Source organism: Mesoplodon bidens (genome assembly GCF_964165515.1).
Source record: "Mesoplodon bidens genome assembly, chromosome: 2".
Taxonomy (NCBI): Eukaryota; Metazoa; Chordata; class Mammalia; order Artiodactyla; family Ziphiidae; genus Mesoplodon; species Mesoplodon bidens.
Window position 1 is genome coordinate 110391975 of NC_138177.1, and position 1094835 is coordinate 111486809.

At 38.2% G+C, this 1094835-nt stretch overlaps 9 protein-coding genes, 2 long non-coding RNA genes and 1 pseudogene across 18 annotated transcripts; 8 read left to right on the forward strand and 4 right to left on the reverse strand.

Moving 5' to 3' along the window:
• Positions 1-17749: 17749 nt before the first annotated feature.
• LOC308612367 (large ribosomal subunit protein eL6-like) lies at positions 17750-18310 on the forward strand (the record flags this gene model as incomplete). Its single annotated transcript, XM_081224835.1, has 1 exon — positions 17750-18310. One exon carries the CDS (start codon positions 17750-17752, stop codon positions 18281-18283), a length of 534 nt encoding a protein of 177 aa, XP_081080961.1. The 3' UTR covers positions 18284-18310.
• Positions 18311-102946: 84636 nt separating this feature from the next.
• Positions 102947-503309, forward strand: COL24A1 (collagen type XXIV alpha 1 chain). Its single transcript, XM_081222837.1, has 60 exons — positions 102947-103347; positions 112915-112979; positions 130158-131506; positions 138836-138889; positions 141470-141523; positions 158866-158919; positions 162023-162076; positions 176115-176159; positions 180717-180770; positions 181809-181853; positions 184715-184768; positions 188948-188992; positions 205153-205206; positions 207254-207298; positions 232742-232795; positions 232872-232916; positions 233165-233218; positions 233493-233546; positions 237856-237909; positions 268568-268621; positions 288451-288504; positions 289750-289794; positions 293883-293936; positions 297182-297226; positions 342993-343046; positions 346657-346710; positions 353584-353637; positions 355970-356023; positions 363010-363063; positions 363350-363394; positions 363513-363557; positions 371250-371303; positions 382416-382469; positions 386786-386839; positions 387249-387302; positions 388856-388909; positions 389066-389173; positions 411095-411148; positions 412794-412901; positions 419174-419227; positions 419482-419535; positions 420184-420240; positions 423755-423808; positions 429984-430037; positions 430148-430201; positions 439267-439320; positions 440455-440562; positions 463874-463981; positions 465643-465750; positions 465843-465896; positions 466490-466552; positions 469351-469404; positions 473980-474015; positions 478702-478737; positions 478842-478868; positions 490155-490220; positions 490853-491021; positions 496654-496763; positions 499118-499333; positions 502604-503309. Exons 1-60 carry the CDS (start codon positions 103289-103291, stop codon positions 502748-502750), a joined length of 5127 nt encoding a protein of 1708 aa, XP_081078963.1. The 5' UTR covers positions 102947-103288; the 3' UTR covers positions 502751-503309.
• Positions 438114-552513, reverse strand: LOC308609221. 2 transcript variants are annotated; one of them, XR_014014288.1, is made up of 7 exons: positions 552313-552513; positions 496003-496089; positions 495289-495362; positions 490919-490998; positions 447053-447141; positions 439790-439893; positions 438114-439717 (listed from the first exon to the last, which is right to left on the reverse strand). It is a non-coding gene; the product is annotated as an uncharacterized lncRNA (long non-coding RNA). The 2 variants fall into 2 exon arrangements; XR_014014289.1 differs by lacking the exons at positions 438114-439717; positions 439790-439893; positions 447053-447141 and adding an exon at positions 481780-487300.
• Positions 552514-552783: 270 nt separating this feature from the next.
• On the forward strand, positions 552784-608607 carry ZNHIT6 (zinc finger HIT-type containing 6). The gene is made up of 10 exons (XM_081222821.1): positions 552784-553503; positions 554651-554716; positions 554804-554910; positions 554996-555081; positions 562813-562916; positions 584348-584416; positions 585837-585917; positions 587314-587391; positions 603252-603376; positions 607734-608607. The coding sequence occupies exons 1-10, from the start codon at positions 552833-552835 to the stop codon at positions 607766-607768; spliced, it is 1422 nt and encodes a 473-aa protein (XP_081078947.1). The 5' UTR covers positions 552784-552832; the 3' UTR covers positions 607769-608607.
• Positions 608608-629820: 21213 nt separating this feature from the next.
• On the reverse strand, positions 629821-633916 carry LOC308612741. Its single transcript, XR_014015137.1, has 3 exons — positions 633394-633916; positions 633051-633121; positions 629821-632531 (listed from the first exon to the last, which is right to left on the reverse strand). It is a non-coding gene; the product is annotated as an uncharacterized lncRNA (long non-coding RNA).
• Positions 633917-658678: 24762 nt separating this feature from the next.
• On the reverse strand, positions 658679-661597 carry CCN1 (cellular communication network factor 1). Its single transcript, XM_081225763.1, has 5 exons — positions 661294-661597; positions 660779-660992; positions 660073-660429; positions 659736-659947; positions 658679-659632 (listed from the first exon to the last, which is right to left on the reverse strand). The coding sequence occupies exons 1-5, from the start codon at positions 661354-661356 to the stop codon at positions 659330-659332; spliced, it is 1149 nt and encodes a 382-aa protein (XP_081081889.1). The 5' UTR covers positions 661357-661597; the 3' UTR covers positions 658679-659329.
• A 2251-nt stretch (positions 661598-663848) lies between these two features.
• Positions 663849-774840, forward strand: LOC308612927 (uncharacterized protein). 5 transcript variants are annotated; one of them, XM_081225764.1, is made up of 4 exons: positions 663868-664298; positions 743416-743533; positions 756895-757611; positions 774323-774840. In XM_081225764.1, the coding sequence occupies exons 1-3, from the start codon at positions 664210-664212 to the stop codon at positions 757078-757080; spliced, it is 393 nt and encodes a 130-aa protein (XP_081081890.1). In that variant the 5' UTR covers positions 663868-664209; the 3' UTR covers positions 757081-757611; positions 774323-774840. The 5 variants fall into 5 exon arrangements, 1 of the variants encoding a protein (XP_081081890.1); XR_014015176.1 differs by lacking the exon at positions 774323-774840 and adding an exon at positions 743823-744000 and having other exon boundaries at positions 663869-664298; positions 756895-757607; XR_014015177.1 differs by lacking the exon at positions 756895-757611 and having other exon boundaries at positions 663873-664298.
• LOC308612742 (DDB1- and CUL4-associated factor 16-like) lies at positions 735240-741251 on the reverse strand (annotated as a pseudogene). Its single transcript has 2 exons — positions 740894-741251; positions 735240-735548 (listed from the first exon to the last, which is right to left on the reverse strand). The product of its transcript is annotated as a DDB1- and CUL4-associated factor 16-like (transcript).
• A 2775-nt stretch (positions 774841-777615) lies between the features above and the next one.
• DDAH1 (dimethylarginine dimethylaminohydrolase 1) lies at positions 777616-944541 on the forward strand. The gene is made up of 6 exons (XM_081225762.1): positions 777616-778046; positions 902108-902207; positions 907918-907991; positions 908796-908915; positions 938628-938771; positions 941489-944541. Exons 1-6 carry the CDS (start codon positions 777744-777746, stop codon positions 941603-941605), a joined length of 858 nt encoding a protein of 285 aa, XP_081081888.1. The 5' UTR covers positions 777616-777743; the 3' UTR covers positions 941606-944541.
• A 34888-nt stretch (positions 944542-979429) lies between these two features.
• BCL10 (BCL10 immune signaling adaptor) lies at positions 979430-990151 on the forward strand. Its single transcript, XM_081225078.1, has 3 exons — positions 979430-979745; positions 986739-987027; positions 988769-990151. Exons 1-3 carry the CDS (start codon positions 979689-979691, stop codon positions 989122-989124), a joined length of 702 nt encoding a protein of 233 aa, XP_081081204.1. The 5' UTR covers positions 979430-979688; the 3' UTR covers positions 989125-990151.
• A 4918-nt stretch (positions 990152-995069) lies between these two features.
• LOC308611932 (UPF0690 protein C1orf52) lies at positions 995070-1006676 on the forward strand. Its single transcript, XM_081224110.1, has 3 exons — positions 995070-995406; positions 996048-996246; positions 1002394-1006676. Exons 1-3 carry the CDS (start codon positions 995131-995133, stop codon positions 1002465-1002467), a joined length of 549 nt encoding a protein of 182 aa, XP_081080236.1. The 5' UTR covers positions 995070-995130; the 3' UTR covers positions 1002468-1006676.
• Positions 1006677-1041596: 34920 nt separating this feature from the next.
• On the forward strand, positions 1041597-1079988 carry SYDE2 (synapse defective Rho GTPase homolog 2). 2 transcript variants are annotated; one of them, XM_081255415.1, is made up of 8 exons: positions 1041597-1042748; positions 1052412-1053107; positions 1058108-1059210; positions 1062866-1062992; positions 1069733-1069914; positions 1072866-1073097; positions 1077247-1077295; positions 1077861-1077909. In XM_081255415.1, the coding sequence occupies exons 1-7, from the start codon at positions 1042037-1042039 to the stop codon at positions 1077255-1077257; spliced, it is 3063 nt and encodes a 1020-aa protein (XP_081111541.1). In that variant the 5' UTR covers positions 1041597-1042036; the 3' UTR covers positions 1077258-1077295; positions 1077861-1077909. The 2 variants fall into 2 exon arrangements, with proteins under 2 accessions (XP_081111541.1, XP_081111540.1); XM_081255414.1 differs by lacking the exon at positions 1077247-1077295 and having other exon boundaries at positions 1041598-1042748; positions 1077861-1079988.
• Positions 1079989-1094835: the final 14847 nt, after the last annotated feature.

The window sequence follows — 1094835 nt, forward strand, 5'->3', positions numbered from 1 at the left end:
TGCATTGGGTCTTCGTTGCTGCGTGCGGGTTTTCTCTGGTTGCAGTGAGCGGGGGCTACTCTTCGTTGCGGTGCACGGGCTTCTCACTGCAGTGGCTTCTCTTGTTGCAGAGCACGAACTCTAGGCTCGCAGGCTTCAGTAGTTGTGGTTCGTGGGCTCTAGAGCGCAGACTCAGTAGTTGCGGTGCATGGGCTAGTTGCTCCGCGGCATGTGGGATCTTCCCGGACCAGAGCTCGAACCCGAGTCCCCTGCATTGGCAGGCGGATTCTTAACCACTGTGCCACCAGGGAAGTCTCAACATATATTTTCTTTGGGTAGATTCTTAGGTATGGAATTTCTGGGTAGTATGAAAAGTTTATATTTAACAATTTAGTAAATTACCAAACTGTTCTCCAAGTTTCTGAACTGTTTTACATTCACACCAGCCATGTAAGAAGGTTCTATTTTCTCTACATCATCACCAATGCTTGGAATTGTCTGTCTTTTTTACTAGTCATTCTAGTAGGTATGCAGTAGTATCTCATTATAGTTTTAATTTGCATTTCCCTAATGAGTAACGACATAGAGCATCTTTTAATGTACTTATTAGCAGTCTATATATCTTTGCTGGTAAAATATATTTTTAAGTCTTTTGTCCATTTCTTAATTGGGTGGTTTGTATTACTGAGTTGTAAGGGTTCTCTGTATATACTGAATATATATCCTTTATCAGATAAAAATATTTGCAAATATTTGCTCCTGGTCTGTGGCTTATTTTTTGAACTTAAAAAGGTACCATGAAGGAAATGAAAAGTTTTAAATTTTGAAATGAAAAATTAAAATTTGTCTAATTTTATCAATTTTAATGGATTTAATGGATCATGCTTTTGGTGTCAGATCTAAGAACTCTTTGTGTAGTCCAAGCCCACAAAGATCTTCTGCTACTATTTTTCCCAGAAGTTTTTTTAGTTCTAGTTCTTAAATTTAGTTGTATGATATGTTTTGAGTTAATTTTTGTATAAGGAGTGAGTATCTATAATATTTTTTCATCTGGAAGATAATATTTTTGTATGTGGTATCCAATTGTTCTTATACTATTTGTTGAAAAGACTAGCCTTTCCCACATTGGATTATCATGGCACATTTGCTAAAAACCAAATGAGCATACATGTAAGAGTATTTTTTAGACTTTCAATTCTGTTCCATTGATCTAAATGCATATCCTTGCAAGTGTCCTGATTATTGTGCAGAGTCTCCTCTTATATCAGTACCACAGTGTCTTGATTACCAAGTGTTGAGATCAAGTAGTAAGGCAGTACAAGTCTTCCAACTTTGGTTTTTTCCTATTGTTTTGATCAGCGTAGGTCTTCTGTACTTCCATAAAAGTTTTAGGATCAACTAATCAAATTCAGTTAAAATGTCAAGTAAGATTTTGATAGGAATTACTTTGAATCTATAGATCAATTTGGAGATAATTGTCATCCTGAGAATGTAGAGTCTCACAATTTATGAACAAGAGGTATCTCTCCATTTATTTACATTTTCTTTAACTTCTCTCAGCACTGTTTTTTAGTTTTGGTGTACAAATTCTTCATTTATTTTGTCAAATTTAGCTCTAAAGTCTTTCTTTTCTCTATTTTCTGAGAGTTTATGAATGATTGGTCTTATATCTTCTTTAAATATTTGATAGAATTCACCAGTGAAGACACAGGGACCAGGCTTTTATTTGTGGGAAGATTATTAATTGCTAATCCAACTTATTTACATGTCAGAGGTCTACTCATATTTTCTATTTTATATTTTTCTTGAGTCAGTTTGGTAATTTGTGTCTTTCTGTAAATTTTTCTACTTCATATAAGTTATCTAACTTGTTGGCATGAAGTTATTCCTTTTAATTTCTGTAGGGTCAGTAGTGGTGTCCCTCTTTCATCTTTGATTTGGTTAATTTCTGTCTTCTCTTTCTTTTACTGGGTCAGTCTAGCTAAGGGTTTGTAAATTTTGTTGATCTTTTTAAAGAACCAACTGCTAGTTTTATTGTCACTCTTGTTTTTCTGTTTCCTGTTTCATTTATTTATGCTCAAATCCCTCAGAAATAAACACAGTATTCCAAAGTTTCACCTTTGTTCCATGCAGATCATTTTTTAACCTATAAATAGTTACTGAAATTGAACCAAAGAGGATCCTGGAATATAGTGTTAGTCTTTGAGGGTATAAAGGTGTCTTCAGGGCTTCTCCAAAGGGCTTTTAAAATCCCTAAATCTCCAAATTATTCTCCTGCCATGTGCAAAGCTTTCACATCATTTAACCTCTATACTTAATCCTTTGCTCCTACAACTTCCCCCAAACATATTTCCATAAATAGCCCAGACATGACTCCTCTTACAATTCTGTTTGGGGGAAGTCCTCTCCTTAGGAAGAGAGTGTGTGAAAAAAAAAATTTGGCAAAGGTAAACATGATTATAATTGACAAAAAAAGATTTTTATCTTCAGCTCCTTCTTCTGCCATGTCATAAATCCACTCAAAACAGAAAAAGAATAAGTGAAACTGATCTTATCCCTCAGTATACAAACTTCTGAAGGAAACATATGTTTTATGCTTTTTTTCTGCTGTTTTGAGGGTCTTTTGAGAGATGCTAGTGAAGTCAGTTTCCATCAAGGGCTTCTGCTTGAGGTTGAAGAAGGTAGAAAGGGACTGGCACTTTTCAAAGCATAATAACTTGACAACTGGTACCAGAAATGTGGCAAGATAAACAGGATGATTACATGTCTGCAGGATGTGAATATAGTTTTTTTCAGGAAGCCTTCCAAATGGTCGAGTTTTTCCAAGGAAAACATCAGAGAAAGAAAGCAAACTACTTAGGAAAGTTTCAAAATCATAGACTTAGACTGCCCTCTGAAAACATGGCTCCTTGTAAACTGAAAAATTTTAGTCTAGCCAGTTAAATGCTTCATGATCACCTGGCCAATTTCTCCTCCCTTCTTTAGCCTCAAAAAGAATTTTTTTCTTTCTCTTCTTTTTAAAATTAATTAATTAATTAATTTTATTTTTGGCTGTGTTGGGTCTTTGTTGCAGTGCACGGGCTTCTCACTGTGGTGGCTTCTCTTATTGTGGAGCACAGGCTCTAGGCATGCGGACTTCAGTAGTTGTGGCACATGGGCTCAGTAGTTGTGGCACACGGGCTTAGTTGCTCTGTGGCATGTGGGATATTCCTGGACCAGGGCTCGAACCTGTGTCCCCTGCGTTGGCACATGGATTCTTAACCACTGTGCCACCAGGGAAGCCCCCAAAATAATTTCTTAGTGATCTTGATGTATTTACAATTTGATCAATGATGCAAAAATAGCTGCCAGATCCTGCCTGCCCAAATCCTATCCTGTGTTGGTGATGAAAGATCTGCATGCTGTGAACCAAGTCTGGCAGGTTATAAGGAGCAACTTCTGGACCTGAAAAAGGGTTCTAGAATTAGGGTAATATGAATCCATGGGTGCCTGGGAGCCTGCTGAGCTGTCCTCCATAGTCATCTGTTACTGGGTTTCTACTCAGCCTTCTGCTTTGTCTTCTCTGTCATACCTATCTCACTCCTTCCAGTCTCCCTTTCCTAGGGGCTGGGTCAAGCTTCCTGCTTCAACATGGACACATTGCTTGGTGCTAAGGCCCTGTCACTCACATGAAGATGAATCCCACCTCTGCCCAGAGAGTCCTGGAATTTCACCACCAGCCTGAATCAGACTGGTGAACTTGCTTGTGGTATGGCTTGCGAGTGTGCCAACTCTCTCCCCTAACTATTATATCAGTGGTTACTCCTGTCTCCCTAGCAGCCCACAGTTCAGTGTGGAACTCATTGCTGAGGCCACACAGAACACGACTACATCCAGAGAGAGTTTTAAGAAGCCATAAAGCAGAGGTTTGCTGACTCTATGACAGAGAATGAGCTGGTTTTGGGGAAAGTCAGTGGGCTTAGCAGTCTCTGCTTTCTTCCTTCAGGTTTTAGGAGCAAAGCAGAGAAGCCCTTCAAGCTGTAATAGAATAAAAGATTTTAGTTGAGAGGTAGTCATCTCCTTCTCTGCCTAGTCAGCCCACAGAATAGAAAGCCAATTCAGCATCCAGCATTCTACTGTACAGTATTAGGTTTCAGTAGTAGCTGCACATATGTAACCAAGCTAGGCACTGGCCCAGCAAACGCATCCCAGAATATAATCAGGGCGGTAGGATTTGCTTGGAGAAGAAGCTGGAAGGAATTAATGACAACTCATGGTAAAGGGGGTAATGCCAAAATGACTGGAATATAGTGTAGGAACAGGGCATTAGGCACAAGAATGCCTACCCCCTTTGCTGCTTCTCAATTCTGCCCTACCTGATGCTTTACTTGTGGAAGCCTGGCATATGATGGAGTCCCTCAGTGCTTTCAAAAAGAAAGAGGCATGGCTGCAATCTGAACTGAAGTGTCCATGACAGCAATCATAAAAGACAACCACTTAAGAAAAATTTGTGGTGAATTTTCCGAAGAGAAGAGGAATCTGTGAGTCTGCCTGTCTCTTAGTGAATCTGTCTGCTTCTTTCCTGAATGCGAACCAAGTGAACATCTGCATGACAGAAGACCGAACACGATCCTCAGTAGAAGTTCTCAAGGGATTGCTGTTAAATGGAAATGTTTTTGCCCCTTTAAAAAGTAAGTCCGAGTTAACAAAGAGTTTGTTTTGGTGGCAGTAGGAGACTCAGCTCTATGGCCAACAGCTCTCTTCCATTAAAGATAACCTGAGAGGGCTTCCCTGGTGGTGCAATGGTTCTGAGTCCGCCTGCCGATGCAGGGTACATGGGTTCGTGCCCCGGTCCGGGATGATCCCACATGCCATGGAGCGGCTGGGCCCGTGAGCCATGGCCGCTGAGCCTGCGTGTCTGGAGCCTGTGCTCCGCAGCGGGAGAGGCCACAACAGTGAGAGGCCTGCGTACCACAAAAAAAATAAAAATAAAAATAAATAAATAAATAAATAAATAAATAAATAAAGATAACCTGAGAACTTTCTTGGTGTGGAATTCCAAAAGCCATTTCCTTCCAGTTCCTATTACAGTATTGCGAGTGATGCCATGTCCTGCCTGCCACAGGGGCTGTCCCTCTGCTCATTCCTCCATGAGCTGTTGGGCATTTTGCCATTGTTTACATTCACCTGCAGGTGTGTGAGACTGGTATATTACCTCTCAGAGTTTATACTACTTAGTGAAGGTCTCATTTGAAATTAAACAGATGAGTAACAAATTCTACCCCGTTTCACAAGATAAGCATTAGGCAAATGCATGTTACAAATTTCCACCACATAGTAGACAGAGATGAGCAGTTTTATGTCATTGTAGAACCATAGCTTGTTAAGAGTTGAAAGGGACCTAGTAGGCCATATAATCCATCCCTCACCATGGCCTCTGCTTTATACCTGGGAAGAATACCTCCAGCTCAAGTCCATAAGGAAAATGTGCTTTGCAGGATTTGGGGTGTTTCAGATCAACTCTGCATATTTAAGGAAGGAAAATGAAAGTTTCTCCCCTTCTTTTCAATGGGAGATTACCAATCTGCAAGTTTCCATTCCAGCTGGAAGTGCATGTGCTCTCTCTCTCTCTATCTCTCATTCCCTCTCTCTCTTGCTGTCTGCACTGTATGCCTGCTATTCTCATGTGTTTAATACTTATCTGGCATTCATTTTATATGGTATTGATTGTAGCATCTTACATGTACATATATGATCCTCCTAATTAATTTGAAAATATAACTACATGAACTCTGGATGCATTGGTGCCTCCCACTTCATTTGGCCAGCTGGTTTTTAGAAAGTTTTTAAATCTAATTTTTGACTCCTTGAACAGATCATAATTTTTTCAGATACTTCTGAAAAAGTAGGCCTTAGGAAACCTCATGAAGAGTTATCCACTATCTCACTCTGACCTCAGATAAACCTTAGGAAGAATCAGGGGATGAGTTTCTTTATCTGCAATGTGAAGATGCATTTAGATTCATTTCGTGCTTCTCGAACCTCTTCACTTTGGAACCCCTGATGACAGGAAAATAAGTACCTACTCCCTGAGTTTGAGGCTACCGGCTGCAAGTGAGATTCTTTTGAATCTCACTTTATTTTTTATTAGAAATACAGGTAATTTTGCATTGTATTTTGCAACTATCTACTAGTACAGCAAAATAACTTTTGCTTCAATCTTCAAGTCAAATTAAAACACAGGAAAATTTCACAGTGTTTATTCAATTGCTTTATGCACCACTGGTGCTGAGAAATGTCCTTCAGTTTGAGATGCATGAGTCTTCACTCTGTGATCGTATACTTTGTATAGCCATTCATTAGTAGAATGCCTACTATATGCAAGGCACATGGCCAGGCTCTAGTCTTGGACTAGGGCATTATATTCCACTACCGCCCTGAGGCTGATTGTTGGCCATGTTCATGATACAACTGCCATGCAGAGTGGGGTCTCAATAACTATTTATCGATGACTTGGTTCCATGGTTCCCAACGGCCTACAGGGATAATTTTCAAATCATGGCCCCTGGACACTCAGAGTTTAGGGGCAGTTCTCTTGGCTCTGCATGATGGGAGGCTGGGGGTGGGAAGTTGAACTTTTCCCTAGTCAAAACAGCTTTGCTTTTGTCTGTTTGCTGTAGTAGGTTTTTACTTACAGCTTTGTTTTTTGTAGATGTCCTTTATCCAGTTAAGAAGTAACCTATATTCCTAGATTTCTGAGAGTTTTGGCCAATAATTGATGTTTGATTTCGTAAAATGCTTTTTAACCAACGATGGAGATTATTACATAGTTTTTCCTTTTTACTTGGTTAATGTGATAATCTACATTGCTTTTAATGTTAAACCAGACTTGTATTCCTAGGAAATTTGTGTTTTCCTTTTTATGTATTATTGGATTCAGTTTGCTACATTTTTTTGTTGTTCATTTAGTTTTCTTATAATGTCTTTGTCTCCTTTTTGTATCAGGGTAATGCTATGACAATTTTCTGGAAGACTTTGTGAAGAATTGGTATTATTTCTTCCCTAAATGTTTGGCAGAATTTACTAGTGAAGTCATCTGGGCTTGGTGATTATTTTTGGGGAAGGTTTTTAACAAAGTCAACTTATTAAGTAAGTATAGGGCTAATCAAGTTATCTGTTTCTTCTTGAATAAGTTTTGGTAGTTTCATGTCTTTGAAGAAACGTATCCATTTCACTTAAGTTGGCAGATTTATTGGCATAAAGTTGTCATAACGTTCCCTTATTATACTCTTTTAGCATCTGTTGAGTCTATAGTGATGGTACCTCTCTACTCCTTGAGGTTGGTAATTGTGTCTTTCTTTTTTTCCTGATCAGTCTAGCTATATAGGTTTATACATTTTATAGTTCTTCTCAAAGAACCAATGCTTTGTTTAATTGATTTTTCTCTATTCTCTGTTCTATATTTTATTGATTTCTGTACTGCTCTTTATTAGTTTCTTTCCTCTACAATTATCTTAGGTTTAATTTGTGCTGCTTTTTCTAGTTACTTAGGTAGAAGCTGAGGTCATTGATTTGAGACTTTTCTTCTTTTATAATATAAACATTTAATACTGTAAATTTCTCCCTTAGTACTGCTTTAACAGCATCCTACAAATCCTATGTTGTGTTTCCATTTTCATTCAGTTCAGAATACTTTCTAATATCTTTTTTGAGTTATTTAACCCCTACATTATTTTGAAGTATGTTATTTAGTTTCCAGATATTTGGGGATTTTCCGGTTATCTTTCTGTTATTGATTTCTTTACACACATGCACTGATAAGTATTCCACTGAATACTCAAGGGGAAACCTCTGCAGATTTCCAGTTTCTTTCTGTACAGCTGTCTCCTCTATAGTACTTTGTCCCATGAATTCTCACTGCCTTGATCGCCCCTGGCTCTTAGCTACATCTCCTTAACTCAGGATGTCCTTTGGGTGCCTCCTGGGTTTCCCTCCCTGTATCCACCCTGGTAACTCTCAGAGTTTAAAGCTGGAATAGTTGTAGGCTCACCTTCTTTTTCTTCCCATCTGTCAGAGACCACTGTTCTTCATTGCTGATACCTGCGTCTTGAAATCTTTGTTCTATGCATTCTGTTGGATTTCTGATTGTTTCAGACAGGTGAGTAAATCTAATACCTGTGACTTCATCTTGCCTTGAAGTAGAAGTCTGGACTGTGTTTTTTAGCATATGTATTCATCTCTTGCTATATATAATATAGTACCATTTGCATGGAGAAAAAAATCCATGTGCACAGATGAAGTATACAGGGATAGGAGGCAGAAAGCCTAGGGTCTAGTCCCCGGTGCTTGGAACAACTGATTATGTGCCCTTGGGCATTCATTTAACCTTCCAAATGTAGTCATCTACCCTACCCAGTCTAATAATAAGAAGAATTACCATTTAATGAGCATGTGCCATATGACAGGCACTGTGCTAAGAGCTTTATGTAATTATCTTATTTAATACTCACAAGGTAGCTTAGCAAAGATTATCTCATTGAATCCTCACAGCATTCCTATGAGGTAAATTTTATTAACCCACATGTCATGATAAAGATAAAGATAAAGCCTTTGGCCCAATTAAGTGTCTTGCCCCAGGTCACTCATCTGGTCAGTTCCGTAGCAGAGTTCAAACAAATCCATTACCTACGTCCCACTGCCACAGGCTTGACAAGTTTGTGAAAATTAAAAGAGAGTTAATGGATGCAAGCATGCCTTGCAGAATGTAAAACTTAGTAAAAAAATAGTAACAGTTTGGTAATAATAATTCACTATCAGTGAATTAATCTCATTTCTGACTGTTTCTGTATATACCTCTAAGGAAAAAAAAAATCAGTGTTCTCAATTTCGAGATGAAAGCTTCAAGCACTTTGAGATACTTTATTATTCAACATGTCTATAACTCATCGTGGTTTTAAGCAAAAAGAATTAGAAGTTTACATCACAGATTTGCTAAAAGTGAAGAATATTTCTCCTTATTGCCTTTTATCAAGATTGCACAGATACAGAGCCCAGTTTGATGGGGCCTTTGGTTTTCTACCCTGTGCTAGTTAGTGAAGGACTCTAGTGAAAGGAATGTTTTATCTTGTCATCTGCTTGTCAGACAGCTGGAGTCTACAACAAGTCCACTCTGCTTGCCAAGCCAGACTTCAGGCCAATTAGGGCCTCTGCTCCAAGGGGAGAAGAATATGACTTGACATTATTCAGGCGAGGTACATGTGGACTGGCTCACAGACAGTTTCACATTTTGTTGCCAACAGCTTAGGAATCTACAGTCTTTTTTCATATGAGGTTACATATGAAAAAAATGTGTGTTTTTCTTTTGTTGTTACTGAATTGTGCAAATACGAAGAGGGAGCTAGTTGGCCCACTCATTTTTGTCTTCCTAAGAATGCTGACTTTCCAATTTTTTTTTTTTTTTTTTTTTTGTGGTACGCAGGCCTCTCACTGTTGTGGCCTCTCCCGTTGTGGAGCACAGGCTCCGGACGCGCAGGCCCAGCGGCCATGGCTCACGGGCCCAGCCACTCCGCGGCATGTGGGATCTTCCCGGACCGGGGCACGAACCCGTGTGCCCTGCATCGGCAGGTGAACTCTCAACCACTGTGCCACCAGGGAAGCCCCTGACTTTCCAATTTTTAACAAAGGGATCTCAGACTTTAACTTCTTAAATGACCCAAGAAACATGGTTGAGGTCACTAGAGGGAGAAAACAATTATGGACTTTATAGAGAGTAAACAAATAGAAAACTCTTAGAGGACTGATGTCTTTTTATCTTTTATAAGGGCATGTTCTCAAGTCAAATAGCTGATGGCACAGATCAATGCAGCATTTGCAATGTGTTCATGTAGAAAGCTGCTGACTGCTAAATGCTGCTCATCTGATAGGACTACAATGACAAACTAGAATGCTACTTATTTTTTCATGCTGGAAATAAGAACCTGCTTGTTTGCTGGTTGGTTTACTCTTTTGCCTCCAATCCTGTCTGGTAGAAGAACTTGCACATAGAACTTGCACATATGGATTCCTGTCCATCACATACCTCTGGTCGTCCTGTAAGCTGTTTCATGCTAAGAAAAATTTCTCAGGATAAAAAAAGTCAGGCAAGTGAAATTATATTTTCCGATCAGAAAATGCCAACATACAGATTAAGAGGTCAGTAGTGCCACACTTGGCCAACCAATTAAAAATGCTTCTCTTGAAATAGTCCAGAGTCATTATATCTTCATTTATTCATTCATTCCACTTTGTTGAAAATAATTTTTTTCTTCTAACATGATACAATTCTTTAACTAAGCAGCCACTAGAAATTCTGGTCCAATCACACAGTCTTTTCCCGGTAAGAAATAGTTTCAGATTTCTGATTCTGTTTTGAGAGTTTTGGTGGGCCTACTAAGGCAGTTCAGGAAGTAGATGGTTGCAGCAGTATGTTCTTAAATCATCCATGAACAGTAAAAGTGAGACATATCTCATTCATCTTTGGATTCCACATATCCAGTTCGGTGCCTGCACATAGCATGTCCTCAATAAAGGTTTGTTGTGTGAATAAATGATGAAGACTTTCCTGTCTGGCATCCTGTGAAAGATGACAAAAGAATCAGGAAATTATTTGCGTGTTCCTTGAGGAAAATCTTTTGGTGATTCAGTGATGACTCAGGTTGGAATTCTAAGGTCTTTCCCAGACTTATGATTCTATCATTCTTTTTAACATTGAGTTTTCAACATTTCGTTGGATATAAGTTGAAGCATTTCTGAACCTTTTCACTGAAGAAAACCTTCTTGATCTTGATACTAAACTGCTTATGAGCAAGACCCAGAAAGTTACAGTGAGGTCTTCTGTCATGTTAGGCTTTCATTAATTCAACATTAGCAGAGCCCAACTGTCTGAAACCAAATAAGAAATATTGATTGAGTGTGAAATGATACTTGCTAAAAACATCTGAGCTCTAGAACCTATGTGAAGACAATGTGAAGTCATTATTCATCACCAGCACACCTAGCCTTATCCTTGAAGCTTTATCTATTAGGACTTCAGTCCTATCAGATTTTATGAGCTTAGTAGGAATGCTTTAAAAAGGTGCTGCTATGAAATATATTGTAGTACTGGTTAATTAAGCTACATATTTTTCTTTTGCCTCTTTTCACAGTTCTTCAAAGATGATGACTGACAAAGAATATTGTAAAAAGTCACATGAGTGGTACACTTGTAGATAATAAGAAAAGAGAAATAAAACATAGGATCTCAGCCCAGCCTTGCAGATAGTTGCCAAATACATCTTTTCTGTGGGCTGGCTGTGCCTCTTTGTACTCACCAGTGTGCCTTTCTCTCCTTCTTGCTACACTCTACTTCTCTCTTTTCAATTTTGTATGATTAGGTCAGTGGACCATAAGCACCTGCCTGTTACAAATGTTTTAGACCAGTGCTTCTCATACTCTTAATATTCATATGCTGTTAAAGTACAGATTCTGATTTAATAGTCCAGGGGTGGTAGGGTGGGAGAGATTCTGCATTTCTAACAAGTTCCCAGATGATGCCTGCACTGAAATCTGTACTTTGAGTACTGGGCTTTAGGCTAGAGCAGTTGTACTTAGTTGTATGTTTGTACATAGTTTTAGTTTTTAAAATCCTGATGCCCAGACTGTACCCCAGGCCAATTAAATCAGAATCTTTGAGGGTAGATCCAGGCAATGGCTGCTGGTAAGTGCTAGCAAACTGCTCTCCCTGATTTGTAGTATTTGCCAGTTTCCACGGTGTAAATACTCCCATCATTTCAAGCCACAAACATAATGCCATGGAACATGGAGTTGGAAAGAAGTGCTAACATTCGGCCTGTAAGCCAGCACACACTGTCTTCAGCACACCACTGGATCCAGGCGTCTTCATTTTTATAGCTCCCCAAGTGGGTGAGCTGTAACTGATTCCCTTTTGAGGCCAAAATGGAGAACTGCTGTTTTAAAGTTAAACTGTCTCTATTACTTAAAGATATGTTTCTTCATTCAGCGTTGGTGCCCTGGACTTTTGTAGCTGCCCTCTACTCTCCTACCTCATTAGCCCACTTTCATTCTCAAAACCATGTTAGGATCTGACCAGTGTCACACCCCTCTCTTGTGCAGTATACAGTTAAATGCTTAGAAATTCCAGTATGATACTAATTCTGGAGGCTACTTCTACCCAGTCTCACCCCACCTGCATGAGTGTTACTCCATTCAACGATACCTGTTTTTGTGTAAGACAGTAGAATGGCAGCAGGCGTGTTGTTTTGAAATCCAAACTGAGAATTCTTCCAAAGTTAGAGTCAAGTCCTCAGGAACAGTGGCAACTTCTTCCAAGTTTAACTTTCAGCAAGTCCACTCACTTTATTCAAGTGACATGTGGAGCAGGGAATGGATATCCTGAAGATTCAACTTCTGGCTCTGCTACTGACTGTTCAGTGACCCTGGGCAAGTAACTTATCCTTTCTGAGCTTCAGTTTTCTCACAGCAAAATGCAGATAATAATTGTACTTACTTCATAGGATTATCATGCCTGGCACAGAGTGGGCACTCGGTAAATGTTAATTGTTACTACAGCTCTTACTACTAGTATAATTCTACTGATGGTGATAACTTTGTGTTCTGAGTGCACAGGGACCCCAGATATATATCAGTATAGAGACATTCAGAAAGAAGGAGATAACCTAGCTCGGGTTCAAGCCTGGCTAACAGCTCACAGCTCAGGGACACGCCCAAGCCCTAGGAATACCCATACCCTCCACAGCACAGCACCACATATTTTTGTCTTTTATCCAACCCTGGCTCATAACCTCAACACTCCTTTCTTAACTTCCTCACTCTCCTTTTATGAATTGAAACAAAGACATACTTCTTTTAGCCTCCCAGATACAGAAGCCTTTTTATGATAAATTTTTGGTGGGAAGGTGAATGAGAATGAGGGAGAAAGAACTAATTATTATTTCATTTGTTATAATTAGAAAGATGTCTTGGTTTCAGTGTCCATCTGTGGCTCCCAGGCTTACTGAGAACACCATGAGGACTATTTTAAAGGATGGACAGAATATTTGTACTCAGGAAGAATTGATGTTTCACAGGAAAGAAGTGTGGACAAGTGGCAATCTCCCACATGGAAACTTTTCCCCTAACTGTTCACTTCCTTAAACAGAAGCCACTTCCTTTGAATTGTGGGGTGTCACTTTTCTTTTGAAATACACCCTTGCTTCATGGTTTATGACTGTTACGCATGAGAAAAAGTTTGTTTCAGAGAAAAATACAGCATACTTGTTTTATGTGATGCAGTGTATTGGTCATGGCAGTTTAATTTGGTGAGGGGTTACAGATTTCATTTTGCAAAGAAGCAAAATTTAACCTTTGGTAAATGGCACCTGTTTTATCACAGCATATAAAATAAATCTAAGCAAAGGAATTTTTTCTTTCAAGGGCTGCTTAATATTCACCTCCTCCAGACTAACTCCTTGATCCAACCGCCAACAAAACAAACAAACAAACAAACAAACATCATCAAATATGTTTTGGGAATCATTATGTGCCACATACTATGCTGGGTTCTCTCACATGAGTCACCTCTAGTCAGAACTAAGTGCTCTCCTTCCGTCTCCCGTTACGCTTTTCCCTCATTTAGAGTGGGGATAACTTGGGGAAAGGGAGATTGAATAAAGACACAGCATTGATCCCAGAGAAATATGCGTGTCTAAGCTAAGGCTGAGGGAATGGAGAGAAGGGAAGGTTAAAGAAGTGGAATTAGTAAGCTTTCAAGCTTGAATAGATGTGGAGAGAAAGGGAAGGGTGGGAGCAAGACTGCACTCCAGCTTTTAGCTTGGGTGATTCAAAATTGAGAAGGTAGAGCAGATTGGGAGGTCTATGAAACTACTGACTTCAGGCAAAAATGAAAGAAGCTGATTACTATGCACTAAAATTATAAAATGACTACTTCAGAGAAAAGATTTATAAACATTGATTTTGATTAATAATGCCCCTCTAATGCTTTCTAATTAAACCATCAATCATCAGGACTTACTAAGGATGGGGAATTAGATACAGCCAAGTTTGTCCAGAAAGAACATGAAATACTCTTAATGTCTTAGCCTGAAACTAACAGGTTTGTTCACTACACATTTCTTGAGCATTGACTCTATGGCAGGTGCTGAGCCTGCACAGATGGGTGGGACTCACTACCTGTCGTGGTGAAGCTCTTCAGTCTGGAGAGACAGATGTGCAAATGATTAACTGTGATAGATGTGATAAATCCTGTTGTAGAGCTACACAAGAGGTAAGGGCAAGGCACCCTTACCATCTACCCACAAGCCTAGGCCAGATGGTGCCACACCCCCCACTGGACATATTTGCAATGTTAAGGACCTGATCCTTGATTGTTACCACCTCCATCATGCCCCCTTATAGTCATGTAAGGAAGAGAAGCTGAGAGGACTTAAACTTTGGAGTCAGGCAAATCTGAGTTCCAAGCCCAGATCCAAACCTGTTACCTGTGTGACCTTGAGCAAGGTAGTCTATCCTTAAGCCTCAGTTGCCTCATTTGTAAAATGGGGATGACTACCACTTCATCAGATTATTGTGAAAATAAAACTGGGTAAGGTATGTTAAGTGGATGTCATATAGTAGGTATTCAAGAAATATTAATTCTGAGACTGTATTCCCATTTTCACTAATGTTTATATAGTGTCATCAAGAAGGATTAAAATTCTACAGATGAATATTTAATCATACTCTGAAAACTTTAGTGTAAACTAAAGTGGGCTAGAGGCAGCACATTGGGTCTGAGCAGTGTGTGTGTCTCTAGTAAATAGTTTAACCTTGAGAAAAGCCTCTTACACTGCCTGCTGATCTTATCTCCAAGCCTGGACTTTTCTCTTTCCAGGCCCCAGAAACTCCCCTGTTAAAAGGAGATATCTCATACTGGTGATAACATAATATTTCTTTTATTTTACTTGTTTATATATTGAATAATTTAATTTTTATTTTTATCTAAGATGAACATGTACGTTTAAAAAACTAGTAACTATGAATCATAAAATGGAAATGTTCATCCCCTCTGCATCCTCCACTCTGAATTTCAGTCAGCCACTTTTACCATTCTTAACTGTTTATCTGGGAATTTACCTCTACGTATCTAAATAACATCCTTACACTACAATTCTTGGTTATTTGTATAATTTTAATCATTATTCATTGATTTCCCACTGTGGGAAAAAAGGATTTAACACTCCTTTCATAGATACACACACACACACACACACACACCACTCCTCTTCCATCCTTCTTATATAGATCATAAATGTTGGTTAGATATTCAAATTTTACATTGTTATTCACAGTTAAGTCAGATAATGAATATGATTACATACAATTGCATTTCCTTCCTTACACAAATTTTTTGTTTCCCTAAAGGTAATAATTTCATTGCTTTCCTGTTTGCTTAGTTTTCCTCCTAGTAGCGCTAGTTCATCCCAAAATGCTTATAAAAAGTATGTGTCCTTTCACTACATTTGGACACATCTGGCAATCTCTCAGTTTGTGGAAGACATTTCTCTTGAAGTCCTGCATCCTCTTGTTCCAAATTTGGCTAGTTGCTCTCCAGACCTGCTACGTAACCAAATTCCTGGGATCTTAATCTCCTTTCACTGTCTTCCTGGGATACTCTTACCCTCACTATGGTGATGGGTTCTCTATTTCCTGGATTCCATGTGTTCTTCCTACTTGTTTTACTCCCTCATTTTGTAGAAGCACATTGTCCAGTAATGTTTTCTAAAAGGGGAAGAATGGCTTTTGTTTTTGGATATTGCATACCTGAAAATGTCTTTATTCCACCCTTACATTTGATTGATAGTTTGATTTGGTATAGAATTACCAATACAGGTCAGAAATATTTTTTTCTCCCAATTTTAAAACATCACTCCATTTCTTTTATAATTGGGTATTTTTCTGATTGTCAGTACTTTCTAGGTGAACTGAGTTTTTTTTGTTTTATGTATTTATTTTTTAATCACTGTAAACTTTAAACATGTTCTGTTTAACTCTAGTGTCTTAAAATTTCACAGTTACGTGTTTTAATGTAGGTCTGTTTTCATTTATTGTTAGCGGGGCCTTTCAAACTGGAAAGTCATCTTTCTATTATTAGTTAAGATAATTTTCTTTAAATAATACTAATATGTTCTGAAGTCATGAGTTCAAAAGTCACTTTCAGATTTGTTTTAATCCTTTTTTATTGAAGTAGAGTTGGTTTACAATATTAGTTTCATGTATAAAATATAGCAATTTGATATTTTCATAGATTATACTCCATTTAAATTTATAAAATATTGGTTATATTCTCTGTACTATATATTACATCCTAGTATATTATTTATCAGATTAAAAAAATTTCTTATTAAAATTATTGCTTGACCTTTTTTGTTTTTTTTTTAATTTTTAATTTTTTTAAAAGATTTTTATTGGAATTGTTGAAAATCAGAATTACCAAAAATGTAATTTGGGTATTACTTCACAAATTACTTATTAATGCCAATTTTCATCATTTTTTCTGTCCAGAACTCTAAAAGAGAAAAGTCTTTCTAATGTAATGAAAAAGACACGTTAAAGATTAGTATATTTAGCATGTATTATACTTTAGCTTATTATGCTTATGAGGTCAATTGTTGTATGGAAACTCAACCTCATTTATTGGACATCTTTAGGAAATGATCAATTCCACAGAGAAATTTATGTACACACCCTTATTTTCATTTTACCTATATTTAATTAAAATATTCCTCAAAGATGTTATTTATTTCCCTAACTTAAACCAGGACCGCCCTTTTAACAGACCCTACTGAGTATTTATTTATTATTTCATTTACTTAGTCAACAAGTGTTGTGTAAATTTTTCTTGGTGAGTCAGGATCATCATTATACATTATTGGTAGTGTTAAACTTTAAGACAGTTTTGCCCTTAGGGGCCGTGAAGTTGTGTAGTGCAATTGGCCTCAAATACAATGCTTTGAGAAAATTAACGCTTTTTGAGAAAAAGCTCATATGACTCAGTAAGGAAAAGAAAAACAACCCAATAGGAAAAAAAAATGAACAGGTATTTCACAGAAAATGGATAACACATGGCTCATAAACATATGAAAAGATTGTCAACTTCTTAGGGACCAGAGAAATACAAATTAAAACCACAATGAGTTACCATTGTACACCACCACTAGCTAAGCCTGACAAATCCAGGTATTACTGAGGATGTGGAGCTATAGAACTCTTTCATACTGCTAGTAGAAGTATAAATTTTTGTAATTCTGTGGAAAACAATTTGGCATTAGCCAGTAAAGTTGAACATGCACATCCCTGCTACCCAGTGATTCCATTCCTAAGTGTGAACCCTACGAGAAATCTTACATCTGTGTAGAAGATGTATATAAGAATGTTCTGCCAGTGTAGTTTATGGGGGAAAACTGAATCAACCTAAATATACATGTGCTGTAGAAAAGATGGATGAATTGGAGTGTACTCATACACTGGGATACCATCCAGCAGTGAAAATTAGTGCATTATAACTATTTGCATCAATATGGATGAATGTTATAAATAATGTTGAGGGGAAAAAAAGGAAGTCTCAGAAGGAGACATACAAGTATTATTCAATTTATATAAAGTTAAAAAGCTGACCTTACAGAATATATTTTGTAGGGATATATAAAACTCGATCCAACTATAAAGAAAAGCAAAAAAAGAAAAAGATTAAGAAATAATGCCTAGGTATTATCCTACTGAAGATGTGCCTCGAAAGCTTTTGAGTCACTGCAGAAAACCCTTCAGTAAGCATGTGAGAAAACTGCGCACTAGCATCACTCCTGGGACCGTTCTGATCATCCTCACTGGGTGCCACAGAGGCAAGAGGGTCATTTTCCTGAAGCAGCTGAGCAGTGACTTGCTACTTGTGACTGGGCCTCTGTCCCTTAATCGAGTTCCTCTGCGGAGAACACACCAGAAATTTGTCATTGCCACCTCCACCAAAATTGATACCAGTGGTGTGAAAATCCCAGAACATCTCACTGACACTTATTTCAAGAAGAAGAAGCTGCGTAAGCCCAGGCACCAGGGAGGTGAGATCTTCGACACAGAGAGAGAGAAATACAAGATTACAGAGCAGCGCAAGGTTGATCAGAAAGCTGTGGACTCACAAATTCTGCGAAGAATCAAAGCTGTTGCTCAGCCCCAGGGCTACCTCCACTCTGTGTTTGCTCTCACAAATGAAATTTATCCTCACAAAGTAATGTTCTAAACTTCTTACAAGGAACCTTAGTAAATAACTCGGTCCATTAAAAAAAAAGAAATTATCCAGGGAGTATTTACATGGGAGGAGGGTGGGTAAGGGGTATGATTATAGAAGGACACAAAGAGGGATTCAAAGACATGGTAATGTTCTATATTACTTCAGTATCATTTCATTAAACCAATATTTCCTAAATGCCTGCTCTGTGCTAGGTACTGCTATAAGCACATAGAAGTGCAAGAGCCCTTTATGGAGCACATATTCTGTAAGAAAAGACAAAAAAATGAATGAAATATTAAATTATTGTTTTAGAAGGTGATAAGTTCTATGGAAAAAAATAAGAAGGTGAGGGAGTTAAGACAGAGCAGAGTGAGTGTATGGTTTGCAGAATTAAATGAGATGAGGCTTCATTGAGGTGATCTTTGAGCCAGGATTTGAAGGGCATGAGAGAGTAAGCCACATGGCTTTCTGGGTGAGTAACATTTTAGGCAGAGGGACTAGCCAGTGCGATGGACTTATTATGACAATATGTCTGATGTCTTCAGGAAGACATGGGGGGGGCACTTCGGCTGAAACAGAATAAGCAATATGGTCAGAGGGGTGTCAGAAGGACTTTATAGGGCTTTATTAGATGCTAGGTCAGAGGTTGGCAAACTTCTTCTGTAAAGGACCAGATAGTAAATATTTTAAGCTTTATGGGCCATAGGGTCTCAGTTGCAAACACTCAACTCTGCTGTTGTAACATGAAAGTAGCATAGACAATACGTAATGAGTGGACATGGTTGTTTTTGTATTCCAGTAAAACTTTACAAAAATAGATGGTGACTGGATTTGATTTATAGGCTGTGGTTTGCTAACTCCTGTGCTAGGTCTCATGGGAGGCCATTGCACGTTTTTGAACTGAAGAGCAGCAGGCTCTGACTTAGTCATTTAAAAGAATCATTCTGGCTGTAGTGCTAAGAGTAGATTGTAGAGAGTGCCAAGGGTGAAGCAAGGAGATCTTCTCTTGGAATAATCAGGCGAGAGGTGATAGTGGCTTGAATCTTGATGGCACAGCTGAGGTAGAGAAAAGGGGTCCGTTTCTCTGCTTTTGAAAGTAGAGTTAACTGGATTTGCTGATTGATTGGATGTGGGTGTGAGAAAAGAGTCAAGGATGACTGTAAAGTTTTCAGCCTGAGCATCATTTAAGGAGAGAAATACGCTTTGTGGTTGCACATTATTTTTTAAATTATATATTATGTTTTATAAACTTTATGTCTGGTATATTTAACAATATTTTTTTTAAAGGAGAACATGTTCCATCCAAGATCTGGTGTTTTATTCAGCAGCTTAACTAACCAGATTTTGCCTCCTTATCCTATTTCACAAACAGAAAATTCTGTTTTCCCTCCTTCCTATTGCATTTTTTTCCCCAAGCATATGAGCTGCCAGAAATAGCACAAAATGACCAGACTGACTTGGGAGAGGAAGAAGCAAAATGTCTAGAAGAAATGGAAACTTAAGATTCAAGATTCTCATGAGCATTGCAGTTTTTTCACCATTCTCCTGAAACCAATCCCCTATAAGGAACATCTGCAGCACTACAGGAGAAGTAGGAAGGGAAAGAAAGATGAAGGAAGAGTAGGCATGGGAAGAGAAAGGGAAGGAGAGAAGGAATGAAGGAAAACCCAAAGGACTGCTGGCTCTGTTGAGATGACACCAAAGCAATAGCTATAATTGATGAGAAGAATTGTTGTTAGATAAATTTCAGTTCTCCCAGCATTTACTAAAAGGACAAGAGAGAAGCTTAGGAAGGGGAAGGAAAACAAGATCCATCCCTGGGACCCTATGCTGAAGTTGCTGTAGTATATTCAATAGTGCTTTTTTTTTTAAATTTATTTATTTTTGCAGTGTTGGGTCTTTGTTTCTGTGCGGGGGCTTTCTCTAGTTGTGGCAAGCAGGGGCCACTCTTCATTGCGGTGCACGGGCTTCTCACTATTGCAGCCTCTCTTGTTGCGGAGCACAGGCTCCAGAGGGCAGGCTCAGTAGTTGTGGCTCACGGGCCTAGATGCTCCGCGGCATGTGGGATCCTCCCAGACCAGGGCTCGAACCCGTGTCCTCTGCATTGGCAGACAGATTCTCAACCACTGCGCCACCAGGGAAGCCCTCAATAGTGCTTTTGACGATGGTGGCGAATCCATTTACAGTGAAGTGATGTCACTGTAGAGGCAAAGAATTGGGGTTTTTCAATATCATTCAAAAGAAGCAGACGAGAACAATGAGCCTTATAGAAGCTTAACATTTATACAGATCTTGTAATTTTAAGAAAAGAAAATATTTTAAGAAAAAACTTTATGGTAGGATTGAAAATGATTCTTACTCCCATGGGAAAAATTCTTACTCCCAGAAAAAATTTTAAGAAAAGGTTTTATGGTAGGATTGAAAATGATTCTTACTCCCATGGGAATTTATAATTTAGAGGGAGAAGAAAAATACATACAAAAACAAAGAAGTGAATGAGGTGGGTGGGAATATGGGACTGCCCTGGCAGGTTGTTCACATTGGAGCTTTGGTGCTCTGGTGTGAGCTGTTTCTAAATTCCAGCATCTCCTCAGGCTCCTGAGGCTGAGGGCAGAAAGAATGTTTACGAACTATTTCTGGTCTAGAGCCTCCATCCACACTTCATCTAAGTCAGCTCCATCCAACCTTAACATCCATAACATTCTGAGCATCAAAGCTTGCCCTGGACTGGGATTCCAGACCAGATTTAGGTCTGAGAGGAAGTAAAGGTGTCTTTCCCTGACACATCCGAGACAAGGAGAGATACCAAGGTAGAAGATTCAGATTAAGCCAGAAAACGCCAGGGAACCAGAGGAGAAAGCCACCATGGAAATGCCAGTAACAGCCCTAATCTGGGGTGCAGGGCAAGTACAGAGAGAGCCAAGCGTTCAGAATTGGACTGAGGAGAGTGAGCTCAATTAGGCAGCATCAAAAGGGAGGTGAGAGTGGGAGCCAAGAGACTGTTGAACATCTGCTAGCATTTGCAACTTGATTTTACGGATTGTGTGGGTGTGTTAGCCTGGCTTAAAAGTATCGGGGTGGAGTAGCCACTTGGCACAGACTGGAACCATGTGGACCTCCAGTGGTGGAGTTGAGATTTGAGGCTGGAAAAGGACTTGTGGGACTACTCACTCCTTGAGACTGTACATCAGAAGCAGGGGAAGACATTTTAAAACAGGAAATGTGGAAAAAAAAAAAAGAGGGGAAAAGAGTATTTGTTGTAATTATAGGAATATGGGCCCTGAATATGGGAGAAGTTTTGTTCCAACTTCTCCACTTACCAGGCTATGTGACTTTGTGCAAATAATGTAAAATTCCTGAGCCTAAATTTTCTCATTTTTAAAACTGAGATTATAATACCCAACTCACAGTTATTGACATGGTTCTATATAATAATATTACATATAGATACATACGAGTTTTATATACCTATATGGACTTGCATAGTGCTTGGTATCGAATAGGTGCTCAATAATTGATAGTTCCCTTCTTCCTCTTTTTTTATTGTCATGTTCCTTGACAAATGATTAGATTAGTCAGTAACTGATTATTTATTGAGAAGTATTATTTGTATAAAAAATGTAATACAACTATGGACTTTAGTTAATAATAATGTGGTAATATTACTTCATCAGTTGTAACAAATGTATCACTAATGCAAGATGTTAATAACAAGAGAAACTATGTGCAGGGAAGAGGAGGTATATGGGAACTCTGTACTTTCACTCAATTTTTCTGTAATCATAAAACTGCTCTAAAAAACAAAGCCTATTTAATTCTTTTTTGATGTATGAGGTACAGCAGGTGAAGATAAAAATGTAAAAGATATGGTCTCTGCTCTCTAGAATTTTACAGTTAGTTGAAAACACAGACACACAAAAGGGAAGAGCTAGTTTATGAGGGCAAGGCATACCTTTTTAAGAAGTTAAACCAGGGTTTCTCCACAGCAGCCCTGTTGACATTTTGGATTTATGTTGTCAGGGCTGTCTGATGCACTGTAGAGCTTTATCAACAAGTTTACAGATTTTGCCCTGTGTCCCTGCGAGGCAAAATTGCCCCTGGATGAGAATCACTTAGTTTTATAAGTTGTCTTCTTCTTTCATCCCCACCTTCCATTGATCCATCAGGATGTCCTATATTATGTTGCTCTTGTTTACCTTGGATCTTATTTTGTACCATGAAGTATGCCCTGAGATATGCCCTCTACCACTAGAAAGCTGCTACATCAGTTGAGGGCGAAATCACCTTACGTGATGTCCCTGCTTCTGCACTATCTCCTTCAATTCATTTTCCTCACGGGATCTGTGGTCATTTAAAAACATAAGTCCAAGGCATATCACCCCTCCTGTTTAAGCTCTTGTGCAGGGATTCTCAACAGGCTGCACAATGGATTCACAATTGAGGCCTGAAAGTACATAGTGATGCCTGTGTCCCACTCCCAAAAATGTTGATGTCATTCAGCATCAGGTTGTTTTTCTGAATTTTAGTCTTGATGTTTTATACTGCTCCATCTTTCAGTTCATTAATACTCTGTTCACTTGTGTCTAACTGGCATTAAATCCATGTTCTTAATTTTTAATTTCACTTAGAGTAGCTTTCAGTTCTAGAATTTCTATTTGATTCTTCTGTATCTTTTATTTCTTGAACACATTAATCATAGATGTTAGAGATATTAGATAGGTACTTTAAAATAACTGAACCACCTGTAGGTATTTTTAATTTTTTCTTTTTTTTTAAATTTTGAATTTTTTTAATTGAGACTTTATTTTTATAAAGCAGTTTAAGGATCACAGCAAAATCGAAGGGAAGGTGCAGAGATTTTCCATATATGCCCTGCCCCACCCAACATGCACAGCCATCTCATCATCAACATCCCCCACCAGAACGGTACGCTCATTACAGTTGATGAACGTACATTGACAGGTCATAATCACCCAAAGTCCATAGTTGACATTACTGTTCACTCTTGGTGTTGTACATTTAATGAGTTTGGACAAATGTGGGCTACATATTGTATGACTCCAAGTATATATGCCATTCTGGAAAAGGCAAAACTATGGAGACAGTAAAAAATCAGTGATTGACAGGGGTTTCAGAGGAGAGAGGAAGTGATGAATAGGCAGAGCACAGAGGATTTTTAGGTCAGTGAAAATACTCAGTATGTTTTTATTTTCTTTTGATTTTTAATAATTTGCTTTTCTTTATTAAGTGCCAGACATTCTGTATTAAAAATTATAGTCTCTGGATGGTGTCATCTTCCTCCAGAGAGGGTTAACATATCTTCTGCCCAACATATACAGAGCCAGACGATCAGAGCAATCCTGTCAAAGGCTGGTTTTAGACTTTGTTAGGACTGGTCTATTTCAGTTTAGCCCTCACCTCTGTTTATACCCCTTACTCCTAGGGTAGCTCTTCTGTGGTTTATGAAACTCTAAGGTATTTACCTAGGGCTCAGCACCTTGGCGAGGAGCTCCAACATCCATCTGTCCAGCACCATGTGGCTGCTCAAGCCTCTGTCAGCAATTTAACCTTCATCTGTTGCTTTTTGCTGAGTTTCTTGGACTCTTGCCCCATACATACACAGCTTAGCAGTTATCCAATACTATGAGGGGAAATTGCACAAGACTTTTAGGTTTGCTTCTGTAGTTCTCACCACTCTGAGATTGCCTTTCAAGGGAAAAAAGCCAGTGTGACTATGAAACTGTGCTTCCCTTCTCTCAGGAATCATAGTCCCTTAAGTCCTACCAGAGTTGGTTGCTCTCCAATGACTTCACATAATTGTTTTGTGTACTTTGTTTAGCTTTTAAAGTTATTTTTTTATGGAAGGATTACTCTAATTTAAGCTACTGTATTATATCTGGTACCAGAAGTCCTGGCATTGGAATTTTTTAACACTTTCCAGGGGATTCTAAAGTATAGCCAAGATGGTGGTTTACCATTGTATTAGATTTAACAATTTATAACAATTTGTCTTGGCTTATAAATTCTGTAAACCCCAGGGACTTCTCTGCTTTATTCACTACTATATCCATATCATCTAGAACAGTATCTGGCACATAGTTGAATAGATTAATCAATAGTGTAAACACTAATATAAAAGCTATCATAAAAAATGCCCCATTTTAAGGACAAATGAGGGGCCTTAAGGAATGCAAACACTAACAGTTTAGGGAAACAAAAAGAGGTCTGTGTCCTATTAATAAAAAGCTTTCCAAATAAAAAATAACTTAATTTCTCATCTCTCTATATGAGTCTAAGCTTTGGAATATTTATCTAACTGAACTCACTTTAAATGAAAGCTGAGGTCAATGGAGTATGAAGGATGGCTTTGATGATGCCATAAAATGTGTGGGTCAGTGTTAAACACTTCACTTCTGGGGTGAATGATCTCAGGGAGACCTTGCCAAGAAATGACTTTAGCTAATGTGAGATAATAGAAAATATATTGGTCCCTGTCTCTGGTTCCTGGCACAGAACTCCTGAAACACTTGTAATTGCCTAAGTGATAAGAACACTGGGAGCGGGCTTCCCTGGTGGCGCAGTGGTTGAGAGTCCACCTGCCGATGCAGGGGACACGGGTTCATGCCCCGGTCCGGGAAGATCCCACATGCTGCGAAGCGGCTGGGCCCGTGAGCCATGGCCGCTGAGCCTGCGCGTCCGGAGCCTGTGCTCCACAACGGGAGAGGCCACAACAGTGAGAGGCCCGCGTACCACAAAAAAAAAAAAAAAAAAAAAAAAGAACACTGGGAGGATCTTTCATTCTAATATTTGGTCTTTGACCCCAGTTCCTGACCTAGGGCTCCTGAAACCTTTGTAATTTCTTGGGTGATAGGAGTGTCTTTTGTTCTAATGAGGTGACTCCTGTTGGGCTCCTGGATGAAGGCTGGTTACCAGAAAAACAAAGCTATGATTGGAAGCTTGGAATTTTCAGCCCTACCCCCCATTCTCTTGAGAAGGGAGAAAGCCTGAAAATGGAGTTAATGATGGACCGTGCCTCTGTGACAAAGCCTCCATAAAAATCCCCAAAGTGTGGAGTTTGGAGAGCTTCCAGGGTGGCAAATACATCCCCAACTCCACGGAGACAGAAGCTGCTGTGCGCAGGACTGTCCCAGACCTTTCCCTGTGCACCTCTTCATCTGACTGTTCATCTGTATTCTTTATCATATTCCTTAACAAACTGATAAACTTAAGTGTTTCCCTGATTTCTGTGAGCCACTGTAGCAAATTAATCAATCCCAAGAAGGGGGTTATGGGAACCTCTGATTTGTAGCCAAGTTGGACAGAAGTTGTGGGCAACCTGGAAATCTGTCACTTGTGATTGGCATCTCAAGTGAAGAGCAGTCTTGTGGGACTGAGCCCTTAACCTGTGGAATCTTACAGTATCTCCAGGTAGGTAGTGTTAGAATTGAGTTAAATTGTAGGACACCTAGCTGGTGTCATGAAGAATGTCTGGTGTGGGGAAAACCTCCACATATTTGGTGACCAGAGGTGTCAGAAGTGAAGTGTTTTGTGTGCAAGTGAAAGAGAAAGACATGGGAGGTAGACTGGACTGAGGTTTTTCCTTTACAGCTGAAAAGAACAAGAAAACTCCAAAGAATGTGGTTGGTAGTTTAGAGTTAGAAAAATTGCAGATTAGAGGGACCAGCTGGCCCAGCATTTGAATTTGCTAAAATGTGAATTCCAATCAAAGCCAGTTGAAACAGTCAAAACAAAACAAAACAAAACAGAAGCAAAACAAAACAGAAGCAAAACAAAACAAAATTTGCTCTTAGGATCTCAGAGTTTAAAGAGATTTACAGAAGACCAGGGCAACATTCATCTCTCTTGTGAGTCCCATAACTTGTGACATTGACCTAATAAAACGAGGACAGCATATCCGGATATCTGAGGACTGTGTTGGCCCCATATGCTTTACATCTCTTCTGGGATCCTTGCTACTTGTCAACTGGCGGGTTTTTCATGTTGCTTCAGAATCTCAGAGGGACTAGTAACAGGTGAGGTCAGTGAAATGACTTGGTGGCATTTACTATTGCAGTTAGGATTCTTTACATTTCTTTTTTTTTTTTAATTTTATTTATTTATTTTTGGCTGCGTTGGGTCTTCGTTGCCATGCGCGGGCTTCCTTTAGTTGCAGAGAGCGGGGGCTACTCTTCGCTGCAGTGCGCAGGCTTCTTATTGCGGTGGCTTCTCTTGTTGTGGAGCACAGGCTCTAGGCATGCGGTCTTCAGTAGTTGTGGCACGTGGGCTCAGTAATTGTGGCTCGTGGGCTCTAGAGCGCAGACTCAGTAGTTGTGGCACATGGGCTTAGTTGCACCTCGGCATGTGGGATCTTCCCGGACCAGGGCTCGAACACGTGTCCCCTGCATTGGCAGGCGGATTCTCAACCACTGCGCCACCAGGGAAGCCCTTCATTTCTACAGTATAAATCTCTCCTCCTTCTTCCTCCTTGAAATTTCTAGTAAAGCCTGGTATGATCACTAACAGACACATGCAAAATTATCTTAAAAGCCAGGATGGGGCTGCCTAGCCCTTTGTAGAGCTTGTTACCGACAGCTCAAAGGTTAAACATTATGAACAGGAGTAAAGACATCTGGTAGGTAGCCTAGAACTGATAGTTTTAGAATTTCAACTGGGATATATGGTGATTTAGTAAAATAAATAGAGGGACTAACTCATGTGGAACTGTGTTTTCCTGTGGTTCTTGGAGGGAGACAAGGTTGAGGTAAGGAGAGAGGGTATTTCTGGTTGAAGCTCGGAGATGACCCAGCTCTGTATTAACCCTCCTCTTTTACAATGCTGATGTTACCAAGTCCAAGCTCGCTCTGCTCACCGCACGACAGGCCAATAAATCGGAGACGAGGTGTTGAGGCAAGGAATATGACTTTATTTGGTAAGCCGGCAGACCGGGAAGATGGCAGACTGAAGTCTCAAAATAACCATCTTATCGGGCTTTGGATGCCAGTTTCTTTTATAGCACAGAGGGGGAGGAGATGAGGAAGTAAAGTAAAAAGGCCAGAAGTTTTGTAAATATCCCCTGGAATGGCCAGCCTCAGGGAGGGGATATGTTAATTTCTTCTTTCTTGCAGCCATCCACGGGGTGAACAGGGTCCTGATGTTTCCCTGATCAAAGGCACTTGGGTTTAACATTCAGGCAGAGAGACAGGGTTCCCCATGGCAGGCCGTTACGTATAGACAGTATCCTTTTAGTGAACAAAAGCAGTGGGAAGCAAAGGTTAAAGTAAAAGAAACAGTTCCAACAAGTAGTCAGATTTGGCTCTTCCCTGTTACACTGCTTCAAGGCTTCCATTGTGGCTATAATATATATTGGGCATTTGTCATTAAAATGAGAGCTATAGCCTCTAGAAACCACAGTACTGTTGGCCTAAATTCATTGCCTCTGACTGAACCCAAAGACCCTTGTATTAGTTTCCTAGAGCTACTATAACGAAGTACCATGAACTGGGCGGCTTAAAACAGAAATGTATAGTCTCACAGTTCTGGAGGCTAGGATTCTGAAATCAAATTGTGGGTAAGTTCATGTTCCCTCTGAAACCTGTAGGAGAATCCTTTCTTGTCTCTTCCTAGCTTCTGGTCCTTGGCTGGCATCTTTTGCATTTTGGGGCTTGCAGCTGCCTGATTCCAATACCTGCCATTACCATCACATGACATTCTCCCTGTGTGTCTCTTCATCTCTTTGTATAAGGACACCAGTCATATTGAAATAAGGGCCCACCCTAGCCAAGTATAACCTTATCTTGACTATTTACACCTGCAATGACTCTATTTCCAAATAGGGCACATTCTGAGGTACTTCAAAGATGTGTTAGGACTTGAACATATCTTTTTCGGAGGGACATAATTCAGCCCATAACAGCCCTCATGTGGGCAGCCACGTTCATCACACCGGAGATGAGAAGAAACTATCTCCGTCATGATGGAACCTAGTTCTATGTTAACAATATTTTACTGGGATGGAGACATATAGCTACATGAAACATATCTCGTTTTCTCTGCAGGGCTCCCTCCTCCTCTTTTCCTCACAATTAACTCCTTTCTGCTTAAATGATGTACGGAGGAGATATACTACCCAATGGTGATAGTGCAAAATTTTTCTTGACTGAAGGAATGCCTCTATTGATATTTATAGGGCGTTATTGACCCAGACTTAATGTTTGCTACCACTTCCAAGGACTATGGCTTCGGGGTGAAAATCTACTATTTGGAGTGAGCTCAGTGGTGGAAATGAGAAAGTATCTGCCTTTTTTTTTTTTATCTGCCTTTCCAATTTGTTTGCCAAGGTCATGTCTCCCTGTGATAGAAGCCATTCACTCTTCACATACCAGCCAGCTTACGATGGCTCTGAAGTTATTAGAAAGAGAGATGGGAGAGAAACTGCCAGATAATTTTTTTTTTTTTCTGACCGTCTGGAAAAAAAGACCACTAAGGTCTGTCTTAGGAAAGAGCGTTAATCCCCAGAACCTGCACACACGCCCTTGTCGTGGGTGAATATTTGAAATTTGTGGAGATGAGAACAAGCATTCAGTTTATATAGCACTGCTCTTAACCAGGATTTCCTCAAGGGCAACAGCCAGCTGTGTTTGAAACTGTTAAGAAAAGCAAAGGAGGGTATTTACATAACAGGAGTGCTTAATTTTCATATGCCTATTCAAATTATATTGGCTGCTCTAAGGGTAAGCTGGTACAAAGTAAGAGAGTGGCATGGACATATACACACTACCAAATGTAAGATAGATAGCTAGTGGGAAGCAGCCGCATAGCACAGAGAGATCAGCTCAGTGCTTTGTGACCACCTAGAGGGGTGGGATAGGGAGGGTGGGAGGGAGACGCAAGAGGGAGGGGATATGGGGATATATGTATATGTATAGCTGATTCACTTTGTTATAAAGCAGAAACTAACACACCATTTGTAAAGCAATTATACTCCAATAAAGATGTTAAAAAAAAATAAGGCAGCTTTAGAAGTCCTTGTTTCTATCTTGAAGCTTGGTAATGCAGCCGCTTGCCATGGAAAGAGTATAGGTTCAGGAGTGAGGAAGATATGGTTGAATGCATGTACCTCAGTTGTCAACTTGGGCAATCCCTGAGTCTCAGTTTCCACATTCGGAAAATGTGTAAGTCAAGTTTCTCAGGCTTCAACAGCTGTGCTGTAGAGTTCTTAGGAGAGTGTGCTCCTGAATCCCATGGTTCCTAATTCAAATCCGCTAGTCATATTACTTAATCTCACTAAACCTCAGTTCATTAAAATGAGGGAGGATAATAGGACCTGTCTCGTAGGGTGAAAGAGGTTGGTAGAAGAAGGTGTTTTAGGCTCTCTGTGAGTAAGAAAGGATAAATCATCCTCTTGATGATACTTGTGCACTGACCAAATGAATTTATTGAAATGATTTCAAGCTGAGTGATAGCTTTGCTCTAAATATGAATCTAGATTACATTCATACGTGAAGCATATGGTGTACTCAATAGAGAGCTGTCCACCCCTAGGCTACAAATGCTGTAGAATCATTACATTCCAGGGAAAGAATAGGAGTTTGTTTTCTCTCTGCTTCTCTGCTTTTTGTTTCAATTTTCCTGTGTCTCAGAGATGCTGAACATGGGGCATGGCCTTGGCAGAGACTCTCCATCCTGGGTAGCATTTTCTGGAGTCTAACCAAGTGCTGAACAAGAGATAAATGCTTTATCAGACCTGAATAGCCATTTCACCTCTCCTCCCACCCACCCCCCCACCTCATCTCACGCCATGACTAACCCAAGTTCAGTTTGGAAAGAGAACATGAGTTGGATAAAGGCTGATCTTGTTCTGGGGGTCCAGAGGACTGTTCTAGGATCAACTCATCTGAAACACTTCCTGGTCCACTCAGAGGGTACTTTAGGGGTGACATGAAGTTTTCAAACCCCAGGGTGTCTTTGTGAGGTAGAGATGAACCCCTTCAATAAACTGGTTGGTTGGACACAACCCTACCCTGAATCATTCTAAGAAGCTACACCCCAGAGCCCTCTTGCTTCTGGACTCTGCCTCCAGGCTGGCCTTCCATGACATCCTAACCTGCCTTCCTTGGCACTGCCAGCTCTATGTTTCCAACCTTTGTGCTCAGAGGTACAAATGCCTTTTGTATAGAAAGCCATAAAAAGGCAGCTCGGGTGTCACTTGTGATTATTTTCACAAGGAGGACTCTGGTGCCTGTAGAAACTGTGGGTTTGACACTTTCCCAGGATTTCTCACAATCACTTTTTCTTTTTCTTCCACAGCTTAAGGCCACTCTGCTCCCCTTTCTGCCTCACTGTTACATCTATTAGGAACTGTGTTGTCACAGTTGCTTTCTCTATTTCGTTATTTGCTTAGGCTTAAATATCAGACTTGTTCTGGCATGGAGCTGGCCCAAATTGGAGAGGAAGGCAACAGAGTGGTCAGGAATAAAATCCCAAATCTTTGAGACTCTGTTGAGCTGCCAAGTTAACATTTCTATGGGAGTTGAATGAGCAGGCTCCCCACTCGTGAGTCTGGGAAGAAAGTTAATTTTCACCTCTGGATCTTTGATCAGATTTCATTTGTCTAGTTTGTTTAATTTAACTGCGCCTGCTGAGTACCTACTGTGTGTCAAGCGCCGTGCTAGGTGCTGGGGATACAAGCTGGAAGAGGCATCATTCCTATCCCCAGGGCTCATTATGACAATGCCGCCTCAGTGAGTTGACAGTATGCCACTTCAACCATGGGAAATCACAGTCCCCATGCCGTGCTCACACTGTTTGATAGGCTGATTCCTGAGCATGCCTAACTTAGAATATGCCCCATTTTCAATCTGCCACAATGAACTGCTAACCCTTCCAAGGTAGGAGCAAGAGCGCCTGCAATTTCCCAGCATCTAGGACTGTACATGTAGTGATAAGTCTACCTGACACCTGTGTGGCACTTTAGAGTCTGTAATATATTCTACTTACCCCTATAATGTAGTCAGGATAGATGCTATTTCCATTTTACTGATAACAAAATTGAGGCTCAGATAGGTCACATGGCTCTCCCAAGGTCAGGCAATGAGGAAAGAAGTGACAGAGCTAAGACTAGAGCTCAGGTCTAATAGTCACCACCCCCCGCCCCACTGTTTTTCTTGCTACAATTTATTCAAACCCAACAATCTGATAATGATCGTTTAAAACTATTAATAATATTCTTTTATGTGTTTATGATGAATAGACAGGGAAAATAGTACTTCAATCAATAATTTGCTACTGGTACACTGTAAATAACATCTCTACTTCAAACTCTCTTTTTAGAATAAGGCAAGAAATAAAATTAAAAGGACAGAAGAAAAAAAGAAAATGTGAGATGATATAACTTGATGGTTAAGAATTCACTTTGGGCAGGTTGATGAATTTACTAATCTTCTATTTCTTCACCTGTCAAATAGTAATAACGTTAGTACTGATTTCATACGTAGTAAGCAACAAATTGTAGCTATAATGATTACTATTATCATTGTAATTGCAATTATACTAAACAAACAAAATAAAATCTTAAGCAACTCTGGCTACTTTGGTAGGTCTCCTGAGTCTCTTTGGAGAACACTGAACTTGAAGCCTGGAGTTTCTCAATCAGGGCCTTTCCTTGTTTTTTTTTTTTTTGCTTTGTAGATGCTTTTGCCCAGAAAGGTATTGCTTTTGAGGAATTAGGAAAAAAGAGGATGGTGGAGGTGAGAAAAGAAAAAGAAAATTAGCAACAGCTTTGCCGGATCAGGCTATTTCCTTTTAAAGACACTATTGTTTCTAATGATGTGTCAGCGCAATGGCATGTTTGGATGTTTTCTTTAGGAAAGAAAATGAGTACATTTCTACAGATGTGGATTCTGAGGTAGACAGAGGCTTCGAGCTGGCTGAGCTGGGAACTGTGATTTGATGAGAGTGTCAGAAGCTGGGTCTGGTTCAGGGTCTCCCAGAACATGTGCTGTGAGTGCCTCAGTACCTTAAATACAGACACTAAACAGTAGTACCAGTGACTGACACTAACACAACTCATGGACTTCCATGGAACCTATAGCTTAATAAGCTTCATGCTTATACCCTAAAGGAAGGTAAAGTAAGAGAAAGCTAAATGGAAAAGTGTCCAACTTAGGTGTCCTCTGAAATCACTTGGGATTGTATAACTGAAATGTCAAAACGCTGCAAGCCTTTTTTTTTTTTTTTTTTTTTTTTGCAGTACGCGGGCCTTTCACTGTTGTGGCCTCTCCCGTTGCGGAGCACAGGCTCCAGACGTGCAAGCCCAGCCACTCCGAGGCATGTGGGATCTTCCCAGACCGGGGCACGAACCCGTGTCCCCTGCATTGGCAGGCGGACTCTCAACCACTGGGCCACCAGGGAAGCCCACTGCAGGCCTTTTAAAAGAGCAATTACTAATTGTTTGTGAATAGAGTCTGTATAAGTTATTTTGTTTACTTTTTCCTAATTAAGTGATCCAAACAAAGTGGAAGGATTTTGAGTCTTCTGATAGGTATTTTTGACCTGCACTGTGCAGAAGGGGTAAGGATACTGTGGTTTTCAAAGGGCGTGACCACGAGCATTCATTTACACGCCACAGGTATGTTCTGGTTTGGTCCAACAGTCCTTCCCCTAGGAGCCACCTACAGTGTCAGAGGGTCAGAGTTTATTTTGGATTGAATAAAAATGAGACATGTGAAAAGCTTACACATACAACCTTTTTTTTTACACGGGAACCACAGTCTTTTCCATTTCCTCTTTAAAACTGAGGACTGGGAAACTCATCAAGGAGACAAATTCATTCATTTTAAACATGTTATATAACACAGGATTGTGAGATCAGGAAATGAAATGGAAAAGCCATTTCTGCCATCAGGCTTGTAGCGGTGTGTGGTGGGGTTTTACTCTTCATACTGTAGTGTTGTGGATCTTTAGCCTCATGTGACTTTACATTCAAAAACTTTAATCTGACCACTTGTACTTGCCATCTCGTATCTGGATATTTGCAAGGTTGTCTCATAGTTAGTTGTAGAATTCATAGACTTTATCAAGTTATAAAAATGGTGTGATCACTGACATACATTACTCAGTGCTTGAGAAGTTATACACTTTCAATTATGCTAAAATGTTTTCCGAAGGAATCAAACATATCTGTTTTCCTGTTTTCTTTTTACATCCATTACTTACAGAATCTAGAAACTTCCAGAAGTATTTTCATATCATGAAAGATTATTTATGTGAGAAGTATCCAGTCCAATTAACCCTAATCCCTTTAAATTAGGCAGCTATATCTTTTGTTCTATATTATGCATATACTATAGTGTAATAACATATGCCTCGTTTGTATAACTTGACGTATTCATTATTTTGGTTTCAGTTACGCTTTCCTGACTAAACTGTTAAAAAGTCATGATCTGTCCACTTTTGTTTCTCATGTTTCCTATTGACCCTGCTCCTCCAACCCCCTTTGTGAGAGATGAAAGTCAAAATGCATACATGTAGAATACAACATTGTTCCCATTTGTTTGAATTCTTAAGTGAAAACATTCACTCTAGAGTTCACCATAAAGTGAAGCAAAATCCCAAAGTAAGTTTTGGCAATATAATCATCAGGAAATTCCTATGGAAGAAAGTCTAATATCTGTGCCTGTGAATGGGACACAGACCTTCTCCGAGAGGGTGAAGCAAGATTCCTGGAATAAAATGAGTGGTCAACATATGTTTTTTATATTTAAAAAAATTAATTGTGGCAAGAACACTTGACATGAGATCTACCCTCTTAACAAATTTTTAAGTGTGTAACTCAATATTGTTAATTATGCACACAGTGTTATACAGCAGATCTCTAGAATTTAACTGAGACTTTTGTTGAACTGAACCCTTGGTGTCACCTGGGAGATCTAATTGGTACCAACAGCGAAAGCAGGTTTGGGGAAGTGAAGTGCCTAAAAAAGAAATGTAGGACATTAGAGAATGTGGATGTTGACATCATCCCATGGGTTCACTTTGAAGAAAGGAAAGAAGATAATTGGAAGAAAGAGAATTTCAGAATGCTCTTCATTTGATAGTGAATGTGGACAAAACATGAACAGAGATTTGGGTTGTATCTTTATCATCTTTTGTTTTTTTTAAAAAGTACATTCTTTCAGGAGTTAGCACTTACTACTTCACTCTGAAGAAGATAAATATTATTCTCAGCTCCAACAAAATGTGTTATTACCCAAAGTCAAACAGGAACGGAGTGATCAGTATGATAATAGAAAGCAAGTTTTACTGCTCCATTTCCCTTGCCTTCCTCCAGGAAGCTTGTATTTGGATTGATTAGTTTTCAGATTTCTCAAAGTCTCTACCTATTATGTTCTGCTTATGAAGAATTAGACTGTGCTAATTAGGAAGAAGGTCATCACATCCAAAAATATAAAAGTTAGATAGTGGTGGTAGAAGCAGTATTGGTATTAATTAACCAGATTCTTCCTGAGTCTCAGTCCTTCCCTTGACACAAATGAAGAAAATGTCTAGAAGCTGAACAATATATGTCCTTATGGCATAATTTGACACGTTACTTAGAATTAAACTTTGGAAGGGTCTACCTCTGTTGCTAATGTTTTTGTTTTTAATTGAAGTATAATTTACTATGGTAAAGTGAGCAAGTATAAATGTAGAGTTCAAAGCATCATCACAAAACAATAACCATGTAATTAACATTCCATTCAAGAAACAGAATATCTCAGCTTCCCAGAAACCCATCTTGTGCTCTATCCCAATCACTAACTCTTCATTCCTCCCCTAAGGTAACCACTATCCCAAATGTTAGCACTACGGTTTAGTTTTTCCTGTTTTTAACCTTTCTGTAAGTGGAAACCCAAGAGTCTATACTATTTTGTGACAGGGTTTTTCACTCAATATTATGGATGTAAGATTCATCCATGCTGTTTCACCATAGCAGCTATTTGTTCATTTTTATTGCTTTGTTGTATTCTACTGTGTGAATATAGCAAATTTATTTATTTATTCTTTCTACTAATGATGGACATTTGGATTGTTTCCAATTTTTGGCTGTTATGAAGAGTGCTGCTAATGAACATTCATAAAAATGTTTCATGGTGCACATGTGCATGCGTTTCTATTTAGTACATACCTAGGGGTGGAATTGCGAAGTCACCAGGTATGCCTGCATTCAGCTTTAGTAGATAATGTTAAAAAGGTTTCTAAAGTGGTTGTACCAATTTAGAGTTCCATAGTAGTGGTGAGCAATCCCATTGTTCCACATCCTTGCCAAAACTTTGTATAATCAATCTTTTACATTTTACTTATTCTTCTGGGTATTTAGAGATATTTCACACTGGTTTTAATTTCATTTTCCTGATGAATAATGAAATTCAGTACTTTTTCATTTGTTTATTGTCCATTTGGATGTCCTCCTTTGTGAGGTGCCTATTCAAGTCTCTTACCTATTTTTCTATTGGATATTTCCTTTTTTCTTACTGATTTATAGGAATCCCTTATATATTCTGAATATGAACCCTTTGCTGGTTATATCTGATATATAACTGATATATATATATATATATATATATATATATATATATATATATACACATTTTTTTCACTACATGACTTGCCTTTTATTTTCTTAATGGTGACTTTGATGAATGAAAGTTTTTATTCTCGGGGTAGTCTATATCAGTCTCTCCCTTTATAGATAGTCCTTTTATATCCTGATTAAGAAATCTTACCCTACCCCAAGGTCATGAAGATATCCTCCTATGTCATCTTCTAGAAGCTTTACTGTTTTGCCTCTTGCACTAAATTAGCAATCCATCTGGGATTTATTTTTGTGTGTATGGTGTGAGGCCTTAAGTTTCATTGTTTTTCCATATTAATATCAGTGGGCTCAGCATCCTTTATTGAAAAGATCATCGCTTAACCACTGCTCCATAGTGTTGCTTCATCACAATCAAATGCCCATATATGTGTGGGTTTGTTTCTCCATTCTCCATCCTGTTCCCTTGGTCACTTTGTCTGTCCTTGAGCTATTGCTGTTACTACATTGTCTAAATTTCTGTAGCTTTATAATAACTGGGAGAGTAAGTCTCCTTCACACCTTGTTGTCTTCTCAGAGCATATTAACCATTCTTAGTCACTTGCATCTCCATATACATTTTAGAATTAGCTTGTTTATTTCTACAACAAACCAAAAGCCCTGAGCTTTTATAAGAGGTTACATTGATTCTTTAGTTCCATGTGGGAAAAAGTACTGTCTTTGGAATAGTTAGTCTTCTAATTCATGAACATGGTAAATACCTCCACTTATTTAGGTCTTCTGCTTTTTTTTTTTAACATCTTTATTGGAGTATAATTGCTTTACAATGGTGTGTTAGTTTCTGCTTTATAACAAAGTGAATCAGCTATACATTTACATATATCCCCATATCTCCTCCCTCTTGCATCTCCCTCCCACCCTCCCTATCCCACCCCTCTAGGTGGTCACAGAGCACCGAGCTGATCTCCCTGTGCTGTGCAGCTGCTTCCCACTAGCTATCTATTTTACATTTGGTAGTACATATAAGTCCATGCCACTCTCTCACTTCGTCCCAGCTTACCTTTTCCCCTCCCGGTGTCCTCACATCCATTCTCTACGTCTGCGTCTTTATTCCTGTCCTGCCACTAGGTTCTTTAGAAGCATTTTTTTTTTTTTTTGGATTCTGTATATACATCTTAGCATATATGATAGTGTATATGTCAGTGCTACTCTCTGAATTCGTCCCACCCTCCCCTTTCCCCCACTGTGTCCACAAGGCCGTCCTCTAGTCTCTGTCTCTTTTCCTACCCTGCAAATAGGTTCATCAGTACCATTTTTCTAGATTCCATATATACGTGTTAATATACAATGTTTGTTTTTCTCTTTCTGACTTACTTCACTCTGTATGACAGGCTCTAGATCCATCCACATGACTACAAATGACCCAATTTCATTCCTTTTATGGCTGAATAATATTCCACTGTATGTATGTACCACATCTTCTTTATCCATTCATCTATCAATGGACATTTAGGTTGCTTCCATGTCCTGGCTATTGTAAATAGTGCTGCAAAAAACACTGGGATACATGTATCTTTTCGAATTATGGTGTTCTCAGGGCATATACCCAGTAGTGGGATTGCTGGGTCGTATGGTAGTTCTATTTTTAGCTTTTTAAGGAACCTTCATACTGTTCTCCATAGTGGCTGTATCAATTTACATTCCCACCAACAGTGCAAGAGGGTTCCCTTTTCTCCACACCCTCTCCAGCATTTACTGTTTGTAAATTTTTTGATGATGGCCATTCTGACGGTGTGAGGTGATACCTCATTGTAGTTTTGATTTTCATTTCTTTAATGATAGTGATGTTGAGCATCCTTGCATGTGTTTGACAGCAATCTGTATATCTTCTTTGTAGAAATGTCTATTTAGGTCTTCTGCCCATTTTTGGATTGGGTTGTTTGTTTTTTTGAGATTGAGCTGCATGAGCCACTTTTAAATTTTGGAGTTTAATCCTTTGCCAGTTTCTTCATTTGCAAATATTGTCTCCCATTCTGAGGGTTGTCTTTTCGTCTTGTTTATGGTTTCCTTTGCTGTGCAAAAGCTTTGAAGTTTCATCAGGTCCCATTTGTTTATTTTTGCTTTTATTTCCATTTCTCTAGGAGGTGGGTCAGTAAGGATCTTGCTGTGATTTATGTAATAGAGTGTTCTGCCTGTGTTTTCCTCTAAGAGTTTTATAGTGTCTGGCCTTACATTTAGGTCTTTAATCTATTTGGACTTTATCTTTGTGTATGGTGTTAGGGAGTGTTCTAATGTCATTCTTTTACATGTAGCTGTCCAGTTTTCCCAGCACCACTTATTGAAGAGGCTGTCTTTTCTCCATTGTATCTTCTTGCCTCCTTTATCAAAAATATGGTGATAAATGTGCACGGGTTTATCTCTAGGCTTTCTATCCTGTTCCATTTATCTATATTTCTGTTTTTGTGCCAGTACCATTGTGTCATGATTACTGTAGCTTTGTAGTATAGTCTGAAGTCTGGGAGCCTGATTCCTCCAGCTCCATTTTTCTTTCTCAAATTGCTTTGGCCGTTCGTGCTCTTTTGTATTTCCATACAAACTGTGAAATTTTTTGTTCTAGTTCTGTGAAAAATGCCATTGGTAGTTTGATAGGGATTGCATTGAATCTGTAGATTGCTTTGGGTAGTATAGTCATTTTCACAATGCTGATTCTTCCAACCCAAGAACATGGTATATCTCTCCATCTGTTTGTATCATCTTTAATTTCTTTCATCAGTGTCTTATAGTTTTCTGCATATAGGTCTTTTGTCTCCTTAGGTAGGTTTATTCCTAGGTATTTTATTCCTTTTGTTGCAATGGTAAATGGGAGTGTTTCCTTAATTTCTCATGATTAGTGTATAGGAATGCCAGAGATTTCTGTGCATTAATTTTGTATCCTGATACTTTACCAAATTCATTGATTATCTCTAGCAGTTTTCTGGTAGCATCATTAGGATTCTTTATGTATAGTATCATGTCATCTGCAAGCAGTGACAGCTTTACTTCTTCTTTTCCAATTTGGATTCCTTTTATTTCTTTTTCTTCTCTGATTACTGTGTCCACAACTTCCCAAACTGTGTTGAATAACAGTGGTGAGAGTGGGCAACCTTGTCTTGTTCCTGATCTTAGTGGAAATGGTTTCAGTTTTTCACCACTGAGAATGATGTTGGCTGTGGGTTTTTCATATATGGCCTTTATTATGTTGAGGAAAATTCCCTCTCTGCCGACTTTCTGGAAGGTTTTTATCATAAATGGGTGTTGAATTTTGTCAAAAGCTTTTTCTGCATCTGTTGAGATGATCATGTGGTTTTTCTCCTTCAATTTGTTAATATGGTCTATCACATTGATTGATTTGTCTATATTGAAGAATCCTTGCATTCCTGGAATAAACCCCACTTGATCATGGTGTATGATCCTTTTCATGTGCTGTTGGATTCTGTTTGCTAGTATTTTGTTCAGGATTTTTGCATCTGTTTTCATCAGTGATATTGGCCTGTAGTTTTCTTTCTTTGTGACATCTTTGACTGGTTGTGGTATCAGGGTGTTGCTGGCCTCATAGAATGAGTTTGGGAGTGTTCCTCCCTCTGCTATATTTTGGAAGACTTTGAGAAGGATAGGTGTTAGCTCCTCTCTAAATGTTTGATAGAATTCACCTGTGAAACCATCTGGTCTTTTTGTTTGTTGGAAGATTTTTAATCACAGTCTCAATTTCAGTGCTTGTGATTGGTCTGTTTATATTTTCTATTTGTTTCTGGTTCAGTCTCGGAAGGTTGTTCTTTTCTAAAAGTTTGTGCATTTCTTCCAGGTTGTCCACTTTATTGACATATATTTACTTGTAGTAATCTCTCATGATCCTTTGTATTTCTGCAGTGTCTGTTGTTACTTCTCCTTTTTCATTTCTAATTCTATTGATTTGAGTCTTCTCCCTTTTCTTCTTCATGAGTCTGGCTAATGGTTTATCAATTTTGTTTATTTTCTCTAAGAACAAGCTTTTAGTTCTATTGATCTTTGCTATCGTTTCCTTTGTTTCTTTTTCATTTGTTTCTGATCTGATCTTTTTGATTTCTTTCCTTACACTAACTTTGGAGTTTTTTTTGTTCTTCTTTCTCTAATTGCTTTAGGTGTAAGGTTAGGTTGTTTGTTTGGGATGTTTCTTGTTTCTTGAGGTAGGATTGTATTGCTATAAACTTCCCTTTTAGAACTGCTTTTGCTGCATCCCACAGGTTTCGGGTTATCATGTTTTCATTGCCATTTGTTTCTAGGTATTTTTTGATTTCCTCTTTGATTTCTTCAGTGATTTATTGGTTATTAAGTAGTGTATTGTTTAGCTTCCATGTGTTTGTATTTTTTACAGATTTTTTTCCTGTAATTGATATCTAGTCTCATAGCACTGTGGTCAGAAAAGATACTTGATACGGTTTCAATTTTCTTCAATTTACGAAGGCTTGATTTGTAACCCAATGATCTATCCTGGAGAATGTTCCATGAGCACTTGAGAAGAAAGTGCATTCTGTTGGTTTTGAATGGAATGTCCTATAAATATCAATTAACTGTATCCTGTTTAATGTATCAGTTAAAGCTTGTATTTCTTTATTTATTTTCATTTTGGATGATCTGTCCATTGGTGAAAGTGGGGTGTTAAAGTCCCCTACTATGATTGTGTTACGGTCGACTTCCCCTTTTATGGCTGTTAGCATTTGCCTTTTGTATTGAGATGCTCCTATGTTTGGTGCATAAATATTTACAATTGTTATATCTTCTTGGATTGATCCCTTGATCATTATGTGGTGTCCTTCTTTGTCTCTTGTAATAGTCTTTATTTTAAGGTCTATTTTGTCTGATATGAGAATTGCTACTCCAGCTTTATTTTGATTTCCATTTGCACGGAATATCTTTTTCCATCCGCTCACTTTCAGTCTGTATGTGTCCCTAGGTCTCAAGTGGGTCTCCTGTAGACAGGATATATATGGGTCTTGTTTTTGTATCCATTCCGCCAGTCTATGTCTTTTGGTTGGAACACATAATCCATTTACATTTAAGGTAGTTATTGATATGTATGTTCCTATTACCATTTTCTTAATTGTTTTGGGTTTCTTATTGTAGGTCTTTTCCTTCTCTTGTGTTTCCTGCCTAGAGAAGTTCCTTTAGAATTTGTTGTAAAGCTGTCTTGGTGGTGCTGAATTCTCTTAGCTTTTTCTTGTCTGTAAAGTTTTTAATTTATCCATCAAATCTGAATGAGATCCTTGCTGGGTAGAGTAATCTTGGTTGTAGGTTTTTCCCTTTCACCACTTTAAATGTGTCCTGCCAGTCCCTTCTGGCTTGCAGAGTTTCTGCTGAAAGATCAGCCGATAATCTTATGGGATTCCCTTGTATGTTATTTATTGTTTTTCCCTTGCTGCTGTTAATATTTTTTCTTTGTATTTAATTTTTGATACTTTGATTAATATGTGTCTTGGCATGTTTCTCCTTGGATTTATTCTATATGGGACTGTCTGTGCTTCCTGGACTTGATTAACTATTTCCTCTCCCTTATTAGGGAAGTTTTGAACTATAATATCCTCAAATATTTTCTCAGTCCCTTTCTTTTTCTCTTCTTCTTCTTCGACCCCTATAATTCAAATGTCGGTGCATTTAATGTTGTCCCAAAGGTCTCTGAGACTGTCCTCAATTCTTTTCATTCTTTTTTCTTTATTCTGCTCTTCAGTAGTTATTTCCACTATTTTATCTTCCAGGTCACTTATCCGTTCTTCTGTCTCAGTTATTCTGCTGTTGATTCCTTCTAGAGAATGTTTAATTTCATTTATTGTTTTGTTCATCATTGTTTTTTGCTCCTTAGTTCTTCTAGGTCCTTGCTAAACGTTTCTTGTATTTTCTCCATTTTATTTCCAGGATTTTGGATCATCTTTACTATCATTACTCTGAATTCTTTTTCAGGTAGACTGCCTGTTTCCTCTCCATTTGTTTGGTCTGGTGTGTTTTTACTTTACTCCTTCATCTGCTGTGTGTTTTTCTGTCTTCTCATTTTGCTTAACTTACTGTGTTTGGGGTCTCCTTTTCACTGGCTGCTTGTTCGTACTTCCTGTTGTTTCTGGTGTTTGCCCCCAGTGGCTAAGGTTGGTTCAGTGGGTTGTGTAGGCTTCCTGGCGGAGGGGACTAGTGCGTGTGTTGTGGTGGATGTGACTGGATCTTGTCTTTCTGGTGTGCAGGTCAGCATCCAGTGGTGTGTTTTGAGTTGTCTGTGACCTTATTATGATTTTAGGCAGCCTCTCTGCTAATGGGTAGGGTTGTTTTCCCGTCTTGCTGGTTGTTTGGCATAGGATGTCCAGCACTATAGCTTGCTGGCCGTTGAGTAGAGCTGAGTCTTAGAGTTGTGATGGAGATCTCTGGGGGAGCTTTCTCTGTTTGATATTACATGGAGCCAAGAGGTCTCTGGTAGACCAATGTTCTTAACTTGTCTCTCCAGCTCAGAGGCACAGACCTGACACCCGGCCAGAGCACCAAGACCATCAGCCACATGTCTCAGAAGAAAAGGGAGAAAAATAGAAAGAAAGAAAGAAAAAAAGAAAAGAAAGTTATTAAAATAAAAAATATTATTAAAAAATTTTTAAGTAATAAAAAAAAGAAAAAAAAAGAAAAAAAAAACAAGAGAGAGCAGCCAAACCAAAAACCAAATCCGTGAATGATAACAAGCACTAAAAACTATACTAAAAAAAAAAAAAAAAAAACTAAAAAACGGATAGCACCCTAGGAAACATGATAAAAGCAAAACTATACAGACAAAATCACACAAAGAAGTATGCACACTCAGAAAAAGAGAAAGGGGAAAAATATATATATATATCGTTGCTCCCAAAGTCAACCACCTCAATTTGGGATGATTCATTGTCTATTCAGTTATTCCAGAGATGCAGGGTACATCACGTTGATTGTGGAGATTTAATCCGCTGCTGCTGAGGCTGCTGGGAGAGATTTCCCCTTCTCTTCTTTGTTCGCACAGCTCCCGGGGTTCAGCTTTGGATTTGGCCCCACCTCTGGGTGTAGGTTGCCTGAGGGCGTCTGTTCTTCGCTCAGACAGGACGGGGTTAAAGAGCAGCTGATTCGGGGTCTCTGGCTCACTCAGGCCGGGGAGGAGGGAGGGGTACAGATGCAGGGCGAGCCTGTCGCAGCAGAGGGTGGCATGACGTTGCACCAGCCTGTGGCGTGCCATGTGTTTTCCCGGGTAAGTTGTCCCTGGATCACGGGACCCTGGCAGTGGCGGGCTGCACAGGCTTCCAGGAGGGGAGGTGTGGAGAGTGACCTGTGCTTGTACACAGGATTCTTGGTGGCGACAGCAGCAGCCATAGCATCCCATGCCCATCTCTGGTGTCTGCGCTGGTAGCCGCAGCTTGGGCCCATCTCTGGAGCTCGTTTAGGTGGTGCTCTTAATCCCCTCTCCTCGTTCACCCCGAAACAATGGTCTCTTGCCTCTTAGGCAGTTCCAGACTTTTTCCCAGACTCCTTCCTGGCTAGCTGTGGCGCACTAGCTCCCTTAAGGCTGTGTTCACACAGCCAACCCCAGTCCTCTCCCTGGGATCCGACCTCCGAAGCCCGAGCCTCAGCTCCCAGCCCCCACCCGCCCCAGTGGGTGAGCAGACAAGCCTCTCGGGCTGGTGAGTGCTGGTCGGCACCGATCCTCCGTGCGGGAATCTCTCTGCTTTGCCCTCTGCACCCCTGTTGCTGCGCTCTCCTCCGCGTCTCCGGAGCTTCCCCGCTCCGCCCCCCACAGTCTTCGCCCGCGAAGGACCTTCCTAGTGTGTGGAAACCTTTCCTCCTTCACAGCTCCCTCCCACTGGTGCAGGTCCCGTTCCTATTCTTTTGCCTCTGTTTTTTCTTTTTTCTTTTGCCCTACCCAGGTACGTGGGGAGTTTCTTGCCTTTTGGGAATTCTGAGGTCTGCTGCCAACATTCAGTAGGTGTTCTGTAGGAGTTGTTCCACATGTAGATGCATTTCTGATATATTTGTGGGGAGGAAGGTGATCTCCACGTCTTACTCTTCCACCATCTTAAAGGTCTCCTCTATTTGGGTCTTCTTAAATTTATTCTAGTAATGTGTGTGTTTGTGTGTGTGTGTATGTATAGAAGTCATGCACAACTTTTGTTAGATTAATTCCCAGATATTTGATTTTTCATATTTGCTACTGTGTATAGAAATTTTAAATTTTCTATTTTCCATTTGTTGCCAGAATGTAAAGATGAATTAATTTTTAAAATTTTACTTTGTATCCAGCAAGTTTGCTAAGCTCATTTATTTTTTCTAATAATTTATCTGTAGATTTTTTTGGATTTTCTATATAAACAATCATATTGTCTATGAATAGCAGGTTTTGTTTCTTCCTTTTCAATTGCATATTTTTTATTTGTTTTTCCTACTTTATTAAACTGGTTTGGAACATCATGTGTTTGATAGCAGTAGAGAGAATAATTGTCTCCTCAATCTCAGAGAAAATACTTTCAGTATTTCACCGTTAAGTGTGATGTTTGTAATAGGTTTTTTTTTGTAGATAGCCTTTTATCAAATTAAGACCGTTTCTATTTCTAGCTTGCTACGAGTATTTTTCATGAATGGATGTTCAATATCATCTAAAGATTTTCTACACATTCTAGAGATAATCATATGGGGAGTTTTTTGCCTTTTATTCTATCAATATGATAAATTACATCAATCAGTTTTTGAATGTTAAATCAATCTTGCAATTTTGTAAATCTAATTTTGTCATGATGTATTGTCCTTTTTATAGACTGTTGGAGTCTGTTTACTAGTACTATTTTGTTTAGGATTCTTATCTCCAAATCATGCGTGAGGTTAGCCTGTTGTTTTTCTTTCTTGAAATGTTACTGCCAGGTTCTTTTGGTGGCAAGTTTTTGTTGGCTTCCTAGCAGGCTGCTCTCATGCTCCTTCTGGCTTGAAGAAGTGAGCTACCATGAAGGAAGTAGTTCACATACCAAGGAATGACAGGGATCCTCTAGGAACTGATGTTGGTCACAAGCAGGAAACTTAAATTTCAGTCTAGTAGCTGCAAAGAAATTAATTCTTCCAACAACCTGTGGCAGCTTAGAAGTAGGTCCTTCCCTAGTCAAACCTCCAGATGAGAACACAGGCCAGATGACACCTTAATTGCAGCCTTGGAAGACCCTGAGCAGGGAATTCAGATAATTGGTCCCTGGACTCCTGTCCCATAGAAACTATGAGATAATAAACATGTATTATTTTAAGCTTCTAAGTTTGTTGTAAATTCTTATGTAGCAATAGAAAACTGATACATTTTCTGTCTTTTGACATGTTCCCTCATTATTTGAGCACTTCTATACTTTATGACCCAACAAGATAATCTGGACTCAGCTTGTCCTTTCTCTGAGTAAACTTGGAATTAACCATTTTTCCAAGGAACGCTGGTTCCTTCAGTGGACACTGGAATTTAGAAAATAAGACCTGGGTGCCAGGTGTACTCAATAATATTGGGTGTCTCGTTCCTAGGCCTTCTCATTGGACAGAACTAAAGAATGTGTGTGTGGGCGTGTGTGGATGTTCACATTTATATTCATACTTATTTCTGTATCAATCTATATATATTGAAAAACATGAGTTCACACTGAGCCCTCCCCCCCTCTTCTAATTTGTCACCAGAGGACTTACTCTAGTTTTCTTTCTTTTTATATTTATAATTCTCTTCTCTGACAGGAGAAACTTGGTTCCTACCATCTTCATTATGTTAATATATTGGGTAATTTCCTTCTTCATGTAACCTGTCTCCCATCATCTTCATCATTCTTCCTACTTCATAGGTGCCTTCTTCACCCTGCTTAGTCTCCATCACCCAGTGCTAGTGCCCCATCACCCTCAAACACACCTATTTTGCTAGGCCCTACCTAATGGATTATGAACTGAATTATCCAAGAAGGAGGTGAGGTCTAGTTATTTTTGATTGAGCACCAGACATGATATATGAAAAATCATAGAAATGATGTGAAGTCCAGAATGATTTTCTATTCCCCCAGGGAGTATTTATATTATTGCAGGCAGGTAGGGACCCTATCAATGCCAGATCATTGCAATAAATACTTGTGATTGGGATAATTTGAAACTAGGCCTCTATCACTACAAGGACCTGTTTCAAGTTGGCCATTATTCCTAGTTTCCAACCAAAGCCTCTCCCTTTGGAAGTTCTTGAACTCCAGTTTTTGTCCCCCTAACTCCATGAGGCTGACAAAAGCTCTGCTTGGCTTCTGCGGTTCTCAGCTACCACTTCCAGAATTAGAAGAAATCCCTTGGGGAAAAAGGCCCCCCAAAACTAGGCTCTCTGAATTTGCTTTTTCCAGGTGTTACCCCCATAGCTTTCTGATGTGTTCAAGCAACTTTTTTAAAGTATATTTTGTCCAGTCTCCCAGTTATTATCAAGTTATCTAGTCTGCCTTTATTGAGAGAAAAGTCCCCCATTAGCAGCTTCTTATTTTTAAACTAGCATATAATCAGTAATTTATTGTGTTCTTAGGATCATTTAAGCACTTCATATGATTTCTCTCATTTAATTTTTACAACCACCTTATGAGATAGGTACTATTATTTATCCCATTTTACAAAGTTTAGTAAGATTTGGTAGCTTGCCCAAGGTCATACCGCAGTAAGCAGAGGTCAGCTCAGGTCTGTCTGACTTCAAAGCCTAGGATTTAAAACAATCAGTTGTGATCTTTCCCACCATTAACCTTCATAGCCTAGAAACAAAACACTCTGTAGGGACAGTGTGATATTAGCCTATTGAAACATGTTTGAAAGGGAAGAATAGAGCAGAGACATTTTCTTTATTTGCTTAAATGACTGTGAGACAGGGCTCAAAATACTCACTCAAGTTTGGGCTCGAAGTGCCACATTTATCTCTTCTTGTTATCCAAACAAGAACTATGATGGATTTAACATCAAATTAAAAGACTTAAATGGGGAAAAATATCATCCTAAACTACCTTTATACACTTTGTGGCATCAATTAACTCCCTATTCAGGAGCTTGAGTTCCTTCCTCCTGTGGTAGGAATCTGTCGGTTCACATAAAATTGTGCACCGTGACCAGATGTTATAGAGGCAGACAAGCAAGATGTGTCTCACTGATGCATCTGGACAGGAAACCTTAAATATGGTTTTCTTTTCTTAAAAAAAGAAATCCCAGCCACATATGTTTTTATTTTTCTTCTCAGTATTTGCTGTATGAACATAGGGCATGTTACTGCAGGCACACGTCTCAGGAGAGCGGTAGACTTATCAAAAGATTTGAGGGGCCCTAAAATTCTTTTAGGGATGAAGATTCAGGTATTTTCATCCCAGATACTTTTCTAAATACATTTATTTTTACTCCTTTATGTGCAAACTAGGACCAGTTGGCAAAATTTTCTTGAAAAATTTGGGAAGTTATTCTTCTTCCAGAAGGAGTTCATATTTTCCTATTGGCAGACTTTTATTAGTGAGATCATGAAGCTAGTCTTCTGGACTCTCAGTTTCTCTGTGGATTATTACTTTTATTGTACCCCCTTGAATTTTTAAATATAACTAGTCTTCAAAGAAATCAGAACTCTTTCTAAGATGATAACTATCCTTCCTTACAAGGTGTTTGTGAAGTTTGTAAAGGATAAAGGGATGATTAGTGTTGATTACTTCTTCCCTGAAGACGGAGGCATTAAATACTGACCCCAATTACACAGCCAAATGTGGAATTGTAAAAACTGTCTCTTGATATTCCAGGCTCTCTTTGCATTGTTTTTTTTGTCCATTTGGTCTGCTTTTTGGTTTGTTTGTGCATTTTTTTTTGGGGGGGGGTTGGGGATCCAACCAGCTGGTAATGATTTTCTGAAGTAGATTCCCACTTGGTTAGTAATATATGATCATGCAAGTTATATCCTATCTAGACTTGAGCACTAGTAAATAAATGGATACAGAGGCACTTACACAATAGGAATCTCTTTTCTTTCTGCTGATCGAGATTCTTCTGGGAGAGGAAGCACATTAAGTCATCAGTACTCTTGTAGACCTTCTTTAAATTTTTTAATTTTAAAAAATTTATTTTATTTATTTTTGGCTGCATTGGGTCTTCATTGCTGCAGGCAGGCTTTGTCTAGTTGTGCCCAGCGGGGTCTACTCTTTGTTGCAGTGCGTGGCTTCTCATTGAGGCATCTTATCTTGTTGCAGAACACAGGCTATAGGCGCGTGGGCTTCAGTAGTTGTGGCGAGTGGGCTCAGTAGTTGTGGCTCGCGGGCTCTAGAACGCAGGCTCAGTAGTTGTGGCACACGGGCTTAGTTGCTCCGTGGCATGTGGGATCTTCCTGGACCAGGGCTTGAACCCATGTCCCCTGCATTGGCAGATGGATTCTTAACCACTGAACCACCAGGGAAGCCCAAGCTTCTTTTACTGAATTTAGCATTGATATAATCAGGTCTAGACTGAGACAGGTGTGAACCCTAGGTAAGACAGTCATGGGACATTCCATCAAACCAATATTTTAAAAGTATTTTTTAATACTTAGTGGAGATGGTAAAAAATGATTCCTAATAATGGAAATAAAATAGAAATGACTTCCTGTTTAAAATAAGGAATTTATAAAATGTACTTATTACATGCAATTTTTGGAATTAGCTTCTTGGGAGGTATGTTAAATTATTTAACATGTGAATAAAATAAATCACTCCTTCCCAGTATATGTACCAAGTCCATGAATTATTCAGATTCAGAATTTCAGCTTCAAGTTTCTGAGAGATGGCTGGTCTCAACTGTAAGTGTACTAAAGCAAAGGTCCCCAACCTTTTTGGCAGCAGGGAGTGGTTTCATGGAAGACAGTTTTTCCACGGATGGGGTAGGGGATGCTTCAGGCAGTAGTATGAGCGATGGGGAGCGATTGGGAGTGATGGGGAGCAGCAGGAGAAGCTCCCCTCACTCTCCCGCTGCTCACCTCCTGCTGGACGGCCTGGTTCCTAAAAGGCCACGGACCACTACCGGTCCGTGGCCTGGGGGTTGGGAACCCCTGTACTAAAGAACTTACTCATAGATACCACAACAGACTAAACTGAATTAGAGATAAGGTGTGGTTTTGACCCAAGGGCAGTTTTCTTCAGCAGATTCGCATTTGGTAAGTTCAACTTGTGTTTTACCAGATACACATGAAGTCATGGGTAAAAATCTGAGTTGACTGGCACTGAGTTTCCAATTTGTTGAAGATGGTGTTTTAATGATTCTTGTAAAGTAGCAACCTTGGTAAATGCCTAGCAGGCTTGGCCCTTTACCTCAGCCCTGGCTGTGATATTATCAGCTATACTGAGGCCTGAATAAACTTATCTTTATGAGGGCATTTTTTAATGGTAGTAAACTTTGTAGGATCATAAGAGCAATTCTATTTTAGTCTTAATTCTAAGAATTACTTTCGAGCAATTGGTCTGTTTATACCATTCAAACAGTATGAATTGGGCAATTAATTAGATTTCTCTTTTAGTTCTTGTTACTTAGATGTTGAGCCAAATTAATAACCTATTCACAGAAAACTCATAGGACTTTATGGGTAGAAAGAAACCTTTTTAAAATTAGCCTTATCCCTGGCTTCATTTTATGTTCCTACCATTGTTTTTCTTTCCTACTTTCACTTAAGCTATCTTCCTTTATTTTAGGTATCTTCATAAGCTGCCCTTAATCCTTTCAGGAAGGAGAAGAGGTATATGTAAATAAGTCACTGCAGTTTCTAACTTAGTAAAGACCTTGTGTATTAAATTTGCAGAGAGAGAACAGAGTTCTGAGGGAACAGAATATTATTTCGTGAGAGTTGGAGGCAGGCTTCCAGGGGAAGGGGGCTAGTGGTTTGGGCTTGTGCTTGGCAGGGAGAAAGGGGGCTAACTGAGCAGAGGGAGAAGGACTCTGAAATAGAAGTTGGCACAGCACGGATGACTAACTTGACTTGTTTCACGTTTCTGCAGAGGTCGGGCCCTTGGAGACACAAAGCCATCAGATACGTTATTACTGGAAATGCTTGTGGAAAATTGTTGTATGCCTCAATTCTAGTAGCATCTACTCTCCTATTCATTTCTGCTGCTCTCCAAGACATACACCTGGGGTTAATTATATTGAATTATTTCTAACATAAGTGACTCATGATCCTCCTTCTCTGATATGTCCCTTCTCAATGACATATTTCCCTTCCCTTCTGTTTTGTCTCCCTGCTAAGAGAAGACTGAACCCAGTATGGACCCCGATCCAGTTTCTCTCTCCTATAATGGTGAAGATGGGACTCAGAGATGCTAGCTGTACTCCGTTCATTGCTTGAACAAAAATATATAAGCTGAGAGTCTAGTTCTGTCACAGATTTGCTTATCCACAGAGCAGAGAAAACTGATCTGTATTGAGAGACCAGAATAAAGCTGGGCACATAGAGGGGCAGGCAAGGATTCCAGTGGAGTTTCAGAGTTGGGGCTTCCTGATTTCCATCCTGCAGGAGGTCCAGCTATGGCTCCCGACTCTTGTTTCTTTGTCAGTATTTTTCACCTTCTGTAGTTGAGGTAGCTCAGGTAGCTGTCTACCACTCAAAGGTGAATGAGCCCCTAGTGAGACATTAGGCCTGAAAAAAAATGTATGCAGTGAAAATCACCAAGGATATGGTTAGAGATTTAAATATAACACTCATCCATTCGACAGGTATTTGTTGAGGCCTGCTGTGTTTATCCTCACTTGGAATAAACCATTGGACCAGATATATCAAGTTGATTACTGTCTAGTAGGGGATAAATCCATAAAGTTGGTTAAATGGCAATGCGGAAAAATGTTTACTGGCACGGAAACATGTTCATAATAAATTGTTAAGTGAATTAAGGAATTTATAAAAATGTGTGTATAATACATTTGCAAAACCATATATATGTGTATATGTGTGTACATTTAAATACATGTATATATACATGTATGTAAATATATGTATTTTCTCTTTGAATCTGTACATATATATTTGATATATATAACACACATATCATGCATATATCATGTATGTGTACAGATTGAGAGAAAAAAATGAAAATAATGTGAGGACTTGAAGGTTACCAAAACATTAAAAGTGATTGTCACTCTGGTGAGATGATCATGGGTATTTTTTTTATTGCCCCACTTTTTGCTATCTGTATGTATTATTTTGAATTAAAATTATGAATAATTTAGAATGTACTTTTGGAAGTTCTCCAGACATGTAAAATAGTATGTATTTATCAAAATCTGTCTGCATACATGCGTCTTTGTAAACCACAGTAAAAAATAAAATCAATAATTAATTAATTCATATCTGTATCCAATAAGAGGATGAGTATTGGGAAACTCTAGATAAACACTAATGTAAAAATGCTTTTCATCATAACATTTTTCCAACTAAATGACATTGTTAACAAATATAGATGAGTTTTATTTTGTTGTGTCATTCAACAAGCATTTATTGAGTTTTTCCAAGGTGCCAGGCCCTTTTCTAGGCTCTAGTGGTACATCAGAGAATAACACTGACAAATGTCCCTGTTCTTGTGAAACATATATTCTTTCAGTGGCAACCTTTTTAGAAAAATAGAAACTTCCCTGGAGTATGGGAGACATCCCTTTTAAGTGTCAGGTCTCCTGATCCATCCCTGTATACATTCCCATGTGTAAGCCACAATGCTGCCATCATGACAGAATTCTTGCACTCAAGCATCTTTCTCTCCCAGAGAACATACAAATAAGTAAAGGATAGGGGATTCAGATATCTGGAAGTATAGGGTCAATGGAAGTGCATAAATGACAGACCCATCCTGGACTTTATGTTGGAGGTAGGTGACAGCAAGGAAGACTTGTTGCTGGTTGCAGAAGCTATCTGAGCAAGATCTGAAAAATAAGTGGAAGTTATCCAGGTGAAGAGGCTGCAAGGAGGGCATTTCAAGAAAAGGAGGCAGGGGAAAACAGGACATGTGTCAGGGAATGCAAGTGGTTCATTGTTACTGGAGCTTAGTTTGCAGAGCTGGCAGTGGCAAGAAGTAAAGGGGTCAGCAGAGGCCATATGTTGTTCAAGAGGCAAAGCTGTGTAGTCAAGGGTGTGGCCTTTGAAGCCAGACTCGGCCACCTTTTAGCTGGATGACTCAGGGAAAGTTACCTAACAGCTCTGTGGGTCAATTTTCTCACCTGTAAAATCGGTTAATGGTATGTAACTCATGGGACTATTGTAAGGATCCCATGAAATGATCTGTGTAAAGTGCTTAGAATAGGAAGAGTTCAATAGATGTTAAGTATTGATGATGTCACAGGGCCTTAGTGTGCAGTGATAGAAAACTTGATGTTCCTGTGGCATTTATTCAGTTTCTCATTCAAGTTGATAGTTAAATAGTTCTGTGTAAACAGAAGCAACTCTGGGGCTAGCAAAGCGCTAAGAGAAGGTTATATATGTGGCCACATTGTGTTTGTCCAAAGTTACTGAATTTAAGTTTTTATATAGATAGAGTCAAATGTTCTTGTCTCTCCAGTAGGAGATAATTTTGTAAAGGTCATACCTTTTTTCATTAATTGAAAATTGGCTAATTTCTTGTATCTATGAATATATATGTTGCTCACATAAAATGCTACAACATCTATTACTATGGTTTTTGTTCTGAGAGATAAAGTAAACTAACAAGTCTGTTAGTGACTGAGATCTGACTGGTGGAAATTACTCATGGTCCAGTAGGTCTAGGAATTAATCAGTCACGCTCCTTGAGAAGAGTACAGGTTGCAGTAATTCTCTTTGCAGTAAGTCATGCATTTTAGATTTGATGTGGCTGTAACAGCTTTTTTTTGTTCTAAAAAAGTATCTGGCAACAGCCAGTTCAATGTTACTACTGAGACATCCTCAAAACATAAATAACTCTTCTTTTAACAAAAACTGAAAATACCCTATTACATGGTTTATGCAAAGAGCATGTGTATGAATGATGCAGGAACATGTTCCTATGTAACAGTGGAGTCATTGTCATTCATGGTCTAGCGAGGCTCCTGTATCTGTGAGGTTCTAGCTGGTTGGCTAGTTTCCTTCACGGGAGAGCCTCCTCTCTGTTTGCAACAGGTACCAAGAGTTGACCTCCAATATCCACTTGTCTTTGAGTTTTAGCTGGGCCTGTGGTTACGCAGTTAGAGACTACATTTTCCAGCTCCCCTTGGAGCTAAGAGTGACCATATGATTGAGAAGTCCATGTCTCATCCCATGGACTTCTCATCCCAGAAGTCCATGGGATGAGAGTGGAAGGCATGTGTGCAGTTCCCAAGTTATGCCCTTAAAAAGACACTGCCCTCGAGCTCCTCTGGGAATGGATGTGGTTGTAAGAGCCAACTTTGACCAGTGGATGAAGGCTACACCCTAGGAGATGTGGAAGCAGTAAAACAGAAAATCTTGGTCCCTAGACAACCCAAGTAGCAAAGTCATGACCCCATCCCAGCCCCTAACCACCTAACAGCTTAGACTTCCACATAAGAAAGAAATACATTTTTGCTTTGCTTAAGATAATCATTTTTATTTTGTTAAAGCAGCCCTAATTAATACCCCAAATAATAGCATCCAAAATACCTTTTTTTTTTTTGGTGGTGAGATGTGGACATGAAGTAGATGTCACACCTGCTATGTTAAAAGCGTAATGTCAGAGCAAAGTGACCAGAGAGCCCCCATCAGTGAGCACAGTCACCTGGAAGAAGACTTTAGAGCAAAGAGCTGTGTCTGCCTTTTTATTGCATCCCCATTATTAGGAGCAGTGCCTGGCACATAGTAGCCCTTCATAGATTATTGCTGAAAAAATGAATGACAGGTCCAAAGCAAACCAAGCAAGACACACCAAACATGGGTGGAAACTGAGTACCTAATATAAAAGAAATAAAATAAGGAAACTTTAAGCAATGTAAGCAAAAGAAAGGGCATGCAAATAATAACATTAACATTAATGAGAATTAATGCCTGGCACTGTACTAAAAGTTTTCTGTTCATTTTAGATTGAATCTCCACAAAAATTCCATAAGGTAAATATTATTGTCCTCATTTTACAGTAGGCAAAATCAAGACTCAGCGAAGCTGCTGCTACAACAGAGCCTCGCCAGGACTGGAACTCAGGTCGCCAAATTATCCTGCACGTGAATGCACTGAAACATATTCTCAAACCCATCATGAAGCCAGTAGATTCAACCAGCAAAATATCTTCCTTAGGGTGTTTAAAGATGAGGTGGTCTGTTCAGGGCAAAGGGTGGTTATGACCTAGGAAGGTATGTTCAGGAGTTGAGAGGAGGAATATTATGCTTGAAAATATGGTGCTTTATTAAATAATTTTTAGTATAAACTTCTTAGTATTTTTCAAATATTGAGACAGTATAGGGCATAGGAAGTCCAGAATGAGATTACGGGTTTCAGTGTGACCTTGAGTAAATTCTTGAAGTTCTTTAAGACTTGGCTTTCTTTGCTTTCCCCGAGGGCTGGGCCAGCTGGCAGCTCAGGTCACAGGCAGTTCTAACTCGCTGTGGTGCTGGGATCCCTGAGGAGCTTCAGGAGGAAGAACATAAGGGACCCTTAGATGAGAGTGGGCTCGTTCAGGCTTTTATAAGTCACATACCTGCTTCTCTGACTTGTGATGAGCAGTTTAGGGGCTTAGACTTGTGGTTAGCAAGGCTGCTTCTAGAGAAAATTTGAGAAGTCAAGTAGAGTTGATTTAGGTGCTTTCTCAATTTTCAGTTTTTATCTTTTGTCTGGCCACCTTCCTAATCACCTCCAGACTCCCAATATCTTTCTCCCACTTGTCTACACTGCAGAATTATTCTTATTTGAGTTTCTCAGAACATTTTTCCAGGATGTCTTCCTTCCCCAGGCAGTACCTGAGCTTTCGGGCATTTTCAGATCTATTCCCCAAGCATCTGAATTTCACTTTCATCATTCCCCACCTGCTGGCTAACTAACTACTCAGCTGCAGAAACTAATTAGGGCCATGGGGATAATTCTTGGAAATCACCTGATTCCTTCTCATATAACAGGGACCCTTTCAGAGACTTTGCCCCCGGAGTCTAATGGGACATGGGTAGAGGAGCTTTTGGGGTTTGCATAAGAAAGTTTTACTTAAGACCAAATCTGTATGAAAAATTTACATACTGTCAAGAGAGTTTTCTTCAGTTCAAGCCAATGTAACAAATATTAATTAAATGTGACCGTGTGGCAGCCGTTGAAGTTTTTTCACTCTCATGTAAGCTCCAGTTCAAGTCTCAGGATAGTTAAAAAAAAAAATGTAGGATTCATTTCTAGAAAGGGTTTCTGCACTCAACTGCTGCCTCTTTTCCAAGTCTGGTAACCTGGGGAGTATAATCTAGGTAGAAACCCAGAGTCTCCTTTACTTATCTCTGTCTTAAACCCAAAGCAAGTCCCAAGAGATTAGCTTCCTGCTTCCCATTCTTCATGACTCTTAGAGCTCCAGAATCACAAGCACTTCCTAAGGGAAAGTGCCTGTGCTGTCAAGTGACAGAGAAAGGAATAGAGCATAGAGATGAGAAAGCGGCACAGTTGCTTACAATCAGTGTATGTAATAAAGATATGCATTTCTTTGGAAGTAGGGAATTATAATATGATAAATGCCACACTACATTTATACATTAATTGCCACTGACCACAGGGTTTGGAAGTTTTTACAGAGATGACTATTTTGAGCTGGGTTTTGAAGGGTGAATAGGAGTTGCCAGTTTAAGCAGTGGGGAAATTCCAGGCCCTGGAAAGTGCATGAGCAAAAGTCTGTAGGCGTGGGCATGCATGGAGTGTTCAGGAAACAGCATGGAGTGGTGTGGGGCTGGATCATAGGATATATGGGACTAAAGCTGGGAATTTAAGTGGAAAGATAGGATGACTGACAGTAGAGCTTATGTATTTGATCTGAAGAAATTGAATAAATGGGAGTGAGTCCTGACATTTTCTGGGACCGGGGAAGTACTAATACTGTATGGGAGCCTAAAGGGATAATCTTAGAGTAGTTGGGAAATATAGACTCTAATCCTGGTTTTGTCTAAACCAAGATCATTTGATGGCAGATTGCTCATGAATGCTGTAGAAACTGGACCAGGTGATCCCAGTTTCCTTTCTGCCGGTCCTTTCCGATCTGCTTTTCCTGTTTTTAGGAATATCAGGCCTAAGCTAATATTATTTTGTTATGGTGCTACATGTGGCTCCAGGATGTGATGAGGGGGATTGTTATTGATTTACCGTTATTGGACTCTACCTGAAGCACCTTTATAGTAGTGACTATTTCATTTCATTTTCTTCTCTAACTCTCCAGGAAACATTTACCAAGTCAGGGTCTTATGCTTCTTTACTGGAAAGCACTGACTGTTTTATTGAAGTATATGACCTCGATCCAAAAGCTTTGAGAGGGGTGTGTTTTTGTGTGTAGAAACCACCATTATGTCTTGGAGTCACTGAGAGAGTTCAATTGAAAGTCCTTCTATAGCCTGGCAATAAGTGTGACATCTATTTTGGGTAGGAAGGAATAAAGAGAGGTGCAATTGGTGCTGCCATAAGCAGTAACAAGGCAACTAGAGGCTGTATCAGATGTTTATACAGACCACCTCCTACCCTTCTGGGATTGTAACCAAATCCATCTGTGAATAAGATACTTTACAGAGCAGTAAAGTAGGGAAAGGCTGTGGCAGTCAAGCTGACTTGAAAGAAAGTCCCAACTTTGTCCATATTAGCTGTGTGATTTGAATAAATTGCTTAACTTTTGAGAGCTTCAGTTTCTTCATCCATTAGGTGATTCTTCTTAGGGTAAGTATTAAGATAAAATGGTGATCAAGTATGTGAAAATGCCTGGCTCATTGCGTAAGTGTTCAGTCAACCGTAGAATTATTTCCTCCTACTGAGTCATGCATAGCCTCCAATACATCTTGCTCAGCATCTCTTTTTAGAATAAATCATCCCAGTCCTTAAACCTTTTGACCAAGTCTTGTTTCCCAGCCTCTTGTTATGTCTGTGGTTGTTCACAGACTTTACCTTTGGTTCTCCTTTGGTGACACTTGAGAACAGCCCAACCTTTTAGGAGCTGATAGCCACAGCTACATGCAGTTTCTTTCTCACCCATCATACTCCTTCCACTTTCAGTATCCTCCCTCCTTCTGGAACAGAGGCTAAGCTGAGAAGCTCTTAGCCACCATCCTCACCCCCCTCCAAATGAGGGTGATGACTCATCCTCACAGCAGCCATTCCTGAGAAAGGCTCTTGGCAAGACTTCAGCTGCTACCGAGATGCAAATAGTGCCCCTGCAGTTCCCTCCTTTCTGTGGTTGGTGCAGTCGTAAAAAAAGACGGAGGGTCTCTCAGTTGCAAATCCACCTATAGCATTGGTGATTCAGCAATGGATAGAATGACCGTATAAATTATTTGAGGGTCCAGAATTGACAGCACTGCCAAACAATCCTTCATTAATGTGTAGCTAATGCAGAACCAATGCATGGCTGGACCTCCAATAGTGGATGGTTATTTCAACTGGAACTGAGCTGAAATACCAATTTTTGTGCTAAATGTGACCAACAACTGCCAAATAATGAAAGAATCTGAGAAAGTTTTCCCCATTACATAAAAGCAATCCCATGCTTGTTTAATTAATATTTTTAGCAGACATTCAAATGCTTGTTGTATGTCAGTATGCTATTGTCAATATGTCAAGATGCTGTTCTTAAGGACTTAATATCCCATTAAATGAGAATATTTGTGATATTTACAGTATAATCAAGCCTGTGTCATTGCATTTAAATCTCTTACAATATTATTTGATTTCCACAAATGTCAGAACTGAGGCAACATCATTTATGCCTTTGTGTGGAGTAGATTGAGATTCCATGAGTGGAGTTTTGAGATAAGCCTTTTATTTATATGTAGCACCATAGCCTTCATGGATTCCAGGTTAGTGTAATGACCTAACTTCCCTATCAAAAATGTTTTAGAATTACCACCACCACCCAAATTTCATTAATTTTTATCCTTTCAACTTAAAAATATGTTTGAGTGCTAAGAAAATGCTCTACACCTTATTTTGCTAACTCCTTTTGCCTTTCCAGAATGTTTATAGCATTAAAATGGTGGTGAGATAGTTGTAATGGTAAGATGAGACTCAGAAATGGAACTTTCCACAATAGACCATTGACGTTTGTCATAAGACTAGCAGAGGATCTACAAACTTGGTTGCTTGGCAAACTTCAATCTTTAAGAAAAAGGTCAAATCAAATTTTACTTGAAAACTTCAGATAAGAAAACTGAATTTGGAAGGTCCTTTCTGAGACAGAGTTATTAATGTGTTTAAATCCTACCCTAAATTTTCAGTTCTCCATTGTTATACTATTATTATGGTTTTCTTGAGCTTTCTAATGTAATTCAGTTGATAATTGGATTACATGTCAGGTAATGCATTCCATAAGTATTTTAATGCACATTCTAAGTGCAAGGAACTGTTAAGAAGCTAAAAAATCTAAGTCATACAATATTAGACTCGAAGTTTTTAGTCTACTTGTTTAATTTAAAGTTGGCATGTCTCTACTCAAAACTATAAATCTTTGAAAAGAATTCCTGTGCTTTTCTTCCTTGCCTCTACCCTGAAAGTGGAGCAACCCCCCCCCCAAACAAACAAAAAGTTTCTAAAATATATGTTTGACTAATGAACAAAGGAATGAATCCTCTGAGCTCTGTGTACCATATCTGGGGGTCAGTGGTTCTGCCTTTTTTTTCTTGAGTAAAGAGCATGTGCTTGGGGATAATTCCCTCAGTATAGATTATAATGTAACATTTCAAGTTGGGGAGTTGTTATAAAGCAGACTTCTTTGCATTTGCAAAAATGTGGATGACCACTGAACTAGTCCAGATCATCTCTGGAGGGTAATTTCATTCAAATATGTCCTCTTCAAATCACTAGATAGTTGGACAGTATTAATGGGTTCTCCTGCCTGCTACAGATGCTAACTTGACAAGACCTTTTCTTTCTACTATTTCTCAACCCCAGAAATTCAATGAAATGTTCCAGTAGGAAGATGCTTCTCACTGCCTCCTTGCTCCCACAGCTTCTCTGTTTAAAAAAAGTGGGGGTGGATATTAAGACAGTAGCCAAAAGTAGAATTTAGCCTTGACTTCTTCCCATCTGTGTGTTGAACTAGTTAATTTTTCTTTTTCTCCACAAAGGAGAAATTAATTACCAGTCTCTGCTGAAACTGCCAGGCCAATTTATTGACTGATAACCAAACTGGTTTTCTCTTGACATATTTTGTTTTTTCTCTTTCTCATAACCAAACATTTCAACAAAGTATTTCTCCAACTGTTAAAAAGTACAGTTCTTATCACAAATGCCACATGACTTCATACATAGACTATGAAAAACATGATCTTTGGTCTTCATATCTTGTGATTTAGCTGAACATGGGTGAATTTAAATGGCAGAGTCTGAAACTCTGAGATAGGTCTGTCCATTGGCTTGGCCATCAAGTATTCAAGTAGGCCAAGTGAAGGAATTTTACAGATGTATCAGGGTTCTCCAGGGAAATGATAGATAGATAGGGTCTTTTATATATATCACATATAAATATATATATATATATATATATATATATATATATTTTTTTTTTTTAAAGAAATTGACTGGTGCAGTTGTTGGGACTGGCACGCTTGACGTTTGTAGAGCAGGCCTGCAGGCTGGAAACTCAAAAAGGAGTTAATGTTGTAGTCTTGAGGCAGAATATCTTTTTTTCCAGGAAAACTCATTTTTTACTTTTTTAGTTTTCAACTGATTGGGTGAGGCCCACCTATATTATTGAAGACAATCTCCTTTTACTTAAAGTTCACTAATTATAGATGTTAACCACATCTACAAAATATCTTCATAGCAACGCCTAGATTAGTGTTTTATTAAATAACTGGGTACTATAGCCTAGCTAAGTTGATGCATAAAACTAACCATATGGCAGGTATGGTAAAGAAAACATGGACCCAGATTGCACTGCTTCATGCCTCTGTGCTCTTGCAGAAGCTGTAACCACCATCTGGAAGGCACCCTCTCGTGCTGTCTACTTATTTTCTGAACAAGTTTCCTACTTACTCATTCAGATTTCACCCCCTTACTAAAATATGGGTCATAGAGATGAAAAGAAGTTGGAAGATTCAAGAGCTATTCAGGAGGGAGAATCAATAGGACTTTGTGACTGATGGATTTTGAAAGTGAGAGAGGGAAGGAAAATGTGAGATAACAGCCAGGTGCCTGCCTTGGGCAAGGTGACTGGTGGTATTATCCACTGATGCAGAAAATGGAGGAGGAAAATAGATCTGGCAGAGAATAGGATCATTTAAGTTTGGGAATGGTGAGTTTGAATTGCCTGTGAGTCATGGTGAAAATGTGTAGAGGAAAGATAGTGCTCAGATCGGAGATCTAAGTGAAGCATACAGATCTGGACTGTGTCTTATGTAAACGAGAGTTGAAACCACCAGAAGAGAAGAAGTCATACAAGAAATTACAGGGAGTGAGAGGAAGAGCAAGTGCAGAATCCTGGAAAAACATCAACATTGAAGAAACAGGCAGAGAGAAGTACCAGTGAAGGAGACTGAGATAGAATTGTCAAAGAAGTAGGAGGAAACCAGGAAATGTTGTGTCACAAAATGAAGGCAACCAGTCAGTATCAGATTGAGCAGACCCATCAAATCAGATGAGGTCCAACATGCCGTCCATTAGAGTTAGCAACAAGGTCACTGGTGATCCCGGAGACAATATTTTCAGTGAAGTGGTGGGGGGTGGAAGTAGACAGCAGTAGGAGGAAGACTAGGTAGGTTGTCAAGACATGGAAGCAGACAAACCTTCCACTGACCAGTTCCATCCTGTCTGTATAAATAAAGTGACTGGGGCTTCCCTGGTGGTGCAGTGGTTGAGAGTCCGCCTGCCGGTGCAGGGGACACAGGTTCATGCCCCGGTCCGGGAGGATCCCGCATGCCGCCGAGCGGCTGGGCCCGTGAGCCATGACCACTGAGCCTGAGCGTCTGGAGCCCGTGCTCCGTAACGGGAGAGGCCACGGCAGTGAGAGGCCCGCGTACCGCAAAAAAATAAAAAAATAAAAAATAAAAATAAAGTGACTGGTTCTTGGATTCTAGCAGTTTGGATTCATTTGGGAGATTGAAACCACATGGTGATTTAAACAGGGGTAGTTTAATATAAAGAATTATTAAACTGTGATAATAGAGTAACTTTAGTATTTAAGAATACTTGTTATAGTACCCTAGGGCAGAAGGAGATGGGCAAACTTGGAAGGGGGCCCTCTCCCTAACTGTGCAGTCCATATCTCATTGGACAAATGTGTGTTTGAACCCACTGGATGGCAGAGAAGTTTGCTGATTTGCTGGCCAGAGCTGGTCTGCAGTCAGAGACGAGCAGTAATGAGCCCTCTGCAGTGCCGGAAGGGCTGGCGAGCCACAGCTGGTGGCCACTGCGTGGGTGTGCAGTGCAGTAGGAGTGGGACACCAGGCCTCCTGCAGCCCGGGTGGACACCTGGTGTCCCTATGGGGAGGAATGTGAGGTTGGGAGGAGCACAGCATCGAGAGGACTATGGAAAACACCCCTGGGGAGGGGAGTGAGTTCAATCAGGGAGTCAGTGCCAACAGGAGGCCTGAGGTCTGTATGGAGAGGGCAGCAAAGAGATGATTTGTCTGGTGGGGATAAAGAGGGAGAGAGTGAGCCATGTGCCAAAGTCTTCAGTGAAAGTGAGGAAGCCTTCTGGAGACAGTAAATGACATTACCAGGAAAGGATGGAAGTGGGACAGCGGAGTGACAGCCTCAAGAAGGAGAAGCTTTTACCAGAGTGGGGAGGATTAGAGAGGTTTGGAAGCAACTGAGGGAAGCCAGGAGAAGGGCAAGTCCTTCTCTAGGCCCAAGGGTTTGAAGAGACTTAAGATGTAAGGAAGTGAGTTAACAATGGAACAAAGGTCCAGAGACCATAGTAAGGGAAGGGAATGATCCACAGCAGACTGTCCCTGAGCTGAGGCATTCCATAGCAGTGAGAGTGTGACAGGGAAGGGTGCCTGACCTTTCAGTAGGGAGTTGAGAAAAAACCTAAATGACAACGACTCACTTCAAATGTCCTCACTTTGCTCCAAGTCTTTTTGGTATTTGAAGTGTATTTCTGGTTTCAGTGATGTGATAAAGGCTGCCACAAGGCTTGCAAGAACACAGAGAGGGTCCCATTCAGGGCAGGGCTTTCTCGGTGTTCAGAGGAGTGGTCAGGGTCCTGGTTAGGGATCCAGGATGCTTGTGAAATATTTATTTATTTATTTGTTTTTACCTTAGACATTTTTCTGGTATAAGAATAACATAACTATGTTGTAGAAAATTTGGAAAGTGAGAAAAAAGGAAAAAATACTATGACAATTTAAAATGTCTCCTTCTAGGGCTTTTTTCCTATGTACATTTAAAAATATTTTTATACTCTTAATGATACACAATTTTATGACTTTTTACCTTACAAATCATAAACATTCTTCATGTGACTACATGATCTTCACAACTATAATTTTAAAGGTTTTCATAATAGCTCATTTGTCAGATGCATTCTCATTAATTTATTTCTCTGCTGTTGGGTTGATTTTTTCAGAATTGTTAGCAAGTTGCTCAGTGAACTATGATTGGTGATTGTGAGTGAATATGACTGTTCATTCATTTTTGTGCCAGAGTCAGTACTTTTTAAATTCTGGTTTCAAAATCATAGCTATTCATGAAGAGTTTCCTAGGCTACATTTTGAATTCAGTATATCTTTGATGACATCATAGTGGAATGTGTTTTGTTCAAGAGGGAGGTACATAACTCTGATGTTTCTTTGACTCAGCATCAAAGGCTTTTGTGCATTTTTGGTCTTTTATAAATCAGAAGTAAAAGAAGATAAAGGAGCTCAATGTCTTTAGAAACAACACATTTCTATAGCAGCTATAGATCTGGAAGCTTATTCATTATGAGCATTTCTCACACTACCCCCATGCCTGCTTTCCCTGGTTCAACTGCAGCTGCCTCTCTCAGTGTTTCAGTTCTCACCTGTGCAACTGGATAAAATGTTAGACTAAAATAAATTCCTAAGTGTGTTTTGGGATGGATTTTAGTTACCAGAAAGCCAGTCCCTGAGGAGCCTGGCTATTCTAACAGCAGAACGAAAGAGCGAGGCAGGGAACAGTGGTTCGAGGAAGCCTGAAGAAATCGGTGCTCAGTCAGTGAACCTTAAGGCCTTTGCTCCCTGGGTCTAGGGACAGGATTAATCTCAGAACCTGGAATGGTGTCATATTCTCAGGTTGGGGTTAAGTGGTCTTACCTGTAAAGGTTAGAGAAACGCAGGGAAATAGAACCAAGTAAGTGGTCCTTCCATTATCACTATAAAACCAGAGCTTTGTTGGAGGTGTGCTGGAGCTGACTGGTACCACATCCCAAGAGCTGAATGTTAAATTTTAAGGAATTTTGCAGCTGGTTGATTCATGTTGGTAGTTTGAAATCAGCTATCATAGGAGTATTTACACCTTAGAAAAGACCATCACAGAATTAAATCACAGAAATGCTGTAAATCAGGACTTTTTTCTCCATCCCCGCTCCACCCCCCGACTCCAGAGATCTGTGTTAAACATTTACCAGCACATCTCTGATGGTACCTCCATCTTTGTCACTGGGCAACTTCACATTTGCTCTTTTTGTTGAAGAGTCTACCTCTCTGAGCTTCAGTTTTCTCATCTGTAAAATGTGAAACCCTGAATTTAGATCTGACAGAGATTTTAGAAATTATTTAGTCCAACCTTTTTATTTCACTAATGCTATTAACATGTGGTATATTTTTTCCTCAGAGATAGAAGCCATGGATCTTGGTAGGATAATCAGCATGACCCACTCAGTCTGAAGCAGGATTCTTGGCGGTTGAAGCCTGAAGTGTTGCAGACCTTGTCATGGTGATGAGCTAAGCAGTAATAGGAATTCCAAAACTCAGAGCAAAGGCCTGGACTGGGAGCCCAGGTAAGCCAGTGGGATCAGAGGCGGGGTCAGTTGGTTATTCCAGGAAGAAGCAGGTGAGTTCTTGTGGTTTGATGAGTTAAGGTGATGGTTTGAGGTGGGAAAAGATAAGGTCCAAACCCGGGCTAAAATCAGGGTTTCATTTAAACAGGTGAGACAATCATTTGACAAAGTCCAGGTGGTAGGACAGTAGATACCAGAAAAAAAAAAAAAGTCTGTTTTTCAGAAGTGGATGCTTAGGTTCAGGGAAAAAAAATGTCTAATCATTGATAGCCCTGGAGAATCCAGGGTGTTTTTCAAATTGCTCAGCATGCACACTACACACACAATATCAAAGCACAGCATTTGCCAATAAAATCTTCTAGAGTGGAAATTCCACAGTGAACTTTGCCTTAATGATATAGAGGCTTTGTAACCAGGGAAATGGTCTTGATTCCTCATCCAAAAAGGTTCTTGAAAGACATAATAGGAAAAAAAAGGTGGGGAGACCTACTTTTTCCCTTAGCTTCTTCTATTCTTTTTATGATGTTAACCTCTACTTCCACATTTTTTTCTTTATTCCAGTAACTATCGCAGTTAATTTTGATTGCAGAAACCTATCTCGGAATTGGCTTGCTGCCTGACGTTCAGACTGTATAGCTGAGTTCACTAGCCTTTCTTTACACGCTAGCAATCATGAGGAGCAATTAAATCATGTTTAGACTGAACAATTCAAAACAATAAATCTTTTCATTTAAGCACAGTGTGCAGGTGAAGGAATAGAACACCATGATCAGATAAGGACTGGCATCAAGACAGAAATCTGGGGCTTCCCTGGTGGCGCAGTGGTTGAGAGTCTGCCTGCCGATGCAGGGGACATGGGTTCATGCCCCAGTCCGGGAAGATCCCACATGCCGCGGAGCGACTGGGCCCATGAGCCATGGCCGCTGAGCCTGCGCGTCCGGAGCCTGTGCTCCACAACGGGAGAGGCCACAACAGTGAGAGGCCCGCGTACCGCAAAAAAAAAGATAGAAATCTGGTCTCTGAGGAACAGGTACTGAGGGGGAGACAGTTCACATGAACTTGATTAGGAGTTAATCAAGTTAATCAAACCCCTTAGGGGCCAACATCGGAGCCCCATTAATGGGAACTGGAGTTTTTAATTCAGAGGAAGATTCTCAGGTCACCTTGATCAGAGGCAGCATTACTCTTAAGAACATAGGGTGAAAGTGAATCTTCAGGTAGTGTGGATTTAGGGAAACACCATGAACTATGTTACTGCAGAGGAATTGGTTTAGAATAGTCTCATTTTTCTAGTAACTAAGTGATGGAAGGAAGGTGTTATGTTCACAGGTATCACTAATAATAGCCAATGAATATTATTCTCCCATGAAACAGGAGTCATTTGCCATAGTTTAGTCATTGGAAGTTCTCTAGTACCGATGTCAGAATTCTCCACCTTACAATTCTGACACAAGGAGGCACCCTTAAGTTTATTTGCCATAAAGCTTGCATGTGATTTCTTCAGTGTTGGAAGATTGCATCATCTCTGTTTCCCCATGTGTTTTAATTTATCCTAATTTTTGCCAGTGTCACTTTTATTCCCTCTCTGTTGCCAAATTTATAGATCATACATTTATTTGAAATTCCATTAATTGGTTTACAGGGTTAAATTATCTACATCATGCCAAATTAAGCAGTATTTGCTAAAATTTAATACCTAAAATACTTTATTAGGTTTTTTTCTTGTTTAGTTTTAGCTTGTATTAGAGGGTGTTTGACTTGCTGTAATTTAAATGGTATTTGATGAAAATTCATTGGACATTTTACAAGCTAAACCAATTTTAGCTTGTAAACCGATTTATTGGACATTTTACAAGCTAAATCAACTGCAGTAGTTTTTTTTAGAAAACCAATAAAAGTTTCTCACAATGTTTAACCTTTCCGCCTTATGAGATACATATTGCATATTGATGAGATGCAAAATGCATCATGAGAATATTGTTATCGTGGATTTCTATGGTCAGCTTTTCCCCGCAGGATTATCTACTCAAATGTATGCACGATGAACATATTTTTCAGCCTGTTCAACAATAGAAACATAAAATTTTGATCAGTGAGGGCCCAGAGTAGATGGGAGAGAAGGGGGTAGACTTGGGGCACTGGACACAAATTCTATCCTACTGTCCATTACACAATTCTAAATCGATATGACCAACGTGCTAATTTATAAAAGATGCCATGTGTGATGTTCACTCAGGGAAACAGGATTTGGGTGAACTAATAAAGTTGAGATGAGAACAGCACACAGCCTGAAATTAGGCACTAGGTATTATTAGTCATGGGTGCTAAAGGCAACGGAAGAAAATATATTAGTGGGGAAGAGGAATGTACATGGCTAGTGTAAAATCACTGCTGGTTACAGAGTGAAACATTTCTGTCTTAAGAAAGCATGTCTTATCAGGCCCTGTGGTTGTTGAAAAATTGGGGAATTGATTGATTGACCTTCACAATTGATGGACTGCGTGCAATGTACCAAATGAACACTGATGGAAAACAGCTGTTTGTATATTCCAACGCCAGCCATCAAGGAGGCCAAATACAATTAAGATGTTCTGCCATAAAACAAAGACATCGTTGTAATCATCAGGCTGCTTTTTACACATTGTCCTAAGATCATTATGTAATTGACCCTCTTGATAAAATACTTTCTGCCACTGAGCCAGTTCTTTTGAGAAGTTAAACATGAGTTGATCTTGAAAGACTGAATGACTTACACGTTAATAGCCATGCAAGGCAGGCATCAGTGGTGGAAGAAAGGGTACTGCTTCAGCACTTCTGCTCAGTAGTGTCTTAGGGCTTTCTTCTCTCATTCAGTGGTTTCACAACACCCATACCCGTTGTCCCCCGCCCGCCCCCCCGACAACACAGTTCAAATCCTGAGGATATTAGATCAATTCTGTTTGTTGTTGTCATTGTTTATGTTTCATAGATGTTTCTAATATGTTTCTACAACATCTACACAGCAAATAAGCTAACTTATAATCAGCCCCATTATAGTCCACAGACAATTGAACATAAAACCTTTTCAGGAAGAAAGATTCTGCAATAAATTAGGAATAATTGGGTTTAAAAAAAATCTTGGTCAGACCACTCTTGGTTAAACCAACCTAGTCAAATTTTCCTTGCCTTTTGAATTCTTCATTAATTAGAGTTAGAGTGGAAATTTAAACTCCAAACCAGAGGAATGTCTAAGTACCACATTCTCTAGCAGGCAAAGCTTATTTCAACCTTTTGTCCTTAATTCAGCTCTCCAGCACCTTAAGAGGTTCTGGTTGTTCCTTTGAAGGTTATAGGAAACTTTCCAAGATATTATCTATAAAACCACTTGAAAAATCTGCTATAAAGTTAATATTTAATTCAAAGTGTTTCTGCCCTCAGATTTTAAAACTTTTCTATTTAGGAGAAAAATGGGTTACTTTATGCTTTAATCATTTTAATTTAATTTTTAAATCAACGTGTGTTTATGAAGTTCCAGCACGTGCTAATGAGGTGTTACTGAGACCAGATTGTCGAGTAAAAGGTGACACATCTTTGTATGAGTTTAAGACGTTTGCAGGTCACCTCTCAATCATCTATCGTGACGTATAAGAACACTGAAACTCAAGGTAATTTCTGCTGTTCTCTAGACATGTCAGGGAAGGGGTTGCAGTGTTTGAGATGGACAGATGAAGCCAATTTCTGTAACCAGGAACCAAGAAATAGAAGGTCACCGGGGAATGGAAAAAAAAGTTATATCTAGTTGAGAGCAGAGAAATAAAGGGGAATGAAGGTTGAGCTGTAGAGCTTTATCTTTAAAGCTAAAGGTTCAGAGTTTGGTTTTGACTTGAGAAAAAGGTGCAGATCGTGGTTTTCTTCTGCAACTTCAGATCCACTGCAGCGATGGACAGGCCTGTGGAGATTTCACCAGCAATTCCTAGGCCGACATTGGGAAACACAGAATTGGGGAAATACCGGTAAGATAGTTTGACTTGCTTTTAGAGTGGAGCAGTACTGTAAAGATGTAGGAATAAGTATCCACCCACCCATGTTTTTTAATCTAAGTAAATTCTTTAATACTATGTGTTGCATTCTTTTACCTATGCAATACCATGCTTAGAGGGCTTTTTTTTAGAATAGATCTTTATTGGAGTATAATTGCTTCACAATACTGTGTTAATTTTCTTGTACAACAAACTGAATCAACCATATGCATACATATGTCCCCACATCCCCTCCCTCTTGAGCCTCCCTCCCACCCTCCCTATCCCACCCCTCTAGGTCATCGCAAAGCACCGAGATGATCTCCCTGTGCAATGCTGCTGCTTCCCACTAGCTAACTATTTTACATTTGGTAGTGTGTATATGTCGATGTTACTCTCAGTCTGCCCCAGATTCTCCCTTACACCCCATATCCTCAAGTCCATTCTCTATGTCTATATCTATTCCTGCCCTGCAACTAGGTTCATCAGTACCATTTTCTTTTTTTTTTTTGATTCCATATATATGCATTAGCATACGGTGCTTGTTTTTCTCTTTCTGACTTACTTCACTCTGTATGACAGACTCTAGGTCCATCCACCTCACTACAAATAACTCAATTTCGATTCTTTTTATGGCTGAGTAATATTCCATTGTACATATGTGCCACATCTTCTTTATCCATTCAACTGTCTGTGGACATCTAGGTTGCTTCCATGTCCTGGCTATTGTAAATAGTGCTGCAATGAACATTGTGGTACATGTCTCTTTTTGAATTATGGTTTTCTCAGGGTATATGCCCAGTAATGGGATTGCTGGCTCATATGGTAGTTCTATTTTTAGTTTTTTAAGGAGCCTCCATACTGTTTTCCATAGTGGTTGTATCAATTTACATTCCCACCAACAGTGCAGGGGGGTTCTCTTTTCACCACACCCTTTCCAACATTTATTGTTTCTAGATTTTTTGATAATGTCCATTCTGACCGGCGTGCGGTGATACCTCCTTGTGTTTTGATTTGCATTTCTCTAATAATTAGTGATGTTGAGCATCTTTTCATGTGCTTCTTGGCCAACTGTATGTCTTCCTTGATGAAATGTCTGTTTAGGTCTTCCACCCATTTTTTAACTGGATTATTTGTTTTTTTCATATTGAGCTCCATGAACTGTTTTTATATTTTGGAGATTAATCCTTTGTCTGTTGTTTCATTTGCAAATATTTTCTCCCATGCTGAGGGTTGTCTTTTTGTCTTGTTTATGGTTTCCTTTGCTGTGCAAAAGCTTTTAAGTTTAAGTCCCATTTGTCTATTTTTGTGGGTTTTTTTTTCCGTTACTCTAGGAGGTGGGTCAAAAAAGATCTTGCTGTGGTTTATGTCAAAGAGTGTTTTTCCTATGTTTTCCTCTAAGAGATTTATAGTGTCTGGACTTATATTTAAGTCTTTAATCCATTGGGAGTTTATTTCTGTGTATGGTGTTAGGGAGTGTTCTAATTTCATTCTTTTATATGTAGCTGTCCAGTTTTCCCAGCAGCACTTATTGAAGAGGCTGTCTTTTCTCCACTGTATGTTCTTGCTTCCTTTTTCGTAAATTAGGTGCCCATATGTGCGTGGGTTTATCTCTGGGCATTCTATCCTGTACCACTGATCTATATTTCTCTTTTTGTGCCAGCACCATACTGTCTTGATTGCTTTAACTTTGTAGTATAGTTTGAAGTCAGGGAACCTGATTCCTCCAACTCCATTTTTCTTTCTCAAGATTGCTTTGGCTATTCGCGGTCTTTTGTGTTTCCATACAAATTGTAAAGTTTCTTGTTCTAATTCTGTGAAGAATGCCATTGATAGTTTGATAGGGATTGCATTGAATCTGTAGATTGCTTTGGGTAGTATAGTCATTTTCACAATATTGATTCTTCCAATCCAAGAACATGGTATATTTCTCCATCTGTTTATGTCATCTTCGATTTCTTTCATCACTTTTTTATAGTTTTCTAAGTACAAGTCTTTCACCTCCTTAGGCAGGTTTATTCCTAGGTATTTTGTTCTCTTTGTTGCAGTGGTGAATGGCAGTGTTTCCTTAATTTCTCTTTCTGATTTTTCGTTGTTGGTGTATAGGAATGCTAGAGATTTCTGTGCATTAATTTTGTATCCTGCAACCTTACCAAATTCATTGATTAGTTCTAGTAGTTTTCGGGTGGCATCTTTAGGATTTTCTATGTATAGTATCATGTCATCTGCAAACAGTGAGAGTTTTATGTCTTCTTTTCCAATCTGTATTCCTTTTATTTCTTTTTCTTCTCTGACTTCCGTGGCTACGACTTCCAAAGCTATGTTGAATAAGAGTGGCGAGAGTGGACATCCTTGTCTTGTTCCTGATCTTAGTGGAAATGCTTTAAGTCTTTCACCACTGAGTATGATGCTTGCTGTGGGTTTGTCATATATAATCTTTTATTATGTTGAGGTAGGTTCCCTCTATGCCCATTTTCTGGAGAGTTTTTATCATAAACAGGTGTTGAATTTTGTCACAAACCATTTCTGCATCTGTTGAGATGATCATACGGTTTTTATTACTTAATTTGTTAACGTGGTATATCACACTGATTGATTTGCATATATTGAAGAATCCTTGCATCCCTGGGATAAATCCCACTTGATCATGGTGTATGATCCTTTTAATGTGCTGTTGGATTCTGTTTGCTTGTATTTTGTTCAGAATTTTTGCATCTATGTTATCAGTGATAGTGGTCTATAATTTTTTTTTTGTGATGTCTTTTTCTGGTTTTGGTATCAGGGTGATGGTGGCTTCGTAGAATGAATTTGGGAGTGTTTCTCCCTCTGCAATTTTTTTGAAGAGTTTGAGAAAGATAGGTGTTAGCTCTTCTCTAAATGTTTGATAGAATTTGCCTATGAAGCCATCTGCTCCTGGACTTCTGTTTGTTGGAAGATTTTAAATTACAGTTACAGTTACATTACTTGTGATAGGTCTGTTTATATTTTCTAATTCTTCCTGGTTCTCTCTTGGAAAATTGTACCTTTCCAAATATTTGTCCATTTCTTCATGGTTGTCCATTTTATTGGCATAGAGTTGTTTGTAGTAGTCTCTTATCATCCTTTGTACTTCTGTGGTGTCACTTGTGATTTCTCCTTTTTCATGTCTAATTTTATTGATTTGTGTCCTCTCCCTTTTTTTCTTGATGAGTCTGGTAGTGGTTTATCAATTTGTTTATCTTCTCAAAGAACCAGCTTTTAGTTTTATTGATCTTTGCTATTGTTTTCTTCATTTCTATTTCATTTATTTCTGCTCTGATCTTTATGATTTGTTTCCTTCTACTGACTTTGGGTTTTCTTTGTTCTTCTTCCTCTACTTGTTTTAAGTGTAGGGTTAGATTGTTTATTTGAGATTTTTCTTGTTTTTTGAGGTGAGATTGAATTGGTATAAACTGCCCTCTTAGAGCTGCTTTTGCTGCATCCTGTAGGTTTTGGGTCATTTTGTTTTCTTTGTTATTTGTTTCTATGTATTTTTTAATTTCTTCTTTGATTTCTTCAGTGATCTCCTGGTTATTTAGTAGCACATTGTTTAGCCTCCATGTATTTGTGTTTTTTACAGTTTTTTCCTGTAACTGATTTCTAATCTCATAGCATTGTGGTCAGAAAAGATGCTTGATACGATTTCAATTTTCTTAAATTTTCCGAACCTTGATTTGTGACCCAAGGTGTGATCTGTCCTGGAGAATGTTCCGTGTGCACTTGAGAAGAAAGTGTATTCTGCCACTTTGGGGTGGCATGTTCTATAAATATCAATTAAATCTATCTGGTCTGTTGTGTCATTTAAAGCTTGTCTTTCCTTATTTATTTTCTGTTTGTATGATCTATCCATTGATGTAAGTGGGGTGTTTTTAAAGTCCCCTACCATTTTTGTGTTACTGTAGATTTCTCCTTTCCTGGTTGTTAGCATTTGCCTTATGTATTGAGGTGCTCCTGTGTTGGGTGCATAAACATTTATAATTGTTATATCTTCTTCTTGGATTGATGCTTTGATCATTATGTAGTATCTCTCATCACTTGTAACAGTCTTTATTTTAAAGTCTATTTTATCTGATACAAGTATTGCTACTCCAGCTTTCTTTTGATTTCCATTTACATGGAATATCTTTTTCCATGCCCTCACTTTCAGTCTGTATGTGTCCCTAGGTCTGAAGTGGGTCTCTTGTAGACAACATATATATAGGTCTTATTTTTGTATTCGCTCAGCCAGTCTGTGTCTTTTGGTTGGGGCATTTAATCCATTTACATTCAAGGTTATTATCGATACGTGTGTTCCTATTACCATTTTCTTAATTGTTTTGGGTTTGTTTTTGGACGTCTTTTTCTTCTCTTGTGTTTCCCGCCTAGAGAAGTTTCCTTAACATTTGTTATAAAGCTGGCTTGGTGGTGCTGAATTCTCTTAGCTTTTGCTTGTCTGAAAACCTTTTGATTTCTCCATCAAATCTGAATGAGATCCTTGCTGGGTAGAGTAATCTTAATTGTAGGTTTTTCTCTTTCATCACTTTAAGTATATTCTGCCACTCCCTTCTAGCCTGCAGAGTTTCTGCTGAAAAATCAGCTGATAACCTTGTGGGGATTCCTTTGTATGTTATTTTTTGTTTTTCCCTTGATGCTTTTAATATTTTTTCTTTGAATTTAATTTTTGTTAGTTTGACTGATATGTGTCTTGGAGTATTTCTTCTTGGATTTATCTTGTATGGGACTCTCTGCACTTCCTGGACTTGATTGACTATTTCCTTACCCATGTCAGGGAAGTTTTCAACTATACTCTCTTCAAGTATTTTCTCAGACCCTTTCTTTTTCTTTTCTTCTTCTGGGACCTCTGTAATTCGAATGTTGGTGCATTTAGTGTTGTCCCAGAGGTCTCCTAGATTGTCTTCAATTCTTTTCATTCTTTTTTCTTTATGCTGTTCCTCGGCAGTTATTTCCACCATTTTGTCTTCCAGCTCACTTATTCGTTCTTCTGCCTCAGGTATTTTGTTATTGATTCCTTCTAGTGTTTTTTTCATTTCAGTTATTGTGTTGTTCATCTCTGTTTGTTTCTTCTTTAGTTCTTCTAGATCTTTGTTAAACATTTCTTGTATTTTCTCAATCTGTGCCTCCATTCTATTTCCAAGATTCTGGATCATCTTTACTATCATTACTCTGAATTCTTTCTCAGGTAGATTGCCTATTTCCTCCTCATTTATTTGGTCTTGTAGGTTTTTACCTTGCTCTTTCATCTGTGACATATTTTTTTGTCGTCTCTCTTTTTTTTTTTTAATGAGTGGGATTGTGTTCCTGTCTTACTGGTTGTTTGGCCTGAGGCTTCCAACACTGGAGTTTGTAGGCTGTTGGGTAGAGCTGGGTCTTGGTGCTGAGATGAGGACCTCCATGAGAGTTCACTCTGATGAGTATTCCCTGGGGCCTGAGGTTCTCTGTTAGTCCAGTGGTTCGAACTCAGAGTATCCAGCGCAGGAGCTTCGGCCCGACCCCTGGCTCATGAACCAAAATCCTGCAAGACGTGTGGGATGGCATAAAAAAAGAAAAGAAAAAGAAAGAAAAACAAGAGAACAATAATAAAGTAAAAAATAAAATTAGACTAGGAAACTAACAGATATGTTAGAAAGAATATAAAAATAAAAATATAGATGAATCAACAACAGGAAAGTACATCAGTACTACAATAGTAAAAAAGAGGAGGATGGAAAAGAAAAAAGAAGAGGGAAAAGGCCTTGGCTGTGTAGGGTGGGGCCTAAGCAAGGGTAAGGTTTGGGTGGTGGACCTATGATTAGGACCCACAGGGCTGGAAAAGGCCCTGGGGGCTGTGGGGGGTGGTGCTTAGGCTCAAGGAACAGAAGGGTCCCAGGCATGCCCTCCACCCTTGGTCTCAGAGGGCAGGGGACCTCACCTGGGAGCCCAGCAGGACCCACAGGGGTCCTTCTATGCCCCCAGGACCCACGTGGCCTGGAGGGGACTTTGAAGAGGGGGATACCAGCCTGGGGGCTCAGCAGGCTCCCTGGGCCCAAGTGGGTGGGGCAATTGCCCCTGCTCCTCTCCTGCTCTTCCCAGAGGGTCCCTCCCACCTGCCTCTCCTGATCTCCCCGGCCTCAGGGGTGCCGATCCTGTCTGGCCTCCCCTTCTCCTCCCCGCCCAGTCCCCCCATGTCCTACCGGTTCACTTGGGGGCTCCTCCCATCTCCTTGGGTGTCAGGGTCCCCCACCAGTGGCCAGCAGGCATCCTAGTTGCAGGGAGACGCTAACCCAGCATCTTCTCACACTGCCAGCTTGACTCCAACCCCACCCCTCGATGGCTTGTTTTTAAAAATCTTTTATGTACCCTTACTAATTTAGCAGTTCAGTTTCCTAAAATATGTGTGTGTGTTCACCTTATTTGCACCTTTAATTGCCTCAGGGCATTTTCACTGCTTTCTTCCCCATCTGTTTCAACTTGAATTTAGCTACTATTTTTAACTCAAGTGTTAATTGCCTTATTAACACCAGATGGCTTCTCTCACAGCAGTTCATTGCTCCCAAGCAGCATTTAATTTATCCTGACCTAAAAGATTCCTCTGGCCCTCTTGCCTCTCCAGCTCTCTCTGAACTACCTTTTTAAAGGAATGGCTGCACCTAGCCCCTGCTGCTTTTAATTCTTTCACTGTTGGCTGTTCCCCTTGAGTGAGGGATACACTCAAACTTAAAGGACCCAGATTCTTATTATTTAGGAAACCATTTTTAAAGGACTAAGACACATTACAAGGTCTCATTACACAGTTTCAAAAAATGGCGAGTGTGGTGAGGGTGGAAGACAAACCTGTAACATTTGTGGAGCCCTTATACACATGAGGAATTCTGCGGAGCACTTGTCATATGCTTTAGTATTTAATATTTACAATACCTACATTATCCCATTTTAGAAAAGAGGAAATATAGGTGCAGGCTCACAGCTTCTAAGAGGAAAAACTAGGAACTGAGTGTAGATCTGCTCAACGCTAAGACTGTTGCACTGTTAAGAGGTAAAAGAAAGAGTGGGGATGTGACGTTGAGTGAGGGCCAGACAACAGTTTGGACAGGATGGGAAAGAGAGTGAACTGGTGCTGTGTTCATGTCATGGAGTGAGCCTCTGTATTTCATCATTTGTGTGCTCAGTGCTTCAAGTTCAAATATTATTGGAAGGCAGAGGTCTACAAGCAAAACAACCCTATGAAAGAACCCAAAGAACACTTATTTCCCAAGACTTTTCTGGAGAACCTCAGGCTCAGAACAAACCACTCAGGACAGAAATTTAAGCTTGAACACAGAGATTTCTTAGAATGATATGCTGGATTTTTTGATTTAAAGGACCTTTGATCTCCTTCCCACTTCAGAAAGGCCTTTAAGGCTCCACAAAGGACTGCTGGAAAAGCAAGGATTTGGGTAAGGTCCATCTTATTTATTTTGTCATTAATTCTAATGAATCACCCCTGTAAAAATGCAGTTCTGTCTCTTTGCTTTTGATAATTATTAGAGATAACAAAATTTGTGATCAAATATTTTAGAGTAAGTGGCTGCATTGCTGTGATAGACACACAATGAATACACTTAGTAATCTCATGTACTAATTAAAAAGCTTGAAACACCTGGAAAGGAAAATATGGTTCAGTGAACAAAACACCCTGAAGGTTATTTTAATAATAATAATAATAACAACAACAGCAACAACGGCAGCTAACACTTATTGAGGGTTTTCTACATGCCAGGGACTTTTCAAAGTGCTGCAAGTGTGTAACTCTCCTTAATCCTTATAATACCATACATGATATACCTGATAAGTGCTAGTATCCCATTTAACATATAATAAGTAAAATAAGTTATCCAAAGCTGGGGTTCAAATCCAGGAGGCCTCTTAACAACTATGCTATGCAAGAACACCATTATATTTTTGTGGGTTCAGTTAATTAAGTCTTCAGTCTTCCAAAGGTCATGTTTTCTGTTATTTGGGAAGACATCTAAGCCTCCTGGCAGAAAAGAAATTTTAAACAAATTTTCAGAGCCCTAAAACTCCCTGGAAAGAATACCACATGCTAGTCTAAAGCAGGTCTGCCAACCTTTCTGTAAAGGGCCAGATAGAAAATATCTAGGCTTTGTGGGTTACACAGTCTCTGTTGCAATCACTTGGCCATTGTAGTACAAAAGCAGCTCTAGACAATATGTAAAACACTGGGCATGTATGTTCCAGTAAAACTTTTACAAAGGCAAGCAGTGGGCCAAATTGGGCCCAAGTGCCATAGTTTGCCAACTCCTGATCCAGAGCATTGGTTTTCAAGACATGATCAGGAACATCACATGGGCACTTGTTAGAAATGCAAATTTTCGGACCTCTACTCTAGAGTTACTGAATCAGATATTATGGGGCATCACTTCTGTGTTTTAACAAGCCCTCCAGGTGATTCTGATTCATGCTACAGTTTAAGAACCACTGATCTAATGAAAGCGAACTAATGTTTATTGAGTGCGTGCTTTGTGCCAGGTGCTTCCAATATTTTATTCTCATTGAGTCCTTACAACGATCCTTTCAATTAGGTATTACTCCCTGTTTTACAGTTGATGCAGCTAAGGCTCCAAGAGGAGGTTAAAGGACTTGGCAAAGATTGAAATGTAATTAAGGAGTACAGCTGAGATTCAAAGCAATGGCGGCTGCTCAACTACAAAGCATACCTTAGCCAACATACCTCCAAAATAATCTTGAAGATCAATCTATTCTCACCTGCTGAATTTACAGTTGAAGGAATTAGGGACCAAATAGATTAGAAAGATTTACCCCAGCCTATTTCTCATTGCTCCCAATTCAGTATTCTTTCCTTGTACCATGCTGAAATTGCAAGGCGAGCAGAAATCTCTTTTAAGTGCTGGGACAGAATGTGGTTACACCTGAACAGGCAATTCCAGGCACTGCCTGAAATGATAGAAAGCCTCTGCTTCTTCCAAGGAAAACCTAACAGATTCCATGCTGCTAAGGCCTCTCCTCAGTTGCTACATGTAAAGGTAGAGAGATGATCTCAAACGTGTGTTAAAGATTCAGCAGAGAAGGAGGGAAAGATATTTATTGAGCTTCTGTGAACTTTAGAAATTATTCTATTCACTTTGTGTATTTTAGGTCAAATAATTCTTTCAAGAACCAATGGAGGTAAGAATTATCCCATTACAGAGGTGAGGAAACTAAAAGGTAAAATAAATGAAACTGAATTGGCCAATGTCCTTTAACTGTCTGGACTTTATATAACTTCAGAGCTCTTTCTTCTTCCTCATGCTGCCTGCTTACCCACATTTTGGATACTCCTACTTAATGACCTCAGTTGTGTGTTCATAATTTAGGGAGGTGGTCATGTGTCACCTATCCTAACTAGAACTGTGATACCTTAGAAAGTACTGTGTGCTTTTGGTTGAAAGGCTTTGTGTTGAAATTTTGATTTTTATTTCCAAAGGAGATTTTTTTTTAACACAAGTAAAAACAACTCCGGAAATGTGAACAAAAAGAATTGAATAAGAATGCATTTGAAGAATGTTTATTAACACTCCCTAGAATTTGGCATTTTGGAACTTAATACAAGATCACTTTGTTATAACATCTTTCCCTTCCCCCAGTTTTAATGTTTTCTCATACTTAACACTTAAAAGTCTCAGCCAAAGACCCATAAAGCAATATTTTCCCCCATGTAATGGTTTCCTGCACATAGAGTTCAAAAACCTTGTCTTCTGGAAAACATTATACAGAACTTCCACAGTATTAGAATGTAACTCACACTCCTAAAAGATCAGTAACATTACTTAAACATATCCCCATGTTTAAAACACCTCTTCTTGTAGTTGTCTTTCCATAGTTTATAGTATTATTCCCCTCCAAAAAATTTAAAAAGGAAAATGAAGTGTGACGTTCCTGCCTACAAACCATATATTTTGAACAAAATCCAACTAAGGATATTGTTTTAAGCTTTGTTTCACAATGAACTTAAAAAATGAAGAAAAAATGGCCCCCCTTTTCTGTAAGTTACTGTATTAGTTTCCAAAGGTGGCCATAACAAAGTACCAAAAATTCTGTGGCATAAAATGAGAAAAATGTCATAAACAAAACAAAAAGACAACCTACAGACTGGGAGAAAATATTCACAAATGATTCTACTGACAAGGGATTAATTTCCAAAATATACAAACAGCTCATACAACTTAATAGCTAAAAAACAAACAACCCTAATAAAAAATGGGCAGAAGACATAAATTGACATTTCTCCAAAGAAGACATACATATGGCCAATGAGCACATGAAAAGATACTCAACATCGCTAATTATTAGAGAAATGCAAATCAAAGCTGCAATGACGTATCACCTCACACCAGTCAGAATGGCCATTATTTAAAAACCTACAAATAACGCTGGAGAGGATGTGGAGAAAAAGAAACCCTCCTACAGTCTTGGTGGGAATGTAAATTGGTGCAGCCACTATGGAGAAGAGTATGGAGGTTCCTTAAAAAACTAAAAGTAGAGTTGCCATATGATCCAGCAATCCCACTCCTGGGCATATATCCAGAGAAAACTATAATTCAAAAAAATACATGCAGCCCAATGTTCTTAGCAGCACTATTCACAATAGCCAAGACATGGAAGCAACCTAAGTGTCCATCGATAGATGAATGGATAAAGAAGATGTGGTACATATATACCATGGAATATTACTCAGCCATAAATGAATGAAATAATGCCATTTGCAGCAACATGGATGGACCTATAGATTATCATACTAAGTGAAGTAAGTCAGCTAGAGAAAGACAAACATTATATGATATCACTTATATGTGGCATCTAAAAAATGATACAAATGGCCTTATTTACAAAAGAGAAATAGACCCACAGACATAGAAAACAAACATATGGTTACCAAAGGGGTTAGCAGGGAGGAGGAGGTAGATAAATTAGGAGTTTGGGGTTAACATATACACACTACTATATATAAAATAGGTAAACAACAAGGACCTACTGTACAGCACAAGGAACTATACTCAATATCTTGTAATAACCTATAATGGAAAATAATCTGAAAAAGAATATATATATATATATATATATATATATATATAACTGAATCACTTAAAACTAACATAACATTGTAAATTAACTATACTTCAATTAAAAAAATGACAGAAATGTATTCTCTTGCAGTTCTGGAGCCTTAAAGTCTGAAGTCAAGGTGTTGGCAGGCTCATGCTCTCCATGTGAACTACTAGGGAAGGATCCTTCCTTAGCTGTTCCTAGCTTCTAGGGGTTTTGGTTCTCCTTGCTTTCAGCTGCAGCACTCCAGTCTCCACCCCCATCATCACATGGCCTTCTTCCCTGTGTATCTGTGTCTCTGTGTCTGACTATTTCTCTTTCCTTTCTCATATGGACACCAGTCATTCTATTTAGGGCCCACCCTAATCCAATATGCTTCATCATAACTTGGTTATATTTGTGAAGACCCTATTTCCAAAAAAGGGCACATTCACAGGTAATGGGTGTTAGGAATTCAACCTAGCCTTTTGGAGAGACACAATTCAGACAACCATAGTTATCAAGTAAGTAAATATACATTACTTCAGCCATGAGAATACCTCCAAGTACTTCACAGTCACTGCTTACACAAGAACTAATTTATTAGTTTCTAGAAGAAAAACTTGGTCAATAGTCAAATTTTTGGTTAATAACCAACTTATGTGTACTTATTGCTTCTGGTTGGCATTTATGAAGCTACTGGTTGGCATTTTACAGCACTATCATTCTTATTAATATATCTCCTTAAAATTATTCAATAACAACAATAATAATTGTAATATCTATGAATTGAAATCTTCTTGTGCCCAGCATGTGTGTAATGCTATTATTCTTTTAATCCTTGTGATAATCCTATGAAGTCAGTATAATTATTACCCATATTTTACAAATGAGAAAACTGAGGCCTAGGACATTAAGTAGCTTGTCCATTGTCACACAGCTAAGTAGTAACTGATGAGGCCAGGATTCAAGTTTCAAAGTTGGCAAACATCTGTTTCTCTAGTAAAGAGTACCTACTTCCTTCCAGTAGTCAGGAAAGCACATGAGGGCAGTTTGGACTGAAGTTGATGGAATGCCAACAGGTTACCTTTCTTTAGAGTCCCCTTGCCAAAGTAACTGGAACAGGTATGTTTTCCTGGTGTTCACTCAATAGCAAAGATTTGTGAAGCACATTCTCCATGGGTTAGGCACCAGAAATTTATATCAATCAGTCAGTCCATCAGTCAATAAGCAAACAAGTAAATAAAATGCAGACTTTAAAGCAGCCTACTATCTCATGGTTACCACGCCAGCTAAATGAATTATGAATTATCTCACCTTCTGCTATAACCTTCAAAGCACACAACAACACTTTTTGGAGCATATTCTGCAACAAAAAGAAAATTTAATGTACAACAACGTGGATGAGTCTCAAAAACAACTGAGCAGAAGAAGGCAGAGAAGAGAATACATACTATATGGTTCCATTTATACGAAGTTCTAGAAAAGGTAAAGCTATAGAAATAAATTCAGTGGCTGCCTGGGGCAGTGATGGGGGAGGAAATTAACTGCAATGGGGCATGAGAGAATTTTCTAGGGTGATGAAAATATGCCATATCTTGTTTGGGGTGATGATTTCACAGGAATATACATTTGTCAAAAATATCAAGTGAGGGGCTTCCCTGGTGGCGCAGTGGTTGAGAGTCCGCCTGCTGATGCAGGGGACACGGGTTCGTGCCCCGGTCCGGGAAGATCCCACATGCTGCGGAGTGGCTGGGCCCGTGAGCCATGGCTGCTGAGCCTGCACGTCTGGAGCCTGTGCTCCTCAATGGGAGAGGCCACAACAGTGAGAGGCCCGCGTACGGCAAAAAAAAAAAAAAAAAAAAAAAAAAAAAAAAATATATATATATATCAAGTGGTATACTTAAAGTGAAGCATTTAAAGAACATATCTGTGGAATCCATTCTCTTCTGCTTGGTAAGTGGCAAATCCAGGTAACTTGATCCCAGTCCAGGTTCTTTCTAGAATATCGTACTAATTCTATATAACCACTTGCCGATGCTTTCCAGGTTGTTTAGTTTTTTAGTAGACATTGGTTACTATTTGCTCATCTTTCATCAAGAAAAAAACTTCTAGGAGTCACACAGTGATAGTATCAAAGAGTTACTAAAGTTTCCCTGTATTTCTGAATTTTTCCCAAGTAAAATTCCATGTGTTGGAACCATCTGGCTTATTTCTTAGCAAGGGGAATACTAGAGTGGTTTTCTAAAGTGAAGTTTCCTTCCTGGGAAAGTAACTTTTTCCCCAAATAATGTAGAGAATTGGAGAAATTTATAAATTTATAGAAATATGATTTCAAAGAGTTGTTTTGGCACTTTATTTTTTAATTTCAATTGCTTTGGCCATTCTTAACAAACTTTTGAGGATTCCTAAGAAATGTAACATGCCGTAGCTATTGAAAAGTTGATTTTATTACATCATTTTTCTCCTAATCATCTTGGATTAATGATTTCATATTTGATTTGGAAAAAATCCCGGTTTATCCAAGTTTAGATAATAATGTCTAGGCATTTTGATATTAATGTTTTCTTATTATTCACTTACTCGGTAGACTTTAATACTTATTTTCAAATTCACATACACATTCACACATATATGGTTGGAAAATATTTAATAGTAACATTGTGACAATTCTGTTTGAAAAACTTTTTACTTAAAAGTCACATGTTGAATTATGTTTGGAAAATGTCAAAGTTTAATATGAAAAATACCGTCTATTTTGAAATATTTCTTAAGAGACTAGATTAGGAAAAGGACTTGTTGAGGGAAAGCTTGAGTGGATACTGAGAAGGGAATGAGTGATTAATCTGTAAAATACCTTTGAATATAAAAGGAATCCTAAAGAAGATAAACTAAGAAGCACAGAGAAAACAAGACATGTGGCAGAGAAAGGGGTGCTTCAAGTACATCACATTTAAGCTCTTCCTTGTAAATTCTGAAGACTGTCATGAGAACAGCTATCCTGTTTGGGGAAGGAAACAGATTTGACATAGGAAGTGTCACATTTCTGCCATCATGCACTAAATTCTGAGCACAGCATGACCAGTTCTGATTGTTATTTTTTTCCAACATCCAATGTCATGTTCATCTCCCCCAGTGGTCCCATCCCTTGGTAAGCTCTCTGTCTTCTAAATTCCCTTAGCCTGTGCTCTCTGCAACACTCATATTACATGGAATGTGATACTTTGTACTGTATTTGTGATAAGCTTCATCACAAAGCTTTTGGAGGGCAGCGCTTGTGCTTTTTCACATTTGCATCCCTAGAGCCTAAGACAGCATTGATGTAGAGCAGGTCCTCCTCAGTCATGATGAGATGTTAACAGTAGACTATAACAACTATAGCCCCTCTACACTTTCCACCCAACATTACAGCACTTCGTATTTACCACACTGTAGGATAATGGTCCATTTACTTTGTAGAATTCTCCTCTAGGCTATAAGATTCTTGAGGGCTGAGATATTTTACTCACTTCCTTACTCTCAATATCTTGCACATCATAAGAATCTAAGAAGTATTTGTTGTATAAAAGTATGAATGAGGGAACTGAATCAGGAGGGATGGATTTTAGTCCTCTACCACAATTTGTTCAGAAATATTGAGCAAATGACCTAGCATCTCTGTGTCTCAGTTTCTTTATATACATATAAAATGAAGGTGTAGGATTTGATAAGAATCAAAGTCCCCTCCCAGCTCTAAAAATCCATGATTTAATGATCATGGTGATAACTTAAAATAGAAAGATGCTTTAGTTCAAATACTGAGTCAGTAAGCTAGATGATATCAGCTCTTAGCAATTGGTTTTCTCCTGCCTCCAAACCTCTCATCACCTGGAACTCTAAGGACCCCAGACAGATCATCTTGCTGAAGATTTTGGGGATGTCATTATATCATAAATAGCTCCTCATCAGAAAAAAACTGGAGACCCCAGACCCTGGAGAGCAAGTGTGAAAAGGTGATTCACACCAGTAGTTCAGCAAATGAGGCAACCTATTTACACTTTTAACCAAAGGCTAATTTTCTAAGCACCTTGGTCTTCTTCCATTGCCTGCTCAGGAAGAGCATCAGTTGGTTTGAGAAATTCTTTAAATTGATAGGTACAGAAACCTTTATATATCCTGCATACATTTGTTGAGCTCTGTGTACCCACACTATTGTAAGCTCTTTATGTATTTTAACTCATTTAATTCTCATAACAGTCCCATTTGACTGAGGCAAAAGTAACCAAGGCAAAAATAGCCAGCTAATAAATCATAGAGGCAGGGTTCAAATCCTCACTGACCCCCAAAGAATATTAAAATGTGCAGTTTTAATAGAAACCTCACTTTCGCAGGCAGGGGTACATATGGGGGTGTCAAAAAATGAATAATTTAGACTTTAAGACAAGAAGGATTTATTGCCTTCATACCCAAACAGCTTTGCCTATGTGTAGACTACAGAGATGATTCCCAGACTCTGCATGTGTTTGGAAAGCCAGTTACCATTCTTCAGAAACCAACAATGGGATTACAGTAACGGGTGATCTGAACTTCATCCAGGTCTGGTGGGTCCCGGGAGCAGACCTTGTCTGACAGAATGCAGCTGTGCTGTCAGTCAGCCTGTTGAGGCAGGTGGGCCTTGTTATGAATTACAAAACCAAATAAAGGACTTACAGGCAAAGGTTGCTCTTCCCTTCTAGAAAGAAGATGGGATATTTATTGGGTGTCTCTTTGGAGAGGTTTTACTCTGTTGCTTTCCATTTTCTCATGATTCTGTAAACTTTATGATTTGGGACAGAGAACAAGGGTAATTCTGGTTTATACTCTTATTCATATTTCCTTTATTCATTATGTTCCCATATTCATATTTAATAACTAAATAAAACTGTAACACACTGAGCCCCTTTCTTTGACACAGGGGGAGTTGTCTTCCAAAATGCTGGCAAGTTTTCTTACTCCTCTTACTGGAACCAAAGTGTTTTGGCCAGTATGTCTGAGTCTTTCAGCAAGCATTATTTATAAGAGAATCACAGTTATTGTTTTGGCTTATATTCCCAAAATATTTGCAGCAATTTCTGAGTGGGATATGCCTAGCCCTTGACTTGGAAGACTAAAAAAGGCTCATGTATTTCTCCTTAATGAATTCAGTCAGTCCTGGAAACCTTAAATATTAAACAAGTAAAGATCTCCCAGGGTTTTTTTAATTCACATTGTTTTCTGATGAAGCAGTAGGTTTTTCTAGTCACTAAAAAGTGTACTCTTAGCATGGAAACCAAATTCTCACGAGGGAATGAATCCCTCCGGTGACATCCAGGGACGTCGTTGTCCTGCTTCTGACAACAGCCACAGGGGCTGGGAACTCACTTTCAAAAAAAAGGAGTTTTCCACATTTTTTGGACAACTCTAATTTATAGAACATTCTTTTTATATTGACCTGAAATTGTATCCCTGTATATTTTACCTTCATGGATATTCTTTCTTGCTCTTCTTTGTGGGCTCCTCTTCTTTTACCAAGCCCATAAAATTTGGTGTTTCTCAGAAATCAATATACTTTTCTTATATCACACACTGTCCTTGGACAACCTGTGGTTTCAGGGTTCACCTATATAGTGATGAGTATATCTCAAGCCCAGCCTTTTATGCTGAGCTCCAGGTCATGTCTACCTGGCTACCTCACAGTCACCTCATATTCAGTTTATTCCAAATTTATTTTACTCTTCCTTGGACTTTTGAATTTGGTGAGTGATGTTACTACCATCCACTCAGTATTCCTAAGAAGCCAGGAAGTTGTCTTGGGTTTCCTCCCACTCACAGTCCATTAATCATGCAGCCCTTTGACTATGCCATATTAAAATCTCACGTATTTCTCTACCTCCCCAACTCCACAACCAAAGGTCTTCACTGTTTGTTGACAGATAATTATAAAAGCTTATAATCATATGGTCTCTTTGCTTCAGCATTCACCCCCTTCAGTCTTTCTCCTTAACTTCTCCAGAGTGAACCACCTAATATTTAAATTTCATGACACCATCTGCTCAAAATTCCTAATGGTTTCATCTTGTGAGAGGATAATCCTAACTTGATGGCATTTATAATCCTATAGACACACCCATTGGGATGGCTATTTATAATATACAAAGAACTACAGCTCAACAAACAAGCAGTCCAATTTAAAAAACGGGCAAAGACTTGAATAGACATTTTCCCAGAGAAGATATAAAAGTGGCAAATAAGCAAATGAAAAGGTGAAGAACGTCATTAATCATTAGAGAAATGAAAATCAAACCACAATGAGGTACCTCTTCACATCCATTAAGATGGCTACTGTTTAGAAAAGCCAGAAAATAATGAATATTGGCAATGATGTGGCGATATTGGAACTCTTGTTCACTGCTGGTGGAAATGTAAAATGGTGCTGCCACTATGGAAAATTGTATGGTGCTTCCTCGAAAAATTAAAAGTGGAATTACCATATGATCCGGCAGTCCCACTTCTGGGAATATACCCAAAAGAACTGAAAGCAGGGACTCAAACAGATGTATTTGTATAACCATTTTATAGTGGCATTATTCACAACAGCCAAAAGGTGGAAGCAACCCAAGTGTCCATCAGTGAATGGGTGTGATGAATGGATAAATAAAATGTGGTATATACATACAATTAGTTAAAAAGGAAGGAAATTCTGACACATGCTACAGCATTGATGAACCTTGAAGATATTACACTAAGTGAAATAAGTCAGTCACAAAAAAACAAATGCTGTATGATTTGACTTACAAGAGGTACTTAGAGTAGGTAAATTCATAGACACAAAAAGTAGAATAGTGGTTGCTAGGGCCTGGTTGATGGAGAAATTGGAGAAGTAATGTTTAATGAGTAAAGAATTTCAGCTTGGGAAGATGAAAAAAGTTCGAGATTTGGATGGTGGTGATTGTTGTACAACAATGTGAATGTATTTAAAGCCACTGTACACTTAAAAATAGTTAAGATGGTCATTTTACTATATATTTTACTATAATTAAAAAAAAGAAAGATCCTTTAGAGCCTGATTCTTAGCTATCTGTTCTTGTTTATCAACACTTGCTCTGGCGTACCTGAGCCACTTGTAGCTCCTCAAACACACTCAGCTCTCTCATGAGTCAGTGCCTCCCTGTGTGCTGCCTGGTGGTTTCTTACACCTTCTAGTCACTGCTCAAATACAGGCTGACTCTCACCCTGGTTTGCCTGGGACCGAGGGGTGTATCAGAATTCAGGATTTTCAGTGCTCAAACTAGGAAAGTCTCGGGCAAATTGGGACAAGTTGGTCACCCCAACTTTATATCCCAACATTACATCATTTCCAAATTTGCTCAGCATCCTCAAATGTCCTCAGTGTCTTCACTTAAGAACCTGAAAACGTTGACTTGGGAAGAGCCAAAATCAGAGCTCTATGATGTGCTAGAAGATATTTATGAAGATATCTATTTTTTAATTAACATCCCTTGAGTTCTTTGGCTTGTGTCATCGTAGAAAACATAGTTGTCTTTTTTTCCATTAGATTATCATAAAAATCTGGTCAAATGCCTTACTAAGATCCAGATATACTGAACCAAAATGCACTCCTTTTATCCACCAATTTTGCCAACCTCTCCAAAAATGAAATTAGTCTGTCAGATCTTGTTCTTTTGTGAACTCATCCTGGCTTCACATTAGTCACAGCTTGTGTATGTGTGTGTACGTGTGTATCTGAACAATTCTTTCCACTAATCCCTCTAGAACCTTACCTTGGGTCAATATTGATTCACTTATAAAGGAATATCATACTCTGCCCTGTACCCCCATTCCCACGTATTTCATACCTTTTCAAAAATTTTGAAGCCAACAAAGGAAATGAGAGATTTTCTTCTCCTGACTATATTAGATTCTGAAGCCAGTATTAAGTAGTGTCTATGTTACTGAAATATGTCTCTCATAGCACAGACTTGGGCTCTGCCTGCTAATACCTGCTGAACTGGCTGCGTCCAAAGCAAACACAAAATCTAGGATTAATAGGAATGTTTGTTTTGCATGTAAGCTAGCTATGTGAATATGCATTCATTTATAGGGATATAAATACAGGTCTGATTAGTGGCAAGTCACCAACATTAAAACAGTAATTGTTACCATTTGGGGAGGTTTGGAGGCAGATGGGTCCCAGTTTAAACTGATAGCTTAAGTAATTGCAGCACTTTGTTTTGTTTTGTTTCCAAGTAAAAACAGGGCTTGCACCAAGCATCTGGGGAAGAGAGCTTTTCCCTCTGTGACAGGACAGTTTATTTGCTGCCTTCATTGTAAGCTTCATAGGGTTGCAGATAAGAAGCAAATTTCCAACATGAGGAAGAAAAAGGGTTTATATTTAATGTACAAATTAAATTCCTGGAATTGAAATCTTTAGCTGCTCAATATGTTCAATTCCAGAAACGTCTGCCCTGGTTCTTTATTGTGGCACAATGAATGAATTCAATTTCCTAATCATGGACACCATTTAAGTATGTTTTAAGTCTTAGACTAAAATGTCAACCAATAAGCATGAGAGTAATTATCTAATGATAGTAATAATAATAATAATGTTACTACTGTTGTTATTATTATCATCATCAAAAGACCTGCAATCCTAATATGACTCTGCCAGTCATTGGCTCTGTGACTTTAGCTTTGTCTTCAAGTTTGTTTCATAATTTGTGAAGTTGGGATAAACAGTACCTGGATTGCAGACCTCATAGGATGGTTAGGAGGCAGTAACATTTATTGAGCATGTGCTATGTGCCAGAGATTATTTGACACCTTTCATGGATTATTTCATTTAATCTTCATAGCACCCACATGAACGTGAATAGTAGTATTACCCTTATTTTGCGAACGGGAAAACTGAAGCTGAGAGAGATTAAATAATGTACCTGAGATCCCATGCCTTCTAAGTGGCAAAGCTAGGATTTGATTCCGTACTGGGCTAAGGCCACTGTACCTATAGCAAACACATGGACTTTTTCAGCTATAAGCTATAGACCTACCTATAGAAATATAGGTACACGAAAAGAAAATTGATTCATCCAGAGCGGGCAGGGGATTTTACGCATTCCTATGGATTTCCTAAAAAACCTATGTGATTTCACAAGCCAAAAGTAACAGAGCTGGCAGAAGCTTTCAGAAGTATCATGTAACAAAGGTGATGTCTATATAATACTGAAACCATCATCCATTATTTCCATAAATGTGCTTAATATCACAATGTATTTAAAAGAAGCATTCCACCCAAAGAAGATATTCATTCATGATATTCAAGTGCTACTCAACTTTCACATAATGGAAACAGTCCTTTATACAATCTGGACCATGTGCTTAAAAATCCTGCCTTTCATATGCCTTCATTTATAAAATGCTGATGGGGGAGAAATTCATCTACTGCCATCCAACACTGTTTCTTTTGCATTTTATTCAAACCAAAGATTTTTAAGAAGAACATCCATCTCTCCTAGAATTAGCTGGTTATCCTTGAAGACACACTCTAATTCTTTCCATTTCTTGTATTTCCTAAATATTTTCTAGCCACACATAGTATTTCTTTAACCAAAGTTATGCTCCATACTTTTTGGGTTGGCACTAAGGGAATTCTAAATACTTTCCTCTTGATTATATATTCCAAAATATATTGTTCTGGCCCTAGGCTACAGATATTTTGTTTTACACACTGGAAATAGTGGTAATGAGAGTGGGGAAATTAAAAAATACTAATCTCTGAGAAGAAAACGGTCAGTGATAACAGTGGGCACATACTATCCTAAATCCCTAATTTTGAGACAGTTTAAACATCAAAGTGTGTTTACATTTCATTTAGTTTTATTCAGTATTGATACAAACTATTCCATTAATTTAAAGAGCCGTTAGAACTCTTAAAGGGGTTTTAAACACGACTAAAATTTTCTCTGAGAAGAGAAATGATTTATATGTGATCCAACTAATGCCTTCCAGTCAGCTTACTTCCTAAATTTAAAATGTGGAAACAAGTGCTGAATAAATAGACTTAAATAAAGAGCAGCAATGAAAGAGAAATTTGTTCTTGAGTCCTGTCTCTCTCTCTACACACACACACACACACACACACACACACACACTCTACAGGTGCACGGAAAAAGAATTTTGATTTAATAATCTGTGCAAACATGACAAAAAATAGAAGGGAAATAACTCTACATGATTAGTTCATATGATTAGTATAAGCTTTCATGTTTTCTTGAACAAAATAGGAGATGTATTATATCACAGTAAATATTAAAGCCTAAGAATTTTATGTCAGGAAAAATAATTTTAGAATGCAATTCAAAGGGTAAATTTAGAAAATTTCATCTTGGAATTCTTGCCAATCTGAAACCTCTGAGATCTTTGAATAGATAGAAGTGTGACTATGTTGGAAATCTTATTTTAGAGCACAAGAGGGTCAAATATAATCATTTGGTTTCAGTTTCCCTATTGGATGAGAGCCAATGGAATCAAATGTAGTTATATTGAGTACTGCTATTAATCACACGCTCCTCTTATTTTCGGGTCTGTCTGGAAACAACTGTGGCAGACAGATAGGCCTGGCACAGAGAGATCAGAAATGAGAGAGCCGTTTACAAGCAAAGACCTAGATGGGCCTCAGAGGAGGAGCCATGGACAGACTGCAGAAGTGATTGAAACTAAAAAAACAAAGCATTTATTTCTAGTGGGGAAGGAAATAATCTCTCACAAAACTTCCCACCGTAAGCGTTTGAGTAAATAGTAATCCTTCGTATACTTGCCAACAATTTTTTTTCAGCCTGAATCTTAAAACTTTTAAAAAATATTAGAAATGTGACTGGGGTAGGGGGAATGGCAATGGAGGGGAGGGGGACACACGGAGGCTTAAAGGTACTAATAATGTCATATTTCTTACATGGTACTGTTATTTTTTTAAAACTTACATATACACATGGTGTACTCGCTTTCAAGGATATATTTCTTGATAAAATTTTTTCACATTAGGAGATGCCATTTAGTGTGCTAATATGACTCTAAGCACCTCGATTATCTGTTAACATACCTTAAAACTTTTATTTGAAAATTATTTTATTTATGTACATCTAGAGCAGTATCACACTCTTCTTAAACGATGTAACATTAAGCTGCTTTTTTTTCCCCCCAACAACTTTTAGACTAGAATTTTGTCCTGTGAAAAATGAAGGAAATTGCCAGAGGAGAGTAAGGAAAAGTAAATCTGAATAGAAATTTTCCTTTCACTCCTGAAATATCTGTCACTCCCATAAAATGGCTCCACAATAATAGGTCTGTAAAGAAATTTATGTGGAGATAACATTAAGAGGGTTAGAAAATATATATCTCTTTACAGAATTCTCCCCCAATCATTCTTCCTTCTATCTCCAGCATGCTACCACATCTGGTATCAGAGCACATTGTTTGCAGCAATTTTTTTTTTTAATGGAAAGAGGGAGGGGTCGGGAGAGAAATCCCTAAAGTTTCAAAGGCAAACTCCAAAGTTCCAGTTTTAATTTAACTTTTTATATATATGTTTGAAAATGAATGGCTCTCTGCTAATGCTGTATAGCTTTTGGAGTTCATTCAGAAAGGGTTTAAAAATGGAAATATTGACAGATTGTGAACTTCAGTGCTATAGGTGGTGCCACTGTAACACTTGACTACATAAGGCATGTTGCCCATTGTAACAAACATCCCGATGGCCATATTTTAAATTTTTTTAAACTTTATATATGCACACACACACACATACATATTTGTTTGAAGGGTAGACCAAAATAAAATATCAGAGTGCTTAGTGGGACACTCTGCTGTACATATGTGTCCCTTTTGTCCGGTGTTTGGACTCAGATTATCCTAGTCTCTTGGCTATGACCCTAGAACTGATTAAGGTTCCCTGCCAGAGAAAAGTGAGCTACCTTTTAATTGGTAGCCTCCATTTAGTTCACTTCACAAATGAACAACATAGAATCTGTGCTAAATGGCTAGAATAATGGGCCATTACATGGGAGGGATGAGAAACAGGTAACTGGGATAGCAAAGATAATTCATTAACAGACCGTGGGCTCATCTTAGTTTTTGGTACTTCCAGGGTTTTTTTTTTTTTTTTGAACAGGAAGCTAGGCTACAGTAGGTGTGAAACGATCAAATTGGATAACCTTGAGATTCTGCTCAAAGGGAATGGGATCGTATAGGATTAGAATGGTGGACTCAGTATTATGCAAAATGTGTCAAGAGTGTTAAGTGTTTCTATCTAGTTTTAGGCCTAGTCCCAATAAGTATGTTACACTTCCCACCAAAAGTCAGAATAAAACACTCTTCCTGCACCGCATGGCTCAAAGCACCTTGAAGAACCTGGGCATCCACGTGGAAGAACATATTATGTAGAGCTCACTAGCTTCTGGACCAGCAAACCAAGAAAGGAAGATTATATTCTGCCAACTGTTTTAGATGCACATTTGAGTAAATTCATGAGACTGAGAATAAAGGACCAGAACAAAAGGAGAAAGATCCTAGCATAAACAGACTTGAGAAGGAAATAGTGACAGCAAAGAAGATCAACAAAGCTTGCGTGATAAGAGACAGGAAATATATATTGTATCAGAACTGAAACATTTTCTCACCATCCAAGCTAAGGGTTTTTCATCAGTTTCCCTAGTGAGGAGGGCTTGAGGATTTTGTCATTCATAATCTATTATACATAAACATGCTTTAGTTAGCTATGTGACAAGCGTATATAGTTATCATCCCAAAGTGCTTCTTGAGCCATTTTTATGAATCTTTTTGTCACCTTCTTAAAGCCCGCAGTTAAAGAACCCTTCCAACTATTAGCCTGGGGCTCCTGCCTGGTTATTGCAGCCAGAGTAGGCATCCCTTATTACCTTAACAAAGTCTGTGTCTCTAACTAAGGTGCATCATGTTCTAAACACAAAAAGAAATCAACTTCTAGGACCCATCTTTTAAAACAGGGGTCCCCAACCCCCTGTTAGGAACCGGGCTGCATAGCAGGAGGTGAGCAGCGGGCAAGCGAAGGAAGCTTCATCTGCCGCTCCCCATCGTCCCACCGTCGCTCGCATCACCGCCTGAACCATCCCCTCCCCCCACCCCCACAATCCGTGGAAAAATTGTGTTCCACGAAACCGGTCCCTGGTGCCAAAAAGGTTGGGGACCGCTGTTTTAAAATGAGCCAAGTTTAAGCATTTATCTCTCAAATATTTTCTCAGTTTCAAAAGAATGATGGCCATTTGCACTAGTATAAAAGGCTCTTCTAGACTAGTGGATAGAGAAGAAAATTAGGCTAAGTCCAAATTCCTGAAAGATACTCTGTGATCTTTCCAGCCTCATCACTATATTGTAGCCATTCCAACTGCAGTTCCCTGATCATGTGCCAGAGCCTTTTGTACCTCAATGCTGTTGCCTGCACTGCCACTTCCACGTGGCAGTCCAAGATTGGCTTGAACTTTCCTGTCTATTTGGCAAATACTCATTCTTAAATACCTGAGCTTTACCTGTTCCCACTCACTCTCAACAGAACTGTGTACTGTCTCCTTTGTGCCTCAGCTGCCCTCCTATATCACCAGTTGATTTTTCTTTCTTTCTTTCTATCATATATATCAGTTTGTTTTTTGTACTAGATTCTTTCCCTAGCAGGTTATAAGCTCCTTAAGAGTAGTAATTATGCCATATATCTTCATGACCCCAGGTCTTAGAACATTGCCAGGAACATAGTAGGCACACCACTCTTTATTCGTTCATTCAGTAAATATCTAAGCATGGAATTTTAATTAAGCCATAGGTATTCTGTCCAGGTACATGTGAATAAGAGTGTTTACTCATTAAAAGATTTTACAGGCAATCAATAAGTATTGTGTTCAATAACTAAGTCAAGAATGGTTGGACATATCATTAGCCTATCTGCATCACAGTTTTTTGTAATACTTGTTAAAAATTCATATTCCTGAACTCCACCTCAAACTTAGAGGCTCTAGACATAAAATTCAGAAATTTGTAAAAAGCAACTCATGTGACTTATATACACAATAAAATTTGAGAATCATTGGATTCCAAAGAGCACAGACTTCAGAATTTGATGGATCTGAGCCAGGGTTCCGGCTCTACTATTTATTAACTGTATGCCCTTGGAAAATAAACTCTCAGGGCCTCAGTTTTCTTACTTAGAAAATGAATTTAATAATATCTCCTCATTGGGTGGTTGAGATAGTTGTAACATTAGATATGTTAAAGCACCTAGAACTGTGCCCATTACATAGAGGTGCTTGGGAATATCGGTTCCTTTCTTGTCGTCCTACCCCAGCTTCACTTTGCTCCTCCAGGTCTCTTCACCAATCAGAATACCTGAAAGTAAGCACCACACATGGCCCTTAGTCAGCCTCTGTGCAGAATCCAAATAATCTTGGCACCATCACAACAATTTTTTTTTTTTTTTTTTTTTTTTTGCGGTACGCGGGCCTCTCACTGTTGTGGCCTCTCCCGTTGCGGAACACAGGCTCCGGACGCGCAGGCTCAGCGGCCATGGCTCACGGGCCCAGCCGCTCTGCGGCATGTGGGATCCTCCCGGACCGGGGCACAAACCCGAGTCCCCTGCATCGGCAGGCGGACTCTCAACCACTGCGCCACCAGGGAAGCCCCATCACAACAATTTTGAATATGATTGCTTGAACTCTATACACATGCTAAAATATTTATTTTGCTTTTTCATCTCATGGAACTCATCAGACTTCGATATGGGTTATATTAAATTTTTACTTTGGCAAAAATGGATATCCCCTTACTAAAGTATGCCAAGACTTTCAATCATGTGCCAGAAGCTGTAGGCATTTGTTACTTCCCTATTAATTTGGGGGACTGGACTGGCAAATTAACTTTTCCTCCTCTTCCATGGAATAGCAAATATTTTTATGATCTTTCCTAAATATTGCCATTATTGTTGCAAGAACCTTATTACAAAGTATGGAAAAGTTTCTTCCATTTCTATACCTCAAAAAATACTCTTACCATTAGTTTGTTTTGCCTTCTTTGAAAAATTGTGGGAGCTCTATTCACTTTGAAATTGTTGAAAAAGATCAAATAGATACGATTCAAAATTCCATATTGAATTTTCTCATGTTCTTAGTAAGCTGAGAGGAATTGAAACTGAAAGTGCTGATACAGAATCATGAGTAGGAGTTGGAGTTCTAATGAGCCGCTGCAGGCAGATAACTATCCACAATCAGTTCTCATCTGACTTTTGATGACGTTATTGCATCACTGGTTTCTATAAATTAGGTTCTCTGTTAAAGTCTGTAGCATTTTGTATGAGTGTTCATGTCAAATACAGTAAAGATATGACATGAATTGCTGGAAAATTGTAGCGCTGATTTCAGATGGGGAACATAAACCTTATTATAAAAGAACCAAAAATATAACGAAACCCGAGAGCAGCAAGACATTCTATTTGGCCCTTTAATGCTTCCAAGTGTTAACTATTATTCAAATGGTTCTAAAGGAAAAGTGTATATCATGTCCTGCCTTACGTTTGAAATTCAAAAACTTGATTTTTTCTCTACTGTGTTCTTTCCTCAGCCTCTTCACTCCTAAGTTACCTTCTAAATCAGATTCCACAGATACTCAAGCAAACATTTGCCAGTTGCCGTGCAACTATTTCACCTAATTGTGGATTCTCTGTAGTCCACTTACATTCAGCCTATCCCTTTCATCAGTAAAATAACCTTTCCGCTTACACTACATAATTTTGAGAAAAGTAATATCCAGTTAGTAGAAAATTAGCCTTAGAAGTACTGAATATGAAAAAACACTAAGTTTATTTCTGGATAGAGGCATGTAAACAAAATTTCAAATGTAAATTCTACCTGTCCTAGAAGACCATTCCAGTAGAGGGCTCCAGCTTGCTTTTACACATTATGGAGGAAAAATTACCAGAGGTTTTTGAAGATAAATTTGGCAACATGACATTTAAAATGCAGAGTTTTCTCCTGGCATGACTATTCAAGTCTGTATCTGACTACCTGTTTGGTTGTCCTAGAGTCCAGCTCAACTTATGGATCTGCCTTTCTCTGGCTACACAAACTCATTTTAATCCATGTATTATATCTTTTAGCTTCTTCCCTAGTATATTCTCCAATGTTAGTTATTTTAAACCATCCGCATACTCCTCAGGAGTCCAGTCAGTCCAACTATCTCCATCAATCCTGAAACTTTTATTAGTTTTTTTCTGATTTATGTAAATAATACATGCTTATTGTAAAAAATAAAAATAGAAAAATAAAAAAGAAGAAAGGATAAAATTTAATCCATCATCACTAATTTCACCACCCAGAAATTATTTATGCTACTATTAATACTTTGGTATATTTCGCTTAAGTCTGTATTCTAGGATAAATAATATACACTGTATACACCCATATATTTTGTATTGTATATATTTTCTCATCCTGTCTTGAAATATTTTAAGAATTTCGTGTTAGGAAATATCTTTCAAAACATTATTTTTTCATTGTTGCATAATGTTACATTATATGAATGTACCATAATTTGTTTATGTAGAAATAGAATCATACTGTGATGATCATCCTTATGCATATGTTCTCTTGGCGAATCTGATTATTATTTCTTCAGGATATATTTCTAGAATCAAAATCACTGATCAAAAAATATAGATTTTAGGGCTTCCCTGTTGGCGCAGTGGTTGGGAGTCCGTCTGCCGATGCAGGGGACACGGGTTTGTGCCCCGGTCCGGGAAGATCCCACATGCCACGGAGCGGCTGGGCCCGTGAGCCATGGCCGCTGAGCCTGCACGTCCGGAGCCTGTGCTCCGCAATGGGAGAGGCCACAACAGTGAGGGGCCCGCGTACCACCCCCCCCCAAAAAATATATATACATATATATATATTTTATATATATGTATATATGTATATATATATATATATATATATATATATATATATATATATATAGCTTTTAAAGTTTCTTAATCCATATTGGCAAATTTCCTCTAGTTTTACCTAATTTACCCTCCTCCAGCTGGTATAAAAGTACCAGCTTCAATCTACCTTTATCAATGTTGGATGTTATACTTTCTTTAAAAAGCCTTGTCATTTGCTTTTTTTTTTTTTTAATGGGAGCTTAATTATTTTAACTTACACTTCTTGAATTGAGTTCATTAAATATTTTACTATGTTTTGGGCCAACTTTATTGCATATTCCTTTTGCCCATTTTTCTACATTGCTATATTCATCTCTTTTCTTATTGATTATAATAAATTTTCATGTATTAAAGGTCTTGATATTCTATTTAAAAAATGACCTAAACTATTTGAAAGTATCAAGGTCATGAAGTGACCAACCATTCCAGATTTCCTCTGTCTGAGTGGCACTCCCAGGACATGGCACTTTCAGTGATGAAAACAGGAAAGTTGGGTAAATAGAGATGAGTTGTTTCCATCTCCTGGCTATTGTAAATAGAGCTGCAATGAACATTTTGGTACATGACTCTTTTTGAGTTATGGTTTTCTCAGGGTATATGCCCAGTAGTGGGATTGCTGGGTCACATAGTAGCTCTATTTGTAGTTTTTTAAGGAACCTCCATACTGTTCTCCATAGTGGCTGTACCAATTCACATTCCCACCAGCAGTGCAAGAGTGTTCCCTTTTCTCCACACCCTCTCCAGCATTTATTGTTTGTAGATTTTTTGATGATGGCCATTCTGACTGGTGTGAGATGATATCTCATTGTAGTTTTTTTTTTTTTTTTTTTTTTTCTTTTTGCGGTACACGGGCCTCTCACTGTTGTGGCCTCTCCCGTTGCAGAGCACAGGCTCCGGATGCGCAGGCCCAGCGGCCATGGCTCACGGGCCCAGCCGCTCCGCGGCATATGGGATCCTCCCAGACCGGGGCACGAACCCGTATCCCCTGCATCGGCAGGCGGACTCTCAACCACTGCGCCACCAGGGAGGCCCTCATTGTAGTTTTGATTTGCATTTCTCTAATGAGTAATGATGTTGAGCATTCTTTCATGTGTTTGTTGGCAATCTGTATATCTTCTTTGGAGAAACGTCTATTTAGGTCTTCTGTCCATTTTTGGATTGGGTTGTTTGTTTTTTGGATGAATGGATAAAGAAGATGTGGCACATATATACAATGGAATATTACTCAGCCATAAAAAGAAACGAAATTGAGCTATTTGTAATGAGGTGGATGGACCTAGAGTCTGTCATAAAGAGTGAAGTAGATCAGAAAGAGAAAGTCAAATACTGTATGCTAACACATATATATGGAATTTAAGGAAAAAAAAATGTCATGAAGAACCTAGGGGTAAGACAGGAATAAAGACACAGAACTACTAGAGAATGGACTTGAGGATATGGGGAGGGGGAAAAGTAAGCTATGACAAAGTGAGAGAGCGGCATGGACATATATACACTACCAAATGTAAAATAGATAGCTAGTGGGAAGCAGCCACATAGCACAGGGAGATCAGCTCGGTGCTTTGTGACCACCTAGAGGGGTGGGATAGGGAGGGTGGGAGAGAGGGAGATGCAAGAGGGAAGAGATATGGGAACATATGTATATGTATAACTGATTCACTTTGTTATAAAGCAGAAACTAACACACCATTGTAAAGCAAGTATACTCCAATAAAGATGTAAAAAAAGAAAAATAGAGATGAGTTGGTCACCCTAACTGAGGAACTGTTCCAGATTAAAGGCGACTAAATGCAATTAAATGCAACATGCGATCTTGAAGCAGGGAAAATGAAGGTTTACTACAATGTAGGGAGAAAACTGGTGAAACTTGAATGGGTATGTAGATTAAAGAATAATACTGTATGAATATTAATTTCCTGATTTTGATAATTTAACTGTGGCTGTGGGAGAGAATAACCTTGTTTTTAGGAAATACATATTTAAGTGCTTAGGGGTGAAGTGGCATAATGTCTGAAAATTACTCTCAAACAATTGGGAGAGAAAAAGAGACAAAAAGGGACAAAATAATAAAGTCAACATGGTAAAATGTTAGCATTTGGGTAACATAGAAGGAAGGGTATTTGGAAAGTTTTCATTCTATGTTTAGTAACTTTTTATAAGTCTATAATTTTTTCAACATAAAATGCTTTATAAAAAGAGATTAATTGCTATGCACTACAAATATTTTCCCCAGTTTTCCATTTGTTTCTTCATTTGTTTATATTGGGTGACATTTGTATTTTTTTTTTTATTTTACCACTTGAAAATTTTAAATCATCCTTCTGTTTTTCTGAAAACCTACAAGTCCCAGAGAACAGGCATGTCTGTCTGATGACTTTTCTCCCTAGTTCTTAGAACAGTGTTTGAAACCTATTGCTGCCCAATAAATATTTGATAGATAAATTAATAAATGTAATCTTTCCCACTCTGAAGAAGATATATTTTTACATATAATTACTTCTAAATCTTCACAGAGTTAAATACTTTTATAAACCCATTAATGCATTGGAATTTACTTTGGTTGTACACCATGAGGTGGAGATAAATTTATTTTCCCCTAGTAGTTTCAGCATTATTTGTAAAACAGATTTTATTTATGGAGTTTTGAAATGCCACCTTCATCATATACTGAATTTTATATCCTTATGAGGATCTGTAGCAGAAGGTTATATTCTATTTCAGTTGCCCCTTGTCCTGAAATGGTTATATCTTGAAAAAAAGGGAGGGAGGGAGGAAGGCAGAGAGAGAGAGAGAAAGAGCCAGACAGAGAGCGGGAGAGAAAAAGACGGAGGGAGGAAGAAAAAATGGAAGAAAGAGGAATTATTGAGAACATCAAATTTATCCAGAGTCAGTCTGCATGAGTTTACATATTCATTACCAGTTTTGTGACCTCAGGCAATTTAACTAAACTTTTTCTTCTCCTCTGTATAAAATGGATAATAAGTAGTACCTACTTAACAGGATTGGTAGAAAATAAAATGAATTAATATATATAAAATAATTAGAGCAATACTCATGCATAGTAAGCATTATGAAGGATTTGCTATATTATTATTTTTTGAGTTCCTGTACTCTTATTTAATAATGCTGTATACTTTTTGTTCTTGCTCCTTTAGTTCTATATTGTTTCCTCCCACTTTCTGTAGTCCATGTCCTTGACTCTCTATTCTCCACTAAAATATTCACATCTTTGAAAACAGACTCTACTGTCAAGGCCTCAAATACCATTTTAGGCAGATAAGGAAGAAGTCTAAAACTCTAGCTCTGGCCCTTCTCCTGAAGTCTAGCTTCTAACTCCAACAGATCTTTGGGTAGTTCCAAAACAGTGTCCTACCAAGATCTCAACATAGTATGTCTCAAACTGAGTTGTCTTCCTTTTGCCATTGGCCAATGGCATAATTTCTTAATCATTCAGACTTGAAATTTCATCCATATCTCTTCCCTTCCCAATCTAACCAGTTATCAGATCTTCCTGATTCCTTTTAATAACAATTCTCTCATTTAGCTTTTCTATTGTTCCTACCATAGTTCACAGTACAAACATATTTCAACACCTACACCGAACTTTTCCTCCAGCCTTCTCTCTTTCCAATCTTAGCATCTGATGTTAAGATCAGTCTTCTTAAAATGGGAATTTGGAACATAATCATTTATGTTTAAAATTCTTTAATTATGTTTCCTATTGCCCATAGATTAAATTTAAACAATAGAATGTAATCTCCATGAGGGAAGAATTTTCAAGCATTTTGTTCACTGATGTAATTGAGTGCCTAGAAGAGTTCCTGGCACATAGTAGGTGACACAATAAGTGTTTATTGAATGACTGAATGAACCCTTATCCTGGCATTCAGGGACTTCCATGGTTTTCCCTCGACCTCTCTTCTAATGCGCAAACCTGTAACCCAAGCTGATGAATCTACTCCTTTCCCTTGAATATAATTCAGATATCTTCCTCTTGTTCAATTGCTATTAGTCTTCTACTCAACATTTCTAAGCATACTGTCTTCTTTTAAAATATTTATTTATTTGTTTTTATTTTTGGCTGCATCGGGTCCTAATTGCAGGATCTTCATTGTGGTATGTGGGATCTTTCGTTGCGGCGTGCGGGCTTCTCTCTAGTTGTGGTGTGCAGCGTTTTCTCTCTCCAGTTGTGGCATGAGGGCTCCAGAGCATGTGAGCTCCGTAGCTGAGGCCCGCAGGCTAAGTAGTTGTGGCCTGCGGGCTTGGTTGCCCCACAGCATGTGGATCCCAGTTCCCCAACCAGGGATCGTCCCCTGCACTGGAAGGCAGACTCTTCACCACTGGACCACCAGGGAAGTCCCTCTAAGCATACTGTCTTTCTCTTCTCCACCTATGTAAATCCTCTTCACTTTTCAAGGCCCAGCTAAATCCCATGGTCTTTGGTTAAGCTATATTAACTAATTTTATCTATGCTGAACTCTACCATCCTAAAAAGTCTATATCATTTAAACCTTACATTGTTTATTTTTTACTGGGCAAATGCCTCCTCTCCCACAATCAAATGTACTGTATTTGTGGGTATGCATACCCTTTGGATGCTTCTGCATGAAAAGGGCTCTAGTAACTCTAACTAGCAAATATTCTCTTCTTATATTCAAAGAACCTGAGATACATTTTAATGATAATTCCATTTCATACAGCTTTCAAATATTGACTCAACATTGTGAACAGAAAAAAAATATTTTTAATCCTTAAGTAATTGAAGGGGAAATGGAGACAGAAATTGGGTTACTTGAGATCTGCTTAATTCTTATTCTATTCTTTCCACCAAACCAAATTACTTGTCTTTTTTTAGTTGACCAGTAGTCAAAAATAGATATACTGTAGGAATAGAATACTGTAGAAATTCTTCAGGTTAAGAATGAATATCTTCCCTTGATACTGGGTTTCTAGGAGGATTCCAGAAAGCCGTGGCTATTTGTTACAAAAGTTGGGGGGGTTAGTTACAGTGGCTGTTTGGCATGTGACACCTTAACTAAGCGATCACAGTTAGCATCACTAGTCATAAAATACATCAACATTATGTATACTCAATACGATGCCCTGAGAAAGGCACAACATCACTTCAGTGGTATTTTAGCTGAAAATACAAAACCTGAATCATGGGACTACATCACACAAATCCAAATTTAGGGACCTTTTACAAAATGACTGACCTGTGCTCTTCAAAACTGTCAAAATGATGAAAGATGAAAGAAGACAGGGAATTCCACAGAGGGCAGGAGACTAAAGAGATATGGCAATTTATTTAATATCTTTGTTAGCTAATTGATTAACTATCTAAATAACAGTGCAGGATCCTAGATGAGATCCTGGACAAGACAATGGACATTTGGGAAAACTGACAAAATTTAAATAAGATCTATAGATGAGTTAATGGTATTGTATAAGTGTTAATTTCCTGGTTTTGATAATTGTACCATGGTTATGTAAGATATTAACATTAGAGGAAGTCAGATGAAGGCTATACAGGAATTCTCTTTACTTTTTAAGCAACTTTTATGTAAATCTAAAATCATTTCAAGATGGAAAGTTGAAAAATTGAGGAAGAGGAAGATGGATTAAACTGTGTTCTTAGAGGAAAAAATCCTCCAGATTCCAAGGGCCACACCAATCATTTCCATTCATTAATATGGTCACCTTAACTTTTATAGTGTGTATGTAATGCGGCATGCCTTTCAGCCTGTGGAAGGGTCATTAGCTGTGGATGGTGCACAGTACAGACAAGAAAAACTTGGAGAAATGATATTCACTGGTATACAGCAGTCATTCATTAAACAGACATACCAAATACTATTTTAGGTGCTGAAAATACAATGATGAGCAAGATAATAGGTCCCTGGCCTTCTGGAATTTCCAGGCTTATTAATGAGAAGATAAAAGCAGAATTAAATTTTTTTTTCTTCAGAGTAGACTTCTCAGTATGAAAAGGCTGTGGAGAGAATGGAGACTTATATAGAAAAAAGAAATTTATTACAAAAATTGGAGAAGGTATTCAAATTGGTAAGGCCGAGGTGTGTTCCTATGCTTTTATCGCATAACTGCAGACCATTAGTCCACGCTTGTAAGCAGGAGAAAGGCAGAGGGCAGAAAAGTGGATTACAGGAGAGAAAAATCAGTAGAAAGCAGTACAGGGGACAGACTGAAAGGAAGGAATGAAGGGGAGGAAAGGAATTAATGAGAACTTTTTGCAGTCAATTAATCATACGACGTAGGCCACAAGCATAGCTGCAAAAAAAAGCAAGAGAGTCGGAGGACAGTGAAGGACTCCGCTGAGCTAAATGTGGTTTCAGAAGGCGTGTGTGAAGAGGATAGAGAAAAGGGGGAATGGGAGACACTCACTCAAGAGAGAAAACATCAAATTAGGGACTGCTGAAAAAGGAAACGGTACATGGACACTTGGAGGAAGGATACTAGTCACCTACAAGCTTCGGGAATGTCGAGGGAGTACAGTGTGGGAAGCGAGAGGGTCGGAGCTGTTCCTGGGCGGCTGCGAGCGCGCCCCAGGCGCGGCGGGCCCAGGGGCTTGCGGACAGGGGCGCCCCAGCCGGGCGCGGGGTGGGGGAAAGGTTGCGGGGCGGAGGGGGAGGTGTGCACTACGTTTGGTGACGTCATTGCAAGTCAGTGAGCGGTGAAATTTAACACCGGCCGGATTTGCTTGGCTCCTCTTCTTCCAGGGGAAGCAGCCGGCGTCAGTCAACGCCGAGCGCCTGCAGTTGCCACCGGTCCCCTCGCACGGACTAGATTTCCGAAGTGGGTGTGTGTACTTGTATGACAAATGTTCCAGCGCGGGTTGTTTCCAAGGACTTCCTCCCCCACTTCATCTCCTTCCCTCCCCCCACCCCTTTCTCCTCCCAGGCCCAAAGCAGAGGACTCCACTGGAGTCACGGAGTCGTCTTTGAACCGCAAGTGAACTCGAGGGCTGCACTCGCAGCCGAGCTCCCGCTGTTGCCGGCGCCCCGCCGCCTGCCCGTGAGGTCTCCTCGCCCGCCCTCCCAGGGCAGCACTCCCCCCGGACTTGTCTGTTACCGAGCTAGGGAGCCTAGCTGCCTACCCTCCGGGTGCTATTTCTTTCCTCCTTCCCATCTCCCCCCTCCCCTTGTGGTTATTGTTGAGGTTTTGGAGCATCGTTTTCATGTGATTTTTCCCCCCCTTTTTCATGGACAGTACCTGCACCCTTAGCAGTTCGGAGCTGGCTTCTGTTTTCCGTTAGCGCTTCGCTGTACGGACAAATGCATACAAATGCATTTAGGAGCCCGCAGGACAAGGCGTGGTGGACAGGTCTCCCACACGGCAAAAACGTAAGTAGCCCACCCGCCAGGGCAGGGGTTAGAGCACCCCCTCTCCCCACCCCCTGGATCCGCTGAGCACGTTGGAGATCTGTGCACCAGCTCCCTGGCACTTTTTTGAAGTTGGGAGTCGGTGAACAGCCGTGACATCCTCCTGTTGTCTCCTCAATTTGTAAAATACTGTGTTTGAAAGGAAGCCTCCTGCCAGTGGGTCTCTCAGACAGTTTATGCTAAAGAGATCCTGCGGCTCGGGAGGAGAAGCCCGCTGGCTCGCGGCCCGACGCGGGCGGCCGTGGCTCCCGCAGCTCCGGAGCTGGACTCGGACGCCAACCCCGGGCTCCAGCTCCCGTCGCCCTCGCGCTCTCCTTCCCTTCTCCTCCCTCAGAGCCCTGGCTGAGGTCCTGTTTCCCCGCGGTGCTCCTCGGGGCGTGCACTCTGGGTACTGCTGGGGCGCTTAGGTGTCCCCTGGGCTCTGTGCGCGAAGCCTGGACCGTGGGGCACAGGCGTGAGGGCAGGGTTGCCGGGTAGGGGGAGAGGGTGCCCACAGAACCTCGGGCATCAGGGCGCTCCTGGACTCATGGGACTCAGCGGCAGTCTCCTGTAGTCTTAAGGCCAACAAGCGTGCTGTCCATCTGGGGCCCAGGCTGCGCCCTGGTCACTGGAGTGTCACTGCGGAAGGGGCTGGACGCGGGGAGGGGGGCGGGGCTGCTGCTCCCGGGGAGTGTTCGCGCCGACCCTGGCTGCCACCCCACCTTCTCTTTGGGCGCTGTACCTGCTCCCACTGCCTCACTCGGAAAAGAGCGTAGATTGGGGGTCGGGGGGGGCGCATGGCCTTGGCTGGCTGCCCTGGTCCCCCTGGAAGAGGTCAGTGGGTTACGCAAGTTTAATTCTGGCCCCGGGGGCGGGAGGGACGAAAGCGACTATAGTCGTTCTCTGCCACTAGGCTGCCCCTCGGGAGAGTAGGTAGGAGGAGGGCCGGGGGCAGAACTGACCGCGCAGCCAAGGGGAGGCGGGGTGCGGAGAAAGACCGCCTTGTGGCAGTGTTTGTGTGAACATGTGCTTCCCAGCCGCTTGCAGCCGAGCCTGGCTGGGGCTCGCGCCCTCTCTCCTCCGACTTCTGGAAGCCAGGGCAGGCAGCCGGCTTCCCCAGTGACAAGGATGCACATCCCCACGCGCCCGCAGCGCGTGACTCAGTGAGCGGGAAAGCTCGTAACCTCAGCAACCGCGTGCGTGCGGCGAGGTGCCCAGGGCCCGGGAGGCCTGACACTTCTCCGCCAGGGTCCGCGAAGAGGCCAGACTCTGCCAGCCGCCTGACCCAGGGCGGCTCACGCCGGTCTCATTAGTTTCCCAAGCAGGTTTCTCGCCACTTCTCTCCGGTGAAGTCCCTTGCATGGACCCTCCCGGAAAGAGGGGTGGGGAGCGCAACGGATCCTGACGGACATGGCGCATCTTCCCGACGGTCTAGGGCGGGTGGAACGGTGGAATGAGGCTTGGGTACCCGCGGATCCAGAGCCACCGGGAGCGGCTGGGTGAGGTCCTCCGCGTCCTGTCCAGCCTCCGCCTCCAGCCATGTGCCCTTCTTGCTCTCCCTGCCAGCTCCGGCCCTAGGGCTTTACCTTGGCCACTCGAAGCCCACGTTGCTAACATTCCCCATGGTAGTTGTAACCAACCTCTCAGATTAAAGCAGATCTTCAGCTCCTAGCCCCTGTCTTGTCTGGTTTACACTTCCCTTCCAGACGCTCCTAGAAAAGGCCCTGCATAAATTCTTGGGCAGTTTGGAGTTTGTAAATTGGGTCCAGATGACTGGGGGGAGGGAGGCAGAGAAACCAAACAGAATGGATTACATCGAGGAACTTCTGAGGAAAAATTAGACTATGTGGAATGGGGAAAATAAAATCCTTGTGGAGAGACATCAGGGTGGGTAGGGGGATCCTGCGTGAAGGCCCTGGTCTCTCCAGCACTCCTAGATGGCCTCCCAGCCAGGGGCCTTGCAGCTTCCTGCAATATCCAGTTTGTTCCATGATAGTTCCCAGTGGGGGTGGGCTGCAGAAAATTAACAGTAATTCAAGATTACATCAGATTGCAGCCCCTCACAGCTCTAATCACACATGCAAAGTAGGGAAAGGTAGTTACTGACTGAGCTGAGAAAATTGTTTCTTGAAAAAATCAAGTTTCTGGGCTTCCCTGGTGGCGCAGTGGTTGAGAGTCCGCCTGCTGATGCAGAGTACATGGGTTCGTGCCCCGGTCCGGGAAGATCCCACATGCCACGGAGCAGCTGGGCCCGTGAGCCATGGCCGCTGGGCCTGCGCGTCCGGAGCCTGTGCTCCTCAATGGGAGAGGCCACAACAGTGAGAGGCCCGCATACCGCAAAAAAAAAAAAAAAAAAAAAAAAAAATCCAGTTTCTGTAAAGAATTAAGATTCTTCAGTTTGAAATTAATGCTATCAGCCTCATAGGGAAAGGGACTTAGGAGAAGCAGCTGATTAGCTGATGATGTCAGGCCACTGAATTAAACCTTAGAGTGCCCCATGAAATCCCTGAGATTTTAACTTTCCACCATCCTTTTGTAACTTTCCACCATCCTTTTGTGGTGATGTTTTTTTGTGAGAGCAGGAGCAGTTTTTTTAAAATCACACTTCTGATTGGTCACCCAGAAACATGTACAGTTTTAAAACTAGATCCTTAAAGACATTTTATTTCAAAGGGCTGCTTTTAGTTGGATTACCTAATGTGAATTTGTGGAATTAATAAAAAACAAAAATTAAAACCAAGAGTCAGTGTTAGATACATTGATTTAACATGTTGCCAGAAAGTCTCCCAGGCAGGCTATTATGGTCATTAAAGGGTTTCTGTAACCAAAGGGGGAAACAAAGTTTGGTATATAAACATCTATTTCCTAGCTAGCACGAAATTCTATTTTTAAAGTTGCTTAGTTATCTTTGCATTCAAATAAACGTTTAAAATAAACTGATGTCTCAGGGAGAGGAATTGTAATTTATAGAAAGTAATTTTGAGTGTTATTTATACATTCTGCTTGGTAATCGGTGAAGCTGCAGGAGAATAATAAATTTTATTATGGGAATTTGAATAGCTGTACTAGTTTCCTTGCCATGCTTTGTAGCTGTGACTTGTTTTAGAATTTGTAATTCTGAGTAAGAAGTGAAGTAAAGACGCTTTCATTTTCATTCTCATAAAAGGCTAGCATTCTGCCATTCATTCACTCATCATTTACTCATTTATTCAGCAAATGTTTACTGAGCTCCAGCTAAGTGTCTAGCATGGTTCTAGGCAGAAGTGATACAATGATTGAGCAAGACAGAAGCCTAATTGCTACCCTCCCAATGTGCCCAGGTTAGTATAGGAAACAGAAAATGAAACAACCAAGAATAACAAAATGAGATAAGGGTATACACAGAGGACATCTAACAGTCTTGGTAGTTGGGGAAGGTCGGGAGGAGTAATAATGGAAGGAAAGGCTGACCAAAGGCAATGAAATCTAGACTCAGACCTAAGTGGAAAATGCATGGAGCTTTACAGACAGAGAGAACAGTAAAAGGCTTAGAGGTGAGACAGCACAGTGCATTTGAGGGCCTGAAAGAAATGAAGTTGGTTGGAGCACACATTCTAGGGGAGAAGTGACTGGAGCTGGATCTGGAGAGAGAAACAAAGACTAGATCATGCAAAGCCTTTACTTTCTTAGCTAAATAAATGGAGGTTAGGATCACCTGGCTTCTTGATCTTGGGGTCAGTGCGCAGGTGGAAAATGTTAGAGAAGTTATATATTTGTTTAAACTCAAGACCACCTGATAGTCTCATTGACTGAAGATTGATACATTCATTCATTTAAAAATCTTTATTTAACAGTAGTGTGTGCCAGAAACTTTGCTAGGCTAGGCAGTACTCAGTTTAACAATCTCTGTGGTACTGCAAGGAGAGACTATTTTAAGTGTATATTTCTTCCCTGCTACTGACTGGACTCTAGGCATTTTGATCACTTGAAGTCCTCAAGCATATTTATCTCCTTTGCATTTCATGAGTTGCCTGTATGCTTGGAATTTAACCAAAAGCTCTAGTATGTTTCACACTAGATTAGTTATACAAGTACCTATTGAGTTGAATTCATTTTGTATAAGTTTTTGACACTTTACTCCCTACTGCTGGGATAAGAACTGCTTTTCAGTTATTTTGGGAACAAAGTACAGAAATTTTACTATTACTGGATCTTAGCAGCTAGTAAAGAGCAAAATCTGTAAAGCTGTCATGACTTACAGAATTTTTTGGCTTGTAAACCCAGTGTGATGGAAATTGTTGAAATTCTTGATGTATATTACATGTATGTTTTTCAGATTAGTCTACTTTTTCCAATTGGTTTAAATGAAAATCGCCAATTCAATAAAAAAAAAGTTTCTTATTCACAAATTGAACCTGTGTAGGAATGAGCATCAGTAACTTGAGGACATATATCATAAAACCTGAAAGTCTCATGGATGCCCTAAACAAAAAGATGCCTGAAATTCCCCTGAAGTAACTTAAACCCTTCAGATAAAGAGAAAGTTGAATAGCTCTAAGAATTATTTAGGGAAGATGCCTGGGATGGATATTAGTTCCTTAAATATTCTGAGTATGCTCTTTAGATATCTATTTCCTGCTTGATCCCCTCTAGGCCTTCACCCTTCACATGTCTGGTCATGTTTTGACTGTGGCTTATGTCAAACTGAAAATGTGGCTAGCAGACCAGACACACAGAGTATTTCACATTTTGTTATATATCCTCAGTAATATTATGGGTTATATTTGCTGAACATTTATTGAATGTTTCTTACCATATTGTTAACTTCTTTCAGACCTGGTCTGATTTTGTTAAATGTCTGAGTATATGTACTTCTGTTACTTTATATTAATGACACATGGTCCAGACATACAAAAAAATGAACAAAAACAGGCATGGTTTGAATATTTGAAAAATATTCATATTTAATACAGTAACTAGACTTTTTATTAGGGTACACTAAATGTATGAACAAATTAGCAAAGTAGACTATTTTAGGTTACTTAATTAAAAAAGAATTGGCCAGAACTGTAAAAGGACCTTTCCCCAGCTGTGGTTAAACAACATGCCCTTTATATATGGTGATTTATACAACATCTTGCTTTATACAACGTAGCTTGATCTTTGTCCTCTAATGCCAGTATGTTAATAGGATTCTGCCATACACACAAATTTGGGGGTTTTATATTTGGAATTTAAAATATAAAATTTATATTATGTCATCACATAATAGATGAGTCAGCTAAGACTCAGAAACTTGAAATAACCCACCCAAGGTCACAGAATGAGTTTGAAATAGAACCAGGATTAGCCTTTTGACTCCTAGTCTAGTGTTATTTTCTTATTAACCATGTTGTTTTCTCTGCAACAACTTAATAGTTTTAATTTTAACTTATTTAAGGACTCCAGCATGTCTAGTATGATATGTACAGCACAACAGCAGAGAAGCCCAAAGCACAGCTGCTACCCTTGAGAACTCTATCATCTGCTAATGTGGAAATGTGATATTATTTTCTTAATTAAGTAAATGTATCATAAATGTAATATCATGGGGAGGGGGGAGCAAAAGCAAAGAAATAAACAAGCCCAGCTCAACTAGACATTTCCCAGAAAGCTTGGATTCATTAGACATCCATTTTATTCAGTGATAGAGTTGGGCTCTTTATCAAACTGATTATGTCAATTAAGCTTGATCTCTTTGTGTTCCAACTTCAGAGATGAGAAAAAACAGTTAAAATGAAAAAGAAGACTTCCACTTACCCTACCACAGCAGATTTTTTTAAAAGAAATTCTTCTTTCCCTCTTTGGACATCCAACTAAAAGTACCCATATTTTACTTTACTTTTCCTAAGTGTTGAAAGAATTAGGTTCATAGGGAAGAATTGAATTCCTCAGTCATTGAGAGATCTTACTATTATTCCATTCCTGTTTAAAAATATTCATTGTGTCAATTTTATGTGAGAAATTGATAAAAGATGAAGACCTGTTACTTGCTCAGATATTTACTTACTAATTAATCGTAAAAGGTACAACATATATGGGTTATAATACAGTTAAAATTAAAGCATCAAGAGTACAGAGGTGAGGAAAAGATCCAGTCCTCTTTAGGGATGATGGGAAAATTCATGGAGCAGGTATTCAAATTAGGCTTTGATGATACTGAACATTCTGACAGGTGGAGACTGAGAGCTTTTCAGGCACTTACAAGGTCTGTCCATGGAGTAGAGAATAACATGATATGGCTGGAGCTTTGGGATATCAGATGTAATTGGTCCATAATGCTAAAAAAAGAAAGGAGGTTGAAGCTGAATGATAAGGGCCTTGAACACCTGGTGAGGAACTTGACTTTTCCTGCTCTTCCTTAGTTGTACGCTCAGGCCATTCAAGATGGCTGTTCTCTTGCTCTCTGTAAATCCCCTGCTCGACCAGGCCCTGCTTCACTCACATGACTATCCAATCTTCTTAATTATAGGACTTAATTAGTAACTGCCCCCAGCCGCTGGTTTCCCTGGTAACTGATGAGCCAACCTGATGTCAATTCTCCCTATAAATGGTAGCCTCCTTCTCCCTCTGGAAGGTTGCTGTTACGTCCTGTTTGCTGTCTGCTAGGTAGGTACGGTGCCGGTGTTGCTCCAGGACCGTTTGCTTCAGACTTGTAAGATCCCCTATCCAATAAACCGTTGATGTCTCCTCTGTCGCTGTTTTGGGGCTCTTTTTTCAGTTTAGAGGTTGGGCAACTCTGAGGCTTGCCGGCCTGTGGGGTACAGCCCGACAGTTGGCCAGAAGTTTGGGGTAGAATTAGAAAAAGAGAAAGAAAATCACTATTTCATATCATTGATCTCTCTTAGTCATCAAATTAGTACATAGGTACGCTTACCTAAGGTGTGGCTCCACTGATTTGTCATAATCTCCTAAAATCACCTGGCTAAGGGATGATGTTTGATGTGTTCAGGTTTTCACGCCAGGAATAGACTTGTTAACATATCTAGAAAGTACTTTATTTGCCATTTTTCTCCCCTGAGGTCATTGGGGAAGTCTGTGAGTTGGCTGAATTGTCAAGTGAATAGTGCTCGTTATTGTACTCTTCACTAGTTAGCTTTATTCTGGATGGAACAGTGCCTGTGGGTTATTTCTAAGCTCTCAGTGAGCCAGATTACTTTGGCCAGGTGAGAAGTGCATCCTTTCATGTTGCATTTTCTGTTAAAACAGCATAATTCTGATATACTGTCCTTCAGTGACCAGAATCTTGAACTATTTTCTAGTCTTACCGACGTACATCCTGCCAGTTGAAAATAGAAATTTGAAAGGAAAAGAGCCTCCTTTTACTCAAACTCTAGATCCCATTGGGATCCATCCTGGAGCACCCAAAGAAATTATTTTAATTTCACACTGGGGTCCTCAACGTTGCACATTGGAATCACCTGAGAAGTGTTTAAGAATCCCTGTAGGACAAATTAAAATCAGAATCTCTGAGGGTGGGGGTGGGGAGGGAAGAACCCAAGTATTAGTAGTTTTTAAAAATCACCAGGTGATTCCACTATGCAGCTCCAGTAAAAAGATGCAAAACAAGTAGGCCTCACATCATCTCTTGAGCATCATCTATTCCAGAACAGTAGTCCTCGGTGTGTGACTCTCCAGATCTGCATCATCAGCATTGCCTGAGAACTTGTTATAATTGCAAATTTTTGAGTCCCACCCCAGACCTACTGAGTCAGAAACTTTCAGGGTGGAGCCTAGAAATCTTTAACAAGCCCTCCAGGTGATTCTGATACCCACTCATGTTTGAAAACCATGATCTAGGGCAGTAGAAAAGGATTTTTTTAAAAAGGGTCAAATAGTCTTATTTGTGTCATGTCATAAAATTAGATATATGTGATTTAAGCAAAATATTAGGTTATTTTAAGTACAATGTAACTATCAATAGTAAATATTCTAAATTGTTTTTTCCTCAGAGTTTGGTACATACGCAATCAATATTAGAATCACCTAGTTAAAAATGTATACATGCTGAGGATCCACTTCAAATTTATGAATCATAGTCACTATGGGAAGGCCTGGAATCTGGATTTTTCAAAAAAGCCTCAGGTGGTTCTTTGGCAAACTAACATTTGAGAACCATCTCATGGATGACACCATATATGGGAATCTTTTATAGGCTTCATTAAAATATATGGTCTAACTATTTGCCCATATCAGTTGAAATTTCTATAATGATTCAGTTGATTAGTTTGTAGGGTTAATGATTGTTAAGTATTCTATCAAGGTCTTATAAAAGCTGTGCTCTGTGCTAAGCATGACCATAGAATGTACATTTTTCACATACTGAAAAAATGCTTAATACTATTCTAATACAAATAATATGTCCATTATAGCAAAGAGAATTGTATAATTTTATATTGTATATAAACATACAATTATAATAGTATAATTTTATATTAGCTTACTTTATTACATTAATATGCTCCTTATTCTTGTTGATAAAGGTGAAAACATAGTGATAAATTAAAAATGTACCAACTTAGTGATAAATGTATCTATTTAGTGATAAATAGAAAATGTACCAATTACTACTAGCACACCAGGAACTTAATAAAAATGATTTCCAGAGGGCTCTGTAATCATTCCTTGCAGAGCTGTATTTTCAGAAATGTCATTTGGGGAGTCTCTGAGTTAGACTAAACAGAATCAGAATCTATATTGGCAAGAAAAACTAGGTAATAAAATAGTTTTCAGTATGTTCATCATTACTTTTTGAAACTATCTCTATGATTTTCAGTTGGGAGGTGAAGCCAATTATGAAGACTAATCAACAAAATCTATCAAAAGTTTGGTTAAACTAAAAAATCACAAAATATTTTTATCTTGTTCATCAATGTGAATGAATATTTTGATTTGTAGTGGTTAAGTACTGTGTTCACAATTACTGTTCATCACAATGGTCAATGTTGACAGCTACAGGTCGTTAGTATTTTCAGAACCAAAGAGTCATGAATCTAGTGCGAGTGATTTGAATATGATCTGCAAATAGATTTTATATAAAAACATTTAAGCAAGTAACTGGTTCCATCAATTTATAATCACTGTGGTTAAGTGACTATAAGTTGTATTTTTTGCCAATCTGTAGTAGTTTGTGTAAAATTACATGTATGGTGATTTGACATAATATATACTACTAATAATTTCACCTATACTAGTTCACATTTATTGAGTTTTTCCTGTGTGCCAGGTACTGTTTGGGGTGCTTTACATGAAGTATTTTAGTTAATATTCAAAAACCTTTGTGAGATAGACTTAATAGATGGAGACACTAGGGCACAGAGTAATAAAAAGGGTGCCCAAGACACACAGTAAGTGGCAAAGCTGGAACTTGAATTCAGAGCCCTTGCTTTTAACCAATATGAGTATTAAAATACTGTGTTAATTAAAATAATAGCTTAATTCTTAATCTTGCACTAGAGTTCATTTTGAATTTTATGATTTATAGGTCATAAATGTCCAACTAAGTTTTTTCCAATTGTTTTTTTTTTTTAGGAAACTGCTTCTTCATTTGATTGTACTATGTGTGTCAGGGGGTGCTGTTCATGCACAAGATCAAGGTAAGAATGTTACCTTGTTACTTATTTACTTATATAAAAAGTCAGCTTCCAGATAGCAAAAGTACATGACTTTTCAAGTTGTCATGACCTTAAATTCAACATTAAACAGTAAAAAAATTCTACCGAGTACAATGAGAATGTAAGGGTGAAGAAACCAATTTGGGGGGAAATATGACCTTTAAGGAATTATTCATATCTTCTGTCTGTGAAATTGCTTACCTTTTTAAGCATACTCTCTGTAAAAGAAGTTTTGTACAGTAAAAGGCTTTGCTTGTGACTTCATTTTAAGTGGGAGTTCTTGGGGGTGGCAAACTGTGACTGAATTACCTTTGCACTTCTTGAAACAACACAGGCATATACTAAATGTTCCGTCTAGATTTACATCATTAAGAAAATTAAGAAACAAAATAAAATGTGAATACCAGTGGGCTTGGGATTTCATTTAATTCAAATGGAGAGGTTTAGAAAGTAGTTGAAGGTTTTGTTTTGTTTTTGCTTGCTATCTAGTTGCTCTGGTGGTATGGTGATAGAGTTTTGGGAATCTATATATACCTTAATTTATTCATTTATTAAACAACATTTAAATAATATTTTCTGTTTGCCACCATAATATCCTAATTGCCAGTGATTGAAATGTGAATAAGATAATGCCTCTGGCCCCAAAGTGAAAAAACAAGTGCCTTTGTCAAAGGTTAAAGAAAAAAAAAAAAGCCAAAGTCAAAGAGAAAAACCCTGGAACTGTGCTGGATCTACAGAAAATATCACCGTGGTCCTGATTTTTCTTTTTCCTCCTCTGCTTTGTATCAGCAGGGCTGCCAAATTATTCACTTGACAGAACCAACTTTTCAATTCAATGACCAATTCAAGGAGTCACTTGTCAATTTAGTCAATTAATCAAATAAAAGTAGAAAAAGACAAGTAAACAAAATACATGTAGGTAGAGAGAAGGCACAAAGGAGGGGGTGGTACTCTATTTATTGACCAAATTGACCAATGGACATAACATTAAGTATTCTGTCAAATACCACATGTATGAATTAAAAGCCATCACGGAAGGCATTTTCTAACTGTCTTTTATGGGGAGATCATTAAATCAGGTCACATGTAACTTCATGAAATGCTATTTTTGACCAAGTCATTTCTGTTACTTTAGTTTGCTTTAAGTAGCCAAGAAGAGGATAGAAACTCTCTCTCTTAATTTCTTGCTATCATGACTGTTACAGTGTCAGAGAACTTATGTTACCAGTCACTGTGCTAGTAGAATATATATTTTCTTCATCACTACCTCATTGCAGGGTTTTTATAATTATGCCTATGAATTGCTGAAACCAAGATTAAGAAGAATAAATAACTACCCCAAGGGTTGCAGGCTAATAAATGGAAGAACCAAGATTTGAACTCAGGTATTTAGACTATAAAGTCTACCAATTCTTTAAAATTAAGCCTTTTGGACAAGAGAGAAGATAAGAAAGAGGAGAATTGCTATTATTAAATATCTATTTTCTGTCTTGTCCTTTGCTGGAATTTTACATATGTGATTCTAATCCTCATAATGAACCTGTAGGGTAGGTATCATAGATGAAGAAACTGAGGCCCAAGGAAGGGGCTTGCCCAGGCTTATATAGCTAAGAGCTGAATTTGGGCCTGTCAAGTCTGACCCAAAAAAAAACAGCAAAAACCCCCCACTTCTTTCCATTACACATACCCTTGCTTTACAGTTGTCATCTGTTAGTGTTATGAGTTTAATAATTTACAAAATGTGTCATTATCCAGATATCAAAAACCCAGACAAAGATATAAGGAAAACTGAATATTTATGAATAGATTTTTTTAAAAAGTCAGAAGTAATGAAAGGAGTAAATGAAAGAGATAATATTTCTTTCAACCTTAAGATTTCATTTACAGAATACAAAATGTGCTTTTTTATTTCAGGGTGAACATCTTACTTTTCAGACTTCATAAAATTTTATTTTGAGTTCTTAACAAAAAGAAAAATATTTTAAAAACCTCTTTGACTTTATAAAATTTAGTACTTTTGAGCACAAAAATGAAAGTAGTGGTATGTTATTAGAAACTTAGAAGTACTGTTTTCCTAAAATAGTTTGTTGTTGTTGAATTGGCATGATACGATAATATAATATCTAATCAGGAGGTTAGAAAAACATTTTCAGAGAAATTGTGATTTGTTAGTGATTACAAATATCATTAGTAACCTTAGTACTGCTGAATATGTCTACTTGAGCTAGAGATGATCCCAAATTAGACTTCTCAGAAATAAATATAAATATTTATTGGTGCTTATGATAGTTGCCAAAACTTAAAAAAAGTAATACAAGTATATAGTTTAAAAAGTCAAGTTGTGCTACAAAATATATAACAGAAAATAATATCCCTTGACCTTACCTAGTCTTGCAATCCTTTACCCAAATTTTCTTTTGGTTTTACTCTCCATAGTTCTTAATAATATGCTTATATATTGTATTGACTTCCTAATTTTGATGAAGAGGGTTTAACATTTTTACACCATTCTATGCCCTCTCTTCACCCTCTTCTTCTATCCTCTCTGTATAGTTTTCCTCCTTTTTTTTGGTTGTTGTTTGTTTTGTTTTCTATGGTACTGTGACTAATTCTTCTCAGATACTCCAAAAGAATTTTAAAACTTTTTAAAAAAATACACCAAACGGGGCTTCCCTGGTGGCGCAGTGGTTGAGAGTCTGCCTGCCGATGCAGGGGACACGGGTTTGTGCCCTGGTCCGGGAGGATCCCACATGCCGTGGAATGGCTGGGCCCGTCAGCCATGGCCGCTGAGCCCGGGCGTCCGGAGCCTGTGCTCCGCAATGGGAGAGGCCACAACAGTAAGAGGCCTGTGTACCGCAAAAAAAAAAAAAAAAAAAAAAAAAAAAAAAACACCAAATACTCTAACCATTTGAGTTTTTTTTTCTTGGAGATATTTCTTCTGGAAGCTAAGATTCTGTTCTACCATGGATTGGTAGCTGTCTAAGCTTCTTGTAAAGGTGATGTCTCTCATCTGTGTTAGATCCAGTATCTTGGAACTCATATTTTCCTTTTGCATTGTCCATTTCCTAATTTGAGTGGAGTGTATCATCCAGTAGCATCCTGAGAATGTGTACTTAGGTGGTATACTTCTTGCAGCATTGCATTTCTGAGAATGTGTTTATTTCACCCATATGCTTGAGAGTAGTTTGGGTGGGTATAGAATTTTTTGTAAATAGTTGTCTCTCAGAATTTTGAAGACTTCCATCTATTGTCTTCTGGCTTGCACTTAAAGAATCTGATGTTATACTAATTCTTGATTCTTTATGTATGACCTTTTAATTTTCCACTTTAAACCTTAAGATCAGCTGTTTATCCTTGATATTTTGAAATTTTGTAAGAACGTGTTTTTTCAAGTTATTCTGATGGGTAGTTATTAGGCCTCTTCAATGGGGAAATATCTTTCATTTTTCTGGGAATTTTCCTGTGTTTTTTCTCTCTGACATATTTATTTCTTCTTTCTGTAAGTTCTGTTGGTCAGATATTGGATCTGGATTGGACTCTGTATTTTCTTATTTTTAGCTCCGATTTGCCATCTTTGTTTTCTTTACATTTTACATCAGATTTTCATGAGTCACTATTCCCAAATATTTAAATTATTTACTTGCAGTGCATTTAAATTTTTAAGAGATTTCTCACTCAGATTGTGTCTTAAAAAATAACATTTTGTTCTTGTTTCTTTGATGTAATATCTACTCAGTTTTCCAAAGATAAAAATAATTTTTTTGAACTTTTATTCTGTTCCCTGTATTGTCTTTGTTTCCCACAAATTTTGGTTTGCTTTGGTCTATCTTTTATGTTGCAAAAAATTCTTCATAAGTCTATATTACCTGTGTTATCATTTAAAAGCAAGGCAATAAAAATATGCTTGGAAACTCTTTTTGCATGGGTGGCCTTGTTAACTGGTATATTCTACATAGAGCGTGATAAATGAGGAGCATTGCTGACCATCTCGTTGTTGGACCGCAAATGTCTAAGGCTGTCCAGTTTCTTTAGAGTAGAATCCTTCAATTTCTTACTTGTAGAATATAATCCTGGTTGCCACTGTTATTGGAGTTAAATGATATAAAGAGGTTCTTGGAGCGGGGGAGTTGCTGTCCCACCATTTAGTATGTAGATTTTTACTGAATTCCCTTGTTCTCATTATGGCGCTTCTTTTCCCTCTTCTGCTAGGATTGATTCAGTGTTTCTACATAAGAAAGCTCTAATCTTCAGTTTTGCTCTCAAAGCTTCTTATACAGATTTTCAGACCCTCCCCTCTCTCCCATATGATGCCTCATGCTTCTCTCCTGAATTCAGTGATTTGGAGCCTTCAGTTGTTGAGCCTTTTCAGGACTTTGAAGTGTGAGCTGGCCTGCCCGTCATTAGCACTTCCTTCTGAAAGCCCTTAGTGTTTGTCAGCTCTGCTAATTCCTTCATGTGTTTTTCATCTTTCAAAAATTCGTTGATATTTCTTATCTGTTGTTGTCTCTTCTACCCTTTCACTTTGCCTAAGTAGTTTTAAACCACATTTCCTTATTCTCATTTTAGTGAGACTTTAAGACTATGCAGAGATAAACATCTGTTATTTGCCATGTTTTCAGTTCTTCCTTTAACTTTTAGCACAGCTAAGAAAACCATTAAAATATCCTGTTCATAAATATAAATCTTTGTTTTATAACCGAGGTTTAGGTATAACCAAATGAATAGATGATTCTATTATAAGAAAAAATTATTTAAAGCTGAGTTTTCCAAGGATTTGACAGAAAGTTCCCTTTTCTTATATGATACAGTCTCCTTATAACTCTGTTGGTGGGCTGGCTGCCAGTGAGGTAGGAGTAGTTGCAACACCTCTATGTGATACCTTACACCATATGAGATGTAAGCTAATTGTCAACATACACAGCACTCCTCAGGTTCATGATCCCTAGGTGTGCAAACCACAGCTGTAGAAATTTCTCTGTGTAAAATGTGTGTCTCCAAGAAGAGTATTTTCTGTGGAAATTAACCCAAAAATGTGTTTGTTGTAAGAAGCAGCTCATTCTAGTTGCAGTAACTCCAAGCATTTTCTGCCAAAACCCGTCATGGACACTTAACCAAAAATTTTACACATAAGTTAAAGCTTCATTTCTCATTTTATAAATAAGTTGCTTTTATTTCTTTATCCAAAATAGATGTACTTACATTAAGAATACTGTTTTTTTGTTTGTTTTTGCGGTACGCGGGCCTCTCACTGTTGTGGCCTCTCCCATTGAGGAGCACAGGCCCCGGACGCACAGGCTCAGCGGCCATGGCTCACGGGCCCAGCCGCTCCGTGGCATGTGGGATCTTCCCGGACCGGGGCACCAACCCGTGTCCCCTGCATCGGCAGGCGGACTCTCAACCACTGCGCCACCAGGGAAGCCCAAGAATACTTTAAAGTCACAATTTCTTCTTCTAACATACCCAGTGACCGTGGTGCACAGGTGTTCTGGAGCCAGAATCCTGGGTTTATGCCCAGGTTCCAGTGCCTACCAGTTATGTGACCTTGAGCAAGTTCCTTACATACTTTGAGCCTCAATTTCAGAAACTTAAAAGTGAGGATAATAATTCTTACCACATAGGTTGTTGTGGGTGAAATGAGAACACATGTAAAGTACTTAGTGCATGGCTATTACATACATGATGAGCTATATGATAAAGTTTAGTAGAAAAAAATACTCTGGATCCTTTCCTTTTTCTATATACTGATGATATTGAAAAAATAAAGTAAAATATTTGGTTTTAAACAACTTTCTTTAGTTCTTAACTCAGTGAGCTGGAATTCAAGAAGCCTATATTTGAGTCTTAATTCTGGCACAGACGATTTGGCTGAGGCTATATAAAATAATGGAAAGTGGATATTGGGCACTTACCTAGTTATTTAGTCAATTTGGGTAAATTGACAAGGAAAAGAAAAGTATATTGAGACCTGTATGGTCTTCCTCATGTACAAGTCTGATTTTATTTAAACAATCATTTTATTTTTTTTCATTCCTACAAACTAGAAAGAATACAGCTTTGGTGACTTAACTGACCCAGATACATGAAAATTTTAAACAGTAAGAATTTGTTAAAATTAAGTGCTTTTTATATTAATTTAGTTAATAATGCACTAATACTGTAATTTATTACACTCTTAACTGATATTACTCTATTTTTATCTAAAAATTGATAACTTAAAAAATTTTTAAGCTACTAATTTCTAAGAAATGTAAGAATCCTTACATTTTGAAAGGTAAGCATAATACTACCCTTGTTCCTCCAGTTTGTGATAGAATATTGTTGAATGTTGACAGGTAAAATGGTTCTTTGGCTCTCTGTACTTGTAAAAACAAGTAACCATTGGCTCTCCCATGTCTGTTTCTTTAGGCATATACTCTACTCCACCACAGAGTCAATTATATAGCCACTGGAGTGAGTCAAATGCTTGGGTATGAGTCATAGTTTTAGCACCTACGGAGATGCAATTTCTACTTTTTGTCTCCCTTTCTACCCCCACTTCCTGTCTCTCTTTTCACTTCCCTCTTGTCTTCCCTCTGCCTGTCTCTCCTTTTTCCTAGTTAGTAATAATATCAATACTGCTTATTATATAGGTTTCAAATGAAAGGCAAGTCAGGTTGGTGTCTGTGCCTATATCTGAGCATTAGACTTGCAGGCTTAGAAGAATGATATTTTTTTTTTTTGGTAGATAGCTTTTGCTTTTATTTGAATGATATTATACTTATCATATTGCTTTTCACCTAACAATATAATTTGGAGATCAGTGTATTGCTTTTCACCTAACAGTATAATTTGGAGATCAGTATAAGATAGGTGCTTGAGGGTGAGCAACTGAAATTGATTCTGGTTTATTAAAAAGCAAAAAGGTTTTTCTTGAAAGCTATTCTGTGGTTCACAGAATTACCAGGAAGTCTAGAGAATCAGGTCACTTAAGAACAGAAACCAGGGAAATTACGGACCAAGACAAAAGGTAGAGCTACTCCCCAGGAGGAGTATGGGCCACTGTGGCCACCACTGGATGGTGGACACATTCTCCTCCGTCTGTTTCTTTGTATCACTTGTTTCAAATCCAAAGCCCAAAATGGAGATGTCTGTCCATATCGCCAGCTGCTAAGGTGTGGCAAAGGTGTGTAAATGGCCTTTTCATGGTATATAAAGAGATGTGACAGCCAGTGTCTGTCTCCTAGAAGTTCCTTTTCCTGCTTCCATCCTGTCTGTTAGAGGTTGTCCTCACATGCTTGGTGATCCCTGGCTTGCTGTTAATATTGAAGAGTGGGGCACCAAAGGGATGACTGAAAACTGTGTGTGTGTGTGAGTGAGGCTGGTGAAATAATTGGTTTCATTGAGGGATCTCTGTACTTCACCTTCTCTAGGTCTTTCCTCTTGGGAAGTGTTGTTTTTTGGCAGAAGAATCTACCAGGTTTCTACCTGGGCATGCATGAGTCTGGTTTCCAGAACTCTGGGACTTGGCTGGGAGGTTTCTGCAGAACAAAGTTTAATAATGGTCATCCTTGCCTCTGGCTGTACTGGAACTATTTGTTTCCATTTTAAGATGTTTCTAGAAGACTGATTTTTATTAGCATACTGAGAAAGGGTCTATTTGTCATTAGTATGTAACAAAACAACAAACCAAAAATTGAACTGAAGGCTTAAAGAGGAGGTAACACTTGAACTGAGTCTTGTAAGATGCGTAAACTTGGCACGGAGGGACATACTTACCAGGACTCTGAAAGAATGAGTTTTTGTAAGCTTTGATATGGCAAGAAATTCAAGGAAAATTTAAGTATCAAGAATAGGAAATACCATGGAGTGAGAAGATAAATCATTGAGAAGAAACATGTAAACCAGTGTAAATTAGGGGACAGTCCCAAAGACCACACTTACTTCTGACACCAACTGCAAGTTTGAGGGTCCCCAAGACCAATTTCAGGCTCAATGTTCTAGAAGAACTCACAGAACTCATGAAATCTGTTATACTCTGTTATGGTAGATTACAGCAAAAGGATACAGACTAAAATCAGTCTAGGGAGGAGACTCAGGGAGAAGGGTCTAGGAAAGTCCTTATGTGGAGTGTCCAGTTGTCCTTTCCCAGTGGAATCATGGTCAGTGCCAACCTTCCCAGCAATAATATGTGATAATATGCACAGGATATTGCCAAGCAGTGAAGTTTATTAGGAAGGTATGGAATGTGAGACTAGAAATATAGACAGGAGGTTATATCATTAAGGGCCTGAGGGCAGAAATAAGATGATTGAGTTTAGTACTAAAAGCTATAAGAAATACTGATGTGGTGTTATAGGAAGGAGTGTCATGAACTAATATTCATTTTGTTCTGTGCTTTAGGAAGCTTTCTCTAGCAGCAGTGTGGTGATGGATGGGACAAGGATGTCTCATAAGAGACAGAGAAATCTATTAGGAGGCTAATATTGAAATCTGACTAAACAGAGCCTAACTAAGGCTTGTGTTGGACTTGGTGACTGAATAGATATGGAGAATGGGTGGGAAGGGAAGTATCAAAGATAATTACCAGGTTTCTGGGTTAGATGACTAGATCGATTAATTCATTCAAGCAGTACTGTGGACCTACTTTGTTTTTAGTCATTGTCCTAGTTGTTGGAATATTACTGTAAAACAAGATGAAGGTCTACTCTGAAGGACTTACATTTCAACTAGACAGCCAAGTAATAAAGTTTATATATACATACATTTTTCCCCTAAATTTTCAGTGTTATGAAGAAATTATAAAGCTCAGTAAGACATTAGAGTTAGAGAGTTATTGGGGCAAGGAGGATAACTATTTTATAGTTTAGGTAATGTGGCCAGGGAGAGCCTCTCTGAGGAGGTCACATTTGAGCCTAGATCAGAATGAACTAAGGCTTTAGAGCATTCTAAGCCAAGAGAAAGATAAGTTCAAATGCTGTGAGTTAAAAATGAGTTTAGTGGTTTCAAGGAATAAGAAAAGACCAGTTTGGATGGAGCAGAGGTGGGAAGAAATGAAAGGAGAGATGAGATAGGTAAGAAGGGAGCTGGTGACATAGGTTTCATGCACCCCGTAAAACTCTGGATTGCACTTTTAGTGTAATGGGAAGCCATTGAAGAATTTTGTTCAGGAGAATGCCATGATATAATTTACACTATAAAAATATTACTCAGACTCCTGGTGTGGTAGTGGGGATCTTCACTGAGAAACACACTAAAGGAAGAGGAACGAATCTGGGGAAAAATGTATTGAGTTAGAAGTGCTCGTGGGATAACTAACCTCTACTGGATAAATTCAGTGGGCAATTGGTTATTCAAACCCAGCAGAGAGGTTTGTGAGTCAGCATATGTGGTTACTGAAACCATGGTTTGGATGAAGTCATTAGGCTTGATGTTTACAGTTAAAAGAGCAAGGCGTTGTCTTGGCAACACCATGATGTATTCTGTTTAAGAAGCAAATAGGTGGAGATACAGTCAGTTCTGTCATCAGGCTACATATGCATTCCGAAAAGTTGCCATGCTAATAGACTGGCTCTAGAGAACTGCCTACATTCAAATTCTGCCTCTGAACTTCCTAGTTGGGTGACCTTGGGAAAATCATTGAAATTCTCTGTGACTTGTTTTTGTAACTGTCAGATGGATTAACAATAGCACATACTTCATTATGTTATGAGAATTATGTGGCTTAATACAGTAAAATTCTTAGCATAGTTCTTGGTACATAGAAACAGTTTAATAAATGCTATTATTCTTATTCTTTAAACAATGTAAGCCATCTAATAAAGTGCCTGGTTGATAATGAGTATTCTTTAAATACTAATTTCCTAAGGGACACAAACTAGATTGATTTCCTGGTTAGAGCCACTCATGAAACAAGTAACTTACTATAGACAACTAAGATTTTTCTTGCTATGTTCATCAGTACCAGATATCTAAATTTAAATTTGCAATTTGGTGGTATCCAGGGCTAGGCTTAAATTAATGTAAAAAATCTGTATTCTGATAGAAGCCTTTTTCTTTTTTCTCCTGTTCTCTCCACCCCTCTTGTCTGTGCGTTTTTATCCTTAACAGTTCTCTACAGGCATACCTCATTTTATTGCACTTGACTTTATTGCATTTCTCAGATATTGCATATTTTACAAATTGAAGGTTTGTGGCAACCCTGTTTCAGTCAAGTCTACTGGTGCTATTTTTCCAACAGCATTTGCTCACTTCATGTCTCTGTGTCACATTTTGGTAATTCTCACAATATTTAAAACTTTTTCATTCTATGTATTATGGCCTGCGATCAGTGTTTTTTTTTTTTTTTTTTGCGCGATACGCGGGCCTCTCACTGCTGTGGCCTCTCCCATTGCGGAGCACAGGCTCCAGACGCGCTGGCTCAGTGGCCATGGCTCACGGGCCCAGCCGCTCCACGGCATGTGGGATCTTCCCAGACTGGGACACTAACCTGTGTCCCCTGCATTGGCAGGCGGACTCTCAACCACCGTGCCACCAGGGAAGCCCGCGATCAGTGTTTTTGATACTGTTTTGCAAAATGATTACAACTCGCTGACGGCTCAGATGATGGTTAGCATTTTTTAGCAATAAAGTAGTTTTTAATTAAAGTATGTACATTGTTTTTTAGACATAATGCTATTGCAGACTTAATAGATGACAGTATAGTATAAACATAAATTATTATGCACTGGGAAACAAACAATTTGTGTAACTCACTTTATTCTGATATTGACTTTACTGTGGTGGTCTGGAATAGAACCTGCAGTATCTCTGAGGTATGCCTGTGTTCTCTTCAGTCAACATCTACTCAAAGGCTTTGCTAAACATATTCACAGTGAGACGTGAAAGGGTAAAACTAGAGTAACAATTAAATTTCACATCAGATACGAACTCTGGTGGCTACCTAGAGAATATTTTCCACTGTGAGATTTCTGTTGGGAGAAATAACCCTGCCATGATCAATTAGGCTTGCCAAGGGAAATGAGGTGGTATGGAGAATACAGTGGCTGTGAGACAATGTGGCAGGTAGACTTTGAATATGGTAGACTTTGAAGTCAGTCTGATTGTGCTGAAATCCATTTCTACCGTTCATCAGCTGTGTGTCCTTGACCAAGTTACTTAATCTCTCTGGACCTCAGATTCTTCATCTGTGGAATGAGTATAGACTTTCAGTATAAACTTGAAACGATGAGATACTTTCTTTCCATTTCTTTCTGGATATCATGCTAATGATACAAGGTGAATGAAATAATAAATGAACCTGAAAACTGCATTTTTACCAAAACTAGGGGACTGGTATAATCTGCAGACTCCCAAAATCTGCTGGGAAAAGCAGATGCCCTATGGAGTAAAATCAATAGTAAGATTTCAGAAAGCACCAGCAAAAGCCAACTTCCTGAAGGTGAGGAGCACACCTTGAAGTACTTAACCTTTAGCCTTTGTACAAAACAAGTGTCACAGGATCTGGGGAGGACTGAAGCTGCCCAGAAGGAAGTATAAGAAAGAATCACAGATAATAGCTAAATGGCTCAGTGGGGACAGAGTTCAGAAAATGTAAAAATCTGCTTCCTAAAGTGAAGGATTCATTCTGAAGTATATGCCAGTGTAAAGGAATACAGGGGAAGGAGAGAGGAGTTGTGAGTGTGGCTGGCTGTGGAAGTCCTCCTGGACTGGGTTTGGTTCAGAGAAGAAGGTAGGGCTGTATCAAGGAGCCATTTGAGAAGGAAACTCCGGTAATGCTGAAATGGAACCTTTGGGTTTTGAGATTTGGCAGGCATGGCCCTCCATCTTCTCTCCCAGCATCCTTCTGTAAATTGCTGGACTATGAAACCATAAGTAACTAACATAGAAAGACACACCAAGGTAAAATGTAGGGGAAAAACAGCAAAAATGAGAATGCATACATAAAAAAAAAATCACCTCTGTGAAGGAAGATCATAAAGCAGAAATATAAGAACTCAGGAAAAGAAAGAGATGGTAAGATATTAAAAGGAAATGAACTGTGAGCTTGTAAAACTCAAAAGAAGTGGTAGGGAAAAAAACCCTTTTACAAATGAAAATGAAATTGGAACATGAAGAGAAGACATAGGAAACACAAAGATATGAGAATCAAACAAATGGAATTGAAGATAAGGAACATTTACAGAGAAATGATATAGAGGACAGCAGTGGAGATTCAACATACTTATAATAGGAATTTTTGAAGGAGAAAATAGAAACTATAAAATAAATATTCAAGGGTGTAATTCATGAAGTTAAAAAAATCCCAAAAAACAAAAAAAATAAATGAGACTTGAATTTATACAACAAATGGGCATATTGTGTGCCTGGAAACATTTATCCAGAATGGTCAATATGAATCCATATCATAATAAAAAATCGCTGTACTTCGAAGATAAAGAACAGATCTTTTGGGTATGCTGTTAAAAAATCGAGTCACTTAGAAGGAGAAAAAAATTGTCTGACTTCAGATTTTTCTGTCCTAACATTCAACACCTAAAGACAGTGGAACCATAACCGCAAGATATCCAAGGAAAGAAAATACCAACAAAGAATGTTATATTCGGTGAAAATTAAGGTACAAAGCTACTAACAATTAAGTCAGGAAAAGTTCTCATGAACCCTTCTTGAATGAAGCTAATAGAACAAACTTCAGCAAAAAGTAAATGAGAAAACAGCTACAAAAGACTGGCTCTATTTAACAAAAGAAAATATGGGAATGAAACAAAATCTAAATACCATATTAACTAACAATGTAGGAATGGTACAACCACTAAAAAAATGGGTGGAAAGGGGAAAAAAAACCCAGGAAGTAGATTAAGTTTGCTGATTGGCTCATCAGAAGCTGGGAATTAAAAATTATCCAAAGCTTATAAATCAAATAAAAAATACTATAAGGATAGTATTTAATAATGAAAAGGTAAATATAAAGAAAAATAATCCTAATATTATTTGATTAATATAATATGACTAATATTAGGTGGTAAAGGGGGAAAAAGGAGAAAAAAGAAAAGGAAACATCGTTCACTGAAAAATATATGTCTAAAGAGGACTAGGGACATTGTATACATTTATAATTTTAAAGGTCAACTTTAGATAAAAATACAAACCTTTCTAATTTCAAAAGAACTACATACAAAAGCAAAGTAAACAAAGCACAAAAACAAAGCAAAGGAAACAAAGCACATAGTGACTTTAAAAATTAAAATGGGAAAACAAAATATGACATTAAACAAACCATCACATCAATAATTGTAAATAGATTTAATTTTATATTCAAAAAAATTTCAGATTAGATCACAAAACAAATCAAACTCCTTCCTCTTTACCTAAAGCAGTGTTTCAATGTAGGTGAAAATAAAAGCATGGGCAAAGGTATATCAGACCAATGCAAACAAAAAGTGGGGCAAGGGGTCTTAATCCCAGATAAGGTGCAGTACCCAATATATGAATTTTATGACTATCTCTGCATAGAAATCATAACATTAATATTCATAAAGTTAAGACCACATGAGATAAAAGGCCAAAAAGACATAATAGTGATTGAGACTTTCTTTACCTCTTAGTCCATGAAAGATTAATTGTATAAAAATAAGGGTATAGAGGATATAAAATAAACGAGCTTCAGCCAACTGGTATTAAATTCTATACCCTGAGACACCTTTGTAAGTGCTTATCAAACTCTATTGAAAATTGACCATTTATTAGGCTGTTTCAAAAACAAAGTGCAAATTAGTCTTCTGACTACAATTCTGTTAAGTTAGATTTTACTAACAAAATTAGAAAACAAAAACCCTTCTAACTGGAAGATTTTGCATTTCCTCTTAAATCATTTGGTTCAATGGAAAAATACAAGTAAATACAAGTAAAAATTCCATAGTTTCTAGAAAACTACAAAAATGAAAATATCACACAAAATGAAAATATCACATATCAAAATCTGTGGGATATAGCAAAAGCAGTATTGAGGAAATTTATTGCTTAAGTGCTATAAATAACTAAGTGCTCATTGCTAGAAACTAGAAAAAGGATCCAATAAACCAAATGAAAATAGGAAAAGATAATAAAGATAAATGCAGAAATTAATGATACAGAAAGCAGACAAAAATAGTAGAAGGGATAAACAAATCCAAAGGCTATACTTTTGAAATAAGCAATAGTTACACTAAAGAACAAATAGAGGACTTCCCTGGTGAAGCAGTGGTTAAGAATCCTCCTGCCAATGCAGGGGACATGGGTTTGATCCCTGGTTCAGGTAGATCCCACATGCCACAGGGCAGCTAAGCCTGTGAGCCACGACTACGGAACCTGCGCTCTAGAACCTGCGAGCCACAAATACTGAGCCTGTGTGCCACAACTACTAAAGCCCGCACGCCTAGGGCCTGTGCTCCGCAGCAAGAGAAGCAACTGCTATGAGAAGCCTGTGCACCGCAAGGAAGAGTAGCCCCCACTCGCCGCAGCTAGAGAGAGCCTGCATGCAGCAATGAAGATGCAAGGCAGCCAAAAATAAATTAATTAATTAATTAAAAGAAAGAGTTCTAGAGCCAGAGTGGGTTTGAATGCCACTCTGCCACTTATTTAAAAAAAAAAAAAAAGAATAGAGCAAAATATTCAAAATTGGAAAATTATATAGAGAACCACAGAAATAGGGAAACAAAAATAATTGTAAGGGAATATTACATGAAGATCTCTGAGTAATACATTTGAAAGCCTAGAAGGAAGTTATTTCATATAAAAATATAAATTTAAAAAATAGATTCAAAATGTAGTTGAAAATCAGAATAAATCAATGTAGAATAAATTAGGAAGGGGAATGAAGAGCTATCAATGAAAAAGCCAACATAAGTTTGGTTTACAACTGAATTTTATCTAACTTCTGAGAAAAATAATTTTAAAGGTATTTAAACTGTTCTGGGCCATAAAAAATAATGAAGTTCAACATTATAGTCAGATAAAGATAAGGAAAATAAGGGGAAAACCACAGGCCAGTCTTAATTCATAATTATCTTTGCAGAGAGTCTACATAGGATATTCTTGAAGAATCCAGTAAGGTATTAAAAGAATAAAATATAACTGTCAAGTAGATTTTATTTTAGAAATGCAAGGAAGGTTCAGTCAAGAAGTTTTTTATGTAGTTAATGTTTTAAAACATTTGATTTTTTTAAAATCCTAGCTATTTGTCATTAAAATTCAGAAATAGGATTGAAGGAAATATGTATACATATATATTAGAATTAAAGGAAACATATATATGTACATGTATATATATATAAATATCAAAAATGTATGTATACTAAAGTTTTAAAATAATACTCTTTCTAATAGAATTTCATTCTAATAGAATCAGAAATTTGAGACAGTACATAGTATGGGTTAAATACAAAGACTGGTTTTCTTTGGGCAAGTAGCAGCCCTAGATATCATACCACATAATTTTGACTCTTCCTTTATGTAAGAATAGCTGATCTGGCATCATAGATGCCAGATCATATTTCCTCTACTTTATTATTATATATATTTTAAGCATTGTGATTTTCACATTAGCAGTGTTTCTTCCATAGTTTATTTCTTGGATTGAGAATATCCTTACAAGCAATAGCATTGGTCAAGAGTACCCAAAGTCACAGTTTAAGCATGTTATGTTCCAGAAGTGTACATTTTCATTGAAGATTAGGAATGATTTAGCTGGTAATTCATGTTTTATGTTAAAACAAACAGCCATATTATGGAGTAAAATTAAAGTTTTTTAAAAATTATAATTTTAAAACATGAGAAGTCAAAGATTTTTTTTGTGTGTTTTTATGGGGCCTCTTTAAAGTATTTCCCCAAATTCCTGGAGATGCAAATAATTTATAACTGCTGTTAGGAATATTTTGGTGGACATTTGCCACTATATTTGCAATTTCTAATAAAAGTGAGTTATCAAATATCTACTAATTTCCTATAAAAGTAAAGTTAAGATGATGTGTAATCTTGCTGGCTAATCTTCAGAAATCTTTGTTTTTCCTCACTTATCATAGTGATGAATGAATAGTTCTTTAACATTTCTTGTTGGAAATGATTATGTACATACAATGATACAAATGGGAGATTTATAACCCAAAGAATAATAAAGATCACATGGCTGACTAAGCTGTTCTGTATCCTTGAGAAGTTTATTATTTTACAAGTCCTAGAGTTATAGAACTCTAGAAGTAAATGTCACATTTGATTAGATTCTGGTGGGGCAGATTCATTCATTCAGAAATTATAGAACTATTTGAAGGCAGGTATAGTAGATATCCAATAAGGAAGCAGACATAGAATCTGAATTCAAGAGTTTATAATTGGGTAAGAGAGATAAGCAGTATACTATCAATAACATTACAATGAAAACCAGAAAAATCATAATTATAATGTATATAAAACCTATATTTTATAACATATTGAGAAACTCTGCAAACTGTTTGGATTAACAATTACTCTGGAGGACTGAGAAAAAAATGGAAGAGAGAGAAATTTGGAAGGGAGAGAAAAAAATACAATGATCAGCAACAGTAAGAATTTAAGTTCTCTTGTCTAGGAGTTTTCAGGGTGACTGGGTACTTTATGTATAGCACACACTTAAGGTATTAGGCATAGGGAGAGCTCTTATGTGACCTGTAAATTCTCGGAAGGTAAAATGGAAAATAGCCTGAAAAATTATAGTTTAAACGGTTGTGTGAACTTAATTTATAAAATGGTTTCCAAATTAAAAATTTCTTTTTGTAAGTATGTCCCTAGTTTCTCTTTAACACAGAAGTCATAAAATTTTAAGTTCTAAATTAAAGATATAAATGACTATCTGGGAATCTTTGAACAGGTAATTCATTGGAGTAAAAAGTTTCCTAATTGGGAAGAGTAAGAGAACATTTATTAAATTTTGGGTTTAGGGATATTGGGGTGTATGTATGTGTGTGTTTCAGATTATGAGTGTAACATTTTATTTTCCCTTTCCATACCTCTCATTACCTAGAAATTAGTTAATGATAGAGCATGTTTATTTTAGGGATTACTGTTGATACCTACAAGGAAGATTGTAGGTATACTCAAACATTTATATGAACACATGAATGCATAAGAGTAAGATTCTTTCTTTCTCTTTCTCTCTCTCTTTTTAATTTCCAGGCATAGATATTCTTCATCAACTAGGCCTTGGAGGCAAAGATGTAAGACATTCATCATCAGTGACTGCTGTACCATCATCATCTACACCATTACCTCAGGGGGTCCATTTAAGAGAATCGGGTGTCCTTTTAACAAATGATTCTTACATTGAGTCACCTCTCGTGAAAATTTTACCAGTCAACTTAGAACAGCCATTTACAATATTAATTGGTTTACAGTCACATAGAGTAAACAATGCATTTCTCTTCAGCATTAGAAGTAAAAATAGACTGCAATTAGGAGTACAGTTATTACCTAAAAAATTAGTGGTATACCTTGGAGGAAAGCAGTCTGTATTTTTCAACTACAGTGTACACGATGAGCAATGGCACACATTTGCCATTGCTGTTAGCTATCAAGTTGTCGCAATGTTTGCTGAATGTGGAAGGAAATATTTTAGCAGAGAGACTCTTTCAGAAGTTCAGACCTTTGATTCTAACAGTGTGTTTACCTTGGGAAGTATGAATAATAATTCTGTCCATTTTGAAGGAATAGTATGTCAGTTGGATATTATTCCTTCTGCAGAAGCATCTGCAAACTATTGCAGATATGTGAAACAGCAGTGTCTCCCTGAGACAAGCCTTCTTCATACAACTATTGTACCAGCTAAGATACCAGAAAACTCTCTCTTGCCCAAAAGATTTGGTGAAAAAGTACTGTCGGAGGACACAATTACCAAAGGCAGAAGCATTCTAGATTCCAGAAATGATTCTACGGCAGAGCATAAAGAACAAGAACACCAGATATCAAGATCTCAGTTAACTTCTCTTCAGTCAGGGAATGTCTCTGCTGTGGATCTTGTGAACCATGTGATTCAGGCCAAAGAAATGATCACTGAGCAACTTACTCAGGCAAATCTAAGCCTGCCAATGACACATCATAGCCTCGATGAGCCAAGGAAAAATAGCAAGGAGAAATTTAGTTCTCTTCTAAACGTGTTGGACAATACCACACAACATGATGATAAAGTAACTGGCCTGTCACCATTTAAGAAGATATCATCTATTCTTCCACATATAAAACAAGATACAATTAAGAATCTCAAGAAAGCTATCCCAGAAAATCTACACACTAATGAACTTATGGAACTGCAACAGATTTTAAACACAACCTTATACAGAGTGACAGATGAGCCATCTGTGGATAATCACCTTGATCTAAGGAAGGAAGGTGAATTTGATCCTGATGCTACTTATCCCTTCGAAAATAGCTATGAAACTGAGCTTTATGATTATTATTATTATGAGGATCTTAATACAATGCTCGAAATGGAGAATCTAAGAGGGCCTAAAGGGGACACTGGACCTCCCGTAAGTTACTGTTTTTAAAATGTGTCTTAATGCACTAATTTACCAAACATTTTGAAAGGAATTCTCTAGGCTGAAAAGTACATAACAGATCTGTCTTAGAGATGTACCCTGGCTTACAATGAGTACATTATGCTTGCTATAATATATACAACCAGAATGCGACCCTGGGTCAAATATTGTACCTTTTTTTTTTTTTTTTGGTTTTTATTGGAAGGCTGAAAAGTTTACTTAATTCTGGTAAAGTGGTGAGTAAGCTATATGTTTTTCTTGTTCAGGTGAAATTCAATCAGGAATTCAACTGCTAAATAATAGATCAGCATTCCTTTTTTATGAAAAAAACCCATAGGCTTAAGGCATAGTCATGTTAAGAGAAGGATATAAAAGTTATAGTAGACTAAATAAAAATATTTTAAATACCTTATTAAATATACTTTCAACAAAATCATATCAAAAATGAATTAAAATAGAGTGTAAAATTTTAGATAGAGATAATTTTGTACTGAGTCACTGGGGAAAAGCAAACCCTTACATTATAGAAATTAAAATATTTCACTTAGAATTGTAAACAGTAACATTTCATTATATCTTTCATGATATAGCCAATTTATATTTATGGATTAATAAAAGTTCCATCTGCCTCATACAAAAATAGCCAGTCAGCCCATCAGTCCATCAGTAGAAAAAAAGCCAAGTCACTTACTTAATAATGCCTAAGTAAAACTATGAGATAATAGACTGATTTTTTTTTAGCTCTGAAATTATTTTGTCATGTAGGTGCAATTACAGATGGACATTTGAAAATTTTTTAATCACTTAAAATTCACTTAAAGCTATTTAAAATCACATTAGGAACATTGTTTTTGCCTTTCATGTTTTTGAATACCTTAAACAATCAACTTATATGTTTTTAGAAATTGTTTTTTTCAGTTGCAAGCAGACTAAAATATATCTTAAGGCATTTCCTTTATTTGATGAAAATAAAGTTTGAATCATTTGTTTAGTTCCAGAAATCATAGAATAGGAGACGACGCCACTTGCTGAGCTTGTGTTTCTTTTGTGATTATTACTCAGTGATTTGATAAGTATTGAGCAACTCTTATTAGTGTGAATGTTTAAAGGGCTTAATAAAATCTGAATAATATAGAGAAATAAACTTTTCAGCTATGACAATTATCAACATATTAGTAATAAAATTGAGCCATTAGGCAGGTCATATTAAACAAACAGTTATGTAAGCTATTTACTTTCTTCAAAAAAAGTCAGAGATGAGTGTTAATCTCTTCTCTAAATTCAAGAATAGTTGTTTCAGCATTGGTATATTCAACAGATACTAACTTAGTCTCTGCTTGGGCACAGCAGAAACAAGGTATGTATAACAGAGTTACTGCTCAGAAGGAGCTTACATTGTGGTAACGGGGACACAGGAAGTACATTTATAATTATATCTCAGGGTCAATTAAGATTAAATGTTACTGAGAGATACAAACTAAGTATATGGAGTACACATTTTCAAAGGTAAGAAAAATAGTTTTTGAGGCGATCCCTATGAAAGATCACTTAAGGCTGAATGTGTTCAAGATAGATTCTTGTGGACAAAGTTTTCAGAACGTCAGCCTCAAAGAATAGATACGATTTTGATAGGTGAAAGGAACTGGCATATCTTTTATGTAGGAGAAACAGCAAAATAGTTATAATTTGAGTTCTTATTAATTTTTGGTTACCTATAACCAAAATAGTTATAATTTATTGAGTTTTACCATGGTAGCAGGCACTCTACCATGCCCTTTACATTTGTTATCTTAAAAGAACTTTGTAAGTTTGGTATTATTATCCTCATTTTTCAGGTGAAGAAACTGAGGCCCAGAGGAATTAGTTTACTTGTCCATAACCACATTGCTAATTAATGATAGAGCCAGGATTTTGACCAGGTTTTCTGCCTCTAAAACTCAAACTCTTTCATGATATTAGGCTGAATAATGTTAGACAAATATAAGACCCAAGGTAGATATGGACAGGTTGTAGAGGTCTTAATTTTCAAACTGATAGTTCTAACTTTATCTTGTTCTCAGTGGGGAATTCTATAGGTTTCTAAGCAGAGGCATGAATAAAGAAGTCAATCTGGTGGCAGTGCTCAGAGCAGACAGGAAATTCCTGTTATCATCTGTATGTTACACAACTAGGACATTATATAGGATGCCAGTGGTGAAAATGCAAAGGAAAGGTAGGATTCAAGAGGTATTTTGGGGCTTCCCTGGTGGCGCAGTGGTTGAGAGTCCGCCTGCCGATGCAGGGGACACGGGTTCGTGCCCCGGTCCAGGAAGATCCCACATGCCGCAGAGCGGCTGGGCCCATGAGCCATGGTTGCTGAGCCTGCGCGTCCAGAGCCTGTGCTCTGCAACGAGAGAGGCCACAACAGTGAGAGGCCTGTGTACCAGAAACAAAAAAAAAAGGTATTTTGAAGGAAAGTTTGGTAGAACTAGGAAATTAATTGGACCTAGGGACTAAGTAAAAAGGTAGAGGATCCAAGATGGCTCCTAAGGTTTTAAACCTGTGGATTGAGAGAATGGTGATACCATTACTAAAACCAATAATTAAGAGAGGAAGTTGATTTTAGGAGAAGAAATCAGGTTAAAACATCTAAGGTGCTGTTGGCAAATCAATAAGCTGTTGGAAGAGTTGAAGAAGCTGAAGTAAAAAAGGTCAAAGTAGGGGGTATAGATATGGGAGTTTTCCCATCAATATTTTATCAATAGTTGAAGCTATAGAGTCAATAATTTTCAAGGAAAGGAGTTCGGCATAGAGTCGAGAGCCAAATCATGAGCCATGTTTGCTTTGTGGTTATAGAAGAAAGAAAAAAAGAAAGCAGAAATGTGACAGAATAGTTAGAGAGATGGGAGAGAATACAGTATACTATCACAAAAGCCAGAGATGAGAGTTCTGAGAAGAAATTGATCAGCAGTGCTGAAAGCTACAGCTGAGGACTGAGAAAAAGTGGAGGAAATCCTTTGGATCTTCTGATGGGAAAGTCATTATTGAACTTTGAGAATCTGACTTCAGCATAGTATAGAAGTCTAAAGGTAGTTTTTAGAAAGCTAATGAGAGAGTGAATGGTGATGAAATGCTGAACTTTGTAGAGACTGTTGCACTGCTTCTTGAAGTGGATGTTACTGTGTGAAGTCTGAGGCCAGCCTGATTTTTCCCGCTTGTAGGTGACTGTTGTTCCTCTGTATGCCCATGCAGTTCTTTTGTTATCTTTGAAGTTCATTTCATTAAACCTGTTAGGTTCTGTATCAGTTTTTTCTGGTACTCTTTTGATCTGAAGATTATTTTTACTTATTATAGAAAAGTCTCTCCTTATATTCTCAGGTATTTTTCTTTTCCATTTTTCTATATTCTTCTTCAGGCATACCAGTATATGTTAAATGTCCTTTGTGATGATAGTATTTGTTATCTTCCCTACAATCATGTCCATGTGATTGCTTTTTTCTATTTTGTTTTATGTGAATTCAGTTAAACTACATCCATATCCCTTAATTGATTTTTTCAGTTGTAGTCAGTTTTTATTGCTTCTGACCTGGCTTTCATCTTTAATTGTTTCTTTTTTGCTCTTTCAATCTTTAAGCTCTCTGACTCACCTTTTATTACCTTGGTTGTTATTTTTAATGTCTTATAACTCTTCTTTGAGCTCTCATTTTGTAGAAAAATAGCATCTTGAAATTTTTTGAATCTATAGTGAACTATATGAACTTTTTCTCTGTTGCATGGAGTGATTCATCTTCTGGTAAACAATTTTCATCTACTTTTAATTTATGTTTCTGTCCTCACACTTTCCCCTCCCCTCAATATGCATAGGTCCCTTGCTGGTTTCTTTCTGGTTATTACTCATTTTTAAAATAAAGACAACTCTATCTGGGTCACTATTTGTTTTAGAATTGTATAGGGAGAAGCAAAGGGAAGTAGTGGTACACAACATCAAATTTAAGTTGCTGTCTTCAACACCGTCTTTCCATATTTATTTTGTCCTCTATCCAGAAACATATCTCCTCTCATTTTCATGTACATGAAGCCCTCTATATCGCTCTGAGAAGTGATATGATGATTTACGCTCTTGTCTTCTACCCCCTCTCACAACCAGAAATCTCCTGAAGTTAGGAGATTTGTTGCAGATCATGAAAATGATGGGTTCTTCCTCTTCAGCTCTATTTTCCTTACTCCTGGTTGTTTGAACTGGGTCTTTACAGGGTCATGAATTATATGTCCTGTGGCTTTCCCATTCCCTTAAACTTCACTACTGTTATTAAAGGATTGTTGGTATGAACTTTCTGGACTGATATACTTTTAGATATCTGTAGCCTGTCCAAGCTTTGACATCTGAAGAGGTTTTTTGTTTGTTTTTGTTTTTGGTCATCTCTCAGCATCTTTCCTTACTCCAAAGTGTCTCAATATTTGGAAGATAATTTTCATATTTTTGGTTTGTGGTTGTGGTCTTTTCCTTGTTTCATCAGATGTTTTCTTCTTCTGGTGTTTTTTGTTGTTTTCAGTGGTTTTGAGGGAAGGAGGGTTCTCATTCTGCTATGTTTTATATAAATTCTCTAGTGATCGATTTAAAATATAAATTAGATCATGTCATTTATCTGCTTAAACTCTTCAGTGACTGAAGAGTGAAGCAGTTAGAATAAAATAAAAACTCTTTATCATGACCCATGCAGTCGTATATCATCTGGCCCTTGCTTTCATCTACAACCTCATTTTGTTCCACTTTTGCTTAATCTCACTGTTGGGTTTCTTTTATCTCCTTGATAAGACTGTAATTTTTCTTTGTTTTGTTTTACTCCTGCCCTAATTCATTTTATTCCTATTTTCTGGAATTTTATTTTCTCCTCTTTCGTTGCTCCTCTTCATTTTTTGGATATAACTTAGCACTTCCTCAGAGAAGCCTTCTCTGATACCACAATATAAATTATGTACACTGTTGATCTCTCTCGGTTGCTTGTTCTTTTCTTCATATCACTAAATAAAATGTATATTATGTGTTTATTTGTTAATGGGTGTCTTTTTATCTCACTGTCACCTCCAGGAGGGTTTGATGTTTACTAATGTTTATTGAGTGAGTGAATGAATGAAAGAGTGAATGAATTATAGAGGGAACTTTAGATGTAGGACTTCCAAGATTAATTGACCAGATATTACTGTCTCTTAGAAGGACTGAATACATTTGCCTTAGTGTATATATTACCCTAGTAATAATAGTATTATAACTAACATTAATTGAGTACTGCCTGTGTCCCAGGCATACCTTTTCAAAAATTGCTCTATAGTTTATTGGTTAAGTACTGTATATCAGACATAGTTACAGGTATTTTATGTAGTACAATATCTTTAATGCTTATAATAACACTGAAAAGTAAATTTTTTATCATCAGTATTATAAAGCTGAGAAAACTAAGGCTTAGAAAGAGTAACTGACTTGTCTAGGGTCATTCAGCAAGTAAATGATTGAAGCATGATTTGAATCTAGATTGGATGATTGCCATACCATTGCTCTTTTAATTGAATTATACTTTCTCTTAATAACCAATAACCTTGAAAGTTAAAGTGCCTTTTTTAGTACTTTATTTATTGAAAATAATTCATTAAAAAAGTCATCATATAAAATTACTTTCCTTCTCTGGTTTCTAGAAAATGCCTATTAATAACCTGTTCTCAAAGATACGGAAATGCAAAATTGTGAAGACAAATTAAAATTGAGTTTTATTTATTGCTTGTTAAACAATTCAAATATTTCAGTCACAACATAAAATATAGTCTTTTTTCCCTAGTATCTAACATTAACATTAACATTTCCCTAGTATCTAATATTAACTGCTTTTTCAGTGTGAATGTAGTAGTGTTTTCTTATGTCACAAAGTAGCATGACAGGGCAATAAACCAAACTAGATATTTTGTTTTAATTTTGCATTTAGTTTTTATTTTTAGTTCTTATTTTGGGGGACTTCAAATCATCAGCTGGTAAGGTCTGATGATAACAGCAGAACCAGAAATAATTTGAAAAGAATTTTAATTTTTTTTGAAAATAAGTGAAAGTCAGTTTTTGATGGAAGCTAGTGATATAATAATGATGCAGAATATTTGAATGGCTCAGGAGGGAGAAGAGAAATATTACTCTTCTGTGGTTGAAGAGGAACATTCCTTTTCTCTTAATATTAGAGAATACATGAACAGTTTTTATTAAGTTAAGGAGTAAGAGAAGGAAAAAATTAAAAGGAAAATGGACAGTTTGAAATATATAAAGAGAATTAGAAAACTGCAAAATGACTGTAGCATTAATAAAGGAGAAAGTTTCAAAGAGAAAAATGTTACATAAAAATGAGGATCAGTAGACCATGCTACTTGTTAATGGTAGGGCTAATATCTTAACCTTGATATGTCTCATTTCAAAACTTGTAGTATTTTTACTGCAATAATGAATGTTTGTAAAATGGAATGTGCGTATGCTCTGTAGACATCAAGAATAATGCCATGCCAGCAGAGTGCACAGTAACAATGAAATTAATGGACAGATGAATGAATGAATATGTATTAACCGTATCCCAAATGAGCACTTATTCTTCTACAGTTGATTGTTAAAGCAAAAAAGACAACATAAGGTATAATATGAGGAAGCAAATTAGTAGTTTCCTGTTTCTTATTTGATATATTTAATAAGTGACATTTAAAGAACTCAGAATACTTTAAAAATTTACCTGTTTTCGCTTTCATATTTTGTTTTTACAAACCATTTACCTCTTATTAGTGACCTCCTGGTATGCTGCATTTTGTGTAAGGCAGATTTATTACTGAATATACTGGAAGGATCTCACTGTAACAGTTTAACACATTACACAGATCCTTGGTATAAGCCTTTTAAAAGAACATAAAATGGTTAGTGCTTTAATTTTTCAAGGCAAGTCTTCTTTTGAAATGTGTTTGAAAAAACCTGTAGTTGTTGGTTTCTAAACCCTAAATTGAATTCCTCCTTCAGTAGTAAAAGTAAATTTAGGTAAAAAACTACCCACGAAACTACTAGTTATGGTCCCTGTGAAAACCAGATACAGTGGCTGTAACCATAAGTCATAGACTTCCTGCTGCCATATCTAGCCAGATTAAAGAGGACGTCTTGAGTTTCAACTCTCACCCCTGCTGATTACGGTGAGGAGTTTCATGTTGTTTGAAAATCATCAGCTGGTAACTAGGGATGGAAAAGGAGCCCTGGAGTGAGACTCTTAGCAAGACTTGTGAGAGAGGATACATCTGTTATCATGCCTAATATCTCGGCATTTGTTTTCCAAGGGTCCTTCTGGCCCAGCAGGTATCCCAGGTCCATCAGGAAAGAGAGGTCCACGGGTAAGTAGATGGCCTCCGTTTCTCACTTGCTGTAGAACTGGTAGCTTTCCAGTATGTTTTTTCCTAGTATTGTACAATATGTACTTCCCTTGGAAATCTGCCCCGGATTGGCAAAGGTAGGAAATTAGCCCTACCTTTGCCAATTCAAGAGAAGCCTGGGAATACGTGCCAGCTGTTTATTTGAGTGTGAACACCCAGCCCCAAAGCATTCTCAGTGAGCATGCTCAAGAAAGATAATCAAATTTGTAGATTAGTGACTGTTTGGGTGCTACTTGTAACATTATTCTTAGTTATAAAGTGATCTCATCTGCAGTTGATAGTCCAAGGTGGGGTTCATTAACTTTGGGAAATGAAAAAGAGTGGGCGGCCTTAAAATAGTACATTCCTGGATTACATAATGGAAAATATTGAAGCTATAAAGTAAAAAAGTAATTATCCTGAGGAAAAAAGCTGCCTTAAGGATAAGCAGTAGTTTCTCACATTACACAGGTCCAACAAAAGATTTATTGCTGTGTTAGAATTAGTTTCTCTCCAACCTCAAAAAAAAAAAAAAAAAAAGAATGGACTTCTACTAGCAGAAATTCTTCAAAGAGCTAGAAAAAGAATTGTGATGGTGTGTTATAAAGACAAATACAAATGCCATATATGATCCACTTTCTTTACTGATATTTATTTATCATATAAACAATATAACAAAAAGTCACCCTAAAATGTTACTTTAAATGGTCCTATTCACATCAAGATCTTGTCCATATGAGGCTGAAGATGATTGCTCACTCTGTTCTAGCTGTTTAACATTTCTCTCTCTATACTTGAAGACTTACCACATTCCTCCCAGAGTGTCTTCTAAACTTGCCCCCTCTCTTCCAGCCAGCAGACAATTTCTGTCCTCCTACTTTTCTGTCAGGAGACCCTGGATCCTACTTCCCTGAGGGACTGTGTTCACCTTTGCACTAATTGCACTCCCTCTCCACCATTAAGGCTGTTCTTCTCCCACAGCATGACCTTTTTCTCTCCTTAGATTTTATCTTATTTAGCAACAACCAGCAAGTTATCTTTTTTAAAAACCCCAAACTTTCATTGATGCTAATTTTTCCTAAAGTTATTATCCTTGCTCACTCTTGCACTACTGAGCTTTGTGAAATAATCCTTTATACCCATTGCACCCACATCTACATCAAAAACTCATTTGTTAATCCTTATAAATTTTTCCATCTGCTTTATTGAAATTTGTTTTTGAAGATTACACAAATGAGATGTCATGAAATCTAATTTTTGCCCTTAGTTTTCATCTTGCTAGATATACCTTCAGTGTTTGCATTGCTAGCACCCCTCTCCTTTCTGAAACATAATGCTCTATTAGTTCAGAAGTGAAAAGACAGATAAATAGATAATAACTATTTATGTGTCAAGATGGAGGTGTAGCTGAAGAGCGCAGGGGTGCGGTACTAAGCCCAAATGAGTATAGGAGGCCTGGAAACCTGGGAGGCTTTCTGGAGATGAATCTTAGTCTTCTACTTGCTGGTTGTGTGAACCTAAGGTTCCCCATTTATAAATGGGAGTAAATAAGCACCTTGCAGGATTGTTATAAGGATTAGTAATTAAAAAGTAAAGCATTAACACGGTTACTTGCACAATAGTAGGTATTTAGTTAATAAAAGCAGTTATTGAATTCAAATTGACAAATATTCCTTTTTTTTTTTTTTTGCCTCCCTTGTGTGGCTTTTGGGATCTTTATTCCCTGACCAAGGATTGAACCCAGGCCATGGCAGTGAAAGCACCCAGTCCTAACCACTGAACCACCAGGGAACTCCCCAAATTGACAAATATTCATTGAGAGGTTGCTATGTGCTAAGTACTACACTGGTAATATTAAAAACAGCCTCCTTTCAAATAATTTATAATTCTGAAACTAAACATAAGTCATAAGGAAGTTAAAATAGCAATAAAATATTTAAATGACAGAAATATCCCAAGGCAATATACAACTAATTGCAAATAAATTTTACATGCCCCAATTTCTGTGAAAGTGAGTAGGAAAGAGAAATCCCCTCATGCTGGTGTAGCCAGGATTTAAAAATGAGGTGGTATCTCAGTTGATGCTTGAACGTGATTTGGGCAGGTGTAGGGGGGCAAGGTTAAATGAGGTAAGTCTTTAAGGTACGCATGATAGCATAAACAAAAACCCAAGTGCAGAAAGGGTTACCACATTTTGAGAGGAGAGTAACTAAACAATTGCACTTTGTTATTTTTAGGCTTCTTACTCTGCACAACTTTTAGAAGTAGCACTAAGCAATGTGGCTGGAGATAGAGGTGGTAAATAAGGGACGTAAACACCTCAAGGACAGTGTTTTGAAGCAAAAACAAAAACCACAGTTCTGCTCTATAATTAGTCTTCTTCAAGACTGAAATATCCAAGATCTCAGAAGAGATAAAGAACTTCGTAAAATAAGATATCCATTTTAATGAATTACATAATATTTATTTGAATGTTATAATAACCACTTTCTGTTATTTGTATCTAGATCTGTGCTAAGAATGATCTGACTTTCTTTTTTCTTTTTTTTTCACTATTTGCAGGGCATACCAGGGCCACATGGAAATCCTGGGTTACCTGGATTACCAGGTCCAAAGGTGAGTGATTATTAGTGAGTATCGTAAAGAAGATCTTTAACTTTTAAAGCCAACCTTGGGATATTGAGGATCTCTGTCATTTCCAGAGCATGATTCTTCAGCAAGATGGCCTTAGCCTGGCAGAGAGCCAGGCTCCTCTGATAGCCCACCACACTTGGATTTATATATAGCTAGTGATAAAGGCAAGCACAGCCCTGCTTTGGTATTCCAAAGTCTTTATTGTCAAAATATGATGGCAATATATGGAAACCTCTGAAATATACAGATTATGATTTGAGTAATTTACCTTAAATCAAGGCTAATTTAATGTATAGATAAGTACTGAGAAAATAAAATATCATTTACTGCCTTGTTCCACACTTACCTAATATTTTTACCTGAAAAAGATCTGTGAGGATAATGCTTATAGGATACTCATATTTTTATGAGAACAACTAACCTGAAAGCCTGTATATATATATGAGCATACATTGTTGTGTAGTGGTAGCATGGTAGATAATAGTGTGATGGATAGTAGTATGAGTATAGTAAAAACGGATGGAAGAATATATACCAGGCTGGTTACCTTGAGAGCAGGTATGGAATTGGAAAGCTAATTAAATTTATATATATGCGTTAAGCATTAGGGTTTTGGTTTCCAGCAACATCATGAATATTTTAGGGTCATTAATAACCACTCTGCTTATTAATTATCTCACTCAAAAGTAACCATATAGATGTTACCATATAGATATAGGTTAAGATAGGATAGAGCTTAAGAACACAGGTTTTGGAGTCTTAACTGATTGGGGTTCAAGTTTTAGCCCTCTTGATTTGTATGACTAGAAGAAAATTACTTGCTTAGCGGCTTTAAGCTTCACTTTCTCCAAAGAAGGAAAAATCATAGTATGTCCTCAGAGGGCTGGAGTGAAGGCTAAATAAATTGTGAGTAAAGCCCTTAACAGTGTTAACATGTCATAAGTAGTATCATTATTATTAATACGTAATAATGATAACAGATATTTTAAATCTAAATTTTCCAAAGTTTCTTATCACTGTCAGCAATTTTTTGAGTTTTATAAAATATCTCAGAGAGAAAAAAGACTTAACTAAAGTCTGGATGAGTAACAGTGAGAAAAAAGACAAATGCCTTCTAAAGAAATTAGAAGTTTGTTCTTAAATTTGTGATTCCCTAGCCTTCATGCTTTTTTGGGGACTTTCAGGATATTTAGTGAAAGGCTAATGTAGTTGTAAAGACCCAGCTCGTGTTTTTCCACAGAGCTGAAGTTCTAGGGGGCTTGCAGGATAACACCCTGATCTCCACAACAAGAAGGAAGACAGAATGGGGGAGGGGTGGGTTTCCACATGGTTTGTGTTGTCCTCCCCTTCCCCTACCTTAGCCAGTAGCAAACAGATACTTGAAACAAAAAAGGTAGAAAATAGGGTGAGGAGAGATGAAGGTAGAGATAGTGGAAAGCCTTTGATTTAATTGACTTCTTAAATGTGTGTACTTATTCAGGAGAAAATACTTGAGAAAAGGATGAACTTTGTAACAAAAAATTACCATTGTCCAAAGATTAAAAACAGGATATTTTTCAGTGTTGACTGGTATGAATATGTGTCTTTGGTAAAATGAACTAGGAGAGATGAAATCTTAATCTCAAGATTTCTCTTTAATATTATATTTAGTAGTGTGAGTATAATTTTGACTATAACTATTTACCAATAACATATTTTTATGAACCCCTATATTAGAGATTTTAAAACCTCCACTTTTAATTTGCAAGCAACTAACTGAACCTCTTGGGAACTTAGTTGTATAGACCTGAATATTAGTCTTTAATTCATATGTAATTTGATAATTTGATAACCATGTTCAAAATAGCCAAGACTGACCATGATTTGTTTTAACTGCACATATTTGTGGAGGACATTAGATTGTGACAGGTGTTAAATATCACCACTGTGTCTTAAATGAGTTAAGTAAAGCTTGTAGCATGTGGTTTGTGAAACCAATTTTCCTAGATATTTAACATGCACTTTAAAGTAATCAGGATTAATAGAACATTCAAGGCTTATACTTTATAATCCTCTTATAGTATTTATTCAAGACAGTGCAATAAAAATGCAAATTTCATGCTCTCAACAATAAATTTTGACATGTAATCACAGGATTTATTTTCCTTCAGAGCACAAAAATCCCTTTTAGATTAAGGGATTTTAGAGTATAAAGACATTTTCAGCATTTTTTTCTTTTCAGTTATTGTTTAGCAAGAATAACATAGAATTATTGGCCTCTAAGGAAATTGTATAAAACTTCATCTTGTCGCTTGCACAAGAAATGATCTGTCCATTTCAAAAGGGGTTACCTGAACCTATGAAAAGACCAAATTAAGGCAATTGCAAGTTTAGAAAGGTTTAACTGAAATGGAAAATACAATGCATTATGGAACCTTTATACAGTCATATTTGGATTAATGTGCTTTATAACAATTGTTAGAACTGATACCAGGGTTCTTGGCCTTCCCTAATCAATAGAAATTGCTAGTTCCTTATATGGGGTGAGGGTAGGGATGTGTCCAAGGGTCGGGCCAGAGGGGTGGCTTAGGTGTTTTGCCCACCCCTTTGGTTGTGTTGAGTTCAGGGGGCATGCGCAGTACCGGGATTTTGCTCCCAGCTCTTCAAAAGTGGCAGTTGGGTTTTTTTTTGGTCTTTTTGTATCTTTTATCCATAATTTGTCCCAATTGCACATGCACACAGTTATTTTTAGTCCCTGATAGTGTCTTTGTGTTTTGTTGCTTGAGGAGAGGTTTGTCCAGGTGCAGGCTTGGCAGCACTGCAGCAAAGAGTCCCTGGTCCCAGCCTGTCTCAGAACCACAAGATATACCTTATATAAGTTAATGGCATGAAGCACGTGAAACACCTGGTAGAATACTTGTGTGTAGTTGACACTTAAGAAAACATTATTTCCCTTTTCTGGAGGAGCTACTTATAAGGTAACTAGGCTATTTAGAAATGCAACTTTTACTGAAAGTATCACATTTATTATTTGTTAAGTAAAAAAAAAGTCTTGTGGCTCTTATGAATGAAAATACCTTAATACAGTAAAGAAATATGTTCTATTTATAAGACTATTTAAAAGTTTATAAGAATAAAGCTTATTTTGCTAACATACTCTAGATTGATGCAAAACTTAATTTATTTTCTGTTAAACTTTTACAATTAAGTTAGTATTTATCATAAAGGACAAAAAGTGTAAACTGATCTTTGGTAGTTCTCAACTCTGTTCAAGCAAAATGAGTTTTCACATATCTGTTTGTCTTCCTTAGTAGATTCTGAGTTACTTGACTGCAGTGGCCAGATCTTACTCACCTTTGCCTTTGTGTCCAGCCCAGTGCCCAGCATGTGTTGGGCACTCAATAAATGTTAAACTGAAACAATAAGCAGACTTAACATTAGAAACAAGGCACTGGCATCATAAGGGAATGAGAACTAGCACTTATTAAGCATCTAATTATTTTATGTATGCCATCTCATTCAGTTCCACTTCAGTTAAGCGTACTGTTCAGAGCAGGCTTTATTACCTTCTACTTTCCACAGAAGAAAACATATTCAGAGAGGTAAGTACTTAACCAAGGTAACACAGTTGTAACTGTCATCAGAATTAGATCTTTTACTCTTTCCCTTACACCAATTTGTCTCTACTAACTAGTGAGGAGTTCATTTATGAAACAGTATCTTAAAGAGGAAGGGTTTGGGTAGGGTAATAACCTAATGTAATTAAAGACTTTCTGAATTCATTTAGTAATAGTAACAAAATATGTCCATTCCAAGGTTCCAGCTTATCCTTTGGATACTATTAATAACATATAAAGTCCATAAAGAGTGAAATTGAACTCTAGCCTCTCAGAACTGTGTTGTTAAATTGTTAAATAGTAGAAGAATAAAATGCCACACAAAAATTTAGTGGATAATATAGCATTTTTTCCGCATTTTAAGACTAATTGATTTAAAACAGAAAGACTTGAGTTCTTTAGCTGAAATCAGTAGACTAAGGGTAGAAATATTGTCTTCATAAAAAACAAAAACAACACAAGGAAGTGAATTCTGTTTCTCTACTTGCTAGAAAGAATGACTTTCTTCTTGCCACCAAATGCTTTCTGGGTCCACAGTTCATCATATTTACTTATTTAATATGAACTTAATTCACAGGGTACTGGACATTTTTATTACTATTAATTAACACATGATCAATTATGCAGTAGGTCTTTGGACATGAGTCCAAATTCAGAATCTAGATCTTTGGCCTACCCTAGACTACACTTAAAATTCTAGTCCAGGCAATCTATTTGCATCCAGATAGTTCGTTTCCTAAAAATGCTTCTTAAAGGCAGCTTAAAACCTTCCCATGGACATTCATAGTTCATATTACTTTAGTCAGGTTCAATAGCTCCATCAAATTTAATCCAGTTAAATGAAAACATCTAACCTTAATAAGCTGCAATAACAATGTCCCATTAATAATATTAAATGAGATGTTATCAATAATGTTAAATATTGAATTTCCAAGGAATATATCTTTGTGCTGTTTTATTCCTGGTTTTGACCCTCTGCTACCATGTCTCCATTATTTCTCTAAACTGAAAGTCCCATTTTCCTTGTGTGTGAATTAAATAAATGTGTTGGGTATAGATGCTGACCCATTCTAAGAATTTTTTACTGAGTCAGATTGCTATGAAAAATTTTCAGTCCAACATTCTGAAAATGTAAAGTATGATAAAATGGTGAAGACTGAGGTGCTCCTATTAGTCTACACAATGTAGGGACGTTTTTATAAAGGGCCAGACAAATATGACAAATATATTAAAAATTTTTCCTTCTAGCTATCAAAGTCTATTGGGTTCATGTTAGAAGGATTCAGGAGCCAATTTGAAAAGGCTTCCACTAGCCAAAGATTGGTATAATTTGAGCATCATTAAGGATAATAACTGTAGTGGATTGAATCATAACAAATATCTGTAAATCCATGAGTTATAATGTAGTTAAAAACTAGTTAAAGGTGACCTCATTGGTCACCTTTAGAGGATGCTGGGGAATTACATCTATGAGATTGTCAAATTCTCTGACACCAATTGACTATTCAACAATTTAATTCTGACACTACCTCAATTTAGTGTCAGACTCCACAGATTTAAGGGCTCAGTCTCACAAGACTCCCCACACTTGAGATGCCAGCAACAGATGGGTTGCCCAGGCTACTCACACTTTTGCCTGGCTGACTACATGTTCAGGGATTCCCATAATCTCTTCCTCTCTCCCAGGTTTGATATTTTGCTAGAACAGCTCACAGAACTCAGGAAAACACTTTAATTAGGTTTACCAATTTATTATTAAAAAAATACTACTCAAGTAGCTAAATGGTAGAGATGCATAGGGCAAAATGTGGAGGGTGGGAACCTGGAGTTTCCATGCCCTCCCCAGGTGTGTCATCTTCCCAGCACATCAGTGTGTTCACCTACTGGAACTCTTGGAATGTCTTTGTTCAAGAGGTTTTTTTTGTTTGTTTGTTTGTTTTGTTTTGTTTTACATCTTTATTGGAGTATAATTGCTTTACAGTGGTGTGTTAGATTCTGCTTTATAACAAAGTGAATCAGTTATACCTATACATATGTTCCCATATCTCTTCCCTCTTGCATCTCCCTCCCTCCCACCCTCCCCATCCCACCCCTCTAGGTGGTCACAAAGCACCGAGCTGATCTCCCTGTGCTATGCAGCTGCTTCCCACTAGCTATCTATTTTACGTTTGGTAGTGTATACATGTCCAAGCCACTCTCTCACCCCGTCACAGCTCACCCCTCCCGCTCCCCATATCCCCAAGTCCATTCTCTAGTAGGTCTGTGTCTTTATTCCCATCTTACCCCTAGGTTCTTCATGACATTTTTTTCCCTAGATTCCATATATATGTGTTAGCATACGGTATTTGTCTTTCTCTTTCTGACTTACTTTACTCTGTATGACAGACTCTAGGTCCATCCACCTCACTACAAATAACTCAATTTCATTTCTTTTTATGGCTGAGTAATATTCCATTGTATATATGTGCCACATCTTCTTTATCCATTCATCCGATGATGGACACTTAGGTTGTTTCCACGTCCTGGCTATTGTAAATAGAGCTGCAATGAACATTTTGGTACATGACTCTTTTTGAATTATGATTTTCTCAGGGTATATGCCCAGTAGTGGGATTGCTGGGTCATATGGTAGTTCTATTTGTAGTTTTTTAAGGAACCTCCATACTGTTCTCCATAGTGGCTGTACCAATTCACATTCCCACCAGCAGTGCAAGAGTGTTCCCTTTTTTCCACACCCTCTCCAGCATTTATTGTTTCTAGATTTTTTGACGATGGCCATTCTGACTGGTGTGAGATGATATCTCATTGTAGTTTTGATTTGCATTTCTCTAATGATTAATGATGTTAAGCATTCTTTCATGTGTTTGTTGGCAATCTGTATATCATCTTTGGAGAAATGTCCACCCCCTCCTCTTCCTGGAGGTGGGGGAGGGAATGGGGCTAAATTCCTATGCTCCAATCACTTGTTTGCCTTTCCAGTGACTGGTTCCCATCCTGAAGCTCTCTAGCTCCCCATCTCCAGTCACTTCATTAACATAAGCTCAGATGTTGTGGAAAAGGACTTGTTGTGAATAACAAAAGACACTCCTGTGACTCAGGAAATTCCAAGGGTTTTAGGAGCTCTGTGCTAGGAACCAGGGACAAAGACCAAATGTATATTTTTATTATACCACAATGTCATTATTTTGAAAAATGGTAAATAGAAGAAAAATAAAGGGAAAGAATAAATTTTTTCTTAAGAAATTGCCTTGCTTTTCTTATAGAATTGAACCTTAGTGCAACCAAATAGTTGACAAAGGGAAGTTTCTGTTTACAGAAAAAGCTAGCAAATGAAGAAAGAATACTAGAATTAAAAATCACCATTTTTGCAATCCTGATGAAGAAAAGGTTGAAAACAATAGAAATGACTCAGGAAGACCAAAGGCCCTGAGGCAGGAGACTGCTTGGCAGTCTTTGAGGAATATCTGAATGAGATAAGTGATAGGAGATAGATCAGAGACATAGCAGGAGCCAGATTATGTTGACTCTTGTAGGTAAGAATTTTGGTTTGGATTTTACTCTGTGTTAGATATTTATTGGAGAGTTCTAAGTAGAAAGATGACACCATGCAATTTATGTTGTAGGAGGATGGTTCTGGCTATCACAGAGAATAGATTGGGGTAGGGGAAGGGTAGAAATAGGGGCACCAGTTTGGAGGCTGCTTCACTGGTCTACCCAAGCTCACGCCATGGGTGAGGATGGCATGGACTAGAGTGTTAACAATGGAGATGGTGTAAAGTGGTCAAAATCTAGATGTATTTTGAGGTACAGTTAACATAATTGCTGATGAGTCACTTATATGGTGTGAGAGAGGAGTCAAAGGTAATCTAAGGCTTAAGCAGTTGAACAGCTGGTATTGTGGGAGCTGCCACCTACTGGAATGAGGAGGAACATGATTTCAGGTTTTTACTTGTTTTGTTTTTGCCTGGGAGGAAATCAAGAGTTCATTTCCATTAATGTTTTAAAAGAACCAACTTTTGGCTTTGTTAAGTTTTTCTATGGACCATATAATATTTCATTGATTTTTAGCTGTATTCTAACACAAGCATTTAGAGCTATGAATTTCTCTCTAAGGACTGATTTAACTGCATCCCACAAAATTTGATGTGTTTTGTTTTCATTATCATTCAAGTTGAAATATATGCTTTCTTCGTTACTCATCGGTTATTTAGAAGTATGTTGTTTTTTTTTTAATGTCCATCAATTAGAAGCTTTTCTAGTGATCTTATTGTTGCTGGTTTCTAATTTAGTTCCATTGTGTTCAGAAAGCACACAATGGAAGAGTTTAATCTTTTAAAATTTATTGAGGCATTTTATGGCCCAGCATGTGATTATCTTGATGAATAGTTCACGTGAATTTCAAAAGATTCTGTATAGTGTTCTATAAATGTCAGTTTGATTATGGTGGCTAATGGTGGTGGTCAAATTTTCTCTGTCCTTACTAGGTTTTCTCTTGCCTAGTTGCTCCATTAATTACTGAGAGAGGTGTGTTGAAATATCCAACTCTGATTTTGGATTTTATTTCTTTAGTGTCTAGGAAGTGTTTAGTTAGTGTTTGCTTCATGTATTTTGCAGCTCTTGTGTGATGCATGCATATTTAAGGACTGTTATGTCTTCCTGATGAACAGACCTTTTTATCATTATCAAATATCTCTGTTTATCTTTAGTAATACTCCTCTTCTTGAAGTCTACTTTGATAGTAATAGAGCCACACCAACTTTTTAATGCTTATTGTCTGTCTGGTATATATATTTCCTTTCCTTTACCTTTCTATATTTAAAGTGCATCTCTTATAGATACTGTATAGTTGGGTCTTTTATATTTATCTTGGCCTGATAGTCTCTGATTTTTAATTAGAATGTTAAGTTCATTTACATTTGTGTAATTTTGGTATGATTGGGTCTTGGCCTTCTGCATTGTCATTTCCTTTCCATTTATCCCAGGTGTTCTTTGTTCCTTTATTCCTTTTTTCTACCTTCTTTTAGGTTAATCAAATATATTTTAGTATTCTGTTTAATTTTTCTTGGCATTTCAGCTGCATCTCTGATTGATTTTTAGTGGTTGCTTTAGGGATTACAGTATACCTTATTAACTTATTGTAGTTTACTTAGAGTTATTATGGCAATATTTCATGTAAAATATAAGACTCTTGTAACATTACAATGACATTTACCTACTATCCCCCCATCCTTTGTGTTCTGTTGTCATTTATTTTACATCTATGTCATTATAAACCCAACAGTACAATGCAATAATTTCTGTATTAAGTAATCAGTCTTTTAAGGAAATTAAAAGAAGAAACAAACAAGGGAGTCATTCATATTTCCTCATTTATTGTCATTTCCAAAGCTCTTAATTCCTTCCTATAGATCTGAGTTTCTATCTGGTGCCACTCCCCTTTAGCTAGCAGAAATTCCTTCAATAATTCTTCGAGTACAGTTCTACTGGTGATGGTTTCTCTTGGTTTTTGTTTACCTGAAATTTATTTTGTCCACAGCTTTTTGAAGGATAGTAAAAAAATTTTTGTAGAGCAAAAAAATCTTGGTTAGGAATGTTTTTCTTCCAGCACTTTAAACATGTCTGATGTTCTCATATTTTGGGCTTTACTGTTTCTGATGAGGATTTAGCCAACGTTTTTATTCCCCTCAATATAATGTGAAATTTTTCACCAGATGTCTTAATATTTTTCTCTTTCTCTGGCTTTTAGCAGCTTTACTATGATGTCTGTAGGGGTGGTTTCCCCTAGATATTTCTTTGGGCTTCACTGAATATCTTTTTATCCATAACAATTTTTTTAAACAAATTTGGGACATTTTTGGCCATTATTTCTTCAAATAATCTTTCTGTCCCATTATTTCTCTCCTTTCCTTCTGGGACTCCATGTATGTTATACTATTAATATTGCCCCACAGGTCACTAGATCTCTGTTCATTTTTGCCATGCATTTTTTTTCTCTTCTTCAGATTAGATAACTTCTATAGATCTGCCTTTAATTTCATTAAAATTTACTTCTGCCTTCTCCAATATGATGTTAATCTCATCCAGTAAATTTTTATATTTAGATACTGTATTATCAGTTCTAGGTTTTTAGTTGACTCTTTATATATAGTTTTCATCTGTCTGCTGATATTTGTCTGTTCACTCATTATGATCATCTTTTCCTTTAAGCCCTTGAACATATTTATAATAGTTAATAAAATCTTCAACTGCTAATTCTAACTTCTAGGTCCTCCTGTGGTCTGTTTGTATTGACTGCCTTTTTTCTTTACCTCAAGTCCAATTTTCCCTTTTGCATGTCTAGAAAAATTTGATTACATACTGAACGTTGTGGATGATATGTGGATCTTTAGATGCTGTTACCTTTCTTTTTAATCCTTTGGAGACTTGATTTTTGTTCTGTAGGTGCTTAAATAACTGGCTCATCACCTTAAACTTGTACAGGTTCGGAAACTTTTATTTTTTTTATTATTTTTTTAATTGGAGTATAATTGCTTTACAATGTTGTATTAGTTTCTCCTGTAGAACAAAGTGAATCAGCTATATGTATACATATATCCCCTCCCTCTTGAGCCTCCCTCCCACCCCTAGGTCATCGCAGAGCACTGAGCACTGAGCTGAGCTCCCTGTGCTATACAGCAGCTTCCCACCAGCTATCTGTTTTACACATGGTAGTGTATATAAGTCAATGTTACTCTCTCAATTCGTCCCACCCTCCCCTTCCTGCCCCCTGTGTCCACAAGTCCATTCTCTATGTCTGCATCTCTTTTCCTTCCCTGCAAATAGGTTCATCTGTACCATTTTTCTATATTCCATATATGTGCATTAATATACAATATTTGTTTTTCTCTTTCTGACTTACTTCACTCTGTATGACAGAGGTTCATCCACATCAAGGTTTGGAAACTTTTTTAAAGGGCAGATCTGTTTCAGTTTTGCTTATAGTATTAGTGTGAGTCCATTTGTCCAAGAATATAGTATTTGCTTCTAAAGTATAACTCTCCCTCAATTTCAATGGAAAGGTATTTATCAAACTGTTTAGCATGTTCTTCTAAAATGATGTGGCTCAAACCCCAAACTTTCTCCTTTAGTGACCAGCAGCTGAAATTTGTTAATTCTTTCAGCCTTTTAGTTGATTTCTGCTGAGTTCTTTAGAATCTATCTCATGAAAACACATGTCAGGATCAGCCAAGAATTGAAGAAAGTCTATATTCAAGCTTTGGGGGAAGCTGACTTTCTTTTATTCTAGGATTTTCTCCCTCAGTTTGCAGTCATTTTGGTACTCCTACACTCGGTCCTCTGATACCATTAGCCAAAAGGTTTATGTTTTTCTGCTTGAATTCCAGCCACTCTGTGCAGACTGGGAAGTGTCTTTAGGAGAAAGACTGTATAAACTTGTATTAAACCAAGTGTGGTTTCTTCTTTCAAGAGTTGAATCTCCTCCAGCCCTGTTTTTTATTGTTCTCCTGTGCATTCAAATAGTTGTTTTACATATCTTGTCCTGACTTTACAATTGTAATCTTCAGGAGGATTAGTTGCATATATGCTACTCTGCCACTGTCTGAACCAGAATTCCCAAGAGTTCCTTTTTGGTTGTATTCAATTTGAGAGGACTATTTAACATCCAAGTGGAGGTATAAAAAGGGTATATGAATCTGGAGTTCAGGGAAGATATCATAGCTAAAAATATACATTTCAGAGTCATCAATGTATATATGGAATTTAAAGCTATGGAACTGATGAGGTCACCTAGGGATGAATGTAGACAAAGAAGAGAAGTGTCCAAGGACTGAGTCTAGGGGGTACTTCAGAGTTCAGTGTATTAGGAAGATGAAGAGGAACTAGCAAAGGAGACTGAGAAAGAATGACCTGTGAGGTTAGGATAGTGGTAGGGACAAAAGCCTGAGTAGAGTAGGTCTAAGAGAGAATGGATGGAGAGGAAGTCTTTTAGTTAACATAGACAACTTTCTAGGAGTTTTTTTCTAAAAGGGGACAGTATAATGGAGCAGAGAAGGGAGATGTGGGCTCAAGGAAAGTTATTTTTTAAGATTGGAGAAATTACAGTGTTTTCACTTGATGATGGCAGTTATCTTAGAAGTAAAAAGTAAAATAATGTAGGGAAGACAGTTCACCAATAATGTCTTGGTGAGAGACAATGTGGGGGTTTGGTTATGAAGGCAGAGTGTTTTGGAACAGGTTAAGGTGAGGTGTAGTGGATTTGGTCATGAGAGCTTGTGAAAGGTGAAAGCAGGATAACCAGCTGAGAGTAAAGAGAGGGAAGTTATGAAATAATCATCTATGAAAATGGGAAAGTGAATTGACTGAGGCAGTTACTGGACACACCAAAAGACAGCAAAACAAAATCAATGTAAGAAGTCATGAATTTCAAGTGAGATTTGTCAACATTAATTGTTTTCTCTTAATCACATTCAGCTGCTAGGGATAGGGTCAAAGTAGGTAGAGAGTTTATATTTAAGATTTTCCAGGTAAGCTTATAAGACAGAGGGAGAAACAGGCAATGGTGTCATTTATGTATGCAAGGAAGTGATTAGAATATAAGACACTAGTATTTAGGCTGGCTAGGGATGGGAAGTGAGACCATGTGGGGGATGAAAGAGTGAAAACGTGATGGGATCACCTATTAGCAGTTCCAGTGGGTCAAATAATTGTCAAAGTTATAAAGGCTTAGAGTGAGCTAAAAAGATAAGAAGTGTTGGTTAGAGAGTATAGTGCTTAACATTGAGATTATGGAGCTTGTGCAGTTACTGCTAATATTAAAGCCAAGAATATTCAAGTGGTGCTACCTCAAGATTATGTCATTTAATGTTTCCTTTATGATACTCTACCAATTTAGCTCATTCATACTCTGAACTTTTTAATTACAAATTCTTTCCATTAAAATTTTGCTACACTGTCAGTCATTCACTCAAGAGTTGTGTTCTCTGCTTTTCAAGATGGCCATAATTGTAAAATTTATTTTAATGATTGTATTTAGTACTGTTATTTTTAATACTAACTACTAACATCTATGTAATCTATAGGGGATTTGATCCTAAATCTTTCATGCTAATCTAAGTAGGTATTATTATTATTATTCCCATTTTACAGAGGAGGAAATTCAGGTTCAGAGAGATTAAATGACTTGTTCAGTCTTTTCACTCTAAGTCCCAATGCTCTTTCCATTATATTGTGTGGACTCCAATATGATAAATTTGTTTGAACATCTTAATGGGTCTAATACCTTAGGGAGTTTCCCTCCTTATACAGAGAGCCATCTGGAGATCCATAACAGTCTAAAAGAGCTACACTGATAATGAGGATTTTAGACTATAGCAGATCAGTAAGATAGGTGGGACTTTTGGAATCCTTGAGTAATAAAATGTAGGCAACTTCCTTTCCTTCTTATTCATACTCAAAAGGATATATAGCTCCTTCAACAAAAGTCGTGTGGGAGTAAGTAAAAGTCAGTATTGAAGGTCAATTATGATTAATTTATAAACATTATTTTTAATTCCAAGGAGTTTTTGAAAAGCCAATCAAGTGTGGCTAAAAGTGTGTCAGGAATCATAAAATAAATAAATAAATAAATAACAAATAAGTAAATATGATTTCCCTCATAAAAAGGAGGGAAAATGACAGAAATTTTGGAGTATTTTCGTTAAATGCAGAAAAGTATGCCCTACTTCCTTGACATTTCAGGCAAACTTGGCATGTTCAGTAATCTCTTCCTCATGCATTTTATACTAGGATCAGTACACAACTGGCCAGGTTAAAAGCATTTTCTTCATACTGACTTCAATTTCTGGTTCTAGAATATGAGATGATCAATTAACTCAAGCATATTTGTGTGGCAATAAAAGATTTGACATATATCTCTTTACATATGTTGCCAAGATGTATAAAGGTTATGAATAAGAAAAAGGTCTGTCTTTACATCTGATTTTTATTGCTTAATTGATTACTTTCTCCCACTCTTTCAATTTTTTTAAAGTGGAACATGAAATGTCATATTAGATGATGATGTCAAGAAAGCTGAAAGATAATTATATTGAGGAAGTTGGTATATAATAGAAAATTCAGATAGGACCGAAAAATAAGTTTTTAGTGTGAGAATTCTAAGTAAAAACATTGGCTGTAAAAAAGTTTTATTATATTCAAATTTCTCAAGGGTTATCATTTCTTAAGTTCCTTTTAAATTTGTTGTAAATATTGCCTCAAATCAATTAGTTAGGCTTTATAATAGATTAAAATATATAAATATCAATAAGATCTTAATTTAACAGATGTTGTGATATGAGAAAGAAAATTGACCTGATTTACCAGTACTTTTCTAGGCAGTCTTAACCAATTCTGTTAACTTTTCTGGACTTTATTGCTTCTTTCTCAATAAAGGGATTCGTTCTATAAAGGGATAAGCTCTAATCTCTCATAAATTCTAAATAGATTATCTTTTTTTTAGATGAAGAGTTGAGTTCTTAAATACTAAGATATCACTAAAGCTATTTGTCAGGTCCCGTAATTTTGTTACCAGTGATCTAAAATTGTATTAGTGGTAGAAGTGGTGATAGCTATGGAAGGGAAGAGGTCAGACTGGAAAACAACCTTTTCCTTAAAACATTTTTTTTTTGATGCTTGGATATAGGACTCTGCCAATGAAGACTCATTTCTAATTTGTAAAATGAAAAGACTTACTGGGGAACATGAAGGACTTTTTGTCTTTCTTTCATCAGTCAGTTTGAGACCTATTTCAGGAGTATCCCTCCCATACCAGTCCCCACCTCTAACTTTGAACTGTAAGCCTAATGTTTTATGTCACCGAGAAACTAGAAGCAGTCAGATGAGAATTAGCTCTCATTTTTTTCCCCATTACCAAGGCTAATGACCTAATATCTGTACCCATATATTCTACCTTTGCAATTGTTGTACCAGATTAATTGTTCCTACTGAAATGTCTCTGCTTGGACCCTGGATCCCCATCTCCTATGGCATGCTCAAGAGAAATATGCATTTCTCCCAACTTATGCTCAATATATATATATATATGTCAGAAGTTTCCATCTTGACAAAAAATTTTAAAAGCCTAAGCCCTCTCTTAGAGCTCACATCTTCTTTCTCTTGAGATGTGGTATACTCCTCTTATTTCTGTACTTGCCTTGCTAATCAAAGCTCCTGTCTTACCACCCATGACCTTCATGTGTTCTTCTTAACCACTCCACTGATACGGCACCTATCAAGGTCACCAACCACCTCCATCTCTCCCAGCAGCCTCTCCTCACATGACTCATTTTTTTCAGCAGTAGTGGACACACACAGTTGGCCATGGCTTCATTCTGAAAATGTCTTCTCTACACTTGGAGGCTCCACAATCACCTTGTTTGCCTTTCAATTTACATGGTGTGTCACCTCATTCTCTCTTGCTGTCTTTCCTCCTCCAATTTCTAAATATTAGAACATACTTAGTGAACCATCCTCCTTCCTCTTCTTTTCTCTATATTTACACTTTTTCTCAGTAGTCTCACCCTTTACCATGGTTTCAGATACAATTTATATTCTGGTGACTTTTGATATCCAGCCTTAGCATCCAACAGCACACACAGTATCTCCACTTAGAAATCTAAGAGACACCTTGCCTTTAACATGTCTGAGAGAGAACTACAGCTGTCATCCAGTCCTACTGTTCTCCCCAATCTTTTCCATCTTTGTTGTTTTCCCATTGTACGTGGACTTGATGCCAATCTGTCTCTCTCACTTCTCGTCCTGGAAATTATGTTGGCTCTGCCTTCAATATGTATTCTGAGTTTGGAACCCCCATAATGTCTGTTCAACACTACAGCCAGTGGTATCTTGTTAAAAGTGAAGACAGATCTGAGTAAAAGCCAAACCACAAATAAGGCCCTATAATTCTTTTTGTGTTCTGGCCGCTTTTGTCTCTCTGAAGTGCTCGCCTGCTTCTCTCCACTTAGCACCTGTTACTTCGGGCAACCTGCTGTTTCTTAGACAAACCTCAGGCCCTTTGCACTTACTCTTTTCTCTGCTGGGGATGCTCTTAGTGATCTCCCTTCAGATATATTTACAACTCCCTCCCTTACCTCTTTCAATTCTCTGGTCAGATCACCTTCTCAGGGACGGTTCCTCCCACTGCACCCAAGAAAAGAGCCCTCTGTGTCCCAGCTGGTCACAGTTCCCTTCCCCAGCTGCTGCTTTCTTCCTGATACTTATCTATACAAGAAATTGTATTTTAAAAATTTCCATTTATTCTTTTTTTTTTCTCTCACACTGGAATGTTAGCCTAAAGAGAACAGATAAATTACCTGTTTTGTTCATCTCTATGTGTTCAGGAAGTTGTTCAATAAATATCTGTGGAATGAAAGAAAAAAAAAAAGTATCCCTGAATATGTGAAGGAAGACATGACTGTTTCCTTACTTCACATAGGGTGAAAATAACATTTAGAAATGGAAAATTATTATTAGCTCAGAATGGTAATGAAGTCAGAATTTGAATGATAAAGAATCTCAATTCTGTATTTCATGAAGCATGAAATATAAAAGATATTTTGCTAGTATGCATAATAAGAAAGAAAGAATACTTTACTATTGTACCTAAAAATTTTGGTTGAAACCTAATGTCATATTTCTCTTGATATATAAAAGATAAAGATTCCCAAAGTATGAAAAAAATCTTTTTATAACAGAATAAAAAGAATTTTGGCAGTTAGAGGGTTTTTTATTTTTGTTTTATTATAAAAGTAATGCATGTACATTGCAAGATTTTGGAAAATATTTAAACTTGGAATGATGTTTTAAAATTTTGAGAATTATTATAAGTGGTTTTCTTTTACTAAAAATAACTAGTTTTCCCATGCTAAAATAGGAATTATAACTCAATCTGTCACAAAAATGGAAAAGTTAATAGAGCCTTTATGTAGTTCCCTTGAAGAAGGATATTTCATTTGTTCTCTACGTCTGCATCTCTATTTCTGCTTTGCAAATAAGGTCATCTATACCATTTTCCTAGATTCCACATATATGCGTTAATATACGATATTTGCTTTTCTTTTTCTGACTTACTTCACTCTGTATGACACTCTCTAGGCCCATCCACGTCTCTACAAATGTATGGATATGTATGGATATGAAGGGGGAAAGGGGTGGGGTAGGAGGAATTGGGAGATTGGGATTGACACATATACACTATTGATACTATGTATAAAATAGACAACTGAGGTGAACATACTGTATAGCACAGGGAACTCTACTTAATGCACTGTGGTGTCCTAAATGGGAGAGAAATCCAAAAGGGAGGGGGATATGTGTATATATATGGCTGATTCATTTTGCTGTTCAGTAGAAGCTAACACAACATTGTAAAGCAACTATACTCCAATAAAAATTAATTAAAAAAGTAAAAGTGACAAGAGTTACCTATAAAAAAAAAGATGTTTCAATCATAGTATAACTTTATTGATTAGAAAAATCAGGTATGTCTGGGGAATTTCTAGGAATCTTCTCAACATTTAAAATTAAGAATAAGTGAAATATACACTAAAAAGTTAAATAAGCCTTGTACATCTCAAATACGTAATTTTATTCAATACCATATAATGTGTGTAGCATCTGACAATGCATACAACCAAAGAAGTATGATACATGTAGTTTATGTTTCATCAAGTGTTTTATAACTGTTTTATTTAGGGCCCCAAAGGAGATCCAGGTTTTTCCCCAGGTCATGCTGTTTCTGGAGAAAAGGTAATTATTCGTCCATGAAATACAATCATGGTGATATATTTCAAGCTTTTAAAAATCATTTTTATCTTTTTTAAATGTAGATTTTACTTGATTTCAGACAGAATATATAGATAACTTGGATTTTAATGAAGGAAGAAATATTTGAAGAATCAAGTAAACAGTATTATCAGCTCAGCTTTTCACTTTAAATCATACCATTAATTTTTTTGAGTGTCTACTTTGTCATGCCCTTGTGCTACCTGTGAACGAGGAACAGATGGGGCAAAAAATTAGAACAAGATACTTTTGGTCCTAACCTCAAAAATGTTGCTGTTAGTATGGATGCCATTGTAAATTCTAATGCCATTTTACACCTTTATTTCTATAATAGTTCTACATACTTATCTTGTTTAAGTCCCACAGTAACAGTGAGGGAGGCGGTCATCATTATCTTTTTTCCAATTGAGAAAACAAGATTCATAGAATTTAAGTGGATAGCAAGTAGATGAATTAATGATGTATCTAAGTTTTCTGACTTTCAGTACAGTATGCTTTTTATTTTATCATAATGTGCTCAAAGGCACATACGCATTTAGATAAAAAGAAACTAATGTTTCAAAGTAAAGATAGCAGCGAAAATCTTTATTAAGAGGAAGGTATTGTTTTCCAGTGAGGATGAATACAAGTCAAGTATTTAGGTATATATCTGGGAAGCTTTATTTAGACATGCACTTGATGAATGTGATACAATTATAGGATGTTTTTGTTTATGTAGTAGACATTCACAAACTTTTAAAATCCCTGAATAATTTTTGTGGTTACTGGGTTGAAATCTTATCCTTTAATTGGTTTACAGAAACTCTTGTAAACATAAGAAAAATTACATCACATTAATGGATATTATACTAGCAATTAAATCCTCAAATTTAATCTAGTACTGTAAGAATTTCATTGCTGTGTTGGAACTGAGTTCACTGAATCTAAATAATTTAGAAAAGGAATGGAAGTTTATTATTAGAAACAGTATTTTCATTGGTCCCTTAATTATTAACAAGGAAAAAATTCTGCAATCTGAGAAACATAAATGCCATCTTTAGAAATCTCTAAATATAAAACATTTGATTTCTAAAAATTGAGAAATTAGACATCCACTCTCTTTTGGTGACTGCTTTAAATAAACTCCCCAAATTATGCATTCAGATTTTATCGGATGCTTATTTTTATCTTCCGTTGTGGCTTCTCTGTACAAAATATAGGGTGGATCAGTATGTGTACAGTATCTGTATAAAATACAGGGTGATTCAGCCTGTGAGTTGTGACTTGGAAGTATGTCAGTGGGTTTTGTTTTTCTTTTTAACTTTTTGAGTTACTCATATACTAACTGTGGTCAATACTATATAGGAGAAATGGTAAGATATAGGATTTAATAGAATGTTTTCATTGAGCTTTAAGTGAAATCCAACTTTCAAAATGAGATATTTTTAAAATGGTAACATTTAAAAACAATTTCTCAGAAATTATATTTACATACAATTAGGTTCAGTTTTACTGAGGAGGCAGGATATTTATACATATACAATATAAATACAAATAAATAGAATACAAACATTAAATTGGTGTGAGTATTGGGGGATTGGGAAACAATTGAATTTTATTTTTAAACATTTAGCGATTTTTACAATAAATATATAGTCAGTGATGAAACAATAAAAGCAATGCATATTCTAGTCCTGCATGTAATATCCAGTAAGTAACATCTCTCATAGAGCACACCTCAGTGTTTAATTTCTTGTGGGACCTCAATGGCAAATGAAGATAACTTTTAAATAGTGGTAATTTTTCCTTTCCCACAAGACAAGTGTGATATTATTCTCACTTTTCAGATGGAGAAACTTTGAAGGGAAATCAAGTGATCTACCCTTGATTAGAGCTAGTAGGAGATGAGCCTCCAGTCTCCTGTTTCCTAGTGCAGTTTTCTTTTCCTTCTATCAGAGAAATAAGTGTAAAAAATATATATATATGTATAAACCCATCATCCCATAACAAATGGAAGCCATCCTAATAAAACACTGAGCAAAAAAACATTAAAATACTAAACATATGGAAAAGCACTTTATAGTTAATCAGAAACATCCTTTTTCCTTCTGATTGTTTAATTTGATGACTTATTAAAGTAGATAATACACTGAAAATTAAATAGTGCCTAAACAGTCATTAACAAATTTATTTAGGGTTATTAGCTAAGTACTCTTTTTTTCTTTCAAAGAACATACTTTTTTTCATGCACAGTAACTTTGTCACAGCAGGAAGAGGGAAAGGAACAGAGGCAAAGGAGAAGTGTACCACGAGTAAACTGGTTTAAGATTATACCCCCATTCCACTTTGACATGTTTCATCCTTGTCAATTCACACAGCCTCCTCTATGTCGTTGTCCTTTCTACCCACCACAGACACTCCTTCCCCCTCACTGGTATAATTTCTCCTTCCTACCCTGTTCACAGGCCTTCATCACATTTGGGGGAAGGGGTTGGGGTGTGGGGACAGAAGGCCCTAATTTGCGAAGTTGGGTCTGTGAAGTCAAACACATGGTCCTCCCAATAAGTTTTCACTGCAGCCCCAGAAACGGAAGTACCCCTTTCCCTGGTGCATGACGAGAGCCCAGTCCTGTCTCCCACCCCCCAGCCGTGCCTTGAGGTTCCACGTGGGAGTCCCATTGGGCTGCAGGGCCTCACCTAGAAGGGCAGGCCTGAGCTGTCCACAGCTGCCTCACAAAGCACTGGTAGAATTTTTAAGTAGACTCCTTTACATTTTTAAAGCACGGTAAACTTTGGGAAAGATGAGAATTTGGGAAGTAAGAACATTCCTAGAGAAAAGGACATCAGAGAAAAAGAAGCAGGGCCTTAGAGGTGGGGAAGTACCATCCAGGTAATCAGCACTAGAAGAGATAAGGGCTGGGGGCCTCAGAAAAGGTCTCAAACAGTCCCAGAAACGAGGTGGACCTTGAGCCAGATAGAGGAGATCAGAAATGAATGCAGTAAGATCTGGACGTCCAGATGAAGCAAGGGTATCATAATTTTCAATTCTCTTTCATAATATTAAACCTCTGTTTGTGTTTTGTTCTTAGGGTGATCAAGGTCTTTCTGGATTAATGGGGCCCCCTGGTATGCAAGGTGTTAAGGTAAGATGTAGTTTTACTTTGATGTATTTGGGTGCCATGTGGATCTGGGTGCTCTTCAGCTCCTAAGACCTCATTCTGAAGTTGAGCCCAAAGTCAATGTTTTAAATTCCTTTCCTCAGTGATAGGAATTAGGGTGCTGTCCTAAGCCAGGAAAGTGGTGCCCACCAAAGACAGGGTCTTAAGAAAAATAAAAGAAAACCCTTCAGATAATGATGGGGACAAAATTCACATGTAGGAGAAAGTCACTGATAGAATTTTGGAGTTCTCTTTTTTTATTAGGGCAATAACTTCTAAAACTTTGAAGTCACGTTGTAACTTTTATATATCCAAAGTGAGGTACACTTGGATGTAAGTAAAATACTTGGCTTTTTTTTTAAAGAGTTTCTAATTTTATTAGGAAATAATAAGCTCTGCCATGATATATACATGAAGGTGAGGCCTGAAGCGTAAATAGAGTAGAAGTGAGGGTTGGGGATAGGTAGTAAAAAAATAGTAGTCATATGCATATGAGTTGGCTTTTTCTCAGGTAAAAAGGAATAGTAACCCAGCTGCTATAATTATTTCATAAAATATGCTGTGCAGTTTCCTGAATTAACACAAGTGTAAATTCTTCTCAATATATTCAGCTTGTCTTTTTCTCAAACGCTGAGTTGTTGATTTTCTACAGGGGATGAAGAAGATACAAAATTTCTGTCTAAGGTATTAAAGGCCCCAAAATATTGGAGGGCAGTATTTGACTTGATATGGGTGCCTAAATACACTTAATAATGAGCTATGTTGATGTCTTAATGTGTCATATTCTTTTCCTCTTGGGAGATTTAGATTGGAGATGGTTTTCTGGCTCTGGTTAATTTGTTCAAATTCCATCTGCCATTTTCTAGATCCTGTCGACCTTGGGCAGGTTGCTTAACCTAAGCTTTAGTTCCCTCATGTGTAAAATGTGAAGATAATACTACCCACTTCACAAGGAGCTGTTGGGAACATGGAATGGGATAATCCATGCAATAGAGTGTCAGAAAAATAGCAAGCCATTAATAACTGTTAACCGTCAGCTATTTATCTGGTTTTGGAAAGAATCCTGACCTTGTTTGCTTCCCTTCATAATCCCTTCTACAGGACACAACTGTAAATTGATTAAAAAGGTTTTTATCTCATGGAGTATTTTTCCTCCCATGACCATACCACACCATTATTCTTATGGCATTTAGACTAGTCTTCATCCTAGATAGTACTTAGAATCTGACAACTCCTTTGAGGTTGTTGGTTGCTTCCATGAAACTGCAGAGTGATCGTTTCTGCCAGAATTGGTCTTGACATACAGTCATGAATCTGTCTGATTAATGCTACTTAGTATACCTCTGACTGCTAAGTGTACCTCTGAGGAAACTGTACTGATGAATAGCATCGAACAAAGAAAATCTCATATGAAAATTACCTTAATAAATTGTATTTGATATCAAATATACAGCTATTGCATCCTGAAGAATGCCACTGTGTATGAGAGAAAAGCAAACTAATCATTACTTTCCAAGGTTAATAATGCCCATGGTTCATGAAATTAGCATTCCAGAAAGGGAAAAATTATTGATAAATAAAGCTTGAGTCGTGATTATATAGAGGAATATATAAAGAAATACTATAGAGAAAACTTTAAAAGACTGATTTTAACTATTAGAGCAGATTATCATTTTTAACTTTGAAGTTTTACTTACTTAAAGCAGAAGATATTATCTTCCAAGGACTTAAGCACATATTATATGAGTCTTGGCCCATTGGTATTTTAAAATATTGAGAATATATTATTTTTGGTCTGTATAAGTCTAGTAAAGTGAAATAGCATTAAGTTAAACAAACTGGGTCATGGATGCATATCTTTCACAGACTTCTTTTCTCTTACACAGTTTTTTAAACTTTTAAAATCTGGCTTGTGTTGTTAACAAGTAGAAACAGACATTGTAGAAGTCAGGGATCTTGCTATGTTATCAGTTAGCAACTATAGCTGAATTTTCTCTAGAGAAGGTTTAGTTGAAAGTATTTAGAAACCAAATTACTTTCTGATAAATGAAGCATCCATGGTTCACTATGCTTTGATAGTAGTTCAAAACAGTGTTGAAATATTTGAGATGATTTTGTAGTTTTTCTGAGAATGCTTTCCCTCTTTTCAGAGTGTGTCTAATAATGGAAACTGTATATAGATTTTTTTAAAAACAAGTATTGCAGGAAACAGACATAGGGGCTCAATCTAAACCTAAACTAATTCTCCACATAGCAGGCTTGGAACAAGTTTCCATCACACTATCTACATGCATGTCTTACTTTAATATGAATGTGCAGTAGAAGTACTCTCACAATGAGCTTGGTAGACTCTTTCTGTTCCTATGGTTTGTATGAAAGGCAGAAGGACCAGACTGATTATTTATGGAATTTACTAATTTTGATTCATTTTTTGAACCACCTAGGTCATTCTCAGAGTTACTTCCTGCAAACAGGATCCATTCTAGGAGTACCTAGAATAAAAGTTCATATTAGTTATAACCTAGGGACTCTTATTCCTTCATCCTTTCAGTTCTACCCCTAAAATGCTACATGAATTCTTAAAGTCAAGACAAGAACTTAAGGTATTCATTCTGTAAGTGATAACTCTAAGATAAGCCCAGAGAGGTTAAGAGAATTGCTCAGGGTCACTCAGAGTTACAACAGGATCAAGAGATAATACTTGCTGATATTGAATCCACTGTGCTTTTAACAGTCTGGGCTTATTATAAAAGATGAATAAGGTAGTTGGGATTTGATTAATATGAAGTTTATTACATATTTTATCTATCAAACTATTTTTGAATTATTATAACTATTATGGTAAATATTAACAGCTCCTTTCTTATGTGTAATATTATAGTCTATCTGCTGAACCCTGTATCTTTCTATCTTAAAAACAACCCATTGAGACAGATAGTATGTTCATTGTGTCATAGATAAGTTAATTGAGGTATAAAATGGTTAAGTCATTTACCCAAGGCCACATGACTATTAATTGACAGAGTTAGGGCTCAAATCCAGGCATCTTTGACATGACTGTGCTCTTAATAACTTCAAATACTGTTTCCCCATGTATTAGTTTATTATGCCAATATTTGTTATATGTGAGTTTGATTACTTCTGACTACCTCAAACATGAATGCAAGGGGAAGTAAAATTTTGTTTTTTCCTGAAAGCCCAAGGGAACAAATGTAGTTTTGGATGACAGGTAATAATGACATCATTATTCCTTTTCTCTAGAAGTATTTGGAAATATTACAATTCTTTAAGTAATCTTTGAAGTGGCTGCAAGAAAGTTGTGTGTAGAAATATAGACAACTCATGGAAACTGTTGAGATAAACAGAAGATTAATATAAAATGTTCTGAAAACTAGAAGTAATATTGAGATAGAAATAACAAAGCAAGTAAATCAGCAGCAATATTTTTATTCACTCTTCAGTAGATTTTTTGGTCCGCTTCTGCCTTTTTCCCTTTTATCTCTCACCCCTTGACTTTTTTTTTTTAAGATGAATAAATTTACTATCTTAAAAATAAGGCTTTTTTTTTTCACAACAAGGTACAACACAAATAGTGAAAATACAAGCCACAGACTGGGAAAAAATATTTGTAACACATGTAGCTAACAAAGAACTAGCATCCAGAACATGTAAAGAATACACAGAAATCAATAACCCAATAGAAAAATGGGCAGTTCACAAAACAGCAAATCCATTGGTCACTTAATATGTGAAAAGATATTTAACCTTACTAGGAATAAGGGAAATGAAATTAAAACAATGAGGTATCATTTCACAATTGTCAAATATTTAAAGTCTGAAAATACCTACTTTTGGCCAGATGAGGTACAACAGTAATTCTCATTTACTGCTGATGGACCTGGAACAACCAATTTGGAGCACGATTTGGCATGTCTAGGAAAGGTAAAGATGCACACTACCTAACACTTAGTAATTCTGCTCATATGTATATATCTTAGAGAAACTCTCTAACACACATACACAAGAAGAAATTTTAAAATGTTACTTGCAACATTGTTTATGAAAACAAAACAGTAGAAACCCCAATATATTTAAATTTTAAAGGATATATTTTGATAGATTCATAAAATGTAACGCTATGCAGCAGCTAAAATGAACAAACTAAATCTACCTATTTATGGCAACATGTATAAATCTCAAAAATATAACATTGACAAAAGAAATAGCCTCAAAGCATTTGTATAGTATAATACATATAAAGTTCAAAAACATGAAAAAATACAACATTATCAAAACAACTTACAGAAATTTATGCTTTACTGAACAGTGAAACATTGTATTTATATAAAAGTATAAAATCATGAATATTAAAAAAAAAAGATAGTGCTTCTCTCTGAAGAGGGACAGATAAGAATGAAATCAGGGGGTTTCATAAGGAAAGGCCCTTGAATTTTTTCTTTTAAAAAAATCTGAAATCAATATTCACACCTTGACTTTTTAAAAACAAAAAGCAGTATTACCACTTTAACAAGCTGTGTATTTCCCCAGATTGATTGGTTACATTGCCTCAACTTAGCCACCTTAATATAACTCTTATTTACCAGGAACTGAAGTATGTTTTCACTTCCCACTAAATGTTTAAATTTGTGCCAAAAATCAGATAAGTTAGATCCAGAGTGCATGCTGGGTTGGTTGGAACACAGGAGTCATAATTCTGAGCTTGGACTCCAGATGAATTTTTAAATTGGTTTTTAAATATAGCTGATCAGTTGCTACGTTACTATTGGAAGTCTGCTTTTTAAAATTGTAAGAACATTAACAGCGATTTCAATTGAAGAAATTTTTCTGGGATCGAGAGGATAAGCCAGATGAGAGCAGTTAAGCACATCTTAGAATGAAGGCATAACTCAGAACAATTGTGAAATATGAGGCGCACATTTTAAAATAGATTATTATGAATAATGTATGCCAATATTTTTCTTAATGTCAAAAAATTCAGCTACTATACTTTTAGTAATAATTATAAATCAGTGTGAATTCTTATTCTAGTTTGATGGAATTATTTCAGTTAAAAAAATCTTTCCATTACATAGGAGGTACACAGTTAACATCTTTATAAAGTTGGAAGGGAAAGAAGAGCTGAAAAAATCAAGTGGAATGCATTATGATTTATCAGTCACTCAAAACCTATACAGCTTTTCATAATCTATTTAAAGCAAGGACAGTACTAAGGAAGTACAGCAATACTGAATGTTGATGAGAACAACAATATAAATAAAATCCGTGCCTGGAGAAAGAAATAAGGGGAATTCTTATGTTCCGTAGTTAACACTATAGATCATCTTCTCACCTGCCCAATATTCCTGTAAAAATCTGTTTTACTTTGCTTGGTTCACAGTTCAGGCTTAGTACTGAAAGTCTAACATAAAAGCTGCTGCTTAGGGGCTGTGCTGTCACCACTGTGACCATCTACTCTGCACTCTGCCATTTCCACTAATGGAAGGGGAAGCTAAGAACAAGGCAACACATACTGAACTCCCTCACAGGCAAGCCCGTGGCTACCAAAGTGGTGTACTCTGTGGGACTTGGAAAGCGTTCCTTCATCCAAAGATATTTTCCTCTTGTGATTGACATCCTAACATTAATGATAAATTCATTTGGCTGAAAGTATTTCAGCTCCCAGAAGGTTTAAAAAAAAAATGTGCTCTCAGAAAAAGCTGTTATCGGTCATTTAGCACCATTTTGAGAATAGTTTGTCATACTTTTTCTCCACAAGAACTAGTTGAGAAGGACTACAACTAGAGTTGATGGGGCCAAGGTAAAAACTGAGTACTAATTAATGTAGGTTAATGGGTCAATATTGTGAGGAGTTTGGGACAGAGGTGGGTAGGAGTCTGTTGTGTGCATGAGGGTTCCAAGAGGAAGGGGAGGTGGGTAGAATAGAGAGGTCTGTGTGGTATTTATTCTCTAATTCTCTTCAATCTCTCCAGTTACCTGGGATCATTCTTCTATTTAATTTTTTGAAAACAGTTAAACTCCCTATTCTTAAAACTTCAGGAACTTTATTGCCTTTATTGTCTTACCTCAAGTAGTACTTACATGGTCATGGTTGTTGATTTTTTTTTATCTCATTCTGAATTCTCGCTTAAGTCTTCTTTTTCAATCAGCTATGGGTGTCTTACCACTATTTCTCTAGTTTGCCATAGGTTTCCCTGGTTATTTTGACCAAAACATGGCTACAAACCTTTGTTTGTTTTCCTCAAGGCATTGCTGACATATGAGTCCTGTAGTGTTTGACAGATTTTATTAGATACTTGGAATCACCTGATCTGTAAAGGAATGCTATTATTACATTATGGAAAAGGACAATTTAATACTGGCTTTCAGATAACAGTGCAGTAGCAGTGGGCTAAAGGGAAATATATGAGTGATTTAGGAGTCCTTAAGTGCAAGGTCTATATTTTTTCACTGTGGTATTTCAGCCCATAGCAAGCACATATTATTAGTCAGTGAATGAACATTGATGCTCGTAAGTTTAATTGACTGTGCCCTTTCACCTGGTGCTAGTGGTTATCTTCCTCCTCAAGGGCTGCTTCTCAAGTCAGTGACCCTTCTCACCTGTCTTATTTTGCCTCGGTCCTCTGGCTCCAAACACCCTTCATCCCATTTAGGTAGGGGAGTAGAACTAGTTAATCTGCTACTAATGTCTCAGTGATGTTGCCTTTCACATGATCATGTATAAGGTTAGCCCACCTTTGCCTCAGCTTCCTGAGACTAGACAGAAGCAAAAGATACAAGGAAGTTGCTTCAAACAAAAGAGCAGTTTTGAGATAAAATTTGTCACTACCTCTGGAATGCTGCAGTTGTTTTAATCACATCCTTTTGTCCTACAGTTCATTCAGGAAACCAGTATTGGTAAACAAGGTGTATAGTTCCTGCCTTCAGGTAGCCTACTGTCTAAAAAAAGAAATAGATACTAAAGTAAATCACAAAAGTATATTATGCTATAACAAGTGCAATGATTAAGATGTGAAAATTTTTATAGCAATGGCTGAGGGATCCCTAAACTTCTTGGCACTGGAGGTGGGGGAGTTTTTAGAGAACAGGGAAAGAGGCAACATCTGAGCTGCATCTTGAGGATGCAAGTTATCCTAATGATACTATAGTTAGTAGACATGTATGCTGTTTACACACAGGTGATGACATAAACCAAGGCTTGGAGGCAAGAGCAGTTCCTTGTTTTGGGGTTATGGAGTGTTAGGCAGGAGGTGTCAGGAGATAAAGTTTGAGGGACATTCAGGGGTCAAATTATAAAGGAACTTGTATGCCATGGTAAAGCATTTATCATATGGTAGAGAGCTACTGAAGGATTTTAAGAAGGAGAATTCCAGAGGCAAATCATTTAGTCTCCAGAATTTCTTTGGCATTTTTGTGGATTCTAGAGGCAAATGCTCCTACCTTTCTGAAACCTAAAGTTTATGTAAGGAGGCCCAAGATAGAAAAGCAGAGTGATAATAGAGAAGTTGTCTTATGCCATAGGGGATACTTTCTCATATGTAGAAAAAGATCTTTTTTTTTTTTTTTTTAAATCTCAGAATTCTTTTTTTTTTTTTTAATTTTTTAAATTTATTTTTGGCTGTGTTGGGTCTTCATTTCTGTGTGTGGGCTTTCTTCTAGTTGCGGCAAGCAGGGGCCACTCTTCATCACGGTGCACGGGCCTCTCACTATCATGGCCTCTCTTGTTGCGGAGCACAGGCTCCAGACGCGCAGGCTCAGTAGTTGTGGTTCACAGGCCTAGTTGCTCCGCGGCATGTGGGATCTTCCCAGACCTGGGCTCGAGCCCGTGTCCCCTGCATTGGCAGGCAGATTCTCAACCACTGAGCCACCAGGGAAGCCCTGTAGGAAAAATCTTTATCTCAGTGAATATAAGTCCTTCGCATTTAGTGGGGGAAGGAACTGTTAAAAGAAGAAAATCATTTATATATGAAGTTGACAACATAGAGATTATATCATCGAGAATCTTTTCAATACATGTATACAAGCATTCCTCACTTTGCATGGTTCCAATATGCACAAATTTCACTTAACACGGTTTAATAACACCAGTCTCCCAACAACATGGTTCAGATTAATCACGCTGTGATTAGCTGTGTAAAGTATAAACTTTGCTACTGGCTCTTCAGCTTACAAGTCACTAGATAAATAGTAAATATGCATCAAGATCAGTGATCGGTCACATCATTTCATTCAGAATCTGTTGGTGATTGTACACGAAACATCTGTTAGTTCATGCACAGACAGCAGAGTGGTAGCTCTCTTGCTTCCTTCTCTCTGATAAACTCATGTGGCATTTTACACAAATGGATAATCAAAAAAAGTAACTGGTCAACAAAGATGAAAAGTACGATGAAATAAATAGGGATAACACAGAAATTGAAATTAGAATCAAATATAAATGGAGTTATAGAAGAAAGAGCTGATCCTGGGGACACTGCTGCCATTTGAGAGACTCTACATATGCAGACAGAGGAACTTGGTAAAGGCAAACTTTTTTTTTTTTTTTTTTTTCCCCCGGTACGCGATCCTCTCCCGTCGTGGAGCACAGGCTCCAGACGCGCAAGCCCAGCGGCCACGGCTCACAGGCCCAGCCGCTCTGCGGCATGTGGGATCTTCCCGGACCGGGGCACAAACCCGTGTCCCCTGCACCGGCAGGCGGACTCTCAACCACTGCGCCACCAGGGAAGCCCAAGGCGAACTTTTTATTATTTTTGTTTAAGGCAAATTTTTTGACATAAGAGGAAAGGGTTGTGATGAATAGGATAGGCATGTCCCAGAGGAGGTTACAACAGCAAAAAAAACTTCACGTTAGAAGAACTCTTGGAGCTATTTCATAACATTGAAAGTGCAAAGGATGAAATGATGGGAGCTGACCCACACTTAGAAAGGAGTATGATAGTTTGACAAAACATAGAATATATGCTTGCTCTGTATGGTTATTTATACAAGAAAAGCACTGTTCAAACTACTCTTCATAAATTTTTTCTAAGAGATGGAACTTTAATTTCTCACTGTTTCTAATGTTTTAAATTACACTGTACTAAATTAATATTTAACATATTTTTCATTTCCCTATACAAAGGTAACTGACAGTGAGACTTCTAAACATTTTGACAAAAATTTGTAAAGGTCACAGAACAATTGCAATTTTTCCCATTATTAAGATTGCTTGGCATGGTTTCAGCTTATATGGTCAGTTTCATGGTCCTCTAGTACCCTGCAAAGCAAGGATGGCCCTGTGTGTAAATGGTACCACTATTTTCCTTATGGATAAACATTTTACTTATGTATCCAAATTTTAATTACTTGGGGGTAGTTCAGGTATATATTTGAAGTTTGTTTCTTTTCCATCCCTTAATATTTCTGATTTTGATTCAATTGTATCTTTTTTTTTTTTTGGTCCTGTGTGGTCACCTGTTGATAACATATTTGTTAGGGTTTAAATTGTTGTTAAAATAAGTATTAAAATTAAAATCTCTATATTAAAATTAGATTCTAAACCCCTTTTATTACTGGAATTATTGGCAAGGCAAATTTACATCACAACAAAAATTGAAACAACCCTGTAACTCATTATAATGAGTTTTTAATCTGTTCTAAAACAGAACTTGTACATTTTTCTATTGGCATTCCTTAAGAAATGTGTTTACATCAGTTTCAGTATATTTATCAGAGAAAAATCATACATTGTTAGTAACTCGGCCTTTTTTGTTATTTTTCCTGTGTGAGTATAGGAAGAACAATGACTGAAATAGTATTTTCAAAAGACTACAATATAAACAAATTTTTAAAAGTAAAGTGTCAGGGAGACTTTCCTGGTGGTCCAGTGGTTAAGACTCCGTGCTTCCAATTCAGGGGGCGTAGGTTTGATCCCTGGTTGGGGCACTAAGATTCCACATGCTGCGCGGCATGGCCAAAAAATTTTTTAAAAATTAAAAATAAAGTGTCCGGTCCTTAGATTGGAGTTATGCCAAAGCTTGAATGTAGGCATTCTTCCCAGGAACTTATTCCCTTTGTTTCTTAAAATATTACAGACGAGTATTTAAGTAGAAAATAAATGAGACCTGTAGTCACAAATTAGGGAATAAATGGAGGCTTTTATACAATAGTGGTGCTAACTCCATTATATTACAGTAAAATATTATTACATTGAAAAAATAACAGAAGATATTTTTTCTCCCACTTATTAGCCTTCATTTGAATATTAAGAGAATTGAGATATCATATTGAATACTTAGAATCTATTTTCCCCCAAGTAACCCTCAAATTCCTCTAAGTCTTTACATCAATTCATTTATTCATCCAAATCTTTCCATCAATTAATTAACAAGCCCTTACTATGTTCTAGACACTAGGGATACCACATTGAATAAAATAGTTCAGGAGCTTAAGTTTAAACTCTTTAAGGGGCATATATATCATCTCTAACTCTTCCCTCAAATCTAATTTATAATCATCTTTCTCCTAGACTCTCATAATAGCCTCCTACCTGACCCATTCTCTTTCCATTCTGCTCATCCCAGAGTCCCCATCTTTGTTTCAGGTCATATGTGCATGGGAGCCTGAATCTGTTTTTTCTCTGATAGGTACATCAGTGTTACCTGAATTCTTCCAATGCCTCAAAGCCTGAATTGACTCTTATAAATGCCTTTGTTTTTCATTCAATGAAAGGTGAAAAAAAAAGTGACTTTAACAGATCCAACTAATTGCAGAATGCTGGCAATTAAAAGGAGAATTAGCAGTAGTTTAATTCATTGCTGTCATTTTACAGATGAAGACTTTGAAACTCATGATATAGCTATTTAGTGGCAAAACTGGATCTAGAGCTCAGTGTGCTTGGTCTTTTCATTATTAGTAGTAGTAAACCAAACCAAACCAAAACCATTTTGTTTCACTTTAGCTCTTTTGATTGCAAAAAATGGAGACTTAGGCTATCCCAAGGAAGAGAGAAATATTTCAATCCTCTCTACAGCATTAAGGGAAATCAGGGACCCATTGAATCTAAAAATGGTACTGTAATATGACTTAGCCTCGCGGGGATGGGCACTGATACAAAGCAGCACTGAGTATCTAGCAACATTAGTTTGTGGATCTTTTACTGTACTTTTCTATTAGCACTGCTACTCATCTCCTCTCTCTGCTTCTGCCCTTTTGTGTTATCTGGCTTTTCCTCTGACAAAAACTTTCTTTCTCAGCATAGTTTCTGCTTACTCTAAATTTTTTACTCATACTTTGGCTTTCTTCTCTTCCTCTTATCCTTTCTTTGTCAGTCTTTCTAGCTTCCGCTAAGTACCTGAATCAATTCTCCCTCCCTCCCTCCCTCGCTCCCTTCTTCCTTCCTTCCTTCCTTCCTTCCTGTTGAACTTAATTTAAAAAAGAATTTGATTGGCCTGGCTTCACCCTGTTAGGCAAAACTCTCCATTCCAAGTGGCCTCATAGGCTACTGGCCAGACTTCATATTGGCTTCCCTTAGATAGAATGCCATCTCCTGGGGCTGAGGTGGAGTAGGAGGGAGCTCATGACTATTTGGTGCTGCCTTTATATTAGAGTCTGTGGATGAGGAAGAATCTCTTCAGAGGGAGTTGTACATTCAGAGGACATTATGATCAACATGTCTAGTTCACTGTTATAAACTGCTTCGGGGAAAGTAAGCTAAAGAAGTTGTAGCACCACTGCATTCTGTTTCACCGGGGCTGGGGAGGGAAGAAACTCTGGTCAGAGAAACAGATAGTGGCCAAAGAAAGGGAAGCATGTAGCTAGCTAGACTCAACACTACACGGAAATAAAAACAAGTAAGTAAATATATAAGCACAGTTTTTAATAAAAAAAAAGAAAAGGAACTAGGCCCATGGCAGAGAGTTTCTCTACCTGGGTACCTCTCGCCCTGGTTCCTCATTTCTCATCTTCCTGACACTCCCTTAGGAACTCCATCCTTCTAGAGCTGCTGCCTCATCCGAGGGAACCACCACCACTATCTTAGTGCTGAGGACATTTCTTATTTCCTGTTATTAAAAGTGAATAAACTTAGCTTTGTGGATATTTTATTTGGAGAATCTTGTGTAACATTTGGACAACTGAGAACAATGTACATCTTCTATTTTGTAATTATGCTGGTCTTTAGCTATCTTAAAAATGTATAAACTCAGTGAAATTGTGGGTATATAAGATGCTAGTGGTAAATGTGTAACTTTAATAATACCATGATTTATGATATAAAATTCCTTTTGTTGATTTGTCTTGGTTGTCTAAAATTAATGTTTGAACATTTGATGAGAATGAGGACAGCCTGCATTTGAGTCTGAGACAAATATAGCCATATTAAGTAAATAGAAGTGCAGGTTACTCAATTCTTGATAAATCTAACTGTCAAACTGACATGATTCCACCTTACTACCTACATGACTTTGGTCATATCATTTAATTTCTCAGAACTCTCATCTGTAAAAATGAGGAAGATACCTACTTCATAGGATTGCCATAGAATTAGGTGAGGTATTTGGAAGTGGCTGGTGCAATGTCTGGTACATAGTGGCTCAGTGAAATTTCTTTGTGCCTTCGTTCCTTTTTCCCCCTCTTTTTCCCCCCTTCTTTCTCGTGGCCACTTTTCTGATCTCTAATAGCCTAATCATGAAAGAACAGAGCTCCCAGAGGACAGGGCATTTCCTCTGCCCTCTTGCTTTTTCCTTCTGTTATTCCCTTGTTACAAATATGCTTACATATACAGATAACACACAAATTTTTGTCTCCAACTTTCCTTCTTACATTTCTGGTCTTTCTCTGATTCCCAAGAGACCTCTCTACTTAAACATTGACTTTTGTTTTAAGTTTATCACCTCAAAACCTGCTTAAATCATTTCCTTATTTTTCAAATAGGTACCTCTTCTAATTTCCCCATTGTCCCAGAGTATCATTTCCTTCTCTAATTCATTAATCCAAGTTCATAAACCCTCCATGATAGGGTTTAATCCTGAATGACTCTTTTCACTCTGTTACTCTATATCTTAAAACCCCAAAAACTTATCTTCAGTTTGCAGTACATTAATTTGAAGTTTCTGATATTTGTAAACTAACTATAATTTATTTCAGGTTTTTGAGGTTTGCTTAAAATCCTAAAAGGTTCTTTTTAAAAGGAACTTTTTCTTGTTCTTTTATATACACCAAAATCTAGTAAACAGCAGGTTGATTTACTGATTGTTGATTAGAGCTGTACAAATATGCTCCAAAGTGTCCTTTATTTCTTTCTTCCTTTCCTTTCTTTTAGCTTCCTTTCTTTCACTCATAAAATATCTTTCTAGAGGATAAAAGTTATTATCTCTTTTATATCTTTGGGTGTTAATGATAGAAATTAAGATTTGATTTTGGTTCTTATTTGGAGAATTTTTTGTTACTAATTTTTTTATTGAGGTATGATTGATATATAACATTTGTTACTGATTTCTTAGACAGCTTTATAAATCCCTTTTGATGGACCTGTGAGCAGCCTCTTTTTATTCACTCATTCATAGAATGTTATGACAGTGTTTTAGATTAGAGAAACTGCCTGAAACTGCCAGTTTTTCAATAATTACAAACAGATTTGCCTGAGGGCATTCTGTTTCAGCATTAATGAACTAAAACCAACTTTTAAAAAGCTTAAGCAAAATATAGCAGATCCATTGCTAGATGCCAGCTTTTTATAAAAGATGCTGTTTTTTTTAAATTCAATACTACGTAACCATTTTAGTTGATAACAAGTCATTCAAATTATACTCCAAATTAATTAAGAATTACTAATACAAATTTATTATTTAATAAAAATTAAATTTTTATTAAATTTAAAAGATTACATTTAATAAGAAATAGATTAGTAAGAATTACATTTGTATTAATGGGAAAACCAAAAGTTGGGATGAAAGACAACTGTGGTTAGTTATTTGGCTCAAATGGGTTTACTTTTCATAGTATGTCTTCACCTTTACCCTTGCAGGGTCTCAAAGGACATCCAGGGCTCCCAGGACTCCGAGGTGAACAAGTAAGTATTCTTCCTTTATAAGACTTGCATCTTCTCCAGTGAAAAAGACACACAGTAGGGAACTCCATTGAGAGATTATTTTCCCCCATGTAACTCTTTCAATTTTTCTTAATGCTTTTTACTCTGTTTAGTACAGGAAAAACTTCTAATTTATTATCTATTAAATCTTGTGGGTTTTTTTCATATCTTAGACTGACTTTCACTGTCTGCATAACATGCTCCAGAACAGGAGTCTTAAACTTCCGTTGTTCATAAGCCACTGTGAGAATCTCATAAATGCTGTGTACCCTGTCCCTGGATTATCCATGCATGCACACACACTCATATGCACTGATTTTTTTGTATGTTTCAGGGGCTTTCCTGTTTTCCAGAGTCTATCCACAGCTGTTAGTTCCCTACCCTTGCATGAAGGAATGCAAATAAATTTTAATAACAATCCAAATTAGAATGGCACATCTGCTGTTTGTTGTCCATTCTACACATACACATATATGTAAAAGTCAAAATAGTTTGGGAACTATTTAGTTTTTGATCATGTTATTCCTTCTCTCTCCCACCATAAAATAATGTATCATTATGTCATAGGAAGAAATAAAGTCATATCTCTTGTTTTCAATCGAATATATACTAGGTCAGTATGAATAAATCAGTGAAAAGGGTAGGAGATTAGATACTAACTAAGGTGACAAATCGTTATTGGAGATTTAGCAAAGAGCCTCAGGAAACCCTAAAGGGAGCTCCAGAAAGAAAATTGATGGATTATCCCTGAGGGAGAGCTAATGAAGAAATAAAGCCAGTTTTCTCTTTTATTCATGTAAGAGGGACAATACACTCTATTCAGTCCCTGAGGCACAATTTTTCAAGATTGCTAATTACTAGACATGGCAAGTGATATACGTATCTGTAGCAAGTAAAATCTCAGTTTCCTGAAGATCAAATGAGTGCTGAAAAGCATTTGAGCATTTGTGGGAAAAAAAATCAGTAGGGCAGGAGGGATTAGTTCCCGGGGAAGAAAAAAAAATCCCTAGAATACTGCTTTGGTAGAAATTCTGTGTAGATTTCAATGAAGAAAACCTGACACATCACAAGTAAGTGAAAAATTGACCATTTGTCAGTACTACCCAGTTTACTCGCAACTGTTCTATAACCTAGTTCTGTTAGTATACGTGTCATTGTTCTGAGGGTGGTATGCCTTTGAGAAGAGTCTGAAATCAGTTTTAAAGGTTGGAAAATGTATTATTGGAATCAGTTCTTTCTATTTTATTTATTTCCAGAAGAAAAAAAGACAAAATTGGTGATAACTGTGAGGAACAACTAAAATCATTTTGCATTTTCACTGTGGAAACACTGTGGACATTAAGAGGAGTGTAACTAATTAGCTAGGAGACATTCCCTTCTGGAAAATTTGTAGATATCTATAAACTGGCCAGCAAACACTTAAGAAAGTAATTATATCATCTGGGCAAGCTCTAGTAATAAGAGCTTTCATTTACAGAGTCTTTATTAGTTGCCAAACTGTACTACTGTTAACTGGAACTTCAAGTAGTATAATTATTTATTTAATATTTCCATATGTTAACTCATTTAATACTCCACAACACTAAGAATTATTGCAGTTACCCCTGCTTTTAAATATATTTTTACACATTGTTCTCTTTTCTCTACACAATAATCCTGTGACCTAGATATTATTATTGTATTTTACTAATGAAAAAAACTAAGAGATAGGGAGGACCCATGCTGGCAGTGCTGGGACTCTCAGTGAAGTCTGACTGACTCAGAGCGTGTGCTTTAATTCTTAGAGTGAGAAGTGGGATTGGGGCAGGTTTACTATTCCTGATTTTTCCAGGGGTAGAGATATAACTTTGTGTCTGAATTCCTCCATTCGATCTACAGATTTAAGTGAGCCATTTTTTAAATGCAGAGTGAATTGAGGTATAGTGCTTTGTTTTGAGTTTCTTTTGAGCTGCTCTGGTTGTCCAAGTGATTTTAGGGTGTGGTTGGCTTAGAATATGTTTGTGCCACATAAGAGTGCTGAAAGCTTACCCATTGACTTTGTTTACTGTTATTCCAGTAGGGCAGGATTTAGTCATCCAGTGGTGTCCTTTTGTGTATTTCTCTGTGCAGCTGGAATGTGTTATATCTCTACATGTTGTCTTAACACCCTCTATGAAAATCCATTCAAAATCAGATTTCATTTATGTCTTATAACAGATTGCTTTTTAATTGAGGTCAGTTAACCTAAGTTGGCTAGGAACCTAATGAAAGGGATGGTGATTGGCATTAGCCAGAACCTACAGAACAGAAGCAGCCTTTTAAATTTATTTCAGTCTTTTCTATTGGCATACCCAAGTATAAGGTTTTGTGGATGTCTGCATATAGGCCTGTGTGTTTTAGAATTGGATGGGGAATAAAGGAAGCAGTTGTAAATAGACTGAAGGCAAGTCTCATAATTAGAGGGCTTTCCCTAGAGTACTACTTTAAGTTATTTGCACTTCAAACCTATACTAGGGAGGCAGCCTTGAATGGTGGTCTCTGGAGTTAGACTTGCTGATTTAAATTCTGGCTTTCTACTTACTAGCTGAGTGACTTCCCACTGGTGACAGACACTTCATGTCTTATTTTTCACATCTGTAAAATAGGGATAATGGTATCTACCTTATAGGGTTTGAGCAGATTAAATAAGATAATACATATAAAATTCTTGAATTTTGGCACATGATAGGTGCTCAATAAATGCTGTTATAGGAATAAAATATGTATTATATATAATATTAATAAGGTAATATCTAGTACATAAATATGGTTTCTGAAATTTATAGGATATAATCTCTCTACATGTAGATGAAAATTTTTGGTTACTTCTCAGAAGGCAACTGTTTATTCACATTGTGTTAAGTTGTTCATTGCCATATATATGTATAGGTGTCTGTATGTATATGTATATATGTATGTATGTGTGCACATGTATATATATGTGTGTTTGTGCATACACACACGTGACAACTTTTGTCAGATTGTCTGAGTTCACATCTAGGCTCTGCTACTTACTCACTGTGCCATCTTGGACAGGTTTCAAAACTTCTCTGTATCTTAGATTCTTCAAATGTATAATGGAGAAAATAGTATCTATCTCATAGATGTAAAGTAGATGTAAAGTGGTGGCATGGGATTAACACATAAAAAAGTGCTAAGTAAATGATAATTGTTGGAGCAAGGGAAGGAAGTGGGAGAGAAGAGGGAGAAATGAGAGAAAACAAAACTGAGAGATGGATTCTGAGAAAAGTGGAGAGAAGGACAAATTAGGAGCCTACAAGTCTAATGGAATGGGAGGGCACAAACTTTCCACTATGATGCTCCATTTGCCTTTTTCTTGGTCTGTTTTTTCTCTAGATTTTCCAAATTTTAGGAATTTCAAAGTATTTCTATTATTAAACCAGAGGTAACACTCTTCTGTATACTTCAGATCAGAGGGGCAAAAGAGCTAGTGTCTTTTATTATCTCTTTTCCAAACAACAAACCGGAAATGAATTTTACATAATAAAGAATCTATGAAATTTATCACTGCTGTCACCATTTGTGGTTAAGACAGCTCAACACATATTCTTCTGGTATTTCCTTGGTTCACAAATTATTTAACAGACCTAAACTTTGAATAAACTGAATGAATGAATGAATGAATCATATATCAATGGGAGAAAGTAACAGCGAGTGGAGGTATTTCTTCTCACTTTTCCACACAGTTTTGCAGCAAGTTTCCTTTCTTATGCCTTTGAGTCTCCATATATCAGCCTTCCTTGAGCAATCCTTGTTTTAAATCAGGCATACAAAGTTGTCAGTGCAAAATGAATTTCCCATCCAAAGTTGCTATGTGAATTTTTAGATAGACCTATGTCATGATACAGATGTTTACCACTTAATATCCATTTACTTATCTTCTGGAGCTCATGCTCCGATAGTTAAGGAGAGTTGCAGGATGACTGAGACAAGAAGGAGTTCAATCCATAAACATACTGGTTATTACGAAACGTACCAACTCTTTCTCTAATATGTTTTTTAAAAGTTATGTATCACTGGATTTTTCCACCCTAGATTTATCATTACTAATAATCAATGTCTCATTTAGGTCCCTAATCTAATGTGTTTATTTTTATTTAGCAATTTTATCTCATTTTCATTTTAAATAGATGACTTCAATCAGATAAGCAATGTGCAGGACCCTTAGTATTTTTTTTTTTTTTTTTCGGTACGCGGGCCTCTCACTGCTGTGGCCTCTCCCGTTGCGGAGCACAGGCTCCAGACGTGCAGGCTCAGCGGCCATGGCTCACGGGCCCAGCCGCTCCACGGCATGTGGGATCTTCCCGGACCGGGGCAGGAACCCGCGTCCCCTGCATCGGCAGGCGGACTCTCAACCACTGCGCCACCAGGGAAGCCCCCCCTTAGTATTTTTATATGGAAAAAATATTCTTTCCAAACTTGGGTATTATGAATGCACCAATTTTGTTTCCTTGGGTTTCTTTTGACTTTGTTGTATTGTTTTATTATTTTTCATTTTAGGGGATTCCAGGATTCACTGGTAATATTGGTTCACGTGGTTACCCTGGCAGGCAGGTGAGGTAACTATATTTAAACTTCTCTTTTTATGTTCCTCTTGGTTAATACATTGTATGTTCTGATTTCAAGAGTTAATGTTCAAATGATAATTGGCTTACTTTTATGAAATAATGAATTACTCATAGCAAAATAATTCCAAAAATTCTAATACCAAAATTGTAAAAATCCTTCAAAAATTTTACTGCAGAAAATTTTGCTTAAAATGGGAGTAGGATTTTTAAACAGGTTTGATGTGAATAACATACAGTGGAACCTTCTAAGTTAAAATGCCCAGTGGGCTAATAAAATGTTAAAACAGCCCTGCTACTGATTTTACAGTACTGCCACTTACTAAAACAAAGTAATGGTATGAGTTAAGACTCTATATGATAAGCAACATTTTTTAATAATACAACTATAAACACTTGGGACACAGTTGGCAGCGCTACACATACCACTATCTGAATACTTTCATCTGAACTGGATTCAAGTCTTTGTATACTGTTGTGAAAATTCATTCTAATCATTTCATATTTATTTCCCTCTAATTTCTCACTTTCTCTAGCTACTTCATATAGATTAATAAGAGAACAAATTTTCTCTCTTAGGCTTTCATGAATTGATTACTTACTCTTGAAATTAATTATTCATTTAGCATACTAGAAAACTGCATTTATATAAAATATATTTTTATATTTTATATACTTTTTATACTTTTTATATATCTAAAATGTATTTTAGATAAGTTAATTAGAAGTGTTTTAAAAGAACACAGTTTTCCAATAAGAAATAACTTAAAAATAATTTTTTTACTGACAATGTGTTAATCTACTTTATTTAGATATCTAAAATATATTCGTGTATAGATTATACACCTCTTTTGGTTCTGAAATTCTAAAATTCCTTGAATATATATAGTCTTCATTAAGTATACAGAGTTCTGAAGTTTATACTTGTGAAAATGAGACCTTTTATATGCCCTTTTTATTAATCTATTTATCTACAACTCTTTAAAAAGTACTGTAGGATAATGATGATGCCTTTTTTTCACACTAGGGTTTAGCTGGACCAGAAGGTAATCCAGGACCTAAAGGTGTACGAGTAAGTAAGCATTTTCATCATTTTGTTAAGTATGCTTGCATATGAGTAGAATGAAGTGTACAAAATACTTATTTTCACACTTCCATAGAAACTTTGAATGTAATGCAGGTTTAGCCTGGAAAGAAACACACTTATTAAAGATATTTTTAATGTTAAGGCCATAGAGAGCAGTCTTATGGTGATAGGTTTTACATCATTCTTTGATAGCTCCTACATCTACATCATTTATTTTGCTAGCTCCTAGCAAAATGTCTGGTATGTTGAAAATATGCTCTTTAAGCATTTGTAGTATTATTTATGTGTGGACGTATATAGACCTAAGAAATAATGATGAAAGAAATATGAAGAGGCAAAAAATTTGCACTCAAGGCTGAGATAATAATACAAAAACTATCTGGAGTAAAGAAATATCTGCAGAGAAAGAAATAGGCTTATCACATTCAAGCATATACCATTGCACTTCCAACCGTTAAAGAAGTTGTTAGCCACTTTTAATCATTAAGGAGTAAAACAAAAAAAATTACTGTGATGTGTTATGTTGTGTGCCACAAATTAAAATCAAAACTGGTTCTAGGAAAAATTAGTAAACTAAAATTTTTTTTAATTCTCTATTTTTAATAGCCAGTTATTTTCCAGAATCTACATCTGCCTTATATTATCTTAAATACCTTTCTGAAATAAGGAAAACAAAAAGTATTTAAACAGTATGTAGTATAATGATGCCTTAATTTTTAAAAAATTCTTAAACATTTTCAAATACTTCATATTTCTTTTGCTATCAACCCTATGAAGTAGCAGAACACGTGTATTGTCTCCATCTTACAGATGAGAAAACAGTAAGCTATGGAACCGACATGGTTTGACAAAGTCATAGCAGAACCCAAACCAGCGTTTTCTCACTTTCAGCTCTGTACTGTTTTACTATCCCATGCTGTCTCCACCCTTGCATTAAGTGAAAATATAATGGGGAAAAGTCATGTATTCTGTATTTTTCTTCTCCCATCTCCATCCATTTCAACCTCTCAGTGGTTCAGGGAAATTTCTCTTTGTTTCCTCCTAAGAGCTCTATTCTACCCTTAAGTCTTCGGACCCATCTGCCCTTCAAATCTTATATCACTCTATGAGCTCTTTCTATGAGTCCCACGTCTCCACTTCCTTGCCAAGATAATTAAATTTGAATCCTCCTCATTACCACAATCTCAAAATGACTAACAGAACACATCCTCTTTCTACTAAACTATTAGCTTTCCTATTTGTTTTCCATATTTCTATCAGTGGTTACCATTTGCTTATCAGTCCAGTGTAAACCTTAGAATCATCTTTGCCTCAATCCTAGAGAGAGATACAAAGACCAGTTGAACCACTGTAATCCAAATGAATTCTATAAACCGCACATTTGATTATATCAAAACTCTGTCTAAATTTTTTTTGATGACTCTGTGTAAGTCCCAAACTTTCCATCATCACATAAAAGACTTTTTATGATGTAGCCACTGTTGCCTTTCCAACCCCCACTCTTGCCTACCAATCACACAGAACTATTTGCAATTCTATGAAAATGCCATGTCATTTTATTTTGATTGATTGATTGATGACACATTGTTAGCCCTGCATAAAATGCCTTTCCTTTCCTTCAAGACTCAGCTTAAATGTTACCTCCTCTGTAAAACTTTCCTAAATCTTCCCTCTAGGCAAAGTTGGTCATTCTGCCTTCAAAGCTTCTATATCTTGTATTTATCACATCACATAATCATGTCACAATTATCTTATGATATTACAATTATTTGTATGACTCTTTTTCCTAATAAACTATGAACTTATTGAGGGCACTGATTTTCATATTCATTTTTATAATTCCAATTCTTAGCACACAGTGGGCACTAAAATGATGTTTTGTGAATGAGTGACCCAGACTCATATTCCTTCAAATTTGGACCATTGAAACAGCATTCTAACACATTTTCCTACATTCAGTGTTTCCTGTCTTGGGTGTATTCTGTATCCTGTGCACAGATTAACATTTTAGAAAAACAGCTTAACATCAGGGCACTACCACACTCCCCCAAAGTCCAGTAGCTTCTTACCTATAAAGTCTAAAATTCTTAGTCTGAAATTTAATGCTCTCCTTAATCTATTCTCTAAACTACTATACACTTTATTTATTAAATTGATGAAACAGGTTATTATTTGCCACAGGTGAGATCTAACTAAAGTATGGTAGTATAAAGTAGCTTGCATTGTTATTTTACTCCTTGTTTCTCAGACCTATTGGAATCTCCCTGAGGGCCCAATGGGTCTGCTTCTCTCCAAAGCATCTTACACATAAGAAACTGTCAGTTAACCATTTACAAACGCTCCCGGAGTCCTCTCTATCTTGTCTCTGCTTACTGTAGTGCTGGTTGGAGTGTTCTTTCTCCATCCTCTGCTTATCAAGACTTTATCTACTCCACAGGCCTATCTCAAGTGCCATTCTCCTTTGAAACCTCCTCTGACTGCTTTTACCTCCTGCCACATTGGAATGAATCTCTTCCTCCTCCATACTTTTCTTGGATACCTCCATTCTGCCTTACAATTTAGTTAATTGTATATCTGTGTCTTCTGCCCTTTGTAATATTCAATGTAGAAAAGAATTTGGGCTTGTTGATTTTTATTAGCCACGATGCCTTAAGTTACATTTCCTACTTTTTTTTTTAATGAAAAGATTGAACTGTAATTTCTAGGAGAAAAGACACAAGATTATTCAAACTGTTTGCCTTATAATTTCATATTACTAGGAATAAATTTTAAGTATCTCTATTTAGAATTATTTACAGGGTGAATATTTAAATGAGATAATACAAAGATTATTTGCTTACTTTAAGGGTTTCATTGGCTCTCCTGGAGAAGTAGGACAACTGGGACCTGAAGGAGAAAGAGTAAGTCTATTTCCTTCAAATATTATTTCTAACGTGATATACTTAGGATAAAGTATAACAGGGCTCATAAACCCAGATGTCAGGCAGTGAAACAAGCCAGCTTTAAGAAAAGTCACCTACCAGAAATGTAATTAAACTCTCTTAAATTTTACTGAATTGTGTTTTAGGTAAGTGAGGTGATATAAATATTTATGGTAGGCAACTTTAAATTTAACTTTTAAAAAACACAAATTGATATTATCTAATTATGAAAATTTTATTTTGTAATTGATCTTTAATTTGAGTATAAACTTTTGGCAGGGTTTGTATTTTACAATGCAATGTGTAATAAATCAACTTCAAAAGATATATTTTTTTGTTTAATAGTGGAAGATAGCTGTTCATAAATGTAGGTACTTGTGAATAAAGTAGAATGTTTGCCAAATGGTTTGTTATACTTATAAAAATTAACAAAGATACATACAGAGTTCTGGCATTCCAACTTCGTCATATTTAGTTTTCAGTGCCGTATGCAGTTCAGTGATTTCTAGCTGCATTTCTTCATCTACACTGTCAATATTAATTTTAAAAAAAGTAGAATCAAACAATATTAGCATATTCTCAGGTTTGAAAACAATCGTATTCCAAATTTAGCATTTAACTCTATTATTATACAAGTGCTGTTCAGGCAAAATTTTTTTCATATCTGGAAACTGATTTTTGCAAATGAAAATAAATCAGATCATTCTTTGCTAGATGAATATTTCAAATGTATAGTTTTTTGAGTGAGTGAATTAAATCACATTTTCTTGTTGTTACTTGTGAATGCCTCCACAGAGAAGAAACATTCAGAGTTTACATGTGCTGTAATGACAATCAAAATGTTTAGTTGTCTTTGGTGAGAAGAGGTGAAGATATTCCTGTGATGAGCGCACAGGTCATTTCTTTCACTTGCAAACAGTATCTTCAGTGTGATCCTACAACTAAGCCACTTAACTACTATGTAATACAGCAGACTTACAGATGATGTTTCCAATCTATCATGCAAAGAATTGAACTGCGTCTTATAGACCCAAAGGAGTATATATAGTTTACATTGTTAATTACTGTGCTGCTTATGATACAATCCTTCCCTCACCTGTTGGAATGAAGTTATTTCTAGTAATTGATGTAATAAATAAACGAAAGTTATATGTCCTTGCAAAATGTCATCATCTTGAATTCAAGGATCCCTGTGACACTATCAATAGGCACAATGCTTATAATCATACTCAGTAATTTCGACTAGTTTATATGAATATAACAAGATTGTCTCAAATCATAAATATAAGACCCTTTTGTGATATTCTACCTATTATAGGTACCATGTCCTAATATTATTAGGCTACTTCAAAGTTCTCACTAAAACCATGAATGGTATAGCTAACTGGGTGGTGTTATTATGTTAGGAAATATTTAAGTAGAGAAAAGCCAAAGAAAATAATGTTCTAATCACTCCTGAGAACAAATGGGAAGAAAAAGTTCTTTCTGGAAGTCAATAATATACACATGCATGTATACATGAAAAAGTTCTTATATAATTCTATCTTCACTATCCTTAGGTTTTCTGCTGAGATTTACTGAAGCTACTAAAGTTTTAGAAAATAATTATTTTTCTTAAATGCTTGGCTATATTATGTAAAGATGCATGAAATCCTCATGAAATGAGTCATATTGCTCATCTTTGAACTCTTTTTTCAATAGAGAATATTAGATGAATATTTATTAAGCACTGTTGAATTAAACTAAATGGATTACTTCAACCATTGATATCTGCTAACTTGTCTGTATAGATAAAAATCCCAAGCTACATGGTTCTGACATATTTCTTAGTCCCTAAGGCTTATAAAAGTGATTATAAGTCTCAAGGGATTTTATCAGTTAGTACGCTTTGGACTGCAAGTGACAGAAGATCCCATTTCAAACTGGCTTCAAAATAAGGAAATTTAAAATAAATGATGATAATGATAACAGCAAATGATTTATCGAATGGTTACATCTATATGCAAGGTGCTATGCAAATACTACATACGAATTAGCTCCTTTAATCTCACAACACCCAGTGAGATAGGTAGTATTATTTTTCTCACTATAGATGAAGAAAATGAGGCATACAGAGAGACACACTTACCTAAGACTATATATAGGTAATAAGAGCAGAGCCAGGATTTGAACATAGATATTCTGGCTCCAAAGACTGAGTACTTAAGTACTATGCCCTACGGCTGCTTCTTATGACCAGAAACCCATAGGTTAGGTGGGATCTAGGCACAATATGATCCAGAGCACAGTGATATTATTACCTTTCTCTCTGCTTGCCTTGACTAATGCTGGCTTTATCCTAAGGCTGGCTTCTCATATGATTGCAAGATTCCCAGTGCAAGGGCTAAATATGCCTTTGTTTATGTCCAGCCAGAGGGACAGGGAGACAGAGAGGAGGTAATTGTCTGTTGGGTACAGAAAATAAGACTTCCTGTTTGTCTGGTTGTACCAACTTTGGTTGCATGCCACCTCTGGACAAATAACTATCACCAGAGGAATGGCAGGATCCCATTTGGAAATACAGGTGGGATGGATTTCTGAATAAAATCAGGATTTTTGTTATGAAGAAGAAAAGGGGCCACTTGAGTTAATACATTGAAGCTTTTCTGAATATCACACCAGTTTAAAGGATAACTTATTTTTCTCTTTGGCATACTTCATAAATTGATGGTTGAGAAAAAATAACTCATTAATTGATTCACCAAATACTTACTTTTTTGAAGTATAGTTGATTTACAATATTATATTAATTTTATGTATACAGCATCTTGATTCATTATTTTAATAGATTATACTCCATTAAAGGTTATTAAAAAATAATGGCTATAATTCCCTGTGCTGTTGAATATATATCCCTGTTGCTTATCTATTTTAAACATAGTAATTTGTATCTCTTAATCCCATACCCCTATCTTGCCCCTCAATCCTTCCCTCTCCCCACTGATAACCACTAGTTTGTTTTCTGTATCTGTGAGTCTGTTTCTGTTTTGCTATAAACATTTGTGTGTTTCATTTTTTAGATTCCACGTATAAGTGGAATTATCACACAGTATTTGTCTTTCTCTGACTTACTTCACTAAGCATAATTTTCTCTAGATCCATCCACATTGCTGCAATTGTCAGAATTTCATTTTTATGGGAATGTAATACTCCATTGTGTGTATGTGTATATGCGTGTGTGTGTATACACAAGCACATATATACATGTGTGTGTATATATATATATATACACACGTATGGATATATTTATCCATTCGTCTGTTGATGGACACTAGGGTGGCTTTCCATATCTTGACTATTGTAAATAGTGCTGCTATGAACATCAGGGTGCCTGAGTCTTTTCGAATTAGTGTTTTCATTTTTCCCAGATATTTACCCAGGTGTGAAGTTGCTGAATCATATGGTAGTTCTATTTTGAGTTTTTTGAGGAACACCAGTACTGTTTTCCATAGTAGCTGCACTAGTTTACATTCCCACCAACAATGTAGGAGGGTTCCATTTTCTCTACATCCTCACCAACGTTTGTTATTTGTGTTCTTTTTGATGATAGCCATTCTGACAGGTGTGAAGTGATATCTCATGTGGTTTTGATTTGCATTTCTCTAATAATTAGCAGTGTAAAGCATCTTTTCATGTGCCTGGTAGCCAACTGTATGTCTTCTTTGGATGCTGGGAAAACTGGACAGCTACATGTGAAAGACATTAGAACATTTCCTCACACCATATACAAAAATAAACTCAAAATGGGTTAAAGACCTAAAAGTAAGATCTGAAACTATAAAACTCTTAGAAGAGAACATAAGCAGAACACTCTTTGGCATAAATCACAGATCCAAAAATAATTTTTTTTTATATCTGTCTCCTAAGGCAAAAGAAATAAAAGCCAAAATAAATAAATGGGAGCTAATTAAACTTAAAAACTTTTGCACAGCAAAGGAAACCATCAACAAAACAAAAAAAACAACCTACTGAATGGGAGAAAATATTTGCAAATAATATGACTGACAGGGAGTTAATATCCAAAATATATAAATAGCTTATACAACTCAATATCAAAAAACCAAGCAACCCAATCAAAGAAGGGAACAAATATTTACTTTTGACTTTTTCACATTCTAGGGTGCTCCTGGGATCCGTGGAAAGAGAGGTCTTAAGGGAAGACAGGTAATTTGATTCTTGTTTTATGAGGTACGGTTTAGAGGAGTATAATCTAATTATATGCATATTTCTCACCTGTTAGACTACAAATGTAGTTGTTGTTCTTGTTATCCACAATCCATCTCATTCAACAGAGTTTAAAATTTGCCACTTTAACAGCCTATCCAGTAATACCTGAGAATGTGAAGGAGTATTTAGATTAAAAAATAACTCAAAATGTAACACTTCTAATCCATTTAATATACCAGTGGGAGAGACCTTTATCCCCATGACAAGGTGCTAAAATTAAAATGTCACAGGAAATACATGAACAATTTAAAACACTAATGATAGCACTATTCACCCTCATGTTTTAGAGGTTTTTAAAATGCCTGCTTCAGATGTTAGCTCAGAAACTAGTTTCTTATATTTTCGTGTTAAAAAAAATCAAGTAAAGTGAATTCTGCAAGATAATATAATAATTTCAGATATGGGAGGAAATTTTGACATTATCTAATACCCCATTATTTAACAAATGAGAAAACTGTAGTTCAGAAAAAGCATCCTCGGGTTATCCTGGCTGTGTTAGTATAGCTAATTAGCCACCTGCTTTTCACTTGTGCTGCTTTTTTATTACAAGTCAAAGATATTTATTAGGGTAAGACATTCTGTGCTATACTCTGCTCTCTACTCTGTGAGGAAGAAAATTGTCTTTAATAACAGCTTTTCTAAAATTTTGGTGTGTATCTTTAAAATCCTGATTATAACACTAAAGGATTACAAATATCACCAGAATATTCATATCCTTTTAAAGCATTTTATTCTTTGAGCTTTGCGATATTTCTTGAAGATAGAATAGGACAATGGCACTATTATATGGGTGAGGAGAACGAGGCTCAGTGACGCTAAAATACTTGCTCAGAATCCCATAGTTAAAAGTGGTAAAATAAAGAATTGAGCCCAGCTCCTTTGAATGTAAATCCAAGATCCTTTTCCTTACTACGTAGATATTTCTGCTGTCTGTCTTCTACCTCACACTACTTAGAAGAACATGATTTATTTTTTCATGACATATGGCCAAAATGTGATAAACTTATTTTATTTTTTATTGGAGTATAATTGCTTTACAATGTTGTGTTAGTTTCTGCTTTACAATGAAGTGAATCAGCTATATGTATACCTGTATCCCCTCCCTCCTGGACCTCCCTCCCACCCCCCACCCCCAATCCCACCCATCCAGGTCATCACAGAGCACCGAGCAGAGCTTCTTGTGCTTTATAGCATGTTCCCACTAGCTATTTTACCCATGGTAGTGTATATATGTCAATCCTAATTTCCCAATTTGTCCCACCCTCTCCATTCCCCCCTGTGTCCACATGTTCATTCTCTATGTCTACACCTCTATTACTGCCCTGCAAATCGGTTCATCTATACCATTTTTCTAGATTCCACATATATGTGTTAATATACAGTATTTGTTTTTCTCTTTCTGGCTTACTTCACTCTGTATGACAGATTCTAGGTCCATCCACATCTCTACAGATGACCTAATTTTGTTCCTTTTTATGGCTGAGTAATATTCCATTGTATGCACATACCACATCTTCTTTATCCATTCATCTGTCATTGAACATTTAGGTTGTTTCCATGTCCTGGCTATTGTAATTAGTGATGCAGTGAACATTGGGGTGCATGTGTCCTTTTGAATTATGTTTTTTTTCAGGATATAGGCCCAGTAGTGGGATTGCTGGGTCATGTGGTAGCTCTAGTTTTAGTTTTTTAAGGAACCTCCATACTGTTCTCCATAGAGGCTGTATCAATTTACATTCCCACCAACAGTGCAAGAGGGTTCCCTTTTCTCCACACCCTCTCCAGCATTTACTGTTTGTAGATTTTTTTTTTTTTTTTTTCAGTACGCGGGCCTCTCAGTGTTGTTGCCTCTCCTGTGGTGGAGCACAGGCTCCGGATGAACAGGCTCAGCGGCCATGGCTCATGGGCCCAGCCGCTCTGCAGCATGTGGGATCTTCCCGAATCGGGGCACGAACCTGTGTCCCCTGCATTGGCAGGCGGACTCTCAACCACTGCGCCACCAGGGAAGCTCTGTTTGTAGATTTTTTGATGATGACCATTCTGACTGGTGTGAGGTGATACCTCATTGTAGTTTTGATTTGCATTTCTCTAATAATCAGTGATGTTGAACATCTTTTCATGTGCCTCTTGGCCATCTGTATGTCTTCTTTGGTTAAATATCTATTTAGGTTTTCTGCCAATTTTTTGATTGAGTTGTTTGTTTTTTTGATATTGACCTCCATGAGCTGTGTGTATATTTTGGAGATTAAACCTTTGTTACTTTGGTTGCAAATATTTTCTCCCATTCTGAGGGTTGTCTTTTCATCTTGTTTATGGTTTCCTTTGCTATACAAAAGCTTTTAAGTTTCATTAGGTCATTTGTTTATTTTTGGTTTTATTTTCATTACTGTAGGAGGTGGGTCAAAAAAGATCTTGCTGTGGTTCACATCAAAGAATGTTTTTCCTACATTTTCCTCTAAGTGTTTTGTAGTGTCTGGTCTTATACTTAGTTCTTTAATCCATTTGGAGTTTATTTTTGTGTATGGTCTTAGGTAGTGTTCTAATTTCATTCTTTTACATGTAGCTGCCCAGTTTTCTCAGCACAACTTATAGAAGAGACTGTCTTTTGTCCATTGTATGTTCTTACCTCCTTTGTCATAAATTAGGTGACCATATGTGCATGGGTTTATCTCTGGGCTTTCTATCCTGTTCCATTGATCTATATTTCTGTTTTTGTGCCAGTACCATACTATCTCGATTACTGTAGCTTTGTAGTATAGTCTGAAGTCTGGGAGCCTGATTCCTCCAGCTCCATTTTTCTTTCTCAAGATTGCTTTGGCTATCAGGGTCTTTTGTGTTTCCATACAAATTGTAAAATTTTTTGTTCTAATTCTATGAGGAATGCCATTGGTAATTTGATAGGGATTGCATTGAATCTCTAGATTGCTTTGGGTAGTACAGTCATTTTCACAATATTGATTCTTCCAATCCAAGGACATGGTATATTTTTTCATCTGTTTATGTTATCTTTGATTTCTTTCATCAGTGTTGTGTAATTTTCTGAGTACAGGTCTTTTGCCTCCTTCAGTATGTTTATTTTGAGGTATTTTAATCTTTTTGTTGCGATGGTAAATGGGATTGTTTCCTTAATTTCTCTTTCTGATCTTTCATTGTTAGTGTGCATAGGAATGCAAGAGATTTCTGTGCTTTAATTTTGTATCCTGCAACCTTACCAAATTCATTGATTAGTTCTAGTAATTTTCTGGTGACATCTTTAGGATTTTCTATGTATAGTATCATGTCATCTGCAAACAGTGACAGTTTTACTTCTTCTTTTCCAATCTGTATTTCTTTTTCTTCTCTGATTGCCTTGGCTAAGACTTCCAAAAGTGTGTTGAATAGGAGTGGTTTCACTTTAAAGATTTTAACATATTAAGATAAACTTACAAAACTGTCAAGAAATGAAAAGTAAGCCAAACATTTTGTTTTCTTGCAATTACATTCAACATTAAAGTTAATCTTGTAAGAATTATAACAGCAGAAACTGTACCATCATCATTACCATCATCACCAATTTTTAGTCTCAAGCACTTTGTTAAGTATTTTGTATGCCATCTCATTTGATTGCACTCTATTATACTTCTGAATGTTAGTATATTATTTCTTTACACTTTATCCCTCTTACACATATCCCAACAGAAGTATCTCTATTATGTGTCAAATATCTAATCTAAATATGCAGATTGGGCTGTCTCAAAATTGATAGTAGGTGAAGTTCATCTTCTTTATTCTTCTCCATTCTATGTCTTGATTTTTTTTATCCATCTCCTACCAAAGTATGCTGTTAGTAAAAGAACTAATTAATTTATTTATGCTACTATATTACTTCCAGTGCTTAAAGTGTTACCTTACCCATTAGTAATTATATTTTAAGTATAGTTTAAGACAGAATAAGTAATCTTTAATGGTGGAATTTTAGGCATTGCTGAGGAAACATTTTCACAGAGACTCTGTGATATATCACTTAAGTAGCTACCATCTTTATTTATTAATATAGCTGGTCTTATATAGATATTAACTTTATCTTTCCTTGGGGGGTGCTGCGTTGGGTTTTTGTTGCTTCATGCGGACTTTCTCTAGTTGCAGTGAGTGGGGGCTACTCTTGGTTGCGGTGCAGGTGGTCTCTCATTGCGGTGGCTTCTCTCTTGTTGCGGAGCATGGGCTCTAGGTTCGTGGACTTCAGTAGTTGCAGCATGTGGGCTCAGTACTTGCAGCACACAGGACCTAGAGCACACGGGCTTCAGTAGTTTTGGCACACAGGCTCAGTAGTTGTGGCTTGCAGGCTGTAGAGCACAGGCTCAGTAGTTGTGGCGCATGGGCTTAGTTGCTCCACGGCATGTGGGATCTTCCTGGAGCAGGGCTCGAACCCATGTCCCCTGCATTGTCAGGTGGACTCTTATCCACTGTGCCACCACGGAAGTCACTTAACTGTATCTTGACAATGTATAGGTATTATCTACTTTCCTACTCCATAATGAACTGTAAAATCGTCCATGGAAGTTTATAGATAACTTTTGGTTTCTTACTCCGTAGGGAATTATAATATTATCCAACAGATGCTATTGAGTTCAGAAGAGGAGTTCAAGAAAACTGTGGAAAGATAGTGAATGGAATGATCACTGGGTTCTTTTTTTTTTTTTTTTTTTTGCGGTACGCGGGCCTCTCACTGTTGTGGCCTCTCTTGTTGCGGAGCACTGACTCCGGACGCACAGGCTCAGCAGCCATGGCTCACGGGCCTAGCCGCTCCGCGGCATGTGGGATCTTCCCGGACTGGGGCACGAACCCGTGTCCCCTGCATCGGCAGGTGGACTCTCAACCACTGCGCCACCAGGGAAGCCCTGGGTTCTTTTTTTTTTGAGTGCACTGTTCTTTATGTTAAAAAAATTGTAAAGTTTTATTTCTTTAAAGATATATGCCTTTGTAATAGATTTAGATCTTAGAAAAATTATATTTGAAAAACACATGCATTCCATATTTCCTAAATAGTGTTTATTATAAAAAATCTGTCTAGTGCTGTACTGTGTCATGTATACTATATGTACTTTCTCTTCTTTTTACCACAAAATGATTTGACCATGTTTATGAGGAAATCACTGTACTTAGAATAACATACAGTTACAACCACAAGTCAAATTATGACCTCAGAGACTGTTCCAGAATATTATCCTATGCATAAATGCTCCACCATGTTCTGTTTATTATAAGTAAAATCATCTTTAGATATCTTTGACATTAAGTAAAGGCAAACATATTAGTATGGGATATTATGTGGAATGAGACACTCATATTTCAATTTAGATGATTCAAATTCCATGAGAAGAATGGTCACTTATTACTGTTTTAATAATAGTAAAAGGAAAATATCTTTTGATAACATTTCTACTCTCTTTGATTTGGAAAGATATTAGGTGTGTGAATACAAATATGGCCATTTTCTCTTGGTCATTTATTAAATTATGTATACTATTTGTTGTTATATATGAAGTAGATATTCATATACAGAAGCAGAATTAAATGATCCAGGCCAACGTAAAGAGCTGACAGAAACCATACATGTGAAAGAAAATACAGAAACCTGGAAATGCTGAAATCTAAAAAGAACCCATATTTAAGAAATTTTTGGTTAAGCATATGTCAAAGACTGTTACGTCCAATCTTCTGCTGGTTTCATAGCTATTTAGAAGTGTAGGTTGGTGCTTCATTAAGGTATAGCTATGTGGATCCCATCCACGTTATTTCATTTACTGTCCTTAGAATAAGATGTACTTTATTATAATCACCACTCCCCTTTAATTAATTTGATTAGTCTTACATTGTAAATGAGCTTGTTTCCTCAAATTTTAGGTAGATACAATTATTCAGCCTTTGAGCATAGCATATGTTCAGTTTTTTAAAAATTGAAGTATAGTTGATTTACAATGTTGTGTTAGTTTCAGGTGTACAGCAAAGTGATTCAGTTATACATGTATGCTTTTTCAGATTCTTTTCCATTATAGGTTATTATAAGATATTCACTATAGTTCCCTATCCTATACAGTAAGTCCTTGTTGTTTATCTATTTTATATATAGTAGTGTTTATCTGTTAATCCCAAACTCCTAATTTATCCCTCCCTTCTCCCCCTTCCCCTTTGGTAACCATAAGTTTGTTTTCTATGTCTGTGAGTCTGTTTCTGTTTTGGAAATAAGTTCATTTGTATCACTTTTTTAGATTCCACATATAAGTGATATCATATATTTGCCTTTGATTACTTCACTTCATATGATAATCTCTATATCTATCCATATTGCTGCAAATGACATTATTTCATTCATTTTTATGGCTAAGTAATATTCCATTATATATAATTAATATGTCTATTAATATATTCCATATAAAATGGAATATATGTGTGTATATATATATACACACCACATCTTCTCTATCCATTCCTCTATCAGTGGACACAGGTTACTTCCATATTTTGGCTATTGTAAATAGTGCTGATATGAACATTGGGGTACATGACCTTTTCGAACTACAGTTTTCATCTTTTCTAGATACATGCCCAGGAATGGGATTGCTGGATCATATGATAACTGTATTTTTACTCTTTAAGGAACCTCCATACTGTTATCCATAGTGGCGGCACCAATTTACACTCCCATCAACAGTGTAGGAAGGTTCTCTTTTCTCCATACCCTCTCCAGTGTTTATTGTTTGTAGACTTTTTGATGATGGCCATTCTGACTGGTGTGAGGTGATACCTCATTGTAGTTTTGATTTGCATATCTCTAATAATTAGCCATATTGAGCATCTTTTCCTGTGCCTGTTGGACATGATTCAGTTTTAAATAATTATTGTAACATGTAATTTGTAGAATAATAGTAACTCCTTTTAGATAACTCCTTAAATTTTATGTAACATATTACACTTATATTTTTAGAGTCTCTGAAATTAAAGCCAGAAAGTGGTAAAATAAATTACTTCACTTTCTGTATTATAAAATATGAAACACTCTGATAGTCAAAATAGTGAAGGTAGTAGGCATAGAAAACTTCAAAATCCAAGTTTAGGTCACTATAAATATAAGCTTTTTTGGATTACTGTATTGGTTTCTAACCTGAGTACTAAAGTTCTATGTTTGGTGTGAATAGTTTACAAAAATATGAAAGTGTGTATGTATTGACATGACATCATATACCTGTGCAGCATAGAAATATATAGGGGAGTAGTCAAAGTCCTGTCCAAAATTGTTAGTAATATTGCTAAGCTTAAGTTTGGGAAAACATTGCTATAAATCATATGCTCATACTGGTTGCCAAAGAATCACTTATTTCCCTGAGTAAACACTAAGCATGGAATTAAGTTGTTGTGAGCCAGCTTCCTTTGTGATGTCTGTATTGTTTTAATGAAATTATAGACTTACAGGTAAGAGATGTCCTCTCCTAGACAGTATAAATATTATGTGAATGTTATTGAAAATGGATATATTTTAAAATAACATATTATTTTGGTTGTTTGAGTTATTTATTATTTAGCCTTGTACTGGTATTTTTTACATTAATGTTTGTGTTAAGTTATTTCATTATAAATCTTCCCAGAAAACTCTTTCTTCCCTCAAATAAAACATTGTATTTATTCAGAGTTTTCAGATAGAGTTAATATTTGTCACATAATGTGTTTTTGCTTTTTCAATCAGGAAAAGTAAAAAACTGGTTTTGTTAGGAATTTGGTATATTTTAGGATCAGACTATGTAAAAGTAGTTTTATTAACAAATTCATTTGTTCCTTAGTCTTGGGTTGTTGACATTTGAGAAGTGGTTTTCTTCCTTGTAAACTATTTTTGATTTTAGGATCTTAGTATTAGGTACTTACTAACCACAATTATTTTTAAATGCCTTATGTAATCAGTTACATATTAGTCAGTGTTTGTACTCATGCTTTTTGATATTGAGATACTATAGTTCTTACCTCTTCCTCTTCTTCCCTTCTATGCTCCCTATAATGTCACAATTGGATCAAAATCCTTGTTGTCAGTTAATATTAGAGATATTAAAATCAAGGTAGTAGACGATCTTTATTGGTCAGGACTCTTAAAAACACCAAAGAACTCCTGTTCTATTTTACATGTTTTACTGTCTTTGAGAAGCTTCTTGGAGCATATGATATGAACCAAATTATTTAAAAGCATAAAACCATCTGCTGATTTATAATAGAAAAGAAGAATGCTGTTTAAAAAAATGGGAGACACAGGGAAAGAGGATATATATGTATTTGTTAACTTCATGTTTTATATATATTACTAATTCCAAGTAGCTCTCTTTTTAGTACAAAGTTTCCAAACTTCATTCTGTAGTGTGCAGTCAGGAAATTCTATAGCTGCTATTAATAAAGCATTTTACAGGGCTCCCAGATTGATTTAATCAGTAGTCTCTTGTAGGAAGTTGAAGCAAATTTATGTAGCTCCACGACCTAAAATATCTATGCCAGTACTGATTTTTCCAGGATTGAAGGTAACGTAATATTGGAGATTTGGATTGACTCTCAACAGTACCTAGAAAACTGTTGTCAAAATACACAGGTTTTCTAAGGACTTTTTCAGATCTGATAATAATAGATTATAAATAATCAAATCATATTATATTTGAAGTTTGACAAAGAGCAAAAGAGTACTCAGTTTTCTTCCTATGAATATCAAAGTATCGCAGCCTTAGAATAGTGGACAAAATAACACCCTTAAGGCACCGGGACTTCAGAGATGTTTACTTTTCCAACTATAGAAAGGAGTGTCTCCTTTTCTCTTACAGCTTTCTGTTACAAGAGTCTATTTAAAGTAAACTGTATTTTGGCTTCTAACTCCAGTGTTACAATTTCAGAATATAAAATCCTGCTGTTAGACATCTGTTATTAGTTCTATCTTTAGCCCCAAACAATCTTAAATACGTATTGCTCAGCCATGTTTCAAATACATACATTTTATGGAGAATTTGGAGACAGTGTTTTCTTTGTCCCAGGAAAAGTTTAAAGTTAATTCATGAAGAAAGAACTACTGTTGCTAGAGCATTACAAAATATTGTCATTAATTTTTTAGTGATTCTGCCTCTTTCAGGAAAAATGTATTTTCTGGATTCTACTTTACTGGGGTGATCTGTAGTAACTATGTTTGGCTAACTATAGCTTGACAAGATATATGAAGAGACCAGGACTTTGAATTAAACCCATCTTCAAGGTCGGGTCAGTTACTGAGAAGAGGGATGCCCAATGAACTATGGTTGGTAACTTTGGGGGAGTCCAGGAAGAGCATGATTTCATAGAGGTATGACACCAACAAATGGGAATTCAGGCAGGAATTTATTTTCAGGGTGGATAATGTAAGGGAAAACTCAAGAGAGTCTCGTAGGTTATCAAAATCAGGAATGTGGAAATGTGAGTGCAAATATGGAAGTGAGGTTTGTCTTGGCTTGTATTCTCAGTGTGGGAAAATGGCAAGAATGAGGCGTGGCCCTTATGATTGACGGATAATGTGTGGCAAAACTGGTTCTTGAACACAAGAAAAAGGCAGAGTCCAATTCCCAGAACTAGAGTACAAGCTGGTAACCAGTCTTTAAGAGCAAGGCAGGAACTTGAGCCTAAGAACTGAGGCCCAGATCATAGCTAGGTTAACAGTAAGACTGACTTGATGCTAAATATCCAAGAATTTGTCTAAAACCCATTAAATTCCTACCTAAGTTTAAAATTAGTCTCAACTGTTAGGACATGGTAGACCTTGAAATGTGGATCAAATTGTCTTACATATAAGGAAAAGAAAGAGGCAAAGTCTGGGTTATCACAGAGCACTTTACACTCTAGCCTTTACCTACAATAATTGTGTTTCCCTTTGAAGGATTTTAAAATATCAGGATTTTCTAGTAGTATGTATTCATGTGTAGAATGTGTAAAATTAACCTCTGGGTTTTATGTTAGTTTGTCTAGTCCTAGACAATTTAGTGCAGTCTTCTGCTTTCATTGCTTTGTCTTGGAAAAAGTTGAATTTCTGTTTTTATTGGTAATGCCTGTTTACTTTATCACTAATGCCTGTTTAGTATATATGTCTTTTATGATAATTTTAATTTATCTCTACTTTAGATTGAATATATTGTTTCTAAACATTTGTTCTTTAGAAAGAGCAAAATGTGTTCATAGTTAGTTGTAGTCTTTTACAGGAAAATTTTGCAATGCTTTTATTTTTTAATTCCATAAATATAGTCACCAGTATTTTATGGTTATTTTAGTCCTCATGTTTCTCTAGTTATTTTATATTCAGTGTTTTTCTAATGTCTTTGTAGAAGTAGTAAAATAATTCTTTTACTAGACTCCCTAAGCAATAAGTTTTCCACTGTTTCCTGATATTTAGCTATACCAACAAGTATAGTATCTGTGTGTAGTCAACAATATTAACAACACATATATATTCAGGCATACCAAGTCTAGAATGCTTCTTTTGTTCTTAATGTTTGATAACAGTACCATCAGACCCAGGCAAGAGAGAAACTTGATCTGGGCTCTGCACTTTAGAGGACCCTGTACATCACAAACAAATAAAATAAAATGTATTTAAAAAACACTTGATTTTCTCGTCACTCAGGATTTAGCACTTAGCATTGGCATTGTATGACCTGTAATCCTAAACATCCATTCTTGTTATTACGTATTAGTTACCTATTGCTATGTAACAGATTGCTCCATGTTAGCAGTTTAAAACAATAATAATAAATATATATTTCGTATAGTTTCTGTGGGTCAGGAATTTGGGAGCGGCTTATTTGGGTGGGTCTAGCTTAGGGTTTAATATGAGGTTACAGTCAAGATTTGGGCAGGACTGCAGTCATCTGAAGGCTTGACTGGGGCTGATCTGCTGTTAAGGTGGCTCACTTACTGGCTGGTGGGAAGTCTCATTTCCTCCCCATGGGGAACTCTCCACATGGCAACTTGAGTGTCTTCACAGCATGGCTGTTGGCTTCCACCAGAGCAAGTGGTCCATGGGAGCAAAGTGAAAGGTATAGTGCCTTTTATGACCTAGCCTAAGAATTCACATTTGGTTACTTCTATATTCTGTTAGTCACATAGGCCAGCCAGGAGTCAAAATGGGGGGACACTACACAAGGGCATTAATACCAGGTAGTGAGAATCATGAGGGTCCATATTTGAGGCTGGCTACGGAAGTATTTTAATAATGTTCAAGGCTCAGAGAAATTCTTCTCCACGTCTCTTGCTTATAACCTCACATCTGAATACCATAACGTTTTGTAGCTGGTACCACCGCCAACACTAGAGACGGAAACTGCTTGAGATTGCGATGAGGACTGAGCAGGCAGTAGAAGCACTTCGGTTTAGGAAAGATGAATTTACTTATCTAATTCTCCTTTTAGTATGAATGCAATAGGCTCTTGTATAATGAAGTACTGCTTCAAGTAATGCAAACCTTCTATTTTCTTGCTTCTCTTTGTGTTCTCTGTGTTTGGCTTCAGAGGTAGTAGAACTAGTGCAGTATTTGCAATAGCTGAGACTGAGAAATTCCCAGAGACTGAGAAACATTTTGTATTATTAAACAATTCATATTACTCTTAAATTTTGTATATCATAGGTATAGAAACAAATTCATGAAGCATGATAAAAATTGTTTATGTAGGCAGCTAGATGGATAGGAAATGGTAGAATTATGCAGTTTTAAAAAGATATTTAATTAGATTACAGTAAAAATGTTAAAGTAAATATAAAATTTTTAATTTATTTAACTAATATTGATTATTCATTGATTATAATTTTCAATAGAGAATTAAAAGCAGTAGAAAATCTTCAAAAAGATTATTTACTTAAATTTTTAAAATCTAGAAACAGTGGGAGAACTCTTACATTGAGCATTACTACATAGTAAATTGTGCAAATAGGACTTTATTTAAAGTAGATTTAATTACCAATTATATTAGTTTTCTATCTGTTGCTACATAACAAATACCACAAACTTAAAAGCTTAAAATACACCCATTAATAAATCTCATAGTTTTCATCAGTCAGCAGTCCAGATACTACTTAACTAGGTCTTCTGCAGTCAAAGTGTCAGCTGCTGAATTATCATCTGGACGCTTGACTGGGGAAGAGTTCACTTCCAAGCTCATTCAGGTTGTGAGAAGAATTCATTTCCTTGAGGTTGTAGAACTAAGAGGCCCTGGCTCTTTGCTGGCTTTTGGCTCTTGCCCAACTTCAGGTCCTATGGACTGTCCACAGTTCTAGAGGTCATTCACAGTTCCCTGCTGTGTGGGCCTCTCCATTGCTTATTTCATCAAACTCAGGAAGACTCTAGCTCCAGGCTGCTAAGATGGACTCTTATATAGTATAACATAATCACATCATTGGCATCCCATTACCTTTGTTCTACTCTATTTGTTAGAAGAAGCAAGTCATAGTCCCACCACACACAAAGGGAGGGTATCATACAAAGATGTGGGCAACAGGAGGTAGGAATCATTAGGAGTCACCTCAAAATCTGTCCACTACATTGATCAAACAGTGGAAATGAGCAAGAAAATTATTCATAACTTGAAGAGATCAAGTGAAATCCCTGAAATGTCATATTCTTTACAAAATAAAATTTTACAACTGATCAAAACAATGAAAATGTAAAAAAGAGAATTATGTTCACAGAAGTAACAGTGCAACTCTGGCATGCCATTCATTTACTTGTTTATTTGTTTGTTATTGAAATATAGTTGACACAACATACAGTGTTGCGTTAGTTTCAGGTTTATAGCAAAGTGAATCAGTTATACGTACACATATATCCACTCTTTTTTAGATGTAATGGCCCATATAGGCCATTACATAGTATTGAGTAGAGTTCCCTTTGCTATACAGTAGGTCTTTATTAATGATCTGTTTTATATATAGTAGTGTGTATATGTCAGTCCCAGTTTCCCAGTTTATCCCTCCCCTCTTTCCACTGGTAACCATAGTTTATTTTCTATATCTGTAACTTGATTTCTGTTTTGTAAATAAGTTCATTTGTACCATTTTCTTAGATTTCACATATAAGTGATATCATATGATATTTGTCTTTCTCTGTCTGACTTACTTCACTCAGTATGACAGAGAAGATGATTATTACATTCAAGAAATTGGCAAGTTGGGCAAAAAGGGCAAAACCTCAAGCTTTCCTATGGATGATTATCCTGGAAAATGGCCATTATATCCTTTGGTAGTAGGAGGATATTTCTAAGAGAACACAGTTTGATTAAATTATGGGTTATAATTTTCCACTAAGTAAATATGAGAGAAAATTTAATATTTCATTTTGCAACAAATTCTTTCAGGTGGAGAAAGAAATTGTAGAAACTGTGTCTTTTGTATTCCAAGTTCAAAGGCAGAGTGTTTTGTCACTACTCTTCCATATTTCACAACCAACCTTTAAGATCATATTTTTTACAATGAAGATAAATGGTTGCAAATACTTAGGTTTATTTTATTAAAGGAATTCAGAGCTTTACCTGCAGTAAAAAAAAAAATGCATATAGTTGCCAAAATTGAACTAACAACTGAATAACATTGTACAAGCAGTGACATATTTAACAATATAAAACATTGGCATGATTTTCTTCAAAAGAAAATATATGTCCAATATGTAGCCAAATATAATGATGCTTTTTATGGCATTAACTGTACTATATTTCATGAAACAAGAAAATGTAGGAATTATTTCAAATATTGATGACACAATGGTCAACATGTAAGATGGGTTAAAACAAAAAGATATCTCTATCTAGAACAGAGAGTTAAAAATGAACTGCTTAATGCATAGTAAAGTGAGAGGAGAAATAATACATAAAAATTTTTAAAGTAGGTGTATTCTCAGTTCAACTAAATTGTTTCGGGGGCAAAGTGAAGTTGAACAGCTAATATTTATTATAGGTATTATTGAACTACCAAAAGAATAGGAAGTTGAAATCAGTAAGTACTTATTTCATTGTTTTTATGCTGGTTGTAGAAAATACAGGCTTTGTGATAAGTGGAGAACTAATCACAGTTCTCTCCCTTTTCCTAGCAGGGAGAAATCACTAGTTCTGTGGGATGCTGAACTGGAGAGCAGCTCCTCCCACTGGATGAGGGTGGGGGGCCAGTCGGTCCCAAAGAGCACATTCTCTAGGCAATCCTGAGTGAGTCCCCAAAGATGTTTTCAGCAACCCACTCCTTGTTCAGACCAATTGTTTCCTTGTTTTTTGAGAAAAACTTTATTAAGATGTAATGTACATACCATAAAACTCACCCCTTTAAAGTGTACAATTCAGTGGTTATTAGTATATTCATAGACTTTTACAGCCATTGCACTAATTTTAGAACATTTTCATCACCTCAGAAAGAAACCCATTATTGTAAGCAGTCACTCTCTGATTCTTCACCACATCACCAGGCCTCGACAACCACTAATCTACTTTCTATCTCCATAGATTGGCCTATTTTGAACATTTCACATTAATGGAATCATGCAGTATGTCCCCCATTCTTTATTATTTCACTGGGGTTTCTGGAAAACCTACTTATGATCCATCTAAAACATCAATCATCTCTTATGTTTCAGATTTATTACAGTATTTTTCTTCTACTTTTTCCATTACTTGTGTATCACAAATACTTTCAAATACCCATAATAATTCATACTGAATGGAATGATGTATTGCAGATTTGTGAGCTTATGGTCAACAGGATTTGACTTCCAAGGACAATGAGAGCAAAATGCCTGCCTGAATTTCAACTGACTTTGAAGGGGGTATGGCTGCAATATGTTTGACTATACAGATGGTTTTTGCATTTTCCTCTGATTACAAAATAAGAGAAACCACTCCTAGTACGAGTTAACTATGTCTTAGAAACATCTTATCTTTTTTTCCATTGTTAAACCATCTTTTCAACTTAGCCCATTCGTGTTTATACTAGTGAACGAGTGATTTTTGGCAATCTGTTGAACACATAATATTTAATACTGGCTTGCCTAAGTAAAAGATTATAAGAATCTAATAATGTACTTTATTTTGTTAGCCTTATAAGTTTTTAAAACTGAGTGTTGTCAAAGTGTTCATAATAAGTATTATAAAGAATTTTGTAAAGTAGCCTTTTAAAAAGGGAGCTTTGAATTTGATAAACTCAATGGTAAATCTCTCGAGAAAAAACTTTGAGTATATAAAGCAAGAGTAACTGAGTAATTGAGTTATTTTACAATAGAATTTATAATGAGGAAGTGTGTTAATTTACTGTCCTTCACAGTTTTACTGTAGAATTCTCAATAGACCTTTGGGAAGCTTATATTTCAATGGCACTGCATTTTGTATTTGCAATATTTATGTGCATTTTCCCTTTCTTAAATGATGTTTTTACATGTTGTATTGTATCTTGGAATGATGAGTTAAAGTATTTAATATAGCATAGTAGAACGAGCACTGACTCTGCAATCAGACTGCCTGCATTCAAAGCTCAGTCCCACCCAACACTAGTGGGTGCGAGTGACTTAACCTCTCTGTGCTTTAACTTCCTCAACTATGAAGTGAGGATATTAGTACTCATTGATTTGACCTACTGTGAAGATGAAATGAAGTAGTGTATATATAATGATGTGTATAAAGCCTTTAGCCAAGGTAAGTATGCTAAGCACATGCTAAATATTAATAGTCATTTCATTCTCTGTGGTGTGTGTATAGGAACAGCATAAAATAGTGCACAAAACTAATGGATTGGTCAGCTGGAAATCTTGGTTCTGTTTCCTCTCATTCAGTGATTCTTTACGTAATGGATAACAAATTTCTATTTTCTCCAGCTTAGCTTTCTGTATATATTGAGTGGCATGTAAAATAATTTTATAAACTATAGAAATAGTGTACTTAAAATCAATTAAGTGTTATGTAAAACAAATACACATTTTTCTTGCACTATAATTTATAGGTTAGGAAATAAATATTTCCTATTACTAAGTTCCTTATCAGAAAACACAGCAAAAATGAATTTTTTATCTATTTTGGCTTTAATAGCATTTCTTTCTTTTTTGGGGGGGCCAGGGTTTTCCAGGTGACTTGGGAGACAGAGGCCCTGCAGGTCCTGATGGCAGTCCTGTGAGTAAATTGTGATGGTCCACCCCTTGCAGTCTAACATCACTCAAGACTTCATAGAAACTGTACTTGCCATTCTCATTACCACATTCCTGACAAGCACTCTTGGCCAGAGAGTTTTGATACCACTGAGCACATTCCACTTTGTGGTTTTACAGCATGGGAAATAAGACAAAAGTGTTATAAATTCTGTCTTGAGAGATAATCATTAAAATTAGTTATTTTGACCATGTTAAACATGACTGATTATTTAAAATATTAGAAGTATGCAATCACGATACTGACTTGTATATTTGTAGGGAGGAGCATGGGGAAAAAAGCCTTTCATGTACATCAAGGTACTAACAAGCCTCATGTAAAAATTGTGCATTTGGTGATGGCTCTTTTGGACTCAAATCTGTCATTGATCTACCTTACTTTTCAGTATTTTATAGAGAAGTCTTTGGGGGGGATTGTTTAGATATCTATGTTCAGATTAGGGAGTTAAAATTCTAAAATTAGTTTAATTATATTATCAAAGGATGATGATGGAATGCTGTTTTTTGACACTAGGCAGAAATGTCTTTACTTTTTGCCCTCAAAAAATGGCTATCCCCCAGTATTGTTATGTACACATTCTTTTCATAAGATTTTTAAGGTGAATTAGAATCAACTACTAAATCCTTGGGTCATAAATTAGGAATAGTTCATTTATTTAGACTATATAAATTATTAGCATTTATGCTTAAAGTGTTTGAAAATAGTTTCCTTTTTTATTTTTTTCTAAATTATAACTGTATTAGCTTATTCAGTGAATCTAGCAAAAGTTTTATTTGTTATAAGGCTTGGAAAATAAAATAAGAGTAGAACTGATTTCCAAACAGATTGTTAAAAAGTTGAATCATGTCTTAAGTAGAATGTTTACCATCTTATTCTTGCCCATGATTCTGGAGAGCTTCCCATTTCAAGCATAATAAAGTTAAGCATTATTTACATTTTTTCTTTAAGACCATTTATGTCCTTGCATACCTAGTGTGAAGCCATCTTATTTAATGTTTTGTCAGTTAAATATACATGAAGTTTGTTAGGGTTGGACTCCTAACAATATTTAAAAATTTTATCTTTGAAGTCTGCTGCTTATATTTAAAATATAATACTTCTGGAAGAGCATTTGGAGTCTTCTTTAGAATGCAAGAATAAATTGGATATTTTCAGTTTATTGGTTTATTATTCTCTATATTTTATACTGTACCTTTGTTTCAAAACAGAATTTGAAATGCAAAAATAAAGGGAGGGTGTATTTTTATACTTTGTACCCTGTAAATGATGTAACTCTGACATGGAATAGATTAGGAATTATCACAAAGACCGTAATGATGAATTTAAGACTGTCACAAAGACCCATCATGAATCAACTGGAAAAATTAATATAGATAATTTTAAATCTCATACAAATAATTGAACAAGGTTGGTAATTTCTTATATTTGTATAGTACTTTAAGAAAATTTTCAAATGCTCATATATATATATATATATATTAGAGTTTTATTATTAACTGTAATAATATATATATTACAGTTTTAATTCTTTAAAAAATGAAAAATATTACTGTTTCAGTTTCATAAATGAGAAATTTAGAGAATTTAAATAATGTACTTCAAAAGAGCTGATAGTGTTTTAAATCAACTGAAAATGTTCTTCTCACCTGACATGCTGACCACTTTTCATACTACATATAGGCTAATTATGTTTATAATGCTGATTATTAATGGGCTTTACTTCCCTTAATAGATACATAGGAGAGACAGAGAAATCTATATCCTAGGCTAGGTGGTAGTCCTAGTATCTAAAAGCATGAAGCCATGCTTTCTTATATTAAAGAATATAAGCTGCCACCAGAGGTTTGCAATTCTTAGGAGGATGCATAAGAGTAGGGAAGTTGCAGAAGTTAGCTAAAAGAAGGTAAATTTTGATATATTTTTTCCTAGAAATTTTTGTCTTCATCTTTAGAAAATACCCTTAGTAGTTTGGAATCATATTTAACCAATTTTGCACATTTCTCTTACTTAGGGACTTGTAGGTAGCATCGGTCCTCTGGGATTTCCTGGGCTTAGAGTGAGTATCAGATATCATCCTTCTTATCAAATATTTTTGTGTGTATTTATATTTGTTAGATGTGTTTTTAAAACTTTACAAAAATGAAAAGTTTTAGTGTCATTGTTGAATATCAACCTTGCTCACATGTATTTCTCCACCAGATTTGCAAATTAGACCAGTAGTATGAATTTAAAAATTAATTATACTTTAAGATACACTGAAGTAACAAATGCCTACAGGTTGATGTGTATGTGTATTTGTCTTAAAGATACTTAATCAAGACTCAGTTTCTCCAGAAGTGTAAGACATGGAATAGCCACTTCTTTCCTTTGAGACAGTCTTTCATACCATCTGGTCTAGAGCGGCAGATAGGTCTAAACAAAAGCACATGATAACAGTAGGCTTTATGAAATAAAATTGAATAAATGGTTAGGAAAACCATCCTGGACAAAAGGTCGGAGCTGGACTTCACCAGTGCCATTAAACATTTTAATACCTAACTTATTTATTGTACTTTAAAAAAGTGACTATATTATTTGTTCACTTAATCAGTTTTTATACAGTGAATTCAACTCTTGAGTTTCACTGAAGTTTCTGATGTCAGCAAAGTACAGTTTAAAAGCAATTCTATGGAGGCCAAAATAATGTAGTCCAGATATGTAGCTCTCTGATAAATTTTTGATTATTCATTGGAGTGAACAGACTATTACTTTTGATACATCTTCATAAATATATTTCTCTCATCCAAGCTTCTGGTTCATGACAGGAAATAAATTACAGATATTTTAGGTAAATTAAGAGCCATATGCTTTAACATTGAGCTAGCTAAAGATAAGATTGACATACTTTTATGACATGTAAGGAGCCTAATGAAAATAGAATCTTTAAACTATTTCTATTCATCTAAAATAGGGCATGACCATTGGCAGAGGTAGGGTTTTCTTTAAAAATCAATTTAGGGCTTCCCTGGTGGTGCAGTGGTTAAGAACCCGCCTGCCAATGCAGGGGACATGGGTTCGAGCCCTGGTCCAGGAAGATTCCACATGCCACGGAGCAACTAAGCCCATGCACCACAACTACTGAGCCTGCGCTCTAGAGCCCACGAGCCACAACTACTGATCCCGCATGCCACAACTACAGAAGCCCACGCACCTAGAGCCTGTGCTCCACAACAAGAGAAGCCACCACAATGAGAAGCCCACGCACCGCAACGAAGAGTAGCCCCCGCTCACTGCAACTAGGGAAAGCCCACGCACAACAACAAAGACCCAATGCAGCCAAAAATAAATAATAAATAAATTAATTAATTTAAAAAAATAGATTTAGAGCATGCTCTATTATGTGAAGTAGGTAATTAAGACTCTAGAGTTTTGTGCCATAAATTATAGCTATGGTATTTTTAGCTTGAACTTGAACACAGGTCTTCTGACTCCAAATTTAATGTTGTTTCCCCACCTTAACTGCCCCAAGTCAGAAGGTGGCAGCTTGGCCAAAGGAATAAGTCAGGAGTTCAGTTATTGGAACAATGGTAAAAAATCAGCATAACACGTTTTAACTTGCCCATTTGAGATGGCAACAGTATAGAATTAAGAGTTAAGGAACCTGAGTAAGTCTAGGACATTTAAAGTTTTCTCTTTCATAATAATATTAGTGTAGTAATTATAATAAAATCAGCAATAACAGCTCACTTTCATATAGTATTTTCTATGTGCTAGTCATATGGGTTAGGTCATTTAATTCTCAGAACAACCTAAGACCACTTAGCTTATAAACGTTGAGCCTGGATTTGAAGCCAGATGACGTACATCCAGAGTCCAAAATTCTCTCTATTGTGCTATACCACCTCCTTAAAACTTACAATACCTTAAAATATATACTATCTCTCTTAAGAGATTTCTTTAGACATCATGAGAAGCTCTATGTGAAGGTGGAACCCAAAGAACCAACTTTTTTTTTCTGTGAACTTAGAATAGGGCTAAACCTGTAAGTGGTGGTCACTGGTCCTATCAGTGGGGAGAGACAGGAAGTAGGGGAAGGGAATTGGACTCCAAAGATACTCTCTGTGCATTCTTTTTTTTTTTTTTTTTCTTTTTCTTTTTGCGGTATGCGGGCCTCTCACTGTTGTGGCCTCTCCCGTTGCGGAGCACAGGCTCCGGATGCGCAGGCCCAGCGGCCATGGCTCACGGGCCCAGCCGCTCTGCGGCATATGGGATCCTCCCAGACCGGGGCACGAACCCGTATCCCCTGCATCGGCAGGCGGACTCTCAACCACTGCGCCACCAGGGAGGCCCACTCTCTGTGCATTCTTGATTTAACCTATTAGCATTAAATCGGTTAGCTCTAAAGTTCTGTTATTATGCTTAAGATCAAGACCAAAATTCCTAACATGGTGGTTCTTATCTGCATCTTGAGAACATACTCTGTGCACTAGCAAAGCTGTTTGTTCTCAGATGTCATGCAGCCTCCCTACTACATGGCCTTTGCACTTGTTTGTCTACCTGAAATACTTTACCTTTACTTTTCTGCCTAATATTTAACTCTTACTCATCTTTCAGTGACAGGACTTAAAACAGTGCCTGACACATAATAATCCTCAGTAAAAATGGGCTTTCTGTCCTTTCCCTTTCTCCACTCACTCTTTGGTAGGTGCGCAGAGATTCTACAGAAATGAAAATGGCTAATGACGCTAACAGTCATTTTTGTAGTCATCATCTCTTCTGCAGTGATATAGGTGGTACTTTATACTTTTCAAAGTACTTTCACATATGTGTCTCATTTGTAAAGTAGGTAGAGCAGATATTATTACTTCCTCTATTCTACATTTATTAAAAATTTTAATCAAAATAATGTGAGCACCTACTGTGTATCAAATGCTGAATTAGATGCTAGACCTAAAATTACAAACAAATTAAGATTCCTGTTTTTGGCAGCTTTATAATCTAATGGCAATATCATACAATATGATTACTGCTATAATGGACTAAATTAAAGCCACTGAGAATGGAGCAATTTGTGTTATAGCAGAGAGTCAGAATAGGCTTCACAAAGGAGATGTCTTTTAAGCTGTTCTGAAGATTATATATGAGTGGTGGTGGACTGGAAAAGGGAAAAGGGCTCTTAGGCAGAAGAATGCTGTATACAAATGCACAGAAGAGGGGGAAACTGGAATGTTTGGGAAATGAAAAGAGGAGTAACAGGATGGCAGCCTAGGAAGTATGGGGTGATGGGAGCAGAATGGAAGGAGGTGAGGTTTTGTAGACAATTGAGAAAGATTATGTGAACTTTTGTGTTTCCTAGTAAACAGTTTATCTGTTTGCCCAGAACTACAGCCTCTGCTTTATCTCTCAGGTGTTCCCTTCCAGCAGGTATAGTTTCTGACGAGATGATACTGCTTTCTTTAAATTGTTTTTTTCCATGGAGTTGATTCTTATTGTCATTTGGTTTCTTAATTAGTGACAGTGATTATCGCCTGTGAGTGGATGGGAATGGTTGAAAAGCCCAATATGGAATTCAGTCTTTTCCACTATGTGTTCACTCATGAACTGTGATTGGCCAGTGACTGCTGTTTTGCACAAAGAACCTCTCCTTGGGTCTCTCTGTTTCTTTGACTGACTTTGACTCAAAAGTTCTCTGTTAGTTGTCACTGTGTGGGAGGCTTTTTTGCCTCTGTTGCTATATCCCTGACACCCTCAGCTAAACTCTTATGCATGAAATTATTCCTTCTGTCTATTCCATCTTCTTATGGAAGAGAAGTGTGGTAGGTAGGTAGTGCTGAATGACTTTCAGTTTATCCTTGTGGAACTGAAAACAGCTATTAACTGATGATGGATCACTTTCAGAGGGCTATAGTTTTTTAGGAGTAGGATTTTCCAAGCAACTTGTGACATGCCACACATAATGTCTTATGTTGCTTGGAAGTTTCTATACCCATACCATTTTACTTTCTAATTCTTCATTTTTCTAAGTCTTTTATAATGAATAATTTTTTATTTAATAGATCTTTCCTGGAGTATAATTGCTTCACAGTACTGTGTTAGTTCTGTTGCACAACAAAGTGAATCAGCCATATGCATACTTATATCCTCATATCCCCTCCCTCTTGAGTCTCCCTCCCACCCTCCCTATCCCACCCCTCTAGGTGGTCACAAAGCACCGAGCTGATCTCCCTGTGCAATGCTGCTGCTTCCAACTAGCTAACTATTTCACTTTTGGGAGTGTGTATATGTTGATGCTACACTCACTTAGCCCCAGCTTCTCCCTCCCGCTCCATGTCCTCAAGTCCATTCTCTATCTCTACATCTTGATTCCTGCCCTGCCACTATGTTCATGAGTACCATTTTTTAATTTTTAGATTCCATATATATGCATTAGCATACGGTATTTGTTTTTCTCTTTCTGACTTACTTCACTCTGTATGACAGACTCTAGGTCCACCTACCTCACTACAAGTAACTCAATTTTGTTTCTTTTTATGGCTGAATGATATTCCATTGTATATATGTACCACATCTTTATCCATTCATCTGTTGATAGACATTTAGGTTGATTCCATGTCCTGGCTATTGTAAATAGTGCTGCAGTGAACATTGTGGTACATGTCTCTTTTTGACTTATGGTTTTCTCAGGGTATATGCCCAGTAGTGGGATTGCTGGATCATATGATAGTTCTATTTTCTGTTTTCTTGGGTTTTTGTTTTTATTTTTTAACATCTTTATTAGAGTATAATTGCTTTACAATGGTGTGTCAGTTTCTGCTTTATAACAAAGTGCATCAGTTATACATATACATATGTCCCCATATCTCTTCCTTCTTGCATCTCCCTCCCTCCTACCCTCCCTATCCCACCACTCTAGGTGGCCACAAAACACCGAGCTGATCTCCCTATGCTATGCAGCTGCTTCCCACTAGCTATCTATTTTATGTTTGGTAGTGTATATATGTCCATGCCACTCTCTCACCTTGTCCCAGCTTACCCTTCCCCCTCCCCATATCCTCAAGTCCATTCTCTAGTAGGTCTGCATCTTTATTCCCGTCTTGCCCCTAGGCTCTTGTGACCATTTTCTTTTTTTCTTTTTAGATTCCACATATATGTGTTAGCATACGGTATTTGTTTTTCTCTTTCTGACTTACTTCACTCTGTATGAGAGACTCTAGGTCTATCCACCTCATTACAAATAGCTCAGTTTCGTTTCTTTTTATGGCTGAGTAATATTCCATTGTATATATGTGCCACATCTTCTTTATCCATTCATCTGTTGATGGACACTTAAGTTGCTTCCATGTCCTGGCTATTGTAAATAGAGCTGCAATGAACATTTTGGTATATGACTCTTTTTTTTTTTTTTTTTTTTTTGCGGTACGCGGGCCTCTCACTGCTGTGGCCTCTCCCGCTGCGGAGCATAGGCTCCAGACACACAGGCCCAGCAGCCATGGCTCATGGACCCAGCCGCTCCACGGCATGTGGGATCCTCCCGGACCAGGGCATGAACCCGTGTCCCCTGCATCGGCAGGTGGACTCTCAACCACTGCGCCACCAGGGAAACCCCATGACTCTTTTTGAATTATGGTTTTCTCAGGGTATATGCCCAGTAGTGGGATTGCTGGGTCATATGGTAGTTCTATTTTTTGTTTTTTAAGGAACCTCCATACTGTTCTCCATAGTGGTTGTATCAATTTACATTCCCACCAACAGTGCAGGAGGGTTCCCTTTTCACCACATCCTCTCTAGCATTTACTGTTTCTAGATTTTTTAATAATGGCCATTCTGACCTGTATGAGGTCATACTTCATTGTAGTTTTTATTTGCATTTTTCTAATAATTAGGGATGCTGAGCATCTTTTCATGTGCCTCTCAGCCATCTGTATGTCTTCTTTGGTGAAATGTCTACGTAGGTCTTCTGCCCTTTTTTTACTTGGATTGTTTGTTTTTTTGATATTGAGCTCCATGAGCTGTTTGTATATTTTGCAGGTTAATCCTTTGTCCATTTTTTCATTTGAAAATATTTTCTCCCATTCTGAGGGTTGTCTTTTTCATCTTGTTTATGGTTTCCTTTGCTGTGCAAAAGCTTTTAAGTTTCATTAGGTCCCATTTGTTTATTTTTGTTTTTATTTCCATTAGTCTAGGAGGTGGGTCAAAAAAGATCTTGCTGTGTGGTTTATGTCAAAGAGTGTTTTCCTATGTTTTCCTCTAAGAGTTTTATAGTGTCTGGTCTTACATTTAGGTCTTTAATCCATTTGGAGTTTATTTTTGTGTATGGTCTTAGGGAGTGTTCTAATTTCATTCTTTTACATGTAGCTGTCCAGTTTTCCACTAATTCCACTGTCCAGCACCACTAATTGAAGTGGCTGTCTTTTCTCTATTGTATATTCTTGCCTCCTTTATCAAAAATAAGGTGACCATATGTGCGTGGATTTATCTCTGGGCTTTCTGTCCTGTAACATTGATCTATATTTCTGATTTTGTGCCAGTACCATACTGTCTTGATTACTGTAGCTTTTTAGTATAGTTTGCAGTTGGGTAGCCTGATTCCTCCAGCTCTGTTTTTCTTTCTCAAGATTATTTTGGCTATTTGGGATCTTTTGTGTTTTCATAAGAATTGTAAACTTTTTTGTTCTAGTTCTGTGAAGAATGCCACTGGTAGTTTGATAGGGATTGCATTGAATCTGTAGATTGCTTTGGGTGGAATAGTCATTTTCACAATATTGATTCTTCCAGTCTAAGAATGTGGTATATTTCTCCACCTGTTTATGTCATCTTTGATTTCTTTCATCAGTGTTTTATAGTTTTCTGAGTACAAGTCTTTCACCTCCTTAGGTAGGTTTATTCCTAGGTATCTTATTCTTTTTGTTGTGATGGTAAATGGGATTGTTTCCTTAATTTCTCTTTCTGATTTTTTTGTTGTTCGTGTATAGGAATGCCAGAGATTTCTGTGCATTAATTTTGTGTCCTGCAACCTTACCAAATTCGTTGATTAGTTCTAGTAGTTTTCTGGTGGCATCTTTAGGATTTTCTCTGTATAGTATCATGTCATTTGCAAACAGTGACAGTTTTGCTTCTTCTTTTCCAATTTGTATTCCTTTTATTTCTTTTTCTTCTCTGATTGCCATGGCTACGGCTTCCAAAACTATGTTGAATAAGAGTGGTGAGAGTGGACATCCTTGTCTTGTTCCTTACCTTAGTGGAAATAGTTTCAGTTTTTCACCATTGAGTATGATGCTTGCTGTGGGTTTGTCATATATGGCCGTTATTATGTTGAGGTAGGTTCCCTCTATGTGCATTTTCTGGAGAGTTTTTATCATAAGTGGGTGTTGAATTTTGTCAGAAGCTTTTTATGCATCTATTGAGATGATCATATTGTTTTTATCCTTCAGTTTCTTAATATGGTGTATCACATTGTTTGATTTGCATATACTAAAGAATCCTTGCATCCCTGGGATAAATCCCACTTGATCATGGTATATGATCCTTTTAATATGTTGTAGTATTTGATTTGCTAGTATTTTGTTGAGGATTTTTGCATCTATGTTCATCAGTCATATTGGTCTATAATTTTCCTTTTTTGTGATACCTTTTTCTGGTTTTGGTATCAGAAAATACCAAATATTGGTCATGGTGGCTCCATAGAATGAACTTGGGAGTGTTTCTCCCTCTGCAATTTTTTTGGAAAAGGCTGAGAAGGATTGGTGTTAGCTCTTCTCTAAATGTTTGATAGAATTTGCCTGTGAAGCCATCTGGTCCTGGACCTTTGTTTGTTGGAAGATTTTTAATTACAGTTTTAATTTCATTACTTGTGATAGGTCTGTTTGTATTTTCTAATTCTTCGTGGTTCTGTCTTGGAAAATTATACCTTTCCAAGTATTTGTCCATTTCTTCGTGGTTGTCCATTTTATTGGCATATAGTTGTTTGTAGTAGTTTCTTATCATCCTTTGTATTTCTGTGGTGTCACTTATGATTTCTCCTTTTTCATTTATAATTTTATTGATTTCCATCCTCTCTATTTTTCTTGATGAGTCTGGCTAGTAGTTTATCAATTTTGTTTATCTTCTCAAAGAACCAGCTTTTAGTTTTATTGATTGTTGCTGTTGTTTTCTTCATTTCTATTTCATTTATTTCTGCTCTGAAGTTTATGATTTCTTTCCTTCTACTGACTTTGGGTTTTCCTTGTTCATTCTCTAGTTGTTTTAAGTGTAGGGTTAGATTGTTTATTTGAGATTTTTCTTGTTTCTTGGTGAGATTGAATTGCTATAAACTTCCCTCTTAGAGCTGCTTTTGCTGCATCCCATAGGTTTTGGGTCATTGTGTTTTAGTTATCATTTGTTTCTATGTATTTTTTTATTTCTTCTTTGTTTTCTTCAGTGTTCTCTTGGTTATTTAGTAGCACACTGTTTAGCCTCCATGTATTTGTGTGCTTTACAGCTTTTTTTTTTCCTGTAATTGATTTCCAGTCTCATAGCATTGTGGTCAGAAAAAATGCTTGATATGATTTCACTTTTCTTAAATTTTCAGAGGCTTGATTTGTGACCAGGGTGTGGCCTATCCTGGAGAATGTTCCTTGTGCACTTGAGAAGAAAGTGTATTCTGCCACTTTTGGGTGGATGTTCTATAAATATCAATTAAATCTATCTGGTCTATTGTGTCATTTAAAGCTTGTGTTTCCTTATTTATCTTCTGTTTGGATGATCTGTCCATTGGTGAAAGTGGGGTGTTGTTAAAGCCCCCTACCATTATTGTGTTACTGTCAATTTCTCCTTTCATGGTTGTTAACATTTGCCTTATGTATTGAGGTGCTCCTATGCTGGGTGCATAAACATTTATAATTGTTACATCTTCTTGGATTGATGCTTTGATCATTATGTAGTATCCCTCATCTCTTGTAACAGTCTTTATTTTAAAGTCTGTTTTATCTGATAGGATTATCGCTATTCCAGCTTTCTTTTGATTTCCATTTGCATGGAATATCTTTTTCCATCCCCTCACTTTCATTCTGTATGTGTCCCTAGGTCTGAAGTGGGTCTCTCGTAGACAGCATATATATGGGCCTTGTTTTTGTATCTGTTCAGCATGTCTGTGTCTTTTGGTTGGAGCATTTAATCCATTTACATTCAAGGTTATTATCAATATGTATGTTCCTATTACCATTTTCTTAATTGTTTTGGGTTTGTTTTTATGGGTCTTTTTCTTCTGTTGTGTTTCCTCCTAGAGAAGTTTCTTTAGCATTTATTGTAAAGCTGGTTTGATGGTGCTGAATTCTCTTAGCTTTTGCTTGTTTGAAAAGCTTTTGATTTCTCTGTCAAATCTGAATGAGATCCTTGCTGGGTAGTGTAATCTTGGTTGTAGGTTTTTCTCTTTCATCATTTCAAGTATATCCTGCCACTCCCTTCTGGCCTGCAGAGTTTCTGCTGAAAAATCAGCTGATAACCTTATGGGGTTTCCTTTGTATGTTATTTTTTGTTTTCCCCTTTCTGCTTTTAATATTTTTTCTTTGAATTTAATTTTTGGTAGTTTGATTAATATGTGTCTTGGTGTGTTTCTCCTAGGGTTTATACTGTATGGGACTCTCTGCACTTCCTGGACTTGGCTGACTGTTTCCTTTCCCATGTTAAGGAAGTTTTCGACTATACTCTCTTCAAATATTTTCTCAGACCCTTTCTTTTTCTCTTCTTCTTCTGTGACCCCTATAATTCGAATGTTTATGCATTTAGTGTTGTTCCAAAGGTCTCTGAGATTGTCTTCAATTCTTTTCATTCTTTTTTCTTTTGTTCTGCTCCTAGGCAGTTATTTCCACCATTTCATCTTCTAGCTCAGTTATTCCTTCTTCTGCCTCAGTTATACTGTTATTGATTCCTTCTGGTGTATTTTTCATTTCACTTATCGTTATTCATCTCAGTTTGTTCTTTTAGGTCTTCTGGTCTTTGCTAAACATTTCTTGTATTTTCTCGGTCCATGCCTCCATTCTATTTCTGAGAGTCTGGATCATCTTTACTATCATTACTCTAAATTCCTTTTTAGTTAGATTGCTATTTCCTCTTCATTTATTTGGTCTTTGCTCCTTCATCTGTGACATATTTTTTTGCCGTCTCATTTTTTTTTTTTTGGTGAGTTGTATTGTTTTCCTGTCTTACTGGTTGTTTGCCCTGAGTCTTCCAACACTGGTGTTTTTGAGCTGTTGGGTAAAACTGGGTATTAGTGCTGAGATAAGGACCTCTGGCAGACCTCACTCCAATGAATATTCCCTGGGGTCTGAGGTTCTCTGTTAGTCCAGTGGTTCACACTCGGAGCTCCCATCCCAGGAGCTTCGGCCCAAACCCCAGCTCATGAACCAAGGTCCCGCAAGCTGCGAAGGGCAGAAAAAACAAAGGGGGGAAACAATAACAAAGTAAAAAATAAAATTAGAGGAGGATACTAACAGATATGTTAGAAAGAATATAAAAATAAAATTATACTTGAAACAACAACCGGAAGGTAAAACAGAACCAGAATAGTAAAAAAAAAAAAAAGAGGAAAAACAAGGAAAAAAAGAAAAAGGTGGAAAAGACCTTGGCTATCGATGTTGGAGAGCGGGGCCCATGCTTAGGATCCACAGGGTTTGAAAAGGCCCTGTGGGGGGTGGGGGTGGGGCTTAGGCTCTACAGAACAGAAGGGGCCCAGATGTGCCTCCTGCCTCTGGTGTCACAGGGTGGGGGACCCCACCTGCTATCCCAGCCGGCTTCCTGGGTTCCAGTGGGCAGGGTGGTCGCCCTCCGCTCCTCTCCTGCTCTTCTGGTCCTGGAGGGTGCCTCCTGCTTGTTCTTCCTGCTCTCCCTCCTATACCCCGAGGACCCATGTGGCCTGGACCTCCTGTTCTCCCTGGCCTCCCTCCTATGCCCCCAGGAGCAATGAGGCCCACAGGGGGCCTCTGAAGGCATAAGACCTGGCCTTTGAGAGCTGGGCAGTCTTCCCCAGCCGATTGGGAAGGGGATACACTGTGCATGCTCCCCCATGATCTGAGCCCCCAAGGGTCCCTCCAGCATGGGAACCCCTCCCCCCTCTCAGCCAACCGTAGGGGCACTGGTCCTTTCCGGCCTCCACTTCTACTGCCCCCTCAGTCCCACCACATCCTACTGGTTCGCTTGGGGGTTCCACCAATCTCCTTGGACGTCAGGGTCCACCACCAGCATCTGGCAGGTGGCCTACTTGTGGGGAGACACGATCTCTCTGACTTCCCACACCACCATCTTGACTCCGCCCTGAATATGTTTTTTGATACCTTCTGAAACTTACTATTTTGTGATTTTTCAGAGTCACTAAAAAGTAAAATAGCATATTGTGCATACAAAGTACATTCATCTGTACATGCCAGACTATGCACAGTAATATATTTACTGAAACAAAAATTTAGGATATTGTGTATAGAAAAAATAACAGGACAATAAAGAAATATTTGTTTGTTTGTTTTTAAGATATTCCTTTCCATTCCTTACATGAATTTTTGCTGTATAATTTCCACACAGAGACGTTTATTGTATTTTTTTAACATCTTTACTGGGGTATAATTGGTTTACAATGTTGTGTTAGTTTCTGCTGTATAACAAAATGAATCAGCTATATGTATACATATATCCATGTATATCCCCTCCCTCTTGCGCCTCCCTCCCACCCTCCCTATGCAACCTCTCTAGGTGGTCAGAGAGCCCCGAGCTGATCTCCCTGTGCTATGCGGCTGCTTCCCACTAGCTATCTGTTTTACATTTGGTAATGTATATATGTCAGTGCTACTCTCTCACTTTGTCACAGCTTACCCTTCCCCCTCCCTGTGTCCTCAAGTCCATTCGCTACATCTGCATCTTTATTTATGTCCTGCCCCGAGGTCCATCAGAACGATTTTTTTTTTAGATTCCATATATATGTGTTAGCATACTGTATTTGCTTTTCCCTTTCTGACTTACTTCACTCTGTATGACAGATTCTAGGTCCATCCACATCTCTACAGATGACCTAATTTAGTTCCTTTTTATGGCTGAGTAATATTCCATTGTGCTCACATACCACATCTTTATCCATTCATCTGTCGTTGGACATTTAGGTTGTTTCCATGTCCTGGCTATTGTAAATAGTGCTGCAATGAACACTGTGGTGCATGTGTCCTTTTGAATTATGTTTTTTTCAGGGTATAGACCCAGTAGTGGGATTGCTGGGTCATATGTTAGTTCTAGTTTTAGTTTTTTAAGGAACCTCCATACTGTTCTCCATAGAGGCTGTATCAATTTACATTCCCACCAACAGTGCAAGAGTTCCCTTTTCTCCACACCCTCTCCAGCATTTACTGTTTGTAGATTTTTTGATAATGGCCATTCTGACCGGTGTGAGGTGATACCTCATTGTGGTTTTGATTTGCATTTCTCTAATGATTAGTGATGTTGAGCATCCTTCATGTGTTTGCTGGCCATCTCTATGTCTTCTTTGGAGAAATGTCTATTTAGGTCTTACGCCCATATTTGGATTGGGTTGTTTGTTTTTCGATATTGGTCTGTATGAGCTGCTTGTATATTTTAGAGATTAATCCTTTGTCAGTTGCTTCATTTGCAAATATTTTTCCCATTCTGAGGGTTGTCTTTTCATCTTGTTTATGGTTTCCTTTGCTGGCAAAAGCTTTTAAGTTTCATTAGGTACCATTTGTTTCTTTGTATTTTTATTTCCATATCTCTAGCAGGTGGGTCAGAAAGGATCTTGTTGTGATTTATGTCATAGAGTGCTCTGCCTATGTTTTCCTCTAAGAGTTTTATAGTGTCTGGCCTTAAATTTAGGTCTTTAATCCATTTTGAGTTTATTTTTGTGTATGGTGATAGGAAGTGTTCTAATTCCATTCTTTTGCATGTAGCTGTGCAGTTTTCCCAGCACCACTTATTGAAGAGGCTATCTTTTCTCCATTGTATATTCTTGCCTCCTTTATCAAAGATAAGGTGACAGTATGTGCGTGGGTTTATTTCTGGGCTTTCTATCCTGTTCCATTGATCTATCTTTCTGTTTTTGTGCCAATACCATACTGTCTTGATTACTGTAACTTTGTAGTATAGTCTGAAATCTGGGAGCCTGATTCCTCCAGCTCCATTTTTCTTTCTCAAGGTTACTTTGGCTCTTCAGGGTCTTTTGTGTTTCCATACAAATTGTGAAATTTTTTGTTCTACTTCTGTGAAATGCCATTGGCAGTTTGATAGGGATTGCATTGAATCTGTAGGTTGCTTTAGATAGTATAGTCATTTTTACAGTATAGATTCTTCCAATCCAAGAACATGGTATATCTCTCAATCTGTTTGTCTCATCTTTAATTTCTTTCATCAGCGTTTTATAGTGCTCTGCATACAGGTCTTCTGTCTCCTTATGTACGTTTATTCCTAGGTATTTTATTCTTTTTCTTGCAATGGTAAATGGGAGTGTTTCCTTACTTTCTTTTTCAGATTTTTTATCGTTACTGTATAGGGATGCAAGGGATTTCTGTGCATTAATTTTGTACCCTGCTACTTTACCAAATTCATTGATTAGCTCTAGTAGTCTTCTGGTAGCATGTTTAGGATTTTCTATACAAAATATCATGTCATCTGCAAAAAAGTGACAGTTTTACTTCTTGTTTTCCATTTTGGATTCTTTTTATTTCATTTTCTTCTCTGATCGCTGTGGCTAAAACTTCCGAAACTATATTGAATAATAGTGGTGAGAGTGGGCAACCTTGTCTTGTTCCTGATTTTAGAGGAAATGGTTTCAGTTTTTCACCATTGAGAATGATGTTGGCCATGGGTTTGTCATATATGGCCTTTATTATGTTGAGCTAGCTTCCCTCTGTGCCTACTTTCTGGAGAATTTTTATCATAAATGGGTGTTGAATTTTGTCAAAAGCTTTTTCTGCATCTATTGAGATGATCATATGGTTTTTCTCCTTCAATTTGTTAATATGGTGTATCACATTGATTGATTACCATATACTGAAGAATCCTTGCATTCCTGGGATAAACCCCACTTGATCATGGTGTATGATCCTTTTTTTTTTTTTTTTTTTTTTTGCTTTATAACAAATTTAATCAGTTATACATATACATGTTTCCATATCCCCTCCCTTTTGCGTCTCCCTCCCACCCTCCCTATCCCACCCCTCCAGGCGGTCACAAAGCACTGAGCTGATCTCCCTGTGCTATGCGGCTGCTTCCCACTAGCTATCTACCTTACATTTGGTAGTGTATATATGTCCATGCCGCTCTTTCACTTTGTCACAGCTTACCCTTCCCCCTCCCCATATCCTCAAGTCCATTCTCTAGTAGGTCTGTGTCTTTATTCCTGTCTTACCCCTATGTTCTTCATGACATTTTTTTTCTTAAATTCCATATATATGTGTTAGCATACAGTATTTGTCTTTCTCTTTCTGACTTACTTCACTCTGTATGACAGACTCTAGCTCTATCCACCTCATTACAAATAGCTCAATTTCATTTCTTTTTATGGCTGAGTAATATTCCATGGTATATATGTGCCATATCTTCTTTACCCATTCATCTGATGATGGACACTTAGGTTGTTTCCATCTCCGGGCTATTGTAAATAGGGCTGCTATGAACATTTTGGTACATGTCTCTTTTTGAATTATGGTTTTCTCAGGGTATATGCCCAGTAGTGGGATGGCTGGGTCATATGGTAGTTCTATTTGTAGTTTTTTAAGGAACCTCCATACCGTTCTCCCTAGCGGCTGTACCAATTCACATTCCCACCAGCAGTGCAAGAGTGTTCCCTTTTTTCCACACCCTCTCCAGCATTTATTGTTTCTAGATTTTTTGATGATGGCCATTCTGACTGGTGTGAGATGATATCTCATTGTAGTTTTGATTTGCATTTCTCTAATGAGTAAAGATGTTGAGCATCCTTTCATGTGTTTGTTGGCACTCTGTATATCTTCTGTGGAGAAATGTCTGTTTAGGTCTTCTGCCCATTTTTGGATTGGGTTGTTTGTTTTTTTGTTATTGAGCTGCATGAGCTGCTTATAAATTTTGGAGATTAATCCTTTGTCAGTTGCTTCATTTGCAAATATTTTCTCCCATTCTGAGGGTTCTCTTTTCGTCTTGTTTATGGTTTCCTTTGCTGTGCAAAAGCTTTTAAGTTTCATTAGGTCCCATGTGTTTATTTTTGTCTTTATTTCCATTTCTCTAGGAGGTGGGTCAAAAAGGATCTTGCTGTGATTGATGTCATAGAGTGTTCTGCCTATGTTTTCCTCTAAGAGTTTGATAGTGTCTGGCCTTACATTTAGGTCTTTAATCCATTTTGAGCTTATTTTTGTGTATGGTGTTAGGGAGTGATCTAATCTCATACTTTTACATGTCCCTATCCAGTTTTCCCAGCACCACTTATTGAAGAGACTGTCCTTTCTCCGTTTTTCGTTCTCAAGATTGCTTTGGCTATTTGGTGCTTTTGTGTTTCCATACAAATTGTGAAATTTTTTGTTCTAGTTCTGTGAAAAATGCCAGTGGTAGTTTGATAGGGATTGCATTGAATCTATAGATTGCTTTGGGTAGTAGAGTCATTTTCACAATGTTGATTCTTCCAATCCAAGAACATGGTATATCTCTCCATCTATTTGTATCATCTTTAATATCTTTCATTTCTTTCATCAGTGTCTTATAGTTTTCTGCATACAGGTCTTTTGTCTCCTTAGGTAGGTTTATTCCTAGATATTTTATTCTTTTTGTTGCAATGGTAAATGGGAATGTTTTCTTGATTTCACTTTCAGATTTTTCATCATTAGTGTATAGGAATGCCAGAGATTTCTGTGCGTTAATTTTGTATCCTGCTACTTTACCAAATTCATTGATTAGCTCTAGTAGTTTTTCGGTAGCATCTTTAGGATTCTCTATGTATAGTATCATGTCATCTGCAAACAGTGACAGCTTTACTTCTTCTTTTCCGATTTGGATTCCTTTTATTTCCTTTCCTTCTCTGATTGCTGTGGCTAAAACTTCCAAAATTATGTTGAATAATAGTGGTGAGAGTGGGCAACCATGTCTTGTTCCTGATCTTAGTGGAAATAGTTTCAGTTTTTCACCATTGAGGACAATGTTGGCTGTGGGTTTGTCATATATGGCCTTTATTATGTTGAGGAAAGTTCCCTCTATGCCTACTTTCTGCAGGGTTTTTATCATAAATGGGTGTTGAATTTTGTCGAAAGCTTTCTCTGCATCTATTGAGATGATCATATGGTTTTTCTCCTTCAATTTGTTAATATGGTGTATCACGTTGACTGATTTGCGTATATTGAAGAATCCTTGCATTCCTGGAATAAACCCCACTTGATCATGGTGTATGATCCTTTTAATGTGCTGTTGGATTCTGTTTGCTAGTATTTTGTTGAGGATTTTTGCATCTATGTTCATCAGTGATATTGGCCTGTAGTTTTCTTTCTTTGTGACATCCTTGTCTGGTTTTGGTATCAAGGTGATGGTGGCCTCGTAGAATGAGTTTGGGAGTGTTCCTCCCTCTGCTATATTTTGGAAGAGTTTCAGAAGGATAGGTGTTAGCTCTTCTCTAAATGCTTGATAGAATTCGCCTGTGAAGCCATCTGGTCCTGGGCTTTTGTTTGTTGGAAGATTTTTTATCACAGTTTCAATTTCAGTGCTTGTGATTGGTCTGTTCATATTTTCTATTTCTTCCTGATTCAGTCTTGGCAGGTTGTGCATTTCTAAGAATTTGTCCATTTCTTCCAGGTTGTCCATTTTATTGGCATAGAGTTGCTTATAGTAATCTCTCATGATCTTTTGTATTTCTGCAGTGTCAGTTGTTACTTCTCCTTTTTCATTTCTAATTCTATTGATTTGAGTCTTCTCCCTTTTTTTCTTGATGAGTCTGGCTAATGGTTTATCAATTTTGTTTATCTTCTCAAAGAACCAGCTTTTAGTTTTATTGATCTTTGCTCTCGTTTCCTTCATTTCTTTTTCATTTATTTCTGATCTGATTTTTATGATTTCTTTCCTTCTGCTAACTTTGGGATGTTTTTGTTCTTCTTTCTCTAATTGCTTTAGGTGCAAGGTTAGGTTGTTTATTCGAGATGTTTCCTGTTTCTTAAGGTGGGATTGTATTGCTATAAACTTCCCTCTTAGAACTGCTTTTTCTGCATCCCATAGGTTTTGGGTCGTCGTGTCTCCATTGTCCTTTGTTTCTAGGTATTTTTTAATTTCCTCTTTGATTTCTTCAGTGATCACTTCGTTATTAAGTAGTGTATTGTTTAGCCTCCATGTGTTTGTATTTTTTACAGCTCTTTTCCTGTAATTGATATCTAGTCTCATAGCATTGTGGTCGGAAAAGATACTTGATACAATTTCAATTTTCTTAAATTTACCAAGGCTTGATTTGTGACCCAAGATATGATCTATCGTGGAGAATGTTCCATGAGCACTTGAGAAAAATGTGTATTCTGTTGTTTTTGGATGGAATGTCCTATAAATATCAATTAAGTCCATCTTGTTTAATGTATCATTTAAAGCTTGTGTTTCCTTATTTATTTTCATTTTGAATGATCTGTCCATTGGTGAAAGTGGGGTGTTAAAGTCCCCTACTATGAGTGTGTTACTGTCGATTTCCCCTTTTATGGCTGTTAGTATTTGCCTTATGTATTGAGGTGCTCCTATGTTGGGTGCATAAATATTTACAATTGTTATATCTTCTTCTTGGATCGATCCCTTGATCATTATGTAGTGTCCTTCTTTGTCTCTTCTAGTAGTCTTTATTTTAAAGTCTATTTTGTCTGATATGAGAATTGCTACTCCAGCTTTCTTTTGGTTTCCATTTGCATGGAATATCTTTTTCCATCCCCTTACTTTCAGTCTGTATGTGTCTCTAGGTCTGAAGTGGGTCTCTTGTAGACAGCATATATATGGGTCTTGTTTTTGTATCCATTCAGCCACTCTGTGTCTTTTGGTGGGAGCATTTAGTCCATTTACATTTAAGGTAATTATCGATATGTATGTTCCTATTCCCATTTTCTTAATTGTTTTGGGTTCGTTATTGTAGGTCTTTTCCTTCTGTTGTGTTTCTTGCCTAGAGAAGTTCCTTTAGCATTTGTTGTAAAGCTGGTTTGGTGGTGCTGAATTCTCTCAGCTTTTGCTTGTCTGTAAACGTTTTAATTTCTCCATCAAATCTGAATGAGATCCTTGCTGGGTAGAGTAATCTTGGTTGCAGGTTTTTCTCCTTCATCACTTTAATTATGTCCTGCCACTCCCTTCTGGCTTGTAGTGTTTCTGCTGATAGATCAGCTATTAACCTTATGGGGATTCCCTTGTGTGTTATTTGTTGTTTTTGCCTTGCTGCTTTTAATATGATTTCTTTGTGTTTAATTTTTGACAGTTTGATTAATATGTGTCTTGGCGTATTTCTCCTTGGATTTATTCTGTATGGGACTTTCTGTGCTTCCTGGACTTGATTAACTATTTCCTTTCCCATATTAGGGAAGTTTTCAACTATAATCTCTTCAAATATTTTCTCAGTCCCTTTCTTTTTCTCTTCTTCTTCGGAACCCCTATAATTCGAATGTTGGTGCGTTTAATGTTGTCCCAGAGGTCTCTGAGACTGTCCTCTGTTCTTTTCATTCTTTTTTCTTTATTTTGCTCTGCATCAGTTATTTCCACTATTTTATCTTCCACCTCACTTATCCGTTCTTCTGCCTCAGTTATTCTACTATTGATCCCATCTAGAGTATTTTTTATTTCATGTATTGTGTTTTTAATCGATGCTTGATTCATCTTTAGTTCTTCTAGGTCCTTGTTAACTGTTTCTTGCATTTTGTCTATTCTATTTCCAAGATTTTGGATCTGGGAAATAGAATCTTGGATCATCTTTACCATCATTATTCTGAATTCCTTTTCAGGTAGACTGCCTATTACCTCTTCATTTGTTAGATCTGGTGGGTTTTTATCTTGCTCCTTCTCCTGCTGTGTGTTTTTCTGTCTTCTCATTTTGCTTATGTTACTGTGTTTGGGGTCTCCTTTTTGCAGGCTGCAGGTTCGTAGTTCCCGTTGTTTTTGGTGTCTGTCCCCAGTGGCTAAGGTTGGTTTAGTGGGTTGTGTAGGCTTCCTGGTGGAAGGGACTAGTGCCTGTGTTCTGGTGGATGAGGCTGGATCTTGTCTTTCTGGTGGGCAGGTCCACGTCTGATGGTGTGTTTTGGGGTGTCTGCGGACTTTTAATGATTTTAGGCAGCCTCTCTGCTAATGGGTGGCGTTGTGTTCCTGTCTTGCTAGTTGTTTGGCTTAGGGTGTCCAGCACTGTAGCTTGCTGGTCGTTGAGTGAAGCTGGGTGCTGCTGTTGAGATGGAGATCTCTGGAAGATTTTTGCCGTTTGATATTATGTGGAGCTGGGAGGTCTCTTGTGGACCAGTGTCCTGAAGTTGGCTCTCCCACCTCAGAGGCACAGCACTGACTCCGGGCTCCTCAATTTGGGATGATGTGTTGTCTATTCATGTATTCCACAGATGCAGGGTACATCAAGTTGATTGTGGAGCTTTAATCCGCTGCTTCTGAGGCTGCTGGGAGAGGTTTCCCTTTCTCTTCTTTGTTCTCACAGCTCCTGGGTCTCAGCTTTGGATTTGGCCCTGCCTCTGCGTGTAGGTCCCTGGAGGGCGTCTGTTCTTCACTCAGACAGGACAGGGTTAAAGGAGCAGCCTCTTCGGGGACTCTGGCTCACTCAGGCCGGGCGGGAGGGAGGGGCAAAGAGTGCGGGACAAGCCTTTTGGGAGGTCTGGGGCCTTCTGCCAGCGTTCAGTATGTGTTCTGTAGGAGTTGTTCCACGTGTAGCTGTATTTCTGGTGTATCCGTGGGGAGGAAGGTGATCTCCGCCTGTATGATCCTTTTAATATGCTGTTGGATTATGTTTGCTAGTATTTTGTTGAGGATTTTTGCATCTATGTTCATCAGTGGAATTAGCCTGTAGTTTTCTTTTTTTGTGACATCTTTATCTGATTTTGGTATCAGCGTGCTGGTGGCCTCATAGAAATAGTTTGGGAGTGTTCCTTCCTCTGCTGTATTTTAGAATACTTTGAGAAGGATAGGTGATAGCTCTTTTCTGAATGTTTGATAGAATTCCCCTGTGAATCTATCTTGTCCTGGGCTTTTGTTTGTTGGAAGATTTTTAGTCATAGTCTCAATTACAGTGCTTGAGATTGGTCTGTTTATATTTTCTATTTCTTCCTGGTTCAGTCTTGGAAGGGTGTGCTTTTCTAAGAATTTGTGCATTCCTTCCAGGTTGTCCATTTTATTGGCATAGAGTTGATTGTAGTAATCTTTCATGATCCTTTGTATTTCTGCAGAATCAGTTCTTACTTCTTCTTTTTCATTTCTAATTCTATTGATTTGAGTGTTCTCCCTTTTCTGGCTAGTGGTTTATCAGTTTTGTTTATCTTCCCAAATATCCAGCTTTTAGTTTTATTCACTTTGCTATTGTTTCCTTCATTTCTTTCTCATTTATTTCTGATCTTTATGATTTCCTTCCTTCTATTGACTTTGGGTTTTCTTTGTTCTTCTTTCTCTAATTGCTTTAGGTGTACGGTGAGGTTGTTTATTTGAGATGTTTCTTGTTTCCTGAGGTAGGATTGTATAGCTCTAAACTTCTCTCTTAGAACTGCTTTTGCTGCATCCCATAGGTTTTGGGTCATCATGTTTTCATTGTCATTTGTTTCTACGTATTTTTTGATATCCTCTTTGATTTCTTCAGTGATCTCTTGGCTATTTAGTATTGTATTGTTTAGCTTTGATGGGTTTGTATTATTTACAGTTTTTTTCCTGTAATTGTGTTGTTGTAGGAAAAGATACTTGATACAATTTCAATTTTCTTATATGTACCAAGGCTTATTTTGTGACCCAAGATATGATCTATCCTGGAGAATGTTCCTTGAGCACTTGAGAAGAAAGTGTATTCTGTTGTTTTTGGTGGAATGTCCTGCAAATATCAGTTAAGTCCATCTGGTCTAATGTATAATTTAAAGCTTGTTTTTCCTTATTTATTTTCATTTTGGATGATCTGTCCATTTCTGGAACTGGGGTGTTAAAGTCCCTTTCTATTACAGTGTTACTGTCGATTTCCCCTTTTATGGCTGTTAGCATTTGCCTTATGTATTGAGGTGCTCCTATGTTGGGTGCATAAATATTCATAATTGATTTATCTTCTTCTTGGACTGATTCCTTGATAACTATGTCATATCCTTCTTTGTTCTTTATAACAGTCTTTATTTTAAAGTCTATTTTGTCTGATATGGGTATTGCTACTCCAGTTTCTTTTGACTGCCATTTGCATGGAATATCTTTTTCCATCCCCTCACTTTCAGTCTGTATGTGTCCCTAGTTCTCAAGTCGGTCTCTTGTAGACAGCATATATACATGTCTTGTTTTTGTATCCATTCAGCCAGTCAGTATGTTTTGGTTGGAGCAATTAAACCATTTACATTTAAGGTAATTATCGATATGTATGTTCCTATTACCATTTCCTTAATTGTTTTGGGTTTGTTTTTGTTTGTCTTTTCCTTCTCTTGTGTTTACCACCTAGAGAAGTTCCTTTAGCATTTGTTGTAAAACTGGTTTGGTGGTGCTCTTAACTTTTGCTTGTTTGTAAATGTTTTAATTTCTCCATGGAATCTGAATGAGATCCTTGCTGGGTAGAGTAATCTTGGTTGTAGGTTTTTCCCTTTTGTCACTTTAAATATGTCCTGCCACTCCCTGCTGGCTTGCGGAGTCTCTGCTGAAAGTTCGTCTGTTAACCTTATGGGAAGTCCCTTCTATATATATATTTTTTGCTTGTCCCTTGTTGCTTTTAATATCTTTTCTTTGTATTTAATTTTTGATAGTTTGATTAATATGTGTGTTGGCATGTTTCTCCTTGGATTTCTCCTGTATGGGACTCTCTGCACTTCCTGGAGTTGATCGACTATTGCCTTTCCCCTGTTAAGGAGGTTTGCAAGTATACTCTCCTCAAATATTTTCTCAGACCCTTTCTTTTTCTCTTCTTCTTCTTCTGTGACCCCTATAATTCGAATGTTGGTGCATATAATGTTGTCCCAGAGGTCTCTGAGACTGTCCTCAATTCTTTTCATTCTTTTTTCTTTACTCTGCTCTGTGGTAGTTATGTCACAATTTTATCTTCCAGGTCACTTATCTGGTCTTCTGCTTCAGTTATTCTGCTATTGATTCCTTCTGGAGAATTTTTAATTTCATTTATTTTGTTGTTCAACATTGTTTGTTTGCTCTTTAATTCTTCTAGGTCCTTGTTAAATGCTTTTTGTATTTTCTCCATTCTACTTCCAAGATTTTGGATCATCTTTATTTTCATTATTCTGAATTCTTTTTCTGGTAGACTGCCTATTTCCTCTTCATTTGTTAGGTCTGGTGGGTTTTTACCTTGCTCCTTCATCTGCTGCGTATGTCTCTTTCTTCTCATTTTGTTTAACTTACTGTATTGGGCATCTCCTTTTCGCAGGCTGCAGGTTCTAGTTCCTGTCGTTTTTGGTATCTGCCCCCTAGTTGTGAGGTTGGTTCAGTGGTTTGTGTAGGCTTCCTGGCAGAGGGGACTGGTCCCTGTTTTCTTGTGGGTGGGGCTGGATCTTGTTCTTCTGGTGGGCAGGGCCGCATCCAGTGGTGAATTTTGGGGTATCTGTGGACTCAGTATGACTTTAGGTGGCCTCTCTGCTAGTAGGTGGGGTTGTGTTCCAGTCTTGCTGGTTGTTTGGTGTAGCACATCCAGCACTGGAGCTTGCTGGCCGTTGGTTGGAGCTAGGTCTTAGTGTTTACACAGAGATCTCTGAGAGAGCTCTCACCGAGTGATATTACTTGGGGCTAGGAGGTCTCTGGTGGTCCAGTGTCCTGGACTTGGTTCTCCCACCTTGGAGGCTCAGACCTGACACCTGGCTGGAGCACCAAGACCCTGCCACCCACATGGGTCAGATGAAAAGGAAGAAAAAAGAAGGGGAAAAAAAAGAAAAATGCACAAACAATAGAACCCCAAACCAAATGGTGAAAGTAAAACTAAACAGACAAAATCACACAAATAAACATATACACACACTCATAAGAAGAAAACAAACAACAGCAACAACAAAAAACGAACAGTCAGAACCCTAGGACAAATGGTAAAAGCAAACCTAAATAGACAAAACCATACAAAGAAACATACACATACACACTATAGACCAGGGCTTCAGAATATTTCGTCCTTTTCCAAACTTCTCTCTGGTCCTCTGTGAAAGGACTTCAAGGTCATTGTGCTTAGACTTTGATTCTCAGCCTGCAGTGGAATCATGTGGGAATCTTTTTTTTTTTTTTTTTTTTTTTTTTTTTGCGGTACGAGGGCCTCGCACTGCTCTGGCCTCTCCCGTTGCAGAGCACAGGCTCCGGACGTGCAGGCTCTGGACACGCAGGCTCAGTGGCCATGGCTCACGGGCCATGTGGGATCTTCCCAGACCGGGGCACGAACCCGCATCCCCTGCATCGGCAGGCGGACTCTCAACCACTGCACCACCAGGGAAGCCCCATGTGGGAATCTTGAACCGATGCTGGGCCTCACTGGGGAGGAATCAAATCAGAAAATCTGGGGTGAGGTCCAGCATGAAACTGTTTAAAGCTTCCCACCCGACTCCACCAGTCTCCGGAGGCAAGAGCCCTGTATTTTTTAAACTATCATAAGTTTTAAAGCTATGAACTTTGAATAAACTAGACATTGTAATTATAAGAATAATTATTTCTTATTGATAGAATTTGTCAATGATGTATTAATACTGCATATCTGTTCATTAAGTTGGAAAGTATTACTCTGCCTCTTGCAGTCTCATGTATTTCAGGCTTACACATGTTGGAAATATATAGTAGTTATATTTCACAGACTTTAAGACTCACCCCAAAGTAAAGATGTCATATTTTCCATTCTGAAATTTGTAGTTATATAAATGTGGACTATTAGAAATGTGCCATTATGTCAGGACGTAGACCTCTGGAAATCAGTTTTAAATTTATTTTTGAAGTTGATCACTTCCTCCAGTGTTCATTCCATAGTTTATTTAAAAACTATTATGTGCCAGTTATTATGTTGGGTCAGAGATATAAAAGAAATGAATAAAACACGCTTCTGCTCTCACGTAATGCACAGATTAGGAAAACAGAAAAAAGAAAACAAAAAACCAAAAACAGGGCAGTATACTCAGTACTGTAAGAAGAAGGACGTTCCAGTAGTGGTAACTGTATCTTCAAAGGGTTGGAGCACGTGGTAAGGGAGAGCATGTTCAGAGGCTAGAACACAGACCATTGTGTCTAGAATGTTGTGTTTGGAGGAGGAAGAAGTCAAAGGAGAGTAGGGACGAATGGAAGGACATGAGACTGAAAGAGTTGATGGAAAACTAGTAGTAAGGGCTTGGGATGCTCTCCTAAGAAATTTGGATTACAACTAAAAAGGGCAACATTTTCATCATTGTGCAAATACACCTTAAAAAGTTCCTTAACACTTGGAAAGCATGAAATGGAGGTTTAAAGCAACTCGGTATTTGAAGATGAAGGATGATATGTTAGCCAGGCACAGAGAGGTTGCAAGAGAAAGAAGGAAAATGAAGGCATCAATAACACAAAAATTTAGTGGGCTCCAAACAATCAACAGATTTCCACTATTTTTTAAAATTTTACTTTCGAAAACCCTTATAAGTTGTCCTTTACATTCTAAGATGACATATTAAAGAAGTTTTTCTAGGTCTGTTGCTTGCAGGAGATGATAGTGGTAGTTAATGTTTTTGAGTAGTCTTGCTTTGGAGCATTAAATTGAAAACCTTGACATTGGTGTCTATGTCCCTTTCATGTTTGTTTCCTCAGCACTACTATACAACACTACAATGTTTGTTACATATTATGCTCAATAAATATTAAATGATGAATGAATGAGAGAAACCCAGAAGAGCAGAGCCTTTTGTTTACTACTCAGTTCCCTAAAATTATAGTAAATTTTATTGTCTGCAAGTTGTAAGTCATGAAATAAAATCATTGGAATTCCTGGCACATAGTAACTTCCCAATAAATGTTTGCTGAATAAATGGGTGAAAGAAAAATCTAAGACAATCAAATGAAGTGTTTATTGAATACTTCCTGGGAACATGGCACTAAAGTATTTCCCCTATCATCAAGATATTATCTCTCTGGAGAAATACTTCAAAATGAATGGTGTGGGTAGTAAGTATTATAGGAGCTCAAGGAAGGGAAGGAGGCTCGTGGACAAGATCCGTATGAGTAGGCTTCAGGAAACAGGATAGACCTCATTAAAATTTGAATGATTGCTATGATTTATAAATGTGAAAAGGAAAAGAAGTTGTTGAAGAATAAGGCATGTGTGGGAGCTTAGTGAGATGGACCACCATCTGGGTTAATTAAGTTTACCATGTTCTCTTTTTAATTCTAGTTGAGTTCTCAAGGATGCCTTTCTTTTCTTATTGCTTTTCAGGGCAGTGTTGGCCCTCTGGGACCAGTTGGACCTTCTGGAATCCCTGGCCCAATGGTATGTTTCTGTTTTTATAATGGATATTTCACTTTGATTTTTCTATGATGTCACAAAGTATCACTTTCTTTTTTAGGGTCTTTTGGGGAATAAGGGCCTACCTGGAATCAAAGGTGATAAGGTGATTTAAATATTTACATTGTCATAGAGATGATTTCTTATCACATTTACTTTTCTTTTGAATCCACACAACTTATAAAATACTTGTTTTAAAATATATGGGATCTAATCTGTACTATCAATTATGTAATTTTTCTCAGAAGTAGGAAAAATAGAGAAATTAACTCTTGTATAACTAGTATTTGCCTTCTTATAACATTGCCACATTTGCATTGCTTAAGTGTCTTCACGTGAAATTGTGCTCTCCAGGGTGAACAAGGCATTGTGGGAGAGCCAGGAGAACCAGGGTATCCTGGAGACAAGGTAATGTTTTTACTGTTAATTTTATATAAATACAACAAACGCCATTGAAAATGTATAAATTCTTTAAAAAGAAAGGAGTACTGATATTTTAATCATTGATTCTATTTTTTTTAGGATATGGTATCAATATGGTTTTACAAGTCTTGTTTAAAGCAGTTTTCTCAATTATTTTAGAATAATTCCATGAATTTTTTTAGTAATTTGTAAATAGAGGCATATCTGCCTTCTGTCGTATAATAGTTTTTGTCTTCACTGTACTGTTCTTTTCTTTTAGGGCACTAGGGGTTTTCCTGGACCACCAGGGATGAGAGGAAAGCCAGGACCTTCAGTAGGTTTGAACTTTTGGTTTGCTCTTTCTGATTCATAGAGTACACACTATGGCATGAGTCTGGAAACCTGTTGTTGTTTGTGGAATGTAAGAAGTAGGATGTAAGACTACCAGTGTGGTGTTTATCTCTCCACTTTTAGAATGTAGCTAATCCTTGAAGTTTTTAGCTAACATTCCATAGATTATTGAATCTCACCCTCCTCACCCCACCCCATCCCAGGCCAAAGACAAAATTTCTGTGAGCCTTAAAGATCTTGGTTGATCTATTATAGACAGTATTTAAACTAAGCAGTAGATTTTAAGTCAGAAAATATAAGGCACCTTAAATAATATTTTAATTTATCCAGATATGTTTCATTAAGGAAACATTCGGAAGAAAAAATAGCATGTCACACTCTCTTATGGGCCCAAATATTCTAGTCCCTTGTCTTTTTTTAACCTTTGACCATCAATTAATTGAAATAAAAGGATACCGTGTATTGTAGTTAACTTGAAGCCCAAGAAACTATAAAACTAAAGTTACTGAATAATTAAAAACATTTAAATGAAAAATGGTTAAAACATGAGTTAAAGGTATTTATCTGCATATTAAAAATCATAATAATTATTATAGCTAACATTTACTGAGTGCTTACGAAGTGCCAGGTGCTCTTCTAAGGTCTATACATCTAATTTAATCCTTAAAACAATCATATGAAGTTGGGACTATTATTATTCCTATTTTACCAATTATGGAAACTGAGACACAGAGAGTTAAATAACTTGCCCAAGGTCCCATAGTTAGTTAGTAGCCACCTGGGCAAACCTAGGAAATCACATATGTCAGAACCCATGCACTTAGCCACTGTGCCATAGTGTTCTGGGCTTTAATGTTTTAAGATTGTTTTAGGGTTTTACTATTGATTATAACTCTGTGAAGGTGATTGTAGATACAAAAACTTAGATACAAAATCATAATTTATTAATATAACATAAAAGAGTGTTGTTTTCCCAAGCAATTCATCATGTTCCCTCTAACTCCACCGTCTCATCTTTGGATTGTTTATTTTTGCATCAAAGGAAGCAGCATTAAGTTACATAACTTTACATACACCATTCTTTATGACTTCTAACATTGACAGCATTTCATATACATTTCCCAGGAATTATTTAATCCAAAGAACAATTGTTGGCATCTATTTATCTAATGACATGTTGGTGGTGCGTTTTGCCTTAACTAGTTTTCACTCAGTCAGCCATCCACCCAGACCTGTGCCGTGGTGTTGAATCTCAGAAGGGGCACGAGTATAGGTCAAGCTAACAAAAAGCTTCTATTTCTCGAGGATGATTCTAAACCACGTAAAAGGAACTTTCAATATCTGCAGTGATTGACCCTTCTTATAACTTCATTTTTTTCTAATGTGAGGGTTTTCTAACTTTTGATAACAGCAAAAGGAAGTGGTATGACACATTTTCTAAGGTCAGTACTCAGTAATAAATAATTTATATTATTCTCTTACACTTTGTAATTAATTACTTGAGAAAACCAGAGTCAAATATCATGCTTATATAAGGTAAACCTTTTTACTGTCTTCCTTACTCTTTGATTCAATTTATATTGATAACATGTTTATTAGGGTGGGAGAGGGGGAATTGCTGGTCTGAATAACATGTAGATTTTAGTTCCAGCCCTGACACTGACCTGCTGTGACCTTGGACATTTAAACACCATGGTATCCAGTTTCTCGGGTTTAAAATGAAAGTCAGTCTATATCATATGTAAGGTTCCTTGCAGCTCTGTGACTCTTTAATCCTCTCTTAGTAATAATGCTTACCAACGTTGCTCTAGTCTAAACTAAAGCAAAGACAGCCTGTTTTACCTTTAGCACATTGTCTTAAAACCTTACTTTTTTTTTTTCCTGGAATCACCAGAAACTCTAATGTGGTTCTTTAAGGCAGTGATGCAGGGAACATGAAATGGTGAGCGTGAGGCTTTTGCTTGCTCGTGTTATACCTTCTTTGTACTATTATAATAAAAATATTTTAATGTCAGCAGGGATTAGTTTGGTAGGAAACAGTTGGCTATTTTTTGTTTTTTTTAATCAGATCTTCAAAATATACATACTTTGGACTGAAGATAGGATAGAGACTTATGAATTAATATTTATGAGATGGCCTTGCCTTTAGACTTTTACTTTATTTATCACTTGTTTCTATCTATTTTTAGAAAAAAATTGTAGTTGTTTGACTTTCCTCATTATGGAAGGAGACACCTGTTTAATGAAAAATTACGTACACAATATCAGTAATCATATTAAAAATAAATCATACAAGTTAGTGCCTATCTAAATCATTTGTTTACTATCATGCAAAGAAAGCCAAAGTCATAAGAATGTCTTTCTTATTTTATATCTCCTACTTTTGGTTTTCTGTTATATAAAATGTTGGTATCACTGATACTGTTTCCAAATGGATCTAAGTTATAACATAAAAGAATGTTTTCAAGATAAAAGAATGTCCTGATCCAGAAGGATTTTAACATTCTGGAATAGGGAAGCTTTTAATCTGCAAGTATTTAAGAGGAAACTACCAATCTGAAGTTGTTAAGAAATATTATTTTTTAAAAAGAGAAAATAAATACAATTATGTCCTTTCCATTTTTTTTTAGCTAGAAGTTGCTGTCATTTGTAGAAGTTTACTTTTAATCATTATTCAATTCTCTAAAAGTTACTTGAAAACTCAGTTTTTATAAAGGAGAATTGACATTCAAGGAAACTTGCCATTGAAGTTTTTCAAAATGAAAATTTTTTCTGAAGGATGAATAAAATTATTCCACAATTTATATTATTAAATATCGGGTTGTCAATCAACTTTTCTGAAAACAAAGGCCTAGTGTATGCTGATTTTTCCTCAAGCTTGTAAATTTAGTGTCTTGTTTAGATGTTGCCACTAGAGGGCCTCAGTGAGAACTTCATCTCTATCTCTTGGAGGTAATATTCATTTTAAGAATTTGACTCCCTTAGATACTGATTATGATGGAGTATGATGGATTATAATTTTGTTTATTTAGGGGAACTTCAGTGAACTTCTGCATAATACTTTATTACTTTTCTCTAGATTTGATTGCAGTAGTTGTATTGTGTACTGTTTAACTCCAGATAACTCTAGCACTCTACAAGGCTGAATTTAGTACATATGGAAAACTGTGCTTTACTTCTTGGAAAGTGGATAAACCCATATTATATATAAAATTTTATGTATAAAAAATGCAAGCAATTTTATGTATTCTGAGACCTATTTAAGTCATATTTAAAGCTCACATAGAAATTTAATATGACAAGTAATGAATTCAATATTTTTTATGAAAACAAGGGTATCAGACTACCGGCCTTTCCTGTTCTGTAGTTTCCTCTCTTGAGAGCATCACCAGCCCTCTCTAGTAGCAGGCTTTTACCCACTTCTCTTTCCACGGACCTTCTTCTCCAGCCCTGATTTCACACTGTTAGCCTGAATGTCAGAAAATGGCTGCAGAGTTATTGAAACTGAATCCTCAGAAGTTTAGTTAAAGGATTAAAGCAATCTAGGAATTCTAGGTATCATCCAGGAGAGGAGAGAGGACGTGAAGGGAAGGATTAATGGTTATAAAATTGATTAACATTTAATGAGTACTTTCTATGTGCTAGGCACTGTGCTTAACACTTATACATTTATTGTCTCATTTAATCCTTATAATGACTCTGTAAGAATGTTACTACTGTTGTTATTATTCCTGTTTTATTGGTGAGAAAACTGAGGCTGAGAGAGATTAAGCAACAAGGATTTAAATCCAGGTGATTCTTAATTACAAAATCAGGCCCCTTATAGTTATCAAAGGAGAAAGGAATTTTCAGAGACAATCAGAGGACCCTGGCTCTTTATGGAAACAGTTCTTCATCTAGAGTTCCCTACTTTAAGTCAAAGTTTACTGTCTTATCTCTGGGTAACACATACCCACACACACAATTTTTTTCCTTGATTTGATTTCCATTAATTTGTTTGTAGCCCTAACATTTAGGAGTATATATATATATATATATATATATATATGGACACATATCTCTATATAATAAGTTTTCTACAATGATGATGGTTATAAATTAAGTCTTTCTGAATAGTCATTAAAACGTTGGCATATTATTATATATTGAGTGTTGTTTGCCAGAAAGTCATTACAACTTTGTGTGGCATAATATATTTAGTGCTTTTTGCTTACCATATGTTTCCTTTTTAAATCATATTTATTAAATTAATGTTTATACTTTGATTTCTCCCACCCACCCCCACGTTTTAGGGCCAAACAGGTAACCCAGGACCCCAAGGACCATCTGGCTCTCGAGGACCAGAGGTAAAATGTTGGTGGGGATATAATTAATTTAAATAAATATAGAAATTAAACTTGATTAGTAAAACATGCTTTTAGGTAATAGGTTTAAGAAAGATTCTCTTTAAAGTTTATATCTAATCGGACTAAATTTTTTCTGTTATGTCAGAAGGTATGCAACAGTGATCTCTAGAAAATAGAAAAGGTATTAGCTACATTATAGTCCTGGTTAGGTCACAGCTGATTTATTTGTTCTGCACAACGACTACTAATAACACATGCTTGGAGCAATCAAATTTCAGGGCCTAAACGCCATTGAATTTTTAATGCAGAATGCTTCCAATTTTTAAATATGCATATATCATTTGGATCTCATATTCTAGAATAAATGCAATTAAGTCTGTAGCAGATATATCAGATTTGCTTGTATATTTGAAATTCTTACTTTGGCTTAATGCTTGATGTAGAGGGGCTTTTTCTTAAGACTACATAGGACATGAGCTTCTGAGATGAAACATTTAAGTTCTTTAAAAAAAATCATTTTATGAGTCAAAGATATACGACATAGAGATAAAGCTTCTGGAGCTCACCCTAGTTCAAAAATATAAACCAAAACATATGCATACATAAACATATAAATAGACATTCACATCTGATCCAGAGTCATAGATGCAGCATTAACAGTGAGAAAGTGAATTTGGCTTCACAATAAATAAATCAGAGCAATAAAGTCCCCATAGTGTCAAAGCAGTAGGCATAGTTTCTAGGAATAGTACCATCCTGGTGTTTTCTCCCTCTCTTTGTAAACTGTAAGGTCTATTTCTTATTCCACAGCTGTCTTTCGGGTTGGCTGATTTCTTTAGCAAATATCTATTCTTATTGTCTAATTTAAAAACGTATTGGATGTTGATAGTTCAAAAATCTAAAAAACTACATTGTATCTACTTTTAATAATAGAGAGGTAATAGGAGGTAAAATACAGCAATGTATTGATGTCATCATTCTGGGAAGAAGGAAATTGTTTTGAGTAATAAAAATGATAATTAACAAAGTAGTAATTAACAGATTAATATAACTTTATCTTTTATGAGCCTGCATTCATTTAATCATTTGTCATGAAAACCTTCCTGGAATGAATCATATTTACCTGTGTTCTCATACTGAGGATGCAGAACCTAATTTATCTTTTATTATCTTTAAAAGTTAATTTTATGAACATGGATTATTCTGTTGTAATTTTAGTTATAGATGGTACGTGTCCTAGGAAGGACTGTGTCATCTCCTTGTTATCAGTATGGTTTTGGATCATTTTCTTTTTTTATATAAAGCCAGGTTAAAGGATGCATGGGCCATGTTTTTGCTTATTACTTAATTTTCCATAAATTTTTTTTCCTCTGTTGTCTTTGAGATTTTATGATTTGCAGTCATGCTTCAAAACATTGCCTCATTGTCTTTGACTCCTGCAAGGTAGTAAGCCCTAACCTATGCCCATTCTTCCTCCTTACCTATTTTAAATTTTTTGATGGGGCTAAAGATTTAACCTGTATTCTCTCAATAATTGGTGCCAGGCTGTTTTGGGAAATGGGGCCTAATCCAAAGATCATAACTTCTTCTTGATCATAAGAATGTAAGATGTAGGATATCATATATGAGGCAACAGCTCTATTTAAATACTTCTTGACATTAGGCTTTTAATAGAATTGTATGTCTAAGAATTTAAAATAGCATGTTTAACAGTATATCAAGCCTAAAAAGTTTCTACTTGCACAGTAGATGAATTTTCTCAGGTAAAGGATCTTATATGTTGTACTGTATTTTGACTTTATCCTGTAGACAGTGATCAAAGCTTTTTAATCAAAGGAATGAACTTATCAGACATGCATTTCAACATATAAGTGGTAGAAAGAGTAAAGATAAAAGAGAAGGAGAGAGGGAGAGATGACAGGACTAAGGCTGCTTAGGAGTATAATGCAAGGCCAAGGGATTAATGATGAGGGCCTGTAATAATAGAGAGGAAAAGGTGGCTTCAAGAAATAATTAGGAAATATAATTCACAGCAGTTGAATCACTCAGTTCAGTTCATTCAGCTTGTGTGAGAGAGGAATAAAAGACAAATTTAATAATTTTTGCTTGAACAGTTATGTAGAATGTAGATCACCATTCTAAAAATAGAGAATAAAAAAGAAGGAGGAGGATACTCAGGGTAGGTGGAGATAATGTTTTGGTTTTGATTTTGTTAGGGCTGAAGTGCCTATAGGACATACAGGAAATTAGTCTCATAAGTGTATAGAAAATTGTATACCTGATACTCAAAAGAGTGAACTAGAGATACATGTTTGTATAGTCATCCCCATAAAGCTATTAGATGACTCAATTGTAATAGATAAAATAATTTAGGCTTTATAAAACAAGGTTTGAAAATACTACACCTGGACCCTCAACTCCAGAAGGCTATATTCTCTGTTTACAGTGCAATTAAGTTTTAAATTGACAGTATTAAGAGCAGTAAAATAAACTTTGGTAACTTAAAAACATCATGAGAAGAAAAAAATCACAATGGAAATTAGAAAATATTTAGAATTAAGTAACAAATCACTATAAAATCTAGTGTTGTACCTAAAGCAGCACCTAGAGGGAAATTCACAGACGTCAGTGCATTTCTCTAAAAAGCAAGGAAGATCAAGAATAAATAAGTTATGCATAGCACAAGTGTAGGGATTTGTTTTAAAAGGAAAAAGATGTTGAAAGAGGTCAAATAGGATAGAGTCTGTGTTCTCTGTAAGTAGGATACTAAATCCCAAGAGTGGGAGAAAGGTGTGCATGCAGAAGGAGGGCGCTCAAAGAGTTCTCTGAGGACTAAGCAGGGAAGGGAACCAGGGACTAGTAACAATTTCTGACTTGCGTTAAAAACTCAGCTGAGGCTGAAAAACCTTTTCCCCAAAATACAGCCAGAAAGTTCAGTACCGTTCATTAGAACCGAATTGCAAACTTGAGTCTCAACTTTCTACTGGGCAAAACAATGAAACATGGTCAGTTATATGCTTTTCTTCTCCCTTGGATAAAAACATATCACTTGTACAAAAGAAGGGCAACAATTCATGGTATTGTGTGATTTCCATATTTGAGTATAGATTGCTATTATAATGTCAAAGTACAATCCAGTAAAAGTAATCCTATTAGAGACCAAAATGATGGTCCTAGGTATATACTTCTGTGATAGCTTTTGTTAGTTATTGGGTGATGAAAGGCTTAAGTTAATATCTGGAAAGTACAGTGCTTTTGAGATATCTTCTGAATGAGAATTGAGGAGTTAGTCTGAGTACCTTGAGCAAATTACTTGGAGTTTTTTTATTGTGAATATTGTAATATATATGTTTAATTTTATATTTTCCTGAATGGCTTATCAATTGTCCCAGAACCACTTGTTAAGCAATTTGTCTTTGCTTCAGTGATTTTAAGATGCCACCCCTATCATATAGTACATTTCCATGGTTATTGGGTCTGTGTCTGGACTTTGTTTTCTATTTCACTTGAATGGTTGTCTATTCCTGTGCAATTGTCACATTATTTTAATGAGAGAAGCTTTATGGTATTTTTTAACTTTATTGAGAAGTAACTTGGAATAATCAACCAATATAATTGCATATATAAAAGTGTACAATGTGATGATTTGATATATATTGTGGAATTATTACCAAGATCAAGATAACACATCCATCACCTCACATAGTTAATTCTTTTAAATTTTTTAAAAAAATCTTATAGGGGTATAGTTGATTTACAATGTTCCGTTAGTTTCAGGTGTACAACAAAGTGAATCAGTTATATATATATGTGTGTGTGTGTGTGTGTGTGTGTGTGTGTGTGTGTGTGTGTGTGTGTATATATATATATGTATATCTCCACTGTTTTTCCCTGTGCTATACAGTAGGTCCTTATTAGTTATCTGTTTTACATATAGTAATGTGTATATGTCAATCCCAACCTCCCAGTTTTATGCCTCCCCACTTTTCCCCCAGGTAACCATAAGATTGTTTTCTACACCTGTTACTCTATTTCTGTTTTGTAAATAAGTTCATTTGTACCATTTTTTTAGATTCCACATATAAGCGATATCATACGATATTTGTCCTCCTCTGACTTATTGCCCTCAGTATGACAGTCTCTAGGTCCATCCCTGTCACTGCAACTGGAATTATTTTGCTCTTTTTAATGACTGAGTAATATTCCATTGTATATTTGTACCACATCTTTATCTATTCATCCATATGTAGATGGACATTTAGGTTGCTTCCATGTCCTGGCTATTGTAAATAGTGCTGCACCGAACATTGGGGTGCATGTATGTTTTCGAATTATGGTTTTCTCCAGGTATATGCCCAGAAGTGGGATTGCTGGATCATATGGTAGCTCTATTTGTAGTTTTTTAAGGAACCTTCATACTGTTCTCCATAGTGGTTGTATCAATTTACATTCCAGCCAACAGTGTAGAAGGGTTCCCTTTTCTCTACACCTTCTGCAGCATTTATTCTTTATAGATTTTTTGATAATGGCCATTCTGACTGGTGTGAGGTGATACCTCATTGTAGTTTTGATTTGCATTTCTCTAATAACTAGTTATATTGAGCATCTTATCATGTGCTTTTTGGCCATCTGTATGTCTTCTTTGGAGAAATGTCTATTTAGATCTTCCATCCATTTTTTGATTGGGCTGGGGTTTCTTTGTTTTTATTGAGCTGCATGAGATGTTTGTATATTTTGGAGATTAATCCCTTCTCAGTTGCTTCATATGCAAATATGTTCTCCCATTCTGAGCGTTGTCTTTTTGTTTTGTTTATGGTTTCCTTTGCTGTGCAATAAATTTTTTGTGGTGAGAATGCTTAAGATCTACTCTTAGCAACCTTCAAGTATATAATACATTTTTTTTTTTTTTTTTTTGGCGGTACGTGGGCCTCTCACTGTTGTGGCCTCTCCCATTGTGGAGCACAGGCTCCGGACGTGCAGGCTCAGGGGCCATGGCTCACGGGCCCAGCCGCTCCGCGGCATGTGGGATCTTCCCGGACTGGGGCATGAACCCGTGTCCCCTGCATCGGCAGGCGGACTCCCAACCACTGCGCCACCAGGGAAGCCCTTACATATTTTTTTTAACTATAGTAATAATGCTGTACATTAGATCCTCAGAACTTACTCTTCTTATAGCTGAACATTTGTATCCTTTGACCTCCATCACCCCATTTCCTCACCCCACAGCCTCTGGCAACAACCATTCTATTATCTGTTTCTATAAAATTGACTTTTTTTAGATTCCATATATAAGTGATAACATACAATATTTGTCTTTCTCTGGCTTATTTCACTTAGCTTAATGCCCTCCGGATTTGTTCACGTTGTTGGAAATGACAAGATTTCATTCTTTTTTATAGCTGAATAATATTTCGCTGTGTTTGTGTGTATTTATCACATTTTTGAGATACATATATGATATATACATTTTACAATGTATATAATGATATAATGATATTTACATTTTCTTTATACATTCATCTGTTGAAGAACATTTAAATTTCCATACCTTGGCTCTTGTGAATAATGCTGCAATGAACATGGGGGTGCATATATCTTATAGACTTAGTGTTTTCATTTTCATTGGGTAAATACCAAGAAGTGGAATTTCTGGATCATATGGTAGTTCTATTCTTAAGTTTGGGGGGAACTTTCTTACTGTTTTCCTTAGTGGCTGTAACAATTTATATTACCACCAACAGTGCACACAACTGTTCTCTTTTCCACATTCTTGCCAACACTTGCTATTTCTTGTATTTTTGATAATAGCTATTTTAACAGATATAAGGTGATATCTCATTGTAGTTTATTGTTTCTTTGTTTGTTGTTTTTTGTTTGTTTTTTATTAGTTTCTGCTTTATAACAAAGTGAATCAGTCATACATATACATCTGTTCCCACATCCCTTCCCTCATGCATCTCCCTCCCTCCCACCCTCCCCATCCCACCCCTCCAGGCAGTCACAAAGCACTGAGCTGATCTCCCTGTGCTCTGCGGCTGCTTCCCACTATCTATCTCTTTCACGTTTGGTAGTGTATATATGTCCGTGCCTCTCTTTCGCTTTGTCACAGCTTACCCTTCCCCCTCCCCATATCCTCAAGTCCATTCTCAAGTAGGTCTGTGTCTTTATTCCCGTTTTACCCCTAGGTTTTTCATGACATTTTTTTTTAATTCCATATATATGTGTCAGCATACGGTATTTGTCTTTCTCTTTCTGACTTACTTCACTCTGTATGACAGACTCTAGGTCTATCCACCTCATTACAAATAGCTCAGTTTCGTTTCTTTTTATGGCTGAGTAATATTCCATTGTATATATGTGCCACATCTTCTTTATCCATTCATCCGATGATGGACACTTAGGTTGTTTCCAGCTCCGGGCTATTGTGAATAGAGCTGCAATGAACATTTTGGTACATGTCTCTTTTTGAATTATGGTTTTCTCAGGGTATATGCCTAGAAGTGGGATTGCTGGGTCATATGGTAGTTCTATTTTTAGTTTTTTAAGGAACCTCCATACTGTTCTCCATAGTGGCTGTACCAATTCACATTCCCACCAGCAGTGCAAGAGTGTTCCCTTTTCTCCACACCCTCTCCAGCATTTATTGTTTCTAGATTTCTTGATGATGGCCATTCTGACTGGTGTGAGATGATATCTCATTGTAGTTTTGATTTGCATTTCTCTAATGATTAATGATGTTGAGCATTCTTTCATGTGTTTGTTGGCAGTCTGTATATCTTCTTTGTAGAAATGCCTATTTAAGTCTTCTGCCCATTTTTGGATTGGGTTGTTTGTTTTTTTGCTACTGAGCTGCATGAGCTGTTTATAAATTTTGGAGATTAATCCTTTGTCAGTTGCTTCATTTGCAAATATTTTCTCCCATTCTGAGGGTTCTCTTTTGGTCCTGTTTATGGTTTCCTTTGCTGTGCAAAACCTTTGAAGTTTCATAAGGTCCCATTTGTTTATCTTTGTTTTTATTTCCATTTCTCTAGGAGGTGGGTCGAAAAGGATCTTGCTGTGATTTATGTCATAGAGTGTTCTGCCTATGTTTTCCTCTAAGAGTTTGATAGTTTCTGGCCTTACATTTAGGTCTTTAATCCATTTTGAGCTTATTTTTGAGTATGGTGTTAGGGAATGATCTAATTTCATACTTTTACATGTCCCTGTCCAGTTTTCCCAGCACCACTTATTGAAGAGGCTGTCCTTTCTCCACTGTACATTCCTGCCTCCTTTATCAAAGATAAGTTGACCATATGTACGTGGGTTTATCTCTGGGCTTTCTATCCTGTTCCATTGATCTATCTTTCTGTTTTTATGCCAGTACCACACTGTCTTGATTACTGTAGCTTTGTAGTATAGTCTGAAGTCAGGGAGCCTGATTCCTCCAGCTCCGTTTTTCGTTCTCAAGATTGCTTTGGCTATTTGGGGTCTTTTGTTTTTCCAAACAAATTTTGAAATTTTTTGTTCTAGTTCTGTGAAAAATGCCAGTGGTAGTTTGATAGGGATTGCATTGAATCTGTAGATTGCTTTGAGTAGTAGAGTCATTTTCACAATATTGATTCTTCCAATCCAGGAGCATGGTATATCTCTCCATCTATTTGTATCATCTTTAATTTCTTTCATCAGTGTCTTATAATTTTCTGCATACAGGTCTTTTGTCTCCTTAGGTAGGTTTATTCCTAGATATTTTATTCTTTTTGTTGCAATGGTAAAGGGGAGTCTTTTCTTGATTTCATTTTCAGATTTTTCATCATTAGTGTACAGGAATGCCAGAGATTTCTGTGCATTAATTTTGTATCCTGCTACTTTACCAAATTCATTGATTAGCTCTAGTAGTTTTCTGGTAGCATCTTTAGGATTCTCTATGTATAGTATCATGTCATCTGCAAACAGTGACAGCTTTACTTCTTCTTTTCCAATTTGGATTCCTTTTATTTCCTTTTCTTCTCTGATTGCTGTGGCTAAAACTTCCAAAACTAGGTTGAATAAGAGTGGTGAGAGTGGGCAGCCTTGTCTTGTTCCTGATCTTAGTGGAAATGGTTTCAGTTTTTCACCATTGAGGACAATGTTGGCTGTGGGTTTGTCATATATGGCCTTTATTATGTTGAGGAAATTTCCCTCTATGCCTACTTTCTGCAGGGTTTTTATCATAAATGGGTGTTGAATTTTGTCGAAAGCTTTCTCTGCATCTATTGAGATGATCATATGGTTTTTCTCCTTCAACTTGTTAATATGGTGTATCACATTGATTGATTTGCATATATTGAAGAATCCTTGCATTCCTGGAATAAACCCCACTTGATCATGGTGTATGATCCTTTTAATGTGCTGTTGGATTCTGTTTGCTAGTATTTTGTTGAGGAGTTTTGCATCTATGTTCATCAGTGATATTGGCCTGTAGTTTTCTTTCTTTGTGACATCCTTGTCTGGTTTTGGTATCAAGGTGATGGTGGCCTCATAGAATGAGTTTGGGAGTGTTCCTTCCTCTGATATTGTTTGGAAGAGTTTGAGAAGGATGGGTATTAGCTCTTCTCTAAATGTTTGATAGAATCCACCTGTGAAGCCGTCTGGTCCTGGGCTTTTGTTTGTTGGAAGATTTTTTATCACAGTTTCAATTTCAGTGCTTGTGATTGGTCTATTCATATTTTCTATTTCTTCCTGATTCAGTCTTGGCAGGTTGTGCATTTCTAAGAATTTGTCCATTTCTTCCAGGTTGTCCATTTTATTGGCATAGAGTTGCTTGTAGTAATCTCTCATGATCTTTTGTATTTCTGCAGTGTCAGTTGTTACTTCTCCTTTTTCATTTCTAATTCTATTGATTTGAGTCTTTTCCCTTTTTTTCTTGATGAGTCTGGCTAATGGTTTGTCAATTTTGTTTATCTTCTCAAAGAACCAGCTTTTAGTTTGGTTGATCTTTGCTATCGTTTCCTTCATTTCTTTTTCATTTATTTCTGATCTGATCTTTAGGATTTCTTTCCTTCTGCTAACTTTGGGGGTTTTTTGTTCTTCTTTCTCTAATTGCTTTAGGTGCACGGTTAAGTTGTTTACTCAAGATGTTTCCTGTTTCTTAAGGTGGGATTGTATTGCTATAAACTTCCCCCTTAGAACTGCCTTAGCTGCGTCCCATAGGTTTTCGGTCGTCGTGTCTCCATTGTCCTTTGTTTCTAGGTATTTTTTAATTTCCTCTTTGATTTCTTCAGTGATCACTTCGTTATTGAGTAGTGTATTGTTTAGCCTCCATGTGTTTGTATTGTTTACAGATCTTTTCCTGTAATTGATGTCTAGTCTCATAGCATTGTGGTCGGAAAAGATACTTGATACAATTTCAATTTTCTTAAATTTACCAAGGCTTGATTTGTGACCCAAGATATGATCTATCCTGGAGAATGTTCCATGAGCACTTGAGAAAAATGTGTATTCTGTTGTTTTTGGATGGAATGTCCTATAAATATCAACTAAGTCCATCTTCTTTAATGTATCATTTAAAGCTTGTGTTTCCTTATTTATTTTCATTTTGGATGATCTGTCCATTGGTGAAAGTGGGGTGTTAAAGTCCCCTACTATGATTGTGTTACTGTCAATTTCCCCTTTTATGGCTGTTAGTATTTGCCTTATGTATTGAGGTGCCCCTATGTTGTGTGCATAAATATTTACAATTGTTATATCTTCTTCTTGGATCGATCCCTTGATCATTATGTAGTGTCCTTCTTTGTCTCTTCTAATAGTCTTTATTTTAATGTCTATTTTGTCTGATATAAGAATTGCTACTCCAGCTTTCTTTTGATTTCCATTTGCATGGAATATCTTTTTCCATCCCCTTACTTTCAATCTGTATGTGTCTCTAGGTCTGAAGTGGGTCTCTTGTAGACAGCATATATATGGGTCTTGTTTTTGTATCCATTCAGCCACTCTGTGTCTTTTGGTGGGAGCATTTAGTCCATTTACATTTAAGGTAATTATTGATATGTATGTTCCTATTCCCATTTCCTTAATTGCTTTGGGTTCGTTATTGTAGGTATATTCCTTCTGCTGTGTTTCTTGCCTAGAGAAGTTCCTTTAGCATTTGTTGTAAAGCTGGTTTGGTGGTGCTGAATTCTCTCAGCTTTTGCTTGTCTGTAAACATTTTAATTTCTCCATCAAATCTGAATGAGATCCTTGCTGGGTAGAGTAATCTTGGTTGCAGTTTTCTCTCCTTCATCACTTTAATTATGTCCTGCCACTCCCTTCTGGCTTGTAGAGTTTCTGCTGAGAGATCAGCTGTTAACCTGATGGGGATTCCCTTGTGTGTTATTTGTTGTTTTTGCCTTGCTGCTTTTAATATGATTTCTTTGTGTTTAATTTTTGACAGTTTGATTAATATGTGTCTTGGCGTATTTCTCCTTCGATTTATTCTGTATGGGACTCTCTGTGCCTCCTGGACTTGATTAACTATTTCCTTTCCCATATTAGGGAAGCTTTCAACTATAATCTCTTCAAATATTTTCTCAGTCCCTTTCTTTTTCTCTTCTTCTTCTGGAACCCCTATAATTTGAATGTTGGTGCGTTTAATGTTGTCCCAGAGGTCTCTGAGACTGTCCTCTGTTCTTTTCATTCTTTTTTCTTTATTTTGCTCTGCAGCAGTTATTTCCACTATTTTATCTTCCACCTCACTTATCCGTTCTTCTGCCTCAGTTATTCTGCTATTGATCCCATCTAGAGTATTTTTCATTTCATTTATTGTGTTTTTAATTGATGCTTGATTCATCTTTAGTTCTTCTAGGTCCTTGTTAACTGTTTCTTGCATTTTGTCTATTCTATTTCCAAGATTTTGGACCTTGGAAATAGAATCTTGGATCAGCTTTACTATCATTATTCTGAATTCTTTTTTAGGTAGACTGCCTATTTCCTCTTCATTTGTTAGGTCTGGTGGGTTTTTATCTTGCTCCTTCACCTGCTGTGTATTTTTCTGCCTTCTCATTTTGCTTATGTTACTGTGTTTGGCTTCTCCTTTTTGCAGGCTGCAGATTCGTAGTTCCCGTTGTTTTTGGTGTCTGTCCCCCGTGGCTAAGGTTGTTTCAGTAGGTTGTGTAGGCTTCCTGGTGGGGGGGACTAATGCCTGTGTTCTGGTGGTTGAGGCTCGATCTTGTCTTTCTGGTGGACAGGTCCACGTCTGGTGGTGTGTTTTGGGGTGTCTGTGGCCTTATTATGTTTTTAGGTAGCCTCTCTGCTAATGGGTGGTGTTGTGTTCCTGTCTTGCTAGTTGCTTGGCATAGGGTGACCAGCACTGTAGCTTGCTGGTCGTTGACTGAAGCTGGGTGCTGGTGTTGAGATGGAGATCTCTGGGAGATTTTCGCTGCTTGATATTATGTGGAGCTGGGAGGTCTCTTGTGGACCCGTGTCCTAAAGTTGGCTCTCCCACTTCAAAGGCACAGCACTGACTCCTGGCTGCAGCACCAAGAGCCTTTCATCCACCCGGCTCAGAATAACAGGGAGAAAAAGTAGAAAGAAAGAATTAGTAGAAGAAAGAAAGAGAGAGGGAAAGAAAGGAAGAAGGGAAGGAAGGAAGGAAGAAAGAAAGGAGGGAGGGAGGAAGGATGGAAAGAAAGAAAGAAAGGAGGGAGGGAGGGAGGAATGAAAGCAAAAGGAAGAGTGAATGGAAGAAGGGAGGGAGGGAGGAAGGAAAGAAAGAAAGAACGACAGGAGGGAGGGAGGGAGGAAGGAAAGAAAAAGTGGAAAAAAGAAGGGTGGGAGGGAGGGAGGGAGGAAAGAAAAAAGGAAAGGAGGAGCGGAGGGAGGGAGGAAGGGAAGGTAGGAAAAAAAGAAAGAGCAGGTAAAGTAAAATAGAATAAAGTATGAAATATAGTAGCGTTATTAAAATTAAAAAGTAATTATTGAAAAAAAACGGACCGATAGAACCCTGGGACATATGGTGGAAGCAAAGCTATACAGAGAGAATCTTACACAGAAGATTACACATACACATTCACAAAAAGAGAGCAGGGGGAAAAATCAAAAATCTTGCTCTCCAAGTCCACCTCCTCAATTTGGGATAATTCGTTGTAAAAAGAGGAAAAGGGCGAGAAGTCTGAAATCTTGCTCTCTAAGTCCACCTCCTCAATTTGGGATAATTCGTTGTAAAAAGAGGAAAAGGGGGGAAAGTCTTAAATCTTGTCCTCAAAGTCCACTTCCTCAATTTGGGATGATTCGCTGTCCATTTATGCACTCCACAGACGCAGGGCACATCAAATGGACCGTGGAGCTTTAATCCGCTGCCTCCGAGGCTGCACAGAGAGATTTCCCTGTCTCTGCTCTCACAGCTCCTGGGTCTCAGCCTTGGACCTGGCCCCGCCTCTGCGCGTAGGTCGCCGGAGGGCGTCCGTTCTTCGCTCAGACAGGACGGGTTTAAAGGAGCCGCTGATTCGGGGGCTCTGGCTCACTCAGGCAGAGGGGAGGGAGGGGCGCGCAGTGTGGGGCGGGCCTGCGGCGGCAGAGGCCGGCGTGACGTTGCAGCAGCCCGAGGCGCTCCGTGCGCTTTCCCGGGAAAGCCGTCCCCGGGTCCCGGGACCCCGGCAGTGGCGGGGTGCACAGGCCCCCCCGGAAGGCGGGGCGGACAGTGACCCGCGCTCGCACACAGGCCCCGCGGCGGCAGCGGCAGCAGCAGCCCCAGCGTCCCACGCCCGTCTCCGAGGTCCGCGCCTTTAGCCGCGGCTTGCGCCTGTCTCCGGCGCTTCCCCTATCAGCCCTCTTAATGTCCTCTCCTCACGCACCAGGAAACAAAAGGGAAAAAAGTCTCTTGCCTCTTCGGCAGCTCCAGACCCTTTCCCCGGACTCCCTCCGGCTAGCCGTGGTGCACTAACCCCTTCAGGCTCTCTTCCCGCGCCAGCCCCAGTCCTCTCCCTGCGCTCCGACTGAAAGCTGATACGGAGCCTCAGCTCCCAGCCTCGCCCGCCCCAGCGGCCGAGCAGACAAGCCTCTCGGGCTGGTGTGTGCCTGAGGGCACCGATCCTCTGCCGGAATCTCTCCGCTTTGCCTTCCACACCCCTGTTGCTGTGCTCTCCTCCGCTACTCCGAAGCTTTCCCCCTCCGCCACCTGCAGTCTCCGCCCGCGAAGAGGCTTGTAGTGTGTGGAAACCTTTCCTCCTTCACGGCTCCCTCCCACTAGTGCAGGTTCCGTCCCTATCCTATTGTCTCTGTTTATTGTTTTTTTCTTTTGCCCTACCCAGGTATGTGGGGAGTTTCTTGCCTTTTGGTGGGTCTGAGGTCTTCTGTCAGCGTTCTGTAGGTGTTCTGTAGGAGTTGTTCCACGTGTAGATGAATTTCTGATGTATCTGTGGGGAGGAAGGTGATCTCCGCGTCTTCCTCTTCCGCCATCTTCCTAAATGCATCTCATTGTAGTTTTGATTTGCATTTCCCTGATGATTAGGGATGCTTAGCATCTTTTCATATACCTATTGGCCATCTGTATGTCTTCTTTGGAAATATGTCTATTCAGATCCTGCCCAATTTTTAACCAGATTGAATTTTTCGATGTTGAGTTGTACAAGTTCTTTATATATTTTGGATATTAACCCTTTATTAGATATATGGTTTGCAAGTATTTTATTAGGTTTGACTTACATTTATAAATTAATTTAGAGAGCAGTGACATTTTTATGATATTGAGTCATCCTCTTAAAGAACAATGGATGTCTTTCATTTGTTCAAGTATGCTTTTGTGTTTTTCAGGAATGTTTTAAAGTTTTCCTCATATAGGTTTTTGTACATGTCTAATTAAATTTGTTCCTAACTATTTTTTGTTGCTATTATAAATGGGATTTTTCTCTACCACTGTATTCTCTAACAGGTTTTTGTATGTATATGAAGATTATTGGCTTCTGAATGTTAATTTTACATCCTGCTGCTTTAATGGTTAATTGTCTTTGAGTTATTTTTACCATTGATTTTCTAAAGTTTTCTAGATGTACTCTCATGTAATTTTCAAACTTTTTAAATCAGTTCCCATACCTCTAATTCAGTTCTCTTGTCTAGTGGCATTGTAATACCTCTAGTACAATGCTGAAGAGTTGGAAGTAGTGTGCATCCTTGTCTTGTTCCTCATTTCAGTGGAAATGCTATAATGATTTCTCATGAAGTAAATGCTAAATTAAAATTAAAATATGCACATGTTTTATCATGTTAAGAAATATCAGTTCCTATTTCCTGAGTGTTTTTTAAATCAGGAATCATTTTTATAGTTTGTCAAATATATATAGAGAGTCAGATATTTGCTATATTTTCAATATGTATAGAGATAATTATATATCTCTTTTTAGATATATTTATTGATATATTATAGCAATGGATTTTCTATTATCTATTTTGTATATAATAACTATTTCTATATAATTTTTGTACATTGACTATTTCTATATGACTTTTCTATTGCATTCTTGAAAAAATTCTACTTTATCATGGCACATTATTTTCCTAACATAATATTAATTATACTAATATTCATTAGTACTTCTGCATCAATATTTCTAAGTGATATTGGCCTGTAATATTCTTTCTTTTTTTGGTACTTCATCAGGTTTTAGATATCAGTGTTATATTTATTTCATCAAAATATATAGAAAGTCTTCTTAGTTTTTAGTGCTCTGGAATAATTTATGGAATACTGGGATTATCTTACCTGTGAGGCTTTGGTGGAATTTTCCTGTGAAACCATCTGGAATGGATGCTTTTTTGTGGAGTAGTTTCTTGGTACCTTTCTGTGTTGCTTCTGTGAAAATTAGCCTGCTTAGAATTAAGCTTTTTATCTCTAAAGGGGTTAGCTTTGTTAAATTGTTGTTTTCTTAGGAAATTAGCTGTTTCACCTAGGTTTTAAAATTTACTTCCATATAAATCTGCAAAATAGTCTCATGATTTTTAAACTTTGTTTTAAGAATTTTCTCTTGTGTGCTATTTAAAATTTGTTAAATTTTTTATATTTGTGTTTTCTCTTTTTTTCTCTTGATTAGGCTCAATTCAGTTTGTCTAATCTGTTAATTTTTTTCTCAAAAAAACCCTGAAATTTTTATTTATTGTCTTCTCTTTTTCTTTTCTTTAGATAATTAGTTTCTCTTTGTATTTCCATTATTTTCTTGAGATTCTTTTGGTTTACGTTCTTCTTCTTTTTGAGTTGGGAATTTTATTTAATTTATTTTTGTTCTTTTATTTTTATTCCTAAAACTATTAAGGGCCATGCCTTTCCTCCTGATCATTGCTTTAAATGTATCCCATGTATTCTGGTATTGAGTATTTTTATTGCCATTATTTTTTAGATATTTTGTAATTTCAGCTTGTATCTCCCTCTTAACCCAAGAGTTATTTAAGAAGGCGTTTTAAAATTTCCAAGTGGGAGAGCCTGTTGGTTTTGATTTTGTTAATAATTCCTGGTTTCATTACACTGTTATCATAAACTGTTGTTCTGTTTTATGGAACTTAGCGGTCTGATTTTTTCTTTGTGACCTAATATATGATCCCTTTTTGTGACTGTTCAGTATGAACTTGACAAAAAGGTATATTTTTATTATCAGATGTGAAGTTCAGTATATAGTGACTTGCTCTTCCTTATTGATTACGTTCTTTACTTTTCTGATGTATCTTCACTTATTTTTGGTCTGATTGATCTGTCTGTTTTAATGGGATGGACTGTGGCTGTTGTCTACCCAGCTGCTTTGGGGCCACAAATGGTACTTATTTCTCCCTCCTTCACTATCCATTTTAAATTCCCCTCACCCTCAGCTGCCTCCTCAGTAGGTCTTGGTGACTTATCTGGTAGTATAACCTAAACCTTCATGACTGTTAGGGCAGTTCCAAGATATGTTGATTGTATCATCTGTGTTTCATGTATATTCCTTCCTGCCTTTTTTGTATAAAGCAGTCTTTCTTCCTTTTGTTTTTCAGAGTCAGTTAACCATGCCAGTTTGGTGACTTCTCTTTTTGTTTGCTCATATCTTGTCATAAAATGTCTAAAGGTCCTGGTAGCAGCTGTAACTTTTAGTTTGTTAGGACCTTTGATGTGCCTTCTGTCAAGAGAGAGCCCCTTTGGGTATCAGGATCCCAACCCTGAAGAGTCCTAGGTTGTGGAGACAGAACACACAAAATGTACTGTTATTGGAAGTGATGGCAGATAGGACCACACCTGCTTCTACTTCTTGGTTTGGGACTCATATATCCTTCCTATTAGGGACAAAGTATCATATGGAGGTGGCTGACTTAATAAATACACTGTATCCCAAAGAGTGGCACTCCATTCTTTCATATTGTTTCCTCTGAGCTGGTTCTTCAGTTATAACTTTAGAAGGCAGTTCCAGTGTTCTGTGAGACTGACTACCTCTAGATGTTGCAAGGTGGATTAAGACCAGTGGATCATATCATGGGGTCACTCTTATACCTCCTTCAATGTACGGATACTATGCTTTATGAGGTTCCATGCCTGTGGATCATGCATTCTGTAATTCCCTAGATAGTGGTGCTAGTTAAACCTCTAAAGAGAGGAAAGGCACACTTTTAACTAAAATATGTATCTAACTCTGTAAAAATGAACTGCTGATACTGCCAGACTGAAAGGGGCCCACATGAATGTAAAATTTTTAAATCTCTTTTTTAAAACATAAATTAAAAGGATGCATTTGCCAGCTCAGTGACTACACACCATGTAAGGGAAGGCCTTAGTCATCTGCTTTGGTGATAATACTACATCTGACACAGCAGCTGCATTTGGGGCTGTGGTAGTCTACAGTTATCTCCAGAATAAAACTGATTTCTGTATTGGCCAATCTGACAAATTACACAGTGCTATGATAGAGACGGCCACCCGTACATATTTTAGATCTTAAATGGTGGCACTAATCTCTGATATGCTCTCCACACACAATGTGATTGGCCGTCATGTAGTTGTGAGTGATTGGCTGATCCTTAGAACCAAAGGTCCACCTAACGATAGGAGTATCCCTGCCTTTTTGGCTCCTTTTTAGAAAATCCAGTTCTAATTATTCATTTTCAGGAGGTCTTTTAGAGATACCTATTTTATGTTAATCACCAAAAACACAAAATGATGGTAAGTTAGATTAAGTCCTGACTTTAAGGAGCTTATATTCAAGAAATTAATACTAAATTCAGACTATGTCAAAGCATCCACTGTCTGTCTTTCCCCCAGACATCAAGATTAATTAGGTTTGATAAAATTCAAAATAAAAAATCAGGTCATTCTTTAATAGTCTAGAATCAGTGTAGTTCTCAGAGAAAATTATAAAACAGCCAAAGAATTTCTTTCCTGAGGTCTCTGGTCTCTCCTTTCTATATTCTCTCCCTGTTGGGTATGAGTTCTTGTCTATTTCAAGCAACCAGTGTCTCTTTTTCTTTCCATAATTTACCCTTCTTATCGAAGCCTGTTTTTAGAGAAAGACCTGATAAATATTTATTTCACTCCCATCAGTAACTGGTTAACAGCTAACTGCAATATAATTCCCTCTCAAGGATATTTACATTTCAACACTAAACAGAAACCTGAAAGTAATGCAAGGAGTTTTGAGTGTCATTTAGTGAGCAGGAAAAATTTGTGGTTGATTAGAAATTTTGATACTCCTCAAATTAATCATATCATACAAGTGGTCACCTACACTACCAATAAGACAGGACAAGACTGGCCAGTATTTCTTGCTAGTGCTTTCTAGTTTGGAAATTCAAATCTTCATAAGAGTTAGTAAAAGCAAAGCACTCTGAAGTTTTTGTTGTAAATGCTAAGTTGTTTGCCATTGGCATTGAACAGAATTGTTCATCATTAAAGACCATCTGAACAAATGTCACTTCAAAGTTATTTTCATGCTTATTCTAGGTGAATTGTTAAATTGCTGTAACAAAGAAGTAAATATACCTGTGCATTTAGCTCTTCACAGAACTGTAAATATTAGAGGTGTCTCAAGGTAAAACATTATGTACTTTAAAACATAAGATTAAAATTTTTTCCATAATCGTTCTTTGTTTTTAAGAAAAACATATGGAGAATGCTGTACAGGACTCTTTTCTATTTCTTTAAGCATAGTAGTATCAATTTTAGCACTAACCCCATGCTTCCTCCCAGTTCTGGCAGCAAACCACCTTCAAATGTGGTAGCAGGATAGTTAGAATGTTTGTTGATTCAGCCGTTAACCTCCCTGGGCTACAGAGATTGCCAAATAGTTGAATTTTGGATGATATTCTTAGTAAATGGGACCAGTTGTTTACTGTAAAAATGAGCTGAGACCACTGATCACAGAGATACCAGAAATGGCCAAGCAGTGGGTCCTCTTTTTCCACCATGGTGGTCTTCATTAGAGACAAAGACCAAAGTTTATTTGGAGAGTCTGCTCATAAGTGAAGGCGTGCTTCTAAATGTCCATTTTAGCTCTTAAGTGAATGTAACCGGAATGAGGTTGCCTGTGGCCAGCTATGTTAGTTGAGTAGATCTTAGTGCTAATGGATTCCCTTCACTTAAACCAGTTACGTCTTTCGTATCTGTTATCAACTGAGTTTGGTTGAGTAATTTGGTGTTTTTAGTTGTTACCCAAAAAGTAGTGTTGAAAGAAAACATGTGATTAAATCAGTCAATAAAAAATTGTTTCTTGAATTCCTACGGTGTGCAAGGCTGTGCCTAGTGAACACTGTGGGATATGTACAAAAAGAATGTGTTATCCATAATTGGGGGAAATTTACAGCCTGCTTGAGAAAGGCAAGATATGTACATATACTGTTAATAATGGTAATGGCATCATGTGAGAATTAAATAAATAGTTATCATAGTTCAATGTTAGTACAGAGAGTTAACATAAGGTAGAAGGATTAGGGAAAGGGTCTTGGAAAAGATGGATCTTGAATTAGATTGTTGATGAATAAAGGGCAAGAAAAGGGGAGAGCAATCCAAGCAGAGTAAATCACATGAGCAGAGCTAGACATCTAGGTAATATGCTTGGTGGATTTACAAACAGTGAATAAAACTGGCTAGCTGATGCAGATTTCTTGTGTTGGTTTAGAGTGACAAATAAGGTGATAAAAGTAGATTGGTGCCAAATTGCATAAGGCCTTTGATTCTAAGCTATATCAGACGCACAGTATTCAGTAGCTAGGTAGTCAGGCCTAATACCACAGTTGTATTGTGGAAAAAAATATGGAATATTCCCCTTCATCTCCCAAGTAAACCAGCCAAAGTTTTATTGATTTGCCTGGTTTCTGTCCATAACAGTCACAAATTTCTATCCTTTCATACTCAGTATAAGTGGCAGTCTCTATAACTGTTATCTGAAAGGGGATGGAATCTTCTGCCAACCTAGGATGAATCTTAGTACTATTAGTTACTGTTAATAATAGTACTTAGTAGTTTTGTTACAGTGAGGTAGACCTGAGGCTGCTCACCAGATTGAGGAGGAAATCTTTCCATTCAGAGGAGAGTTAGCAACAACTAGGGCAACTGTCTTTGAAGATGCTTTCCGTTCCCAGTATTTGGTCTACAGCCATCTTTCCCAGTTCCTCCTTTTAGCAGGCAATAAAGTGGGGGACGATTTATTGCCTGGTTGTCTGCACAATTTGGTCAAATTCACTGCCAATTCCCATTAACTCTCCTCATATCCTGTTATCATCGGTGAAGCCCTCATACTTCCTCTTACAGAAAGCTATGTCTCCATCAGTATCCCGTCCTCAGGACCTGAACCGTCAGGGACTGTGCAGGATCTGAGATTTTATCCTGTTTGCAAGCCAACAAGTTAGCCTGACAGTTTCAAAGATTCTGGTAGAAGACACAAGACTCCTGGGATAGAGACAAACGATAGTTTATTACTTTCAGCAATAGTAGTTTCTGGAGTATCAACATTTCTGCACTGACTCACTGAGCTTCAGTTTTCAGAGGGTGATATGAAGAGAGCTGGATGACCTTTGCATATACAGTGGGTTGCATTTCATAAGAACTTGGAGCTTAGGGAAGCTGAGTCTTTTATAATGGACAGCTATAAAAAATAATGGGTTCCAGAAAAAGACATTATTATATGGACAGTAAGTGTTCCTGCCTTTTGCTATAGGGGGAGACACTATCTCTATTTTTACTATACAAAATTCCCTGAAAAGAGACTGGTATGAGAAATGGTAAGTTCCTCATTTGCATAATGTGCAGAAATTCAAGAGACTATGGAGAATTGTCTCCAGCAACATGTTAAGGTAAATGTTGGAAGTATAAAGATGAGTAAGATACATTCATTTTCATCCATGAGCTCACATTATATTGGAATAAACACATCCATAATTATAATACAGTGCAATAAGTACTAAACAGCCATGTTAACAGAGTTCTGTAGGAATATAAAGGAACAGCTACTGATTTTGCCTAAGAAGAACTATGAAAGGCTTCACAGATCATGATACATTTGAGTTAGTAACAAATTGTATGATGAAGCAACCTCAGGGGTGGAGGGAGTTAAGAAAGACTTCTGAGAAGCATAGTTGCTTGATCAAAGATGAAGACGTAGTAGGGACTTACCAAATGCAAGCAGAGGGCAAGGGCATTCCAGAACAGATATATGAGGAAGCTGGGTGTATTTAGAGAACTGCAGACAGTTCAGTGTTTTAGTCAAGTTTGTTTCCATTAAAAATGACAGAAACCTAACTCAAACAGTTTTCAGCCAAAAAATCAGGACTGGCTAATGTAGTCAGGAAGTCCAGCAGTGCATGTGCTGAGAGGTTTGGCTAGATACAGGAGCTGGATGAATATAATCAAATTACTCTCATCTTCTAGCCTTATCTCTGTTGGCTTCATTCACAAACATTGTGGAACAGGTGGCTCTTGGCAACTCTAGACTTATATTGCTCTAAGATTTAGCAATCTTGGCAAAAAGAAAGCACTCTTCTTTCTGTGTAGCTCCAGCAGAAATTCTAAGGTAGGCTCCAGCCAATCTGACTGGGATTACATGGTCATCTTTAAGTCAATCACAACAGCCATGAGACAGGAATACTGTAATTGTCAGGATTTGGATCACCTGGGGGTATAGGTGATCCTATACCCCTAAAAACTGGGATGGGGACCAGAAGCACATGCACTGCAAACTGGGGAAGAGAGTAGTTCCCCAAAGAGATGGTGAGCAGATAAAAAGAAATGCCCTCTACATTTCACATCTTTGGTGCCCAATATCTGTATATACCCTTCTTCCCACTTACACAGGTTTTAAAATGCTTTTGGTAGCATAGTGCATGTGGCTACCCACACAGCTGAAAATACACTCTCCCTTCTCCAAAGAAAGATAACCCAATGTATTGGTCAATTATTGCTTACAGCTCCAAGGCCAGGTTCTTTGGGTAAGGTGCATTCTCAGTGAGGCCCAGATACAGGTCTACATCTCAACTAATCAGTATATGATTTTAGCAAGAAAACAAGATAGCCACACTATTCATTCCATTTGGAAAACGAGAGAATGAGAAACAACATAGAGTGGCCCAGGCCCATAGTTGTGTATTTAAATCAAACGTAGGCGGTTGATACATGACAGTTCCTCATAACAATATAAATCAGCTTTTTAAATCACCCAACTTCCCACTCCCTGCCACAAACTTACACACACCGAAATGAGAATCTGAGGTAAAGAGTCTCTGGAATATATCATACATTCTATGAAACCAGGGAATATCTTCATTCTCTAGTATATGTTCAGTACAAAGAACAATGCCTGACACATGGTAACTATGTGTTGAAGGAATGACTAGATATTCTTAAAGATGCTCATAAGAATTCTAAATGAGTCACGTATATAGACAATGAGTACCTAAAATGATATTTATCTAAAGGTAAGTATCAAATCACAGTTATGTTATTATCTCCAAAACATTTTGAAATATGAGTTTCACTGATTTTTATCTGGGGACAAGTTTTCTAAGGTTCTTTACATGGTTGCAAGCTGTTGTCTCCCAAAAAGTAAGTGGTTATCTAAAACATCCAATACCAATTACCTTTTTGCTTTACAGTTTTATTGAAGTATAATTTACATATAACAAAACTGCCTATATTTAAATTGTACAATTTGATAATTTTAGACATATGTTTAACTTGTGAAACAATCACTGAAATCAAAATAGTGAACTCATCCATCAAACCCCAAAATTTCTTTGTTTACCTTTGTAACCTTTCCTTTCTGTCCTTCATGTTCCTCCCTTCCTCAGTCTACTACTGATCTGCTTTTTGTCACTATAGGTTATCCAAACGTAAGTATCAAATAATGGTCAAAATAAATTATTTTACAATTATAAGTTTAGTAATAGTTTTCTGTAGATTTCAGTAGAATGAAAGTAGGCTTTGCAATTGACTTTGTAGGTTTTTTTGAGTGACTTCAAATATACTGTGAATACTATTTAAGCAAAGTTTTATTTAGAAGAGAGAGTAAGCTATGTCATAAAGGATTTTATTGTCTTTGTGAATTTTCTCTGTTTTTAGAATGTTACATGTAAATGGAATTTAGAGTTCAGCTGTGCTATATTTACTGCTTAAATATATAGAATTACAAAAGGGAAAATATATAAATAGCAATAATCATTTGCAAAGATTTTTAACAGTATCATAATGAAAAAAAATCTGGTTTTGATGGCTTTTTAGACCTAAAACAGCAAAAGAGAATGAAAGTGAGCCAGATACTTAGATGAATTCTTTATTCTGAATTTATTTTTCCAGAAGCTCATATTTTCTATTGTGGTTTTTTCAGAAGACAGAACAGTTCCTTAATTTGCAGTTGCACACTGCCCTGTGCTAAAGTTTAGTTTCTATAGTTTACTGGGAAAGTGAATTTATTATTTTTGTCCTTTCAAATATTTTTTTGGCATTAACTTTTGGATAGATTATTCTCACTCAGAAAAGGTCATTTAAATCTTTTTTTATTACTTTCCTACTTGGACTCAGTATATTCCCGACATGGCATGTACTTCCACAAATGCTAAAGAACAAAATCTTATGATTGTTTTTTGGATCCATGTCTCAAACTAAATTATCTCCTTACAGAACCTCTCTCCCTCTGGATGTATTCATTCTTGTTTGCATATGAAAAATTTCAATCCTATCTATAGAAGCTATACTAGTTGGTTATTTTTTGTTGGGGTGGAGTTGTTTGCTTTTTCAGACAAAGGGTAACTTTTGAAATTGCATAATTGAAAATATAATTATTCAAATAGAATTTGTTTTTAATTTGTTCATCAATTCAGGCCATCAAATGTTTTTTGAATGTGCTTTGAATGTACTGTATGCCCAGCACCAGACAAGGCTTTGCATAACTTTGCCCTTTAGGAATTCATAATTTTTATGTTGCCCTATCTTAAATGGTTTCTTAATTTTATCTTTTCTCAATATGACTATTTTTCAAAGGAATATATTCATCTCTACTTTGTTCAGACTTATAAACTACTCAGAAGATAAATTTAAGCCAAACCATATTGTGTTCTTGTGTATTTAATGCACAGTGTATACAAAAATCAATGAAAAAACTTGAAATTTTTCATGATAGTTAAATGACCTAAATGTCACTCTTATCTATAATAACAGAGTATTTAAAACTATATTATAAAATATCAGAAAAATTTAAATTTCCCCAAATATGTACTTTATTTTTAACCTATTATAATTGAACGTGCTATTACCTCCAAAATAATACAAATTCTGAACTTCACTGATTTCATCTGGGGCCAAGTTCAATGAATAAATTCTACTTTCTCTCTAATGGTCTTCAAATCATTACAAACTGCTGCCTACCAAAAAACAAATGACTATCTAAAACACCCAATACCAATTAACTTATTTTTGTATAGTTTTGTACAGGTATAATTGAGGTATATTATAATATAATGAGCTGTATATTTTAAATTGTATAATTTCATAATTTTTCATGTATGTATAACCTGTGAAACCATCACCAAGATCAAGATATAAAAGGTATTTGTCAAACTCAACACTTGTTCATTTTTTGTAATCCCTCATTTTATTTTTCTGCCCCCACCCTTCCCAGGTTACCACCAATCTGCTTTTTGTCACTTTAGATTAATTTGCATTTTTCTAAAGTTTTACGTAAATGAACTCATATAGTATATACTCTTTTTTGGTCTGGCTTCTTTTACTTAGCATAATGCATTTGAGATTCATCCAGGTTGCCACATCCAGGTTGTTTCATCTTACCAATATACCATAATTAGTTTATTCATTGGATTTATTTATTTGTGGATTATTTATCAGTTTACCATTTTTAACTATTTTTTTAACTGAAAGGACTATATATTTCAAAATAAAACAGACTTACCATTCCTATTAAAGAAGTACTAATGTGCTCAATGTATACCATACAGCATCACATATTTATTCTGTTAGGAGCCTCTAGCTTCCAGACTTCTGACAGCTGCCAGAATAAAAATGACAATATTTTAGTTTTATGATTTCTTAGGAAACTAATGGAATCTGCTAGTGCTTTTGTTCCCAGGTTTTGCTTTAAAAATGCATGTGAACTAGACTCAGCCTTTAGTGATTAGAGAATAATAAAACGTTTTTACTGGAAAGGATACTGAATCACTCTTCTCAGTGCAGTAAACAAATGTTAGCAGTCCAAAAACAGAAGACACATTTTTACTTATTATTTTTAAAGCTACTTGAGTTTCCTCCTTCTTGATAAAAAATTGGTGATTAAACTATTTCTATTAAGAAGGCACCACATGCAAGATACAAAATCAATATACAAAAAATATCAGTTGTTTCTATACACTAATAATGAACTATCAGAGAGGGAACTTAAGAAAGCAACCCCATTTATAATTGCATCAAAAAAAACCCCTAGGAATAAATTTAATCAAGGGGGTGAAAAACCTGTATGTTGAGAACTGTAAGACATTGATGAAAGCAATTGAAGGAGACAAAAATAAATGGAAAGATATTCCATGTTTGTGGATTGGAAGAATTAATATTGTTAAAATGTCCATACTACCCAAAGCAACCTACAGATTCAGTTCAATCCCTACCACAACTCCAATGGCATTTTTCACAAAAATGGAACAAACGATCCTAAAATTCATATGGAACCACAAATGACCCCAAATAGCTGAAGCAACCATGAGAAAGAAGAACAAAGCTGGAGGCATTGCACTTCCTAGTTTCAAACTATATTACAAAGTTATAGTAATCAAAACAGTATGATATTGCCATAAAAACAGACACATAGATTACTGGAAAAGAAGAGAAAGGAAAAAATGACCAGAAATAAACCCATTCACGTGTGGTCAGTTGATCTATGGCAGAGGAGCCAAGAATATACAGTGATGGAAAGGTCAGTCTCTTTAATAATGGTTTGGGAATATTGGACAGCCACATGCAAAAAAATGAAACTTGACCCCCCTATCTTACACTATACACAAAAAATAACTCAAAATGGATTAAAAACTTGAATGTAATACCTGAAACCATAAAACTCATAGAAGACAACATAGGCCGAAAGCTCCTTGACATCAGTCTTTGTGATGATTTTTTTGGATTTGACACCAAAAACACAGGCAACAAAAGCTAAAATAAGCAAGTAGGACTACATCAAACTAAAAAGGTCCTGCATAGCAAAGGAAACCATCAACAAAGTGAAAAAGCAGGCTATCAAATGGGAGGAAATATTTGCAAGTTACATATCTGATAAGGGGTTAATATACAGAATATATAAAGAACTCATATAACTCAATAGCAAAAAAAAATCTGATTAAGTATTATTCAGCCTTAAAGAAAGGAAATCCTACCATTTGTAATAACCTGGATGCACCATGAAGGCATTATGCTAAGTGATATAAGTCACACAGAGAAAGACAAATGCTACGTGATCTCACTTTTATGTAGAATCTAAACGAAAACAAACACAAAAAACCTCATAGATACAGAGAACAGATTGGTGGTTGCAGGAGGCAGGGGTCAGGTGGGGAAGGTGGGTGAAGTGGGTAAAAGGGGTCAGAGGTGCAGACTTCCAGTTACAAACCATGGGGAGGTAATGCACAGCATGGTGACATAGTTAATAACACTGGTTGTACATTTGAAAGTTTCTAAGAGAGCAGATCTTAAAAGTTATCATCACACACGCAAAATTACAACTAAGCATGGTGATGGATGTTAACTAGATTTATTGTGATGATCATTTCTTTCTCTATATATACAGGTGTTTTACACCTGAAACTAATATGTTTTATGTCAATTATATCTCAATTTTTAAAACAAACACCGCAAGTCAGACTGCTCATCCTTTTCCTCGCTAAGGTGTTATATTTTCAATTGTGATGTGACAACTTAGATAGTGAAGCACATTGTGGGAGAAACCATTTTGACTTTTCAGTGTTTACTGAAGTATTTTAGATGAAAAAATATAATTAAGCATTTTATCAGTGTTTTGTTTTTAATTTTTTTCTGTATAGTTTCATGCCAATGTAGTTTTCTAATGAAAGTTATAGACTCTGAATGGTGTATTTTTAAATCTTTCAATCTCTGAGCTCTCTGAAATTTTGCTACTTGGCAAGGATGGCCACGTCCTGTCATTTGATTTACATTTTCAACAATGAATTAGAGAGTTAAAATAACTTTACTTTATAGTCATAGGTTATCATTAAAATTCAGTTGACCCAGTTAACTCTGATTTTTATATTTTAAATTTATTATTTAAAAGGTAAGATCTTTACTTGGTGGTAACCCAGGTACGGAATTTTTTTTTTTAAGGGCTTCAAATGCTTGGCTTATTTATTTGTTTGTTTGTTTGTTTGTTTGTTTATGGCTGTGTTGGGTCTTCATTTCTGTGCGAGGGCTTTCTCTAGTTGTGGCAAGTGGGGGCCACTCACTATCGCGGCCTCTCTTGTTGCGGAGCACAGGCTCCAGACACGCAGGCTCAGTAGTTGTGGCTCATGGGCCTAGTTGCTCCACAGCATGTGGGATCTTCCCAGACCAGGGCTTGAACCCCTGTCCCCTCATTAGCAGGCAGATTTTCAACCACTGCGCCACCAGGGAAGCCCCGGAATTTTTTAAATAATAAAAATATTCCCATTAGCTATCTGTTTTATACATGGCAGTGCACATATGTCAATCCCAGTCTCCCAATTCATCCCACCCCCCACTGTGTCCACACGTCCGTCCTCTACATCTGGGTCTCTATTCCTGCCCTGCAAATAGGTTCATCTGTACCATTTTTCTAAATTCCACATATCTGTGTTAATACACGTATTTGTTTTTCTCTTTCTGACTTACTTCACCCTTTATGACAGACTCTAGGTCCACTGCCATGTGTAAAACGGATAGCTAGTGGGAACCTGCTGTATAGCGCAGGGAGCTCAGCTTGGTGCTCTGTGGTGACCTAGAAGGGTGGGATTGTGGGTGGGGGGGTGGGAGGGAGGTCCAAGAGGGAGGGGATATATGTATACATGTAGCTGATGCACTTCGTTGTGAAGCAGAAACTAACAACATTGTAAAGCAACTATACCCCAATTTTAAAAAAAAACAGTTTATTTAAAAAAATATATTCTCTGGCCAAGTTTCAAAGGTATCCTATTTGAGGAGATTTTTTTTCTCCTTTTAATAACTATACTGATGTTCTTCTGAACTTTTAAATAAAATTTTAATTTTAAAATATTCAACTTACATGGCTATAATATAAGAACAGATTTGCTGACATCTTTTGTCTCTTATTCCCTGGTCTTTGGTACTTTTTGTCTTTTAAATATTCCTCTACTGTAATTTAATGATTAAGAAGGAGCAGATATTCATGCATATATACTCAATAGTTCATATTTATCCAGAAGTCACTTCATAACGTTTTTCTTACTAGCACAGACACTAAAAACTATATAAAACAAATGTATATCACAAACAGTTATAAGACAAACACTCTTATAACTACCACACAAGTCAGGAATAGAACTGCCAGTTATCCCCAGAAACTTTTATGGATCCCAACGCAGCCACAAGCCTATCTCTCCTCCAGAAAGTAAGCAGTTCCTCTTTTTTCTTTTATGGTTTATCACTCGGGTGTACATCTTTTAAAACTGTAGCTTAGTCTTGTTTGTTTTACTCTTGTGTCTTTCAGTGTACAAGTTCTCCTTCCATTGCCTTTTCCCCACTTTATAATTTAATTGTTGAAGATCCCCAGCCATTTAACCTGTAGAGATTCCAAAAGCCTGGATTTTGCTGATCATAGTCTCATGGTGTAGTTAAGCATGTTTCTCCCTCCTCTGTATTTCCCGCAAATTGGTAGCCACATATAGAGGCCTAGCCAAGGTCAGTTTCGCTTGTTTGTTTTTGACAAGACTATGGGTGATATTGTGTTCTTTCATTAGGAAGCACAAAATGTCTATCATCATTCTGTGATGTTAACAGTTGTGATTCCTCAACTCCCTACATATATTAGATCATTTAGGGGATTGCAAAATGGAGATATTCTTGTTCTTTCACTTCTTTTCATTTATTGGCTGGAATACATCCCTTAATCTACTATTTGGTTAGTTGTGTTATTGTATGTATAGAAAAGGTGGAATAAATGCTTGATTCTTCACCTTTGTTTACCAGTTTTGGAAATAATGAGTTGGCTTTCTTTCATCCGCTAAATGTGAATAATGTTTTGTTGTTGTATCATTTTGAACTTCTGAATTTAATCATATTTGACCTGTTGCAATCCATTGCAATTTTTGTCCTTACTGAAGTTCATGTTGTCCCATTTCTGGCTGGTGAGATCTTCTTCAAGCTCCCAGAGTTCTTTTAATGTGACTCCAGGTTTGATACCTTTTACAGCTTGCTTTCTAGTATGACAAGGTGTTCCAGGCTCAGCTGGAGAACGGACAGGAATTATGAATTTATCTATGAGGATGCTGTGAACCAGTGGTTGTAAACTGGTATTGAGGGGCCAAAATTAGCCACCAGCCATGTTGTCCCTTTTTATTGTCAAAAGAAATAAATCATTATTCAAGAGCAAAAAAAATCAATTTTTTTTAGCATTTACTATATGCCAGGTGTTGTACTAGTTTCTGGGAATATGGTGGTTAATAAGAGATAAAGCTGCCCTCAGGGAATTTACAATCTGATGAGGAAAACAATACAAGCCAAAACACTATCAAGTAAACTTGTAGGACCCTAGGATGGTGTGAGTCTTAGAAGGGTCCTAATTCAGGGTATTGGAGGTCAAAGAAAGATTTTCAAGTAATATGTTATTTAATCTCCTATTTAAAACTTAAGTGTTCCAGGTGAAGAAAGATAAGGGGAAATTACTCAAGGCAGAGAAAGTATAGATGAACCTGATTTCCTTTAGTTAGAAAAGCCATCAGCATGACTGTATAAAACATATTCTGTTCCAAAACTTCCAGAAATCTGATCCTGTGTCCAGTCTTTCTGTTACCACTGCCTTTTCTCTTGCCAGAAACGACCACAAGTAATATTTTTCTCCACAGAATCCAAGTTTTAAATTGGAGTCATTTCTGTCCTAATCCAGACTGGATAAGTTGGTATCACTTACTGTTGATTTTTTCTTTTTTTCCAAGATGAGTTTTCCAGAATCAACCTTGCTATTCCATCTTACGTGTTGGCATTTTAATTACCATAATATTTACCCCTCCAATGAACTGTCTTTTCTAGCTGACATTCATACTTAATTGCAGCCTTCTTTACTTTTAAAGATATGATTCTTGTACTTATTCTACTATTTATTCCTTTATCCATGTCAGAAGGAATCACTGAAACAGCTTATCTGTGACAAAATACAAGGAAAACTATAATTATTAGCTTATTATCTATATTGAAATTGATCATGATGAATTTCATTCTAATGTATTATTTCAGTAAGAATATTGATCTGACCATTTTGGAGCAACACTGTTGGCCTTCTCTCAGCACAGATTTTTCTGACACTTTGGTCCATTTCTATTTCTTGAGAAAACTGTTTTAAACTGCTAAAGTATAATTTCCGAAAAGGTAAAATTATGATTTTCAGGCAAATATGAAGTAAACATGGGTCAAAGATTTTATTCAATTTGTTAATTAGTGATGGAACCAGTAAGATGTTAATACAAATTCAAAGAACATTGAGCTATTTATAGACAACTGAATATGGGAATGTTAGAATAAGATAGCTGAGTTCGATACAAAACTGATTAGTATCCTGTATGTTAAGCTATATAACCTTTGGGGTTATTGTTTTTTTCACCAAACAGAAGAATTAGCATATAGTTAGTTAGTAAACAATGAGTGTAACAAAGTACATTCCCCTAATCCTTGGGTGGCTCTGTGTCCCATATGACACTGAAAAGACCTGTTACATTTTTTTTTTTTGCCTTTTATTCAAGTTGTGAATGATTTTGAATAAGATTTCAAAAATCTCTTAGACTGGATTAGAGAATTTTCTTTGGGTCTGAGGATTGTTCATGAATAACTGATGAAGTAAGCTCTGTTTTAGTATACTTAATAAGTTTTGTATTCCAATGTCAGACAACTGCCTAACGATTAATCTTTAATATTGAAGTTTTGAGGAGAATAAATCATTTTTATTGGACATCAAAGAAAGGCAAAGGGAATTTCTATATGCTTAATAGATTTAAAGTAATTTGCTATAGAATAAACTCTCTATATTTTTATGTTCCCTAGGGTTTTCCTGGAGATATTGGGATTCCTGGACAAAATGGCCCTGAAGGATCAAAGGTAAGGGAAAAAAAAGAAAAAGAAAAACAGAAGAAGAAAAAAGTATGGTATCTATAGTTTTCTAATGTCAAATCTCAATGAATGGGTAAAAAAATATTTTAGAAATATCAGAACATTTCTAGATATTTTTGAGCTGACTCAGTGCATTTAAAAAACCTTGTACAGCTTGTTTTGAGATAATCAGGAAGTAGTTTGCGTGTCTGGTTGTTCTTTTGGTATCATTTGTTTAGTAGGAGTTTGTTTATACAGCCTCTTGGGTTCAGGTCATTGAAAATGATTTTTCTGGTTTGGTCTAGACTTAGATTAAGGTGACAGTATTTGCAAAGCACATAAATAACTGAAAAAATGATTTCTTATAAGAGGTGAAAAAAATTTAAAACCCCAAAAACCTATAGCCTACACTAAATGGATGAGAGTTTTCTGACCACTAAAACCCTTTAGGGCCTATTAAATATCCACTGATTAAAATAAAAGAAAGCCTATGGTGTTCTGGAATTTATACATAGCACAAACTACCTGCAGAAACCTAATCATTTCTAACTTCCTTTACTGTTGTTGTGTATGTATACTAGAAGTTATCCATGGAAAACCTTTAAATACCAAGCTTTGCCAAGCAGGCTGACATAGAATGAGCATTGTAAACAAATAAAGTATTGTGAATAGACACAGAACGATGAAATAGCCTGAAGTTTGGAGAACTGGCAGGTTATGAAGTGTAGCTGCTGTGGAAGATTATTAGTGTGAGTAGAGAGGAAGTTTTAGGGGATGAAGCTGGAAAGGATATTAATATAGCTATATTTGTTAGTGTACTATACTGTCAAGTACTACAGTACTGTAGTAAATGTTTTACAGATATCTCATTTAATCTTCACAACAGCTTTATGAGGTAGATTTTATCCCCATTTTATAGATAGTTAAGTTATTCCCTCAGTCACATAACTATCAGGTGACTTAGTCAGGATTCTAACCCAGACATGATTTCAAAGTCTGAGCTCTTAACCACTGAGTTTGGGGATTAAATTGTGGGGAAGGTTTAAGACCTTGTTGAAGAGTTTCTACTTCTACCATGGGTGTCATGGAGTAATCAAAGATTTTTAAGTAGTAAAGTATCCTAAGTGATTTATGTTTTAAAAAAGATACCTCTTATGTCAGCATGGAGGATGGTTTAACAAGAGAAAAAATGAAGGCAAAGAGATGAGCTAGAAAAAGCTAGAAAAGAAGTTATAAAGATCTGAAGTGAAACAGAACATTCATTCAATCAACAAATATTTACTGGCTGCCTCATATGTGACAGCCATTGTGCTAGACCCTAGGGCTACAAAGATGAAAAGTCCTGCTCCCTACTTTCAAGAAACTTACAATCTAGAGAAATATATACAGGAAATTCTTTATAATAACCATGTGAATAACATATAATATGTGATACTGTGTGAGTATATGGTTAGGGGATTCAGATTACTCTTTGTAGAGAAGGTAGCACTTGAGCTGACATGATGAATGAGTCAGAATTTGCAGACAGACAAGTAAGATATATGGCATTCAGGAAAAGGAAACTTGTAAGAGGATGAAGGTGCAGTATTTGGAACACATTTGTACTAAAAGTTATTCATTCTTTATGTGAAATTCAAATCTAACTGGGCATCCTGTATGTTATCTGAAAACACTACTGTCCACCTAACAACTCTCCCTGTACATATTCAGCCGTATTTCCCCCTTCCTTTCTGTCTCCACAGAAAAGTTATTCCTCCCCCTCCCCAGTATTCAAATTTCACATATGTTTTGTATCAAACCCTCCCCTGACTCCTGAATGACCTCATGCCATCAATTATCACCTTTATCCTGATCTCTCCTTTGACTCAAAATTTCCTATCTTTGCCCTTGAAAGCATTTTCACTGCCAATGTTTTAGTTTAGGCCCTATTTATTCTTCACCAGGATTAGTGTAATAGCCCTCTAATTGTTCTTCTTACCACCATTCTGGCATTTCTTCAAATCTACATCCAAACTACTGATGTAATAATGTTTGTAAAGTATAGATTTTATCATGTCATTTTTGTACTTAAATTCTTCAGTATCTCCATAGCTTCCAGGTTAAGGATGATAATTCTTTACTTTTTACACAAGGTTCTTTATGACCTACTCTCTCTCTCTAACTCTGTTGTCATCTAGTCACATCTCCCATTGCTCTTTCAAAAGCGTTACTCCAGGTAGACTATTTAGAGTACCAAACCATGCCATACTTGTTCAAATCTCACAGCTTCCTGCATGCTGGTTTTTTTTTTTAATCTGGATCTGTGCCCTACTTATCTAGCTAACACCTACACATCACATGCCACATTATCCAGGAAGCTTTTACTGTTCCTCTCAAATCTAATTGAGATGTTTCTTCTCTGTATTCCTAAAAAAATCTATCAAGCACGTATCTTCATATAACTGCTGATTTTCTTATCTCTATATTAGACTATAAGCTTTTTGAGAAAGACACTAATTGGTTTTATACATATCACAATAACCATGATAATATCCATAGCACATAATAGGAACATAATAGATATTGGCTGAGTGGATGATTGATTGAATGACTATTTAAAAGCTAATTCAGAAATAGAAACAATACAACTTGGTAACTGATTAAATGAAGGTGATGGGAGAAAGAGAAGTCAAAGATAAAACTGGGACTATGACTTGGGTTACTGATGTCATTGACTTAACTAAGGAACTCAGAAGGGGGAATAGGTTTGGAAGATGGGGAAGACAAGAAATTTGATTCTGGGTATATTTAGCTTGTGGTATCTGGTTGACGTCGAGACAGAAATAATCAATATCTAGTAGTAAACCAAATCCCAAAGTAGAAATAGTAGCATGAACGGACATTGAGAGAGAGAGGTAGTATAGAGAACTGAGTTGAGAATTTCTCATATGTAATTTAGCCCCTTACCTGCTGTATACTTAGGAACTTGAACTTGATGCATATATAAACACATTCATTTTTCCATTCATTCAGTAATTCATTCATTTAACATTTATTGAGTTTCTTTTATGTTTTAAGCCAAGTACTAAATGTGGGATGATAAAGATTTCTGAACTATGGTCCCTCCCCTTGATGAGATTACAGTTAAGAGAGGTTGGAAAAAAAGAAAAACCACAAAATATTGTAAGACATGCTATATAAAAGAGTTGGTGAAGGGCTATGAGATAATTGACAACAGATTCTGCCTTAGGAAATTGGGAATTACTTCAAGAGAAAGTGATAATTGAACTTAATGTTTTTTTCTTCTGTAGGGTTTCCTAACTTTAAAAAAAGTTTATTGATGTATAGCTAATATACAATATTATATGTTACAGGTGTACAACATGGTGATTCACAATTTTCTAAAAATTAAAAAACTTTTAAATTTTATATTGGAGTATAGATGATTAATCATGTTGTGTTAGTTTCAGGTGTACAGCAAAGTGATTCAGTTATACATATACATGTGTCTATTCTTTTTCAAATTCTTTTCCCATTTAGGTTGTTACAGAGTATTGATCAGCATTCCCTGTGCTATAAAGTATGTCCTTGTTAGTTATCTATTTTAAATATAGCAGTGTGTACATGTCAATCCCAAACTCCCAATCTATCCCTCCCCACAACTTTTCCCCCCTGGTAACCATAAGTTCATTCTCTAAGTCTGTGAGTCTGTTTCTGTTTTGTAAATAAGTGCATTTGTATCCTTCTTTTAAAGATTCCACATATAAGTGATATCATATGATATTATTCTTTCTCTGTCTGACTTACTTCACTTAGTATGATAATCTCCAGGTCCATCCATGTTGCTGCAAATGGCGTTATTTCATTCTTTTTTAATGGCTGAGTAATATTCCATTGTATATATGTACGACATCTTCTTTATCCATTCATCTTTTGATGGACATTTAGGATGCTTCCATGTCATGGCTATTGTGAACAGCACTGTAGTGAACACTGGGGTGCGTGTATCCTTTCTAACCATGTTTTTCTCCGGATATATGCCCAAGGGTGGGATTGCTGGATCATATGGTAACTCTATTTTTAAGTTCTTAAGGAACCTCCATACTGTTCTCCAGAGTGGCTGTACCAATGTACATTCCCACCAGCAGTGTAGGACGGTTCCCTTTTCTCCACACCCTCTCCAGCATTTATTGTTTGTAGACTTTTTGATGATGGCCATTCTGACTGATATGAGGTAATATCTCATGGTAGTTTTGATTTGCATTTCTCTAATAATTAGTGATGTTGAGCATCTTTTCATGAACTTCTTGGCCATCTGTATGTCTTCTTTGGAGAAATTTCTATTTAGATTTTTTGCGCATTTTTTGATTCAGTTGTTTGCTTTTTTGGTATTGTGCTTCATGAGCTGTTTGTAAATTTTGGAGATTAATCTCATGTCAGTCACATCATTTGCAAATATTTTCTCCCTTCTATGGGTTGTCTTTGATTTTGTTTATGGTTTCCTTTGCTGTGCAAAAGCTTTTGAGTTTAATTATGTCCCATTTGTTTATTTTTGTTTTTATTTCCATTACTCTAGGATATGGATCAAAAGATATTGCTGTGATTAATGTCAAAGAGTATTATGCCCATATTTTCCTCTAAGAGTTTTATAGCATCCGATCTTACATTTAGGTCTTTAATCCATTTTGAGTTTATTTTTTGTGTATAGTGTTAGAGAATGTTCTAATTTCATTTTTTTACATGTATCTGTCCATTTTTTCCAGCACCACTTATTGAAGAGACTGTCTTTCCCCCATTGTGTAGTCTTCCTTCCTTTGTCATAGATTAATTTACCATAGGTGCATGGGTTTATTTCTAGGCTTCCTATCCTGTTCCATTGGTCTATATTTCTGTTTTTGTGCCAGTGCCACACTGTTTTGGTGATTGTGTCTTTTTTTTAATTTTTTTTTTAAAGAAGATGTTGGGGGTAGGAGTTTATTAATTAATTTATTTATTTTTGCTGTTTTGGGTCTTCGTTTTTGTGCAAGGGCTTTCTCTAGTTGTGGCAAGCGGGGGCCACTCTTCATCACAGTGCGGGGGCCTCTCACTATCGCAGCCTCTCTTGTTGTGGAGCACAGGCTCCAGACGTGCAGGCTCAGTACTTGTGGCTCACAGACCTAGTTGCTCTGCGGCATGTGGGATCCTCCCAGACCAGAGCTCGAACCCGTGTCCCCTGCATTAGCAGGCAGATTCTCAACCACTGCACCACCAAGGAAACCCTGGTGATTGTATCTTTGTAGTATAGTCTGAAGTCAAGGAGTGTGATACCTCCGTTTTTCTTTCTCAAGATTGCTTTGGCTATTCAGTGTCTTTTGTGTCTCCCTGTAAATTTTAAGATATTTACTCTAGTTCTGTGAAAACTGCCATGTGTAATTTGATAGGGATTGCACTAAATCTGTATATTGCCTTGGGTAGTTTAGTCATTTTGACAATGTCGATTCTTCCAATCCAAGAACAGGGTATATCTTTCCAAATGTTTGTGTCATCTTCGATTTCTTTCATCAGTGTCTTATAGTTTTCAGAGTACAGGTCTTTTGCCTCCTTAAGTAGGTATATTCCTAGGTATTTTATTCTTTTTCATGCATTGGTAAATGGGATTGTTTCTTTCATTTCTCCTTCTGATCTTGCATTGTTACTGTACAGAAATGCAACAGATTGCTGTGTATTAATTTTGTGTCCTGCAACTTTACCAAATTCATTGATGAGCTCTAGTAGTTTTCTGGTAGCATCTTTAGGATTTTCTATGTGTTTTTTTTAATGTGTTTTCTATGTGTTTCTATCATGCCATCTACAAACACTGACAGTTTTACTTCTTTTCCAATTTGGATTCCCTTTATTTCTTCTTCTTCTCTGATTTCCATGGCTATAACTTCCAAAACTATGTTGAATAAAAGTGGCGAGAATGGATATCCTTGTCTTGTTCCTGATCTTAGAGGAAATGCTTTCAGTTTTTCATCATTGAGTGTGATGTTAGCTGTAGGTTTGTCATATATGGCCTTTATTATGTTGTTGGTATGTTCCCTCTATGCCCAATTTCTGGAGAGTTTTTATCATAAATGGATGTTGAATTTTGTCAAAAGCTTTTTCTGCATCTATTGAGATGATCATTTGGGTTTTCAGTTTGTTGATGTGTTGTATCACACTGATTCATTTGCAGATATGGACAAATCCTTGCATCCCTGGGACAAATCCCCCTTGATCATGGTGTATGATCCTTTTAATGTAGCTCTTTTTAATTTTATACATAATAGTTTGTACCTCTTAATCCCTACCCCATCTTGCGCTCCACCCCCTAGCTTTATGTTTTAAAGTATGCATATCATACTAGGTGAAGAACACAAGATAGCTTTGTAAATCCTCTTCAGTTTGTAAATTTTGTTTCTATTAAATTTTTGTTAAGAACAATGTCAGAGAACTTAAGAAAGGCAGTTGACCTTTTGAATAGTATTATAATAGTAATCTTTAATACTTCCTTCTCATTACTTCCTTTGGTCTTAAAATTACAGTATAAAAGTGGGACAAAAGATCTGAAAGCCAGATATTTTAATGAATATTAATGGTTGAATTTCCAGTGGATAGTAGTTACTTTTTAGATTGCTTTATCTGAATTTTTTCAGTAAACATGAGCTTGTAGCCTCATCAGCACCAACATTATGAGACTAATTGTTTTTCTACACATGACTGAATTTTAATATAATATCCTAGATGATTTAATCAAAAGAACCAGAAAATTTTAAAGGAAGAGGAATATTATTTTACGTTTTATAGGTTGGGAAGGGTCTGTTTTTGTCTCTCTTTTTCGTCCTTCCTATTTGCCTCAAAATTGTTTCTAGAAACAGAAGGGAAAAGTAGAGCCAAACATACTGACCCTATTTGCATGATGTGTTTCTTTAGTTGTATACACTATGTCATGGAAGCATCTTAAAACTTCCTTTATTTTCGTATATATGTCTTCTTTAGAAAGTGGGGACAATAGGGCTTCCCTGGTGGCGCAGTGGTTGAGAGTCTGCCTGCCGATGCAGGGGACGCGGGTTCGTGCCCCGTCCGGGAAAATCCCACATGTCACGGAGTGGCTGGGCCCGTGAGCCATGGCCTCTGAGCCTGCGCGTCCGGAGCCTGTGCTCCGCAACAGGAGAGGCCGCAAAAGTGAGAGGCCTGCGTACCGCAAAAAAAAAAAAAAAAAAGTGGGGACAATATAAATTATTCAAGTTCTGTTTCGGTTATACAAGATGGTCATCAAAAATATCATGAGCACTCTGTTTGAAATATGTGGTTACACTATTTGCAAACCCTTCCAGAGCAATTTGGCACAGCTCTAAAGAAGCCTTTTATTTTCTCCTCATCTTCTTCCAGTTGACTAAAAACCTCAAACTAACATTGGAAACTTGTGTTAACTATGGTTCTGTTGATTGTGGGATTTTGTGTGTATGTATATGTGTATATAGATACAAAGCATAGTTCAACAAGACTTCTTGAGAGCTACCCAGTTTGGCAGTCTGTTTTCAAGCATCCCATAACATTAGCAAAACCACATCCCTTGCTGCTTACTGCAGAACGTGAGCACCCAATAAATATTCTCTGTTCTCCAGTAAACAGAGGAATAACTTATTTGTTGCCATAATGGTTTATGTTGTTCCTTTGGTTATGGAATTAAGGATGGTAAAGCAGGCTGTTCTTGTTTGTTGTATAACATCCCTGGTAAGTTATTAGAAAAAGCCTATTCGTGAGGTTATGTTACAGAAATATGGAAATAGTTTTTACACTGAGTTATTAAAATATGTTATGTGTTTATCTGTATAACTAACAGATTAGTTATATTAGTTATAATAGGTCTGGTGAACTAACTTAATAAGAGGAAAATGCATTCCTAAATACTTCTCTGAGATCACCTCAAGCCAGCCCTGAAGATTCACATTCCAAAATCAAGATTTTGTTCACAGATTTCTTATTTTAACCATTTTATTTTCCAGGCAGCATTTAGTTAGCTGAGAAGTATTTATTGAGTTTATACAATGGGCAATGGACTTTGTTAAGCAATTACTTGGAAATAAGATTAAAACATGCTCTTCTGTCTACTAGGAACTTGTAATCCACTGGAAACATGAGATTTCCACAGTGAAAAGTTAAAAAGTAAACTAGGCAGCACATAATAAATGGATAAGGAGCTCAGAGAAGACAATAATTTGTGTGGCCATTTTTCTGAGACACTTCATAGAGAGATCACGATTTGAGTTGGATGAGTTGGATTTGGCCAAGTAGAATGAAGGAATGAGAGATTTTATGCAACAGGTACAAAACCAACACAATGATGGAGGTGTGGAAATAAACCTACCTGACTTAAAAAAAAGAGTTAATAGGTAGATTGTGACTGATCTTAAATATAAAGTTGAGGAGCTTGAATGCTAATAAGCCCATGGAAGTTTTTTTTTTAATTGTGGTAAAAAGCATATAACATAAAATCTACTCTCAACAAATTTTTAAGTGTACAGTACAGTACTGTTAACTATATGCATAGTTTTGCACAGCAGATCTCTAGAATGTTTTCATCTTGCATGACTCAAACTCTATACCCATTTAACAGCAACTCCAATTTCTACCTCCCCCAACCACTGGCAACCATCACTCTCTTTCTGCTTCTATGAGTCTGACTACTTTAGATACCTCATATAAGTAGAATCATGCAATATTTTTGTGTGTGTGTGGGGTACGTGGGCCTCTCATTGCCGCGGCCTCTCCCGTTGCGGAGCACAGGCTCCGGAAGCGCAGGCCCAGTGGCCATGGCTCACGGGCCTAGCCACTCCGCAGCATGTGGGATCCTCCTGGACCGGAGCATGAACCTGTGTCCCCTGCATCGGCAGGTGGATTCTCAACCACTGCACCACCAGGGAAGTCCTAATCATGCAATATTTGTGTTTCTGGGACTGGCTTATTTCACTTAGTATAAGGACTTCATGGTTCGTCCATATTATAGCCTATGTCAAATTTTTGTTCTTTTTATTTATTTATTTTTTTTAAAAACACAACATGTTTATATTTTAAAACACAACCAAAATACAAAACAGTATAGTAAATTGATGGCAGTAAAATATGGTATTTCATTTGCATTGCATGACGTATGGTTAACATCCTTAGTCATAAATGAGTTCTTAGAAACCAGTAATGAAGATGTTGATATATCAATAGAATGAGGGAAAAAAAAACAGAAGAAAATGAAATAACACAAGTAACTAGGAAGGATTAAGCATATATGAAGATGACTGAGCTGAACAATAACAGAAGAAAAGCAATTTTTTGTAAAATCATATTACCAAAGATTAGAAATTTAACATTTGTACAGTTTTAGGAAACATACCCATGTAAACACTGGGGGACAAGGTTGACGAGGTCCTGTCTATGTAGTAAGGGGAAATCTAGTTTGGACTCAAAACTATAAATTTGGGATATACTTAGTCCTAACAGTTCCAATTCACTGGAATTATTTCAACAAATTAGTTGGATAAATTTACAGTTTATATATAAACCATGTTTACTGCATAGAAAATTTGTAGCTAGTATTTGGACCCCCCAAAAATGACTTGCATATTAATTTGTTTATCAATACACCCAAAAGGATGTGCACAAAGTTTACACAGTGAAGCGAAATAGAATTTTGTTCTTTTTAAAGGCTGCATAATAATAGTCCATTTTCCAATAGTCCAAAAACCCACATTTTCTTTATTCACTCATCTGTCAATGAACATTAAGGTTGTTTCCACCTATGGGCATACCTTGGAGATTTTGCAGTTTCAGTTCCAGACCACTGCAACAAAGCAAATATCACAACAAATCCAGTCACACAAATTTTTTGGTTTCCCCTGCATACAGAAGTTATGTTTATACTATACTGTAGTCTATTAAGTATGCAATAGCATTATGTCTAAAAAATGTACATACCTCAATTAAAAAATACTTTATTAGTAAAAAATGCTAACCATCATCTGACAATGCAGGGTCGCCAGAAAGTTTCAATTTGTAAAAAATGCAGTATCTGTGAAGTGCAATAAGGTGAAGCTTAATAAAATAAGGAATGCCTGTGTGAACATGGTAGTGCAGATATCTCTTGAAATCCTGTTTTTTATTCTTCTGTATAATATCCAGAAGTGGGATGGCTGGATCATATGGTAGTTCTATTTTAATTTTTGGAGGAACTGCCATACTGTTTTCATAGTGGCTGTACCATTTTACATTCTCGCCAACAGTGCACAAGGTTTCAAATTTCTCTACATCTTTGCCAATACTTGTTATTTTCTGTTTGTTTGTTTTATAATGGCCATCCTAACAGGTGTGAGGTGGTCTCTCATTATGGCTTTGATTTTCATTTCCCTGACGATTAGTGACATTGAACAATTTTTCTTGTGCCTCTTGGCCATTTGTACATCTTATTTCCAGAAATATGTGTTCAAGTCCTTTGCCCATTAGTTTAATTGTGTTATTTGATTTTTGCTATTGGGTGGTAGGAGTTCCTTACATATTTCAGATATTAAACCCTGTCAGGTATTTGGTTTGCAAATATTTTCTCCCATTCTTTAGGTTGTCTTTTCACTTGGTTGATTGTTTTCTCTACTGTGCAGAAGTATTTAGTTTGATGTAGTCCCAGTAGTCTCTTTTTGCTTTTGTTGCCTTTGCATTTGGTGCCGAATCCAAAAAATCATCACCAAGACTGATGTCAAGGAGGTTTCTGCCTATATTTTCTTCTAGGAGTTTTATGGTTCAGGGATTACTAGTCTTTAATCCATTTGCTCATTGATGTAAGCGTATTTTAAGTTGATTTATGTGTATCATGTAAGATGAGGTTCAATTTCATTCTTCTGCATGTGGATATCCAGTTTTCCTAACACCATTTGTTGAAGAAACTACCTTTTCTCCATTGTTTAGTTTTGGCACCCTTATCAAAGACCATTTGATGGTATAAGCATCAGTTTATTTCTGGGCTCTCTATTGTGTTCCATTGGTCTATATCTCTGTCTTTTTGCTGGTAAAAAACTGTTTTGATGATTGTAGCTTTGTAATATGTTTCGAAGTCAAGAAGTGTTATTCTTTCTCAAAGTTGTTTTGGTCAGGGTCCTTTTTGGTTCCATATGAATTGTAGAATTCTTTTTTTATCTCTATCTGCAAAAAATTCCATTGGAATCTTGCTAAGGATTGCATTGAATCTGTAGATTGCTTTGGGCAGTATGGACATTTTAAGAATATTAAGTCTTCCAGTCCATGAATATGGGATGTCTTTCCATTGTTTGTGTCTTCTTTAATTTCTGTCAGTAATGTTTTGTAGTGCAGGAGTCCCCAACCCCCAGGCTGTGGACGGGTACCCTGTGGGGCCTGTTAGGAACTGGGCCCCACAGCAGGAGGTGAGGGGCGGGCAAGTGAGCGAAGGTTCATCTGCTGCTCCCCATCACTCCCCATCGCTTGCATTACTGCCTGAACCATACCACTCCCACTATCCGTGGAAAAATTGTCTTCCACGAAACTGGTCCCTGGTGCCAAAAAGGTTGGGGACCACTGTTGTAGTGGACTATCTTTCCATTTATTTGTGTACTTTTTAATTTCTTGCATCAAATCTCATAGTTTTCAGTGTACAGGTCTTTCACCTCCTTGGTTACATTTATTCTCATGTGCTTTATTCTTTTGGGTGCAATTGTAAATGGGATTGTTTTCTTAATTTCACTTTTTGATGGTTATTAGTGCATAGAAATGCAACAGTGTATTGATTTTGTATCCTGCAACTCTACTCAATTCATCTATTACTTCTAACAGTTTTTTGGTGAACTCCTTATGGTTTTATATATATGGTGTTGTGTCATCTGCAAATAGTGACTGTTTTACTTCCTCTCTAATTTGGATACTTTTTCTTTCTTTCTTTCTTTCTTTCTTTCTTTCTTTCTTTCTTTCTTTCTTTCTTTCTTTCTTTCTTTTCTTTTCTTTCCTTTCTTTCTTTCTTTCTTTCTTTCTTTCTTTCTTTCTTTCTTTCTTTCTTTCTTTCTTTCTTTCTCTCTCCCTCTCTCCCTCTCTCCCTCTCTCCCTCTCTCCCTCTCTCCCTCTCCCTCTTTCCCTCTCCCTCCCTCCCTCCCTCCCTCCTTCCTTCCTTCCTTTCTTTCCCTAATTGCCGTGGTTCAGACTTTCAATTCTATGTTGATTAAAAGTGGCAAAAGTGAGCATCTTTTTATTGTTTCTGATCTCAGAAAAAAAGCTTTCAGGTTTTCATTGTTGAATATGATATAAGCTGTGGATTTGTCATATATGGACTTTATTATGTGGAGGTACATTCCCTCTATACCCACTTTGTTGAGGGGTTCTTTTTTAATCATAAGTGGATATTTTGTCAAATGCTTTTTTTTACATCTATTGAGATGGTCATATGATTTTTATCTTTTATTTTGTTAGTGTGTTGTATCACCTTTTTTTGATGCAGAGATTTTGAATCATCCTTGCATCCCTGGGATAAATCCCATTTGATTTTGGTGTATGATACTTTTAACGTACTCTTTTTTATTGAAGTATAGTTGACTTACAGTACTGTGCTTTATGGAGGCTGTGTCTCTGTGCACCCACTTGTGCTAGCAAGGTATAGGGAGAGTGCAAAAATGGTGTTCACCAGAACCTCCATCCACAAAGTCCCAACTCATACCTGCCCCTTCAGCAGTCACTTTAAGATTAACAAATGAATCTCCTTCACATATAGTCCAGGCACTTCTCTAACTACTGCCTTTACACTAAGTCTCAGGAAGTGTGAGACCATGTGTGAGTCACTCAAAAGGAGTATCTCAGATTTCACAGCCCCCCAGTTCCCCTGGATTGATTCCCATTGGGTTTCCAAAGCCAGATGTTTTGGGGGCCTCATTTTTTCAGTGTAGGTATCAAGGTTTGACACAAACCCCTTGCATCTCAGGAAGTAGCTCCATACCCATGAGAGCCCTCCCTATTGTGGGTTGCTTAATGGAGGTGGGTTTTTTGGTGAAACCACATGTCTACCTCTCCTACCTATTTAAATGTGCCTCTTTTATCCTTTGTCTTGGAGGAGCTATTTAGCTAGTTCTTTTTCAGTGGTAATTGTTTTGTATGTAGCAGTAGAAGCAGTTGATTTGGTGTGTCCATGGGAGGAGATGCCATCTTAGACTGCCCCCAATTGCTAGTTTTTCCAAGGACTTTTGTATATATTCATCAGAGATATTGGCCAGTGATTTTATTTTCTTGTAGTGTCTTTATTTGACTTTGATATCAGGGTAATGCCTCGTAAAATGAGTTTGGAAGTATTACCTTCTCTTCAGTTTTTTGGAAGAGTTTCAGAAGGATTTATGTTAATTCTTTTTGTAATGTTTGGTAGACTTATCCAGTGAAGTCATCTGGTCCTAGACTTTTATTTACTAGGAGTTTTTTGATTACTGATTTAATCTCCTTGTTAGTTATAGATCTGCTCAGATTTTCTATTTCTTCATGATTCAGTTTTGGTAGGTTGTATGTTTCTAGGAATTTTATCTATTTCTTCTAGGTTATCCAGTTTGTTGCTGATATTAGTCTCTTGTGATCCTTTTTATTTCTGTGGCATTAGTTCTAATTTGCCTTGTTTCATTCTGATTTTATTTGAACCTTATCTTATTTTTCCTTAGTCTAGCTAAAGACATCAATTTTATTGATCTTTTCAAAGAATCAGCTTCTAGTTTTGTTGATTTTTTCTATTGTTTTTCTACTCTTAATTCATTTATTTCTCTTCTAATCTTCATTATTTTATTTCTTCTGTTAACCTCGGACTTAATTTGTTCTCCCTTCTCTAGTTCCTTGAGGTGTAAGGTTAGGTAATTTATTTGAGATCTTTCTCCTTTTATAATGTAGATGTTTACCACCATAAAATTCCCTGTTAGTATTGCTTTTGCTGTATCCCATAAATTTTGGTATGTTGTGTTTTCATTTTTATTTGTCTCAAGATATTTTCTAATTTCCATTTTGATTTTGTCTTTGGTTCTTCAGAAGTGTGTTGTTTAATTTTCACCTAGTTGTGAATTTTTCACTTTTCCTTCTACTATTGATTCTAGTTTGATTCCATTGTGGTTAGAAAAGATAGTTGGTATGATTTCAATCTTATTATATTTGTTAAAAACTCGCTTTGTGACCTAATATGTGAGCTATGCTGGAGAATGTTTTGTGTGTGCTTGAAAAGAATGTGTATTCTGCTACTTTGTTCTGTATATGTCTGTTAGGTCCATTTGGTCAATGCCATTGTTCAGATCCTCTGTTCCCTTATTGATCTTCTATCTGGTTGTTGTATCAATTATTGAAAGTAAGGTATTGAAATCTCTTGCATTTATTGTGTTGCTCTCTCTTCTATTCTGTCAGTTTTTGCTTAACATATTTGTGTACTCTGATATTGTGTGCATATTTATGAATAATAGTTATATTTTCTGGCGAATTAATGAAGAAAGTTATCATTGGTCAATGTCCTTATTTGTTTCTTGAGATAGTTTTGACTTAGTCTGTTTTATCTGATGTAAGTATGACACCCCTGCTCTCTTTTGGTTATCATTTGCATGGAGTATCTTTTCCATCCTTTCACTTTCATCCTATGTGTGTCCTTAAATCTAAATTTAGTCTCTCATAGATACAACTATGGATTTTTTTATTCAGCCACTTTAAATCTTGATTGAAGACTTTAGTCCATTTACATTTAAAGTAATTACTGATCAGGAAGGACGTACTATAGTCATTTTGTTAATTGTTATTGCTTTCTGTCTTGTAACTTCTTTGTCCCTCTTACATTTCTTGCTATTTTCCTTTACGTTTCATTGATTTTTTTTTTCTGTAGTGACATGCTTTGATTCCTTCCTGATTTCCTTTTGTGTATCTCTTATAGGTATTTTCTTTGTGATTATGATGGAGCTTACATAAAACATCCTATGGTTATAATGCTCTATTTTAAGCTGATAACAACTTAACTTCAAATGCATACAAGAGCTCTACTCTTTTTCTCTGTGGAAGATATTGAGAGGAGTGAGATGATGAAAGAGATGTTTTAGGAAGAATAATAATAGTAAATTATTGTTATGAATTTGGTGAATACATAGGGAAGAAAAGCAAAATACCGGTTCAGAAACTGTTGCAAACACTAATCAATGTGAAGTGAATAAGAAGAAGGAAATAATACTTATTGAGTCTCTGTTATATTCCAGGTACCATTTTATTTGTTGTAACAAATAAAATTTATTACCTTATAATGCTTATGATAACATGATTCTACAGATAAGGATACTAAGGTCATGTCCCTAGTAAGCTTCAGAGCTGGAATTCAAACTCAATTTCAGATTTTATACATTTTACATTAAAAATTTTTATGTGTTTCCATTGTATATATCATACAGTGTGAAGTAAGGGAAAAACAAATACCATATATTAACACATATATGTGGAATCTAGAAAAATGGTAGAGATGAACCTGTTTGCAAGGCAGAAATAAAGACACGGATGGATGTAGAGAACAAACATATGGACACTAAATGGGGAAAGAAGGGGTGGGATGAATTGGGAGTTTGGGATTGATATATCCACACTAATACATATAAAATAGATAACTATTGAGAACCTGCTGTATAGCACAGGGAACTTTACTTAATGTTCTGTGGTGACGTAAATGGGAAGGAAATCCAAAAACGAAGGGATATATGTATACATATAGCTGGTTCACTTCGCTGTACAGCAGAAACTAACACAACATTGTAAAGCAACTATACCCCAATAAAAAAATGTAAACATTTAAAAACTCCAAAAAATTTTTTTTGTGTTTAACATGATAAATATGAAACATGTACACAGTTTTAAAAATAATAATAAAACAAACCCTATTATTGGTAAGAAAAGATCATTGGAATCCCATGTGCATCCCTCACTAATCATATCTGTCTCTTCCCTTCTGGCATTAACAGTTAACCATTCTCTTGTTTTCATCATAGTTTTACCATGTATATACTGATAATATTTGTTAGTTTGCTTGTTTTTGAAATTCATATAAATAACATCATACTACAGTAAGTCCCCTACATATGAACCTTCAAGTTGCAAACTTTCAAAGATGAGAAATGTGCATTTGCATGTCCAATCACATAAGTTAGTTCATGTGTCTGGTGTACATTGTCACGTGTGTGTGTCCTCTACAAGTGGTTGTGCTTTTGTATACTGTACAGTACTGTATAGAGTACAGTAGTCCAGTATCTTTATATCAAGCCCAGGATGTCCGGAAGCAAGTATAAAAACAGCAGTGATATATATAGCCGATTGTGTTAGTTGGGTATCTAGGCTAACTTCGTTGGACTTAGGAACAAATTGGACTCACGAACATGCTCTCGGAACAGAACTCATTCGTATATAGGGGACTTACTGTATATACATTCTTCAGTTACTTTCTTCTTTCACTCAATCTTATCTTTTCAGCTCATTCTAGGTTGATCCATATTATTACAGCATGTTCATTTTCACTATATAGTAACACATTGTATAGATATACTACACTTTTTAAATTGATAGAACTGTTGATAGATATCCTTTCTTGTGAGTATCTTTTAGTTTTCATAAATCTTTCATGTATGCTTGTAAAGACTGTGTAAACTACAATTTGGGGATTCAGTTTTCAATATATGGCTATTAGATCAAGTTTATTAATTTTGCTATTTAAGATTTTTCTGTTCCTACTGATTTTTATCTGCTTGACCTACTAATTTCTGGCAGAGATGTGTTAAAATTTCCTCTCTAATAGTGGATTTATCAATTTATCCTTATCAGTTTTTAATGTATATATTTATAAGTTGTGTTACTAAATGCATAAAAAATGTCTTTTCTCTTCCTAGTGAACATAGACTTTTATTATTATTGAGTGACCCTCTTAATGCTAATAATCTGTTTTACTTTAAAGTCTATTAGATCTAACGTTAATATAATTACTCCAGCTATTTGGGGGCTGGTAAATCATTTGCATATCTCTTCCCATTCTTTGAAATTTAATTTTCCTCATTTTTATGTTTTGGATGTGTTTCATGTAAACAGCATATAACTAGTTTTTTTCCCCCTTAATACAGCTTTTATTCTTTTAAGATTATAAGGTAGTCTTGGAAGAGAAAGGAAAAAGGAACCTGGGCTTATTTGCCTCCCTGAAAGGGTTATTTTTGGTTGTTAGTCAGGGTGCCACTTCCCTAGGGTAAATAGCTGCAGTGAGGGAATAGCAGAATCTCGTTCTCTTAGATAACTCACCCCTCTTCTGGTTGCACCCTGGGTATGGAGCTAAGCAGTTTCTTAAACGAATGCTCCAACCTAAAACTGTACCTTTATCAATGCCTTTTGAGACCTTGCAATTGTTGATAAGTTTTTGGTGTGTGCTTATTTTTAGCTACATGTTTTATTAACCTATCATAATTCAATACAAAATTATTTTCACATGTTACAAAATTTTTGATCCTCCCAGAAAAGATTTTGCTTCTTCATCTAAGTCCCCTTTTTCACTTTGCTTATACTTCTATTTGTTACAACTCATATTCTGATTTTTATTTTAAATTGCCTTCTCCCATAATAAATTATGAATTCATTGAGAACAGGGACTGTGTCTTATTTATATTTGTATACTCCAGGCCTCATGTTGTACTTTTTACTGGACCTTACACATAGTAGAAAATTAATAAAATGTCAGATGAAAAAAATGAATGAACACATGAATTAAATAACTAAACATTAGCTATCCTGTGTTGGAATTTAAATATCACAGCATTCTTATTCTGACCTTCAGTCTAAACATTTAAAAACCTATTACTTAGAGTAAGAGCATTTTGGATATTAAGATTTAGAAGTCATTGTATCCATTAGGATTCTTTCAGTTGTAAGTAATTGAAACTCAACTAAAATATGATTGTATAAATACGTAAGAAGTTTAGGAATTCAAACACAACTATACCCAGGACCCCCCAAAATATTGTAAGAACCAAATCACTCCATTTGTTAATTCATTGATTTCATTCTCAGGTTCTCTCCCCTTCATAGTTTCCTTCTGTTTAGGTTTACATCAGCCTTAATGCTATTCTGTCCTTCCAGTTTTTCCACTGTAGTCCAAAATTCTCTTTAGTTGGACTAACTTGGGTTTCTGGCTCATTACTGAACCAACCACTGTTTCTAGTGATATAGAATATGCTGACTTAGGTCCCTGTCACATGTCCACCCTTAAATTTAGTCAGGGGTAGAGTCACCTCCCCTCAAACCACATGGGGAAAGACTGTTTCCTTAAGGAAAATTAGGATGCTTTTGCCTGAAAAAAGATGAATATATGTTGGACTTACATAGAACAGTATATGCTCATTTCAATAATCCATCTCTTCCTATTAAAAGTAAGAAAGCTGTACAAAACATCTAGGTTATTGCCTAAACTGATGCAGTTTCTTGAATGGTGCTTATGTACAGAATAAGCCTGTGATAATATATTACAGACTTTTAAACCGATGAAGAGTTTTTCATTTTTTGATTGTGTTAGAACATAGCAATGATAGACCAAGATATATCATGAAGGAAAGATTCTCATGCAGTTTTGTCACTCTGCTCCATTCCAAACTAAAGATCAGTCACATGGGTAGATCTGCTATTTGGCATAGTTATTTGTTACAGTTAAAAATTAGATAAAACCATTTAATGGTTATAGACTTACTAAAAGCAATAATGCAAAGGTAGTTTTTAAAAGAGATTTACTTAAAACTTTGACACATTGCATAGTTAGGGGAACAGAACAAAACGAAAAATGTTGCCATGTTGAAGAGATGATATACAGTGTTTTCTGAAATAGGAAGATTTTTGTTTTAGTTACTTGGATGAATTGTTATTCAAAGAGCATTTGAGGACTTCCCTGGTGGTCTAGTGGTTAGGACACTGCACTTCCACTGTAGGGGGTGCAGGTTCGATCCCTAGTTGGGGAACTAAGGTCCCACATGCTGCATGGCACAGCCAAAAAAAAGTAAATTTAAAAAAAAAAAAGAGTATTTGATTTTTAACAACATGCATTTAGATTAACAAAAGTTTTATTTTAATCTTGAAATTCCTAATCATATTCAGATTGTTACTTTCTTCTGCAAATTTTCCTCTCTTTTCACTAGCCTGCATCAAGAAAGGAAGTAAGTTGAACATTTCATATGAATAATGTGTTCCAGACTTTGCTAGTCCCTTAACAGATATTAAAACACTATATATCTTCTCCATCTGTTTTCAGACTTTGTGAACACTCTATTATCTTTTTATTGTACTAGTATCAGATTAACAGTTGGGCCTATTGCTTTAAATTTAGGAGTTTTTTGTTTGTTTGTTTGTTTGTTTTTGCGGTACGCGGGCCTCTCACTGCTGTGGCCTCCCCCGTTGCGGAGCACAGGCTCCGGACGCGCAGGCTCAACGGCCATGGCTCACGGGCCCAGCCGCTCCGCAGCATGTGAGATCTTCCCGGACCGGGGCACGAACCCATGTCCCCTGCATCAGCAGGTGGACTCTCAACCACTGGGCCACCAGGGAAGCCCCAGGAGTACTTTATATGAAAAGGTGTCTCCATACAGAGCAGATTATGTGAACATTAACATACTGTTTAAAAGTAAGTTTATCATATGTTTTCCAACTTTTTGGATGGCAGGCAGTTTTCTGCTTATCTATCCTCCCATCCCATTTTGATAACTTCCTAATGGGAAATGAGTGGTACCAAATAGTATTGCACATCTGAGATTAATGCCTATTGAAACTGTTTTAATTGAGCTTAAAATTTTATTGTGTGTCCTTATATTGCTTTACAGGGGCTCATTGGAAATAGAGGGCCTCCTGGACCTCCTGGTCTCAAAGGAACTCAGGTATGAAGAAACTAAATATCCAGTAAGCAATTTTTTAATTCAGATTTTCCTTTTTTATTTTTTGTGGGACTTTAGTTTTTGCTCAAAGAAAAGTTTGCATTAGTATGGACAATTTTTGCCATCGAGGATTTCAAGTTACCATTTTATATTCACAGTTATGGAATGGAATTTGGAATCGTTTTAATGTTCTGAATTCATTAAGTGATTTATGTAGTGGTGTCCATGGAATGTCCGAAGAATCTGAGCCTAGAATCTCACTTATATGTACCAGAATTTATATTTACCATTTGTGTCTATTTTATATTTCTAACCCATATGTTATATTTTAATTGAATTATGAACTGAGCAAAATGTTTTTAAATAAGTAAAATAGAATATATGATTTATAAAGAGGTCTGTAAATGTTCAGATGTGGTAAATATGAACTATTTATTTAAAGGTAAAAAATCAGTATGTTTAGAAAATATGTCAATAAATAGAATAAACACATTTATTACTTTTTAATTCTCTTAGAGAAAAAGTATAAAAATTATTTGTTTTAAGTTTCTCCATTCTCTATCCACCCATACAGTGTTTAATCCTTAGAAGAATGCACAAAATTTTATATTTTATGACATTCTAACTGATTTGATCCCAAAAATATTGGATCTGTAAATTAGACAAAAAGAAACTCTAGACATTAAGCTCCATTTGGGTAAGATCTGATATACCTTTATCTCTAAGGCTTAAGACAGAACTGAGACTCAAAAACATTTGCTGAATGAATTAAGTATCAGAATGTGCCAAGAACAAACATGTTCTGTACCAATAATTTTTTAATATACCAATGTGTATTGATTTCCATCTATTAAGAACTTGAGTTTCTCTCTATGTCAGAGATATTGAGCCCAAGAAGGTAAAGGCTGTCCATAATTCACAGTCTAAGTGATTCCTAATCCTGATTTTTGTGATGCCCTAATCACTTTCACTCTTAGCTGCCCTCAATTTTCTATATTTAACTTATATCATCTACCAATTGAAAAATAACACAGTAGTACAATACATATCCCCCTTAATGTAGATATGAGGTTGTCACACAAAAAATTTAAACATTATAGGGTGATATAGTTCTAAAATACAAGAAAATCACAGTATTATTTTTATTACATCTCAGAAAGTGCTTCAGATTTCAGAATAAATGGAATAAGGTTTACATTTTTAAATACTTATATCAGGCCATGACATGTTCTGATCTTCTTTTTTAAGGGAGAAGAAGGACTAATTGGATCCTTTGGAGAACTGGGGCCAAGAGTAGGTATCATATAAATAATGTTCAAAGCGTGCTTCTCTTAAAGCAACTGTTTTGTAAATGTTTTTTAATGGTACCAAATTTTAAGTTATAGCAAAGAGCCAAGATTATAACAAACTATAGCCATACAATCTCCCCAAATAAAATAGACCTATAACTAAAATTTTCCAGGGATATTTTAAATGATATTATGCCTGTTACATATTTACTTATTCCTTCACTTCCTTCAGTCTTACAGTTTTAGTAATTTGTACAATTTATTTATAAAGTTTCTCAAAATGTAATATGAAGCTAAATACATTAACCATTTTAGTAATATTTTGGAAATTTCTGTTTTCTGAGTTTGTCAGTAAAATTATGGAAAGCAAATAAGACGTAGTTTCTGTCCAACTTTTTTTTCCGATAATATTCTGTGGTAATACATGAATTTCTTATTTTCAAGTTCTGAAGATGAATTTTTAAAGAATTTGGGGATGCATGACAAAAGTTTACAATATCATGAAGTAATTAAGATGTGTGCAACACATTTTAAGAGGCATTATTAGACTCACATGAAATACATCTCATTCTTTACTTGAGAACATCATATTTTACAGTTTCTTACAGTATTTTTACATTTAAAGAGACAGTAATTCTTTCTTTTGCACCTTTACCTAACTAGCACATATACTGCCACTCTCTTATTGAAAGAAAAAGAAGAGTTGTTTTTGTTGTTTTTTTCATTTTTTGTGAAGTGAGTTATATAACGGAAAGACCATTGTTATTTGTGCTCCAGTATAATTGGTCTTATTTAAAATTTACTTCTCTAGAAAACAGGAAAACCATGTTCTCCTCTTGTCTACTCAGTCATAATATTTGTTATTAATTGTTGCTACTATTAGTTGAATACTAATTTAGGCCTAGTGTTGCTCTAAGTTTGTCACAGGAATCATCCCTAATCTGAAACCAACCCTGCAAGATATTGACTGCATTTTTAGATTAAAAAAAATAAGGCTTTAATATTATATGCTTAAGCATAACATGCTCAAATAACCATAATATGACAGAACTTAAACAGGACCAAAAGCGATGGCTCCAATACTGATGCTCTGAATCGCTTGATTTCAAAAAGACTATAGATATGCCAATGCCTGATACCAGTGAGATTCTTTCCATAATGTAGATAATGATGTATAACTATTTCTTAATATACTGCAGTGCCTGAGTATTACATTATTAAAGATGAAAGAAATATTCCTGCTAAGGCTTTTTCCAGACAGTGTGAATAAAATGTATTATTAATTATTTTGTAAATATCAAAGTCCTGTAATGATTTAGACTCTTAACTACATTTCTTCTTTTATATGTGCAAATTGATTAGAGAGCAATTGATATTTAACAATAATAGGATAATTTTTTAATTCTTTGCTCTATTTTGTGCTTGGTAGGGAACGACTAGATAATTTCAAGCAAGGCAGAGACCAAAATTAGAACAACTTTTTGAGTGGAAGTCCTAAATATAATTTTAAGTTGCTAAAGTTTTGGTATGTAGTCAAAACAGAATGAGAGCCAGAGGGTTGTTTTGTTTTGCTTTATTTTATTTTAAGAAAGAAAAATATGTGAGTACTTGTTAATGAATAGGAGTAATAAAATCCAAATATATAATGCCTAGTAGATATTATAAATTAGTATTCTTTTTAGCAATCTCCCCACACACTTTTTCTACTCCTAGAACACATTGGTTGAGGCACAGTGATCTCCTTAATCAAATCTTGTGTAATCAGACATCAGTTGTTTGATATTAGAAACCACATACTGTAGATTACTCCAGGATATTGACTTTCTCTCCTCAGGGATCTTATCCTCTACTCTGTTCAGCTACTTACTGCTATGGTGAAACCCTTGACCTTGTCATTACCAGTAAGAGCAACCTCTTCATTTTCAGTTTTAAACTTCTCATTCCCCAACCATCATCCCCTTTCTTTCTGGTGCATTCTTTCTTGTAACCCAATCCAACAGTCCCAAGAGAAATTTCAATTCATTGATTCTAATGCCATTCCATTACTCCTTATCTGTCTCATCACCACATATCCCTACTCATCATGCTTAAAACATTGTAATTATTCCTTTGATAACATTCTGAATTCTATTTCCATACCCATTTACTTTCACATTTTTAAATCATTATTTTATACTTTCTCCTCAACTCCATTTACTTCTGTTAGCCCTTTACCTCGCATCTTAGTTCCCTGAGAAGGTTGAAGTAATCAGAAGAGAACTTTCACAAGTTTCTACTGTCAATGCTATCCCACTCCCTGTATCTATGCCATTTACTGTGCCTTCTCTCTTGTTATTGTGGATGAACAGGCCAGTTTTCTAGGTAAGGTCAAAATTTCCATTCATTCACTACATACTACATCGTCTTGCCTACTGAAGAACATTGATCCAGCAATTTTCCCCACTCTCTCCTGCATCTTAATTTTGTTCTCTTTAATGGATCAATCCTATCAGCATATAAACATACTATTATTTCTTCTGGCTTAAAAACAAAAACAAAATTTGTATTGACTCCAGTTTTCCTTCCAGGTTTTACTTTTCTCTCCTTCCCTTTTCGGGAAAACGTCTCAAAAGTATTGGATTAACATGCTTTTTCCAATTTTTCTCCTCACCCCGTCTGCTGAAACCATTCTTGTCCCCACCACTCTGAAACAGTTGATTTTATGAAGGTCATTAATGACCTCCATGTTGCTGAATTTAGTGATCATTTTTCAGTCTTCATATTACTCAATATTTTTATCCCTCAGATTTGACAAGATCACTCTCCTCCTGGAAAGACTTTCTTCATTTGTATTATCTTCCTCCTAGTTCTCTGGCAGCAGATTTGCATATTTTCCTCATTTCTTCAAATTCTAAATTTTAGAGTACCCCAGGGCTTGGTTTGTGGACTGCTCTTTGCTATCTACACTCACTGCATAGATGAGCTGGTCCATTCTTTTGGCTTTAAATGTCATCAAAATGCTGGTGATTTCCAACACTATGTGTTCAGTTCAGAACCTTCTACCCCTAAACTCTGCTCTTGTATTAACTACCACAAGATCTCTCCACTTAGATGTCTAACAAGATTATCAAACTGAAATGTCCAAAGCTAAACTTTCAATTTACCCTTGAAACCTGTTCTCCCACAGTCTACCTCATTTCATTTGGCCCTTTAGTCAGGTTAAAGCTGAATGAACTCATTCTTGAGTTCATTCTTGACTCTTCTCTTTCTTTCACATTCCACACATGACCCATCAGCAATTCCTGGAAGCTCTGCTTTCAAACTATATACAGAATCTTACCACTTCTCACAGCTTCCTCTGTTCCCACTGTCGTCTCTCACTTGGATTATTGCAGTAGGCTCCTCTTTGGACTCCCTGCTTCTGCTCTTACATCACAGTGATCCTGTTAAAACATAGATCCTGGCGCTTCTCTTCTCAAAGCCTGCTAGGAGTTAAAGCCACTCAGAGTTAAAACCAAAGCCCTTACTGTAACCTGCCAGGCCTTTCATGACCTGGCTTCATATCCCCCATTCCCTTCTTATCCCTCATCTTCTTACTCATCTCCTCTCTTACTCTCTCCAGCTGCATTGACTCTTCATCGTTTCTCCAACACACAGGCACATTCTTGCCTCAGGGCCTTTACACATGCTCTTCGCTTCTCCTTGGAATGCTCTTCCTTCAAATATCCATGTAACTTGTGCCTTTTTAAAAGTCTTTACTCAGTTGCCACCCTCTCAGTGAGGTCTTTTTGGCAGTCTTACCAAAAATTTTAACAAAACTACCACAATAGTTTATATCTCCCTTCCTGCTTAATTTGATGTTCTTCAAATTTACCACTACCTAAGATACTAAGTATTTTACTTATTTTTTTAATTATCTTATCCTAGAGCTGTGCATGGCAAGTAGACAGTCAAACATGGTAGAATGAATGGCTAATGAGTTTGATGAAATGCATTTATCTAATAATTTTGAAGTGTTTCATCTCATAAGATAGTCTGAATTTCATAAATTAGGAACTTTTCAAAAATAAGAATGATTAAACATATCCTTTTTTTTTTCCTGTTCTCTTCTAGGGAAAACCAGGTCCAAAGGGGTATGCAGGTGAATCAGGACCAGAAGGCTTGAAGGTAAAGCAACTGACTTTATTACCAGTTACAAAGTATAATTTTCAAAAAGATAAAGTTAGGACTTTCATAACAATATAAAATAAACACATGTCAAAGATTTTATTCAACTCGTTAATTGAAGGAACCAGTCATATGTTAAAACTTGTTCAAATATTGAATAGCATTTGAAATGCTATATGTCTTTATATCTATATCTGTATCTGTATACACGCCTATAAATATCTATGACTATAACTATGTCTATGTAATTGGATATGCATTTTAGTAAAGGAATGTTCAGATGTGTAGTTAGATACAGGACAATAAACCATAACTTTGAAAGCTGTCTATTCCACTGGACAGAAATCTACAAGTTACTATAACTTCACTTAAAAAATTTATGTGTGTGTATGTGTGTGTGTGTGTGTGTATTTTCACTAAGTCTGGGTCCTTTCATCAATAATATACAGTAAGTCTAAGTAAGCACATACCCTGCATAATCATTGGGTGTTCTTCATACTTTTATGACATTGAAAAAATGTGTTACCTACTCTCTTGCTTTGTTTTCAAGTACTATATGATTTTTTTATAGCACTAACAAATATAAAGTAAGGCAGTGGTTTTATATGTACAGCATTAAGGTCTGAAAGAAGCTAACTTATAAGAATTGGTGACTTGCACAAATTTAAAATTCAATGAAAAATTGAATTGCATCACAGATTTATTGCTAAATTTCCTAAAGCTAGAGTTCATTATTTATTTTAAACTCTTCATTTTTGTGATATAGGCACTAAGGAAAAAACCAAACAACACTTTTTGAGGTCAATTAATAAAGAAATATGAGCTAAAATATTTTTTATTGTGTCAGCATGTTTGTTGCTGAAATTATCTTGGGAGAGTATGTGTACCTGACTCTCAAGTTACATAGAAAAACTCCCAGAAAATAGAAGCATATTTATAACTAGAAGACTTAATTCTCCTTTACTGTATTTAATCCCTGTACTGCCAAATAGCTCTAAAAAATCCACCTGTGAGCTACCACCCAGTCAAACTGGCAAGAGACCAATCTCAGTCATTATTGACATCCTGCCTTCTCCATAGAATTACACCAGCATCTAGGTTGCATCTGTGTTACCTAGGAAGTGAAGGAAGTTCTTTAATGTTCAGTCCTCATACTTGTCTCTGAAATTTCTTCCTTGGTATATTACATAGCTATTCACTAGGACCTGGCACTCCCTTAGGGGAACCTGGCACTCTGGGGAGCACTTGGGGGTTGGTTAAGGGTCACTGCCTTTCACAGAACTCTAGGATCTCTATTCTCTCCCTAGGCCTGGGGAATTATTCCTCTCTGTCTCTTTTTGCCCTCAAAGACAACTCACCTCCTATATTCAGGCTCTTTGAAAACTAAAACATGAATGTAGGTAATCTGCAAGCAACTTTTGCTTTCTGCCTGTTAACACAGACCTCCCTTAAGACTATGTATCACAAAGGGTGCATCTCCCTAGTTGGAATTTGACAGGGGTGTTGGGTAAGGAGGAGAAAATAAAAGAAAATTAATTATATATATGTATATATACACATACATATTATGTATATATTTGTATATATATGCATAAAATCCTGCCACATTATTTTCTACAAAAGCTGTCTAATGAACTATCAGTCAAAAACTAGGATTTCCAACCTACTACTACAATGTTTTATTCTTTACTATTTATCTAAATGTGTACAGAAATAGAAAAGAAAATTTTTATAGTCTTTGAAAGTTTATTTCAAACTGATTACCTATATGAATATTAGGTTTCAGTGCTTAAAATCAGCACCATCCAATAGAGTATGTAATACGAATCACAGATGTGAGCCACAGTAAAAAAAAAAAAAAAAAAAAAAAAGAAAAGAAATAGGAGTGATTAATTTCAGTAATATATTTTATGTAACCCAAGATATAAGAGTATTATCATTTCAACATGTAATCAATATTAAAATTATTAATGATATTTTTTTGAAGTCTTTGAAATATAGTGTGTGTATTATTCTTACATCACATTTCAGTTCAGACCAGTTAATTTCAAATGCTGAGTAGCTACATATCATGAATGGCTACAGTACTGTTCAGTGAGTTTAACTACCCCACACTGCAATATAATTATTAATTTTTAGACAGCAGTTGATGGTTTAATTTCCTATCTCTGGTATAGATAAAATGTACATTCCTGTCAGATTAACTATATGTGGTACCCTGAACTTAATCTTCTACATTCATTAATCTGTGCTTTTGTTCAGCCTTTGCTCATGCCATTCCTCACCACTAAAAATGGCTCTTTCTCCTCACCAGTGTAAAAATCACCTATTCTTCAGGGCCCAACTCAAATACAGTTTCATAATTTATTATTTGAAACCATTAATATTTGGATTTTAAAAGGTTATATATATATATATATATATATATATACACATACATACACACACACTGTATTTTACTTAACACTGCCAGCTATGGGACAGCACAACCGTAATCAGACACATTGATATTTCTATGGTGAAATGTAAGGAGGTTCAGATTAATCAATCTATATCAAGACTATAAGTAACCTCACTCAGATCAGGTAAAAGCATTACTATCAAATAAACACAGGTTACGTTAAGTTAAGTTTGCCACTAAATGTGTTGTGGAGAACTTTGGGTTTTCAGAGCTTTAGGGACGGCAGAACTGCAGTTAAGATTATGAACACGCATTGCTTCTCCAGTGAAGCCAGCTCTAGCTGCATGCACACACAGGGTGCCTGTGCCTAGGAACTCCTTTACTACTTAACTGTAGCGTGAGTTCTGTTCTGCTTGTTCTGCTCAGCATTGTGAGATACCTTATCTACTGAAGCAAAGAGAGTGTTCCTGCGTGCAAGGCCTTTATTTTCATTCTTCTTAGTATCTTCTACAGTGGCAGCCTACTACTCTGCCATTTTTAGAGTATACCTCAGTAGATACTGTATTTTTAAAATTTTATTTGTAAAAGTGTTTTAAAAGTGATTAAAAGTCATAAATAGAAGAATGTAATTTAAGAAAACAAGTTAATAGTATTTGAATGAAAATACAGGAAAGACTACATTCCATACAAATACTGTAACAAGAGTTTTGAATAACTGAAAATTTCTTTGTGATTTTCTAGGTTATAACTAGATAATTACATTAAAATGAAAACAGGAGCAATATTGAGAGTAATCTTGTTTGAGAAATAATCATTTTTGCAACTTTATATTCTTTATTAACAGGGAGAAGTAGGAGATCAAGGAAACATTGGGAAGATTGGTGAAACAGTAAGCTTATTTTATGCTCTTATTTTCAACTTTTAAATCATCTTGTGAGCATTTTTAGGAATCATGTTAGCATGATCTATGCTTATAAAATTCAGAATACAAAATACTTATCCACTACAAATTTAAATTCATTGGTGATGTGACAAAACCTACTCTACAAAAGAGAAATGAGGGAAAACACAGATACTGATAGTTTTATCCAATATAAATTACATTTGTGATCTCAGGAACATTCTTGTATCTAATATTTGGTCTTTCCATTTAGTTCTGATCATTTCAAACTAAATTTGACCATAACATTTTTCATGATTAAAAAGCTACAAATCATCAAACCATAAAATATTATAATAGGTGGAAGATATTTTTTTTTTGTATTTGAAAGATTGGAGTAAACCATGAGGTAATTCATTGGGAAACATAATTTCTTTCCTCAAAAATTTGGCTTGTTTAAATTTACATTATTGAGGAAGTAGGAGGCTTCATGTTGTATTTGAATCAGGTATGTTAGGGGTAATTTTCTTTTTTTCTATGGGACAAGTCAGCTACAATATTCTCTAACAAATGAACCTACATAACATACAAAGTGGTGAATTAAATTAATGAAAGACAAGTGACTTTATCTACAGAGTGTGCTGGGTTGTCACAAAGAAAGTGATACTGTTTAATAACAATATTTATTTAATAGGTTAAATGAGCAAATATAATTTTCTATAACCTATCTTACAACTTAAATAAAAATAAATTTTCTTAAAAATTGTTTTGTGAGCTTAAATAATTAAATATATTTTCTAGCCTGGTAGTAAAACAGCAATACATTTCTGATACTTTTAATTTTTGTCACTAATTCTTAATAAAAATAGGGAGATGATCCATTTAGTCTTAAAAGATCATTGCCATACCATTTAATCCTGAGTCACTAGAAGGTGAATATTTTTTTCCTTTTTTTTTAACCAAAAGGGAAATTTCAATGGAGTATTTATATAAATTCAATTATTCAAGGCTTCTCATCAAATATGAATGTAATCTGTATTTCTCTGTCATTCAAATTTTTTAAAATTTAATTTAAAGAAATGAAATTCTGCCATTTCTGAGTGACAAATTGCTTAAAAATATATATAAACTAAAATTTATAGCCAAACTTAAAGTAACAATGAAGAACATTTTTCTTAAAATAACACATATCAAACTTCTAAGTTTTATTTGCTTAATAATGTTGGACTGGTTCCACATAGTATAGGAACCCATCACCAGTGCTGTCCAAAGAGGAAATGGACTATTTTGGCAGGTAGCAGATTTCTGTTATTGGAGGGAAATTAACAATTATGGATCATTCTCTATGTGCCAGGCATAATGCTATGTGATATTCTACATTGTGGAATTTCATTTAATTCTCAAACAATTTTAAAAGACACATTTTGTTGTTCCAGTCTTTGAAATGAGGAAACTGAAACACAGTAAGTAACCTGTTCAGAGTTACATAGCTGATCAACAGCTGAACTAAGATTTAAACCCATAGCTCCAAACTCAGAATCCAGATCTCAAAATCCAAAGCATTATACCATGCTGGGGATTTTTTTTCCAGCTTTATTGAGGTATAATTGACAAATAAAATTTAAGATATTTAAAATGTATGTGATGATTTGATATGCATATATATATATTGATACATTGTGAAAGGATCCCCCCACTTCCATCAAGTTAATTAGCATAGCTGGGGATATTTTAATATTAGCTGAAAGCCACTTGGCCTAGATTTTATAGAGAGGTTTTAGGCATCAGATAAGTTATGAAACAAAAGGACCTTTCCAACTTTGAGGTTCCATCTTCCTCATTAAGGATGGGAGATAAAGGCTTTTTAAAAACTTTAGTGGTTATATTGAATTAATTAAGATATATAAAACACCTGAGAATATTTTTGACTCTTGATAATTCCCAACTTCTAGTTTATCGTATTAATTTCAAAATCTTAGAAATATAGTTCATCTAATCCAGAGTTCTGTTAAAACTCTCAAGAGATATGGGAAAATATGATTGCACTTCATGATGTCAGTCTTGTAATTTGGGGATATCTAAGGTTAGTTGTAATTGCATAGCTAGTTTTTATTTTTCCCAAACTTTTTGTATGGTCATTTAATTCCCTTTTAATAACCTCCTCAAGTTTTGTTTCTTTCTAGATTCATACAAATTAGAACCCAATTTGTGATAGAGAGTGCCAAACACAGTGGTCCCATCTCATGTCTATATACCTCTTGCATTTACTTACTATAGGCAAAGAATTAATTTCTATAAATGTGCCCTAAATAAGTCTCTAATTTCAAAGAAATTATCCTCTATGTTCTAGCATTCTTTTATGAATAAACCTGGAATTATCCCACCTTAATTGCCAGTCCTCTCTGTCTTTAATTCTCTAGGCTGAAAGTATTTGAAGAGCTGTAAAAGGGAAGAGAATATACTTTTTCAGTATTGGTCAAGAGACCAGAATTAAAATCAGTATATAAGCCTCATAAGGGAACAGACATTATAATGGATAGACATTATAAGGGAACAGCTTTTTTTGTAGGCAAAAATATTTTAATAGAATTCCTAACACTCAGACTCTTCCACAGAGTGATTCAACACCTCATCCTTAGATTTGGATGACTTTCTGCAATCATTTGTTCAGCAGATATTTATATTTATATTCAGGCAGATTCATTGAACATTTGATCCCTGCTTTCATGAAATTTATAGTCTATCAGAGGTTTGACAAACATTAAATAAATAATCACATAAAAGATATAATTATAAACTGTAATACATTCTCTAGATGAAAATTTTAACAGACTGTGACAAAGTTGCCAAATTTAGATCAGGAGATGAGGGAAGACTGTTTTGAAATGCTGTATGAGCTGTGACTGTAAAGAATTGTATGAGTTAGCTTGGGAAGAGTGGGGGGGAAAACTACTCCTGGAATATGCAATATAACATACTTCCCACCTGTGCCCCTTGCCTTGCTTTAGACAAGTCACTTAATTTCTCTAAATATTTGTTTTCTCAACAGTAAAAGTATGAAAATAATAACTACCTCATAGAGTTTCTTATGAGGATTAAACATGATAATGCACTTAAAGCGCTTATCACAGAGCTGGTCACATAGTGAAAACTTGATAAACGTTAGCTGTAATGGCCGTGGTGGTGGTTATTCTTATATGTGATGGTTCTAAATAGGAAAGCATTTAACTGTTTTGAGGAACTGAAAGAAAGCCAGTGTGGATAGACCTTGGTGAACCAAGGGAAAAGCAGTATTAGGTGGTATTAGTGAAGGAGGCAGGAGCCAAATCATTCAGGACCATGTTTATTATTTTGGACTTGGTCCTAAAGTAGATGGAGAATCATTGAAGTATTCTAAGTAAGCCAATGACATGATTTAATTGGTGTTTTAAGATCACTCTGTAGCAGTGGATTGGGAACTTAGAACACGGTTGTGAGCAGCAGAAGTAGAAGTGGGTAACCAGTTAGGATGCTATTGCAGTAGACTAAACGAGGAAGAAAAATGACGGGCCAGATGATGGCAGTGGAGATAAGTGGATGTATTTGAGATCTGTTTAAGGTGACAGTTTGGACAAAGGCTGCAATAAAAGGGAATGATTCTAATCAGTCCCCAGCATACAATAGACCTTTGATTACTATTTATGATTATCAGGAGAATTCTGGAAGTGTAAGGAATTGGTATTTATGATGTTTAAGGATAATTCCAATTCTAAGAATCTATGACTCTCTTCTAAGAATTGTAATGTTTTCTAGTCTTCCTCTCCTCTGCCAATTTGGCTTCTTTTCTCTGGCTGTCTTTCTGCAGTTGGAACAAACAGAGCTAGAATAAATATTTTAGGGGCAGTGGATCCACAGCCTTCTCCATGAGTGGGATAACTTTATGTTTTCTTTATTTTTGATGATACTCAAAACTATGCAAGCTTTTTTCAATAGAAGGAAACTGGGGTGTCTTTGGAAAATGATCAGCAGTCACTCCCAGGATCCTTTTCTAGTCTGTTATTTTAAAGATAAAATTTGGAATTTTTTTTCATTAAGTGACCTTGATTACATTAAATTCAGATGCCGTTTTTCTGCCCACTTGAAGAGCTCCTCATGATTGTCCTATACTCTGACCAGACTCTCTTTATATCTCTTAAAATATAATCCAACTATTTGATTTCACCTCATTTACTCCTTAATTTATCCATTTAGCAGATTTCATAAGTGATCTACCATGTCCTCTCTGTTATTCTGCCTGCCCCCTGGTGTGCTAGTGTATAGTAAATGACTGATGAACAGAAAGGAAGAGGAAGAGGAAAGGCCATGCATAATCCTCAAAATCAGGTAATCCAGTTCTCATTATAAAACCTTTAGAATCAGAGAACTTCTGTTGGCTGATTCTAAGCTGGATTATAGCCAATTCATTCAAGACCAAGTAGAGGTGGAGTCAGAGGAGGAAATTAAAAGAAGTCTATTTTCTGAAGACCTATTATCTCATTTAATCTTGAAACAACCCTTGTAAGATAAATCTTACTGCCATTCTATAAGTGAGGAAACAGATTTATTGAAGTTATGTGATATGTTCAAATTCACAGCTAGTAAGCAAATGTGAATTCTCTAATTCCAGTTCTAAGGTTCTTTTCTCTGCATCAGGAAATCATCAGTTTGTCCTGTTTTTAATTGCATCCTTGAAGTGCATTTTTGTGAATCAATGGTTAGAAAGATTTAAAAGATTTTGAAGGATCTGGAAGAAAATATTTTAGAAGTGCTCAACACAAAATCTCATTTGATACAGTGGTTAGTTTTGCTGCTTTCTCGTAGCATTACTGTGAAATTATTATCAAACTTGATACAAGCTGATTTTATTTAACAAGTTCCATTCTTTCTTTCATTAAGAGGAGAATGGTGGCTTTATGTGGACATACCTAAATCATAAAAAGTGACTCATATTTTCTTGAGGAAAAGTCCCAGACTTGGTGGCACCATTTAGCCAAACAGAAAGAACAAAGTAAAATTCTATCAATTGCCCCTCTGTAGGGCCTCTGTAGTGCCTTTATCTTAAAAAATGTCATCGGGCTTCCCTGGTGGCGCAGTGGTTGAGAGTACGCCTGCCAATGCGGGGGACATCCTCCTGGTCCGGGAGGATCCCACATGCCGCAGAGCGGCTGGGCCCGTGAGCCATGGCCGCTGGGCCTGCGCGTCCGGAGCCTGTGCTCCTCTCCCCAACGGGAGAGGCCACAACAGTGAGAGGCCCGCATACTGCAAAAAAAAAAAAAAAAAGTCATCTACTCGCTTCTGTTTTCAAGCTGCACATACCTGTAGCACACTGCAAAGCTGTGTATATCTCCTACCTGGCAGGGTGTGGTAATTTTTCTCAGAGAATGGAAAACTATATGAAATGTATATCCACAATGCATTCCATCACAAGAAGGATGTATACCTGAATATGATAAAAAAGAAAAGCTACAATTTATTGAAAATCTGTGATCTGCCAGATACTTTGCATATATTGTATCTTTTAATCCTTACAAAAGACATTGGGAAATATTCCTTTTTTATACAAAAGAAAACATGTTTCAGAGAAGTTAAACTTGTCTGAGGTCAGATAGTAAAGTAGCAGAGCTGGGATTGAAAAGGAGTTATGACTAACTTCTCCATGTCCCCATGCTTCCTCTTAACAGTGAAGTGAAGATTTCTAATTGTCTTTCTAATGACTACATATTGTCCCGTTATTACTGTATGAAGCTGAAAATTATGGGACCCCAATTACCACATGGTGGTTTGACAAGTGTCTCAAAAACATGTATGTGTTAAATTGTTATGTTTTAGGATCATGTATTTGACATTTATCATCTTTGAAATGTTTTAATAGCATCACTTAGTCAATTAAATGAATTAATTTCACTATACTATTAAGTCTGTGAAAATGTAGAACATTAAAAAAAAGTATCAATCAGTGAAATCAAAAGGGAAGATACAGAAAGTGTGTGGACATATTAGTGGATATGAACAGAGAAGATATATAATGTTATAATTCCAGGTAAATTGAAGGAAAGTGAAGTAAACAATTCTAAAAACACTACCATTCTCTAAAACCAGGTCCAAGGTGAACTATTACTTTAGAAATGAGATGCCAGTCGTTTTTAAATCTCAAACACAAGAGATTTATCCAAGAAAATGGAGTCAGCAAATTTCTAGGAACAGTTGAGGTGCTTACAAAGGTAGAAGGATTTTTGAGTCTTTTGGACTATAAGATACCCTATTTTCCTGACATTTATGACATCTCTTTATAAAAAGCAAAATAAGTTACTAAGAAAATAGCAAATACTATATTAGATGTGGTCCTATAGAACTTTTTTCTACAGCTACGAAAATTAGAGTATGGGAAAAATGATGACTATGGAAAATCGTTCATATCACAAACCCAAATGTGATAAGAGGTAGACCAAGAATAAATCACATGTAAGTGGTTATTAAGAAAAAAGCAACAAAACTTTTTAAAAAATTCACATGATTATATATAAAAGCTAAAGGGCAAAATTTATATCTATGGGGAAATGAGTGATACACATGATCCTGTGCTACAAGCTAAAAACACAGAAGTTATTGAAAGCCAAGCATATAAAGGCTTATATACTTTATTTTTTTATTATTTTTAAAAATGTTTATTATTTATTTATTTTCTTATTAGTCATCCATTTTATACACATCACTGTATACATGTCAATCCCAATCTCCCAATTCATCACACCACCACCCCCACCCCCCGCCGCTTTCCCCCCTTGGTGTCCATATGTTTGTTCTCTACATCTGTCTCAATTTCTGCCCTGCAAACCAGTTCATCTGTACCATTTTTCTAGGTTCCACATATATGCGTTAATATATGATATTTGTTTTTCTCCTTCTGACATACTTCACTCTGTATGACACTCTCTAGATCCATCCACATCTCTACAAATGACCCAATTTCATTCCTTTTTATGGCTGGATAATATTGCCTTGTATATATGTACCACATCTTCTTTATCCATTCGTCTGTCGATGGACATTTAGGTTTCTTCCATGACCTGCCTATTGTAAGTAGTGCTGCAATGAACGTTGGGATGCATGTGTCTTTTTGAATTATGGTTTTCTCTGGGTATATGCCTGGTAGTGGGATTGCTGCATCATATGGTAATTCTATTTTTAGTTCTTTAAGGAAAATTCATACTGTTCTCCGTAGTGGCTGTATCAATTTACATTCCCACCAACAGTGCAAGAGGGTTCCCTTTTCTCCACACCCTCTCCAACATTTGTTGTTTGTAGATTTTCTGATGATGCCCATTCTAACTGGTGTGAGGTGATACCTCATTGTAGTTTTCATTTGCATTTCTCTAATAATTTCATGTGCTTCTTGGCCATCTGTATGTCTTCTTTGGAGAAATGTCTATTTAGGTCTTCTGCCCATTTTTGGATTGGGTTGTTTGTTTTTTTCATATTGAGCTTCATGAGCTGTTTAAATATTTTGGAGATTAATCCTTTGTCCGATCATTCATTTGCAAATATTTTCTCCCATTCTGAGGGTTGTCATTTCATCTTGTTTATGGTTTCCTTTGCTGTGCAAAAGCTTTTAAGTTTCATTAGGTCCCATTTGTTTATTTTTGTTTTTATTTCCATTACTCTAGGAGGTTGATCAAAAAATATCTTGCTGTGATATATGTCAAAAAGTGTTCTTCCTATGTTTTCCTCTAAGAGTTTTATACTGTCCAGTCTTACATTTAGGTCTCTAATCCACTTTCAGTTTATTTTTGTGTTTGGTGTTAGGGAGTGTTCTAATTTCATTCTTTATATTTAGCTGTCCAGTTTTCTCAACACCACTTATTGAAGAGACTGTCTTTCCTCCATTGTACATCCTTGCCTCCTTTGTCATAGATTAGTTGACCATAGGTGTGTGGGTTTATCTCTGGGCTTTCTATCCTGTTCCATTGATCTATATTTCTGTTTTTGTGCCAGTACCATATTGTCTTGATTACTGTAGTTTTGTAGTATAGTCTGAAGTCAGGGAGTCTTGTTCCTCCAGCTCCATTTTTTTCCCTCAAGACTGCTTTGGCTATTCGGGGTCTTTTGTGTCTTCATACAAATTTTAAGATTTTTTGTTCTGCTTCTGTAAAAAATGCCATTGGTAATTTGATAGGGATTGCACTGAATCTGTTGATTGCTTTGGGTAGTATGGTCATTTTCACACTATTGATTCTTCCAATCCAAGAACATGGTATATCTCTCCATCTGTTGGTATCATTTTTAATTTCTTTCATCAGTGTCTTATAGTTTTCTGCATACAGGTTTTTTGTCTCCCTAGGTAGGTTCATTCCTAGGTATCTTATTCTTTTTGTTGAGTGGTAAATGGGAGTGTTTCCTTAATTTCTCTTTCAGATTTTTCATCATTAGTGTATAAGAATGTGAGATTTCTCTGCATTAATTTTGTATCCTGCAACTTTACCAAATTCATTGATTAGCTCTAGTAGTTTTCTGTTGACATCTTTAGGATTCTCTATGTATAGTATCATGTCACCTGCAAAGAGTGACAGTTTTACTTCTTCTTTTCCAATTTGTATTTCTTTTTCTTCTCTGATTACCATGGCTAGGACTTCCAAAACTATGTTGAATAATAGTGGTGAGAGTGGACATCCTTGTCTTGTTCATGATTTAGAGGAAATGCTTTCAGTTTTTCACCATTGAGAATGATGTTTGCTGTGGGTTTGTCATATATGACCTTTATTATGTTGAGGTAGTTTCCCTCTATGCCCACTTTCTGGAGAGTTTTTATCATAAATGGTGTTGAATTTTGTCAAAAGCTTTTTCTGTATCTATTGAGATGATCATATGGTTTTTCTTCTTCAATATGTTAATATGGTGTATCACATTGATTGATTTGAATATATTGAAGAATCCTTGCATCCCTGGGATAAATCCCACTTGATTATGGTGTATGATCCTTTTAATTTGTTGTTGGATTCTGTTTGCTAGTATTTTGTTGAGGATTTTTGCATCTATATTCATCAGTGATATTCGTCTGTAATTTTCTTTTTTTTGTAGTATCTTTGTCTAGTTTTGGTGTCAGGGTGATGGTGGCCTCATAGAATGAGTTTGGGAGTGTTCCTTCCTCTGCAATTTTTTGGAAGAGTTTGAGAAGGATGGGTGTTAGCTCTTCTCTAAATGTTTGATAGAATTCACCTGTGAAGCCATCTGGTCCTGGACTTTTGTTTGTTGGAAGATTCTTAATCACAGTTTCATTTTCATTACTTGTGATTGGTCTGTTCATATTTTCTATTTCTTCCTGGTTCAGTCTTGGGAGGTTATACCTTTCTAAAAATGTGTTCATATCTCCCAGGTTGTCCATTTTATTGTCATAGAGTTGACTGTAGTACTCTCTTAGGATGCTTTTTATTTCTGCGGTGTCTGTTGTAACTTTTCCTTTTTCATTTCTAATTTTATTGACTTGAGTCCTCTCCCTCTTTTTCTTGATGAGTCAGGCTAATGGTTTATCAATTTTGTTTATCTTTTCAAAGAACCAGCTTTTAGTTTTATTGATCTTTGCTATTGTTTTCTTTGTTTCTATTTAATTTATTTCTGCTCTGACCTTTATGATTTCTTTCCTTCTGCTAACTTTAGGTTTAGTTTGTTCTTCTTTCTCTAGTTCCTTTAGGTGTAAATTTAGCTTGTTTATTTGAGATTTTTCTTGTTTCTTAAGGTAGCCTTGTATAGCTATAAACTTCCCTCTTAGAACTGCTTTTGAAGCATCCCATAGTTTCGATCGTCGTGTTTTCATTGTCATTTGTGTCTAGGTATTTTTTTATTTCCTCTTTGATTTCTTTAGTGATCTCTTGGTTATTTAGTAACGTATTGTTTAGCCTCCGTGTGTTTGTGTTTTTTCCATTTTTTTCCCTGTAATTGATTTCTAATTTCATAGGGTTGTGGTCAGAAAAGATGCTTGATATGATTTCAGTTTTCTTAAATTTACTGAGGCTTCATTTGTGTCCCAAGATGTGATCTATCCTGTAGAATGTTCCGTGTGCACTTGAGAAGAAAGTGTAATCTGCTCTTTTCGATGGAATGCCCTATAAATATCAATTAAATCTATCTGGTCTATTCTGCCATTTAAAGCTTGTGTTTCCTTATTGATTTTCCTTTTTTTTTTTTTTGTGAAGATGTTGGGGGTAGGAGTTTTTATTAATTTGTTTATTTTTGCTGTGTTGCGTCTTCATTTCTGTGCGAGGGCTTTCTCTAGTTGCGGCAAGCGGGGGCCACTCTTCATCGTGGTGCGCGGGCCTCTCACTATCGCGGCCTCTTGTTGCAGAGCACAGGCTCCAGACGCGCAGGCTCAGTAGTTGTGGCTCACGGGCCTAGTTGCTCCGCGGCATGTGGGATCCTCCCAGACCATTGCTCGAACCCGTGTCCCCTGCATTAGCAGGCAGATTCTCAACCACTGCGCCACCAGGGAAGCCCTCCTTATTGATTTTCTGTTTGGATGATCTGTCCATTGGTGTAAGTGAGGTGTTAAAGTCACCCACCATTATTGTATTACTGTCGATTTCCTCTTTTGTAGCTGTTAGCAGTTGCCTTATGTATTGAGGTGCTCCTATGTTGGGTGCATATATATATTTATAATTGTTATATCTTCTTCTTGGATTGATCCCTTGATCATTATGTAGTGTCCTTCCTTGTCTCTTGTAACATTCTTTATTTTAAAGTCTATTTTATCTGATATGAGTATTGCTACTCTAGCTTTCTTTTGATTTCCATTTGCATGGAATATCTTTTTTCCATCCTCTCACTTTCAGTCTGTATGTTTCCCTAGGTCTGAAGTGGGTCTCTTGTAGACAGCATATATATGGGTCTTGTTTTTGTATCCATTCAGTGAGCCTGTGTCTTTTGGTTGGAGCATTTAATCCATTCACATTTAAGGTAATTATCAATACGTATGTTCCTGTTACCATTTCCTTAATCATTTTGGGTTTGTTTTGGTAGGTCCTTTTCTTCTCTTGTGTTTCCCACTTAGAGAAGTTCCTTTAGCATTTGTTGTAGAGCTGGTTTGGTGGTGCTGAATTCTCTTAGCTTTTGCTTGTCTGTGAAGCTTTGATTTCTCCATCAAATCTGAATGAGATCCTTGCTGGGTAGATTACTCTTGGTTGTAGGTTCTTCCCTTTCATCACTTTAAGTATATCATGCCACTCCATTTTGGCTTGTAGAGTTTCTGCTGAGAAATCAGCTGTTAACCTTGTGGGAGTTCCCTTGTATTTATTTGTTGTTTTTTCCATTGCTGCTTTCAATAGTTTTTTTGTGTTTAATTTTTGCCAATTTGATTACTATGTGTCTCAGTGTGTTTCTCCTTGGGTTTATCCTGTGTGGGACTCTCTGCGCTTCCTGGACTTGAGTGGCTATTTCCTTTCCCATGTTAGGGAAGTTTTCGACTATAATCTCTTCAAATATTTTCTCATTTTCTTCATTTCTTTTCATTCTTTTTTCTTTATTCTGTTCCACAGCAGTGAATTCCACCATTCTGTCTTCCAGGTCACTTATCCCTTCTTTTGCCTCAGTTATTCTTCTATTGATTCCTTCTAGTGTATTTTTCATTTCAGTTATTGTATTGTTCACCTTTGTTTGTTTGTTGTTTAATTCTTCTAGACCTTGTTAAACATTTCTTTCATCTTCTCGATCTTTGCCTCCATTCTTTTTCCGAGGTCCTGGATCATCTTCACTATCACTATTCTGAATTATTTTTCTGGAAGATTGCCTATATCCATTTCATTTAATTGTTTTTCTGGGGTTTTATCTTGTTCCTTCATCTGGTACATAGCCCTCTGCCTTTTCATCTTGTCTATCTTTCTGTGAATGTGGTTTTTGTACCACAGCCTGCAGGATTGTAGTTCTTCTTGCTTCTGCTGTCTGCCCTCTCTATACTTTATTTTATATTAAGTATATTTTTCTTTATTCTTATTAAATATGCATCAAGTTACTATTAAAAAGTAAAATATTCTAGGAAAAGGAATAAGATCGAACATACATGGAGTAATATAGGGAACAAGGTATTCATCATACATGTCATATTAAAGAGTATTAAACAAAAGTACTCTTCTTTGTCTAATAAAGTCTCTCAGATTGCCCAAATTAGAATAAACTACTTCAAAGGAACCAAACAGAAGAGAAATTTAAATGGAACTTTGTGCCTCCAAAGTCAAAATAACATCACTCATTTTAAGATGTAAACATTCAGTGTGTATACTGCCTAGGGCACTAAGCCTGTTAGCCTTCTGACTATGAAAATATAAACTTGATCACTTTACCTATTTTAGAATTGATTAAAAAAAATAAGCATTTTTTAGTTCCCTTTGGTTTTAAAGGATTTGTTCCTAAGGATTATTTTTAAAAATCCTTAAAATATAATTTTGTATTTGAACTTGGGACATGAAGATTCAGAATCCTAATAGGTTTAAAGATTATTATCCTATGATTTGAAGTAAATTAGTTTTCTACACATATGTGTATCTCACATGTTCTTCATCATGTACTTGTTCTGGAAAGATATTGTGATTTCTTACAGCCAACAAAAATGAAAGACACTAGTAAACTTCTTTCATTTATTCTATCGTTAGAAGATACTTATTGAAAACTTACTGTGTGCTAGATTTACAGCTAAATAAGGCTTGATCCTTAAGAGATTTAACTTCTAGAAACTGAGAAAAGAATTCTACACATAATTTTGCCCAAACACTAATCATGTTATATAAGATACTCTAGGGCTTCCCTGGTGGTGCAGTGGTTGAGAGTCCGCCTGCCGATGTAGGGGACACGGGTTCGTGCCCCGGTCCGGGAAGATCCCACATGCCGCGGAGCGGCTAGGCCCGTGAGCCATGGCCGCTGAGCCTGCGCGTCCGGAGCCTGTGCTCCGCAACGGGAGAGGCCACAGCAGTGAGAGGCCCACATATCGCAAAAAAAAAAAAAAAAAAAAAAAAGATACTCTAAGACAAGGAAGTAAAAATTGTTTTGACAGTCATCATAAATATATATATGTTGATAGAGAAACTATGCCTTTGTTTGGCTAAGAATGTGTTACTATTTTTTTAGGTAGGGATACTACAAAGCAGTAGTCCTTTAGAGCTAGATTTCTATATAGAAGAGCTCTAGAGGTGGTACTTTGGTTGGTAAGGGGACTTCCCTTGAATCACTGTTTGCCTAGAAACTACACTATTTTCTTTTATTAGTGCACTGTCCTATTTTTATTTAGATATTAACACATCAATAAAAATTACAAAAATATCTAGTGGTGTTTTTATGCTTAGAATTTATATGATTGATAATACCTCATTTGTTTATATCAAAGAATAGGAGGGACTGATGGAAATAATGGTAGGGACTGGAGTTAAGGTTGCCTTGGGCCACCCGTTGGTGCTACCGCTCTTAGAGAAGGTGAATGCAGAATTAAAATCTGAGAGTAAGGCTAGTAAAAAATCTTGTGGCTCTAACTTAAAAAAAAAAAAAGTAAGATCTATGTAACCAATGTAACTACATTTTGAAATTTAAGGTTTACATTCATCCTAAACAAGAATCAGGAAATTTTTCTATAAAGGGCCAAATATTATATATATTTAGGCTTTAGGGCCATACAGTCTCTGTCACAATATTTCACCTCTGCTACTGGAGTGCAAAAGCAGTCATAGACAGTAAGTAAATGAATGAGTCTGGCTATGTTCCCACTAAAACTTTATTTACAAAAGCAGACAGTGGACAGGATTTGGCTGACAGGATTTAGTTTGCCCTTTCCTTTTCTAGACAGTCATACTTTGCTTGGAATACACCAGTTTTATTAAATCAATCTGCCATATGCAGTTCTGCTTTATTATTAGTCATTTATTATTAACAGAAAAAAAAATCACTAAACACAAATGTGATTTTTTTCAAACCAGAAAACAGATTCAAACTAGCAGACAGATTGTGTTGTGATCAGGCACTGATTTTGTATATTAAGTGTGATCATAGTGAATTAATTTGCATTTATATATACCACATGTATATCCAGAGTAACCTACTGGAATTTATTGTTCGTTTTCCTTAACAGATACTGACGAATCTCACCAGGAAATATTTTCCAAGAACAATGAAATGTGCTCTTTATGTGCATATGTTCACTAGAACCATTTTTCTGAACATTGTACATGTTTTTTGAAGTTCTGTTTTAAGGGTCAAAGGATTTCCATATATTAAGTTTTAGTGAGTTTTTCTTTCATTACTTTGGAAAAAGTTCTAAGGGAATGTCATTAGACCTGTATTCCCCTGTGTACAGGGGGATATAGGTATTCCCCTGTATACCTATTCCTGTATTAGGTTGAGATATTTTGCATTTACACTCTCTCTTCTGTTTTTGAAACGTCTCTTTTTTCATCAATTCAACAAAGCAGCCTGATGGAGAGCATCACAGCATTTTTACTCATAAATATGTATGGAATATTTAATGCTCTTTTTTTTGACTATAGAAAAAATAATTAAATGAAATCTGGATTTTCTTTTAATGATAAATACAGCCAGCTTTGTGTTTTATAGAAAACTTTATGTAAGAATGTAGCCTTTTCATTTCTTCAGTTCCAGGTAGAAAGATAGTAGCTGCTGAGATACAGAGATTATATGCTCAGTTTAGGTTATTTATTTATTTAATTATTTTTTCTGATTATTGGGTTGTGGAAAATCTATGTGACAAAATCTATGTTTGTCTGGTATGTTGATAATACCATTAGAAATAAAATCATTTTATAGTCACTAAAATCAGAAAAGACCTAGATAATACAAACTTCTCCAAAAATGCTAGGGGGATGGGACATAGTAGATTATAAGGGGGGGAAATCAGTCTATAAAGGCCTTAAGAATATGGGTTGTAAGAATTTCTCACCCTGACTTTTAAGACCTCCCACAATGTATACCTCACCTATCTTTATAGTTGTTATTTCTCACATTTCCCAACTTACTAGGCCAAACCAGGTCATTCAACATACCTTCAGTGTAACCCACTTATTTATGCCATTGTTTCTATCACCTCTAAAGACCTTCACTTTCCCACTCCTATTGTCTGCCTAACATCAACTTTCAAGACGCATTTTAAATCATCTGCTCAACCTTGAGATCTTTCCTGATCTCCTTGCCAAATTAGATTCAGTCTCTTCCTCCATTAAGCCTTTATCTACATTATTGTGGTCCTTAACTTATTTTGCTTTGTACCACAGTTACTTTTTTTATTTGAACTATCTCTACAGAAAACTGTCTCCCACAGCAATGAGCATATGCCTTAAATATTATATATTTTCAGTAAGTATAAATTTATATGATGAACTGAGATAAATTAAGAAGTAAAAGGTGATTTTTCTAATTTATTTGCCATCTGTATCCTAAGAGGACTTTAGTATACTTAAGCTTAGTCTGAAAATATGACGTATTCTTGTGAGACAGTCAGAATATGGAAGAACATTTCTTTGGGAACAACAGCATAAGAACAAAACATATGGAGGCATGAAAGATCTGGAATGTTTGCAGAACGGTATCTTAAACAGCTCAGAATGGCTGGAGGGAGGTAAGACACAATATGTCACAGCTCACATGGCTCTTGTTACTTACCTATAATGTCCTTTCTATCTTTTCTGGATTACAAATACCTACTCTTCTTCCACAAGTCAGCCCAAGTGTCACTTCCTTTAAACCTTGATTGCTTTATCCTCTATGACTTATACATGCTTCTGTCATCATTTATTGACCTTAATTATTTACATGTCTTTCTCATGCTAGACTGAGTTCTTTAAGGACCAGAGTTTGTTAAGCAAAACCTAAATCATGAAGTTCAACTTCTGTTTAGGAAAACTAATAATGAATGAAGGTAAATCCAAAAGCTTCCTCTGATCTGTAGTCTTCCCTAAAGTTGAAAATTGCATCTCAAACTTACTGGGTTCAAATCTGTATTCATCACCTCTCCTCCAAAAGCCATTCTAACCCCTCCTCTAATCATTTTTTCTTTTTCTTTTTGAGGTCTTCCACTTCTTTCTATTATCAAAAATCATTCAGAATGCCCAGTGATAAAATTTTTCATTATATCAGTTTATTTTTTCAGCTTTATTAAGGTGTAATTGACAAATAAAATTATAAGATATTTAAAGTATAAAATATGATGATTTGGTATACCTATACATTGTGAAAGGATTCTTTCCATCCAATTAATTAACACATCCATCTCCTCACATATTTACCTTTTTTGTTTGTGTATGAGAAAATTCCAATTATACAATACACTGTTATCAACTATAGCCACTATGATATACATTAGGACCACATTTGAAGTATATGTTGTATACCTTATTTATTCTACAACCTTAATCCACTGACTTTTTGAGGCTCTCACTATTCCACAGACATTGATTGTATACCAATTATTTGTCAAATATTCTGTTAGATACTACAGATATAAAGTAAAAATAATCATTCTTGCTTTTGATGTGTTAGTGGGGGAATGTGTAAAAAAACAGTTAAAATACAGTAATTGTATTTCTATAAGAAAAAATCACTGAATTCTGTATGTAAGATCAAGGAGAAGGCTTTGGAGGGGAATCCACAGTTAATCAGGACCTTGATAAATGTTGAGAGTTTTCCTAGAAATAGAGTAGGGCCTTAGGCAGCACTCCAGATAGGAGGCCAGACCTGTACAAAGGCTAAAAATCATGAAAGAACCCAGCATATACTGAATTGCTATTAGTGTATTTATTTATTTATTAAAATTTATTTTATCTGTTTATTTTTGGCTGCATTGGGCCTTCGTTGCTGTGCGTGGGCTTTCTCTAGTCAAGGCGAGTGGGGGCTACTCTTCCTTGCAGTGCGCAGGCTTCTCACTGCTGTGGCTTCTCTTGTTGCAGAGCACGGGCTCTAGAGCACAGGCTCAGTAGTTGTGGTGTATGGGCTTAGTTGCTCCGTAGCATGTGGGATCTTGCCAGACCAGGGCTTGAACCCATGTCCCCTGCATTGGCAGGTGGATTCTTAACAACTGCACCACCAGGGAAGCCCGCTATTAGTTTAGTACTACTGGATTATACAGTGAAAAGCAAAGAGAGGGAAGAAAGAGTCTGAACAGGTAGACAATGATCAAATAATGAAGAGTTTTATGTATATGTATATGTCATCCACATTTTATCCTGTGGGTAGGACATGCTGACTTTATAGTAATATTGTAAAATAATCATATTAGCCAATTAGAAATACCATGCTGGGTGCAAGGTGGAGGATAAATCATAGATAAAATGATACAATGAAGAAGTAATTGTAGTAGTATTAGGGAGAGATGATAGCTAGTACTTTAACTAGGGCAGTGGCAAAGGGGAAAGTTATGAAAGATATTTAGGAGATAGAGTAAAAGCTCAATAAACTCAGGGACTATATCTTATGTACAGTGCCTGCTCTATAATACGTATTATTAAATAAATATTTGTTAAAAGGTTAGTGATTGAGATAGGTTCTTAGTTCCCTTTTAAATGCCCTACCCTTCCATCTCTGTACATCCAAATCTTATCTCTCCTTTAAAGACCCAACTCAAACACTACCTGTAGGGAATTTTTCCTAAATAATTCAGTTGAAACTAAACTATACCTCCTGTTACATTTTATGAAATATAGTCTTTTGTCATATTTAACACTTTAGTCTTTGTGTGTTACATATTAATATATGTCCCTTGGCTCTCTGTTTTTATTATATATGTCTTGAGGGAATAATTCACATTTATATTCCTATTTATATCCCTCATACTATCTAACACAAGAAGCTTTCACTTGCTGGGTGTTCTGTAAACATCTGTTGAATGAAATCATGAAGATCATATCTAGCTATAACTATGGAAACAGGATACCCTAGATCAGTATAATAAAGTGGTAAGAGTGAGTAAGGACTCTGAAACCAGACAGCTTTTTCAGTCTAGTAAAAGATACTGATATTAAATAAAAATCCAAATAGAAGTGAAGATGCTAAAAAGATAAAAAATTGTCAAAGTTGTGTCACGAAAGAATGTTAAGCAAAAGTTTCAAAAAACCCCATAAAGATGAAATAATTGACAATTCTTTGTATTTTTAATGCTGTATGGCTCATTAAACAAGATATCTTTTGAGTCCTTAGTGTTGCTGTGTAGTGTGGAATACAGAAAGACATGATTACATCCCTCTCCTTAAGGATCATAGAGTCTCAAAAAGTAACATATTTATAATGGGAGATAATAGTGAATGGTTTATACCATACCAAAAAATGTATGATAATTTATTTACTAAAGAGGAGCAGAGCTTAGGTGTTTAAAATAGTCAAGTCTTCCTGAAAAAAGTGAAGAACAGATTGATTATCCTCATCAGGGTACATGTGACACACTTGATGGAGTAATTGATATATTTTTTAATCTTCATGAATTATTTATTTTATAGCTAAAATTTGTACCTTTTGACTCCCTTCACCTATGTCACTCATTCCCCCGCCCACCATCACTGGCAACCACCAATCTATTCTCTGTATCTATGAGCTTATTTTATTGTTGTTGTTTGTCTTCTATTTTTTAAATTCTACCTGTAGTTGAAATCATAAAGTGTTTGTCTTTCCCTGTCTCATTTATTTCACTTAGCATAATGCCTTCAGGATCCATCCATGTTGTCACAAATGGCAAGATTTTATTCTTCTTTATGGCTGAATAGTATTCTATTTTATGTAGATATCGATATGTTTCCCTCTGTCCCTCTCTCTGTATATATCTAGCTAGCTAGCTAGCTAGCTCTCTATATAGATAGATATCATGTAAATATGATATCTATATATCTTGTGATATCTTGTGATATATAGATATCACATTTGTGTGATATCTATATATCACATTTTCTTCATCTGTTTATCCATCAACAGACATTTAGGTTGTTTCTATATCTTGGCTATTGTAAACAATGCATCAATGAACATGAGAGTGTCATATATCTTTTCAAATTAGTATCTTTGTTTTCTTCAGATAAATACCTAGAAGTGAAATTGCTGAATCATATGGTAGTTCTGTTTTCAGTGTTTTGAGGAACCACCATACTGTTTTCCACAGTGGCTGTACCAATTTACATTCCCACCAACAGTGCACAGGGTTTCCTTTCCTCCACATCCTTACCAGCACTTCCTATTGTTGTCTTTTCAGTAACAGCCATTCTGACAGGTGTGGGGTGATAGCTCATTGTGGTTTGATTTGTATTTCCTTGATGATTAGTGATGTTGGGCATCTTTTCATGTGCCTGTTGGCCACCTGTATGTCTTCTTTGGAAAATTGTCTCTTCAGATCCTCTGCTTGTTTTTGAATCAGATTGTTTGAGGTTTTTCTTGCTATTGAGTTGTGAGTTTTTTGCATATTTTGGATATTAACCCCTTATCAGATATATGATTTGAAAATATTTTCTCCCATTTAGTAGGTTGGTTTTCATTTTGTTGATAGTTACCCTTGCTGTGCAGAAGCTTTTTAGTTTGATATAGTCCTGCTTGTTTATTTTTGCTTTTGTTGCCTTGCTTTTGGAGTCAGATCCAAAAATCATAGTCAAGACAGATGTCGAGTGATATTTTAACAGCACAAAAAGTGATTGAGCAGAAAAAAATAAACTACTTCAAAAACATCAATTTACAAATAAATACAATTGTGGAAACACAGTGCTGACATAGATTTTCCTTCTCCATGTAACCTATACTGATTCCCACTTCTTTCACTCTGTTGGGCACTAGATTGTAAACAGGGGGTTCCATGTTAGTTTCCTAATTATCTAGCACATATGCCTGGCATATGGCAGAAATTCAGTAAATAAGTTTTGGAAGAAATGTTTGCCAACCTGCTGGCAGCTGGAGTCAGTTCAGTTCCACATGTGTATCCTGAGACTACTGTGTGCTCATCTAGTTATGGTAGGCAAATCTAAAACACTTCAGTGTCACATAAGAGTAGGGACAAAGATGACAAGCAGTTGATCCAATCACCAAGGCAATTCCTTACGCATGAGAAAATAGGAGCTAATATTTACTGAAGCATCTGTTGATACCATGTGCTAACTATTTTACATTTAATATCTCACTTAGTACTAAGGTTTGGGAACCCAGGATTATCCCTTTTGTCCTGTGGAAAGAGCATGAAGTACACACTGGATTTCTTTCTTTCTGTAGTCACTAGTTTATCATATTGGCTAGTCCATACGCATATATTACAGAGAAAAATAGGAATTTCAACTAAATAGTAATTCCCTTTCAGTTTGAAAAGTAAACAAACTACCATACAAAAATGTAGTTCTTTTATTTAAATAATTGTTACATATGAAGGCGAATGAATGGGTGTGATATCTTAGATCAGGGGTTTTGAAGTAATATAGATTTGAATCCTAATAGTGGATTTCTTCTTTCTCATTTGTAAAACTTAGGTGAAATATATTTTTATGTTTATTGTCAGGATTGGAAAAATAACTGTCTAAGATGAAGTATGCTCACAGGAGGTGTTTAATAAATGGCAATTGTTGTATTAGTTGTTATTGCTATTGCATAAAGAGAGGATAACAAGGAAGTTGTATTTCATGTTTGTTGTTGTTCACGTTTCTCATGGAAATAATATTAACGTAAGTACTCAAGGACATTATTTTGGAAGGTTCCCAAGTCCACTCCCAGGTTTGATGATTCATTAGAAGTACTCACAGAATTCAGCATAGAGTTGTACTCATGACTAAGATTTATTACAGAGAAAGGGTACAAAGAAAAGTCAGCAGTGTGAAAAGGTGCATGGAGCTAAGTCTGTAAGAAACCAGTGCAGCTTCCCAGAATCTTCTCCCAGTGGGATTACGCAGGACTCAGTACTCCCAGCAGTGAGTTGTGACATATGTGAAGTATTGTCTACTAGAAAAGCTCATTAGAGACTCAGTGCCCATGGTTTTCATTAGAGGCTGGTCACATAGGTATCTCTGCTTAGCACATACACCAAAATTCCAAACTCCCAGAAGGAAAGCAGGTGCTCAGCATAAACCATACTGTTTGACCAAACAGGTTAGGCACTCTGACAAGAGGCATTCTTATCAGTGCCAGAAATGGTGGGAACCCCCCACAATCCAAGTCCCCAGACACCAGTGAAGAGCCATTGTTAGGAGAGTAATCCTTGCAAGCAGGTCATTGTGAGGATAACAGTCTCACACCTGCTATGTTAACTCTTTTTTGCACAGACATGCAGATGCACTGCTCACAAGAGGAAGTATTTGAACATGTTATAATATCTTCTAAGTAACCAATGATTTACCAAACAAATAAGTCATGAAAAACTATATTAATATCCCTCTAGAGAACATTTCAGAGACTTAAAGATGTAGGTAGTCACTCAAACTGCCTATAGGAAGTCTGAAAGTGGGTCTGTTCCTTTCATTCTTAAAATTCACAACCACCCAAATTTGGAACTGCCCTCTACCCTCCCTCTTTCCAAAATCTAGCTTAGAATATATCTGATGGCCATAATTAGACCAACCTATGTGGCATCTGTGGCAGTGGCTGGCAGATCAGTTGGTGATGGTCTCGAGGTTCCCATCAGTAAAGGTGCTCTGGAATGAAAGCATCATGGTACTCTCTCTAAGGAGAATCTACTTGTATTTGTACAGGGCTGCCACATTTCCACATGCCCCAAGTTAAGTAACAGGGAAGATTCTATTACCAGCATTATGGTATGCAGGGCCACTTTGCTAACATCTTTAGAGAAAGTCACAAGTATGAGGAACCCTAGAACTCAAATGGAATTTTTATGAAATTACTGCATCTTCTCAAATGGGCAAGGAGGGCATCATTAAGCTTCAGTATTTTCAGCACAATGTTATTATGGTTATCCTCAGCACAGTAAATGTTCAGGGACCTGTTCTCTACCCAGAGGGAGGGAGTTTTCTATCTGTAAAGTACTAGTGAGATTATTACCTTAACCAGTGTATTCTACAATGTAGCAAAACCAAAACCCAGGATCTAAAAATCAATAGGAGAGAATTAGTGAGCAACATCATACACAGTCTGGAAGGCACAGAATAAAGCCAAGAATAGGCCAATGGCTTAGGGAGGTCAAACTATATAGGATTGATACTTAGAATGAGCAAGAATGAATGATACAAGAGGAGATCACAATGCAAGAAAGAAATGAGAAATGTGACCCAGTATGATTTCATTCTGGCAAGTGATATCTTCACCTTTCAGAAAAACCTTCCAGGTTTTTCTGCAGCATATCTGAATGATGCTCTCCTAAACCTGAACCCTAAACATGTCATATGTGTCAATCAAATGGTCTTGCAGACAACCATAGTCCAACCAGTTGGCAGAGAAATTCAAAGTACTTGTCATTGCCTAAAGTGAGAAGAAAGATAGTCTCTGAGGACACCCTTCTTTCTCTCTGGTCTCCACTTTTCCTTCCTTATTTTCTTTGTAACTTAAACCAGAGAGGTAAAGATCATCACGTTTCTATGTGTAATTAAACTATAGGAACTTCCTCAATTTCCATATTTAGTACCCAATTTCTACTATGCATTCAGTCTACAGATATTTACTGAGCATTTGCTGTGTGCAAAGTAAGGTGCTGGGCAATGAGAGGAGCATTCAGATGAACAAAACACAGGCTCTACCCTCAAAGATCTCACGTATATTTAGAAGATAAGCTTTTAAAAAATAAACAATGAGGGGCTTCCCTGGTGGCACAGTGGTTGTGGGTCCGCCTTCCGATGCAGGGGACACGGGTTCGTGCCCCGGCCCGGGAAGATCCCACATGCTGCGGAGCAGCTGGGCCCATGAGCCATGGCCACTGAGCCTGCACGTCCGGAGCCTGTGCTCTGCAATGGGAGAGGCCACAACAGTGAGAGGCCTGTGTACTGCAAAAATAAATAAATAAACAATGAGATTTTTTAAAATAAAGTAAGATGTATGAGAAGTCACAAAGTCTACCTCCTGTAGATGTTGTCAGTAAATAGTTTCTTTAGTAATACTGAAGCTCCAGAATGCTAGACACACCTTCCTCACTATGAAATAAAAGTATTCCAGTTCTTTTTTATAATATAAATTTATTTATTTGTTTGTTTGTTTGTTTGTTTATGGCTGTGTTGGGACTTCGTTGCTGCATGCAGGCTCTCTGTAGTTGCAGCAGGGGGGCTACTCTTCCTTGTAGTGCACGGGCCTCTTGTTATGGTGGCTTCTCTCATTGTGGAGCACAGGCTGTAGGTGTGCAGGCTTCAGTAGTTGTGACATGCGGGCTCAGTAGTTGTGGTTTGTGGTCTCTAGAGTGCAGGCTCAGTAGTTGTGGCACATGGGCTTAGTTGCTCCGTGGCATGTGGGAGCCTCCTGGACCAGGGCTCGAACCCACGTCCCCTGCATTGGCAGGCAGATTCTTAACCACTGTGCCACCAGGGAAGTCCCCCAGTTTTTTTTAATTACATCTTTTCTCACTTGTTCAAAGATTTTCAATACCTTAAAATACTGTAGGGATTTTCCTCTTCCTTATGTTTAAATTATAGAATTTTAGAACTGGAAAGTGTGCGAGAGATTATCTAGTTAATCCTTTGTCTTTTTAGAATTGGGAGAATGAGACCCAAACTGGTCCCATGACTTGCTTCAGAATTGAAGATCTAACCTGGAACTCAGGTCTTTATAGACTAGTACTTAGCAGTACCGTCTGGTTATTTTCCTCATTTTTAGGTATAGACATTGATGGGAAGCATCAGACAATAGATTTTCTGACTCTAATTTTATCTTCAGATAGAGTCCACAAAAAAACTCAATACCTATGTGGTCTGCATCAAAAAAATACAGAACTAATTAAATGCTTTGTATGTGAAAAAAAAAAAGTGCTGTGATTATAAGCACACATTCTTCCCTGTGAATGACCCTGCTAGTTATTAGAGTCCTAGTAAGAGCTTGCAATTCAAGTGTTTTGCCACACAAGTGTCATAGTAGGGGAATTTCTCTTTTTTCTCATCCAACTTACATTTAAAAAAAAAACGAATAATATAAGAACTTCATGGTAGCCCTGTGCTGATATTCACTTTATCACCTTTGATTTATTGCCAAGAGACTCATTAAAAAGAGTGGAACATGTGAACAGCATTGTTAGGTGATTTAGTGCAGGGAGGACAGGACCAGTTGCCTTTCTATTCTCAAGCTCCCCGTAACATAAGCATGAGTAAAAGCATCTGTTGAGTAGACATTCCAGGCATATTCTTTTAATCATTGCCAGACCTTCTCTAGGCAAAACTTCATTCTGAACTTCTATTTCATGACTACATGTATGATCCAAGGGAATACGGGTCAAATAGTTGTCAGGGAAATTTCAGAGGCTGAAATCCCTATTTGGGTACTGAGCAGACCATTCAGTTCTATCTTTTAGAAAACCTATATATCCAAATGTCAAGAGTCTGAAATGGAGGAACTGTGATACCAAAATAAACTGTTGTCCAATCAAGAACCTCTAAAATAATGAAGTGCTTGTCTATATTCTACATTTAACTGACTGTGTAAAATATTCCACATTATTCATTAATGTCTGGCATGTATTATATCCTCAAAGTGTTTGTTGCCTAATCAATGAATGAATTTATTTTATGACACTTCTGTACTTTTTAAAGTGTGAATGAATGCAGACTTTCTATATAATTTTCTTTAGTCACCAGTGTTTATAGGTTATCTTCAATTTTCAGAAAAGTTAAATTAATAGAGCTAATTAGGCACATTCTTAGTTTCAAAGACTCAGTAGATAGCACAGGTGAGTAATCATTGTTTTTATTTACTTACACTCTTACCTCATTCTAGAAAAAATAAAAATTAAGAGAGCTATATATCATCTGTGTGCAGTTAACAGGTATGATTTAGCATAATCTCTGTGCTACATCATTTCCTCATTTGGTATATTTGAATACCTTAGGCACAAGGTATCGGTATAAGAAAATTGTCTACATATAAGTGCACTTCATTTGAAAGAATTTTTTGTAAAGTAAGTCAAATATGCTGGAAAACAAATTATAATAAGCTATAACTTTTGCTGCCAAAGTGTGTTCAGTCTTTGGTGAGCTCCAGAAACTTCATCCTCAGCCTATCAAGAAAAGATTTATCACTGGGTACAAAGGGAAAGGGATGAATATCTCACTTCAGATGTTATCTCAAAGTCTCCCTCAGGTTCGCTTTGAAATATATCCCAAATACTTTAGACCTGGGACCCAAACCCCAAAAACATGTATGCAAGGTACAATTTCCTCCCTTTTAGTAAAATAGGATAAAACATTCTATTTATCCTAAGGATGGTAACAGTCATTACCCAAGCATTGAAAATAGGTTTATAGTATGTGCTTTAGTAGCCACACTATTAAACATGACAGTAGCACCTTGTGTTCATTAGACATAAGAAAACACTGAATACAGGTAGAAATTACACATATTTTTCTAGAATCTCAGGTTTTGGTTAAAAAAGGTAATCTGCCTTTGTTTATTAATTTATACCTACTCTACCTTAGTGATTTCCAGTCTTTTCAAGAATGAGATTGTTTTTACAGACCAACAAGTAGCAGTTGTGTGTTTATGTATTTACTATACTCTCAGTACCTATATACAGACACACTGAGACTTTGCAGTAACTCCATGGCCCTTAGTGGATTGAGACCCACAGTTAGTGAAAACCTGCGAGCACGAGTTGGAAATTCCAGAAGCAGACCGCTGAGATTGCATTTTGCTACAGGCTATTTATTAGGAAGCAAACACTTGTGCAAAGAGGAAGAGGGAGCAGGATTGTGTAGAAGGAGAAGTCAAACTGATACTGAGTCTCAAGCATCCTTACAGAAAGCTGGGAATGCTTTGTAACTCATCATGCTGGGATGAATGGCTGGGCTTTTATACTCTAAATCAAGCAGTCATTGTACATGGGCCACCCTGGGAAGTGTGTGTCTTTGGTCAAGAAGGCACTCTAATGCTGAGGCAAATCATGAAGCTGATGACATCTCGGACAATACATTCTTCCTTGAAGGAGGACGGGCTATCTTAGTGTTCACTACAGTTTATTCCTTGTATCACTTGGACCCATTTCTTCATATCCTTTCAGGGAGATGCTCCTCTAGGATTCTGGTGGATTCTCTTCCTGAGGTAAAACTTAAAAGAGGAGTTGGTAGTACAAATTAGTTCCCCTAACACTGCAGCTACTTTTAGGACCACAAATGATATCATTCTTCTCCCTCTTCCTAATGACCAGGGTGAACTAACTGTATACCAAGATGATGACTCTTTTCCTTGCCTGCTGGTGCCTGGATACAGGAAATTTGTAATGCTCAGGGAGCAGCCATAGCTTATAGTTCAAAAGGACTCTTACTTTGTCACCAGCTAAAAATGTGTCCTCTTTAGGGACCAGGACCACCATTCCTGCGGAACTTACATTTTGTGGAAATGTAAAGTACAGGGATCTCTTTGGAGACATTGAGAGTGATACTAAGTAGGATGAATTCTGCTTCTGCCCCTTAGTTCTAAGACCAATGAATATTTCCTGATGGAGACACAGTACCATATAAATATCTTTGATTCAGTATGTACATTTTTTTATCCTGTGGGATGGCGCTTTATCCTCATAAACTATCACCTCCTAGCTGGCACTTTAATGGCACCTTTAGCAGGCCATTCTGTCAGGTTGGAAGTTTCTTGTTGTCATGTTATGTAACTATTAGACCCCCACGTACATAGGCCCACTTCCATACCTTATTGGCTATAAAATGGGTCCCTTGGTCTGACACAACGTTTTGGGGATCCTGTATGGTAGATTACTTTGTAAGCCCTCAGATACTTCTAATAGTTGAGGCCTGAGTGTAGGAAAGCAACCCATTCCCAGAGTATGTGTCATTTCTGTTAGAATAAATCGTTGGCCCTTCCAGAGTGAACTTGCCCCCAAGTGGCTGGTTGGTCTCCTCAAAGTGTGGCAGCATATCATGGGCTCAACATTGTTCTCAGTTGTTGGCAGTCTGGGTGTTCAGTGTCAGCAGTAGTTAATTTAGTCTTGCCAAATTGGAACTCATGATGTCAGGCCCGTGTATACCTTCCATCTCTCCCACCATGCCTATTCATTCGTATACCTATCATCCAGCACTGAGGTGACTGATGACCAAGACTTGCTGATGTCAACTTTCTGAGTCATTCTATCTCTTTCCAGGTACGCTTCCACATTTGCCCTTCTCTGGTAGGCATTCATATTTGATACAAAGATTTTTGCACTTTGTGTCTAATGTACCCATCCAAAAGCTTTTTTCTCAAACCTTGTTCCCAGTCTTAGAGTCTTCTTCCATTCAGGCATCTTACCAAACAGCCAGGTCATTCACAAATGCCACTTAGTCTGTACATATTCTAACCTCAAGCCACTTCTCCTTCCCACAAAGTGGATGGACTGGTACACTGCCAGAAACTCTGCCCATTAGAAAGATGTCTTCTTGCCACTGCCTTTTAAGGCACTCCTGAGTGAAACTATAGTGCAGCTTCCATCCATTTTCAGTTTGTACCTACATACCAAGTGTCTTAGTCAGCTTGGGCTGCTATAATGAAATACCATAGTTTGGGTGGCTTAAACAAACTTATTTCTCACACCTCTGGAGGCTGGGAAGTGTGAGATCAAGGCAGCAACAAATTCAGTGCCTGGTAATGGCCCTCTTCCTGGTTTGCATATGGCTGCCTTCTCTCTGTACCTTACATGGTGACAAGAGAAAGAGCCAGATATTTTCTTCTTCTTATAAGAGACTAATTCCATCATGGGAGCCCCACTCTTATGACTAATTACCTCCCAAAGGCCCTACCTTCAAATACCATAACATTAAGGCTTTAATATATGAATTTTGAGGGAATACAAATATTCAGTCCATAGCACTAAGCCTGCCCATCTATAAATCAAGTTTGCTTTTTCCTTTTCTATCAGCTGGTCATAAGAGATCCTCCAGATAGCCAAAGGTGTTAGCTAAAACAAGAGGTACTGGTTAGGGATCTGGACTACTTATTCATTCCATTTGCTTGTACCTTTGTCCTGCTCATGTCCCATCCCAGATTGCACTGGAACTGCTTGATCTTATATCTGATACAACTCAGCTTATGATAGCTAGATCCAAATGCTAATGTCACTTGTTGTCCCATTGTTAGGTGCTCAGTCTCTACTCGAGCCTAGTAGCACACTAGAATTTGTTTTTCAAAACACATGTAATTCTGTGCCACAGGTGGCATGTCCTTGTTCCCAAATCCCAGAAGTCTGTGTTGTGTTCTTCCTATCAAGGCTTGCCATAAGCTCTACGTGGCTTCCTTTCCCACCATCAGTTTCTCTAATACCATAGGGTCTGCCAAGTCATATGGTCCAAGTGGCAGAGATGCATACCTCGCGGCTTAGACCCACTGCAGGAGTTTGCACAATCTCTTGATATCCTTGACAGGGTATTAAATCCTATATCTTGGAAAAGTGCTCCCAAATTAATAAACTCTTCCATATCTAATTTTATCTTATGTTTATGTTTTTTTATATTATGTTATGGCTCCCTTGTTCAAGTACCTGTAGAATCAGTCCCATGCGTATTCTCCAGGTTCCTACCAGTACATATTGGCTAGGTCTTTCATTCTTTGGGGTAGAGTCCCATTTTCCTATATCAGGAACAGCAAGTTCCCAGATGGGTCATGCTGTGATTTACCCCTAGTTATTGACATATTGGCCAGAAGAGTTTTATGACAAATCCTAATTGGAGCATATGTTCTCTTATAGGGGAAGGTGCTAGCGTTAATGAGGAGGGATAGACCACTTCTGTAAGCTAATAGAGTTCAAAGGAGTCTCGTGCTTCAAAATCTTCAGGGACTTATATCAAGGTGTCCCCATCAAGGGTCAGGGTTCCATTTTTTTCCCCAACCAAGGCCCTGACCTTGGCATAACAGACTTGTCTTGGTTAGAGGTATAACCTTCTCTGGAGTTTCGTCATTCTGACTGTTAAATCCTGGGCTTTTGCTCGATTTTCTCTCTTTTCACTAGGGAGGTGAGAGCCAAAACAACACTTTAGGAAGCTCTGGAGCATATATGGCCTATTAGAGTAGTACCATATTACATAAAAGTGGCCAGGCCTTTTTATACCCTTACTTTAATTAGTCTTTGGAGGTAAGCCTCTTTGCTCAAGCCTAAACTTTGAAGGAGTTGATTACAAGGGCAATAAAATCTTTTTTAAAATTTGATTTAATTTTTATTTTGTATTGGAGTACAGTTGATTTAAAATGTTGTGTTAGTTTCAGGTGTACAGCAGAGTGACTCAGTTATACATATACCATTCTTTTTCAGATTCCTTTCCCATTTAGGTTATTACAGAATACTGGGCAGAGTTCCCTGTGCTGTACAGTAGGTCCTTGTTGATTATCTGTTTTATATATAGTAGTGTGTATATGTTAATCCCAACCTCCTAATTAATCCCTCCCCCGACATTTCCCCTTTGGTAACCATAGGTTTGTTTTAGAAATCTGTGAGTCTGTTTCTGTTTTGTACATAAGTTCATTTGTATAATTTTTTTAGATTCCACATATAAGTGATACCATGATATTTGTCTTTCTCTTTCCCTGTCTGATTTACTTCACTTAGTATGATAATCTCTAGGTCCATCCATGATGCTGAAAATGGCATTATTTTGTTCTTTTTTATGGATGAGTAATATGCCATTGTATATATGTACCACATCTTCTTTATCCATTCCTCTGTCAATGGACATTTTAGTTTTTCCCATATCTTGGCTTTGTAAATAGTGCTGCAATGAACATTGAGGTACATGGATCTTTGAAGTATGGTTTTCTCCAGATATACACCCAGAAGTGGGATTGCTGGATCATGTGGTGGCTCTATTGTTAGTTTTTTAAGAAACCCCCATACTATTCTCTGTAGTGGATGTACCAATTTACATTCCCACCAACAGTGTAGAGGGTTCCCTTTTTTCCACACCCTCTCCAGCATTTATTGTTTTAGACTTTTTGATGATGGCCATTCTGACTGGTGTGAGGTAATATCTCATTGTAGTTTTGATTTTCATTTCTGTAATAATTAAAGATGCTGAACATCTTTTCACATGCTTTTTGGGCATCTGTATCTTGTTTGGAGAAATGTCTGTTTAGATCATCTGCCCAGTTTTTGATTGAGTTGTTTGTGTTTTTGATATTGACCTGCATGAGCAGTTTGTATATTTTAGAGATCAATCGCTTGTTGGTTGCTTCATTTGCAAATATTTTCTCCTGAGGGTTGTCTTTTCTTTTTGTTTATAGTTTCCTTTGCTGTACAAAAGCTTTTAAGTTTAATTAGGTCCCATTTGTTTTGTTTTGTTTTTATTTTCATTACTCTAGGAGGTGGATCCAAAAAGATATTGCTGGGATTTATGTCAAAGAATGTTCTGCTTACATTTTCCTCTAAGAGTTTTATAGGATCTGGCCTTACATTTATGTCTTTAATCCATTTTGAGTTTATTTTTGTCTATAGTGTTAGAGAATGTTCTAATTTCATTCTTTTCCATGTAGCTGTCCAGCTTTTCCAACACCACTTATTGAAGAGACTGTCTTTCCTCCATTATACATTCTTGCCTCCTTTGTCGTAGATTAATTGAATATAGGTGCATGGTTTTATTTCTGGGCTTTCTATACTGTTCCATTGACCTGTATTTCTGTTTTTGTACCAGTACCATACATTTTGATGACTGTATCTTTCTAATATAGTCTGAATTCAGGGAGTGAGATTCCTCCAGCACTGTTTTTCTTTCGCAGGATTGCTTTGGCTATTCACAGGTCTTTTGTGTTTCTATACAAATTTAAAAATTTTTTGTTCTAGTTCTGTGAAGAATGCCATTGATAACTTAATAGGGATTGCATAGAATCTGTAGATTGCCTTGGGTAGAATAGCAATTTTGACAATATTGATGATTCCAATCCAAGAACATGATATATCTTTCCATCTGTTTGTGTCATCTTCAATTTCTTTTATCAGCGTCTTAATAGTTTTCAGATTACAGGTCTTTTGCCTCCTTAGGTAGGTTTATTCCTAAGTATTTTGTTCTTTTTGATGCAATGGTAAATGGGATTGTTTACTTAATTTATATTTCTGATCTTTTGTTACTGTATAGAAATACAACAGATTTCTGTGTATTAATTTTGCATCCTGCAACTTTACCCAATTCATTGATGAGCTCTGGTAGTTTTCCAGTAGTGTCTTTAGGATTTTCTATATATAGAATCATGTCATTTGCAAACAGTGGCTGTTTTACTTCTTCTTTTCCATTTTGTATTCCTTTTATTTCTTTTTCTTCTCTAATTACCATGGCTAGGACTTCCAAAATGATGTTGAATAAAAGTGGTGAGAATGGATATCCTTGTCTTGTTCCTGATCTTAGAGGAAATGCTTTCAGCTTTTCACCATTGAGTATGATGTTAGCTGTGGGTTTGTTATATATGGCCTTTATTATGTTGAGGTAGGTTCCCTCTATGCCCACTTTCTGGAGGGTTTTATCATAAATGTGTGTTGAATTTTGTCAAAAATTTTCCTGCATCTATTGAATTTATCATATGGTTTTTAATCTTCAGTTTGTTAATGTGGTTTATCACACTGATTGATTTGCAGATATTGAAAAATCCTTGCATCCCTGGGATAAATCTCACTTGATCATGGTGTGTGATCCTTTTAATGTAGGATTCAGTTTGCTAGTATTTTGTTGAAGATTTTTGTGTGTATGTTTATCATTAATGACCTGTAATTTTCTTTTCTTTTGGTATCTTTGGCTTTGGTATTAGGGTGATGGTGGCCTCACAGAATGAGTTTGGGAGGTTCCTTCCTCTGCAAATTTTCAGTGATCCATTAGTTGTTTAGTAGCATACTGTTCAGCCTCCACGTGATTGTGTTTTTTAGTTTTTTTCTTGTAGTTGATTTCTAATCTCATAGAATTGTGTTCAGAAAAGATGCTTGATATGATTTCAGTTTTCTTAAATTTGCCAAGACTTGCTTTGTGGCCCAGCTTGTGATCAGTCCTAGAAAATGTTGCATGTGCACTTGAGAATGTGTATTCTGCGGCTTTTGGATGGAAGGTTCAATAAATATCAATTAAGTCCATCTGGTCTAATGTGTCATTTAAGGCCTCTGTTTCCTTACTGATTTTCTGTCTGCATGGTCTGTCCATTGATGTAAGTGGGGTGTTGAAGTCCCCCACTATTATAGTGTGACTGTCAGTTTCTCCTTTTATGGCTGTTAGCATTTGCCTTATATATTGAGGTGTTCCTATGTCGGGTACATATATATTTACAATTTAAAGTCTATTTTGTCTGATATGAGTATTGCTACTCCAGCTTTCTTTTGATTTCCTTTTGCATGGAATACCTATTCCCATCCCCGCACCTTCAGTCTGTACATGTCCCTAGATCTGAAGTGGGTCTCTTGTAGACAGCATATATATGGGTCTTGTTTTTTATCCATTCAGCCAGTCAATGTCTTGGTTAGAGCATTTAATCCATTTACATCAAAGGTAATTACCTATATGTATGTTCTTATTGCCATTTCGTTAATTGTTTTGAATTTGTTTTTGTAGATCTTTTTTCTTCCCTTCCTCCTTTGTTCCCTTCTCTTGTTATTTGATGACTATCTGTAGTGTTGTGTTTGGATGCTTTTTCTTTTCTGTGTTTTTATCTATTGTTTTTTAATCTATTTTTGATTTGCCATTACCATGAGGTTTTGATATAGCAGTCTATATATATACAAGTTGTTTTTAAGTTGCTGGTCTCTTAATTTCAAATGCATTTTCAGTATCCTGCATCTATACTGTCCTCTTCTCATGATTGCTGGTTTTGGTATCATATTTGTGTGTGGATGGTTTCCTATCTTTGCTGTATGTTTGCCTTTACTGGAGAACTTTCCCATTCATAATTTTCTTGTTTCTAGTTGTGGGCTTTTCTTTTCCACCTAGAGAAGTTCTTTTAGCATTTGTTGTAAAGATGGTTTGGTGGTGCTGAATTCTGTTAGCTTTTGCTTGTCTGTAAAGCTTTTGATTTCTCTGTTGAATCTGAAGGAGAGCCTTGCTGGGTAGAGTATTCTTGGTTGTAGGTTTTTCCCTTTCATCACTTTAAATGTATCATGCCACTCCCTCTGGCCTGCAGAGTTTCTACTGAAAAATCAGCTGATAACCTTATGGGGATTCCCTTGTATGTTATTTGTTGCTTTTCCATTGCTGCTTTTAGTATTTTCTCTTTGTCTTTAATTTTTGTCAGTTTGAATAAAATGTGTCTCAGCATGTTCCTCCTTGGGTTTATCCTGTATGTGACTCTCTGTGTGTCTTAGACTTGGGTGAATGTTTCCTTTCCCATATTAGGGAAGTTTTCAGCTATTATCTCTTCAAATATTTTCTCAGGCCCTTTCTCTCTTCTCCTCTGGGACACTTATAATGCAAATGTTGGTGCTTTTAATGCTGTCCCAGAGGTCCCTTAGACCAGCAGTTCCCAACCTTTTTGGCACCAGGGGCTGGTTTCATGGAAGTCAATTTTTCCATGGATGGGGTGGGGGGTGGGGGGTTGGTTCAGGTGGTAATGTGAGCAATGGGGAGCCTCAGATGAAGCTTCACTCACTTGCCTGCCACTCACCTCCTGCTGTGTGGTCTGGTTCCTAACAGGCTGCGGACTGGTACCAGTCCACAGCCTGGGGGTGGGGGACCCCTGCCTTAGACTGTCCTTATTTTTTTTCATTCTTTTTTCTTTGTTCTGTTCTACAGCAGTGATTTCCACCAATTTGTCTTTCAGCTCACTTACTCGTTCTCCTGCCTCATTTATTCTTCTATCAATTCCTTCAAGTGTATTTGTCATTTCAGATATTGTATTGTTCAATTTTTTGTTGTTGTTCTTTAAATCTTTTAGCTCTTTGGTAAATATTTCTTGTATCTTCTTGGTCTTTGCCTCCATTCTTTTCCCAAAACCTTGGATTATCTTTACTATCTTTACTCTGAATTCTTTTTCAGGTAGATTGCCTATCTCCTCTTCACTTAGTTGTTCTTCTGGGGTTTTATCTTGTCCCTTTATCTGGAATGTATTTCTCTATTATCTCATTTTGTCTAACTTTCTGTGTTTGTGTTCTCCATTCCACAGGCTGCAGATTGTGGTTCCTCTTGCTTCTGGTGTCTGCCTCCTGGTGGGTGAGATTGGTCCAGGGAGTTGTGCAGGCTTCATGGTGGGCAGGACTGGTGCCTGCCCACTGGTGTGTAGAGCTGGGTCTTGTCCCTCTGGTGGGCAGTGCTGTGTCAGGAGGTGTGTTTAGAGGTGGCTATGAGCTCAGGAAGACTTTAAGCAGCCTGTCTGCTGATGAGTGAAACTGTGTTCCCACCCTGTTGTTTGTTTGGCCTGAGGCGTTCCAGCACTGGAGCCTCAGCCAACTGGAGTTGGGTGGGGCCAGTTCTTGGTGCCACATTGGCAACCTCCAGGAGAGCTCACACTGATGAATATTCCCTGGGCCCTCTGCCACCAGTGTCTTTGTCCCTACAGTGAGCCACAGCTAACCCCTCCCTCCCCAGGAGACCCTCCAAGCCCTGCAGGTAGGTCTGGCCCTCCAGGAGTGGAGTCTCTGTCTCCCCCAGTCCTGTGGAGCTCCTGCACTCAAGCTCTGCTGGCTTTCAAGCCAAATGCTCTAAGAGCTGCTGCTCCCAATGGCAAGACCCCCAGGCTAGGGATCCTGATGTGGGGCCCAGATCTCTGGGTCCTGTGGGAGAAACTCTGTGATATAATTATTTTCCAGTTTGTGGGTCGCCCACCCGGCAGGTATGGGATTTGATTTTATCATGAACGTGCCCCCTCCTACCATCTCATTGCGGCTTCTTCTTTGTCTTTGGATGTAGAATATGTTTTTTGGTAGGTTCCAGTCTTTTTTCTCGATGGTTGTTCAGCAGTTGTGATTTTGGTGTTTTCGTGAGAGGAAGTGAACTCAAGTCCGTCTACTCTGCCATCTTGTCCTTGTCTCCTGGCACTTTCTTATATTCTTGCAACACCCAGCTCTCCCCCATTTGCTAAAGCTGCTTATCCTGGGAAAGCTCACATGGGGCCCTGGAGCAAACACACAGACCAAGACCTTTCTTAAAGGATGATGTGGGTGGCTTATCTCTGCTTCCACTACTACTGCTCTATCTAACTTATTCACTCATTCAAATTTATTCACTCATTCATTCAACATATATTTATTTTCTTCTATATTCCAGGCAAAGTATTAGACATAGGGGATTCAGTATCAGGCAGGACATCATCCTGGCTTTACAAAGCATACAAACTGATAAAGTCATGTCTTCCTAAATGGTGAAGGATGAGACACAGTGAGCTAAAGTAATTTACTCCAAGTCACACCGTCAAAGGAATATATCCTTAGCTTATGAATTTTGTTTGAAAATAGGAGTGAAGTGGTCCATAGATTAGCTATTTGGAAACCGTGATGTATTTACAAATTAACAGAAAGGTTTATTCATTCTCATCAAGTCATAAAATTAACCCCAAATGAAAAGGTCTGAAGAAACATTGTGGGTGATAAATAAATGGACAAAATCCTCCTTTTGACAGTACACTTTCTATTTCACATATAGGACAGTTTTTTAAGTTTTCTTTTTTTTCATCCTCTCTAAAAGTTATTGGTCTTGGCCTTTTCCTTTTCTCAGTGTACATCCTTCCTTTGGTGACTCATTTACTCTCTTTACTATTTGCTGATGATTCACAAATATCTTTTTGCTCTAGACCTGCTTACACAATTGTATAGTGTCTCATATTTATCATTTCTAAAAAGGAATTCCTCTTTCTTACCCAGATATGTTACACATGAAAGTTTCTTTCCACTTTTCTACATCTTCCTCTTACCTGTCTAGACTGACAGCTATCTGTATCATTCTCTTCTTGGACAGAAGCATGGGAATTTGAGGTAGAGAAATAAATCCTAGTTATGAACACACATTTTCCCATGTTGTGCTTGAAGTGATTTTCTCATGTCTGGCTGACCTTCTGTTTCTCCTACCCTCTAAGACTGTACTAGATTGAACCATGAAAAATTACCATTCTTAAGGTTAAAAAAAATAGTCAAATATCAGCAGTTACATATAGTACAACTAACTACTACCTTTGTTGTGGTAAGATAACTTATAAAATTCTCTTATTTTTAAACAAAGAGTAAACACAATAGTACTAATGCAAACATCGAAGTTAATATGTTTCTAAGATAAAATAGAACTAAATCCTAGGGAATTAGCTTTATATATTATATTTTCAAGTGAATTTGAAGAGGTTGGGGGTCTCAAATTCTTTATCCTATAAATACGGTTGTTTCTACATTGAAAAGAAAATTTGAAACAATATAGAGTAGTTTTAAACTACAGTTGAAGGCACAGTGATTTTTTAAAGATAATTGTCAAGTCTAAGAACTTCATGTAAAGTTTTTTAAACATTTTAGCTTCAACTAGGAAATATCCTAATTTTGTATCAGTCTTCAGTGAATAAGTAGGATGTGGTTACTTTAAAAAATAGAACCTGAGTATTTTAGAGTTTTTACTGACTTCTGGGAAAAAATAGTATTTCTTTTCAATTCTAAGAAGTGATTTAGTATACATAAGGCTCTTTGAGTTTCCACTTTAGCTAACAAAATCTTTAAATAGACTATTATATATTCCATTTTGCAAAAAGTGAGTGTTTTCATTTATCGTAGAGTTATCTAGCTCTTGACACATAGTATGGCATGTTCTAGCTAAAAGCTTTGTTTTTTTTTTAATGTGTATTAGACATGGAATCAATGTTTTGGAACTTCTTTTAATGCAAATTTTGATCAAAAAGTATAAATTGCTGATAATTCTTATAAGCTGAGGCTATGGCTTCAATGACTGCTTTGTATTTCCCTTAAATACCCAAAAGAAATGGTTTGGGTTTTGTGGGCCATAAAATCTCTGTCCGAACTACTCAGCTCTGCCTTTATAGAATGAAAGCAGCCATAGGCAATAGGTAAACAAAAGGTCATGGCTGTGTTCGAGCAAATCTTTATTTCCAAAAAACACGTAGCCAGCCCTTGGGGTCATGGTTTGCTGACTCCTACTTTGATATTCTATAGTGATTTATCTCATGGAAATTTTTGTTATCTGCTTTATATTTTAGTTATTAATTGACTAGTATAGTGTCTTATACATGATAAATAATTAAGAACTAATGAAATTTTATGCATTTCATCTTTGGGAAAATGTACATCATTCCAATACTACTTAGAATATTTCTGCAGAAGTGTCTAACTTGACAACAGATGTTAAAAAACTGAAGAAAAGTATTAGGAGGAATCAGTCTTTTTTTTTTATGGCAAAAACTTTTAATGAAGGGACTTTTTCAAACAATAAAGTGTGTCTATGAAAAGTCTACAGCTAACATCCTACTTCCTGGTGAAAGACTGTTTTATTATTATTATTTTTATTTTTTATTAGTTTCTGCTTTATAACAAAGTGAATCAGTCATACATACACATCTGTTCCCACATCCCTTCCCTCTCGTGTCTCCCTCCCTCCCACCCTCCCTATCCCACCCCTCCAGGCGGTCACAAAGCACCGAGCTGATCTCCCTGTGCTATGTGGCTGCTTCCCACTATCTATCTACCTTACGTTTGGTAGTGTATATATGTCCATGCCTCTCTTTCGCTTTGTCACAGCTTACCCTTCCCCCTCCCCATATCCTCAAGTCCATTCTCAAGTAGGTCTGTTTCTTTATTCCTGTTTTACCCCTAGGTTCTTCATGACATTTTTTTTTCTTAAATTCCATATATATATGTTAGCATATGGTATTTGTCTTTCTCTTTCTGAGTTACTTCACCCTGTATGACAGACTCTAAGTCTATCCACCTCATTACAAATAGCTCAGTTTCGTTTCTTCTTATGGCTGAGTAATATTCCATTGTACATATGTGCCACATCTTCTTTATCCGTTTATCTGATGATGGACACTTAGGTTGTTTCCATCTCTGGGCTATTGTGAATAGAGCTGCAATGAACATTTTGGTACATGTCTCTTTTTGAATTATGGTTTTCTCAGGGTATATGCCTAGTAGTGGGATTGCTGGGTCATATGGTAGTTCTATTTTTAGTGTTTTAAGGAACCTCCATACTGTTCTCCATAGTGGCTGTACCAATTCACATTCCCACCAGCAGTGCAAGAGTGTTCCCTTTTCTCCACACCCTCTCCAGCATTTATTGTTTCTAGGAGGAATCAGTCTTAACAAAATATCAAATCAAGCCAAGAATAAAATTGAGTCATTGTAATGGTTTTAAAATATGTCTGCAAATTCTTTGATGTTCCCCCTTCCGAAAGATAGTCTTATTTCACTCTCAGTGTGGAGTGGACTTCATGACTCGCTTCTAATGAATAGGCTATGGCAGAAATACTTGTGTGTGACTAGGTCATAAAAGACATTGCAGCTTCTTCCTTGCTCACTCTCTCTCTTGGATTATTCACTCTGGGTGGGGTGGGGAACCTACTGCCATGAATTCAGGCCATACAGAGGCCTACATAGCAAGAAACTGAGGCCTCCAGCTAACAGCCTTCTTGGAAATGGATTCCCTAGTCTCAGTCAAGACTTCAGATGACTGCAGCTTATGTCATATCTTGACTACAACCTCATGAAAAACTCTGAGCCAGAACTCAGAAAAATCCTGAGCTAAGCACTAGTGAATTCTTGACTGACAGAAACTGTGAGATAAGTATTTATTGTTTTAAGCCACTGACTTTGGGGTAATCTATTCTGCAGTAATAGATAACTAATACAATAATATAAAAGATTTCAACATTTGTTTTGAAATGAATAAGAATGAATTGAAAGGAACAGAAATGGAGGCCATCCATATTTTTCTTCTGAGGATCCATAGATTAAAAATGTGAATAAATTATGCCCATTTCCACATACCCATAATTTGCATTTGAGCACTTTAAAATTGAACAAATAGCTTTCTACCCTTGACTCTCGTTGTATGTGACACTTAAGGTTTCATGGGTAAAAATTAGAACAAGTCATAGCGCCATAATCTGTCCTTTTAAACAGTGTTTCTGCAATAAGGAAGAGAAGGTTATAGGGCACCTTTGCCTAATACATGTCTCTCTGTGTGAGTTCTGTAATTCACAAAGCATTCCCAGTGCAAGGAATCTGTCTAGAGACAACTGGCTAGGACATAGACCTTGGGAGCATGTAAAACCTGCCAATATCTTCTCTCTGATACAGATGTGTTGAATTAGTCTGTTTTCTTTTAAAAACAAAACAAAACTCATTTTATGAAATAGAGCAAAAAAATTAAGTTTTGAATATAATTTCCTTCTGTTTAGAAGAATATTTTTATATTGTAGATGAGTTTGTTTTATTTGGCAGATAGAACAAAAATTAGATTCTAAATAAAATAATTTTCAAACTATGTCCTCAAGCAGTTATTCTGCCTCCTCCTTTTTACTGTCAAACTTCTTAAAAGAATAAACTACACAGCTTTTTTCCACTTTCTCCTCACTTGTATTCTCTTTGGCAAAATTACATTTAAACACACAAAAGGTACTGAAATTGTTCTTAACGGTCACCGCCAACCTTCTAATTGCCAAATCCTATGACTTTGTCTCAATATTCATCCTTCTTAACCCTTCCACATAACACTGATGTCTTGCTTTCTGAAACTTTTCCCTTCTTAAACTTTCCTTGCACATTCCTGATTCTCCTCCTTTCTTCCTTTTGTTTTTCCTTCTCTTGCTTCCGAAGAATTTTCATTAAAATTCTCTCCTGTTTTTCTTCTGTTATTACTGTATGTACTGCATCATTCTTATGATTTCAGGAATTGATTTTTCTATGGACTCACAAATTAATATTTCAGGATAGACTCTCTGATTGTCCCATGAGCCATAATTGTCAATTAAGAGCCTTAAGTGTCCCATGGCTTAATTCATCATCTCCTCTGACACTGGCTTCTCCCCTGAGCTACTGTTTCTTGGAGTCATGATACCATTGTCATAAGAGTCATTACACTTAAACTAGACTATTACAATAGCTTCTAACTGTTTACACCATTTTGTATCTTTTTCCCATTTCCACACATTGAACACATGTTGTTAAATTACTGTCCATTCAGTACAGATACGATTACCTTCCTCCTTTACTCAAACCTACAATGATTCTTCTACAAACACAAATTTTTCTTCAAACACCACCAATACAAATATACTTGGCATTCAAAGCCCTGAATAGTATATCACCATATCTATCCCAGTCTCTTTCCTACACATATCCTGTTTGCCAGATAATCTGGACTTGCTTTATGTTTGACATATGTTTCATCATTTGCTACCTCCCATTTTCTGTTCAGATCATTTTCTCTACGTTGAATACAGTTTCACCATTTATCTTGTCAACAGTTGGCCGTACCTCAAATATTGTGTTCTCTGTAAAGCTTTTCCTTATGTTCTCAACCAGACATAATCTCCACTGCCTTTGCATTATATAGGATTTTATTTTTCTTCTCTTAACTTACAGAAAATATGCTTTTCCTCATCCAACTTACTAGATTATTAACGCCTTATTATATTTAACTCATCTTTGTATCCTCTACCACTCTTAGCACAGAGCTTGTTACATGAACACATAAATATGTGTTTAATTTTATTTTCTTCAGATCATTTTTCACTTATTGAATAAGTTGATTTGCAATCAAAACTAGAGGTTGGTTCAGTGCACTTTATACCATCTTCATTTATAAAAAGATTTCTGTGAGACTAACTTTTGAATAAGCCAATTGAGATAGATTACAAAGTTTTTCAATTTTATGTCAACACATAGTTTAATTTGCTGTATTTTTAGGAGAATATTAACAGCTATAACAAATAAACCTAAAATTTTTTGTAGGCTTAACTTGATAAGAAGTTGTTTTTGCGCATGTTAATAGTCCAGTTTGAGTATTACCAGGTAGCTCTCTCCGACAAGGTGACTGAGATGCCCTGCTTCCTTTTTTCTTATGGCTCCACCATCTCCTAGGGCCTTTAGTACATAGGTTAGAAGAAAGTGGAGGAAAATCACCTGTTTTTCAGGCAAATAAGTACCAGATTTCATCAGTTCTAAAATACAAGTTGCATCAGTCACATTAGGCTAAGTTTTGCTGCAGAAAGAAACACCCTCAAAATATCAGTGGCTTATGACAACAAAAGTTTGCTTGTTACTTGCATTCTGTCCACTGTTGGTTGGCTGTGGCTCTATCCATCTCTTCTGCATTCTGACACCTAGGCTTCAGGAGCTGCTCCTGTCTGGGACATGGCTGACCTCAGGGTAGAAGGAAAAAAAGAAACTGGCTTAAAAAAAAAAAAAGTCGCACATATCACTACCACACACACTCACTTTTATTTGGTCAAAGTAAGTTACATAGAGAAGCCAGATGTCAACAAGATGGAGGATTATATTTTTGCCATTGACACTGCAAGCCACATGGCCAAGGCTGACATCAACAATGCAGGGATGTGTACTCTTTCAACAAAAAGGAGCAGTGAATATTTTTAACAATAATACAATTTTTTTCACATTTTAGTATTTGTAAAATTAGGATGTTTCTTACAATCAGTGGTGAATTAAATTACTTGGAAGAATCTTTTTTCTCTTTAGAGATACAAAAGTAATAGTGCATCTTACAATCAATAACATCCTAGGTTTAAGGAAATTTGAGAGGCCTCAACTCTAAATGTGTTCATCTGATTCACCTATTGATTTCCAGGTGTGTGGATAGTTTTCAGATTAAACAGTAATATAGATTTAAAGAGTAAGTAGATATAAATCCTGTGTAGTTCAGATTCTTTACTACTGATCTAAACCTGTTTTAGAGTGCTTATTTTCAGTTCTGTAGTAGGAATAGCTATAAAAACATTAGAACAAAATGAGTGAGAGAATTTTCAAAGAGGAGAAAACAGAGAAATAATTAATGTACTAGAGAGAGTTTAGAAATATGCCATGTATAAAATGTTATAAGAAAGGCACCACAGATTTTTTTTGGATTTGACACCGACAGCAAAGACAATAAAAGCAAAAATAAACAAGTGGAACTACATCAAACTCGAAAGCTTCTGCATAGCAAAGGAAATCATTAACAAAATGTAGAGGCAACCTAGTGAATGGAAGAAAATGTTTGCAAATCATGTACCTGGTAAGGAGCTAATATCCAAAATATATAAAGAACTCATACAGGGCTTCCCTGGTGGCGCAGTGGTTGAGAATCTGCCTGCTAATGCAGGGGACACGGGTTCGAGCCCTGGTCTGGGAGGATCCCACATGCCGCGGAGCAACTAGGCCCATGAGCCACAACTACTGAGCCTGCACATCTGGAGCCTGTGCTCCTCAACAAGAGAGGCCGCGATAGTGAGAGGCCCGTGCACCGTGATGAAGAGTAGCCCCCGCTTGCCACAACTAGAGAAAGCCCACGCACAGAAACAAAGACCCAACGCAGCCAAAAATAAATTAATTAATTAATAAACTCCTACCCCCAACATCTTCTTTAAAAAAAAAACTCATTAGAATACAGCAATAATTGACCGAATCTATAGAAAACACACTGAGATACTTAAGGGGTAGTATAACATTATATTAAAAAAAAAAGAACTCATACAACTCAATAGCAAAAAGCAAGCAATTTGATTTAAAAATGAGCAGAGGGTCTGAATAAGTATTTTTCCAAATGAGATGTACGGATGGCCAACAGGCAAAGGAATAGATGCTCAACATCACTAATCATCAGGGAAATGCAAATCAAAACCACGAGATATCACTTCACACCTGTGAGAATGGCTGTTATCAAAAAGATAAGAAATAGCAAGTGTTGGCGAGAATGTGGAGAAAAGGGAACCCTCGTGCACAGTTGGTGAGAATGTAAACTGGTGCAGCTACTGTGGAAAACAATATGGAGGTTCCTCAAAAAATTAAAAATAGAACTACCATATGATTCCACTTCTAGGTATTTATCTGAAGAAAACAAAAGCATGAATTTGAAAATATATATGCACCCCCATGTTCACTGAAGCATTGTTTACAATAACCAAGATATGGAAACAACCTTTTTAAGTTTCCATCGATGGATGAATGGGTAAAGATGTGGTTTATGTGTACAATGGAACACTTTTCAACCATAAAAAGGGTACATCTTTTTGTAAGTGAAATAAGTCAAAGTGAAATAAGTGAAATAAGTCAAAGTGAAATAAGTGAAAGACAAATATCATATCATCTCACGTATATGTGGAATCTAAAAAAAAATAATTTTTAAACCAAGATCATAGATACACAGAATAGATTGATGGTTGCCAGAGGCAGGGGCTGAGGAGTGAGCAAAATAGGTGAAGGGGGTCAAAAGGTACAAATTTCCAGTTATGAAATAAGTAAGCCATGGGGTTGTAATGTACAGCATAGAAGCTATAGTTAATAATACTGTATTGCATATCTGAAAGTCACCAAGAGAGTCAATGTTAAATGTTCTCATCACAAGAAAAAAATTCTGTAACTATGTATGGTGATGAGGGATGTTAACTAGACTTATTGTGGTTATCATTTCACAATATATACAAATATTGAATCATTATGCTGTACACCTAAAGCTAATATATTGTTGTATGTCATTTATACCTCGATAAAATTTTTTAAAAGATTGACACCACAAATTAATGGGAAAAATAAATTTTAGTATGTATAGTATTTGGAAAACTGGGTCACTATGTGGAAAAAATTTAGTTGGATCTCTATCTCACACCTGGTGAAAAAGATGGACTCCAGATGGATTAAGATCTACCTTAAAAAGTTAACACTAATAGAAAAGAATGCCAATTACCTAATGACATAAAGGTAGAGGAAGGCTTGTTAAACAAGATCCAGAAAATACAAATCATAAGGCAAAAAATGGTTGGATGTGGCTACATCAAAATTAAGGATTTCTATCAATGAAGGATGTCAAAATAATCTCACAGGTGATAAATCACAAGAAGGAATTTATAACATCTAAAACCAGCAAGGAGTTTATACCTTGAATGTATAAGAATTCCTGAAAATTATCACCAAAAAATATAGGCAACCTCAAGAGCAAAATTTGGACAAAAGATATGGACAGAAATTGCACAAAAATTGCATTGTTTTTGTAGTAGGTCTTTGAAATCTAGTGTGCCTTTTACATTTAAGCACATGTCAAATTGCACTAGCCACATTTCAAGCGTTCAATCGCCACTTAAACTCATCTATGCTATTTAAACTCATCTACCTTAGAAAGCTTCTTAACTCATCTGCCTCATCTGTTAAAGGGGAATCATGATAATACTACCAAATATAGTTGTTGTGAGGATTAAATCAGTCACACAGAAAGTATTTAACGTATGTTAATGTATACATAGTCACCAGATAGATAGATAGATAGATAGATATGGATAAGGATATAGATATTGGGCTGGCCAAAAAGTTCGTTTGGGTTTTTCTGTAAGATCTTACATAAGAGCAGGAAAAACACGAACAAACTTTTTGGCCAACCCAGTATATGTGGATAAAATCATGCCCCATACATTAACTTCAGGTAGCTTAAACACAGCATACCATTTTTTCATGATTCAGGTACCTTCTATATGCTAATATGTAATATTATATAATCTAAATAGTGTCTTTGCTTGGTAACTATTGCAAAAGAAAATGTTTCATACATTTTTAAATAAAAGTAGAATATAACTTCATAATTGAAGACAGTCAGGGAGAAGGATTATACTCTTGTTGTAAAGCTTGTTCTACGTTACCATTTTTGCTTTCTACACTGCTTGAAGTAGAATCCATACAGACAAAGGTAGATGCACCCTGAGCATTGTTCACTCTGAAACAGTGGTACTGATTGCCTTCTTTCACTTCTTCTGCCAAATTCATTCTTTACTTCAAGCTATTTTCTCCACCTAGAACTCTCTTCCTCCTTTCTGTGCTTGGCTGGCTGGCCTCTTTTTATTCTTCAGCTTTCAGTTTAAATATCAGGTCTCAAGTTTACCCTGACCATCTTTCCTACAATAGGTCTTGTCTTTTATTCTCCACCTCAGCATCACCTCACTTTTATTCTCCACCTCAGTTGTTTCCTTTGTGAACCTGTATCATAATTTATAAATGTTCACTTTCTAATTTAGTTGTTCTTGTTTCTGTTATAAGATTTTTTACCTCATCAGGGCAGGGCCTAGATCTCCTTTTGCTTACTAATGAAATCTCAGCAAGCAGCATAGTGCATGGCACAAAGTAGGCACCAAATATTTTTTGAATGAATTAACGAGTGGGTATGTGCTATTCCCTCATGTGTTGAGGAGCTTTCAAAGAAGGAAGTCACAGAAATGATTTCTTAAGCTAGTGTATCCACATCAAGAATCTACAATAACTGCAGGAGTTTTTATGACATCCACTGAACTGTAAGTTCTACAAGGATAGGGACTATGTTTGAATTTGAAACTCAGTGCCTCCCAGCAGCCAGCCCGTCACATATTAGACATTCATATATATTTGTTGATTAACTGAATAATTAATTCTGATGTGAAGTCTTAGGCTGGATGCCTATACCAGGAGGAATTTTACTTTAAGATAAAATTTAGGATGAGTTAGAAAGAAACAACATGTGTATAGGTGACTTAAAACCAGGATGCTATAATAGTAATACAATATATGTGTATTTTCTATTATATTTTTTCCTAAAAGGGACCTGTTGGTTCACCTGGAGAAGTTGGAATGACTGGAAGCACTGGTGAAAAGGTAATTTCTTTCATTGTTTTGTTCAATAGTAAGGATTCTAAGCTAAACTCAAAGGAGAGACAGTCATATGATATTTTATGAATTAGAAATTAGAAATTACTCATAACTTAAAATGCATTACCTGTACTGAATCTCTTAAATATATTGAAATATAGCTGATAGCATGTATGTTTCTAATTTTTAAAAGGCAGAGTACTCTTTTGGCTATAATGATGTGCTCTGAAGAGAAAAGATGAAATTGATGGTCTAGGTTTATGACTAGAAAATATTTAAATCTACTTATGAGAACAGGCTCCTAAAGGAAACAGTTTTGAAAGTGAAGAATAAGTTATCACTTTCCCTGATCCAAGTTTCAGTCACAAACTCTTTATATCTGCTTGGAATTCAGTATGAAGTTATTCAAGGATCTTTTTGGCTATTGTGATGGAAATTGTAATTTGCTTAAGAATTTCCTAGAAATCATTATCTTGGGAGTGATTTTCCATATTGATTTCAAATTTAAGAAAGTCTTTTTTTTAAAAAAAGTAAGTAATTCTTTATTTGAAACCAGCAAGGGCATTTTCTTGAATTTTTTTTTAATAGAAGCTTATAATGAACTAGTAGGTAATAAACCAAAAACTTCGAGTCTTTGACTGAAACTGACTTGCTGAATATAAAGCAGAGCATGATAGTCTAATATGCAAGGCTACTCTTTGTGAATAATTAAGTAGAGCCAGGATTAGAAGTAAATTCGATAATATTCCAGTTATTCCCATCTGAAATTTTTTAATTTAAGTCAAACTCAGCATATTGGCTTGGCCAAAAGTTTCCTTCAGTTTTTAAGTAAAAAATAAAAGACACATTTTTCATTTTCACCAAGAACTTTATTGAACAACTTATTCACTGTTTTGTTCCACTACCTACTCCCATTTTTCTGGCAACTTCATAATTCCATCTTCCCAAAACTTTTTATCTTTTTTGAGCAAAGAACTGTTCCAGGTGCCTTTTACAGTCTTCCAGGGAATTGAAATTTTTTTCCATTAAGAGAATTTTGTAAAGACCGAAACAAATGGATATCCGAAGGTGCAATGTCTGGTGAATACGGCAGATGAATCAGAACTTCCCAGCCAAGTTGTAACAGTTTTTATTTCTTGTCATCAGAGAAACATGTGGTCTTGCATTATCCTGATGGAAGATAATGAGTTTTCTGTTGACTAATTTCGGACGCTTTTTATCCAGTGCTGCTTTCAGTTGGTCTAACTGGGAGCAGTACTTGTTGGAATTAATCGTTTGGTTTTCTGGAAGGAGCTCTTAATAGAGGGCTCCCTTCCAACCTCACCATATGTACAGCGTCAACTTATTTAGTTGAAGACCGGCCTTTGGTGTGGTTGGTGGTGGTTCATTTCACTTGCCCCACCATCTCTTCCGTTCCACATTACTGTACAGTTTCCACTTTTCATCGCCCATCACAATTTGTTCTAAAAATGGAATATTTTTATTACGTTTTACTAGAGAATCAATGCAGAAATATGGTCAAGAAGTTTTTTTTTTGTTTTTTGGGTTTTTTTTTGCTTAAATTATGTGAAACCCAAACATCAAAGCAATTAGTATAACCAAGCTGGTGGAAATGATTTTCAACGCTTGATTTGGATATTGTGCTATAATGTTGATTGTTCTCAATTAATGTCTTGATTTGATTGCTATCAACTTCAACTGGTCTACCTGACTGTGGAGCATCATCCAGCAAGAAACCTCTAGCACAGAACTTCGCAAACCACTTTTGAGATGTTTGATCAGTCACAGCACCTTCTCCATACACTGCACAAATCTTGTTTTTGCGTTTCAGTTGCGTTTTTACCTTTCTTGAAAGAATAAAGCATAATATGCAGAAAAATGTTGCTTTTTTCTTCCATCTTCAGTATTAAAATGGCTACACAAAAATTCACCAATTTTGATAATATTTTTAAATGCACGCTGATACGACAGCTGTCATAATACAATCTAACAAAATTGTTTCGAATGAAGTTAAAGACAAGTAAGTGCTACTAGAGCCATTTTACGGAAAAAAACAAACGAATATTTTGGCCAACCCAGTATTTAAAATTCATCATTTTTTTCCCACATCCAAACTGGTTTCTTCCCAATTATCTCATTTCTATTAGTATGCCGTATACCTATCTCTATTCTTCCAGTCTTCCAGAATAGATAGAGTGCACCCATCTTTGCATTTCCCTTTTCCTCCATCCTCTATGCCTAATCTTTTAGCAGGTCTTAGAGTTTCTGTTTACAATTTGTCCTTTCTAATAGTCGATCTACCCCCTCAGACGTACTCTTATTAGTTTATCTTAAATTTACCCTCTATCATATTTATGCTACCCTTTCCCTATCTTTTAATCCAGGCTACATACTATAAGCAGAAGACTAATTCTGATGGGTCATGATAAAGCATTTTGAAGAACCTTCATTAGCCTCCCTATTGTTGAAGGCTGTTAACGGCTCTACTTTGCTGTCAAGATACTATGTGATTTTGCTTAATCAGTTCATCCAACAAATTTTCTAATATTCTCCAGTATAAACCTTTCTTGCTCCCCATCTCATATTTCATACTTGTCCCTATTCTTATTCTTACTGTTTTCTTGGTTTAGAGTATCCTCTCCCCTTCCCTCTATTTATTCAAAGCCAAACTACACTACTCAATTAAATTTCTTCCCTATTCTTATTCTTACTGTTTTCTTGGTTTAGAGTATCCTCTCCTCTTCCCTCTCTTTATTCAAAGCCAAACTACACTACTCAATTAAATTTCTATCTCCTCTGTAAAGTCTTTCCAGATTATTCTAATCCTTCCTGATTTCTTCCCTTCCTGGGTTTAGAATAAGTACCACACGATTCCAAATTTCATTGTCCTTTAATTGATTCATCTTTGTTAATGTCATGTTTTCAATTACTTGAGGGTAGAGTCTAAGTCAAATATCTGTTATATCTCTCCAACTCTCACTTAGTACATTAAAAGTGATTGATATATACTTGTCGGTTTTTTTATTAACAATATAACAAATATAAAATGGCATCAGTTCAAAAAATTTAGATGGTTTTGTACTTTCTTCATTCTGGTTTAGTTACTTCTGTGTTAGGTTAAATTTTCTACACTAACATGTTGAAAAGTTTTGGAATTTTAATGTAAATCAGTTTAGACCTTTAATCTGCTGTGGCATATGTGATTATCATGATTATGCTTAATTGTGATGGACAGATTACAGAAATAAAATTTTGTTCAATGGTTATACACTTAATTTTTACAATATGCTTTCATACTTTTACAGTTCTTATATTTTATGTCTCAAAATTATAAGAATTTCTACTTGCAAAACTAGAATACGATGCATGCTCAGTTTTAAATCTTGATTATTCATAATTTCTATTTTTGTCATTTTAATAAGACTTTTTAGTATTTTATCCCTTAAAAAGTATCTTAAGAGGATTTTCATTAAAAGTCTAGCAAATTTAGAGTAAAAATAAAAAATTTGTAAATTTAAAAATTATTGAAAATTAGGATGAGTTTCCTGTCTAGGCTTAGCTCATTCATGACTAATTAACATGCCTCAATGTTTTTCTTTTTTCTTTGTTTTAAAAGGGAGAACGTGGAAATCCAGGGCCACTAGGTCCCCAGGGGGAAAAGGGCATTTTGGTAAGAGCTCAGTGATTTGAAAGATATGTGTCCAAAGAACATAATAAAGTTAAGGCATTCCAGAGGTGGAATTGCCTTGAATGAAGTCTAAGTAAGTGAAAAATGCTATTTTGTGGTAAAGTTCCATTAGAATTTTCTTCTCCTCTAAACAGTTTACCATTCAGAATGCTGATTGGCACTGAAAAGCATGCAAATCACATGGCTAGGTCGAATGAGCCTATAGTTTTAAGAGACGAATTAAACCATCCTAGGTTAGCTTAAGTGGATGAAGAAGAAAATTCAATGAGAATCTACTTTTTTTTATAGCCTAAAGTTTATATGGCACATATCATCATTGCCACTTTTCCGTAAGTTTGTGGTCACAATGTAATTATTTGATATGTGGAAGAGCAGAATCCAGAATTCATCTTACATTCTTTTACCTTTAAGACAGTAATAGCTGATAAATTTTATATCTAGATTGCAGTTTTTTCATTTATTAAAGTTTCTAAATGTGATAGAAATGAACAATTATTTTCAATTAAAGAATCTTGCTTTCAGAAAATATACTGTGATGGATCTGGTATACCTAATGCTATCTACAAATTCATTTTACATAAATTTTTGCTCAGTTTTAACTTCTGTACTATGAATAGAGCACTGTAAGATTATGTTTTTACCTATCTCCAATTGCTGTCAACTACGAAGTTTAATATACCCATAAGGCTAATTAATTTCATGAATTATTGACTACTAAGGCATTCTCTGAATCATTTGAATATGGTTAAACCACAAAGGGTGTGTTCCTTCTGAAATGTTACAGGCTAAAGTATTTGTACACATTCACATTTCTTTTATTTTTTAACTTCTTTATTGGAGTATAATTGCTTTACAATGGTGTGTTAGTTTCTGCTTTATAACGAAGTGAATCAGCTATACGTATACATATATCCCCATATGCCCTCCCTCTTGTGTCTCCCTCCCACACTCCCTATCCCACCCCTCTAGGTGGACACAAAGCACCGAGATGATCTCCCTGTGCTATGTGGCTGCTTCTCACTAGCTAGCTATTTTACATTTGGTGGTATACATAAATCTATGCCACTCTCTCACTTCGTCCCAGCTTACCCTTCCCCCTCCCCATATCCTCAAGTCCATTCTCTACATCTTTATTCCTGTCCTGCCCCTAGGTTATTCAGAACCTTTTTTTTTCTTTTAGATTCCATATATATGTGTTAGCATATGGTTTGTGATTTTTTTCCTTCTGACTTACTTCACTCTGTACGACAGACTCTAGGTCCATCCACCTCACTGCAAATAACTCAATTTCATTTCTTTTTGTGGCTGAGTGATATTCTATTGTATATATGTGACACATCTTCTTTATCCATTCAGCTGTTGATGGACACTTAGGTTGCTTCCATGTCCTGGCTATTGTAAATAGTGCAGCAATGAACATTGTGGTACATGACTGTTTGAATTATGGTTTTCTCAGGGTATATGCCCAGTAGAGGGATTACTGGGTCATATGGTAGTTCTATTTTTCGTTTTTTAAGGAACCTCCATACTGTTCTCCATAATGGCTGTACCAATTTACATTCCCACCAACAGTGCAAAAGGGCTCCCTTTTCTCCACACCCTCTCCAGCATTTATTATTTATAGATTTTTTCATGATGGCCATTCTACAATGGCACATTGTAGTTTTGATTTGCATTTCTCTAATGATTAGTGATGTTGAGCATCTTTTCATGTGCCTCTTGACTATCTGTATGTCTTCTTTGGAGAAATGTCTGTTTAGGTCTTCTGCCCATTTTTGGATTGGGTTGTTTGTTTTTTGGATATTGAGCTGCATGAGCTGCCTGTAAATTTTGGAGATTAATCCTTTGTCAGTTTCTTCATTTGCAAATATTTTCTCCCATTCTGAGGGCTGTCTATTCGACTTGTTTATGGTTTCCTTTGCTGTGCAAAAGCTTCTAAGTTTCATTAGGTCCCATTTGTTTAATTTTGTTTTTATTTCCATTTCTCTAGGAGGTGGGTCAGAAAGGATCTTGCTGTGATTTATGTCATAGAGTGTTCTGCCTATGTTTTCCTTTAACAGTTTTATAGTGTCTGGCCTTACATTTGGGTCTTTAATCCATTTTGAGTTTATTTTTATGTATGGTGTTAGGGATTGTTCTAATTTCATTCTTTTCCATGTAGCTGTCCAGTTTTCCCAACACCACTAATTGAAGAGGCTCTCTTTTCTCTATAATATATTCTTGACTCCTTTATCAAAAGTAAGGTGACCATATGTGTGTGGGTTTACCTCTGGTCTTTCTATCCTGTTCCATTGATCTATATTTTTGTTTTTGTGCCAGTACTATACTGTCTTGGTTACTGTAGCTTTGTAGTATACTCTGAAGTCCAGGAACCTAATTCCTCCAGCTCCACTTTTCTTTCTCAAGATTCCTTTGGCTATTCCGGGTCTTTTGTGTTTCCATATAAATTGTGAAATTTTTTTTTCTGCTTCTGTAAAAAATGCCATTGGTAGTTTGATAGGGATTGCACTGAATCTGTAGATTGCTTTGGGTAGTGTAGTCATTTTCACAATGTTGATTCTTCCAATCCAAGAACATGGTATACCTCTCCATCTGTTGGTATCATCTTTAAATTCTTTCATCAGTGTCTTATAGTTTTCTGCATGCAGGTCTTTTGTCTCCTCAGGTAGGTTTATTCCTAGGTATTTTATTCTTTTTGTTGCAAGGGTAAATGGGAGTGTTTCCTTATTTTCTCTTTCAGATTTTTCATCATTAGTGTATAGGAATGCAAGAGATTTCTATGCATTAATTTTGTATCCTGCTACTTTACCAAATGCATTGATTACCTCTAGTAGTTTTCTGGTAGCATCTTTAGGATTCTCCATGTATAGTGTCATTTCATCTGCAAACCGTGACAGCTCGACTTCTTTTCCGATTTGGATTCCTTTCATTTCTTTTTCTTCTCTCCTTGCTGAGGCTAAGACTTCCAAAACTATGTTGAATAATAGTGGTGAGAGTGGACACCCTTGTCTTGTTCCTGATCTTAGAGGAAATGGTTTCAGTTTTTCACTGAGAATGATGCTAGCTGTGGGTTTGTCATATATGGCCTTTATTATGTTGAGGAAAGTTCCCTCTGTGCCTACTTTCTGGAGGGTTTTTATCATAAATGGGTGTTGAATTTTGTTGAAAGCTTTTTCTGCATCTATTGAGATGATCATATGGTTTTTCTCCTTCAGTTTGTTAATATGGTTTATCACGTTGGTTGATTTGCGTATATTGAAAAATCCTTGCATTCCTGGGGTAAACCTCACTTGATCATGGTGTATGATCCTTTTAATGTGCTGTTGGATTCTGTTTGCTAGTATTAGGTTAAGGATTTTTGCACCCATGTTCATCAGTGATATTGGCCTGTAGTTTTCTTTCTTTGTGACATCTTTGTCTGGTTTTGGTATCAGGGTGATGGTGGACTTGTAGAATGAGTTTGGGAGTGTTCCTCCCTCTGCTATATTTTGGAAGAGTTTGAGAAGGATAGGTGTTAGCTCTTCTCTAAATGTTTGATAGAATTCGCCTGTGAAGCCGTCTAGTCCTGGGCTTTTGTTTGTTGCAAGATTTTTAATCACAGTCTCAATTTCAGTGCTTGTGATTAGTCTGTTTATATTTTCTGTTTCTTCCTGGTTCAGTCTCCAAAGGTTGTGCTTTTCTAAGAATTTGTTCACTTCTTCCAAGTTGTCCATTTTATTGGCATATAGTTGCTTGTAGTAATCTCTCATGATCCTTTGTATTTCTGCAGTGTCCATTGTTACTTCTCCTTTTTCATTTCTTATTCTGTTGATTTGAGTCTTCTCCCTTTTTTTCCTGATGAGTCTGGCTAATGGTTTATCAATTTTGTTTATCTTTTCAAAGAACCAGCTTTTAGTTTTATTGATCTTTGCTATTGTTTCCTTCATTTCTTTTTCATTTATTTCTGAACTGATCTTTATGATTTCTTTCCTTTTGCTAACTTTGGGGGTTTTTGCTCTTCTTTCTCTAATTGCTTTAGGTGTAAGGTTAGGTTATTTATTTTAGATGTTTCTTGATTCTTGAGGTAGGATTGTATTGCTATAAACTTCCCTCTTAGAACTGCTTTTGCTGATTCCTATAGGTTTTGTGTCACCATGTTTTCATTTTCATTTATTTCTAGGTATTTGACTTCCTCTTTGAATTCTTCACTGGTCTCTTGGTTATTTAGTAGCATACTGTTTAGCCTCCATGTGTTTGTATTTTTCACAGATTTTTTCCTGTAATTGATATCTAGTCTCATAGCATTGTGGTCAGAAAAGATACTTGGTACGATTTCAATTTTCTTAAATTTACTGAGGCTTGATTTGTGACCCAAGATATGATCTATCCTGGAGTATATTCCATGAGCACTTGAGAAGAAAGTGCATTTTGTTGTTTTTGGATGGAATGTCCTATAAATATCAATTAAGCCCATCTTGTTTAATGTGTCATTTAAAGCTTGTGTTTCCTTATTTCCTTTCATTTTGGATCATCTGTCCATTGGTGAAACTGGGATGTTAAAGTCCCCTACTATGGTTGTGTTACTGTCGATTTCCCTTTTTATGGCTGTTAGCATTTGCCTTATGTATTGAGGTGCTCCTATGTTGGGTGCATAAATTTTTACAATTGTTATATCTTCTTCTTGGATTGATCACTTGATCCTTACATTGTGTCCTTCATTGTCTTTTGTAATAGACTTTATTTTAAAGTCTATTTTGTGTGATATGAGTATTGCTCTTCCAGCTTTCTTTTGATTTCCATTTGTATGGAATATCTTTTTCTATCCCCTCACTTTCAGTCTCTCTGTGTCCCTAGGTCTGAAGTGGGTCTCTTTTAGACAGCATATATACAGTTCTTGATTTTGTATCCATTCAGCCAGTCTATGTCTTTTGGTTGGAGCATTTAATCCATTACATTTAAGGTAGTTATCGATATTTATATTCTTATTACCATTTTCTTTATTGTTTTGGGTTTGTTACTGTAGGTCTTTTCCTTCTCTTGTGTTTCTTGCCTAGAGAAGTTCCTTTATCATTTGTTGTAAAGCTGGTTTGCTTGTGCTGAATTCTGTTAGCTTTTGCTTGTCTGGAAATGTTTTAATTTCTCTGTCGAATCTGATTGAGATCCTTGCTGAGTAGAGTAGATCTTAGCTGTAGTTTTTTCCCTTTCATCACTTTAAATATGTCCTGCCATTCCCTTCTGTCTTGCAGAGTTTCTGCTGAAAGATGAGCTGTTAACCTAATGGGGATTCCCTTGTATGATATTTGTTGCTTTTCCCTTGCTGATTTTAATATTTTTTCTTTGTATTTAATTTTTGATAGTTTGGTTAATGTGTTTATTGGCATGTTTATCCTAGGATTTGTCCTGTATGGGACTCTCTGCACTTCCTGGCCTTGATTGACTATATCCTTTCCCATATTAGGGAATTTTTCAACTATAATCTCTTCAAATATTCTCTCAGTCCCTTTCTTTTTCTCTTCTTCTTACACTCCTATAATTCGAATGTTGGTGCATTTAATGTTGTCCCAGACGTCTCTGAGACTGTCCTCAGTTCTTTTCATTCTTTTTTCTTTATTCTGCTCTGTAGTATTTATGTCAACTATTTTATCTTCCAAGTCATTTATCCATTCTTCTGCCTGAGTTATTCTGCTATTGATTCCTTCTAGATAATTTTTAATTTATTTATTGTGTTGATCATCATTGTTTGTTTGTTCTTTAGTTCTTCTAGGTCCTTGTTAATAGTTTCTTGTATTTTCTCCATTCTATTTCCAAGATTTTGGATCATCTTTACTATCATTACTCTGAATTCTTTGTCAGGTAGAATGCCTGTTTCCTCTTCATTTGCTTGGTCTGCTGGGTTTTTACCTTGCTCCTTCATCTTCTGTGTGTTTCTGTCTTCTCATTTTGCTTACCTTACTGTGTTTGGGGTCTCCTTTTTGCAGGCTGCAGGTTTGTATGTAGTTCCCATTGTTTTTGGTGTCTGCCCCCAGTCGCTAAGGTTGGTTCAGTGGGTTGTGTAGGCTTCCTGGTGGATGGGACTAGTGCCTGTGTTCTGGTGGATGAGGCTGGATCTTGTCTTTCTGGTAGGCAGGACCATGTCCGGTGGTTTGTGTTGGGGTGTCTGTGACCTTATTATGATTTTAAGCAGTCTCTCTGCTAATGGGTGGGGTTATGTTCCTGCCTTGCTAGTTGTTTGGTATAGGGTGTCCAACACTGTAGCTTGCTGGTCGTTGAGTGAAGCTGGGTCTTAGCGTTGAGACAGAGATCTCTGGGAGAGCTTTCGCTGCTCGATATTAACATGGAGCTGGAAGGTCTCTGGTCTACCAGTGTCTTGAACTCGGCTCTCCCACCTCAGAGGCACAGGCCTGACACCCAGCCAGAGCACGAAGGCCCACTCAGCCTCATGGCTGCTGGTCTTGGAGTCTCCTGGAGAGGCCCACGTTTCTTAATTATTGAATTCCCTGACATCTGAAAATGATATGATTTCACAATCTATATAACATAATATACATCTATTCATAGCATAACACAACCTACAGATATGTGAGAAGAATATTCTCTTCTCAGTAGGTTATAATATGTGATTCTGGCTAGCAGACTTCATTTCTAGGGGCAAAGAGTTTCTAATAAAAGTATACCCATCTTCTATGTAAACATTTTTTATTTATATCGTCTATCTCTGGAACATTTCCTGTGGCCTCTTATGTCTTGGATAGTAGTTGGAGATCTTATCACATTATCACTTTTAGTTACTATTTATAATTTACTTGTTTGTCTTCAATGAAAATAATTAGATGTGATGGAGAATTTATGTCTTTTATATTTTTGCTTAAATTATAGGGATATCCAGGTCCTCCTGGGGTTCCAGGAGCCATGGGTCCACTGGGATTACCTGTAAGTATAGAAAAGACTTCTCTTCCCAGTCAGTGCAAAACACTCTAGAATATATCATCGTATCTTGAACCTCCTCACTTCTACTTGCTCTATTATTTACTGCTCACTTCTAATAGTATAGTTCTGCAACGTAAAATAAAAAACATCTAAACTTTCTTTTGAATAACCACATATAAGAAAACAGTCAGTAATCAAGCTTAGACCTATTGGACGAACAAATCACAAGCAGAATTTCCAACATGTTGTTCTTAGAAATTTCCACATATTCTCAAACTGATAAAATTAATGGAAAATATACCTTTATTCAAAAACTGAGTTTTGAATAACTCCATTTGTGGTTACAGAAAGATAATGAAGCCTTGTCTCTAAAGAGAAAGTTTGCTTATTAAAATTTGAAAGTTATTTTGAACTTAAGTGTGAAGAATATCAGCCTTTGTGATCCCCTAAGCAGAACTATTATCAGAAATGGTTTATGCTGTTTTGTGAAGCTTCTGTTTTGAAGATAAGCCCAATCTTCCAGCATACTGATAGATGTGTCATTGACTTCTAAAATGAGGAAGACTGATCTAGGGCACAGTTGCCAATCTTTTTACTCGTGTAAGATAAGAAATAGATTTGAGATGCTGTGAAAGTTCACTGGTTTTATCTACCTGTGTTATACAGATAAATAAATTTTGTCTTCTAAGCACTGGAGACCATTGGGTATAAAAATAATTCATTGTACTTGACTTAGTAACAAATAACAACTTAATCTTCTTTTAAGGCTATTTTTTTTTCAGAAAAAAAATAAAGTTTTATTTTCCTTTGCCAAATTTTTAACTTTTTTGTTTTGAATTAATTTCAAACTTATGGAAAAGTTGAAAGAATAGTACAACCCAGAATCCCCAGATATTGACATTGTACCACATTTACACTCTTATTCTCTCCTTAGAGAACATACGTGTTCTTAATATATTTGTTTATATACATATTCTTATTATTTCCTAAACTGTTTGAGAGTAAGTTGAAGACATGGTGCTACTTAATCTTTAAATACTTCTGTGTGTATTTCCTAAAAAGCAGGACATTTTCTACATAATCATAGTAAATTATCAAAATTGAGAAATTGATATTCATGCAGTATTATTTATCAGATCTACAGAGCTTACTCAAATTTCACTTGTCAACCTAAAAAAGTTCTTTTTTTTTAATATATTTTTTTATTAGTTTCTGCTTTATAACAAAGTTAATCAGTCATACATATACATCTGTTCCCACATCCCTTCCCTCATGCATCTCCCTCCCTCCCACCCTCCCCATCCCACCCCTCCAGGCGGTCACAAAGCACCGAGCTGATCTCCCTGTGCTCTGCGGCTGCTTCCCACTATCTAACTACCTTACGTTTGGTAGTGTATATATGTCCATGCCTCTCTTTCGCTTTGTCACAGCTTACCCTTCCCCCTCCCCATATCCACAAGTCCATTCTCAAGTAGGTCTGTGTCTTTATTCCCGTTTTACCCCTAGGTTCTTCATGACATTTTTTTTTAAATTCCATATATATGTGTTAGCATACGGTATTTGTCTTTCTCTTTCTGACTTACTTCACTCTGTATGACAGACTCTAGGTCTATCCACCTCATTACAAATAGCTCAGTTTCATTTCTTTTTATGGCTGAGTAATATTCCATTCTATATATGTGCCACATCTTCTTTATCCATTCATCCGATGATGGACACTTAGGTTGTTTCCAGCTGCGGGCTATTGTGAATAGAGCTGCAATGAACATTTTGGTACATGTCTCTTTTGGAATTATGGTTTTCTCAGGGTATATAAGGCTATTTTTTTGTGGCATGTAAATTTGGAAAATTCTGTGACATTTTTCATGGTAACAGAAAAAAATCTATTTTTATGTGATGGGATTATCATAAGTATCTAGAGTAATGAGAAAGAAATCTTGCAAAAGTAGCCATTGCTTCTTTGATGGACCAGGAATATTAGACTGGTCAGACTGGCTAAGTGGGTGTCTCCCTTATGTGTTGTGTCTCCCACCACCATATGTGCTCATCCTAAAAACTATGTGGTCAGTGAATATTAAATACTTCCCTTTTTTTTTCAGGGTATAAATACTTAGAAATTAAATTTCTCCAAATTGTAGACTATGTCAGAAGCAGAATATTGGGGGAGGGTAGTATGGTATTTGTTTAATAATTAAAGCATATTTTTAAAGGAGACTAATCAATTTTATTTTAAGAATTTCCAAGGAGAATTACATATCATAAGAAAGGTTGTAACTACTGTTCTCATAACATTCCTGTTAATTCTATAACTGATTTTTAAATTTTCAACATCTAGGGCCCTGTGGGGGCAAGAGGACCACCTGGGAGTCCAGGTCCTAAAGGACGAAGAGTAAGTTATCTAATCAAGGAAGTGCATTAACCTTTTTAAAAATGGCATCATAAATAGTGATGCGTTCAGCAAAAATAGCTCTATATCTTCTAGATCATGCTTAGAAGTTGTTGGGTTTTTTCTTGTTTTCATTATATTAGATGACCTACCTACATTAATTTAAATGTAATTCATAATCATTTGTATTTATAAAGCCATACTTTTCCATTTTGTGTTTTAGAAATTTCACTTATTGACAAATAATTCTTCTTTCTTATTCCCAACTTCCAGTTTCATTCTTTGGGGGAATTGTAAACGCAAAGATGTTTAAATTATTCTTCTACTCACAAGAGACTTCTATAGCAAGGGATAGTAACAGCATGACAGAATAAGAGTGATAAGAAGTAGAATAAGAATACACAGGATGACTAAGAGTTTATTCACTGTAAATAAGAGGTAATATGTCATCATTGTCTAATAATATGCATAAGAATTAAATTAAAACTCTTTAAGTCTTTTAAACATTAAATCCTTTTTTTTTCTTTAAAGAAATAAGAACCACCATTTGTTGCATGCCTGTCACGTGCCAGGCACTTTTACATATACCATCTAACCTAATACTCAAAACCACTCTAGGATGGAGAGGCATTTATCTCAGATATCACAGTTGAGGAAAACGGGGCTCAGAGAGTTTAAGTATATGAACTGTAGACACGCAGGTCTATGGCACAACCAGGATTCAAACCTTAGTGTGTCTGATTCCAAACCCAATGCTTATTCAATACCCCTATTGAATTTTAGAGTATTTTTCCTTGATTAATTTGAATATGTGGGCTTTAAGAACTCTGTTTTCTCCCTTGGCTTTACCTTGACTTTTACAGCCAGTGAAGAAAATATTTTAAAATTCTAAAAACATGGCCTCCAAATAACAAAGTTTTTTTTTTTTTTTAACTGCCATTTTCCAGTTGGCAAATGGGAGAAAAATGCTCAGTTTAAAATAACAACTTTAGGAATTCACTGGCAGTCCAGTGGTTAGGATTTGGTGCTGTCACTAAGATCCTGCAAGCTGTGCAGCATGGCCAAAAGAAAGAAAGAAAAGAAAAGAAAATAGGCAAAATAAATAAATAACGACTTTAATTTCATGTGCTGTGTTTTAGGTGAAGATTAAAAAAAGAGAGCAAATTTTTCTGTATTGTCATTTCTTTTCTGAAAAACTATTTTCCTTTCTGGCTTATGGATTTACAGTCTATAAATAATCCTGATGGCCACATCTATTTTAGCCCAAATGAGATTTAAAATAATAAAAAAAAAAACTCATGGAAGATGATCTGTACTCTGTCATTTTAGTGGTCTGTACCCTGCCAGCATTCAGTACTTGGTCAGGTCAAATGTGTTTATTCAACTTTGTATTACTCACAGTGGGAAAGTTCAACCAGTTTTGTGAACGATTTAAAAAAACAGAAATACTTGCTTTGGTTAGCTAAGTAATTGAGGTCTTATTGATTATCCAGGCATAAGCCATGTACCTAAGCAAGATATGTTTCTGAACCACTTGTACTATCTGATAAGTCATATGGAAAGTTCATATTCCCTGCAGTTTTCTAACCTCCCTGTGATCCTTGGGCAAATTATTACTCTTTTCTGATTTGACACTTTGTTTTCAATTCTCACCTCTTCAAGTGTCTATTTTCCTCTCATCCTCCAAATACGTTTTACTGATTTGTTCCCAAATGGCTTCTCATAATTATTTAAATATTAAATTATTTAAAGTATTTTCTAAACAAGATCTTTTTGTTTAGAAATAAGGGCTTTATTTAATGCAAAAGTGCTTCCTTTATAGGAGAGTATTTCAAATAATCAGTGAGCATTGGGAATATCAAAAAGAACTAAAGACCAGAATATTTGGGAAAGAATATAGTATTATGAAGTTCCATTCTAATTATCACCTAGTATCTTCTTCTCCCATCAATCCATTCTCCAATCTATTCTCCACTATAGATGTGATCGTAATAAATACCCTTTCGAATATTTTTCACTCACAAAAAAATGAGAATATATTATATGTTCAGCCCACAGGGATAAATGACAAAAGTATCTGGCTGGGAATTCCTGTACCCCAGCCCTTCCTTGCTACCCCAAAGGCTGAGGGGGTCAATAGTTCCAACACACCTGTAACACTTTATGACACACAACTGTGTCACAGTACATTGGAGGGGAAGCTAGGCACATTTGCACTAGGAGGCCACACAAAGAAGTCTCATTATGAAACTAGTGCTTGTATGCCCTTGCTGTTCTGCCTGTGATTTGTACTGTTATCATAGGTGAACATGCAAACATCATGAATGGTAGGACCACAACCCAAGGAGTCTGCCTGTCCTTCTGCTTCTCTCCTATCCATCCATCTGCCATTCATCTATCTAACATTTACTGATATAATACCATCTGTCAGACACTCTCTTACTATCATGGAGGATTCAAGGTTAACTTTTTCTTAGATCTAACACATGGATTTTACGATTTAATGACTTACAGTCCAGTGGCTTTTAAAGTATCATACAATATTGACAGAGAATAGCAGAAGCTCAGACAAGCAACAGTACCTGCCATCTCAGGAAATAACCTAAGCAACTTAGTATTATGAAAATTTTTCTAACTAGTTTTATGAAGATTGTGTAATCCTGCCCCTTATGTAACTGAAAAAAATAACAGGATTGGCTGAAAATATTCATGTAGTTTGAGATTGTTTGATGGGAGAATTACCTGTAGCCAACTTTAACTTTTCCAAAAGAGGATAAAGAAAGGATTAGATTTTTTTTTAACTTAACCAGAATACATTCTTCAAGAGCTTTATAGGTAGAGATTTTAAGGCAGGTATTAGAAAAAATAACTTTATACCCAATTAGGTACCTATTATAATATTGCTTGTCTAATTTTCTTATAGCTTGTCCTGAAGCTTGTTATGTCTCAGGAGTCAAAGAATAACTCCAGGGATAACTTTTACAACCAATATCAAAGTGAAACTGGCAGATATTGATAAAGCTAAGCTTTTAGCTAATGAACCAACCCTTAACTGAAGCATAGAGAGGACCAAACTTTCCTAGAGTTCTGCCAGCCTTAACCTCTTAACTAGAAACCTCAGGCTTTATAGCCTTTAATTAGATATAATTGTTGTACTTAGACTTTTTTTTAACTTAATGTGGCTATCTTTGTCATCACAGTGGGAGCAGACTCTTCTCTTTCTTTTTTCCCTGTCTAGTCCTGGTTTAGTAAATGAAATAATAAATGTGAAAGTACTTGTAAGTAAAAATATTTTTAATGGAAAACATTAAAAAAATGAGTGATTATCATTAAAGTATTCCTTAATTTTGGAGGGAGTTACTTTCAACTATAATACCAATCAGCATTTTACTCATGTTTAATATTCATTTTGTAAACTTCTTCTAAACTTCACGTCCTCTATTTCAGCCTGAATTCACTTGATAACAGGATTACATCTATTTATTTTTTAACATTTGAAAAAATATTATAAACTTAATAAAGCACAGTTATTCATAGTCTTTAGACATTTAGACATTATGTGAATCAGGTGACTCACTTATATTGATATCTGCAGGCTTCAGTTGCTTCATCTTAAAAAGCAGGGTTTAGACTAGCTCAGCCTTGACAGTGGGTGATCTATGTGCTGAGGCAGAAACTGGCAGTTAATTATGAGACTTTCTTCCTGAGCTCAATGCAGCCTTTTCTACATATATATCTAGGCAACCACTTAATCTTATTTTTATCTAAGAAATGAGACTTTTTTCAATCATTTTTGGACCAAAGAATTTTTTAAAATTCTTTTTAATGTATTACTCTATGTTTGGGGGCCTTTTGAAGCTTTATCCTTATGGCTGCTAACTTTGAAACCTAGACAGAATGACTTCTAACTCTAGCATTAGCCTTAATCTACCAGGATCTACCATGTGGTTGGTTGTCTAGAGTCAAAATTGTTATCTTCTCCCCACTCCCCCCACTTTCTACCCTAACCAAACTTACACTTCCAATTTGTTTTTATATTAATGCTGTCATAATTCCACTGGTTACTTACTAACAAAATATCCAAGAAAGTCAGAACTTTCATATTGCAAAGGAGTTAAGTGCCTAGTTACCAGTGGATACATTTCTAGATCTTACTTGTTTTCTGTGGTATTTTAGAATGCTAACCACTGATTCCTTTTCATATTTTCTCAGCCACGTTCTGTTATTACTCCAAAAAAATTTGGAAAGTGTTTTCTTACAGGGCAGAAAAAGAAAATAAGCATAGAAGGTGCTGGAGAAAGAGAATCAATACAGGCTACTGATAAGATGAAGGTGATTATTGGAGCAAGGTCCTGAAAGATCTTTGCACTTAAAACTTCAGAGGCATCCTTTAAACATTGTTCTTTTTTTCCATCTTTAGTTACTTAATTGTCAAACATTCCAAGGAAGCCCCCACCTCAGGACCTTTGCAGTTGCTATTTCTCCTGCCAGAATGATCTTCCCCAAGTTATTTTCATAGCCTGCAGTCTCAGCTCCTTCAGATCTACCCACGTCACTTTAGAGAGCCTTCTCAGACCCTGATCTAAAGTGGAGCCCCCCACCTTGGACTCCTCCTAGTCCCTTAACCTCCTTTATTTTTCTTCATTACACTTGACTACCTATAGTCATTTTATATTTTAATTTTATATATCTATTTGCTTGTTTATAAATTCAGGGATTTGTCTCTTCTCCCTACTGTATCCTCCGGGCCTAAAACAATACCTGGCTTATAGTTGGCACTCAGTAAATGTTTGTTGAATGAACAACAACACACTTTGAAAGTCACTTATCTATTAAGTCCCTACTCCTCAATTTGACATTCAAGGTCCTGTACATTAATACTTTAACTTAGTTTTGCAGTCTTTTATGGAAAAATAGGATCAAAAAGTAAACTGGGGACAGATCATGGAGTACCTTAAATATAGACAGAAATTGTAGGGCTAGAGCTATGGCTTAGCTTTAGTATGCCCAGTGGAGCTATAGATCCTCATGGAGTGTGAGTCTTCTCTCCAATCCTGTGGATGTGTCCAAGAGGATCAGGGTATGCACTTACCCTAAGGGCACCCAGGAAGAGAGTCCTGTTTACAGTAAGCAGGGTTTTTTTTTTCTTTTTTTGCGGGGGGGCGGGTTCTGGAGATTTTTATTTCAGAAGGTTTTTATTTACAAAATCAATTTCTTTAATAGATACAAAGTTATGCAAATAATCTCTTTGTCCTTGACCTGTTTTGAGTTTTGCTTTTGAAGAATGGGTCAGTTTACTCCAAAGGTGTAGAATTTATGTGTGAAGAGTTGTTTCTATCAATAGTAGTACCTTATTTTCCCTTTAATGTCTCAGCGGTCTGTAGTGATATCTTCTCCTTCATTTCTTTTTTTAAAAATTTATTTATTCAAATTTATTTATTTTTGGCTGCGTTGGGTCCTTGTTGCTCTACGCGGGCTTTCTCTAGTTGCACGGAGCAGGGGCTACTCTTCGTTGCGGTGCGTAGACTTCTCATTGCAGTGGCTTCTCTTATTGTAGAGCATGGGCTCTAGGTGCGCAGGCTTCAGTAGTTGTGGCTCGCGGGCTCAGTAGCTGTGGTTTGCGGGCTCTAGAGCGCAGGCTGAGTAGTTTCGGTGCACAGATTTAGTTGCTCCGCGGCATGTGGGATCTTCCCGGAAGTAAGCAGCTTTTTAATAGTATAAAGCTAAACTAAGCTGGCCTCAGATGGGGTACAATAGAAGATATTGAAGCCTACGGGACTTCTTCAAATCAGCATGTTGTATTGGGAGATTTGTATCACTGTTTTGTATAGAAATCTTCAGCGACTCCTCATTGCTTATTGATTCAAATATAAACTCCAGTCCTTCACGTTTTAAATCCCAGTCTTTTCACAATTATTTATTCATATAGAAATACTAAAAAAATACTCCATGTAATCACCAGCTCAGCTAAACAAACTAGTTTTTTCATTCTTAAGTATCTTTTTTCCTGCTTCTTTACCCTTTTCTCATACTATGCCTCCATCTAGAATTTCTTTTAGAGTATGATCTCTGACTGTCAAAATAATATCTTCATTCCCTTTACAAACATGTGAAAGCTCTCTCCCTCCTTTGATCCCTTTAGCCCTTAACACACAATATCTCTGCCTATTTTATAGTTATTTATATAATTTACCTTATCTCATAACGTGGATTCCCATAACACTTAATGCCGTGCCTTTTTCACAGTATATGTTCAGTTAATGGTTGTAGAATTAAATTAATTCCCTTGCAAAGGACTTTAAGATCTTCCAAGGACAGTTATAATTAGGCAAGGAACATATACTGTCCTCTTTCATTAGAGAATGACTTTTGCAACAAATGCTTCTCCATAACTAATTACTGAATTAATGTTGATAGCAACATAGCTGAGAAGTTTTAAATTTACATGAACATTCCCAGCAGCATTTTCTATTCCTTTTCTGTGCCCCTTGCCATCTTTCAGCTGTCAAGCAGGTGCATAGCGGGGAACAGTGCAGTCAGCATTCTTTTTCTAATAAAGTGATGAGAAGAGTTCCATTTCAAAAATATAAAACTTAGGAAGACTGTTTGGACAAACAAACCAGCCACTTTAAAGTTAATTTAGAGTTGTTTTTAGAGTAAATCCTGGATTTCTGCAGAGTAAAGGATAAGGTAAACAAAATACTCAAATTACAAACCTATACTACAGCTACCTCAACAACTGAATCAGCTGTTTTTGTGGTCATCTGATTTACTATTTGGCGTTAAATCTTGAAAACACTGGCCTGCTTCTCCCATGCAAATGGGTTCATCCATATACTCAGCTGTATTCTTTACTGTGTTCATGGCACAGAAACAAGCAAAAGGAGTTTTTCAACTAAAAAAGAGTCCAGTGTCTCCATTTGTAAGGATGCATAACAGTAAAAAAGAAACATTTAAAATTAACAACAGGATATTTTTTCCATCTCTAGGGACCAAGAGGACCAGATGGTCTCTTAGGAGAACAAGGTATACAAGGTGCCAAGGTAATCACTTATTTTCTCATTTCATACACAGTTAAATATCTTTGAGCCCATATGTCCTACCTGTCTAAACACTGATGTATTTCCTTATAAAAGTATGGTTCTGAATTTTTTCTTAGTCTAAGTATGAAACATACATAAAGTTTTTACTACACACACAGAAATGTATTCTTTTTATTACTGAACTATGTATTTGATGTCTTAGTTTTTTGGTATATGAGTGTATGTTAACGTGTATAAGACCATAATTCACATTCTGATTAACTCACCTGGTATTGATTCTTGTTAGGGTGAAAAAGGAGATCAAGGAAAAAGAGGGCCTTATGGTCTTATTGTAAGTAGTAAAATATTTCACATTAAAGATAAACATATAATATCTTCCATTTTTCTTGGTGTGTGATTCATATTTGGGGAGGGAGTTGCTTGACCCAGGCATTTTCTTTCTTATGTAGGGTAAGACTGGAAACCCTGGAGAGAGAGGAGTTCAAGGGAAACAAGTAAGTAATTAAAAATGGCCAAGCTAGAAGCAAATTTTATCCACTTTATTCTCTGATACAACTCTTGTTTAGTAATCAGTATTTTAGACTAAGAGAATACAAGTTCTTTTCCTCCTTCAGTCCTTGGGTCAGTCTTTTATTGAGGCAAATTGCTTACTCAATCTGGGCCTTTTTTGTACCTATCTATAAACCGGTGGTGATAACTGATACTTTTACTTCACCTCTGCTATCATAGTTTTTCTGTAAAATCCATTTCAAGATAAAGTGGTATGATGTCATGTAAATATAACAGAATATTAATAAAGCCAACATAAGAAACTTCTTTGAAGCTTCTTGCCTAGTTTCATTTTAACTCACCTTGAGTGTTGTTTGCACCCTTGGAGTGTGGAGCTATGTGTGTCATCATGTTTTCCCATGGCACTGCTCTAAGAGTTTTTAATACTATATAATGCTAAATATTTTCCTACCATCAAAAATCTCAGAATTATACAATTTCTTCTCTGGAACACAAGTTCTGTGGTTATCATCACTAACTGAGGGGGAGTAAAGTGTACTTTTTAAAAAAGAGAAATATATACACACACACATACATATTACACATATATACATATATAATTTTGAGCACATGAGCTTAAATGTATGGGTTTTTAATTCCATTTGTAATCATAATTTTAATGACATTTTGATTTGTCATATATATATGTATAATTTAAAGTTATTAAATTATATCATAATTTAAATATACTGCAACTGAAGAGTCAGAAAAGGAGTGGACAAAAATGTTTTAGCTGCTGTAGTAATCTGAAGAGTCAGAAAAGGAGTGGACAAAAATGTTTTAGCTGCTGTAGTAATTTTCACTAATGTCACTGCATTTACTTGTTCCTCTATGAAATCTGCTGCCCCCTGCCGGTTGTTTCCCATACTAGCATTATATTTACCAATGGGCAAACCTAAAGTAGCAGAGACTTAAAAGAGAAAAATGACTGTATCCAGGGAAAGAACTTGTGTGTGACATTATATTATTAATTGAAGTCATCGCCAAAGAACATTCCTTGAGTGTTAATATTCATCATCTAAGTTTCTATTATATCAATGTAAATGGTGTTTCTGGAGATTCTTTCCACTTTGCTACACTGTATACAAAACCAATATGTTGTAGTTGAGTGGAGAAATTTGGAATTTATCAGGTCCATTCCTCTTACTTTAGAAAAATGAGGCCAAGAGAAATAAAATTACTTACTCATTTTGTACATTGTTGACATTCCTTAGAGTTTTACCTTCATTTTCAACCTATCAGATATGCATGGGTAAATGTAAAATTTGATATTTGATTTTCTCAATCAAATAAAAGTTACTAGAACCATTTTGTAACGGTAGCTTATGGCAAACAAGTTTCATAGACTACCGGAAGAGTAAAGTTACCTTAGTGAGTGACAGTAAATCATGAGTTAATACTAGTTGTTGAGGTTTACTTAACTTTATACCTACATTGTCTCCTCGGTCTCAATCAAACTGAAAGAGACTTTTGAGATCTGAGGGAAGCTTGGATCAATTAATCCAAAAAATACAGATGCCCCAAAGATTTGTTTGATCCTGCACGGTAATCTCAGCATCTCTCATTTATGCACTGTCAACAAGCAGGCAGTGCTGTATAGTAGAAAGATACACTGGAGATCAGATTAACCTTTGTTCTAGTGCACGCTCCTAATATCTGTATAGTCTTGGTTAGATTGATTAGCTCTCTGGATCATATTTTCTTCATCTGTAAAATAAAGATGCATCTCTAAATTGTCATAATTCTAAAGCTAGGTATTATAAGGAAATTGGTAACACATATATACTCTGCTAGTCCAGATAAACAGGAGAAGTATATTTGTCTATGGGCCAACATTGTTTCCTATACTTGCCTTCAGCCACACGTATATCTGACTCAAAGGGCGAATCAAGAAGAAAGGATATGATTCATTGTGTTATTAAGGTGATAAAGCCTGAGTAACTTTTTAGTTTTCTAAATCTTATAAAAAACTATAACAGCTCATACATTACTGATTTTTATCTAGATATTCTTTCAGTTGATGAGTTAAGGGTATTAGATTCTCCAACTATGATTTTATATTTGTGTCTCTCTTTAATTCTGTCAGAGTTTGCTTTATGTATTTTGAAACTATTTTTAGAGTATTCACATTGTGATTACTATGTCTTCCCAATCAACTGAGACTTTTATCATTACAAAATGTTCCTCTATATCTCTGGTAATACTTTTTATCCCTGGTAATACTGTTTGTTTTGAAATCTACTTTATTTGATATGTAAGTCTCTCTAGCTGTTTGCATGGCATATCTTTTTCATTCATTTATTTTCAAACCATCTGTGCCTTGATGTTTAAAGTGAATGTCTTAAAGTTAGACCTTGCCTTTTTATTCATTCCAACAACCTCTGCCTTTTAATTAGTGTTTGCTCCATTTCCACTTAATGTAGTTATTGATGTGGTTGGATTTAGGTCTACCATTTTTACGGCTGTTTCTCTTCTGTCGTGGCAGCAGTGTTGGTGTGCAGTGCCTTCTTTAGGCACTGAATGATTTTGAGAACTCCACTCTAATTTAACTATTCGCTTTTTAGCTCTACTTCTCATTATTACTTTTAAGTGGTTATTCCAGGTCGGGAGTCAGCAAACTTTCTCTGTAAAGTGCCACAAAATATTTCAGGCTTTGTGGGCCGTATGGTCTCTGTCACAACTACTCAGCTCTAGTGTCATCATAGTGTGAAAGCAACCATAGATGGTATATAAAGGAATGAGCATGACTATTCAAAAAAAACTATTTACAAAATCAGGTGATGGTCCAAATTTGGCCCTCAGACTGATGTTTGCCAACCCGTGGTTTAGGGATCACATTGTAACTGTCCACTGTCTACTTAGAGTTAATACAGTAATACTTAACATAATTGTAAGAAACTTGCAGCCATAGAGACCTGTTTACCAGCATCCTGTCTTATATGCTCTATTTGTTTTATATCTATATACGTTATAAACCCCATATTGCAAAGTTAAAATTCTACTTTAATATAAATGAAATATAAATTAGAGATATTTAGGAGGAAAGTAGTGATTTTTAAAATTATCCATGCATTTACTATTTCTGGTGCTCTTCATTCCTTTCTATAGATGCACATTTCTAAGTGGTATACTTCCCTGCAGCCTATAGAACTTCCTTTAGATTTCTTATAGTCAAGTTCTTCTAGTGATGAATTCTCTTAGTTTTTCTTTATTTCACCTTTATTCTTGAAGGATATTTTCACTGAAATTATAGAATTATAATTATAGTTATAGAAATCTGGGTCAACAGGGGTTTTTGTTTGTTTCCATTCACCATCGTAAAGATGACATGCCATTTGTTTTTGGCCTGCATTATTTCTGATGAGAAGTCCACACATATCTTTATCATTATTCCCCTGCATATAATGTATCATTTTTCTCTGGCTGCTTTCAAGATTCTCTCTTTATCTTTGGCTTTCAGTAGTTTGACTATGATGTGTCTAGATGGATTTTCTTCACATTTATCCAGCTTAATGTTTGCTGAGTTTCTTGCATGTGTAAATTTGCCTTCACTAAATTTGGAAATTTTTCAACTTTTTTTTTAGGATATTTTTTTCTACACCATTTACTCTCTCCTTTCCTTCTTGTATTCTAATTAAATATATGTTAGTCATTTTGATTACCTTAGATACCTGGGGCCCTGTTCATTCCTATTTCAATCTTTCTTTTTCCTGTTTTTTTTTTTTTTTTTTCCAATTGGGCAACCGGAATCTATCTTCTCTAACTTGTTAAACCTTTCAATAAAATTTTCTTTATGATATTGTATTTTTAAGTTTTATTTGGATATTTAATTTTCAGCTCTATAATTGTCATTGTTCTTTTTTTTTTTTTTTTTTACAAATGCTCTTTCTCTTCTGGGATTTCCTATTTGTTTATTCATCATGAGTACACTTTTATTTACATTATTGAGCATATTTATACTAACTACTTTAAAATCGTTGTGTGATACATAATAACATCTGTGTAATCTTGAGTTTGGTCAACATTAATTGCCTTTTCTTATAAATATGGGAAATTTTCCCTGTCTGATAACTTTGAATTGTATCTTGAACATTTTGACTGATTCATTTTAGTGACTCTAAAGTCTGTTATATTTCTTTGAAGAGTATTGTTTTGTTTTTAACTTGGCAGGCAGTTAACTTGGCTGGTAAAATGCCAAGTTTTCTCTCCTCTGTGATAGGTGGCTGCTGAAATCTCTATTAAGTACTTTTAGCCTTGTCTGGGCTACTTGGAGTCTACAATACCAATACAAACCTTAAATGTCAGCAAGAGCTATAAGCAGAGTTTATATTTGCAATCTGAGGCTCCTCTCTGGCTCTTTCTTTCACCACTTTTCACCATCTATGGTCACTTCAAATTCTGCCCTAGGGTCCTCCATGCCAATAAGACTGAAGTTTCTATCCTACTTTATTTTAACCATCTTGTATGGCTTCTCCTCTGGCTAAAAGCCATATAAAAAAATCAGAAACTCACCTAGTGTCATTCCTTCTTTCAAGTGTAGACCCTACTACTCTAGTTCCTGCCTATTTTTGGTCTTTCTCCAGTACTTTCATATCTTTGCTTTTTAATATTTTATCTTGGGTTTATAGTTATCTCTATATAGATTGGTTTGATAGGAGCAACTTGGCCAATATTGGAAGTGGAAACACTTAGCATTTCTTCTTTAAATATAGTTTTCTCTGTAGTAACTCAGAATACTTGAGAAGCATTTATTTCATAATCTTTATAATACAAAAAGTATACAGTATTAACTCTATTCTTTCCCATTCTTCAGACAATGAAGCAGAATGCACACATTTTCATGATCCTACAGTGAAAGTGTGGCAATAGAAATAACATTTATATACTCCCTTGCTTATTCTCATAAAATGTCTTGATGATGCTCAAAACATGTTTATTTAAAATGGAAAGGCATTGAATGCTTGATTTCTCATGGAATTCAGTAAAAAGCAGTTTAGTGTAGTGGAAGAGCATGGCAATAGAGTCAGACACATTCGAGGCCAGATTTTGGTTCTGTCACTTATAGCTGTTTTGACTTTGTACAAATTATTTAACCTCTCTGAGCCTCAGTTTCCCTATCATTAAAATGAGATACCTTTTATAGTTGTAACAAATGATGCTCATTATGTGCTCATCACAGGCTCTCAATAAATAGCAACCACCATAGTCATTATCCTCCTGGTCATCATTGTCATAATTGCTGAGATGCATCATAGAGCAAGGAGTTGTACTACAAATAATGTATTTCAGTAGCATCTGGAAAGCCTTAAAGGGAATTTTTATTTTGTGCCAGCTTTTGCTTTTCTTCTTCGTCTCCAATAAAAATAATTAGAATCCATTTAGGTCATTTCATAGCTTTGCCTAACAGCATTTATTCACGATTAACAGTATTACAAGTACATATTAAGCTTAATATTGTATGCTAACACACTTTACAAAGCAAACTGGGCAGACATTATTTAAGGTTCTGAACTCTTGCTGTATGTTCAATTGATATACCAAGCACAGAGAGATCCCTTATATTGATCCCTTAATTTAGGAGTCCAGAGTACATGAGTAGCAGATGATTTTCATGATTGAAACATGGTCTTACTCCAATAGGAGTCCATGAGATTTTGCATATCTCCCTTTCCCTAACCAGACAATCATATGTAACTAAACATTGCATTGATAATCATAACTTAGAAGATTCTTTGTTGCTAGAAATATTGAACGTCTTTACTTCTAATTTAATATCATATTTTTTAGATTTCAGTTTTAAGATAAAATGGTAATTGTGATCTGCTGTATAATTTCCAAACTTCCCAAGGTCAGTAATGTAGAAGAGTAGAAGAAGCAAATAGCAAATAAACAAGGGCAGTGGGCTTCCCTGGTGGCGCAGTGGTTGAGAGTCCGCCTGCCGATGCAGGGGACACGGGTTCGTGCCCCGGTCCGGGAAGATCCCACATGCCGCGGAGCGGCTGGGCCCGTGAGCCATGGCTGCTGAGCCTGCGCGTCCGGAGCCTGTGCTCCGCAACGGGAGAGGCCACAACAATGAGAGGCCCGCGTACAGCAAAAAAAAAACAAAAAAAAACAAGGGCAGTATTTTATACATCTGTATTTATACATCTGTAATGTATTTTACAACATACATTAGTAGTCATCAGTGTCCAGCACACAGTACATGCTCAGGTAATCTTTAAATGGAAGGATCAAAGAGGACCTGGAATTTAATTTAGAGTTTTACATACCATTTTAGAATACACCCCCATATCTAAGACTCAATTTTATGGTACCATAGGTGGCATGATGTAAAAGTGGAGGAAAATAAAGAACATTGGAGAGGTCCAATTTGATCATTTCTGGTTATCTAGGTTGAGAGCTTTGTGCCTTCCCAGGTTATAAGGGCATAAGTCATACTTATTAATACAGCACAAGTATATTATTTTTGAAAAAAACTGTATATTGATATTAAAAGTATAAAAGAATCCAAATCTAAAATAATTATGGATGACAAATATTTGTCACTGTATAGGAGTGGAGATTAAATATAAAGAATACAGGTAGATATAAAGAACCCCTACAACTCAACAACAAATTAATAAACAACACAATGAAAAAATGAGCAAAAGGACTTGAGTAAGCATTCCTCTAAAGAAGATATACAGACGGCCAATAAATATATGAATATATGCTCAGTATCACTCATCATTAGGGAAATACAAATCGAAACCACATTGAGATACCACTTCACATCCAGAATGACTATTATTAAATACACACACATGCCTATATATACAGAAAAAATAACCACTGTTGGCAAGGATGTGGAGAAATGGGAATCCTTGTGATATGTTGGTGGGAATGTAAAATGGTGGAGCTGCTGTAGAAAACAGTATGCCTAGCTCCTCAAATGGTTAAACATAGAATTACATATAATCCATCAATTCCACTTCTCCGTATATACCCCAAAGAATGGAAAGCAGGGATACAAACAGATAATTGTACACCAATGTTTATAGGAGCATTAGTCACAATATCCAAAGGGTAGAAAACCCCAAGTGTTCATTGATGATGAAAGGATAAACAAAATGTGATATATGCATACAAGGGAATATTATTCAACCTTGAAAAGGAAGGAAGTCTTGACACATGTTACAAATGGATGAACCTTATGCTACATGAAATAAACCAGACACAGAAGAACAAATATTGTATGATTCCACTTACATAAGGTACTTAAAGTAGTCAAATTCATAGAGACAGAAAGTAGAGTCATGGTTGCCAAGGGAAGAGGGTAGGGGATAGGGAGTTATTTGATGGGTACAGAGTTTCAGTTTGGGAAGATAAAAAGTTCTAAAAATAGGTGGTGGTGATGGTAGCACAACAATGTGAATATACTTAATGCCACAGTACTGTAAATTTACACATACTATACACTTAAAAATTGCTAAAGTGGTGAATTTTATGTTATGCGTATTTTACCATAAAAGAAAAAACAAATAGAGGTAGACAGAAAAATTAGATGGGAGGATCTTGAGGGAAAGCTGAGGTAGGGAAACTGACCAAAACATTTTCAAGCATCACTTTTTCTTCAAGCTTTGCCTTTGTTTATTCAGGGTTTACAAGGACCCCCTGGGAGTACAGGAGACAGGGGATTTGCAGGAGAACCAGTAAGTTTATCTTCATGTGTTTCTAATTGTGTTTTTTTATATATATAATGTATTTTACCTGTCTGTTATTATTGCCTTTTTGTGCTGTGGCTGGTATGTTTTGGAAATCAGCATGTGTCATGGGCACCTAATTATAAGAATGAATATTTTACTGTGAATATATTTTTTAGTGCCTTCCTGGTTTCATAAAGTCAAATTTCGTCCTGTTTGTCTGGAACTGTTAAAACTTCACATATTTCTATTTTCAGCAAAGATAATTCAGTTTTATTAAATCTCAGAATTTTTTTTCTGAATGGCTTGCTGTTCGTATAATAATTATTACACTGCCCTCCCACACACAAAATCACATTTATGAGGGCAACTCTATAATAAAAGACCATATAGAGAAGCCAGACTCTACATGTAATGGGCCAAAGTGTGGAAACTTGACAGAAATGCTGTTAGATCAATAATTCAAAAAGTCACATCACCATTTCATAAATCTGACTCAGTTATAGAGTTTCCATGGAAAATGAATTGTGAAAATGAAATACCTTGCCATGCCTTATCTCTCACAATATATTCTTTATTGCCTATGAAGCCATTCTTCTGGCTAATAGTATCAGATGTAATGTGCAGTAACATGCTTCTAAGATTTACAACACAAATAGGTTTTCAAACTACTGGGTTGATCTTATCCATCAGTTGACACAAAAGTTTATAGGTGGCTTCTGCATAATTCATTTAGCTAGTAGGAAGTAGAAAATTCTAACAAAGAGCTCTTCTTACCAAACTGTGTTCATTTCCTCCTTTACATATTTAACCTATGGTATAAGCTCTCCAAACAATAGTAAACACTTGCCTATGGGTATAATTTTTCCAAATATAGTATCTTAAATGTGGTGTTGATTTTATCAAACTAAATTCTTCTCATTTTTCTCTGTTTTTTATCTCTCAACCTGCCATCCTAATTCTAATATTCATTTGATCATAAATCATGCAAATCTCTAAGTACTTCTTCTAAAGAGTCTGTAGCTCCTTGAAGTCAGAGACCATTTTTTGCACCTTTACAGTCCTCTTCCCTGGTATAATGTCTGGCATGTTATATCTACCTGATGCATATTTGTTAAACAGCATTAACCAAAGGTCAGTTAGCCAAAGGTGTAATCATTCAGCCAGTAATATTAGCTGAAGTGAAATGGAATTAAAATTAATCTTAAGAGGGAACACATTTAAGTCAAGAAAAGTGTATCAACAGGGCTATGGCAACAGCACAGACAATATCTTAGGCTTTATACAAGCAAAGATTTATTGTTGTAGTAATAAACGACTAAAATGGCTTAATAGCAACTAAAAATTGACATTCAGGTCACAGGGTCAGTGGGTCTGTTAAATAAAATATAAATCAATTCATGATGGATATAATGGGCTTTGTTTCACATATTTGAGCTACTTAGATCTGAAATAATATATAGCAAAGAAACTATCCTAATCTGGGGTTAGGGAAACTTCCAGAGGAGGAGCATCTGAGTTGTGATCTGAAGGATGAACAGTAGTTACTTAAGCAAATATGGAGAAAAGTCATTCCAGAGAGAAGTTGTGAACTGGGAGACAACCCTACTTATTTATTTAAAGATCTAAAAGAAGACCAGCATGGTGTGGCACAGAGAGCCAGGTGGGAAGTGAGTGCAAGATGAGGATGGAAAGGGAAGGAGGGGACAAAACACATGCAGCTCAGTAAGCCCTACTCCCAAAGATTTGTATTTTTATCCTAAGAACAAAGGGGTGTCACTGAAGGGATAAGGCTAGGTTTATGATCATATTACTGTTCTGTACAGATCACTCAAACTAAATTGGAAGGGACTAAGAATGGACAAGAATAGCTTTGTGTTACAGAAGTCCAGATAAGAGATAGTAGAACTGTTTATGATTAGCAGAAAGAAAGAGTAGATAGATGTAAAATATTCAAAAGGAGATAAAATCAACAGGAAATAGATATGCTATATGTGAAGTATGATTCCTAAGGTTGTGGCTTGAAGAATTAATGAGATAATGATATCACTCACTGAAACTGAGAATACCAGCAGAAATTTATGTTTGAGAATGGAAGATTATAAGTCAGTTTAGCTATGTTGAATTTGAGGTGCCTTTGAGAACTGTGAAGATGGCAGTTGGATGTGGAGCTCAAAGCAGAATAATATCCTGAAATTTAAAATATTGGAGTCACTGGTCTAGGGAAAAAGTATAGGAAAGAGAAAAGAACAGGATCTAAGGTTGAATTTTGAAGAAATGCTACATATGATTAATGTTGGTAGAAGAGGATGAAACTGCAGAGATGACTGAAAGAGGTAAGAGGAAAATCAGGTATATAAGTTTGAAGTTCAGCCCCAACCATAACGTACCTTAAAATCTTCATGACAATCTTAAATTCCTTTAGAAGTACGTAAGCAAAAATATATATCTAGATCAAACCAGAAGTATAATTGACATGCTAAAATAAGACAGAAAATGGAATCAATTAAAAGTCTTAATTTTCAAAAGAGTGGGATAAAAAGAATGGAAGACAAAAAAGAAAGAACAAGGGTAGCAAAAGAAAACAGTAATAAATATAGTAGGTATGAACCCAGGGGTATCAGTAATCACTTACATGTCAGTGTTCTAAATGCACCAGTTGAGAAACAGAGGCACAGAGTAGAAAGAAAAAGAAGACCTAACTGTATGTTGTCTTCAAGGAATCCACTTTAAATATAAAGGCACAGATATATTAAAAGTAAAGAGATAGATAAAATGGGCAAAGATGTACTAATACTAACCAAAGGAAAGCTGGAGTAGTTATATTAATTTCCAACAAAATAGACTTCAGATAAAGGACAATTATCAGGGATAAAGAGGGACATTACATAGTGATAAGTGTATCAATTCTCCAAAGACATAATAATGCTTAAAGTGTATGCATCTAACAACAGAGCATCAAATTATATGAGGCAAAAACTGATAGAACTCCAAGGATAAATAGACAAACTTACTATTTCATTTGGAGACTTCAGCACTTATCTATCAGTAATTGAGAGATCCAGCAAGCAGATAATCAGTAAGATTATAGTTGAAGTGAACACCACCATCAGGACACTGGATCTAATTGACACTTATAGACTGCTTAATCCAGTAACAGCAGAATGTACATTCTTTTCAAGTTCACATGGAATATTCACCAAGATAGACTGCGTTCTGGGTCATCAAACACACCTTAACAAATTTCAAAGAAAAGATATCATACAAAATATGCTCTTAGTCCAGAATGGAATTAAACTATAAATCAATAAGAGAAACATAACTGGAAAATCTCAAACTATTTTGAGATTAAACTACACACTTCTGAATAACACTGGTTCAAAGAAGACATCTCGAGAAATGTTAAAAATATTTTGAACTAAATGAAAATGGAAATACAACTTATCGAACTTTGTGGGATGCAATGAAAGCAGTGTGTAGAGGGAAATTTATAGTATTGAATGCATATACTAGAAAAGAAGAAAGATCTAAAATCAATAACAAGCTTCCACCTTAGGAGACCAGAAAAAGAAGAGAAAATTAAATACAAAATGAGCAGAAGAAAGTAAATGATAAAAATCAGAGCAGAAATCAATTAAATTAAAAACAGGAAAGATAGAGAAAATCAATGAAACAAAAAACTTATTCTTTTAAAAGATCAATAAAATTGGTCAAACCCCCTAGCCAGGATCATCAAGAATAAAAAAAAAGAGAGAAGACACAAATTACTAATATTAGAAATGGAAGAGTGACCTTCACTACTGATCCCATGGACGTTAAAAAAGGCAAGAAAGGAATACTATGAATAACTCTATTCTCACAAATTTGATAACCTAGATGAAATGGACAAATTCCTTGAAAGATGTAATCTACCAAAACTCACACAACGAAAATTTGATAATCTGAATAGGCTTATATTGATTAAAGAAATTGAGTCAACGATTAATAACCTTCCAAAACAGAAAACACCAGGCCCAGATGGTCTTACTGGTGAATACTGCCAGAGATTTAAGGAACAAAATGATACCCATTTTCTACAATCTATTCCAGAAAATAGAAACAGAAGAAATACCTCCTAACTCATTCTGTGAGGCCAGCATTACCCTAATACCAAAACCAGACAGAGCTATTACAAGAAAAGAAAACTACAGACCAGTATCTCTCATGAACATATATTTTAAAATCTTCCACAAAATATCAACAAATTGAATCCACTAATATATAAAGATAATTATACACCATAACGAACTGGGATTTATCCCAGGTATGTAAGGCTGGTTCAACCTTCAAAAATCAATTAGTATAATCCATTACTTTAACAAACTAAAAAAGAAATTATATAAAATAGGTGCAGAAAAATAATTTGACAAAATACAATACCCATCTATGATAAAAATTCACAGTAAACTAGGAGGAAAGGGGAACGTGCTCAGCTTTATGAAGAATATATTTTTAACAACCTTATAGCTAACATCATACTTAATGATGAAATGCTAGATGCTTTCCCCCTAAGAACAGGGAAACAAGTAAAGGATGTCCCTCTTTTTTTAAACTCCTGTTCAGCATTGGGCTGGAAGTCCTAACTAATGCAATGGAACAAGAAAAGAAAAGAAAAGACTGGGAAAGAAGATATAAAATTGTCTTTTTTGCAGATGACATAGTTGACTATAAAGAAAAGCCCAAAGAATTAATTAAAAAGACCAACAATCAGTCACTTTCCTATATACCAGCAATAAACACTTGGAATTTGAAATTTAAAGTACAGTACCATTTACATCAGCATCAAAAAAAGGCATAAATCTAAAAAATATATACAAGATCTATTTGAGGAAAACTACAAAGCTCTGATCAAAGAAGATTTAATAAATGGAGAGATATTCCTTGTTCATGGAGAGATATTCCTTGTTCATGGATAGAAAGACCCATTGTTAGGATGTCAGTTCTTCACAACTTGATTTATAGATTTAATTCAATTCCAGTCAAAATCCTAGTGAACTACTTTGTGGATACTGACAAATAGATACTAAAGTTCATATGGAAAGGCAAGAGACCCAGAATAGCCAACATAATATTGAAGTCAGAAGACTGGCACTACCAAACTAAAGATTTACTATAAAGATACAGTAATCAAGACAGTGTAGTATTGACAAAAGATAATTGGAACAAAATGGTAAGCTCAGAAGTAGAACTCCACAAATATAGTCAATTGGTCTTTGACAAAGAACATGGGCAATTCAATGGATAGTCTTTTCAACAAATGGTACTAGAACAGCTGGATATCCACAAGCAAAAAAAATTGATTTAGACAAATACTATACATCTTTAACAAAAATTTACTCAAAATGAATCATAGACCTAAATGTAAAATGCATAACTGTGAAACTCCTAGAAGATAACAGAGGAGAACACTTCAATGACTTTGGATTTGGCAATGAGTTTTTAGATACAATAAAACAAAAGCATGATCCATGAATGAAAAATTTGATAGGTTGGACTTCATTAAAATTAAAAAACTTCTGCTCCATGACATGTTCAGAGAATGAAGACATGCCATTACTGGGAGAAAATAATTGCAAAACACATATCTGTTAAAGGACTTGTATCCAAAGTATAGAAAGAACTCTTAAAAGTCAATGATAAGAGAAACAATCCAATTAAAAAATGGGCAAAAGATTTGAAGACACCATGCCAAATAAGACATACAGGTGGCAAAGAAGAATATTAAGATATTCACATCGGGGGCTTCCCTGGTGGCAAAGTGGTTGAGAATCTGCCTGCTAATGCAGGGGACACAGGTTCGAGCCCTGGTCTGGGAAGATCCCACATGCCGTGGAGCAACTAGGCCCGTGAGCCACACCTGCTGAGCCTGCGTTCCACAATAAGAGAGGCTGCGATAGTGAGAGGCCCGTGCACCACGATGAAGAGTGACCCCCTCTTGCCACAACTAGAGAAAGCCCTCTCACAGAAACGAAGACCCAACACAGCAAAAATTAATTAATTAATTAATAAACTCCTACCCCCAACATCTTCTATAAAAAAAAAAAAAGATATTCACGTCATATGTCATTAGAGAATTTCAAACTAAAACAACAATGACATTCCATTACACACCTGTAGGAATGGCTAAAATCCAAAACACTGACAATACCAAATGCTAGCAAAGATGTGGAGCAACAAGAGTTCTCATTCATTGCTGGTGGAAAGCAGCTTTGGAACACAGTCTGGCAGTTTCTTACGAAGCTAAACATACTCTTACCATGTGATTCAGCAGTCATGCTCCTTGGTGTTTACTGAAATGAGTGTAAATCTTATGACTACACAAAACCTGCCCATGAATGTTTATAGCAGCTTTATTCATAGTTGCTAAAAATTGGAAGCAACCAATAATGTCCTTCAAAAGTTAAATGGATAAACAAACTGTGGTACATCCATACAGTGGACTATTATTCAGCAATAAAGAGAAATGAGCTATAAGGCCACAAAAAGACATAGAGTAACCTTTAAATACATCCCACTAAATGAAAAAAAAAGCCAGTCTGAAAAATCTAAATACTATATGATTCCAACTATGTGACATTCTGGAAAAGGCAAAACTATAGAGACAGTAAAGAACAGTGCTTGCCAGGGATTGGGGGAAGGGGACAAAGGATGAATCAGTGGAGGACAGGTGAATTTTAGGGCAGTGAAACTATTTTGTATGATACTGTAAAAGTGTATACCTGATATTATACATTTCTCAAAACTCAGAACTGTACAACACAGAGTGAACCCTAGGGTAAACTATGGACTTTAGTTAGTCATAAAGTGTCAATATTGGTTCATCAATTGCAACAAATCTACCATACCAATGTAAGATGTTAATAGTAGGGGAAACTGGGCAGGGGTAGTATATAGGAACTCTCTGTACTTTCTGTTCAATTTTTCTGTAAACCTAAAACTTCTTTAAGAAATAAAGTCTGTTAACTAAAACAAAATATTCTAGTAAAGTCAAGCATAATCCTGTAATATGGTAGTGTATCTATCTTGTGTCTGTGTCCAACCTACTAAGAAACACTGAAACACTGATGTATGCTTAGGAACCACAAGATAAGATTACTAACTCTCACTATATCATCTAACATTATTTTAAAAGTTTTAGCTACTGTAGTGGGATATGATGCACAAATCATCATAAAAGGAAATGTAAGCATTGTAATTTAGAGAACATATAAAAAAACCCAAAAGACTTATAAAACCCAAAGAGAATTCTATTTTTTCAACTACTGATAGAGAGTAATATAACAGCAATACATATAATAAACAGTTTTTAAAAATCAGTTTCCCTACATACAAGTAATTAGCAGAAAATGTAATAGGAAAAAGATCCCACTCAAGATAGAAACAGAACATAATAATTAAGAATAACCTTAGTGAGAATTAGATGGGACACTTATGAAGAAAATTTTGAAAATTTACTGAGACCTAGAAACTGACTTAAGCAGAAAGGCAATTTATCATCTAAACAGAAGACTGATTATTTTTTAGATTAATGAATTAGATATAATCCAATCCCATTCAAAATTCTCATTACCCATTATAAATTAGGTGTGGAATTTAATTATTCTCAGTATAGCTTATAAGAATGAGCAGGTGAAATAGCTTAATATTTTAAGAAGAGGAAGACTACTGCTACTAGGTATTAAAAGAAATAATAAAGACAGAATAATCCCTGTGACATTGATCCATCTAGATTTACAGATGTGGGACAAAAAAAGGTAGCTTTTCAATAACCAAGAATATAAAAGAATTTAATATTGATAGGGACAACATTACACATCAGTAGGGAAGATAAGAATTAAAAATGATGCTAGAATAATTGCATCACCCTTCCTAAGTTCAACAAATGTTTGTTGAGTACCTACTATATATTAAGGACTGTGCTGGATTCTAAGGGGCTTATTGTTAAGCCATGAAGAGTTTACAGTTAGTAGAGATATAGGTAACACGGTAAAAAATCATTTCAACATATTAGGATAAATGCTAAAATAGAGATTAATTTACAGTCCCTAAATGAGCACAAAGGAGATACACTTAGCCCAAGCTGGGTTTCCCAGAAGACTTGATTTAGGAAATGACACTTGGTCTGAATAATGGATAAGTTAGTAACCAGGTAAACAGGGTAGAAAGAGCACTCCAGGTGAATGGAACAGTATGAGGAAAGACATGGAGGCATGAAACAGCCTGATATTTTCAGGGGACTTTAATCAGTTGCATTCACTAGAGCATAAAGTGAAAAGTAGAAAGTGTTGCTATTTGGTTAAAAGAGTTTGTTTTGATACTCACCTCACACAGTACATCAAAACAATGGTTTAAATAGATAAGTATTTTAAAACCATAAGTAACAAAAGAGTAGGTGAAAATTTTTAATGGGAATAGATGTATTAAACAAATATGGTAGAAAAATCCATAAAAGACTGGACAGGTTTAACTACATACAAATTTTAAACTTCTCCCATTCAGATTTTTTAAAAAACACTAAAAGATTTAAGGAGCTACATTAAATGTTAAGTGGGTCAAGTGGTTATTTTGGGTCATTTTTACTTTTATGTATTTCCAGGTGTTCTACAGTGAGCTTATTTAGGGGTTAAAAGTTACCTTTATGTTTTTAAAATAAAATGACAAACAACAAACTGGGCAGATGTTAGCAGTAAAATAAGGCAGAAAAAAGTTAATGTCTACAACACATAAAGAACTCTACAAATTTTTTTAAATGACCCCCAAAATACATGGGCAAAGGACATGATCAAGCAACATGTAGAATATTGCAGATAGCTGATAAAACAAATGACAAAAAAAATATTCAACCTCACTGGTAGTCAAGCATATATACATTTTAAGATACCAGATTGTCCATCAAATTAAAGAAGAATTAAAAAAATAATATTCTGTGCTAGGATGAATTCAATGAAATAGATTCTAATTTTATACATTGTTTGTGGAATGTTAATTATTGCAGCCTTTCTGGAAATTGACTTCACTTTATGACCAAATAACGCTACATTTCAGACTCTATTCCAGGGGTGGAAATGCAGAATGCATACAAAGACTACTGCACAAAGATGTTTCTCTCAGTGTGTTTATAGTAGGGTAAAACTACATTCTGAAGACAATCCATGAATTTTAAAATATTATACATAATATTTAATAAGCCATAATTGAAAAACATTAGTGACCTCTTAATACATTTAATGGCTGTGCTATTGAGTAGGGACAACATATGTGTGCTTACATACCAACCTTATAATTCTATTATTCATATACTTATCTCAACTATTCAGCAGTGCCATCTGATGTTATAGACTTTAACATTCACTTATATTCTAATACACATATAATAAATCTCATAAAGCAAAATTTTACTGTAAAGAAAACTTATAAACAATATAAATGTCTAGCATTAAGAAAATGATTAAATTATGGTACTGCAGAATGTTAGATGGAATGTAATATTATGTAGCCATTGAACAATTTTGGTATGAAATATTTACAGTAACATGGTAAAATATTTATATTTCAAATAGAATCTTAAACATAAAACAGATATAGTTAGGGGCTTCCCTGGTGGCACAGTGGTTAGGAGTCTGCCTGCCAATGCAGGGGACGCGGGTTCAAGCACTGGTCCAGGAGGATCGCACATGCTGTGGAACAAATGGGCCCGTACGCTGCAGCTACTTAGCCTGTGCTCTAGAACCCGCGATCCACAACTGCTGAGGCCCGTGCACCTGGAGCCTGTGCGCCGGGAGCCCATGCTCTGCAACAAGAGAAGCCACCACAGTAAGAAGCCCACGCACCACAACAAAGAGTGGCCCTTGCTCACCACAGCTAGAGAAAAGTCTGTACGCAGCAACAAAGACCCAACGGAGCCAAAAGTAAAATAAAATTAATTAATTAAAATAAAACAGATATAGTTATTTATAAGTATGCTCCCACAAAAGAACTAGAAGGAAATATGCAAGCATATTTAGTGTCATCTCTCTATGGTAGGATTATGGTTTATTTACTTAATCTGGGGTTTTTTGTACTTTCAATACTTTTCAAATATGTTAAAATAAACATTAATGTAACAAATTAGAAAAAGTTTAAGATAACCAAACATACCACATTTTTTTCCCATTAACACATTTTTTTAAAGTGAGGTGTTCACAAATTGTGATGGAGTACAAACTCATAGAATTTTAACTATCTTGTTATATTCTGAATCTTAAAAAAAACACCTTCTTTGTACTGTCTTTCCAGAAAGACCAAAAAATTCAAACAGCTTCTTTAGATGGCTGGGCAAATAGCATTAAATTTTAGTTTCTAAATAAGTGTTAATCTATCTAGAGTAATTCTAGACAGTTAAATGGGTTCACACACTAAGATCCTTTAGGTTTAGCAATTTAATGTTTAGGCCATAAGCTAATTATTCAGTGTTTGTTTACTTATAATTACACTATTCAGTATTACAGGGGAAAAGATCTCCGTAAAGGTCCCACATACATTTTATTGCACCTTAGTGATTATCCCATGTAAACATTGTTACATTTATTCATATGAAACAGAGAAATTGTTCAACTGGACTCACTACTCTGATAAAGTATGACATTAAGCAAACTCAAGCATATTTTTATTTCATTGGAAACCATATATTTGTTTCTTTAAAAATGCTGTTTTGTTTGTCATATGTTTTTCAGGAATATTAAGTGGATCTATAATTGTCCTACCCATTAAATAAGATAACTCTGAAAGCCCTTAGCACTCTATTTCATAATTATTAGATGCTTGATAAATGGTTATTGAATGAATGAGTGAATTAGGGAATGAAAGAATGAAAGGCACCGTCCTTTCTTTCCTTTCCTTTTCTTTTGAAGCCAAACAAAGCTTAATTAGTAACAAAAAAAAAGATGAATCAACTAAAGATTTAATTTTTTTTATACAGAGAGTAAAGTAATACATTGATAAATGTATTATGTGTTATATTACATATGATATAATTTATGCATATGTTAATTGAAATATAGAGTACATTTTAATTCTAACAGCCTAAATGTTGTTTTAATATAGGGACCACGAGGACTGCAGGGTGATGCTGGACCTCCTGGAGAAATGGGTGCTGAGGTAATTTTTCTTGGGGCTCTTTCTTGTTAGTTCATCAATACTCAGTACTTTTTGTAAGACTCCTCTTAAGGTTAAGTTGATATCTTAGGTATATATATTTTGAAGAATAATTTTATAGTGTTTTGTTTCATATTCAGGAAATAAAACCTAAAATTCTATTAAAACCAGGGATGACTGTTGTATGAACCTAATTTTATGCATATAAAATTCCCTTAACAGTTCATTTAAATGAGAGAACAAAAAGTGAATAAAACTTTCCCTTCACTGATTTAGAGTTAACTTTGATAACCCTTCACTCCATTATAGAAGAATATTGAAAAGTAACTCTTACTCAAGATATATTTTAGAATAATAAACCATACTTGTTATAATTATAAAATCCAATTACTTCATTTCTTTTGTTTGTTAACTTTAACCCTAAAAAATTAGGCATAAATTCTCTCCTCCCTTGGCTTCTGTGAAACTGCTCCCCCTTGATTCTGCTTTTTACCTTCTGATTAGCCTCAGTCTTGATGGGAAGCTGTCCTTCCTCTTCCTCAGCTTACAGTCATATTATCACATAGACTGTAATTACCAATATTATTCTGATAGGTCTTAGCTTGATAGCTCTAACTCATGCCTCTCTCCTTGGGGCTCCAGTTATTGATTTCCCATTGTCTTTTATGTATGCACCTAGGTATCCCACAAACATCTCAAATTCAAAATATCTAAACCAAACCCATCGCTTTCCCACTGTTATTCCTCTTTTTATTCTCATCTCATGAAAGATATCCCTTATGCCCAGTAACCCCAAACTGAGAGTCATCCTAGACTCCTATTCCTTCAATCAGCTATCTTTTCCCTTTGAATAAGCTCCCACTAATGTCTCACCTCCATCCTTTCCTTTCCGTCCCCATTGCCAGTGCTCCAGTCCTCTGCTCTAATTCCATGTCTCCTCCAACTGCCATTATTCCTTAGCTACTTGTGGCCAGTTTGCCTTTGTCATATCATTCTTGTCCTTGAAATTTTTCAATGGCTCTCATAGCCTTTAATAAAATGCCAATTTCTTAACATGATAATGTTCTGCATTGTCTAATGTCTGCAGACCTGTTCAACCACATTCCAATAGAACTTTACTCCTCCTCTAATTCCACGATTATGCCATGCTTTCTTGCTGTGTACTGTGTATCCACTGGGAGTCCAAGGGTGGCTGAGATATGGTCCCTGACTCCTTTAGCAGTTTATAATCTATTCCAGAAGATAATCATGTAAAAGATCATTATACTTCCATCTGTTAGACCCAATGATGGAGACATTCACAGGGCATTATAAGAGTACAGCAATGAGTATGTAACCTTACCTGGATAAGGGGAAAAAGAAGACTTGTCTGTGTTGAGGCAGGGGGAGGGTAATGAGTTTTAAGGAATGAGTATGAGTTAGCCATATGAAAAGAGGGAATAAGGATATGGCGATTCCCGAAAAAGGGGTAGTATGAGTAGGAACATGCAAACATGAGTCAGTATGGATTCTTTGATGCTTAAAGTCAAAACAAGGAGTGATGATAGATGAAATTACAGAGAAATGGTTAGATCAAACGAAAAATCTTATATACTCTGTTAAGAAGCTTGAACTTTTCATCTTACAGGCTACAGTAAGTCATTGTGAGGTAGACATAGGGCAGTGATAAAGTCAGATTTGTATTTTTGGAAGATCATTTTAGCAGCCTCAAGGAAGATGTATTTGAGAAGACAAGAGTGCAGACATATATACCTTCTAAAAGGCTGTTGTATTCAACTAGTTAAGAAACAATGGAGGTCTGAACTAAAGTAGTCAGCATAAGTAAGAAGGGGATGTATTTGAGAAATGTTTGTTACATAAATTCTGGAGAGCCTGCATATTTGTGGGATATGGAAAGTAAATGGGAAAGAGAAGTCAAAAATTATTTCCAGATTTCAACAGGATGGATAGCAATATCCTTTCCTGAGACAAGAAAAGAAGAATGTTAGTCATAATCTGCTACTCTGCCCAAGGTAAATGGTTAACAGGTAGCAGACCTTGGCTTTGAATCCACATCTGATTCAAAAGCCAATGCTGAAAACCTATACTATGCCACATCCTTCCTCTGAGTCTAAAAAAAGCAGAGGAAAGTCATACCTCATAACTTGAAATTTTTTTTAACAGGGTAGGAGACAAGAATCTGTCATGATAAGGAGTAGGGGTTGAGCATATTTTCTGTTGAGGAAAATATGCTGGTTTAGAATAGTGGTTGAGGATAATGGAAGAGGGAAATGACTAAAGACACGTAAAAGCAGATATACCTTATTAAAAGTAAAACTGAAGTAGGAGACTTTGAATTTGCATTATATTAATAATAATGATGTTAATAATAGGTAACAACTTCAGAGAACTTTCTATGTTCCTAGCAGTATTTATGTACTTTACCATATTAATGAATTCTCACAATACCCCATGAGGTAATGCAATTATCCTCATTCTACAGATGAGGAAACTAAGCCATGAAATGGTTAAGCAACTTGTTCAAGAGCAATAGTTGGTAGTAGTGGTAGAGCCCACATTTAAATTTAGGGAGTCTCTCTCTGCAACCCATTCTCTTAGTCACTATGCCTCTCAATATGTAATGAAGCCACTTTGCACAAGAGTGTAATTTTTCCATTGATGTTCAACTGGGAATAGAAATGGAGAAGGCAATTGAAAGCGCTTATCCAAGATTGGCATAAGAAAAGAGGTACCACAGAGATCAGAAGGTCAACTATTGGATTTAGCTTAAGAATAAAAGAAGCCAAGAGGAGCTGACAGATTGGGTGAAACTGGGGAATAGACGAGGTCTAGGAGATTAAAAGCAATTTTGATGTGGAAGAAGTCCTCAGAGAGTTGGAATTCTCTCAAAAGAGAATTTTAACCTTAGGTTAGGATATTAAATTCTGTCATTTCTGAGGCAGAGCAGAAACTCAGGCAGTCTCACTTCATAGTCCTTCCTCTTAAGTACTGTAATACACTGCCTCTTATAACAGTAAAGTCACAAAGGTAACCAACAGAAAATTTTAAATAATATAACTATTTAAAAATTGGTGAAATGATGGCAAAATGGAGGGAGTTTTAAGGGAACTAAACTTTTAGCAAGGTAACACATCAAGAATTAGAGGTAGATATCTTGGTTATAGAAATAACCATTAGGAGAACTAAAAACAAATTATTTTATAAAGTAGTTGCCTCTGAGGAATGGGGCTGGGACTTTTCATTATAAGTCCATCTGTCCTATTGTGCCCGTATAGCTTTTATTTTGGAAAAAGCAAAGCAAGTCTGTATTGTGGAAGCTGAGTCAAAATGGAAAATTGAACTTCTCATCTAAAATACTGTAACAACATAAGAGATATTTTAATCTCTAATAATTATTAGGAAAGTTATCACCCATGGATCAGAACTATTGAGGAATCCCTGGAAGACAGAAAGCAAACAGGAAACTTCTGGTCAAGATAGTATCATAGGTTAATGGCTTTAAACTACCCCTCTACTCTGAAAACATGGGGATTATAGAATGCATATGTATGTATTTATAATTGTGTGTTTATAAGTACACATACATACATACACACACATAGAGTAAGAGAAGAGAGCGAGGAAGTCGAGAAGGGAGAGGCAGGCATAGTATTCTCAAAAACAAGATAAATGTGTCCAAGAGAAAAAAAACAAAAAAACAATACAACGGCAATTATAGGAGCTCGAAGCTTATAAATAGCCAGAGATTGCAAGAAGTTATATGTTTTCAAGATAAAAGCTTCAACCAAAGTCTTCCCAACTGGACCCACCCATAAAAGGGGTGTGGGGAAAAAATGCCATATATATGTATATATATAATTCATATCTTCTTTGTGTGATATATTTTATAAAACCAATAAAGAAAATGGATTTTTTCTCAAGAATTGTATTCCAAGAGGGATCAACATAAATAGATGGGAAGAATAAAAAGTGAAAAACACAGAGAATAGTAAGGGTATGAGGGTAGAAAATTAGAAGAGGAAATGGGAAGTAGTTTGTCTTGACCAAAGATTAAAGGATGAGAGGAAGGATTAGAAGAAACTGGTCTAAGCAGTCCTGATTTCTGGTGACGTTGTTTTAGCATTTGAACTGTTAAACGGTCCCAGAAATTATCTGGTCTTATGCCATGAAGTTTATAAAGGAGCAGCAAAAATCCTTTCCTGGACATAGATACCCCTTCCTTAGGCTGAAAATTACTTCCATCTTCTTATGAGGTTGTTATTGCCTTTATGTTGGTGAAGGAATGTGTACAAACAATGTGTCGAATCATTCTATTCTAGGGACCTTCAGGTATTGAGGGAGAATCTGGTCTGCAAGGCGAGCCAGGTGCAAAGGTAATCTTCCTAAATAGTAAAGGAGAAAGTCTCTAAACTTTCACCATTGACTCACCAATGTTTGCAATATTTTAGCAAACAGCCACCATCTTGGAAGCAGATAAAGGACAGCAGATAAAAATGGAAAGTGTTCTCAAATGAGTCAGAATAAAATATTACTCAGAAAAAAATATTATTTGTCTCTCTATATATGAAGATAAGTATGTGTGTGTATATCTATACACACACACATATATATGGCTATATATGGGGGGAATACAAATGAAAAAGCAAAATATTATAAATAAATTAATCTGAAGAAGAGAAAAAATAGTGTTTTGGAACCCCTGTCTTCATGATATACCCTCCATAACTAATAGACATGCAGTTTTAGTAGAAAAGAGTTTAATCTTTCCCTTTGTTTCTTCAGGGAGATGTTGGACCTGCAGGCAGTGTTGGAGTGGCTGGGGAGCCAGGGTTATGGGTATGTGCCTACTAGAAACCATTTTAATGCACTGGCCCTCCTATTTTAGAGACTCAAAACTCAGCCTAAAGACTTCAAAGATTGTATAATAAACTTTTCTGGTGCATTATAGAAAATGTTTGTCTTTATTTCATAATTTCAAAAGCTGCATGCTAAACCCTGTTCACATTGTAATTTAGTAGCATTGAGAGTCCTAACCACACACATCCTTTTTCTCAGAATCAGATGTACTCAGCAGAATCCTTGCAAAATGTGTGGAGTCACTGTGATTGTCACTAATGTTAGCATGAAGAAGAAATTCACAAATACTGGTGATCAACTCTCATGCTATTTCCAGACCTAACAAGACAGACAGACATTGAAATCTAATTTGTGTTTAGAAAAACAACAACAAAAAACTAAAGTCATGCAAAGTTAACAAGATTCAAAGAAATAATTGTAGATTTTTGTAGACAAAAACAATTGTAGATAGTTGTGATGAGATAGCTTACAGAAGTTATTCTAATATAGACAGTGGTTAATTTAAGCCATGGTAAGTTTTTTTCCAAGATAACAGGGACCAAGATAATTTTAAGAGACATTTGTTTACTAAAAGGTAAAGTTGGGAGATGTATTTTGCATTCGATTTCTTTCTTGTTCATTTTCCCTTTTTTTTTTTCAGGGGGGTGGGAAGTATGAGGTCAGGGTAATGGAAGTGTCAGCAGTTTGGAGCAATGGGCAACTGCGAAGATGCACTGATTAATTTACTTTTAAATAGCTCAGGTGGCAAGACAGCCAGTACTACTTTAATAGCTTCATAAATTGTGGCTCTACATTTCTACAAATTCTCTGTCTAGAAGACAACTTCCAAATATACCAGGGCCTTAATAGTCGCCTCTTCTCTGTAAGGGAAAAAATACAGACCTTAAAAATCTGGTACAGGGCTTCCCTGGTGGCGCAGTGGTTGGGAGTCCGCCTGCCGATGCAGGGGACGCGGGTTCATGCCCCGGTCTGGGAAGATCCCACATGCCGCGGAGTGGCTGGGCCCGTGAGCCATGGCCACTGAGCCTGTGCGTCCGGAGCCTGTGCTCCGCAACAGGAGAGGCCACAACAGTGAGAGGCCCACGTACCAAAAAAAAAAAAAAAAAAAAAAAAAAATCTGGTACACTGACTTTAACTGAATTAAGTTGTATTAATCCATGTAAATTAAGAAAAGCAAGATACTATAATTTTATGAAATTCAGTATTTACAGTCTTTGAACTAAGAAACATAGGTATAGCTGTCTAAATATCCAAAGCTACCAAATGAATACATATTACTTTTAATTATCTAAAAGTTATTAATATTCTGAGACCATCTTTTGTTTGAATTTATTGTGCTTTAAATCACCTTCAGAGTTATTCCAGGCAAATTAAATCATGTTCATTATACTTTCAAATACTCCTTATAAATAAAGTAGAAGTCGGAATAAATGTATATAAACCTGCTACTTCTATAGATACCAGGGGCAAAAAATAAATTTAGATAAATGATTTAGTGAAATAATAAATCTTACATTTCTGCTACCAAATAGGGTGAACCAGGAGCTGCTGGAGAAGAAGGTCTCCAGGGTAAAGATGGAGTAAAGGTAAATTATACTTTTAACATTATGATTAAGGTAGATGTTTTCGAGAAATCTTTCAAATATTACACGTAATTATTTATGTGCCAACAAAAATCTCTTATTGCATGGCATAATTATTTTACTACTTTCCCTTTCTCAAAAATTTTTACTGGATTACAGGGGAACCCAGGAAGAAGGGGACTTCCTGGAGAGGATGGAGAAAAAGGAGAGACAGGCTTACCAGGGACCACAGGGCCCCTGGGTGGACCAGGTGTAATGGGTCCTCCGGTGAGTACTGCTGGGTTCAATACTCAGTGAACTCAGTCCTCTACACACACACACACACACACACACACACACACACACACACAAGTGTAAGCCATACACACACATTCTTGACCCCCTTATATGTCCATTTGGTATTTGAAGGTGTGGAACTATGGTTTGAGTAAAGAACAAACCAGGGACTGATTATCAGCCTTCCTAACATCCAAGGGAAAAAGATACTTTTCCCATGTGTCACACATGCTATTGAACTTCTTCATTTTTTCTCACTTTATTGCGACATAATTGACATGTATTATATAAGTTATATAAGTTTATAGTGCATGACCTGTTGATTTGTTATGCATAAATATGCTAGATGATTACCATAATAAGTTTAGTTAGCACATCTATCGCCTCACATAGTTGCCTTTTTGTGTGTGTGGTGGGAATTTTTAAGAGTTACTGTCTTAGCATCTTTCAAGTACACAATACAGTGGTGTTAACTGTAGTCATCATGCTGTACATTAGATCTCCAGAACTTACTCATCTTATAACTGGAAATTTGTACCCTTTGACCACCTTCACCTATTTTCCCCATCTCTTCACCCCTGGCAACACCAAACAACTCTGTTTCTATGAGTTCTTATGAGTTTCTTTAGGTAATACATACTCATGAGATCATAGTGTTTGTCTTTCTCTGACTTATTTCACAAGCATAATGCTTTCAAGGTCTATCCATGTTGTTTCAAATGGCAGAATTTCCTTCTTTTTATGACTGAATAATATTACATTGTATACATAGAGAACATATATATGTGTGTGTATATGATCACATTTTTTCAAATATTAGTTGACCTTATATGCATGGGTTTATTTCTGGGCTCTTGATTCTGTTCTTTTGGTCTATATGTCTGTTTTAATGCTGGTACCATACTGGTTTGGTTAATATAGTTTTGTATTGATATAGTCTGAAATAAGAAGTGTGATGCCTCCAGCCTTGTTCTTCTTTCTCAAGATTGTTTTAGCTATTCGGTGTCTTTTATGGTTCCATGAAAATTTTAGAATTGCTTTTTTCTATTTTGATAGAAAAAAAAGTGCCTGGAATCTTGATAGGGATTATACTGAATCTATAGATTGCTTTGGATAGTATGGACATTTTAACAATATGTGAAAATGAGATATTTTTCCATTTATTTGTATTTTCTTCAGTTTCTTTCATCAGTGTCTTCTAGTTTTCAGTGTATGGATATTTTACCTCCTGGGTTATATTTATTCTAAGTATTTTATTGTTTTTGATGCTGTTGTAAATGAGATTATTTTCTTTATTTCTTTTTCAGATAATTTGTTGTTAGTGTGTGGAAATATGACTGGCTTTTTGTAGGTTGATTTTGTATCCTGCAACTTTATTGAAATCATTTATTAATGCTAACAGTTCTGTGGTACAGTCTTCAGAATTTTCTGTATATTAACATGTCACCTGCAAATAGACATGGTTTTACTTCTGTTTTACTTCTTCCTTTCTAACTTGGATGCCTTTTATTTCTTTTTCTTGCCCAATTGCTCAAGCTTGGACTTCCAGTCACACTTGCCATGTTCCTGATCTTGGAGGAAAAGCTCTTTTTGAGTATGATGTTAGCTGTGGGTTTTTCATATATGGCTTTTATTATGTTGAGGTACATTCCTTCTGTACCCAATTTGTTGAGACTTTTTATCATGAAAGGTTGTTGAATTTTTTCCAGACCTTTTCTGCTTCTATTCAGATGATCGTATGGTTTTTTCTTTAATTCTGGGAATGTGGTGCATCACATTCACTGATTTGCAGATTTTTGAGTCACCTTTGCATACCTGGAATAAATCCCACTTGATCATGGTGTATGGTCCTTTTAATATGCTATTGAATTCAGTTTGCTAGTATTTTGTTGAGAATTTTTGCATCTCTATTTGTCAAGGATATTGGCTGGCCTGAAATTATTTTTTTTCTTGTAGTATCCTTATCTGGCTTGGCCATCTGTATGTCTTCTTTGGAGAAATGTCTACTTAGGCCTTCTACCCATTTTCGGATTGGGTTCTTTGTTTTTTTAATATTGAGCTGCATGAGCTGTTTATATATTTTGGAAATTAATCCTTTGTTGATTCTTTTGCAAATATTTTATCTCATTTTGAAGGTTGTCTTTTCATCTTGATTATGGTTTCCTTTGCTGTACAACAGCTTTGAAGTTTCATTAGGACCCATTTGTTTATTTTCGTTTTTATTTCCATTACTCTAGGAGGTGGATCAAAAAAGTTCTTGCAGTGATTTATGTCAAAGAGTGTCCTTCCTATGTTTTCCTCTAAGAGTTTTATAGTGTCTGGTCTTACATTTAGGTCTCTAATCCGTTTTGAGTTTATTTTTGAGTATGGTGATAGGGAGTGTTCTAATTTTACTCTTTTACATGTAGCTGTCCAGTTTTCCCAGCACTACTTGTTGAAGAGACTGTCTTTTCTCCATTGTATATCCTTGCCTCCTTTGTCATAGATTAGTTGACCATAGATGCATGGGCTTACCTCTGGGCTTTCTATCGTGTTCCATTGATCTGTATTTCTGTTTTTGTGCCAGTACCATATTGTCTTGATTACTGTAGCTCTGTAGTATACTCTGAAATCAGGGAGTGTGATTCCTCCAGCTCCGTTTTTTCCCTCAAGACTGCTTTAGCTATTTGGGGTCTTTTATGTCTCCATACAAATTTTAAGATTTTTTTCTTCTAGTTCCGTAAAAATGCCATTGGTAATTTGATAGGGATTGCATTAAATCTGTAGATTGCTTTGGGTAGTATAGTCATTTTCACAATATTGATTCTTCCAATCCAAGAATATGGTATATCACTCCATCTGTTGGTATCATCTTTAATTTCTTTCATCAGTGTCATAGTTTTCTGCATACAGGTCTTTTTTCTCCCTAGGTAAGTTTATTCCTAAGTATTTTATTCTTTTTGTTGCAGTAGTAAATGGGAGTGTTTCCTTAATTTCTCTTTCAGTTTTTTCATCATTACAGTATAGGAATGCAAGAGATTTCTGTGCATTAATTTTGTATCCTGCAACTTTACCAAATTCATTGATTAGCTCTAGTATTTTTCTGGTGGCATCTTTAGGATTCTCTATGTATAGTATCATGTCATCTGCAAACAGTGACAGTTTTACTTCTTCTTTTCCAATTTGTATCCATTTTATTTCTTTTTCTTCTCTGATTGCCGTGGCTAGGACTTCCAAAACTGTGTTGAATAATAGAGGTAAGAGTGGACATCCTTGTCTTGTTCCTGATCTTAGAAGAAGTGCTTTCAGTTTTTCACCATTGAGAATGATGTTTGCTATGAGTTTGTCATATATGGCCTTTATTATGTTGAGCTAGATTCCCTCTGTCCCCACTTTCTGGAGAGTTTTTATCATAAATAGGTGTTGAATTTTGTCAAAAGCTTTTTCTGAATCTATTGAGAAGATCATATGGTTTTTATTCTTCAATTTGTTAATATGGTGTATCACATTGATTGATTTGCATATATTGAAGAATCCTTGCATCCCTGGGATAAATCCCACTTGATCATGGTGTATGATCCTTTTAATGTGTTGTTGGATTCTGTTTGCTAGTATTTTTTGAGGGTTTTTGCATCTATATTCACCAGTGATATTGGTCTGTAATTTTCCTTTTTTTTAACTCTCTGCGGTACGTGGGCCTCTCACTGTTGTGGCCTCTCCCATTGCAGAGCACAGGCTCTGGATGTGCAGGCTCAGCGGCCATGGCTCATGGGCCCAGCCACTGCACAGCATGTGGGATCTTCCCCGACCTGTGTCCCCTGCATCAGCAGGCAGACTCTCAACCACTGCGCCACCAGGGAAGCCCTGTAATTTTCTTTTTTTGTAGTATCTTTGTCTGGTTTTGGTATCAGGGTGATGGTGGCCTCATAGAATGAGTTTGGGAGTGTTCCTTCCTCTGCAAATTTTTGGAGGAGTTTGAGAAGGATGGGTGTTAGTTCTTCTCTAAATGTTTGATAGAATTCACCTGTGAAGCCATTTGGTCCTGGACTTTTGTTTGTTGGAAGATTTTTAATCACAGTTTCAATTTCATTACTTGTGATTGGTCTGTTCATATTTTCTATTTCTTCCTGGCTCAGTCTTGGAAGGTTATATCTTTCTAAGAATTTGTCCATATCTTCCCGGTTGTCCATTTTATTGGCAGAGTGTTGCTTGTAGTAGTCTCTTAGGATGCTTTGTATTTCTGCGGTGTCTGTTTTAGCTTCTCCTTTATCATTTCAGTTTTATTGATTTGAGTCCTCTCCCTCTTTTTCTGGATGAGTCTGGCTAATGGTTTATCAAGTTCGTTTATCTTCTCAAAGAACCAGCTTTTAGTTCTATTGATCTTTGCTATTGTTTTCTTTGTTTCTGTTTCATTTATTTCTGCTCTGATCTTTATGATTTCTTTCCTTCTGCTAACTTTGGGTTTTGTTTGTTCTTATTTCTCGAGTTCCTTTACGAGTAAGGTTAGATTGTTTGAGATTTTTTTGTTTCTTGAGGTAGGCTTGTATAGCTATAAACTTCCCTCTTAGAACTGCTTTTGCCACATCCCAGAGGTTTTGGATCGTCGTGTTTTCATTGTCATTTGTCTCTAGGTATTTTTTGATTTCCTCTTTGATTTCTTCAGTGATCTCTTGGTTTAGTAATATATTGTTTAGCCTCCATGTGTTTGTGTTTTTTACATTTTTTTTCCCTGTAATTGATTTCTATTCTTGTACCGTTGTGGTCAGAAAAGATGCTTGATAAGATTTCAATTTTCTTAAATTTACTGAGGCTTGATTTGTGACCCAAAATGTGATCTATCCTGGAGAATGTTCCATGCACAGTTGAGAAGAAAGTGTAATCTGCTGTTTTTGGATGGAATGTCTTATAAATATCAATTAAATCTCTCTGGTGTGTTGTGGCATTTAACACTCGTGTTTCCTTATTAATTTTCTGTTTGGATGATCTGTCCATTGGTGTAAGTGAGGTGTTAAAGTCCCCCACTATTATTGTGTTACTGTCGATTCCTCTTTTAGATCTATTAGCAGTTGCCTTATGTATTGAGGTGCTCCTATGTTGGGTGCATATATATTTATAATTGTTATATCTTCTTCTTGGATTGATCCCTTGATCATTATGTAGTGTCCTTCCTTGTCTCTTGTAACATTTTAAAGTCTATTTTATCTGATATGAGTATAGCTACTCCAGATTTCTTTTGATTTCCATTTGCATGGAATATCTTTTTCCATCCCCTCACTTTCAGTCTGTATGTGTCCCTAGGTCTGAAGTGGGTCTCTTGTAGACAGCATATATATGGGTCTTGTTTTTGTATCCATTCAGCGAGCCTGTGTCTTTTGGTTGGAGCATTTAATCCATTCACATTTAAGGTAATTATCAATATGTATGTTCCTCTTACCATTTTCTTAATTGTTTTGGGTTTGTTTTTGTACGTCCTTTTCTTCTCTTGTGTTTCCCACTTAGAGAAGTTCCTTTAGCATTTCTTGTAGAGCTGATTTGGTGGTGCTGAATTCTGTTAGCCTTTGCTTGTCTGTAAAGCTTATGATTTCTCCATCGAATCTGAACGAGATCCTTGCTAGGTAGAGTAATCTTGGTTGTAGTTTCTTCCCTTTCATCATTTTAAGTGTATCATGCCACTCCCTTCTGGCTTGTAGAGTTTCTGCTGAGAAATCAGCTGTTAACCTTATGGGAGTTCCCTTGCATATTATTTGTTGTTTTTCCCTTGCTGCTTTCAATAATTTTTCTTTGTCTTTAATTTTTGCCAATTTGATTACTGTGTGTCTCGGCATGTTTCTCCTTGGGTTTATCCTATATAGGATTCTCTATGCTTCCTGGACTTGAGTGGCTATTTCCTTTCCCATGTTAGGGAAGTTTTTGACTATAATCTCTTCAAAGATTTTCTCGGGTCCTTTCTCTCTCTCTTCTCCTTCTGGGACCCCTATAATGCAAATGTTGTTGCATTTAATGTTTTCCCAGAGGTCTCTTAAGCTGTCTTCATTTCTTTTCATTCTTTTTTCTTTATTCTGTTCCGCAGCAGTGAATTCCACCATTCTGTCTTCCAGGTCACTTATCCATTCTTCTGCCTCAGTTATTCTGCTATTGATTCCTTCCAGTGTATTTGTCATTTCAGTTATTGTATTGTTTATCTCTGTTTGTTTGCTCTTTAATTCTTCTAGATCTTTGTTAAACATTTCTTGCATCTTCTTGATCTTTGCCTCCATTATTTTTCTGAGGTCCTGGATCATCTTCACTATCATTATTCTGAATTCTTTTTCTGAAAGGTTGCCTATCTCCACTTCATTTAGTTGTTTTTCTGGGGTTTTATCTTGTTCCTTCATCTGGTACATAGCCCTCTGCCTTTTCATCTTGTCTATCTTTCTGTGAATGTGGTTTTTTTCCCACAGGCTGCGGGATTGTAGTTCTTCTTGCTTCTGCTGTCCACCCTCTGGTGGATGAGGCTATCTAAGTGGCTTGTTCAAGTTTCTTGATGGGGGGACTGTTGGTGGGTGGAGCTGGCTGTTGCTCTGGTGGTCAGAGCTCAGTAAAACATTAATCTGCTTGTCTGCTGATGGGTGGGGCTTGGTCCCCTCCCTGTTGGTTGTTTAGCCTGAGGCAACCCAACACTGCAGCCTATCCAGGCTCTTTGGTGGGGCTAATGATGGAATCTGGGAGGGCTCATGACAAGGTGTACTTCCTAGAACTTCTGCTGCCAGTGTCCTTGTCCTCACGGTGAGCCATAGGCGCCCTCCACCTCTGCAGGAGACCCTCCAACACTAGCAGGTAGGTCTGGTTCAGTCTCTGTGGGGGGTCACTGCTCCTTTCCCTGGGTCCCAGTGTGCACACTACTTTGTGTGTGCCCTCCAAGAGTGAAGTCTGTTTCCCCCAGTCCTGTCGAAGTTCTGCAATCAAATCCCGCTAGCCTTCAAAGTCTGATTCTCTAGGAATTCCTCCTCCCGTTGCCAGACCCCCAGGTTCAGAAGCCTGACGTGCGGCTCAGAACCTTCACTCCAGTGGGTAGACTTCTGTGGTATAAGTGTTCTTCAGTTTGTGAGTCACCTGCACAGAAGTTATGGGATTTGATTTTATTGTAATTCCGGTGTTCTCACAAGAGGGAGTGAGAACACATCCTTCTACTCCACCACCTTGAGCCAATCCTATTATGTTTTTTGTGTGTGTGTGTGTGTGGTACGCAGGCCTCTCACTGTTGTGGCCTCTCCCGTTGTGGAGCACAGGCTCCAGACATACAGGCTCAGCCTCCATGGCTCATGGGCCTAACCGCTCCACAGCATGTGGGATCTTCCCGGACCGGGGCACGAACCCGTGTCCCCTGCATCGGCAGTTGGACTCTCAACCACTGCACCACCAGGGAAGCCCCATTATGGTTATTTTTAATAAACTTGTTTTTTAACTTTTTAACTAGAATTGTAAGTGTTTTATGTACCACCATTACAATATTAGAGAATCTGGCTTTGAATATATATTTATCTTTAGTGGGAGTTTCACACATTTATATGTTTTACAATGTTATATTGTTATATTTCAGCTTCAGAAATGCCCTTTAGCATTTTTTGTAAGGCAGATTTAGTGGTGATGAACCCTTCAGCTTTTGTTTCTTTGGGAAAGTCTTTATCATGCCTTTATTCCTGAAGGACAGCTTTTCTGGGTATAGTGTTCTTGGTTAACAGGTTCTTTTTTTTTCTTTCCATATTTTGAAGATGTTATTCCATTCTCTTCTGGTCTGCAAAATTTCTGCTGAGAAACCTACTTATAGTATTATTTAGGCTCCTTTATGTAATAAGTCAAATTTCTCATACTACGTTTAAAATTATCTTTTTGTTTTGACAATATAGTTACAGTCATCCCTCAGTATCCATAGGGGATTGGTTGCAGGACCCTCACAGGTACCAAAATCTGCACATGCTTAAGCCCCTTACATAAATGGCATAGTCTTTGCATATAACCTACATACATTCTCCCATATACTTTAAATCACCTCTAGATTACTTACAATGTTAATACAATGTAAATGATATGTAAATAGTTTTAAATACAGTATAAATGCTACGTAAACCAGTGTCATTTCGTGGAAAATTCATCCTTTGTTTTGGAACTTTCTGGAACTTTTCTTGTAACATTTTTGATCCACAGTTGTTTGACTCTGCAGTCATGGAAACCGCAGATACAGAGGGCTCACTATAAGGTGTCTCAAAGTGACCTTTTTAGGGTTTAAGCTGTTTGGGATTTTTGAGCCTCTAAAATCTGGACATCTATTTCTCTTCCCAAGTTTGGGACGTTTTCAGCCATTATATCTTTAAGTAGTCTTTCTGCTCTTTTCTCTTTTTTTCTCCCAGTATTCACACAATATTGTTTTATTTCACACAGTCCCTTAAGTATCATAGTCTTTTCTTCATTCTTTTTCATCCTTTTTTCTTTTTGTTCCTTGGGATAATTTCAAATGACTTATCTTTGAGTTCACTGATTCTTCTGCTTGGTCAAGTCTGCTGTTGAAACTCTTTTGAGTTCTTCAGTTCAATCTTTACCTCTAGGATTTTTGTTTTTGTTTATTCACATGGTTTCTATTTCTTTGTTGAACTTCTCATTTTGTTCATGCATTGTTTTTCTAATTTCATTTAGTTATCTGTGTGTTCTTGAAGTTCACTGAACTTCTTTAAGAGGATTATTCTGAATTCTTTGTTAGGCAGTTCATAGATTTCCATTTCTTTAGTGTCAGTTATTGAAGCTTTATTAGTTTCTTTTGGTCTTGTCATGTTTACCCAATTCTTTATGCTCATAGTATCTTTGCATTGGTATTTACACATTTGAGTCAGTGGTCTCCTCTTCCAGACTTTACAGGTTTGTTTTGGCAGGCAAAGACCTTCACCAGTCTGCTTTGCTTAGGGGGAACTGGATGGATCAGCTTGTAGCATTTGTGGGCAGACACAGCTTGCTATTGAGGTCTCCGGTTTGGTGAGGTTCCTACCCATGTTCTGAGGCAAGGGGAGAGTTGCCACTGGCTGATCTCTGCAGTTGGGTTGGCCAGCTGGCTAGGCTCCACATTGTAGTGGGACCACTAACTAGGCACCCTGGTTGGGTAGGGGTGCTGGCTGGACTTCACAGTCAGATGGGGCCATTAGCTGGGTTCTGTAGTTACCTGTGGTAGGATATGGTCTCACGCTGTGTTCCGTGGAAGGACAGTAGCACTTGTTGGATTCTGCAGTTGGGCAAGGCCTCATGTTGTACTCTCTAACCGGATGTGGCCCTGGCAGGACTCTATGTTCTGGTGGGGCCACTGACATGGTTTCACAGTTGAATGGAGTTACAGGCTGTGCCCCAAGTTTGGGCAGAGTTGCAGGCTATGCTTTGTGATCAGTTGGGTACTGGATGTGCTTCTTTGTTGGATGAGGTCACTTGCCAGGCTGTCTGGTCAAGTGGGGCCTCCAGCTGCATCTCACAGATAATGCTCCATGGTAAGATGGGGTTACCTTGCCTGGGCGAGTTTACAGGCTGTGTTTAGTAATTGGACAAGGCCGTAGGTGAAACTCTGCTGCTAGGTAGGGCTGTTAGCTGGGCCCCATAACTGGGAAGTACTTTAGACTGGGCTCCAAGCCTGCACAGGGTCACTGTTCAGGTTCCCTGGTCATGACGGGCCAGAGGCTATGCTCAACAGTTGGACAGGGCTGCTGGCTTGGCTCTCTGCCTGAGCAAGGCTGTAGTATGGACTCCACAGCTGCTGAAGTTCTCTGGCCAGTCTTTCTGGTCGAGCAGGATGGGAGGCTATGCTTAGCTGTTGAGCAGGGTTACAGATTTACTCCCCTGCCCAGGCAGGGCCATATGACAGGCTCAAGAGCGTGTATGACCACTTTTCTGGGGACACAAATCATGTAGAACTGCCAACCAAGCTCCCTGGCCAGACAGGGCCACCAGCTAAGGTCTGCAGATCCCTGGCTAGGATCTCTGCTCAGGTGCTACTACAAGCAGGAATGCAGTCCACTAACATTCGAGTGCTGGTTGCTATAAGCCATTCCCCCTTTCCCCATCTCTATCTGATCCCCAGTGGTCAAGCCCCCAGGTTCCCCAAATGATCCTCATGAAGACCTGACTGGGCAACCCTGGAAGCATCCTGCAACAGTAGGGGAGCTGAATATCCACTTTGGGTTCTCCTTTTCCCACAGAGAAACTATAGGCCAAGGGGATCACTCTGTGTGGTGCTGTGCCTGGGGGAAAGACAGTGCAATCCAAATGAAGCCTCTCCTCTTACCCTTCTAATATTCTTCTCAGTCTCTGTGGTTCAAGGACATGCTTCAGCCTCACCCTCAGGTTCTAAGCCATACTTCTAGAGATTTGGGCATATCTTTTGCCTTTCTAAGGTTCATGGTAGTTTTCATTATTTTAGAGGACTCATCAGAACTGGACCCACAGAGAAGCCAAGTAGCAAGTGCCAAGAAAATGCAGTTATCTTCCAGAGAATTTTTATCAAATTCGTTTTTATATAAGAAAGTTATTAACAGTTATTAATGTTTTAGCATGGATTTATTTTTCAGTCAACTAGCCTGGTTCCCTAAGAGAATGCTAAAGTTGATGGGGGGTGGGGGGACAGGGAACTAAAAAAAAAGAAAGGCCTAACCATGCCATAGGACAACACAGGCAGAAATCCCAGAGAGGGATGACACAGCATGACAAATGGTGATGGGCAGAGCAGAAATGAAAAAGGGGATCAAAACAAAACATGGAAAAATGATAAACACAGATTTCATCTGCTTCATATTTTTTCCCAGGAATAATCCTCTTGTACACATCTTTGGTGCCTTTTTTAGTAACAACACATGTGTGTTTCTTTTTTATTCTTTTTGTTGTTTCCTTGGAATTTTAAATGCCTTTTAGCTCATAAACTTAATAAAAATACCACAGCATATTTTTTCAAAAGAATTTTCTGATCCAAGGAACTATTGCTTAATCAGACGGCCTGATGTTGGATTTATTTTTGTACTTCAGAAAAATTCTTCCTTAGGCAATGTCACAAAGATACTACCTTAAAAATTCTTTTAAAAATAAACAAAAAAGAGAGTGAGAAAAAGAAATTTAAAAAATTATTTTCAAGTAAAGAGATGTTCTTCTTACTTTCTAAAAGATTGGAAAATGATATCTGTTTTGAAAAATAAGGCAAGAGAAACATCAGTAACAAATTCCCAAATCCAAGATGTAGACTCTTTGAACAAAGGAAAATATTTTGTATTTTATGCTTGAGTTCTGCTCTAAAATATTCAGTTTTCTAAATGCATAACTCTATATGAGGAAAATAGTTTGGAAGTTTCTCAGAAGAAACATCTGCCTGACTTATGGTCCTTCATTCATTTCTTAAAAAGTCTATTGTTCTGGTATCTAAGATCTAAACAGAGGTGAATCTGTGCACTCCAAAACTGAGTATATATAAATGAAATTATCTCGTTTTATTCCTTTACAAAACTGGATTGGATTTATTGAAGTGTTAATTTTCCCATCTGTCTAGGGTGGTATGATCTTAGGTAGAGGTGAATATCTTAAGAGAAGCTGAAATAAAATAATGCATGCTTTTCTAAGAGGTTTTTTCTATAGATTCTTAAAAATGAAGTCAGAAAGATGAGAGGAATGAATATCAGCAGTTAGAAAAGAATGAAGTATACCTGACTCTTGTTTCTAAGACAGTTTCCTTGGTAGCCCTGAAAAATAATCACTTTGGAAATTTGAGGTCAGTGGTGTTAAGGAGTAAAGGATTATCTAAATCTTTATCTTCTGAATGATTCATATGACTCTGGTGTTAGACTTGTTTGTTCTGAACTGTTGTGTTGCAAAGCAGCACAAAATAGAAAGAACCCTGCACTGACCACTGTGCAAGAATTGTTGAAACCCCTGCTCTGTCACTAAAGAGCTGTACATTGTTGGGTGAGTCATTCTTTGGTTTCTTGGTTTACACATTACACATAATAAAGGGGTAGGAACTATGCAGAACACCCCAAGAAGACTGTGCCAGGGAAGATGCTAAACTGATAGGACTTTGCTCCTTCTTTTCCTGCTTGAATCAGAAAAGATCTTTTCATGTCTATTTAACATAGTAGCTTCTATATAGGCTTTTTTGAGACAAAAAGCTTAGCCTTAAAAAAGCATTAGCTTGGATATTTCTAAATTTATGTTAGCCTTACAAACTGTGACTCTCTAAAATGTATTTGTCCATTCACTATTTCAGTGAAGTTTATGAGTTCTTTCAATGAGAGAACTCTGCCAAGAACTCTGCTAAGCCTTGGGGACACCACGGGGAACGAGAGGAGCAAGGTTCCTGATCTCAGATTTGATAATATCATGGAGAAAACTGACATTAGACAAGATCATTGCAGGTTATGATAAATGCAATGATGAAAATAAACAGGCTGATGATAAAGAACAACTGGTTAAGGGAAGGGGGAAGCCAACTAGTTATGGATAGAGAAACTGTTTACACCAGGACAGTGAGGAAGGTCTTCTCTAAATAGGGGAGGATTGAATTGATACCTGAGGAGTGAAAAGGAGCCAGTCATGAAAAGAACTTTGGGAGATCCTTCAGGGTAGACAGAATAACAAGGGCCAAGATGTGGAGATGAGAATGATCTAGGTATTTTTGGAAGAGTTAAAGAAGCTATTATAGCATAGTGAATAGTGAAAAGTTGTTTGGATGAGCTTGAGGAAATAGGTAGAAAGCAGATCATGAAGGACCTTTTAAACCATGGTAAAAATTTGGGTTTTATTTAAAGTGTAGTGAGAAGCCACTGAAAGGTTTCAAGCAGAAGAAAAACATTGTCTCTGATGGGAGCACTCTATAACTTCCAAACTTTGTTTAACAATGTCTAGTGTTATTGGCTATCACAAGGGATAAAATAAATTCCAGGAAAAAGAAATAGGTAAAATAAATTTGAATTACCAAAGCATGTGATGTACCAAGACAATTAAGTGAGGGAAAGAATGATCTTTTCAACAAATGATGCTCGAACTACTGGATATCCGCACACAAAATAATTAAGTTGGATCCTCCCTTATATTATACACAGAAATTAACTCAAACTGGATCATAGACCTAAATGTAAGAGCTAAAACTATAAATGTCTTGGAAGACACCATAGGAGTAAATCTTCATGACCTTGGGTTATGCAAAGCCTTCTTAGATAACACCAGAATTACAAGTAACAAAAGGAAAAATAGATAAATTGTACTCCATTAAAATTAAAAGTTTTATGTGTCAAAGAACACCATCAAGAAAGTGAAAAGACTCCCATAGAATGGGAGAAAATATTATTTGCAAATTGTATATGATAAGGTACTGGTATCCAAAATATATAAAGAACTCTTACAACTCAATAATAAAGACAACCCAATTGAAAAATGAGCAGTCTTTAAACAGATATTTCTCCAAAGAAAATATACAGTTGGCAAATAAGCACATGAAAAGATGCTCAACATCATTAGCTGTTAGGAAAATGCAAATAAAGCTACAATGAGATACCGCTTCACATCCACTAGGGTGGTTACAATAAGGAAAAGAAAACAGAAAATAACAAGTGTTGATGAGAATGTAAAGAAATTGGAATCCTTATACATCATTGGTGGGGTGTAAACTTGTGCAGCCACTTTGTAAATCAGTTTGGCAGTCTCTCAAAATGTTAAAAACAGTTACCATTTGACCCATCAATTCTTGGTATATACCCAAGAGAATTGAAAACAGGATTCAAACAAAAACATTTACATGAATGTTCATAGCAGCATTATTTATGGTAGCCAAAAAGTAGAAACAACACGAATGGTCATCAATTAACAAATGTCCATTAGTTAATGTAGTATGTTCACACAATGGAATATTATTTGGAATAAAAAGTAGTAATATACTGATCCATGCCACAACATTGATGAACCTTGAAAACATGCCTAGCAGCCAGTCATGAGAGACCGCATATTATATGAAATGTCCCAAATAGGCAAATCTCTAGAGACAGGTAGTGAATTAGTGGTTGCCTAGGGCTGGGGAGGTTGGGAGGAAACTGGTAGTGACTGCTAGTGGGTACAGGGTTTCTTTTTGGGATGATGGAAATTGATTCTAAAATTGATTGTGGTGGTGGTTGCACAACTCTGTGAATATACTAAAAACCATTAACCTGTACACTTTAAATGGATTTATAATATGGTATGTGAATTATATCTCAATAAAATTGTTTAAAAAATATATGTGATGTGTTACTTCTGAGATAATACAGCTACTCTCAACAAAGTTTAAAATAATCAGTAGGGAATCCCAAATGCTTCCTCTGTGTTATAAGTAGGCTGAACATCAAGCCAACTGTTCTCTGTCAACATGACATTTATTTAAAAGCATTCTTACTTCTTTAATCATTGAAGAAATCGATTAAAACATGCACATTGTAGAAACTGCTGCTTTGTTTTCCAGTCTCTTCTGCAAGCCTCTAATTATACAAATGGGTTGCAGTGCGTCTTGTTAAACTTTTAAAACCCAACATTTTGGAGCAAAATATTACTTACACATTTCAGAACAAGCACGAATATAAACCAGCCTAATATCAATGGAGGTTTACCACCACCACTCCTCAAAAGAAAAACAAACTATCTTTAAAGAGGAAAAAAGTGAACAGAAGAACCAGGGGAGATCTTTCTGATTATAATGACAGAAGAAAATGCAGCTTAGAGCACAGGCAACCCCTTTTCTCACACATAATGAGCTCTTCAAATATGTATGAAAGTTTACTGTGCAGAAGGCTCCTAGTAGATCCATATGTTCTATTGCCTAGAAGCTAAAAGGTGGTATAAAAATCTGCCACTACCCTTTGCCTTTTATTCGCGAACTTTGGTTTTACTTCCAACAGATAGTAAATGTTCTTTAAGGTGTTATTTATTTACAAATAAATACCTAGCAGACTAGCTACTGTCTGATTAAGGCTAAATATTGTCTACTTTGGGCATGTATTCTATCATTCATTTATTAAATATTTAGTAAGCATCAATTATATGCTGGACACAGTTCTGGGCACTAATGTTACAACAATGAACTAAACAGACAAGGTCTCTGCTGTCATGCAACATGTAGTGTGGAAAGGAAGTGTGAACAAGAATAATAATTTCTGATAGTGATAAGTGCTATGAAGAAAATAAAACATAGTAATGGGATAGAGAATGTCCTGATAAAGGGGCTACTTTAATTGGGATGGCCACAGAAGGATTACATGAGGTTACATTGAGCCAGATGCCTAAGGATAAGAAGAAGCCAGTCATGTGAATATCTGAAAAAAAGCTTTCTAGGCAGAGGAAACATCTAATGCAAATGCCACAAGGCAGAAAGGGCGTTTATTAAATACCTTATTTTTAAAAAGTGGGGGTGGGGTGGTGGTCAAGTAGCTAGAGTATAGTAAATAACTGGGAAACACAATGTCAGAGAAATAGGAGGGAGGCAGATCACGTAAGGGATTATAGACCATGATAAGAGGTTTGAAGATTACTCTACTTGCAATGGACAGCCATCTGGAAGGTTTTACACAGGGAGAGATGCTTGATTAACACTGTTGGTGATCATTTGTGTTATTTCGAAGAAATGGAATGTAAGGGTAAAAATAGACCAAACCACTTAGAAGTCTGTGGCAGTCGTGTAGATGAAAAAATGATAGGGTGGTTTGGAATGCAGGGGAGCAATAGAGATAGTAAATAATGATCAGATTCAAGACATCTTGGAGATAGAGTTGACTGGATTTGCTCATGGTTTAGATGTTGAGAAAGAGGGAAAATATAATAAAGAATAAATCCTGGGTTTTAGGCGGAGCAACGGAGTGGTTGATCATACCATTAAGTGCGTAATAGGGTTACAAGTTGGTACTTACACATTTGCAAATATGTAATTTCTTTATTTCAGGTTCATATGGTTTTCCTCACAAGCCCTAACTTACTGATTAGTGAGGAGTGGTTGGGGAATTGGGGGAGAAAGAAAATTTTTATATCCAATTCAATTGAAAGCTTAATCTGTTCCTGTAACTTAGTTGTCTCTTTAGGTAGTGCTCAGACTCTTATGATGCTTAGTCTCTCAGATGTACCCATCTTCCACCTCCCTCTTTTACTCCTTTCTAATATTGAGTCCGTGTTTGCTGTGGTGACAAAGACGAGGAGGTCTTAGATCTAGAGGCAGGTATTATTCATACTGATTGGGACGTGATAATGTCCCTTGTCAGTTTGCTTACTGCCCACCCTCGTGGCCTTTGATGATGATGTCTCTAAGCTGGTAATTTTCATTTCATTTTTGGGGGGTGTTCCCTTGCTTAAATAGCCTGTCAGCATCTGCTAATCATTAGATACCTCTGAGGTCTGCTGTGATTTTCATTCAGCTCTAGCCCAGGCAGTCTGCTCTTCAGCCCTTACTAGAGAGCCACATCTTCCTAGAGTAATGGCCACCAATACACACATGCAAGCTCCCCAGGTGTTTCTTAGTTCTCTTCTACATCATATAGGAATCAAGGAGTAGCTCAGGAAAATATAACAATATGGTCTTCCTCATTTTGACTTTGCTGAGCAACCAAATTTATATAGCCATAAACCATGTGATAGCTAGAGAAAAGATAGCTTTTCTGAATCCTGAATGAGTAGTAGGGAACAAGGGTCTCCTGCCAAAACTCAGAATGAGGGAAATCTGAACACCAATGTCTCTCTCTCTCTCCCTCTTTGCCTTGCTAGATTCTCCTGGGGGCAAAGGAAAAGTCTTAAGCTTTCTCTTTACTTCCCCTATGTCATATCCTCATCCTTCTACCATCTAGTAAAAGCCTTAGAGTTCTACTGTGATAAATGGAAAGTGTGTCTTCTCTACAGTTTAAGACAGCCTTGTGTGCTGGGTGCCCCAGGCTCAGCTTGTGAAATGTTAAAGTTAGAAACAAAGAAAATAGAAACATCATCTCTTAATATATTCAACCCCTGTACATATGAACCCCTTGGGCTAAATAGGATAAAGTCCATGTAATCAAAAAGGCAAAATAGAAAAGCATTTTAATAATTTTCAAAATATTGCCCTATTGACAAAGGAGATGGGGAAAACTGAGAAGCAGTTTAGGGGTTCAAGGAGGGAATTCCAAGAGTTCAGTTTGGGACACACAAAGTTTAAGACGCCCATTAGAAATTCAAGAAGAGATGTTGAAGGTAGGTCAGAAAGTCAGTGGTGCAGTCAGGACAGGTGATATAATTTTAGGAAACATTAGAATGTAGATGGTCTTTAAAGCCACAGGGACAGGATGAGATCACCTAAAAAGAGAAAAGAGAAGAGGGCACTCCAACATTAAATGGTTGGGCAGAGAAGGAGCCAGCATATAAGGAGATATAAGTAAGTGGAAAATCGGGGAAGTGTGCTGCCATAAAAACAAAGGTTTAAAAAAGTTTCAAGAATGAAAAAGAAGTTTCCAATAAAATGAGTTGGATAACCAGCCATTGAAGATGGCTATATGGAAGTCAGTTGGTGACCTGAAAAAGAGCAATTTCAGAGGTGTGGTAAGAACAAAAGCCCAAATGAAGAGAGAATGAGAGTAAGGAAATAGTGACAATGAGCATAAACAAGTCTTTGAAAAGTTTTGCTGTGAAGGGGGAGCAGAAAATCTTGCTAGAAAAGTACATGAGAAATTGAATGAGAGAATGGAAAAGACAAAAGGAAGGTAGGAAGGAAGGGAGGGACATGAGATCAAGGAAGGATTTTTTTAATGAGTAATATTTAGCATATTTGAATACTATTGGAAATGATCCAGTCAAGAGAGAAAAATTGATAGTGCAAGTGAAAGGGGGATGTTTTCAGAAGAGAGAGCCTTGAATAAGTGAGAGGACATGGGCTTCTTATATGTGTAAATGAGGAGCTGGCCTCAGGCAGGAAACAGAGACACTTCTTTTGTAAGAGAAGAGAAGCAGAATATGTGGGTGCATAAGTAGGTGTGTTGGAAAGTTGGGCATTGGGAAGAGGAGATGGCTCTTGTTTAATTGCTACTCAGATATGAAGCAAGGTTGTTAACTTGAAAATGAGGAGGGAATGGAGGTTTGAAGATAGAGATGAATGTGTAAGTCATCTTTCAGAATAACAAATGTCTCAATTATACACATTTGTGAAACTTACTTATGCTTGTCACTTATGTCAGAGCTGTTATTTTTGCATTACCCACAAATTTTTCTTAATATTTAAATATATAATGTTTAAATATTAAATATATGATATTTAAATATATAACTTACAGTGATGCCTAAACTAAATTGTTGGTTGGCAGGTAGCATTGCCATGCCAAGGTTTTCAACTGATACCTGAGTATTTGAATTCAGTACCATTTTGGAGTACTGACAGGATAAAGGGATTTATGAATTCCCTGTTAGTATTGCAACAAAGGTCTAACATTTTTTTTAATTATAAAATTAAGTCGCATATTTACAAATTGAAGAAAAACTATCATCTCAGTAGATGAAACAAAAAGCATTTAGTAAAATTTAACTTCCATACATTGACTATGATACTTAATGGTGAAACTTAAAAGAAATGAGCAAAGGTCACTACTATTTACCATTTCTATTCCCCATTTACTCAGAGTCCCAGCCAGTACAGTAAAATGAGAGAAGTAATCTATGGACAGATTATTAGAATTCATGAGAGTTTAGCAAGATGCTATATATAAAATTAATATACCAAAAAAAAAAAAGATTCCATTCTTTTCTACCAGCAAGAAACAGAAAACTTTTAAAAATACAATTTAAAAATAAAATCCAATACAATCAGCAAAAATTAAGTACCTAGGAATAAATCTAACAAAAGATTTGCAAAATTTTATTGAAAAAAAAGTGTGTAGTAGTTTATTAACAAAGACCTAAAGAAATGGAGAGATATTTCATGGATAGGAAAACTCAATATCAAAAAAATTTAACTCTCCCTTATAAATTCAGTACAGTTTCAGTCACAGTCTCTACAGGATTTTTTTATATAACTGGATTGATGAAAAGTGGTTTTAAAATGTGTGTGGAAGATCAAAGGTCCAATATCAAGACAGTTTTCAAGGACAGGTTGCTGATGTTGGTGGGGAGTGGTATATGAAAGGGAGAACTTGCCCGACCTGATGTCGTAACTTATTATTGAAGCTAGTCATTTAGTCAGTGTCATTCATTCACAGATAGACAAATAGACCAATGGAAATAGAATATAGACTCAGATCTAAGTATATTTTGAAACTTAAAGTTTAATAAATTGATTATGCATTGCAGATTTATAAGGAAAGGATGAAATATTCAGTAAATGGTACTGGTACAATTGGTTATCCAAATGGAAAAAGACAAATCTCTCCTTCACATCAAAGTACAAACACGCAAAAGAATAAAATCCCAATTAGATTAAAGACCTAATTATAAAAATCAAAATTTTAAATTGGAGAACATTTTATGACCTCATGGAGGAAGGGGAAGCAGTAAGGATCTCTTAAACACTAAAGAAATAAAACAAGAAGAAAATATTGATGAACTTGGCTACATTAAAACTGCAAATTTGTGTTAGTCAAAAATTATAGTGGACAAAGTGAGAAAATAGGCTCCAGGCTGGGAAAAGAGATTTGTGATATACAGAATGAATGAAATACAATTATCAGGACATTAAGGACAGCCCAGTAGAATACTGGACAGAAGATGGGAACTAGAGATTCACATATAGATGTTGAATTACTGTATGAATAGATATTCATTCCTCATTAATAATCAGGGACATGTGAATTGAAATCCCAAATAATACATCATTTTGCTCGCTTGAGACAGACAAATTTTAAGTCTGATAGTACCAAGCATTATGGAAGATTTGGAGTAATTGGAACTATTAAACGTTGCTTTGGGAATATAAATTGGCAAAAGCACTCTGGAGAACAAGTTGGCAAAATCTTGTATACTGAAAAGTGCATATATCCTACAAGCCAGAAATTCAACTCCAGGGTATATACCCTTGCCCAAAAAACTCTTGACGTGGGCACATAGTGATATGCAGAAGAGTGTTTATTGCAGCATTATCTGTAACAGAAAAAAAAAACAAAACAAAAATTCTTCACTAGGAAAATGGTTGAATAAGTTGTGGTTTGATAACAAAATGTAATCCTGTAGGAGTGAAAACAAAGTGTAAGTAAAGTAGAGAATAATTTCACTGAATAATTTCAAAAACATAATGTTGTGTTCAAAAAATTTCAAAAGAATATATAAAGTGTGATACTGCTTATTGAAAGTTTGAAAAGATGCAAAATAACCATATAGTATTTTGGAATATATACAAATGGAGTGAAAGTATAAAGAAATGCATGTGAATGATAAACAAATTGAGGACAATTGTTGCACCTGAGTGAGGGGGGAAGGTGATGTGTCTGCCAACATAAGTGTATATATGGGACTTCAGTTGTTTATGTGTGTGTGTGTGTGTAGCTTTTGTTTCTTAAAGTGGGTGGTAGGTACATGGGTGCTCATTATACCTTTTAATATCTTCTATATATATTTATATATATTTAAATATTACATAATGCACTTTAAAAAGACAACAGAAATTAGTGAGAACTGACATTTATTGAGCTCTTCAGTATGAATCTATTCCTTTCTAAGCTTTGAATGCATTATCTCATTCAATCTTAGTAACCCTTTGAAGAAGTATTAATATATCCCTGCTATATAACAGGAAACTGAGGACTTTAGAAGTCAAGTAGTCTACTTATGGTCCATATAGCCGTTAGGTGACAGAGCCAGAACATGAAACTACAGCTGTCTGACTTAAATGCTTATATCGTTAACCTCTATGAATGTTAATCAGCCTCTCTTAAAAAGTCCACTTTAACCACAAAGAAGTCTCATGTTAGTGCAACTATCATTTCAACCTCTGGATGCAGCTAGAACTACAGCAGTAGAACTTAACCACTTTGGCCTCTAAATTCAGCGGACTTTCTGAAGCTAGAAGTACATTTGCTCAGGAGCACAGGGCATGACTCATTTCCTTAGGTATCTGTTTATTCGTTCAACAAATATTTATCAAGAGCCTCCGCAGCACAGTGGTAAACCACAATTTATTTCTTGTCTGCATCATTTTTGCAGTTTGCCAAGCTTTGGGACACAAATTCGAAATTTCCATTTTCATTTCCAACTAATGCAAGGAATGCTATGATTAATTATTAGCTATTTTAGAACTTGCAGTCTGGCTTACTATGGATCTCATTTAAGCCCAACCATTGTTGACCTGCAAATTCACATGACATTTAAAAACTTTTAGCCACTTCTTACTTTAATAAAGTGTTTATTGAAAACTTTTAGTCTACTTTTGTCTAAATAAAATACAGATTGAAGTGAAAATATTGTTTTAAACAGTTTGATATGACTATTTCTTTTCTCTCCATGTATTTCCCCCCTCTCCTTTTTTTTCCACAGATCAAATAATATTTGCTTTATCTTACACTTCATTGAGATTTTAAGATTCTCCTTGACAGTATATTAGATATATGTTATAGTACTATACATTCAACAAGATGTTGTACCCATACTAGCTCATAGAACTGCTGAAATGGATGCATTTGGGTTAACTTTAATTACATTCTCACTAATTCAATGGGTGTACAGAAACCAAGTTGTTTTCCCTCTGTAGTTAAGAACAGTTTAATTTGGTCTATCTTGGCCAGTTTGTTTATGTGAACTTTACTCACTAGTAACAGCTGGGCTTCTAAATCATCATGACCTCTTTTTAAATAATTATACAAACATAATATTCTTAAGAAGTAACCCTTGTTTTTACTTAGTGTTCAATTCAGTGATTATGTGATATAAGTATTTAAACATTCTTTCTAGTCCTATCTTTAACAATGTATTTCCTTTTTCATACTCGATATTCAGGGACCTGAAGGAACTGTGGGACTGCCAGGACAAAGAGGTCGTCCAGGGAAGAAGGTAATTTTTTTTTACGTTTTTATGCTGGTTTTCTTTCTTCTGACGTGCCCAGAGCTCCATAGCATACTGTGGTGTTTTTATTTGCACTGGAGATAAAACAATAAAGAATGATAAATTTGGCTTAAAAGGCACATTTGTATAAACAAATACTTAATTCCACTTAGGAGTACTTATTACTTTATTACTTATTATCTGAAGTCAAATTTTCTACTTTGTAGTTTCTGAAAAGATCTTTGCCTTTTCTTCTCCTGTTTACTTTAGTAGACCATGGGCAGGAAAATAGAGAAAAGAAAAATACTATACTATTTGTGCTATTTAGTAACAACATTAGTAAAATATTTAGGGGAGAGAAATATTAGAATTGTTTCTGGGTTTGTTTTAATTGTACTTTTCCAAATTGAAAAGGTTAATGATTGATTTTATCTTTCCTACACATTAACTAAGAAACACAAAACAATATGTTTTATTTGCTTCCTTTATATTTTACTAAGAAAATGTGATACGTTTGTAAAATTTAGCACAACATAATGAATAATTCATCCTTGGATAGAGTCAATAATTTGTTTAAGTATTGGTGAGACATAAACATGATTTTCACATTGTACTACAACAGTTTTGAATATATTTACTATAATTAACTACAAATTACACCATATTCTAGTTCCCAAAATCGGATCTGTCAGTTCTGTGAATATGCACCTAGTCCATCTTTTTCATAATTTTGGAGCAGTATAAGATAATAAAAGATAAAAGTGAATGAGGTAAATTTTAGTTGCCATTCTTACCCATGAAAATAAGCCCAATATTGAAGTGTCTTTTCATCAAACATAATGTTATGTCTAAATGATTTTACAAGTAGGACAGTGCAGGTCCTTACAACAGCCTGTGTCTTTGGGAAAGCTTGTGAATTATTATGAATAACCACAGTGACTGTGGTCACTGTTTAATTTTTCTTTGTATCTACTTGATTATCAATAATAGAACAGGTTGGTTCCAACATACAGAAAATGAATTATAACATTTAATGTTTAAAAGCTGCTGTACTTTGGTATTAGAGAATGATTAGTTAGCCTATTGGAAAACAGAAGGTAACTAGTTTTCAGAAGGATGTAAAATCACACAAAAACATTACAGATTTTTAAACACAAACTCCAAGCAAGTAAGTGATGATACTGAGTATACAGAACTGCACACTAGAGCCTTTTTGCATTAGACAGATCTTTGGGGCATTGAAATTCTCTGTAGAAACAGGTTTCTCATAGGGCCTGTGTTTTCTCATGTCAGGAATAAATACATGCATGCATGCATTCATACATAAATGCATAACAAATTTCAAATTAATAAACTTGGTTATTTGTAATTCAACATGAGCACCATATCTTCCCTGCTTGTTTGGCCAAAATTTTTAATATTCTTTTTTCCAAAATTACTTTTAATTATATCTTTAAGGTAACCTAGGTAGTGATGGTATGTTATTATTGTCAGTGGTGGTCTGTAGTACTATTAAGTTAAAGCAAAGTTACTATTTATAGAATTTTGCTTACAGAATATCCTCTGGAGCCATTCAGGTATATGATATAGTTAATTAATCTGAGTATATGTTTGTTTTTTTCTTACTTTTCTCTCTTACTAATGGCATCCACAGGGTGATAAAGGACAAATGGGGCCCACAGGAGAAATTGGAAGCAGAGGTGCTCCTGGACAAATTGGGGAAAGTGGTCCTAAAGGTGCCAGAGGAACTAGAGGTGCTGTGGTCAGTATTTGATTTGTCTCCAGAACTGAGTTCACTGTGGATGGAAAAGAAATGTATCCATGTCCTAAAGGCTCTGTCCCTTGATTAATTTTACAGAGAAAGCAATAGTTCCATTGAAAATAATCTACCTCCATGAGATGTGGAGAATTGTAAGCATTCCACAGTACTTAAATGGCTTAGTGGTTTCTGGACATGAAAGAGGAAAGGGGGAAAAAATCTCAAAATGGAAATAAAATATGAAATAAGGTTTTAAAAAATCAGATTATAACTCCTAAGTAGAAAAGTTTATATGCCTTGTACTTGAAATCAGGATTTAATATCTGTATAAAATTATGCTGTCATAGTTGACAAATTGCTTTGAAAATTACTTGAAAATGGGTTTTCTTTATATGCTTGGACTCCACATGCTTATCTGGAGATTATTTTTCTAACCAGCTGTGATAAGTCTCCAAAACATCTACTAATTCTTAATCTTTTGTATGAATTTTACATGATGTTGGAAACAAGGTAGCATAATGCTTTTGAACCTGTAATAGCAAAATTATATTGCTAATATATATTGCTATATATTTGCTAATATATCAGAAAGTCACAGCAGAAGAGTTGCAAAATATTTAAGAGATTATCCAATTTAGTCTTTTGACTATTTCATAAACTTATTTACAAAATGCATATGTATTCACTAGTCTCCATTTAAATGTCACAAGTGACTTTTCACCAAGGCCTTCTGGAGAGCATTGCATAATCCATCTGTTGTCTGAGGAACATTTCCCTCAGGCTCATTTTAAGTGTTCCATTCCTTACTGCCATCTTACTATTCCAGGTCATTCTTACTTCCTTTTATTTTAATTACTAATATTTTCCTATCTTTGGCTTATGCATTCAAAAACATTATATAATATGATTGATTTTTAAATATTTTTCCAGTTTTATTGAGATATAATTGACATATAGCATGTATAAGTTTAAAGTGTACGGCATAATGCTTTGATTTATATACATCATGAAATGATTATCACAATAAGTTTAGTGAATATCCATCATCTCATACAGATACAAAATTAAATAGAAAAAATACGTATTTTTCTTTGTGATGAGAACTCTTGGGATTTACTCTCTTAAGTTTCATATATAACATGTAGTAGTGATAATTATGTTTATCATGTTGTACATATATCCTGAGTACTTATTTATCTTAGAACTAGAAGTTTGTCCCTTTTGACTGTTTTCATCCAGTTTCCCATCCCCTACCCTCCAGCTCTGTTAACCACAAATCTGATCTCTTTTTCTATGAGTTGGGGTTTCTTTTTTTTTGAAGTATAAGTGACTTACAACACTAGAGTAGTTCCTTTTACACAACATAGTGTTCAATATTTCTATACATTTCAAAACAATCAGCACAATAGTCTAGTTATGTCTAGTTACAATATTCACATACGAAAATATCACATATTTATTGACTGTATTCCCCACACTGTACATTTCATAACCATGACTCATTTATCTTGCAACTGGAAAATAGTCTCCCTTACCTATGTCTTTCCTCCTGCCATCACCCTGCCTTCTGGCAACCACCTACTTGTTCTCTGTATCTATAACTCTGTTTTTGTTTTCTGTTTGTCATTTGTTTTGTTTTTTAGATTCCACATATAAGTTATATCACACTGTATTTGTTTGATTTATTTCACTTAGCATAATAACCTCTAGGTCCATCCACGTTGTCACAAATGTCACGATTTCATTTTTTTATGGCTGAGTAATATGCCATAGTATATTTTTACCATATCTTCTTTATCCATTCATCTATTGATGGGCACTTAGGTTGCTTCCATATCTTGGCTATTGTAAACAATGCTGCAATGAACATAGAGGTGCTTATATCTTTTCTAATTAGTGTTTTCATTTTCTTTGGACAAATACTTGGGAGTAGGATTGCTGGATTATATGATAGTTCTATTTTTAATTTTAATTTTTTGAGGAGCCTCCATACTGTTTTCCATAGTGGCTGCACCAATTTATATTCCTACCAACAGTGCACAAGGGTTCTCTTTTCTCCACATCCTCACCAACACGTGTTATTTGTTGTCTTTTTGATAATAGCCATTCTGACAGGTGTGAGGTGATATGTCATTGTGATTTTGATTTGCATTTCCCTGATGACTAGTGATCTTGAGCATCTTTTCAGGTGTCTGTAGGCTATCTGTATATCTTCTTTGGAAAAATGTATGTTTAGATCCTCTGCCCATTTTAAATTGGGTTGTTTTTTTGATGTTGAGTTGTATGAGTTCTTTGTATATTTTGGATATTAACCCCCTATCAGATTTATTGTTTGCTACTTCTCCCATTTAGTAGGTGGCCTTTTTGTTTTATTGATAGTTTCCTTGGCTGCACAAAACCTTTTTTTGTTTGATAACGTCTATTTGTTTATTTTTGCTTTTGTTTATTTTGCCTGAGGATACATATCCAAAAAAATATTACTAAGACCAATGTTAAAGAACACACTGCATATGTTTTCTTCTAGAAGTCTATGGTTTCAGGTCTTACATTTAAGTCTTTAATGAATGTATTTTTGTGCATGGTGTGAGAGTAGTCCAGTTTGATTCTTTTGTATGTAGCTGTCCAGTATTCTCAGCACCATTTATTGAAGAGGCTGTCTTTTCCCATTGTGTCTTGAGTCCTTGGTCATAGATTAATTGCCCATAGAAGTATGGGTTCATTTCTGGACTCTCTATTTTGTTCCATTGATCTATGTGTCTGTTTTTGTGCCTGTACCATACTGTTTTGATTACTGTAGCTTTGTATAGTATTGTTTGAAATCAGGGAGTGTGACACCTCCAGCTTTGTTTTTCTTTCTCAAGCAGTCTTGAAACTGATTGAAAATCTTGAAAACAAAATCAATTTTGGCTATTTGGGGTCTTTTGTGTTTCCATACAAATTTTTAAATTATGTGTTCTAGTTCTGTGAAGAATGCCACTGGTATTTTGATAGATATTGCATCAAATCTGTAAACTGCCTTGGGTAGTATGATCATTTTAACAATATTACTTCTTCCAGTCCATGAACACAGTATATCTTCCCATCTGTTTGTGTTGTTTTCAGTTTCTTTTCTTCAGTGTCTTATAGTTTTCTGAGTACAGGTCTTTTACCTCCTTAGTTAGATTTATTCTATTCTTTTTGATGCAGTGGTAAATGGGATGTTTTTCTTAATTTCTCTTTATGATAGTTTGTTGTTAGTGTACAGAAATGCAACGTATTTCTGTATATTAACTTTGTATCCTGCAACTTTACTGAATTCATTGATGAGCTCTAGTAGTTTTTTTGGTGGCATCTTCAGGATTTTCTTTGTATAGTAGCATGTCATCTGTAAACAGTGACAGTTTTACTTTTTCCTTCCAATTTGGATTCCTTTTGCTTCTTTTTTCTTTTTTTCTTTTTTTTCTTTTTTGTCTGATTCCTGTGGCTAGGACTTCCAACACTATGTTGAATAAAAGTGGTGAGAGTGGGCATTCTTGTTCCTGATCTTGGAGGAAATACTTTCACCTCTTCACCATTGAGTATGATGTTAGCTGTGGGCTTGTAATATGTGGGTTTTATTATGTCGAGATAATGTAATTAATTTTTAATAAACTTGAGAATGAATTGATCCAAAGAGTACTGTCTTCAAAGTAGGCTCCTACTTTGGATTTTCTCTAAAAAGAATAGTCACTTTTTAAATGTTGACACATTTCCAAACTACCTTCCCAAGAGGTTTCACCAAATTTACATGCCTGCCACCAGGAATACTTCATATTAATCCTTTTGATGTTTGCCAATCTGATAAATGAAAAAGTGTATCTCATTTTCTTTCTTACAATTTTCCTGATAGCAGCTAAGTAATTTGTACTTTTTTCTCTAGAAGTTACTTGTTCATATGCACTTTACATGTTTTTCTATTAGGTTGTTGTCTTTTTCTTAATTTCAGTAATACCTTACATAGTTTAGATAATATGCTTTTGTTAAAGATGTTGCTAATATATTACAAATATATTTCCCTTTCTGTCATTTATCTTTTAATATTGTTTATAGTATCTTTCACTGGACAGAGGTTTTAATTATTACAGTCAAATTTGTCAGTCTTTTTGTTTACATTCTAGGTTTTATTTGTTCATTAGAAATGACTTCCCTACATGAAGTGCATAAAAATATTTTTCCATATCCTTCTTCTAATATTTTTATAGCTTTATTTTTACCCTTAACCCTTTTAAAGCATACAGAGGGCTTCCCTGGTGGTGCAGTGGTTGAGAGTCCGCCTGCCAATGCAGGCAACACGGGTTCGTGCCCCGGTCCGGGAGGATCCCACATGCCACAGAGCGGCTGGGCCTGTGAGCCATGGCCGCTGGGCCTGCGCGTCCGGAGCCCGTGCTCCGCAACGGGAGAGGCCACAACAGTGAGAGGCCCGCGTAGTGCCAAAAAAAAAAAAAAAAAAAAAAACATACAGAGTTTTTGTTTTGTTTTGTTTTGTTTGCTATGATATAAGTTGTAAAGGACTAATTTTTCTTTTTCCCAAATTCTTAGCCAGTTGTCTCAATACTATTTATTTATTTAAATTTATTTATTTATTTATTTAAATTAATTAATTAATTTATCTATCTATTTATTTATGTCTGCTTTGGGCCTTCGTTGCTATGCGCAGCTTTTTCTAGTTGTGGCGAGCGGAGGCTACTCTTTGTTGTGGTGCACAGACTTCTCATTGTGGTGGCTTCTCTTGCTGCAGAGCACGGGCTCTAGTTGTGTGGGCTTCAGTAGTTGTGGCACATGGGCTCAGTAGTTGTGGCACACAGGCTTAGTTGTTCCACAGCGTGGGATCTTCCCAGACCAGGGCTGGAACCCATGTCCCCTACATTGGCAGGTGGCTTCTTAACCACTGTGCCACCAGGGAAGCCCCAATACTATTTAATAAACAATCTATTTCCCACTTTTCTGAAATGCTACCCTTACTGTAAGCTACTCTTAAATGATGGTCTGTTTTCATCTTCTTTTCTCGATTTTTTAGCGTGTTCCTAGGTCAGTACCACACCATTTAAATAACTGTATCATTACAGTATCATTTGAGATCTATTAGGGCAAATACTTCATAATTTATATTTCTGAAAAGTTTGGCTCTTACTATGATCTCTTTCCTCTTTCATGTGAACTTCAGAATCAACTTAGCAAGTTCCTTTAATATTGAATCATTCACTGTAGAAACACCATATGTCTTTTTATTTACTTACATCTTGTATATCCTTCAATAAAGTTTTGTTATTTCCTTTATCTCTGTTCTTAACATCTGTCTTTTTAAGTTCATTGTTAGTTTCTTATAGATTTTGTTGTTTTTAAGGTAATCCTTTTTCTATTACATCTTCTAATTATGCTGTGTAAAATATCTTTTTTTAAAACTTTATATTCATTTGAGTGAATTTTGATGATTCTCAGGGTTCTTTAGGTAAATAATCGTATCATCTCCTCATATTTATTACCCTTACTTATTACATTGATTAGAACTTCTGGTTAGTGTGGTATTTGGCTAGTCACATACTTATTTTTTGCCTTAATTTCCTTATCTCCTATTTATTTTGGGACTCAAATAGGAGAGTTGATAGGGAAACTTTGATAATATGAAAGATAGGACATTTTTAAGAGTGTTATTTTTGCTTTTTTCAGTTGTCTGAGTTATCTTTTCAGTAGTTTAGGAACATTTACAGATTTGCCTTTAACTTATCTGTTTCCTCATCTGTATGATATTGATAATAAGAGTAATTAATAGGGTAAATATTACACATAAGTTGTCAACCAATTCTATTTTAACAACTTTGGCCAGAGCTGAAACTGTGTTCATCAAAGCATCTGAAACTAGCAGTGAGTACAGAGTTCTTGATCCTATCATAATACTAAAAACTATCAGAATTCACTCTCTAGTATTTAGTGATGCATGTTTACCACAAACTTTGACAGATACAAACTACATTTCCAAGAATTTGCTGGAAGCCTACAGCATTCTGGCAACTGAAAGTATTTCTCTTAATATGATTAAGGATGTTCATACCAGAAGTAAACCAAAGAAACATAATTTTGTGGAACTTACATGGTTCAGAAGTAAAATAAGATGAAAGTTGGAGAATTATGTTTTGTTTCCCCATTTCAGACTAGGTAAAATATCATACCTTAAAAATCTAAATTTTAAATAATAGGAATACAAGGTTAGTGATTTAAACAATTGTCTGTTTTCTTTCTAATGTTTACTTTGTTTTTAGGGACACTTAGGATTGATGGGACCTTCTGGAGAACCAGGAATTCCAGGATATAGGGTAAGCATTTCTAATTGGAAATAAGAAGTGTATATTTGCATAAAAACATTACATGAAGATGTCACCCCAAATATACAAATTCAGATGAAATTTACTGATAAACCTTTCTAACATATTTAGGTCTCATGCACCTGTAGAGTGAATCCTGTTCTTCTTTCAGAATAGTGCAATATCTAATAGTGTGGCCATGATGGTATTAGGTAGAGCACATACAAATGATATGGAGACTGTCTACTTACTTTTCCTTCTGTTAGGGCCATGAAGGTCAACCAGGACTTTCCGGGTTGCCAGGACCTAAAGGAGAAAAGGTGTGTATGAATATATTGACTTATTTATCATAAAATTAAACATTGAATTCATGTGTTCTTTCTGAAAGTATGTATGGAAACATTTTCAAAGAATTAAAAAAGCACTTTCAACTTGGGAAGTATTATAAATTCTACAAGAAAAATAAATATCAAGGGGCAAAAACTTAAATAAATTATTAAAAAGTCTTTGATAGGTTGTTTCAAGATTGAGGTGAAATGATATATGTTATAGTACTTTGCAATCTGTAAAAGTTTGTAAAACTAATATTAATTACTTACTGAAAGTGATTGTTAGACTATAGATTAAATGACTAACTATATACATTTATAGTAAAATTTTTTATGAATTAAGAACAACTGCAGCAGTACTCCTCTTGATTTGTAGTATCATTGGAAAACTGACACTTTGAGAAAATTAGTAAGCTGCTTTTTATGTAATTAAAGCAGAATGACACTTCCAAAGAGAACCATGTATGAATCACAACCATATATAAATTATCATGTGCTAAGTTTTGTAGATAAAAATTTTTCATTAAAAAAAGATAAAACCAGATTGCATATTTTATAACATATTAGAAAATAATAGGCTTCATATTTCAAAGTTTATTTTATTAATTTAGTTTTGTTTATAAATCATCTTCATCATAGGGTTATCCAGGAGAAGATAACACAGTCCTAGGACCACCTGGGCCTCGAGGTGAACCAGTAGGTTTTTCCTAAAATTATTTTGATGTTTTAAGATAAAACACAGTTACTGCAATAGATTCATAACACCAATTACATCTTTTCAAGGAGTTTTATTTAGTTAGTTTTATAACATGGTTTTATACAAGAACAGTATTTGCAGTCACATAATCTAAATATAAAAATTGTTTATATTCAGGTCAAGATCCTTAGCATAGTATAGAAGTTTAAAACAGTAACTTTCCAAATCTAACTTGTGGCATTAAATTCATGATAACAACTTTTTTACAGAGATTATCAAAAAATCACATACTCTAGACATTTAGGGCGGATACTTCTTTATACATCAAATTCAGATTTATTTCTAAAGGATTTTTAAAAATCTGATCTGTATCCTTTTCTATAGTAGTTTATACACAGTTACCAAATGATTTCAAAACTCATCTAACCGGTTATTAGAGCCACTGTTCTTTAAAGATTATCAGTCTATAGTCTTCTAATAAGCATTTTAAGGACTAGCTGTAACCATGATTTTTTTAAAGTAGCTATTATATCTTTGATTATCTGAATAACGGTCTCTCTAACAATCTTAAAGGCTATATGTAAATTAAATGGGTAAAACAAAAATGCTTAGTTCACAGAAATAAATATAATTGGTTAAATTTTCCATATTTCACATGATATCATGTAGGATAAAAGAATCCTAAAACAGAAGAATCAAAATATATAGTCACTCCTGATATTTTGATCTGGTTCTTTGGAGATGGTTGAAAGGTATACTTTGTTTTAGAAATAGGAAAGATTCTAGGGTTTTTCTGATAAAATCAAGCCAACTCATATAGAGGCAAACTCATCTAATGAGAATATATAAAATTCTTTATTGGAAACGATCAACAAAGTGAAAAGACACCTTCTGAATAAAGAAAATACTTTCAAATAATATGACCAATAAGGGGCTAATATCCAAAATATATAAGCATTTCATATAACTCAACAGCAAAAAAACAAACAACCCAATTAAAAAACGAGCAGAAGACCTGAATAGACATTTTTCCAAAGAAGACATACAGATGGCCAACAGGCACATGAAATGTTGCTCAACATCACTAATCATCAGGGAAATGCAAATCAAAACCACAATGAGATATCACCTCACACCTGTCAGAATGGCTATCATCAAAAAGACCACAAATTACAAATGTTGGTGAGGATGTGGAAAAAAGGGAACCTTGTGCACTGTTGGTGGGAATGTAAATTGGTGCAGCCACTGTGCAAAACAGTATGGAGGTTTCTCAAAAAACTAAAAATAGCACTACCATATGAGCCAGCAATTCCATTCCTGGGTATATCCGGAAAAAAAAATAGAAACTCTAATCAGAAAAGATATATGCACCCCAAATGTCCATAGCAGCAATGTTTACAATTACCAAGATAATGAAAACAACCTAAGTGTCCATCAGCAGATGAACTGATAAAGAAGATGTAGCATGTGTGTGTATACATATATAGTGTATGTGTGTATATATGTAGTATGTGGAGATTATTGTGCTAAGTGAAATAAATCAGAGAAAGACAAATGCTGTATGACATCACTTATATGTGGAATCTAAAAATGAAACAAAATAGTGAATAGAATACAACAAAAAAGAAGCAGAATCACAGATATAGAGAGCAAACTAGTGGTTACCAGTGGGGAGGGAGGAGCGGGGAGAGGCAAGATAGGTTTAGGGGATTAAAAGGTACAAACTGCCATGTATAAAATAAAATAAATAAGCTACAAGGATATATTGTATTACACAGGGAATATAGCCAACATTTTATAATTACTATAAATGGAATATATCCTTTAAAAATTGTGAATCACTATGTTATACACCTGAAACTTACATAATATTGTATATCAAGTATACCTCAGTTGAAGAAAAAGAATTCCAAGTTACCCCCAAACTTATGTAAATTTAGGAAATAAATCATTAAGAGATGGAATGATACTTTTTAAATTCTTTATCAAATGTATTCTAGTCTCTCTAAACTTCTGAGAGACAAAAATATGGAAATTGTGCAGAAATATACAATGGAATATTAACTCAGCCATAAAACAGAATGAAATAATGCCATTTGCAGCAACATGAATGGACCTAGAGATTGTCATACTGAGTGAAGTAATTCAGATAAAGACAAATATCATATGATATCACTTATATGTGGCATCTAAAAAAAATGATACAAATGAACTTATTTACAAAACAGAAAAAGAGTCACAGATGTAGAAAACAAACTTATGATTACCAGGGGGGAAAGCGGGGGGAGGGGGACAGATAAATTGGGAGCCTGAGATTGACATGTACACACCACTGTATATAAAATAGATATAACTAATAAGGACTGTACAGCACAGGGAACTTTTCTCAATACTCTGTAATGACCTATATGAGAAAAGAATCTAAAAAAAGTGGATATATGTATATGTATAACTGAGTCACTTAGCTGTACAGCAGAAACGAACACAACATTGTAAATCAACTATACTCCAGTAAATTTTTTTTTGTTTTTTAAAGTAAATGGTAAAATGTGGGCAAGTGAAGTATAGTAGTGCTTGTTTTCCCCAGATTCCAGTATTCCAGGGTCAAAGAATGTCACTGAAATATAATAAATGTATTAAAAGTCTAGTATAACAATGGTCATTTTATCTAGTAGACATGGGACAGGTGTGAAAATTAATCCAAGAATATTCTAAATAATTAAAGCAGAGTCAGAGATTATTCTTTACATTATGTCTAATATCTTTATCCACACAGGAGTAAGTTAAAATTTATCCATTAATGGTCCATAATAAATTTTATGGTTTTGCTAATAATTTCAATTTAAGTTTCTTTTCAAACAGTAGGTCCTAATATGTGATAATTGATTTTTCAAGCGCATTTTAGAGTAGATAATTTGAACATCTTATCAAAGATTTTATATTAGGAATGTTTAGAAAAAGTTAAAAGTTATTAGTTTCTGCCTTAAGGATTAAAATGAATAAATGTAATTTCTTTTAGGTTAATTTATATCTTAATAATTATAATTTCACAGAGTAAAGAATAAATAATATAATTTCTAATGAAGAATGGTAAAGTAAGATTAGCTATTAGATACTTTTTAAAAGATGATTAAAGATAATATTTTCTAATTAATGGAATTAATTAAGTGATTGGTCCTGCTTAAATTTTTTTCAATCATTTTAACATTAAGTAAAAATGCAAGTTATTTTGATATCTTATATAACATACTTTACTCATCTGAAAATTCACATTGGACTTCATTTTTTCAATATTTTTTCTAGCAGAATCATTATGAGATTCTCTTTAAATAATTCAGTGCTTATGACGTTCTTGGTGTCACTAAAATCCAATCCTTTGAAATTATTTAGTGGAACTAAACAAACTGTTGTACATTTGGTTTCATATTTTTAGGGAAAAAATATTCCACATTAACTGTATCATCTGCATTCACAAATACTTAGACCCATTGTTTTTGCCTGTGGTCTCTGTAGGGTCCAACGGGGGAACAAGGAGAGAGAGGAGAGCCTGGAGCAGAGGGATATAAGGTAATTACTGTAAATTTCACACCTTGCCTCAAAATTTGAATAGGGTTCTCTGTGGTTCTGCTCAGTTGCAAATGAAAATAAGCATCATTGAGATAATTAATAATGTCTTATGTTTTGGATCCCAGAAGAAGCTCTTTGTATTTTCGGTTCCTTCTTTCTAAAATTACCATCATCTCCTTCCACTGCTGCTTTTTCTCATCATTCAACTCTCAACCAAAATGTTACTTTCTGAGAGGCCTTCTCTAACTGTCCTTTCTGTCTGTCACTTTATATCTCATTACTATATTTACTTTATGACATTTAATGCTATCTATATTATCTTACCACTTTTTTATACACTTGGGTATTTTTATCATCTATATTTCCCCAACAAAATATAAGATCCATGAGAATAAGACTCTTGTCTTTTTCATTATTATATCCCCAGTTTCTAGAACACAGAGTTCCTGGTTTATAATAGAAATTCATTAAAAGAGTTGTCAAATGGATGGATAAATGCCATTATATTCTTATGTCAATTCTTATCCTCTTCCATTCTTAGAAGGATTTTAAGAGACCAGCTTTATCAGCTCATATTATATTAGGCTATGTATAGAATTTATTCAGTGTCATTATTTATTAGCACATTTGTGTTGAGCGTGTTCTGTATTCCTGCCCTATATCTCATCCCTTTCTGTTTATAATGTCATATGCTAAACAAAATGGTCATTTGCTAACTCTCTCCCTATAGTTCTTGTGTTATTCCTTTGCTCACAACATTCTCTGCCTGCTCAAAAAATTATGTAATCTTTACTTACATAAATCCTGTCTGTGCTTTATAATCTAATTCAAACTCCCTTTTCCCCTGTCTACGCTAACAGCAGTCTTTCCCTCTTCTGTAGTCCTATAGGATTTATTGTTGATAGAAGTCATTCAGTACAAATATTTTACATTCTTCTGCTACTATAGTTTTTGCTAATTATTTTTAATGTGCAGATATCTTAGCTTCTCAATTTGAATATGACTTTTTAAAAATTAATTAATTAATTTACTTTATCTTTGGCTGCACTGGGTCTTCGTTGCTGTGCGCGGGCTTTCTCTAGTTGCAGCGAGTGGGGGCTACTCTTCATTGCGGTGCACGGGCTTCTCATTGTCATGGCTTCTCTTGTTGCAGAGCAGGGACTCTAGGTGCTCAGGCTCAGTATTTGTGGCTCGTGGGCTCTAGAGTGCAGGCTCAGTAGTTGGGGCACACAGACTTCGTTGCTCCACAGCATGTGGGATCTTCCTGAACCAGGGCTCGAACCCGTGTCCCCTGCATTGGCAGGCAAATTCTAAACCACTGCGCCACCAGGGAAGTCCTGAATATGACTTCTTTCTTTCTTGTACAGTGTCTTGTTTTGAGCCCTGTACATAATAGTATATAATATGTATGTAAACATAATTCATTTTTAACAATGAATTGATGGGTTATTTGATCCAACATATACCTTTCTATGTAAAATTTCTGTGATCATGTCTGCAGTGAAGACTTAGGTTCCCAGATTGAAGGGACAAGCTGGTAGGTAGATAATTTTCATTAATACACTGATTTATCTCAGGCCTGAAATCTGAAAAATCAACTTTCACTTCCCAAAACTCTCTTTGAAACAAATGTTGAAGGTGGTTCTAAATGTTTGTGAAATGCTGGGTATGGCCATCTTATATTTTTTCTATTTTCAGAGGAACATTTTTTAGAAGGTTTTATATGTTCTGTCTCCAATTTACATAACATTTGTACCTACAGTGTTTCCTAATGCAAGGAATCCAAATAGATTTACTTGAAATTAGCTTTTCTTGGGGTTGAGAAACCAACCTACTGCTTCCAGCATAATTTGAGAAGTTTCTTAAACTTCTTTAACTTTTTCTGTGCATAACTTCTCCATACAGTCTCAGGAAAATCAGGTTCTAATAATATCTTCTTTTGGCCTCTACCAACTACCGTCAGTAGCTACATCAGCGAATCTATTGGCAAACAAACAATTAACTATTCTATTGGGAGAAGAAAAGAATCTCTTCACCTGGCTAGGAAAAGAAAAATCCTGCCCCCATTTTTCTATATAGTCATACATTCTTCAGAAATCCTTCATCAGAGGAAAACTTTTCCCTAGGCTCATTATGGAATCTGTTTTTCCTTCTTCATTCCATAAATAGTCCTGATTAAGTCTTCAATTGTGGATGTTTCATGAGCTAGTGTGAGCCACATTTTCCTTTCTGTCTTATTCCATCCTATTTCTTAGGCTTTAGGAGTCATTTTATCATTTGTTGATAGATCTATTTTAAAAAGCCATTTAGTGCCAGACAATCACAGTAACTTTATTACTTAGACATCTCAAAGTCACAAAATACCCACACTTGTCCCCTCCCATGTTTTCCAAGCACAAGTTTGATTCATACAGGGGAACCATGCTTTATTTAGAGTTAAATTATTCTGTTGTAGCTTTAGGTGATATTGTTAAATGTTTGCTTTTCTATATGGGCATTGTAGACACTATCATTTCACTCTAGTAAACTGATGGTCAGAATTATTGTCAATCTTTTTTTAATTGTGCTAAAATGCACATAACATAAAATTTACCATTTTAACCATTTTAAATTGTACAATTCAGAGACACTTAGTGTTGTATATTGGCAATATTGTACAACCATCACATACTGCCTAGCTCCAGAACATTTTCATCACCCTGAAGAGGAAGCCCCATGCCCATTAAACAGTTACTTTCCTTCTCCCAACCTCTGACAACCACTACTCTGTTTTCTATCTCTATTGATTTATCTATTCTGTATATTTCATATAAATGTAATCATACAATGTATAGCCTTTTGTGTCTGGCTTCTTTCACTTTACATAATGTTTTGAAGGTTCATCTATGTTGTAGAATGTATCAATTCTTCATTCGTTTTTATGGTTGAATAATCACCAAGCTTTTAAAAACGCTTTTATGTTCACAAATATTCTTAACATTGTGGTGAACTCATGATTATCCTCTTGGAGAAAAAAAATGGAATGGGTAATGAAAATTTTGTTTCCATTTGGCTATGAACAGTTGAAAGACATTTTGTAATCCTTCTCACCATGCTTTGTTCTTTTTTCCTCTTGAAGAAAGTGAAAATCACAAAAGTCAAGTGTCTTGCTCATTATCATCAGTAAATAATTATTAGGCATCATTGTATATGACACATTTTCTGTGTTACATATAATTAAATCTCTGGTCCCTTCAGCATATATTTTAGTATCTGCCATGGACTGGTAGCTATGAATGTAACACGGGGCACCCAAAACACAGTCCCTGACTCCATGGACATCACATACACAAAATAAGAATATTTAATCAGTATAAAAGCAGATATAGTGAAATCGCTGTCATCCAGAAAACTATACATCGCATAGGTCAAGATAAATTCATTTGAGGCTCGAGAGAGAGTCAGAGGACATGGTATGAATAAGAATACTATACTGTCAACATTCACTTTTTAAAGATATGAGCAGAAACACACAGATTAAGTCAGGCTAAACTAATGTGAGCCAAAGCCCTAGAAATACACTGAATAAATTATGTACTATCTTAAACTCCTTTTTACTTTGGTTTGGCAAAGGCCATAGAATTTTTTGCATACAATAAAATAACAACTAAATCCTCACTTGGTCTTCATTCCTTAGCATCAGACATACATATCCAAATAGCTATTGGACATCATCACAGAAAACACAGCATGTCCCAAACCATAGTATCATCATCCTGTCCAAATCTGATCCCCCTCTTTTTATGTCCTTAGTTCAGTGAATAGTACCACCAGACATCCAGATGTCTAGTAAATGAATCTTCCCTCTATCTCCCTCTGTCTCTCTTGCTTTCTCTTTCCTCCCTCCTCTCCCTCCTCTTTCTCTCCTTTCTCTATCCTCTCATTTCTCAACTTCAATTGGCCACTTCTTTTGACCTCTTAAATATCTCTGGAGTCTGTCCACTTTGCCCTACTTTCATCATTTTTTGCCTGAATTATTTTAGTAGCTTACTAACTAGACTCCCTATCCCCAGTCATAGCCCTCTCAAATCCATTCTCCACTTAACATGTTGTGTTAGGTCAACCTCCATTTATTCTCCCATGCTGTTTCCTCTGCAGAACGCCTTCCTTTTACTTTACTGCCTGGAACGCTCATCCTTTAAAATTCAGCTTATTATGACTTCCCATATAAAATCCTCTCCAAGCTCCCCTTGGCCATCCAACTCATCTCACCACTAATAACATCAGGAAAAATCAGTCACTTCCTGTAATCTTGCCCACATAGCTTTATAATAATATAAAAAACCTAATAATTATAATTTTTACCACTGCAGAAAAACAGTCTGTCAGTTTTTATTGGGATGGAAGGGACCAAAGGAATTATAGTGAAGCTCCTAGAAAACAAGTTTGGTTTTCATAAGATTTGTATCCAAACATCACAAAGCCAGGAGAGGCAGTTGGCTATGCTATGATCATTCTAAAAAGGTCTCTGTAAAACTACAGATAGAGTGGTGGCAAAGCCATAATAGGCCATGATGGTTTTAAGTTTTGTAGTTTACTCAGTACGCTTACTCTCACTTCACTTTGTAACCCCAGCTTTTCACCAATTGCTTCTCTCCTGAGCTGGCTTAATAAGTGACCTACAATAATCATATTTACTTGAACAAAGCTCCCTCTCGATTGACCTGATTCTGTTACTTGCTGACTCTGTTCATGTTCTGTTGGTAAAGGTCATGTGTAGTAATCGTCTTCTCTTTAGTTATGGCTGTGTGCTGTATAGAAAGCTTTCCAAAATAACCTTTCTGTCTTGCAACTGTTCTCTCCCTTGAACAAGATTCATTTACTTTATCAGGAAGTTGAATCTTAAAACCATGAACATTTGCCTCACAGAATGCAAACAAAGGCTTCAACTGATCTTTCTGTGAGAATAAATATTGTTAGCCTTAAGTATGTAATCCCTTCTTCTCCTAGCCCAGAAAAAGGAGATGAGCCTAATAACTGTCCTTTCTATGGCATTCTTTCTGTAATACACAGGAAGAAAGGAATCTGAAGTGAAGAGGACAGTAGGGAAGGGGATAAAAGAGATTACCTGTGGAATTCTTCCTACATAACTCTCACCTGATGTGCCCCTAGTTTGTTGCTAGTTTCTGTTTACATACTTGAAAGGTGTAAAAATGTGGTAGGCCAGCATTCCTTCCTAGGAGAACTGGGGTGATGACAGATCGCTGAAGTCAGAATCACTTGATGTCTTGGCATATGCAGTAACAACTACCAGTCTTAAAGTCAGAATCACTTGATGTCTTGGCATATGCAGTAACAACTACCAGTCTTAAGCCCAGTAAATCTACTATCTAAATGGCTGTGACCTTAGTTTGTAAAAATGGAAACCATAGTACACTGGAAAAGGGTTGAAAAAAGAAATTTGTTCTCAAACTCTTTATTCATTCGTTATTTGCTCTATTAGTTTCCTGAGCCTGCCATAACAAATTACCATAGACCATGTGGCTTAAAACAACAGAAATTTATTCTCTCATGGTTGTGGAGGCCAGAAATCCAAAAGCAAGATATCAGCAGGGCTGTGCTCCCACCGTAGGCTCTAGTGAAGAATCCTTTCTTGCTTCTTCCAGCTTCTGGTGGCTAACAACCTCCCTTGTGGCTGCATCACTCCAACCTCTGCCTTTGTCTTCACGTGGCCTTCTCCTTTGTTTGTATCCATCTCTCTCTCTCTCTGTGTCTTTTGCAAGGACACTTGTCAGTGGATTTAGGGCCCACATGGATAATCCAAGATAATCTCCTTCTAGGACCCTTAATTTGATGATATTTGCAAAGACCCTTTTCTCCAAATAAGAATGTGATCTCCAAATAAGATCATATTCACAGTTTCTGAGGATTAGGGCATAGACGCCTTTTGATGGGCCACCATTCAACCTATATTAACCTATATGGGAAAAAAAGAACAAAAACTCTACACTCTTTCTCAGTCATCATTATATCCAGTAGCTATTATGTTCTATACTCTTTCCAAGAGAGATGCATAATCTCTATAATATTTAAATTGAATTTTGCAACATTTTGCTACCACTTTAAGTGATACTACTCTATTCTCTAAGTCACATGTCTTTATTTATTCTAATAATATAACCTTTTTTATTCATAGGGTCACATGGGTATACAAGGACCAAGAGGTGCCACTGGACAACAAGGGCCCCCAGTATGTTTTGAAAGCATTCTTTGTAATTCTGGCATTTAAAAACATTAATGTTAACATATCTTATTTGGTGTCTGCTTTATATGTGATTTCTGTTTTGGCTCCTATTAAAGGGTGAGCCAGGTGACCGGGGTGAACAAGGACTAAAAGGAGAGAGAGGATCTGAAGTAAGTTGAAATCATTTAAGACTATTTGAAACTTATTGCTGGCTTGAGAAAACAGGGGCACAAGGAGTTGCTGTTCATTGTAACTTAAATGATCATTCATTCTTTCAGAGCAAGAATCACCACAGGCCTCTAAACAGGGTGTTTGTCAATAATTGTGCTAAAACATCATTATTGATTAATTCGTGTGTTTCGAATGCCATCCAAAGTTCCCTTTACCAGGAGAGTACTCTGGCTTTGAGAAAATTGCCTAGAGTTGTCCCAAACTAATTGTCCTTCCTTGGGTTTTCAGGCAGAAATATCAACTGGCCTTAAAACCAGCACTGCAGAGCAAAATTTTAGCAGTCATACCTTTTTAGTTGCTGTAGTAAGGTAGGGGTAGAAATAGTTTAACTATATGACACAGACTCACAATTGGTTTAAAAGATTTTTTTCCATAACACAAGTCAATTATTTGTTATCAGGTGAACTAAAAATCTGTTGAGTTATTGAATTTAGCCACCTCTTTCCCTATATACCAATAAACGTTCCCTCAACCTTATGTAACAACTGGATTTGTACCATCACTTCATTGCTGCCCTACTTTTCATGGCATTCTGACTTTACCTGCTACTGATTTAAAATTAAATTCTTTAGAAAATGTACTGTATTTTAATAATAAATTAGGTGAGGACTGATAAAAAGTAATGAATTTGAGACCATGTTTCTCCTAACTTGTTAAGCTTCCTTCACCCATACTTTTGTTTCCCATTTGTGGGAGTTAGTAATAAAATTGAGTTGAGTCGTATATTACATAGGTTTTCATTCACATAGAAGCCATTTTAAACAGTCTTGGCAACTACCTACTAACTTACTGTCAGGCTCCTTAATAAATAAGGACTAATAAATAATAAATAAAAATATCCCATTGGGACTTACCTGGTGGCACAGTGGTTAAAAGTCCACCTGCCAATGCAGGGGACACAGGTTCGAGCCCTGTTCTGGGAGCAACTAAGCCTGTGAGCCACAACTACTGAGCCTGCACTCCAGAGCCTGCGAGCCACAACTACTGAAGCCCGTGTGCCCTAGAGCCTGTGCTCCACAACAAGAGAAGCCACTGCAGTGAGAAGCCCGCACACTGCAACGAAGAGTAACCCCTGCTCTCCACAACTAGAGAAAGCCTATGCACAGCAACAAAGACCCAATGCAGCCAAAAATAAATAAATAAATTTATTTTTTTAAATCCCATTGAAGGCAAGCCTTAATTTTATTTATTTATTTATTTATTTTATTTTAATTTTTTGCGGTACACAGGCCTCTCACTGTTGTGGCCTCTCCCGTTGTGGAGCACAGGCTCCGGACACGCAGGCTCAGCGGCCATGGCTCACGCGCCCAGCTGCTCCGTGGCATGTGGGATCTTCCCAGACTGGGGCACGAACCCGTGTCCCCTGCATCGGCAGGCGGACTCTCAACCACTGCGCCACCAGGGAAGCCCGTCTTTTTCCTTTTTTGACGTATCACAGGAAGAAGAAATTTTTTTATGTTTCTTAGTATCTGTTAAAATTATGCCAACGAAAATAAAATATTCTTACTAGACAACTGCACCTCCAGCCTATATGGTCAGCTCTCCCTGGGTATTGGAGCTGAAAGGTCTTGAGGAGCCATGGTTTAAATTCTGTATAATCCACGAGAATTAGTTCTTTTCCCACTTTGGGCAATGCTGGTGTACAGTCCGAGGTTACATTAAAAAGCCTCTTTGAATTTCAGATAGTAATGATTGCTACAAGAAAAATCACTGACTATGTGTTACTCACTAGGGACACTTTGAATGGCCAGGTGGATCCTACAGAATTGCCCTCATCTTGTTTTTGCAAAGCTTTAAATTTGTTTTTTAGATTTGGAAATGCCCTTTAAAGTCGTTTGGACAACCCTCTCATTTTTCAGATGAAGAAATTTAGGTCCCAGAGGGATTATGAGTTACCTAAGATCAGAGAACTAGTTAGCAACAGAACCAACACTAGAAACTTTATTTCCTGACTCCCATTATTATACAAAAGCCTTCTATTACTTTGAAGTCTTTTATAAATTAAGTTAAATGTTAATTTTACTTAACCAGCTAATTCATTAATTGGTCTCTGAGACATGAAACTATGGAAACTATAAAGAAAAAGTTGGAGCAAGTCAAGTCAAAACCAATTGCAAACCACTACATTTTTTAAGAGGCTTTCATAATGCAAATGTAGTGAACTGTCCCATAATGGCTTTCAAATACAGAGACTCGAGCCAAAATCTTACTTTCCTCCCAAAGCAAAATTCCAGATTTTAGTGAATTTAAATTTCTTGGTTAAAAAAAAAAAAGACTTAACTCTCTAAATCTGTGTTTTTACTTTAAAGCTACCCTCTCTAACAAAGTTAGAACTAACAAAGTATTGTGATGACTGTCCTTCAGCTTCATTTGAATAAAAAACAAATGAGTGTTTGGACTATAATGGCACATTTAAAATTTTCTGTTATCTAAAGAATTAGATTACCTTCTCTTGTAGTCTATGAAGTGGTACAATCCCAATGAATGGAATTCACTGTTTTAAATGGATCTGATTTCAAGTGGGCTGTTGTATTTTTCAAAGCTAGCCAGACAAAAGAGAAAGCACAATTTTACATATACTCTAAAGAATAAATATGAAATTCATTTGCCTTTCCTATTATGAGAACAGGAAGTCTGTTGATTTATGAGGTACTTATATTTACATAAAATAATATGAGTAAGTTAATTTTGAAAACAGCATATCTTCTAGCTTTATTATATTTGAATTCTGGGCATTGGTGAAAGAGTGATTTATTTTTTTTCCTTTTTACGATACCAACTCAATTAATCATCTACAAACACCTTAGATGACAACATACTTTCTTTGTCTTTGGCTCAATCTTTAATTTCCTACTGAACAGACCATCTCTGTGTAGGATTAATATTGAGTAATGTTCGGCTCTTAATTTAGTTACAAGACTACCCAGCAATTCCAACTGCAAGATTTTTTTTAATGCACAAATTCAAAAAAGTACCAATCTTCTACACTTTGTTGATCTTTATGTATTTTAAACCTCCATTGCAAGTCTGTCATTTCTCTAACTAGCCTACTTCCTTTTAGTTATGGTGACAATAACTGTCATAAGGAAATCTTTCCTGAATTGACATCTAAAAACAGCAGAGACGTTTTGTTATTTACTATACACTTTTTGTATTTAATAAGGAGATTTTGTCACAATTGTACCATTATAAATAGCAAAATATACATTAAAAATAATTTTCATAGTCATAATTTTCCTTTAGTGTTATTCTGTTGGAAGCTGCTTCCTGATGCCCATCCAAGTATTAATAACATTCTAGTTTTCACAATGATAGACACATGTATCTAGGTTTTAGAGCAGTATTTAACTGTTCTGAAATAATCCCCAACATAATGTTCACCCTAAAATGTAATTGATTTATGATGATATGAGACTCTCTTTGTTTTTATTTTGTATTTGAATGTTTGGAAAAAAACACGCACATACGTGTATAGCATATCTGAACCTTAAGCCATAAACTCAAGTATACAAAAAGTATAATTTTGTTTATGTTCTTTGTAATGGAACTTAACTTCTGTCCTGAGTACCCATCCTGCCTGGTGGTAGAAACCTAATTGATGGAAATCTAGTCAACTGATTGCCTGTAACTCCATCCACTTAAATATCCTGCATTTGATTTAGAGTTTTTCCCATTCATCCTCTTTTCAAGTCTGCTGTTACATTCTGGGTGGCAATGGTAGGGAAGGGGAATAGGAAGTGAGATTGATCTTTAGCCATCATCTGTTCATACTAGCATCCACTGAAATGTACATCATCGCTTTTGGCCCCCATCTGCCATCATCCCACCATGTTGGCCTCTACCTTGGCCCTCCGGACAAAAGAAGTTCTTTGATCCCTGTTGGCTTGTACAGCCATTTTCTCAACTCAGGTGCAAGATCTCCTTAGATAGAACTCTAAGGGCCATATGCTTCTGTTCTTGGCCACATGGAAATAACATTCTACTGCTCCCCATGCCATGCTGGGTGCTTGAGGGACTCAGACTTTCTCAGGCCCCCTAGCCCAGACATCTCATGCAGAAATTTCAACTCTATTGCTGCACTCAGTGCAACTTAGCGTACATCTCAGTGAGGCCTTTAGTCTCTCTAGCCATCATCTCTGTGCCCAAATCCCCACACTTATCTGCAGATATTATTGTTTTGTTTTGTTTAGTTTATTAAGTTTTATTCGAATATAGTTGCTTTAAAATGTTGTGTTAGTTTCTTGCTGTACCGCAAAGTGAATCAGGCATATGTAAACATATATCCACTCTTTTTCAGACTCATTTCCCATTTAGGTCACCACAGAGCATTGAGTAGAGTTCCCTGTGCTATACAGTAGGTTCTCATTAGTTATCTATTTTATACATAGTAGTGTATATAAGTCAGTCCCAGCCTCCCAATTCATCCCAACCCCCTTCCTTCTGCCCTTGGTAACCGTAAGTTTGTTCTCTACATCTGTGACTCTATTTCTGCTTTGAAGATAAGCTCATCTCTACCATTTTTCTAGACTCCACATATAAGCAATATTGTGTGATACATGTTTTTCTCTTTCTGACTTACTTCACTCTGTATGACAGTCTCTAGGTCCATCCACGTCTCTGCAGGTGTCACTATTTTGTTCCTTTTTATGGCGGAGTAATATTCCATTGTATATATGTACCACTTCTTCTTTATACATTCTTCTGTCGATGGACATTTAGGTTGCTACCATGTCCTGGCTATTGTAACTAGTGCTGCAATGAACATCATGGTGCATGCATCCTTTCAAATTATGGTTCTCTCCAGATATATGCCTAGGAGTGGGATTGCTGGGTCATATGGTAGCTCTGTTTTTAGTTTTTTAAGGAACCTCCAAACTGTTCTCCATAGTGGCTGTACCAATTTACATTCCCACCAACAGTGTAGGAGTGTTCCCTTTTCTCCACACCCTCTCCAGCATTTTTTTTTTTATTCCTTGTTTCTTCTCTGAAGATTATTATTATTTTTTCTTTTTTTTCTTTTTTTAATTAGTTTCTGCTTTATAACAAAGTGAATCAGTCATACATATACATCTGTTCCCACATCCCTTCCCTCATGCATCTCCCTCCCTCTCACCCTCCCCATCCCACCCCTCCAGGCGGTCACAAAGCACCGAGCTGATCTCCCTGTGCTCTGTGGCTGCTTCCCACTATCTATCTACCTTACGTTTGGTAGTGTATATATGTCCATGCCTCTCTTTCGCTTTGTCACAGCTTACCCTTCCCCCTCCCCATATCCTCAAGTCCATTCTCAAGTAGGTCTGTGTCTTTATTCCCGTTTTGCCCCTAGGTTCTTCATGACATTTTTTTTTAATTCCGTATATATGTGTTAGCATACGGTATTTGTCTTTCTCTTTCTGACTAACTTCACTCTGTATGACAGACTCTAGGTCTATCCACCTCATTACAAATAGCTCAGTTTCGTTTCTTTTTATGGCTGAGTAATATTCCATTGTATATATGTGCCACATCTTCTTTATCCATTCATCCGATGATGGACACTTAGGTTGTTTCCATCTCCGGGCTATTGTAAATAGGGCTGCTATGAACATTTTGGTACATGACTCTTTTTGAATTATGGTTTTCTCAGGGTATATGCCCAGTAGTGGGATTGCTGGGTCATATGGTAGTTCTATTTGTAGTTTTTTAAGGAACCTCCATACCGTTCTCCATAGTGGCTGTACCAATTCACATTCCCACCAGCAGTGCAAGAGTGTTCCCTTTTCTCCACACCCTCTCCAGCATTTATTGTTTCTAGATTTCTTGATGATGGCCATTCTGACTGGTGTGAGATGATATCTCATTGTAGTTTTGATTTGCATTTCTCTAATGATTAATGATGTTGAGCATTCTTTCATGTGTTTGTTGGCAGTCTGTATATCTTCTTTGGAGAAATGCCTATTTAAGTCTTCTGCCCATTTTTGGATTGGGTTGTTTGTTTTTTTGCTATTGAGCTGCATAAGCTGTTTATAAATTTTGGAGATTAATCCTTTGTCAGTTGCTTCATTTTCCAGCATTTATTGTTTGTAGAATTTTTGATGATGGCCATTCTGACTAGTATGAGGTTATACCTCATTGTAGTTTTGATTTGCATTTCTCTAATAATTAGTGACGTTGAGCATCTTTTCGTGTGTTTGTTGGCCATCTGTATGTCTTCTTTGGAGGAATGTCTGTTTAGGCCTTCCACCCATTTTTTGATTGGGTTGTTTGTTTTTTAAATATTGAGCTGCATGAGCTGCTTATATATTTCGGAGATTAATCCCTTGTCAGTTGCGTCGTTTGCAAATATTTTCTCCCATTCTGAGGGTTGTCTTTTCGTTTTATTTATGGTTTCCTTTGCTGTGCAAAAGCTTTTAAGTTTCATTAGGTCCCATGTGTTTATTTTTGTCTTTATTTCCATTTCTCTAGGAGGTGGGTCAAAAAGGATCTTGCTGTGATTTATGTCATAGAGTGTTCTGTCTATATTTTCCTCTAAGAGTTTTATAGTATCCGGCCTTACATTTAGGTCTTTAATCCATTTTGGGTTTATTTTGTGTATGGTGTTAGGGAGTGTTCTAATTTCATTCTTTTACATGTTGCTGTCCAATTTTCCCAGCATCACTTATTGAACAGTCTGTCTTTTCTCAATTGTATATTCTTGCCTCCTTTGTCATAGATTAGGTAGCCATAGGTGCTTGGGTTTATCTCTGGACTTTCTATCCTGTTCCATTGATCTATATTTCTGTTTTTGTGCCAGTACCATACTGTTTTGATTACTGTAGCTTTGTAGTATAGTCTGAAGTCAGGGAGCCTGATTCCTCCAGCTCTGTTCTTCTTTCTCAAGATGGCTTTCATCATTTGGGGTCTTTTGTGTTTCCATACAAAGTGTAAAATTTTTTGTTCTAGTTCTGTGAAAAATGCCATTGGTGATTTGATAGGGATTGCATTGAATCTGTAGATTGTTTTGGGTAGTATAGTCATTTTCACAATATTGATTCTTCCAATCCAAGAACATGGTATATCTCTCCATCTGTTTGTGTCATCTTTGATTTTTTTCATCAGTATCATATACTTTTCTCAGTACAGGTCTTTTGCCTCCTTAGGTAGGCTTATTCCTAGGTATTTTATTCTTTTTGATTTGATGGTAAATGGGATTATTTCCTTAGTCTCTCTTTCTGATCTTTCATTGTTAGTGTATAGGAATGCAAGAGATTTCTGTGTATTAATTTTGTATCCTCTGCAGGTATTATTGTTTCTACCCACCCCAGGACTTGACAGCAGATTGGTGTCAAGGTCTCTTCTCCGAGATACCCATCAGTGTCTTAACAGTTTTACTTCTCTTTTTACCTTTCTCCAACTTGAAGATTTTTTTATATCCCCTTAGGTAGGAAAAACTTTCTCTTACATTATTATAATTCTTCTAAATATGTTCTTTATGGTAAAATTTTATGACAAATCCTTTATTACCTTGTTTTATTATGTTCAGCGATAGACTTTTAATATTTAAAAATCAGGCTTTTGTATTTAAAAATATATTCTTTTCAAACTATTCCCCCACCATGAGTTTCAGAGGACTGTTTTGAAATTCTTAAGCTAAAAAAGTCTATTTTGAAAATCAAAAGTTTAGAACAAATCTATCACTTTACATAAAAAGAAATACTGTGAAGGAAAACACACACCAGTTAACATATTTGAATATTATCACAATTCATATACTGTTTAATTAGTGCTATTGAAGACAACTGAAATCAGAATTGTTTTCAATATTTAAAACAGTCTTTATTTGTCTGTTTTACTTCTTTATTGTATTCTAAAAGATACATTTATTATAGGGATAATATGTTCCAGAAATTGTATTTACTTCAACTAAACCCAGTTCACCAACTATCCCCTTTTCTGGTTTCCTTACCCTTAGGAAGAATTTACATTAGTGACTTTTTAAAGCAAGTAAAATAGTGTTTGAACTTGGAGGTAGAACCCTTGATCCATATAGCTCCCTATCATCAAATTCTAACAAAATTGGATTTTTATCTCTTACAGAAAATGCCCTTTTTCTCTCTGATTACATACACTATTTCTTCTTAAAACGTTTAAGCTCATTTTCAGAAGATGTAACATCTTCTGAAATTGTTTATTTTGTCATTGTTCTCAAATTGAATCTTTAGCACAACTGTCTTCAGATTTGAATAACTTAACATCACATTTTGGTGGAATTATCCTGTTTCTGAGAACTTTTGATGATTTCTGAGAAATGTTTCTGGTAATGGCAGTATGCTTCTTTTTCTTATTTGTGAACTAGGTCACTCTTTAACACCTTTTTCTTCTTAAAATAATTTTAGGATATCATCAGAATAGTGGCATGATTTGCAAGGGCAAATTTCTAACTATCCTGGTAGACCATTACTACTGAATCAGTTATGATTTAAAACATCTCACACATGGAAAAACAAGCAATTCTGTGGGAAATAAAGATCTTTTCTTTGATTTACAAGTATGTCCTCTGTGCTTCCAGATAAGCCCATTTTAGGTTATTGGTTCATGTCCCTCACGACACTGTAAGTGCCTTGTGAACAAGAGCTTTGATTTTGCATCTCCAGCACATAACAGAATCCCTGATACCTAATAGTCAAGAAATGTTTACTGAATTAATTAAATAAGTACTTAACCACTTTCAGTAGGGAGACAAAGGCTTTGCCTGAAGTGGGGACTTTTATTTAAATAATCTATTCAGTTCCTTTTTAGAACTATAATTTAAATTCTTAAATCATAGAATTTGGAGCCAGGTGGAAATTCATAGATTATATAGTCAAATTCTTTCATTTACCAATGAAGAAAATGACTCACAGGAAAGTTAAATGGCAATCCCAGTGATAAACAGCTAGTCAGTGGCAGGACTTGCTGTAGCCTCCAGGTCTCAGAGTTCTTTTCTATGCCTTCAGTTTAATTAAATTTATAGCAATGAGTTGACAACTGTGCTTCACATTTTTAGGGTCCTAAGGGGAAAAAAAGAGCTCCTGGCCCTTCTGGGAAACCTGGGATTCCTGTAAGTAACAGACCTTTTTCATCTTTATTGTTTTTCTAAATAGAACTTTAGCAAGCAGAAAAGTTTGGGGCCAATTATGACAAGTGTTGGATAAATCAGATTGTCTTCAAAAAAAATGTTTAAACCCATGCCGGAACCCAGAGGGAACAAAATATGACCATTAGCTCAAAACCAAGCTTGGTGTTGAAACGGAAGTTGCTGCAACTGAAGGTTGTTATTTTCCAGTGCATGGAGACCTCTCTGTGGATTCATGCTACTATTCTTTAATGGTGAATCACTAAAAAACAGGCAACTTGGAGTCATGACTTAATGAATGGTGACAAAGGTCAGAGATTTTCAAGCATAATTGAAAAGACATGAGCTGGACTTTAATTGAAGAACTCGGCCTCTCATTTTCCTGGGAAATAGAACAGAAAGTCTTAGAAAAAAGCTTTAAATCTTTTCATCACAGAACAAAGATTAATTTTACCTTAGCCATCTGCTTCCTCTTTGGCCAAGCAAATATGTGTAGACTAGCTTATTAGCAAAGACTTCCTGCAGGTCTCCCCTAGCCAACAGCCTGCTTTGGGTGGCCTGTGTTGGTTCAAATAAAGTAAAGAAAAGTGAACATAAATTATGAGCACATTGAGATCAGAGATTCCCTACAGATTAAATCCAGTTGCCCAAGAGTACAAACAAAATGTTCAGACCTTTACTCAGTCATATAATTATCTAATTCAAAGTGGCAACTAAAAGAGCCGTAATTTATTTCTTGGGAAAATAATACCATACAGAGTTTTAGAGAGGGTGAATGTCAGCCTATATCCTAAACTGACAGGTGCACAGAGCTGACCTTTTCTCCACAGCTGGATAAAGCATGGGCTGGTACAATGAGAAATACCAGGAAATTACAGTAAAGTGGAAAAGGTTACACAATAAATTGCTGATTAGCTTGGCATTTCAGTTTAGGGAACAGTTACCTGATCTGTTGTATCCAAATAGTAAATTATTAAGGAATCCAGGAAACAGGAAAATTTATCCTGGGACAGGGTTTTAAGAACGTAACCTCCCACCCCCCAATAAGTATAAAAGTGTTTGTCATTTAAACATCTGTACAGCATCTCTCTATAATCCAAGTAATTTTTAATTACCAAGGGACTTCCAGGCCTACCCGGGCCAAAAGGCATGCAAGGATACCCTGGAGCAGAAGGCATTTCAGGAAACCCTGGTAAAGTTGGGCTACCAGGAAAACAGGGACTTCCTGTGAGTAGATTGAATATTCTTTGTTCTTTATTTCTTATGCATATGTGTCTCTTTACTAAGACCTTAGATATTTTGGCCATCTTTCTTAACTTTGACATTGGTTCAGATTGTGTTTATGATTTCCAGGGAATGTCAATGAGTACATTCTGTTGGATGTTTTATAACTAATAACCCATATTATTAATAATTAATATTATTTTTACACATATAAAAACTGGTACATAGGAACAACAAAGAAGTAAAACTTTAAGGGCTACACAACCTAACTGTGTTTTGAGTTCATCAAATGTCTTAAGCAACCATTGGAACATTTCAGGCTTGGCAATAACTCAAGGTAAGTTCTGCCAAAATCATTTTCCCTTTACTTTTATAGCCTCACTATTTTACAGAAATTGTGTGAATATTTTCTCTATGTTCATCTAGTGGTGATGCAATGAGAAATGATATAGGTTATTATTTTTATGCAGATTTCTATCTTATTTATTTGATCAGAAATTTTAAAATGATATTTTTGTCTTCATTTAGCCATTTTCCCTCTTTCCTTCCTAAGGTCATCATAATCCAGGTATTTTTTTGTTATCTCATGTTGTGTTTCCATTTGAAATACAAGAATAATTAATCACATATTTCAGTAATCCAGTAAAATTTATCCTTTTACATTTCCACTATTTGGATATGATTATCTATTGACCTGTTTTTCTTTTCTTAATTGAATCAATCCTAATTGTTTATTCACATGTAGCATGGGACTGTAGCAAAGCTCAAACCCAAATTAATATTATTCTTTCACTATGATGAATTATCTCACTTGTTTAAAAAAATGTATCAATTTATGACCCAGCCAATTTAATTATTTCAGAAATAAATATCTGGCCATATTCTATTTGGAAAGGTGAATATTTTTAAGGAGGCTTAGTATGGTTTCTATCTGCTTTGGGGACAGTATATCTGAACATCAGAGCATCAGGGTGTAAGCCCTAGAGAAATTTGACAGCCAGGCTGATGTTTTAATTAAAATATATGTTTTTTAAACTTCTGCCATTAACATCAGTCTGGTTAAAAGAGGACTTCCATTTGAGATCCCAGTCTTAAAGGGAGCTCATGCCCTGAACCTTCATGTAGATGCTGCACTCTAGGCTCACCATATAAAAGTCTTAAAATGAGGTTGTGGAGTTTTAAAAATACACCAGTAAAACACTTTGAATTGGTCTGAGAGTCTGTACTTAAGTTTTACTGGGAAATGTTAGAGTGAATCTTACTGCTTTGAATAAGATTTTGAGAGCTGAAAGAAGGAAAACCACATTTCAAAATATGTCACATTTCTTGCTGTGAACACAGGTTTAATCATGGAGGTGGTATGTATGTGGATGTGTCCAGTAGTCGATAAGGCTAGAAACTGAATTGTAAATACTAATAACAGCAAATAGATTTATTTAATTACTGGGAAGAGGAACTCATTTATTTTCTGACTAAAATAATACTAATCCAGGTACTTATTCCAGATATGGATATTACAAATCAGGATCCTATATATATATATATATATGTTTAATAAGAATTTCAGACATTCAGCATATAAGATATTCATCAGACACTAGTGACAGGTCAAAGTCATCCACATTTTTTACACCAAGTCACTTAGTACTTCATTGTGGCAAACAACTTCTTTCTGGCAGTATGTGACACCTGAAGGTCTTCCTGGAAAGGACTGAAAATTTGAAAATAAAATGAAAACACTGATTCGGACTACAAAAATATGAACCATTTTCTCTTGCGTAAAAACAGCAATGTGGCAAGTAATTGTTATCTGCTGCTAGTTTCCAGAAAGAAAACAGACATTTTCTAACAACTCTACATCCTTCTTTAATGGGGTAATACTTAAAGGACAGTAATATAAGGGCTAAGAGAAAGCCAATACAGAAAATGGTAGATGCAAATAAGATACTGATTTCATTTTAATTCTGTCTAAGTTGCATTCTAGAATCTGCCACACGGTTTTGATTGGCTGTGTGGGTGAAGGCTCATGCATAAAACCAAATCACTGGTTCTACATAGAATAAAAAAGAATGAAGAGAACTTAAAGCCAGATGCTGAAGCCATTTGCACACTCAGGGCTATTCCAAGACCCAGTTAGAACTCTAGGGTATATCAACAGGGCTCTTTGGTTGCAAACAACCAAACATGGCTATATGGATTGCCTATGTAGACAGATTGCCCCAAGTTCTGCCCACTGGGAAGAGTCTCCTTCACTGATATCTTTCAGGCTTAAATGCAGCAGCAATCCACTTCTAGCAGATGTTGACATTCAATGCAGATCTATCCATAAATCAGGCCTGAACTTTTTTCTACCCTAACTAACTGGTAAGGGGAATTCTCTAGGAAGGCTGAAGGAGCAGTGGTAAAGCAGTAGAACAAGTATCATGGAAGTCTCAGTTGCTTGCTTGCATATTTTGTTTGTGATTTCTGGACCTGTTAGGACGCAGTCTCAATATACACCCTTTCCATTTATGAGTGAACGCTGCTGTGCCCAGCCAATTTTATGATTTACTGGATCAAATATCACTCAGATCATAATGGTCAGTTCAGGACACATAGTAATTTGATGTCTCAGGGTCGGTTATTCAGCTTCAACCAGAGCAAGCCCAGAACTGCTTTCCAAATGGGAAATTACATTTGACAAAGAAGGCGTTGCTTATGTCCAAACTTTATGGGTATAAGCTGTGATTCTCTTATGGGGGTTATCAAAGGGTCCATATAGCATCTCTACCAGCCACAGACCCTTCTGATATTATTGGATCTGCTCAGTCACAGCAAGGTAGCTCACACAGCATCCTGAATATGCTGCCAAGCATTTTTGACGGGGGCCACCCAAAATTAGCAAGCTGGTAAAGGACTTGAATTTCTCCAGAGAAGATACACAAGTGACCAATAATCACATGGAAAGGTGCTCAACATCACTAATCGTTAGGAAAATGCAAATCAAAACCACAATTAGATACCACTTTTACAACCGCTAGGATGGCTATTATCCAAAAAAATAAAAAATAGAAAGAGAGAAAATTACAAGTGTTGGTAAGTGTGTGAAGAAACTGGCACCTTGTGTATTGCTAATGGGAATGTAAAATGATGCAGCCGCTGTGGAAAACAGTATGACAGGTCTTGAAAAATTAAATATAGAATTACCATATGATCCAGCAACTCCCCTCCTGGGTGTATATCCAAAAGAAATGAAAGCAGAAACTTGAACAGAAATTTTCCAAATGTTCATAATAGCATCATTCACAGTAACGAGTAGGTGGAAACAACCCACGTGGCTGTCAGCAGTGAAACAGATAAACCAAATGTGGTATATACATACAATGGAATATTATTCAGTCTTAAAAAGGAAGGAAATTCTGACACATGTTACCACATGGATAAACCTTGGAGACATGCTAAGTGAACTAAGCCAGACACAAAAGTACAAATTGTATATGATTCCACTTATATGAGGTACCTAGAGTGGTCAAATGCATAGACAGAAAATAGAATGGAGGTTGCCAGAGACTGGGAGGAGGAGGATTTGGAGAAGTTATTGTTTAATGGGTACAGAGTTTCAGTTTGTAACATAAAAATTTCTGGGGCTTCTCTGGTGGCGCAGTGGTTGAGAGTCCGCCTGCTGATGCAGGGGACGCGGGTTCATGCCCCGGTCCGGGAAGATCCCACATGCCGCGGAGCTGCTGGGCCCGTGAGCCATGGCCGCTGAGCCTGCATGTCCGGAGCCTGTGCTCCGCAACGGGAGAGGCCCGCGTACCGCAAAAAAAAAAATTTCTGGAGATGGATGGTGGTGATGGTGGCACAACAATGTGAATGTACTTAATGCCACTGAACTATACATCTAAAAACGGTTAAAATGGTAAGTTTATGTTATATATATTTGACCGCAATAAAAACCTAGCAACTTTACAGGCTACCCAGTAAGTGGGTAAATGGGTTGTAGCAGCATACCCAAAGGTGGTATAGATTGACTCCAAAGTCCAGAGAGCTCACCAAGCATTGTGCCTCTTATATTGTGATGAGCAATGCAAAGTGCAACAACTTGTCTCCACTTCAGAAGGGATATCCTGATATACCCCCAAACCACTACCCCTAGGAACTTCTTCCATTTAGCAGTCCCATGAACTTTTTAATCCTATCCTCTGGTGTATCTTTAGGGTGCTTGTTCTCTTCCACTCTCCAGGTCCAGTTAGCATAGTGGCCTCAGTTTAATGGACCTGCCTGATATTTTGTGAGATGTCAAGACTATAAAGATATTGCTCTGGGCTATTTTACGACAGAGAGGAAAATTGAGCTGACACAGGACTGAGATAAGGCATTGAAGTGATACACCTCTTTCTGCCTTGTGAAGGCAAGCAAACTGCCTCTGATCATCTTCACTGATAGGAATGTTGGTAGGGAGTATTTTTACTAGGTCAGTAACTGCTGTTGCTAATCGCTGTACTGTTTGGTAAAGACACCATATCAGAAACTGCAGCTGTGATTGGCATGAACACACAATTGAGTTTGTAAGTTTAAGTCTTGGAGTTACCTGGTGTGTGCACCAAACAGATGAGTAAAATGGATATGGGATATGGTAGGATCACTGCTTTTGCATCTTTCAGGTCTTTTGGCTGTAGTATATACAATTTTCCACAGGGATGTGGTGGTTAATATGAACAGTTTTCTACAGGGGTGTGGTGTTACCTTAGGTATACATTGTGGGGAAGGGGGCAGGAAGAGATAGTTGCAGGGGCTTCCACATGTCTCTTCCCTTCCTACCACAGTAGCCTTTCTTTATAAGTGAGGGATTGTTACTGTTCTCTGAGATTGGGGAAAACAATACAAAAAAAAAAAAAAAACTGGGCTCACAGTCCTACTGGGCCCACTTGGGAAAAAAAATTGAGCCAAATCTGCATTTATCACTATTTATCCCTTGGCCTTCATAAACTTACACTCTGACCAGAGTGCCGTGATGATATTTTGGATTTCCAGGGTTTATTATCAGTTCAAATCCAATATCTAACAGCCCCCAGAAAGGCTGAGAGTTTCTGTTTCCTCAGCGTTCAGTCACCTGATAAATGACCACACGTCCCTCTGCAGAAGGCTTAGGGCAGAAGTCACTGTGTACATCTATGACCATATTGCAGGGTTCTTCCTCAAAGAGAACCTGCCTCCCCCTCAATCAAGGGATTCTGATGTAGGAACTGGCTTGAGTCTGGGAACTGAGAGAGAGGCCATGAGTCCCAAGTACAGTGACTTTAATTAGGATTATACCCATCAGACCTAGAATTTTTCTACCTATACATCAATATATTAGCATATGGTATATTTAATTGCTATGGATCTTTGATCAACTAACCATCAGCACAGTTCTCTGCAGGTCAAAACATCTAGTCAAAACATCCTATGGCTTACTGTGATAATTGCTTCTACATTTTCTCTGATAGTAAAGCACTGTCACCTAGAATCTACCACTCAGAGTCCAATATTCCTATTTAAATAAGGGAACTTTATTCTTATGACATTTCTTAACACCTTGGTAAGGAGTGTTCTTTGATCCCTTTCAGGGGCCATGGTTTGAGGGTGGTTGATCAGATTGCACGTGATAAATCTGTCTCCACATTTCTGTCTTCCTGAGTGTTTGAACCCCTTCCTATGCAGTATACTAGGGGAGTTATAGCATTCAACCTCATTAACTGTAGGCCGTAGTTGAGTCAAGGCTTCAAATTGCCAATCCATCAGACTATTAATGGTGCTCCCAGATGCTTGAGCAGGTGGCTGTCTCCACAAGCAAGGAAAACTAAGAGGGAGTTGAGGTTCACAGTTCTTAGTCTTGCCCATGTCTGCTCAAATATCCCCATCCCTTGTCTTGGAGTTCTACTCTTTCTCCACCCAGTGCCCTTATTTAGCATAAGATGTCTGGTTAGTTGAAGATGTATTTGTATACACATTCTGCAAATCTTACAGTAGTTTGGGTCCTCAGCCACATCTGCCTTGGACTATAGGAGATGAAAGACTCCTTTAAGCTGCCGTGGGGATTTTCTGATTTTTCATTGTGTTCTAAGTTGAGCCTGCAAGACCTTTATTTTGTCCCTTTCTCTGTATTCTCTCTAGATCACTCAAGAGACTGCCCTCTGATCACTCAGTCTTTATAGTCACTGTATTCACCATACTGAATACATGCCAAGGCCACATGATCTTCTGACACTTTGCCCTCCAGCAGCACTTAATCTAATGTCATGGCCAGTGCTAATTTGAATAATCATGATGCCACTGCATACCACAGATTAGTAGTGTCTGTTTATCGACAACAAGGAAGCTATCTGAGCATTCCTTGATTATGAGCAAACCGACCTCAGAATCCCATTTGTGGGGTTAGCTTCCGGACCTCACTCTTATTACCAATTACATATCACAGTCTAACTAAATACAGTGGGGCAACTGAGGAAGGTTTAATAAAGGGACTACTTACAAAAATGTGAGCAGGGCTAAGGAAAACCAAGAAGAGATGCTGAAGCACCCAGGGATAGCAACAATGGCACGTCATTACAACCCATAGGCCTGAAGAGATAAAGGAAAGGGGAACAAAATTATAGAAAAAGTAGTTATTGCCATAGGAGAGAGCCATTTAGCAGGAGTTGAGACCTTCAATAGAAGGATTCAGCCAATCCACTGCAACTCAGCAAAGGGAGAGCCAGGGGAATAAGTATTTCAGTCTCCTCCTGTCTTCTAGTTCCCTAACAGTACATCCTGTTAGCCAAACTCAACCAAGTAAGAGTGATAATAGGAACGATCTGCCCCGGCAGGGAGGACTATTTTATCACTGACATTGTTTAGGATTGCCAGTCTGTGATGGTAAAAACAAAAGCAATTTTTTCAATTATTTTTAAAATTCACTACCTTATACATATTAGTGTATATATGTCAGTCCGAATCTCCCAGTTCATCCTAATGAGAACCTGCTGTATAGCACAGGGAACTCTACTCAGTGCTCTGTGGTGACCTAAAGTGAAGGAAATCCAAAAAAAAAGAGGGGATAGAGCTTCCCTGGTGGCGCAGTGGTTGAGAGTCCGCCTGCCGATGCAGGGGACACGGGTTCGTGCTCCGGTCCGGGAAGATCCCACATGCCATGGAGCGGCTGGGACCGTGAGCCGTGGCCACTGAGCCTGCACGTCCGGAGCCTGTGCCCTGCAAGGGGAGAGGCCACAACAGTGAGAGGCCCTAGTACCACAAAAAAAAAAAAAAAAAAAAAAAAAAAAAAATTTTAAAAGAGGGGATATATGTATACATATGGCTGATTCACTTTGCTGTACAGCAGAAACTGACACAACATTGTAAAGCAACTATACACCAATTAAAAATAAATAAATATCACGCCCCCCAAAAAAAATTCACTACCAACAATGCATTCCCTTACTGCCTTCACCAAGGGTGGGCTCCCTCCCATCCACGTGCCCTTGGTATGTCACTCACCAGTAAGGGAACCTGCTGGGTCACAGATCAGGCTGGAAAAGGGCAGATCTCAAAAGGCGAACAGAAAATATCCAGGCATCACTATTTAAGTTCTCTCTATACATGGTGTGCATCAGCAATCTGTTCCCTGTGTCAAAAAACTACACCTCGTAAACCAAATCAGCCTGTTTTTCTATGGCCAGTGAGCTAAATGGTTTTTACATTTTTAATGTTAGAAAAAAAAGAGTAATGTATTGTGGCACATGAAATTCAAATTTCAGTATTCATAAATTAATTTTATTGGCACACGGCCACAGTCATTTGTTTACAGATAGCTACTTTTGCACTACATGACAGAGTTGAGTAGTTGCAACAGAGACCAGTGGCCCACATGGGCTAAAATATCTACTACCCAGCCTTTTTACAGAACAAGTTGGCTGATCTCTGGTCTATTTGTATTATCACATTGTTTTTATTACTACGGCTTTGTCTTATGTCCCCATATTTAGTAGGGCAAGGCCCCTTCTTTACACTTCTACTACATACATTTGAGATTAGATTTGAGTTTCTTTAAAAACAGAACATAAACTTGAATTATCACTGGGTTTGCCTTAGATTTATTTGGGGAAAGTTAATATCTTAACCTTTTAATTATCTATGTGAGATAAAATATTCTTGTCATCTTATCAGTATAAGATCTTGTAATAGATTTTCTCCATAATAATAATGGTAAAAAGTTATGTAATACTTAGTATGTGCCAGGTACCATGATAAATGTTTTACTGTATTAACTCATTTAATCTTTACAATATTATAGATACAATTATCTTCCTTATTTTATACAAAAAAAATTGTCACTTTCATAGTCACATAGCTACAAAGGCAGTCTAACTCCATATTCTTTGTTCTCATCAATATGCAATATTGCCTCTCAATAAAGGCCTTATGTATTCTTATTTTTTATTTTATTTTCTAGTTAGTTATTACTTACTTAAATATTGCTGATTTAGATTACATTCTATACAACTGGATATTTTTATTTCTAATAATTTACTATTGTGATCCTATTGGATTTTTAGGTAGGTAATATCTTCAAACAATGGCAGCTTAAACTCATTTTTTTTCTTTCCACATAGGTGGATAGGGACCCTCAATACTATCTTAAACAGTAGCAGTAATAGCAGACCTCCTTCTACTGCTTGAAATCTTAGAAAGAATGCATCTAAAATTCCTCTATTAAGAATATTTTGCCATCTTAATTCTGTATTTTCCTTGTCCTATACTATCTTTGGGGGGTTTTGTTTCTTTTTCTTATTTTCTGATTTCCATTGGATAGATTGAATTCTCTTTTGCAGGTTTAAAAGTTACCTATTCTCTTTCAGTTGATGTTCTTGTGGCAGCTGCCCCAAATTTAAGAACCAAATATGTCTTTGTTTAACTCTAGTGATTTGTTTAATAAATCAGTAACTGTATCTTCCCTCTAACAAAACAAGTACTTGTGTTTGTTCTCATGTCCTTTTGTTTCTATAAACCACTCTTTCCCTTCATCATTTTTTGATATTACCTTGAATTTTGACTTATAATTCTCATGCATTTACATTCTCTTTTTTTAACTTATTCTGATTTTTAAAAAATTTTTATTGGAGTATAATTGATTTACAATGTTGTGTTAGTTTCAGGTGTACAGGAAAGTGAATCATTTATACATATACATATATCCACTCTTCTTTAGATTCTTTTCCCATATAGGCTGTTACAAGTATTAAGTAGAGTTCCCTATGCTATACAATAGGTCCTTATTAGTTATCTGTTTTATATATAGTAGTGGGTATATGTCAGTCCCCATCTCCCAATTTATCCTTCCCCCCTTTCCCACTGGTAACCATAAGTTTGTCTTCTACATGCGTAACTCTATTTCTGTTTTGTAGATAAGTTCATTTGTACCGTTTTTTTGGATTCCACATATAAGCGATATCATATGGTATTTGTCTTTCTCTGTCTGACTTACTTCACTCAGTATGACAATCTCTCAGTCCATCCATGTTGCTGCAAATGGCAGTATTTTGTTCTTTTTTATGGCTGAGTAATATTCCATTGTATATATGTACCACATCTCCTTTATCCTTTCCTCTGTTGCTGCACATTTAGGTTGTTTCTATGTCCTGACTATTGTAAATAGTGCTGCAGTGAATGTTGGGGTGCACGTATCTTTTTGAATTATGGTTTTCTCCAGATATATGCCCAGGAGTGGGATTGCTGGATCATATGGTAGTTCTATTTTTAGTTTTTTAAGGAACCTCCAAACTGTTCTCCATAGTGGCTGTACCAATTTACATTCCCACCAGCAGTGTAAGAAGGTTCCATTTTCTCCACACCCTCTCCAGCATTTATTGTTTGTAGATTTAGATGATGGCCATTCTGACCTACTTTCTCTTTTTATTTCCTTTGTTTCTTTTTTTCATATAGTAGCAAACTTAATTAAGCTATTTAGTCACTATTACTTTCCTTATTATATTCCTTATAGAACCTCCTGAATTTGTTTTTATTATTATTTGAGTACTTCCTCCAAAAAGTATTTTCAATGTAGGTGTTTGTGAGATAAACCTTCTGAGGCCTCATATGCCAACAGATATCTTTATTATCCTCTTACATTTATATGACACATTCATCACTGTACTGGAGCTTCTACCAATGGTTCTAGTCAGTAAAAGAAAAAGAAATAAAAGCCACCCAGATTGGAATGGAAGAAATAAAACTGTCTTTATTCACAGACAACACGATCATCTATGTAGAAAATCCTTCAGAATCTACCAAAAAAAAAACCCTAATAATTGAATTTAGCAAGGTTTCAGGATACAATATCAATATACAAAAATGAATTGTATTTCTCTATACTCAATGAACAATCAGAAATTGACATTTAAAAAGCAGTACTTACTGTAGTATCAGAATGGGATAATCTGACCCCCCAAAAATGTGCAAACTTGATACTGAAAACTGTAAAACATTGCTGACAGAAATTAAAGAAGACCCAAATGTTAAATGGTGTATACACTATGTTCATGGATCAGAAGACTCAATACAAACAGCAACATAGAGAAGGGGCAGTGAATGGACATAGGGAGCAAATGAAGAAAAACACACAAATATTAGATAAACAGTGGACAGAAGGTCCAGAACCAAGTGGTGAGGAATTCTAACATTTAGAAGTCAGGTAAAGAAGGAAAAGGAGATGACAAAGGAGTCTGAGGTGGAGTCGCCATAATACATAGAAGAAAAAGAATGTAATGTCGTGGAAGCTTAAGAATATATCAAGGAGAAAGTCATCGACTGTGTCTAATCATCATGAGAGAGTTTGTTGGACATGTGTTTTATTCTGTTTTTGGTTTTGTTTTTTGGCTACTCAGCATCTTGACCCCATTTTTATGTTCAGAAATTTTTATGTTTCCTTTCTTTTTTGAGTGTTGATGGGAAGCCACCTTCTACTACTGAAGTCAAAAAGTCTAGACTCTTACCTTCCACTCCCTCTTTGAAACAAGAATGTAGGCTTATGACCCAGGCCTAAGCAATCAGTTATATTCACCCACACCTTCCTTTGAGGACACAGAAGCAGCGATAATGGAGATAATGGAGATTCCGTTCTGGTGGCAGTGGCAGTAACTTTCAGTGGCACTCAGTGTCCAAGGATGACTGTGGTCAGTGTCCAGCAGCTGGTCTGGTGCTCACTACAGTGTCTAAATTCTGGCTGCCTAGTCTTTTTAATTCTACCCATTTTCCAAACCTGGTTTTCTAGATTTATCTGTGATTATATGAGCTACTCAATATCTTTTCAGTAAATTTTTTGCTTAATTGGTTTCTGATGTTTGCAAATAAGGACTGCCCTCCCACCTAATACAGAAATCTAACAAGATAAAATTAGCATCATTGTATTTTAGTATATGGAGGTCATTGGTAACTTTAGCAAGTGAGTATTTGATTTGATTAGTGGGGTCAGAAACAGGATTGGAGTGCTTGAGGAGTGAGAGGGTATGAGGAAATCAAGATATGCAGACAATCCAATGGAGAAAGTTGGCTCTGAAGGAGAAGGTAGGGCAATAACTGGAGAAGAAACTGAGGCTAAGGTAGAAAGTTATTTTTTAAATGAGAGAGGCTTAACCATATTTAAATGCTAGAGGGACTTAGTAGAGATGGAGAGACTGAAGACTTAAAATCAAAGGAAAAAAGAATCTGAGTATGAACTGGTCAGATAACAAAACATGCATATTCTAACTCCACTTAGTAAGTTATTCTACTTCTAATTGGAGGTCGTTAAAAAAAAACAGATTCTGAGCCACATATCCCTTTATATATGACTAGTATAAAAAACTCATTGAATTCTGTGGTGAAAAAATTGAAATGAATTACAATAATGTTGAATACTGCTTCAGTATACCTCACAGGGCCATGAAGTTGAGTGGCATCTGGTATTTCCATTAGTAAGCAATTAGGTATCAGATCGTAACTCATTGTCTCCTACTTTTTAGCATTTTCAAAGAATGTTAGAAAAGATTTACATGCATACTTAGAAATCAGGATGTTATAAGTATTGAAACATTTTGTAACCACTGAAATAAAAACAAAATAACTTTCCCTTGAAGAATCCCCTTTCAACCCCAAGGTTTACACATGATATTGGTATTTATGAATACGGAAATATTTTCCACAAATGTTTCTGCTCCCTGTAGAATATTTGATATGAAATTAGTTATAATGCTTTATAAGGGACAAGTCTGTTCAGTGAAATTAGGTACAATGGCTAAACTGGTCATTAGGAAAAGTGATTTCTAAGATAATTATTTCTGAAACCTACTATGGTAATAGAATAACTGCTTAAGAGAAAGTAATACTAGCAAATTCCCTGGAATATTTTCAACAAGGATAAGGACATCTTTCCATTGGTCTTTTTTGTTGTTGTTGTTTTTTCTTTTTTTCAAATCATGGCACCATGGTGCTTTTTGGCTTACCTTTAAAGACTGCTGGATTTTTCCACTGAGAAAAATATTTATTCTGGGATTTCTAGCATTATGCAACTGCCTGATTTTCCTAAACAATGTTCTTTTTTTTGATGTGGCCAAAGGAGTTAAAGTATTCCTGGCACATTCACACTGCAGTTTCAATGTTTTTTTAAAGTCATGTGACTATAACTGAAGGATAGTATTGGGGAGGCTCACAGTTGACTGTGTGAATTTCCTTCTGTATAAATGAGTGTTTTGAGACTAGTCAACTTAGCACATCTGTAGTAAATGAGTCTACCATGCTGTTTTCATTTATGAAAAAGGAAAACAACTTTTCCCTGCAAAGATCATAAATCTATTTGTCATCAAAATGAAGCCTTACCCGTTTTTTTTTTTTTTTTTCACTGCTGCAACTATAAAATTGGTTATTGGAAAAAAAGGGAAAGAAACAAAACTAACAGCTTGACTTAGGACAAATCAAGGCCTTTCAATCTTTTTTTTTTTTTTTTTTTTTTTTTTGCGGTACACGGGCCTCTCACTGCTGTGGCCTCTCCCGTTGCGGAGCACAGGCTCCGGACGCACAGGCTCAGCAGCCATGGCTCACGGACCCAGCCACTCCGCGGCATGTGGGATCTTCCCGGACCGGGGCACGAACCCACGTCCCCTGCATCGGCAGGCGGACTCTCAACCACTGCGCCACCAGGGAAGCCCAAGGCCTTTCAATCTTGACTATGCACTTTCTCAGGTGAACACAGGCTTAAGTGTTGTCTAAAATGAGATGCTTGTCCTAAAAGAACGTTGAAAGTCTTGCATTTTCCATTTGTGAATTGTGTCCAGTCTAAGAAGGGAAAACACACTTCATCAGCCCACTCATGATCCAAGCATAGAGTAGCAGGACCACCGTGGAAGCCTCTGTTAGGAACACCAGCAGCCCTGGCACCCCTCTGGGTTGTGTGTTCTCTAGTTTATGAGCTGGTCACCCCAAAGAAACTTCCGTTTCGAAGAAATATTTCTTAGTATTTTGGAGGAAGAAACATACCGGCATCAGCCAGATCTACATTCATCAAATCCTGTCACCTCTTGATTATTAAGGGGTTGATTATCCAGTTAGGGTTTATCCTGATTGCTACTTTCTCTCTCTTCTCCACCCTTCTGCTTGTTTTGGCCCGTTTACTGCTCATTAGGAACTTCCAGAGCAGACAAAATTCAGCCTGTTTGGCTGCTTATTAGCAACAAAATGAAAGATTTGCTAAAGGAAGTAACTTTCCTAGTTGATGCTTCAGTGACCCCGAATCCAATGAAGTTCATACTCTTTGTGGAATATTGTTCCTTTAGGATCTGGCCTGTTTACATTTCCAGTCTTACATTCTACCTTGCTATTCACATGTGCTGTGTATTTTAGTCTAACAGTTATTAAACAATTATTAAATAAGATGTGCCAGGATGGGGAGAGCAGCTCCGTGCTTTGTGACCACCTAGAGGGGTGGGATAGGGAGGGTGAGAGGGAGACGCAAGAGGGAGGGGATATATGTATGCATACAGCTGATTCACTTTGTTATACAGCAGAAACAACATTGTATAGCAATTATACTCCAATAAAGATGTTAAAACGTGCAAAAAAAAATAAAAAAATAATATGTGCCAGGCACTATTCCAGGTGCTGAATATATATGACGTTGTTTAATTCTCACCAAAACCCCATGACATAGGTATAGCTATTATCTTCAGTTTACAGAAAAGGAAGCTGAGACTCACAGTAAGTAACTTGCCCAAGGTCACACAGACAACAAATAATAGAGCCAGAATTCAGAATCACACAGTCTAGATTCAGAGCCTATGTTTTAACCACTGTGCTATACTTTTTTCAGGTATGCTTAATTTCTTAGACATTGCCCCAAATTCTGTGTATTTCCCTCACTTTCATGGCTTTGTACGTGTAATTTATTCCCTCTGCTTGGAAGACTTCCATCTTTCCCTAGGAGGAACAACTTCTTGATCTTTCAGGACTTAATTGAACTGTTATCTCTTCCTTGGACTCTCCAGTCAAAGTTAATCATGCCTGCTCAAACTTCTGTACACTCTGTACATTGATTCCATCAGAGCATGGCTCATATGCAATCTAATTACTGATCTTCATGTCTTCCTCCCCCAGGCATTTGTAAACTTCTATAGAACATGGATTCTGTTTTAGTCGTCTTTGTATCCCTAGCACTTAGCATAGTGTCAGTCCCACTTAGAAGAAGCTCAATAAATATTTGAAGAATAAATGTCCTTTGCATAATAACTATGACTTTGGAAACCTGAGTTTAAAATTAAGATGTGTTTGCTACTTATCTTAAGAATCATCTATAAAATTAGTACAATAATATCTAATTCATATGGTTTTTATGAGAACCAAATGAGATCTTGTATGTGAAGTGCTTAGTACAGTGCATGCACTTATTGAGTTACTATCTTTTCATAATAATTTTCATGGCTAGTCTAACATTCAGTGAACAAATATTTGTTTAGTACATAACAGTGTTATTGAATGAAACTTGGATCCACTAGCAGTAAAGCCAATCTACTGACACCACGTTGTGGTGAAGGAAAGTGCTACATTTATTGTAAGACACCGTACAAGGAGTCCTGGTCAGCTAGTGCTCAAAAAGCCCAAACTCCCGGATGGGTTTCAGCAAAGCATTTTTAAAGGCGAGGTGAGGGAGGGGTGTCACAGGTTATGTGATTAGCTCATAAAAAATTCTCTGGTTGATGGTGAGGTTACAGGCTGGTGTGTCAGAGGGGTTAACATTATCAATGCTTAGGCACCCATGGGACTGGGGACTATGTGCTCATGGTCACCAAGTAGTTAATTTCTTCCATTTAGTGGGGGTTTTAGTATCTGTAAAGCAACTCAGGAAATGTGCATCAGATACTGTAATCTAGATACTTCAGAGGGGAGCTAAAGCAGAGGCTATGGGGGATGGGTCTGTTCCAGGAAGGCCCCATAGAGTCCCGCTCAGTTACAATATGAGCCCGGAGTTAGGGAAGACAGCAGTGAACAAGTTGGGCAAAGAACAGCCCTCATGGAACATACGTGCAACAGCAGGAAATTGCTGACATTTGACCTTTTTTTTTTTTTTGCGGTACGCGGGCCTCTCACTGCTGTGGCCTCTCCCATTGCGGAGCACAGGCTCCGGACGTGCCGGCTCAGCGGCCATGGCTCACAGGCCCAGCCGCTCCGCGGCATGTGGGATCTTCCCGGACCGGGGCACGAACCCGTGTCCCCTGCATCGGCAGGCAGACTCTCAACCACTGTGCCACCAGGGAAGCCCTTGACCATTTTTGACCTTAAAAAAAAGTCACAATTTAATATGAATCACCCTAATAATTGGGTAGTAGTCTATAAACAAATTAAGTAATTCTAAATTGTGGAAGTGCTATGAAAGAAAGAAAGCATAATGGGAAACAGATTTTGAGATAAAGTGTAATGCAAAATAGCTTATAGATAGAATAGACTATAGCATCCTCACTGAGAAGGCTTACACTTGAGCTAAGGACTGAAGGTAAGACTGGCCCAAGTACTTAAGAATGAGGGAAGAACTTGCCATGTGAAAAACCCAAAGTGAAAAGACCTGTAGGCAGGAAAAAGTTTGGCATGATAATAGGATTATCCGTGGATCAAGCAAGATATTATGGGTACAGATTTATTTTTGAAAAAAGGATGGACATTCATTTCTTCATGGTGGTATGAATTCCTAGTCATGCTAAGAGTCAAAGAATAGATGAAATATCCTCCTTCACTCCCCGTTAGTCCTGTGATTATTGGCTGAGGCCTGGGTAAAGGAGGTTTCATAGGCTACACTTATTTTGTCCAGTATTATAATGGCATTTGAAACTGTCCATTTTGCAAGAATGATAATCCACCAATTGTTCTATGAAAATGAGTAACTAATTTCTGTGGGGTAATACAATGTTGAAATGCCTGTATCCATTAAAACTGAACAAGAGTTAGTTGTGTATGCTCTTGGGAATGGACTTGAGTCAAGCAGACCTATCTTCACTACCTTAAGACTTGCCTCAATTCAATCCCACTCCAAGTTCCATAGGCATTAACATGTTTAGTGATTCAAAGCTAAAGTTACCTCCTAACTTTGGTATACAGCTCATTCATAAATCTTATTTCTAACATTTTGGCCACATTATTTATGATTGCCCATATAGGAAAATGTTATGAATGCTACAGTATTTATGTATAATGTAGCCTTGCATATAATCACCTAATAATTACTACCCCACATATTTTTAAATAGCCAATTCTTTCCTAGGAGGGATATATTTAGTAAGCCAAATAAAATGAGAAATTCCTACTTAAACAGAAGTGTTTTTAGTTGCTTGGAGTAAGGGAAGCAAAGTATTACTTTTATAATCCACTGGTTTGCTGGCTTTAAAAATACTGTACTTACGTTGCCTAATATTATGCAAAAAAATTAGGTCATTGCATTTATTTTTTATACTACAGAAAGTAAATTAGTTTTAATTACTATTTTCTCATACAGCAAGTAACTATATAAACATAAGCTATGAGCACAGAGGAGGGTGCTTGGCTGTAGGGAAAGGAAAAAACTGTTTTCCTAGTAATTTTATTCTAGATAAAAACATCAACTAATTTAAGTTCAGTGTAGTTTTAAATTTATCAATCTACTATTGAAAAATCAGTGAAATTCACATTAAAAAATTTCATTTTACTCAAAACTTTAAAGATAGTATTCCTTTGCTAATCCTCTTTAAAATGTGGACTTCTATTGTTGCCTTTACTTAGCACATTCTATTTCTTAATATATTTGTTTTAATTCTAATGAGAATAAGACAGCTACACCAAGGGGCCTGGGGAATAACAAACAGCATAACGTTCTCTTTGGTATGTTTCACTATTAAATGCAAACCAGTCACCATTGTTCCAAAATTTGTCTCTGTGTCTGTCCTTTAATATGTGTAGTTAGCCCCATTTTCCTTACCAGATCTTTCCATGTAGTTCCAGGATGAAGGCAGACTTAAACTATTCCTTCCTTTCTGCACAGGGAAGTCAAAGTGGAAAGCAACTTCCTTTTCTTTCCTTAACTGACATCAGATTAAATAAAACAACACAACCATATTGCCATTACAGTTTCTTATACATAGAAGACACGCAATAAAAAGTAAGCAATAAAAAGTAGCTCTTGTCATTGTGGTTGACATTACTGTCATTACTGATCCAAGTACTTGTTTCCTTAGAAACCCAAGGCTTAAGCAGCCATCAGCTTCAGTCCTGTAAAAACTGACACTTTCTTACAGAGTCAAAACCAATGTCAGCAGGGAGACTGCCTTCTATCTGAGGATAATGAAAGTTTTTGGCCGTGAGACATCATGTACTCTTATCATCTTATTAACTTTTTTAAGACTCAGGTACTAACTATTGATTGGTCTCAGCATCTCTGAACAAATTAATAGTAATTCTGATTTTATTTACTTTTTAAAATTTGCTCAGAGTGACTTACGCTTTGCTGATTGGTTTTAGAGGAATCATTTAGAAAACACTGGAAAGAATTCCTAGGGATTAGCATCTGTTTCTCTTGAAAGCAGAATTACTCATCCATCTGTATATTCATAATAAGAAATGTTTGTTCTCTACTTTTATGAAACATTGCTTGGAACTTTGTACAGAACACTCTGCTACTTTCCTCAAATTTCTCTCTAAGAAACCAATGTGAACAGTAAATGATTTGGAACATATTTATTGTGCTGTGTTAAATGTCTGATAGCGCTGCAAGTAAAATGAAGTTTCTCATGTACAGTTAACTCTAAGGACTAGTCATATGGTCTTTATTATTCTCACTAAAAATATTTATTGACCTCAGGAATGTTCAGCAGTCTTTGCATGTCCATTGTTCATGTATCACCCAAAAGATACATTTTTTTCTGTTGGAGAATAAAGATTTTTAAAAATACCTAAACTTACAAATAAAGTGAGGTAAAGTGGTACTATTTTAGAACTGTGGAATGTTGAGGTGTCCTAAAATCATCTAGGGTGATCTTTCACGTGATACATCTCCTCTCCAACTGGGATCCACTAGTTGTCTAATACAGCCAGACACAGGATACGCTCAGTCTTGAAAGACAACCCATTATTATTTTTTTAATTCTACACTCATTCGTATTTTATAACTTTTCACCTAGTTTAATTCTGGAGCGACTTTGTTTTCTTCCTGGCTTACATGTCCTTCCTTCCATCTTTTATTTATGACCTTGTATAATCTGCTTTCTCTTCAGGCCACTGTTTTTTTTCAGGTTTTTCAACCTCTTTTTGTTTTTATTGGGAAGGGCACTATTCATCTGAATTTCGTTTTTAAAACTTGCCTTTCCTATAGTCATATTCCCGTTAGAATCCTGGCCATTGGTGTAACACTTATATCTTTCCTGAACATTGTTTTAAGTTTTTATTGAATTTGTTACAATACTGCTTCTGTTTTATGTTTTGGTTTATTGGCCCTGAGGCATGTGGGATCTTAGCTCCCCGACCAGGGATCAAACCCGCACCCCCTGCATTGTAAGGCGAAGTCTTAACCACTGGACTGCCAGGGAAGTCCCTTCCCTGAACATTTTTGAAATTCTGTATCCCAGAGTCTCAAATGACTATGACTGGATTTGCTTTCATTTGTATTGATGAGCTCTACAGTGGCACCATCTCATGTCTCCAGGGTTCTCATAGTTCATATGGAAAGTACACTACCAGATAATCTATCCCAGAGATATGGAACCAAAAGGCTCCCAGACCAAATTAAATCAAATCAATGTAAAACACACAGCAAGAAGCAAAGGGAAAGAACTAGCGTAGGTTAATGACTTAGGATAAGGTGCAAGCAATGTGGAAGAAACACACCACCTGAATCCTAAGTCCACAATGTGGATCTCTCTCTCTCCCTTGCCTCTCCCTCTGTCATGCCCCCCTCCCTTCCTCCCTCCCTATATAGATTGTGCCCTCATAATGGTTCCTTACAAATATTGAGAGCCACTAATATAGATAAATGGTGAGAGATAAAATGGTTGATGTAGACTGGGACAAAAAAAGATTTGAAGGTCAAGCTAAGGAATGTGAGCCTGTGTCCTAAGCACTGAGCATAGTACATGGCCACCTAGTGATAGTGATAGAAAATATGATTTTATTCATTATTTTAGTGAGTTTTGTGATCATGAAGAAAATCTGCTTAGAAGAGGTAATTTTTTAATGTATTGAACTGTTTTTTTACCAACAGTAAGAGAATAAAAAGATATGTGATAATTTGGAGGAAACATTTTTTAAAAAGAGGAAAAGTGCTTTAGCATTAAATTCAAAATTGGCTTTACCTTTTTTTTTCTGCTTTATAACAAGTTTAATCAGTTATACATATACATATGTTCCCATTTCCCCTCCCTTTTGGCTTTACCTTTTAAATCCTATTCTCCCAAGCAGGCCTTCCACAGAAATGAGTCTAGCCTATCTGGAGTCAGTTATCTCTCCTACCACATTTATAACTCTAAGGGAAACAGCTTTACCTTATGATCCAGTTAACCCTACCTTCTCAGTAATTTCTTTTCTAATTAGCACCAAAGGTAACTTCCCCTCTTCAGAACCTTTCTAGTATTTACTTTATATCTCTTTTCTCATCTGGTCTTTACTTTTTTTTTTTACATTTCTGCCTTTATTATAACTATTTACATGTTACAGTCTTTTTAACTTAATTTTAAACTTCTTAAAAATAAAAACCATATCTTATTTATATTTGTATTCTCCACAGGGCTTTTCATGATACCTTCTTTACACATAGATGATATTCAACAAATATTGTTGAATGCATGGAACAGCTATTACACACCCCAATTTATTATGCCAGGAATCAACTCAGAAAGTAGCAATCATCTCCTAGAACAGGGGTCAGCAAAATTTTTCTGTAAATATTAATAACTGTTTTTGAGTTTGCAAGGCAAGAGGCAAAATCAAGGGTATTACTTAAGAACTTATGTAACAAGAAAGAAAATAAGTTTTCACAAAATTTTTATTTATGAAATTTAAAATATATTAATGTAGTATAATTTTTTGTGATACAAGTCTACTAATGAGAAAAACAGAATTCTTTTGCAAGGGGGATAACATTTAGCTTATTACAGTTTCCTATCATCAAAATTTCATTGTTAATGTGACTTAGAATGAGATTTTGCATGTTTTACATATTTCATCTTAGAAAATTCTTTTCACACAGATATGTACTGCCAAATACTGCAATTCATGAGCATATGATTTTAATTGAGCATATTCATTGCTTGGAAGGAATTTATAAATTTCTGTTAGATTCTTCTCTTGGTAGTTGCCTTTTAGAATGTCATTATAATGTACATTAGTCATTTCCAATTGAAGTTATAGGTTGAACTCCTCAAGTGAACAGTTAAATGGATTTTGAATATAGAAATTTCTTGCATCTAGGTCTGAAAAATGCTTTAGAAATGCTTTTGAAAGTGAAAATGCTTTTTTGAGTTTGAGCTCAGAAAATCTACCCACCGCAAATTTGTGTGGAAATGGAGATCTCACTTCTTGTTTTAATTTTTGACAGCACAGGAAGTGTATAAAGCTGTTTGACATTACTTGTGATTCAAACATTAGTTGTCATCAAAATGACTTTATCACAGTATGTTTCACATGTGAGCATTGTTTTGCCCTGCAATTTTTGGTTGAATTCATAGATAAACATTAAATGAGTCTGCAGCAAAATCTAATTTCTAAAGCCATTTATCATTCCGTAATAGAGGTTAAGGGCAGTTCTTCTCATTCGAAAAAACTTCAATCATAGTCTCAAAAATCTCAATAAAACTTTATCCCTGCTAAGCCATCAAACTGCTACATGTTAGAGAAAGTCAGGATATTCAGTTTCTATTTCGACAAAAAAAAATTCACAGAACCACCGAAGGTTAAATTTACAAGAGTCAATGGAGTTCACTCTTGACAGTACCGGCTCAATAACATATGCTAGATTCAAGTATTTTCCTCAGAGTACCTGATGGTGAATAATACAATGAATAAACATAGCTCTAAATACCTTAACATTTTCACAAGTTTTGCTAATTCGTCTAGTTAGTCTTTCTCTTATCCATTGCTTATCCATTGCCATCACATTTATCACATTTTAGCAGATACCACTTCAGGTCGAACTGATTTAATGTTTTAACTTACTTGAAAATATTCTTACCTATAGTCACTCCACAAACTATTCATACAGGTTAATGCTTCAGGCACTTCAAACTCAGCAATGACTCCTCAAATAAACAACTGAGTAGTATTACTAACATCTGTCAATTAATCAAGAGGCAAGGAAAACCACTTGAAAGCATTTGCCTTATTTTTCAATTGACTATTGATGCTGCTCCAGTGTCCTTGACATTTTAAGCAACTGTTCTTGCCAAAATGCTAAGAAACGAGTTTATTTTTGCTGCACGATTTAATTAAATCTATCAGTAAGCAACTTTGTTGGACTAACAAATGAGCCACTCAGAAACTTTAGTTGCAACTTCATTTTCAAATTTTTGTGAAGAATTTATATTGTGATAAGATACTCCATTTTAGGTTTCCTAATTTTTCTAACTGTTACACTTTTGTGAGGTGGGAATATTGTGTTAAGTGCTTGGTGTGATAATGTTGATGTATACTGTACATTTTTTAGCACAACTATAGTGGCATTGCATAATAAACACAAAGTTTTGACATCTAATTTGATCACAAAATAATCCACATTCCACTGTGCCTTAAAAATACAACATTCAAAGCCCACTTTTTTCTTCTTTTCTTGTTTTGATACAATGGATATGCACTGATAATAAAATCTCACAATAAGTCAATATATGTTCCTCTCAAAACACTGTCAAGTTATAATTGCATCACTGTAATTTGCAATGCAACAAGCAGTAGTGGGAAGCAATGAGTGCCTTTTAGTCTCTGCCACAACGATTGGACCCTGTCATTATAGCACGAAGCAGTCACAGACAATATATAAATGAATGAGCATGACTGTTTTCCAATAAAACTTTATTTACAGATTCTGAAACTCTAATTTCATATAATTTCCACATCTTGAAATATTATTCTTCTTCTGATTTTTTCAACATGTGAAAATGTAATAACTATTCTTCGCTCACAAGCTCTACAAAAAGAGGGGATGGATTGGGTTTGGCTTGAAAACCATAGTTTACCAACCTTGTCTTAGGATTTGGCTTTGAGGAAATACTGTTTGCTTACTTAACTTTATTCCCAATTAAACTATTTGAAGCAAATTTTCTGGAGTCATGTGTGATTGAAAATAGAATATTCTTTTTTACTGAGATATAATCAATATAACATCATATAAGTTTCAAGTGTACAATGTAGTGATTTGGTATTTGTATATATTGAGAAATAATGACCACAATAAGAAGAATATTCTTAAGGGTATGTTAATTAGTGTTGTCATGCACACAGGAGTATAACACAAAAAGTTAGAATGGAACAAACATACTTCACATCTAGGCTACTTAGTCAGAAGATACTCACTTTGGAGGATAGTACAAAGGTGGACTTTGTGCTGCCTCAGTATTTTTATTTTAAAAACCCAAGACCATTACATTAACTATAATTAGAGATTTTAGGTGAGCCAAAACATCATTTAAACATTTCGCTTATTTGGGAACGAAGCCCAGGATAACTCCCAAACCTGGGCAGTGTATCAACAGTAGGCTTTCAGAACGCCAACCCCTCCTTCATTTATTGAGCATCTGGATGGATTTTCTAGGAGCTGCACCAGTCTTCATTTCTTATCTGTGTTATTTAGGGTGTCAGAGGCAGCCCAGGAAGAATGGGACTGGCTGGGTCTCCAGGTTCTCAAGGAGCAAAGGGTTCATCAGGCCTTCCAGGAAGCCCAGGAGTTCTAGGCCCGAAGGTACTTTCATGTTTGTTCTGATGGATGAGCAGTGTTGACCATCCTTCCTGGCCCTGAGTTTACTGGCTAGATCACAGGATGGTAAGACTGATAGCTTTTAATAAAATTTGGCTAATCATGAAAACACATTAGGAAAAAACGAAAGTGTGTGGCCTTGACATAGCCATCTCCTGTGATAGCCACAGTGCATGTCATTTGCCAAAACTACTCATAAACCCAGGACCGGTGATGCTTTAAAAAATGTTCTTTGACTCATTTTGGTTCTTCTTCCCTTTCTGTCATCCACCTTCTCCTCCAAAACAGAAAAATCTTATTTCCAGTTGCATACTTTCTCAGTTATACTTCCTGTTCCCCTACTTCTGAACCTAACCAACCAATTAATAAATCTGATAGGAGTACAAATTACTTCTTAAAGTCAAAGTGATAGTAATTGTCTTGCCTTAACATTCATTGCCAGGAGTATTGCCACATGGCAATAGGCTTTCCAAACAAAACCTCTCTTAGAAATATCTCAGTGCAGATTTGACCCAGACAACCAAGAGACTAGTCCCATATCTAATGCTATTTCATAAAAGACTAGGATTAAGACATTGGCACCCTCATCATTATTACCTCTTAATTTGATTTTCAGAGTTACACTTATAAAGAATTTCTAGGTATTCTGACCCATATGGGTAAACTGAAAATGATGACCCAGCAGCTTACTGTTTATAGTTTGAGCCTTTCTGTTAATGTTTATACCATGAATATCCCTTTCCACTGAAATACAAGATAGCTGAGCAAATGCTAAACCTAGGAAAATAAATAAGAAAGATCCCAACCTTTTATGTGTGAATCTGCAAAAAAAAAAAGATCCAGTTTGTCAAGTCCCAAAGCTGTATCTTTATCTCAATACAGTGAAGAATAATTTGCTAATCTTAAAGCTTTGGTCAAAGTCTACCAAGCATCATTTTTCATTACCTTATCTATAAATGCCACGATTCTTAAGTTTATTTTTAGAAATGGTAAAAGCTATTGCAACTCTCATTTCAAAAACAAAATAAAAAATTTTTAAAGGACTTGACTTTTAAAAATAAAATAATGATATAAAGTATGTCTTTAAAGTGAAATTTTAGGGGATAAAGAGGATTGGTATCAAAGGAATCTTGGGAAACAGATAATTGAAATTTCTTAATGATGGAATTAAAAAGATACTCATGGCAAAAACCAGGGTTCACACTTCAAGAGACTCTGCTCTGTTTCTGGTATCAGATAGCTGAATCATCTCTGTATGTAAGAAAAACAGCAAAATAATTTCAATTCAAATAAAATACAAGTTCCATCGCATACAAATGCCTCCACACATCCTACACCCTCACTATTCTCTCTGTAGCCCCACTATCCTCCTCCTCCTTTTTGCAGGCCCCCTCTTCCCTCCTCTTTCCACAGTCATGACCACAATCTCTGGAATTCTGTTTCCCTGCTGCCACACTTCTCGTTCATTGTAATCAAATATTATGTATGTGGAAACTATTGGTGGGGAGAATGATCATGCAGATTTTGACTTCTCCAGTGTCTTGTATACATGCCTGAGGATGGGCCGGTGTTTAGATTTCATTTAAAAGCCAATATGTTTATAGGTTCTAAAGTCAAGATAACCTTTCTTTTTTTTTTGTCCGTAGGGTGAACAAGGGCTACCTGGTCAACCTGGAATTCCAGGTAAAAGAGGTCGCCGAGGAGCACAAGGTGATCAAGGACCATGTGGAGAGCCTGGCATGAAAGGGCAGTCTGTAGGTGACAACTCAGAAATTCACTAAGCACTTATTCTACAGACCAGGCCAACATCGTACAATAATGGTTATCATATCTATTCACATTGCAGGGAGAACATGGTATTCAAGGTTTGACAGGTTTCCAAGGATTCCCAGGCCCCAAAGTATGTTTACATATTTTCTGCTCATCTCTGGCTTTGTTGAAATACCAATGTTGAAATACCAATGTTCAACATCTGTTCAAAAAACAGATGTTGAAATACCAATATTAAATCTCTGACTTGAGCTTTTGTTTTTTTAATCTGCAAAATTTCAGTTGGTACAGAGTAATATATTTGAGTTTTGAATATGTTAATTTTGACTTATGTAACTATATATTTTCCTAGCAATTTTATTTAATAATTTGCTTTTGTCTCTTCTCATTCTGTTTTTCCAAACATTTTATTTGAAAAATTTCAAACATAAAGTTGAGAGAATGAGTAAACACCTATATACCTATTACCTAAATTCTACCAAAACAGTTTACTCTACTTGCTTGACTCTGTACCTACCCATCTATTTATACCTCCTCCTCTCTCCATCCATTTTTGATGTATTTTGAACTGTAGACCTCAGTACAATTCCTCCAAAATACTTAAGCCTGTACTTCATTAACTATCAAGTTCCATTTTTAAGAGCCAATTCTTAATACGTTGGTACAAGATTATTTCATGTACTAAATGTTCATATTTTGGCTTTTTTTAAATTTTGTTTCTAGGGTCCTGAGGGAGATGCTGGCATTGTTGGAATATCAGGTCCTAAAGGTCCTATTGGACAGAGGGTAAGTATAAAGTCATTCTGCCTTCCCAGATATTGTGATTCTTTGTTGACTACAGGAATTAGGGTTAAGAACTCTAAAATAAATATACTCCAAATTAATAACTTTAAAAAATGACTCTTAAAACAGAAACTCATTAGAGCACATGCAGACATTCTCAACCTTTTTCAGTTCGTTTGTTAGTTTGAGAAAAAGACCCCACAGACCACCTGTACTGCCCAGTTCTTACTTTAAAAAAAAAGAATTAATGTAACTACTGGATAATATATTTATTAACTCATACCAGTTAATAAATATATTATAAAAAACATAAAGCAGTTTCATGTTATAAGCATTAATATAACCAGGGACTAGAGACCGCCCCCATGTACCACCTGGAGGAGGCTTGTCTATGACCAGAGCTCCTCAGACCACACTTTGAAAAATGTTTCCCAATAGCTGTGTTTCCTCTGCTCAGGGGTGGGTGTCCCCAGAGAGTAACGAGGAACTCCTTAAAGAGTTGGAAAGATCTGGGCTCTGAAGAACTCCAGTTAGCTGTTTAGTGCCTGCAATTGCAAACTGTAGAGAACGTAAATAGGATAGATAAGTCACCAGCAGTAACTGGTTATTGTTTTTGTTTGTTTGCTTTTTTGTTTTTATTAACCACACTCTCCTAACTGATGAGATGATCTATAAAACTAAAGAGAAAAAAAGGTTAAAAATAAAAGCCAAGCACTGGTTTGACTGTGGTAGTAGCACCTCTACGGCTAACAGCAGCTGCTAAGGCAAGGGTGGAGAGAGCTGAGAGAGAGGAAGGAGAGCAGTTCAGATAGAGGAGAACTGAGTCTTGAAGAAGAATTTTAAAACTGAAAACCACTATCTTGTGCAAATATTAAATGAAAAGTCAAATTTTTAAAATCCTACGCCGCTTCCCTAACTCTTACTATAAATTATTTCCTATAATACAAAGAGCAGTGTTGTCATGGGAAATGTTTATTTAAAGAACCCTCTCAACATTTCTCCAGGTGCAAATGTAATAGTTATTTTTATGATTTCTGAAGAACCATGGAAAGCTTGTGCTTCTAGGTAAAGTCCAATTCTTTATCATCCACAGGTGGGTTATGTATGGATAGGCTTCTCTGTAATAAATATTGGTTTTAAGTTCTTACATACATTAAGTTCCCCATTAATTAAATTCATTCATTCTGATTTTATTAAGTTCTCAATTAATTAAATCCTTTCTTTATATTGTGAAAGAGAAGTTGGCTGCCTGCCTAGCCTCTGTCCTAAGCAAAGTCATATGAGGTGCTGTGTCTCTGTAAGCCAGGATCTGAGCCTATACTGCTTTGCAGCTCCAGAAATTTTATCAGCTCTCCAATAGTAAGGTTATGGTAACTAGCTCACAAATACTAATTTATAAGTGCAGATATTCCTATTAAGTCATTGTAGAGACAAGTGAAAAGTCTTGCTAGGTTAATATTTAGCAAAAAACTATTATGTACCAGGTACTGGTGTTCAGTTTATGTCCCTATATCATTTACTCCTCATAAAAATCCTGTGAGAGATGCTATTATCCCCATTTTGCTGGTAGGGAAACTAAATCTCTGAAAGGTAATTTGCTAAAAGCCATATGTGGCTAGTATGTAGAGGAGCTGGAATTTGAATTCACATCTGATTGACTGAATAATATGTACAAATCATTATTTCAGAGAGTTAGACCTTGGTCAAATTTATTAGACTGACACTTTCTTGGCTTTTTTTTTTCCTAGTAATAAGCCAATCTAGAGGATATATTTGATTAGGTTAAGAAATCAAGCCTCTTGATTGTGGACCTTTGTGATTTGGGAACCATATTTTAAAATTATCACTTAAAGTAGATCTTCATATTTAAAAGTGCTTTCATTAGATTTACTTTTTAGAGTATCAGGTAATTTTTCTCATTCTAAGCCAACTTAATCTTAAAGCTATTTGTCAATAGACTGAATGGCATTATAATTATCTCCACTGAGTATTTTCTGTATCTTGGCAGGAGTTGGACAAAGAGAAAGCCTGTTAGATAGCCACATTTATATATGCCACGTTAAGTGGAGCTAGAAACACTGAAATTTGAAGCTAGTGGTAGCAGGGGTGGAGGTTGAGGGAAAATAACTAAAACATGTATTTTGTATTCATTAAGAAATGATAGGCTCCATTTTTAGTTTGGGAGGAGTTGACCAGAGATCCAGCTTATTCAAGGTTATCTTCATAATCAAATAGCAGCTTACACTTTCAAAATTGTTTTTCACATTTAATTCTCACAATGGCCCTGTGAAGTAGGCATTCTTATTTTACTGATGAAGAAACCAGAAGTTTAATTGGTCACAAATGATGCCCTCTGGTTCTTTCCCATAATTTCTCTCAATTCCATGCTGCATGTCACTCAAACATCTGCTTATTCAACATCTGTAAATAACTTTATTCAAAATTTTGTCCATGACTCTACGTAGTCTTTGTTACATAAAGTAATTGCATTTGTTATGCAATGACACATATATAAAATGGCACCATTGAAGCTATCATCACATAAAAATTATAATGCTGATTTATCAGTTTGCTAGAAATTATAGAGATTAATTCTCCTAATGGGAAACCATAATAATATACAGAATTGTGTCAAATCAAAATTACTGTGATTTCTGCCAATACCATAAGATTTTGTAATAAAAACTGGAATTATGTGGACATGGACTATTTTGCCATTGTGCAAGAAATTTTCTAGAATTTTCCTGAATTATACTGGCATTGAGACTGACTGTTTTTTTTTTTTTTTTTAACCCCAACAGGGAAACACTGGCCCCCTTGGCAGAGAAGGTATAATAGGCCCAACAGGTAGAACTGTAAGTTTGTCACAATACAGGTCTTTTTTTTTTTCCTTTTATATATATATATATTTTTTTTTTTTTTTACTTAATCCTATTCTAGAGTAATTCACAAGGGATCACCCTGGGTATTTGAGAAGCAAGGATAAAAACAGATGTACATTTTCATCTGGAACGTTATTCTTGAGAACTTAGAAATCTAATGTAATGAAAAGGTGTACATAGTGAGGTAGGCATTTAAAACTGGGGTTGAGCAAGGAAAGTAGAACTGGGTGGCGGAGGAGAGGTTCAGCATTATAAGCATAGGGGTGATCACTAAAGCAATAGAAAGAATCTGTTTTCTGAAGGAGGGAGCATAAGAAAAGGTACGCAGACAGCCAAGATTTGAGTCTTTGGAAGTGCCCACGATAAAGGGATGAAATAGTTGGTGGGAAGAGCAGGAAAACCAGAAAAGTACAAGTTTAAGCTCAGTTTCGAGAAAGGAGTAGCTAACCGTGATCTTTAAGAGAATAAATTGCAGTGGAAGATGGAGTACAGCTTTCAGTGAGGAAAGAAGTAAATAAAAATATTTAATAATAGCTTTTCTCAAATTCTTAAACTTCTGGAATAGGTATGATTATTTGCTTTCAAGACATAAGGAAACAGATGACATTTATAGAAGTTCACCTAGTTATTTAAGACAATACAGGTAGTGAGTCGTACAGATATTTCCTACTTCAAGAGCAGTGCTCTTTCCACTCCATTCAAGCTATGTCTGGAGAGGAAACTGAGAGAGTTAACATATGCCAGGGCCTTAGGGAATCTTGCTATGAAATAAAACAGAAATAAGACAGTGAGGTGGTCACAGGAGGGTTTTACAATACTAACAGTAGTATAAACATACAAGAGGAAAATTGAGGCTTGGAAAGGAAAGATTCATTCTCTGCAGGGAATCAGTATTTTCAATCATTTGAAAGTGTTGTATCTATAGACACAGAGTTTTAAAATATAAAATAGAATGTTTCAAATATTAAGTATCACTGTTCTCATTGATAAATTTAGAGAAGAATTCACCACCAAAGTATCTGACTTTTTAATTTAAAAAAATGAAATGTGTAACTCAATATTTCTCTAGATTTGCAGCATTTACCACTCAGAGCTATGTAGTCTAAGTGGGAGGTTATAAGTGGCAGAAATCTCATATTTCAGTGGGTGGTTGGTTCTTCAGCAAGCTAAGGAACATATACTGTTCTGATTATGGAATGATTGTTCTCCTCTGTCAAAAATGTGAAATATTAATTGGTCAAGGAAAATATGATAAAGAAATGGCTCAATTAAAATAACTTACTGTGTTTTGTTTATAGATAATTCTTAAAGGCCCTTATAATGCTCAGCATGCACATCAAATTTTTTCCATCTATTTTTTCTATTCTAAGAAGAAACTTCTAAGGAAAGCTCACTATGAAAGAATAAGAATTTGAGAATGGCCAAAACACACTGTGGAAAAAAATTGTGGCAGGGGATGGAGGACTTGCTTTTCCAAAAAGGAAAACATTACTTCAGAGTCTTTGTAAATGAAACTATGTGTTAGTACAAAGAATAGATCATTATAACAGGCTAGAGCCCAGAATTAGATCTCAGACTAAATAGGAATTTAATTACAATGAAAATGGTATATCAGTTAGGATGATTTGGACTGCAAGTAATAGGAACCCTGAATCAAACTGGCATTAACAATAAGGAAACTTCTATCTCATTATGGGAATCCCAGAGTTAGGAAGGGCTTCAGATTTGGTTAATTTGGCGACTTAATCTTGTTATCCAAGACTATTTCCATACCTCTGCTCTGCCATCCTGAATGCTATCTTTATAATTAGGCTTAGGGCAAATGACTACAATTTCTCAGGAATCACATCTAGATATAATTATCCAAAGTGAAAAAGTGAACTGTATCCCTTATCTTGGGAAAAATATAACTTTTTCTAGAAGTCTCCCATTACAATTTTTTTTCCTCACGTCTATTAATCAGCCACACACCCATTCCTATAACAGTGATAGGGAAGGGAGACGAAATTCCTTTTAGTCTTACTACTGCTGTAAGAAATTGTAACCCTATTTCACCCAATTTTTTAAAAATCTCAGATGAACTTTTAAAGACTTTGTTAAAAAAAAAAGAAAGAAAGAAAAGAGAGAAAAAAAGGAAAGAAAAGAAGCAATTAAAAATCTTAGAAAAATCATCTAGGAAACTGAAGTATAGCTTAAGGGTTGGGGAGACCTTTTATATAAGATAGGAAATCTGAAAACTATAAAAGAACAGAAGACATATTTGAATACTTGAAAATTTTTAATTTTTATGGCAAAAGATTCCATAAGTAAAACTAATTGAGAAAAAGTAATTGCAAAGCATACACCATATAATGGGTAATATAAAGAGCTTTACAAATTGGTATGAAAAAGAAAATTTAGTAGAGAATTGAAGAATAAATCCAAATGGTCAGTAATTATTTGAAAAAATATTCTCCTTTTAGTCAGAGAAATGCAAATTAAGGTAATAATGAGATATTATATCTAACTTCTCAGAAAGGGCTGTAGGAAGAAAGGTATTTTTGTTTATCACTACTAGAAATGTGAATTACAGCCTTTATGGAAAGGTATTTGTTAAAATATATGTACATACACCCTATGACCAAGCAGTTCCACTTTGAGGAATTTGTCCCATAGAAATAAAAGTACCCAATACACTAGGGAAATTTTACAAAGCTTTTTTTCACAGCACTGTTTGTAATGGCAAAAAAAAAGTATGAAATCATATGAATGCTCATCTGTAGAGGAATGGTTGAGTAAACTCTGATCTATCCACTTTGTGGAATATTAATGCAACTATTAAAAATAATCATTTGTATCTAGTTTGGCTGACTTGCAATTGTTTCATGATGTATTATTAAGTGTGAAAAATATGATGCATAGAAGAGTATATGATATCAACATTATAAAACATGACCAATCACCCCATACACATTTAAATACATTTGTCAATATCTGATTAGAAAAAAAGTATGAAGCAATATGTACCACGTTGTTAATACTGGATTGGAGGTGGGGGAGGGCATAAAAAAAGTTCTGTAAAGATATCTTAAAAATCAGCTTTTTAAAGTTGATATTGTAGTTTGAAATGAATTAAGGACAAGATAGGAAACACAAAAGAAGTAATATAAATACTGAATAATAATGAAACAGTATTTTTAGCCTGCAAGATTAACAAAAAGTGATAGTACGTCATAGCATGTATCAGAAGAAACATGCACTCCCATATATTGCAAGTGTGAATGCAATTTCAAACAAACTTTCTGGAGGACAATTTTTATCAAAAATTTTTAAGAGTACAAGGATAGTGCTTCCCTGGTGGCGCAGTGGTTGAGAGTCCGCCTGCCGATGCAGGGGGCGCGGGTTCGTGCCCCGGTCCGGGAGGATCCCACATGCCGTGGAGCGGCTGGGCCCGTGAGCCATGGCCGCTGGGCCTGCGCGTCCGGAGCCTGTGCTCTGCAACGGGAGAGCCCACGGCAGTGAGAGGCCCGCGTACCAAAAAAAAAAAAAAAAAAAAAGAGTACAAGGATATTTATCACAGTGTTGTTTATCATGACAAAAATTAGAAGAAAAATTTAATAGGCAACTCATTTAAAATATCATAGTTTTAAAAATACTGTTAAGCATTATAGTTATGTGGGAATTGTAGATTGATATAGAAAAGCATTAATATTTTGAAGGTGCAAATTCAGGTTACAGAAAAGATGAGTAGTATTATCTCATTTTTTAATTAAAAAATACATACACAGTTTCCACAAGGAACATGAAAATATTAACAGGAATAACAGTAGTGACATCCAGCAACAGCAGAGTTCACATTGTCTTCAAGTGCACATGGAACATTCAATGAAATAAACCATATTTTAGATCATAAAACAAATTTTACTAAACTTAAAATAACAGAAGTCATGTAAGGTATATTCTCTGGCCATAACAGAATTAAACTAAGAATAGACTAGAAAGATAATAGGAAAATCTCCAAACACTTGAAAATTAAACCTCACACTTCTAAATAATTCAAGGACCAGAGTGTCTCAAAGAAAGTTAGAAAATATTTTGAACTGACTGAAAATGTATACACAATGTATCAAAATTTATGGGATATAGCTCAGAAGGAGGAATTTAAAAAAAGAAGATAAAAGAGAAGGAGGAAACCACCCTGGAAGCAGGGTTTTTCAAAGGCTGAGAGAAACAAATATTAGAAGAATTTAACTTTCTTTTCTTTCTAAATTATTTTGCCTTTGATTGTCAGATCAGCTGTTTTGACTTAATTGAATGAATAAGTAGCATAACCCTAACTCACTTTAAGGTGGAACTAGGCATAGCAAAACAGACATGGTGAGTCAGTAGATTGTATTTGTTTTGCTTTGCTTACCTTAGGAAAATCAGAATTTATATAACTTTAACTAAACAAGTCTTGCTAGATAGGAAAAAAACCAACAGAAATTATCATGTTTCTGTATACAGCCTCAACTACATTTGATAAATAACTATCAACAACACTAAACTAACATTTTATTTTTCTTTCAGGGACCCAGAGGTGAAAAAGGCTTTAGAGGTGAAACTGTAAGTTTAACTAAATGTGTGGTAATAGTATCACTGGTCACTAGGTTATAAGCTCTATGAAAGCAAGGACCTTTTTTGATTTTTTCATTATTATGTCCCTGATACTTGTGGAATGAAAATAAAATTACAGTTTTCAGGAAGAAAACTAACCTATATATAGAACTAACCTATATGGAATATTGCAGTGAAACCTGATAAGCCCTAAACATGTTTAAGAATCTGCCAGACACATTCTTTCCAAATCACTGTGTGAAATTGAATATTTGCCTTCTCAGGCATCAGGAGAGGAGGTGTGAGCCTTCTTCACCAGTGCCAGAACAAGAGGACTGTCAAGTCACTTTAGATATATACCACTAGATCCAGTCAGCACCCAAGAGGACTGCAAAGCAGAAGCAAATCTTTAGTTGTGTATTTCAGCCAACTGGAAACAATAGTGAGAGGATGGGCAAAAGGTACACAGCATTTTCAGGACTAAATGGCTTACACTGGCACTATTTCCTATTTTTCTTGGACGTCAATTCTTCCAAGTTAAAGAAGATATTTTGTAAAGGGGCCACTTTCCCAGCAGAACTTATTAAAGCAGCAGTCATAAACAGAGGGCATGCACGGAGTGAAATGAGGGGTATTGAAACCAAGTATAGAAGGCATATAGGAATAAACTTGAAGATAGCAGTAAAGTCTTGCTTAAAAGGTAATGATATTATAGAGTGACAGCTGAGATCTTTGCTTTTCACCATCGGGTAAGCTTGGGGCTCAGAGTAAGTAAATTATAGTTATATTAGTTTGCTGAGGAAGGAAATTTATGTGATTTCAGAGAGCCTAAGAATCCTCAAAGGGTATTAAAATAGATGTGTTTAATTTGCAGCAATGTGTCCCTTAATTTTCTCAGCAGAGTTACTTAACAGGAAGCAAGGATGTTTGCACACAGTGAAGCTATATGGCCCCCGCCCCGTGGCTCCTGCAGGAGGAGTGGAAAGGGAAAAGAAAAAATAGGGAGGCTTGGAATTAACCCATATTCCATACCTGTCTCCAACTGCCTCCCTGACCTATCCTCTCCAAGTACTGTGCCTAGAACATAAGCTCCATCAAGATTAGGAAACCTCGAGTGCCTATGACAATGGCTGTCACAAGCATTTCATGTGAAAAAAATTCCCTATTTGTACACGTATGTGACCTTCTTTCTTCAGATACAAAACATTAAGAAGAAACATGATAAAAGGCTTGAAAATCACAGTTCTAAAGTGAATCTTGGAGATTATCTTCACCAAGCCTATTATGTGACACTCGAGATATTTGAGATCCAAATGTGCAGCAGCTCCCTCAAGGACATGCAGCTAATTAGGTACAGAGATAAGACCAGAGCCCAGATCTTCCAAATCCCATGTCATTGTGCTTTTCTATTAATCATAGTACCTCTCAGAAAATAAGGGTTAGGAGCAACCTGGGTAAGGAAGATGGTATGTACACATCCTTCACCTACTTTAAGAGCAGCCCACATACAGATTCCACATGAATGGATTCCTGATATGCAGTTATCCCCTAGGGCTTATAGGGGATAACTCATGAATTCACTCATTCCATCTTAATCACATTACTGTCTAATAGTAAATCTTATTTAATATTACTAAACTCCCAATTAAACCCTCTAAACCAGTGGTTCTCATCCAGGAGCCATTTTGCTCCCCCTCCCAGGAGACATTTGGCAACGTGTGGACATTTTTGGTTGTCACAACTGGAGAAAAGGGAAAGGTTGCTAGTGGCATCTAGTGTGCAGAGACCAGGGATGCTGCTAAGCATCTACGGTGCAAGCTTCTCAGTTTAAGAATGAGGAAAGGGAAGCTCTCTGTACATAAGCCAGCCTGAAGTAAAGATCCTGAAACTAAAGATTGCATTTATGTAAAGGCAAAGTCTAACACAGTCAGGTTTAAGGACATACACTTACCAGTATTTTTCAAATTTAATGAAAAAAATATGTTACCTTTGAAGGATCATATGGAAATTGTGGGATTAAATGGAGAGACAGTCTATTTTCAAAGGTAGTGCTTTCACTACAGCCAAATAACCACTATAACCATTCACATTAATTTGGTTCCCCTATAGGAAATTAACATAGACAATTGTAGTTTTATTATAAACTGTATGATAACCTTCTTTATATACTTGTTTATATAATATCTAGAGAGAGTGAATCACTTTTCCTTAGTGGTGGGTTAGGTAGAAGAATAAAAAAGAACTAATAAATACTATATTGTTGGAATAATATTTTGTTTTACTTGGCCTTATTCTATGCATTTGCTTCATGGGGGTTGTCCTGTCCTGTCTTGTTTGGTTTGAAGTATTTCATTTTATCATATTTGTGGTGATCTGACTCATTCTGGGTAACAAGCTGAAGTGAACTCAGTAAAAATAGTTTCTTCTTTCTATGACAAAATGCTTTTTCACAGTCAAAGATAAGGTAGATATTTTGTACTGAACCTTCAGTGAGATTCTGCAAATGTCAGAAATATGCTAAGTAGAGTAAAATGTCAACTGTTTATTTTTACAGTGCTGCTCCAAAATGGAGAAACTTACACAGCCAATTTCACTCTTGAGCCTCTGTATATTTAAAAGGCTGTCTCCAACATGTAATTTCTCTAACTTATCATGCCACTTCTGAGGTAAAAGTTTGATGCATTTTCTGCTTTAACCTATAATCATAAACCATGCAAACTAAGAAATGTCCAGCAGGCATGGTGTTGGAGTACTCTATCCTTTTTAAGTTACTATGTGTTGTTTGTTCTGTCACAGTATATTTAGAATCAACAGCTTTGGCAATAAAAGATAACTCAAGCATAGCATTAACATTATTCAAAACTCAGTCGAAGATAAATTTTGCTTTGCCATCTTTTAACCATAATCTGAATTTGACTCAGTGTAGTCTTAACATTCAATTGACCATCCAGTAAGTTAAATTTTGAGCATTCTTAACAGTGATTACTGCTGTTTCATTTTGAAAAATGTCAGCATAAGTTTTCACATTTTACTATATACCTATATACTTTTCAACTATTCTAATTTCTAAATCAATGCTAGTTAATTTAAACATTATTCATTCATTCGTTACCAATCTTTGAACACCTACTATGTATTAGGCACTATTCCTGTTCCAGAAAATGAGAGGATGACTGAGACACTTTTTAAGGTCTTTTAAAGGTCTTTAGGCACTTTCCAATTTGTTATGTACTATGGAATGCAGAAGTGGTTAGTTGAAGAAGAAGGTGGCAAGGTGGGTATAGAGTTTTAAAGAAGTATTGGAAGAGGAATGGGAATTAAACAGACAGAAAAGGTAAGGAGAAGCATTCCTGGTCAAGGAAATAGCACATGCAGGAGAATACATGTGTGAAAGAATTTGGACGATTCAGAGATCTGCAAGTGGTTGGTTATACATGGAGTGTAGGATGGGTTGGGGAGAGTAAGTGGAAATAAGGCCCAGACCTTGAAGAAGAGGCAGGGGTGCATACTGACTAAGAACAAATACTTTTGTATTTAACTGACTTGGATTTTTATCTCTGCCCTTTACTTGCTGGTTACTTAGCCATTCCATTTTCTTAATTGCAAGGTAGAAATATAGCATACAAGTTGGCATACAGTGAGTTCTTAATAAATAAGCACACAGCTTGACACATAGTGAGCTCTCAGTAAATAGTATCTGTCACTGAAAAGAAGTTTATACTTTATCCACTAAACAGTAAAAAGCCATTGAATGATTTTAATTAAATGATATGATTAGATTTCCATTTTATAAGTAGAATGTAGTTAGCATAGTAGAGAGAATAAAGTCAGTAAGTCAAATTAGGAGTCCAGGCACAGCATGATATCTTAGTCAGCTGGGGCTCCTATAACAAATTGCTGTGGGCTGGATGGCTTAAACAACAAACATTTATTTTTCATAGTTCTGGAGACTGGGAAATCCAAGGTTAAGGTGTTCACAGATTCCATATCTAAAGAGGGTCCTCTACCTGGTTTGCAGATAGCTGGCTGTCTTCTTGCTATGACCTCACACAGTAGAGAGAGAGCATCTCTCTCATGTCTCTTCTTATAAGGGCACTACCATTCACAAAGGCTCCACATGATTTAATTAGCTCCCTAAGACCCCACCTCTAAATATCATCACACTGGAGATTAGGGCTTCAATATATGCATGTAGGAGGGGACACATTTAGTCCATAGCACATGATCAGCACTAAACTAAGAGAGTTGCTGTGAGGATGGAGTAGTAGTATTTTAGGAAGACTTGGAGGTCAAATCAACAGTAGTGGGTAACCAAATTATAGGTGGATGTTGAAGGAGAAGGAGATGTCTAAGGACACTGAAGTTTCCATTTTTTACAATCAGTTGGATGGTATATAGAAATAACAGGAAAAATAGAATTAACATTTTTAAATGTTACATTTATAAGTTTATTAAAATGAATAAATTTAGTTTCTAGTAATATCAACAAAATATGAGTATATATTCAGCTTGTTGATGAATGTGGGTGACAGCTGAGTTCAAGAACATATTACTTCAAAATACTAAAATAACTTTGAATCCTATCACTTGCCTCATATGAAAAGGCAATGATAGCAGTTGAATCTTAGTCATCTTGTTTATACCAAACCAAAAGCATAGTATATACATATTGTGCTTTGTCTCCATTTCTTCTAGGGTCTCCAAGGACCGAGAGGTCAACCAGGGCCTCCAGTGAGTTTATTTACATTTATATCTGTTTACCATTGATGCTTATATGCCTGCTTCATTTGAGATATCTACTTAATAAATACTTTAAAAATCTTTTTATGTTACAGGGTCCACCTGGAGCATCAGGCCCAAGAGTAAGTTTTCTTGGTTTTGTTTATTTTATCTTAGTATAAGATAATTTTTTAAAGTTTCTTCTATTAACTCCCTGTTAAAAGGTATCCCTATTGCCTACCTCTGTTCTTTTTGTTAATCTGATATAGAGTCTTCCCAACTATAATAAAACTTGAAATCCAAGCCTCAGAGTTCTTGTCTATAAAATGGGGATGGTATCTCTTACTTTCTTGGGTGGATTTGAGTTTTAAATAAGAAGTAAAGTACTCAGCACAATGTCTGACATAATTAATGCTCCAAAATACTAACTCCCTCCATTTCTTCCTGTTTCTGGGTCCTAGCTCTCCTTTTTCAAATGTTCTTTTTTGCCAACCAGAGTTATCCACTTTTTAGGCTTTATATGAACTCTTCTCAGTTGCTGCTGGCCATAGAAGCCCTGGGACTTCTCATGTATTTGCTCATGACCGATCACAACCCAAAACTTGCTACTCCTATCTTTGAGGTGATACTTCCGTTACTTCATTATTAGCTATCATCTCCTGGCCTCAATGTTCCAAGACTGGTTTCTCTCATGCGTTGTATCCACTCTCCTACTCAGTAATATCTTGGTTTTCCTGCTTTCTACAAGAGGTGTCCTTCTATCTTCAACCTCACCCATGCCCCAATCCTGCAGAATCAGAATCCTGGTCAAATGCAGTGGTCCTTGGTCAGATTTCCTGCCTAAAGGAAATCCGCTGTTGGCTATACTGTCCAAACAAATGGCCAGTCCTATGCCTTCCAAGCCTTACTTATTTCCACATGCTTCCCTGGTATCATTTGGATCTTTGAAAGTTCTACCTGGTGGATCACTGTGGTCCACTCCCAGCAGGTCAGGAACTCTTCATTCCCCTCAGCTTTTCATCAGGGCAAGGAATAACTTTCAAGCAAAGTGCCACAGGAAGATGGACTCCTTGGAAACAAGACATCTATTTCTCTATGTTTTTTTAAAATTACTCCCCCTTTCTGGACATCTGACTGATGGGGACTGAAACCTTCCCTGGCATGAACATCAGTGGGCATGTCCTTTTTCAAATCTTTAGATTATTCTCTTCTCTGTTCTTCCTTTTCTCCTGGATCCTCACAATGCATGGGTTAGAAAAACCCTCATCAGTTGCCTTCTCACCTTATAATGACTTTGATATATCATAGCTGCTTTCCTAATAAAGAACAAGTTCTAAAAGATCATATATCATTGGCAAATTAGAGGTGTTTAGTGAAAATTTTCACATTGAAGTGCCAAATTTTGGGGCACCACATCCCTCTCTCACTTGAAAAGTGTTTGTATGTGTTCCTCTACAGCCAAAATGAATTAGGACATGTGAGAGGTTTTTGCTCTGAGAAAAATGTGGATAAGAATATATACTTTGAGGAATTATTAGGAGGATTAAATGAAAAAGTATATGTGCTTGACAAATTATAGGTACTCAGCTAAGATTAGTTTCTTTGTTTCCTTCTTCCCTTTCTCTCCTTTCTGTCTTCCTTCTTCCTGGCCAGTATGAAACCCAGTTTCTTTATACTGTCTTTCTGGGACTTGCAGAGACCATTGTAGGAAAGTGGCAGTGTAGCCTTGAAAAGAAGACTTCCAGAGTAGAAGTTTACATGCCAATAAGAAAATACCTACATATTCCTTCTAAACTCAAACTATGATCATATCTTCTGTGAAACTCTTCTTAATTCCATCCCCTCGCTGCACTGCAAGATAGAACTGATCACTTCCCCTTCTTCGTCATACTCATTTATTTTCATGCCCATTTCCATGGATTAGACTGTGAACTCTCTGAAGGTAAGCAATGTGTTCTGTATCTCTTTTCCATTCAAGCCCTTAAGAAGTGTCTATTGAATGAATGAATAAATGCAAACAGGCAAGTTGCAACTCTTAGAAAATTTCAGTGGGAATCCTTCAAGCCAGAAGACTTCACTTGGAGGGAAATAATGTCTAGAATGGAATAGGATCATATTAGAATTAGAGATAGAAGTCTTCTTAGTAATTATTTAGTAATTATTTTAGACTGTGAATTGTCACTCATTAGTTGGTGGATCACAAGATCAACATGATGAGTCTCAGCATTCTTTTGTAATGAAATTAAAATAGAAAAATGTGGGGAGTGACTGTTTAATGGGTACAGGGTTTCTTTTAGAGGTGATGAAAATGTTGTGAAATTAAATAGTAGTAATGGTTGCACAACACAGTGAATCTACCAGAGCAATAAACTGGATACTTTAAAATGACTAAAATGGTGAATTTTATCTTATGTGAATTTTACTCAATTTTTAAGAAAAGCACAAAAAAGAATACCCCAGGACCTTCTGTACAGCACAGAGAACTATATTCAATATCTTGTAATAACCTACAATGGAAAAGAATCTGAAAAATAATAGATAAATAGAGATATAAATAGAGATATAGATTATAATATGTATAACAATCACTTTGCTGTACATCTGAAACTAACAAAATATTGTAAATCAACTATACTTCAATTTAAAAAAACATAATAAGTATATCACCACTAGTAGGGAAAAGTGTTTTGTAAAAGTTTTCAGTTAAATATATGTTTGTATGAACCTTATCATGATATAAAAATGTATTTATTACTATGTGTCAAGATAAGAAAAGTTTGAAAACCTCTAACCTAGTCCAGCCCCCTCTTTTTAAGACCTATAAGTAACTTGCTCAAGTTTCTAAAGTAGAATAGCTAAAGAGAAATGTTTCAGGAAAAGGAATACATATTGATGGTGCTTTTGAATTTGAGCATATTATCAGGGTGATGACCAGACCTCAGTGCGCATGGCAAGATATTTAGAAACTGACCAAAAAAGTGTGTGTGTGTGTGTGTGTGTGTGTGTGAGAGAGAGAGAGAGAGAGAGAGAGAGAGAGATGTGGGGAGTGGAAATAGTAAAAATTGAAAATCATTAAATGAGATAAGGAATTTTCAACTTGATGATACCAGTTAATGGGTCAGCTGTGAAACCTGGATTGGTGAATTGAAAGGTTGCAGCAGCTGCGGGTATCATCCTAGTTCCCTAGAACAAGCAATTGCCTCTACCATGGAGAGGTGCATGACCTGAAATCAGTTCCCACCCCATAAATGTTTTCACCATCCAGTGATCTTAAAATTTTAGATGGCTGGAAAATAACACTTCTTAAAGTACTGGGGTGCCCAGACTAGATCTGCATTTTACTTAAATAAATTGGAAAGGAACTGTGAATATTACATCCCCTCAAGGTATAATGAATCCTCCTAGTTTCCTTCATTTGTCCCACTAATCCTGATAACTCCTTATTCTTGGTGCACGTTTTTATAAACCTTAAGCGATTTTCATGTGAGAATATGTTCTCTCTAACTAGAGTACATGGAGGAAGCTATTTCTTTTGGATTCCCTTACTGGACCTAATGAGAGTTTCACACTTAGGTGGGGACACTTAGATGTTTTGCTAAATGACTTCCCAGGCAAATCATCTTAATACCATCTCTCTGGGCCTGCCCTCCCTAAAGGCTACCCTTGGGGAAAAATTAATAAATTCAGCAAATTGAATGCCTACTATGTGCCAGGCATGAGCTAGGATTTGGGAATACACTGGAATTATAGGAATTAAAAATTTTATGAGTAGCCAAGTTTTATGACATTCTTTTCTTTCTAATGCCTATTGTGGGGGAAGAAAACCCTGCCCTTTTCATTGAGTTGACATTTGTACTGTTGGTGGTTAAAATTGCTAGTACCTTAGCTTGAATCTAGTACCAAACGCTACACTACTAATCTACTAAAAGTCACTGTATTCTTCTTTGCCACATTCTCTCAGAAAACAAACCATGGTCATTTCAGTTAAGAATATCCTACAGTTTATTCATCCATCCAGTCCTCTATTCATGGGTGTTTAAGTTGTTTCCAATCTTTTCCCTAATACAAACAGTATGCATGTCTTGTCCATATACATATTTTGTGGAATATCTCTAGGACCTGTTCCCAGAAGTGGGATGGTTAGCTGTAAGGGATAATGAGCATACTTATTATTTTTAATTGTGGTAAAATATACATAAAATTTATCATTTTAACCATCTTTAAGTGTACTCTTCAGTAGCATTAAGTACAATCACACTGCTGTGCAACTATCACCACCAGTCATCTCTAGAACTTTTTTCATCATCTAAGACTGAAACTCTGATCCATTAAACAGTAATTCCCCATTCCTCCCTTCCCCAGTCCCTAAAAACCTACCATTCTACTTTCTATCTCTCTATTAATTTGACTACTCTAGATACCTCCTGTAAGTGGAAGCATATAGTATTTGAACTTTTTTGTCTGGCTTTCTTCGCTTAGCATAATGTCTTCAAGGTTAATCCATGTTGTAGCATGTGTCAGAATTTCTTTCCTTTTTAAGGCTGAATAATTTCCATTGTATGTATATACCACATTTTGTTTATCCAGATGGACACTTGGGTTGCTTCCACCTTTTTCTATTGTGAATAATGCTGCTATAAACAGGTGTACAAATATCTGTTTGAGCCCCTGCCTTTTTAAAAAAATATATCTTTATTGGAGTATAACTGCTTCACAATACTGAGCTAGCCCCTGTTGCACAACAAAATGAATCAGCCATATGCATATATACATCCATATATCCCCTCCCTCTTGAGCCCTCCTCGCATCCTCCCTATCCCACCCCTCTAGGTCGTCGCACAGCACCGAGCTGATCTCCCTGTGCTACGTTGCTGCTTCCCACCAGCTATTTTACATTTGGCGCAAGACTTGTACTCAGAAAACTGTAAAACAATGATCAAAGAAATCAAAGATGACATAAACAGATGGGGAAATATACCATGTTCTTGGATTGGAAGAATCAATATTGTGAAAATGACTATACTACCCAAAGCAATCTACAGATTCAGTGCAATCCTTGTCAAATTAACAATGGCATTCTTCACAGAATTAGAACAAAAAATTTTACAATTTGTATGGAAACACAAAAGACCCTGAATAGCCAAAGCAATCTTGAGAAAGAAAAACGGAGCTGGAGAAATCAGGCTCCCTGACTTTAAACTATACTACAAAGCCACAGTAATCAAGACAGTATGGGGCCTCCCTGGTGGCACAGTGGTTAAGAATCCACCTGCCAATGCAGGGGACAGGGGGTTGGGCCCTGGTCTGGGAAGATCCCACATGCCATGGAACCACTAAGCCCGTGCACCACAACTACTGAGCCTGCGCTCTAGAGCCCGTGAGCCACAACTACTGAAGCCCGTGGGCTTAGAGGCCATGCTCCGCAACAAGAGAATCCACTGCAATGAGAAGCCCAAGCACCACAACAAAGAGTAGCTCCCACTCGCTACAACTAGAGAAAGCCCGCAAGCAGCAACAAAGACCCAACGCAGCCAAAAATAAATTAAATAATTTTAAAAAAGACAGTAGGGTACTGGCACAAAAACAGAAATATAGGTCAATGGTACAGGATAGAAAGCCCAGAGATAAACCCACACACATAATGGCCACCTAATTTATGACAAAGAAGGCAAGAACATACAATGGAGAAAAGACAGCCTCTTCAATAAGTGGTGCTGGGAAAACTGGACAGCTACATGTAAAAAACTGAAATTAGAACACTACCTAACACCATACACAAAAATAAACTCCAAATGGATTAAAGAGTCCCTGCCTTTAATTTATTTCCATATATACCCAGAAGTGAAACTGCTGGATCATATGGTAATTTTATGTTTAACTTTATGAGGAATTGCTGTACTGTTTTCCATAGCAGGTACACTATTTCACATTCCCACCACTAGTACACAGGGTTCCAATTTCTCCACATCCTCCCTCACATTTGTTATATTCTGCTTGTTTGATAACAGTCATCCTAATGGGTGTGAAGTGGCAGATAACTGTGTTTTGACTTGCATTTCCTTAATGATTACAGACGTTGAGCATCTTTTCATGTGCTCATTGGCTTATATGTATCTACTTTGGCGAAACTGGCTTACATATCTCCTTTGGAAAAATGTCTTTTGCCCATTTTTGAATTGGGTTGCTTATTTTTGTTGTGTTGTTGTTGTTGAGTTATGGGAGTTCTTTATGCATTCTAAATGTTAATCCCTTATCATATATGTGATTTGCAAATATTTTCTCCCATTCCTTTGGCTGCCTTTTCACTCTGTTGATTTTTGTACAGATGTCTTTAATTTTGATGTAGTCCAATTTATCAGGGTTTTGTTGTTGTTGTTGTTTTACCTTGCTTTTGGTTTCATCTCCAAGAAATCAGTGCCAAATCCAATGTCATGAAGCATTTCCCATACGTTTTCTTAAAGAGTTTTATAATTTGAGGTCTTACATTTAATTATCTGATCCATTTTGAGTTAATTTTTGTTTATGATGTAGGTAAGAGTCTAACTTCATTCTTTTGCATGTGGATATCAAATTTTCCCAGCACTACTCCTTCCTTAGGGAATGGCCTTGGCACCCTTCTCAAAAATTATTTAACCATGTATGCGAGGGTTTATTCCTGCACTCTACTCCATTGGTCTATATGTCTGTCTGTATGCCAGTACCACACTGTTTTGATTACTGTAGCTTTGTAGTAAGTTTTGAAAGTGAAGTGTGAGACCTCCAAGTTTGTTGTCCTTTTTCAAGATTGTTTGGCTGTTTGGGATCTATACTCTCTTTTATAGTTACCTGTATAGTTATCTTCACCAGTGCTCTTTATTTCTTCATGTGGACTCAAGTTTCTGCCTAGTATCCTTTATTTCAGTCCAAAGGACTCCCTTTATTATTTTTCTAGGGAAGTTTGCTAATGATAAATTCCCTCAGCTTTTATCTGGGAATGTCTTTTTTCCTCCTTTTTGAAGGATAGTTTTATTGGATATAGAATTTTTGGTTGACAATCTTTTTCCTTCAGCACTCTGAATATGTCATCCTACTGCCTCTCACCTTTATGGTTTTTGATGAAACATCTCATCCCTTGAATATGATGAGTCTCTTCTCTTTGCATTCAGGATTCTCTCTTTGTCTTTAGCTTTCAACAGTTTGATTATGATGTGTCTAGGGGAATTCATTGAGCTTCTTGGATGTGGAGATTAATGTTTTTCATCAAATTTGGCACACTTTCAGCCATTATTTTTTGAAATATTCTTTCTACCCCTATTTCTCTCTTCTTCTCTTCTGAGACTTCCATCATTCATGCATTGGTATGTTTTAAGATGTCCTGTACGTATCTGAGCCTGTTCATTTTCTGCTTCATTTTTCTTTATATGCCTCTGGATAATCTCAGAACCTGTTTTCAGGTTCACTGATTCTTTCTTCTATCTACTGAAATCTACAGTTGAGCCTCTGTAGTAAATTTTGATTTCAGTTATTGTTCAACTACAAAACTTCTACTTGGTTCTTTTCTATAATTTCTATCTCTTTATATTTTTTATTTGGTGAGACATCTTTTTCATACTTTCCTTTAGTTCTGTAGACATGGTTTACTTTGGTTCTTTGAACATACCTAAAATAGCTAAAGTTTTGTCTACTAAGTTCAACATCTGGGCTTCCTCAGGGACAATTTCTATTTCTAGTGATTGCTTGGCTTTTTCCCATGTATAGGGGTCATACTTTAATGTTACTCAGCATGTCATTTTTTCTTGAAAACTGGACATTTAAAATAATATAAAATGGCATCTCTGGAAGTCAAATTCTTCACCCCAACCTCAGTGTTTATTGTTGCTATTTGTTTTTTTTGTTGTTTAGTGACTTTTCCTAAAGGTATAAAGTCTGTATTCTTTGACATATGTGACCACTAAAGTCTCTACTCAGTTAGCTTAGTGGTCAGCTAAGGATTGGAGAGAGATTTCCTTAAATGCCAGAACCAGTAAGTCTTCCAGTTTGTGCCAAGGGTCTCTGTGAGCATGTTGGAGCATCCCTTCAATGCTCAGCCAGGCAATTGACAACTATACCCGAGTTTTAATTTCCTATTTTCACAGAGCCTGAAGGTCAGCCAGAAAAGAGAACTTAGGGCCTTCTTATGTTTTTCCTGATCATGTGCACAGCCCTATGCATGCACATGGACTTCTAGATTCCCAGGAATATGTCAGAGTTTTTTAGAATCTCTATGGACATCTCATTCCCTAGCTTTTCTTAGCCTATTGTTTGCCCCAACTGTTTTCTAATGTTTCCAGTAGCCACAAAGTTAAACAATTCCACCTAAAATTTTTTTTTAATGTTCACTGGGAAAGACTTTTTGCACTGAGTGAGCTCTGAGTCAGGTAAAATAAAGACAGTCTTGCAAGTCTTTAAGGGAACCACCAGAAAGGTCAAATAATGACATTTCACTGGAAATGAGGCTTTGAAGCAACTCCAGCCCCATTCTGCTCCCTCCTGTGGTTTCCAGGCTTCTTGTTTTCACTGCGATTGCAGGCTGTTGGTTTTCAAGGCTACCACAGAGCTGGAAAGAGAGGCGTGGGAATAGGACAGATTAAAGCTTTACAAAGCTCACTGCCCTTACTGAAATTAAGCTATTTTTCATAAATGCTCCCCAGGTTGCTGCAAGCATTTTGTTAATTTCTGTAATTCTGAAAAACTTCATTCTTACATTTTTTTTCCAGTTTTCTCATTGCTTTTATAGAAGGGAGAATTCTGAGAGGTCATTATGCCACCATTTTTGCTGTCTCCTAAGTCTCTAATCTTTAGTACACATCTTTTTAATATTCTGTGTGATGAAATGGAAGAACATATAAAGCATTTCTGCATATTGAAGTAAAATGGTTGCCTCAAATAAAAGCACTTGTGAAATTGTTTCAGTTGCAAACTGAATTACCTGCTTTTTTCATGGAACACCATTTTTACTTGACAGAATGATAATGTTATTCAGACATGAGTATTTGGCAGATATTTTCTTGAAAATGGATGAAGTGAGCCTGTCATTTCAAGGAAAACAACTGATAATTTGATACCAATGGTAAATTTCAAACTTTCAAGCAACAATAACAATTGAGGAATGCTTGTATCTATTACAAGTTCGACAACTTACCAGTACTTACATTTTTCTGATGAGATTGGTGATGATGTTAACGAATGTAATCTTTTGATATGACATAACGAAATGTGTCAGTCTTTGGAAGATCTGCATTATTTCATGAACCATTATTTTCCAATGATCAATGCATAATTTTAACAAAAATCATGGTTTTTACTAAAATCATGCATTGGTAAATGATTCTTTCAAAGTTTAAGATAGATCAATAGATTTTAATATAAAAGAATATAAAATAGATATGTTGTAGATATGATTTCAGATTTCACATTTCAACTAACCTTCAAGAAACTACCACTTATCAAGTTCTGGTATAAGAAGAATATCCACAATTATCTGAAAAGGCTACTAAAATAATCTTTTTTCCAACTACATATCTTTTTAAGGCTGGATTTTCTTCATACAGTTCAGCTAAAGTAACATTTTAATAGATTGAATACAGAAGCAAATATGAGAATATAAAAGCAAATATGAGAATCTAGCTATCTATTAATCCAGACATTAAAGAGATATACAAAAGTGTAAAACAGTGCTGCTCTTCTCACTAATTTTTTGTTTGGAAAATAGTTATTTTTCATTTAAAAAATGTTTATTTATATTAACATATAATGGATTTATTGTTTTAAGGCAATTAACACATAGTTTTAAATTTTATATTTTAATTCCTACTATGTTAAATATCAAAAGCTGTAATGCACATAAATTATAAGTTCTTTAAAGCCCTTAATAATATTTAAAAGTACAAAAGGGTCCTGAGTCTGAAGCACCTGAGAACTGCTTATTGCTAGTTTTTTTAAGATCAAAGCCCTAACCACAAACAACTGGAAAATATAAAGGTGGCTATTGTTTACTACTTAATTCAGTTGCCCATATTTAGTCCTAATATATTTTTGTGACCCATGTCCAAAGTCTGCCAATTCTCACAAGAATGATGGTCAGAATTATTTAATCTGCACAGAACATTTTATGCTAAGCCTTTCTTCTTCTTGAATAGGCCATGCTTTTCTATCTCACCGCCTTTGTGCAAAGTTGTTACCTCTGCCTGGAAAGCTCTCCCAGCCCTTCTCCTAACAATTCATATTTATTCTTCAGATCTCAACTCAGATATCACCACCTCAGGGAAGCCTATACTGATCTAGTCCTTCCAAATCTCTTATACTCCCCAGATTTAATACTCTGTAATTTCTCTCATAGGTCCATGAACTTTTCTTTTATAGCACGTATCACAATTTGTAAATGTGTATTTTTGAGATTATTTGATTAATGCCTTTATCGACCTCTAAACTTTAGTTCTACAAGGGCAAGGTTGTTTTGTTTTGTATTGTTTGCTTACCATTTTATCCTCAATATGTGTTTGGCAGTGTACATATGCAGAATGAGTCAAGTATTTTCCAATATGAAACCCACATGTTGAGGCAAAGATGAGTACATTTTGTTGATTGTCCCATCATTTTAAATAGTTTTTCAAATTACCAACCATGAGTTATGAGAGATCTGTTGAAGAGTTTCTATTGTATGGGCTGCCAAGTAAAAAGATATCTCAGCAGTACAATCATTCTGAAAGAAATTAGAGCGCTTGATTTGCTCACACAGATGCCATTTCACAGAACTTTCTCCCAACTCATGCTTCTTAGTTTCCAAGCTTTTTAAAAAATAAAATACGAAAAGACTTTTTACTAATGGTTAGGTTGGGTCTTTCTCTAAAAATATCTTTTATTAAATGCAGGAGGAGATTGGATTCATGATGTATTATTTCTTTGGGGACTAATGATACTTTTTCCAACTTCAGAAATTGTTTTTAAGACCGCAGAAGTATCAGATTAAACTAATGTGGTGACTACCTCAGGACAGTAATATTTTATTCTATTTTCCTTCCAAGAATGTAACTATTAAAAATTACTACAGTTATTTATTCTTCACTTTACAATTTATTAACTGAGGGGATCATATTTCATTCTTCTTCCATGTGAGTAACTTTTTTGTGTGTTTTCATGCAGCAGAGACAAATAGTTTTTCATTTGAGAACTCTAGACTTTGGTCCTGTTTTAATTAGGAGACTTTTGAGATTTGGATGAAAGCAGCATATTGTCCTTTCGGATAGTCAGGCAATACTTGCTAGATCTGTCTAACCATAAGAGTTACAAACCCCTTTTAGATAATAAGTCTAGTATACTTTAACAGCAGTGCTTTCAGAATTTATAGGCTTTACTTTAGAGCACTCAGTGTTGATCTTATTGCTGATCTCAAATGGTTTTGTTTTACACAGAAACAAATGGATATCAATGCTGCTATTCAAGCCCTGATTGAATCACATACTGCCCTACAGATGGAGGTAATATATCTGGCTTTATTTACACTGGCACTCTCAATCTACAAATTAAACAGAAATTTTTTTCAGAGGCCAAAATGTGATTTTATCTCAAAGCCTGTATTTAAAAGAGATTAAAAGTGATGAAAAAAATTTTAAGGACAAAGTAAGCAATTTTAATAAACAAATATACACATAAGATGTTTTTTAAGGAAAACAAAAATATAATATTGTTAAAGGATTTTTTAAAATAAGGATTTGGTACTATAGAAGAAAATAGTTAAATGAAGTTAGCCATTTCTTAAAATGGGATCTATCTATCATCACTACTCATTTTTCTTATTTAAACTCTATTTATTCATAATATAGGTTTTTTTTCAAATTATGCAGTAGGCATAGTAATTAAGTTTTATGTCAGCTTGAAAACTAGACTTTTGAGTGTGAATTTAAGCTTTTATTAGTATCAAGATTAATAAAACATACAAATATGCCTATAGTTAAATATAAACTGTTCTTTACATCCTACTCCCAACTCCTTGCACACAACAGGAGTACATTTTTCTTCTGCCTTGCTCCGTGTTGATCACTTGGGTTACATGCTGGTAATGACTACTCCAAGCTTCTTTGCTAATATGATTCTCACAATGACTTGGCAGAGCTACCAGGATACTGAAGTGACCTTAACTGACCACAGTGCAGAGATATTCGAAACCTTGAACTACCTTAGCAATTTACTGCACAGCATCAAGAATCCTCTTGGCACACGAGATAATCCAGCACGAATCTGCAAAGATTTGCTTAACTGTGAACACAAAGTATCAGATGGTAAGTTACTGGTTTCCTGAAATTCTGATATCTAATTTTGTTTCATCATTTCAGTGTGTTTGAGATTTGCGGTGTATTTATTCCAAACCTTATCATTTTTGATAAAACCCTGGCAGAGGCATTTTAACATCAAGAACCAAATACGTACTCATAGAGGAACCATGTTTCTGAGGCCAAAGTATCCTTTTTCAAGGGTTCACTTTACAAAAGGTCTTCACTGCACAGCCTGACTTATGGCAACATGAAGAAAGAGATCATAGAGCCCTCTCTACCACAATCTCTATAATTAGTTTTTACATAAAATGGAATTTAAATGCCTCATTTCAGTATCAGTGACTATAAAGATAGAGTGGTTTGTCATTCTTGGAATTTTCTCGTCCTCACATTGATACCCCAAATCCATTAGGTGGAGGTGCAAAAACAGAACCATCAAGGAAAGGTTTAAAGCAAGTGGAAGAGCCATCATTATCTGATGATAAGTAGGGGAAACCCTGTCTGCTACAATATGTCATTTAATTTTAATTTCTATTGGGTCTACCTGGTCAGCTGTACAATCAATATTAGTAGTTATCATTTTTTGGTAAAAACTCTAGTCTTAACACACAATGACATATATGCTGATTTGAATATAACTAAGTTATTTAATTCTGCAGGATGAATAGTAGTCCATATTTTATTTTATACACACACACACATACACATATACATATATATGTATATATACATGTTTGTCCAAAAACATCTTCCATTCTAGAATACAGTATAGTGAAAATATTCATTTTATTTATATTAATAAAATGCTTAACTTCTATAGATATTTCCTGCCCTAGATTGTCACAAAAACAAATAATATTTACAGTTATGGCTGCCTACAATAATTCAAATTTGATTCTTTCCCATATTTGAGGGTATAAAAATGCAATTCTATAGAACTGAAAGGAACAAAGACACTACAGGACATACAAATTACCGAAATCTAATTCAAGGTCTGCCTTCCTCATAGGAGAAATAGCTAAGTGGTATGGCTTGTAAGGTATCATAAAGGTCTTTACGCCCAAAAATACTTTCATCACTAGGAGATTGTAAGTGCAATAGAGAAACACAAAACAGCAGGGAAGAGGGGATATGACAGAAAGTAGGGTGGGGGGTGAAGTGGTAAATAGAGTAGGTAGATAAAGCATCTCCGAGAAAGTGACATTTGAGCAATATCAGAAGGAGGTAAGGGAACAAGCCACAGGAAATCTGGGGAAAGAGCTTTCCAGGAAGAAAGAACAAATGCACAGGCCCTTGAACCTGAGCGTGTACTTAGCATGTTCTACTATTAGCAAGAAGGCCAAGGTGACTGGAAGAAAGTGCATAAGGGGAAGAATGGTAGGAAATGAAGTCAGAAAGATGTCAAGAAACCAGATTATACAGGATCTTATAGATTACTCAAAAGACTCCAGCTTTTACTGAATAAGATGGGAAGCCTCTGGAAGATTATGAGCAAAGGAATAACGTGACTTAAATTTTTAAAATGTTACTCTGGGTGTTGTACTGCAAATATAATGAGGATAGGGTAGAAGGAGACATTGAGAAGACTATTGAAATAATCCAGTAAGAGATCATGATGGCTTGGACTAGAATTGGTGGTGGGGAAGTGATAAGAAATGGTCAAATCTTTGGATAAGTTTTAAGGTAGAGCCAGCAGTTTTTTGTTGGTAATTCGGATGTGGGTTATGAGAGAAACAGAATGATAAAGGATGACTCTAAGATTTTTGATTAGGGACTAGAAGAGTGGAATTGCTGTCAAAAGAGATAGAGAAGCAAGTTTGGAGACAAGATCAGGAGTTCAGTTTTGGATGTATTTAATTTGAGATGTCTGTTAGGCATTCAAGTAAGGATGTCAAGTAGGTCATTGGCTATTCAGGAGTGAGGTCCTGGCTAGGGGTAAAATTTATGAAGTTATTTGCATATAAACAGTATCCAATGCCCTGAGACTGTTTAAGACTACCTAAAGAACAGATAAATAAAAGAGAAGAGTTCTCAAAACTGTGCCTTAGAGCTCTCCAATGTTTAGAGAGGTCAGGGAGTTGAGGGGGAACTAGCAAAGAAGACTAAGAAGAAGCTATCACTGAGATAAGAGGAAAACTAGATGGATGTGGAGTGAAGAAAATGTTTGCCTGAGGAGGAGGGGATCTACTGGGTCGATGTCAAGTTAGGTGAAGACTGAGAAAGGCTACTAGATTTAGTAGTGGGAAGGTCTTTGATGATCTTCGCAAGAGCGGTTTAGAGGAATGGTAGCAGTTAAAACTGTATTAAGAGAAAATGGTGGAGCTGGAGAGTTTCCACTCCCATTAATGAAGCAGGTAATTCAATCTGCCTAACGAAACTTTTTGAAAATTAAGTTAAAAGCATCAAATACTGACAAACTAGTGAGGGACTTTCAAGCCAATATTTTGAAAAAGACAGCAGAGAGGTAAGCACATACTTAGAGCTACTTTTGCCCTGGGTGTGTTCAGAAACTGAGTAGTGCTTTTGGTGGCTTCACGGGGATAGGGGTCAAAGGTTGGAATCTGAAGTCCACAAAAGGTGGGGACTTAGGCTTTCAAAGGGCTCCACTTTAAGAGTAAAAATAAACTGAAAGAAAAGATATTCATACAGATTGCAGCCTAGCTTCACATCATCAAGACTGCTCAGAAAATCTCAAACTGTGCACTTGGATTAAGATGATTCCAGACTGCTAGTAGCCCCTTATACCTGATAGAAACAAACAAAACTCTTCTATAAAAGATAATATCATCCTAGGGCTCAAATTATTTCCACAAATAATTTTTCAAATATAGTGCCCAGCACACAATCAATGATAACTAAGCACACAAGTTGACAAAACACCACGAATGAGAACTGGCAGAAACAGCAGACAACAGAAGCTGACTCAGAAGAAAAAATGAGAGGAAAAATTTGAAATGGAAGTTTTAACGGACAAGGTAAACCTTATTTAGGAACACGGTTTATTCACAATAGTAAGAGAGAAGGCAGAATATATGTGTGCAAGTACAGATAGATGGGTAAAGGTCATAATGGGAGTTTATATAAGTTTCCTTCAGTTTGCTTTAGTTGTCTCAGTGAAACTGAGAGGTTATCAGTCAAGAATAAGAATGAAGGAAAGGTATAATTAACTTGAGAGGATAGGAAAAGGTTTCAAATGGTTAACTAGGAAAGTGACAGAGGAAATGAACTAGGGAAACATAGTAGTATTATCTGGCAGCCTTTCAAACGTTTGAATTTAAAGTGAGGCCAGTCAGCATAGTTGTGTTTTTCTCTAGGCACATTTAGTTGTGCAGGTACAGGCACAGATTAGGCACAAAACTGGATTTATGCAGGACTGGGATTTTATAAGACAAGCACAGTGAAGTGAGGCAGGGCAAGAATGTTAAGGAAGTCTCTAAGGAAATGATCATAGCAAAGGACTGTGGGTTTTAAGCTAGGCAGGAAGAGAAGTGAACACATGATTATGAAGGACAATGAAAAAGTGGTAGCATCAATGGATAGTAGGTCCTAATGGGATCAAAGAATTATTAGAGTCAGAACACTAGAGGGAATGAGGTGGAATGAGAAGAGAGGTGAAATCATGGAGGAGATCTAGCTGTAGGTAATAACAAAAACTAGGGTATGGCCTTATAAGTTAATGATTAAAGTAAACAGGACAGGAGAAGGGTACAAAAACGTTGGTGGGAGAGAGTTTGAGGCACTGAGAAGTCGGTATTGCAAATATCAACCACATGGATGTAAAATCACGAAGAATTAGGTTATAAATAGATTTTCTGAAAGTGATAGCTAGCCAAAAGCTAGAATCATCAAAGAAATAAATTTGGTGATAGCAACAGGAAGAGGTAACAGGTGATATAGTGCAATGACAGCAATTTTACCATGGAGTGTTTTTAGGGAGAAAGTGGGGAGAATGGTCTGAAAGTGGCAGCGAGGAGCAAGAAAGACCCCTTCCCCACCCAGGCACAATGCTGTAGAGGCTGTGGCAGAACTTGAAAGAGCTGCAAGGGAAGCAGTGTTCTCAGGAGAGAGCCAATTTGGAGTCAGAGCATTTAGGCCTATAAAAGATGTATTATGGTATAGTGCTTTATCTGTAGCTCAGCATACCCTGATAAAAATGAAGCCCCTACCAGTTCACCATTGTACAACATAATGCCTGAATTCAAAGCATTCCACCCCATGTAACAATGAGAACTTGCTTGAAGGAAAACGTTTTATAAAGAATACATTCACTCACATAGTAGTAGGAAACTATTTCTTGAAAGAGAGGAGATGATGAATCAAGATATGACTGTAAGCCTGGATCAGAGCCTGTTTTTAAAAAAAAAAAAAAAACCCAGCTATAATTTCTACAAACTACAAAATGTTCAACATTCTGAGGAAATGGGAAAAAACAGGATGGAGGTGGTATTAGGATCTTTTTCACCCCTTCCATATTTCAATAGATCAGTGATTCTCCAAATATAGTCCGTGGACCAGAATTAGATGCAGATTCTCAAGCCCCATCCCAGATTTAATGATTCAGCAACTCTGGGGATGGGGTCCAGCTATCTGGACTGTCTGTAACAGTCCCCTACTCTTGGAAGTACCAATTCAACAAGTCTTCACTTTGAAAAATTAGTAGAATAGTAAAGGGGAGAATAGTCGAGGATGTTGTGGAAGTCTAAAATGATACACCAGGTGAAGCCCAGGATGAGCTGGAGGAATCTTTGCTGTGGGATAGGAATGGAACAAACAAGGATTTCTACCTCTTATAGAAAATGACATTTTACAAATACTGTTGATTGTCTTGCCTTTTTAATGCAAGAAGGTAGGGCCATCTCATTCAAAAATTCCTGCTCTTTGAGTTTAGAATAAGGTGCTATTTCAGTATTCTGAGCCTGTTATTCCGGAGTTAAGACGCTAGCCCAGTACTTTTCAGTCTGAATATGTCTTGAAGTCTTTTACACACCATTTGATTCTCCTGGGCACTCAATGGAGGCAAAGGTTGGCAGGCTTACACTGGCTGTAGAGATTTCAGTTTTTTCCACTTACAGATCTGAAAAGAAAGCACAAAAATAACCATTTAATTGCACATTTTTCTTCTGGAAACAAAAATGTTTATTCCTTTTATTTTAATTATCAATATTATACATAAAGATAAGTTTTTCCTCGGGGAGATTGAAGAAGTTGTTTCTGTTTTTTAAATATATACATTCATTTTTAAGCTCTGTAATGACATAGAACAAAAATACACACATATCCTATATTAATTTCAACTTTTCTATTAACTATGTAACTTTAGACAATTCACTTAAAGTTGCTGCGCTTATCTATAGAATGAAGCAACAGATTCAGCCATTTTGTTGTTTTTTATTAAAATTATAAAATGCCCTTAAATTGATAGGTATGTGAAAAATACAGTATTTTCAGTATTGGTTTTACATAATGCTTGCAGCTTTCATTCTTTGACTAAATGTAAATATCTTTATAATCTTCTAAGTTTTTTAAAAGGAAAAAGCGTGAAAAACATATTGAAAGTATCATGATAATTTGTAAGGATAGTTCAAATATATTTTAGCATGGCATTTAAATATCTTTATGTTTTACAATAAATTAATAGGAAAATACTGGATTGATCCAAATCTTGGATGCCCTTCAGATGCCATTGAGGTTTTCTGCAATTTCAGTGCTGGTGGTCAGACATGTTTATCTCCTGTCTCTGTGACAAAGGTATGTTTTGAATTTAGTACTTGCCCACTATCAGTAAACAGTGATTTTTAAAATTCTTTCATTTTAAATAATTATGAATTTTATGAATGGAAGCAAGATATTCTCTACCGTATATGAGGAAGAAATTTTTTATTTTTAAAAAATAATCCTGTTAAATCTTGACATTTTGATTATGTATTTTTATGACTGGCTTTGCTTGGCTTACTCTACTGACTATGCTTTTTAAATTCCTTTTAAAAATGTAAAACATATGTTTTTATGCACATGCATTCATTAGAAAATTCCCAAACAGCTGCAGTGTTTGTACTCAGTAATCAGTTACCTTAAGTTTTACTGAAAAAGACATCATCATGATTAAAAGAGGAATTTCACCACAAAGTTTGCTATTTTTGGTGACTGGGCACAAAAATAACCTCTCCTAAACATCCACTGGATATTATTTAAAACTTCTTACAAGTATAATTCTATAAACCAAATGTTTAGAATGAATGAAAGTTAGCTTGGTTTGTAACAGTGGGTATTATAACAAGCATTTCTAAACCCTAAAGCTTAGTTCTACCTACAACATATATTGAAGAAACTAAAACTGCATTTCTTTCTTTTTCTGGTTAATCTACCTTGGCCTTCCCAAGAACTTTTCTCATTGACAAAGAACTGATACACGGACCTATTGTGTGTTTTGTCCACCACAGAAAGGCAGCAGCTAAAATACGCAGTGTGTCAGTCCCTCCAGCTGCTTATCATTAGACTGCTCTCTCCTTCTAAAACGCTCCCCTTCATTAACTAGGGTGTTTCACCAGCTCATCTCAATAGCCATTCACCACTGTTACCCAAAGCAGAGGAGGGGAGGATTCTTATGCTCCTATGGAATCTGTGTAACTAATGAGGAGCAGCATGATCGTCCTGCTTCCAAACTATGCACGATCATCCTCACTCCCCTGGGTTTAGCCCAGGATTTTTATTTGGATTATCATGGAAGAAAAGGGGAGACTGGTGTGCAAAGAAGACAGGATCAAGTGAAGGAGCTGCACTCCAGTTCTTTCCTTGGCTGAATCAATTCTCCCATCTCTCCTATCCATACACTCAACCTGAGAAAGACTGCGCAGGTAGTGAAAAGAACAGTAGACTTGGAATTGGGAACCTGGATTCTAATTTCTTTTCTTCTACAAACCTGGGGAATGATGCTGTGAGCCATCAGAGAGCCCACTCTCTGCCAGGTGCTGCGCTAGCTAAATGACAGTGGGCACTTCAAATCCTCATAACAACCCTGTCATGTCGAGGTTATACCCAGCTTTACCAACAAAGAAACTAAAGCTCAGAAAGGCTACATACTTCACAGGTTTGTGGTTCTCATCTGCAAAATGAAGGAATTTGAATTACTTCAGCTCTAATATTCCTCATGATGATCCTTCCATGTTTTCATCCTTATACTCTTCCTTTGCCTTTCCTCTCTTTCCCTGAAGTTTTGCTTTTTTGTTGTCATTTTATTTTTTTCCTTCTCTGTTACCTCATAACTGATATTTCTCTGATTTTGTGTTTGGAGATTAACATAAATTCCTCAGTAGGAACTACTTCTATTCATTTATGTTATGACCATCCCCATGCTTGAATAATGCTAAAATAATAATGATGATGATGATGATGTCTAAAGCTATAGAAAAATCTGTTTCCTTGTTCAAGCCTAGAAAATGTGCAGTCATACTTCCTTGCTCCAGTGTTGCCCTATATCATTCACTTAATTAGTAAATACTTGTTCACACGTTCATTCATTCATGCAATAAACATTTACTGATGACTCACACTGTATGACTGGAACTGCATTAGGGGCTGGCCACACAAAGACTAAGATTCTGTCTTTGTCTGTAAAGGCTCTCATAGTTAAAATTAATCAATTTAGTATTACAACTTTTAACTTATCTTTGGAAACTCAAAAATAAATCTTCAAATGAAAGTATACACAGAATTTCAGATTTTTATGAAAAAATTTTAAGCAATAATCAACAAATTATTAATGCATCTTAAATAACATTACGCAAAGTATCTCCTTTTTTTTTTTTGTTCATATCTAGTAGCCTAGTAGTATGCTAAAGCCAGCTCATACTGCTCAGGAGAGCCTATTACTAATGTCTCTTGCGAACTCCATGTTTAATGACACTACCTTGATAGCCTAAAACCAGCCATGGTGGGAGTATTTACAACTCCCACCATTGGGGTGGAAATCAGAAAATGCTATAAATCAGGGATTCCCCCCTGCCCCACCCCTGGCCTCTCAAGGACTTTCTTCAGGTTTCCCTAAACTATAAGTCTTTCAATTGCCATATCTTATAACTTGCATATTGTTTCAATGACATTAGTTGGAGTTTGGAGTTGGAAAAGTCCAGATGAACTTCCTTCATTTGCTGAGCTCAGAAGCCACCCATATCATCACCATTCATTGTCTAAACACTCCAGTGTGGACAAGTGCTCAGACAAGTGGCTCAGGATTGACTATTGGTTTCAAGGGATGGAATAGCCAGATTTTCGAAGAAAACACTCTACTTGAACCTAAAGTGCTTTCAGATGACTGCAAGGTAAGGGAATGGCGCTTTTAGAATTGTTCAATATAACTAACGTAAAATTGATAAAATTATATAAAATTAATATGAGTAAGACTTGAATTGCAAACCGCAGATACAGAAGGGTAGTAAGTTTTAATGTGCCTGATGTGTAATAACTGTACATTCTTCAGAATCAATTATTGGCTTATATCACATCAACTATTGTCACACCCGTTGTTCATCTGTGAAGTTTTATATGCAAAACAGGTGTTATTATATAAATTTAATTTTTATTCCCCATATGAAATAATTATATCTTAGATCGATGGATGGATGGATGGATAGACAGATGGCAGATAGGGCATATAGACAAATGATTTCCTTCCTATATTTTTATCACTGTGATTCTGCATCTCATTACTTCATGGAAGGCAGGTTATAGAGGCAAGTCAGCTTTCTTTCATTTTGTCAGTCCCTATACCTGATACCAAATAATGGGCATAATGGCAGATTGACTGACCCTACAAATCTGTATTTGATTCATAGCCCATTTTTCCTATTAAAATTAAATAATAGTGAAGAGTCTATAATTTTAAAACATTACGTTGTAGAGTAGGTGTTGCAAACTATAATCCACAGACCAAATCTAGCCCAGCACTCGTCTTTGTACATATATGCTACTGGAACACAGCCACACTCATTCGTTTGTTTATTATCTAGGGCTGTTATCACACTACAATGGCAGAGTTGAGCAAGTGCGACAGAGACTGTATGGCCCACAAAACCTAAAACATTTATTATCTAACCCTTTACAGAAGAGTTTGCTGACTCCTGTTATACAGTATAGGGTTGTCCACTTTACATACATCCTATTTTCTTTAAGTAGCTTGGTTTCCGGTTCTGGTGTACTATGAAGTCCATGATTTAAGATCTCTTACCATTTCTAGGGTGCTTTACTTTTTCACATTTCATTTTCAGATAAACAGCTCTTGGGTATTTGAAAAATCATGAGCAAACAGAAGTATACAGCTCACTCTCTATAGGTGAAGAGATGAATATTACCAACAAATTAATTTAACTTTCACAATTTTGTCCCAAAACTTTCAGTGGCTCACTACTATTTCTGAGACACAATCAAAACTTATCAGCTCTTTATTCAGCAGTTAGAATAGTCAGGCCCCAAACCTACCTTTCTTTCACTGACAGTGTACCCTAAAGTGTGGGTACCTTTCTACCTTACACTGACAGTGTACCCTAAAGTGTGGTCCACCTGATCTATTTATAATAATAATAATAACAAAAACAACAATTCCTACTACTAATTATTGGAGACTTATTAGATGACAGGTACCATGTACTGCATACATTATTTAATTATAACAGCTTTGTGAAGAAGTTCCTATTAGTATCATTTTATAGGTAAGAAAGTGAAGGCACAGAGGTTAAGTAACTTGTTCAAGGTCATACAGCTAATTAGCAGAGGAGCAAGAAATCAACCCCAGGTGTGTACAGTTCCAAAGTCAATGCCATGCTACACTGCTAGGGACTTTTAAGTGAATACTCATTTAATCCACATAATACTGTGAGGTAGGTTTTTATTTTTCCCATTTTATATGTGAAGAGAATAGCTGTACTTGGGTTTCTATCAAAATCTGTTCCAAGTCAAAATCTGTGCACTTAAACCCCACGCTAGGCTTATTTTCACAACCACATTCTACTTTTCCAACTGTTTTGTTTTTTTCTATTCAGGTCATTCCCTTTCTCTGAAGTGCCATTCTCTACCCCTCTAACCAAGTGGAAATTGTAGGCAAACTTTAAGGCCCATCTTAAATTCTGAATTCACAAAGCTTTCCCTGACACTTCCAGTTGGAAATGAGGGACTTGGCCCTCATTGTCTACATTATTTATGTTGCATTTAGCATATACAGTCTTATATTATGGCTGTTTGTTTCTCCTCTCCCTAACTAAATTTATAAGTTGCTAGAATTCAGAAGCCAGAACTAATTTATTCATCTTTATATTTTCCAAGCACTGTGAGGAAATGGAAGATTACATCTTATTCAACTGTGCCAAATGTACTTAGTGCTCAACACATATTGTTTGAGATTGAATGAAGTTAATCTGACAGTGTCTTACACAGGGAACTCTATTCTAGTTACTACACCAAGCTTATGACTTTGGTAATTTATCTTCTGTGAGCTTCAATTGCCTTAACATAAAGTTGAATTTATAGTTTAGATAATTTCTAAAGCTCCTTCAAACTTTAAAATTTATACCATGATAATTCTGTGAATGAGTAAATGTATAAACTCCTGTATAAAAAGCTTCACAGGGCTTCCCTGGTGGCACAGTGGTTGAGAGTCTGCCTGCTAATGCAGGGGACACGGGTTCGAGCCCTGGTCTGGGAGGATCCCACGTGCCGTGGAGCAACTAGGCCCGTGAGCCACAACTACTGAGCCTGCGTGTCTGGAGCCTGTGCTCCGCAACAAGAGAGGCCGCGATAGTGAGAGGCCCGCGCACCGCGATGAAGAGTGGCCCCCACTTGCCACAACTAGAGAAAGCCCTCGCACAGAAACGAAGACCCAACACAGCCAAAAATAAATTTAAAAAAAAAAAAGAAGAAAGCTTCACAAAACTAGTCAGCTGTGTTTCTCTATTTTGTCTTCTTGAATCTTAATCATATAATAGTTTTTGATCCCTAATAGAATTTACCAGAAACAAAAGAGCATACAGTAATAAAGAGAAACAGAAAGGCCTAGAAGGAAAGAAAGAGAGGAATGAAAGAAACTATATAAACAGTAACCACAGAATGGAAAAAAAGAAACCTAAAAGATGATTCAACGTAATTATAATTTACTTCTACTGAAGTGATTCTGCTTATTTCCTGCCTAAAGTACAGAGAGGTTGAGCTAGCTCATTCTCTTTCATCCAAGAAAAATGCCCATCCTGAAGCATCAGTCCCAAATAAAGGAACACAAAACAGATGGGTATTACTCATATTAGGAATAGTGCAGTTTTTAAATTCATATCTGGTCCAATGATCCACAGACAACAGAAGCAGAAACCCTCAAAAGAAAAATCAGAACACACAATGCCATTTAGAGAAAGGAATAAGCACATATTTTCAATTATTCATAGTAATTGTTACCGTTTTTTGAGCATTTACTCTGTGCCAGGCATTGTTCTAGGCACTTTCTGTTCATTATTTCTAATCCTTAAAATAAGTCTACATTGTCTATGAAGGACACTGTCTGCTGCTAATGAAACAATTACAGATTAAAGCATTTCATTCTTATTTTACAGATTCAAGATGGCAGCTGGCATAAAGCAAAATTCCTTTTTCACACCCAGGACCCTAATCAACTTCCAGTAATTGAAGTACAAAAACTTCCTCATCTCAAAACTGAACGGAAGTACTACATTGAAAGCAGTTCTGTATGCTTTCTCTAAAGTCTCTGAATTAGTTCAGAATTCATGCTGTTGGCCAGGTAATTGCTGCAGAGGGAAAAATATAGACAGAAAGGTACTATTGGATATTATGAAATGCATGGAATAAAGCATTGGCTAAATCTTAAAGAATCTCAGGAAGAAAAGACTTCCTCCTAAGAAGGAGACGAGGCATTTTTTAAAGGACTATAAGTATTTAATTCTTTTAAAAATTATATTGATCTGAGCTTTCTTAGAGAATTCCCTAGAACTGAACATTTATAAACATGGAATTCTTCAGGATATTCTATATTTTTTGACTGTCTGAGAGCAAAGTACCCATTAGACAGCTGGAGACGCAAAGCACTATGGAGCAATACTGGCTAATGTTCCCAGATGTGCAATGCTTCTGTCTAAAAATTGCAAGCCACAGTCTGATATATCTTATTTTCCCAAATACTAAGCTGTATTCAGGTCCCCAGTGGGCATATACATCTTAGCCGGTGATACACTACCTCTTACATGTTGCCTTTTTGTGTTGCTTGGTGCTCTTTCTAAAACAAGGTGCTTGTGGCTTTCGTAGACTATTTCTTTATTCGTCTTTGTCATTCTTTAAGAGTGTATGTACTGGTTACATCAAGATATGTTTTGGTTGTTAGTACTTATTTTAATTTGTTTGGTCACATACTTAATAACAAGTAAAACATTATTTATGTGAAGTCCTTGTTTTATTTTAAAATTCTCTTTGTGGATATTAGAATCAAAGCAAGCACACTGTAACCTGTGCTTAAGCACAAGAGAATTGGGAGGGGTTTTTTAACTGTTTTATTTTTTAAATTGCTGTAAAAAATTGTAGGCCAGCTACATCCAGTAGTAGGTTTGGGTTAGAGTTTAGGGGTTGTGATATACTATTTTTAAAAATCCATGATCATCTGGGATGATATTTTGTGTATATATATTTTGTAAAGTTCTAATTAATTCAGCAAATCTTTTGAAATTGCTGATGTTTTAAATTATAAAAACTTTTTAGTTCTGCTTCATAGAAATTACATGTTTTTGTAATTATTCATTGATTTTCTTTCACTGTTCTTAAATTTAATGTGTTGGGACCTAAAACAATTCAATTTACCAGTCTTTAAAGTAACATTCAGGAAAACAAAAACAGGCCTTTGCTATTTAAAATAGTCTCAGTAAGTCCAGACTTTCCTTGTTGTCAGAGAAGTGTTAGTTAAGTATTAAAAGAAAAATATTATACCTTTTGGTATATAGAAAAGCATGTACATCCATTATAAACATACTATTAGCCACAGCAAACCACACTTGCCTATCTATAATAAAAATGTGCTTTAAAATCTTTTTTGGTGGTATTTGTTTTTCTCCCTTTTTACCGTATCCTTTTATTATATATAATAGCCCTTCTGGCGTAGACCTTCTGTACTATATATATTTCATTACCAGAAAGTATCTATTGCATACCTATAAAAGGATTATAGGGCCTATATCCTACTTGTACAAAATGAGGTCATGGCACAGAAATAAACTCTCTCATATACTCTCTCAAATCAGTTGGAAACTGATTTCCAACAAGGGTGCCAAGACCATTCAGTGGAACAAGGACAGTTCTTTCAACAAATAGTTCTGGGGAAACAACTGGATATCCACATGCAAAAGAATGAAGTTGGACCCTTATCTTACATCATATACAAAAATTGACTCAAAATGATGAAAACTATTACTGTAAGCCACATTTGGAATAATATCAAAATTTTAAAAAATAACTTAAAATGGATCAAAGTCCTAAATGTAAGAGCTAAAACTATAAAACTCTTAAAACTTAGGTGAAAGGCTTCATGACATTAGATTTGGCAATGATTTCTTGGAGCTGACACCAAAAGGACATTCAACAAATGAAAACAATAAATTGGACTACAGCAAAACTTAAAACTTCTGTGCATCAAAGGACACTATCAAGAGAGTGAAAAGACATCCCACTGAATGGGAGAAAATATTTGCATATTTTATGTTCGATAAGGGATTAATATCCAAAATATATGAAAAACTCTTAAAACCCCACACAAAAAACAAACAAACAAAAAGCCCCAAGCAACCCAATTTAAAAATGGGCAAGGGACTTCCCTGGTGGGCCTGTGGGTAAGACTCCGTGCTCCCAATGCAGGGGGCCTGGGTTCGATCCCCGATCGGGGAACTAGATCCCACATGCATGCCACAACTAAGAGTCTGCATGCTGCAACGAAGATCCCGTGTGCCACAACTAAGACCCAGTGCAGCCAAAATAATAAATAAATAAATAAAAATGGGCAAAAGACTTAACAGACATTTCTCTGAAGAAGATATACAATGGCCAACAAATGAAAAGATGCTCAACATCACTAGTCATTAGGTACAAATCAAAACCATAGTTAGATACCACTTTTTACCCATTAAGATGGCTATTACCATCCCCCCAAAAGAGGAAAATAACAAGTGCTGGTGAAGATATGGAGAAATTGGAACCCTTATACATTGCTGGTGGGAATGTATTATGGTATAGCCACCGTGGAAAATAGTTTGGCAGTTCCTCGAAAGTTAAAGATAGAATTACCATATATGACCCAGTAATTCTACTTCACATATATACCCAAAAGAATTGAAAAAAGGGACTCAAACAGATATTTGTACACCAGTGTTCACAGACGTATTATTCAGAAGAGCCAAAAGGTTGAAACAACCCCAATGTGCATCAACAGATGAAATGATAAAATATGGTAGGTACATATCATTCAGCCTTAAAAAGGAATGAAATTCTGATATATGCTCCAACATTGATGTACCTTGAAAACATTATGCTATGTGAAATAAGCCAGACCAAAAGGGAAAATACTGTATGATTCCACTTATAGGAAGTACCAAGAACAGACAAATTCATAAACAGAAAATACAATAGAGGTCACCAGAGGCTGAGTGGGGTAGGAATGAGGAATTGTTTTTTAATGAATGTAGAGTTTCTGTTTGGAATGATTACAAAGTTCTGGAGATGGGTGGTAATGATGGTTGCACATCAATATGAATACGCTTAATGCAACTGAATTGTACACTTAAAATGATTAAAATGACCAATTTTATGTTGTGTACTTTACCACAATTTTTAAAATGGGGCTATGGCAAAGATGTCCGATTTCCTGCTTGAGAAACACAAATGTTTTTTAAAAGGAGCCAAGACTGATTCTAAATGAAAGAACCCATAGTTTATACTCGTTTCAGTTTATATGCTATACCTTCTGTTTACCCTCCCCCCAAAAAAAACTTATATCAGCGACATAAATGATTTTCCTAGGTATCATTTAGGAAATATATATAAAACAAATTCCTTACTTTGTGTTTGTTTTGTTCCTGAAATATTAAATTTAAAGCAAATTTTAATCAACTTATTTATACGCAGTATAGTCTGGTGTTTTAAGAGTACTCTGAGGGTAAGCTATGTGACTTTGCGTGTATTATATATTCTTCATTGCCCCAGTTTCTTCACTGTAAAATGGGGACAATAAAAGTAAAAATCTATACTTGTTAGGGTTCTCCAGAGAAATAGAAACAGTACGAGAAATAGACAAATGAAAGATAACAAATAAATTGATGAGAGATGACTAGACATAGATTTAATATATATAATAATATACATATAACATTACATAATAAAACATATAAATGTGTTTTAAATATATACTGTATTTAATATTAATATGTTAAATTGTAATTAAAATTATATTAAAGTTAATATATTAATAATATATTAATTATATATATTATATGGAGATTTATTATGATGAGTTGGCTCACATGATTCTGGAAGCTGAGATGTCCCACAACCTGCAAGCTAGAAACCCAGGAAAGCCAGTGGGGTAATTCATTTAAGTCTGAAGGGCTGAGAACCAATGGTTTAAAACCCAGTTTGGGGGCTAGAGAAGATGAGATATCCCAACTCAAGCATGCAGACAGAAAGCAAAGAGGGGCAAATTCCTCCTTCCTTTGCCATTTCTACTCAGGCCATCCACGGACTGGGTGATGCCCACACACATGGAGGCAGCATTTTACTTTACCGAGTCTACTGGTTGAAATCCTACTCCCATCCAGAAACACCCTGTCAGACACACCCAGAAAAAAATTTTAACCTGGTCACCCTGTGACCAGTCAAACTGACACATAAAATGAACCACCACACTATCTTACCTGGAATGAAACAGAAATGTAGTTCTTTCTGTAGGAAGCAAAAAGGTGGTTTGCTCATTTGGTAACTCTGCAATAAGCAAAGAGAGTGAATGCTGCTAATGGCAAAGAAATGATTTGAGCAGTAGGAATACGTTTGGAAGCAGGCACTCTGGCAAACCTCACTTTCTAACCAAAATGTATGAGTTTGGCCCTCTCACACAAGACTAGCAGTTTCAAAAATAAGTGTAAGCTAAGCCTTCAATGTATAGTGCTCTGTCCTATTAAAGCATAACTTTTCACTATGACCTACACAGTAATTGGCTATGGTAAGTTTGATGAAGTCACTGTCACCTAAGCCTAGGTACACAATTATGCAATCTGTGTGCTTTGGATTCAGAGTCCTGGTATAATTCAAAGTCAAATTAGAGAAATGGCACCTCTGTAGAGAAGAGCAACTGGCAGGGAGTCTGAACTATCATCTTGGCTGTACCTAGCGGGGAAATTTTAGGACTGCACACAAGTACAAAAAATAATCTCACTGACAATCCACTAAAAATAATTTGATTTTGCTGGGTATCTAGTTCAGGACAAATTTAGAGTTGGAATCAAGAAAACTTCTCACTTCTTGAAGCAAACACTGGAAATCCAGCTTCATGAAAAAGCCATTCTTCATTAAGGGATAAAGATCTCCCTCATCCATTAGAAAAGAAGAAACTTTAGGGGCTCAAGATGGCGGAGTAGTAGGACGGGGAACTCACCTCCTCCCACAAATACATCAAAAATACATCTACAAAGGTAACAATTCTCAAAGAACACCTAGTGAACACTAGCAGAAGACCTCAAACACCTGAAAGGACAAGAAAGAGCTCCAGGTAACTGGGAAGGACAAAAGGAAAAAAAAAGAAAAAAAAGAGGAAGCAAGATGGGACCTGTGCCCCTGGGAGGGAGCTGAAAGGAGAGAAGAGATTCCCACACCCTGGGAAGCCCCTCACAAACGGGGAGATCAGCCGCGACAGAAAAGAAACTTCAGAGGCTCAGAGGAGGCCACAACAACCAGTTTGTGGCAGGCAGAAGAGAGAGAGACCTACAGACCTACACAGACAAGTCTGTGCCACTGCCCTGAAGGCCCCAGTCTGAGACGCGCATCTGCTAGTATGGGCGGGGGTGGGGGCGGGTGCTGGAACTCGGGATTTAGAGGATAGACACGGGGAGAGGGTGGATGCTGGCTGCGCAAAGACAGCCTGAAGGGTCTGGAGTGTGGTACAGCCGCAACTGGGAGCGTTCACGTAAGAAACGCAGGCCTGCCACAGAAGCGAAGTGCCATTGTTAAGTGGCGTGCAAAGGGAGGGGCGGGGCTGCCATTATAGCCTCCTTCTCTATGAGCTGGCTCCCGCCTCCGTGGGTTCCAAGGGAGTGCACCCCATCCACCGCCTCAGCCGGCTCCCGCGCCACGCACTGCCTCGCTGCCTCAGCAGGCCCTGGGAGCAGACACCAGCAGGTTGCCCACATGCAGACGTGAAGCTGAAACTAGAGCTGAGCCATGCAACTTAGGATGCAAGGCTGAAATCTCTTCCTGTGGCTGCATGAGCCATGGATTTACACCTCTGCCACCAGCTTTGTAAATTCAGCACCTGTGGGACACCTGAAGACAGTGGGTGCTCCCGCAGCTGGGACAGGTCTGGCCTTCGCAGCTGTGGGCTTTGTGGGCATGTGCACACGGGGGCTGGGCCAGGCCAGGGTCTCAGCTGCCTCCATAGCTCCCAAAGCAGGTCCAGTTGCACAACTACTGCAGTCCTGGGACCTGACTTCAGTGGACCTGTGCTGGTGGCCTTGTGAAAACAATGCCTGAAAGACACCAGGGCTGATTGCCAGAATTTCCACAGTTGAGGCAGGGCCAATGGCAGTCCAACAACAGTGTCCTCTGTGAGCCCACAGAACAGGTGAAAGGTGACATAGCAGAGGATACTCACTGGTGAACAGCTCTGGTGGAGGAATACTCAGCAGCTCCTCTCTTAGTGGGAGTACTCTAATCCCACCTACCTCACACTGCAGATCAGAAACACAGCTCAGAAATGTATCTGGGGGCTTCTACTCCAACAACTAGGGAGCAGACCCTGCCCCTGACAGGGCAGTGACAACCACAGAGCCAAGAGGAGGTCCTGCTCAATATCCAGTGCAGGCTCTAGTCATCACAACACCAGTCACACCTCTTATCCAGGGGATAACGACCAGCATACACTGAGGAAAGAGGCAGCAGCATCCATACGATAAACAGTCCTCACACACACAAAAATAGTAAACCCACACAGGCTACGCAGGGACGCTGCCACATAAAATAGCCCTCCAAGACCACAGTAGATAAGTGTTTCTCCTAAACTCATAGTGCAAGAGAAATATAAATATTTATATATTTCTAAGCAGATGAGCCACCCCCAATTAAAAGATCAGAGAATTCCCCTGAAAGAACAATGAAACAGACCTCTTCAGTCTAACAGACGCAGAGTTCAAAAAGGAGATAATGAAAATACTGAAGGAATTAAGAAAGGCCATCAACAGAAATGCAGATTACTGTAAAAAGTAACTAGAAGCTGTAAGGTGGAGCCAAGAAAAATTATAAAATTCATTTGCAGAGATGAAAACTAAACTAAAGGCAACGAATAGCAGAATGAATAATGCAGAACAAATAAGTGATGGGGAAGATAGAACAATGGAAATCACCCAATTAGAACAGCAGAAAGAAACCCAAATGAAAAAAAAAAATGAAAGCAATATGAGAGACCTATGGGATAATATAAAGCATGCCAGTCAACACATAATAGGGATCCTAGAAGTAGAAGAAAGAGAAAAAGGGACTGAAGATATATTTGAAGAAATTATGGCTAAAACTTCCCAAATCTAAAGAAAGAAACAGATATCCAGGTACAGGAAGCACAGAGGGTCCCAAACAAGATAAACCCAAACAGACCTACATCAAGACATACCATAATTTAAATGGCAAACATTACAGAACAGCAATCCAGATGGCGAAAAAGTAGGGCATGGGCCCTCCTCCCGCAAATACATCAAAAATACATCAACATGTGGAACAATTCACAAAGAACAACTACTGAACACTGGCAGAAGACCTCAGACTTCTAAAAGGGCAAAGAAATCTCCATGTAACTGGGAAGGACAAAAGCAAAGCAAAAAAAAGAGAAAGGAATCAAGACAGGACTTGTACCCTAGGAAGGGAGCTATGAAAGAGGAAAGGTTCCTGCACCCTGGGAGGTCCCCTCACTGGCAGGGAGATGAGCCTGGACAGAGGGGGAGCTTCAGAGCCTTGGAGGAGAATGCAGCAACCGGTCTGTAGAAGACAAAACAGAGAGTGACCTGCACAGATGATTGGTACCAACGCCCTGCACTCCCCAGCCTGAGATGCTTGTCCACTGGTGTGGGTGGGGGCTGGATACTAAAGGTTGGGCTTCAGAGGTCAGACCACGGGAGAGGACTGGGGTTGGCTGCGTGGAGACAGCCTGAAGGGGCTAGACTGTGGCAACTGGAGTGTATGCGGAAGAAGCCTAAGCCAAACAGAGAGGCAAGGCGCCATTTTGGGGGGGCACAGGAGGAGAGGGGCAGGACCGCCCCTGTGTGTGCTCTCAGGCAAAAGGACACTACCAACACCAATGTGAGCTCTGGGGGGTGGGCATGAGCTGACACTGACATCGCAGGCTCCAGAGACAGAAGCAGGCCACTGCCGCTTCTGAGAGAACCAGGAGCAGGCACCATTCGCTGCTCCCACCATCCTGGGAGCACCCACGGGCTTCTGCTGAAAGACACACAAACAGGCGCCAATTGCTGCCCCTGCCGAGCATGGGCCCTGGGAGCTCGCACTACCCACTGCGCCACCGAGAGACCCCAGAGCAGGTGCCAATCAGTGCCCCCATTGGCATGGGTCCCTGGCCCCGTTGGCAAAGGTCCCTGGCCGTTATCAAGGGGATAACAGCCAGCACACAGTGAAGAAAGAGGCAGCAAGCATCCATAATAAAAGCAGCCAAAAATATTAAACCCATACAAGCTATGCAGGGACACCTCCACATATACACAGCCTTCCAAGACTACAGTAGATAATTGTTTCTCCTAAACTCACAGAGGAAAAGAAATGTAAGTAAAATGAAGAAGCAGAGGAATCATTCCCAGTTAAAAGACTTAGAGAATTCCCCTGAAGGAACAAACAATGAAACAGACCTCTTCATTCAAACAGACACAGAGTTCAAAAAGGAGGTAATGAAAATACTGAAGGAATTAAGAAAGGCTATTGACAAAAATGCAGATTACTGTAAAAAGTAACTAGAAACTATAAGGAGGAGACAAGAAAACTTATAAAACTCATCTGCCAAGATGAAAGCCAAGCTAACAACAGTGAATAACAGAATAAAAAATGCAAAAGAATAAGTGATCAGAAAGATAGAATAATGGAAGTCACCCGATCAGAACAGTACACAGAAAGCCAAATGAAAAAAAAAATGAAAGCAACATAAGACACCTATGGGATAATATAAAGTGTGCCAGTACACACATAAGAGGGATTCCAGAAGAAGAAGAAAGAGAAAAGGGGATTGAAAATGTATTTGAATAAATTATGTCTCAATACTTGCCAAACCTAAAGAAAGAAACAGATAACCAGATACAAGAAGCATAGAGGGTCCCAAACAAGATAAACCCAAACAGACCTACACCAAGACATATTATAAGAAAAATGGCAAAAGTTAAAGAGAGAATTCTTGGGCTTCCCTGGTGGCGCAATGGTTGAGAGTCCGCCTGCCGATGCAGGGGACACGGGTTCGTGCCCCGGTCCGGGAAGATCCCACATGCCGCGGAGCGGCTGGGCCCATGAGCCATGGCTGCTAAGCCTGTGCGTCTGGAGCCTGTGCTCTGCAACGGGAGAGGCCACAACAGTGTGAGGCCCGTGTGTCGCAAAAAAAAAAAAAAAAAAAAAAAAAAAGTTAAAGAGAGAATTCTAAAAGCAGCAAGAGAAAAGCAAAGAGTTAATTACAAGAGAACCCCAATAAAGCTATCAGCTGATTTCTCTACAGAAATGCTGCAGGCCAGAAGGGAGTGGCAAAATATATTCAAAATCTTGAAAGGGAAAAATGTGCAACTTAGAATACTCTATCCAGCAAGATTATCACTTAGAACAGGAGAAAGAATTTCTCAGACAAGCAAAAACTACAAAAGAATACAGCAATACTAAACCTATCCTAAAAGAAGTAGTGAAAGGTCTTCTCTAAATAGAAAAGAAGCAAGAAGATATAGGAAAGAGAAAATCACAATTGGAAAGTAAATCATGTAATTAAGCCACTATACAGATCAAAAAGAAAAAAACCTCTGTGAAAGCAATGATAAACACAAGGAACAGCAAAGTAAACATGAAAATGTAAAAGAGGACATTAAAATCATAAAACGTGGGGTAGAAGAGTAAGAAAATGTAGATTCTTTTTTTTTAGAATGTGTTTGAGCCTACATGACTATCAATCTAAAGCAAGTAGATACAGGTAGGGGTTAACATACTTGAAAAACAGGGTAACCACAAACCGAAAACATACAATAGATTCACAAAAATCAAAAAGAAGAAAACAAAAGCATAAAATAAAAGGAAATTATCAAACCAAAAAAGAAAAAGAAAAAGAAAGGAACAAAGAAGAAACATAGAATCAACTGGGAAACAAGGTTTAAAATGGCAATAAATAAATATCTATCAATAATTACATTAAATGTCAATGGACTAAATGCTCCAATCAAAAGACACAGAGTGCGAGATTGGATAAAAAAACAAGAGCCTACAATATGCTGCCTACAAGAAACCCACTTTAGTGCAAAGGACACACATAAATTGAAAGTGAGAGGACGGAAAAAGATATTTCATGCAAACAGAAATGACAAGAAAGTGGGGGTCGCCATACACATATCAGACAAAATAGACTTTAAAACAAAGGCTATAAAGAAAGATAAAGAAGAACACTATATAATGATAAAAGGATCAATACAAGAAGAGGATTCTACACTCCATATACATGTGCCTAGTATAGGAACACCTAATACACAAAACAAATACTAACAGACATAAAGGGAAAAACTGATGGGAATACAATAATAGCAGGAGACTTTAACCCCACTCACGTCAATGGACAAATCTTCAAGACAGAAAATCAATGAGGCAACAGAGATCCTAAATGATGCAATAGAACAGTTAGACTTAATTGATATTTTCAGGATATTATATCCCCCCCCAAAAAAACAGAATACACATTCTTTTCAAGTGCACATGGAACATTCTCTAGGACTGACCACATAACTAGGGCACAAAACAAAACCCAACAAATTTAAGAATACAGAAATTACTTCAAGCATCTTCTCTGACCACAAAAACATGAAATTAGAAATCAACCACAGAAAAGGAAACAAGAAAAAAAAACTCACATGGAGACTAAACAACATGATACTAAAATACCAATGGGTCAACAATGAAATCAAAGAGAAAATTAAAAAATACCTTGAGACAGGGCTTCCCTGGTGGCACAGTGGTTGAGAGTCCGCCTGCCGATGCAGGGGACACGGGTTCATGCCCCGGTCTGGGAGGATCCCACATGCCACGGAGCAGCTGGGCCCGTTAGCCATGGCCGCTGGGCCTGCGCATCCGGAGCCTTTGCTCCGCAATGGGAGAGGCCACAACAGTGAGAGGCCAGCGTACCACAAAAAAAAAAAAAAAAAAAAAAAAAAAAAACCTTGGGACAAATGACAATGAAAACACAACCTTACAAAAATCTATGGGATGCAGTGCAGCAAAAGCAATTCTTGGTGGGAAGTTCATAGTCATATAGGCCTTGCTCAAAAAACAAGAAAAATCTCAAATAAACAACCTAACCTGCCACCCAAAAGAATTAGAAAAAGAACAAACAAAACCTAAAGTCAGCAAAAGAAAGGAAATAACGAAGATCAGAGAGAAAGTAATATAAAATAGAGACTAAAAATAGAAAAAAAAGTCAATAAAACCAAGAGGTGGTTCTTTGAAAGGGTAAACAAGGGCTTCCCTGGTGGTGCAGTGGTTGAGAGTCCGCCTGCCGATGCAGGGGACATGGGTTCGTGCCCCAGTCCGGGAGGATCCCACATGCTGCGGAGTGGCTCGGCCTGTGAGCCATGGATGCTGAGCCTGCACATCCAGAGCCTGTGCTCCACAATGGGAGAGGCCACAACAGTGAGAGGCCTGCGTACTGCAAAAAAAAAAAAAAAAGGGTAAACAAAATTGACAAACCTCTGGCCAGGCTCACCAGAAGAAAAGAGAGAGAACCCAAATAAACAAAATAAAAATGAAAGAGGAGAAATCACAACTAATACCACAGAAATACAAAAAAACATAAGAAAATAATATGCAAAATTATATGCCAAATAATTTGACAACCTAGAATAGACAACTTTCTAATAATATACATCCTACCAATAATGAATCAAGAAGAAGTGGATAACATAAACAGACTGATCACTAGAAGTAAAATAGAATCTGTAATAAAAGATAAAAAAATAAATCTCCCTACAAACAAAAGTACAGGACCAGATGTCTTCATAGGCAAATTCTACCAAACATACAAAGAAGAACCTACACTGATCCTTCTCAAAATCTTCCAAAAAGGTTGAAGAGGAAAGAACAATCCCAAAGACATTCTATGACACCACCATCACCCTGATACCAAAATCAAACAAAAATACCACCAAAAAACAAAATTAGAGGCCTATATATTTGATGAATATAGATGCAAAATTCTCAACAAACTACTAGCAAACTGAATCCAACAACACATAAAAAAGATCATACAGCTTCAGGATGGTGGAGGAGTAAGATGTGGAGATCACCTTCCTACCCACAAATACATTAAAAATACATCTACACGTGGAACAGCTCCTACAGAACACCTACTGAATGCTGGAAGAAGACCTCAGACCTCCCAAAAGATGCCAGAGGGCGACCTACACACAGAGGTGGGGCCAAAACGATCAAGAGATCAATCCAAGAAGAAGATATAACAATGGTAAACATTTATGCACCCAACATAGGAGCACCTCAATACATAAGGCAAGTGCTAACAGCCATAAAAGGAGAAATTGACATTAACACAATAAGAGTAGGGGACTGTAACACCCCACGTTCACCAATGGACAGATCAACCAAAATGCAAATAAATAAGGAAAAACAAGCTTTAAATGATACATTAAACAAGATGGGCTTAATTGATATTTATAGGACATTCCATCCAAAAAAAAAACAGAATACACTTTCTTCTCAAGTGCTCATGGAACATTCTCCAGGATAGATCATATTTCGGTCACAAATCAAGCCTCGGTAAATTTAAGAAAATTGAAATCATATCAAGTATCCATTCTGACCACAGTGCTGGGAGACTAGATATTAATTACAGGAAGAAAACTGTAAAAAATACAAACAAACGGAGGCTAAGCAATACACTACTAAATAACCAAGAGATCACTGAAGAAATCAAAGAGGAAATCAAAAAATACCTAGAAAAAAAATGACAATGAAAACACAATGACCCAAAACCTATGGGATGAAGCAAAAGCAGTTCTAAGAGGGAAGTTTATAGCAATAGAATCCTACCTCAAAAAACAAGAAAAATCTCAAATAAACAACCTAAAAATTATACCTAAAGCAATTAGAAAAAAAGAAGAAAAAAACCCAAAGTTAACAGAAGGAAAGAAATCAGAAGTATCAGATCAGAAATAAATGAAAAAGAAATGAAGGAAACAACAGCAAAGATCAATAAAACTAAAACCTGGTTCTTGGAGAAGACAAACAAACTGATAAACCACTAGCCAGACTCATCAAGAAAAAAAGGGAGAAGACTCAAATCAACAGAATTAGAAGTTAAAAAGGAGAAATAACAACTGACATTGCAGAAACACAAAGGATCATGAGAGATTACTACAAGCAACTATATGCCAGCAAAATGCACAACCTGGAAGCAATGGACAAATTCTTAGAAAAGCACAACCTGCCAAGACTGAATCAGGAAGAAATAGAAAATATAAACAGACCAATCACAAGCACTGAAATTGAAACTGTGATTAAAAATCTTCCAACAAACAAAAGCCCAGGACCAGATGGCTTCACAGGCGAATTCTATCAAACATTTAGAGGAGAGCTAATACCTATCCTTCTGAAAATCTTCCAAGATACAGCAGAGCGAGACACACTCCCAAACCCATTCTACAAGACCACCATCACCCTAATACCAAAACCAGGCAAAGATGTCACAAAAAAAGAAAACTACAGGCCAATATCACTGATGAACATAGATGCAAAAATCCTCAACAAAATATTAGCAAACAGAATCCAACAGCACATTAAAAGGATCATACACCATGATCAAGTGGAGTTTGTCCCAGGAATGCAAGGATTCTTCAATATACACAAATCAATCAATGTGATACACCATATTAACAAATTGAAGGATAAAAACCATATGATAATCTCAATAAATACAGAAAAAGCTTTCAACAAAATTAAACATCCATTTATGATACAAACTCTGCAGAAAGTAGGCACAGAGAGAACTTACCTCAACCTAATAAAGGCCATATGTGACAAACCCACAGCCAACATCATTCTCAATGGTGAAAAACTGAAACCATTTCCTCTAAGATCAGGAACAAGACAAGGTTGCCCACTCTCACCACTATTATTCAACATAGTTTTGGAAGTTTAGGCACAGCAATCAGAGAAGGAAAAGAAATAAATGGCAGAAACTAATAAAAAATACATATATATATAAAAAAAAGAAATAAATGTAATCCACTTCAGAAAAGAAGAAGTAAACCTGTCACTGTTTGCAGATGACATGATACTATACATAGAGAATCCTAAAGAAGTTACCAGAAAACTATTAGAGCTAGTCAATGAATTTGGTAAAGTAGCAGGATACAAAATTAACGCACAGAAATCTCTTGCATTTCTATACACTAATGGTGAAAAACCTGAATGTGAAATTAAGGAAACACTCCCATTTACCATTGCAACACAAAGAATAAAATACCTAGGAATAAACCTACCTAAGAAGACAAAAGACCTGTATGCAGAAAACTATAAGACAGTAATGAAAGAAATTAAAGACGATACAAACAGATGGAGAGATATACCATGTTTTTGGATTGGAATAATCAACATTGTGAAAATGACTATACTACCAAAAGCAATCTACAGATTCAGTGTAATCCGTATCAAACTACCAATGGCATTTTTCACAGAACTAGAACAAAAAATTTCATAATTTGTATGGAAACAGAAAAGACCCCGAATAGCCAAAGCGATCATGAGAAAGAAGAATAGAGCTGGAGGAATTAGGCTCCCTGACTTCAGACTATACCACAAAGCTACAGTAATCAAGACAGTATGGTACTGGCACAAAACAGAATTATAGATCAATGGAACAGGATAGAAAGCCCAGAGATAAACCCATGCACATATAGTCACCTTATCTTTGATAAAGGAGGCAAGAATATACAATGGAGAAAAGACAGTCTCTTCAGTACATGGTGCTGGGAAAACTAGACAGCTACATGTAAATGAAATTAGAATACTTCCTAACACCATACACAAACATAAACTCAAAATGGATTAAAGACCTAAATGTAAGGCCAGACACTATAAAACTCTTAGAGGAAAACATAGGAAGAACACTCTTTGACATAAATCAAAGCAAGATCCTTTTTGACCCACCTCCTAGAAGAATAGAAATAAAAACAAAAATAAACAAATGGGAAGGGGATATGGGAATATATGTATACATATAGCTGATTCACTTTGTTATACAGCAGAAACTAACAGAGCACTGTAAAGCAATTATACCCCAATAAAGATGATTAAAAAAAAAAGATAATACATCATGCCCAAGTTCGATGCATCCCAGGGTCACAAAGATGGTTAAAAATATGCAAATCAATCAATGTGATACACCACATCAACAAAAGAAAAGACAAAACCACATGACCATCACAATAAATGCAGAATAAGCATTCGATAAAATTCAACATCCATTCATGATAAAAACTCTTAACAAAGTAGGTAGAGAGGGAACATATCTCAACATTATAAAATCTATTTATGAAGCTTTTGCAAACCCACAGCCAATATAAAACTCAGCAGTGAAAAGCTGAAAGCCTTCCCACTAAAATCTGGAACAAGACAAGGAATGCACTCTCACCATTTCTCTTCAACATAGTATTGGAAGTCCTAGCCACAGTAATCAGACAAGAAAAAGAAATAAAAGGTATCCAAATCGGTAGGTAAGAGTTAAAATTGTCACTATATGCAGATGACATGATACTATATATAGAAAACCCTAGAGACGCCACATAAAAACTACTAGAACTGATAAATGAATTCAGCAAGGTAGAAGGATACAAGATGAACATACAGAAATCAGTTGCATTTCTTTACACTAAATGAAATAGCAGAAAGCGAGTATAAACAAACAATCCCCTTTAAAATAGCATAAAAAAATACTTAAGAATAAACCTCACCAAGGAGGTGAAAGACTTAAATGTTGAGAACTACAAAACATTAATAAAGGAAATTGAAGATGATTCAAAGAAATGGAAAGATATCTCATGCTCTTGGATTGCAAGAATTAATGTTGTTAAAATGGCAATACTACCCAAAGCAATCTACAGATTTAATGCGAACCCTATCAAATTACCCATGATATTTTTCACAGAACTAGACCAAATAATCCTAAAACTTAGATGGAACCATAAAAAAAAAAAGAATTGCTACAGCAATCCTGAGAAAAAAAGAACAAAGCAGGAGGCATAACCCTCCTAGACTTCAGACAATACTACAAAGCTACAGTAATCAAAACAATGTGGTACTGGAACAAAAACAGACATACAGATCAACGGAACAAAACTGAGAGCCCAGAAATAAACCCAGCACCTATGGACAATTAATCTTCGACAAAGGAGGCAAGAATATACAATGGGGAGAAAAGACAGTCTCTTCAGCAAGTGGTGCTGGGAAAGTTAAACAGCTGCATGTAAATAAATGAAGTTAGAAGACACCCTCACACCATGCACAAAAATAAACTCAAAATGGCTTAAAGACTTAAATATAATACAAGAAACCATTAAACTCCTAGAAGAGAACATAGCAAAACATTCTGTGACATAAATCGTACCAATGTTTTCTTAGGTCAGTCTCCCAAGGCAACAGAAATAAAAGCAAAAATAAACAAATGGGGACTAATCAAACTCACACTCTTTGGTACAGCAAAGGAAGCCATAAACAAAACGAAAAGATAACCTACATATTGGGAGAAAGTATTTGCAAACAATGCTACCAACAAGGGCTTAAATTCCAAAATATACAAACAGCTCATACAATTCAATAACAAACAAAACAAACAAAACAAAAAACAATTAAAAAGTGGGCAAAAGACCTTAATTGACATTTCTCCAAAGGAGACATACAGATGGCTTGTAAGCACATGAAAAGATGCTCATCACCGCTAATTATTAGAGAAATGCAAATCAAAACTACAGTGAGGTACCACCTCACACCAGTCAGAATGGCAGTCATTAAAAAGTCTACGAGTAACAAATGCTGGAGAGGGTGTGGAGAAAAGGGAACCCTCTCACACTGCTGGTGGGAATGTAAATTAGTGCAGCCACTATGAAAAACTGTACAGAGATTCCTCAAAAAACTAAAATTAGAGTTGCCATATGATCCAGCAATCCCACTCCTCAGCATATACCCAGAAAAAAAACATAATTCAAAAAGATACATGCAGCCCTATGTTCATAGCAGCACTATTCACAATAGCCAAGACATGGAAACAACCTAAATGTACACTGACAGATGAATGGATAAAGAAGATGCGGTATGTATACACAATGGAATATTACTCAACCATAAAAAAGAACAAAACAATGCCATCTGCAGCAACATGGATGCAACGAGATTATCATACAAAGTGAAGTAAGTCAGAAAGAGAAAGATAAATACCATATGATATCACTTATACGTGGAATATAAACTACAACACAAATGAACATATCTACGAAACAAAAACAGACTCACAGATATAGAGAACAGACTTGTGGTTGCCAAGGGGTGCAGGAGGGAAGGATTGGGAGTTTGGGATTAGCAGATACAAACTATTATATATAGAATGGATAAACAATAAGGTCCTACTGTATAGCACAGGTAACTATAGTCAATATCCTGTGACAAACCATAATGGAAAAATATGTATATATATATAACTGAGTACATGTATCTTTTTCATATTATATATATATATGTATGTGTACATATATTCATATTCATACTCATATATATGACTGAGTCACTTTGCTGTACAGGAGAAATTAATACCAGATTGTAAATCATCTATACTTCAATACAATTTTTTAAAAAAATGAAGGGAACAGAAAACTAAGAAAAACAATTAATAATAATCATTATATTAATGATTTACTTACATATGTTAGGTATTTTCTTTATGTGAGGAACTGTACTAAATGTTTTAATGCATTTAATCCTAGACAAACTGACATATGAAGAACTGAGATTTTGCCCAAGGTCAAATGGCAAAAAAATTGCAGAGACACAATTCTCACCTAGCTCCCTATGATTTCACTGACCTTCCTCTGTAACCAGGATAACTTATTTCTTCCATGTATGTTCCATTATTAGTCTATAAGTAGTTTGCATTAATTAAAAAAACCAGAAAATAGCTCCATTTTTTTCTATTTCAATTTGCTGTCATGTAATTGGTGTGAAAATTTTTTTCAAAATATTACTATAAATATTTGCATTAAAAGGAGTATTTCATTAAAAAAGGAAAACTTTATTAATATTATATTCAGTTTTGCTCACAGACATGTTTTTGATTTGTAAGAGGTTAAGCCATTTAATAACCAATACAAATGCCAAGATGCTATACAAAATATTCAGTTAAAATAATTTTTAATTGTTTCTTAGTATTTCCTACATGATTCAATATACCACAGAAAAATACTATGTGTTTTTCTTTCAAGTCTTCCTACAATGAAAAACTTAAAAACTATGTACAAAACTTAATTAGTAAACACAAACAAGTTTTGGTTTAATAGTTGGAAGTGAGAAATTAAAACAATCAGAATTTGTTTAGTTTGCTTTCATAACTATTAGTCTAGCTAGTAAAAAATGCTGCTTTCAGACTTCAGGTATTAAAAAGATAAAAATAAAAATTTTTATAATTTTTTTTCAGAAAATTTTTTTCTAAAATCGTTTTAGGAATCTATTCCACGTACTTCTTTGCAGCAAACAGTATGCCTTCTGTATTAGGTTCTGGATTCATCTAATAGCAATGACCTAATTGTTGGATCCTTCTAAAGGCTCATCAATTATGATTGAACCTCCTGAATCATGATTTATTTATTTGATCCTAATCATACTTTTGCCAATAACAGATCCAGCCAATTCTTTGGGAACAGTTACTTGTGTTGCAATAATAAGTCCATCCAAATCACAGTATGTCATGCTCCCCTGCTGAAGAATAATCATACCCAGAATCAACCAGTGGTTTCTTCCCTGACCACTTACTTCTGTGTCCCAACCTCTGAATGCAAGCTCAGGAAATGAATCTGGTTCCTGATTACCCATGGGATGAAGACATGCAAGTTGCTCTGCAAAGCCTATTAGGCCTTGATGACCTGGCCTCTGACTACCTGTCAACCTTCTCTCCCTCCTTTCTCATCAGAGTCATTATACTCCAGTCATACATAACTGATCTGCTGTTTCCTGAACATACTACACTTTTTCATTCCTCTGTCTGGAAAGCTTTCCCACCTTGACCTCCTGGCCAACTCCTACTCATCTTCAAGTTAGCTCCTCGGGAAGGCTTTCCTAATTTCCCCACAAAGGAATGCATGCTGTTTCCTCTTCAGATCACATTCTATCTTCTACACTTGCTTAACTATGTTGTTACTGCTCTTCACATGTTTGTCTCCCTTAACTATGACTTCCCTGAAGGCAGAGTATAGATTTTAATGTTTATAATCACACAGAATAGCACAGTGCATGACACAAATAGGTGCTCAAGTCCTTCATGTCTTCTTGTGTGTTGTGAACCAGACACTGTGACCCAAGTTGGCAATTCAAAATGAGCAAAAAGGCAAGGTCCCTGTGCTCAATGAGCTCACTATCTGGGAGAGAAACTGATGTTAATCAAATGATAATATTTATGAATATATCATTACAATTTGAAATAAGTGCTCTGAAAGACACACACACACACACACACAAACACACACACACACACACACATTCCTACCTAGGCTGGAGCAGGAGGGAGGAGGAGTGGCTAAGGAAAGCAGTGCTCCCCTAGGAAAGCAGTGCTTACTGGCCATCTAGAGGATGAGTAATTAGAGATGAGGCTGAGAAAATATGGGCCAGAATATGAGGGATCCTTGCAAGGTCATAACAAGCATTTAGTTCTTTTGTCCTTAGAGCAACATTAGGCATTGAAGGATTTTAAGGAGTTGACTGACATTATCAGACGTGTGATTTGCAAAGATGCTCAGGCAGCAGTTTGGAAAGTGAATTGAAGAAACAAATATTTATTGACCGCATTAACAAATTAATAAGTTAACTAACGTGCTTAGCTAATTCTTGATTATTCACATTATGTTAGACCCATCTAATTAGAATTTAAATTTTAATAATATCTTCTAGTGTAGCATTGTCCAATGGAAATTTAACTTGAGTCACATATGTAATTTAAAATTCTATAGTACCTACATTTTAAAAAGTAAAATGAAACATGAAAATTTTAATAATGTATTATACATAACCCACTGTATCTAAAATACTATTTCAACATGTACTCAATATAAAAATGTTATTAGATTTTGTACTAATCTTTGTAATCCAGTGTAAATATTTTACATTTACAGTACATATCTATTTGGATCAACACATATCAAGTGCTTAACAGCCACTGTGGCCAGTGGTACCATACTGGACAGTGCAGTTGTAATGCCTTCCCCAAGTGGTTTCCAAACCTGATTATACATCAGAAGTACACACAAAGACATTTGTTAAAAAGATTTCCCAATAGGGCCTCCCTGGTGGCGCAGTGGTTGAGAGTCCGCCTGCCGATGCAGGGGATACGGGTTCGTGCCCTGGTCTGGGAGGATCCCATATGCCGCGGAGCGGCTTGGCCCGTGAGCCATGGCCGCTAAGCCTGCGCGTCCGGAGCCTGTGCTCTGCAACGGGAGAGGCCACAACAGTGAGAGGCCCGCGTACCGCAAAAAAAAAAAAAAAAAGATTTCCCAATAGCTCTCTCCATTTTCATTAAGTTCTCTCCATTTTGATTGGTCTCTAGGAAGAGACCCAGAAATCTGGTTCTGATCAAGTACACCAAGTGATGGTGATGTAACATAACAGTCCATGGACCAGCATATGGGAATTACTGCATTGCTTCAAAGTTGGGAATATAACAAAACCTTTGTGAATATAATGAAACATCTTGCACCCTCGGAAAATTTGAGCAATGTCATGAGAAGCCCAGTAGGAAAGATGTTAGAGAATTTGAGACACCCTTGAATTTCAGAAATTCATTGCCATCACTGCTTCTTAAAAGTTCAATCTGTAGAATTCAGTTCCTGAAAAGATAGCAAACTAACAATACTACTGCCTCCTGGAGTCCCCACGTCTAATCCTGAAGATGTTGACAGGATGTGACAGGATGATGATGGATCTTGGAGACTAACTCAGAAACACTGACAAACCCCTGGGAGATGAAAGGGAGTTGGGTACCATTGTGGTGGGAAAAGGAAAGCCTGGGGTCATAGATGAACACTGATGGAGGTAAGGAGTAGAATGGAGAGATAGGCTCCCTGATTGTGCCTTCTTCTAACCACATTACCCTGGGTGGATCACAGCCCACGCCAACTCGGGGTGGACATGAAAACAGCAGGTCCAGCCCAGCACCTGCCCAAGGAGGCAGAATAACATGGGGAAGCTGATAACTATGCATTCAGGTTGGCTTGGAACAGTTCTCTCCTTTCCTCCCTTCCACCCTGGGGTCTAGGAAGTAGCAGAGGATACAGGAGCTCTTGGAAAAGGGATGGCAAATGCAGGGGAACTGGGAGATAACCTACTAGCATGTTCTCTTCCTGGAAGGGCAAAATGGAACTAGCAGAACCCAGATTGTAACACAAGAGGCTTTTCACCCTGAGGTTCATCCATGCTCCCCTTTAGCGAATCCTCTGAAAAAAAAAAAATCACCAGAAGAAGAATCACAATCCTAGTCTCAAGCTTTTGATCCTCCCTCTCAAGTATGAATTACAGCTGAAGTTGCTGACACTCCCAAAGGAATAAGAGATCACAGAGAAAAGTATTACAGCATCTGAGGAGTATAACTCCACAAAAGAAATTTTTTTAGAAAACTAGACAATTTGTGCTAGAGGAGTAGAATTAATGGACCCCAAAAAATTGAGAAATTTTAAGTGAGTAAAAGAAATGCCACCAAAGAGATAAGGGAGAATATTAGCAATATGAAGCAATAATAAGCTGGAGATACTGGTTATGAAAAATATGGTGACTGAAATGAACTCAGTGAATGGGTTGGCTGACACACTGGACACCATCAGATAACAAATTAGTAAGGTAGAAATTAGTTGTGGATCTCTCTCAGAATGTATCTAGAAGCAATGAAGAGATGGGAAACATAAAAGTTAAAGGATAAAAAAAAAAAGTTAAAGGATATGGAGAGAACCCTGATAAAACCTGACAACATTATAAGAAAAGAGAGCTAATATCCTTCATTAACATCCATAAAAACGGAGGAACAGAGGAGAGGGGGAAGATGGCGGAAGGGTAAGATGCACAGATCACCTTCCTCCCCACAGATACATCAGAAATACATCTACACGTGGAACAACTCCTACAGAACACCTACTGAACGCTGGCAGAAAACCTCAGACCTCCCAAAAGGCAAGACACTCCCCACGTACCTGGGTAGGGCAAAAGAAAAAAAGAATAAACAGAGACAAAAGAATAGGGATGGAACCTGCACCAGTGGGAGGGAGCCGTGAAGGAGGAAAGGTTTCCACACACTAGGAGGCCCCTTCGCGGGCGGGGACTGCGGGTGGCGGAGTGGGGGAGCTTCGGTGCCGCGGAGGAGAGCGCGGCAACAGGGCTGCAGAGGGCAACACGGAGAGATTTCCGGGCAGAGGATCCCTGTTGACCAGCACTCACCAGCCCAAGAGGCTTGTCTGCTCACCTGCCGGGGCGGGCGGGGCTGGGAGCTGAGGCTCGGGCTTCAGGAGAGGACTGGCGGGTGAACACAGCCTGAAGGGGTTAGTGCACCACAGCTAGGCGGGAGGGAGTCCGGGATAAACTCTGGACCTGCCGAAGAGGCAGGAGACCTTTTCTTCCCTCTTTGTTTCCTGGTGCGCGAGGAGAGGGGATTAAGACCGCTGCTTAAAGGAGCTCCACAGACGGGCGCGAGCCACGGCTAAAAGGGCAGACCCCAGAGACAGGCATGAGACGCTAAGGCTGCTGCTGCTGCCACCAAGAAGCCTATGTTCAAGCACAGGTCACTCTCCACACCTCCCTTCCGGGAAGCCTGTGCAGCCCGCCACTGCCAGGGTCCCGGGATCCAGGGACAACTTCCCCAGGAGAACGCAAAGCGCGCCTCAGGCTGCTGCAACGTCATTCCGGACTCTGTCGCCACAGGCTCGCCCCGCACTCCGCACCCCTCCCTGCCCCGGGCCTGAGTGAGCCAGAGGCCTCGAATCAGCGGCTCCTTTAACCCCGTCCTGTCTGAGTGAAAAACAGACGCCCTCAGGTGACCTACACGCAGAGGCGGGACCAAATCCAAAGCTGAACCCTAGGAGCTGTGCAAACAAAGAAGAGAAAGTGAAATCTCTCCCAGCAGCCTCAGAAGCAGAGGATTAAATCTCCACAAGCAACTTGATGTACACTGCATCTGTGGAATATCTGAATAGACAACGAATCATCCCAAATTGAAGAGATGGACTTTGAGAGCAAGATTTATTATTATTTCCCCTTTTCCTCTTTTTGTGAGTGTGTATGTGTATGCTTCTCTGTGAGATTTTGTCTGTATAGCTTTGCTTTCACCATCTGTCGCACGGTTCTATCCGTCCATTTTTGTTTTTGTTTTTGTTTTTTTTACTTAAAAAAATTTTTTTTCTTAATAATTATTTTGTATTTTAATAACTTTATTTTATTTTCTTTTATCCCCTTCCTTCCTGCCTGCCTGCCTTCCTTTCTTTCTTCCTTCCATCCTTCCTTTCTTCCTTCCTTCCTTCTCTCCCTTTTATTCTGAGCCGCGTGGATGAAAGGCTCTTGGTGCTGCAGCCAGGGGTCAGTGCTGTGCCTCTGAGGTGGGAGAGCCAACTTCAGGACACTGGTCAACAAGAGGCCTCCCAGCTCCACGTAATATCAAACAGCGAAAATCTCCCAGAGATCTCCATCTCAACACCAAGACCCAGCTCCACTCAACGACCAGCAAGCTACAGTGCTGGACACCCTATGCCAAACAACTAGCAAGACAGGAACACAACCCCACCCATTAGCAGAGAGGCTGCCTAAAATCATCATAAGTCCACAAACACCCCAAAACACACCACCAAACGTGGAACTGCCCACCAGAAAGACAAGATCCAGGCTCATCCACCAGAACACAGGCACTAGTCCCCTCCACCAGGAAGCCTACACAACCCACTGAACCAACTTTAGCCACTAGGACAGACAACAAAAATGGCGGGAACTAAGAACCTACAGCCTGCAAAAAGGAGACCCCAAACACAGTAAGATAAGCAAAATGAGAAGACAGAAAAACACACAGCAGATGAAGGAGCAAGATAAAAACCCACCAGACCTAACAAATGAATTCAGAATAATGATATTAAAGATGATCCAAAATCTTGGAAATAGAATAGACAAAATGCAAGAAACATTTAACAAGGACCTAGAAGAACTAAAGATGAAACAAGCAATGATGAACAACAAAATAAATGAAATTAAAAATACTCTAGGAACGGATCAATAGCAGAATAACTGAGGCAGAAGAATGGATAAGTGACCTGGAAGATAAAATAGTGGAAATAACTACTGCAGAGCAGAATAAAGAAAAAAGAATGAAAAGAACTGAGGACAGTCTCAGAGACCTCTGGGACAGTATTAAACGCACCAACATTCGAATTATAGGAGTTCTAGAAGAAGAAGACAAAAAGAAAGGGACTAAGAAAATATCTAAAGAGATTATAGTTGAAAACTTCCCTAATATGGGAAAGGAAATAGTTAATCAAGTCCAGGAAGCACAGAGAGTCCCATACAGGATAAATCCAAGGAGAAACACGCCAAGACACATATTAATCAAACTGTCAAAAATTAAATACAAAGAAAACATATTAAAAGCAGCAAGGGAAAACAACAAATAACACACAAGGGAATCCCCATAAGGTTAACAGATGATCTTTCAGCAGAAACTCTGCAAGCCAGAAGGGACTGGCAGGACATATTTAAAGTGATGGAGAAAAACCTACAACCAAGATTACTCTACCCAGCAAGGATCTCATTCAGATTTGATGGAGAAATTAAAACCTTTACAGAAAAGGAAAAGCTGAGACAGTTCACCACCACCAAACCAGCTTTACAACAAAGGCTAAAGGATCTTCTCTAGGCAAGAAACACAAGAGAAGGAAAAGACCTATAATAACAAACCCAAAACAATTAAGAAAATGGGAATAGGAACATACATATCGATAATTACCTTAAATGTAAATGGAGTAAATGCTACCACCAAAAGACACAGACTGGCTGAATGGATACAAAACAAGACCCATATATATGCTGTCTACAAGAGACCCACTTCAGACCTAGAGACACATACAGACTGAAAGTGAGGGGATGGAAAAAGATATTCCATGCAAATGGAAACCAAAAGAAAGCTGGAGTAGCAATTCTCATATCAGACAAAATAGACTTTAAAATAAAGACTACTAGAAGAGACAAAGAAGGACACTACATAATGATCAAGGGATTGATCCAAGAAGAAGATATAACACTTGTAAAGATGTATGCACCCAACATAGGAGCACTTCAATACATAAGGCAAATACTAACAGCTATAAAAGTGGAAATCAACAGTAACACATTCATAGTAGAGGACTTTAACACCCCACTTTCACCAATGAAGAGATCATCCAAAATAAAAATAAATAAGGAAATACAAGCTTTAAATGATACATTGAACAAGATGGACTTAATTGATATTTATAGGACATTCCATCCAAAAAGAAAGAATACACTTTCTTCTCAAGTGCTCATGGAACATTCTCCAGTATAGATCATATCTTGGGTCACAAATCAAGCCTTGGTAAATTTAAGAAAATTGAAATTGTATCAAGTATCTTTTCCGACCACAATGCTATGAGACTAGACATCAATTACAGGAAAAGATCTGTAAAAAATACAAATACATGGAGGCTAAACAATACACTACTTAATAACGAAGAGATCACTGAAGAAATCAAAGAGGAAATCAAAAAATACCTAGAAACAAAGGACAATGGAGACACGACGACCCAAAAGCTATGAGATGCAGCAAAAGCAGTCCTAAAGGGAAGTTTATAGCAATACAGTCCTACCTTAAGAAACAGGATACATCTCAAATAAACAACCTAACCTTGCACCTAAAGCAATTAGAGAAAGAACAAAAAACCCCTGAAGTTAGCAGAAGGAAAGAAATCATAAAGATCAGATCAGAAATAAATGAAAAAGAAATGAAGGAAACGATAGCAAAGATCAATAAAACTAAAAGCTGGTTCTTTGAGAAGATAAACAAAATTGATAAACCATTAGCCAGACTCATCAAGAAAAGAAGGGAGAAGACTCAAATCAATAAAATTAGAAATGAAAAAGGAGAAGTAACAACTGACACTGCAGAAATACAAAACATCATGAGAGATTACTACAAGCAACTCTATGCCAATAAAATGGACAACCTGGAAGAAATGGACAAATTCTTAGAAATGCACAACCTGCCAAGACTGAATCAGGAAGAAATAGAAAATATGAACAGGCCAATCACAAGCACTGAAACTGAAACTGTGATTAAAAATCTTCCAACAAACAAAAGCCCAGAACCAGACAGCTTCATAGGCGAATTCTATGAAACATTTAGAGAAGAGCTAACACCTATCCTTCTCAAACTCTTCCAAAATATAGCAGAGGGAGGAACACTCCCAAACTCATTCTACGAGGCTACCATCACCCTGCTACCAAAGCCAGACAGGATGTCACAAAGAAAGAAAACTACAGGCCAATATCACTGATGAACACAGATGAAAAACTCCTCAACAAAATACTAGCAAACAGAATCCAATGGCACATTAAAAGGATCATATACCATGATCAAGTGGAGTTTATTCCAGGAATGCAAGGATTCTTCAATATATGCAAATCAATCAATGTGATACACCATATTAACAAATTAAAGGAGTAAAAGCATATGGTCATCTTAATAGATGCAGAGAAAGCTTTCGACAAAATTCAACACCCATTTATGATAAAAACCCTGCAGGAAGTAGGCATAGAGGGAACTTTCCTCAACATAATAAAGGCCATATATGACAAACCCACAGCCAACATCGTCCTCAATGGTGAAAAACTGAAACCATTTCCTCTAAGATCAGGAACAAGACAAGGTTGTCCACTCTCATCACTCTTACTATTCAACACAGTTTTGGAAGTTTTAGCCACAGCAATCAGAGAAGAAAAGGAAATAAAAGGAATCCAAATCAGAAAAGAAGAAGTAAAGCTGTCACTGTTTACAGATGACATGATACTATACATAGAGAATCCTAAAGATGCCACCAGAAAACTACTAGAGCTAATCAATGAATTTGGTAAAGTAGCAGGATACAAAATTAATGCACAGAAATCTCTGGCATTCCTATACACTAATGATGAAAAATCTGAAAGTGAAATCAAGAAAACACTCCCATTTCCCACTGCAACAAAAAGAATAAAATATCTAGGAATAAACCTACCTAAGGAGACAAAAGACCTGTAACCTGTATGCAGAAAATTATAAGACACTGATGAAAGAAATTAAAGAGGATACAAATAGATGGAGAGATATACCATGTTCTTGGATTGGAAGAATCAACATTGTGAAAATGACTCTACTACCCAAAGCAATCTACAGATTCAATGCAATCCCTATCAAACTACCACTGGCGTTTTTCACAGAACTAGAACTAAAAATTTCACAATTTGTATGGAAACACAAAAGAACCCGAATAGCCAAAGCAATCTTGAGAATGAAAAATGGAGCTGGAGGAATCAGGCTCCCTGACTTCACACTATACCACAAAGCTACAGTAATCAAAACAGTATGGTACTGGCACAAAAACAGAAAGATAGATCAATGGAACAGGTCAGAAAGCCCAGAGATAAACCCACGCACATATGGTCACCTTATCTTTGATAAAGGAGGCAGGAATATACAGTGGAGAAAGGACAGCCTCTTCAATAAGTGGTGCTGGGAAAACTGGACAGGGACATGTGAAAGTATGAGATTAGATCACTCCCTAACACCATACATAAAAATAAGCTCAAAATGGATTAAAGACATAAATGTAAGGCCAGAAACTATGAAACTCTTAGAGGAAAACATAGACATAATACTCTATGACATAAATCACAGCAAGATCCTTTTTGACCCACCTCCTACAGAAATGGAAAAAAACCAAAAATAAACAAATGGGACCTAATGAAACTTAAAAACTTTTGCATAGCAAAGGAAACCATAAATAAGACCAAAAGACAACCTTCAGAATTGGAGAAAATATTTGCAAATGAAGCAACTGACAAAGGATTAATCTCCAAAATTTATAAGCAGCTCATGCAGCTCAATAACAGAAAAACAAACAACCCAATCCAAAAATGGGCAGAAGACCTAAATAGACATTTCTCCAAAGAAGATATACAGACTGCCAACTAACACAAGAAAGAATTCTCATCATGATTAATCATTAGAGAAATGCAAATCAAAACTACAATGACATATCGTCTCACACCAGTCAGAATGGCCATCATCAAAAAATCTAGAAACAATAAATGCTGGAGAGGGTGTGGATAAAAGGGAACACTCTTGCACTGCTGGTGGGAATGTGAATTGGTACAGCCACTATGGAGAACAGTATGGAGGTTCCTTAAGAAACTACAAATAGAACTACCACATGACCCAGCAATCCCACTACTGGGCATATACCCTGAGAAAACCATAATTCAAAAAGAGTCATGTACCAAAATGTTCATTGCAGCTCTATTTACAATAGCCAGGAGATGGAAACAACCTAAGTGTCCATCATCGGATGAATGGATAAAGATGATGTGGCACATATATACAATGGAATGTTACTCAGCCATAAAAAGAAACGAAATTGAGCTATTTGTAATGAGGTGGATAGACCTAGAGTCTGTCATACAGAGTGAAGTAAGTCAGAAAGAGAAAGACAAATACCGTATGCTAACACATACATATGGAATTTAAGGAAAAAAAAATGTCATGAAGAACCTAGGGGTAATAAGACAGGAATAAAGACACAGACCTACTTGAGAATGGACTTGAGGGTATGGGGAGGGGGTAGGGTAAGCTGTGACAAAGCGAAAGAGAGGCATGGACATATATACACTACCAAACGTAAGGTAGACAGCTAGTGGGAAGCAGCCGCATAGCACAGGGAGATCAGCTCGGTGCTTTGTGACCACCTGGAGGGGTGGGATAGGGAGGGTGGGAGGGAGGGAGATGCAAGAGGGAAGGGATATGGGAATAGATGTATATGTATAACTGATTCACTTTGTTATAAAGCAGAAACTAACACACCATTGTGAAGCAATTATACTCCAATATAGTTGTAAAAAGAAGACCAAAAGACAGCCCTCAGAATGGGAGAAAATATTTTCAAATGAAGCAACTGACAAAGGATGAATCACCAAAATTTACAAGCAGCTCATGCAGCTCAATAACAAAAAAACAAACAACCCAATCCAAAAATGGGCAAAGAGCTAAATAGACATTTCTCCAAAGAAGATATACAGACTGCCAACAAACACATGAAAGAATGCTCAACATCATTAATCATTAGAGAAATGCAAATCAAAACTACAATGACATATCATCTCATACCAGTCAGAATGGCCATCATCAAAAAATCTAGAAACAATAAATGCTGGAGAGGGTGTGGAGAAAAGGGAACACTCTTGCACTGCTTGTGGGAATGTGAATTGGTACAGCCACTATGGAGAACGGTATGGAGGTTCCTTAAAAAACTACAAATAGAACTACCATATGACCCAGCAATCCCACTACTGGGCAGATACCCTGAGAAAACCATAATTCAAAAAGTCATGTATCAAAATGTTCATTGCAGCTCTATTTACAATAGCCCGGAGATAGAAACAACCTAAGTGTCCATCATGGGATGAATGGATAAAGAAGATGTGGCACATATATACAATGGAATGTTACTCAGCCATAAAAAGAAACGAAATTGAGCTATTTGTAATGAGGTGGATAGACCTAGAGTCTGTCATACAGAGTGAAGTAAGTCAGAAAGAGAAAGACAAATACCGTATGCTAACACATATATATGGAATTTAAGAAAAAAACTGTCATGAAGAACCTAGGGGTAAAACAGGAATAAAGACACAGACCTACTTGAGAATGGACTTGAGGATATGGGGAAGGGGTAGGGTAAGCTGTGAGAAAGCGAGAGAGATGCATGGACATATATACACTACCAAACGTAAGGTAGACAGTTAGTGGGAAGCAGCCGCATAGCACAGGGAGATCAGCTCGGTGCTTTGTGACCGCCTGGAGGGGTGGGATAGGGAGGGTGGGAGGGAGGGAGATGCAAGAGGGAAGGGATATGGGAATAGATGTATATGTATAACTGATTCACTTTGTTATAAAGCAGAAACTAACACACCATTGTGAAGCAACTATACTCCAATAAAGTTGTAAAAAAAATAATAAAAGATCAAAAGACAACCCTCAGAACGGGAGAAAATATTTTCAAATGAAGCAACTGACAAAGGATTAATCCCCAAAATTTACAAGCAGCTCACGCAGCTCAATAACAAAAAAACAAACAACCCAATCCAAAAATGGGCAGAAGACCTAAATAGACATTTCTCCAAAGAAGATATACAGACTGCCAACTAACACAAGAAAGAATTCTCATCATGATTAATCATTAGAGAAATGCAAATCAAAACTACAATGAGATATCATCTCATACCAGTCAGAATGGCCATCATCAAAAAATCTAGAAACAATAAATGCTGGAGAGGGTGTGGAGAAAAGGGAACACTCTTGCACTGCTGGTGGGAATGTGAATTGGTACAGCCACTATGGAGAACGGTATGGAGGTTCCTTAAAAAACTACAAATAGAACTACCATATGATCCAGCAATCCCATTACTGGGCATATACCCTGAGAAAACCATAATTCAAAAAGAGTCATGTACCAAAATGTTCATTGCAGCTCTATTTACAATAGCCAGGAGATGGAAACAACCTAAGTGTCCATCATCGGATGAATGGATAAAGAAGATGTGGCACATATATACAATGGAATATTACTCAGCCATAAAAAGAAATGAAATTGAGCTATTTGTAATGAGGTGGATGGACCTAGAGTCTGTCATACAGAGTGAAGTAAGTCAGAAAGAGAAAGACAAATACCGTATGCTAACACATATATATGGAATTTTAGAAAAAATGTCATGAAGAACCTAGGGGTAAGACAGGAATAAAGACACAGACCTACTTGAGAATGGACTTGAGGATATGGGGAGGGGGAAGGGTAAGCTGTGACAAAGTGAGAGAGCGGCATGGACATGTATACACTACCAAACGTAAAATAGATAGCTAGTGGGAAGCAGCCGCATAGCACAGGGAGATCAGCTCGGTGCTTTGTGACCGCCTGGAGGGGTGGGATAGGGAGGGTGGGAGGGAGGGAGATGCAAGAGGGAAGGGATATGGGAATAGATGTATATGTATAACTGATTCACTTTGTTATAAAGCAGAAACTAACACACCATTGTGAAGCAATTATACTCTAATAAAGATGTAAAAATAAATAAAATAAAAAAACGTTAGGAACAAAATACTAGCTAATTGAATCAGACATATATATATAATTTATAACGTGTAATAAAATAAATGAATTTAGAAAGGTTCCAGGATACAAAATCAACATATAGAAGAATCAATTGTATTTCTATAAGCTAGCAATGAAAAATCAAAAAATTAAATAATCCCTTTCAAAATCACTTCAAAAAGAATAAAATACTTAGATATATAGCATGACATGCAAAAAAACTTTTACAATGAAAACTACAAAGCACTGTTAAGTGAAATTAAAGACAATCTAAGTAAATGAGTGACATTACATTTTCATGGACTGTAAAACACACTACCATTAAGGTGCCAGTTTTCTACCAATAAATCTATCAATTCTATACAATCCTTGTCAAAATCCTAGCAAGATCTTTTGTAAAAATTGGTAAACTGATCCTGAAATTTATATGGATATGCAAATGACCTAGAATAGCTAACACATTTTTGCAAAATTAGAAGGACTTAATTATCTGAATTTAGAACTTAATATAAAGTAATGATAATCAAGAGAGTGTGGTATTGGTACAAAGATAGACTTATAGTTCAATGAAATAGGATAGAAATTCCAGAAATAAATTCTTACATTTATGGTTACTTGATTTTTTACAAAATGTCAAGGCAATTCAAAAGCAAAAAATAATAATTTTAACAAATGATGGTAGAACAATAACATATCCATAAGCAAAAAAGAACTCAAACCATTACTTTGTAGTATATGTTAAAGAACAATTCAAAATGGATCACAGACCTAAACGTATGAACTGAAACTATAAAGCTTCTAGAAAATATTGGAAAAAAATCTTTGGGACTTTGGTCTAAGCAAAAATTTATTAGTGTGACACAAAAAGCACAATTCATTTTAAAAATTGATAAAGTGAACTTCACTGAAATGTAAAACTTTTGCTCTTTAAAAGACACAATTAGGAAAATTAAAAATAAGTCTGGGGGAAAATATTTGCAAACCATACAAGGACTTGTCATTAATTATCTACTGCTGTGTAGCAATTGGCCCAAAAGTTAGTAGTTTAAAACAACAAATATTTATTATGTCACACAATTTTTGAATCTGAGGAATCTGAGTGCAGCTGTCAGTCAGAGCTGCAGTCATGTCAAGCCTCAATTAGGACTAGAGAATTTGCTTCGAAGCTCACTCACATGGCTGTTATCAAGCCTCAGTTCCTTGCTGTTTGTTACCCAGTGTATTAGTTTGATAGGGCTGCTATAACAAAATAGCACAAATTGAGTGGCTTAAATAACACAAACTTATTTTCCAAAAGTTCTGGAGGCTAGAAGTCCAAGATCACAGTGTCAGCAGGTTTTGTTCCTTCTGAGGCCTCTTTGGGTTGTAGATGACCTTCTTGCTGTGTCTTTGCATGGTTTTTCTCTGTGTGCACACATCCCTGATGTCTTCTTTTGTGTTTAAATTTCCTCTTCTTAAAAGAATTGGATTAGGGCCCACCTGAATGGCCTCATTTTAATTTAATCACCTCTTTAAAGGCCCTATCTCCAAACAGCTGCATTTTGAGGTACTAGGGGTTAGGGCTTCAACATTTGAATTTGGGAAGAACATAATTCAGCCCAGAACGGTCAGAGACTTCAGTTCCCTGACACATGGGCCTCCCTGTAGGGCTACTCACAACATGGCAGCTTGTCTCCCCCAGAGTGAGTGATCTAGGAAAGAGAGTAAGAGAGCAATTGCCTGAGACAAAAACCACAGCCTTTTTTCAAACCTAACCTCAGGAGCAACATATTACTTCTGCTGCACACAATTGGTAATACAGACCCATCCTGGGACAATTCAGAAAGGTTCTACTCATTGGTATGAATGACAGAGCTGGAGATTATTGGGGAACACCTTGGTAACTACATAACAAAGACTTTTATCCATAATATATGAAGAACTACTACAATTTGTTAATAAAAAGACAAATAACAAAAATAGGCAAAAGACTGTCCTTTCATTTTGTCAGTGGTTTCCTTTGCTGTGCAAAAGCTTTTAATTTTAACTAGGTCCCATTTGTTTATTTTAGCTTTTATTTCCTTTACTTTAGGAGACAGATCCAAAAAAATATTGCTGCAATTTATGTCAAGAGTGTTCTGCCTATGTTTTTCTCTAGGAGTTTTATAGTATCTGGCTTTACGTTTAGGTCTTTAATCCATTTTGAGTTTATTTTTGTGTATGGTGTTAGAGAATGTTCTGATTTCTTTCTTTCTGATTTCTTTTACATGTAGCTGTCCAGTTTCCCCAGTACCATTTATTGAAGAGACTGTCTTTCCTCCATTGTATAGTCTTGCCTCCTTTGTTGTAGATTAATTGACCATAAGTGCATGGGTTTATTTATGGGTTCTCTATCCTGCTCCATTGATCTATGTGTCTGTTTTTATGCCAGTACCATAGTAGTTCGATTACTGTAAGTTCACAGGCTAGTCTGAAGTCAGGAAGCATGATTCCTCAAGCTCTGTTCTTCTTTCTCAGATATGACTGACAAAGAATTAATCTCCAAAATATACAAACAGCTCATACAGCTCAATATAAAAAAAAAACCCAATCAAAAAATGGGTAGAAGACCTAAATAGACATTTCTCCAAAGAGACATACTAATAGGCACATGAAAAGATGCTCAACACCACTAATTATTAGAGAAATAAAAATCAAAACTACAATAACGTATCACCTCACAGCAGTCAGTATGGCCATCAAAGATGCAAATGTGTGTTCACATGTCCAATCATGAACTAATTTACATAAGTTAGTTCAAGTGTCTGGCATACATCGTCATGTGTGTGCATCCCCTACAAGTGGTTGTGCTTTTGTGTACTCTACTGTACAGTACTGTATAGGGTACAGTATCTTTATTTCAAGCCCAGGATGTCCAGAAGCAAGCATAAAAGCAGCAGTGATGTAGCTGGTACTGCTAAGAAGCACCAGGAATTGGAGGCCCAGAAAAATGACGAAGAGAGACAAGAGGAAGAAGAACTGACTGAAGAACTGAAGACATTCACGATGCAGGAAGTGGCAACAGGATTTTCTTTACCTGAGGAGGCACTATTAGTTTTTGAGGCACAGGACCCAAAAGTAGAACGGTACACGAAGGTTGCAGCAGCCGTCCAGAATACAATCCAGTGCTACTGTGTCATCTATGACAAGAAAATAAGAGCTACTACCCAGACATCACTGGATCATTTTTTCAAGAGGATAGATAGAATTGAATCTAGCAAGGAACCAGAACCTGTGCCTGTGAGTGAAAATGCAGCTTTCCCTCCGTCTCCTATTGCTGATGATCCTTCAGCTCTACCATCTCCCACCTCCTCTACCTTCTCTAGTCAGTAACTCTTCTTGCCTGTTCACTTGATGCCAGCCCCTGTATACCAGCTGTTGTACTGTACTACTGTACTTTTCAAGGTACTGTACTGTAAGGTTAAAAATGTTTATTTTGGGGGGTTTTTTGTGTATTATTTGTGTGAAAACTATTATAAACCTATTACAGTACAGTACTATAGAGCTGATTGTGTTAGTTGGGTACCTAGGCTAACTTCGTTGGACTTATGAACAAACAGGACTTAGGTAGGTGCTCCTGGAATGGAACTCGTTCACATGTAGGGGACTTACTGTATTTACAATAGCCAAGATATAGAAGCAACCTGCATGTCCATCAACAGAGGAATGCATAAAGAAGATGTGGTACATATATACAATGGAATATTTATTCAGCCATAAAAAAGAATGAAATAATGCCATTTGCAATAACATGGATGGACCTAGAAATTATCGTATTAAGTGACATAAGTCACACAGAGAAAGACAAATATCATATGATATCACTAATGTGTGGAATCTAAAAAAAGATATAAATTAACTTATTTACAAAACAGAAACAGACTCACAGACATAGAAAACAAACTTATGGTTACCAAAGGGGATACCAGGTAAGGGAAGAGATAAATTAGGAGTTTGGAATTAACATATACACAGTACTACACATAAAATAAATAAGAAATACTACTGTATAGCACAGGAAACTATACTCAGTATCTTGTAATAACCTATAATGAAAAAGAAGCTGAAAAACAGTATATGAATTTTATGTATAATTGAATCACTTTGCTGTACACGTGAAACTAACACAACATTGTAAATTAACTATACTTCAATAAAATAAAATTTTTTTTAATTAATTAATTTATTTATTTATTTATTTTGGGCTGTGTTGGGTCTTCATTTCTGTGCTAGGGCTTTCTCTAGTTGTGGCAAGCAGGGGCCACTCTTCGTTGCGGTGTGCGGGCCTCTCACTATTGGGGCCTCTCTTGTTGCGGAGCACAGGCTCCAGACACGCAGGCTCAGTAGTTGTGGCTCACGGGCCCAGTTGCTCCATGGCATGTGGGATCTTCCCAGACCAGGGCTCGAACCCGTGTCCCCTGCACTAGCAGGCAGATTCTCAACCACTGCGCCACCAGGGAAGCCCAATAAAATAAAATTTTAAAAAATGAGACACAAACAACAAAGAAATGGGCAAAAGAACTGAAAAGACATTTTTCCAAAGAGAAAATGCAGATGGCCAACAAACACATGAAAAGATGCTCATCACTAATCATCAGGGAAATACAAATCAAAACCACAGTGAGATGTATCATCTCACACCTGTCAGAATGGATATCATCAAAAAGAACAGAAATAGATAAATGGCAAGACATGATGGCTGAGCAGAAGGACTTGAGTTCACCTCCTCTCAGGAAAACACCAAAATCACAACTAACTGCTGAACAAACATCGACAAAAAAGACAGGAACCTACCAAAAAAGATATTCTACATCCAAAGACAGAAGAAGCCACAACAAGATGGTAGGAGGGGCACATTCATGATACAATCAAATCCCAAACCTGCCAGGTAGGCGACCCCAACACTGGAAAATAATTATATTGCAGAGGTTCTCCCACAGGAGTGAGAGTTCTGAGCTCCACATGAGGCTCCCCTGTCTGAGGGTCAGGCATCAGGAGGAGAAGCCCCCAGAGCATTTGGCTTTAAAGGCCAGTGGGACTTGGTCGCAGGAACTCCACAGGACTAGGGGAAACAGAAACTCTACCCTTAGAAGGCACACATCAAGGTCTCATGTGCATCAGGACACAGCAAAAAAGGAGTAACTTCACAGGAGCTTGGGCCAGACCTACCTGCTGGTATTGGAGGGTTTCCTGGAGAGGCAGGGGGGCAGCTGTGGTTCACTGTGGGCACAGGGACACTGGTGGCAAAGGTACCAGGTATTATTCATAGGTGTGAGCTCTCCTGGAGGCTGCCATTTTGACACCAAGACCTGGCCCCACCCAATACCCAGTAGGCTCCAGTGCTGGGATGCCTCAGGCCAAGCCACCAACAGGGTGGGAACACAGTCCCACCCATCAGCAGACAGGGTGCCTAAAGTCTTCCTGAGCCTACAGCCACCTCTAAACACACCCCTTGACACAGCCCTGCCCAGCAGAGGGATAAGACCCAGCTCCACCCACCAGTGGGCAGGTACCAGTCCCTCCTACCAGTAAGCTTGCTCAAGCCTCTAGACCAGCCTCACCCATGACGGGGCAGACATCAGAAGCAAGAGGAAGCAGAATCCTGCAGCCTGCAGAATGCAGACTACAAACACAGAAAGTTAGACAAAATGAGACGTCAGAAGAATATGCTCCAGATGAAGGAACAAGATAAAACCCCAGAAAAACAACTAAGTGAAGGGGAGATAGGCAATCTACCAGAAAAAGAATTAACAGTAATGACAGTAAAGATGATCCAAATCTCTGAAAAAGAATTGAGGCACAGACCAAGGTATAAGAAATGTTTACCAAAGACCTAGAAGATTTAAAGAATAAACAAACAGAGATGAACAGTACAATAACTGAAATAAAAAACACACTAGAAGGAATCAATAGCAAAATATCTGAGGCAAAAGAATTTATAAATGACCTGGAAGACAGAATGGTGGAAATCACTGCTGCAGAAGAGAAAAAAGAAAAAAGAATGAAAAGAAATGAGGACAGTTTAAGAGACCTCTGAGACAACATTAAATGCACAAACATTCCCATTATAGGGGTCTCAGAAAGGGAAGAGGGAAAGAAAGAGCCTGAGAAAATACCTGAAGAGATAATAGCTGAAAAATTCCCTAACATGGGAAAGGAAACAGTCACCCAAGTCCAGGAAGCACAGGAAGTCCCATACAGGATACACCCAAGGAGGAAGACACCGAGACATATATTAATCAAATAGTCAAGAATTGAAAACAGAGAAAATATTAAAAGCAACAAGGGAAAAGCAACAAATAACATACAAGGGAGTCCCTATAACACTATCAGCTGATTTTTCAGCAGAAACTCTGCAGGCCAGAAGGGAGTGGCATGATATATTTAAAGTGAAAAAAGGGAAAAACTTACAACTAAGAATACTCTACCCAGCAAGGCTCTCATTCAGATTCAAAAGAGAAATCAAAAGCTTTACAGACAAGCAAAAGCTAAGAGAATTCAGCACCACCAAACCATCTTTACAACAAATGCTAAAGGAACTTCTCTAGGCAGAAAAGCAAAGGCCACAACTAGAAACAAGAAAATTACAAATGGGAAAGCTCACTAACAAAGGCAAACATACAGTAAAGGTAGAAAATCATCCACAAACAAGTATGATATCAAAACGAGCAATCGTGAGAAGAGGAAAGTACAAATGCAGGATACTAGGGATGCATTTGAAAATTAAGAGACCAGCAACTTTAAAAGTCTTGTATATACATGGACTGCTATATCAAAACCGCACAGTAACCAAAACCCAAAAATCTACAATAGATATACACACAAAAAAGAAATAGAAATCCAAACACAACACCAAAGAGCATCACCAAAGAAGAAGAGAAGAGAACAAAAGAGGAAGGGAAGCAAAAGATCTACAAAAACAAATCCAAAACAATTAACAAAATGGCAATAAGAAGATACATATTGGTAATTACCTGTTATATAAATGGATTAAACACTCCAAACAAAAGACACACTGGCTAAATGGATACAAAAACAAAGACCCATATATATGCTGTCTACAAGAGACCCACTTCAGATCGAGGGACACACACAAACTCAAAGTGAGGGGATGAAAAAAAGTATTCTATGCAAATGGAAATCAAAAGAAAGCTGGGGTAGCAATACTCATATCAGACAAAATAGACTCTAAAATAAAGACTGTTATAAGAAACAAAGATGAATACTACATAATGATCAAGGGATAGATTCAAGAAGAAAATGTAATAATTGTAAATATATATGCACCCAACATAGGAACACCTCAATATGTAAGGCAAATGCTAACAGCCATAAAAGGAGAAATCGACAGTAACTCAATAATAGTGGGGGACTTCAACACCTCACTTATATCAATGGTCAAATGATCCAGACAAAAAATCAATAAGGAAACACAGGCCTTAAGTGACACATTAGACGAGATGGACTAAATTAATACTTATATAGCATTCCATGCAAAAGCAGCAGAGCACACACTCTTTTCAAGTGCAGATGAAGCGTTCTCCAGGATAGATCACATGCTTGGTCATAAAGCAAGTTTCAGTAAATTTAAGAAAACTGAAATCTTATCAAGCATCTTTTCCGACCACAACGCTATGAGATTAGAAATCAACTACAAAGAAAAGACCATAAAAAACACAAACACGTGGAGGCTAAACAATATGCTGCTAAGGAACCAATGGAACACTGAAGATATCAAAGCGGAAATCAAGAAGTATCTAGAGACAAATGAAAATGAAAATATAACGATCCAAAACCTATGAGACGCAGCAAAAGCAGTTCTAAGAGGGATATTTATAGCAAAACAATCTTACCTCAGGGAACAAGAAAAATCTCAAGTAAACAACCTAACCTTACACCTAAAGGAACTAGAGACAAAAAGAACAAAAATTCCAGTTAGTAGAAGGAAAGAAATCATAAAGATCAGAGCAGAAATAAATGAAATAGAGATGAAGAAAACAGTAGAAAAGATCAATGAAACTAAAAGCTGGTTCTTTGAAAAGATAAAAAAAAATTCTTGGGCTTCCCTGGTGGCGCAGTGGTTGAGAGTCCACCTGCCGATGCAGGGGACACAGGTTCGTGCCCCAGTCCGGGAAGATCCCACATGCCGTGGAGCGGCTGGGCCCGTGACCCATGGCCACTGAGCCTCAGCGTCCAGAACCTGTGCTCCACAACAGGAGAGGCCACAACAGTGAGAGGCCCGCATACCACCAAAAAAATAAAAAATAAAAAAATAAAAATTCTTAAACCTTTAGCCAGACCCACCAAGGAAAAAAAGGGAGAGGTCTCAAATCAATAAAATTAGAAATGAAAAAAGAGAAGTTACAACAGGCACCACAGAAATACAGAGAATCATAAGAGACTACTATAAGCAACTATATGCCAATAAAATGGACAACCTAGAAGAAAAGGACAAATTCTTAGAAAGGTACAGTCTCCCAAGACTGAAACAGGAAAAAATAGAAAATATGAACAGAACAATCACAAATACTGAAATCGAAACTATGATTTGAAAACTTCCAACAAACAAAAGTCCAGGACCAGATGGCTTCACAGGCGAATTCTATCAAACTTTTAGAGAAGAATTAACATATCCTTCTAAAAATATTCCCAAAAATTGAAGAGGAAGGAACACTCCAAACTCATTCTATGAGGCCACCATCACCCTGATACCAACACCAAAGATACCAAACACACACACAAAATTACAGGCTAATATCACTGAAGAACACAACACAAAAATCCTCAACAAAATACTAGAAAACTGAATCCAACAATACATTAAAACAATCATACACCATGATCAAGCGGGATTTATCCCAGGCATTCAAGGATTTTTCAACACCTGCACATCAAACAGTATGACACACCACATCAACAAACTGAAGAATAAAAACCATATGATCATCTCAATAGATGCAGAAAAAGCTTTTGACAAAATTCAACACCCATTTATGATAAAAACTCTCCAGAAAGTGGGCACAGAGGGAACATACCAACAACATAATAAAGGCCATATATGACAAACCTACAGCTAACATAATGGTGAAAAAATGAAAGCATTTCCTCTCAGACCAGGAGCAAGACAAGAATGCCACTCTCGCCACTTTTATTCAACATGGTTTTGGAAGTCCTAACCATTGGCAATCAAAGAAGAAAAAGAAATAAAGGGAATCCAAATTGGAAAAAAAGTAAAACTGTCACTGTTTGTAGATGACATGATACTACACATAGAAAATCCTAAAGATGCCACCAGAAAACTACTAGAGCTAATCAATGAGTTTGGTAAAGTTGCAAGATACAAAATTAATACACAGAAATCTGTTACATTTCTACAACTAACAACAAAAGATCAGAAAGAGAAATTAAGAAAACAATCCCTTACACCATCACATCAAAAAGAATAAAGGACCTAGGAATAAACCTACCTAAGGAAGCAAAAGACGTGTACTCAGATACTGATGAAAGAAATCAAAGATTACACAGACAGATGGAAAGATATACCATGATCCTGGATTGGAAGAATTCATATTGTCAAAATGACTATACTACCCAAGGCAATCTACAGATTCAATGCAATCCCTATCAAATTACCAATGGCATTTTTTGCAGGTCTAAAAGAAAATATCTTAAAATTTGTATGGAAACACAAAAGACCCCAAATAGCCAAAGCAATCTTGAGAAAGAAAAATGGAGCTGGAGGAATCAGTTTCCCTGACTTCAGACTATACTATAAAGCTACAGTAATCAAGACAGTATGGTACTGGCACAAAAACAGACTTATAGATCAAAGGAACAGAATAGAAAGCCCAGAAATAAACCCATGCACCTATGGTCAATTAATCTACAACAAAGGAGGCAAGACTATACAAGGGAGAAAAGACAGTCTCTTCAATAAGTGGTACTGGGAAAACTGGACACCTACATGTAAAAGAAAGAAATTAGAACATTCTTTAAACACCATACACAAAAATAAACTCAAAATGGATTAAAGACCTAAATGTAAGGCCAGATACTATAAATCTCTTAGAGGAAAACATAGGCAGAACACTCTTTGACATAAATCGCAGCAATATCTTTTTGGATTTACCTCCTAGAGTAATGAAAATAAAAACAAAAATAAACCAATGGGACCTAATTAAACTTAAAAGCTTTTGCACAGCAATGGAAATCATAAACAGAACAAAAAGACAATCCATGGAATGGAAGAAAATATTTACAAATGAAGCAACTGACAAGAGATTAATCTCCAAAATATACAAATAGCTCATGCAGCTCAATATCAAAAAAACCCAATCAAAAAATGGGTGAAAGATCTAAATAGATATTTGCCCAAAGAAGACATACAGATGGCCAAAAAGCACATGAAAAGATGCTCAACATCACTACTTATTAGAGAAATGCAAATCAAAACTACAATGAGGTATCACCTCACACCAGTCAGAATGGCCATCATCAAAAAGTCTACAAGCAATAAAAGCTGGACAGGGTGTGGAGAAAAGAGAACCCTCCTACACTGTTGGTGGAAATGTAAATTGGTACAGCCACTATGGAGAACAGTATGGAGGGTCCTTAAAAAACTAAAAACACAGTTGCCATATGATCCAGCAATCCCACTTCTGGGCATACATCTGGAGAAAATCATGCTTCGAAAAAATATATGCACCCCAATATTCATTGCAGCACTATTTACAATAGCCAAGACATGGAAGCAACCTGAGTGTCCACTGACAGATGAATGCATAAAGAAGATGTGGTACATATATACAATGGAATATTACTCAGACATAAAAAAGAATGAAATAATGCCATTTGCAGCAATGTGGATGGACCTAGAGATTACATCACCTAAGTGATGTAAGTCAGACAGAGAAAGACAAATATCATATAATAGCACTTATATGTAGAATCTTAAAAAAAAGATACAAAATAACTTAATTACACAACAGAAGCAGACTCACAGACACAGAAAACAAACATGTTTACCAAAGGGGAAAGGTGGGGGGAGGGGTAAATTAAGAGTTTGGGATTAACATATACACACTACTATATATGAAATACATACTCAACAAGGACCTACTGTATAGCACAGGGAACTCTACTCAATATTCTGTAATAATGTATATGGGAAAAGATTCTGAAAAAGAGAATTACACATATATTATACGTATAATTGAATCATTTTGCTGTACACCTAAAACTGACACAACATTGTAAATCAACTCTACTCCAATATAAAATAAAAATGTTAAAAAATATATCAAAAACAATATGTGAAACAAGCTTTATCTTGATTCAAACTATTCCAGAAGATAAATCTAAGAAGAAAGTTATAAAACCTATTTTTAAACAACAGCATCAAGAAAAATAAGTATATGCAATCCCTAGTTGACTACTTAGAAGGGTAATATTCACTTAGATGTATGTATCTAAAAATAAAGTTTTACTATACTATGATCACATTTAATCCATGCATACCCTCCTGATAAGCCAAAAGAATTAGTCTCACTTTGTCCATTTCAGTAGAGAAAACTACTTTGAACTCTAGCAACCCATAGCATTCTAAGGACCTCCAAGAATTCCACAATGTTTTTTACCTTCTCCTGGCTCAAAACTTTATGCATAAATGATTATGTAAAAAATCCAGAACCAGAGAGACAGAAAAAAAGAGAGAGAGAGAGAGGGACTCATTGAGAATGAGAAAAGAATAACCATAACTCTAAGGCTCTAAAAAGCCTTGAATTTTAGGTGTAAGTTTCACATATTTCTTGGAAAAAGTCTCCCAATTCTGAATTCATTCAATTAAAACTGAGCAATTCAAAAACAACAACAAAAAACAAACAAACCTATGTACACTGTTGGTGGGAATATGAATTCACGCAGTCATTGTGGAAAACAGTATGGAGGTTTCTCAAAAAACTAAAAGTAGAACTACTATATGACCCAGCAATTCCACTCCTGGGTATGTATCTGAAGAAAACAAAAACACTAATTTGAAAGGACACATGCACCCCAATGTTCACCGCAGCATTATTTACAATTGCCAAGATATGGAAGCAACATAAGGGTCCATCAACAGATGAATAGGTAAAGAGGAGGCGGTATGTCTTTACAATGGAATACTACTCAGCCATAAAAAAGAACAAAATTTTGCCATTTGCAGGAACATGGATGAACTTGGAGGGCATTATGCTAAGTGAAATAAGACAGATAATGCATGATATCACTTATATGTGGAATCTATAAAATACAACAAACTAGTGAATATAACTGTTACTCAATGCAAGTCCATGTGCCCAACACACAGTGAAGCCAAACAATATCAAAATGTTGGAGTCTGGAGCAGAGAAAGGTTTACTGCGGCCATGCAAGGAGATGGGTGGCTCAGGCCTTAAAAACCCCAAACTCCCTGAAAGCTTCTAGCAAAGCCTTTTATAGGAAAGGTGAGGAAGGGGCGTGGTTAGTTGTTGCAAACGTTTTGGTGTCAGATCCTTCGTTTTCGAGGTCAGGTCATAGGTCATGATGTTCCTGTAAACCTCCACCGAAACAAAGGTTATTCTCTGTTCTGACAAGAAAGGGCAAGGACCCAAGGTTCAACTTTTGATCTCCGAGGTCCAAGCCCTGTCTAAGAGGAAGGGGTCCCTTCGCGGGCTGGTTACCATGCCGAGGAGCCTTCGTCCAGTACCCAGTCTGGGTCCTCCCACCAGTGCCCAGACGCAGCTGAGGAGGCAGATCTCAGTTGGTGGCGCCCTCAGGGCCAAGTCCCAGACCCTGACCAGCCATCACCAGTGAGGGAGCAAGGTGCCCAGGACTCAACTGGCCCTCAGGCTCCTCAGGCCGCCCAAACAGGTGCCGGATTTCCCAGACTGCGACCCATGGACACGGCTGCCACCGTTAGGTCGCAGAGGTGGGGATGGGGGAGAGGGTCGCTGCTGCTTCAAGGCCTGGGTCCGACCAGTGGGTGGCTGTGGTGAGGGCTCTGGAGCCCTGCAGGACACAGCCCTCAGCCTGTCCCCGGCTCCCCAGCTCACCCGCCGGCCCAAGGCCAGGGGGACTGGAGGGCCCCGGGGAGAAGGTTGAGATCCGCCTCTCACGGCACTCTCTGCCCCGAGGAACACTGCATGCAGACTATTGGCAGAGTGGGACCTCTAACTGCCAAGCACTAACCGTCATGTGCTAATAGCTGTGCGCTCGCCCCGCCGCTATTACATAACACAAAAGAAGACTCACAGATATAGAGAACAAGCTACTGGTAGCCACTTGGGTCGGGGTGGGGGGCAGGAGGGGCAATATAAGAGTTGGGGAGTGCGAGGTACAAACTATTTGTTGTAAGGCAGGCTCAAGGATGTATCGTACCAACAGAGGGAATACAGCCAATACTGTGTAATAACTAAATGGAAAATAACCTTGTAAAATTGTATTAAATTTTTTTAACTTAAAAAGTAAAAGATAACATAAGAAAAAATAGGCAAAAGATTTGAATAAACATTTCACTAATAAATATTTCACATATGAATGACCAGTAAGCACATGAAAAGATACTCAACATCATTACTAGTCATTAAGAAAATGCAAATTAAATTCACAATGAGATATCACTATATACCCGTAATCAAAAAGACTGACCATACCAACTTTGGGCAAGAAATGTAGAGAAACTGGAACCCTAATACTTTGCCAGTGGGAATGTAAAATGGAATAGATATTTTGGGAAACAGTTTGACTATTTCTTAAAAATTAAACATAAACTTTCTACATGGTCCAGAAATTCCACTCCCAGGTACCTATCTACTCAAGGGAAATGAAAATATATGTATACACAAAGACTTATATGTGAATGTGGAAGCAGAATTATTCATAATACCAAACCTGGAAGCAATCCAAATGTCCATCAGCTAGTAAAGGGATGAACATAATGTGATATATTTATACAATGGAATATTATGCAGAAATAAAAAGGGAACAAACCACCAATACATGCTACAACATGGGTAAGCTTCAAAAACTTTATGCTAAATGAAAGAAGCCAAACTCAAAAGACCACATATTGTATGATTTCATATGACACTTCCAAGAAAGGCAAATCTATAGAGATAGAAAACAGATCAATGGTTGCCTGGGAACAGAGATTGACTGCAAATGGAAACAATGGAATTTGGGGCGAAGATGGAAATGTTCTAAAACTGGACTGTTGTGATGGTTGCACAACTCCATAAATTTAAAGTTACTGAATTGTAAGTTTATAATAGGTGTATCTTTTTAATAGGTGTATTTTTATGTGAATTATACCTCAAGGAAGCTGTTACAAATAACACACAATAAAACAACACTATGTATTTCACAAAGACGTGTTTACGTAAGGAACCATATCAAACGCATGAGAGTGAGGCGGAGGATAATGAGAGAGGAGATGTACAAATGACGAAAACATTAAAGAAAGGATTGTCGCACATGGTGAGAATGTGCTGAGAACTGGGGAATGTGATTATCTCTGCTTTGTCCTCCACAGTCTGAAAGAGAAAACAAGTAAGCTGTCATCAGTGAAGCTTTCAAAATTACTAGTAGAATGAGGAAAATAATACTTATAATTATAAAATGCTTTACTGTTTAAAAGCTCACATACATTTTCTCATTTAATTCTCAAAACAGCTCTGTTAAATAGGTATAACTATCTCCATTTTACAGATGAAGAAACCAAATTAGACGTGGCGTGGTCACACAACTAGTGGCTACTAGTAGCTAGTAGCACGTAGCTTGCAGACTTAAACCCAGTACTTTTCCCACTGTCATCAGAGAACACTGCCCAGATCAAACTGGTCTTCCCTGACAACTCCACAATCATGTTTACACTAAGAGATCCTATCCCCCCTTACTTTGCTTATCCACTCAGACTCTTCCCCAGACATTTGGAAATGGACGATAGTGAGTCTCCATGACTACACGCACTGAGGATATATAAACCCGGGGGTTGTGGAGTGGCTGTATTTTTTAACAAGGTACATGGAAGAGAGACAACTGGCCTTCAAAGAAAGAAAAACGAAGCAGATTCAGTGACAAAAGGCCCTGTGGCCACCAAGGCAAACACACATCCACACTGTGGCAGCCATGGAGAGGTGCCACCCAGATCCCCCTTCAAAGAACTTGATATGCAGCCACAAGAAGTGCAGTCATCAGCCTCCAGCTGTCAGCTCCAGCTGCAGAGAAGCCTACTGCCCAAGATGACGCCCTTCCTGGGGCAGCCTGCATCAGGTGACTGAGTGGGGTCAGATATAAAGCATGGAACAGTTCTGCCTGATGCAGGACACTCGAAAGAAAACGCTTTCTCCAGAGCTACCCGGCAAGTTGGCCAAAGACTTGTCAGACCTGCATCACATCTTAAATTCTCTCTTTGACCAATCCTGCTTCCTCTTCCTTTCTTTCACAGGCATTGAACCCTAATAACTCCTATCAGCATCTGTTTCTCAGTAACCCAACATGCAACCCATCACAACACATGCCCACAAGATAAAATTCAGGCTTCCAGGCTTTCTGGTTCCTGCCTCTTGTGTGGGCCCAGCTGCACTTCCACTTTCCAGCCTTTATTTTAACCAGGCTCAGGTGTGAACAAAGGCTTTGACCAGATCATTAATTTTCTGTTAGAGTACTGCCACTAATAGCCACGTAATTTTGAGCAAATCATTTTATTTCTCTGGGTCTTCACTTTCTTACCTGTCCATTAAGTGATCAGGAAAGGCCCTCCTAATCTTTACCCTATAGTCAACCAGACACTGCCTGCTGAGCCACCAAAATGGTTTTAACCGTCCATAATATACACTCTCTCATGGTATTTCAGTCTTAGCTTAGATGCTTTCCTAGAAAGTATCCCCAGCTTTCTAGCTGTTAAATTGAACTCAACTATGATTTCGGCAAAGGGCCAGCTCCCAAAGTGAGTAGGAGAGCTGCACCATGGATGCCTGGTGCGGGGCTGGGAGACAGAGATGATAGAGGATAGCACGAAGGTTCAATCCTATACTGCAGGAGCTGGGCTTGTCCCTCTACTCCATTGAGGTAGAAAAGGGAGGGAAAGGGGTTTGAGGAACTGGATAGGAATTCAATGATAGCCCCACAAATAACTTCATCCCCCCTGTCCCTGCCATGTCTGTCCCTGCAGGCAATACCCTTGCTCTATACTCCAACAACCCAAAGTTCTCTCCGGCAGGACCACTCAAGTTTCCCTTTTCCCTCAAAACTGCCATTTAACAACATCACCACAACCTCTGATACCTCCATCAAAACTACAGCCCTAAAGTGTTGATTGTTTAACTTAGTTAAGTGACTAGCTGTGATACTCTCAAGAATCCTTACTGGTTTAACGATATTCCCTCTAGTGACTGTGAAAAAAACATACAGATTACAAGAAAAAATGTAGGAAAATGACAAATATCCAAAATACTCCAAAGCGTTTTTGCTTCTGGTGTCTGATTTGTAGTTTCACAACTTTCTCTGTGATCTTAAATGGACATCCGTTATTCTCATGAGAATAAACACTTCCTCTTGTTCTCATCCCCCAAATGTTGTCTTTAGCAAGGCCACATGGATTCTTTCTGTCATTTAGCCCCTATTCCTAGTATAAACGTAATCTGGCCTGCAAATCTGAGACAGGCTGGGACCTGGGACCCTTTGCTGCAGTGCTTGCACCTGGACAAAGAGTAACAGAATACAAAGAAACTATAAGGGACTAAAAATAACCGTGTGCAGGTGGGGCAAATTAAAAACAACAAGATACAAAAAGACCAAAAACCCAACTGCCACTTCTCAGGAGTCTGCAGCAAAAGCAGGGTACTGCACTTGCACCCTGCACACAGCACCACCAAGGAGATAGGCAGACCACCTAAGCCACCCCTCAGGCGGACCCCTGACCCACCCCTATCCTCACCGCATGTAAAGGAACCAGCTCCCCCCTGCCCCACCCCCACCCCAAGAACCAACAAAGGCACCTGTTACTTGTTTTCGCTCCCTTGTGCTGCAGCACTAGTCCCAATAAAGTCTTGCCTGATTTTCTTATCTGGCCTCTTATCAATTTCTATTGATTAAGGAGTCCAAGAACCCTGGTCGGTAACAGGGTTACCAGTCAGGCTCTTTTTGACTCCATGGGTAGCTGGCACCTCTAAGTATATTGACAAAACACTGTCCATATGACTCCTTTGGAAGTCTCTTCCTCGTAACCCATAAAAAAAATTTTACGAAACTTTCCCAACTTACTTCAATGCTCCTTCCAGTGCTACAGTATCAGTGGAGCCCCAACTAAGGTTTCAAAATTTCCTCATTCTGCTCACCCATTCAAAATTCCCATTCCCTGATGAACATGTGAATGAGTGATAACAGTTAAATGCCCTGCAAACCATAAAAGGATTTGAAGGATTGGCACAAAGCAGCCCAAGCTAAAAATCCATTTCTTTGAAGTCTCCTTATGCAGAGAGAAAAATATGAATCTCAGACATTATGTAAAGATTAGGTGAAAATGCCTAATGCCCAGTATGTAATATTAATTTTCAAAAGTAACTAAAACGGATGCCAGGCTAGTTTTTGTTTTCTGTGTTTTGGTTTTAAGATGTTCTAGTCCTGGGGGTTGAATTTTTGGCCCAGTCTAAATATGTGTGTGATATATATATATATATATATGTATATGTATATATAATCCTTGACTGTTGTATCTCTGCATTTATTTGGTTCTTTAACATCTCTCTCTCTATATATATATATATTCTAAAAATATATATATTCTAAAAATATATATATATTCTATATATATATATATATATATATATATATATATATATATATATATATATATATATATATATATATATATATATATATATATTCTCGCTCCTAGAGAGAATCCTGTAAGATGCTATAAATGGGGAACTGGCTGATGCCGGCTGTTACGGACAAAGAAGTGAAAGAATTAAAGTTAATGCCCTCTTTCCTACCTGAAACCTATCAGGATTCCCAGTAATAATAGCGACCATATGTTGACTTTCATCACTGCTAGCTTATTTCCATGCATGATTACACTTAATCATCAAAATAAACCAAAAGATTTGTAATACCATCGTCTCTGGAGTACTGCTGAAGAAACTGAAGCATGGAGAGGCGTAATATCAGGTGTTTCTTCCATTTTCATGCACGTTCAGAACAGAATAAGGCAGTCTTCCAATTACAAAGCTATGAGGGTCCCGCTTCTCCCCCCGGCGCGGAGATACTCCGCTTTCTTTAAGCGGAAGCGTGTGGCCACGTGCATAGGGCGCGGCCTCCCCCAAGGGAAGGGTTTGGCGAAACCCCGCCCCGAAGGCGGGATGACAGTGGGCGCGGCCTCACTCGGATCCCGTAGGATCTGTGCCGTACTGCAGCAGAGCCGTAAAGAGCTCCACGAGTCGTGAAGCGGCAATGCGCGGAAGCATTGCTTTACGACTGCTTGGATAGACGCGCCGGGCCGGCGTTTTCTTCTTGCTACTTCTCTGCTCCACACGTGGGCCGCTGTCGGTGTTGTGGCCAGAAATTCATTCCTATTGGCGTGGACCAGCCATATTGAAGGACTGAGTGGCAACGGAAGTCAAGGATCTTGAGCTGATGGATTTTGCTGCTGAAAATGAGGAGACGTCGGGAGGAGGTCTCCAGAGTGGAGCTGAAGGGGCGCGGCTAAGTCTCGAGTCAGATGGAGAGAGAGGCAGGGGCACAGTAGGGACCGAGGAGGCCGGCAGTGGAGAGGCGGGGAATGGACTGACCGGAATGGGGAAGACAGGGGAAGGGGAAGAAGGAAATGGACCAAGGGCAGAGGAGATGCGAGTGGACCTAGCAGTTGTGAAGCAAGAAGTAATGGACTGGTCAGAAATGAAAGAAGGTATGCGGAATGACCAGTGGGTAAAGCAGGAGGTGGAGGATGGGCCTGAGGTGAAAGAGGAAAAACCAGGCACGTTGGAGGTGAAGCAGGAGACGGATAGTAGTTTGATGGTAAAAGAAGAGAAGGTGGAAGAACCAGAGCTAAAGGAAGAGAAAGTGAAGGTGAAGGAAGAAGTGATGGACTGGCTAGAAGTGAAGGAAGAGAAAAAAGATAGCTTGAAGATTAAAGGGGAGGAGATGTTTCTTGATCAGAACGTAAAAAAGGAGGAAATAATGGATGAAGTGTGTGTAAAAGAAGAGAAGTATTTCCCTAAAGAAGAAGTGATGGATGATACAAAGGTGAAAGAAGAGCCTCAGATAAATCCCCCAGTGGGCTCCAAGCGGAAACTGGCCATGTCAAGGTAGGGCAAGGAGAATTCCATTGGGGGAGTAAAGCTATGGAATTCTCTGTTGTCTAGATTGAAAGAAATTACACTACCAGAAGGGTGTGGAATAATGATAAATAAGCGCTAGTTTGGGCCCCTGGAGCCTGAATGATGGCGGGGTGGAGCGATTGGGAAGGGAGGGTTTTGTCAGATGACAATAAATTCAGTGAAAATATGTGAGGTTGGTACTAGTGGCCAGTGGCCAAGTTAGGAAGTGAAAATTCTTGGGGCCAGAAAACCCTTGGACCAGAATCTGGCTTGACTTAATATGCTCTTGGCTCAGTATTCTTTTGAGAGAGGATAGGTGTGAGGAAAAGTCTAATAAAACCAACAAGGACAAAGTGGAGTAAGTTAAAATTAGACAAAATACACTTGAACTCACCCAACTATCTAGTTTCTCTGTGGGTACTATGAATATTTATTGGTTTTGATTTAATTTCCTTTTAGTGTGATAATGAGGCAGCATAGGAAATAAGAGTGGTCAGTTTCTTGGGATTATCACTGTCTTGAACACAGTGAGTAAAACAGAAGTAGCTGTAGTTTGATTGTCAGTATCCCAAGATCCTGAAAGAACAGTTGAAGACAGATGATGGATAATAGCATTTCTAGATTATTTTGACGCCCATTCTAGGTTGGGTGAGGAGTTGAGAAAGATGCAACTGCTACTCTCTAAATTTGCCTGGGTCTTATATCTTTTTCTGGTGTGTCTGCCTTTGAGATAAATAAACATAGCTCATGGGTTGGACTTCTGGGTATGTGCACACACACAATTGTTAACAGTGTCAAGAGTTACAAGTTAAAATATCGAATGATCTCATTCTCAGATTATAGTAGAAAAGGAAGTCAAAGTGAGATGATTTTTTTAATTTAATACGTGTTTTCTTGAATTACATATCATTAACAACATTGTAAATGTAGTTGTCATTTCCTAGAGGAGAATTTTCTAATGATGTTTGACAGCTATCAAGTATTTCATAAGAGTTACTTGCATCTACTTTATTCACTATGATTACACGTCTGTAAATTGATTGTGATGAGTAATTGACTCAGCATTAAAAGTTTATAAATAAACATGTAAAATTAATATTTGATAATTTATCAAGTTTCATGTGGGCTTTTGTAGATGTGAAACTTGTGGTACAGAAGCAGCAAAGTACAGATGTCCACGTTGTATGCGCTATTCCTGCAGGTATGTATGTCATTTCCTACCCTGTTATCTCTGCCTGTACCCTTTTTACCTCAAAGTGTAAAAGTACCTCCTCTTTTGTCTCTTCAGTTTGCCCTGTGTAAAGAAACACAAAGCAGAACTGACATGTAATGGAGTTCGAGATAAAACTGCATATGTTTCAATGCAACAATTTACTGAAATGAATCTCCTAAGTGGTAAGCCATCTTCTGCATAGCCGATTGATGCTTCCTGGCCATTGGCATATATCATTTGTTTATTTTTCTATTTCGAAATTTGTAGATTATCGATTTTTGGAAGATGTGGCAAGAACAGCCGACCATATTTCTAGAGATGCTTTCTTGAAAAGACCAATAAGCAATAAACATGTAAGTATTTCTTCTACTCCCTTCCAGTTAGAATTTCTTCTAATGAATTAGATTCTTTTTTTTTTCACTCAACAAATATATTAAGTTACTGGGGATACAGCAGTGACCAAAACAAGGTCCTTCTCCTCATGGAGCTTGTATTGTAGCAGGAGAGACAGGAGATGAGTAGAGGAACAAATATAATTTCAGGTAACGTTAAGTACATGTGGAAGATAGGACACAGGAGATTAAAGAAAATGAAAATGGTGTTTGTTTGCTGAGGGAGGAGGGGGTTATAAGGGTACTATTTTCCGTACAGTAGTCAGGAGAGGCTTCTCTGAGAGATGACATTTAAGCAGCAGTCTGAATGATGAGAAAGAGGCAGTCATGTGAAGGTTTGGAGAAAGACTTTCCGGTAGAGACAAAAGCAAAAGTAAAGAATGAGTCAGGGATGAAGTTAGGGTGTTTGAGGAATTAAAAGAGGGGCAAGGTGACAGAAGCGTAGTTGAGTGAGGAGCATGTTGAATGTGAGGTTAAAGAAACTAGTGAGGGCTCCTAATGTATTCAAAGTAAAAATGGAAGCCATGGGTGGATATTGAGCCTGTTTGCTTTTTGAAAGATCACTCTTGCTGCTCTCTGGAAAGTGGACTTGAGTAGGTAAGAGTGGAAGATTGGAAGCTGGGAGACCGGGTATAAGGCTGTTGTTGTGGTTCTAGTCAGAGAGGATGCTGTTAGAATTATTGGGAAGTGATTAGATTTGAATTTTGAAGGAAGAGCTAACAGGACTTGTTGCTTTAATATACTTAATTTTCATACTTTCATCCCTTTTTCATTCCTTATGCACTATGCAAAATTAAAAGCTTACATATTTGAAGTATTTTGCAGCTGCTGTTGTTCTAAAATTTCTTTAATAATATTATTAAATCACATCATGGAATTATGTTCATTTTTCAATACCATTTTGGTATTGGAGTTGCAGAATTTTAGTACCCTTTAAACAGTTTATTTTGTTGGTGTTATTGGTACAGACATGACATTACCCACATCTGAAAAAAAAATTACCATGCACCAAGTCTTCTTTTCCCTCAAGCTTAATTAGACATAATTAAATTCTACTTAAAAGATAAATTACTTTTTAAATTTCTTTTTGTTAAATATGGCATGCATATAAAAAAGCATAAAATAGAAATACACCTTTTTTTTTTTTTTTTTGGCTACGTTGGGTCGTCGTTGCTGCACGTGGACTTTCTCTAGTTGCGGCAAGCAGGGGCTAATCTTCATTGCGGTGCATGGGCTTCTCATTGTGGTGGCATCTCTTGTTGCGGAGCACAGGCTCTAGGCGCATGGGCTTCGGTAGTTGTGGTGCACGGGCTCAGTAGTTGTGGCTCACAGGCTCTAGAGAGCAGGCTCAGTAGTTGTGGCGCACAGGCTCAGTTGCTCCGCGGCATGTGGGATCTTCCCAGACCAGGGCTCGAACCTGTGTCCCCTGCATTGATGGGTGGATTCTTAACCACTGCGCCACCAGGGAGGTCCAGAAATACACCATTTAATGAATAATTATGCAGTAAACATCCATGTAACTACCACCTAGTTCTAAAATTAGAACATTACCAGCTTCTCAAAAGTTCCTGCCACCAGCTTTATGCCCTTTCCTGAACCATTCTTATTTCTGGATTTTCTGTAATAAATGGACTCTGGGTTTTCTAAATTTTAGAAACAGTGCTATGGTGAACATTTCTGTTTAGGAATTGTGGTTTGCTTATACATATGTTTTTCTGGGGTTTATAACTAGAAGCTGAATTGCTTTGTTGTGGCGTATGCATGTCTTCAATTTGACTATATATTACCAAAACATTTTCCAAAGTGGTGATACCAGTTTATACTCACAGTAGTGTTTTAAGTGTACCTATTGTCGCATCCTCTCCAATACTTGACTTGGTCAGAGTTTCTGAGTTTTTGTCAATTTGATGGCTGTGTTATGTTATTATGATTTTTAATTTGTAGTTGTCTGATTCTTAAAGAGATTGAGCACCTTTCAAATATTTTATTGGCCAATTGGATATTCTTCTTTGTGGTATGCCTGTTAAGTCTTTTGTTCATCTTTTCATTGGTCAGTTGTTTTTTCTTACTGGTTTGTAGTAATTCTTTGTATTTTTAGATGCTAGTTGTTAGTTGGTTGTATGTGTTATAAATTCCTTCCTTCATTCTGTGGCTTGTCTTTTTACTCTTTAGTGTTTTATGGTAAACAGATGTTCCTAATTTTCATGTAGTAAAAATTGTTGTATGTTTCCTTTATAGTTAATAGTTTTATGAGTTTATAAAGAAATCCTTCCCTACCTTGTTATGAAGCTGTTCTCCTGTAACTATTTTCTAAAAGTTTTACAGTGTTGCATCTCCCATTTATGTCTGTAAACATGGAATTCATTTTTGTCTAGCATGTCAAGTGGAGGTCCTATGTAATTTTCCACATGGATAATCTACTTTTTCTAGCATCATTTATTGAAAAAATTCATCCTTTCCCTACTGCTCTGCAGGACGATCTTTGTCATAGTCAAGCATCCATATATGCTTGGGTCAGTTTCTGGCCTCTCTGTTCGTTCTGGTGGTCCTCTTATCTATCCACACCAATGCTCAGCACTCTAAACTATTGTAGTCTTTTACTGAAACTCACTGAAAGAATAAGTCCTCCCACTTCATTCGTTTTTTAGAATATAGCCATTTTTCTAGAATATTTTCTAGAGTATCTTCTAAAATATGGCTGTGGCTCTTTGTAATTTTATACAAATATGAAAAATCAGCCTGTTGATTCTACAGTCCTACCTTCCCCACCTGGGAATTTTGATTGGGGTTGCATTTATTTTGTAGAGTTACTTGAGTGATTGGATTTTACAGCATTGAATGTTTAAATCCTTGACTGTTGTATCTCTGCATTTATTTGGTTCTTTAACATCTCTATAATTTTCTCAGTGAAGGTCTTGCATATTTCTTATTAGATTTATTCTTGAGCACTTTATTTTCCCATACTACTTTAAGTAGTGTTTTCTTTTGAATGTTTTATTATCTCTTTGCTGGTATTTAGGAATGAGATATTTTTGTTGTCTGTTTTATAGTAGTAACCATATTAAAATCTGTCCCAATACCTTATCTATAGATTCTTTGAGATTTTCTCTATAAACAGTTCATCACAATTTGTTTCTGTCTTTCTGTCCTTGTTCTTTTATCTTTTTCTTGCCTTATTGGTATAGCTAGGACTTCCAATAATGTCAAATAGTGCTGATGATAGTGGATATTTATGTTGTAAGTTGAAGTCCATCCCTAGGTTTGATGATTTGCTGAAAGGATTCACAGGATGCAACATACAGTTGTACTCGTGGCTAAAATTTATTACAGTGAAAGGATACAGAGCAAAATTAGCAAAAGGAAAAAGTATATGGGGCAAAGTCTGTAGGAATCCAGCCACAAGCTTCCCAAAGTCCTCTTCTATTGGAGTCACATTGTACGCAGTTAATTCCTCCGGCAATGGGTTGTGATAATTAACGTTTGAAGTTATTGTCTACTAGGGAAACTCACTGCCCAAGGTTTTTACTGGGTGCTGATCACAGAAGCACCCTCACCCTAGCACTTGCCAAATTCCATACTCCTAGAAGGGAAGCAGATAAAACCACATTTTTGTACAATTTCAGCACAGTGAACCACTCTTACCATTTTAGGAAAAGTTTTATGTCAGTGTAGGGTCCATTTACCCGTCAGTCAAATTCCCAGACACCAGCCAAGAGCCAACTTTGCCAACAGAACTTTCTAAGGATAACATTCTCGGGCCTGGTATATTAACTCTTCTGTACATCTTTGTTTCATAACTCCTGATCATAGAGGGAAAAGTTTCAAGATTTCACCATGATGTTTGCTTTTAAATTTTTTGTAGATACAGTTTGATATTTAGATTAAAGCAGTTCTGTTCCTAGTTTGCTAACAGATGTTAACATGAATGGTGGTTATATTTTATCAAATGCTTTTTCTGTATTTGATTATTTATTCTTTTAATTAATATATAATATTCTAGTATGAATAATAATCTTTTAATCAATTTTCTCTTGTAAGTTAAACTTGCATGGTATATTATTATCATACCCTGCTTTTTATACTTTGCAGAATTCAGTTGTATTACGTATATGTACACATTATCCATTCATTCATTTTTGCATTTCTGTCCATGAGTGAAATGACTTCTGATTTTCCTTTTTGGTATTCTTAGGTTTCATATCATTGTGATTTTAGTTTCATAAAATTATTTGGGTATGCTCCATTTTGGTCCTGGATACATTAACTAACATTGGGATTATTTCTTCCATGGAAGTTTGGTAAAATGTATTAATGGGCTTCTGAAGTTTATTCTTTACCGTTTATTGGACTATTTAGGTTTTCTCTGTCTTCTTGAGTCATTGTTAGTAGACTACATTTTTCTAAGAATTTTTCCATTTTACCTAAATTTTCAAATGCATTGGCATAAAGTTCTTCATATTTTCCTTTATGTGTCTGTAGAAGTTGTATTATCATTTGTGATCATCCTTATTTGTGCTCTCTTTTTTTCTAGATCAGTTGCTATTGTGAATTCCTTTTCTATTTTGTTAACGTGTCCTCTTGACTTTTGTTATATCCTTTTATATTTTTAGCTTAATTGCATTGTGGTCAGAGAACATATTTTTTCTGAGTTCATTCTTTTAAAATACATTAAGACTTGTGTTTATGGCCCAGCATGTGGTCAGATTTTGTAACGTTCTCTGTTTGCTTGGGAAAGAAAAATTATTCTGCATTTGCTAAATCTAGTATTCTAAATATATTCCTTTTAGGTCAGATTTGTTAATTATGTTGTTCAAGTTATTTATAGTGCTACTGGGTTTTTTTTGGTTTTTGGTTTTTTGTCTGTTTTTTCTATCAGTTACTGAGAGAGGTATGTTAACATTTCCCAATAGATAAAATCAAAACGATTTGTATGTTTCTCCTTGTGGTTCAGTTAGCTTTGCTTCATATGCTTTAAGGCTAAATTATTAGATGCATACTTCAGGAAATTCTTGGTGTATTTAACCTTTGGCATTATGATGTGACCCTTTTTGTCTCAAGCTTTTTGTGTACTTTATCTGGTATTGAACTATTTCAGTCCTTTGGTTGGTATTTGCATGGTGTATTTTGTCCCTTACTTTTACTTTAGGCCTTTTTGGGTTTTTTTTTGTTTTTTTTTTTTTTTTTTTACGGTACGCGGGCCTCTCACTGTTGTGGCCTCTCCCATTGCGGAGCACAGGCTCTGGACGTGCAGGCCCAGCGGCCATGGCTCACGGGCCTAGCCGCTCCGTGGCATGTGGGATCCTCCCGAACCAGGGCACGAACCCGTGTCCCCTGCATCGGCAGGCGGACTCTCAACCACTGCGCCACCAGGGAAGCCCAGGCCTTTTTGTATCTTTATGTTCTGGATGTACCTTTCCAAAGTACCATATAATTGGGGTGCAGTTTTTCTCCATTCTGACAATCTGGAACTTTTAACTGAAACATCAAACTCATTTACTTTTTAATAAAATTACCTATATATTTGACTTTAAATGTGTCACCTTACTTGTGCTATTTGTCCACTTGCTTTGTTTTGTTTTGTTCTTTTCCTTCTTGTCTTTTGGACTAATTGAGTAATTTCTTATCATTTGAATTTTTCTTCTATCAGTTTAGAACTTATACATCCTTTTTCTATCCTTTCATTGGTTAGGCTAGACATTGCATGCATACTTCATTTATCCGTATCTAAAGTTAATCAGTACCTCAAGCCTGTACTTAAACAATGCAATGACCTTAGAACAGGAGTTGGCAAACTTCTTCTGTAGAGTCAGATAGTAAACCTTTTTTTCAAACCTTATGGTTTCTGTCACAACTACTCAACTCTGCCACTGTAGCAAAAAAGCAGCCATGAATAATACATAAACAAGTGCGCAGGGCTGTATTCCAACAAAATTTGTTTATAAAAATAGGCAGCAGGCAAGATTTGGCCCTAGTTTGCCAGCAGTTACCTTAGAACACTTAAATTCCATTTAACACTCTACTGACTTTTCGTATTGTTTTCAGGTATTTAAATTGTCTTTTTTGTTTCAATCTCCATACAGTAATTGTTTTATCTAGTCAGTGTTTGTTTTGGTTTATCTTCATATTTTCCACTTTCTTTGCTCTTTATTTTTTCTGCCATCATCTTAGACTTTCTGTCTGAGAGATCACTTTCTACCTCAAGTAGATCTTTTAGAATGTCCTTTAGAGAGAGTTTGCTGGTTGCCCACTCTTAGATTACTCTATTGGCATTTAAATCACTCTTAAATGATTTTTGTCTATAGAATTCTGGGTTCAGAATTACTCTTCCATTGTCTGTGGCTTCCATTTTTATTGTTGTAAAGTCATCTGTCATTTTTAACTGCCTTTGAAATCTTTTTTCTCTGGATGCATTCTTTTTATTGTTGGTCTTCTGCATTTTTACTATACTGTGAAGATGCACCTTTCTTTTTATTTATCTTACTTGGGAATTATTAGATTTATTGAATCAGTGGAGTGTCTTTCATCAATTCTGGGAAATTATCAGCTCATTTCTCTTAAAATACTACCTGTGCTTTATTCATTCTCTCTTCTTCTAAAACTACCATTAAACGTGGCTTAGGCCTTCTCCCTATATCATACCTACACCTTAACCTCTCCTGATTTTGCCATCTTTTTTATCTCTAATGCAAAATTTTAGTTTGGCTTATTTAAAAATCTGAGTCACTTTTTATAGTTTCTCTTCATTGCACATATTTTCAGGCTTTCTTTTATTCCTTTAAATTTTGCAGAGCAGTTCTGTAATCTGTTTATGATATTTTTAGTGTCTGAATATATAGGGAGCTCTCTCAGCTACATCTTTTTTCCCTTTTGGTTCCAGTACACTGAGCCTTGTTTTCTTATATTGTTTATACTTTTTTATTTTTTGTTGAGTACTGCTTTTTTTTTTCTTTAAATATTACTTGTGGGAATTTTTTGAAGGTTAGAAGAAACAGGCCTTCCTTTATTCTACCAGGTACGTAAGAACATTGCAGATCTGGACTATCTTAAACCAAGTTGAAGGTTTAAGATTGTGTTAACCACACAAGCAAGGCAAATCATTTCATGGGCTAGCATGGGCTCAACCAATGTATATGTCCATTGAGTAACACATGTCAGAGCTAGAATTCTCATATCCCATTTTGTACATCCTACATCAGTGGCTACTTTAACTTAAGCCTTGTACTAGGCAGTGCCATAGTTCCTCCCTGAATGAAGCTACCTGACTAGTAATAGAAGCAGGCATATATATATATATATATAGCTAACTATGGTATGAAACCATCAGTAAAAAAAGAAAGAACTGTATAGGTAATCCCTGTGATTGCTAAAACCTGTATTTTTTTTAAATCCCCATAAAATTCTTCTTTTGGCTTATAGAGTATATGGTTAAAATCACAGGCTCTGGAATTAGACAGACCTGGATTTGAATGTAGGCTCTACATCTCAGAAATAGCTGAAATAGCAGAAATGGGAGTACTAATAGTACCTGCCTCATAGTATTGTGAGGATTAAATGAGACATTGCTGTTTAGTGCAGTCTGTGAAACATAACTACTCAATAACTATTAATTATTGTGTTTTGAACATTGTTTTATGTGCTTTTGGAATTTAAGGCATTTTAATATTAATTTGCCTATTTGTTTCTGGTTGTTAGATGTACTTTATGAAAAATCGTGCTCGAAAGCAAGCTATTAACTTAAAACTTCTGCCCAATGGATTCACCAAAAGGAGAGAAAATTCAACATTTTTTGATAAGAAGTAAGTGTCTGACTTCTTTCTTAGTATATCAGATGTTCTGATTTGATTAGGAACATCTTTTAAGATTTGGTTTACTATAGAACATTGCTACTCAAAGTGTGGTCTATGAAGTGTTTGTTATTGGTACAGGACAAGATGACTGCACAAATTGGAAATAAACATTTAGGAACTTATGCTAATTTTATGTCATGTGACTTTAATAACACTTTGGGTTTGCTCTGTGTGTGTGTGTGTGTGTGTGTGTGTGTGTGTGTGTGTGTGTGTGTGTGTGTTGTGAGAGGTGGAGAGAGAGAAGAGAGTGTGTGTACATGTCTGTCCTTCTCTCTGAGACCTAAGATACCGTGAAAGTATTTCAGAAGCTTCAAGGACAAAGCAATAGGTCAAAGCAGAATTCCTGCATATTTTTAACCAGAGCAGCTTGGCTTTTATAATCCTTTTACTTTGGGATTCCAAATAGGATTTCATTTGAGAGCCAGTGATGGAGAAGAAAGGGAACTTGGAAAACATTTAGTCTGTAGTGAATCTGTGAATACAGATAATACATTAGAGATGAGTTTCCTGCTCTCTGAAAGTGCTGGGTCAAAAAGGCCCCAGTAGTACAGAGAAGAACAGGATCCCAAAGTACTGTAAGTAGCCCACTAAATTATTGGATAATACCTTTCAAAAGTCAACATTCTGGATTTAGAGTCAAAAAACCTGAGTGAGTCCTCCCACTTCAGCCTCTTAGTAACTGTGAAGCCTTGAGCAAATTACTTCTTTTCTCCGGGCTCCATCTGCATAATGGTGGGCGTTGTACTAGGTAAACTGTAAGGTTCCCTCACAATTTTACTACATAAATTGAAGAAACAGAAACCGTCCATCTTTTCAGAAGGTATTATATTATTAGAGAATGGTGTTATCCACTTATTTTATATGTTTCAAGACAAATATTTCTAAAGGTGGTTTTCCCTTTTTTCGGTTGGTTTCTAGGAGTAAAGTAATACTTTGCATTTATCAAATATGAGATGATTCTTTTGTGTATTTTGAAATTGACATATCTAGAAATAGACATAATTTGTTTGAAATTTAAGATAACTGGTTTGTGCCTTCTGAAATATAAAATGTATTCCTGTTTTATGAAAGAAACCATTCAGAATGGTTTTACTACTACTAATATAGCCTCAAATTTTTAATTTTGGGGTCTTTAGACACATGAATGTATGTGGGAAGTTTTTTCCAAGAATACTACATTCGGTGTATTTTCTGAGTTTAGAACACAAATTTATACTGTTATTTTGGAGCACCTCAGATCTCTGAAATGGCAAATTGGACTCTTGCATTATGCCTTTTACTCATGAATTTACAATGATTTGGGCTTGATTTTCTTATATTTTTAGTGTCTTCACATGAGGAGATTAGCAACATAGTACACAGTAGACTTTAGAGTCAATTTCTTAGCTGCTTTCACATCTGTAAATTGGAGCTAATGATAGCTACTGTGTAGTTGTGACCTTAGTGTATTAATTTACCTAGACACTAACTGGAGTGTAGGAAGGAATCAGCATATAGTAGCAATTGTAAAAGTAATACATTCTCATCATAAAAAAATTTAAAGGAAAAATAGCACCTTTAATTCCACTACACAGAGACAACCACTGATAATATTTTATGTTTTCTTCTAATCATGTGTCCTTTTTTCAATCAATAAAGTAAAACATAATATTAAATACTTATATAAAAGTATAAAAAGTTACATGACTCTCCTCAAGTTAAACATTATTCATCTCTGTAAATAAAGGCACACACTTTTTTCTACAGCTAGCTTTTTTCTATTTAACAATATATTATGGACATCTTACTTGTTAATGCAAATCTGCCTCGCTTTGTTTAAGTAGTATATTTCAACTATGACTACTATATCCTAATTTATTTAATTATTCCAATATTCATGAACATTTTTAGCTAATTTCTAGATTTTAATTATTACAAATAATGCTGTTATAAACATCCTTGAATAAATTGTTTTGTGTGCTTATGTGAATTTTTCTGTATGATAAATTCCTAGAAAGTGGAATTACTGGATCAGAGACTACATGCATTTATACTTTTGAAGGAAACTTCAAATTGTCCTCCCCAAAAAAGTACTACTTTGTACCTTCCACAAAAATGTATGAGTGCCTATTTTAGTTATACTGCACTTTAATTGAATATTATTAAACTTTTTTGCATATCTGATTAGAGGTTGAACAGTTGAATTTTTTCATTTAATGTGCCTGCTTATATCTCATTTTGATCTGTTGCATGCATTGTAAATATTTTCTCCAGTCTTTTCACCCTTAATTTTGTCTTCCAGTCATTTTTGATGCATTTTAAACAGTTGTAAATAAAATTCTATAAAACATAGAGATAGGGCTTCCCTGGTGGCGCACTGGTTGTGAGTCCACCTGCCGATGCAGGGGACACGGGTTCGTGCCCCAGTCTGGGAAGATCCCACATGCCGCAGAGCGGCTAGGCCCATGAGCCATGGCCGCTGAGTCTGTGCATCCGGAGCCTGTGCTCCACAACGGGAGAGGCCACAACAGTGAGAGGCCCGCGTACCACAAAAAAAAACAAAAAACAAAAAAAACATAGAGATAGTAAAATGGAGTGGTTAAGAGCACAAACTGGAGCTAGGCTGCCTGGATTCAGATTTCTAACCAGCTGCTTCCTAACCATGTGATATTAAGCTAAGCCACCTAACTTCTTTGTGCTTCAGTTTCCTCATCTATAAAGTAGGGCTAGTAATAATAAGCTAGGGATACGCCAGTTTTCATTTTCATTTGTAGTAAATGAGAATACCTGGGCTTCCCTGGTGGTGCAGTGGTTGAGAGTCCGCCTGCTGATGTAGGGGACACGGGTTCGTGCACCAGTCCGGGAGGATCCCACATGCGGCGGAGTGGCTGGGCCCGTGAGCCATGGCCACTGAGCCTGCGCGTCCGGAGCCTGTGCTCTGCAATGGGAGAAGCCACAGCAGTGAGAGGCCCGCGTACCGCAAAAAAAAAAAAAAAAAGAAGAATACCTGTTTAAACATCTCACTAGCACTGAGTTGTCTCTTTTTTAAAAAATTTTGTTGCTGTTTTGGAAGGTGGAAATGGTATTTTGTTTTAATTTGATTTTATTTAATTGCTACTTCGATATGGAATATTTGGCCACATGTTTCAGAATAATATCTTAAAATTCAAGGGTGAAGTTTGACTTAATTCAATCTGTGGTAGTAAGATGATCTTTCATTTTTATAACTATTTTGGTGAAATAATTCAGAATAATTTGGTGAAATAAATAATTGAAATCTATGGAACAGAATTTTTCTATTTGTTCTTTGTTAAATTTCCCATTATTATTTCTAAATGGAAAAATGCCACAAACTGAATTTAAAATGTCTGTGTTTGGGTGTTTGATGAATAGTAAAGGTTTAAGGTGAATTCCCAGTTAGTTGATAGCCATACTTAGAATATTCTGCTTAGTTGGTTGATAGCTTGGAAATCTCTTCAGTGTGTTCCTATATTTTGTTCATTCTTGTTCAGCATTTTCATCAGTGACTTAGATCATGATATCTTATCTTGGCGCTGTGATGTTTTGAGTCACAGAGTTCTTTGTCGTGAGTGGCTGGCGTGTGTATTATAGGATGTTTAGCAGCATCCCTGGCTTCTACTGACTAGATTTTGGTAACACCCACACACACACCCACACACACACATCCCCTGGGATGGGGGCAGTGGGGAGAGGCAAAATTTGAGAGCCACTGATTTAGATGAATACGGAAGACATACTTTTTTTTTTTTTTTCTGCCGTACGCGGGCCTCTCACTGTTGTGGCTTCTCCTGTTGCGGAGCACAGGCTCCAGACACGCAGGCTCAGCGGCCATGGCTCACAGGCCCAGCCGCTCTGCTGCATGTGGGATCTTCCCGGACCGGGGCACGAACCCGTGTCCCCTGCATCGGCAGGCAGACTCTCAACCACTGCTCCACCAGGGAAGCCCAGACATACTTATTGAACTTGATGTTTGGCAAGATCAGGATTGCAGAAAATTTTGATTGCTAAAAGGTGATATATGAGTAGCAAGATAAATATATATGGTCCTGTACTTTACTCTTAGGGGGGAAAAGTGAAGAAAGGCATTTAGAAGTGCCTTTTTTTGTAATATCTGTGTTTTCTCAGACATTCATATGAAAACGATAAAAATTTTAGGTGATCGTAGTGTTATTTGCTGGAAGGAGGGAAGAAGAGGATGCTACATCTTATCAAAGAATTATTTTTACCTCCCACATCGCCAGTATTGTGTTTTTAAGAGACTTGTTTTCAATGCTTTTTTAAACTTTTAAAAGTGGTTAAGGTTTTGACTGAGATAAACCTGAATTTGAATATTGCCTCTACATATGGTTCACGTTAGGTGACCTCAGGCAAGAGCGAATTTACTGGGTTGTTGAGGGGAGTAAATGAAATAATACCTAAATTAATACCTGGCACTTAGTAGATAATGTGCAATGTTAATAAACGATCTGCATTCTCTTACTGGAAATCTTTGGGGATATGTTACGTTTACTATATTATATTCATCCCTAGTAGGTCTGGGGCAGCATTATATAATCAAACAGTACTATTTCTGCAGTGAAACCTACAAATGTTTACATTTTAATGGGAAAATAATGACTGTAAATGAGCTCAGTCAGGTTTCTGCTGCTGGAGGAGTTATGAAAATATTTCAATTTCAGAGATTCAAGGTTTGGAATTATTCGTATGCGATCTTGGTCCTGTACTAAGATTATTATAATTACGCCCTAGGTATTAAATTGTTCCTTTGTTTGTTTAAGCAGCTTGAGCTACAGTATACACAAGAACTCAAATTGAAGTTCTTTAATGTTCCACAATGTTCATTGCAGCACTGTTTACAATAGCCAGGACATGGAAGCAACCTAGGTGTCCATCGACAGATGAATGGATAAAGAAGATGTGGCAAATATATGCAATGGAATATTACTCAGCCATAAAAAGAAATGAAATTGAGTTATTTATAGTGAGGTGGATGGACCTAGAGTCTGTCATACAGAGTGAAGTAAGCTGGAAAGAGAAAAACAAATGCCATATGCTAACACATATATATGGAATCTAAAAAAAAAAAAAAATGGTTCTGATGAACCTAGGGGCAGGATAGGAATAAAGACGCAGACGTAGAGAATGGACTTGAGGACACGGGGAAGGGGAAGCTGGGACAGTGAGAGAGTAGCACTGACATATATACACTACTAAATGTAGAGTAGATAGCTAGTGGAAAGCAGCTGCATTGCACGGGGAGATCAGTTCAGTGCTTTGTGACCACCTAGAGGGGTGGGATAGGGAGGGTGGGAGGGAGACACAAGAGGGAGAGGATATGGGGATATATGTATACATATAGCTGATTCACTTTGTTATATAGCAGAAACTAACACAACATTATAAAGCAATTATACTCCAATAAAGATGTTAAAAAAAAAATTAAATGTTCCAGTGGTAACTTTTGAGCATTCTGACTGAAGAATTCTTTGTGGTGTTTTTGTAACTTTTCTGTAAAGTTTGAAATTACTTGAAAATAAAACGTTTTTTAAAAACAATTAAATAGCCACATATGAAGTGTGACTAAAGCCCATTCTGCTTGAATTACCTCTGTAGGACTAACAGCAGGTTATGTGGTAGCAAGTGCATTAGGTACCTTAGAATCATAGGTTCATTTTAAGCCAGGCATCCTTTATGGTAGGAGTTTTTGACTAGTATGACTTCAAACCTCTTAAAATCATATGCAAAATTATGTGATACGTGAATTTTTCTAAGACTAGGAACCATAATTTTCACTTTATAGTCAAAGTGGGATATAACACTAACCAGCCTGTGATGTCAAAAGTGTATTTAATATCAGTAGCAAGGAATTTTAGAGGACTGGTGAATTTGCTGGAACGTCATAATGGATAACTTTAATGAACAAAGAAAAGTTAAGGGATGCTTATATTAAGAATTAGTTGGAAAAAAAAAAAAAAAAGAATTAGTTGAGCCAATACGAAAAAGACATTCTCTGTTAAAAATAGAGGAGCTTGGTAAGGAAATGTGTGCAATATAAGGCTCCCCTACTTATTTTATAGCAGATCCCAAACTACTTCTTTTAAATTGTGACTCTTTCAAAGGTAACTTCTCTGCCTCATCTCTTACGTGGGGCATGTTAACTTGATGTTTACTTTCACCCAATGCTAATCAAAAACTATTGAAAGAAATATGAAAGTTCTCTATGAAGAAAACTTAAATTCTACTGAATGGCTTAAAAGAATTGAACAAATGGGGAGAAAGGACCATGTTATTAAGAGACTCAATATTATAGAAATAACATTTATTTCTTAAATGAATGATCTTTAAATCTGATATGATCCCAATGAAAATATTAATGGGATTTTGTTTGGTTTTGATTTCGGATTTTTTAATATTTTTTTTTGGAGAAGGAAAGGATTCATGATAAAATGACTTAAGTTCATTTGGAAGAGTAAACATGGGAGAAGCACGAGGAGAACCTGGGAAAAGAAAGAGTAATAAGGCTGGACTCATTAAAATGTATGAAATTTTAGTAAAGTTTTATGGTGTTGATGTAGGAATGAACAGTTAGTTCAGATAACAGAGAATAGACATGAGGCTACTTGGCACTCTGGTATATGATCAGGTAGTATTTCAAATTAATACAGAGAATGACTTATTCAATAAATGGGGTTGAGACTGTTTGCCATTTGACAGGTTTTTTTACCAGAACTTCCAGGTGGAATTAAAATCTTTTTCTTCCCATTTTATTGAGATATAATTGACATACAGCACTGTATAAGTGTAAGGTGTACAGCATAGTGATTTGATTTATGTACATCATGAAGTGATTATCACAATAAATTTCATGAACATCCGTCATCTCATAGATACAAAATTAAAGAAATAGAAAAAAAGTTATTTTCCTGTGATGAAAGTGCTTGGAATTTACTCTCTGAACAACTTTGATACATAACACACAACAGTGTTGATTATATTTACCATGTTGTATATTACATCCTTAGTATTTATTTATCTTATAACTGGAAGTTTGTAACTTTTGACTACCTTTGTCCAATTCCCCCTCCTCCTCCCCTCTCTCTGGTAACCAGAAATCTGATCTCTTTTTCTATGAATAAGTTTATTTTTGAAGAATAAGTGACCTATAACATTATGTTAGTAAAATTTTAAACTTAAAATAGAATTAAAAATATGGGAATATTTTCATAATTTTGAAGAGAGGAACATCCCATCCAAAGCCATAAAGGAAAAAAAACTAAATTTACATAATTTTTTTAAAAAAGTGGCCAAAAAAGACCATAATAAAATCAAAAGACTACCAGACCCGCTTCCAAAAAAAATCTTTAAACATATATGACAGTGCTTATGCATTAATAAAAAAGACTAGTAACTAATTAGGAAAGGGGCAAAGGATTAGAATAGATGGTCATAGAAAGATGTATATATATACATACACACACACACACACACACAGTATGCGTCTGACAAGCATATATTAACAATATCTAATATAGTGAAGGTATGAGCTAGCCAGACCATTTTCTTCTTCCACTGTTTTTGAGAGTAAAAACTTAGGTGTCATTTTAGAAGACAATATTTCTAAAAATGTTATACTTGCCTACTCAAGGAATTTAGCATCAAATATATTAGTACAGTTCACAGAGATATATGTACGTGTATATCTATTGCAACATTGTTTTTAATAGTGTAAAAACTGGCAACAGCTTTGAGTATCCCTCAGTATTGGGCTGAGCTAAGTTAATAGTGATGCCTTCATACAGTGGAATTCTATGCAACCATTAAACAAAAACAATTAGATACAGAAGTATTGTCATGGAATGACATCCATGATATTGAGTATGTTCAGTTAAAAAATAATGTTGGAGTTTAAATAGTTGTCTGAAAGATATGAAGCTCACTTTTCCTATTGACGTAAAATTTACGGGCAATGAAATGCACAAATCTTAAGTGTATATTTGTTGAGTTTTGACAAATGCATATACCAGTATAACCCAGTCCCTGTAAATATATAAAATATTACCATCACCCAAGAAAGGTTTTTCCTAGTTATCTCCTCTCCTCCTCAGATAACCTATTCTAATTTTCACCCTGAAGATGAATTTTGCTTGTTTTAAAATTTCATATATATGAATCATATAGGTCACCCTTATTTTGAATGATAGTTTAGCTGAATATGAAGTATCTCAAGTTGACATTTATTTTAGTACTTCAGTTTATTTATTCCACTGTTTTCTTACTTCTTTTGCCCTTATTGAGAACACTGATGTTTTATACAATCTTTCTATGTCAGTTGCTTTTAAGTTCTTCACGTTTGTCTTTGGGGTGATTTATCTTCCTTTGGATTTGCTGTGCTTTCTGCATAATTCTGGAAAATTCTAATACATTATCTTAATTTTTTATTTCTCTGTCCATCTTACCTACCTTCTGGGTAATTCATTCAGGTGTATCAACCAAGTCACTTTCCCTCCTTAACCGTGTCTAATTGATATTTAGCCCATGTACTGAGTGGGCTTTTTGTTTGTGTTTCAGTTACACTTTTCATTTCTTGAAGTTCTGTTCCTTTCCCAAATCTATCTGGTCTTTTAGGTAGAATGTATTCCTTTCTCATGTTTTGACCTCCCATTTTATTCAATAATTTAGTGCATTTGTTATTTGTGTAAATAATTCTGTCTGAATTTCTTGGAAATTTGTTACTGCTGTCTGCTGTTTCTGCTGACTCTTCATTTTGATGGCTTGTTTCCCTTTTTTTTTCTAAAATGTAATTATGAACTCAAGTTCATGTAGGAGGTGGTATGCATTTGCTTATGCCAGATACCCATCGCACCAATCCAGGACCCTCTTTAATTTCTTAGTCTGAAGTTTATCAGACTGTACTACTGATAATAATTTGAACCCCAAACCCATTTGAGGAGTCCATACTTATTCATTCTCAATTGAAACCTTTCCCCCACCTCCTATACCTTTTTCTCTCTCTAGACCTCAAGCTGAGGTGGACAGGTTTCCTCATTGTCTCCCTTTGCTGATTGGCAGAATTTTTCTGGTTCACTCTTTCACTGCATAGTTTTATGCAGTGATCTCAGTTTGAGGTCTCCAGCTAATGTGAGATCAGTATCTTGTCTCATGTCCCGCAGTGACTGTTGAAACATAAGCCTTTTGGTTACCAAGCCTCTTGATTACTTGGAGGCAAAGGCCTCCAGAGCAGGTATAGCTTCCACATTCCACTATGGTTTTTAGTTCCTGCTTCCTTTTGGCCCCTGAAAATTTTTCATACTTTTTGATGAGCTCAGTATGTTTGCTGTATTTCTCCAGGATTTCTTATTGTGTGCCTTGACAGAGTTTTCAGATGATCTTCTCTGCCAAGTTGCCCTAATTGCTTAAAATAAGTAGTGGCCCCAAAGGGAAGGTCAGTTGTCGAAGACAGATGGATCAGGAAGGCATGATAAGTACTTGTTCACCTAACAATTCTACTTTTAGGAATTTATCTGATATATATATAACCATACATATGGTGCAACATTGTTTGTAATAGCAAAAGAGTAGTATGAATCTAAATATCCATCAATAGTGGACTGCTTAAATAAATTATGGTACGCCTTTAAAATGGGGGAAAAATTCAGCAGCTCTAAATGTATGAGTATTGGAATGGTTGCCAGAAATACTAAGTGAATAAAGATAAATACAGAACTATGTTCATTGTGTGCTACCATTGTGTGAAAAGTAAAGGTTATATCCGTATATACTTATATTATAAACTATTAATAGTAGTTATCTTAAGGGAGGGAAATTGGGTAGAGGGGGACAGGGATGGGAATTACATGCCCTTTTGTACCTTTTTTGAATTTTAGACCATGTGCATGTAATACTTAAGAATAAATAAATAACTTTTTAAAATAATAATTTTAAAAGACATTGATGGATGTGGGCAGGACCATTATACATTTTGAGTTGTAAATATATTCAATAGTCTTTGAAAAGTATTCTGGTACTGTCATATAAAATTCCATGTTTTTATCCACGGCTGCATCTTTTCAGTTGTGTTTTAGTGTTTTGCTACAGAAAGCCATGGATAGCAAACCTGGAGATTATCTTGGTTGTGTTTGAATATCACATCTCATTTGGTTGCCCAAGTCCCTCATTTTATTTTCCTGGCTATTTGGGCCTGAGGATTCAGCAGTGAGGGGGAATATATTTTGACTTGTCATTTGGAAAAAAGAATTGGATTGAGAGACTCCTCCCCAGTAATATCTTTAGCTTAACTCCAGGCATGTACTCTCTTGTGTGGTCTAACCTCCCATTCCCTAGGAATGGACCCAACTTTTGACCTTCATCTTCTGGCAGTTTGTCTCCACATGACTTCGACCCTCATTTCGAAGCAGCCCAGTCCTTCTTCATTCCTTTACAACTGTCAGCTTAGAGCTGAGTTGCTATCTTCCTTTTGGCCCAGAGTTCTTAGGCTCTCTGTCTAGGGGTCTCTCTTAAACTTAGAGTATTAAGATAGTGGAAGTGTTCCCATTATTGAACAACAGTGTGAATTGCTATTTGAGCTCCAGTCCTATTTTAGAAGCTAGCCACTAGATGTCTCTCTTGTAAAGAAATAACCTTTTATAGATTCTTAAAATTACTTTTTGTAAGAGTGTCTGTATGTGTGTAACTGAGTCACTTTGCTGTATGCAGAGATCGGCACAGTATTGTAAATCAACTCTATTTCAATAAAAAAAAATTTTAATTATTTTTTGCTCTTTGGATAAAATTACAGCATTCAAATTTTATTGCGATGATATACATATCCACCTCTGTATTAACGTCAGTAGCACTTTTTTCTTTAAACAATTATGTGGCAATACATTTCTTAAAGCACAGGTTTTTTGGTTTTGTTTTTGTGGGTTTGGTTTTTTTGGGGGGTATGGTGTCTTATAAGTAGTATAGGTTTGTACTTTGTTGCAAACTAACTTTAGAAAAGAGCAAAGGAAAATGAAATGGATTTAGCAGTTGTGGTCATGGTGAGAGAGGTAGATTTGGGGGGATTACATAATAGGTGCTCAGTACAAACTTGTTAACTAATTAAAAATGATTAGCTCTATGGTTTCTCTCCGATAACTGCTTTGATACAGTCTGATGAAAAAATTCAAAGCAACAGCAAGGACTTAACACTTCTATTCTTTCACACTGGTTTTCTAATGGTTCCTCAGTCACTCAGGTATTTCCTTACTGGGGCCATGTAGACAGTGGTAAGAAGGAGGTTCTTATGCCACAGCATCACAGAGGGTATATCTTTCCACAGCAACAGTTAGCCAGCATTCATACAAATGGAAACCAAACATTCTTGATCATATCAGGGTCCCCATACTGGTTCAGTTAGGGAAGTCCCTCCTCAGTCACCAAGTCTGCTTCTTCATGTTATGCCTCAGGAATGAGTCCCTTTCCACTTCCTTCACTGCAGCATCTATCAGCTGTCTTCTCCCATGCAGGCCCAACTTGTCTCACCTGGGACCATTGGGGAACTTCTAAGAGCTCTCCCTACCTTCAGTGTCTTCTCACCTCAGTCACTCTTGTACATTGATGCCAGATACATCTTCCTAAAGCATGTTTTTAGTATGATGGTCGCCTGCTCAGAATCTTTTAATGCTTCTTGTACCCACAGGAGTCATTAGCTCAGAGATACCTTCATTGATCATAGGCAGAATTGCCAGTAGGTGAAATCTGTCATCTCATGTGGCTTTGGATGGACTGCCTGAAGCTCTCAAGTGTTGTACTCTATTCCATGGCCTAAAATTAACTTCCTTTCTTTATCCCCCCCCCATTTGAAATTGCTACTTTTCAGGCAGTTGGAAATATCTCTTTCAAGTATTTCTCATTACCCAAAATAATGAAGGGTCTTCCTCAGTGTCTTTACTTTTTACAAGAGGAATAATAATATATTTAATAATTTTCAAATGTTTATTTTGTATTAAACATGACAAAATTTAATTTAATTTTTATGTGTAAGGGAGTTTTCTTGGCAAGTTATTTACCTCTCTGTGCCCCTTGCCTTATTTGTAAGATGCGGACAATAATGTGCCAGTTTTGTGTAAATGGTTTTCAATCTAGAGTATACATCAGAATTAACTGGGACAATTTCAAAATGCAGATACCTGGGCCCGACCAATAGAATTCCTAAGTCATTGAGCCTAGGGTAGAGCTTAGGTATCTTTACATTATAAAAGAACCAGATGAGGCTGTGCATATGTAGGGGCAGAGGATATATGGGAAATCTCTGTACCTTCCTCTTGATTTTGCTGTGCACCTAAAGGGCTCTAAAATAATTTGTCTTTAATTTTTAAAAAAAAGGCACTAGGTGATTCTGATGTTTATCTCTACCTGAAAAACACTGACCTATATGCCAGTAAGTCACTGTCCTTCTTCTCAAGTAGTTCAGTGGGAAGACAAGACAGCAAACTTTCATAACGTAGTGTGGTGAATGCTCTGATGGAAGATACATGGAGCGTTGTGGGAGCACAAAGGAGGGCTCAGTGCCCCAGCCTTGGGGAAGTGTTATTCCTTAAGAGCTGGGGACTGGAAAGTCCTCCCAAGAGAAGATAGAATTTGAGCAAAATTATTGAAGGACAAGGAGGAGTTTTTAAGTCAGGGTTTTATCCAGACAGAGGGAAGGATAGTCTTATGGTGAGAATATCAGATGCAAAAGGAGTAGCAAATTGAAGACAATGTAAGTAGTCTGGTATATCTAGAAACTAGGGTGGGAGTTGGGAAGTGGTAGGGCATAAGACTGGAGAGAGCCCCACTGGGGCTGGGCCTTGCAGGACCTTATATGCCATGCCAGGGAGTTGAGATAGAGTCATACTTTAAGCAGAATATGTTCCTGTTCCTCTAAGGGATCCATACTAAATAGTGGATCTTCATAGTTGTCCCCAACTGAAACTGGGGAGAATGAAAACCATAATCTTATGTCTCACATCATTATGAAAATACTTTGAAAAGTTCCAGTTATATATTATATTGTATGTGTATGTATTTCCTAATGTATTCAACTAAATGTACCCGGGCTGGTTATATTCTTTTTTTTTTTTTTTTTTTTTTTTTTTGCAGTATGCGGGCCTCTCACTGTTGTGGCCTCTTCTGTTGCGGAGCACAGGCTCCGGACGCGCAGGCTCAGCAGCCATGGCTCACAGGCCCAGCCGCTCCGCGGCATGTGGGATCTTCCCAGACCCAGGCACGAACCTGTGTCCCCTGCATCGGCAGGCGGACTCTCAACCACTGCACCACCAGGGAAGCCCTGGTTATATTCTTAATCCTAGAATGTCTTCCCCTTTCATATTTCCTAGACATCTGTGCAAGTACACATGGTAGCTCATCTTCTCCATTATTTCTTCTTTGCCAGAGTTCCTATAGTACATATTTTCTCCAAAGTTAATGTGAAACAGATGCTGGCATTTAGTGCCGGTATTCAGTTTTTGTTATGCACGTATCTGCTATCCTTTCTGTGTTCTGGTGTTTCTTAGTAGGGGCTCTATTGGCATTTTGAACAGGACAGTTTTTGTTGTGTGGGACTGTCCCGTGCATTACAGGAAGGTTAGCATTTCTGGTCCCCGCCCACTATATGCCTAAAGTGCTTCCCAGCCTTGGAACAATCAAAACTGCCTAGCCACTTCCAAATGAGATTGATGCCACTCCCAGTGGAGAACTGCTTTATTAAGTGCTCAAGTATTTACAGTTATTTGAAGCAAAATGTACTTTTTCATTTCAATCTTGACCTACTATATCCATTTTCTTAATATACTGTCTACTGAAGCCAATACCACATACTTAACCTGTTTCCTATTATCATGTAGTAGTGAAACTGATTTTTAAAAGAGCAAAATATAATATATAACTGGAACTTTTCAAAGTATTTTCATAATGATGTGAGACATAAAATTATGGTTTTCATTCTCCCCAGTTCCAGTAATTTTAATCCATGCTAAGTAACTACACAGATCCTTTGTATTCACTCTTCCAAAAACACTTATTATGGTACCAATCCTAATAAAATAGATGGATTATTTTTATGAAGTATAGTTACGTTTATGTTTGAAACTTTAAATTTTGATCTTGAAATACATTTCGAAAGATAAAATGCCTGTGAGTGAAGAATTATGTAGATATTTTGTACATTTGTTTTTTCTTGAAGGGTTTCACATTTTTGTAGATTTTCCTTCTGCTTTAAGTTAAAATAAGATTTCATAACCCATAGTGGAACAAAATGCCTTTTTCCTGAAATTCCATCAGGTATTATTTGCTGTGTCCAAATTTTATAACAGTTGACAATATACAGATTAGTCTACCTTTTCCGTTGCTTAGAAATGCAAGATGACATCGAGAAAGAAAAATTTAATCCCTTATATCAAACAGTTAGGATGCTTTATTTTTCATGAAATAAAATATTCAGTTCAAACCGGTTTGAGCTATAAATAGGGTGTACTATTGGCTCTCATAACTGAATGTTCTGAGGTTGAATGGACTTCAGGGTGAATAGGTACAATGACTCAATTGTATCTTCAAGGACCCAGTTTATTGCTGATTCTCCATTGTATCTTCTGTGGTGTCAGCTGAATCCTTGTAACAGTTTAGGTAAATATTTAGGAATGCTTCTTTCCCAGCATAACTGAACAGGAAACCTGAAATTCACCATGAGTGGACCACCTAGGTCATCTGCCCAGTCCTGAACCATTGTGTCCAGGAGAACATACGATGTGATTTTCTTAAGCCAGGCAGTTAAGTGTATAGTCCTGGAGGTATGGATGGGATCCATTCATCAAAATATGGTTATGGATTAGGAACGAGTATGGTGATAGGGTTGCCAAGGAGACAAAATGTCCACTATAACTCTTAAAAGTGATTTTAAAATATGGAGGCGAATATTTAAAATAAAATATAATTGAGATCCATTTGAATTATCGTACAGAAAAATACATGGCTTGTTACTGAACTTTCATTTCTGGAAAGTTCATAATAGTATACTAGATTGGAGCATAGACTCTAGAGTTAATGTGCTGCCTGGGTTCAAATCTCAGCTCTGCCACCTTCCAGCTGAATAATCGTGTTGGAGGAGTGACTGACTTCTCTCTGCCTTAGTGTTCTCACCTGTAAATAATAGCACTTATCCCACAGAATTACAAGAATGAAATAAATTAACACATATAAAACATTTAGAACAATGCGTGACATTCAAAAGGCACTTAATAAACTAGTCAGCCCTCTGTATCTGCAGGTTCTACATCTACAGATTCAGTTAACCACAGATTGAAAATATTTGGGGGAAAAAAATCTCCAGAAGGTTCCAAAAGCAAAACTTGAATTTGCTGCACACCAGCAATGGTTTACGTAGCATTTATGTTGTATTAGGTATTATAAGCAATCTAGAGATGATTTAAAATATATGTGAGGGGACTTCCCTGGTGGTCGAGTGGGTAAGACTCTGCACTCCCAGTGCAGGGCGCCCGGGTTCGATCCCTGGTTGGGGAACTAGATCCCGCATGCATGCCGCAACTAGAAGTTCGCATGCCGCAACTAGAAGTTCGCATGCCGCAACTAAGAAGTCTGCATGCCACAGCTAAAAGATCCCACATGGCACAGCCTATATTAATTAATTAATTAATTAATCAAATATTTTTAAAAATAAAAAAAAAATTTAAATAAAGTATATGTAAGGGTGTGTGTAGGTTATATGCAGATACTATACCATTTTATATAAAGGACTTGAGCATCTTCAATTTTAGTAACTGTGCAGTGGAGTGTGGGGAAGGACTGAACCAATTCCCCCAGGATACCAGGGGATAAATATTGTTATTGCTACTTGCTAGTGCTCTCTGGTAAAAGGATCTACTGGTAGTCTTCATAACCTGTAGGCTTTTCTAACTTAATAAGTGGTATAGTACTCTGAAGATCAGACTTGTGGAAAATCTAGCTTTAGCTTACGTCATGGAGTCACCTGTATTTAAAAATCATAAGTAAAAATTTCAGGCATATTTAAACTGCACTATGTCAGTGAACTTCTCAAAAGTAGTAGGAAATACTTTTCTTAATAACTACAAACAAGGGCTAAAAAGTTAATGTCCTGAATATACTCTAGAAACAGTTACTAGAGTTAAGTAGTAGGATGAGAGATCTCCTTCTAAGCCCCTCATTTCCCTCTTCTTTAAAAACCTTTGTTGGTAGTGCACTAACCACAGAATGAAATCCATATTGTTTGGCAGAACATTCAGAGCCCTTTATAATCTGGCATTAGCCCACATGTCCAGTTTCATAAACACTGAATTCCGTGTAAGTAGAGTTTGGTTATAAATTCATGGCGCAATATTCTTAGTTAAAGGCCCCGTCGGTATTTCTGTTCTAAGCTTCATAACTCACAGGACATTAAACTGAATGTAAAATTATAACAATGGTAAAAATAGTAACTAGCATTTTTGATTACTGTGTTCTGAGCTCTTGACGTGTATGTACTCATTTAATCCTATGATATAAATACTGTTCTCCCCATTTTACTGTGAGAACCCTGAGGAACAGAGATGTGTCTCTTGCTCAAGATCACATGAAGTAATCAATTTTGTTAAGAGTAGGTTTCAAACAGAGTCCACTTAATCTCTGCCCTCTCCTACCTCTGGGCATTACAGTATATTAGATATCCTTTCTGTGTACAGTGTCAATAAAGAACAGGGTTCTTTTATGTGAAACTCTATACGCTTCTCACAGTGATTTGGAAGAAAAATGCAGTGGGTTGGGGGTTGACTCACTGCCCTAAAAAAAGGTCTGCTTTGGGCTCATCCCCTCAGTCTCTTTGAATCCCTAATGCCTAGCGAGCCCTTAGAAGTGTTTTTTGAGTGAATGTTGGTTAATCAGTGATGGAATGGAATGAGAATTGGTGATTTTTTTTTTAGGAACAAAAATATTCATGCTCATTTAAACTTTGTATTAGAAATCTTAGTTCTTAGAATTCAGCCTCCATATGTAACTCTTAGTCGTAGCGTATTTCTTGAAGAAGATAGCTTTGAAGCTGTCAAATAATTAGATAAGTAATCATTTGACAGTTCTGGTTGGATAATAATTTCTGAGATAAAAAGGAAACACCTTAAAATAACACTTCCAATAATAAAATGTTTTTAAGTTTAAAAAGAATGTTAAAATTATTCCTGTCCTTTCTGTGACTACCATCCGGCACTTCCCCGTGAAAACATCTTTGATTTTTCTGATTATAAAAACTACTAGTCAGTCATTATGTCAACAATTTATTTAATACAGACACATAAAGTAAGAATCAAGTCCTTTCACAATGTTAAGAAATAACCATAGTTAAAAGCTTGGGGCATATCCTTCATACTTGTAAATACAAAGTCATGAAGTCAGAATAATAATTTAGTATATAGGTATAGTACTTCTCCCCCAAATTTGTGTCTTCATCCACATATTACTTTCTTGAAACTGTGGAAGAAAATGATCCTTAACAGTTTCTAGTAAGCAAGAGTTGTTAAATAAGTGTCCTATATTAACTCACTAAAATCAAGTATAAAAAATATTTATTTTTGTCATTTAATACTTACACATATAAGTATTTCTCAACTTTTTTTCATTATTGCCTCCCAAAGAGGCTTTTTAAACATTTTCCCTCAAATTGCGCCCCCCCCCCCGATATTTTGATACCACAGTTATACACTTTATATCTGTTTATGTACAGGGGCCCTCTAAAGGGCCACAAACCATTATACTATCTAAGATTTTTTTTACCCTCCTAAGAACCAGTTTTCAGCCTTTTTTGGGTGATGCTGCCCCCGTTGAGAATGCATGGGGGGGGTTGTGAGAGAGAGAGAATGTATATGTGTGTGTGTGTGTGTGTGTGTGTGTGTTGATATTTGGGGGAGGAGGAGAAAAGGCTTTGCTGTGCATGAATAGTTACTTCAGTTTCGTGGCACTCAGAGAGAAGGGGTCAGTTTTTCTGTTACTGTATCAGGTTGTCCAGAAGGGAACATTAGGTTTAATGATTACCACCATTATTTCACCAGTCTATTATCAAGCTCTAAACATAGTGCCTTGGGGTGCCTAAGTGACCGAGAATATTCTGGGTACTGTATTTCCATTCTTGAGAATGTTGATAAATATGACAAGGACACAATGACATTTTTATAGTTGAAAACATTTTATTGAATTTAGGGAATAGTAGTCCTAATGCATTAAGAACAATAATAAATGTTTAAACCTCTGTCCCAGTGGTTCTCAAAAATAGTGATTTTGCCTCCCGGAGGACATTTGCAATATTTGGGAGCATTTTTGGTTGTCACAACTAAGGAAGTGGGTGTTGCTAGTGGCATCTCATGGTTAGAGGCCTGGGATGCTGCTAAGCATCTTTCAATGCACAAGACAATATACCTCCACCCCTCAAACCATAATAGAATTATCTGGTCCAAAATGTCAGCACTGCTGAGGTTGAGAAACCCAGCTTTATCCTAATGATTCTATTTCTTGGAATCTATCTTTAGAAAATAATCCAAAATACAGAAACAGTTATGTATATGCCTAAAGATACTCACCGAAGCATTCTTAACTTTAATTTTTTCCTTTACAAAGTCTGTCCTTTCAGAAAACTTACAAGCAAAAAAGAGGGGGACTCAGAGTTCCCCTCATAAGTAACGTTGTTGGGATTTTGATGTATGTGTATTTTTTTAAGTGGGACATATATCACTATATATACTTATGAAAAACGAGAAACAAACTCAATTCTTTCAGACTCAGGAAGAGATTTGGTTGCCTGTGTCAGGACCACATCAATTTCAGGAAAACTAAAGAACTACTTTAGAGATAAGTAACTCACTCATTTCAGGAATTGTTTATACAACACCCTTCAACCTCTTTGTCCACTCTCACTTAAATCTTATACTCTGCATTACTGTTCTCAAATGCCTCTTATACTACCATAGAGTAAAAAAGTATAGGCAGTTTTTCAATGAAGTTAACTTTTAGTTCTGTGCACCAGTAAAGGTAAATGATGGTCCCATTCCTGAGGATATTCTTTTATTTTTTTTCTTTACTGTGATTTAATATGGAAGAACAAGAACAAATGATAAAAAATTGGAAGCAATCATAAATGTCTATCAGTAGAGAGTAGATAAATAGATTTTAGCATTCTTCATGCAATGGAATACAATGTAGCAGTTAAAATTAATGAACTAATTTACATGTATATTCATAAATCTCCAAAGCATAATGTAAATGAAAAGCAAGGCATGAGATATTTAGAGTATAATGCTGAAATAAACGTTGATATCACACAAAATACTGTATTATTTATAGATATGTATATATATATATATATATATATATATATATATATATATTAAAAATATAAAATCATGGATGGCAAAGATAAACACCCAACCTCAGGATAGTAGTTACCTCTGATGATGAGAAGAGAATTGGATCAAGGAACAGTAAAAAGACTCATCAACCATATTAATAATCTTATATTTCTTAGAAGAAAAGTATCTCAAGCATATAAATATGGCAATATACAAGTTGGTTAAATCTGACTATGGTTACATTGAATGTTTTTATTCTCTTTTTGTTTTTGAAATATTGCAACATCACATTTTTTTAAAACTAAATGTACTTTTCAGATTTGTTCATATTTGAACTGAGGCCAAATATAGAAAGATTTTTATAATAGTCATAATTTAGCAATGTATATATAATAAAAGTAATGAATGATTTCCTTATAACCACAACTAACTACAGCAAATAAAATTGTTTTCAAGGGCTTTTCTCTCTTTGTTTTTGGAATGTTAAGTACTTTCTGAAGGTATTTAGGGTCTACTGAATGTTAAGAAAGGTGAATGAATGGTTCTTGAAATTACTCAAGCAATGGGGTAATTGAGTATGATTTACCGTTCCACAAGATGACAAGTTGGTAAACTTTTTTCTTCCCCACGTAACTTAACAAATATATTTAGAAAGAAACCATATTGTGCATTAAGATTAAAAATCAGTTTATTTCATAGTAAGAGAGAAATGTGGTATCTCTCAGCCTCTTGATAGTGATACTACGCGATGCCTGTTTCACAGATAACAAATATTGCAAGGTGTTTCATTTTAGAAGACTTCTTTGTTTAAAACCAGTAACTTTGTGGTGTGCATTCAGATTTTCTTTTTTTAAGTTTTTTCCTCTGAGATTTTAGACCTCTGGCCTTTAAATTAGTAAGGGGTGCTTTACAACTTTGTTCTATCCAAAAAAGTATTAAACTTAACATGCTTGTTTCTTGTGTGATAAGTGGCACTATCAACATAAGCATAATCAAGCATAGTTTTCTCTAACTAGTGCTCAAAACTGTCTTGTTATTAACCAAATCTGTGATTACTTACCCTAATAGAAGGATTTTTACTTGATTTTATGCTAGTTGTACTCAGACAAAAATTTGCTTAAATCATATAAATGTTTGGTGGGAGATACTCTACTAGATTGTATTAAAAGAAAATTATTTTAGATTTTGGGCTCGTGCTGCTAAGGGATAGTTTTATAGGAGATGCTAGTCATTGCTTGGACATACAGCTGGCAATTAACTTGCCAATGGGTTGTTAGAAATTTCTTCTAAGTAAGGAAAACGTGTAAAACGATCATGTAGTGAAGACATTTAAATTTCTGTAATGGATTGACTATTTTGAGCATTAAATTTTTTAAAAAAGGAATGGTGTCTAGTGTCACCAAATTTAAATATGTTAAATAGAGCATATGGCTATTTTTCTAAAATCACACATTTAGTGAATTATTACTGTTGATCCTGTTATCAAACCAAAGTTTAGACTGAAAGCGAAGGGACTAACTCAGAGTGCATTCTGCTTAGCAACCAACTTGTCTCCTGTTTTGCTATTGAATGCAAGTACTCATGGCTCAGAAGTGTATCTGCAGCCAGCTGGTCTCAACCAGACAATACTTCATTCACCTAATTTCCAGACTAGTCAGGCAGAGACATCAGCTCATTATTTTTAGTCACAAGGAAATTTATTTGTAAACTTCAAGCAGTAGCACAGTGATCTCAGAAGCCCCTGAACTATGAGAAATTGCCTTCTAATTCAAGAATGAGAAGTCCTTGGAATTTCGAACTGCCTAATTTTTTTTCCTCTTAAAACCTCTTGCAAGTATATTGTTTAAAAAACGTAGCCTCTAAAATCCTAGGAAAGAGAAAATATTTTTTAGTTGAAAAAATACGTTAAATTCTAAGAATACTTTTAGAATTATTATCTGAAAACAAAAATTCAAGAAGTGAGTTTTTTGTTCAGACTTTTATTGTCTACCTTGATCCCCACATGATTATTTTCTGTCTTAGAAAACAACAGTTTTGTTGGCATGTGAAGCTCCAGTTTCCTCAGAGTCAAGCTGTGTATGTAGAAAAAAGGTATAGTATCACTACTGTCTGTTAAGAACTCACTTGTTTTCATTTTGTCTCCATATTTGAAATAAACTGTTAACTTAAACGAGATGTCAATAGTAGACTGGATAACTAAGTGGTATATTCATACAATGCAATGCTACACACCACTGAAAATGAATGAACTACATCTACACATACCAATGTGGATGAATCTCAAACATAATGTTGAATGAGAAAAACAAGGAAGAATTCAGAGTATGATTTTCATATGTAAATATGAAAAAAATGAAAGTATACTTTTTAGGAATACTTTTAGTGGTGGTAGAACTCTAAGGGAAATGATTAGCACAGAAATCATGATGGTGTTTACTTCAGCATGGGGACAGATGTTAAGGAGAGCGATGCAAGGAGAATCAAGAGGGCTGAGTCAAGAGGAAGAATCTTAAGCTAGGCGGTTATATAGGAAATGAAAAATAAGCCAAAATTCTGCTATGATAACATTGCTGCTATTAACATTATAGTGTGTCCTCAGAAAGTACATGATTTTAGACATGTATATATGTATACTCATAATTGGAAGTAATTTGCATAACAGTTTTTTATCCTACTTTTTTCATATTATGAACATTTCAAATGTCATTTAAAAATTTGAATGGTGATATACCATTTGATTCCTTGGGTTAGGAAAATTTTAAGTTGCTTTTTAAATAATATCTTTAGCATATATTCACATTATGCATAAATGTCCTCTCTTTGTAATTGTCATATGGATTTTAAGAAAGAACTTTCTTATTTAATGTTGCATACCAGACTAAAGACAGGGAAAGGACTCATATTTTGCAGGTGGGGTATGTAGCACAGTAGTGTATATGAATATGTATAAATGATTAAGGAAAATTGCTAGTTCAAAACAGTGTCTTAATTTTGTTTCTACAGCTTTATAGTATAAAACAATATGCATGCATACATACAGGAAATTTGGTAAACCTAAAATGCTTTGTTTCCAGGGAGAGTAGTATCAATTTTTTAACCTGGTCTTATGATTTAGAATAAATAAACTTGAACATGCACTGAAACTAGCATCATCTGAAACCTTTTTTTCAGATTTTTGATTTCTGCAACTTTCAAATCTATTTCACCGTGATATCTTTCTTTTCATCTTTGAACACAGAAGTGTGTTAAATGAGGCTTTGTATTATTATAATTGATTTATAGGGAGCTTCTCAAAATATTATTTTTAAGACTTGTTAAATGTGTCCAAGAAGTGTTTCTGAGCTTTTTTTCTAAGTAATTTTTGCTTAAAAGGATATTATATTTTGCCAAGACTAAAATAAAAGGTCCGTGTTCAGTTATTTTTTTAAGCCACAATATTTAGTAATTCTAAATTAACACCTTTAATAGAAAATTATAAGTAATAAGTTTTGTTTTTGTTTTTGTTGGGAAGAGTATCAGATGATAAAACTATTAATGAAATCCTAAGACCTTACATTGATCCTGAAAAGTCTGATCCTGTAATTCGTCAAAGGTATGTTTCAAAAATCATGTAACTTTCTGAAATTATTAAAAATGTTGAGATATTTACTATATGCATATTTATTAAATAAAGCCATGTCTTTATTAGAGTATAATGTTTCCGTACTGCTTACTTTCTGTCCCATTTCCTTGGTGTGTACTCAAGGCTTTGTCGGTCAGAGATGATGCTCTGGGTGAGGATTTTGGTTATAGTAATAACAGCAGTACTTAACACTGTTTGCTGCATTCCAGATACTACTCTTTGACGCTTATAATAATAAATGTATTAATTCTTTTAATCCTCACAATAACCCTTTAAGGTAGATTATTGCCGTTATATCTATTTTACAGATGGGGAAACTGAGCCTTAAAGTGGTTAAGTGACTTCACATGGCTAATAAGTAGGGAAGCTAGGATTCAAATCCAGGTGGTCTGGAGTCAGAGTCTGTACTCTTACCCCTTAAACTAAACTGCCTTTCACAGTTGAACTAAAAACTCTGAAAATTGAGTTTCCAAGTAGTTAAAGACAGGAAATCCTATTTCAGCCAAGTCTTCATAAAACTGAGTAATACACACTCTGCCTCCTGTCCAGAAACATACCATGGACAAAAATGGTTAACATAGCATAGTGGAAAGATTCAGTTATGAATATCTGGGTTAGAGTAGCTAATTCTGTCCCTTATTAACTATGTGATCAGGAACCAACTTACTTCTGGACCTTAATTTTTTCCATCAGTAAAATGAGAATGATGATGTTTACTAGATAGAGTTGTTACGAAGCTTGTAAAAAATTACATATATACAGTTCTAGTACAGAGTCTAGCACATAGTAAGCAGCACTCAAAAAAGGAAACTATTAATATGTGAATTATTCGTGTTTCTGAGCAGGAATTTCTTTTCACCGGGTGATACCTGCTTAGGTTATGAATACTTGGTTTGGTTAAAATTTGAAACTGGGTGGATTCTGAAGTGTCTGATTCAGGTCTAGTTAAATCTTATCTTCTACTTTTCATAGAAAGTGGTGCCCAGACTCAAACAAATCCATGTCACATATCAAGTGGTGTCTCTGGGACCGCTACCAGAGTTGAGTTTCTTTTCCTCTTATTACCGATAATCTAATTGTTATCGCTGGTCATATATTTAACAATAAGACAAAATACCTGCCACCAAATTGGATACATTTTTAAAAAATAAATAAATTAGCAAGATTAATCTGTACAGAGAGAAGAAAGGTAATTTTTAAAACAGATCCTTGGTTGAAAAATATCTTTAACACCTTTTCTGTGCTTGGATAGATAAATTTTAAGTATTATTATTAACAACTCATAGATGCTTAGTTTCCATAGGCACAAGTTTAAAATACACTGAAAATCAGTTTTGCTTCCTTTAATATGACATTTTTATTTCAGGTTGAAAGCCTACATTCACTCTCAGACTGGGGTCCGAATTTTAATGAAGGTAGAAAATATGCAGCAAAATTTAGTAAGGTAAAATTGCTTCCCTCTCCATTTCTTTAAATGTTTTCTAATTCTGTAATATAATTAAGTAGCTTGCTTAGCTTAAGTGGCTAGTTATTATACTAATTATCTGGCAATCAACAAAGCCTAGGCTTTTAAAAATGACCTTCAAATTAAAATTTTTAAATAATCACACTTACCATAATACAGGATAAATTCAATTGAAAAATCACCCTGGTTAGAATATTTTAAAGTAACATCATGTGCAACTGAAAGATTTTTAAATCCCATTTTAACTTATTTCAAGAAATATTCTGTACAGCAGAGTTCCAAAGTTCAAGTTTTTGCTTTTGGAAATAAAAAATTCCTGTGATGAACTGACCATTGTATATATCACAGTGGAAAGAACTCTACATAGAAATGTGAAGAAAGCCAGGTTCTAACAAACTATGTGATTTGAGAGTTTTAATATCACTGGGCTCCCTGTTCCTTCATTAATGGAATGATGAAGTAGACTACACTAAAAGATCTCTGAGAGTCACTGCAGTGTCTGCAGTTATGTGTCATTACACTGAATTGCAAAACCCTGATATTTAATATCTGTGATGCTTTTTCCCTGTCTTCCATCGTTTCATTAACAAAACTACTAGATCCAGTTCAGACTAGATAGGATTGGTCTCATCTGCTAGTAGAGCTTAGAGATGTTAGCATCCAGGCTGTGAAAGCAGATCTGGGTTTGAATCCCAGCTCTGCCTGCTTCCAGTTATGTTAACTTGAGTAAATTACATAGCCTAACTTGCCTTCATTTCCGCATCTCTAAACTGGAGGTGATGATAATCAGATTATCATGAGAGATTAAGATGATTATTTAGCACATGATAAGTGCGTGCTTTTATTATTTCTACTATTACTATTACTACTACAGAAGATAAATGGATTCTTAAAAAACATCTTCTTCTAAAATTCAAGGAAACCAAAGTTGTATGTGATAAAAGGTAAATGTAGGATACAGAATATTTTAAAGTTTATAATATAGGACAGACTGCATAGGCCCAGATAGCATTCACTTTTGACTTGGAAATATGTACTGTAAATCTACGAAGAGGGAAAGGGAATGGTGATCTCAGCTTGTCCTAGGAGACAGGGTTTTCTAGGAGAGTGGCAGAAATGCATGCAGCATGACATGACCCAGAGGGGAGCAGTTGGTAAAACTGTTTTGGGCAGTTGCATAGAAGGAAATCAGAACACAGAAAGACCAGAACACAGGAGGATACTAATAAGACTGGTAGGTTTTATTTTAACAAAGAACCAAAGAGGATAAACCTTCACCAAAAAAAAGGTTAAAGGAGCATACTGCAGTGAAGATCAGATGACATAATTCTAGACACTCAACTTTTCTGGGCTTCATGTCCCTTTAAGGTCCTTTACTTTCTCTTATTTTATGACTTTCCTTCTTTAGGAACCCAAAAAGGACTTTGGTTGGGCCTTGGGTTAACCTTCTTAATCCCCAAAGGGGAGGGAATGATAGATTAATAAAGTAAAAGATAAGTGGTATTGACTTTAAGGAATACCTAGAATAGGCTGTTTTGTTACTAAACCTGAGCCAAACTTAGTAACATAAGTACTCTGACTTTACCTCATCTGTGTAGAAAACATGTCCTCCAGATTTCCCCATTTGAGTTGTTTACTTGAACTCAATGATATATGAAAATACCATCAAAGAAGAGGAAGCAGAAGTTTACAACCAAGATCTAAGAATTTTGTACTTAAAAATTGCCACCCTATTTAACTTTGACTAGTGATATTATCACTTTAAGGCAATAATAATGTTAGAAACTCCAATTGAGGTAGCTTTTGTCATGAAGGTGGACCTAAGTTGGAGTAAGGTACATCCTTATATTTCTGACTGTTCAGTCAGCCTTAAGGTATAGTTATCCTAATTTCTACAAGACTTCCCAGTTTTATTAGGATTTTCTAATTATGAATAATGAAAGTAGATACTATGGAGATACATTTAGAAATAGATTTTTTTAAATTAAAGATTTTTAAACCAGTGTTCACCAGATAGTACATTCATAGATGGGCTAAGATGAGCATTCACACTTGATTGTATGCTTAATCATAGTTACATCATTAAAGGAAAGTACATTCAGAGAACATCTAAGTAAGATTATTATAGGTTATAAAATGTGGGCTTCTAATTTAAGATAAGGAGGATTTTATTATTTCCTGAGAAGTACTTAGAAGGTAGAACCATGTATTTTCCTTGTGGCTTTCTGATTTTAAATGTATCATATGATTTATAGCATTCCAGTAACTTCAGAGTAGAGTCTTTTTACCAAATACTTGGTATTGCCAATTTCCAGTGGTTGTGTTTTCCATTCTTGAAGGGTTTATGACAATTGTCCCATGATATACCTGATCAGCTAGAGCAATCTTAAGTGTTTCCCAGGCTTTAGCTTTGCCATATACAACTTTTATTTTTAGGTTTAGGTGATCATAGAATGTATGTCTAACTCTAAAGAATTTGTTGCTGATCTATTTCAGAGTTTTCTTTCCAGAATACACAGGGTTTGAATTTGTATCTTCTTCTAAAAGTAAATATGTCTTCTTAAGTAAATCCATTCATTCATTCAGCAAACACTTAGTACCCATTGTGGTCCAGGTGTTGTTCAAGACGTTAGGCTGATAGCAGCAAGCAAAACCATTCCTGTCTCTGTGGAGCTTACATTCCCAGTGGAGGAGAATTCATGTAAGGTACCCTCTTGCTACATCATTTCTCACCAGCTTTCTGTTCTCAGAAAGTAAATGAGTGTTTTGAAGCAGAAAAGCCTATGTTGGTAACACCAGGCACCATCAGAGACAGCCATTGTATTGCTGCTAACTTAAGTTATTACTGACAAGTTAGAATACTCCCAGCTTCGATACTGTCCCTTTAATTGTAATTTTTCAAATCTATTGAATTTTAGACCTATATTTTACTTATTAATGGAATCATTTATTTATTTTTTATTTTTATTTTATTTTTTTGTGGTACACGGGCCTCTCACTGTTGTGGCCTCTGCTGCTGTGGAGCACAGGCTCCGGACACGCAGGCTCAGCGGCCATGGCTCACAGGCCCAGCCGCTCCGCGGCATGTGGGATCTTCCCAGACCGGGGCACAAACCCATGTCCCCTGCATCGGCAGGCAGACTCTCAACCACTGCACCACCAGGGAAGCCCGGAATCATTTATTTTTCATGAAGAAATTCAGATACATTTTCTCTTTTTTATGTTTACTTTGCTGTTTTGATGTTTATATAAGATCCTGATTTTGATAAAGATGTGGTTTAAGCTATTGCGGGATGATTCTTTCCAAACTTACTCAAAAGCCATTAATTAAGCACATTTACTCTCCTAGGCATATAAATAAAAATTGGGGTTTATACAAGACTGAGTAGGGTACAGTTCTGTTGTAGCGGAGAAAACAGACATGAAGTAAAGGTGACTGGGGTACCTGGCATGGATCTGTCTTCTGAGAGATGAAGGTAAGACCTGGAGAGGCTTAGGGCACATTGAGTTTCAAGTAGAAGTGGCATCATTTTCTCGAACGTTATTTTCAAAAAGAATGGCCTTTCCATACTAATCCCTTATTACTAAGCTCCCTTCAGAGTAAGATTATATCACATTCCAACAAGAAATAGTAAATCCTTCCAGAATACATAATCTGTGGAGAAGTAGACCTTATTTTACTTTAAGAGGTTCCAGGTTAGACTTTGTAGACCAAAAGTTTTACCATTACAAATACTAAATTTATTAAATCACTACTTCTCAAACCTAACACAAATTATGAGATGTTCCAAAATAACCTTTTTGCTCTTATCCAAAAACCTACATCAAAGTAGATTTTCTATAAATTTGAAATAATGTTATAAATTTGATGCAGACCTTGGAAAGTTACTAAGTTTCTGTTTTCCCATCTGAAAGTGGGGATCAAGACAAAGGTATTGCACTGTTGTGAAGATTGCTTTCAGATAATGCATGTCAGCTACTTAGTATGGTGCCAGGCACATAGCAAATCACTCTCAGTAAATATGTATTATTCATGTATTACAAGTTGCAACATTTAGGTCAACATCTTGCTGAGTTGACTCAATGAATGTAAGAGTTTTTGTTGTTTTAATCCTAGAAATTACTTTTCTTAGTATCAATAAAAGGAGGAAATCTGTTTAAAATAAAAAGTTCTGTGTGGCTGGCAGTTGACTTAAGCATTACTTTTTTTTTGCGGTACGCGGCCCTCTCACTGTCGTGGCCTCTCCCGTTGCGGAGCACAGGCTCCGGATGCTCAGGCTCAGCGGCCATGGCTCACGGGCCCAGCTGCTCCACGGCATGTGGGATCTTCCCGGACCAGGGCACAAACCCGTGTCCCCTGCATCGGCAGGCGGACTCTCAACCACTGTGCCACCAGGGTAGCCCAACGCATTACTTTTTGAAAAATAATGGCTTCTTTCAGCCAAATGATTTCTTATACTTCTGGGAAGTACTCTAAGTTCAATCTTAGCTATGCTCCCAACAGGTCACTCACCACTAACCACAAGGGGGCAGATACCCAATCATGTTAGTTTACATTTCTTTTGACATAAATTAGTATTGGAAGAGTATGAAGCTTCAGGGGCTACTTTATTTAAGATGTCATCAACTGTTATCTCTGTACAAATGACTCCGAAATCTAGAGATATTTTCAACCCTTCTCCCAGACTTCAAATCTTAGTTTGCACGTATCTTCACTTACACATCTCATTAAATCTTAAACTCAACATGTTTAGATCTCATCACACCACATCCATTTGTTCCTAGTGTGTGTTTCTGTGTGTGTTGTTTTAAATGAGGATTAAATGGACTGCTGATGTACCTGACATCTAGTAAACAGTCAATAAATGTTGACAGTCATTCCTTGTTATTGGCACTGTCATTCTTCTTGTAAGCAAGGCATATGACCTTAGAGCCATCTTTCACTTCTCCCTCACCACCCTGCCTTACGTGGTCGGCCTCCATATGAGCCTTCTGTATGTTCTCTCCATTCTTTTGAGAAGATTATTGTTTATCAGTGTCTACAGTGGAGCCTATCCCTTCCCCCCACCTGGATGTAATCCTTATCCTTTGAGCCTCAAAAACTTCTCATAGGTTCCTGCAATCCTCTCTTATATTTTATCCCAATAAAACATCCCATATGATGATAAACTCCCTTTTGAAGACAGTGGCTGCCTTAGGCATCTTCATCTTTATATTTCCTGCAGTGCTGAGTCAGTGACTTCCCCATAATAGGAATTCAGTTTTAATTTTTTTAATAAGTAGTGTACTAATGTACTTAAAATATGTGTGCCTGCTATGTGCTAGGTGTTGATACCACTTTAATACTCTAAAGCAGGGTTCGGACAGCTTTTTTGCAAATGGCCAGACAGTAAATATTTTTGGCCTTGTGGGCCATACAGTTGCAGTTGTCAGTCCACCACTGTAGCACATAAACAGCTATAGTCAATACATAAATGAATGGGCATGACTGTAAGACTTTATTTACAAAAACAGACAATGGGCAGGATTTGGCCTGCTGACCATAGTTTGCCAATTCCTGCAGGCTTCAATTCTCAATATGTAAAATGAAAGAGAGAGAGAGAGAGATTATTAAAACTACCAAGTATAATTTAAAGTTTCTTCACGGATACATGTATATGTATGGCTGAGTCGCTTTGCTCTGAACCTGAAACTATCACAACATTGGCAATTGGCTATATTCCAATATAAAATAAAAAGTTAAAAATAAATAAATAAAAATAAATTAAAGTCTTCGCAGTCCATTAAATAGTTAATTAATTAATTAATTAAAGTTTCTTCAGAAAATGTAGCACCTGTTCAGAGAACAGGCTTTCTGATATGTAACCTTGACCTAAACTATCAATGGGTTAAGATTGATCAAGTCTTGAACCTGCTGTATAAAAAATAAATAAAATTCAAGAATTCCAAAAAAAAAAGATTGATCAAGTCTTTATTTTTCATTTATTCAGATAATATTCATTGAGCACCTTCCATGTGCCAGCACAGCACTAAGCACAAGGAACAACACATAGACATCTAAAACACTAGCCCTCAAGATGCTTACAGTCAAGGATGGGAGATAGGTGTGTGGTAATGTTACAATAGATATGTGTTTAATACATATGGCATAGCAGGTGACCCGTGGAAAACACGAGCATCTTTGCATGTCAGATTTTGATTGATGCACAGACCAGTTGCCTTTACTCTACTTCCAAAAATTGGCATATAGAGCCAAGAGTTGAGACTTTAAACCCAAGCCAAATTAAAGCTTTATCTAAGCTTTGATTTCATGAACATCACAGAAGATTATTACTCTTTCTGGGGGGACTACCCTATTGTACTTGCAGGTTCTATTAGTTGTTTCCTGCTGTGCTGGTTGTAGTTAATAATTTTGGAACACTTTTTTCTTTTTTTAAAAAAGGCAACCAGCAAAAGAATGAGCTATTTCTCTTGGATAATTTTATTTCCGTGCTGAGAGGATTTTTTTTAAATAAAAAACTGAGGTTACTTTACTTTCTTTGGATCTGTAACATGAAATATTTAAAAATTATTGACTCTGAAGTTAAGAGGTAAGACACTTTTTCCTACGCCCTTTTAGATAAATTGGTTTCTCTAAAGGCTTCAAGTAAGACCCACCTGACGTCTTTTTGACTTTTGCTAACACCCACCCACCAGCAAGCAAAGACCCCCTTCTGCCTTAAAGCAGAGTGACCTCCCAGTTCACATTACTTGCTCAGATTCTGACTTCCTAGAATCTCAACTCTGCCTGCACGATACCACCTCTCAGCCTTGTTGATTTAAGAGTCTAGTCTCTTGCCTGCCTCACCTCGTAGTCCTACCAGGTCTCTCCTTGCTTTTCACCTAGCCCATACCCCTACTGGCCAATTTTGCTACCTTACCATAAGCATCTCTTCAAGATCATTTAACCTGTATTTCTTTTCTCAGAACATTGCTTCTCAGATTTCAGTGTCCATCATAATTATCTAGGACAGATGAAAATGTCGATTTTCAGCCCACCCTCGGAGTTTTTGGTTCAGTCAGTCTTACCTAGTACCCAGAAACCTGCATTTGTTAAAGTCTCTGCCTCCTGAGGGACCCTGATATAAGTTATCCCTGGGACCACACTTTGAGAAACACTGCCGAGGATGAAAATCCTTGAGGACATTTTTGAATCCCATACAAGTGTCTAACATGTTTTCTGTATAACAAATATTTGGTAGATGTTTATTCAGTTGAGTTGTTGAAGTTGTGTAAAGAAATATGTCATTTAATATTAGGATGAATTTTTGAAGTCAAATTTCTACATCCTTAAAGATACTAGTCTGTACCCTTTGCCTAATTGAACTGGAAGTAGAAAATTAACTCATTTCAGGCTTACAGAGAATGATTGAAAAGTATATTTAAAGATACTCTAAATAGGAAATTTATAATATATATGTTAAAAGTTAGGATTTTTTAAAAAAATATCCTGCCATTAGAACTGAAGACCTTGGAAGTTAAGATTATTTTGATAATAATGGTACAGAATTAAATATATGTCAGAGAACATTAAAGGAATTCCAGAATTTCTAAGAACAGCATTAACTACTTTCAGATGCCTTGTCTTATGTAAATAGCCAGAGACCATTTCTGCCTTTTAGTTAGATCCCTTGAAAATAACTGTGATGAAGGAAGGGTTAGTGAATAACAGCAGTGTGCTCTCTAGATGAGATTACTTAAACTTTCTTTTGCTTTCCTTCTGGAATTTAATTCTAGTAATGAGTTCTGCAGAGATAAATGGGGGAAATCACTTAATCTAAGAGTTAGTTGTAAACAGCCTTGCATGTAGTAGAAGATGCCATCATCAGCACTCACCCATCACATTAAGAAATGCATTTCCAGTAAAGTTTTACTATAAATGTTTGTAATATATTTGTGTTTTGATCAGTTTTGTACTAATAATAATTATTCAATCCAGAAGAAATGTTAACATTTAAAGCCTTAAGGTCATAGATAATAAAATTAAATTTTTAGCTTACATACACATTTTTGTTACAGAGAAGTGTGATTGGGCTATAAGTAAAAGATTTTCAAGCATAAATGTATCATTATTTAGGATAAAATTCTGTGGAGAATTGGAATGGAAATACAATCAAGGAGAAAAGGAAACTATAAAAGATTTCTAACTATTAAGGAAGAACTTGTTCATACAGTTTCTAAATTGATGATACTGTTACCATTCCCATTTTACTTAGATTCTAGTGAATTTTTATAAGAGTGATGTAACATTTTCATTCTAAACCATCAATATTTTCACTACACCATAAATTATGTTCTTTATATCTATTTTAACTTGTGAGTAAAGAAGTTAAATGAAATTTCAGATGTCTGTTTTAAAATGTACAAAGGTGTCATTGTTTTCTGAAATTATTTTAGGTTAGGTATAAGCAGAAAAGTGTGAAGAACCTGAATAAGTTTTGCCAAATACACACACAAAAAAATGTTTGCTGCAAGGGTCATTTAAAATCGGGGTTAAATCTAGAGGCTGATGGATGTCTTTATGGAACATAATAAGTATTAATGACACCCTCTTTTTTTAATATATATATATACTTTTTTAATATATATATTTATTTATTTATTTTTGGCTGTGTTGGGTCTTCGTTGCTGTGCACGGGCTTTCTTCGTTGTGGTGCGCAGGCTCCTTGCTGCGGTGGCTTCTCTTGTTGCGGAGCACAGGCTCTAGGCACACGGGCTTCAGTAGTTGCAGCACGTAGGCTCAGTAGTTGTGTCTCATGGGCTCTAGAGCGCAGGCTCCGTAGTTGTGGCACACGGGCTTAGTTGCTCCACGGCATGTGGGATCTTCCCGGACCAGGGCTCGAACCCGTGTCCCCTGCATTGGCAACTGGATTCTTAACCACTGCGCCACCAGGGAAGTTCTAATGACACCCTCTTATTGAATGTCTTCTACTGTATTTCACATACTTTGTTAAGCATTTTATATATATTATAATTATGTTACGCTGTACATACATTATACATTATAAATATGTTTAGTTGCACGGAGAGCCCTGACTGCAGCTTTGTAACCATTAACTGGTGAAGCCTAGATCCAAACCTATGCCCACCTCTCTCCAAAGCCTTTGCAATATAGCACATGCCTCTCAGCGCCCTAAATGACCACAGTGCATGTTCTTAGATTATGTGGAACCCAACCCCAGTTCTTTGTTATCCCTCTTTGGGATTATTGATTGTTTTCCAAAGTGAGAATCAAGATCAGGATGAGTACATGCTCAAAATGGTCTTAACCTTTGGCCACATTTTGGACATAGACTCTAGAACAATGGAAGCAAGGTATCATTTAAGGACTAGAAAATGTTAGAATCAACCTGAAGAATGTCCACACACATAAAGAAAATATGTAGAGCAGGGTGCTAAATACTTTTATCATCTCATAGATCACACATCCAGTGATGGAATGGGTTTCATATGTGGCATTCTGCTTGAGGCAGTTTTATGATAAGACTTGTAAACTTAGCTCTAGGGAAGTTTACTCTTAGGTAGCTCTAGGGAAGCTGAAGCTCTACTAGTTGGCAGAGCTGGGTGAGTGAAGTTTCAGCTGCTGTGAACTTGAGAAATTTAATTTGAGAGGCAGTAATGAAAAGTAGATCCAAAGTGATATGATGGTCAAATTCTTAACAGATTATAAAGACTACAATTTCCATAGTAATGATCTCATTTCAGATATGTACTATTTTGATTATTGATTAAGGGAATTATGTAAAATATAAAATGAGAGTTTTCTCTAAAAACTTGGAAAATAAATTTTAACCCTCCACTTAATGTTAATCCACTAAATTTATCCATTCTAGTTATGTTACATAATAATTTATATCTAACTTTATATACTCTTCAGAGAGAGTAATGACATAATTAATTGAAATTTCTAGGTGATTCAGATACTTCATTTTAGCCAAAGTGCTTTACCTTTTCAACCAGACCTCTCACTGAAATTTATACATACCAAAACTGTATGAATTCTCTGTGTATTCCCATATCCTCTACCTTGTATAGGTACTTTCTTCCTAGAAAGCCTTCATCTTTTCATCTCTAGTGAATACCTAATAGTTCACCATTGTATTCCCAGTTCCTAGAACAGCATCTGGTACATGGTAGACCTCCCTCAGTAAATATGTGTTGAGTGAGGAATAAGCAAACAAGCAAAGAGTTGAGTGAAGAACTCAAAAGATTGGCTTTACAGTCCTAACTCTGCATCTCCTTGAGCAACCCTGAGTAAGATACTTCTCAGGGCTTCAGTGCCCTCACCTGGAAGACAAAAAAAAGTAGATTAAGTTCTTTCTAACTCTAAAATAATATAATTCTGTGGTGTAGTTAATTCATGAACTATTTAACTAACATTTAAGCAAAAGTTTTTTTGAGGAACCTGATCATATTTTCCAAAGTGATACTTCCTAATAAAGATTGAAAATGTAAGAGTCTGTACTGATCAGACTCCTGCATTTAGTCTAGCACCAGAGGAAGCATATGTTTTGTTAATAAGAGTAAGGCTAATTAAAATTTCCTGTGTTAATTAGGAGAAAATCCATGGAGGAGGAGGGATTTTAAGAACCAATTAAGGAGGAGGAGAGCTAGAGTCAGCAAATGAAGTGCCTAGATATTATAGGCACTATAATATTTGAAAGAACATTTGGAGGTGAATAAGGGACAAGAAAGAAGGTTTATTGAGTATCTACTTAGCTTTAGATTTCTGTCCTGATGCTTGTCCTTATGAAATGTGATTGTTGACCGGCACTCCCAATAAAATGTGGGGTTTATTTCTATGAACTTCCATTACCTAGCAGACTATCTGTAAGGGTAGACACTAAATAAATATTTGAGGAATTGATTGATTAATGAAGCTAGGCACTGTTCACATTTTCACATTCATTAATTCTAATGAAGTACATACTATATCTCTACTTCACAAGATAGGAATCTTAGGCTCTGAGAAATTGACTTAGCCCAAAGAAACCAAGCTACAGTTACAAAGCCTGGATTTGGACTCAGGTCTTTTTGGCTTCAAAGTTCATGCTTTTTCTACTAACTAGTCCATCATATAGATCATGAAGATAATCCCTGATAAGTATGTTATTTCCCTGCTAAAGGTGCTAAATTACCTTTGAAGTATAAAGTCTTATTACTAATATCAGTTTGGCAAGTTACACTTTAGAAACATTTTCACCTGTTACATTTAATCTTTACAAGCTAGCTGATGAGTAGATAACCTTTCCATCATTATACTGATGAGGAAAACTGAGTACCCTTGAGGAGTCACAGCTTCTAAGGACCTGTGATAAGATTGGAACCCAAGCCTTCTGGATTTAAAAGTAATTGAGCTTACTGGTGAAGATAAGGAAAGCCTGAACAAATAGCACCTAGAACAAAAGCCTTGTAAGGCCCTCTTTAAAGCATGTTTTAAAATGTGTAATTAGTCACTTTATTTCACCGCATCCCATACCTTTTGTGTCATCAATAGATGGGATCATCTACCAGCGCATTTCTGACCCATAGAGCTTTCTGAATGGAGGCATGTGTCTGCGCTACCCCACTCATGACTGGTGCCCCAGGTCAAGCATGTGGAGCCCTCATTTACACATTTACATAAATTACATAAAAATCCCAAAACAAAGTGCAGCAAACCACTAATTCAGTTACTGTTATTTTTTTAATATGAAAACTAGAGAAATTAGGTAAGAAAAAATTTAACTTTGACACAATCTACTTCTAATGTGATGGGGACAGTCTGAGTTGCAAAAATTGTCACACAGGAGTATTTGGAGGAATTTTAAATAATACCTTTTACTTGTAAACAGAAGAGTTAAAAAACTCTCTGACCCCTGTACTTAGTTTGATTTATATGTTTTAGTTTGAATGTATGTATCTTTTTTCTCCTATTCTGGGTCTTCATTAACAATCTGGTTTCTTTCTTCCTTTTCATTTGGATTTTAGAAGCTAGTTTGTTCACTTAACCTGTTCTCTTTCTGCTCTATTAAAATAAGTTTAGTTAGTACTTTTAAATTACTTATTTTAAAGGAATTTGATAAGTATGAATCTAAAACATGTAGTTTATAATACACTCAGGAACCTTACTGAATTCAGTTAATACCAAGATGAGCCATACTTTATAAACGTTTAGCTATCAGATAACAGTAAACTGATTTATATTAAGGTTAAGTTTTTTAAACAGCAAGAGATTCAACTGTGTACATTTGGAATCAGTTAGTTGCACTTTTAACCTAGAAACCTAAGTTAAGAAATAAATACAAACGACTATTAGGAATATTGGTTAAGTGCTGCCTTTGGCAGACAAATATCAAAACTTATACAATTTTAGAGCTGGAGGGATCTTGATCACCTCATCAGATGACCTTATTTTGTAGTGGAAAAAATTCTGTGGCCTAGGGATTGCTATTAGAGTGTTAAATTTGGAGAATATTCAAATTTAATTTAAGTATTTTATTAGGGGGTAGAAGGGTAGATGATCTAAGGGGTGCCAGTGATCAGGTGGGAAATATAATGGTTTGTGACTCCTTTTTTTTTTATTCTCTGTCTCCTTTTGAGTTATGGGAAGTTAAAAATAAATCCTAATTTGCTAATGAAGTGCAGAGAAAGAAGTTCAAGAACTTGGCCAGTTTCTTTGAAAGTTAGTAACAGAGCCAAGATTAAAAGCATACCCTTGAGTATCAAGACAACTTTTATTTGTATGATGTCAAACACTGTAACACCTGTTTAGCCTACTGAGCTATGCTGCCCTTACAATGCCCCTGTGAAGCTGCCTGGAGCAGGGTCAGCTAGTGAGCCTGTGAGAGTAAAGCAAGTGAAATAACAAGAGGAAATGTCTGAGAGGGTCCCTAAGGGTAAAATAAAAGACAAATGTTGGTATCTTAATTCTTTCAAACCCAAGTAGTTTGTCTTGTGGTAGCAGAGCCCTTTTACTAATGGGAACACCAGAGTTCCTGAAAATTTCAAAAATAGATGAAGCTGCCCCTTAGGATTCAGTGACTTAATGACTTGCAAAGGAGCTAACACCTAAATGTTCTGGGCAATGCCAAGCTGGACTCTACACCTTGCCTCAAGATAATGGAAACAGGAGGATTCAACGTAGTTGTACCTCTTGGAAGTAAATGTAATATAAAATAATAAGAAACTGAAAGTTATACGGAAAGTTGTAAGACTACGTTTAAAATGCAGAATGCATAAAAAGGCAAATAAGTGTTTCAGTGCTTACATAAGAAGTGCCATTCTTTGTTACTGAAGAAGTTCAGTGACTTTGTCCTGAACTAAAGTTTCTGTAAGAATGCGTTGTTATTTTAGGTAAATACAACTGTAAAACTGTGTTCCTGGCTTAAGTAAATGAGCTAACAGTTTCTGTGTTTTATCATTTAGCCCTCATAATAACTCTCTGAAATGATAACTGTTGTTATCTCCACTTTCAAGCATGGAAACTAGGGACTAGAGGAGTCAAGTAACTTGTCCAGAATCGCAGACCAGTAAGTGATGGAGCCAGGACTTTAACTCGGTGTTAGACTCCAAACCCAAGCAACCACTAAAAGTTACTGCTTCCTTTAACTAAACCCCATGTCCACACAATGTTACCCCATCTGTGTTTAATAGCCTTTCTTTATAAAACAGTTTACATAATTTACTTCTTAATTACTGGCAAATATTAATGGTAGACTAAGAGTAACCACTCCTAGTAGAAAAATCAGAGAAATTCAGAATTTCATTTAAAAATTATCTAGTGAAGTCTGACCTGTTTTAAGTGACAGACTGGAAAGCTGAGGCCTTGAAGCTTATTGACACTCAATAGCAATATTGCTGTGATTAGAAGTTTACAACATCTTCGGGTAAACACTAAATAAAATTCAGTGGTTCCCATTAAAACCACACAACATACCAGATTTTCACTGCATTTGAGTGAAATATTTTAAAGTAATTCATTATAAATTCTTACATAAATCTTTACATTCTAAATGCTTTGTACAGAGCCTGCATGGCACATAAAATAGGGACCAATTTTTTTAATAAAATGTGTAATTAATTACAGTTTTAAGATTGAAATAATGTATAACTTATTACATGGTAATTTTTAAGAATCTCTGAATGTTCCTCTGCTGGGATCATATTTTGTATTATATCAGCATTAATATTAGGTTCTGATTACCATGTGGCTTTTGAAGAATTTTTTTTTTAATTGTTTCAGCTTTGGAAATCTAGAGAAGCTTAACGAAGATTTAATATTTTAAAAAGAAATAAAATGCCTAAAACATTAGGTATACACTGAAAATTATTTACGAAAAAAATGAAATGTGTTGATAGAAAACATTCCCTGATTTGGGAAATGTCTCTTAATAGAAGCCTTATGAGTCAGTTAAAATGCACAGAAGATAAGTTGTTACAAGTGTTTGTAGGATACCACTTGAAAAGTTCCTATTTGAAAATTCAAGTCTTGCTTTCTCTTAAGAAAAATTTAGTTATATCCACTTTATATTTTACTTTATAAGTTAATTTTATACTTTTATATCTAATTCAGCCTCTCTCTTTTTTGTATAATCACTGCTAACTTTTTAAAAAAACACTGCTTGTTTCAAAGGGATATAATGTGTAAAAAATGTGATGCATTTAATCCTTGAATGCTGGAAGAACACTTTTAAAGTATTGTAAACACATCTGTATTATATTACACAGGGAAAAGAATGTATGCACTCTGTGGCCTATGGGCACGAGGGTGGCTGGTTTAGGAAAACGGAATATTTTGCATTTCAAGTTTATTTTCCACATAAAAAATATTCTGTGATTCTAAAATGGAGAATTTAATTCCAGGAGTGGGTCATGTGGTGAGGCAAACAGGAGTAAAGTTTTGGTTTTGCAGCCCTCTCATTTGTCACCCACTTCTTAAAAAGAAATCAGTTTTTATAATGGGCTTGGCTTTGCATTTTGTTAAGCACTTCTGCTTTCCCTTATTGGAAAAATATTGCACAGGACAGACTTAGAACACAGAGAAATCACTATACCAAGAGTTCTTAGTAAGTGTGCTGCATGTCTGAGTCAGCTGCAAGGTATGGTGCAAATAATTTGTCACTAATTAGGAAATATCAAAGTTTGTATGATTTACTTTTAAAATTACAGCAGATTCATATGTATCCCGATGGTAACCTCACTCTTGATCACTGACTGGTATTCCAGTGTAATTTCTTGAGTGGAAGGGGAAAGGGTGGAGTTCCAGCTGTCAGGCCTGGCATCCCTTGGGATGTATGTTTTGTATGTGAATATCATCTGTCATTGGTAGAGATGGAGAAAAAAAGTTGGAGAACTTCTGCACTACACTGGTGAAGGTGTTCTCTACTTTCTCCTCTTTGTCGTGACATGATAGTCACTTGCCAACACATTCCCTTATGCAGCTCCTGGTGAGCCAGCTGAAATTCCACCCCTTTATTCCTACCTCAGAAAACAAGCAAGGGAGAATGCTAGGGGCATGCAACTTTAATCAACTAAAAAAAAAAAACTTTTTTTTTTTTATGTAATGACTTGAGAATTTCCGAGACTAGAGCTTTCCTAATGTCAAATTATTTCATATACTTTTGATTTAGCTTTAGGACCTCTATAATAATAGCTCTTTTACCTGATTTTCTTGGTAAAGTTACTATATTATAAGGAAATAACTGTTGAATTAATGTCATCACCATTTAAAATTTTTTAATGTAAGGGACTCATTTTATTTACAAGTAATTTCAAATAAAATGGTATTTTTTATTTTTGTTTTGCTTTTTTACTATAAGATATTATGAAATGGATCCTGACAAAAGTCTCCTTGACAATTTGAGGAACAAAGTGATCATTGAGTACCCAACATTACATGTGGTATTAAAAGAATACAGTAATAACATGGAAGTTCTTCACCAAGGTAAGTGTAAATTTGTTCCCATAATGCTTAAATAACTCTAGTGAACTGAAGCAATTACATTAGTGTCTTTATATATTTTCCCACTGTACTTACACACTTAACTGAATTTACTCTGTAACTACAGATAATACTGTAAAGAACCATATGATTGAGCTGTTGCTTCTGTTCTGTTTCAGAGCATGCAAGCTTTTATCAACTTAAAATGAATGAATCGGTTTGAATGTCTGGCTGTAAAAGGATATACTTTGCCTTTTGGGAGTTTTGTGTGTTTTTGTCTTTTTAAGGTAATAGTCTTCAAGTAACAGTCTGCCTATGATCAGATAAATTTACTCCCTAATTAAAACTCTTTAGAGATTCCTAAAATGAGAGATTACAAAACATTTTTAGTATTCTACCTTACAGAAAAGGGAAATGTTTCAAGGAACATTGTGTTTAAAATTTGGACTGCATTTAGAATAAGCTGGTGCCATTGCCTTGACCCTTTATCTCCCTTTCTTTTAAACCGACTGGTTTTACTTTCTCTGATTTTGTTTCCTTGGCTATATTCCTTGGCATTTTAGTGATTCCTTAAAAGTAGATACTTTCCGCTCCTTGGTGAGTAATGGAATTGGGAGGATTTATTAAAACCAGAAATGCTGTATGTAAAACGTTAGTATATAAAGTGACTTACCCATATCTGCAGTTACTGATTAAGCTAATTATGTTTCAGTATGTAAATTCTGTGGATGAATAAAATTTTAAAATTACTTCTAAAAAGAGAGAGCTTACTTACTTAACTCAAAACCATTAGATAGCACTTTCAGCTAAGAGTTATAGGTACAGACCAAGTTTCATTGTAACAAACTCCAGAGGGCCATAGAATCCTTGGATTGGATTGAACTCTATTTTTTAAAATAATATGTTTTGAAATATGTGGTTCAGGTTTTATTGTTATACAATCATTATGGACTGTAATAGGCAGTAAGCTTTGTTGTAAGGTCTTCTCTGTATGTGTGTATGATAGCTTTTTTTCTTTGTGCAAGTTAATAGGAGAATTACTTTTTTTCCCTAAGTGGCCAAAATTTTGTCAGTGCCACAATGTGAAACCAGATTTTTAATTGGCACACACCAAGTTTCTAATAATCAATTATATGTCTCTAAATCTTTAGGTTAATTTTTTTTTTTTTTTAACATTTTGAATGGATTGATTTTTTTTTTTTTGGCTGTGTTGGGTCTTCATTGCTGCACACAGGCTTTCTCTAGTTGTGGTGAGCGGGGGCTACTCTTCATTGCGGCACGGGGGCTTCTCATTGTTGTGGCTTCTCTTGTTGCGGAGCACGGGCTCTAGGTGCACAGGCTTCAGTAGTTTTGGCATGTGGGCTCAGTAGTTGTGGCTTGCGGGCTCTAGAGCTCAGGCTCAGTAGTTGTGGAGCACAGGCTTAGTTGCTCCGCAGCATGTGGGATCTTCCCGGGCCAGGGCTCGAACCTGTGTCCCTTGCATTGGCAGACAGATTCTTAACCACTGTGCCACCAAGGAAGCCTAGGTTAATTCTTGACTTTATATTTTTTACAATTTGAGAACATCCATTTTTATTTTCTCAAATTAAGTTAGAAATTTCAGTTCTAAATGACCAATTTCACTTTTTTAAAAAGCTGTGTAAAACCTTATTTTTTCCTTAATATAATTCAGATAGCTCTCTCTCTCTAAATGTTGGTTTCAGGGAAAGTTGTTTAGTAATGTGGGTTACTAGCCAGAGCAAACATTGTCTGTGTAAATAACCACAGCACACACAGTTCCTCTTTCACCTTGTTTAGGAATGCACATTGAAGTAAGGCTTCCTGTCATGAAGCAAAAAGAAAAGGCTACTTTTGTAGTGTACTTGGAACCTTATGAAGTAAAATTTGCTATTTTTTGGTGGGTATACGATGTTTGGCTTATTTACAGAAAGCTCAAGTGACTCGTGCTTTCAGTATAGAGGATCATTTAGGGCTGCTGTGGCAAAGAACCAAAGAGGATCTAGCAGGATTTTAAGGACCATATCAGTGTTGTCACATAAATACACACACTTTAAAAATAATGCCAGGCCTTCCTGTAGATGCTTTTCTTTGTGTAAGCACTTCAAGTTGTCTGTTTCTTTGTACATTCCCACAGCGTTGGATGTTCTGCAGGGTGGTCCCTTAATGCAGGGGGAGGGTTATATAAGAACAGGGCATTTTCTTTGGAAAGCCTTGAAATTCTTTCTCTCTCCAGAGGCAAAAATGTTGGATTTTGATCTTGAGTTCATAGCAAAGGTGTCTCTCTTCTAGTTTGGGAAAAATGTGTTTCTGAACTGGAATTCAGTTGTTTTTCACACTTCATGATTGTTATAATGTTTGTTATAAGTCTAGATTGCCATAGTTTATTTTTTCAAACGTCTGCCTTTTTTGCTGGGCAATAGACAAGTTTTGTTTGCTTGCTTTTTGCTTTTTACAGAATGAAAAGGGTTGACTGGAAAAGGTTAAGCAGTTAGGATAGCCCACTAGGTGTAGAGTGTAGAGTGCTGCTCACCCACCTTGTATCAATCCAGTGGGAAGTGCTCAGAATGGTGTTACTTGTCTCACAGGTCCTTGTTTGCCAAAGTTAGCTGGTAGATTTAAATGACACAATAGAAGCATCCTACATTTCAGTCTAAGGAAAAAAGAATGGACTTCCATGAAAAGAAGAAAACTGGGCAACTTCAGTAAGCAGCGAAAGGAAAAGGTGTTTCCCAAACTGCAGTGCCAAACAGCACAAAGCCCATTAACTTTAAAATACCAGCAAAATATTTGTCTCTGTTATTCTAATATAACTCAAAATTAGAAAATATCTGTCTTTTGAGGAGTCCAACCCAAAAATGATTACTTGAATTAGTGAAAATACTACCATAGCAGTTACTTACATATCAGTCTCTTCTTTTTTAACTTTTTTTGATTTTGCTCACGCCATGCAGCTTGTGGGATTTTAGTTCCCTGACCAGGGATCAGACCCAGGCCCTTGGCAATGAGAGCATGGAGTCCTAACCACTGGACCGCCAGGGAATTCCCACTTCAGTCTCTTCTTGGGCCAATAAATCCTTTCATCCATTCTTCCTCTCTCCTCCCTCACTCCTGCTTACCCCCTCTTTTTCTTCCTTTCTCTTTCAGTGTGTGTGTGGGGGGGCAGTGGGATGGGGATGGAGTTCAGGCACAAGAACACACATGTAAATGCCACAGTGCAATAGGTTCTATAATGGTTTAAGTGCAGAGAAAGCCGGAGGAGAAAACAACTAACTTGTAATATCGTGGAGATACTTGAAGGACTCTGCTAGAGTTTATGAAATTCCATAAGGATCAGGACCATATCTTGGATAGAACCTATTTCAGTACCTTCCTCATAAAAAGGACTCAGTGGACACCAATTTGGTTGCTGGTACAATTGTACATCTAGGTACCATCGGCATATCCCAAGGAACTTGGCAACTGGAATATGAGGCAAGATCCAAGTTTATGGTTCTGGCATCGGCTCTTATTAGCTGGGTCCTTGGCATTCACTCTGCTTCTCTGAGCTCTATTTTCTTTATCTACACAATGGAGATAAAGGGCTATAAGCCTCAAGCAAAATAATCTCTATTTTAACCTTAACCATTTTCAAAGTGTTTATGTGTTATTTCCTTTTAGCTTCACTATACCATGAAATAAGTGGTGTGGTTACTCTGCTTCCCATTTTGCAAATTGAAAAAAGAAACCTAAAATTTGGAGTAACTTACAGTTATATTGATTCAGCATTCATGCTACCCTGGGGGGGATAGATATAGGAAAGAAAGGTCCAGTGTCTATCCTCAAGGAACTCTCAGTTTAGTTAGTGAATCATAGTCTTGCTGAAGTCAAGGCAGCTCCTTTAAAGGAGTTCCATTTCTGCTCTGAGTCTTCTTTCCTGTGAAAAGAAGGAGATGGAGATTAGCTAGTCTTCTGTCAGCCCACATTCACTCAACATATACTGACCCTCAATTTTAAGTTTAAAAAAAATCATGGAAAAAATTTATTCCAACCACACTTGGCCAGTCTCTGTGATAATAGTGGTCTATTCAGTGGCAAAAGTATCAGATCCTACCCACACTGAGAAGTGACCATTCCCAAGTCTTCCACAGAGTCAGGAAGGATGTTACCTCACAAAATATAATTGCCACTTTCAGACATCATTTCTCTATTTATTGTGGCCAGAATTGTATATCCCAGCTGCCTGGGACATGACATGGTTTGTCTGTCACCATGAGCAGTGCTGTTGGTATGCATCAGAAGGGAGGAGAGAAGAGGGGAAAACAGAACAGGCTAAACAGAAACAGCATAAACACCTGACTGTATGTTTACTTATTTTTTTCAGTGAAAGATGAATCCACTAAGAACATTGGCAATTAAAATTGAGCACTTCTTTTGGAGGAAGAACATGAAGATTCCCAGACAATTGCAGAGGACCTTGTTGGAAGATTTGGGGGTATTGTTGCTTGGTGGTTGGAATTTTTTGTTTCTCTGAAAAGTAATTAAACAGTCTTAAAAAAAATTTTTAATATATTTTCTAGCCTCTTAAATTGACTCATAAGGCACAGGCTTTAATATGCTTCATTCTGTAGGCCGAAAATTTTTTTGTTTGTTAGTTTGATGCAAGACCAAACCCAAGGATCACCTGTGTCAGCCACAAACTTGGCGTTCTCTTTAGTGGAACCTCACTAAACAGAAAGGCCATGTGGCAGACCATCTAGCCACAGGAGGACTGGTCCATCATTTGCCTATTCTTGTCTTTGGGATTATATGTAACTTAACCTCTCGAGACAACTGGATGAGTCTTTTATACTTGGGTAGCACCCAGTATGATGTCCTTTGTAAAAGGTTGTCTAAATACTATGAACTGCTATTTCTTATATTCATTTCAGAAAATCAGTGGCTCCACATTGTTTGAACCATCAGTGCTCATGAATTTGGCTTTACTTGTTCACACAGTGAGCTGTGTCTTACTATGAATTCTGTGCCTTTCATCCCATTCCCACTCTACTCTTGTCATTACCACACAGGGTGTTGTGATGAGCAGTTTTATGATGTGTTTTGAAACATCTAGCAATAACTAAAGAAAAAACACTTGGAACTCTTCAAAGTGTTACTGGAATGTATGTGTGAATTTATGTATATACATGACTTAATTTATACCTTATGGCAGCTCTGTATACATTATGATCTCACATATTAAAATTAAAGTTTCCTAGTTTTATTGGAATTTATACAGTTATGAAATTGCAATATGTCTATAAAAGATTATTACATCTGTATTGCATCTGTGCACTTAATGGTTAAAAAAACAATGACAAAATTGGACATTAATGAAATTAATTTTTAGTTTACAATTAGAATAAGTTTTAGACCAAAAGGAAACCAGAGGTATTAAAGAGATTTGGAAAGATTAGAAATATGAATGGATAATGAGAACATGAGCGTAGGAGAAACTTTTAGAACACAGATATATGTAACTTGGTGTACATATATACGAGAAGAGCCTCTAAAGACAATAGTGGCACAAAGACCCTTGTTATAAAAGTGATAGTGGAAATGTGATTCATAGACAGTAAGGCATTGCCATTTGAGAAATATATATACTTCCTAAAGCAGCTTCAGGAATCTTCTCCTCATATAGCAAAAACTTTGTGTAGAATTATGTTTTGCACAGTATAACTGGAGAGACAATGAAATGGGAATTCAAAATTTAACAGTGAAGTTTGTCTTCTTGAGACAGGCAAGAAAGAGAATGAATTGAATCAAATGTGTCATAGAACTGTTATTGGGAAAAGTGGGATAAAGAACACAAACAGAACATGTGATCTGAATATCAGGGTGGAGAGGAATTTCCTGACAGTGAAATCTGTTATGATGTAGTCTCATTTCCAAGGAAAGTGTTGAGTTCCATCCGTTTAGAATTTAAATTGAAAACTGGACAAAAATCAAAGGATTTATCCTGTACTTTCCCTCCCCCTACCCAGGTGGAAAACGAAAGGGAAAAAACCCTACATGATCTAATGCATCTTTACCATCCCTATTGTCTAGAATTCTATTAGACTTTAAATTATTATAGTCTATTCCTTAGGAAAGAATTTAACTAGCAGAGTTCCCTTAACATAACTATCAACTCATTTGATTAATATGCACATTTATTCCCACAGGATTTACAATAAACATGTGTTTTAGTGAATAACCATGTCAACTGCTTGGAGGGGGTGAATTAGAATAATTCACTGAGAGCCCTAGAAGTTTGTAGTATTACAACCCAATTTCTTTTTTAGAAGCCTTCACCATTTTGGATTCCTGACAAATTCTGATGAATAAACAAACTCCCTGACCCATGTTAAGTTCAACATCCTGCATTTTGTTCACGAACATTTTAAGAGGGGAAAAGTTCCACCTGGCCTTCTTTATTTTTTAAACAATGATTTCAAAGGGAAGATAGGCCTTTCATAATTGCTAATTATTACATATGGGATTAATAGCCATAAATTTACAGTAAACAAAACTTGCACCTGTTCATATTATAAATATGAATTAAAGAGAGTTACTATAATATTTAAGATTCCTAAGTATAGTTGAGCCAATTTGTTTCTCTATAGCAAGTGATGGGATTCAGGTTTCACAATGTATAGTAAAATGTTAAACACATAACTATGAGGCCAACAATTTCCTTTATACATTTTGTTTAATTTGGTTGGCATATACAGTATGTTGTACCTGATTTCATATCAGTCATTAAATATTAAGTAAAGATACCTACTCTGCTTTTATTTAATCATAAATTACTGTAGTAAAGTGTGTTGTTTATTTTCAGGTAGATATTGTATACTTTTGATTATTAACCAATCATCTTTCAATTGCAAGTGTCAGAAACTCAACTCAAGCTAGCGTCAGCATGAAGGGCAGTTTACTGGCTCCTACACCGGGAAATTCAGGCATGGCTGGGTCCAAAGAACCAAAGAAGCCATCTTTCCACCTCCCATACTTGACCCTGATTTTTTTTTCCCGGATTGGTTTTCTCTTCCAGGCAGACTTTCTGTTTGGGGATGCCCTCTTTGAGGTGGGAAGCAGTGAGGTGAGGATGGTAGGTGACAGCTGTTGACAGTTTCAGCTTACATCATCATAACCAAAGCTTGGCAGCAAGTTATGTAAAATTTGGAGTAAGAACTTTTATTTTGCCCAGATTGGATCACATTCCATTCCTGAGCTGATGTGGAGTTCCCCCAGAGAAAGGGAAAATTATCAGGAAAGGGGAAGGTGTAGGGAGCAGGTGACGAAAGGTTGTTCCTGAGAATACAAAAGTAACAAACAGATGTCCACTGCACACTTACTTGAATTTGAGTAGCAAGAGGTTTCTGATTTGAAATAGCATAAGGAGTAAAATTCAAAATTAACCTGCAAACCTTCATTGGCTTTAACTAGAGATTTCAGTTCCTATTTGATGCCACTGCTACTTTGAGTTGCCGTTACGGGTTTTTTTTTTTTTTAATGCTTCCCATTTGTGTTAAACATTATGTTGCTACTGGTTTGATCAGATGCACAGAGCACCAATCCGTTTCCATCATGGATTTGGAAATTTCCAGTTTCATGAACATTTGAGAAATACTGATTTTGAAATTAGAGTTGTGCTGGAGGACAATGCTTCAAAAAATGAACACTAGGGCTTCCCTGGTGGCGCAGTGGTTGAGAGTCTGCCTGCCGATGCAGGGGACACGGGTTCGTGCCCCGGTCCAGGAAGATCCCACATGCCACGGAGCGGCTAGGCCCATGAGCCATGGCCACTGAGCCTGCGCGTCCAGAGCCTGTGCTCCGCAACGGGAGAGGCCGCAACAGTGAGAGGCCCACGTACCACAAAAAAAAAAAAAAAAAAAAAAAATGAAGACTATTTAAATAAAAATAGGCCCTTAAATAAACCTTTGGGGATCTGTACTTCATTACAAAGTATTTTCTTTCAACTTTGGTCAACTGGAAGCTATGTAAAGTATCTGTGCGTATGTTCTTTAAAATGAACTAAAATGTAAACATTTTCCATATTGGAGTGTGGTGAGCTGCACTCATTTTGAACTTCATAACCAAATGCATCCTTTAGCCTTTGATGATCTACTACACAACTCTGCTGTTGCCGGTTTTATTTTCTTACTGAATAAAGTATCAAATGCTTACTCTTCATGACTTGGCCCCAAGCTAATTTTGCAGCCATCTCTTTCTTTCATCTCCACCCTTTACTTCAGTATTGTAAAATGACAAAAAGGTTACCATATATACGTCCCAGCCTTTTTGCCCCTGAAGTGCCTTTCTCCTTGTTCATATTCTCCACTTGAGCGTACTCTCCCTCTCCTTTGAGACCCAGCTTGACCAGTAATTGCTGTGATCCTCCCATGTAGAACCCATAGTTATGTTCACACTGCATGTGTCTCCTGATTGGCTGATGCTAATACTATACTGATTGTTAAGTTTTTAATATCATACTATAATAAGAGTAATAACCGATGTGTATTAATAGCTTACTAAATACCAAGTACAATTCCGACAGTTGTGAATCAGTCCTATGTCTGACTTGTACTTCTTGGAAAACAGAATTAGTCCAGAAATCTCCCAGGTAGTCAATGCCCATCTCATCAGCCTTCTCTGAGATTAACTCACCCTCTGCCTCTGCACTTCCTGAGACAGCCTGCCACTTCCTCACCCACCTTCACCCCCTCTTTCATATTCCTTGATTCAACCAAGAGTTAAGGATTTGAGCCCTCATGCATTTGTGAACAGGGGCTAAGTGGAAAATGGAACCGATTCATGTTATTGCAAGCAGTATTATTGACGGGTTTATGATAAACCCATTTTACAGATGAGAAAATCAAGTCACATAGTGGTTAAAGCTTATCCTTAGGTAACACTGTTAAATGGTAAATGATGGACATTGGGTTTTCTTCCTTAATTCCTGTCGGTACCTGGTATTATCTTTCTTCCTGTCTATATAATTATTGATAAAATTCTTCATTGTTTACTTGGTCTTGAAGTCCAAAAGTGTGGGTGATAATTGCGTCACCATATCAAGCACAGTTTCTGGCATAAAGTAAGCCCTCAATAAAGACTGGGTATTGAGATAAGGTGGGAGAAGTAGGGAAGCTCTCTAAGTTGAAAACAAATTTTTAAGGCTTTGTTATAGATTGATATCTCTCAATCTATAGCAAAGCCCCTGACTGATAGACTAATATTAATAGCTAAGAACATAGAACTTAGCATAAGCTAGGTGCCATTCTCAGCACATTAAAACATTAATCACTGAATCTTCACAATGCTGTGAGGGTAGGTACTGCTGAGTTTCATTGAATCCAAAATGTCATTAATTGTAAGATGTGCCATTTTATATAACACTAAGAATGAAAACAATGCTGCCAATTAAATTATGACAATGCTTTTTAAAAACTCAATTTAGAATGCTTATACTTATGTAAAGAGCTCTTTTGGCATTTTATTTCAACAAATCTCAGACTCCAATTGTAAGACACACCACTTTGTATACCACTGAGAACAAAAACCATGACTTAATTAATTGTATGACACATCCTGACTTGAGATGTTAAAATATTGAAAAAATAGCTAGAATTGATGTAATGTGATATTGAGACAAACTTTTATATCATTCTGTGCTTATACTTTAAACAAGTGAAATTCACTGGGTAAGGCATTCCTAAAACTTTACAGCCTGACCTTCATGACTCAGACCTCACGATGCAGCAATACTTAATGAAGTGCTCCACCACTGTGCAATTTCCTTCAAAGTCATTGACACCCATTCTGCAAGTTCTAATGCTGGTGTTTTCTTGATCAGAAGATGTTAATAGAAGGGTTTCGGTCAACAGTTATTAGGACGATGGTCTGTGGAATGCAATATTGAAGGGTTGCTGATGTTGACTTGTGCCACCAGAATCAACCACCAAGTCCACATATGCAGAAGCAATGAATGACAGGTACATCATGACTGTGGCCTGGCCACTAGCCTTTTTAAGACCCTAAAGATATCAAGAATGTTAAAATGTGAGCTCTAGAGTCAAATACAGTACCATTATCCGCATTTTATGTGGGAAAGGAAATTAAGGTCAAAGCAGATGGGTCACATGTAAGTAACTAGGCGAGCCGTGATTTAAACCACGGCAAGTGGGCTTCAGAGGTCATGTCCTTAACCATTAGGCTAATTGGCCTCCTAGGTGGGCTCTGCCCAGGTCACCAAGCCATCCTGAAGTCATACTATGTTTCATGATAATTTAGAGAGAATATTACAGTTTACTGCCACTTAAAAATTGATAATTATTTTAATCGGCTACTTTAATGAATTTTTTGAAAAAGTAGAGCAGTTTTTTCATGGTTTGTGAAGCCGCTTTTCTTGGAGGTTTCTCTCTTTGTTGATGGACAGCAGGCTGTTTCTTCTAGCGTGTTTAGTTCTTCTCTTGAGTCTTTCATCCATGTTACTCACATATTTTGCTGATTTGGGTATAAAAACTTCAATCACTTCAATTAGTTTGAAACCAGCTGTTAATGCTAGTACCAGTTTCTTTCAGTGGATTCCAACATAATAGCATCAAGTCTGTTTCATTGTCCATTATGAATTGTGCACTGCTAAGTTGAACAGTGTTCAAAGCTGTTACAGCAGACCTCAGGGAACATGGCTGTCCAGGACTATATTGTGAAGGGGACCCATGTGGAAAGGACCTAAGGACACAAAGATAGCTGTTAATGATTGTCGAGTTGACCTTATGTTGAGCTGCAGAAGGAACATATATATTCTTGGTACAGTGGTGAATCCAACTGAGAGCTGCCGGGCAATGCCTCTGAACAGGACAGGCTTGGGGCAGCTGGGACAGTCATGGGAGAGGACGTATAATCTCAGGACCTGTTGGAAATCTTGGGAATGGCTTCAGAAGTGGAAATGGGATGGTTGGAGAAAATCCATGAAAAGACAAATGAAAGGCATTGAAAACAGTGAAATGTGAGTCTTAATTCTTAATTTCATGGAAGCAAGTGCTCTGAACTGTATAACCAAGGAGAAGTAAACTAAGCCTCGTGATTTTTAAAAGGGAAATTTCCATCCCCCTCAGGTGTAGGTAATGAAGGGTCTATCAAATAATGGTTTCACTTTTTATTTCAGAAAAGTTTTCCTCCTCCCAGGTTTCTGCTAAGCACTCTAGGTTATTTTTACTGTGAGGAGAGATTGTCACACGTCCCCTCTTGGTATCATGATTTCTTTTGGCTCCTGAACAGTTGATTCTAATTTAAGTCCATATGGTATGAATCTGTGGTGCAAAGACAGTCCTAAAGCCCAGTAACTTCTTATTTTTCCTAGAGCTCTGTGGTCCTACTCTTGACTGCTCCTCTGTGTTCCTAAAGAAAAAGAGTAGAGTCTGATCTCTGTGTTTTGAAGTTTCAGTGGTTGGTTAACCAGATGCTGTGATGCTGTGCTTTGGAGCTTCTGCCAATATAGAAGAGACAGCAAGTTTTTCCATGTTCCTGACGGATTGGAAGGTGTTTTTTCAAATTACCTGCTTCAGATCTCTCCCTGGAAAGGTTGGTCAGTTGTTCAGCCAACACCCTTGGCCTACGCAGCAAGTGCAGCTTAGAAGCCTGTAAATAGTTTCTGCCACATTTGGACCCTCACAAACAAAACTTCTCTGCATTGGAAATGAAAAAATTGAGGTGACCAGGAAAGCCAAGTGAGAGCAGGCATCCAGTCTTCCAGGTAATGAATTCATGCAACTCGGTAAGAAGGAAGCTACTGTTTGTGGCTGACCTGTGTGTGGACAGTCTAAGGGAGAGCATGATCCAGATGTTCATTTCTCACTTTCCTAAATGCCAAGGAGACGAGTTGTGAGGTTTGGTTTGATTTTTTTTTTTTCCTAAGCAGTCAAATCCTCCTTTCCCCTACCAAACGTGTGTGCCCCTTAGAAGTGAGAAGGAAAGCAAGTTATTTCTTAGCCCATCAAAAAATACTTTATTTGAAATCCTGTAACTTAGTCTCCCCAAAAGTACTTTATAATATTTTGTAATCTCCTATAGTGTTGTTTAGTATTTCTCCAAAGGGTAGTAATGAATCTGTAAAGCTTAGGCCAAGTGATGGTACAAGTATAAATTATATTGAAGGGTATGGTAAACATCTGCTGTTTGCTACTCAACATGCATCCCCCTTCTTGTAACCCTACTTGAGTTCCTTTGGGAAACTACCAGCTCCTTCCTGTTCACAGCCATCTGGTTTGGATGGGATTAAGCCCAACCCTAGCTCCTGGGTGGGTTTTCATCAGGCTCAACGGATCAGAGTATCCCACTCCTGTGATCTTGTGTTTGGTTCAGAACTGTGCAGGTGACCTAAACTGGTACAATCTGAGGGACCTACAGAACAAGCAGATAGACTCTGTCCTGCTATAAAGCTGTAAGGTTAAAAGCGGGTTAGCCTGTTTTTCTACTGTAAGGGAAGCCTGCCTGAGACTGGTGACAACTCAGAGGAGGCTGATTGGGTTTAGATTAAGCCAAGCCCATTTATCCCTCTGGAGTGTTCAGTTATATTAGCCAATACGTTCCTTTTTTTTTTTTTCCTTAAGTTTGTGTAAGTTAGATTTTCTGTCAACTATGTCAGAATTTGATACCAGGAAATGAAGGGTGGCAAGTTACAGCCCCTGGATTATAAAATTGGATGAATCAAGATAGGAAACCCTCTGTGTCCTAGGCTAGGGTGTTAGTAAGGATTAGATTGGTCTGTAAAAGGAAAAATAATCTTAACTGGCCCTTTAAGGACAGTTTCTGGAAGTTGCACACAGCACTTCTGTTGACATCCCATATGCAGAACTTGGCCATGTAGCCACACCTGCTTTCAAGGGAATGGGAAGAAGTCTTTATTCTGGTTGGCAATGTGCCTAATTAAAAAATGTGGCTCTTCTTACTAAGGAGGAGGATTAAATGGGTATTGGGACAAGTAAGTCTTTAACACAGCTGGTCATTGGCAATTCTTGTGGTACCGTAACAGTGGGTTACTCCATTGGCTAATATATATTGGGACCTTCAGCCCATATGTCTCCCTGGGCTGCAGCATTAAGGGACTTGGACAGAAAGTTTAGATTGTAGGAATGTATTGGTTACAGGTTGAAGCCTTTGTAAATTTTTACAAGAAAGAGAGGTTTTCTTTGAAGCTTATGCCTCTAAAAACAAGAAGGAATGAAATAAGGCTTTGCTACAAGAAACAATTTCTGCCTGTGACCTGCAATCCAAGTCAACTGAGTGCAGCTGTCTGGATCCTTGACTGAATGGAAAAGCCAGATTCCTGCATAAAGTTAAGTTAGTTTGAGCAAAAGAAGGAAGAAGGGAAAAGTACAATAAAGAAAGATTATGACCTAGAATAAGTGTGATCTCCCAGGCCTCTTCTAGAATCCTCTTGTTATAACCCCCCTCAACCTGTCAAAAGGGACATCCATGCCTCTTGAAAAGATGCAGCTGGTGTGCAGCTTTCCAGCAAAGGGAGAGTAGCTGTTCCTCCCTTCTCCAGGGCATTGCATTATATTGTCCCCAAAAAGAGGCCAATATAGATGCAGAAGCCATTAATTTACAGCCTTCCCAAACCTGTGTTCTAAATGAAGGTATCAATCAGCTAATCTCTACTTTTATTACTAACCCATGGAATTGGCCAGTGTATTATCAGCATTTTCCAGGAAAACAGAACCAATAGAAGGTATACATGTAGAGAGAGAAATAGATTTATCAGGAATTGGCTCATGTGATTATGGAGCCTGGCAAGTTCCAAGATCTGCAGGGTGAGTACTTGAGCTAAAACCCAGAAGAGTAAGTGTTTCAGTTTGAGTCTGAAGGAATGTCCCAGTTCAAAGGTGGTCAGGCAAGAGGAATTCTCTCTTACTCAGGGGATGCTCAGCCATTTGGTTCTATTCAGGCCTTCAACTGATTGGATGAGGCCCACCCACATTAGGGAGAGCAGTCTGCTTTACTCAGTCTTCTGATTTAAATGTCAACCTCATTCCAAAATATCCTTACAGAAACATCCAGAATAATGTTTTACCAAATATCGGGGTACCCCATGGCCCAGTCAAGTTGATACATAAAATTAACCATCACAACCAGAAGCACATAGATGGGAGCCAACTGAAGTCATGAGGGATTTATACTACAGAGGAAGCTTCAACTCTGATGAAAAATACTCCACTATTGCCCAACCCTGAAAGCAGTCCTTGGGACCCCTTCCTCCACCAAATATACATTCCCATTTATACCAAAGAGTAACGGTATTTAAAGCTGCCCTGTCCTATGAAGAGACTCTTGCACAGAAATAACAGACAAGGGGGATCCTCTTGGAGAGTGAAACTGAGGCAGCCCCAGACCTCCACTTCACTGCAAGATAAAGGAGTCTGCCATTTCTGTCCAAAAAGATTGTAATATGTGTGAGGACTGATAGCCACTGGATGTTCTACATTCTCCTCTTTGCAATTTGGAATTTTTATTGCAGTTCTGTTTTCTCTCTCCTATTATATATAGGGTGTGGCTGAACTTATTATTTACCCACAGATCACTGAACCATGAAGAGTCACTTGACATAATTTGCACACTGATGTGAAATACTGGACTTGGATCTAGATTTAATAATAAAAAGATTCACATGAAGTCGCTTTAGGGAAGGAACGTGACCTGTATGTGTGGAACCTGTGGGTTGATGTTAGGCAGCCAAAGGCTGGACTAGCCAATGTTGCTGAATCCTTCTCTGTGGTACTCCACATTTCCTTTGAGAGCCACTTCCCCACATCCTCAGCTGTATGGTCTAGTTGGGATTGATGCCCCCCACCCCATTCTACCATCTCGGCCACAGTCATTGGTTCAAGAATGGGCATGGAAATCCATACTAGAGGGAGCCTCCGATTTTTGCTAGGAATGGTAGAACTCCATCTCTCTTCCTCACTGGGCTAACTCATGTGGGGATGTGAGCTTTAGAACTGCTGTGACCATTTTTGGTGCCACCAGGGGAACGAGCCTGAGAATCAAGCTAAAAGCAGAGCTGAGAGAAGGATCCTAGTTAAAACTTTTTGCTTTCATTTTGCAGTCATTCTGTAGGGCTTTTCCCTCATTTGCAGCAATGACAAAATTTCCCAAGTGACATAGAGAATGTGAGGAAATTCAAATGAGCATCTCCTTTTAGTGGTCTTGTCATCTTTCCAAACAGCTTTCCCCTGTGTGCCACGACCTTCAAAGTATATGATTGAAATCCACAGAACCACAGAATCTTAGGATCTCAGAACCAAAAGGATCATAGAGATCAACTAGTCCAGGGCCTCCAAAGGTGACTCAGGGGGTTAAGCAAGGGGATTTTTACGTGATTCATGAATATTTTTTATTTTAAAAAAATACGTAATTATGAATCCTAGTAAAATATAACTAGCATTTTTCACATCAAACTTGTGATTTCACAGGTTTTATGTAGTGCTTTTACCAAAGGGGAAATTGAAGCTTTGAGAGATTACTGGCTTTTTTAGGGATTGCCCAGATGGTGAATGAAGGGTGGGAGATATTAAATAGGGAATCATAACTGGAAGGGAGCCTAGAGGTCATGGAGTCACCTCCCTAGCCTCACCCACCTCCAATGTCAAAATTCCCTCCAAAGCATCTCTCACAAGTGGTCATCCAGCCTCTTTTTTAATATCTCCAAGGATGGAAGGCTTATCACCATTTGAGGCAGCACATTCTGTTTTGGCAGTTCTGATAGAAAGTTTTCTCTTACACTGAGCTGCTTGAAATTGCTTTCCGTTTGGTTCCAGTTCTTCCCTCTGAAGCCGCTCCGCCAACATCAAATGTTTCAAGACAGTTAATTCCACTTCTCTCTCAACACACGCACACACACACACACACACACACACACAGGTCTCTTTTCATGAAATGTGGTTTTCTCATCATTCTTTTTTGATTTGTTGCTATTAAAGCTGTGTGTCTAGAACATGCCTTAATATATACACAGTGTAGACTAAACTAGAGCCCTCCCACACTTTGTCCTAGACCCTGTGTTTCTATTTGGGCAGCCTGAGATCACCACATCTATGGCCGACCATTGAGTGGCAGCATCCATCTTTTTTCACCATCATTCTGTAGTCAGTTGGCTGACTAACTGAACCTCAGTTCATGACTTGTCATTTATTCTTACTTATTTTCATTCTTTCATTTCAGTCTGTTGAGGGGTTTTGTTTGTTTTTGTTTTGGATCTTGATTCCATCAACCAATTTATTAAATGCAGGAGTAATAGAGAGTGGGGGCGTCCCTTGAAACGTAAAAGTAATTTCAGGATACATAAAAATGTAATAAATGTAGAAAATAATAAACATATGGAACCTAGTATTCAAGAGATTGATGTAGACTGAAAATATGAATGGGCTCAACATATGTCAATGAGAGATCAGGAGATATATAGGAAATTATTCAACTTTTTAAATACAGTGTCCTAACCTTGCCTCTCTACTGTTCCTGCTGGTCGATGTCAGAGACAGAACATCGAGTTATACTAGTTAAAGGTTCAGCTCAGCATGGGATTTCTTACCAATTTCTCCCTGCTGCAGAAATAAATCCGTCTTTGGTCCCAGGAGCCAATCCAGTATACGGATTGAAGGAACATGTTTGTGAGTGAAATAGAACTGAATTCAAATCCTGACTGTGATTTTCTAGTCATATCTCCTCTTGCAAGCTGTACCTCCTCTCTGAGCCTCAATTAACCCAGGAAATAATATGGTGCCTGTCTCAGGCTAAAAATTACATAAAGTAATATATATAAAGCATCTAGCACGTGTTAAACACTCAATATGCTATGGCTGATTGTTTGTAAGTCTATTGATACACACACAAAATAATTAGAAAGTTGAAAATAAAAATTAGCCCATGGAGACTGGAGCTGTCCATCATGACCTCGTGTACTTTGGTTGGTCACCATCTGTCCTGAAGTAATTCAGTCAGGATACTCTGTTAAATTGGTGAAGAAAACTCTTAAGCCTCCAAGGGCTTCCCCTGTAGAGAAGTTCAGAGAGCAGCTTTGATGAAGGAGCCAGCAGAAACCAGCTGGAGATGTTTCCTGCACCACCAGGCAAACTCAGCACTGTCTGGAAGCACAAAGATGCCCCTCCACTAGGAGGCCACTCACTCTGAGTCACCTCCAGAGGCATTAAGGTCCTAGCTTTGCCATCCAAAGGGGCTTAGGGGACTAGAGGGCTTAGAAGTGAAGAGACTGAAGAGGTGCCATAAGTGGGCTGTTTGTCTCCTGCTGTATTTTTCCCAACCCTGCGATTTGCTGTCCCACCTGAACACAACTTTGAATGTAAGACAGTTGTGGTGCACGTGTCTGGACAGGCACAAGCTTCTAGGGATGGCGCTTTCAAACACTGACAGGGCTTGCCAGAGTTGGGCGAGGGTGGCCTGATCTGATCTGAGGATTATTGTCAGGCAGGAGGGTTTTAAAAATTTAAATCCGAGATTTTTAACAAATAGGAAGACACCTGGTTTCCTACCCTGTGAAATGGATTACTTCAGTTGGCTTTGCTTTTTTTTTTTTTTTTTTTTTTTTGCAGAGTGTTTAGATATAGTGCTTTTTTTTTCTCTTCGTCACCAAAAGAGCAATTGATGTCTAGATATCCATCTATGGCCCCCATTGTTAGGACTCACAAAGGCTCCCAGATTTGTACCTTCTCGGGACCCCATGATTTACAGCACGTCTCTTACTCGCTGCCATTCCTTTAGTGTTCAGTGCTGCCCTATTGAGACAGAAGTATCAACAGACTTTTTACCTGGAAGTTCTTAGGATATTTAATTAGTCATTCATCCTAGATTTTCAGAGGGTGTATGTATGTGTTTCTGTGTGTTTTGTCCTTGGCCACACTGGTTGTTGTGCTTTGTGTGTGTGTGTGTTTTTCCCCATTTGCACAAGGTCACACTGGGAGCTCTTCCTCCCTGAGCGGAGGTTGCACATTCATCACTTAATCTGCCTTCCATTTCCTTCATTTGGGATCACTCAGCCCTTCCTGAGGTATTACCATTTTTCCATTTCTTCTTTGCTCCCTCCTTTTTTTTAATAACTCTGGGAGACAGGGAGGCACCTTGTAAAGTTAATTTCCTCCGAAGCTTTCAAAGTAAAAGCATCTCTCAGCCCAGACACCACCACCCATCTCCACCCCTCGGCGAGGACACACACCCCTCCTCAGAGCCTTAGTCACTCTGAGCTGTGCCCGCTGCCCAGGACTCTCCACGCCTCAGCTCCGTCTCAGGGGCACAGTGAATTGCTCTGTCTAGTGACTCTTTGGTCTGGGTGTGAGGAGCACAGTTAGGAAGAATCTCCCCATTTATTTTCCCTGCACCTTCCTCCCATTTTTCACTTCCCAGCTGTGCTCCCCCTTCCCTTTCACTGCTTTCTGCTTCTTTCTGGTACTTTCAAGACTTGGGCTGGCTGCCTGCCTGTCCCAGGGATGGCATTTCCTCTTCAAAGGCCTGTGGCCTCAGCCACCCAGCTCTACCAAGCACACAAGCCTTTGGAATCGCTGTGGCTTTGCTGCCTGCCTACTTGGACGGCAGAGGGGCAGTTTTTTAAACACCCCTTTGGTTTCTGGGGGTGAAGCTTTTCTCAATCCTATTTTATTTATGTGAACACGATCTGTGGCTTTTGAATGTTTGCTTTTGAATGTTTGTGTTAATGGACTAAGCTGAAAGGGTTTCCTCTTACCGGAGAGAGGGCCCTGCACAGCTGGGGGCCCGGCTGCTCAGCTCAGGCAAACACTGTCCCAAGAGGAACAAGTCGCCAGCCAAGGGAGTCTGGCGGCTCTGAGAGGAATTCATTGAGACTTGCATGGGCAGCAGTGGTCAGAACTGGGATCGCAGACCGGGCCATGGAGCTCAAGAAAATCCTTTGATTAATAGGGAGGGCCGGACTGGAAACACCTAGATTTTTGCAAATAACGTTTTTTACAACGGTGCATATATTTACCAAAACTGTGGTTTTCAACAGCTTGCGTGTCTGATGTTTCCACCCGTACTCCCAGCCTTCTGAGTTACTCCTGGCAGTATTAAGAACTTCAGAAGCTTAGCTGATTCCTGAAACATTTGTAGGTGAACCTGTCATCTGAAAGTGTGGCAGCGTTCTCAGACAATTAATGGGCTTCCTGTGTATTTCCTTCCCCTTCTTCTCTCTCCGTGGTACCTAAGGGCACTTCAGATGGAAACAGAAACAAAGACCCAAAGGATCCACTGAATGGACAGTCTTTCCATAGTTAATGACTAGATATCCTAACCCTGGTGTGACGAAGGGAGACGAGTGGGGCAAGTGGCACCAGAGAGGACTGTCTGAAGGGAAGAGGATCCTCAAATTTGCCATGAAGACCAAGGAACAGAGTAGAAGGGACTCGGGGCTGGGATATCCTCAAGGGTAGACCCCAGCATCCCACCAACACCAACCCATAGCCTGTATAGCCCTGTGTCCAGTGGCTCCGGAAACCTGTAAGCCCTTGAACCGAAGGTGGGAGACTTACCTGGACAATTTGTGTGAGGATGTGGGCATGACGAGCAACACGTCTCTCTCCAAACAAGATGGAACTGAGCAGAACTAGCTGAGAATCTTTCTACGGTCTGGGCCAAATGGTGGGTCCACCATTAATGTTGCTTAAGTTATTAACCCCCTTAAATGAAGGGGCCGGCTGGTATTGGAGACTGTAGACAACTGGAGCAGAGAAGAATTCATGTGGGGCTCCACAGAATATAGAAGTTACACTTCCTGACGCAAACCATTCCAGAGTTCCTTTATTGAAGGTATGAGTTCAACGTTGGTGACCCATCTGTTCAGTCTACATCCTCTCCTTGGACACTGTCTTCTAACTCCTTGGCTTAGTGACCACCGATAACTCCACATTCTGAATCTCTCTCCTGACCTTCAGACCCGACCTAACTGCTTACTTGACACGACAGTCACACATGTACTCAGTGTGACCCACGGCTAATTCATCCTTTACTCCACTTGCCCCTAACCAGCTCCTCCTGGGTTACGCATTGTTGTCACTATTCAACCAGTTGCTTATGCCAGAAATGTCAGAGGTATCTTTGACTCTTTCCTTCTCTCTAACACTCCCACCACCTACAGGATCCTGTTCATTCTACCTCCTAAATCTCTCTTTATTCTGTCCACATCTCTTTCTCTCTTTGGCCACCAAACTAGTGCAAGTTAACATCTTTTCTCGTCCAGCTACTACATTGGTCCTCTGACTAGTCTCTTGGCCTCTGTTCTTATCACCTTGTAGTCCATTCTCTACATGCCAATTCGAACAATGTATCTAAAATATAATCTGATCATATTTCTTACCTGCCCAAAACCTTGGAATAGCTTTCTATTGCTTTTCAGGTAAAATCCAAAGTCCAAATTCCAACCTTGCTTACTCCTTCCAGTCTCATCTGTTACCAGGACAGAGACCTTGTCTTTCCATTTCATTGCTGTTCCCTCAGCACCTAGAACAATGTCTAGTACAAGGTTGCTTTCTATAAATAGTAGTTACATGTGTGAATGAATGAATTAATGAATACACAGAATGTCTATGCATTCAAGGATAACCAAGGAGAATGGAGAGTGAGAAAAAGCCAATATTATAACCTCTCAGGAAAATGGTTCTTATTCTAAGACTTAAGCGTTTTGATCCCAGGGCCAGAATAGTAGAAAGTACTTGAGCAAGCATAGCACAAAATGCAAGGAATAAGATGGTCTCTGTTATTCTGCCCCATGAGGTCCCCATTCTGGATGTGAGAGCAGCTTGCTATGCTGTCTGTCAGATTGTCTGTGATGACTGTGGGAACTGAAAGGTTTACAAGGTAAAGAGAAGAAATGGCAGTTGGAAAGATTAGTGTAGGGGATAGTTTTGTTTCTTTTGTTTTTGGCTGACTAGCAGCCACTCCACTTCCTAACAATACCCCAATTTCCTTCTGAAGAAGGATCTCTTCCTGTTGGATTCAGTCTGTTGGGACTGTAATTAAGAGCCTGCCTTCTCCTGGGGCCCAAGTTAAGCCAATAGATGCTTTCTCCCTAGAAGTAGATTCTTGAGCACAGAGATCAAGAAACTTAAAACATTTGCTGTGTGGAGGTGACCTCCCAGCCATACCATGCCTGCTATGAGACCACCATGGTGGTTCCTGGGGGCCAGTCATCCCATTAATTAGCCCAATCATGGGCTCCTAACCATTGTAGAATGAACTTATATCCATAACTTGGTCAGAGTTGTTCCTGTTACTTGTAAACGCTAGTATGATAATGTTGATACAAGGGAATATTATCAGAATATAGTTCTGACGTCTTTTAATTGTTTTGGGCCAAAGCCATTATGTGAATCCCAGAATAAACATCATGTGCAATTTGACCTCGGGAGTTCAATTATGACTGACTTTCCTAACATGGAAATGTATAACATTCAAACGTGGATCTTCTTAGCGATCAGTAGCGGAAAATATCACTGTTTGGATTGGTCATCTGTATCTAAAAGAAATAAACCAAAACCGCTCCTTCAGCTTTGTCTTTCATTGTAGCCATAGCAAAAGACTAAAAATGATCACGCTTACTACTGATCAGGAAAATACAAACTAAAATAATTACCATGCTCTTGCCAATCAGTTCTGCCAAAATTAAAAAAAAAAAAAAACAACGACAATATCCATTGTTGATGAGAATGTGAACAAAGGCCACCCTTTCATAGTTAGTAGAAGTGTAAATTGGTCAGTCTTTCTGGAAGGCAGTTTGGCAGTGCCAATCAAAATTCAATACATATGCATACCCTTTGACCCGGCAGTTCTGCTCTTAGGAATAAAAAAAGTAAAAGGTTACAGATGTAAGAATGTTCGATGCGGCATTAATTTGTCCTGCCAAAATATTAGAAACAACCTAAATGTCCCTTAATAGGCTGAATACATTATGGTATAGTTTCATGATTCATTCAGTAGCCATTATAAAGAATGTGGTTGATATACCTGTAACAGAAGTAGAGTCCACAATGTTTTACTGACTGCAAAAAGCAAGTTACAGAGTAATGTGAATAGAAAAATTATTTTTTAAAAAATAAAGCTATACACAGACTTTATAAGCACATGTATGTGTATGTAAATATGTCTGAATGTGTAGAGAAAAGATCCAGACGTATTCATACTATAGTTATTGGTGGTTACTTTTGATGAATGGGGAGGAGCGTTGGAATGGGAGAAGAGAGGAAAAGAAGGGGAGGTTTGATTTTATATTTTACATATTTTGGTATTATTTGAATTTTTATTGCCTTTGTATTACTTTTGTAATTTTTTAAAAACAGAAAAAAGGAATGAAACTACTAAAATGTGAATAAATAATCAGATAGCAGGCAGAGTAACCTTTCCAGAGGTCAAGGGTGGGTTCTGACCCACTTGTCTGGGCAAGAGTCTGGTCGATCCCAGTAGGTGGAAGCTGAGGGACTAGCCATGCCCAGGGTACAACCAAGTTTCTGTAAGAGAACCACCTAGGCAGGCCAAAGGAGCTCCTCCTGGAAGGCTTTCCCAGGCTGGGTGGAAACCAACCCCTAAAGCAGTTGGAATTGCATAGCTGATTGTTTTTCTTGGCTCTGCCCATCTTACCTTGAATACCTTCTCTTTTGTTCATGAACGTTTAATGTGCCATTGTGTTATAGCTGCAGCAAGACTGCTGTCTACCTAATGTCTAGCAGACAGCAGTTAGAACCTGTTTGGTTCATTGAGATATCATAACAGCACCAGGTACCTGTTTTTCATGCCGCCTGTTTGGGCAGAAAGTTTATTTATTTTCTTGTATTCTACTTCATTCCAAAACACCTGGTATGTTAAATATACTGGTTTTTAAAAAATCATAAAATGGGAGGTGAAAGAAAAATAAGGGTATAAAAACAAAATTAGGGCTTCCCTGGTGGCGCAGTGGTTGGGAGTCCGCCTGCCGATGCAGGGGACACGGGTTCGTGCCCCGATCCCGGAAGATCCCACATGCCGCGGGGCGGCTGGGCCCGCGAGCCATGGCCGCGGAGCCTGTGTGTCCGGAGCCTGTGCTCCGCAACGGGAGAGGCCACAGCAGTGAGAGGCCCGCGTACAGCAAAAAAAAAAAAAAAAAAAAACAAAATTAAGCCAACAATGAGGTGGTCACACAAGCTACATATTACCTAAAGTTTTATGTACTTATAAGTTAAGGGTGGGCCACAGTTTGGCTCTGAGTTTCCTAGTTGGCAGAGTGACATGATCAGGTACAGGATCAAGTGACAGTCTTGGTTTTCCTGAGAAATGAAAGGAGAAAAATTTCTTAGCAAGTATGAATATATATGTAGCTGAGAAGAAGTATTCTACTACAGTCTCATGGGTTTGAGAGCTGAATCCTGACTAATGTCAGTCAACTTACAGTCCTTTTCCAAGGCAGTGGTAGTTTCCTTCTTTCATATGAACTACCTTGAGTCACTTGGTCCCCTTGAATTGTGGTCCCTCCTCTCCAGAGAAGGATGCTTGTCCTTTCTCTCAAAGCCATAAGCCTGGGGAAGAAAGCTACTTTGTTCAAGTTATCCTTGATTATTTTGGAACTTCCTAAAGCTCCTGTCATGTGGTTCCAAGTTTAACTGTAGTCACTTTGGACATGAGTTTATTTCCACAATGATGTATGTCAGCAACCACAGAGTGAGCTTCTTGTATTTTTATATCAATATGATACCCTTTGTTTATTTGTTCCTCAGAGGTTTCACTTTCGCTTATGTAATGGGCTATGGCATTTTTGGGTCATTACCTCATGCTGGGTTCTCCTTTTTCTTTGCATCTCTGATGCATCATATTCTTGACACTCTACTCCTTTGGATCTCTGAGATACAGTGCTCTGAGGTAGTGGGCGGGAGCTGGTGGAAGCCAGATTATATGATGACTTCTCCACCCTTCCCCACATAAGAACCGCCTGAGTTTGTCACTGAGTTGTTTCTGTACTCAGTCTTTTGGCATTCCCTCAAAAAGCACATTGGCTTAAAACCACAGCAGCTACCAAAGCATGAGGGTTAGGTGGGCCTGGAAGACTGTAGGCTCCACTGCTGAGTTGGGCAAGAAGAGTCTCCTGAACTCCAGAGCTACATCGACCCTGTTCCCACAGAGTCTGTAGCTAGAAGTGGTCAGTCCCCTACATGTACCCCTGTCCAAGCCTACATTATAGGAAGATCCTGAAGGAAACATAAGCCTCAAAATAGGAACATCCCTTGGCTTGGGGCTCGTTTTCCTGAGCTCCTCCTTATTCTCATATACATCTGTCTGCTTAGATGTCTAACAGTAATCTCAAGCTTAACGTGTGCAAAACAGAACTCCTGCTTCGTGTTCCCGCCCCATACCCACCCAGTGCTACTCTTCTACTCTTCTCCATCTGGAAAATGGCACCGCTATTCACCCAGCTGCTCAATCCCAAAACTTAGGAATCATGCTTGATCCCACCTCCCCTTTCCTTCACCTTTTATATCTACTCCAAATACCCTGTTTCTACTTCCAAAATATATCTAAATCCCTCCACTTTTCTCCATACTCACGTCCAGCAAGCTAGTCCAAGCTGCTGTCATCTCTTGCCTGAATGACTAAAATCACTAACTGGGATCCCTGCTTTCCATTCTTGCTACCACTACAATCTGTTACCACACCAGTATTCAGGGTGACAGAACACATCACTCCTGTGCTTAAAACCTTCCAATGACTTCCTGCTGCTCTCAGGGGGAAAAAAATCCTATTGCTCCTGCCCACCTCTCAGATCACATCCCAGAGCACTTTTTGTGTCACTCACTGAGCTCTAGACACACTGACTTCTCTTCCTCAAAAATGCCAAGTTATTTCTCACTCAAGGCCTTTGCACTTGCTGTATCCTTCACTTGTAATGTTTTCACTTGACTTCTTATCATTGAGCTCTTGCTTCTTCAGTGATACCCTATTCCCAATCTTTCTGTTAAATGACCCTTTTACTTCCTTCATAGCATTTCTTACAGTGTAAAAATATCTTGACTATTAATGTGTTTACTTATTTATTATTTGTCTTCTTCATCCAGAACATAAGTTCAATGAAGACAAGGATTTTGTCTGTTTTGTTCACAACTGTATCTTTGGTGAATATTTTTAAAATAAATAGGTGTATGAAGTAATGGATAAGCAAGTTTTACAGAACATGTGTCAATTCAACTCAACAAACATTTACTGGGCATCTATTATATTCCAGGCACTTGCCAAAGTTCTTTAGATTCAAAGATTAAACAAGTCCTATTTCTTACCCTTAACTCTGGAAACTTTTTAGCCATTTTATCTAAATGCTGCCTTTCTCATATTCTATTTTTTTCTTCCTGACCCCTTCAATATCTTATGCTTCCCATTTTTTGCCTTTTTTTTTTTTTGCTGTATCCTGAGCAAATTCTTCAGATATATCTTCCAATTCCCTAACTCTCTTTTTACCTGTATCTGCTCTACTTTTATTTATTCACCATGTTTCTGATCTTAATAATTATGTATTTTTTATTTCCAGAAGTAGTATTTTGGTTCTTTCTCAATTCTGCCAGATCTTTTTAGATGTTATTTATTCTTTTTCATGTTTTTGTTTCCCCTTTTTATTTCTTCAAACATTCTAAGCAATTTATATTTCATATATGATAACTGTTCTAATGTCTAGTTCTGTAGTTTCTACTAGCTTTCATTCATGGTAGCTTGTTTCCTAGTGTTGTTTGTAATTTTAGATTGTGATCTCATGTTCAGTGGGGCTTTATCTGTTAGACTCCAGTGAGGAGACCTGGGTGACTATCCCTCCAGTGAAGATGCCAGGTGCTCTGAGATGTTACCAATCTGGGACCAATTTAAACTAATTTTCAGCTGAAGTTCCCAGACCATGTAGATAATATAAATTCAAACCCTAAACCTGTGAGCTGGGAAGTTTGTGATTTTAACATCTTATGAGCACAGGCCAAGATAGATATTTTCTTGTTTTTCTTCATTGCAGATAGGGTTTTTTTCTAGTCTATGCTTTCATTGAGTAGTATCCCTTGTGAGTCTCACTTTTATGAGAAGTCTCAGTTCCAACTCACTGTCTTTTGAGGGCACTAAGCCTTGTCTCCTGTCCTGCGTAAAGCCCCTGAAACCAAAGCCCAAAGTCACTGAGATAGACAGACTTCCCAGAGTAGCAGAGTTTCAGTGGCAGTTTACCACTCTAAATTCCAGCCCCTCTTTATGTGTGTGTATGTGTGTGTGTGTCCATGAAGATTTCCCTAATTCACATGAGAGTTTGGCCAGGCATTTGAAGTATATTTATTGTATTTTATTTAGGCTATCCAGGTGTTTAGTCTGCCTTATAGCAAGAAACACAATACTACCTGCCTTCTATGAGCATGGGATAGAGTTCTAGGAGACAGAAACATCCATTCATCCAACTATCCTCATTTATTGAATGTTTTTTTCCATGCCAGACACTAATAACCAGGTACACATAAGAATGTGCTGAGGCATGCCCACAGTGATGTGAGGATACAGAAGTAAAAGAGGTCAATTCTGATGAGGGATCTGGGAAGGCTTTGCAGATAAAAAGGGATTGGAGCTGGATAATAATGAGATTACCTAATTTTTATCTAGTGCTTACTCTGGACCAGGGCACTATGGCAAGTACTTCCCATGCATGGTCACCTTATCCTTACAACAAAGCATAAAATTGCCACCATTCTTATCACCCCAACTTTATACCTGAAACACAGAGAATTTGAGTAATATGCTCAGTCATACAAAAAGTAACTGACACTGCCTGGATACGAATTCAAGGAGTTTGAGTCCTGTTCCAAGGCTTTTAGCTATTATGCTACATTGTGCTTGAACAGACAGGGATTGGGGGAGGGCATTCCATCCATACATTAAGAAAAATCATTCTGACCTCCTAGATTGTTGTGAGGATTATCTGAAATACTGTAAGGAAAAGCAGGTAGCACAGTGCATACTACACAACAAGCAATAAATGCCGACTTTCTTCCCTCTTTAACCCTCTACCACCAACTTGTCCACAAATTCCTTTAGGGATGGGGCCATACTGTACATGAAGACATGTCCCACCCCCACAGAACCTAGTATTGATGGATGATTGATCCCTTGACTGATTCATTGATTGAATTAATATGTTAGATAGTAGTTTTGGTACTTTGGTTTGTGTTGTGGTTTAGTTCTCAAAGTACTTTTATGTCTATCAGTTCAAGTTATCAGCACGTCAATTCTTAGAGATGGAATGGACATCTGGCTTTAGTGACAAATGTGAATTTTACTGAGGTGGGAATAGCTCAGTCTTGGGAAAAGGGTGAGTATGATGCACATGCAACTGGATGAGAACGAACCAGAAGAGAAGATTCTGAGTGTGGCTCTGGAAGGAGGTGGTGGCAAGAGGCCAGGCTTCTACTCCCGAATGAGCTCTTTAGCTCCAGCCCTGTCATTGTCCCTCTGTGAGAGCTTGGGTAAGGTGTCCCATCTCTCAGAGTTGGCTGCCTCATCATTCAGCCATCACTCAGCACCTGAGTGTGGGTTTCCCTTCACATGACACCCATCACACTTCATGGGGGGTGTCCCTCATTAGACTGCAGACTCTGTGAGAGCAGAGACTCCTTACTCACTTGTAACCCCAGCATCTAGCACATGTCTGACACATCGAAGGTGATCAAATATCTAGTAAATGAGTGGTGAATGAGTGGTTTAGATAAAAAGAAGAAAGAAGAGAGGAGAAACAAGGCCAATGTCACAGGTTCAGATCTAAGGTACAGAGAGAGGAAGCAAGCAGGAAACAGTGAGAAGGCTAAGCCAGAGAGATTGTCCTGTCCATTCAGTAAGCTGGGTACAGTCATGACTGATTATGAAGCACTTTAAGAGTCAGGGGGCTTCCCCAGTGACTATAATCACAGACTGTCCTTTCCATTTGTTTAGCCCAACCTTATTTCAAAGGTAGCACGGACATAAAATTTAGCCCTTGCCTTGCCCAAAGGGCCACAAACTCCAGTTAGTTGAGAAAGCTCTATCAGTGCAGCGTGTTATCAGTGAGAGTTTACACCAGTGAGGGATTGCAGAACACTTTGTGAACATGGCCCTGATCAGCTTTCATCCGCCAAATAAACCTCTGTTCCTTTGGGATCCCCTTTCTCTCACTCTTCAGAGTCCTAGTTCAAAGTCCAGCCTCTGTAATGGCCTGAGCATATACGTGCATTTCTGGGCTCACCTCTGGGGGCAGCTGGTCCTTCCTCCTCACCCTGTTAATTTCCTTTCCTTCTCCCTTGCCCAGGGTCTACCTCAGCAGACCTTCCACAGACCAAGAAGCCACAGGCCGCCAGGAAACAGTCCTTTCTTTTGTCTGGAGCATAGCAATACAGGGTTAGATTTGGCCCAAGGAACAGTATGATTAGATCAGCAAATCAACCCACAACTTATAGAAACAAGATGTGCTTACCCATCCATTACAGTGGATGTCGTGGTTCTTTCCACTTGGTTGGATGACTTACATTAAAACTTTTAGATGCTGGGTGCAGGTAGTGTCTTTGGGACCAAAGGGATGGGGATCTAAATACACATCCCAGGAGGGAACCAGCTACCAGCTGCAGCTCATCTCGAGTCTGCCATATCTCTTCACCCAACTATGAAAATGACCTAATTGTGTACAGACAACAGCAGTTGTACAGGGAAAAATAATACAGCAATGCAAATATTCAAACCAAATTGGAAAAGCAAAGCAAGAAGGAGCCAGAAAACATTAGATCATTCAAATTGCAACCTGGCCAAGACAGCATCTGGGCATGCATCCTCTGTCCAGCTTTTGTTCACATATCATCCCTAATGCTTCTTTGCATTTATAGAATCATGGCTTGGTATTTGCACAAAACCCTTTGTGTGGCTGCATTCTAAAGAACAAGGTTTTCTCACAGTGTCTCTCCAGAAGGGGCAGAGAATTCCCCAGTGGAATGCTTTAGTAGGCTTCCCGGTCAAAAAGGGCCCTTCTCTCTCCGAAGATGGGTGGAGGAGTGATGTACCTTTGGCCAGCGTATATGTTTTAATTGTGTGACCGGTGCAGGCCATGCTCATTTTCCTTCCTCACTGGGTCATTTCCACTTTAGTTCTGAAAACAAAAAACAATTGATTAAAAAAAGAGCCTTCCTGACTGAACCTTGGATCCCCTCTTTGGATCTGCAAGAAGCGGGGGTGTTCCTACTCCTCTCCCCCCCCCCTCACCATATCCTAAAGCTGGTTCAAGTCTGCCTGAGAGTCTGAGGAATAATGTGGTCTCTCCTGGCACAATCTTGTGTGTGTCTTTGTTGAGTGGCCTCCACCCCCTTCTATGGGGAAATCACTCCTGGTCAGGCTCTGGAGTCCGAAGCCCTGGGCAGAACCGGCTCTGCCACTGCAGGATCTTGGACAGAACAGACGACCCCTTAGAGCTCTGGAACTCGCCTGTGTTAAATGACAATAAATAATACTATCTGCCTCCCCGGATTTGTGGGGATGAAATGTTATCAAGGGCTTCTCAGAGCACCTGTCACCTAGTAAGTATTCCAGAAATGGGAGGTTTTCTTGTTATCACCACTTGGATGTCCCTCAGCCTACCCACCCCCCATCCCCTCAGTAGTCAATTGGTTACCTCAGCACAAGTCCAGTGAGGAGGCAGCCAAGGAGCGTTCAGGTTTTAGCAGCTGATCCTAACAAGTTTCTCTGGTTCATGAATGTGAAACACAGAGAATAGCGTTTACTCAGTGAAATCCACCCCCGATCCCCATCAGCTGGTGAGTGCTGGACCCTTCCCTGGGGAAACGTGAGCAAATCACTGCACAACCCCAGTTGCCTAGAGTTTGCTGGGGATTGTCTTCATGTGGGTGACGTCTCCATTTGTCAAGACGTAGAAAGTCTTAAAAAGCTGGGGCACTGGGAGGAGGGAGAATAAGAGAAGAGAAGCAGGGACCTCAGACAGACAGACCCTCCTTTACCTGCATCACTCAGCGCAGCCGATGCCTCCGCCCACAGAGTTCCCCAGGAGGTGCACCCGGCGGCTGATCGCAGAAGAATCACAACCCGGGGCGCGAAGGGGCGCAAATTACCTTCCTTGGAGCCCTAGGAGTCGGGAGCCACGCGAAATAGAGCGGAAGGAAAAAAAAAAGTCCTGGATTCAAATCCCTTGCCCGCTCCTTTCCAGCGGAGTCTGCTTGGGCAAGTTGCTCTCCTCCTTGAGGCTGGAGAACTTCGTTTGGAAAAGTGGCTGAAAGCAACACCGCCCTGGGACGGTCGTGGGGAGGATGAATGGGGTGCGGAGGCAGCGCGCGGCGACTGCAGGAAAGGACGTCTCCGCAGCCCCGGTCCCTCCCCTACCGCCACCCGCGCTCCTGCGGGTCAGGTCGCGCCCGGCCTCCAGCGTGGACCTGACCCGGCTCCGTCGCTCAAGCGGCTTTCGGGTTCCACGAGGCCCGGGACACTGCCCCGGGGGCTCCGCGTACGTCAAGCGCTGGCGGCCAGGGCTCCTGGGCCGGGTCTGACGCGCGCGCGCGGCGGGCAGGGGCCATTGTCCCGCGGGAGGGCCCGCGCCGCCCCGGCGGCTCATCGGTCACCGAACTGGGGCCCTGCTTAGTCACAAGTGTTACAACCCAGTTTCTGATGTTCTAACATTATTGCCTGCAAAGAAAAGTCTTAAAGAGAAGAACCCTAGTTTGTGTTTGTATTTGTTGCCATGGGGTTCAGTTCAACTGTACACAGACGTAGTTGTTTTTTTTTTTTTTTTTAACTTTTCAAGCTGTGTACTTCAGTGGACAAAGATTACACACCATATTTGTGTTGCAGTGTTGCTATGGAAGTGCATATGGTTTTATTTGGTAGAAATTTGCAGAGAAATCTAAGGAAGTCATATGTATGCATAACAAACATGAAGTTTCAGAGGACAGGATTCCAAACAAATTAGAATTAAGAGGGCTTTTGACAATAGCTTGAAATCTGGAACGCGGGTGCATGGATGCTGCTCTACCTGCATGGGCTCTAACCCAGGAGGCAGAGGTTTTGGAGTCTTAGAGTCAAGAATTTAACCAGTTCTGCCACTTACTAGCCATGTGAGTTACTTGGGTGAGTTACTAAGCCTTGGCTGACTTCTGCTTTCCTCATCTCTGAATCAGGGAGCCATTACCCCCACCTTGCATTGCTGATGTTGGGAGGAAACAAGATAACAGGTCTTGAGCACTGTATACAGTAAGTGCTCAATAAATGGTAGGCATCCTTGTGGAGTGGTGATAGCAGTCCTATTAAGCTCCAAGGGTGTGGGCTCATTCATCAAACTATCTCTGGGGCTTTGAGGCTTACAGCGTTTGGGGGAAGCCAAGGAGGTTCAGTGCTGGCTAACCTTGGTTTTGTGGACAATTGTCATCAGGCTGGACCATCACTGAAAAGTATAGACTTCAGCTGCCAAAGGAATTGAAAGGTAGTCTGCTGCAAACAATGAGGGTGGCTCGTCGAGGCAAGCGGGTGACACTTGCCAGGAGAGGCCTCTCAGCGTCTGGCTTCAATTCCCACCCCCCACTCCATGTTGTCAGCAGTCATCTAGCCCCTCATAGGCTCCAGCACCCCTGAGAAAACAGAAAACCGTTCTGCAAAGTATTCACACCTGAACACTTTTAGAGGGCTGGGTAGTGATTATAATCTTAACATTTTAAAATCTTCATTTAAATCTTCAAGTTAATTCATGTAGATTGAAATCTGCCAGGGAAGTACCCTGCATACACTTTTTGTCTGGCTTGCATTTTGAAAGGTTCACAGACCTGTTGGAATGCTGTCTTCCCCACCCTCACTCTTCTCCAATACACACAGTAGAGGTTGGCAAAACAGTGAGAGCTTGTGCTAACCTTGGTCAAGTTATTGGATCTATCTGGGGCTCTGTTTTCTGATCTGGAAAATGAAGATGCTGGATTAGGTGATTTCTGAGGTCCTTCTAGACCTAAATGACTATAACTGCCATTCTTCTACCTTGAATAGAAAACAAGAGGTCTTTCAGTATTCTAGAGGTTCTAACTAACCTACATTAGAAAACAATGAGAAAAAAAGGCTATATCCTCCCACAACCTGGCATTCTAGTTTCTCAGCCCCTTGAAGGGCCTTCAGAAATAAACATCTAAAATATGCTTGAGATTGTCTTCATGTCGGTGGCATCTCCATTTGTCAAGACGTAGCAAGGCATGCCCTTCTCCCTTGCCCCAACCCAGGAACTCCACAGTTGGGCAAACTCTTCCTCCCCCTGCCAAGGCTGTTTGAATGGACTTTTGTCTTTGTGTCTGCTTTTTCAACACCTTCATTATGACTCAAGTCACTTTTTAAAAACTAATATATGCGAAAAGGGGGAGGGGGACCTAACGAATTCTGTTTTTAAACTACGAGTCGTATAACTTTGTCATCATTCTGTGTATAATTCAAAGGAAGTTTTTTTTTCTTCTGGCAAAATTAAAGGACAAATGTTCACTCATTCCATAATAAAATGATCAAGGTGTATATTTAGATAGTGACTATGTTATATAAATCTCTTTCTAATGAATATATATGTATTACTGCTAGAATCTTAAACTTGAAAAAAAAAATGTCTGCCACAAATGGCTAATGATAACAGTCCCTTCCTTAGTCAAACAGATACTGCCTCTTTCACTGAGGACATGGGACATTAGCAGAGTTAGCTGGCTAATGATGTCCACTGTGTATCTAATGCTAGGATTACTAATGACTCAAAACCCCTAAATTTTCCTCTTCCTTCTGCCCCTGACTACTTTGATCTCGGGTCACACGTTGGCTGAGGCATGGGAATGAAAACTGGCTCACCTTGACGCTGTTCGCAGCTCTGCCATTACCCAGCTATGTGACCTGGGATGAGATTTTACCCTTTCTGGACCTAGGTTTCCTCATCTGTAAAGTGAAGGACTGGGGCTTGGGCCATCTCTAACCTTCTTGCACTAACAGTCAAGGGTTCGGCTATTCTTCAGCCTGGAGAGGTTATCTGCTGCTGCCAGCTACTGTTGGTTCTTGGAACTTCTATTCACAGGAGCCTGATTCTCAGACTCCACCAGCTCTAAAAGCCCTTGGCCCTTGCACTCTATACTGCCCTTCCAGGAATCAAGACTGAAGCTTTTGCTCAGACTTGGGTTCAAAACCCCAGAGTCAGTGAGAACCTCCTCCCATTTCAAGACTAATTCAAGAACTACAGCCCTTCCCAAGGTAGGTAGGTCATATTTCCTGTGTGTTTGTTCTGTCACCCGATGTTTGCTTATCTTCTGTTCAATCATTCGGGTGAACATTCCATTTTCTTTTTTTTTTTTTTTTTGCCTTCCTCAGATTCCAGCCAGTTGAGATTGTGGACCGCTATGAAAATGTTCCCTGTGGGCATTTCTCATCTCCATTCTCTTTTTAAAGACATTTCCAGGAAGGACTGTGATATAATTCCGTGGAATAGCACCAAACAGGGTGGTATGTATCCAGGAGTAGCCTCCACAGGCTCCTGGGCCAGAGAAGTAGCAGCCCCCAGTGATACGACCTGAGAGTGGGCAATGGCCTTGGCAGACCCCTCCTGTCCCTGACCCACTGTGGGAGTGCGTGCACCCTTTCCCCTTGTCTGCAATGGGTATCAAACACCTTTCAATACATACAAGGTTGAAAAGCCACTAGAAAGTAACACACCTTATACAGTACTCTACTACTCATCAAAGAAAACCTTTATACAGCACTTAAATGGAATATTCTTTCTGGAGTTGGAGAAGACTTATTTTCAACTTCTCCCACGAGCTCTCTGCTCTTCTTTTCCTATGCTTATCCTTCCTTCCTTCTCTCTCTTTCGACATCCTAACTGAGAGCTGGGAGATGATTTTGGGATTACCTTGGTTTTTCTGTAACTTTTTTTGCTGCTAAAATAATGGAATGAGGGCTTCCCTGGTGGCGCAGTGGTTGAGAGTTCGCCTGCCGATGCGGGGGACGCGGGTTCGTGCCCCGGTCCGGGAAGATCCCACATGCCGCGGAGCGGCTGGGCCCGTGAGCCATGGCCGCTGAGCCTGCGCATCCGGAGCCTGTGCTCCGCAACGGGAGAGGCCACAACAGTGAGAGGCCCGCATACCGCAAAAAAAAAAAAAAAAAAAAAAAAAAACTGAATGAGATCCTGACCAGTTTGGAAGGATACCCGGCAGCCACTATAATTATTTGTTACGGGCTGACAGGTAAATAGAGAAGAGGTCTTTTGGAGCTCATGCAATGAAGCCTTGCGCGAGAAGGCCCATGTGGGGAAAATGAATGACTTCAGCCAAAGCAAGAAGCACAGTATTATTCTGGTAAAACAGAGTCTGCCGTAGGGCACGTCTTTGCCTCCCCCTCTTCTGCTGGACCCAGTGCAGGCAGCATGTGGTGCTCGGGAAAGGCCTTTCTGGAAGGGCAAACCACAAGAATGCAGTCCTGCATGTTGCCTCCTGAGCCAATCAGGGCAGCGACGACTGGCCCACATGAAAGTGCAGATTGGTTCTGCTGTTTAACAGCTCATTCTGGGAATAGATACTCCTGTCATTGCCAGGCTAGTGGTGGGAGTGAAGTTGGGGACTGATTTGAAGTTTGGGATTTCAAGTTCATACGTGGCCAACCCAGGTTGGACAGTGTGTCCAGCTTGCCCTGTTGGTACCTTGTTCCTGCCCTGTGTATACAATTCCTTTGCCAAACTGGTATTTTGTCCTGAGTCTTAGGGCACAAGAGAGCAAACAAACAGATGGAATACATTAGCTACATCTCTTTTCTTAGGCCCTCTGCCGATATTAGTTAAAGCTGCTTTGCTCTTTACTTGGAAGTAGTTTGAACTCCACTTTCAAAGTAACATTTGCAAAGGGAATGCAAACCAGTGCTTTGTCATGATTCTTCATTTTCAGGGAATCTGAGATTTGAGTTCTTGGCTGAGTGAATGAGGCCTAAAAAGGCATGTCTTACTGAGCTGTGGCTGCAAAGATGCTGATCAGAAAGGAAGGCTGCTGCTTCTTCCTCGCCTCTGCTCACTCCTACATAAGCCCTCTCAACACCAGGCTGCTGGTTTTCATCATTAGCTGCATCTGGAGGTGAATTTTGGCTGTCTGGGAACTCTTTCAGATATTTACCAAGCCATTTAGAGAAAGCCCAGGGGTTGTGAGGGCGAGATTGAGTGAATGTGTGTATGACATGCAAAACCTCAAGCCGACAGAGATGGTCTCATCGGCAGCAGCAAGGGTCTTGATTTATTCAAAGATGTTGTTAAGGGACTTCCCTGGTGGCGCAGTGGTTAAGAACCCACCTGCCAATGCAGGGGACACAGGGTTTGAGCCCTGGTCCCGGAGGATCCCACATGCCGCGGAGCAGCTAAGCCCGTGTGCCACAACTACTGAGACTGCGCTCTGAGAAGCCCACACACCGCAACGAAGAGTAGCACCCGCTCTCCGCAACTAGAGAAAGCCCACACATAGCAATGAAGACCCAACACAGCCAATAAATAAATCAATCAATAATTTAAAAAAAAAAAGATGTTGTTAAATATCAGCTGAAGGTAAGTGACATGGATGGATCTCACCAGCATAATGGTGAGCAAAACGAGCCCTTCACAGGAGTATATGCAGTATGATTCTTTTCATAAAAGCTACATAAACAGGCAAACCTAATCTAGTCTGTTAAGATGTCAGGTGTGTGGTTACGCTTTGGGAGGGGATGGGTCGTGCCTGGGAAGGAACCAGAGAGGGACTTGGTGGAACTGGTAATGTTCTGTTCCTCGATCGGGGTGCTAGTTATACAGGTGTGTTCAGTTTGTGAACATGTATTCAGTGGTATTCTTGCAGTATATGCACTTCCTATATGTATACTATATTTCAATTTGTTACTGAGAGGCTGTTCTATGTATAGAGGAGTGGAAAGATCTCCAAGGTATACAGCTAAATGGGAAATGCAAGAAGCAGAACAGAATGTAGAATATGTTATTATTGGTGTAAAAAATATATGTGGGCATATAATTGTATATGAATAGAGCACCTCTGGAAGGCTACTGGGAAGAGTGAGTGCCCCGGGGGTGCCTGGACAGAGAGGTGGGAGAAGAACCTGCTTTTTACTCTATGTCCTTTTGTGTCTTTTGAATTTCATATCATGTGCTTGAATATTTTATTCAAAAAAATATTCATTAAAATATTAATTAAAGAGGACATTATGCTAAGTGAAATAAGCCATAGAAGGACAAATACTGTGTGAGTCCACTTATATGAGGTACCTAGAGTATTCAAATTCATGGAGACAGAAAATAGAATGGTGGTTGCCAGGGGCTGGAAGGAAGAGGGGATGGAGAGTTTTTGTTTCATGAATGGACGCAGTTTCAGTCTGGGAAGATGACACATGTTCTGGAGATGGATGGTGGTGATGGTTGCACAACAGTGTGAATGTACTTAGTGCCACTGAACTGCACCCTTAAAAATGGCTAAAATGGTAAATATTCTGTTATGTATATTTTGCCACAATAAAAAAAATATATATTTGTTAAGGCTAAAGTCGTTATGAGGGAAACTTCTATCTGCTAGCTCTGTCATTTGCAAGCTGTGTGACCTGAGGAAGTTACTAACCCTCCCTGTGTGTCCATTCCTTTGTTTCCTCATCTGTAAAGTGGCATAGTATTAGTACCTATCTTATGGGATTGTTGTAAGAATTAAATGAAAGAGTACATGTAAAAAGCTTAGAATAGTCCTTGGAACAAACGTGCTTAAGAAATGTTGCTTATGATTATTATCATTTTTGCAGACTTCTAGGTGTAATACCATCCCTTTCATATTTTGTGGAAAGAATCTATATACGTGTGTGTGTGAGTGTGTGTGTGTGTGTGTGTGCAGCTAATGTACTCACTCATGCACCCATCACGTGTTTATCAAATACCTTCTGTGTGCCGGACATTGTGCTAAGGGTTGGGTAGACAGTGATGAGCATGGATTGTCAGGGTATCTAATGGTGGTGACGATGAGACTCCTGTTTAAATAGGGAGGTCGCAGGCGGCCTCTCTGAGCAGGTGACAGTTCTGAGTAGCTAGTAGCAGAGTCCTGAATGGGCCAGACACACAAAGACTAGAAGGACTTTCCTGACAAAAAAAGTAGAATGCTGCAAGATCCCAAGTTTGAAGGCCCTTTGTGGGTGAGTTAAGGAGGAGAGCAGTGTGAGAGGAGGATGGAAGATACATAGAAAATTCTAGAAGGAGGGGGAAGGAACTGTTCAGAGTGGTTTCTGCTAGGGAGTGGGACTCAGGGAGGTGTAGGGAGGAGGATGTGGAGTGGAGAAAAGGAATTTCGCTTTTCACCTCGTTCCCTTCTACACTGTTTGAATTATTTGCCATAAGCATGTATCTTATTATTAGGGGGAAAAGCTGGTTAATAAAAAAATTGAGGAATTTTGATGATTAATAGTAAGGAATCTAATAACCTTTCCTTCTTTCAAGAATCACCTCATCTCAACTCTCTAGTTACTTTCCATGCATCAAGAGAGTAATGTCATTGATCTGAAGTTGCCTTCTCCTCCTATGTATTCAACCATCTCTCTTTTTGAGCTGCTAATAGTTCTTTTCAGTTGCCTGCAGTGAAACCCTTCAATCCTCTCTTCCACTAGGACTATTTTTACTTTTTTTAAAAAGACCTTTCAAATTCATGTAGGATTCGTACTTTGTGGTCACTGCAATGGCAGATGAGCCCAGGGGCAGGTGCTCAGCCTTTTGGCCAATTGGAATAGGAGGAGAGAGGCGAGGGGGACCAAGGGACTGAGGGAGAAGAAAGAAATAAAGCACTGGGCCTGCGAAACGAACCCCAGAGGCTCTCTGGGGCTGCATGCGTCCCTTGTCTGTACCTCCGCTGGGGCGCCCAGCGCCTTGTCTAAGTCAGGCAGGAGTGAGAGTTTCCCTGTAGAGTGTTCCGAAAGGCAAAGAGGTTCGCTTTGGCCAGATAGAGTTCCAGCAGTGCTAAGACCACTTAGACCCAAACTTTTGAGTCAAGACAACTGATGACTGATGACGTGCTCTAGGACAGATCACCGAATAGCCCGAGGCAGTGTCGGGGGCGGGGTGTGGGGGTGGGGGTGTGGGGGGGTTGATCTGGAAGTCTCCTGGCATTTTCAATCCTCTAAAGTGAGCTGGAGTTAGGAAGGAGGAAAACAGAGCATCTGATCCATTCTTGGCCTCCCTACCTTGCTGACAATGTCATTGCCTACATGGCCCAGGAGAAATAAGGTGAATAACACCAATCTGGAAACTTGCACTGGGCTGTTTGTATGCCCAGACCACGTCCTAAATGTTCCTTCAGTGTCCCCTTTGTTTATTCTCTGGACATTTTGATACATGTTTCCCATCCAGAACAAGTAGTTGCAGCTTTGTCTTTGGCATCTGGTCGGATGTGACACTTAGGTTTCTTCTCCTCTGAGCCTTGGCACTGCCTTTCCCACTGTGTGCCACGTCCCAGTCCTCCTCCGCCAGACAATTCCACACACTGCAGGGGAGCTTTTCCTTTCAGGTGTAACCCATGCAATCCTATTCCAGGAAGACTTCCTCTCTCCCCATCACTGTGTTTAGAAAACTCACTCTTTGCCAACTATGAGTAATGATACTAGTAATAAGCTAATATTTATTGAGTGCTTATAATGTATCAGGCAATATTCTGAGTGCTTTACAAGGATTAACTCATTTAATCTTTATCTTTATCATGACTCTTTGAAGTAGGTGTGGTTATTGTCCCTGTTTACAGATGAGGAAACTGAGGCCTGAAAGGATTGCTTCCACAGCTTTCCTTTCTGCTGGGGTCTCTGATCTGAGCAAGCCAGCCGTTCTCTGTGCACATCAACAGCCCCTGCCTGGGGGCCTGGCTCTTGGTGAATAATCTCTCCTTGATCTCCTTCACTCCTCATCTACTTGCACATCCTAAGCAAAAAATGTGTCCCTGGATTCCTCCTGCCAGCTCCATCTGTGAAGCATGTGAACCGATGTTTGAATAAGAATGACTAAAGGGGAAAGCGGTTTTATGAACTTCGGACTGTGAGCTCAAGGAAGAGAGTGAGTCAGGCCTCCACATTCCTGAAATACTTTTGGGAGGCTCAGTGACCTCAGACAATAAGAACCTGAGGCCGAGCTCTCCGGACGTCCTTGGGAGGCCTCCCACGAGGGAGAACGCGAGGGCGGCCTCTCGTGTGCCGCGCTGTGCGGGGGATTGAGGGCCACCACCCGGCAGAGTGGCCCGCAGCTACCGAGGGCCTCCACGCTTCTGCCCAGGCTGTTCCCTCTGCCTGGGATGCCTTTCCCTAAGCCCTCGTCCACTCCTGTCTCCTCCTTGGGCCGCTCCAGGCAGAATCAGAGGCTCCACAAGGCTTTGTGCATGCCTCTCTCACCCCCAGACTCCGGGCTCCTAGAGAAATGAGCTGGCAACCTGTCTGCCCAATACACTCCTTAGACCTCTGAGGGTGGCGACAGCTCCAGAGTGGAGGGAAAAGTCCCGTCCTGGGAGGTGGGAGATGTGGGTTCTGGTCTCATCTCTGTCCTTGGCTATGCTGTGTAACCTCCTCTCACATTCCCGGGGAATTAAAATGATTTGTTTTGATCTGCCTCTTCCACAGATGGTGACCTGCCGAAGGACAGGGACATTTAACCCTAGACGCTGGTCTCAGCAAGGAGTAGGCACACCTCTATTAAATAAGCTTAAGTAATCGTGGACAAATCTTTCTCCTTGGCTCTTACCTCCATCCATCCCTTTCCTTACCAAGTTTAACCCCATAATTGGCCTGGTGTACAACCATCCACAAAGGGAAAGGATCATCCACCAAATCAAAAAAAAAAACCAAATAAGTGATTTTTCACGTGTGTGTTGTGAGAGCAGAGCGAACCAGAGGCTGCACATGTCTGAGTTCTGGCACCACACGTGTGAAATGTGAAGAATGACTCTCACTCAAGATGAACCACATGTTACTGCAGGGAATCCTTCCGAGATCCTTGAGCAGGGAATGAGTGAGAGGCTTTACTTGGGGCCCATTTTGTGGATGGAAAAGCTGAAGTCAGATTCACAAGCAAGAGAGTTCTCCAATAGCTGCAGCCACTTTCTTTTTTTTAACATAACTTTGTTTGTTTATTTATTTTTGGCTGCATTGGGTCTTCGTTGCTGCACGTGGGCTTTCTCTAGTTGCAGCAAGCGGGGTCTACTCTTTGTTGCCGTGTGCGGGCTTCTCATTGCGGTGGATTCTCTTGTTGCAGAGCACGGGCTCCAGGCACGCGGGCTTCAGTAGCTGTGGCTCGTGAGCTCTAGAGCACAGGCTCAGTAGCTGTGGCTCCCGGGCTTAGTTGCTCCGCGGCATGTGGGATCTTCCCGGATCAGGACTCGAACCCATGTCCCCTGCATTGGCAGGCAGATTCTCAACCACAGCACCACTAGGGAAGCCCATGCAACCACTTTCCAAAATGAGCAGTAAGTGAAGGATAGAACCAGGACACAAAACTAAATAGGCTGTGAGTTGTTGGTCTAAAGGCCAAGACTTAGGCGCTCCAGTCCCCTGACTCCTTAGGAAAAGTGCTTTCCACGGTCTGCCCACCACACTGGTTAAAGCTACTGAGATTGGCAACAGCACCCAATGTCAAGGAAAAAGCCCTGCCCTAGAAGTGGGAGATGTGGATTCTATCCCCATCTCTGGCACTAATGAAGTCAGTGGCCTTGGCCATGTCGCAACCTCCCTTGTCACCTCACCTGCGACCTGAAGAGGTTGGGCTGAGGGTCTGTGACTCCTGCTCACTTCTGCTCTCCTGTGTCATCTGCACAAATGTTTCTCCAGTGACCAATCTGGCGCTTGCCCCAGCCTCTACTTTTACATGTAAAAGGGCTGTCACCTGTCAGTTCCAGCCTCCATGACAGGAAGGAGGGAGTGTGAGTAAGTGCAGGTACAGATTGGCACACATTCAGTCAGGCAAATGGGACTTTTATTGCCTAAATGAGTTTAAAATTTAAAAATGAGTTTCAGGCTGAACAGGGGAGGCCCCCTTCCCCCATCCCATCCTTGCCTTCATCCTTGCCCACTGGCCCATCCGCACCCCACACTCCCGCCCAGTGGGGGCCTTTCTGTCATTCTGGCCTCCAGTGGAAGCTGCCTGAGGAAGCTCGGTTCTGCCATCCTAATCAGAGCTGCCCTGGTTCACCCTGCTGCACCTGCCAGATGCCACCTCCCAGGTAGTTAATGATCTCCCCATTGGGCAGAAGAGCCTTTTAATAATTTACCAGAGTAGATGAAGAAAAAAGCATAGTTCTCTTCTTGGAGGCCAGTTAGGCTGGCAATTCAGACAGTATGGATGGAGTTAAGGTTGACTTCAATTTCAAACCTAGCTCTTTTGTAGAGGATTCCTGCCTTATAGCTATGTATATAAAGTCTTATCAGAATCTTCATTCATATATTTAAACATCCCAGCCCCACTGTATGATCAGCACTTCGGGGCTCCTTCACTGCTTAGGGGAATTAGCTGCATAAAATAAAAGAAACCAAAATACCCTAGGATAAAATGAGATTTAAACATTTAAAGAACTCCAGAGAAAGAAAAGTTACTTTGCATTGTCTGACTTCTTGAGTTCCTTATTAGAATTTGAAAAACAATTTTTTGCAGGGAAATGTACATTTCTTTGAGTCAAGAGTGCAGATTCCAAGAGACGGCAGTGTGGTGCAGTGATAAAAAAACACATGCTTTGGAATTAGAGATCTAGGTTGAAATCCGGCCTTCAACAAACTGTGAGACTTTGAAGAACTTACTGAGGTTCTCTGAATCTCTTTCCTTATCTGTAAAATGGGAGTAATAATTCTGTCCTTGGGATTTTTTTCATGAACCATAAATATGTAAAGAACAACCTGGCACACAGTAGACAATAAATGAAGCAGCCTCCTCCTCATCTCCCTCATCATCATCAGGCTTGCCCATATCCAGAAAAATTTGGATTTTGAAGACATGAGAAAAAAAAATACTCCCTCTCAAAAGTTTAACAATGAAGTTTAATAAGGGTAAATATGGTAGACTGTAACATTTGTGGCCCCCAATGAACCACACCTCTTGGAATCCATGACTTTGTGCAGTTCCCTTCCACATTGACTCTGGGTTTGACCATGTGACTTGTTTTGACCAATGATGCATCAGTAAGTGCCATACTCAGAGGTTTAATAGGTGATTGCATACTGGGGCTGGTCTTCCTGGAACACCCCCTCTCAGAAGCCAGCTTTTGGCTGTAAAGAAGCTCAGGCTAGACTGCAGAAGATGAGAAGCCACTAAAAGAGAGACCCTGGTGGATAAGGGCCCATCTCAGACATTCCAGCCCCAGCCAGGCTCCTAAATGAGTGAGGAACTGCAGGAGTAACCATCAAGCTAAACCTAGTCAAAAAACAAAATAAGTCACTGTTGTTTTAAGCCACCAAATTTTGGAAGGGTTTGTTACACAAATACCAAGTCCTAAATTTACATTAAGGAAGGTCAACAATATAAGTAGAAATGGCAGATTATCCTTACAGAAGTTCACATGAACTGGACCATGGGATTTCAGTTAACCATAAGAATTGACATACTGCTAAACAAACTAAATGCAGGCTTAGCCTGCTTTCATTAAACAAATGAACTGGTTGATGGACCATGCAGTTATTAAGTGCCTGCTGGTTACCAGGCTTTGTGTCGGGATCTGGGGATACCAAGAAACTTAAGACCCAATTCTCCTGTACCATGTTGTCTCTTGGATTCTGAAATTTAAGTCTTTACTTGCGTTGGGGGCTGGGAAGACAAGAGAGTAAGTGCTCACAGTTTAGTAGGGAAGGTGGATATGTAAATAGAAGGTCCCTTAAGGAACCAGGTAGACTTGTTGGAGTCAGCACTCAGGGAAGATCTAGTGGGCTCTGTTAACCCACCAATATCCCATTTTTAGAGTGACCTTGACAAAACTCAAGTGTATCTGGGAGCAAACAACCAGGAAATGAAGGCCTGAAGACCAGATCATGTGAGGGATAATTGTAGCCACCATAAATGTTTCTCCTAGGAAAAAAACAAGGAAAGGAAAGAAAGGCTGGGAGTGCAGTTGGGGATGGAGGATGGAGCACCTACTTAGAGGACTTTAACTATGACATAAGGAAGAGAATTAAATTCATTCTGAAAAGCGCTAGGAGGAGAACCATAAACAGTTACTAAAAGCTATAGGAAGATGGGTTTCAACTTAATATCAGAAGAATGGCTAGCATATCTGGAGCATGAACTGCAGAAAGAGGCAGAGTGGGCACTATCTCTGTCACTGAGAAAGGCTGGGGTCACCCCCTGCCAAGCAGGTGGGGAGAGGCTTCTGGCAGTAGGTGGAGTCAGAAACCTCTAAGTCTCTCCCAAGTGTAAGGGCCCCCCGTTCATTCCCAAAGCTCTGTCATCCTCATCCTGACTGAATAATCTTATGAAGTAGAACAGATGACACCGGTCTGCCAGCAGTGAGTGGGAGAATTGTCTACCGATGGTGCAGGAGGCCCAGCCCAGAGATTAGGGGTATGAGCATTCAAGCCTCCCAGACCCATACCCACTCCCTTAAATGTCTCTCACCGCTCTGAAGGGCTCGTGAGAACTTGTGTTTTCCAGGAATTATTTATCACGCCCTGGAGGCAGACTCAGAGGAACAGGTCAGGCAAATATGAGCCTGCAGATTTAGCAAGTGTGGACAGTTCAGGAAGGGCGAGGGACGAGGACTAAGCGAGTGTAAGGAAGTCATTTGGCATTTCTGGTCAGGTGTTCTGCTCTGTCCCAGAACCGCTGTCAGGGTACCTAACTGGCTCTCTCCTGCTTCTCTCACCCTCTAGCCTGTAAAACTATAGGGGAGATCTTTCCAGGGATGTGGGCCCCATTTCCTGTTGGTGGGTCCTGCAGCGCCAACGGTACCAGGACTAGAGACAGGACTACAGATTCATAGGTTCACGGGAAACAGCACGTCTGGGAGGTCAAGTTTAGGATTTCCCGGAGACCTTGCAATTATGGGCCCAGTCAAGGGCCGTCTTCTACCTCTCAGTCACCGGCTCTGGGAAGAATGAAGGGAGGAACTGCAGAGAGCCCTCTGACCCGTCTTTCTCGGGGGCTTCTCAGGCTCTGGCACAGCTGTGCCTTTTCACAGGCTGTTCTCACCACCCCGGTTTCCCTTTCTCCCTTCCCCTTTCCTACCAAGACCCAACTTCCAGATTCTACCCCCTGTAAAACCTGCCCCAACTCTCTCAGGCCGAGGCAGCCTCGTATCTTTCAGCAGAGCTTACTGTAACTAGACTGTGAGGCCAGAAACTGTCTTGTTCACCTCTTTCTTCCCCAGAGGAAGGGGCCCAGAACCTGGAGTGTCTCTGATGCTCAGTACACATGGTGGAACGTGCGGCACGCTCCCTCACCCCCATACGCGTGGCACATGCTCACCGATGCTCTGTTCTGTGCAGGGCACATACCTGCATTATCGCTGTGGCCCATCTCTCTCAAGTTGGAATGCAACTCTGCTCAGAAATAACTTCATTCTAAAGTAAATGAAACAAAGGCAACTATGGTTTCCATCTGTTCCCTCAGCAATGGGGAAGGCCTGGCACCTGGGGGAGGGGATTTGGTCTAACGGGGGCCTGAGCAGACCAGGAACCCTCAAAGAAGAGAGGCCAGTCGCGGCAGAAACCCTTCAAGCCACTGACCCAGCACAAAGGCTCTGCTGTGAGGAAACTCAATATAAGGGTGTGCCTTGCTCCGTGGGAACTCGATACACAAAAATCCGAAGTCATAAAATAGATAAATCTGTGGTGGTTACTGACTTCACAAGAGGACTCACCAGCAGCCCCTCTGAATAGCCAGCTCCCACAGTCTACTTTACCTCTGATTTTATTTTCAGGCGTTTGATATTACACACCGGTTTTCAGGAGAAACATAAATAGGTCCCCCGGGAGCCTGGTGTCACAGTGTGTCTGGCCAGCGGCTTGTTGACCAGGCCTTAAGGCGAGCGGGCCTGGAGCTGCCCTAAGCGCTGAAGGGGCTGTGTTTCAGGAGCCCCTCTCCAAGCTCCCCGAGTCTGACTGCTTCCAATGGCAGGAGAAATAGGAAGAACCAGGAACAATCTGGACCTTCTTGCCTCTACCTGAGTGGGCTGATTGATTGCTCAGGGGAACACAGGATTTGTATCAGCTACTCATTCATTCATTCACTCACTCACTCGTTCATTCAAAGGTGTTTGCTATGGACTTGCTGTGTGACGCTGCACTAGGTGCAGCAAAGCAGAGAAGACTGTAAGGGGGGTTCCTGTCCTCTAGGAACTCACAGTCTGGTGGGAAAGACAAGTCCTAGATTTCATTGATTCTTGAAAGTACATGTTTTCACCCTTTAAGACCTCCGAAATCACAATGCATCTTACTTCAGGTGTGACTAGTTTAACTGGCTGGGTTTTTCTTAGTGGTATGTAAAAGGATGGTGTTACCTTGCAATCGTCAGCGTCTTAGATGAAACAGGGTAGATGAAAGTGCTAAGTAATGGTTTAATGCCACAGAACTCCAAGTGGGATTTGATATTGGAAGGATAAAATTAGGCCCCTGTGTGAATATCTCATGGGTTTCCTGTTGCCGAGAATGTGTGTCACAAGTTTGAAATAATGTCCCTTGTCCACAGTTATCCAGGGAATCCAGGCTGGAGTAGCCTTGCCCTTCCTCCATTCTGGGAGTGGGAAATGGTAGCCCCACACCCTGATTGCCTTCCATGTGGGTCCTGAGAAAACCAAAGGAGCAAAGCAGCAGGAACAGGTCTGGCTGGCAGCCCTTCAGGAATGAGGAAATTGGTGTTGGATCTCTGACTCTTAGATGGCAAGTCCTTAAGTCCTTGGTCAGCTGGACCTTCCAAGACCCAGAACTGTGCCTGGCCAATAATAAACAGGAATATAAACAACAACTCGTGTGTGTGTGTGTGTGTGTGTGTGTGTGCAGATAGATGTAAATATATGTACAGATATATGTCAGATGAATGAACTTCTGTTACGAAGGCCAAATTTTTATTACAAAAAAGGTTCAACGTGACTGCTAATCTTGACTTCTTGGCCCAAATTCAGAATGATTTCTTACAGTCTGTCTAATGTTACAGGGGATTTCTTCCCTATCTCTTTTTGGCTTCATTATCCCTTACCCCAAAAAACAGTGGCTCCTGTTGCTGGTACTGAACTGTTGCCCTGTTCTATTTATTTAAATGGCTATGTTCCCATCACAAGCCAAGAGATCTGGTCTCTAACTTTTGAAAGCATAACGGGGATGTACAGCTTCTAGGCAGATGACAGTGAAAGTGACGGTGGGGCTTAAATAAGTTCTTAGGAGCATATGCAGGTATCTGGAATGATTTAGACCAAGTACATAATAGCACAATCCAAATCCTCTGAGTTGGTTCTCACTGATGTAGCACAGAAAGACTATGAATTACTTTATAATTTATAATTACTTTATAATTCTTGACCATACAGAACGTGAAGACACTTGGTTGTTTAGTTATGCCTTTTCTTGACATTCACTATGATTGTGAGTGCAATTATGAGAGTTCTTTCTCATCTGGAAGAATAGATGAGGTTTCAGGAGCCAGCATGGAGCTGCCCCTGTGGCCTTTTGTTAACATGTCACACACTGCAGGCTTTAAAATCCTGGATGAGAAAGCTGTGTGCAGCTAGCAGGAAGCATGAACATCACTCGAGAAGGATCCGGAAGCCATTAATGGTCTGGCCTCCTTTGAGAATCTGACTGTGGCACAAACACAAGAGCGTCAGGTGGCAGCGACCAAGTCATCCGGGCAGCTTCTCTCTGGGCTTTTTGCCTTCGCCGCTGGATCAAAGTAGTCACAGGGCCCTCCTCGGGTGACCTACCAGTGGGTCAGGCCTAGGCTGGATCCTGTCAGTCTGAGATCAACCTGTCATACTGAGGCTGTCATGTGGGAGAAGCAGACTGATTTTCAGCTTGTATCTGGTGGTGCCAGTGCTAGTTCATCCCCTGCAGGATGGCAGCTCGTTACTGTGGTGTGGGGGGGGGGGTTTCCAAAGGTAATTCCCATAGAAGGGACTGGCCTGTCCCCATCACCAGGTCAGGTCTTCTGTAGGTCCCTCTGAGGGCTGCTTTTCTTCTTATCAGCTAGAAAAATTAAGATGCAAAATGGCTGTTACTACTCAGTTTTGTCTGAGACCATAACTTTTCTGGCTTTGATAGAATTCCCAGGCTTCAAATACTTTGGGTTTTGTTTTTTTTTTTTTTTCCAGTTTTGGAGGTACTTCCAAGTAGCAAACTCCTATTCGTCCCTCAAGACTCAGTTCAGATGTTTTGTCCTCTGTGAAGATTTCTCTGACTACCCTGTATGCTCTCATATTCCTAGGTTCTCTAATGCTGTTACTACACACCAGAATTATTTGTATACATTGCTACCTCTGCTAGATGTGACAACCTTGTGGCCAGGGACCATGTCTCATTATTTCCTTGTTGGTCACTCATGTCTTGCTGGCCTGTAGCCCGTCAAGTGCTATATACTCGGCAACTGTTAGGTAAAGGAATGAAAGCATTATGTTTCTGCCAAATATTTGTTTGCTGGTCCATTCACTTACATCTAGAAGTATTTTCTTTTCCTTTGGACGTGGTTATCTCTGTGTTGTTTATAAAGTCCATAGGCCTCAAAAAGGGCCAAGTGTAAAATCATCAGTTAGGATGATTTTAGCTGTACCAGCTGGTTTAGCAAAAAATAGCTTGAACAACAGGAGGTTTATTATCACACTAAACAGGAGGTGTGGATGTCAGGGGGGCCGAGGGTCGGGTGATTCAATGGTTCAGTGATCTCTTCAGGGACCCAGGGGCCTCCCACCTTCTGTTCTGCCATCTTCAGTGTATCAGTGCTGCCTCCCTCCTGAGCTCAAGGCGGGTGATGTCCAGCAAAGAAGAAAAGCATTGCCTCTTCTAGTCTCTTTTTGTTATCAGGGAAACCCTTTCTCAGAAGTTCCCCCAGGGAATATCTCCTTGAGTATTGGAATTGTCATAACCTATTGTTGATAAGGAAGTAAGACCATTATGCTGACCAAAGCCAGTCCTGATGCAATCCCTGGGTTTAGGGGGAAACAGGGGACTCCTTCCCTGAACACATGGAAGGGGGAACGCCTGAACAAAACTGGGGCTCTGCTAGCAAAGAGTCAAGGAAATGGGGAGTGACTGTGAGGTGAGCATGCAATAGTGTCCCCACATCAAGTATTTAAATAAATTATGGCACATCAATAATAGAGTGAAAGTCTATGAAACCATTACAATGACTGAGCAGCACTAAATGACTTTCAAGGTATAGTAACTGTAAAGCTCTATGTATAGTCTAATCTTTTGTGTTCATAATAATAATACTAACAAATACCAGGTGAGGCACACCCCAAATCTAGAAGGATGACACACACCATGCTCTTAAAAGTGGCTGCGTGTGAGGTTGTATGTGAAGGGGAGGGTTTACTAGAGAACTTCATTTTTGACATTCTGTATTTCTTATAGTATTGAATTTGTATAAGTATGCCTTCTTTTGTTAAGAAAAAACCCAAATATTAAAGAGAACATTTTAAAAGGCCAAGTATCATTTTGAATGCAAGAAGTCAATTAAAGACATGGGCTCCTTTCCAAGAATAAACTAATTTGGAACATGCGAGGGACCTCTCTGAAAGTTTTGCTCATGAGCCCATAATTTAAACTCCTTCCATGAATGAGCAACTTTTTTTTTTTTAAAGCTAGCCAATCTCCTTAACATAAGACCTAATTTTTTTACAATGTTGAATCATTCTCTGTTTGCTGGAGAAGGGTGTCACCCTTGCCATGGGATGCTGAGGATGCTGACTCTCCTATAGGAAATCCACTGGTGGAAGTCTACCCAGGAGCCATGGTGACACCAAAAAACCAGCCAGACTTCCCTGTAACCCAAGCGCTTTCCTGTGCCCCAAATGCCTCTGTCAGGGATAAGCTTGGAGAATAAATCCTGAGGTCTACTTTCTACTCTGCTAACAAACTATAGCTACTCAGGAAAGTCCTCAATCTCTCTGGAGTTCATTGAATGCCTCTGAAAAATCAGTGTTATTTATGTGACAGTACTTGAAGTAAGCATTTTGAGTCATTAAAAAAAAATTCTAGAGCAACCCCCCTGGCTATCTGTAATGATTCTACTGGCTCTTTGGTCACTATAAAAATAGATGGTTAAATTCAGCGAAGGTTCAGGATGTGGTGTGTATCTTTGATCAACTTACCCAGTGTCAGTTGGAAAATGTGACATGGTATTATAAATGGAATAGGTACACTTCTCCACAGAAATACACAGGCTGGAATGGTAGAAGGAAGCTGGGGGGCGGGGCATGTTTACAGCCCCACAGCGACTTGAAATTAATGAAGTGATCTCTATTCTTTCCCAGGTTTATCAATGCCTAGAATCATTTTTCTAAGCATTTTCATAGTAAAAGTGGTGCTCTAGTTGTGCCTTTTTAAGAAAGGGTCTGGATTTTTTCTTTTTCCTTTTTAAAAAAGATTTTTATTGGAGTATGGTTGATTTACAATGTTGTGTTAGTTTCTACTGTACAGCAAAGTGAATCACCTGTACGTATACATATATCCCCTCTTTTTTGGATTTTCTTCCCATTTAGGTCACCACAGAGCATTGAGTAGAGTTCCCTGTGCTATACGGTAGATTCTCATTAGAGTCTGGATTTTTTTTTTTTTTTTTTTTTTGCGGTACGCGGGGGCCTCTCACTGTTGTGGCCTCTCCTGTTGAAGAGCACAGGCTCCGGACGCGCAGGCTCAGCAGCCATGGCTCACGGGCCCAGCCGCTCCGCGGCATGTGGGATCTTCCCGGACCGGGGCACGAACCTGTGTCCCCTGCATCGGCAGGCAGACTCTCAACCACTGCACCACCAGGGAAGCCCAGAGTCTGGATTTTTAAAGATCATCTCTGCTTGCCCTTCAACTCCTCCAACTGCAAGGATACACACGTATCGCTTCTCCATCCGTCTCCATCCATCGCTGGTGAACTGCAGAGCACCCACTCTAAGGCGGGAAGCTGCAACTCAGCTCCCACCATGTGCAAGCTGCCACTTAGAAACCAAGGTCCACTGCTGCCAGATCTATGAATTTTTCCAAAAAAACCCCAGAAATTTGAACTTAAAAAAAATACTCAGTTTTCAAATATTGGCAACAAATCCCAGTTTTTATAAACTCTCTTCAGGCTGAACAAAACATATTTATTGCCCCATCCTGCTTAAGCCACCAGCTAAGGACCTCTGAGGTAGAGCAATGTAGGACAAACTTGCTTTCTCTTCTCCATGAAGATCTGGAGACTTGGAAGCCCCAGATCTTCACGGAGAAGAGAAAAGCAAATTCTAGTTGTGCCTTTTCAAACTCCTTTCAATCTATTCTTAGTTGGTACTCATTCATTGACAAAACTCTTTAAGAAATTTAAAATCTGGTAGGAAGAGTTAAACAGCCACTGACAGTGTTGTGGTTTCATTGCTACAATGAGGATTTGTCTGAGAAGCCAAAGGATGGAGCACATTTTTTCTCTCTTACAGTGTGTGCAAGCAAGGGACTGTGTCTTATTGTATTCATGCAGATTTGGAGAAGACTTTTCTCCAGAGCTTTTATAAGGATCTCCCTCTATTCCCCCACCCTGCAGCCATTTCAGTTGAGGTGGATCCTACTGGTTCTGTATGGAACTTGGGGTTAGTGTTCTAGAAACCTTCTTGAGGTGCCCCATGCATCTATCTGGTCAATGCAAAATAAATCCCGGAGCCCTTCCTGCATACATGCACGAGCATGGTGAGAGGCCTAGAAGGATCGTAGGTGTAACTAGCAAAGCTTTTGCTTTTTTCTGACTGCTCAAATACATTCCAGTTTAGAGAGTGGACATGAGTTTCTTCTCCCCAAAAGGTTTTACTACACGGGTGCTGTGATGGTTAATTTTATGTGTCAACTTGGCTAGGCTATGGTGCTGGTTTGTTTGGTGGAACACCAGTCTAGATGTTGCTGTCATGTATTTCTTAGACATGATTAACATTTAAATCAGTCGACTCTGATGTAGTGAACCACTTTAGACTGGGCCTGGGTGGGGAGAGAAGGTTACTGAGAATGTGGCATTGATGTTGAGAACTGTATGACAGGAAGAAGCTTAGATCAGGGACCTTGGCATTTGGGGCAAAGGAACAGCTAGTGCAAAGGTCCTGAGGAGGAATTTGCTTGGCTTATTTCAAAAAGAGTTAAGTGGGAGCACAGTAAGTGAGGGTAAATGAAGGAAGTAGGCAGGTTTCAGGAGCTGTGTGCCAAGTAAGGAGTTGAATCTTATTCCAAGAGCAATGGGAAGCCATGGAGCCTTTAAGCCTCCTGTTCTTAACAGGACTGACCTGTTCTGATTTACATTTTTAAAGAATTACCCTGGCTTCTGTAAAGAAAATGGATTATTGGAAGGCAAGAATGGAAACCACTGATGTTTCAGTTATCTATCGCTGTGTAACAAACAACACCCAAAATTTAGGGCCTTAAAGTAATCATATTGGTTTGCTCATTATTTTATGGGCCAGGAATTCTGGGGACTCAACAGGCAGCTCATCTCTGATTTACAAGATGTCAGCTTGTAAGGCAGCTGGGGCTGGAGGATCCACTTCCTAGATGGTGTCTTCATATACATGTGGTACCCAAATGCTCCCTGACCCTCCTCTTTCTCCACATGGCATCTGATCCTCTCAGACCTATCCATGTGGCATGGGCTTCTCAGTCTGCTGGTCTCAGAGTACTCGTACCTCTTATATTGAAGCTGCTTTCTAAGAGAAAGGAAGTAGGAGCTCCTAGCCAGGGTTGTATTTGGAACTAGCACCATATCACATCACTTCCTAGATATTCATTGGTCAAAGCAGTCAAAGAGTCCACCCAGCTCCAAGAGGGTAGAGAAGTAGACCCCATCTATTGATGGGAGAGCAACAGGGTCACATTGCAGAAGGGCATGTGGGTTGGAAGATATTGTTGCAGCCACATTTGGAAAATACAATATGCCACAAGTAAGGAGGCCATTCCAGTAATTCAGGCAAGAGATGATGGTGTCTTCGATTTGGATGTTTGCACTAGATTAAGAAAGGGGTGGATTCAGAATAAATGAGCAGAATATATGAGAACTGTAAAGTACTAACAAATGCAGCTAAGTACCTGTTTAATTAAATTGCACTTTGTAAGATTACATGGATGAGCATTGCCCATCAGCAGTAAAGTAAGTCACAAGTAAGTCTGTTGTATTCATAGGACACTTGTATTATTGCTGTGCTTCACAATGTGCTTTGTTTCAGAGAATGAGTTATTTAGGACAGGGACTTAATGAGGCCCAGATATTGAGGCTACACAGGGAGAGGAAAAAGTATGGACCTACATACTGTGAGATCCAGGGATTGTCACATTCTATAACCAGGGGTGCTTTAGAGAGTAAAGAGGGCCTTACACTTTCGAAGGCTTCATGGAGATGAGTGCTTTTGCCCACAGAAAGACCTGAGCAGTTTTCAACTCATACGTTCAGTTGCTTGAGGAGACAAAGCTTTTAAGGTATGGGAGTCAATGTACCAATGAGAGTATATAAAAAATAACTATTTTAGTGACAAAAATGTGGGAATCTATTGTTCCATTTTAAAACAGCAGAGGAGAATCCAGAAACTCACCCAGGGGCACCCAGTAAATTAATGGCAGAGCTGGTGTAAAAGACATGTCTCCTGATTCTAGTCTGGGATTCTTTCCATGGCATCATCTGCCACCCTGCCCAGAGCACAGCTTCGTTCTGTACTATGGTCCCACTGCACACTTGCTATTGCTCAAGTGACTTTCAAATATCACCAGAAGGCAGGAAACAGGTTGTGAACAAATCATATCTGGTCTCTCTACTGGTAAAATAACTAAACTGTACTCTGCTAATTTTGATTCAGTTGCAACTCTTTGTGGAGTGGAGAGCACATGCGCTTATGTGGGAATCATCACCATAAGACCACTTACTGTGCTGCTAAATGTCCCAAAGAACATTTCTTAAAATTCACGAAATTCCTAAGATTCTGGGGTCACATTATAACTCTCAATGCTTACATCTCTATCAAAAACAAAACAAAAAAACAGCTCAAGAACACCAGGGTCTTTTAGATTGGAAAGTGGTTACAACACAAGATTTTTACCGTGTGTGGAGGTTACATATAATGTACATTATAATGAATGTTTATATATGCAACTTCTATTTTATATTTTCAATACACAGTTTTTTATTGTGTTTTCTCAATATTTGAAGTAGGCAGCATTCCATTCCAGATCTAGATAAAACTGATATGCTCTAAATTGCATAATTTTATTCTCAATTACTTTTAATGTCTTCACTCTTTTTCTATAGCCAAATCAAATGGACATATTTTGCATCTATTTGTGTTCTTTTAAATTAATTGAGTACTCTTATTTATATAGAATCTACACTTGTGTATTAGTATATTTCTTATGATGAGATTAATGACCCAAAGATCCAGTGTTTTCCCATGCTAGGTTTGTTTCACATTTGAACTTAATTGGACAAATATTACCTTGCTACATACTTAAAGGGTCTATAAAATATTGCTCCTTGATCTTTCTGTAAGAAGCAATTTGCTGGGCTCTAGTGTTGGAAGACAGTACCTCAGGATTGGTGCCTGGGAATGTGTAAATTTTGCCTATAGATTTAGGTGTCTGTTTAACAAGATTGCACCACAAAATCCTCACAACTTTATTATATGTTTTACTTGTTCTATTGCGCTGACAAGTTTAACTGCATCCAAGACTGAGCCAGGTGGTGTTTAAATTTCCAAATACCTTAAAATTTGAATGCCTCGGGCAGGAAGAACTGACTACTCCATAGGCACAGTTGTAATATTTCAGGCAAGATATTGTCAGAATCAGAAGAGTGAAGGCCTTTGCCCATAGATTTTACTATCACATTTACATGAACCTTTGTGCATTTCAGTAAGGCTCTAAAACAGGTGCTTAGGCAGTGCTTTTCTGTAGGTCTTAACGGAGCATCAATATTAAACTATTTTGAAAACTCACCGTTATAGGATCCCAGAAGCAGTCCCCCTCCTCCCCTTTTAAAGCACTTTCCCTTATTGCCTAAAAATACAAGTACTCTCTTAACAAAGTGCAGACTGAAATATTTCACTATGGACTTGAACAGGAGCCAAGAGGGTTGATGAAAGGAAAACTTCTCTCTATAAAAGGTTTATTGTCAGTGCTTTCTAAAGATGTAGATACTTCTAAAACCAGCTACCAGCATTTTCACAAACATTAACACAGCCTTCGCAACCTCTCCTAAACCTACGATTCGGGTCCTTTTAGGCAAGCTCTGCGACTAGCCTCTGACCTTCTAGATAGCCAATTCAATCTAATTGCTTCCCCCCCACCCGCCTCAATATAACTTTATTCTAAAAAGGAAAGGGGGTGGGGTAGCGTGGTCCTCACGCTATTGGAAAAGTACTTGAAATTCCTTGCATTCCTTTGCATTTAACGGTATGTTTACCTAATCATCAGCTTATTAGGATTAACACAAGTCATTGCTTCAAGCTCATTCAGTGAAAACAAACTGACTCCTATAGATTCCAAGATTTCTTCTCTGATCCCAACCATGGGTGAATTTTTAAGTCGTTCTCCCAAGTTTTAGGAACATTATTAGAAAAATATAAAGTTATAAACAAGTGACCTTATATCACATTATCCAACCATGCTTAATCTTGCCCATGGATTTCGAGGTGGGCAGCCTGAGTTATGGACTGTTTTCATTAAAGTTTCCTCTACCGAAGGGATCTGTACAACTACCTAGTGATTAAAATGATAAATGACTCTACTATACCCACCTCAAAGAGCTTGGGTGATGGAGACCCTTAGGCTTTGAATTCTTATGAAAATTAAGCATTATTATTTAAATCACAAACTTAGCTTCAGATTCCTTCTTGTGCTTTATACAATGCCTGGTGTTCAATACATGTTTTTAAAACAGATTACTCTAAATTCCAAGATTTTTTTCTACTGAAGACATAAAAGCAATCATTGTTAGATTTTTAGAGGTTAGTTCCCTGCTCTATCCCAGACACCTGGAACAGTTCCTGGTACAAAGTAGGTACTCAGTAAATCCTGTTTCAATGATTGAATGCATAAGCTAGATTGTCCCCAGTGGTTTTGAACATTCTCTAAAAATACTGAATGCCATAAACTCAGATATTAGGTAAATATTTCTTTATTAAATGATTAATTCCATAAATAAATTCTTTTCACTGAATATAAAATTAAAATCATTTACAAATTATTCCAGTATTACATTTCCCCTCCCTCCCCGAAAGCTACATTTTGATAAATAAAAACATTCAGTCTTAAAACACCTGACTTCTGTTTGCAATTTAGAGTGCAGATAGCTGCCTCTCATGGACACTCACAGAGTGTCACCTTCTGGAAGGGGTGGACCCCCCCTCCCGTTTACTTCTGTCAAAGGATGGAGTCTTTAAGTGTCCAACTAATCTTATTACCTTTTACAACTGTAAAACCGAAATGGAAAAAGCCTAGAGAAAAATACGCTTACCAAATAGTTTACAAACAGAAAACAGAACGTCATCAACACCACAAGCTCCAAAATGAAGCAGTAACGTGTGCTCCAATATTATGAAGCAAAGTATTCTCCAATTGCGGCTGCATTAGTGTCCATGTGCACCAGCACACCTGGCAGTTTCGAAATACCTTAATACTACTCAAGAATGAGCAGTGTATCCCTTCTACAATGGGTCCCTCCAGCCCGCTGCCCCCACCCACGCGTCCTTGATGCTGACACTCTTCTCTCCCCACTTTGTCCACCCTCGTGCTGGAAAACCCAGGTAGCGTTTAGTCCCTAAATTTGTGAATGTCATTGAACAGTCTGTAGAAGGGAAAGGCTGCCTCGTTGGCATGTGGGCAGTTGTAGTTGCATCTGCAGGACTGGATCATCATGACGTTCTTGGAAAACGTCTCCCCATCTTCGCAGCGGAACCGCATCTTCACAGTCCTGGTCTGCTGAGGCGTGCAGCAGCGGCCATCCACGCAGGAACCACAGTACTTGGGCCGGTATTTCTTCATACTCGAACATCCAGCGTAAGTAAACTTGACCGGTTCAGGGGATTTCTTGGTCTTGCTGCATTTCTTGCCCTTCTGTAAGAAAGAGAAGAGAAGGGAAGTTAGTGTTTCTCTTTCTTGGAAGAGATGTTCCCATCTCACCCAGGGGACCAGTCTACACGGCACTGCAGGCACTTACTTTCAGGCTGCTGTACACTGGCTGTCCACAAGGCCGCACTTCACAGATCCGGGTTTCTTTCAGCAGGCGGCATTCAGGGTTGTCATTGGTAACGCGTGTGGAGATACCAGTTCCACAGGTTTTTGAGCACTGGGACCATGAAGTCGTTTGGACGATACATTTCTGGCCATGTGAAGAAGGGCTGTACAGAATGCGAGGTTCCATTCCAAAAACTAGAGGGACAAACAAGAGGGAAGATTCCTCAGAGGCATACCGACACAAACAGATTCAGGTTCTCATTTCTCTGCAGTTTCAAACTAGGAATGGGTTTCAGTACAATGTCTCAGTCTTCACTTACCAGGGAGCCGCTTCAGGGAGCCGCCTTTTCCAATTGCAATTAATTCATTGTTTCTCGTTAACTCCACCTCCGAGGCATCGAAGGCCAGCTCCTTGCCCAGGAGGCCGTCCCTGTCGTCCACGGGGTCCTTGGCACCATCCTCGTCGCAGACCCACTCCTCACAGCACTGCCCGGTAACTTTGACCAGCCGAGGGTTGGGACAGCCCAAGCTTGGGAGAGAAAGTTCTTGGGGACACAGAGGAATGCAGCCCACGGCGCCGTCAATACATGTGCACTGATGTTTACAGTTGGGCTGGAAACTTTCCCCATTCTGGTAGATTCTGGAGTTATATTCACAGGGTCTGCCCTCTGACTGAGCTGCAAAGAGCACCAAAAAAGAAAGGGAGAAGAGAATAAAGTTAAGATTCCGTACGACGGCCTGAAACTCAGACATATTTTCTGCTGCTAAATTCAATTGATGGTAAAGTTTCCTACGATTCCCCGGAGACTCCAGAGCAGAACAATAAGTTAGTCAGGAATCACTTTTCCGTATGGGCTTTTCGTTGGGCCCAGACACACTGAATTGCATTCCAGACTGCTGAAATCATGTGCCTTTCTGCCAAGCTACCAACAACAAAGCATCACCATACATGGTCGCAAAATTACTAAACTTCTGGACTACGGGGACTATTCTTTTTTTAAAGGGGCCAAACCACAAGCATCTTACCTCTGCAGATCCCCTTCAGAGCGGTGGAGCTGGCGCCGAAGTTGCATTCCAGCCCCTTGGTGTGGTCGCAGGGCTGCGTTTTGCTGCAGTCCTCATTGAGCTGCTTGGCGCAGACCTTACAGCAGCCGCAGGCGTCCCGGACCAGCCCGACTCCCGGGGCGCACTTGGGCGCCTCCAGGGGGCAGTGGCAGGCGGCGGGGCAGGTGGAGAGAGCCTGGAAGGGGGAGAGGACACGTGTGAGGCTCGGCGCGGTGCGCAGGAGGGACGCCCCGGGAAGGGACGGGGGTGTTTGACCCGGGCGGCAGGGGGTCTCTGATCCCGTCCAGCCCGGCCACCCCGGGCGGCTGCGTACGCCGGGAGGGCCCGCCGGCACGTCTTCAGGGCAGGCTTAAAGAAAGAGCTCCCCCGAAACGCCCCGCCGAACTTCTGAGTCTAGCTTTTCCGGCCACGGGCCATCTGGGGAAAGGCGAAGGGGCTGCTAGAGCGGACGGGGAAGCGGTGGCCAAAGAACTCACCAGCCTGGCCAAGTGGAGAAGGGTGACGGCGAGGGCGAGCGTCCTGGCTGTGCTGGAGCTCATCGTGGCGCGCAGGAGGGGTCCGGACGAACGCGGAGGCAAAGACGCCAACACACTGGTGCGTAGCGGCCGGGCCGGCGCGGCTGGGGCGGTGGGCCGGGCGGTGGGCCGGGTGGCAGGGAGGCGACAGCCAGGCAGGCGAGCGGGCTGCGGGCGTCCTTCTCTCGAGGTCCTTGCCGGGGATGAACGGAAGGCGCGGATGCTGCTCGGGGGCGCTCTCGCTCGCGGTCTGCCCCAGCGCCCAGAGCCCGCCTTTTATACGGGCCGGCCGCGGCGCCGCGTGTTGCAGTGACGTCGACTCTGTCTGCGCGTTCCAGAATTCTCAAACATCTCAGGAATGCTGGTTGGCGCGGGCTCCTGCCAAGCGCCTCCCCTGGCTCCGTTGCACTTTTTTTTTTTTTTTGTCCTGGACCCGTCAAGAAAACAATCTTCCGTTTTTTCCACTTTAAATAACGACTTCTATTGGGGAGGGCTTTTCTTGGAGTGACGGTGGTGGAAGGGCCGAGGGGGTTGAGTTCAGAACTTTGCCTGGACTGGGAGGGTGGGAGGACCTGGAGGGAGGAACAAAAGTCGTTTTGTTTGGTGATGCCGAGTTGACCGGGCAGCCTTGGAACCCCTCACCCAGGAAGGCAGCGAGCAGTTTGCTTGTTTACAGCGAAGGTGAGAGTCAAGTTATCTATTGAGAGAGGCGACCGGGGAGGGAGAGTGTCTGGGAGCCAGGAATCTATCTGAGGACTTCATAGAAGCGTGCTCGGATCAAGTCCCAAATCTTTGGCATGGTGTTTATTGGACAAGTGAAGTGTATTGCAAATTAATACCCGAGGTGGCATTTATGAATGAGAAGGGGAAAAAAAATCAACTTCCCCCATCGTCTGGCAGATTCCCAGGCAGAGGTCTTCCCCCGTCCGCCAACCCCCCCCCCGCCCCCTCCGCTTTTTGGTATGTCGTACTTGTTTGTTTTTGGAGGTTCCCACTTTAGTTCCAGCCCACTGCCTGGGTTGGAAGTCCGAGAGGAAACGAACGCAGGGAGCTCTCTGGGAGGCGGACTTACACTTCCTCACGGTTGCGGGAGACTGGGTAAGCCCTTCCAGGCTCCCTCCGCGGGCGAGAGGCGACTCTAACTAAGCAGCCAGCCAGAAGCGGAGGGGACCACCGTGGAGTGATTTGTATTGAGATCATCACCTGTATATACTGCAAAACCAAACCAGATTCCAGCACCATTGTGCCCAGTGGATCTCTGGAAAAAGCAGACTCCTTGACGCTGAAAGTTTTGCGGGGCTTTTTAACTCCTTTCCTTGGGACCATTTAGAAGCCTCCCATTTCAAGTGAATTGCAATGCTTTGCTCTCTAAGTACAGAGAAATAAGAGATTTAGGATGTAATATTCTGTAGTAAAAAAAAAAGTTAGCAATTTTAAGGTCCTATTCTACCAGCAACACATTCAGTAGAAGACCTCCTACAAAGCAAGTTACTTGAACTTCAAATACCGTTAGTGTGATGGACAAATGTTCCCTCAAAGTTTAAAAAACTATCTTCTTGTGTAACTTTCATTAAAACATACACAGTAATTATGCCAGTTTCCCTTCTATATGTGCTCTGGGAGAAATCCTTGTCCTTTGCAATGTTTAGGGCTGTTCAGTCTAAATGACTGAGAAGTCTTGCTTAAGAAGGCCTTCAGTGTGACTTTTATTTGAATGACTCTAATGAACACAATAAGAAGCTATTGCAATGAAAGCACTCTCCAATGGAGAGAACTGTGGCAGGAAAGAGTTAAGTTTCATTCATTCAAAAGTGCTCTTCCAGAAGTCTAAGAAGCTTTTACTAGAGGGAGCAGGATGTCTAAGGTTTTTGTTGGAGGCATGTGGGGTGGGGAACTTACTTTTCAAGACAATAGACTGTCAGGTGTTCTGGGCCCTGCATCCTGCCCAAGCCAATTCATCAGTTATTATTTAGAAAACGGTTTTGTTGTGTTCCTGTGTTCAGCTTTCGTTACTGTTTCCTTCTTAATGAAGTGACTGGGGATGGGGTGAGTAGGTACAGTACAGGGTGGGAGGAGGTGGTGAAGAGGGAATGGAGAGGAGCGTTCCTGGCTTCTGTTGTGGCGTCTCTTCTATTTGACTTCATGGTTGTAAGTATTTCCAGATGGTGAATCAGACACCAGACGTAACAATATTTCCATATTTGGGTATAGCAGTAGCCTGCGTTTTTAACATTTTTCTGCCTCTGTTATCCAACCACAAAGCATTCTTGACAGCTTCAAATGTTGTTAAATATAGACTTAACTTCTGTTCCCAGAGCAGGAAATTCTTTGGAATTCCTTGTTTTTCACGCAATCTGTCTATCATAATCTAAAATAATATTACAGTGGATGATCCAACTGGCTTGTGTATACACCTTGCTCCTTTATGGAAGTTTGTGTGTGTGTGTGTGTGTGTGCACGTGTGTGTGTGTGTGTGGAGGAGGGGGCTCAAAGAGACTCAGTCTGCTGCACAGCATTCAAGAACACACCATTCCAGAGATTCTTTTAAAAATCAGATTAAAGTTTTCTAACAAGGGTTGTGTGCATTTGTATCTGGACTTCATCTGGGGAATCTTGGAGGATGAGTTTGTCCCAGAGGAGAAACTTACAGAACCTCACCGTCAGCTGCCCATTTAAAGCAGGGGGTGTGTGATGGGAGGGGGTGGGAAGCTGCAGCAAACAGGGCCAGGACGCTGGGAAGCCAGAGAGACGGGAGTAACCTGTGTACACAGCCTTTAGGTATACTATGTCCTGGTGAGACTGCTAGTAAACGACAGCCTCAGACAAGAGGAACAGCAGCTCCTCAAGTCCTGCTCAAAGAAGGTCCAGAAACCCCAGATGTCCCATCGCCTTCTCCCCTCCTCTGCTGAGAGCTGCAGATCAGTTCACGTTGACAGATTGAAGGGTAAATGTGCAAACGTTCACGGGTAAGTGTCTTCCGGTGCTAATTCTGCATGGCTCTTTTGCTCTCTTTCCTCTCTCCCTCCCTCTCTGGGAGCCCCAGGAGGGAATGAGGGGCCGCCTTGTTTCCTTGGGCTGCAAGGCAGGGAGAAGGGGCTGCTTGTCTTCTCAGCTCCTGGCTTTGGACTGAGCGATGGGAACGTCTCTCGCGCACTGATGCCAGGGAATTTTAGGTCACCAAAAGAAGGGTTCACTGTCTGGCGGCAACTGAGAATAATAATCACCCTAAACCTGGCGACTCCGGTTTCCTAGCCCTAGACCAGTGGTTCTCAAACTGTGGCCCGCATCAGACTCACCTGGAGGGCTGGTTAAACAACTGACCCCACTGGCCCCACCCCTAAATTTCTTATTCGTTACATTTCTAAGCAGTCCCGAGGTGATGCTGAGGCTGTTTGTTCGGGGATTCACACCCTGAGAAACACTGCCTTGGACGGTGGGAGTGCCTGTAATAGCCGTGTGTGTGCGTGCGTTTGTCCTCAGAGGTACTCGGCGGTCTCACAACTCCACCTTTTATAGCCACCTTAAGGAACAGCACAAGTTATTGTGACAGCGAAAGGCCAACTCTAAGGTGGCGTCCCTGTGCCACCCTATTGCCCTCCGCTCCCCCAAGCCCCACCCCACCCCGAGTGACTGCAGGGAGAGCCGGAGAGAGCCGGGATGGCGGCGGGAACTGTGTGGCAGTGGCGCTGGGAAGGCCTCAGCCGCCCCGGGACCCCTGCGGAGACGGCGGGCAGTGGGGATGGGGAGAGATCTGGGGCCCGAGCACCGGGACGCGCCCGGCCGCCTGCTGCCCGCCGCCCCCTGCCGGCTGCCCGGCCCGCGCTCCCGGAGTCGCCGCAGTGGCCAGGACTAGAGGTTTCCGGCGGCGCGCGGCGCAGGACGTTTCCAGCCCCAGCCCATATTTGGTGAAAGTCTTTCAAGACTCCGTCATCCAGCTCCGGGGGGCGGCGGCGGCGGCCCTAGGAGGAGGCCCAGCAACGGCGCGGCCGCCGAGCTGCTGAAAAGTGCCCGCGCCCGGTCCTCGGGCCGCCCGGCTGCAGGCGTGGCTGGCGTGCGGGTGCGCGCGTGCCGGGGAGACCGCGGCCGCCCGGCTCGAGCCCGCACCCCTGAGAGGGCCCGGCCCGCCCTGGGCTGCGTGGGTGGCTGGCGGGGAGGGCGCCGGCCCGATTGTGTCACTTTTCCCGTCCACCCCGCTGTTGACTCGTCCTCCCAACGGGGCAGAGAGTTGCCGCGCTGTGCCAGACTTGGAGGGTACGCCCAGGTGCGGGGCTGTGGGTGCGTTGTCCGAGCGTGGCGTTCGTTCAGACATTAAGCCCACCCGAGAGCGGGGACGTGGAAATGATTCTGGGGAGAAGTCCCCAAGGGCCTGGATCCCGTTATCCCTAGAAGGGAGAGAGGCTGGAGCTCCCTCTTGGTTTCTCTTGGTCTCCCACATCCCTTCCTTCCTCATCAGTAAGTTCCGTGGGGGCAGAACCCCTGGATAGGAAGCCCTAGCTCTGCCATCCACTAGCCTGCAGTCTTCAGTAAACTGCACATCCTCTCTGGGCCTTGTATCCATCAATAAATTGGGAAAGGAGACAGCAGGTAGTAAAACTGGAGCAGTCCCTTTCAGGGCTAATTTCACGCCATCCTCTCCTGATAATAACAGAAGCCAGCGCTTATATAGGGCTTACTCTGTGTCAGGCACAGTTTTCAATGCCTGCTATTTATTGACTTATTTCATTCTCCAGCGCCCCATTGAGGTAGATCCTCTGGTTAACACCATTTTCTATCTAAATGAAGAAATGGAGGCACAGAGGGTAAATGTCTAGCCATTGTCACCTAGCAGGTAGCAGAACTGAACCCAGGCATCTTGGTCCCAGCAGGCCTTGCCCTTAACCGCTGTGCCCACTCCCCATCTCTTACTTTAGACGTTCAGGCCTGTCCCTTCTTCTGGAACTTAACCTTTATTTAACTCTATCACAGCTTACCCAGATGTTTCAGGATAAATGCATCAGATAGAAAAGTAGTTGAGAAGTTAACTGAAGCTGTGTGAACCTCTACGAATTGCCTAATGTACTGGCTCTTGGGGAAGAGGGGGAAAGGAGTGTTGCATTTCAACAGAAAAAGCCTTAACGCAAATAAGTTTACCTAGTGGACTTTTAGACACCTTGGCAGAGGGTGGGGAAGATACCTTGGCCTTTGGGGTCCTTCTGATACCTTACGAGCCACACTGATCAGGCAGTCCCTACTTCTGGAATAAGGCTTGGCCCGGTAGGAACTACATTTGTCACTGAGGTGGGTTTCAGTGTCACTTACCTGATGGTTTATCAGTCTGAGTGTTCCTTATGGACCCAACCTACCGTTAACTTGTTTTTTCTAACTGTATGTTATGAGTATAATTATCTATGTATCTGAGGACAAATTGTTTATCCTCTTTGAACTCCAGATTTATTCTGATCTCATGATATGTCACGGTACCATGGTAGGCACTGGTGACATAAAAAAGAGGACTTTAACATTGACCTTCCCCGAAGGACTTTACAGTCTGTTCCTGAAGTGAGTACAAAGTGCTGTGTGGACACTTTTGGCCCTGGGGAGTGAAAATGGAACTAATCTGAGTCTGTAAGCGTGAGCAAGAGTCTGCTACACGGAAAGATATTTGAGACAGAGGGAACAGAGCCTTGACCATGCATCATGAGGACCCGCTAGTGAGGCTCGCCTATAGAATCCCTTTGGGGAACTGGCAAGAGAGGTCAGCTGGGATCTTCTGCAAATGGCCTTGCCCGTGGCGTTGGGACTCTGTCTACAGCCAGCGGTGAGCCGTGTGTGTGAGGTTTTGCCTTGGTTTCCTCATTTATAAGATAATGGGGTTGCCCCAGCTCAGGGGATAGCACTGAAGCACTCACAGGGATCAGCCAGGTAAACAAAATGCCATTCCAAGGATTTTTGCCAGCTGACACTGGCCTCAGCCTGGGGGAACCATGCGGATAGTGTGGACTCTATGGGGGGGTGGGGAGGTGCAGTGGGGGCTAAGTGGTTGGCAGGTGAAAATGTAGGTCCAGTGTTTGCTTGTTTTCTCAGTTTTTAAAGAGATCTGAATCTTTAGGTGAAGGCTTTTACTTTTTATTTATTTATTTTTAAAAATAAATTTATTTATTTATTTATGGCTGTGTTGGGTCTTCGTTTCTGTGCGAGGGCTTTCTCTAGTTGCAGCAAGCGTGGGCCTCTCTCCATCGTGGTGCGCGGGCCTTTCACTGTCGTGACCTCTCTTTTGCAGAGCACAGGCTGCAGATGCGCAGGCTCAGTAGTTGTGGCTCACGGGCCCAGTTGCTCCGCGGCATGTGGGATCTTCCCGGACCAGGGCTCGAACCCGTGTCCCCTGTATTGGCAGGCAGATTCTCAACCACGGCGCCACCAGGGAAGGGCTTTTACTTTTTAAAATGTTGGTAATTAATTAGAACAATGTTAAAATGCCATCAAAGTTAATCCTGGGAAAACCAAAGAAGACAGTGTGAGGGAGCTGCCAGTTGTGACCTCCAGACTGAATGTCTCTAAGAACCTGTCCTGCTCTGGCATTCTGTAACTCTCAGCCTCTCGTGAAATGTTAAGGAATAGCACCATGGGCTCCATTTAATTGTCAGTTTGACTAGATTCTCATATGTTTAAGAATCATGGCTGTCACTTGACTCAGTTGTAAGAGTTTACACTTTATCAACAAAATTGGAATCAGTGTCTTTTTCTTATTTTCTACTTTCCACACTCCCCAAACACCACTCAGTCTCCCTCTTACTTCTCCCCTTGACTTTATGTTGTAAGCAGCAGGCACTCCTTTGGCAGCATGCTAGGAAACAATGTTTTTAGGTCATTCGTATCCAGTGGGAGCTATATCTGTTTATTTCCTCCACCTGGCATCTGTCCACAGGAAGCCAGGCATTTCTAGCCCCTTTACCTTACAGAACTTCTTGTTTTGTGATAACACAGAAACATTTCAAAGGAATGGACTGGAAGCCACCTCTCCCACTCTGCCCTGCAATCTATCTTCTAGACATGCTTGAGCAATATGAAATACATTAATTATGGGTTGGTTCCAGATTTAGGGATTAAGAATTAACCTTCACCTTTTCTGGGTTTTATTTCCAGAGATACCTGTCTCTTAACTCCCCACTTAAAACCACACATACCACATTCAGCATCTAGAAACGATTTGATCTGGGCATAGTACATGAGCACACAGATAGATCCTACAGAGAGACTGAAGCCATTTATTCATGCCAAGTTTTGCGGGACCAAGGATTAAGTGTAAAAGAGGATTCTGGCAGTTGGGCTGATTATGTGAAAGAAGACATAAGACACGTTTAATACTCAGCAGGAGGCTTGGCATATAGTAAGTACTTAATAAATTATAATTATTTCCACAGCAAGCACCACAGTTACCTTTACTTTTACTACAATTAGCATAGAATGAGCTAGACTTTTTCCCCTAGAGAATATTCTGTATTCTTTAGACTAGATGGAAAAACGTGATGAACTCTAGTTAAAAAATCACTTGATAAATGGTATATAGCTGATGTGATTTATAAGATCCACCCAGGCCAGGATCCTGGCTTGCACTGGGGCTCCAGAAGTCATCTAAGAAATCACTCAAATGGCCTTGCCTGTCATGGAATTGCAACTTTGCCTACAAACAGTGTTGAGCCATGTGAGGTTTTGCCTTGGTTTCCTCATCTGTAAGATAATGGGGTTGTTCCAACTCAGGGTCATGCACTCAAGTGCTCCACAGATCAGCTAGATACAAAACACCACACCTGAGGATTAGTGCCAGCTGACACTTGGTCTCAGTGTTTGGGAGCCATGGGGATCGCTATGTCTATGGGGCCTGGGTTTTGCCTACCAAAGGCTAAGCAGTTCATATATATATATATATATATATATATATATATATATATATATATATATATATATATATGATGTTAAGGTAGAGCAGAGTGTCTGTCTCCAAAGACCATTCTTTTGAGGAAGAACATGGTATTTGCCCTCCATGAAATCCGCCTTAAAGTCTAAGCACTTGCCCCCAACTTCTTGACGTCCCCTTAAAAACTGATTGTGGATTCCTCACTTAAATATTTTTCTAAATGTGAGCTTATTTGTGTTTTCAGTCATCGTGGACCCCACTTACTTCAGGAGAATCTGGTAATGAATGAGTCAAATAATAAAAGAGGGTTTCCTCCTCAGGGACCCTTGCCTGAGCTTGTTCCTGTTTTCTCTGAAGAGAAAGAGATGTGTCAGAGCAGAGGAGGAACTCAGAGATTGAGAGATACTTCTAGCCTAACTTAGTCACCACCATTGACTTTATTACCTGAGGCAGATGGTGCTGCTACCGCCCATGGCCCATGGTCGCCCTCATATCAGAGCTGCTCAGCATGGAGCCCTCCAGGCACCCACCAAGCACTCCCTCTGTGCACCTTGTGCAAGGTGTCCCTGAGCCTTGGATGTGGGCATGGGTGTGGTGCCCAAGGTTATGGCAAAAAATAAAAAGCATGGAGCAATTTGAGGCTAGTCCCAGACGTTTCTCTGATGTTTTTTTTTATCCCCTCTCCTTTAATTAGGTTTTAGCTTTCAAAAGAAAAACAAAGGTATTTTTAAACAGTCAGTTCTTTTTTTTTTTGGTGCTTGTTTCTAACTTTTAAAAAAATTGAGATATAATTGACGTACAACATTATATTCGTTTTACGCGTACAACATAATGATTCAATGTATGTATATATTGGGAAATGATCACCACAGTAAGGTCTAGTTCACATCCATCACCTCACATAGTTACAGTTTTTGTTTTGTTTTTTTGGTGAGTAGAACTTTTGAGATCTACTCTCTTAGCACCTTTCAAATATATAATACAGTATTATTAGCCATGCTGTACATTACATCCCCAGGATTTATTTATTTTGTATTCTTTTACAACTGCAAGTTTGTTCCTTTTGATCACCTAAACAGTCAATTCTTAAAGGAAAAAGGCAATATGTGTTCAATGCTTGAACCTTCTGAGGCTCTGGAAAATGCTGCTGGGGGAATTATAAAGTGTGGAATATATACCAAAGCACTGCAGATCCAGGATATGATGGTTCAGTTCAAACCTATAAATATGATATGAATGACAGGCTTCCTGCTAGGTGGCAATGCAAAGAGAAATAATATCTAGACTTTGCCACTGTGGCTCTTGTAGCCTAGGGGAGATCTAGATGCTTAAAAAGGTAATACAATATAGCGATCTATGTTCTATGTACAGTGTAGCCAAATTGCTCTGGGAGTACAGACAAGGGGCGTCTAACTTTGAGTCCCCCCCTTTAAAGATGTGAGGTCTTGTTTAGTTTGTATTTTTTGATGGATGGGAGAGGTCAGACACAGTTATACACAGGCACTAACATGTATGTTCCCGTTGAAGCTGGTGATTCCAGAGAACATGGGCATCTTCATGAGACAACAGACAACACCTAAAAGTGAGAAACTTAGGGTGAGCCTCTGAAAATGCATTAATCACAGAGAGGACCATCCCCGTGGGTGCTGCTGGAAATTATCACTACGGATCCTTCTTTCTGAGGTGGGAGGGAAGGGAACTGACATTTACAGGGCAACTGACATGAGCCAAATGCCTTAGAGGTTATCTCACCTAATGTTCAAGAAAATCCTCTAAGGCGAGCACTTTGAACATCTTTCTAACCTTAGGAAGTCGGGGTTCAGAGAAGTTAAACAACTTGCCCAAGATCAAGCAGTTAGAATGCGACCAAATAAGGATTCCAACCCAGACCTGTCTGACTGTGTCCAGACCCAAAGCCTGTGCCCTTTCTACATTTCTGCTATACCATCCTGACTGCCTGAGTTTCCACTCCCTTTAGGAGTGCTTGCTCTTTTTCTATTTTCTTTTATTGTTACCACCTTGCTTTATAGAGCCAGCCCTTTTACCTTTTCTTAGCACTTTCAGATCCATTGATGTTGAAGTTTTTGAGCCACTCACTGGTGAGCCTGGCTTCTAAAAGGAGGTGCAAATTAAAGTGAATGGGATCATTATCATCCTCATTATAATCAGAGAACAGGCATAGTGATTTGATATTAAGCCTGCACTTACATTTGCTTCCTTGCTAGGCACTATGTAGAATGATTTAGATATACCTGATTTCTGCCTTCTAGGGACAGATGACAGGTTCCTCAGGATGTGGAGTTTAATTGGAAATAATGAAGGAGGTATGATTTCAGGATTCTATGTTTCAAAGACAGAGGGAAGTGCCATGGCAGTCTAAGGCTGCACTAAAGTGATACTGCGGCTCTATAAAGGCAAGGTGGTAACAATAAAAGAATACAGAAAAAGAGCAAACACTTATAAAGGGAGTGGAAACTCGGAAGTTAGAGGACTATGTAGAAGGGTATTGGACAAATGCACTGAAGTGTGTGTGAGTGCACGTGCTTGTGTGTTGGGGGAGGGAACTTTGGGGGGAATGGAATGAGAAGAACATCGTGAATTATGACATTCTTGTGTATTCATTATCTTTTCTTGTTAGCACAGCTCACCCGGACTCCATTCACCTTTCTTTTGTCTGGGCTTTCTGCACTTTCTAGGTCCTTGCTCTGCTATTTTGAATAGAGAAGTCCTTGAATCTCAGTCCAGGAGATGTGGGCAGAAAGGGCTACTTTCATAGTTGGGCCATCCTGCAAACACCGTTTTCAAGGGCCTGCAATCCGAAAACCTGTGGCCAAGGAAGCAGGTAGGGGATGAGGTGGGTGTGGGGTAAGCTCAGGAAAGACTTCAGAAGTGACATAAAGTGAGAATTGAGACAATTTCCACTTGAAGTCACCTCTCCACTTATTAGGCGGTAACCATCTGGAACCAAATGCAGCTAATTTAGCATCATGTTGGAAAGTTTATAATGTGAACCGCGTCCTAGGGCCAGGGCATCCAGGTTTTGATCCTTTGTAAGCGTCTCTCTTTTGGCATTCAAACTGTTGTCAGCACATAGGAACTAAGAATGCTGCCAAGTTTTGAGTCACCACTCTCTGCTTTCTTCCAGAACACCGTGGGAAAAGGATGGGCAGACTAGTTAAGGTAAAACCCAGTCCCACCCAAATGCTCACTGAAGGCTGGAAACAAATCCATCTTTTAAATGTTTTAAAAATCAAATTGAACTCAGGGAAGAGGTAATAAGCCTCTGTTCTTTGGTTTCAACTTGGATCTGGAGGCTCGTTTTGTTTTCTGAGTCTCAAGGCTGTCACATCGGGTGTTATCTATAACCGCTTTAGGTTTCTGGGGGGTTCCCGCTTGCCTTTTTTTTTTTTTTTGCGATACACGGGCCTCCCACCGCTGTGGCCTCTCCTGTTGCGGAGCACAGGCTCCGGACGCGCAGGCTCAGCGGCCATAGCTCACGGGCCCAGCCGCCCTGCGGCATGTGGGATCTTCGCAGACCGGGGCACGAACCCGTGTCCCCTGCATCGGCAGGCGGACTCTCAACCACTGCGCCACAAGGGAAGCCCCCCGCTTGCCTTTTAAAGGACTTTTATTAAATGATTGCACCATGCTAGGGTTTAGGGATATAAAGGTGACTAAGATGTGGTCCCTGACTTTGAGGACAGCATGGTCTAGAGTGGTAAGAGCATGGGTAAATAATGTGTGTGTGCAAATACTGTGTCCCTTCACAAGGGTGCAGTGCACCAAAACTGCTTCTGGATCCCTGTCTGAACATGGCCCTATACTAGGGGTGAGGTCTTCTCATTGTACTGGATGGTATTGCTCTTGGAACTTCCATTGCTTCTGCAAAGCTTGAAAGAACAGGCTATGTTTTTCTCTGCTTGGTTTAAACGACTATGCTTAGGACATAGTATCAGCATGAGCCTGGAGGGTCCTCTGATAACCTCTCCTTAATAAGGGGTCGGATAGTTTTGTTTTGAATGCCTTTCCTCTTCCCTTTGGTACGCAATCCAGGCTTCCTGATGTCTATTTATGGCCTTTTAGGTATCTTACGTCTTCTGGCATTCTGATGATAAGTAATGGATGTGTGAATTATATTCTTGGCCTTATCAGAAATGGTGCATAGTGAATCCCAGGATTTCTGTTATATAGTTTTAAAGGTAAGCCCAGTTACTTGAAGCCTTTCTCCTAGGCAGTGGACCACATTGGAAGTAGACAGGAAAGGAGAACTTATTGGGCAAGAAGACTGTGTCCTAGGATCCCATTACATTGGTAGCATTTTAGAGTATTGTTTAATTTGATTCCCCCATTGTTTGTGGTGTGCCATCTGGCGTTATTTCTTTTCTTTTGTTTACTTTGGGTTCAGTTTTCTCTTATTTGTCAACTTTCTTAATATGGAAGCCTAGATCATTGATTTAAGGTCTTTTTTCTTTCTATTATAAGCATTTATTTTATTATTTTTTTAACATCTTTATTGGAGTATAATTGCTTTACAATGGTGTATTCGTTTCTGCTTTTGTGGATTTCCCTATAGATGCTCCAACTGCCTCCCACAAATTTTGATATATATGCTTTTATTTTCATTCATTGCAAAGGACTTTCTTTTTTTAATATTTATTTGTTTATTATTTACTTATTTATTTTGGCTGTGCCGGGTCTTAGTTGGGGCATGCAGGATCTTCGCTGTGGCATGCGGACTCTTAGTTGCAGCATGCATGCAGGATCTAGTTCCCAGACCAGGGATCGAACCCGGGCCCCCCGCATTGGGAATGTGGAGCCTTACCCACTGGATCACTAGGGAAGTCCCTCAAAGGATTTTCTAATTTCCTTTTTTATTTCATTTTGACTCCTGGTTATTTAGTGTGTTATTTAGGATCCAAATATTTGGATATTTTCCAGGTATCATTCTGTTATTTATTTCTAGTTTGATTTCATTGTGGTCCAAAAATAAACTATTTGATTCTTTTAAAAATATCTTCCACTTCTCACTATGTTTACGTTTTACTTTAAATACTTGTACATAGTAATAATAGCTGTTTTAATGTTACCTTCTAGTCTCATCATCCCTATAATTTCTAGGTTTGTTTCTGTTGATTACTTTTTCTCCTGATTCTGGATCACATTTGCCTGCTGCTTGACATGTCTAGTAATTTTTTACTTGGAAGCTGTTATAAATATTATGTTGTTGAGTTTCTGGATTTTTTTTCTTTCTTTAAATAGTGTGGGGCTTTGTTTTGGCAAGTCGTTAAGTTACATGCAGATCAGCTTGACCCATTCAAAGCCTTATACTTTCCTAGGGCAGGTCTAGAGAATCCTTCACTCAAGAGATAGTTCAGGCTTACTACTAAGATGTGACTTCTGGTGTCTCTGTTGAATGACCTAGGATGTCACTGAGGTCTCTCTACTAGTCAACATCGAATGTCAGGAATACAATTTAAGGAAGATGGTCTAGGATGGCTTCACCGAATAGGTGAAGGTTTACACTTTTCTTTTGCCTTTCATTACTGGAGCAGTGGGTATGAATTCTTTTAATGATATTGATCTATAATGTCAAACTGCTTTCCAGAAGGCCATAACATTTTCTACGTAGTTCTACCAACAGTTTAGGAGAGTGCCTGCTTCACAATATCCTTGCCAGTATTGAGTTTATATTTAATAAATTATAGCATAATCTCTTGGAAGGAATATGATGAAGCCATTAGAATCATGTTTTCTGAAAACTATTTAATAACTTGGGGGAAAACTCTCAAAACAATGTTAATTGAAATCAGGACAAAAGCAGGACAAAAAATTCTATACACATCAAGATATCACTTTTATATGAAGATCATATGTATATATATTCATTCTTTGTTAATAGCATTTATCTGTGGATAATGGGATTACAGGTGATTTTTATATTCTCCTTATTTTCTTTTTTTAAATATTATTTATTTATTTATTTATTTATTTTGGCTTGCTGGGTCTTAGTTGCAACACGTGGGATCTTTGTTGCGGCATTCTGACTCTTAGTTGTGGCATGCAGGTGGCATCTAGTTCCCCGAGCAGGGATCGAACCCCGGCCCTCTGCATTGGGAGGGTGGAGTCTTACCCACTGGACCACCAGGGAAGTCCCTCTCCTTATTTTCTTTTAGTATAACTTTTATACTAAAAACTACTTTACAATATGAGGTACCTGATAAATGAGTGTATAGTAAAGAAAGGGCTTTACTCAGAACGTGGAAATACCTGGGGACAAGAAAATCTACAGATATAGAAATCATATACCCTCCACGAAGTCTAAGCGGAGTCATATTTTTCAGCCTTTGTATTCATTAAGGATCCTCTGAGAGTGAAGCTGTCTGGGACATCGAAAGGAATGTCCTGACAGCACCTCCCACCTAGTTGGGAACTTGCAACAGTTGCATTAACTGGTCAACCCATGTCCATGGAAGGGAAGCAACTTTCTGCCTTGAATTGTTGTATTTATCTTGATTCGTTTGGACCAAATGCATTTTCCTTGGTTTCCATTTTACACTTTAACACTGAACGTATTAGTTTGATAGGACTGGCATAACAAAAGATTAGGTGGCTTAAACAACAGCAATTTATTTTCTTACAGTTATGGAGGCTAGAAGTCTAAGATCAATGTGTTAGCAGGGTCGGTTTCTTCTGAGGCATCTTTCCTTGGCTTTCAGATGGTGATCCTTGTGTCTTCATATATACATGTACATGTCTGTATCCATTTCTTCTTATAAAGACACCAGATATATTGGATTACCCTTAATTGGACTACACCATAATGATCTCATTTTAACTTAATTACGTCTTTAAAGACCCTATTTCTAAATATAGTCACATTATGAGGTACTAGGGTTAGGACTTCAACATATGAATTTTGAGAGGATACAATTCAAGCCATAATACTAGGTTTAGCTGTTTCTTCCAATTCCTCATGGTTGTAGCAGAGGCATAAAACCCATTTCTTTACCCTGCAAGCATAAATTCTAGATCCCAAAGTGCTTGATGTTGAATTCTGGCTCTCTCACTTAAGAGCTCTTTGACCTGGGATGAAATACCTAGACTCTCTATGCTTCAGTATCCTCATCTCTCAAATGGGAACAATACAAGCACATATCTCACAGGTTCGTTGTAAGCATTCAGTGATTTAATTTACGCATATCTTGTAGAACAGTGCTTGTCACAATGCCGTATACTAGGTGTTCAATAAAGGTTAGCTGTTATCGTTACATCAAATTATCTTATTAATAGAGCTATCTATTTAACACTATACTTGACACAGAAGGTATAGTGATGAACATAAAAGATGTCTCTGTCTTCACCAACAAGGAATTTTTTCCCTGGATCTATGTGCCCTTTTTATTTTTGACAAAGGAACTTTTGTTCTCCTTTGAAAAATTCTGCGTAGAAATACTTTTCTAAGGGATACTGAGCAGTCAAAGCATGCTTGATCTCTCCGCCCTTCCTTCATTGTAGGCACTGACTCTTTAATATGGTTTGTAGATTTAGGGAGAGATAAAGTCTGGAAAAGAAAGCTGAAGTGATAAATCCTATGTCTTTTTTATGGTTGTCTCTCCTTTCTCTACCCCTTAAACAAGACACACATTTATACCCCTTTAGCTGTGCTGGACACATTTTCAAAATCCACATGCCCAGATTGTGCACCTAGATAACGCTGTCTTGTGAGGTTGTGGTATCTGCTACGTTAAGTCCTTAGTCCTTCTAGAATACTTCGATGACTAAAAATATGGATGATGAATCTGTTCTCTGTACACCAGCTCCCTCACCCTCATGTGGGAACGTGTCCTTTGGGTCCTTTTTCAAGCAAAGACTTGTGCTGATCTACCTCATACATTAATTCTAGCTGTAGTAATACTTTGGGAAAGGAATAGGATCCCAAAATAACCACCAAGAGAAGTGTGTCATGAAAGGTCATGGCAATGGGGCAGAGGATATTGGACAGAAGAGTTCTAAAAATAGATCAAAGACCCAGCAGCAATGAGGAACCTTTTTTGGCTTTGATTCACAGAAGGGGGAGGCAACTTTCCCCAGCCTGCTCTGCCTTCTGCTCCACCTGCCACTCACACCCCGCTGGCAGAACCGCCAGGGGTGGGAGGATGGTGAGCGCATTCTTCTGCCCTGGGTGCTGACTGCCTTTACGTCATTTTGATGATAAGTGTATTTATATGATGCTTAAAAGCATGTCAAAATAAGTAACATTATGGAGAATTTTACCTTATCGCCATATTCCTAATATTGCAAGGAACTGAAACATTTCTGGGCAAGAATACTTAATTTCAGCTTTCTTTTGGAGCAGGTCTTTAGGTTTTACAAGCTAGAGTTGATTTTTCATTGTCTCCTGACATTGTACCTGATGATTAAGTGTTTGCAAAGCTAAGCACCAGATTTTATGTTCATGCACTACAAATTGGGCCAGCGGGATCAGCCACATCAGATCCCATCAGCCACTCTGTGTGTTCTGTGGGGATGGGGGATGGGCATATATCTAGCTGCAGTTGAAGGAACTGATATTTTAGATATGATGTCCAATGTTCTCCTGCTGTAGATAGAGCTTTGATGATAATGAGGTAGGTAGATGAAGACATTAGAAACATGGGCCTCTTGAATGAATTTGGGAGATTATTCTGTTTGTGTATGTGGCTTTGTTTTTTAATTCCATGAACTAGAGAATCAGAATATCTGAGGTGAATTCCATAATCTCTCTATAAATCAATTTCCTCTGCAGTAAAATAAGCTTACTGACACTTGCTTAGAGACGATAAATGTACGGAAGTGCTTGCAAACTACGCAGGACTGTACAGGTGTTCCTTTTAAATCACATGGTTGTCAGAGAACTAGTCTACACATTCACGTGGAATCCATCCCTTCCTCTTCAAAGAGGCTTCTTTCCATTCATTCCAAAACTATTTACTTCACTCCAGTGTGCGAGGCACTGTGTCAGGCACCAAAAAGCATGCAAAGATGAATCATCCAGATCCTGCCCTCAAGGAACTTAGCGTACAGGGAGGCATATAAACCACTGAAAAATGCACTGCTTGTTCTTTAAAATTTAGCTTCAAATGACTGCATAATTGAACATAATACCACATTTAAAAAGTGATTTAGCAGTCCCTCTTAAGTATTTAAATGATAATGTATGTGTTAATGAACATGCATTAGTCTGCTAGTAGACTAATTAGTATGTATACTATTAGTCAAGAATATGGAGAAACGCATGTGAAACAAAGGTGTCCCGACTGAACACAGGCGATTTGGGGTACTGCAGTGATTAATGATGACTGACAGTGCATTAATCCCACCCCTTGTTGAGGGATCACTCTTCATTCGGCTCCCCAAACCAAAACTGACCGGGAAACAAATAATTGATTCTGTCTAGCCCTAAAGTCAATTTCTCCATGTGTTTTGACTCAAGGCTTTATTAGCCTGAATCCATGAGTAAACGGCCTTTTTGTTTAACAGTTTCTTTGCAGTATAGTTAACAAATCTCTGACTTTATTCTAAAAATAGAGGCAAAGTTGAGATTTCTCCAGGAGACTGGAAATCCTAAGATTTATATGGGGGAAATATGCAGTTATAATCCTAAAAATTATGCAATTTGTTATCAATTTAATGACAATGAGATATTTGACTGATAAAGTTTTTAGCCGTTGAAAATCACAACAAAATCTTAACTCTTTTAAAAATCTAGCTTAAAGCACATTCTCAGTGAGGATTATGGCTTCAAAAATATTCATTGAATAAAAATATAAAAGACCTTCTGAAAATATAGGACATGATTCTGATCTCTTCTCCCAGTAAAAGAAAGCTGCTTTAGAGATCAGAGATCTCATAATTTCCTTTTCAGGATAACTCTGAAGGCCTGTACATTGGTCTTGAGTCAGTCTCTCCTTCAGGCATTAATAGGTTTAAATCAGTGTGGGAGATCTTAAATATGGTCCTGAGGAAAAAGAGGCTACTGTGAGCTCAGAAAAGAGGAATGTTTCATTTAGGGCTTAGAATAATGGTTGAAAATGATTAGAGGATCTAGTCTGTGGGTGTGAGCACTTATCTAATGAGTTCCACAGAATGGTGAGAAGAGAAAGGCAAATACTGTGTGAACAACAAGTAGAACCTTCAAGTGAAGATGGTCGTGGTAGGCAGAGGCCCGGGTTACCTTATGAGGGCAAGACATTCAACTCCTGGCCAGAATCCTTAGAAAGTCTCTCCACAGAGAGTCCAGCAGACTGGTCACAACTCTCCAACCTGCGAGCACTCTGACTAAAATGCTCAGAAGAAGGAGAGTACAGATCTGCATCACATATCCAGTTATAACTCATATGGTGACCCGTATTGCCTCAGTTGCCCTTTGCCTCTCAGTAAACTGTATCACCAGTATTGCTTCCAATTTCTGAATTCAGTCAATTCACACAATGGATATTTATCGAGCCTCTGGTCTCTACCATCTGCTGGGCACAAAGAATCTTTTCCTTCCTCTGACCTCTGATTTGTGCTTCTACAAACTGCAGTGAGCTTCCACAGACCTACACCTTCTACTGGTCAGATCAGCAACACTGCCCTTTGAGGGTAGCCCCTGGGCTCCCAATGGCCTCTGGCCTCACATTCACAGTTAAGGACTCAAGTCACTCACTGGTTCTCACTAAGCACCCTAAATGTTTTCAGGAGATCCCAGAAGTTTTTTTGGCCAGTGATGACAACTATTTGAGAAGACTGATTCGCTTTCGGAATAAAAGGCAGGGTCAGGATTCATTCATTCCCTGGCTTTTCTGGTATTTACTGCTATATACAAACTACTCCAGAAGACAGTAGCCTAAAACAGAACAGTACCCATTAACTTGTATCCCATGGATTCTGTGAGTCAGGAATTTAGACAAGACTGAGCTTCTTCTGAGAAAAAAAGATTCTTCTGTTCCTCCTGAGATGGCCAGGTCACTCAGTGGTACTCAGTTGGAGGATGGCTGGTCAAATGGGTCTAAGATGATTTTACTCATGTGTCTGGCATCTTGGTGGGGATGTGGAAGTGTGAGCTCAGCTGGGACTGTCTACTGGAGCACCTACACATGGTGTCTCCAGCACTGCAGTCTCAGAGGGGGCAGACATCTTACATGGAGGCTGAGCAAGCAACCCAAGAGAACCAGGGGGAGGCTGCAGGGACTTTTCTGCCTTCACCTCAGAAGTCATGCAGCATTACCTCTGCAGCATTCTATTGGTTACAAGTGAGTCCTAAGGCCATCCCAGATTCAAGAGGAGAGAAATAGGATCCATCTCCTGATAAGAGGCCACTTTGTAGAACAGCTTGAGAAATATTGTTGCAGCCATCTTGAAAAAATACAGTCTTCCACTTTGGCATCTGTGTCTCACTTATTTACTACTCAAACTGCCTCTACCAGATTCTTGTCTAGGAGTTAGTTACTCTGTCTACTCAGAAACCAACCTTCTTCCCTCCCTTCTTTCCCTTCTCCCTAGTCAAGATGTCTACTCTAATAAAAACTTCCCAGAGACTACCTAAAAGTTACAGGGCAGAGTAAATAGGTGCTTGGTTGGAGCTAGCAAGAAAATATGGGTCAAAGAGGAAGGAATAATCATGACGAGAAGAATTAAGAGAGGTTTCATTGAGGCCATTGTGCTGGACTTAGGACAAGTAGAATTTTGACAGATTAAGAGTAGGGGAGAAAGACATGTCATTCCTACATGAGCAAAAACACAGAAGTGTAGAAAGGTATGTTGTATGAGGAAAAGCTCAGACTGCTAAAGAATTTGAGCTTCAGACTCTATAGCCACTGAGAAGCCAGGTTTTAAAAGCTGTGTTTTAGGAAGATGACTCCGGCAGCAGTGTGGAAGATGCATTGGAGAGGTGAGATTTTGGGGAAAAAAGATGGCTAGTCTCTGTAGGGCTTAATACAGTCTCCCTTTGACAGAAAAGGAAAGAGGGCTTTCTCTCGTTTTTGGTCTATAAGAAACAGTAACAGTGACTCTTTCTCCAGAAATGGTGGCTTGAAATGGTATGATGCATCACTAGGTATGGACCTTCCTTTAGCGAAGACTTGTCCAGATGTATTTGGATTGGACTGGATACTTGGTGGGACTAGTCATCCCCTTGGGATTTCATCCCACCTTCCCTCATCCCAGTGAATCTGTGCCTCAGCAGCCCTTCAATTTCACTGCCTTCAATTTCCCATGTCCACCCCAAACCCTTGCCCTAGCTAAGAAGATCTAGACTTTCTGCTGTTTCTTCCATCATTCCCTCAAACTCTCTGTGGCAACCACACAGAACTCCTCACCATTCTCTGGCATACCATGCCCTATCTCAGTGCCAAGTCTTTGCATATGATCTTTTCTCTGCCTAAAGAGTTCTTTCTATCACCTCTTCCTCCAACAGGCAAATACCTTGTCATCAATTAATACCCAACTGAAATGTCATCTCTGTGAAGAGTGATTCAGTAGGCTGCTACCTTCTGGTGTCCCATGATATTCTGTCTTCTACTATAACATCTGTCCTATTATAGTGTCATGTACATTTCTTGTTTACTTTGTGAATTATATTGAGCCCCTCGAGGGAATAGACCACATCTTATCATCTTTGTCACTAGTGTCTCTCACAGGAGTAGGCGGTCAATAATGTTACATCAAGGAAGGAAGGAAAGTAGGAACTTCATTTGACTCTTGCTAATGTAAACGTTGTAAATGTTGGTCTGTGTTTCTGATCTAGAAATTCTGATACTCTGAATGAGCAGGGAGTCGGTATCATTCTGTGCAGAACAGTAGTGTTTAAGTCTGCTCAGAAGAAGCTGGATTTCTGTTGACATAAGGTTACCGAAGTAATCTGGAGAATTAACCAGTGAAAACCAGCAGATCCCAGAGTGGTAGAGCTCTATTCACAAACATTGTTTATTTCTAACAAACACTTTCCCAGAGGTGTCATGAACAGCCAATTGCCGTGTCTCTCACACCCCAGTAACTATTAAAACTGGCAATTTCTTGCATGGTTTCAAAGCTGTGGAGCAGCCCTGTGTAGCCTGGATTCATCAGTAATATTCTCTGAGCTGAAAGGCTGACATTAACTGTTAGTTTAGGTCATTGTCAACTTCTGTGGTCTCCTTTTAAAACCTAAGGTCACACATTCATAAAAAGCCTTCCTGACATAGTGTGGATAATAGTGGGGAACTCAGCTTACACATATACTAAGCCCTAAAGAATGCTCCGTGGGCAGAGCTCAGCTTACTTGGGAGAAATTTGTTTGCACAGGGTTTCAGAGCCCGCGTAGAAGGGATGTTTTCCCTTTTACCAAGAACCCTGCCATGAACTGCTTTATATAACCAAGGCAGTGCTAGCTAGTTGTTGTTTGTGGTGTTTTCACTACAGGTAGAGTAGATAGACTAACACTGCATGTGCCTTCTTAAGGCTGAGATTAACGTGAAAGTGCTCATGGAGGACCTTTAAATTGTACCTTTTTTTTTTTTTATTACACCCTTGGGTTGTTTGCTGGGCGTATTAAACAACAGTCTGTAAAGGTGTAACATTTTGCGTCCTTCTGAGTAAAATGTTTTGATTTAATTTTATCCATTAATTTACACCCACCCTGCCTCTCACTTAGTTTCAGTACCAGATATTTTCACCTCTAAGGTGACACATGTGTGAAAATGATAATGTTAAAGCTTATAAATTATGGGTAATTCATCCCTACACCAAATTATTCTCCCCTATACCTGTCCTTTAAAGAGGGAGCTCTCCTGTTCCATCCAAGAATCACTAAGGACTTGAAGCACAGTGGTTGGTGAAGTAGGGTGAAAGAAGAGTGGACTCTGGACTGGTCATGGCTGCTTATGTCCTAATGCTGCCACTTATCAATGTGATGGGAACCTCTTGGCCTTAGCTTTTCTAGGGATCAATCCCTCATCACAGATTTTTGTAGATGAAATGATGGAGTCCTTAGAAGATGCTCAGTAAAGATTAGTTTCTGTCCTTTTTTCCTTGACAGGTCAGTAGGGCTGAAGAGCACATAAAAAGCAGAAACTTCAAAGTAATGGGTTAAGAAACTGTCAATTGGGCATATTCAAAATTAGAATATGTAAGTATATAAATAGGATCCAACTGATGGTAATTTGACTTGCAATTTCCCAGGGACACATTTATTATACCAGGCGGCGCCAATTTTGTGATTCTGTAGCTACATTTATAATTGCTATTATTTTAATTTTTTAATTTAGTTTAATTAATTTATTTTTTATACAGCAGGTTCTTATTAGTTATCTATTTTATACGTATTAGTGTATATATGTCAATCCCAAACTCCCAATTCCCCCCACCCTCCCACCCCCCTTTCCTGCCTTGGTGTCCATACGTTTGTTCTCCACATCTGTGTCTCCATTTCTGCCTTGCAAACCGGTTCATCTGTACCATTTTTCTAGACTCCCCATACATGCGTTAATATACGATATTTGTTTTTCTCTTTCTGACTTACTTCACTCTGTATGACAGTCTCTAAGTCCATCCACATCTCTACAAATGACCCAATTTCATTCCTTTTTGTGGCTGAGTAATATTCCATTGTATATATGTACCACATCTTCTTTATCCATTTGCCTGTCGATGGGCACTTAGGTTGCTTCCATGACATGGCTATTGTAAATAGGGCTGCAATGAACATTGGGGTGCATGTGTCTTTTTGAATTATGGTTTTCTCTGGGTATATGCCCAGTAGTGGGATTGCTGGGTTATATGGTAATTCTATTTTTAGTTTTTTAAGGAACATCCGTATAATATGGTACTGGCACAAAAACAGAAATATAGATCAATGGAACAGGATAGAAAGCACAGAGACAAACCCATGTACCTATGGTCAACTAACCTATGACAAAGGAGACAAGAATATACAGTGGAGAAAAGACAGTCTCTTCAATAAGTGGTGCTGGGAAAACTGGACAGCTACATGTAAAAGAATGAAATTAGAACACTCCCTAACACAATACACAAAAATAAACTCAAAATGGATTAAAGACCTCAAAGTAAGGCCAGACACTATAAAACTCTTAGAGGAAAACATAGGAAGAACACTCTTTAACGTAAATCACAGCAAGATCTTTTTTGACCCACCTCCTATAGTAATGGAAATAAAAACAAAAATGGAGCCTAATGAAACTTAAAAGCTTTCACACAGCCAAGGAAACTATAAACAAGACAAAAGACAACCCTCAGAATGGGAGAAAATATTTGCAAACGAATCAACGGACAAAGGATTAATCTCCAAAATATATAAACAGCTCATGCAGCTCAATATTTAAAAATTGAACAACCCAATCAAAAAATGGGCAGAAGACCTAAATAGACATTCCTTCAAAGAAGACATACAGATGGCCAAGAAGCACATGAAAATCTGCTCAACATCACTAATTATTAGAGAAATGCAAATCAAAACTGCAATGAGGTATCACCTCATACCAGTTAGAATGGGCATCCTCAGAAAATCTACAAACAACAAATGCTGGAGAGGGTGTGGAGAAAAGGGAACCCTCTTGCACTGTTGGTGGGAATGTAAATTGACACAGCCACTATGGAGAACAGTGTAATCACTATTATTTTAAAGGGTTCCTTGACTCTATAGCTTCTTCAGCATCATAGAAATTTCTATTGTAGAAATTAAAGGTCTAAATTAAAGGTCTGTGGGTTACAGTGAATGGAGCCCCAGCCAAAGTGTCAGTGCTGTATAATTTGTCTGTATTTACAAAGTATTACTTAATCACTCCTCCAAGGGGACAAGAATAAGTTCACTCTGCTAAAAGTTAATCCATATGATTAAATGAGAAATAAGAGATTTAGCTCTTAAATAGATAAATATGAAATACTTTCTGAATTTCTTCATTTATTAAAGCTTGGCCAAAGACATTCTCTGTTCTCCTAACTCCTTTCTTTATCTTTGACACCTGAAGCTTTGACACTTTTGTAAGCAAAAAATTCAAAGCACAAAGAAAACACCATAGGTATTTGGCTAAATATCTAAGGATCAAACTTACAGAAAACGAATGAGAACAGCCCTTGCTGATAGACGCAGAGACCAAAACATCTTCCATGTTCTACTTCATGATCTAAATCTAACACAAGAGATTTAGATGAGTGGTATAGTCTCCGTACCAGCAGCATGTCAGGTAAATTCTCAGGCCTCATTCCAGATCTACTGAATGAGAAAGTCTACGGTAGGCTCAGCAATCCTTAGTTTAATAAGACTTCCAGGTGATTCTGATGGTGGTAAAGTTTGAGAAGCGTTAGTTTAGAACAGATTTCGAAAAATAGAAGGACAGAACCTTCAGAGTGTCACTGTTATAAAATTTTTATTCCGTGCTTGAAGAGAAACAAAAAAAGTAAGTCTGTATAGGCCTTCGATAAACATACCTTTAGGCTAAAGAGCTTTCTGAAAGCCAATACCACTATAGAATGACAGTGTTTGGAAGACTCTCAAAAGTCACTTTTCATAGCCTACCACATTAATTGAGAAATGTTTTGACTGCCAAGGTTGGGTTATAATCTACAAATGTTCTGTGGAACTAATTCCATGAAGATAGTTTTGCACAGAAGACGTTTGATGCCCAGATATTTTTAGGTTACTCTGGGTTACACAGAATGAAAAAGGTTTCCTTGTTGAGAAGTCTTACAAGCAGAGAACATGTTTAATTTTGTGTACTCTAGTGCTCTGCAGGACTTCTCAGAGCTTCTAATATGTGAAAATGTAATTATGAATTTCCAAAAGAGGATATTCTCTTTTGTGTATGGTGGTTCTCTTCATTTATGGTGTTTTTCAGACTTGTTTGATCATGGAAACCTTTCTCTGTGGAACGTCCTTTATGGCCAGAATTCTGCAGAATCTATCTTGGGAAATGCTGATCTGAATTATAGAATGATAAAATTTCTGTCTTGGAGCTATTTTTAGAAATCAATCTGTTGAATTCCTTAGTTCTGAGCACCTGGCTTGTCAAAAGTCAGGGAGCTAATTATGCCAGAGCCACTTGTAACCTCCAGTTTGTGCTGTTACTAACCCTTGCAGATATGAGAATTTTTTTAAATATCAAATTTCGTGGATAAACACCCACTTCCTACACACATATACATGAATGTAAATAGGTTAAATGTTTTATACCTATCAATTTGGAAGTAACCTAACAATGGGCAATACCACAAACTTTGGAGTCAGATTCTGGCTCCATAATCTCCTGCCAGTAAAACCAAAGGGTGAGTTAACTAAATTCTACAAATCTCAGTTTCTTATGTGTAAAATGGGGATAACAATTATACCTACCTTCTGGGTGCTAATAAGAGGTAAACAAAATAATATCAATAACATAGTTAGCACTGTGCTTACCACACTGTAAATGCTCAATAAATGTTAGCCACTACTTTATTGATTGAACTAAAAATACATAATGGACAAAAATTACAACCAAATCCACAATGTGTTTAAAGAATTTGTATTTTATTAAATCAAAATAGACTGCACATGCATTTTGAGAAAAAACGTATATAGGTGCAAGATATTATTTATTCATTCTGTAATGTTTAATGTACAAATCAATTTGGAGATCCTTTGCAGCAACTCTGCAACAGTTGGGGTTTACCGACTACAGGTTAGGAACCAACGGCCTGTGTCAATGCATTTTTATCTAAAAACTGACTCTTTATTTAAAAAAATTTACATGAGGAGAGAGACATCTGCCTTCTTTGTTCCATTATTTCTGTGTTTAAATTCCCTTGCAGTTGATTTTTTATGGGTCTCTTTGGGCATGTTCAAAACCCATTTCCTCTGATCTAATCTTCTGCAGACCTGCACAGCTGGTAGGCATCTTCCTCACGGCAACATTTTATTCTGAGTAAAACCTCTTCCTAAAAAAGCCACTCTATCAATCAATTAATAATATTATGTGCCCGGCATTTGAATAGACACGTGTGGATAGACAGAAGACACTTGAAACCTCTTTTATAACTTCAAGGAACTTATAATGTAGTTGAGGGGACAAATTTATCATTTGAGAGTATCCAAGTGCTATACTGATGGTACTAGTTGAAAATCGTACTTTCTGAAAATGTTCAGAAAAGGGCAATATCAAAGCTCCATGGAGGCAGAAGCACATTTAGTGCAAAAATACAGAATTAGGAATCAGGTTCTAGTCCAGGCTTTTTCTTTTTCTTTTATTTTTTTGCGGTACACGGGCCTCTCACTGTTGTGACCTCTTCCTTTGCAGAGCACAGGCTCCGGACGTGCAGGCTCAGCGGCCATGGCTCACGGGCCTAGCCGCTCTGCGGCATGTGGGATCTTCCCGGACCGGGGCACGAACCCGTGTCCTCTGCATTGGCAGGCGGATTCTCAACCACTGCACCACCAGGGAAGCCCTCTAGTCCAGCCTTTGAAACTAACTATATAACCTTGGGCTAGATTTTAACTTCTCTAGATCTTAGTTTTCTTACCTATAAAATGAACAGTTGGATTGGGCTCTGCCTCCTGGTACTTAAGAAGGGAGACCTTTATCCCCACTGTGCATCTTCACATTGACTGCTTGCACAGCCCTCTGAGATAGATACTACTCAGGGGTGGTTGCCTCCATTTCTCAGATGAGGACACTGAGGCTAGCAAGGTTATGTCATCTATTATCACCTAGCTAATAAGCGGTTATTCCAGTACTCCCACGCGGGTTTTCCCTACTCTGGCCTCTTTTCTCTTAACCACAAGGCCAATTTTCTCCTTTGAGGGGGTGGGAAAGGGTTTAAGCTGGACCTTCTGAGATGGGTAAGGGCAGAGATAGAGTTACACTGTGGGTCTAACTCAATCCCCAGAGTACATAGTAATTTATAGTGCAACTCCCTCCCTGAATCCCAGAAAGCCTGTAATACGAGGTTATTTCTGTCCCCGAACACTAGCATTATTATGGAGATCAGCTGAGCATGAAGTGAGTTTCTTGCTTATTCATTAGCCTTTTCTTTTTTAAGCATTTCTCTTTTTCTTTTTTTAATTCTTCATTTTAAAATTGCTTTTTTCTAGGGCTTCCCTGGTGGCACAGTGGTTGAGAATCTGCCTGCCAATGCAGGGGACACGGGTTAGAGCCCTGGTCCGGGAAGATCCCACATGCCGCGGAGCAACTAGGCCCGTGAGCCACAGCTACTGAGCCTGTGCATCTGGAGCCTGTGCTCCCAACAGGAGAGGCCGTGATAGTGAGAGGCCCGCGCACCACAATGAAGAGTGGCCCCCGCTTGCCACAACTAGAGAAAGCCCTTGCACAGAAATGAAGACCCAACACAGCCAAAAATTAATAAATACATTAATTAATTTTAAAATAAATAAATAAAAAGAAAAAGAAAGAAAGAAAGAAACTGCCAAAGTGTTTTAAAAAATAAATAAATAAAATAAAATAAAATTGTTTTTTTCTAAGTTCTCTTTGATTACTCAAATAAAGCTCTTCCTACTGTTTCTGTACATATAGAGAAAGACCGTTTTCTCTCAACCTCTTACAAATCATTAGCCTGTGAATAATCACCAGTATAACACGGTATTTAGACTTTTAATAAAAAGGTGACTGACTTTCATTTGTTTCTGTGCCACTAACAGTTCAGAACTCTTTTATCTGTGACTTTTTCTCTCTCATCAGTGTTGTTTGCCTTCTGTCCTCGCGTGGTCTGCTTGAATCTGTCTAGAGATGGAAAAGCCTGTGATAGTAATCATGGACTTTACTGAGTGTTTACTTTGCTTGGGGTACTAGGATGTTGCAGCCATCAAGCCATCACATTACAGCCACCTGGATGGTGAGCCCTGAGGGAATTTAGGATAGAAATGTAATGCCTGCCACCAAATCATCAAACTATGCAGCACCCACTCCCCCCCACCCCCACCCACCTTGCACCCTGAGGAAACTCAGAATGAGAAAACACAGGATTCTGGCCCCAGATAGTGCATATCAAAGGAATGATGTCAGTGAGCCCAGACTCCTGCATCTTCCCATACACAGAAAAGCGCTAAATTCCTTAACTTGAGATATCTGATTTTCTTAAGTAACAGTAATCTTCTGATGTTCTGACTACCTGGTCCTTGTTGCAGAAACTCCTCTATATCCTGGCTTCCCACCTCACCTCTTTGGAGCAGTCTCGCAGAGTTATCTGAGATGCTGTGTCCCAGGCTTAAGGCCTTAGTTTTGTCCGCCAAATAAACCACAACTCTGAACTTTTAGGTTGTGTACTTTTTTTCAGTCTACATATTCAAGGTGTGTTATGTTTAATCTTTACAACCACCCCAGTTAGGAACTACTGATGTTCCCATTTTATATAAATAAGGAAATTGATACAAATAAGAAAATTGAGATGAAAGTGATTTGTCCAGAGTTGCCAAGTCAATTTAGCAGAGTAAAGTCAAACTCATAGAGTTTGGCACCAAAACCTAGGCCCTTAACCTTGAGACTATACTTTTGCTTTCCTCAAAGGAAAGAAGTTGGACATATGTGGGAGGATCAGTTACCTCGTCTTCTTCTCCTTTTCAAGGTTGAGCTGATTTAGATGGAGTTTATTTGAGCAATGTAGTAAGATTAATTATTTAGGCTAGGAGAAAATTAGCAGCAAGGGAAGGAAATTAAGAAAGGGAACATTTTGGATATACATTTGCATCTTATATACACCTCTTTCCTAAATGGAGAGCCATTTCCTGACCAATTTTTCTAGCGAAAGAGGTTATTCACAGCTGGGAAAAGCAGACCCCACCACTGGAAAGATTGGACTGCCACTGACTGCTATCGCAGTTAGTAGTGAGAGTAGGAGGTTATGGACATTTCTAACATATTTTAATAATTGACAGAAAAAAATTGATCCTTATCTTTAAAAAATCATGAAGGGCTTCAGAAAATTACTTCCTTTAGTTTATCACCTCTGTTGTGTCTTACTGTCATGGTAAAATCATGTGTGTCACGTTTTCTTTCCCTCTGCTATAACAAGGCTTTAACTTATGATGATGATGATGATGATTTTTAACATCTTTATTGGAGTATAATTGCTTTACAATGGTGTGTTAGTTTCTGCTTTATAACAAAGTGAATCAGTTATGCATATACATATGTTCCCATATCTCTTCCCTCTTGCGTCTCCCTCCCTCCCACCCTCCCTATCCCACCCCTCTAGGTGGTCACAAACCACCTAGCTGATCTCCCTGTGCTATGCGGCTACTTCCCACTAGCTATCTATTTTACGTTTGGTAGTGTATACATGTCCATGCCACTCTCTCACTTTGTCACAGCTTACCCTTCCCCCTCCCCATATCCTCAAGTCCATGCTCTAGTAGGTCTGTGTCTTTATTCCCGTCTTACCCCTAGGTTCTTCATGACTTTTTTTTTTCTTAGATTCCATATATATGTGTTAGCATACGGTATTTGTTTTTCTCTTTCTGACTTACTTCGCTCTGTATGACAGACTCTAGGTCCATCCACCTCACTACAAATAACTCAATTTTGTTTCTTTTTATGGCTGAGTAATATTCCATTGTATATATGTGCCACATCTGCTTTATCCATTCATCTGCTGAGGGACACCTAGGTTGCTTCCATGTCCTGGCTATTGTAAATAGAGCTGCGATGAACATTTTGGTACATGACTCTCTTTGAATTATGGTTTTCTCAGGGTATGTGCCCAGTAGTGGGATTGCTGGGTTGTATGGTAGTTCTATTTGTAGTTTTTTAAGGAACCTCCATACTGTTCTCCATAGTGGCTCTATCAATTTACATTCCCACAAACAGTGCAAGAGGGTTCCCTTTTCTCCACACCCTCCCCAGCATTTATTGTTTCTAGATTTTTTGATGATGGCCATTCTGACTGGTGTGAGATGATATCTCACTATAGTTTTGATTTGCATTTCTCTAATGATTAATGATGTTGAGCATTCTTTCATGTGTTTGTTGGCAATCTGTATATCTTCTTTGGAGAAATATCTATTTAGATTATTAAAAGAGAGGAATGTTAAGGCTTCTGCTTTGCTGTTTCTCTCCTCTCTGCTTTGAGAGTTGGTTGACTCTTTGGGTTTCCCTCTCTCTGCCTTGGAAAGGTTCCTTTTCTGTTGGGAGTCGAGTCCCAGCCGTGCTTCGTGTCTGCAAACACGAAGGGCAGAGTTTAGGCTGCTGAATGAGACCAAGGAATGTTTGAGTGGCAGGGGCAGGGGGTTGTTGGCTTTACCTAAAATATTTTCTGAAAACATCTCATATAATGTTATGTTTTGTAGCTCCCCTAGCTCTTCTCTGATCCCCGCTTTTAAATAAATGTGTAGAATTATAATGTGTACAGAGGAAGTTAGAAAATGAACCCCACTGTTCCTATCTCCACAGGCATCTGTACGGTTGGGACAGGGTGAATGGGCTCTTTGGGAATTCTAAGGGGAATCCACTAGAGTCAAATTCCTCAACCAGGGCAAACCTGCATCAGCTGTGTAAATAGTGTGGCACTGTGAGGGGGCCACAGGCAGCTACTGTGATAGTCAGCTGAGAGTCAGCTACTGTGCCCAGGTAGTGAAAAGGATTCACGTTTCATCCGGAGCTTGCAGGATGTAGAGTCTTGTAGTCCCTGATGAGTGGGTGGGTAGAAATTTCCTTCACACTTTTTATTTAGGAGGGAAGGCAAGTCTGATTACGATAGGTAGCGCTGGCTGATAAAACCATAATGAAAAGAGGGCTTCTGAGGGAAGGAAAAAAACTCTGAAAGCTGGGGACAGAATTGGGCACTCACTGGCAGATGTTTATCTCAGCTCAAGAAATTCCTGGGAGCAGGCGTAGGACATTGTGCTCTGACATGATTTATTTAGCTGTTCTTTAGAACGGGAACTTAAATGAGATTCATGTATCTAGTTTCTTTCCCCCTCAACATTTGAAAGAAGGCAGCAACCCTGAAGGCTTTCTGTCCATCAGGCAGTGCCTCCCGCCTGTGCCTGTGCCTCTTTTGGGTGTTGGTTTGCAGCTTCATTAACCTCGGCTCTTCCCCAGGCACAAATCTGAATGCTCGCCCCAGCTCCTGGATCTGCAGTTGTTTTAGTGTTCTTATGCTTATTCTGCCGGCTTCATCACCCTGACATCCAATTTGTTTGTTTAGCTTAAATGCCCGGCACTGCCAAAAAAAAAAAGGCTATCTGTTTCGCTTAAATGAATGGGCATGGAGACAAAACAACTAGGTACAAGCAGTGCTCTATGTACATCTGTACATAATACACTCCTGAAAATATGAACAAATCCGCAAGACTCAAATAATAGACAACCTGTTGTAAACAGCATCCTAGGACCAAAGAACTAAAAGTGCCATAAAGTTCCTAAATATATCTGGTTTTCAGAGATAGTTTTTAATTTGTATTTCTAGCATTTTGTCTGAGCTCTTTAATTATTTCCCTTCACCACTGGATACATGGAGTGCTGGCTTAAGTCCAACCATCCACCAACTGAGACAAAGGTTTGACAAGGGTTCTCTGCTTTTAGCTTGGCTACTGTTTTCTATCTTCATTGTAGTTGTATTAAATTTATAAGCTCTATCCTCATCAATAGTATCAGTATTTGTTTTTTTCATTTTCAGTCCCACTTTTATAGATGTATATGGATAAAATCCATAATATCAGAGGAATTTTATATTAATAAAATATTAAGATATTCAAATAATTACTTAAACAAGTATTCTTTTTTATTGAAGTATAGTTGTTTACAATATTGCATTAGTTTCAGGTGTACAGCATAGTGATTCAGTATTTTTTTTGCAGATTATATTTCATTATATGTTATTACAAATATCAGGTATTATTCCCTGTGCTATACAATAAATCCTTGTTGCTTATCTACTTTATGTATAGTATAAACAAGTACTCTTGTACAAAGATGGCACCATACGCCCAAACAGAACAACTATACCTGCCATTATCCATTTTCTCCATGCCAGTTTAAGTGCTATGTTTCTCCTTTCTTAAGAGTTTCCTTAACTTGCCTAAACCATTCCAGGAATTACCAGATACCAGAGAGCATGCAGCTGTGGGTATGTTTTCTTGAAGTGATCAACTTTCTGACATTGGTTAATGGCCCAGAACCACAGGAGTTGATGGAAGACAGTTTTAGAGGCAGTTGCTTCTTTTCTGTGTGCATTATGAACAAGTCTGCCTCATACTGGTCTGGGGGAAGCCTACCATCCAGGTAGATCTCAGAGTATCTTTTGTATACTGTAGTTGTTGTTTTCTTCAAAACAATAGAATGTTTGAACTGTTGCTGTTGTTTTCTTCTTGTTATTGTTTTTAAGGTTCAAAAGTGTTAGACATGTATATAGATAGTTGTGACTAAGAATTTAGTTAAGAGTAATTCCAGAGAGGAGGGTCGTCTTTTGTTAGCACATTTACTGGTTCCTTGTGAGGATAACCTGGTGGTATATTATACTGGACTGCATCTACCTCTTAATATCACACAAAAATAGATCCGAGAAGCAATGTAGTAGAATCAGTAACAGCATAGACTTTGAAGAAAGACACAGAGTTTGGATCCACCGCTTTCTAACTGTATGACTTGGGTGAGTGATTTAACCATGCTGAGCCTCAGTATCCTCATTTGTAAAGTGGGAATAATTATGCCTACCTCTCAAGGTCATGTCGTCTGAAAAAAATTGCACAACCTAAAAGTCGAGAATTCTGTTTTCTTTGGTGGACTTTCTGAGGATTTCAGGCTCAGGAGGCAGCCTCTCAGAATAGCTCCGAGGAGGTGCTCTGCAGAGGTAAGGGAAGAGCCAGGCTATACGGGAGTTTTTGCAACAAAGACCAGGTAGTTGGAACATCAAAAGATTACTGTTAAATAAAGAAAACCAGATAGTTCAACTTAATGAATTTAGCACTTTTCTATGTGTGGGAAGATATGAGAGTCTGGGCTCACTGAAAACATTCCTTTAATATGCACCTTAGCTGTCTAGGGCCAGTATCCTGTTTGTCTCCATCCTGAGTTCCCTCAGGGCTCACTGTTGGGGCAGCTGTGGTGGCTTGATGGCTGCAACATTCACTGATATGGCAGCAACATTTTTCATTCACAGTCATTATAAAGATTAAACATATATTTTATAAATTTTTGTGATTTCACCCTGTGTTAGTCAACCAACATAGGTTTATTTCAAAGATCTCCTGCTGTGGTCTGAAAACCTGTGTTTCTCTATTTCATCTTTAACAATTATTGGCCAAATAACAATACCAACCATGGTGGAGAGGGAATGGAGGATGGCTGAGAGCACATGTGGGCAAGTGTATTTTGGTGTTAGACTTGGTGGGGGGCCTGAGTAGTGGTGCCATAATGTTCCCCATGTTTGTGGGTGGCTTTTCATAAATCAGTATGTTAGCTGAGGGTATGGTTAGACAGAGGGCTTAAAAAGGTTGGAACACTTGAGCTAGGTTCAGATCCTCACATATTATCACTATTTACCTGAATTTATGGTGTTGGAAGGTTTTCAGAAATTGAGGTATGAGGTGACATAAACCACCCGTTTTCTTGTGACAGAATTCCAAGTCAGATAGCTGGAAATAGAACTTAGGAGGATTGAGAGGGTAGAGAATTCTGATTTCCTCAGAATCTAAGCAGTAATGGGCCGAGGAAACACTTTTAACACTTCTAAATGACACAGATTCTTACATGTCCAATCTGTAAGCTTTTAGGATTATTCACTCTTGGTTTCTTTTCAAAGGTCATGACACAATAGCAGTTTATCAGACTTCTCCATGAATAGTCTCATTTGAAAACACCGGTTTCTTGTATGAGCTTCCTTGTAGAATTATGAACAAAGTTCAGGTCCTGGAGTAAAGAGATCTGGATTCAAACCCAACCTCTGCCATTTATTAGCTATATGACCTTGGGTGAAAGGATTCTTGAGTGATTCTGAAAGGATTCTCGAAGGATTCTCAGTTGATTCATTCGTAAAATATGTATATCAATACCCACATCAATGAGTTGTTTTAAGAACTAAATGAGAAAAAGTTTAAAATTTTTTTCAAGCTCTACCACTGTGATGAAGAGTTTTAGTAGTACAGTAGGTCTTCACAGGATTCTGCTATATCCTATAAAGCATAAGCAAAAGAACAAACAAACAAAGATCTATACCACATCGTTTACTAATGTCTGAGACATAATGAGGAGTACAAACGAATGTCTGTGAAATACTTTTCTTCTTTTAAGGTAACACTTTCCTATGAAATACTAGGGCAAGGGCCAAGGCCAAGAAATATTTAGGTTTCCCTCAACAACTTCCCCTCCAGGAAATACTAAGAACGAGATGATAAAAAATTTCCACTCTAACACACAGGGCGTTTCTTCTGTTTGTTGCTTAGAAGGATTTTATATTTTTAAAAGGAAGGTTGGTTTAGCCTAAGTTCTAAAGAACCTCCTTCAAAGAGAGTTTTATTCTTGGAGAAATAAAAAGGCTATCACTTAGGAAAAGTGCAGGTGTGTAGGCCCATCAAGTTGTGACTTGATTGTGGCAAGAGAATGAACTTTTCCTGAAGCCCTGCACCTCGATTCTTGGCTGAGGAGCGGCAACGTGCTTGGGGACCATCGGTCTTCATTTGGTCATAATGAATGATAGAGGAAAATCACTAAATGAGTTCCAATTAGTCATCCAATTGATAAATAGGCTTAAGAGCTTATTATATGCAAGAAGTTGCTAAGCTTTATAGTGGGGACAGGAGAAGGGCACTGGGGGTAGTTGTGCAAAGATGTATCAGTAACAGTTGCATCTCAAAGAAACATATGCTCTAGTGAAGAGATGGAATATACATAACCCTATCACCAAGACACTAAGAGTAGTTTCATGTCAGAGTGCAAAATGTATGATAGTTCAGAGGAATAAGAGGTCATTTTCATTTGGGGAATCAGAAAAGAGTTAACGAAGGAGGGTGTGTTTGAGCCTGGTGTGGAGACATAGCTGTCTTTGGACAAGTGGAGTAAGGAGGACCAGGTACTCCTGTTATAGGAGAAATCAAGGCCAAGACGCAAGAGTGGGTAAGTGTGATGAGCACGAGGACAAGAGAGGAAAATAAGACAAAAAAAAGTGAACCCTAGGTCAAAGGAAAAATGAATATAGTATATTAGAAAGAGCATTGACTTGCTTTAAAATGGAAAGTTATTGTATTTCCTTGTTTGTAAGATTCACATTTTTCTTCCTCATTTTAATGTCTTTGAAATCAAGAAAAATCTTACAGTCAATACGTATATTTAGTATAATATTTCTTTATCGCCTAAAAAAGGTTACTGAATCAGTGGTATTTCCACAAGTGATGGAAATAGTTTGATATTTTATATTTGTAATTATTTCACACACAAACTCCCACTTTATAGGCTTTTTTTAAAAACATCTTTATTGGAGTATAATTGCTTTACATTGTTGTGTTAGTTGCTGCTGTATAACAAAGTGAATCAGCTATACATATATATATATCCCCATATCCCCTCCCTCTTACGTCTCACTCCTACCCTCCCTATCCCACCCCTCTAGGTGGTCACAAAGCACTGAGCTGCTCTCCCTGTGCTATGCGGCTGCTTCCCACTAGCTAGCTATTTTACATTTGGTAGTGTATATATGTCCATGCCACTCTCTCACTTCGTCCCAGCTTACCCTTCCCCCTCCCTGTGCCCTCAAGTCCATTCTCTATGTCTGTGTCTTTATTGCTGTCCTGCCCCTAGGTTCTTCAGAACCCTTTTTTTTTTTTTTTAGATTCCACATATATGTGTTAGCATATGGTATTTGTTTTTCTCTTTCTGACTTACTTCACTCTGTATGAGAGACTCTAGGTCCATCCACCTCACTACAAATAACTCAATTTCATTTCTTGTTATGGCTGAGTAATATTCCATTGTATATATGTGCCACATCTGCTTTATCCATTCATCTGTCGATGGACACATAGGTTGTTTTCATGTCCTGGTTATTGTAAATAGAGCTGCAATGAACATTGTGGTACATGACTCTTTTTTTTTTTTTTTTTGGTGGTACATGGGCCTCTCACTATTGTGGCCTCTCCCGTTGCGGAGCACAGGCTCCGGCCGCGCAGGCTCAGCAGCCATGGCTCACGGGCCCAGCCAATCCGCGGCATGTGGGATCTTCCCAGACTGGGGCACGAACCCGTGTCCCTTGCATCGGCAGGCGGACTCTCAACCACTGCGCCACCAGGGAAGCCCATGACTCTTTTTGAATTATGGTTTTCTCAGGGTATATGCCCAGTAGTGGGGTTGCTGGGTCGTATGGTAGTTCTATTTTTATATATGATCCTTTTAATGTGCTGCTGGATTCTGTTTGCTAGTATTTCGTTGAGGATTTTTGCATCTGTGTTCATCAGTGATATTGGCCTGTAGATTTCTTTTTTTGTAACATCTTTGTCTGATTTTGGTATCAGGGTGATGGTGCCCTCGTAGAATGAGTTTGGGAGTGTTTCTCCCTCTGCTATATTTTGGAAGAGTTTGAGAAGGATAAGTGTTAGCTCTTCTCTAAATGTTTGATAGAATTCACCTGTGAGTCCATCTGGTCCTGGGCCTTTGTTTGTTGGAAGATTTTGAATCACAGTTTCAATGTCAGTGCTTGTGATTGGTCTGTTCATATTTTCTATTTTTTCCTGGTTCAATCTTGGAAGGTTATACCTCTCTAAGAATTTGTCCATTTCTTTCAGGTTGTCCATTTTATTGGCATAGAGTTGCTTGTAGTAATCTCTCACGATCCTTTGTATTTCTGCAGTGTCAGTTGTTACTTCTCCTTTTTCATTTCTAATTCTGTTGATTTGCATCTTCTCCCTTTTTTTCTTGATGAGTCTGGCTAATGGTTTATCAATTTTGTTTATCTTCTCAAAGAACCAGCTTTTAGTTTTATTGATCTTTGCTGTAGTTTCCTTCATTTCTTTTTCATTTATTTCTGATCTGATCTTTATGCTTTCTTTCCTTCTGCTAACTTTGGGGTGTTTTTGTTCTTCTTTCTCTAATTGCTTTAGGTGTAAGGTTAGGTTGTTTATTTGAGATTTTTCTTGTTTTTGAGGTAGGATTTTATTGCTATAAACTTCCCTCTTAGAACTGCTTTTGCTGCATCCCATAGGTTTTGGGCCATTGTATTTTCATTGTCATTTGTTTCTAGGTATTTTTTGATTTCCTCTTTGATTTCTTCAGTGATCTCTTGGTTATTTAGTAGTGTATTGTTTAGCCTCCATGTGTTGGTATTTTTTACAGTTTTTTTCCTGTAATTGATATCTAGTCTCATAGCATTGTGGCCAGAAAAGATACTTGATACAATTTCAATTTTGTTAAGTTTACCAAGGCTTGATTTGTGACCCAAGATATGATCTCTCCTGGAGGATGTTCCATGAGCACTTGAGAAGAAAGTATATCCTGTTGTTTTTGGATGGAATGTCCTATAAATATCAATTAAATCCATCTTGTTTAATGTGTCATTTAAAGCTTGTGTTTCCTTATTTATTTTCATTTTGGTTGATCTGTCCATTGGTGAAAGTGTGGTGTTAAAATCCCCTACCATTATTGTGTTACTGTCAATTTCCCTTTTATGGCTGTTAGCATTTGCCTTATGCATTGAGGTGCTCCTATTTTGGGTGCATAAATATTTACAATTGTTATACCTTCTTCTTGGATTGATTCCTTGATCATTATGTAGTGTCCTTCTTTGTCTCTTGTAATAGTTTTATTTTAAAGTCTATTTTGTCTGATATGAGAATTGCTACTCTAGCTTTCTTTTGATTTCCATTTGCATGGAATATCTTTTTCCATCCCCTCACTTTCAGTCTGTATGTGTTCCTAGGTCTGAAGTGGGTCTCTTGTAGACAGCATATATATGGGTCTTGTTTTTGTATCCATTCAGCCAGTCTATGTCTTTTGGTTGGAGCATCTAATCCATTTACATTTAAGGTAATTATTGATATGTATATTCCTAATACCATTTTCTTAATTGTTTTGGGTTTGTTATTGTAGGTCTTTTCCTTCTCTGTGTTTCTTGCCTAGAGAAATTCCTTTAGCATTTATTGTAGAGCTGGTTTGGTGGTGCTGAATTCTCTTAGCTTTTGCTTGTCTGTAAGGGTTTTAATTTCTCCGTCGAATCTGAATGAGATCCTTGCTGGGTAGAGTAATCTTGGCTGTAGGTTTTTCCCTTTCATCACTTTAAGTATGTCCTGCCATTCCCTTCTGGCTTGCAGATTTTCTGCTGAAAGATCAGCTGTTAACATTATGGGGATTCCCTTATACGTTATTTGTTGATTTTCCCTTACTCTTTTTAATATTTTTTCTTTGTATTTAATTTTTGATAGTTTGATTAATATGTGCCTTGGTGTGTTTCTTTGATTTATCCTGTATGGGACTCTGCACTTCCTGGACTTGACTGACTATTTCCTTTCCTATATTAGGGAAGTTTTCAACTATAATCTCTTCAAATATTTTCTCAATCCCTTTTTTTTTCTCTTCTTCTTCTGGGACCCCTATAATTCGAATGTTGGTACATTTAATGTTGTCCCAGATGTCTCTGAGACTGTCCTTAATTCTTTTCATTCTTTTTTCTTTATTCTGCTCTGCTGTAGTTACTTCCACTATTTTATCTTCCAGGTCACTTTTCCATTCTTCTGCCTCAGGTATTCTGCTATTGATTCCTTCCAGAGAATTTTCAATTTCATTTATTGTTTTGTTCATCACTGTTTGCTCTTTAGTTCTTCTACGTCCTTGTTAAACGTTTCTTGTATTTTCTCCATTCTATTTCCAAGATTTTGAATCATCTTTACTATCATTACTCTGAATTCTTTTTCAGGTAGACTGCTTGTTTCCTCTTCATTTGTTTGGTCTGATGGGTTTTTACCTTGCACCTTCATCTGCTGTGTGTTTCTGTCTTCTCATTTTGCTTAACTTACTGTGTTTGGGGTCTCCTTTTTGCAGGCTGCAGGTTCATAGTTCCCATTGTTTTTGGTGTCCACCCCCAGTGGGTAAGGTTGGTTCAGTGGTTTGTGTAGGCTTCCTGGTGGAGGGAACTGGTACCTGTGTTCTGCTGGATGAGGCCAGATCTTGTCTTTCTGGTGGGCAGGACTGCATCTTGTGGTGTGTTTTCGGGAGTCTGTGAACTTAGTATGATTTTAGGCAGTTTCTCTGCTAATAGGTGCCTAAAATCACACATTTTAGCACCCATTTTAATGGGTTGGGTTGTGTTCCTGTCTTGCTAGTTGTTTAGCATGGGGTGTCCAGCACTGGAGCTTGCTGGTCATTGAGTGGAGCTGGTTCTTAACGTTGAGAAGGAGATCTCTGGGAGAGCTCTCACCAATTGACATTACATGGGACTAGGAGGTCTCTGGTGGTCCAGTGTCCTGACCTTGGCTCTCCTGCCTCAGAGGCTCAGGCCTGACGCTGGGCCAGAGCAACAAGACCCTGTCAGCCACACAGCTTCGAAGAAAAGGGAGAAAAGAAAGAAAGAAAGAAAAATAAATAAAATAAAATAAAGTTATTAAAATAAAAAACTTTTAAAGTAATAAAAAAAAAGAAGAGAGCAAAGAAACCAATAAACAAATCCAGCAATGATAACAAGTGCTAAAAACTAAACTAAGATAAATGTATAAATCAGAAACTAGTCAGTCGCATACACCAAACCCCAAGTCTACAGTTGCTCCCAAAGTCCACCGCTTCAATTTTGGGATGATCCCTTGTCTATTCAGGTATTCCACAGATGCAGGGTATGTGAACTTGATTGTGGAGATTTAATCCACTGCTTCTGAGGCTGCATGGAGAAATTTCCCTTTCTCTTCTTTGTCCGCACAGCTCCTGGGGTTCAGCTTTGGATTTGGCCCCGCCTCTGCATGTAGGTCAACCTCTGGCATCTGTTCTTCGCCCAGACAGGAGGGGGTCAAAGAAGCGGCTGATTAGGGGGCTCTGGCTCAGTCAGGCCGGGGGGAGGGAGGGCTATGGAATGTGAGGCAAGCTTGCAGCGGCAGAGGCCAGCATGACATTGCAACAGCCTGAGGTGCACTGTGTGTTCTCCCGGAGAAGTTGTCCCTGGATCACGGGACCCTGGCAGTGAGGGACTGCACAGGCTCCCGGGAGGGGAGGTGTGGATAGTGATCTGTGATTGCACACAGGTTTCTTGGTGGCTGCAGTAGCAGCCTTAGCATCTCATGCCCATCTCTGCGGTCTGTGCTGATAGCCACGGCTTGAGCCCATCTCTGGAGCTCGTTTAGGTGGTGCTCTGAATCCCCTCTCCTCGTGCACCCTGAAACAATGGTCTCTTGCCTCTTAGGCAGGTCCAGACATTTTCCCGGACTCCCTCCCAGCTAGTTGTGGCACACTAGCCCCCTTCAGGCTGTGTTCACACAGCCAACCCCAGTCCTCTCCCTGGGATCTGACCTCTGAAGCCCGAGCCTCAGCTCCCAGCCCACACCTGCCCTAGCAGGTGAGCAGACAAGCCTCTCAGGCTGATGAGTGCTGGTCAGCACTGATCCTCCACGCGGGAATCTCTCCGCTTTGCCCTCTGCACCCCTGTTACTGCATTCTCCTCCATGGCTCTGAAGCTCCCCCCCGCTGCTGCCCACCCCCATCTCCGCCAGTGAAGGGGCTTCCTAGTGTGTGGAAACTTTTCCTCCTTTACAGCTCCCTCCCAGAGGTGCAGGTCCCATCCCTATTCTTTTGTCCCTTGTTTTTTCTTTTTTCTTTTGCCCTACCCAGGTGTGTGGGGAGTTTCTTGCCTTTTGGGAAGTCTGAGGTATTCTGCCAGTGTTCAGTAGGTGTTCTGTAGGAGTTGTTCCACATGTAGATGTATTTTTGATGTATTTGTGGGGAGGAAGGTGGTCTCCTCATCTTACTCCTCCACCATAGGTCCTCTCCTATAGGCTTCTTGGGGAAATAAGTAAAATGATATGTGTGTACCACTGGTCACATAGTGTGCTCAACAAATGTTACTATTTTTTTTAAAAATAGGGTTGAACTAACTTTGATACGCAATGGAGAAGTATAGAAGGATTTCAAAAAGGAGAGAGGGGATCAATCAAATTGTGGCATCCAAATCACCTGCCAATAATTTTAAGAATCAGTTTAGAGAGGAACGCATCTGGGACACTATTATAATAGTCTAAGCAAGGGTTAGTGAAGGGCTAATCTAGGGAGAACTAGTGAGAGTGAATGTGACCTGTGCCTTGTCTTGGAGATGCCATCAGTAGGACTTGCTAAGCAATGGTGTGCAGCAAAGGGAGAAGCAGATGTGATGGGAGAGGATTGTGCTATTAGCAGAAATAGAAGGTATGGGATGTGATATTATGATTTATAAGAAAAATGTATATTTGGTCATTCAGATAATCAAAACCTATTTCTCATGTATATTTGATCCTCATCCACAGTTCCTGACTCACAGCTCCACAAGCCCTTGGAATTTTCTGTGTTGAGAGTGACAAAGGTGTCTCATGTTATGATAATGAAGTGACTTTTGGGTCTCACTAAGGTTGAGGGCCAGTTGCCAGGAGAACCAACCATGTGATTAGAGGGTTGGAACTTTCAGTCCCACCCCTGACCTCCAAAGAGGGGAAAGGGCCTGGAGGTTGAATCAATCACCCATAGCCAATAATTTAATCAATCACGATTACATACTGATGCCTCCATAAGAACCCAAGAGGACAGGGTTCAGAGAGCTTCTGGGATGGTGAACATATGGAAATTAGGGAAAGTGGTGCACTAAGAGAAGGCATGGAAGCTCCATGCCCTCTCCCCATACCTATGCAGCTCTTCTAACTGACTACTCCTGAGTTATCTCCTTTTATAATAAATTGGTAATCTAGTAAGTAAAATGTTGCTCTGAGTTCTATTAGCCATTCTAGAAAATTAATCGAGCTCAAGGAGGAGGTCGTGGGAAACTCTGATATATAGCTGGGTGGTCAGAACTACAGGTAAAAACACGGGCTTGTAACTGGTGTCTGAAGTCCAAGGAGAGGGTCACGGGAACCGCTAATCTATAGTGTGGACTTGTGACTTGAGACTGAAGTGGCAGGGGTGGGGGTGGGCAATCTTGTAGGACTGAACCCTTCACCTGTGGAATCTGATGTTTAGGGTCATTTTCATAAGTGATACTTGAAGCCATGGATGCACATAAGTTTTTTTTTTTTTTGCTGTATGCAGGCCTCTCACGGTTGTGGCCTCTCCTGTTGCGGAGCACAGGCTCCGGACACACAGGCTCAGTGGTCATGGCTCACAGGCCCAGCCGCTCCACGGCATGTGGGACCTTCCTGGACTGGGGCACGAACCTGTGTCCCCTGCATCGGCAGGCAGACTCTCAACCACTGTGCCACCAGGGAAGCCCTGCACATAAGATTTTAAAATAAAGGGAATATAGAGGGAAAAGAGAAAAGAATTAAGGATGGAAACTCTAGAGAAAAACAACATGTAGACAATTCATGGAAAATAAAACAGAGGAACCAGAGAAAGAAGTTTGGAGAAGAACTAGAAAAGGACTATGTTGAGGTATGTTCCCTCTATGCCCACTACAGATTCAATGCAATCCCTATCAAATTACCGATAGCATTTTTCACAGAACAAAAACAAAAAATTTCACAATTTGTGTGGAAACACAAAAGACCCTGAATAGCCAAAGCAATCTTAAGAAAGAAAAATGGAGCTGGAGGAATCAGGCTCCCTGACTTCAGACTATACTCCAAAGCTACAGTAATCAAAAGAGTATGGTACTGACACAAAAACAGAAATATAGATCAATGGAACAGGATAGAAAGTCCAGAGGTAAACCATGCACCTATGGTCACCTAATCTATGACAAAGGAGGCAAGAATATACAATGGGGAAAAGACAGTCTCTTCAGTAAGTGGTGCTGGGAAAACTGGACAGCTACATGTAAAAGAATGAAATTAGAACATTCTCTAACACCATACACAAAAATAAACTCAAAATGCATTAAAGACCTAAATGGAAGACTGGATACTATAAAACTCTTAGAGGAAAATATAGGTTTATGGTTACCAAGGGGGAAAGCAGGGAGAGGGATAAATTGGGAAATTGGGATTGACATATACACACTACTATATATAAAATAGATAACTAATAAGAACATACTGTATAGCACAGGGAACTCTACTCAATACTCTGTAATGACCTATATGGGAATAGAATCTGAAAAAGTGTGTATATGTGTATATGTATAACTGATTCACTTTGCTGTACAGCAGAAAACTAACACAACATTACAAATCCACTATACTCCAATAAAAATTAATTAAAAAAAAAAAAGAACTGTGATCCTGAATCCAAAGAGAAAAGTTAGTCAACAGTGCTAAGTATAATTGATCCCACAGGCACACATTCATGGATAAATTGGTACAAACAGATACCTCTTTTTTTTTTTAATTGAGATGTAACTGACATATAACATTATATTAGTTTCAGGTGTACAACATAATGATTAGACATTTGTGTGTATAAAGTACAGCATGGTGACTATAGTTAACGATATTGTATTGTATATTTGGGAGTTGCCAAGAGAATAGATCTTAAAAGTTCTTATCACAGGAGATACCTCTTTCTTTGCACACCTGAGTTGTCTTTGAATATCTCAGCATTTGGCTGCCGTATTTTGGCTACTTTCACTTCTTTCCTAGTGCAGCAATTTCTCAGCCCTTTCCTTTTCACCTGCACTTCTGTGGTTGCATTAGTGTTTTTTTCCCCCTCTTGCCTGTGTGCTTGTGGGAAAATGCAGAGCACAGACTATCTGAGGCAGCCCCTTTGGGTAATCCAACACTGATGCTTAAGAATATCAGAGAAAGAAATGAAACCAAGCCCACCTGGGCAAATCATTGAGGCAGGCCCCTGGTGTTCCTCTTTTGTAGCAATCCAACACTAATAATAACAATACCACATGGTTTAGGATCTAAGCACAGACCTACCCTCATTCACCTTAAAATTTCCTGGGAAAGATGCTCTTGTCTCTCACATAGAACCTTCCAACTCCTCCTCAGCTCTTGCACTGTATTGACGTTTCTGTTTCTATGTCATTTTGTACAGTAATTAGTTCTTTCTTTACCTTGCCACTCAGGGTCCTTTGAACGGGCTTATATCCTCAGAAACCAGCTTAAATTTGGAAAGTTGCTGCATAACTTATGTTGAATGCATTACATACTTGCAGGCAGTGGCAGTCTCGTATTTTTCATAATCACATTTTCATGTGATAATGTATTATACATCAAGAGCCTGTTGGCAGTGAATTAGTTCTAGTGTGGGAAACTTGTAGGCACGGATTAGGTTTGGTTTTGATTTTCCTGCTAATGGGGATTGTGATGTCAAACTTCAGTACAGCACCAAATACCTGACTCTGTTAATGTGTCAGTTTTAAGTGCAAAAGCAGAACTGACTTTATCAAGGAAGAAGAGAACACATTTTTTTAGTGTGTTTTTTGTTTTCGTTTCCATTTTTAATAATGAGCTTGATAATTTTCTTGTTAACCAAATTAAGACTTTTGAATGAGAATAATTGAAGGATGTCAGGGCCTTAAAGATTATAATTTACTGAGTCTGGGTCAAGAGTTGGGCATCTTATTTTTAAGAAGCTTCGTTAATTTTCTGAGGTACACCAAAGTTTGATGATCACTTCTTTTCTGAAATAAGTTTTAGAATGCTACAGAAAAATGAGCATAAGTAGGGAACTACCTGGTAAAAATAATTTTAACTAGCTGTACTAAACTCTGCAGTTACTTGTAGCTTAAAAGCCTTTAAAATATGGACAGGTCTTTCTGAAAATTTGTAGACAGGAGAACTTTCAGAAAACTGAAAAAAGGCCAATATCATATCTAAATATTTTTGAAGAAATAGAAGAGATCCAGGCAACTGTGGGATGAAAAAAACAACAACACAGTATTGAGAATATTCTCATAATGTTGGTTCTTCAACCATGCTAAGGCTGAACAAAAGGAAATGTGCTGAAACTAGAGCATGAGGGATTTAGGTTAGAATGTAAGAGTTTTAAGACTGGGAGGAATATTGGAACAACTTCCTAAGAAACATTGTGCAACCTCTTCCTCTAGAGGTTGTTAAAAATAGGATAGATTTTCATGTCTGGTTTAAATCTGGTGCTGCCCAAAGGTGAAGGAAAGCCAAAGTGCTTTATTTTATGCCTCATATATACTTTGAAGACTTTTTAAAGTCTATTTCCTCATTTCAAATATTGGAAACCAAGAATTCATGTTATAATATGGCATCATTAATTTTTAAAATATTCCTTCACCTTAAGTGAATTTTGCTTTATAAGCTATGTGTATATATATTGCTTTGCCTTAAGACTTCATCTCATTTCCATGGAAAATAAGAACTGCTAAGCACATCCACTCCCACCCCACCTCCTTTTTTTCTTCTGCTTTGGTACACTGTGTTTTTGGTCACATGTATATACAACAAAGTTCAAATAAGTAGTCACAGGAAGCTTTTCTGGCAGGCTTTGGCAAATCAAGTATATGCTATATAATGTATAATAATTATACGTGGAGAAAAGAGGCAGAGGGCCCAGAAGCTCTTGGCAGCTGTGCAGTCTGGTTAGAAAAGGAAGCAAGTTACAGAGTTTGGACATTCAGTTCTGAGACGTTATTCCTGAGTCAACAAGATTTTAATTATGTATGTGGCCTAGAAGAGACATTTACGCAAGAGGAACATATTGTTGTTGAATGTGTTTGTGATTCTGGTCCTGTTTCAGAAGTGGAAAGAAGCCAAAAGTAATTTCTGAAGGTAAATAACTGGATTGAAGGAACATAGAATAATGATCCGTCTCCTAGTGGGAGGGAAATAAGCAGTATCCCTGGCTTTCCTTTCCCACTCTCTTGTTCAGCACACTCCCTTTTCTTTTACTGTTATCTTTTTGTAAAAAAAAAAAATCTCTATATCTAAATATAGATATTTATATAAATTTTTTTCACACAACATTCATTCATTTTAAATCACACTATTTAGACAGAAATAAAGGGTGTGTTAAATATAACTTCATCTTTGAACATCTTTTTCTCCTGTCATGATGTTAAGGTCACTTAGAGTTTTTGCTTATAAATTTGGTGTGTTCTAGCATATATGTTAGTGTGGTTTTGGAAAAAGTTTAAAATTTACTGCACTAAACTGAGTTACTGCATGAACAATAGAAAGACTATCCTGAATTAGGGTGGATAACTTCTCTCTTATGGATGGATTAGGAGGGATCAAAAGGCCCACAGAAGGCAAAGAATTAGCTTTTTTGAAAGCAAGCTTTTGAGACTCCATTCCTTGGTTCATTCACTGATTGATAGATTGAGTCAATCATTCACTGTTTACTGAGCACCCACGATGTGTCAGTTCTACCATGAGGTCTCAGCAGTAGACATAGGATTATTCTTGTTTTGTTTTAATTTACCTTTTAACTTAACTTCTCCACACCCCTTCATGTGTGCTGCAATGATCGTGACAACTGCTTTAATAGCTGGCAGTTACTGAGCACTTATCAGATATTGTCCTTAGGGCTTTTATAAATTATCTTATTTAATTTTCACAGCAAGCAACCTTATGAAGTAGGTCCTGTTAACAACCTCATTTACGGAAGAAGGAACTTAGTACAGGGAGAATGGGTATCTTGCACAAGGTCACATACCTAATGCGTGAACCCGGGCCGTGGGACTCTGAGCTTTTTCTTAACCCCATTCTGTACTGCCTCCCGGGAACATTTATTCTATGGTTTTTTGATTTAGAGATTTTCTTTAGGTGTAAATTCCCAAGACCACCTCTATGCCTCATTAAATGATCATTTTTTTAAGTAATAGATTTATTTATTTATTTAGTTAGTTATTTATTTATGGCTGCATTGGGTCTTCATTGCTGTGTGGGCTTTCTCCAGTTGCGGAGAGCAGAAGCTACTCTTGGTTATGGTGCGCGAGCTTCTCATTGCAGTGGCTTCTCTTGTTGCGGAGCACAAGCTCTAGGCGTGTGGGCTTCAGTAGTTGAGGCACGCGGGTCCAGTAGTTGTGGCTTGCAGGCTCTAGAGCACAGGCTCAGTAGTTATGGCACACGGGCCTAGTTGCTCCGCAGCATGTGGGATCCTCCCGGACCAGGGCTCAAACCGTGTCCCTTGCACTGGCAGGTGGATTCTTAACCACCGCGCCACCAGGGAAGCCCAAATGATCATTTTTAGCTTCCGTTTTCATCTCTTTTACCTCCTTGAAATCCATCTATAGTTGTTTTTAAAGAAAACAGTAAACTGCCTGAGTCTCCAGTTATTTTAGGTTTTTCAACACTTTCTTAATGCAGTCTTGATTGTCTTAAACCTTTAAAAATAACCAAATTGGGCTTCCCTGGTGGAACAGTGGTTGAGAGTCCGCCTGCTGATGCAGGGGACGTGCGTTCGTGCCCCGGTCCGGGAGGATCCCACATGCCGCGAAGCGGCTGGGCCCGTAAGCCATGGCTGCTGAGCCTGCGTGTCCAGAGCCTGTGCTCCACAACGGGAAAGGCCAAAACAGTGAAAGGCTCGCCTACCGCAAAAAAAAAGTAAAAATAACCAAATCAATGTGGCACATTCGCAAAGGTTAATGTAAAATAAATTATTTTAGAACATAAAATGACTTTTTCCTCTAATGTCCATACAGAGAAAAACAACCCTTTTTTTGAGTGCTTTGAGTAACTAAAAATACTAAAAACCCTATGAAGTTCTTTGGTGAAGGGAAGAAAAGGGCAGATGTACCTAAGCGTGTACAGTATTGGTTTTCGCCAACTTAGTAAGAGATTGCAAAACAGTCTTCAGCAAACCTAGAAATGACAACTGTGATTTTATAAGCATGAGAACTCGAATCGTGTTTCTTTAATGCCATATTATTCAGTTATACCTTCAAAAAAAACTTCCTTTTAAGACCAGCCAGACCTGCCAAACCAACATATCATCTTGGAGCAATTAAAGGTTTTAGGGTTTCCCCCTCTGGAATCTTATTTCCAGTTGACAGATTTTGAAGGTTCCCCAAGGGTAACCATTTAGTAGATGTCATGTACCTTTTAACGTCGGGCTTGCAAAAAGCAAATGATCACTTTGTTAGAACCTGGGGGCTCATATTTGGCTTTACTCTGTGCAGCCAGAGTTAGCATCTACAGTGGCTGGGGACATATAAAATCCAGGTTCCCCTCTTCACCTCTTGGCTCTACCATTTGCTAGATAGCTGTGTGATCTTGGGCAAGTTAACTCCTAGTGCCTTGGGTTTTGCTTCAGGAAGTAGGAGGGGAATAACAACGGTATCTATCTCAGAGAGTTGTTGTGAAATAAGATAATCTATGAAAAGCATGTGGCAGAGTGCCTGGCCCATAATAAACACCCAATAAATGTTAGATTTTATCCATCCCAATGGTGGTGAAATTGAAGGTGACTTATACTGAACTCAGTTCTTTTACATTGCCTTAATAGAATGATTTGATGTTCACACTGCAATTTGTGGCTTCATAGCATTAGAGACTTCGAGGATTTTTAGTATCTTTAGTTACTCAAAACACAAAAGATTGTTTTTCTCTATAGGGACATTGGAGATAAAAGTCACTTTATATTTTAAAATAATTTATTTTATATTAACCTTTACAAATGTGCTATATTGATTTGGTTACATTATAAGGGTTTTAGAGAGAATTAAGAGAGTAAATGGACAGTTTTTGACATCTAGCCTCTACAGCCAGGAGACTTGGTTAGTGAGACATGTAAATGGAGACTCTGAGATCTCTAAGAGGCCGAGAGAGTGTAATGGTAAAGGGCATGGAACCTGGGTTTGGAGAGGCTAGAGGTGCCTGGATCAAGGGGAGGGGGTTGGTCCTGTGATTCCCAAACTGTGTTCTCTCAAAGTGTTAACTGTAGTAGTAGGCATGACCTGCAAAAAATGATTCCCTAGTCAAACAAGTTTGGAAAGTCCTGGGTTAAACATAGTTAAATGCATTTCCTTATTGTAGAACCAAACAATAATCAGCCTTAGGGCTTCCCTGGTGGCGCAGTGGTTGAGAGTCCGCCTGCCGATGCAGGGGACACGGGTTTGTGCCCCGGCCCGGGAAGATCCCACATGCAGCGGAGCAGCTGGGCCCGTGAGCCATGGCTGCTGAGCCTGTGCATCTGGAGCCTGTGCTCCGCAACAGGAGAGGCCACAACAGTGAGAGGCCCGTGTACCGCAAAAAAAAAAAAAAAAAAAAAAAAAAATCAGCCTTAGTCTGAATTCCAGCCCTGCCTCTTTTTAGCCGTAAGACTTTAGGCAGATTGGTTAACTTCTTCTATTTCCCCAGTTGTCAAATGGGGATAGTAATGGTACCTTCATTGGTTTATAATGATTTAAATGAGTTAAAACTTGGTGGCTGGCTTGAAGTAAGCACTATATATGTGTCAACTCTTATTAATGTGGTAGAGGGAGCACAGGAAGTGGTGTTATTAAATCGCAGCTGTGGACTTTAGGCCACAAAATATCTTTGACACTAAAGATTGTCTATAAAGTGGGAGCAAAAATACCTACTTCCTCAGCTCATTGTGAGCAATGTAATGTACATGACAGATATGGAAAACATGAAGCATAGTACAGTGTGAAAAGTACATGGCAGATATACCATGGCAGGTATGATTATTCCCTAAGTCTCTATTAATATTATTCACTAAAATACATAAATGCTGGGTTGATGGCACAGTGAGACTTGCACAAACCGAATATAAAATCAGTAGAAAGCAACTTGTGTATTGACATGGAGTATCCTGAGCTTCTGCCTTTTTCTGACTGTTTGGGATCAGTGGGGAGAAATGGAAATAAACTGCTGTCAGGGGCCTCTGTCTAGTTCAGGGTAAATATGAACCTGAACTGATCCAGGCCTAAGGAGCCAGGGTTGGGAGAGGCTAGACATGCCTGGATCATGGGCAGAAGTCCGGCTAATCCCCAACTGTTAACTGTGATAGAAGGCGTCACCTTTATGTATGGTTTCACTCGTCAAATAAATTTGGAATGTCCTGGATTCAACATGGTTAAGTGATGTTTTTATTGTAGAACCCTTCAGATTCTTTGATCTGTGAATGTGATACTTTAATATGAATTTTGAAACTTTAGGAAAGGAATATTGTTTGCAACATTTCATAAATCAGTCCTTTTCTTCTTTCTTCATAAGCGTCTTGTGGAACTGGGGTGACCTAGAATACACTTTAGAACAACTGACCTAGGGCAATTGTGCATCCTTCATGTTCACATCAGTCCTTAGTTCTCCCAAAAGGCTGCTAACGGCCCGATATATACCAACCAGGCTTTCTTAGTATCAGCAGGATTCAGCCTTGACTTGTTTCTAGCAGTGAAGTGGTACATTTAAACCTGTGATAGGTTGAACTATATGAAACTGCTGCTATTTGACCTTTGACCTATCAAAATGACGGTCTCATATGGTTCCAACTAATAGGATAGTGACTACAAATGCCATGCATGTCCACCTGATTCAGGTGTTCCTTCCTAATAATACCTGGACTAGTGTTGAGAGACTGGATTATCCCCCTTTGTACCTGCATTGAACAAATGTATGGAAAGCATATTATATACCTCAAACAACGCTGTCCATAGCAATTTATCTGTAAGCTATTACCTTCTTGCCTCTCATTTTAGCAGTGAAATACTCACTGCAAACAGTTTGGAGGAAGATGAGGCAAAAATGATATCTGAATTTTTCTTTCAGCCCCTGAGTGCCACCACTTCTGCTGCTTCTGGATTTTCCAGATGCTTGGGTCAGTGGTTTCCACCTGCTCTGAGATTTCCAGGGTGACTCTCATGGAGCTGTAACTGTAATTAGATGCTGGCTGCAGGCCCCCTGGAAGTGGGTTCCCTGCTGGCCTTGGTGGAGAGGGCTTGGCACTTGCCTCCTACTGGGCCAGGTGTATCGAGAAGGTTGACTCTTTAAGGGGGCTACAAGTTAAATGGGTCATTAATTAAAAATTTGTTCACTTATCTGTTCTTTCCCTCAATACGTGATTGTGGGTGCTCCCCAAATGTGCCCAGTTCACTGTGCTAGTTTGAGGAGGCAGTGGTGGACAAGGTCGACTCCCTATCTTCCCTCAGCAACTTGGAATCTAGCAAGGGAGGCGGAAGTCGGCAGGCAGGTGCAGCCAGGTGTGGTGAGCATGGTGGTGGAAGAGTCAGGGAAGCCGGGAAGAAAGTGGGTGGGGACGGGGGCCAGGAGGACATGCTGAGCATTGTGTAGTCAAAATTCCCTGCTCTGGTGGGGAAGAAGTTGTACAGTGTTTCCACCCCACCTGTCACTGAGAAGAGGTCCTGTCCTGTAGGCAGTTCTCAAAGGGTCACTCTTATCCAAACATTCTATCTGTCCTGCTGTCCAGGGAATCCACATTGTGGTCTTTGGGGCTTTAAAATACCTATCGTTCAGCACCAATTTGTGAACTCTGTAGGCAGCATCGAGAAAAAGGACAAGCCGGGCCCATTTAAATTCATTCAATATGCTAAAAAAAATTTACAAATCAGATATGTCAAGGTGAAATACACAGTCATTTCAAAAATAGACTCCTTGATGTCTTCAGCTTACTGCATTCCGACCAGCCCGTCAATACAGAGCTCTGTATTAGGGAATCATTCACACTACAGAGTGATTCTCCATTTTCACAGATGGAGTCACCACAAAGTTTCTCTAATAATTACTCTTTTTTGGTAATTCATGTCTGATCTTATCTTCAGAGGTTAAATTTACCATAAATTCTAAGGAGCCATCGAGTGCCCAGAACCTGATTCTGCATTTATCCTCATGCTGCATATGGCCTTTTGATCATTCTGAAGTGAGCTAGTAGAATCTGCTATGGTAAAACCTAGAATTTTACTCTTAATTTTTGTATTCTATTAAATATCCTTGTCTTTCCCTTAAAAATTTGGGGGTCTTGGAGATGGGATGACTAAAGAAAGGAAGTGGCTTAATTAAGTTTGAAAGGTTGTATAAATGTTATTTTAAATGAAGAAAGAGATTACATGACTATTCTCATTTTTTAAAAGTTAATATTCTCCAGAATATGATACCATAACAATAATGATCATAATTAGCTTAAGTCAAAGATAAAGTTCTTTTATTAGCACTCATGTATTTCCTTGAATCATGTCAAATGGATATCCACATTATTTCATTATAACATTTTATTTTTCTTAATAGCATTATGAAATTACTTAAAAGGCCAGGTAAAAAATGTTTCTCAAATTCCAGGTCATGACCCATTAGTGCATAGGAAAATTAATAAAATGAGTCATGATGATACTTTATACAAACGAAAAAGTAGAACAGAAAATATCAGCATGCATCACACTTTGAAAGGGTAGGTTTTGTTTCATATACATACTTTTTTATATATATGTATATATAGCATAATAAACATATAATGTGAGTGTGCTGAATCAAAAATTTTAAATGTATTTCTTACTGTAGAATGCATACAGAAAGTTTGAGAAATCTTAAGATAGAGAATGTTCAAAATAAAATGTAAAAAAAAGGCCATGTTACTCTACACACTAAATATTATTTTAAATGCTAAATATCTTTATTGAAGCAGTGTCCTCAGCTCAGCCCTAGCAAATTTACAGTTCTAATAAAAAAAGAGGTATTCAGGCAAAATATATTCATATACATGTATGTGTATGTGCATACAAACACTTACCTATATATAAAAATTTTAAAAATTTTAAATATATTTAAAACATTTAAAATATAATTAGAAATAGAACTTCCCATCTTATGAATAACCATTGTTAATAGTGTAAATCAAAGGTGCAGTTATGCTGATGTTTTAACAGTGTTCACTCACTCATATACTAAGCTAAATGGTATGAAAAAATTTACTTGTAGTTGCTACATTTTTAGTTTAAAATTTAAAGCCTATTTAGCACCTACCCTCTCGTTAGCCTGGGACTATAGTAGATGGTCTGTGTGATGCAGCTGCAATTCAGAAAGAAATTCTGAAACTGCATTTAATGGTTGAGAAGAGTCAATCTTACGCCTCATCTTAATGGTTTTTTTCCCCTGATCGCTCTCTGATCTGAATCGGTCTTGCTGAACATTGTAACACTGCTTTGCTCATTCTTCATTGTGGACCATATAGGCTACCTGGGAACTCGCGGGACTAAAAACATTCCAGACATTCCTTAACACAATGTTCCTCAAAAGGTTGGTTTCTTAGGATCCGGCAGGAGCACTGCCTGCATGGTTCACAGAGACTGCTGCATAAGCCTTTCATTAGCAGCCGGCCAGACAGCGGCAGCTGCCTCTTTGCTCTGAAAGACTTGCTTCTCTCAACTGCAAGTCCAACAAACTAGCTTTTAGAGGGGTAAACGAGGACACTGTGATTCTCGGTAAAGAAGAATCAATCAGTGGGGCTGAGTTTCCAACAGTGAAGCTACACATAGATTGTATATCTTCGTATGATGTGTGTTTTCTTTTGAAAGAGGCATCAAATGAAGTCTCCTACAGCAAAATCTTGGTCCCTCAGATCCAAGAGTCTCAATCACTTTGAACGAATTCAAGAAATAGAAATTCTACCCTGGAACTCTTATTAGCTGCCTTTCTTATAAAAATAATTACAGGATGCACCATTTCTCTCCTTTTTCCTATTAATATTTCCAAATCTGCCTTCCTCCCTCCCTTCTCTCCTCTTGCTTCTCAAATACTTCCTTTGAAGTTCTCTAGTTCTCTTTTTAGACCAGAACACATTGATATCAAACATTCCAGGGTTGAAGGTTTTCAAGGAGAACACAAAAAACAAGAAATTTTTTCACATAGAACTGGGTCCCTTCACATTCTTTCTGGCCGATGGGCTATTCACTGCCAACCTCAGGGGTTTGGTTTGCCTAGAATTCTCTTTAACTCAGCCCCTCCTCTTGGTTTCCACATTCCTTGGTAAACACAGTCAAGCTCAGCATCTCTCTCAAAAACACAAAACCCTAGTGTAAGGGCTTATGCACAATTCTCACTCCATGAAATATGAGTTCTTGGCCAAGTGTTACAGCCTGTGCTCACGCAGCTGGACCTGGGTGATCGGACCAGTGGAGTTTGTCCTCAGGCCCTATTCTTTCTCAGTGACCCATGAGGTACTGAACAAACTAGAGGTACTCTATATTCAGCCTGTGACTGACTGCCAATGAAATGTGACTCAGCACCCAGGGGCTCATCACAGAACGAGATGATTGAGAAGCTAAGGGATCATTCCACACTCCTAATGTACAGTATTATAGCTGGAAGGAAAGCTGTTAGCCTCAGGGATGAGCATTTTTCTCTCCCTATCTCTCCCTCCAGGTAGCTGTCGGCTGGGGTTCACAGAAAGTGCTGTTAAAATGAGAGTAAGGTGGGCAGTGTTTTTCCTGTAGCACATATAGAGCACGTGCATTTCCACATCCTTTGTTGTCTTATTTGTTAGTCACTTTTCTGGTGACATTTAACCAGCGGCCTTTTGACTTTGGAGTCTGTGACAGAATTTTCTTTCTTTTTTTTTTTTAATTGAAGTACAGTTGCTGTACAATATTATATGTTACAGATGTACAATACAGTGGCTCACAATTTTTAAAGGTTATATTCCATTTATAGTTATTATAAACTATTGGCTATATTCCCCCTGCTGTACAATATATCCTAGTAGCTTATTTTATACCTAATAGTTTGTACCTCTTACTCTCCTACCCCTATATAGCCCCTTCCCCCGCCCTCTCCCCACTGGTAACCACTAGCTTGTTCTCTATATCTGTGTGTCTGTTGCTTTTTCGCTATATTCACTAGTTTGTTGTAATTTTTAGATTCCACATGTAAGTGATATCATACAGTGTTACATCTTTCTCTCTCTGACTTATTCCACTTAGCATAATGTATGGTAGAATTTTCAAATGCTGGCTTTGAAATAGAGAAATGCACCTAGATGAGTCCTGTAAGATGTCGTCACCTAAAAATACCCCCAGTGGATCACTGGGAGCAGGAAATGAAGCTGAGATCGTAAGTTCATACTGACTTTTAAAAGAGTCACTATGGAGTATTTACAAAGATCCCACAGAAGACTAAATTTAGTTTATTCTGCACAGCATTAGCCACTGCTGACTCAAGATGGTGATACAAGCAGTGTTAAGCTGTGAGCTCACCAGGAAACACATTCCCTAAAATTATTCTCTGGCAAGGAAAGACCCCTAGTTCACATCAATGGATGGAAGATGAGGTATAAATAGTAACTTCTTATGCCATCACTCAGAAGCTGTTTTCCGCTTGTCTCCAGATCTCTGTTTCTTGAAAATGTGAAAGCCTCCTGATCAGTCTCAATGTGGTGTGTGGTATGTGTGTCTGTGTCTGTGTGTGCATCATCCTTTTAGTCGTGCAATACAATAATTGGAAAACAGAGGGCTAAGTGATCCGGTTAGGATCATTCGGCAACTCACTGACACTTAAAACTGAGTTTTGGGCCCTATAAAGGTCCTATGAGCTGATAAGTGTAAATGGTCAATTGATTAGAAACATGTTCAGATAGGTGTAGGCAGAGAAAGCTATGTAGTCACGTGTGCTGCTGGGATGGCTTCTCTGTTACGAAAAACGTTTTCCTGTGTATAGCTGACTCTTGAACAACATGGGTGTTAGTGATGCCATGGGTTTTAGTGATGCCGATCTTCCTTACAGTCAAAAATCCACATATAATTTATCGTGAGCCCTCAGTATCTGAGGTTCTTCTGTATTCTCAGTTTCAACCAACTGCAGACTCTGTAGTACTGTGGTATTTATTATTGCAAAAAATCCACATATAAGTGGACCTTCACAGAGCAAACCCACATTGTTCAAGGGTCAACTGTGTTTAAAGGTCGGCTTATCAGAATAAAGCTGCATCCACACTCTACTGAAGTTACTGCTTTGGTTGATTCACTCAAGTAGTCAATTCCATAAAGAAAGAAATGATACAAATCAACCATTTAACTAAATGGGCTAATCAACCCAGTAAAAAAGTGGCTCTAGCATTTCTGTACCAGCCCATAATCTGTTATGTTCGCTCTTCATGGCTGATTTTATATTTCTTTTCATACAGATTTTCTATAGCATTCATTTCAGAACACAACTAAATATTCTTTAGTGTGTGCCAGAGTCATTTTGGTCCTAAACCATTCTATTTCTCTGTAGGTGCCCATTCTCTGCCACTGATAACTTTCCCCCATCTGCTAAATCCATTTTCTGGCTTATTAAGTACTGGGATTATTTCTTTAGTGACAAAGCCCTCAAACTATGCATCACTGATTTTCTATTTTTGAAGCCCTGGAATTTTCCTTGTTGGGACACTGAGTGCTTTATTTCTAATTAGGCTTTCCTTCTTACTCATATTTGGCTTTGCTTTATCAATAAATTACACAACCAATAATTAGGAACAGGATCCCAGCGTGTGCTGCAAACATGATTCCCAGTCAGCCACTGGCGGGAAAGAAGGGGCATTCAGGGAGAGATGGAATTCGGACTGCAATGCAGGCAAGATGACTCTTGGGTTTGATGATGGAATGAGAAGTTGTTCATTTTTAAGCAACTTACTCAGGTTGGTAGTTCTCTTTTGTAGTCAGATGAAAGTTTTTAGTAGAAACCATCCCCTTTTATTGGCTATTTTCTTTAAAATAGCCTTTATACCAAGAGGCAGCTTTAGAAAAAGCCATTGGACCTGTCTGCTGTAAAACCAGGGTTGAGCAAAATGCTCCAAAAGTGAAGTATTCTCTAAGATTCTGTTCTAATACCTCCACTTCCATGAAGTCTTTCCTAATCTCCCCCGCTGGGAACCATATCTCCATCCAATCAACGCCCACAGCACTTTGAGATAATCCAGGTAAAGTACTCAGCACAGAGCCTGGTGTAAAGCAAGCACTGATTATTATTGTCCTTGACTCTTTGTAGTATGTATCACCTTCTGCTGGAGGGTCTAATGAATCATTTTATCCTCAACAGTGACTCACACTTCCCGGTACCTCTAAGCATGTGTTGAATGAATAATAGATTGTCAGTCCATCTCAGGTATATTTGACCCTCAGGCTTGATGTTCAGTAGACACTCGATAAGTACAGGGCTAATGAATATTCAATGAATGGATGTAAACAAAAAAATCCACCACCGAAGTTCAGCTTTTATGTTCACAGGGTTAACTTTCCTAGTCTCCTGTCAATACCAAAGACATTGAACAACAATAACTTTACTCCTGAGCCCAGTTCCTATAAATGACCTACCAGATATTTAAATAACTGGCCAACTAGCTTCATCGGCATGTCCCATATACAGAGTAAAATAATTATGGCTAATACTTATTGGGTGTTTGCTTTGTGCCAGGCTCTGTTCTGAGCACTTTACATGCACTCACTTATTAAATTCTTGCTGCAATCTGTTCTAAAGACAAGGCACTGAGACACGATGATGTTAAATCCTTTGCCCCAGGTCAGGCTCTTGCCAAACCTGCATGGCAGCCGGAAATGGGCTGGAGTTGCAGATGAGTTATGGTTTGATGGCATATATCTCCCTGCTTTGTGCAAAATGTAAAACAGGAACAAATGCCGGAAACAGTCCAGCCAAGATGCTGCTGCCCAGAGGCTTTATGTCTCTCTCAAATACCTCTCCACTTTCCTTTTCATTGAAAGTGTCCCAGGTAGAGAGGGTGAGGAGGGCCACAGAAGCTGTTGCTTGGCTTGTGAGCACAGAAAATGTTTACTTCATGGCTCAGACTCCGTACCTTTGTAAGGGTCTGCTCCATCAGTAAGCACCACCCTGCCTCACCTACTCCCACTTTCTCTCTCATACTCCGATCTCTCCCTGCTTTTCCCTTAGCTTTGAACTTTCCTCTTCCCTACCCTCCTTCAATTATCTGAGCCCTACAGGTCAGTCAAGATGCAACTTAAATGACACCTCTTGCTGGAAGCCCTCCCTGACCATCTCAGACAGGTGTCAGATCCCTACAACTCCTTGTGTACCCTCCTATCCTGGCTTTTCATTCTACATTGTAATTGTTGGTTTAATCATCTCTGCTTCTAGACTGTGAACTCATCAAGGGTGGAGGCTCTGTCTTGTCCACTGGTATCTGGAGATCCCAGTGTCAATTCTGGGCACAGAGGTGCGTCATAAATATTTGTTGAATGAACAAATAGGTGAATAAATAAAAGTGTTCCCTTGCAAGTTTATTCCACTCTGAAAGCATTACATAAACCAAATGCAGGGACTCAGCATATCCATATTCAGATGCCTGAGATTGACCAGAAGGACACAGGCAAGAATAACAGGTTAGAGATATTATTTCTTTGTCCCTATGTATCAGAAAGAAAATATCCCACTATCCAACCCAAGATCATAGGCGTAAATAACGTTTGATGAGGAGAAAAAAGTAAGCCTGAAAAATTTGTGGCTGGAAAAAAATGTTTCAAGCAGCATTTTATTTTTCCCTTCTGTGGGCTTGTTGTATAAATTATGTGTGAGACAAATATGTGATAGAGAGATTCAGTGGCAATTACTTGTTCTCAAATGTCTGGTTAACCACGCCTCTTAATCCCACATACAGTAGTTTAGCACAGAATTAAATTCTGCCCTTTAGGCAGGATCGGCATCTGGAATTTCGTGTTTCTGTAGTTTAAATGTTTTTTTCCCACTATTTGTACTTTTCCATTTAGAATAAATGCACTGAGTGTGTGTGTGGAAATATAAATAGAATGGGATTTTTATGATTCAACTCATCATCCTTATTGGTTTGTGGTCGATTTTTGTAGATACTAATTTTTAAAATTACCTATCTCTAATTAGTTACAGGAACATAGTAAGAATTGCTGGGCCACTGTCCTCTAATGAATCTAGAATCTTCTCTTTGCCAATAATCAAAGTCTTTAATTTTATAAAGGAAAATCATTTCCTTCAACCTTTACTCCCAAAATGCAGAGACTTCACGGGACAGTGTTGTTTGACGTAATTAGGGAGAAAGATTTTTCCCTGCTGCCATACATAGCAGGAATGGGGGAGGGGAAGAGGCATTGATCTAATTAACTGGGGACTCTCTTGCCCCCATATCAGTGGTAGTACTTATTTATTCATTCAACATCCATTAATGTTCACTGTGTGCCTAGAATGTCCTGGAAGCTGCTATTTACTGGCAATATAAAAAGAACCAAGGCATGGTCTCTGTCCTCAAGGAGCTTACAATGGAGTGGGAGACAGTTGTATAAATAACTGCCATCAAACAAGGCAAGTCTTACGTGGGAGTCTATACAAAGTGCAGCAAGGCTTTAGGAGAATCTGAGCTTGGTGGGGAAGTCAGGGATGTGGGTTCACAGGCAGGAGAGCATCTGAGCTGAGACGTGCAGGAGCAACACTTTGCCAGTCAGCAGAGCCGGTGACTGAGTGATGGGGAAGGTGCTCTAGACACAGGGCTGAGAAAAGTGGGTCCTTGGAATCTTTGGGGCTTTATTATCAGTGACATGTGGCCTGTGACCCACCTCAAAACTCACAGAGACACATCAGTGTGAGGCTACCTGGGGAAGACGCTAAGGTTGGTGAGGATCTGTTCAGATTGGCCTGGAAGGCGGTGGGGGGTGACGGAGAGAGTGGGAGAAAGAGGGAGAGAGAGACAGACAGCAAGTGTGTGTTAGTTCACTCTGGCAACCATATCAGGATGAGGAGGCAGAGGCAGCAAGACCTGTGCTGTAAGCCACAAGATCTGGACTGAGTCAAGTTTCCAGCGCATGGTCATGGCCACCTACATCCCCCCAGTACAACTTAGGCTGAGCATTTCACGCAAATTAATTTGAAGGCAGAAAGAGGAATTTAGCCCAACGTTAGAATATTCTGATGGCGCGAGGTGGGATATTTTCAAAATAGAGTTTACTTTTTGGGAGGAGGATATTTGTGTGTGTTAATCTATTAAATAATGTATTTAACCTTTGAGAGGTAATTCCAACACTTCCAACAGAAAACCAACTGAGGCTCCTTCATGATTCCCCATCAGCATTTCCCCTTTTTCTTTTCTTTTTTTAAAGAATATCAGTCAACGCTTTTGTTTTTTTTAATTTATTTATTTATTTATTTTTGGCTGTGTTGGGTCTTCGTTGCTGCGCGCGGGCTTTCTCTAGTTGCAGCGAGTGGGGGCTACCTTCCTTGCGGTGTGAGGGCTTCTCGCTTCTCACTGTGGTGGCTTCTCTTGTTGTGGAGCACGGGCTATAGGCGCACAGGCTTCAGGAGTTGTGGCTCGCAGACTCTAGAGAGCAGGCTCAGTAGTTGTGGTGCAGAGGCTTAGTTGCTCTGCGGCATGTGGGGTCTTCCTGGACCAGGGCTCAAACCCGTGTTCCCTGCATTCACAGGCAGATTCTTAACCACTGTGCCACCAGGGAAGTCCTCTCCTTTCTCTTGAAAAGCAGTTCATAAATACCTTCTTTATGCTTTACACAAAGTAAAAAATTATGGCTCCATTGGAGCCAGCAAAAATATAGGGAAGAAGGTGATTTTTATAGTCCACGTAAAATCTGTGATGTCAGATCTATTCTTCCAGTAGCCTAAATCTTGTATTTAATTGTCTATTGACATTTTTCTGTGCTTATGTCCATGTAAATACTTATGTCTGTTTCCATAGCTCTTCAGAATTTCAGGAAGGAAATTCTGCTCCAACCACCCTAATCTACTACTGTCCCCTGTGTTCTGTTGATGAGGTCCCTTTGTGCCATGGCACAGTCCATTTTCTTATCTGAATTGTTCCGTCTTAGAAATCCATGAACCTCTCCTCCTTCAGAATCTGGCTCAAAATTAAATTTCTCTGATAAATTTAATCATTATTCCAATTGTTTCTTTGTTTCTTGACAACATTTATGAACTATTAAAACTTGCATACAAGTTTCTGTTTAAGCCATCTTGAACATTTTAATGTACATATTTTGGTCATTTTCAAACAGTATCATCCTTAACCTAGTGTAAGTGTTCAATAGGTGGTGACCCAAACTGATGGACAGAAAGTGGAGACACATTTTCATCTGTCTGTCCTAATTTTATGTTTACCTCTAAAATTACAGAATTTTTTTCTAGAACCCAAAGTACTTGTTGCATCAGGACATAATCTCTATTTCTAACATCTCAGTACAATTCTATAAAAATTTAAAAATATATATTTTATATGCACAGAAAAGTACAGAATATAAAAAATCCAGAATTTTAAAAGGCAAATACCTTGTCATATATGTTCTAGATATTTTAATTTTGTTAGAAAGAAATAAAATAATAAAGATATAATTGATATCCCTTTTGTAACCCTCTCTTACACCGTTTCCTTTCGTTTCTTCCTAGAGGCAACCATAGTCCTGAAATTGGTGCTTTTTCTTCCCATCTCTGTTCCTATGCTTTTACTAAATATGTATTTTTCCATACTTAATATATTTATTAATGTTTGTGTTTTAAAATTTTACCTAAAAGATATCTTCACATATCTGGATTTTGTTATTTTTTCCAATTTAAGAATCTCTGTATTTTGTTAAACAGATGTAATCTATTCATATTTACTGTGATTATTGACATGTTTGGGATTGGAGTTTTTTACTTACCAACATTTTTCAATGCTTTTTTTCTTCTTTCTTGTTATTTTATAAGTATTCATTTCTGTATTAGTTTGTTTGTTTGTTTCCACACTGTTTTGGACAATAAACACTCTATCTTCCTAATGTGGTTACCACTTTAAATTTTAAAATGTGCTTCATTAGAAAAATTCCATGTCTGTACTCACCTTCTCAATCTTAGTCTCTTGGTATTCATCCAGATATTTTATTCCCTATACAAATACAAATATCTTTTTTCCTTTTTCTTTCTAAGAAAAATGGTTATACTATACACACTCTTCTATAGCTTACTTTTCTCGAATATATCTTTTGAACATTTTTCTATGTCAGTAATATGGTTCTGTCTCTTTTTCTTTCTTTCTTTTTTTTTAAGAAGATGTTGGGAGTAGGGGTTTATTAATTAATTTATTTATTTAGTTTTGCTGTGTTGCATCTTCGTTTCTGTGCGAGGGCTTTCTCTAGTGTGGCGAGAGGGGGCCACTCTTCATCGCGGTGCGCGGGCCTCTCACTATGGCGGCATCTTGTTGCGGAGCACAAGCTCCAGACGCGCAGGCTCAGCAGTTGTGGCTCACAGGCCTAGTTGCTCTGCGGCATGTGGGATCCTCCCAGACCAGGGTTCGAACCCGTGTCCCCTGCATTAGCAGGCAGATTCTCAACCACTGCGCCACAAGGGAAGCCCTGTCTCTTTTTCTTAATGGCTACATAGTAATGATGATGATGACCAATATTTGCTGAGTGATTACTCTGTGCCAAGAGTTTCTCTCATCTATAGTTTATAAGAACCATATGTGGAAGAAGCTCCATTTTGAAAATAAGGAACCTGAGGCTTAGAGGTGAGTGGTAGGTAAAATAATGCCCCCAAATATGTCCTCGTTTAAATCCCTGGAACCTGTGAATGTATTACCGTACAGGGCAAAAGGGATTTTGCAGATGGGTTAAAGGTTAAGACCTTGAGATGGGGAGATTATTCTGAATCATCTAGGTAGGCCCAATCTAATCACTTGAGTCCTTAACAGTAGAACCTTTTTTGTCTGGGTTAGAGAGAGAGACAACAGTAGAAGCAGGGTCAGAGAGATAGTGTGAGAGGGATTCAGTACTCTGTTGCTGTTTTTGAGATGTAGGGGTCTACATGCAGGGACCAGCAAGAGGACTTTAGGAGCTAAGGGCTGACCTCAGCTAACATCCAGCAAGGAAACAGAGCCCTCAGTCCTACAACCACGTGGAACTGAAGTCTGTCAACCCCTGAAGGAGCAAGGAAAGGAGTTCTCTCCTGGACTCTGAAAGAAGGACCCGAGCACTGCCAACACATTGGTTTCAGTCCAGTGAGGCCCATAACAGACTTCTGACCTACCAAACTATAAGATTATAAATTTGGGTTGTTTTACACCTCTAAAATTGTGGTAATTTGTTATGATGGCAGTAATAGAAAACAAATACAAGGAACCACAATGAGAAATTTATGGTGAAATGGGAACTCAGACTCAGGTGGTCTGACTCCAGGATGTGTGTACAGCTAAATCATTATTTATTAGCCAGTCCATATTGGTGGGCATTTAGATTGCTTTCAATTTACAGTATGTCAGACAATGGGACAGTAGCTTTCCTGATATCTATATCTTCAAATACTTTAGCTAGAATTTCTACAGGAAAATTTCCTAAAAGTGAAATTACTGGGTCAGAGGAGAATCACATTAAGTATTTTTATAAATACTGCCAAATTGCCTGGCAAAATGTTCCCATTGAAGCTCTTAGACTAGAACTGAAATCAGCAGGGAAAGAATTAACAAAAAGTATGGATGGATCTGGGTTATTGGTGACCATTTCATCAAAGAAAAGAACTGAAATGATCACATAACTGAAAGTGCCTTTCTCCTTCATTTTAACTGGAGGACTTGCAGACATCTGTTACAGAAGAGTTCCTCTGGCTTTGTCTTCTCTCTGTGCATTGTGAACAGATTCACTTTGTGCTTTTACTTGTGAGTCTTGCTTTTTGGCCTTTTAGGCAATAATGACTGGCAAAAATAAATAGCCTTTTCAGTAAGTATCCCTTGTGCTACACATACATTCTAAATACGCTATTACTTCAACTGAGGCTAGATTTTCTCACGTGCACAATAGGTACTTTAAAATACTAATAGTATTTCATTAATTTTGAATGATAGTCTTCTCAGCAGGGCCCTGGAACTCAACTTATGGAAGAAATCACTGGTTAAAGAAAACTAACATAGCAACCAGCTCACGTGTATGGGCTCTGTGACTAGCTGGCATTTTATGGGAGTCACCAAAGCAGGCCCGATAAGATTTAATGGCCAATTCCTCACGTGACTCTACATCAGAACAACCTCCACATTGCTGGAAACAACTTTTACTTTCTTTGGGCATCTTAACCCCACTCATTTATCTGGAAAGCGGTCTCCTTCACTCCTGGCTTACACCAATGCTTTTGTTGTGCTTGTAGATCTGGTAGCATCCTTTTTTCCCAAGCTCTTTCTTTGTTCTAGAACTTCTTTATCTCTCACTCTACTGCCTCAGAGATTTTGGTTCTTTCCTTATGCTGTGATTTTTCCATCTTTAGAGTTATGAAAACTTTGACTCAATTGTTCTGCTTGTTTTTCTCTCTTTTGCTCAACTGCTAGATCCTGGCACATTGTAATAAACATCCTCATGGCTGTGAAATGGAAAGATGTCTAACTAATGATGTTTGTTTGTTTACTTATTTATTTATTTTTGCTTCATTTTACCTAGGAAACCAGACTGGAAAATTTGAATTCTGATTAAATTTTGGATATTATAATGAATAATAATACTTCCTATTTATTGAACATTTACCATGTGCCTGATACTATTAATTTTTTTTTAAAATGCTTTAACTTAAAGTCTTCAGGACCAATCTGTGAGGTACGTGTTACTATTATCCCCATTCCACTGTTGAGGAAATCGAGGCTTTAAGAAGTTAGGCAATCTGATCCAGGCTGTGTAGTAGTAAATGATAAAGCTGAGATTGAAACACAAGCTTGTTTGACCAGTCTGTACTCTTAACCACTATACCAGAATGTTCTTTGGCATTTCAAAATCATTTGTAAGCAATACTTCCAAGAACATTTTTAACAGAAAAAAGTTAAACACAGAGCTACTTAGTTGTGATGAAGTAGAAAGAATACTGGGATAGGAGTCAAAGGAGGGAGTCTCAGCTGTGTCCTTAACTAACTGAGCAAGTCCCCAGGCAAGTCGGTTCACCAGCCCCTCCCTTATCTTTTTTTTTTTCCTGTCTGTAAAAGTGCCAATCTTCTAGCATTCTTAAAAAAAAAAACTTGATTTCCTCTTCTCTAATTTTTCCTATACTAAGATAGATGAAATCTGCTGCTCCCATATCATTTGTGACAGTTAAGGCTGGTATCAAATGAGTCAGTTGGCACAGGGCTACTTGTTCTGAAAAAAGAAGAAAAAAGCAATGATTAAATGCCACCCCACACCCCCAGGCAGAGAGCAAGCTGAACATAATGACTCAAGTTCAAAGCCTAGAAAATCTAGGTGGAAATGGGGTGGATATATTCTTCTGTCTCTAATTTTCTCTGTGTATATTCATCTTTGACCATAACGATATGGATGAATGTGTGGCTCATCAGTTAATCAGCATCTCAAATTCGCTCAAGCCATTGTATAGCAATAATGCTAACAAACTGTCTTTGTCCAGTTGGAAATGAGACCCAGCCATCGAGAAGACTTGCTAACTTTCTCAAGCATGTATCTTCATTCTATCACATAGCTTTTTCCTATCTCATATGTTTTTGGCTGAATTGTGTCTCCACAAAATTCATATGTTGAAGTCCTAACCCTAATACCTCACCATGTGACTGTACTTGGAGATGGAGTCTTTAAAGGGGGTAATTAAGATAAAATGAGGTCATATTGGTGGGCCCTAATCCAATATAACAGGAGTCCTAATAAGAAGAGGAGATTAGGACACAGAAACACAATTGGAAGGACGGCCATGTGAGGGCATAGAGAGAAGGTGGCCATCAGCAAGCAAGAAGAGAGGCCTCAGGAGAAAACAAACCTGTTAACACCTTGATCTTGGACTTCCAGACTCCAGAACTGTGAGAAAATAAAATTCTGTTGCTTAAGTCAACCTATCTTTGGTATTTTGTTATGGCAGCCCTCGCAAATTAATATACCATGTTTTAAATCCAGGGTTGTTTTTAGGTTTTTCCATTACTTCTCAGAAGATCTTTACCTTCATTTTTAATTTTCTTTCCTCCCTTGCTTGAGCTAGATTTTCTTGCCCTAGGAAGTCATACTCAGGTATCAAGCTTCATCCACATACTGGAGTACAGGGATTTCACAGATGTTAACAGTGTTTGAAGAGTACCCACCGTTAGTGAATCTTGACTGGTATTTTGAATATAGCTTACATTTCTACACCTACGTAAAATCCTTGTCACTGCCTCACCTGTGGGTGTCAGTTCTTAAATAATTTAACTTTATAGCTCATAAAATAAAAAACTGAACCATATATAATTGATTTCTCACCCCTCACCAATACCCCATGAATTTTTCTTCTTTTTCTTACTTCTCTTGGTAAAATGCAGTACCATGCCCATTCATCTAGATTCATGTTCTCAGGCTAGGAACTTAGGAGTCATACTTGATCTTTTCCTTGCCTCATATATCCACTTCTGTTCATTCTTCCTTTAAAACATCTAATAGGAAAAGACTTGTAATATTAATCTATAATATTAAATTTGAATTACAAATATCAATATGGACTAATGAAGTACAAATATCAATATGGACTAATGTATTAAAAATATCTATGTATTTATGTATCGACCTACCTATCTATTCTAGCTCTTTCTGTCCACTGCAAGAACATAGGAGCTATGATATCCCCCTAGCAATAAGCACATCCAGAATCCAGATTTTGGTTTCTATTCATCACTAGCTACAAAAAGAATAATGATCTTTGGAGAAGTAGCTGATTCTAGGTGTTGGGCAGTGAAACTACAAGGTGAGTTTAGGATATCTTGTATCAGAAACCAAGGAAGTGCTCAGTGATTTATGGGGGCATGTTAAAAGGACCCAGGAACTAGTTTGAAAGGATTTCCACTACCTAAATTTTGAACAATTTAAAGTATAATGGATTGTAAAATATTGAATACATAAAAATCTATTAGTCCATAGTGATATCCCCAAAAAGTGAAGGAAAGGAGGAAAAAATCATTTGGATCATTAGAGATGACTACTCAATAAATCCTTACTCTGAACTTGGTAGTAAAATGGAAAGAAGTAAATATTTACTGTACCTTTTTATGAGGAATTTTATATTATCCTAGTTAATGAGGGAAAACTCATCTTTAGAAAAGAATGAAAAAAAGGAGCGATACTATTTGAAAGTCATTATTTTGCAACCCCCAATGAAATAATTGATTCAGGCAAGGATCATCAGTGGTGAAAGTTTATTGCAGAACAGGATAGTCACACAGTGACAAACATCACCACACATATTACTTACTAACTGCAAAGAGCAGCAGGGAGAGATCTGGTAGTCACCACTTTGACCAAGTGATCGACCTAAAAGCACTGATAATATGCTGTAATCTTGCATTATGTTTCTCCTGATGTGATGCAGATGAAACCCACAGAATTGTTTATGAACTACTCTTGCCAAAAGTGTTCAACCTAAATCTAATTAAGCCTTTGGACCTAACTTCAAATATATAGGAATTATAGGGCATCAGAGAACAATCGAATTACAAGGAAACCTATGGAGGAATCCCAAATGTGAAATATTCTATACGACAACTTTTTTGGATTCTTCCAAAAGTCACTATCATCAGTGAAGAAAGAGTAGGGGGGAACTGCTCTAGATGAAAAGAGATAAAGAGACATAACAACCAAATACAGTATATGAACCGTGATTGACTCTTGGCCTGATAAAAACAGCTAAAAACCGTTCTGGGAACTAGTGGAGAAAATGTGAATATGAGCCATATATTAAATGATATGACAAACGATATTAAGAAACGAATATCAATGTGCTTAGATATGATAATGAATTGTGGTGATACAGAAGAAAATTCTTATTTTTAGGAGATGTGTATTTGGGTGTGACTAGGAAGCAGGATCCTCCTCTCAAGGGGCAATATTACTCAGGCTCAGTTGAATGTGGGCCCAGTGTTGCTAAATCTTTGTCTTGGACAATAAGTCAAAAATAAAGGTTTGTATACAAATTCTCATTTTAAACACCGACAAGTAATTTTCTTTAAAACACCTCGGGCTGAAAAAAATTTGGGCTACAGTGTTCAACTCCTCCACACTCACTCTTTCATATTGGTCTCTGTATCATTCTTTATTCTCTCTTCTTGATCTAGAATACTTTCTCCATCCTTTTCCCATTGAAGTCCTGTGAGTCTTTCAAAACCCAGCAAGCAAGGCCATTCACCTTCTCAAACTCCTGTAGGCAGAACCAGCGCTCCCTCTTTGGAGTGTCTGGCCATTTATACAAACCTCCATCCTACGACTTGTAATGGAATGACATATTTGGTTGTCCGTCTCCTCCCACTGGGTTCTGAACCCTCATGATCAAAAGCCACAGTTTATTCATTGTTGTCTACCCCGTACTGCTCACAGTGTCTAATATAAAATCAGCCCTCGATGAACATCTGTTGATTGAGTTGCAGCCTGTTAAAAGAAATGCTGCAGAAAAATTTAGGACATGGCTTCTGTGGCATCCAGTTGGAAATGTACTTAAGAATGTCTGTGAATCAGTAAAAGAAATTTTCCTATTATTATATTCCAAGTAAAGCTGTCTTCTGGGATCATTTGTCTGTTATAGGAAGTCAGGTAAAGAACTTCAGTTTTAAAAAGAAAAAAATTGTCAAAATAAGATTCTTTCTGACCTTTTAGTCCAAGAGAATGAGTAATAGACAACTGTTTCAAGGATGGATTTTCTAGGACAATTTTGGCCAAGATCAGGCCAAGGATCTAGGCAGCTTCAGTAACCTACAAATACTCTAAACCTACCTGAACCTATACAAGAACTGAATGGTAGAGTGTGTACTAAATCAAGTCACCTCCTCCCTTTTGGGACATCAGTTCCTATACACCCTACACACCCAGTTCTCTCCTTCCTGTCTCTTTCATGCATTTTTTTTTCTGCAATGCTTCCTTTCTTCCTTTCTTTCTCTCTCCTTTCCTTCCTTCCTTCCTTCCTTCCTTCCTTCCTTCCTTCCTTCCTTCCTTCCTCTCTCTTTCTTTCTGCATTCCTTTCAAAATCCAGCTCAAAACCTACTTCTTCCAGGGAGTCTCTGATAAATGCCACATGCCTTGATTTTTCCTTTATATTGTATTTTCCATTTACCTGTATTCTTTTATGGTCTAGGTATGGTCTATTCCTGTGTAGGCTATATAATTAGAATGATTATGTTATTAAGAATAAGATAATAATAATTTGGAGGGATAATAAGATTGTTAAAAATTCAGTGGGAATGTAAATTGGTACAGCCACTATGGAGAACAGTATGGAGGTTCCTTAAAAAACTAAAAATAGAACTACCATATGACCCAGCAATCCCACTACTGGGCATATACCCTGAGAAAACCATAATTCAAAAAGAGTCATGTACCACAATGTTCATTGCAGGTCTATTTACAATAGCCAGTACATGGAAGCAACCTAAGTGTCCATCGACAGATGAATGGATAAAGAAGATGTGGCACATGTATACAATGGAATATTACTCAGCCATAAAGATAAACGAAATTGAGCTATTTGTAGTTAGGTGGATGGACCTAGAGTGTGTCATACAGAGTGAAGTAAGTCAGAAAGAGAAAAAAAAATACCATATGCTAACACATACATATGGAATCCAAAAAAAAAAAAAAAAGGTTCTTAAGAACCTAGGGGCAGGACAGGAATAAAGACGCAGACGTAGAGAATGGACTTGAGGGCACAGGGAGGGGGAAGGGTAAGCTGGGACGAAGTGAGAGAGTGGCATGGACATATATACACTACCAAATGTAAAATAGATAGCTAGTGGGAGGCAGCCGCATAGCACAGGGAGGTCAGCTCGGTGCTTTGTGACCATCTAGAGGGTTGGGATAGGGAGGGTGGGAGGGAGACACAAGAGGGAGGAGATATAGGGGTATATGTATATTTATGTGTATTTATAGCTGATTCACTTTGTTATACAGCAGAAACTAACACATCATTGTAAAGCAATTAAACTCCAATAAAGATGTTAAAAAAAAAAACCTCCAGACCCCTCCCTGGAAATTCTGATTCTGTTGGCATGGGATGGGGGATGGGTACAGATTTTTGTTTTGTTTTGTTTTGTTTTTGTGGTACGCGGGCCTCTCACTGTTGTGGCTTCTCCCGTTGAGGAGCACAGGCTCGGGATGCGCAGGCTCAGCGGCCATGGCTCATGGGCCCAGCCGCTCCGCGGCATGTGGCATCTTCCCAGACTGGGGCACAAACCCATGTCCCCTGCATCGGCAGGCAGACTCTCAACCACTGCGCCACCAGGGAAGCCCAGGTATTTGTATTTTTAACAAGCTAATTCTTTTTTTTTTTTTTTTTCTGGCTGTGCCGAGCAGCTTGCAGAATCTCAGTTCCCTGACCAGGGATTGAACCCCAGTCACGGCAGTGAAACCCCAGAATCCTAACCATTAGGCCACCAGGGAACTCCCACAAGCTAATTCTTATCATCAGGCAACTGGAAACACTGGCTTTATCCTTATAAAGCTTGGATTTGGGGTCAGATTAATTAGGATTTGAGGCTGGGCTCTAGAGGTTGTTAGCTGTGTGAAGCATTAGACAAGTTACTGTGTCCACACACAGGTTTTTTATCTAGAAAATGGGGATGATAATCACTATTCCCCATTGTTCTGGGGAATTAAATGATTCATATAGAGCATTAGTACAGTGCCTGGAATATTCTAAGTTTTCAGTAAATGTTGAAAATTATGTTTATATTTGCTTGTAATTTGCTTGGTTATTTACTATGATTCATGGTCTGGGTGATAGTTTTTTTGGTTCTTCTGTAACACTGGTGATTCAGGGTAGGGTGACCCATAAAATCTTGCCCCAGCCGAAGACTCTTGTTGAGAGCCTGTTAACCTTTGCCAAGTTTTTATTGCCTCAACAAGGTATCTCTTTTCTTTGTCCTCTTTAATTTTACCTGTCACCTCCATTAAATTATAAAAAGATCTTTGAGGCCAGTGACCCAGTCCGATACTTTTGTTACACAGTAAGTAGATCCAATACTTTGTATAGTGGACTATCAGCAGAGGGCATTATCTAATAGAACCCACATTTATTTCATAGAGTTATAGAACCATCATTTCTTATTTAGGTTACAACAGCTCCTAATGGGTCTTAGAGTCTTACACTCTTGCTCCCCTACAATCCAGTGTCTACATAGCAGCCAATGTGATCTTTTAACAATGTAATCACAGAAAGTCATTCCCTTTTGATCTTCCAATGCTTTCCACTGTATTTAGAATACAATTGAAATTCCTTACCATGGTTTTGTAAGCCCTACCTGATCTGGACTGGTCTGTCTGACCTCATCTCCTGTCATTCACTTCCTGTATCACTACATTCCTGTAACTTTGCTGTTCCTCCTGTCTGGTTTTTTTCCCCTAGATATTCCCATGATTAAGGCCGGATGTCACCTTCTCAAGACCTTCCTTCTGCCGCCTATTCAAAGTTTTCCTCCCATTAGTTTCTATCCTATTAGTCTGCTTTATTTTCTTCTGATTACTTACCCACTGTCTGATATTGTATTTATCAGTAACTGTTGTTAGCTTGCTTGTTTATTGGAAGCTCCATGAGAGCAGGCATCTTGCCCATCTTGTATTCCTAGCACTGGGGACAGAACGTGGCACATTGCATGAGCTCCATATATGTTTGTCAAATTGATAAATGAACTTTACAGATAGGCTGAAGTACATCTACAGAATCCAGTAGATTACAACTTTTTTTTTAAAAAAAAGCAGAAGACTCATCAAACAAAATATTTGGTTTTAAATAATTAATTTGTATATTTGTTCAGTTCTTTTCACTCATTTCTTGACAATTAATAAGATTCTATACACGGAACAAGTTCTTAGCAAATACTTAGCAATTTAATGACTACTCGTTCAACAAAAACTACCACCAGGGGGAAATCAATCCTCTGACCAGTAGCTGCAGACAGTGAGAAAATCTGGCTGGAGGAGAAGCAGACCTGACCCCAGGGGACAAGGGCAGGTGAGAGGCACTGAGTGTTCTGGCAGCACAGCTCCTCCAGGGTTTCTCTGCAGCTCTATAGAGAGAGCAGTAGGAAGCAGAAGAAGCAGGGCCATCATTGAAGCACCCAGAGGAGAAGCAGCAAGAGAGGGCTCTTCAATGCTGCCAGAGCTGCAGTGAGAAGCTGACTGGCCTGGAGTGGCCTTGGGCCAGTGGCTGCAGCACTGCAGAAAGGATGGCAGTGGTGGTGCTGGCAGCAGTGGTGGTGACAAAAGGACAATATCTCAGGGAGGTAGGGACATGGGAAGCAGGCTCCCTCAAGGTGCAAGCCAGAAGGGACTTGGGAAGGAGCAATAACTGAGAGATTACACTTTTATAATCTTAATTTTTTTAACATTTTAAAAACCAATTTCATAGAACATCTACATAGGAACAGTTACTGATACATTCCGTTACACTAACATTGTACAGTTTCAGTTCAGTAATTTTCCATTAACAAATATTTTTTCTACCTACTACAATTCCCTCCTTTTTCCTTAAGACGAGACAACCAAGGCTCAACAGAAATTACTTATTAGGTTATAACCATTCTTCTCTTTCCTTAAAGTTGCTATACATTTATAGAATTTGTGTTTCCATTAATGCTTCAATTTTTTGATGCCACTTTGTATACAGCACTTAATTACGGAGAAAAGAAAAAACAAAACTAAAACAAGGACGGATATATGCTATATCTTTAACAATATATTTTCTGATTCCCTTTAGATGCCCAGTCAACCAGGATCACATACAGGTTTCACGCTTTATTGCAGATATGTGAAAGACTTACTGGTCTCACGCATTTTATGTATGTTGACTTCTATGTTTTGACTCATCTAAATAAACACAGCAAGACTCATTTACAAGGGTACATATGCTTTCTATTCAACCAGAAAAAAATCTAAAGCTAGATGTAGAAAAACAATGATACTAAAAAACTCTTTAACTTCAGATTGTATTAGACTGAGATTTTCTGCAGTAAAGTTCTTTACAGTTAGAAGGGTTCCTGAAAAGTTTGCCATGGATGTGGAAAGTGCATGAAGTACTGCTCCAGGAGACATTACACAGATGAAATACTTTAATCCACTAGCATAAATGCTCTCTTAATTCTTTCCCAGTGGTCCTTTGGAATGTGTTTTATTTGCTCTTGGTAAAGTCTGGATGCCAAGATGCAGGAAATACATTCCCTACAGAACAGGTGTCTGTTTAATCCCCACGTATGATCTTATAAATGAGTTTAGCTAGAGACAGCCTGGTGGGAGCCTATAAAATGTTTACGCTGTAATTTCAGGTCCCATAATAGGTCTGGAATAGTGTAGGCTACTACTACACTACTGCACTCCCTCCCCCCAAAATAGGAACTCCTAAAGGGTGCTATATGTAAGCCTATCAATATAAAAGCTGGGAGATAAATCCATATTCCCTCCATTTTCTTTTGTCTAATTATTCAATTTAATTCAACTACTTCCCTAGAAATGAATATCAGAGAAAAGTATGCTCAGAAAGGTGATTTTGGGAGTAGCTAACTTACCACTTTCCACAATGGTTATTGTGAAGTTTGGGTAACAAATGAGGTAGTGGCCTCCTTTTCCTCCCCACTAAAAATTAGGTATCTAGTTAAGTCCATTAGACAGGCAGGGTAAATTACGGGGAGAACTGAGTGTGGAGAATAGTTCACTTATCTTTTTTTTTTTTTTTTTTTTTTTTTTGCGGTATGCGGGCCTCTCACTGCCGTGGCCTCTCCCGTTGTGGAGCACAGGCTCTGGACGCACAGGCCCAGCAGCCATGGCTCACGGGCCCAGGCGCTCCACAGCATGTGGGATCTTCCTGGACTGGGGCACGAACCCGTGTCCCATGCATTGGCAGGCGGACTCTCAACCACTGTGCCACCAGGGAAGCCCTCACTTATCTTTTGACTAATTCTCTACTGAAATTCTCACTTTGTCCACAGGGTCCTTCAAAGGGACCGCTCACAATGCGCATCTTCTGTAGTCGAGTTACAGGACTCTTGGGTATATATTCAGTACTTGATTGTATTTTGGCATATCAGGACAAGGCATAGTTGGGTTGAGAAGACTTTAGTTTCTCAACTGTGGGCTGTGTAACTGTATTCCTTTCTCAACTGGCAACACGAGAGATATGAGAAGGAATGGTGGATCTTTATAGTGATGCAGTTAGGGGTTTGTTAAGCTGCCTTTTAGAAGTCAGTGTAGAAGTAAGTAGTGCTGATGGGTCCAGTGCAGGTTGTTTCCTTAACTGTTTTAGTTAACCATCCACAGCAACAACCAGAAACACATGAATTAGGAATTTATTTTAGGTACTCAGGTATGGGAATGGCTCTACTCAATGTTCGGCTTAACTCTTTGGTGGCAAATTGCAGTGCTCCATTTAGACTGGCATGATCTCTAGAAAGCCAGCTGGGACTCATAAGGGGCTTTTGAAAAGGTGGGACTCGAGAAGCAAGAAGAACTACAATCCTGCAGCCTGTGGAAAAAAAACCACATTCATAGAAAGATAGACAAGATGAAAAGGCAGAGGGCTATGTACCAGATGAAGGAACAAGATAAAACAATTAAATGAAGTGGAGGTAGGCAACCTTCCAGAAAAAGAATTCAGAATAATGATAGTGAAGATGATCCAGGACCTCGGAAAAAGAATGGAGGCAAAGATCAAGAAGATGCAAGAAATGTTTAACAAAGATCTAGAAGAACTGAAGAACAAACAAACAGAAATGAACACTACAATAACTGAAGTGAAAAATACACTAGAAGGAATCAATAGCAGAATACCTGAGGCAGAAGAACAGATAAGTGACCTGAAAGACAGAAAGGTGGAATTCATTGCTGTGGAACAGAATTAAGATAAAAGAATGAAAAGGAATGAAGACAGCCTAAGAGACCTCTGGGACAACATTAAATGCAACAATATTCGCATTATAGGGGTCCCAGGAGGAGAAGAGAGAGAGAAAGGACCCTAGAAAATATTTGAAGAGATTACAGTTGAAAACTTCCCTAACATGGGAAAGGAAATAGCCACCCAAATCCAGGAAGTGCAGAGAATCCCATACAGGATAAACCCAAGGAGAAACATGCCAAGACACACAGTAATCAAATTGGCAAAAATTAAAGACAAAGAAAAATTATGGAAAGCAGCAAGGGAAAAATGACAAATAACATACAAGGGAACTCCCATAAGGTTAACAGCTGATTTCTCAGCAGAAACTCTACAAGCCAGAAGGGAGTGCCATGGTATACTTAAAGTGATGAAAGGGAAGCACCTACAACCAAGTCTACTCTACACAGCAAGGAGCTCATTCAGATTTGATGGAGAAATCAAAAGCTTTACAGAGAAGCAAAAGCTAAGAGAATTCAGCACCACCAAACCAGCTCTACAACAAATGCTAAAGGAACTTCTCTAAGTGGGAAACACAAGAGAAGAAAAGGACCTACAAAAACAAACCCAAAACAATTAAGAAAATGGTAATAGGAACATACATATTGATAATTACCTTAAACGTAAATGGCTTAAATGCTCCCACCAAAAGACACAGGCTTGCTGAATGGATACAAAAACAAGACCTATATATACGCTGTCTACAAGAGACCCACTTCAGACCTAGGGACACATACAGACTGAAAATGAGGAGATGGAAAAAGATATTCCATGCAAATGGAAATCAAAAGAAAGCTGGAGTAGCTATACTCACATCAGATAAAATAGACTTAAAAATAGACTTTAAAATAAAGAATGTTACAAGAGACAAGGAAGGACACTACATAATGATCAAGGGATCAATCCAAGAAGAAGATATAACAATTATAAATATATATGCACCCAACATAGGAGCACCTCAATATATAAGGCAACTGCTAACAGCTATAAAAGAGGAAAGCGACAGTGACACAATAATAGTGGGGGGCTTTAACACCTCACTTACACCAATGGACAGATCATCCAAACAGAAAATTAATAAGGAAACACAAGCTATAAATGACACAATAGACCAGATAGATTTAATTGATATTTATAGGACATTCCATCCAAAAACAGCAGATTACGCTTTCTTCTCAAGTGTGCACGGAGCATTCTCCAGGATAGATCACATCTTGGGTCACAAATCAAGCCTCAGTAAATTTAAGAAAATTGAAATCATCTCAAGCATCTTTTCTGACCACAATGCTATGAGATTAGAAATCAATTACATGGAAAAAAATGTAAAAAACACAAACACATGGAGGTTAAACAATACCTTACTAAATAACCGAGCAATCACTGAAGAGATCAAAGAGGAAATCAAAACATACCTAGAGGCAAATGACAATGAAAACACAAAGATCCAAAACCTATGGGATGCAGCAAAAGCAGTTCTAAGAGGGAAGTTTATTGCTATACAAGCCTACCTCAAGAAACAAAAAAATCTCAAATAAACAATTTAACCTTACACCTAAAGGAACTAGAGAAAGAAGAGCAAACAAAACCCAAAGTTAGCAGAAGGAAAGAAATCATAAAGATCAGAGCAGAAATAAATTAAATAGAAACAAAGAAAACAATAGCAAAGATCAATAAAACTAAAAGCTGGTTCTTTGAGAAGATAAACACAATTGATAAACCATTAGCCAGACTCATCAAGAAAAAGATGGAGAGGACTGAAGTCAATAAAATTAGAAATGAAAAAGGAGAAGTTACATCAGGCAACGCAGAAATACAAACTATCCTAAGAGACTACTACAAACAACTCTATGCCAATAAAATGGAAAACCTGAAAGAAATGGACAAATTCTTAGAAAGGTATAACCTCCCAAGACTGAACCAGGAAGAAATAGAAAAGATGAACAGACCAATCACAAGTAATGAAATTGAAACTATGATTAAAAATCTTCCAACAAACAAAAAGTCCAGGACCAGATGGCTTCACAGGTGAATTCTATCAAACATTTAGAGAAGAGCTAACACCCATCTTCTCAAAGTCTTCCCAAAAATCACAGAGGAAGAAGGAACACTCCCAAACTCATTCTATGAGGCCACCATCACCCTGATACCAAAACCAGACAAAGATACTACAAAATAAGAAAGTTACAGACCAATATTACTGATAAATATAGATGCAAAAATCCCCAACAAAATACTAGCAAACAGAATCCAACAGCACATTAAAAGGATCATACACCATGATCAAGTGGGATTTATCCCAGGGATGCAAGGATTCTTCAACATATGCAAATCAATCAATGTGATACACCATATTAACAAACTGAAGAATCAAAACCATATGATCATCTCAATAGATGCAGAAAAAGCTTTTGACAAAATTCAACACCCATTTATGATAAAAACTCTCCAGAAAGTGGGCATAGATGGAACCTACCTCAAAATAATAAAGGCCATATATGACAAACCCAAGGCAAACATCATTCTCAATGGTGAAAAACTGAAAGCATTTTCTCTAAGATCAGGAACAAGACAAGGATGTCCACTCTCACCACTATTATTCAACAGTTTTGGAAGTCCTAGCCACAGTAATCACAGAAGAAAAAGAAATAAAAGGAATACAAATTGGAAAAGAAGAAGTAAAACTGTCACTGTTTGTAGATGACATGATACTATGCATAGAGAATCCTAAAGATGCCACCAGAAAACTACTAGAGCTAATCAATGAATTTGGTAAAGTTGCAGGATACAAAATTAATGCACAGAAATCTCTTGCATTCCTATACACTAATGATGAAAAATCTGAAAGAGAAATTAAGGAAGCACTCCCATTTACCATGACAACAAAAAGAATAAAATACCTAGGAATAAACCTACCTAGGGAGACAAAAGACCTGTATGCAGAAAACTATAAGACACTAATGAAAGAAATTAAAGATGATACCAACAGACGGAGAATATACCATGTTCTTGGGTTGGAAGAATCAATATTGTGAAAATGACTATACTACCCAAAGCAACCTACAGAGTCAATGCAATCCCTATCAAATTACCAATGACATTTTTTACAGAACTAGAAGAAAAAATCTTAAAATTTGTATGGAGACACAAAAGACCCCAAATAGCCAAAGCAGTCTTGAGGGAAGAAAACGGAGCTGGAGGAATCAGATTCCCTGGCTTCAGACTATACTACAAAGCTACAGTAATCAAGACAATATGATAGTGGCACAAAAACAGAAACATAGATCAACGGAACAAGATAGAAAGCCCAGAGGTAAACCCACGCACCTATGGTCAACTAATCTACGACAAAGGAGGCAAGGATATACAATGGAGAAAAGACAGTCTCTTCAATAAGTGGTGCTGGGAAAACTGGACAGCTACATGTAAAAGAATTAAATTAGAACACTCCCTAACAGCATACACAAAAATAAGCTCAAAATGGATTTGAGACCTAACTGTAAGACCGGACACCTCAAAACTGTTAGAGGAAAACATAGGAAGAACCCTCTTTGAGATAAATCACAGCAAGATCTTTTTTTTTTTTTTTTTTTTTTTGCAGTATGTGGGCCTCTCACTGTTGTGGCCTCTCCCATTGCAGAGCACAGGCTCTGGATGTGCAAGCTCAGCGGCCATGGCTCACGGGCCCAGCCGCTCCATGGCATGTGGGATCTTCCTGGACTGGGGCACGAATCCGCGTCCCTTGCATCAGCAGGCAGACTCTCAACCACTGCACCACCAGGGAAGCCTGCAAGATCTTTTTTGATCCACCTCCTAGAGTAATGGAAATAAAAACAAAAATAAACAAATGGGACCTAATGAAACTTAAAAGCTTTTGCACATCAAAGGAAACCATAAAGAAGACGAAAAGGCAACCCTCAAAATGGGAGAATATATTTGCAAACGAATCAACAGACAAAGGATTAATCTCCAAAATTATAAACAGCCCATACAGCTCAATATTAAAGAAACAAACAACCCAATCCAAAAATGGGCAGAAGACCTAAATAGACATTTCTCCAAAGAAGACATACAGATGGCCAAGAAGCACATGAAAAGCTCAACATCACTAATTATTAGAGAAATGCAAATCAAAACTACAATGAGGTATCATCTCACACCAATTAGAAGGGGCATCATCAGAAAATCTACAAGCAACAAATGCTGGAGAGGTAGTGGAGAAAAAGGAGCCCTCTTGCACTGTTGGTGGGAATGTAAATTGATACAGACACTATGGAGAACAGTATGGAGGTTCCTTAAAAAACTAAAAATAGAATTACCATATGACCCAGCAATCCCACTACTGGGCATATACCTAGAGAAAACCGTAATTCAAAAAGATACATGCACTGCAATGTTCATTGCAGCACTATTTACAATAGCCAGGTCATGGAAGCAACTTAAATGCCCATCGACAGATGAATGGATAAAGAAGATGTGGTACATTTATACAATGGAGTATTACTCAGCCATAAAAAGGGACGAAATTGGGTCATGTGTAGAGACATGGATGGATCTAGAGACTGTCATACAGAGTGAAGTAAGTCAGAAAGAGAAAAACAAATATCGTATATTAACACATATATGTGGAACCTAGAAAAATGCTACAGATGAACCGGTTTGCAGGACAGAAATTGAGACACAGACGTAAAGAACAAACGTATGGTTACCAAGGGGGGAAAGAGGCGGGGGTGGTGGTGGTGGTGGTGGTGTGATGAATTGGGAGATTGGGATTGACATGTATACACTGTATAAAATGGATGACTACTAAGAACCTGCTATATAAAAAAAAATTATATTAAATTCAAAAAGAAAAAGAAAAAACTTAAATTACATGCTTACACTGAATTCAAAAAGAAAAAAGAAAAGAAAAAGTGGGACTCCACAAGAAGCTAGGGGAGGCCATTCAGGAATTGGTTCCAGTTTGGGTACACAATGAGAGCAATGCGAGAGTCTTAAAACTATCTCTTGAAGTTTTCAGACCGGTGTGCTAGCATCCAGGAGTTTAGCATGATATAACCAGGAATTAAGATTTAAATGTTTCCAAGTTGTAGAATATTTTAAAAGGCACTTAACCTGCCAGGCAAGACTCTCAAGAGGTGTTAGGTTGGGCACCGCAGGGTCCTCTTCTTCTTCAGAGGAATCCTACTCTTCCCCAGAACTCTCATTTAGGTAGTTAGCATTTTTTTCTTCCTCACTTTCTGATTCTGATGAAGGATGAGGAGAGGGATTTCTAGGATGCATTAGAATAGAACAACAGTACAGAAAAAAGGTACCAGAGAAAGGTAATAATCCAAGCCCATAAAACACTAACATTGGCATATAGATGCAGAAGATGAGAAATCCTTTTAATAGGATTAATTTGTCCGTTTCTCAGTCTGTTACACACGCACAGTATGCCTCTGGCTCGTACAGCTGTGCAGTTCTTCAAGTTTATGTTGTATATTTTTCACTTACAAAGAAAACAGCTCAGTTCTCAGGACCAGTTCAGTGTGTAAAAGTTAGTCACTTACCAGTGGTACAGGTCAGAGTCTCTCCTTCTAATCCTGGCTACCCAAGAAGAGAAGGGGTCCTCATCTAGGCAAGCTGATTTTCTTAGTGTGATCTCAACTGGTCGTGATATTATGGAGAGGCACTTTGTGTGCTCTCTTTTGTTGGCAGGGATATTATATCTATCTGGTAATGAAAAGAAACTCAGTGGTCACCTTCTTTGTCCACTGGTACAGCAACTTTTGTGCGGGGTATGGTGGGATGAGTTGTCAAGGATCTGTCTGGTGTGCACGGATCCAGTGTTTCCATAGGTGGTGCAAAGGCCCTTGGAAACTAGTGACTTAGTTGTTGGACTATCTGGAAAGGTAGCCTTAACCCATGGAGGATCGTTTCTTCTTCCTTGCATCACCTCCAGCCGCAAGACCTGACTAGGCCTAGTGCCACCAGCTCTGTTCCCTATAATCTTAATTTTTTTGCATGTAAAACTGAGATTACCTTAAATTTGAAATGGACATATTTGGATTAAAATTGCTTTCAACAACATACTATACACTTCCAAATCATCTAAATGTTTGCAATCACTGTGTAGCTCCATTAAAATGTACATTTACATTATACTTTAAATCTGTATTTCCTTGGGATGTTCTCATATTTTGTAATAACAGAAAGCTTATCTAAGGCTTCTTCTGTAATGGAAATGGAAACCTTGCTAATATCTGAATCATACTTATTGTAAAAGAGAAAACTGGGACCATCTGGACACACAGTATCCTTTCTTGGCATAGAATGGTAGAGTATTGGTGTAAAAAGAACTGCTTTTTAAAAAAAATTCAAAGTGTTACTAAGTACCATAGTCCTTTGTCTTTGGAAATACTGTGGCTTTCGGGGTCACTGGCTGTTTGTCATATACCAATAGAGGGCACGATTCATCAGCTGTGGACATTCTTTGCATTCTTAGTGTTGTTCATGGTTGTTTCTTTACCTCATGGGCTATATGACACCTTTCACTAAAATAAGCCCTCGAGTTTGTGATTACTGTGCATCAGGTTATTGGGTTGGTGGCTGGCCTTCCAGCTGTCCTCCAGCCTGAGCTCATGAGAAAGCAGTCACAGTTGTCAGTGTCACAGCGCTGTTCTGTTAGGTTAAATCCAAAAAAACTGGTTGTATCCAAAAAACTTCTGGTATAAGATTTATATTTTTTTGTGTTTTGAATTAATGAAGCAGAAGCACAAGCTGTGAGCAATGTCTATAAATAACCTTGGTTCTTCTATGAGGAATGTCCTCAGTGTTAGCACCTGCAAGAAGATAGCGTGTGTCATATTAATTTCATAATATTAACGTTTGTAGAGAATAATGGCAGGAAGACAAACTGGGTTGTACTCCTTATTGGTTATTATTAGCTGATGATATTCCTATGAAGGCTTGAGTATTGGGTTAAATCACATGAAATTGCTATTTGTGTAGGCAATTTTATATGGCTCTAGGAGATAAGATATATTTTAATTAGTTCTCTCTACATAATTGTGAGTCTGCCACAAATATTTTAAATCAATACATATAATTTAAAAATTAGAACATGAAAGGCAAGATTTGTTTGTTCTCATTCTTGCTGTTTTTACTCTGTCGTTGCTTTCTTGCTCTCAAGGAAATGGAGTGGCTGCCTAAAAACATATCCTGATATTTGCCATTCTGTAGCCCCTTGAGAGGTAAACAAGTAAAAACACAAATATTATATACTCAGTTGCGGGTTAAAGTCATCTTTAGATTCTTCTAATAATAATTTAAACTCACAGCTGTCTCTTTATGAATTTTTATCAAGTCTTTTCTTTAATAGAGAAGACAATTCCATCACAAGAATGTATTAGATGTATTGAAATGCCTTACTCCTCCCCCTTCTTCTGTATTTCTCCATTTGCAGTTTCATCGGTGCAGAAAAGGAGCTCTGGCAACTTCTGCTGAGACTTTTCCATAGGAAATGCTTCCAAAAAAAAAGCAACAGCTATTTTGAAGACCAACTTTCCAAAAATTATATTCAGGTAAGTTAAATTTTAGATGTCATCCCTTATAGCTAAAAGTGAACACATTTGACTTATCATGTTAATCAAAAATGTATTTGCATTCAAATGTTCTTATATATCAGTACTCTTGGATGAATTTAAATTATATTGACAGAAAACATCCATTTTCTCACATTTTCAAGTACCAAGAAAATTTTAGAACCTGGCCTATAGCTTGGTTGTTTTGGGGAAAAAAATATGATTCGGCCAAGGCTGATCTTGTTTTTCCTTTATTCTTTAAGCCAGAAGCAATTACTTTTCATTTCAGGATTAAGTAGCTGTAACATTGCCATTCGTCGCCGAGGCTCCTGGTTTCAGCATGTCTGCTTGGTTCCCAGCCAATCCTGGGTGTTCAGGTAGCAGCTGTGGCTGGGAGTGCCTCTCCAGCCCACATTCCTTGGCTATGAATTTTGCAGACCTGTTTATCTAATGAAGATCTCCCCATAGTGAGTTGCTCATGACGTTGTCACACAGACGTTAATGAATGATATGGAAAGATACTGATTCTTTTTCCTCGTGGAATGCCAGCCAGTCCTGAATCTCCCAGTCCTTTCACTCTGGCTGATCACCACAAAGGCCTGGTGCTAAGATCTGATGAGATCTGTCCTACATAAACCTAACTCCAACAGGATGCCTATACATCCTCTCTGTGAGGTTATCATCCAAACCTGTTCAGAGAATTTTTCTACAATTACATTCACCCAAACACTGACTCTCACTTCTCTGCCCTGATCATACTTTTAATCTATAAATGCTGTCACTGACTTCAGTGCCCAAAGACTTTCTTCCTTTTCTTGAAACTCATGAATTTACTTAGGATAGCTTGGGATGGCTTTAGAGTCTGGCTTTCTCACTATTTCACGTGTCTTCATTTTGCCTTCCCAAACCAGACTGTGAATTCCTTGAGAGAGGAGCTCCTGAAAACTGGTAACACCTTATACATACAGACAGATAGACAGGAAAAAAAAATTTTGGACAGAAAAACATTTGTTGTTCTCAGTAATCCAGAAAATTTGCCTTAACATGTTCAGAACACTCTAGATGATGTGCTGTAGTATAGGACTCCTCTCCTTTCCCCTGCCTGCCCTCTGCTGGAACGGCTCACGAGCAATAAGATGGCCCGAGCAGGATATCGTATGGGGAATGTGGGAAAACAAGGGGCTTGTCTGGCTGAAAGGCTAGCGGAATAACTGTGATTTGTGAGTCTACAACCTAGATCTTTGAAGCTCCCCATTATGTGCCTTGGGATAACTAGTAGCCTCATTACAAGACCCCTTATGGGTTCAACCTTGCACAGGGATGTGATTCTCCCTGCTGGCATGAGATGGACCAAGTGACCTTGTGTGTCCTCCTCTTCAGCTGTGCTTGTTTCATCTCCAGAACCACCCAATAGATAACAGGTAGCTGAGCCAGGTAGTGCCCCCTCCAAAACACAGAGGCCTTCCCTGTTCACCAGCCCCTCAAAGCCTTTACCACCTTCACATTTAACAGGCATTTACAAGGATCTGGCAAGACTACCAGTTTGGTAATGCAATTCAGGAGGTGAGTTTGAAATTCTAGACTGGTTTCCTGTTTCGAAGGGCAGCAGGATATGACAGCTGCTGAGGCAGCCCGTTTGCCCTTTGGAGAGGAGAAACGAGAGTGTCTGATCACTAGGCGACCTCTTCCTCCTGCTGGCCCAGGCGAGGTGTGGGCAGTCCCCTTCCCTCTCCCGCCGTTACTCAGGTGGCTAGATGTTATGAAAAAGAGAAGGAAAAACATGTTTTTTGCTTTTTAAAAATTATTATTAAAAGGGGGCACTTTCTGGGGAGGCAGAATCCATTAGCTGAATCCATTTCAGTATCAATGGTTAATCAGTTTAGGCAGCTTTAATGCACTTTTATTATGTAGCCTTTAAAAGCTGTTCTGGTAACTGTCCATCCCATAAATACTAGCACTACTTTATATGTATGATATCCCTTTTGGGAGGGTGAATCTGAATTATCATCCAGATATTAATTTGCATACAATGCTGTCCAGGCAATGCAAAAATGCTTCCTCATAGTTTGAGCATTGTTCAATACATTTTGAAGTGGGGAAAAACTTTTCAGATATGACTCTACATTTTAAGTCAGTGGATAAATCAGTCTGGTTGCCTCCCAAAACATAATTTTGAAAATCAATTTTACTGTACTACGAACTGAATAATTGATTTCCACATTTCATCCTGTAAATTAAACACTAGGTTTTGAATTACTAGAAGAAATAGTACAGTTAGCCAATAAACCTTTCTTATAAAATGACAGCATTTTAATTTATTATATGCATTAGCATTTATTCATGCCTAAGATTTCATCAGTCAATTTTCTATTTAAAAAAGATGTCTCTGGAAACAGCAGTGGAGAAATGCTGAGTTCCAAAAGCAATGTTGTGAAAGGCAGCAGGGCCAGCGTTCTGGGCACACATTGAACTAAATTATAGTCGATAACTATGCGGCTCCAAGTATAAGCCCACATTTTTTTAAGTATCTACCTTATGAACTGACTCTCTTGGAATGTCAGAGTTTAAAAAAGAAAATATTTAATTTTCACTCTTTAAGAGGTGGGCTGTATTTGTTCAAAATTATAGCAACCTCTGATATTATTTTAAAATATTTATTTTGTCACTTTGACAGGCTTCTTATGCACTGCTCTTGAGTTTTAGTTTTGTGTACAGTGGTGCATTTCAATAGTTGGCTTCAGATTAAATGAATATTAGTACTTTGTGATGATTTTATTAATTAGTTGTTTTTGAAAACTATTTTAGGCTGAGCATTACTCCAAAATAGAAGCTCTAAGAATCAGTACCATCAGATAGATGTTAATTTACAATCATTTATTCATTTCATTCATTTAAAAAAATTGTATTTAACATATATCAGGACTGAGTTGTCCACAGGCAAGATAGGCATAGCACCTGGCATAGCAATAGTTTTAGGGAGCTGTGCAAATGTTTTAATTTCCTTTAAAACCAAAAGAAAAAAATAAACTCTTAGGTCGAAGAAAATATTAAAATATGTAATACTAATATATTCATCTTTATACCAAGGTATAAGATACAATTTTTTATATTTTTATGGAGGAAGAGGTCCATGAAAACTAAAGTTCATAGGACCCATGAAAATTATAATGTAACCTAGGCCATATTGCACCTATGTTAGATTCTAGAGATAAAAAGATGAGTAAGACACAATTTCTGTTCCCAAAGCATTCACAGTCTAATGAAGAAAATGGACATAAAACAGGTAGTTCATAATGTGGTTTCCTTGAAATTATTTGAAATAATAATTATAGCTTGAAGAACACAAGGGTTTTACTACAAAATGTCATTCAATACATAGACTCGGTCTTTTCCTTCTTTTAGTTAAACTTTACAAAAATAGGATTTGCATATATTTTAATGGTACATAGACAGCATTACTACATATTTTTCCCAAACACTACTGATGTTAGCATTCAGATCTGTGAGTCAAAATGTTCATATCTTATAAGCACACTTCATCAACAGGACCACAAAGGAAATGCCAGGTCCTAGGTATTGATGGTTCCATGGGGAAAATGAGAAGAGGTTCAGTTCTCCCTAGCTTAGCAAAGCTTGCTTACTTATGTCCTTCTGAGTTTTACTGAGGCTTCAGACATGGAACAGAATCTTGGCTGTACTTTCTCTTTTCATAAAATTTCTCATTTATATGAGATTCAGCACTCGTTTTCTTCAATTACTGTTTCTAAATGCCATAATTGAGGTAGTCAGAATGTTCTCCTTAACCTAAATCTTCCTTGCTAATATTTGGGCCCACTTCCACATTTTTTCTTATCAATTGGAGAATCATTTTTCACCATTTTCAATTTTACTTGCATTATCTTATTACACACATAAGCTTTTTGAATAAGCAAGGCATCATAGGACATTGGAAAGAATACAGGCTCAGACTAACCTGGGTAGGAATCAGAATTATGTCACTGTATGACCTTGGTCAATTCACTTAAACTCATTGCATCTCAGCATCCTCATCTATAAAATGGGGATCATTATGCATGTGTTAGAAAATTGCTGTAGGAATTAGAATAATATATGTTAAGCATTAGGCCAGTATCTGGAATATAGGGGATGTTAAAAAATAGCTGCGGTTATTATTTGCCATATTTTACAAATTAAGAAACTGAGACACAGACATATTAAATGATCTTTGCCAGTATTGTGGGGCTAGGGCACCCAATTATTACTGGAAAATTGTAGCCTTACTTTTGATCAAGCCTTATTGAGAATGAAGTTGTAGAACACAGAGAAAGTGCAGAAGCAAAAGGTACAGGAAAAGCACTGACATCAAAGCAACCAGATAATCAATATATATTTATTGAACCCATTGTAAGTATAAGATATTCTGTGCACAAGTTGGGCCACTTTGGTTTGCCAATGACTGAATCCTAACTTGCTCAAATGAAAAGGAGAACTTATTGGCTGGTATAACCCAAACACATGATGTAGGGAACTGGTCCTGGGGGTGTCTGGATTCTGTGGCAGGAACACTTTCAGGGCTTACACTCTATTTCTAACCAGGGTGTCTGGTGCTCTTTGCAGATGACTTTCTCCATGCCATGGGGCACATGGCTCCTATCAACCTTGGTCTCTCATCTCATCCTAGCAGCTCTTCTATCAGCAAAGAAAGATTTTTTTTTCCTCTTTGGCTCCAGTCTGAAAACAATCCCAAGAATGACTTTCATGGGGCCAATTAGGTCATATATTCCTTCCCAAACCAATCACAACCAGGAAGATAGGGTAATATGATTGGTCCAATTGAGGGCACATATCTGCCGTTTTCATTAGAATTTTTTTCCTATGGAAAGAGGGGCATTGGGCACACCAAAATAGTAACCTTTATCTTCTATCAGAGGTAATAGAGTAATTAATATTTTAATGGTAGAGTTGGTTCAAAGAGCCAAAAGACTAGAATCTCAGGATGTCTAGCTAAGATATTGCAAGGCCTAAATGGACATGTCCATTCTTTTCAGCCAAGAAAGGAAGCCTATCATACTTTTTTCTCCCAGTATGTTGGCTCATAGAGTTAAAAACTTAAATTTATTTCTTAGTATACATACCTTTTAATGGAGAAAGTTATAAACACTTGGGTACTATCTTAGAAAAAGCAGAACCTCTAAAGAGGGTGATTGAAGGTGACATTGCTGTTGTTTGAAAAACTTCAGGATGTCATGTCCTGTGGGAATGCATTATTCTAACAATTTGCTTAACGTTTTTGCTTCCTGTAGAGTGGGCTGTGGGTGGGAACTCAAAGCAGACTTGTAAGTTGAATTCATAGTGGATGAGCTTGTCTTGAAGTCTTTGCTGTGTTGTTTAAGACGCTGAACTGTTTGTTCTTGGCTCCAGTACTTTCAATGTCCACTCACCATTGTGTTAGTGGGAGGACTACTGTATTGTATAAGAGATCTGGAGAGCTTGTGATTGAGTAGAGTCAGTGTTTTGACTTTTTATGCCAATATCATCATTTCCCCTGAAAGAACTTCCAGATCTCTCTCTTCACATCAATGTCTTTGTTAAATGCCTGCTGATAACTTTAACCTACATATCTCACCAGCCCCCAAATATACGTATACTAAAATAAACTTTTACCCCATCCTAGGTATCTTCTACCCTATCTCAGCCAACAGTATTACTTTTCTACCCAGTCATTTAGGCTTAAAGCCTTGTGTTTGATCTTTGGTTCCTCTCTCCCCCTTATCCCCAAATCCAATTTAAGCCATATTTTAAGGACACATTGTTCTATTCACCTACTTTCACTTTGTCTCTCTTCCTTCAGGCAGTATCGTTCAGACTGCTGGAGTAGCACACAGTGTATTATTTTGCTTTCAGTGAGGTAGTCCAGAAGCATTTTGTGGCCATACTTTTTCTCTCTTCCTCATTCTTGATTCTTTCCCATTTCTGACAAGAATAACTATTTGAACTTTAATTATAGAGATCACTAAATCTTCTTCTACACAAGTACCCTTCTTATAACCCCAGTGTACACTAATGTGTTTAGAATGGCCTGTCTAACAAGTAACAGTCAAGTGTAAGCTGACTACTGTTTGTAAGCAGTGACATAGCAAAAATACATTTCATAGCTATATGTTTTATTAATATAATTTGCATCTTCAAATAAGTATCTTCATATTAGAACAACATTTCTAACATATTTGATTTAGAAAGCTGAGGTTTTGAGGATCTAGTGATGAGCTAATGAATGTATATTGAACATATTGCTTGAGTTTTTCGAACAATCATCAGAATATAATAATTCCAGCCTATGTGGACCCTCATCAGAAACATCACCTATCAATCCCTAACACTTTTTCTGCAGCTCCTATTAACAAAGAATGATTAAAGACAACTTCAGTTTTCCCAGTTCCAACCTTAAAGATATATGATGTAATAATAGCATACTGTGTAGCTGTAAAAAAAAAAAAAGAGTGTCTTATGTCTTATATGGAAAGATCTCTGTGTGAACTAAGTTGTTTGTGTCTCCCCAAAGTTCATATGTTGGTGCCCTAATCCCCCAATGTGATGATATTTGGTTATAGGGTCTTTGGGAGGTAATTAGGGTTAGATGAGGTCGTGCAAGTGGGGTGCTCATGGTGGGGCTGCTGCCCTTATGCCCTGATAATAAGAGACACCGGTGAGCTTGCTGCCTTTCTCCACCATGTGAGGACACAGTGAGAAGACGGCTGTCTGCAAGCCAGGAAAAGAGCTCTCCACAGAACCTGACCATACTGGCACCCTGGTCTATGATTTCCAGTCTCCAGAACTGTGAGAAAATAAATTTCTGTTATTTAAGCCATCTAGTGTACGGGATTTTGTTATGGGAGCCTGAACTGACTAATACAATCTCCAAGATTTATTTTTAAGTGGGGAGAAAAGGGTGCCAAAATAGTGTACTATAAGGGTTAAAAAAAGAAGGGAACATAATCTATACTTGTACTGGCTTGTATATACAATTTAAAAATCCTGGGGGGCTTCCCTGGTGGCACAGTGGTTGAGAGTCTGCCTGCCGATGCAGGGGACACGGGTTCGTGCCCCAGTCTGGGAGGATCCCACATGTCGTGGAGCGGCTGGGCCCGTGAGCCATGGCCGCTGAGCCTGCACGTCCGGAGCCTGTGCTACTCAACGGGAGAGGCCGCAATAGTGAGAGGCCCGCGTACAAAGTTTAAAAATCCTGGGAAGTAAATGAGAAACTAATAATGTTGGTTACTTTTAAGGGGATAGGAACCTGTCAGATAGAAGACAGGGCTGGAAAAGAGACATTGCTGTACATCGTTTTATACTTTTGATGCTTGAAGTATGTGAATGTGCTACCACTTCAAGAAATTAAATAAATAAAATGTATTAAAAATAATAACAAAAACATTTTCTTTGGAAGAACAAGATTATATTGATATAAGGAAAACATTGTTTACATTGAAAGAGGATTGCTGATCAGCAGAATAATTAGAGTAGAAGCTGACATTTGATGCGGGCACAATTTGAAGGTGAAGGAATTTGAACTATTAATTATATTAAATTGCTTTCCCAGTCAGTTCTTTTATTTTTTATTTATTTTATTTTTTTTATTAGTTTCTGCTTTATAACAAAGTGAATCATGCGTACATATACATCTGTTCCCCCATCCCTTCCCTCTTGCGTCTCCCTCCCTCCCACCCTCCCTATCGCACCCCTCCAGGCGGTCACAAAGCACCGAGCTGATCTCCCTGTGCTCTGCGGCTGCTTCCCACTAGCTATCTACCTTACGTTTGGTAGTGTATATATGTCCGTGCCTCTCTTTCGCTTTGTCACAGCTTACCCTTCCCCCTCCCCATATCCTCAAGTCCATTCTCAAGTAGGTCTGTGTCTTTATTCCTGTTTTACCCCTAGATTCTTCATGACATTTTTTTTCTTAAATTCCATATATATGTGTTAGCATACGGTATTTGTCTTTCTCTTTCTGACTTACTTCACTCTGTATGACAGACTCTAGGTCTATCCACCTCATTACAAATAGCTCAGTTTCGTTTCTTTTTATGGCTGAGTAATATTCCATTGTATATATGTGCCACATCTTCTTTATCCATTCATCCGATGATGGACACTTAGGTTGATTCCATCTCTGGGCTATTGTGAATAGAGCTGCAATGAACATTTTGGTACATGTCTCTTTTTGAATTATGGTTTTCTCAGCGTATATGCCTAGTAGTGGGATTGCTGGGTCATACGGTAGTTCTATTTGTAGTTTCTTAAGGAACCTCCATACTGTTCTCCATAGTGGCTGTACCAATTCACATTCCCACCAGCAGTGCAAGAGTGTTCCCTTTTCTCCACACCCTCTCCAGCATTTATTGTTTCTAGATTTCTTGATGATGGCCATTCTGACTGGTGTGAGATATCTCATTGTAGTTTTGATTTGCATTTCTCTAATGATTAATGATGTTGAGCATTCTTTCATGTGTTTGTTGGCAGTCTGTATATCTTCTTTGGAGAAATGCCTATTTAAGTCTTCTGCCCATTTTTGGATTGGGTTGTTTGTTTTTTTGCTATTGAGCTGCCTGAGCTGCTTATAAATTTTGGAGATTAATCCTTTGTCAGTTGCTTCATTTGCAAATATTTTCTCCCATTCTGAGGGTTGTCTTTTGGTCTTGTTTATGGTTTCCTTTGCTGTGCAAAAACGTTAAAGTTTCATTAGGTCCCATTTGTTTATCTTTGTTTTTATTTCCATTTCTCTAGGAGGTGGGTCCAAAAGGATCTTGCTGTGATTTATGTCATAAAGTGTTCTGCCTATGTTTTCCTCTAAGAGTTTGATAGTTTCTGGCCTTACATTTAAGTCTTTAATCCATTTTGAGCTTATTTTTGTGTATGGTGTTAGGGAATGATCTAATCTCATACTTTTACATGTCCCTGTCCAGTTTTCCCAGCACCACTTATTGAAGAGACTATCCTTTATCCACTGTACATTCCTGCCTCCTTTATCAAAGATAAGTTGGCCATATGTGCGTGGGTTTATCTCTGGGCTTTCTATACTGTTCCATTGATCTATCTTTCTGTTTTTGTGCCAGTACCACACTGTCTTGATTACTGTAACTTTGTAGTATAGTCTGAAGTCAGGGAGCCTGATTCCTCCAGCTCCGTTTTTCGTTCTCAAGATTGCTTTGGCTATTCGGGGTCTTTTGTTTTTCCAAACAAATTTTGAAATTTTTTGTTCTAGTTCTGTGAAAAATGCCAGTAGTAGTTTGATAGGGATTGCATTGAATCTGTAGATTGCTTTTGGCAGTAGAGTCATTTTCACAATATTGATTCTTCCAATCCAGGAGCATGGTATATCTCTCCATCTATTTGTATCATCTTTAATTTCTTTCATCAGTGTCTTATAATTTTCTGCATACAGGTCTTTTGTCTCCTTAGGTAGGTTTATTCCTAGATATTTTATTCTTTTTGTTGCAGTGGGAAATGGGAGTGTTTTCTTGATTTCACTTTCAGATTTTTCATCATTAGTGTATAGGAATGCCAGAGATTTCTGTGCATTAATTTTGTATCCTGCTACTTTACCAAATTCATTGATTAGCTCTAGTAGTTTTCTGGTAGCATCTTTAGGATTCTCTATGTATAGTATCATGTCATCTGCAAACAGTGACAGCTTTACTTCTTCTTTTCCAATTTGGATTCCTTTTATTTCCTTTTCTTCTCTGATTGCTGTGGCTAAAACTTCCAAAACTAAGTTGAATAAGAGTGGTGAGAGTGGGCAGCCTTGTCTTGTTCCTGATCTTAGTGGAAATGGTTTCAGTTTTTCACCATTGAGGACAATGTTGGCTGTGGGTTTGTCATATATGGCCTTTATTATGTTGAGGAAAGTTCCCTCTATGCCTACTTTCTGCAGGATTTTTATCATAAATCGGTGTTGAATTTTGTCGAAAGCTTTCTCTGCATCTATTGAGATGATCATATGGTTTTTCTCCTTCAATTTGTTAATATGGTGTATCACATTGATTGATTTGTGTATATTGAAGAATCCTTGCATTCCTGGAATAAACCCCACTTGATCATGGTGTATGATCCTTTTAATGTGCTGTTGGATTCTGTTTGCTAGTATTTTGTTGAGGATTTTTGCATCTATGTTCATCAGTGATATTGGCCTGTAGTTTTCTTTCTTTGTGACATCCTTGTCTGGTTTTGGTATCAAGGTGATGGTGGCCTCGTAGAATGAGTTTGGGAGTGCTCCTCCATCTGCTATATTTTGGAAGAGTTTGAGAAGGATGGGTGTTAGCTCTTCTCTAAATGTTTGATAGAATTTGCCTGTGAAGCCATCTGGTCCTGGGCTTTTGTTTGTTGGAAGATTTTTAATCACAGTTTCAATTTCAGTGTTTGTGATTGGTCTATTCATATTTTCTATTTCTTCCTGATTCAGTCTTGGCAGGTTGTGCATTTCTAAGAATTTGTCCATTTCTTCCAGGTTGTCCATTTTATTAGCATAGAGTTTCTTGTAATAATCTCTCATGATCTTTTGTATTTCTGCAGTGTCAGTTGTTACTTCTCCTTTTTCATTTCTAACTCTATTGACTTGAGTCTTCTCCCTTTTTTTCTTGATGAGTCTGGCTAATGGTTTATCAATTTTGTTTATCTTCTCAAAGAACCAGCTTTTAGTTTTATTGATCTTTGCTATCGTTTCCTTCATTTCTTTTTCATTTATTTCTGATCTGATCTTTATGATTTCTTTCCTTCTGCTAACTTCGGGGGTTTTTTGTTCTTCTTTCTTTAATTGCTTTAGGTGCAGGGTCAGGTTGTTTACTCGAGATGTTTCCTGTTTCTTAAGGTGGGATTGTATTGCTATAAACTTCCCCCTTAGAACTGCTTTTGCTGCGTCCCATAGGTTTTGGGTCGTCGTGTCTCCATTGTCATTTGTTTCTAGGTATTTTTTGATTTCCTCTTTGATTTCTTCAGTGATCACTTCGTTATTGAGTAGTGTATTGTTTAGCCTCCATGTGTTTGTATTTTTTACAGCTCTTTTCCTGTAATTGATGTCTAGTCTCATAGCACTGTGGTCGGAAAAAATACTTGATACAATTTCAATTTTCTTAAATTTACCAAGGCTTGATTTGTGACCCAAGATATGATCTATCCTAGAGAATGTTCCATGAGCACTTGAGAAAAATGTGTATTCTGTTGTTTTTGGATGGAATGTCCTATAAATATCAACGAAGTCCATCTTGTTTAATGTATCGTTTAAAGCTTGTGTTTCCTTATTTATTTTCATTTTGGATGATCTGTCCATTGGTGAAAGTGGGGTGTTAAAGTCCCCTGCTATGAGTGTGTTACTGTCGATTTCCCTTTTTATGGCTGTTAGTATTTGCCTTATGTATTGAGGTGCTCCTATGTTGGGTGCATAAATATTTAGAAGTGTTATATCTTCTTCTTGGATCGATCCCTTTATCATTATGTAGTGTCCTTCTTTGTCTCTTCTAATAGTCTTTATTTTAAAGTCTATTTTGTCTGATATAAGAATTGCTACTCCAGCTTTCTTTTGATTTCCATTTGCATGGAATATCTTTTTCCATCCCCTTACTTTCAGTCTGTATGTGTCTCTAGGTCTGAAGTGGGTCTCTTGTAGACAGCATATATATGGGTCTTGTTTTTGTATCCATTCAGCCAATCTGTGTCTTTTGGTGGGAGCATTTAGTCCATTTACATTTAAGGTAATTATTGATATGTATGTTCCTATTCCCATTTCCTTAATTGTTTTGGGTTTGTTATTGTAGGTATTTTCCTTCTGTTGTGTTTCTTGCCTAGAGAAGTTCCTTTAGCATTTGTTGTAAAGCTGGTTTGGTGGTGCTGAACTCTCTCAGCTTTTGCTTGTCTGTAAACCTTTTAATTTCTCCATCAAATCTGAATGAGATCCTTGCTGGGTAGAGTAGTCTTGGTTGCAGGTTTTTCTCCTTCAACACTTTAATTATGTCCTGCCACTCCCTTCTGGCTTGTAGAGTTTCTGCTGAGAGATCAGCTGTTAACCTGATGTGGATTCCCTTGTGTTTTATTTGTTGTTTTTGCCTTGCTGCTTTTAATATGATTTCTTTGTGTTTAATTTTTGACAGTTTGATTAATATGTGTCTTGGCATATTTCTCCTTGGATTTATTCTGTATGGGACTCTCTGTGCCTCCTGGACTTGATTAGCTATTTCCTTTCCTATATTAGGGAAGTTTTCAACTATAATCTCTTCAAATATTTTCTCAGTCCCTTTCTTTTTCTCTTCTTCTTCTGGAACCCCTATAATTCGAATGTTGGTGTGTTTAATGTTGTCCCAGAGGTCTCTGAGACTGTGTTCTGTTCTTTTCATTCTTTTTTCTTTATTTTGCTCTGCATCAGTTATTTCCACTATTTTATCTTCCACCTCACTTATCCGTTCTTCTGCCTTAGTTATTCTGCTATTGATCCCATCTAGAGTATTTTTCATTTCATTTATTGTGTTCTTAATCGATGCTTGATTCATCTTTAGTTCTTCTAGGTCCTTGTTAACTGTTTCTTGCATTTTGCCTATTCTATTTCCAAGATTTTGGATCTTGGAAATAGAATCTTGGATCATCTTTACTATCATTATTCTGAATTCTTTTTCAGGTAGACTGCCTATTTCCTCTTCATTTGTTAGGTCTGGTGGGTTTTTATCTTGCTCCTTCTCCTGCTGTTTTTTTTTTTTTTTTTTTGTCTTCTCATTTTTCTTATCTTACTGTGTTTGGGGTCTCCTTTTTGCAGGCTGCAGGTTCGTAGTTCCTGTTGTTTTTGGTGTCTGTCCCCAGTGGCTAAGGTTGGTTCAGTGGGTTGTGTAGGCTTCCTGGTGGAGGGGACTAGTGCCTGTGTTCTGGTGGATGAGGCTGGATCTTGTCTTTCTGGTGGACAGGTCCATTTCTGGTGGTGTGTTTTGGGGTGTCTGTGGACTTTTTATGATTTTAGGCAGCCTCTCTGCTAATGGGTGGCGTTGTGTTCCTGTCTTGCTAGTTGTTTGGCATAGGGTGTCCAGCACTGTAGCTTGCTGGTCCTTGAGTGAAGCTGGGTGCTGGTGTTGAGATGGAGATCTCTGGAAGATCTTCGCCGTTTGATATTATGTGGAGTTAGGAGGTCTCTTGTGGACCAGTGTCCTGAAGTTGGCTCTCCCACCTCAGAGGCACAGCCCTCACTCCTGGCTCCTGAATTTGGGATGATTCGTTGTCTATTCATGTATTCCACAGATGCAGGGTACATCAAGTTGATTGTGGAGCTTTAATCCGCTGCTTCTGAGGCTGCTGGGAGAGATTTCCCTTTCTCTTCTTTGTTCTCACAGCTCCCGGGTCTCAGCTTTGGATTTGGCCCCACCTCTCCGTGTAGGTCACTGGGGGGCGTCTGTTCTTCGCTCAGACAGGACAGGGTTAAAGGAGCAGCCGCTTCGGGGACTCTGGCCTACTCAGGCCTAGGGGCAGGGAGGGGCACGGAGTGCGGGTGGAGCCTGCAGCGGCAGAGGCCGGCGTGACATTGCACCAGCCCGAGGTGCGTCGTGCGTTCTCCCAGGGAAGCCGTCCCTGGATCCCGGGACCCCGGCCGTGACGGGCTGCACAGGCTCCCCAGAAGGGGGGTGTGGACAGTGACCTGCGCTCGCACACAGGCCTCACAGCGGCGGCAGCAGCCCCAGCGTCCCATGCCCGTCTCTGGGGTCCGTGCTTTCAGCCGCGGCTAGCGCCCGTCTCTGGAGCTCCTCCAAGCAGCACTCTTAATCCCCTCTCCTCGCGCACCAGGAAACAAAGAGGGAAGAAAAAGTCTCTTGCCTCTTCGGCAGGTCCAAACTTTTTCCCGGACTCCCTCCCGGCTAGCTGTGGCTCATTAGCCCCTTCAGGCTGTGTTCACGCCGCCAACTCCAGTCCTCTCCCTGCGCTCCGACTGAAGCCCGAACCTCAGCTCCCAGCGCCGCCTGCCCCGGCGGGTGAGCAGACAAGCCTCTCGGGCTGGTGAGTGCCAGTTGGCACCGATCGTCTGTGCGGGAATCTCTCCGCTTTGCCCTACCCAGGTACGTGGGGAGTTTCTTGCCTTTTGGGAGGTCTGAGGTCTTCTGCCAGCGTACAGTAGGTGTTCTGTAGGAGTTGTTCCACGTGTAGCTGTATTTCTGGTGTATCTGTGGGGAGGGAGGTGATCTCCACATCTTACTCTTCCGCCATCTTCCCCGGAAGTCCCCCAGTCAGTTCTTTAATAATCCCCATGACAATGTAGACCGTTCTTATCATCTACTGCCCCTTTCTTGGATCTGCATTTGTTACTGCCTGTAGAGCTTGAAGTACCCCACATGCATGCATTTGATTGAAAGATGATAGCCACAGGTTCTCAAGTCCTCCCTTGGTAATGCCCAGATCGTCTCTGAGCGTAATGCCTCCTCCTTCAACTTCCCTCAGTGGTTGATCCTATACTCAAGGATGCAACTGATGAGAAAAGGACCTATCATTCATTTGAAAGAGGTCAATCTCTCTTCTATGGACAAAGATATAACTTTTCTCACAACTGCTTTGGCCAATTAAGCATCCAGTTGTTCTAGAGACATTATATCATACTACCTCAAAGGGTTGTCCTTCTGGTCTTTTCATTTCTGTTTAGCATCTATCAAAGATTTCTCCTCCATTGGTCATCTAGGCTCCACCTACCTCTCTACACCAATTGACTCATTTTGATTTGTTTTGCCATGACTCCAAAGTGCTTTTTTTCTGTCTCCATGCCTTTGTAAATGCCATTTCCATTGCCTGGACCACCCTTCTATTTGTTCCTTTTGATGAAGCCCCCCCCCCAAATGGAGATAGTGTTTTTCCTGACATCATCCTGTGTTTATTGAACCCCATTGAGATTTTCTACGTGCTTGTTCCTTCCTATTAGATTAAAGAAGTTCAGGAGCCATAGCATATTCATTTTGCATTCCCAGTGCTGGTATCCAGTAGGCACTTGATGGTTGAATGAATGAGTAAATATACAGTCTGGCTGAAATGTTAAAGCCAAAAATATCATAGTACTCTCTAATAAAATCCTATCCAATGCTTAGGAAAAATGCTTCACAGGAGGATTCTAACTCTGCATTGTAAATGTGTTATTCAACCCCTGATTGATTTGTGAGAACTGAATTCTGTCAGAACAATTCTCCACGAGCCTTTTGATTTTTTGGAATGCATTCAGTTTTTTAGATTTTTTTGGTGTGTGGTTTGAAAAGTCTGCTGGACATCCCCAAACTAAGGTATCTCTATAAGGATCTCCTCTGTTTAGGTGCATTTTATTTCTAACATTGTAAAGCATAGATGACAGCTCTCAACCCAGTGGATTTTCATCCCTATCTCCAGAAAACCACATTTCTTATGCTTTGTGGTAAAGTAAGTTACATATGTATAGATACTGCCTTGTGGAAGTGAGCCTTCGGCTAGAACCTCAGATCCACATTTGCTTGCCAGGGAGCAAGAGTGTCAGCAGGGTAATCTCTATCACTTTGTAAATTAGATATTTCTCTTGTGTCTTTCTCAAAGATGCCTTTTTTTTTTTTTTTTTTTTTGCGGTATGCGGGCCTCTCACTGTTGTGGCCTCTCCCGTTGCGGAGCACAGGCTCTGGACGCGCAGGCTCAGCGGCCATGGCTCACGGGCCCAGCTGCTCCACGGCATGTGGGATCTTCCCGGACCGGGGCACGAACGCGTGTCCCCTGCATCGGCAGGTGGACTCTCAACCACTGCGCCACCAGGGAAGCCCAAAGATGCCCTTTTAAAATGTGAAATTTGCAGAAAACAAATCATTAATATTTCCTTACTGAAAGAATTCACTTTCCAAAATAAAGGAGCTGATTTTGGAGTGTTTCAGCTGTGTCAATAAGCCACTGGTGAGACAAATTTTAGAATTAGGCCCATTATCTTTTGCTAATTCAGTTTACCCTGAACAGAGTAGATAAAAATAAATGCTTGAACTTCCCCATATTAAGACATGTTTGTATAAATATGGCCTGATAATAACTTGTTTCCAGAGTTTATTGACTTTAATTGTCCTACTGATGCTGTGTCCTTTGATATATCTGTTAGTATTCATTTTCTATAGTATCTTGAGATCTAATGTATAGCATGATGACTATAGTTAATAACACTGTATTATATACTAGAAATTTGATAAGACAGTAGACTTCAGGTGCCTTCACCACACACACACAAAAAAATGCTAAATGTGTTAGGAACTGGATATGTTAATTAGCTTGACCATAGTAATCATTTCACTATGTATATGTATATCAAAACATGGTGTTGTACTCCTTTAAAATATACAATTGTTACTTTTTAAAAAACCGAGATTTGCAATAGATTGAATGCAGAAGGAGATAGGAGAATGCAACTATCCTCCATTTTGCAAAAATGTAAAATAATGCCACTGTAATACATATAATAATGTATATGTTCTTTGTCTCAGAGATTGTTTTTTCATTAAAAAAATTATTTGTGTTCCCCTAAAAAAAGGCAAAACAAAACATTTTCTATAGTAATAAGCACTGTCACAAGCCTAAATCCAATATACATTTGAACATAGTCCTGACACTTTTCTTAATATCAATAGCACGTTTGCTCTTAGCGACATGTGGTTGAAGGCAAAACTTAAATCCAACAGAATTTGCTGGATCTTAGTTCTAATGCCAATTATTATAAGTTTTGGAGATGAAAAGAATAGAAGTTCTGGAATATTTCTCCCACCCAAGAAGTTTAGTTATTTTGCAGTTACCAAATATGCAAAATCTCTGGATTTGCCCTCTTCCAGGAAGGAGTGTCTTAATTAAATAATTAGGCCCTTTTAAAAATCAGTTCCCTGTGGGTTGCTTCTATAATTGCCTCTTCACTCATCAACTAAAAGTCTACCTAGGTTAACTGTCTTGTTTGTTCTCAACATAATGTTTTATCTATTTAATTCATGCAATTATTTATTGTATAGCTTATTTGTTTCTCTTTGTTTGTCATCATCATCTGTTCAAAATTGTAAGGTTCCAGAAGATAAGACCCAAGTGTCCTTAATTTATTTTTATGGCACTTACACAGCATTATATGATATTAAACAGCTAATAATTTTTCAGTTTGATGATTATGAAGACAGGAATCTATAGTAGGCTGATAAATGTGCATTTAACGTGAAAAAAAACCTCACTGAAGCTCTGGTTGTGCTATTCATAGCACACCGCAGCCTGTATCAGTTGCTAAGAAGAGTTTAGTATTATGTGAAAGCAGTGATGAAAATGTTCAAAATCACCAATTCCCAATGACTCACAAAGTACATATGTCTCTTAAGTTGCTCAGCTGCTTTTACCCTAGGGCCATGTTTCTGCTTTTATGACTCCAGCCAGAGGCTGAAAAGACATAGAGGAAGTCAAATCAATCAATTTTCTAAATACTGGTAGTTAGGTTACTCAAAAAGAAGGTGGTAATGATGCGAAATCATTATTTTGAGAGATTATTGTGGAATTTAGATCTTGATGGTCAACTTGCATTAATAAATCAACATTCATTGACTGCATGGTTTGTAGAACCATGGAGAAATTCCTTTTCAGAAGCTTTCAGAAGCTCTGTATGGTTAGTCTGACTGAGGACGATCTTGTATCCACAGGAGAAAATTAAATGGTTTGTCTTGATGGACTAGCAGAGCTTGGAAGAGTAAGCCCTAAAGACAAAGCAGTTTCCTAGAACTGAAGAATTTAACCTTTGTCCTAGTCCTCCCTTCTGTCAGCCTTGTCAGCAGGAAAACTTTCAAGGTTGATTTCAAATGAATCATCCTTGGCATTTTTCCCCCTAAAACCGCTTCTCTGTCACTTCATGGAAATTGCTACTTGTCCTCAGTGGCATGCAATATTAGCTCAGACACTGCACACATTATACTACAAAGGTTGAAAAAAAACCCCACATTATATATATATATATATATATATATATATATATATATATATATATAATTAATAAATAAATTTTTTCTGAACTGTCTATATATCAATAAACTCAGCGGTTTTAGAGTTAAGGACTGAAACCACAGCTTTTTGTTCACTTAGCTGCCCATATTCGTCCAAGAGTGATTAGGAAATGTTTGGCTTAGTGACAGCCTTTAAAAAAGTACTGAGAAATGCATTTTTGCCAGCTCTATTAATATTACTTCTACTTAGAAGACCCACTTTTTTTTTTTTTTTTTTTGCGGTACGCGGGCTTCTCCCTGTCATGGCCTCTCCCGTTGCGGAGCACAGGCTCCGGACGCGCAGGCTCAGCGGCCATGGCTCACGGGCCCAGCCGCTCCACGGCATGTGGGATCTTCCCAGACCGGGGCACGAACCCGCGTCCCCTGCATCGGCAGGCGGACTCTCAACCACTGCGCCACCAGGGAAGCCCACCTACGTATTTTTAAAGTGTATTTTTTGATGCTTTAAAATGTTTGTAAAGTGTGTTTATTTTTTTAAATTTTATTTATTTATTTTTGGCTGCATTGGGTCTTCATTGCTGTGTGTGGGCTTTCTCTAGTTGCGGTGAGCGGGGGCTGCTCTTCGTTGAGGTGTGCGGGCTCTAGGCACCCGGGCTTCAGTAGCTGTGGCACGTGGACTCAGTAGTTGTGGCACGCGGCTCTAGAGCGCAGGCTTAGTAGTTGTGTTGCATGGGCTTAGTTGCTCCGCGGCATATGGGATGTTCCTGGACCAGGGCTCGAAACCGAGTGGATTCTTAACCACTGTGCCACCAGGGAAGCCCTCACCACATTATTTCTAAAATCCAAAAAAGTCTAAGTTTTGAAACACATCTGGCACCAAAGATTTTCGATATGGAATTGTGAACTGTATATTTCCTTACAATACTAAATACATTTACAAAATCAGTGGGGGCAGTATCATATTAAATATTCCGTCACCTATATGCGTGATTAAATGTTCTCATAACACCTTGTGCAAAATAACAACATTTACCATAATATAACATACATTATAGTTTTTAATTGAGTATTATCTCGACTAGACTGACAACTCTTCCAGAGAGAAATTGTCTATTGTCTTCTTGTTAAATTGTTTATTTTCTGATTATAACACAGTATATGCTCCTTGAAGAAAATTGGAAAGTACATAGAAGTTTGAAGAAAATTAACATCATATATAATCCCATTTCTTAAAGATAACCAAAGTTACTATTATATTTCATTGTCTTTTTTTCCTATGCACATTAAAAAAATAAAACTGGGATCATACTAAAGCATTATTGCCTTTTTTTCCCAATTTTATTGATATAATTGACATACTACACTGTATAAGTTTAAGGTGTATATATTATCATATGATTACCACAGTAAGTTTAGTTGACATCCATAATGAATGGAAGCAGTATTTTCAAAAGCATTCTTCTGAGTGGCTACAGAGTATCCCACAGGTATGGATATAACATGATTTATTTAACTGCTTCAGTAGGGCTTCCCAATTGTTCCCGATTTTTTAAATGAATAGAGAAACTGTTTCTTAAACAGATTATAAACCACAGTGCCTAGCACACTTAGTCACTCAGTAAAAGGTATTGAATTGATTAGTTATTTTCATCTAGTAAAATCCTAGCACAAATAGGTTTATTAGGTTTAATTAGATGCTTAGGGAGAATCTGAAAGAATGAACTCCAGCATGAATACATCTTGGTTGTGGAAGGGAGCATTTTAATCCTAGGCTGGGAGAGAGCCCATGGGGACTGGAGCGGCTGACTGACAGCATGAGGGGTGGGAGGGGGAGAGCTGAAGAACCTCTGTGTCGAATTGAGACTATACCACAGTTTGAGGATAGAAGTGTTGAACTCTCCGCATTGGTTACATTCTCCCATTCTCCTGAAGAAGTTAGCTGTTTTGTTATATGTTCTGTTTTCTCTTTTAATTGCTCACAGTTGTTCCTCTGAGAGCAGACGTGCTCTTTGAATGTAATGAATGTCTGCTTTAGAACAATGTGATAAGGAAATATTATCTTCTTAGATTCCAGCGTGTGTTAAGAAGGACATAGTCATTTCTGGAACTTTCCAAATCAGATCTATGTGAACTCTTCCAGGAAATGTGATTAGGCCATCTCAACAGGACTCTCTCCCAAGCAGGGCCAAGCCGATGGGAGCTACAAGCACCATTTTCACCCTAAAGGGATGAAAACAAAGCCTATCAAACTGAACTAGCAATATTTAATTGTCTGGTGTTTTGATGATACTCACATGGGCTCCAACTCCAGAATACCTGTTTCCATACCATGTAGAACTAAAACTGCCTGTTTTGATTCTTGGCCAAACCTGTTCTATTTCAGACTGTGTGAACACTGTCATAATACTCAATAAGCAATTAGTGGTGCAAACACTGGTCATGGTAATACTAGTGTTCAGTTAATTCGTTTGATTTAAATAAGCATTTAATTTCCTTCTGTTTTTTTTTTTATAAAAGGAAAACAAGAGGGAGGAAAAATAATCTCAGGTTATTAACTACTTTAAGCTTTTCAGTTACTACCTCTTGGGCTATAACAAACAACGAATCTTTTAAAAGCAAAACACAAATTAAAGCAAAATAAAAATTACGTTTAAATTTTCAAAGGACAATGAAATTAGAATTTCTTTTAAAGGGTGTATTATTTTCACCATATTCCTTAGAATAAATATTATAAAGTAATATAAAATTATATAGAATGTGATATTATAGACCGATATAAAGTCCTGAGGACTATTCCCCAAAATGTTAACAGTTCATTCTTCATCAGTTGACATTCATCAGTCTTTCCTGACAGTGTCCAGCCTCTTCTGATCTGCACCTTACCAGTGATGACCATTTGTGATGAGAATCGGAAACATATTGCAATGAGGCAGATGATATTGTAAAGCTCAAGAAACATTAACAAAGTCACAAAAGGGAGAGTATACCTGAAAGGATAATTTCTAAAATTAATTAGTTAGGATGTCAGAAAGTTCTTGGCAAAAAGCAAATTAGAGTTGAAATCTCTTTACTTTCTTCTTCTTTTTTTTTTTGGTACACTGGCCTCTCACTGTTGTGGCCTCTCCCGTTGCGGAGCACAGGCTCCGGACGTGCAGGCTCAGCGGCCATGGCTCACGGGCCCAGCCTCTCCGCGGCATGTGGGATCTTCCCGGACTGGGGCACAAACCCGTGTCCCCTGCATCGGCAGGCGGACTCTCAACCACTGCGCCACCAGGGAAGCCCTTTCCTTTCTTCTTAAAGTTGCATTGTGTGGTCTTTTTGTGGGAACCCATGGATTTTCCATAAAAGCACGATTCTGATTTTTCTATATAATATTCTTGTCCCGTTTCCCCCTAAAATGATGTAACTGTTACAACATTTCCACAAGAAAAATTGCTTTCCAAGGCAGTTTTCTTGCTTTTTTTTCCTTCTATATTTTTGAAAAAGTCTTTCTTTAAAGGCCTTTTAAATTTTTTCCCCACTTTTGAATTGGCAGATGGCGTAGTTAATTTTTTCAAATATAAAAAAATACATTAAAAATAACTTAAGAACTGAACATAAAATTGAAGTCCATTTACTGGGGTATAAAAACATAAAATATACGTTTGGTAGTGTATATATGTCCATGCCTCAACAAAATAAAAAAAAAAAAACATAAAATATCCTAGACCAGTAACTTATAGATAATCTGAGCAGCATTTTGTACTGATGCATATACTGATTTGCTGGGATGTTCAAATAAATTCTCTGGAAAATTTAGAAATTTGGAAAATGGCTACATATGTGGCCTGTATGAACACAAATTACCATTTTCTTCTTCTAGCTTTCACATAAAAGTTATATATATACATATATAATTATTTATATATAATGAGACTAATGGAGATAGTAGTATGAATCATATATTGTTTCTAAATTAGATAATCTTTGCATGAGTTAGTCTTGATTTACTTTTAAACTACACTCTTGTCTGTAATACTACCAGGATGTGTTATATTTTCTGCAGATAATGTTTTCTTAGGGTGATTTTTCATGCTGATTTCTCTGACTCTAGATAACTCTCAGGTAAGACATCACTAGGTTTGTAGGGGATGCTCTTCTAGTTGTAAAAGGCTGAAGGAGAGGCCTGAGGGCAAACTCCTCACCAATGGGGAAACACACATGGTGGAGCCTTCTCCTGGTATCATGCTCTCAGCCGGGCACTGACCCTCAACTTCCTCACTTTTAAAACAGGGTTAACAATGTCACCCACATTCCAGCTGTAGCACATGGATTTTTAAAAAAATTTCACTTTTAAAACAGAGTTAACAACGTCACCCACATTCCAGCTGTAGCACATGGATTTAAAAAAAAAATTTCCTCAAACACATTAAGCTCCCTCTCACTTTTTAAAAAAAAATTTATTGAGGTATAGTTGATTTACAATGTTGTGTTAGTTTCAGGTGTACAGCAAAGTGAATTTGTTATACATATACATATATCCACTTTTTTTAAAGATTCTTTTCCCATAGAGACCACCACAGAGTACTGAGTAGCGTTCCCTGTGCTATACAGCAGGTTCTTAGTAGTTATTTATTTTATATACAGTAGTGTGTATATATACAGTACTGTGTATATGTCAATCCCAATCTCCCAATTTATCCCTCCCCCACCAGGCCCTGGTAACCATAAGTTTGTTTCCTACATCTGTAACTCTGCTTCTATGTTGTAAATAAGTTCATTTGTACCCTTTTTTTAGATTCCACATATAAGTGATATCATATGATATTCGTCTTTCTGTGTCTGACTTACTTCACTCAGTGTGACAATCTCTAGGTCCATCCATGTTGCTGCAAATGGCATTATTTTTTTACGGCTGAGTAATATTCCATTGTATATATGTGCCACATCTTCTTTATCCTTTCCTCTGCTGATGGACATTACGTTGCTTCCATGTCCTGGCTATTGTAAATACTGCTGCAGTGAATATTGGGATACATGTATGTTTTTGAATTATGGTTTTATCTGGGTATATGCTCAGGAGTGGGATTGCTGGGTCATATGGTAGTACTATTTTTAGTTTTCAAAGGAACCTCCATACTGTTCTCCATAGTGGCTATACCAATTTACATTCCCACCAACAGTGTAGGAGGGTTCCCTTTTCTCCACACCCTCTCCAGCATTTATTGTTTGTAGATTTTTTGATGATGGCCATTCTAACCAGTGTGAGGTGATACCTCATTGTAGTTTTGATTTGTGTTTCTATGATAATTAGTGATGTTGAGCATCTTTTCATGTGCTTTTTGGCCATCTGTATGTCTTCTTTGGAGAAATGTCTGTTTAGATTTTCCACCCGTTTTTCGATTGGGTTATTTGTTTATTTGTTTATTTGTTTTTATATTGAGCTACATAAGCTGTTTGTATATTTTGGAGATTAATCCCTTGTCAGTTGCTTCATTTGCAAGTATTTTCCCCCATTCTGTGGGTTGTCTTTTTGTTTTGTTTATGGTTTTCTTTCCTGTGCAAAACTTTTTTTTTTTTTTTTTTTTTGCGGTACGCGGGCCTCTCACTGTGGTGGCCTCTTCCGTTGCGGAGCACAGGCTCCGGATGAGCAGGCTCAGCAGCCATGGCTCACGGGCCCAGCTGCTCCACAGCATGTGGGATCTTCTCGAACCAGGGCACGAACCCATGTCCCCTGCATCGGCAGGTGGACTCTTAACCACTGCGCCACCAGGGAAGCCCTCCTGTGCAAAACTTTTAAGTGTAATTAGATCCCATTTGTTTATTTTTGTTTTTATTTTCATTACACTAGGAGGTGGACCAAAAAAGATCTTGCTTTGCATTTATGTCCGAGTATTCTGCCTATGTTTTCCTCTAAGAGTTTTATAATGTCTAGCCTTACAGTTAGGTCTTTAATCCGTTTTGAGTTTATTTTTGTGTATGGTGTTAGGGAGTATTCTAATTCCATTCTTTTACATGTAGCTGTCCAGTTTTTCCCAGCACCACTTATTGAAGAGACTGTGTTTTCTCCATTATATATTCTTGCCTCCTTTGTCACAAATTAGGTGAGCATTGGTGCATGGGTTTATCTCTGGACTTTTTATCCTGTTCCATTGATCTGTATTTCTGGTTTTTTGCCAGTACCATACTATTTTGATTAATGTAGCTTTGTAGTATAGTCTTAAGTCAGAGAGCCTGATTCCTCCAGCTCTGTTTTTTTTTCTCAAGATTGCTTTAGCTACTCATGGTTTTTTGTGTTTCCATACAAATTGTGAAATATTTTGCTCTAATTCTGTGAAAAAATGCTATTGGTGATTTAATAGGGATTGCACTGAATCTATAGATTGCTTTGGGTAGTATAGTCATTTGCATAATATTGACTCTTCCAATCCAAGAATCACTCCATCTGTTTGTGTCATCTTTTATTTCTTTCATCTGTATCGTCTAGTTTTCTGAATACAGGTCTTTTGCCTCCTTAGGTAGGTTTATTTCTAGGTATTTTATTCTTTTCGATGGGATGGTAAATGGGGTTGTTTCCTTGATTTCTCTTTCTGATCTTTTGTTGTTAATGTATAGGAATGCAAGAGATTTCTGTGTATTAATTTTGTATCCTGCATCTTTACCAAATTCATTGATGAGCTCCCTCTCAGTTTTTGTCTTTGCTCATATGCTCCCTTAGTTTAGAATGTTCTCTCCACTCCTTTTTTTTTTTTTTTTTTTTTTGTTGTACGCGGGCCTCTCACTGCTATGACCTCTCCCGTTGCAGAGCACAGGCTCCAGATGTGCAGGCTCAGCGGCCATGGCTCACGGGCCCAGCCGCTCCACAGCATGTGGGATCTTCCCAGACTGGGGCACGAACCCGTGTCCCATGCATCAGCAGGCGGACTCTCAACCACTGTGCCACCAGCGAAGCCCTCTCTCCACTCTTAATTAATACCTACCCAGACTTCAAGTCTCAGCTCAAAAGTCACCTCCTCAGGAAAGCCCCTCTTGATACCCCAGACAGATGGGATTTTTGTTATTATACATGCCCAGGGTATCCAGTCCTTTCCCTTTTTAGCACTTAGTTTGTAAGTATTGAATTATATGGTGTTTAATTAATAGCCATCTTCCATACAAGACAGTACTAGTGCCTAGCACTAGTCAGTAAATTGAGCTAGTTGTGTAAGTAAATCTATAGTATGGACCCTGATTTTAATTCAAGAAAAGTTAAAAAGTTCAGGAAATAGAAGGCAAATTCTCTGAAAAAGTTATAGAAATACTATACTGGAATATAACAGAACTGGAGAATAAGAATGTGGTTGTTTAATGATGGGCATTCCATCCAACAAGAAGTGGTGTCTAATTCCTCTCTGAATCTGGACAGGTCTGTGACTGCTTTGTCCAATACAGGATGGCAGACATGATGTCATACTAGTTCTGTGTGTAGCTCTTAAATGGCCTGGCAGCATCCACTTATCACCACTAGGAAGCCAACAGCTTATTAAGAAGAGAGACTACTTTGAGACCACCATGCTGTGAGTAGCCCAAGCCACATGGAGAGGCCCTGGAGAAAGAGATTTATTCCCGTGGAGAGAGAGAGAGGCCAAGGAACAGGGAAGCAGAAGAGATGTGAGTGAGGGAGCCATCTTGGAAGTGGACCCTCCAGCTCCAGCTGCCCTGACAAAGTCCATGAGGATCTGAGATGAACCACCTGGATAATCCTTTCCCAAATTCCTGATCCACAAATCATCAGTAAAATAAAAAGATTGTTTCCAGCCCCTAAGTTTGGCGGTGGTTTGTTATGTAGCAATAGATAACTGGAATGAAGAGTGAGAAAAGTGAATTCATGAAGAGGAGAAGCTGAGAAAAGATGATTCAGAGGAGAAAATAGGTGAAGGGTGAAATAAAAAGTGTGTAACAACCACCTCAGCAGTAAGTGTTCAGGGAACAGGGATGGTGAGACTATCCAGAAAACCACTGGAGGCTTGCAAACTCCCCATTTATGCATTTACCACATCCAGACTGGGGCAGGGGAGGGGGGAGAAGGCTTCTTGGAAGGCGTGGTGCCTTCACTGAGTCTTAAAGAAGGATTAAGAGTTGTTCAAGCAGGGATGGGGTCAAGCATGTTCCAGGTGATAGAATATGATGTGCAGAGGCCCACGTAAGAGAAAAATGGGGAAGTGACCAGAATGAGGTTGGGGAGGGGTATCTTGTGGGCCATGATAAGGCATTTGGACTTCATTCTGAGGGTACTGGGAAGCCACTGGAGGACTTAGGCAAGAGAGTGGCATGGTCAGATTTGCAATTTAGAAAGACCACTCTGGATAGGAGGGCTGTGCACTAATCCAAGACACCAATGATTATATTCTGGACTTGGTGGTGGCAGAGTGGATGGAGATACATGGATGGATTTGATCCATTTTAAGGAGACTGATCTGTCAGACTTGACTGATTAAATTTGTAGACAAAGGAGAAACTGAAGCTAAGAATAAGCTTCAGTAAACTGGCTTGAGCAACAATCTGTGTGGATGGACAAGAGAATGGAAGGGGAGAAGGAGCAGACTGGACAGATCACGATGAGCTCTGTTCTGGGCATGTTGACTTTGGAGTTCCTGTGGGACTAAACAGGGATGTCTCCCCGGCAGTTCTGAAGCTCAGGAGAGACCACAGCACCCGCAGTGATAGTTTGGGCATGGATGGCATTGAGGTGAGGTTTTAAGTCATGGGCCTAGATTAGTCCACCCATAGGAGGGAGCATTTAAAGTTGGAGGAAAGAAGAGTGAAGCTAGAGATCTAGCCTCTGGGAAACACCAACACTCAAAAGCAATGAAACAGAATCAGAGAGACAGAGGCAGAGAGACAGAGAGCTAGAGAAAAGAAGCAGGAGAGAGCAGTATCATTGAGCAAAAGAGGAAAGCTGGAAGGAGAATTCCTGGGACATGTGTGATCTAATCCTATGTTAAAACAATTGTGGGTTGATACCAGATGAGCAAACATGACAATTCCCTGGTATTGCGAAACTAACATTTCATTGCTCTTCATAAGAAAATGAAGCAACTTCATTTCATAAGGAAATGAAGGGGGCTTATCAGAGCCTCAATCTATTTCATCCCCACAAACATATATTTGAGTATGGTATAATCATGAGAATACTTCTGGAAAGATAATATTGCAAAAAGCTCTGAGAAACTGAAAAAATGATTAAATGGCAGGGTCACACTAATGTCTGCATATCATCATAATACATCACAAACTTGTTATTCAAACTCAATACATTTATGTAGTACTTTGGAGTTTTCAGGATACTTTGATGATCTCATTAGCCCCTGATGTGGTTATAATGAACTAGATGACTCTGGCATCAATGGGTTATTACACTGCTAAGAGAAAGTAATAAGCAGCATAAAAAGAAGAATATAGACAGAGTTACAGGAGTTCAGAAAAGGAAAATGTTGCTTGTGTGGGAGAGGGTGAGCTTTGAAGAGCCAAGAGCACTTACTGAGTGCTTACACTGTGCCCTGTTACTGAGGTAGGCACCGTATGTGTTATCTCATTTAAAGGACGTGGGTATGTTGAGTGGTAGAAATGGGCATTTTACACAAAGGTAGATGGCAACTTTGGTATTCATCATAGTGTCTGGCACAAAAGCGCAATAGCTACTAATATTAGTGGTTGTCATTCATTGAGTACTTCCTGGTGCCAGGTGCAACCCTTCGTACACACTGTCACATTTCAGCTTCAATGCAACCCACTTTACATATAAACTCAAGTGACTCACACAAGTGAAGTCCCTGGTGAAAAACAAATCACATACTCAGCTAAGAATTTTGAGGAGAATTTAATAATCATGGGCTGGCCAAAAAGTTCTTTCGGCTTTAAGTAAAAATAAAAGACATTTTTCATTTTCATGAAGAACTTTATCGAACAATGTATTCACTAACCGAGCTAAGTTTTTAGCCAAGTCAATATTTCCTTTAAAAGGAGAATGTTTTTAGAGGGGTGGGCAGAGTAAAGAGAACCAATAAGGGATGTTGAGGCACCCAGAGACTAGCAAAAACAGGAAGTCATTACCACCCTTAGATGGAGATCATTTAAGGGACATCATTAAGCAGTTCAAGCTCAGCTGCAGTAAATTGGCCACTTCTTTCCAGAGCATAGAAGTTAGCAATTCTCACTTTGCTGCTTTTATCGATATTTTTACATCAAACATTATGTCACGGTTATGTTGGATCCCTTGATCCCTTCTGCAACTACTCTGACCAGTGTTCACAGTGCCAGCAAATACTTTGAGAAGCTGGTGAGGGTGGATGGCCCCAAGCACAGCCTCATTATGCATTGAATATTGCCAAATGCTCTTTCTGAAAATGCTGAATTGCCTTTTCTTTGCATCCTTTTTTTCTCTTTTTTAAAAAATAAATTTATTTATTTTTGGCTGTGTTGGGTCTCCATTGCGGTGCACGGGCTTCTCATTGTGTTGGCTTCTTTTGTTGCGGAGCACAGGTTCTAGGTTTGCAGGCTTCCGTAGTTGTGGCTCGTGGTCTCTAGAGCGCAGGCTCAGTAGTTGTGGCTCACGGGCTTAGCTGCTCCACGTCATGTGGGATTTTCCCGGACCAGGGCTCCAACCCGTGTCCCCTGCATTGGCAGGCAGATTCTTAACCACTGTGCCACCAGGAAAGCCCCCGTTTTTTCTTAATATCCATAATGTCGTGTGCTTAAAAGAGGACTTTAAAGTGTGCTGTTTACTACTTCCATGTAAGAAGTTACATAGAGTTATCAGAACCCAGCCAGGAGCTAGAATTGCCAAAAAGAGGGACCACCAGACAGAAGTTATGGTTATAGAAGGGTTGTTGCTAGAACCATGAAAAAGCAGGAAGGGAGTAAGAGGAATAAATATGTTAACCTCCCTTTCCTCTTGCCCTCCCATCTCCTGTAAGTGCCGCCCATTGGCCAAAGCCAACAATAACGGGATCCCAGGTGATACAGTCGATGAAGGTCAGTCCTCTTGGGCACAGAGTAAGACAGAAAATAGTGAAGCATGGGTCTTGGGCACACCAAGATTACACAACTAGAATGCGGGAGGGCCAGGAGTCAAAGTCAGGTTTATTATGCCTTATTTACTGCTTTTATGTATTTCTCTTCCATACATGTTGCAGGTGCTTGGTAAATATTTCTTTAAAGAATGAATTCCCAGGCGACAGCTGAAGAAGCCAAGGTTAGGAGGGTATACATCTTGACTTTAGGAACCAGAACCCTGGAACCATCTCCTAGTTTGTAAAATGCTGCCTGCCCATTCGACCAAACATAACTCACTGCTTGTATGTCAAAGGAAATCTGCAGCAGTCGGTTTCCTCCACAGTAAATCGTTTTGTGTCAAACTTAATGATTCTTATCTGGCAGCACTCAGGACTTAGTGTCAGAATGCAGACTTATGGGGGAAAAAAAGAAGAATGCAGACTTATGGTATTTAACTTGATCTAGTATTTCTAGTGCTTGGGATGAATGAGGACACTTGAGCCCTCATTCTCTTTAAGTACTCCAACCCCTACCCTCAAACACCGAACCCCAGTGAAAGCAAATCTTGTATTTGCTGAAAATGGAGTAAGAAAGGAGTAAGGCAGGAATGTCTCTTTTAATCCTGAAATAATTGCTATCTAAAATTGACTTCAAATGCAGGTCCAGAAATATTAACAATGGAAAAGAAAAATTGCCTCTGTATCAGTCAGTATCTAGCTAGGAGAATATAAACAGCTCTAGGTATTTCAAACAGAGGGAATTTAAACAGGGAATTAGTTACAAAGATCTTGAAATGTGTGGAAGACAAAAAGGAGCAATTTGACCATAAGTCCCACAGTGTAATTCACAGTTACATCCCCAGTACCTGGTATGTAGCAAAGGTTCAGAAATGTGTATTGAATCTATGATTACACTTGTGAGTGAGATTTGGTCTATCAACCTAGGAAGGCCATGGGTTCTGCTGGAAAGCATTAAGATACCTATGTGACTCTGATGATTCAATGGATGTAATGTGGTTTGGCCTTAGGTAGGAAATCATGTTCAAAGCCTTCTGAACCTGTCAATGCTACTGTATAGCACAGAGAATTCTATGTTCTGTGATAACCTGTATGAGAAAAGAATCTGAAAAAGAATGAATATAGGTATAACTGAATCACTTTGCTGTATACCTGAAACTAACACAACATTGTAAATCAACTATAATCCAATAAAATTAAACAAAAACAAAAAAGCAAACAAAAAGAACCCAAAAGCTAAAACAAAAAACCCTCAAAACCTGTCAATGAATAATATTTAATGAGCAACTACTAGGTACTAGATACTATCCTAGGCACTTTTCTAAGCACTTTGTATTATTAACTTTAACCTTCCTAATAACCCTCTGATAATGGATTCACTGTTTCCAATTTCATAAATTAGGATGAAAGGAGGCAAAGAGCTTTTAAGATCATACAACAAGAAAATAGCAGAGCCAAGCTTCCACCCACAAAGTTTGGCTTCAGAAGCTACACTCAGACTCCACATCATATGTCTGTCCACTGCTCAAGTGATGAAAGCTTAGTCTACTTTTCTACCTTTATTTTTCATTTCCCCCATTGTACTCTGGGGCATAAACCAGCTAGCTGTTTCCCCAACCTGTTTCTTCTCCTTTCTGGGCTCATAGAAGTCTATTTCCCAGCTCTTCCCTTTGGTTACTAAAGCTGTGTGACTGAGTCCCAGCCAGAGGAAAGTGAGCAGAGGTGATATGTACCACTTCCTGGCCTGGCCCATTAAGCCTCTCACACGTGGTGCTGAATGCTCTGTAACTTTCTTTCAGCTTGAGGAAGGTGAGCATGGTGAACTTGGATGCCATATTTGAAAGTGTTGGAGCCACAAAATGGAAGAAGGCCAGACCCCTGCATGTCACTTGGAGAAGAGTCAGGAACCAATCAAGTCATTCTGTGTTAGCCTTTAAGTGAACAAGAGATGAACTTCTATCAACTTTATTCCACTATATGTGTTGGGGTCATTTTGTTATAGCATCTAGAATTATCTTAACCAATACATACAGGATTTGAACTGATCTATCTATTGTTGCTTGAACACGCATTTGGCTTTTGCACATACTTTTCCTTAGAATCCTCATTCTATCCTTCCAATTATTCACATCCTAAAAATTATTCAAGGCCTAAACCAAGTTCAGTCGCCTTCAAGCAGCTCTCTTCCACTCCCACTAGCCACTGTGATTTCTTTTTCCCGTAACTTCCTATAGCGCTTTGTTGATTGTATCTCTCTTGTGCCCTTAGCATAGCTCTCACTTTGGATGTCTTGTTTTCCCAGTAAGCTCTTCAAGGCCAAGGATCATGTTTTAATGCTTCTCGTATGTCTCTGAAGTACATAACATGGTGTGTTGCCTTGAGAATTCTCAGTAAATATCTGCAGGGAAAATGAATTTATATACGTATTAGACTTAATAAAGCCATTTTCCATTTGGGCTTTATTCCATTTCCATTTTCCCCAAAGTAGTCCTTTATCACTCAAGCAGGAAGGCATGTAAGAAGTGATTTACTGGAGTTCATGTCTTTATTATTCTTTGGACAACTGCTTAGAAGAGACAGAAGGCGTGCTTATCAAATTTCAGATGACACAAAACTAGAGGTAATAAATAGTGCACAAGATGACAGAATCAAAATGAGGCAAGTTGGAATGAAGATAACATTTAATAGGGATAACGGCAAAATTAGATTAAAAAAAAAGTGGCCCAATTTCAGTATGGAAAGACAGAGCTAACACCAATTTATAGGAAAAATCTTTCAGGTTTTAATTGGCTGCTGGGCTGACATGAGCCCAGAGTGGATACACTGGACTTTGTTTACAATTAGGCTCAGGGCACTTGGTGGCAAAGTATTCAGGCTCTAACAAGGCATGGGCATGAATTAACGTTGCTAGGTGGAGACCAGCTGGAGGTGGATGAAACCTCAGTGTTAGGTAATGGGGGAAAAAAAGGTCCATATTTTAGCCTGGGAAAGCTCAGCACATAGGGCAGCTTTCACCTGTAGCATTGATGGGAATCCCCTGCTGAGAACACCATCAGGTGATTTCTGGACACTAATTTGGTGCCAATTTAGTATCAGCATGGGTTCCCTGAGAGTTTTGCCTCAGAAGTAGAACCCAGTAGGTCTCAAAGGTTTGTTATTTTACTTTTGGTTCCAATCCCCAGTGTCATGGTCAGAGCTGTCCCTCACTTAAGACCTCTCACTTTCAAAGCTGAGAAATGCCATGTCATCTGGGTAAATTCAAGTCACCCTTGAGAGAGGGGAGAGAAGGCAGATCACATCTCCTCTGTTGCTCAGTTGGGACAACTGTTCCAGGATCCTTAGCTAGATCTCTCCTAGAAACCTACATTTCCTAAAAACTGGTATCAGAGTTCTGACAAAAAGGCTGTGGCCTTTACCTTGGCACTGGACCACCAAAAAAGCCAATACAATCTTAGGCAGTGTTAATAGAAGCCTAGCACCTGGAATAAGGGTCCTGCTGTAGTCTGTGTGGGTCAGACCACAGGAAGAATTGTTTCTATTCCAGATACCATGATTTAAAAGGGATACAGGCAAAACCACTGTGTATCAAAAGGAAGATGACCAGAATGTTGAAGGGATTTAGAAACCAATCACTAGTTACTTTTTGGTGGTTCAGGATCAAGGCTTGGAGTGGGTCAGGATGGCGGGTGGGATGCGGTGTCAGGTAGCATAGATAGCAGAACTGTCTTCAGATATGTGAATGCTGTCTTGTGCAAGAATACTAGCATGTTAGGTAATGCCAGAAGGCAGAACTGGGACCAGTGGGATTTAAGCCCACAATGAAGAATTTTTAACTGTGATAACTCTTCAAAAGTGGAATACACTTTGCAAGTAAGTAAGTGAGGTTTAGAATGTTCAAGTAAAGATCTGGTCACTTTCATAGATGTTTTAGCTGGAATTCCAGAACATTGAGTGGGAATTTAGGTGAGAGGGTTTCTAAGGTCCTGTTCGAATCTAATGTTCTATGATCTCATCAATCTTAAAATTAGAAATATGCTACAGAACGTGAGGAAAAAAGATTATTACCTGAGATTATTTTGGAGTTACTACCTGAAGTGGATCTTCCCCTCAAAAAGAGCAGAACCCATGGATTATGTAATCTGCAATGCGTGAGAGGGGAAAAATAGAAGCTTAGTACCATTAAGAAGGGAAAGGAACTCCCTGAGGGGCATGAAAAAAGAAACGTTCAACAAATATCTCGGGAATTCCACGGAGTCTGTACAGGCCTGATGGAAAGGCAAGGGAGGAGTTTGGAAACCCTCTTTCCCAGTGACAAAAGAGTTGTGACGCTCCACGTCTGAAACTGCTCAAGGTGAGCGCACATCTATCGTGGAGGAAAGCACACTTGGTCTTTGCCTCCCTACCTCTGAGGGCCCTGTAGGCAAACAGAATCACATTCTTAGTAAGAACGGATTGTCTTTGAAATACTGTGAGTTTCCAGATGTCTATGCCTCTCTCTGTATGTGTCTCTTGGGCTCCTCCTCTTTCTTTCAGACAGGAAGAAATATTCTTTTAATAATCTAGAGTCTCACGTGGGGTGAGGGGTCATCTGCAGAGAAAGTCAAGGTAAGGTGGACTTGGGTGCGAAGACAGATTCTCACGCTAGGAACTGGGGGTGGAGGTGAGGCGTGGTACCACGTGCTGGGCAACCTGGGAGCAGGCCAGTAGGGAGAGAGGTCAAAGTATCTGTCCAAAAAGGAATCCCATTCTTTGCTTCCCGACCACCAAGAAGACCCCACAGTCGCTCTGTCCAGAACATAGCCCGCTCTTCAAGTGCGCCTTGGGTCGACGTGAGGCGTGCACCTGCGGCGGAACACAGGTAACGTCAAGTCCGGGTACAGCGCCTTTTGGCCGAGGTCCCCTTACCGGCGCGCACCCCTTGCGTTGCCGGCTTCCTCGGCCGCTGCCTCCGGCCCCACTCCTCGTGCGATGCTCGCCACTGCAACTCCCGCCTCGGCTGCCGCAAACGCGAGAGCGCCAAGTGGGCGCGCGGGCTGCGCGCGGGCAGGCGCCCGGAGGTCTGGGCATGCTCAGTCGAGCGGGCAGGGCTCCGGGCGCGAGCCGGGCTCCCGCTGCACCACATTCATCTGCTGCCAAGGGGAGCCGCTGGGCGCTCGCAGGCTCGGCGCGCGCTGCCCGCGGAAGACCCGGCTGCCGCGCCCCCCACCGCCTCCCCGAGTCATGGCCTCGCTCGGCCATCCCGCCGCCTTCGGCCGGGCCACCCACGTCGTGGTGCGGGGGCTGCCCGAGTCCCTCGGCCAACAGGCGCTGAGGCGCACCAAGGGCGACGAGGTGGATTTCGCCCGCGCCGAGCGGCAGCACCAGCTGTACGTGGGCGTGCTGGGCAGTAAGCTGGGGCTGCAGGTGGTGCAGCTGCCGGCCGACGAGAGCCTCCCGGACTGCGTGTTCGTGGAGGACGTGGCCGTGGTGTGCGAGGAGACGGCCCTCATCACCCGCCCCGGGGCGCCGAGCCGGAGGAAGGAGGTAACTGGCCGCCCGGAGACGCGAGGGGCGCGGCCGGGGACGCGCGCCGGGCCCTCCTGCGCCGCCCGAGCCGGACGTGCGGGGGGAATCGCGGAAGTGGCCCCCGGGCTAGTTCCGAACTTCCCATTTAGGGGAGACGGTGTGTGTGCGAGAGAGAGAAGTTCATTGTTCACGCCTCCCGGCTGCCGGCGCAGCTTGGATGCTTTCTAGAGGAGCCGACTGAGTGTGGTGGTGCGGACTCGGGCAGGTGGGTGGGGTGGGGAATCCGTCTCACAGGCATTTTTATTTGTAAAGATTAAAAAGCAGCGAAGACAGTGCAACTCTGCTCGTTTCCCAGGGAGCGGGGGCAGGGAGGGGTGCCGTTCCAAGCGGGCGGGCGGAGCCTGGGCGAGGGCTCCGGGGGGCCGGTTGATGACCCTAAACCCCCAAGTCCTGCCAGGAGCTGGGAGCAGGGAGGGCCAGATGAATTAATGGTCGATGCCCGCAGACCTGGGTCGTCCCGAGTTACTTTTCTGTCGTGGAGAGTGAGTCCCGCAAAGGGGACTGGCAAGTGAATGAATGTAAGAAGACTGGCCTGTTGCTGAGCCGTGGTGTCTGGGTTTGAAAAGCGGAACTCGGAGTAGGGTGTTGGGTGTGTGTATGTGTCTGTGTGTTTAATTGGAAATGGTGGTTTCACAAATTCAATAGTTTTTATTCTCTATATTTTTAAGCTCATAGCAATTAGAGCTTTTTGTGTTCTCAGAGGATGGTGACTACTTTAAAATATTGCAGTTTGTGAAAATGTCTGTGATTGCTTTAAACACAAGGTAGGTTAGTGGGGAGAGACAAATAAGAGTGAGATTCGATTTTAAAATGCCGTCTGGCCCAGGAGTCTTCTCATTGCCTGCTAAGAGCCCAGGGTCAAGACTCTTGGTTGCTATTGGCATCAAGTGGCATTGCAAGAAGCTGGTGGTTTCTTTCATATCTGGAGGGTTAAGGATTTTCCCTTCCTATTTTTCCTTTATTCGATTCGCATTGGAAATGCCTCATAGAGCTTGTAGTTAAAATATGCTTCTTCTCCACATGCTTCACTACTTGGTTGATAGAACTTTGCTTGGTCTGAGAGAATAAGTATATTTGATTTATTTCCCACTAAGATAATTAGCTTTTTTTTTTTTTCACCCTGCCTTAGCAGAAAACCAAAAGAGTAACAGGTCTCATTCTCTTAGCTCTTTTATCTCCTTCGCCACCTCTCCATCTTTGAATCTGTGAGATGACCCATTCTATTTTAAACTGATAAGCATGTAACCCCATTTGAATACTTTCTAATGTGTCCTAGGCCATATGACAAAGCTGTGGTTTGTGCTTAAAAGAGTAACGTAGATTTTAAAAACCCTTTCAAAATGATACTCATTTCATGAGGCTGGTCCAATTTCATGTTAAGAGACTGTCATATATTTAATCATCCATTTCATTTTATTCCTATAATAAAACCTTTCAAATTTTGGCCTTCCTGATACTAAAGTGGGCATTGATCTGTCTCCCCGTCAGATTTTGAGGCATGCATTTTAAATGGGTTTCACTCTTCAGGCTGGTGGCCCACTGCCAGAGGCCACATAGTATAATGGATAAGAACATCAGACTGGATCTAATTCTGTGACCTTAGGGAGTATCTCTTGCCTCAGTTTTCTCACCTGTAAAGTGGACGTAATCATACCTATTTCATAGAATTTGGTAATAAATTTATTAATCCATCAGAAATATAGAGGACAGGACATTTCATAAGTGTTGGTCGTTATTATTCACTTACCAATGGGTCGTGGAAGATTTACTCCTTGAGCAGTAAGAAGTCTCCTGTACACTGATGCAGTTACAGTGACATTTCCCTTTCTGAGGGTGAAGGGGAGTCTTCTTCATGCCTTAGGTTCCAGCCTAATCTGCTCATTAGCACTGCCTCCCGGCTCAAGTTTTCTGCAGGTGTGTGGTCCCTCCCCAAAACACCTTTGCCATTGCACCTGATCTGTGTTCCCAGAGTAATGGGCCTTCCAGCCAGAGAGGGGAATGCGGGCAGTCATGTTGGGTGGGGTGCTTCAGAGATTTCTTTGAAATCTCTCACAGTTTGCTGCCTACATTGAAGTTAATAAATTCTTGTTAACTGAATGAACAAATGAATTAATGAAATGCTAATTAGCTAATACCAGCGAGCTGATAATAATCACTTCAAGGACTTCTTGGATTGTTTTATATATATATACATATATATATATATATATATATATATATATATATATGTGACACCTAACTCCCTAACTGAAACTCCACAACAGCTGAGGCATTATATTAAAATTATTAACACTGATCTCCTGTCTTCTCCCTCTGCATTCCATTTTCCACACTGTAGCCAAGTTGGTCCTTCTAAAACTCAGATCTGATCCTGTTCCTCCTCTGATTAAAATTCTAGAGGGGCCTCCACTGAGCTTGATAAACCCATTGAGCTGGGTTCTGCTTGCCTTTCCAGCTTCAGTTGCATCTCTGACCCCACCTGAGGTGCCTCCCAATTCTTATCTCAAGCCAGGTTCTTTTTTCAAGCTCACCATGCTGTTGCTTTTATGGGTGTACATTCCTCCTTTGCCCAGGACATTCTTCCTCCTTCCTCTCCTGCATTTTACCTGGCTGTTTCTACTCATGCTTCAGTTCTCAGCTTACTCTTACCATTAATATTATTAGCTAATCTTTATTGGGTGCTTACCATTTGCCAGACATTGTGCCGGATTTATGACATGCATTTCATTGAATGCTCACATCAACTCTTTGAGCTCATTGCTATCATTATTCCTGTTTAAAAGTTGATGAAACTGAGTCTTAGAGAGATTAAATAAATTGCCCAAGGTTATAGAGTCGAACTAGTGAAACCAGGATTTGAACTCAGATTTGCAGGACTCTAAAGCTCTAGTCCCAACTGTTGTGATATCAGATCTCACCTTCTCAAGCATTAGATTGGTTGTCCTTTTATGAGCATCTCTGTACTCCCTGTTGTGGTATTTACCATACCATATGGTAATTGCCTGTTTATCTTTCTGTACCTCCCATTATTATGAAAACTTTGAGGGCAAGGATCATGTCTGCGTTGTTCAACATCTTATCCCCTGGGCCTTGAGCACGATAATCATGTAGCAAATATATTTTGTTGAACAAATTTGTTCATGATCTTAGGTCAACCTTCGTTCTCCCTCATCATGACATATTTGGTGTTTGTTTGGCAAGCATTTCCAATGAGTAGAGTCCCACAAGTTTCATTACAACCATAGGTGATTTATAACTGTTTTCCTCTCCCTCTCCCTTTCCGTGCCTCTGTCTCTTGTTGTTGTTTTGTTTTTATTAAAATCCTGAGAAGTTTCTTCTTAATCAAAACATCATGCTATATTTAATGACTTTTCTTCCTTGGAAGAAAGGACTGAGGACCAAACTCAAGAAAGTAACGCTTCTGTGAAAGCTCAGTGTTTGCCATAATGGGGTCTCCAAAGATTAATAAAACACAGACCCTGTCTGCAGCAAGCTTAAGTTTTAGTGAAGAAAACTGCATATAGAGAAAGTCAGCAAATAATATTACTTGTCTAAGAACTTTGTGTCTTCAGGAATATGAATGTCTTAATATGCTTAATATTTTGAAGACAAATTAGCCTTAAGAAACCAATCATATTTTAAATGACTCCAGCTTACATTTTAGAGGGGAAAAAAAATTAACTTCTAAATGTCAAAGTCCAGTAAGCAAATATCTAAAAGCTATGACAGTGTGTGAGGATTGGGTTTTTTTAAAAAATAAAAATTTTGTTTCAATTGTACGTGTCCGCAGTACCAAATTCAAAAGGTACAAGAGGATACACTGTGAAAGTAAGTCTTGGACTTCCCTGGTGGTGCAGTGGTTAAGAATCCGCCTGCCAATGCAGGGGACATGGGTTCAAGCCCTGGTCCGGGAAGATCCCACATGCTGCGGAGCAACTAAGCCTGTGTGCCACAACTAGTGACCCTGCGCTCTAGAGCCTGCGAGCCACAACCACTGAAGCCCAAGCACCTAGAGCCCGTGCTCCGCAACAAGAGAAGCCACCACAAGGAGAAGTCTGCACACACAGTGAAGAGTAGCCCCCGCTCTCTGCAACTAGAGAAAGCCTGCATGCAGCAACAAAGACCCAACTCAGCCCTAAATAAATAAATTTATTTCAAAAAAGAAAGAAAGTAAGTCTTGCCCCCCTTACTTCACCCTTGTACCAGTTCCCTTCCTCAGAGGCAACTACTAATGCCATTTTCTTGAGTTTTTTTTTTTTCCAGAAAATTTTTAGTACTTAATAAATGATTAACTGACAGAGTTTACTCAAGGAAAATTGTGAAATATATCCTGTGCCCTTTCCCCCTCTTTCAGGGCCATTTTATCCTTTCCCAGGTACCAGGTATTAGTATATGGGGTATTCCGTCTAAGAGAAAACCACACAAACTCATTCCCACAAAGTGATAATGGCTTTAATTACCCTTGCCTGGAGCATTTGCACTGTTAGGGACCTCTTTAGGAAGAAGGTAATATGCTTAGCACAAAGTAATAAATCTCCAAAGTAAAAATAAACATTGAGGGGGGGAAAGGAGGGCATAAACAGAAAAGGTAAGCAATACATATTTGCATAGTAATTCCCCTTCTATTGGGGCACTCAACTATTTGGACTTACATATTCGGGTCCTGGTTTACTCTTTGGTTAGGAAAAAAGCATAATTATCCCAGAGGCAAGGTGAGCATTAAGACCATGTCTAATGACCAGCCAACTTATGTGTGTGTGTGAATCCCCAAAGATGGTGTTATTATTAGCTCTATTTAAAAGATAAGGAGACTGAGTCTCTGGTAACCAAGGTTAAGTAACTTGTCCAAAGCCACACACAGCTAATAAGTAGCAGAACTGAGCTTCTCATGAAAGTATGAAGGTCTTTTTTGCTTGAAGTGCTTGTTGCCAGTTGTGCTTAATCATAATAGATCATTAAAGCAATATAAAACTGCCACCTGAATATCATTTTACACACTAATGATATACAATATAACTTGGATATTAACTAAGTGAATCATTTTACTTCCCTCCTCTCCTAAATGAGAGTAGATTGTTTTCATTTTAGTTAAAAAAATAATTCAGGCATTTACATGAAACCCACAAATTGCCTAGGCACACTTTATGCATAATTGTGCCTTATTTACCAGCCTACTGGATGATTGCTTTTTTAAATGCACACGTTTCCTCAAACTTCTGTTTAACTTCAGGTGAGTAAACTACCCTAAACCATAATTAGAAATTACCCTGATTCTCACCAAGCTGGAACGTGAAGGCGCTGGAGACTCTTCACATGGCGGCAGATTAAATGGTTCGTGATAAATTGTCACCTCCAACTGCTTAGAACAACTGCTCTCTTTCAGAGTGTTTCTTTTCCGACTCTTCTACATGGCCTTGGCAATAAATGTTTGGAAATTGACGTGTGTCTTGGGAACTGGGATGCATCCCATAATGTAATCTACTCCCATGCAGTTGATCTTGAAAGCCTTGAAAAGAAAGAACATAATGATGAGTAGGGAGTGACTTCTATTAGATACTATTAGCTGAAAATGAACTTTCTGCAGAGATTCCTAGAATCATTATAAGACTAAGAAGGCAGGGATGGATCCCTTATAATTCACATATGCTGGGAAATTGCTTTAGCATGTTTTTGAATTCTTATTGAGCTCAGATTTCTTCAAAATTAGGTATCCAGTCCATTAATATAAACCACAACACAGAAAAATCTACTTAAGACTTTTGAAAAGATTTACCTTCTACTGTCTTTGCCTCGTAAATAAATTATCCATGAACCTCAATATAAATTTGAAAATGCATGTTTAAAAAATGAGTGATGGTTATTATTTATTTTATGGCATTTGCTGTTAAAATCTGTAACCACTTCAGAAAGCCTAGTTTTCTGACTAGAGATCTGGACATGCGGTAGAGTTCATTCCCCTAATCAAGAGGTGTCATAATAAAGGATAAAATAGCTGAAATCTTAATGAGAAAAGGTTTCATTTATATCTTATACAGAACACAGTGCATTGTTCACCCCAGGTAGTAGAAAAATATTTATTTACTGTAATGCAATCCCTGATGTTGCATCAAAATGCTCCCCTGACCTTTGAAGTTGGCTTTCACTGCTGTCCTTAGACTGATATTAGGTATTAAATCTGTCAGAGTCCTCAGGTCCATTTCATAAACAGGCACTTTTCATCCAAATGGACAAGCAAGAGTAATCTCAAACAACAAATCCCATTTAAAAATGTGTGCGTGTAATGCCATCCCAGTTTACTTTGTCATTGTCAAATAATGTAATAATATACATTGTTTTCCTGAAACTGAGTGCTGAGGGTTAGTAGCACGTAGAAAGGAATAAATCACCAGACTTTAGACTGCTGTTTCTAAATGTCTAGATCATCTAAGCAAGTATGACCAGAGAAATGAGCACAGCAGACTACGAAGATAGAAGTACAAATTAGTATAGGGTTGGTTTAATTTTGCCCAACAAATCAAACCTCAATTAGTTTAACATAGCAAATTAAAGGGAATACAACTTTTAGTCTGCTTTTGTAGCTAGGTGGGCTTATGGGATAAGCTGTCATTCTAACGAAGATGAATATATCAGTATTTTGCTTGATTTGAATATGTGTGAGTAAGTAAATCTTTGACTTCATTAAAAATATGTTTGCTTTGATTCCTTTGTTCTTTTGTTTAAGAACTATTGAAGTTTTCTAATTTGCTTCTAGCAGTAGTGATGAGTGCCATGATTGCGTTAACAATGACTGTGTTTTTGAAGGCAAAGGCACAATAGTTGCATCAGTCATGTACTATGTTTGTGCCTTCAGCAACTGTCTAGACCCAATGTTTGGTGGTGGGGAGATGTAGGTGAATTAGATACCACCGTTGCCCATAAGGACCTCACAGTCCAGCTAGAAAGGCAGACCAGTGGCAGTCACTTGCAGAACAAGAGGACAGGGTTTTATGCCAGAGCTCTGTCTGGTGCTATGGAACCTCCAGGGGGTGGGTCTGACCCATACCAGGACTTCTCAGAAGAAGTGATAATTGAATTAGAAGTAACCAGGGGAAGGCAGAGAGGGGCAGCCTTCAGAGATAGAGGGCACTGTGAGATAGGATGAGGGTGATGGTACAGTGAAAATTAATTTCACTCATGTTGGGAAGGATGCAGGATTGAGAAAAGCCTGCCTGTGCCCCCCTGATCTCTGAGATTTCAATTCCTAGTTCCAAGTTCACCAGGAGAACCACATCCTTAACCACGTTTCCTGGTTGGGGCCCAGAGGGAACTGGCTGCCTGGCACACTGCATTTCTAACTGTACTCCCGTCTTTTCTCCTACCACATGCTCCATCAAAGTCTGGCATTCCTTCCAGGATTCCTGAATAGCACAGTTTGGGAATGATATAGTCTGCCCTGGAGTGGACTTCAGTCCACTCCAAATCTGAGATTCATTTCTTGAGGTTGCTAGAATGTCAGTTGGCTGGATAGTAATTTTTCCCCTTTGGCCCAAAATGTGCACATTAGGGTGTGTCAAGCAAACCTGACATCTGCCATGTATACGTATATAATATTATCCATGTCAGTGGCAGGTAAGAGAAAACTCTTTCCTGTTTGCTGTTGAAATGTGTTTTTATTCACAAATCTTTCCATCTTGGCAGTAGACACCATTGAGTCTCACATTAATATAAATCAAGTGCAGCTGAAACTGAGCGTGCATTTATAATCATAGGCTGAATTTTGTACAAGCTACAGAAGGCAGCATGGTTGGGATACAGCACTATTCTAGATATTAGGAGACACTGGTTTTTATTTTTGCAGTGATAATAAGATCTAATATTCTTTCCAGCTTGGAAATGCTGTACTTTCCTTTTGGAACTCAGGGTGTGTTAGGGTGGAAAGTGGAGGGTGGGAAAGTGATAGGGAGATGGGGACATTATAATAATTTACATTTGTGAGATGGGATTGGAGTTTGATGAATAAAAAAATACTGGATTTTATTCAACCCAAGGCATTATACTTGTTCTACTTAATTAACCAGTCATTTAAACTCACACCTTGCTAATGATAACCCATTATGAGATGAAGTTGAATTTGCTAACTCTATTTCAAAACCTCTGCTTACTCCGCCATTTATAAAGCACATTTGATAAGAAATTTTCCCATAGAAAATGTTAAATGCCATTGAAAGAGCATAAGATTCCTAGACCCACATGATTTCTCCCATCACACATCACTGTCATCAGTGTCTACTAGCGGATGTTTCTGTGATGAGTGTGAATCAATGGCCCAAAGAAATGGAGAGAAGTGGATACAAGATATGTGCTGTGAGTTGTAACTAAAATTCTTGACGTGCCCATAGCACTTCTTTCTTATAAACCCTCCATATGTATATACTGATTTCCATCTTTTGCTGAAATTTGACTTTTGTTTCCCAGATTTTGACTTTTGTCTTCCAAAAAATGCACACAGTTATTTTTCTGAGTAAACACAAAAAAGTAAAAGATACTCATTAAAATGTAGCCTTTCTATAGTAAGCTGTGTACAAATTAAGACTTAGACACATTAAGATATTGATGTAATTATTTTTTTAAACTTGGAGATATGCTTGTGGCAAACTTAGACATTTTTAGCCTGAAATGATTCAAAAAATTGAAGTTAGTTATTTAAATAAGCTTGGTGCAGTTACAAGATAAAAATAGAAGAAAAATACATCCATTTTATTCTTTGAATTTTTTTGAATCATAAGGGAACTTTCATTTTACAAGGAAAGAGTAATGTAACTAAAGCTTGGCTTTGGGTCATATTCTAGGACATTTGTGATATAGACGTATTATCCAATTCAAGAGTTTTATGTGGAGAAGTTTAAATCTAGTGCTGTATTTTGAGGTACTCAAATCATTTTTGCTCTTGCTTTTGGTATTCTCCTAACTTTCTGTGTGCCATCTTAGTCCTTTATCAAGGGTCCTGGTTTTCTGGCTCCCCTTTCTCTGAAAGATGCACTGTTGGGAGAGAGAGGGACCCTAGTCAAAAAGGGCACTGATTTCTTCACTTTTCTCTGTTACTCTCAAACTAAACATCTCTAAAGCTTTAGGCCTCCCCTAATCTCCAAGCTTCCCCAAGCCACCCCAAATATATAAGTAGTTTAACTTGGAATAGAGCACAGCTTCAAGACAAGGCTTTTAGTACAGAGTGTGTATGTGTGTATGTGTGTGTGTGTGTGTGTGAGCGTGTGTATCTTCAAATTGCTGCTCTCCACGTACTATCATGGGGTCATGAAATCAATTTAGTGAGTCATGTCTAGCTCTTTTATTTTTACTGTAATAGAATCAATAGAAAATGTCAAGAGTACATGACAACATAAGGTCAGTATTTTTTCATGAAACCTTTCACTTTATACATTTGTGTTTGTGTGTGTATTAATTAGGAATATAAAATATGTTTCTTACTCTGAGTCATGGTAAGAAAAAAGTATAAAAACCCACTGTATCTCCTTTCAACCAGACTGCACCACTCAGCCTTTTGTAAAAATTCTAGAGGGCTATGCCCATTGGCCCCAAGGTTCTCAGAATCATGGCTCAAATCCCAAATGCTTCTCTATGCATGTCGAAGAATACCGATTTCCATTTGCTTGGGTTGACTTCTTACAGTGATGATGTCCTGGCTGTTTGGATCCCTGTCCATCCAACACCAACAACAAAAAGCATAATTGGGGAACATGAGGAGGAAGAAGACTGTCAACTTGACTATTTGCTGGGAGCTTATTCTACTTCCCCTTCTTTGGTGACATTCTAAACCAGTTAAGGGATAGTTACACTGACCAAGACGGGAAAGCATAGTTTCCATCTGAACTTGCATCTTTTTCATTTTTTGGGGAGTAGATTTGGTGGCAGCAGCAGACCCTGATCCCCTTGCGTCAGGAGGGGTTGTGCTCCTGCATCTTCCCAGCTGCAGCCCCCAGGTGGAAGCTGAGATCTGCACGGATGCCAGGAGACATCAGGGACCAATGTCCGGATTTGTCCTCTTGGAATGAGGACAGAAACTCAGAACACTTTGTTGTTGTTGTTGTTGCTCAAAGAACCCCAGAATATGTCAAAACACAGAAGGTGTTAAAACAATTATAATGTTCAAGTCATTCTCAGACCACTTCCTAAAAGGCCTAGAAGGGACCTTGAAAATCACTGCTTTCATCAATTTTTTCACACACCTGTGACACTAAATGGGTGTAAATCCAGCCTCTATGGAAGAATGCCCGAAGGAAATTTAGTTTTCTTCCCCAAGTAACTCATTTGGGGAGTTGGTGATGATGTCCATTAAATAGGAGACATCTGGATGGATGTATAGGTTGCAGTTCATTCTGAGAAAGTGTATTTGACTGGTAAGTAATGAGCTAGTTTGTGACCACAGGGAAACAGAGCATCAGTTTTTCAGTGGTAACCCCCTTTTCACAGCTGAGCAGCCTATTACTAAGGGTGGAATGTGCTCCTTCACACATGCTCTTTTGTCCCCACCCCCGCCCCCAAAAGGAGTGCTTTAAAAATTTTGATAAGAGACATTAATGATAGAGACAAACAGTGTGTGGCTATGACTGGACAAATCGTGTGTTTGTAGGGAAAGGGCTTAGAAATGTGCATCTTGGAGCTGTAATTACATGAGAAAAAATGGGTAGTGCGATTGTCATGTTTGTGTCTGCATTTTTCTTTGTGATCAGTCAACTGGATAACTGAAGCCTCTGAGTGGTTTGCAAGAAAACTGAGGATTAATATTGCTTCTAAACTGGACCGCAGAGAGAAGCTTCTTGGTGAGGGGGAGGAATGATAGGGATTTAAGTTAGGACATTTTCTTGAAAGTAAATGCAGGAAAACATACAAGATATGAGGCCCACTGGCCTCAGTGCAGCTGAGGGCTCAATTATGATTTGATACACGCTCCCTGAAACACTCGCCTGCCCTGAGGTCAGCCTAATGACTGGAAATTCCGCAAATGTAACAGCTACTGTCCATTGGCCTGTTTAAAACATACACACAAATGCGTGTGCGGGCACACACACACACACACACACACACACACGTTCTGAATCAGGTTTGGATAAAATCAGTTTTCTAACAGCGCCTTCCTTGTAAATAATGCTTCGTAGTAATTAATGTGGGTCATCAAAAATGATTAGGGGGAATCTTGAGTCACATTATTTTGGTGGACCACTAGCCAGGAGAACTTTGGCCTCTCCCGTTGTGGAGCACAGGCTCCGGACTTGCAGGCTCAGCGGCCATGGCTCACGGGCCCAGCCGCTCCGCGGCACGTGGGATCTTCCCGGACCGGGGCACGAACCTGTGTCCCCTGCATCGGCAGGCGGACTGTCAACCACTGCACCACCAGGGAAGCCTGAGAACTGTTTTTTAAATGAATTCTACTTTTTCCCTGGGCTCTTTCAGTCTATGATCACCTCCACGTTGCCCTCCTTTCTTCTTGGTTTTACCCTTTTCTGGAGCTGTCAATGGAGAAAAAAGAGTGTGTGCAGCTTCTGGAGCTTCCCCACCCTTCTTTACACCCCTCTGGTTGGGGAGTTCCTGCAACACCATGGATTTGTCCTCATATTCTGGGTCTGGCTAGTGATTGTCAAAGTACAAGTTTCAACTCTTAAGTGGATCATAAAGTCAACCTAGTGCATCACTCCACTTTTTGTTTTTTGTAATGAACTGGAATCAATATTTCAGATAGAAATATCAGAGTGTGTGCATAAGACAGCCATGTATTGTTTCATGTAACTTTTGTCTCCTTTATTCACATAGACACATATACATGTTCCTTTGTTTGTTGTGGATCCCAATGTAAAGTGTATTTCAATGACTGTGGGTCATTGGCATCGAAATCTACTTATCTAGCAGACCAACATGAAATGTAAATACTATCATTTTAGTTTTTGTTGACATTCTTCGCTGTTTGCAGCAACAATAGAATTTTGGTGTGTGTCAAAGGCACTTGACTTTCATTGAGCAAATGGGTAGCTTGATCTCAGGCGCTCCTTTCATTACCTAATAGGAAGGTAAGGCCACTCATCTAAATGCAGCAAAGTGCTTGAGATGGAGAGGAAGAGAAGAAAAGCAAACAGTGGAAGGGTAGTGAAAAGAGAGTTGGAAAGTCTTGGGCTTTTCTCAGTGAATAAGCATTTTCAGATATCAAGGACTCCCTCACATAAATGCTGTAGAGTATTTCTGTACACTTAGAGGTGATATGTTCATTTATAAAACCAAGTATGATGTTATGCTGTTACACCCCAGGACGACAGGTGTTCAGAAAGCACACCTCTTATTAAAAGGGCCACATTAGAGCCCTGTGCACTTTCATGTTTTGTGGACTCCAGCCTCGTTTCCACTGATCCTACTCTCCCCTGCTCCCCACTGATATGTCCACTTGCATCTTCAGCTTGTTCCACTACCCAAATCCATCATCGCTTGAGGTGCCTAATTGTCTCAGGTACTTCAGTCATCATCCCGGCATGCTCACCGGTCACACAGAGCCCGGTGTGTAGAGACACATGCCTGTTTTTAAACTGACTCAAGAGGCAGACTGACTCCTGTGACATTCCTTGAGCTGTGCTTTCTCCTCCTTTCCATTTGCCTTTAGAAAGGGTGGAAGAGGACAGCTGTGAATTCAAACTGTGGTTCTCCAGCTTATTAGCTGTGTGGCCTTGAGCAAGTTGAGCTTCGGTTTCATCATTTGTGAAAACTGGAGTCGTTTTGATGACCCTATAACTTTGTTATGATGATTAGATCCATTTACATGTTAAAGTGTCTAGAGGTACCATGCAAGAGTAGCTCTTCCATCAGTGATCAGTCCCTCCTCTTGCTGTGGTTATCCGCTTTCTGTCTTTCTAGAGAGCAGTTGTTCAAGCCCCTAAGGATTGAGGCTGTGCTTTTCTCTTGCTACTTCCTCCCCCTGGAAATTGGAGACCTCTGTCCCTTTGGCTGTGGGCTTGCTGCCTGGGGCCTGCCCAGACGAGACTCTGCCTAGAGTTGGGATTCACGGCTCTTGTATTTTGGTCTCCTGTGCTGACTCCACCTGAAACCTGCCAGGAGGTTGCGAAAGCCATTAGAAGTATCCACTTGAGCCTCAGTGGGGGGCTGGGCCAGTCCCCCAAAGCTGGTGCTACCAAAAAAGGCAGGTGTAACGTGGGCCCTGGCTTTCTCTCCACCCCATTTTTTTAGGAGTAAGTCATCATATTCAACTGAATCAAAATATACTACCCTTTCTATAATTCCTCTTCATCCTCTGATCTTCTGAGTAAATGAATAGTTAGAGAATTTCTACCTTTAAGCTTACCATTTGAACTGGTTGTGTATGGGTGTTTAGATTTGAATTCACATTTCCAACTCCTTTACACTTTAATATCTTTTCCATTTTTAAGAACTTTAAAAATTCTTCTTGGGCTTCCCTGGTGGCGCAGTGGTTGAGAGTCCGCCTGCCGATGCAGGGGACACGGGTTCGTGCCCCTATCCCGGAAGATCCCACATGCCGCGGAGCGGCTGGGCCCGCGAGCCATGGCCGCGGAGCCTGTGTGTCCGGAGCCTGTGCTCCGCAACGGGAGAGGCCACAGCAGTGAGAGGCCCGCGTACAGCAAAAAAAAAAAAAAAAAAAAATTCTTCTTACATTACAAGGTGAAATTCCACCTGGAGTTGAGTCTTGGTTCCACTTCTCAGTTACATCATCTTGGGCAATTCACAAGTTTCGGTTTCCAGTAAAATATCTTTTTGCCTGTCTCCCAAGGATACTGAAGATCAAAGTGTTCCTAATACTGTGATGCCCTCTACAAATGTGATTCCACTGGTAACACTGTTATGATGAATGATAGATTGTATCTAATGGTAGCAGTAACATTATTATTTAGGAACTGGAGATGTCCAGCTTATTCTTTTTTCTTAATTTTTATTTATTTGGCTGCCTTGGGTCTTCGTTGCTGTGCGTGGGCTTTCTCTATGTTCGGTGAGCAGGGGCTACTTTTCCTTTTGATACACAGGCTTCTCATTGCATTGGCTCCTCTTGTTGCAGAGCACGGTACAGGCTCTAGGCGCGGGTCTTCAGTAGTTGTGGCACGTGGGCCATAGAGTGCAGGCTCAGTAGTCATGGCACACGGGCTTAGCTGCTCCGCGGCATGTGGGATCTTCCTGGACCAGGGCTCGAACCTGTGTCCCCTGCATTGGCAGGCAGATTCTTAACCACTGCGCCACCAGGGAAGCCCCTGTCCAGCTTATTCTTGATGATGTCTCTGACTGAATAGATTTGACCAATATCGCTATGACTACTATGCTCTGATAACCCTTTGAGAGGGGGCCTGATAAAAAAGAGACTACCCTTAGCAAGCTCCAGGCAGCTCTAAAGATCTACTACTTGTTAGCAAGGCCAACTTGGGCAGATAACATTTGGGCACAGTTTTGTCATCTGTCCAAAAGAGTACGTGACTTTTGTTAGTTCAACAAGCAATTACTGTCGTTGAGTGCCTGCTGTATGTAAAACTGAAAAAGTAAACAATATGACACCTGCCCCGATGGAACCTGAAGTCTAACTGGGGGAGATAAACATAAAATAAATAATCACAAATATATGTGTACTTCGAAACAGTGGTAAGGACCTACTGTATAGCATAGGAAACTATACTCAATATCTTGTAATAACCTATAATGGAAAAGAATCTGAAAAAGAATATATATATATATATATATGTATAACTGAATCACTTTGCTGTACATGTAAAACATTGTAAATTGACTATACTTCAATAAAAAATAATAAAAAATAAATTTTAAATTAAACTATCTTTTAAAAAGTGGTAGGTGCTGCAAAAGAAAAAGGTGACTTTCCTCATAAGGTTGTAAAAGGTTCATAAGAGACCTCAGCTGGAAAGGGCCTGAATGTCAGTTCTTAGGTAAGACCTCTTATTAAATAGTAGGCAATAAATGTTTGTTGGTCAAATGATAAATAGCTGGCTGAATATGGTGTTACCAGAGAACATCCCCCAGGCAGTAAAGCAGTAGGTTGTCACTGAGCAGGACCTGGACTAGAAGTCTTCAGACCTCTCTACTTAAAAGCTGTGTATGGGCTTCCCTGGTGGCGCAGTGGTTGAGAGTCTGCCTGCCGATGCAGGGGACACGAGTTCGTGCCCGGGTCCGGGAGGATCCTATGTGCCGCGGAGCGGGTGGGCCCGTGAGCCATGGCCTCTGAGCCTGCGCGTCCGGAGCCTGTGCTCCGCAACGGGACAGGCCACAGCGGTGAGAGGCCTGCGTACAAAAAAAAAAAAAAAAAAAAAAAAGCTGTGTAGCTGTGGGCTCATGGGCGATTGCTGTGGACTTCAGGATTCCCCCCCTGTAAACTGGGGTGATGCTGCTCTCTGTCACCTTCTGTTGTGCTGAAGTGAAGAAACGAATGAAAGCACTCTGTAAGGATCATGGTTGTGTATTATGTAGTGGCTGCCTCTGAACTCTAAACCCAGCACCTGTAGGAACAGGCCATGGCCTGCCCTGTCACATCAGGTCCCCAGTCCCACAGTCCTCAGCAGAAACCTTAGGACCAGCTCTTGGTGTCCCAGCCTGCCTGAGATGGCTCTCAGACCTTTGATAGCAAGATCTGCAGCAGTGACATGGAGTGTATCTGGCTTTTTACTCCATGTTAAGGGACTAGCTAGCTTATGGGACTACTGGGAGAGCCCTCTAGCTATGAGAGACCAAGGAGACCAATCGTATCAGAATATTCACCCTCTAAGTAAAGTTTGGGCTCTAGGTAGGCTCCAAGCACATGGGTGACTACCACTTATCATGTGCTATGCTTGCTACTTTGTTTACCCCACTTCATCCCACCCTTATAAATCCCCCCCATTTTACAGATGGGAAAACTGAGGAGAGGTTATTACGTGACTTACTTGTGGTCAAATGCTTACTAAATAGTGCGATAGGGAGCCAGGTCTTTCTGACTCCCAAGCCCAGGCATGTGGTCCTAATACCAGAGAGTCAGCAAACTACCATGCTGACCATTAGAGAATTTGGGTTAGCGAGACCCACAGCCATAGGCAGCTGCCCCATCCGTTAGTGAGGACATCAGGAAGAATGAGACAAAGGCTTCCTTTCTGAAGACAGAGTTTCCACTCGGCAACTGCTTATACCTCTATTCCTCATCCATGAGGCCAGCCCAGAAACCTTCCCCACCCAGCAGAATCACAGAGGGCCGGCCACTGTCTCCAGCCATGCATTTAGTTTGGGCTTGATATTTGTTGACAGGGTTCCTCGCCAAATAATTAAGCAACCCATGGAGAACTTTGACCTTACCTTGTACGTGTGGGAGGGCATGCTGAGTAAGAGTCTGAACAGGAATCCTGGGAATGGCCCCAGCTCGAGGAAGGAATGCCCCCCTCCCACCTCGGCTCTTTGGAGTAAAGAACAAGGGTTAATTTCATCCATACACCCTCACTGACTCTTGCTCAGTCTCCCCAGAGCGGATCCAAAGGGAAAATTTATGTGAAGGGTAGGGGCACAGATTGTTACTATTCTGGAAATAGATGTTACCATAACTCTGTGTGTCTCCATTGGTAACACAGACCCCAGGTCAACAACACAAACCATACAAGCCCCAGTGCAAGAGATAAGACAGGGAAGCTGCAACTTGTCTAATTCCTGTGCACCTGCGTTTTGGTTGAGGGAGCGGGGATGGACATAGAAGTACGCCAGGACATTGTTCTCCCTGTATCTTAGGGGAGGGAGGGTAGGCTTGGCGTGCCTGGCTTTGGGTCTCAGCATCCCTTAACCCCACAACTAAGATTCTGAACTGTTGTGATGGCTAGGGTAAACCCTTGGCTTCTTACCCTCCCTCCCTCTTCAGTCTTGCTCTGGAGACCAGTGTTACCCATATTCAGGCGAAACTAATGCATTACCCATGCCATTGCCCCTGTTTGTACAGCTCTGGTTTTATTCTTATGAATATCCCCTCTCCCCTCTGTAGAGGACTAGAGTCTTGCCCCTGTACTCCAGCCCCCTGGGGACCTGCCTCTGGCCAGCTCTGACTTGCAGACCCTGCAGTCTGCCTATCTCTGCACCATCACACGTCCTCACACCTCTCAACCCCACCTCCCACTGGTTCCTGCCACCCTGCTGTCCAGAGATTCTGCCCCACCTGCTTGGACTTCCACCCACCAAACATGTGTCTCCATGTGCCCCCGTCTAGTTTTCAGGTCCATAGACCCGTTCCAGTGTGACCCACCTTCTCCCAGTTAATCCGTTCACAATAAACAACAGCAATAATAATATCGTTTATCATGTATTTATTGTGTAACAGCAGTTTAAATCCATCATTCTCACCAGCTGTCTTGGTCCTGTTACAAGCTCTTGGAGCAGTCTGGCTCTTAGCAGAGGAAATTAAAGGACCCCTTGGTCAGTGGGTCAGTGGGTCAGCCTCATCATTCCTGCTGTTGGCCTGTTCTGTCATTACCCTTGCTCATTTCCTATGCTGAAGTTGTGCCCTGGTTCCATTAACTAGGTTTATATCTTGACCCTCTTTGCTGATTTTCTGCCTGGATCCTCCACAAAAGACCTCAAGATTGACCTCTAGTCCTTGTGTGAGAGAATCTCTGAAACTTATTGCCAAGCCCTCTGGTGCCATATTGTGCCAGCCCTCTCATACACCTGCCTGGTAAATGTGTCAGGCCAAACATCAGCCTGCCTTATGCTGGGGTGAAGCCACCAACCCGATCCCTTTTGCTGGAGCCTCTGATGCCACTGTGACTCTAGAAGTTTGGGGTAAGCTGCCTTGACTAAGGCATATACTTAATTTTTCTTCTCCCTCCCCACCTCCTGTAATAATGAGCTATCAATTAAATGCTACTTTTCTGGCTCAGTTTAATAAGTAAATTTATTCTTTGAATTCTCACTAAAGTGACTTTAGTATAATTTAGTTAACTGGCATTTTCTGGTAGAAAAGTAATCTTACTGTGTTTAATTGAACAGATTAAAATGTGATTATCTCAATTGTCAAAAATGTTTTCATAGATTTCCTAGTGGTTTTTTTCTATAGAAGAAAAATTACTCACATTACTGTAATTCCATATAGTGCAAAACTAGAGCAAAGTGATGCAAATCCTTGGACAGAAGGGTCATTTGAGTCACCGGAGTGTCCTGAACCATAGTGGGGACTTAGAGCTGCTATTGATGCACAGCACATTTCTTCAAATTCTGACACCACTCACTTATTTATATAGATGTTTTTCATGTGAATATTTGCGCTGAAGGAGAGCAATAGAGAGCCATTCACTTGTAAACAAAGGCGGGTGGTGGGAAGGGGAAATGAAGCCTTTGTAGAACTCTAAAATAAACCAGGTTCTCAGAACCTCTCACTCTTAATAATTCCTGCCATTCTTTATCTTATAGAACAGAAGTCATTGAGAGAATTAAAGAGCAGGATTAGCAGTGATAAAAACATGAATTCTGACTGGTGATCCAGAATAACAACTTGAAACGAATGCACCTTGATGTTCTTACCAGAAAGGATGAGGAAGATTCTGACTCCTGATCATAATTGGGTGTTATTTACTGCTGAACACACAGCACTGTACAAGGCCTCCATGTCTTCCTTGGGTTAATTAGAATAAGTGATGAACACAGGGGCACAGCTGGCTTGTTTGGATGATTGAATGTGAAGGAAGAGGGTAGTTTCGCAGAGGAAAAATGTTTCCTGTGTTTTCATTGAGGATTAGCCTGATGATGAGGAAATTCAGAGAGCAAAGGCCAGGTAGCTTTTGGTTAACATTTTGCATAATTCAGACTGAATAACCCTACAGTTCCTGGTAACTAAATTTGAATCTTTGGCAAACTTTGGAACTAGATGGGGAGTCATCAGATCTGCCAGCAGGCTAAAACTAGCAATCAATGACTGGGTCAATGATTTTTGCATTCTAGTCAGATTGTTTTAGGTTTTTTGCAAACAACAGAGACCTGAGGACAGTAAGAAAAAGGAGGAAAATTGCCAGAATATACATACTCAAATTGAAACCAAAAAATCATTAGGAACATGGAGTTGCTCTTTTCCCTCAAGCTCACCTTTGTCTCTATGGATCTGCTTCATTCTGTTGTGTTTTCTCATAACTTCATTTCCCTGTGGTTCAGAGTTTACCTCATATTCCTTTAATTTAGCTGCCATGTCAATCTGACTCAGCAGTTTCTCAATTTTAAATTCCCAAATGGGGAGTCTCATGGGCTCATACTAATTTTTTGAGCCAGTCAACCAAGTCATAGGTGGTTGGCTAGCCTATGGATGGACTGGGTTTATGTCAGGTGCCTAATATTTGGTCAGTCAGCTGTGCTTCAGGGTCAAAGGCCAGAGTAGGTTTGAACAAAGCAGCAGAGTCTGTGGACAGGGCAGAGTCTTGCATATAAATAGACAGGCAATGGTTGGTGTCTCATGTATAGCTAGTTTCCTCCTGTTCAAAAGAGGTGAAACTGAACACTGAATTGTTGAGGAAAAAAATGCTCTGGATAAGACCACCATCTTGGTCTTTTCTCTCTTTGAGTTTTGAAATTCAGTGATGATGACCTTCTTTTCTCTCCTGTTGAATGGTGTCCCCTGTACTACATCCCTTCAGTGAGAACACTTCTCTCCTGCCCCCACATGAAAATTGACATAATATAAAAAGCTACAGGAGAAGGGATTCTGAGAAGAAAATGGGCAAATGGGAAGAGAGGAGAAGAATGGGGGAAAAACTGGCTGGAAATGAGATCCTCAGTTTCCACCTAGAAATTTGATACATTCCACGATGCTAAGCCATAAATTAGATGATAAGGGGTGGTGATGGGAAGTTTGAGGAAGAGGAAGAGGGAAGCAGGTAGGGGTAAAACAAGGGGCAGAAGATCCTGAAGGAGAGGATTTGGGATATTGGGCCTCAGAAGGTGGCAATTCCACCTTGATGTCTTTGAAGTGATATTGCCAAAGGATAGGACAAAAGGTGAACTTGAAATGGAGATGAACAACAGAGTCAGGCTGACTTTCAGCTTTCCCTCTTCCCGAAAGCACTCCAGTAGACAAGTTCATGAGCAATCTCTGGGGTAGTACAGCTCAGCAGGAGTATCTCAACTTGTAACCAGCCCCAATTAGAGATGCTCCAGAAGACAAACATGGGCATGTTGCAGATATTTTTTACTGGGCTGTTACATTTTGGTTTGCCATTCTAGCAAATGGTCAGAGTTGCAGATGACGTTTAACTGTTGGGATAAATTTGTCTGGCTTTAAAACATAACATGACATTTTCATGGAGCACATAACCTTTAGGAAAAAGAGAAGGACCTCTTTATTTTTTCATGTATCTTTATTTGGTTCTAATATCAACCATCCCTTCTGATCTGATGTCCTATAGTCTGGCCTGCAAAAGCCACCTATGTCAATCTTCCTAGATATTTGGTCTTGGGCACTGGGCTTACATTGTATAAATCACTAATCTTTTACCCTTCTTTACTGTCAATTAAAGAAGGGCCTGCCTGTTGAACTCCTGAATTTACCCTACTAACCCTAGCTCAGATGCCCCTCCTCCTTGAAGCGTTCCTAGAGTTACGTGTCCCCTGTGCGGTCAGCACCAACTACTCTGCATTGCAGTTACTTATTTGCATGATGGTCTCTCTCACTAATCTGTGAACTCCTTTCCTGCATCACCTGTGGCTTTTCCACTTCTGAGCCTCCAGTACTGAGCAAAGTGAGTGGCGCACTGTAGGTGCTCAATGAATGTTAGTTGAATTGAGTTGACAGTGCTTAATATGGTTTAGCATTCACAGTGTTCTCAGGGCCCACTCTTCTAGGGGGCAATTTTGGTGAAGTGGGAAGAGCATGGGAGTTGGAGTCAGGACACCTCTGTTCAAGCCTTTGCCTTGTTCTTTTTGAATGTATGGATTTGGTCACAGTCTCCCTGAGCTTTAGTTTCCTCATATGTAAAATAGAAATGAGGATTCTTGCTGCTCAAGGCTTTTGTGAAGATGAAATGAAAAAAAAAAAAGTCTTTGTAATGTTAAAGTGCTATATATAAGCAGGATTTCATCAAAATCATCCTTTTGGAAATTCAGAAAGTAATCCTCCTTAGTGCTTGCTCCAAGACAGATCTTTCTTCTGTGGCTCTGTAGCAAACACGTCATAGAGTTGAAAGCTGTACTGTTGTGAGAATAATAGGAAACATGTAGTATAGTGCCTAGCATACAGTAGTCACTCAAAGAATGAGAGCTGCCATTACTGTTATTTCTACTACTGTTATTAGGATAATGTAGAATTTCCTCGGCTGGCTCGGAGGAAAGCAGTTGGGTGATCAGAGAAGGGTAGTGGATCTCCAGTCTTCACATGGTTCTGTAACCCTCCATCCTTAACAAACAACTGATTGCTTGGCTCCGTTCTCTGTACCCTAATCTTCCCTTGTGTGCTGGGAGGATGACTTTGAGCTCGGAGAAGAGGAGCTATAAAAATCCAGGTGAGTGCTTCTGTCCTCTTGAGCATGTACTTAATTCTCTTATTATCTGTGTCTGTCAGACAGTGGAGCCTCCATTGAGGAGGGTGAGGCTATAAAAATATCTGCATTTATCTGCAAGGCTGATACACTACTTTATTTGGAAGTTAAGGTGGAGATAGAAACCTTTCAAGTTGATGCCATTGAGCCTTGTTAATTTGTGAAAGGGTTTTGTACTTGCCCTCTTTCTTTTTTTTTTTAACCATTCTTAATTTTCCAATCCTGCTTTTCGTTGGCTTCAAATGTGCTCACAAGAGTTCTGCCAGCTTTAGTTGGAAGGAATATATTTCCGAGCTTAGTTGGACATCAGTTGATTTTGGGCCCTGCCCAGACTTTTGACAGAGAAGGTAGTGTTAAGGGGGCTGATGGTGTCTAGACAGTAAAATCAGAAACTGTGTGATTTATGTTGTATTATAGACATTCACTTCCCGGATTAGAAAAAGGAAACTAGTTTTTATCTAAGGAAGTTACAGTAAAAACCAAAGCCCTTGGGTATTTCTGACCTATGAAAAGTTACAGCTTGCCTAGTTTTACATAACATTCTCCAACCCCTTCAAAGACAAGAATTATTGAGAGTGTTACTGTGTAGAGCCAGAGATGAGAATAGACTTCCAGGTTTCAGGAGGCAATTCATAGAACTATATAGTGATCTCCCCAGTTACTCACCTCTGGTTAGACCCCTGTAAGCTCACAACACAGTTTGGTTATTGCACACCAGTTTCAGAGGGATAATGGAAAGTTGGAGAGGAGAGTGGCTAATAGCAAAAAAGGATGGAGTTGTTTGGGACTATAAAGAAGATTGAAGATCTGACTCAGGGATCCAAAAAATTGGACTTTGCCTTAAAGAAAAAGCATGCTCTTGATTAGGAAAAAGTATAATAAAAATGTTTTAAATTCCTCAATCATACCACAGTATTCTGTGTTTCTTTTTAGGTTGCTTAATGCTTGTAAACATCAGATATTCATTACTGTGGAAAATACTGGAAAGACAGAATCTTAATAAGCTAGGCAAATTTGTGTGGAATTAAAGGTTTTTAAAGCCTATGATAGCTTTTGTTTTGCTTTGACTTGGATAATCATCCAGAGCTTCAAATAAAACTCTTCATTTCTTTCAGAACAGTATAAATTCCTCTACGGAGAGCTATGAGACGTCATGTCAAAGGCTGCTCTCTGAACTGTTTTAGAACACATGCATTTAAAGTACTGTAGTCTTATTAGTTTATGAATTAAACTGCTTTTCTATCATTCTTTTAAAAGTTATTAATCATTCTTAAAATAGGAAAATTAGTCATCAAACTTCATTCATTACCAAGGAATTGTTTTATGTCCTTATCAGATCCTAGGTTACTCTACTAGATTTAATTTCAATCTAATAGTTTTCTTCAGATTGTACCTGAGTCCTAACAGGGCACTCAACAAGTGTTAGTTGAACTGTATGTTGAGCTGTTTCTAAACCTTACATGGAAAGCACATTTTTAGTGTGTAGTAGCTACATAATTAAAATTATTTTAAAGAGCAGTTTCAGAAATAGTCATTATTTGATATTAATATCGGATATAGAAAATAGAGAAGAGTTTAATGTATCAATATAATGTATTGATTGCTAAATACTCATGATATGTATGATATACAGAACTCTTTTGTAGCAGCTGGGGATAGTGATAAAAGCCTTTTCCACAGCATTGTAGGCCTTTAGCAGGAAAACGTAGAGATCAGAACTCCATCAGACACCTGGGAGGCTCAAGACACTTGTTCAACATGTCACTCGAGTTCGTGATGTCTAGATTGTTGATTTCCTAGGGTGATAGTCTCCATCCTTCTGTAGTTGCCACAGGTTTAGCACAATGCTGGGAATGTAAGGGATATACTGGGAGATTCTTGATTAATTGGCAAATTGTCTGTATAGAAGGAGGCTTTGGAAACTAGCATAAGCTGAAACATTAGTATTTCACCAGTGCTAATTATGGTAGAATGCAACGATGGGAAAACTGCAGAAATAGCAATAATAATGGTCGCCATTAATTAGTGATAATAATAGTCACCATTAATTAAGCACTTATTATTAAGCACTTAATTCTTCTAACAGCTCTATGAATTTCATATTATTATCACAGTCTTCCAGATGGGCAAATTGAAGTTCAGAGAAGCTAAGTAACTTGACTAAGATCACAAGCTTAGTAAATACTAGAGTTTTTAAGATTCAGATTTAGTCTGTCTTGAGTCCAAAAACCATCCTCATTTTTTATTGACATATAGTTGACATACAGTATCATGTTAGTTTTGGGTATACTACATAATGATTTGATGGTTGCATACCTTATGAAATGATCACAACAATAAGTCTAGTAACCATCTGTCCCCACACAGAGTTACTACAATATTATTGACCATGTTCCTTGTGCTGTACATTACATCCCTGTGGCTTATTTTATAACTAGAGGTTTGTACCTCTTAATCCCCTTCACCTATATCACCCCCACCACACATACCCCTCCCCTCTGGCAACCACCCATTTGTTCTCTGTATCTTTGAATTAGTATTCATTTTGTTTTGTTTATTTATTTATTCTGTTTTTATATTCCACATATAAACGAGATCGTACGGTATTTGTCTTTCTTTGTCTGACTCATTTCACTTAACATAATACCTTCTAGATCTATCCATGTTGTCGCATATGACAAGATTTCTTTTTTTATATGGCTGAGTAATATTCTATTATGAATACACATACACGCACACACACACACACATATATATATATCACATCTTCTTTATCCATTCATCTATCAATGGATATTTAGGTTGCTTCTATATCTTGGCTATTATAAATAATGCTGCAGTGAATATTGGTGTGCATATATCTTTTTGATTAGTATTTTTGTTTTCTTCAGATAAATACCCAGAAGTGAAATTGCTGGATCATGTGGCAGTTCTATTTTTAATTTTTTGAGGAAAATCTGTACTGTTTTCCATAGTGGCTGCACCAATTAATAATCCCACTAACAGTGCTCAAGAGTTCCCTTTTCTCCACATTCTCACCAACACTTGTTATTTTTTGTCTTTTTGATGATAGCCATTCTGACAGGTGTGAGTTGGTATCTCATTGTGGTTTTGACTTGCATTTCCCTGATGATTAGTGATGTTGAGCATCTTTTCATGTGCCTGTTGGCCATCTCTATTTCTTCTCTGGAAAAGTGTCTATTCAGGTCCTCTGCCCATTTTTAAATCAGGTTGTTTGGTGTTTTGATGTTGAGTTGTGTATGGGTTCTTTGTATATTTTGGATATTAACCCCTTATCAGATATATCATTTGCAGTTATCTTCTCCCATTCAGTAGGCTGTCTTCATTTTGTTGATAGTCTCCTTCACTGTGTCAAAGCTTTTTAGTTTGCTGTAGTCCCATTTGTTTATTTTTTATTTTGTTTCCCTTGCCAGGGGAGACAGAGCCAGAAAAATATTGTTAAAACTGATATCAAAGAGCATACTGCCTATGTTTTCTTCTAGAAGTTTGATGGTTTCAGGTCCTACATTTAAATCTTTAATCCATTTTGAGTTTATTTTTGTATACAGAATGAGGAAGTAGTCCAGTTTGATTCTTTTGCATATAGCTGCCTATTTTTCTCAACACCCACCACTTATTGTTTATTTAGTAGCATGTTGTTTACACTCCACACGTTTGTGGGTTTTGAAGTTTTTTCTCGTTGATTTCTAGTCTCATACTGTTGTGGTTAGAAAAGATGCTTGATATGATTTCAATCTTCTTAAATTTACTGAGACTTGTTTTGTGGCCTAGCATGTGATCTGTCCTGGAGAAAGGTACATGTGCACTTGAAATGAATGTGTATTCTGCTGATTTTGGATGGAATATTATATATATTTTATATTTATCTATTAATTCCATCTGGCTAACATATTACTTAAGGTCAGTGTTTCCGTATTGATTTTCTGTCTGGATGATCTGTCCATTGATGTGAGTGGGGTGTTAAAGTCCCCTACTATTACTGTATTACCGTAGATTTCTCCCTTTATGTTTGTTAATAGTTGCTTTATGTATTTAGGTGCTTCTATGTTAGGTGCATATATTTTTACACTTGTTGTATCTTCTTATTGGATTGATTCCTTTATCATTATGTAATGTCCTTCTTTGTTTCTTGTTACAGTCTTTGTTTTAAAGTCTATTTTGTCTGATATAAGTATTACTAACCCAGCTTTCTTTTTGTTTTCATTTGCATGGAACACCTTTTTCTCTCCCCTCACTTTAAGCTTGTGTGTGTTTTTCTATCTGAAATGAGTCTCTCATAGACAGCATATATTTGGGTCTTGTTTTTGTGTCTATTGAGCCACTCTATGTCTTTTGATTGGAGCATTTAGTTTGTTTACACTTACAGTAATTATTGATAGGTATGCACTTATTTGCATTTTGTTAATTGTTTTCTGGTTGTTTTTGAAGTTCTTTTTTTGTTCCTTTTCTTCCCTTGTGATTTGATGACTATATTTACTGTTATGTCTGGATTCCTTTCTCTTCTTTGTGTGTATTTATATAGGTTTTTGGTCATTTGGTTTGTGGTTACAGTGAGGTTCATATATAACAACATATATATGATTATTTTCAATTGATGATCTTTTAAGTTTAAATACATTATAACAACCTGACATTTTAACTCCCTGCACTGTGTTTAATATTTTGATGTCATATTTTACGTCTTTTTGTTTTGTGTGTTCCATAACTACTTATTATGGATATAGATGATTTTGCTACCTTTGTCTTTTAACTTTCCTACTAGCTTGATAACTGGTTGATCTACTACATTTATTGTATTTTTGCCCTTTCCAGTGAGATTTTTTTTCCTTTTGTAATTTTCATATTTCTCATTGTGTCCTTTTCTTTTCCACTTAGAGAAGTCCCTTTAACATTTCTTATAAAGCTGGTTTAGTGCTGCTGAACTCTTTTAGCTTTTGCTTGTCTATAAAACTCTATCCCTCCTTCAAATCTGAATGATAGCCTTGCTGGGTAGAGTATTCTTGGCTGTAGGTCTTTTTCATTTCATCACTTTAAATATATCATGCCACTTCCTTCTGGCCCACAAAGTTTCTGCTGAAAAGTCAGCTTATTGGGCTTCACTGGTGGTGCAGTGGTTGAGAGTCTGCCTGCCGATGCAGGGGACATGGGTTCGTGCCCTGGTCTGGGAAGATCCCACATGCCGCGGAGCAGCTAGGCCCACGAGCCAGGGCCGCTGAACCTGCACGTCCGGAGCGCCTGTGCTCCGCAATGGGAGAGGCCACAACAGTGAGAGGCCCACGTACTGCAAAAAAAAAAAAAAAAAAAGTCAGCTTATTGTTTTATGGGAGTTCCCTTGTATGTAACTTGTTGCTTTTCCCTTGCTGCTTTTAATATTCTCTCTTTATATTTCTGCCATTTTACAAAAAGACAACCTACAGAATGGGAGAAAATATTTGCAAATGATGCAACAGACAAGGGCTTAATCTCCAAAATATATAAACAGCTCATACAACTCAAGAACAAAAAAACAAACAACCCAATCGAAAAATGGTCAGAAGACCTTAATAGACATTTCTCCAAAGAAGACATACAGATGGCCAAGAGGCACATGAGGAGATGCTCAACACCACTAGTTATAAGAGAAATGCAAATCAGAACTGCAACGAGGTATCACCTCACACCAGTTAGAAGGGGCATCATCAGAAAATCTACAAACAACAAATGCTGGAGAGGGTGTGGAGAAAAGGGAACCCTCTTGCACTGTTGGTGGGAATGTAAATTGATACAGACACTATGGAGAACAGTATGGAGGTTCCTTAAAAAACTAAAAATAGAATTACCATATGACCCAGCAATCCCACTATTGGGCATATACCCAGAGAAAACCATAATTCAGAAAGACACATGCACCCCAGTATTCATTGCAGCACTATTTACAATAGCCAGGTCATGGAAGCAACCTAAATGCCCATCAACAGATGAATGGATAAAGAAGATGTGGTACCTATATACAGTGGAATATTACTCAGCTGTAAAAAGGAATGCAGTTGGGTCATTTGTAGAGACATGGGTGGACCTAGAGACTGTCATACAGAGTGAAGTAAGTCAGAAAGAGAAAAACAAATATCATATATTAACATATATGTGGAATCTAGAAAAATGGCACAGATGAACCGGTTTGCAAGGCAGAAACAGATATACAGATGTAGAGAACAAACATATGGACACCTAGTGGGGAAAGCTGGGGCAGGGGGGTGGGGTGAGATGAATTGGGAGATTGGGGTTGACATATATATACTAATATGTATAAAATAGATAACTAATAAGAGCCTGCTGTATAAAACTAAATTAATTAAATTAAATTTTAAAAAAGACATACAGATGGCCAATAGGTACATGAAAAAATGCTCAACATCACTAATTATAGAGAAATGCAAATCAGAACTACAGTGAGGTACCACCTCACACTGGTCAGAATGGCCATCATTAAAAAGTCTACAAATAACAAATGCTGGAGAGGATGTGGAGAAAAGGGAACCTTCCTACACTGTTGGTGGGAATGTAAGTTGGTACAGCCACTATAGAAAACAGTATGGAGGTTCCTCAGAAAACTAAACATAGGATTACCATATGATCCAGAAATCCCACTTCTGGGAATATACCTGGGCAAAACTATAATTCAAAAAGGCACATACACCCCTATGTTCATAGCTTGCACTGTTCACAACAGCCAAAATATGGAAACAACCTAAATGTCCATCGACAGATGAATGGATAAAGAAGATGTGGTACGTATATACAATGGAACACTACTCAGCCATAAAAAAGAATGAAATAATGCCATTTGTAGCAACGTGGCTGCAGCTAGAGATTATCATACTAAGTGAAGTAAGTCAGAAAGAAAGAGAAAGACAAATACCATATGATATCACTTACATGTGGAATATAAAATATGGCACAAATGAACCTATCTACAAAACAGAAACAGACTCATAGACATAGAGAACAGATTTGTGGGTGCCATGGTGGGGGGAGAGAGAGGCATGGACTGGGAGTTTGGGGTTAGTAGATGAAAACTATTACATTTAGAATGGATAAGCAACAAGGTCCTAATATATAGCACAGGGAACTATATTCAATATCCTGTGATAAGCCATAATGTAAAAGAATATTAAAAAGAATGTATATATGTGTATAACTGAGTCACTTTGCTGTACAGCAGAGATTAGTACAACATTGTGAATTAACCATACTTCAATAAAAAATATATCTGCCATTTTAATTACAATGTGTCTTAGTGTGGTCCTCTTTGGGTTGATCCTGTTTGGGGCTCTGTGATTCTTGGCCTTGGATATCTATTTCCTTCCCTAGGTTAGGGAATTTTTCAGATATTATTTCTTCGAATAAGTTCTCTGCCCCTTTCTCTCCTCCTTTGGGGACCCGTATAATACAAATGTTAATACACTTGATGTTGTCCCAGAGGCCTTTAAAACTCCTTATCTTTTAAAATTCTTTTTTCTTTTTCTGTTCAGCTTGGTTGATTTCCACTACTTTTGTCTTTCAGGTCGCTGATCCTTTCTCTGTATCATCTGATCTACTATTGATTCCTTCTAATGTATTTTTTATTTCAGTTACTGTATTCTTCAGCTGTTTGGTTCTTTATATTTTCTACTTCTTTATTGAAATTCTCACTGTGTTCATCCATTCTTCTCTCAAGTTTGTTGAGCATCTTTATGATCATTACCTTGAACTCTTTATCAGTTAGCTTGCTATCTCCACTTTGTTTAGTTCTTTTTCTGAGGTTTTTGTCTTGTTCCTTCATTTGGAACGTATTTTTCTGTCTCCTCATTTTTGTTCAATTCTCTGTTTATTTCTATGTATTAGATAGGTCAGTTAGGTTTTCCAGTCTTGGAGAAGTTACCTTACGTAGGAGACATCCTGTGGGTCCCAGCAGCACATTCTCCTCTGATCGCCAGAGCTGTATGCTCTAGTGGTGCCCCCTATATGGGCTGTGTGCAGCCCTCTGTTGTGGCAGGGCAGGCTACCATGGGTGCACTGGTAGGTAGGGCTGGCCCTAGCTGGGTTGGCTCTGAAGCCATGCCTTGTGTGGTGGTGGCAGACCCATTGCAGGACAATGCAGCCTTCTCGTGTGTTTGGCTCTGCAGCCCAGGAGGGTGTGGGGCTGCTGTCAGCCTGCTGGTGTGTGGGGTCATAGTCCCTGCATGCCTGTCTGCATGGCCCAGGAAGGCTTGGGCCTGGGTGCTCACATGACTGTTGGCAAGGCCCCGGGGGGCAAAATGCATCCTCTTAATTAACATCCTGTTATAGAATTTTTATTCACCTTCACCACTAGTTTCTCATAAGAAGTTATCTTTTGACCTACCCTAGTCTGCTAAACAGAGCTCTCTGGGTATCCACATATCATATCCAAAAAGCTAAGGGCCCTTTGAAAATAGATCTTCCCCATTATCGTCTTGATTTTTGTTCTGGTTATTTAATGCTGCCTAACAAATTATGCCAAAACTTAGTGGCTTAAAGCAATGACAAGAATTTAACTTGCTCATGAATTTGCAATTTGGGCAGGACTTAGTAGGGATAGCTCATCTCTGCTTTGCTTGCTGTCAGCTGGGGTGGCTCAAACAGGAATAGAATAATTATTTACATTTCTGGCAAGTGATGCTGGAAAGACTCAAACAACTGGGGACTGGTATAGCTGAGGCTTCACAGGCCTCTCTTTCCTCCTCTACGTGGATTTGCCTGTGTTCTCTTCAGTATGGTGATATCAGAGTTGTTGGGCTTCCTATATGTCAGCTCAGGGCACCCAAGAGACAGAGGCACAGAGAAAAAGGGAGAGGGGGTAAAGGAGAGAGAGAGAGAGAGAGAGAGCACACACATGTGCCAGGTGGAAGCTGTATTGCCTTTTCTAACCTAGTCTCAGAAATGTTGCATCATCACAGTTTTTTTTCATTAGGCAGACACATATTCAAAGGAAGGGGAGTTAATTTGTACCATTTGTTGGAAGAATGTCAAAGAATATGTGAACTTGTTTAAAAACTCCATGGTACCATGCATCTTGCTTGAGTAGCTCCTCTGCTGTCTAAACCTCAGGCGATAGGGCTGGCCCTGGGCAGAAATGTGAAAGAAGTATGAGTTGTCAACAACATCCATCACTCCCCAGTTGTGGCCCTTGCCTCTTCCAGGGCCTCTCTTCCCACTGGTAATGGTCCTGTGTGGCTGTGGAGCTTCTCTGCTCTCCCAAACTCAGAACTTTCCAGCTCTCCTGCTCCACACCCCTCCTTACCTCCACGGTAATACTCATCTAGATTAATTCACCCAGGACAGTGAAGCCCAGAGATACTGGGCACCATTACCAATGCAGCCAGCAGAGCTCCTGCAGCACCAGCACCACCCAGTACCTGAGCCAGCTCTGACCAAGGCTCATGGTGTGCCAATATTGCCATAGTACACATTTTCATGAGCCATACATTATTGCTTTCTCATATTTTTTATTAACAATAAGCCACAGCTTTCCCAGGATATTTCTGCCAAAACCTTCATTGTTCACTTTAGTATATCACACTCTTGTGTTCTCTGAAATATTAAATCAACATGAGTGGCATAAATGGAAGACATTAGCTTTGATATGGCAAACACCTGTTTGATAGCATAGAAAAGAGGTGGGTTTGCCTTCCTAGGAAGAAAACAGTGGCTGCAGGAACAGAGCAGGATCTTTCTTCTTTGGCTCCTTTGATGATTTTGATATGCTGGAAAATAAAATATAGCACCTCGGGATTTTCATAAATCTTGCTGCATATTTTTCTCAGGTTTATGAAAATGCATTTTTAGAAAATAAAATACTAAAAACTTTTTAGAGCTTTGAGGAATACTTTTTTGCGTTAGTAAAAGAAATTATTGTACAGTTGTCCCTTGGTATCCTTGAGGGATCCCTGCAGATACCAAAATCCACAGATGCTCAAAGTCCCTTATATAAAATGGAATAGAATTTGCATATAACCTACCCATGCACATTCTCCCTTGTACTTTACATCATCTCTAGATTACTTATAATACCTAATACAAGGTAAGTGCTATGAAAATAGTTGTAAATACGAGGTAAGTGCTATGTAAATAGTTGCTGGTGCACAGCAAATTCAAGTTTTGATTTTTGAAACTTTCTGGAATTTTTAAAAAATATTTTTGATCCACAGTTAATTGAATCTGCAAATGCAGAACCCTCAGATATGGAGGGCCAACTGTAGTTCTGCCTGGAATTTCTTCTGCTGTATTTCCCAAACATCGTATTTTCATTGTGTTCTCAAAGCTGAAATAATCTGCAGGATTTATGTTTTAAGGGTTCAGTGACTCTATACCTTGTTTTAATCATCTTATAAATTGCATAGTGGTCTATTAAGGCACAAATCAAGTCCATTTTCTGATTATAAAATATGGCACTTGGGCTTCCCTGGTGGCGCAGTGGTTGCGAGTCCGCCTACCGATGCAGGGGACACGGGTTCGTGCCCCGGTCCGGGAAGATCCCACATGCCACAGAGTGGCTGGGCCCGTGAGCCATGGCCGCTGAGCCTGCGCGTCCGGAGCCTGTGCTCCGCAACGGGAGAGGCCACAACAGTAAGAGGCCCGCATACTGAAAAAAAAAATATATATATATATATATGGCACTTGATTTGGGGAGTGTAGACATGGTCCTTAAGACTTTTCCTGATTCTTAATCACTTCATCATACATGAGCAGTGGGTCTTACGGTATTTAATCCCACTTCCATAAGCAGCTGTCTTCAATCTTTGCTATTGAGGAGGATGCAATACGCTGTACCAGGGATTCTGGTATGTTACCGCAGTGCCAGATTATAAGGCTGAGTTCAGGCACAGTTGAATGTCACCATCACTAGTGGCCATTTAGTGAGTATTTACTGTGTGACAGGATCTTGAGATTTTTATCTCATGAGATCCTCTAAGGTAGATGTTAATATCCACATTTTACAAGCAACAAGACTAAGACTACAAGAGATTAAATAATTTGCCCAAGATTACTTACCAGTACATGTTGCAAACTTGATTCTAAACTGGACTTTCTGACTCGCCAGCCCTTGCTGTTAGCCTAATATAATCTACTACCACCATTAGTTGTAAAGAATTACTTTACTAATTCTCCATTCTTTTACCCCCTCCCACTGCCTTATCGTAATGCAGACAGCTCCCAGTTGCTAGAGGATGCTCTTTCTTTCCAGTGGTATTGCTATAAATAAATCCTTTTCCTCATGCACTGTGAGGTAACATTCAGGTAAGAAGAGAATCCAAATAAAATTCTGAGAGTTTGCAGAGTTTCTACTTGCATGAGAGACAAAGAAGCCTTATAGGGTTCAGTGACATTGTGTTGCCACATAATGAATATCTTTTTATAATTTAGTGGAACTCCTCGGAAGCACTGGAATTGATAGTCAGCTTTGGATTGAGACAGTGAAGCAAGGAGGGAAGGACCTGTGCTGTCTCCCACTGCCCTGTGTTAATTGGACTATTATATGAGCAAGCCTGGGGGAGACTTATGCAGAGTTCAGTGAGTTGATAAACTATGAGAAACTGAAAGAGTAACTCTAGTAAAAGGAATACTGCTAAGCAAGAAATACCTTTAAAAATTAGGAACCTGGAAGGTGTAGTGTGCTTCTTCCAACTCTTACAAAAGTTGCTGGAGACAGAAAGGATGGAGCAGAGACTCCCAATGGTACCCACATTGAAGCAGTGAAAATCAGGATTCAAAGCCTCATCAGCTGACTCTAAAGTCAGTGACAATGAGATGAGTTTGCCATACAAAAGTTCATGATAGTTGAGGGTCTGATGACAATTCCTTTTAACTTCAGCTTGTGTTGTCATCTAGCCAACTCTTATGATAAAAGTCCTACATGAGGTCAATGTGCTAGGTACTGCACCATAGTCTACTAGGGTTGGGGGTGGGAAGAAGAATGAACAGACAACTATAATAGTGATAAGAACTATGATTGAGAGAAACACTGAGTACAGTGGTCTAAAATAGGTAGGTCTAGGAGGACTTACCATAAGTGGTGTAATCTGAGATGAGATGAACATTTATTTGTTTTTAAGGATATTTTTATTACTTTCAGATGCGTGTGTGTTTGTATACATTTATCACAGATAAATGAAAACTTTAAAAACTTATGTAGTACTATGTTGAATAAGAGTGAGTGGTGACAGTGAATATCCCTGCTTTGTTCCTGATCTAAGAAAGAAAGTATTTAGTCTATCACCACTAAGTTTAACATCATCTGTAAGGTTTTTATAGGTGATGTTTACCAAGTTGAGGAAGTTCTCCTCTATTCTTATGTTTTTGAGTGTTTTTATCATGAGTGAGTGTTGAATTTTTAATGTTTTTCTGCATCTATTGATATGGTAATATGATTTTTCTTTTTTAACCTGTTATATGGTAGATTGTGTTATTTATTCTTGAAATATTGAACCAGCCAACTTGATTATAGTATACAGTTTTTTATATATTTCTGAATTCTATTTGCTAATATTCACTTATGGATGTTTGTGTCTATGTTTATGAGGGATATTGGTCTGTAGTTTTCTCTGTGTGTGTGTGTGTGTGTGTGTGTACTGTCTTTGTCTGGTTTTGGTATTAGGATAAACCCAGCTTAATAAAATCAATTGGAAAATCTTCCATCATCTTCTTTTTTCTGGAAGAGATTGTGTAAAATTGGTGTTAAATCTTCTTCAAAAATTTGGCAGAACTTTCCAGTGAAACCATCTGGGCCAGGAGAGTTCTTTTTTGAAGTTTTAAAATTATCAATTCAATTTCCTTAATAATAATAGCACTATTCAAATGATCAGTTTCATGTTGTGTGAGTTGTGGTGGTTTGTGTTTTCCAAGGGATTGGTCTATTTCAATCTAAGTCGTCAAATTTATGAGTGTAGAGTTGTTGGTAGTATTCCCTTATTATTTCTTATATGTCTTCAGGGTCTGTAGTAATAGCCCCCATTTCATTCTTGATATTGGTAATCTTGTCTTCTCTCTTTTTTTGTCAGTCTTGCTAGCGGATTGTCAATTTTATTGATCTTTTCAAAGAACCAGCTTCTTGTAATATTGATTTTCTCTATCGCTTTTTCTGTTACGATGTCACTGATTTCTGCTCTTATCTTTATTATTTTCTTCCTTTTACTTGCTGTGATCTCAGGGGGCTTTTGCTCTTATTCTATGTTCTTGAGGTGAAAGCTTAGATTATATGTGACTTTTCCTCTTTTTCAGTCTAAGCCTTTAGTGCTCTAATTTTCCTTCTTAGCACTACTTTAGCTGTGTTCCACAAATTTTGATATTTTTATTTTCATTCATTTCACTGTATTTTTTAATTTCCCTGAGACTTTGTCTCTGACCCATTGACCACTTAGAAGTGTGTTGTTTAGTTTCCAGGTATTTGAAGCTTTTCCTCTTATCTTTCTGTTATTAATTTCAGGTTTGATTCCATTGTGGTCAGAGAACACACTGTATAAGTTCATTATTTTTTAACTGATGAGGTTTGTTATATGGCCCAGGATATACTAAGTTAACCATGTCTTAGTATATGTTCTGTGGGCACTTGAAAAGAATGTGTATTCTGCTGTTGTTGGACGTTATATAAATGTCGATTAGATGCTGTTGGTTGATGGTGCTGTTGAGTTCTTTTGTATCCTTCCTGATTTTACATGTAGTTGTTCTATCAATTGCTGAAAGAAGGGTGTTGAAGTTTCCAATCATATTTGTTGACTTGTCAGTTTCCCTTTTCTGTTCTATCAGTTTTGCTTAACATATTTTACAGCTCTATGGTTTGGTGCTTAGCCATTTAGGATTGCTAATGTCTAATGCTAATTGTTTATGTCTTCTGGACGGATTATCCATTTTAGCATTTTGTAATGTCTCACTCTCTCTGGTAGTTTTCTTTGCTCTGAAGTCTATTTGGCATTTATATAACTACTTCTGTTTTGTTTTGACTAAGGTTTCCATGCTACATTTTCTGTCTTTTTTTCAAACCTACCTATGTCATTATGTTTGAAGTGAGTTTTTTATGGACAACTTATATTTCTGTTAGATTTTTTAACCACTTCAATCTCTGACTTTTAACTGGTATATTTAGATCATTTGCAGTTAATGTAATTATTGATATTTTAGAGCTAAGTCAGCCATTTTATTTTTTGTTTTCTGTTCTATTTTTCACTTTTTCACTTTCCTCTTCCTACCTTCCTGTGGATTATAAACAATCTTTAGAACTTTATTTTTATTTATCTATAGTGTTTTTGAGTATATCTCTTTGTATAGCTTTTTAAGTAATTGCTCTAGGTATATTACATATACCTAACTTATCAGTTTGAGACATTTTATCAGTTTGAGTGAAGTATCAAAGCCTTTCCTTCCTTTACTTCCCTTTGCCTTCTTTAATTTATAATATAATTGTCTTAAATATTTACCTAAGTTTGGAATCACATCAGAAGTTATTATATTCTTGCTTCAAATGTCAAGCATTATTTAGAAAACTCAAGAGGAGAATGGCATTGAATTATTCATATTTTTATTGTATGTTGCTTTTCTTCTTTCCTAATGTTCTAAGATCTCTTCTTTTATTATTTCCTGTCTGTTAAGAGACCTTTCTTTAGCTGTTTTTTTTTTTGTTGTTGTTGTTGTTGTTGTTGTTTTTTAGGGTAGGCCTCCTTGTGACAAATTCTCATAGCTTTCATAAATCTGAGACTGTCTTGAATTTCATTCCTGAAGAATATTTTCATTTTTGAAGAATATTTTCGTTGATATAGGATGTTGGATTGACAATTCCTTTTTGGGGGGAGAGGCAGTTATTTGAAAAATGTTCTGTTTCCTTCTAGTCTTCACAGTTTCTGGTGAAAACCCACTCTTATTTGAATTGTTTTCCCTCTATAGATAAGTTGTTGTTTCTTGCTGCTTCTACGATTTTTGCGTGTTTTTAATTTTCAGAAGTTTGACCATGATGTGTCTTGGTGTGGATTTCTTTGAGTCTATTTTCTTCGGAATTTATTCAGCTTCTTGAATCTGTAGGTTTATGTCTTTTGCCAACTTTGAGAAGTTTTCAGCCATTATTTCTTTGAGTGCTTTTTCAGCTGTACCCTCTTTCTCCTCTCCATCTGGGATTCAATGACATGAATGTTAGAATGGTTTTGTAGTCCCACAGGTTCATTTGGTTCCTCTTTATATCTCTATTTCTTTGCTACAACCTTCTGTTTTTCCCTTTGTTTCAGGCATTTTGTAATTGCTCATCAGAATATTTTTATGATGGCTGCTTTAAAATCTTTGTCATATAATTCTAACATCTCTGTCTTCTTAGTATTGGTATCTGTTGATTCTTTTTAAAACTCAAATTGTGGTTTTCCTTGTCCTTGGGATAATGCATGACTTTTCAGTTGAAACCTGAACATTTTAGGTGTTATAAGACTGTGGATTTTATTTAAACCTTTGGTTTTAATTAGTTTCCTCTGACACAGCTCTGGCAAGGGAAAAATGAGGGCACTGCTTCAGTACCTGTATCTGGCTTCTTTTGCTCAGTATAACCTCTTGAAATTCCTTTACCCATTGTGTTTATCTATTATGTTGAATCCGAATTCAATATCTATTATGTTGAATCTGATCAATTTTGGGAGAAATGACATCTTAACAATATTGAATTATACAAAGAAGACCCAAATATTTATATAGGTCTTATGTAATGTCCCCCTGCAATGTTTTGTAATTTTGCACTTTCCTTAACTAGTTGATCTTTTTGGTGCTATTGTAGATGGTATTGTTTCTTAAAATTTATTTTCCAGTTGTTTATTGCTAGTATATAGAAATACAATTGTTTAAAGTATGTATAGTGACTATATACACAACCTTGCTAAATATACTTATTAGTTCTATTAATATTTTGTGGATTTTGTAGGATTTTTTATGTACATGATTATGTCATCTGAAAAAAAAACAGTTTTACTTCTTCCTCTCTCAACAATATGTCTTTCCTTCCTCCCTCCCTCCCTTCTTTCCTTTATTTTTTTTTCTTTTTGGACTTAATGCTCTAAGTAGGATGTTTAATACGACATTGAAAGAGGTTGTGAGAGTGAACCGTCCTAGCCTATTCCTGATCTTTAGAGAAAAAGCATTTAGTGTTTCACCGTTAAATATGATATTAGTTGTAAGTTTTTCATAGATGCCCCTTGTTAGGTTGATACTCCTAATTTGCTAAGGATTTTTCTGAATTTCATGAGAGGTATTAAATATTTTCATATAACTTTTCTGCAGCCATTGAGATAATCATATAATTTACTATTCTGTTAATAACAGAAGTGTTCTGTGAAGTGACATATTTTTTAAGTGTAATAAATAATAACTATTTAAATCAATGATCTTTTAAACATAAAAGTATTCTTATTAAAAATGATCACAAGTTAAGGAGACCCATTTTCACCTTTATTTAATATTATTCTTGAATTTCTGGCCAATGCAATAAAATATAAAACAGAAATAAGTGGCCTAGCACCATCATATGTGCTATGCTCACTTCCATCTAACTACTGCCCAGAAACACTCCCTCCTTAGGGCTTTGCACTGCCTGTTCTGTCTGCCTTGAACCCTCCTCTCTTAGACATATGAATGCCCCACTTCCTCACTTTCATCAAGCCTTTCCTCAGGGAGGTCTACACAGACCACCTTATTTAAAATTGTGAAACCCTCCACCTCCTGCCTTCCTCGTCTCCCTTATTCTCTGTTTTTCCATAGGATTTATCACCTTTTCACATACTATATTTATTATGTTTATTTATTGTTTTTATCCTCCACTAGAATGTAAGCTCCACTAAAGTGGGAATTTTTGTGTGTATTATTCATATATGTTCTCCTATTGTCTAGTATCATGCCTAGTATAGTAGATGCTCATTAGATATGTATTGAATGAGTGAATAATTATTGGAAAGGAAGAGACTAAAATCATGATTATTTGCCTTGTTAAATTGTCTAATTAGAAATCCCAAGGCAATCAAATAGAGAGCTATTAAAACTAATAGGGGGCCTCCCTGGTGACGCAGTGGTTGGGAGTCTGCCTGCCGATGCAGGGGACACGGGTTCATGCCCCGGTCCAGGAAGGTCCCACATGCCGCGGAGAGGCTGGGCCCGTGAGCCATGGCTGCTGAGCCTGCATGTCCGGAGCCTGTGCTCCGCAGTGGGAGAGGCCACAACAGTAAGAGGCCTGCGTACCACAAAAAAAAAAAAAAAAAAAAAAAAAAAACTAATAGGCAACAACCTAAATGCCAATCGACAGACGAATAGATAAAGAAGATATGGTACATATATACGATGGCGTATTACTCAGTCATAAAAAGGAACGCAGTTGGGTCATTTGTAGAGATGTGGATGGACCTAGAGACTGTCATACAGAGTGAAGTAAGTCAGAAAGAAGAAAACAAATATCATATATTAACGCATATATGTGGAATCTAGAAAAATGGTACAGCTGAACCAGTTTGCAGGGCAGAAATAGAGACACATGTAGAGAACAAACATATGGACACAAAGGGGGGAAAGTGGGGTGGGGGGTGGGGGTGGTGGTGGTGGGATGAATTGGGAGATTGGGATTGACATATATACAGTAATATATATAAAATAGGTAAGTAATAAGAACCTGCTGTATAAAAAAATAAAAAATATCACAATATATTATGAGGATATCCATTTTTTCTAAATGAATTTATAAACTTAATCATCTTTAATATTCATATTATTTAGTATTATATATCCAGTCAGATCCCAGCAGGATATTTTTACTTTGACAAATGAGTTAAAGCTTGTATAGATTCAAGTATAAGTGGGCAGAAGTAACCAAGAATACTTTTGAAGCAGGGGTTAGAGAATTTCCCTTATTATAAGATATTGAAACATAATATTATACAATAATAATTCAAGTGGTACTGGTGCAAAAGTAGACATAAAAATTAATGAAACATAGTAGGTAGTCTAGGACCTAGACTCGAATATACAGAAGGATTTAATAAATGTGTTAGGAGACATCACAAATCACTGGGGCTGGGCAATTTATTAATCATTTTTTAAAATTAAGCTGTCACGTGACACATCAAAATAAATTCTAGATGGATCAAAATGTTAAATATAAAAACTAAAAAATAATGAACCATGAAGGAAAAGAGAAACAAGTCATGTTATGTGTTATTAGGATGGGCGGGGGGAGCAGTGTAACTGTAAAACAGGGAAAGGAATCACAATGGGAAAAATCAATCACTTTCACTACTTTTTACACCCTAATATCATCCATTAAGTTGATTTTTAATAAAAAATATGGTATACAAAAATGTTGAGTTTTCTTTGAATCCTACATTTGATCTAAATAACGGAAATAAATAATCTGGGTTTATGTGTTTCTTTTCTATAAAATAAAATATCAAAAGCATTAAACATATTATGCATGGATTTTGAATTAAGTAAATCAGAAATCATAAAATATTTATTTTTCTCTTAAATTTAAAGCTTTCCTAGCATTTCCCTCCATAATTAACATAGCATGGGCTATAAATAATACATCTATGTTGCATTACATGGTTGTTAGCTTGTTGAGAGTGTTGTTTTTATGAAAGAACATGGATGATTTTAATGATTTTCTTATGAAAGAATGGTACAAAATATGGAAGCTTCAGGTTTTTTAAAATGTGCTCGTTTTTTTCCAGCCTAAGAATTTAGTACAGAGAGTAGACCTTAAAAGTTTTCATCACAAGAAAAAATTTTATAGCAATGTATGGTGATGAATGTTAACTAGATTTATTGTGGTGATCATTTCACAGTATACAAATAACAAATAATATTGTTGAAAACCTGAAACTAATATGTCAATTGTATCTAAATAAAAAATAATAATTTGATACAAGTTTTATGTATATTATTGAATATTTGTTTGCCTGGTTGTTGGATTAACAATAGTATCTGTGAAATTCCTTGCAATTTTGTATATTAATTAGCCTTCTTTAGAAAATTCTATTGATGTTCTCAGATTGTGTACTAGATTTTTTTTGCATTATTACAGTTGTCATTGTTGTTTAGTGTTGGGGATGGAAAATCTCTACAGATGTCAACCCAATACTTGATGCATTTTCCAGAAATCATTGAGGGGAGGTAGATTTCATATGCAGAAGTGAAGAAGAAGCCCTCCTTCCTTCCCCACTCCAGGCAAGCTTAAACCCTACACTCCTTTGCTGCCACTCCCTTCCTCCAGGTCTGCCAACTCAGCTCCCTTGCCAAGTCCTTGATGTTTTACCTCCTAATTGCAACTCTTCTTGGCATCTCAGCCTTTCCACGAAAATTCTCTAAGTGACACATAAAGGACCTTAAAAACAAAAACAAGAAAAATGAGTACTGTATATATATATATATATATATATATATATATATATATATATATATACACATATATATATATATATATACATATATATATATATATATATACATACATACACACACACACACTTACAGCCTGGCCCCAAACCAATTTTGTTACGTGGATTGGTATCACACAATGTAGAGTGTCATAGAGTGGATTCTATGGTTTGGAGTCATCTTCTCTGAACCTAAAAGTTTAAGCCAAAATTAAATGGAGAATTACAAGATATGGAGTATTGTTTTGTTTTGTTCGTTTTGGTTTTTGGGAGTCAGTCCAAGTCCTGATCAGTTCATGCCCCTAATTTGCTTTCACCACATTATGCCTTCAAGATGGTAAAATACCAGAATGAAAAGGAAAAAATTCTGTTGGATTTTTGGATGCCTTAAATACTAAACATTTGAACTAACTAATGGAAGGTGGAGTAGAGAAACCAAATCATCAAGTAAACTAAAATTCACTTATATTTGTTTCTGGAGTATGTCGTGATATTTTCCTGGGAAGATTCACATTCTTAATTATGTTTGGTTTACAATAATATTAAAATAACCACATTTCCTGAGTACAATTCAATTGTGCCATTAAGGGATGTGGTGTTCTTTCATCATTCCAGGCAGGGTAGAATCCACTGGGAATAAAAACTGGCCATGAATAATCCACAGAAATAAGATAGATTTGACCATATGTAGAAGCATCTATAACAACAGATTTTTGCATTATCTCTGAGTTCTAGTATTGATTAGACATCTCAGATCATGACTTTGGGAGGGATGTTCAGGAGTCTTCTCATTGATTTAGCATAGGTTAGCTGAGGGCCTGCTTTGTATCATGCACTGTGTTAGTCCATGGAGATAGGAAAATGGTAGATGGAGAGGCCACACCCTCAACAAGTTCCCTGTTTGGTGGTGCTCCATCTAGCTATCTCGAGCCTTTGTTCATCCATTCATGCTCCAGGGCAACCAAACCTGTGTCTAGACCACTGCCCTCAAGGAGCTCACAGTCTAGGAAAGGATGTGGAGGGAGATGGACCTAAAAAATGGGGAAATGCCTCACACAGTCCTTTCAAAACGTTCTAACGCTGCAAAGTCACCTCACATTTCCTGAAGCTCTTTCAGAAATACCTCTTATTGTACTTAGGAATGAACAACATATTTAACTATAAAGCTTATCACGTTTGAGTTAACATAGATAGTACCCACTGGGGATGTTAGCACAGATCCAGTGCCTCCGGTTGTGGGAAAGTATATCATCCTCTGAGGATCCTGCCTCTTGTTTTGATTCCAAAAGAAACCTTGTGTGAGAAATGGAGGGGCACTTTGAGACCCTTCACCTCACCTAGCTGGACTCTTCTGCTCATTTTTTGAGGCTGTAATAAGTGTATGTAAGGAAGGTTGCTTATGCCTCCAAGAATAAGCAGGTTGGAGGTTCTGCTCACCCAGTAACAGATCAAGAGGTGCCCAATAGGACCAAATATGCTACTGCACAAGGAAAGACGTGTTGTAAGTGTTTTTTAAAACACTATCATAGAGTTTCATCTTAAAGAAGGGGTCTTCCCTGGTGGCGCAGTGGTTGAGGGTCCGCCTGCTGGTACAAGGGACACAGGTCCGTGCCCCGGTCCGGGAAGATCCCCCATGCCGCGGAGCGGCTGGGCCCGTGAGCCATGGCCACTGAGTCTGTGCGTCCGGAGCCTGTGCTCCGCAATGGGAGAGGCCACAGCAGTGAGAGGCCCCCGTACCACCAAAAAAAAAAAAAAAAAAAAAAAGGGAAGGAGGGAGAGAAACCGTTCCCTGGTAGACACAGGAGGAGGATTCTAGCTTAAGGAATAGCGTCTGTAGTTCACTTAAGTCCCTGGAACTTCAGTCTTTTCACTATCAGGCAGGGAAAGTGAGGCATTTTCCCAGGGCCCTGCTCTGCAGACCTATCCTAGCTTATCCTCAGCAGGAGTCAAAAGCCTTCTGTCCCTACAGCCCTCCCCATGTTCCCAGTCTTCTTGTCCACAGCTCTGGACTGTAGCAGTTGCCCTCTTTGCCTGTTTCACTTTCCTGTGCTGCTCTTTCTAGCCACGTGGCCACAAATTCTTGGGTTTTATCATACGTAATAGGAGAAGCCTTTACTGTAAAATTGTAGCCCAGCAAAGCTAAAATGCTTGATCATCCTGAATAAAGCACTGCTTTCTTTGCTGCCCAGGCAAACAGGAGTTAACAGCAAGCTGCTGGCTGTTGGTGTTGTCTGGAGTTACTTGTCTTGAGTCTGCTGCAGGAAGTCGGTGGGGAACAGGCCATTCCCACTGACTTCTCAGATATCTGTTCACTGACCTGGCAACAACTTTCCCCTTCTTAAGTGGTGTTTGTCTCCAAGCAAGCCTTTGCACATGCAATCATATCCCTCTCCTGAGCCTTGATTCTAAGAAGTCTGGAAAGGCAGATGGACAACTTGAAGGATCTTGGGTGACACAAACTACTTGGGCTCTGAATATGGATAGACAACTTAGAGGCAATTAGCTGGGACTCAGCTAGTTAACTCCTGACTGCCACAGCAGTCTATGACTTTCCATAACCAGTGAGACCAGGATACGGGTTGGTGCCATGAATGTAAGGGTTGGGCTCAGTACCTCGGATTATTCTCTCACTCATGTTCAGATCTCAGTGTTGGAGGAGATATTTGACACCTGAAAGACCAGAGCCTTTCTGCCCGCTCCTTCACCTAGGATATTTGGGAGGACAGTTCATTAGGAAACACATAAATGTTTGTGAGGTGGGAAGGATGTAAAAAGAAAAAAAAAATATGCCCAAATATCAGGAACTCCTGTTGTGACCTTTTCTAACCCTTCTGCTTTTTCTCACTCTTCCTTCCGTCACATCCTTAGAAACAAAATATTTTCACTATGTTTATTTGTTTGTTTTTCAAGAGCAGTTTACAATAGACAGTCATGTAAACACAGCCACTTTAATGATCGTGTGAGGAGATAAATGACTATTCCAGTGTGTCCTCTGAGCTGGCCCTGCATGGACTGGCAAGACACGAGCATTTTGCACATGCCATTTCTATATAGAGATCTCACAGCTGTAAAAGTCTTGCTTGAATCCAAGTTAACATATGAACCAGTTGGAATAAAAACCCCAAACAGAAGTTCCATAACTAGCTTGTTTCTCCTGAGCAGGATCCTTGATGGCTAGAAATCTGAAACTTTACGTAAAAAATTTCAGAAAACGAACAGATTTTCTGACATGCCATAATACAGAATGCCCTCTTCTCTAACTTGTTTTTCATTGTCTCTTCCACTGGAAAAAAATAAAATAAAACCCAAGAAACAAAAACAGAACCACAAGAATGATGAGTTCTTTACACACTGTGGAACTGAGTAGGGTTTAAATGAGAATCGGAGACCTGTATTCCATTTTATATGTCTCCTGTATTCTATTTTATATGTCAGTGCCCAGCATGTACTTGTCTTTGGTTAAATTATAAAATGGAAACTGGAGCTGATGCTAACTGGCTCTGATCCTGAGGAAGTTACTTGCTTCACCTGTAAAATAAGAACTGGAACTAAGATCACCCATAAGATAATAGGGAGGTTTAAAAGTTTTAGCCCAAGTGGGTGTGCAAAGAAAATGTAATGTTTTTTGACACCTTTGAACGCTCAGGTCATTTATTGATAGTCAATAATAAATTAGCAACTGTTTGGGTAAACTGGTAGCTAGTAGTTACCTACTTATAAGCGGTTAGTGTCTTGAGTCTCAAGCACTTTCAAGACTGCTTGAACAGTGGCTAGGCAATTGCTTATGCAGTAAATTAATATTTAATTCGGTAAACATGTATTGAGGGACTTCTGAGTGCAAGGACTTATGCCAGAGGCTGCATAATGACATTTTTTAATCTGTGTAGCACTTGATGATTTAAAAAGCACTTTCATATGAATTATTTCATTTTTCATTTGATTTTTGTACCAACATTGTGGACTAGAGAGGGCCAGTATCACCATTTTACAGATGATGAAATTGAGGCTCAGTGACGTCACATAGAATGCTAATTTCAATCTAGTTTCTGGTTCCAAGGAAACAGGAATGGAGAAAATATAAAGGAAAGCTTTTTATGAAAATTAAATATTGGATGATGGTGATGGCTAACATTTAATGAGTTCTCACTGCGTGCCCGACACTATTCTAAGTGTTTCATATGTAATTAACTAATTTAATTTACATAACAATCCTATGAAGGAGGTACTGAAATTATCCCTACTAATGATGAATATAATTTAAGATCCACTAGGACGGACTTTTTATCTCTTTTGTTCACTGCTATATCCCCAGCAGTTAGAATAGAGTCTAACACAACATGGGTACTCCATAAATATTTTTTAAATGAATGAAACTTTCAATACGTTTTGAATGAATGAGTTTCTGTATTTCAGATGGTAAAACTGAGGGACAGGATAATTAAGTAACTGTCCTTGACCAAGGTCACTCAGCTAATACAAGGTGGATGCAAGATTTGAATTTACATAGTGTAATACAGGATTCTTTAACACCACAAGCTATCCTTGTATTAAAACAACCCACCAACCAAACTAAGCTTATGCTTTGGGGGGAAGTTTTAAACTACCTTGGAAAATCATAATAACTTTTCTTATCCTTTGATTTAATTTCTTGCAAAGAAACATTTAATTGATGTAAAATCCCAGACTTGCTATGTAAGCCTTATGTATTGATGGGGATGAGGGTTGGAAAACAGTAGTTTAACTGAGTGTTCTGGTACTTCTGCTTGAGAATGCATTCTCTAATTAAATGTGTGATGTTTTATGTTTGTGTTGACCGAGGCGCTCATTACAAACTAGAAAAGTCTAGCTCTAATTTATCCATTATAGAAATACAACTGTCTGAGAGATGGCATGACTACCCATAGAAACTTGAGGTGGGGGTGTGCAGGGGGGAGGAATGCAAATTCCAGTCAGTCAAAATAAAATGCTTAAGAAAAACTGAGTTATCAGAAAATTGCTAGCTTGCAAAGATGAACCAGTGAAAATCTAGAAAGAAAAGAAGCAATGGCTTGCTTTTGAAAAGTAAAAATCTAAAACAAACAATCTTGAAGTGAGACTTTGGTTTCAACATGAAAGAACTGCACCGTGAACTCTAAAGCCTGACTTCATCCAGCAGTTAATATGACATGACAGCTCACCTGGAAATGAACTGTAAAGCAATGTTTAATTTAAAAACAATATCGTATGATCTCAATAATTGAAATATTAAAAGCCTTTGAGCAGAGCATAAGTAAGTGCTTCAGTGAAAAGTAACTCTCCTGCAAATAGCTTGTGACAATAGACTGGATGACTGTGATAATTTTCATTACTGTTTGTATAACTAAGGCATTTCTTACTTATTTCCTGTATGTTTACACTTGCTTCTTGTTTTATACTGATAAACTAAAAAAGAAAGCCAAAGATGCATTCTTCCTTATTTTGCAATTTTTTTCTATATAAAACTAACTAGTACATATTCATGGGAGAAAATTGGGAAAATATAGAAAAAAATTTAATATCTCAGAGTTTAGAAATTTCCTTTAGAGAGGTGATATATATATATGCCTATGTTAAGTTCTTTAGGAACTCAAAAAATTGTTATTTTGTTATTATATACCCATGTGAATTAAAGAGGAGGTAGATAACAGTACCCATTTTCACATTTGAGAAAACAGAGATACTGGCTAAGAAAAGAAAAAAAAAAGAAATGGATTTTAAAAAAAATCACACTCACTAGACTATATTTGCATCTGCAAAGATCTTCTTTCCCATACTTATATCTGTACTTATATCATGTATTGACAGATATCCCCTTAGTTCATATTTGTGCAGAAAAACATGAGTATGTCAGGTGGCATAATCCACATTATACCCTAGTTTACTAGTCCCACAGTCTCGTTACCATCTTGTCCCAATGTAATTAATAACCCTTAAAAACAAACCCAAAAAAACACAAAGCCCAATTGGTTTCATTGGTCAGCTCTACTCAACATATAAGGAAGAAATTACACCAATTCTTCATAATCTCTTCCAGAAAATAGAAGCAGAGGAAACACTTCCTAACTCATTCTCTGAGGCCAGTATTACCCTAATACCAACACCAGATAAAGACATTACAAGAAAGGAAAACCACATACAGGCCAATATCTCTTATGAACATAGACAAACGTCCTCAACAAAATATTAGCAGACTGAATTCAACTATGTATAAAAATAATTATATACCATGACCAAGTGGCATTTATTTTAGGTATGCAAGGCTGATTCAGCATTTGAAAGTCTCTCAGTGTAAACTACCACATGCAAAGGTTAACGAAAGAAAATTATATGATTATATTAATAACGAAGAAAAATTTGACAAAATCCAACACTCATTCATGATAAAAAAAAAAAAAAAAAAGAAAGGCTTCCCTGGTGGCGCAGTGGTTGAGAATCTGCCTGCCAGTGCAGGGGACATGGGTTCGAGCCCTGGTCTGGGAGGATCCCACATGCCGCGGAGCAAATAGGCCCGTGAGCCACAACTGCTGAGCCTGCGTGTCTGGAGCCTGTGCTCTGCAACAAGAGAGGCCGCGATAGTGAGAGGCCTGCACACCGCGATGGAGAGTGGCCCCCGCTTGCCACAACTAGAGAAAGCCCTCACACAGAAACAAAGACCCTACACAGCCAAAAATAAATAAATAAATAAATTTATTTAAAAAAACAAAAAAAGAAAAACACTCTCAACAAAAAACTAGGAATAGAGAGGAATTGCCTCAACTTAATAAAGAACATCTATGAAAAAAAAACCCTCCAGCTAACACATACTTGATAGTAACAACCTAGATGTTTTCCCCCTAAGATCAGGAACACTTGAGAACAAAAAATTCTTTCTCACCACTGCTATTCAACATTGTTCTGAAAGTCCTAGATAGTGCAGTAAGACAAGAAAAGGAAATAAATATGTACAGATTAGGAAGGAAGAAATAAAACTGTCCTTTATTTGCAGGTGACATAATTGTCTACATAGAAAAATCCAAAAGGATTGACCAAGAACCAAAAACAAAAACAAAAACTTCTGGGAATTAATGGAGCATAGTAAGGTCTCAGGGCACAGTGTTAATACAAAAAAGTTAATTGCTTGCCTATATACCAACAACAAACAATTTGAATTTGAAATTTAAAAAAGAATACCATTTACAACAGCATCAAAAAAGGAAAGAAAAAATGGAAGGAAGGAAGCAAACTGGCAGCAACGAGATGTCCCTACATAGGTTAACGGACCTTTATGTGGTACGTCCATATAAAGGAATGTTAATCATCAATAAGAAGAAATGAACGATAAAGCCATGAAAAGACATGGATGAATCTTGATGCATACTGGTAAGTGAAAGAAGCCAGACTAAAAAGGCTACATACTGTATTATTCCAATTATATTATGTTCCGGAAAAGGCAAAACTTTAGTGACAGTGAAAAGATCAGTGGTTGCCAGGGGTTCAAGGAGAGAGGAGGAGAGTTAAATATGTGAAGCACAGGGGATTTTGTGGGGCAGTGAAACTATTCTGTATGATAGTCATTTTGGATCCATGACACTATGCATTTGTCAAAACCCATAGAGCCTTATAACACAAAAAGTAAACTTCAAAGTATGCAGACTTAAAAAAACATTTGAGGGCTTCCCTGGCGGCACAGTGGTTGGGAGTCCGCCTGCCGATGCAGGTGACGCGGGTTCGTGCCCCGGTCCGGGAGGATCCCACGTGCCACGGAGCGGCTGGGCCCGTGGGCCATGGCCGCTGAGCCTGCACGTCCGGAGCCTGTGCTCTGCGGCGGTAGAGGGCACAGCAGTGAGAGGCCCGCATACCGCAAAAAAAAAAAAAAAAAAAAAAAACATTTGAGAGGTTGGGAGTCCTAGGGTGGAAAGCAGAATATGATTTTTAAAACCAGTTTATCTATATTACAAGGTATGAAACAACCTCACTGAAGGGGGGTGGGGAGGGAGCTGCTGACCTAATAAATAACTGGAAATGAGTGGAATCTCTAAGATTAAAAGCGAAAGAAAAGCATATAAGCACTGTACAATAGTAGTTGACATTTCTTTCCCCTTGGAGATACAGGGATTATTGCTATACGTGTGTACTGGAATTGAACGATTAAGTAAATGGATGGCAGATGGTGGAAGCTAAGTTTCTCACTGTTGGAGTGGGAGTTTACAGATAAGCAAGAAAAGCTAGAATGATCCCTATGGTAATAGATTAGAGTTGGAAACATCAGTATGAAGTCATGTTTAGCTTAATATAAATACAGATGGTTACATTTAGAAATATTTATAGATATGTGTATATGGATTAGTATATGGAAATATATTTCCCACTCTATCAACTGAGGGGGCCTAGCGGTAGCAACAGCCCAGCAGCAATGATCATACCTAGCACCCAGATCTTGGTTTCTAACATCATCCTCCAATAAAAGGAACCAGGACTCCTTGGAGAGATAGCTGATTCTAGGACCAGATCAGGAAATATGCAAGATGAGCCTGGATCATCTTGTAGTGCCAGAAAGTTAGGAAGTACCAATACTTAAAAACACACACACAATGATGGAGTATGGCAAAGGGACATAGGGGCCAGTTTGAGCTAAAGATGGAACGATTTGAGCAACAAAGTGAATAAAGTACTATTGGATTATAATCCAAAGTATAAAATAAGTATACTTGAGTTCAATACTGAGACAAATAAATGACTGAATAAATAAATACACGTGGGAGAAAACACAAATCTCCTATGCAGAAGAATTCCAAATAATGTATGTAGATACTCTGCCCTCCAGGAAACAGAGCAAAATTCCCCACATCTTAAGTGTGGGCTACACATAGTGACTTCCTCCCAAAGGTACAGTATCGAAAATGGGAGAAAAAATGTAATTTTTCAGGGGAGAAACCTGACAAACACTGTCTCAGCCAGGTGATCAAGGTCAACATCAACAGTGACAAGTCATGTTGACAGTATGAGCTCTTGATATAATGTGATGAAAAAGGCACTTTACCTCTGTGGTCTTCCTCCCCCCAAACCATATACCCAGTCTAATCATGAGAAAAATATCAGGCAAATTCAAACCAAGGTACATTCTACAAAATACCTGACCATCAGTCCTCAAAACTGTCAAAGTCATCAAAAACAAGGAAAATCTGAAAAATTGTCACAGCCAAGAGAAGTAGGAAGACATGATGACTAAATGCAGTGTAGTATCCTGGATGGGATCCTGAAACAGAAAAAGGACATTAGTTTAAAACTAAGGCAGTCCGAATAAAGTATGGACTTCAGTCAATAAGACAGTATCAGTATTAGTTCATTAACAACGGTTAGCTTCACAGTGTTTCTGTACATCTAAAACTGACCTAAAAACAAAGTTTATTTTTAAAAAATGTTACCCAGACTTTCTCGCCGCTTCTGTCCTTAGGGTCAGTACATTGCACAACTCCAGGAGACACTATTTGTATAAAATTCAGTGTGAATTGCAAGGCTGCAATACTTCCTGAATTTAAGTGGCTTTTTCCTAAGAAAGATGATTACATTTGCCACGCATCAGCTTATGTTTTCCCTGTGAAATTTGCCATCAATTTATTACAGATCCTACCTCACTTGGTTTTCTCAGGAGGGGAAGGTTGGGCTGGATCAGTAACAAACCTTTTTTAGACAGAGGTATGAAAGACACTTTCTCTGTTGTTAAGCAGGCATCAGCTACATACGAGTGGAGAGGGACGTGGAGCCAAGCTGGGGAGACCCGACTGCTTCTCCTGTCCTGGCCTATGATCCACACTCCACACTTGACCACCTCTGACCTTGGTTGTAGGGGAGGAACCACAGCCTGGCACAAATGGCGGTCTTAGTGTTTCAACCTCCTGAACCAGGAACCAACCCAAATGGGCCAAGAAAGCCAGGGAGAGTGGGAATTGTGTTGAAAGTTGCAGCGGCAGCGTTTCTGAACACCAAGAAGGGCTTTTTCTAACAGCTGAAGAAATACTACGTTTTTTTAGCCTGCTCAAATGAGAATGTGAAAGATGAAAACTTTTGTTGACTACTCTGAAAATTTGGCCATTTAACTGAAATAAGTAAATGAAATATTAAATCCCCATGAAATGTGAGGCCTTCCCTGGTATTTGGTCCATAAATTGTATTCCTCCAGATTTGAGATCGTAAAGTTCCCGCATTTCAGACCAAATTAATGGCCTTAATCTTTCTGTTCCTATAAATTATAAACCCCAGATGTGTCAAATTATGCAATGAAAGCCATATAAAAAGAAATTTGTTTTTTAAAGAACTTCATAAATTTCTTGTTTTACTGAGGTTTATTGGTCTTATTTTAATGGGACAAAAGAGAAATTAACCTTTTGTGTTTGTACTTTTTTCCATACTGAAGGGAGATCCTGAATTGTTAGGACAAAAAGGGAAAATGCCTTACTTGTGCCAGTTTTTTGAACCGAGTAGGTCCAGTTGCTGAGATAAGCCTCTTGCTGAATCAAATGTATGTTTTTGTGTTTGGTCTTGGATCTTATCTGCGTGCAGCAGCAGCAAGCTTAATAACAAAGGAGGTTCAAAGAGATGAAGCTGTTTCAGCCTCTTATGCCAGTGTTTTTGAAAAGCACTGTAGATTTGGTCATTATGCCCATCCTAATCAAACTCTTTGAAAGCTTATCTTCTGCCACCATTTCCTACAGTCTTTCCGCAAAGCAGCCATTATTTGTAATTATTAGTAGAATGGTATGTGGTGTGTAAATATACTTAATAGTTAAATTTCTAAGACATTGTTTAAGACCATCTTTTAAAGAATCTAATGAATCTTTGGTTTGTTTTTAGCTTTCAAATTGGAATCTTTTGCACACATTGCAGTTGATTTCCTAAATTTGTTCTTCAGTTCATGAGAGATATGGCTTTTGTAGTGCAAATAAGTTGAATTGATGCCATTTGGGGTTATAGATGACAGTCGAGTTCATTTTACTCTTTTTCTGTTAGATAATTCTACAGGAAGATGCTGCAGATCATAGGGAAGTTATGTATTGGTACATGAAGATTGGTAAAGGGGAATATTTTAAGGCTTTAAGATTTCCCTAGAATGAGATGGGATTCACAATCTAAGCTTGGTTTTCTTCAAAGGACCCTGTTTGTTTAAATTACCAGAAAATAAGATTGGAGTCCTCAGTCAACTAAGTTGTAAGAGTGGTTAGGAGCCCTGTGTGGAGGAGGGGGCCTGCCAACATTTGAGAGGCCTGGGGGTGGTGATGGTGGAAATGAGACTGGTATGATGGGAGGGATGGGGACCAAAATCCTAGAACGCAAGCACATTGAGCCACTTGCCTCTCTGTGAATGGGGCTTGACCACAGGCCAGCTTGCCTCTCCTCCCTCCCACTCACCCAGCAGAGGTCTGACCCAGCCCTGCCAGGGGGCAGCTGTCCTTGGCTGGAGCCAGCTCCTGGCTGCACGCTGCGCTCCACACCGCCATCCAGCCCCAGCCAGCTTGGCTACGGAGGCCTCGGATTTCACCTCCATGTGCCGACAGAGTCCCTTCACGAAAGTCAGATTTTTTCTCCTGGTAATTCCATCACTTCACAGTTGGTGGGTTTCATCCACAAAAATTGTCTTCTAGAAAATAAAATCCAGTGTTGTCTTGCATGGTGTTAATGTAGGAGCACTACCCAGTAAAAGCTATGGAGAGAAACTTGGTTAAAAATCCCAGTCCTGTCGTCTGATTCACTCCAGATCTGACCACACCGTTCTAAATTCTTTCTTTTATAGAAATCAGAAATACTTGTTTTTGAAATAAATATCATTTGGGAATGTGTTATTAACTTCATGAACATTTCCTTGCAGATAATCAAACTAATCAGATACTATTTGTAGAAGGAAATCAAGGTAACAGTCACAAAAGACTGTGATGAGTGACATCCTTAAAGTAAAAAACTCAGGGCTTCCCTGGTGGCACAGTGGTTGAGAGTCCGCCTGCCGATGAAGGGGACACGGGTTCGTGCCCTGGTCCGGGAAGATCCCACATGCCGCGGAGCGGATGGGCCCGTGAGCCATGGCCGCTGAGCCTGTGCGTCCGGAGCCTGTGCTCCGCAACGGGAGAGGCCACAACAGTGAGAGGCCCGCGTACCGCAAAAAAAAAAAAAAAAAAGGAAAAAAAAGTACAAAGTTCAAAAAAGATCTATTGTTTCCTCATACTTTGAAGGAAATTTTATGCAAATACGTCCTAAAGCAAGCAAACTCAAAGCTCAAAAGTATGAATATCAACATAGATAAATTAGGAGATTATTTTAGTTGCTTTACTAAGGCTTTCATGATATAATTTATGTAAGTAGATAATAACTATGGTAGGATTCAGGTAGAATTTGATTTATTTAAAAATGCAGCTCACATATGATTTTTTTAATTATTGAAAAATATACATTCAGAAAGTGTTATAAAACATAACTGAACAGCTTAAAGAAAAATAGTAAAATGAACACGTGTATTTATTACACAGATTAAGCAATCAAAACTTAGAAGGCCCCTGAATACTCCTCCTCACTCACAGTCCTCCCCACAGGGATAATTACTCATCTGAATTTGATATTAACTTATTTCCTTGTTTTTCTTATCATTTAATCATCTATATATTTTTCCTCCAAAATAATATAGTGTTTAGTTTTGTTTGTTTTTGAACTTTATATAAACAGAATGATACTTTATATTTGTGTGTGACTTCTTAGCTTAACATTACTGTGTACTGTATTCTAGAGTATAAATATATTCAACTTGTTCATCCATTTTGCTGCTGATTTACATTTGAGTTGTTTCTGGTTTCTTGATGTTATGAGCAGTGTTGCAGTTAATAGCCTTAAAACATGTCTTCTAGATCGCATGCACAAGAGATCCTCTTAGATACCTGGGAGTAGATCTGGGTTATAAGGTGTATATATTTTCAGGTGTACTAAGTGATGCCAAAATGTTTTCCAAAGTGGTTGTTCCTGTTTATGTTCCCACAGCAGTAGATCAAAGTGCCCATTGCATCACATCCCCTCTGGCACTTGATATTATTTGATTTTAGTTCTTCCCAGCTTAGTGAGTATGAAATGCTATCCCATTGTGATTTTCGTTTTTGTTTCCCTGATTACCAGTGAGGCTGGATATCTTTTTATATGTTTATGAGCCATTTGTGTTTTCATTCATTCAACACAAATACTGTTTGAGTACCTCTCATATGCTAGGCACTGTTTGGGTCTCTTCCACTTCTTTGAAATATCTGTACTTATCCATTGGCCATTTTTCTATTGGGTTGTTTTCCTTTTTCAAAGGAGTTCTTTATAAGTTCCGGAAACATCCTGTGTTGGCTATATGTTTTACAAATATCGTTTCCAAGTTTGTGGCTTGTCTTTTTTTTTTTTTTTTTTGGCGGTACGCGGGCTTCTCACTGTTGTGGCCTCTCCCATTGCGGAGCACAGGCTCCGGATGCGCAGGTTCAGCGGCCATGGCTCGTGGGCCTAGCCACTCCACTGCATGTGGGATCTTCCCGGTCCGGGGCACGAACCCGAGTCCCCTGCATCGGCAGGCGGACTCCCAACGACTGCGCCACCAGGGAAGCCCTGTGGCTTGTCTTTTTACTCTATGGTATTTTTGATGAAAGGAAGCTCTTAATTTTAATGTGGTCAGATCCCTTTTTTTTTGTATTGTCTTTTTAAAGCTTTAATGATTTGCTTTCAAATTAAGACCTTACTTCCATTTGAAATGTATTCTTATATATTGTATGAGGAAAAGATCCAATTTCTTTTTATTTTATTCCCCATATGGAGAACTAACTCTTCTGGCATCATTACTGAACAGGGTTGCCTTTACCTGCTAACCTACAGTGCCCTCTTGGTAATGAGTCATGACCTTGTGTATATGTGTGGATATATGTGTGGATCTGTTTCTGGGTTCCCCTTCTATTTCATTGTTCTAGTTGCCTCTCTCTGTGCCAGTTCCACTGTACCACTGTAGTAATTATTCATCATAAAAAAGAAAAAGATACAAATTACTTTGGAAGTTAAATGTGCAGTGCCTGACACATATTAAACACTCACTAGATATCCTCTATTATCATTTTAGTAGAAAACATATTTTAATATGTTGTTTTAAACAACATCTAAACTCTGAAGAGAATTAGTAAACATTCAGTAGAAATAACCACTTACATTTGCATTTGATCCGAGTTACCCAGCTGTCCAGAGACTTAAGACACACACATCTGCAGTCATTGTCTTTGCCTTCTTCAAAAGCATGTGGGAAAGGTGAAAGATGAATTCTATAGATTCTTTACTCATCCTCACTCAACAGTCCCTTAGAAGGGCTAAATGAAGAAGGCTTGATTTGGATAATTTGTTTCTTTTCCAGAATTGAGTTTTGGAAGAAGAAGATGATATGGAAGAATAAAGAAGCATATTTGGGAGAGACTTACGGTGATAAATATCTAGAGCATCCAGTTTTCTACTCCTCGCTTCTATTCCATATTTTATTATAAACCACCTCACAATCATAAAATAAACCCATTCATTTGATGAAGGGGGGGAAGTGCCACATTTTAACTGTTACTGAAAGAAATGTCCTTTATTCTGTTGGTCTTGGACTTCCACACAATACTTGATTCCAGATGTTAAATTGTTTTTTCAGAAGCCTTGTTAAAGTGCCAGAGCATTAGATTTTTGAAGGCATTTCCAAACCCCAGCTGATTATCACAACATACAGGAATCCAAATTTTCAAAGCTCAGCTTTGGCTCTGAAGTGTATCAGCAGCTGCAAAAAATATGTGCAAAGGCACAGGTTCACAGCACTGGGATCCAGTGTCCTTATATGGTCAAACTATAAGTAAATTTCCTTTAGTTCCTGGTTATGAGAGATTCTGTTTCTTAACTGAATTCAGTTATCAGATTCAGTTTCTTAAAGGGCACTAAATTTCCTTGGTTCCATCAAAAATCTGTAGCTCAATAATGGTAATAATCATGTAGCAAGACGATATATAGGTTCTATTATATGACATTATAGATTTTTAAAAATAATTTTATTAATTCTTCTACCAAAGTATTCATAATAATGAACTTATTTTACATTTTACTCGAGCTGTACATTCCAGAATCCATTAACAAAGTAAGTTTCTCTCAAATTATTTTATACATAGTCACTGTTTGTTTTCTTCTTGAGAGGCTTCATCATTTCCTAGGGAACCAACCTCGTGCTTTCCACCCGCCTCATCTCCTTACAGCTGATGGCACAGGGGTCATCTACAGATTCCCTGGACATAATGAGGGCAGGAAGATGTGGATTAGGAAAGAACCAAAGAGGGACTTTTGAGCTATAGCTCACCAATTGATAGTGAAGAAGAAGGGAAGAATTTTTATATAGGGAAAATGACTAAACAAGTACACAGAGGCTGTAATGACCAAGAGACTGTAGTCATAGGAAAGCAGTCTTGCCTTGAGTGAAGGGGATATTTTGTTTTCTTAAGGGGAGAAACAATTGGTAGAAGATCTTAAAAGGTAAAAATTCAGTGTGTTCCAACAGCAGATTGATTATTTTTGTGTTGGTCTATATCATCTGACAAATAGCATTAGAGAATCTAGCACGGTATAGTAGACTCCACAATCAATAAATTCTTGATGCCAGGTAGAGTTGAATTATAAAGACAATTTATTGTAAATGAGAAACTATCCCAGGCCTTAAAATAAAATGTTTTAAATTAATTTTTTTAAGTATATTCTATTTCCTACCACTGGCATTATGCCTGGAATTTGGTACATGTAAGAATTTAAAAATCAGTCTAATGCCTCTTTCTCTCCTAAATTCTACAAGTACATCCTTCATTGGCAGGGTAATTTAGAAGATGCCAAGATGATATCAGTGTAGAAAATTCCTCCAGGCCTGGGTGGGGTAGAAGTTCTGCTTTTATCCATTTCTAATTTCTTTTCTAGCTATTGATTCGCCTCTGTGGTGCTGAGGCAGAGGTCTGAGCTGATATTTCTCTGGTTTCTTAAGATTTCTCATTTTAGGGCAGAAGCCAGCATGACCAGAATACTTCTAAGAAGTCCACAGCAGTAGTCTCCACAGGGAACCTCAGAATGATAGTGAAATATAACGTTTACCCTCAAATGGCTCAGCAGTTGTCATCATGGCAGAGCTCAGAAATGCAGATGTCTCTTTCACAGTCTTTATAGTTGGACCCAGTAGAATTAATTGTCTGCTGTCCTGGCATCTGGATCTAGACAGATGTACTGAGCAGCCATTTTGCTAAGGGCTGGGATTCAGAAATGAAAGACACAGTGACAGCACATGGTGATAAGCAACACAGCATCAGTCCCCCCATCAGGGTCAGCATTTACTTTGTCAGGCAAAGGAGCCTCTTACTTTTGGCAGGTCTGTTATTGTTCTAATTGTTTCTCCAGCTGTATGAAGTCTTTCCTTTGTCCTACTTGACCTTAACACTTGTAGGTTTTTTTTTTTGGTCTTATTCTAAGCTACTTATTGGAATTTTTCCAGATATTTAATTTATAATTCTTCTAGCTCCTCTACCTATTTTGTGAAAATAACTTCTAAAATCCATGCCCTAAAAAGCCAAAAAACAAAAAATTTAAGCCTTCCTTTCTTTAGGAGATAATTCTATTCTAAAAAACTGTGTGAAAATTTAATTCAGACAATTCATAACAATTTATTGCTATTTCTTAGACTACTCATTCGCTGTCAAACTATTGTTGGTTTGTTTCATGGATGACAATGGCTGAATATTTTCACATGCCCTGCAGTGGTTTTTGTGATGCTGTGTTAACTTGTGGGCTAGAACAAGACTGGCTGGTCTGGGTCCCTGCCAGGCACACAGTAGGAGGACCTATGAAGAATATAATTGGATAGAGTTGGGTCTCAAGACATTATCTCAGATCCATGGATGAACAATATTGTCTATAGCTGACTCTATGCTTTTATGGCACCTTCCTGCTTCATCAGACTGCCTGCTCCTTATTGGTCCATATTTCCCAAGATCGTTGCACCAGAAGCAAGGGGTAATTTTTCATTGCTTTATTTACTTTGATGATCCACCAAGGAAGCAAAGATTTAATTATTTATGAGATAAAGGTAAGTAAAATGGAGAATCAAAATATTCTTGGGAGTAGGTCATGTCTACCACTTCTATATTATCTTTAAGTATATATTCAAATTATGCATTCTAAACTAAATCATATTCAGTATCCAAACCTAAAAATATTCAAATATTAATCTCATTTTTCCTTTTCTCAAAAGGAGATAAATGTTCAATTTTAAGGAAATTTCTTTAGATGTATCTTTTCATAATCTATGTTGGTATGTACATAAAGAGAATTGTTATGATTATAATAGACATTGGATCTACCTAGTTAACTTTTAGCCCAACAACTCAAGCAGGGATGAAGACTAGTGAAGCTGTGAATCATGGCTGATAGCTTAAGTTTTGATAAAGACTTTAGCGTAGTGCCCTCAAAATTGGTTTTTAACTAATAAATAGCATTTCCTATAAAAAGAGTTGAAAGCTCATATATGCATTACAAATAATGCTGAAACAGCATGAAATGCCATTATAGAGGTGAATGCAAACTGCTTTGGGAGCACAGAAGTAAATATCTACTGTTTAGGAGTCAGGTAGCCCATCACAAAAGAGGCAATGTTTGAGCTGGGTCTAGAATGTTAAGTAGAAGTTCCAGATGGAGAAGGGTGAACAATATTTTAGGCTGTATGTGAAACAGCATAGAGATTTGACAGAGAATCTCTATAGAACAGTAGAAAGTTTGATGTGACTAGAACTTAAAGTAATAGGAAAAAAAATTGGAAAGTTAGACTATGAATGCCAAGCTGAGATGATTATGCTTTGTCCCATATTGTAGTTTAATGGAAAATAATGAAGGTGTTTCATTAGGCAGTGATGTGCTTAGATCTTATTGTTCGGGGATATGTCTGCTGTAGAATAGAAGATCAAAGCACTGAACTCAGAGAAACCACTTAGGGGCTCCTGTAACAGTTTATGCCAGAAACTGAGAGTCTGAACTAACAGTGACTATGGGAATAGAGAGGAGGAGATGAAGTTGGAGGGTATTTAGAGTTAGGCTGTTAGCTCTGTGAGATCAGAGACCATGTGTGTTTTATTCAGTTTTGCCCTATGAAATTCTCTACACCTGATGTGATCCCCAAGTTGGTATGGCCCCTTTCTTCCAAGAGCCCCATTCTTTCCACATCACTACTCAGTTTTTACTAATTGGTCCACATTTTCCAATGGGACAAACTCATTCATTGCTTCTGCTGCTGTGAGATACATAGAATTGTCATGAGCAAAGTAAGTAAAAATTACAGGAAATATTCTCAATCTTCTGTACTTTTTCGTACATTTTATTTCATTCCATTTGTCCATCGAACTTATGCTGGAAGAACAGCTACGTTTTTAGTGGATGTATGTAATTTGCCCATTTCAGAAAGTAAAATACATATTGTGAAATGATTTTTAGCAATCACTTAAATAGATTTATATGTACAGATATGGAAAGATTGCCAAGAAGTGCTTTTTAAAAAAAAGTAATTTGTAGAACAATACATGACAATATATTAAATGGAGAAAAACCAAATATCAAAATTATATGGTTTATATGTATTGATACAATTACATAAATGCCCAGAAAACAGTATGAAAAAAAATACTCCAGGTTGATAATGGTGGTTACTTCTGAGGGAAAGACCAGAAGTAGAGGGAGGATCTTTCAGTTAATCTTTCTATTTTTTTTTTTAACATCTTTATTGGAGTATAATTGCTTTACAATGGTGCGTTAGTTTCTGCTTTATAACAAAGTGAATCAGTTATACATATGTCCCCATATCTCTTCCCTCTTCTGTCTCCCCCCCTCCCACCCTCCCTATCCCACCCCTCTAGGTGGTCACAAAGCACCAAGCTGATCTCCCTGTGCTATGCGGCTGCTTCCCACTAGCTATCTATTTTACATTTGGTAGTGTATACATGTCCATGCCACTCTCTCACTTTCTCACAGCTTACCCTTCCCCCTCCCCATATCCTCAAGTCCATTCTCTAGTAGGTCTGTGTCTTTATTCTCGTCTTACCCCTAGGTTCTTCATGATCTTTTTTTTTCTTAGATTCCATATATATGTGTTAGCATATGATATTTGTTTTGCTCTTTCTGACTTACTTCACTCTGTATGACAGACGAGGTCCATCCACCTCACTACAGATATCTCAATTTTGTTTCTTTTTATGGCTGAGTAATATTCCATTGTATATATGTGCCACACCTTCTTTATCCATTCATCCGATGATGGACACTTAGGTTGCTTCCATGTCGTGGCTATTGTAAATAGAGCTGCAGTGAACATTTTGGTACATGACTCTTTTTGAATTATGGTTTTCTCAGGGTATATGCCCAGTAGTGGGATTGCTGGGTCATATGGTAGTTCTATTTTTAGTTTTTTAAGGAACCTCCATACTGTTCTCCATAGTGGCTGTATCAATTTACATTCCCACCAACAGTGCAAGAGGGTTCCCTTTTCTCCACACCCTCTCCAGCATTTTTTGTTCCTAGATTTTTTGTGTGTGTGTGTGTGTGTGGTACGCAGACCTCTCACTGTTGTGGCCTCTCCCATTGCGGAGTGCAGGCTCCGGACGCGCAGGCTCAGCGGCCATGGTTCACGGGCCAAGCCGCTCCGCGGCATGTGGGATCTTCCCGGACTGGGGCACGACTCCGTGTCCCCTGCATCGTCAGGCAGACTCTCAACCACTGCGCCACCAAGGAAGCCCTGTTTCTAGATATTTTGGTGATGGCCATTCTGACTGGTGTGAGATGATATCTCACTGTAGTTTTGATTTTCATGTCTCTAATAATTAATGATGTTGAGCATTCTTTCATGTGTTTGTTGGTAATCTGTATATCTTCTTTGGAGAAATGTCTATTTAGGTCTTATGCCCATTTTTGGATTGGGTTGTTTGTTTTTTTGTTATTGAGCTGCATGAGCTGCTTGTAAATCTTGGAGATTGATCCTTTATCAGTTGCTTCATTTGCAAATATTTTCTCCCATTCTGAGGGTTGTCTTTTGGTCTTGTTCATGGTTTCCTTTGCTGTGCAAAAGTTTTAAGTTTCATTAGGTCCCATTTGTTTATTTTTGTTTTTATTTCCATTTCTCTAAGAGGTGGGTCAAAAAGGATCTTGCTGTGATTTATGTCATAGAGTGTTCTGCCTGTGTTTTCGTCTAAGAGTTTGAAAGTGGCCTTACATTTAGGTCTTGAATCCATCCTTTTTTGTGTGTATGGTGTTAGGGAGTGTTCTAATTTCATACTTTTACATGTACCTGTCCAGTTTTCCCAGCACCACTTATTGAAGAGACTGTCTTTTCTCCACTGTATATTCTTGCCTCCTTTATCAAAGATAAGGTGACCATCTGTGCATGGGTTTATCTCTGGGCTTTCTATCCTGTTCCATTGATGTATATTTCTGTTTTTGTGCCAGTACCATACTGTCTTGATTACTGTAGGTTTGTATTATAGTCTGAAGTCAGGGAGCCTGCTTCCTCCAGATCCATTTTTCATTCTCAAGATTGCTTTGGCTATTTGGTGCTTTTGTGTTTCCATACAAATTGTGAAATTTTTTGTTCTAGTTCTGTGAAAAATGCCAGTGGTAGTTTGATAGGGATTGCATTGAATCTGTAGATTGCTTTGGGTAGTAGAGTCATTTTCACAATGTTGATTCTTCAATCCACGAACATGGTATATCTCTCCATCTATTTATATCATCTTTAATTTCTTTCATCAGTGTCATAGTTTTTTGCATACAGGTCTTTTGTCTCCTTGGGTAGGTTTATTCCTAGATATTTTATTCTTTTTGTTGCAGTGGTAAATGGGAGTGTTTTCTTAATTTTGCTTTCAGATTTTTCATCATTAGTGTACAGGAATGCCAGAGATTTCTGTGCATTAATTTTGTATCCTGCTACTTTACCAAATTCATTGATTAGCTCTAGTAGTTTTCTGGTAGCATCTTTAGGATTCTCTATGTATAGTATCATGTCATCTGCAAACAGTGACAGCTTTACTTCTTCTTTTCCAACTTGGATTCCTTTTATTTCCTTTTCTTCTCTGATTGCTGTGTCTAAAACTTCCAAAACTATGTTGAATAAGAGTGGTGAGAGTGGGCAACCTTGTCTTGTTCCTGATCTTAGTGGAAATGGTTTCAGTTTTTCACCATGGAGGATGATGTTGGCTGTGGGTTTGTCATATATGGCCTTTATTATGTTGAGGAAAGTTCCCTCTATGCCTACTTCCTGCAGGGTTTTTATCATAAATGGGTGTTGAATTTTGTCAGAAGCTTTCTCTGCTTCTATTGAGATGATCATATGGTTTTTCTCCTTCAATTTGTTAATATAGTGTATCACGTTGATTGATTCATGTATATTGAAGAATCCTTGCATTCCTGGAATAACCCCACGTGATCATGGCGTATGATCCTTTTATTGTGCTCCTGGAATCTGTTTCCTAGTATTTTGTTGAGGATTTTTGCATCTATGTTCATCAGTGATGTAGGCCTGTAGTTTTCTTTCACTGTGACATCTTTGTCTGGTTTTAGTATCAGGGTGATTGTGGCCTCATAGAATGAGTTTGGGAGTGTTCCTCCCTCTGCTATAGTTTGGAAGAGTTTGAGAAGGATAGGTGTTAGCTCTTCTCTAAATGTATGATAGAATTCACCTGTGAAGCCATCTGTTCCTGGGCCTTTGTTTGTTGGAAGATTTTTAATCACAGTTTCAATTTCAGTGCTTATGATTGGTCTGTTCGTATTTTCTATTTCTTCCTGGTTCAGTCTCGGCAGATTGTGCATTTCTAAGAAGTTGTCCATTTCTTCCAGGTTGTCCATTTTATTGGTATAGAGTTGCTTGTAGTAATCTCTCATGACCCTTTGTATTTCTGCAGTGTCAGTTGTTACTTCTCCTTTTTCATTTTTAATTCTATTGATTTGAGTCTTCTCCCTTTTTTTCTTGATGAGTCTGGCTAATGGTTCATCAATATTGTTTATCTTCTCAAAGAACCAGCTTTTAGTTTTATTGATCTTTGCTTTCGTTTCCTTCATTTCTTTTCCATTTATTTCTGATCTGATCTTTATGATTTCTTTCCTTCTGCTAATTTTGGGGGGTTTTTTTGTTTTTGTTCTTCTTCTTTCTCTAATTGCTTTAGGTACAAGGTTAGGTTGTTTATTTGAGTTGTATCCTGTTTCTTAAGGTGGGATTGTATTGCTATAAACTTCCCTCTTAGAACTGCTTTTGCTGCATCCCATGGGTTTTGGGTCGCCATGTCTCCATTGTCATTTGTTTCCAGGTATTTTTTGATTTCCTCTTTGATTTCCTCAGTGATCACTTGGTTATTAAGTAGTGTATTGTTTAGCCTCCATATGTTTGTATTTTTTATAGATCTTTTCCTGTAATTGATATCTAGTCTCATAGCACTGTGGTCAGAAAAGACACTTGATACAATTTCACTTGCCTTAAATTTACCAAGGCTTGATTCGTGACCCAAGATATGATCTATCCTGGAGAATGTTCCATGAGCACTTGAGAAAAATGTGTATTCTGTTGTTTTTGGATGGAATGTCCTATAAATATCAATTAAGTCCATCTTATTTAATGTATCGTTTAAAGCTTGTGATTCCTTATTTATTTTCATTTCGGATGATCTGTCCATTGGTGAAAGTAGGGTGTTAAAGTCCCCTACTGAAGGAGCCCGCGAGGGGGGTTGGCGCGCGCTAAACGGGAGAAGCACTGGTTTGAGAAAAGCATGGGTCGCAAGTACACATTGGGACCCTGCCATTAATGGAGGGGAAAAGCGGGGAGACGCCAGCAGATTCCATCCTGTAAGCTGGTAGGAAGCCTGAAGGCTTGATGGGATTCCAGTGTGATAGGAGGCAAGGACATGCTTCAGGACCCCGGAGGAAGATGGCGGAAGAGTAAGACGCGGAGATCACCTTCCTCCCCACAGATACATCAGAAATTCATCTACACGTGGAACAACTCCTACAGAACACCTACTGAACGCTGACAGAAGACCTCAGACCCCCCAAAAGGCAAGAAGCTCCCCACATACCTGGGTAGGGCAAAAGAAAAAAAGAATAAACAGAGACAATAGGATAGGGACGGGACCTGCACCAGTGGGAGGGAGCCGTGAAGGGGGGAAGGTTTCTACACACTACAAGCCCCTTCGCGGGCGGAGACTGCAGGTGGCGGAGGGGGAAAGCTTCGGAGTAGCGGAGGAGAGCACAGCAACAGGGGTGCGGAGGGCAAAGCGGAGAGATTCTGGCACAGAGGAGCGGTGCCCTCAGGCACACACCAGCCCGAGAGGCTTGTCTGCTCGGCCGCCGTGGCGGGCGGGGCTGGGAGCTGAGGCTCGGGTATCGGCTTTCAGTCGGAGCGCAGGGAGAGGACTGGGGCTGGCGGCAGGAAGAGAGCCTGAAGGAGTTAGTGCACCACGGCTAGCCCGGAGGGAGTCCGGGGAAAGGGTCTGGAGCTGCTGAAGAGGCAAGAGACTTTTTTCCCTTTTGTTTCCTGGTGCGCGAGGAGAGGGCATTAAGAGGGCTGCTTGGGGAAGCGCCGGTGACAGGCACGAGCCGCGGGTAAGGCACGGACCTCGGAGACGGGCGTGGGCCGCCGCCGCCGCCGCCGCCGCGGGGCCTGTGTGCGAGCGCGGGTCACTGTCCGCCCCGCCTTCCGGGGGGCCTGTGCACCCCGCCACTGCTGGGGTCCCCGAGACCCGGGGACGGCTTTCCCGGGAAAGCGCACGGAGCGCCACGGGCTGCTGCAACGTCACGCCGGCCTCTGCCGCCGCAGGCCCGCCCCACACTGCGCGCCCCTCCCTCCCCTCTGCCTGAGTGAGCCAGAGCCCCCGAATCAGCGGCTCCTTTAAACCCGTCCTGTCTGAGCGAAGAACGGACGCCCTCCGGCGACCTACGCGCAGAGGCGGGGCCAGGTCCAAGGCTGAGACCCGGGAGCTGTGAGAGCAGAGGCAGGGAAATCTCTCTGTGCAGCCTCAGAGGCAGCGGATTAAAGCTCCACGGTCCATTTGATGTGCCCTGCGTCTGTGGAGTGCATGAATGGACAGCGAATCATCCCAAATTGAGGAAGTGGACTTTGAGGACAAGATTTAAGACTTTCCCCCCTTTTCCTCTTTTTACAACGAATTATTCCAAATTAAGGAGGTGGACTTAGAGAGCAAGATTTCAGACTTCTCGCCCTTTTCCTCTTTTTACAACGAATTATCCCAAATTGAGGAGGTGGACTTGGAGAGCAAGATTTTTGATTTTTCCCCCTGCTCTCTTTTTGTGAATGTGTATGTGTAATCTTCTGTGTAAGATTCTCTCTGTATAGCTTTGCTTCCACCATATGTCTCAGGGTTCTATCGGTCCGGTTTTTTTTTTTTTTTTCAATAATTACTTTCTAATTTTAATAACGCTACTATATTTCATACTTTATTCTATTTTACTTTACCTGCTCTTTCTTTTTTTCCTACTCTCCCTTCCTCCCTCCCTCCCTCCGCTCCTCCTTTCCTTCTTTCTTTTTCTTTCCTCCCTCCCACCCTTCTTCTTTCCACTTTCTTTTTCTTTCCTTCCTCCCTCCCTCCTGTCTTTCTTCCTTTCCTTTCTCCCTCCCTCCCTCCTTTCTTTCCATCCTTCCTCCCTCCCTCCCTCCCTCCTTTCTTTCTTCCTTCCTTCCTTCCTTCCTTTCTTCCCTTCTTCCTTTCTTTCCCTCTCTCTTTCTTTCTTCTACTAATTCTTTCTTTCTACTTTTTCTCCCTGTTACTCTGAGCCGGGTGGATGAAAGGCTCTTGGTGCTGCAGCCAGGAGCCAGTGCTGTGCCTCTGAAGTGGGAGAGCCAACTTCAGGACACGGGTCCACAACAGACCTCCCAGCTCCACATAATATCAAGCAGCGAAAATCTCCCAGAGATCTCCATCCCAACACCAGCACCCAGCTTCAGTCAACGACCAGCAAGCTACAGTGCAGGTCACCCTATGCCAAGCAACTAGCAAGGCAGGAACACAACCCCACCCATTAGCAGAGAGGCTACCTAAAAACATAATAAGGCCATAGGCACCCCAAAACACACCACCAGACGTGGACCTGTCCACCAGAAAGACAAGATCGAGCCTCAACCACCAGAGCACAGGAATTAGTCCCCCCCACCAGGAAGCCTACCCAACCTACTGAAACAACCTTAGCCACTGGGGTCAGACACCAAAAACAACGGGAACTACGAATCTGCAGCCGGCAAAAAGGAGACCCCAAACACAGTAACATAAGCAAAATGAGAAGGCAGAAAAACACACAGCAGGTGAAGGAGCAAGATAAACACCTACCAGACCTAACAAATGAAGAGGTAATAGGCAGTCTACCTGAAAAAGAATTCAGAATAATGATAGTAAAGCTGATCCAAGATTCTATTTCCATGATCCATAATCTTGGAAATAGAATAGACAACATGCAAGAAACAGTTAACAAGGACCTAGAAGAACTAAAGATGAATCAAGCATCGATTAAAAACACAATAAATGAAATGAAAAATACTCTAGATGGGATCAATAGCAGAATAACTGAGGCAGAAGAACGGATAAGTGAGGTGGAAGATAAAATAGTGGAAATAACTGATGCAGAGCAAAATAAAGAAAAAAGAATGAAAAGAACAGAGGAGAGTCTCAGAGATCTCTGGGACAACATTAAACGCACCAACATTCGAATTATAGGGGTTCCAGAAGAAGAAGAGAAAAAGAAAGGGACTGAGAAAATATTTGAAGAGATTATAGTTGAAAACTTCCCTAATTTGGGAAAGGAAATAGTTAATCAAGTCCAGGAGGCACAGAGAGTCCCATACAGAATAAATCCAAGGAGAAATACACCAAGACACATATTAATCAAACTGTCAAAAATTAAACACAAAGAAATCATATTAAAAGCAGCAAGGCAAAAACAACAAATAACACACAAGGGAATCCCCATAAGGTTAACAGCTGATCTCTCAGCAGAAACCCTACAAGCCAGAAGGGAGTGGCAGGACATAATTAAAGTGATGAAGGAGAGAAACCTGCAACCTAGATTACTCTACCCAGCAAGGATCTCATTCAGATTTGATGGAGAAATTAAAACCTTTACAGACAAGCAAAAGCTGAGAGAGTTCAGCACCACCAAACCAGCTTTACAACAAATGCTAAAGGAACTTCTCTAGGCAAGAAACACAACAGAAGGAATATACCTACAATAACGAACCCAAAGCAATTAAGGAAATGGGAATAGGAACATACATATCAATAATTACCTTAAATGTAAATGGACTAAATGCTCCCACCAAAAGACACAGAGTGGCTGAATGGATACAAAAACAAGACCCATATATATGCTGTCTACAAGAGACCCACTTCAGACCTAGAGACACATACAGATTGAAAGTAAAGGGATGGAAAAAGATATTCCATGCAAATGGAAATCAAAAGAAAGCTGGAGTAGCAATTCTTATATCAGACAAAATAGACTTTAAAATAAAGACTATTAGAAGAGACAAGGAAGGACACTACATAACGATAAAGGGATCGATCCAAGAAGAAGATATAACAATTGTAAATATTTATGCACCCAACATAGGAGCACCTCAATACATAAGGCAAATACTAACAGCCATAAAAGGGGAAATCGACAGTAACACACTCATAGTAGGGGACTTTAACACCCCACTTTCACCAATGGACAGATCATCCAAAATGAAAATAAATAAGGAAACACAAGCTTTAAATGATACATTAAACGAGATGGACTTAGTTGATATTTATAGGACATTCCATCCAAAAACAACAGAATACACATTTTTCTCAAGTGCTCATGGAACATTCTCCAGGATAGATCATATCTTGGGTCACAAATCAAGCCTCGGTAATTTTAAGAAAATTGAAATTGTATCAAGTATCTTCTCCGACCACAATGCTATGAGACTAGACATCAATTACAGGAAAAGATGTGTAAAAAATACAAACACATGGAGGCTAAACAATACACTACTCAATAACGAAGTGATCACTGAAGAAATCAAAGAGGAAATTAAAAAATACCTAGAAACAAATGACAATGGAGACACGACGACCCAAAACCTATGGGACGCAGCAAAAGCAGTTCTAAGGGGGAAGTTTATAGCAATACAATCCCACCTTAAGAAACAGGAAGCATTTCGAGTAAACAACCTGACCCTGCACCTAAAGCAATTAGAGAAAGAAGAACAAAAATACCCCAAAGCTAGCAGAAGGAAAGAAATCATAAAGATCAGATCAGAAATAAATGAAAAAGAAATGAAGGAAACGATAGCAAAGATCAACCAAACTAAAAGCTGGTTCTTTGAGAAGATAAACAAAATTGACAAACCATTAGCCAGACTCATCAAGAAAAAAAGGGAGAAGACTCAAATCAATAGAATTAGAAATGAAAAAGGAGAAGTAACAACTGACACTGCAGAAATACAAAAGATTATGAGAGATTACTATAAGCAACTCTATTCCAATAAAATGGACAACCTGGAAGAAATGGACACATTCTTAGAAATGCACAACCTGCCAAGACTGACTCAGGAAGAAATAGAAAATATGAATAGACCAATCACAAGCACTGAAATTGAAACTGTGATTAAAAATCTTCCATCAAACAAAAGCCCAGGACCAGATGGCTTCACAGGTGAATTCTATCAAACATTTAGAGAAGAGCTAACACCTATCCTTCTCAAACTCTTCCAAAATATAGCAGAGGGAGGAACACTCCCAAACTCATTCTACGAGGCCGACATCACCTTGATACCAAAACCAGGCAAGGATGTCACAAAGAAAGAAAACTACAGGCCAATATCACTGATGAACATAGATGCAAAAATCCTCAACAAAATACTAGCAAACAGAATCCAAGAGCACATTAAAAGGATCATACACCATGATCAAGTGGGGTTTATCCCAGGAATGCAAGGATTCTTCAATATACGCAAATCAATCAATGTAATACACCATATTAACAAGTTGAAGGAGAAAAACCATATGATCATCTCAATAGATGCAGAGAAAGCTTTCGACAAAATTCAACACCCATTTATGATAAAAACCCTGCAGAAAGTAGGTATAGAGGGATCTTTCCTCAACATAATAAAGGCCATATATGACAAACCCACAGCCAACATTGTCCTCAATGGTGAAAAACTGAAACCATTTCCACTAAGATCAGGAACAAGACAAGGCTGCCCACTCTCACCACTCTTATTCAACATAGTTTTGGAAGTTTTAGCCACAGCAATCAGAGAAGAAAAGGAAATAAAAGGAATCCAAATTGGAAAAGAAGAAGTAAAGCTGTCACTGTTTGCAGATGACATGATACTATACATAGAGAATCCTAAAGATGCTACCGAAAAACTACTAGAGCTAATCAATGAATTTGGTAAAGTAGCAGGATATAAAATTAATGTACAGAAATCTCTGGCATTCCTATACACTAATGATGAAAAATCTGAAAATGAAATCAAGAAAACACTCCCATTTACCATCGCAACAAAAAGAATAAAATATCTAGGAATAAACCTACCTAAGGAGACAAAAGACCTGTATGCAGAAAACTATAAGACACTGATGAAAGAAATTAAAGATGATACAAATAGATGGAGAGATATACCATGCTCCTGGATTGGAAGAATCAATATTGTGAAAATGACTCTACTACCGAAAGCAATCTACAGATTCAATGCAATCCCTATCAAACTACCAATGGCATTTTTCACAGAACTAGAACAAAAAATTTCAAAATTTGTTTGGAAAAACAAAAGGCCCCGAATAGCTAAAGCAATCTTGAGAACGAAAAACGGAGCTGGAGGAATCAGGCTCCCTGACTTCAGACTATACTACAAAGCTACAGTAATTAAGACAGTCTGGTACTGGCATAAAAACAGAAAGATAGATCAGTGGATCAGGATAGAAAGCCCAGAGATAAACCCACGCACATATGGCCAACTTATCTTTGATAAAGGAGGCAGGAATGTACAGTGGAGAAAGGACAGCCTCTTCAATAAGTGGTGCTGGGAAAACTGGACAGGGACATGTAAAAGTTTGAGATTAGATCATTCCCTAGCACCATACACAAAAATAAGCTCAAAATGGATTAAAGACTTAAATGTAAGGCCAGAAACTATCAAACTCTTAGAGGAAAACATAGGTAGAACACTCTATGACATAAATCACAGCAAGATCCTTTTGGACCCACCTCCTAGAGAAATGGAAATAAAAACAAAGATAAACAAATGGGACCTAATGAAACTTCAAAGCTTTTGCACAGCAAAGGAAACCATAAAGAAGACCAAAAGACAACCCTCAGAATGGGAGAAAATATTTGCAAATGAAGCAACTGACAAAGGATTAATCTCCAAAATTTATAAACAGCTCATGCAGCTCAATAGCAAAAAAACAGACAACCCAATCCAAAAATGGGCAGAAGACTTAAATAGGCATTTCTCCAAAGAAGATATACAGACTGCCAACAAACACATAAAAGAATGCTCAACATCATTAATCATTAGAGAAATGCAAATCAAAACTACAATGAGATATCATCTCACACCAGTCAGAATGGCCATCATCAAGGAATCTAGAAACAATAAATGCTGGAGAGGGTGTGGAGAAAAGGGAACACTCTTGCACTGCTGGTGGGAATGTGAATTGGTACAGCCACTATGGAGAACGGTATGGAGGTTCCTTAAAAAACTACAAATAGAACTACCATATGACCCAGCAATCCCACTACTGGGCATATACCCTGAGAAAACCATAATTCCAAAAGAGACATGTACCAAAATGTTCATTGCAGCTCTATTCACAATAGCCCGGAGCTGGAAACAACCTAAGTGTCCATCATCGGATGAATGGATAAAGAAGATGTGGCACATATATACAATGGAATATTACTCAGCCATAAAAAGAAACGAAACTGAGCTATTTGTAATGAGGTGGATAGACCTAGAGTCTGTCATACAGAGTGAAGTTAGTCAGAAAGAGAAAGACAAATACCGTATGCTAACACATATATACGGAATTTAAAAAAAAAATGTCATGAAGAACCTAGGGGCAAAACGAGAATAAAGACACAGACCTACTTGAGAATGGACTTGAGGATATGGGGAGGGGGAAGGGTAAGCTGTGACAAAGCGAAAGAGAGGCATGGACATATATACACTACCAAACGTAAGGTAGATAGATAGTGGGAAGCAGCCGCAGAGCACAGGGAGATCAGCTCGGTGCTTTGTGACCGCCTGGAGGGGTGGGATGGGAAGGGTGGGAGGGAGGGAGATGCATGAGGGAAGGGATGTGGGAACAGATGTATATGTATGACTGATTCACTTTGTTATAAAGCAGAAACTAATTAAAAAAAAAAAAAAAAAAAAAAAAGTCCCCTACTATGATTGTGTTACTGTCAATTTTCCCTTTTAAGGCTGTTAGTATTGCCTTACGTATTGAGGTGCCCCTATGTTGGGTGCATAAATATTTACAATTGTTATGTCTTCTTCTTGGATCGATCCCATGATCATTATGTAGTGTCCTTCTTTGTCTCTTGTAACAGTCTTTACTTTAAAGTCTATTTTGTCTGATATGAGAATTGCTACTTCAGCTTTCTTTTGATTTTCATTTGCATGGAATATCTTTTTCCATCCCCTTACTTTCAGTCTGTATTTGTCCCTAGGTCTGAAGTGGGTCTCTTGTAGACAGCATATATATAGGTCTTGTTTTTGTATCCATTCAGCCAGTCTGTGTCTTTTGGTGGGAGAATGTAGTCCATTTACATTTAAGGTAATTATCGATATGTATGTTCCTATTCCCATTTTCTTAATTGTTTTGGGTTTGTAGGTCTTTTCCTTCTCTGGTTTTTCCTGCCTAGAGAAGATCCTTTAGCATTTTTTGTAAAGCTGGTCTGGTGGTGCTGAACTCTCTCAGCTTTTGCTTGTCTGTAAAGGTTTTAATTTCTCCATCAAATCTGAATGAGATCCTTGCTGGGTAGAGTAATATTGGCTGTAAATATTTCCTGCCACTCCCTTCTGGCTTGCAGAGTTCCTGCTGAAAGATCAGCTGTTAACCTTATGGGGATTCCCTTGTGTGTTATTTGTTGTTTTCCCTTGCTGCTTTTAATATGTTTTCTTTGTATTTAATTTTTGACAGTTTGATTAATATGTGTCTTGGCGTGTTTCTCCTTGGATTTATCCTGTATGGGACTCTCTGTGCTGGACTTGATTAACTATTTCCTTTCCCATATTAGGGAAGTTTTCAACTATAATCTCTTCAAATACTTTCTCAGTCCCTTTCTTTTTCTCTTCTTCTTCTGGGACCCCTACAATTTGAATGTTGGTGCGTTTAATGTTGTCCCAGAGGTCTCTGAGACTGTCCTCCATTCTTTTCATTCTTTTTTCTTTATTCTGCTGTGCAGTAGTTATTTCCACTATTTTGTCTTCCAGGTCACTTATCCTTTCTTCTGCCTCAGTTATTCTGCTATTGATCCCTTCTAGAGTATTTTTAATTTCATATATTGTGTTGTTCGTCATTGCTTGTTTCCTCTTTAGTTCTTCTAGGTCCTTGTTAACTGTTTCTTGCATTTTGTCTATTCTATTTCCAAGATTTTGGATCATCTTTACTATCATTATTCTGAATTCTTTTTCAGGTAGACTGCCTATTTCCTCTTCATTTGTTAGGTCTGGTGGGTTTTTACCTTGCTCCTTCATCTGCTGTGTGTTTTTCTGTCTTCTCATTTTGCTTATCTTATTGTGTTTGGGTTCTCCTTTTTGCAGGCTGCAAGTTTGTAGTTCCCGTTGTTTTGTTGTCTGTCCCCCGTGGCTAAGGTTTGTTCAGTGGGTTGTGTAGGCTTCCTGGTGGAGGGGACTAGTGCCTGTGTTCTGGTGGATGAGCCTGGATCTTGTCTTTCTGGTGGGCAGGTCCACATCTGGTGTTGTGTTTGGGGGTGTCTGTGGCCTTATTATGATTTAAGCAGCCTCTCTGCTAATGGGTGGGGTTGTGTTCCTGTCTTTCTAGTTGTTTGACATAGGGTATCCAGCACTGTAGTTTGCTGGTCATTGAGTGGAACTGAGTCTTGGTGTTGAGATGGAGATCTCTGGGAGATTTTCGCCGTTTGATATTATGTGGAGCTGGGAGGTCTCTTGTGGACCTGTGTCCTGAAGTTGGCTCTCCCACCTCAGAAGCACAGCACTGACTCCTTGCTGGAGCACCAAGAGCCTTTCATTCACACGGCTCAGAATAAAAGGGAGAAAAAATAGAAAGAAAGAAGAAAGAGGATAAAATAAAATAAAAAATAAAATAAAATTTTTTAAATAAAAAATAATTAAGAAAAAAATATTTAAGTAAACAAAAAAAGAAACAACAACAACAAAATGGACATACAGAACCCTAAGGCAAACGTTGAAAGCAGAGCTATACACACAAAATCTCACACTGAAGCATACACATACACACTCACAAAAAGAGGAAAAGGGGAAAAAATAATATATCTTGCTCCCAAAGTCCACCTCCTCAATTTGGGATGATTCGTTGTCTATTCAGGTATTCCTCAGATGCAGGGTACATCAAGTTGATTGTGGAGCTTTAATCCGCTGCTCCTGAGGCTGCTGGGAGAGATTTCCCTTTCTCTTCTTTGTTGGCACAGCTCCTGGGGTTCAGCTTTGGATTTGGCCCCGCCTCTGCGTGTAGGTCGCCTAGGGCGTCTGTTCTTCGCTCAGACAGGATGGGGTTAAAGGAGCCGCTGATTCGGGGGCTCTGGCTCACTCAGGCAGGGGGCAGGGAGTGGTACGGAGTGCGGGGCAAGCCTGCGGTGGCAGAGGCCGGCGTGACGTTGCACCAGCCTGAGGCACGCCGTGTGTTCTCCCGGGGAAGTTGTCCCTGGATCACGGGACCCTGGCAGTGGCGGGCTGCACAGGCTTCCGGGAGGGGAGGTGTGGATAGTGACCTGTGCTCTCACACAGGCTTCTTGGTGGCGGCAGCAGCTGCCTTAGCGTCTCGTGGCCGTTTCTGGGGTACGCGCTCATAGCCGCGGCTCGCGCCTGTCTCTGGAGCTCCTTTAAGCGGCGCTCTTCATCCCCTCTCTTCGTGCACCAGGAAACAAAGAGGCAAGAAAAAGTCACTTGCCTCTTCGGCAGCTCCAGACTTTTCCCTGGACTCCCTCCCGGCTAGCAGTGGCGCGCTAACCCCCTGCAGGCTGTGTTCACGCAGCCAACCCCAGTCCTCTCCCTGGGATTTGACCTCCGAAGCACCCCGAGCCTCAGCTCCCAGCCCCCGCCCGCCCCGTCGGTGAGCAGACAAGCCTCTCGGGCTGGTGAGTGCTGGTAGGCACTGATCCTCTGTGCGGGAATCTCTCCGCTTTGCCCTCCGCACCCCTGTGGCTGCGCTCTCCTCCGTGGCTCCAAAGCTTCCCCCCCTCCGCCATCTGCAGTCTCCGCCCGGGAAGGGGCTTCCTAGTGTGTGGAAACTTTTCCTACTTCACGGCTCCCTCCCACTGGTGCAGGTCCTGTCCCTATTCTTTTGTCTCTCTTTTTTTCTTTTTTCTTTTGCCCCACCCAGGTACGTGGGGAGTTTCTTGCCTTTTGGGAGGTCGGAGGTCTTCTGCCAGCATTCAGTGGGTGTTCTGTAGGAACTGTTCCACATGTAGATGTATTTCTGATGTATCTGTGGGGAGGAAGGTGATCTCCCCGTCTTTTCCGCCATCTTCCTCAACTCCCCAGTTAATCTTTATTGTTTGAATCTTTTACTGAAAAAAACGATGCAAGAGAGGAAGAAGGAGAAGAGGAAGAGGAGAAGGACGAGGAAGTAAAGCAGCCAAAAGCAGAGCTCTTTCAAGGCAGAAAGTTTCTTGTTCAGTGCTTCTGTTTGTCAAGAGCAAAAGAAATTGGGAAGTATGTCTTTGTTCAAAAAGAAAATGAAAGAAGGATTTGGTTTCATGAATTGTTTTTATTATTGCTGCCAAATTTGTGATTGGTGAAGCAGTGCAATGGATCTAATACCTAATTTTAAACTAGAAAATCTATATGTAAACCTGGATCTGCCTTTTAATATCTAGGAGCTCAAGCAGACAATTTAAATTCCATGTCCTTCGTCTTCCAGTTCTAAAGCAGGAGAAATAATACTTACCCCTAAAAAGGATATTGGAGGAGACAAATGACAGATGTGAGCAAAACAACTGAACTCTTTTGAATTTTATGTAAACATCAGACAGGATGTTCTGGTATAATCTCTACATATATGCATGTACTGACAGATACCAGTATCTGTTTCATAATATTTACCAATTTTGAATGTGCAAGTTACTGTTTAGGGTACTCTTGCATAATCCTTGGGTCAATATTACAAAAAAAACTAACAATCAGTTCTTTCAGTTTCAGATTTCAAAAAGCCTCCTTTCAGATTTAAGTTGAATGGGCCACCATTATTTTTAGTGCTTAAAAACACAGTGGTGTCCCTTGGCAATCTCCAATTAGTAGCAGCTATTGTCTAATTAGGTGAAAGTGATAACCTAAGAAAGTCTATTGATCATTATAAAAGCAAGATATTATGATTCAAGTGTATTTCCAGATGCCAGTGAATTGCTGGAAAGCTACAAGTTTAACTTTCCACTCTGATAGGGTTTTAAAAGAGGTCAGAGTACATTTTACCAAAGTGTCTAGCAATGTGAGTTTATTCAGACCTTTTGGCAGTCATTCCTGCACACTCAAGCTAAATCAATGAATCATCCATTGTTGGCCAGCTCCATTCTTAGTTGCTAAGAGATTTTTCAAGCACACTGAGCCTTCATTCTACATGGTCTATAAAAAGGGCAAAGTGTATTAAATTTTAAAATGTGTCATCATTCCTAAATTAGTAATTAAAACTTTGCCCAGAACTTTATAATATTGGGGCAATGGGAAAGTCAGTGTGCAGCTGGAGGAGTTTCTACTTGGGAAAATAAAAGAGAAAACTTCCTGTTCCTAGCTCTTCAGAAATATGTGTGTGAAGGAAATGGAAACGTTTAAAAAGTGGACAGAAACACCAAAAACAAAAACTCAGCTAAACAGGTCTAAACCCTTTTACAGAAATATGTGTTTGTTCTTATATGTTTCAAATGAAGAAGGTTGTCTTTCATTTTTATTAAATGTACTCTAATTTTCATCATTTCTCTGTGAGTCATAAAGACTTTCTTTGTAATTCAGCATGTTATTTTCAAGTTTTGATATAACAGTTTTTAACGTAAAAATTAAAAAACTACCATAAAAATGGAATGTAATTTTTTTCAGCTTGCGATTTATGAATGTGTGAAGTACATTATGTTCCGTATGTGTCCTTCCTGAATATTTCAAGTTGTAAAATATAGAATCCCATGATTTATCACAGAGGTTAATGTTTCATTTTGATGAGAGGAAAAGGATAATTTGGACTAAAAATTTTTAAAGAAGAAAGAGAACATAATGAATCTTAACTTAAAAGCAAGATTTTTCAAAAGTTATTGGATTTGGGTCTGTTCCTTAGTTTCTCAGGATAAAATTCTATTCCATAAACTTCTCATAAGGATGAAACTTATGAGATAGAATGTGGGCTTTGAAGTTGAACAGGCCTGAGTTACACTCCCGGGTGCCCCAGGTTCTAGATGGTGTGACCTTGAGCAAGCTACTCACTTTCTTTGGGCCTCAACTTCCACATCTGTACCATCATAATGCACATTCACAACAGGTTGCTCTCGATTTAAATGAGGAAACGTCATAGTCCTGGCACATAGTGGGTCTGGATAAATGTCCATCCTCAACTTCTCTAAACCTCTTGGAGGCCGATATCAACATACTCTTAAATGCTCATAACCAAACCCTGTTTGTTTTAAGCTGGCAACGTTAGTGCTTGTTTTACTTCTGATTTCGACAGAGCTGTATTCAGATGAGTGGGGGAGAACATGCGTCTCATGTTAGAGAGTTTTGGGGTAAGAGCACATGGAAGAGTCTTGCACCTTGGCCTTCTTTCTTGCAGGGGAGCAAAACATTTGTAATTCTTGGCATCTTACATCCCCTCTTTTGATGAGGTCCTCTCCTTCTCATTGTGGACCCCAGCTGCTTTCAAGACCTCTGTTCCAAAGTGCCATCTTCAGTTCACTATTCACGGCTATAAAGCAGGATTTCATTGAGGACACTTTAGTTTTAGCCAACAACCAAGTATTTCTCCAGCCAATGTGGAGCAGGGAATGAGCCACACCTTAGTACTGGCCCTATTCTGTTGATCCGGAAGATTACCTTTTAAGACTTGAAAACAAACTTACAGAAAAATAAGGAGTGACCTATTTACATGCTTAAGCTTCCTAACAGCTGTGTCTGTTTAGAGGAAATATCTCCATGTCTGTACTAACATTTGATGACACCCACCCTTTATAGTACCAAGTACATTATTTTTACAGTAAGTTTTTTAATGTCAGGGAGAAACAAGATCTTTTCCTCAGGTGTTTGACTATTTCCTTCTGTAATCTTAGATACAGTTTAACCCCTATTTCTTTTAGGTAATCTTTGTTATGCTAGAGTGTCAACCACATGGAATCAAACCTATTTGGCCTATCTGTTTAATTAAACTGAAGAGAATTGCTAGCATCTCTGCTCTCAGAATAATATGAAGTGGCAGCTGTGTAGAACTGATAGAGAATCTAGTAGCCCCCGCCTAAAAAAGAGAAGGCCTTGTGTAGCTTCACAGTGATATCAGCAAAAATACACGTCTGTCCTTGCCAAGAGAAGATAAAGCAGAGTTAACAATGACAGAGGATTTAATGCGCAGGCTCTCTGAGGGCAGACTGTAGAGCCAGTCATTCCCTGGCAAAAATGAAGCAAAACAAAACCCAAAAGAAAGAAATTTAGGCTTAATGCCTAAAGAAATGTTCCCCCCAAATAAAGAAGATCAGCATAGACTGACTTAAATCATAGTGATCGTACTAAGATGGCAGTAAGAGCTCTAAATGGAACAACTCTCGGGGCTTTCTGGTAAAGTTTCACTTTGCAATTATAATTTTTGTATAATTCAACTTTAGAGAGAGGGGGAAGGAGAGAGAGCGAGAGAGAATTTCCCTCACTTTCTAAATCATGGCTCAGTTGTGTGTTATAAAACACCAAGAACGGAAAAGCCATTGCGTGGAATATAAAGAAATACTTGAGTCTACAATATCATTGAACCCTTGGATTCAGTTTCAGCAGACATGCTCTGTATTCCCACAAGAGTCTGGAAAATTAACTTCTACTTTTTTCTGTCTGGAGTTGCAGTTAGTGTTATTATTTGCTCCATGGCTCAATCCGGGTCATACTGTTCTGCAGTAACACAGGTGGATGTTAAAACAGGGAATCTGTTGAAAAGATTGCGGAGGAACTGCTTCCCTAAAGCAGTTTTGGATGGCAGTTTGATGGCAGTCAGCTATGGTAAGGACAGATGAAGCTTAGCAGTGCCTTCTAGAATGTGGTCTTGCAGGGTTTGTCACCTGCAATCGTATAGGGAGAAGTTTCGGGTATAATGGGTCGTTGTGACATGGTGGCATCCTCTAAGACGTGGATCCTAGAAATGAAGGATTTATTACTTGTGAATTGTTATGTTGCTCTGAAATTTTCTGATTAGTTTTATTTGTGAAATACAATAATGCAGTTCTTAAAGGAAAGTTCCATAAACCTTTTATTCTTTTGTGTGGGCTTTAAGATTTTCTAGAAATTTACTGTTAAAAACTAATTATAGAAAGATTTCTTATCCGATTAAAAGTAGCTAGAGAAATATAGTTATGATTTAAGATATAAAAATTGTTTTGTATTAACTAGTGTTTTATTGTCAGCAGTTACATTGTTAAAATGTAATGTGTAAGTTTTGCCAAGAGTACAGTATGTATCCGTTTGTAAGCAATCACAAAAGGGAAACTATTTTATGGTTCTACCCATTGAATGATTTTCCTAGTAAACAACTTGACATAAAATAGACCGAAACATCTATTTATTTTAACAGTTATGTTAAATACAGATTAATGTTCTAAAATAAAATTGGAACTGATTTAATACATAATTGAGCAGTAGGAGGAAAATAGATCTTTGTCCAACTGAGGATAGGCATTTTTTTTTTTTCTTTTCTGAGGAACTTATTTTCTCCTTAATAGGTTTAGGACTTGCCTGAACCACAGCCAGCCTTACGAATCCCTTTGTTCAGAAACGGTCGATGTTATATTGACGAGGAGCAACTTAACGTGTGGGTTGAAAAATAGATCAGTATTTTCAGTTTCTGACTTTAGACTATTTTTAAAGTAAAGGGCTGAGAGTTCCAATTGAAAATTGCAAATGCTCCAGGACACTGTTCCTGGAAATAAGATTCCTAAATTCTAGAGCTTGGGGATATTTAGGCGGTGCTTATAGAAATGAGCCTTCAAGTACATTTTAAGGACAGTGTGTCTCGCACGTTTTGAATGGTTCTTCTCAGATTTTTCTTGGAGGTAACTGTTCTATTTTGTTTTACTTCTTTTCTGTAATTCTGTCTGGTAAATCTGGGAGTGTACATGTCCAAGGAAAAAATTCCCTCAAACTTGCTATCATTAGTCTCCAGCTCAAACCCTAGGAGGCCCTGAGGGAGGGTCCCAGCCCTCTGCCAAAACACACAGATTTCTTCTTATCACCGGGAACAGACACTCCTCCATGGGTGCATACACAGCTTCCTTAAGAGAGCAGGTATCTGTTGAGGTTAAACTAATATTTTTGGAGCAGAAACAAGAATTCTGAGAAGAATTTTATTAGTTAATTGTGTTTTCTAGAAATGAAACTTTAGGTCAGCTGTATTTACCAGAAAATTCAGAAAGCACTTTTATATCTTAATATGTGTAACTGAAATTATAAATTTCAGAAGAAATTATCAAATAAATCCAAGTCTAAAACAGTGTGGGAAATTCACATATACCATCTTTTAAAAATATTTTGTCTATAAAAATTTGGAAAGTCATCTCATTTGCTATTAGGCGAAAGGTTGAGGAAAAAAAATTTCACACTTAGACTCTGGCTGGAAGAGAGAAATAAGTAAATTTTTAAAAGACTAAACTTTCAGAACACATTAAAAAAGAACTAGGTACAAAACAGTTTATGAAAATGTCTTCTTTCAAATAAGATAGTAACAGTGCTTCTTTTTTTAAATGCATACAGAGCAATATCTGATTCTACGGTTGAATGAGGAATTTTGAAATATCTCAAACGATGCTTCTCTTAAAATTCAAAGTAAAATTATATTCACCCTTATTGCAACCTTTTTTCCTTGAGGTAATTATTAACCGTGTTATTCTATGTATGCTGTTTGAACTATCTTTAGTAGTTCTGATTTATTTAGTCATTCTCTTGTGCTCCCAGAAAGTGAATGAATCTGGGTAAAAAGAAGGTCAATAATGGAAGATTTCAGTTTTAATGAAGTTCAGGTTTTCATAGTAGTCTCCCTTCTCTCTTTGGAGCTCTAGACTCTTGGAAAAATAAAATGTTTCTGTCATTTTATTGTTAGACTGTGTCAACTCAGTGTATTATCGTAGCTGCTTTTAAGTACTTAAAGGCAGTTTCTACACAGCACCAGAATTTACTAATGAGAGTGTCAGTCTAGTGTACTTGCAATGTTCGCTTTGCAGCCCAGTGTTCTGGCACTGTATAAATAAAACTTTAGAAACTTCAGACACTTACCTACGCTGTCCCAAGTCCCATTTGTGTAATCACATTGTGAGCATGGATCGTATCTCTGCTCACATTTTTATGTTTCTCATTTATGCTGCAGAGGGATATAAGATAGCTTAGAAGGATATGTAAAATACAGGGTAGAATCAATCAAAACATGGATAGAGGAAGAAAATAAGAATAATTACCATAAGGTAGAGCAGAGAACACAGTTAATGATATGCATTATCTACCCACTCTTCTGGGTAGTGAATTGCAGTAGTGTTAAGAAATGAACCTTGCAGGTGTTTCAGCTGAGAGGACTGGAAGATACAGGCAAATCAGTTACTGATTTGAAAAGAAGTGAAAGTATTCTTACTACTAAGCTCAAAGAGGAATTTCCTCTTGTGGACCCCATGTGGACAGTGTGTGATAATGTAAATAGTATCATCTACTACATTTCTAGAGTAGGCACATCTCATTGAATTCAGCATTACAGTGGGGGACTACTCTTAATTCAGATGTGCATTTTAGAATTTCTGGAAGAGTAGACTGTGTTCTTCTGGGAGTCCTCCCTGATTGTTTTTGACAAACAGTGCCAATGAGCCCAAGATTTTATTATGAAAATGTGGCTGGGATACAGCAAAACAAGGCCAGGTTTTTCCAAAGGAAAAAAATCTTTGGGTCTACTCGGGCACATAGACCAAAAAAACAAAAAACAAAACAAACAAACAGAAAAGGCTTTTACAACCCCACAGTTCTGTTCCTTTAACAGGGCTGACATAAATTCAATCTAAAAAGTATGTAAGGTCCTAAATCTGGACTCCCCATGACCAAAATAAAATCTCAATAAAACATGTATTGAATTTGGGCAATATTGTTTCCTTGCCTTGTCTCCAAGGTGAACTATTTGAGAACTGCACACCTAGGCAACTAAATAATTTAATTTCCTCCATATTATTATATATAAGACAAACAGTAAAATAACTTTGGTTGTAGGATAGTTGAGTCCCTTGTTTTGGTTATTACCAGCTAGTAAGTTTATCTTATCAGGCCATTCTTCATTAGAAATAAATCAGAACACTTGGCTTTCTGCTATCTATAGCAGAAGAACAAGCATCTATTTTATCCAAAAACAGCATAACATCCTCTCTCTCCTAAATTAAAAGTTTCACGTGACCTATGAGAGGCAGAGACCCTTTATTTATTTTCCTCATGTTTCCTTAAAGGAAACCATTGCAGTAAACCATTCTGGTCCTTTGATCCATGGCAGGAAATAGCTAATCCTATTGGCCAGCCACATTTTTGAGTGGATTGGCAGGTCACTTTGCCTCAAAAGTAGGGAACAGGTTCCACCTTTTTCTCTTTGCTCAGCAGAGCACACCCTCCCCTCTGTTTCCTGTTTCCTTGTGGAATGTTTTTGGACAGGTGGGTGGAGTGGGTTTTTTAATCAGATTCACCCTGCTTGTAGGCTGTGTTCAGTTCTGACTGGAAGGTAGGAGACCCCACCAGGTCTTCAATTTGGCCATTGGATAAAGCTAATATCTGATCCCCATTTATCCTGGGTCTCTTCCTGATTAGCTACAGGGTGGAAGAGAGGAAGGGGTAGTGATTGGCACTCCTAACCTCTGGCAAATCGGGCAAGGACACTGGGGCAGGATTGGGTTTGACCTAACAAACAAGACTACGGAACAGTATGTTCCTTTCTCTTCTTTGACTTCGGATATAAAATTTAAAGTTGCTTTTTTCTATGATAAATGATAACGATACTTCTGTTTTTTGTTAGAAATTAAGAAGTCTTCTAAAAATATTTGATTTTTTTTTTTTTTGCCTTTATCACCAAACTATGTTAACACAACTGTAACAGAAATCTTTGTTATTTTACTCATGGTGATCCCACTGCCTGAAATTCCCTCCCTAATCCACCCTGCTTCCATTCCCCCTTTTGGGGTTTAATTCCAACTCCAGCTAGAACATAAGTTCCCTGAGGTCAAGGACTTCATCTTAATTATCCATGTATTATAATCATTAATTCATTCCTTACTCATTTGTCAAAAAAAAAAAAAAAAAACACCTCATCAGCATCTCCTATCTGGTAGGCACCATGCCAGGCCCCATAGTGATGTAGCCATCGACATGAGAGCAGAGATACTGCCCTCCCAAGAGCTCACCGTCTCTGGTGAAGATCCTCATGACTAGAGGACTTCAACTAAGTAACAAAAGCATTGATCACAGACTTAGCACAGCGTCAGCCACTCTGCACAGGTCTGTTTAGTGGATGATGATGAATCAGTATTGATGGAAGTGGCACATAGTCGCTGTTCTGTGTTTTTTGTATGGATTATCTGGACTCTCAGGGTAGAATTTAATAGATTGTAAGTATATAATGTTTATTAAATATTCACTGTGGATAGAGTGCCGTGCTAAGTGCTATATATATATATATATATATATACCATCTTATTCATTACAACAACCTTATCAAATAAAAACATTTATAGCTTAGGAAACTGAGGCTCAGAGTATAAGTAATTTGCCCAATCAACTAGCAACTATCAGAACAAGGACTGGAACCAAGCTGTTCAATTCTAAAGCTTGTGAACTTAAGCACTTTGCTATACAGCCTCTCGGGGGTTGTCTGTTTGAATTCCTTTTAGTGAATCCTGGGCCAGTGGGACCTTAACAGAGAAGCCATCCATCTGTCAGGAAACGGAATATTCTATATTGAAAGTAGATGAAAATAGCTTCATCAGGAGCACAGTGGAGGTGACACTCTCTTCTTTTTTTTGTCATTTTTCAAAGAGCCATTGATTGTCCTAAAATGGTAATATATACTAGGATTTTCCTGAGTGTTACTTTCAGATAAGTTAAAGAGGAGATGCCTATGGTTCTTTTGATGAAGTTGTCATCATTTTTTTTAATATAAAGTGTAATTTTATACTTTAATGGATCTAGTGATTCTGGACAACACATTTAGAAATGGAACAAGGTGGGGGAAAATGAGGCAAATTATATATGTTGTTTTCACTTTATGCTTCCAGTTTCATTTTTAAGGAAAAACAATGAATATGGTTAAAATTATTTTTATATAATTACCCTTCATTCAATCATTCAGATTATTTCTATAATCTCGTAGTTTGTAACGTTTACTGTCTATATATATAACTTGTATTTACAAAGCTAGTGTTCCAGAGGCGTTTTTTTTTTCAACAATAGTAGTAACAATAACAATAGCTAAAATTGAGAGTTTGCTATGGGCCAGGCATTATATTAAGGCTTTTGCATGCATTATCTCACTTAATCATCACAGCAACCCTATGAAACAGTTATTATTATAATCTCCACTTTAAAAATAAGGGCCCAAAAGTTGGAGAGGTTGAGTAATATCTCAAGGTCACACAGCCAGTAAGTGGCTGCTTGTCTATTCAAAATGAGGTCTGGCTGATTCCATGAACTCAGTTACTCTTCTAGATGGCCTCCTTGCAAGACTGACAAAACTGACATTAGGTTAGGCCTTCCTTGCAGTTGAAACAAACATTCCCAGTAACAAAATTATTTGAGAGGGAGGCTGGTACATTTTCCAATTTGGTAATATTCTTTTAAAATGTGTTTTTAAATGAGACAGCTCTCCTAAAAACAAATTATTAAAGAACACAGTCATTAGGATAAAATTTAGTACCTACTTTATGACTCCTTTATTTTCTTTTAAGATGTTCCTGGTTTTCCTCACCAGGCCTAAATGGAATGTTTTTTCTCAAGCCATTCTGAATTTGTTTTTGCTTCAAGTTAGAAAAGTTCCCTGGGTGTAGCTATGGTTTTATGTTTTTAGCTTCTTTGCTCTGTGTGGATGGCTCTGACTCCACCAAAGTTGTTCTGGCATGCTAAGTCTCTCTTTTCAGGGGCTTAAATAGATATTGCAGAGGAGAAGAAGAAAAGAGCCAGCAGCCATTATTAAATATGCTTCTTGGTCTCTGTTAATTTTAATATAATGGTTAAGTTTGCTTATTAATCCCTTTGTCACGGGTCCATTTCCCAAACACAGTCTAGACACAGACTGCTGTGTAGTTACAAATGGCCTCCTTAATTAACTGCCAAGCTCTGTTAGAGTTAACAGCTATATTAGAGCATAGCATTTTAAGTAAAATTTGCATAAACACTAAGGGAGTTTTATCACTGTCTGCTGCCTCTCTTGCAACATCACTAATATCATCAGTAATCACTCTGCTTATTCTTGGAGAACTAATTTCTAGACCATCCATTTATTTGTTAAAGGGGAAGATGTTGGTCCTCATTGTTTTAATGAGAAAAAAAGGGTTACTTGAGTTATAATATAATTATGCAGTGTTGCCGTGGAGGTTGTCAGGGAAGCAGAGTAACAATGTTTAAGTTTACAGGATTGAGCTTTCCACTTCTATCCAGGAAAACCTACAAGAATTTCCTTTTTTCTGTACACAGAAAACTGAACTGATTATATGAAACAATGGTTTTTAAACAGTGCACAACAGGAAGTGTAGGACTGTGATCCCTGAGGGAAGGGAAACAAATGAAATGAGATCTACAGTTGCCCCAACTTACTCTCTGGAGGCAGTTTCCAGGCCACAGAGGAGAGACGAGGAACAGAACAGAGCTCAGTGATCTTACTGAGTTGAGAGGACAAAGATCAGCGTTTGGGGAGACCAAGATGGTAAAATTTGCAGGACAGAGTACAGGAGATGAGGGAGCTTCGTAGAGAGAGCATTCCAGAGGTCTGAAGAATTGTTCCTTTAGTCTTTGGCTAAGAGTTTGTCTGTGCGTACATAAGAGGAAGTGTATAAGGCTGGAGAAAGAACCAACAGAAAAAATGCCAAGCAATTCCCAGAATGCACACAAAGATGGAAAAAGTTCATATTCCCACCAGCCAGAATGGAGAGATATCAAAATACAGGACATTATGTAGAGCCTCAGAAGAGCCATGCCTTATAGTGAGGAGAGATCTATACCGGAATAAACACTGCCCTGAAATCACCATAACAAAGCCTAAAAGTAATACTCAAAAGGATCAAAATGATCTCAAAGTTATTTAACTACATGTCAAAACAAAAGCCAACATTCTTTAAAGAAATAAGTAAAATCTAGCACCCAAGAATGTAAAAGTTTACAATGTCCAGAATCTAATAAAAAATTAACAGTCATGCAAAGAAGCAGGAAAATATGACCCATATTCAGGAGAAAAATCAATTCAATATAAAGACACATGTAAATGATAAAGATGGTGGAAGTAGTTGGAAAGGACCTTAAAACAACTATCATAAAAAAATCTCATAAGCATGGTTAAGGAGGTAAAGGAAAACTCAGCAAGACATGAAAGATATATTTTTAATAGACTTGAATGAAATTTCAAAAAATGAAAAAAAATCTTAAATGGAAAACAAACTGGATGGAGATTAACAACAGATTAGACACTGTAGAAGAAAAGATCAGTGAACTTGAATATATTGCAATAGAAACTTTCCAAAATGAAACACACAGAGAAAAAAAGACTTAAAAAAAATAAAGAACAGTTGGAGGTGAGGAGAGGACAGAAAAAATACTTGAAGGAATAAAGGCTGAACATTTTTCAAATTTGATGAAAACTATAAGCACACAGACTTAAAATGCTGAATGAATACCAAGCAAAAGAAACATAGAGAAAGCCAAACCAAGATACATTATAATCAAATTGCTGAAAACCAGTGATGAAGAGGAAATCTGAAAAGCAGTCAGAGGAAAAAAATGTGTCTCATATAGAGGAACAAAGAAAAGAATGACAGCAGAATTTTCATTAGAAACATTGCAGGCCACAAGACAATGTGATAACAATTGTTAAAGTGCTAAAAAAGAAAAAAAAAAAACTCAACCTAGAATTCTATATCCAGAGAAAGTATCTTTCTAGTTCACATTTCTTTCCCTGAAACTCATGAGGCCAGATGTGTTTAAAAATTCAGAATTTTTGAGATTTTGAAAAGAAATAGGGTATGTAAACTCTGTATTTCAAAATATATCCAGACAAATCTGAGACAGCACCTATAATCAAACACATTAATATATAAGCAGCAATCGGGCTTCCCTGGTGGCGCAGTGGTTGAGAGTCCACCTGCCGATGCAGGGGACACGGGTTCATGCCCTGGTCCGGGAAGATCCCACATGCCACGGAGCGGCTAGGCCCGTGAGCCATGGCCACTGAGCCTGCGCATCTGGAGCCTGTGCTCCGCAATGGGAGAGGCCACAACAGTGAGAGGCCCGCATACCACATATATATATATATAAAAGCAGCAACATATATCTTATTATTCATTCATAGAATAAACATATTTATAAAATGACTATGTATTATATTCATTCTAGGTGAGATAAATAAAGTCTATATATACCTTCACATCAATTCAGATTAGATTTTGCCACCAAATTTTTGAAAAAAGATTCTTGGTTTGAAAAAAGATTCTTGGTTTTCAAATTTGATATTTCAGAATTTTAGATAAGAGATTTTGTGCTAGTTACTTTTTTATATGTTGTAGCTCTAATATTTTCAAAACATATATTATTATTTGGGTTTTACTCAAGTGGAGGTTGAGAGTAAGTAAGTGATGGAGTTACTCCCAAGCAAGAAGAACCCCTGCCCACTCTTCAATCTGATTGAGGAAATCAAGAGAAGGGATCCTCTAGGCTCCTCCAATCAAAGACACCATCCACTGCCATCATGTAAACCAGGGATCCCCAACCCCCGGGCCATGGACCAGTACTGGTCTGTGGCCTGTTAGGAACCAGGCCACACGGCAGGAAGTGAGTGGCGGGTGAGTGAACGAAGCTTCATCTGTATTTACAGCTGCTCCCTATCGCTCGCATTTCCTCCTGAGCTCCACCTCTTGTCAGATCAGTGGTGGCATTAGATTCCCATAGGAATGCAAACCCTACTGTGAACTGCATATGCAAGGGATCTAGGTTGGGCCCTCCTTATGAGAATCTAATGCCTGATGATCTGAGGTGGAGCTGAGACAGTGATGCTAGCACTGGGGAGCAGCTGCAAATACCGATTATCATTAGCAGAGAGGTTTGACTGCACAGAGACCATAATAAATCAATTGCTTGAAGACTCATACTAAAACCCTATCAGTGAGTGGCAGGTGAAAATTAAGCTGCATCTTATGGAGTAGACTGGATATAAGCAGCACACTTCGGGTGTCACTCTCTCCCATTACCCCTAGATGGGACCATCTAGTTGCAGGAAAACAAGCTCAGGGCTCCCACTGATTCTGCATTATGGTGAGTTGTATAATTATTTCATTATATATTACAGTGTAATAAGAATAGACGTAAAGTACATAATAAATATAATGTGCTTGAAACATCCCGAAAACATCCCCTCCCTGGTCTGTGAAAAAATTGTCTTCTGTGAAACCCGTCCCTGGTGCCAAAAAGGTTGGGGACCGCTGATGTAAACTAAGAGCTCCATTTGGCAAAGCTCAGAGATACTTCAAACCTCATGGAATCCGAGTGTTAACATGGGAAATCTTGAGTAGAATAGAAATAACTAACATCTTATCCTGGACTCTGGGTTGCAGGAGTGTGACACATATACTCTTGTGGCCTTGATTGTCATGTAACCATCCCTAGTTTACTGTCCCTTCACCATGTGTAAGCAGAGAAGAAAGGGGTGTGTGTGTGTGTGTGTGTGTGTGTGTGTGTGAGACAGAGACAGAGACAGAAGGAGAGACAGAGACAGAGAGAGAAAGACAGAGAGACAAAGGAGGGAGCCAACAGTGCAAAGGGATCTTACAGTTGGAATCAGATTATATGACTGTAGAAGGCAGCATGAACAATGTAACTGGAGACCAGAGCAAGTGTGACCATTTCAGCTACGATTATTCCAGGGACCAAGAATCTAGGAGTATGATGGGATGATTGTACATCCTGAAAGAGCCAGCCCAGAGTTCTGTGTAAATGCTCAGTGTGAATAATACTTACAAAAAAAGCAGTGGAGAGGAAGGGGGAAGGATCTGAATTTAACTGAGTTTAAATTTTAAATGATTGAGTAATTACTGGATATGACTTATTTACCTGGTTTGTTTTGTCTCTAGAAAATACGTGCAGTTTTAAGAAAATAAAGTTATATTTTTATATAACAGAATCTGTAGTTTTTAAAATTATCTACTACATATCACTTAATGTCATGGGGCCTGGTTCATCGTCTTTGAGATAGACCAACTTCACACAATTGTATAAGATTTCAAAGAGTACTTTGTGGAAATAAAAAAGATTTAAACATTTAAAAGACACTTTCCACTGTTAATGTTAGGTAAGCTTAGATTTTTAAACTAATGAAATTTCTGTTGTTTTAGGAAAATTACTCTGGCTACAGTGTGTATGATGAATTGGAGAAGAGAAGGCCATTATGAGGAGAAGGAGGCTTTCTAATTGTCAGGCAGTGGGGAATTAGGCCATATTTAGGACATTTCAGTGCACATGAGTTCAAGAGCCTTTCCAGTGATGGAAATGTGGAGAAGGGTGAGGAATTATGTAGGAGTCAAAGATGACTCTAAGGTTCCAAGCTTGGTGACAGAAAGGACAGTGATGACATTAACTGAATTGGAGAGTGAGGATGCCAGCAAGTTTGGGGGAAAGATGAGTTCCATTAGAGCATGCTGAATGAATATAGGGAACAAGGAAAAAGGAAAGTCAGCAGTAGTGTAATAGTTAAGAGTGTGGTGTGGCTCTGGAGGCAGACTCTTTCAGGAGGTGCTTAAGCTCTCAGTGCCTCAGTTTCCTTTTCTCTACAATGGTCTTGAAAATAGCATGGACTTCTTGGATTTTTTTTTTTTTTTTCAGTACGCGGGCCTCTCCCTGCTGTGGCCTCTCCCGTTGCGGAGCACAGGCTCCAGACGCGCAGGCTCAGCGGCCATGGCTCACAGGCCCAGCCGCTCCGCGGCACACGGGATCTTCCCGGACCGGGGCACGAACCCGTGTACCCTGCATCGGCAGGCAGACTCTCAACCACTGCGCCACCAGGGAAGCCCCTTTTTGGATTTTTATGATGCTTGAATATAAAGTCATCCAAGAGGAGTGCTTAGAAGAGCACCATCCTTGAATGTAGCTATTGTGGCCATTGTTGTTGATGGGAGTACAGTGCTAAGGACATGATGGAAAGAGCACTGCCCACTGCTCTGGGTGACAGAAGATACAGCTCTGAACTGTAACTAGCTGGTGACTCTGAACCAGGGATTCAGTTGGACCCCAGTCTGTTCATCTGGGAAAACAAGGGATTGGATAATTCTCTATAAGGTCCTTTATAGCTGTTACCATTGTATGATTGTTTTGAGGCTGAAAGCAAAATTTGCTACAGAAAAACCATAATGGAAATAATTCATTCACAGATAATGGAGCAATCAATGCCGTTTAACACATTTTTTAATACCTGTGTGTCCAGTCTAAGGCATGTTTTTGTATTTAAAGCCCATGAGGAAATGTAAACATGGTAAAGGTAAAAAAGCTTTTTGAAATTCGCCTCTGGAGATTTTTTTAAATTTAGAATTTCAACTGTGCATTATTCTAGTGGCTCTTTCTGTTTACTTGTCACTGTAAATTTTCTTCAGGGTCTCAGATAAATATATGGAGTCGTTTCCTTTTATGCTTGGCTTAGCGATTCATAAAATAGCTGTCTGGGTGTGTACTTCATTTGCAAGAATAAGGTGTTTCATTTGCCAGAGTTTTCACTTGTTAAAAAATCCCTTGTAAAAAATTCCATAGACAGGGTACTAATTTACTGTTTTTTTCATAATACGTCTAGAACAGGGTGCAATCCTCATTCCATTAGGTTACTAAAAATTTTTATTAAAATGAACATTCTAAGTACATAAACAAAGCTAAGATTACACTTGGCATATTTGGAGAAAAGGTTATGAGAAAGCAGCCTTTAAGGAGAAGAGAAGATACCAAAGGACCCCCTCTTAAAAGCTACACATGCTCTATCACTTTGCCTTTAGTAAGGGAAAGTTCATTCACCCTCATTAACTTCTTTTATCCCTTTTTGGTTTTGAGAATTTGACAGCCATCCGTATGTATTAAACAAAGTCACTTTTCACTTATGCTTTTTGTAAATTGCAATATGCAGGATATGTTTGAAATAACAGGATGCAGTCCAGTAAGTCACCTATAAAAATCAATCTAATTACTTTATTACCTCATATTTATGCTGAAAGCTTTCTTCTTATGCCACATGTTTTGTATTCCTTTAGATACATTTTCAAAATATTCAGCTATCAGAAATTAGAAATCAAATACAAAAACTGTGTCAGTTTATATTTTGTATTTTCCAATTTTTTATGTAGGCAGGCTTCAGATATTAATGAAAAGGAAAAGAGGTTGTCAACCCAGGAAAGCAAATCTCCAGTCCTCAAACGGATTACTCGAAAGTCTTACTAAATGTGTGTGTGTTGGGGGAGGGACAGGGATGGTGGGGAGGGAGACAGAGAGATTTTACCTCATGAAAGAACATTTTAGGGAAATCTGGCAGACATTGTGAAGAGCTCTGATTTTCAATTTTTTCCTATCAGTTGAAAAAATTGAAAAACACCTGGACCATTAACTCCGCACTGTGTGGAAACCTCTAAAAATATGCCTGCCTGCATAGTGTCACAGAGATCCATGGTCCTCAACCTTGTCTTCCAACACCAAGCCACATTTATTCTGTGGTCTTTGGTTTCGTCAGATAGCAAATGCTTCCTCATTTGATGCTATGCAAAGTGAAATCCCAGCCAATATGAAAACTTTAGATGAAATCTGGTAATCTGTACTTGAGTTTAAGAACAGAGTTTAAATGTCTATGTATATATAATCAATCATGTGTTTATTAATTCTGAAACTGTTTAAGTGGAAACAACTTTTATTAGTAGTCTTAACATTGACTTTTTGTCTCAAAAACATTTCTACTGTGTCAGGAATTTTATTACACTATAAATAAGGGACCTTGCGTCCTAGTCCTGCTTTGGTCCCTGTGATTGGGTAAAGTTACTTAAACCTAGTGAGACTTGGTCCTCTGATCTATATGACAGCTAAGATCTCTTCTGATCTTAATATTCCATGATTCTGTGAGTTATATATCCTGTTCTAGTTTCTTTTGATTTAATTCTCCAGGCCAGAAATTTACCACACGTATATCTGCATCTAGCTTTGACATCTATAAGATGATCAAAAAATATTTGTTAAAGTAATGGTGTATTTTGCTATTTCTGATGGACTGTGAAATTACTGTAATTTCACAGCTTTTTATATTGGACTATTACTCATTTTTATTTTTGTTGAATGATATTATTGTTGCTTTAACATTTATTTCCTCTCTACTATGGCTTTGTGCATGATTTAGAGTTGGTTTTTATGTGTTCTCACTAAGGTGTTTCAGAGGGGAAGCTGCAGGAAAAATTCTTTCATTACACCTAATCTCAATTCCTCTAAAAAGATAGACACAAATATTTTCATAATTATAAAGTAATCCAGAAAGTGAATTTTGCTTTTATTCAGCTTGACTTTGCTCGTGGAAAGAAAAAGAAAAAAAACATTCTGAGTACATTGGCAGGTTATTTTAAAACAGTTGCTCTATGGAAAGAAATGCTACCCCAACTCTACCCATTGGAAAACTGGCTGGTTAGAGACAACTATTTGGTACCCTGAGTTTGGGGAGACCTGTCCTTTCTTCTAAGGCTTTTAGATGAATATACGAACTAGAAAAAAATACACCAAAACCACTGCTTCCTCTTTGATGAAAGAATTTTAAAATTAAGACATTTGTTCCCCTAACGTTAGATTTTTCTATCATACATTTTCAATTAATCTTTAAATAGGGGATAAACTATTTAACTAAGTCAGTCATCAGGTAGATAGTATAGATAGTGATAGTATAGATAATGTATTAGTTCTTTAAAATGCCTAATTCTATAGGATATATATTCAGGCTCACATATTTTCAGTATTTAACACTAATACAGCAGTGGCTTAATATACTATTTGTAACGGAGAGACAGTTAATCACTTATGCTAGTAAAAAGCAAGCTTTAAAGCATTTAATCCATTGTATATTATTATTTGTTCTGAGAGACTAACTCAAGATTTATAGGGTTTAATTTTGAACCCCTGAATAAATGAAGGGAAAGGAAGCCAAAACTTCCCTGGTGTTGAGGAAAAACCCTTGCTTACTAGCTTCCTATGAATGGCAGTATTGTTCACCACCATTAGCACAGGGGAACCAGGACCTCGCCATTCCATACTTAGGCTTGTTTTTATTTTTAAGGGATGTCGGAAAATTGTGGAAATGAATGTTTTTTTCTTTTCCTTTTCCTTAATACCTCATGGATCCTGACCTTTTCCTTTAAACTGGTTTAGTATGTGTTTCCTTTCAAATTGGTCATTGATCCAAAAATAAGTTTGATTTTCTTTTTCCATGATCTTCTCTAACGAATTCTATTAACAGTGTACTAAACTGGATTACAAACTTACTGAATAAGTGCTTTGAATTCTGGGCAACCTTGGAATAAAGGGCACAGAAAGAGTAATACTGCATAGAATGAAACTGAGCAAGTTAGTATAAAGGAAAGGAATGCAACTGTATGGCTGATGTGATCAACATCTTCTAGTAGGTTTATTAGCAATTTAATGGAATATGGTTATTCAAGCACAATAATAGCTTCAGTTGAAATGTCTGCTCTGCTCTGTTTCCCATACACTTTGGAATGAGTTGAATGTGACAGTTGAGCTTTCAACAAGCTTCATGAATTTTAAATCCTGTTTAGTCATAAAATGGGGTACATGGCATGTAGTCAGTGCAGACAAGGAGTTGGCAGCCTCGTCAGATATTATGGGATATCAGGTATCTTCAAGATAATGAGGTCTTGGATTCACCAGGTGCATTCTGGGTCTGCTGTACATACCCACAAGGAACAGAGGACTTCTCTCTGTCCAACATTTAATAATTAATCATTTTGCAGCTGTAATTCTTGAACCAGCAGATGGTTCAAGACTTAAACTTCATATCATCACAGAAGAAATCTTTACTGATGTCTCAGAACAAATTATTTTTTGACAGATAAATATTTCTCTTTTTTAAATTTCTCTTATCTGATTCATATATATACAGAGAAGAACTGCTCTGTGAATTGTGACATAGCTTTGTATCCTCAGATCTTAGCACATATCCTAATTGATCCTGAAGCATGTCTTTGAATGCTTAAATGTTTGATAAAGTTGCTCTCAAATTTTCTTACCATGATCAAAATCTTAATCTTTGCTTAGGGTTAAGTCTTGAAGTATTCTGAAATTCAATACAAGGAGCTTCATTTATTGTATTTGGGATTACCTAACAACAAAAGACTGTTTTCAGAAGATAGTTTTTCAGTAAGCCTACTTTTAAGCAATCTCAAGTTAAAGTGTGGATGTATTTTTAAATCGCCCTATAATAATGCCCCATGTTTTATTTAAATATGGGACGTGTGTGCTTATAGTATACTTTTATAATAGTATGAGCAAAAAAAATAAAAATGTTCTCATCAACATACTTAACAGGAAATTCTGGGAGTTTATGTGCCAGATTATTAACAGTGGTATCTATGCGTGGTATTAGGATTACAAAGATTTTTAATGGTTTTATTTTTACTAACTGTACTTTCTAATTGTTCTAATTTGAATGTGTGGGATGGGGATACGCTACCTTTTTCATTTCAAGTCTAGAGAGAGTAGGCTTTAAAGAGACCCCTCAGAGAGTTGATATATATTCCCTGCAGGTGGGAAACACCATGAACCAGAGTCTAGGAGATCTTGAGGGCAAGAAACTGGGTGACTATTTAGATAGGGAGCCTGAAGAGTGCTACTGTGTTGGGCATGACTGCACTGCCAGAGTTCGTGGAAGTGTTTGCATGGACTAGAAATGGATCATGCAGAGCAAAAGCTGAGCCGGGGATGTTTCAAGTCCACTCCAGGGGGTATCCCAGGGAAACAAGGAGACCCCAAAAGTGAAAGCCTGGATGGAATGACCAACAGATAAACCAGGGGCTGATAACCCAAGCCAAAATACTCCTGCAGTACAAGCGGCCCACTCTTCCTTACCCAGAGTCACATTAATATTTGGATGTTTAGAATAATAGAAGACGTGCATTGGCAAGCTGTGTCCTGTATGCATCCATCTGCCTTGGGAGCCAGAATGGGCAGTGGTTACTGTAGTTGTTGGTAGCTTATGAAGTTTTAAGTGTTCAGGTATTTCTCAACTTCCACCAGTGACACAGCAACCATTATCCACCAACCAACCATAGCTTTTTCATTTTTGTGTGCTTGCTTTTAGTCTTTATTAAAAATCACACTTTAAAAAAATTGCTGTAATCTAGTTTTTTGCCTAGTCTTTTAACTGCTAAATTTATCTACATTCTCCTTATTCTTAGAGATATCTCTTAGTTTTTCCCTGGGTATTTATAAAGATACGCTTCAGTTCGTTGCACAAATACTAAATAACATTAATCACTAAAGAGGCAGTACGTTAAATTGTGCTCTGAAGACCTGAAAGAGTTAATCTACTTTTCAAGGTTCTGAGGTACTATCAGGGAGAAACTGAAGCAACAAGAAGATCTGGCTAACTATATAATGTCAATAAGATATACTGAGGGAGTATATTTGCATCATACTAAAATGCATTTAGTTCAGTTTTGACAGCATAAACATTACTGTGTTTACAGGGATTTATTTCAAGATTTGAGTGTCAACTTCTGTGATATTAAATTTAGTTCAGATACATCTGAACACTTTACAAGCTATTCCCACTGTTAAAGTGGTTTTTTGCTAACAAATTGTATGCTTTGTTAGACTATAAGCTTCGTACATGTTATAATAAGCACATTCCTGTTATGAAATAGAATGCATCTGATCCATAATAAATCTGGTTGAGAGACAATGGAACCTAGCCAGCCCAGCCCCGGTTCAAGGAAAAAATAATAAATAGGGGCAATGACATTTATGAGAATCTAATTTCATCATGCTCTGCCTCATAAGAAGAGAATCTAGATAGCATTAAGGTTATTGTACTTTGAGAATTACTCAAAACCAGATACGAAGTCCCTTCTGTATTATAGAGGGGACTAGTAGCTATTCCTCAAATGAATGTTTTATTTAAAAGTTAGTTAATACTTAATGATGAATTGGAAGCAGAAATAAACTTTGTGGGGGAAAAAGGGAGAAAAACCGTAAGAGCAAGAAGGTTACCATATTTTTCTAAAGCAATTTGGAAAAGGCAAAACTCCTTAGCTAGACAATTATTTTTCCTTGGTAAAACATTGCCTGGAATGTTTCTATTAGGAAAATATTATCAAACTGTTCCAGTCTCGGTCTAGCTGAGGATGCCCAGATTTGATAACAAAAAAGAGAAATTACTCAATATTTTTATTACCATCATGTTAGAATGTGGGCAACTGTCCAAAACAAGGACAATTTCTTGAAGCTAGCCATTTTGTACAGCTATTGTTGGAAATAGCCTTTACTCAATAGCCATAAGCATACAAGTATTCAGCTGATAGCTTTTTACTAACATGTTTTAAATAGGCTCCAAAAGAAGCAAATGTTTGAACATATGACAGGGGTGAATAATTACAAAATTATTTGCCATGCTACAGCCTGTAGGAATCAGAAGGCAACTTCTCAGAATGAATTACTGTCTCCTTACTAGCCCTGACTGGAGCCTGTCACAGCCATCTTTAATGAAGGCTTCAATCACAACACACAAAAAAGCCCAGGGCTCAGAAGGAAAAAAAAAAAAAATAGCATTCCAAAAACCATCCTGAATATTGTGTTCACAAACACTGGGCAATATGGTACAGTCAAAAGAGCACCAACTTGCACCAGTTGTGAAGAAAGCTTGTTAAAAGTGGTAAAAAGTTAGTAAGTACGGTATTTTTTAAAGAAATGCAGCCTTACTGATTTTTAACACATACAGCAGTCATTTAGGCTCTACTAATGAAGGGTTTCTCAATCAAGACCTTTAGTGAACCTACTTGAATAAGGGAATAAAAATGTGTTTTAATTGGCACAGCAACATTCATTCAGTCCATGGTGCTATAGTGCAAATGTAGTTTGGACTGACTCACCTAAAACGTGTTTGAAACTTGTTCTTCCTATAGCTTTGTGTTCAAGTGATCATAATTTCAAAACTGAAGGTTTCTGAAAGAATGAAATCTTATATTACTGCTATGTTGTATAGCTTCCACAAAACTGAATTTAACAAGAAAATGGACAGGCAATTGACAACAAGTAGCACTTGAAGACTTCACCTACCTACTACATCTGGAAAGCTCATTGCAATCCATTTATGTGTTTCCAGACCTTTTATCCTGGTGGTATCTGTGCAATCATAATGAATGTGCATAAAGCAGGGCTTTGCTGCCAAAGGGAGATTTTTCTAAATATTGCTGCAAATAGCTACCATACTTTGCAGCAGCAATGGATCAAAAATATCTCTGGGAATCTCTTTCTTGGAATCCTGTTGTTAGGACGAATTGTCACATCACTTCCAGAAGGACAGAGTTTGAGATAGTTCTAATGTTCCTTGGTTGTAGCTACTGTTTTTATGTCATTGACTCCAAATCTTATTTCCAGTTTTGGCTACTCCCCAGAAGTCTAGATTAATATATTCAAATGTGTTGACCTCTCCATTTGAATATCTAGAAGGCATTTCAAACTCAACATAGCCAAAACAGAACTGTTGGATTTTCTCCCAAACTTGCCCCATTCTTCCTGCAGTTTCCTCCATATAAAAATTGCTGCCACCATTCACCCAACTGATCAAGACTAAAATCTGAGTCATTCTTGATTCTTTTCTTTCCTTCACCCCCGCATCTAATCCACCAACAAGTCCTGTCAGCTCTCCTCCAAAACACATCCCAAATTCAGCCACTATTCTTCTTCTCCACTGTCATCACCCTTGTTCAAGCCACCATTACCTTTCACTTGGACTACTGAACCTGCCTCTTAGCTAATTTCCCTGCTTCATTGCTTGCCTTCCCATCCATTTTCCACAAAGCAGCTAGCCAGAATTATCTTTGTAAATGAGACTATGTCACTCCCCTCCCTCAAATTTCCAGTGGCTTCTGATAACACTGAAAATTCCAACCCTTTATGCTGGTTTACTAAGTTCTGTGTGATCTGTCCCCATCCTGTATCCCCAGCTTTATCTAGTACCTTGCTGCATTCGTTTTCTAGAGATGCCATAACAAGGTACCATAGACCAGGTAGTTTAAATAACAGAAATTAATTTTTTCACAAACCTGGAGGCTAGAATTCTGAGATCACAGTGGTAGCAGGGTTGACTTCTCCCGAGGCCTCTCCTTGGCTTGCATATGGCCACCTTCTCACTGTCTTCATAGCATCTTCCCTCTGTACCTGTCTGTGCCATGATTTCCTCTTCACATAAGGATGCCAGTCATATTGGATTAGGACTCACCCTAGTGACTTCATTTTAACTTAATTACCTCTTTAAAGGCCCTATCTTCAAATGCAGTCATATTCTGGGTTTAGGACTTCAACACGTAAATTTGGGGAGGGGGGGGAGACAATTCAGCTCATAATACTTGCCCTATTCATTTTAGTCCCACACGGGCTATCTTTCTGTTCCTTGAACAAGTTAAGCTTCCACCTAAGGGCCTTTGCACTGGCTTTTGTTGGAACATTCTTCTCCCTGTTGGTCCTTTAGGTTGTTTAGGTCTCAGTATACATGTCACATTTTCAGAAAGGTGTTCCTAGCCTCCCAATCTACAGTAACCACCACTCATTTTATATCACATTCCCTGAATTAAATCTCTGCATGGTACCTACCTCTACTTCATATTATTTCTGTTTATTATTTATTGTCTATCCCTCCATATCCTCACCAGAATATACACAGGGATCTTCTCTCTTCCGTAATATATTTCCAGGGCCTAGAATAGTGCCAGATATGCTAAAAATGTTGAATAGGTACTTGTTGAATGACTAGGTAAATGAATAAAATTATTGAAGAAGGTAAAGAAAAGAGTGGCAGTTAATGATTATTGTGACAGATAGACCAAGGGTAGTCCCCTCACTCGGAGGTCTTTAGAAATAAAAATGAATCTGCTTACCCTTGAAAGAGTAAGAGTTGTCTAGAAGAGGTCACCACATCTGTGACTGTGCCTTGGCTAAACAAAGTGGATATTTTTTACTTATGCATAACTTTGTTATAACATTTCTAGAAGTTATATCTACTGTAACTTGCAATGTTATTCAGCTGCTCATTCAGCAAACATATAGAAGAGGCTGTTGGGGCCAGATCTTTTGTTAGTAGAATGCCTTGGAGGACACGGGAGCAGACAGAAGGCATATCTAATGCTGCCAGAGCCTGCAGTAGGGGTGGTGGGAGCAGGGGTCTGCTGGAAGGCTTCTGAGGCAGCTTAATGCCTACAATGTATTAATTGTGTACTGGACATACAAAATATTTCTCATACTTTCAGTCTGTTTACCTTTATAAATGGCAGCTGGCAACTTCTCTGAGTTCATAGAAAATTATGGGCACTTCAAGCTCTATGTCTGGTGCTTATTTTGGACAGCATGCACAGCAAATTTTTATGCTTCTCAACTTTCAGGAAAATTAGTTTAAAATTTTAGAAACTTGTCAGTTCCCTAGTTTTTAACATACTAAATCTTGCAGGCCTTTTGGCAGCTGACACTTATTTTCATTTGGTATTTGGTGATAAATCATATTTTTATTTGTTCTCTGCAGACAGAATGTCAATGGCTCTTAGACACTTAATACGCATACTGTGTCATTATCATCAACAAGGAAATGGACCTCTTGAATGAGTATGTTATACCCAGAGACCAACAAGACCAGCAAGAGCTCCTGCTTGTTTTCATTTAAAAAGCTACATGTTGCTTCCAGCCTTCTTCCTGGAAACTGTCTTGCTGTGACATCTTAATGGAGGGGCCTTTGAACATCTAGAACTTTGCTGTTATGTCCTCATGTTCTCTCCAGATAATGAAAGGGTCTTGCCCAGTTTTCTTCAAAGCTGTTTTTATTTCTCCTGTGTACTCTGACCCTACTGGTTTTCCTTCTGCATTTCTGTCTAAGCTTTCTATTCACATTCCTCCAGACCTAAGCCCTGGTCCAGAGATGAGAGTGTTGGAACATGAACTTCCAACTCTGACATATGGAGCTATAACAATTGTGCTTTATCTACAGAATTGAGGCAGTGTAATACTTCCTGGGGTGCTTTTTGCTTTACAAATTATTATTTATAATCTGCTGTTTTCTACAAGCAGGATGGGCTTCATGCGACAAGTGACATTTGACAACATTCTTATCAGCCAAGATAGCAGGTATTATCAGTTAAAATAACATCTTACATATTGTGTAATTTGTTGAATGGCAAGTCATGGTGTAGTTCTAGAGGAAGAAAAGTCCTCCATTAATAGTTGTTTCTACATCGGAATTTAATGAGTTTAGGTAATGTGGTCTTGTTATGCACTCTTTGGCTACTGCTTGTCAATTTTGTTATATAAGCAAATGAGTTGCTTTTAGCTGTAGCTAACAGAAAACTCAAATCTAATTGATGAACGAAATGAAAAATCTCATATATCAGAACTCCAGGGTTCAGGGTTGGTCAATTCGTCAGCTCACAATGTCATCAAGGACCCGGACCCTTTCTGTCTCTCTGTCCTGTCTTGCTTGGTGGTGGTGTGTTCTCAGACCAGTCTAGTTCCAGGTACCATATCCAGACAGGACAATGTCCAAAGGAAGAAGTGGGATTATGTTTCTTTCCAGAAACCTCTCAACAGACTTCTCCTCAGTGGCCAAAATTAGGTCATTTGTACCAGTCCTTGCCAGGAGAGATGGAACTGCCACGACTGACTTAGACTAGGAGATACCTGAAGGGATATGGCATTATTAAATGAGATAATCCATGAAAAACCACCTACCACAATGCTTGGACTTAAAAAGAGCTTAGTAAATTTTACTAAATGATGACAAATTAGGTCTGTGGCATTTAAATTGTAAAAGAGAGCCAGAGTTATGAGTAGTTAAGAGGTAGATTCCTCAGACCTTGGTGATACTGATCCTATGTTGAGGAGATGGCACCTGGAAAGCCCATCTGCGGTGCTGGGTTGTAGAACAAAGCCTCAAATTTTTAGGAAGAGCACAGAGAAGGACCCTACTCATAGGAAGAGACTGGGATAAGTTACTACAACAGGACTCTAGGGAAAAGAATCCAAGCAGCACCCAGGTGTATGGTTTAAAATGGGACAAAGCATAAAGAATGACTTAATGCTAAGTCCCAGAGCATTGGCCTGTAGCTTGTTAGATCCTCCTTTTTTCAGGTCATGATTGATCCTGGTTATTGTGTAGGGATGAACCCAAAGTTGATAAAATCTCCTACACTTTATATGGACATGAGAAAGCATGCAGAGGTTAGCAGCAAAGCAGGCCTGACATCTGTCTTTACATAGGAAAGGCATTATTGAAGTTCTACATAGTATAATTTTTCTCACTGCTGGCAGGTAAAAAGCAGTACCTTGGGTTACTCAAAAAAAAATAATAAAATAAAATGTAAGTATCATAAGTTAGCATTGACACACACACACCTTGTTTTCTAGATACAGTTTTTCCCACTGCAGCAGAATCCTTCTGCTCATCTCTGAGGTTCCCATTCTTCCTGGATTTTTTTTTTTTTTTTGGCTGCGTTGGGTCTTCATTGCTGTGTGCACGCTTTCTCTAGTTGCAGAGCAGGAGCTCCTCTTCGTTGTGGTATACGGGCTTCTCATTGCAGGGCTTCTCTTTGTTACAGAGCATGGGCTCTAGGCACAGGGGCTTCAGTAGTTGTAACACACAGGCTTAGTTGCTCCGAGGCATGTGGGATCTTCCCGGACCAGGGCTCGAACCCATGTCCCCTGCATTGGCAGGCAGATTCTTAACCACTGCGCCACCAGGGAAGTCCCCTTCTTGACTTTTTTAATCCACTTTTGGACCAGTCTTCTCTTTCCCCAGCATCCATATACCCAGCCTCTTGCTGCTGCTTCTTTTTTTTTTTTTTTTTTTTTTGCCTCTCAGCTTGCAGGATCTTAGTTCCCCCACCAAGGATAGAACCCACATCCCCTGCAGTGGAAGCGTGGAGTCCTAACCACTGGACTATCAGGGAATTCCCCAGCCTCTTGCTTCTCATTGAATTGGGTAAATACCAGAATACTTTACTCATGAATAACCATCTGGGGTGTTTTCAGTAAACTCTCTGGGGGGTAAATAGAATTGCAGTTAGAGTCACATTTATGAATGCCAAAAATTGTTTTGCGACTACAACTCTTAGAAACCTAGAGCTGGAAATGACCTCATTCTTAAGCTCTGCCCCCTCATTTTACAAATATGGAAACCAAGATGCTAAATATCCTGGTTAATTTTTAGAACTTGTCACTGGAAATAAATGAGTAAGTTTAGAAATCCAAGAAATAAATGGGAAAAAATGCAATGGATATTTAATAATCTGTGGGAAAAGAGATCAGTTTGTACAATAACTGTTTTTAACAGTTATTATTACAAAAGTTCAATAAGAGGGACATGAACTAGGTGATTACAAAACTTTCATACATGTTGACCATCCTATAAATATCATGAGTTCCCAGAATAATCACAGAATTAATGACATTTACTTAAATGGTAACTTTTGAAGATTTTAATGTATTAAATAATTTCCAGTTCTATTGACCATTTTCCTAATACAGTAAGCCCTTCCTTAACTTTTCATAGACTAAATTGAGCTGTTTATAATCTGAGGATCATCCAGAAACCCTTTTTGTTTCTAAGAAAGAATTCCAAATGACCCACCAACAGGAACAGATAACTACTATTATCATTTTGATTTCTGAGCTTAAATGTTACTTCCTCAGAGTGACCTTCCTTGACCCACTGAATCATGTACCCCTCTTATTTCTCAAAGCACACTATTGTTTTCCTTCATAGCCCTTATCATAACATGTAACTGTATACTGACTTGTGTGACTCTTTAATGTCTGTTACCCTGAGGGCACTGTATAGTAGGGGTCATGTCTGTTTTTTGATGGCCACTGACGACTGTCTATCATGGTGTCTAGCTCACAACATACACTCAATATCTACTGAATGAATGAAACAAAATAAGATTGGAATGGCCCAAGGCACAGTTTTGCTTTGTATTACTATTTACACATATAGTTTTCTTTTTACATATATACTTTTATCATTTTAATTTTTATGAGCATGTATTAGATTTGTAACAGAATTGCAACTTGTTTTTTTTCATTTTAAAACTTAGTTGTACAACATTTCAGTAAATAATGGATTAAGGAAGTTGGTGGGTCTATAACCCTAAACTTATTTAAAACATTGTTTTCTTGGAAATTACTTAGGAACATTTTAAGAATTAGTGCCCCATATTCTGAACAAACAACTTGAAAATGAACATTTAGTTCAACATTTGCTTCTGATCAAAGGCCTTTTAAAATACATTTTTTAAAAATCTGTTTAAATTTGGGGGTTTCTCTATTAGTTTTCTACTGCTACCATAAACATAGCATTATAAGAACACCCATTTATTATCTCACAGTGTTTGTAGGTTGGAGGTCTGGGCACAGTGTACCTGGTTGTCAGCTGGACTGTTTTCGCATCTAGAGCTTAGGTCCTCTTCCAAGCTCATTCAGGTTGTTGGCTGAATCCAGTTCCTTGGGGTTGTAGGACTAAGGTCCCTGGGTTTTTGGTGGCTGTCAACGGGGAGTTGCTCTCAGTTCCTAGAGACCACCCTGTAGACCCCCTCCATAGGCAGTTCCCAACATGGCTGTTTGCTTTCTTCCAGAACAGTAAGAGAACATCTTTCTGACTTCCTCCATCTCTGACCTTTAAACCCTCTTTTAAGGGCTCATCTGACTAGATCAGGCCCACCCAAGATAATCTCTCTTTTGAGTAACTCAAGTCAACTGATTAGGGATCTTAATTACATCTGCAATATATCTTTACCTGTGCCATGAAATGTAACCTAATCACAGGAGTGATATCTCATCATATTTTACAAGTCCTTTTGACACTCAAAGGGAGAGATATGTACATGGCATGTACATCAGGAGGTAGCCATCTTGGGTACCATCTTAGAATTCTGCCTACCATACTTCCCAATATGGCAGAAACCCTTCTCAGAATCTCTCCAGAGTGACTGAATTGGTTTGGAATGTGTATGGTGTCTTGGTTTGAAGTGTGTCTACACGTCCATATGCTTTTGTAATCTCACTATAATTAAAATACATTGTTGACTATTTAAAGAGGTTTTTTTTGCAAATAACTCCTCATAATCCATTCTAGAAATTGGAAGGATGAAGTAATGGCTCCTCAAATTCAGTAGCCTTAGTTTGTGTATGCTTAGGAAAACAAAAGTTAGGATCTTTAGAAACCAAACCTAAGTTCACATTGCTGAAAATTTGTAGCTCTGTCCCTGCCTTCCTCCAGAATATCTTAGTTCACATTTTTGTTTAAACAAATAGATTAAAGTGAACATACTATGTTTTTAAGAGTATTATAGATTCTCACAGTCATTTCTAACATTAATTTTCATTTTAATGCACAGTAGATAGCTAAATTATCTTTTTGTTAGTGGCAAATTGTATAGGAAAGAAGAACACAAACTTCAGAGTAAAGCTAAGTTCAAAACTCAGCTCTGTTGCTATAAGACTGTGGACAAGTCACTACCCTGCCTCAGCTCCCTCATCTGCAAAACAGAAATAATGTTTGTACTTGTTTCATTGGATTATGAAGGTTAGATAAGTTGAATATGAGTTCTTAGTAGAGTATCTGGCACATAGGAGGACTGTATGGATGTTTGCTTTTATATTGCTAACTAACTCCCTCCTAAGAGCTTTTTCCTAAAATTATAATATAGAAGAGAATTTCAATATGTTTTTAGTTAGGAATTTTTAAGTTTGAGTCATTTAGTATGTTAAACCTCTCTTTGATCTTTTTTCTTTTTAGTAGCTTTAGTTAGTTTTAGTAATTTCATTAGCACATGTAGAAAAGTTAAGGGATAAACCAGTGAACAAATCCAAGGCATCCCAAAGTTGAAGGGTGGTTATTAAAATGCAGGCTATCCTTGGTGAACATTCTTGATGGGGCTTATACATCGTGTTCATATTACTTAGCCTTTTTTATTATACCACACCTTAGCATCCTAGGGCCCTAATGTACAGAAATTTCATCCATCTCTGATATGAAGAGATCATGGAATCCAGAGTCACCTTAGCATAGGACCATCTAATACCCCGTAGACTTACATATGCAGAGTTGGAAAAGAGAAGACATGAGCTTCAATTCTGACGTGGGCTGTGCTCTATGATATGACCTCAGGAGAATCATGATCACAAAGTGCAGTGAAGATGAACAGGAACATGGGCATGGGCTCAGGAGGCTTAAGTCAGTCAGCCTCCCTTAACCTTAGTTTACTCATATGTAAAATAGGTGTACCAGTGCATACACTTCCTACCTTTTGGAGTTATTCTGAGCATCCCAACAAATATTCTATTATCACTATATATTCATAAGATATATCTGCCCTACTACATCGTTAACTTCTCAGGGACAAGGACTATGGTTTTGTGGGGGGTTCTTTAATCTTTGAAGCTTGGTTTTTTAAAAAGTTGACGTCCACTAAATGTTTATTGAACTTGAAATGTTTGGGGTTTTTTTTAAGTTTCTGTTTCCCATTTTAATTACTGAAATCTCTAACAATGACAAAACTGTCACATAGGACAGTAAACGTATACAGTAATTCAATCAAAGTTCTTGGAAAGGGCTTCCCTGCTGGCGCAGTGGTTGGGGGTCCGCCTGCCGATGCAGGGGACATGGGTTCGTGCCCCGGTCTAGGAGGATCCCACATGCCGCGGAGCGGCTGGGCCCGTGAGCCATGGCCGTTGAGCCTGCGCGTCCGGAGCCTGTGCTCCGCAACGGGAGAGGCCACAACAGTGAGAGGCCCGCATACCGCCAAAAAAAAAAGTTCTTGGAAAGAATACATTTAGCAATCTGGGATAATGCAGAATGACAGGAGATATAACATAATTCAACACTGGTTCTTTTAGTCATTTTACACAGACATCATGTTAATATTAGACCAAAGCACAAAACATTTAGTGCATAAACCAGTTTCTTTTTTAAGATCTATCATTTTTATCTTGTTTTTTTTCAATCAGCATTTTATTTTGGAATAATTTAACTTTACAGGAAAGTTACAAAGATAGCCCAAAGAGTCCTATATACCTTTTACTCAGCTTGCCCTAAAGTTAACGTCTTGTATAACCATTTGTCAGAACTAGGAAATTAATGTTGCTACAATACTCTTAACCAAACTATAGACTTTATTTGATCTCACTAGTTTTTGTTTGTTTGTTTGTTTGTTTGTTTATACAGTAAGTTCTATTAGTCATCCATTTTATACACATCAGTGTATACATGTCAAACGCAATCTCCCAATCCATCATACCGCCACCGCCATCACCTGCCGCTTTCCCCCCTTGGTGTCCATACATTTGTTCTCTACATCTGTGTCTCAATTTCTGCCCTGAAAACTGTTTCATCTGTACCATTTTTCTAGGTTCCACATATATGCGTTAATATATGATATTTGTTTTTCTCTTTCTGAGTTACGTCACTCTGTATGACAGTCTCTGAGTCCAACCACGTCTCTACAAATGACCCAATTTCGTTCCTTTTTAAGGCTGAGTAATACGCCATTGTATATATGTACCACATCTTCTTTATCCATTCATCTGTCAATGGGCATTTAGGTTGCTTCCATGACCTGGCTATTGTAAATAGTGCTGCAATGAACGTTGGGGTGCATGTGTCTTTTTGAATTATGGTTTTCTCTGGGTATATGCCCAATAGTGGGATTGCTAGGTCATATGGTAATTCTATTCTTAATTTTTTTTTTTAAAGTTTATTTATTTATTTTTTTAATTAGTTTCTGCTTTATAACAAAGTGAATCAGTCATACATATACATCTGTTCCCACATCCCTTCCCTCATGCATCTCCCTCCCTCCCACCCTCCCCATCCCACCCCTCCAGGCGGTCACAAAGCACCGAGCTGATCTCCCTGTGCTCTGCGGCTGCTTCCCACTATCTATCTACCTTACGTTTGGTAGTGTATACACGTCCATGCCTCTCTTTCGCCTTGTCACAGCCCACCCTTGCCCCTCCCCATATCCTCAAGTCCATTCTCAACTAGGTCTGCGTCTTCATTCCCGTTTTGCCCCTAGGTTCTTCATGACATTTTTTTTTTAAAATTCCGTATATATGTGTTAGCATACGGTATTTGTCTTTCTCTTTCTGACTAACTTCACTCTGTATGACAGACTCTAGGTCTATCCACCTCATTACAAATAGCTCAGTTTCGTTTCTTTTTATGGCTGAGTAATATTCCATTGTATATATGTGCCACATCTTCTTTATCCATTCATCCGATGATGGACACTTAGGTTGTTTCCAGCTCCGGGCTATTGTGAATAGAGCTGCAATGAACATTTTGGTACATGTCTCTTTTTGAATTATGGTTTTCTCAGGGTATATGCCCAGTAGTGGGATTGCTGGGTCATATGGTAGTTCTATTTGTAGTTTTTTAAGGAACCTCCATACCGTTCTCCATAGTGGCTGTACCAATTCACATTCCCACCAGCAGTGCAAGAGTGTTCCCTTTTCTCCACACCCTCTCCAGCATTTATTGTTTCTAGATTTCTTGATGATGGCCATTCTGACTGGTGTGAGATGATATCTCATTGTAGTTTTGATTTGCATTTCTCTAATGATTAATGATGTTGAGCATTCTTTCATGTGTTTGTTGGCAGTCTGTATATCTTCTTTGGAGAAATGCCTATTTAAGTCTTCTGCCCATTTTTGGATTGGGTTGTCTGTTTTTTTGCTATTGAGCTGCATGAGCTGTTTATAAATTTTGGAGATTAATCCTTTGTCAGTTGCTTCATTTGCAAATATTTTCTCCCATTCTGAGGGTTGTCTTTTGGTCTTCTTTATGGTTTCCTTTGCTGTGCAAAAGCTTTGAAGTTTCATTAGGTCCCATTTGTTTATCTTTGTTTTTATTTCCATTTCTCTAGGAGGTGGGTCCAAAAGGATCTTGCTGTGATTTATGTCATAGAGTGTTCTACCTATGTTTTCCTCTAAGAGTTTGATAGTTTCTGGCCTTACATTTAAGTCTTTAATCCATTTTGAGCTTATTTTTGTGTATGGTGCTAGGGAATGATCTAATCTCAAACTTTTACATGTCCCTGTCCAGTTTTCCCAGCACCACTTATTGAAGAGGCTGTCCTTTCTCCACTGTACATTCCTGCCTCCTTTATCAAAGATAAGTTGGCCATATGTGCGTGGGTTTATCTCTGGGCTTTCTATCCTGATCCACTGATCTATCTTTCTGTTTTTATGCCAGTACCAGACTGTCTTAATTACTGTAGCTTTGTAGTATAGTCTGAAGTCAGGGAGCCTGATTCCTCCAGCTCCGTTTTTCATTCTCAAGATTGCTTTAGCTATTCGGGGCCTTTTGTTTTTCCAAACAAATTTTGAAATTTTTTGTTCTAGTTCTGTGAAAAATGCCATTAGTAGTTTGATAGGGATTGCATTGAATCTGTAGATTGCTTTCGGTAGTAGAGTCATTTTCACAATATTGATTCTTCCAATCCAGGAGCATGGTATATCTCTCCATCTATTTGTATCATCTTTAATTTCTTTCATCAGTGTCTTATAGTTTTCTGCATACAGGTCTTTTGTCTCCTTAGGTAGGTTTATTCCTAGATATTTTATTCTTTTTGTTGCGATGGTAAATGGGAGTGTTTTCTTGATTTCATTTTCAGATTTTTCATCATTAGTGTACAGGAATGCCAGAGATTTCTGTACATTAATTTTATATCCTGCTACTTTACCAAATTCATTGATTAGCTCTAGTAGTTTTTCGGTAGCATCTTTAGGATTCTCTATGTATAGTATCATGTCATCTGCAAACAGTGACAGCTTTACTTCTTCTTTTCCAATTTGGATTCCTTTTATTTCCTTTTCTTCTCTGATTGCTGTGGCTAAAACTTCCAAAACTATGTTGAATAAGAGTGGTGAGAGTGGGCAGCCTTGTCTTGTTCCTGATCTTAGTGGAAATGGTTTCAGTTTTTCACCATTGAGGACAATGTTGGCTGTGGGTTTGTCATATATGGCCTTTATTATGTTGAGGAAAGATCCCTCTATACCTACTTTCTGCAGGGTTTTTATCATAAATGGGTGTTGAATTTTGTCGAAAGCTTTCTCTGCATCTATTGAGATGATCATATGGTTTTTCTCCTTCAACTTGTTAATATGGTGTATTACATTGATTGATTTGCGTATATTGAAGAATCCTTGCATTCCTGGGATAAACCCCACTTGATCATGGTGTATGATCCTTTTAATGTGCTGTTGGATTCTGTTTGCTAGTATTTTGTTGAGGATTTTTGCATCTATGTTCATCAGTGATATTGGCCTGTAGTTTTCTTTCTTTGTGACATCCTTGCCTGGTTTTGGTATCAAGGTGATGTCGGCCTCATAGAATGAGTTTGGGAGTGTTCCTCCCTCTGCTATATTTTGGAAGAGTTTGAGAAGGATAGGTGTTAGCTCTTCTCTAAATGTTTGATAGAATTCACCTGTGAAGCCATCTGGTCCTGGGCTTTTGTTTGATGGAAGATTTTTAATCACAGTTTCAATTTCAGTGCTTGTGATTGGTCTATTCATATTTTCTATTTCTTCCTGAGTCAGTCTTGGCAGGTTGTGCATTTCTAAGAATGTGTCCATTTCTTCCAGGTTGTCCATTTTATTGGAATAGAGTTGCTTATGGTAATCTCTCATAATCTTTTGTATTTCTGCAGTGTCAGTTGTTACTTCTCCTTTTTCATTTCTAATTCTATTGATTTGAGTCTTCTCCCTTTTTTTCTTGATGAGTCTGGCTAATGGTTTGTCAATTTTGTTTATCTTCTCAAAGAACCAGCTTTTAGTTTGGTTGATCTTTGCTATCGTTTCCTTCATTTCTTTTTCATTTATTTCTGATCTGATCTTTATGATTTCTTTCCTTCTGCTAGCTTTGGGGTATTTTTGTTCTTCTTTCTCTAATTGCTTTAGGTGCAGGGTCAGGTTGTTTACTCGAAATGCTTCCTGTTTCTTAAGGTGGGATTGTATTGCTATAAACTTCCCCCTTAGAACTGCTTTTGCTGCGTCCCATAGGTTTTGGGTCATCGTGTCTCCATTGTCATTTGTTTCTAGGTATTTTTTAATTTCCTCTTTGATTTCTTCAGTGATCACTTCGTTATTGAGTAGTGTATTGTTTAGCCTCCATGTGTTTGTATTTTTTACAGATCTTTTCCTGTAATTGATGTCTAGTCTCATAGCATTGTGGTCGGAGAAGATACTTGATACAATTTCAATTTTCTTAAAATTACCGAGGCTTGATTTGTGACCCAAGATATGATCTATCCTGGAGAATGTTCCATGAGCACTTGAGAAAAATGTGTATTCTGTTGTTTTTGGATGGAATGTCCTATAAATATCAACTAAGTCCATCTCGTTTAATGTATCATTTAAAGCTTGTGTTTCCTTATTTATTTTCATTTTGGATGATCTGTCCATTGGTGAAAGTGGGGTGTTAAAGTCCCCTACTATGATTGTGTTCCTGTCGATTTCCCCTTTTATGGCTGTTAGTATTTGCCTTATGTATTGAGGTGCTCCTATGTTGGGTGCATAAATATTTACAATTGTTATATCTTCTTCTTGGATCGATCCCTTTATCGTTATGTAGTGTCCTTCCTTGTCTCTTCTAATAGTCTTTATTTTAAAGTCTATTTTGTCTGATATAAGAATTGCTACTCCAGCTTTCTTTTGATTTCCATTTGCATGGAATATCTTTTTCCATCCCTTTACTTTCAATCTGTATGTGTCTCTAGGTCTGAAGTGGGTCTCTTGTAGACAGCATATATATGGGTCTTGTTTTTGTATCCATTCAGCCACTCTGTGTCTTTTGGTGGGAGCATTTAGTCCATTTACATTTAAGGTAATTATTGATATGTATGTTCCTATTCCCATTTCCTTAATTGCTTTGGGTTCGTTATTGTAGGTATATTCCTTCTGTTGTGTTTCTTGCCTAGAGAAGTTCCTTTAGCATTTGTTGTAAAGCTGGTTTGGTGGTGCTGAACTCTCTCAGCTTTTGCTTGTCTGTAAAGGTTTTAATTTCTCCATCAAATCTGAATGAGATCCTTGCTGGGTAGAGTAATCTAGGTTGCAGGTTTCTCTCCTTCATCACTTTAATTATGTCCTGCCACTCCCTTCTGGCTTGTAGGGTTTCTGCTGAGAGATCAGCTGTTAACCTTATGGGGATTCCCTTGTGTGTTATTTGTTGTTTTTGCCTTGCTGCTTTTAATATGATTTCTTTGTGTTTAATTTTTGACAGTTTGATTAATATGTGTCTTGGTGTATTTCTCCTTGGATTTATTCTGTATGGGACTCTCTGTGCCTCCTGGACTTGATTAACTATTTCCTTTCCCAAATTAGGGAAGTTTTCATCTATAATCTCTTCAAATATTTTCTCAGTCCCTTTCTTTTTCTCTTCTTCTTCTGGAACCCCTATAATTCGAATGTTGGTGCGTTTAATGTTGTCCCAGAGATCTCTGAGACTCTCCTCTGTTCTTTTCATTCTTTTTTCTTTATTTTGCTCTGCATCAGTTATTTCCACTATTTTATCTTCCACCTCACTTATCCGTTCTTCTGCCTCAGTTATTCTGCTATTGATCCCATCTAGAGTATTTTTCATTTCATTTATTGTGTTTTTAATCGATGCTTGATTCATCTTTAGTTCTTCTAGGTCCTTGTTAACTGTTTCTTGCATGTTGTCTATTCTATTTCCAAGATTATGGATCATGGAAATAGAATCTTGGATCAGCTTTACTATCATTATTCTGAATTCTTTTTCAGGTAGACTGCCTATTACCTCTTCATTTGTTAGGTCTGGTAGGTGTTTATCTTGCTCCTTCACCTGCTGTGTGTTTTTCTGCCTTCTCATTTTGCTTATGTTACTGTGTTTGGGGTCTCCTTTTTGCCGGCTGCAGATTCGTAGTTCCCGTTGTTTTTGGTGTCTGACCCCAGTGGCTAAGGTTGTTTCAGTAGGTTGTGTAGGCTTCCTGGTGGGGGGGACTAATTCCTGTGCTCTGATGGTTGAGGCTCGATCTTGTCTTTCTGGTGGACAGGTCCACGTCTGGTGGTGTGTTTTGGGGTGCCTATGGCCTTATTATGTTTTTAGGTAGCCTCTCTGCTAATGGGTGGGGTTGTGTTCCTGCCTTGCTAGTTGCTTGGCATAGGGTGACCTGCACTGTAGCTTGCTGGTCGTTGACTGAAGCTGGGTGCTGGTGTTGGGATGGAGATCTCTGGGAGATTTTCGCTGCTTGATATTATGTGGAGCTGGGAGGTCTCTTGTGGACCCGTGTCCTGAAGTTGGCTCTCCCACTTCAGAGGCACAGCACTGGCTCCTGGCTGCAGCACCAAGAGCCTTTCATCCACCCGGCTCAGAGTAACAGGGAGAAAAAGTAGAAAGAAAGAATTAGTACAAGAAAGAAAGAGAGAGGAAAAGAAAGGAAGAAGGGAAGAAAGGAAGGAAGGAAGGAAGGAAGAAAGAAAGGAGGGAGGGAGGGAGGAAGGATGGAAAGAAAGAAGGAAAGAAAGGAGGGAGGGAGGGAGGAAGGAAAGGAAGAAAGACAGGAGGGAGGGAGGAAGGAAAGAAAAAGAAAGTGGAAAGAAGAAGGGTGGGAGGGAGGAAAGAAAAAGAAATAAGGAAAGGAGGAGCGGAGGGAGGGAGGGAGGAAGGGAGAGTAGGAAAAAAAGAAAGAGCAGGTAAAGTAAAATAGAATAAAGTATGAAATATAGTAGCGTTATTAAAATTAGAAAGTAATTATTGAAAAAAAAAAAAAAAAAAAACCGGACCGATAGAACCCTGAGACATATGGTGGAAGCAAAGCTATACAGAGAGAATCTTACACAGAAGATTACACATACACATTCACAAAAAGAGAGCAGGGGGAAAAATCAAAAATCTTGCTCTCCAAGTCCACCTCCTCAATTTGGGATAATTCGTTGTAAAAAGAGGAAAAGGGCGAGAAGTCTGAAATCTTGCTCTCTAAGTCCACCTCCTTAATTTGGAATAATTCGTTGTAAAAAGAGGAAAAGGGGGGAAAGTCTTAAATCTTGTCCTCAAAGTCCACTTCCTCAATTTGGGATGATTCGCTGTCCATTCATGCACTCCACAGACGCAGGGCACATCAAATGGACCGTGGAGCTTTAATCCGCTGCCTCCGAGGCTGCACAGAGAGATTTCCCTGCCTCTGCTCTCACAGCTCCCGGGTCTCAGCCTTGGACCTGGCCCCGCCTCTGCGCGTAGGTCGCCGGAGGGCGTCCGTTCTTCGCTCAGACAGGACGGGTTTAAAGGAGCCGCTGATTCGGGGGCTCTGGCTCACTCAGGCAGAGGGGAGGGAGGGGCGCGCAGTGTGGGGCGGGCCTGCGGCGGCAGAGGCCGGCGTGACGTTGCAGCAGCCCGTGGCGCTCCGTGCGCTTTCCTGGGAAAGCCGTCCCCGGGTCTCGGGGACCCCGGCAGTGGCGGGGTGCACAGGCCCCCCGGAAGGCGGGGCGGACAGTGACCCGCGCTCGCACACAGGCCCCGCGGCGGCGGCGGCAGCGGCGGCGGCGGCGGGCCGCGGCGGCGGCGGCGGCGGCGGGCCGGATTCTTAATTTTTTAAGGAAGCTCCATACTGTTCTCCATAGTGGCTGTATCAGTTTACATTCCCACCAACAGTGCAAGAGGGTTCCCTTTTCTCCACACCCTCTCCAGCATTTGTTGTCTGTAGATTTTCTGATGATGCCCATTCTAACTGGTGTGAAGTGATACCTCATTGTAGTTTTGATTTGCATTTCTCTAATAATTAATCATATTGAGCAGCTTTTCATGTGCTTCTTGGCCATCTATATGTCTTCTTTGGAGAAATGTCTATTTAGGTCTTCTGCCCATTTTGTGATTGGGTTGTTTGTTTTTTTAATATTGAGCTACATAAGCTGTTTATATATTTTGGAGATTAATCCTTTGTCTGTTGATTCGTTTGCAAATATTTTCTTCCATTCTGAGGGTTGTCTTGTCATCCTGTTTATGGTTTCCTTTGCTGTGCAAAAGCTTTTAAGTTTCATTGGGTCCCATTTGTTTATTTTTGTTTTTCTTTCCATTACCCTAGGAGGTGGATCAAAAAAGATCTTGCTATGATTTATGTCAAAGAGTGTTCTTCCTATGTTTTCCTCTAAGAGTTTTATAGTGTCCGGTCTTACATTTAGGTCTCGAATCCATTTTGAGTTTATTTTTGTGTATGGTGTTAGGGAGTGTTCTAATTTTATTCTTTTACATGTAGCTGTCCAGTTTATGCAGCACCACTTATTGAAGACACTGTCTTTTCTCCATTGTATATCCTTGCCTCCTTTGCCATAGATTAGTTGACCATAGGTGTGTGGGTTTATCTCTGGGCTTTCTATCTTGTTCCATTGATCTATATTTCTGTTTTTGTGCAAGTACCATATTGTCTTGATTACTGTAGCTTTGTAGTATAGTCTGAAGTCAGGGAGTCTGATTCCTCCAGCTCCCTTTTTTCCCTCAAGACTGCTTTGGCTATTCGGGGTCTTTTGTGTCTCCATACAAATTTTAAGATTTTTTGTTCTAGTTCTGTAAAAAATGCCATTGGTAATTTGATAGTGATTGCATTGAATCTGTAGATTGCTTTGGGTGGTATAGTCACTTTCATAATATTGATTCTTCCAATCCAAGAACATGGTATATCTCTCCATCTGCTTGTGTCATCTTTGATTTCTTTCATCAGTGTCTTATAGTTTTCTGAGTACAGGTCTTTGATGTCCTTAGGTCGGTTTATTCCTAGGTATTTTATTCTTTTTGTTGCAACGGTGAATGGGACTGTTTCCTTAATTTCTCTTTCTGATCTTTTGTTGTTAGTGTCTAGGAATGCAAGAGATTTCTGTACATTAAGTTTGTATCCTTCAACTTTACCAAATTCATTGATTAGCTCTAGTAGTTTTCTGGTAGCATCTTTAGGATTATCTATGTGTAGTATCCTGTCATCTGCAAACAGTGACACTTTTACTTCTTCTTTTCCAATTTGTATTCCTTTTATTTCTTTTTCTTCTCTGATTGCGGTGACTAGGACTTCCAAAACTGTGTTGAATAATAGTGGTGAGAGTGGACATCCTTGTCTTGTTCCTGATATTAGAGGAAATGCTTTCAGTTCTTCACCATTGAGAATGATGTTTGCTGTGAGTCTGTTGTATATGGCCTTTATTATTTAGAGGTATGTTCCCTCTACACCCACTTTCTGGAGAGTTTTTATCATGAATGGGTGTTGAATTTTGTCAAAAGCTTTTTCTGCATCTACTGAGATGATCATATGGTTTTTATTCTTCAATTTGTTAATATGGTGTATCACATTGATTGATTTGCATATATTGAAGAATCCTTGCATCCCTGGGATAAATCCCACTTGATCATGGTGTATGATCCTTTTAATGTGTTGTTGGATTCTGTTTGCTAGTATTTTCTTGAGGGTTTTTGCATCTGTATTCATCAGTGATATTGGTCTGTAATTTTCTCTTTTTGAAGTATCTTTGTCTGGCTTTGGTATCAGGGGCATGGTGGCCTCATAGAATGAGTTTGGGAGTGTTCCTTTCTCTGCAGTCTTTTAGAAGAGTTTGAGAAGGATGGGTGTTAGCTCTTCTCTAAATGTTTGATAGAATTCACCTGTGAAGCCATCTGGTCCTGGACTTATGCTTGTTGGAAAATTTTTAATCACAGTTTCAATTTCATTACTTCTGATTGGTCTGTTCATATTTTCTCTTTCTTCCTGGTTAAGTCTTGGAAGGTTATACTTCTCTAAGAATTTGTCCATTTCTTCCAGGTTGTCCATTTTATTGGCATAGAGTTGCTTGTAGTAGTCTCTTGGGATGCTTTGTATTTCAGCGTTGACTGTTGTAACTTCTCCTTTTTCATTTCTAATTTTATTGATTTCAGTCCTCTCCCTCTTTTTCTTGATGAATCTGGCTAATGGTTTATCAATTTTGTTTATCTTCTCAAAGAACCAGCTTTTAGTTTTATTGATCTTTGCTATTGTTTTCTTCATTTCTATTTCATTTATTTCTGCTCTAATCTTCATGATTCCTTTCCTTCTGCTAACTTTGGGTTTTGTTTATTCTTCTTTCTCTAGTTTCTTTAGGTATAAGGTTAGATTTTTTTTTGAGATTCTCCTTGTTTCTTGAGGAAGGCTTGTATAGCTATAAACTTCGCTCTTAGAACTTCATTTGCTGCATCCCATAAGTTTTGGATCATCATCTTTTCATTGTCATTTGTCTCTAGGTATTTTTTGATTTCCTCTTTGATTTCTTCAGTGATCTCTTTGTTATTTAGTAACATACTGTTTCGCCTCCATGTCTGTGTTTTTTACGTTTTTTTTCCCTGTAACTGATTTCTAATCTCATAGCACTGTGGTCAGAAAAGATGCTTGATATGATTTCAATTTTCTTAAATTTACTGAGCCTTGATTTGTGACCCAAGATGTGATCTATCCTGGAGAATGTTCCATGTGCATTTGAGAAGAAAGTGTAATCTGCTGTTTTTGGTTGGAATGTCCTTTAAATATCAATTCAATCTATCTGGTCTATTGTGTCATTTAAAGCTTGGGTTTCCTTATTATTTTCTGTTTGGATGATCTGTCCATTGGTCTATGTGTGGTGTTCAAGTCCCCCACTATTACTGTGTTACTGTCGATTTCCTCTTTTATAGCTGTTAGCAGTTGCCTTATGTATTGAGGTGCTCCTAGGTTGGGTGCATATATATTTATAATTGTTATATCTTCCTCTTGGATTGATCCCTTGATCATTGTATAGTGTCCTCTTTGTCTCTTGTAATAGTGTTCATTTTAAAGTCATTTTTGTCTGATATGAGAATTGCTACCCCAGCTTTCTTTTGATTTCCATTTGCATGGAATATCTTTTTCCATCCCCTCACTTTCAGTCTGTATGTGTCCCTAGGTCTGAAGTGGGTCTCTTGTAGACAGTATATATATGGGTCTTGTTTTTGTATCCATTCAGCCAGTCTGTGTCTTTTGGTTGGAGCATTTAAGCCATTCACGTTTAAGGTAATTATCAATATGTATGTTCCTATTACCATTGTCTTAATTGTTTTGGGTTTATTTTTGTAGGTCCTTTCCCTCTCTTGTGTTTCCCACTTAGAGAAGTTCCTTTAGCATTTGTTGTAGAGCTGGTTTGGTGGTGCTGAATTCTCTTAGCTTTTGCTTCTCTGTAAAGCTTTTGATTTCTCCATCTAATCTGAATGAGATCCTTGCTGGGTAGAGTAATCTTGGTTGTAGGTTTTTTTCTTTCATCACTTTAAGTATATCATGCCACTCCCTTCTGGCTTGTAGAGTTTCTGCTGAGAAATCAGCTGTTAACCTTATGGGAGTTCCCTTGTACATTATTTGTCATTTTTCCCTTGCTGCTTTCAATAATTTTCCTTTGTCTTTAATTTTTGCCTATTTGATTACTATATGTCTTGGTGTGTTTCTCCTTGGGTTTATCCTGTTTGGCACTCTCTGTGCTTCCTGGACTTGCGTGGCTATTTCCTTTCCCATGTTAGGGAAATTTTCGACTATAATCTCTTCAAATATTTTCTCAGGTCCTTTCTCTCTCTCTTCTCCTTCTGGGACCCCTGTAATGTGAATGTTGTTCCATTTAATGTTGTCCCAGAGATCTCCTAGGCTGTCTTCATTTCCTTTCATTCTTTTTTCTTTAGTCTGTTCCGCAGCAGTGAATTCCACCATTCTGTGTTCCAGATCACTTATCTGTTCTTCTGCCTCAGTTATTCTGCTATTGATTCCTTCTAGTGTATTTTTCATTTCAGTTATTGTATTGTTCATCTCTGTTTGTTTGTTCTTTAATTCTTCTAGATCTTTGTTAAACATTTCTTGCATCTTCTCGATCTTTGCCTCCATTCTTTTTTTTTTTTGCATTATGTGGGCCTCTCACTGCTGTGGCCTCTCCCGTTGTGGAGCCCAGGCTCCAGATTCGCAGGCTCAGCACCCATGGCGCACGGTCCCAGCCGCTCAGTGGCATGTGGGATCCTTCCAGACTGGGGCACGAACCCGTGTCCCATGCATCGGCAGGCAGACTCTCAACCACTGTGCCACCAGGGAAGCCCTGCCTCCATTCTTTTTCCAAGGTCTTGGATCATCTTCTTTATCATTATTCTGAATTCTTTTTCTGGAAGGTTGCCTATCTCACTTCATTTCATTGTTTTTCTGGGGTTTTATCTTGTTCCTTCATCTAGTACATAGCGCTCTGTCTTTTCATCTTGTCTATCTTTCTGTGAATGTGGTTTTTGTTCCACAGACTGCAGGATTGTAGTTCTTCTTGCTTGTGCTGTCTCCCCTCTGGTGGATGAGTCTGTCTAAGAGGCTTGTGCAAGTTTCCTGATGGGAGGGACTGGTGGTGTGTAGAGCTGGCTGTTGCTTTGGTGGGCAGAGCTCAGTAAAACTTTAATCCGCTTGTCTGCTGATGGGTGGGGCTGTGTTCCCTCCCTGTTGGTTGTTTGGCCTGCGGTGACCCAACACTGGAGCATACCTGGGCTGTTTGGTGGGGCTAATGGTGGACGCTGGGAGGGCTCATGCCAAGGAGTATTTCCCAGACCTTCTGCTGCCAGTATCCTTGTCCTCACAGTGAGACAGAGCCACCCCCCACCTCTCCAGGAGACCCTCCAACACTAGCAGGTAGGTCTGGTTCAGTCTCCAATGGGGTCACTGCTTCTTGCCCTGGGTCCCAATGAGAACACTACTTTGTGTGTGCCCTCCAAGAGTGGAGTCTCTGTTTCCCCCAGTCCTGTCGAAGTCCTGCAATCAAATCCCACTAGTCTTCAAACTGTGATTCTCTAGGAATTCCTCCTCCCGTTGCTGGACCCCCAGATTTGGAAGCCTGACGTGGGGCTCAGAACCTTCACTCCAGTGGGTGGACTTCTGTGGTATAAGTGTTCTCCAGTTTGTGAGTCACGCACCCAGCAGTTATGGGATTTGAGTTTACTGTGATTGCACCCCTCCTCCCGTCTCATTGTGGCTTCTCCTTTGTCTTTCGCTGTGTGGTATCTTTTTTGGTGAGTTCCAGTGTCTTTCTGTTGATGATTGTTCAGCAGTTGTGATTCTGGTGTTCTCACAAGAGGGAGTGAAGCATGTCCTTCTACTCCACCATTTTGAACCAATCTCCTTGAACTTGAAATGTTGACCAAATGAGAAAATACATGTGAAAGCATGATGTGGACATTAAGTATTGTTACAAAATCAGCCAAATGTACTAGTCCAAGTGACCATAGTGACCAAAGATGTACTGATTAACATAGAACATTAAGGTGGCATAAACAAATGAAAGTTTATGTCTGACCAGGATCAACACAGTGTAATTTAGATGCAAGTTCCAAACCAGATGTGTCATGACATGCTGGAGACATCACATCCACTTCTTGAGTGGCTTCCTCAGCATTATCCACAAGTCATATTTAACATTAAACAGCCAAACACAGTCAGTGACAAGTTGAGAAAATGAAACCATCTCACTACCAGCAAAGCTATGTTGCTGCTTTTCAGCTCTTCAGAGGTAGATCAGAGTATGGATAGGATGACAGGATAATTTTAAAGCTCTTATAATATGATTAGTTAGAAGGGACTCAGAACATCTAACTGGATAGGCATTGAAAACATACTAGTAATAGTGTTGAAAGCACAGCTCCCAACGCAGGGCAGAACTGTGGGTGACTGAGATTTGTCGGCTGTGGACAGGCCAATGCCAAGGGCCTCATTTGCAGTCAGAACATCTGGCAGCCCACTGAGCAGAAGCAGCTAAAGGAAAGTGGCTTGGCAAATGGAGGTGCAGGTTCTTAATGGAGCGCAGCACAGAACTGTTCATCAGGCCCCATGAGCACATTCACAGCATCCAAAGGGAAGATGTGAAACATTCAAAGTGGATGTTGTTGAAAATATGCAGCAAAATCAACTTTGGATATGGCTAACTGGAAAATATTGGCATCTAAATGAAGAGTATTAAACTAATTATGGTGTATTGCAAACTATTATGGAATATATTCAAGAACTTGCTAATAAAACTGTGAAAGTTTTTTTGTGGGGGTTTTTTTTGGTATTTTGTGTTTGGGCGGAATTTTGCAAGAAGAAAAGGAGAGTTGATATCAAAAGATGTTTTATTTAATGAGGAAAATGGTATGTTTTATTTTTAATTTTAATTTTTTTGAAAGGTAGCCAGAATCCAAAGCACTGAGTTAATTTAGGGAAAATAATAATGATACCAGAAACTACTGGTTTGAACACAATGTGTCAGGTGCTGAACTAGGTGCTTTATGTGTATTAGTTTATTTGTTACTCACATAATCCCCATTAGAGAGAAAACATTATCCCACTTGCAGATTAGGAAGCTTGGGCTCAGAGAAGTTAACTCATCCCAAGTCATGTTGTTAATAAGTGATAGAGCCTGTATTCAAATCCCCAGTTCTCTCCATTCACCATGAGAACCCAAAAGGAGTGAAATGAGAAGGTAGGATGATGATATAAACATGATAGGACAAATGAGGGAAAAGAAATGAGAGCTGTAAAAGAAAGTAAGAAGAGAGTAGAACAGAAAAGGTGAGAAAAGGAGACCAGGCATTGAGAAGGAGAGGGAATTCTTTAGAGAAGCCCAAGTGTAATGTCTTCAGTAACTGTAATCATTCTGTATCATCTTGGCTGATGCTCTTTTGAGTCCTGTGGGACATCTTACCAGACAGGCCCACTTCCCACCTTGTGTATTACCTCCAGAGGGCTATTTCAAAGCAGAGATTATACAAGAAATCTACCATATAACCTGACAACTTCCAGTAGCTGAAAAGAAATCAGATTGGAATGATTTAAATTTAAATGTGTCCTCAGTGTATGTGCTCTGACTTTACACTGGCTTTGCAGAAAAGACTAATTTTAATTCACTAGAAAGCAGATGGGATCTGTCATGGGGTGGTAAAAAACAAGAGACTCATCCAAATGTAAGAGAAAACAATAGCTTTTCTCCTGTGGGTCAATTTCATAGCACAAGTATTTGTCACTGGGTCCACACAAGCTGGTTTTCATCAAAATAACAAAAGTCATATCTAATGTTCATTGAGCAATTATCATGTGCTAAGTGTTTTACATGTATTTAATGTGCAGGAGGAGCCTAGGAAGTTGGTACTATTATGACTAACCACCCATTTTAAAGATGAGAAAACTGAGGCTCAGAAAGTTAACCAACCTAAGGTCACTTGGCTAATAAGTAGCAGAGTTGTGATTTGAACCCCAGGCCCTGGATCATAACACTACGCTATACAGACATTCCCAGGAGTGACTGTGAATGTGTAACCCCAAGAACTCTACATTGTTTAACATTTGTACTCCAGAAAACAAAGAAAGGGGGTGAGGGAAGAAGAAAAGAAAAAGACAATTACCTCACAAATAGTACCCACTCTAGACATATGGGTTGGAAGCAGCAGGGGTGGCCTGAACCCCCTATGGCCAGGGAAGGAATCTGTAGCAGAGGGTGAGAGGAGAAAAGATGGGGCAAGAAGAAATGGAAGTACAAAGTTTAAAAAAAAAAAAAGAAAAGAAAAAAGAGTGCATGTAGAGTGAAAAGGGAAGGAAGAAGTTCTTGTAAATTTTTTAGAATAGAGTATGAAAATAATATACTTAAGTTTAAATTAAGGTTGTTTCTCTAATTTGCCCTTTTTGTTTCTAATTTCATGGGCTAAAATGACCCATTCAACTCAGCCTTTGGAATTAATAATATTTGTTCTGACAGTTTCTCTCTACCCTGAGTAATGCTAATTTCCACTCTGCAAGATTACTGTCTCAGTGAAAGGTGGGTGTGTTTTTGGCCTTTTTTTTTTTTTTCCTCTTGAGGCTTAATTAAGTCAACATTAACCATAGCCATGTAGCTACAGAATGGGCAGTTTCTTGAAGGCTCATGGTTTGGACATTTTCCAGCAAAAATTACCACTTCTATAATTATATTTAGTGTTCTGTTTACCTGAATAGCTGGCTTGTTATGGGACCGTGTGTCAGGGCAACACTGGGCCTTGTTTACAGCCGACTTTGTCTGCTTCATGGAACCCCTGTGCCAAAGAGTGTGTGGTTCTCAAAGGAGCTGAGCCTCTGGGTTCAGCCTCTCTTGTTTCTTCTTCAGAAATTTCATCGAGGTTAGCATTGCACATCTGATGCCATATGGTCCTTCAATTCTCAAGACTGTTTACTTAATGTTTAAAACATTTTTTAACTTGCCCATACCCTTAACTCTGAAAGTAATAGTATTACCCGTATTTGTGGTATGGACCTATCCTGATGACTTTGTTTGTATAGATGTGACTGAATTTTTTTTTTTAAGCACGGCCCTTACACAAAAGCCAGTTTTTTCATGTCAGTGCAGCTGTTTTAACTTTTAAGAAACCGCAAGAATTTTATCCCTAAAACATTAATTTGAAAGACATAGGACCTATAAAGAAGTACAATGTTCCTGAAACTGGTATCTGTTAATCTCCCTACTTCTGTTCTCTTTGAACTCTTAATTAAGAGTTGAATAAAGTTCCTGAGCTATTACATATAAACTTTTCATGTTATTGCTGAATTCCTAGTAATCTCTGAAATGTTAACTTATAACGGAAGCAGTAGCATTCATAATAGAAACAAAAGGTAACAGTAGCTCAGTTCTCATGATTTCTCTAAACTCAATGAATTTTCCATGGACACAGAGGCAGATGCTGGAAAGAAGCAGTTGTGTGTTTTCCTGGGTTCACTGTAGCCCAATGAGTCATGGTAGATATTGTTTTCCTTCTTTTTTATGCTCTAGCAACGATTTCACTTCCTGTTACATAGGAAAACCTATTCTACTATTTAAAAGAGGTCACTAGATGTATTTATTACTTTAAGACCATTTCATCCATGGAAATAATTTTTTATTGTTCTGAGTCACTCTGGTTTGTGGAATTTTTACACGAGTTCCAGGACAAGGATGAGATGATATATTTATTTTATTTTGCATTCTCTTTAATTTTTTTGACTGCATGAATGTCAGGCTTGCTGTCAAAGTACTTCCATGTTTTTATTACTTTAGAAGTTACTCTGCTATATTTATGTCTCCTAAACTCTTCTTTGACGACTTCACTATGTGTACTGGGCATGCTGTATTTTGGCAGAACTTTTACTTTTCCCAGTGTCATGTGATCTGTTGTTTTTCCCTTAGTCCCTGTTCATGTCTTCTCAATGTAGACCTTTACCATGTTAAAAGTTATACAGACCTTCAGAAATATTTAAATTATTTTGTTGAACTGCTGGAAGGATTTCAAAGGGCATTTGTTATGCCTTACATTTTTTTCTTGTATTAATGTAAACCTTAACTACAAGTGTTCCCTAGTTCGGCCCAGGATACCTCTGTGCTTTAGACTGTACCCTGGGATCATAGAAAGATCCCGAAATTCATTTTCAGGTATTCTTTGGTTTGATTACAATTATTGTATTTGTTAATCACCTCTAGAGACCTAGGTTAAATTTAAATAACAGTTCAGATTTACAGAGAAGCCTTAGATGTTCTGACATTTTAGAAAATATTTGAATAGAAAACAGTGACTCTCCAATGGGCTGAGATTTCAAGTTACTGGTTATTGTCATTGATATTCCTTCCACATATTACTCTGTGTGTGCAATTCTGACTGAATGACTGACTTAAGATTTAAAATTAAATCTTCTGTTTTTCTGGGATGGGTAAGAAGTTTGGATGTTCTGCCTCCTGCCTCTCGACTCTTGTGCCCTAATTAGTCACACCTTCAACCGTGTCCTCTAAATAGTCAGACTCCGACAGAACGAAAGGAGTATAATATTGACTTGATATTAGACTAGAAGGAGACAAAATGGACAATTCCTAATAGATAATTTCTTCTCTTGCAAATGATCATGGCTGGTCCAAACTATACTACACACATTCACAAATTCATTAGGGTGTGCATTGTATATGGGTATGTGTGCACATGGGGGCATAATTCAGTGTTCTGAAGTTTTAGATGATTGGCTTTCTTGTTAGAAAATGGTAGAATATTAATCTGAATGATTTTATTTTCAACAGGTTGACATGATGAAAGAAGCATTAGAAAAACTTCAGCTCAACGTAGTAGAGATGAAAGATGAAAATGCAACCTTAGATGGTGGAGATGTCTTATTCACAGGTAGGGCTGTACTTACTTTTTCATATCTAAAAATATTTCTAATACCTGGCCTATATCCCCTTGTTTAATTATAGTTTATTTTTAATTACCAAAGTAAGAGTAATTTGGAAAATACAGAAAAGCACAAAAGAGAGAAAATTAAAAATGACCTTTCATTCAAAGATAATCATTTCAATATTTGGGTTATTGAATACTTTTTTATTGAATATTAAATTACCTTTAGTACTTTTGTATGCACGTATTTGCATATTTTTACACGTTATCAGTATATACATATCATTTTATAGGTTGTGTCTACTGTGTTCTACAACATTAGTTTATGGGTTGCATAGCTTTGCATTGTGTGACAGGATATCTGGACTGTATTTGAAAGACTCTTAATTCAAGATGTGTCATTTACAAATAACTTTCTTCCCAGATGGCAAGATAGATTTAAATACTTTTCAGTTCAGATTGGCTTGGCTTAATGCCAAATGAATAATAGCAGAACTCAACAAAATGTAAACAGCTGATATTATTATTGATCTAACTGAAATCAGTTTTTATACTGCATATAATATAGCTACTAAAGAAATGGTAATTTTAGCATTTAACCTTTCCAACTCTTTATGATCATATTATTATTGTTTTTGTAAAGTCACGTGCTAAAATCTGGGTCACCAGGTTCATTCTAGTTATATTGATAAACAAGACAATAATAATTTTTAATTGATAATGAGAGTTTATTTTCCCCTACTTGTCAAAGAATAAATACCTGTTTCACAGATGTAGCCCTAACAGCAGAGGCTGGTCCCCAGAGATTTGGAAATGTAGACCCATGTGGCCCACTGAAAGCATGGAGCTTCTTGGAAGTCCAATATTTTAGCTGATGTGAATTTTGTATCGAATCCCATGTATATAGACAAAATATAGCCATCTTCATTTTAATATAAAAATAATGTTTTGTATAACTTACATTTTGAAAAAATTAATGTTCCTGGAGGAGGAGGAGTCTTTATCCTGGGACATTTGCATAGTTCCTTGCTTGGTGTCACATACTTGTGGGTGGGGACTGTGTCACTGAGCCCCAGGGGGCGCCATTTTTATCATAGGTTTGTGGAAAGCCTCCCCTGGAGTTGTGCCCTGCACAACCTGTGCCACCACTGTCACAGGCAATGGACCTGCCTCTGGGGTTTGATGTGCACACCCACTAAGCCATAAGAACACAGAACAAGGGGTCAGAGAGACCTACGCTGCATTCTCAGCTCCAGTTGTGTCCAAGCCGACTCAGGCATTCTTTGAATCTGCCTAGTAAGTTCCACTTAGAATATTCTTTGTGTCTCCCATTGATGGCACTTATCATTCTTTTTAGTAGCACAGAACAACAGTCTGTTTCTCTTAGAAAACAGGCTTTTGTGAAAAGCTAGATGTGTTACTCACACTTCCTTACAATAAAATTCTTTTTTACCAGAACATAGCTGTATAATAAATAACTTGCTGTGAGCAGGTACTGATGCTATTTGAAGAATGATTTAAAACAAGCTGTATTCACAGCCGTTTAGTTATCTCAACAGCTGAGCTGAACAAGATTCCCTAAAATCTTCTCATTGTTTTGGCAAAGTTTAGGAACCTCTTCCATTGGTCAAAGGTCTTTCCACAGCATCTCAAGCCTAATGTTTTTCCCATAACTTCTAATTAGATACTAAGTATTGAGGTTTGCCTTGGACACTATCTGTAAGCTTTGTTTTGGTATTATTCAATACTTAATACCTTAAAAGTATTTTATTGAAAACTGAGATAGTGTTGTGATATTAGGATCTTTGTCTGCTTGGCTTCTCATTCATACCTCATGTGTGGTCCTACCTTCTATTTCCTACTTCTCGATTTTTTCCCTTTTTTAAAATTGTAGTAAAATATATATAACATAAAATTTGCGATTTTAACCATTTTTCAGTGTACAATTTGAGTGGCATTAATTACATTCACAACATTGTACAAACATCACCACTCAAATTTTAGATTACGCAGTTGAGTAAGAACCAAAACCTGGAGCGCTTCCCATACACTCTGTGTCTTCTTCCTTCTGTAACTCAGAGCTTCATTAATAATTGATCAGGAAATGGACAGAAGGAAAGAGGTTTCCAACTCCAGTTCTGCTGGGAAATCTGTCAGTCAAGCAAGCAGCTACTGGTAGAAGTTGTTTCAGTCCTATTTCTCTTAAATAGACAACATCAACTTACCTCTACTTTCATTTATTTATTTTTGTGAAATATGGAGCATATAAAAAAGATTTATAAAATGTTTATGTACAGTTTAAAGACCAATAATAAAAATGATCACCTAAGTACCTAACACCTGGCTTAAGAAATAGAACATTGCCAGGACCATGGAAGCCCCACTCCCAAACTTTCTCTCCTCTCAGCTTGAGGTAGCCTGAATTTTGTGTTAATCACTGTCTTGTCTTTCTTTGAGTTTTACCTCAATATATGCATTCCTAAAATTATATGTTGTTTAGTTTTGCTTTTCTTATGGCTTCTATAATTAGAGTGATACTGTGTGAACTCTTGTGTGATATTTCTGCTGTTGATCTAACTTGATCCATGTAGCTGGAGTTCATTCATTTTCACTGCTGTGTGGAATTCCATGGTAAGAATACCGAACGATGTGTTTATTCATTTTACTGTTGATGTATGTTTGAGTGCTTTTCAGTTTTTGTCTACTATCTTCAATGCTGCTGTGTACAGTCTTGTGTGTGTCTCTTGGGGACATGTATAAGAGTTTCTCTAAAGTAAACATCTAGAAATGGAATTTCAGATGATGAACTCTTATTCTGATTCAATGATTATGTGATTTTTAAATTTAATCTACTGATGTGGTTAAGTACATTAAATGATTTTCTGATATCAGTGGTCAAAGTTTACATCCCTGGGATGAAATCAAACTTGATCAAGATATATTCTCTTTTTATTAGTGTTGTATTTAGTTTGTATTTAATTGTTTAATTATCTAAACAATTAGATAATTATTTAAGATTTTGTTTCTGTGGCCTATAATTTTTCTTTTTTGTTATTCTTGTCTGGCTTTGGTTGAAGTTATGTTAACCTCATATGAAATGTATTAGGGAATATTTCCTATGTTTCTGTTCTCTAAAATCAGTACAACTTTAATTGTACATTCCTTGAACTTTGGTAGAACTTACCTATAAACAGGCTCTGTGGACCTTGTGCTTTCTTTGTTGGGAGATTTTAAACCAGTTCTGTTTCTGTAATGATTATATGACTATTGAGGTTTTTCTGAGCCAGTTTTGGTGAGTTTTGTTTTCTGAGACTTTATTTATTTTATCTAAGTTTTTTAGATGTTGGCTATAAAGTTATTCATATTCTCTTAATATATGTTTTAAGTTTCACGACAACTACAGCTATGTCCCCTTTTCGTTCATAATGTTTATTTGTGCCTTCTATTTCTATTGCCTTCTATTGCCAGAGATCTGTCAATTTCATTAATCTTTTCAAAGAACCAACTTTGGGCTTTATTGAACCCTCTCTCTTATATGTTTCCTTTTCTCTTCCTGTTTCTACCTGTATTTCCTTCCTTCAAATTCCTTTGTTTTTATTGTTCTTTTTTCCTTGAATTTCAAGGTGGAATTTTGTCTCTTTAATTTTCAACCTTTCTTCTTCTTAAAGTAAGCATTTAAGGCTGTAAAGCTTTTCAAGTACAGCTTTAGCTGAATCCTTTGTGTTTTGACATGAATATTTTTGTTATCATTAATTCCAAATATTTTCTGATTTCCATTATGATTTATTCTTTGGCTTATTAGTGGATAATGATATTTTTTAAAAAACGGAGTAGTCCTATCCAAAAAAAAAAAAAAATTGAACAAGAATCTAAAGAAGCATCTACATAGACTATTAGTTTGCCAAAAAATGCAAAGGATAAAGGAACAATTTAATGTTAGATGGTACACAAGGAAGCAATCAACCAAATCCAGACTGTAGGAAAGTCAGTAGGAAAAATGACCTGATATTTCCTATGAAAGAATGAGGTAAGGAAGGAAAAAAAAAAAGAGGGTGAATTGATATAGAAGAAAATGACATAAGAGACATAACACCAAAAAAAATCCTTTTTAATATTTTGATTCCAGTACTTCAGTTGTTTTTATCAGGAAAGCCATTTAAGGGATATAGCCCACCATACTGCTAGAAACAGAAGTCCAACTTAAACTTACTTTTTAAAGAGATAAGCAGTTTGCGTTTCTTTGTACGTTCCTATCTCATCTTAGTCTTTTAAAATGGAAATAATGTGTAAATGCATTTAAATTTGCTTAATGCATTAAATGTTTTTCTTAAAAATGTAAATCTAATTTATAAATCTATATTTATCTTAAGAGAATTAAGGAAATTTGATATTTTTTAAATTTCAACTGACTTTTTAAATAAAGTGAGTAATACTTTTGTTAAGTAAAGGATCTTTCTCTTACTTAAGTTTTGATTTGTATGTAGTGAGGTTTCTTAAGGGACAACACAATCATACCATTACCGAAAACACTGTCAACTTGCCGTCAACAATTCCTGTGTCTGCTAACAGCATAAGCCAATGGAATTTATCATAACATCATTTGACCTATGTCTTTTACCCCTTTTATAAGGACACCACCAAGATAAAACTCGTAATAGCTATAAAGTCTATTAAGCAATTCTTTCTACATGGCTACACTTCTTGTACTTGTTCTGAGGCAAAATATATACTGATTTCTCTTGGAATTTTTTTTCCACATTTCATGTCGAATTCTTTTCCAAAGAATTAAGGGAGGATAAGAATTCCTACATTTATGTATTGCCTAACTCTATCTACTATAATTGTTTTTTTGCCTGTAACTAGGAGACCATTTTTACTTAATGTTTTGCCTTCTGAGAAGAAAAATTGTAGAATTTCAGAAAAGCCAAATAAGTAGAAAGTTTCATTCTTCTAAACTTTAGTGCTTTGTAGATAGGCACTGTGTACATCAACCTTTGATGGTTGATTTGAAATAAATGGGTGTATTGTTTTAAAAACAGCTGTTAGAGCTCAGACCTGAAGACCAGTCAGCACTAAACTCACTTTACCCAGATGGTTTCTTCAGCCCTTACATCAACATTATAGAAAAAGGTATTTGAGCTGATCAAGACTGTCTATTATTGTACTTTTAGGGAAAAAAAGGAAGCTCTGCTAACTTGTCATTGCTATTGCTTAATTTCTGATTACAGGTTATTAATGTGTTTAATTCTATGGTTTCCTAAATAAAAACTTTATTCTCTTATTGTGGTAAAATATACATAACATAAAATTTACCATTTAACCACTTTTAAATGTACAGTTCAGGGTTATTAACTACATTCACGTTGTGCAACTATCACCACCATCCATCTCCAGCACTTTTCTGCCTTCCCAAAATGAAACGTCATACCCATTAAACACTGACTCCCCATTTCCCCCCTCCCTCCTCCCCTGCATCAGCCCCTGGCAATCACCATTCTACTTTCTGCCTCTATGAATTTGAAAAAGTTTATTTTTAAAGGCAAAAATTTGAAAGCAGATTTGTGTAAAGAGAGCAGGGATCAGAGTACAATTGGAGCTGCCCTCTACAGTAGGAAAGAACTGTGTGATGCTTTAAGGTCTTCATTTATAGATAGAGAAATCGTACACCATCTCTGTGGTACCACCCACTGACTGTGTTCCCTGACATTTATTACAGGCAGAGAGTTTTTTGTGGGCCTTTCCAAAAGGACAAATCAACGAGGTGCTGAAATCTTGGCTGATACTTTTAAGGTAGGTAAAGGATAATTTATGCCTGGCACAGAGTAACTACCTAATAAATATTCATAGACCCATTGAATCAATATGTCATGAATAATGGTATTTATATGTCACAGGCTTTGAAAAATAATTCCTAATATTTGTATGCTTGCTAGAAGTTTTAGAAGCTAGAACTTAATAAATAGGCTTCATGGGACTCCCACAGCAGCAACAGACAAAGTTATCACGGACATCTGTTTTCTCCCAGTGTATAATCATACAACCATCTGGCAGATGTTTCTGGCACAATCAATAACTTTAAAAAAAAAATCTGGAGTCCCAATTGCCTCTAACATGAAATGTGGATTTTTCAGATTGGAATCAAAGATCACCTGTACTTGGGTGCCTACTGTGTGCTGGAAACTCTGCTAGGCATTGCACATACATCCTCCCAAGGTCCCTTTACTCTATTGATCATTAGCAGATTGGCTCACCAGACTGCTTAGGAAGGGATGTAATCCCCAAAAAGCTCTGTTCCCCATGACGATGTGAGGCTCTTGTTTACACAGGATATTCATCCTTCCAGAGTAGCCCACTACATAGGTGAGCCAGTGAAGCTGTTGACGCAGTCACACATCAGGAAGGGGGCTCTGCACTTTCATTTTAGAAGCGATCTTCATTTAACTGGCAATACCCAAACTTGTGGGTCCCAGTTTTCCTTCCAGATGTTCAGGGACCCTGGCAGCCTCCAGAAGAGCAAGAATGTTTTGAGCAGATTTGAATGTGTTTTAGAATTATTCTGAAATGACAAATGACTTGTTTCTATTATATGCATAGGACTATGCGGTCTCCACAGTCCCAGTGGTCGAAGCTTTGCACTTGAAGAGTTTCTGCAGCATGGCTGGGCCTAACCTAATCGCAATTGGATCCAGTGAATCTGCACAGAAGGCTCTCAAGGTAAATATAAAACTTTGCTCTTTCTAAATGCAGTAGGTGGTGCCTGCCGCATGGTTTTTCTAATTCTGTCTACTGAGTGGACAGCAAGCAAGGGTGGCAGGGAGAGGACAGGCTGGTACTTGAGCTTTCTGTGATGTACATTGTCATGACCGCACATTTATCAGGAACTGGGAACACCTAGTAAGTACTCTTCCTGGGAAGTACACTTATAGGAGGAGCTCTTCACTGGTGAACCATTCTTACTTACACACCAGGTTTCCTGGAAAGGCCATGATTCCGAAAAATAAATGCCAAACTCATCACAGTTATCTCTTCTGGGGAAAAGAAAGGCATCTCACCAGTAGAGCTCTTTGTAATGTTTTATCTAAGTCAGGTAATTGGTACACATTGGATCATTACATTATTCTTATCCTTTTGTATTTCTGAACTATTTCAAAATAATCTTTTAGAAAGACATGATTCAGAAGTACCTAAAAATCTTAACTTCTTCATTTGCATTGGAATACTTAAATTTTAGGAAAGGAAATTTTCTTATTTCACAGATAGGAAAGGAAAGTCCAGAAAAATTACAACTTGCCTTGGGTCACATAGCTAGATTGAGAGTGGAAGTCACTGATAGTGAAGAAGACCTTCCATCGTTACAGTGCTTTACAGTCCAAAGGCACATTTCATCTCTGTAACTAACAACCTGGGAGATTATCTGGATACTTCATAAGGGCAAAAAGCATGTCTGTTTTGCTCACCATGTGCACCTTTGTGCTTGGCCCATGGTGGTCCTTAAATAAAGAGAATGATGTATAAATGAATGCGGGAGGTGGTTTTATCTCTATTTTGCAGTTAAGAACTAGATCAAGTGGCTCGCCCCAGATCGCAAGGCTAATACTAAATGGTGGGCTGGGACTACTTTTTGCCCCCTCCTCTCAGGTGGTCCTGCACTACACATGACTTATTAGAGGACCAAGACAGTAACTCTTCTTAGTCAAAGAGAGGAAGTCTGTGTGCCCCAAGGTATACAATTTATTTGTTTGCCCTATCAGGTCTTTACTCTTCTGCCTCAGTGCTAGACTTGGTATGGTTTGTCTGGGAAGCAATCATTGCCTCCCACTTGCTGACTTTCCCCTTTGCATTATCTGCAACTTCTTCAGTCAGTTCACTTGGCCTTTCTTCCTTTTCTCAAACTGTATCTCTGATTGTATTTCTAGGACCTTTAACAATTGTTGTTGAACAATCTACCTCAGAATTTGAAATTGGGCCTTTTTCTGTTGCCTTCAGAGAATGTCTTTTGTTCTCTTTCAGCTGGAAGGCTATGTCAACTTTCTGCATATAAAAAAAAAAAATGGGGGCTTCCCTGGTGGCGCAGTGGTTGAGAGTCCGCCTGCTGATGCAGGGGACACGGGTTCGTGCCTCGGTCTGGGAAGATCCCACATGCTGCGGAAGCAGCTGGGCCCGTGAGCCATGGCCGCTGAGCCTGTGCGTCCAGAGCCTGTGCTCCGCAATGGGAGAGGCCACAACAGTGAGAGGCCCGCGTAAAGCAAAAAAAAAAAAAAAAAAAAAATGGTGTCTTGAAGGAAAACCTCTGATGAATGGTGTTACTTAGAGGATCTAGAAAGATTATATTTCTCCTCAGGGACTAGCTATGGTTTCCCTCCATGGCAGCTGGGTTGGTCTGCACATGTCTGAAATTGATTACAAGAGAAGGAAAAGGCTGAAGTTGGTCTGTACTGTGTCTTTGTATGAATTAGCAGAAAGAACCTCTCTGGGTAGACAAACTAGAAAAAGTAGCCCCATCTGCCATTTTGGGTAAACTAGGTCCCTAACTCAAATAGCTTGGTCTCTAACCAATAGGTCCCTAATACAAATTGGTCCCTAACTTAAATAATCTGGAGAAACTAACATATAACAAACTAAGAGATAATACAATATGGTTAACTAGCACTTATGAAATAGCCCTAACTATTATTCAGAGAAGAGGAAACTCTTGAGGTTTAGATATTCAGAGAAAACTTCATGAAGAAAATGTGGCTAGATGTGGGTCTTGAAGGATTTATCAGGGTGGGATTCAGTGAGAGAGTGTTACAGGTGGGGACATGGAATAAGCAAAAACTAAGCAAAATATATTCATGAGATGTGGGCAAACTAGCCCAACTAATGAAGAGTTTTCTTGTGGGCTCCCAGATAGCTGGATGGGGCAGGTGACGTCTAAAGAGGTTGGGACGTAAAAGTGAGCAAGAGATGAGTTTATCTCCATGAAGTAGGAGTCTGGGTACCCATAGGCTCTGAGCAGAAGAGGCTGTATTGCTACAGAGGTGTTGGACCATCATTCCTTTTGAAAAAAAAAAATGGAGGGGGAAGACCCTGCAATCAGAAAAGAGGGCCACTGATGACCTGAAAAAAGAAAGCCAAGCCCCAAGTCCCATTATATGCCTTGGCAACTCACTCACATTTCTCCCTTAATCTTTCCTTTCCCATTGTCAAGTCCTCTAAGACCACATCTTTTAAGGGCATCCTATGAGGATTTTATTGTCCTCCTTCCTTTAAAGTTCATTTGAGTTAGTGTTAATAGTGATGTTCACTCTATACTTGAAACCTTCTGTGTCAGAAGCTATAAATAATCCTCACTGACTAGAAAGACATTTTTGGAGATTGAATTTTCCATCAGCAAATGTGCTTCATAAACTATGGGCCTGTGGAGTTGGCAAATGACCACCTGCCATGTTCCTCGCATCTAAAAGGTTCTCTTCCCTTGTAGCAAAAGCAGAAGAGCAAAGCAAACTGAAGAATAATGAAATCTCCATGAGGGCATGTTCTCAGGTCAGAAATAGGTGGGTTGGTGAAATTCAGATTTAGTGAATTGAACTGCTTATTTATTTGAGAACAGTTTGGGCTCCTGCATTAAAACAATCAGTAAAATTGATAGTGGGTAAGTCCTACTACTAATTTGGACATATAAATACTGATATAGACAGGCAGGAAGACAAATGGACAGAGACAAATACATCATCTACAAGTAATGAAAGCGTATTTTCTCCATTTCGCAAGTGAAAATACTGAGAACAGATGAAATAAGGCGTTTTGAATAGGATCTCATGGTTCCAGAATCAGATTTCCTGGACCCTGATTCTCCTCTCCCCAGTTGCCCGCCCTACTCCATATCCATTCTTTTTCTGTTGGAAAGCCTTTCTAATTATTTTGCCATGGATTGGTTCTAGCTAATCTCCCTCTTTATCCTCCCCTCTCTCCAACTATTCCCCTCTTCCCATTTTTTGCTGTTATCAGGATCTGACCTATTTCAGGGAAGATATGAGTTTGGTCTCAGATATCTGTTTTTCCTTTGCAAATCTTGATGTCTCGGTCTTGTCTCTGTAGAGAAACCCCTGGCCACTTGGGCCTTTCTTCGAAGGGCATAGCATTTAGACAGAGGTGAATTGTGCCTTCCTGTGCCACACACTGAAAGCCTGATTGCATCCCACATTTGTCACTGCTTGCTGAGTACTTGCTTCCTTCAGGGTCTGTAAAACTACTTCTTGCATATTCATGCAAAACTGAGAGCCCAAGGGTTTCTGGGTAGTCTTATTGCATTTGAAACACTTTGTAATGGGTTGCAATCTATTCTTGGTAATGAAGTGGGTTCTTATGGAGATAGTCATCATGCCGGTCTCGGTTGTAGTAAATTTAATAGTGTATGCATTATATATTTAAATGAAATAATCCATCTAGCAATTATCTGCTAAAAAGCCCAGAATGCAGAGTACATTTAATACACACTTAACACAGAGATTATCTAATACAGGGAAGGAAGAAAGGAGGACCTATTATTACCATATTTTACTGTTGATATGACCAAAGTACTGGAGATTAGGTTGATTTGAAATTACTAAAGATATTTGATACCAAGTCTTACCCTACAAATACTATTATCTAAGCAAAATTAGCCTTTAGGGCAATCTGCCCTTGCTATAGTTTTTCTCCTACAGTTTTCATCATTGCCTTCGTGCCCCTGGGCAATCACTACCTTCATCCTGCTCCTCTAGCTATAAAAGAAAATACTATGAGAGTAATTAATTCATGTGTAGGCAGTAGATCTACTAGTACTCTTCCAGGAGGAATGTCTGTCTTCTCAAAAAGATGAGAACTCCAGTTGCCACCCAGCTGGAACTACTCCTCACAAACATAATTTGAGCAACAGAAGCCAACCTCCAAAAAGTACATATTATATTATCTCATTCACTTAAAGTTAAACAAGAGATAAAACTACTCTATGCTGTTAGCAGTCAGAATAGTAGTTACTTTAAAAAGAGGGAGGGAGGGCTTCCCTGGTGGCGAAGTGGTTGAGAGTCCGCCTGCCGATGCAGAGGACGTGGGTTCATGCCCTGGTCCGGGAAGATCCCACATGCCACGGAGCGGCTGGGCCCGTGAGCCATGGCCGCTGAGCCTGCGCGTCTGGAGCCTGTGCTCCGCAATGGGAGAAGCCACAACAGTGAGAGGCCCGCGTACCGCAAAAAAAAGAAAAAAAAAAAAGAGGGAGGGAGTCATGGTGTGAAGGGCCATCTTGTATGTTACACTTTAATTTTTAAATTTTAATAAAAATACATATATTGTTGAAAGTGGGCTGTGATTAACTTACAGAAATAATTCTCCAGTAGCTGGGTCTAAGTCTCAAATCCCTGCTTTATCGCCTATATAATGCCTGTCTTGTCCACAGACTAGCCTGGTGTGTTTTTTTTTTAACTAAGGAAAAAAAGACAAACTTGGTACCTCCTGACCAATCTCTCCCCATTTCCCCTTGGCTGCCGGTCTTTGTAAACCTTAAATATATACAATTTTTAATTGTCCTTTATATGTCAGTAAAGTTGGGGAGGAAAAAAGACATAATAAAGAGTAGATTTGCACCACATCTCACCTGTTCTTTTTCCAGATCTGTGACAAAATTAACTTGCTTTCCAGAAACCTGGATTAATGACATACTCTCTGTCACGGAAGGACAGATCGTAATTCTTGCCCTCAGGAGGGACTCACAGTAATGATTTTTAACTCAGTCTCCTTGGTAGCATTCAGCCTTCCAGCTAACTGGGGAGGGAAGAGAAAGGAAGGAAGGAAGGACAAAGGGAGGGAGTGAGGGAGAGAAGGAAAGGAGGTTGGGAAGAGTGACACTTAGCTAAAACTTTCCTGAAACTAATCAGATGAGGAAGCTGCTGCTCTACCCAAGCTTGGAGCTCCAGGAACTTGTGGTACTGACATGTTGTGGCGGGGGGTGGGGGGGGTGGCGGGGAGTGGGGTGAATCATCTGCTGACTGGGAGGTAAGAGGCGCATCCCCACCTTCCTAACCTAACCCCACACAGGAGACCAGGTATTTTCTCCATAGGGCATCTGCAGTTTTATTTAGTGGCCTTTCTTTTATTAATAATTTTATTATTTTGTATCACAGTGAATTGTTGTTTAAGAAGACTTTTAATAGAAGTACTAAAAGGATGTGGTAAGAAAAGAATTATGAGATCACCACTCCATTTTTTGTGCCTTTGTCATATAAATGGAGCTGAAATATAGTACATGGAATTCCAGTATGCTTGTAATTTTAAATTAAAATGATCATAATGCATTTGGATGGAAATGTCTTTAAGTTTTTTATCTACTTCCTGAAATAACGAATTACATTTGTGAGATTCCTTAAATGAGGACATAGGCTGCTTGCTTTAAGCTAATTTAAATGGCATAGGATGCAGCGTGTTTTTCTTTTGAATGACTAACTGTATAATAGAGGTCACTCAGTACTTCTTCTCGTTTTGACTCAGCTTCAGCATTGATTTTATGTCCAAAAATGTCCATGTTATTTTATAGGTGGTCATATAAAACATGAAGATGGAAAAACCCTTGATTTGTTTGGATTTTGTATGTTTTTTTAATCGCCTGGAATTTCCTTTAATGACAACTGGAACAGCAAGAGCAAAAACCAAAAGACAGAATGAGAGGTAACTAGTATCAACAGGGTGATTGAAATGGAAAAATAAAGACTTTGCATTTTCATTTGTTGCCACAGGGAATTACAGTCTGTAGCCACAAGATTTCCCGCTTTGGGTCTATACTATGAAGGGCAAATTGACAATCCATTGCAGGTTTAATTTAGTCTCAGTATCAGGTTGTCTGTTCCAGTTGTATTCAACAGATTCACAAGACAATATTTAAAAAAAAAAATAATCTACCATGCCTGAATTAAGAAATTAAAACACAAAAATCAAATAGACTCTGAGTTTGTAACAACTGTTTATGCTCCTTTTCCTGGCAGCAGCTGCCTTATCTGACAATATTCCCAGAGCTGTATGCCAACAAGGCTGGCAAGGCCAAATAAAATGCTTTGGCATGATAGGGCAATAAATAATCTGAAGCTGTGAGACCAAAACAGCCTTGCTGATTATCAGCAGTAATTCCCAAGGCAGGAAGAAGGCAAAATTAGCCAAGTAGGAGAAAGGGATTAATAATTTATTTTCTCTTGAAAAAAAATTATTATTTCAAGAAAATGTCAAAGAAAAAAAAGGAAGAAATTATATTTAAAGCACTGTTAATTCCATCCATTATATGATGGACATCAAAAAGTTTTCAACAGACTCTATGGGATGTCATTGCAGGAGCTCAAGCATCTTGTTAGGTGGTTGAGCAAATGGCCTTTTAAGGGGTATTTCAATCCAAGACTCTTGCTTACTAAAGAAAAAGCCTCTGAGTGACCTTAAATTAGTGGTTCCCGGTGAGAGATGTGGATTAAAATCTCCTCAAGAACTTTCTGAAAACACACTGCCCTGGGCCTATCTCAGAAAATTCTGATGCTCTGGGTCGGGTATCCAGCCCAGGCATCAGCATTTTTTTAAATTTATTTTATTGAAGTATAGTTGATTTACAATCTTTTGTTATTTCTGCTGTACAGCAAAGTGATTCAGTTATACATATATATATACATACACATTCTTTTTCATATTCTTTTCCATTATGATTTATCACAGGCTATTGAATATAGATCCCTGTGCAAGATGGTAGGACCTTGTTGTTTATCCATTCTATATGTAATAATTTGCATCTGCTATTCCCAAACTCCCAATCCTTCTCTCCCCCACCCGCTCCCCCTTGGCAACCACACGTCTGTCCTCTACCAAGCATCTGTACTTTTAAAAGCACCACAGGTGATTCTGGTGCACAGACTAAGTTGAAAGCCATTGCCTTTAAGGATTCCTACAACTTCCAAAAGCACCTAGCTTAGGATCCTGAATAATGTGCACCACAAGAAACAATCACTATGTCTATAATAGAGGTACAAAAGAACATCTTCCAAACAGCAGTAAAAGTTAGAGAAAGTATCCAAATTAAAAACCATTGAAAGTTAGAAACTCCTTACTCTTTTGCTGCCTAGAGTTCAACATTGTATAGCTTAAAATACAATACCTAACTGGTTAGTAACTTGAATGGCATCACTCAATCCATTTGGTATGCTAAATTTTTTTTTTTTTTTTTTTTTTTTTTTGCGGTACGCGGGCCTCTCACTGTTGTGGCCTCTCCCATTGCGAAGCACAGGCTCCGGACGCGCATGCTCAGCGGCCATGGCTCACGGGCCCAGCTGCTCCGCGGCATGTGGGATCCTCCCGGACCGGGGCACGAACCCATGTCCCTGCATTGGCAGGCGGACTCTCAACCACTGAGCCACCAGGGAAGCCCTAAAATTTTTTATTAAAGTATTCTGAGTTATCCAAGAAACAAGAAATATCTCAAATAAACAACCTAACCTTACACCTAAAGGAACTAGAGAAAGAAGGACAAACAAAACCCAAACTTAGGGGCTTCCCTGGTGGCGCAGTGGTTGGGAGTCCGCCTGCCGATGCAGGGAGCACGGGTTTGTGCCCCGGTCCGGGAGGATACCACGTGCCGTGGAGCGGCTGGACCCGTGAGCCATGGCCGCTGAGCCTGCGCATCTGGAGCCTGTGCTCTGCGGCGGGAGAGGCCACGGCAGTGAGGGGCCCGCGTACCGCAAAAAAAAATTTTTTTAAATAAAAAAAATAAAAAAAACCCAAACTTAGTAGAAGGAAAGAAATCATAAAGATAAGAACAGAAATAGGGGCTTCCGTGGTGGCGCAGTGGTTGAGTCTGCCTGCTGATGCAGGGGACGCGGGTTCGTGCCCCAGTCCGGGAGGATCCCGCGTGCTGGGGAGCGGCTGGGCCCGTGAGCCCAGGCCGCTGGGCCTGCGCGTCTGGAGCCTGTGCTCCACAACGGGAGAGGCCACGACAGTGAGAGGCCCATGTACCGCAAAAAAAAAAAAAAAAAAAAAAAAAAGCAGAAATAAATGAAATAGAAACAAAGAAAACAATAGCAAAGATCACTAAAACTAAAAGCTGGTTCTTTGAGAAGATAAGCAAAATTGATAAACCTTTAGCCAGACTAATCAAGAAAAAGAGGGAGAGGACTCATATCAATAAAATTAGAAATGAAAAAGGAGACGTTACAACAGACACCGCAGAAATACAAAGCATCCTAAGACTACTACAAGCAACTCTATGCCAATAAAATGGACAACCTGGAAGAAATGGACAAATTCTTAGAGAGGTATAACCTTCCAAGATTGAACCAGGAAAAAATAGAAAATATGAACAGACAAATCACCAGTAGTGAAATTGAAACTGTGATTGAAAATCTTCCAACAAGCATAAGTCCAGGACCAGATGGCTTCACAGGTGAATTCTATCAAACATTTAGAGAAGAGCTAACGCCCATCTATCTTGAACTCTTCTAAAAAATTGCAGAGGAAGGAACAGTCCCAAACTCATTCTACAAGGCCACCATCACCCTGATACCAAAACCAGATAAAGATTCTACAAAAAAAGAAAATTACAGACCAATATCACTCATGAATATAGATGCAAAAGCCCTCAACAAAATACTAGGCAGCCGAATCCAACAGCACATTAAAAGGATCATACACCATGATCAAGTGGGATTTATCCCAGGGATGCAAGGAATCTTCAATATATGCAAATCAATCAATGTGATACACCATATTAACAAATTGAAGAATAAAAACCATATGATCATCTCAGTGGATGCAGAAAAAGCTTTTGACAAAATTCAACACCCATTTATGATAAAAACTCTCCAGAAAGTGGGTGTAGAGGGAACCTACCTCAGCATAATAAAGGCCATATATGACAAACCCACAGCAAACATCATTCTCGATGGTGAAAAGCTGAAAACATTTCCTCTCAGATCAGGAACAAAACAAGGATGTCCACTCTCACCACTGTTACTCAACATAGTTTTGGAAGCCCAGGTCACGGCAATCAGAGAAGAAAAAGAAATAAAAGGAATACAAATTGGAAAAGAAGAAGTAAAAGTGTCACTGTTTTGCAGATGACATACTATACATAGAGAATCCTAAAGATGCTACCAGAAAACTACTAGAGCTAATCAATGAATTTGGTAAAGTTGCAGGATACAAACTTATTTCACAGAAATCTCTTGCATTCCTAGACACTAACAACAAAAGATCAGAAAGAGAAATTAAGGAAACTCCCATTCACCATTGCAACAAAAAGAATAAAATACCTAGGAATAAACCTACCTAAGGATGTCAAAGACCTGTACTCAGAAAACTATAAGACACTGATGAAAGAAATCAAAGATGACACAAGCAGATGGAGAGACATACCATGTTCCTGGATTGGAAGAATCAATATTATGAAAGTGACTATACCACCCAAAGCAATCTACAGATTCAATGCAATCACTATCAAATTACCAATGGCATTTTTTACAGAACTAGAACAAAAAATCTTAAAATTTGTATGGAGACACAAAAGACCCCGAATAGCCAAAGCAGTCTTGAGGGAAAAAAGGGAGCTGGAGGAATCAGACTCCCTGACTTCAGACTATACTACAAAGCTACAGTAATCAAGACAATATGGTACTTGCACAAAAACAGAAATATAGATCAATGGAACAAGATAGAAAGCCCAGAGATAATCCCACACACCTATAGTCAACTAATCTATGGCAAAGGAGGCAAGGATATATAATGGAGAAAAGACAGTGTCTTCAATAAGTGGTGCTGCATAAACTGGACAGCTACATGTAATAGAATAAAATTAGAACACTCCCTAACATCACACACAAAAATAAACTCAAAATGGATTTGAGACCTAAACATAAGACCGGACACTATAAAACTCTTAGAGGAAAACATAGGAAGAACACTCTTTGACATAAATCATAGCAAGATCTTTTTTGATCCACCTCCTAGAGTAATGGAAATAAAAACAAAAATAAACAAATGGGACCCAATGAAACTTAAAAGCTTTTGCACAGCAAAGGAAACCATAAACAAGATGAAAAGACAGCCCTGAGAATAGTAGAAAATATTTGCAAATGAATCAACAGACAAAGGATTAATCTCCAAAATATATAAACAGCTTATGTAGCTCAATATTAAAAAAAAAAACAACAACAACCCAATCACAAAATGGGCAGAAGACCTAAACAGACATTTCTCCAAAGAAGACATACAGATGGCCAAGAGGCTCATGAAGAGCTGCTCAACATCACTAATTATTAGAGAAATGCAAATCAAAACTACAATGAGGTGTCACCTCACACCAGTTAGAATGGGCATCATCAGAAAATCTACAAGCAACAAATGTTGGAGAGGGTGTGGAGAAAAGGGAACCCTCTTGCACTGTTGGTGAGAATGTAAACTGATACAGCCACTATGGAGAACAGTATGGAGGTTCCTTAAAAAACTAAAGATAGAATTACCATATGACCCAGCAATCCCACTATTGGGCATATACCCAGAGAAAACCATAATTCAAAAAGACACATGCACCCCAATGTTCATTGCAGCACTATTTACAATACCCAGGTCATGGAAGCAACCTAAATGCCCATTGACAGATGAATGGATAAAGAAGATGTGGTACATATATACAGTGGAATATTACTCAGCCATAAAAAGGAATACAATTGGGTCATTTGTAGAGACGTGGATGGACCTAGAGACTGTCATACAGAGTGAAGTAAGTCAGAAAGAGAAAAACAAGTATCGTATATTAACGCATATATTTGGAACCTAGAAAAATGGTACAGATGAACCGGTTTGCAAGGCAGAAATAGAGACACAGTTGAAGAGAACAAATATATGGGCACAAAGCAGGGAAAGCGGCAGTGGGGGTGGTGGTGGTGGGATGAATTGGGAGATTGGGATTGACATGTATACATTAATATGTATAAAATGGATAACAAATAAGAATCTGCTGCATAAAAAAATAAGTAAAATAAAATTCAAAAAAATATTCTGAGTTATCAAAAATCACTAATTTTATCATTTTCTGAGAATAGGAAATTTGCATTTGGCTCATGTTTCCATACCCCCTCCCCCAACACATACACACCGAAAAATCTAACAGGACATGATCTTGATGTACAGAGATTTGTGTCAAAGAGAAAAAAAAAGGTTAAACTTCATACTGATATTAGAGAACTTACTTTTCAAAATAATCATATGTTGATTCTACTAAAGAAGCATGGCTGTCAAAAGGGCCAAAATGGATTTGAGGGCAAAGCAGAGAACTTAGAATCCAAATTCACAGGTTGTCCTTCTGGCTCTGCCTCCAGCTGTCCCTGTGTGACCCCTGTCTCTTGTACTCAGTCTTGTCCTGAAAAAACAAAGTTGAAACAGCCTCTCTAGGGAATGAGAGCTTCGTTCCTCCCCGTTGGAAATTTCATGACGGGCAGTCAAGGTGAAGGACTGTGTCTCAGACTTGGCAAAAAGTAGCAACCATTTAATTATAAAGCGCCCAGTGATATAGATAGTTCCAAAGTGGGTTCACTGTAGACTCTTGACCACTGTGACATCGTCCTTTCAGTGGATGTAAGTGATAGAAGACTTGTGCTTAGCTGAGTTTTTCATGCCTGCTTAAGGATAGAAAAGCTCAGAAGACTCCATCCTAGTTCATTTTTATTTGAGGAGGCTTCAATTGCGTATATAACTATTAAATTGGATATCTGACAAAACATCATATCCTAATTCATACATAAAAATCTGATAGAAAAAAAAAAGTAGGGTTTCCAAAACCTTTTATTGCTGTCTCTTCTGCAAAAAAGGCTTTTCAAAAGGTGATTGAGGGGCTTCCCTGGTGGCGCAGTGGTTGAGAGTCCGCCTGCCGATGCAGGGGACGCGGGTTCGTGCTCGGGTCCGGGAGGATCCCACATGCAGTGGAGCGGCTGGGCCCGTGAGCCATGGCCGCTGAGCCTGCGCGTCCGGAGCCTGTGCTCTGCAACGGGAGAGGCCACAACGGTGAGAGGCGCGCGTACCGCAAAAAAAAAAAAAAGAGAGAGCACACCTGAGTTTGAAGCTCGGGCTTCTTGAGCATCATACAGCAATTTATTGAGCAGCAACTGTATGAAAGATAGTGTCTCACACACGGGGACACTGAGATGAATGAGAAACAGTCTCTGCCCTCAAGACCCCTCCAGTTGAACTGGAGAAACAGGACAGTGTCGGTGTAAGATAAGGCAAACGCCTACTAAATGGCCCAAGGTCCTAGTAGAAGTGATGGGAGTTCCGAGGATGGCGTGATCACAGGAGGTGAGAGCCAAAGTCTGGGTGGACCTGAATGAACAGCAAGCCATACACGGGCACAGAGGATGAGTGGTCACTACAAACAGGATGACTGGGGGGAATAGCTATTTTATAATCAGCAGGCAATGGCTAGAACAAGGGGTATGTGCAGGGAAAGAAAGAGATTTAAGTTCTAAGCAATAAGTTGGAGCTGATCCAAAAGTAAAGGAATTGGAGTCTTCTTATCTGCAGACTGTGGGGAGCCACTCAAAGTTTTTTTAAGCAAAGGTGTAAAAGGTGGTGTTTCAAAAAGATCCATCTGACATTATGCCTGGAATGATCAACAGGAAGAAAGATTAGGGGTAATAAAATTAGTTAGGTACCATACTACATTCCGGAAATAAAGGACAGGAGGGTCTGGACTGGGGAAGCAGGCGTGAAAATGAAGAGCACCGTGCAGGAGGTGAGTTCTATGTAGAGAAATAATAGAACATTGTAACTGATGGGCTTGAAAGGGCAGGGGAAAGAAAAGGAGCAGGTCAACACTTGGACAGATACTTATAGAACTCCTGTTGTGTACCAGGCACTGTACTAGGCCCTAGGGAACAATGATCAACAAAATTACTTCAGAAATGACTACCAGATGGGGCACCTTTGGTGGAATTCTCGGAAAAGAGTTCAAACTCTCACTGTCACCATGAATTCAGTTCTCGCCATCAACACAGGAACAAACCACAGAAAATTGGTGGGCAGAATGTGTTGCTGGATCTCACTGAGCTGGATTCACAGTTTGAGAACTGAGCTGTACTCAGACACATCCAACTGACAGCAACTCTGGTAGACGTCCTTCGTCTAAGCTTGTAAGACACTTAATGGGGTTGGCTTCCATTTCAGTTTCCATTGGCAGCACACAGCAGCTCATCTGAATTTGGAGTCTCTGTCCTTTACCCTTTTCCATTTGTTTTTTATTATCTTTATCTACTCACAAAGCATACGAAAAAAATCACTTTAACATTTGCATGCCCTCCGTCTCCAGTGGGGTCCTATTGTTTCTTGGCTGAATTGAGTTGGCAGAAGACTGCAAAACACCCAGGATGATTTCTGCCTCATGGGATGAAACTGTACATCACAGCATGACCTATGTGACAGTCTCACCAGGCCAACACCAGTACTCCTGATGTGGAACGGATTAGGAAATGTGTCAGTTGAGCTGGAGGGAGAATGGTTGAGTTTTGGGTTACTGTTTCTCCGTGGACATCACATGTATTAAATGCCCTAGGTGTTGATGAGTACCCTATTGCTTGGCTGAAGGTTAATAAAGCATATGGTAAAACGTAAACACTAAATTAGAAGTGACATTTTAACCCTAAATTATTCTCCAGCTTTTTGGGAATATATCCACACTGCCAGATACAATACTGGGATTTCAGCCATCCTTAGACATAATGACATGCAAGAGAAACAAATTAAAAGTAAATTTGGGGTAAGGGGGATAAATTAGGAGTTTGGGATTGAAATATATACATATATATATATATAAAATAGATAACCAACAAGAACCTACTTTATAGCACAGGGAACTATACTCAATATCTTGTAATAACGTATAAGGGAAAAGAATCTAAAAAAGAATATATATATTCATATATATATGAATAAGTGAATCGCTTTGTTGTATACCTGAAATTAACACAGTATTGTAAATCAACTATATTTCAATAAAAACTTTTTTAATTGTAAAAAAAAAGTAAATTTGCCACCACCTTCTTGCAAAACCACTCCAGTAATACTACCCTGCTCTTAATAATTGCTTACTGTTTCTCCTTGTTTTCATCTTTCAAAATGTCACATTAGTCCAGCAATCTTTAAGAGTATTTCTAAATCTGTTTTTCATTTATGGTCACTGGATGCTGCAGTTGGGTCCCGGTATTACCCAAACACTACCTGTCTACAGATGTAAAAAGCTTTAGAGATAAATAGGTTACAACAAGCCATTCCCTTTTATCTCTTTCTGAAGTGGAACCAAGTTCAAAGCCGTGACCACAAATCCAGAGGTGACTTTTGGTACAGAGTTTCAAAAAAAAAGCCTATTAGGAGCTAAATAAAAGAGGTTGAATCTGTTACATTCTGTGCACATTTTCTAATCGTCCATTTCTTTTTCCATCCATACCCTGGCAAGTGATAATAGTTCAGTATAGATTAGCTACTAGTAGTTGTAATATTAGTAGTGGTAATATGTGTGATGATGATGTTAATTTAATTTGAAAACCCTAAGTTAGTGGTTTTTAAACTTTAGCGTACCCAAGAATCACACAGAGTGCACATTTGAAACGCACATCACACTTCTGGGGTTCACCACAAGAAATTCTGATTCGGCAACCCTGGAGTGGAGCCCAGGAACCACTGCATGATTCAGAGGCAGGTAATCTGTAGACCACACTGTGAGAAGCACTGACTCTGTCTGGAGTTCACCAGACATCAGTTTCTATACATTAACATTTGAGGGCAGGGGGAGAAGATTCATGCTAAAAGTAAATTGCATGTGTCTTTGGACAGGAAATGCCATCTAATATTCAGAATAATATCTTATTGAATAACATAACTAGCACTTCAGAGAAATAACTCTCATGTAATAGAAAACCATGCAAAACTTCACTAGATTATTGAAATACAAGTGCCTATGAAAAGCTAATTTTCTTTAAAATACTGTGTCTTTTTAGGAGAAATGCTTCCAGAATAAACGATATCATGTGTTCCATCTAGTGCCTTTCTCTCTGTTGATAACATTTGCATATTAAAATACAGTATATCTTCAGTGAGGGCTTATTGCTCTAATTCTCATTAGGCACGTAGGCTCTTAGACTTGAATAGAAAAGTCTGAAGGTGTGAAGTCCTGTGGCTTGAAAACAAGCAGGATACTAAATTCTTCAAGTAGGAATAGTGGAAAGAAGAAGGAAACTCAGATGTTTACTTGGGTAGGAAGTTGTGTGGTCCCATCCATGAGCTTGTTAGGGAGAATTTGAGAAGGGCCCCTGGAGAGCACCCAAAGCTGATTAAAGCTGGATCTTCAGTAACAAGTATTGATTGCACAGAAGGATGTGTCACAAGCGCCAACTGGCAGCTCTTCTTTGCTCTTCACTGAAGGTTGAGCTCTGAGTGAATGTGTCTTATAGGAAATTGCATCAGGAGATTTTAGGAGGATTTTAAGAGTTACTGAAATGCCAAAATGCACTGCTGAAAGATCATTCATTCATTCAGTCAACATGTAACGAGTATGTATTGAGCACCTACCCCATGCCAAGCCCTGCACAGAGAGCCAGTGATGCGACTGTGCCTCACTGGAAGCTTCTAATAATCATCTGTCCGCCTGAGATGACTTGGATACCTTGAATCAATTAAATCCAAACAGTATGTCAATCACCTAAAGGGGCGGAGGTCAAAATATGAATAGTGGGGATGTAAAAAATATTACTCTCTGAACCAATTGATGACAGTCAGTTGCCTTCTCCGACTTCCATACTACCCTTCCTTCTTATTAACTGAACCTTGAATTTTAAATGAGCACATTTCCGGGACTTCCCTGGTGGTTCAGTGGTTAAGAATTCGCCTGCCAATGCAGGGGACACGGGTTCAAGCCCTGGTCCAGGAAGATCCCATATGCTGTGGAGAAACTAAGCCCATGCACCACAACTACTGAGCCTGTACTCTAGAGCCCGTGAGCCACAACGACTGAGCCCGCGTGCCACAACTACTGAAGCCCACATGCCTAGAGCCCGTGCTCTGCAACAAGAGAAACCACCACAATGAGAAGCACAAGCACCACAACAAAGAGTAGCCCCCGCTCGCCACAACTAGAGAAAGCCTGCACGCAGCAACGAAGGAAGACCCAACACAGCCATAACTAAATAAATAAATAAATAAATAAATAAATAAATTTATTTAAAAAAAATATATATGAGCACATTGCCACTTGGAATAACGTCCACATTTCTCAGCTTTCTTTGTCCTACGTGTAACAATGAGACTAAGTGTTGCCTGATGATGTGAAAGTAGAGGTGCTCTGTATGAGATCCAGGAAGCCTGGATTTGAAAGGAAAGAGTTGTGCCCTTCTCCCCTTCCTGAATCTTGAGAAAGGGGTGTGATAGTTAGAGCCTAAACAACGATTTTATACCATGAGGACAAGGGCCGTATCCCAGGTATGACACAGCAAAAAGCTAGAAGAACTTCAGCCCGTGATGCCTGTCAAGTCACTGTACTGTGCTACAACCTCAAAACACCTTTCACATGAGAGAGAAATAAACTTTTAAAAGTTGTTTTGAGGGGGCAGGTACTTTCTGTCACAACCAAATTTAGTTCTCAGTGATAAAAAACTATCTTCACTAGCCATGAACAGAAAACCCTGTTCAAGCTGGCCGAAACAGTGGAGGAGAGTTACTGGTCCATGTAGTTCTGAAGTAATACAGGCTTTAGGGTAGGTTTAATGGGTCTGCTTAGTGATGCTGTCAAAGAACCAGATTCCTTTCCTCTCTCTTCACCTTCCACAGATGAGCTTCATTATAAAGCTGGCTCCTCTTCAGGGGAGCACAGTGGTTGCCAGCAGCTTCTGGCTACTTGCCTCTTCATACACATTCAGGGAGGGGGACATCAGTCCTCTCAGAAAAGTAAGGCAGCTTCTTTCAGATCTTGTCCATTCTTATTAGTCCAAACCGATCATCTGTCCATCCCTGAGCCACTAATATAACCAGAGGGTGAATACCTCTGGAGCTGCAGTTTCCTGACTGCATCGAGGCACACTGGGGCACCACAAACAAACTCACAGGGGCACCATGGCAGAAATTTAAATTTTTCAAAAAGAACACAGATATACCTGGCAGACATAGCAACACAATTCTACTATTAAGTTGTTTGGACCTAACTACTTAATAAACAAAAGTGTTAGATTTGTAGGGGTTTATTTTATTTGTTGGTTTTGGTTTGGGTTTCATTTTTTCTTTCTTGGCCTAAAGGCACCATGAAAATATTAATGAGACACTTACAGGTACTGTGAACCAAGAAAGGAACCTTTGGCCTAGAGTCTCAGTCCTGGAATCAGAGGTGGAATTAGCTTCCCCCAGATTATGGGGGCTGCACAGAGAGGTGTGGATTTACAAGTGAAAACTGGGGTGATTGCTAAGGAAGCAGAGAATAGACGTGTGGGGGGCAACCACAATGTCCGTAGGCCCTTGGAAGAGCTAAACCCTGCATTCTTCTTACGGAGAGAATTGCCTTTGTTTAGGAAAATACAATAAGTCCTTTGGGGTGAAAGGTGAGACCCTTGAAGGCTTGGGATCAGCAGGAGATAATACAGCAAAAGAGAAAGCAAAACTGACCTTTGTTAGAAGTAATAGGAATGTGGAGTTAGGGAAAGAGGAGAGAAAAGGGAAAGAGAAAAGATCTGAACCACAAACCAGAGTTGTCAAGTCTTTGAAGAACACCAGCATTTCGTGTTCTATATTAAGTGTCTATATTACTGCAATGCTCCAACCTGCCAAACTTGAGAAAAATCTATTACGCAGGTGAATAGGGTTTTCTTTTTTGGGCAATCAAAGAAAGGCTGAGGTCCCTGCTTATGCTGACATCATTTAAAAGAGAAATAGCACCTGTAAAATAATTGTGTCTCTGCAGGGATCTAATTCAGTGGAGCCAGAGACAACAGGAGAATAACCTTCCTCCTTTCCCCTACCACCCTCTGCCCCCAAATTAGTAGAAATTATAGACAGGGCACAGAATAGTGGTTCTCAATCCTGTCTACATATTTAGAGTCACCTGGGGAAGCATTTAAAAAGAAACAGTGACGTTTTTCCCCAACCTAGACCAAGTAAATAAAAAATCTCTACGGTTGGGGCTCAGAAATCTATATATTTTTTAAAGCTCCCCAGATGATTCTAACGTGTAGCCAATGTTGAGAACCACTGGTCTAGGACATTCCACAAATCAAGGAATAGATCTTGAAGGGAAGAGAGACTCCTTAACTTGGGAGTGGAGGAGGGGTTGATATGGTTCCTCTTTGTCCCACTTAAATTCTTTTTTTTTTTTCTTAATTTATTTTATTTATTTTTGGCTGCGTTGGGTCTTCATTGCTGCACGCAGGCTTTCTCTAGTTGAGGCGAGCAGGGGCTACTCTTCATTGTGGTGAGCGGGCTTCTCATTGCGGTGGCTTCTCTTGTTGCAGAGCACGGGCTCTAAGCAGGCAGGCTTCAGTAGTTGTGGCTCACAGGCTCAGTAGTTGTGGCTCACGGGCTTCAGCAGTTGTGGCACATGGGCTCAGTAGTTGTGGCTTGTGAGCTTCAGTAGTTGTGGCACACGGGCTCAGTAGTTGTGGCTCATGGGCTCTAGAGCGCAGGCTGAGTAGTTGTGGCACACGGGCTTAGTTGCTCCGCGGCATGTGGGATCTTCCCAGACCAGGGCTCGAACCCGTGTCCCCTGCATTGGCAGGTGGATTCTCAACCACTGAGCCACCAGGGAAGCCCCATATCCCACTTAAATTCTCTCCACCAAACCAATATCACTATAAAAGGCCTGGACCAAGTCGTGAAATCCAGGATCTAGTCCTAGCTTTGCAGTTCACTACCTTTGAGTGATTTGAGGTAAGTCACTTAATTTTTTATCTCTCCGAACCTCTGTAAAAGAGAAGTGGGCTTGATAAAATGACATCACTTTCCCAAGTTCTCAGAGTACCTTATCAGCATTCACTGTCTGACACTAACAAAGGCCAAATCAGAAGGAAACCACGATTTATCCTCCCCATTTCAGAAACGTAAAACCTGAAATGCAGAGAGCCCAGGTAACTCCCCACACAAGAGTAGGTGAGGTGAGGACGGCTGCTTTCTTCATCAACCATGGTTTGGTTGTCATTTACAGGGGATTTGGGTTTCTTGTACAGGATATGTGGGGACAACAGTGTTTTTCTTAAATACCAATCCATTTCTTATCAGGGATCTTATTAACTCAGAGGAAGAATAGAAGAGTAAATGGTATACTTATTTGGAAGTTAGATTTCCTTCTCTTTCTTTTTCTGGTTGTTTTTCCTGCTGTCTCCCATAAGTATCTGCTCTTCTTTTAAAATATGAATAGATTTGATAGCTTTCTCCTAAAAACAGTGGTTCTCAACCAGAGACAAATTTGCCCCTCCCTCCCGCCCAGGCGAGCATCCAACAATATCTGGAGATATTTTTGTCATAATGTGGGGGGCGGGGAAGTGGATGCTCCTGGCATGTATTGGGTAGAAGCCAGGGATGCTGCTAAATATCCTACAATACACAGGACAGTCCTCACAACAAAGAATTATCCAGCCCAAAATGTCAATAGTGCTGAGGTTAAGAAAACCCATCCTAAAACGTGAATGAGATTTGTCACCCCTGTTTGACAGAAATTTCAGTTTCTGAGCATATCACAGTTAAGGTGCTTTTATCCCTGATGCATTTAGCGACAGCAGTGACTCCTGAAGGTCAAGTAGCTCATGACAGCAAGAGTGTTCTTCAGTAGGAGGGAATTAAATAGCTATATAAAATCCCAATATTTATTCAGTTTTTGTGTAACATTATTTACAGGCATTGGAACTACTTATGGGCAAAAATGTCATAACTGTAAGACAATCACAGAAATTGCCTTCACAAGTACAAAACCTGCAGAGGCTTTTGTTACCAGACTTTGAGAGAAGTGGACTCTGGGACCCCTAGAAATTGAGATGTTCAGGCTCCTTCACTGACAAGTTCAGTGGGAGATAAACAGGTTTTGTTTTAAGTATGTGTATGTGTAAAAAATGATCTGAAGGACTCACATCAAACTTAATAGTGGTTTCCCATAGGGAAAGGGAGAAGAGAAAAGAGAAAGATGGGATAGAGGGGGAGAAACAGGACTTCATCTTTTTTTATAAATCAGCTTTATTGAAATATAATTTCCATACAATAAAACTCACAAGCTTTAAATGTGCAATTCAGTGAGCTTGAAAAATGTATACAGTTGCGTTAAGTCCAATAGAACTTTTAATTTTTCATATTTGAATCTTGTACAAGAAATTTCTGTTTTGTATTGTTTATAATTTGTATTTTGGTTTATAATTTAAAAACATGTTTTTAGAGGAACTGTTCGAAATTATGTAATAATACCACCCCTCATTTTGTAAAAGTGGCTTACAAAGATGCATGAAGCATAGCAAAATAACATAACTGGAAATGAAAGGGATGTAAAAGGAGAAACAATAAATTTAAACTGGAGCCAAGTTTAAGAATGCAAACCATGAATTCTCATTTCCCCTTTACACGTAGGACATTCAGACTTTAAGCTTCCAGTCAGTCATCTTCTCTTATATGTTTGAGAACTTCATTGAATTTAGGCTCCTATTTAGCAAATCCAATTTGCTCTCCTTCCTTTTAAGTATTCATGATAACTTTTACCATCAGTGTTTTTCATAAGCTCATTGAAGGCTAACCCCCAAATATTGTTTGCCCATGAGAAAGCAAGAGTTACATGAGCCAAGTTTTAAAACTAAAGTTATCCTTGGTACTAACAAAGAAGGTAGAGAGTGACTTAAGGTAACTTTCTATGAAAAGCCAACTTCTGCTGAAATTCAGAAACCAAGTCTTGTAAAACCATGAAGTCCCCTGTGTAGGGCAGCAGTTGCTGGAGCCAGCTTCTACTAGCTTACCAGGGTCAGTTGTTACATTCTGGGGAATTTTGACAGCTGGTTGTTAAACACATCAATTATTAAAAATCAGATTACATAAACTTATGATTAAATAAATTTCATTAAAAACAAAGGTAATAAATATTTAAAACTCATCCCTTCCTAATTATATGACTACATTTTACCATTAGCTGTGCTCTTACAGTTATTTACATCTGTTTATGTGTGTATGGTGATGTCATGTAACAGTGTGCCCATGCACATCCCTTCCCAATGCCATATTCTGATGTCACTTTGGTAACTTGAAATTGCCTATGGTGAGAATGTTTGCACCACAGAAATCAGCAAATCTACAAAACAGGACTTGATTTATCATTTTATTGATTGTCTAGACATAAGAAAGTGATGGGGAAATTTTTAGTCACGCAGATTAAACTTAAAAATGTGGACTTCCCTGGTGGCACTGTGGTTGAGGGTCCGCCTGCCAATGCAGGGGACACGGGTTCGTGCCCCGGTCCGGGAGGATCCCACGTGCTGTGGAGCGGCTGGGCCCGTGAGCCATGGCCGCTGAGCCTGCATGTCCGGAGCCTGTGCTCCGCAGCGGGAGAGGCCACAACAGTGAGAGGCCCGTGTACCACAAAAAAAAAAGAAAAAAAAAAAGTGTCATGTGTGTAACCATTACATTGAGGGAAAAATGAGGAAATATTCTTCCAGTACTCAAAAACTACTATGCAAAAAAAAAAAAAAAAAAAAAAAAAAAAACTACTATGCACTTCAGCAAAGAAGTCCCTCACATCATTGCCAAACAAGTAAATTTCCAATATATGTCTTCATTGTTTCATTTGTCTTACTCATTAGTGTAAACAAAATATCACCCAGCAGCCATGTTGGAACTACAATGATTTGTCAATTGCAACTATTAGGTTGGCCTCAAATGCACAAGCTCTGCAAAAATCAGCAGAAGCATTCTGTGAGAATCAATTGACAATATGAAATTTATAGTCAACAGTATTGAAATTTTTATTATTATTTATAAATTGTAAAGGATGCTACCCATCCTTTATATCAGTAAAATTTATAATAAACTTCTGTAGGTATATAATGCATATGTTTCCCCCCATATTTACCAGCACATTATTGCCTGGAGCTGAAGATCTCAGGGCACTAAACATATGCTAAAGACTTTTTTCTTTGGCGCCCAGGCTAAGAGTACAGTTAGGTAGAGCGATATAGTTGAAAGTCCCAATGATGATTTTCTTCACACTATTCCAGAAAAAAAAAAAAAAAAGAATGTTCTTTCCTGTGCATAGACTCTTTCCTAACCCCCAGGCAACCCTTTCACAAATGGCCAAGCAGACTGGGCAGAGGATTTTAAATGTCTCAAAGCAAAACAATTACAATTATTGCAAGGAAAATGTTTGAATGTGTGCCTTACTGATGAGATAACCAAGGAATCATTTGCTCATACAGAGACTAAGCATTAATCCACCAGTGGTGGGGTCTGAGTGAACAGGGCTGGTCCTGGGCATCATTGCAGAGTGTGTGTGTTTGGCCGTTTCTCATCTCTTACCTTAGAGCTTACCCCTCCACTGCTCTAGAGGTGATAATGCCTCTTCACCCATTGTCTTTTTCCATTCCCAAAGGCTTTGCTCTTCCTTCATCTACTTAAAAAATAGAGTAGCTAACTCTGGAAACCAACCTATGTAGTCTAGTAGCAAACTCGGATGACTTCAGAGGCCAGACCCTCTCTGTCTAAAATGCACTTAAATGCAAACTTTTCAATATATGTGCATGTCAAATAAATTGTATCTACAAGAAAAATTAGCCCACAGGCTGTCAGTTAGTGAGCTCCGAGTCTAATCTTTCAAGGGCTATTGGCAAGGTGGTAGATTGGTGTGACAGGAAAAAGGTGGGCATTTGGAGGCTGACTCACCTGGACCTGAATCCTGGATTTCTGTGTTAATGCGTGACCTTGGAAAAATTACTGAATTATCTGAACCTTGGCTTTCTTATCTGTAAAATGAATTGTTAAAGAAAGAAATAAGTGAAGATAGATAAACCATCAATAAAGAGAAGATAGCTCAATAAACATTCCAATTCTTTCTTGCTATTGAATGACCCAGGGGAAACTGAAAGAGCACCCAGCTCCCAATACCCGAGGAAGTTAATTTTTGATGATGAGATTTTAGGAGCTGAATTTAGGGTGCAGGTATCTGAAGAAACATAGCCAGGGCATGACCTCAGTAGCGAAGTAGGCAGCTGTCTACTGTACTTATTCAAGACATAAGAATAAGACTGTGGGAGATTTGCTTCTGCTACAGAACTAGTCTTAGAGAAGCATGGCAGGGGTAAGAAGGGAAGGTAGGATGCCAGACTTTGCATTTTGGAAGTACTTTGGTCTGATTTTTTTCCTCTCCACTCCTTGAGTCAAAAACTTAAATCAGGGCTGTGACTACCCATAGAAGCTCCCCTTGTTCCTTCTGCCTATGCCCTGCTCCCCAGCCCTCCGCAGAGCTCAGAGTGGTCCTGTAAGAGTGTGGGGGGGTTTCCCAGCCTTCCACAGAAACCACTGTGTTTGAAGATTCCTTCCAGAAATGGTTTGTGTGACTTGTGGTTATAGTTTGAATAGTAGAAGAATTCTTTCCTCTACATTTTCACGTGTGCCATATGATCTGAGTAAAGCAGCAGCTCCAAACATGAGATAATATGTGGAGGAAATGTCAGCTAGCTTGGAAGGGAATATTTGGCATTGAAAGTTTGCCCAGATTCAACTAAAAAGAACCATGTAACCTCATTCTTAGGATCACAGCCCATCAATTCAGAGAGGTTGTTTAAAAGACAACCTCTCTCAGGTTATGTTCATTTTGAGCTGATCCATGGAAAAACCATTAAAAAATGAAAACAGGGCTTCCCTGGTGGCGCAGTGGTTGAGAGTCCACCTGCCGATGCAAGGGACACGGGTTCGTGCCGCAGTCCGGGAAGATCCCACATGCCGCGGAGCAGCTGGGCCCACGCGCCATGGCCGCTGAGCCTGCGCGTCTGGAGCCTGTGCTCCGCAACGGGAGAGGCAACAGTGAGAGGCCCGCATACCGCAAAAAAAAAAAAAGAAAAGAAAAGAAAAGAAAACATGATATCAATTCTAGAATGTTATTCATAGCTGTTTGACTCAACCTTAAAAGGACTGCAAGGACTTGATGCCTGGTGTATTGTCAGACTCTCAATAAACTGTTGATGGATAGGTGGATAAATAAATGTATGAATAATTTTAGATATCCAGGAGCAATGAAAATTGTGCTTGAGCATCATATATTGTATATCTCAATAGAATCTATAATGAGTTGCTTTATTGAGTTGGCTCCATTTTGATATGCTGAGATGAATACATATGTATATTTCATAGGAAGATCAATTATGAGCAAGCCAAAAATGTGCTCTTTTTCCTAAACATCTTTAAATACGTTCTGTATAACTTTGCTTCGGTATTTGACCAATGCATCCTACATTGTTCTGTGAAACAACATAGCCTGGGAATTTTTTCAGAATAATTGATGTACTACAAAGAAACCATGAGTAACAAGTGGGAGAATGAAACTGCCTTCCAGACTTTTGGATGAGAAAATTCCCAGAAATGTTGGAAACTGCTGGAAATGCCTGGTTGTTAATGCAACTAGCCATGCAAATTATCTTGGGCTGGAAGCCAGACATTTCCCACTCTGTTTTGTGACAGCTCCCCTCTGGGGAGCAAGGCCGGTTCCTCCAATCCAGCAGCTGTGTAACAGACCACCACAACGTGGCCAAGATGATTCTCAGAGCCGTTTCCTCTCACGGCTGCGTGCCTTCTTTGTTAAAGAGATGCCTCTGTCAGGAGTGAGGCTGACTTTCTTTTTACTGCTAGTTTACCCTTGACCTACCTTAAATTATAGATTATCATCTCCTGAAGGCAGAATCCGTGACCAAGTTACCTTTGCATCTCTTTCCCGTTCCCACCTCCCACTGCCATCGCGCCCGGCCTGAAGGGGGCGCTCCAAGAGGACAGTTGAATTGAACGGAACACCAATTGTATCCAGTCCTGATGATATTCAATAATTACTCTCTTTTACACAAAGTGGAATAACTCCTTCAGGAAATGGCAGAAATCAGAAAAGACATTTAGAGCAGCGACTTAACCTCTCAGATACTCCCCTAAAGCCCTGTAGAACTGCTGCGTGTTCCCCGGAGTCCGGGGCCTCTCGGGAACTTGTGGCGTGGGGACGGATTAGCGGTTTTCTCCTTTCCATGCTGGCTCCCAGCTCAGCCAGAAGCAGGAAGTATAGCCCCCGGCGTTAAAAGAACACTTTACACACAACTCTGGAGCAATACACCGCCTCCACCCCTTTTTAGGAAAAAGTGTTGGGACATGGAACTAAACAGCCTAGCAACCACATTCTCGGAATATTTGAAATGATACTCATCTTTTAACAAAGGCTTCTGTGCATCCACAAAGCGGAAGCAGACCCTGTTCCTCCGCCTCACGCTGGCTCTGTCCTTGGGAGCCTGAGCTCTTTGAGATGATGCCCTGCCAGACGGGCGGGGAGCACATCCTCACATCCTCGCAGTGCCATTCCAACACCACAGGGGAGAGATGCTAGAGAGAGACACAGTCTCCTGAACCATTTTCTGTGTATTCCCCTCTGGATGGCAAGCGCCCTGCATTGTGTGTATACATGCGTCTTCTGAACCCAGCCATAAATAAATGCAAGCTGTCTTATTCAGACAATAACAACATATAAGAGAAAGAAAAACAATCACTAACAGGAAAAGAAAAACCTGTTCTTTGTCCCAAAAGAGAGAAACCCTTTGTGTTCAGAATAAACACCTTTAGCTTTTTCATGGAAAAGATGTATTTTTTGTTTATTATCTATAGTTACCACTTCCTAAATCCTTTTAGTTTAGAAAGACTATGCCTGACAGAGCTTTTGTATTTTTCTTTCCACAGTTAAGCAGAGCCATTCACTGCTCCAAACAGGGTCTGTTCTAGTATTAAAAGTCATTTCTTTTGGCACAGATTTTAACCTGTCTTAAAATGATAACCATGTAGTATTGATAAATTATTTGAAAAGTTTCTCCTAAGGTGGCTTTGGTGGTTTTGTTAAGACATTTATTTTAAGAGTATCTCTCAATAGAATTTATGAGTGAATTACTTTATGTATTCCCAGCATTAAATTATTTCTGCTCTAAGAATATTATAACTCCTTTCCTCACAGTGATGAAAAGAATGAAACTATCCTCAAACGGTGCTAGGTTGGGTACTGACCTTATGTAAGTAATTTTAGGAATGTTCCCACCAGAAGTAATAAATTATAAATATAAGGCCAGGAAGAGAGAGGAACATTAAAGAGTGAGGAAAAACAGCAATTAGAATTTCACATAAATACCATCAACTGGAGAACAACAAATCAAGCACATGGGAGGGGAGTGATATTGTTCAAGCTAGGATGTGGGGAGATTGGAGGGAACATGGAGAGAGCTGAAGGCCAGGTAAATAAAGCACACCAGGAAAAGAAGGATTCAGTCTCCATTATTCCAGAGAAAATGGGCACTTTCTGAGGTAGGTTTCTCTGCAACCTTGGAGATTCTAGTTTGTTCCTTCACTGATAAACAAAAAGTCAGCAGTGATAGCATCCTTGATAACACTTCCTCTGGAATGTATAACATTCCATGTTTCTGCTTCATAGTCACCACCGGACATGCATGAGTCAGACTGAGGTGGGGAATTTGCTGGGCTGCTCATGGGACCATTGAAGTTATAGTCAAGGCTTATGAGGTGTGGACTTGCTATGCTTCTTTCTCTTTCAACCCATCTTGTACTAAGAGCCATAGGTGATTTCTTTACCTCAGAACAGGCTATCTTAAGTGTGAGGTTAAAGGGCAAAGCTTGCCAGAACGGTAGATGGGACTGCAGACTGGAAACCTGAACCTTGTTTGTCTGGTCATGCTGTCATAAAATGCTAGTAGCTAATTAAGGGCTTAGTACAGCGCCTAATTATATTCATTATCTTTACTTATCTTTCACAATAAGTATGTCAAAGACTATTATTATCCCAACTTTATAGATGAGGAAACTAAGAAGTCAAAAAACTTGAATTTCTATAGCTCACAAAGGATACAGCAGAGACTTAAACCCAGGTCTTTTTCCGGAGTTCACTGTCTTAATGTGTCCCCTCCTACACAATAATAAAGGGAAGCTACTATTATTTTTTTTTTGAAAGCAGCCAAAAGAAAGTCTGCCTAGGATATAATTAAATAGCAATTCATAATAGAGGAGAGCTACTTGGGTCTGGATTTTTCTTCTCTTAAACAAGCCTCTTCATATTATTTTTGGGCACATCCATTTTATAAGAGGGCTAAATTGAATATGTTGTTAATTTGCTTATAATAGTTCTAAATTGTCCATGTCCTGGAATAGATATAAGGTTTCTCAGGCGGGACTCTAAGGAAGAACCCACCCTACCCATGGGTGATCCACCCTATGGGCCTATCCCCTCAGGGAACAATTTAAATTTAAAAGTACGAAAGAGATGTCCAGTCAAGTCAAAACTGTACCGAAACTGTACCATGTCATAACAGGATTACACACAAAAAGAGAATGAATGGTACCATGATTAATTTTGACCATAAATTTAAAGGACCAAATAAGTGTGAAAAAGTAGATGATATGGTAGTTTGTAGGAGAGAGATTTTGCTGCAGCTCTGGAAGTCAAGAGAGAGCAAAGTGAGATGATTAATAAATAAAATTTTGAGTTGCACAGATCTGGGTTTAAATCTACCTTTATGACCTTGAGCAAGTTATTTGACCTCTCTCAGTCCAATTTCTTCATCTGTAAAATGGGAATTTGGGGATTCAGTAATAAATGTAAAATGTTTAGCATGGTGCTCTGCCTGTTCTTATTGTAATATAATTGTCTATTTGTCTGACAGTCTCCTCCATTAGGCTGTGATCTCTTCAAAAACTGGATTTATGTCTGTTTATCTTTGTGTCTCTGAGCCTTTGATATAGTGCTTACGCTCATCCCCACTCCTGATGTTTCCTTCTATGTGAAGGATATTCCATTATCATATTATTCCTGGTTTCTGTCTGCTCTTGACATATTCCCCACTTGGAGAAGAGAGTGGATTACCTGATTGGTGAGTCAAGAAGGCCTTACCATCTGTACTCTTCACATCCTCTTGGGAGTGAAGTTTCTGCAGGGAGCGTGGAGTCTCTTCTGCTCTTCCACACCATAAATCTTACTGTCCAGTGCCTCCATGACTTAGTAGACAAGAGACCTAACTCTGGGGTCCTATAATATGAGGCCCATTTCCACACAAATCTTGAGGGGTAAAGGAAGACCTAGCTGGAAAGATAGATTAGAACCAGACAGTGAAAAGGTCTTCTTGTACCTCCATGGCATGACATTTTGGCAGATTCCTTAAAACATATAGTTAATGATAAAGAATGGAAAGAGTCTACATGAGTAAGCCCAAAATCATACTTGTTTTTGTTTTTAATGTTTGGATATTTTTGGCATGGGGGAGGGGTGCAGGGGAGTGGGGAATGTTGTTCTTTGCATTTTTGTTTTAATTTGTTGAGGGGCTGAAGATGAGATATCAATATTTTAAGTTCTTTGCAGAATTCATTTTTGTCTTATTTTTAAGTTATTTTATACTAAGGTACTAATAAACCCTTCATTTGATGAATGGACCTGCTAAGTCAGTTTTTCTCCAAGTGTGGTCCAGGGACCATCTGCCTCAGAATTACCTGGAGGGCTTCAGAATACAAATTACTATGCTTCACCTCAAACCTGCCAAACCAGAATCCCTGGGGGCAAGGCCTTGGAATATGATTTTAATATTCTCCCCAAGGGATTTTTATGTTCATTTTATTAAAGGCAGCACCTGCTAACAGACAAGTGAATTCAATTTAAGTGTACCTAGAAGAGGAAATTGTGTGTGTGTGTGTGTGTGTGTGTGTCTGTAGTTACTGCTAAATCAGTTAACTGACCATTCTGATTACTGCTACTGACCATTCTGATTACTGCTACTGATGATTCTGATTACTGCTATGATCCTTTTTCCCTATAGACCAGAGCAGCCCTGCTTACTCAGCTGAGGATATCATCAAAACCCCAGCTGGGCCTTTTGTCTATGTGTCTTTCTGATAGATCTTATGAAAAAAATAATCGTTTTAAAACCCTTTAAAACTTAGAGACAAACACATACTTTTAAAAGAACAAGAAGAACCCTTACAATTCTTCCAAAGAATCATAGCTACATCCAGTTTTCCTCTTCTGGTTCCAAGTGTCTAGAGGTAATAGACGGGAACTTCAACACAGAGGAACATTCTTAGGTATGGATTGCAAGCTTTTATCCCACCACACTGCCCTCCTTCTGTTGGCAAGTGTAGGAGACGCTCTGCTTAGGCCTGCTTTGTTTCTCATTATAGATCATGCAACAGATGAGTGACCACCGCTACGACAAACTCACTGTGCCTGATGACACGGCCGCAAACTGCTTATATCTAAATATCCCCAATAAAGGCCACGTCTTGCTGCACCGAACCCCAGAAGAGTATCCAGAAAGTGCAAAGGTAAAAAAAAAAAAAAAGTCCTTCCTGCCACAGCAGCTGAATAGGCCTCCCTTTGCAGCCTTCCTGCCTAGGGATTTTTTTCACAATAGAGTGACAAATAACAGGGCTTCCTTTTCCCCTATACACATCATTAGGAAAGCCAAAAGGATAACATAATTTATTTATTTATTTTTATATAATTTTTTTAACATCTTTATTGGAGTATAATTGCTTTACAATGGTGTGTTAGTTTCTGCTTTATAACAAAGTGAATCAGTTATACATATACATATGTTCCCATATCTCTTCCCTCTTGCGTCTCCCTCCCTCCCACCCTCCCTATCTCACCCCTCAGAATGGGAGAAAATATTTGCAAATGAAGCAACTGACTAAGGATTAATCTCCAAAATTTACAAGGATAACATAATTTACGGCCCAAGGAAAGTTTATTTAACTCGCTCTTCTCGTTAGTGTCATTGGTCACTAATGCATGCATAGAAATTGAGATGATCATGCCTGGCATTCAGACCTTTTCAAATGAGTATTTGGATCTCCCAAGTCTGTGCTCCAGCTCTGATTAAATGTACTTCCTGACACTGACATGCTCATTAAGCATAGAGACCTACAATTAGATGGCCAACTGCATCATTGTTTTCTGACAAATCTAAGCTGCCCCTCATCAGAGGGTCATTTGTTTCTTCAGTCAGAGACGTAGGAATGACCCAAAGAGAAGGGTGCTCATTGTCAGGGCTGCAAAAAAGCAGGGGCTACACATCCTAGGCAACAAAGGCCTGAAAGGATAGAACAAGAAGAAATATAAATATAGCACACTTGGAACCAGCCAACTGGTCCCTCCAAGTAGCTCTGCATTTATGTTCCAACCAGGGAATTGCCCCCTCCATACAGGAATTCTTTCCTGGTCTAAGAAAATCTTCCCAGTCTTTCAGGGCACTCTGCCAGTCTCATCTGTATACTTTGGTAATTTCAATTTAATCATACCAAGCAGATTAAGGGTGTTGGTCCATAGATCCTTCAAGTGTTCATATCTTTTTTAGGCATTTCAGTATGTTCATCTCTGTCCAGAGTAGCAAGATACTTATAGTAAGCATTACAGAAGAGTCTTAGTAACCACTGATCTCTCTCTCTTTTTTTTAATCTTAAAAACTTTTAGAAAATAGTTTATGCTTCCTTTTAAATATGCAATACTGTATAATTACTAGGCTTATCCTCATAGTCAGGATCCCCCTCAGCAGATTAAAAAGAGAGCAAAGGGGGCTTCCCTGGTGGCGCAGTGGTTGAGAGCCCGCCTGCCGATGCAGGGGACGCGGGCTCGTGCCCCGGTCCAGGAAGATCCCACATGCCGTGGAGCGGCTGGGCCCGTGAGCCATGGCCGCTGAGCCTGCGCGTCTGGAGCCTGTGCTCCGCAACAGGAGAGGCCACAACAGGGAGAGGCCGGCGTACCGCAAAAAAAAAAAAAAAAGAGAGAGAGAGCAGGGGAAGAGGATAAATAGATAATTTTTTTTCTTTTTCCATGGCTGAAAGTGTGAACCTGAGGAAAATATAGGACCCCTGACCCCCTGGACTGGGGCTTAACCAGCTCTCAGATGAATAGTGGGTCTCACAATTTAATGTGCATCAGGGTTGTTAAAAAGACAGGTTCCTAGACCCCCCACCCTAGAATCTGCAGAATCAGTAAGCACCCTGGTCACTGAACTCACTTGGAGAAACACAGCTCTGGATCATTCATACCCCTTCAGCCACATCAGTCATCCGATAACGAGATGATCATTAACTGCTTCTGAATTCAGCCCTGGGTCTACCACCAAAAACAGTAACATCATGTTTATCGAGTGCTTCCCCTGTGCCAGGCACTGTGCCAGGCACGCTGTATGCACTATCTTATTCATTCCTTACAGCAGCCCTGTGAGGGTGCTATTATTACTCCAATTTTACAGAGGAATAATCCCGAGGGGATGCCACTTGACTGAAATTACACTTGGAGCAGTAACTTGGCGGAACTGGGGCTGGAACCCAACTCTGTGTGGTTCCAGCACTCTTAATTAACCCCTGTACCAAAGTACATCCTACAGAAGCATGGTAGATTGTTTTTAGGCAGTGTATTTTCAAGTGATTTTGACTTTTTTTTTTTAAATGTTCTTTGTTTTATCATCAGAGAAAAAAATCTGTGGACTGTTAATTTGAAGGTTTGACACATGCTTTCTTTCTACTCGTGTCAAAAGATGCTCTAAAATTCACACACCTGTAATTTAAAAGCAGTTTGACCTGAAATCCTTCACTTAAATTGTACTTTGTCAAGTTTTTCCAATGGTCTTATTTAGGAAAGGAACATTATGGCTGAGAGGGTTTTGAAGCATGGAGAGAGAGTCATACTCAGCCTGTAAGCACGTTCACCAACTTTCATATATCACTTAATCTAGCAATGACAAGGGCAGAGTAAAGGCCTTTCTAGTAACAACCACATTTCTGACACATCTTTGGCTTTGAGGTTTGAGCGTAGAGCTAGTGGTTAACCAATGCTGCTAGCTCTCTGGGTATCACTGTAGGCATGTGTGTGGTCTTGGTTCCATGCATATCTTGGGGTTCAATGGGTGAAAAGCCTAAACTTACAAGCTAAATGAATCCTCTATCCCAGGTGGAGGGGGTGGGCCTGGGGGCCATGGAAGACAGAGGCAGAAACATAAGCCTTCTTCTCTACTTTTCCTTGATTCCTCCTGCAGGTTTATGAAAAGCTGAAGGACCATATGCTGATCCCCGTGAGCCATTCTGAACTGGAAAAGGTGGACGGGCTGCTGACCTGCTGCTCGATTTTAATTAACAAGAAAGTAGACTCCTGAGTCACAGTCCCTCCCTTGTAGCCGGCAATACTGCACTTGTAAGGCCGATAACTGTACCCATTCCTACCGTTTTCACTGACAATCTTTTATGCCACTGTGCTACTAACTCTGGTTTACAATTCTAAATTTAATTGCTTTGTTCTGCACCTCCCCCAGCCCCTCCCCTCGAGGTGGTACCTAAACTGTGGATTTGCTCAATGAATTAAGCAATCTAAAAAATATAGAGCTAATGAATTATTGAAATGTGATTAATAATTGTAAGGAAACACTCATTTTAGTGTTTGTATTATCAGTGTGAAAATCGTTTATTTGCCAATATAAACCGAGGAATGTCTTCTTGATCAGTCATCTAAGCTCTATTTTCTTTCTGTATATCATTAATTATCTTTGGCTCCTATGAAATTCCCTGGTCTGTGGATGCTCCTCCTTTCCCTCTTTGTTTCCTTCTGAAGTATGAAAACTTTCCCAGTCACAGTCACCTTGACCTTGGGTAGAATCCGGGGTCTTGCCTTCTACACATCTTCCTGCAGGTCGACCCTGTCTGCCAGCAGTCTTTCTGCCTCACCGCTACATCTTCTGCCGCCACCACCACTTTCCCCCAGAGGGTCACACAGGCCCCTCAGCAGAACCGTGACCAAAATCAGAGCGGCTGTTTTGGGGAGAGTTCACTGCACAGAGGCACATCCCAGTGGGGTTTGCCCCAGAGATCTAAATTCTAGAAGTAGGGCACCACACCTAGGAAGGTGAATTCAGCACCAGATGGTTGCTAGGGGATTGCAGATCAAGAAGCTTGGACACACCCCGTGAGTACAACACTTTAGAAAGTCTTTAAGTCACATTCCATGAATTTTTGCTTTATTCCTGGCCATATACAGACCTTGGGGAACAGACTTATTTTTTTCTTTCAATTTACTTTCATTTCCCCCCATTGTGACTCACCCTGTTCCCAGGCTTCTACCCCTTAATCTACAGAGTTTATTTTTTTGCTGATCTACAGAGTTATTTCTTTCAAAAGAGACATTACGTCTAAAAATGATTATTGATGGTCTAGTGCGAGCCAGATGGAGCATGTTCAGGAAGTGATAGGCTTGGTGCTTGAAATCAGCTGCAGACAATGGACAATTCTACTTTGAAATATCCATGAATATTTACTGTGGAATTCAATTAAACTTCTCTCCTCTGTAGCCTTCCAATTACACATCCTTAAACTGACACGAATCTCATAACAAAGAACAATGCCGCAGTGAAGGGAGAGATGGTTGTCTTTTACTTAAATGAAAGAATCAGGCTTTTAGCAGACCAGGGAAATGGTACTTTCCAAGGAATGGTGACTGATCCAGGCATGTTATCAAACTTCCCAGTCATCTCCACCTTTCCTGTATTGCCTATGGCTAAGATTAAGATTCAGGGAGTTGAAGGAATGCTACTTCAAGTCTTGCTAGGCTCACCTAACGTGTTTGTAATCAGACATTCCTCATGTTTGGTGACCAAGAGAGAATACCTTCATTCATTTCATCTCCCCCTGAACAAATGGAAGTGAGAAACCTCTGAGCAAACCAAGATAACCTTAACTACTATTTTTTTCATTTATTCAATCATTTTATGTCGGACTTAGAAGAAGTTCCTTCTCCTCCTTCTTTTTCTTTTTGCTTGACTTTAATATTCATATCACATTCAAATGTCTAATTTCGTGCATCCTATGACTGAAACGTATCTTGGTCACTGTCATATTTCCAACTGTCTCATCATGGGTGAATAATAAGTTTTTACCACAGAGAAAATGAATGTTACCCACACGCCCAAGTTAATAAAGAAAAATTGTCCTCAGTAGTTATGGTTGCCCTTTGGGGTTAAATCCGGCCCTATGCTGGCAAAAGCAGAAATCCTCCCTCAAAAACAACCACAGGAAAACTCACTCAATCAGCCACTTCAGTCTTAATAGTACAGCTAACTGGCATATAATTTCCAATATCTTTATTTCTAGCTTTCCAAACTAAAGAACTGTTCTCTATTATGTTTAGTAAATTGCAAGTGAATCAATTTTTCTTTTGAACCATTTGTTCTACAGAAGGCTGTTTTCACTTTTCCTTTTCTTTGCGTCTTTCCATCTTTCCTTCTCTTTGTCTCAAGAAATCACTTAGAATCTATGTGCCTCTTCTACAGAATCTTATTCTGCACTGCTACATCACCTACAAGGCTGGCTTCTTTGGACTTTCTCTGTGATATGATGATGTGAAAACCTAAAATATTTGCAGCATAGTAGTATTATTTCTTCGGTGTACTCATCAGCATCATGTTATCTTTGAAGAGGAAAGACAACCCGCTACCCTGTTACATAGGTTCCCCTCTTGTCCATTGTGATTTATAAGGAAAAGCTAACAGAAACTGCTTTTTGACATTATAAAGACATTAGAAATTGTATTTAAGTAAATAAAAGTTGAGTCAGAATCACTTGGTCAGTAAGATTCAACTTACTAAGGACAATATAGAGAAAGTACATGATTTAGCATTATTTCTTCAACCGTGATGAATTGCTTTAGAAATCAGCAGGCAGATCTCTCTACTGTGTATTGATTGCTCTTTTAAGCTACTGTGAACAGGTTACTAAGGCCATCTCTTCATCTCGAAGGGGGGAAATAGTCTGTGGATGAACAATGTGACTTATTTAGAGCTGCATGTTAGTCTTCATAATTATTTACTCCTTTACATTCTACAGAACCCAGACATGATTTCCACATGGTGTTAGATTCGTGCATTTTATCGTACTGACCATCCTGTTACAGCCAGTGTACGGTTATCCACTCTGTGTGCCAAAACCAGTAATGCCTTTCACGGCCCTTTAGTCCAGAGAAATTCTGCACTGATTTTAGTCTCTTGCTGTACTGATCATACAAGTATACCAATCACGATGGAATAAAGTGTGAGTTGTACTGTGATCAATAGCCTATGTCTCTTTTTTGCAACAGAAAGTGCTGTGGTGAATGAAGTCACCATTTCTTTGCTACCAGAGATGGGAAGTTTTTTTTTTTTTCTCTTGTCCTATAAGCTATGGAATTAGAAATACTTAACTGTAAGTCAACTGCTATCAAAAGCTTGGATTAAAATGATAATCAAAGGATACTTCATACTTCTGGTGCTCTAAAAGTATGCATATTATCCACGTGTGGTCAGGAGATCTTGATTTCACATATGTTCCTCCTCAAAAAGGCTTCCCTTGTTCCTTTGACTCCTGTCGTCAGCACATTATAATATGGCTCAGTTATGGAGACAGTTGAAAGATTTTTTCCTGTGTTCATGCAAGAGTTTGGTTTTTGTTTTTGTTTATTTTATAGTAAGAGTTTTTTAGGAAATATGAAGGTTTTTTTAATAAGACTTTTTATTTCCAACAATTTTTTTCAAACTGAAAGTAGCTTCATTGTTCTCTTTTTCTGACTGTAAAAATAATAACCGCTCACTGCAAAAATAAAAATCAAACCTTACCCCAAAAAACATAAAAACAAAAGTAAAGGAAAAAATTACCCCAAATTTTATCACCTACAGACAGCTACTATTAGCGTCTTGGAGAATATCCTCACATCTGGGACTAGATACAGATATAAATATGGAATGATAGTACATAATCATGCTGTTCCATAGCCTGCTTCCTTCACTTAGCAATATATTGTGGCCATCTCTCCATGTCAATAAATATAGATCTACATCATCAACTTTAACAGCCCTGAATAATTCACAATAAGTTTGTCACAGCAGCTCTTTCTAATTTATGTGGAGTGTTCTATCACAGATGTTTGGTGTGCCCACATTTCTAGTAGCTGGGGGTCTTTAGGCTATCAAACATGTTCTGCTTATAAGCTCTCACACACCCCGAGGGTTAGCTCAATCCGTAGTCCTCTTACCATAACTGAAGGGTACATGCAAAAGCCCATCAGAAGCACAAACCAGTACTAAAATCCCTTGGAGAGGTCATTGATTTAGTCACACCGCTCAGCTGACGATGCGTCAGTTAGTTCTCCATTATTTAGGCTGCCATTAACGTGGACAATGAAACTAAAAACTGCCAACTGCAAACCTGCTCTGGGCCGCCACAGGAAATGGAACCTTCCACCCACGTGCCAGAGTTCAGTGCTACTCTTAGAGGAGAGAGGGAGACACTTTTTTTTTTTTCTTTTTTGCGGTACGCGGGCCTCTCACTGCTGTGGCCTCTCCCGTTGCGGAGCACAGGCTCCAGACGCGCAGGCTCAGCGGCCATGGCTCACGGGCCCAGCCGCTCCGCGGCATGTGGGATCTTCCCGGACCGGGGCACGAACCCGCGTCCCCTGCATCGGCAGGCCGACTCTCAACCACTGCGCCACCAGGGAAGCCCGGGAGACACTTTTTTAAAGCAAGAGTTAGCAGGGCTCCCCTGACTGGTCCCCCCAGCCTTGCAGAGAGTGGAGGAAGGTAAGAATGAGCAAAATCCCCTCTCACGACAAGCTGCAGATTCTGGAAATGGGAATTTGCTGAATGAAGAATGCTGGTCAACAATCATTTTAGACACATGAGCACATGTTTAGCAAGTTCCCACACTCTGCCAGGCTCCTGGGTGCAGCTCCTGTCTTTCGAGAGCTGACAGTCTGGGAAGGGCAGGGAAGGAAGACCACACAAGCGCCCCGATGATCATAACACAAAAGAAGGTAAGGGAGGAACCAAAAAGAATGGTGCTGTGGTGGTTCCCAAGCAGGGGAGATCAGACAGAGGGCTCAGGGTTTAATCTGGGCTTGGAAGGTCAGCCCTGGCTTCAAGAAGCCAGGATAGAGGTCTGGGGAACAGCAAGACAAAGGCATGGAGGTGGGAGAGCACAGTGTACACTTCAGAAGCACCTACTGTGTGCCCGTTAACCCGCCTAGGCCCTCAGGATACAATGGTGATTGTCCTTGCTTTCCTGGAATTTACATCCAAGTAGGAAGACAGACATTAAACAAGTTACAGCAAGCATGATAAACATTATGAAAGGAGAATGGGGTTCTCAGAGCACGTGGTAGAGGCAAGCAAGTGGATTTGTTTGGCTGAAACATGAGACAAATATAAGAGCACAGTGAGACAATGTAGTTTGGAATGTCAAGGGCCTTGGGTATTTGGATAGAATTTGGCAGTCTGTGAGTGTCCCCTGAAGACTTTTGGGTCAGGGAGCCATACTAATGGAGCTTGATATGGCAGCATTGCATAGGATGAATGGGAACTGAGACTGGTGTTCTTCTAAACTTAATCTCCCCAAACTTAATTCATCATTTAAACATCTCGTCTCATCACCAAAATGGAACCTGAGAGCTCGGCAATTAACTCTATATTTTCTCTCCTGAAAAACAGATTAATAACACCTTTCCCTCCCAACTACAAAGGGATATTTTCAACGCAAATGAGATAAAAAGACTAAAAGGTTCTTTGGAAGAAAGGTATAATGTAAATATCATTATCATCATCATTATCCTCATTAACTCCTATCACAGCAAGTCTGGAGCCCATCAAAATGTCATCTTCTGTTTGAAACATCAATCACCTACTCCAGAAATAACTCAGGATTTTCATAACTAATGCCTGTAAGCTGGCCTGACAGCTTCCATGGTGAATTCACAGGTTTCCTTGGTACCCAGCAAGGCTGCTCCAAAGATGTACCTGCCTTAGGGAACTGTTGGCAAATCTGAATGGCCTTCATCTCCCTTCCCCCTCCAAACACTCATTTTTAACTCAGTGAAAGCAGGACCACTTATAGCAGAAGATAACGGGAGTTATCAGGCTTTTAGGAGAACGTGTAAGTGCCAAGTATGTTAGTCACTATAAATAAATAAAAGATTCAAACCAGTCTGCCCTCTAACCACTTGGTAAAATATAGCCTGGACTGGCTTGTGACATGAATGCTTAAAAGCAGTGATGGGTCCCTAGGTCTCAGGAAGCCCCCTCTATTTATAAATAGAAACTTTAGTCATTTGGCTATGAATAACAAGAAAGAGCTTGGGTGAATTAACACAAGCGTCTGAAGGTAGTTTGCTTTTCCTGTGCTTAAACTTTTTAAAATAATTTTTTTTTTAAGTTCCTGCTCATGGACAAGGACTCTTATTGATTAGACAGGGCTTTGAGTCAGAACTCAGACGACAACTGCTCAAAAATTAAACTAGGAGGGCTTCCCTGGTGGCGCAGTGGTTAAGAGTCCGCCTGCCGATGCAGGGGACACGGGTGCGTGCCCCTGTCTGGGAGGATCCCACATGCCGCGGAGCGGCTGGGGCCGTGAGCCATGGCCACTGAGCCTGCGCGTCTGGAGCCTGTGCTCCACAACGGGAGAGGCCACAACAGTGAGAGGCCCGCGTACCCCCCCCCCAAAAAAAAGAAAAGAAAAAAAATTAAACTAGGAGAACATGTGCTATGTGTTGAAATTTCCCATATCCCATCAGGGTACAAGACTGCATATTTCAGACTTTGCATATTTCACACTAACGCAGGAAAAGTTCAGGAACCAAACAAGTTCTCATTCCAAGCAACAGTCAAGCTATGTAGAAATGTTAGGTCTTCTACCTCTGGAAAGAGCTTGTGGAATAAACAGAGTCATGGTCATGGATCCAACAGAGACTTAAAATTCCAGGGCAGGATATGAACAAAGTCATCTGTTTTGTTTACATGGGTCTCAGATGAGCATATGAGGTTCCCCTAGGATTAACATTAGGACAGCAACATGGGGCTTGCTTGCTTTCTAGGTTTAATAATAACTGAGGGAGACAGAAGGAACACTATTACCATGGCAAGGTGGTAACAAAGAGTCTATCTGATAAGAAATAGAATTCACCCCCACTTGGATCAAATTGAAGAGATTCTAATGAAGGTCTGTTTCAAAGGTATGGATACTTAACGGACAAACAAGGGATGGTGGGTGAGACACCCAGAAACAAGCTGTCAGCATCACGCCTAGGCCCAACAGGACAAGGACAGGAAATCATACCACTGGATCTGGGACAGAGAAGGAAGGGCCACGGCTCTGGCCAGAGACCAGGTTCCAGAGCCTCTCTTCTCACTGTCTGACCTGCTGTTGCTCCCCATCGATTGAACACAATGGCAAGATGGTTAGTGAGGGGTCCCGGGGATGCCCCTGCAGGGGCCAGCACAGAGCTGGCACAGAAGGGTAGAAAGAGGATCTGGAAAGGGTAGAAGATGATCAGCACAATGCCACTATGAAAATGCGCTCTCAGCCCTTCAGAGAGTCGTCACCAACTCTTGTCTCTCAAGGTTGGCATTTAAATCCTATGTCTTAGCAAATTCCTCAGGCATATGCCAGTTCTGTGGTCTGGTTCTCCCTCTTTCAGTATCAGAAAATGATTGGAGCAGAATCAACAGCAGAACATGAGTCTGCACAGCCTGAAGGTGAGAGAACATCACATTCCAGACCCGTGAGTCCTGGACCTCTTTAGTAAGCACTATGTTAGTTCTAAAATAAGCACAGTGGCTTGGGCACCTGGTGTCCAAAAACAGCTAGCTGCCTTTTTACTGCATGCCCATGACCTGCTGGTGACATAAAGTTGCTTAGGATTCCAAAGAACCTATTTTCTGTGTTTCCCCTTTTGTTTATACCTACAGCCAGCCTTGCTGGGCACAAGCTGTTTTGGTTTTACATGGTTATGTTGCTCATGGGGATAATATTCAGTCTAAACTAATAGTAGTGAGTTCCACATTTTGGGGGGTGTTCAAGTGGAGACTAAAGGACCACATCCAAGATTGGTTGTAGAGATTGCTCTATCCAGTAAAATCTAATGTAAATAACATCCAACATCCTTCACTGCCCTGGAATTCTATGATTAGGTATTTGTACTGTTCTGATCCTGAGTGACTTTCTTTTCCGCTCTGATCCCCACTCCCCCAGTCTCCCCAATAGATGGACATTGTCCTCATCTATTAATAACAGTAATTACGGTTCCACTTCCAGCATGACAGCATGAGGAGATAGATCTGCAAAACTGAGAAGATTGTTTTTTTAAAAGAAACATTTAGAGTCTCTGGAAATGGTCATAAGTGTATACATCAAATGAAGACATTTAGTCAAGAAAAGCTGCTAAACCTGGTAAGATCAGTGAGACTCTGTGGTATTTGAACCTGCACATGTCCTCCTCCCCTCCCAGCTCAGTGACATTAGTCCTCCACTCCAGAATACAGGACCCTCTCTCCGTGCAGCACACGGAGGGGTGAAACATCAGTGTTGCTCATCTTGCCCTCAGCTACCTGTTGCTGACACTGATTTCTGGACAAGTGCAGCTGGGAGATGGGGACTCCCCTCTTTCTCCCAGCCCTACTAGTGGGACAGAGGCTCTACCCTGAGCACTGCACCAAGGAGAATACTGGGGCCCCGAACCCCTTGCCCCAGGGTAGGGTTTCCAGCCAGGAGAGGGAATTCAATAAGACTCGAGGCTATTGCCCCCCACCTAGCACAGAGCAACTAAAGCAAAGAGGTCACTCAGAGAGGAGCACACCATTGTCTCTACCCCCAGCTGTAGAACCTTCCCTCAAAAATTTTGCCCAGGGGAAGAAGCAGGCCATAGAACAAAGAGTTCCAAATTGAGAAACTGGTCTAAGGATGCTCTCAAAAATAGCAGAGTTAGTAGTGAAATGCAACTGGGAGGAGATCGGTAGATTCCTTGGAGGTGTAGGCATCCAGATTGGAAAGGAAGAAGGAAAATTGTCTCTATTCACAGATGACATGATTTTGTATATAGAAAAATCCTAAGGGATCCACTAAAAAATGATTAGAATTAATAAATGAGTCCATCAAGGTTTTAGCATACAAGATCAATATAAAAAATCAATTGCATTTCTATATACTTGCAATAAACAATCCAAAAATGAAACTAAGAAAAACAATTTCATTTACAATAGCATCAGAAAGAATAAAATACTAGGAATAAATTTAATAAAAGAAGTTCAAACCTTATACTCTGAAAATTATAAAACATTGTTGAAAGAAATTAGAGCTAAATAAATGGGAAAATCTATCATGTTTATTTATTAGAAGACAATATTGTCAAGATGACAATACTCCCCAAAATGATCTACAGGTTCAATGCAATAGCTATTAGAATCCTAGCTGACTTCTTTGTAGAAATTGGCAAGCTGATTCTAAAATTCATATGGAATTTCAAGAAGCCCCAAATAGTCAGAACAATACTGAAATGAAAAACAAATTTGGAGGACTCAGACTTCCCAATTTCAAACTTTGAAAGCAAGAGTAATCAAGATAGTGTGGTACTGGCATAAGGATAGACACATAGATCAATGGAATAGAATTGAGAGTCCAGAAATAAACCCATGTGTCTATGGTCAACTTTTTCAACAAGAGGGTCCAAACTATTCAAGAGGGGAAAGAATAGACTTCTCAACAAATGTTCCTGGGACAGTCGTATACCCACATGCGAAAGAATGAAGTTAGACCCTTTCCTTACACCATATACAAAACCTAATTCAAAATGGCTCAAATGCCTAAGTGTAAGAGCAAAAATATAATATAAAACTCTTAGAAGAAAACATAGGAGTAAATCTTCATGACCTTGGCTTTGACAATGGATTCTTAGATACGACACCAAAAGCACAAGCAACAAAAGAAAAAAGATAAATACACTTCTCAAAATTAAAAACTTTTGTGCTTCAAAGGACACTATCAAGAAAGTTAAAAGAAAACTCATCAAATGAGAGAAAATATATCATATATCTGATAAGGTATTTTATCTAGACTATCTAAAGAACTCTTACCACTCAATAATTAAAAATACAAATAACCCAATTTTAAAATGAACAAAGGATCTAAAAAGACATTTCTCCAGAGAAGATATACAAATGACCAGTGAATACATGAAAAAATGTTTGACATGGTTTGTCATCAGGGATGTGCAAATCCAAATCACAGTGAGATACCACTTCACACCCATTAGAATGACAAGAATCAAAAAGTCAGATAATAACAAGTATTGGCAAGGATGTGGAGAATATGAACCTTCATACATTACTGATGGGAATATAAAGTGCAGCCACTGTGGAAAAAAATCTCTCAGTTCTTCAAATGCTTAAACATTGAGTTACCATATGAAGCAGTAATTCCACTCTTAGGTATATATACCCAAGAGAAATGAAAGCAGATGTCCATACAAAAACTTGTACATGAATGTTTATAGCAGCATTATTCAAAATAACCAAAGGGTAGCAACAACCCAAATGTATACCAACTGATGAATGGATAAACAAAATGTGTTATCTCCATACAATAGAATAGTATAAAGCCACAAAAAAGAATGGAGTATGGATACATGCTACAACACGAATGAACCTTGAAAACATGCTAAGAAGCCAGTCACAAAAGACCACATAGTATATGATTCCATTTATACGAAATAACAGACTAGGCAAATCTGTAGAGACAGAAAGTAGATTAGTGGTTTCTTAGGGCTGGGAGTGGGGGCAGGTGGAGAGGGAGAAGAAGAGGGAGTGATAGCTACAGGACAGGGGGCTTCTTTTTGACATAATGAAAATGTTCTAAAATCGACTATGGTGATGGCTGCACATATCTGTGAATATGCCTGAAACCACTGAATTGTATACTTTAAATGGCTGAATTGTTTGGTATATGAATTATATCTCAATAAAGCTGTTTTTTTAAATGATAGTGATAATATTCTTTATCATCTTTGTATCTCAGAGCGTGGTTAGAATTATTAAATGAGAGAATTTATATAAAATTACTTGGTAGCCTATGCAGTGCTGTGCAAATGTAGCCTATTATATTCTTGAATAGGACTAATCAGCTTTTCACCAGCACCTGTCAGTACAAAACTCATAAGCTGCCATTCCTAAAACTACCTTTGCCCCCAGTTAGATTTCCTTTTCTTTCATGGTTAAAATTCATTGATAGAGTCCAACCCTTGAAATAGTCCCACATAATGATTGCTTATGGAATGCTTCTTACCCTCACAGCCTTTTTAAAAGAGGAAGTAACGTTTCTTTCATATGTTTTCACAAAGCTCAACTCAAGTGTGCATAATTACTGCACATACCAAGCTCCTGGTTAGTCAGACCTGGAGTCCACGTGGGCTGTGTAACAGTTTGGCTAGCTGGTGATCGTTCCTTTCCTCTCAAATTCCCAAACCCTGAATTACATTTTGGCCACCACTGTGCTCTTTAAGCTGGGATGAACAGCAGTCTGAATAAGCAAAAGGAGATGAGAAGGAATTTGCTCAAAGTGGCAAGTTTGAGAGTAATACTGAAGGAAGCTGGTTCTCGGCCAGGTGAGCCTATGAGCGCTGCACCAACACAGCATTTTTATACGAGAGAAGGAGGGAGAAATCAATTTCCCCTTTCTGGTGGCATTTGCTTTGCTTCGCCTGTCCTGTCCCATCCTGCTGTCTAAATACCCCTTTCTTTTTTTATCCAGTTGTACAGCCTTGGACCCCAGCCCACCCTTTTTGGCTTGCAAGAAGCTGATGCCTTCATCATCTCTTTTTTTAAATTTTAAAATAGTATTTAATAAGAATAGCTTTTTTTTTTTAAGCTGTATGTGCCTGGCACGGTGCCAGGAAATGTTATGTGACTCTTTCCCTTAACCTTCACAAGTACCTGAAGAAGCAGATGACAAAACTGAAGCCCAGAGATAGTCACTGGACAAAGTCACACGGCTAGTGGGTGTGGCTCTGGGATTCAAACCCCCATTCTTGTCTGGGCAGCGTGGCCTTTGCTCTTCAACACTATTCTTTGTCGATCATTGAAAACAGGTGCCCTGTTAACATTTCAAAATGATAACACATCAAAAGGCATTTTCAGAACTTAGGAAGTGTTCTTACCTCTGCTCTTCCATATTAATGCAGATCCGGGAGTGTGTGTTACCCTCTTTCCCAGAGGCATCCCTTGGCTGAGCCTCAGAAACAAAGGCGATGGGGGACATCCCTGTTAGCAGTCGGCAGTTTCTGCAGGAAAATTGTGGGGTAATAGCGCCCTCACGTGGTCATTCGCATTTTCTCATGAGGCCTTTTGGCGGGGAGAAGGGCTAAGAATGTGGCGGTCTCCGTGATACACGTGATCCCTGGGAAGCTGAGCCTTCTTAGGACCCGGCTGTGGACTTGGCTGTGGATCCGGCCTGGGCAGGTTCCGCAGCCTGGACTCTCTCACCTTGGCTGAAACCAGAAATGGAGTCAAAGTCCCTGCAGGGGTGTTTTAGATCTTTACACACTGGAATCTGGGAGGCTCTGAGCCTTCATGGCCAGGAAACTACCCCCACCTCCCACCCCAAACCCCAACCATTCCTTGACCCACGTCTGCGTGTCTGCCTTTAATCCTGTGGAACACCAGCTTTTTAGCTAATGATTTGTTCCTTTGCTGAAAAATAAAATCACCAACTCTGGGGTAGGGATCCGGGTGGCAACACTTTAATTCTTATTAATTATTCACATCTTGGTGTGAAATATGTCCATCTGACACCTACCTGGTAACAGGAGCTTTAAGAGATAGGAAAGAACCTTAGGATAATGAGATCCAGGAGTAGGTGAGGACAGCAAGAAATAGCCAATGGCGGAAGAATCAAAGAGGAGAGACAAGGGGAGGGAGAGGAGGGAAGGAGAGAAGAGGAGGGAAGGAGAGAAGAGGAGGGAAGGAGAGAAGAGGAGGGAAGGAGAGAAGAGGAGGGAAGGAGAGAACAGGGGAAGGGAGGGCAGAGGAGGAGGCTGGCCCAGACCCATGTGCAGTCTGACTCAGCCCTCATTGCCCCAGCCTTCAAAAGCATGGGGAACCCACAAGGGCATTTTTGCTCAATGCACCAGACATTTCAATGTCTCCTACTGGACTGCCATCATTGCTTGGTGGACAGTCTGAGATCTCCACAGAAACAAATTAATAGGATAAATGATGATAGATAGATAGATAGGTAGATAGGTAGACAGATACTAGATAGATAGATTTACTATAAGGAATTGGCTCATACAATCATGGAGGCTGAGAAGTCCAAGGTCTGCAGTTGACAAGCTGGAGGCCCCAGGGAGCCAATGGTGGTGTGGTTCCAGTCCATGTCCAAGGGCCTCAGAACCAGCAGAGCTGATGATGTAATTCCGGTCTGAGTCCAAGTCTGGAGGCAGGAGAAGACCAATGTCCCAGCTCGAAGACAACAGGCAGAGGGTCGCAATTCTTTCTTACTCAGCCTTTTATTCTATTCAGGCCCCCAACAGACTGGATGAGGCCCACCCATGTTGGGTGCTAACTCTTCCACCAATTCAAATATGAATCTCATCCAGAAATCCCCTCACAGACGCACCCAGAAATAATGTTCAACTGATTCTCTGGGCGCCCTGTGGCCCAAATTGGCACCTAAAATGAACCATCTTGCTTGGCCATAGCTCTGGTTAGCACACTGCTTTTTGGTTGTTTGTGCCCAGACTCACCTTAGACAGTAGACACTGAGGGCAGAAACAGCCTTTCCCAACATCATATCCCCAGCATCCAACACAGTCAGTGCTCAGGATGTTTGAAAAGTATAAAAATAGACAAACTCACAGATTTGGGCCCAATATAAAGAAAATATAGCGTTTGTCTGATGACACAGCCGTGTCCTCTACAGAAGACAGTGGCCACTGAGGTGGGGACTATGCAGGTCATCGCATTCCCAGCGCTTAGTGTGGTGTTTGACACATAGTAGGAGCTCAATAAATATGTGGCGACCCAGGAGGGAATGGATCCATCAGTGAGTGAGAGAATGGGGGCAGCCGTCCACCTCCCTAGCTGCAGGACTGGATTTGCTTTTCACTTGGAGCTGACCAAACACCACTCTTAACCTCTGGTCAGAATCTGAAACAAGCTTTTACAAACTGATAGCTTTGACATTATCTTCAGAGCTGAGAAGCCTTCACTTGTAAAATTCCAGCCTTGCCTTGTTATCACTGTGTTATCACCACAGTTATCCAGAAACTCTCAGAACCTCATTGTACCCCTTCAGGGGTAAAGCCAGGAAGACTTTACAATTACTGCTGTCTGTGAAGAGCCTATGACAGCACCTTGAGTCCTTCCAGGGGAGAATGAAAATTCTGATGAAATGGAGACTGTCACAGCTGGCAGGTCTGCTGTGCTGACAGGAGATTTGCCCTAATGCTGTGAGACAGTTTCCAGAACACTTTGGAGAAGGGTGAAGAGACCCAGTCCAAGTTCATCTTAAGTGCTAGAATGCTGTTCAGGAAATAGAAGGAAGGGAAATCTACCTTTGGGGATTCTGTGCCTCGGTTTTGCTTGTGAGAAGCAGGGATAGCGGTCCCAGAGAGAGTCACAGAAGTGTGGGGAGGTCACCAACCCCCAACTCCTCAGGCGGGAGGCCTGGCCCAGGGAAAAAAGAACCCTCAGTTACTCAAGTTTCTGCCAACTCACAGAGGGTACAGGGGCTCTAGAATCAGAACTGTTGTCAGATCCTAGCTTGGGCCATTACAGTAGGGGCACCAAGAGGTAGCTCGGAGGGGATTTAGCCATCCATGGTTCTCTCAGACCTCAAGCTACTCCAAACAATGATCATAATCATCATTATAACAAACAGTTGAAATATTCTTGATCTTATGCAAAGTATGAATATAACCTTATGCGAAATTTTTGGTATTTTTGTTATTCTCAAGCTAAGTGAACAAGATATACTTTTTGTGCAAACACAGCTTCAACCAGAACAGTCTGCCCAAAAGCCCAAACCAGATCACCACCTTAAGCCCCTTCTACATGTAAATTCTGGAGCCAACACTGGCAAATCACTTGTCTTCTGTAAGCCTGTTTCCTCCTCTGCTAAAACAATAAAAGCTAATATAGTTATTGAGTACTTGCTGTTTTCCAGGCACTGAGCTAGATGTCTTTATGTGAATTATCTAATTTAACCCTTTCAACAATGGTATAGTCAGTTCTTATCTCTCTATGCCTCAGTTTCTGAAGCTGTAAGACAGAAATAATAAAGCCTATCTCTTGGAGTTGGAGTAGAGATCAAAAGACATGATGTGTGTAGAATGCTTGGTGCTGACAGTACTCAATAAATGGAGGTCATAATGGTTATAATGATGTTAGAGAGGCTGAAGATGAGGAGGGGGAGGGGGAAGAGGCAGATGAAATCATGTCTCCTGGTAGGCAGAGGCTCTAGCTTGTACCTGGACCCTCCTTCAAGTGTTCATTTTAACCACTTTCTCTCCCGAGCATAAGCCCTGAAATGTCTCCCCAGCGTCTCTTACGTGTTTTATTCATGTAAGCTGAATCCACACATAGCTGAAATAAAGAGGGGGCCTGCAACGTCTGTAAAGCAGGTGGATCTGGCCTTGAATGGCCCCAACCTGGGCTGTCAATGTTTTGTTTCTCTCTCTCTCTCTTTTTTTTAACATCTTTATTGGAGTATAATTGCTTTACAATGGTGTGTTAGTTTCTGCTGTATAACAAAGTGAATCAGCTATATGCATACGTATATCCCCATATCCCCTCCCTCTTACATCTCCCTATCCCACCCGTCTAGGTGGTCACAAAGCACCAAGCTGATCTCCCTGTGCTATGCGGCTGCTTCCCACTAGCTATCTATTTTACATTTGGTAGTGTGTATATGTCCATGTCACTCTCTCACTTCATCCCATCTTACCCTTCCCCCTCCCCATGTCCTCAAGTCCATTCTTTATGTCTGCATCTTTATTCCTGTCCTGCCCCTAGGTTCATCAGAACCTTTTTTTTTTTTAAGATTCTGTATATATATGTTAGCATATGGTATTTGTTTTTCTCTTTCTGACTTACTTCACTCTGTATGACAGACTCTAGGTCCATCCACCTCATTATAAATAGCTCAATTTCATTTCTTTTTATGGCTGAGTAATATTCCATTGTATATATGTGCCACATCTTCTTTATCCATTCATCTGCCTATGGACACTTAGGTTGCTTTCATGTCCTGGTTATTGCAAATAGAGCTTCAGTGAACATTGTGGTACATGACTCTTTTTGAATTATGGTTTTCTTGGGGTATATGCCCAGTAGTGGGATTGCTGGGTCATATGGTAGTTCTATTTTTAGTTTTTTAAGGAACCTCCATACTGTTCTCCATAGTGTCTGTATCAATATACATTCCCACCAACAGTGCAAGAGGGTTCCCTTTTCTCCACACCCTCTCCAGCATTTATTGTTTGTAGAATTTTTGATGATGGCCATTCTGACTGGTGTGTGTTTCTCTCTAGTTGACACCTTCTCCCATCAGAAGTCCCCCACCCCACCCCAAGCAAATTTCTAACAGGGACTTAGAAGAAAAGCAAAGAGAACCAGTCAGGAGCAGGCCAGGCCCGGGAGTTCAGAGAGAGCCTCAGGGCACATGTGAATGAGATTTGAGGGCCAATAATACAAGGATCTGAGAACAAACTCGGCAGTAGGATAAAGGACTAAAGGAGTGTGTGATAGGGACTCATGACTGTCCAGCTGTGTCCATTCTCCCCTTCTTCCTTTTGGTAATAGGCCCCTGAAATTTTACCAGGCATATGGCCACTCAGCTGGAGATTACATTTCCTAGCCTCCCTTTTAAAAAATTTTATTTATTTATTTTTGGCTGCACCATGTGTCATGTGGGATCTTAGTTCCCCTACCAGGGATCACGCTCGTGCCCCCTGCGTTGAAAGGGCAGAGTCTTAACCACTGGACCACCAGGGAAGTCCCCCCAGCCTCCCTTAAAGCTAATTATTGCATTGGAGTAAGTTCTGGCCAATGGGACATGAATGGAAGTGATGTGAACTGTTTACAGGCCAGATGCCTGGCTCTTCCTTTTCTACCTTCCCATGGGCTGAAACCCAGACCTGGTACTGGTGAGGCAGCTTCAGCCATGAAGACAAAGGCAAGGCCCTGGGGTTAGTGAAGCAACAAGATAGAAGGAGACTGGCTTCCTCGATGACCTTAGCCTGGGCCACTCACTTATCTCTGGATTTTTCCTTGAGAGTTTTATAAACTTCTATCTTAACCATTTGGTCCTCTGGTTAAAGCAGCATAGCTTGTACACATTTGTCAATTGTCCAAAATGAGCCCAATATCCAGGAATGGGATGAGTCTAGCTAGAATCCCAGCCAGAAGGCCACCAAGTCCAAAACAGTCTTGGGAAGTGGGAACTGGATGCTTCCCACTTCCCAGTGCTGGGAAGTGGATACTAAAATCAGCTTGCTAGGCTTTTCTTGTCACATCATGGACTGGGGTACTCACACCGTCCTCTGACATTTGAAGTGTGGTGGTCATCTCTCTCCCAGAGCCTCCTTGACCTTGACCAGGTTGGAAGTGGGGAGTGGCCAGGCTAACTTGAAAGGAGGAAGACTGGAGGGTACCAGCCCTGGGCCTGGGGGTTGGGGCAGGAGTGGTAGAATGGGTTGGAGTGGAAACAGAACACATAGGAAACTGTTAGAGAATTGGGTCAGCAAGCTTTTTATCAGAAAGCCTGTGTGTGTGCCAATGGTGATGGTGGCTGTGAGCACCATGGTATCAGGAAAGGACATGATGTCAGGAGAAAGTGATCATGGTCCATGCTGCCTACACATCAGGAGAGCCAACAAGAAGGAAGACAGGGACTTCCCAGGCGGTCCAGTTGTTAAGACTCTGCGTTCCCAGTGCAGGGCACCTGGGTTTGATCCCTGATCAGGGAACTAGATCCCGCATGCTGCAACTAAAAGATCCTGCATGCTGCAACTAAGAAAAGATCCCACATGCCGCAACGAAGATCTCACAGATGGCAACGAAGATCCCGAGTGCCGCAACTCAGACCCGGTGCAGCCAAATAAATAAATTAATCAAATAAAAGATAAACTGGACCATTTAAACAAAATACTAACTCCCTTCTACCTGGAGGAACTGCTGACCATTTATGGTTGATTACACAGTTACAGGAACCAACATGTACATTAAAAGAATGTGTCAGACTTTTTTTTTTTAAACTTTTTATTTTGAACTAGTTTTAGATTTGCAGAAAAGTTGCAAAAATAGCACAAAAATTCTCTTATGTCCCTTACCCCCTTCCCCTAATGTTAACATCTTACATGAAAATAGAAAGATTATCAAGAATAGAAAATTAACATTAATACAATATTATTAACTAAACTACACACCTTATTTGAATTTCACCATTTTTCCCATGAATGTTCTTTTTCTGTTCCAGGATTCCATCTAGGGTCCTACACTGCATTTAGTTGTCAGGTCTTCTTATCTCTTGCAATCTGTAACAATGTCTTAGTCTCTCATGAACTTGACACTTTCAGTTATTTTGTAAAATTTGGGTTTGTCCAAAGTTTTCTCATGACTGGAATCATGTAATGCATTTTTAGCAAAATACCACAAAATGGATACTGTATTCTTCTCATATCAAGGGGTTAATAATGTTGATATGTCTTATTACTGGAGAGGTTTGTAATGATGCCTTGTTTATGGTGGTGTCTGCTGAGTTTCTCTATTGTAACACTCCTATCTTTCCATTTGTAATTAAGTAGTTTCGGTGCAATACTTAGACATTTTTTTTTAAAAAATCCATCATTCTAAATTGATTACAACTCTTAGCCTCTTCATGTGTTTGATTTCCTAGTGTAGTATTGTGGTTAACTTGCATAGGTTACAGCACCCTGACCTCAGATTGTCTTCAGGTCATTGGTTTTAGTGGTGCTCAAAAAGTATTCAATAGATATAGGAGAGAAGTTCCACAACAGTACGTGACCACCAAATGCAATGTGTGAGCCTTGTTTGTGTCTTCATTCAAACAAATCAGTTATAAAAGGAGATTTATGACAGTCCATCGAAATTTAACATAGACAGAATATTGAATAATAGTAAGAAATTGTTTTGTTAGATGTGATAATGGCGTGATTATATTAAAAAACCTTTATCTCATAGAAATTCATTCTGAAGTATTTACATGTAAAGTAAATATGATGGCAGGAATTCACTTAAAATACTCCAGAAAAAAAAAGTGTGGCAAGATAGATGACACTAGAATGGCAAAATATTATCATTATTGAAGCAGGTGATGAGCACACAGAGTTCCATCATACTTTTCTAATTTTGTATATTTTTTATTCCACAAATTAAAAGTTATTTAGTTATCTCAGTTAACCTGCCTCATAAAATACCTCATTCCCATATTTCTGTAATTTTGTCTGAATTCTGTGAAAACTGGTCACTTCCCATACCGTGACGTCAAGAGCAAATTTATCCCATGCTCAGTATCTGGGTGGTCACTGCCTTTAGTCTCTCAATATAGGTGGTGTTCCCCTCTCAGAGACTTTTTCTCAGGAAGACTTTTTCTTTTTTTCCCTCTTGGGCAGCCTTCTTCTCAGGCAGGCTCTTCACTGAATTGCTGCAAACTCAATCCATCGCTGGCGAGTATTCATGTAATTTTGTTCCTGGAATATCAAAGTATAGTATCATACTCTGTGTGTCTGCACCTTTCTCTCTACCTATTTCATCCTTGTCTTCAGCAGGAATTCTCCTTTCCTTTTGCTAACTTCTTTCATTAGTCTGAATGTTTGTCTGTTCCTCTTGGAGGTTTCAGATGCCATCTGATGTCAGTGTTGGTTTGGATAGGGCAGTTAGCCTCTCTGAGTTTCAGAGTTTTCATTTATAAGATGGGGATAGCAGACACCTACCACATAGGTCATGAAGAGGATTGCAGAGGATGATATACATGTTCCTGCTCTGTGCGTTTGTGGGACGTTAGAGGTGTTCAGTAAATGGAACTTTTCCACCCTGGTCGGGCCTGCCCCAGATAGCCCCATGTGGATGTACATGGAAAAAAATCTAGCTGTGGTGTGCAGGCCCAACTAATGTGAGAAGCCCTGGTTCTGGCCAGCAAGTCTTCAGGGCCCTGTACGTGAGACCCAGGCAAAGTATCTTGCTGAGAGGCAGAATTGTTACCTCACTCAGTAGTGTAAGTTATATTTGGAACCTGATGTGGTTAGAGATATTAAACACATGAATCTCATACTTCTATGATGTTTCTAAGCTGGCAGATATCTCTGAGGCCATTATATATGACTGTGCAATGCACAGCTCAGTACAGTTGCACGTGGTGGTCCTCAGCATCTCCCCCCAGCCATCCAGTCAAACTCAATTCCTGCCTCCCTCTCTCTGGTCTCCTCTATTCCTTCCCATTCCTCCTTTCATCCTCTCGTGAAAGAGGAGATCATAGTATTATGAGGTTTTTAAGTAGATCAAAGTAGATGTGTCTAAAAATGCTTCACTAACTGCAAAGTGCTATATAGAACCTGTGTTTTATTTTTTTCTTTTTCAGTAGAGGAACTACCATGTATGTGTCACACACCATTAACCCGTTAAAGTGCTGGTTTTATTTATATGGAGTGGTTTGGGTTATTTTGTTTGTTGGTTGGTTGGTTTTGGTTTTGAGGGTTGTTTGCTTTTTTGATTGTTGTTCTGATTTCTGTTTGTTTTGATTTCCAGTCCATAAGGGAATTAGTGGGATTTTTAAAACCTAGCAGTCCTCCTAGCACAGCTGAGATAGAAACATGACTTTCCTGAGAGAGAATTCTCATCCTGAAGCATGTTATATAGACTTGTCCACATGAGAAGTGGCTCAATTACAAATTCACACCTGGCACTCAGGGTGTCTGTCCTTGTGACTTTTGATTTGGGGATCGCCTTAGAAACCACAGTGTGTTTCCTTTGTCCTAACATGTAAGACTTGTCTCTCCAAATTGGCAGGTGCATGGGCCTCTGACTGAATCTCAAATTCAACAACTACGGGGCTTCCCTGGTGGCGCAGTGGTTAAGAATCGCCTGCCAATGCAGGGGACATGGGTTCGAGCCCTGGTCCAGGAAGATCCCACATGCCACAGAGCAGCTAAGCCCACAAGCCACAACTACTGAGCCTTCGAGCCACAGCTACTGAGCCCGTGAGCCACAACTACTGAAGCCTGCGCGCCTAGAGCCCATGCTCCACAACAAGAGGAGCACCACAATGAGAAAGCCTGTGCACCGCAATGAAGAGTAGCCCCCGCTCGCCACAACTAGAGAAAGCCCGCGCGCAGCAACAAAGACCCAACACAGCCATAAATAAATAAATAGACAGATAGATAGATAGATAGATAGATAGATAAATAATTTCAACAACTGCAGAGGACTCTTTGAGGTGCCCCTCAGGACTCTATTAGAATCTCAGTAATGATGTCTTGCTTCCCAGTCTGAGCTCTGAAACTACTAAGAAATAAGACAAAAGACCAAGTAATTAGAGACTAAAATATCACATTTATTATTGACAAAGGTGAGGTTGGAAGAGCTCATGTGTATCTATGGGCAAACAGAAGCAGGCTTAGGAATCACCATTCCAAGGCAGTGCTGGGCCAGAGCAAGCCTCCCGATGCAGGGGCGGCGCCTGCCCTGGGGATGCTGAAGGGAATGCACTCCCAGCCGATGAGCCTGCTCCCAAGAGGGAAAAGGCACCGAGCCAAATTCCCAGTTTTCCTTCCCAAATTCGCCAAGTAGAAGGAACTTTGCCATAGACCAGTCCTGGTCAAGGACTATTATTTTCCCGCAGAGTCTTCTTGGGGCAAATGTTTATAAAATGACAATTTCCTTCTAGAGAGACATCTGGTTACCCTATGATCTATTCTGTTCTCACACAGTGATTAAAATACCTCTATTCCATCCTCTTTCTGGTGTTTACCGCAAACCCAAGTTGCAGTCTGGCATTCACACCTCCCACCACTGAAGTCACTTCTTCCGTTTACCTAACATCCAACACCTACTCACACCAGCTGTCGTCTGAAGTCATGCAGGACACAGTGGCTGGAGTTCGCATTTCCTCTTAAACTGCTTAAATGATACAACCTGTTCCTCTTTTGTCCTCACATAGACACATTCTGTTGGCGGTTTCCATAATTTTGGGCTTCAGTGTAGTTAAGTGTCACATGGACCCACAACAACAATAAATGGAAAACCTAATCACCGTGTGTGTGTTTCTTAAGTCGTTCCATTTAAATGAGTCATACCATTAAGTAAATACACAGTTTCCTTTAAACCTTTCATCAGTTATGTAAGTACCAGAGAGTTCAATCTGACCCTGTGTTACGTTAAGGTTTTTCCCTTGTTCTGTAAAATTTTTGTTCTTGGATTACACATTTTCAGGGACAGCTAATTCCTCCCTTTGTCTTCAGTTCTCCAAGCATTGTGTGTGTGTGTGTGTGTGTGTGTGTGTGTGTGTGTGTGTTAATGTCAGCATCCTAGTCCTACAAATAAAAGTCACCTTCCGTTTTTCCAGCAACTTGGATCAATTCCAACTTTCTCCTGGGTTTCCCTGCTAGTGTTTGGTACGCATAGTTTGCTGGACTGTTCCAATAAGCTTCCCACTCTGCTTCGAAGGCACCCAAGGTAAAGGGCATTGCATTGGAAAGAACTGAACTTTCTGGTCTTTCAGAAGCTCAGCCTTCTCCTTGGAGGACCGAGCTGCTGGGCAGATGTTTAAGAGGACCTGGCTGGTAGTTGCAGCCTCCTCTGTGCTCCCACCATCTTCCCAGTAACACTTTTTATTTCCTTCTGCTATGTACACACCACCTGTATTTTAATGACTTGCTTCTCTCTCTTTCTGCTCACCTGCTCTGTGAATTTCTCCAGGGCAAAAATTCTGTCCTATTCTTTTGATCTGTTCCAGCTAACTCCTGACTCCTAGTGTGAGCTCAGCTAATAATATTTGAGCGAAGGGAAAGGAAAGGAAAGAAGTGAGGGAGGTCAGGAGAGGATGGAGGGGTCCCAGGCCCCTTGAAAGCTGTCCCCACACATTTCCATGGCCAGCTCCTTCCCTATCTGTCATTCCCATCCACATCACCCCCTCAGAGTGCCCTGCCCTGACACCCTTCTTAAAGAAGCCACCACTCGGCCACATATGTATACATACACACAGTCACGCTGTATCTTCCTTCCCTGTTTTATCTACTTCATGGCTCTCCACTCTCTGAAATTATTTTAGCTGCCTGTTTGTTTATTGTCTGTCTCCCTGCACTATAACGTAACCTCCAGGAGGTACTACAGCTTTAGTGTCTTAAATAAGCACCTGACTCATGGTAAGTGCCTACAACAAGTTTCCATGGAATGGATAAACAGAGGAGAGGCAGGAAGGAGGGGAATGTCTCCCCTCTCCCTTTTGCCCTGTTTAATAAACTTTAAAATGTGGAGTAATGGGAACCTCCACAGAGAAAAAGGAGCTATTCTTCTGCCGTTTGCTGACCTGCCCCTTGGCACTTCAATGTAGACTTCAGGGTCCAGAGGCATCCAGGGGGAAAAACAGGTGAGGGAAGTGAGGAATGTCTCAAGCCCTTTGTCCTCCAAGATGCACAGAAAGACTGCTGTGAGGACTGTGGCTCCTGAGATGCGGAGCTTCTGATGGGGTAACGGGGATACGGTTTGCTCAGACACCCACAGGAGTTTAAGCAGAGATGGGCGTTGTTTTCGATGCATCAGGGTACCGGTGAGTAGGCGGCATGAGGACGTCTGGAGCCAGCCCTGGGAGGGCGGGGCCAGGGGCTGCAATGCTGCTGCTCAGCCGTCTGAATTGTCCTCGTTTCTCCTTCACTCTGTGCATCTGCTTCCTTCTCCTCTCTCACTGCAGCCCTGTGCACAGCAGCCAAATACCGCTGCTCAAGAGGCTCAGAGGCCCATTTCCGAATTTCACGGGGAAGAGTCTGATGGGTCCAGCTTGAGTCAAGTGTGCACAGCCCTTCCCGTGAGCTGTGGGTGAGGAGGTCACGTTGCATGGGCGTGGCAGCCGGTTCAGGGTGCAGAGGAGGGGAAATGCGGCTGGGGATCATCCGAAGAGACATTTACCTTAGGCAACAGATGGTGTGCTCCAGGCTCCAACAACATCTGAGAAGCAGTTTATTGTCATTTCCTTTCAATTGTCCAGATACTTTCCATCTGTCTTCCCCGTCATTAACTCACAGTCACCTAGCCCTGGAAGCATAAAATATAAGAGGCTGCTCTCGGAAATATTTGCTGGGTCACTAGGGCATTAAACACTTGTTTCCAGTGTTAGTAGATCTAAAGCAGGAGTCATGAGTCAATGAAAGAGACATTTTTACTGCCCTAAATTGGCCTAGGGGTGCCTAATGCCACACAAGTCCTGGGGGCAGCTTTCTGCTTTCCTCTTCTTCGATCCTGGGGCCTGAGAAAACAATTCCTGGAATGTACCCACTGAATCCAACCGCCTCAACCAAACTAGACAGTGTATCCTGAATGCACCCAAGACACACGTTTCCGTGGGTAATTATGAAGCCAGCGCACACAGACTTCTGTCTTTCTCGCTGACTATTTCTGACTCATCCAGAGAGCTTCCTGGCTATTTAGCCCAGGCATAGGTGATACAAGGTGACACCAGGTGAGATCATACCTTGGGGGTTTTTTCAGCTATTTTTTAATTGATTTACCTTTGAGCAAACTCCTCCTCTGTTGTGGGAAGCCTATTCAATACCCTGGGGGTGGGGAATTTAATAACAAGGTGGCTTCAAGGAGAAAAGCTTCTCTGCATATTCATGTAAGGAGTTGTCATAACTGTGGACGGAGACATATTTCCTAATGATGCAGCTGTGTGTCTGTGACTGACCTGGCCTTTTGAGAGGTTTCGGGCCAATTCTGTCTGGTCCCATGGTACTATTTGCCCAGGTACTACTCCAGGAAGACCCCTAGGTGACCAAGACTTTGATCCTGAGGATTTTATATGTCCTAGGCTGTTGGAAAAGAGCTTCACACAAGGTATGGGTGGGGCAGAGAGCTGAACAAAATCCTGGGGCACAGGTGCTGGGCTTTGGACCAAGCTAATCACCACTGTGACTGCAGCCCATGAGCTATCTTCGCCACAGGTGAACAGGACATCTAATCTAGGTCCTCAGGACAGGTTAGGTCTCCAGGGATGTGAGCTGATGGGCCGTGTACCATGTTCCAGTGGAGCACAGCTACCTCTCTTTCTGCCCTTGAGGTCCTTCTTCTCTGCCCTTCCCCCAGGCTGTGGAATCTTTAGTCTGGGGGATAGAGCTCGCTTTGTAATTATGCAGTTATGCATCCAGCTCTTTCTTACACCGGTACCAGTGACTTTTGAACTTAAATGCCATAAATTGGCCTCATTTATTCTCTGGTTTAAGAATGACAACCTTCCCCTAAAGCAGTGGATGACATATCTAGTTTTCCGGGCTAGGAGGAAGATTCTCAGGGTGCAAATGAAGAAAATCAGAGAGCCCAGCTTTGGAAGGGTTGTGAGGATTGGGGGGAGGGACACATGTGAGAACACAGAAGTAATTTTTTTTTTAATTTATTCAGAAGTAATTCTTTAAAATATTATCCCACTCCATGTGAATTAGGAATTGTGTCCAGAATACGAGGCTTGTTATTGTTGAGTTGTGTGTTCTTGGTCTCATGTTTCTTGAAGGCCACAGGACAGACTTGTGGACCTTATATGGAGGACAAAGAAGGAAAAGTAGCTTTGGGCCAGCACAATTTGGGCTGAACTATGGATGTCCTGCTGCAAAGTTGACTAAGGAACCCAGATCTTGGGAAATGTCTTGATATTAGGCTTTGCATTCTTTTGTCTTTGGAAGACCATAATGCCAGACCTCACCTCCAGTAACAATGGCTCCCCTGTCAATCATTTCTTGGGTGAGCTGACCTAGAGCCGAGTGAAGGGGAAAAAATAAGCAAATACCTTCTGCTTTTCCCTGGGGTGAGTCAGGCCTAGACTCTGAGGATGAGCATGAGTGGAGCCCTCCTGTTTGGGGAGATGGAGTTTGTTGGTTAGGATGGCCTTTGCTTTGGGAGGTAGGAAGGAGAGAGTGTACCGGGCACTGTTGGTGCCCCTCCCAATGCCTTGGCACCCATTGCTTCTTACTGACTCCCTCCCTGGGGCTCTCTCCAGCTCAGAAGCACACTCTGCTCAGCATGGGGCAGCCAGAAGTACCAGGGAGTTGACACGCCCAGGGGAGTATTCAGCCAGTGATGATTTGGAGAAAGTGGATAATTATACCCAGTTTCTTCAGTTTTCAGGTAGCACAATTCTGAGGCACGACCTACCCCAGCACTGTTCAATAGAAATATAGTTTGAATTACAGATGGAATTTTACATTTCCTAGTAGCCACCTTTTTTTAAAGTAAAATGAAACAGGTGAAATTAATTTTAATAATATATTTTGTTAAACCCCATTTTTCTAAAATATTATCATGTTAATGTGTAATCAGTACAAAAATCATCAATGAGACGTTTTACATTTTTTTGGAGTAAGTGTGAGGAAACTCAATGGTGTTTTACATTTAGAGTAAATCGCAATCCCGATTAGCCACATTTCAGATGCTCAGCGGCCCTGTGTCCTTAGTGATTACCATATTGGCCAGGCAGCTCTATACTGTCTCTCAAAGGTTCCCAGTGGGACTGAGCCCCAGTTGTCCACAGTGGTAATCTTCTTATTGATACACCCAATCTAGACTTCCTTCCCTTCCCTGAATGACTTCTCCACTTTTACCAATGCTTCGTACCAATCATCTGCCAGTGAACTACTCACACTCAGATGTGTACCTCTGAGTCAGCTTCTGGGGAACATAACCTAAGACATAGTGGCATGTCTCATATTCGTTGTTACATTATTCTCAATTTTGAACTTTCCTCCTGTTATTTTTACATGGAGTGAATCCACGCTAAAAGTTCCAGCAAGGTGTGTTTTATGCTGTGACAACCTCGGGGAAGGGTCTGTCTATTTTCTAGCCTGAATAGCAAAGGACAGAGCAGTGCCCCCCCCCACCCAGAGGCTAAAGTGGTGATAGCAGTAGCAGTACCCACGGAGACACCTGTGCCCAGCAGAAGGGTAATTTCCTGAGGGCCACCAGCAGCATTGTGGCTGAGTGACAAGGAGGTTCGGGCAGAAGAACACAAGGGACCTACTTGCTTTCCCACAAGATGGCTCTGGGGATCCTTGGACAGGCCAGAGGACAGTTTCTAACCACCAAACCACTGGTGGGGGGATAGCTACCATAAGTTTATATTTAAAAGGAAATTTTATTTTTGAGGGCATGCGTGGTAAAGTCAGGACATGCAACTGGCCTGTGAATTAAGTCTCAATCAGCTGTCTCAGTCAGGATGACTTCAGAGAATCCTCCATCCATGCCTCTGAGAGCAACTAAGAAAAACGATGGCCAGTTGAGCTGCAGATCAACTCTGACAGTGCTCATAAGTTCCCCTAGAAGAGGTGCTTCCTTCTAAAAGAAGTGCATGTTTCTAGGAGTCAGAGCATGACTTAAGATGTTGTCAAACATCACTTAACACATAACACATCTCTGTCAGGGGATGGAGCAAAGATGAGAGAGAAATTTTATGTCAACAAGCACTAAAATATCCCTAGAGGAAATCTGACCCCGAAATGTCTACATAGATTAACAAAAATTTTTGTTGTTTATTTACCTAATGAAAATGAAATATCCATCTCTGCTTATTTGTACTCTGTCTCCAGTTGTCTTAGGCCGAACGGAACAGTCCTTTGAGAAACCAGCTGTATATTTCCAGGTATATTTTTCTCTCGAGGTATCATCCTCACCAAATATAGGACAATATAGTTCACCTTTTGAGCCAAACATGATAAAAGAACAAAATATCATACAGAAGACCAGCCTAATCTTGTGGCCTTATTTCCTTACCTCCCCAAACCATGTTTTTCCAAAAAGTGAATTTAGAATGACAACAGTGGCAACATTTCATTTTTGCTTTCACAATACACTCTGCTGAAATTACTCTCAGGTCACCAGTGACCTCCTATCCTAAAACCAGAGATCGTCTCTGTGTTCTCATTCTACTTGAATTTCTGCAGCATTTAATATATCGAACAGCCTTTTCTTTGTTCATTCCATTTCGATAAATATTTACTCAGCACCTGCTATAAACTGAGCACTATTATAAGCACCATGGATACATCAGAAAATAAAACAAAGACCTCTGCCCTGTGGAGCTCACATTATAGCAGGCGAGACCTCATAAACCATTAGCCTCAGTAAATGACAGAGTATGTTGGACGATGGAGACCAAACTGCCCTTTTGGAGAAGCAAGGAAAGGACTTGAGCTTTGGAGGCTCGAGACCGTGGGGCGATGTGTGATTTTTCACCTAACGTAACCCCAAACAGTCAGTAAATTCCTAAGCATCAGAAGCTGCCAAATACAATTGGGGTTCTTATAGAAAACGGAGTTGGGGTGTTTCTTCACATCTGGGTCTGGCAAGTTCCACCAATTCTCTCAAAGTCACACCTTCCTTATGAGCTCAGGGCCTCAGCCTTCAAGCTGCTCTTCTCTCGAGCTCCAGTCTTAGACTTCTCTATCCTCCCCTCACCCCCTCACCCCAGCTTGCTGCCCAAGGGATTGTTCCCTAAGATACAAATCCAACCTGTCGCTGCCTTTTTCCTAAAATAAATGTCCTGAAATTGGTCATTTGCTTACCAAAGATGCCCTGATAATATACACACTGAGAGATGCAGGCTCATTTGTCAATAGAATCATACCTAGAAAAAGTACAATGGAATCATCTTTTCTCTTGAAACAAGAGCAAAATGCTATTCCTATTTTAAAAGGTTTGACACACTTTTCACTACAGTAGGAACTACCCAGAGTTGAAATAAACATTCTAAGATTCTAAGAAATTGCAGGTGGCTGGTAGAGCTAAACTGATTTTGACAGCAACCCAGGTAATCACAAGTGGTGGGCTTGGGGATCTTCGAGCTGGCACCAAGCAGTTTAAAGCACAGCACTGCTTGGATGTTAAAGGGCTGTGAGTGAATCCTCACATTCAGCAGCTTAACATGACTGACGACACCCGATCAGAAACACAGAATCAACAACTACTCTTTAGCAATAGCGAGGTTTGTTTCTGCTCAAAGGGTAGGTCAGCAATGTGTGGGCACTGCCCAGAGGGAACCAGCCATAGGGTAGTGGCCTGGGGCCTGGGTTTCCTCGGGGCAGCACAGCGGAGGGGAGAAACTGCCTTGTGGCCCAGAGGAGTCAAGGTCATCATCAAGAAGAAGGTGCTGGGCTTCCCTGGTGGCGCAGTGGTTGAGAGTCCGCCTGCCGATGCAGGGGACGCGGGGTCGTGTCCCGGTCCGGGAAGATCCCACATGCCGCGGAGCGGCTGGGCCCGTGAGCCAAGGCCGCTGAGCCTGCGCGTCCGCAGCCTGTGCTCCGCAACGGGAGAGGCAACAGCAGTGAGAGGCCCGCGTACTGCAAAAAAAAAAAAAAAAGAAGGAGAAGGAGAAGAAGGTGCTGACAAGCATCAGATCTGAAGCATGAGCTAATAATGACAGTAAGCCTCAAGAATAATGGAAGTGATCATTGCTAATATTTACTGCCTGTGTGGTGTATGCAAGAAACTAAACACTTTATGTGCATTCAATCAGTCTCAGATCAGATGTCGCTTTTTCTTATTCTTTTTATGGTAGTATTTCCCAACATTCCACCTTTACTTCTCTTCCCTTTACATACAATATTTAAGCTTTTTTCCTGGGTGGATGAGAAACCTGGGGAACAGAGCAATTAGGAAACTTGCCTGAACTTGAAAAGTAAATGGTAAAGGAATGATTCAAGCCCAAGGGAAGTAAGGCTGAAAACCAGAGAATGAGGTGTGAGTCAGAAAGCACAAGGATGGAGGTCAGGATGGAGGAGAGGAAGGGATGGGATGGGGCAAGTGTGTAGAGCTAAGGCCGGGAAGAGTTACAGAGCACTGACTTCTCCTTGAGCTGCGGCCTGGTGTGTTACAGAAGGGAGAATGGCTGCTGAGGGGGGAGCTGCAGAACTGGATGGGGGTAATGGGAAAAGCATGCTGACATGAAGACGTTAAGAATATTTTATTATTTATTTTTTTATTTTATTGTGGTAAGAACACTTAACGTGAGATCTATCCTCTTAATAAAATTTTAGGTGTACAATACAGTATTGTTAGCCACAGGCACAATGTTGTACAGCAGATCTCTAGAACATATTCATTTTGCATAACTGAACTTTTATGCACGTCGAATAGCTTTTATTTCATCAGTCATTCAACATGTGTTTATTGTACACCTAGTGTCTTAGTCCTTTGGCTGTTATAACAAATTACCATAGACTGCATGGCATATGAAAAACAGAACTTTATTTCTCCCAGTTCTAGAGCTATAAGTCTGTGATCAGGGTGCCAACATGGTCACAGAGAGAGCCCTTCCAGGTGGCAGCCTGCTGACTTCTCGTTGTATCTTCCCTTGGCAGAAAGAGCAAGAGAGCTCTTGGCCCTCTCTGTCATAAGGGCACTCATCCCATTCATAGGGCTCCACCCTTATGACCTTATCACATCCCAAAGGCCCCACCTAATATGATCACATTGAGGGCCAGGATTTCAACATATGAATTCTGGAGGATTCACAAACATTCATTCCATAGCACATACTATAGGCCAGGCACTGTTCCAGGAGCAGCATTGAAAAAGTAACTAATGTGCTGGCTTTATTGAAGTTACAGTCTAACTGAATAATAATGATTAAATTTTAAACAATAAAAATAGTAGATCTGATATGCCCTGCTATCACAGCCAGCTCTTTTCTCTCTTTTTTTTTTAACATCTTTATTGGAGTATAATGCCAGCTCTTTTCAAAGCAAAACCCCAGTGGAGGTGGATTAGGAAAATTAAGGGAAAGATAAAGGAGAAAAACAACAACTTTTTATCCTGCGGGCCAAGACCCTTCCTCTGCCCAGCAGAGACCCTCCAGGTACAAGTGACTCTGCCAGTATGAACACCACGGTCTTCCAGAGGCTTAGAGTTGGGAGCACTGTCAAAATCACTTAGGCCAACCACCTCACCTTCCGGTTTTTGAATTCCCTCATAGAAAAAGTTGTCTGGGATATTTTGAATACCTTGCAGGAAAGAAAACCTTTTACTTCTCAATACAACCCACTTCAGAGGAGTTCACTTTTTGTTTTGTTTTGTTTACCTTTATACTGATTCCTGTTAGAGTTCATCTTGACCCTGAGTCTGTTATTAAAAGTATTTCATGGGCTTCCCTGGTGGCGCAGTGGTTGAGAGTCTGCCTGCCGATGCAGGGGACACAGGTTTGTGCCCCAGTCTGGGAAGATCCCACATGCCGCGGAGCGGCTGGGCCTGTGAGCCATGGCCGCTGAGCCTGCGAGTCCGGAGCCTGTGCTCCGCAACAGGAGAGGCCACAACAGTGAGAGGCCCGTGTACTGCAAAAAAAAAAAAAAAAAGTACCTTCTGGATCACTGGTTTTCAAACTATACTCTATAAAGCCCTGGGTGAGCAAGTGAGAGAGGAAGCTTCTACAGGGTCAGGAGACCAGGCCCCGAGAATCTGGCCATTCCTGAGTGGTCCCAAGAACAGCTTCCCTTTTTTTTTTTTTTTTTTTAAGCTTCTACAGAGGATTTCATTGGGAGAAAGGGTTGTACAGTTAGAAAAAAAGTTTGAAAACTCCCGCTCCAGATATTCATCCTGAGGTCATTAGTATAAATGTTGAACTGAATAGATTTGAGAACAGGGAGCTAAGGCATATTTCCCTGCATGTCAACAGCAATCACTAGCATCTTGGGTATAGCTGGAAAACCATCTATGAACCATCCTCACTCTTCTACACTGATCCTAAGGGATTAGAAATGTCTCCCTAAAGCTGCAAATGTCTCCCTGAAACAGTCAACATGTGTCCTGTGTTTCACCATTCTGTCAGTATCACTGGTTCTCAACCCTGACTGTGATTTTAATGATCTCATTACAATCAACGAGAAAGCTTTCAAAACCACCACTGCTCCTCAAAAGGTTAAACATACGGTTACTGGGCCTTCCCTGGTGGCACAGTGGTTAAGAATCTGCCTGCCAATGCAGGGGACACGGGTTCGAGCCCTGGTCCAGGAAGATCCCATATGCCATGGAGCAACTAAGCCCGTGCTCCACAGCTACTGAGCCTGTGCTCTAGAGACCGCGAGCCACAACTACTGAGCCTACGTGCTGCAACTGCTGAAGCCCACGCGCCTAGAGCCTGTGCTCCGTAGCAAGAGAAGCCACCGCAATGAGAAGCCGCTGCAATGAAGACTAGCCCCCGCTCACCGCAACTAGAGAAAAGCCCGAGCGTAGCAGCAAAGACCCAACGCAGCCAAAAATAAATAAATAAATAAATTTATTTTTTTTTAAATCCCATGATAAGTTTGCTGACTTTTCTTTCTCCTACCTCAGACACAGAGAACAGACCTTGCCTTGCCCCCGGGAATGTTTGAGTATCCTCTAGCTCCTCTGAATCACTATGTCCTAAAGCAATTACCTCAGTCTACAGCTAGTAATTAAGAACACTTGGCCCTGTTAGCAGAGAGCTGAGTTGGAATCCTGATTCTGCTATTTGGTAGAGGAGTGGGCTTGGGCAAAACATATTATCTAAGCCTCAGATTTCTCACCTGTAAATTGAGGATAATAAAGCCTACCTGGAAGGACTGTTAGAGAGATTAAATTGTAACAGCAGAGGTGGGGTGCTTGGCTCAGAATGGGTGTGAAATAATTTGCTAGTGATTGTTTCTTCCCAGGCAGTTGTATGACTAGGAGATCTAGCTCTTTTCTCAAGATCTCCTTGCTGGTGTATGGGACATCACCGCCCCTCGATTAGATCCAAGGTAGTTCATCCCATAAATATGCAGGGCTCTAATACCAAATGCCTGTCCTTATTCTCCAAATCAATCACCCTTCTGGGGGAAGGCAGAGGGAATGATCCCTTCTCTCCGGTGCCCTCATCAGCCCCAGCAATGTCTCAGTCTTGGGATGCACTTGCGAATGTCCTCAGAGGATCTGCTCAGGTCCGTGCTCACCACTCTATACCCTCCTGGTCCTTCCTTCCTAGATTGCGAGCCACTCCTGGGGGCAGGACCTCCTGGAATCTTCACAAAACTCCTGAGTTAAAACATCTAAACTCTACCACATATCACCTTACTGTTAAAACCCAGGAGTGTCTGGCACAGAACTGTCCAATTTTCTCCTCCAACTATTTCCAGGAAATTTATAATTCAGATTACTTGAAATAGAATTCGTTGTTCAACACAGTACCTGGTGTCTGGCAGGAAATGTTGGAATAAATAATTAAACAGCAGTTAAACTTCACCTACTAAAATCCTCTGGCCCAGTTTAAATGCACCTCTTTCATGTTGTCTCATCGGTCAGAAATGGTTTCCTCTTCCCTCGCTCTGCATTCCTATAACAACTATCTTTATGGAATGCTTACTGATTGTTCCCAGCTCATATAGCTAATAATTGGCAAATCTAGAATTCATCTGTACTGAGTTGAATAGCATCTTGTCAAATGTCCACTGGAACCTCAGAATATGACCTTATTTGAAAAGTGTCTTTTTTTTTAAACATCTTTATTAGAGTATAATTGCTTTACAATGGTGTGTTAGTTTCTGCTTTATAACAAAGTGAATCAGTTTATACATATACATATGTTCCCATATCTCTTCCCTCTTGCGTCTCCCTCCCTCCCACCCTCCCTATCCCACCCCTCTAAGTGGTCACAAACCACCTAGCTGATCTCCCTGTGCTATGCGGAAGGGTAAGCTGTGACAAAGTGAGAGGGTGGCATGGACATATATACACTACCAAATGAAAACAGTGTCTTTACAAAGGTAATCAACTTAAGATCATCCTGGCTTAGAGTGGGCCCTAAACCCAATGATTACTGTCCTTATAAGAAGAAGGACATTTGGAGACAGAGACATAGGAAGAAAACAGAGAAAGCCATGTCAAGATGGAGACAGAGACTGGAGTTATACGGCCACAGCCAAGAAATTCCAAGGATGGCCAGCAACCACCAGAAGCTAGGAAGAGGTCAGGAGCAAGTCTTCCCTAGGGCCTTCAGAGGGATCTTGGATGGCCCTGCCAGTTTTGGACTTCTAGCCTCTAGAACTGTGAGAGAATAAATTTCTATTGTTTTATGCCCCTGTTTGTGGTAATTTATCACGGTCACCCTAGGAAACTAATATACCAGTCTCAGCCTGTCAGACACCTAACATCCTCATTTGTAACCACTATGATATACTGCCTTATGTTTGTGGCACCCAAACTGTATCCTTCATAGTACGTTTATCAGATGCCTTGTATGTCACAGTAAGAGGCAGATGGTGAGCCTAGAAGTCAAGGTGGGGATGGAGGGGGTGGGGAAGAGGTAGAATTATTGCAAGGTAGAGAATGAGCAGAGCGATTTTCTTGCATATATGCCCGAACCTCATTATGTCTGATCCTGTGATTTAGCAGAGAAATGGGAAAGAGTTTGCTTATGAAAGAAGTATGATGCACTAGAAAGCAAGCAGGACTAGGAATGGCAAGGCCTGATGTGAACTAGCTCTGTGATTAGGCACATGACCTTCAGATGTGGCTGCTTTGACACAGACTATGTGACTTGGGAACATTGAGACACGGCCTCAAAAACAAAATATTAACCTTTCAGCTTTTAAAACTTTCTAAACTTCTCACTTATTCCCACCCCACCCCTGATCCTCATTTCATAACTCCCACCTCTGACACACAGCAGACACTTAAGTTTTTGTTAAATAATGAATAAGGGAATGAATAAGGAAGATGGAAGAAAGCTGGAGGTGTCAGAATTGAAATAATGGTCAACAACAAGGAAAGAGTCAGATGCATAGTAAGGGTCATGAAAGAAGGTTCAAGAATCAAAGATGTCTGCCACTAATATTTGGCAATCAAAAGCCATAATAGATGCAAATGTGGCAAAATATCAATCCTTGTTAAATCTTGGTAATGAACACAGGGTGTTTGTAACATTATTCTTTATAGTTTAGTGTGTTTGAAATATTTTGTTTAAAAAAGAACAATAGAGGACTTCCCTGGTGTTGCGGTGGTTAAGAATCCGCCTGGGGCTTCCCTGGTGGCGCAGTGGTTGAGAATCCACCTGCCAATGCAGGGGACACGGGTTCGTGCCCCGGTCCGGGAAGATCCCACATGCCGCGGAGTGGCTGGGCCCGTGAGCTATGGCCGCTGAGCCTGCGTGTCCGGAGCCTGTGCTCTGCAACGGGAGAGGCCACAACAGTGAGAGGCCCGTGTACCGCAAAAAAAAAAAAAAAAGAATCCGCCTGCCAATGGAGGGGACACGGGTTCGAGCCCTGGTCCGGGAAGATCCCACATGCCGCGGAGCAACTAAGCCCGTGTCCCACAACTATTGAGCCTGCGCTCTAGAGCCTGTGAGCCACAACTACTGAGCCCGAGTGCCGCAACTACTGAAGCCCGCGGGCCTAGAGCCTGTGCTCCGCAACAAGAGAAGCCACAGCAGTGAGAAGCCCGCGCACCGCAACAAAGAGTAGTCCCCGCTCGTTGCAACGAGAGAAAGCCCACTTGCAGCAACGGAGACCCAACACAGCCAAAAATAAATAATTTTTTAAAGATAAATAAATAAATAAAAAAGAACAATAGAAGAGCAACCTCATTATGTCCTATGAAAATGGGTGTAGCGAATTGGCTTTGCTCAAATCCCTTTGCTTTGATACGTTCTGAATCCCCTTCTTCATCAGCAAAGCAGGAATGGTTGTGGCAAAACAGTTCGTCACTGCATACGGACGGACCAACACTTTGGAGAGAACCTGTGGAAATGTACATGAAAAGACAGAGAATATTCCTTTCACTGGGCTCTGTACTCCTTCTCCTGAGAACTTATGCAAAAGAAATGATAATTCAACACAAAAAAGGCCTGGGGAATATGGAGATGAAAAATTCACAGACAGATTTGTTATAATAATGAAAAATTGGGAATAACTTAAGACCACCATGTGCTCGCCACTGCTCCCAGCCTGGTCACATCACCCTCATCTTTGCCAGGATCACTCTGGTAGCGTCCAGCTGATCTCTCTGCTTCCACCCTTACATCTACAATCTATTCTCTACTCCGCAGCCAGAGTGATTCTTTGAAAAGGAAATGAAATCACTTCCCTACTTCTCTTCAAAATGTTCTCACCACCCTAACTGTTATCAACCCGACTCTGAGCCAACACCTCCCGGGACCTGGATGATGGTGATAGCTCCCTAAGGGGTCTCCCCTCTTCCATCTTCCTGCCCCTCAAGGCAACAGTGAAAGTGCTCCTTTTTCAAATCATAAACCAGATCATGTCACTCCCCCGTTCAGAACCCTCCAGTGGCTTCCCGTCTGACTCAGAGTATGCCCATATGACTCAGAGCAAAGTCAAAGTAAACTTTTACAGTGGCACACAAGGACCTCATCCCCTTCCCAGTCACACTGGATCCTTTTCATTGACTGTTCCTTCTAATATTCTTTCTCCATATGTCCATATGTCTCATTCCCTCAATTCCTTCAAGTAGTAACTCAAATCTCCCTTTCTCAATGAGGTCTTCATTAACCACCCTATTTAAAATTTTGCTACTCCAAACACCCTCATTCTATTGCCCTGTTTTACATTTTCTCTTAGTATTTATTATTTTCTAACATAATAAAAAACTTACATAACATTTTTCAAATGTCTGTCTGCCCTGGCCCAAACACACATATACTAGAATTTAAACTCCAGGAGGAAAGGAATTTTTATCTGTTTTGTTCACAGTTGTTTCCCCAGCACCTAGAACAGTCCCTGGCACACAGCTGACATTCAATAAATATTTGTGAAATGAAGGAACAAATAGTTAAGTAAATTGGGTTATACCAAGAGGATGGAAGGTTAAGCAATCAGAAAAAATACTGTGTATCAATACGGAAAAAGACATGTGAGGTAATGTTAATGTTAAAAGTAGAACCCCCGTGTTGCGATCAAAAACACGTTGGTGTGGCTTTGGCAACGTTGTTCTTTTCTGGTTCTTTTGCTTTCTCTTCCCTTGAATGTTGGGGCTCCCAGTTTCGTTTTTGGTCCTCTTGTCATTTTTATCTACACTCTAGCTTCAAATACCATCTACTTTATTTCTAGTTTATTTAGCATGTTGTCCAAACAACCATCTTGAGCCCAGGGCTCTGTTTTGAGCTTTTCACCCACATTACTTTGTATACACCTCTGTTAAGTAGCTAGAATACCATTCTGAGAATAGTGGTCTGTTCATCAGTCTCCCCCGATAAAATGGGAGAACTGTTACAGAATAAGATGCCTAGAACACATTAGTAAGGACTCAATAAATGTTTTAGTAATGTAAGGTGTGTACTGTGTGCCCAGTACCTCTAAGAACCTTACGTATATCATGTCATTTAATTCTCACAGCAGCCCTGTGAGAGGCATGAGGTAGACACAGCTTCATTACACGGATGAATAAATAAGGAAATGTGTTTATAATAAACAGTGACCCAAAAAAATGCAGATGTTAAATTAGGTGGTAAAGTAGTGGGATCGTAGGCGGTTTTTCTCTTTCAGAAATTTCGTTAATATTGTTGATAGGCTGTATATGCGTCTTGTGTGTGTGTGCGCGTGTGTCCGTGAGACCAAATAATTTTAAAACTTGAGTGGGCAAACACAGCAACAGGAAATCGTTGGGTAGGGTCTGGGAAAAGAGGAGGAACCCAAAAGTACAGACAAGCAGAGACTCGACTCCGCCTGTGAGCTGTCGGCGCAGGCGGAGACAACCCGCAGGCAGAGCAGTTACGCTCCCCACCCAGGGAAACGATTCCTTTCAGTGAGGCCAACCCGCGGCCACATGCAAATGACCTGGAGGCTGCGGGCGGAGCCACTCCTGAAAGGCTCCGGCCGGGGGGCGGGGAGAAGGTTGGCCCATGGGCTGGCCCCGATTGGCTCCCACAGAGACGGGGCGGGCTCTCCCGAAGGCCCGGCCTCACCGAGGGGCGGTGCCTGGGCCTGGGCCTCTTGGAGAGGGAAGGAACGGGTACCGGAGCTCCGCGTCGGGAAGCTTAGGTAGGCTCCGAGGGCTCCCAAAGGCAGAGCCGGAAGCGCTACAGTTTGACCCACGAGTCCATCTGTTTTCGAAGGCGTAGTCCTCTTCCTCCCGACCCTCTCCGCCTCCCCTTCTGCCCCTTCATCCGGAGGCCGAAGCCCCCAGCCTGGGCGGGGCGGCGCAGCCCGAGCTCCCGGACCCGGAAGAAGCGCCATCTCCCGCCTTCACCATGGAGCCCACTGCGCCGTCCCTCACCGAGGAGGACCTGACTGAAGTGAAGAAGGACGTGAGTAGCACAACCTTGCCCGGGCACCGCCGAGGGCCGGGGGCGGGCGGGCGGAGCGGGGTGGGGGGCGGTGTGCTGCATTCCTGCAGCGAGGAAACCCGGCGTCCTAGTCCGAGTCGGAATCGGAGGAGGAGCCCGCGGTCGGAGAAGCGAAACGTCCGAGCACAGCAGGACCGTGGCGAGCCCTGCATCCGAGGGACCTTGGTGGAAGTGATCTGATCCCCGCTGACTTGTTAATCCACGTTTTAAATCAATAAAAGCAGGGCTTGGGTTTCTGAAATCTTGTTCAGTGGAGCGTTTCTTTACAGTCGGCTTCTTGCCCACTGCTCACCCATCCCCTGGTGATTTCACCCCAGCTGCGCTTTGGAGCTGCGTTGTTAGGTATCGACGACTCAAGTTCATCCTTGAGTCAGACTGCCTTGGCTGCTGGCTCAACCTGGAGCAAAAGCTGGACCAGATAAAGCATCCCAAGCAGTGGATCAAATACGTGAAACTTGCAAAGGGGGTTGGGGGAAGCTGGACTGTTGAAAGCACAACCTGGAATTCCCCTAGTAAGCAAACGCCCACGTATTTAAATTGAAGGGGCGCGGAGCGGGGCGGGGGATGAATACATGAAGCGGAGAATTAATTTACAGGTAAACGTTGGAGATATTCAGCAGCTAAATTATGCTCTTGTGCTTGGATGCTGAAGTGCACAAATCTTAGTATTTATTCATAAAGAATGACTTTGTTGAGGTCTGACTTGTTTCTCTTTTCCTTTGCTTTTAGTTAACTTGTTTTGCCATGTGAGACTTATATGAGTACCATTAAAATACTTTATATTAATTCAAATTCAAAACAACATGAACATGAATTGTGTTCTGGCCTAACACTGCAGTACTTATACAAAATCATCTTTGTGAATTGGACAGGACAGCAGCTTTTTAAATGTTTGTGTGCTTCCTTTTACCCTTACCTGTAAGGTTTATTACACTGTACTCATAATTACAGTTGGTATGACTCATTAGCAAAAGGAGACTGGTTATGACTGTGCCTTAGTTTCCTCCTTCAACAGATAATTGTGGAGCACTTATTGTATGGAAAGTACTGTTCTTGGGCCTGGAAAGATATAAAAAATGACAGGCCCCTGCTTACATTCTAGTTGAGTTAAGACTGGGACATTGATAACTAATAAAGAATAAATGAGTATTGTGTTTTTCAAGATTTGTGCCAGTAAAAACATGAACTTCAAGAGCTAGGCCTGCTGTATTCCAGATACTGTGTCACACAATTTACAACGTTCCCATTTAATCTGTACAACAACCTCTAAGGCAGATAATTGTCTTTCCCATTTTACAGTTGATAAAACAGGTAGTGAGAGGTTACAAGTGGGAGGATATAAAGCCTGTACATAAACACAGATGTGAAGGGTGGCTTCTAGGCCTTTATTTTTTTCCATCAGTTCACTGATATTATCCATCTCCATGATTGCAATTTACAGCTATATAAGAAATCCATAACCTTGGGGAATCATGGACACATTTCAGGACATCTATCTATGAAAAAAAATATGTGCACATTTTCTTCTTAGAAATTTTTTTCATGATGTTTTCAAAATGGTTTATGACCTTACGAATTTTAAAATTATCATCCACATATTTGGACTTCCTTCTTTCTCAACTCTAAGTGCTTATATCCAAATATCTACTGGAAATCCACTTTTATATCCTTCAGATTCCTCATTTTGTCTAAAATTGAACTTTTTATCATCCTTACCCCAAAGCCACTTGCTGTTTCTGCTGTATTCTCTGTCGTGATGAATTCATGGGGATTGGCTTCTGATACCAAAATTAATGGATGCGGGCTTCTCTGGTGGCGCAGTGGTTGAGAGTCTGCCTGCCGATGCAGGGGACATGGGTTCGTGCCCCGGTCCGGGAGAACCCCACATGCCGTGGAGCGGCTGGGCCCATGAGCCATGGCCGCTGGGCCTGTGTGTCCGGAGCCTGTGCTCCGCAACGGGAGAGGCCGCAACAGTGAGAGGCCCGTGTACTGCAAAAAAAAAAAAATTTCATGGATGCTCAAGTCCCTTTTATAAAATGGCGTAGTATTTGCATGTAACCTACACACGTCTGCCCATATACTTTGAATCATCTCTAGATTACTTATAATACCTAGTACAATGTAAATACTGTGTAAATAGTTGTAAATACAATGTAAATGCTATATATAAATAGTTGACCCACACAGCAAATTCAAGTTTTGCATTTTGGAACTTTATGGAATTTTTTTTTAATTTATTTTATTTATTTATTTAGTTTTGGTTGTGTTGGTGTTGGGTCTTCGTTGCTACACGCGGGCTTTCTCTAGTTGCGGCGAGCGGGGGCTACTCTTCATTGCAGTGCGCAGGCTTCACATGCAGTGGCTTCTCTTGTTGCGGAGCACAGGCTCTAGGCGTGCGGGCTTCAGTAGTTGTGGCATATGGGCTCTAGAGCACAGTCTCAGTAGTTGTGGCGCATGGGCTTAGTTGCTCTGCGGCATGTGGGATCTTCCCGGGCCAGGGCTCGAACCCATGTCCCCTGCTTTGGCAGGAGGATTCTTAACCACTGTGCCACCAGGGGAGCCCCTGGAATTTATTTTCCATCCACTGTTAGTTGAATCCGAGGGTGCGGAACCTGCAGATACAGGGGACCGACTGTACGACCACTTATCCACATGGAAACTCCCACTTCTTTTTTTTCTTTTCAGGCTCCCACTTCTTCACTATACTTCTTCTCCCTATGTGCTCCATCTAGTTGTTTACCTCGTTTTTGTTGAATTTAGTTCAGTTTCATAAATATGGACTACACACTGTGAGACTGATACTGCCATTGATTCTAACAGTTCAAAAGTTAAAAACTAAGACACAATCTTAGTTTGAGAAGAGCTCAACTTCTTGGGGGGTTGGGGGGGACATGTTAAAATGACAATTGCGAATCACAAAATAAGTGCAATCAATTTTACATTCATCCAAAACATTATCTACTTAGCACTCTGCTAAATGCAGGATATACAGAGTTGAACAGAATGTACCTGGTTCTTGCCTGCTTTTAACATGTGGGTTCTTAAGGTTGAAAAAAAATAAATGTATAATTCCAAATTATGGTAAGGACTATGAAGGAGACAAACAGGTGTTGAGCCAATAACAAGATAAGAGGGGAAATCTACTTGAGATAGGATGGTCAGGGAAGGTTACATTTTTTAAACTGGTTCCTGAAGGCTATGACAGAACTGGGGAAGAGCATTCTAGGCAGAATAGAATTTTCAAAGGATCTAAGGCAGGCAAAATCTTGGGGAAATTGGAAAAAGGCAGAGAGTGCGTAGAGGTGAAGTTAGGATGGTGGGCTAGTGCCAGATTATGAAGGGACTTACAGATGGTAGTAAAGTGGGATTTTTTTCCCAAGTGTAGTAGAGACCTATTGAAGAATTATATTTTTAAAAATCCCTCTGCCTAATGTATGGACTGGGGCGAGCAAAAGGGAGAAGAGGGAAACTAGTGAGGAGATCCTTGGAATTTACATAGTTGAGAGATGATGGTGATTCGGATCAGGGTACAGGCAGTGGAGATGGATGGAACAGGAGAATTCCAGATGCATTTTTTAAACAGTAATGATAGGACTTGGTGATGGTTTGAATGTGGGAGTTGAGGAAGAGAGTGGAATCAGATTAGTAAGTGGAAATGTCAAATCAGCAATTAGACCTATCAGTTTGAAGATCAAAAGAGAGATCTGAGCTAGAAATAAAAGTGTGGGACTAAGTGAGTTTACCTGGGGAACTTGAGAGCGAGAAGGGAAAGGGAGACCATAGAAAAGTTTTAAAAAGTAAGAAGTTATGGCCGCAGAGATGGGAAGAAAGCCAGGAGAGTGTGGTATTCATATAAGACAAGAAAAGAGTATTTCAGGAGGGGAGTGGTCACCTGTTTTCACACTGCTGAGAAGTGAGATGAAGACTGAAAAGTATCAGATTTAGTGATAAGGAGACCCTTGGTGACTTTGAGAAGAGTAGTGGGACAGAGTGAAAATGTCTGGGAGTGAGTTGGGAGATATAAGTGGAGTCCTGTTGTATAGAAAAGTGAAGTGCATACACTGGGTGCTGTAAAGGCAGGAGAAGAGTACTCATTTGGGGGAGTTTAAGTAAAGTTACCTGAAGGAGATGACCACTGTCCTGAATTTTAAAGGATGAATAGGGATATGGGAAAAGAAAACAAGGCAAAGGTAACAACTTAAAGAAATATAGTGGAAAACAGCAGTTTTAGGAAGAACATAAAGTTCCAGAACATAGAGTAAGCTGGAGAGTTAGGCAGGATCCATACTATGAAGCACCTGCCTGCCATCATCAAGTAGCTGTTATTTATTGAATACCTACTGTCTCAAGCCTTCATATGCACTGTCCCATTTAGTCCTCCTACAGGTCCTGCTAGGTATTTATTATTTTTTTACCAATAAGGGACCTGAGGCTTAGAGAGGTTAAGTAACTTCCCCCAGCTCTTGATTCAAGATTTGAACTGAGGGGCTTCCCTGGTGGCGCAGTGGTTGAGAGTCCGCCTGCCGATGCAGGGGACACGGGTTCATGCCTCGCTCTGGGAAGATCCTACATGCTGCGGAGCGGCTGGGCCCGTGAGCCATGGCCGCTGAGCCTGCGCGTCCGGAGCCTGTGCTCCGCAACAGGAGAGGCCACAATAGTGAGAGGCCCGTGTACCGCAAAAAAAAAAAAAAAAAAAAAAAAAAGATTTGAACTGAGGTTGGTCTGAGTCCAGAGCCATGCTCTTCAGCTCTCTGCTATTCTGCTATGGTTGAGAAAGTTTATCCTTTAAGTCGAGGTGGAACACAGTGTTTTAAATTTTTTTAAAATTAACTAACGACATTTCAATATTGGTAGAATTCATGTAACACTCCAGATTTCCATTTTTTCTTGAAAAATTAGAAGGTCTGATAGATGTGTGAAGGAAGAATTTGAGCGGGGTGGGGAGAGAAGGAAGAAGTGCAACTAGGTGTCTTGTTAATAGTCGATGCAAAATATATAGGGACCCGAACTAGGACAATGCTAATAATAGGGATGGAGTGAAGGGGCAGCTTAGATAAATATCAGGGTAGATTGGCAGGACTTGTTGGGTGGGTGATCTGATCGAATGTGCCAAGTGAGTGAAAGGAGGAAAAGTCAAGGATGAGTTGTAGATTTATAGCATGGTTGGATGGATGGTGGTACTCGCAAGTGAGTTGAGAATGTCAGAGGAAAACGATAGGGGAAGATAACAAATTTGGTTTTGGACATGTTGAATTTTAAGTACCATTGGAATCTCTAGGTGGAGAAAGTCTTGATAACATAGGAAAATTTAGAAATCATCAACGTATGGTAGAAATGACAACAAATGAGTTTTTCCAAGGAGTTCATCTTTTAAATCTATTTTTCTCTCTCCTCATCCCCACAGCTTAAATTCATGCACTCAGCTTATCATATGTAAGATATTGCAGCAGTCTTCTGATTGCTCTCCTTTGACCCCAATTTTTGCTTTCCCCCAACCCTCTGTAAAAGTTTTCTTATTGCCTCTTATTTATAAACCTTTGATGAGGTTTTGACTATAGGGAAATGTAATTTCCCTCATTGCCTACCTTTCATGCCTCTAGCTCAGGTGTAGTCTCTGTAAATTTCCCAGGTCCTGGAGGCAGAGTTGGTTGCTTCCCCAGTACTTGACCTATATCTTTTTTTCCAGGTCATATTCCATTGTCTCATAATTTTTAGCTTGAGTTGATAATGTATTCTTCAGCTAGACCATGTGCCCTTTGCATGCAGGTTTCAAGTCTTGTTCATCTTTGCATATCCACTGATCAGCACTTGGCATATTTGGCATTTAGATATGTGAAATGTTTCTTGTGGGAATTCAGTGGACTGAGAACTGTAGGAACCCTTCACCTAACCTACTTTTCTGCCACCATATACTCTCATATACTTTGAAGATTTTCCATTGTCTTTAGTTCATCATTGTCAATGTGAATCAAGTTAGTCATCATTGTCATCATCACTAACATTTACTCATCACTTACTATGTACCAGGCACTTTCCCAAGTGCTTTATGTGTGTTAATTTATTTCTCATAACACTCAGATGAGGAAACTGAGGCACAGAGGAGTTAAGTTACCCAAGATCGCATATTTAGTAAATGGAGGAGCTATAATACAGTCACTCACATCAAATTGTTAATACCATTTATTAGGACCCACGTTGATTTTTGACTAATTAAGCCTCGTTAGGCACTTCTCAGGTCTAGGCCTGTTTATGTGATTTCTTTTTATTTCTTTAATTTTTTCCAATATCCACTATTCCTTTAGGTTTCTTGCCCCCCATACCTTTCTACCTTCCTTCTACCAAGGCTGAGTTAGACTATAGTCTTGCCAACTGACTCCAGAGATAGACCCAGTATGGTCCCTTTTGGTTTAGGTTCTTTCTTTTTCTTTCTCTCTCTCTCTCTCTCTCTCTCTCTCTCTCTCTCGTGTGTGTGTGTGTGTGTGTGTGTGTGTGGTTTCACTCTAGAAAGATGGAAAATTAATAACATGAGAAAGTTATAAACTGAGTTACCCTCTCTGGTCCTGACTAATCCTGGATTCCTTGCTAAATGGAAACTTAAAATGTACAGTAACCTCTGCTCTCAACTTTACCTCTGAAGGCCCTCAGCAGACCTCCCTATTTCCACAGACCCAAGCCCCCTAGATTAGACTGGCCCCCTCCTCACAACAGTTTGATCTTGGTTTATAGATGTGAAGATGAGATCAGAGCAGTTCAGAAGCAGTGAGGAATATCTAGTCAGGGACCTACTTCTGTCTAACCGGACCTTCATTTTAATAGCATGCCTTTAGTAGGGCTGAGCCTCCTGACTTCAGGATGTTTTCTCTCACCAGTCAGATTCCTAACTAATCAGTCACCTTTGTGATTTCCTTAGGTGTTAAAAAAAATATACATTGAGGCATTTTTTATATCTTTTAGGCTTTAGAAAATTTGCGTGTATACCTCTGTGAAAAAATCATAGCTGAGAGACATTTTGATCATCTACGTGCAAAAAAAATACTCAGTAGAGAAGACACTGAAGAAATTTCTTGCCGAACATCAAGTAGAAAAAGGGCTGGAAAATTGTTAGACTACTTACAAGAAAACCCCAAAGGACTAGATACCCTGGTTGAATCTATTCGGCGAGAAAAAACACAGAACTTCCTGATACAGAAGATTACAGATGAAGTGCTAAAACTTAGAAATATAAAACTAGAACATCTGAAAGGTAAGATATCTTAGTTATCCAAAAGTTCATTTAAATGTAACAATGCTTTTATAAGTAGAATGCAAAACAAAACAAAAACCTAGGAGTGATCATTTTGCTTTTATTCAAAAAGTTCAACCTTCAGAATTACATTCGATTTGCATTTTTTTACCTTATTTGATGTCATTACATTGCAAAAGTGAAATATCACTCAGTGTTCTGTATTTATATTCGTTTAACAACACATTTATAGAAAACAACTACAATGAAATCCCAGTATACACAGGAGTTTGTTTCTAAAGTCAGCAGAATGCAAGATTAATCTGTTCAAAGTAACCCCTGAAAATGCATATCACACGTAAAGAACAGTGTATAGGTAAAGAATTTTACCTTTGATAAACTCTGATAGTTTTTCTCCCACCAGTTGATCTCATGATGAAGTAGTTGGCTTATGTTGGTAAGAATCATCTTGTGTAAGTTATATGTAACTTTAAACACTAGAATCACACTCAGTGTTGCAAAATGAGAGAGGCATAAAACTGAGATTGATTAAGGGAGTAGCAGATTTACCTCTTCCGTTTCACCCTCACCCCACAGCACACACTCACTAAATTGGAATGCTGTGTAGAATTGTTTGCACGATTTAAATCCCCCTCTCCCTCCAAACTCCCATCTTTCTCTGTCTCTCTCTACAGAGCACATAAAATAAATGTGCATGCGATACAGCTCTATTCCAGCTGTTCTAGGCAAGGGAAACAGAAATTAGTAATTTAGGGCTTTTCCCTTAAGGAACTCAGTCTATAAATCCATGCTGGAACACAGATGAAGTTTCCCCTTGAGCCATATTTATGAAAATAGTTTCCCTTTCATGGGACAGAAATGCTGACTGTATTGTGAAGTTGAAAAACTAGTGGAAAAAATTGACGTACAAATGTACTTTACAGACTCTGCAGGATTTACATAAAATCTGTCAACTCAGGAAGTTCTGTGCCTGTAGACCATTGGGTTGAATATTTGCTAAGCCTAACAGAGAGATAAATTGTGTTTGTGTTTATTCTTTCCACGCTGAGCCTAATTGTTGGCTATACCCTTTGGATATGATAGAATTCTTTGTTCAGAACAACCTCTGTCATTTAAGTAAACTGTTAGGTTGAGAACCAGGACATTCTCTATTTAATGTGAAGAGGAGACCTGGGTTCTAGCCGTCCCCCTTGCATGAAGTAGTCCTGGAATGTTGGGCCTGACTTCACTGTTCCAGGCTTCTGTCTTCTCGACTCTAATAGTGAGAGGCTATCCCGGATGACCTGTAGAATCCCTTCCACTTGTAACACCCCATGATTCAAGAATTGGAAGTAATTAACTCATAGAATTTTAGCATATACCCAGTTTAAAATTGGGGTAAATTTTTTTTGTGCTGGAGTGCTAAAGAATATTTTTTAGTTGTGAAAGCTATTTCTTATTTTATGAATAATTTTAGGGGCTACTTTATTTTTTCCAGGTCCTTCAATGGTTAAGTATAAGTACACAAATTAAATGTAAATTGTAGCATGTCACTTAGCTTCCTTGAGATTATTTCTATATCTAGAAAATGTAAATAATAGTATGCTTCATGATTGTCAAGAAAAGCAGATAAAATGTGAAATGGATTATGACAATTTATAAACTGCTATTTAAATTTGTGTAATCTTTTAAAAGTTCAAAGATGGGTGTGGATTCGGTTTTCTAGTTACTTTTCATTTACATCTGAATAATTTTATTGTAGGACTGAAATGTAGCAACTGTGAGCCTTTTCCAGATGGAGCCACAAACAACCTCTCTAGATCAAATTCAGATGACAGTAATTTCTCTGAAAAACTGAGAGCATCCACCGTCATATACCATCCAGAAGGAGAATCCAGCACAGCCCCCTTTTTTTCTACTGATTCTTCTCTGAATTTGCCTGTTCTAGAAGTAGGCAGAACTGAAAACCCCACCTTCTCTTCAACTACGCTTCCTAGACCTGGGGACCCTGGGGCTCCTCCTTTGCCACCAGAGCTGCAGTTAGAAGAAGAAGGAACTTGTGGAAACTCTAGTGAGATGTTTCTTCCCTTAAGATCACGTGCTCTTTTGCGGCAATGACAGTTTACTGCATTTTAATTTTTTAATGATGACAAAAAATATTTGAAAGGATATGGATCATCTTATAAAATTGCTATAATGACTTATTAACATTTGATACATGTCTTATAATGCAACGTAAACATACTTTGTAAATAGAATTTTTTAGAATAAAAGAAGCGTACTTGTAGATAGCTAAAGTAAGTCTTGTTGATCATGTGCTCTTCAGTATTTTCTCTTCATTTTTGAGGTAATTTAGTGTTTTCACTTTTTTTTATGTTTTAAGACTAATTTTAATAGAGAACATTTCTCTATTTGAGAATAGAGTCTTAGGCTGGGAACAATGTTTCTTCTCTGTGCATTTGTGCTAATAAGTTTCACAGTCTAATAGTCCTTTCCAACCATTCAACAGTACATTTTCAGAATTAAGCTGTTCCTATTCGGTAATAAAGCCAATCACTGCTGGGAAAACTGCCAGCGTACAGAAAAGAATCTTTTTCCCACTCAATTGGGCTTACAGGCACTTAGAAAGTCCCCTTCTGATTCAGAGAAATATCTAATGGAGTTTGAGCCACCTACGGTGCCAGTTTGCCAAAATACATTTCTTATTAATCTTACTAATTAATACTACTTTCTTAAGATTTTCACACTCTTTGCTTTATCATTTTCATTCCTAAAGAAAAATCTTGGCATAAACTTCAGTTATTACGTATAATTTAATGAGATTTTTAAAAATACTTTTTCTGTACTTTTTGTTCCCTTTTAATGAGGACCACTGTACAGTTGAAATAATTAGAACAAAATGGTTTTTGTGTGTGTATATGTGACAATTCTGTTTTTAGTACTATTTGGAACAAGCGGGCCATTAGCTAGATATGTCTTTTTGTTCTATGACAAAGTTTGACTAATTTTACAAATTTATAAATCTTCTTTCATTGTTTTCATTAAACTATATCTATTTCTAGATATCTGTCTCATATATATTTCCACTACTTGCAAAAAGCAGAGATGGAAATATGCTATTAAGAATAAATGTTTTTAAGTTGTAGTGCTGTGTTTTGGAAGTTTCCAATTTTTCAATAGGAAATAAATACCTAAAACTCTTTTTATATGTACCAATTTTAATAGGAAACATTAATTCAGGTTGTGAGATGGAGTTGCACTTCTGGATAGACTGATGAAATTATCAATCATGAAGAAGACTGGCATATTGACTTTAAAAAAATTTTTAAAAACTGGGTGATTTTTGTAGTATAAACATTTTCTAACGATTATGGAGAAATATGTTTCACCTCCAGGGTAGCATAACAAAATAGTGGCAATTAAAAAAAAAATAGGGGGGCTTCCCTGGTGGCGCAGTGGTTGAGAGTCCGCCTGCCGATGCAGGGGACACGGGTTCGTGCCCTGGTCCGGGAAGATCCCACATGCCGCGGAGCGGCTGGGCCCGTGAGCCATGGCTGCTGAGCCTGCGCATCTGGAGCCCGTGCTCCGCAACGGTAGAGGCCACAACAGTGAGAGGCCCGCGTACTGTAAAAAAAAAAATAGCGGCATAATACTTAAAGAAACCTTTTTCAAAAGCAGAAGCAAGCTTTTCATTTCATTAATTAAAATAAAATTTGATATGCAGTTACTTTTTTAAAAATTTAAATAGGATTTATTTGGAATCAAAGATCATAATTTAGATATGGTATAGCACCTATATTTATAGTTTTCTTTCAGACTGTTGACTATGTAGACAATAAAATTAAGGTTTTAACAAACTTAGGCTTTTGGTTTTCTGAATCCTATGAAATCAGTTGATTTTTCCTTTAAACGCTGAAGACCAGCTGTTGCCAAAAATGTATAAATTTGAATGATACTGTGACATGATATAGTGCAATTGGTTATTGGGTTGATTAATGCAGCAGTGAAAATTATCACTTAATATAAAAACAACACCTTCGAGCTCACTTTTTTAAATTGCTTTTTAAAAAATTGAGACTTTATTTTTTAGAGCAGTTCTAGGTTTACAGAAAACTTGAGCAGAAAGTACAGAGTTCCCATATACCCCGTTTCCTATATTAACATCTCACATTAGTACATTTATTAGAATTGATGAACCAGTCTTGATACATTATTATTAACTAAAGTTAATAGTTTACGTTAGGATTCATTCTTTGTGTTATACAGTTCTATAAGTTTTGACAAATGCATAGTGACATGCATCCACCATTATATTATCACCCAGAATAGTTTCACTTCGCTAAAAATCCCCTGTGTTCCACTTATTCATCCCTTCCTCTTCCCCCCCACCCCGCCCCACCCCTTCCCATCCAGCCCTGGCAACCACTGATCTGTTTATTCTCTCTATTGCTCTGTCTTTTCCATAATGTCATATATTGAATGGTTGGAATCATACAATATGTAGCTTTTTCAGACTGGCTTCTTTCACTTAGCAATATGCATTTACATTTCGTGCATGTCTTTTCATGGTTACTTTTTCAAAAGCTAATTCCATCTTTGGTCAGCATGTCATTCCTAGTGCAAGGGCAAACACTGGCAAATTTGGAACTTACCAGGATAATGGCAGTTTTTTTGCTTTCAATTTTTTTGTTGTTGTTTCGAATTTTTTTATTTTGTTTGGGAGGGGGTTTTTTTGATAAACATTTTTTTTTTTGGCCATACCACTTGGCATGTGGGATCTTACTTCCCTGACCAGGGATAGAGCCTGTGCCCCCTGCAGTGGAAGTACTGGAAGTGTGGTGTCTTAACCACTGGACTACCAGGGAAGTCCCTTGATAAACATTTTCTAAAATTTAATTTAGTTTAATTATGAGTTCTTTTGTGGTTAGTGATTTTTGTCTCCTGTTTAAAAAATCTTTGCCTATCCCAGTGCTGTGATGATAATCCCCTATGTTTTCTTCTGGAAACTTCGTTGTTTTCATTTCACAATTAGCTCTATGATCCATTATAAAGTAATTTTGTGTACAGTATAAAGTAGAAGTTAAGTCTTGTGGCTACTGTCCTTTTACCTAAGCAGTGTGAAAGGTAGCAGGAAGTCTCACGCTCTGTCCTTATCTTGTATCACTTCATAAATAAGTACGTTGTTGACTTTGGAGGGAAAAAAAAAGCTAAACAAGCAGGGAATCGATCTTTGTTGTTAACTGTAATCTTTTGAGGGCTTTCTGAAAGAAGAGCTAAATTTAAGCACAAATAGTATGTGGGTAACTTGAGTGCTGCTCCTAAAGGCCTTACTCTGATCTTGCCACTCTATTTAATTATCAGACAGTTGTCCTTTACTGTGGTGGTTCCCAAACTTTGCTGCCTATTTCAGAATCACCTGGAGAGCTTTTAAAGATCTGGATGCCAGGCTGTGGAAGCCAGTCATCAGAAGTGAGTAAAAATTTCTAGGTGATTCCAACATGCAACAATGTTTGGAAACCACAACCTTACTGGGTGCCAAATACAGTGGTTGGTGTTTCCACATGTGTGATCTTGTTTTTAATCCTAATAACAACTCTGCAAAGAAGGTTTTATTGTTACTTTTTTTAACAGACAAGAAACAACCTCAGGATAAAGTATATGGCTCAAAGTATGTGGCACAGCTCTTTAGAATTAAAATCTAGGGCTGTTTGACTCCAAGATCAGTGTTCTTTCTACAACTCCATGCTCTCTTATTAACATTTCCTAGACGGCAGAAAGGTAAGAGTGGAGATTGTGTATTTTTTCACTCATAATGCAATATTTATTGATTACCTATCATTTTAGGTGCTGGCGATACAGTGATAAAACAGACAATGTCTATGTTCTCAGAGAGAACTCACATTCTAGTTGGGGGAGACAGTTAGAAAATAAACAAGGAAACCCTGATAATTCTAGTTGCTGTGGATATAAAATAGGGCATGTATGAGCTAAACAGTAACTTGGACCAAAGTGTTTATAGCATTATGAGGGAACTCCTCTCAAAGCAGGCAACATTTGGACTGAGGCCTAAACCATAAGAAGGAAGGAGCCAGCTGTGTAAAGTTCTAGTAGGAAGTTTAGGCAAAAGTTACATGGAGTGCAAAAGTCCTGAGGCAAGAACGAGCTGGTGAGGACCACACAGGCCTATATGGCTGGAACGTAAGTATGAGGGATGACTAGGGAACTCAGGAGGCTGGATTGAGATGAGGTTTCACAGATAGCGAGGATCAGATATGGAAGGATTTACAGACCATTGTGAGAAGTTTGGATTTTCTTCTTTCTTTTTCGTATATTGAAATAAAAGAGCTGTATTAGGGACTAGTATATAACATTTGCATACATTTTCAGGGTATTATACTATATTCCAAAAAACTGTTAATGCTCAAGGGGCGTTGGGCCATACTGTATCAGCTTGACCTCTGGAGGGGCTGGAGGCTATGTCCACATGACCAATCCCCAATAAAAACTCTGGATGCTAAGTTTCGGGTGAGCCTCCCCAGATGGCTCCATGCATGTTGTCACATGTCTTTGCCGCAGAAGTTAGTACTGTCTGCACCTCCACTGGGAGAAGACAGCCAGAAGCCCTGCATGTGGAAGGCTCCAGCACTCTGCACCCTGCATCTCTTCCCTTGGCTGATTTTAATCTGTATCCTTTAGCTACAATAAGCCATAATCACGAGTAAAACAGCTTTCAGAGAGTTCTGTGAGTTCTTCAAGCAAATTACCAAGCCTGAGGATGGTTTTGGAGGCTCACAAACTTTGCACTTTGGGACCATCATTTTCCTTTGTCAATGTAAGTACTTGGGTGGAAAATTTTGAGAAACAGATCTATACCCTCATAAATTATAATCCACAATATTTATTGATCATCTACTCAATGACAGGCACTGAGCTAGGTACTAGGAATATAAAAATGAACAAAGCACACTCCAACTCCTCCCCTGAAGGAGCTCACAGACATTGTGCTATGGGACTGGGAAAGAGTGAATAAGATAGACATCTTCTCTGCCTCCTGGAGGTGAGTGTATCGTGTAAATGAACAGGCATCCTGTGAACGTTTACACTGATACCAACTTTACTGCTTTCACTTGGGTATAATTCCCTCTGAGTTCACGAGGAGGAGTCAAAGATTTCTAGTTTCCCTCGGTGGCTAGGCACATGGTTATGTCATGTGTTGTACTAAGAGGGAACACAAATGCAGAAGCAAGTTATATGTAAAGACAAGTTACTGATCTTTAAGTGGGTGTTTGAGACCCCAGCACGATGTCCATACATAAAGTTTAAGAGCCAAATGGAGGTTTGATTCAGAACTTGAGAGGTTGGAGTTGGAGACCCGGATTTGGGAGTCACAGCATTAAGGTAGTTAATGCCCTGGAAAGGGATGGTCTGACTTGCAACTTTGTAACACCCTCTACAGATTTTAAGTGTTGCTGAAAGCTGGTATAATATGTTGGGAAACACCAGCGTTTAAGGGCCGTACAGAGCAAAGCAGGCATGGAAGGAGGCTGACAAGAATCCAGAGAGTTTGGAGGACCCCCAGAGTGCTGTGATGCAATACAAGAGAAGTTCCATCAAAGGAGGGTGTTCAGAGTGCGCTGGAATGAGGTCAAGCAGGAGAGGATTCACTCTGGGACTTGGTAAGTCCACTTACCCATAGAGGTCTTCCATGACGACTGAGGGAAGCACATTGAGAGTAATTTTATTTCGAGGAAGAGATGCTGCAGGATCAGGAAGAAATCCTGGTCTCTCTGGGCAAGGGCTTTAAGGTGGCAGTGAAAAGACAAAATTTTTAGCTTTTCTGTGCCTTTAATAAATTCTTACTGAATCTGAAAGTTTGGTTGGACCACTGCCTGAGGATCTGTCTCTTCTCAGGGGTCCTCAGAAAAGAGCATTAGAAACCTCTGATTGAGAACGTGCGCGGCCCCGCCTCCAATCCTTCAGGCCGGCCGCAGGATCACGGCGCAGCCGCCAGGGGGTGCAGACTCCGGGCCCATCCGCGAGACTTGGGGCGGGGTCAACTGCGGGGCGGGCCCTGGCACAGCTTCCGGTTTCCGGCGGAGCCATCGGTCGACGCGCGCAACCGTCATGGCAGCGGAGGAGAAGGATCCCCTGAGCTATTTCGCGGCTTACGGGAGCAGCAGCTCAGGCTCCTCGGACGAGGAGGATAACAGCGAGCCGGAGGAGACAAGTCGTAAGGCCCCGGATCCGGCGAAGTCGGCGGGCGGCTGTGGGAACAAGGCAGAGAAGCGGCTGCCTGGACCCGACGAGCTGTTCCGGAGCGTGACTCGCCCGGCCTTTCTCTACAATCCGCTCAACAAACAGATCGACTGGGAGAGGCACGTCGTCAAGGCGCCAGAGGAGGTGAGGTCCCCGACCCCGTTTCCCGATGTAGGTCCCGGCCTCCGCCCCCTTCCTCCTGAGCCCCCTCCTGGGGACCAGCTGTCCGCCCCACACACGCAGTCACCCCCTGCGGGATGCCGCACCACCCTCTCCCACCTCCAACCCTGGGGAGCCCGGGCCCCCTCCCCCAGCCTGGTGGGTGTCAGACCGGAACCGCAGCCCCGACCCCTTGTGAGGAGACCCAAACCTCCGCGCTCGGTGCCCTGACCCCGCGCGGAGAGGACTAACGGTGGTGACTCCCCCGCCCCCCTGCTGCAGCTTCTCCCCGAGACCCCTTCCCTTTGATGCCGAAGTGCCTGCGGTGCTGCCTCCAAGACAGTGTCTGCTGCAGCCTCCTGAAGGGGTCAGCCTTGGCGTAGTATCTCTGAGACTGGATTCTTCTTTGGTAACTAAAAGTTAATAGCTTTATTCGTATAGGGAACCCATTGGCTTTTCACTTAACAGTATTGTGATTTTGATGGAAAAATATGTCTTTAAACCTTAAAAAAGAAAAAAAAAAAGTCGGCCTGAACAATAAGCGAACGGCAGGGAGGTGCATGTGCCCATACCGATTATAGGAACCTCGGTTCGTCACAGTGTTTCTTAATGTGTTTGCTTAACAGCCTCCGAAGGAATTCAAAATATGGAAGTCAAACTGTGTACCACCTCCGGAGACCTACTCTACTGAGAAGAAACCTCCCCCTCCAGAGCTGGATATGGCAATAAAATGGTCTAACATATATGAGGACAATGGTGATGATGCCCCACAGAATGCTAAGAAAGCTAGGCTTCTCCCAGAAGGGGAGGAGACAGTGGAATCAGGTAAGGAAAGTCAGAGTCCAGTGGTAATGCCTTTTGGTCCCTGTGATGAGTTTTAAGAGAAGGAGATGTTTAATGAATGAAACTTAAATCTAGTCAGTTAGCAAACTGATTGTGATGGTCTTTGGATGTCTTGCTGTGTGTGTGTGTGTGTGTGCGTGCGTGTGTGCGTGCGCTTAACATCTTTATTGGAGTATAATTGTTTTACAGTGGTGTGTTAGCTTCTGCTGTATAACAAAGTGAATCAGCTATACATATACATATATCCCCATATCTCTTCCCTCTTGCTTCTCCCTCCCTCCCACCCTCCCTTTTAATGTGTTTTTGAGAAACGTCATAAAATATTCAGGATTTAAAGTGAAATCTTTGATGTCTCAACCAGTAGTATATGTGATTTATGATGCCTTATTATTAAAGCAGCATGAGTTATTTCATGAACTCTTTGTTGTGACTGCAGTTGTGAAGTGCTGATGGCTTCATTTTATATTAAAGCAATTGTGCTTTAGAGCCAAAATTAGTGTCACAGAATGAATTTAACTGAGTATTACTACATACTAATTAACAATAGTAACAAGATAATGACTTAGTTGTCTTGCCTTAGTTCATAATATCATAATTCCATCTCTGGCTTAGACTGTAAGTAATCACAGTAATCTCTGCTTCCATACTTTTACCCACTCACCCCCTTGCCTCACTTGTTTAAAACCCTTCACCAGCAGCAGAGTGAGCCCTCTATGATACGCCCTGCCTTTTTCTCCACCCTCATCTCAGATGGCCCCCTTGTAGAACTTTAAGATCTTAAAATTCAAAACTGAACAGACCATGCTATTTTATGGTTCCATGCCTTTTAATATATGTTCCACCTTAGTCGGGAATGTTTTTCCCTCCCTCTTTGGCTAGTAAACTCATTCATCCTTTAAAATCCAACTCTAAGAAAAAGAGAGTTGGTAATATCTAAATCTCAGATATTACCTTCCTCTAGTTAATTATTTGCTCCTCTGTGCCCTGTATGTGCTAATGCTATTGATGGCACTTACCACCTTTTATGCGATTTTTTGTTCATAAGTCTATCTACTTTATGAAGATGAGTTCCTTAAACAGCAGGGTCAAGGTGTTGTTTATGTTTGTAATACAGTTTGTAGTATATTGTGAGTATTCAGTGGATTGTTGGACTAAATATTTTTGACTATCATTTTTATGAAAGAGTGTGCTGTTTTTGTTAAACAAATTTCTGATCTTCCCATAATACAGCTGCTACTTACTTAGCTCGTTTTACAACTGCAGAGAATTTTGTTTCAAGAGAAAGGGTAACAAACTGGTAGGAGTTCTTACTCTAATTTTTGTATTTTTGTTTGTGTTTTTTTAAGGAATAGGATATTTATTCATATCTAAAGTGTCTCTTCACAAAGTTAATGCTTGTTAATTCCAAATGGGAAAAAAATAGTAACTTCATTTTGGAGTTACTTCATTATGGAGAAGCCTGGCAGACACCATTTTAATCAAGCGATTAAAGTGAACATCATAAATAACAGGACAAATCAAAACTGAGTGTCACTTGAACACAGCATCACGTTGGTGATATTCCTGCCGAACACAAACACACCCAAATTGAGGGATATTCCACAAAATAACTAGCTGAATTTTCAAAAGTATCAAGGTCATGAAAGTCAAAGAAAGATTGAGGAAACATTTTTGACTACAGGACACTAAAGAGATGTGACAATTAAATGCAATACACATTCTGAAGTGTATCCTTTTTTTGCTATAAAGGATATTACTCTCCAGTTTTTTGTTTGTTTGTTTGTTTTTGGTTTATTTTTTGCGGTACGCGGGCCTCTCACTGCTGCGGCCTCTCCCGTTGCGGAGCTCAGGCTCCGGACACACAGGCTCAGTGGCCATGGCTCACGGGCCCAGCCGCTCCGTGGCATGTGGGATCATCCCAGACCAGGGCACGAACCCGCGCCCCCTGCATCGGCAGGCGGACTCACAACCACTGCACCACCAGGGAAGCCCTACTCTCCAGTTTTGATTCTACCTGGCTTTCCCATTTCTTTCACTGACTTCCCAGTGTGAATTAGAAGTCACTAGTGAAGGTATCTCTTCAGTAAATGGCATCTTTTTGGACATGCCAAATGAAGTGGACATTAAAAATACCTCATATTTTATAGTATCTTTATATAATTAATAAAAAACACTTCTGCATAAATTACATTTGATCCTTACAACACCTTGTGAAACCAGATAGGGAAATGTCAAAATGAGAGCTTATGTGACTTGTCCAAGATCTCAAAACTAGAAAATACCGAGCTCTAAAATAGTACCTTCACACAAGTTTTTAATTTGTTATTCTTAGCAACCTAGTACAGAAGTGGTTCATGATTCATTATTACTGTTTTGTAAACAAGAAGACAATCTCAGATTAAAGAATTGCCTAAATTCACACAGCTAGGAAGAGGCAGAATAGGAATTCAAATTCAGATCTTTAAATGGAAATGATGCCATATTAAACTGGGGTTTAGTCTCTTGATGTTTTGCAAGCGAGAGTGCTTGAGGAGTAGCTGTCCTGTGGGAAGAATGGCAATAAGGCCACTAGAGTTGATATTCAATCTAGGGTGTCATAGGCTGGTGCTCTCCTATCTTTGTTCCTATGTGGAAAAGGCAAGGTTTATATACCAGGACAAGCAAGTAGAAAGAATTATCTTTTTTTTCCAGCTTGCCTTTTAAGTTCAGATAACAGGAAATATGTGTGAGAGAATGCTGCTATTCCCATAGGTAATTTCTGACCTTTTGATCATATGATGGTCCTCCATTAGAAAGTGGATGTTGGCAATATCAAAAAACAAAAGGACCCCAGTGCTCAGCCAGCTTAAAGCTGGATCATAAGATTAAAAGATAATACTGAAATCTTCAATTTTGACTTTAATGTTGGTTGTTGAATGTAACCATCTTCTTTTTGTAATGAATACCTTTCTTCTTAGAAGTGATTTTTGCCATTTCAAACTCCCATACTATGTTCACAGATTGATTTCCCAACATCTTTTTTTAACCCCTTTTTTTAAAATTCATAAAATATCTTGTATTAGAAGCTCCACATTCTTTTTTTTTTTTTTCAATAGGAGATGGAGCAATCTCTCTTTTTTTAAATTAATTAGTTTGTTTATTTTTGGTTGCACTGGGTCTTCGTTGCTGTGCGCAGGCTTTCTCCAGTTGCTGCGAGAGGGCTTCTCATTGAGGTGGCTTATCTGGTTGCAGAGCACAGGCTCTAGGCGCACGGGCTTCAGTAGTTGTGGCTCGTAGGCTCTAGAGCTCAGACTCAGTAGTTGTGGCACACGGGCTTAGTTGCTCCGCAGCATGTGGGATCTTCCCGGACCAGGGCTCAAACCCGTGTCCCCTGCGTTGGCAAGCGGATTCTTAACCACTGCGCCACCAGGGAAGTCACAGAAGCTCCACACTCTTAAATATAAATCTCATTTTTAGATTATCAAATTACTTTGTTTTTATTTTTCCTTCTCATTTTCTGCCCTTTGGCCTTTTTTGCCAGTTAACTCCTTCCAGATAAAGGAGCTGGGAAAAATTCAAAACTCATCATAAATCCTTACGACTTATCAACACTTGTTTAGTGGTTGTAAAATGTAGATGATTAAGGCTTAGATATTTATTGTAGCTTCATTAACATGTAATTAATCTTGAAGGTCTAACTAAAGTAGCTAATGCTTTTTTTTAAAGAATTTAGAACCTTAGTTTCTATTAATAATTTAAGCTTGTTTACCTCAAGTGACATGAATTCCATAATATAAAAATTGTTTCCTTACAAGTTCATCTGTAGTATACGGCACAGAGTAAGAAGCTCAGTAAAGTTGATGATCGAACATTTCAAGATTTTTTTTAAGACAATTCCTTGTTTTATCACTAGATGGCATTAGCTCTTCTGTTCAGTGACTGGTAGGAAGTTATTTTTCCAACCTCAGTAGTTTGTGTTTTTGTCGTTATTCAGTAAATGAACTTGTAATAAGTGACAGATTAAAAGCAGAAGTGTCTCAGGATGGTCTTTTTAATATATGTTAACAGTGCATTTTCTAGTAGAGTTAGAAAGTAATTTCAATTTTTATATTACTACTGAAAATAATCTCAAAAGTCAAGCATGATGATAATTAAGCACCAATTAAAAAACAAAGGCCTTGGCTTGTTTAAACTGTGTGCCTCATCAATTGGTTTGTAGAACAACTATTTTTTTGTAAACATGATAAACTAATGATTAAAACTTTGCTTTGTAAATTCCTGGGATGATTTGTTGATCTGAATTGTATTTTATCATACTGGCTACATAAATCTGTAGTGCTCTATGAAATATATGAATAACATCACCATGCTGTGTTTGAAGATGCATTACCTGCTGTTGATACTAATTATTGTCCACATCAACAAAGGAAATATTCTGAGTCTGGTAGTTAGCAGAAAGGAATTGAAGGCTTAAGGTGTTAAGTTTATTTTTCCCATAATGAGTTCATGATCTGAAAAACAAAACAGATGAACAGATAAAACAAAACAGAAATAGACTCGTTGATAACAGAGAACAAACTGGTGGTTGCCAGAGGGGAAGGAGTTGGGGGACAGGTGAAGTAGGTGAAGGGGTTTAAGAGGAACAAACTTCCAGCTATATAATAAGTAAGGCACAGGGATGTAATATACAGCATAGAGAATATAGTCAATAAGATTGTGATAACTCTATATGGTGACAGATGGTAACTAGACTTATTGTGGTGATCATTCCATAGTATATAAAAATACCGAAACACTATGTTTATACACCTGAAACTTAATATTGTGTTGTCAATTATAATCCAATTAAAAAAAGGACAGAGCTCCCCAGTCTCTATCAGAAGAATATCGAGAAATAACATGTAAAAAATGACTGTAAAGTCCTTTTGTAATGTGAAGTGTTAAGTAATAACAATAAAATTGGCATTGTTTTTTGACTGTTAATAAAAGGGACGTTGAAATGAGAAGAAAAAGTTTATGTTCTGATATCAATGGCTTCCCAAATTTTTTAATATGAAGTCCCCTTTCAACATCAAAATATTTTATAGGCCACCACTTGGTAGTTATTGAACTTTGAGTATCTGTTGATTGAGAAAATAAAGTACAGTGAATTCAGTAATGTGCTTAAAATAAATTTGTATTTTATAAATCATAACATCTTCTACATGTTATGTATTCCATCTACATGGAGTTCTTAAAATAGTGCCATGCGTTTGTTCAGAGAGATGGGGATTAGCAGCTGCTCTGTGCTACCCTGTGTTTTGTTGAAACATGTAGTTGGATTGTTTTAATTGAATAAAAGGGCCCATTGTTTCAGGTTTTACAATATTTTTATTTATTAATTGGAAATTTTCTGTGAATACAGATACTAATAATATTTTAGAAAAGTGTAAAGGACATGGTTTTAATTTGAGGTTCTTCTCCCCTCCCCCCCCCAAATTCTCCATAATATGAAGGGGGGAAAGACTGTTTTTCTCTTGCCATGGGAATATTCTGACCATCCTAGGAATGGGGGAGAAAGTAGAACTACCTACATAGGACAAAATTGAAAATACAGTTTCAGTGAAACATCTACTTGTGAGAGCCTTTTTAACTTCAAAATGCACGTGTGGGGCTGGGGGTGGGGGGATGAGATGGGGGGAGGTGTTTGTGGGGGAGGGAAAGCAGATTGGAGGAGAAAGACTACCTGATAGACACTTACATAATGTCATGGTTAAATTGACATCTTTTTTGTAAAAAAAAAAAAAAAGAAAGAAAGGAATGTGTTCCGTTCTTAACATGTAGATTATATATTTAAATATCACCGTGTATATACTGTAGAATATTTGAGAATAGCTTTATCAGAACAAATTTTGATTTTCTCATTTTAAGCTATCTTAATATAGCACTGAAGGATCACTGTAGATTTTGTATAACACTACAGTTGAAAAAATTCCTTATTTTTACTTGCAATTTAAAATCAGTTCTGAAAGTTATTTTTGTGTTTTTTATTGGAAAACTTTGAAAGAAACATTAGTTGAGGATAACGATTTTGGTATAGAGTGAATGAAATTTTAATGCTTAATATTTTTTTAAAATTACTGATTGAAACTCTTCCTTTCCTATTTAAAGATGATGAAAAAGAAGAGCATACTTCTAAAAAGCGCAAAATAGAACCGGGAGAACCAACAAAGAAGAAAAAATAGAAAACAAATGACAAGAATTTATGGACTGTGAAACTTTGTTGAAATGAGGTTTTTTGGCAGATTAAATTGATATTGTAAATTATTATGAAACAACATCTCCATGAAAGTATATGTTAATTAACTAATGAGTATTAGTTCAGGAACCTTCCACTGTAGAATTCATTTTTTATTTAAAACTTATATGTATTTAAAACTCAAATGGTGACTTGTGATTGTAAAATTGACAACACTTGGAAGCATTCTTGCTACCACAGAATTGGTGACATGCTTTGAGTTTCATCCCATGTTGACATGCCAATGTTCTATGAACCTTTTATAAAGGAGTATATTTTTAAAGTAAATATATTGTACTGTGAACTTGTAGGGTGCTTTTCAGCAGTGTTTGTACAGTGTAAATAGATCATGGAAATAAAATTACCAATAGTACTATTACTGCATAACATTAACATTTGAATATTTGTGACAAGTACCCTCTTTGCCATGTGACATTCTGATAGTGGGTATTACCATTTAGGGAGTGCCTCCTGTGTTCCAAGTGCTTTGTGCATATATTACCTGATCCTCAGCCTAATAAAGCAGGTATTAATAGCCTCATTTTATAATAGAGATTAATTTATCCACGGTTACACAGCTAGTGAGCAATGAATTTGAGATTTAACTCAGGACACTTGAACTCCAAAAATATCACACTAAACCACCTATCTGCCAATCAGAATTTAGTCATCTTCGCTCAGGAGGAAACTCCTCTGCCCTCCTTATTTCTGTGATGATCCATATGGCCTGAAGACCATTAAAAACATTACTGAAAAAAAAAAGTCATATTTTAGGAACTGTAGTTGCCATCTCTTCCAGGTACTCTTCTGTGGTAATCAGTAGAGATCTTCTCCCCTGATTATATTACTGCACTTATCATATATGCCTTATATTATGATCATTGATTTCCCTGTTAAATAGTAAGCTTGCCAAAGATAAGGATCTTCTACAAAGAGTTGCTAGACGTAGCAAATGAACTTAAGGAATATCCAGTTAAATTTGAATTTTAGATAAACAACAAATGATGTTTTAGTATATGTGATATTTGAGAAATACTTATAGTAAAAATTTATTTATCTGAAATTCAAATTTAACTGAGCATCTTATATTTTGTCTGACAACCCTACTCCTATGTGTTTTCTCTATCCAGCTCCTGTTTTAATGCTTTGCATATAGTAATAAAATCAACAAGGGGTATTAAGGAAGATTGTAATCTTAGATTTGACTTCTGCAGTCCAAAATGCAGTGAAGTTATTTGTAACATTCTGAAAGATAAAAAAGAGAGGTTATATACTGCGTCAGTCTTTCCATGATTCTTACATGCCTTTAAGAGACGAGTTAATTACAGGACATTATTCAGTTTTTAAAAATCCCCAGTCTGATTGTTTTCCCCATACTGGAAACCAACATTTGAAAAACTATAAAATTTGTTGAGAACATGAATCAAGTAGATTAAAGTTTGTAGAAGTCATTAAAAGTGTACCAGTCATAGTGTTTTGTGGATTGAGGAAGGGACATGAGTATGATGGCTTCCACTGTATCTTAAACTTACAAATCCAGTTCTACAGCTGCTTATCCTCTAGGTTTACAAGTATCTGAATCCCAAAGTTGAAGTAATTGATAAATCAAGAAACTTTTTAAGGTTGAAATCTTTGTACATGAATAATTGGGATGGCAGTGGTATCATGTACTAGGGAGTGGCATCAGCTGGTAAAGCCTGAGTCCAATGTGACAAACAAATGGAAATATGAGGTTGTGATTCCCAAATCTGGAAGAATCTAGTCTGGATGAATGTATTGGTGGAACAGGTATCTCGGAAGTTACTGAAATATTACAATATTTAAAAAACTAGCATGAAAATGAACCTCATACAAGAAAAAAAAAAAAAAAACAGCAAGCCACTGTCTGAAAATCTTTTTAACCTCTTACCACTCACTGTTTCATCTCCTATCTTGTATCAATCAGTTTGTGACAGAGAACAAAAGATCACTAGATCAGTCTCTAGTGGTGCTTTGAGCCTCTTTTCTAGAAGGTAGCAGAACTGGGGAGGGGAGAAAAAATACCACTTTTCCTTGGAGGGGGTAAATATTCTGATATTTTAAACAGGAAAGGTAGTTGCTACACTTGTGAGATTATTAAGCAACTGCTGGAAGATGTGCACCTATGTGAGTACAGGTCAAGCCAATTTTTTTGGTTTTTGGTTTTTGTTTTTTTTGCGGTACGCAGGCCTCTCACTGTTGCGGCCTCTCCCGTTGCGGAGCACAGGCTCCGGACGCCCAGGCTCAACGGCCATGGCTCACGGGCCCAGCCGCTCCGCGGCATGTGGGATCTTTCCGGACCAGGGCACGAACCCGTGTCCCCTGCATCGGCAGGCGGACTCTCAACCACTGCGCCACCAGGGAAGACTGCCAGTTTTAATTTAGGAGTGGGAGAGAGAATTTAGGAAGAAGGAGGGTAAATATTTTGGGGCAGTCTGACTCAGCCATTTTTATCGCAGTTTTCTTTTCAAAGTATGGCCAAGTAACAGAAGGGGAGATGAACTTGCTTATGGATTGCTTCACCTTCTGCAGAAATATCCCTGGTTGGAAAATGGACTTTCATGTCACTCTACATCTATCACCACATTAGAGAATGGATTTTTTTTCCCCCCTTCAGAGATGTCCTGGGAACATGTCTAAGTGTCCATGTGGGTACTGTAGATAAGGCGCTGTTTGGTTCAGGTAGTGAAAACCCAGTGGAGAAGGATCTTCTAAAAATCCATGAAGATTCGGAAAATCCTCTATCCAAGTTGCTTCCTTTTTAGAGAATCAAGTCACTTGATATTTCTGATTGTTTCCTTATCTTTAAGATAAGGAAGTTAGGTCGCATCAGGCATGAAGGACTTCTTTTGCACAAAGACAAAATTTGAGAAAAGAACTAAGCATTCGTGGGCCATATTTTAAAATTCAAAGTATAAATAACTTTATAGAGTTTTATGGAAAACTAGAATCAAAACATTACTGAGAAAATTTACCCTGCTTTGTAGCCATTAAGATACTAATATTACTTGGACTTGCTTCTAATCTTAACCCTTAATGCTGTGTAGTGCTTTTGAATTCACAGAGTTCAATCATATAGTAGTATTTTATTTGCTAAAAACCTAATGGGGTACGTTTTATCATTTCCAAATTAGAGAATGGAAAATAGGCCCAGCAAGATGAAGCAATACACGGATACACCAAGAGTTAGCTTCAGAGCTCAGGCTAGAATCTGCATCCCGTTCCATGCAAAATTTATGGAGAACCTGTTGGGTGCAAGACATTATGATAAGAACAAAGGACTCATCTTCATTTTGGCAAAATCACATTGGCGGCCATGAGGAGGACGGATATGTAGGTTACTAGTCGAGTCAGAAAGACTGGTTGCTGTAGTCTAAATAGAGTGGTAAGTGTCTGAGTGAACTAAGGCATTGGAGAAGAGACACTGATTTGAGAAACGGATAGTGCTTAGTTGGATATAATGGCTGAGAGTGAGGTTTCCTTTTATTGCAAACTATGTACTTTTAATTAAAATATGAATGTAGCAATGCAGGTTTGGACATGACCTACATGTAAAACATATTGCCATACAATTCAGTTAGAAACAAAGCCTCACTGGGGATATTTGAAAAATGTAATTATTTTTATAGGTATCTGAGTGAACCCAGCAACTTTGATAAGTTAAAAACGGTGACATTTCAATCCACACTGGGCTTTAAAACATATCATTGGTGGTATTTTTGGATTTTAGAGTTTCATATCCCGTAGTGAACTGCTTTCACACCTCCATTGTCACTTAGTGCAGAAGTTCAGACATTCCAACAAAAAGGCGTTATGCTCCCAGCAAATGTTTTGAATTTTGCATAGTATTCTGAAGTTTTCTCTCTTCATCTCCCTCCACACAGTTTTCCTAATTTGAGGTATCGCATTTGTATTTTAATGCAAAAAGAGAGAGAGAGGTAACAAGCATTTGTATGTACAGTCCGAAGAGGAGGGAGTTTGCCTGTTTTGTTCATTGACTAGAACAGTGCCAGCACATAGTAGCACTCAACATAACTGCGAAGTGTTGATGGTAAGAATTCCTCACCCAGGCTTATGGGTGATCCTCCTGAGGCTTGTGTTTTCAGTTGTATGGGCCAATAAATCTTGAGAATTTAAACCAGTTTAAGTTTTGTGTCATTTTCCGTCAAAAGCATCCTAATTGATGTGAAACGTTTTTCCCCTTTGGTTTCTCCCAGGGTCCCGTGTTCTCCTGGTCCTCTTTATTTCTTCTCTCTGGCCCCCTCTCTTCCAACTGCCCTCAGATGCCAGTGTACCCTACGTTGTTCTCTTCTCTACACCGGTTCTCGACAGTGTCAGCCAAGTTCATGGCTACCACAATCAGTAACCCTGATGGTTCCCTGCACTGTATGCTTACCAGAATGCTCTTGTAAAGCGCCAAATTTATGCATCCGATTGTACATTTCTGCTTGGGTCTCAAAGTCCCCTCACATACTGTATGTCCAAAACCAAACACATCGAGTCAAAACCCACACCACCTCCTATAATTTGTTTCTGGTTAATGGCATCACAGTCAACCCAGAAACCTGCCTTCTGCCTTACTTCCTTCCCATCATGTGGGTTTGGTCAGTAAATCCTGAGGCTTCTCTCCCCTCATTCTGACTTCTTAATCCAGCTCTAATGAATTCTTTACAGTTCCCCAGATACACCATTTAGTTTAATCATTCTGTGCCTTCACTTGTACCATCTGCTTGGCCTGGCCCTTCTCCATCTGCTTAGTGAACCTCCCTTTTTCCCTCCAAGAAGCAGTTCAAGTATTCCCTCCTTTATTCACCTTGTTCTATTTATCTCTGTATCTGCACCTGAAAGTTGGTTTTCCCTATGCTCAGTACTAAACAAATAGCCAACATTTATTGAGTACTTACTATGTGCCAGGCATTGTTCTCGCGCTTTCCATGTATTAACTCATTTAATTTGATGAGGTAGGTGCTAGCCCTACTTTTCAGGGGAGAAAATGCGTACAGACAGAAAGGTTAAGTGATTTGCTCAAGGTGGGAGAGCTGGGAAAGGCAGGCCATCTGGCTCCAGGTTCCTTCCTCACCTCCCTGGAGTCAATAGATTGGTGTGTATTTGACTCAAGGACTCTTCTTAGCCCTAGAAGGCACTCAGAATACAAATACTTGGAGAATTAATGAATACAAAACCAGTTCACTAACTGGAGGCCCAGCATTTGTTTAATACACCAGAAACATCTTTCAGATGGATCAGATTAATGTAAAAGGAAAGTCAGTGCATAAATGTTTTAAGAAGACCGACGGCTATTTCAGTGATTTAGTAGCTTACTTATCACATAGTTGGAGTGTTTTTGTTTTTTTTTTGTTTTTTTTTTTGCGGTACGCGGGCCTCTCACTGTTGTGGCCTCTCCCACTGCGGAGCACAAGCTCCGGACACGCAGGCTCAGCGGCCATGGCTCACGGGCCCAGCTGCTCCGTGGCATGTGGGATCTTTCTGGACCGGGGCACGAACCAGCGTTCCCTGCATCGGCAGGCGGACTCTCAACCACTGCGGCACCAGGGAAGCCCTCAGTCTACTTTTTTTTGGCAAAGCAAGATAGCTTTAAGCCACAAATTGTGCCTCAAATTTCATTGTTTTCTGTAACATTTCAAACTGTGGCTTGAGTTTAGAGTCATAGCACCAGGGCATGGGAAGGCCTCCAGAGGTCCTCTGGTACAGCCTTCCCAGAACATAGAAATGTCTCCTCTGTGATCTTTCCTCTCTTTTCTAGGCTTACAGGCAAGCCCACGAAATGAGAGGTTTACAGGATGGATTTGAAAAGTCATTTCCTGTACATCTGTAATATTTGGTACCCGGGGTCTGGAACTCGTCCTGTTCCTTTCCCTATGTTTACCATTTTCTGAAAAAAGGAGAAGAAACAGAGGATTTGGTGCATATCATTGAAGTAAAAGTGCAGCTCTATTCCTGGCATAATTACCTGTCTCCATTTCTAAATGGGACCAAAATTCTAGCAAGCTTCCCCAGCTGACTGTGGAGCTTAAATTTGGAATTCCTGAGAAAAACTGCAATGAAATAACAAAACAATCACTTCCAGCTAAGGAAGTGACTTGTCTGCCAGCAAAGCTATAAGCAAGCCAACTCAGAAATAACTCCCACACCAGGGGGATTTTTTAAGACCCTGGTGCTAGTTTTTGCTAGTTTTCAATCTGGAGACGCGCGCGCACACACACACGCGCACACACACAGAGTCATTGGAACCTTCTCTTTTTTACCAAGTTCTGCCTTCAGGCCTTCCCCTCCAGTCCTCTCCTTAACTACAAAAAGTGGTCTAAAAGACTTAGCATAGCAGTAAAATTTCTTCCTTAACATCTGGAATCCATATGTCAAATCCATAAGGCATAAACTCTTCATTGTTTTTCTTTTAATTTAGGCCTAATTACTTGAGCTCCAAATCCCCCTGCCCCGCCTCCCTCCATACCAAACTAATTAGAGCAATTATCTGAGCCATCCTGGGCTACAGATCTGTTAAAGCCTGTTATTGAGGTTAACAAATGAGAGGGTTAATTTCTCTAGACTGCTCCATAGTTGTCAAAGAAAGATAATAAGCCCTTACATTTGTAGGGTGCTTTTGCGTTTTCAAGGTCTTTTTTCTGTACACCAAGCTGCCACCCAAGAGAAGGGTTTACTTTGGGGGTTCCAGACTGTCCGGAACCCTTGAGTGACTTAATTAAGTGACAATTCTGAACTGAAGCACTTGGAATTCACTGCTACGACATGAAAGAGGCTCCCCCAGCCTTGCTGCTTCGACTGTAAAAAAAAAAAGATTTTGATGCTTTTTTAAAGAAATAGGATTGCCAGGTAGTACCTCTGGCGCCAACTTAGAGATGTTGACTTCAAACCTTAGACAGTGAGTGGCTTTTTTTTAGATAATTTGGCCAGGGCTCTGAGTATTTTTAACTTATTTAGAAGTTGCTGAATTCATCTGGTTGCTTTGGCTAATTATGAGCTGCTTAGGTTTTTCTATTCTTTTTCCACTTTTGTTTCCACTGTAACAGTAGCAAGGCTATCCTATATCAGTCTTGCTAGGTAGCTAAACTAAAGTTCCTAATTTAATCTTTTGCCCTGAAGGTTTTTTTTTAGATCACCCAGCCTAGTATTAATTTTTTTCTTTTTTAAGCCCAGGAGAATTAGTTGAAGGAGGATTAGATTTTCTTGGCATTTACCATGTCAACTAATATTTCCAACAAGGATTTGTGAAAATGTGATAAACAATGATGGAGAACAGATTTTATTTTTAGTGTTCTAAGAGAAATTACAACTTTATTGCACTAAATTTTGAGAATGTGTTGTCTGTACAAGAGTTTAAATTGGAGAATAGATTTTCAGTTGCCTCACGTAAGTGCCAAAAGTAAGGGGAAAAAAGTCCATATGTTTCATAAGCACAGAAAACAAAAACTTTTAAGCTTTTTTTTACTACAAATATACTTAGTCTTTTCAAGGACAGGAGCAATGTTTACACCAAAAATACAATAAGAATTCATTATATTTATCACATTGTTTTAATTCATCCTCATAACATATTAATGTTAGACATAAATTCTATATAATAGTAATGTTCATTTAAAATTTTTCTGATTATGAAAATGATACATGCTCATTGTAGAAGTTCTGGAAAAAACAAAAATAAAAGAGAAATCATTTTAGTAGTGAAATCCACTGTTAACATTTTTATATACAGTATTTTCTTAGAGTTTTTTCCTATGCATATGTGTACATATTCTACAAAATACAGATATTTCATATTTTACTTAACATTAAGCATTATCAATTCCATTAAGAATTCCTCAAAAACCTAATTTTTATTTTAATTATCTTTATTTATTGTTATTATAACAATATCATGTCCATATTTTTCAGCACTATAAATAATGCTAAGATGAACATCTTTGTAATTAAGTATTTGGTTGTAGTATTTGACTGTAGAACTACTTTTGTGAGTAAGAACTCACGATGGAGTCATATGTAAAGTTATCCAGTTTGCTTGACTTAATGTTCCTAACTTCTTTTTTTTCTGTTATCATTATTGCTTTATTTTTTCATTGTTGTTGTTTTTTAATTTATTTTACTGAGGTATAGTTGATTTACAATGTTGTGTTAATTTCTGCTGTATAGCAAAGTGATTCAGTTATACATATATATACATTCTTTTTCATATTCTTTTCCATTATGATTTATCACAGGGTATTGAATATAATTCCCTATGCTATACAGTAGGACCTTGTTGTTTATCCATTTTATATACAGTAATTTGCATCTGTTAATCCCAAACTCCCAATCTATCCCTCCCCCACTGTGCTCCTAAACTCTTGAGACCACATTTAAACAACTGTTTTCAAAACTTTGTACATCTCCTTGAAAGTCCTAAATGTTAAGTCCCTTGCCAGAAGCCAGCTTTTTATAATAGCAATTTGGCATTTCTAATACATCCTCTTTTTAGGTGCTCTGAAAAACCACGTTTCCTTTTAGAATGCTCAAAAAAACTATTCAGATTTTAAAAAGCTACTTACCAGTGCTCAAACTGAGAACCTGGTTATTTTGCCTTCAGCAAAAGGAATCGGTGGCCACACGAATTAAAACAAATTTGGGGGACCTCCCTGGTGGCACAGTGGTTAAGAATCCGCCTGCCAATGCAGGGGACAAGGGTTCGAGCCCTGGTCCGGGAAGATCCCACATGCCGCGGAGCAACTAAGCCCGTGTGCCACAGCTACTGAGCCTGCACTCTAGAACCCGTGAGCCACAACTACTGAAGACCGTGCGCCTAGAGCCCATGCTCTGCCACGAGAGAAGCCACCGCAATGAGAAGCCTGCGCACCGCAACGAAGAGCAGCCCCCGCTCGCCGCAACTAGAGAAAGCCAGTGCACAGCAACAAAGACCCAATGCAGCCAAAAGTAAATAAATAAATAAATAACAAATTTCAAAAAAAAAAATCATCACTAAAAAAACAAAAACAAATTTGGGCGTGAGAAGAGGACTGAGGGAAAAAAATAAAGCAGACTCAGCTTTTCTCCCCCCACTTCTGCATTATTGACAATATTAATGCAATTAACAGAGAAAAACCTTGGGTGGAGCCAGAAGTTACTGAAGAAATACCCTCTGGTTTCAGGCCGGCCAGGCTTCTCGGATTCCCCACAGCAGCTGGCCTGCCCCACTGCAGGAGGCACCCGGAGCCAACCAACTAAGGGAGAGTGCCAGGGAGCATCTCCCAAAAAAAAGGGCAGAAAGAAAATGCCTCCTTATCGTGACTTGTGGAATTGGGGAAATTCCACAATGGGAGCTCCCAGTAAAGCTTTACCAGAGGGTTAAACAGCAGACTCCCAAGAGAGGAGCTCCCTGGGAGAAGTAACCTTATCCTGCCTCTCATCTTGTCACTTAATCACACTTACATTGTTACCTCACTGCTGGCATATCTTATCTTCTTAACTGGATTAGGGGCTGCTGCAAAGCCAGCAGGGCCTTACATTTCTTGTGGGGCAAATTCAAAGGTCCGGCACAAAGCAATAAATTTAGAAATTGTTCAATGAGTAATTGAATAAAAGGAAACTCTTAGCATCTCAGAGCAAATGAGTTTTCAGGGCTTTTCCTGCCAGCCTATTGTCGATGGGGGACTGAGCAAAGCAGCCAAGGGAAAAGAGGACTAGTACAGAGCAGTTTACCAAGGTCCTTATTTCCCTGGGCTGGCCCTGAGGGAAGCTCACCAAGTCCACATTCTGATTCCTGTATCTCAGTTAATCCAAGTATTAACAACCTTCAATTAACTGAGATCCTCACCCCCACTTCAATTTTTAGAAAAAAAAAATAGTAAGAAAACAATAGAAATTTTTTATTTTATAAAACAACTAAAACCACTTTTCAGAGTTGGCCATTGACTAGGTATAAATACAACCCAACCTCCTAAACAAGAAGTGTGTTCCAAGAAAACTACTTGCATGTGCTCTGAAAAAAAAAAAGAGCTCCATTGACAAAGTCTATCATTCTTCCCTCCTAGAGATTCACACTGAACCTGACAGTTACAAAGCCTCTGAGGGGCCATTCAATGAAGAAGCCTCTTCACCTTATTGGCCCAAGTGTCTCAAACTTATCTGAGTGCAGAACTCATTTGAGGACAGCTGGTAAATTTTGCGGAATAAGCTTGAAAACATGCTGCTCTCCACCATGTGGAATGACAATACTCATTTGGGTTTACCCTGGTGAGGAGGTCCAGCAGGGTCGGGGACGGAGGTTGATCATTGATTACTCAAGGGGTCAGTAGCTTCAGTAGAGTCTATTTCTAAATTAATTTTCAACACAGTGGTTGAATCAAAAAGATATTTTTAAGATAAATGCAAATTAATACTACTAGGAGATATTCTCACCAACTGGATTGGAAAAATTCCACTTGACAACACACTCTGTTAATAAGGCCACAGAGACACAGCATGCTCATACAACACAGGTAATAGGGTACAATGATCCAAACTCTATGGAGAGCAATTTTGCAAAATCTATAGAAATTACAAATACATTTACTGATTGACCCTGAAATCTAACTTCTGGAAATGATCCTGTAGATATGCCTACAATATGATATCTATCTATACATCTATCTATATATATCTCATATATAATATGTACATGATATCCATGACTATTTATTGAAACATTGTTTATAATAGCAAAATACTGGAAGTAAATTAGTGTCATGGGGACTGGTTAAATACCTATGATTTATCCACTCAGTGGAATAGTATGCAGTGGGAAAAAATAAGGATAGTAAAGAAGCTCTTTGTATAGATATGGAAAGATATCCAGGATACACTGTAAAATTTGAGAAAGGAAGTTGCAGAAGGTATATATACTATCCTACTTTTTACTTTCTGTGTAAGAAAGAGAAGGTTAAGAATATATATTCACCAAACAATGGAATATTATTCAGTGCTAAAAAGAAATGAGCCATGAAAAGACATGGAACAAACTTAAGTGCTTATTACTAAATGAAAGAAGCCAATCTGAAAATAATTGTATGATTCCAACTATATTACATTCTGGAAAAAGCAAAACTATGGGAACAATAAAAAGATCAATGATTGCCAGGAGTTGGTGTGAATGGAAAGGATAAACAGAGAACAGAGGATTTTTAGGGCAGTGAAAATACTTTGTATGATACTGTAATGATGGATACACATCATTTTACATTTGTCCAAATCCAAATACCAAATACAAATACAAATACCAAATACAAATAGCAAGCGTGAACTGTAATGTGAACTGTGGATTCTGGGTGATTATGATGTGTCAGTGTAGGTTCATCAGTTGTTACAAATGCACCCCTCTGGTAGGGGATGTTGATAATGGGGGAGGCTCTGCATGTGGTGGGGCACGGGGTCCAAGAGAAATCTATGTACCTTTTTCTCAATTTTACTGTGAACCTAAAACTTCTGTTTAAAAAAAAGTCTTGAAAAAAAGAATATATATTCATATTTGCCTGTGTTAGTATAAGGTAATACTAATACCAATCCTGTAAAGTAGTCACCTATAAGAGGGCGAGGAAAGTTTGGGGTAGACAGTGACAATGTTGAACTTTACCTGAGCCCTGTGTTCCAGGAACCAGGAAAGGACTGCCCTGCTGTCTGAAATAAGGCCCATCTTCATCCTTCCTTGGAACACCCATGAGATTCCTGTGGGTGACTCCTTGTTTACCCGCCACCTTCCTTTTCTTTGAGACATTCCTCATTAATGAACATTCTCTCTATCATAATAGCCAGAATGAAGTCTTTAATTGTCCACTGCATTTTCACAATAGGCATGGAGATAGAGGTGGGAGAGTTCTCTGGGTAAATCTTTTTCTATCATTTAGATTTTCAAACAATGTGACTGCATCACCTGCTTTTTAACTTTTTAATTTAATTAAAAATACAAAACAAGCAAAAGATATTTCTGATTAACTAATGGCTAAATTGAAAGTTCCATTAACCAGCCTCTCTCAGTCTCAGCATCCCAGTTAGTAATTTCAGGATAGAAGCATGTCCCACTTTTCAGTCTTCTTTTCTACTGACTGATGAAGTGCTGGCTGTCTAACACTTTCCCAGCTTTCCTCCCTCATAAGTACACTCAGTAACGACAGCAGTGGAGAGAAAGGGAAAAGGCAGGGAGCAGTTTTGTCCTCTGATGTATACTTTTTTAACGCCTGGCTGATGAAATTCCCTACTTTGAACCCATCATCTCTCCTCCTACTGCAAAAACAAAGGAATGTCATTTTCTCTTCTCATCCTCCACACGTCCCTGCCCTTTGGGTCTTCTTTATCTTTCCCTGTCAGTTGTCATTAACATTTTGGAGGCCTGAGCCTCCCTGTACCTCTTGCACGCTCACTCCTCTGTCCCTGCTGGCCGGAGTGGGATGTGGTGCCCGGCTTTGCTGACGAGCCCTGGGAGCAGGCACAGGAGCGGAAAGAACCTGGGTGCCTGAGTGACAGTGAGGAACAAAGCTGCCCTGAGGACCTGCACATTCACACTGAGACTGTTACACGAGAGAAAAAGAAACTTCTTTTCTAAGCCACTATGCGGCTTAACTTTATCCTAATGAACACAGTTGCTTTTCAAGAAAATCGAAAGGGTTGTCCTAGATAATCTCTAAGAAGCTCCCCAGTGCTCATTGATGTGAATCAAAGCCTGATTTTACTACTTTAAGTGTTATAGAGGCTTTGAAGCAAAGCTGCGTTTAGAGAGCATACCACTGGGCACAGCCGTGGTACATGAGCTACTCTGTGACCTAATGGATAAGACCTGGACTTTGGGTTCAGCCCTCATAACTTCAGTTCCTGGCTCTGCCCCTCACCACCTGTGACCTTGGGTGAATTGCTTAAACTGTCTGAGCCTCACTTCCTTATCTATAAAATTCAGATAATACTAGGAAATCTTTCGCAAAGTGAGATAATCCAGGAGAAGTTCTTGACTGATAATAAATGCTCAATAAATGGTAGTTTTCATCATTGTGGTTGTTATTGTTATTATGACCTTTGTCAAGAATATAAATCCCAACTCTAATACTATTTGTATGAACAAGTTTTATCCACATTCTGATTATATGCTTTATATCATCAGTTTAAAGAATTAACAGATACAAACATCACAGAAGATTGAAATCCCTGTGCAGGGTGAGGGACTGGATGTGGAAGAAACTTCTACTCTTTGCCCTGTGTAGTTCTCCTGTCTTTCCTGGGAACCCTGGAGGGCTATACTTCCCAGCCCTCTTGCAATTAGGGCCTCATGACTAGTTCTCATTAAGGGGCAGTGAGTCAAAGTAATGTATATGACATCTGGTGCAATGTATTTCAGAGTGAATGTGAATTCTCCCTGGTCTCTCTTCCCCTGAAACCCCTGGTTGAGCTGGCAGAATCAAACAATGATGAATCCCCCATTGACCTAGATCTTTGAGGGATTATGCAGAAGAAGTCCACTTCCCATCCTTGACCTCCCACTACTCACACTGGACATATGGGATGAGAAATAAATCTTGTTGTATTGACACTGAATACACTATTACTTTACCTGTCCTTTTCTAACATAACAGGTAATGACCAAGTCACCATAATATCCAAAATACTTAAGCCTTTGAACTGAATTGAAATGTCAACGTGCCCACCATCTGTCTACTGCTATAGGCCCTTGCTTGAAACCTCCATGACTAAAATTCCTAAAGGTGATTTAAAACATAGAAATTTTAATTATTTCTTTAACAAACATACAGAAGTAAAAAAGTTCCAGGACTGATTAATATGGAGGTTCTATGATTAGAGCCACTGGTAGTGTAGGGAAAAGCTCTTATAGTTTGTGACTGATGGTATTGAGATGATTTTTTATGCATTTTATTACATAGGAAGTCTGACTTGAAAGTCAGACTTTCTAGGTTTGAATTCCGACTTCACTTCTTATTTTGGGCAAGTTCCTTAACTTCTCTGGGCCTCAGTTTCTTCATTTATAAAATGGTTTAATTCATCTCACTTAAAAGGTTGTTATAGGAATTAAACAAGTTTATATATAGTTCTTCGATTACACATGACACATAGTCCTATATGTGTTGACTATTATTATTCTGATGATTATTTCTAATAATCTAATGATTTCTGAAATTAGAAATCATGCCATATGATCCTGGCATAGGAACAGACCAATGAGTCATTGAAACACAATAGAGAACCCAGAAATAGATGCAAGACAGGACTGCTATCCACTTGGCTTGAATGGTGTCCTTGTAGCAGTGATTTACAGACAGGACCTGTTCTGACTGGCTTGTGTTCATGCTGTTTTGATTGTTTTTTGTTTTGTTTTGTTTTGTTTTAAGATGTTGGGGGTAGGATTAATTTTATTTATTTTTGCTGTGTTGGGTCTTCGCCTCCATGCGAGGGCTTCCCCCAGTTGCGGCAAGTGGGGACCACTCTTCATCGCGGTGCGCGGGCCTCTCACCATCGCGGCCTCTCTTGCTGCGGAGCACAGGCTCCAGACGCACAGGCTCAATAGTTGTGGCTCACGGGCCCAGTTGCTCCGCGGCATGTGGGATCCTCCCAGACCAGGGCTCGAACCCGTGTCCCCTGCATTGGCAGGCAGACTCTCAACCACTGCGCCACGAGGGAAGCCCTGTTTTGATTGTTTATATTTTGAATACTCCCTTGGTCCCAGGGCGTATGGAAATTTAGTACACGCAAAATGTTGTACTTCAATTCAGTGATTACGGATGATTTATTTCACATATATTGTTCGTTTTTTTAAAAATATTTTTTGATGTGGATCATTTTTTAAAGTCTCTATTGAATTTGTTACAATATTGTCTCTGTTTCATGTTCTGGCTTTTTGGCCAAGAGGCATGTGGGATCCCAGCTCCCTGACCAGGAATGGAACCCACACCCCCTGCACTGGAAGGTGGAGTCTCAACCACTGGACTGCCAGGGAAGTCCCAATTTCACATATATTGTTGACAAACACCTCGTTATATATAAGGTAGAATAAAAAGTACGACCATTACCTTATATTATATAAAAGTACATTTTAGACAGACTTGAGATTTAAGTGTAAAAATGTAACAATGAAAATTTGGCTCTAAACATTGGTTGGAGAGTCCTTTAGTAGGAAACCCAGAAGCTGTACAAGAAGAGACAGACAACTACTCAAATATTAAAAAAAAAAAATAAATATATATATATATATATATATATATATATATATAGTATGGAAAAAATACCACAAACAAATTCAGTAGACAAATGATAGATTAGGCAAAATATTTACAATGCATGTGACAAACGAAAGGTTAAGAATTTTACTATACAAGAGCTGAAAAAAAAAAAAAGGTAACCTAATGGAAAATGGACAAAATGTAAAAAGACCAATTCATGTAAGAGCAAAACCAAGATGGCCACTAAACACAGACAAAGATAGCAAGATATCTGCCTCATAAGGAGTCAGGGGATTGCAAATTGAGGTAACCATGAAATATCCCTTTACAGACATCAGATTGGCAACAATAAGAGAGATAACAGCTACTGCTTTCAGGAATATGTAGAAAGGGGCACACTCACACATTACTAGTGGAAATGTGAAGTGATAGAGTATTTTGGAAAGCAAAGTTAAAATAAAAAATATACATACCTTTTTCCTAGCAATCCTACTCATATGAAGAATTTTTCCACTTAAATAGAAGCACCAGTATGAAAGCGTATATGTACAAGAATGTTTATTGCATCCTTCTTTGCCGTTAGGAAAAAATGTAAAAATTAGGCATTACGTTCATCCATTCAACGGAAGAATAATGCAGTCATTAAAAAGAATGTGGGGCCTCCCTGGTGGCGCAGTGGTTGAGAGTCCGCCTGCCGATGCAGGGGATACGGGTTCGTGCCCCGGTCTGGGAGGATCCCATATGCCGCGGAGCGGCTGGGCCGGTGAGCCATGGCCGCTGGGCCTGCGCATCCGGAGCCTGTGCTCCGCAACGGGAGAGGCCACAACAGTGAGAGGCCCGCATACCGCAAAAAGAAAAAAAAAAAAAAAAAAAAAAAGAATGTGTTTAGGGCTATACCAGTTTTCTTGAAGGGATCACCATGGTATAGTTTAGATAAGACAGATGAAATACAGAGAAATGCCTGTTATAAACACACACATACACACACACAAACATACAAGCACAACATAAATGTATCTGATCATATGAATGTGGGGAAAGAAAAGGACATATCCATACAGTATTTTTATATTGATTCCCTGTGATAAGAATACAACCAAAGAAGCAATTTTTTAAAAAAGAATTTTAAGTGCCATAACAAAAATAGCATGTATGGGATTCCATTTACATAAATTTATATATAGATAAGTGAGATGCATAAAAGGATGAGCACCAAAATATTAACTGTGGTTATCTCAGACAGGGTGATGAGACTTCAGGTCATTTTTACTTTCTTCCTTACATGTTTGTATATTGTTTTTTGATTTTTAAAATGTATTACTTACATAATCAGAAAAACATAAAACTATTTTCATTATTTGGGAAATAAATAAAGGAATGAAAATCCTCAGCAAACTTCTAGTTAAATTAGATATTAATTTAGGGAGAAACTTGAAATGTTATAGAAACACCTAAGTAATATTGAATAATCTCCTAATTTATTTAAATTTGATTTAAAACAATAAAATTCTTTAAGTATCTTTTAAAGATTTTGTTCTAGTTTTCACCCTTAGATAATAAAATGTAGCAAAAACCTCAGGTCATTTGACCTGAGTTTTTCTTATTCAGAGAGAAATTTTTCACCATGATTCAAAAGAGCTTTTGTTAAAAGATTGTGTTAAAAGTTTTCTTATCATACTTTTAATGAAATCTTTTAATTTTCTTTTTTTAATGGGTCACTTCCTTGTATCCTGGTGTTTTCCTCATTTCTGGAGACCTGCTAATTTAATGGTTTTATTCCCCCACCCTGCTTCCTTAAATTTGACTGTATACTTTGTGGTAATCAAATTACTACAACAAGCTTGTTATAGCACACTTTGTCTCTTTATGGTCTCAACACAAAGGATTTATAGTGTTTTCAGTTCTTATCTTGTGAGTCCATTCATATGTATATGAAACAGTTGAAAAGCTGTTTATAAATGAAAAGCTAAATTATAATCCTGAAAGGACCTCCACCCCTTATGTTAAAAAGTGGTATTATAGTAACATAATATGGTAACTACACTTCGGTAAAACTTAAATAAATAAATCATTTTTTAAGAGGAAAAAAAAAGTGGCATTATAGGGAAAGAACAGTAGGCAGCAAAAGCACTATCAGAATAAGCCCGCGAGCGATTAGACCGGGTGAGATACGGGCACTGTTTCAAACAGCTTAACTAGACACATACACCACATTTTTCTCTTTTCTGGCTCCCTTGGGCTTCTACATTCCAGCCTTCTCACCATTGTCTACCCACTCAGTCTTTTTCTTTCTTCTTTGACTGAAACATCTTCATGGTTTTCTGGAGTATTATGTTCCAGTAAAATTTCTTTCACAGTGAGAAGCTTATTGGTATCTAATTTTAATAAATGTGTTCTCTCTTTAGTGACCAGTGTATTGAAAAGCAAAAAGTATAAGCACAGCTGAATTTCTCAAACCTTCTCTGGTCCCTGGAGGGAAGTGTTAGTATGAAACCATGGATCAGGTCAGCTCTAGACAGCTTCACTCCTCGCTAGCAGGAAGCCTCACTTTATTATGAATTGTGGGTAGGGCACTCCTTTGCTCCTTGACTTAAGTCTGTTCTGCCTTTCTAGAGGCAAGAAATCTCATGCTGATGTCAAAAATGGGATCTGCAATACTTAACCAATAGGGAAGTTGTAAAACTTAAGCCATGTTTTTGTAGTATTTTCCAACCCATTGCTGAAAGAATTGCGGAAATCCAATGTTAGTCTTGTTTCTACCACTACTGTGACTCATTTTGTTTCAGTGATGCAACAGGTAAAAATACAATCGTTGCTGATGATCCAGATAAGTGTGAGGTTTTCATATGACCTAAAGAAGCAAAGAATTGTCATCTATCTTTCCATAACAAAAATCTTATTCAAAGGGCTCTCTGTAATGACTGGATGTCAATGCTTTTTCAAATTGGAGAATCTGTTTTGATGCTTTGGAAAATTCCAGTCACCTTCTGCAGTTTCCTTATTGACAAGGGCTATCAGGCTTTCTGAGAGGGTCTTATCTGCAAGCTGCAGCAGTGGCTGATCGAGCTGCCAAACAGGTTCAGTGGGATTACACAGCTGCCTGGGAGCTGGAGGCCAGGCTGGGTGAGCTCCCAGCTTTCTCCTTTCAAGGTCTGCAGGCTTTGACCTGTAAATAGGTGCCTACACAGGGTCTAATCTGTCACACAAATATGCCTTAGCAAAAGTGGTAATACCCCTTATTACCTGGCTTAGCAACAATCACAAGACACATATTTAGAAAGGTACCTGTATAAATTGCTATACTTGAAACTATGCCTGGTATTTCTATAAAACCCTCTTAAGAGATGATATAATGATTCAAAGTTATTTATAGTAGCCAATGAGAACAAGTCCCTTCCTATAACCCCAGCTCTCATGAGCAGCCCTAAAATAACAAACCAACACGTATACTAGCTGGATGCCCTTTAGGCCGAGCTCAAGTGCTCTGTTCTTGGGGATTGCGTTTTACGCATTTGAGATGACTTTTACCAATTCTACCCACCATGATTTGTGATTTTAATGCTTCCATTGAAACATATTTTAATTTTTAATGTTTTCTTGATAGTTCAGAGAACAGTTTTCAATTTGTGAAAAAAAAAACGCCACTCTCTAAAATTGGAGTAATCTCTGATCTTCACAGTTGGGAAGTAAATTCCTAGCTAAGATTTGTTTTTTTATTCCTAAAATGGAGACAAATTGGGTAACAAATGAAAAGTGCTGTGGAAACGTAAGCCATTATTATGAAGGCCATTGGCAGGTTATTTGTTGGAAAAAGTAATCAGAAGAGAGATTAGGACTTCCATTCAGTGAATAATATAAATATTTAAAATATTTCCAGCAGTTAACACTTTCTAATAACAAAAGCCCTTGTCAGAATAGCATTCTTCTTTTGAAGTGGGGAGAGTAACAACTGGGTCATTCTGTTCTGTCATATCAAGTCTCAGCTCATTACCATGAATGATATAAACTATTAAAACCTTATCTTCCCTAATGTGCATTTCACTGATTATTAATGTTAATATTTCTATAAAGTAAACAGAAGTCATATTAACAAGTTATTTTTAAAATATTTAGTGTTTAATACATATGGCAAGGCACCCTCTTCTTTAGAGATATACTTCAATAGAACTGGCTCCCTCGTGGTGGAAAATCGTTAATTATTCAATGTTAAACAATGACATATTTACCCATCCTTTTTTTTTAAAGACAGTCATTTTGAAGAGATTATTTAGAGGTTTGTATTTAAGTTGGAAGGACTTAACAATTATTTGCTCTCATCATTAGCTCTGTGACGGAGGGAAGGAGGCTAGTAGTATTGTCAGGTTTTCAGATTTTTTTAAAGTGGCCACAATTTTTAATATTAAATGAACAACTCTGAAACAATTTATTTTGTAACAGAGTGAACCAACAGTTGCCCTGTTAATCCTACAATAAATAGCTACAAGGTTTATAAATGAAACCATATTATTGATACTATGGACTTCTTGGAGTGTTGTCTCAATTTCAGAAAAATCATTTTTTCTCACTGTCTCAGTCTAATTTATGTTTCTATGTTAAGACTACTGCCTTTTCCTCACTCCTTTTCCATTTTTCCGTCCATTCATTCATTCATTCACCAATTATTGAGCATGTACCATGCTCTGGGGATAGAAAGAACAATATTTGAGCTGAAACTTGAAAAATAATTTGGGTTCTATCTGTGCTTGGTCCCTACCCCCATGGAGCTTATATCCTAGTCTGGGAGATGGACAGTAAACAAGTAAAATATATCAGTAAGAAAGATAATTACAATTTGTGATATCTGTTATGATCAGAGACTCTTTGTTGCAGTACTGTTTGAGCTGAGACCTGAAGGATGAGCATGAGCCAGCTATACATTCTCTTCAAAGAGGAATTCCTGTACAGAGTCCCTGAGCAGGAAATGCTGTGAGGGTCTGAGAAACAGAAAGGTGGTCAGCATGGTAGAAGAGTGGGGAGAGTGGGATGAGGTGAGGATGGAAAGGCAGACAGAAGCCACATCATACAGGCTGTCATAGGCTGAGGGAGGAAATTTGGAATATCTTATATGAGCAGTAAGACCCTGAAGGGCTTAAGCAGGGGAGGGTCAGGTGAATGTGGAGGGGAGGGGTGTTCAGGATGAAGGGACAGTCACATGCAAAGATGTGGAGATATGAAAAAGTGGTAAAACTTTTAAAATTCACATTTAGAATCTTGCGTGCAAGTGGATCTGATGACTAAGTGAAGCAGCTTTCTACACTAAAATTCTGTCACTAGTCAAAAAATTGACAACCCCATAAGTCCAAAGCTTTGGAACATGCACTATCTCAGTGAAACCAAACCCATTTTGAAATCAATTTATCGTGCTCAGAGGACATATTAAATGAACCAAGTGAGTGACTTTGATCCATGGCTAGTCTTTTAGAGGATACAGAACAATATCATTCCCTTCCTTTTCTCTGGCCACAAGTAATCAGAAATCATTATTGATCCTTCTATTATTTATTTCCTTTTTTTGCGGTACGCGGGCCTCTCACTGTTGTGGCCTCTCGCGTTGCGGAGCGCAGGCTCCGGACGCGCAGGCCCAACGGCCATGGCTCACGGGCCCAGCCGCTCCGCGGCACGCGGGATCCTCCCGGACTGGGGCACGAACCCGTGTTCCCCGCATCGGCAGGCCGACTCTCAACCACTGCGCCACCAGGGAAGCCCTGATCCTTCTTATTTTTACTGGTTCAGAAATGTCTGCCTCTTTAAAGGGTATAGGAGATAATTTGTGGCAAAAGCACCCATTTCTGAGTATCAAAATTGCATTACCAGGATAGGGTTTTTGTTTTTTGTTTTTTTAATTTTTATTTATTTATTTTTGACTGTGTTGGGTCTTCGTTGCTGTGCGCGGGCTTTCTCTAGTTGCGGTGAACAGGGGCTACTCTTCGTTGCAGTGCGCGGGCTTCTCATTGCAGTGGCTTCTCTTGTTGCGGAGCTCAGGCTCTAGGCACGTGAGCCTCAGCAGTTGTGGCTCGCGGGGTCCAGAGGGCAGGCTCAGTAGTTGTGGCGCAAGGGCTTAGTTGCTCCGCGGCATGTGGGATCTTCCCGGACCTGGGCTCGAACCCGTGTCCCCTGCATTGGCAGGCAAAGTCTTAACCACTGAGCCACCAGGGAAGCCCGCAGGATAGGGTTTTATGTTTCTAGGATGCTTAGGTGTTTGGAGATAAATCTGCTGTGTTTTTCTAAGAACCTTTCATTAAATTATGAGTTCAAGTTCAGCCTTTGCACTTGCTGTTATTTATCTTGCTGACGTTGATGAATACCTGCTCCATAGCATCCGAAAGGGGGATTTCCGGTGGGCTCTTCACTGATGGCCTTTTTAGTTATAACTCATCTTCCTAATTCCCCTTTACCTTTCTATCTTAACCTGTAATTGACCTAATCCATGCATTTTCTTGTGTCCTTTAGCAAGCCAAGTTCCCTGTTTTTTTCCCAGGGTAGTTTTGGAATGTTTACATGGAGAATTTGAGTTGTTTATAGTTTGGCTCATTCTCTGTTAACATAATGCTATGGAATGAAATCTTTGCTCCCCTTCAGCCCTGACAGGACTTGGCAGTGACTACTACTTATTTCGTTGTGGTTTCCATTTAGAGAAAAAGCACTCACTTCTCTTTTCATACACAGCCCTGCCTCAGACATTCCTCCTGATAGGATGTCCTTTTGTCTCTCTTCCTTTTATCTATCAGCTAATCTCACATTCGTGCTGAAGCAGACCCCTTGCCATTCCCAAGCACACGCTGAATTTCCTATCCCTTTGCCTCTGCTCATGCTGTTGCATGAGCAAAAAAAGAGTTCTAGCAAGGATGCCCTCCCCACTCATTTCTAGCAAGCCAACATTTCGTTCCTGCCTCCTTCACCAAGTCTTTTCAAAACACTTTAATCACAAGTCTTTGTTTGACTTTTAATTGGGCATTTTTCCCAAGACCATGAAATGACCTGTTCAGGTTTCCTGAGAACAACAGTTAGAACCCAAGAAATCATTTGACAAACAAAGGGTTAAGCCTGTGGCTAGAATGGGGAGAAAAACCGCCAGGTATTTGGGAAAGAAACAGATGATAGAGGGAAAACTTAGGCTTTGGAATCAGATGTAATTTTTTTTAGTGTGGATTCTAACAGTCACTTACCAGTTCTGTGACCTTGAGCAAGTAACTTTCCCTCCCTGAGTTTCAGATTTCTCGTCTGTGCAGTGCAGGTAGTGAGTCCTGTTTCTCAGAGTTATGAGGAGTAAATGAAAAATACATAATTAACTGTTGGCCAGAGTAAGATCTCCATAAATGCTAGTTCTCCTCCATTAAGTTCTACATGGAAGAGAAGCAAGGGATTGGTCTAGAATTCCTACCTGCATGTAGAAACTCAGGTGAGGTTCCAGTGTGTACGAAGTTGGGAACAAAGTAGATAGGCAAGTAGAAGAAGGGTGAGAAGACTTGCAAGTTGCAGATTATGGAGGGAAGTGGGTCAGCAGCTATCCCAGGGAATGGAATACCCGGTGGTATCAAGCGTGATAGCGGGGTTTGAGGAAAACTAAAATCAGGACAGCCTGTAGGAACTAGTTAGAAATTCAAAGCACAGGGATTAGAAAAATTGAATATGTGGACCCTTGGGCTAGGCCTAGTGACTTTCTTTGACCAATGGAACGTGAGCAGAAATAAAATGTCAGCTCCAAGCCTAGGCCATAAGAGACATGCCAGGGGTAGCTAGCTACTGCTCCTTCAGCCAGGCAGCAAAATGACGCATGTATAGCTAAACTGACCTGTAGCCTTATTGGAGCTGCCCCAATTGACTTGCAAACCCATGAGCAAACAGTAAATAATATTTGTTGCATGCCCTTGAGATTTCATGGTTGTTTGTTGTGCAGTGTTATTGCAGCAATTGCTGACTGATACATGATCCTTCTTATCTGTTAGTTCAGTGGCACGAGGAGCCCCAAATTTGGTTGCTTCAAATTACAATTCAGTGGAAACATTTTTGTTTCCGTTGACACAAAATGGATGCATTCTTCTGAAGGGGACTATGATCTCCCCAACAGAGCTCAAAGTTTCAGATACAGAAAGCAAATATTGTGTGTGTGTGTTGGGGAAGGGGGGGCGGAGTGGGTTGTTAGACATAATAGTGAGAGGAAATCTCTCCCTGCTACTTCCACCTATTATGGATTGCATGTTTGTCTCCCCTCCAAATTCATATATGTTGAATCTTTAACCACCAGTGGGATGATATTTGGAGGTAGAGCCTTTGGGTGGTAATGAGGTCTAGATGAGGTCACAAGGGTGGTGCCTTCCTGATGGGACTGGTGTTCTCATTAGAAGAAGAAGAGACAAGAGTTTTCTCTCTCTCAAGGATCATGCACTGAGGAAAGGCCATGTGAGCACAACAGCAAGAAGGCACTGACTACCAGGCAGGAAGTGGGCCCTAACTAGACACCAAATCTGCCACACCTTGATCTTGGACTTTTAGCCTCCAGAACTGTGGGAAGTAAAATTCTGTTGTTTAAGCCACCCAGTCTATGGTATTTTGTTATAGCAGCCTGAGCTGACTAAAACACTAGCCTTTGGTTCTAGGACTCATATATTCTTGCTATTGTATAAGTAGTCCCAGCTGCTGATAAAAAGCATATACTGCATCTTATAACATCATCCTTTCACAGGGCATTGTCTTCCCCTTGGCACCGTAGCTGAGCCTTCAGTAGGCCATTCCACCATTCTAGAAAGTTACCTGCTCTGGGTGATGGGATAAGTGATAAAACCATGAACTCTGAGCACATATCCTGTGCCACACCGCTTTTGTATCATGAATTCCTCATGTGGAATCAAAGGCATGACGGAGAATAAGATGACCTTCTGTAAGTCCATGGATGGTGGTGCTGGCCGAAGTGTTCTAGGAGGCCAAAGGTTGTCAAGTCAAGGAGGACATGACGGAAGTTGTTCAACATAGTTGATCTGCCGCCAAAGCACTGGGTCACTCCCCGTAGGAACGTTGCCACACTGAAGACAGTGTGAATGAGGCTGATGACAGATTAAGCAGCAGTTGGTAACCAGGTCAGCCCTGTTGAGGGGAAAACATCCACTTCATTCTACCAGATCATTTCACTGAAGGAATGAAGGAGGAACAACAGAAATTGTGTATATCTAGATAAATGTAATAGTCAATTCTTTTCCTCTTAAATTCTTCCAAATATATTTGAAGGTTGAAGTCAAAATTATAAAATTTCTAATGGGGTTTCAATGTAGGTAGATGTAAGGGATAAGACAATTATAATACAAAGGGAGAGGGTAAGAGGGCCTATATGTTGGTTGCTTCCACATTCCACTTGAAGTGGCAAAATATTAATTTTAAGTGGACTGTGAAAAGTTAAGTAGATATATTAAATCCTTAGAAAGTCCAACTAAAAAATATTACAAAGAGATAGAGTCAAAATCACTATAGATAAGTTAAAATGGAATACTAGAAAGTGTTAAAAAACCTAAAAGAAGAGAAAAAATGGGAAACAGAGGAAACACACAAAAAATAAGGAATAAAATGGTAGACTAAATCCAAATACATAAATAATTTCATGAAATGTAAATGGAATGAATACTCTAATCAAGTTTCTTTCTGGTATTATTTCTCTTATGTCTGAAGAACTTGAAAATTTCCTTTAGAGCAAGTCTACTGGCAATGTTTTTCTTCATCTAAGAATGTTTTATGTCACCATTTCCTTTAGGAATCTGAAGGATGGCTTAGGTCAGTATATAATTCTGAGTTGACAGTTTTTTCAACACTTGAAAAATGTTGTGCTATTTTCTTCTAATCTCCATGGCTCTGATGAGAAATCTGTAGTTATTGGAACCATTATCCAATAATAGGTAATGAGATAACGCATAATTTTTCCTCTGGCTGCTTTTAAGATTTTTTTCTTTGTAGTTTTCAGTAGGTTGACTATGATGTCTGAGCATGGATTTCTTTAGATTTATTTTTTGGGGGAGTTAGCTGAATTTCTTAAATCTCTATGTTTATGTCTTTCATCAAACTTGGGAAGTTTTCAGTCATTTCATCCTCAAATATTTTTTTCATCATCACATTCTCCTCTCCTTCTGGGGCTCTGATGATGTGAATGTTAGATCTTTTGTTATTAACCCATAGATCTCTGAGCCTCTGTTCATTTTTCTAAAAATCTTTCTTCTATGTTTTTCAGATTGGAAATTTTATATTGATATATGTTTAAGTTCATTGATTCTTTCTCCATCATCTCCATTCTTTTGAGCCTATCCAGTGAAGTTTTAAATTTTGATCGCTGTATTTTTCAATTATAAAATTTTCACTTGGTTCTTCTTTATATGTTCTATATTTTTTTTGCTGAAACCTTCTATTTTTTTTACTTCAGAATGTTTCCAATTGTTTGTTGAAATATTTATGTAATAGCTGTTTTAAAGTCTTTGTCAGATAAAAGCAACATCTGTGTCATGCTGGTATTTATATCTATTGATCATCTTTTGCTATGCAAGTTAAGATTTTCTTGGTTATTTGTACACTGAGTAATTTTGGCTTATAGTCTGCACATACTGAATTTTATGTTCTGAAACTCTGGGTCTTGTTAAAATCCTATAGAGAATGTAGATTTTTTTTTTTTTTAACAAACAATCAATCTGGTTAGGTTAAGGCTGCAAGTTTCAACCAACTTTCTGTGGGTTCTGCTTCCAATATAAGGTCAGTTTTTCAAAACTTTGCAGCACTGTTCAGATCTATCCCACATGTAGGTCATCTGTTAGTTTGGGGCATGGGTGGTGATGTATCTGTTAGTTCAGTTCTCAAAGTCTTTGATATGCTGATTAGGATCAGATCCACACATGCAAATCTCATGGTGAGCACAGGAATTCATGAACAATCTGTCTCAGTCTGTTCAGGCTGCTATAACAAAAATACCAGACTAGGTGACTTAAGCAATAAACATTTATTTTCACAGTTTATTTATTACAATTCTGGAGGCTGGGAAGTCCAAGATTAAGGCACCAACAGATTTGGGCTCACTTCCTGATTTATAGGTGGCTGTCTTCTCACTGTGTATTCTCACATGGTGGAAGGGGTGAGGGAACTCTTTAGGGTCACTTTTTTTTTTTTTTTTTTTTTTGCGGTACGTGGGCCTCTCACAGTTGTGGCCTCTCCCATTGCAGAGCACAGGCTCCGGATGCACAGGCTTAGCAGCCATGGCTCATGGGCCCAGCTGCTCCGCAGCATGTGGGATCTTCCCGGACCGGGGCACGAACCCGTGTCCCCTGCATCGGCAGGTGGACTCTCAACCACTGTGCCACCAAGGAAGCCCTAGGGTCACTTTTTTAAGGGCACTAATCCCATTCATGAAGGCTCCACCCTCATGACCTAAGCATCTCCCCAAGGACCCATTCCTAATACCATCACATTGGGCATTAGGTTTGAACATACGAATTTTGGGGATTCACAGACAACCATTCTATGGCACAATCTCTCAGGTCCTTTTCATTTCCTTCGTTCTCTGCTTTTTGGTCTGTGCGCCACCAAGCTGAGGCATTAGTTACATCTCTCTGCTGCTACTTCTATGACTGTGCTTGCATCCAGGGTAAGCAGCAGAAGGATGGAGAGAGAGAAAAAGGCAATGGGGGTTTGTCTCACCTTCTTGGGGGGGGGAGGTTACAGCTCCACCGTTCAAAGTGAAAAGTTTCCCTCCCTTACAGTGTTGGCTTCTTTAGCCGCCATTGTGGCCTCTACCATCACTACCACAGGACTGCTTGGTTTATGGAGCACAAGAGAACAGAAAGAAGAAAAAAACCCCAGGGATTTCTGTACTTTCTCTGAGCATTTGGGGTTCCCTTCCACCTCCATGAGACAGACTACAGGGCTTCTCCTGGAGGTCTCCCTTTTTGGGTCCCAGTGTCCACTTCCAAGTGTGAGGTTACATTGCATTCAGGTCAAGGGGTACTGGAATTAAAAAAAAAAGGTAAACTCACCACCAGTTTGGTGTCCTTTGAACTCTGATCTTCCCCAATCCACCTGCTACTATTTACTCTTCAGAGTTTTCAAACAGGTGTTGTATGCATTCTGTTCATGTTTTACAATTAAGAGATAAGAGTGTACATTTTACCCAAGACCCTAGTTTGCCTTTTTGCTTCACAGATATTTTATTGTACTTGTCATGACTGTATTCTAAGGGGATCCATCTAGACCTGTGGGTGTACATTCAGTTTTCATTAATAAATTATATCTGAGAAAGAATTCTATTGTTTCTCCCTGTGTGTAGTATGTGGAGCAAATATAACTGTGATTCATATTTTAAATATGAATTTATTTAATTCACTCCTGGGGTAAACAGAGACATAAAACTTCTCATACCTCCAGGCAGTCTTGACTTATGCATTGAACTTTGTTTCAGAGCTTTGTTCCCTTTTAATTTGAATAGTCTTTGGGTATGGAATTAAGAGGCTGCTGACTGGTGTACAGAGTAAAAAAAAAAAAAGTTTTCAGATTAGTGAACTTCTGCATTTAAAGAAAAACTTTTTTTTTCAATGTAATTTCACAGAGATCCTGGTAAAAATGACATTCCCTATTGGGTCATTTGAAATTCTTGTTGTAAAGTAAGTTTTTACTTTTTCTTTCCTCAGACATATTAGATCAAATACACTCGCTAGTACCATGTTGCTGTTATAATAAAACATCACATTCTAAGATAATTGTTCTGTATTATCAGAATAGTATTTCAATACTACTATTGATGTTGTTGAAGTATTGAAAAACATGGTTTCCCAGCAGTAACTATCCTCCATGTGAAATTAAATTCCACTTTAGCAGTTATGTGTGTGTGTGTGGGATGGTTACCTGAGATTTTTTTCACTTATCTTTGCTTTTCTATATTTTCCAAGTTATCTGTGATTTTAAATAAAGAATCATTTTCATCAGATTCAAATATGCTTTTAAAAATGAAGGTATTTGTGTTAGAAGCTTGGAAAACTGGGCTTGGATCCTCCTTGGTACTGAATAACTATCATTAAATGTCTTCCCCCTGGGTCTCAGGGGTCTCATCTGAATGTGGTTATGACAGTCTCTGTTCTACCTACTCCCAAAGACTTTTGGTGAGAATCAGACTAGGAGGTGAAGTAAAACCACTTACTATCAATAAAATTCATGAAGCCTATGCTGATGCTGAGATTATAATGAGAGAAATAAGGCAGGAGAAGGAAATTTGATCATCAACATAGACACTGGCCCATTGGATACTGGGGTTGACAATAGGTTATTTTAAATTATGGCACTGAACTTTCCTTTCTTCTGGAAACGATTTTTGTGTATTCCTTGAAGGCAAGAGGTCAAAAACTGGAAACCAGTACATGTATTTGGATGATCCACTCACAGTTAGCCTGTATAGTATTTTTTTAAATTCACCTCCTTAGTCAGTTAAAAAAAGGAAGATGAGGGACTTCCCTGGTGGTTCAGAGGTTAAGACTGTGCTTCCACTGCTTGGGGCACGGGTTGGATCCCTGGTGGGGGACCGCATGCCTGTGCAGTGTGGCCAAAAAAAAAAAAAAAAAAGAGGGAGATGAGACAAGGAAGAGGGGGTGGTTCTTTGTAGTTCTTCATTCCTTGAGCTGGGAAAGCAGTTGTTCCCTTTTAATAGGCAGGCATGTTCTCTGGTTCTATCTCTGGACTGTAAACTCATTGATAAGACCTGACAGATCCTGGTGGTCACTGAGCTTGGACTCTGTTGTAGATGTCTGAGATCAAGTTGTCTTTGCATGAAACTCCTCTTTAGCATTTTTCAGCACAATTACCAAGTTTTCATAGGGTGCTGGCCCCTCTGTTGACCATTACACTGTCGATAACTTTGTAGGCTCTTATCTTCTCTTAATAAAGAAGCCATGGGACTTCCTAGGTGGCGCAGTGGTTAAGAATCCGCCTGCCAATGCAGGGGACACGGGTTCGAGCCTTCTGGGAATATCTCACATGCCGCGGAGCAACTAAGTCTGTGCGCCAACACTACTGAGCCTGAGCTCTGGATCCCGCGAGCCACAACTACTGAGTCCGTGAGCTGCAACTACTGAAGGCTGCGTGCCTAGAGCCCGTGCTCTGCAACAAGAGAAACCACCGCAATAAGAAGCCTGTGAACCGCAACAAAGAGTAGCCCCTGCTCGCCACAACTAGAGAAAGCCCACGCGCAGCAATGAAGACCCAATGCCGCCAAAAATAAAGAAAGAAGCCACTTACATGTATTAGTTGAATATGTAGAATTGAGGGCTCTGTTGAAAAATAGGATACAATGCATATATGCATAAAACTGAATCTTTTACCACTTCAATTTACCACTTCTATAACATGTTACTTTAAGAGCCCTCCTATTTAAAAGGACACACTTGTCTTAGTCTGCTCAAGATGCTGTAACAAAAATACAATAGACTGGGTGGCTCAAACAATAGAAATTTATTTTCTAGGATACAATGTGTGAAAGCCTTTCTGACAGTGATTGCCCAGTGAAACAAGCTTTCAAGCTAATTATTTGCATCTCTAGGTGCATCTAGGAAAACTGTTATCATGCTTCATTGTAAATGAGTCAGTAGAGATGATGACTTTGTTTACTATGATGATAAAATAGATGGTCCTATCCTTCATCTTGAATTCATTATTCATGTGTGAAAGAACTTCATTAACTCTTGGATTAGTTGTTTAGTAAAAATGATAAGAAGTTGTGTTTTTTTTTTTTTTTTTTTTTTTGCGGTAGGCGGGCCTCTCACTGTTGTGGCCTCTCCCCTTGCAGAGCACAGGCTCCGGATGCGCAGGCTCAGCAGCCATGGCTTACGGACCTAGCCGCTCTGCGGCATGTGGGATCTTCCCAGACCGGGGCACGAACCCGTGTCCCCTGCATCGGCAGGCGGACTCTCAACCACTGCGCCACCAGGGAAGCCCAGAAGTTGTGTTTTATGAACAGGCATGTGACTTGAGACTAGTGTCCAGATTTCAAAGAAGAGGTTAGGATGTGCAATGTTGGGTCCTATGGGTTCAAAGAATAACACATGATCCCAGCCATCAATGAAAGTATAATGCAAGAAAGAATTTATTTGGAAATTATTGTCTTGTTGTAATTAATAACTGGAGGCAGAATTTTTCAGAACAAAGAAATTATCATAACTTTCTGGTGTGTTCATCAGTATTGTCACAAATATGCATAAAACTAAGTCTTTTACCACTTCAACTACCACTTCTATTACGTTACTTTAAGAGCCTTCCTATTTAAAAGAACACACTGTCTTAGTCTGCTCAGGATGCTGTAACAAAAATACAATAGACTGGGTGGCTCAAACAATAGACATTTATCTTCTTACAATTCTGGAGGCTGGAAATCCAAGATCAGAGTGCTCACTTGGTTGGTTTCTGGTGAGGGTTCTCTCCTTGGCTTGCAGAGGAGCTCACACTAAAGACTGAATGCTTGTGTGCCCCAAACTCATATGTTGAATCTTAATGCCCAGTGTATTTGGGTGGTATTTGGAACTGGGGCCTTTGGAAGGTGATTACGTCATGTGTGTAGAGCCAACATGAATGGGTTTAGTGCCCTTATAAAAGAGATTCTAAAGAGCTTCCTTGCCCCTTTCACCATGTGAGAACACAGAGAAAAGATGGCCCTTTGTGAGCCAGGAAGTGGGTTCTCACCAGACACCAAGTCTGTTGCTCCTTGATCTTGGACTTTTCTACCAATGCACCAGTGAGAAATAAATGTTTGATGTTGATAAGCCACCCAGTCTTTGGTACTTTTGTTATAGCAGCCCAAATGGACTAAGAAAAGCTCATACGGACTTTCCTTGGTCTGTATTTGGAGAAAGGAATCAAGCTGTCTGGTGTCTCTTCTTACAAGGACAGTAATTCCATTAAACCGGGGCCCCACTCTCTTGACCTAATTACCTCCCAAAGGTGCCATCTCCAGATATTATCACATCGGGGCTTCAACATATGAAATTTGGGAAGATGCAAATATTTAGTCCATAACACCACTTGAAATGTGTTTCTTGGCATCTACCACTTTTACACTGAAAGGGCGTTTCTGATCTTGCATATACTATGTTCCCCTCTCTTGTATGTGTCATAAATGATTTTTATGATTTAAAATAGCACCTGAAATAAAATTGAGATTTTTCTAAAGCAAAACCATGGAGGTTTTGTTATAAAGCAGAAACTAATTAAAAAAAAAAAAAACCATGGAGGTATTAATAGTTATATGTGCTCTCACAAAAATGAGATTGGGAGGAAAATAACTGGTTTTATACAGTAAAAGGAGTCTAGCATTCTTTCCGGATTACCTGAAATAGTTAATAAATAAGTGCTTACCTGAAGTTCCTTCTTGACATATAACTGAATAATCAGAAGATGATTTTAATCAGGAGAAAAGTTATCAGGCAGTTTGTGGTTTGGTTTTCCCCTCAACTGGTTCCCTGCTATTGCAAAAATAAGTAGCTCCTTACCCTGTGCTTTAGACAAAATCCTCCAGTAGAAGAATACCAAAGGCTAAAACTGTGTTTACTTACTTACCTCTCTCAGTGTAATTATGGGTTTTTTTTTTTTTTTGGTAGTTTCTTGCTTATAAGTGTAAGTAATGCTCTTTGTTTTTGTTTACGTGAAAGAACCATGAGTTTCCAAGTAAGAAATGAAAGGAGGTTATTTCTAAATGCCGAAAATGCTTTTGTCTTTGTTTTCTTGGTGGTAGTGAGAGGTTGAAGGGGTCAGAAAAGTCTTCTTGTTTATTTAATTTTGTAAGTCTAGATTTGGTAATTGATATTAATAATTACCAAATATTGATAATATTTCATATTGATAATTTGGTAATTGATACCAAGTCTATTACTTGGTAATTGATAGAGAAAAGTAAACTGTAAGTAAGAAGCCACTGGTATTTATTTGTTGAATATGTAGAAACTCTATTGAAAACCTAGGATTTGGTACGTGAAAGCATTTCTGACAGATTTTGCCCAGTGAAACAGCGGCCAGGCTGTTTTTATTTGCATCTCCAATCTTCTCTTAAAGGTTCCTTTAAAACATTTTCTTTCATTGAAATTTTCCATGAATATCAGCTGGGAGTATAAAGATAAAAGGGCAGGAAAATAGAGCCTCTTTTAAAAAAATGAGATGTAATTTGCTTACCATAAAATTCACCATTTTAAAGTCTACAGTTCAGTGATTTCTAGTATATCTACAAGGTTGTGCAACCATCACCACAATCTAATTCTAGAATAGTCTCATCATTTTAAAAAGAAATCCCATGCCCTTTAGCAATCAATCTTCATCTTCCCCCAGTCCCCGGCAACTACTAATCCATTTTCTGTCTCTGTGGATTTGCTTATTCTGAATAGTTCACATAAATGAAATCATAAAATATGTCACCTTTTGTGTCTGACCTCTTTCACTTAGCATGACCCTCCTCCCCAACCCCGCAAAGTGCACCTTGCAGCATCTTAGTTCCTTCCCTGACCAGGGATTGAACCCCCCAGGGCTCACGGTAGTGAAAACTCCAAGTCCTAAGCACTGGACCACCGGGGAACTGCCGAGCATGATGTTGTTGTTGTTGTTGTTGTTGTTGTTGTTTTTGCGGTACGCGGGTCTTTCATTGCTGTGGCCTCTTCTGCTGCGGAGCACAGGCTCTGGACACGCAGGCCCAGTGGCCATGGCTCACGGGCCCAGCGCTCCGCGGCATGTGGGAACCTCCCGGACCGGGGCACGAACCCGCGTCCGCTGCATCGGCAGGCAGACTCTCAACCACTGCGCCCCCAGGGAAGCCCGAGCATGACGTTTTTAAGGTTCATCTATACCCTGCTAAACAGTAGCAATCTGATTTTACCTGGGAGGAAATGGAAACATATATTAACTTGCTCTTGGGTGTGAAAGTCACACATTCATTCAACAAATATGTGTATGGAGCACTAATCTACCAGGTGAGGTTACAGCATTTGGGGATGTTGCTGGTGTCACATAAACAAATAAATGGACGTCTCATGCAGTATTAAGTAGTAATAGGTACAATGGAGAGAAATAAAGCAAAATGAGTAGATAGGGGTATTATTTTAGGTAAAGTGGTCAGGGAAGGGCTCTCTGAGGAGGTAACATTGGAGATGAGACCTGAATGGAAGCAGGGAGCAAGTCACACTGAAATCATTTCAGGCAGAGGGAACAACAAATGCAAAGGCTCTGAGGCAAGAGTGTGTTTGGGGTGTTGGAGGGCGAGGAGAGGAGGGAGGAGAGGAGAGAGGTCAGGAAGTTGGCCTCAGGCAGGTGCAGGGCAGCCCATCTACTATAAGGGAGTGAGGGAGGTGGAATATCAGGTAATGCCAGCTGGTAGATTTGGTGGTGGAAGAACGAGGAAGTTCTCTCCTGAATGTTTCCATTATCTCAGTGTAACAAAAAGAAAAGTGATAACTGAGAGTGAGGAGGGCGGTGGTGTCAAAATTAAGTTCAGAAAGGGAAGAGAATGAATGCACTGGGCTATTTAGTGGAGTTGTTTGGCAGCATCCAGGAACCACTTGAAGTCTGTGATGTTTTTCTCCAGTCACATGAAGCCATTCAAGTATCAATGCAAAGTATGTGGGAAAGTTCGTTTTAACCAGGGATGGGGTTTTGCCAAATGAGTAGGACAATGGGAAAGAGGGACAAAAGAGTTGAGGATGTAGGCAAGGGATTGATTATATGAAGACCATGCAATCTAAACTGGGAAAGCAAGAAGGGGAGTGATAGACTGGAGGGATAGTGGGATCAAAGTATTGTTGCAGGCAGTGCTATAAGGAGTGAGCTGGAAAATAGGAAGTGGTGTCTGAAGAGTGTGCAGTTATTGGTTATGACAAAGTCTAATATATGACTCTAGGACTGGGTGGCTGAAGTGGGTGAAGGATAAGATTATTAGAGAAGTTCAAGAAAACAATAGGCCAGGGTATTGGGTGGATCCTTTCTGTGAATAATGAAATCACCAAGAGTGATGACAAGAAAAATAGTGGAGAGAAAGAAATAGTGAGGTAGATGTTAGCAGGAATGAAGGGGAAGTTGGTAGATGACTACAAAAGCAGAGGCAGCAGGTGGTATTTCAAAAGAGCTGTGGAATTTTAGAAGGAAGGGGAAATACTGACCTGGAATTGGCAAAGATGAGCAAAAGTTCACCATGATCAGTGGTTTTGGGGTATATGATTGATCAAATTAGGATTTGAACTAGTTCTATCTGATTTCAGATCATTTCCATTATACCACTCAGTTTGGAATTATAGTTCTTGGACCTAGATTTCAACATTCTCTTGCCATCCCTGCAGTGTATATTATTTGGCTGCCCTCAAAGTTGTATTGCTTTAAAACAGTTGCCAGGATCTATTTGAAAAGCTGGATTCCAATTAAAATTTTGAAAGTTCATACAGTGCAATTGGTTAATATGTTGAAGAAACTGGATCCTCTGATCTGTAGCTTCCCATAGTCTGGATTTTGTGATCACATTCCCATGGTGCTATCTAACATGTTCCTCTGTTCTCTGTAATTCCCGGAAATTGGTAATCAGATCTTGAGGTTGATCAGACTCAGGTTTCATTTTTGGTAAGAATACATCATAGTTGGGAGTTGTGTACTGGATCAGAGGCCGTGTAGTGTCAAGTTGTCTCTTTCTCCCTTTGTGATGTTAGTAGTCATTGCTGACTTTTGCCTAGGTCCATTAGTAGAGCCATTATTTCTTTAAGGTAAAATATGTTGATATTGTATCAAATCTTGTTATTAGAATGACAACTCTGCAAAAGAGCAAATTCCCTTCAACTATGGGTTATCCTGAGGCCCAAGTCATTTAGGAGACAGGCTATACAAGTTCACTTTTCAAGGGGCTTATCTGAGGGTTCCTGTGGTTTTAAGGATGCATATATTTTGTCTTTAAAGTATTTAATTGTAGCTTGTCCTACTTTTCAAATTAGATGACATTTACAGGATGCAGTTTCACATTGTGGCTTAATATTTACAGTTAAATGGGAATACATTATAGGATTTAGTTCTAACACCCTTGAAGAGGACTGCACAGAGAAGTATTCCAAATGTTCAACAAGCAGCTTTCCAATGTTCAGCTGCATTTCACAAAAGCTCATAAAATATTAAAATCTTTTCTGAAAGGTGACCAACTAAATAATTTATGAAAACAAAGATTCAAGTCAGTGCAAGTAGAAAATGTCTGTTCTTTTTCTATACAAGGAAATATCCCAGGGCTGTAGTGGTTTTGGAATCAGATAGATGGGGTCTGAATTCCCCTTCACTTATTATGGTGACCTTGAGCAAGTTACTCCGCATATCCCAAACATGTAATAAGAGAAGCTGAAATAGTGAATATTCTAAAACATTATAAATTTCTAAATATTAGAAAATACATATGTACTTAGCAAAAGCCTCCTTTTTATTACTTTGGTTGGGGGTGTGGGATGAGGTAAAGAATATTACCAATTGCCAGACACTGTTAGTTATGAGAAAACTAACAGAAAAAATTGCTCTATTGAGGACATGCCTTCTTTGATTCCCAGGGCAGTGGTGATTTGGTCCGCTTTAGGCTGAAGCACTTTTTATTCAATTATTTATGGAACTGCATGGCAGACCATGTAGGTCTACACCAGAGGATCCCCATAAGGCAGTTTAGAGAGAGAGAGAGAACTGGGCAAATGCAAAGTTAAACTTGCCTTTGGTTCCACTAAGAACCAAGAATGGAAGACTGAGTAGCAGTGAGAAGTGTACCCTACACTGCCTAGAAAATAACCATAAGATACCTAGATATTTCCCTTCTACTGCTGTTAGACTTAGCCCTCTGCCTCAACCTGCCCTGCTTTTCCTGCCTTTTCCTAGATTGAGTCAGTATGACCCCATCTCTAGTTTACCTCCCTGCTTACTAAAGCCCTGTTATCCCATAGTTATTTTATCTTTTGTGATAGTGCCGACACATAGTTGTTAATTCATGGGGCATCAGAATGATTTCCAAGTCAGTGAGAAGCAAGTACAAACACTGGAAAATATATCCCTACCTCCTAGTTTTCATAGGAATCTGTTGATTAGAAACATATGAAAATTGAGGTAACTGCGGGAATAGGGTAGAAATTGTTAAAACACAGAAAGGATTTTACACCATATAGCTTATGTTCATATCTTGTCACTGTCTTAATTATATGTATATGTAAGTTTTGAGGGCACTGTCTTCTTAGAATTACATTTTTATAAACTTTTTATTGAAGTGGTATGCACAAAGTGGGATTTGCATTTCTAAAGTCATTAAATAGTGTCACATAGCTATGACTGCCTTCATTGCTGTTGTGACCCAAAATACTTCCTAAAAATTGGGAATTTATGTGATAGAACATTCTCAACTTTAAAGCAACTTTAAGTTCAGTTGTGCCGTACAGCATCAGACTTAGTTCTGAGTAATTCTTAGAACATTGCATAATATTTTATACTGGCCAATATGTTTTATAGTTCCTGAACTCAACAAGATGACAAGTTGAATTAAGGATGAAGTTCAACCAAGACCTTCCACCTTACATTTTTCTATTCATTTTAACATAGATATGCAACTTATGGTATTCTTAACAACTGTGTTAACTACAAGGAATAAAAAGATTTTGCAACCAAGAGTTGGAATGGAAACAATTTCTGAGATAGAGATCAAATTGTGTTTATAGACACCATTGGCAGCTTTATCATCAGCCATTTCCTGTGGGAATATTTCACTGGGACATAATTTTATGCCTTGACTATTCATTAAATAGCTTTGGTTCCATAGAATAAAAATAGTGTAGGACTATAAATAGTAATGTATGCAAATTGTAGTGTAACATTTCACTGTATTTTCCTAGATGAGAATTAAGATTATTTAACAAAGTATGTTCTTACACATCACTGAAAGAATTTTAAAACAACATTAATAGAGTATGGTCTAGTGGAGAGTCAGGCAATAGACTGGAAATTAAAGTCATTTGCTTCCTTCAAATTAAAGTTGACATTAGTTTTAAAATATTTATTCATCATGTACAGTGTAAAGATGTTATACTCTATGAAGAATATAAAAGTCAAGTATAAGTAGTCTCTGCCCTCAAGGATTTTATGAATTTTCTTGTACAGGAGATAGGGTGCACCTTGTAAAAAACAAAAAAATAATAAACATACTTTGAGTGGGTATGAATAAAGTACTACTGGTGTTTGGAGGAAGAGAGATCATGTCCATGTGGAAGATCAGAGACGACTTCATGAAGAAGGCAGCTGAATGGAATCTTAAAGGATGGGTAAGATTTCTGCAAATAGAGATGCAGGTAAAATTATTCCAGGACGCAGAGACTAGGTACTAATAAAGGAAGTATAGGTCAGAGCACATTTAGAGGCTGGAGCCTTTGACTGATAGGGGAAACAAAAAAAAAGGAACGTACATAGATATATATCGTTGAAAATAGGGTCAGTTAAATTCACTTATGCAAGCATTTGTTTACTCAACAAATATTTCTTGAGTACTTACTAGGTGCAAGTACTATGCTAGGAGTTAGTAGTACACTTGTGAGGTACTCAGACAAAGGCCCCTTCTAATACGTAAGCGCTAAAAAGTTTAACTCTGAAATCAGATTGATTCTTATCAACCACAAACAGGTCCACTGCTCTGTGGCAACACAAGGTATTTTACAAATGTTACACAGAACATGGAATGTAATGCTTTTGAGAGAGAGCTGGTATTTCCAAATAACATTGTTTCTCAATTTCAACCCAATTGTTTTTCAACCCAGTTTTAATTAAAACAAAGTGTTAGGTGATGGGGAAGGCTATATTTGCGCCTCCGTTTTACAAGTTTTGGTTTATGCCACAATTAATTTTGTGTTAGCATGCATTAACAGGAAGGAAGGAAGGGAGGGAGGGAGGGAGGGAGGAAGGAAGGAAGGAAGGAAGAAAAAAATATACTTTAAAAAGAGACACGAGTGGTGATTTTTTGGACAAAAGGATTCTTCCTAATTGAAAAGGAATCTCTGCAAATTTCCTTTAAATAGGCAGCTCCCTGTACAAATTAAAATGATTCGGAACGTTTCTAGAACACACTGCACTAAGTGAGATACACCTGTACTCATACCTTATCCGTCAAAACAATCTTTGTTTTCTCTCAAGCTAGGACTTGCACTATAGGACACGCCTCGTGCAGTGGTGGCAATGCGGAGGGTGGTGAAGGTGACCGAGTGGCAGCCAGGAGGGCACTTTCCCTTTCTCCGTCTCCCCAACCAGAACTTTGCAGCCTCCAGCGCAGACTCACCTTCCCGCTCCTTCTTTTTCCCGCCTAGACTCTTACTGCAACCCCCCAACCCCCTCGGTGCGCTCTCTCTGCATCCCTCGGTCTTCCTTAGCTCTCACTCACCTCCCTTCCCCGCCCTCCGCCTTGCCTCGCCCGGCGCCCGCAGAGCGGCAGCCAGCAGCCCGCGCGCCCCTTTGCGGCCCGAGGCTCCGGGGCATGCGCTCTGCGGCGCCGCCGCCCTCCCCAACCCGTCCCGCGGCAGAGTTATGCCAAGAATGTGAGGAGCCCGCGAGGGCCAGTGTCGGTCATGGGGAGCCGCCGCCGCCGCCGCCGCCGCCGCCGCGAGCGCGGCTTTCTCCCGAGCGGGGCTCCGAGCTCTCCCCGCACCACGGGCGAGCCTGGCTGCGGAGGCGGAGGGGGATGACGGACCCCTTGAGGAGGACGCTGTCCAGGCTCCGGGGGAGGCAGGGTCTTCGCGCCAGCGGGGGGCCCGGGCGCCGGGCGGCCGCAGCAGCCACCGTGGCGGCCTCTTCGGCTGCCGAGGGAGATGTCGGGGGTGCTCCGGGCGGGCCCGTACGGGAGCGCGCCGGCGGAGCCCGGCGGAGCCTGGAGAGACCGCCGCCGTCGCCTCAGGCGTGGGGTCCTGAGGCGCGGGTCCCGGGAGGGCGGCCGCAGAGGTCGGGGGCGCTCGGGCCTCGGCCGCCCGGCGGGAAGGAGGCCGCACCCTCGGGCCGCGGGCTCACTCGCCCCTGTCTGCACGCTCCGCCGGGCTCCGAGGGCAGCGGAGAGGACGAGGAGAACGACGCCGACTACTACGAGAACCTGCCCGGCGGCTCCCAGCCCGCGCCGGAGCCTGAGGGGGCGGAGGCGGAGCAGTGGCCCCCGCCTCCCCCGGCCGCTGGCTCCTCCCCAGGGGCGGAGGGCGGCCGTCTGGAGACGGGCAGGCTGCAGACCCAGTTGCGAGAGGCCTATTATCTGCTGATCCAGGCCATGCACGACCTGCCCCCTGACTCGGGCAGGCGGCAGGGCGACCGGGGCAGGGCGGATCGAGGCTGCCCTGCGGGAGCCCGGGCTCCGGGCCAGCCGCCTTCCCCCTGCGGCGCGGCGGCCCGCCGAACCTGCCCCCGAGACTGCGAGCGGGGAGGCGGCGGCTGCCCTTGGCAGCAGGTGTCCCCGCCCCGGTCGCCTCCGAGGGAGTCGGGGGGAGGCCGCCCGCGGACTCGTCGGATGCGGCTGTCCTGCAGCAGAAGCCTCGACAGCCTCCGCGTGGGTGCCAAGCCGCTTCCCTTACGGCGGTGGCGGAGCGACAGCTGGATCAGGTGCGGCGCGCGCGGGGAACCGGACGAGCCCCCGCCACGTGGAGGCGGGATGGACGGCTGGAGCGGAGGCAGCTCCCGGGCCGCGGCGCCCTCCGGCCTCCGGCCTCCCAGCTCCGAGGACCCCCGCCGCTCCTCGGGAAGCCGCGGCAAAGAAGACGGCCAGGAGGGGCTCCCCTTCCTCAAACCGCCCACGGTGACAGTCAAGAAGCTGCAGAAGTGGATGTACAAAGGACGCCTGCTGTCCCTGGGAATGAAGGGTCGCGCTCGTAGGACACCCCCCGAAGTCACCCGAGCGCAGGCAACGTCTCCAAATCTGGGCGCTTTGAAAATGAGGGAAAGCCAAGTCGTCTCGGTGCCGCCAGACCAAAGAATTACGCTGACAGGTAGGATACCTTGCAATCAAAATGTGTTTACCGACCGGGCTTCTGTCTTAAGAGCGAAGAAGAAGGTATGGTTTTGCAGACAGGTACGTGCCGGTGCCAAAGTGAGGGTCACGTCAGTGGCAGCCTAATGCCATTTCCAGGTTACCTAGTATAATGCCTTATCTCGGGTTTGTTTGTTTATTTGTTTGTTTATTTTTTAAGACAGTGGCATGAGGAGCTTGGGTTTTTTGTTTTTTCTTCTCTAAGAACCAGTGTACCTAGTTCTAAGCGCAACAGTGAGTAAAGGTTAAGTTCACCACACTTTGCTTTTCAGTCGGTTTAAGAGTTGGGCGGCGCTGCCTTGACTTTTATTCTTTGTAGCTCTGGGCTAATCTGTAGACTTTTGTGGAGTTTGTGAATTTGAATTTGATCCAAGTTAGACTTTATGGGCTTCATAAACTGTCGTTTTACTCATTACACCTCCCGTTCAGAAGCATTTGTGTACACAGACAGATACACACAATCAAAACCCAAAACCAAACCAAACCGAAAAAACTATCGTAGTAATACTTCTTTTTAGTCAGGTAGGATTTCACGTTTCTTCTCTTCACCTTTCCCTCCCCTCCCCCTCCCCCCTAAAAACATAGCAATGTAGGTAATCTTATTATTGTGGAAAATGAAGGGCACTTGGATTTTAATCAGAAGAAAAGTATGTCTTATGTACTTTTTAAGAAAGTGTAGGCATTTAAAGGAATTTGTAAAAAGTATATTTGTCCTAATAATAGGATTTTACTCCCTATTTTGTATGTGTGTGATTTTTAGTTTTCACTGAAGGTTTAAGTTATCCATTCTAGAAATCTCTTATGTTGTAAATAGTAAAAGAATTCTCTTGTGAAAGAAGTACCTTTAAACTGAGCCAAAAACAACATGATCTTTCGGACTACACTTTTGAAGACTTTTAGTGAACATAATGACTTACATATCAGTAATACTTTTAAAAATATTAAATGCTGAAATGTAAAAGTATTCACAGTACTTGGCAGTTTGTTAAGAATTACAAATCCTACAGGACTAGGTTTGTACACATTAACTTTTTTAACCAATAAACACAAAACGGGGAGAAACAAAGTTCACAAAACTTTTTATTACACAATGAGGACAAATCAAATAATTCACTTCAAGTGTATACAAAACGAGAAGTTTTTTTGAATCTATAAATCTCTAACCCACACCTGTCAATTTCCCTCAAATTTATTCCATTCCACCTGAATAAAAAGATAGTAGAATGTAAATTTTTGTGAAGAGAGGTGTACTTTATGCTAAGTTCATATTAAAATATGCATTTCCAGTAGTAAAATATTTGTAATCATTTATTACATTTTAGTGCTATTATGTCTTTACCTCCACTGATTTTAGTTCAGTTAACTCTTTTTAAGACAGTTAATTTTTAGCCATAACAAAAATCTGTATAAAACTTCAGTAAAATATGTATTACCCTTTTGTTGCAAAGGTTAGACATTACTATCTGATGGCTTTTAACACCCTCAGTTGTTGTGTAAACATTGAAGTGTTTTAAAAGTAATAATAACTGTAGTAACTCTTAGGAATGAATTCATTGATTTTTTCATTGAGAAACTAATTAAATGACACCAATTTTAAAAGAAATTAAATGACACATTAGAATTATTATGTGATGGTATTTTAGATATTTTACAAGAAATTTAAACAAAAGCTTAGATAATCTCTGGTTTTAAAAACTTTCTCAGATGTTATTTCCTTTCAAATCATCAGTTCATCTTTTAGGAAAGATAAAAAAAAAGATAAAAATAATTTGTGCAATGTTTATATATCTAGTATAGATTTGAAGAGTTAATTTTTTTAAAAACTGTTTTTTATGAAGGTTAGTTGAACTTATTAAAACCATTCTGAATACTTTATGGGGTTTTCATATAATCTTTATTACTTCCCTCCCCTCCCCCCTCCATGGAGGTATGACAGCTGTTATTGCACAACAACAGCAAAAGCAAAGAAGGGGTTAAGTAGTTTGCCCAAGGTCACTTAAACTAGTATTTGGTTTATGTATACTAGTATATAGTATCCACTATTATGTGGATTCAAACTCAGGTCTTTATGACTCCAAAACCCCTATTTATATAAGGTCAAAGGGACTCTAAATGTCTTTAGAGGTTTGATCCAATTCTATTAAATTGCTTGGACTGAGGAGATGGATGGAATTTCAACAAGGTTTAGAGGGGTAAGTAACTTCCTCAAAGTTGCAAAGAAGATGGGTGAATCCTAGAATAGGTTTAAAGTCTTTCTTTTAGTCAATTGCTTTATCTATTTTAAACCTTTACCTTTAAATGTTTAGTTCAAATTGGTTACTTGGATTCTACTTTTAATCATGTTTTCTAAAAAGTTAACTGGGCAGTCCCAATGAAGCAGTACATTCTTGGTTGTATAAAGATGTTAAATAGCTCAGAAGGGGACTTCCCTGGTGGCGCAGTGGTTAAGAATCTGCCTGCCAGTGCTGGGGACACAGATTCCAGCCCTGGTCCGGGAAGACCTCACATGCTGTGGAGCAACTAAGCCTGTGCGCCACAACTACTGAGCCTGCGCTCTAGAGCCCGCGAGCCACCACTACTGAGCCTTCCTACCACAATTACTGAAGCCCACACGCCTAGAGACCTGTGCTCCACAACAAGAGAAGCCACCGCAGTGAGAAGCCCGCGCACCGCAACGAAGAGTAGCCCCCCACTCGCCACAACTAGAGAAAGCCCGCGCTAACAACGAATATCCAATGCAGCCAAAAATAAATATAAATAAATAAATAAATGTATTAAAAAATAGCTTAGAAGGTTTATATCACATCTTTCTGTACAATATTATTTGTGGCGATGTTTTCTTTCAAAATAAAGTTATAGTTAGAATTTATAACACAGAATAACTATATAAGGAGATAGAAATACCTAATCCACTTAGGTGTTTTGGAAATTTTTGAAGCCATATGACAAATGGAAGCCAAAATGATATTCTGTTTTGATTTCTGGCTCCTACTAAGAACCACTAAAACTTTTGATAGTATAATACTGCCAATGTTTTGATGCAGTTGGGAATGTAGTGCTCACAGATTGACCAATTTGTTACTAATTGAGATGACTATTTAAGAAATCTAAAGTCATTACACATAGTAAATATTGTAAAGTTTCTTCAAGCCTTAACGTTACAAAGGAATTTTAATCTATTTGCTGACTATACTTCATTATAACTCTTTATAAATAAGTTTTAATTAGCATATAGTACTCAGAAATAAATCGGAAAGCACTGGGTTGAGCTATTTTGGCCTTTTACTGCTTTAAAAAATAATTAGCCTACTTTGACTCTACTCTTCTTGCTCCGTGATCTGAAAGAAAAAAAATCTGGGCATGTAATATTCTGTTCAAAATCTTTAGACAGTTCTTTAAAAGTAGTATTAAATAGCTGGTGTGATCTTGTGCATTATATCTTAAAGTGAAGTTGACACTGTTAATGCAGATTCCTATCTATTCCCTTCTCAAGTATTTGTAGCTTCAATTTCTTAACTTTATGAGCTACATTATTTTTATGAATTTTTCCAACAAATCCTTTTATGCATTAGCCCTTTCAAGACTAGTAACTATAGGCAAATACTTTTTGACTGTGTTCTAGCTCTAAATTCTTCTGTTAGAAATTCTGCCATTGTGGCCCCAGGAGCAAGTGAGTCCATTTTTTTGTTTTTGTTTTTTGTTTTGGGAAGAGTGCCATAAAACATTGGAGTTGCTGGTGGCAGGAAAACATTGAGTTACAAATTCAGCAGAAAATAGTGTTGTGTTGATTTTTGAAAGTCCTACATTTCTAAGTGGTGTTTATGTTTTGAGAATCCTAAGGCTGTTTTCTAGACCTTTGCCACTCAACGTGTGGTTCGCAGTTATAGAGCAGAACTTTTCAAACTTAATGTGTATATGAATTCTCTGAAAGTCTTGTTAAAATGAAGATTTAATATGTATGGGGGTGGGACCTTGAGATTCTGCATTTTAATGAACTCGCAGTGTAGATGCTGCTGTTTGGTACACACTTTGAGTAGTAGACTCTAGAATTCTCAGTATCTCATTCACCTATCTTGATACATTTTAAAAAGTTTTGAAAAAGCATTCTACTTTATTCTGATACTTGATACTTAAACTAACCCCTATTAGAGCAAAGCACTTGAGCTCTTTCTGCTTCAGTTTCATGTGTATGAATTTATACTTACTACTTATATATGACAAGTTTAAGCAGATCCCTCCATGTTAGTCTCACCTTGCACCAACAAAAGTGAGATTTTAGAATCTGCAAGAGAGAATGTCATACAGTGTAATGGCTAATAGAATAGAGATTCTGGGTTTCTGATCAAATCTACCACTTACCAGCCTTATGACCTTGGACAAGTTACTCAGCTCTGCATAGCCTCAGTCCTCAGGTTGCTGTGATGATGAAAAAAGATAATCCATTTGGTACCATGCCTGGCGCTTAGCTGTTATCAAGAGAAAGGCAAGCAGGCTTTGTGAAAATGTATTAGGATCCTGGATAGAGAGTGAAGTGATCTGAAGTTGAGAAGGACTGCTTTAGGGAGCATTGGGAATTGAACTAGAGGACACCACTTTAGGAGCACTTATTTATTCTACTCATCTTTTCTTCTGTGCTTCTTTTCTCTTGTTCCTCCTCATTACTTTCAGGGAACTGAAAAGAGTCTCAAAGTTTCCTTCCCTACTTTCCTGTCCCCAAAGCTAGCACACAGCTTTTTTCTTAAGAGTTTTTATTGCTAGTCACAAGGGAGGAAAAATAAAAGATAGAAAAATACCTTTTTTCTTTTCATTGTACCCCTCTCCTCATTTAGATTTATCTGGGAAAGATAAAGACATACATATAAACACACTCATATGTAAACCTAAGGCTTAAGTTTATTCTAGTAATTTCATTTGGGCTGCCAAGCTTGACTCTATAAGCAGGGCTGCTTTTATTTATTTAAGCTCAAATATGTTGTTCATAAGAATGCTTTTATTTAGGATTTTTAAAAGAGAAGTAAGCTAAAACAACAGTTTGTTTTTGCAGTAGAATGTTTTAAATGATGAAAAGATGTTGTAGATACTGTACATTTTCAATGAGGGCTGCAGTACATAATTTCCCAGAAAGTTTGCTGTTGATTTTGATCTGGGGCACTAGTTAAATGTTTAGTAATAGTAAATCATCTAGATTTATTATGAAATACGTAATAGTTGAGAACACAAAATTGGCTTGAGTAGTTCACCACTATGTAAATGTTTTTCTGAGTGAAAAACTTTTAATTACCACTTCCGCATTCTCTTACAGATTTTCAAGGAAAATGACTTTAATTAGAGTCTGATAGTTATACCATAACATGTATAGTTGCAAGAGAATAAAGACTTTTTTGCCTTGCAACTTATTTTTATATCTTTTTTTACTTGTCTTCTTTCAACATATAAATCTATAAATGTCTATATATATATATATATATATATATATATACACACACACATATATATAAAATTTGAAGCTAAAGGTAACTTTTACATTTATGCCAGTAAGGTTTAACATTAATTTTAGCATAAATGGGGAGTGAAGGGAAGATGGTAAATAGCTTTCCATTTCTGTGTAACTTATATTCATATGCATCCATTTAATTAACTGAGATAAAAATGAAATGCTTTAAGTTATATATAAATAATTGCCCAGGTAAAATTTTCTGCCTTGAATAATGTGTCACTTATATTCAGTTTTAATAGCAGAATAAATTTGGCTTTTATCAGAACGTATAATAATGTACCTCTTTATCTCTAAATTTAAACTTCAGCATTATGTGTTTTTAAATATTCAGCAATAGCAAGCAGACTGTTTCATCTCAAGTTTATGTAGTTTGTAGTTTCATGAAAAATAGTTGTATTGTGTCTCACAATGTAATTATTCCTTTTAATATTACATATTCATTACATATCAATATATGTATCAATTGGTTTAAATATGGGATACTGGTAGCTTTATTTTTCTCATTGTAGTTCCTTGGAATATAGTACAAGTAGAAGCATGTTTATTTCATTTACAATGTACATCAAAAAACTCTGAAAAGACTCAAAATAATGTGTCTATATAAAATTTTGGATGTTTTGAGAGACATCTGAGAAAAAATAGATATGGCTCATATCCATTGTGAGTTGTATAATTTTGTAGTTTTTTGCTTTAAATTTATAATTATGTCAAAACTACATGTAATATCCTGTGAAGGTCTGAAATGCTATTAAATAGTATAGGATTTGACCTTAAGTGTGAAATAGATCTTAGATTTTAGTGCACTCAGCAAAAGGTTGTGGTCACTAGAAACTCTGAAGTTCCAAGCGATTCCTGAGTATGTGTTGACTTTCAGTTCTTAATTTTTTTTAAAAATTGAAGTATAGTTGATTTACAATGTTGTGTTAGTTTCAGGTGTACAGCAAAGTAATTCAGATATAAATATATATATATATATATACACACACACACTTTTTCAGATTCTTTTCCATTATAGGTTATTACAAGATATTGAATATAGTTATATAGTAGGTACTTTTTTTAAAAGAAATGTCTATAATCAGTTTACTTTTTTTGTTGTTGTAGAAGTATAGTTGATTTACAGTGTTATGTTTCAGGTATACAGCACAGAGATTCAGTTATAAATATATATATATATATATATATATATATATATATATATATTCTTTTTTCAGATTCTTTTCCCTTATAGGTTATTACAAAATATTAAGTATAGTTACCTGTGTTATACCATAGGTCCTTGTTTGTCTATTTTATACATAGTCATGGATGTCTGTTAATTGAAAACTCCTAATTTATCCCCCCCCTTTCCCCTTTGGTAATCTTAAGTTTGTTTTCTATGTCTGTGAGTCTATTTCTGTTGTGGAAATAAGTTTATTTGTATCTTTTTTTAGATTCCACATAAAAGTGATATCGTATGATATTTGTCTTTGTCAGACTTACTTCACTTAGTATGATAATCTAGTCTATAGTCCATCTATGTTGCTGCAAATGGCATTATTTCATTCTTTTTTATGGCTAAGTAATATTCCATTGTGTGTATATATATATGTACACACACACACACACACACACACACCCCACATACCCCACATCTTCTTTATCCATTCATCTGTCAATGGACACTTAGGTTGCTTCCATATCTTGGCTATTGTAAATAGTGCTTGAATTAGAGTTTTTGCCTTTTCTGGATACATGTCCAGGACAGTTCTTAATTTTAAGTGTAAAGAAGACAGAACCATAGAAAGACTCTTGAATCTTCAGGTTTCATTAGTTAAATTAAATCAAATCAATTTAAGATATTTATTGACTATCTGTTACATGTTTGCATGTTAAATCCTGGAGAGTGGAGGTGGGTATCCTTTAGCTAGTAACCCAGATGTACTCCTACAAACTTTGGAGTCAGAAGAGTTTGTTTTGAGTGCTGCCTCTTCCATTTACCAACAGGTGATCTCAGGCAAGTTACTTGACTTTTCTGAGTAGTTTTCAAAGTATTTCAAACATTATCTTACTTAATCCCAGGAGCCACCCTATAAAGTTAACTTGGTGGATATTATCATAAGGCTCAAGAGGGACACCTACTTCCCTACTTTTAGTGGGTAGCATGGTGTAGGGGAGACAGGTGAGAGCAAGGATTTTAAGGTTAGACCGGCTTAAATTTGAATTCTATGGCTAGCACCTTGGCCATATTCCACATATGTTTGAGGCTCATGGAAATAATCCTACCTGTCTCAGAATTGTTGTGGAGGTTAAAGGAGGTTAAGGGCTTTCTTACTGCTTTATCTCTTGTTCCTGCCACATAATAGGCACCCAATAAATATTTCTTGAGTAAATAAATATCTGGCACAGTAGACATTTATGAGAGATTCCTTCCCTTCTGATTCTTAGTCTATTCCTCTATTCCTGCCTCTGGAACTATTGAACTTGAAACCCAGTTTGTGTTTAAGGTTTTGTTTTGTTTTTAAATTAATCTGCTTGATTAGGTATTTAGGGTTATAAAAAGGACAAATTTACATTTTTAAATGATTTTTTTTCAGTAGAAGGGAGATTCCTGAAAACCTTTAGTATGCATGGGCCTAATTTTTTGGTTGTTATTAAGCTTCTCAGAGTTTAATGTGTTTTTATCACTCTCTGTTACTGGACTATTATATTTTACTTGCTGTAATACTAAAATAAATCAACCAAATACACACTCAAAGTAGCATAGACCATAATTTACAAACCTGACATGATCTTAAAATTAGAAATGTGGTTTTGTTTTAATTATCTATGTGTATTGAGTTAGTTTATGATACATATTTATTTAGCTTATTGACTGTCATTGAAGCCGGCTTTATGTAACTCTTTGGAAGTGCAAAAAATTTTTCCCCTTTATATGGAATTAATGTTACATACACATTTTTAGAGTCTTATCACATTATATTAATACATACACATATCTAAGTATTTGACACCCTCCATTGGGCTATGAATTCCTTAAGAGCAGGGGCTATTTTGTTCATTCTTGTATTCTTGCTGCTTAAGTTTGTGCCTGTCAGTAACATAGCTGTGTTGTGCTTATTGTGAGACAGGATACCTGGTCCTAATCAAGGGCCTCCTTAGGGACTTTTATTTTTATTTTTGCCTTAGATATTTAGAACTTAAACTCTGCATAAGTTGCTACTGCACTATATGGTTAGGAAACAGATGTTATTTTGAAATTTTAATAATCAGTAAGACATTCAGTAATAAGTAAGACACAATTGTATTGAAAGATTTATTCAAAGTTAATCTTTGTATGAAAATGTAGTAGTCTTACTTGTGTTTTCCAAAGTCCTTGTAGCAGTGAGTTTAAAATTACTCAAATATTAATTAAAGGCATACTGTGTGTAAAGCATTCTGTACAAGCTTTTTATAAAAGCATGTTTTGCTTAGGGTAAAGCTTTTTTAGCCCTATGATATTTATAAAGGCAGTCTCAGAGTTTGTTTATCCTTTTTCTTAGAATTTTTATGATACCTATACTAGTAGTCTGATATCTAAATAATAGAAATCATGTTTAGGTGGAAAATCCAAAATTTTTCTTGTTCAATTTTTGTCTCTAATGTGATTAATATTACTTTTCTTTCTTTTTATCTTTTTAAAAATAGTATATATATATATATATATTTTAAATAAATTTATTCATTTTTATTTTTGGCTGCTTTGGGTTTTCATTGCTGCACGCAGGTTTCTCTAGTTGCGGTGAGGGGGACTACTCTTCGTTGTGGTGTGGGAGTTTCTCATTGTCATGGCTTCTCTTGTTGCAGAGCACGGGCTCTAGGCGCGTAGACTTCAATAGATGTGGCATGCGGGCTCAGTAGTTGTGGCTTGTGGGCTCTAGAGTGCAGGCTCAGTAGTTGTGGTGCACGGGCTTAGTTGCTCCGTGGCATGTGAGATCTTCCCGGACCAGGGCTCGAACCTGCGTCCCCTGCATTGACAGGTGAATTCTTAACCACTGCACCACCAGGGAAGCCCCTAAAAATAGTATTTTAATAACTGGTCTTAAGTGACATGCCTTTCTTGGTATGCGAGGCATTATATTCTGCCTTCTTTTTTCTTTGAAACAGACTTATTTGAAAATGTCTATGAATCTTCAGTGAAGAGAAGAGAACTTGAAGATCTGAAGGATAATATTGGCTTCAGGGGTCATAAGCCACTTAATAGCATCACTGTGTCAAAGAAACGCAATTGGCTATATCAGAGTACTCTGAGATCTTTTAATTTGGAAGACGAAAATAAGAAATGCCAAGATATAAGTCATTTATCCATCTCACCCGTTTCTCTACCTAAACTGCAGCTGTCACGACCTTTCCTCAAATCATCTGAAGAATATTGTACGTATATGGTGTGTACTGCTACAAATTCTTCATTATCAAGAGACTGTTCATTAGACTTTAATGAGGAAAATGATGCAGATGATGAAGGAGAAATATGGTACAACCCCATTCCTGAGGATGATGACTTTGGTATATCAAATGCCTTGAGTTTTGGGGAGGCAGACTCTGCTGTTCTGAAGTTTCCTGATGTTGGTTTGAGAGTATTATCTGGTAGTGACCTAATGAAAGAAGAGCAGCACACTGAAGACTTGTTGTGCTCTTCTGAACACACAGGCAATGTTCAGACCACACAGTCAAATGAAATAAATCCTATAGATTCCATCTATTCCACAGAGTTTGTGCAGCAGTACAAGCAAAGGCATGGACACAAGACACAAGAAGGTATAATAGTAGAGGAGAATCCCATGTTGAAATCTCCTTTTGCAGGTAAATATGATCATATATCTGCCTTTTCTTCTTCCATTTTTCAATTCTTTGGCAGTATCTAAAACTAAATATAGATGTCTATTGTAGCTATGTACTTTTCCTTACAAAGTGAGTGTGTTTTCATGAAAATAAAGAAAACTGAAAAAGGTTTATAAACATTTTTATATACATGGTGGTTTAATTATTCCTATTACAGACTTGGTTTTGTAAGGGGTGAAGGAGCTGGGGTAGTCTTACACCAATTTTTAGTGTGTATGGTGTGGTTTTAGTATGTCTATCCTTTGAGGCAGTAATTACTTTTCTATTAGTTGAAAGAATGGAGTCACAGGGACTGGAAGAGATATATTCTTCATGTATGTCTTGTTTTGCTTCATTCATTTATTTATTCATTCATTTATTTATTTATTCATTCATTCATTCACTCCTGGTCTGGCCACAAATGAAAAATTGTATATTCAGTATACTAGCAGTCATTTGTTTTCACTTTTGTGCCTACATTTCCTCAGAAACAAAGGAAAGGAAGAAGAGAAAAAGAAAGGAGAGGTAGAAGTAAAGATCTTGCAAATAGGTGCTACAATAGATATGGAACCCAGAAAGGAAATAACTGAAGTTTGATATGTATTAGGTTGAACCATATGAAACTGCCAATATTTAACAGTTTTTGGTCTGAAAAAAAAACAGAAACAAAAACCTGGCATTTCATATAGTTCAACCTAATAGTGTTATTTTTCCTTGATTGCCTTGATTTCTGATGTGCTTCTTTTTAAATTTAGTCCCAGACACACTACCTAGGAAAACACTACCTAAGCACTTTTAGTTGCAATTATTAAATGTTGAATAGAAAGCAGTTCTATATAATATTGAGTCATTTTAATTTATAAAATTTCAAATGATACAGAGTAGTCAAAGATGTGGGGTATAGCAGGTGCTGTTAGTACTTGTCCATATCCCTTGGGTTTTATTACTTATTTAAATGGAGACGACCTCCTTCCAAAAATCAGTATCTGCATCTCTACTTGAGGACTCCTTCCGAAGTGTTAGGGAGTCTCCTGCAGGACATCCTGGGAGTGCCCCTCAACTAGTGACTGACAGGAGTTGGTATAGGCCTACCCCAGCTCCCTCCACACTTGGGTGGGATAATTCTATATTGTTTCCCAGAGTTTTCTCATGAAGTTAAGCTCCAGGTGCCCATAGTCGTAGCAGGCTTGATAATTCACCTTGAATTTTCTCCTGAATTTTCTCACTTTCTTGCTGATCTTTTTGTACTTTACAAGTAATCTACTTGCATTTGGATCCTTTTCTCAGGGGTATGAGGAGAAGGAGTAAATGTTATATTGATAAGAAAAAAAGTGAGTTAAAAAACAGTGTGAACTGTATGATGTCAATTTTGAAAGAAACAATGAAAAGCTGTCCTGGAACTGTTAATGCTTGACCCACCCTTACCCCCTGTGTTGGGATTAAAATTGTGTGCGTGCATTTCTAATTGTAGACTGATTTTCCAGAGCGAATGTGTGTTTCTTTTGTAATATGGATGGGAAGAGGAATAAATAGTCTATAAAATAATAGTTTGGAGCAGAGGTTGTGATCAGGATGGAGTGCTGAGGAAGGCTTGCAGGAGGAGGGCAGACAGATAGTGATGGGTCTGGAATGGTGCAGAAAAGGCAAGAGGGCATAAGTATAAGAGCAACATTAGAGAGCCAGTGTCTGTAAAGTGATATACACTTTAAGTACTGTCTTTAAACTTTATTATTTTATGTTTGTGGCAAATTGTGAATCTGTAAAGACTGACAGACATTACCAAAAAAACCAAAAACCACCCAAATTTGAAAGTACAGTAGGGCTGCCAATTATGTCTCCTTTCTTACTGTTATTCTTCTCTTAAGTATATTATTACAACAAGCACGTTCCTAAGTTGACCAAAGGAAGTATTTGGACAGTTCGTTTATATGTTATCTTTTTGCTTTTGTTTGATCAGAAAGGACATTTGGTATGTTTTCTTTAGCAACATTGGCAGAAATCTGTTGAGAAATAGGCAAAGAGAATGGTTGAATTTCAAAATTATTTTTTGATTAAGAAATAGGAAAGTTTAAGTATTTTTAATATGAATGACAATTTTATGATCATCCTAACACAATTGTGACTTGTTTTTTGCCTGTTAACTTCTGGTTGTATATGTATCTTTTACCTAGTTGCTGACATAGTGGACTATTTTTGGTTTTTGCTAATTTCACTTGTTATCTATATTTTGTATTGTTACATGTAGATTAATCTTATGATTGTTTCCCTACTTTTAAAGTATTTAATTGAGTTGATGTGCCCTAATCTGTTTGACTGGTTCCTTAATGTTTGGTGTTAATAGACTCTTTCCACTACTGTTGTAGTGATCTTTATCATGATCTATTTTGCTTCATTAGGATTGATTACTAGTATCTTTACTTGGTCTTTTTAGCTGGTAACTATTATAGGTAATTTCTATATTGTATTTCCTGAAAGGTTTACCAATTTATAGGCAATTAACAATTGGTTAATTCATTTATTCAATAAACACTGAGTTTCTGCTATGTGCCAGTTACTGTTCTAGATGCTGAAGGAGTGTGCCAGTTTCAAATAATTCTAGCCTGGTTCATAAATTTATATTTAAAGATTTTCATTTTATGTTTTCCCCTTACAAGCTATAGCTAATCTGAGATTTGGTTAGTATAATTTTGGTTTAATTTTAAGTGATTGTTCATATTTCAGCTCTTGGATTTTATAAAAACAAAGCATTTAAAAAAATAAATTCAGTCTTGTCTGCAGTAGAAATTGCTAACAAATACAGTATTTCATTTTAATAATTAGGTAAGGACTTCAGTAGGAAATATTTAATGCATAATATGTTAAAAAGTCAGTATGTTAGATTAACTCTTTATTGATTTAATAAAACCTAGAGCAATTTCATATACTGGGTAGTTTTTTAGGCCATGACAAAATAGATTGTAGACTACAGTAGGATTCTGACGACTATAGAATGTTTTAGATCAGGAAACCAGTAGAATTGTACTACAATTTACAGTACAAGGGAACGCTTTGTCTAGTTTATCAAACACTCCATTTCTTATTAGTTGCTTACCAGAAAAGCCCAGCAGGCATACTTAAAATAGTCCTTTCTCTACAAAGAAACTACTTTGTCAATAGGACACATTGAAGGGTGGAGGGAGAATACTATATTAATACTTTAAAGAAAGGTCATTTAATCTACTGATTTTTTAAATGAATAAACACTTTTTTCTCATTTTAATTGTCAAATGTAGTATTACATAGAGTAACCTCTGATATTAGGGTCATTAAGGATCTTTATACGGAATAATTAAATAAAGTATGAACAGTTAATTTAAATTTTAAATAATTGGGATAATACCAACAGAGTTTTAGAAGTTATTTTCACTTTGTTCTATTAATTTGAAAACTTGCTAGGAACAGGTTCAGATTTTTAAATGAAATTGATTAGTCTTTACATTCTTTTTTTGGGGGGGGAATTGAAAGTTTAAGGTTAAATGGAATACTATAACTTCTTAATAATAGTTGAGAAAAGGTATCTGAAAATCAGTTTGATGTATATGTATGGACAGAAAATTGTTTAAAAGGATGGAGAGACTGAAAGCGTAGTATTTTAGAGCATAGCTTCTGAAAGCCTGTGTTTAGGTTTGAGTCCTGATTCTTCCACTTACCAGCTTTGTGATCTTAGACAAATTAGCTCATGCATGAGTTTCCTTACCTGGAGAATGGGGTGGTAATGGTATCTTAACTCTTAAGGTTATTATGAGAGTTAAATGAGGGTCTGCTCATACTAATTATTAAATTAATTTTTCACACTTTGTCTAGCTCAGTAAATGTTGGCTGGTATTATTTTTAATAATAATTAAATATTAATAATTTAATAATAACAATAGAAACTACTTTTAATATTATTTTCACCACAATATTTACCATGGTTAATCTCCTGGTAGTGTGGTTTTACAGTGGTTAATCTCTTGGCAATGTGGGCTATTATTTACTTTATTTGTACTTTTTTGAATTTTTAAAAAACGTTTTACTGTAAACCTGAATAATTTTGACATTTAGGAAAAAATAAAACTATTTTTGTGTGGAGAAGAATTCGAAAGAATTTTAACACTTTACTTTTTATGAAAATTGAAAATTATAAGAAAACATATTTTATCTCTGTACTGTCATTTAATATATTAAAATTGCAAAGAAACACCCTAATTTAGCTTTTGAAGTTCTATGGAATTATTGCATACAGATAATATAAGAAAGAAAATGTCTATACAGTTTTAAAAATTATTCAGTTAGGTTTATGATATTCATTATTCAGTTATTCTTGATTAACTAGAGTTCATTCTATATAATCTTTGGTGATATGTTCTAATAGAATTTTAGAGCCAACTAAGTTGGCTCTTAGTTGTCAAAACTTTAAACTTGTTCGGTTTTTAACTTTTTTTTTTAACCAGGAATGCTATGTGATGAAATTTAGTTTTTAGAGAATTGTAAATATAGAGGAATCATTCTTATATTAGGTAGAATTTATAAATAAACATATTAAAATAGGAAACATGTTGAAATTAATCTTTTAATATGTTAAAATGAACATATTAAAATAGGAAGCTTTCCTAGTTTTCTCTGATATCCAGTGTTTACAGTTATAAACACATGCTCACTGAAGTATACTGCAGTGGGAAAGATTTAAAAGGAACCTATATTACCTTTCCTCCAAAGAGTCAAAATAGAAGGGCAGATGGAGAGGGAGATATTTCTTTCCACCGTAAGCCATTTGTAGATCTTGATATTCTGCTTGAACATGGTAATGGAGATTCATCTAAACTTTTGACTAAATCTCACCCTTAAGATGAGACAGGGAAGAATTTCTGTCCATGTGAGAGCTTGTTAAGTTGGTGTTTTATAAAGTAAAAATAAAAGTAGGAATCAAAACATTTCACCTTATAATGTCTTTTATTTTCAAGGTCCTGGGATAGTAGCTGCTACAAATAAGCCTGATTTGGGAGTTATAGTACCATCTTCTCCAAGCCCTAGCCCTGTGAAAAGAGGCAGTTCAATTCATTGGTCTTTCCCAGATAAAATAAAATCTCCACGAACTGTGAGGAAACTTTCCATGAGAATGAAAAGGTTGCCAGAATTTAGCCGGAAACTGAGTGTTAAAGGAACCTTGAATTATGGAAACAGTCCGGATAATACTCCTTCCTTGTCTAAATGTAACTGTCAAGAAATTCATCATGCTGTTATTCTACCTTCTGGGAGCACAACCACAGCTGCTAAGAGGAATGTTATAAGCCGGTACCATCTTGATACTAGTGTGTCTTCTCAGCACAGCTACCAGAAGAAAACCTCTGTGAGTTCTAAGTATTCCTGCAAAAGTGGTTACCTCAGTGATGGAGATTCTCCTGAACTTATAGCTAAATCTAGCAAACATGGATGTGAAAACAAATTTGCAAAAGGAAAAGAAATAATTCCAAATAGTTGCAGCAAGAATGAAATAGACATTGATGCTTTTAGACATTATAGCTTTTCTGATCAACCTAAGTGTTCTCAGTACATATCTGGGCTCATGAGTGTGCATTTCTATGGTGCTGAGGATTTAAAACCACCTCGGATAGATTCAAAAGATGTCTTTTGTGCAATTCAGGTAGATTCAGTAAACAAAGCCAGAACAGCTTTGCTCACATGTCGGACAACGTTTTTAGACATGGATCACACTTTCAACATAGAAATTGAAAATGCACAGCATTTGAAATTAGTAGTATTCAGTTGGGAACCCACTCCAAGAAAAAATCGAGTGTGTTGTCATGGAACTGTTGTTCTTCCCACCTTATTCAGAGTGACAAAGACACATCAGTTGGCTGTCAAACTTGAACCTAGAGGTCTTATTTATGTGAAAGTGACTCTTTTGGAACAGTGGGAGAATTCACTTCATGGACTAGATATAAATCGAGAACCAGTAATATTTGGTGTTGATATTCGAAAAGTTGTAGAGAAAGAAAATATAGGCTTGATGGTACCACTCCTGATTCAGAAATGTATTATGGAAATTGAAAAGAGAGGCTGTCAGGTATTATTTTACTGTGTTTCTCTACTGCCCCCTTATCTATCTATTTGAGTAATAATTAAATTTATTTATAGTAAGTCTTGGAGGAAGAAGTTCAAGGTAAGTTAAAAAAAATCCAATTTAGACTTTTTCTCATTCCGATTCTTTGTTTTTATTCCATTACTGTTTAGGATGTAATTTATGCCTTAACCTATGTTGTCGGTGATTGAAAGCATGCTAGATGGTTCCATAATTTATGTTGTGATGCAGAGCTGCATGGTCTTATACCTAGAGATAAAGATTGCTTTACAATGGCATTCCTAGGAAAAGCCAGAGCTGATAACATAGGCTAAGCCTAATTCATTTAAGGAATGTTTCTGAATGTTTTGACATTCTTTTGGTAGAGAGTTCGACAGTGAATATTATAACCCTGTTTCACTCCTAAAATTAACTCCCTGCCCTTATTCCTTGTTCTCCCTCAGTTCCACTCTTTGGAAAGCATAAGCTTATCCATGTCTTACCTTTGGGATAGCATGGAGGATAAGGAGAGGTCCTACTAATAAAAGCACATCTCATTCTCTTTTCCTTTTAAAGAAGGTAAAAGCAGTTCATTAGAACAAACAAAAAACCTGGCGTTATTTGTAACAAGATATGTAAATGTTAACTAGTTAGTAGACCTTATCTTTTTTTTCATTTATACATGTAGACTATGACAATGAGAAACAGTGTATCACTGAGGATATTAATCTGAGGTATAAGTAATTATTTATACTAATTTTTTGCAATACAAAATAAGCCTAAGCATCATTATGTTCTGAAGTATTTTGCTTTAGTGCTATCAGAATTTATAACATTCATTAAAAAATATCGAGGATAAATACCACAAAATCTGAAATATGATTTCTTTATAAGAATGTAGAAGCAAACTTAAAATAATCTACCTTGAATTTAACATGGAAATGATAGAAATTGCATAAGTTAGTGGAGTTTTGTATAAAGGTACAAGAGACTTGGATTCTGGTTTCTCATCCATTATTGGCTGTGTGATGTTGGGCAAGTCACTTAATCTCTGTGGGTCTTTTTTGCTTATATTAAATAAAAATAGATGCAGTAGCTTCCTGAAGCTGAGAGGTAGGACATTTGAATTTTTGAAACCTCTTTTCAGACATGTGATTCCATCAAGTCAAGTTTACATTGTCTGGGTGGAAGTGAGGCCTTCAGTTTCCAATCCAACTTTTGGTCCAGTTACTTTTTTCTTAAGGTCCTCTGTTTTTCCTGTATTTTTTTTTTTCCACACAGCATGTAGGGAGGCCAGAGATTAGGCAGACTATAAAGCTAATTATTTAAACAGAAACTTTTACAATTGTATATTAAAATAAGTAACTCAAATAGCACTGTACTTTTACAGTCTATTTTCTGAAAATATTTTATAAAAAGCAAGTATATAAGACTGTAATAACTGATTTTAAATACCAAGAAAATATTTTTAGCAATGCTTTTTATTTCTATACTTAAAGTTTAGAAAGATTTATTTTAATAAAGAATTATTTCCTGTGAAATAAAAAGTAAAAAAATTTTACAGTTGTATGTTCGGAGCTGTACTTTTTCAACACCTTTTCTTGTTTTGTCTCTTTTGCTTCTCCCTGTTGCACCCCAACACATGCACAGAAAGAGGCTTATTGTGCCTGCAGTTTACAGAGCAGCATACTGCTTAAATTTTGTTTACCTCTCTAGTCAGTAATTATTCTTGTTTTTTTACAATGAACATCAGGTTTTGATAGTCAAACAAAAAATGGTTTGTGATATCTTCGAAATACTTTGAAGGCTACTACCACCTGTCTCCTGCTTCCAATAGGAAAAATTAGTAGAGAAATCATCCTCATGGTCCATCCGGTTCAGATTCTGTCCTCAATAGAGGCATCAAGCATGTACTTCAAGTGTTTGATTCAAGAAGTCAGTCTCTGAAGGTAGGGATATATTCTAAAATATCCCTTCCTGACATATCTATATTAGCTCTTCCTTCTTTTATTCACCTTTAAAACTATATTTGTAATTGCAGCTTTGGGGATAACATGTTCCATTAATTTATTACTTGCTATTGAAGTATTGCTTTCTTTAATTTGTTCTAGGTTCATCTCTTTCTCAAGTTTAAGAGGATACATCCTTATGAAATTTTGTGACACTTAAGTGTGCTTACACCAGAAGGGCTGTACTCAAGTTAGTTTCTTCTCATGTGCTAGCATTTCCTTTGATCCTGTTTAATATTTTAGTTTCATTGTCTGGATCATCTACCGTTCTACTTTTCTTTCTTGTGATGATGTGAATGTACCATGAATGTGGATAAGAACAGGAAATTTGAATTTTCTTTCCAGTACCTTCCTTGATTTCCCATATCATATGTTGATTCTTTTGAATGCAGCAGCACCTTGATTACCTTCTCTTAGAAATAGTTGTAGGTTCTTTACTATCTTTCAATTAATACTTAATGCTTGTCATCGCAAGTATTTTGGATAACATTTCCATGTATCCATTACTGACACTTTCCTATATTGAGACCCACTTTCTGTAGTGTATTCTATCAGTTATTTAAAAACTCAGAAGAGGTCGTCATAAGTAAACTGGGAAATTTCATTTGCATTCTTCCTCTAGATCATTTTTAGCATTTTAAAGTGATTCCTAGTTCAAATCCTTGGGGATTGCACTGTGTGTTTTCACTTTATTTCTGTCTTGAAATAATTTCTTTATCTGTAACTTCTTTCAATTCAAGGTGATTAGACTTCCTGAATAGTCTTTGATGTGGAAGTATAGGTGACAACCGCTTTCCTCAATTTTCTTGAAGGTTTATCCTTTTAAAAAACTCCAATTGCTTAATCAGGCATGTTTTCTCTTTAAGATACCTTGTTTATTTCCTCTTAGTGAATTTATACTGAACTAACGGGTTTAAAAAACAAATCTTTTTAATGTAGGTTGAGGGGAGAGTGAGTGGTGTGTTTGCATCTTATATACATTTTGAACTAGAAGTTTTATTTTACCTTTAATATATTATTTTAATTGAATTTCCTTCATTGCTTTATAATCAATTAATTTGATAAGTTAAAAATCCTAGATTTATTTTTATTTCTTCCTCAGAGACTTTTTTTTTTAAAGATAACTTTACACAAATAGTATACTGGAAAATTATTTCAAAAATATACTTTTTTTGAATAAATAAACCGAGTTTTAAAGAGATTAAGTAACTTGCTCAAATTCACCAAGCAAGGAGTGATAGTGTGGGGCTTTATGAATCCAAAACCCTAGTTTAACTGCTGTGCTGTATTACTTCAGTCTAGAGCAAAAGATGTGAAAGGGCAACATCTTGGGGCATGGAGATATTGTTTGAGAATGTAAAACTAAAGGGTAGGGATTGTATCTTTGCTTAAGATATGATAGGCAGCATTACAGAAATCACAGTATATTGTTCAAATTTAAAGGAAAGAATATAATTTTTTATTAAACTATATAACTATAACTATAATTGGTATAGTCTATGGTGAGATTTCAAAAGCTATGTTTGAGATATTTTTAATTAAATGCCGTCAGAACATATTAGATTGCCAAGTTCATGTGATTTATACATACTGCAGTATAATATTTTCTCTTTATCCAATTTACCATAATGTGGCCATAATTTTATTTCTAGGTAGTAGGCCTGTACCGATTATGTGGCTCGGCAGCAGTCAAGAAAGAACTTCGAGAGGCTTTTGAGAAGGATAGCAAAGCTGTTGGTCTGTGTGAAAGCCAATACCCAGATATAAATGTAATAACAGGTAATAAATAGATGTTATTTTTATGTACACATTCTGGAAAGACTACATCAGCAGGAAAGAGAATTGAAATAGTATTTTGTAGCCTAAATTTAATTTGGTTTTATTCTGCAGTCTTATTTTCCTTCTTTTACAAACACTACTGTGTTGTTTTCTGTGGGGAGATACCAAGATATGGTCCCTGTCCTCAAACAGCCAACAAGTGTTGGGAGGAAGAGACCTACATTAAATTAACTGTAGTAGCTAACAGAAGGAAAAGGGTACCTTTTCTTCATAGAGGGATAAATAAAATGTCATCAGAGTTCAGTTTGACTGGAGCTGACATAATATAAGGGGCATTAACTATCTGGTTAGAGAATTTAGATTTATTTACTAGGCAGAGGGGATCCATCAACGATTTTTGAGCAGGGGAGTGAAATCTTTAGAGATAGTCTTCAGGAATATTTACCTGGCAAGTCTGTGTGATGGACTGAAATTAGAAGATACAAAAGGAAGGAAAACCAGTTAGGAAGCCTTGGCAATAGTCTCAGCAAGGAGGTAATGAGATTGGATGGCATCTGGCAGCAGCAGCAACAGCAGGAAGAAATAGAATTGAAAGTATTTGAAGAAAGGGAGGGCCCAGACAATCCTGACTTTGACACCTGGTTGATTGGGTTCCATTAGCAGAAATAAGAAAGCTGAGAGGAAAGCTACTACTTTTGGTGGAGAAATGTAGAAAAAGATTATGAATTGGGTTTATTTTTCAAACTTATATATTGAATTTGATGTACTAGTAGGAGATCTCAGTGGATATATCAAGGATATATCTCCTACAGCTAAGGAGAGGATGTAAGTAGTATGTGAGGGATCTGCTGTTTACCCAGGTGATGAATGCAATCCAGCGTATAGCATTGTAAATACACTTCTAATACCCCGACTGGTGGGGATAGGAAACGGCAATTTGATGGTCATTGGCACTAGTTGTAATTAACGCCTTGCAGTTGTCTATAGAGTTTGAAAAGACAAGAACTTTGAGGATCTCCAAACTTTGGAGGCAGGCAAAGAAAGAAGAAACAGCTAAAGAGATTGAGAGGAAAGGAGTCAGAAAGTATGGGAAGCAAAAGACTACAGAGTGTTAAGGAAAGGTGTGATGCACTGTCATTCTCAGAGATCCTATAAAATGAGAACAGAAAAAAGGCCTTTGAATTTGGCCATTAGGAGATTTTTCATAACTAATCGATATTCAAGGTCTATTGACTTATAATTCCATGTTTGTTTTTTGTTGTTGTTTTACTTTTTATTAGCAAAGTTTTCAAGCATATACACAAGTAGAGAGAATACTATGATAAACCTTCTTTATCCATCACCTGGCTTCCATAATCAACACATGACCAAAACTGTCTCATTTATACCCCTCATTTGATTCTCCCCAAACTTGGATTATTTTGAACCATATCTCAGCTATCACATCCTTTCACCTACAGATGCTTTGGTATGTATTTCTAGATGATCTATGTATTTTGATAGTCTTTCTCTTCTCTCTATTGTCAACTACTGTTTTTTTTTTTTCTTGCTGCAATAGTGTTTGTTTTTCTCTTCTAATTTGCTTTCTTATTTTACACACAATTTTCTAGGTGAGAATTTGAGGAAGGTTCAACTTGCACATATTCAAGAGATTTTAATTAGTTGAAATCCTTAAAGCTAACTGTTAGGATTGAGGCTTTCCAAATAATTGAGCTTCCCAATCTCTGAACTCTGAATGACTGTATTTCATAGAATATTTAATATTATGTTCTTGGATAACTAAAACTTTGATCCCAAGCATTTTAATTCTAAGAGGGAGCAAACCAAAGCACTTTTTCTTTCTCTTAAGTTTTAGCAAACCAGAAATAATGGTTACTTTTATTTTATAAAGGAAGAAGGCATATTATTTCTACTAAAAAATGGGTCATTTCTTCAAAAAAGTAGAATTTTTCCCTTAATAATATGTAATTAACAAAATCAGCAAAGGACTCATTTTATGAATTTATTAAAGAAAAACTTTATAAATAGCAGTTCTCAGAAAATCACACTTTATTTTATTTATTTATTTTTTTAATGTTTTTTTTTTTTGTGCGCTACGTGGGTCTCATTGTTATGGCCTCTCCCGTTGCGGAGCACAGGCTCCGGACGCGCAGGCCCAGCGGCCACGGCTCATGGGCCCAGCCGCTCTGCGGCATGTGGGATCTTCCCAGACCAGGGCTTGAACCCGTGTCCCTTGCATCGGCAGGCGGACTCTCAACCACTGCGCCACCAGGGAAGCCCAGAAAATTACACTTTATAAATAAAAGGAGGTTTTGTCTTGGTTGAAGCCTTGTCTTGGAGATAAAAATTATGTCAAATGTGTATAATTTAAAAAGATGAAGTGATGTGGTTTGAATTGATTATTTGTTATAAGAGAAGGTCCTTAGTTGGAAATTTGCAACATATGCAGAAGGTATGACAATAGGTCAATGAAACATTTATAGAAGGATTCTTTTCTAAAATTGAGAGTTTACATAATTTATGAATTGGGTATTTCTTGGCTTTATTCTTTGTATATTCCATTTCAGTAAACCTGTTTTTCAGAAGAACCTAGAGCTGTTTTCTTTCTTGATAAAAAGCCAATGGAATGACTTAAGGTTTGTCTGAGAAATATCATTGGAATTGCAATAAAATATACACAAGAGCTCATCGTGGCTCAAAATAAAGGGTATTGTTGATTTGGGGAACTGGCCAGTAATAGTGTTGCCTCATGTGTTTGTTCCATGTGAACTCACATTTCAAGTAAACTTTAAAATATAATTAACGGTTCAGTAGGTCTAAAAGAAGAGATATTAATGGAGTGAATGATAGAGTTTACTCACAGTTTAATGCATTCTTAGTAGTTGGTTTGTCTGGAATACAGAATGAAGTGCTCCAGACAAACCAGATTTTTTTCGATCAGGTGCAAAATTTAAGGTATAAAATCTATTCATAGTACAAGAGAAGAAATTAGAAAAGTCAACATTATTTATTTAGTGATTATTAGAGTTTTAGACAGAGAGAACAGGGTGAATTTTGTGATTGAGAATTAATAAAATATAGGTACTTCAAACCAGCCTCTGAGAAGAAGTAGTTTTAGAGATTAGAATGACTTTTTTTTAGTGTGGTTATACGTATATCCCACCATGGGGATGAGTAGAATTTCTTTGTGTAGTTGGTCCTGTGCCTGAATGAGGGTGAGAGGCATATGGTTTCATAGTATCTAACTATTACAGGGCAGCTTAAGGGATGTAACTAGAACCAGCTCTTTATTTATCAATAATTGCCTGCTTCAAGCACATGATAAAAGATTTACTATGTTGCATTAAATAAACTTCATCATAAATTCTCCCCAAGTCTTTTTTAAGTAGCTCCTGTAACATTAAAGATTGTCACCACCAATTTATTATCTTACGGTTTTTACGTCCCAAAGTGTTTGAAAGATGTTAAGAAGGCAATATGGCTTTAAGATGCTCCTGCCTATCACTAAGTTTTTGGGATAAGGCCATATAGCTAATTTCTAGACTGATGAGTAGTTATATCATATATGTTACAACGCACTATGAATACCTTCTCTCTGTTTCATTTTATAAAATCTTTTGATTATTTTTCCTGTGACGTTTGTCTGCTTATAGAAAAGCAACTATAATTTTTACTTCATTAAACATAATGTTCGTTGAGCATACTTTAAGTGCTTAATATTTGTTATAATAATTCTCTCTTATTTGCCCTCAAATTATAGTGAAGTAAGTAATCTTGAACTTGGGTTAATTTAAAATTCCATTTATATTAATGGTTTTTTAGCATATTAATCATATAAAGGATAATGATATTTGAAATATGTGTTTCACTAAGGTATAAAGTTATCTTTTCTGGAGATCTTTTAGGTTTTGATTTAATATAATTGCATTACAGGGCAAGTCTCAAGCTTCCAGGGCATATTGAGTTTTATAAGAACTAACAAGTCTTGCTTTGTCAAGGAACAACTATGGAACCTTTTAAAAAAATTATGCCCTAAAGGGTTAGTAGTGTCTTTATTTGGCAGCTACAGAAAATTACATTTTCACTTTCTAATTGTAACTCAATGCTCTTTACACTGAATGTTGCAATTCATTGTAGGAAACTAATGAGAGTAGTAAAGATCACATGATATAAGTTAAGAAATGTGAATAAACAATTGTTGCATGCATACTGTGTACAAAATGCTTTATGATTATCATCACTGTATGTCTAACATGTATTGATTATTATTATATGCCAAGCACTTTATATATGTTGTATCTCTTTGTATATATCGAAGAAAAAGTTTGGGGCTTCCCTGGTGGTGCAGTGGTTGAGAATCCACCTGCCAATGCAGGGGACGCGGGTTCGAGCTCTGGTCCAGGAAGATCCCACATGCTGCAGAGCACCTGGGCCCATGCGCCACAACTACTGAGCCTGTGCTCTGGGGCCCACGAGCCACAGCTGTTGAGCCCATGCGCCTAGAGCCTGTGCTCTGCAACAAGAGAAGCCACCGCAATGAGAAACCCGCGCACCGCAACAAGGAGTAGCCCCCGCTCGCCACAACTAGAGAAAGCCTGCGTGCAGCAATGAAGACCCAACGCAGCCAAAAATAAATAAATAAAATAAATAAATTTTAAAAAAAGAAAGAAAAAGTTTGGTCAATATTCTCTTGGCTCCTTAGTGCTATTTCCAGGTTATTACCTTTTTACTATTGAGTAGGAACTTATGCTCAATGAAGGAATAAGGCTTTTTGGAGGCTCATGGCATAGTCTTGCACCACCTCTGCCTTTCGTATTTAACATCACCTACAGAACTCCTGGGCATTCCCATTTATTCAGTGAAGACTTTGATACCTCGCCTATGTTTAGATTTCCAACTGGAGTCCTGCCATCATCCTGAATGATTTTAACATACAAATGACCAATCCAGAACACTCTTCTTATCTAACCTAACTCTTACTGGGTATCAACTGATACCTTAAACTCTGTCTTGAAACGTTATTTCCTTGACTTCCTTGCAGCCTATTTGCCTGTCTCACCCCCACCCCCATCCTGCCTCTTCTTACCACTCATACTCCTTTAGCCATTCTTCCTACTGATGTTCTTCACGGCCTTCTCTTATCACTAGGCCTTCTCATATCATGCTGTATGCTGCCCTGATAATCTCAGTCATTCCCAAGTTTCCAGTTATCATCTTTAAGTTGATCATTCTCAGATCTGTGTCTCCAGCCATCTCTTTCCTGAGCCTCAGATTTTTATATCCAGTAGGCTTGAATGTCCCATAGATACCTTAAGCTTAATACGTTCAAAATGAAACTCCTTCCTGTACCCTAAAACATGGTTTTCCTCCTTTTCCCCCTATTTCAAGTAATAGCACAGTTATTCACCTAGATGCTGAAGCCCCAGACCTAGGAAATATCCTTACACCTCCTTTTCCCTCAAAATGACAAAAGTATTTTTGACCCAGTGGTCCTGTTTTGGGAATTCGTCCTGCCAGCATACTTGCATACATACAAAGTAATGATGTGCAGGTTATTCAATGTAGCATGTTTTGAAATAACAAAAGATTAGAAAGAACCTAAGTAGCTGTCTGTTGCAATTGACTAGATCAAATTATGGGACATCCATACATTGGAATACTGTGATGTGGCTGTAAAAATGTTTGAAGAAAATCTCTGTGTACTGAAAATATGGCAAGGATGTGATGTTAAATGAAAAAGAAACAGAACACGACATATATGCTATCTTTTATGTAATAAAGGGGAACAAATAGTAATATATTATTTATATTTGCATAAGCAAATACTGGAAGGATGCATAAGAAACTAATGAACCATGTCTATCAAATTTAAAAGATTTATTAGATGGGAAACTTCCTTTATGATCACGCTTAAATTCAAATTAAGCTCTCAAACTAAGTTCTCGGCTAAGCTGAGAGCATTTTCTAAATCAATATTGTCTCTATTAAGGTTTTTGGTGTCAGCAATGTCTTCTAGTTTTCCTTGTGATCACATTCTAGCCTTTAGCTAGTATCTCACCTACCTTCCTTATATGTAACAACCATTAATTACTCTTTCCTGTTTCCTCTACTATAGGTATATCATCTCTTAGTTCATAACTACTTGTGGTGTGTTTGAAATTGACTTAGCCTCATTCTTACTATAGTGACAAATCTGATGTTTTCTATTCTTGGCTTTTGGTTTCATTTGTTTGGTTTTAGGAATGAGTTTTTCCTTCCGTAGTATAGCATTAGAGATTATCCAGACTATCCAGTATGTATGTTTAAGCCATATCTTCTGTATTAAAGAGGAAATATATTTATATAGCTCACTTATTTGCAAGGGCTTATGAAAAGCCTAGAAATTAAAAATTCACATAATTGGAATAATTTACAATTAATATTAGTATGCCTTATTTTCTTTTACATGCACTTAGAGGAGCTTTTTATAAGGGATTTACTTTATGAACAAACCTAATATGTATGATAATTGGCTATTATGTGTGTACATTATTAGCATGGTTTCAAAACAAGTCAATTAGTGAAGCAATTTCTAAGGATACAAATTGCTATTGTTATAATACTTCTTTTTACATTGTTGTTTTTATTGTTTTCAGAATGTTAAAAGTTCGCTGTAATAATTCTTTGAAAAAAAATTCACCACAGTTTTTTATTTCACTCTAAAGACTAATTGCCATCTGTCTCTGGTTTGTTTTCTGAAGGTGTTCTTAAGGATTATTTAAGAGAACTTCCTTCTCCTCTGATAACAAAGCAGCTTTATGAGGCTGTATTAGATGCAATGACAAAAAATCCTTTGAAAATGTCATCAAATGGTTGTGAGAATGATCCAAGTGATTCTAAGTACACTGTTGACCTGCTGGATTGTCTGCCTGACGTTGAGAAGGTAAGCACAGTTGGTATGCATTGAAGGTAAGCACAATTGCTATGCATTCTTTCTGGAAGCCAGCTAATGAATTGTGTACTTAGCTCCAGAGCTACAAATAATTTTTTAGATATTTGACATTTGTAGCACTCATGAGTTTTAGCTCTGCCTTTGCCACAGTCTACTTAAACAGCATAAATCTAGAAACTGCTTCTTAAACAGAATAAATCTAGAAAATAATTTTATCTTTTCTGTATATGATTTTAGCCTAGGCATGAATACTTCCTATAAGTTTTAAAAGAGTATGGTTATTATTAAACTGATATATGTTTATTATAGAAAATTTAGGAAGATATAGAAAAGAAGAATGGAAACTATAATTATCAATATCTAAAGGCAACAATAATTAACATTTTGGTGGAGTTCCTTTTAGTATTTTAAAAATATGGTACCTGATTGGTGTACATGGCTTAGCCTCAAGACTTAAACAGCCCTCACCACCACCATTTCCTTCCTCCTTGTCTCTTTCCATTTGCCCCCTCCCCACAATCTGAATCTTGGGACCAGTATCTTCAGGTATGCCTGCAGGAGAGATAGGATGACTGGGTCTGCAGAACTAGTTTTAGCCTAACTTTAGCTCTTGTTCCTTAGAACAAAAGGGAAAATAAGGGAAAGAAATGTGGCCAGGCTTATCCAGATGAGGCCGGCTTTGCCTATATTTCTTTCTTTTTAAAAAATATTTATTTATTTATTTGACTGTGTGGGGTCTTCATTGCGGCATGTGGGATCTAGTCCCTTGACCAGGGATCGAACCTGGAATCCCTGCATTGGGAGCACGGAGTCTCAGCCACTGGACCACCAGGGAAGTCCCTATATTTCTTATCATATGAGAACAGAAAGTCCAAGAGTGAGTGGGTAGAAATGTTTTAAGCCCAATACCTTCATTCACTAGTTGATTGTAGTCATCTGAATGGGCTGTACTCTGTCTGGTTATATTAGCAATTACTGCTCCTTTGGGTGGGGGAGGGGAGCAGCTACAAAGGTAGACAGAAGCAGAAGGGTGGGGTGTGGGGTAGAAATATCCCTTCACCAATATAAGGTAAAGTTATACATGTCATTTTACTTATAAGTGAAGATTTGAGTGTCAGGGAATGTAAATCACTTGCCCAAGAGTATACAGCTTTTTTGAGTGTTGTAGTCTGTCATATGAATTTAGGTCTTTCTGGCCTTAAAGTTCATGCTGTTAATATTCTTTCTAAAAAGGCTGCATAATATTCCATTGAGTAGATTTGACAATTTATCACCATTCTGTTTTGTGTAATATTTAGGGTTTGAACCTTTTTTGTATATGTTTGTCCACAGATTTCTTTTCAGTTAGAATTACTTATTTGGAATAGAATTTCAGAGTGGAATTGCTGATTTAAATAATGTGAACATTTTGAGGCTCTTAATACATTTTTCATATTACTTTTCAAAAGGGACACAACAGTTACATTTTTTGGCTGATCTTATTTCGTAGACAAAAAAAAGATTTCTTATTTTAGGTTGTGTTTCTTGGCTTGCTATTGAGATTGAACCTAATGTATTTAACCAGTTGTGTGTGTGTGTGTGTGTGTGTTAACTGTGTTAATCAATGTGTGACTGATTTTGATTTCAAAATATCAGTCTAGTCTACTCTAGACCATTTTGATTTCAAAATATCAGTCTAGTCTACCCTAGATCCAATTTTCCCCTCATTCCTTCCCTTCACAGCCAAACATTGAGCAAATGTTTATTCTGGCGGTTATCACTTCTTCACCACTCATTTACTACTCAGAATACTGTCATCTGGCTTCCTGCTCCACCACTGTGGACCTGTTCTTGCCAAGGTTACTAATTACCTTCTAATCATCAAATCCAGCTGTCAGTTTGACTCCAGAAATGTCATTTTGATTTTTTTTCTTTCTTTAATAATTTAAAAAAATTACAAATTATAGTTGGCATTTATTTCTTCAACACAATTATGAAGAAGAAATTACACGCTTATTTTATTTGTTAAATGATTGACCATATGCTAGTATATCAAAAAACATCATTCCTTTCCATAACTGCTTAAACCTAAATAACCATTCTAACTTCTTGAACAAACTCCCCTTACTAGTTTTTTCAAGGATTTAAAAAAATATTTTTCAATCAATTTTTTTTTTTATTTCTAATTATACTATTCTTCCCTTTTCCATGGTTTGTCTACTTAAAATATTTATTAGCTAAGAAACGTACTGGCCTTTTTCCTAACTGGATCACGATAGAACCTGGCCATGGTTGGCTCCCCAGATTTTAGGATGTTGGTCCCTACTTATGACTACAGGATTTATCTGAACTTAAAAATGAACATTCTCACCCTAATTCCCTTTCCATTGCAGCCTTTGCTGTTATCTTTTTTTTTTTTTTTTTTTTTTGCGGTACGCGGGCCTCTCACTGCTGTGGCCTCCCCCGTCGCAGAGCACAGGCTCCGGACGCGCAGGCCCAGCGGCCATGGCCCACGGGCCCATCCGCTCCGCGGCATGTGGGATCCTCCCGGACCGGGGCACGAACCCATGTCCCCTGCATCGGCAGGCAGACTCTCAACCACTGCGCCACCAGGGAAGCCCCTTTGCTGTTATCTTTTTAGAGGAGGGAAGAGAGGAAAAAGTTGATGGTATATTTTCCCAGAGACTCCAGCTGAAATTTGGAATGCCTTCATGAGCACTTTATAGAATGTATATTTTAACCATTTAATGAATCAGATTATGTCATTGAAACCTAAGGGCCCTGTGTAACATTTATATAAGAAAATATGTTTCAAGTTCCAAGCATCCAACTTACAAGCAAATCTTTGAAACAACCTTTTAAAAAGTGACAGTATGCCCATCTATATTTTCTGCTATAAATTGTGTCCTTGAATTTGCCCCTGTGTGACTGTGTTAAGTGAAATTTAATTTAATTCAATTTAGGCAACCCTAATGATGTTGTTGGATCATTTGAAATTGGTGGCTTCTTATCGTGATGTGAATAAGATGACTTGCCAGAATTTGGCTGTGTGCTTTGGACCCGTATTATTAAGTCAGAGGCAAGAGACTTCCACCCATAACAACAGAGTCTTTACTGATTCAGAAGAACTTGCAAGTGCTTTGGATTTTAAAAAACATATTGAAGTTCTTCATTACTTACTTCAACTCTGGCCAGGTAAATGATTCTATGGAAGTATTTTTCTCTTTCAATGATAGGGTGTTTGAATTAGCTAATCATTAAATATGCCCATGTATGATTGAAGAAAATCTTTTCTAGATTTTGCTTTTTAAAATAGTTATGAATTGACACCTGCCCTTTAGATTTCTCAATTTAAATTTTTTGCTTTTGCTGATACTATTGTAGACATAGAGATCAATGTATACATTTTGGATTTGGTCAGCTCTGGATCTGAATCCTGGTTGTGTCACTTATTAGCAGTCTGACCTTGGACAAGTTCTTTAACATCATAGAGCCTCAGTATCATCTTTTGTCATGTGGATTAGTAATATGTTTATAGAATTTATGGGAGGATTAAATAAAGAATTATGTGTGTAACGTGCTCAGCACAGCTCTTAGCACATAATAGGTACTCAGTAAAATATTAATTTCTTTACCCTTCTTGTTTTTATTTCAACTGATATAAAGCAGAATTCATTTTTCTCCTTAAATCAGTTCTTCCTCCTGATGTCTATACTGTATTCATGGTCATTCTTCAAGTTATCCAGCCTTGAGCTGACAATTATCTGCAATCTTTCCATCTTTCTTATCCATTCCCATTCTACTCAATAACGAAAGGCTGACAGTTATTTTTCTAATACATCTCTTATGTAGTTTCAGAGCTAAAAGGAGTATGTATTTAGTTAGATGTTTTATAAAGGATCCTGTATTTAGGTTCCAAAAATTTCTTACATGGTAGTAGCCCCTGCTTCCCTCCCCTACCGTGCATAGTACCAAGTGTGAAAGTACTTAGATGCTTAGTGTAGTGCACAGTGGTAGAAGTGCTTGGACCCTGGAGTCAGGCTTATATTCAGATCTGACTGTGGCACTCACCAGCAGTGTGGACTCAGGCAAACACTTTAGTTTTCCTAGGCCTCAGTTTCCTTCTCTATAAATAGTGCCTACCTCAGGGTTTTTGTGAAGATTGAGATAAAGCATCTAAGGAAATGAGCAGAGAGTTTAGCATAAAGTTAGCCCTCAGTAAATGTTCTTTGTTACTCTTTTATTAATGTATATGAGAAGACTAGACCAAAGTACAAAGGATTGCTTGATTTCGTCTTTTAAAAAATCTAATTAATTTTTAAAAAATGAATTAAAAATTAAGCTAATAAAAATTTTCAACTTTTAAATTTGTAGAGTTAATATTTTTGCTTTCTTTTAAACATAGGCTTAAAAAATCATTTCTAATTTATATTTTACCTGAGTTAGTATGTGTTATTTATTATTTAAAAGTCCTAAATGAAGATGCTCTGGTTAATTGGTCTGATTTCTGCACTTGGTGCCCAACAAAAGAAATCACTCAGGTTCAAGTTTTAAATGTGTGTTGCTTAACTTTTCCTAGAACTGCTTTAATTTTAATGAACATGAGGAATTGGGAAAGGAGCCATCTTATTCTAATCACAAATGAAAATTTGTTTGCCTGGAGATACTAAGTTTACTATCAGTACCTGAGTTCTTTATCATTAATTCTGTATCAGTGGTTAATATCATTTCATTGTTTTGTAATAGTCATCTTAGTCTTGGGTTTAGGAGCAAAAACTTAACTTGTATGTTGTAGAAAAAAGGCAGGTTCAGATTTGAGATTCACTGTACAGTATTTCAATGACAACCTTAAGCAACTGTCTCCTAATGTACAGTTCCGTATTCCAAAGGTTTGTGTGATTGGATTTAAAAATAACTGCCCCATCGTCTATAACCTGTTACTTTTCTTTAGTTATAATGCCTCAAACAAAGGACAGAACAGGGCAGAAAGATAAGAGGAAACAGCAGTTAGTTTTGCCCTCAAACATCACTTGCTTTTGGATTCAAGAGGCAGAAATCAAGTAGATATAGTGCACTTACTGAGCCTGAGAAAATTGATGGTGATGTAGAGACTGGGCCACACCATATTAACTTGGTGAATGCTCATCTCTATGCATTCAGTGGAAGGTTTTAGCTCCCTTGCTATCTGTATCCTACTTATTTTTCTTTTTGGAACTTCCCCTACTCCAGAGGTAAAAAGAATCGGTTCCACCCTTTCCTGCCCACCTGCCTTTTTACTTCCTTAACTTTTTATTTTGTTTTGTGTTATTTTAAAATTTTGGGCAAGAATATAATTTGCTTTGAGCTTTCTACTTAAAAAATCTGTCTTCATTCAAAGTGATCAGTTAGAACTCTGGCATATTGGTACTGGAAGGTAAAAGTCAGCCTGCCAGTTGCTTTTCAGATTGTCTTCTGCCAAAGCCCTAAGTTCTTTAGAAGCAGCCTTGAGGCCAGATTGGCAACAGGTGAGGGAGCAAAATGGAAACGTATTTCCCTTTTGAGCAAAACAGTCTTCTTTTCATCTTTCTTATGTACTGGGTTTTTACAAAGTAGTTGCTTTTTAAAAATAGGGTTGCTGTTTTAAGAGTATTGGAAATTAATAATAGGCTACCCTTTCACTTTATAGATGGGGAAATAGCTATAGAGAGTGTGTAACTCTTAGACCAGCTGTTTGGTGTACCACATATTTTATGATGAATAGATTTGGGATAGGGCTTTCTTTTCTTTTTTCTTTTGGAAAAGCTATCAATTTTCCCTAATTCTTTTTGTTTCATTTTTCTCACTAGACTAAGCTTCATGAGGTCAGGGACTATATTTTGCTTACCCTTATATTTCCAGGTCCTAACAGAATACTTGGCACTAACTAGACACCCAATATATTGTGTTAAACAAGGTAATTATACTATAGATAAAAAGCTAATAAAGTGGTGACTAAAAATATAAATCTATTGGAAGAAAACAAGATAAGAAAATAAAGTTTCTTAGTAATTATCATTATGTTTGGAAAAATTTTCAGCAAATTTATAGACTGCATGTTCATTTTATCCTGTTGAAGGTGAGTAGTCAACAGTGCTAGGAAAACCAGAACTTTTCTTTTGGGGTTAAAATTAGCCATTTTATCTACATATTTAATAGGAAACCATTTCACCATCAGTAGTTTAAAAAGCTAGTAAAGTTGATTTTGTAGCAATTGAAGTTTTAGTCTAAAAGATATAAAATATTATAATTGGTTTCTTAAATATTTTCCAAGAAAATATACAAAAATAATGTTTGGATAGGAACTTGGTTAAACAACTTTAAGCACCTGACAGTAAAATGAATGTGGGTTTTGCAGGTGAATGTCGGAAAATGCAGACAAAATAAGACAAGCTTAACACAGAATCAAAAATGTTTTACTTTGGTTGGATCACAAACCAGATGACCTCAAGGTTAGCAGAATACTGTAATGGGTTGGCAAAAACAATAGGCATGACACTTAAGCATTAAGAAGAACAGGAAAAGCACAGAAAATGAAGGGAGGAAAGCAAGGAGATTTAGAGGAGATAAGCAGTTTCAACAGAGGAAGGAATATGAATAATTAAACAGTGGAAAAATTCAGATATCAATTCTGCAATTACATCAGTTAATGGCATAGGACATTCCATATTAATATTGTTATTAAATATCAAGTTAAAGTAATTATCAGACCTTTATTTTATAGAAACTTTTAGATCAAGAGCTTCTAGCTGTTATAATGATCTGTAATAACCATCATAAAAATGCAGATAAACAAAAATGTTAAAGACATACCTATACAAAGTTATCAAGTATTTTAATAAAATAAGTTAAAAAAATTATGCAATCTCTGAAAATGTTATAAAATCACTGTATGTCTGGAAAACTAGAACCATATACATGTTTGTATTATTCTTCAATTATTTTATACAGTAGGAAACAAGTATTTATTAGATGTTGGAGAGTGTAAAGTTAGTGCGTTATCACTGATTATATGTTCCCTTTATCTTAGTGAAGGGAGTATTAATGGAGAATAAACAAGCAGAAAGAGAAAGGTATTATGGACAGTTTTTAATAGCCGTGCCTCAACATTTAAATTAAGTCCATTCGACAAGTGTTTTGTTCAATACACACAGAAGAATAAGCTGTAAAGCCTTGGTTTGTTGTGAAATAATGTGTGTCTCCTTGGTAATATATTTGGCCAGTGCAATGCATACTAATAGAAGAAATAGTCTTAATATGAGGAATGTTATTTGAGATTGTTAGATTCCTAACCAGAATGGGAAAATAAAATATGTGTACTATTTTCAGGCAATAAATGAAGACTCTTAGTAGCTAAATGCTGTATAATCAAGCTCAGGTAACAAGTGGACAAGTCTAGATTTCGTTCATTTTATCAAAGTGAAATTTGGGCTGCTTAAAGTAAATTATGACACTGCTGCTAATAGAATTGCAAAAAAAGCACAAAGGTTAGAACTTTTAGAGTGAGCACTTTAGATGCCTTGGCCTCATTTAGATGTTTGCAGATGAAGGAACTTTTGTTTCGTTTGTACTCCAACATGCCTTGCCTGCTTTTTGCTGTAGCTTTTAATTTAGAAGAAGCTACCAGCTTAGCTACTGTTTGAATTACATCTAGATAATAATTAACTTGCACAGAAAGTTAATCAACATTGGAAATTTATTTTGGGATGTTGTGATATAGCATGAATTAGCACCACTGAACATTCTACTGGCTTCTCTCCCTAATCTTGATTATGTCTGATGATAGAAAAAATAATTATGGAATGCTTTGTTTTGGTAGTGTGCATGTTTGTTCTAATGCATGTTTGTAGTTGATTATTAAATGGCTTATATTTAGCTCTGTGTTTTTAAATTGGATTCAGTTGGATTACTGTCGCTAAAGCAAATTTATTGTTTGTTTCTAGTGCAACGTTTAACTATCAAAGAATCAGCAAACAATTTGTTCCCAGAGCAGAAGTCTTCTCTAAATTATTTGAGGCGGAAGAAAGAACGACCTTACCTGTTAAATTTGAGTGGTACTGATTCATCAAGACTACTTAGGCCAAGGCAAACCAGATTAGACAGTCCACAAAGTAATCGTTATGCAGGAGACTGGAGCAGCTGTGGAGAAAACTACTTTTTAAATATGAAAGAAAATTTAAATGATGTGGATTATGACGATGTGCCTTCAGAAGACAGAGAAAATGGAGAAAACTGTAGCAAAATGTATGAACCAGAGATCATGATTGAACAGCCAACTCCCACATCCAAAGATTGCACATTTCAGACATATTTGACAATGCAGGCTATTGAGTCTAGGGACCGAAAAGTCAATCTCAAAGACCTACAAGAAAGCATCGATACTTTGATTGGAAATCTAGAGCGTGAACTCAACAAAAACAAGCTTAATATGAGTGTTTGAGGTTGAGAGGTTTTTTTTATAATAATGTCTTAGGTTTCACATCAATCTTTGTCACTTTCTTATATCTCTCACAGTGATGTTTTAAATTTTTTACTCTTGAAAGCTTCAGTTACTTTCTAACAGGTTCATGTGATTCAATTAAAAACACCATTCATTAACATAATTTTTACTTATTTCATTAGAAAGTTTTTCTTGAGGTAAAAAGATAACCTGGACTTCTTGTGGATATTTGTTTAAATCTTGCCAATTCTATGGATATAACTTTAAAATGCACTTCTAAGATTCACATAAGTTATTAGCCCCTCAAGATTTTTGTACTTTATAGGAACTGCCTTTCTGAAACAGATGTTCCTTCCAGAAGAATGCTGTGGCTGCTTAGTCTGATTTGCAGTATGAGTCCATGCACACTGCAACATCATTCAATCACATTTCATTTGCAATGCAAATGCTGCTATAAGAAAACCTTTTTATAAATAAAAGTAAAATTATACAAATATTAATGTATTCTATATTAACATTCAGTAATTATTTAAACATAAAATTAAATATTTTTATAATCCCAAAAATATGTATATATTTATAAGTACATATATATATAGGTATTAGAATGAGGGGAGGGATTGGCTGCAGAATCACATGTATCTTTAAAATATATGTCATGAGGCCAAAATCATTAGCTTAAAAATGTCCTTTTCAGGGAAATAACATTTAAGTTAAAGGAGGAGTTGCATAGAAACACTTGAACCAAAACACTAGAAACATCCAAATATAGAAAAAATAGACTTTCCTTTTTTGATTCACAGAAAGTCACAATATCTCCAGTGAGAAGTCATACTTTAAATTGAAATCTTCTAATTTTTTAAGGGATTAAGTTTTGAGATTTCTGCACTGGTGACTTAAATTTAAAATTCTTCACCTAATCTATGTGTTTTTATCTTCTGCTTTTTAAAACAAAGTAATTATACTTAGAACATATTTATTTGTAATAATACATATATAACTTTGACTTTATAATTACCTTCATTTGTTTCTAAAGAAATCTTGCCAGCATACTACATGTTATTGATTTTTAAAAATTAACTTATTTTGGCTAATTATATCTTCAAGATAGTCATTATAGCAATCACAACAGTATTTGAAAATGTAAATTTAGAAGTTTTTTTATTAAATCGGAATGTATTTTTTTAAACTTTTATACCTATAGAATGTGTAATTTAAAATTATTAATAAAATTTGAGTTATCAACTTAAAGATGTAGCAGCCATTAAAAAAACTGACTCCTTGATGTTTTTCTAAATATTAAAGTATTTAACTATTTCTATGCAATATACATTGATAAGTGGAACACCTTGTTATTTAATTTGAAAATTTACTTGTTAAAAAAACAGATGAATAACTATTTTTATATGAAATTTTCATTTTTAAAGCTTTGTATAACAATTCAGAAGAATCCCAAAATAATATGTGACAGATATATATATATTAAGTAAACAGTCAATAGAAATGTACCTAAATATTTTGTAAGAAGACTGTGTCAGTCTTCTTCCTTTTGTTTGCTATATCACGCATATTGTATGAATTACTCAGTTGTTCCAGAAATGTAAAAGCTTTATTAAAATATATAACCTTGGTGTCATGCTATTAATTATTATAATGATATTTAAGGGTCACTTCTTTTAAAGTGAACATGTTAAAGTATTGGACCATCATATATTATCCATAAATATATGTAATAACTTTTTTTTTGTCCAAAATTGAGTTTTCCAGAATCTGCAGTACTTTAAGGGCCACACTTATTTTGTTACGTTATTTTGAATGGGAATAGTTTTAAAGTTGATCTCTGCCATCTTAAGTAGAAAATACTAAACATTTGTTGTTTAAATCACTGTCATTATAAACCTCTTTTATTTTTTAATTTTTTTTTATTTTTTATTTTTATTTTTTTTGTTACGCGGGCCTCTCACTGTTGTGGCCTCTCCCCTTGCGGAGCACAGGCTTCGGACGCACAGGCTCAGCGGCCATGGCTCATGGGCCCAGCCGCTCCGCGGCATGTGGCATCTTCCCGGACCGGGGCACGAACTCGTGTCCCCTGCATCGGCAGGCGGACTCTCAACCACTGCGCCACCAGGGAAGCCCTATTTTTTTTATTTTTTAAATTAATTAATTTATTTATTTTTGGCTGTGTTGGGTCTTCATTGTTGTGCGCGGGCTTCTCATTGTGGCTTCTTTTGTTGCAGAGCAGGGGCTCTAGGCACGTGGGCTTCAGTAGTTGTGGCACGTGTCCTCAGTAGTTGTGGCTTGTGGCCTCTAGAGCTCAGGCTCAGTAGTTGTGGCACACGGGCTTAGTTTCTCCACAGCATGTGCGATCTTCCCGGGCCAGGGCTGGAACCTGTGTCCCCTGCATTGGCAGGTGGATTCTTAACCACTGCACCACCAGGGAAGCCCAATAAACCTCTTTTATAGACTCTGCTGTATTCAGAAGTGCTCAATAGGTATATGCCTTTATTTATTTATTTATTTATTTTCTGTACGCGGGCCTCTCACTGTTGTGGCTTCTCCCATTGCGGAGCACAGGCTCCAGACGCACAGGCTCAGCGGCCATGGCTCACGGGCCCAGCCACTCCACGGCATGTGGGATCCTCCCAGACCGGGGCACGAACCCGTGTCCCCTGTATCGGCAGGCGGACTCTCAACCTTTGTGCCACCAGGGAAGCCCTATGGCTTTATTTAATATGGCCTTTTACTTCAAATCTATTTTGAGCTTCTATACCTGCTTTTTGTAATCTGGGATCTTCCTGCACTGTTAGACAGCTCTCATTCCCGACTAAGCCTGCAAGCGCTAATGGTTTTTAGGATTAAAAACAATTTTAGTTTTAGTGCATCTACCTGAACAAAAACTTTAAACAATTCAGGTAGATGGAAAATAAAAACTAAAAGTGGTCCTCTCTGACATCCACGTCAATCCCACTTCTCAGAGGAAACAATCACTTTATTCTTTAGGTGGCTTCCTCTATCACTCTAGGTTTACTGCTGCTGTTTCTTGATTTGTTATTTAAGCGATATCTGTTGGTTGTCCATTATGAGTGATAAGCAATTTATCTCACTCCATTCCTCCTCCCCATTTATTTTTTTAGTTTTTCTTTTGGTTTCCTCTATAACTTTGTTATTCCTTGATCCATCAGTTTTAAACAGTATCTCTTGACTCCATACCATTGTGGAAATGACCAACCCTGTACTTACTTTCCAAATCATTACTGCCCTTTACCTTCAACTTCCGTAAGTTGAAGGTAAAGGGCAGCTTATATAATCAATCATTAATAAATGTGTATTGTTTTGGAGAACTATACTTGATGTATGTTTTTCCTTTATATATTGATGCTAAAAACTATAAATCAATAACTAGCAGTTGTGCTAGATTGTGCAGAAATATTCATGGGTAAACCAGGTGATTCTACAATATCTCTAATCTTATATTCTTAAGTCTATATACTGATTTAAGCAGAATACAAACTAAAGGTCAAATGGATTATTTTATCTTATAGCCATCAATTTCTCCAAATCATACTGTGTGTTACTTGCTTCATAATTGGGTCATGGCTTTTGAAAATGTTCATTTTTCCTGGAGTAAGAAATTACCTTTTTTTTGGGACAGAAGAAAAATACTTCCATTACTATAATACTTGCTTTATCACTGAATTACCAAATTTGTTCAGAGTGCTTTTAGCTCTCATCCTGAAGCGTATTATTGCCTTTATTTTTCTTTGACAGAAGAAAAATATTTTCTTTACTATAAACCCTGAGATCATTTTAAGCTTCTTAATCAGCTTTATCACACTTGGGCAAAGTGATTTTTAGCTGTTATCTTGGGATGTATTTTCTTTGCACTCCTATGTGCTACTTTTTTTGTTTCCTATTCTTTCGTGACTTTTTTTTTCTTTTGGCCTTGCCGCATGGCATGCGGGATCTTAGTTCCCTGACCAGGGATTGAACCTGTGCCCCCTGCCGTGGAAGCATGTAGTCTTACCCATTGGTCCTCCAGGGAAGTCCCTCCTATTCTTTCTTGTTTTCATTTTTTGATTTGTTTGCTGAAGTATATTTATAAGTAACCCCCCCCCACACACACACACGAACCTCCCAAAACAGGGCGCATGGGAGATAAACTTTGAGTCCTTACCTGTCTGATAAGGCCTTTATTTCTTCCCCATACTTCACTTTGATTGGACTTACAGTTCTAGGTTCAGACTCATTTACCTTTAATACTTTGAAGACATCTCTCTATTATCTTCTAGCCTCCAGCTTTGCAGTAATCCAGGAAAGAAAGAAGGTGATTCAGACCAGTGAGGAAACAATAGAAGTGATTGTATTTTCAATACTTTTTGAAGTAGGAACCAAAGAAACCTGCCAGTGGACTGTGAGAGAAAAGAGTAAAACCTGAGCAACTGAAGGACGGAGTTGCTATCAAATGGGACTGAGATGACTTTACTGTATTTTTTTAAATGAGTTCCTTGTAATGGATGTTGCTATTATTAATACAGTGGTTATCGAAATGCCTTATAAAGTCCTGTTAACTATAAGTACTAATGCTTCTGTACCTGGTGATGATGCCCATAGAGTCACTTCAAGAATAAAAAAGCAAGAAGACTTCATATATATCTAAGCAAAGTCCCACATCATAACTGTCTTTGGAAATTTTCAGATTGTGTAGCTTTATATTAGGGATCCTAAAGAAACAGGTTTGGGAGTGATACGGTTCCTGGAAAGCATTTAGTTCCAAACCACAGAATGACTTTGAGGCTTAGGATTTTATAATTTAAAAACATCAATTTTTAGCTACTTGGAGAGTGATAAAGTTGTAGTATGTTTAATAATCAATAACAAGTCCTAATTTGAGTCTTGCTGACCTGAGGAATCTGGTACAAAGATTTCTCTTTCCCTGTCCAGTGTTCACTTTGAATTCAGTAAGGCTCATACATGATTAAACATTGAAGTGCTATCATTCCTGATTCAAAGTCTGTGACAGAAACATCAGATTGTGCCCCAGCTTCCAGGAGTCAGAGAGCAATTAGTCAGCATCGTTTCTCTGAAACTTACACAAAGGTAAATTCTATGAAAATAAAAAAGAGATTTAGATGCTGAGCAGGCTGAGCAGTGACAAATGTCCACAACAGTTCCCTAGGCTTCATCTCGCCCTGTTGCCCCAAACTTGGAGTCTTTCTCTTACCCTTCATACACAACCTGTCAGCAGTTCTGACTATGATATCTCCTGAAACTGAGCACTTAAGTTTGTCACTACTAACACCCTAGTCCAAGCCACCATCATCTCTCAATCGCTTCCTATTTCATCTCTTTGCTATCACTCTCCGCTCTCCACACTCGCAATCCATTCCATCCATTGAAGCTAGAGTAATCTTTAAAAAAGATAAATCACATCCTTTCCTGGGCTTTTCCCCTTGCTCTCTGTGCTTCAGCAACACTGCAGACCTCATTTCTGTCTTAGGATCTTTGCACTTGCCATTCCCAGTGTCTGAAAAGCTCCTTATCTAGATCTTACTTGGGTGGGTTTTTGGCATCTCACATCTCTGCTTAGATGTCAACCCAATCAGTAACTGCTTTGAGAATTGGGGAGGAAGAAGATGGAAATTTCTGTTTCTTGTAACAAGTACAAAATAGTTATGCTATTAAATGATTAAACTATAGACATTTATAACTTTGGAAAATGTTTCCTGCCTTATTTTTATTAAGACGTGTATCAATATCTGAATTACCTTGTTTATTTGATTATTATCTGTGTCCACCCTTTTTTTTTTTTTAATTTTTAATTAATTAATTAATTTATTTTTGCTGTGTTGGGTCTTCGTTTCTGTGCAAGGGCTTTCTCTAGTTGTGGCAAGCGGGGGCTACTCTTCATCGCGGTGCGCAGGCCTCTCACTATCGCGGCCTCTCTTGTTGGGGAGCACAGGCTGCAGAAGCGCAGGCTCAGTAGTTGTGGCTCACGGGCCTAGTTGCTCCACGGCATGTGGGATCCTCCCAGACCAGGGCTCGAACCCGTGTCCCCTGCATTAGCAGGCAGATTCTCAACCACTGAGCCACCAGGGAAGCCCCTGTGTCCACCCTTCTTGAATGTAATTTCTGTGGTGGTGGGGACCTTGTATATCTAGTTCATTGTCATAGGCCTAGGACTTTTAACATAGAAGATGTTCAGTTAATTATTAATAAATGAATGAATAAACAGGGATTCTTAGAGAATGCTTAGAGAATGCTTATCTTTTTTATAAAATTTATTTATTTTATTTATTTATTTTTGTCTGTGTTGGGTCTTTGTTGCTGCGCACAGGCTTTCTCTAGTGGCAAGCACAGGCTGCTCTTCGTTGCGGTGCAAGGGCTTCTCATTGCAGCGCTTCTCTTGTTGCGGAGCACAGGCTCTAGGCTCACAGGCTTCAATAGTTGTGACACATGGGCTTAGTTGTTCCGCAGCATGTAGGATCTTTCCAGACCAGGGCTCGAACCTGTGTCCCCTGCATTAGCAGGCAGATTCTTAACCACTGTGCCACCAGGGAAGCCCCAAGGATGCTTATCTTTTGTCAGGAAAAGACGAAGGACTATGTGATGCAATGTCTCTGTAATATTTCAAATATTCACTCCTGAGCAATAAATCATTTTGTGGTTAAGAAAGTAATGCCTTCTCTCTCTTTCTTTCTTCCTTTCTCTCTTTCTTTCTTCCCTTCTCTCTTTCTTTCTTTCTTTCTTTCTTTTTCTTTCTTTCTTCTTTCTTTCGTCTCTCTCTTTTTAAAATAATTTATGTTCCTTTTGGAACTAGAGTGGCACGGGAAAATTAGTGACTTAAAACGTTAGTGGAGGGGCTTCCCTGGTGGTGCAGTGGTTGAGAGTCCGCCTGCCGATGCAGGGGACACGGGTTCGTGCTCGGGTCCGCGAAGATCCCACATGCCGCGGAGCGGCTGGGCCCGTGAGCCATGGCCGCTGAGCCTGCGCATCCGGAGCCTGTGCTCCGCAACAGGAGAGGCCACAACAGTGAGAGGCCCGCGTACCGCAAAAAAAAAACAAACAACAAAACAAAAAAAAAACGTTAGTGGAGTGGTAATTTGGGGTAATTTTTTTTTTTTTTTTTTTTTTTTTTTTGCGTTACGTGGGCCTCTCACTGTTGTGGCCTCTCCCGTTGCGGAGCACAGGCTCCGGACACGCAGGCTCAGCGGCCATGGCTCACAGGCCTAGCCGCTCCGCGGCATGTGGGATCTTCCCGGACCGGGGCATGAACCCGTGTCCCCTGCATCGGCAGGCGGACTCTCAACCACTGCGCCACCAGGGAAGCCCTGGGGTAATTTTTTGTAGTAATTTTTTGCTGCAGAGCTCAGTAGAACCAATTATTTAAATGATGTGTGAAAAAGTACATCTCACCATAAGAAAGCAAGGTTTCTAAGAAAGCTTTTGTTAAAATGCATCATTTATTTCTTTACAGAAATCGTGATGAAGAATATCCTCTTAATTTTTGTGCACTTTTTACTAGAACTAGAAAAACTTATTTTTCATTTTATTAAAAAATATTTTCATAAAGTTGAATGGACCCTATAAATATTTAGAATTCCCTTTTTTTTAAATTAGAGAGAATAGCAGAGACCACTGTGGGAGCCAGGCACTACATTTAATGTTTTTATTTTTCTCAAACAAGTGTTTGTTTTAACGAAGTGAAAAAATGCCTAAATATTGCCCCTGAGTTGGGTTAACCTAATCCTTATTTGTTTGATAAGGCCATTGGCATGCTTTTAAGTCAGTTGAGTTAATCTTTCTTTTTTGGCTTAATGGAAGTATTATGTAGTGAAAACTTGGTGTTGGCCTCAATATTCTACATATTTCTTTGACTGGAAATTCTACCCTTCAAAATAAACTCTTCCAACGAGAGTTTAAAATTCCAACTTTAGAAAAGTACAATGGATATTAAATCAAGAAAAGGGAAAGTTCTTTGCATTCAAGATGTTTATGTGAAAGTGATGAGCCTGCAGCTCACATTTTTTCACAGCAACCAGATACTGAACAGTGACCCCTTGTTCCTGACCTTTGTTCAAGAAAAGGGATCTCTTTGCATCTCTTCTTGCCTGACTTTCCCTCCTGTCGCCAGTGTAAAGGCCACATTTTAACCCAAGAGCAAGTTTGAATCATTAGGTAAGTGAAAACAGCTTGTCTAAACCGGGTAGATGAGAAATGTCAGAGCATAAAGTGCCATCTGTCCTAGGTTATGATTCTGTGTTTGATCTGTACATGAGGTCAAAAGTCACCTGTAAAGTCAATCAATCTATGCATAAAAGAAGGCACGTTAATGTCTTTTTCCATCAACATTTTATTATGAACATTTAAAGTATAAAGAAAAGTTAAAAATTATACAGTGAACACTCACATATCTATCATCTAGAGTCTATAACTGTAAGCATTTTGATGTATTTGCTTGATCAAATATCCATGTATCCACCATTATCTCTCTTAATTTTTGGTACATTTTAAAGTAAGTCACAGAATTCCTGTACATGTCAAAATGTGTCATTTTGGACGCCACAAAAAATTGAATCGGAGATCAACTTTGTGTGATTATAATTAACCTCTAAAAGAGTCATGGAATATGTGAATTCACTGCAAATCCTAGGTTTCATCATCATTAGAAAGATAAATTGCTATGAAAATCCTCTAAAAAGTAATGTGTACTTTGGATGTCTTGTGTTCCTTTCCACATTGCTTTTAGCTATCCCAGACTTCCATCATTCACAGAAAACCTCTATAATTTCTGCCATATTCAAGTACCATGGGTAATATTATTTTCTAATTTTCTCTAAAATTTTTTTCAATTAAATTTATTATTAAAGTAAAACTTCATATTGCTACCATAAATGGAAAACCAGTATCATTTGTCATAAGTTAACTACATATATTTTTTTCAATACACTAAAACAAATTCATAATGTACACTTTGGCATACATACCACACTTAGGGCAATACTGAATTATAGTCTCTGTTCTATCCGATTTTCCTACCACAAAGATTGGGACACGAAAAGTCAAAGTTGATTTGGAAGTTGGACACACAGATGACACCAGGCTGTTCTCTTTTTGAGGGACAAAACACCACATGCAGATTTGCCCGAATCTCACCTTGAGCTGGCAATGGAAAGAGGTGAAGGATTTCCTAGCAGGGCTAGGAAGGATCTGTCTGCAGCCTGTCTGACATATGTCCCAAGCATGGTCCATTCTTCATGAGCCCTATGCTGTCAACCCCAGTGGTCCAACAGTCCCCGCACCAGCAAGAACAGAGCCAAAGCCCAATCCTTGCAGCCTGAGTTCCTACTTTGGGGACTTAGCGCTGTGGCCCTGACCACATTTTCCATTTTGTTTCCTCTTACACTTTTAGCCCTCTCCTGCCAGCACATCTTCCTCTCAACTACCTCTGCTAACATAGGTGAGGTAGGAGAACGGCAACATGCCTATCTTTCCCTCCTGAAATGAGAGCCAATCAGATTCACTACTGATAAAGGTAAGCTGGAGAATGTGACTTGGGTCTATGGTGAACTGGGCTTCTTTCTACATCCCTGTGATCTGATTGTCCCCACCAGTCGCTGGCAGCATTGGTTAAAATCAAGCCTCCCCTGGCAGAGGTAGAGCCTGTCAGAGATATAAAAACAAGTGAATATTACCGACAGGCTGGCTCTGAGCATGAGGGAACAGAGAAGCACTCAGCCAAGCAGGCTCAAGTCTTGCTCCACTCCCCACTCAGATAAGTCCATCTTCTTGTGACTTTGGGAATAGTTAATGAGGGGCAGAGAGAAGCTGAAGAGTTCCTCCCATACTCTTTCCCCTTGAGAGGTGGGGAAGTTCCCTCCCTTTTACAGAAACAGGAGAAGAACAGGATGTTATTGCCCAACAATTACCTCCTATTGCTTCCTCCTCCAGTGACCAAATGTCACAGGATGAACTTGGGGACCCTTGGTCAAATGGAGCAGGAAATTGAAACGCCGAACTGCATGTTGGCAGCCAAAAACAACATGTAAAGATCTTCCGGGTAATCCCTAGGAAATTGCTGCCATTTGGCACTCTGGTTAATCTGCACAGTGGCCGAAATGCAGCATATTCTTGCCTCTCTTGATCAGTCCTTTTCTCCTCAAGGCCCTGAGGCCGTGTGCCAGCTCTGGAGCCTCAAGCCCTGTTGACCGTGGGCTCCCTTGCTGCTGCTGTTACCCTTCCAATGTCACATTCACTTCTGGAAGATTGTCAGCTTTTGTATGAGCCGTCTCCCTTTCCCATATCTACTTACATTCTCAGCCATCACAGAACAGTACTTAAGCCATTATCAGCTCTATCCTTAATGCATTTATACAGGGCCCAAGTCACAAAGGGCTTGGGTTTCTAGCAAATCACTTAATGGAAATTTTATGAAAGTCAGAATTGCATATGTAAATTAACATATGAAGGCCTAGGCTAGCCAAAACAACATTGAAAAAAAAAAAGAACAATGTTGGAGAACCAATACTACCTGAATTTAAGATGACTTATAAAGTGATAGTAATCAAGACAGTATGGTATCGGCATCAGGATAGATGAATAAATCCAAGAAACATAATAGAGAGTTCAGAAACAGACTCATACGTATATGGATGACTGATTTTTGGCAAAAGAAATCCAGGGGAGAAAGGATAGGTTTTTCAACAAGTGTTGTTGAAACAATTGGATATTCATATGCAAAAAAAAAAAAAAATCCCACCTTCAATAATATATCTTATACCATATATAAAAATCAGCTAGAAAAGTATCATATATCTAAATGTAAAGTCTAAAAGTATAAAACTTCTAGAAAAAAATCTTGGGTTATGCAAAAATTTCTCAGGTCACCAAAAACATGATCCATTAAAAAAAAAACAAATTGCTCAACTGAAATTCATCAAAATTAAAAAGTTCTGCCCTTTGAAAAACTGTTAGAATGATAAGATAAACCAGAGTGGGAGTAAATGTTTGCATGTATTTGGTAAAGGACTTGTATACAGTAAACTCCCAAACCTGAATAGTAAAAGAAAAGAATGAGCAAACTATGTGAACAAACATTTCATGAAAGAAGATATGTGGACAGAAAATAAACACATGAAAATAAGCTCAACAGCATTAGTTATTAGGGAAATGCAAATTAAAACTACAGTAAGATACCACTACATCCTAATTAGAATGGCTAATTTTAAGACTGACCACACTGGTTAGAATGTACAGGAACTAGAACTCCCATCACTGCTGGTGGCAGTGTAAATTGTTTGGAAACATTCGGCAATATCTTAAAAAGTTATATCTATCCACACCATGTGATCCAGACATTCTACTCCTGGATATTTATCTAAGAGAAAAAAAAAGCATATGTCCATAAAAAGGTTTGGACAAGAATGACTGTAGGAGAATAATTTGTAATGAACCCAAAGAGGAAACAACCAATCCAAATGTTCATCAAACAAATTGTGGTATATCCATATAATGGAATACAATTCAGCAATGAAAAGTAATGAACTATTGATACACAACATGGATGAATCTCAAAAGTGAAAGAATAAGACAAAATAAGTATATACCATACAATTCCATTTATATAAAATTCTAGAAAAATACAAGTTAACCTATAGTAATAGAAATAGCAGATCAGCAATAACCTGGGAACTGAGGGGAAGATGTTAGAGGGAGCTATTAAAAAGGAGCATGAGGAAACTTTTGGGTTGATGGATATGTTTATTTCTTGACTTTGGTGATAATTTCATGCGTGTATGCATAAGTCAAAACCTAACCAGTTGTATATTTTAAATATATACAGTGTGTTTCATGTAAATTATACCTTAGTGACACTGTTAAAAGTGTGTACATGTGTATATTTGTGTATTGTACATATGAGATTCAAGTAGCACAATATTCTGAGATTCATAGTATAATATGGCCTGTGAGAGCAGGAACTCTGGAGCCAGTCTTGGTTTGTGTCTCATATATCTTGGAACAGTAACTTGATTTTTCTATGTCTCAGTTTTCTTGACTGTAAAATGGGTATGGTACCCACTACCTCACAGAATCGTTGAGGGGATTAAAATATATTAAAGCATTTAGGGGCTTCCCGGGTGATGCAGTGGTTGGGAGTCTGCCTGCCAATGCAGGTGACACGTGTTCGAGCCCTGGTCCGGGGGGATCCCACATGCCACGGAGCAACTAAGCCCGTGCACCACAGCTACTGAGGCCTGCGCGCCTGGAGCCCGTGCTCTGCAACAAGAGAGGTCACAACGATGAGGGGCCCACGCGCCGCAGGGAACAGTGGCCCCCGCTTGCTGCAACTAGGGGGGGCCTGCGCACAGCAGAAAGGACCCAACGCAGCCATAAATAAATAAATGATAAAAAATAAAAAAATAAAAATAAAGTGTACAATTCAATGGTGTTTATTAAAAAAAAGCATTTAGGAGCATTTAGTGAGGGTTCATGAGATGTTAGCTATCGTTATTAGTAGGGTGGAATCAATTAACAGTTTTCAGCAGTAAAGACAGCCACTGTCAAACCATAAAGTCCCGTTATAAAATGCTCAAGTGAGGGGCTTCCCTGGTGGCGCAGTGGTTGAGAGTCCGCCTGCTGATGTAGGGGACACGGGTTCGTGCCCCGGTCTGGGAAGATCCCACATGCCGCGGAGCGGCTAGGCCCGTGAGCCATGGCTGCTGGGCCTGCATGTCCAGAGCCTGTGCTCCGCAACGGGAGAGGCCACAGCAGTGAGAAGCCCACATAATGCAAAAAAAAAAAAAAAAAAAAAAAAAATGCTCAAGTGATACAGACCTCTTAGAAAATGTTCCTTTGCTTCCTTTGCTTCAAAAAATCTCGAGTGACGGGTATAATGGATTCAAGGAGATGAGCCATGTAGCCATTAATGAAGATTAGCTGTCTTCATTAAAGCGGAATGCTCGCCCACTTCTCCTCGTCTCCTGTTCCACCCCTGAGAAAGATTTGGGATGGGGAGATGTCCCTGGATTATTCAGATGCGCCCTAAATCTAAACACAAGTGTCCTTATAAAAGGCCAAGGGAGGTCTGACCACAGAAGAGGTGAAGGGCAGTGAAGGTGGAAGCGGAGCTGAGTGACGAGCTGTGAAGGAGGGATGCCAGGAGGAGGAGAAGCAGGGTCTCCACTGCCTCCAGAAGAAAGCCGTCCTGCGAGACCCAGTTTGGACTTCTGGCCTCTAGAACCGTAACATAACAAATTTCTATTGCTTTAAGCTTCTAAGTTTGTGGTAATTTGTTAGGAAACTAACACAGAAGTCTACTTCACAGTCTTTTGTGATTAATTTTTGCTATTTTTAAAATTTGTTACTTGTTAATTGTTTTGGTTAGCTGTTTTTCTCTCAATGAATGATTTGCAGACTTCAGAGCAAAATTGTACATTGAAAATGTGATGAAAATATGAGTTTATCATGGCATTTTATGACGTAGGTAGTGGCTCCCTTACCTCCTAAACTCACCTGCTTCTTGCCTTCCCTGTCCCCACTCTCCCTGCACCAAGCTGCTGGGGCGTTGCTTGACTTTGGTCCTACATCTCTGCAGTGAAGTTCCTGCTCCAGAGAACTCCCTGCTTCCCTTCTAGCCCAGTGGTTCTTGGGATGAGAGGTGCCAGTTTTGCCCGCACTTCCCCCACAGGGACAGTTGCAATAACTGGAGACATTTTTGTTGTCATAACTGAAGAAATGTTATTTGCATCTAGTGAGTAGAGGCCAAGGATACTGCCAAACCTCCCATAATACAGATGACAGCCCCTCACAGCAAGGAATTATTCAACCCCAGATGACAACAGTGCCAAGATTGAGAAACCCTGTTTAGCTCCTCCATCCCAGCTTGCCTTCACCTGCCTAATTCTTCAGGCCTAAATTCAGAAGGAGCTTCCTCAGAAGCAGCTAGAATAGATGCCTTCCTGTGATTGCTTGTTCTCCTATGTCTGCTGCTTTTGACCAGTGATTCTTAACCCTGCCTGAGCATCTGTCCTTTTATAGTCACTGCAGGTCATTTTCACTTGCAAGCCAGGCTGAGAACCCCTGCTCTAGGCTTGGGTCCTTCGGGCTAGTTGGTGGCAAAAATAAAGCAACCTGGGCATGTCCAAGCTTAGAATGCTGTTTTGCAAATGCTTGCAGGTCTTCATTCCTTTCTAAGGCATATTTGCTTGAGCAAGAGTTTTTTGTTTTTTTTTTTTAATTTATTTATTTTTGGCTGTGCTGGGTGTTCGCTGCTGCCTGCAGGTGTTCTCCAGTTGTGGAGAGCGGGAGCCACTCTTGGTTGCAGTGCACGGGCTTCTCATTGCGGTGGCCTCCCCCGTTGCACAGCACGGGCTCTAGGTGTGCAGGCTTCAGTAGTGTGGCACGTGGGCTCAGTAGTTGTGGCTCGTGGGCTCAGTAGTTGTGGCGCACGGGCCCCGCCGCTCCACAGCATGTGGGATCCTCCCGGACCAGGGCCCGAACCCGTGTCCCCTGCATTGGCAGGCAGACCCCCAACCACTGCGCCACCAGGGAAGTCCGAGCAAGAGTTTTGATACTACAAAATAAAATATTCAAAGTCATCAGAAATATTTCTCTAATATCTTTTATTCTTGCATGATATTTGTTTAAAGCTAATAGATTTTTTTAAAAGCTGGCTTTGTTTCTTTTTAATAAGAACAGTTTGTCTTTAAAAATTCAGACAATATGAAAAGTACAAAGATGAAAGTAAAAATCATCAGAACTCTGAACATCCAAAAAATGGATTGGTTACATGTCGGTGACTATACTTTCAGACAACTCAGAGTCCATGTAATATTTATGTAGTGACATATATGACATCTTACAAAAATGGGACCATATATGTACTGTTCTATACGTATTTTTTAACTCAGTGTCATATTCTGTGTATATTTCCTGGTCGATAAATATAGTTATACATCATCTCAACATCAAGAAGAGTGGTTCCTCCACTTTCTTCTTCTTTTACAAAATTGTTTGGGCTAGCTGTTTTAACCATATTAGCATGGGTGAGGTATGGTGAGGGCAGACACAGATCAAGAGAGAAAAAGCAGAAAGAGTTTCATGGTTGTTATGCTCACAGTTCCGGGGGGTGAGAGGCGAGGCTGGGGGATGCAGCTACCATGCAAGGTCGCTCAGGGGAAGCACTGGGGTAGGTTGTGAGACCCGTGGGCAAGAGCCTTTATTGTGATTCCTGCTGGAGGAATGGGTGAGTTGGGGTAGGCTGGCTTAGGACTGGTGCATTTGAAAGTGGCACCCTGCAAAATTTGTGTTCACTCTTACTGTTGGAGCCTATTGTTCGGAGCTATCTCAAGTCTCCAGATATTTTGGGGTGGACCAGGGTTCACCTGGGAACAACTGGTAGCCATTTTGTAGATGTCAAAGAATCAATTTACAGAAGTTAAAAGTATAATTAATACACTATCCCAGAGTCTTTCCCTTAATGATATAAACTTTAGAATAATCTTGTCTATGTCTACAAAGAAGCTAGCTGGAATTTTGATAGGAATTGCATTAAATCTATATATCATTTGGGGGAGAACTGACATCTTTATTATGCAGGGTCTTCCAATTTATAAACATAAGTCTCTGTTTGTCTTCTTTGATTTATTTAATCAGTGCTTTGTAATTTTCAGCATAGAGATCTCCACATTAGAGAGCAATTGTAAATGGAAGTCATTTAAAAATACATCCTGTCAAACTGCTTTCCACTCCTCTGCTGTGCTCCTTTCTCTAAAACTTCACCAATACTGGGAATTATTAATCTTTCTTTCCTAACCAATGTACAGGCAAAGAAGTACATTTAAAAACAAAATTTTTACATTTAAACCCAAAATTAAAAAAAAATGTACTTCTTTTATTTGTTTTTTGGCCATTTGTATTTCTACATTTATAAATTGCCAATTTTCTACTTAGACATTGTTTTCTTATGAATTTATAAGTTATTTGTGTTTTAGAGGTACTGATCCACTGTCTAGTTTGTATTGCAAATAATTTTTCAAATTAAAAAATTCTTGGGCTTCCCTGGTGGCGCAGTGGTTGAGAATCTGCCTGCCAATGCAGGAGACACGGGTTCGAGCCCTGGTCTGGGAAGATCCCACATGCCACGGAGTAACTAAGCCCGTGCGCCACAACTACTGAGCCTGCGCGTCTGGAGCCTGTGCTCCTCAACAAGAGAGGCCACGATAGTGAGAGGCCCGCGCACCGCAATGAAGAGTGGCCCCCGCTCACCAAAACTGGAGAAAGCTCTCGCACAGAAACGAAGACCCAACACAGCCAAAAATAAATAAATTAATTCATTAATTTAAAAAAAAAAGAAAAAAAAAAACTTATTGAACTAATGCATGCTTGGGTAATTGTTACATGCTTACACGGGAGTATACACAACTAAAAACTAAGTCAGCTGCATGCTTACAATTTGTGCGCTCTACTGTTTGTAACACTTC

What these genes read in the sequence shown, in the direction of transcription:
- COL24A1 (XM_081222837.1), top strand. Translation starts at nt 103,289, where the DNA reads ATGCATTTAGGAGCCCGCAGGACAAGGCGTGGTGGACAGGTCTCCCAC. An exon ending in CAGGACTCCGAGGTGAACAA is followed by an intron (nt 176,160 to 180,716) that starts GTAAGTATTCTT and finishes TTTTCATTTTAG; the next exon opens with GGGATTCCAGGATTCACTGG. An exon ending in AAGGTCCTATTGGACAGAGG is followed by an intron (nt 466,553 to 469,350) that starts GTAAGTATAAAG and finishes TAACCCCAACAG; the next exon opens with GGAAACACTGGCCCCCTTGG.
- ZNHIT6 (XM_081222821.1), top strand. Translation starts at nt 552,833, where the DNA reads ATGGATTTTGCTGCTGAAAATGAGGAGACGTCGGGAGGAGGTCTCCAG. An exon ending in TGTATGCGCTATTCCTGCAG is followed by an intron (nt 554,717 to 554,803) that starts GTATGTATGTCA and finishes TTGTCTCTTCAG; the next exon opens with TTTGCCCTGTGTAAAGAAAC. An exon ending in CATGGAAGTTCTTCACCAAG is followed by an intron (nt 603,377 to 607,733) that starts GTAAGTGTAAAT and finishes TATTTTTTTCAG; the next exon opens with TGAAAGATGAATCCACTAAG.
- CCN1 (XM_081225763.1), bottom strand. Translation starts at nt 661,356, where the DNA reads ATGAGCTCCAGCACAGCCAGGACGCTCGCCCTCGCCGTCACCCTTCTC. An exon ending in TCTGAAGGGGATCTGCAGAG is followed by an intron (nt 660,430 to 660,778) that starts GTAAGATGCTTG and finishes TGCTCTTTGCAG; the next exon opens with CTCAGTCAGAGGGCAGACCC. An exon ending in CTCCCTGAAGCGGCTCCCTG is followed by an intron (nt 659,948 to 660,072) that starts GTAAGTGAAGAC and finishes TTGTCCCTCTAG; the next exon opens with TTTTTGGAATGGAACCTCGC.
- LOC308612927 (XM_081225764.1), top strand. Translation starts at nt 664,210, where the DNA reads ATGTCCCATCGCCTTCTCCCCTCCTCTGCTGAGAGCTGCAGATCAGTT. An exon ending in AAATGTGCAAACGTTCACGG is followed by an intron (nt 664,299 to 743,415) that starts GTAAGTGTCTTC and finishes CTCCATTTGCAG; the next exon opens with TTTCATCGGTGCAGAAAAGG. An exon ending in TTTCCAAAAATTATATTCAG is followed by an intron (nt 743,534 to 756,894) that starts GTAAGTTAAATT and finishes TTGTTCTCACAG; the next exon opens with CTCCCGGGTCTCAGCTTTGG.
- DDAH1 (XM_081225762.1), top strand. Translation starts at nt 777,744, where the DNA reads ATGGCCTCGCTCGGCCATCCCGCCGCCTTCGGCCGGGCCACCCACGTC. An exon ending in CGCCGAGCCGGAGGAAGGAG is followed by an intron (nt 778,047 to 902,107) that starts GTAACTGGCCGC and finishes TATTTTCAACAG; the next exon opens with GTTGACATGATGAAAGAAGC. An exon ending in TGGAGATGTCTTATTCACAG is followed by an intron (nt 902,208 to 907,917) that starts GTAGGGCTGTAC and finishes CATTTATTACAG; the next exon opens with GCAGAGAGTTTTTTGTGGGC.
- BCL10 (XM_081225078.1), top strand. Translation starts at nt 979,689, where the DNA reads ATGGAGCCCACTGCGCCGTCCCTCACCGAGGAGGACCTGACTGAAGTG. An exon ending in TGACTGAAGTGAAGAAGGAC is followed by an intron (nt 979,746 to 986,738) that starts GTGAGTAGCACA and finishes TATATCTTTTAG; the next exon opens with GCTTTAGAAAATTTGCGTGT. An exon ending in AAAACTAGAACATCTGAAAG is followed by an intron (nt 987,028 to 988,768) that starts GTAAGATATCTT and finishes ATTTTATTGTAG; the next exon opens with GACTGAAATGTAGCAACTGT.
- LOC308611932 (XM_081224110.1), top strand. Translation starts at nt 995,131, where the DNA reads ATGGCAGCGGAGGAGAAGGATCCCCTGAGCTATTTCGCGGCTTACGGG. An exon ending in TCGTCAAGGCGCCAGAGGAG is followed by an intron (nt 995,407 to 996,047) that starts GTGAGGTCCCCG and finishes TTTGCTTAACAG; the next exon opens with CCTCCGAAGGAATTCAAAAT. An exon ending in GGAGGAGACAGTGGAATCAG is followed by an intron (nt 996,247 to 1,002,393) that starts GTAAGGAAAGTC and finishes TCCTATTTAAAG; the next exon opens with ATGATGAAAAAGAAGAGCAT.
- SYDE2 (XM_081255414.1), top strand. Translation starts at nt 1,042,037, where the DNA reads ATGCACGACCTGCCCCCTGACTCGGGCAGGCGGCAGGGCGACCGGGGC. An exon ending in TTGAAAAGAGAGGCTGTCAG is followed by an intron (nt 1,059,211 to 1,062,865) that starts GTATTATTTTAC and finishes TTTTATTTCTAG; the next exon opens with GTAGTAGGCCTGTACCGATT. An exon ending in CTTACTTCAACTCTGGCCAG is followed by an intron (nt 1,073,098 to 1,077,860) that starts GTAAATGATTCT and finishes GTTTGTTTCTAG; the next exon opens with TGCAACGTTTAACTATCAAA.